The sequence below is a fragment of the Trachypithecus francoisi genome, unplaced genomic scaffold (assembly GCF_009764315.1).
Source record: "Trachypithecus francoisi isolate TF-2019V2 unplaced genomic scaffold, Tfra_2.0 Lachesis_group2, whole genome shotgun sequence".
Taxonomy (NCBI): Eukaryota; Metazoa; Chordata; class Mammalia; order Primates; family Cercopithecidae; genus Trachypithecus; species Trachypithecus francoisi.
In genome coordinates this window covers 44,729,337-45,882,769 of record NW_022681465.1, presented here as the reverse complement: position 1 = coordinate 45,882,769, position 1,153,433 = coordinate 44,729,337, and the positions used below count along the sequence as shown (strand labels likewise).

Below are 1,153,433 nucleotides of genomic sequence, written 5' to 3'. Positions count from 1 at the left end.
GATTATTTCAAAAGTCTTGTCTTCAAGGTCTGAGATTCTTTCCTCTGCTTGGTCTAGTCCATTATTGTAGCTTTAGAATGTATTTTTTATTTCCTTCTGTGAATATTTTAGTTTCAGAATTTCCACTTGGTTGTTTGGGTTTTTGTTTTTGTTTTAAATATCTTCATCTCCTTGGTAAATTTCTCATTCATGTCCTAGATTGATTTTCTGATTTATTTGCATTGGTTTTCAGATTTCTCTTGCATCTCATTGAACTTATTTAAAATCAATATTTTGAATCATTTATCTGGCATTTCAAGGACTTTTTTATTGGTATCTATTGCTGACAATTGTTCTGTCCTTTTGATTGTATATTGGCCTGTCCTTTTATTTATTTATTTTTTTTTTTGAGACGGAGTCTCACTGTCACCCAGGCTGAAGTGCAGTGGCCGGATCTCAGCTCACTGCAAGCTCCGCCTCCCGGGTTTATGTCATTCTCCTGCCTCAGCCTCCAGAGTAGCTGGGACTACCAGTGCCCGCCACCTTGACTGGCTAGTTTTTTGGTTTTTTTAGTAGAGATGGGGTTTCACCGTGTTAGCCAGGATGGTCTTGATCTCCTGACCTCGTGATCCACCCGTCTCGGCCTCCCAAAGTGCTGGGATTACAGGCGGCCTGCCTTTTAATGTTTCCTGTGTCCTTCTGCTGATTTTAACCTCTGCCTCCTGGGTTCAAGCAATTCTCCTGCCTCAGCCTCCCAAGAAGCTGGGATTACAGACACATGCCACCACACCCAGCTAATTTTTGCATTTTTAGTAGAGACAGGGTTTCACCATGTAGGTAGGCAGGCTGGTATCAAACTCCTAATCTCAAATGATCTACCCGCCTCAGCCTCCCAAAGTGTTAGTATTACAGGTGTGAGCCACCATACCCAATCTTTGTTCCAATTTCTTGAAATTGCTTTTGTAGGAGAGAATTTTTTCCTCAGGATTTATGTATATTGTTGATTAAGATACTTTGGCTTTAATTTTGGGTGCCTGAAGTACTGTGATCTTTGTATGACTTCTTCAATAGTACATAGGGTCAATGGTCTGTGTCATTGCCTTGGCGATTTAGGGTACAGTTATTAGTTGAGGTTATGATGAAGTTTAGCTGAAGACTTAGATGCCAACTGAATCAGCCTTCAGGCCCTAGTGGTGGCAGCAGTGGGTTGACTGTGCCTGTTTTTAGGCCTCAGGTCAGCCTCCACTGACTCTCGTGTTAGTGGGTCCTGGAGGGCTGAATTTTAGGCTTCCAGGTGGCTTTCTTAGAACCCAGTACTGGGAGTGGTGGTCCCAGTGTGTGGTGTGAGTTCTAAGTTCTTGGACAACTGGTATTTCATGTGGGTGATGGAAGTGGAGAAATTCACTTGGACCCAAAAAGTCCATGTTGGTGCTGCTGGAAGCTGCAATAGGTTGGGCAAGTTAGTGCCCAGTCCCACAGACACCTGGAGCATGGCAGAGTGTATTGTCCTAAGAGTGCTTAAGAGAGCTTCGTCTTCCCTGTCCCTCCCTGAGCTGGGTGGTGGCTGCAGCTTCATTGCCTCAAATTCAGCCCAAGGGTGGGGCACAGCCCAGCATTAAACTCTCAAAATGGTACCAGCTGCCAGCTTGTGACCTGAGAGGGCAGGGCCTATCTCAGGCCAATAGCATGAGCAAGAAGCTGTGGGGAGTGTGATCCTCTTGAGTCTCAATCTTACAGAAGCCAACCTTACAGACAGCCTGGTTTCCTTGTTTCACTTCAGCAAAGTCATGGCTGCAGCTATGTCAAGTCACACTTGGCCAGAGGGTGGGATGTAGCCCAGCATTAAACTCTTTACATGGCACCTTGGGCCTGTGACCAGGGAGGGCAGGGCTCCTCCCTGGCAGAGAGTGTGGGCAAGAAGTCTTGGGGAGTACGGTCTACTCATGTCTCCGTCTCAACAGCAGCCAGCAGTGATCCTTCCAGGGGTGAATGGGAGTGTTTGTTCTCCCTTCAGCCTTTTTGGAGCAGCTCAGCAGCAGCAGCAGCCATGTCTGTAGATTCCCCGGTCTCTCGGCTCAAAATGACTCCCAGCTGAGATGCTCCAGGCTCAGATACCTACAAGATTCTGTGTGGGTTACTTTTCTGGAGCAACATCTCTGTGCAATCTTTAGGCAGCTCTGTATGTCAGGCCCATTCCCTAGTAGATCAATGATTTCTCCCTTGGCCAAGATCACAAAACCCCATTTTGGAGCCCTAGAGTTTTCTCTCTTACTGTTTCCTCACGTGCAGGAGCCTCTCCCAGCTCCCAGTCAGTTCCCAGCTGAGCAAGCTGCCTTAAACCCTCTACTTACTTACTTTGGGTGCTTCCCATCTCTCTTCTCTTGCTTATCCTAGCGTTCTTTTCTATGAAATCTGTTCAAAATGTGTTGAGATTAGCATTTAAGTCAATAGACTGAATAAAGCATCTTGCCCTTCCCAATGTGGGTAGACATTATGCAGTATGTTGAGGACCTCAGTAGAACATAAGGAAGAGGAAGGAGGCATTTATTCCTTTTATCTGTCTCACTGTTTGAGCTGGTAAATCTCATCTCTTCTTCTGCCTTGCAGCTGGGCTTTACATCATGGGCTCCCCTGATTCTCATACCTTCAGACTCAGACTCTGAGTTATATCACCAACTTCCCTGGGTCTTCAGCTTACAGATGGCAGATAATGAGATGCTGGGATTTTTCAGCCTCCATAACCATGTGAGCCAATTCCTATGTGTATTAACTTACATGTGCTTATATGTGTGTGTATATTTGTATACATATATGTATATCTGTATACATATACGTGTATATTATATGTATATCTGTATACATGTATATGTATATGTATATGTATATGTATATCCTATTGGTCTGTTTATCCAGAGGAACCCAACATATAACCTAATGCTGTTCAAAGCATCTGCGCTCCTATTTGGAGTTTACAACAGTCTAGTAAGGTGAGTGAAACTTTAGCATTCTCATTTCACAGATGAGGAGATGCAGGTTCTAAGAAGTTAAGTGATTTTCCAAGGCCACATGGAGACTTAAATTGTTAAAAGAGATGAAGACTTAGGGCTTCTGCCCCCCAAATCTAGTGTTCTACCCACAGCACCCCACCAACATGGACATGTGAGAGACAACTCAAACGCTTGCAAATAGTAGACAACTCTGTCTACCATTACAGTACACAACTCTGTCAGGTTCCCCAGGTTATGTTCAAGATTAATAAAAGTCAGACACCCAAGAATGTCACCCTAAGTATCTGGAAGCCCCTGACTTCTGATTTCTTGTCCAGTAAAGATATTATAATTGATTTGATTTTCTGTATATTTGCCTTCTGAAGTCATCCAGCTATTCATTCAGTCAATAATAACTGAATATTAATAGAAAATGTGTTATGTTTGTTGATTAAACATATGGCTACGTTTTTGGGGGGCAAATAAGAGACTTACATGGATTAAAACTATTAAATTTACATTTACAAGTATATGCCAATAGATTAAAATCAGTTGACCCAAACCCACACAAGTTATCCACCAACTTGATATCAAAGTATAATACTACATTCTATTCTAGTAGTTTATTTTTACAAACATTTATTTTTAAAATAAATTAAATAACTCTTAGATTTTAAAATATCAACAAAAACATTGTTTAAATTTCCTGAGAAATTCATCATCATTAGGAAATAATACATTTATATTTAGAGTCAAATTACATTTGACTAAGACTTTATGGATTCAATAACCTACTTCAGGAAATACTATCCCACAACATCTTTTCTTCACATATAATTAATGTGTTCTAAAGTTCTTATTTGTTTATTTATTTATTTTTTAAATATATTATTGATTTCCTGCCCTGAGCCATGCTGGACACTGGGGACATAACAAGGAATAAAATAAATTTAAACAATTTTTAGAATCCCCCATCCTCATGGAGATAACATTGCAGGAGGTGGCACAGGGACAGATACTGAAAAAGACAGGTAGATAAAATGTAAAGTATGTTAGATCGTGATCAATGCTGAGAGGAAGAGTAAAGGGGGCAAGCCAGATAGAAGGAGCTGTTGTTTAGATAGGGTGACCAGGGCTTCTTATTTGTCCAGAAAAGTTTCATGTCCTAGGAATCCTCAGTCCCAGGCAAAATAGGATCTTTGGTCACTCTAAATCTGTATTGAGAGGCAAGGGAACACATACTGTGAAAATATTCTTTCAGTGAAAAGAACACTTCCAGTAGAGGAAGCAGCAAGTGGAAAGACCCTGAGGCAGGAATATGCCTGGCTTATTACTTGGGCAAGGTCAAGGATTAGTGGGGCAGTAGTGAGCAAGATATGAGATGAAGAGAAGTATGAGGCTGCAAGTTGCTTCAGAGAAATGCTCAGTGTCCTCCACAGGAAGAAGGAACACCCTCAGTACTGCTAGCTTTGGCTGGGAAGAAACTTACTCTGAATGCTGGCTGTTCCTAGTTCTTACTTCTGGAGAAGCCAAGGGGCAAAAGGGGTCAAGAATAATAGTTTAGGAAGAAAAGGGAAAGAAATGAGCCCAGCCACAAGGAAAGGCTCCCTCCCACAAATCCATCTCCCTTTGGAAAGTCTTAGGTTAAATCCTTGAAAGTGCCTGCATATTTATCCCATCTCTCCATTTTTTCTTCTCTGATCTTGCTCAACTGGGCTCCTTCTGTTTGTTGACAACTCAGGATTTTAAAGTTAGTACTACCACCAGGCATTCCTGCTAATGGAAGAAGTCCAAATTCTATTTGGCCACGAATACAATTACACCCACAGAAGTGTATTTTTGCTCCCAGCTTCAGTCTTCTTTTTGCCAGGTAGATAATTTATACAGAACTAGAAAAAGATTGTTTGGGGGCAAATGACACAATACATTTGCCACAGATAGACACAGCCTCCTATGTGAAACCAAGACAATGAGCAGTTCACTTAACTTTTCAACTCCCATTTCAGCATCCTTTTTAATTTAAATGGAGTTGATATTTCTTTACCACCTACTAGCACCCGAAGGGTGTCATAAGGGCCCTTTTAAAATGCTTTCAACTACTCAGATGAAAGATACTTTATGAATATTATGTGATGCTGTCACTGAATCTTCATTCTCACTAGCCTATTTATGTGTCTTTCTTTTTTATTTTCCACAAACATAATCATGCAGTATACCCATTGTCTGCATACTTTGCAAATTTGCTAACTAGGCATTCGTGTGCTCCTTCAGGTGTTTCATCCATATTTATTGATATTCATCAAACAAGCAGGGATAGTAATGTAGCCTGTTTGCTTTTTTTTGTTTGTTTTCTGCTACTTTAGTTGAAGACAAATTAAATTGTCTCTCAGATGTTATCAGCAGCTGTCAAAAAGCATCCCTTACTCAAAGATCTATTTTGTATTCAGAAAACACAAAATCACATAACACAGTCACTCCAGCAGCAACCTCAGTAGCTATCTATAGCTGTTTATTGAGGGCCAACTATGTGTCAATCATCAAATTTTTTATTGCATCTAGGAGAATTCCAGAAATGGGTAACCACCATGTGACATGTATGATTTCAAAGACTCCCAGCAATAACCCCTTCCCTTTAATGTACTTTCCAAAACAGATTCCCTCTAAACAATGTGAGAGGGCACATCAGTGGTGCCCAAGGCTTTGCGTAGAGGCTTCACAAGTAATGTGAGCCCTAAACACTGCCATGTGAGGAATGACTTAGGGAGGGGTAAGAGTATGAAATAATAAGCATAAGAAATGCGTTTGATGGAGATTACACAGACTATCACTGGGTATGTAAGACTTCTGCCTGATAGGAAATAAAGTGCAAAAAAGCAAATACTATATTTTTAAAATATTTCAAGTCATTTGATTTCTTTTTTTTTTTTTTTTTTGAGATGGAGTCTCACTCTGTCACCCAGGCTGGCATGCAGTGGCACAATCTCGGCTCACTGCAACCTCCACCTCCTGGGTTCAAGCGATTCTCCTGCCTCAGCCTCCTGAGTAACTGGGATTACAGGCATGTGCCACCATGCCCAGGTAATTTTTATATTTTTAGTAGAGATGGGGTTTCACCATGTTGGCCAGGCTGGTCTCGAACTCCTGACCTCAAGTGATCCACCCGCCTCGGCCTCCCTAAGTGCTAGGATTACACGTGTGAGCCACCGTGCCCAGCTAAGTCATTCAATTTCTACAGATTTACAATTACTACCTTGGGAGAGCACCGAATCTGGCAAACATCTATTCTTTAGAAATTGATCACTTTGTGTATTTAACATGGCAGGGTTTTTGTTGTTACTGTTCAACTCTCTTTTTCTTTTTTTTTTCATATTTATTGTTCTCTTTTTTAAAAAAGATGAAGTGAAATATTTTACTAGAAAACACACACACACACACACACGGGGAAACAAACCAAAAGTTTGAGTTCCTAAGCCTGGTTGTGCTACTTGAGATTCCTATATAACCTCTATATATTTTAATTTCCTAATCTGTGAAATGCTTATATTACCAGCCCTTCCTCATCACAGGGTTACTCCATTATATGAAATAATGTATACAAAAACAGTTGGAAAAATATGTCACTGTGCAAATATTTGGTAGAAATTATTATTTTCTAGTATTTAAGCTACTAATCTTATCTCCTGTTCTGGCCATCAAAGGTTGCCCTGAAGAAACTTAGAAAAAAAAACCTTTTGCATTTGCTTATGCAGTTCCACTCTGCCACTTCTATAGGGGAATGTGTTCATCTTTGTCCAGCCTCTGGCAAGCACATCACTCCATCCTGTGTAGCCAGAGGGAAAGAATAGTGCTGAATAAAAAATAAGAGTCAATCATCCAATTGACATTCACTTCTTCTGGTTCAATCATCTATTTGTCATGACGAGAAGCCACAAAACTATACTTGCATGTGAAGTACAACAAGAAAATACAGAGAGATAAATTAAAAAGAAAAACCTGAGCAATCATCACCTATTTTTCCTTTGAGGGAATATTCCACAGTCCGTGTTTCAAGAACAAGGTATTTTTATTAAGAATTTTTTTGTCATTGCCCCAATATGTAACCTTTTAATGATGTAACCTGTATCTCTATAAATTATATAGCATGTGTCAAAATCAAATATTCCTAAAATATTATCAAAAGTTGCTAAATATATTTTGCACATTCCTTCCTAACTCTATGTTATATGATAATTGATACACAGCCCACAAAACATCTAAAAATACTTTTACAGCAAAATAAATGCCTGCAATTTCTTTCTACTCTATGGTAAATGTTGACCACAGAAACCAATGTAGAAATTCATAAGTATAATTCAGGAAGTAAAGGGAAGGAAAAATAAGACAGCGGTCTCCACAACTCAACGTTTACTTCATCTCTCTTTATTTACTAATTCACACATAGTTCAAGGAGTTAGAACCCATTAGAATTATGCCTTTTTTCCCCCAGTGATATGGAATGGTTTTTTGATTCTTTTTATTTTCTGAGTTAGGAGATTGCTTTCCATTTGAATTTAACAAATATCAAGAAACGGCAAACAACTTGGCTTCACACTGTTACCCCTCCCAAAACCATTTTTCCGTTCTCCTTCCAAACAGAGTGATGATTTCCTTAGGTATCTATGCCTTTCCCCCACCATTCAGGGGGAGGATATTCCGACCTCTTGCCCTCTCTAAGTGTTATCTCTCCATTGAGCAAACAAAACATTGTGTAACCTTGAAACTGCTTTTGGGCCAAGGTAGGAAATGACCTAAGTCATACCAATCTGATTGAATGGAACAATCTGATTTCATTCTTGTGCTATGGGATCTCAGTCTCTCCTGTTGGATGTGAATATGATCTCACTTAGACGTGGAAAATAAAAAAATCAAACTTGTGGAAGTTAAGAGTAGAATGAATGATAGGTACCAGTGGCTGGAGGATGTGGGTGGATAGAAAGGGAAGATATCCATCAAAGGGTACAAAGTTTTAGCTATACAGGAGGAATAAGCCTTAGTAATCTATTGCATGGAATGGTGACGTACTTAATAATAATGAACTCTATACTTCAAAATTGCCTAAGCATTACATTTTAAATGTCCTCACCAGAAAAGTTTGATAAATATGTGAGCTTATAGATATGTTATTAGTTTGATTTAATCATTCTAGAATGTAAGCATATATCAAACATCACCTTATACATCATAAATGTATGTAATTATTATTTGTCAATTAAAAAGAAAATATAATTTTTCCAAAAAGAAAGAAAAATATGAGAAATAAAAAGAATCATGTAGACCCAATGGCTCTAATGGTAACTGCAAGGGGAAGCCGGCATAGGATGAAGCTGTTGCTGAATACGGCAGAGCATAGACGCAGAAAGAACCTGAGGCTTTAAAGACTTACCTCTAGCTATTGTATGACAAGAAGCCTGCCTTACTCCTGGCAATTATGTGAAGTGACTTTCATAATTGTTTCATCAATTTAGATTGTGTTGTCATTGTTACTTGCAGCCAACACCATCCTAACTTATCAATCATGTTCCTTACAATTTTTCTTTTATTTTCCACAGTTTAATAATGAGTAAGCCTGTTCGGTATATATAAGTAAGCTCATAGACATAGGTTTGCTTTGTTGTATTGTATACGAATGATTAGTTCATCAACGTGTCCAAGTTGCTGTTACTAAGGGGACAGTCAGCAATGAGAAAGCTTCATGCATCTCAGAGTATCAGTTTTAGCACTTCTTTCACGAAGAAGAGAAAACCCAGAGAGTTTAAGAGTGTACATGCTGTTTCATCTTTGCATGGAAGCATCTTTGCACTCTTCTTCTCTACCTGATCTGGCTGACTCCTATTCACCCTTCATGGTTAAATTTCACTGTCCCTTCTCCTGAGAAGCCCTTATTGATCTACGAAGATGACTAGACGAGATGCCCTTCCTGTGTGTTCCCATAGCACTTTCATTTTGTCTCAATCGCAGCTCGTTAGCATATGGTAATTACCTTTCTTTTTGTATTCCCCACTAGCCTGTAAGTTCCCTTGGGGCTGGGATGGTTTCTATTTTGCTGTTATATCTATAGTCTTTGGCATAATACCTGTTCCTCATAGGTTCTCAATAAATATTTACAGAATGAACACAGGCCCAGAATGCTTTGAATAGACTAAGACAGAATTTTAGCATAAAATAGCCATTGCTTTTAGAAAATTTAGTAGAAAATATTTTGGAAAAAGCAAAATTTCCAAAATAAGACTCTATGTGTGGTAAACTTTGAGCATTTGTAATTACACACTTCAAATATTTTAATAAAGGTCCTATGCAAGAAAAAGATACGCTAGAAATGATGCTGCAAGATTCCTTAAATTCAGTAAACTATGAAAGGAAAAATAATTCAGGCTTATAGCAGAGAAATTACCCTTTGTCACACTCTGAGTATTATCACCAGTTTATAATGAGAAATAACTGAAGATCGAGATCAGAACTCATTCTGTGTCCTTTATAGTTGTTCTAAAATATGCTTCAGTCATTCTCAACACTTTTGTGGTGTTCATGAATCCCCAGATTTTAGAATCCTTTCAAGTCGTTTCATATGGGACAATCCTGCTTCACGACTTTACAGTCAAGATTCTGTTGCCCAGAAATGATCATTTCTATTACGTATATGACTGTAATAATTATCTTTTTATATTTCCATCACAAGTAGCATTATTCTGGATGCATACCAATATAGAAGCCAATTACTACTTAAATTGAAAGTAGGGACTACCAAAATTATTTTATTACATCATAATTTTTGGTATCAGATAATAAGTACAAAAACTCAAGCATCACTAGAACTTAGAAATCTCCTCAAAGCATGTTCCTAAGACTTTGCTAAAAATAGAACTTGCTTTATGCCATTAGAAAATGTCAAAATTTTAATAATATAAATTGTAACAGAAGGCTTTCACTTTGCCTAATTAGAGCAAAAAAAGTTTTGTTTTGTTTTTAAAGTAATATTTTACTCATGAGCACCAACACTCCAAAGAGGCCATAAAGGGTGTGAAGAGCAGATTTTAAGCGAATAAAGCAGAGTCATACTACATCTCCAGAGTATTTGCATTTTGTTTTTATTTGATGCCTATTTTCATGTATTTCTAGTTTTCTGGTGATAACAAGATTTTCCAATTTTACTTCTGTTGAAAGATAATGATTTCAGTTGTATACCTCAAGATGACACCCACAGAAGTTTTTAAAGCCCAGTAAAGCTACTCCTAGAAAGGAGTCCCCGTGTATAATTTATTAAAAGCAAACAAGCAACCCAACCAAGTTAATTGAATTTATTTTGCAACTTTACATTCCTATCTATAAAGTTTTATTGGAAATCTCTTGTGATTATGACTGTGCTCCTTGGGTAGAGGGTTGAAGAAGTGATAGTTCAAGATTTTCGTCTTGCATCCTAGCATCTAGGGCCTTAGCTTATGCCAATAGAAAGAAAGAGCAAGAGACATCTAAAAGGGAGAGATGACAGAGTTAATGATCAGAGGTAGCCTAGTAAAGTCCTAGAACTCTGATCCTGGCATAGCTATCATGAAAAGTCTTGGTTCACCTTTATTGGCCATGTACCCACTGAAATCTGAGCTCCCTTAATTGTCAGTCTATTCTGTTATTGTGTGGTTGGTTGATTGACTGACTGGTTGATTTTTGTTGATAGTAACAGAGTAGTTCCCTTTTTCTTTATGCCATTATATGTGCTACCATGTTGCCAGTTTGTTGCTTTACCAGTATTTACTCTGAAATAGTATTTTTCTATGCCACCTTAATGCTTCCTCCCATATAGATTATATTTGCCTTGCAGTCTCTTGCTCTAGCTTTCTGTCTCTCCTTTATTCTCCACATGTAAGTCACATTAGAAGAAAATTGCTAGGTATATTAAATATGAAATGATATATCCTACAGTTATATGTAACCTATTTTAGAAGAGAGGTATAGATAGGAAAGAAATCCAAAGGCAGCCACTAGATTGTACCTACGTAACAGAATAAAAAGAAGAGACTTGGGAGGCTGAGACAAGAATATGGCATGAATTCGGGAGGCGGAGTTTGCAGTGAGTCGAGATCACGGCACTGCACTCCAGCCTGAACGACAGAGTGAGACTCTGTCTCAGAGAAAAAAAAAAGAAGAGACTTAAGATTATCAAGTCTTATCTAGTCTTGAGACTAAATTATCAACCCTTATCTGGTCTTGGTAAAAAGACTACGTAAGGTTCCACGAATGATGGCATTTGGGGCCTAAATGTCCATGAAACTATATTTCGTGGTGTACCACATAGACCAAAAAGTTCATGTAAGAGGAAAAAACGGAAAGATTAGAAACCTGACCTCTGAAAGGGAGGGAGAAAGGTAAAAGCTGGTTACAATCCAGATATTAAATGGGAGGAAAGTAACATTAAGAAGCATGAAATGGAAGTAGATGGTAATTGGGACCAAAAGAGAAGAATTTATCTTAGAAAAGAACAATGTCATCATCAAATGTGGAAGGAACAATAAAGGAAAATATTAAGGTGATTGGAAGAGCAAATTATAAGAGTAATTAAACGGGATTTTGAACATTAGATACACACACATATATGAAGTGTCTGTTTAACAAACTGAACACGGAACAATGGAGAAGAGGTTCACTTCAGAGCACCTCTACCGAGTGGAAGTGAATCTTAAGTTCGCACCTCCATGTGCTTGCTAAGACATTAATGTCAAAACCTAATATTGATATTAAATAAGTCACTAAATCTTTGCTAAATTCTGCAATATGTAACTAGAAATAATGCTCTAAAGATGTGTGGGTAATGTGAATACTTATAATAGTATGCTGTGAGTACTATCATAAGCACTTTTTCCTTTTCCGATATTTCAATATCCAGCAGTGTATAATTATATAATGTCAACCTGTTATGTTTGAAAATAATACCCCCACATGGGTTGGCTTAGATCACAAGATCTTTGAATATGAATATGGTTATAAGAATTCCCCTTTTGATTATACCTATGTTGAAATAGTTTGTTGCTATAGGTTGTGGTAATAATACTTCAAATTTCATAGCCCTTTCATCCAAGGATTTGGGGAGATGTTGCTAAAAATAGGAGAGCTAAAATTCAGTAACTAGAAAGCCTAATGTTGTTCTTTCTCTACTTATTGTGAAACATTTTAAAGGTAAGGATTTGAGGAGTTTCTTATTATTTCTCAAATTTTTCTTTGCTATCACAGAGAAAAAGTATGCTAATATAAATGTAGAGGCAATTATAAGATGCATACAATTGCATAATGAACCAGGTTGTATATAATTGAAGAAAAGTTTGTATCTAGAGCAAAGAAAAGACAGCAAAGATTGCTCTGAACTCTGATGAAAATATGTCATATTTAAAAATATGACATGACTGAGCTTTTTGAATTGCCTTCTGAGAATATAACTGGATTCATGTTTGCAAAACAGCAGGCTATGTATGGAGTGCTAGGGTAACTCACATCTTAGAAGTGAATCTACAACTAGTTCATAAACATAACCCACTAAGCTCATCTATGACGCACAAAGGCAGCATATCTGCAATACAAAGGGTAGACCAAGGGGAAGGAAGCCTTTAAAACCAGCAGAGGAAGAATATGATCTAATCTGTGAAGTACAAAAACTATTGTACAAATGTTGGTCACTATATTGATTTGTAATGAAAATTATAACTCTAGAGTAGTACAGCTCTTATTTTAAGAAAGAAAATATCATATTTCATGTCAACTTCTGTGCATCTCAGTTTGAAATTGATAATATGTTTTCTTCTCTCTTCAGTTGTCAACCTAAAATGTCTCATGTAATTCCATATGCTGATGGCTTTCTTTTAGTTGTGTTTTGTTTTGGTTTAATAATACATTTGAGTGGTAGAAAACTCAGAGTACCTCAGAATTCAAAACCTCAAATTTGAATTTATGTTTCTAATTCCATTACTTAGCTCTCTAAGTAGCTCTCAGAATAGCTCTCTAAATATTCCATAAGTATTTAGAGAGACCCAAATGTGGCCCAAGCATTGGAGTAAGGGTTGGGGCAAGAGCTGTGAGTTGGACAGGTGCAGTCCTGGCCTTCATGGACCTGATGGTGGGGAGATGAAGACAGACTCAAAAAAAACAAGTGCTGTGAGTTTCATGAAAAGAAGTGCTGGAGCCATGAAAGCATTGCACGGGGTAGCTGGGGAAAGGGTAATATAAAATAAACCCTGAGGGATGAGTAGGAGGTAAGGATCAGCTATAGGCAAAGAGGGGAGACTCAGAGAGGGACTAGCATACTTAAGGGTCCTGAACCAAGAAATAACATGTAGATTCAAGGTAGGCCAGAAGGGCTTCTACTAAGGGAGGAGACCACCCCTCTTATTGTCTTATGCCCAGTTTCTGCCTCCAAAGAAAGAAGAAGTAAAAATTAAAAGTAGAAATGAAATCTACAAGCAGACAGCCTGGCACCACACCCTGGGCCTGGTAGTTAAAGATCAACCCCTGAACTAATTGGTTATGTTATCTATAGATTACAGACATTGTATAGAAAAGCCCTGTGAAAATCTCTGTCCTGTTCTGTTCCGTTCTAATTACTGGTGCATGCAACCCCCAGTCACGTACCTCCCGCTTGCTCGATCAATCACCACCCTCTCACTTGGACCCCCTTAGAGTCGTGAGCCCTTAAAAGGGACAGGAATTGCTCACTCAGGGAGCTTGGTTGTTGGAAATGTGAGTCTTGCTGAAGCTCCCAGTCAAATAAAGCCCTTCCTTCTTTAACTCAGTGTCTGAGGGGTTTTGTCTGTGGCTTGTCCTGCTATACTACTACTCAGTGAGCACTAAGGGCAGTAGCTGTGTCCATTGCTTGCATTCATTGACACATCATCATAGTGCCTAGCACACAGTAGTCACCCAATAAATATTTGTTGGATGAATGTGGCTGAAGGATAGATAACTAGAAGAGTGGAACAAAATGATCCTATAGAGGTAAGCTAGGAACCAAACATGCAAAGCCTAGTAGGCATGTTAAGATGTTGAAGTTTATCTTAAAAACAATGGGATATTATCAAAGGTTCTATGTAGGGCATTAGCAGATACAGAAAGACTGTTTTTTCTATTATTGTATTTCATCAAATCTAAGATGCCATTGATTATAAAATGTACCATTATTTTATATGTGATTTATTTAAAGCAAACACTGTTAATTAAACCAGGATACAAAATAAATTGTAAGACATATTCCAATTTTAGAAAAGTTAAAGTGGAAAATAAAAAATGCATTTGAAGTTGACAAAATGTAATATATGTGGAAAGAAAATGAATTAAAAGTGAGAAAACTGGGTACAAAGTGACTAGTTAGGAGGGTATTGTTATGGCTGTCTCAGTTGCTCAATCTGTTGCAGAAGTTCAATACTGGACTAAAGCAGAGACAGTTGGGATGGAGAAATATGGACAGAAATGAGAAATATTCAGAATGCAGAACTGCCAGAATTTGCAACTGGTGTGTATTAGAGTGAAAAAGTCAGACGTATTGGGTGGATGCTGGTATTGTTTATTGAGTTGGAAACATTAGTGTGGAAGCTCTGAAGAGAAATCTGACTAGAGATATAAATTTGTGATTTCTCAGCATACAGATGGTGAATGAGGTCGTGAAAGCAAAAGACATTTATTTCTCCCCTAGGGCAGCAGTTTTTTAACTGGGGCAATGACTCCAGCTGCATTGCAGAAGTTGCGTTGGAGATGGCAATGATGGGAGACAATTAAACAAATCAAAAGGTTCTTGAAGTAGTACAAGAGAGGAAAATGAGTGCCTGACAAAGGCATCAGAAGCAGGAATAGAAAGAGGATTCAGACTCCAGAGATATTGTAGAGGTGAAAGCTCAGGACTTAGTGACTAAGTTGGCTGTGGAGGCTGTGGGACCAAAATAATTTACAGGTTCCTGGGTAGATCATGCTGCCATTAGCTATAATAGAGGTGAAAAAAGAAGCGGCAGCAAAAAAAAAAAAAAAAAAAAGGTTTGCAGGCAGGATAGTGAGCTCAGTTTCAGGCTCTTTACTCGCTATCACCTATGGAACATGCAGATGAAGATGTCCACTGGGCAGGTAGAGCACTGACAGAAAAAAAAAAAAACAAATTCTATGTCATGCTACAACAGAAGCTTGTTCATTCTATAGGCAGCAGTAGAGAAGTTCTGCCCTTACTCGTCTTGTTCAAGGAGAAAAGGTAGCATCTTTTTGCCTGACAGCTCAGGCTCTCCAGTTCGATGGACTCCAATTTTAGTCTTGACTCTACTGATTACTGGCTGGAAGATTGTGGGGTAGACACTTGACATCATTGAGCTTTGGTTTCTTTATCAGTAAATTGAGAAAAAAATATTTAGCTACTGAAGTTAACTTACAAATTAAAGAAGATACAAAAATTCCCAGAACAGTGCTGGGCATGTGAAAAGGACTTGATAAATGATAGCTATTTTTATTATCCGTTTTGTTGTGTCTGTCAACTCTGGGACAGTTCCTTCCAGCATTTATAATTGTATTCATTTGTTTAATTCTTTCATCAACTATTTATTGGATCCTGCTATATGCGAGGGACTGGTGACCATTTGCTTGCATCATACCTCTCCATGTCTTATTCAATCATCTGAGTCACTAGCTGCTATTTTAGTGTTTGATGCCTCACCCAGCAGGCTGGGATAAAATATCAAGTCCTCACACATGCCAGCAGAGGGTCATATGAGTTTTTTTCCTCACAGACTAAATGAAAGAACATGAGGAAGACACATATGAAGCAAGGGAGAGCAAACCCAAGCTTGAACAAAGAACTTATATTTCTGCAGAACTTATGTATTTAAAAGAGAAAAGTAATTTCTACCTCAGAAAGAGACAATTCCTCCAAATGATTTAAATCTCCTTTTCTGTAACACTTAGGGAAAAGTTATATCATTAATTTGTGATTCTCTTTTTCTAACATCTGTAATTTTAATCATATTTGTACCTTTCTTCCTTCAGGGATTTATTCCTGTTTGCTACTCTTTTGTTATCATTACAAGGCTTTGAAACGGAGTCATTTTGAAGCTATTCTTGCTTACGCTCTTTTCTCTACGTAGCTTTAACACCAATTTTTAAATTCTTACGCAGAATTACCTGTTGGAAACTGCCCTTGTTGTAGAATAGGTCACCGTGATTTATAATACATCTATATATATATTCTTTTGTGGTTTCTAGATTTCCCTTTGCTAACTTTCTTAGAAAATTCCTCAGTATGCCTCTTTCTGCTAATTGATCACTTAATTACCTAGGATTTCACTACTCTACTTTGAAATGGCTTCTTTTTATTTAGTTAGTTTTTATCTTCTTCTGGTCTGTGTATACCAATAAGATATAAGAGAGAATGCCCTAAATGTCACTCTTCTATTTTACAAGACTCCCGACAGACAGCCACCTGTTATCTCTTCACTCATGGCTGACCACGAGCAGACATGGGAATCTTTCATCAGTTCCTTCACTAAAGAACACATACCATAAAATTAAAACAAAAACATACATTTTCCATATTTAAGGGAACAATTTTTTTTTATATTTAAGTTCTAGGATACATGTGCAGAATGTGCAGGTTTGTTAAATAGGTATTCATGTGCCATGCTGGTTTGGTGCATCCATCAACCTGTAATGTAGGTTTTAAGCCCCATATGCATTAGGTATTTATCCTAATGCTCTCCTTCTCCTAACCTTCCACCCCCCAACAGGCTACCTGGTGTGTGAATGTCTGCTCCCTGTGTCCATGTGTTCTCATTCAACTCTCAATTATGAGTGAGAACATGTGGTGTTTGGTTTTCTGGAGAACAATATTTTTCAAGAATATTTTTATGTGATGTTAGCATGGCATTTTTTTTATTAACTGTAAGAACTTGTAATCTAGCTGGGGATACAGAACCTCATGGAACATTCAGGGATCACCACAAAAATAATGAAGTCCCAGTTTATAAGAAAACTAGGTAGACCAAACTGAACACACAAATCACTCAGTAGGGATTTGAGCAAGGGAGTGTTTCTGATCTGATAAGGTGAAAGAGTTTCTAGGGAGTAGAAATTTGAAAAATAAGTGAAAAACTCTACTGGACATTTAACAAAAGAAAATAATTTTTATTCCTTTAAAACATAAAATAATGCACAGATTTCAGAGTACCAAGAAACCTAAAAGACCAAAGAAATAATTTGACTCAGGCCTAAGTTGTTCTCAATCCAAACAATATTACCCATCTGATGCTTCTACATTGGTTTCAGCTCCCTTATTATCTGGATATTTGTCCTATAAATGTTTAACAGATATAAACCACCATACCTCTTGAAAGTAGGCAAGAGGTGGGGGAGGTCAAAGAAAGGTTTTACCTGAAGTTGATAACACCTTAAAAGGGGGAACACATGTTTCTTTAAAACTCTTATGGGGCAAAGATGTTTGAAAATGAAGACAGCCTGTCATAACTCCATTTCCTCATGTGAAACTTTCCCATAAGCAGAAAATTCTGCATTCTTTAATAGAAATATGAAAGCATATAGCCAGGCACAGTGGTGTGTGCCTGTAATCCCAGTTACTAAGGAGGCTGAAGCAAGAGGACTGTTTGAGCCTGGGAGTTCAAGAACAGTCTGGGCAACATAGTAAGACTCTAATCTCAAAAAAAAATGAAGAAATATGAAAGTACAAGCCAACACAATTTTTAGTTGGGTATTTCCTACAGAAATTTTCCAAACATTATATGTTCCATTTGTTGCAAATTGTATGAATTATCTTTTGAAAAAGCTCTTACTAGTGTCACACAAATCTAAATTGTTTCTCATAAGAAAGAGTAAATTATTAATTTATGGTGAGTATGTGGGGAAAATTTTATCATGAATCTCCAGAAATAGGGCCAAAGATATGCAGAGAGGAAGCAAAAGGGAATTCCTGAACAGCCCAAAGGAAACAGAATAAGAAACTTTCTGTAAATTTTCTACCTTTAGCAAAGAATATGTCAAACCTCAAGCAAGGAACTTTATTCTCTGTAAAATAAAAGAGAAGCAATCTATTGGGAAACGTAATTATGATATAGAGAAAGGTCTCAACTAGGGAATAATTTCTCCAGAATTTGGTTTTAGTAATTTCAAGTACAAGACAAAAAGCTACAATGAAAAACATATGGGTAAAATTACAATAAGTTTTCAAAAATGAATAATTCATTATACTGTGATAAGTATATAAGAATTTATACCACTAAATCAAGAAAATAATGGCATGTTGTAAAAATGCCTAAATTCATAAATCATTTGATTTTGAAAATACTGAATTTTTTCATACTTGTAAAACTTGGAAATTGCAGTTTAAAAAAAGTCATTCCAAAATGAGGGTTTTAATGCCAGATAGACTGAGTTTTAATTCTCACTCTGTCATTTACTATGTTACGTCAGCATTTTCCTTATCTGTAATAATATCTGCTGTGGAAATTTCTTGTGATGTACATAAGGCACCTAAAACTTCCTGTTAACTATGGTGAATTGAACACACCTGTTCTCTGCTTCTTCCCCTAAAATTCTAAATTTTTTTAAAAAGAAAAGGAAAAGAGAAAAATTAAACGTAAATCCACAAGAACAACAAAAATGGGAGAGAATATAGGATACAAAAGATTACAATGATTTTAAAATCTGAAAAACAGATAAAGGGTAAGTGTCATAACATATTACAGAAAGCTGAAACCTAAGTCTGCAATCTAGTTGTGCCACAGAACCTGGAAAGTCTCAAAAACTGACAACAGAAGTATTCCTGAAGGATGGGGATAGAGTGGGACTGAAAACAAAATTTTAGACAGATCTCCCTCCTTCATCTGTGCTGAAGACTGAGATTTACTCTCTGCAGAGAATGAACCAGACTTCTACATTCAGGAACAGAAGATACAACCGAGTGTATAGGCAAGGTACCCAACTGAACACAGGGGCACAAAGTGGAAGTCTACATTCTGAATAGCCTTTCTCCCTACTCCATCCACTACTTACCTCTCAAAACACTGGCAGCCAAACTTAAGCCCCTAAGGCATAAGATTGGAAGATTCTTCTCTTAATAAACTGAATAAGCTGGCTAAAGGGAAAAGACATAGAAATTGAAACGAGGGGAGAAAACTGTTAAAAAATTACGGGATCCATCCAGAAGGTGCTATGTTAAAATGTCAGGAATTGCAGAAAAAGAAAACAAATAAGACAAACAAAAAATTGAGAGACACAAATCATTAAAAAACTAATACAAGAAAAATTTTCAAATACCAAAAGTCATGGGTTTCCAAACTGAAAAGATCTGTTGAATTTATCATATAATAAGTGAGAAAGGGCCTACACCAGGATACACTACCACGAAAAGTTAGTGTACTGTCTATAAATATAAATTTTTAAAAATCAAAACTTTCCGGAGAAAGGAGAAACAAAAACATCTTATATGAAGTAACAATTAAGGTTCACTTCCATTATATACCTTTCCACCTAAGCCTGCCACCTAAAACAATTATAAAAGCTGGGTGAAAACAGCTACTTTAAGGCATTGGAAATAATTAAGGCAGCCAGGACTTGGAGAGCCAGGATCACAAAGAAAAGGAAAATACATTGAGGTGAGCCTCATATTCACCAGTGCTTTTTCTCCTCAGGGCATTTGCTGATTTGCACATCTTCTAACTGCCTACCAGAGGAAAAAAATTCTTTCTGAAAAAAGATAAAATCAGCCAGAGCTTCTATAATTTTTAACTTACAATGTCCAGCATTAAGTCAAAAATTATTCAGAAATGCCAGGATGACAAAAAATAACTAAAAACAAAAAAATAAAAAATAGAATCCCATGCCTCATGGATAGATAGTCCAGATATTAGACTTATCAATAAACATTTTTAAATAGCTATAATAATATATTCAAGGGAAAAAAAGTGGCAAGATGAAGAATTTTATCAGAACTGAAATCTATGTTTAAAAGGCATCACATGAAAATTCTAGAACTGAAAAACAAAATAACTGAGATTAAGAAATCAATAGATGGGTATAACAATAGATTAGACTAGCAAGAGAGAAAGGATACTGAATTGGAAAACAGCTCTTTAGAAACAAATAATTCAAACTGAAACATAAACAGAATAAAAGAACATAAAAGCCAGGAAAAGCATGAGCATCAAATGGAGAATAGTAGAAAGGTTCAACAGGAATTAAGTGGAAATCTCAGCATGACAGCTGTGTGGCCAGCATAAAGAGCAACCAGTGTGGATTAGAGCAGGAGACAGAGGGCTCTAGAAGGGATTTCTACACTGTCAGAATGCCAGTTCCATTCAAGAATTGGGATGGATTAATGATACTTATGTAGAAAAGTAAAAAACAAAAAAAGAGGAAATTTTTAATTTTAGAGAAAGCATACTATAACCAGAAATGAAATACAGTGTATGGTTCATTATTTATACATAATAGTTATGTAGTCATAATAATGTAAATAAATATTAATTTAAATAAGAATGATTATATAATTTTGGAAGCATGAGTAAGGGGCTAAATATCTACATGTTAAAGAGATGAGGATATAAGATAAGAGAACTAAACCATATCTTCCATAGCAGGCCATACAAGAAACAATATTTAAAACTGTCAAATGAAGAAATAGCAGTATTTCTATTTAGGAATATGAAAGCAAACATTAAAATAAGCAGCTACAAATAATTTTAAATAGTAGCCATTGGAGAAAACAAGAGAAGAGAGAAATAAAACAAAGGCTAGCTTTTTATGAGTCTTGAAGCATTATTTGATTTGTTAAGCATGTGTAAGTATAAATTTTGTAAGAAAAATTTACCTTAAGAATAAAAAGTGGGGGGAGGAGGGAGGGATTGCATTGGGGAGTTATACATGATATAAACGTCATGCACATGTACCCTAGAACTTAAAGTATAATAAAAAATAAATAAATAAATAAATAAAAGAATAAAAAGTAAAGAAAGTCTCTAAGACAGTGACTGATACACATTAGGTTTTCTATAAATGTTTCTTATATAAATTATATGATTTCAAGGAATGTGGTGAAGGTAGGTGATCGATATTTGTTGGCCCAGGATCTTTCTGAAGGAAGAAAGCATTGCCTTGTAAATTCCCTGAGTGTGTCTTCTGCCTCCATTTGCTGGAGTCTCTCTGACAATTATTCAGCAGAGCAGTGCTTCCACAGTACAGAGTGGGCAGATGCATACATAAGGCTTGTGATGGCTAATATTGAATGTCATCTTGATTGGATTGAAAGATACAAAGTATTGTTCCTGGGTGTGTCTGTAAGGGTGTTGCCAAAGGATATTAACATTTGAGTCAGTGGACTGGAAGAGACAGACCCACCCTCAACCTAGGTGGGCACCATCTAATCAGCTGCCAGGGCAGTTAGAAGAAAGCAGGCAGAAGAAAATGGAAGAGAAGACTTGCTGAGTCTTCTGGCCTTCATCTTTCTCCTGTGCTGGATGCTTCTTGCCTTCGAACATCAGACTCCAAGTTCTTCAGCTTTTGGATTCTTGGACTTACACCAGTGGTTTGCCAGGAGCTCTTGGGCCATTGGCCACAGACCAACGGCTGCACTGTCAGCTTGCTTACTTTTGAGGTTTTGGGACTCGGACTGATGCACCACTGGCTTCCTTGATCCTCAACTTGCAGACAGCCTATCATAGGACTTCACCTTATGATTATGTGAATCAATTCTCCTTAATAAACTCCCTTTCATATATACATATATCCTATTAGTTCTGTCCCTCTAGAAAACCCTAACTGATACAAGACTGACTACGCTAAACTATTACTTGCCTATAAGTAATAACCACCCAATGACCTGCCATAGGCCTTATGAGCTTCTTCCAAGCTCATAGTCTGGCTACTGGTCAAAAAATGAGGTCTATTGGCTTTATTTAGCTGATAACTAAATCCTAGAGAAATCTCAATCCTCGGATGATTATGCTGAGTGATCCAGGATTATGGGGGCAGGCAAGAAATCCTCTGTAGCAAAAAGCTGAGATCATTTATCAAAAAAACAAACAAACAAACAAAAAAATCCTAGCTGAGTGCAGCGGCTCACACCTATAATTCCAACACTTTGGGAGACCAGTCTGGGCAACATGGCGAAATCCCATCTCTACAAAAAAAAAAAAAAAAAATTAGCCAGACATGGTGGCATGCACCTATAGTCCCAGCTACTCAGGGGACTGTGGTGGGAGAATCACTTGAGCTCAAGAGGTCAAGGCTGCAGTGAGCCATGTCCATACCACTGCACTCCAGCTTGGGCAACAGAGTAAGACCCTGTCTCAAGAAAAAAAAAAATCCCATAACACTCATATTTCACTTCCAAGTAACAATTAAGTTTCCCTAGGTGATCATATAGGGATCACCTTAAGAATGACATTTGTAGTGTGATTATTTATAGTTTTAAATAGCATGGCAAATCAAATATGTATCTGAAGAAACAAAGCTAGTATATAATAGTGGTTGAGTGTTCTTAGGATGGATGGATAGATGGGTAAATTTATATTAGAATGAATAATGACTCAGATGACAAAATATAATATAATATAGCATACAACAACTTAATCATAAACATAAAGGATCTGAAAACATGATAGTGAGGTAATATTTCATGTACTTCTTCCTCCACAATTTTGGGTCTTGTTAGGCCAAATAGATATTACAGTTGGAAGGGATATTAGGATATCATTCAGTTCTCTTTATTTTAACAGATGAGGAAACAAAACTATTACTGAACCAAACTTGGATCCACTCACCCGGCACAATAAAGCCAAATACCAACACTGAGGTTTGCAGGAAGAGAAAGAAGGACATTTACTGCAGGGCACCAAGTAAGAAGAACAGGTAGCTAACACTTAAGACGCAGCCTCCCCAGTGACTTACAATAGCAAGGGTTTTTAAAGACAGAGGGACATTTCAGGAAAACAGAAGTAACAGGCAAACTCATAAATCAATACGTGGAGGTTATACATTGACTTGTTCTGCAAAGACAGGATATCTTGAAACAGGGGCTAACAGGTCCAAGGTGGATTTAGAGATTCTCTGATTTGAATTGGCTAAGGGAACAAGACTTTGTCTAAAACCTTGGGGTCAGCAGAAAGGTACGTTAAGCCTTGGGGTTAACATATATTCGTTAAGATGAGGAAACCTGTTAATCATCAAGTGGTGCTATATCAGAGTCAAGTCATGAGAGCAAGTCACAACAGACTGGGTCAGTGTGATCAGTCTAGGAAGATTGGTTGCCTGCAGGTGTGACTCTCTCCAGGCCCCTTTTAAGAAATTTAAAACAGCCCGAGTTCAGTCTTCAGTTTCTTTTTGCCTGAGGTCTACCTGACAGTGGGCAGCATTCTCCATCAATGGGGATCCTGGTTTCTGAAAAACAGATCAAGAAAGTATGTTAATAAGTTATCTTTTAATTTCTATGGGGAACCAAACACTTTATGGCCCTGACTTGCTTGGATGACTATTGTTTAGGTTATTATTCTCTTCTTACTTATCAGGCTATTCATTTACTTCTCAGGGCTAGCTAGATGCCTGGAATTTCCCTTGAAGGGACTCAGAATTTTCCCTTTATTTCCATGCTTGGGTGGTTGCAGCAGGTCCCTAAGATTGGTCCCTTTTCCATCTCAAAAGCTTTAAGAAGTCAAGGTATGGGCAAATTCTGGGAAGACAATGGTGGCAGTTGGGTAGTAATGAATGTTCCCAAAGTTCAACATACAAACAAAAGACAATTATGACGGTAAAGCAAAAGCACCCAAAGATCAACATCTAAAACAAGATAGGCAAAAGAGGTATCCCATTGAGCCCCCAGATCCAGATGCAGAGAAAATGTCGACAGTTACAATGTGTGGGATCAGCATTTGTGTGAAAAGAGGTGGAGGAGTGTCTGACAGACCTGAGGACAGCAAAACCTTCAAAGCATCAGAAAATGTCACCAGCTAAAACAAGGCTTCTTCCTAATAAAAATTAAAATGCTGTTTTAGAGGTATATGTTGACTTAATTGACATCACAAAAGACTCATGAGATATTCTTATGCCTAATCTGAAGATTAGGCCACAGAAAATTTAAATATTATTAAGTAACCAGGTAGCAACTGTCTATTAGTTGTCAGTATTTTAAAATTTGGTGAGAAAATAAATAGCAACCCAAAAGACATTGCTTGTGTGTATGTAACATTATCTATGTCAATTTATCAATATTTTAATATAATCTTTCTTTTAAACAATTAGTTTCATACTCTTTCTTGGCACTAAAGCAAATGATTCTAGAAAATCACTGTATTTTAACTTTGAAATTGTTTGGAACTATAAAACTGACCTTTCAAAATACTAATCTTTTGGCTAAGTGCTAAAGTATCCTTTTAGCATCAGGAACACTTTCTGTCATCCTGGGGATATTGAAACTGCTGTTTCCCCCTCAAAATGTATGAGAAGACCCTCTAGTATACATTGATATGGTGCCCCAAGGACATCTCTATTTATAATATGAAGTATCTCAGGAGCAAATCTGTTTTCAGGCCATAGTGCTCCAAGGCAGAACAGTGTGGTCTGTCCCAGGTGAGTTTCTTAGGTGGCCCCCTACAATGCAAATTGAGCTGCCCTCAAGGCACTCTATAAATTTATTATAAAAATCTAAAATAAAAAAACACAAAATAACAAAAAAAAAAGTTTGCCTTATTAAAATTAAAACTATTCCCCTCACTCAATGTAACTTTAAAATAGAGTAGAGCAACAGTTACCATAAGAAACAATGGAAAGGCCTCTAGCACTCCACAAAACACCTTCTTATATATAACTGACTAAAGTAAAACATTCTGATTCAAGGAGCTGACGTGGTTACAGTGCCCTATGTGCTTTACAATTATTACATAGCTTTGTGATGGGATAATATGCATTAAAAAAATTTACAGTTAGTTGTGTCCAAACTTGTTTTGATAACCTTCTTATTACTTACTTTCTTGTCTCCAGACACATCTCTTGGCAAGAATGTTGAGTAAATAGTTAAAATAAAAACCTTAAACTACCTTTGAAATTCTAGCTATTTAACACGTCAGTTCTGACCATGATAGAGTAACAGGGAGACATCCTCCTTAAACAATGATAAAACTTTATAAAAATATTGGAAAGAATAATTTGCCCCAGCTTACTACCTAGTTTCCAGTCCTCAACAAAAGGAAGCCCTGTGGTCTCATGAGGAGAAGAGACAGAAGATGAAATTTAGGGAGGCTGAGACAGCTTAGAATTTGTGATCAAAATACCAGAAAGGAGAGAGCTACAAAGAAATTTCCAGAGATCTGTGGAGGGTTCTCCTTAAATCTTTGGCTAGCTGATCTGTACATGCAAGAGAGGAAAGTAACTCTGGCCACATAAGAAAGCCACAGAAACCATAAGGCCAATCAATTCCCACAGTTCCTACAGGACTGGAAATAGTCCGTGTTCCTACCAGTCGGAGTGGAAAGACCACGTAATTCACAAAGCATTAGGAAGGGTCTTCGAGAGCATACTGCTTAGTAGTGAGGCCAAATTAGTCCCGGACTAAACCCTGCTCTGGATCTACCTAACAAAGTTTTAAAATAAGCTTCAAACGAATCTAACTGATTCCTAAGAACTTGACTGCATTCCAGGACAATATTCAACAATATTTAAAGGAATACCAAAAATTCCAGCACCTAAAACCAAAAACACAATGTCCAGTATCCAATCAATAATTAGCAGACACAGCCAGGCGCGGTGGCTCAAGCCTGTAATCCCAGCACTTTGGGAGGCCGAGGCGGGCGGATCACAAGGTCAGGAGATCGAGACCATCCTGGCTAACACGGTGAAACCCCGTCTCTACTAAAAAATACAGAAAACTAGCCGGGCGAGGTGGCGGGCGCCTGTAGTCCCAGCTACTCCGGAGGCTGAGGCAGGAGAATGGCATGAACCCGGGAGGCGGAGCTTGCAGTGAACTGAGATCTGGCCAGTGCACTCCAGCTTGGGTGACAGAGCGAGACTCCATCTCAAAAATAAATAAATAAATAAAAATAATTAGCAGACACGAGAAGCTGCATGCACAACAGAGATGATGGAATTAATGACCGTGAATGTAAAGAGGGGACAAATGGAAGAAATTTTTTTAAATGATACTTTTTTGACATGAAAAAATTTAGTAGCCGAGATTTAAAATATGCCAGATATGTCTTAGCAGCAGATTGGGAACTGCAGAGGAAAAAATAAATAAATAAATGAATTTGAAGAAACAATAAAAACTATCCAAATGAAGCACAGAGACAAAAATAAAGACAGAAAAAAGTCTCAGTGACCTCTGGGACACTGTCAAGTTGTCTAATGCATGAAGGAAAACTGAGAGAAAGGAGGAGAGAAAAAATATTTGAAGAATTGATGGACAAAAATCTTCCAAATTTGATAAATTCTTCCTACTTTTTAAATTTATAATATCTTGGACAACAGTCCACTTTCCAATGATTAATGAGCCTAAGACTTGGCTTGGGCAGGGAAAAAGCCAAAAATTCAAAGCTGTTACTGAGAAATTCCACGTGAAATCTTATCTATTTTACTAAAAAAAGAGAAAGAAAAAGAAAAGAAGTAACAGCCCTAAGAAGTGAATTAAGGCTGAAATGTCATGTGGTATTTTAACCTTAATTCTGAATTTCCTTGTTCTAATCAATCTAAATCAGGTCCTAATGATATTTAAATGTAGCTACTTACAATTCCCATAATAGGCAAACAAAAGGGAGATTAAAATAATTCTATTATTTCACAATGATGAAACAGACTGAATATTTCAATTATTCTACTTATTATAGTACACATAGAACAATGTTCTGTAATCTGCTTCGATATATATAGGCTCTTTAACCACACCACAGTGGGACTAATACAGTCACTTTGGTTGAGCTGCACTCGCTGATTCAATGTTGAAATAAAGTACTTCACAGATTAGCTTAGTCTGCAGCACTTAAAGGTCAGGATTTATTGTAATGTAAATCACAAAGCAATTTTATCTTGACAGAGATTACATACTGTTACAATATTTCTCGCTGAATCTAGTGATGCGTTTGCTTTTTCTTTGCAACTGCTGTGCAAATTGGACCGTAGCCCAGAAAAGAAAAAGAGATGGCAGGCTGCTTTGGCTTTTTAGAAACAACTTAATTCTCTTCATTTTTCAAAGTTCCATAAGAAAAAATAACTCTGAAAATACACATAAAATCATACATAAATACTTGTAAACCTTAATAAACTCTGAGCTCCAGTGCACACAGATATCTGTAAATGACCACCTCTCGAATATTTTGATGTGTTTTAGGAAAGGATATAATTGCTAATGACTCACTTCTGATCATTCATACCAAGTAGCTTGATACATTATTTAAATTATCTCCATTTTAAGCAAACAAAAACAATAAGAAGAGCTCATGTTTTTATTGACAGAAACCACAAACAAAAATAAAATTGAGTGTAAACAAAGAAAGGTGATGATTAGAATGTCCACTGCTGTCATTGTCTCTCTAGCCAAATATGAAGAGGTGGAATAGCAAAACCTTCCCAATTTTTCTGTTTCTTCAGAGATTGTACTTAAAGTAGAAGGGATTGGGGCCAGAAATCAGAAGAACTTTTTGATTACCACAGAATCAAATGAACTTCTCAAAGAGTTTGAGGAGACTTTATTTCTGAAATTCTCAAGACAAGGCCAGCTCATTCTCTGTCCTGCATCATGTCTCTCCAAGAATCATGCATGCATAAAACATCCCCACAAAGAATCAACTGGCATATGTAAGAATTCTGCCCATTTTTATCAGTTCTTCATATATAGTTTACATTAATAATATACAAGAATGATGGTGAGTCCCAGGACCTACCAGGAAATGTAACTGAGGCTAATCTTAAGTTGCAATTATTTCATTTCATTTCTATTTCTCTAATTTGGGCCACAAATAAGTTTGTATTTCCAACCCTGGCAAAGCACTTTTCCTTGAATGAAAGTCATAAGTTATTGTGTGTTTTATTCAAATATTAAGTAGCGTGTTCTTTCATTCTGGCTGTGTCTTATAAAGCAGGGCTTCCCACATATCAGTCATTCCAGGTCAACCCTTATACATCTATAATCCATCTATAATCTATAATCCATCTATAATCTATAATCTATAATCCAATTATAGTGTGATTTGCTCAATTTTTTTTGGTTTTTGTTTTGTTTTGTTTTTGTTTTTAAAGAGACAAGGTCACCCAGGCAGGAGTGCAGTGGCACAATTATAGCTGACTGCAGCCTCTGATTCCTGGGTTCAAGTAGTCCTCCTGCCTCAGCCTCCCAAGTAAATGGGACTACAGGTGTGCACCACCACACCTGAGTTTTGTTGTTGCTGTTGTTGTTGTTTTGTTTGTTTGTTTTTTGTTTATTTGTGAGACAGGGTCTTGCTGTGTTGCCTAGGCTAGTCTCAAACTCCTGGGCTCAAGCAATCCTCCCACCTCAGCCTCCAGGATTACAGGGGTGAGTCAGTGTGCCTGACCTGCTTAATTGTTTTCTTTAAATTAATTCAAAATTTGACTTAGGTAAATTTATTTTAAAACAAAAATTTTCACTTTCAAAATTATAGACTTGACATGATAGATAAAAAAGTTAATGTTTGCTGTCTACCACTTTAAGTGGTTTCATGTACCACTAGTTGTCCACATTATCACATTTTGGGAAATGCAAACTATACACGGTTTTGAAAATAGGAAGCATGTATTACAGATTCCAGTGGCATGTGGACAATAAATGATATTCATAGAATGCAAGCTTTTTAATAAATTGCATTTATTCTTACAATGCAAACATCCCTATCCACAATACCATATACACTTAGGTACATGCACTTCCCATCCAAAGGTTTCCTGTATATGTTGGATGAGCATACATACTGGTTTACCTTGGCATTGGTATTTATGGGAGGTTTAATGACTTACACAGTGTTCCTACAGCTATTACAGGACACAGCTAGGACTCACATTGAGGTCTCTTCTCCACATCAAGTGATCTTTTCTAGGGAATTGGGAGAAGTAAGGGTCTTAGAAGGAAAATGATGGGGTTTGGGAGGGAGAATTATTCTGAGAAGGAGCCATTCCCTTTCCCTGTGTGAATCTGGAGAGATTAGGGCAGGCAATGGCATGTTTGCAATGTTCCACATTCCCATTTTATAAGAACCCATTTTCCATTAAAACTATATTATAAATACTGATTAGATTGCTGGGATTATAGTCAACAGACCTTGTGTTTTAAGTGGACTCTCGTTCTGTCCTAAAAACCTAACCAGACTCTTAATTACAAATTAAGTTTTATAACTCAGTTTTCACTTTTGATGCTGAAAAGAAAAGAATGAGATGAAAGAATAGGAGGCACCCCCTGTGTGGCCTTGGAGACATGAAGAGAAGGGGAGGACACATAACAAAATAGTCAGCCTGTCTTTTCTGCACTACCCTCCTTTCCTTTTGCGCCACTGTGAGTGTTATGCCAAGCACGTCTATCCTCTCAGCTCGCATGGGGGAGGGCCAAAAGCTTTACATTACACCACTGGTTTACACCCTGAGAAACGTCTCGTGAGCTGCAAAATACACTTTGAAGCAACTTTCTAAAAGGCACATCTATATTTACCAATGTGTTCCACATGATTAAACTGTGAAATTTGTCTCCAGTTTGGCAATACCTTAGAGAGATGTTGTGAGGTTTAGAAAGAAAATGCCTGTGAAGTGCTGTAAGTTCCATAGAAGGAAAGCACTCTACATCTAAGGTGCTGTTACACTCCTTGATGCTATATTGGTGCAACAGCAAGTAAAATAGCGTAAGCCATGATGTCACAATGTTGTCATGCAACATCATCCACAGTGAGAGCAAGAAAAATCTGTTTTTAAAATGCCTCTTTCCCCCCTCCTCTTCAGCTTGTTAAAGCATATGGTATCCAAAACTAGTTCACAGTGAACTTCATTTCTGCCACTGCTGTAAATGAAGTTTCTTCTCAGGCAGATGTCAGTGCTAAAAGTTTGGTGCTCATAAATACCAAATTTACATAAAATCTATATAGCTTTTTTCAAAAGTCTTTCTTGGTTGATGTAGGCTGATTGGCTGGGATACACAGTTCACTTACTTATTCCTGTAACCATAATACATTTCTAGATTCACTAATTGGAAAAACAATGATTTCGACTGAGCCACGCAAATGACATTCCCCAAGGCCTCTCTGGTTGTAAATGCCGTGTGTCAGATTGAAAGAAAGAGACGAATTTAGAAAGTTAACTGAGATATTCTTGGACTGTTAATTTAGGCCTATGGCTTCAAACTATAGGCTATCATTTATGCAAAATGCATCATTTGTTGGTGGAATAAGAAATGAATTTTATAGGTATTTTACTGCCTGCAAATACCATCAAACTAACCTGTTGATAAAGCAGATCTGAGTTACTGTGCTTGCCACAGTAACAGAGGTCACTACCTTGACAAGAATCTTTATGGTATCTCAGAAGAGGAAAGGGCAAAGAGAGGGTATTTATGAGATTTGGGGCATCTGGTTTAAGGTGGGTCTCTTGCTGTGGGATGTGGGGGCTTGATTATGATTGGTCAAGTTTGTGAGGTTTTACTATTAGTAGACATAGAGAGGGAAGGGTTTTGAAAAAAGGGTTTTAACACAGTCCTTGAAGAGTAAACAGTTGTTTTATGCTGCTTAATTTGAGTAGTTTAATATATGTTTAAATGGATTTCTGGGAACATTTTGAAATGAACGATAAAGTTATCAGCAATTTTATCTCCCTGGGCAAAACTTTTCTGAAATACTAAAATCAAGCATATGAAGATAGTGAAATAATAATATCACATTAATGAAGCAACATAATAGTAAAATCAAGTTAATGTAAATTTTAAGCTGTGTAAGTATAGACAGCTTTGGATCTCAACACATATACTACGAGTGTTCTTCAAATTCAACTGAAAAATCTCAGCATACCAAAAGCAGCTCCTTTTCTCTGAAAAAGATTCATTTTCAGCCACTGAAGCAGACAGTCTACCTCTAAGATATCCCCCCTTCTTTTTTTATGGTGATTGCTGACTACCTTTCTTAAGATCACTGTCCATTTTTGGCCTGAGCATCATTCCACTTTTCTAATCGATTTAGCATATTTCTATGTATACAATGTAGTTAATGATTTGAGGACAAACCTTGAGTTCCTTGGAAACACTGAATTGTCAGTCTCACAATAAAAATTCTAATCATAACACTACTCAGCTTAAAACTTTTTAGTAAACCCTTTAGACTTCTGGATGAAGTTTAAGTTTCTATACATGCTTCTTGGGTCATATTTTCTTCTACTTCTCTCTCACTTCACCGCATCTATGAGTGCATACATGAATGTTATACACCAATTACACTAAACTGTTGACAATTCCAGAAAGCATTTGTCTCTCTCTTCCTTCACTTGAAGGTCTTGTACATGCACAGTTGTGTGTATCTGGAAAGCTCACCAATTACTCCTTTCTTCTTTTTTCCACTGGTTAATTCCATTAAAGATCCTCTCAGAAAAAAAAAAGAAACAAACAAACAAACAAAACAAAAACGCTTCCCCCAGGACACCCCTTGAAATAGGAGGAAACTCTTCCCTTTTGTGCTTCCTTAATACTTTATACTTATTTCCATCAGCCCACTCCCTCTCAAATAATAAAGTACTTTTTACATTGTATTATAATTCTCTATTTATTTACTTACCTTATCCTATCTGTTAGTAAGCTTCTTGAAGGCAAGCATATTGTATGGGAAATAGAGAGCCCTCAAATATATATTTTGAATAGTCAGTGAGTTAATGAATAGATAAAACCTTAAGATTGCAACAAAAAAATTATAAAACTTGACAGAATCTCAAAGAAATTACCTGACGGATCCTAAAAAGTAAAGAATTCTCAAAGTATTTGTCTAATAACAATAAAAGTTAAAGGAATTAAACTTAAAATCTTCGCAAATAATATAAAAGTGTGAGAATGCATTCTGCTAGTGAAGCTGTGGGGAGGTAGGCACTTTCAAACATTACTGGTACAACCCTTTTGAAGAAGAATTTCACAATACCTAACAAAATTAGATATGCACTTACCTATATGCACTTACATTTTAACCCAACAATTAAACTTTTAGGAAGTTACCCTGAAGATGCACTTACCACAAAAGAGAAACATATATGCAAAAGATTATTCATTACAAAATTGTTTATAATATTAAAATATTGAAAGCACAGTAACCACATCAGGAAGGTACTGGTACAGAAACAGACACGTAGACTGATGGAACAGGTTAGAGAACCTAGAATTAAAGCCACACACCTACAACCATCTGATCTTCAACAAAGTCAACAATAACAAGCAATGGGGAAAGGATTCCTTATTCAATAAAATAGTGATGGGATAACTGGCTAGCCATATGTAAAAGATTGAAACTGGAACCCTTCCTTTCACCATATACAAAAATCAACTCAAGATGGATTAAAGACTTAAATGTAAGACCTAAAACTATAAAAACCCTAGAAGAAAACCTAGCAAATACCATTCTGGTCATTGACTGTGACAAATAATTTATGACTAAGCCCCAAAACCAATTGCAACAAAACCAAAAAGTGACAAATGGCTTCTAATTAAACTAAAGAGCTTCTGCACAGCAGAAGCTAGCAAGAGAGTAAACAGACAGCCTACAGAATGGGAAAAAATATTTGCAAACTGTACATCCAACAAAGGTCCAATATCCAAAATCTATAAGGAATTTAAACAATTTAACAAGCAAAGAACAAGCAACCCCATTAAAAAATGGGCAAAGGACCTGAACAGACACATCTCAAAGAAGACATGCTGAGACCCCAAAAGCAAATGCAACAAAAACAGAAATAAATAAATGGAACCCAATTAAACGAAAAAGCTTCTGCACAGCAAAAAAAAAAAAAATCAGCAGAGTGAACAGCCAACCCACAGAATGGAAGGAAATATTTGCAAACTGTGTATTCAACAACAGACTAATATCCAGGACCTGCAAGGAACTCAAACACGTCAGCAAGAAAAAAAAAAATCCCATCAAAAAGTGGGAAAATGACATGAATATATATTTCTCAAAAGAAGATATACAAATAGCCAAGAAGAATGAAAAGATGCTCAGCATCACTAATCATCAGGGAAACGCAAATTAAAGCCACAATGAAATACCAGCTTATTCCTGCAAGAATAGCCATAATTAAAAAGTCAAAAAACAATAGATGTTGGCATGGATGTGGTGAAAAGGAAACACTTCTACACTGCTGGTGGGAATGTAAACTAGTACAACCTCTATGGAAAACAGTATGGAGATTTCTTAAAGAACTAAAAGTAGATTTACCATTTGATTCAACAATCTCACTACTGGGTATCTACTCAAAGGAAAAGAAGTCATTATATGAAAAAGACACATGCACTTGCATGTTTATAGCAGCACAATTGATGATTGCAAATATATGGAACCAGCCTAAGTGCCCATCGACCAATGATAGATAAAGAAAATGTGGTGGGTATATACACATGGAGTATGACTCAACCATAAAAAGGAGCAAAATAATGTCTTTTGCAGAATCTTGGATGGAGCGGGAGTCCATTCTAAGTGAACTCAAGAATTGAAAACCAAAAATCACATGTTCTCACTTATAAGTGGAAGCTAAGCTATGAGAATGAAAAGACATACAGAGTGATATAATGGACTTTGAAGACTCAGGGAGGAGTGGGTGGGAAGGGTGAGGGACAAAAGACTATATATGGGGTACAGTGTGTACTGCTCAGGTGATGGGTGCACTGGAATCTCAGACTTCACCACTATAGAATTCATCCATGTAACCAAAAACTATCTGTACTCCAAAAACTATTGAAATTCTTTTAAAAGACATAAATGTGGCCAACAAACATATGAAAAAATGCTCAACATCACAATTAATTAGAGAAATGCAAATCAAAACCACAGTAAGATACCGTCTCACACCAGTCAGAATGGTTATTACTAAAAAGTCAGCCAGGTGCAGTGGCTCATGTCTGTAATTCCAGCACTTTGGGAAACAGAGGCAGGTGGGTCGCTTGAGCAAAAGAGCTGGAGAACAACCTGTGCAACATGGGGAGACCCTGACTCTATAGGAAACTACAACAATCAGCTGGGCATGGTGGGTCAGTCCTGTAGTTCCAGCTACTCAGGAGACTGAGATGAGAAGATCATTTGAGCCTATGAGGTGAAGGCTGCAGTGAGTCGTGATCACACCACTGCTCTCCAGCCTGGACAAAAGAGTGAGACTCTGTCTAAAAAATAAAAGAAAAAAAAGTAAAAAAAAAAAAAAAAAAAATGTTGGCGAGGTTCTGGAGAAAAGGGAACACATACACTGCTGATGGGAATGTAAATTAATTCAGCTACTGTGAAAAGCAGTTTGGAGATTTCTCAAATAACTTAAAACAGAACTCCCACTCAACCCAGCATTCCCACTACTGGGTAAATACCCAAAGAAAAATAAATCATTCTACCAAAAAGATACATACACTTTCATGCTCATCACAGCTGTATTCATAATAGCAAAGACATGGAATCAACCTAGATGCCCATCAGCAGTGTACTAAATAAAGAAAACGTGATACATATATACCATGAAATACTATGCAGCCTTAAAAACCACCAAAATCATGTCCTTTGCAGCAACATGGATGCAACTGAAAGCCATTATTCTAAGTGAACATATCCTTCTTCTCATAGTGGCAGGAGGGAGAAGAATGAGAGTTGAACAAAGGGTCCTTATAAAACCATCAGATCTCTTGAGAACGTACTCGCTATCACAGAGATAGCATGGGGTAAACTGCCCTCATGATTCAATTACATCCCACTGGGTCCCTCCCATGACATGTGGAGACTATGGAAACTACAATTCAAGATGAGATTTGGGTGGGGACATAGCCAAACCATATCAGTAGGATTCAGAATTAGATCCTGGACTAGAAAAAGAACATTAATGGGATAATCTGAGAGATTTTAATAAGGCCTGTAAATTAATTACTAGTATTTTTTAATGTTAATTTTCTGATTTTGATTATTATACTATGATTATATAAGATTTCAGGAGTTTAGGAAGTATGAGCGAAAGTGACTTGTGTGTAGTCTTCAAAATTTTATTAAAATTTAAAATTTAAATATGTGCAAACCAGTTTGATATCCTAGTAAAAAAAATTATTTTAATGAGACTACTCAATATATCTGGAATATTCTGTATACCTTAGAATTTCATGATTGTTTTTTCAATTGCTAAGGCAAAATTTCTAAATCCCAAGGAAAATAGTTTTCCTTTCTATGATTTTCTAATATAATACCAACAATAATTACACTCTACATTTTGTAGTGCTTTAAAATTTCTAAATAATAATTACTTATATATGAGATTATTGTGTTGCTTCCATAGATAATGTTTGGACTACATAAGATATTTTATATGATATTTTATGTTAACCAAAGTATCTTCTACACATTAAGTGATTAATAAATTACTGTTGTTATTATTATTACTATTATCCTCTTCGCCTTTTGTTCTAAATCACAACTTTAAAAGGTTTGTAGTACACCTATTATTTTATCCATTTTGGAGATTAGAAAAAAGAGTCATGTAGGTAATAACAGGGGATCCAGGATTAAAGCCAGATATTCTGATTTAGACTGAATGTCTGATCTCCCCATGACATCTGCAAGGCAGTGACCAAGCCTTATATTTCACTTCTATAAATCTTCCTCAGAGTCTAACACATAGCCAAGGTTCAACCAAGACTGCCTTTTAAAGAGACACAACTTAAATGTAGATTAATTTCTTAGAAAGAAAAAAATATTAAACCAAGAATAGAACAGAGGTTCCCTGATTTCAATGGTTACATACCCCTTATATGTGTGACCAGCATCAGAGTAATTTAAAAGAAAAATGTTGTTACAAAATATTATTACTAGGTTATAGAGGAGTTGGATATATTAATCAATTAACCAAGAAGGTTTATTTTCTGTAAGTAGTAGCTTGTGACATAGGGTGGGAATAGCAAGGTTGAGTGGGAAAGCATAGCTAGGGTGTATGAACCAAAATGTCTTGGAGATAATTTTCAGATCATTTGCAAATGCATTCTCCTAGTACCTGCCACAATCTGTAAGGGGCTGGACTCTATCTTGCAAGGATGTCTACTTTAAAAATCTCCAGTTTATTCTATGAGATTATTTTCTTTCGTTTGTTTTTGTATTCCCTTTTCTTTCACTGTTTCTTTTATTTAATTTAAAATAATTATACAAAATGTGCATCTATTTTAACATGTCAAACAAGAAAGTACCTTTTTTTAAGTTAATAATCCCAGGCCGGGCGCGGTGGCTCAAGCCTGTAATCCCAGCACTTTGGGAGGCCGAGACGGGCGGATCACGAGGTCAGGAGATCGAGACCATCCTGGCTAACACGGTGAAACCCCGTCTCTACTAAAAAAATACAAAAAACTAGCCGGGCGAGGTGGCGGGCGCCTGTAGTCCCAGCTACTCTGGAGGCTGAGGCAGGAGAATGGCGTGAACCCGGAGGCGGAGCTTGTAGTGAGCTGAGATCTGGCCACTGCACTCCAGCCTGGGCGGCAGAGCGAGACTCTGTCTCAAAAAAAAAAAAAAAAAAAAAAAAAAAAGTTAATAATCCCCTTTCTCTCTCATCCTCCTACAAATCCCAACCCCTTGTATTAATTAATGTTAATATTTTAGACTTTCCTTGTATTTCTCTGATCTTATATAGGTAATGTTGATATATAGTTCGTACAAGCACACATATACAAATCTCCCAAAACCTAAGTGAAAAAAACAAGATGGGAAATACGTAAAATAAAATAAATTACTAGTGGCAAGGTGGAACACAAAAAATTAACAGGCATATTCAAATTAATCGACTAAAAAATTAGTTAATTTAACTTTTACTTGACTTTTGATTTTACTTTGCCTGGGTAAACATATTCAGCTTCCTCACCCTTTTCCGAAGGGTGTTTAGTATCAAAGCATACACATTATTTTATATCACAATTTAAAATAATAAAATAATAAAATAATACTGGTATCACTAATACCAGAAGTGGAAAAAAAGAAATTATTTCATCTGCTTCATTATTTAAGTCCTTTTTCTCTTTACATAGTATGACCATTACAAATAAAGATTAAATACTGCATACTTCAATGTTATTCTCAGGAATAATTTCCAACATAATGAAGGAAGGTACAGTTTTCTGTTTTATGACCTTGTAATAGAGATTGGTAAATAACTAGAGACAGCATTCCTTTGCTCTCCATGGGTTGCCCTGGAAATGGGAGGGGGGGAAATGTAATTCTGGGCTCCAGTATCAGCTTCAGATGAATTCCTTTATTTCACACAAAGGTTGACCATTCTTTAGAGAGTTACATTAGTGCATACTCATGCTAATGGTGGTGTGACAATTACTCAGGTGCTACCTGGAGCAGCTCTTCTAAAGTTGCTTTGCGTATTATTTAAATCCCCTGTTTTTATTTAACTTTCCATTTATTTATCATCTCCCCAGCCAGTGAATCAAAGTTACCTGAGGAAAAAGATCATATCTTATAAACTTCTTCTTTTCACCTCTGGAAGCATGTGCCACAGCTCTTGCTTACAAAAGGAGACATGGTTTGAGTAAGACGTGCTCCTTACCTTGCAAATTTAATGCTTGTTTCCTTACAAAGGAAGATAAATCAATATTACATACTACAAAAAGAAAGGACAACCAATTAATCAGAAAAACACCTCTTTGATTCAAACTGCCTATTAGAAAAATGTAAACGCAAATGGGAATTTGAAAATGATAAATACCTTTAGTCAAATTAAATTAATATACACAAACTGAAATTAGTTGAAAATGTTATAAGAAAAAAAGTAAACAAGACTGTAAGCATTTATTTGTTTCATCCTTACAATCATCCTTACAATTACCTTATAATATAGGCCTTATTATCCCTATTTAACAGATGAGAAAACGGTGAGATTCAGAGAACATACTAAATTTGCTGAGACATTTAGCTAATAAGTGGCAGAAATGGAATTCACATTCAGGTTGATCTCAAAGCTAGTGACCTTTCTGCTATACCACAAAAAGAAACACCCCGAATAAAATCTGAAAATAATAAAATCAAAATATTTGAATGAAGCTTTAATTATATTAGAACTAAAAACCGCATGAAAGGCACACGCACATTAAAAAAAAAAAAAAAAAAAAAACATAGGCAAAACCAACACGAATTGCACTGTACTAAAAGTAAGGATGCCTGAGTTCTAGACTATATTTATCACTCTATACTGTTTCATTCTTAGCATAATGCCTGGCTTGTAAAAAACAGTCATTAAATATTCATCATCACTCATCATATGACTAAAGTGTACAAATAAAATCTTTAAAATAGAATTAATCAACCAAACATTTTACAATAAAGCTTCAATCAACAAAACAATTAGAAGATTGTTTGTTTTAAATATGATTCTTGGTTAACTAGTCATGAATGAGTAAATCCTTTTTGTATATTGAAGGTTGCCACTGGAAATCTTTCAAACTCTGTTTTACTATATAGAGCAAACTTTATTGTATAGAGGAATCAATTAATGCACTTGCTACAAGACAAACTCTTATACTGCACTTCAAGAAATTTCACTCAAATTTAGTATATATGCCTAGGGTAGAACTCTGCAATGATTCCGATTCAGGAGAGCCCAAGACGAAGACAAAGCTTTGAGAAGCATTAAGTAAAGAACTTACGATACTACGTTCCAACTGCTGTCTAAAGCATATACATTCTACTGTGTCAGCCTCCTTCTTTTAGAACGAATATTCCATCTCATTCAGAGATGGGTCATATCAGCCATATGTTGTTCAGTGACATGGTCACATGGGCCACAATTAATTGGATCAGGTAATTGTGGCCAAAGCTTCTCTTTTCAGGAGATCAGATTGTCTTTTCAGGAAAGTGTTTTTAGAATTAAGTAATTCTAGTTTCTCTCTTATGGTGGCAAAAACTGAGGACATGAATGCAAATGCTTGTGGATGTGACTATGGGATGCTATGGATGTTCTCTTCAACTTTTTCAGTAAGGTAGGAAGAAAAGTCTCTAGCTGAGAAAAAGTATTGGAAGTATGATATAAGAAGAAGTGTGAAATAATATTTCACACTTTGTTCTCCCACTTTCTGGACTAAGGATATATAGCATGGTTACGAGGCAGTATTAGGGTTCCACTTGAGGTTTGTGATCATGAGTTAAAATGAAACCCATTAATAAGACTGTATGCTTTTTACTAACCACATTCAGCTTCATGAGTGCAGGCATGGAACAAGTGGAAGGTTGGATTAACTAGGAATGTGGCTTTGGCTCAGCAAGGACAATGAATCAAGAAAGCCAAAATGGTATCAAGGGTATGTGCAAGGGAGAATTATAATTGATTTAAGCTAAGTAAGGAAGGGAGAGAGGATATGAAGATGTTGAGAAGTGAAATGGTGAAAGATCAATGGATTAAATGGATTAAAGTTCCTAGTGGGGTTAAAGAATTATGATTATTGGATACTCTGGGTACTAGAGGGAGAAAGATGGAAATTTAGCACATGATGGTCGGAGAGTGGGATGCATGAAATGGAAATTATGAAGAAGTTGTAGTAATTAGTCAAGATCTAAGTTATGACTATGGGAATTAATGATTAAGGTAAGTTGGAAGGCGAAATCACTGAAGGAGACAAATTCAAAGAACTGAAAGATCAAAATGTTGAAAAAGTATGTGATTGACATTACCAAGAATTAAGATCACAAATAGTGTTGATGAAGGGGGAAAGGTGGTGTGAATTATGTGTAATAAAGAATTTGGCTGACTTTTGTTTTCTAGAAGGTAGTCCTTAAAATTTCCCAAGTGATAAGAGTGTCTTTGTTATTCACGATGGGCTCTGATAGTTTATGCTAATGAGGTGACTTATGGTGGGTTTCTAGATAGTTTGTGCCAATGAAATGACTCAGGATACAGCTGGCTACTCCAGAAAGATGAACCATGTGATTACAGGGTTAGAGATTTGAGCCATGTGATATCACCTTTATGAGGGAGAGGATGAGCCCTGGAGACTGAGTTCAATGTTGGCCAGTGATTCAATCAGTCATGCCTACATAATGTAAACTCAATAAACACTCTGAACACTGAAGCTTTGGCAAGCTTCCCTGGATGGTAACACTCTGTGTATTGTTACACATCCATAGCAGGAGGATGGCAGGAGGGTGATGTATTCTGACTCCATGAGGAGAAGACACTAGAAGATTTATGTTTGGGAGTCTCTTAGACCTATACATTGCTTCTTTTGGCTAATTCTGGTTTGTATCCTTTTGCTACAATAAAAGTATAAACATAAGGAAATAAACAAAACTGAGGCCATATAAATTCTGGAACTTTGGAATAACTATTAATATATTGTATTAGTCCACTTTCACACTGCTAATGAAGACATACACGAGACTGGGCAATTTACAAAAGAAAAAGTTTTACCGGACTTACAGTTCCATGTGGCTGGAGAGGCCTCACAATCTTGGAAGAAGGTAAAAGGCACATCTTACATGGCAGCAGGGAAGAGAGAGGGCTTGTGCAGGGAAACTCCCATTTTTAAAACCATCAGAGCTTTTGAGACTCATTCACTCTCACAAGAGCGCAGGAAAGACCCACCACCATTGGGTCCACCATTTCCCACAGGAAAGACCCACCACCCACTCCTATTGGGTTCTTCCCATGACACATGGGAATTGTGGAAGTTACAATTCAAGATGAGATTTGGGTGGGGACACAGCCAAACCATATTATTTTGCCCCTGGCCCCTCCTAAATCTCATGTTCTCACATTTCAAAACCAATCATGCCTTCCCAACAGTCCCCCAGAGTCTTAGCTCATTTTAACATTAACTCAAAAGTCCACAGTTCAATGTCTTGTCTGAGACAAGGCAAGCCCTTTCTGTCTATAAGCCTATAAAATCAAAAGCAAGTTAGTTACTTCCTAGATAAAATGGGGGTACAGGCATCAGGTAAATACAACCATTTTAAATGGGAGAAATTGGCCAAAACAAAGGGGCTACAGGCTTCATGCAAGTCCAAAATTCAATGGGGCAGTCAAATCGTAAAGTTCCAAAATGATCTCCTTTGACTCCATGTTTCACATTCAGGTCACACTGATTCAAGAGGTCAGTTCCCATGGCCTTAGGCACCTCCACTCCTGTGACTTTGCACAGTATAGCCCCTCTCCTGGCTGCTTTCATGGGCTGGCATTGAGTGTCTGCAGCTTTTCCAGGTGCACAGTGCAAGCTGTCAGAGGATCTACCATTCTGGGGTCTGGAGGACATGGTCCTCTTCTCACAGCTCCACTAGGTGGTGCTCCAGTAGGGACTCTGTGGGACCTCCAACCCCACATTTCCCTTCTGCACTGCCCTAGCAGAGGTTTTCCATGGGGGCCCTGTGCCTGCAGCAAACTTCTGCCTGGACATCCAAGTGTTTCCATAAATCCTCTGAAATCTAGGCAAGGTTCCCAAACCTCAATTCTTGTCTTCTGTGCACCCACAGGACCAACACCACATGTAAGCCACCAAGGCTTGGGGCTTGCAACCTCTGAAGCAATGGCCTGAGCTGTACCCTTGCCCCTGTTAGCCATGGCTGGAGCAACTGGATGCAGGGCTCTAGACCGTACACAGCAGAGGGACCCTGGGCCCAGCCCATGAAACCATTTTTCCCTCCTAAACCCCCAGTCCTGTGATGAAAGGGGCTGCTGCAAAGGTCTCTAACATGCCCTGGAGACATTTTCCCATTGTCCTGGGGATTAACATTTGGCTCCTCATTACTTACACAAATTTCTGCAGCCAGTTTGAATTTCTCTACACAAAATGGGATTTTCTTTTGATCACATTGTTGGGCTGCAAATTTTCCAAACTTTTATGCTCTCCTTCCCTTATAAAATGGAATGCCTTTAACGGCACCCAAGTCACCTTTTGAATGCTTTGCTGCTTAGAAATTTCTTCTGCCAGATACCCTAAAACATCTCTCTCAACTTCAAAGTTCCACATATGTCTATGGCAGGGGCAAAATGCCACCAGTCTCTTTGCTAAAACATAACAAGAGTCTCCTTTGCTCCAGTTCCCAATAAGTTCCTCATTTTCATCTGAGACCACCTCAGCCTGGACTTTATTGTTCATATTGCTATCAACATTTTGGGCAAAGCCATTCAACAAGTCTCTAGGAAATTCTAAACTTTCCCACATTTTCTTGTCTTCTTCTGAACCCCTGAGACTGTTTCAACCTCTGCCTGTTACCCAGTTCCAAAGTCGCTTCCACATTTTTGGGTATTTTTTCAGCAACATGCAATTCCTGTTACCAATTTAATGTATTAGTCCATTTTCATGCTGCTGATAAAGACATACCTGAGACTGGGCAATTTACAAAAGAAAGAGGTTTGATGGATTTACAGTTCCATGTGGCTGGAGAGGCCTCACAATCATGGAAGAAGATGAAAGGCACGTCTTACATGGCAGCAGGGAAGAGAAAGAGCTTGTGCAGGGAAACCCCCATTTTTAAAACCATCAGAGCTTATGAGAGTCATTCACTTTCATGAGAAGAGCACAGGAAAGACCCAACCCCATAATTCAATCACCTCTCACCAGGTTTCTCCCAAGACACATGGGAATTGTAGGAGTTACAATCCCAGATGAGATTTGAGTGGGGACACAGCCAAATCATATTATACATGGAAAAAAAAATTAGTCTGCAGAGAAAAACAGTAAATTAGATATACCAAGGAAAGTGTGTCCAATCTTAGAAAATTGCTTCATAATTATCCTTTTTATAAGACATTCCTTAGTAATAGATGCTTTACAAATTAACAAAGAATAGTCTTTGCAGTTTGTGACAATTTACCTGAAATACAATAGGATAGTAGGTAAACCATGAGTCACAGAATCATACTTGGAAACTTCTAGTTAACATAAATGAATTAATTAGTTTAATAAAAATAAGTAAATAAGTAAGTAAATAAAAACATTAAGCATTCTCCATTCTCCAAGGTCAATGTTTCAAAGATCCTTTATCTACCGACCATATGTAAAGCAATGGCCCTACTTGTAGATGGCTTTTGTGACTGTGGCACAAAAGCATTCAAACTGTTCTCCATGCCTCTATTGGTAATTCTGAGTATACCAATTCTGAGTATTGGTAATTCTGAGTCTTGTGAACTGCATGTGACAATAAGGCCCACATAGAATGCTGACATTAAAACTTAGACACTTGCTGCTCTAGAAGGGGTGGATATTGAAAGTATAAACTATTTGATGTCTGAGATTTTAAAGATTAGCATCTCTTCCTAACTCACTACTGTATGATAACCTTTCACATTAAAAAATAAATCAAACTATTCACCTGAAAGACCAACTATTCAGTGAATGATTTGTGAATGAAAGTCTGTAGTTACGCTATCTAAAAATCATACCTTTTGCTTATTTAACTTTTTGCTTTTTTAATTTTTTGCTTTTTTTGATCCAACAAAATTAGACTATAATGTGATGATAACCTCTAAAACACAGCACTTTAACACAACCAATTTAATTATCTCCATGCTAAATATTAAAGGTGAATCACAGGAGATTTCAATCCTAAGTCACTAAGAAATCAAGACTGTGAAAGCTTCATTTTAACACATAGATTCATGATGATCACAGCAAGGAAACTTAATAGACTACACACAGACTCTTCACACTCACTCCCACCTCTGGTTGACACAAAGCACTTCTGCTCACATTTTATTAGCCAAAACATGTGACATAGTCCATCTAACTTCAGAGGGGGTAGGAGTTAAACCCTTCCACATTCCTGGAAGAGGAATGGAATACTTGTGAATGCATAATGACATATTTTGCATTTGAGCACCTGACAATTCACATTTCTCAGTGAGAAGTAGGAAAATGCTCCTACTCTCTCTCTCTAGTCTCTCCTCACTTAAGACTCAATTCTAGCCCAAACATATCTGGCACCTAAAACACTTTGAGCTAGCTTCTTATGATATAGAAGAATCCAGTCAGGTATTCTGGCACAGGAACTGGCAACCTGTCAGAAATCAGGGGAAGACAATTTGTATAGGCAAGAGATATAGTGAGCCCTTGCTCTTCACAAATATCTTCTACTGTCAAAGTCTACCCACTTTACATTTTTAGATTAAAACCACCACAAAAACATTTTTAATTTTAAAAAGCTTTGTGTGATCAGAAATTTCAGAAAGGGCAGAAAAGCTACAAGACAAAAATATTTCAGATTTCACTACCTAGATATATCCATTTCTTATTACAGAGAGTTTCCAAATACAGTTGACCCTTGAAAGATGCAAGGGGTTTGGAGTACCTATTTCCCATGCAGTTGGAAAATTCATGTATAACTTTTGACTCCCTGTATTAGGCCCTTCTTGCATTGCTATAAAGAAATAACTGAGACTAGGTAATTTATAAAGAAAAAACGTTTAATTGGCTCACAGATCTACAGGCTTTGAAGGAAGCATGATGCTGGCATCTGCTCAGCTTCTGGTGAAGCCTCAGGGAGTCTTCAATCATGGCAGAAGGTGAAGCAGGAGCAGGTATTTCACATGATGAAAGTAGGAGCGAGGGGCAGAGAGAGGTCACTTTTAAATGACCAGATCTTGCAAGAACTCACTATCACAAAGGCAGCACCAAGCCATGAGGGATCCTCCCCCATGATCTAAACACCTCCCACTAGGTGCCACCTCCAGCAGTGGGGAATTAACATTCAACATGAGATTTGTGCAGGGAAAAATATCCAAACTATATCACTCCCCAAAATCTTAACTACTGATAGCCTAATGTTGACTGGAAGCCTTCCCAATAACTTATACTCAACTGACACATGTTTTATATGTTATATGTATCATATACTGTATTCTTATGATACAGTAAGTAGATAAAAGAAAATGTTATAAAGAAAATCATAGAGAAGAGAGAAATATTTACTATTCATTAAATGGATGTGGATTGTCATCTTCACATAGAGCTGACTGAGGAGGAGGAGAAAGAGAAAGGTTCGTCTTACAGTCTCATGGATGGTAGAGGCAGAAAAGGTGGAGAAGGTGGAAGAAGAAGCAGGACAGGCAGACACATTTGGTGTAAATGTATGGAAATACATTGTAATTTCTGTCTGATGTTTTTGCTTTTTCATTTCTCTAAAAATGTTTTTATACAGTACCAATCCTTCTTCCACCATTTACTTTAGTTTCAATGTCTATATCATTGAAGAATTCATGTCATTAATGAAATTAAAAGTAGTCTTGAATCATTTGTACCCTTCTGCCAAATTGTCTAATATCGATTTGTTTTCTGGCACTGCTTCTTCCACATCTTCTGCCTCATCATCTGGCACTGGTCTGGAAGCACTTATCTTCATCAAATCATCTCCTGTTAATTCCTCTGATGTGATGTCTATTAGCTCTTGAATTTCTCCAAGATCCCTATCTGAAAACCCTTCATTCTTGACCTATTTTGCCACATCCATGATCTCTTTCGTGATTTCCTTGATGGACTCTGTCATAAGTCTTGTGAAGTTATGCACAACATCTGGACACGGTTTTCTCCAGCAGGAACTTATTGTTTCAGGCTTGATGGTTTTCACAGCTTTTTCTATAGCAATAATGGCATCTTCAGTGGTGTAATCCTTCCAGATTTTCATAATGTCCTCTTTATTAGTGTTCTTTCCCAAAGCCTTGAAAATGGTTTCCACAGAGTATTGCATATAATGAGCCTTACAGGTCCTTATTGCCCCCGATTTAGAGCCTGAATTAGAGACACTGTGTTTGGAGGAAAGTAGACCACTTTAGCACAGTTGATGTTGAACCCATGGGGTTCTGGGTGGCCAGGGGCATTGTCCAATATCAAAAGAACTTTAAAAGGCAGTCCCTTACTGTCAAGGTACTTCCAGACTTCAGGAGCAAAGCATTGATGGAATCAGTTCTAAAAATGGAGTTCTTGTTGTCCAGGCCTTCTTGTTCTACAAGCAAAAGATTTGCAGCTGTTTTTTAACTTCCTCTTCAAGGCTTGCAAGTTAGCAGCTTTATAACTAAGGGCAGTCCTCATCTTAAACCCAACTACATTTACACAAGAGTAGAGTTAGCCTATCTCTTCCTGCCTTACATTTTGGTACTTGTTTCTCTTCCTTACTAATAGATGTTCTTTATGTCATTTTTACCCAAAAATAAGGCACTTTTATCTGTGTTAAAAACTTATTCAGGCGGATAAACTTTCTCCTCATTGATTTTCTTAATGCAACTGGGAATTTGTATGCTGTCTCCTGGTCAGCAGAAGCTACTTCTCCTCTTATCTTGACATTTTTTAAGCCAAACCTCTTTCAAAATTATCAAACCATCCTTTGCTGGCTTTAAATTCTGCAGTTGTAGATTCTTCACTTGCCTTTTGCTTTCTGTTGTCATATAATGACCTTGCTTTCTCTCAAATCATATTAGAGTCTATAGATGTGCCTTTCTTATAGCAATCCTATAATCCCATAAAAGTTGCATTTTCAATACTACATAAAAAGGTATTTCACAATAAGTGAAAGGTTTTCACACTTGCTAATCTAGCTGTAATAACAGCTTCATGAATTTCCTTTTCATTTATTATAGTGGTGCTTATGCTGGACTCATTTATCTTGAAATGGTACACAACTGCGGCTGCAGACCTCTATCTATGGCACACTTCAAGCAATTCAACTTTCTCTTGTAATATCATGATTTTTCTTGGCTTCTTGGGAGCACCTGCAGCATCGCTAGTGGTACTTCATATGGGTCCCATGATGTTATCCAAAGTTTACAGTATTGCAGAAAACATGATGAAAAATACACAAGGATCACAAGAGATCACTTTTTACTTCAATAAGCAACTTACTGGAGAGAGGTACTGCTCACGTGGAGATGATTGGTGTCACATAGCATTTTAAGAAGACATTTGCAGCACTTCAGCTCACCACAATACCAAAGGATGGGGGCTAAAATATTATTAATAGTGGTACAATATTATTATAGTTCATTGTATACAGTTATGATTTAATATTGCATCTTTATGTTTGTTTACATTTCTTTCAACTGTGAATAGTACCACACACACTCTGTGTGCATAAGTTCTGATACATTTTAACTTTCTATAATAGATTAGTGTGTATTTTTTGGCCATAAATAATAAAACAGACTAGTGTTTACATGTATTTTATGCATTCATGGCGTATCTTACTTTTTCTAATATTTTTATATTTCTAGGCGGTGTGGTTGGTCTAGGAGTTTTTTAAACTGTCACAAATGTCCAAAACATTTTCCAGTATATTTACTTTAAAATTACTCATATAAGTGGACAAAGTTCAAATCTACATTTTTCAAAAGTAAACTGTGCATGGAAAAATGTCTAGGCATTTGATATATGCCATTCTATTGTGCATTTAAGATTATAGTTTTTCTGGCTGAGCATGTTGGCTCACGCCTGTAATACCTGCACTTAGGGAGGCTGAGGTGAGTGGATTGCCAGAAGTCTGGAGTTCAAGACCAACCTGGCCAATATGATAAAACCCCGTCTCTACTAAAAATACAAAAAATTAGGCGGGTGTGGTAGTGGGCATCTGTAATCCCAACTATTCGGGAGGCCTGAGGCAGGAGAATCACTTGAACCTGGGAAGTGGAGGTTGCAGCGAACTGATATCACATAACTGCACTTCAGCCTGGGCAACAAGAGCGAAACTCCATCTCAAAAAAAAAAAAAGAGATTATAGTTTTTCTTCATTATGCAAAAAAACCATAATGATGCAATGGGAATTTACGTATATAAATCTTTATATGTATTTCTAAGATTAAATTAATAAAAAAATAACTAAGTCAAAAAGTATGGATTTTTTTCTTTTTTGAGAAAGACTTCCTCTGTTGCCCAGGCTGGAGTTCAGTGGCATGATCTTGGCTCACTGCAACCTCTGCCTCCCAGTTTCAAGTGATTCTTGTGTGTCAGCCTCCCAAATAGCTGGGATTACAAGCATACGCCACCACACCCAACTAATTTTTTTTTTTTTTTTGTAGTAGTAATAGGCTTTTGCCATGTTGGCCAGACTGGTCTCAAACTCCTGGCCTCAAGTGATCAGCACACCTCAGCCTCCCAAACTGCTGAGATTACAGGTGTAAGCTACCATGCCCTGCCAAGTATGGACATTTTTAAAGTTCTTAATGGATATTGCCCACTTGCAAAATCCATGAGTTTAGGAACTTTATCTTATTTACCTCTGGGTCAGTAGAACCAGAAAAGTGATGAACATATAGCAGACACTCACTGAGAATGTACTAAATTAATGAATTAATACATTGCCCAAGGGCTTTACAAAATAAATAGCACTTTCAAATACAATCATTCCCACAGGAAGTTAAGTCTGTCGCTTGTCGCCATCTTGGTTTGATTCATTATTTAGCTGATTTATTTCTTCTTAATACTCACTAAAGGAATTGCTATGTTTAATAGGAAATATTTCCCGGGAGGTAACTGAGGGGAGGACACAAACTTACTTTTCCCCGCAATTCCCCAAAAGCTTTTCTTGGGACTTCAAGATTCAACAATTTATTTGATAATCTGGCAGTAAGAAAAATAAATACATTCAATAGGCTAGAAATAATTGTAGTTTCCTAAAGCCTGGGTAGGGAATAGATGCTTATAGATAAGTATAAGTAGTATAAGTAACTGTGTGTATGCCCATGCATAGGGGTGTGTGCATGCTTGCTAGTGGCCACCATAACATCAACTACATTTTGTTGCAGATTAAATACTGCTCATATTTCTCAAATTAATCCACATCCGAAATGCATATGTAGCTTCCCATTTCTACACATGACCATAATCCCAGAACAATCTTTGACAAATCCTTCAACTTTCCTGGTTCACTCTTCTCTAATAATAGACAAAGTATACATGTAGTAGTTTGATATATAACTTCTATATCTCAGTTCCTAAATTAAGGCCTTTCACAGAGCTTTTAATAATACAGTCCCACGCTCCTGGAATTATAGGCAAAGTTAAAAATCATTCCTCCTTTGCCTTTCAACAAATTTCAATTCTCTCCTCTAACTATGTGCATGTAAATTCTATTAATGCTAATGGAGGCGATGTACATGCATACAGAGTGGAATATATCTCTAAATCACACTTTAATCTTTAGCTACATAACTCTGGCACCTGTTCAAATGATACATGTGCCTCAAATACACACTGTATGTCTCTTGTTTCCTGTCTGGGTATTAAAATTTATTCATGTATTTTTAGTAGCTACTACAACATTTTGGCAAACAAATTTTGTTATTATTGTTATACATGTGTTGAGTTTTAACTGGGTGCTAGATGTGACCATAAACATTCCTGATTTATTATAATACAATTAGAATGTAAATTTGATTCCTGACCAGGTTATATTTATTTTTTAAAATGGAAATTTTCTGTTGTTTTCCACCTGGTTAAACATATGTAGTAAAAAGAAAACATAACGCAAACAAAATAAAATAAATATAAGTAACCTGGTAGCTTGTTTCTGTACTGAATCATGGTTATCTTTAATTTAAAAAAAAAAAAATTTAATGCATGCATTTTAAAAACCCAGTTAAATGAGGTTATACTTGGTTTATTTATACTAAAATATATTTTATTAACTGTATTAATGTTTTAGAGAAAAAGTGGTTAGCTAAACCATTTTACATTATTTTTACGTGTTTGATGTTCTCTGGACACTTGGAAATCTAGCTTTAGCCACTTCTCAAGAGGGCCTCCTGCACCTCCACCTTCACATTCTTTCTTTCCTTTTCCATCTTCCCACAATGTTCCCTCAGAAGGTGAAAAAGTAGATAATACTGAAACATGTACACGATTGCAAGGCCAGAAGCTGTATACTTTGAGGTGAAAAAAAAGGTCATATTCTTCCTAACTGATCTCTTACTCTGGAGCTCCAAATCAATAGATACAGAAACTTGCCAATTAAATGCATTCAGTCTCTTTGCATTTAAAACTGTAAATATTCAGTCAATGCAAAGTTCAAAGTCCCTCCCAGAACTATTTTCACTTTCCTTTCCCCTTTCCCCTTCCTGAGAGAATGGGGCAGGGTGTAAGCCTTGAATCCTCAGGCAGTGGCAGTACAGATGCTGCCATGTGGTGCCACAGATTTTGTGAATTTGTTTGAATGTAACCCAGAGAGCCCCTGGCCTCTGCCACAGCCTCCAGGCATAAAATCCACCTTCTGCAGAAACTTTGAATTATATAGAACCTGAACCATAGGCCAGACCCATTCACCTATCCCCATCCTTCAACCATCTTATCCTCTACTCAGTGGCATGATTGGATGTGGTTTCATTCCAATTCCTGGACTTCTCTGAAAGACTTGCAACTTCCCGGGCTATGTCTCAAGAAACTAGGACTAAGGATTCCATCACTTGAAATTCAGGTGTTTCTATCCTCCTCAATCCCTCCCTACAATGCTCCTCCCCAGGCTTAAACCTTAAGTAGAGAGCCAGGCAGGACACTCATCTCTGACCCCTCCCCTTCTCTCTCTTCTCCCAGTAAAATAATTTTCTACTTTCCCTTCCTATCTGACCAGAACTGTCTCTAAAAAATTCTATTTCTTCTTCCCTGTTCCATGGCATTTTCCCCTTCTCCTCCACATTCTCTACTGACATAATCCTGACTTTGTTCAAGTATGGATCAGAGGTGTGTTTAGGGGAGCCTGAGCCACGCCTCAATTTCAGAGAGTAAAATATAATTTAGATTAAGCCAAGCATGGCAATTTAATTTCTCTGGCTAGTTGGTTTAGGAATGGCCTGTGGTATAATTATGGCCACTGGGATGTGAGGAGGAGCATGCCGGAGGCTTCTGGAAAAGTGTTTCTTTTGTTCCGGCAAGGGGTCCTGATTCAGACACCAAAAGAGAGTTCTTGGATCCGAGCAAGAAAGAAATTTGAGGCGAGTCCATTGATTAAAGTTAATGCAAGTTTATTAAGAAAGTAAAGGAATAAAAGACTCCACAGACAGAGCAGCCCCGAGGGCTACTGGTCGCCCAAATTTTTTTTTTTTTTTTAGACGGAGTCTTGCTCTGTCGCCCAGGCTGGAGTACAGTGGCGCGATCTTGGCTCACTGCAACCCTCACCTCCCGGGTTCAAGCAATTCTTGTGCCTCAGCCTCCTGAGTAGCTGGGATTACAGGCACATGCCACCATGCCTAGCTAATTTTTGTATTTTTGATAGAGACAGGGTTTCACCATGTTGGCCAGGCTGGTCTTGAACTCCTGACCTCAGGTGATTCTCCCGCCTCAGTCTCCCAAACTGCTGTGATTACAGGGTTGCCCATTTTTATGATTATTTCTTGATTATATGCTAAACAAGTCATGGATTATTCATGTCTCCCCTTTTTAGACCACATAGGGTAACTTCCTGATATTGCCATGACATTTGTAAACTCTCAAGGTGCTGGTGGGAGAGTAGCAGTGAGGACAACCAGAGGTCACTTTCATTGCCATCTTGGTTTTGGTGGGTTTTGGCTGGCTTCTTTACTGCGACCTGTTTTATCAGCAAGGTCTTTATGACCTGAATCTTGTGCTGACCTCCTATCTCATCCTGTGACTTAGAATGCCTAACCTACTGGGAATGTGGCCCAGCAGCCCCTATTCAAGATGGATTCACTCTGGTTCAAATGCCTCTGACAGTTTCTTAAAGAGAGACATGAAGACAAATGACCTCTTCTCCCACGCGGCCTTTGGATATTGTTTATGAGGACCAAGGCCTGCGACTGCTGCAGTCATCTTGCAGCTATGAGGAGAGTAGCCAGCACTCTAAGGATGGCAGCCAAGACTTCAGAAAAACACCTGGTCCTTAATAATGTCACTGAGTCACTGAGCTAGACACCCTACCTAGAACCTCAAGGTTTCTTTTTGCGTGAGATAATATTTACTTATGGGTAAACACTTCTAGTTGACTTTCTGTGGCTTGCAGCCAAAAGTATACTAACTTTCCTGAGGTAAAAATGTTGAGAGGGCCACAGGGAGATAAGACAGAGGTCAGATAAAGGAAAATATATTGAAATATAATATAAAAATACTACTTCCATAGCAAATGTGAAATATTTCTTTTCAGATGATGTGAGAGAGGTGTGGAATTACATCAGAGTTTTTTCAGAGGTGGCTTGGCTATGAGAGTTACTGGTGAATCCGGGTTCCTGTCCATGAACAATGAGTCTCAAGGAGCTACCACGATATTAATAAGCTAGACTAAATGTAGCCTGCATTTATAGAAAGTGCCTAATGTGCCATTAGTCCCTATCGATGGCATCCTCTATAGAGCCCCCAAATGTCCACAGTGCTTGAGAGTCTCACCTGAAGAAACTTCACTATCCAGACGAAAGAGACAAAAAATAATTCTCATTTATCAGACACTACCTTTTTGGTTTGTTTGTGTTTTTATCAACATTATAAATATACATAGGTTAGGCCGGTCACAGTGGCTTACGCCTGTAATCCCAGCACTTAGGGAAGCAAAGGCGTGTGGATCACTTGAGCCCAAGAGTTTAAAACCAGCCTGGGCAACAAAGTAAGACCCTGTTTCTACAAATAATCAAAAAATTAGCTGGGCATGGTGGAGCGCACCTGTGGTCCCAGCTACTCAGGAGGCTGAGGCAGGAGAATCATTTGAACCCAGGAAGTCAAGGCTGCAGTGAGCTGTGTTTGTGCTATTGCACTTTGGTCTGAGGGACAGAATGATATCCTGTCTCAAAATAAATAAATAAACAAACAAACATAGTTTAAAGAGTCAAGTTTTATAAACTTTTTCTTAAAACAACAACAACTTCTTTCCTTGCCCTTATATTCTGCTTCCCAGAAGCAACCTGTTTCAGTTTTTAAAATTTAATCTTTTAGTATTCATTTCCAAATCTTTCCACAATTTAATACTGTATTAGATTTCAAGAGCTGCCATAACAAAATACCATAGACTGAGTGGCTTAAACAACAGAAGTTTATTTTCTCACAGTTCTGGAAGCTGGAAGTCCTAGATCAACGTGTTCTCAGGTTTGGTTTATCCCGCAGCCTCTCTCATTGGCTTGGAGATGGTTCCCTCACTGTGTCCTCATATAGTCTTTTCTTTGTGCTCAGGCATCTGTGGTGCCTGCCTCTGTACTCGTTGCAATTCAGGACTAATCTCCTTTTCTTACAAGGACAACAGTCAGATTGGGTTAAGGTCCATCCTAACAGACCAGCCTTTGAATATGGGCTGCTTCTGAGGAGAGGATGTAACCTCGGGCAAGGTAGCACTTTTTTTCGCCATTTAGCTGTGACCCCTCCACTACAGTCTTTAACTTTTGTATTAAAAGCTTTCTTCATGGCCAGGCACGGTTGCTCATGCCTGTAATCCTAGCACTTTGGAAGGCCAAGGCAGGGGGATCATTTCAGACCAGGAGTTTGAGATCAGCCTGGCCAACATGGTGAAACCTCGTCTCTACTAAAAATACAAATATTAGCCAGCCATGGTGGTGCACGCCTGTAATACCAGCTCCTGGGGAGGCTGAGGCACAGGAATTGCTTGAACTCAGGAGGTAGAGATTGCAGTGAGATCACTCCACTGCACTCCAGCCTGGGCAGCAGAGCAAGACTCTCTCTCAAAAAGAAAAATTTTAAAATAAAGCTTTCCTCACTTACTTGGTGAGTTTTAACTTTTTGTGAATTACTAAAAAGTTATCTGAAAGCTCTGAGTGCAACCTGGAGCCTGTCAACTTTGATCTATACTATAGGGGGTTCTGGCTGGTCATTTCATTGGTCCTTCAGTTGTCTTTTCTCTTGACTGGTCAGATTTCCCAAAGAAGCACCTTTTGCCTCAACTGTATTGTGGACACTCTGAGAGCTGAGTGGAGAAAGAAAGATTACAGAGAGAGAGCTGAATATTCAGTATGCAAATGTTCAATTAATCCCTTTTTCCCCACAAGTTATTGCTCCCCCGACTTCCCCAACACCCCATCCTACCACCACTACTCTTCTTGATACATCTCAATCCAGAGAAGTTTTGTTTTATCTGCTTTGGAGACTAACCCTATCAAGTTGGGTAAAGGAAGTTGCCCACCTGTGCAATTGGGGATTTATTTAACGGCCTCTTAAGGAAGCTTTCAACCAATCTTCCTATTTTTAGCTCCATTTTCAATCTGATTTTCAGAGTACCTGGAAATGCCAATTCCTGAACCTTCTGGATATTCTGCAGTGTAAAAGTTTCTCAGCTTTTCCCACATCAGCAAAAAAGAATCTGGCTTTCTAGGTTTGCTGAGTCAATATTATTCATTCATCTGCCTTCAAGCTTCCAAAATTTTTGCTATTTCTTTCTCCTCCATTCTTTTTGTCCTTGCGGGTATGTACCTTTTAAAAAACAGCCCTTTACTGTCATCTTAGGGAGTAAAAGTATATGTGTCTACTTGAACTCAACTTATACATTTTCTCTTTCCCTCTCTCTCATTTTCACACACACACACTTTTTAAAATATAGGTAGAATATTCTAACAAAAGAAAATAAGTGTCTTTCCCACCCCTGTCTGTTAGCCATCAGTTGCCTCTTTGCGTCCAATCCCAAGCAGGTAATCACTTTTATTAGTTCTCTATGTGTTCTTCCAGAGTTTCTTTATGTACATAAGATGAAATATAAATATATATTCTTATTGCTCCCTTTTTACACAAATAGATTATTATAAGACTGTTCTGCATTTTGCCATTTTCATCTAATATTGCTTGAAGCTCTTTGCATATCAGTATAGACCTCTTTCTCATTCTTTTTAATAGCTGTATAGTAATTCCAATTAATCAGCCTCTTATCAAGGGACATTTTATTTGTTTCCAATTTTTACTATATAAAACCTGTAATGAATGGTCTTAAACATAAACAATTTTGCATGTATACAAGTATATCCATAAGCTAAATTCCAAGAGATCTGTTAGATCTCTTGGAATGTAGGCATTCATAATGTTACCAATTGCCTTCCGTGGGAGTTGTACCAATTTGTAATGCCAGCAGTGGATGGATTCTGGTTTATTTCCCCTCCTCTTTACATTTAACAGAGTACATTACAAAAATAATTGAATAAGTAAAAGTGGTACCTCAGTGTACTTTAATTTTGCATTTCATTAGTATGAGTGATTTCATATGTCTAATATAAATTTTTATTTCATTATGATTGAACTTTATTCAGTTCTTGATAATATAGAGTTAATAATTTTATTTGGAGAAAAAAGTAGTGTGTGTATTTATGTATGTGTGTGTGTGTGTACATATAACCAAAAGTTCAAAGGCATTATTACACCTTGCTTGGCCAAATGTATAATAGCAGTATATATATTAAAAAATCTCTTGCTACATCTAAAGTATTGTATTACGTATTTTAGTGTTTATTCAGGACAAGGAAAATTATCCAAACAAGTTATCTGGAACAAGGAATTTATCATGCAGAAGAACATGTCTGGGATAGAAGGCCCATTAACACTCAAATTGTGAGTTCATTAGTCTGGTCTAGGTTGAGAAAGTATGTTAGGAACAATAGCTTGCTCATATCTGCGATGTGTTAAAATTAACTGTGTTTAATAATATTGGGTTTAGAATCATATGGTAGAAAACATTACATTAGCTGAGTTATGTAATCATTCTCAGCATCAATTTCCTGATCTGAACAATGGACATGGTAATATCTGTCCCACAACGTTTGTAAACTTTGTTCACCACTGACACCCATTAATATAAATCACTTCTAATCAATGAACTCAGAAAGGAGGTAGTCACATGAGTCAGATAAAAACATCTAGAATTTAGAAAATTATACAGCTCTCAGAAAGAGAATATTTGAACAATAAAAAATAAGGAATTTTGAGATATATATGACTATAAATAAATAAAATAGCACCTGATGCTAAGAAAGCATGCATAATCTGAAAGCACAAAATAGAATGTCCTCACAACTAGACGTGAGGCAAAAGGATAGATTTACTAACTTTGTGATTACAGAACTTACCTATTCTGTAATTATAAATAGTATGGTATGAAAATGTTTCATAAAAACTGTAAGCCTTTAAATCCCCGACAAAGCCAGTGGAGTAGGGAATAAGATATACTGAATTAACAAAATTTAGAAAGATATGTTTTCATGAAAAAGAGTTTTTCCTGCTTTCTGTAGGTAATCTTGTAGATATATTAAACAGAAATTCTTCTCAAATAAAGATTGAATTTATATTTTCACTTAATAGTTACTCTACTTAAAAAAGTTTATCAAGAAAACCTCATCTTTTATTTCTTTATTTTTACATTTTAATTACTATATATAATGTAAAAATAAAATTATACCACGAGAAATACCATTATATGGAATCTAAAAAGCACTTTTTCAAACAGGTGTATACACTTAAAAAAATAAAACTCTAATATCATGGAACTGTTGTGTAAAACAAATTTTCTTCCTCAGATTCATTTTTTTTGTTGCAGCAATAGGTCCCCCTGCTGGACATTGAAAATATATTTTGTCCTATTTTTCTTTTTCCAAGTCACTATCCTAATTTGAGTAATTAAGTGCCATTCTTCCTTGAAGAAATGAATAAAGAAGTTTAGAAGGCCTGTGGATTGACTGTCATCCCTTCTACAGATGAATTCATACCTAGTAACATTCATAATTGCAGGAATTAAACGATTTTGACTAAAAAGAACATTCCCCAAAACATAAAGTCTTAGCTGATAGAGACTAATAAAATATGCAAAATAATGAAGCTTTTAAAAATCACACTCATAGATTATAAGAATCTAGTTAATGATCCCTCTTATTGGTCTATATATATTCATGTATACAAGGCAAATGGCTCCTTAACTGGGAAAGAACAATCGTTGTTCATTGATGACTCACAAGAAAATTACCATATGGAAGTATGAAGAGATACACCTTTCATTGTTGGGTTACATGAGATGATACCTTAACAAGTGATATGTAATGGAAGGAAAAAGTGTGCCAACTTCTATGCATGAATAAAACAGGAGTTCTTGAAGAGAAACCAGAACACGTGTTCCCAGTCAGTTCCACCAGTGGACACCCACACAGAAGCCTAATCACCTTGGAACAATATGGAACCCAGATTTCATTCCATACCCTCTTGAAAATGAAAGTTCCAGCAGTGTCAGCCTGGGGCAAAAACTGAAATTTAGATGATACTATTTTTTTTAACTGTTTCCCACATTGTTGAGGTCCTGGAGATCCCAGAACATCCAAGATCTAATTATAGAGTTGCAAATCACTTGAACCTATAGGTCAATAACCACTCCATGGGTCCTTTCTCTGGCATCAGTGTCCCACTGCTGCTCACCATTTCCCTGTGACTCCCATAAGTTTCCCCTGCATTAGCCCTAAATCTCTGGCTTCCCTGAGGCTTACGAACAACTAAGCAGCTATTGATATGGATGGTGTATTCCTCAACACTTAATTCATCAGAATCCTGAGCAATGTTTTCAGATGGTCAAACACTACAGCAATCTTAATCTCTTTAATTTCATGTTTCTTGATTTTTTTTTTTCAGTAAGTAGTATATGGAGTATGTCATTGAACTGATAAGGAGTATGTGAATTAATTTACACTTCAGAAAACTTCTACATCCATACTGTAAGCTGTATTCTAAATCAAGCTCTCCTTTACCTCTAGGTCCTCACTCACCTTTTATTTCATCCTGGGCTCCTAGAACAAATTTCTTGATTATATAGGAGCAATTTGACTGGTCTGTAGACTAACAATATTAAAGTACAGCCGATGTCTTAGCATTTTCCTTCCCCTATAGTGCTGGGAAGGGCTCCTTTGGGTTCTCATTCCTACTTTAACCAAACATGCTTCTCAGTTAACTCAGCACTTCTCTAACCTTGTGGGAGACAAGGGGGAGAAGGTGAGAGCAAAAGTGGTAAAATGCAGCAATTACTTAATTGGGAGATGAGCCTTGTCCAGGTCTCTGCTATGTTTAATATGGTTAATCTGAACACTCCTCCATCTGACCCCAAATAACTGAAGTTGACTGCATTTGTCTCTTCTTATTTCTATACAGTTTGCGATCTATTATTTCTAATTTAATAATCTTACTGAATTTGTGTTGGAGAAGTCTGCTACAATCCTTTTTTGGAAAAAAAAGATGTTATATAAAATATAAATAAAATAGAAACTAAGAACTCTTTTAAAAAGATTTGCCTTTTCTCTTTTTCACATGAATTAACTCTTTAGACCCTAATAGCTGCTAGCAATCAAGTTTAGCATTTTGAAAATAATGTTTTAAAAATGATTGATTTCAATTATAACTTAGGTAGAAACATAAACCATGATTTTTAAGCTGATTTCAACCAAATGTTAATAGCATATAATTTATCCATGCTCCCTAAGAATATATTTCCTCCCAATGGACTGAACACTGCCTTGCTCACCTGTTTATGAATACTCCAAAGAAACTAATCTGAGTTTAGAATTTACCCCCAACCAATATCCTAGCTACCTAGGTCTGGGTACAACCAACAGCTCCTTAGAGGCCCTGAAGACCCCAGAACTTCCAGGATCAGATTGTAGAACTATAGGCACTTGGGCCCACAGGTCAATAATTCAAACTACACAAGAAGTGTTAACTATAACAATTAATTTTAATATAACTTTGCAATTCACAAAACACTTTCATAGACATAATTTCATTTCATTTTTCCCCAAACCATATGAAATACAGTAGATTGTTAATTTTCTAGTTTTTAAAAATCTTTCCCAGTTTTGTTTTTCTTATATCTTTGCTACAATAGTAAAATCAACCAATTAGATATAAACAAAGTTTTCTTTCACAAGGAAAATTCTTAGAATCCAAATCTTGCTTCTCCCCCTCTGAAAGAGTTATTTTGTTTTTATTGCCAGTGTTGAAAAACATCCCACTATCCCTTAGGACTTAGATTAGCAACAATTATTTCCTAGCAAGACCAGTATAGAAAGTCTCCTGAAAAGCTCAGTTTTGGCCAGCTACTCAGATTTAATGGAACATTTTTAATCTTAATAGGAAAAGGAAAATGTAATATTGCTTAAAGTATGGTTATCTACCTGTTTGGCAGGAACCTTAAATGTATAAACTTTCAAAACAATCAAAATGCATATTTTCTTAAAAAATAATAATAAGCCAACCCCAAACCTTTAACCTGCTGTTAAATTTAAGGAGGTCCTAAATGGTAGGAAATATAATTTGAAAATATTTTTGTCACTTAACATTTAGTTTATGTATATTGAGTGGTCTTTAAAAAGCTTCGTATCAGAAATAGGCTTCCATCAATAAGTCTCTAGAATTTATGGTCTACAACAGTACATGTCTCTGTGCTGTCAAACATACACGGGTACCTTTTGCAAGACCCTGGAGATAGGCAGTCTAGGTAATACCATACAGTGAAAAGGATCGTCCTTTTCAGAGAGCACAGTGGTGTGTTAGCAAATGTTACAAGCATATTAAAATCAGAAATGTTGGACTCCAGGGATTCTATTAAGTATCTCTTATTTATTTTATTATAGAATAAAGAAAACCTATTTTAAAATATTCTTAATTAAGTATAAAATGGAGGTAACCCTGCTACTGTTTGATTCTATAAAATGTCAGTAATATTCCTAAAATCATCATATAATGAAAATATATTTTACATAGTCTCAGAATAGCACAAGACATATAGGTTTCCAAAGTTCTCATGAAAGAGATAATTTGGATTTCTGTAGACAATTAGATAAAATTATTAATAAAAACACCTAGTATTTAGAGTATACCTCACAAAGGTAACTTTTAACATACAATCATAAAGTTCAGATAAACCAGAACCTGGTTTTATTTTAGATTTCATTTGGCAATTTTTCATAGCATCTAGGATGAAGTTTTCAATGAATGGTTTAACTACAGTATATTCTGAATTCAGAATCAGTAAAGGTAAACAAATTACCTATTCCAACTGAAAATCTATTCCAAGAACTCCAAGATGCAACTAAGCTCTCATCCAGTAGGCTACCATATTTCACTCTGAGATTTCCTGCTTACAACCCCAATTCTGCACAATTCTAATATTAAAATCACCTTTACTGACCACCCCTCTCCTCCAACCAATGCACCTCAACTGAAACCTACAAGAACTTTGCTTTAAGACTACCAGCTTCAGGTCCACAGACCTTGCTCCTTCCTCCTCTTTGGCTTAATGCTTAAGACCACCCACACAACCTTCTATCAACCATACTTCTAAATCTAAAGTTCCTTTCATTTTAAACAGTCCCTAAAATAAAATCTTCTCCACAAAAATTAAGTGATAAAATGTTTCCCTAAATGTTACCCTCAAAATGAAAATCTTTTGCAAGTCTTCACTACTCAATAATGTTTACTTTCTCAATAAGTATTTGCTTAACACTATTTTTAATGTATTTCTTTTCCAAACTGATTTATTCTTTCAATATGTTGTCTCCATGACTATATAATTACCTAAGATTATAAGCTTCCAGAGTTCTGACACAAAACACTAACTTACATGGAATAACACATAATATAATGCCATGCTAACTTAAACAAACATGTTTCACAAATGTTTTTCAGCTGAGCTTCTGAAGCTCAAATTCTCTTTCATGTTTTGTGATTCTAAAGGTGTGATGTATTACATCTTGAGGGAGTACATAAAAGTCATTGTTAAGAAGACAGCATCAGTTATAAGTGGGCTCTAGAGTAAAAAAACTTGGGATCATATTCCAATTCAGTTACAACCTGTTACCTTCAACATGTTATTTAAACCCTCCAAATGTTTGTAAAAGACTCCTACAGTATCTACCCCAAAAGGTTATTAAGATTAAAAGGTGTAACTTCTCTAACAGTGGTTGCTATTCCCAGAGATCAATCATATGATTTGCCTAGGACAGTTCTGATTTACCTCTATTATCCTAGTGTAAATAATAGCTCCCCGCTATCCTCTAGCTCCTTCGTTCTCAAAAGTAACCTGGTTCAGATAATAAAATACATAATCAGCTGTGCTAGTTATTGAACCACTTTTTCTCCCCACAACTCCAAACCACTATTCTATACTCAAATTGTAGTACTAGGGCTAGGACTATGAAAACTACATTTCTCCCTTGCCACCTGAATTTTTGTTAGGCTCCACTAATAGCAGCACTAGAAGATAAAGACATAAAGGCAGGAGAGGGAAAGAATCTTGCTGTTTCCTGTTTGCTTGTTATTCCTACCAGCATTCGCAGAGCAACGGCTCTTCATTCCAGTAGCAACACTTAGTTCGTCTCCTGCTTTTCTCAGCATTCCCCATACCAGCTTCATCATTCCCTATCTACACTACCACCACTTACCAGTGGCCCCTCCTCAGATGTCTGAGTCCCTGCTCTGCTGAAGCTCTCCCCAAAGTGTCTAGTAACCACCTCTATCTTGGTCCCCTAGGCCTAGGGGTGGTAGCTGCCACCTGAAGTTATGTGTCCTTTCTGCTTTTGTTTTGGTTCTCCAGTACCAATGTAACCTATTCCTTATATTACACTGTTAAAATTGTAATACATTACATATTGTGGTTTTTTAAATTATTTTTTCTTTTTCACATTGGTCATCAGAACATTGTAAATGATCTTTAAAAAACACATCACTATTAAATCCCTAAGAGATTTTCCTTCCAGTGACTAGCATCAAAGCTCACCAGGAAACCAGAGTAGCAATGCACTAAGCAAGTTTAGTAGGTAACAACTTTCTCACATCATGAAATGCCACTGCATAATAAGTAGGATCATAAGGATAAATATAACAAATACCTACTTCCCTCTTTTTACAAAAAAAAATCACTCTCAGTCAACTGCAGTAGCCAGTATTTTTTCCTTTCCACTCTACAGTTACTGATTATGAATACTAGAAGAAACAACAATAATTCATATCCTACTGTAAGGTGAGTCTTCCACAAACATGAAGAGCCCAGATGAGCACTCTTCTCTAACCCACAGTAAGAGAAGAAACAAAGGTGCTAGTATCCCAAGGAGAAAGTATGTATACTAAGAAAAAAGACGGCTGGGTGGGGTGGCTCACACCTGTAATCTCAGCACTTTGGGAGGCCACGGCGGGCAGATCACCCGAGGTCAGAAGTTCAAGACCAGCCTGGCCAACATGGTGAAACTCCACCTCTACTAGAAATACAAAAATTAGCTGGATGTGGTGGCAGGCACCTATAATCCCAGCTACCTGGGAGGCTGAGGCAGGAGAATTGCTTGAACCCAAGAGGCGGAGGTTGCAGTGAGCCAAGATCACGCCATGGCACTCCAACCTCGGGGACAGAATGAGACTCCGCCCCCCCCCAAAAAAAGAAAAAAGACAAAATATCCATAAAGTGGCAAAAAATAGCTTCACTATTCCAATAAAGTCATAGAAGACTCGCAAAAGTAGATTTACTTTTACTGTTTTATTTTTCACTTTCCTGGAAATCAATACATTTCATGATCAAGACAGAGGCAACTCATCAGTAAGTGCGATAAAAATGTTTTAATTTCAAGGTCTGTTGCCCTGAATGTTGTTATGACTGTGACCATTGAATTTGTATTCAAAATTAAGTTTTATTCTAGTTAACTTGCTGATATAGTTTGTGTATCTATCCCCACCCAAATATCATGTTGAATTGTAATCCCCAGTACTAGAGGTGAGGCCCGGTGGGAGGTGATTAGATGTCCTCACAATAGTGAGTTCTCATGAGATCTGGTGGTTTCAAAGTGCTTGGTATTTCTCTTACTTGCTCACTCTGGTTTTCACCATGTGATGTGCCTGCTCCCCCTTTGCCTCTACCATGATTGTAAGATTCCTGAGGCCTCCCCAGAAGCAGATGCTAGCACCATGCTTCCTGTAAAGCCTGCAGAACCGTAAGCCAATTAAACCTCTTTTCTTTATAAAATACACAGTCTTGGGTATTTCTTCATAGCAATACAAGAATGACCTAATATATACTTGCTTTCTAGATAACTGTTTGAAATGTCACTACTGCTATAGTGTTCCCTACTGATTTTGTGTTAAATTTCTAGTGGACAGCCCTTACTGTAATACTCTTAAAAGGCTCACAACATTTAAAGTGCCTCAAATTATACTGTACTTTAAACTTAAAATTTAAAACAAGAATTCTAAAGAAAGATTGCTGAAATAGACAACTCAATTCCCTTCCTGGGACAGCCCATAACACCAAGTACTAGATTATGAGTGAAGGATCCATATAGGTACTATTTTTCCTATGATCCATCTCCATAACCACTTGTTTCCCCTAACATACACTTCTACAAGGCAGAAGAGCCCACCAATGCTTGGAAAGTCTGTCTCTACTATTTCCTGGTGAATCACAGACTGTTCCTTTATATAGGTTAAACATAGACTTAAATTATTTCTGTGGCTTACAGCTTTCTATTTTCACCACTGTGACATTTAATTGAATGATAATTATCTTAACAAATCAAAATTCCAAAATTTAAATCTCTCACTTAGTCAAGAAGTTCGAGAATTCAAATTGTATTCATTCAATTCGTTTGAGGAAATATTCAGGAAAAAATTAACTTTCATACTTACATTGATACCAAAAGAGTTAAGAAACATAATACACAAGGATAAATGGGTCTATCTGCACAACACTTATTCCCTCTAAACTCAAAGACAGGATTCTTAAAAAAGGGATTAGGCTTATATTGAGTCATCTTGTATTAAAATATAGACTGTCAAAATTGATGAAATGTTAGGTAATGGAAAAATGTGCCATTCTATTGCTATTTGTATTTCAATTTTTGTTTCAGAAACTAGTAAAATTATAAAGAGGAGATTTAAGAAATACGCTCTTGAGGGTTAACAGATACTAGGAATAAAAACAAATTTACCAAACTTTAAAATACTAATAAAATAAGCATTTTATTAATGAAAGTCTGGAAAACGTGTGCACCAAAATAAAAGTGACTATTAATGTTAAATTAAAAAACCTTCAAAGAACACATATCACATATTCAATTTTTAAAAACTTTATATAAAAGCTCTATTATAAATACAAAGCTAAACTATCTGAGTACTAACAACATACTTCATACAAAGAAACTTAACAGTAGTAAAATACAAATACATAAGATGCTTATTTTTGGTCCTTTTGGATAAAAGAACTAAGTTGGTTTTTTTCAAATGGCTCCAGGCACAAAAATAGAATATAAGATGATAACTGCAACATTCTTAGTGTTTATCCTTGTAATTCTTTAAATGTCACCAGTCATAATAGCAATGAACTCCTCTTGGTTTACTGTGGTAAGAAAGAAAATGAAACAGTCAGAAATACAAATATTTTATTTTTTCAGAGTCCACGACTACCATTTTACACTAAGTATTTAAAAAATTTTACATTATGCAAAATTGTTACATCAAGGCATGGCTTTTTGCTTTTACTTCGTTAGGAAGTGGAACGTGTTTATTAAATGTAACCTCTTGAATGCAAAAGTACATATAATGTGATAAACATTATAAATTAGTATTCTATAATATTAACTGGGGAAAAGATAATGTTACCAAAAAAGTCAATCACAGTCATATTTGTACATACTTGCTAAAACATTTTAAATGCTTGACATTTCAAAGTTCTTTAAACAATCTTCTTTATAACCTTTATTCTACTAGTTCATTTAGCAAATCCTTCCTTTACAAGTAAGCTTGAACATATCATGCACGTAAATTAGATTTCTAAAGAATGAAAATATATTAAAATTATAAAAATAAGAAATTATTATTTTTTGAACTTTTATACGCTTAAAAGCCTACATTAAAGAATAATTAAAACCAGGTCACCATACCTCAAAAGTATCAATAAAAATGGCAATTTGAAAAGATTACAGATTTAATCTTTATCGCCAAGGTAATCCAGCAACTATATAGATGTAAACGCAGAAAATAATCATGGATAAGGACTAATATTTAGTTTGCCAAAATTATAAATATAGTAAGAATCTCCAATTTATAAAACATAATGTTTAAGACAGCAACCTAGAAATAAGAAATCAGATAATCTTATTGAATATAATTCTGAAAACCCAATATATGCACACATATCAATTAAAAGAAAAATGTTCAGAAGATACTTCTACTAAGTATTTAGCATTTAGCCCTAAGACTTAATACATACCTAAGCAAGACACAAGTTATGAATGATAATTTTGATAATGCCAAAAGAAAACTACAGAGACATTAAGACCTGGTTTCTAGTCATAGCTCTGCACAGAACAGTTCTGCATCTCATTTCCTTCATCTGAAAACACTGAACTATGAGATGATGTTTTAGATTGTTTAACTCTTATTTACCATAGAAGGTATTATATGAAAATACTCCATTGAATCAAACATTTTTAAGTGGCTAGTGAATGCCAATACCACAATAAGTGCTGTGTAATATATCAAAACAAACACCAGGCTTCCTATTCTGGTATACATTAAAACTGAAATGAGAAAGATATTATATGATATTATAAAATTATTGTTAACTTTCTTAAGTGTAACATTGATATCATAGCTTTATGAAAGACATATCCTTGTTCTTAGTAGATGGATATGCTGAAATATTAAAGGATCAAGCTTTCTTTTGTTTTATTATTAAAATTTAATTAATTTATTTATTTATTTATTTATTTATGAGACTGGCTAACTTTTGTATTTTTGGTAGAGACGAGGTTTCACCATGTTGCCAAGGCTGGTCTTGAACTCCTGGGCTTAAGCAATCCACCTGCCTCAGCCTCCCAAGGTGCTGGGATTACAGGCATGGGTCATGGTGCCTAGCCTAAAGGATTGAGTTCTTAATATACGAAATTTATTTTCAAGGCCGGGCGCGGTGGCTCAAGCCTGTAATCCCAGCACTTTGGGAGGCCGAGACGGGCGGATCACGAGGTCAGGAGATCGAGACCATCCTGGCTAACACGGTGAAACCCCGTCTCTACTAAAAAAAAATACAAAAAACTAGCCGGGCGAGGTGGTGGGTGCCTGTAGTCCCAGCTACTTGGGAGGCTGAGGCAGGAGAATGGCGTAAACCCGGGAGGCAGAGCTTGCAGTGAGCTGAGATCCGGCCACTGCACTCCAGCCTGGGTGACAGAGTGAGACTCCACCTCAAAAAAAAAAAAAAAAAAATTTATTTTCAAATGATTGAGAAAAAAACATACACATGACAGATAAAGCAAATGCGGTAAAATACTAATTATCGAATCTAGGCAGAAGGTACAATGGTGTTCACTGTAGTAGTCTGACAATTTTTCTCTACGTTTGAGAATATTCATAATGAATAGTTAGAAAAAATTAGCCAATTAAAAAATGTTGAGGAGATAAAACATGGTCACAGGGAATGAAAAGAATATATACTACACTGGTTCTAGAAACCACATAGAAAACCAGTTTCGATAACTATGTTAGTCAGTTTTTATACTTGAAACAGAACAAATGTTTTATAACATAAAATACTATTTATTATTAAAATAAAGACCAAATCAGTGTTGAAAAAAATCCTTCACAATGGTAAAAATTATTACTAATGAGAAAAATTCAGGTAAAGGTAAATCATTACTTGGGCTCTAAAATAAAAACACAGATTCTGGAAAGGAGGTAGAAAGGGAGCTGGGGTGGGAGAACACCATCAGAAATACAGTCAAGAAAGAGAATAGTGTATGCCTCACAGAAATAAGCTAAGAGTTAGGAAAAATGCACCCTCCAGAAGCTGACAGGGAACTATGAATCCATGCAATTAGTATTTAACATCTATAAAACACTATAACAGACATAGTAAGACCATAATACAACATCTATAATACTCTCAAACTACTTTCAAGAATCTTACAAATTGAAGTAGTGATCTTTAACCTTTGCAGTTAAATAGCCATGCCTGAATATCTTAGGAAAGCTATGATCCCTCTCTGTTTCCAATAAATAAAGCTCAAATACATAAACTTATTAATCAATTCAGCCAGTGTGCACCTTCACTGAAGAACCCCTGATTTAGACTGAGGCATCTAGACCAAATAGGAAGCAAGAGTATGTTCTTAAGAACTGTATTAAGAGAAAAAACATAAAACAGCCTTAGAATGATTTGATTACAAATCATTTTAACAGTGTAATACAGCCATGATTAAAATATTCAAAATCCAAAAAGTACTTGTTACTTAAAGATCTAGAAAGCCTGTAATCCCAGCACTTTGCGAGGCCGAGATGGGCGGATCACGAGGTCAGGAGATCGAGACCATCCTGGCTAACATGGTGAAACCCCGTCTCTACTAAAAAATACAAAAAACTAGCTGGGCGAGGTGGCAGGCGCCTGTAGTCCCAACTACTCGGGAGGCTGAGGCAGAAGAATGGCGTAAACCTGGGAGGCAGAGCTTGCAGTGAGCTGAGATCCGGCCACTGCACTCCAGCCTGGGTGACAGAGCAAGACTCCGTCTCAAAAAAAAAAAAAAAAGATCTAGAACTTTTTCTTGATCTGTAAAATTTCAATACTCAAACTGCACATTTTAAGCTACATATAGAAGTTTGAAAACCACAAAACACTTAATTTTTATATTGTTTATACATAAAAACTTTAAATTATAATAGCATTTCAAACACATTTAAAACTACAGTCAGTCTTCTGTAACCACAGGTTCCTCACATCTGCAGATTAAACCAACTGCAATGAAAAATATTTGGGAAAATAACACAATAAAAAAATACAAATAAAATAAAGTATAACTATTTACATAGCATTTACATTGTATTGGGTATTATAAGTAATCTAGAAGTGATTTAAGGTATACAGGAGGATATGTGAAAGTTATATGCAAATACTATGCCATTTTATACAAGGGACTTGAGCACCATAGATTTTGTCATCCTTAAGCGACTTGGAACTATCTCCTGTGCTTATCAAGGGACAACTGAATTCCATGATTCATACCTAAAAACATAGTACTTAAACCCCAAAAAGTAAAAATTAGAAAGTGGCTCAGGAAATTAAACTAGTTACTTTACTACCAGTCTTGTAGGCAGTTAAAAGACAATCTTCTATACCTCTGTACATTTGGTTTTATAACCTTCTCTATTAATATCTTAAATCAAGTTTCTATATCTAATAAATCTACCACAATGCCTAGCTTAAAATAAGCATTTGGTAAAACATCTATTGAATCAAGAAAATATGACACTTTGTTTCCTTTTATATTGCCTTCTTTAACAAAATTTTTCATAAATCAACCATTTCATAGAGTGAATCTTAAGTTGCTAACAATAGGAATTTTAGAGAACTAAGTAGATTAAGTACCTTAGAGACCATCTGGCTTTGAAGGGGAAAAGCAAATCTTAGAATTCGAAGTTCCAACTGAGTATGTTGCTAATACACTGCTTCCTATAATAGTATGTAATTTTTAAAACTCCATAAACATAGAAGTCTAGTTAATATTTTACTTCATAGCCCAAGAGGCAATACAATATTATATTTAAAAGCACATTCTTTGCCATTATGGAGATTTGATTTTGAGTTCTGGCTCTATCATGTACTGTATTAGCTTTTGATAACCTGGGGCAGACTATTAATCTCTCAAAGCTTTAGTTTCCTCATCTATATATATACATCTATTATACGCATGTATAGGTATAATATTATATCTACTTTACAAGTTATTATGGAAATTAAGTGACATAATTCATGCTAATATCCAATACAGTAACTGCTAAATAAATGTTAACAAACATCATCATTATTTAAAAGATGATCCATTCTGGCTTTTCAAAACATTCCTTTCATTTTTTCCAAAAGATGTGCTGTGTTTTATTTTATATATGTTGTGGGCGGGGAGGAAGTGACTCTTTCTGTATCATTATCACAGCTTTATGTCTATCTTGTAGTACATCTTATTTACCTTTAACTTCACATTCGCCATGTTTATTATTTTATATACCCTGTATTTTTAAAATTTCATTGCTCTTAGATACCGAAAAGCATGAAAAAGTCACAAAGACAGAAGAATACTAAAGTTCACAAAAAAGATAGCAAGGTCTAATCTTTAGCAGTTTAACATATAAATAAAGTGGTTTTTATCTCAACAAAACTTAAGTTTCCAGCCAAAAGATTCCATATTAAGTGTATGAAAGTATCAAAACAATCTGTTTCTCTAAATGCTATAGGCCTTCAATGGAAGTCTCATGATTCACACAGAGAGCATTATGGGAAGCTTTTGAGAAAAAGATGGTGTTTAATACGTACCTGAGAGAATGAATCACATTTCAGCAGGCAGAAATTAATATTAGAGCATTCTTAAGAAACAGCACGATGAAATGAACAGCATAAAAATGTGTTTTCAGGATAGAGTATTTTGACAAAATGTGTACATATAGGAGGTGAGGGTTAAAGAAGAAAAGTGGAAGAATACACTGGGAAATAAAATTACTCAAGGTGGGACAGATCACAGAAGGCTTTGAAGTTTACTCTGTAGGCACTGAAGAATCGTTCCAAGTGCTTGAAAAAGGAAATGGCATTATCAAATGCATATTTTAGGAAAAGAATGAGACCAAGAGACTGAAGAAGAGGTTAGAGACTTTTATATGCCTAAAGGGCAATCAGGACACTACAAGAGACTGCCAAGTGAAAGCAGGAACCACATCTGCCTTTTTCATTGTGTAGCACCAGTCAACACACAGGACACTGCACCCAGTAGGCAGCCAAGGTAAGAATAAATGAGGCTCATAACATTCCTAATTAGAAATTAGGGCCTGAACTAGGACAGCCACAGTGGACAAAGATAAAAACAGATTCAAAACATTTGAAGGGGAAAATCAATAGAACTTAGAACTTAGCATGTAGGTTGAGGGAGAAGCCATTAAAGACTGAAATTTTATTGAAAGGCCGAAATTTTGGTGATGTTTCACCTTCAGAGAAAAGTGAGGTACCTTCTTGAAGTGTAATTGGTTTTAGAGATCTGCTTCATTCTAAACTGAATATGTGAATTATTTAGACAGAAGGCCCATTATAAGAAGCGGTAAGTTTACAAAAAAGTCTTGCAAGTCATTTGTTTTTAGAAAAATGTATTACACGTGTAGCATCAGGAATACTTGGAAAATATGTTTCACTTAAGACTTACTTTCTCCATCACCATCTTTGTCAAATTCTTCTATCATAGCTCGAAGCTCTTCATCACTCATGTTTTCACCCAATTCTCTAGCAACACGTCGCAAATTCCTCAAGCTTATTTTACCTGAATCATCATCATCAAATAGTTTAAATGCCTTGAGTATTTCTTCATGGGGATCTCTTTCCAATATCCAGTCTGTCACTACAGTTTAAAAATATATATATTTTAATAAATCTGCATAGTCACAAAGGCATTCATTTGTGATATCAGCTAAATATTAGATGAGAATTAAAGCTGTGACTGTCAACATTTAGTCTGACAATAAAATGTCAAATGAGATCCCCAAACCCCGAGATAAACCTGAAATTAGAAAAACCAAATCCATACTTTGAATGTTAACCTTTTTATTATGAGCAACTTGTCTTATTAAAAAAGTAAGCAAAACTATATCACACAGAGGCAAAATTAAAAGGACTACATTTATTCCATATTTATTTAAGATCTACTATAATCAAGAATTGTACTAGGCTCCACTGACACCAAGCACACAAGGAGTGTGTCATCTACTTATGGAGAGACATACCAACAAAATAATTGGAGCTAACTAAATAAAAGCTGCTTGCTAACTAAATGTCATACTAACACTGATTCTTCCTCAAATTTAATCCAACTTCAAAACAAGAAAAACTGCGAAAGACAAAAAGTACTGCCATCGCAGACACAGGCACAATCTCAAGAGAGCAGATGAAAATTCCACTAATACCTTCATGATTAGAAGAACCTCTTGGTTTTCCAAAATTTAGAAAGTAGTAAATAGGATCAAATCTGACTATAGCAGGAAAGCTCACCCAAAAAAAAACCTCTGGAAAGAAGGTCTCCTTAAAGCTTACCCGTTTTGTTTGGATAAATCACTCTCAGACAACTAACTAAAAATAAATGTAGTTTCAAACCTCAATGGTAATTGTGTATTTTAATACACTAAATATAATCATATATAACAACATAGTAATACGCTTAAGTATTTTCAATTTTACCAGTCTTCAATCAATAGCCACAATAAAAATTAAAATAAAAATCTGTGGCATAAAAATTGTTACTAAATAAAATTCTAACAATATCTAAATAAATCTCTCTGAAGTAATTATATACACTATCTGCCACTACAAGAAAAGGTATTTATGGCCTTTACTATGCTATTAAAAATAACTTGGTCCTGTTAAAGGTTACAGAATCATTAAAAAAAACAAAAACAAAAACAGAAAACTGCTTATAGATGGAAAATACTGGAATGTTTAAAGAACCCAGAATGAAAAAAATACAAAGTCTCCAACAAGTTATTGTTTTGTGGCTGTTTCACCTATATTAGGTTCAATAATCACCTATTCAAATGACTATTATATCATCTACACATATTTTCAATAGTTTCCTTTTATCCATTAATTTTATCCAAAAAGGCTGCCAAGTAACTAATTGAAGTATATTACTGTAAGTATGCAAATCATCAAAGCTCATAAATATTCAGTCAAAAAGGAGCTGGCATATCTACAGCCATAACACCAAAATAAAATACCACACTTAACTCTATGGCACATACTCAACTTATTTTGAATTTAGTCCCAACAAAAAAGCAGGACAAGGAAAAAAAGTGTTAAGAAATTTTCTTCACCAATTAAATAATTTACATGACAGGTGAACCAAAAAAGCAGCTTGCTGAAAGTATTAATGTACTTAAAGAAGCAACAGGGTGATTGGGGAACAGATGGGGCTCCAAGATGTATAAATTCTTATCCCACTGGTACTTTAATTGTGTTAGTTATTTCAGAGCTATGTGTCTATATATTCTTTTATCAATATTCTTCCTTAAAATGCAGCTTTTCTTGGGAATTATAAATGCTCATCATTTTGGACAGCAAAAACATTACCTAATATATAACTTTATAATGATTCTCCTCCATGCCTTCATGTTCTATTCTTGTTCCACAAAGTAGAATTTAATTACAAGAAATATATTTATTTTCAATGAAAATATTAGTAAACTGATATAGAGGCAGTTAAGGTGGGTTTCATTTATTTCACAAAACTCCAAATTTCTGTCCATGTAACTGTATTTTCAAATGATTTAATTACACATACTATCAGAAATGTACTTCTTCAAAATACTTTCGTAGACCTTTCATGTGTAAAAATCACTTAAGAATACGGCAAATCCAAAAACATCACATCAAAAGTAAATTAAAAATCATTGTACGTAATGCTAGAAATACAGCTTTAACTGTTATTTCTCAATGTCTTTTGGAAACTTCTATCCAAACATACCAGTGAGACATGTTGGACTCCAAATTCATTCCACTACCACCATGGTAACTGTAGCTGCCTCCTCTACCCCCACCAAAAGATAACAGCAACATTGACAGCCAGATTCCACATTTGAAAAGTATAAATCATTTTCAGTCCCATAAACTTAATCAGGTCCTATAGTACTGAGAATACTATTTTTTTTAATTTTTGTTTTGAAACAAGGTCTCGCTCTGTTGCCCAGGCTGGAGTGCAATGGCATGATCCCAGCTTACTGCAGCCTCAACTCCTGGGCTCAAGCAATTCTTCCACCTCAGCCTCCAAAGCAGCTGGGACTACAGGCATGTGCCATCACATCTGGTTAATTTTTTTTTTATTTTTTGTAGAGAGACAGGATCTCACTTTGTTGCCCCGGCTGGTCTCAAACTCCTGTGAGCAAGCAATCCTCCCGCCTTGACCTCCCAAATTGCTGGGATTACAGGCATGAGCCACCAAGCCTAGCCTCTTTTTTACTCTTAAATGTATTTTCTTTTCATGCTCGCCATCCTCAGCATGAAAAATAGTATTTTCTGTCTGCAGTCTCTCTTCCTTCCATTGCATCATCCATAATACTCTCATCAGTTTTATTTCTCAAATATATCATATCCTCTTCCCTTAAAAATTGTGAATGATCCTCTGCTAACTAAAATTAAAAATCTTTTAAGTTTTGCAAGACTTTACCAGTCTGGCCCAATCCTACACTTCCAGGCATTTCCCTATCGTCTAGCCCAGAACACTATCTAGTTTCCCAAACACGCTATGCTTCTAGTACCATTCTTTGTTGTTGCTGCTTTCTAAGCCTAGAATGCTTTTTCTCTACTCTTCCTGGCAATCTTGGAATGAAATCCTACTCACGTTTCCAAAGGCCTAAATTTAAAATCTCCTCTGCAAAGTCTTCAATTCCTCTATATCAGGGATTAACAAATCTTTCCTGTAAAAGGCCAGACAGTAAATACTTTAGGCTTTGTAGAGGGCCATAAAGTCTCTAACTACTCACTCTGCCATAGTAGCACAAAAGCTGCATGAAAGAATGGGTGTGGTAGTGTACAAGCAGCAGCTGAATTTGGTCCAAAGGCTATAGTTGCTGACTTCTGTCCTAGACAAAATTACAATTTACCACATAGTACTATAGCCTGTTGTCACCTATATGTACATTGTAAACTCCCTGAAAGAAGAACCTCTTAGTAACTTTTAATTAAGTCTTCTTCCTAACCCCAGTACAGCACCTAATACCCAAAAATTCAGTGTTAAATAAGCAAAATGAAGACAATAATACAGTATTATAATCTGAATCAGCAATAAGTAGTACATGTCAAAAATAGTGTACAAACGTTTGATTTATGTTGGTGTTCAAGACAGAATTCCTAAAACATCTATGTTACTCACTAGCCTCAGGATGTCTTGACCCTAAACTTACATTAAATATATTTTAAAGCTTTTTTCCAGTACTAGGAAGAATCCATAATAGTTAACTGCCAAACTTCATCCAGATAGATCTGTGGAACAGTATCCTCAATTAGTTCATAAAACTAGGACTCAAATGTTATGATTTAGAATCATTTGTCCCAAAGCACAAAATATATTAATCTGTGGTCAGTGATTAGTTAAAAATAATCAACAAAAGGGGAAATACATAGTTCTTGACTGATTCCCAAACAGTAATAAATTTTTATTTTACACCTGGTACTCTCCATAGGTAGCCTTAAGATAGCTAAGATAGCTGTCAAAAGGTTAATCTTTGAGTGTCAAAGCTGAAGTTTAGCCACATCTATTTATTCTAAAGGAACCCAGTATTTCTGCTCTGTTAATAACATAGAACAGATAGGGCATCAGGAAAAAGTGGAGGTGGCATGGGATTCTGGTCCCAACTGCCAATAAAAAAATCACAATTTTAAAATTGTATTCATTTAAGATGAAATAAAATATTTTGTAAAATTATTAGTGATGATATAGTGCTTACAATAGCCTTTATAATAAAAAGTATACACAGAGTCTATTTTATGTCCCAGTGATGCATATATGATTATTTCGAGCCCCTGAAACACAGACAATTTTTTAAAGTAATAATAATAACAAATGCTTAGTAGCACTTACAACATGCTAGGCCCTTTTCTAGGTACTTTACATGTTATTAACTTAATCCTCAGAAGAATCTCATGAGAGAGTACAATGATCCCCACTTTATAGTTGAAAATGAGGCACAGGATATTAAAAAGACCAAGTTCCAGAGCTATAAAGTGGCAAAACCAAGGTATGAACCAACGGAATCTGGTTCCAAGTGCTAAACCACTATACTGTACTAAACATACCTGGATTATAGCTCCTTTCTAATAGTATCATTTCCACTGTATCCTAATATCTTGTTTCTACAAATAAACAATCTAAGGTAAAACTAGGAATACTACGATCATAAACTTCAGGAGAGTGTCCATTCTGGGAGAACAAAAGGTAGCTCTCTCCCTCTCCTCAAATAAATAATTCTACAAATTAGAGGAAAAAAGGAAAATGTCCCCAACAGACAAGTTGCCTCTCTAAACAGTCATATATTAGTTCATAAGTTGAGTATCTTCTGTGCTGTATTTTTTTTCTCTTAGGTTTATCATTTATTTTCCATCTCAACTGCTTTTGACTCAAGCATTTGGATTTTAAAAACTGACTAATGACATGAATCTAAATTTTCTCTGCGTATACTAATTGCCATTTCTTTTTGCTTCCCATATTGCTTCTTGATGAATATTTAAAAGAAGGGGTTTGTGTATATAACAGAATTTGTTTCCAAATATCTTAAAATACTTATATGATGTGCTTATATCGTGACCCATTGGTTTAGGGGGAAAAAAAAAGAAATAAACCTGAATATTTATATATTTTGTAGGTAATATCCTAGACAATAGTAACATCCTTGTCTTCCAGACTCTTCTATTTTGAAAAAGCCTGGTCTATGTATGCTATAAATAATTCACTAAAATCAACCACACAAAAATTTAGCCATATTAAGCCTATGACACATTATCTTCAGTTGGTGGTACTAGGATGTTTTCTCCTGCTTCCAGTATGCCCACTGCCTCCTTTACTACTACCCTCTAAACAGATGACTTTACCCACTAAGATCAAGGTCATCCAGAGGATGTAGCCTCTCATAAACTCTGTCAACCTGAAGTCATGCATTTCATCTACGGCCAGAGATACCAACTACTACCAGTTCCCTCTTCCCCACTTAGCCAGCAAAAATCACATACCAGAAAGGTCTTAGGAAACATTTTCCAAATAGCAGGATATCAAATTTTCTGTTTTACTGAGCAAAAATAATTTTTTGATCACCCTTCAAGTTTTATCACATAATATAAATACAAATAACTTGGAAAAGCATCTTTCCATAAAAAGCTACACAGTAGTTCCTTGGTTAGAATCTTCACAACAAAACAAAAGACAAAACTATAAATCTCAGAGAAAAGCCATATTTTTTCTTTGAAAATGAAAAAAAAAAAAAAAATCCAAACAAAACTGAGTAAGAGTCACATTATACACCAGTGTTCTATAAGAAAATTCCATAACCTAGAGAATTTAAAATTTAAAAAGTCATATTAATCAGACCATTTCCTAACAGCTGCTGATTACAAAGACTATTAAAATACACACCAACTTCATTAAAATCTTCAAAGGTGATTTTCCCTGTGGCTTCTCTGTCATAATCTTTAAGAATCTTCAGTACATCAGCTTTTTTTACATCAAACCCCAAGGCTCTCATTGCCACCTTTTGGATTAAAAGGGAAAAGCAAATTATAAAGCAATCTTTACAAAAGAATTTCTAATTATTAAGTTTTTACATCTTAAGAGATGAAAACACATTAATAAAATATAACTTTTTTGCATGTTTTACCTCTTTAAAAATAGCAGTGACAGTGTAATTGTTCTTCACTACTGAAATTAAGTATGTATAAGTTTTTTCATTTATAAATTGCATTTTTATATGACAAAGTAACCAACAAGTGTTTACAGATTTTACTATATAAAATGCACTAACTTACTGCACAGATAATTTGACTGTTATTTGTTATCAAGGGATTAACAACCAAAATGAGAAAAAGGCATAGCATAAATATTAAACAGTTATATGATAGAAGAGATAAAACATTAAAATAAGAATTATCATCAGTATCTCCATGATTAGTTATTAGGTAAATGATAGGGCTAAGGACCCTGAGTTTAGAGAAAAAACAGATTTTGTTACTAGTAACAAGGAAGGAAACATGTTACTGACTAGATAAGTCTTATTTGGAAAGATTCAAGTTGTTCCTTGAAGGACAGATGAAGAGGGCATTTGGGAAGGATGACTAGTATTAAAAGAAACACTGAAATGAACAATAGGTTTGAAGGACAACGAACAGAGCAGTTTACCTCACCTGAATTAGAAGAGTTCAGGTGAGATTAAACTGCTCACCTGGATTAGAACGTGAATTCCACGTGAATTAGAAGAGTTCGGGAAGAAGAAAGCAGTTAGCAAATGAAAAAAGTAGTTGGTGGCAAAAGTGTAGAGAACATTCAGTAGAAAGCAAAGGAATCTGAACTTTAAGTAGTATATAATGAGGAGTTATTAATAGTAAAGGTTTATGAGCAACTAACAATCTATAAGCAATGGTGAAAGACTTTTTAAACTATCTAAATTCAGTGGTAGTGTACAAGGTGAACTACAAGTAGAGAAACCATTTAGGAAGCTCCAGGTATGAAATAAGGTCTGAAACCAAGACAGTCAATGGTTACTAATGGAAGAGACACTATAAAGGCAGACTTGATCAAATCTGGGTAACCAAAAATAAAACAAAAACAAAAAACAGTGGGAAAAGAAAGCTAAAGAGGACTGCAAGATTGAGAAAGCTAGACTTACAGGCCTATTAACTGCTTTTATACATTCTATACTGTCACTGCATAGTTCGTATCCCTACTTGGAATTCTAATGCTTAAAAATCCCTTACGAAATTACAAAAATTAAAACTACCAAATAAACACTTACATTCACCTATCCATTAAGGCTATTAAAAATCTCAAAATAGTATCTTTCCCACTGTGCTGAAAGTAAGTCCCATTCTACCCTAAACCCAAATCTCTCCTTATACCCTGACAAATAATAATTTACAAATCCCTCTCTACACCTTGACATTCTAGGTCTTAAAGTCGACATTTTTACCTATTAGCATGTGTCAACATCAAACAGCACTGAAGTTGTTTGTACCACAGAAAGTGGATTGAGACTATGTTACTAACAAACACAAATTATGAGATTAAAAGACAACAATCCCACAGTCCGAAAACAGTATGAGTCACCAAGAAACAAAAACAAAAAAACAGTGAAAAGAATATGGTAAGAATAGTTTAAATTCCAGTTTGAAATCCTTTAATTATGTCAGTGAAAAATAAGCACCTTCCCTAGGAATGTATTGTTACATTTAAAATGCTATTCGTTTTATCACGTGAAAAACATTTTCTAAAAACTGTGTTAGGAGTTCTATTCAGTATTATTATAGAATCTAACTATGAATGCTTAAAATGCCTTCATAGTTCCAAAACCAATTTAGTTAAAATAATTACTTAGAAATGTAATGTAAAGCAACTGTCAAAATGCAAATCATTTTAACACAGAAACAAGTATTTTAAAGTATACCATTACCTTTAATTCATGATAATCTATTGCTTCATCTTTGTCTGTATCAAATAGTTCAAAAGCATCTTTAATTTCTTGTTTCTGTTCCTCAGACAGTTCTCTTCTTTTTTTCCTCTTTGTTTTGTCTACTACAAGCTCACTTCTATGAAATGGAAAGAAAAAGCCCTTAGTCCACTTTAATTCTCTTTCCTAACAGAAATTAGCCAATAATTATTTTCTAAATTTTAAAAATGAAAGTACTTTGGAGAAAGATAGGGAAACTTTCCCTTTATGAGTCAATGCCCTGTTTATTCCATAGTGTAAATTGCTATAAATATGAACTTCCCAAAACGAAAGAGTGTTACAGACTATTAAAAGAAATGAGGACCAAACTTTTCCTTTACCCAGCTTTTTATTTATTCCCACTTTCCCTAGCTTTTTATTTATTCCCACTAATGTTACTGTGAAAGAAACAAGAACTGTGAATAAGCAACATTACTTTTATGTCTGAAACTCCAACCAAAAAAAACAAAAACACTCACAATATTGTACAAGAATGTTAAAGAAACAAAAAAATCTCCAAATGAAACCAAAATTCATAACTGACAATCATTATATATCGGTTTACTTTTGATAGTTCTGATAATTAAGTTCATAAAATTACTACAAAAAATACAACTGAGTTAACTTATATTTTGGGACTGCTGGTTCAAAATGTTTTTAGATTACACGTTTCTAACAGTTTGGCAATTTACGTGTCATTTCCTCCACTGATATTAACAAATCATCCAAAATATTAATGAGTCTAAACATATGACAAATATTAGATGTCAAAAAAGTATACAATATGTGTGCTTCATAAGTCTTGTCTCACTTAACATGTAAACTTGGAGGTTAAACTTCTCATAAACTCTGGAAACGCTTAAAGAAAAAAGCAAAAATTACTTTAAAGCCAGAAATGTTTTCCTTAAGAGCTGCCCATCTAAATGTGCTCCAAGTTTTCCAATGGAGCCGCAACACTGATATAAGAACAAGTTTTGAAACATACAATCCGGTAACACATTAACATGTCAAAACCAGTTGACTGTATTTAAAACACGTATCTAGTTGCATTTGAAAGTCGTTTTGGTCTCTGAACGCTACCAAAAAAAAAAAAAAAAAAAAGCTAGGAAGTGACCAGTAGATGCAGTATGACAAAGCTGAGGAAGATCTTCCTTTCATGAGACCTGACTTGACACAAACTTGGGTATTCCTGGGGTCAGTCTTTTTCTTCCTGAGACTTTTAGAGGCCAAGTCCAGAACCGACCCACCCCTGACCCCATCCAAGGGTATCATGATTATCCCTTAGCAGAACATGGAACATTTTTAGAGTGCCCTAAGTATATGTATAGTTTTACGGTACAACGTCTACGTAGGGGGAGCGGGCAACAGAGGGTTAGAGGTTAGAACTGAAAGGTAAAGAAACGAAAGAAACAGGAAATCCAAGAGACAGTTTGCCAATTAGTCACTAAAATGGGTTTCCAATTACACCGTAAAGCAGGACCTTGGGAGAAGAGGAAAGAGTTTTTTGTTATTTCCAAAATTTATAGGTGGATGATTGCATCGGCAGCGGAGCAGCCGAGGTGGGGCCCTGGCCAGGCATACGAATTGAATGAAGGGATGTTCCGCGGCCTGATCTATCAGAGCAACAGAGTAGAAGCCTCGCGATATTTCATTCCCTCCTCGCTCGCAACTACGCCCATTTTTTTGGTAGTCCAAAGCCCTACGCGCTGACAGAAATAACCTCCTTAGCAGAAATGCACTGGAAGTCTAGTTCCCTGCAGGGCACAGGAGCCCAGAGGGTGAGTGATCCGGGCAGGCTGCCCTAGACTCCTTTCCCGCATCCCAAACAGCATCCCCTGCCTCGCCACGGCCCCAAACGGCCTCCCTTCCACACACACCCTCCCTAGGTCCCGCTCCGGGGTGTGGAGAGCACTGCCGCCTCCTTATTACCGACCTCAGAGCTAAACTCATTATCTCTTCGGACAGAGTCGTTCCTCTCAAGAAACGATTTTAACCCCCTACCCAAAGCAGCAAGACTCCCACAACCGTTCAACAGACACGAACGACCTCAGCGGCCTCAGGGACCTCCCACAACATAGACACTTTTAAACTGGATTGGTTGAACTGTCGCTATGGTTCTGCCCATTATGGCGGAAGCTTTACCAATTTTATTTTCATTGGGTACGCTTTACGTCAATCAAGAAAAAAACCCCTTTCTCTCCCCCACCCACCCACCCCGCCCCTCCATGCCTAGGGCCGCTCTCACCCTTCGGATTGGCCCGATGCCTTTTTCCCCGAATCCTTTGCGGGTCCGGCCTCCGATCCCTGTGTGGTGGTTTGGGTAGTGGGAGCTCTCCTCTCTCGCGTATTGTCCTGCGGTCTGTGGGCCGACGTTCGAAAACTGGATGGATAGCTTGGACGGTGGGAAGGGAAGGGACACGCTGCAGGCCACCCTCCTGCTAGAAGGAGGCAGTAGCTGAGGAACAAGGTCTGCGAAGCGTGGCTCTGCTCTGTTCTAAAACTTTGGATGGCCTCAGTACCTGGGGAATGTGTTTAAAATGCAGGCTTAAATGCCCCTTTCTCCATTCTAATTTCAGTAGGTATGAATCTGCGTTTGTATTCCTCACAAGCCTTCCAAGTGATTCTGAGGCAGGTGCTGTGACTATACTTGGATTATCACAGGGTTAGATTATCAGGCTACTTATGGTAAAGCTGTATCTAAACCGCCCTTCCCTCTCCTTTTCCTCCTTTGAACTGTTTGAAACGGATTTGTTAGCTTCTGTCTCTTATTTTACGGTGCTGTAAATTGTTAATACACATGAGACTGTATTCACTACCAAACCAAGTCTCCTAAAGCTCACTTGAATGTCTACTTATTCGTCTCCCTTACAGGTTCAATTTCTTGAAGGCCATGATTATATCTATTTAACGCTTTTCCTTGTACCTAATAAAATGTCTGGTGCATAGGTGCTCGGTAAATTAGGTGGAATCTTTTGAAAACCCACAAAATACTGAGCTAAATAGCAAATCTCATAAACGGGAATAAAATAGCCTGAGGATGGGAGTTGAAGGCGGAGAATATATAAACATATGTTTAAGGGATGTATATAAAATTTTAGAGAAGGGAGAGAGCACAAGATAGGCTTCCTAAAGAGGTGGTATAAACGTTAGACCTAGAAGGATGGGCTAAATTTGCACAAGTAAAGATAGTATGATAGAACAAGCTAAAAATTAGCTAAGGGATAGCACCCCTAAAAAACGAAAGCGGAACTTTTATTTTGTTCGTATTTTAAATTTTAAAGTACCTTTACAAATCACCTTTGACTCTAAAAGGAAAGAGAAATTGTAATTACTAGAACATAGTGATATTGAAAAAAACTATATGTTAACATTTTAAGATACAGACCAAACTATAGGAGAACATTATTTTAAATAAGAAAGAATAAAAATAGACCAAGCATTTATTTGAAGATGTTAGAAATGAAGAACAAAATTGTATAATTGAAATTAGGAAGAGGAAATTAGTAAAGATAAAGTTGGAGAACAACGTTTTAAAAGGAAAATGGTCAAATTGATAAAGTACTCATAATCTGGTATAAAGCTGGTTTTTGGCAATACCAGTGATATTCAAAGACAGGAAGTGTAACAAGAAAAGGAATAGTGCCACTAGTAAGGTTGGTAATTTAATAAAAGGGAGGTTTAAAAATTATTAAAATATTTTATACAATTTTATACTGCCAATAAATATTAATAGAAAATGAAATAGTCACTTTTCAAGGAAAACATAACTCAAAAAAGGTGGAAAACTGAATCAAGTCAATAACTACAGACAAGACTGAAAAAAGGATGCCAAATTTCTGTACCCTCAAATAAAAAGCTTCCAGCCCACTCAGATTTATGGGTAAAAATCATAAGAGCTGAATCTTGTGCTTTAAACTCAAGTCATAGAAAATGATGGAGAGCTTCTTAGCTTAATTTTTGAAGCTGCCATAATCTTTAACATCCTAAAAGAACATTTAAAGTCACTCAATGTAAGCTTAGTGATGATGAAGGCTATACATGTTGCTCACCATTGTATCCCCGGTGCCTGACTCATGTTTGATGTTCATTTGTGAACTTAAGTGCAAAATTCCTAGATGTTAGCAAAATCAGTTTGATACTGTCTTAAAGGAGCATTTCTCTATAACCAAATTGAGTTTTTTGCTGTTGTTGTTAAGTGCAAAGATAATTCAAAATATAAATCTGTGTTAAATATAGTGTTAAGGAAATCATCTCAGTGTCAAAAAGACACTGAATAATAGGCAACACTATTTCTACTAGGATATAAAGTGGGTTTAGAAAATACTTTTTAAAATATGATCGGCAAAATACTTAAACACCAGTGTTTCTCAAACCTCATTCCTGAAGCACTAGAATTTTGTGAGATGCTTTTGGTCTCAGAGTGAGTTTTATAAGCAAATAATTTGGGCAAACAGATTTTAACATGTTTTCAATAGGGTATCCTTTTAAGAGTGACAAGGAATTTACACACATCACTTTTATTATATTTAGTGAGAACTAGTGACAACCACTTCTTGCTTCACAGGAGTCTTGAGACAAATCTCTAGATGGAAAACTGCTCTGCTGAAACTTGGGGTCGGATCATCTGTTTCTAAAGATAAGACAGGTGATTACACTAATTTAAATCTAAATTTGATGCAATCAAAATTCTCATTTTTCTTGAACAAAATTATTCCAAAGATCTCAACAACAGTTGTATAAAAATAACTTACTAAACTGTGAAAAAGAATAATAATACAAAAATTGCTCTATAGGACAGTAAAATGTATTTGGTACAATGGTAATCAGACCAGGAATTCCAGAGACAGCCAAACGTAAATAAAAATTTCTGCTTTGAGAAGGTAGTGACATGAGTGTTAGTCTGCCTCCTAAAGCCTTAATAAAGCAAGAGTTCCTCTATCACCCATGCTGGAGTACAGTGGCATAGCTCACTGTAACCTCGAACTGGGCTTAAAGGATCCTCCCACCTCAGCCTCCTGAAAAGTTAGGACTACAGAAGCATGCCATCATGCTCAGCTAATTTTTTTTAAATTTTACACTATGTTGCTATGTTGCCCAGGTTGGTCTAGAACTCCTGGTCTCAAGTGATCCTCCAGCCTCAGGCTCCCAAAGTGTTGAGATTACAGGAATTAGTTCCCATGCCTAGCCAATAAATTAATTTGTTAAGCTGAAGTCACCTGGAGAGGGGCCATCAGCAGACTAGGTATTTCAAAAATTATTGGAAAGATCAAAAGAAATGTGGAAACTTGTTGACAAATGAAACAGATCACGGAAGTGGCATCCCATAATTTTTCCGGAGGTGACTAATGTTTCACAGAGAGTTGATCTGCCTAGCAAAGTCCCAGAGAGACTCCAGGAATGGAGTTCTCTTGTACAGTAGAAGATGAAATGAGAAGGGGGCTAAATACAAAACGTCAATTTAAAACCTCTTTAGGAAACCACTGTACTTCCATTCCTCCAGATTCCTCTCCCCAGTATTTGGTCTCTACCTCTATCTAGAACTCCACTCTTTTTTTTTTTTTCCTTTTTTAGAGACGGGGGTTCTCTCTGTTGCCCAGGCTCTAGTGCAGTGACATGGGCATAGATCATAGCTCACTGCAACCTCACTCAACCTCCTGGGCTCAAGCAACCTCCCACCTTGTGTCTTGCCCTCCTGAAGTGCTGGGATTACAAGTGTGAGCCACTGCACGTGGCCTAAGTCTTTAAAATGAATGAAGAATGAAAAACCATCAGAGATGTGAAAATCAACAACATGAAAGATGAAACTAAAAACTATTTCAGGAAGACTCTGAGTCAGCTAAGGAACCAAAATAAAATAATAAGAAATTAATAATAATAAGCTTCCTAAGAAGTACTCAAGAAAATATTAGAGAACAGAATACTCTGAAAAAGGAACATCAGATAATAAGAAAAGTCTGTTGAAAATAAACATATGAATGTAAAAATTAAAATGGCAAGATGATTTAATTGAAAAAATATCACAGAACCTGCAGTATTCAAACAACATGGAGAATTTTGAAAAAAATATGGAGGACTAATTCGTTATTTGACTAATAATTTCTGAAAGAGAACAACAAGAGGAGGAGGAGAAAAATATCAGACATTGAAAAGATATTTCAAAGAACTGAAGATAAATACAGGTCTCTAAATTGATAGAACACATTTAATACTGAGCAAAATTATAGTAAAAGAACACACCTAGACACATAAAGAAGACATTTCAGAGCATCAAAATAAAAAGGCCTAAAAACTTCCAGACACAAGAATCTGACCTTTTATAAAAGAATAAGAACTGAGCTAGTATCAGATTTCTCATCAGAAACTTTAGATACCAAAAGATAATACCTTTAAAATTGTAACTGAAAATTATTTTGAACTTAGAACTCTATTTCCTGTCAGAACAAAAAATCAAGTGTGTGTACATAATAAAGAGTTCAGAAAGTTCAATTATATACTGTTTCTGAAATATGTACTCCAGAAAAGTAAGAATGAAATCCAAAAATAAGATAGATGTAAAATACAAGAGTGTGGCATAGAATGACTGACCCATCAAAAATGTCCATGTCCTCCTCATCCTTGAAATTTGTTAATGTTACTTTACATGGAAAAAGGAACTTAGTAGGTGTAATTAAGGTTATTGAATGGTTTTACTAGGCTTTGGGCTTTTAGGTCCTTAACAATCTTTTGGAGTCCTTGTTGGGCCTCAGGTCTAAGCGGTTACTGGCTTTGGTAGGGAAAGGAGGCGGAATCCTTTAGTTTAACTTGAATGGGACAGGATTCTTTGCTCGTCCATATTGTCCTTCTGTTGCCCAACTTCTGGATTAATTCCTTCCTCACGTAGGGGACAGCCAACTGTGTTCCTTCTCTTATGTTCAGGTGTATAATGGCCCCTGCTTTTGCTAGGATGTCTTTCCCTAACAAAGGAGTGGGCTTTCAGGCATAATTAGAAAGGCATACGAAAAGAGTAAAGTTCCCCAGTCATAACTTAGTGGCTGGGAGAAGTATCTAGTGACTGCCTGTCCTAGGACCCCTTGGATAGTGACAGATCTGGAGGACAGTTGTCCAGGACAGGAGAGTAAGACTGAGAAGGCTGTGCCAGTGTCCAGGAAACAGTTAATCTCCTGGCCCTCAATGGTCAAGCATACCTGGGGCTTTGTGAGGGTGATGGCATGGGCTGGCGCTTGCACTGGGCACCCTCAGTCCTGCTGCTGGATCATCTGGTTAATGGCTTCTGACTCAGAGGATCTTCATCCCCTGGGGTAGTGGGCTTTCCAGTGATTCCCTTGACATAAGGGGCATGGACAAGGGGATGGCTTATTTCTATTCGGACAGTCTTTTTAAAAGTGTCCTTGTAGACTACACTGGGAGCAAGACCTATTAGGCATTCGATTTGCCCAGTCTTTCCCTTTTCCAGAGCCTCTAAAGTCTGCCTGCCTGAGGGCCATAACTAAAGCAATGGCTTATTTTTTTTTTTCAATTCCATTTGTCCCATCCCGTCAGCTCCTCCTGATCTCTATTATAAAAACCGAGGTTGCCAAGTTCAATAGGGGTTCTAAGTTTTTCTCTGGGCCCAAGGTTTCCAATGTCTGCAGCTGAGTGATAAACTTATCCTTTAAGGTTAGTTGGCCTTCAATAGAGTCAGGTGACAGAGAGGTATGCTTCCTCAATGCCTTCCTTAGTCTCTCCAGAAAGGCAGTAGGATTTTCTTCCTTTCCCTGTGTTATAGTGGACATCATTGAATAGGCTTCTTCTAGGTTTTCCTTAGTCCTTCTAGCACGCAAGTTAGCAAACGTCTGCCGCACCAATCTCCATGTTCTGATTCTGTGTCCCAGTGAGGATCTATACTGGGAACTGCCTGCTGGCCTGTGGGGAATTGCTCACATTCCTCTGTTGTCATCCTATCACTGACCTGACTTAGACACCAGAGATCGCCAGACTCTCGGGCTACAGTTATGGTGGCACTTCTCTCATTTGGGGTTAGTGATCTACCAGTAACATAATAGCTCTCCATGTCAGATCAAAGGATTGTCCTAACCCTTGTAAAACATCAATATAGCCATCAGGGTTATCTGAGAATTTACCTAGGTCTGTTTTAATTTGCTTCAAGTCTGAGAGGGAAAAAGGTACATGGACTCTGACTGGGCCGAATTCTCTAGAATACATCTTAGGGACGTTTTAGCCTTGAGGGGAACGTTTCCCATCTGAAAAAAGAACGTAGGGATGCCAGCACCCCTAGTCATTTTCTCATGAGCATCAGTCGTAGAGCTTCCTCTATGGTCCTAATGCTCATTCCTTTCCAGGGTGCATAACTACCCATGGACCTCTGCTTATCAGATTAGTTATGCTTACCAACGTAGCAGTCTTGCACCTGTTTTCCCACCTTTCTTGACCACAAAGAAAGGGGTATGGGCTGCTGGATTCTAGTGGTCCTTTACAAGCGTGCCCAACATTGACTTTGCACTCACGGGTGAGTTCTAGAGCTAGGCTGGGTTCCTGAGTATTTTATAACAACCCAGTTGCCCCATCAAGATGCATTCCCATAAACAACAGTTCTTATGCAAATTCACTTCAGATAACCTTTTGAGTCAGGATTGAGATAGAGTTTTTTTGAAGATGATAACCATTTTTTTCCAAAGCGAACTTCCTTTATGTCTGTAGACTGGACTGTGTAAGGCCACAAGATTAGAAGTTAGGATAATACAGGTTACACTGTTAACTTTTAGCAAACTTTACTTTTATTGAAAACCTTGTAAGTTTGGGATTTCAATTATCCTTTGCTATTAATAACACCTTGTTTAGTCTAAATTAACTTAGAATTGGTATAGATGGTTTTTTATTCCACAAGTACTTTAAGGCTTGGCTGAGTGCAAACAGCTTGCACATTTGAACAGACCAATTATTAGGCAATTTTCCTAACTCTGCTGTTACAGGAGTTTCCCTATCAATTACTGAATACCCATTGTGTTTTTTTCCCTCAGTCACCTGGGAGGAACCATCTATTGTCCTGTCCTGAAGGGAGTTCCTCTTAGGTCTTGGTTGGACCTTTGTATGCTAATTAAGATTTAAATCCGTTAGGAAATTTGCTGGGTTAAGGGAATTTTCAGTGGTTAATGTTAAATCATCTTTTTCTAACAGAATAGTTTTATACTTTTAGATTTTTGAGTTAGTAAGCTACCTTTTTGCCTTTTTTTTTTTTTTTTTTAACTTAGGATACTTCTGAACTGGTGAGGTGTGCTCACAATGAGGTTTCCTCTAAAAGTTATTTTTCTACTTTCTTCTGCTAGCAAAGCAGTTGCCGCTACAGATTGGATGCATTTGGGCCATCCGCAGCTTCCTTGGTTAAGGATTTTTGATAGGAAGGCTACGAGTTGTGAGTGGTCTCAGTGCTTTTGGGCTATGCCCTTGTTTGCACTGACAAGCAGGTGGTATTAGAGTGTTACAGGGTCACAGAGAAGACCTTCAATTATCAATTGTAGGTTTTAAATTTACCCTGGCTTTTAAAGGAATAGGGTACACTGTTTTTCTTTACTACTTCTATCCTCTCTCTCTCTCTCTCTCTGCCTTCTCTCTTTCCCCTCTTTTCTCTCTCTTTCTCTGTCTCTCTGCTTTCTCTCTTGGTAGATGGATTTTGGGAACACAGCGGAAAGACGTTCGCTCGTTGCCCCCCTTTGCCACTATAGGAATATGCTACCTCCCTGGCTGGGCGCGGTGGCTCACGCCTGTAATCCCAGCACTTTGGGAGGCTGAGGCGGGTGAATCACAAGGTCAGGAGATTGAGAGCATCCTGGCTAACACGGTGAAACCCCGTCTCTACTAAAAAAAATACAAAAAATTAGCCAGACATGGTGGCAGGTACCACTAGTCCCAGCTACTTGGAAGGTTGAGGCCGGAGAATGGTGTGAACCCCGGAGGCGGAGCTTGCGGTGAGCCAAGATGGCGTGTGCCATTGCACTCCAGCCTGGGCAACAGAGCGAGACTCTGTCTCAAAAAAAAAAAAATGCACCTCCCTTTAATTTACTCAATTTGCTTTCATCCTGATCTATTATGTTGTTGTAGACACAGTTCCAGTTGTTAAAGTACTGGGTCATCAGTTCTAAGGCCCTGGCCAAAGAGCTGAGGCTTGGAGATTGTATTGTAGTGGGGGTAAGTTGGGTAGAAACTGGGGGAGGAGAGCATCTTACATAATGGGAGAGTAATCCTCTTAGCCATTTACAAACTTGGGGCCCTGGCAAGGGTGGTGGGGAACAGGTCCCACATAACTGCCCATGTCGAGAGCGATATACCTAAATTGGGAGTGACACTAGGGGCAAGACTCCCTGGGTTCATAGCCTAGGTGCATACGGATGCAGCGTTGAGCTTCCTTAGATCCCTTTGGAGATACAACTTGCTCTGATACTTGGGAGAGGAAGTGAAAGTCTGAAGCATTAGTACCTAAGAGGCAGGGATTGGAGGAAGTAAATTCAGAGGTAAGGAGAATTTTGGGGCTACACTTTCAAGAAAGTGGTGGTTGGGACCCAGGAGGTATGGGTCAGAAGGAGAGGTAGGGGCACACACATGGGCGACTGTGGAGTAGACACTTCTGGTTGTGCCATGGTCTCAACTGGCCAATGCTGGGAGTTCAGGATGACAGTTTTCTACCTCTAGTCCGGCCCTCGGCTTCCCCAGGAAAATTGTGAAAGTGGAAACTGCTTCCAGGAAACTGGGTACTGCTTTCCAGTTGGAAAGCCTGTACCCAGAAAGCCTCACACCTGAGTCTTAAGTCCAGTGGCCATGCTAATCATTTTTAAGTAGCTGATAGGTACCTGGTATTTTCCTCCAATTCTAAAGAAGAATAGGACAGAATAGCAAGTGAAAGTGGTCCAGTATTACTCACCACTTTGGAGAATCCCCATGCAGGTCACCAAATGTTACCAGCGCGTCTTTGTTCTTAGAGCCCCCAAGATGGTGGTGGCCGCTCCCAAGATGGCAGCAAGCCTTTTGCTCTCTGACCTGGGGTTCTTGGCCTCACAGATTCCAAGGAATGGGACTCTGGGCCGTGTGGTGAGTGTTATAGGGCCATGTGGTGAGTGTTATAGGGCCGTGTAGTGAGTGTTATAGCTCTATTAGAAGCCGTGGGTCACGGAAGAGAACCATGGAACCCAGTGACTAATGTTCAGCTCAATTAGGATGAACCTGGGCACTTAGCTGCACGGGAACAATGGCGAGCCTTTAGCCCAATCAGGAGCGGCAATGGGCACCTCACTGGATCAGAAGCACAGTGGACACCCTGCCAGATCCGGAGGGGTAGACGTCTGCGGTGGATCTGCAATGATGGCGATCAGCAATGGTGGATGACGAGCAAAAGCTCACCTTGAGCCAGAACAAAGATGGACCAGAAGAGTGTGCAGTTGCAAGATTTAACAGAGTGAAAACAGAGCTCCCATACAACAGGAGGGCACCCAAAGCAGGTAGCCCCTGCTGGCTGGAACACCTGGATTTTTATCCTGATCATTGTCCCTTCCCCTGTGCCTTCAGGCAATAGATGATTGACTATTTTTTTGCCTCTTGCTTTTAGCCTAATTGGCATTTTAGTGAGCTGAGTTACAAGCCCTGTGTTTAAAGGCGGGTGTGATCACCTTCCCCAGCTAGGCTTAGGAATTCTGTCAACCTAGGAAATCTGGCTAGTCCTGTCTCTCAAACACAAGTTCATCAGTTGCTATAAATATACCTCTCTCATGCAAGATGTTGATAATAGGGGAGAGGTTGCACAAGTATAGGGGCAGAGGATACATGTGAGCTCTGAAATTTCTGCTCAATTTTGCTGTGAACCTAAAACTGCTCTAAAAAAAATGGTCTATTTTCTTAAAAAGATGAGACTGTTGGAGTATTTAAAATGGATTACCTCTGGGAAATGGGAAATGAGATACTGATTTCCTATTCCAACTGAGACCACTTGCTTTTTAGATCTGTCAAACAACAGTTGGGTTCCTTGGTTAAACCCACCATTTCTCATATTTCACATCTTCATCCTGTTACTATGTTTCACTCTTACTTTGCTGGAGTGTATCTTCAGGAACTCAGAAATGGTATATGACAGGCAAATTTTCTAAATTCTGTATTTTGTCCCCACAACTGCTTTCACAGTTGAAATGGAAAATGGAAAAGAATGAGACAGGTGACTTTTACCCTTATGAACTATATTTAGTAAACCACACTCATGAAGTACTTTGATAAAAATGCAGAATAGAAGGAAAAATTCATCTGGTCAAAATGTATTCTACAGTCCATTAGGAAAATAAAGTTAGATCCACATTTCAGATTTTGTATCAAAATACAATCAAGACAAGTTGAAAGTTTAGCTATAAAAAAACTTAAAAGAACATATACTTAGTTTGATAATGTTAGAATTCAGAAAGACTTCCTCAGCATAATTATCAACATTAGAACCCATAAAATAATGATAGATCTGACTACACAAATGTACTTTTTTTTTTTTTTTTGAGACAGAATCTTGCCCTGTCACCCAGGCTTGAGTCCAGTAGTACAGTCTCACTTCACTGCAACCGCCGCCTCCCAGGTTCGATCTGACTACACAAATGTACTTTTCTTTTTTTTTTTTGAGACAGAATCTTGCCCTGTCACCCAGGCTTGAGTCCAGTAGTACAGTCTCACTTCACTGCAACCGCCACCTCCCAGGTTCAAGCAATTCTCCTGTCTCAGCCTTCCAAGTAGCTGGGAGTACAAGCCCATGCCACCAAGCCTGGCTACTTTTTGTATTTTTAGTAGAGATGGGGTTTCACCATGTTGATCAGGCTGGTCTCAAACTCCTGGCCACAAGTGATCTCCCTGCCTCAGCCTCCCAAAGTGCTGGGACTATAGGCGTGAGCCACCACACCTGGCCCAAGTGCACATTCTTATATAAATAAAATATCCTTATATAAATAAAATACACACCAAGCTATGTAACCAGTGTTTAACTCTGGAGAGAACAATGGCAACTGGAGAAAGGGATCAGGAAAGATCTTCAGTGGAAAGCACCGAAACAACAAAACAGAAAATAATAAATTGGGCTTCACCAACAAAACAGAAAATAAATAAATTGGGCCTCACCAAAGCTAAAAACTTTTGGGCATCAAAAGATACTATGAAGAGAGTAAAAAAGAAACCCACGTGGGAGAATGGGAGAAAATATTTACAAATCGTATATCTGATAAAGGGCTGATATTCTGAATGCATAAAGAACTCCTATAACTGAACAACAGAAAAACAAGCAATTCAAAAATAGGCAAAGGACTCGAATAGACATTTCTCCAAGAAGACAAAGGAATGAACAATATGAACATGATAAGATATTCAACATCACTAATCACTAGGGAAATGCAAATCAAAATCATGGTGAGATAACACTTCACATCCATTACAATGACTGGTATAGAAACAAACAGCATCTGAAAATAGCAAATATTGGCAAGGATGTGAAGAAATTGGAACCCTATGCGTTGCAGGTGGGAATGTAAAATGGTAGAGGTGCTGTGGAAAACAATATGGTGGCTCCTCAAAAATTACATGTGATTCATATGATTCAGCAATTCCATTTCTGGGTATATACCCAAAAGAAATGAAAACAGAGACTAGAACAGACAGCTGTTTACCCATGTTTGTAGCAGCATTATTCATAATAGCCAAAAGGTAGAAACAACCCAAATGTCCATTGGATAAATCAAATATAGTCTGTAAATACAGTGGAATATTATTCAGCCTTAAAAAGTAATGAAATCCTGATATATACTACAACATGGGTGAACTTTGAAAACATTGTTAAATGAAATAAGCCAGATACCAAAGGACAAATATTATATGATTCTACTTACATGAGGTACCTAGAATAGGGCAATTCATAGAGATAGAAAGTAGAATGGTGATTATCAGGGATTGGAAGAAGGGGAGAATGGAGAGTTATTGTTTAATGGGCATAGAGTCTCAATTTGAGATTATGAAAATATGGGAGACAGAGGAACCACTTTCAAAAAATTTTTTAAAGGTACACTGTGAGGAAACAATCAGATGAATCCAGAAAGTAAAACATTCCTTAGGAACTGGCCATTCCCTTCAGTAAGCCAGTGCAAGAAAAAAGGCAGTAAATTAGATTGAAAAAGATTGAAAGGATATTACAACCAGATAAAATGTCTTGCCCCAGATTAGATATTAGTCTGGACAAAGCTGCTGTAAAAGGCATCAGGGAGACAATTGAGGAAATTTGAATATGAATTAGGAATTTGGGGATATAAATAAAATATTATTAATTTTTTTCAGGCATTATAAGAATATTTTGCCCATGTATGAAAATGTTCTCTTTTTAGAAATGCAAACTGTGTTAAGAGGTGAAATGTCCAAAATTTCTATAATTTACTTTAAAATAATATACAAAAATACTTTAAAATAGGGATACAATGATAAATAATGTTATGTCATCTAATTCCCAATTCATATTCAAATTTCCTCAATTGTCTCCATAATACCTTTTACAGTAGTTTTGTCCAAACCAATATCTAATCTGGGACAAGATATTTTATCTGGTTGTAATATCCTTTAAATCTCTTTTTGAGTTGGTGGAAAAGTAATTGTGGTTTTTGCCATTATAAAGAAACTAAGGGGAATTAGATAGGAGGTGACCAGGGATTGAGTACTATAGACTTGCAGTCTCTGAGAAAGTGACATTTGAGCTGAGATATTAAGTGATTGCCAGCTATGTCAGTTCAGGTCCTCCAAGGTCTAGATGACAAGACAGGATTGGTTTTAAAATAGATCAGAAAACACCTGTGAAGAATAAAGGTGTGGCAAGGAAGAGAAGGCAGGAGAGTCTTCAAACCGCAATGCAGTTCTGGCACCTGGGAAAGGAGAGCAGGAAAGAAAGAGCGTTGGATAGGAAGAGTTTTCAGAGTGTAGCACAGTTGTGAGAAAGTCTCAGGCCAATGGGAGCCCCCAAGCAGAAATTGCCTATCAGAGGAGTCCTGCCTTGAGCAAGAATGGCCCAGCTCTGGTTTCCCCACTGACCATCCCATTGATAGTGCTCAGTCCTTGGCTGGATGTAGTTAGCCTCAGTATGAATGCCGAGGTGGATCACAAGTTATGGCCACTAGAGGGTGCCAACTCTGCTCCTCACAGCAGGTTCTCTTGAAGGGAAATCTGAGCGGCACACCTTCTTAGCTGTCCTTCCAGCCAAAGATCTGGAGGAAGAATCTATCAAGAGGAGGAAATGGCAAAGGCAGAGTCCCTAAAATATAGGAAAATTGTTGGTATATTTGAGGAAAAGAGAAAACTGAGTAAGTTTGCAGCATAATGAGAGTGGCAAACTGGCACAAGAAGTCAGACTGATAAGCAGAGGCCCCATCATATGGAGCTGAAAAGACTATGATGAGGGGGTAAATTTCATTCCAAGTGTAATGGAAATCCATCAACCAGTTGTTTTAAGCAGTGACTTATTATGATCTGATTTAGGTTTTAGATTCAAACTTTCTAAAACATTAATCTGTATTTATAGCATTCATTTCTTCATATTTCATTTTCTCCCAACCCACAGCAAGTCTGATTTACATCCTCACCTCTCTATTGAAAATGCTTTTACTAGATTACCAAAAGCTTGTTAATTGCTAAGTTCAATTGCTTCTTTCTAATTCCCATCCTAGTTGTCTCCTGGGTCACATCTACACATTAGCCACTCACCCCTTAAAATTGCTCTCGTGGCTGCTTTTCACTACTCCTTTCTAATTTCCTCCTATGGCTTTTTAAAATCCATTCCCTAAATTTTTTTATTGGCAATTATGTCTTTAATACTTTCATGTTATCCCTAGGCACCCTCACCTGCTAAATTTCACCTACATGCTGATGACTCCAAAATTTCTAACTTTTTTTTTTTTTTACCTCTAGCCCTCTATTCTCACTCTTCAAACCTGTATTTTCATCTGTGAGTCATGCATTTCCACCTCAGAGCATAATATACCAAAACAAAAATCATTACCTTCCTTAAAAATGCTTCTTATGGCCTGGTGCAGTGGTGCACACCTATAATCTCAGAATTTTGGGAGGCTGAGGTGGGTGGATTGCTTGAGCTCAGGAGTTTGAGACCAGCCTGGGCAACATGGCAAACAAAACCTTGTCTCTACAAAAAATACAAAAATTAGCCAGGCATAGTGGCACAGGCCTGTAGTCCCAGCTAGTTGGGAGGCTGAGGTGGGAGAATCTCTTGAACCCGGGAGGTGGAGGTTGAAGTGAGCTATGATCATGCCACTGCGCTCCAGCCTAGGTGACAGAGTGAGACATTGTATCAAAAGGAAAGAAAGAAAGAAAGTTCTTACATATTCTCTTTCTTGGATAATGACATCACCAGTCACACAATTCACATAACTTCTTGGAATAACAATTTAACTCCTCACTTATGGTCAAAGTATAATTTTCAAAATTTAAAGACATGACTGTCATATAATTATGGAATGAATAGGTCTCAAATGTCTGTCTCTTTGATGAGAAAACAAGCATGATGGTAAAGCTGGTTTAAAATTAGGGAAATTGAGTATACATAGCGAGTCACAAAAGATGTTTAAACTTATAAGCTGAAATAAGTTTGCTAAATTACAACGTCATACAAGTTACTGTTCTATAGGTCAAAATAAACTATAGCCTTTGGAGTTATGTTCTCTGCTAGATAAAAATGATTTGCATCTCTGTAGGGCAAAAATCTACGAGTTAACTTTTTGCACACTATAAGTTCTAATAAATGTCATATAAATCAAACAAAGGTATATCTCCTGGAGAATAAAATAATCATTGGGTAGATCTATTAAGCAATGCTCCAGTATGACATGCAGTCATTCCTTGGCCTTATTTCCAAGTTCTGGATATTTTTTTTCTCATACTTGCCGTTGATCTTAAATCGCCATTATGTGGTGATGGAGCTATATTTTAAAGACAAATCTGTCTGACTTCAATGCCTATGTTTTAGAATGTTAGTTGCTGGCTAATTCAAATACCATACATAAGATGAGAAGTAAGGACTGAGAAGAGGTCTCTGCTTTTCAAAATCAGTAGGACACAGTGATTAAAAGAGTATGGCATTAGACAAAGAGAGAAAAATATATCAATAGATAGACCTACTTATACAGTCCATGTGATCTACTACAAAGGCAACAGTACAATTCAATGAGAAAAAGAAGACCTTTGCAATAAATGGTGCTGCAGCAACCAGATATAACACATACAAAAAGACATGAACTTTGATTCCTGCCTTGTACCATACACAGAAATTTACTTAAGAATAATAATATACCTATATGTAAAAGAAAAAGCTATAAAGATTCTGAAAGAAAGTATCAGGGAATATCTTTATGATTTTGGGGCAGGCAAAATTTCTTAAACAGAACTTAAATAGCTCCAATCATGAAATTGAAACTTGAAAAATTAGACATTATCAAAACTAAACATTTCTGGTCATCAAAGACACCAGAAGAAAAATGAAAAGGCAAGTCACAGACTGGGAGGAAAAATTTACAATACACATACCTGACACCACATTACAAATCAATTATAAAAAGACTAAACATCCTATAAGAATAATGGATAAAAGATTTGAACGGCACTTCACAAATGTGGCTACCTCAATAAACACATGAGAAAGTATTTAACATACTTAGTTAAATACAAGTTAAAACAAGTTAAAACCACAATAAATAATGTCATGCAAGCACCAAAATGGCTAAAATTAAATTTTAAAAATTTTAGGTCAGGTGCAGGTTGCTCATGCCTGTAATTCCAGCACTTCAGGAGGCCAAGGCAGGCGGATCATTTGAGGTCAGGCGTTCAATACCAGCCTGGCCAACATGGTGAAACCCCAACTCTACTAAAAATAAAATTTGCCGGGCGTAGTGGTGAGTGCCTGTAATCCCATCTACTTGGGAGGCTGAGGCAGGAGAATCACTTCAGCCTGGGGGGCAAAGGTTGCAGTGAGTTGAGATAGTGCCACTGCACTCCAGCCTGGGTGACAGAGCGAGACTCAGTCTCATTTAAAAAAAAAAAAAAAATTAAAGACTAATGATATCAGATGGTGGCAAGAGTGGGAATCAGCTCTCAAAATTGCTGGTATCAGTACAAAATGATACAACCACTTTGTAAAATTGTCTGTCTGTCTTTCTCTACTAATGATAAACATTCAGTTACCTTATGACACAGCAATTTCAGTTGTAGGTATTTACCCAAAAGAAGTGCATGTGCCCGCAAAAAACTTTCACAAGACTGATCATTGCAGCTTTATTCACAATAACCCCAAACAGAAACAATTGAAATGTCCACTGACAGGCAAAAGAACAAGTAAGTTGTGATATATTCCTACAGTGGAATAGTATCAGTAATAAAGGAAAAAAATAAAAATAAAGCTTCTGGTAAAGTCTACAACCATGTTGCCCCTCATGCATTGTTTTGAGTGAAGTAAATCAAGTATAAAAGATACATAAAAGAATACACACAACGAATATGTAGTATAAGATTCCATTTATAGAAAGTTCAACAACAAGCAAAAGTAAACAATGTTTATAGGAATCAGAGTAGGGGTTACCCCTGGACAGGCAGGGATGGAGGTAGTCGTGATAATATGTTCTGAAAAGAAACAGTGGAGTTTTACGGGGTGTTGGAAATGTTTTGTGTCTTGATCTGCGTGGTAGTTACCTGGGTGTATACATGTAAAAATAATCTAACTGTTCATTTAAGATTACTGCACTTCAGCAAAGGAAAATGTCAACAGAGTGAACAGACAACCTACAGAATAGGAGAAAAATTTTGCAAGTATACATTTGACTAAAGTCTAATATCCAGCATCTGTAAGGAACTTAAATTTACAAGAAAAAACTCCATTGAAAAGTGGGGAAAGGACATTAAACAGACACTTTTCAAAAGATTACATACATGCGGCCAACAAGCATATGGAAAAAAAGCTCAACATCACTAATCATTAGAGAAATGCAAATCAAAACAACGAGATACCATATCTCACCAGTCAGAATGGCTACTATTAAAAAGTCAAAAACCAGCAGAGGCTGATGAGGTTGCAGAGAAAAAGGAACGCTTATACACTGTTAGTAGGAGTGTAAATTAGTTCAACCATTGTGGAAAGCAGTGTGGCAATTCCTCAATGACCTAAAAACAAATACCGTATGACCCAGCAATCCCATTGCTGGGCATATACCCAAAGGAATATAAATCATACTATTATGAAGAAACATGCACACATATGCCCATTGCAGCACTATTCACAATAGCAAAGACATAGAATCAACCCAAATGCCCATCAGTGGTAGACTAGATAAAGAAAATGTGATACACATAGCCCATGAAATACTATAAACCCTGTGAAATACTATGCAGCTAAGAAGGAATGAGATCATGTCCTTTGCAGAGACATGAATGGAGCGGGACGCCATTATCCTTAGCAAACTGACAGAGGAACTGAAAACCAAATATCACATATACTCACTTATAAGTAGGAGCTACATGATGAAACACATGGACACATAGAGGGGAACAACACTGAGGCCTGTCAGAGGGTGGAGGTTACAGGAGGGAGATGATTAGAAAAAATGACTAATGGGTACTAGGTTTAATACCTGGGTAATGAAATGATCTGTACAACAAACCTCCATGACACAAGTTTACCTACATAATAAACCTGTACATATACCCCTTAACTTAAAATAAAAATTAGATAAATAAATAAGAATTGGCACACTTTATGCATTTTACTAGATATGTTATCCGTCAAAAAGGATATCATTTAGTTTTTTAGTAAAAAAACTAAAAAAGGATTAGTTTTTCATGGGGCCTTGGTTTGCAATTTTTGTAGAACCAGGGAAAATAGTCTAGATTATAAAGGATCAATGAATAATGATGTAATGAAAATTAACTTCAGTTTCAAGAAATTTGATTTGAAGAGAAGGAGAAAATTAAGGAAGTAATAAAAGACATCAACAAGTCAAAGAAATACGTTTTCAAAATTCCTTTAGAATTAGGAATGACTATGAGGGAGAAGAAGCCAGTGGAGAAGCGTAAGTTAAAGATGGGAGCAGAGAGAAGAGAAAGTTGGTATCTTTGAGTCAGAAATGGAAGAGTTACCTAAATAATGAGAAGGAAGCTGTCTACCTCATCAAATAGAGCAAAGGAAGAGAGTAGGTGAAGAAACATAGACACTATGCATCTGATAAAAGTCTAATATCCAGCATCTATAAGGAACTTAAATTTGCAAGAAAAAGACAACCCCATTAAAAAGTGGGCAAAGGACATGAACAGACACTTTTCAAAAGAAGATACACTTTTCAAAAGAAGACACCTTTCAAAAGAAGACATAATTTAGGGACTTTTACTGTACCTGGCCTCAACCTTCTTACTAAAATAGGAAGTAAGAACATCTACTAAAATTCAGGAGGTGTAGGGAAAAGAGGACTGGAGGTAGTGAGCTTGATGAAGTCAAGTAGCTGTGTCATTATCTGTGAAATCCTAGGCAAGTTACTTTGCTTTTTGAGTTTCCTGACTCATGTGATGGAAACTACATTCACCTCACAGAGTTGCTATGAAGATGTAATGAGCTAATGTCTACAACATGTCCATATAAGGCAAACAGTGAATATTAGTTCCCCTTTTAAAGGAGCAGAGATGCTGAAAATTACCCTTCCTGAATAGTTTGGTGAAAACAACGAATAACCTGGAGTCAGCATAAAAAAGACCCAACAGAGAAGGATACAGAATCTAGTGCAAAGCACTTTCCTAACATTTGTGAGGGACAGTGCAAATGAAGTCTGAAAAACTTTGTCTAAATATTTACAACTTATAAATCAAGCTAGCAAAATATTCAGTAAAAGATGTTCTGTCCTCCTCCTTTCATAAATATAGCTTAGAAATGACTTGAAGTCCAGTTTCAAAGTTAGAATCTCCAGATTCCTTGGAGTTTCACACTGAGTCTTGGTGATGTGAGAAGAGCCAGAACAACTCTGCCTTCTTCCACCTCTGTCCCATACTGAAAGGGGTCTCCGGTGTATGTGTGAAGATACTCCAGCCTGCAAATCCAAGCTCTGTTCTCACCGTTGGCACCCATGGGTCATTCTTGAGCTTAGGGTTGTACATTCCTATGGCATGGTCTTTGCCTTACAAAAGCCCTACCAGCAAGCTCACAGCCATTTGGGCAGAAAATTCTGAGGGTCCGAGTACCTGGAGCTTTCTCTGGAAGGGAGCACTGTGGGCTTTGGGTGCTCATTAGGCCCCAGAGGCTCCTCACCTCATAGTGGAGGGGTGTGGCTGAGGAAGGGCCAGAGTGGCTCCAAAGTATGGGCCCCTGAGCAGGCACCTCTCATGCCCAGAGCCAAGGGCTGTGTAGCTAGTCCCATTTAACTCTAAGATTACTCACACTTCGAGTCCCAGTAGTAAATGCAGGTAAACTCCAGTACTACTGACTAGAAAGAGCAAAAGACTCAAGACCAGAATATGCTAAAAAATAGAAAGAAAATGAAGTACAACCTATAAATCTTTATTAAGAAGCTCTTTTCTACTTAAAAAGTAAGCAATGTAGCCTTCTGAGTTATTGTGATCAATTGAAAACTTCCCTATAAAGCACTGTGTAAAACTGAAAATGATATCTTAATCTCAGATATGCTCTGCAAATCAGGATACTTAATAGCTAGCAGTGACCTGAAAATGCTTTGTGAGCCTTGGCTGGAGAAAAAGAAATTTTCTACCCTCTATTCTTTGTCTGGCTTTATATTTCTTAAAATCAAGCAAGTTGTATTTACATATGCATATTTGTAGATTCATAGGATGTCTGTGAACTCAAATGGTGTTCTTACTGCAACAATCAGAAACAAAGAATTTTGCATTTTTTCGACAAATTCTCATTAGTAATGAGGCACTGAACATGCTAGTGAATACAACATAGAGGAGAATATTAATCAGGTTATTTTTAGCTACCACCTACATACACCATCAAGGCAACATCAAGAGCAGGAGGGAAATAATGATTCTTTTAGTTTAATAAACCATGATGTTTCTGAAAATTTCCTCTTTTCTTTCCAAATCAGGCATCTAATTATATGAGTTATTACTGTGGCAACAGATTAGATACAAGGAGAAAGAGAAAGAGTTGGGGGAAGAATGAAGGAAGGAAGGGAAGGTGAAGGAGAGAAAGTGAAGGTGGGAGGGAGGGAAAACTAGGCTATGAAACAAACAAGAAATAATCATTAAAAGAAGAAAAAAAGTGTTTTTACTGAAGAGTAGAATGTGGGAACTGGTAACTAGAAGAAAAAGGAAACACTGAAAAAAATGTGTTTAGGATTCAAACCAGTCAATATCAGAATAAAATAAAGGTAAACTTTGTGAATGTTGATAAAAGATGCCACAAATCACAGTATTAGCTTGCAAAAGATAGGATGAGGACATATATACATATATTTCAAAACTATGTAATAAACCCTGCAAGTAACATTCAATAGAAGATGCAAAGATTACATATTTTATATAACATTTTATATAACATATACATTATATATTGTTACACATAATATGTGTTTATATTACAACTACTTGAGAAGACAGCTCACATAAAAAGATCTACAAATCCTTTTTAAACATAGAACTCAAACAACATCTCTAAAAATAAAATGAAAACAAACTACTGTGAGATAAAAATGTTTACCCAATGAATTTGCAAAGACCTCGGTTTGGTAATACAAATTTACTATGGAAAGTGTAGCAGGACAAAACTTCCTTAAATATTGTAGATAGTTAAATCATTTGGGGCAACTTTTTTGGAAAGCCTTGGAAACAGTATGTATCAAAATTTAAAACGCACATACCCTTTGAACTAGCATTTATACTTCTGAGAAATTATCCTGTAGATATACCTGTACTTGTACAGAGAGTGTGTACAAAGCTATTCATGTAGACTATAAGAGGAAAAGATTGGAAAAAGACTTGAATGTTCATTAATATAAGGCAGGTTAAATATATTCATTTACATTCATATTGTACAATTATTATGCACCTGATAAAAGGAATAAGGTAAATCCTTAGGCACTAATATGAAATATGTTTGAAATATATCATTAAGTGAAATAAAAAAAGTGCAGTGTATGTAACATACTATCATCTGAGTTAGAAAACAGTAATAAAAAGGGATTGGGGCCACTTCATATTGTCAATGCTCTTCAGCCAAAGATCCCCAGAAGTACTTAAGTTAAACAAGTTGGGTTTAGTATTTTGTGCTGCAAGGGAAAAAGCAAGGAATTGTGTGATATCTCAGCAAAAATGTGTAAAAAGAACTTCATAAGGATTTGGCTTTGGTTTGGGTTTATGGAAGTAAGGGCAATTTCATGACTGAATATCTTAAATTTTATCTACAGAGAGGAAAGACTATAGGAGGACAAAGCTAGAATTGGGTAAAGTTCAAATTTCCCTACTTGGCCTTCACTGGTATGAGTGAGGATGGAGCCATAGTTTTGATGTTTGGCAGCAGTAAGTTTGTTATTTTTCTACAAAGTTTTCTGTCTTGCTAGACTGCCTTATCCTTGTCCTTTGACTCGAGGGAGCAGACTTTTGCTGGGACATTTTTTTTGTCTGTGGCCATTGGCATTTCCAGGTTGCCAGCTTTGCAATTACCACCTGTGACATGTAAAGGGAAAACAAAGACTAAGGAACTCACTATCACGTCATTCTTCAGATTCTGAAGTTCTCACCTCTTCTGCCTTCTCTTTACTAATCAGAATATTCATGTTTGTTTTATATATTATGCCCAGGGTTTTTTGTTGTACTGGGAAAAGTATATCTATTGCATCTTCCTGGAAATGGAAGTCCTCCTGGATATACTTTTGTTTGGTTTGAATTTTTTGTCATAAGCATGAATGCCATAGATTATTACATGCTTTTCTAGGACTGATAATTTGCTCAATCTTAATGAAGAGAATAGTGGGATAAAGTTGGGGTAAGTAAAGCTGCTTAGTTTAGGTGATCAGGAAAGGCCCCTCTACAATACTTGAGCTGAGATTAGAATCTAGGCTTGTGAAGAACTGCAGAGCAGAGGAAGGGTAAAAGCAAAAGTCCTGAAGCAAGAACAAGCAAAGTATAATCCGGGACAGAGTGCTAGTGTCAGTGAAATGCTGGAGCTAACTTGTGTCAGCTCAGAAGAGCCAATTGTTAAAATTTCAGGAATTTTGTGAGCTGATACATAATTATTATTAAAAATTAAATTATGTAAACATAATTAAATATTTGAAACAAAAGCAATAAATAATTAGAAATTTACCATTTTTGAATTATTTTACATTTTCCTATTATCTATGATTTTTAAATTATTTATGCCTAATACACACATTGTGGAAATACTATATGATACTATAATACTATAATACTACACTGCTGTGCATCTTCAGTGACCTTATATTGATGTATTTAAGTTGGTGAGAGTATTTACACCTCAGATACTGGCAAATGCTACAAATTAGAGCTTAATTTGTAGTTTTTCCAACTGTCTAGATTTAAGAACACGATGAAGAAAATGTTAATAATACAGATTAAACTTAAAAGTATGTCAAGTTAATAACCATTACATTATACATAGTATGAATTAACAAGGAAATAGCCTTCCAGTATTTAAAAACTATCATTTGATTCAGCCAAGAAGTCACTCAGATCATCGATAAAGGCATTAAGTTTCAACATATGTCTTCATTGTTTTACTTTTATCTTATGGAGGAAGGAAAAAGAGGGGAGCAGGAAAGAATAGCACTTGTAAATTTTATATTACCAGTGCAAAAATTTATAGACATTATCACTGCTTGCCTTATTTATTGTATCCGTGTCAGATGGCCACCTGTAACTAAGGGAATCTGCGAAACATGCATTTTAAACATTGCTGCCTCTAACTAAACAATGATTCTGTTAATAAGGAAGGAGAAGAAAGTAGTTGGCTAGAAAAGTAGACAAGGCAGATGGGGCAAGAATGGAAGCCCAGAAACCAGTAGAGGCTATTCTAGTGGCCCAGAATACAGAAGATGGAGGCTTATACTAAGGTGGGGGTCATGGGAAGCGAGAAGACTGGACAGATTCAAAGTAGTATTTGGAGACTAAATGAATACAACAAGATTGGAGGAGAGTGGGGAAGGAAGAATTAATAACTTTCTTAGGTTTGGGGTTAGAGCAACTAGGTGGATGGTAGTGCCGTTTACAGAGATGAGAAAGACTAGAAGGAAAGTATGGGTGCAGAAATGGGGAATGAGTTTGAACTTAGAGACAATAAATAACTTTCAGATGCCTTTTTAAAATTTATGTGGGGCCTGACACCGTGGCTCACGCCTGTAATCCTAACACTTTGGGAGGCCAAGGCAGGTGAATCACCTGAAGTCAGGAGTTTGAGAGCACCTGGCCAACATGGCAAAACCCCATCTCTACTAAAAATACAAAAAATTAGGCCAGGCGTGGTGGCTCACGCCTGTAATGCTAGCACTTCAGGAGGCCGAGGCGGGCAGATCACGAGGTCAGGAGATCAAGACCATCCTGACTAACACGGTGAAACCCGTCTCTACTAAAAATACAAAAAAAATTAGCCGGGCGTGGTGGTGGGCGCCTGTAGTCCCAGCTGCTCAGGAGGCTGAGGCAGGAGAATGGCATGAACCCGGGAGGCAGAGCTTGCAGTGAGCCGAGATTGTGCCACTGCACTCCAGCCTGGGCAACAGAGCGAGATTCGGTCTCAAAAAAAAAAAAAAAAAAAATTAGCAGGCATGGTGACTGGTGCCTATAATCCCAGCTACTCAGGAGGCTGAGACAGGAGAATCACTTGAACCCTGGCAGGGAGGCTACACTGAGCCGAGATAGCGCCACTTCACTCCAGCCTGGGGGAAATTGTGAAACTCCGTCTCAAAAATAAATAAATAAATACATAAATCAATACATATGTGGAACTGTTAAGTAGGAAGTCATTTATAAGAATCTAGAGCTTCAGAGAAAAGTGAAATCTAGGAATAAATTTGAATAGTCAATATTTAAATAGTATTTAAAGTAATATAACTAGACAAAATCAACTAGAAAAAGTGTGTATGTGATATGTATGTGTATATATGTGTATGTGTGTGTGTGTGTGTATAGTTCAAAACCACAGCTAGCATATTGTAAGAGGTATGACCAATGTATTAGAAAGAAAACCAGGAGAAAAAAAAAATATATATATATATATGATGTGTCTACGTATATATAGATGTCTATATATATGTGTGTGTGTGTGTATATATATATATAGAGAGAGAGAGAGAGAGAGAGAGAGAGAGAGTTCAAGACCAAAGCTAGCATTTTGTTAAGTGGTATGACCAATGTAGTAGAAAAAAAAAAGGAGAAAACGAGTCATGCTGAAAACCATATAGGAGACACTGGTCAACTTAGCTGGGCTTGGCAAAATTGGTAACCTCATCAAAAGCACATTTTGTGAAATGTTGGCAGCCAGAATGAATTAATTAGAAGTAGTCCCAGCATGTCTATTATCAACCAAGATTTATGTAAAATGTATTCTAAAATTTTTTTCTAATTATGAGAACTCTAAGGTGGAAACCGTTTTAAACTCACAAGTTTACCTGGCAATCGGAGACCAAATTCCTCCTTTAAACTGACTCTATTATGAGTCTATCCCTTGTTGATTGCCCCATTCCCCATTTATTATTTATAGCAAAGGTTGCACACTTACGGCCTGATGGCCAGATTGTGCCCACATATTTTGTTCAAGCTGTATAGTATTGGCTTATGCAGAATTTTTAAATTTTTAAATCTTGGAAAGAAAAGAATCCTCATCTTTGTAGGATACATATTACTAGTCTGTCTCTCCTGCTTGCCCTCTACCTCCCCATTATCATTAATAATCTTTCCACAGCATCTTTTTCTTTCTCACACATTCCTTAAAAAGCTGTGTAACTATTGACGTATTTACACGTGAGATGATGTGATGTCTTTAACAGGCTTCAAAATAACCCAGTGTCAGGGGAAACTGGTTAGTGAGGGTGTAGATGAAACCAAATCGGCCATGCATTGAAAATTGTTGAGGGACCAGGCATGGTGGCTCACACCCGTAATCCCAGCACTTTGGGAGGCCAAGGTGGGTGGATCACCTGAGGTCAGGAGTTCGAGAACAGCCTGACTGACATGGTGAAACCCCATCTCTACTAAAAATACAAAAAGTAGCTGGGCGTGGTGGCAGACACCTGTAGTGCCACCTACTGGGGAGGCTGAGGCAGGAGAATTGCTTGAACCCTGGAGGCAGAGGTTACAGTGAGCCGAGATCAAGTCATTGCACTTCAATCTGAGCAACAAGAGCGAAACTCTGTCTCAAAAAGAAAAAAAAAAAAAAAAGAAAAGGAAAAAAGAAAATTGTTAAGGATGGGTCAGTATGCAAGGGTTGGTCCCTATGCTATTCTCTCTACATTGTATATGATTGAATATTTCCAGAATAAAACCGTTTTTTAAATGGGGGAGGGGAAGAACTCGAGTAGTCCTTACCATCAAGAAATTTATACTCAACTTGAGAAGGCACATTACTCAAGAAGTTAAAACTCAGAGGCTGCGGGGAGAAGAGTGTGCACTGGCAGAAGGAAAGATGGCACAAAGGTGTTTAAAGGTATGCCATGTTGATGCAGAAAGCCAGATCGCAGTATGGTTGCAGCAGAGCAGGAGCAAACATTCGTGGAGCACTTTGTGTTAACTTCTGTGTACTGTGTTTTACAGGATTTTTCTCATTTACTGTTTACATACATCCTATGAGGTTGATGTCATAGGCAAGAAAGCTCTGATACTCAAACAAGTTAAATTATCTGCCTTGGGTTACAAAGCTGGTGTAGGATACCTTTTGGGAAAGTAATCTCACTGGAAAAGCCAGACTGCAATTTGCTGAGGAAAACTTGTGGAACAGAGACCAGGGGTCACCTACAAGCTAAATAAGATGTATGGAAAGTATGCTTAAAATGTTTCATTTTGTTGCTAACATTTAAAAATCAGGAACAAAGACTTTAGATTTCTGACTTTTCTTTAATAACTGAGAATCCATCAACATGGGTGCTGTACCCCTCTCACCGTCAAGGCACTGCTGCCCCCTTTAGGTGGGACTTATGCTCTCTTTTCTGCGGGAGTTCCTCCACTCATTATTGCAAACCTGCTGCTTCACTTTATGCATTATGGCCTACATAGGTATTTGAATTCATTTATATACTAATTATATTCATCCTGGAGTGTTATGACATGCTGGCATGGGTCTGATCAGTGAGAGAGAAAGGAGTACAGTCTTAGAAACTCAATGTGATTTGACCACCACATGTTGAGAACTACGCTCCAAACCACTTATCTGGCAATTAATCGTGTCCTCTATGCCTACTATAATGTCTCTTGCAGTGTTTTCTTGTGCTATAAATGCTAAGTGCCATATGATGAGTGGTGTGATAATAAACACTTAGGGTTTCAGAGGAGGGCACAATTATTTCTGCAATCATTAAGACAAAAAATTATAAAAGTTGAGTTGAAATTTTGTAATAGAAGACAAACCATTACATATGGAAGGAAAATCAAAGGAAAAAGCCTAAACTTAGGAAGGTGCAAATATGTGCAGAGAGTAGAAAGTGGACCAGTGTACTTGAAGTTGAGGTTCCTTCATCCAAGCAACTGTAACTCAGGACTTGATAGAACCACAGAAATGTTTAAACTAGAAAAGAACTTACAGCCCATCTATACTTGAAATTATTCTTACAGATGACAACCAAGATTTGTTTTTTACAATTTTTTGTAGAGGTGGGGTCTTTCTATGTTACCCAGACTAGCCTTGAACCACTGGCCTTAAGTGATCCTCCTGCCTCGGCCTCTCTAAGTGTTCATATTATAGGCATAAACCACTCTGCCCGGGCACGATCTTTAGAAGTTAGGTGATTTGCTTAATGTCACATCGCTAATTCATGAAGGAATTGAGATTAGATTTTCTGCTTTCTATTGTTCTCCTCTGTACTTCCCTTCAACATGAATCATTTACATTATAGACAAGGAGAGAAAAGTCTGAGCTGCTGCTGGGTTCTGGACACATTATTTTTCTTGACCTCAAGTAGCAGTTGCCCTTTGCCTTTCATCACTCAATTTTGCTTCAAATTCTTAACCAGGAACTGAACCAAGAAAATACTGCGGGCAAATCTGACAAGCAGAAAAAAGAATTAAGAAGGGTTGATGCATCATACCACTTTTTGCCATTATGTGACTACATTTGACCTTCTTCAAAAATGACCTGGCCAGCTTCTAATTCTATATTACTACCAGGCTCAGAAAAGGGGAAGAAACTACACAGTGAATTTTTAACCAACTTAAAGTGGGCATGAGGAAAGGGAAGATGTGCTGGCAGGCAAGTCTCAGGCTCAGCATTTATAATAATAAGAACTGAAATCTGAAAAGAGTAGTCAGCTTCAGTGCTGTCTAAAAGGCACTCAGGCTTCCTCTGGCTTTTGCTCCACAGCTAGTGTTGCCTAGTTTGTATCTTGTAATTCAGGCTGGCAATATAGCCTAGTGTTAAGATCACAGCCTTTGGATTTGAATCCAGGTTTTAGCATTTACCAGCTAAGTGATAGGGATAATTGATTTAACCTCTCCAAGCATAAGTTTACACACATATAAAATGGTGACTTGAATAGTTCTTACTATCCTCATTGGGTTGTAATGATGATCGAGTACCTTAATTTAGGTTTCCCCCAAGGCACAATCTGAGATGAAATTTTGAATGCAAGTAGTTTATTTGGGAGGTGAGGGTGTGATGATGTGAGACAGGGAGAAGAGCCAATAATGGCTGAGTTAATAAGCACATACCCCCTGTGTGAAGAAGAGGCCAAATCCTACCAGGGATTCTTCATCACAGGGCCAGGAAGCTGGGAAGGTTGGTTATCCTTAACTTCCCATTCCTTGCTGGTTGAGAATTTCTCCCGGGCAAGTGTACCAGACACTTCTGGCCTCCCCGAGCACAGGTCAGATATAGTCCAGAACACAGAGAAAGCCCTCTCACAGAAAATCCATGGCTTGAAGTAGAAAGCTTTGTTTTCACAGGAACTGTCCACTAAGGCTGCAGGTGACTTCTAGATGGGGCCAAGGGGATATGGATAGGGCATTGACAGCATCTTCTTTAGTGAGATAATGTATTTATCATAGTAATTCCTGGAACACAGTAAGCACTCAACAAATGATACAGCTACTTAAAGTACAAGGTGCTCAGCACAAAGATGGCAAAGGGAAGGTCCTCCCAATTAAAAAGAGGAAACACTGTCACTAAGGAGATGAGATGAGTAGAATCAACCCAGAAACCTGGAAGTCATCCTTCACTCTACCTTCTTCCCTTCACCCGGCTCCCCCGCTGACCCCACCTTTTTCTCCATGTCTCATCAGTTTAATCACTTTAGCATCTCTCATTTCTCTCTTCTCCACTCCAGCAACACTACCTTAAGGTAGGCTTTCACATTCCTTGCTTTAGGCATCATATCAACCTTCTGTCTACCTGACCTTCCTGTTATTCTCCTTTTCTTGAATTACCCAACCCATTCATTCAGTACTATCAGAATGCTTTTTCTAAAACCCAATTCTGACAAGGTCAAACTCTACCTCAAATGCTTTGATGATTCGCCATTTATTTCCGGGTAAAGTTAAAACTCTTTAGGACACAAGACTTCTCATAACCTGGTCCTGCTTATTTACTCAATCCCATCTGCACTGTACTTTACCCTCAACTTCCACACCCACACATAAGATTTAGTGCCTAATGTATGGTACATTTTCTCATCATTCACTGCCATTGCCTGACTCCCACCTTTTTTCATCTAGAAAGCTCCTCGTTTTCATTAAGGAATTCAAATCGGTATCATCTTCTACAAAAAACTACCCCTGATATTTCCCCTTCCCTCTTGATCTGGATAGGTGATCAAATGACCATCTCTGTATATCTTTTTTTTTTTTTTGAGACAGTGTCTCACTCTGTCACTAGGGCTAGAGTTTAGTGACACCATCATGGCTCACTGCAACCTCTACCTCCCAGGCTCAAGTGATCCCTCTGCCTCAGCTACCAGAATAGCTGAGACTATAGGCATGCAACACCATGCTCAGCTAATTTTTGTATTTTTTTGTAGAGATGGGGTTTCATCATATTGCCCACGCTGGTCTCGAATTCCTGGGCTCAAGTGATCCTCACACCTCTGCCTTACAAAGTACTGGGATTACAGGTGTGAGCCACCATGCCCAGCCTGTATATCTCAAAACCTACCACTTGTATTATAAGTATTGGCTTACTTTGTGTCTTACTAATTAGACTGTCATTCTTCATAATCAGATACCAAGAGTCTGCATTCATAAAAAGTATGCAAAGTGATTTTTATCCACATTGAAGTCTAAAAACAATTTTTTACAATAAGTGCTTCCTAAAGGGAAGGACCTTTTTTCCTTGTAATTCCAGTGCCTATCATAGCTCCTAGCATGTATCTGATGCTCAATATGTAACACTTGAATTAATAAATAAAATTGCTTCTCTGGAATATTTCCACTCTTTCACAGAGATTTTATCAGGTTGCCACATGTGGTAGTAAGACTTATTAAAGAATGCTTCCCTGCACAGATGGTATTGTAATTTGGGCATCTCATTGTTGATCTGCCAGTCCTCCAGCTAAGTGGTTATTAAATAAGACCTGTTGTTCTACTTTTTCACCCTTGATTGCCTTAAAATCTTTTTTAAGTATTTAGTCTTATTGGTTTTGGTAATGAAGTCTAGAAGACTGGTTCTTAAACTCAGACACATCAGAATGACCTGGAGAGCTTACTAAAAATAGAGATGTTTGAACCCCAATCCCAAAGATTCAAATTCATTATTTGAGTGGGAAGGAGCCACAATCTGTATTTTTAATGAGATTTTGAAGAAGAAAGTATCCCCTATAATAAACAGAACTACAGATTGTATAATTTAGAGAAACGGATGGCATTTTTACAAACAGATACACCCTTATGACTTATTTCCTCTGGACAAATACCATGACTTGTTTCAAAAGAGTTTATCAGCACACTTTACAAATAGCTCTTGAAGTTTGGCAGCATTACAATATTTTGCCTTGATTGACTTGCCTAGTAACTTAACATACCTAAAGAAAAATCCACTGTCTATTTTTTTTTCTTGTGAATGTAAAGGTAGGTTGCATATTTAACCAAGAAATTGGGAGTGTGGTCATCCAACTTTGACTTGTGTGTGTTCACATGTTGCATGTTGCCTTCTTACTAGATGACAAAATCAAATCTTACTCCAGACTTTGTGTCTGTTCTTACTTCCCACAACAGGCTCTGTAGTTACCTGAACCCTGACAACAACTGAGGGGGCTGCTGGGTGAGGACAAGTATACACCTTCCTCCCTCTACCATAAACTATCCAGGGTATCATGGCAGTCTCTGCCCCAGACTGTTTTCAGAATAAAGGTTTTTATTATTTTACACAGGAATCATAAAGTGAACCTGTTTGTTCCTCTGTTTAGTTCATCTCCCCTTTAAACTTGTATATCTACTCCAGAAGAATACTAGAAAATCTAGATTACTCTAGAAAAGACTTGGCATCTTGTTTGTCTCAGGCTGGATATATTCCACTGTGGTACTCTCTAGACCAAGGATGAGAATTAAGCTCTATTCTGTTTAATTCAGTTTAAGCTATTATAGTCTCCAAAGTAAAAAAAAAATTGCTTTAAAAGTGGTATCAGAATACTCAGGAATTGAAAAAAAATAGTTTCCTCTTGACGATACTTGAGCTAATGGTGATCTGAAATGTCCAAGGAGAACATGGGAAAATCTTTGTCATGGTCAGATGGAGTCCAAACATCTATGGGAGCTTTTGTCTCTCATGCTGTTATTAGAAATAAAATCGCTCTATAGAATAGAGTGATTCCATTTTACTTAGGACTACAAAAACATATACCCATGCAGAAAGTAAATGATACCTGTGAATTTTCTGAGTTTACCTATAAATAAAATTTTGCTGGACTTACAGATGTAATTTTTATAAGTATAAACGTCAAAGGTTTTTGGATTGAATAGTGTTACAGAAATACATTTTAAATTTTATAATAAAAGTCAATGATAAATTAATATTTAATAAAATATACTTTTATAGCCAATTTTGCTATACTAGTGTATTTAACAAAAGCAAGGGACTGTAGCTTTAGACTATACTTTAGAAAACATCACTATATAACTGTATATAACATGTACCTGTTTATTTTATAAGGCTTCTTCTAAAATTTTGTTAGAACTATTAATTTCACCGTTAATTTAATTTTGGTTTTGGTTTTGGCTGTCTAATATCTGGCAATTTCTTCAGTGTAACATCATCTTTCATTAATATTTTCTTCAATTATGAGGTTTTTGTGTATTTTAATTCAAATCCTACTTAATAGAGAATATAACTTGAAAAGAAAAAGATAAGTGGCCAAGTCTGAATCCTTAATTTGAAAAAGTGTGTTAAGAATTGCTTTCTACAAACAAATGTTTTTATATTCAGGGCCACATGAAAATATTAATGAGAAACTTCATGGGAAGAACTTGCTTTACTGAATTTCTTCAATTAAACCACTAGATGGCAATAGCTTTGTTTCTTTGTGAATGAACTAGACAAATGGCTCATAAAACATTTAATTGTTTTGTTAAAAGCTCTTATTTCAGCTACCAAATTGCAATTCCTCAATTCTTAAAAAATAAAATTACAAACGAGAAAACTCTAGAACAGCTAGAGACTATTTTATAGTGTTGAGTTGTAGTAAATTAATGTCCTTCCTTAGTAATCAGAAAGTCGCTGGGTCACTGAGGTGGAAAAAGAACAGCTGGTTTCACTTTGGAGCCCGCAAACTTCCAAGATTTTAGGCCTGTAAAGATACTTCATACAGGAAGACACAGCTGAACCAGGGATCATGAATATGTCTTCATTACTTTCGACTAATTTTTTTCCTTTCTTATCTAATTTCACCTACTCTAAAACGTATTTTTGCTCTTTGTGGATGTAAAAAACACAGCCAAGAGTAGAACGAAGGTTTTCAGAGCAGACGACTCTGATGGATTTCCTCTACCATAGAAGATTTTTCACACTGCATGGAAAAACTGTAGTCACTGTACGCAAAATGCATTTTCTACCTCAGAATTACTACCAAGTTTTTATGGTTCCCATACCATGTGATATATTATATCCAGCTAGCTTTACTCATTTTACTTATATGTCTTCATCTTCAAAGCATTTGAGTTTGCAAACTTTGACCTTTTCACAGTTCACAAGTGTACTGGGTTCTCTTATTTATTTCCAAATCTAGTCTCTGGAGAAAGTGGGACACATTTCCAGATTTGAGAATATTGAGTGGTGGGTACCACATCCCATTTAGAATAGTGAGCCAAGTCAGAGATAATTTATTTCTATTCTCTTTTAATTTAAAAACAATTCTTCACTCATCTTCTAGGACATCTACTTCTTTTTTTTTTTTTTTTCTCCTTGAGATGAAGTCTCACTTGGCCACCCAGGCTGGAATGCAGGGAAGCGATCTCGGCGCACTGCAACCTCTGCCTCCCAGGTACAAGCGATTCTCCTGCCTCAGCCTCCCAAGTAGCTGGGATTACAGGCACCTGCCACAATGCCCAGCTAATTTTTGTATTTTTAGTAGAGACGTGGTTCCACCATGTTGGCCATGCTGGTCTCGAACTCCTGACCTCAGGTGATCTGCCTGCCTCGGCCTCCCAAAGTGCTGGGATTACAGTTTTTGAGCAACTTAGGTTTACACATTTAGTAACTTATCTGAGTTTTCTTTTTTTAATTGAACCTGCTGAAATATGATCATCAAAACTTTAAGCATTTTACTGCTAAATTATAATATTCAGAAGAAGCAAAAAGATATATATAATTTTTACTGTCATGCAAATATAAAATGAACTAATAAGAAAGATTTTATTATATTCATTGATTAATGAGAGAATCAATTTAAAGAAAAATCTCAAAAACATATACATACATATACACAATTAAAAATGCTGAAAAGAACTAGCTAACACATACAAAACTGGTAATAGTCTGTAGGGCAATAAAAATATTTGTGGTAAACTTTTCTACAAGGCAAAAATCAATTGTATCTCTAACAGACAGAATTAATTTGCATTGCTATAGGTAATAATTACTTGCATTACTATTAATATTAGTATTGTCCAAGTAAATGTCTACCTATATTAAGATGTAAAATAGCCTTTTTAATAGAAAGTCAGTCAAAGGTACATAACCTTATATAATCAGATAATTTCCAGAAGGTCTGCTAAACTCGGTAATCTCATTTTGCCCATTTCCAAGTGGTAGACAATTTTTCCAACACTGCCATTTTTTTTTTTTTTTTTTTTGAGACGGAGTCTCGCTCTGTCACCCAGGCTGGAGTGCAGTGGCGCGATCTCGGCTCACTGCAAGCTCCGCCTCCCGGGTTTACGCCATTCTCCTGCCTCAGCCTCCCAAGTAGCTGGGACTACAGGCGCCCGCCATCTCGCCCGGCTAATTTTTTGTATTTTTTTAGTAGAGACGGGGTTTCACTGTGTTAGCCAGGATGGTCTCGATCTCCTGACCTCGTGATCCACCTGTCTCGGCCTCCCAAAGTGCTGGGATTACAGGCTTGAGCCACCGCGCCCGGCCCCAACACTGCCATTTTTAAAAGTTATTATGTTGTGGAATGAGCAATATAATCTCAGAAAAGAGCCTATTCCATTTGCTGCAACAGAGCAAACTACAAAGAGAAATTTTTTGTTCTAAATTTCCTGCACAAATGATGAATATGACTAGTGATAAAATCAGGGATACTGTCATTAAACTTTGGAACAAATTAAGCAGGCAATGAGCTGCCTTAGCTCTAGAAGTAATGTTCAGGCCAGGTGCAGTGGCTAATGCCGGTAATCCCAGCGCTTTGGGAGGCCGAGGCAGGCAGATCATCTGAGGTCAGGAGTTTGAGACCAGCCTGGCTAACATGGTGAAACCACGTCTCTACTAAAAATACAAAAAATTAGCCAGGCCCGGTGGCAGGTGCCTGTAATCCCAGCTACTTGGGAGGCTGAGGCAAGAGAATCGCTGGAACCTGGGAGGCAGAGCTTGCAGTAAGCTGAGATGGCGCCACAGCACTCCAGCCTCGGTGACAGAGCGAGACTTCGTCTCAAACAAACAAACAAAAAGAAGTAGATGTCCTTGAAGATGAACAAAGAATTTTTTTTTAATTAAAAGAGAATAGAAATAAATTATCTCTGACTTGGCTCACTATTCTAGATGGGATGTGGACTCATTCTCAAATCTGGAAATGTGTCCCACTTTCTTCAGAGACTAGATTTGGAAATAAACAAGAGAACACAGTACATTTTGCAAACTATGAAAAGGTCAAAGTTTGCAAACACAAATGCTTTGAAGATGAAGGCAGATAAGTAAAATGAGTAAAGCTAGCTGGATATAATATATCACATGGTATGAGAACCATAAAAACTTGGGAAGCTCAGACCTTATCTAAGAGAGAGACCACTATTTAGGTCCAACCTCATCTAAAGAGAGAGACCAATTTTCAGGTCCAGACAATTGATAATGTGGGGAAATACATGCCCTAAATTGCCAGATTTTCAGATTTCTCAAGAGAAACAAGAAAACCAAATTTTGCATTCTTCTGGTTTTTTAAGACGGCCTTAAAAAAATTCAACCTCCCAAACAGGCAACTATGTATCTTGCCTTGCCCTCACAAAAATCTGCCTAAGGAAGTTTTCTAGAAGTCCTCTTCCATTTAAAGTCAGTTGAAAGGGAAAGTCAGTTGAGAAGTAAGAGTGTAATTGGGGAAGTGGCAAGAATTGAGCAGCAGTAATGAGCAGGCAAACAGTAAGAATATATAGGCTATAGATAGAATATATCTATGAGTCAATAGGGAACCATCACAAATGGAGGGTCCTTTGGGAGTTGGGAATTCTCATGACTTAGGAAAAACTTGAGTATTAAAGAGTATCAGTTATCAATTTTTTCGTTTGTTTATTGACACTCAAAAAAATTGAGTATCAGTTTCATCATTTGTTATTCTCATCCTCCACTCCAATACTGTCAGTGCTGAGCTCACTTATGGGAACCAATAAATATTTGCTAATTGGGTTCTCATTCTTATAACAGGTCAAGGATTAATATAACAACTTTAATTTTCTGTCCACTGTTTTATAACTCAGACATTGTGCATGTGTGTATGTATGTGTGTGTATGTCTTAATTTCTTAAAATCAGTGGAGAAGTAAAGATGTGATTAAATTATTAATGATAAAGTTCCAGAATGGAACTGGGAATATATTATCACCACAGCCTGCTTTTACTCCTTTACTCCCTAAGGATGTCACAAAACTTTGGCTAATAGAAAGTATATTTTAACTGGTCACAGTTTCTGTAAAGATGTATACCAAAGCCTCTACCACTATCACTGTCTATTAGACCACTTGGAGAACTCTGACCTAAACTGAACCAATCAGATTCTTTTTCTTGAGATGCTGAACATGGATATTGAGCCGACTAGTCAGACAATGCTAAGTACTTGAATTGAAAGGTCAGGGCAAGACCTGACAAAGGACAGCAAATCAAAGCCAAGTACAAGATAATTTGGCGGGGTGTGGGGGGAGTGGCAAAGAGATGCCCAGAAGTACAGAGAGAATCAGGGCCATGCCACTTGGAGAGAGATGAAAGGAAGTATTGGGGTTTTAACACCTTTTTTTCATTTTCCAGGTGGACCAACTATATTTTATTTCTTCAAATGCTTTTGAAGTGACCAGTTTTGTCCTCTTGATAAACTTTTCCTTTATTGGTGCTGATTTGTGTATATTTGTTACTTACAATCATGCAATGGATAATCCCTTTCTACTAGTTGCAGCACTGCCAGATGCAGGAAACTCTTGTTTGGCAGAATGGAAAGACCTCATTTTTGTGACCTGAAAACATGCTGTGGTCTCTATGGTGATTTTTACAGCTGATTTTACCATCATGATGCTGAAGGTTAAATTAAAATGTTGCTAAAAATAAGATGAAATGGAACGTCGGGGTCATGTTGAGTCTTCCTTGGCATTTCTGATGTAATTATCTCCACATCATATATTTCCATTAAAAATATCAAAGTTGTGGTGGCTCCTAGGCCTTCATTTAAAGGTTGCAGGCTGGGCGCAGTGGCTCATGCCTATAATCCCGGCACTTTGGGAGGCCAAGGCAGGCAGATCACCTGAGGTCAGGAGTTCGAGACAAGCCTGGTCAACATGGTGAAACCCCATCTCTGTTAAAAATACAAAAATTAGCTGGGCATGGTGGTGGGTGCCTGTAATCCCAGCTACTCGGGAGGCTGAGGCAGGAGAATTGCTTGAACCCGGGAGGCGGAGGTTTCAGTGAGCTGAGATGGTGTCATTGGCACTCTAGCCTAGGCAACAAGACCAAAACTTTGTCTCAAAAAAAAAAAAGGTTGCAATTTTTGCATTTTTAGCTATAAGAAATAGTATCATTTTAATATTTAAAAACTATCTCATTTTATTGTCTATTTAATGGTCAGTTTTTTAAAGCTTCAAATAAGATAACTAGCTCAATGGAAACAATTTACCTCAATATAAATGTGTTTTTCTTTGATTCATTCATCAATGATTCAGTTACCTTTTTTTCTTTTCACCACTTTGTATTTATTTATTATAAATAAATAAGAATTTAAATTAATTATAGAAGATACATATATAAGTATAAAATATAATTTATGTTTAAAAAATCATCTTTTTTCCCACAGTCTTCTACTGGCAAGTAGCTTTGTAATCACATCTAATTACTATCAACTACATGAACAATTATGTTACAGATGGTTAAATTTCATTATATTTTGCTATGAACTTAGAGTACAACAATAAGAACAAATAGACTCCTCAACTTCTCTACCTCTAATAACAAGTTTCATTTCACATTAGTTTTTATCATCAGTAAATAAATATATAAATGTTAAAGTATACTGAGCTGAAGAATATCAGTTAAAACTGGTATTTGAGGGAAATTATTCAAATGGTAGTGTTCAGGATTAGAGAGATGGAGAGAGAGGAGTCAGAGAGAGAAACAGAGAAACGATATGAAGCATAGTAGGAGGTTGCTATAGTAATCCACGTGTGAGATGACAGAATCCTGAAATAGACTGAAGGTAGAGGGATGCAAAGTAACAGACAAGCTTGACAGACATCGGGAAGATGATGACATTTTTAATAGGAAAGAGTCAGGATAACTGAGCATTCGGCTCTGGATACCTATGAGAAAAGTGGTGAAATCAAGAAAGCTATACCATAGACTGAATATCTGAGTCCCCTCCAAAATTCTTATGTTGAAATCTAACCTCCAGTGTCATGGTATTTGAAGATAAGGCCTTTGCATAGTGATTAGGTAATGAGGGTGGAGTCCTCATGAGTGGGATTAGTGACTTTCTACAAGGGACACCAGAGAGCTCTTTTTCTCCCTTCATCTTGTGAGGTTACAGTGAGAAGATGGCAGTCTATAAACTAGGAAATAAACTGTCACCAGACACCAAATCTGTTGGCACCTTGATTGGATTCTCCTACTACATGATTTCATTGCTGGTTCGCCCTCCCCTCCCCTCCTCTCCTGTCCCCTCCCCTCCCCTCCCCTCCACTCCTCTCCCTTCCCCTCCCCTTTCTTCTTCTTTCTTCAAATGCTCTTGAAATAACCAGGTATTTTTTTTTCTCACTGTTGCCCAGGCTGAGTGCAATGGTGCCATCGTGGCTCACTGCAACCTCCGCCTCCTGGCTCAAGCAATCCTCCCATGTCAGCCTCCCAAGTAGTTGGGAGTACAGGCACATGCCACCACACCTGGCTAATTTTTTTTTTTCTTTTTTTGTAGAGACAGGTTTTCACCATGTTTCCCGGCTAGTCTCAAACTCCAGAGCTCAGGTGATCTACTGGTTTCAGCCTCCCAAAATGCTGGGATTACAGGTGTGAGCCACCATGCCCGGCCTCATTGCTGATTTCTACAAAACATTAAAGAAGAATTAATACCAATCCTTCTCAAATTCTTCCAAAAAGTTGAAAAGGAAGAAACTGGAAGAGGAGGGACCAAAAGTTTTAGCCCGAGCAATTAGGCAAGAAAAGGCATCCAAACAGGAAAGGAAAAAGTAAATTTGTCTGTGTTTGCAGATGACACAATTTTATATATAGACAACTCAAACAACTCCACTGAAAAACCGAACTAATAAACAAATTCAGTAAAGTTGCAGGATATAAAATCAGCATATAAAAATTAGTTGCATTGCTATACACTAACAACAAACTATCAAAAAAAACCAGAAATTAAGAAAATCCCATGTACAATAGCATTAAAAATAAAATACTTAGGATCAAATTTAACCAAGGAGGTGAAAAATCTGTAAATTGAAAACTATAAAATACTAATGAAAGAAATTGAAGAAGACATCAATGAATAAAAACATATTCAGCCTTCATAGATTGGAAAAATCAACATTGTAAAAATGTCCATACTACCCAAAGTAATCTACAGATTCAGTGCAACCTCTATCAAAATTTCAATGGTACTTTTCACAGAAATAGAAACAATAATCCTAAAATTCATATGGAACCACAAAAAACCCCTGAGTTGCTAAAGCAATCCTGAGCAAGAACAAAACTTCCTGATTTCAGATTATATATTAGAAAGCTCTAGCAAACAAAACAGTATTGCACTGGCATTAAAACAGATTCACAGATCACTGGCACAAAATAAACCCATGCATATATGGTAACTAATCTTTGAACAGGCTTAAAAATTACATTATGGGCTGGCTGGGCACGGTGGCTCACGCCTGTAATCCCAGCACTTTAGGAGGCCGAGGTGGGTGGATCACGAGGTCAGGAGATCGGGACCATCCTGGCTAACACAGCGAAACCCCGTCTCTACTAAAAATACAAAAAATTAGCCGTGCGTGGTGGCGGGAGCCTGTAGTCCTAGCTACTCAGGAGGCTGAGGCAGGAGAATGGCGTGAACCCAGGAGGTGGAGCTTGCAGTGAGCTGAGATTATACCACTGCACTCCAGCCTGGGTGACAGAGTGAGACTCCGTCTCAAAAAAAAAAAAAAAAAAAAAATTATGGGAAAAAAAATCATCTCTTCAGCAAATGGTCTTGAGAAGACTGGGTTTCTACATGCAGAAAATTAAATTAGATTCTAATCTTTTTTTTTTTTTTTTTTTTTGAGATGGAGTCTCGCTCTGTCACCCAGGCTGGAGCGCAGTGGCATGATCTCGGCTTACTGCAACCTCCACCTCACGGGTTCAAGCAATTCTCCTGCCTCCAGCTCCCCAGAAGCTGGGATTACAGGCGCCTGCCACCACATATGGCTAACTTTTTGTATCTGTAGTAGAGACCAGGTTTCACCATATTGATCAGGTGGGTCTTGAACTCCTGAGCCACTGTGCCTGGCTCTTCCCTCCCTCCTCCCCTCCCTCTCTTCCTTCCTTTCTCTTCTTTTCTCTTCTCTTCTCTCTTCTCTTCTCTTCTCTTCTCTTCTCTTCTCTTCTCTTTCTCTGTCGCCTAAGCTGGAATGCAGTGGCATGATGTTGGCTCACTGTAACCTCTGCCTCCGGGGTTCAAGCAGTTCTCCTGCATCAGCCTCCCAAGTAGCTGGGACTACAGGTGCAAGCTACCACGCCTGGCTAATTTTGTATTTTTAGTAGAGACAGTGTTTCACAATGCTGACCAAGCTGGTTTCGAACTCCTGATATTGGGTGATCTGCCTGCCTCAGCCTCCCAAAGTACTGGGATTACAGGTGGGAGCCACCGTGCCCAGCCTAGATTCTAATCTTACACACCACACACAAAAGTCAAAATGGATTAAAGACTTAAATATGAGCACTGAAACCATAAAGTTTCCCATTTCCCCAATTTTCCTATATGGTTATTTGTAATAACTTTTCCTTTCCTAACTCTTATGGTTTTTCCTGAAGTTAATAACTATCTTTTTTATATACTCAATTTTCTATGCATTTATCACTATTTCATCATCCACATATTCCCCAGGTATGTGAATCTCTTAATATGGGTAAATAAATATATTAAGTAGTATTCTAATAGTTTTATCATCTTCAAGAAGTGTCTTCTAGAGCCATTTGATCTGCTCCAGTACAACTGGGTTGTTTTCTAGATTCCTGTGGTTTGAGCAGCTCTTTCAACATTATGTTGGGAATGCCTTTGTCTTGCTTTTGTGTTGAAACCATGTGCCTTAAATCATATTTCTTCACATTTTAGAGTTTGCTCTCTTGTTTCAGTTGAAGGCATTCCAGTATATAAAAAAGTTTTTGTTCTAAACTCACACTTGACTAATAGTTTGGCTGGGTATATAATTCAAAGTTGAAAAGCATTTGCCTCAGTTTTTTTGTTTTTTGTTTTTTGTTTTTTGAGATGGAGTCTCACTCTGTTGCCCAGGTTCGAGTGCAGTGGAGCGATCTCGGTTCACTGCAAGCTCCGCCTCCCAGGTTCACGCCATTCTCCTGCCTCAGCCTCCCGAGTAGCTGAGACTACAGGCACCACACCCGGCTAATTTTTTTGTATTTTTAGTAGAGATGGGGTTTCACCATGTAAGCCAGGATGATCTTGATCTCCTGACCTCGTGATCCACCCGCCTTGGCCTCCCAGAGTGCTTGGATTACAGGCATGAGCCACCACGCCCGGCCTCAAATGTTTAATAAATCATTCCTCCATTGTCTTCTAGCATCCAGGGTAACTTTTAAGGACTCTAAAGTCATTCTGATTCCTTATCTGTTAAATAAAGTGTAATTCTACCCTCTCTGTCCCTGCCCCCACCTCCCCCACAAACTGGAAGCTTGTTGAGTCTTTTGTCTGTATCTAGTATTCTTAAATTTCATGACTTGTATCTTGGTGTGTATCCATCTTCATTTTGTAAGCAGTCCTTTCAGTCTAGAAATTCATATTTTGTACTCTCATAAATCCTTCTGAATCATTTCACTGATAATATTTTCCCGTTGTTTTCTCTTTTCTTACTTTTTACGATACTTACTATTTGAATTTTAGGCCTCCTGGACTGATACTCTGATTTATTTATCATCTCCATCCTATTTTCCAGTCCTTGGTTTACTTTCTAGGTTTTTTTCAACCATATTGTCTAAAATATCTATAAAGTTTCTACTATCATCTTTTTTTAAGAGTTGCTTTTTCTTCTTGTTGCTTATTTATACCCCATTCTGTTCTTTTATGGATGCCACATTTTGTCTTACCTTTGAGAAGATTAATAATATATTTATTAAAGTGTTCCTTTCTTAAGAAATTTAAATCCATGCAAAAGTAGAATAGTATAATGAGCCCACATGGATCTATCATTCAGCTTCAACAATTATCAACTCACAATTTTGTTTTATCTATACCCCCAATGCTTTCCCAACTCCTCTCCCCCTTTGAATAATTCTGAAGTAAATCCCAGACCAGACATTACATTATTGTTTTTGGTATAGTTGTCTAAAAAATACGTACTGTTTATTTTTGTATAACCATAATATCTTTATCTTGCCTTAAAAAATTAACAAGAATTCCTTTTAATCTTCATGAAAATAATACTCTATTAAAACATCAAATAGTATTACAAGACTAATAACAATGGCAAAAATGAAAAACCAGCAACTCTTTGCCTTATTTCTGCCTACTCATAAATCTTACTTTCCAGAAGAAATCAGTTTAGAGTCATTAAGACATTTCTTCACATTTTAAGATATTTAGTTTTCTTGCACTTTATGGTTTATGTTTTTAAAGGTTATGTGTTGATATCCTATTGTAGTAGATGTAAATTTAGCACTCATGTGACAGCGCTCCCTACTATTTTCCCCAGAGTTACATAAAAATTTCTAGTTATGTCAGTGTTTGATATATACTTTTTTGCTATGTACAGTTTTCAAAACTTATTTTTTTTTTTTTTGAGGCGGTGTCTCGCTCTGTCGCCCGGACTGGAGTGCAGTGGCCGGATCTCAGCTCACTGCAAGCTCCGCCTCCCGGGTTCACGCCATTCTCCTGCCTCAGCCTCCCGAGCAGCTGGGACTACAGGCGCCCGCCACCTCGCCCAGCTAGTTTTTTTTTTTTTTTTTGTATTTTTAGTAGAGATGGGGTTTCACCGTGTTAGCCAGGATGGTCTCGATCTCCTGACCTCGTGATCCGCCCGTCTCGGCCTCCCAAAGTGCTGGGATTACAGGCTTGAGCCACCGCGCCCGGCCCAAAACTTATTATTGAAAATTTCAAATATATGTAAGAGAATGTAATGTAATAAATCCCATGTATCTGTCATCCAGTTAATATTTACAACTGCATAGCTAATTTGTTTCTTCTTTGTTGCACTTTTTTTTTTTTTTTCCTGAAACAGGGTCTCACTCTGGAGTGAGTCCTGGATTGCAGTGGCACGATCACAGCTCACTGCAGCCTCGACCTCTAGCCTACTGAGTAGTTGGACCACAGGTATGTGTCACTATGCCCAGCTAATTTTTATTTTTATTATTTTTTTGAAGGAAAATTTGTATTTTAATTATTTTTATGTACAGAAAACTCAACAGTGTACATTTAACCCAGCTTAGTGGCAAGTTCTTTAGCCTTTGCCTTTTCGAGCTTGGCGATACGAGCCACAGACTTGGGACCTAGGACATTGCCGCCCCAGTGACGGCGGATCTCATCGTATCTGTCGTTGTAATTGGCCCTGATAGCTTCCACCAGCTTAGCCAAAGTACCTTTGTCTTCCGAGTTCACCTGTGTGAAGGCGACAGTGGTGCAGGTCTTCCTGTGGACTAGACAGCCCAGTCTGGCCTTCCCCTTGATAATGCAGTAAGGGACCCCCATTTTACGACACAGGGCAGGCAAGAAGGCAACCAGCTCGATGGGATCCATGTCGTGTGCAGTTACCACCAGCGGAGCTTTCTTGTTCTCCACCAAGGTGGTGACGGTGTTAACTCCTGCTCGAAGGACAGGTGGTCTCTTAGTGGAGACATCCCCTTAGCCAGCAGCTTTCTTCTCGGCCCGGGCCAACAGCCTCTGCTGCTTCTCTTGCTTTGTCTCTGGTCTGTACTTATGGGCCAGCTTAAGCAGCTGAGTAGCTGTTTGGCGGTCTAGGGCCTGGGTGAACTGGTTAATAATAGGAGGCACTTTCAGCCGCTTATAGAGGATGGCTCTCTGCCGCTGCAACCTGATATAGCGAGGCCATTTCACAAAGCGGGTGAGGTCTCTTTTGGGCTGGATGTCCTGTCCAATGCCAAAATTCTTAGGTCTTTTCTCAAACAGGGGATTCACCACTTTCTTGGCCTCCTGCTTTTTCACGACAGCAGGGGCCGGAGCCACCTTCTTTCCCTTGGCCTTCTTTCCTTTCAGCATCTTGGGCAGCGGGAGGAGAGAGGAAAAAAGCTTTTTTTTTTTTTTTTTTTGTAGAGATGAGGTTTTGCTATGTTGCCCAGGCTGGTGTTGAACTCCTGGGCTCAAACTAACCTCCAGCCTGGGCCTCCCAAAGTGCTGGGATTACAGGCATGAGCCATGGAGCCAGTCTGTTATACCCATATTTTGTAGCAAATCCCAGAAAGATATCCTTTCATTTGTAAACAATTTAATATGTATCTCCAAAATGACTTTTTTTTCAAAAGTGTAATAGTTTTACCATGACTAAAAAACACACAAAAAAATACATTTGTAATAGTCTCAAATGATCAAGTCAGCATTGGCATTTCTCCACGTTTAATTTCTTTATTTCTTTTTCCTCTGCCTCCTCCTCTTCTTTTGTTGTTATACTGGTTTGTTTGAATCAGGATCTTCTAAACACTATCTAAACCTGCAAGATTTGCATTCCATTTAAATGTTTCTTAAGGCTTTAAAACTACATAGGTTCCTGGCCGGGTGCGGTGGCTCACACCTGTAATCCTAGCACTTTGGGAGGCCGAGGCGGGCGGATCACGAGGTCAGGAGATCAAGACCATCCTGGCTAACACGGTGAAACCCCGTCTCTACTAAAAAAAAATACAAAAAATTAGCTGGGCGTGGTGGCAGGTGCCTGTAGTCCCAGCTACTCGGGAGGCTGAGGCAGGAGAATGGCATGATCCCGGGAGGCGGAGCTTGCAGTGAGCCGACTTTGCGCCACTGCACTCCAGCCTGGGTGACAGAGTAAGACTCTTGTCTCAAAAAAAAAAAACCAAAAAACAAAAAACAAAAAAACTACATAGGTTCCTTTTTCCTCTGTCCTTTTTTTCCTCTAGTTTATTTGTTGAAGAAACCATTATGTTTATCTTATAGTTTTCCACATTATGAACTTCGCTGATTACACTGATGATGCCATTTAACATGTTACTCTATGCTTTATGTTTTCTATAAACTGGCATTTAAGTCTAGAGGCTCAAATCTAAGTATTAACCCTTTGTGGCATAAGCTGAAAATAATCTTTTCCAGTTTGTTATTTATATTTTTGCTTTGTTTATGGTCTTTTTATCATGCAAAATTAAAAAAAAAATGTATGCAAGTGTGTCCATTTTTTATTTTATTGCTAGTATTTGGAATAAGGATCAGAAAAAATTTTCATATCCACAAGTTATACAGGAGTTTGCTTCTGTTTTTTCTGAAACATATATAGTTTTATTATTTTATATTTACATCTCTTGAGAAGAATGAATCTGATTTTATCTTTTTCCATTTCACTGCTACCCCAAGACCACATATTGAAAAATTTACGTTTTCTTTTGCTAATTTAAGGTACCACCTTTATTGTACACTAATCAATATAATAATTGTATCTATTTATAAAGTTTTACATTTTGTTTGATCAGTTCTGTTCATACGACAATACCGTAATGTTTTAATTTTACAGAATTTGTAATATGATAGGACAGGACCCCTTTTATTTATTCTTCCTTAGCGTGGTGTTTCTGGCTATTTTGTTTGTTTGGTGTTTGTTTGTTTGAGACGGAGTTTCGCTCTTGTTGCCCAGGCTGGAGTGCAGTGGCGCAATCTCGACTCACCACAACCTCCTCCTCCTGGGTTCAAGCGATTCTCCTGTCACAGCCTCCCGAGTAGCTGGACTACAGGCGCCCGCCACCTCGCCCGGCTAGTTTTTGTATTTTTAGTAGAGACGGGGTTTCACTGTGTTAGCCAGGATGGTCTCGATCTCCTGACCTCGTGATCCGCCCGTCTCGGCCTCCCAAAGTGCTGGGATTACAGGCTTGAGCCACCGCGCCCGGCCATATTGCTAGTATTTGGAATAAGGATCAGAAAAAATTTTCATATCCACAAGTTATACAGGAGTTTGCTTCTGTTTTTTCTGAAACATATATAGTTTTATTATTTTATATTTACATCTCTTGAGAAGAATGAATCTGATTTTATCTTTTTCCATTTCACTGCTACCCCAAGACCACATATTGAAAAATTTACGTTTTCTTTTGCTAATTTAAGGTACCACCTTTATTGTACACTAATCAATATAATAATTGTATCTATTTATAAAGTTTTACATTTTGTTTGATCAGTTCTGTTCATACGACAATACCGTAATGTTTTAATTTTACAGAATTTGTAATATGATAGGACAGGACCCCTTTTATTTATTCTTCCTTAGCGTGGTGTTTCTGGCTATTTTGTTTGTTTGGTGTTTGTTTGTTTGAGACGGAGTTTCGCTCTTGTTGCCCAGGCTGGAGTGCAGTGGCGCAATCTCGACTCACCACAACCTCCTCCTCCTGGGTTCAAGCGATTCTCCTGTCACAGCCTCCCGAGTAGCTGGGACTACAGGTGCACACCACCACACCACGCTAATTTCTGTATTTTTAGTAGAGACAGGGTTTCACCATGTTGGTCAGGCTGGTCTCGAACTCCTGACCTCAGGTGCTCCACCCACCTCGGCCTCCCAAAGTGCTGGGATTACAGGCGTGAGCCACCGCACCCAGCCTGTTTTGCTTTTTTTGAGAGGGAGTGTCACTCTGAAGTCCAGGCTGGAGTGCGGTGGCACCATCTTGGCTCACTGCAACCCCTGCCTCCCGAGATCAAGCGATTCTCTTGTCTCAGCCTGTCAAGTAGCTGGGATTACAGGCGCGCACCACCATGCCCCGCTAATTTTTGTATTTTTGGTAGAGATGGGGTTTCATCACATTGGCCAGGCTGGTCTCGAACTCCTGACCTCAAGTGATCCACCAGCTTTGGCCTCCCAAAGTGCTGGGATTACAGGCGCCAGCCACTGCACCTGGCCATTTTTCTGGCTATTTTTACTTGCTTGTTTTTCCTAAAGATCTTTATAATTAACTTGTTACGGTCTAGAAAAAAAAAATGGTAGGAATTTTATGGTGTCATGTCAAATTTATAAAGTAACTTGGGAAAGATTGATATCTTTATAATATAGAATCATCCTTGTCTAAAACTATGAAGAGTATGAAATTTTGCCCTATTTACAAGCTAACTAGTAAGCCATGGATGCTGGTAGAAAACATGAAATGTCTGGGTCGGAGACAAAGGATTTCATTACAGCAATGTTAGTAGCTAGGGTATTAGAATGTGCTTGCACTATTTTCCCAAATTCCAGTTGCCACAAGGTGATGTGAAGAGGGCAAGGTGACACTGGCACAAGTAGGGAGTTGCTAAAAAGGAAAAATACATATATAAGCTTAGGAAACCCAGTGTTTTTATACTGGACATTAAGAAAATACACCCTTTGCTCTGGAGGGAGACACCATCTGTATTTTTGAAAACTATTCACTATACAGATATCTTTGAAACTATGAATTTTTTTCCCATTTTTATTTTAGAGACAGGGTCTCACTATGTTGCCCAGACTGGCCTGAACTCCTGAGCTAAAGGGATCCTCTTCCCCTCAACCTCCTAAGTAGCTGGGACTTCAAGTGCTTACCACCATGCCTAGCTAAAAAATTGATTTAAAAAATTTTTTTAGGCTGGGCACAGTGGTTCATGCCTGTAATCCCAGCACTTTGGGAGGCCAGAGCAGGCATATCACCTGAGCTCAGGGGTTTGAGACCACCCTGGGCAACATGGTGAAATCCTGTCTCTACTAAAATACAAAAAATTAGCTGGGTGTGGTGGCACATACCTGTAGTCCCAGCTACTTGGGAGGCTGAGGCACGAGAATTGCTTGAGCCCTGGAGGCAGGGGTTGCAGTGAGCCAAGATCGTACCACTGTACTCCAGCTTGGGCTACAGAGTGAGACTCCATCTAAAAAAAAATTAAAAATAAAAAAATAATAATAATAAAAATTGAGGTAGGGTCTCATTGTGTCACCCAAGCTGGAGTACAGTAGTGCAATCACAGCTCACTGAAGCCTCAACTTCCCCCAGCCCAGATGATTCTCCCACCTCAGCCTCCCAAGTGGCTGGCACTGCAGGCATGTGCCACACACCCAGCTAATTTTTTTGCAGAGATAGGGTTTCGCCATGTGCCCAGGTTGGTCTCAAACTTCTAAATTCAAGCAATCCATCCACCTTGGCCTCACAAAGTACTGGGATTACAGGCATGAGCCACAATGCCCAGCCATAAAAAACTGATTTTTGCCTAGGGTATAAAGACAATAATGAGAAAGAACACTTTCAGATGAATGAAGATTGGACAACTGGATATCCTTTTGCAAAAGAAGGAAGTCAAACGCCCTACCTCGTATCATATACAAAAAATAACCCAAAATGGATTAAAAAACTAAATGTAATGGCTGGAACCATAAAGCTTGTAAAAGAAAACATAGGCATAAATCTTCATGACTTTGCATTAGACAACACTTTCTTAGATATGTTACCAAAAACACAAGTAGGCCCCAAAAATCTAGATAAATTTGACTTCATCCAAATTAAAAACTTCTGTGTTTCAAAGGACATTACCAAGAAAGTGAAAAGATAATCTGTACAATGAGAGAAAATATTTTAAATCCATATATTTGTAAAGGGCTAGTATGCAGAATGTGCAAGAATCTCTTAAAATGCAACCAAAGACAATCCTATTAAAAATGGGCAAAAGATATGAATACTTGTTCCTTCCAAGGGAAGACACAAATAGCCAATGAGCATATAGAAATGATTGACATTTTTAGCCAACAGGAAAACAAATCAAAACTACAATCAAAATCTCATGCTCAATAAAATGGTGTCTTAATATATTTTTGCTGCTGTAACATAGTACCTGAGACTAGGTAATTTATAATGCACAGAAAATTATTGACTAACAGTTCTGGAGGCTAAGAGTCTAAGATCAAGGGGCTAGCATTTGACAAGGGTCTTCTTGCTGCATCACCCCATGGTGAAAGGTGGAAGGGCAAGAGAGAGTCAGAGAGGGGTGAACCCTCCCTTTTATATGGGCACCAATCCTGCCCATAAGAGTTAGTACTCATTGCCTAATCATCACTTCCTAAAAGTCCCACCTCCTTTTTTTTTTTTTGAGACTTCCTGTTCTCCTGTTGCCCAAGCTGGAGTGCAATGGCGCGATTTAGGCTCACTGCAACCTCCACTTCCTGGGTTGAAGCAATTCTCCTGCCTCAGCCTCCCAAATAGCTGGGACTACAGGGGCATGACACAATGCCCAGCTGACTTTTGTATTTTTAGTAAAGACAGGGTTTCACCATGTTGCCCAGGCTGGTCTCAAACTTCGGATCTCAGGTGATCCGCCTACCTCGGCCTCCCAAAGTGCTGGGATTACAAGTGCGAGCCACCTTGCCTGGACAAGTCCCACCTCTTAACACTGTGACCATGGCAATTAAATTTCAACATGAGTTTTAGAGTGGACAAATATTCACATCATAGCAGATGGTATAATAAAAAAGATGAAAAATAATGGAGATATTGTAACCATCATACATTGCTGGTGGGGAATATAAAATGGGACAGCCACTTTGCAAAAGAGTTTGGCAATTCTTCAAAAAGTGAAAAGCTAGAGCTGCCATATCCAGCTCCACTTCCAGGTATGGAACTAAGAGAATTGAAAATATATGAATACACAAAAAATTATTCTTGAATGTTCATAACAGCATTATTCATAATTGTTAAAAAGTAGAAACAATCGAAATGTCCATTAATTGATGAATGGATATTCAAAATGTGGTATATTACACAAGGAAATATTCATCAACAAAAAGTACTACTGATACGTGCTACAACGTGGATGAATCTTGAAAACATTATGCTAAGTAAAAGAATCTAAACTCAAAAGGCCATATGTTATTTAATTCCATTTATCTGGAATTCCCAGCATAGGCAAAAGACAAAAAGTAGGTGTGGTTTCCAGGAACTGAGGGGTAAAGGAGAATTGGTAGTGATTACTAATAGGTACAGGGTTCTTTGGGGGCAGTAAAAATGTTCTGGAATTAGGTAATGGTGCTGGTTGCACACATCTGTGAATATAATTAAGACCACTAAATTGTACACTTTAATGGATGAATTTAATGGTGTGAGAATTACATTTTTATAATTTAAAAAAATTTAACATATGGAACAAAAGTAGTCAGTGCTTGTTTGCAAGGTGCACAGAAATGTGAGAGACCCCATGGAGAATTGTTTCTCAATATTCCTATCCAAATATTAATACATAGTATTTGTTGTTTTTCTTGACATAGTTTTCTGTAAACAATGTTGAACATTTTTTATTACTTGTGCCTAGTCATTTATTTATTATAAGTATATATTGTATTATATATTATAAATAATATTTTGGGGCTGGGCACAATGGCTCACACCCGTAATCCCTGCATTTCAGGAGGCCAGGCAGATCACAAGGTCAAGAGATCAAGACCATCCTGGCCAACATGGTGAAACCCTGTCTCTACTAAAACTACAAAAATTAACCAGGCCTGGTGGCACACGCCTGTAGTCCCAGCTACCCAGGAGGCTGAGGCAGGAGAATTACTTAAACCTGGGCGGAGGTTGCAGTGAGCCAAGATTGTGCCACTGCACTCCAGCCTGGCAGCAGAGCGAGACTCCATCTCATAAACAAAAAATACCTACATAAATAAATATTTCTGAACTCATTGTATGTATAAATGAACTCTCGATTTTTAATGTTAATTTGATGTCCTGTTACTTTATTCTCATAATGCTTTTAGTGTTTGTTTTCCACTTATTTCCTCCCCTTCCCCCATAGGTTGTTTGCTTTTGACATAGATACTTAAACTTATCAGTAGAAGACTTTAGAGTTTCTGGGGTAGGAGTGGCAAGAAAGGGAGTCTCAACTGTGAGCTAGCTGCCTTATAGGGTAATCTCACTGGGCTCTTTCCTTGGGGACTCCAGATTCAATATCATGAAGTTCTTTCTCTTGAGTCAAATTTCTGCAAAAAGACTCTTTCAGCCTTCTGCTGGGAGGGTATGATGCCACCTACATGCATTCTTTGAACTATGTCAAAAGAGTCTGGGAATGGTGGGTCTTTACTTTTGTATACAGACTTTTTTTTTTAGATAGAGTTTTGCTCTGTCGCCCAGGCTGGAATACAGTGGCGTGATCTTGGCTCACTGCAATCTCCATCTCCCAGGTCCAAGAGATTCTCATGTCTCAGCCACCCGAATAGCTAGGATTACAGGCGCCCGCCACCACACCTGGCTAATTTATGTATTTTTGGTAGAGACAGGGTTTCACCACGTTAGCCAAGCTAGTCTCGAAGTCCTGACCTCTGGTGATCCACCCACCTGGGCCACCCAAAGTGCTGGGACTACAGGTGTGAACCACCATGCCAAGACTTTTGTTGTATATTAACCTTTGCCAAATTTCTCTTTTTTCAATATAGGGCCCAAGTCTTAATAAAGTTTAGTCTCCTCAAAATAAAAATCCACTGTTTCACCTTTCTAACTAAAAATCCTCTAGCCTGGAGCAGATCTCAGTTTTGTGGGCCCTGAAGCGTATGGAATTCGGGGACTTTGAGAGAATGAATACAAAAATAACTTACCTTTGCAAATTAAAAAAACAAAACAAAACAAAACAAAAAAAGACTTACCAGGCATGGTGGCTCATGCCTATAAAACCCCAGTAATTTGGGAGGCCAAGGCAGGCAGATTGCTTGAACTCAGATTTCGAGACCAGCCTGGGCAACATAGTGAAACCTCATCTCTACTAAAACTACAAAAACTATCATGCCTGTAGTCCCAGCTACTTGGGAGGCTGCAAGCGGGAGGATCACCTGAGCTCTAGAGGTTGAGGCTGCAGTGAGCTGTGATCAATCCACTGCAGTACAGCCTGGGTGACACAGTCAGACCCTGTTAAAGAACAAAAAAAAGACCATTTTAACACATATCTCAGGCTCTTCCTGGATTCTTGGAAGGAGCTCATCCAAGTGCAGTGGCCTTAAACTATAGCATACTTTACTTCATGGCAAATCTGTATTGACCCCCAATAGTCCCTGAAGCTGGGGAGAGAAAATTGCTTAATAGCGTAAGGGAGGAATTTGGTGCTCTAAATCACAAACAAAATTTGAATCAAGAAGACCTTTAACCTCCCTCTCAGAGTCACCTAGTAATATCAATTTCTAAGCTTGTTATGGGGTTTTGTGCTAGAGGATCAATTCTTGGCTTTCCTCATCCCTGGCCTAGTTTTCAGCTTTCTTGGGTTTGTCAAATCAGTTTTCATTCATCCATCAGCTTTTTGGTGTCCAGAAATGTTGTTGCTGTTGTCTCCTTTGCCATTCTTGTTCCTGTGAGTTTATGCTATTAAAAAAAACCTCTTTCCTGTCATTTTATTAAGAGTTTTAGAAAAGAGCAGAGGGCAGTGTGTATACTCAAACTGCCCTTCTTAAGGCAAAGTCTGATGGTGCCAAATCATACTTCAAAATTGCCCCCCAAATGGTGCAACACTTTATACTTCTGGCAGCACAGCATGAAATAGCCACTTACTCTTACCAGTACTCCATATCTTAAAATTTACCAATCTGGTTAAACTATCTCATTTACTTTAATTTGTATTTCCCTGGTTACTAGTGAGGTTCAGTGTTATTTTATATGTTTATATATTTGTTTTTCCCCTTCTATGAGTAACCTGTTCATACAATTTACCCCCAACCCGTCTTTTTTGTGTGTGTGTGAGATGGAGTCTCACTCTGTCACTCAGGCTGGAGTACAGTGGCGTGATCTCAGCTCACTGCAACCTCCACCTCCCGGGTTCAAGCGATTCTCCTGCCTCAGCCTCCCAAGAAGCTGGGACTACAGGCATGCACCACCAGGCCTGGCTGATTTTTGTATTTTTAGTACAGATGGCATTTCACCATGCTGGTCAGGCTGGTCTTGAACTCCTGACCTCATGATCCGCTGCGTCAGCCTCTCAAAGTGCTGGGATTACAGGCATGAGCCACCGTGCTTGGCCCAATTTACCCATTTTTTATAGTATGTAGTGAAGGGGATCAGAACATGCTGCCCCCAAATATGCCATTTTGGTATACTGAATATTTTGAACTGAAGGTAACTGAGAAAATGCAGATGCCCCCTTACTACTCAAAAGCAGGGCATAACACTTCCCATGAGAGAGGTACCCTTCTCCACCATACCATAAAGAGGACATTCTTCTCACTGGAGATGAAGAGTTATGCCAAAATAAATCTGCATAAACAAACCTAAAGTAATCCTTATCTTCCATTGGTTTCTCCCATATATTTTCTGTTCACTTTCCCACAATTTACCACCCTTAGCCAAAACTCCACTTTCCTTTGTCTTGTCACACCTCCACAATTTTGTCATTTTTTGTTGAAATGGTATATAAGTGCTCAGGCCTATCTGCTTCTATGGGTCATGAAGGCCTGTGTGTATACATAAAAATATTAACATTAAATAAAATTTGTATGCTTATGCTTTTCTCCTGTTAATCTGTCTTGTCAGTTTAATTCACAGCCACAGCTATAGAATTGAAGAGGAGAGAAGAAAGGTCTTTCCTCCCTTACAGTAGTTTATCTTTTGCTTACTGATTTGTAGGCATTCTTTATATTTGTTAAATTATGTTATACAAATTGTGATTTTTTAAAATCTCTTTTTAACTTTATTTCATCTAAATTCTAAGACATTTAAAATTTTGATGTAATTTTGCTTTTTGTGTCTGTGAAAGACAGATCTTCCCCATTCCAAGGTGTTAAATATGATTTTCTTTTAATACATGTGTGGCTCTGATTTTCACATTTAGGTCTTTAATCCATTTGGAATTTACTTTTATAATGGCAGGAGCCATTTTTCCCACATCAACAATGGTAACATTTATTGCACAGTCTATCTTTTACCCATTGATTTGAATTGTCATATTTCTTAATTACAAAAGGCTTATATGAGTATTTTTCTGTTTCTGGGTTCTCTATTCTTTCTCACAAATTTAGTGTCTTATTGACCATAAGCTTCTCAAAACTGCACTTTGTACAGGAAAATCCTTGCAAGAAATTAAATGGAAACTTGCTAATGTTATAAAAATATCAATTATAGATTGAAATAAAATGACTACTTTAATATTTATTACACAAATGCTTAGTTACACTTATCTGAAAATTATAATAGGACAATTGGTGCATGTCACATTCATATTACTATCCATATAAGAACAAATACAGTCATTTAGTCAACTATATCAGGATAACACACAAGGTTTTTGTTTGTTTTAGGCTTCCCAGTTGAAAGAAAACATCAAGTAAGGAAAATGAATTTCCAATGATTAAGCATTAACAACATAAATAATAAAATTACTTCTAAATATCTTAACATTTTGACAACTTTGTATTATACTTACATACTAGTATTTCCAAAAATCGTAAGTTACAAGGGTCACTGTCAGGATGAAAATATATTTTGAAAAGCTTTTTAAAGATATATTATTATTATGCTTTAGCATCGTTTGATTTATTCTTGGCACATGTGGCATCTCGGAAAGTAAAAATACACCTTGCCAATTTTCTGCTATTGTGCAGATACAAGAGAAAGAGAAGTGTGGGGCAGACAGACCTGTGTTCAGTTACCAGCTTTGTCCAAAATTGTGTTGTCTGAGGCTGGTCAATTACCTTTTGGTGCTGGGAGTAGGATTAAATTAAATAAAGCATATTTTAAATGTACAGCATGGGCACTCAATAAATGATACACTTTACCCAATTTATTCACATTGAAGTAATAGTAAAATATCACAGTTCCATGTTGTGGTACAATTTGAAAAACTGAAAAAATTGGGAAATTAAAAAAAAAATCAATGTGTTTTGAAAAATTGCACTTTTTATAAATAAATCCTTCAGCAGGTTTAAATATTTCCTAATAAAACTTAGTGCCTACTATACCCTGATTTTTAAAAAAAGGCCTAAAATATGATAAAAATGATCAGTGGTTAAGGACTTTTGGTTTTCCTTTGTGCTACTGATATAAAAATAATGGCTTTATTTAAGGCTTAGTAAGTGATTATTTGTAGTTGCCCTGAACCAAATCATTATTCTCAATGTTGCACTCAGTTGAAATAGACCTACTGCCTTGAATGACCATCACAGAGAAATGCCCATGATATCCTATTAATATAATTGAACCAATCATACTCTCCTTTTTGATTGAAGTAAAGGTTCATTTGGTGGCATGTGGCAGTTCAGCTTGTCTCCCATTAAGAATGACTCATATACACAATCACAAATCAATTTTTCTCATGCTAAATATCTGGTGTTTGGAATATACTGGATTCCTGAAAATTAAATTTATATTTTCACAAGGAATAGACTATTCTAGACTAGCAATGCTTATATCCCTATTCTTGGATTGTTTTGTTTCCTACCCTGACCATCTAACAAGCTCATCCTTCCAAATTTGATTCAAAAACCCCTCCTCCAGTAAACTTTGCTTAACCAAAGTTCACACCCCTCCATTTATGTCCCTTACATGCACGTATAATGTACATTAACTTGCATATACTATTATTTATATTTTGATTTATATTTTGTGTGCTTTCAACTTTTAGCTATAATGTTGTCTTTGACTTTTTTAAGCCTCCACAGTGTTTAGCGCTGTGCTACACATGTATATATGTGACTGTGTGTGTTTGCATGTGGGGTTGTGTTTGTGTATGTATATGTTTATGTGTGTGTGAGTTGAATGAATAAAAAACTAAAGAACCTGGGCATCTGTAGGGTAGAAAAGTTTCATAATTTTTCAGAAACCAAAGTTGCTGGATCTTCCTAACATTAAAAAATCTGATTTCCAAAGCGATTTCAGTTTGGTTTTAGTTATGTCAGTAATAAAAAGGCAGTGGGAAAAAATTGTTTAAAACCCTTTATGAAATATTCTAAAAGGCCTCTTAACAAATTATTAAGAGCACCAAACTAAAACATTTTACTAAATAGTGGTATAACCTTTTCTATGACTTTACGAACGTAGACTTCTCTATTCAAGACAAAGAATACTGAACAGGAATAGGTGTTGTGAATCAGGATACAAAAGGCAATTCACTCTAAGTCAATAGCTAATGCACATTTTGCAATTAATTTAAAAATCCCTCTGTAGTACATATGCATGTTAAGTAAAAGAATAGTTGCAGATCTTCATAGTAGTTCTAATACTGTAAAACATAACACAATACTGAAGTCGCTATTTAACAGGAAAAATTTTGTTTATAATAGCTGTTAATATTAAAATAGGATATAATAATAAAAAATTATTCTCAATGTGTATATTTTCAAATTTGCCTGACAGTGTCCTTTTAAGAATCTGACAATTTATAGTTAGATTACAGACATTTGCATTTCACTTTCATAATTGAAAATATTACTTACACAATAACAAACAACATATAGTAGCTTTATACTGAAGCACTCTGCAATTTATATTTAAAGCTTTGCAATAAAGCAAGATTCACTGTACTTTTCATAAGTTATATTACACGTCATGTATGCTATAATTACACAAAGAATAAATAAATGAAGCATAAAAAATGCAGGACGATAACAATGGAATGTTTTAGCTGTCATTCTCAGTGTTACTTCATATGTCTGCATTAAATTCTGATGTATTTTAAACCCAAGAACCTTTATCTTTAAATAATACACTAAAAATATCAAGTTTAAAGTATAAACATAATACTCTATATGCCTTTTTTCCTAGGTCATCTAGGAAATAAAACAAGACAAACAGAGGCAAGAGCAGTTCTTTCTCTTGCCACAGAATCTCTCTTTACTTCCCCATAAACCTTTATGTCATTTCTTGAGCATACATTACAAGATGACAGCTTTGGCAAAGTATAAGCATATTAAATGGCTTCTTTCTTAGAAGAAAGAAAACAATTTAAACTAACAATTTGCTTTTTGGCTTATTCATTCTCAATCTTTCTCTGATATATAATAGTGGTATAAAAAACACTTCATGAAATGCTCACTATTAATCAGTTAAATAGTACAGAATGAATTAATGTATGTAATTAATCAAAATATATTATCAGTATAGATACTACGGTGAGGTCCTAGAATTTGTTACACGTAGAGCTAAACTTGCAAGAGATCGCATGGCAAAAGTAGAAACTTTGTGACATATCCCAGCTTTTGAAATATAGTTGGAAGCCAATCGAAAAAGCCTTTCAGCACCAAAGGTATTGAAGTGCCCGGGAAGCACCTTCTCTACCAGACCTCTGTCCACTAATTCTATTAGACGTTCACAGGTCCCAACATAGTCACTTATCCTGCTGTATGGGAGCCAGTCAATCAGTGATCCATCATACACGACATCTCCACTGAAGAGAATCTTTCGGTCTTTGTCATGTAAGCAAATACTGCCCCTGGAGTGACCTGGCATGTGCATAACAGTGAGCTGTCTGTCACCAAGGTTGATCACATCCCCTACAAACGGAAACAGAGTTTACAGATAAACATGTTGTATACTTGACTTAGCATTTAAAGCATAGAAGAGCATTATATGCTTCCAAAGAAATTGGGAAGGATGACATTTTATTTCATAAATACTGTATTTCTTAATGATGATTTAAAAATAAGCTGCCTATGGTTCATTCCTATTGTTTGCTAGACCAGTATTTGCCAAAGCAAGTAATGTGGAACACTATTTCTACAGGCTATCATGAGACATAAATGAAAAGGAAGTAATTATGTGGTCAAATAATTTGAGGAACTCTCAGTTTAAAGAAAATTCAGCAGCTTTTCAGAAAGACCTCTTTGAGCTTTTATTATATGAATGTATACTGTGGATATACACAAAGTAGATACAGTTGTACAATTTCTCAAACTTATTTGATCATGAAACTTTTAATTTTCAGAACATCTATGGTACCAGTATCCTGTTGACACAATTAATGAATGTTGCTCTAGGGAATTTTGTTGTATTTTGCCTCTTGTTGTATCACCCTGTCAGAATTAGGGCTTGAGGAATTGATATAAATGATGATGCTCTAATATGTGAGTAATAATCTCCATAATCTCTGACCCAGGAACCTCAAGTCTTCTGTCAGAATACATTAAACTCTGGCAGGCTAACTTGCAAATAGGGTTAAATCTCCAAGACTTCAGTTACCGACAGCAGAGAGGAAATGGAGCTACATGGGTGCAAAATTGCTCTGTTTCACTGGAATTACATTAGTATAAACTTGAAGTAAATCATGGTAAATTAAAAGATTCATACTGTAATCTCTAGTGCAAGCACATACACAGGAAAAAGTTTAAAAATATATAGCTAAAAAATTAATAAAGAATCAAAATGGTGTAATAATCAGGATTTGGTAAACATAAAAAGGCAGAGATTGTCAGACTGGATTAAAAATCACGATATATGCAGCCTACAAGAAAGAAACTATAAGGCCAAAGACACAAATAGGTTGAAAAGCTTAACCATATTAAATATTACTTTAAGAGAACTAGAGCAGCTATATTAATGTAAGACAAAATTGATTTTTACATGAAGAATATTACTAAAGTAATTTTATGATAATATACATTAAATCAATACATCGACAAATAATTATAAATGTACATGCACCTAAAATATCACCAAAAATACATGAAGCAAAAACAAACAGAAATAAAGGATAAACAATTCAACAATTATATTTGGAGAGTTCAACATTCTTGTCTGTGTAATTCATAAAATAAGTAAACAGAAAATCAAAAAGGATATGGAAGACCTGAACAACTCTATCAACCAACTTGACCTGACAAAAATAAAACACTTTACTCCAAAATAGCAAAGTACACATTCTTTTCAACTGCAGTTGAAATATTCAACAGGCTATAAAGCTAGGCCATAAAGCAAGAATCAATAAATGTAAAAGGAATAAAATCATACAAAGTATGTTCTCTGACTATAATATAATTAAATTAGAAATAACAAAATGAACAGAAAATTGATAATGTGTAGTCTTTTTGTTTGTTTTTTTTCTGAGACAGAGTTTTCCTCTCTCGTCCTGGCTGGAGTGCAGTGGCGCAGTCTTGGCTCGCTGCAACCTCCTGCCTTCCAGGTTCAAACAATTCTTGTGCCTCAGCCAGCTGAGTAGCTGGAATTACAGGCGTGTGCCATCATGCCTGGCTAATTTTTATATTTTTGGTAGAGATGGGGTTTCACCATGTTGGCCAGGCTGGTTGCCATGTTGCCAAGGCTGGCCTCAAGTGATCCTCCCTCCCTGGCTTCCCAAAGTGCTGTATTATAGGCATGAGCTACCACGCCTAACCTTATTATGTGTTTTTAATAGGCAAAAAATAAATTAGGAAGAACAAAAATAAATATGGGCAATATTCAAATATATGTAAAGCAAACATCAAACTTCTATATAGTTTATGGATCAAAGAAGAAATCAAAGGGAAATATAAAAATATTTTGAATGAATGAAAACAAAATCAAAACATATCCAAATGTATAGAATACAGCTGAAGCAGTACTTAAAAGAAAATTTATTGCTTTAAATGCTTATTTTATAAAGGATTAAATGTTTAAAATCAATAATCAAATTACTATCCTAAGAAGTTAGGAAAAGAAGAGCAAATCAAACACAAAGTAAGTGTTAATGGAAATAATAAAGGACAGGGCAAAAATAAATGAATACAAATACCAACAAAGAAAAGCAGATGAAACCAACAGTTATTTATTTGAAAACTACAACAAAATTGGTACACCTTTAGCTAGACAAATCAAGAAAAAATTAGAGAAGATACAACTTGCTAAAATAGGAATGAAGGAAGGAACATCACTATAGACCCTGAAGAAATTAAAAGGAGAATAAGGGAATATTATGAACAATTTTAAGCCAACAGATTTGACAACTTACTTGAAATGAACATATTCTTAAAAAGAGACAAATTATCAAAAGTGATCCAAGAAGAAATGAAGTCTAAATAAATGTATATCAAGCAAATAAATTGATTAACAATTTAAAGTTTCCCCACAAAGAAAAGTCTGGGCTCAAAGAAGACTTCATTGATCAATTCTGTCAATCATTTTAAAACGGGACAATTTCAACCCTAAATAATTTCAACCCATATAAAGACTTTCAGAATATAGATGAGAAATCTAACTCAGTTATTGCTCTCATAAAAGCGAAAGACAATATATTAAAATAACAACAACATCAGGCCTGCTGCAGTGGCTCACTCCTGTAATCCCAGCACTTTGGCAACATGTGGGAGGATTGTTTGAGGCCAGGAGTTCGAGACCAGCCTGGGCAAAATAATGAGACCTCCATTTCTATAAAAATTTAAAAAATAATAATAATAAAAAGCCAGGCAGGGTGTTTTGTGCCTGTAGTCCCAGTTACTCAGGAAGCTGAGGTGGAAGGATTGCTTGAGCCCAGAAGTTTGAGGCTGCAGAGATCTATGATGGCACCATTGCACTCCGGCCTGAACAACAAAAGGAGACGCTTTCAAACAAAACACAACAAAAGCCTGTACACAAATATACCATGAATGCGGTCTTAAAATTATTGACAAAATACTGGCAAATCAAATCCAGCAACTTATAAATAGGAAAATGACAAAGTGGAGTTTATCCCAGAAATATTAAGTTTGGTTGAGCTAGTGAAAATAAATTAGTGTAATATACTATATTAATAAAGGAGAAAGCCATATGATTATCTCAATAGATACATAAAAAGCATATGACAAAATCCAATTCTCATTCATGATAAAAACTTCCAGCAAACTAGGAATAGTTGGGGAAGGTCCTGAACTTGATAAAAGTCACTTATGAACACCTATAGGTAATACCTCTTTGAATAGAAAGTCTCCTAAGATAACAAGGCAAGGATGTCTGTTCTTACCATTTCTATTCAACATTATACTGAAGATCCTAGACAGTGTAATAAGCCAAGAAAAAGAGAGTAAGGTCACACAGATTAGAAAAGAAAAAGTAAATCTGTTTTTATTTAGACACAATCTTACATACAGAAAATCCTAAGTAAAGTAAGAAAAAGCTAGAGAACTAAAAAACAAGTTTAGGAATGTCACAGGATACAAGATCAACATACAAAGATAAACTGTATTTCTATATGCTACAAATTACTATCAAAAATGAATTTTAAAACATTCGACTCAAAATAGCATCAGAAAGAGTAAAATACTTGGGAAAAAATTTGACAAAAGATGTTTTGCAATATATGAACACTGTATAATGAAAACTACAAAAACACTGTCAAGGGAAATTAAAGAAGACCTAAAATAAAAGGAGAGAGAGGCTATGCTTACTGACTGTCTCAATATCACTAAGACTCAATATTGCTATGATGGTAATGTAACCCAATTTTTCCAATAGCTACACTGCCTAAGAAAACTTTCTGCAATGACTGAAATATTGGTTCTCAATACTGTTCAGTATGGTGTGGCTAATGGTGCTTGAAATAAAGCTAGTACAATTAAGGAATTAAAATTTTAATTCTAACCAACTTTTTTAAAGAGATGGAATCTCTGTCACTCAGGCTGAAGTGCAATGGCCTGCTTATAGCTCACTGTAACTCCTGAACACCTGGGCTCAAGGGATCCTTCCAAGTAGCTGGGACTACAGGTATATGACACCAGCCTAGCTAACTTAAAAGCTTTTTTTTAGAGACAAGATTTCACTTTGTTACGTAGGCTAGTCTTATACTCCTGGCCTTAAGTGATCCTCCATCCTCAGTATCCTAAGTAGCTGGGATTACAGGTGAGCCACCACATCCGGTAATCTTAATTTAAATTTGCTAGTCATACATGGCTAGTGGCTACTGTAATGGCCAGTAAAAATTCAACATAATTTCAATCAAAATCTTGACCTTTTTTCGAAGAACCTGAAAGTCTGACTCTAAATTTCACATGGAAATGCAGCACAATTTGCAATTGCAAAAATATGGAACCATCTCAATGTCCATCAATCAACAAGTAAATAAAATGTGATACACACACACACACACACACACACACACCCCACAGAATACTACTCAGCCATAAAAAGGAATGAAATAATGGCATTCATAGCAACCTGGATGAAATTGGAGACTATTACTCTAAGTGAAGGAACTCAAGAATGAAAAATCAAACATCATATATTCTCACTCATTATGTGGGAGCTAAGCTATGAGGGCGTAAAGGCAAAAGAATGATACACTAATGTTTGGGGGCTTGGGGAAAAGGGTGTGGGGTGGTGAGGGATAAAAGACTACACATTGGTTCAAGACCAGGTTGGTCAACATGGTGAAATCCTGTCTCTACTAAATACACAAAAATTAGTCGGGCATGGTGGCGGGCACCTGTAATCCCAGCTACTTGGGAGGTTGAGGCAGGAGAATCGCTTGAACCCAGGAGGCGGAGGTTGTAATGAGCCAAGATCATGCCATTGCACTCCAGTCTGGGCAACAAGAGCGAAACTTCGTCTCAAAAAAAAAAAAAAAAAAAGACTACACATTGGGTATGGTGTATGCTGCTCAGTAATGGGCACACCAAAATCTCAGAAATCACCATTAAAGAACTTATTCATGTAACCAAACACCCACTTGTTCCTCCAAAAACCAATTGAAATAAAAATTTTTTTTTAAAAGAAAAAGATTTGGAAAAATTGGAACCCTTACACACTGTAGCTAGGAATATAAAATGGTATAATCGCTTTGAGAACCAGTTTGGCACTTTCTTAAAAAATTAACGTACATTTACCATATGACCCAGGAATTCTGTTCCTAGGTGTCTACTACGGGAAATGAAAACATGCATCCACACAAAGACTTGTATGCGAATGTTCATGGCAGTATTATCCATAGCAGTTCCAAACTGGAAAGATTTAAATTTCCTTTAATAGGTGAAGAGAGAAATAAAATGCTATATTCACACAATGGAATATTTATCAGAAATAGAAAGGAATGAATTATTAATAGATGCCACAATATGGATGAATATCCAAAAGAAGCCAAAAAAGACTCTATCTATCTATCTATCTATCTATGGCATGATTGTATTTATAGAAAATTTTCAGAAAATCAAAACTACAGCAACACAAAACAGATCAGTGAGGCCAGGGGTGGGAGTAGGTGACTGAAAAAAAAAAAGCAGGAGGAAACATTCAGGATTAACAGAAGTGTTCTTGAACTAAATTGTGGTTATAGTTGCATGTATGAATACATTTCCTAAAATTCATCAAACCATACACTTAAAATGGGTATATTTATGGTGTGTAAATATACCTTAATAAAGCTGTTAAAAATATTTAAGTGGAAACAATCCAAATGTACATCAATGGATAAATGGGTATTAAAATATGATACATATTCATAAAATGAAATATTATTTGGTAATAAAAATAAATGAAGTACTGATTCACCCTTCAACATGGATAAACCTTGAAATCATAATGCTAAGTGAAGGCAATTGTGAAGGTCCACACGTTGTATTTTTCCACTTTAATGAAATGTCCAGAATAGACAAATCTGGGGTGGGGATAGGGGGCTGGGGATGTTAAGGGGGATGATGGCTAAAAGAAGGGGCTATTTGTTTCAGAGGTAAGAAAAATATTCTCAAATTGACTGCAATGGATGTACAACTGAAAAGATTAAAAACCACTGAATTATACATGTTAAATGGGTGAATTTTATGGTATATGCATTATACCTAATTCATAAAAAGCTATTAAAAGGGATATAATAGAACTGAATGCAAAAAATTCAGTAATTTTAAAGATAAGCATAATGCTTCAAATACATTTTCTGAATATGCTGGTACTTCTGGCTTTTGCTTTATAAGCCCAGGGATTCACATTATTTCTTTTCTGAATTTAGGAGTAAAGAAATTCCTTGTTATTTGGGTATCATTAGTACTTAAATAAGATGATTTAAAACTGGGACTAAATTTTTTGTGGGGGAGGAGAAAGGACTAAAATTTTACAGTACATAGTGAGAAATGGAAAACAGTTTGGTTAGAATTTCATTTTAAAGAATTACTAAATTTAATCTTATCAGTAGAGAGTCTCTTCAGTAGTTTGCTAATCTACCGTGGCCACAGTTCCTAGTGAGATGAAATGTAATAATATTATGTCCTGTAAAGTGCTATTTTCTTCTCATACAGAAGGTCCTTTGGGCAAAAGTCAAGAGCCTTAACAATTTTCCAAAAGGCCTTTCTTAATACTTTGAATTCCCAATTATTTGCTTTTGAAGAGCCATTTGTGTCATTATCTGTATCATTTTCCCCTTCTTCCATTGTGAACTGATCTGTCTCTACAACAGTACTGCTCAAAGCATGATCTGAAGACCAGTAGCAGTAGCAGCAGTAGCAGTAGCAGCAGTAGCAGCTTTCCAGGTGTTTTTCATGCATGCAATAGTTTGAAAAACAAATCTAATCCAGACTTCTAGAATTTGCCTGTGATAACGGTATACTGGGTAGCTAGTCAGGCATAAGCAGGGCAGGAGAGGGGTCTCCGCAACCCCACACACACATCAGGAATGTCAGGTGATGGTCAGGTGGTTGCTGAAACACTCTCTCTAAAATAAGAATCAGCTGCAGCTCATGCCAGGGTAAAGCAGTCTCCCAATAGACAGAAACACCTGAAACTGGTGATCAGCAGCTTCCCAATAAGATTTTAAGAGGTGGGTGAGTGGGCTCAAGCATGCGCATTAAGAGGCAAAATGGTGTTTAACTGGTATGTGACCTTCCAGGGACATTCAACTGGTAAGGGAAGAATGCCTCAAGTGAATACGTATAAAACTCCAGTAAACACATTGTGCACGCTCACCTCCCAAGCACTGGCAGGCCACTGCACATGCAGAAAGCCCACCCCAAGGTTAGAATTAGGGGAGAAGAGATGCAAGACCCCAGAAGTATGAGAACATATAAAACCCCAAAGCAAAAAGTCAAACTGCACACTTGATCTCTCAAGTTGCCCGCCTGGCCTTCTTCCAAGTGTACTTCCTTTCATTACTGCTCTAAAGCTTTTTAATAAATCTTCGCTGCTGCTCTGAAACTTGCCTCGGTCTCTCCTTCTGCCTTCTGCCCCTCAGTTGAAGTCTTTCTTCTGAGGAGGCAAGAAGTGAGATTGCTGCAGACCCATATGGAGTCACTGCTAGTAACAATAAGAATCACCTGTAATACATGTTAAACACACAAGTTTCTAGACCCATTCCAAAGTTTCTGAATTAATCTTTTGGCAAAGAGTCTGAAATCTGTATGCTGAACAAACAACCAAGGTGATTACGGGAAAGAAAGTTTGGGAAGCAAGGAACTATGCTAGTAGTTTTCAAACCTTAGTGTGCATCAGAATTCCCTGTAATGCTTGTTAAAACACAGACTGCTGGGCCCCACCCCCAATTACTGCACTGATAAGACTAGTGCCCGAGAATCTACATTTCTAACAAGCTCCCAGGCAATACTAAAGCTGTTAGTGAGGACCATGCTTTGAGAACTACTGCTCAGGCAGCACTGCCTCTTCAGTTACGACAACATGTAAAGAAGGATGAAGTAAAATACTGCATAGCCATAACTGCACTATAAAATGCTATGCAATGTAATTCTATAAAATAATATATCTCGCAAATTATGGTATGCAGAACTTCTGCATCAGAATCACCTGGGGACTGTTAAAGATAAGGATTCCTTTGTCACACACAAGCCCTACAGCATCCAAACTTAGGTGTTAAAGCCTAGAACTTGCTATTTTTAACAAGCTCCTGCATACCAAAAATCTAGAACCACTGTCATCATGCCTAAATGACTTTTCTAATGGATGATGCCAAGCACTGTATAATCATGGGGCTAAATTCTCTGAAAGAATTTTTGTCCTGATGGTACTGCCAGGACACAAGAGCAAAAAGCCAGCTGGCATCTGTCCTGGGTAGCTGAAATCTACGTCAGGGCAGAGCCTCGTTTGCTGCTTCATCTGCCCATTTTGTCTTGTCTGAATCCCAGTAGTGACATTAAGATGGTTTCGGACACTCCCAGAGTTCTTCACATTCCAGTCGTAAGGGACCAGAATTCCTTTATAGGATAATTAGTCCAGATTTAAGGCACCTCTAGTGATTACAAACCACTACCACTTCCTGTATGATTGGCAGGTAAGGCAAATAAATTATTTCTAAGTTGATTTAGTAATAGAGCTACTGGAGACCAACTGTTTAAGAAACGTAGAGAAAGGTTAAATGTAAGAGAAGACTGATCCTAAAAAGAAGCTATAGAGAATTACCAATTCAGGGACAGAATCATATTGATCTTTGGTTATATCCAGGTGATATTAAAATATTTAGCAATAGATAAAATGTAAGTACCCGCCCATCAAAATAGATACCAACTGTAAGCAACCAATAAGGCCATGGTTGCTGAATATCATTAGTTCTGCCATTATCCTGTGGCTTTAAAAATGCTTTCAATATGCTGATAATGCTCACACATAGAATTTCATGAGCACCTCTCTTACAAGAACCAGAAATGCCTATGAAGTGTATCATAAACACACAAGCACACACATACACAAAATCCTTCCAACTTCATCCTGATTTAATTGTCCAGATTCCAGTCATTCTAGACTTCTCTTACACACTCTTTCCAACACGGCATCCTCTATCTTTTAAAATTTCAGTTTATACACAAAAATATATATGTGCATATTTCAAATAAAATATTTCAGAGGGGCTTAAAATGTAAGACAAAAATTTACTTGCTCCATTTTGCTCTATCTCCAATCTTGCTTCCATGATGCACCCACTTCTAACAATCTCAGCTATTTCTTCTGGTAGTTACCTCTACCAGATATAGTTATCTCTAAATAATGGTTATACTCCATTTCCATATTTACCAATTGGGTATACTCTGATTTCATACATGTATTATTTCTTGGTTTTAAAATTTTGTTAGCCATTGACTTCCACTGTGAAATAGGATTTTTAGTTCTCTTTACTCCCCACTCTCCACATACCATCACATCCCCCTGAGAAAGAATTATGATTCAACTGCTCCAATCTGGACCCTCTAAGCCTGGGGTACTAGCATTATTAAAGTGTCATCTGTTGCATCTTCCTGATGCTTTCTTTTGAATTCTATTTCCTGTTTACTATATTACTTCTTTCTTGGTTCACTCCCTTATTTTGAAGGGGCATATCCTAGTAGCTTTCTAAGAAACAGTATGTGGGAAATAATTTGAGAACTTGATTAATAGTGGGATATCGAATTCTAGATTGGAAATCATTTTCATTCAAATTGGAAGGCAAGATTTCTTCTTTGCTAGCTCCAAAACCATTCTATTCTGAGTACATAACTCTTTTGTTTACATTTCTTAAAGCTTGTAAAATCTTCTTTGATCTCAGTGTTCTGAAATTTTACAATAACATGCTTGGGTTTGGATGTGTTTTCATCTATTGTCCTGTGAATTCTGTGGGCCCTTTCAATCTGGAAAATTTATATCCTTTAGTTAATATATTACTGGATTACCTCTACCTCTACTATTTCTTTTTTTTTTTTTTTTCTTTTTCTTTGAGACAGAATCTAGCTCTGTTGCCTAGGCTGGAGTGCAATGGCACGATCTCGGCTCACTGCAACCTCTCCCTCCAGAGTTCAGGGGATTCTCCTGTCTCAGCCTCCCGAGTAGCTGGGATTAGAGGCATGTACCATCACACCCAGCTAATTTTTGTATTTTTAGTAGAGACGGGGTTTCACCATGTTGGCCAGGCTGGTCTTGAACTCCTGACCTCAGGTGATCCGCCCTCCTCGGCCTTTCAAATTGTTGGGATTACAGGCATGAGTCACTGCGCTCGGCTGCCCTGCTATTTCTTTTCTTTCGCTGTCTCTGTCCTATCTCTGTATCCATTATTCTAAGGCTGGATTTTCCAAACTGGTCCTCCTACTTACTTTAGTCTTTTTCTCTCCTGGTTTCTATTTTCCTTTATTGCTCTTTAGTAAGTTTTTCAACTTTATCTTCTAGACCTACTTCTGCGTAATTTCTGATGTTTGAAATTCCGAGAGCTTTTTTTTTTGGTGAATATTGTTCTGCTATTTATTTTTAAAGCATCCTTATTGACTCTTAGGTATCTTAATGCAATAGCTTGTCTTATCCCCTGATGATATTGATGATAGTTCCCCACTCTCAAATTGCTTTATGCTGTTTAATAGTTGATCTCATGTTAGAGAATTTTCTCAGATTTTTTTTTATAATGCTTGGTTGCCTATTTAAGAGTTCGGGGGCATGAGTAAAAATGGCTATTGTCAAAAAGACAGAAAATAACAGATGCTGACAAGGATGTGGAGAAAGGGGAATGCTTGTACATTGTTAGTGGGGATGTAAATTAGTACAGCAACTATTGAAAATAGTATGAAGGTTCCTCAACAAACTGAAAATAGAACTACCATCTGACCCAGCAATCCCACTGCTGGGTATATACATCCAAAAGAAAGGAAATCAGAATACTAAAGAGATAACTGCATTCCCATGTTTATTGCAGCAATATTTACAATAGCCAAGATGTGGAATCAACCTAACTGTCCATCAGCAGATGAACGGATAAAGACAGTGTGGGACAATATACACAGTGGAATTATTCACTCACAAAAAATAATGAAATTCTGTCACTTGCAGCAACACGGATGGAACTGGAGGGCATTACGTTAAGTGAAAGAAGCCAGGCACAAAACGACAAATACCTCATGTTCACACTCATATGTGGGAGGTAGTGCTAGTATGGTGGTTACCAGAGGCTGGAAAGGGTGGGGGAAGGGAATGAAGAGATTGGTTAATGGGTACAAAAATACAATTAGATAAAATAAATAAGTTCCAGCGTTTGATAGACTAGAGTTAATAAGGATTTATTGCATGTTTCAAAATAGCTAGAAGATGTGGAATGTTTCTGACACAAAGAAATCATAAATGTTTGAAGGGTGGTGGATATTCTAAATAACCTGATTTGATCATTACATTGTATGCATTTATCAAAATATCATACATACCTCACAAGTAATTACAACTATTAGGCATCAATTAAAAAAAAGAAGGGGGGACAAGAAGGCTGCTTGCAGCACATGCATGGGGCCTGGTGACTGAGGCTTCACACTAGAGAAAGAGGCCAGGATTTCTTAGGTATTCCTCTACATTGGTATCTTTGTCTTTCCTCTAGGAGGCAGATTCCCTAGATAACATTTTTCTAATTTCCTACCTGGGTGGGGAAAGGCCTGGCTCTCATCCTTCTGGGAAACTAGTAGGACAGACACACACACACACACACACACACACACACACACACACACACACTCTCTTTCTCCTGTTTTCCATACTGAGCCCTTAAGATCAATAGTAATTTGGCATCCTTCAATCAAGAAACTCCTTTGTTTTACTATCCCTAGAGAATAAACTAATTGGATGGGAGAGGGAGGGGCATTCACTAGAGTTTTAAGAGCTTCTTAAAAGGTTTTCAAGAAATTCTACTTACTCTTCCCTTTGCCGCCACTGAGGTACTGCCTATTGCTAATTCCTGTATTTTTGAAGGCTTCTGCGGTGGAAACTGAATTGGCTCTTAATTTACCTTTGCTGGCATAGTATAAAACTGTTAACTTGGTAACCACATCTACTTTCTAGCATCCGAAACAGTTCCCCCAGCCAATGGGGCTTTACGTTTAAATCACGGTTTCTTTACAGTATATTAATGGTGCTTCGGAAGAGAGCCAAATTAGATGTGTCTGTTCAATTCGCCACCTTCCTACAACCTGTTTTAGCCTCTGCAAATGACTTAAGTCTGCCTGAAATCATGCCTCTGAGATAATATCTTGGTGACACTGGGCATATGGCTTAAACATGTATGTAATAGGGATCACAATGCCAGAACTTTGTATCACTTTAGTGAAAAATGGGCAAAATGATGTATGCCCACTCAAGAGCTATGTGCTATGTCAATTTAAGGTCTACTGCTATCTTAGAGGAAGATAACCATTTCACTATTAGTAAGGCGAGTTGCTTTTTCATCCAGATAATGCACTGGATGATACGGCTATTCTCTCCTTGTCCCTCATTTACAAGTTGGCTTTTGGGTTAGAGATACAGTGCACAGATTTATGCTTCTCCATGACAAGCAATCATCAATTCATTAAAGGAAATGTAATAAATGATTTCAGCTCCTTGCATTCTACCAAAGCAATGAATACTTTATGCTGTTCATGTGTGTAACTGTATACAAATTTTTAATACAAATATTTTATGTATCCTCCCAGGCATCTGGATTATGTTAACAGCAAGTTAGCAGGCCACATCATTCAGAATATACGGGAAATTAATATTCTTGAGAAGACAGGAAATTAGACACTACTTGAGAGGGTGGCGCATCCAGCTCCTCATGAAAAACAACTTTTGATAACACAGTACTATCACCTTCAAAGTGTCTGGCAAACATTAAGCTTTCTTTTCACCCTTTTAAAGGCTTAAAGCACCACACAAGTAGTTTGCAGGCCCCTTTCAGCTCCCAAAATGTTAGGATTCTACCATTAACTGGAAACCTGGGTTCTAGTCCCAGCTCTTTTCGAGATGGGCGATGTGACCTCTTGCATGATACTCAGGCCTGCATGGGTTCTTTCTTCATCTATAAAACAATCCCTATCATCTTTCACCTTTGATTTCCCATTGCTGATACGGAATCAAAAGTCAATTTCAAAAGTAATTTATTCTTTTCAATAATTTAAGTATATTTTAATACTAATGTAAACATTTTTGGTCCGGGTGTCAGAATTTGGTCTGAATACCCATCAACTGCATGGAAATCTTACCCCTAAAAGTACCCATTTTTGTCAAGAAATACAGTAATTAGGTGTGACTTTAATGTAAATTAAAATTTAATGTACATGTACTTTCATTTCATATTGTCAGATAATGTAAGACTCCCATCTAAACCAGTTTTTTTTTTTTTTAATTTTAGATTTAAAACTTTATTGAAGACTTTTGTTGGGTGGGGGTGAGGTACAGAATCTTGCAATTTTTTTTTTTTTTAGCACCGATAAGTACAATATAATACTGCAATTTTTAAAATATCTCAAATGAGTAAGATGTCATCTGTGAGATAAACTGATTTTTGTAAAATATTTCATTATTTGCCATATTGTTTGGTCATAAAGTGAGCTTCATTATACTGCAGCAACTGGCTTTTTCTACTATATAGAGGCATGTTTTAATAAACCAAATTGGTAATTAAAATGGTCTCACGCTAAAGGAAAGAAGGGGCCTTTCACATTCTACTCAGAATTATCATCATGTATTTATGAGGTAGGATTTATGTACGTTCTGCATGCCTTGATCTATTGTGCCTAGATTCATATCCTAGCTTTTATCATGATCTGGCTCAGGCAAGCCATTTAACTGGGAGGTCAGTGGCCTCACTTTAAATGTGTTGTGAGGATAAAATGAAATCAAAAGTATTCTAAAAAGAAAATAGAAAACTAATATACCAAATATTGCTGATATGGCAAATTAGCTCAATTATTTAAGTCCTTGCGTAGGGAGAATGGGCTGAGGCCCTAATCTATTTATTTTCATTCCATGAATTTCTCTCTGAATTCCACATTTGTCTTTTACAGAGCCAAAGACGACCATGGCTACCTATGCATTAGTCCACATAATTTACCTCTACCGAAAATTACTTCCTTATTGATCTTTCTCAGGCTTTGCTTTTCAACCGGACCAGATATGTCATAAAGTTAGACTCAGATATATTCTACGTTTATGATTACTATTAAGCTTTTGCAATCGTGAGTCAACATCAAGAACAGAAACCTATCTGAGAGGTTTCCAATCGCATTAGCGGACTGGAATCACTGGTCTGATGACTTTCTAAGGCTACAGGTGGGAACTGCCCATACCCGGTGGTGACCAAGCTGATGAAGTCTGCAGTTCTCAAAAGCACAGATCATGACATGCACTCCCCGTGGGCCGTCATTCCTTAAAAGTCTACTCACTACGAAAGCTCCTGGAAATGTCGGGCAGGTGCTTAGGGAAAGAATAAGAAATCCCTAGTCAGTCACAAGTCTCTGTAGTGTTACTACTATAGCCGACGCAGGAAACTGGCTAGGGAAGGGTTGGTGAGGGCTTTCAAAGAAGTACTCAGAATTGCTACACGGTGCAGAGCTGGCCTCTGGCAGGGAAGGCTGTGATGGCTTTGGCTCTGGTCAAGTGGGTTTTTACTCAGGGAAGGGTGTAACAGAAGTGGTTCTGCGAGGTGCCAAAATAATCCCCTTTATGGCCACGCAAGTCTGCAACATGCGGCACTCGGACAGTCTCTTCCCAATACCCTCCCTTAACGAGAGCGCGCGCCCGCGGGGGCCCATTACCATCCTGCAGGATGAGGGTGGGCTGCACCGCCTGTACCCGGAACTGTCTGGCCCTCCAGCCGGGGCTGGGCGCCCGCACCACCTCGCTATCGGAGAGCCAGGTCACGGTCTCAAAGTTGTCCCCGCGAGCCAGCGCCTCGGCCTCGGCGTGGTGCACGGCCACCCGGTCGAACTGGTAGAGGCCGCCGGAGTGGTCGAAGTGCACGTGGGTGGCCACGGCAAGCAGCGGCCGGCGCGCCGCGTCCTCTTTGGCCCCGCGGTCCTGCAAGAGGCCGGAGGAGTACAGGTACTCCGGAAGGCTGCGCAGCCCCAGGCCTGTATCGATCACCACGTCCTGCTCGGAGCCGCGCACCAGCCAGATGTTGGCACGGTTGCCCGACTCGTAGAAGCGTTCTTGAATCCAGAAGATACCATCGCCTAGAGACTTGTGGGCGTACCACTCGAGCGCCGACATGCTGGGCAGGGATGCAGCCAGGCGGAGTGAGTGTGGGCGTGCGAGTCTCCCACAGGCTGTGTAGACACCGGGCGCTGCGGCTGTGTGGAGCCGTCTGCCTGCAGCCAGGGAGGAGGCGCTGAGTGAGGCGGGGGCGGGGGATGCGGGAGTCAGAATAGGAGGAGGAAGGACGCAGACCGACGCTGCCTGTAGTGTGCGCTCTCGCACCCTCCCGCCAGGTCGGCAGCAAGCAGAGGCTGCGCCACCAGCACGGGGGCGCAGGAGCTACAGCAGCCTCGGCAGGCGCACCACGAGGGAGCTTTAACGCAGGGACCACTGCAGCAGAATGGAGACTCAGGTGGCGACCCTTTCGCCACCCCGGGCGTGTGACAGCAGAGGCCCGGAGCAAGGGTGGGAAGTGCTAGGACCGCCCACCCACTGGCTCCCCACGGCGCGCACTCCCAGCTGGCGCGGGAAGTGTGGGGCCTAGCAGGTTGTACGGAGACTACGGAGCCTGCCAAGGGCAAAAAAGCTCTCTGCCGAGGGGGTGGGGCTTGCCTAGGGAGTGGGCGGGGCTAGTTGGTAGGGCTCACGCCGCGGTCCTGGGGCCGCGTGGAGGGCGGTGCGAGTTTCTCCTGAGGTGGAACGAACGGCACTCGAGCGCCGGTGTTCTCTGCCAGCACCCCTTCCTTGCCGGCCGGCGCTTCGGCTGCAGAGTTTTGCCCAAGCTTCGAGACTTAGGGAACAGGTAACCGAGGAAGCAATCGAAGACTTGGGAGGGTTGGGGAGGGTAGGGGGGAGTTAAAGGGGCTTGTGGAGAAGTTGTGGGGGAAGTCGGGGGTAGAGATTCATTAAAGCGCCTCTGGGTTGAGGGGCGTTTGGAGATAGCTTGGTACCTCCTCTCCTTGTCCTGCTCCCTTCAGAATTTTTTAAGTCGAATTTCCAGATCTTACCCAGTCTCCCCTCCTGGGACTGTTTGCAGTGAGTTAGAAGGGTATTTATGCTCTTACTGATAGTAGGTTATTTTCCAAATCCAGTGACTTTATGATTTGTTAAGGCACTAGTCATTGTCGCAGATTGCAGCTGAGGACCGACTATTCAGTATCTGTTTTCGTAACTGTTGGCATTTTATATCGTAGGGAAGGAAGTTGTTAATATGGTTTGTCTTCTAAAAAATAAAAATCTGTATCCACCCTCTTTTTTTTTTTTTTTTTGGTTTGGTCTGCCCTTGGAAGAGAGTAAAGCGAGGTGGTAGAAAGGCTCAAATAAAGAAAAGGAGCACCTGGTGAGGACGGGAAAAGTGAATAATGACTGGGTGTGGCCCCGCCAGCCACATAAATCATCCACTCTGTTAACATAAGGTCACTGTCTCCACTCCCCACTTCCCAGCTATTGAAGCATCTATTTAGGTTTTTGTTTTTTGTTTTTTTGTTTTTTTGAGACAGAGCCTCTATTGCCCAGGCTGGAGTGCAGTGGCGCAATCTCGTCTCACTGCAACCTCCGCCTCCTGGGTTCAAGCGATTCTCCTGCCTCAGCCTCCCAAGGAGCCGAGATTACAGGCGCCTGCCACTGCACCCGGCTAATTTTGTATTTTAGTAGAAACGGGGTTTCACTATGTTGGCCAGGCTGGTCTTGAACTCCTGACCTCAAGTGATCCGCCTGCCTCAGCCTCCCAAAGTGCTGGGATTACAGGCGTGAGCCACTACACCCGGCCAGAAGCATCTATTTAGGCTTCAGAAATTCCCTTGAGAACTTGACGAACCTCCCAACTTAGCCAGGAAGAATGATAAAGAGACTCATGAGACAGAATTACAAAAGAATTATGAAAACCGTTTCTGTGACAACTACTAATAAGCCTTCATAGAAGGAGAGGTATACGCTCTTTTCCTAGCCTCCTAAAGTCTTTGGTGGGCATGCAGCTTTTCTAAATACTTTGCTAATCTTGGTAGAGATTATTCGGTTACTCAGTTGGGGGCTATCCTTATGCACAAGTCGCTGAGCTAGATAATTCATGAACAGAATTGTGTAAAAAGGTCATGATCTGGATTCTCAGGAGTTTTAAGGAAGATAATGTCTGTACACAATTACTTGCAAGAGAACACATTACAGGGTATGTACCACAGAGAAAGTAAAAACTCGATTCAATAAGAATACAGATGGAAGGGATTCTTGAGGAGTGGCTTTTGAGCAGGCCTTAAAAGACTACTTTTAGGGCATTCTCAGCAGAGTAATATAGGGCCCTCAGTAGTCTGGGTACTTTTTCTCTAGGCAGAAGTGAGCCACTAGTGGTGAAATGGAGTGATATCTCTACCAGGCCATGAGCTCAGCAATAATTTGCCCAATAATCATTGGACTTTTGCCAGGCTTTGGTTAGTAATGGGGACATAAAAAGGAGAATAAGTTTCCAAGGAGACCTTCACACTTCCTGGTCCCTCTGCCTGCATCCCACATCTCACTGGATATCCTTTTTTAATTCTCTGCATGGTTCTTTGCTTTACTTGTGTCAGGCTCATGCTCAGATATCACTGAATAAGAGAGGACTTCTTCAGCCACCCTTTCCACAATAGCATCCATGTTTCCTGTCTTTATTTTTCTTCTTGTCACTTCCTGACATTTCCTATAAAATATGTTTTGTCAGTTTCTTACCTCAGACTCTGAGCTTCATGAGAGGAGAGATTTTGTTTTGCTCACTACTGTATTCTCAATTCATAGAAGACAGCCTGACGATGAGGGTGCTTAATAAATACTTGATTGGATTGAAGAGCCTCCCTGGGAGACAGATAAGAGCTGACAGTTACAACATGATTGTAAAAAGGGCTTAAAAGCAGAGTAGTACTTGGGAAACACAGAGAAGGGAGAGGCCTATCTCCATGTAGGGTGGAAGAAATTGTCATGGAGAAAGTGTCATTTGCATGGCATCTGAAAAGAACCTGGGGCTTAGGTGGATGTGGCAGGAAGGGCACTCCAGGCATGCAATGGTTGATTTGGCCACAGCGTGGGGTGCATGTGGTGAGAGGCAGAAAGACTCCAAAGCTCTTTTAAGGAGAGTCACCTGTCAAGATTTGTATTCCAGAAAGATACCCTAGACTGCAGAGTGGATTGAAAGGGAGAGTCCGGCCACAGGAAGTTTATTTATTCTGTTTTAGAGGTCCAGGTGAGAGATGCGAGGGTCTGAACTGAAGCAGAGGTGGAAGAAACAGAACATGGGAGAGAGAACAGAGCTGGTAAACCTCTACTTTTAGATGGGGGATTGGAAGTAGACAGGTCAGGATACCTATCCTGATTGTAGCAATTTAGGGGTCATTCATCAGGAATAATACTGTGACTTAACTTTCACTGCCTCCTCTAGCTTCTATGTCTGCTTCTGTCTGTTTGTGCATTTGTTGATGGAGCTGACGTTGTTACTGGTGGAGGGTGTCCAGGTTCTTGGCGTCTTGAACAAAGAATTGGACAAAATGCACAAAGCAAAGAATGAAGCGACGAAAGCAGATATTTATTGAAAATGAAAGTACACTCCAGTGGGGGAGTGGGTGGAGCAAATGGGCTCAAGGGTCCCCTTACAGAATTTGTAGGGGTTTAAATACCCTCTAGGGGTTTCCATTTAGTTACTTGGTGTACACCCTATGTAAACGAAGAGGATGAAGTAAAGTTACAAAGTCATTTACTTGGCATATGCCCTATGGAGAGGGTATTTCCTGTCATAGCTGAAGTGTGAATCAGCCTGTTTGTTGCCTGCCTCCAGACCCTATTTTCCTGCCTCTGTGTACAAGGAACTGTGTAAAACGTGGAGGACAAGACATTTCGCTTACATCATAACTCATAAAATGTTAGAACTAGGAGGAATTTCAGAGATTAGCTCAGCATCTGCTAGGGGTTGTTTTTGTAGTTGATTAAAATTGACTTTTTCAGCTCTTGGATGCTTAAACTATACCCATTTTTAAGCCTCCCAAAACAATTCTGAATAGGAATTTTCAGGAGACATCCTGAAATGGAAGGGGCAATGCTACTGATTTTACATTTTTAATTGAGTCTGTTTTGCAGTTAATAATTCACTTCATTGAATAAAGACCTCCCTGGGATTAAAAAAGTCTTCTAACCAGCCTAGACTATGCTTCCTGAAGTGTAATGCAAATGAAAGAATAGTGGAAAGGTTTTCTGAGGCCTTAAAGCTGTCCTGCTTTTGTTAGGAATTAGCTTTGCATCCTTAGGTAATCAAGTAACCGCTTAGGGTGTCACTTTCCTTTTCTGTAAAATGGGAGGTTTAATCTGCAGTGGTTCTTTTTTTTTTTTTTTTTGAGACAGAGTCTTGCTCTGTCGCCCAGGCTGGAGTGCAGTGGCCTGATCTTGGCTCACTGCAAGCTCCGCCTCCCAGATTCACGCCATTCTCCTGCCTCAGCCTCCCGAGTAGCTGGGACTACAGGCGCCCCCCCCACCACGCCTGGCTAATTTTTTGTATTTGTAGTAGAGACGGGGTTTCACCGTGTTAGCCAGGATGGTCTCCATCTCCTGACCTCATGATCCGCCCGCCTCGGCCTCCCAAAGTGCTGGGATTACAGACGTGAGCCACCGCGCCCGGATTTATTTTATTTTATTTTTTTTTTGAGAGAGAGTCTCACTCTGTCACCCAGGCTGGAGTTCAGCGGCGCAATCTCAGCTCACTGCCATCTCCACCTCCCGGATTCGAGTGATTCTCCTGCCTCAGCCTCCTGAGTAGCTGGGACTACAGGCGTGTACTACCATGCCCAGCTAAGCCTGTAATCCCAGCACTTTGGGAGACCGAGGCGGGCAGATCAGGAGGTCAAGAGATCGAGGTCATCCTGGCCAACATGATGAAACCCCGTCTCTACTAAAAATGTAGTGGTTCTTAATTTGGGTTGCACACTGTAATCTCCTGGAATGCTTTAAAAAGTCCTGATGCTTAAATAGTACCTCCAGAGCTTCTGATTTTATTGTTCTGGGGTGAATCCTGGGTTTTCTTTTCTTTAAAACCTCCCAGTGATTCCAGTGTGCAGATAGGTCCCACTCAAAGAAAGGGGGAAAAAAGCCTTAATAATGGGCTAACTGAATTGTACTTCTGTGGGTAGATTTGCTCCTCAAATCACAGTGCACAAATAGGGTAAGCTTGACATTAATTGTGGAGCTGTTGCTACATAGGAAGCAGTATGCTAGATAGTAGAGAGGATAAAATCTCTACTTAATAGACAGTAGGGAGGATAAAAGCTCTACTTAACACAGTCAGAACCAACAAACAGCCAGGCGCAGTGGCTTATGCCTGTAATCCCAGCACTTTGGGAGGCTGAGGAAGGCACATCACCTAAGGCCAGGAGTTCAAGAGTAACTTTGCCAACATGGTGAAACCCTATCTCTACTAAAAATACAAAAATTAGCCGGGTTTGGTGGCGGGCACCAGTAATCCCAGCTACACTGCAGGCTGAGGCAGGAGAATTGCTTGAACCCGGGAGGCGGAGGTTGCAGCGAGCCGAGATCCCGCCAATGCACTCCAGGCTGGGCGACAGAGATTCCATCTCGGGGAGGGGGAAAGACAAACAAACAACAAACTAAAAACATAGGTGAAACTCCTCTCCTTTGGAAAAGGTCCATTTCCCAAAAGTGGTGTTCTCTTTATTTCTTTGAAAATTGATGAGTGTGGTAACGTGTATCACCTGAATTTTTTTTTTTTTTTTAATCTATGTGTTTTAACAGGAGGATCTTTCCAAGAGCAATGTGGGATGAAGTGACTGTTGTGGTTGCTGAGGGACTTAAACTGGCTTTTATGGTGAAAAGGGATGTAGCAAAAGGCAGAGGGAGTAAGTTGCAGTGGAAAGACTGGTATTCAAGAAATGACTATAGACTAGTGAGTCAGGAAAATAGGGTGCAACCATCTTAAAAGGGCTCTGAGTAAATAGGGAGTTTGGATTTAATTCAATTAGCCAAGAGGGAAGATGAGGAGAGTAGCAGAATCAAAACTGTGCTTTAGAATGAGTAATGTGGATCCATAAATTAAACAGGAAGAACAAGGGATACAACAAGGTTTGCAGTTAATCAGAAGTGAGGTGAAAAAGGACTGAGCTGGATTATGGTAGAGAAATTGCAAAGAAAGTGACATTTAGAAGGAAGGCATTGATCAGTGCTCTCTAGCTTCTAGCACAGTGCCTGGAATGCTCAATATTGGTTGAATGAGTGACTCAGTGAAATTGGGCCATATGAAGTAGAGAAAGATTTGAAACATGAGGAAATATAGAAAGCACTAAAACTCCTTTATTCAAGAGTTTGATGTATTGAAAAAGGAATGAGGCAGTGTGAGTTAACTCAACCACAGTCTCACTTGTAGGTCATTTCTTTCATGATATATTTACCAGGATCCAGGGACTCTCTCTGAGCTCTGCAGGAGAAGAAAATGAATTTATCAGCTCCTCTGTGTAGAGGGGAATGGATTCATGAAAACTAAACTTAAAGAGATGGGTTTGTAGACTGGAATGCCGTATAATTATTAAATGTGTCAACAAATTAGGAACCTTTTCTGTCAAGGGTGGTACATTCGCTAATGATAGCAATTCATACACCCAAAGATTGCTTGATTAAAAGTGGAAATTTAGAATCAGTAAAGTTTGTTATTTTTCAAGAGCTATTTCATGAAGCCGTGCTAGCTGGTATACTCTTTTTTTAGAGTGAGTTTTCCAAACTTTTCCAGGGCCCACCTCCAAAGATTCTGGTCTAGTAGGTTTGAAGGCTTGAAGAAAGCCTAGGACTGTGTGTTTAGCAGGTCCTCCGGTTAATTCTCATGATCTGGAAAGTCTGGTAAACTTTACCTGAAATTGTTTTTAATCTTTAAGTAGTGGCAGATCCTGGACTGGACTTTGAGTAGGGCTAGTGGGCTCTTGTAATTGTTTCTTAGAGTGAAAGGTGTGACCCCTTCTGCTCAGCAATTTGGATACTTGGGAGACATGCTTTCTCTAGGCTCAGCATATGTCTTAGTGACTCAGCAATTGAAACAAATCCATTTGGATATTTTCCTGCTTTTTTAATGTAGAGAGCTGGAATAAGCTTGGCTATTAAAATAAATACAGTTACTGTATGAATTTTATTTTAAGGTAACTAAATAATAGATAAGAGAAATTGATTCCTGGTAGAATTCCAATTAATGAAACAGAAAGAATGGTACAATTTGTATACCACCATTTTGCAATTCATAATGGAAAAATGGATGTAGGTGGTGATCAGCAGTGACTGCTAAAATCATTAGGTGAAAACTGATGGACACTTTATACTTAATGAAATAGACCAACACCTGAACCCATGACCAGCCTGATCAATACCAAGAGTGAGACTTTATGTTCATCTTGATGTAATGCAGAAGGAAAGAGAGAGCATCCCTTTTAAGTATTCTTTAAAAAAAAAAAAAAAATCAAACCCTAATCTAAACCTCTAGTTTACCTGTTTATTGGAAATACACTCAGTGAATAGAGGAATATGTTAAACCATATCTCAGGCATAAATCAGTCAAATCCAGAATACGGGAAATTGTATAGCTTAGCTACTTTCAAAGTATGGTTTACAAATCAGTTGATGTCTCCTGAGACCTTGATAAAAATGCAGATTCTCAGTTTCTGATTCAAAATGCCGATTCAAAATCTGCATTTTAACAAGATTCCTAGGTAATTCTCTTGTACCTAAAGTTTAAGAAGCATTGTACAGGGCACTGACCTAGTTTTTTAGACAAATGGACAGAAAAAAGCAAAAAAAAAAGGAAAACGATTATGGTTTAAAAGAAAGTAAAATGTCATGTATTTTTTATATCTTGATTTGAACAAATTAACTGTAAAAACATTTATGTGATAAGTAAAAAATGTGAATGTTCTCTATAAGATGATGGTATAGAGTTATTGTTAAAATTATAGATGCAATGTTATTGTGATTTTTTTTTAAAAGCCCTTAACTCTCAGAGAAGATATATACTGAAGAGTTTAAAATAATCTGAAGCACGGGAGTAGAAAAGTATAGTGAAAGTACAATAGTCATATACTGATAATTTTGAAGCTAAGTAGTGGGTATATGGGGATTTACTATACTGACTTTTGTGTAAGTATAGTAAATGTTAAGTATTAGTAAAAAAAAAAAAAGGCATGGAGTTGTAGTTTAAAATGGCAACATTAAAGATGACAAATCAACTTTTAGTGTTCAAGCAGCTATGAAGGAAAACTCAAATATGGAGGCCTGCAAGGATAAATTTACAAAATGAATAATGTAAAACTATGAAACCCAAAGGGAGGGATTGAAACCAGCTTTGCAAAAATCATAACTGAGAAAATTATGACAGTGAAAGATATCAGACCTAGCTGATCCCATCTTGCTTCTAACCTCTAAACTGTCCTTGTTCATTCTTGGGCATGAAACCACCTTTGCAAAATTATGACTGAGACAACGAAAGAGATCTAAACTAACTGTGACTCCGTCTTACTTCTAACCTTTAAGCTGTCCTTGTTCATTCCTGGGCATAGACTGAACTAACTTTGGGAGGATCTTAGTTTATGGTTTAAAACAAAGACTATGGTTTAAAACAAAGACGGTTACAGACTTTCCCAAAACAAACCTCCTCCTTGCCTAGACTGCCATTGTAGGACTAAGAAATTATTCACAAGATTAGAAATTACAGTTTAGGAGTCATGCAGCTGGAGGCTACAAGATTCTGACCCTCCCTAAACTGAAGATCAGTGCTTGAGATATTTTGCAGACCCTGCTCTTGATAAATCAGGGGACACTACCCAGAGCGATTAACTGACTCTTCTGGTCTTTTAGCCCCCACCCAGGAACTGACTCTGCAGTAGAGAATAGCTTTGACTTCCTATGATTTCATCCTGAGCCAACCAATCTGCACTTCCAATTCACTGGCCCCCTACCCACCAAATTAACCTTAAAATCTCTGATCTCCAGCCAGGCGCAGTGGCTCACTCCTGTAATCCCAGCACTTTGGGAAGCCAAGGTGGGTGGATCACCTGAAGTCAAGAGTTCAAGACCAGCCTGACCAACATGGAGAAACCCCATCTCTACTAAAAATACAAAATTAGATAGGCATGGTGGCGCATGCCTGTAATCCCAACTACTCGGGAGGCTGAGGCAGGAGAATTGCTTGAACCTGGGAGGTGGAGGTTGCAGTGAGCCGAGACCACGCCACTGCACTCCACCCTGGGCAATAGAAGCGAAACTCCATGTCAAAAAAATCTCCGAGCTTTCGTGGAGGCTGATCTAAGGAGTAATAAAACTCCAGTCTCCCGCACAGCCAGCTCTGTGTGAATTACTCTTTCTATATTGCAATTCCCCTGTCTTGATAAATCAGCTCTATCCAGACAACAGGCAGGGTGAACCCCTTGGGCAGTTACAAAATCATGTCTGAAAATGTTCTCAGTTTCATAGCCATTATGTCAAATCAAATGCCATGTATTCTACTTGAGTAATTCACAGAAAACAGGAAACAATGTTTCATTACAAAAAGATGTTGAATATATGATTTGCTTCTGGGGCCTTAAGTGTAGAAGGACATTAAAATTGGCCATCATTGGCGGGGTGTCATTGGCTGGGCGCCGTGGCTCATGCCTATAATCCTAGCACTTTGGGAGGCTGAGGCAGGCGGATCACTTGAGGTCAGGAGTTTGAGACCAACCTGGCCAACATGGTGAAACCCCGTCTCTACTAAAAAAATTCAAAAGTGGCCGGGCGCGGTGGCTCAAGCCTGTAATCCCAGCACTTTGGGAGGCCGAGACGGGCGGATCACGAGGTCAGGAGATCGAGACCATCCTGGCTAACACTGTGAAACCCCGTCTCTACTAAAAAATACAAAAAACTAGCCGGGCGAGGTGGCGGGCGCCTGTAGTCCCAGCTACTCGGGAGGCTGAGGCAGGAGAATGGCGTGAACCCGGGAGGCGGAGCTTGCAGTGAGCTGAGATCCGGCCACTGCACTCCAGCCTGGGCGACAGAGCGAGACTCCGTCTCAAAAAAAAAAAAAAAAAAAAAATTCAAAAGTAAGTCCTATAATCCCAGCTACTTAGGAGACTGAGACAGGAAAATCACTTAAGCAAGGGAGGGAGGTTACAGTGAGCCACGATTGTGCCACCTGGGTGACGGAGCAAGACTTCATCTGAAAAAAATAATAATAATAAATAAAAAATTTTAAAAATTAAATTGGCTGTCTAAAAGTGCAGTGCCTTGTTACTGCTATTCTTTGCAAATGAATTAAAACTTGGACTGCCACATCCTAAGTGTTATGTAGATTTACAGCAGTTACAGTTATCTCACCTTTAAGGCAAATATTTTTAAGTTGCTAAGGCTAATTTGTATAATTTTAAACCTCAAAGATGAGACCTATGAAGTCCTTGATTCTACATGTGTATTTTAACTCAACTACTCCTTAGTAGCTAAGACTTCCACCAGAACGCTTCTCTCAATACTCTTAACATTTGCTGTGTGTTAGAATCACCTGGGAAGCTTCTAAAACTGACTCTTGCCCAATCCTCACCCCAAGAGATCTGGATTGATTGGTTCAGTTCAGTGATTCTCAGAACTTAGCATGCATAAGAATTATCTGGAAGGCTTCTTAAAACACCAATGCTGGGCTCACCCACAGTTTCTTTTTTCTTTAGGTCTGTGGTAGAACTCACAGTTTGCATTTCTACCAAGTTCTAAGTGATGCAACTGCAGACAGCACTCTTTGAGAACCATTGCTCTAGGTTTTTAAGCTACGCAAGTGATTCTAATGGCAGCCAGGGTTGAGAACTGAGAGGCGCTTGCTTTGTAGTGTTAGCCCTGTGATAAAGTGAGCTGGGAGTTTTCAGCCTTTTGGTCCAAAGAACTGCGTATATTCAAATTGTAGACAGTAAAATTGATATAAAGAGGTAGCACCTTGTTGGTTTTAGGTGGTGTTCCTTCACCATTAATGTGGCAACTAAGAGGGGTGACATTAATGGCCAGACAAGAAACCCTGGTGAAGAGTAGAACAGCTGTGTGAAGTACTGTGGCTTGCATAATTTTGTAAGGAGGGCAAGTGAGAGTGAGTAGATTCAGAAATGAGACTGAGCTGATGGGGCCAAAACCAAAGCCACTCCTCTGACTTCCTCCAGGTGGACTGGAGGACATATCGTTTCTGTCTTGGGTTCACAGGCTTAAATGAGACTCAGTATTATCAGCGGGAAAAGAGATGTAAAGAGTGTGCATTATAATCATCACTACAGTTGAATGCAGATTTCTACTGGAAGAACTCCAGCGTAAGGAACCCTGTTTTTACATTGCCAGCTCAGTTCTCATAGTATAATCAGAGGATTCAAAAGTTCAGTACAACTTGCATGTGTGATATCACTCCTGTCCCCAAAATTGAAGAGTACAGGTTCATCATAACTTTAATGATTTCAGCTCTTTTCCTCTGAATTTTTTTTTCTTGGACAGGCTTCTTTCGAGTCTCATCGAGCGACCATTAGCATTTCTAAAAGGGAGACATTGGACTAGATCTCAGGGATTCTTCCTAACACTCACATGCTAAGATAAACCATTTAGAGTCTTAAAGTATATATGACTAATGATAGTTTTTATGTTGATATGAAAAAGATTTCTTCTCATCATTCTGGATGTGGGGCAGTAGTAGTGGGTGAGGGAGTTGAAGCCATCATTATCTTACCTGCCAAAGATGTGTGAGTGTGAGAAATTCAACAGTTACTTGTGAAATGTTTATTTCTCCACGTTTTGCTTTCCAAAAGTATTTTAAATCAACTATACTACTTAAGGGGTGCAGTTTTATATTTTGCTTTAAAGTGTTGATTTCTTTTTTATGTGTGATCCAGTAAATCTTAATCATTAATAGTGCCTTTCAGAATTTGGCCACTCATCTGGTATAACTATTTCTGATGGCTGGGAATAAAGGAAGAGGACGTGCTGCTTATACCTTTAATATTGAGGCTGTTGGATTTAGCAAAGGTGAAAAGTTACCTGATGTAGTGTTGAAACCACCCCCACTATTTCCTGTAAGTATATGAACTGTTGAATTCTCATAGTGTGTTTTTTCATTTTTCAGAGAATATTAAATTCTATATAGGACTTGATATATGATTATAGTATCCTCAAGTATAAGAAAGTAAAGGAGATGTGTTTCACTTACCTTTAAATATTTTCATGATCTGCTTTCTTAAAATATAGAAAACAAAACTGTATACATTTTTCTATTAATATATTTAGTACTATGTGAACCAATAAAGAATTAGTTTTCAATTCTTCCAACTCCTGTTGGTGTTACTGATAAATTCCAATATGAAAGGGAACTTAGAACCATTGTAAAACCTAATGACTTTTAAAACTATTATTTTCTTTTTCTCAAAAAAAAAGAAAAAGAAAATAATGGTTTTAAAAGTCATTAGGTTTTATAATGGTTCTAAGTTCCCACCATATCGCACCTTCACTTAATGATTTTCTTCTTGTCTTGTATCTATAGAATTTAAGTTTGCTCCTTAGTATGCCACTTGACTTTGTCCCCTACTGAACTTTTTTTGCTTATTTTAGTGTTGTTTTAAAATTGAGTGAGTATGCTGCAAGCTAAGTTTGCATAATATATAATGTTTTCACTTTGTGTTTAGTTTAGAATGTATCCAGTGATCTAGATATCTCACACAAGAGGTCTCCGCTTTTTGCTGTTGATATTTTACCTTTTTGATATTCAGCACAGCATAAAAACAGAGACAAATATCTCAGGTATTGGCATAATGTCACTTTACAGTGATTTTTAAAACAAGCTCTTTTCCATGTATGAGGAGATTACTTCCAAACACTGGGGATGTTAGTACATAGTATTTCTTTATACTTGGAATAAAATTAAAATTCCTTACTACGGGGTACAAGGCTCTTCCTGATGTCTCCGTTTTGATGTCTCTCTGACCCTTTTTCTACCACTGTCCTTCTCATTCCTCAGCTACGCGGGCCTCCTTATGTTCTCAGGCCTTTGGGCCTGCTGGTTCCCCACCATCTCTTCTCTTTGCATGGATGGCTCCCTGATTTTATCGCAATCTCTACTCAAATGTGACTTCCTCAAGAGGCCACGCGTGCTCACCCTGTGTAGATTCCACCTCCATCCTCCATGCACTGTCAGTCACTTTTCCTTTACCCACCTTCGTTTATTTTTATGTCATTTATCACTATGTGAAATTGTATGTCACCTCATTTGTTTACTAATTTGTTGTGTGTTTCTCTCCTAGAATGTAAATTCCCTGTGGGCAGGGACTTTGACTTGTTTATCATGGTATCTTCTATAGTCTAACCATGTTGGATACTCAATAAGTAGTTGCAGAATGAGTGTATATATTCCTAATCAAATTTTGAAAATGTACCTTATCTTTATTCTCTGAAACCAGAAATGTCTTTACTATGTACCCTAGAGATCCACTTGTTAATGAATATATTTGTGTAAATATATGCACACATACAAATGCATATTTGTGTATATGTATATGTGTGTATAATTTTAAAAACTTGAAATGCAGCTTCAAACTCCATCTTGTCATTTATTCATTCTATAGGCTTATAAATTGTTCACTTCTCAATTTCTTCACTGTAAAAGGAGAAATATTGGTAGTCCTTTCAATGAGATAATGGATATTGGATATTGAATATATCATAGTAACCATATACTAAATGATAGCTGCTGCTTTTTTATTTATTTTTTCCCAATAACACCACCACTAGTTGAGGTTAATAAGGACCTAAAGCAGCTGCTCTCATTTGGGTACCTTAGTTTTTCTTTTTCTTTTTCCTTTTTTTTTGGGGGGGTATGTTAATTTTTTTTTTTTTTGTGAGACAGACTCTTGCTCTGTCACCCAGGTTGGAGTACAGTGGCACGATCTTGGCTCACTGCAAGCTTCGCCTCCTAGGTTCACACCATTCTCCTGCCTCAGCCTCCCGAGTAGCTGGGACTACAGGCACCTGCCACCACACCTGGCTAATTTTTTTTTTTTTTTTGTATTTTTAGTAGAGACAGGGTTTCACCATGTTAGCCAGGATGGTCTCGATCTCCTGACCTTGTGATCCGCCTCCTCGGCCTCCCAAAGTGCTGGGATTACAGGTGTAAGCCACTGCGCCCGCCTGGTATCTTAATCTTTAAAGTAGATAATCACATACGTCAACAGACTGTATGACAAAATGATTATTGGTGTAGTTTTCAGGGCCAATAGGAAAATTATGCATCTTTTTTACCTCTAATATAAGAGCAAAGTAGGAAATGGGTTAATAGGTTAAATAGACTACGGAAGTTCATCTTTTAAGTTGATTGTAAAACGTAGTGCCTGTAAAACACAGTATTTCAATAAAACTGCTCTTTTCTACAATACAGATAAAAGGGATATTAAAATACATAATTGATTTGAAAAAAAACCTTTGTATCTTAATATAAACAGGATACAGATTATAAACCAGTGCCACTGAAAACAGGAGAAGGTGAAGAATATATGCTGGCTTTGAAACAGGAGTTGAGAGAAACAATGAAAAGAATGCCTTATTTTATTGAAACACCTGAAGAAAGACAAGGTACCATATTGGAATCTTTAATTATGTGTCTTAATGTATACAGATGAAACAGTGTTTAAGCACAAGATATATAATCATTGAATGTTGATTGATTCTATTCAATCAAAAATCATCAACCACTTTGAAAAAGCATATTTATGTTGCTTTAACAGAAAAAATACTTTAAACTTTGATATTTTATTTTTAGAAATAGCTTTCACAATAATTTTATATGTCCAGTGAAAATTATGAAAAACAGGAAAATTTTGAAAAGTAAAAATTACCCATGCTTATGTCTAGAGAACCACTATTAATATTTTGTTATATAGTCCAGATTTTTTCTTATGCATGTATATTCTCTTTACAAAATTAGATTCATATTACTTTGTATCTTTTTTCACTCAGTAGCATATTAGCATTTTCGCATATCCTTATTATTCTTGGCAAACATGACTTTTAATGACTGGTGGTCTACTCTGTGGATATAATATTATTAACTGTAACTAATTTCCTGCTTTTTAAAGATTATTTCCAGTTTTTTGCTTGTATATATAATGCTGTGATTATTATCATTATACGTAAACCTTTATGCATGTCTCCAATTATTTAATATTTAGGTTAAAAAAATTTTTAAGACTTGATTTTGTTTGGTTTATCATTTAGGGGTTTGATATGATGTAAAATATGTGTTCATTAGTGCTGCTTAGGGAAGAAAGGAAACATTATAGTTGGAGAGGGCTCAACAGTCTCAGACTAGAAGTGGGAAGTGGTTTTATAGGAAAGGAAACGATTCCTGCGTAGCTATTTAGGACAGCAGTACTATATTGATTTTTCACTTTCTGCCCTTGATTGTTGAAATTAGAGAGACTGATACCACCTTTGAGTTCTCAAAACAACATCATTAAAACATGAGAAATTAATAGTGTCATCTCATTCCATTAGTATTAAAAATACATTCCATTTTTCCTCTCTCTAGAATAGTTTGAATTGGCTGAGTCAAAAAAGGAAGCCTTGTGTAATGATCTTAGCATGCACGTATAATTATAAGAAGCATTTTAGACAAATTCATTTAATTCTCAAAACATAGCTGCTTTGAGTTATATAATGGTTTGATACGAGATATTTTATCTCAAAAATATTTAATTGTTTTTGGTTTTTTTTGTAATGGAATGGAGTCTCACTCTTGTCACCCAGGCTGGAGTGCAGTGGTGCAATCTCGACTCACTGCAACCTCCGCCTCCTGGGTTCGAGTGATTCTGACATCTCAGCCTCCTGAGTAGCTGGAATTATAGACGCGCAATACCATGCCCAGCTAATTTTGATATTTTTAGTTGGGACGTTTCACCATGTTGGCCAGGCTGGTCTGGAACTCCTGACCTAAAGTAGTCTGCCCGCATCAGCCACCGAAAGTGCTGGGATTACAGACAGACGTGAGCCACCGCGCCCGGCCTAATACTGAAATTTTTAACTTCCATGAATATGTTGTATGCTTTCATCTGTTTGAGTTCTAAAATAAAACTTTTCATTTTAAAGATTTCAAAAAGACCAAATGAACTAATCAGTATTCATTCTTATTAGAAAAAATAGTAATGCAGGGTATACTTTAGTGCTTTTAAAATTGATCTTTTCTCTATGGTACAGATTTACTTAGCTGAATGTGGTTGTTATTAAAGCACATGTCTAATTTAAAAGTACATCCAATCAGACCAGGTGCAGGGGCTTACTCTTGTAATCCTAGCACATTGGGAGGCTGAGGCAGGCGGATCACCTGAGGTCCGGATCACCTGAGGTCCGGAGTTTGAGACCAATCTGGCCAACATGGGCAAACCCCGTCTCTATTAAAAATACAAAAATTAGCCAGGCGTGGTGGCCGGTGCCTGTAGTCCCAGCTTCTCAGGAAGCTGAGGCAGGAGAATCGCTTGAACCGGGGAGGTGGAGGTTGCAGTGAGCTGGGATTATGTCACTGTATCTGCAACCTGGGCAACAGAGTGAGACTCTGTCTCAAAAAAAAAAAAAGTGTATCAAATAATTAAAGCATTTATGTGAGTGTTTTAGACAGGGATATTAAAAACATAATTTTGTCGGTGGGGCGCCGTGGCTCACGCCTGTAATCCCTGTGCTTTGGGAGGCCGAGGCAAGTGGATCACGAGGTCAGGAGATCGAGACCATCCTGTCTAACACGGTGAAACCCCATCTTTACTAAAAATACAAAAATTAGCGGGGCATGGTGGCGGGTGCCTGTAGTCCCAGCTACTCGGGAGGCTGAGGCAGGAGAATGGCATGAACCCAAGAGGTGGAGCTTTCAGTGAGCCGAGATCGTGCCATTGCACTCCAGCCTGGGTGACAGAGCGAGACTGTCTCTTAAAAACAAAAAACAAACAAACAAAAAAACGTAATTCTGTTGTTGGTCTGTGGGAATGGTTGGCTTGTACTTGGATTAAGGGGCACTTTATCTTTGATAACTAGGCAATAAAGTATTTAAAAATATAAGGGTTTTTTTTTGCTTTTATTTCTTTCAGGGGAAAACTCTTGTATAGAAATTTCCAGATTGATACAAGTACATTCTCCCTGAGATCTTCATGTTTACTTCTGTCTTTTTTTTTTTTAATTGTTTTATTTTGTATTTTAGAGATGAGGTCTCGCTCTGTCACCCAGGCTAGAGTGCAGTGGCACGATCACAGCTCGCTGCAGCTTCCAAACTCCTGGGCTCAAGTGATCCTCCTACCTCAACCTCTTGAGTAGCTGGGACTACAGGCACATACCACCATGCCTGGCTAATTTTTTATTTTTATTGTTTTTGTAGAGACAGCGGTCTCGCTTTTTTGCTCACAGTGGTCTCGAATTCCTGGCTTCAAGCGATCCTCCCATCTTGGCCTCCCAAAGTGCTGGAATTACAGGCCTGAGCCGCCACACCCAGCTTACCTCTCTTTCCTGATAATAGTGTGCTTAAAAAACACACTCATGTTAAAAATAAAGGTTTTTCTATAAAATATATACATTTATATGTGCATATATAGGTTTATATAATATGTGTATATATGTGCATGTATAAATTTATATAATATCCATGCTATGAGTGAAAAAGAATTGGCCAGATTGAACAGAACCACCCGACTGTCAGAATCATATTCCAGATAGAGATACTGCATGACTGTGCATTCGCCAGGTGCATCACTTGCCACCTGTGTTCTTTAGGAAAGAGAGACTTAAGGGCTACTGTAAAGAACTAAATCATGGCCGGGCGCGGTGGCTCAAGCCTGTAATCCCAGCACTTTGGGAGGCCGAGATGAGTGGATCACAAGGTCAGGAGTTCGAGACCATCCTGGCTAACATGGTGAAACCCCGTCTCTACTAAAAATACAAAAAAAACCTAGCCTGGCGAGGTGGTGGGCGCCTGTAGTCCCAGCTACTCAGGAGGCTGAGGCAGGAGAATGGCGTAAACCCGGGAGGCGGAGCTTGCAGTGAGCTGAGATCCGGCCACTGCACTCCAGCCTGGGCGACAGAGCGAGACTCCGTCTCAAAAAAAAAAAAAAAAAAAACTAAATCATTAGACACTAGGACAGACAAATAGGGTGGGAGATCTCAAGACTTCCTGATAGTCAAGTGGCTGGTGGCTCAGGGCATTGAGATCAGTCCTAAAGAACTGAAGGCATGGAATGAACATATTTCATGTTGCAATGTCTTCAAAGTTTGTTTTTAATGTTTTCATGTAGAATTATAGAAATGATTAGTATTTTGCATTGAAATTTGTTATATAATAAAGGAAAAACACCAATGAATATTATTTAGTGAATTTTGGCTGTAAGAGGATGTAGAGATCGTCCAGTCCAATGGTTTCTAGCTCAAGTTCCTGAACTACAGGGTCCTTTGAGGTAGAAACATGATTCTGACAGTGGTGATGGTGTCATAAGTCATTTTCAGAACCTCACAGCTTAATGGAAATAGTACGTTTACTTAAATACGTCCATAGGTCTGTTACTGAATAAATGGAATTTGGCTTACTAATTCTTGCTATAGCACCCGTGTCCATGAGACTCAATATAAATTTTTGACAGTATTTTTGGAACAGTTCTTATTGTTTGTGTGATTGATATTCATAACTTTTATTCTTGCATAGAGGTTTTCTAAAGAAGAAACAGAAATTTACTTAAAAAGGAAAACTCGTTTTATCTTAGAATACCATATCAGCCCATTGAACCCTTTTATATATCTAAGATAACTGTGGAATCTGAGTGATCTTATTTTTTCTCTATCTTGAAGTACCTTCCTATTTCATCATCATAGATATTACCTTATCATTATTCATCAGACATTCCCCAACTATGCTGAAAAAAAGAATAAATATAAAAAATGGGAGAATGATGGAATTGACTGTGCAATTGAAATAAATTATCACTATTATGTCATCATATAGTTTTCCTGTTGCATTGTCCAAAGTATTATGTTTTTTAAGAAGACATAAAGTCTTCAGAGAGCCTCATATTTGTAGTTGCTCTGTTTTAATTTTCATTTAATACAATTGGAAATTTCAAAATTTTTTAATTTTCTGCTCATAATGTCCAAAATTGACAGTAAAACATGTTCCACAGTTCTTAGATGAATCAGAAGACAAATGCAAAGAGATAGATAGCTCTCTGGATGCTAATGATGATGATGAAATTGATTGTATAAGCAAAATCTCAGACTGAGTCTTCAGATGACATTGTCTTCAGTGAATTTTCTCAAATTCAAGAATCAATGAGTAAACACTATCTCCAAGAATTAAAAAGGATTATGGTGGCCTTGTACAGTCAATCTTTGAAAAAGACCTCATCATGTAATACTTTGTATCAAAAACCTGGAATATCCCATTTGCTAAAATGAGGTGATTGTTTTTGTTTTGTTTTGTTTTATGATATTTATGCACCAAAATTAATTTGATGTGTTTTGTAACTGGCAAATGCTGAACATAAAGGCAGAGACAAAAATGATCGAAAGGAAATTGATTATATAGACATGAAATTGTTTTTTGGATTGATCATGTTAATTGGTGATTATAAATTTAATAATGAAAATATTTTGCAAGTATAGAGCAAAGAAGATGGCTGGGCCATCCTCTCTTCAATAGAAGTATGAGACATGAAAGTTTTTTAAAGTATTGCATTTTAGATATGTAAGTACAGGAAGGCTTGGAAGTAGTGATAAGCTAGATTGTTTTTTGGATTGATCATGTTAATTGGTGAATATAAATTTAATAATGGAAATACTTTGCAAGTATAGAGCAAAGAAGATGGCTGGGCCATCCTCTCTTCAATAGAAGTATGAGACAGGAAAGTTTTTTAAAGTATTGTATTTTAGATATGTAAGTACAGGAAGGCTTGGAAGTAGTGATAAGCATTTGTAATCTGAAATTATTTAGATGATACACGTATGAGAAAAAGAACCAGAAGAAATGATAAGTTAGAACCTATTAAAGATGCATTTGGAATCTGGGATCAGGAAATACAGAAGGCGTATATTCTAGGTTTGTGTGTGGCAGCTGATGCACAGAAAACTGCATTCAAATGACTTTGCCCATTTTGGTTAAATTTAACTTCAAAACCAGTAAAACATGTAATATAAATTTGGATTTGCTATAGTTAATTGCTTAGTAAAATCTCCAGTAGCTTTATTTATTTATTTTTATTTGAGACAGGATCTTGTTCTGTCACCCAGGCTGGAATGCAGTGGCATAATCTCAGTTCACTGCAGCCTCTACCTCCCAGGCTCAAGCGATCCTTCCACCACAGCCTCCCAAGTAGCTGGAATCACTGGCATGAGCTACCATGCCCAGCTAATTTTTGTATTTTTTGTAGAGATGGAGTTTCACCATATTGCTCAGGCTGATTTCAAACTCCTGGACTAAATCCACATGCCTTGGCCTCCCAAAGTGCTGGGTTTACATCCTGAGCCACTGTGTTGGGCCTAGTTTTATGATTTTTAAGTAACAGCTTTACTGAGACATAATCCACATGTGTAAATTTACTTCTTGAAGTATACAATTCAGTGACTTTTAATATAGCTACAGAGCTATGCAGCCAACACCACTGTTTAATTTTTATTTGTTTTGACACAGAGTCTTCCTCTGTTACCCAGGCTAGAATGCAGTGGCATGATCTCGGTTCACTGCAACTTCTGCCTCCTGGATTCAAGTGATTCTCTTGCCTCAATCTCAGTACCTGTAATCTCAGTACCTGGGATTACAGGCACACGCCACCACACCTGGCTAATTTTTTTTGTATTTTTAGTACAGATGGCGTTTTACCATGTTGGCCCAGCTGGTCTTGAACTCCTGACCTCAAGTAATCTACCTGCCCTGGCCTCAAAGTGCTGGGATTATAGGTGTGAGCCACTGCGCCCAGTCGCTCTGGGATTACAGGTGTGAGCCACTATGCCCAGCCACTATCTAATTTTTTAGAAGCTTTTCGTCATCCAGAAAAGAAATTCTGTAACCTTTAGTAGTCAGTCCCTACTCTTCCCTCCTTCCAACCCGTGGCACCAGAAATCTGTTTTCTGTCTGTGGAGACTTATCTGTTCTGACCATCTCATATAAGTGGAATCCTGTAATATGTGTCTTTTTGTGACTGGCTTCTTTGACTTGCCATAATGTTTTCAAGGTTCATTCATGGCTTAGTACATATGAGTGCTTCATTCCTTTTTATGGCTGTCTAACATCCCACTGTATGGATATACGCCACATTTTGTTTATCCACTCATCACTCGATGGGCATTTGGGTCAGTTCACTTTCGGGATTACATAAGTTATCCTGTCATGAACATTCATGTACATGTTTTGTGTGAACGTTTGTTTTCAGTTCTGTTGGGTATGCACATAGGATCATATGGTAACTCTTTATTTCACATATGGAGGAACTGCCAAACTGTTTTCTAAAGTGGGTGTACCGTTTTACATTCCCATTAATAATATATGAAGGTTCAAATTTCTCCATATCCTTGCCAGTGTTTCTTATTGTTGTTTTGATCCTAGCCATCCTAGTGGTTGTAACACAGTATCTCATTGTAGTTTTGATTTGAATTTCCGTAATGATTAGTGATGTTGGACATCTTTTCATGCTTTTTGTCCATTTTTGTATCTTCTTTAGAGAAATGTCTATTCAAATCCTTTACCCCTTTTTAATTGAGTTCCAATGATTAGTTTTCAATAGCTATTCTTTTAGCTGTTATCTTTTTTATTTATTCTCTGTATTTCATTATTTGAAATTAACCTAAAAATATTTTAAAATATAAAAAATGGTCTATTGTACCCAGAGGAAAAAGACTAAAAATTATTTTTTTCTGGTATACTGAAGGTTAAAATTATTTAAAATATGGAATCTGTTTTGGAGAAAATTCTTAAAAAGAAGTCGTTGTGTTACAAATGCTAGGAATCTCTCATTTGTGCTGACTTCGTTTTACAGATGAAAAACTTGGCAGGATTAGTTAAAACATTTGACCGGAAGTCAAGCAGTTAAAATACCTAGAAAAACCTGATCTCTTGGTCTCTGATCTATTGCTTATTTTAGTTACCTTTCTGTCATATGTGGTTGTATTATTTGGAAGCATATTTTTGACACAGAAGAAAAATCTGTACGTATTTGGTCCCTAATTTTTATCTATTCATCTTTAGTATTACCTTTCGCTTTTCATGACTAACTCCTGAACTACTTTTTATGATGAACATGGCTTCAGGCTTTTGTGTGATAGTGTTGCTTTCCAACTTGTGCTGCTAGGAAAGAGTTTGTGCCCTCCTTAAGGGTGTTTCTTGTGATAAGGTGGACCAGTCTGAAGCAGGAGCCACAGTTGTGGCTTTACTGGTTTTGGCAAGCTCAGAGGATCCCTGCAGATTTTTCAGCAGTTGGCATGTAGGGCTTGCAGCTTACTCATTTATGCCTCACATTGGTAAGCCCTCGCCAAGTCCAACCTTGCCTACCCTTACCCTTTTTCCCGTTCTCTTATGTACAAATACAGGAAACTCCCTGCATGTGAAATAAAAAATGTTGTCTCTTGTTTTCAGTTATCTTAAAGAAATGGCTTAAGTTCAGGGTTACTTTTGATTTTCCTAATGAGTTCTTTATTCTTTTTTTTCTCCTAGATATTGAAAGGTATAGTAAAAGATACATGAAGGTATACAAGGAAGAATGGATACCAGGTAACTGCAAAACGCACAATATGGAAATAATTTTTAAAGGCTGTCTCTCTCACCTCATATTTTTTTTTTTTTTAGGCTACGTTTTCTATTTTTACCATAGGAAAATTGAGTCTGGTTCTTTTATTGTGATTAATGAGTAATATAAATCTGTTAGAAACTAAGGTGAAAAGATTTTTATGCTAAAACAAGGAAGAGTTGAAGTGCTTTTGTGAAAGTTCTTAAAATATATATATATATATGTTTGTTTGTTTTGTTTTGTTTTGTTTTGAGACGGAGTCTCGCTCTGTTGGCCAGGCTGGAGGGCAGTGGTGCAATCTCGGCTCAGTGCAAGCTCCACCTCCAGGGTTCATGCCCATTGTCCTGCCTCAGCTTCCCGAGTAGCTGGGACTATAGGCGGCTGCCACCACGCCCGGCTAATTTTTTGTATTTTTAGTAGAGACAGGGTTTCACTGTGTTAGCCAGGATGGTCTTGATCTCCTGACCTTGTAATCTGCCCACTTTGGTCTCCCAAAGTGCTGGTATTTATAGGCGTGAGCCACTGTGCCCGGCCCTTAAAATATATTTTTTATAAAAATAGGACAGGCCAAACAAAGCATTTGGATTTTCCAATTTAATTAGCCACAATCACAATTGTAATTTGTAGTACCAAGAAGCACAAATACTATGCTCCTGAGCAATTTTAGAGTATTTGAAGAGAAAAAAAAAATCTTGTTTTAAAGGTATTGTAAGCCAAGCTCATGGATCTTCCTTTCTTTTAAGCAGACTAGTTTTAGTTATTAGGTTTCTTTTTCAAAAGAACTATATCTAAAAAGAAGCTTTACCTTGGGTATGGACAAGTTGGAAGGGGCCGTAAAGGAGATCTCATCCCACTCATTCATTCATTTTGCAAATAAAAACAGTTGTCATAGAAATAAAGTGACCTGCCAGGCCATGTGGCCATTACTGTTAGAACCCAGGTCTTCTCATTTTAATTCACATTCTTTTTATGTCTCTGTCCTTGGTCTTTTATGGAAACTGCCCTTATGTAAAAACATAAATGGCATTAACAGCATTATCGTTTTCACAGATTATAGTACTATCTTTTCAGTGTTGGTAAGGTTGGACACAACTTAGGTCTCGCATTTCTTCCGTTTCATTAGTATTCATCTCTCAAATGATTCTCTTTACATATTCCCGTCATGATCTAAAATGAATAGTTTACAAAAACTAAAATATATTCAAAGCAAAATTTATTTTTCAGGTAAAATGACTTGAGATTTAAATGCTTTATAAAATGCTCCGAAATTTCTTTATTAGCAGGCAGTATTTTTAAATCAACTTTTATGTTGCTTCAATTTTCTGTTTATGCTTAAAAATTAAAATAAAGTGACACATTAGAGGAATTATTTAACTGATACAAGCAAAAGTATTTATTGGAGGAAATTTATTTTTGACAGCTATTTATATTTTTAATTTTAAAGTTTTCAGATGTTAGAATTGTTTATTTCATTTTGCATGTGTTGGGATTGTGGTAACATACTTTTGAAAAAAAAATTTGTTGCATAAGACATATATATACTACAGAATATATCAACTACAGAAAACTTATGAAATACAAAGTAGTCAAATAAATAAATATAAATAATACTTAAGAAAAACTGTCATAATTCCAGCACCCACAAATAATTACCGTAAGATTTTCTTCCCAAAAAATTTTATAGCACTGTTTCAGAGCTATTGTAATAAACTTTTCTTTATAGGAGAAAATATATCATTGTCTGTTATATTTGGATTTTGTTTTTTTATGTTTTAAGCTAAATTTGTAAAGTCAGATACTAAGGCACTTTATTGTCATTTCCTGGACAACTATTGTGTCCTTCACGTAGTTATATTCAATGCCACTAATTCCTAAAGGAAACTGCAATTTTTTTATTTTTTATTTTATGTACAGATTGGAGAAGACTTCCAGGAGAGATGATGCCAAGAAATAAATGTAAAAAAGGTACATTCACTAATATAATAGTAATTCAGGTAGGAGAAGGTCATTTCTTACATTCTGTTAATGTGGACTTGTCAACCCAAAATTATACTCACTGTTCTTAATGCTTTTCTTAAAGTATTTTGTGCCAGGCAAGGGGGCTCATGCCTGTAATCTGAGCACTTTGGGAGGCTGAGGTGGGAGGATCACTTGAGCCCAGGAGTTTGAGACCAGCCTGGGCAACATAGTGAGAACTTGTCTCTACATAAAGTTAAAACAAATATTAGCCAAGTGTGGTGGCCTGCACCTGTAGTCCCAGCTACTTGGGAGGCTAAGGTGGGAGGATCACTTGAGCCGAAGAGGCAGAGGCTGCAGTTAACCCAAATTGCACCACTGCACTTAAGCCTGGAAGACAGAGCAAGACCTTGACACTCTATAAGACCCTGACTCTCTCTCTCTCTCTCTCTCTGTCCCCCTGTATATATAAAAATGCATTGTAACTATTTTGCTAAAGCTTGTTTTTTGTTGTTTATCTTTTGGGTGTTTTTTTTCTTAGTTGTTGCCTTTTCTTTGTGTGTGTCTTATTTTTTAATTTTTAAATTTTATATCTTTTTAAAAATTTCAGTGTTTATTTTACATACGGGGTACATGTGCAAGTTTATTACATTGGTATATTGCACCCAGGTAGTGAGTGTACTACCTAATAGGTAGTTAACCCACTCCACTCCGTCCTCCCCTCCCAACTTCAGTAGTTCACTGTGTCTATTGTTCCCATGTTTATGTCCATGTGTGCTCAGTGTTTAGCACCCACTTATAAGTGAGAACATGCAATATTTGGTTTTCTGTATTTATTCACTTAGGATTTTCCTTTAGTTGTGGAATTGTGGAGATGCTAAGAAAGACTCTTCAATTACTGTGGACTTTTTCATTGGCATAATTGCAGATTTTTTATTATACTGGCTACATTATGAATTATTTTTTTTTATTATTAAGTTTTAGGGTACATGTGCATAATGTGCAGGTTTGTTACATATGTATACTTGTGCCATGTTGGTGTGCTGCACCCATCAACTCGTCAGCACCCATCAATTCATCATTTATATGAGGTATAACTCCCAATGCAATCCCTCCTCCCTCCCCCCTCCCCATGATAGGCCCTGGTGTGTGATGTTCCCCTTCCCGAGTCCAAGTGATCTCATTGTTCAGTTCCCACCTATGAGTGAGAACATGCGGTGTTTGGTTTTCTGTTCTTGTGATAGTTTGCTGAGAATGATGGTTTCCAGCTGCATCCATGTCCCTACAAAGGACGCAAACTCATCCTTTTTTATGGCTGCATGATATTCCATGGTGTATATGTGCCACATTTTCTTAATCCAGTCTGTCACAGATGGACATTTGGGTTGATTCCAAGTCTTTGCTATTGTGAATAGTGCCGCAATAAACATACGTGTGCATGTGTCTTTATAGCAGCATGATTTATAATCCTTTGGGTATATACCCAGTGGTGGGATGGCTGGGTCATATGCTACATCTAGTTCTAGATCCTTGAGGAATCGCCATACTGTTTTCCATAATGGTTGAACTAGTTTACAATCCCACCAACAGTGTAAAAGTGTTCCTGTTTCTCCACATCCTCTCCAGCACCTGTCGTTGCCTGACTTTTTAATGATTGCCATTCTAACTGGTGTGAGATGGTATCCTATTGTGGTTTTGATTTGCATTTCTCTGATGGCCAGTGATGATGAGCATTTTTCATGTGTCTGTTGGCTGCAAAGATGTCTTCTTTCAAGAAGTGTCTGTTCATATCCTTTGCCCACTTTTTGATGGGGTTGTTTGATTTTTTCTTGTAAATTTGTTTAAGTTCTTTGTAGGTTCTGGATATTAGCCTTTTGTCAGATGAGTAGATTGTAAAAATTTTCTCCCATTCTGTAGGTTGCCTGTTCACTCTGATGGTAGCTTCTTTTGCTGTGCAGAAGCTCTTTAGTTTAATTAAATCCCATTTGTCAATTTTGGCTTTTGCTGCCGTTGCTTTTGGTGTTTTAGACATGAAGTCCTTGGCCATGCCTATGTCCTGAATGGTACTACGTAGGTTTTCTTCTAGGGTTTTTATGGTATTAGGTCTAACATTTAAGTCTCTAATCCATCTTGAATTAATTTTCATATAAGGAGTAAGGAAAGGATCCAGTTTCAGCTTTCTACTTATGGCTAGCCAATTTTCCCAGCACCATTTATTAAATAGGGAGTCCTTTCCCCATTTCTTGTTTCTCTCAGATTTGTCAAAGATCAGATGGCTGTAGATGTGTGGTATTATTTCTGAGGACTCTGTTCTATTCCATTGGTCTATATCTCTGTTTTGGTACCAGTACCATGCTGTTTTGGTTATTGTGGCCTTGTAGTATAGTTTGAAGTCAGGTAGTGTGATGCCTCCAGCTTTATTCTTTTGACTTGGGATTGTCTTGGCAATGCGGGCTCTTTTTTGGTTCCATATGAACTTTAAAGCCGTTTTATCCAGTTCTGTGAAGAAACTCATTGGTAGCTTGATGGGGATGGCATTGAATCTATAAATAACCTTGGGTAGTATGGCCATTTTCACGATATTGATTCTTCCTATCCATGAGCATGGTATGTTCTTCCATTTGTTTGTGTCCTCTTTGATTTCACTGAGCAGTGGTTTGTAGTTCTCCTTGAAGAGGTCCTTTACATCCCTTGTAAGTTGGATTCCTAGGTATTTTATTCTCTTTGAAGCAATTGTGAATGGAAGTTCATTCCTGATTTGGCTCTCTGTTTGTCTGTTACTGGTGTATAAGAATGCTTGTGATTTTTGCACATTAATTTTGTATCCTGAGACTTTGCTGAAGTTGCTTATTAGCTTAAGGAGATTTTGGGCTGAGACAATGGGGTTTTCTAAATATACAATCATGTCATCTGCAACAAGGGACAATTTGACTTCTTCTTTTCCTAACTGAATACCCTTTATTTCTTTCTCTTGCCTGATTGCCCTAGCCAGAACTTCCAAGACTATGTTGAATAGGAGTGGTGAGAGAGGGCATCCCTGTCTGTGCCAGTTTTCAAAGGGAATTTTTCCAGTTTTTGCCCATTCAGTATGATATTGGCTGTGGGTTTGTCATAAATAGCTCTTATTATTTTGAGGTACGTTCCATGAATACGGAATTTATTGAGCGTTTTTAGCATGAAGGGCTGTTGAATTTTGTCAAAAGCCTTTTCTGCATCTATTGAATAATCATGTGGTTCTTTTCTTTGGTTCTGTTTATATGCTGGATTACGTTTATTGATTTGTGTATGTTGAACCAGCCTTGCATCCCAGGGATGAAGCCCACTTGATCATGATGGATAAGCTTTTTGATGTGCTGCTGAATCCGGTTTGCCAGTTTATTGAGGATTTTTGCATCGATGTTCATCAGGGATATTGGTCTAAAATTTTCTTTTTTTGTTGTGTCTCTGCCAGGCTTTGGTATATACAGGATGATGTTGGCCTCATAAAATGAGTTAGGGAGGATTCCCTCTCTTTATATTGATTGGAATAGTTTCAGAAGGAATGGTACCAGCTCCTCTTTGTACCTCTGGTAGAATTCAGCTGTGAATCCATCTGGTCCTGGACTTTTTTTGGTTGGTAGGCTATTAATTATTGCCTCAATTTCAGAGCCTGCTATTGGTCTATTCAGGGATTCAACTTCTTCCTGGTTCAGTCTTGGAAGAGTGTAAGTGTCCAGGAAATTATCCATTTCTTCTAGATTTTCTAGTTGATTTGCGTAGAGGTGTTTATAGTATTCTCTGATGGTAGTTTGTATTTCTGTGGGGTCTGTGGTGATATCCCCTTTATGATTTTTTATTGCTTCTATTTGAATCTTCTCTCTTTTCTTTTTTATTAGTCTTGCTAGCGGTCTGTCAATTTTGTTGATCTTTTCAAAAAACCAACTCCTGGATTCATTGATTTTTTGGAGGGTTTTTTGTGTCTCTATCTCCTTCAGTTCTGCTCTGATCTTAGTTATTTCTTCCCGTCTGCTAGCTTTTGAATGTGTTTGCTCTTGCTTCTCCAGTGCTTTTAATTGTGATGTTAGAGTGTCAATTTTAGATCTTTCCAGCTTTCTCTTGTGGGCATTTAGTGCTATAAATTTCCCTCTACACACTGCTTTAAATGTGTCCCAGAGATTCTGGTATGTTGTATCTTTGTTCTCATTGGTTTCAAAGAACATCTTTAATTCTGCCTTCATTTCGTTATGTACCCAGTAGTCATTCAGGAGCAGGTTGTTCAGTTTCCATGTAGTTGAGCGGTTTTGATTGAATTTCTTAGTCCTGAGTTCTAGTCTGATTGCACTGTGGTCTGAGAGAGAGTTTGTTCTAATTTCTGTTCTTTTACATTTGCTAAGGAGTGCTTTACTTCCAATTATGTGGTCAATTTTGGAATAAGTGCGATGTGGTGCTGAGAAGAATGTATATTCTGTTGATTTGGGATGGAGAGTTCTATAGATGTCTATTAGGTCCGCTTGGTGCAGAGATGAGTTCAATTCCTGGATATCCTTGTTAACTTTCTGTCTCGTTGATCTGTCTAATGTTGACAGTGGAGTGTTGAAGTCTCCCATTATTGTATGGGAGTCTAAGTCTCTTTGTAAGTCTCTAAGGACTTGCTTTATGAATTTGGGTGCTCCTGTATTGGGTGCATATATATTTAGAATAGTTAGCTCTTCCTGTTGAATTGATCCCTTTACCATTATGTAATGGCCTTCTTCGTCTCTTTTGATCTTTGATGGTTTAAAGTTTATTTTATCAGAGACTAGTATTGCAACCCCTGCTTTTTTTTGTTCTCCATTTGCTTGGTAGATCTTCCTCCACCCCTTTATTTTGAGCCTATGTATGTCTCTGCATGTGAGATGGGTCTCCTGAATACAGCAGACTGATGGGTCTTGACTCTTTATCCAGTTTGCCAGTCTGTGTCTTTTAATTGGAGCATTTAGTCCATTAACATTTAAGGTTAATATTGTTATGTGTGAACTTGATCCTGACATTATGATATTAACTGTTTATTTTGCTCATTAGTTGATGCAGTTTCTTCCTAGCCTCGATGGTCTTTACATTTTGGCATGTTTTTGCAATGGCTGGTACCGGTTGTTCCTTTCCATGTTTAGGGCTTCCTTCAGGGTCTCTTGTAAGGCAGGCCTGGTGGTGACAAAATCTCTAAGCATTTGCTTATCTGTAAAGGATTTTATTTCTCCTTCACTGATGAAACTTAGTTTGGCTGGATATGAAATTCTGGGTTTAAAATTCTTTTCTTTAAGAACGTTGAATATTGGCCCCCACTCTCTTCTGGCTTGTAGAGTTTCTGCCGAGAGGTCTGCTGTTATTCTGATGGGCTTCCCTTTGTGGGTAATCCGACCTTTCTCTCTGGCTGCCCTTAAGATTTTTTCCTTCATTTCAACTTTGGTGAATCTGGCAATTATGTGTCTTGGAGTTGCTCTTCTGGAGGAGTATCTTTGTGGTGTTCTCTGTATTTCCTGAATTTGAATGTTGGCCTGCCCTACTAGGTTCGGGAAGTTCTCCTGGATGATATCCTGAAGAGTGTTTTCCAACTTGGTTCCATTTTCCCCCTCACTTTCAGGCACCCCAATCAGACGTAGATTTGGTCTTTTTACATAATCCCATACTTCTTGCAGGCTTTGTTCATTTCTTTTTCTTCTTTTTTCTTTTGGTTTCTCTTCTCGCTTCATTTCATTCATTTGATCCTCAATCTCTGATACTCTTTCTTCCAGTTGATCGAGTCGGTTACTGAAGCTTGTGGATTTGTCACGTATTTCTCGTGTCATGCTTTTCATCTCTGTCATTTCATTTATGACCTTCTCTGCATTAATTATTCTAGCTATCAATTCTTCCACTCTTTTTTCAAGATTTTTAGTTTCTTTGCGCTGGGTACGTAATTCCTCCTTTAGCTCTGAGAAGTTTGATGGACTCAAGCCTTCTTCTCTCATCTCATCAAAGTCATTCTCTGACCAGCTTTGATCCGTTGCTGGCGATGAGCTGCGCTCCTTTACAGGAGGAGATGCGCTCTTATTTTTTGAATTTCCAGCTTTTCTGCCCTGCTTCTTCCCCATCTTTGTGGTTTTATCTGTCTCTGGTCTTTGATGATGGTGACGTACTGATGGGGTTTTGGTATAGGTGTTCTTCCTGTTTGATAGTTTTCCTTCTAATAGTCGGGACCCTCAGCTGTAGGTCTGCTGGAGATTGCTTGAGGTCCACTCCAGACCCTGTTTGCCTGGGTATCAGCAACAGAGGTTGCAGAAGATAGAATATTGCTGAACAGCGAGTGTACCTGTCTGATTCTTACTTTGGAAGCTTCCTCTCAGGGGTGTACTGCACCCTGTGAGGTGTGGGGTGTCAGACTGCCCCTAGTGGGGGATGTCTCCCAGTTAGGCTACTCAGGGGTCAGGGACCCACTTGAGCAGGCAGTCTGTCCGTTCTCAGATCTCAACCTCCGTGTTGGGAGATCCACTGCTCTCTTCAAAGCTGTCAGACATTGTCGTTCGGGTCTGCACAGGCCTCTGCTGCTTCCCCTGTTTTTTTTTTAGCTGTGCCCTGTCCCCAGAGGTCTATATTATGAATTATTACTAAAACATTTTAAAATTGGGAAACCAATAAAACAGAGCTTTATGTTGTATAGAAGAATGCCAAAGTGAATGTTTGCAGTTTGTTTTCCTTTAGTAATTTCATTCAGTAAATAGGTATCTATTATTGCCAGACATTGTGTTGACAGGAATAAAACTGAGCAAAGTGGGAATAATCCTTGCCTTCATGGAGCGTGTAGTCAAATGGGGTAAAATCATTAAACAAAAACACACTGTCCTCATTGGGAAGGGTTCTTTGAGGAAATGGAATTGGAGTTGAGATTGAAGGATGAGTAGGAGTTTACTGAGACACAGTTATGGGAGAGGAAATAGGGAAATAATAGGTTTGTGAGAGAAAATCAGAGTTCAGTTCAAAAGTGTTACTTATGGTTCCTTTGAAATATACAAATAGAAATGTTAAATATATTGTTAGACACAGGGGAATGGACCTCAAAATGGAGACTGTAGTCATTATCAGAGATACGATCATTGAGACCAAAAGAAAGGGTGAGATGGTCTAGAGCAGAATTAGATAATTAGAAGAAAGGAGGGCCTAAACCTGAGCTTATAGGAATGCCAACATTTAATGGGCTGGTAGAGGAGACTGACTGGCAAAGAAGGAAACTGGAAAGAGAGAGGGAGGAGGAGAACCAGGAGAGCAGAGTTACACAAGATAGTCTGGTATTTCAGAAGGTGGTCAACAATGTTAAAAGATGTTAGACATTGCTGCTAAGAGGTCAAATAGGATGAAGACAGGAAAATGTTCGCTCATTTTTGACGTGTAAGTTATTGGTGACCTCAGTGAGAGCTTTTTGAAAGATTCGCAGAGGTAGAATCCACATTGGAATGGCTTAAGCGGTAAATGGAGCTTAGGAAATGGAGACAGCTAGCATACATGAGTCTTCTTAGAATTTTGCTATGAAGAGTGAAGAGTGAAAAAGGAAGGTAGCCAGCGAGGTTAAGAACAGTGGGGTTATCAACTAACAGAAGAGAAGAGAAGGAATTCCCATTCCCCTTTTTAACACCTTTATTGAGATATAATTGACATACAATACAATGCACATATTTGAAGTACATACACAATTTACATTTTTTGCACATGTGTATTTTTATTTTATTTTAAAGATACAGTATATAATCATATTTAGCTTGCATGTAGAATATTTTGAAATATGACAATTTATATTGTCTTTTATACTGTTGGTTTTTATTGGGCAAATATATTATTTTCATAATAAAATACCTGTGCATGAATGATACTGGTCATGTCCTAGAGGATCACACATCTGTAGTTGACTTTAAAGCTGAAAAGAATGTGTTCATTTTGGAGGAGTTAACGTTTTCAAATATGTCATCCCTGGGATTTTATACCCAAATTAATCATTAGTAAAAGCTCCCAATGTATCAGGATTTCCATTTTTTAATAAACAAAGCAACAATGAAACTTTGTTTCTCATGTTGCTCTAGTATTTTTTTGTTACATATTGTGTAATTTTTATGTCTTGTTTCTGATAGGCTTGGACTCTTCTTTTTGTTAAGATGTCCTCCATTGATTTACATAGAAGTAAACAGTAATAACAGTAGAGTCAAAGGCTGAAAACAGTTGTTTCTTGAAGAACCAGCTACTGCCATGTGTTAAAAGAAACTATTCAAATATATGCAGATACTTGGTCAAAGATGGGGAAAAAAAATTAGTTTACTTACCTGACCATATTCTCTAGTATCCCTTTAACAAAGGTTTATGTTATGAAATTAAATAATTTGATTAAAAAAGTTCTTAGAAAAAGACTTCGTGATGTAAGTAGAATACATTCTTAGCTAATGTTTTTTGGCATTAATATTACAATATTTATTGAGATCTTGTTCATAAGTGATGCTATATTTTATTTGTTACAGTTCATATTAAACAGTCTTTGCCCTCAAGGGGGTCAGAGAAAGTTACCCATCATTAAATTTAACTACTACTTTTGTTTGAGGAACCTCACTAATGCGTATGTTTGGGAGCTCTGAGCTCAGTAATTCCCTGAAGGGCAATTCAGTATGAAACAACAGATGTTGGAGAGGATGTGGAGAAATAGGAACACTTTTACACTGTTGGTGGGATTGTAAACTAGTTCAACCATTATGGAAAACAGTATGGCGATTCCTCAAGGATCTAGAACTAGATGTAGCATATGACCCAGCCATCCCACTACTGGGTATATACCCAAAGGATTATAAATTACTCTACTACAAAGACACATGCACACGTATGTTTATTGCGGCACTATTCACAATAGCAAAGACTTGGAATCAACCCAAATGTCCATCTGTGACAGACTAGATTAAGAAAATGTGGCACATATACACCATGGAATACTATGCAGCCATAAAAAAGGATGAGTTTGCGTCCTTTGTAGGGACATGGATGCAGCTGGAAACCATCATTCTTAGCAAACTATCACAAGAAGAGAAAACCAAACACTGCATGTTCTCACTCATAGGTGGGAACTGAACAATGAGATCACTTGGACTCGGGAAGGGGAACATCACACACTGGGGCCTATCAGGGGGAGGGGGGAGGAGGGAGGGATTGCATTGGGGAGTTATACATGATATAAACGTTATGCACATGTACCCTAGAACTTAAAGTATAATAAAAAAATAAAAATAAAAAAAACACACACAGTAAATTGTAATTCCATCAGTTATGGGTTATCTACCACAATCTAAAAATTTTCTTTTGTAGGTTAAATGTTAATCTTTAACAAAATTACATCTTCCTGAGCCACATTTTCCTCTTACAAAGTAATTTCTAAGTGTTTAGTTTTATTTTGGAAAAGAACTATAATACTCTCTGACCACAATGGGACGATTTTGTAGCTTATCATATTGCTTTGGTAACTAACTGGCAGAATTTATATGTGAAATAGTTCTCTACACCCTGCACTTTCAGAATAGCCTCAAAATGCAATATTTTTGATAGGAGTAGAAAAAAGAAATTATGTAGCCCAAAGCCATTACAACATTTTATTTCACTTACATGCTTTTGAATTTTCAGATTCATATGATGAGTGTATTCAGTTTAACTATTGTAATCTTTATTGCAAAGATACTTGTGTGTTGCACTGTCATCTCTTTCACCATTGGCAAATGCACATATTTGAAGTACATACACAATTTACATTTTTTGCACATATGTATTTAAGGCAGACATATTTTTATTTTACTTGAAAGATACAGCATATAATCATATTTGGCTTGAATGCAGAATTTTGAGATATGGCAATTTATCTTCTGTCTTTTATACCATTGGTTTTTATTGGGCAAGTATATTATTTTCATAATAAAATACTTGTGCTTGAATGATACTGGTCATGTCCTAGAGGATCACACATCTGTAGTTGACTTTAAAGCCGAAAAGAATATTTATCCTGCACTTCCTTTTTATTTTGCACACCTGGTAAGGTTCCTCTGGTTAGAATGAAGTACACTTATCAGTGAAGGAGAAGCCAGTGCAGGTGGATTTGTGGGAGCCTTTCACTATACTCTTGGTACTTGTCTATGAGGCAACATTTTAGCAGTTTTGGCCCTAATGATATTAATTGCCAGTACCAATTTTCAGTACTAGTAAAAAATATACTTCAGTCTTAAAAAAAGAAAAATCCTATTAAGTGATCATCATTTATTCCTCATCATTGGAAAATTGGTGAGGTGTGATTTGTTTATTCTTTGAGAAAATTAATTTACTCTGGAAACTATGTGACTGCCTAGGATGCAGTAGCACAATGCTGGATAGCATACGCAAAGACAAGGAAATACAATACACAGTTGCAGTTGCAGAAAAATGTGTTAACTGGTGGTTTTACTTCAGCAGGCCCAAAACCCAAAAAGGCAAAAGATGCAGGGAAAGGCACATCACTCACTAATACTGCAGATGTGTTGAAAAAAATTGAGGTAAGGTTTTCTTCTTACTATACAAGTGAACTGAAAAAATGTAAAAGATCCTACCTCCTTTTGCTTTCTTGTTTCAACCTTTCAGCATTCTCTTACTTTTTAATAATGTAAATTTGGCAGAAGCGAACCCAGCGTATAAGGTAACTGGGAAGGTTTGAACTTTGTGGGCTGGGAGATATGGAGGGTCTGTCCTGTCCTTCGTTAGCACTTGCCTGGCCACTTACCTCATCTTCTGTCACCTCTTTCTTTTTCACTGTATCCCCCTTTCGGCTTGTATTTGAATCATGCAGGGGGAGAGAAACATGAAAAAGTTTTACAAAGAGTTACATATATAATTCTTTTAAAAACCTCTCATTTTTCCTCCTGTTGGTTGATATGTACTGTTTAAAAGCTTTTTTGGTCTTATGTTAAGTATTGAATATTGAGGGAAAACTGTATTTTATAGAACTTATTTTTATAGCCTTCTTTATCTAAATATTTCACAAATAAAAATGTAAGATTCAGAAGGTTAAAACACTGAAAATTTTAAAAATTTAAATATTTCAAAAATAAAAAAAATAAGATTCAGAAGGTTAAAACACTGAAAATTTTCCCTCCTATTCCTTTCCCTAGTCATCTAGTTCCCTTCCTATAGACAACCAATGTTACTAGTTTCTTATATGTATTTTTCAGAAGTATTTCATACATAGCAAATACGAGGTTTTTTTTTTCTTTTTAAAGACAGAGGTAGCATATTATATTCTGCATTTTCTTTTTATCACTTAACAAAATACCTTGGATGTGGTTCCATATCAGTCTCTGTAGAGTTACCTCATCCTTTTCTTTTTTTTGGCTGCACTATAAAAATGAACTGTAATTTATTTAATTAATGTCCTACATAATTGGACATACAGACATTATGTTTCATCTAGTGTTTTGCTGTTATTAACAATGCTGCAATGAATTCATGTTAAGTATGTCATTTCACATATGTAGGGTAGCTTTCTACAAGTATTTGGTCAGTACTTATGTGCACTGTATGAAATGGATAGCTATTGTTACATTGCTCCTTATGGAGATTATACCAATTAACTACCATTATCAGTGCATGCATTGTCTTGCTTTGATGATGATGATGACAGTAACAGCTAACACTTTATTGAAACTTATTCTGTGCCAGCCTCCTTGATGAGCTCTTTACATATGTTATGTTCATAAAAGTTCATAACAACAAGGAGAGGTGGGTATTATTTCTTCTTTACAGATGAGGAAGTCAAGGCTTTAAATTTTTTACTTGCCTGGCCAAGTAGGCACAGCTACTTGGTAGTGGAAACTCATATTTTTATTTTATTATTTGACCAGTACTTGAGTTAGAGATAACATGTCTGAAAAATAAAGCCAGAGTACTGACGAAGGAGCAGTGATAACTGTCAGGTTTAACTATACTGGAATGATGGGATTGCAGTTCTAGCCAGTTTGTATTGATTGAACTCAGGTTCTGGCTATGCTTAAAGCTTCCTGGAGAAAACTTGCTAAGATGACATGTGCTGTAAGGAAGATTGATCTGGACCTCTGGTGTGGTTTCTCCTGGTAACAAATTGTGTTTCCATATTCTCTACATTTAAACACCTTTTTCAGGACACACACTGGCAAAACTGGAAATTTAAATCTAGAAATACCAATGAGTTTAGTAGAACAAAAATAGTTCCCAGATGACTCTCTTATTGCTGATTTTTTCAGCAAAAGCAGTTCCAAATTTTTTTATAATAGAACATTAATGGATGGATAGGGAGTGACATACATTCAAATCTCATGATTAATGTGTGAGTAATTAGTGGTAAACTAATGTCTGAGGTTTCTTTTTTCTGCATAACAGGAGGCTCTGTATGGTGCCTGTAAGGCTGTATAATATTTAAACCAGAAGAACTGCTCTCTGTCCATAATTGAACACTGTTTTCAGTGTCTTTATAGTATTCATTTTATTCTTAAATCTGTAAAGTAGTAAGGTTAGATGGTTAAATCTCAACAGGAGAGAAAATAGAGACTAGTAAGTAGAAGAGCTGAAACTAGTAGCTTAATGCAAAAGGAATGAAGCAGTGAGACAATGTATGTGACTTTGAGATCAGGTTTTATTAAAAAGTTCTATAAATCTGCTATTTTTAACCTATTTTATGAGTCTGATTTAGATCTATGTGGTGGAAATAAAGATGAGAATTTTTTTTAAAGACATTTGAGATAGCAATAATAGAAATATAGACTTCCTAGTTCTATGTGGCACTGAATGAATACTGTATTTAAAAAGTACTTTTGGCCAGGCGTGGTGGCTCATGCCTGTAATCCCAGTACTTTGGGAGGCCGAGGCAGGTTGATCATGAGGTCAGGAGATCGAGACCATCCTGACTAACACAGTGAAACCTCGTCTCTACTATAAATACAAAAAAATTAGCCGGGCATGGTAGCGGGCGCCTGTAGTCCCAGCTACTCGGGAGGCTGAGGCAGGAGAATGATGTGAACCCGGGAGGTGGAGCTTGCAGTGAGTCGAGATCGTACCACTGCCCTCCAGCTGGGTGACGGAGCAAGACTCCTTCTCCAAAAAAAAAAAAAGTACTTTTACATAACTGGTTTAAATAACTATGTTCTTGATTATAAAATAATAGCATGATTTTTTAGACATAGTGTGTACCCTGCACGGAGCTAAATAAATATGGCGCTACAATTTCCTATTAGCTACACAAACTTATTGGTTGCAGGTCTTTTTACTGTGATCTGATTAAAATATAAAAAAAAAGTTATAATATTAACATAGCATCATATATGTGTGTATATCTTATTATAGATGCTGCAAAAGATCCATAAGCACACTTTACTTGCACTTTTCCAAAAGGATTGCCATTTGGAAAAATTGCACACATTATATTGTAGTAATAACTCAAATAAGACAACATATGAGTCAGTATCAAGATAAATCATCTTATGTCTATTACCTTGGTGTTATTTGTTCTGCCTAAGTGGGTTAAGCAGACAGGAAAGGTGGAGTTTGAATTTTGATTAGAAATTGAGCCTATCTAATGTAGTCTCTCTATTGTCTTGGTTTCCTTAAATTCAAATTTGAATTAATTACGATTTTTAAAGATACGCATTTAAGAACCAATAAAGGAATAGCTAAGTTGTAGTTACTCCAGATATAAAACCTGTCTTCTCTCTATATGTAGTCTACAAAGCAAATACCTTATAATAGAGATGGAGTGTTTGCAGATTCATGCATTAATATTCCAATTTCTGTTTAGGGGACTAATCACATTTTAGCTGAGGTGATTTATGCCTTAATTATGAGTATTAATATGTGAAATTATTGACTCCTGGAAAACTTGTGAAATTCTGTCATATGTGCAAATTGAGCATAGTACAATTTAGTGAACAGATAGTGACAGTAATGAACATAGGTCACTTTTTATTAAATGAAAAAAATTGTTGGTAGTCCTAATAAAAATACAAAGATGTAATTTTAAAGTTAATTTTGTGTACTATTCCCTGATGGTTCCACTTGTGGGTAAGTGGAACTCTTATGGAATCAAAGCTTTCCAAACTGCATCTCTCTTTTGTCTTCTCTTTTAGAGTTTCTAATAATTGCTAGTATTGACTGTGATTTGAGTTTTAATTTCTCTTTTTCTTCTCCATCTGCCAGATATAATAAGAAACAAGAATTCCTGGCAACAGGAAGTAAATAATGAGAGAGAAAAGAGATAAAGACACAGATAAAATGCAACTAGGATAATCTAGCCCAGGATGACTTGCTATTATAATAGTGTTAAATGGTCTCATGTATAAAGTGGAACATAGACATTTTGAAATACTATTACCTTATTTTTTCTCCTTTTATGTTAGAAGGAAAACAGAATAACATTCTAAAAGTTCTCCATAAACTAAGTCACCTCAAATATTTTAGAAGGAGGTAGGATAGACCGCGAGGTACTGTGGCTCATGCCTGTAATCCCAGCACTTCGGGAGGCTAAGGTGGGCAGATCTCTTGAGACCAGGAGTTCGAGACCAGCATGGCCAACATGGAGAAACCCTGTCTCTACTAAAAAATTAGCCAGGCTTGGTGGTGTGCGCCTGTAGTCCCAGCTACTCAGGAAGCTGAAGCAGGAGAATCACTTGAACCCAAGAGGAGCAGGTTGCAGTGAGCCGAGATCGTGCCACTGCACTCCAGCCTGGGTGACAGAGCGAGACTTCCTCTCAAAAAAAAAGAGAAGGTAGGAGGGAAATTAAGCATTGTGCATTAGAGCTGATAAGCCCAGTATTAATCTGAAACCCAATTATTAAGTAACAAAATCAAAGAAAATGCTGGTTTAATGGTGAGATAGTAAATTCCTTCTTTCTTGAGTTGACTGATAGTTTCCTAGTGGTGACCTGGAGGTGGTGTTAAGATGGGATTAGAATAAGGTGATACATAACTGTTCCCTTAAGGCTAAGCAGGGAAGTCAGCAGTCTAGTGGTTTCCATACAAATTAATGAAACACGCTTATACCAGGAATTGGAAAAAAGAGACAATGGTGAAAAATCAGATGAGGAAAATGAAGATAAAGAAGGAAGCAAAGAGAAAAGTAAAGAAGGTGATGATGACGATGACGATGATGCTGCAGAACAGGAGGAATATGATGAAGAAGAGCAAGAAGAGGTAATGGTTCATTTGGGGATGGCAGCAAAATAAGGCTTATATAATAAGGAATCATATATATAGTATGTACTAAAATCAACAAACAGAAACCAAGATGATGGGAACCAGAAGTATATTATTATCAATGGCATCAGTTCCTTGCTATCAAGAAAACTATTATAGCATTGAAATTATAATGATGTCAAATTGAATATAGGAGATAAAAATAACTTGATTGGCAGCTTTGTAAGTATAAATCTGCAAGTTAAGGAGATTGATCAGATTAGTGCAGTTAAGATTTAACAACATAAAAATTTAAGTCAGCAATTCAGGTAACGGAGAGCTTAACCACATAGGTCTAGAGGAGAATCCCTGCAGTGTGTTTCAAAATTCCAAAGTGCGTGTGGACACTATCAGAGAACATTGATAATTTAACCTCAGGTATCTGGCTGAGTCAGGACCCTGTGTTTTCGATTTGGGATGCCTAACTTTTAGAATGAAATGCACATAGTACATTTCAGAATTCGCTGGAGTCAATCAGGTATTTTTAGCAGGGTAACTTTGCAGACCACAGCCTCGTTGGGACTTTGTAGACACCTCAGACAGTAACCCTAGGTGGAGAGTTTCTTCTCTATTCTGGTGACCTTTGTCTTCATTCCATTTCAGCCTCTTCTACCACATTCTCAAATTTGCTTCTTCAGAAACTGTTCCAACTATGAAATCTTTACTATATTTATTTTGCGTTAAATTTGCTATCTTTTGAAATTTATATTGATATAAACAGAGTAGTATGGATACATTTTTTATCTGTTTCCAAGTGGCTAGCCAGCTGCTAAGCTCATTTCTTCAATGATTTGCTTTCCTCATTGATTATGAAATTCTTCCTATATCAGCTATTAGATTCCCATTTCTACCTCTGTTCTCTGTTCCATTGATCTATTTTGAATCAACACTAAGCTGTTCCAAGTAGTAGAAGCTTCTGATTGTTTATGCTTGTAGAGCATGTCTTCCATGCTGCTCTTTTGTTTTCACAATTTTCCTGAATATTCTGTCTATTCTTTCAGATAAATTTTAAGTCTAAACATTTAAAAATTAAATATGTCAATTTGTGGTAGATCACATTTGTCTCCAGCCTTTTTTTCAGATCATTCATGTTTTTATTTCCATTGCTCTCTGACACGATTGAGACTGTCGGTACTTCTGATCATCTCTTTCCCCTTTACTGGTTCTCTGTTTTAATTTTCTTTTCTAAGAAACTTAGACCCTTACTCACCCTTTATCTTCTTTTTTGCCATTATTCTTGTCTCTTGTCCTCCCAGCGCACACTCTAGACCAAAGCCAACTTTGATCATTTCCATTCTCTATCTCTTTCCCCTTTCAAATCTGACCTATTGAGCATTTCTTGGGAATCACAGAAATTGATGCCCCTCAAAAAACACTAGCCTCATTTTTCTGGCTAACATGTTTCCTATTTCTCTTTTTAAGTCAGCTCTTTACAGCAATTATTTTAAATCAACTTTCTTCTTATTTCTCTTTGTTTACTACTTTTCTTTCACTCTTCGCAGATGATAGTACCTCCATACAGGAAATGAAGTCATCAAGAGGAAACTCTATTAATTTCATGTCCTCTGCCTGCAAACTCAGTGTCTTCCTTCCTCCTCCTCTTTTTTTTTTTTTTTTTTTTTTAAATCAAGGGAGGAAATCCCCTTTATCCTATTTGGGGCTAATGGTCCTATCCTTTTTTGGAACCATAGTCCTCAGGTCATTTCCCTTTCCATATTTTTAACCTCTTTTTCTGTCTGTCTCTTCCATTCATGAATTAAAACATGTTCATTTCCCATTGTAAAATATGGTGTCTACATTCTCCCTCATGCCATCTCTTGGAAAGCTTCTTTAGCTGTCATCACCCTCCCCCTCCCCCGCCATTAGCTCTTTTCAATCTTAGTTTCACCTCCATCCTATTCAAATTATTGCTTTTGACAAATAGAAGTAGCTTAAAGAAAGAAATTATTGCTACCACACTCACCATAGACAAATTTTAGCCTTTATGTCACTTAACTTTTCTGCAGTATTTAACACTTCTGATAGCTCTATTATTAAAATACTATTTCCTGGCCAAGCACAGTGGCTTACTGTGTAATCCCAGCACTTTGGGAGGCCAAGGCAGGTGGATCACGAGGTCAGGAGTTCGAGACCAGCCTGGCCAACATGGTGAAACCCAGTCTCTACTAGAAATACAAAAATTAGGCATGGTGGAAGGTGCCTGTAATCTCAGCTACTTGGGAGGCTGAGGCAGGAGAATCGCTTGAACCCAGGACGCAGAGGTTGCAGTGAGCCGAGATTGTGCCACTGCACTCCAGCCTGGGCAACATATATATATTTATAATTTCCTTTATTTAAATTCAACAATTTTCAGCAATTATATGCATCTTTTATGTCAGGGATTGTGCTAATTGCTAAGTCATAGACAAACATGTTAGCTTCCCTTCATTTTTGTTACATGATGCTTCTCATTTTTCTCCTATTTCTGGTACATTTTTGTAGTCTCTTGAGTTCTTTCTAGTCTTTAAATGTCAGTATTCTTCAGGGTTCTTCCCTTGGGCTGCTTTTTCTTGCCATAATCTCTCTGATTGATTGCATCCCTCCCCATAGTTACCCTGTATAGACGTGTAACTCCTCAGTTCTTTTTCATTCAACCTATAGTAAGTGTACACTAAGTATGTGCTTGGAATTCTACTAGGCAATGGGAATATGAAGATAAGATACAGTTCTTCTCTCAGGGAAATCACTAGAGAGACAAGAAAGGTAACAGTTAATACACAGTGAATAACGCTGATATGTTAGTACAGGATGCTATAGCAGCACATAAGAGATACTATGGGCACACCAAAGTCTATTTTAGGCATATCAAAGATGATATTTCAAGGAAGACAATTTAGGTGATCTGAAGAGCTAATCACATCAAGATAGAAACATGGAATGGAGTGGACACTTACAGGGAGAAAAAGAACATGGAGAGAGGCTTGCAGGTGATGAGAGTGTAGCATCTTAATTTAACTGATCATATAAATTGGTATGGCTGAAGTAGAGGGTGTAAGTGGGCTTATGTTGAGAGATGAAGCTGGAGAGATGAGCAGGTCATTAAGGACTTTGAATGTCAAGCTGAGAAATTTGACTTTATCCTGAGCACTGTGGGGAGCATTGAGGGGTTTTAAACAGTGGAATGGTATAATGATGCTTATATTTTAGAAAGCTCAGTTGCTTTGAATGGAAGAGCCAAGTTTGGGTCATATTTGAAAGCTTATTGCTGTAAACCAGTGGTTTTCAGTACTCTTGAAGGGATATTTAGTAGTGTCTGGAGATACATTTGGTTGTCACACTGCCATGGGGGTAGTAGGGTGGTGGTGCTATAGGTTCTAGTTTGTGTGGTCAATATTCTAGACAAGACTGGCATTTGCAATGCTCTGTTGACAATGTCTGCTTGCACTGAGTTGAGATGGAACTATATCTGTGTTGAAATTAAGATCTCCTTTAACAAAAAGAAACATTGGGATTCTAGTAGTTTTAGAATTCTTCATTGAGCCTTAGCAGAATATTAACACCAGTGGGTTTATTATAACATTTCATTTAAAACAAACAAACAAAAACAACAGAAAAACTCCCCATTTTAATAGATAAATGTGTGTTCTGCATGTATGGCTGAGTGAGGGTTGGAAAGGAGATCTTCATTAACACCTTTCTACATTTAAAATTATTCCTCTCTGCTCTTTTTAGCAATTATTAATTAAAATTTGTGGTAATTTATCCAATGTATTGAGGATTTGATGGCGCATTTTCTTTTGAAGAATAAAATGCGGCAAATTATATGGTAACACCTATTAGTAAAATCAAGGAAATAAAGACTTTTCTTCAATCTTTTGAATGTTGTAATTGACGAAAAACACAAGGGCTCAAATGAGAGCCTAGAACCATTTAAGCCATCAGTTTCACTACTGAAATTATAGGTTTCGCTACCTGGTACCTCTATCAAGATTACTAACATTACACAATTACCAAATTTGAAACACTTAAACAGAACTTGGAGGAGGTATTCATGTCTAAAACACAAGTGACATATGCTTGATTTAGAATACTAGAGTATCCTTTCCTTATTCATCTCCACTTTATGTACAAATCGGCTTACTTTTATTTCTACACAAGTGTTCTTACCAAAGGTCTCCTTTACAATGAGACCTCATTTGAACTCTCAACCATGCCACCCTCCCCTGATATACAGGCCCCAAGCTTCACCCAGGTGTCTAAATATTGCCAAAGTTTTTGGGCACCAGAAAAGCCAGGCCAACTTTCCAGAGATGGGAATGGTCTTAGCTGGATGCAGAAACTTACAGTATCTAGGGAAGAAAAAGTAATGAGATAACTATCTAAATAATGCATATACAGTGAATAATACATGTTACTTTTCTTGCATTATGTAAATACATTTATATTAAAAAATCCCACTATCCAGATAGTAAAACACAAAAACAAACAAAAAAATCATTGGAAAAAAATTAATAAAATTGATATGAGAAATAAAATTTATAAAAAATTAATAAAATTTGAGAATAGTCTGTATTTCTTACTATAGATAGTAGAGATGTGGAGATTAATCTCTTTTTATAGCAGATCTCAATCATGTGCAAAAATGTACTGACTAGTAAAAGAAACACCCATGGTCTTATCACTCAGCTTTAACAATGGTCAATTCATAGCTAATCTTTCAACCACTCATTCATCTACCCAATCCCTCCCTGTCTACCCATCCCATTCCCTGTGCCCCACGTGCCTTGGATTGCAAAGAAAATCCTAGGCATCGTATCATTTCATCCACAAATATTTCAGTATGGATTCAAAAATAAGTAAGGGCTCTTTAGCAACATCACTGTATCATTATAACACCCCATACAATGAAATATAATTCTTAATTTCATCAAATATCAGGCCAGTATTGAATTTTCTTGGTTGTCTCAAAAGGTTTGTTTGTTTCAAACAGAATTCAGATACAATCCATACATTGCAACTGATTAATAACTCTTAGGTTTAATTTATATCCAAAGTGGATTTTTGATTGCAAGATACTGGAGGCCCAGAAAAATAAATAAATAAGAAAGTAAGATTTTGAATTTTTGATAGAAAGCACAGATATTTTCTGAGTTATTTGCATGGACGATAGTCTCATTCAGTCACAGGAAAAAGAAACTAAGAAGCCCTAGATAGAGTATAATATAGGTATCTTTTGGATTTGGTTTGGTATCATGAGGCTTTTTTTTTTTTTTTTTTGGTTAGGAAGTAAAAGTGTCTCTGGCTTATGCTCAGTTATGCTTTGTGACTAAAAATCTCAGTACTGGGGTAGTCTAATGGATGTTAATGTAAACTGGCTTTTTTTCTTGAGTGTCTGTGCATTTTTTGGGTAAGTGTTTAGAGGTTTAGCTAACTAAACTATGTATCATCCCAGTAAGCTGTAATGTGTTAGTAGCTATATTGTCCTATCGAGATGGTATGGGCAACCCTTCATGTTCTCTTAGCTAGTTGGTGCCTGACAAGAATGGGAGGTGGTGGTCTTAAGGAAGAAAGCACAGGTAAACACAAGTGAAAACTGTTGTGTTTTTGCAGCGGATAAAAAAGCAGAGACTTTTCTTACTACTCATTCATTTTAATATTGACAAAGGAATATATCATTTCACTTAGGAAAATGACTACATTAATTCATACTTTGAAGATGGAGATGATTTTGGTGCAGACAGTGATGACAACATGGATGAAGCAACCTATTAGGCATGAAATTTTTCAAAAATATGACGCAGCTTCTGAACATTTGGACAGACTTGATTTGTATTTTGTCTCTGATAAGGAACAAATACTTATTTTTGTTTTGTTTTGTTTTGGACAAATATTTGTTACCAAAATATTCAAAACCACTTTGAGTTTACATACTGGTTACCTTACAAATTAGTACCTGACATTCTGACATTCCTTCTAAACACCTCTGCCATCTCTCTTACGTACTCTCATGGATTTTTTTTTTATTTGAATATGAATGTGCCTAAAGAATTTTTGCTCTCTTAATCTATGTATATGTACTTGAAGAAATCATTCTTGCTTAACTGCTGATCTTTTGTAAAACTACTGCTAGTCATAATGGATTTCTATAACCTGAAAGTTGATACAATACAGCACATGGAGCACTTTAAAAACAAAGAAACTTGAAAATAATTTTATTTTTTACCTTTACATGGTGCGTTCTAGACTACTGCATTATGACTACATAAACCTACCTGAGCTCTTAAAAGTACAGAATTGTGAGATAGAGGTTTTGTGATGGAAAACATACACACAGGGAAAAATACCAAACTGAGCAATATAAATTTCACCACTCACTCTTAGCCAGTATAAAGAAACTCTCACATGGGGTGAATATTATAAATACTTGAATTTGGGACTAAATACTGTATGATATATGAATTAATCATTCCACTGTAATAACTGACATCTTCAAATAGTTGGGCTTATGAAAAATTTGACTAAGACATTTTATTTAATTTTATATTTTATAAAATGTGAAGTAAGTTCTGGTCATATAAATATCATGTAGAATGCATGTGTGTGAACTCTATGAAGTGAAGTGTGGTAGCCTTTTATGTTTCAGAGTACTCAAGCTGTACAATTGATTTATATAAAAACGCAAAATGAACTCAGGTCATTTTGAAATTAAGATTAATTTTTTTGTTAACTTTAAAGCTAGCTCTCCTAACTTTATATTTTGGGAAAAATTACCTAAAAACCTGAGCCTACAAAGACTCTCACAAATGCCAAAGATTTTCAAGGAAATTCATATTATATATTTCAAAAATGATTTATCAATGTTATCTACCAAAAGAAGTAATTTTATTTTTCCCTTTTGGGAAGATATTATTATCCTCTAATGTTAGAATCAGATCCCTAGATTCTGTTTCTACCTGTACTATTAAACTCCACCTTGAACCTAAGCTTGGTTGTTTCTGTGCCTTAGTTTCTCCACTTGTAAACAATTTCCTATAAAAATTGTTTAAACACCAACCAAAATTTACCATATGTATTCATTCTCTTGCCTTAAAGATCAGTTCTTAATTTACATTTGGCCCTCACCCTCTAAAAATTTGTAGTTTGGAGAGTAACTGAAAACACAATTTTAAGAAACATTTTAAGAAACACAATTTTAAGAAACATTATTTTCCTCACAAAATATAATCTTATTTTCCTATCTTGTATTCATGCAGAAAATTGGAGAAAATGTGTATTGTCTTGTGCCATTTTGCAACATGAATTTCTCAGGAAAAAGATCACTTTCAATGGCAATACTTTCTTAAATTCAAGATGGGTGTGAGGACCTATCTTATTAGTTTAGAGCTGTGTTAACCATTTGTGAATTACTTCTTGTTTAAAGGAAGTTGTCAAAAAAATTTTAAGATTCTAAATGGAATATATGAATAAAGTAAGCCGTAGAATAGAAACTTCACAAAAAGTTGTCATTTGCGGTTGATAATTAATATAGGTGTTTTATTCTTTCAACTCCTTAGTACCAGAGCCAAATACCATTTAGTTCTCAGAAATCTTACCAATATTGTTCTGTTTACCTACTTATTATAAATCTGCAGATAACCACTTGAACCAGGCAAATACACTGAAGATAAAGGTTATTTCTTTTTTTAGCTTTGAATTTGTCATGACCATTTTAGTCTTGAAGCTAGCAGGGCAGCCACTTGGGGCAAGGATTTACTGTGGGAGGTACCAGCCATACCCTTTCAGAGCCTTCTTTCCCCCTTTGAAAGATCTTTTTACAATGTTAGGGTATAGTAGTTGTGAGAACAAGCAGGATTTGCAGGTTGCTTTACCAGCATGAATCTCATTTTTATGGCTTAAAATCTGAGACTGTGAAATTATTCCATAGAAAAGTTAATGTTATTTTGCAGAATTAGCCTGTTACATAAAAGTATTTGTTGAAGTGTCTTTAAAATTGCTATCATGAGCAAAACTGTTTGGTTGCTGTAATGCTTATTTTTCTGTATTTATTTACACATTAAATTCTTACAAGACAAAATTGTGTTCATTTTATAGTAAGATATTTTGTTTTGAACTTATTTAAATGTTTATTTGGTAGAGAAAAATAATTTGTTAATACAGATCTTACCTAGTAACTATCTATTAAGCAGGGATGCTTGTTCCAAATATTCTTGAATAAACAATCACCACAAACAACAAAACTCTGGGTAATGATTATTCAAAAAAGTTGTGAGATGGGCATGCTGGTCTGTGCCTGTAGTCCCAGCTACTCGGGAGGCTGAGGTGGGAGGACTGTTTGAGCTCAGGAGGTCAAGGCTTCCGTGGGCCAAGAGGAAGCTGAGGTGGGAGGACTGCTTGAGCCCAGGAGGTTGAGGCTTCAGTGAGCCAAGATGGCAACACACATGCACACGCACACACACACACAGTTACGACAACAAACTTAAGAGATTTGGCAGACTATAATTTAGTGTGATCATTCGTGCTTGGGCTGATTTATACTGGATACTAGAGAATGTTAAGACATTCAGAAGATTCTTGTTAAACTTTTCACTTCACTACCTTCAAATGTACAGTGTCAATGGCTTTGCTTTTACATGGTTAAAATCTCAAGCCTGTGTGGTGGCATGTGCCTGTAGTCCCAGCTACTCGGGAGGCTCACATGGGAGGATCAGTTGGCCCCAGGAGTTTGAGGCTGCAGTGAACCATCATGCCATTGCACTTCAGCCTGGGCGACAGAGCAAGAGTCTGTCTCAGGAAAAAAAAAAAAAAATTAGAAAATAAAACCCCTGTAGTAAAAATTACCATTTTATTTAAAAAACACAATTTTAAGATCAAGATGCATTTGAAAATGGGAAAAAGAAAAAAACAGGGTTTATACACATTCCTCCATCAAATAAAACCTCCAAAGAACTTTCTCAGTTTTTCTGCTAAGAATCTTTTAAACAGTATTCTTGAGGTTGTTTTATAATAAATTAAAACTACATATAAATAGAGCAGGTTATAACCTGTAGATAATGACTCATCTACAACTTCATAGCAATTCCTGGACCATGCCTTACCAGATCTTACCCTGAGGAAAATCCCCCAAAGAACATTCATCTAAAATGTTTTATCTGTGTCTTACAGATAATCCAGGGTATTCTGCCTCACTGTAGCAAATAGGAAATCTGAATTGGTAAACCTCTGGCAATTTGCTGTATCTTACATAAATATCTCTGTATTAGTCTGAAAGTAGAGGAGAAAAGCTTTGCTTTATTCAATTAAATTCACTGGCTTCCATTTTAGATTGAATAATAGAAACTTTATTACATGTTACAGATCTTTCAAAATATGAAAAATAAGGGGCAAAAAATTTTAAAAACATTTTACAGATGTACATGCTAACATAATGTTCTAGTTACATTTGTATAAAATACATTATACAAAAGATAGATTTTGCATACATAAAAATTAAAGCATTCAGATATTTCTGTGATCTAACAGTGCAATATGCACATACGTGGAAGAAAATACGGATTACCTGAGCAACATTTTTGTAATTCAAATAAAAAATGAATCCCATCAGTGCACCATTTAAATACAGACTTTAAAAAACTCCACTTTTATCCTGTAACACTGACTAGATCCTTGCTTCATGATATTTCTAAACCGAAGCATATCCTTCATATTTCCAACTAGGCAATTTTAGAAGTAAATACTTTAAATAAAAAAGAACTAATTACTAAGTAGTGGTTCATTTAAAAAAAACTCTTCAGGACACTGAGCCAAGCAGGTAGAGTCCAGCAAAAGAAAAACTGTAAATAAAAAGTCCTTTGGAGAAGATAATTTAACATGAGTCTTCTAATTTTTAATGTGGCCAGCAGAGTCTATAACCACTTTTAACATACCTTTTGAAAACAGGAACCCCATAACTTCCTAGGAGTGGGATAGCAATTTTATTTTAACCCAGACTTCATAAAACTATCAGCTTTTTCTTTTCTTGCTAACTCCAAAATTTTAAGTGAACCAAATGCACTGATTCTGCTGTTACTTTTACATTGCATACAAGTGCATGCGTGCACACATGGAGACACACAAAGACCACATGTAAAGCAGCAGATTCAAATAAGGGTGCCAACAATTAAAATCACAATGTTAAACAATAACTGTGCTTGTTAATTAGTTATACAAGGTAATTTGCATTTGATACAAACTTAACTTACATTAGTACTTTTTAGAAACTAATATTATTCCAAATGTTTTAAATGCTTAGAAAATTCTTTTCTAAACGGATAAGAACTGTAATTCAATATGTAACCTTTATACAGAATTATATGTAACTCAAATTATATTCAATTAATTCAAAATATATAATTTAAATATAGAAAAAAGAAAACTACCTGATGTGTTATAAGGATGTATATTTCCTTCAAAAAAGGATACTCTGCAAGACAAATGATTTTTAATCAACAAATACACAGCACACCTTATTCCTTTAAAAATAAATAACATATTTTGGAAATCGAACCCATAACAATTTCAAAGTACAACTAGCAAAAAGGTAAGGAATCACTGACTGTAATTTCATCAATTTGATGTAAACAAAGTTCTTCAAAGGACACCTGGCCTGTTTACCCTAAAATAATCTGCATTTTCTTCCTTAAAACCTCATTTTTCAGCAGGCTTAATAAATACAATGTAAACTGACCAGTTAACACTAAGCATAAATTATATCACACTCTTCAAGATGCCCAAGGCACATTAAAACTATTTTTTAAATGTTTAATTTGCTAAGAGAACCAATTTGTAACTTTCCTATTAAACACTTTTTGGTAATTGTCTAAGGTCCTCTAATACTTGCAAAGGCTTTAATGTTTGACTTCTTTGTCCTATCTTTTCCTGATGGTCTTCTCCTGAAAGTACATAAAACTCCACTTGCCATAAATATTTACTTATTCCAACTGAAATTTGATATATATAAAATGATTTATCAAAAGCCTGAAACATCAACAATTAGGAAATAATGCCCAGAAAATGAGGTGGTATTATATATCTTAAGTATATATTATATACAAAACAGGCAATCCAGACTCCACCAAATCTCATTTCTATTGAAGAATTCTGGTTACATTTTTAGAACACATACTTTTAAAGATTAAATGATGGAATCAGTATGCAAATGCTTCTTCCTTAGTCAGACTATAGCCGACTCAACAGATCTTAAAAAGAGGCACTATCACGCCCTTTCAAGCAATCTATACACCTTTGGCCTTTGTTTCCCAATTTGATGCTGTATGTATAGTTCAGGAAAAAAGTCTAAATTGGGTGTTTTCTCTTTGAAAAACAGAGGTTAAGGGATTACTAATTTGTCTGTTAAAGTTAATATAAAAGACCTGTACTCGTTTTTGCTTAATGAACTGTTTTCTTCAACAGACCTCAGACAGTTTTGACCCAATTATTTGTGCTTGATGGTTAAAATGGAGACAAATTTATATAGCCTATGTAACGAATCTGACTGGACCATCTGAAATAATGCTTAATTTTAATTCTGAAACTTGGATTTACTTACATAAAGCAGTAAGGCATTAAATATAATTAAGGCATGTTACTGTATGTAACAGCAATGATTTATCACAGTATGTAAGGAATTACTTCTTAAATAATGGTAATATGTACATGTTTAACATATTTTTCATCATCGAAACTACAAAAGTGCTTTCAAATATCAGAGACAAATATAATCATTTTAAAAACAGATGCACAGAGGTGAGGTTAAAGGGTCTGTCCTAAAGAAAGCATTCTTAAGACAAAAATTACTGTCAGGTCTTCACCTATTCCAGTGTTCTACTGACTTCCCAACCATAATACATTATTTTGGGGTCTTGAAAATATTTTAATCTATTTCTTGGCCTCTGTTGTAGGAATTCTAAATCACTTTCCCCTTTCTCTTTGTACGTATGCTTTCATAGTACACGTGCTAAATGTAGTTTTTAAAGGTTTTGAAGTGGTGTGTTACGTATGCTACCATGAATAATTTTAGAATCAAACTTTCTTGCAACTGAATATTTTGGGGGTTCATAGTAGTAAATTTTTTTCAGCTGCAGACAACTGATGCTGTCATTCTGCATCATAAATTTAACATTAATAAACTTTTTAAAAATTACCTAAAAAAAAATTTAAACATACATCTTAAGAAAAATGATACATCTTCCAAGTTAAGAACTTCCTAAACACACGTTTAAATTAATTTCTGCTTGAAACATTGACACACCAGATTTATGGATCAACTGCTCTCAACATCAACTAGTTGCTCAAAAAATGTTCAAAGTGTGAAATCCTTTTGTTAAAAACAAAAGCATCCTCAATCTCTATAATTCTGCCTTTAAAGCAATTATTGGATATAACTGATTCACCACATTCCAGATGCACATGTGACTACTAACATTTGATTACGAACTAATTGCTATGTTTCGTGTTGAGCAGCAGGTGACTGAGAATCCTGACTATACAGTTTATTATCATCTTGTTGGCCGAAATGTATTCCTTTAGTTGGCACAATTCCATTTTCCACTTCTCTCTGCTGTGATGGGGGTGTGATTTTTGAATGTAAATGTGAAGAGTCCACTGTTGAATGATGACTAACATCCACCTTAGCTAAAATTTCATAATACAACAAATAAAACACCGGTGTTATTATACCTACTATCAACATTATCACGACAGCTGTCCACCACCCTATTCCCCAGTCTGCTCCATAATAGGGATCTTTATGTTGAGTGTTTTTGTTATCAGGTTCAAAACGTATTTGTTGTGCTGTTAAGGCCGATACTACCTCATTGAGGTTCTCTCTCTTATTGTCTGTACACTTTACTATTTGTTCTATGTCTCGGTCTACTTCTTTTAAAAAGCTACCAGCTGAGTCACTGTAAGCAAGAGAATCATTAGCTGGCAAAATTTCCCGTTGTTCGGAAGAGTATTGAACAGATGAGTGACGTGAAGTCTGTCTTCCTTTTGGAGGACAAAGTGTTTCGGTCAAGGAACTGAACTTTTTTACTGGAATTTTGATAGACCTAAGGGCAAAAAAGTCTTGATCACTGATGAGATTGTTAACTCTCTTGATATCTGCTACCTGTAAAAAAAAAAAAAAAAAGGCAACATACAATTGAATTCTAAATCAAAATAAAAGTAGCAATAGTCATTCATCCTAGTTACTTTTGGAGGAAAAAAAAGTTGAACTTAATTATTATTAGTATTAAGTTGCACCCAGAGAAATTTTAATTTTATTTGTAGATGAGAATTCTACACCACTTTAGATCTACCAATCTTAGGAAATCACTACTTTCTACTATCACCCACATATATTTGTAACACTAATTAATGCTATTTAAGTAGATCCTAGAATCCTTTGCTGTTTCCCTTTGTGCATCATGTATAAATACCACAGTCCTTCTACTCGTAAACAATTTGTGAAGGAAGGATTATGGGTAGTTATCTTCTTTATTCCAATTTGGAAACTGGAATATAGACAAATGCTACCCAACTAAAACTACCATATTTTATCAAAACCAAGATGCCATAACTCTTAAGATGCAGCATTATTTTATGTATATCTAGGGGGAAAAAAAAAACTTCACCAAAAATTGAAGATGCCACCATTCCAAAAAAAGATGCTAAAATGTGTGGAAAAGCATATATACCTTAGAATTTAAAAAACTGGTAATTTACCCCCTTACTTCTGAAGCCATTCCCCCGCCCAAACTTCTCAGTGTAAACCTTCAAGACTAATCACTTTTATAAGCTTTTTCTCTATATATTATATATTCCTCAACCTGTTTGTATTATCCCATCCACTGTGAGATAACCTGTCTGTATATCCTATTCCACTGTGTTGGGGGAAGAGGGCAGTGTCTGGCAGATTACCAATTGGTATGCCAGGTTCTCCCACCATCTATTAGTCCCATTCATTTCCATCAACGCTTTAATCTAAAACCTAATCATGTAACACCTGATTGATGTCAGAGAGATAAAGTGGGTCTAGTATAAAGCTTAGATTTCTGGTTTGGTCAACTTGATGGATGATGGCACTCACTAAGAAATGGAACACTGTGGAGGGTAAGAAGAGGATGAATGCCGATTTTAGATATGCTGACTTGGAGCTGCTTGAGATACACAAGTGGAAGATGTTCAGGACAGAGTTGTAGATATATGCCTGAAACTCAAGAACGATCTCAGCTGGAGATACAGATTTATGGACTATCAGCAAAAATATAATTGAAGTCAGCCAGGCATGGTGGCTCATGCCTGTAATCCCAGCACTTTGGGAGGCCGAGGCAGGTAGATCACTTGAGGTCAGGAGTTCGAGACCAGCCTGGCCAACATGGTGAAACCCCATCTCTACTAAAAATATAAAAACTAGCCAGGCATGGTGGTACGTGCCTGTAGTCCTAGCTACTCAGGAGGCTGAGGCAGGAGAATTACTGGAACCCGGGAGATTGTGGTTGCATTGAGCAGAGATTATGCCACTGCACTCCAGCCTGGGCAACAGAGCAAGACTACATCTCAAAAAAAAAAAAAAAAGTAATTGAAGTCAAAGAGGTCCAAGAGTAGACAGATTCACTAGAAAAAGCCTGGGAGAAAAAAGCAACAAGAAGATCCCTGAGGAACTCCAACATTTGATGGGTATGCTGAGTAACAGAAATCCACAAAGGAGATGAAGAATGGCCAGGAAGGGAATATACAATAGTGGTTAAAAGCATGGATAACTGGGTTTGAAGCATGGCTTTGACACTGTCTAGCTGTATGACCTGGGGCAAGTTGTTTAACCTCCTTGCCATTAAGGTTCCACACCTGCAATATGGCAGTAATACTACTACCTACATTATAGGGTTGAGGTGAACATTAATGATTTAAATTTTGCAGGACACTCAGAACAGTGATACATAGTATGTCATATAAAAGTTAGCTATTATTAAATGTTAACAGTAGGAAAACCAGAAACCTGAAAATTCAAGGTTGTCAAGCAGAGAGGGTCTTTTTTTTTTTTTTTTTTTTTATTATACTTTAAGTTCTAGGGTACATGTGCATGACGTTTATATCATGTATAACTCCCCCATGCAATCCCTCCCTCCTCCCCCCTCCCCATGATAGGCCCCAGTGTGTGATGTTCCCCTTCCCGAGTCCAAGTGATCTCATTGTTCAGTTCCCACCTATGAGTGAGAACATGCGGTGTTTGGTTTTCTCTTCTTGTGATAGTTTGCTAAGAATGATGGTTTCCAGCTGCATCCATGTCCCTACAAAGGATGCAAACTCATCCTTTTTTATGGCTGCATAGTATTCCATGGTGTATATGTGCCACATTTTCTTAATCCAGTCTGTCGAGAGGGTCTTTATGAGGGAGTAGTGAACAGAATCAACTGTAGATTCGTAATCAAGTACAATGAAGACTAAAAGAGGTCAAGCTGGAAAAATAATCTTGCAGTGTATGTGTGGGAGGATTAGAAGGAAAGGGTTGAACAATAACTAAAAGATGAAACAGTAAAGATAAAGGGTGTTTTATCATCTTACTACCTTCACACTGTTTTGTCTTATAGCAAATGAAGATTCACTGACAAATCCCAAAGTCTGACCCCATTCTCTTTAAATGCTCTTTTGCTTGGTATTGTGTACTCCTACTAATCTACTTAATACTCTTTTTGAATTAGGGTTCCAAGATTTAGTATCTACCTAAGTTATCTCTCTGAATATCCCTATAATGATTTCTACGCTATGCTAACTTCCTTGGTTGCATTCAAGATTCCAACCTTGGACTTTTTATTCCTCTCATCAGTTGTATAACTGACAGATTTTTAATAATTCTTAAGATTATTTCTAAGTGGAATATACCACTACTTACTGTATTTTTTAAATGATAAATCCTTTTATAATAAATTTTATAATTTTTTTGTTGCTTATGCTCCCATCAAAAAGATGCACTGCTTATCTTAACTAATTCTGTTCATCACCTTTCCCACTATAGTGGCTGATACGGTTTGGGTATGTGTCCCCACCCAAATCTCATGTCATCTTATAATCTCCAATGTTGGAGATGGGGCCTGGGGGAGGTGATTGGATCATGCAGGTGGATTTCCCCCTTGATAATGTCCTGAGTTCTTGTGAGATCTGGTTGTTTAAAAGTGTGTGAAACCTCCTCTCTCACTCGTTCTTCCTCCTGCTCCAGCCGTGTGAAAATGCCTGCTCTGGCTTTGCCTTCCGCCATGAGTAAAAGCTCTCTGAGGCCTCCCCAGAAGCAGATGCTGCCTGCTTTATGTAAAACCTGCAGAACCAATAAACCTCTTTTCTTATAAACTACCCAGTCTCAGGTATTTTTTTTATAGCAATGTGAGCACAGACTAATACAGTGGCCAATGCCATCTCTCCATTAATGTTAAGCACTTTTCATCATTCTCACTTCACATGAGCAATCAGCTGATATATCCTGTGATTTTCCCCAATACATTTTTTAACACTTCTTTATCCTTATCACAAATATTTTAGTCTAAGTCCTGATCATCTTTATTATTCCAGTAATCTCTTTATTGGATCCCCTTCAATTCATCAGCAGGCCCCTCTGTTGTTCTGTATCACTCCTGTTAAAACCCTACAATAACTGTATTCCCTTACTGTATGGATCAGACTTTTCCTCAGTGTCTCAAAGCATTTCATCCCAAATAGTCTGTGCCACTCATTTCTGAAATACCTATGAAAATTCCCTTTGTTGTTTACCATATTTCCTCCTTGAAATCTTTACATCACTGTTGAATGCCTGAAACATCTTTGTACCTCATTGGAAATATGACCTATTTTTAATTATTCAGATGGTATGTTAAATTTCCCTAAGATAATTTTCTAGATTCATTAAAAGAAAGCTAATATCTTATAAAACCACTGAACCACAAACTCTCCTCTTGGATCTGTACCTTGATGTTTTTAGCCTTGTCTCTCATTTTGAAGTCTATTCCACCATCTACCTTCTATGACATATTCTTCAATGGTCTTATTTCTCTACAAAACATTTACTCACATGTTTATTTGCATTTAGAAATAAACTTAAATATATTGTGATGTAATAATGGCAAGAATTGATATTGCCATACATGAGCAAGGTAGGAGGAAAAAACTACCCAGCTCTTTTACCACATCAAAAAATTCATTTTATTAAAATATTTTATTAAATTTTAAAATCAAAATTTGTAATGTTTTGATGAATTGTGAATTGTAATAAGAAATGTGAATTATTGCAATAGTTGCAAATGTAGAAAAAATACAACCTCATGACCATAATTTTTTTAGAATATAAACATATATAAATACATTTATATAATATAAACTTATAGACATGTGTTCCTATTGCAGAGAAGTATTACAGGTAGTCAATAAGAGGTTTTTCAAGTATAAAAATACTTTACATCATGAAAAATTTGGGGGGAAAATGAAAATATTAATGAGAAAAAGGGATGATATAAAATCTCATGCTATTAATAAAAGAGCTCTCATATACACACTTTCCACTTTTTAAAAAAATACAAATTTCAGGTAGCAAATCCTGGAAGTACTTAGAATTCTGTGGATGCATTTAAAGAGCACTCTAATAGCCTTATTTTTAAATGTTAATACAACATTCTGAAAATTATACACTTTGTAACTATTTTAAGTCATGAGGAAGAATTTAAGTTCACTTAAAAATGTGCCAGGAGGTACACAGTACACATATTTCAAAATTCTGTTGGGAGTATGAGAACAAAAAGTTTGAAAACAAATGTTCTAACCAGTTTCCGTATCAATGTGGATATAAAAATATCCTGTTGGCCGGGCGCGGTGGCTCAAGCCTGTAATCCCAGCACTTTGGGAGGCCGAGACGGGTGGATCACGAGGTCAGGAGATCGAGACCATCCTGGCTAACACGGTGAAACCCCGACTCTACTAAAAAATACAAAAAACTAGCCGGGCGAGGTGGCGGGCGCCTGTAGTCCCAGCTACTCGGGAGGCTGAGGCAGGAGAATGGCGGGAACCCGGGAGGCGGAGCTTGCAGTGAGCCGAGATCGCGCCACTGCACTCCAGCCTGGGCGACAGAGCGAGACTCCGTCTCAAAAAAAAAAAAAAAAAAAAAATCCTGCTAAGGCCTCAAGATGGACATAATGACACACAGACAGAAAAAGGGTCCAAATAGAGTACAGTATCTATTAAAATTAAAAATACACCATTCCTCTTATCTGGCAATCCCACTTTTGGGATCTATCCCACAGAAATAAAGGCACTGCCATTTAAAGATACAGTTGTGATAATATTTGCTACACAAGGTAAAACACCAAGAAAATCCTGAGTATCAATTAATAGGGCAATGGCTTAAAAATACTGGAACATTGATACTACAGACATTATACAACCATTTAAAATAACGAGTTAGATCTATAAGGCTTTAACGGATGGTCATGAGGGTGTCCATGATACACTTAAAAATGAAAAATGCAAGTTGCAGAGTAAAATGCGATATAATCCACGTTTAAAAATACAAAGATTACTAACTCCCCAAAACATGTATATATAAATACTTATGAGCACAAAAGAAGGTACAGGAACATGCCAAAGTGTTAACACTGGTTATCTCAAGAAATTGGGACAGGGAAAAACTTTTCCTTATACATTTCCACATTTATTTTTTACCACTTGAATAAGAAGATAACACAGTTAAGTGTTGATTTCAATACTGAAATCTGTGGATTTGGAAATACACAGAAATTCAAGTATTTGTTAAAATTTTAAAAAGTAAACATTTACAAATGTGACACAGACACAGATTTCTTTTTTTTTTTTTTTTTGAGACAGAGTCTCGCTCTGTCGCCCAGGCTGGAGTGGAGTGCAGTGGCGGGATGTTGGCTCACTGCAAGCTCTACCTCCTGGGTTCATGCCATTCTCCTGCCTCAGCCTCCCAAGTAGCTGGGACTACAGGCGCCTGCCACCACGCCCGCCTAATTTTTTTGTATTTTTATTAGAGACGGGGTTTCACTGTGTTAGCCAGGATGGTCTTGATCTCCTGACCTCGTGATCCACTCGCATCAGCCTCCCAAAGTGCTGGGATTACAGGCGTGAGCCACCGCACCCAGCCCATGTGATACAGATTTCTATGCAAAAAATAGTAAGAGCAAAAAATGGAGAAAGGAATAAACAAGGTAAAAAAGGACATGGAATTTATTTCAGCGTGGGATTTCTTATGGATTGCATTATGTGACATTAAAACTTACCGTACAACAGTACTGAAGGGCTATTGCATTTAGTGTATCTCCTTCTTGTATATCTTTTGTTAATACTATAATGTCATCAAGTCTATCTCTTGATGTACTTCTTCGGACCTTCTCTTTTCCTCTGGATCGAAGCTCATACACTTCAGCATCCTCCTCCAACATATCACTGTCTGAACAATTTCCAAATGCATGTACTTGACCACTTGACTGAACTCCTGGAAGAGGACAACTACGATTCTGATGCCTCCCTGCCATAATGTTAAAATCTGGAGGAAAAAAAAAAGCAGAGAAAATTTTGGAATGTAGCTGATCCAACTGACTGACTGCATGCATCATACATTCAGGACACAATCTTTTGTTTTTGTTTTAATGGTATTAGTTATTTAAACATTTAGGTTTAAGGGTTTGTTTGTTTTGTTTTTTGAGATGGAGTCTCACTCTGTCACCCAGGCTGGAGTACAATAGTGCAATCTCAGCTTACTGCAACCTTTGCCTCCCAGGTTTAAGTGATTCTCCTGTTTCAGTCTCCCGAGTAGCTGGGATTACAGGTGCCCACCATCACGCCCAGCCCATTTTTGTATTTTTAGTAGAGGCAGGGTTTCACCATGTCGGCCAGGCTGGTCTCGAACCCTTGACCTCAGGTGATCCGCCAACCTCAGCCTCCCAAAGTGCTAGGATTACAGGTGTGAGTCACCATGCCTGGTCTAGGTTCAGGCTTTATAACTGTTAAAGTACAACAAACATATTTGGCAGTGGAGGCAAAGGTATGGGAAGAAGAGGTAATCTCCTCTATTAGATCATATATCACTAAACGTGGAGTAACTACATATTAACAAAGGCAAATCGCTATAATTTTTTTGGTAAAAATATAACTTATTATAAAATTAAATACTATAAAATATTACATTAAATATAATGTATAAATATAAAATCTTAAATTCCCCTTATTCTGAGTATGTGAAGAAAATCAGAGAAATAATTGTGTTATGTCTTAAAAACTTGTGCCTATACAACTTACAGCTCTGATGGAATCAAAGCATGTTTTATATACACATACACTTTTATGAATTCAAAACTTTCTGGCTTGTTCTGCATTTTAAATTCATTCAGGATTGGAGTATCTTTTGTACTACTTCCTCCTGGACTTCGGTATTTATATTTAGTGCAGATATGCCTGCTATACAGGTTATGATTTTGCTTCCCTGGAAGCCTTTTAGCCAACTTAGAGTCCTCATCAACTTCAGCTGATGGTCCATAAAGACTGTGAACAGATCTTAGGTCACTGTGTTCATTTATACTTTAGAAAAAGCATTGTAAGACTGACTGGTAGCTGACCTAAGTTAAAAACATGCATCAACGAATACTTTTTGTTTACTTGCATACTCACTCTCAACTCACCATCATCAAGTTGATCTACTCTCATTAGGAACACAAGAACTTAAAAAACTAATCCCACATTCACAGTTTTGGCTTCGTGTTAATTATTCATATAAGAAGGGGCAGATTGCTTTCTGTTCTTTTTGGGAAAGATGGAGGGAAGTAGTAAGAAGCACTTTGGAGATAAAATACTTTGCACTTAAGGTGGTTCAGACATGAAGAGAAGGAGTAAGTTAAGCATCACACCAAGATTTCTGATTTACATAACAAATTGTGGTGCCATTCTCTGAGATATGGAAGAGGAGCTGGGACAGTAGGTGCATGGCTATGACTATGAATTCCTCTAAGATAGTAAAAAGGAATGGCAAATAGACAAATGGGCTATACAGTTAAATTCAGAGGAAAGGTCTAGGTTAGAAATAAAATTTCATGACCAATCTGCACATAGGTGAAAATGAATCTGTGAGTACATATGATATTACCTAGAGAGTATAGAAAAAGAAAAGAGGACCCAAGACTGAGCCTTAAAGAAGTCCAACATTCAGTATCTTGGTGAAAGGAAATCAGCCTGAAAATATGGACAAGGAGTGTCCAGAAGAGGGAGAAACCATGGAAGTGTTATGTCATGGAAGCCAAAGCAAAATAACATCTCAAAGACTCACTATTTTTTTAATACTATGGATGAGCACCAAGTGAAACAGGAAAACAAACAAACAAACAAAAAAACCAGAAGAGACCAGCTCCAAAAATCTGAGTGCATAAAATGGATGACAATAAATTACAAAGGTTGAGGATCCCTAACCCAAAAATCCAAATCTTAAATACTCTGAAATTTGAAATATTTTGAGTGCTGACATGAAGCCACAAATGGAAAATTCCACGCCTTATATTTCAGACTTCAGATTAGGAATGCTAAACCTGTATAGGTATTCTGGTGATGTGCTTAAGTACCCGGAACACATTATTTTTTCACGGTATTAATAGTATGTCTTGGCCGGGCGCGGTGGCTCAAGCCTGTAATCCCAGCACTTTGGGAGGCCGAGACGGGCGGATCACGAGGTCAGGAGATCGAGACCATCCTGACTAACACGGTGAAACCCCGTCTCTACTAAAAAATACAAAAAAACTAGCCGGGCGAGGTGGCGGGCGCCTGTAGTCCCAGCTACTCGGGAGGCTGAGGCAGGAGAATGGCGTGAACCCGGGAGGCGGAGCTTGCAGTGAGCTGAGATCCAGCCACTGCACTCCAGCCTGGGCGACAGAGCGAGACTCCGTCTCAAAAAAAAAAAAAAAAAAAGTCTTTTTTTTTTTTCCTGTTATGCGCTTATGTGTGAATAAGTGTAAGAAAATGATTGCTTACCAGTAGCACATAAATTCAGAGTTAGGAATGATGGTAATGCCAAACCACCACAAATTTTCCATAAGGGTGGCTGAGATAGTGACACAAAATTTTGCCTGCTGATGGTTCCAGATACAAAAACTTTTGTGCACAAATTATATAAAATTACCTTCCGGCTATGTGTATAAGTTGAACATGAAACACAAATTTCATGTTCAGACGGGTCCCATCCCCAATATATCTTATTATGTATATGCAAACATTCCAAAATCCAAAGAAATCTGAAACACTTCCGGTCTCAAGTATGTCAGGTAAGGACTACCCAACCTGTACTTTCTATGTAGGCGTACACTTATCATAAAATGCTTTAAAACCATTTAATATAGTTGAATCCAACCCTTGAAAGCTAGTTTCTGACCCTACTCTAAGGGCAATATTGTAATGCTTTAAAAGCTCAAGATTTCCTATTAAGATAACAGAGAGAACTAATAGCTATGTTAAGTACATTATTTCAACTGTTCTCTTAAGTGCTACATTATTACCAAGAACTAGGATTCCTAACTTGACAGCTATCAAACTAAAGAAAACTATCACATTTTATATCTCCAAAGTAGTTTTGAAGTCATGACTACATCTTTTCCTCCAAGGATAACAGTTTTATTTCCACTCATTTAACCAAGTCTTTTTTTTAATCTTGCGTCTTTAATCTAGGGAATGTCTGTGAATCCTGTAGATTCCAGGCAAATTTTATACATATGTATATTTTTCTGGGGAGAATTTTTATTGCTTTTCTCAAAAAGCATCCATGATCAAAAAAGTTAAGACTTAATATACAGCAATTTACACGTAGCTATACCGACCTACTTATGCTGTCCCGTTAGACACTTTCTCCCTAATAATTTGTTCTTAGAACTTAAAAATTGGCTTAGTAGCACAGCTAACTGAAAATCACTAAGCAATGCCCCAAAGTCATTTTAGCTATTTGTTTCTATCAACCTCTCTCCATGATATATTTCTAAATAATAATTTAAAGGTCAGAACTTCACCTGTCTCACTCTCTCTCCACTCCCCTTTCGTAATGAAATGCAGGCAGCTGACTATACCCAGTTACAAAACTGGGTATTCTGAATGATCAAGAACTGGCTGTGTCTCCAACCGAAGTGAAGAGACTGACCCGGGCAATCACTCCAGTCTACTACTCAGAGATTAGAAAGTACATAATATTTAAGTCATCTGGCTCAATTCTATTCACTTCTCTTAATTCTCTTAGTGCAGGAAAAAGGCACGAATTCCCTCTTCAGAAACCTGGAACAAGCCTGCGTGCTACGTAGATTACGAGGGGCCACAAAACAGTGTTAAAGCATTCATCAGCTCAGTCTGTAACTGAAAACGGTTTCCCAAACACCTTCGTACGGTAGAACGGCTGCTCCTGGGTGTTTCGCCTTGACCTTCTTTAAGCAAGAAGCAATAAGAGGGTCACAGGGCACAAGTTAAAGCTGCAAAGGGACAGAATCAAAGGCGCCTTATCCGCTGCCAGGGCCAATTTTATTTTTTAAAACTTAACTTCCTCCCCTCTGTATTGCACACTTCAAGTTTTTCTTTCCCTGCTATCGTCAGCGAGGATTACGTCTCAGATTCTTCGGTCACGGCATAACACTTGAGCGATGTGACAAGATGCCGTCAGCGAATATTTCACGCCAACATAAAGTTGTGGGAGAAATGCTGTATTTGGGTGGGAAATGAGCTGCCCCGGTAATAAAGCCGGTAGGCGTCCTTCCTCTGAGCCTCAGTTCCCCCGACAGTGTGACAAGAGGGCCTGGCAGGGCTGGTCTGGAAGTTCTTCCCTTTCTCGGGGGTGTCCTCCCCGCGGGCCGAGCCCCGCCCTACAGCACCCACCACACCTGTGGCCGAGGGCTCAGCGCCTCCAGTGAGGACGCAGCTGGGGCCCAACCCCGCCCTCCTGGACCGGGCCACCCTCACCTCCTGCCACCATCTTTACCTGTCCTCATTAGCAGGGGACACGCTGCGAGGAGATGACCAAAAGGTCCGTCGTCCCCGCTGTCCCGGGGAAGTTCATGGTCGAGCCTCCGCCTTGGGCTGACCTAGTCCGCCTCCGCCTCTGCCGCCAACGTCTCCGCCTTCCGGGCCGTACGCCGCCGCCACGTCCGCAAACCTGAGGTGCGTCATCGCGTCAAGTGGGCGGAGGTGGGAAGAGGCGGGGGAGGAGGAGGAGGGCAAGCCCAGAACGGGGGAGTCCAACCACAGGTCCACGCCCAGCACGCAGGCGCAGGGACTCCGCAGGGGCCCGGGGGCAGATCCAATCCCCAGGTCCAATCCCTGGGTCCGATCTCCAGCCCTGCCCTTAACTCCTCTCCTTCTTCCCCGTCACCTCACTCTCAGCGGAAAAGATCTGGTGGTCAAGTCAGCGGACCGAACCCGCGACCCCCAGCGACCTACTGGCTGCGTCTTTGTCCAGCGACCACACGGAGCTGGCAGAGACTGTCGGAGGCACACTGAGGACGAGCCGTGGCTCAGGATGTGTCGGGGAGCTGCCTTGCATTTTTTTCTTGCTGTGCATCTCGAATTTTCTTTAGGGTGGGGAAGGACACCTCAAAAGCACTGTTGACATCACGGTTTCAGAAAATTGCACCATGCTTGTTACCCTTTTCATGGTGAAGACTCCAGACTGCTGCAGAAGAGGCAAAATACTGGAGAGAAACCCTTGGGGGACCAAGGACGAGGGTTGGAGGGGGGTTGTTGCAACCTTTGTGTTTTTAGGTGAGGAAAGTGAGCCACCTAGAGTCAGGCCCCAGGAAATGTTTTCCCTGGCTGGAGGAGTCAAGGGAGTCAACAAATTGTAATCTAACTTATTTTGGTTTGAAAATTAACTGAGTCATTGGTAGTCACCATTGGACTCTATGAGATGTTAGCTTGTTAAATAACAAATTCATGACTTCATACATGATTTTTATCACAAATGTATTCAATGAGTATGATAATGTGTTTGAATTTATGTATTTGAATAGCAAAACCCGCAATTACTTTTGCACCAACCTAATAAATGAGTGTAAAGCATTTTAATGAGTCTGATGTCTCTCAGTGTTGACATTAGAGACGTTGCACTTTGACGACCATGCTAACTGTTACGACAATACCCATTTTAGGCACAAATAGCTGGGGTGCAGGGTGCACAGCAGTGCTTTTCAGAATGTCTGAATATTTATACATTAGAAAGCCTTTGAAGCTTGGTTTTAAATTGTTTTTCAAAGGGTATGTTTTTGGTTTTCTGCAAAGGTTAGGAGTTTTGCATTGCAATAGTTTTCTTTTATTTGCAGGGATAGGCACTGTGTTCCCCAGCGCCACAAAAAGAACTGCAGGAGAAGACGACTTTTTAAAAAAGATTGTCTGAGTTGTTCTGTGTGTTGTTGCCCTCATGACATCCCTGTCTGTAACCATTTATCACTGAGACATTCTCTCATCAGCAGACAAAGGATATATTCCCTACTTGATATGTAGGACTTCGGCTGCTTAGCCCTCATGAATGTTAATGGGAATACAACCTTCTTTCTGTCTATAGGTTATTTTTCTTATTTTAATGTCAATAGACAGCGGAATTAATGTGAGAGTCAAAGTGATAGATTTCAAGCACTTCTATAGGACCGATACATGTATCCTTCATATAAACAACTTTCTCAAAGATATCTGCATGCTCTTGAATCGTTATTTGTATTTAACAAGGATGCAAATATTAAACTTTTTATAAAAATGCAAGAATAGGGTTATATTTTATTATTAGAATATACAAAAGAAGCGATGAGCGTGAATTTTGGCCAAATTCCAGAAAGCTGGCCAGTAGGAACAAGCATTTTGTCTTTAAGAAAAAGGATGTCCCCAGTGCTCAGCAGAGCCAAAACGATTTTTAGCGCTTCAAGATCTCATCTGACACAGTTTCTGTTAAAAGGCTATAGATGAAATAATATGTAATTTCTAGGAATATGTGTTTTAGTCACTAACATTAAGTTTTTGTAAATTGTCCCAGAGTAGAAGTTGTACTGAAGTGAGAGTGTAAATTGATGCATCCTGTTAGGCAATATGTATCAAAATTAGAAATGCAATTGACTGAACTATTACATTGCTAAGTAATTACCTTAGATTTACTTACAGATACACATGTGTAAGATTTAACAGATATGTTCAGGAATGTTTGCACAGTAATAGCCAAAATCTAAAAACATTCTAAATGTTTATCAGTAGTTGACTGATACTTCTGGTACATTGAAACAATATAATGTTATTCTTGGGTTCAAAAGAGTGAAGTTAATCTGGCATTTGCTGATTTATTCATTCATTTACCTAAGAAGTTTTTGTTGAAGAAAAATAGTGCTTAAAAAGACAAATTCCACTTACTTGTGGAGCTTGAATGACTGAAGCATATAGAAAGATCTTTAAAATGTTTTTAGTCTATTTTCGGAAGAAAAAGATAGGACAGGCGGTATGATGTTATTTCTATGGAATAGAATTTTAAATAAGCATCTCCCATCCTACCGCCCGTACCCTGCCGACACACACATACACATACACATTCTCTCTCTCTCTCTCTCTCTCTCACACACACACACACACACACATACATGCAAAGAGATTCATTTAATTTTTCCATTTGGAAAGTTACTCAAGGAATTTTAACTGGCTGAAAAGGACTAGACATGGCAGAGGAGTAGGTAGGAGATTTTGCCTTTTCCTCTTAGAACTTTCTATATAGATTGAATTTTTATTACTACATGCTTTTATTATTATATTAAGAATTAACACATTTTATTTTTAAGTAACTGGACTTGTTTATCTGGAGCTAACCTATAATTAACCATCCATCTCTTAGTCATTCCTGAGTCTGTTTGTACTTTGTATTCAAGTGGCAAATGTCTGGAGAAAAGAACCAGATCAATTCTCTCATAAATCAAAAAATGAAAGGGTAACAAAACATTGAATTCTTTTTACATGTCTTCTTGATTTTCCTCTTTCTGATTTCTTTCAACCCTGCTCTTTTACTCTCTCCTCCTTCCTATTATTCCTATTTCTATCCTCTTAGCAGCCTTTTCTGTCCAGTTTCTACTTTTCAGAAGCAGAACTAGAAAGAACTGTTGGACAATAAGGAAATACTGTAAGTAATCTCAAATGAAGTTAAAATTGGATTATGGAGTGAAACTTTAAAAAATAAAAAAAAATAAATAAAAAACCTCCCCTATCTCTGATCTTCAAATAACCTATGTAGAGAGAAAATTATTGTGTCTTTTCTCTCGAAGTCTTGGAAAAAAACAGACTGGATGATTTGCATATGTTCTGCTAGCAGATGTACCACGTCACCTCTCTAGCTGCCTTTAATCCTGTGATTTTTAAACATAGTGATTATTGTAATCATGGCTTTGCTATAATGTGGATAAAAGAAGAGTCATGTATGCTTCAGGAATCCAAAGCTGTTTATAAATGCTAGTAATTAATTCATGGATCCTAAATATGACTTGAAAACAATCATCTTCACATCTTCATCCATGCAGACACGATGAAAACTAGCCTCACAAATACTATCCTTACACTCTTTAGCTAGGTGGTTGGTACACGTAGAAAGGAACGGTTACATATTTATATTTAAGTAGACTGTAATTTGAAATGCTTTGTTTCCCATGGTCTTTATAATCACTACTGTCACATAGATCAGTGCAGGTGAATTCTCCCGGAACCTTCATCCTGCTTGTTTCTGTGCCTACTTCTTCAGAGATTTAAGATGATAAGACAGAGCGTAATTAAGTTCACTAAACCAAAGGAAAACCTGAGGCATGACCCAGTCTATGGAATTGGGTAATGGTAGATAGTGATAACCCAGAAGTGGAGAGCAAGTCAAAATGGAGTACAGAGAGTGGACATCCAGTTTGATTTCTTAGGTCTTCAGCACTGCATTCACAGAGACAGGAAAGCTAGCGAGTGGGGAAGAATAAAGAGAATGGAAGAGGCAACAGCATCTTCTCTTTCTAGTCTAGGCCTTTCCAGATAGAGACCACTTCTGTGACCATCCTCAGCTTAGTCAACACTGACAAAACCAAAAAAGAATTTCAAAAGCAAAACTTCCGTGCTCAAAAAAGAATAATAGTGAGGTGTAAATGCATACCTAAAATGAAGGTAGTTGCTTATCTGACAAAATATAGACAGAAATCACATCTATTCATTCAACAAATGTTGATTAAGCAGCAACTGTGTTTCAAATCCTGCTTTAATAAAGCACCAGGGACATGCAATGAACAAACAAACCCAAATCTTTGCCCACTTGGAGCGTATATTCTTGTGATGAAAGATAAATAAATGAAATTGTGTTAGATGGTGATAAGTGAATGGAGGAACACTCAATACGGTAGGAGCTGCAGTGTTTTGGGTTGGGGGAGAGTCTCCACCCTGTGAAAATTCTCTCTCCCTGAGAAAGAAGCTGTGCCTAGAGTATTGGAGGAACAACAAAGAGACCAGCATGGCTGGAGCAGATTGCCGAAGGAGGGAGCCTTAGGAGAAGAGGTCAGACGGAGCCAAATGGGATAGGACTCTATCAGCCATCGCAAGGACTTGGGCTTTCACCCTGAGCAAGACGAGAAACCATTGGAGGGTTCTGACCAGAGGAGGTCATCATCTACCTTTTAAAAGGATCCCATAGGAAAGTGAGGGCAGCAGCAGGGAGATCAGTTAGGAGGAAATTGTAGTAATTCAGGCAAGAGGGAAGATGTCTCAAATTAGAGAAAAACATCAAATATCACATTGATGTGGATTAAAAATACTTGATTTAAGAATATTTTTTCAAAGCCTCCGACTCTATGAGGATTCTCAATTTTAGTTTTAAAGATATTTTTCGCCGAGCATGGTGGCTCAAGCCTGTAATCCCAGCACTTTGGGGGGCCGAGATGGGTGGATCACGAGGTCAGGAGATCGAGACCATCCTGACTAACATGGTGAAACCCCGTCTCTACTAAAAAATACAAAAAACTAGCCGGGTGAGGTGGCGGGCGCCCGTAGTCCCAGCTACTCGGGAGGCTGAGGCAGGAGAATGGCATGAACCTGAGGAGGAGCTTGCAGTGAGCTGAGATCCGGCCACTGCACTCCAGTCTGGGTGACAGAGCAAGACTCCGTCTCAAAAAAAAAAAAAAAAAAAAAATTTTTCACTAGTTCCTTCTTGCATACTTTGATTAATGACTCTATATTGGGGCCTCTTTTCCCCATTAATTCTAAATAAGCCAGATTTTCCACTGTAGCAATTGTTGGATCTAAGTAAAGTTTCCATTCTGCCCTCTCACCATGTTTTCTTTTATTTACAGTTAAGATGAGCTGAATTTTTTCCCCTTCTTCTAAGTCTTAATCCTATCTGGCTTCTAAATCCCTTCAGAATTATTTGAAGCAAAGAATGCCTGCTGATTTCAAAGAACATTTTACACTTGGACTTACTTGGTGGGGTATACAGCAAGGGTCGTGGAGGCTTCCTTCCTTTCCATGCAGAACAATGTGTTTGGCAATGATACACACTGATCAATGAGCAATCTGTTAGTAAGAAACATACAGAAGCTCATTTCTTTGATTTGTTGTTTTGAAAAGTACTTACTTTTCTTTGGAGTATTTTTCAGTTTAAAATCTAATCTGTTATTTTGTAGAATAATCAATTTATATTAGTTGAAACTTGATTAACTTTTCTTTTATTACCCTGTCCTTAAGCTCATACTACAGATTTGGTTATATATCGCATAACAATATAAATGAACACTTGTTTTATAAAGATCTCAAATTCTATTGTCTCAATCATTTCATTGAAAGATAAATATTACTACACCAATCTTCTAAGGAAAATTTCTTGTGTGTTATTCCTGGCTTTGGACAGGATAATGTTTATAGGCTTTGTATTTAATGCTGATGCAATAGAAGGCATTATATTTTAAAAGAATAGCTTTTCTGTATACAAATACTAGGATTGCTTGTAAGGCAAAGCCATAAAGCATTGCATAATCTATTCTAGTAAAATAGAGATGCTAGCCCTTTGACTGTATTTGGTTTTAGCAACTGAACAGAATAGAGTTTCAAAATGAATATGGTGAAAATAGACAAAAGGATTTATAGTAAATTTTTCCCCCTGCTCTGTGTTACCTCTCATGAGCCTTGTTCATCTTTTTCTCAATATCTGCCATTACTCATTAAAATTCTAGTTTCATAAAAACCACAAGTAGAGACTGCTGTTGCTGGTTGTAGATGTGTAATAAGAGCACTCAAATGCATTGCTAAAGGACTGGAAAACACCAACAAGGAGATTATGATAAGAATGGTAACAACCACCACTTCCAACATGTATAAAGTTAAGGCAGTCTGTGCAAAACTGACATTCTGATAACTATACAAGCTGTTGTCAAAGTATGATCTCAGGACCCCTGCCAATCCCCAAGACTCCTTCATAGGGTCCTCAAGTATTTTCACAATAATTCTAAGAAGTTATTTGCCGTGTTCACTGAGTTATCACTTGCGTTCAAGTTATTCTTGTACAGCCATAGGAGATGAGCTCATAGGGAGTCAAATGGAATAGGACTTTGTTAGCCATTGTAGGGACTTAGGCTTTCACTCTGAGCAAGACAGCAAACAACTGGAGGCTTCTGAGCAGAGGAGATTATCATTTACCTTTTAAAAGGATTTCATAGGAAGGTTAGGGCAGCAGCAGGGAGATCAGTTAAGAGGCAATTGCAGGTCGGGTACAGTGGCTCATGCTTGTAATCCCAGCACTTTGGGAGGCCGAGGCAGGCGGATCACGAGGTCAGGAGATCGAGACCATCTTGGCTAACATGATGAAACCCCATCTCTACTAAAAAAAAAAAAAAAAATGCAGAAAAAAAAAAAATTAGCCGGGTGCGGTGGCAGGCACCTGTAGTCCTAGCTACTCGGGAGGCTGAGCCAGGAGAATGGCATGAACCCAGGATGTGGAGCCTGCAGTGAGCCGAGATCGTGCCACTGCACTATAGCCTGGGCGACAGAGCAAGACTTTGTCAGAAAAAAAAAAAAGAGGCAATTGCAGTAACTCAGGAAAAAGGGAGGTTGATTCAAATTAGACAGGAACACCATATATCACTTTAAAAATGTTACTCAATGAAGCAGTAAATATGTATTTATTGTATTAAGTCTCAGTCCTGGAGACAGGATACAGTGGCTCACACCTGTAATCTCAGCACTTTGGGAGGCTGAGGTGGGTGGATCACCTGAGGTCAGGAGTTCAAGACCAGCATGGCTAACCTGGCAAAACCCCATCTTTTCTAAAAATACAGAAATTAGCTAGGCATGGTGACACACGCCTGTAGTCCCAGCTGCTCAGGAGGCTGAGGCAGAAGAATCACTTGAACCCCGGAGGTGGAATTTGCAGTGAGCCGAGATAGTGTCACTCCACTTCAGCCTGGGTGACAGAGTGAGAGTCTGTCTCAAAATAAATAAATAAATCTCAGTCCTTGAATATGAGTTTTATTATTCTTTCTGACGAAACGGGAAATTGCACATGAAGTTCTGCTGCTGCATATCAAAGTAATATGGTTGTTTGAGAAAAAAAGTCTGGTGGCCTTGTTTGAGTTGGGAACTGAGCAAATCGTTTTTGTCAAACGACACTATTTTTAACATAAAGAATGACTGACAGAAAAACTATGGTTGGCTGGGAATAGTAGTTCATGCCTGTAATTTCAGCACTTTAGGAGGCTGAGGTGAGAGAATCAATTGAGCCCAGGAATTTGAGACCAGCCTGAGCAACACAGGGAGACTCTCATCTCTACAAAAATAAAAAATTTTAAAAATTAGCTGGTCGTGGTGGCGCATGCCTGTGGTCCCAACTACTTGGTAGGCTGAGGCAGGAGGATTGCTTGAAGCTGGGAAGTTGATGCTGCAGTGAGCTGTGACCATGTCACTGGATCCCGGCCTGGTTGCCAGACCTTGTCTCAAAAACAACAACAAACCAAATATGTTCAATAAGACTTGGATATTTGATGGACATTTTCTTGAAAACGAGCAAAGCCAGCCAGTTACTTCCAAAAAAGAAAAAAGACCATAGTTGCTACCATTGATAAAACTCAAGTTCTCAAGCAGAAATTAGATTTTTAGAAAACGTTTATTGCCTCTATGAGAGTTGGCAGCTTCCCAAAACTATAAGGATTTTGTGATGAGATTAGCGGTGATATTAATAATGTAATTTTTCAAATATCGTATATATTGAAATTTGTCAAGACTTGGAACTTGTGCATAACTCAGGGAACAATATTTTCCAAATAATGTAATGTAAAATGCTAAAAAATCATGCACAGATAAAAGATCCATTCAAAGTGTAAGGCCAAGGATTTTAATGTGGCTGATTTGAAGCATAAAAGTTTACTGCTATCGTTTTATAAACCAAAAATTGACAGAGGTAAATCTAATTGAATAGAGGTTTATTTTGCCAAGATTGAGGATGTGCCTAGGAAAAAGAAACACAAGTTACAGTAAGATCTGTTACTTGTAGTTTTTCCAAAGAGGGTTTTGGAAACATCAATATTTAAAGTGTAAATAACAAGCAGAAGGGAAAGAAAAAAAAAAGGAGGATGGATAGGCAATGAGGGAAGTGGTTACATTGTTATAACCACTCCGATTAGCACTCAGTGAATCTGTGTTTTACATGCAAAAAGGAGGAGGTAGATGAAAAGTCAGTTATGCGTTCCTCTTGTGCTAAGTTTAAATTTTACACAAGGTAAAGTAAGCATACAAAACGACAGCTCTCTGTTTGGACAAAAAAGGAACGCAGGTTTTGTGTCACTCAGTTCCCTAACTTTGCCTTGGGCATAGTGACTCTGGAGTCCTGAAATTCCTTTTTTCCTTTACACCTTCAAATGCTACATTGCAACTTACCTTTAGGAAGCTATCAGTGAGTCTTGGTACAGTATCAAAGAACAACATTCACAATTTTGTAAAAAACTATTAAAATATTTTCCCTTATCCCAACCATGTATCTGTATGAGGCCAGATTTTTTTTTTTTTTTTAATCTACTTCAGCCAAAACCACATATAGCAACAAACTGAATTCGGAGCAAATACAAGAATTACTGGTCATTGCAACTAATAAATGACTTCAATAAAGTTGCAAGATGCAAGATACACACACAAAATCACTAGTAGTTCTGTACACTAACAACAAACAATCTGAAAAAGAAACTGAGATTGTAATAGCATCAAAAAATACTTAAGAATATACTCTTATCAAGAGGTGTAGTATTTGTATACTAAAAACTACAAAATAATGCTGTGGGAAAATAAAGAATATCTAACGAAATGGAAAGACATGTGTTGACAGATTGGAAGAATTAATATCAGTAAGATGACAATGCTCCCTACAAATATCTACAAATTCAATGTAATTCCTATCAAAATCCTACTGGCAATTTTTTTATAATTGAAAAACTGATCCTAAAACTCGTATCAAATGCCGAAGATCCTGAATAGTCAAAATACTCTTGAAATAGAAGTGCAAATCTGGAAGATGCACACTTTTGAATTACAAAACTACAATAATCAACAGTGTGGTTCTGTGTCCAGAATTGGTGGGTTCTTGGTCTTACAGACCTAAAGAATGAAGCTGCAGACCCTCGCAGTATTACACTTGTTAAAGACAGTGTGTCCAGAGTTTGTTTTCAGATGTTCACCCATATGTATCTGGAGCTTCTTCTTTCTGGTGGGTTCATGGCCTCGCTGTCAGGAGTGAAGCTGCAGACCTTAGCGGTAAGTGTTAGGGCTCTTAAAGGCAGCGCGTCGGGAGTTGTTCATTCTTCCTAGTGGGTTCCTGATCTCATTGGCTTCAGAAGTGAGACTGCAAACCCTCACGGTCAGTGTTACAGCTCATAAACGCAGCATGGACCCAAAAAAGCGAGTAACAACAAAACTTATTTCAAAGAGCAAAACCAGAAAACCACCACAACATGCAAAACCACCCAGCGGGTAGCCGCCGGCTGGGGCAGCCTGCTTTTATTCCCTTATCTGGCCCCACCCACATCCTGCTGATTGGTCCATTTTACAGAGAGCTGATTGGTCCACTTTACAGAGAGCTGATTGGTCCATTTGGACAGAGTGCTGATTGGTGCGTTTACAATCCTTGAGCTAAACGCTAAACACAGAGTCACAGAGTGCTAGTTAGCTAGATACAGAGTTAGCTAGATAGAGTACCGATTGGTGTATTCACAAACCCTGAGCTAGACACTGAGTGCTGACTGGTGTATTCACAAACTCTGAGCTAGACACAGAGTGCTGATTGGTGCATTTACAATCCTTGAGCTAGACACAGAGTGCTAGACGGAAAAGTTCTCCAAGTACCCACTAGGTTAGCTAGATACAGGGTGCTGCACATATGATCCTCCTGCTAGATATAAAAGTTTTCCAAGTCCCCATCCAGTTCAGGAGCCCAGCAGGCTTCACCCAGTGGATCCTGCACCAGGGCTGCAAGCGGAGCTGCCTGCCAGTCCCAAGCCATGCCTGCACTCCTCAGCCCTTGGTCTGTCCATGGGACTGGGCGCCACGGAGCCCGTCAGGGAGGCTCCGTTTGCGCAGGAGCCCACCGCAGGCAGGGAGCTCAGTCATGGCGGGCTGCAGGGACTGAGCCCGGCTGTGCCGGCGGGCTGGCACTGCTGGGGGACCCTGCGCAAACTCCACAGCTGCTGGCCCGGGTGCTAAGCCCCTCACTGCCCTGGGCCGGTGGTGCTAGCCGGCCGCTCCGTGTGCGGGCCCGCGGAGCCAGTGCCCGCGCCCACGCCCGCTGGAACTCGCACTGGCCCGCGAGTGCAGCGCACAGCCCCAGTTCTCGCCCAGGCCTCTCCCTCCACACCTCCCAGCAAGCTGAGGGAGGCGGCTCTGGCCTCAGCCGGCCCAGAGAGGGGCTCCCACGGTGCTGTGGCGGGCTGAAGGGCTCCTCAAGCGCCGCCAGAGTGGACTCCGAGGCCGAGGAGGCGCTGAAAGTGAGGGCTGCTAGCACATTATCACCTCTCAGTTCTGCCATAAGGATGTTCCTAGTGGCAGGTCTATGCAAGACTATCCTTAAAAGTCTGAGGAAGCTGAAAGGCCAAAGAAAGAAAATAAGGGCCAGTTTTTCAGAAATAAACATTTATTAAGGATTTATGAAGATAATCATGTCTGTGTCTCAGGTGGTGGTGAGACAAGATAGTGGATACCAGCACCTTCACTCCTCAGGCATAATATACCATAGGGAAGGAATGTATAGGACAACTATAGAGAAAGGCAAGAATGCCATAGTAATCTCCTGAGGCACAGGATTTATGGTCAAGGTTGTTTTGACCTAAGGATGGGATTTATAGTAAGTACATGCTCTTACACATTTGACCATTTTAACATAAGAAAATATCAATTTCATGTGGTTCAGCCTAATGATGTTTTAAAGACATTGCTGATAGTATTTCTTTGCTGTAATGCTTTTCTACTTAAATAATAATATACGTTAGTCAATTTTTCTTTTGTATTATTTTTAATTACTTCACACTGCCAGTAGAGTGCGTTGGCTGTGTGGTGATAGCAATTGAAATTTAAAAATAAAATATAGGCATATACTCATCTGGTTATGATTTGCCTTTCTGGCTCTCCAGTTGCATAATTCAACTTGATGCTGCATATTTCTTTTTCCTTTTATTCGATTCCATGTGGTGGCAGAACTACTACCAAAGATGAATACTTTCAGTACCTTTCATATCAAAGCTGCAGCTTTCACATTCTGTTCTATTGATACTGCATTTTGGCAGTGGATAAAGGGACACAGCTAAAGTCTCTGCTCATAATTGGTTTTATCTGGGAAAGATTTTCTTTGAACTAGTGGCCACCCGTGCTTTTATAATTATCAGAAATTAACTAGCTCAGCATTTCTTGTAAGAAATATTCACAATTCACTTCCTTGCTTTTGGAAGAAAAGAAAAGAAAGACAGAAAAGGAAAGAACTAAGGAGTATTAGAGAACTCCATTTTGTTTGGGAGTACTCCATGTGGGATTGCTCTAATGCAATGCTAAAACTGTGTTTTTCTGTATGGTACTCTTTGAAGCACAATCTTAACCTTTTTTCAGAACCCTACAAAAGAAGAAAACTTAAAAAGAATTTTTATTTTCTGAAAATTTCAGTGTAAGTTTTCTGATATGACCTGACATTTACAAGCCACAAAGTATTAAAGCTTTGTAGAGTATGTATATGCATTTCAATATGATTTGAAAGGTAGAGCACTCCTAACTTCACGTCTAAAACTGTTAGCAGAGATGTCTGTGTCAAGTGGACCAGGCACCCACATATAAGACGTAAACTTTGCAAGGTCTTGCATGATCCCCAGACACACCATAAGTCAACCCTCTCTTCCTACTGGGCTTGATTTTCCCACCCATGGGGGAATAGACAGTGGGAGCTTTGTTTGCAGTGTCTTTGTTTGCTTGCAGCCACTGGTAAAATAAACATTACTTCAGATTGAAGAAGTCCTTGGGTGAGCTTGGGGGTTCTGGGAGAACTTTTTCTATAACCCAACACAGATGACTTCATCAGGTTATCTGGTTTAGACTTGCCTCACTTAGGAAAATTGGATTGCAGCATCCTGTGCATATCCATGTAGGACTGGATGTTAAGTGAGAGGCTCCCCACCCACTGGAAGGGATCTGAAAGAGGAATATTGAAGAGAAACGCCCTCTTTCACTTTAGCCTGACCCTATCTGTCAATGAAGCTTCAAAGGCATTTCAGGGTCTTGTCAGGCAGCATTGTAGTCTAAAAATTTCTCGTAATTTCATCTTTGGACAGTACTGATGAGCTCTGCACTGGACATAGCCCACTGATAGCTGAAAATGTATGCAATGAGTGCTTAAACTGAGAAATCAGTCTCATTTTGTGACCCAATCTACTAGAAACTTATGTGATTATAAAAAAGTATTTGAAGAAATCTCAGTATTTTACAATAGGAAGGGTCAGTTTTATAATTTTAAATTTGTTGAATGGTGAAGGCATTAATGTGTGGAAGTGATTATTAATAAATAGAAAGATTTGGTAGATAACATGCTTCTTGTTACTTCTATTTCCAGACAGATTATATATAGAAGTGGAATTTAATATGTTTTATATCAAAGATTTAAAGATTTTGTATCAAAATATTTATACTGTCCCCTCATTTCCATCCCCCCTCTCACATACCTCCCAGGAAATTAACTATTTGAATTCATCGTTGGATAAGTTTACTATGGCCCACAGAATATTTCTGGAAAATGTTAAATTCTTTTTTACTGTAGTATCTGGAATGTAAATGCAAACTTATTATAAGATAATTATGCAAGGAGTGGAAACTTCATATTCTATCCTCATAAATAAAGTGTAGACAGAAATAATAATCCTGGTTCAACTGGAACTCGAATTTAGGAATGAAGGATTTGTTTGCCTTGTCTCCTCCCAAACCTCAAGTAATAAATCTCAAAAGCTTCAATATTGATTCAACAAAATGAATGGCTGAGTCATTTCAGAAGGACTCTGACAAGTGGACAAACGCTGCCATGGCGACATTTTGATATGCAGCTTGCTTACTGAGCCTGGCTGGCTTCCTCCCCCTGCCATTAAAGCAAAATGACAAACCACGGGAAGTGCCACACACAGCGTGCCTAAACCAGAGGCAACTGGAGGAGAAAAACAGATTTAATTAGCTGTTCTCAAAAAGTTAAAAACTTGATATACATTTATGTTTGATTTATGGAGGAATTCCTTTTAAAATATGAGAAAAACTGCTCTGAGACATGCTTCTTGCTAAGAAATAGAAACTATTACTGATTTTTAAAAGTCTCAGATAGCATTCTCTGTAAATGTTTTGTAAACATACTTTTGAGGATAAAATATTGTTAGCTTGAGAAGATAGATTTAAAATATTTCCCATAGTTCTACTCAATTCATCTTTTACCAAATAATGTAGTAAAGTATTACATATGGCCAGTAAAAAACTAAAATACAGTATGTGTAATCACATACGATTACTGCTGCATATATTTAGATTTGTAAGGAAATAAATGTCAGAAAGTAATATGTATACTTGGATATTAGTTGATCTTAATACTCATTTGATGGAGCTAATTAGGAATTACATATGTGTTCTTTTCTTTATTAGTATAAAGTATATCAAGATATATTAAAAGCAGGTGCAATTCACATCAATGAAAAGATGTTATTTTAAAATTTTTAGTGGGAAATTGCTGTTATATATGTGATTATGAATTTATTAACTTTATGTATAATTAACACTATGTTTTTTTGAATAATGAATTGGTTAACTGAGAAGAAAAACTGTCTCAATTGCATCTAAAATACAGGTAGAGTAGGCAATAACTGTTTTGTTTTATTTTCCTGTTTTTCTGTTTGTCAATTATTAAAATCTCACTATGTAGCAGGCTTCATTATCTTATTCAGTCCACACACAAGCCTGAGCAATGAGTCCTGGGAGACTCTCTATTTTGCAGATAAGGAAACTAAAATGTGAAAGGTTAATAAATTGATCTAAGTTCACTCCACCTGTCTACACTACATGATCTCTTGATATTATCTGGACCTAACCATATTAAATATTTTGATTTTTACTATTCTGTGGCTTTAGAAATAGAAACCGTACTAGTGACTGATATCACAAAGTCTCAGACATCATGTTCTATAAATAGACTTCTTGAAAAAACATTTTTAACTTAGGAAGGTCAAGATTTAAAATATTTGCAGTAGAGCATGAAGATCATACTTAATTTATCGTTTGTATTTTACTTATTAATTTTAGAACATTTCATGAGAGTATAAAAATTTAGAAAAGAGAGAGATAAACAAGTACAAAAAAGTGAAGTATTAATTTCACATGAAGAAGCAAAGAAAAAAGGCTTTTTTGTTGGGTTTGTTTGTCATCACGTTTGTGGTTTAAAATTATAAAATGCCACCTCAACTTCTGTTGTCTGTGAGGATCTGGGTTGACCGCTGGCTTATCAAACATCTCAGTCTTAAAGAGGAACTACTTTTTGTATACTTCATCTATATAGGGAACAAATCATTTACAGAGAAGGTTTTGTCACATCACATTAAAGATTTCAAAATAGTCATAATAAATTACAATAAATTTGTTACCGCTAGATAACCCACACATAGTCTAGGTAAGATCCAAAGGCCTTGGCAAGACAGAAGAATGTGGAGACCAGACTTCTAGATGCACTTCAGATTCTTCCCTCTGGGTCACTGCATGAAGCAGCTTTCAGTGGGCCTACCTTGTCCAAACAGAACCAACCTAGGCTTGAGATGCTGCTCACATCTTAACTCCTTTCTGGGACAGTGTGGTGTCATGTCTCACTGGAGCTATTTTTGAGCTCTTGAACTCTTTCTGCTGTTCTGCTTTATACCTTCCAGAAGGACTTACTCCTCTCAATTTTCCAAAATCTTCCCCTGCTTTTCTTTTCTTTTTTTCTTTTTTATGGGGGCAGGGGGAGGGGATGGAATCTCGCTCTTGCCCAGGCTGGAGGGCAGTGGTGCTGTCATGACTCACTTCAACTTTTGCCTCCTGGGCTCAAGTGATCCTCCCATCTCAGCCACCCAAACAGCTGGTACTACTGGCCTGCACCACCACACTCTGCTAACTGACTTTTTTTTTTTAGAGATAAGGTCTCACTGTATTGCCCAGGCTGGTCTCAAACTGCGGGGCTCAAGTGATCCTCCTGCCTCAGCTTTGCAGAGTGTTGGGATTACAGGCATGAGCCACATGCCCGGCCTTTCACCAGCTTTTCAATCTCCTCATAAAGTACATATTTTCTTATGTAGTCCTCATGGAGAGACAACTCCAGGAGCACCAGTCACATAGATTTCCATGTAAATGGGAATTACATGAACAAGAGTTGCACAACTCCTGCACCGAAGAAGGGACTGACATGGACAGGCATGGCCCTAAGCCATAAGGATGCCAAACCCCAAGGAAACTCAGTCCCTTTCCATTAGCTGCCACACTGGAATTCATATGACTTTGATGTTAGACCCACAGTAAGGCTTTAATACTTCTTTAAAACAGCACTTCCAAAGTCTATTTTGAATATTAATTGGAATAAGATAGAAAAAAAGGTTTCTATCTTGCTATTTCATAAATTTATTTTATAAATTTATTTATGAAATAGCAAGTTAAACAAATTTAAACTGATTTTAAGAAAGCACTCTTATTTTATTAATTATGAATTTATTGATTTTCTTTTTTTTTTTTTTTTGAGACGGAGTCTCGCTCTGTCGCCCAGACTGGAGTGCAGTGGCCGGATCTCAGCTCACGGCAAGCTCCGCCTCCCGGGTTTACGCCATTCTCCTGCCTCAGCCTCCCGAGTAGCTGGGACTACAGGCGCCCGCCACCTCGCCCGGCTAGTTTTTTGTATTTTTTAGTAGAGACGGGGTTTCACCGTGTTAGCCAGGATGGTCTCGATCTCCTGACCTCGTGATCCGCCCGTCTCGGCCTCCCAAAGTGCTGGGATTACAGGCTTGAGCCACCGCGCCCGGCCAATTTATTGATTTTCTAAGAATGGTTCCCACATTTGTGGTTTGAGACTTTTGCCCTTTGCAAAATTGGGGAACTGAAATTCATAGTAACTTTTTTTTTTTTTTTTGAGGTGGAGTCTTGCTCTGTTGCCCAGGATGGAGTGCAGTGGTGAAATCTCAACTCACTGCAACCTCTGCCTCCTACGTTCGAGCAATTCTTCTGCCTCAGCCTCCTGAATAGCTGGGACTACAGGGGCATGCTACTATGCCCATGTAATTTTTGTCTTTTTAATAGAGACAGCATTTTGCCACGTTGGCCAAACTGTTCTTGAACTCCCGACTTCAGGTGATCTGCCCATCTCAGCCTCCCAAAGTGCTGGGATTACAGGCGTGAACCACGATGTCCCACCCCATAGTAACATTTTTAGAAATAGTGAGACAACTGGTTTACTGAGGAATTTTAATTCAGTGGCGTTCAAACAGGAATCAGCATTGTGATCTCCAGTATCTTCAGTAGGTGTCCTATGCCAAATCATTCTTTCTCACTGGGTAGCAAATCCCTTGGGCAGATTTCATAACTGCAATATAATTTAAAGCATCAATCTCAAACCATATTCAAAGCTTTCCCCTCCAAGAGACCAATCTGGAGAGAGAGAGAGAGAGAGAGAGAGAGAGAGAGAGAGAGAGAGAGAGAGAGAGAGAGAGAGAGAGAGATTGTGTATGGTGATTCTGGTTTTAGGAAGCCCCTTTTCTACCTGTTCCTTTTCAAAGCCTAACTCTTCTGGATACTGAGGGAATATAGGAAAAGGACAAACATCCTTTTACTTAACATGCTTATAGGAATAGTGCCTTTCTTTAGGGTTGTGGTTGCTTCTTTTGATAGCAGACTTGTTCTTGCCTGTGTGAACAGCACACTAACTTTCCCAAAAGCATACAAGTAAGTTCGGTTGGCTTCTGCGAGCCTAACCCATAGTACGGTTGCTTGAAGTGTGTTCTTCCTTAACTACCTCCTTCAGCTATTGCCCAGCAGTACACAGTCTCTTATTCCTGGAATCTTCCCACTACATAGGCTGTTTTCTTGTCAGATATTGGCAAGATTTTGCTCGTAAGTGGCTTACATGGTATCACAATTCATGGGAGATCTATACATCCTTATACAAAGGTATGAGTAAGGCTTCTCCCTTGCAGTCCTTCTCTGGGTCCTACCATCTTTCTTTCTTAAATTCTCTTTCCTCTTAGTGGTAGGCTTAGGGCAGATAAATAAGTTATTGACATCCAGTGAGAGAATGAGTTGCTGTTTCTCACTCTCTAATAGAGTCTCCAATCTCTACCACAAATCTTCTGGGCAAGAGAGAAAAGCCAGAACCTCCCCACTAGGCGAACTACTTATGACTGCCTCTTTCCTTTTTCCCTTCTCCTTGGGGTGACTATGGAGGCAGGTAATTGTCCTATATTCAATCCTTTCACCTCTAAGAAAGCTCTGGAAGTAGATTCTGTTCCCAGTGGTTGGCAGATTTCTTTAGAAGTCATATTCTTGTTTCTTTGGTCCTAGCTTGTACCTAATCACCAGTTCCAGGGGAGCAGAAGATGGCTCATTTAGTGCATTGGTTTATAATATCATATAATGTTCATAGCAGTTGGACACGAAGTACCAGTGGGTGCAGATGCTGATCATACTTGTTTGACTTTTTTTTAGAGGTTGAGAATGAGGAATTTGGCGTAAGTCTGGTAAGAGTCAGAATTTTAAGTCAGATCAAGCAAGAAGTTAACCAGAATCTGGACGTATTACAGGTTTGAGAGTAAGGTGAAAATACTGATCAGAAACTAGGCAGAGAAAGAAGAAACAGAAGATTACAAAAATGAGGACCTAGAACAGAACAGTGCAGATTTTTTTTTTTTTTTTTTTGCAAAGTATCAGAGCTAGAATGTATTTAACATGTAACACATAGAGGAACCTTGTGGGACAAGCCAGCAAATTCTGCTACAGAAAGCTTCTTGTGGGCTGGGACCATGTCCTTACTCAGCTTTACATCTCTGAGGCATTATGCAATATTGGCACTTAGTAAATGTTTGTTGAATGAGTTAGTCAATTTAGGACAGACACCTATATCGAAAAACGATTTGATAATTAAGTAATTTTTGCTTTTGCATAGAGTAGGCATTGGTACACTGTGACCCTTGGGCCCTTTCTGACTGCCACTTTTTGTAGATGTTCTATTAGCACACAGTCAGGCTCATATGTTTACATATTGTCTTTGGGTCCATTCACACTGCAATGAATGACAAGACTGAATAGTTGCCACAGAGACTATGTGGCCTATGAAACTGAACTGAAATACTTATTACCTGGCTCTTTATATTAAAGGTTTCCTGATGTCTAAGCATAGAGGTTTAAAACTGTTTTTACATGTTTCCTGGCAGCTCAGTTATAGCATGGCTAACCCAGGTCCTACAGGTAGAGGTGATTGGGAGCACCTGGCTGTTCTGTCAGAAGGATAACGGTAAGTCCCGGAGCTGAAACAGGGTGGGTGTGAGAGTTCTCTCTGAGCCAAGAGGGAAGTCATCTTGATTCAAATAAGTAATATCTTCCCTCCTTTCTCTGAACCATCTTTCCTTGTATATCTCTGATAGTACTGTTCACATTGTACTTTGAACTATGTCTTCTTTCTCTTACTTGAAGTGGACTAGATGAAGGCAGAGATCATATTGTGCTCATGTTCATATTCTGAGTGACTAATGATGCTTCTGAATAAATAGGTACTCATTTAAAATATGCATTGCAGCTAGCTGGATTATGATACTATTGGAGGAAGAGGAAAAGCAAGGTCTGGCAGCTTGGAGGCAGCAGGCTATTAAGTATTATTAAGTAAGAGATCAATTAAATGAAAATCAGTTTGGAGCAGAGTGTCTGAATAAGTGGTAGTACCAACACATAGCTCTGTGTGAAAGACTGTTTAGGAACTTCCTCAGACTTTCGGAGGCTTTTTATTTCCAAAAGGCCCAAGAATATTCATCTTTTTCTGACACTGGAGCAGATGCTCAGGCTGAAAGTAGTCTTAGTTGTTAAACAGATTCTCTGATCCCTTTGGGACAGGAAATTCTTTGACTCACAAATTCTGAATCAGGTTCTGACAGTGGGCCCTCCTTCTCACTTTTTTGCCTAGTCATATCACTCATTCAAAGCAGGTTAAGAGCCTATTTATGTGCCTGACTCTTTGAGATAACTTGGATTTAAGTTCTGTTTGTTTTTACATTATTGCTATAGTTTGGACATTTGACCTCTCCAAACCTCGTGTTGAAGTCTGATCCCCAGTGTTGGAGGTGGGGCCTAATGGGAGGTATTTGGGTTCACCAGGAGGTGGATACTTCATGAATAGCTTGGTGCTGTCCATGAGTGAATTCTTGCTCTATTAGTTGCCGAGACAACTGGTTGTTAAAAAGAACCTGGTACTTCCCAGTTCTCTCTCTGGCTTCCTCTCTTGTCACATGAGCTCTGCTTTACCTTCCACCATGAGTGGAAGTAGCTGAAGCCCTCACCAGAAGCAGATTCTGGCACCACACTTCTTGTACAACCTACAGAACTGTGAGCCAAATAAACCTCATTTTTAATTATTAATTATCCAGCCTCAGGTATTCCTTTAAAGCAATGCAAAAATGGATGAAGACAATTATAGAGTTCTAAAATGACAAACACTAAAATTTATTGAGAACGTTACTGTATATTAGTGTGCAAATGCAGTGGGCATGGGGGCCTGTTGAGGTGACTGGGTGCTTTATTTTATCTTTAGATTCTAGGTGGTTCTGAACTTAAGAGTGGGGAGAGAAAGAGGAGTTCAAGTCTGTGGCTCCTGACAATCCCAACTTTTTCTTTTCCCATCTGGGACCTAGGGCCCAAATAGAAAAAGCCTTTGAGAGGCAGATTCGAGTACTCTTGAAGTATTATCCTATTTTTACTTTTGAGGGGTAAGAGGGAGTAGATATTGCCTAAGCTTGATTTTGCTGCTTTGGTGAAATTCCTTTACGCATGCCTAAACTTAGATATGTGAAACCTAGGATATGAGAAATACCTTTTTCAAGGTAATAAAAAGATTCTTTTCAGACGATTTATAAGGTTTACTTAGTATGCAAGACTAATTAAATTGGAATAGGAAGGAAAATTGTATGACGTCAGTACTTTTCTTATTGGGTTTAAGAAAACTAATTTCTCTTTACAGTGTGAAATTTGGAGCTATTGAGTTGATTTTGATGAAGATTACCTGTAGAAGAAAAGGTTGCATTCTACCAATGTTGCTTTTAGGCAGAATTGGGAATTGGGCTAACTTTGCCTTTAGAACCTTCAACTTTCCTTTCAACACTCCTATCTCTCAGTGGCACCTGACACCTCCCACCTCCAGGTGCCTAGTAATATGCTTTTCCTTTCTTTCTTTTTTTTCTTTCTTTTTTAATCAAAGCCTTTGAAGAACAAAGGCTCTCTAAGTTGTAATGATGAGTGAGGTTTAAAGTTTCTCTGATTCAGGCATATTTGTATTTTACATGGGATCAAGTCTTATGTTTTGTAAGGTTGGATTGTGAAATATAAATAAATGAAAAATGAGCCCTGGGAAACTTTTTAATATGATAGGCTCTCAGGTCTGTAAACAGGGTATTTATTAGGGATAAATTATGGAAAATAAATAGAAGAGTGTAGTGGCTGCAAGTGGTGGTGAAAGTTATCAGGGCAGGTGCTTCCAAGGAAGAGATAGTTAAGCTACCCCTCAAATGAGGTCCATGATAGAGCCAGCCATATGAAGCTCTCCAGGAGCAGTGTGCCTGGCAGAGGAAAAAACTTGTGCAAAGTCTTGGAGGCAGAAATGATTTTGCTGTGTTTGAGCCAAAGAAAGGAGTGTCAGTGTGATAGGAATACAGTGAAATAGGGGGAAAGTGGTACTAGATGAGGTTGGAGAAGAAAAGAGAAATAGAATTATGTGAGGTCTCTTGTTCCATGTTAAGAAGTTTGGATTTAAGTTCAGTGAGCATTTGTTTAATAACTTCAGCATTTGAGAGCATCTACACTACTTTGTCAAGTATTTGTACTACAATTACCAACTATATTGTTTCTTGTGGTTTTATTCTTCAAAGCAAAGCTTTTTGGAGAAGCCTTCAGCAATCCATACGCTCTCTTCTTCCTAGAGATTTCTAGCACTCTGAGTGGCTCGTTTTTTTTGCATGGCATATTCTGCTTTTTGGTTGATTAACTTTCACCTCAGAAAGAGTGCAAATCAATGAACTTAGAGTGGTTTTAGAGATCACTGTTTTTCCCACAGTGCCTTCCAGAGTCTTCTGCTTCCTAAACACTTAGTAATAATTGTTAATTACCTAGTCCCTGAGGTAGATTGGGTGAGGGTGTAAATTTTCATTTACTCATCACAGTGCCTAGGGTAGTGTCATACCCTAAGTAATTAAATCACAAGCTGAGTAAGTCCAGCTGTGGGGAATGTGTTTAATCATGAGACTTGGTGAAACAAGAATTAAGATGCAATATTTAGTTGGTAGACGTTGACTCTGCCAGGGTCTTAATCAACTAAAGTAATATTTAACCACAAATAAAGCCTTTACAAATGCTAATAAAACAACACTGTGGGTTCAATATTCATTTTAGTAAGACGTTTTAAATAATCTGTAAGAAAACATTTTTCTGTTACTATTTTCTGTTTTACATGTGACTACATGGATAACTGATTCACAGTTTTCACTTTAAGTTGCTTTGAAATTATCGTTCATATACGGCAGGATTTAGTAAGCATGTCTGTCTATGTCTACTCTGTTAATATGCTCGTGGATTTAAAGCTTCCAGACCCAGGTCCGACCTTTGTAGTTGAGCCTCACAGGAAAGCTGTTCAATCTCCCATATCACCTAGGTTGCTATTCTCCCTACCTTTTGCAGCGCCTTGATGTGCCTGCCATTTGCATTCCCACACGGTTTCTGTATAAGAATCATTTAGGCTGAACAAACTTGCCCTTTGACACCCAGCTGTTTGTTGAGTATTGCAGCTTTCAGAGGAGGTGCTCAGCAACAGCTCATAATAGCGCTGAATTAGTGCCCCTAGACAGCAGTATGTAACACAAAGTATCTAGTTATTCCTATTCCACTTAGGAAGAGTACTTGTGTGAGCTGCATTTAAAATGAGGAGGCTAAGAACCCATTTTTTTTTCTTCTATAAAAAGCGGTGAGTTGGTGTGGGAGTGCTAATCTTTCTCTTTGCTCCCAGTTTGAAACTTCCGTGATTCTAATAATGCTGCATTTGCTTTCTGGTGCAGACGGGGATGTGCACATTACTGATGGTATGGTCTGACATTGGGCCTTTACCTTTGTGCACTAGGAAAGATAAGCAACATTTGCTGAGGGTTTACCACCTGCCAGGTGTACTGTAAAGAGTTGCTCTTCACACACAGTCTCATTCAACTACTCCTAACAGCCTTATGAGTTAGTAATTAATAATCCTATCTTATGACGAGACAGACAGTTCATCTCAGATGTTGACCTCAATCCCTGCTTTATAAATTCAGTTGAGAGTAGATCCTTCCTTTCTAATATTTCATCAATTTATGCCCAAATTCTTATGGGGTAAACTTAGGGAGTGCTTCGGTCAACATGCAAAGAAATATTCTCTTAGGAACGGAACAAGACTAGTAAATGGGTTTTCTTCCCAGAAAGAAAACTAGGAATTGCTTACAGTGGAGTACCCAGGGCGGTGTGCACCGCTGTCCATGGTGAGTTCCTTGTGCCCAAGGGGCAACTAGAAAGTTTAGCCAAACGAGACGATTACAAAGCGCTGACCGCGCACTTTGCCTGGGACGCGCAGGCAGAGGCGGGACGCGCAGGCAGAGGCAGGACTCGCGCGCTCCTAAGCCCGGGCAGGTCAGCTTAGGCGCCTCGCTGCTGGAAGAGTCCATTAGGGATGGCCAAGGCAGGGTGTTCCCGACGCCGGAGCGCGGACCTGGCTGCCCGCTGCGCAGAGCAGTGTGCCCTGCACTGGGCGGCCACCCCCGCTCCGTTGGTCAGGTGAGCGCTGCCTGGGGAGCCATGGGTCCTATTGGAGCAGAGGAAGGATGGAGAGGGAGGAGGCAAGGGACGGGGAGAAAGGGGAGGAGAATGGAGCCGCCCTCCTGATCGCGTAGTGGGAGTAAGAATCAGCAGCCTGGGCTAGGAGTACGGACGGGAGTGAGAGGCAGAGCGAGGGTGTGTGGAGAGCCGGCGGGGACTGCTGGGAGCGCGCGGATGTCGGTGTTTCTGCGGCCAGGTAGGCTATGACTGAGGAGTGGTGCTGCGAGCATCGCGGTGCCCCAAGGGAGCGCCTCAGCATCAGCACCTGTTGCTGGAGGTGGGCGGCGAGGGCGGCGCGGAGGGCGGGCCACAGCCGGACGCAGGGAGGCTAGGCGCGCAGCCGGCGCCGCGGCCTGCGGGTAACGGGGCATAGCTGCCCGCATCGGTTCTGTCCAAGGCTGCGGCTTTGCGGGGAGAGTTAGGTTCCTGCACCCCCTACCCGCCCCTTCCAAAGATGCCTGATCTCAAAGGTGGTGAGAAGTGAATGAGCAGAGTGAAAAGTTTCCTTTCTTCTTTTTTCTGCCTGTTTGAAACCCGAACCCTAGCTTTAATTTTAAAAAGTCTAGCTTAAAAATAACCGACCAAGAACGGCGCGCCATAGGTAATAATTGATAACGGGAAGGGTGAGATAAACTTAAGGAGTCTTGTTTGTGTTCCAAAATAACCACTGCGTCGAAAAATTTCAGTGAAATATATTGATTTTAGGGAGCTTGGGATTAACATGGAGCTATAGCATAACATATATATGTATATATATTTAAAAGCTTATGCTTTTTTAATTTTAAAAACTATCTCAAAATTGATTTTTTCTTAAAACCAAGAAATTATAGCTGTGTTCGTCAGGGGAAAATTGATTTTAAGGTGTTTTATCTTATGTAACTTGTTTTAAACCAACTTTTCCCACTTCATGAAATCCACAGCCTTTAAAATGTGTGTAATATATTTATTAGTATGCTGCACACTCTTTTAGAAACTGGTATCAAATTTTAAAGATGCATAATTACTGAGAATTAGGATGAAAGTCAAAAATATACCTTAACTAATACAGCATGATTAGAAATTCTTACTGAAGTTATGATTACTTTAAATTACTAAAGTTTTTTTCTCCCTTTGTGTGTAGTTTATCAAAATAATTATATCAAACAACAACAACAAAAACCCAACAGATCATAATTAAGAGAAAAAATGATATCTTAGGCAGGATACAAATGAGCACCAATAATTTATTCTGGGTTAATTTCATAGAGTAAGTGAAAACTATTCCTGCCTATGTAATTTGAGAAAAATGTAGGTTACAGGGAGATGTCAAAAACACTCTGAACTGTGTTATGATAAAATATATTAAATATGTGTGATTAGATATAATGTTCTAGCTCTGCCATTAACACACAGTGACTTTGGACATTCACCCATCCTTCCAGGCATTAGTTTCTTCATTTATAAAATAAAGTAATTGGACTAGGTGATTGCAAAGGTTTATTTCAGCTGAAAATATTATATCTCTCAAATTATTACTTTTAGAAGAAGTAACCAAGATATACACACTTTAAAAATGTACAGCTGAAGTACGACTGAATCTTACATCCATCTTCTCATTTCCATGATGAATAAATAGAGCAGTCATTCCTTAATGAATGCCTGCTAGATAGTGAATTCTTAGAAACTCTTTACATAGATTATCTTATTTAACACAATGCCATCATAAATTGAATAGTAGTATATTCCAATTTATAGATTATGATAGTGAAGAATGAAAAGTTTAAGCTCCTTGCCCAGAGTTGCAGTTTATAAGAGCTGGGTCAAATATTTTTTCGGAATGCTCTTAGGACCTTATACTATACTGAATGTGATGATTAAAAGCTAAAATTGTCCGTAAATGGAAGTAATCTTGGACTACTATGAGAGTCCATAATGGGGCAAAGGTAAGTTATGTAACACTGAGTCTTAATACCATTGAATATATAGGTGATGTATCAGTCTCCAATTATTATATCTTAATAAGTTACATATTTATGCCGTATATTTATTAAATGTCAGTTGTACTCTAAGAAAGTGATAATATGAGATATATTTGGAACACAAATGGTTTTATGATAATATAACTACTAGAAAAAATGTGAGAGGGCAGAAACTAGTATTAAGCAAATGCTAGTATTAAGTATGTCAAATGTCTTACTACTTGAAGGCAGTCATGCTTGAGACAAAAATGCTTACACCCAAGGGAAAAGGGTGTTCAGAGCGGAATTAGCTGTGACTAAACTCTTTTGTTCATATACCATGATGAATCATAATAGTATGTCACATTTATTGAATTGTATGCCAGGAATTCTCTTAAGCCCTTTATTAGTGTAATTTTATATTGGATCATGAATTAAATTGTTTTATCCTGATTTACAAATGAAGAAACTGAGGCAGAAAGATCTATGCCCTGGGAGGACCCACAAAGAAAATACTTTTTATCTTAGATTAAATGTGTGATCATTCATTGTTCTGAAATTCTTAGGCTGTTAACATAACATGAAATCTTGAAGCACTAGAAGGAGACTTGGAGCCAAACTAAACCAACCTCTTTATTTTATATTTGAGGTAAATGCGACCTAGAACAGTTAAGAGACACACTTAAGGCCACATGTTTTAGTCACCTATACATTCTTGTATACTGCTAGGTAAGAAGTATCCTAATGGGTTAACTTGGTTGTTAATTGTTTGATTTATTGTCACTCAAACAAATGCCACCTTGTGCCGTTTCTTATATTGCTGCCCTACTTTTATTTAAAATTTCAAGGTTGCCCCAGTTAGGATGCAAAATCCTTGAAGACGATGACTGTATTCTATATTTCTCTTATATAGTGTCTATATATATATGTGATTATATCTATAGGGTTTAGCATAATGGTTAATCTATTGAATAAATTGCTTTGTTGCCTATTTGCCTTTGATAAGTTGTTATTTTATGCACCAGGTCTGAAATCTACACAGTGGAAGCACAATGCCATCACCATTTTTCACTTCAAGTAGAGGGCAACTAGACAATTTACAGATGCTTACAGAGTGTAATGAGCTTCTTAGAAAATTGCTTAATTTGGTTATAAAATGCAGTGTGTTACCATGGAGAGATTTGGATGTGTATTTCCCTGATTTTGGTGGGGCAGGGAGGAATCACATAGCTGAGTATCACACACTATTCAATTTACCTCCCCACCATTCTGGAAATAACTTTTTTTCTGAGTGCAAAGATAATGCAAAGTCATGCAGGAGATTCAGACAGTAAAGAAATAATGAAAAATCACCAGAACCTCCCCAGTCTAAAGGTTTTGGTGAATATCCAGTCAGAGAGGTCTTTCTTCTCTTAATTCCTGTCGAATCACGGTGAGAGCTGAATTATTTATTGAAACCATTTACAGTAAAGTTCTATTTAGTCTTAGTATTCCATTACTCCTGGGCAGTTCAGACTTTATGTAAGTAAAGATATTTGTTGAGCAGTGAAGGTAAGCATACTACTAATAAACTAGAGTCTACTCCATGTAGAATGGAGTAGTACAGAAAAGTTGATTTCCTCACATTGCATGCCTAATTTTTTCCTTTCACAAGGTAGGATTGGGAACACAGGGAGCATCTTTTGCATGCATGGAGGGTTCCCCAATATGCTAGGATGTTAGGCCACACATGAAGCCACAGCACCCCAGCTCTGTTGCCCTAAGTGAGGTGTGGCAGAGGAGGAGAAGGGTGGAGCTGAGGCACAAGTGACTGTGGTAATACAAAGGCTGTGTTTTCCGATTCTACTGTGACACACTATACACTTAAAAATGTACCAGACCAAGTCCCTCCCTCAGCTGCTGGGCAGGTGGTCACGGGGCCCTTTTCTGGTGCAGTCAGGCGTAAGTCTGGCTTTACCTCAAAGCGGGGGCAAGATGCTGATAGGGCATTTCTCATTCATTTATTCAGGATTCTGAAAACCTAGAATAGACCCTCTTTTATATTAAAGGGAAACACTGGCTGCTGGAATCATTGTCCATAAATGAGTTTTGAAGTAATACTCACAAAATTATTAAATATAAAGAAAAGTTGTGGCGTTTCTTTGAGAGAAACGATAACTCTTTCTGTATGCATTTGCATGTAATTACACTGAAAATAGTTGTTTTGAAGATTGTGTTTTCTGGTTATTTTAATTTCATAAATCTATTTGCTATTCAAAACTTACTTCCCTAGGCATATTTTCTTGGTTTAAACTATACGTTTGAGCATAGAGATTTTTCATGCTTCACTTTATTAGGGGCTTAACATGGCTTTAATCCAACCATCTGTTCGCATCTTGGCACATCAGCACGTCTGAGGTGCTGGCAGGGGCCAAATAAATTTCCCACATTTTAAAGGTTAGAGAAAGAGCTACCTTTATGAATAGATTCCAGATGATTCTCAGCAAGACAATGGTATAGAAGTGGAGTAAAAATGCATTTCATTCTCTGAAGCACAAGGTCCCCTGTCTGTCTTCAGTTTTGCTGAAAGGCAATTAGCATTTCAACTAGCCAGTTTGGTTACATGCAACGAAGTACTTGGGTTTATAATTTGCTGCCCTGTCTGAGGCTGTTGAGTGCTAGGTCTTATGTAATCCTTTCCAAGTAGTCTTCTCTCCAGCATAGTTATTGTTGCTGGTTTTAAATAACTAATCAACAGAGAGTTTTCCTTGCCTTCAACTGTAGGGTGCCATAGGGCAAGGAAAATGAAATACCAAGCTAATAAGGGGATGACTGTAATTATAAATAGTCATTATTGAAATGTGGCACAGGTTGAAAGACATAGAATAGCTTCAAATAAAATGCAACTCCAAAAAGTCATTGTGTGCACTGTTAATGGTTTATTTCTCATGCAGTATGCACAATAAGCATAGGGCATACATACTGGGATTAATTCAGTTAACATGACTCACAAAATTAACAAAGAAGGTGCAATTCCTTTATGCCAGAAAGAATTCTGTGGGGAATAAGTTTAAAAGAGAAAAGATTCTTAAGTGCTACAACAAATGAATAAGTGCTCTGAGGCATATTGTGGAAATAAAGGTTTTGTACTGTGTGCTGATTGAAAATAAGATTTTTGTCAGCTTCTTTAGTCATGAATTTTGACAATTAGGTAGTATTAATATACTTCATGTATACAGTCATATTCCTCTGAAGGAGCCACTGTATGGTATGGTAATCCTTTTGTTAGGATAATTAGGATGATATTGTCCTGTAATCCGTGTCATGGACCAGTAATTCAGTGTAGCTCCATCTTTTAGTGCAATACTGTTTTTGCATAACTGTACTTGTGTAAATATTTGGAAGTAAAATAATACATTTTTCATTCTTCAAATAATGTTTAACCAAAAGAAGGCATAATAGAAGTGTTTTAGATATGTCTTAACAAGTGATCAGTATAGTTTTGAGAACATATGTGAAATAATTCATTTTCATCTATATTTCCAATCTGTGATTATAAAGCTTTTATTACAGTTATAGTTAGAATCATTAGTTTTATTTAACTAAATTCAACCGTGTTTGTGAGCAGGAATGAAACGAAGAGAGCTTCTTGGTTGGTTCTCTGGCAGACTAGTAAGCTAAGGTTGGAGAGTGTTCTGAAAAAAGTGGGACTTCATTGGGACTTTGAAAAATAGTGGAGGAGAGGGAGTGGAAAGAGGTAGAGAGGACTGGGACTACCTTAGATTAAAGTTGCAGAAGCATGAATAATACAAGTGCCTTGTCCCAGACACATATTAGATTAACCTGACTGGAAATGTTGAAGGAAGAGAAAGAGATGACTGGAAGTGCAGAGAAGGTTTGATTGTTTTTTAAATTGATAGATAATTCACATATAAAAAAAAAATCACCTTTCAAAGTATACATTTCCGTAACATTTAATATGTTTAAAAAGTTGTGGCTGTGTGTGGTGGCTCATTCCTGTAATCCCAACACTTTGAAAGGCCGAGGTGGGAGGGTCACCTGAGGTCAGGAGTTTGAGACCAGCCTGGCCAACATGGTGAAACCCTGTCTACACTAAAAATACAAAAAAATTAGCTGAGCGTGGTGGTGGGTTCATTCAGTACTACAGGTGGGCCTGTAGTGCCAACTACTTGGGAGGATGAGTCAAGAGAATCATATGACCGCAGAGGCAGAGGTTGCAGTGAGCCGAGATCGCGCCACTGCACTCCAGCCTGGGCAACAAAAGCAAAACTCCGTCTCAAAAAAAAAAGGTGTGCAGCCATCACCACTGCATCCAGAACATTTTCATCACCTCCAAAAGAAGCTCTGTACCCATTAGCTTTTGCTCTCTATTTCACCTTTCTCCACCACCTTCCAATTCCTGGAAACCAGTAATCTATTTTCTATCTCTATAGGTGTGCCTATTCTGGGCATTTCGTATAAATGGAATCATACAATATGTGGCCTTCTGTGTCTACTTTCACTTAGCATGATGTTTTAAAGAGTCATCCGTGTTGTACCATGTAGCAATACTTCAGTCTTTTTGTAATTGCCAAATAATATTCCAGAGTATGGATATGCCACCTTTCATTTATGCATTTATAAATAGATGGGTGTTTGCATTGGTTTTACTTTTTGATTATTATAAATAATGCTGCTTTAAGCATTTGCGTACAAGTTTTTTGTGCAGACGTAAGTTTTTTGTTCTTGTGGTTGCACATCTAGGAGTGGAATTTCTAGGTCATATTGTCACCTTGTGCTTCATTTTTTGAAGAATTTCCAACTGTTTTCTAAAGTATGTTTACCATTTTATATGCCCACCAGCAATGTATGAGAGTTTCAATTTCTCTCTTTTTTATGTTAACCATCCTATTAGGTGTGAAGTGATGTCTCATTTGGGTTTTGATTTGTATTTCCTTAATGACTAATGATGTTGAGAACCTTTTCATATGCTTGTTGGTCATTTGTGTATCTTCTTTGGAGAAATTTCTATTCAGGTTTTCTGCCCATTTTTAAAATAGCTTTTTTTTTATTGAGTTATAAGAGTTCTTCCCATACTCTAGATACTAATCCCTTATCAGATATATCATTTGCAATTGTTTTTCATTGTGTGGGTTGTCTTTTTACTTTCTTGATGGTGTCATATGAAGCAAAATGTCTTAATTTTGTTGGATTAATTTATTTAACTTTTCTTTGGTTGCTTATACTTTTGGTGTCACAGCTAAGCAACTGTTGGCTGATACGAGGTCACAAAGATTTATACCCGTGTTTTCATCTAAGAGTTTTATAGTTTAAGCTTTTACATTTAGGTTTTTATTCCATTTTGTGTTAATTTTTAATATGATATGTTTCCTTCATTTGCACATAGATATCTAATTATCCAGGTTCCATTGGCTAAATAAATCATTCTTTCCTCATTAAATTGGCTTGGCTCCACTGTCAAAAATTAATTGACTATAAATGTATGATTTTGTTTCTGGACTCAACTCTATTTCATTGATCTAGTTGTCTTTCTGCCAGTACCTCACAGTCTTGATTATTTTACATCTTTTGTTAAATTTCTTCCTAAGCATTTCATTTATTAATAATGTGAATGCAATTATTTTCTTAATTTTATTTTTGAATTCTTCATTACTAATGTGTAGAAATAACAATTGATTCTTGTATATTGATTTTGTATCCTGTAATCTTGCTGAACTCTTTTATTTTTTTATGTGTGGACTTTTTAGGATATTCTATATCCAATATCATGTCATCTGTAGATAGAGATAGTTGAATTTATCTTTCCCAAGGATATGTTTTATTTTTTTTTTCTTGCCTAATTGTCCTGCCTAGAACTTCCAGTAAAGTGCTAAATAGAAATGATGAGAGCTGAGATCCTTGTCTTGTCCTGTGATCTTAGAGAGAAAACTTTTGGTCTTTTAGGATTAAGTATGATGTGGATACCCATTACAGACACCCTTTGTCAAGTTGGAGAATTACCCCTTTATTCCTACTTTGTATAATAAAAAGATGTTGAATTTTTTCAAGTGCTTTTTTTGTGTCTTTTGAGATCATCGTGTGATTCCCTCTGCTTTTTTTCTATTAATTTGGTACATTGCATTAATTTGTTCTTGATGGTGAACAAGTGTTGCATTCCTGGATAGATCTAATTTGGCTATATAGCATATATTTTGTTTTATATGTTACTGGATTTGGTTTGCTAGTATTTTGTTAAGAGTTTTTGTGTCAATATTCATAAGGGATATTTGTCTTAGTTTTTTTCTTAGTTCTTTTTTGCCATAATGTCTTTGTCTGGTGTTAGTATCAGGTAATACTGGCCTCATAAAATAGTTTGGGAAGTCTTGTTCTTTGTATATGTATATGTATTTAAGTTTGTGAAGGGTTGATGTTAATTATTCCTTAAAGATTTGGTAGAATTCACCAGTGAAACCATCTGGTCCTGGACTTTCTTCATGGTAAGTTTTGCAATTACTAGTTCAATCTATTTAATTGTTGTGGGCATATTCAGATTTTTAATTTCTTTTCGAGTCAATTTTGGATGTTTGTATCTTCCTAGGGATTTGTTTACTTCTAGGTTATCTAGTTTGTTGGCATATAATTGTTCATGGTTATGCTTTATATACTTAGTTTTATTTCTGTAAAGTTGGTAGCAATGACCCCTTTTGAATTTCTCATTTTAATAATGCAAATATTCTTCCTTTTTTTCTTAATCTAGCCAAAGTTTTGTCAGTTTTTTAATCTTTTTTTTTTGACAGAATCTTCCTCTGTTGCCCAGGTGGGAGTGCAGTGGTGCGATCTTGTCTCACTACAGCCTCTGCCTTCTGGGTTTGAGCCATTCTCCTGCCTCAGCCTCCTGAGTGGCTGGGATTACAGGCACCTGCCACCACGCCCAGCTAATTTTTGTATTTTTAGTGGAGACAGAGTTGCACCATGTTGGCCACCTGGTCTCAAACTCCTGATCTCAAGTGATCCACCCACCTTGGCCTCCCAAAGTATTGGGAGTACAGACGTGAGCCACAATGCCCAGTCACTTTTGTTACCTTTTCAAAGAACCAACTTTTACTTTTGTTGATTTTCTGTATTGTATTTCTATTCTATATTTTATTTATTACCACTCAAATATTTTTTCTTTGTTTCCTTCTGCTTGATTTGGGTTTAGTTTGCCTATTTTTCTTCTACTTTCTTTTTTATTTTTATTTTTATTTTATTATTATTATACTTTAAGTTCTAGGGTACATGTGCATAACGTGCAGGTTTGTTACATATGTATACTTGTGCCATGTTGGTGTGCTGCACCCATCAACTCGTCAGCACCCATCAACTTGTCAGCACCCATCAACTCGTCATTTACATCAGGTATAACTCCCAATGCAATCCCTCCCCCCTCCCCCCTCCCCATGATAGGCCCTGGTGTATGATGTTCCCCTTCCCGAGTCCAAGTGATCTCATTGTTCAGTTCCCACCTATGAGTGAGAACATGCGGTGTTTGGTTTTCTGTTCTTGTGATAGTTTGCTGAGAGTGGTGGTTTCCAGCTGTATCCCTGTCTCTACAAAGGACACGAACTCATCCTTTTTTATGGCTGCATAGTATTCCATGGTGTATATGTGCCACATTTTCTTAATCCAGTCTGTCACTGATGGACATTTGGGTTGATTCCAGGTCTTTGCTATTGTGAATAGTGCCGCAATAAACATACGTGTGCATGTGTCTTTATAGCAGCATGATTTATATCCTTTGGGTATATACCCAGTAATGGGATGGCTGGGTCATATGGTACTTCTAGTTCTAGATCCTTGAGGAATCGCCATACTGTTTTCCATAATGGTTGAACTAGTTTACAATCCCACCAACAGTGTAAAAGTGTTCCTATTTCTCCACATCCTCTCCAGCACCTGTTGTTTCCTGACTTTTGAATGATTGCCATTCTAACTGGTGTGAGATGGTATCTCATTGTGGTTTTGATTTGCATTTCTCTGATGGCCAGTGATGATGAGCATTTTTTCATGTGTCTGTTGGCTGTATGAATGTCTTCTTTTGAGAAATGTCTGTTCATATCCTTTGCCCACTTTTTGATGGGGTTGTTTTTTTCTTGTAAATGTGTTTGAGTTCTTTGTAGGTTCTGGATATTAGCCCTTTGTCAGATGAGTAGATTGCAAAAATTTTCTCCCACTCTGTGGGTTGCCTGTTCACTCTGATGGTAGTTTCTTTTGCTGTGCAGAAGCTCTTTACTTTAATTAGATCCCATTTGTCAATTTTGGCTTTTGTTGCCATTGCTTTTGGTGTTTTAGACATGAAGTCCTTGCCCATGCCTATGTCCTGAATGGTATTACATAGGTTTTCTTCTAGGATTTTTATGGTTTTAGGTCTAACATTTAAGTCTCTAATCCATCTTGAATTAATTTTCATATAAGGAGTAAGGAAAGGATCCAGTTTCAGCTTTCTACTTATGGCTAGCCAATTTTCCCAGCACCATTTATTAAATAGGGAATCCTTTCCCCATTTCTTGTTTTTGTCAGGTTTGTCAAAGATCAGATGGCTGTAGATGTGTGGTATTATTTCTGAGGGCTCTGTTCTGCTCCATTGGTCTATATCTCTGTTTTGGTACCAGTACCATACTGTTTTGGTTACAGTAGCCTTGTAGTATAGTTTGAAGTCAGGTAGCGTGATGCCTCCGGCTTTGTTATTTTGACTTAGGATTGTCTTGGCAATGCGGGCTCTTTTTTGGTTCCATATGAACTTTAAAGCAGTTTTTTCCAATTCTGTGAAGAAACTCATTGGTAGCTTGATGGAGATGGCATTGAATCTATAAATGACCTTGGGCAGTATGGCCATTTTTGCGATATTGATTCTTCCTATCCATGAGCATGGTATGTTCTTCCATTTGTTTGTGTCCTCTTTGATTTCACTGAGCAGTGGTTTGTAGTTCTCCTTGAAGAGGTCCTTTACATCCCTTGTAAGTTGGATTCCTAGGTATTTTATTCTCTGTGAAGCAATTGTGAATGGAAGTTCATTCATGATTTGGCTCTCTGTTTGACTGTTACTGGTGTATAAGAATGCTTGTGATTTTTGCACATTAATTTTGTAACCTGAGACTTTGCTGAAGTTGCTTATCAGCTTAAGGAGATTTTGGGCTGAGACAATGGGGTTTTCTAAATATACAATCATGTCATCTGCAACAAGGGACAATTTGACTTCTTCTTTTCCCAATTGAATACCCTTTATTTCTTTCTCTTGCCTGATTGCCCTAGCCAGAACTTCCAAGACTATGTTGAATAGGAGTGGTGAGAGAGGGCATCCCTGTCTTGTGCTGGTTTTCAAAGGGAATGCTTCCAGTTTTTGCCCATTCAGTATGATATTGGCTGTGGGTTTGTCATAAATAGCTCTTATTATTTTGAGATACGTTCCATCAATACCTAGTTTATTGAGAGTTTTTAGCATGAAGGGCTGTTGAATTTTTTTGAAGGCCTTTTCTGCATCTGTTGAGATAATCACATGGTTTTTGTCCTTGGTTCTGTTTATGTGATGGATTATATTTATTGATTTGTGTATGTTGAACCAGCTTTGCATCCCAGGGATGAAGCCGACTTGATCATGGTGGATAAGCTTTTTGATGTGCTGCTGAATTTGGTTTGCCAGTATTTTATTGAGGATTTTTGCATCGATGTTCATCAGGGATATTGGTCTAAAATTCTCTTTTTTTGTTGTGTCTCTACCCAGGTTTGGTATCAGGATGATACTGGCCTCATAAAATGAGTTAGGGAGGATTCCCTCTTTCTCTATTGATTGGAATAGTTTCAGAAGGAATGGTACCAGCTCCTCCTTGTACCTCTGGTAGAGTTTGGCTGTGAATCCATCTGGTCCTGGACTTTTTTTGGTTGGTAGGCTATTAATTATTGCCTCAATTTCAGAGCCTGTTATTGGTCTATTCAGGGATTCAGCTTCTTCCTGATTTAGTCTTGGGAGAGTGTATGTGTCCAGAAATTTATCCATTTCTTCTAGATTTTCTAGTTGATTTGCATTAAGATGTTTATAGTATTCTCTGATGGTAGTTTGTATTTCTGTGGGGTCGATGGTGGTATCCCCTGTATCATTTTTTATTGTGTCTATTTGATTCTTCTCTCTTTTCTTCTTTATTAGTCTCACTAGTGCTCTATCTATTTTGTTGATCTTTTCAAAAAACCAGTTCCTGGATTCATTAATTTTCTGAAGTTTTTTTGTGTCTCTATCTCTTCGAGTTCTCTGATCTTAGTTATATCTTGCCTTCTGCTAGCTTTGGAATGTGTTTGCTCCTGCTTCTCTAGTTCTTTTAATTGTGATGTTAGGGTATTGCTTTTAGATCTTTCCTGCTTTCTCTTGTGGGCATTTAGTGCTATAAATTTCCCTCTACACACTGCTTTACATGTGTCCCAGAGATTCTGTTACATTGTATCTTTTTTCTCGTTGGTTTCAAAGAGCATCTGTATTTCTGCCTTCATTTTGTCATGTACCCAGTAGTCAGGAGCAGGTTGTGCAGTTTCCATGTAGTTGAGCGGTTTTGATTGAGTTTCTTAATCCTGAGTTCTAGTTTGATTGCACTGTGGTCGGAGAGACAGTTTGTTGTGATTTCTGTTCTTTTACATTTGCTGAGGAGTGCTTTACTTCAATTTTGTGGTCAATTTTAGAATAAGTGTGACATGGTGCCAAGAAGAATGTATATTCTGTTGATTTGGGGTGGAGAGTTCTGTAGACGTCTGTTAGGTCTGCTTGGTGCAGAGCTAAGTTCAAGTCCTAGATATCCTTGTTAACCTTCTGTCTCAATTTGTCTAATATTGACAGTGGGGTGTTAAAGTCTCTCATTATTATTGTGTGGGAGTCTAAGTCTCTTCATATGTCTCTGAGGACTTGCTTTATGAATCTGGATGCTCCTGTATTGGGTGCAGATACATTTAGGATAGTTAACTCTTCTTGTTGAATTGATCCCATTACCATTATGTAATGGCCTTCTCTGTCTCTTTTGATCTTTCTTTGTTGGTTTAAAGTCTGTTTTATCGGAGACTAGGATTGCAACCCCTGCCTTTTTTTTTTTTCTTTCCGTTTGCTTGGTAGATCTTCCTCCATCCCTTTATTTCTAGCCTATGTGCATCTTTGCACATGAGATGGGTCTTCTGAAAAGAGCACACGGATGGGTCTTGACTGTTTACCCAATTTGCTAGTCTGTGTCTTTTAATTGGGGGCATTTAACCCATTTGCATTTAAGGTTAATATTGTTATGTCTGAATTTGATCCTGTCATTATGGTCTTAGCTGGCTATTTTGCCCATTAATTGATGCAGTTTCTTCACAACATTGATGGTCTTTACAATTTGGCATGTTTTTGCAGTGGCTGGTACCGGTTATTCCTTTCCATATTTAATGCTTCCTTCAGGAACTCTTGTAAGTCAGACCTGGTTGTGACAAAATCTCTCAGCATTTGCTTGTGTGTAAAGGATTTTATTTCTCCTTCACTTATGAAGCTTAGTTTGGCTGGATATGAGATTCTGGGTTGAAAATTCATTTATTTTAGAATATTGAATATTGGCCCCCACTCTCTTCTGGCTTGTAGGGTTTCTGCTGAGAGATCTGCTGTTAGTCTGATGGGCTTCCCTTTGTGGGTAACCCAACCTTTCTCTCTGGCTGCCCTTAACATTTTTTCCTTCATTTCAACCTTGGTGAATCTGACAATTATGTGTCTTGGGGTTGCTTTTCTGGAGGAGTATCTTTGTGGTGTTTTCTGTGTTTCCTGCTGGGGAAGCTCTCCTGGATAATATCCTGAAGAGTGTTTTCCAATTTTGTTCCATTCTTCCTGTCACTTTCAGGTACACCAATCAGACGTAGATTTGGTCTTTTCACATAGTCCCATATTTCTTGGAGGCTTTGTTCATTTCTTTTTCCTCTTTTTTCTCTAAACTTGTCTTCTTGCTTTATTTCATTAATTTGATCTTCAATCACTGATATCCTTTCTTCCACTTGATCGTATTGACTACTGAAGCTTGTACATGTGTCACGAAGTTTTCGTGCTGTGGTTTTCAGCTTCATCAGGTCATTTAAGGTCTTCTCTACACTGTTTATTCTAGTTAGCCATTTGTCTATCCTTTTTTTTCAGGGTTTTAACTTCCTTGGATTGGTTTGAACATGCTCCTTTAGCTTGGAGAAGTTTATTATTACTGACCTTCTGAAGCCTACTTCTGTCACCTCGTCAAAGTCATTCTCTGTCCAGCTTTGGTCCGTTGCTGGTGAGGCACTGCTATCCTTTGGAGGAGAAGAGGCGCTCTGGTTTTTAGAATTTTCAGCTTTTCTTCTCTGGTTTCTCCCCATCTTTGTGGTTTTATCTACCTTTGGTCTTTGATGTTGGTGACCTACAGATGGAGTTTTGATGTGGATATCCTTTTTGTTGATGTTGATGTTATTCCTTTCTGTTTGTTAGTTTTCCTTCTAACAGTCAGGTCCCTCATCTGCAGGTCAGTTGGAGTTTGCTGGAGGTCCACTCCAGATCCTGTTTGCCTGGGCATCACCAGTGAAGGCTGTAGAACAGCAAATATTGCAGAACAGAAAATATTGCTGCCTGATCCTTCTTCTGGAAGCTTCGTCCCAGAGGGGCACTCACCTGTATGAGGTGTCTGTCGGCCCCTACTGGGAGGTGTCTTCCAGTTAGGCCACACAGGGGTCTGGGACCCACTTGAGGCAGTTTGTCTATTCTCACAGTTCAAATGCCATGCTGGGAGAACCACTGCTCTCTTCAGAGCTGTCAGACAGGGCTCTAACTTCTTGATAAAGGTGTTTTAAGGCTATTAACTTTCTTCTTAACACTGCTTTGGCTGTATTCCAGAGATTTTGGTAAGTTGTGTCTCTATTTTCATTAGTTTCAAGTAATTTTTACATTTCTACTTTAACTTCAATGTTCACCCAGGAGTTATTCAGGAGTAATTTGTTTAATTTCCATGTATTGTGTTATTTGGAGAGATTTTCTTGGTATTGCTTTTCATTTTTATTGCATTGTGGTCCAAGAGTGTACTTGGTATATGATTTCAGTTGTTTTTTATTTATTGAGGCTTGCTTTATGGCCAAGCATGTGTTTTTTCTTTTCTTTTCTTTTTTTTTTTGGAATATGTTCTGTGTGCAGATGAGAAGAATGTACATTCTGTGGTTGTTGGGTGGAGTGTTCTGTAGACATATATTAGGTCTGATTGCTCAAGTGTTAAGCTTAATTCCAGAGTTTCTTTGTTAGTTTTTTGCCTCAATGATCTGTCTAACACTGTCAGTGGAATGTTGAAATCTCCCACTATTTTTGTATGGTTTTCTGAAGTCTTTTCTTAGGCCAAGAAGAAGTTATTTATAAATCTGGATGCTCCAGAGTTGGGTGTGTATTTATTTAGGATAGCTAACGCTTCTTGTAGGATTGTACCTTTTATCATTATGTAATGCCTTTCATTGTCCTTCTTAACTTTTATTGGTTTAAAGTCTGTTTTATTTGAGATAAGAATAGTGACTCCTGCTCTTTTTAATTTTTTATTATTGGTAAATCTTCCTCCACTCTTTTACTTTGAGAATTTTTTTTAGAAATGGGATCTCTCTGTCTCACCCAGGCTGGAGTATAGTGGTATCATCATAGCTGATTGCAGCCTTGAGCTCCTGAATTCAAGAGATTGTCCTGCCTCATTCTCCCAAGGAGCTGGGACTATTGGTGTGCACCATCATGCCCAGCTAATTAGAAAACAAAACATTCTTTTAAGATATAGGGTCTTTCTGCGTTGCCCAGGCTTGTCTCAAACTTGTCTTCAAGTGATCCTTCTGCTTCAGCTTCCCAAGTAGCTGAGATTACAGGCTCAGTCCTCCATGCCTGGCTTAGTTTAAAATGAATTCACTTTGTATCTTAAATTTTCTAATATAAATAAGTGTATAATCACACATACATCTGTATTAGGTATTTTCATTGGGTAGTGTTACATTGAAAACATCACTGTAATAAAATATATTTCTAAAACTTATCTAGGATTTTTTATTTTGCTACCAGAAGGATAAATAATTGGAAATAATCTTTGAGTATTACTGTAAAGCAATTTGATCATTGTGTGGTGGTTTTATATAGTATTTAAGTAGTAAAGTCAGGAAACTTTGGAAACTGTTCATGTTTTCAGGTGACTAGAATGCCCTAGCTTTTATAAGTCAGTAGCATACCTAGTAGTTGAGACCGTAGTATAATATAAGATTAATAGACTTTCCTGAAACTGTTTTAGCTTCCAGGAGATTTTACTTCATCACATTTTTTATTTCTCAGTAATATTCATGAGTGATATATATTGGGAATTGGTCATTAATTCATTCCTTTTTTAACTGAAGCACTCTAGCATGAGTTTGAAAAAAAACATTGAGCTGGTGATTTCTGCTTTCATATTTTATTACAACCTCAAAACTTGTTTTATAATGATTTTTAGTGATATTTTAACATCTTTGTGATTTCATGGCTCCGTACATTTGGAAGTTCCATTCCTACTCTTCTAGCTACCAAAAACCTTTCCCTCCCTCCCCTGGCACACTTCTTTCAGCGCAGGAGATGAATGTAACCATAGAATCAGGGCCCCGTACTTCCATTTTTTCATTACTTTTGTTCTATTGAAGTATCGTGATAGCCGCAAAAAACATCTGGGCCTACAACTAATTACCTTGCAAATGGTAAATCACTGTGGGTTTAAAATTGTATATAATATGACCATTCTTATTACATAGTTAATCGCTAGGTGTAAGGGTTTTTCTATTCATTAGTGCTGGAAATAACAGACTGTGCTGCCCATAAGAGACTGAGTTTGATTATAGAGAGAAGAGAGTAAAATGTGAACTTTTCATTCAATGGTATTTTTAATATGATAGGTGCTATATATATAATGACTTTGAAAATGATCTTTCTTATGTGACTATTTGTAAGATTTCTTTGTTAATAGAAAATGTGTATTTAGAATTTTGTTAAGAGTGTAAGATCTGGACTTCGATGGTTTGGGTTTATATCCTGGCCATTTCCAAAGTACAATTTGGCAAATATATTTAATCCCTCTGTATCTCAGTTTCCTCATTTCGCAATGGGCGTACTAATACAATATTTTAGATGGTTATCAGGAGGATTAGCTGAGTTTCATGTAAAGCAGTTAAAACAGCATGTAGTGCTTGGTAAAGTTAGCTGCTATTAGTGAATACTGTAACACGTAAAAATTCAAATTATTAATGATTTGGGTGCCTAAATGAAACTTTTTTTCCCCTTAGCTCCTGTTTCTCCTTCTAGAATCCTGAAGAATGTTTAAATTTACCTTGAAGCTGCTAGAGCTCAAGCTTCAGCCTCTGAGCATTTTGGTTTTAATTTTTACTTTTCTGCTTGAAGCAGAGTCCCAAACTATATGTATGTGCTTTAGGCATAACCAACTTCTCTAAAAATTAATGACTTAAAATAACCACTTATTTTGTTCATGAATCTGTAATTTGGGTAGAGCTTGCTGGGGACTGCTTGTGTGTGCTATATACAGGGTTCGTGGGGTAGCCCACCTGGGGCTGGAATACCCTTTTCCAAGATGTCTCACTCAAGATGGCTGGCAAGTTGATGCTGGCTGTTAGTTCTCCAGGTGAGCCACTCTGTGGGGTGACTTGAGCTTCCTCACAGAAGTGGATGCTGCCAGTTTTTAAAGACTTGGGCGGGAAAGCCAGCCTGTCTTTGCTAGAAATAAATATAGTATTAAGTTCTACTATATTTTATTATTCAAGTAGCTATAGAACCTACATTTAAGAAGAGGGGACAAACAACCCACCTTTTAATGGAGAAGTGTCAAAAAATTGTGGTTCCATATTTTAAAACCACCACACTGCATTTGCTATTAATTAAAATAATAACAAGCAAGGTAGCTATTATGGACTACTTTGTTGGAAGTGTACCCATTTGACAGAGGATGTGATTTCTGGGTTACTTAAGGAAAAAGCCACTTTGACCTCCTGATGATAATATAGTCATACTTCTTTTTTACACTGGAAGTTTCAACTGAAGCACCAACAAATATATCAGATGTCAAAATGAGTTGTGAGGAATCCAAACACAAAATTTCAAAGAATATAACAAAACCAATTATGTAACTTTTGAATTCTCTCACTTACATTGAGTATACAAAAAAATCAAGTGTAAAATCTGAGAGAGAATTTTCTGAGGATAATTTATACTGGGAGAACTGTGGGGGTGCTGTGAGCATCCCCTGACCCTCTGCCCCTCATGTGTGTCTGTGCATCATCCTAAGTGTGGTGAGAAGGGCTTCAACCAACCCCTTGGAGAGTATGGTGTTTGCTTCGAGACAACAATGACAAAAGTCCTGATCAATTTCTGAGGGAGCTAAGGAGGCCTGTGGTTGCAGGATGGAGGGCAGAGTCTGGATGAATACCATCTCCCACGGCGGGGCCAATGGAAGTGAGCCCCAGGGCTGGCTATGAAACCCGTGATAAAGACGTTAGCCTGAAGTCGTTTTAAAGGGATCCTGCCCAGAGAGCAGCCTGTCAGGGAAAGGGGAGCCCAGGAGTACATTGCTGTGGGCATATTGTCAGAAGCTGAAGTTGAAGGAGATCTAGATTAGTCAGCTGAAAGAGAAGCAGCCCCTGCATGTTGGGATTGAAGTTGATGGGTCCTGCAGTGAGACCTCTGTAGAGACTTAACATGCCACTAGAATGATTCAGCCAAGGACATAGAGAACAAAGCCATCTTATGGCAGTCCAGTCAAGTAAGAACCTTTCTAACCTCTTCTCAGTTCTGACCTTATTCAACCCTCACCTTGCTCTGCCCTTAGTGGGGATGGGAAACCAATTGGCCAGCTGAGGGAGGAAGAAAATTATTGACAGGCAAAAAGAAAAGATGGACATTAACTTTCTCCAGCTGTAAGCCACCAGCTTGCAGCAGTCCCTAGTTGGGGCAGAAGAAGGGTTAATGTTAAATTTAAGTTAGAGCTATGATTATTATGTTGAGTGTGCCATTAAATATTTTTATTACCTACAAAGAACTCAAACAAATTTACAAGAAAAAAACAAACAACCTCATCAAAAAGTGGGCAAAGGATATGAACAGACATTTCTCAAAAGAAGACATTCATGCAGCCAACAGACACGTGAAAAAATGCTCATCATCACTGGCCATCAGAGAAATGCAAATCAAAACCACAATGAGATACCATCTCACACCAGTTAGAATGGCAATCATTCAAAAGTCAGGAAACAACAGGTGCTGGAGAGGATGTGGAGAAATAAGAACACTTTTACACTGTTGGTGGGACTGTAAACTAGTTCAACCATTATGGAAAACAGTATGGCGATTTCTCAAGGATCTAGAACTAGATGTACCATATGACCCAGCCATCCCATTCCTGGGTATATACCCAAAGGATCATAAATCATGCTGCTATAAAGACACACGCACACGTATGTTTATTGTGGCACTATTCACAATAGCAAAGACTTGGAATCAACCCAAATGTCCATCAGTGACAGACTGGATTAAGAAAATGTGGCACATATACACCATGGAATACTAAGCAGCCATAAAAAAGGATGAGTTTGTGTCCTTTGTAGGGACATGGATGCAGCTGGAAACCATCATTCTCAGCAAACTATCACAAGAACAGAAAACCAAACACCACATGTTCTCACTCATAGATGGGAACTGAACAATGAGATCACTTGGACTCGGGAAGGAGAACATCACACACCGGGGCCTATCATGGGGAGGGGGGAGGGGGGAGGGATTGCATTGGGAGTTATACCTTATGTAAATGATGAGTTGATGGGTGCTGACGAGTTGATGGGTGCAGCACACCAACATGGCACAAGTATACATATGTAACAAACCTGCACGTTATGCACATGTACCCTAGAACTTAAAGTATAATAATAATAATAAAATAAAATAAAAGTTAAAAAAAGCAAAAAATATATATATATTTTTTATTATAAAAGGTTTCCTACATGCACAAAAGTAGAGAGAATAGTAAAATGAGCCCCTTTTTACCCCAACTCAGAATTAGCAATTATCAAGATTTTGCCATACTTGTTTCATGTATGTCTACATAATATAGAGTATAGCTATAAAATGTATGGATATTTTCCTACATAACTATAGTGCTTTTATCCTACCTAACAAAACTAACAATAATTCCATGGTATTGTTCAATAATAAGTCCACCTTCAAATTTCCTTGATTGTCTTGAAAATGTCTTTTATAGTTGATTTCTTCTAATTAGAATATAATTAAGTTGTAGATATTCTATCTGACAGTAGTCTTCTTGCATCTCTAACCCACCAACTGTGATTTGTTGAAGAAATGTGGCAGTTTGTCCCATAGAATGTCCATGTTCTGAATTTGTTTGTTCTCTTTTTTGGATTACTTCACATGTTTTTTTGTCCCCCATTTTTCCTGTAAACTGGAAGTTAGCTCTAAAGCTCCAATTAGATTCAGGTTCTGCTTTTTTGGGCAAGAATGCTACATCAATATGGTGCTGTGAATTTCATATTGCATTACATCAGGAGGCACACCGTGTCTGGCTCTACCACTTCAGTGGCATTGGGATTCAGCAGTGGGTTCAGGTGGTGACAGCTCAATCCCTTCATTGTTAAGTTTCCCAGTATCTTTTTATCTCATTGTTTCATCCACGCATGCTGGCTGCCTTGATTATTTTACTAGGAGTTACAAATAGGTGATTTTCTAACTGTCATTCTTACCTCATTAGCTGGAATTTTTCTGTAAGGAAAAACTTTTTCCTTAACAACTTGGCTATTTGGTTACCTGGAAAAGGAGTTTACCTAGGATAGACAGGATAAATGTTTAATTCTTTCCCTTTAAATATTAATTTCAGAGTAAGTAGTTTGTGCCCTAGTTACCTTCAGTGGTGGCCATTGAACTGACTTTCTTTCCATCTTTCTTTTCATCCCTATGAACATATGGATTTATATATTCAATGTGTTTCAAACAGTTACATTCATTATCCCTTTAGATACTCAAAAATATTAATCTTTAGCCAATGGAAACACTTTCATGTTTCTCTTGTGACGTGACCCCATTACTCTTACATAGTTTCCTTGCTCAAGATGTTCAGTTTTGTTTTGCATATTTCTTTCCCCGGATACCAGTCATTCCTCTAAAGAGTCCTTCTTACTTGTAGTGGGGAATGATGGTTAGAATCTGAAGTCCGGTCCCTTATGATCCTTATTATTATTGAATTGTTCATTATTTGGAAGTCTTTTTAGTGGACAGAGCCAGGAAATATGTATTTTTACAAAGAAAAAAAGTCGTGATGTGATGCTGATATTTTCAGTTTAAGTTTAACCTTACAGAAACTTTACGTAATTTCTTTGATTTTATTGTCATTTCTCTTTTCTCTCTCTCTTCTTCTTTTTTTTGTTTTTAATGGAGTCTTGCCCTGTCATCTAGGCTAGAGTGCAGTGGTGCAATCTTGGCTCACTGCAACCTCTGCCTCCCAGGTTCAAGCTATTCCTCCTGCCTCAGCTTCCTGAGAAGCTGGTACTACAGGCGCACGCCACCATGCCCAGCTGATTTTTTTGTATTTTTAGTAGAGATGAGGTTTCACCATGTTGGCCAGGCTGGACTTAAACTCCTGACCACAAGTGATCCTCCCACCTCAGCCTTCCAAAGTGCTGGGATTACAGGCATGAGCCACTGTGCCCGGCATGTTTTCTCTTAAGTAATTATTATTTGCTCTATCCTACAAAATGTATAATTTCAAAATATATATCCTACAGTATATGAAATATGGTTTCAAAGTGTGTATTCTGCAGCATAAAAATTTTAATTTCACATAATTATACTGATATTACCACTGAGAATATTTAATGAAATACAAGCTTTCTTTACAGCTGTATTTGTCTTTAGAATTTATTCTGCTAGGTATAGACAGTCAAAATACTGTATTCTATAGCCACTAGAATTAATTTGTGTGTGTGCTATTATCACTACTTTATATTCAGTAGCTTTATTTCAGTTATTTGCCAGTATATATGCTTTTATTTAGAAAAGAAACATTGGTGACTTAAAACCTAGTAGAAATGATTATCTATACAGGGAGGAAAAGAATGGGTAAATGGAAGTGAGTGTTCTCTGAATATACATTCTTATATAGGTTTAGCTTTGGATTCATAGAAATGTGTTATATATTTAGAAAATAAAAATTAGATTAAACAATCTTGACCTGGAGATGCCCAATAGTCTGATGGAAATAATGAGTTTGGAATTTAGGGGAGAAGTTAAGCTGGAGATGTAAATTTGGGAGACAATGTTTTAAATTACAGATGAGTGAATGAGACCAGAGTGAGTCTGAATGTGGATGAAGCAGTCTAAGCCTGAGAAGTGGTATGTCCCGTCACGTAGCGGTCAGAAAGAAGGCAAGAGTTCAGCAAAGGAGGTGGAGGGGCTTCTAGTGAGGTGAAAAGGAAAATCAGAGGAATGTGGTGTCAGGAAGCCACATGAAAATGTGACTCAAGAAGGAGGAACTGACCATGTGCCCTTCCAGTCACTTTTTGTATTGCTATTCTTTCATATGTTCTAAACCACAAATGAATATCTAAAGAGTCGTAAGAGGTAGTTGAAGTTAGGGAAGCGGGAGATATTTAGAGTGGGAGGGGACAGCTCTGATAATGGCAAAGTGAGTCCAAGTGAGAAGTTGAGGTAAACCAATTCATTGAAAACTTTAATTCGGAGCCTAACTACCTCCTTATAACCTCAGAATTCTCAGCAGATTTTGCGGCTTAGATGGAAGTCAGGAATTAAAAGAGCATCTAACTGAAATTTTAAGTCAGAATAATAAGAAGCTAAAAAGTATTATCTTTCATGAATTGTATGGGTAAGAAACACAAAGAGAAAAATAAAGGTATCTTCTATTTTTTTTAAAGCCAATTGATTAGCCTAAATTTTATGATTGAAGGAAAAGACAATTATCTTGATAGAAAGTGAGGGCGGAGTGGGTGGTATAACTTCAAAGAGTTCTGCATGCTGGACACATTGATCAAAGGCAAAATAATAAAAGAAGCAAGTCTGAGGAGTCATTACATTATTACAAAAAGACTCCCCATGTTTCAGTTTATGACACCAGAGTTCCTAAGGCGAAGTCAAGAGATGAAAGATATCATAGTTGATGCACTCAATGAATTCTGTTAATGGCTTCCTTTTCATTTGTGAATTTTCTTCAAAGGTAAGTTTTAGGTACAAAGGATTTCACAGAAGGATGTGAAATACATGTATGTGGAGGGAAACTGGCTTCTCTCCTCAAGCAATGTATTGTGGCTGAGAAGGAATGTGGGGAATGGAAGAAAAGGAGAAAAACAGCTTGGTAGAAATACAATAGATGATCTGTTATTTGTTTCAATGTCTGTATGCTTGTGTTGATTAAATGATATTTTTGCCTTTTTTATTTTATAAAAACATTTGACATGTACGAAACAAGAAGTTCCCTGTTTGCTTATGGGTGGAGAACACATTCATCTAATTCTCGCTATAAGGTTGTAATTAAGCCCTGGGTGTTTATAGTCACAGTTCAGGTGCTAGATTATGGGTATTCAATGATCTTAGTTTTAAGGTTTTGGTTCAGAGTTCTAATTTTTGGAATTTTGCTTTTCGTAAACAGCATCAGAAATGACCAAAAGTAAAATATATTCAATGTAGAAACTATGGAAAACATAGAAAAGCACAAAGAAACACCAAAATTACTGAAAAAATTACCTAAAGGTTGACCACTGTTCTTCCAGTGCTTTTCTATGGATATACTCACTTTTATGCATAAATATATTTGCACATTTATTCTATTTTAATGTAAAATATTCCATTTTAGATTAACATGCTGCATCATAAAACTCATTTAAAATATACTCTGATATTTTATGATACTACTTCCTTATTATTTTAAATAATTATATAATAAGTATTAAAATGACACATTTTGTTGTATTTCATTTGAGGAATTAATGTGTATTCAAACAGCAGCATCAGAAACAGAGATGTTTCGTTATCTATTGCTATGTAAGAAGCCATGTCCAAACTTAGTGGCTTAAATTAATTTATGATGATCTCTCACAGGTCTAGGGTTTGAAGGACTTAGCTGGGCTCTTCTTCCTTGGGGTATGTCATAGAGTTGCAGCCCAATAATGGCTGAGGCTGATGTCATCTGTTTAATCATTCATGTGTCTGATGTCTGAGTTGTGATGTCATGTCTGGACATGACGTGTATGGATGGCTGGAGGCTAACTAGGTATGTCTCTTTCCATATAGCCATTCCATGTGGCTAGCTTAGGCTTCCTGAAAGCCTGGCAGTCTTAGGTAGTCAGATCCCTTATACTGTGGTGTCTTCCTCTGGGGCAGGCATTCCAAGAGGACTGGGCAGAAACTTCAAAACAACTTAATGATGTAGCTTCAGAGACCAAGAATGTCACATTTCTGCTACATTCTTTTGATTAAGCAAGTCACCAAAGCCCAGATTCAAGGGGAGAGGACTTAGACTCCATTCTCAAAGTGAGGAATACCAAAGAATTTGCAGTTCCTATTATATATTAAAAGTGGCCCCATCCAATTTGAAAGTATAATAATGCACTGTTATTTCAATGTTCTGTAATAACAGACGTATTATCAGTCATGTTATATTTTCATTTAAATACTATTACTGGAAAAATGGCACTTGTGTTTTTTTTTTTTTTTTTTTTTGAGACGGAGTCTCGCTCTGTCGCCCAGGCTGGAGTGCAGTGGCCGGATCTCAGCTCACTGCAAGCTCCGCCTCCTGGGTTCACGCCATTCTCCTGCCTCAGCCTCCTGAGTAGCTGGGACTACAGGCGCCCGCCACCTCGCCCGGCTAGTTTTTTGTATTTTTTAGTAGAGACGGGGTTTCACCGTGTTAGCCAGGATGGTCTCGATCTCCTGACCTTGTGATCCACCCGTCTCGGCCTCCCAAAGTGCTGGGATTACAGGCTTGAGCCACCGCGCCCGGCCGTGTGTTTTTTTAAATAAAAATGCTGTCATAGTATTTTTGTATTGTATTTATCCTACTTGTTACCCTTGAACGCTTCCCAATGTCTATAGTTTTCATAATTTTTTTATTTTTTTATCATTTCTTTTTTTTTTATTATACTTTAAGTTCTAGGGTACATGTGCATAACGTTTATATCATGTATAACTCCCCAATGCAATCCCTCCCTCCTCCCCCCCCATGATAGGCCCCATTGTGTGATGTTCCCCTTCCCGAGTCCAAGTGATCTCATTGTTCAGTTCCCACCTATGAGTGAGAACATGCGGTGTTTGGTTTTCTGTTCTTGTGATAGTTTGCTAAGAATGATGGTTTCCAGCTGTATCCATGTCCTTACAAAGGACGCAAACTCATCCTTTTTTATGGCTGCATAGTATTCCATGGTGTATATGTGCCACATTTTCTTAATCCAGTCTGTCACTGATGGACATTTGGGTTGATTCCAAGTCTTTGCTATTTCATAATTTTTTTTAAGTTTAATTTTTGTAGTTATATAGTAGGTATGTAATTTATGGGTTACATGAGATTTTTTGATTCAGGCATGCAAATGCATAATAATCACATTCGAGTAAATGGGGTATCCATCACCTCAAGCATTTATCCTTTATCATAAAATACTTTTAAAGAGGCTGAGCATGATGATGGCTCACGCCTGTAATCCCAGTGCTTTGGGAGGCCAACGTGGGTGGATCAGTTGAGGCCAGGAGTTCGAGACTAGCCTGAACAACATGGTCAACATGGTCAAACCCCGACCTTACTAAATACAAAAAATTAGCCAGGCATGGTTACAAGCCATACTTGTAATTCCAGCTACTTGGAAGGGTGAGGCATGAGAATCGCTTGAACCCAGGAAGCGGAGGTTGCATTGAGCTGAGGTCATACCATTGCACTCCAGTCTGGGCAACACAGTAAGACTCTGTCTCAAAAAAAAAAAAAAATATATATATATATATATTCATATTTTTCTGATATATCACTTCTGAAATTATGTAAAGATTACCCACTGGTTAGATAAAATAGTTACTATAATAATGACAAAATAATTGTTCACTTTAAATTGTAGTGGGGTTAAGCAAACCAGTATACAGTATAAAGAGCTAAAATAACTAGAGATTTGGTAAGGGAAAGGCATAATTGCTCATGGCTCAATGCTTAACTGACCACTAGGGAATTGTAAATGATTGAAAAAGTCAACTAATCCGGGACACTTAAAGTGAATTATTGTTTTAGTAGCTAAAAATACTTTGAACCTGAAGCATTCTTTTAGTAGCAATGGTTTTGTTCATGTAAATTGGGTGAATTAATAAAAATAACACTAGTTATTGAATGGTTAACATAAGTTAGGCATTGTGCTAAGTATATTACATACATTATTTCAGTGAATCCTCACAACTGCTTTTTGGGGTGGATGATTTAATTTCACATTTTCAGATGAGAAAACAGGTTTAGGGACACAACTGAGATTTAGAGATGCTAAGCCGCTTGCCAAACTAATACAGATAATAAGGAGTGATTCAGGATGTAACTTAGATGATGTGAACTCAAAACAAATATTTGGAGTATGAAAAACAGTGTGGAGATTCCTTAAAGAGCTACAAGTAGATATGCCATTTGATCCAGCAGTCCCACTCCAGGGTATCAACCCAGAGAAAAAGAAGTCATTGTACAAAAAAGATATTTGCACACGCATGTTTATAGCAGTACAATTCACAATTGCAAAAATATGGGACTAGCCCAAATGCCCATCAGTCAACGAGTGGATAAAGAAAATGTGGTATATATGTTCCATGGAGTACTACTCAGCCATAAAAAGGAATGAAATAATGGCATTTGCAGCAACCTGGATGGAACTGGAGACCATTATTCTTTTTTTTTTTTTTTTTTTTTTTTTTTTGAGACGGAGTCTCGCTCTGCCGCCCAGGCTGGAGTGCAGTGGCCGGGTCTCAGCTCACTGCAAGCTCCGCCTCCTGGGTTTACGCCATTCTCCTGCCTCAGCCTCCCAAGCAGCTGGGACTACAGGCGCCCGCCATGTCGCCCGGCTAGTTTTTTGTATTTTTTAGTAGAGACGGGGTTTCACCATGTTAGCCAGGATGGTCTCGATCTCCTGACCTCGTGATCCGCCCGTCTCGGCCTCCCAAAGTGCTGGGATTACAGGCTTGAGCCACCGCGCCCGGCCATTATTCTAAGAGAAGTAACTCAGGAATGGAAAACCAAACATTGTATCTTCTCATTCGTAAGTGGGAGCTAAGCTATGAGGATGAAAAGGCATAAGAATGATACAATGGATTTTGGTGACTCAGGGGAAAGGGTGGTAGGAGGCTGAGGGATAAAAGACTACACATAGGGTTTAATTAGATCCCATTTGTCTATTTTGGCTTTTGTTGCCATTTGTTGCTTTTGGTGTTTTAGTCATGAAGTTTTTGCCCATGCCTATGTCCTGAATGGTATTGTCTAGATTTTCTTCTAGGAAAGAGCTTCTGCACAGCAAAAGAAACTACCATCAGAAGTGAACAGGCAACCTATGGAATGGGAGAAAAATTTTGCAATCTACCCATCTGACAAAGGGCTAATATCCAGAATCTACAAAGAACTTAAACAAACTTACAGGGGGAAAAAAAAAAACCCATCAAAAAGTGGGCAAAAGGATATGAACAGACACTCCTCAAAAGAAGACATTTATGCAGCCAACAGACACATGAAAAAATGTTCATCATCACTGGTCATCAGAGAAATGCAAATCAAAACCACAATGAGATACCATCTCATGCCAGTTAGAATAGCAATCATTAAAAAGCCAGGAAACAACATGCTGGAGAGGATGTGGAGAAATAGGAACGGTTTTACCAGGTTGGTGGGATTATAAATTAGTTCAACCATTGTGAAAGACAATGTGGCGATTCCTCAAGGATCTAGAACTAGAAATACCATTTGACCCAGCAATCCCATTACTGGGATATACCCAAAGGATTATAAATCATGCTACTGTTAAGACACATGCACACGTATATTTATTGCGGCACTATTCACAATAGCAAAGACTTGGAACCAACCCAAATGTCCATCAATGATAGACTGGATTAAGAAAACCTGGCCCATGTACTCTATGGAATACTATGCAGCCATAAAAAGGATGAGTTCATGTGCTTTGCGGGGACATGGATGAAGCTGGAAACCATCCTGAGCGAATTATCACAAGGACAGAAAACCAAACACCACATGTTCTCACTTATAGGTGGGAATCGAACTATGAGAACACATGGACACAGGGAGGGGAACATCACATTCTGGGGCCTGTCATGGCTGGGGGGCTGGGGGAGGGATAGCATTGGGAGAAATACCTAATGTAAATGATGAGTTGATGGGTGCAGCACACCAACATGGCACATGTATACCTATGTAACAAACCTGCACATTGTACACATGTATCCTAGAACTTAAAGTATAATAATAATTAAAAAAAAGACTACACGTTGGGTACAGTGTGTGTACACTGCTTGGGTGAGGAGTGTATCAAAATCGTAGAAATCCCACCAAAGAACTTACTCATGTACCCAAATACCACCTGTTCTCCCAAAACCCATTGAAATAAAAAGAAATACAGTATTCAAAGGAAAACTTTTATCATTGACTATGATCTTGATAGGAGTTTTTTTGGTATAAGCTTTTTGTCAAATTAGCAAATTCTCTTGTATTCCAAGCATGCTAAGAATTTTGTGTTTTTTATATAACTTTATTGATATATAATTAAATTAAACTTCATATGTTTAAATTGTACGATTTGATCCACTATTACAGATGTGTACATCTATGGAAACATTACTGTAATACAAATAATGAACACTTTTATAATCCACCCCCCTAAAAACACAAGTGTTTGTAAGTCTGTGTAATATGATTTCTTCTTAAGATAAAAAAGTATATATTGGTAATTTGGAATATGATTAGGTTTAGGGTAGAAGAGGATGCAAAGGTAAATAAAATATGACACCCTTTGTTGTGGTTTGGCTGTGTCCCCACCCAAATTTCATCTTGAATTGTAGATCCCATAATCCCCACATGTCATGGGAAGGGCCAGATGGGAGGTAATTGAGTCATGGGGGCAGTTACCTCCATGCTGTTCTCATGATAGTGAGTGAGTTCTTATGAGTTCTGATAGTTTTATAAGGGGCTCTTGCTCCTTCGCTCAGCACTTCTCTCTCCTGGGACATGTTTGCGGCTGCTTCTGCCATAATTGTAAGTTTCCTGAGGCCTCCCCAGCCATTCAGAACTGTGTGTCAATTAAACGTCTTTCCTTTATAAATTACTCGGTCTCGGGCAGTTTTTTATAGCAGTGTGAGAACAGACTAAACACCCTTCTTAAAAAAAACAAAAATAGAGTAGTGGGTGATCTATGTAGTTATAAGACAAAGAATAATATTGCAGGTGATTTATAGGAAAGATATGATCAACTCGTCTTCACTGTGGGGACACAGGACAGAGGCAGAGGGTAGTTAGGAGGTGTTACACTTAGTTTTGGTTTGATACATGTTTGAGGGACTGGTAGGACGTTTGTTGGAGATATGTAGAAGTCAGTTGAAAGTGTGAGCATGATTGGGGATTTATTTCTTTAAGAAGAATTATTGCCACTATAATCAGAATAGCTTGCCAGAAACTTCGAGGTAGCTCAATGGAAGTGTCTTGATAGCTGACAATATGAGTCTTGTTCTGCAGGATGTAAATATCAATGGGGAAAGTTGTTCTGTGGCTATTATAGATTTTGGAAATGTTGAATAAAAGTTGTATTCTTTTAGGCCTTTTCAGGGTTTGTTATAGACTTTAAATATTTTGAATATTTAAGAAGGTTGTTTAGTATCTGCACAAATGTGTTTCCTAAATGTATTTCTGACAGAATTCTTTCATCTGATCAAAATGTGGGCATAGCATTGCGTAGACCACACTGGGGAATATTGGTTGGAACTTAAATGAAAGGATAAGAGTTGTATAGGGAGACTTTTACAGGGACCAGGCAAAGCTGAGATTGCTCAGAGGACAGGGTTAAATCTGATATTGAAGGGAAGGAGGGAGTTGAAGTGGAAGCTTGAAGAGGAAACCAGGCAAGAATGGGAAGCTTTTTGTAGGAAAGAAGAGTGCATTCGTGGGATGGGGAGCAAAGGAGAGAGAGAAGGAGGGAGAGAGAAGAGAAGAGAGGAAGAAGATAAATTAATAGAGGTGAAATCTTAAACATGAAAGAATGAGGTCAGAAGCATAGATGGTAGGTTGCTCTTAGAGAAGAGTATGGGTGTTCCATGTTTGGAGACAGTCTATGGAGATAGAGGTGGATAATTTTGAGGGAAGGAAAATAAAATCTTTTAAATGTTTGAACTATTACAAAAGTTTAAGGGTGGACAGTTAATATTGATACGGAATCTGATGCAATAATGAAAGCACATAAGAATAAACCCATTTTAAGTGTATGAAGATATACTATTCATTTTTCAGTAACTGTTCATGCAGTAGTGTGGAGGGCATAGTTGGGAGGCAAGAACAGATTTAAAAAGGATTTACTTTTTCTTAGGAAAAAAATCACTCAAGATGGGATCCAATTGAAATGCCTTGATTTTAGTCATGTTTACTGCAGTGTACCCACGCCTTCAATTATGCCTGGCAGATAGTTGAGAGTCAGTGAGTACTTTCTGAATGCCATTGAATGATGAATGAATGTTAGACACAGCCACAGCACATCAATAGTGCCCACATGCCACACATGGCTTTCCTTTAAGCTCTTTCAAACTTGTGTCCATGAACGAAAAGACTAAGCTCTTGAAAAGACTTGGCACTAAGCCCTGTAGCCAGAGGGAGCTGCTTAGGGACCCTGTGGGCTAAAGATAGCTCTAAAGAAGTGGCATAGGCAGTGGAGCGTTTCTCCTCTGAAGAATTGTGCTGACCTGTGCCAGGAGTTGCGGCTAGCGAGGCACAAGGTACACAGCCTGAAGTAGCAGGCCTGGACAGATGGAAGAAGACTGACTTAAGACAGGGCATCAGGTACCTGAGGTTAGTGGCAGCTGAATTACTGTAGTCTGGGAGACACCAGACGTCCTTTAGGAATGCATTAGCCACTGAAATTCTTAGAGCATACAAGTAGGGGAGCTCCAAGAGGTAAAAATGGATTTCCTGCCAGCATGATGCATGACATCTTGAGTAGGATTTAATTTAATTTGGAAAATAATGGAGTGCTGACACATTTGCACCATGGGTGTTGTGGACTAGTTCATACTTGTTACATGCTAGGTATTCCAAGGAATTAATAATCTTTGTTACATCACAGCTATAAGACAATTTTAATCAAATATATCAATCTAACCCTATTATCCCTCCAATCCCAGCAGAGTACTGAAACAGGGTTTTGGCTGCATTTAAAACAAAAACTCCACCAAATCCTTTAAGAACAGGAAAAGAAGAGAAACATTTAATTTTGGAATATGTGTAGGTAGTAGCTCATGGCCATAAAAATGCCCAAAGAGTAGAGGTTTAAGGTAAGAAAAGAAATTAGAGAGTTAGAGTAAATGTGTTGAGAAAAACACAGGTGTACTTACAAAGTATGTTCATGAAAGCCAGAAAAAGTAAAGCTAGTATAGTATTAGGCATTCACTTCTCTACAAAGATGAATTTAAATCAAACCTAATGAATACCTTATTTAAAATTTTAAATAAAAAGTTTTACAAAATGTTTTGTACAGCTCTGACCCATCTAAATGTTCAGTTATTGATAAATTCTTAGGCATTCCCTAAACTGGAACATTTTCATCCCTTGACATGGAATTTCTAAATGTTCTGACCGATGTTATTAACATTTTTATAAATACATCAGTCTGAAATGAGTTTACCCTGGAGTTAGTGTCACTTCTAGAGGGTACTTAACAATCTTCAATGGATTTAGCAAAGAGTATTTTCACATTTGGTTTTTACCTGATTGATAAATGCTTTTGTAATCTTATCAAGCATTATAGAAAGTCATTAAAAAATTGATTTCAGGCTTTATCATCATATTTTTTATTTGTAAGCTTCTGTGTAACTGAGAAGTCAGAGAAGCCTAATCTCAGAGATTTTTCCTAAAGCATATCGACAAAACATTGTAGCATACCGAGATGACATGAAATCTCACAAGTTCAATGTGTATGAGACAGATGGAGAAATAGTACTGTAAAGTCATTGGCTTCAGACTTCCTAGGATGGAAATGTTTGTAATCCAGGCTTAGGTTTTACAAGTTTGAGATTGGTGGAGGATTGTAGAAGTTGGGGGAATAATAGAGCATGTTCAGGTATTTTGATTGCAAATTAAGGCTCTTATTTTAATAGAATTTTGTACAGTCCTTGAGGCCCTGTGGAAAATTATTAGTTGAAGGGATTGAATGTCTAAAAAATACTAAATATCTTGTTTTAGTTTGGTAAATGGCTCCTGGTAGTGACAATAGATAATATGGCACGCAAATACCTTGCAAATGGGAAAGAGGCAGTACTTAGCTGGACTATAAGTGATCTTCCAGAGCTTTACCTAATTCATTTGAGCATCAAATATATATTTATTATTATACTTTAAGTTCTAGGGTACATGTGCACAATGTGCCATTTTGTTACGTAGGTAGACATATGCCATGTTGCTTTATTGCACCCATTAACTTGTTATTTACATTAGGTGTTTCTCCTAATGCTATCCCTCCCCCTTCCCCCCGCCCCACGACAGGCCCTGGGGTGTGATATTCCCCGCCCTGTGTCCATGTGTTCTCATTGTTGAACTCCCATTTGTGAGTGAGAACATGCAGTGTTTGGTTTTCCGTCCTGGTGATAGTTTGCTGAGAATGATGGTTTCCAGCTTCATCCATGTTCCTGCAAAGGACATGAACTCATCCTTTTTTATGGCTGCATAGTATTCCATGGTATATATGTGCCACATTTTCTTAATCCAGTCTATCATTGATGGACATTTGGGTTGGTTCCAAGTTTTTGCTATTGTGAATAGTGACGCAACAAACATACATGTGCCTGTGTCTTTATAGTAGCATGATTTATAATCCTTTGGGTATATTCCCAGTGATGGGATTGCTGGGTCAAATGGTATTTCGAGTTCTAGATCCTTGAGGAATCACCACATATTTAGCCAGAATAATAAAATGTTTATTTTTCTTCATATCATTGGTAAATTCACACAGTTCCATTTTGTGTCAAAAGTAATAAATGAAAGTGAGAACCAGAAAACATTTGTGAACAAAATTAAAAACCTACATTTTTTAAAAACAAAAACTTAAAAAAAGATGCATTAAAAAACCAAACAGACAAAATATCCTTTCACTTAGAAACAAGGGAAAACCCAGCTGGGCGCAGTGGCTCACACCTGTAATCCCAGCACTTTGGGAGGCTGAGGCAGGTTGATGACCTGAGGTCGGGAGTGCAAGACCAGCCTGACCAACATGGAGTAATTTTGTCTCTACTAAAAAATACAAACATTAGCCGGGTGTGGTGATGCATGCCCATAATCCCAGCTACTCAGGAGTCTGAGGCAGGAGAATTGCTGGAACCCAGGAGGCGGAGGTTGTAGTAAGCTGAGATCACGCCATTGCACTCCAGCCTGGGCAACAAGAGCGAAACTCCGTCTCAAAAAAAAAAAAAAAAAAGGCCGGGCGCGGTGGCTCAAGCCTGTAATCCCAGCACTTTGGGAGGCCGAGACGGGCGGATCACGAGGTCAGGAGATCGAGACCATCCTGGCTAACACGGTGAAACCCCGTCTCTACTAAAAATACAAAAAACTAGCCGGGCGAGGTGGCGGGCGCCTGTAGTCCCAGCTACTCCGGAGGCTGAGGCAGGAGAATTGCGTAAAACCCGGGAGGCGGAGCTTGCAGTGAGCTGAGATGCGGCCACTGCACTCCAGCCCGGACGAAAGAGCAAGACTCCGTCTCAAAAAAAAAAAAAAAAAAAAAAAAAAGGAGCAAGGGAAAACCAATTCTTCTAAATAAGCCTTGTGTTAAATAGGAAATCATATCTGTGGCAATAGGCTTTTTAGAATTTCATAATATAACAGACTTTTTAGAATATCATAACACTAGGAACTCCACTTACCAAACCTGAGATGCAGCCAAAACTATACATGAAGCAAACCCATATCTTTTAAATAATAAAAAGTAACTTGGTTTTCAATTTATGAATCTTAAAAATATACCATACTAAACCAATCAGGATAGAGAATTGATAAAGATTAAAAATGAAATTGATGGATTAGAAAACAGAAAAACATTGGACTTAATCCCAGATCAAAATAACCAAATAAAGTCAGTAGTCTTATAACTTCATTTTGCCCTGCTGGTAAGTGTCAGAGTACTCTAAGGGCATAGATGCTAGACCCTGGTGCATTTTCTTCAGTGTGAAGGTTGGAATTATCCAACTGGCCAATTAGTCTAAATTCTGGGTAACAGTTTATATCTTTAATGGCTAGAAAGTGGTTTGCAGGTGATACTGCTGGAGACTATAATTGCTTGAGGAAGCCAAGGAAATAGAGTAAAAACCATCAGTCAGTTGGGGATTGCTGGAGGCTTGGACAATAAGGGTGTGCAAGCATCACTACAACCTGGAACATTATGATCAAGAGCCTTATTAACAGAAGAAATAATGAACGTAAACACATGATTTCGGAGAGTATTTGAAGACTAAAATCTGCAATTGTCAATTAGCCTTTTGGCAACATATCTCCATAAACATATGTTGTAATGATCCTGTATTACATAAATTCTTTTAGGCTCCCATGCATGTATCCCATTCATCTTCCAATTAGATTCCATTCCCAAGTTCTGCACGTTTACAATACAACATCCTGACAATGTTTCGATGCCTGGTACAGTTTTTAATAAGTGGGTAGATGGATGGGAGGAAATAAGTTTGTTTGATTTAACGGAAAGCAGTAAGAGATTTTCTTTTTTTTTTTTTTATTATACTTTAAGTTCTAGGGTACATGTGCATGACGTTTATATCATGTATAACTCCCCAATGCAATCCCTCCCTCCTCCCCCCTCCCCATGATAGGCCCCAGGGGTGCTATACATAATGACTTCCTTCCAAAGTATTTGGTATGGAAAAGAGGGAAAGAGTAACTTTGCAGTGGAGCACCCTAACAAATACTTCCTCGGCCAGGTAACCAAGCTCAACATCAGTAGTGATAAGTTATGTTGATAGTATGTACCTTTTGTATAAGTGATGAGAAGGTCTTTCTGCCTTTTTTGGTCTTCCCCAAAACCAATAACCAGTCTAATCATGAGAAAGTTATCAGACAAATCCTAACTGAGGGACATGCTCCAGAATACCTGACTGCATTCCTCAAAAGCGCAGGGCATCAAAAATAAGAAAACTCTGAGGAGATGTCACAGCCAAGAGGAGCCTAAGGAAATATGACAACCCAATGTAATGTGGTGTCCTGGATGTGATCGTGGAACAGAAAAAGAAAATTAGCTAAAAACTAAAAAAACTGGAAAAAGTGTTGACTTTAATTAGTCAAACTGTATTATACTTTGTATTTCTATTTTGTTATAGAAATGATTAATAGACATTTAAAAATCGAGGTAAAAAGTCATGGTGGTAGCTCAGCAGAAGCTGGGTGGTTTAAAGATTTGTGGTGTTTAAGCCTGAAGACAGTGGTTTCCCTTTCAAAACACTTTCAGAGCCTCTTGATCTAACTTTTGGTGTCTATCATTTCTTTTTCTTTTTTTTTTTTTTAAACCTAGAGGAACCACCAATTATTACAGATGAAATACAAACACTTTTTTTCTAACCATGAAAAGTACTGTTCTCCTTCTCTGAGGTCATACATGTAGCTGGGAAGATAGGCATCTGCAAAGTTCCCAGACCTCTACCTGTGCTTCCCATGCCAGTTGCAGTGTGTAGAGGTGACAGATACTGTGTTTCAAACTTTGGGGGTCATCCAGGAACATCAGAAATCCCAGCATTTTGTTCTTTCACATATAGTGTTGTAATTCATTTGTCTTCTGACCGTGAAGTCCATGATGAGTTTTCATTGTTCTTTTCAATTTTCCTGAGTTCTCAATGTTTCCATCTACTTTAAACATTCCTTCACTCTAATGTTGCTACTGTGGAGGGTAGGCAGGAGATTGTGGGTGTATGGGTGGTGCTTATATAAGACAGTCCAGGATGCCCAATGCTGTTTCCTTTGGTCTCTTGACCATGTGGAGATTGAAGGTCTAGACCCTAGAAACTGGCACTTCATGGTGCACAGAGATGGATTCCCTCCCCTGGGCCTCATGAATACTTCAGTGCTATAGCTGTTCAATTTGCTTCCCTTTAACAATTGAGGAAACTCAAGGCCATGTGAAGGGAAGTGACTTGTCTAAACTTCCACAGCTGGGAAGATGGCAGTGACTAGATTGGAGCCCAAGGCTGAGTGGAGTCAGTGCTTGCCTCCTGCTTTGGAGGTGACTCAGGGCTCAACACCCCAGGAGGCACTTGCAGTGTCCAGCTAAAGGCTTCATGACATCTGTGGTAGGATGCCCATGGAGGCACTGCCAGGAATTCTTCCCATTGTCCTATAAAATCAAAGTCCTGGGACACTGCATGGAGGCATTCCACAAGGTGGTGAGCGTGCATGTGTGTGTATGTGCATGCACACACGTGTGGGCGTGCACGTACACATGCACGTTCACCACCTTGTGAACTGCTTTTCCACCTCTGAATGACATGGAGATAAGAAATGTCTTACTTTCCTCTTTGACCCTACTCTGAGGAGACATTAGGAGGGTATAGGAGAGCAAATTCTCTGTCTAACTGGCAGTTACTGCTTAGTTCCAGGCAAGGGATGCCATGGAGAAATGTGGACCCAGATTTGCCAATTCTGGTAATTTTTCAAAATAATCTAGAAATCCATTTTTTAAATGTGAAATCTACAAATTTTAAATCTTGGCAAAAACGATCTTTTAGTATTGTTTTGTAAACACAGTTTGGACTAAAAGACACATATCCCTAGGCATCTGGGTTTATAACATTAAATTCCCTCTTTTGCTTTCTTTCTTACTGGCAGTGAGTGCAAATAATTCATTTAGAAAGCATAGGCACCTAGAGTCTTCAATAAAAGCAGACTGTCTTCAATGAAGAGAAAGAAACTCACAGAAAGAACCCAAAGAAACAATTTTAAAAATTTAGATAATACTACTAAATCTCAGGAGAAAAAAATAATTTTTATTTGACTGGAGCTAATTAAAGCTGTTTTCAGTGAGATCTTAATTTCAAGAAAACTGCTTGTCATGACTTTTCAAGATCTATGTAGCATTACAAAATTATGTTTGTTTGAGAAGAGTTATAGGGGGCAAAAATCTATCCTTAGATCCTTAAGACCTCTTCATAATTTGAGAAATTGTTGCGGTTGATTATTTTTGTAGATGGAGGGGTGCCATCTAATGGCGGTTTAAGAAATCTTAATTAAACGTATGATCCTTATTTTTTGAAGGACCTAAAAGACAAGTGGTATCTTACTACTTGACAGAGATACTGTCACATACTCAGATTTATAACGTATATGAGCAAACTTTGACTTATTTTGTTGCTTCTAAATCGGCCTCAAAAGATTTAGATTAGTGAGATTTTCATTTTGTGCTTTGCAAATGTGGGCGAGAGAAACCACAATTGAAACCCATAATCTTCTAGAGCTCCACAGAGCCCTGGAATTAAAGCTTCTCTACACTGTTCTTCCTGTTTCCATGGTGGGCATATGTAGTGCAAATATAAACAGCTCGAATGGCTTTTGTGATCTGTTTCTTGATGACTCATGCAAGTGGGAGTACATGATCTCATGGAAAATGTCAAGCTTAAATATTCCAGAAAGAAGATAGAAATCAAAAGTCTAGTTACGTGAGTTAAAAGACTGTATGTAACCCCAGCACTCTGAAAGGCCGAGGCGGGCAGATCATGAGGTCAAGAGATCGAGACCATCCTGGCCAACATGGTGAAACCTTGTCCCTACTGAAAATAAAAAAAATTAGCTGGGCATGGTGGCGTGTACCTGTAGTCCTAGCTACTCAGGAGGCTGAGGCAGGAGAATCGCTTGAACCCAGGAGGTGGAGGTTGCAGTGAGCCAAGATCGTGCCACTGCACTCCAGCCTGGTGGTAGAGTGAGACTGCATCTTAAATAAATAAATAAATAAATAAATAAATTTAAAAAATGACTTTATGTATTAGATCAAGTATTTACTTGCCCTGTTTCTGTTACGTAAAATGTTACTTTTCCTGGAAGTGTTTATCTATGCTGCATCATTGTTCATGGAAATGGCCATTGTAGAATCAGTCTTATGTATGTACCATGGCAATTTGTGATATCATGGTTACTTTTCTGAAAAACATTATTGTGTTTAGGTACATTTTTTGAAAGTTTACAAGCGTAACTCTCACACAAGCATGAAATGAACATGTCAAGATTTTATTCAACCCATTAGTTAGTGAGGAAACTAATAGAGTGTTAATACTGGTTCAAAGAGCATTTTTGGAACAAAGTATTTACAAGAAAATGAATAAAGAAATGTTAAGGTAAGGTTTCTGGGTGAGATGTAAAACTAGTTAACATCCTACCGGGAAATAAAGCTGTAACCTGTGGACTATCTGTTTCACTGTACAAAAATTACTTGCACTTTTCAGCCAAGTAACATGATGAAAAAAAAGAAAAAAAAGTACTTGCACTTTTATAGGACAAATTTTTCCAAATTTACATGTGACTTCACTAAGTCTGAGATCTTTTATCAATGGCAAACAATTGTTGATTTAACTAACTGTGTTTTATTGGGTGGGTCTGTGTCCTGTATGATCATTAAAAGCATAGTCCACACACTATTTTTTGGCTTGCATTCAAGTTTTGGATACCCTAAGAAAAAATCAAACGTGAGCCTCATGTCTGTGCCTGTGCCATTGTCAGAGTAAAATAACTGTATTTGTCTGAATCTGACAAAACTAAGGCAATGGAGGACGAAAAGAGTCTCTTGCTTTCTTTTTCTATACCATGCTTTTCCTACCTTCTTACTACTCTAAGAAGGTGGGTTAATGTATTTCTTTACTCGGTTTTTCATTAAATAAGCATGTCTTGAGGGTCATCGTATACCAGGGACTGTACTAGGTGGTGGGTAGGTAAAGCTATTCAAGATGGGCAAGGTCATTATCCTGCAGGCGTTTTTGTTCTAGAGAGAAACACAATAAATGCAAATTGTGACAACTACACAGAAGGAAACAAAAGGGCATTGTTTAAAAGAATATTAGGCTCCCAGGTAGACATTAGTGTTGCAAATGTATTTATTGTCTCAGCTACACACCATAATTATTGTAGAACTCATCAATAAAATGGCAGTTTCTGTTGACTTTCACTACACCTATCCATTCATTCTCCAGGGAAGGGTAGACACAATTATGGTAATTTACACTTTCCTAGACCACATGTTGTCAAATGTACATCAATCAAAAGTGGTTGCCCTCTACACCTGGAGGGCAGCAGACATCCTGGTATCCCCCTTTATATCATCTTGGGATTTCCTTTGATGCTTTGCTGTGTTTGACTCTTGATTACCGATCCTGTCTTTTCTTCTTTCTTACTTTACTTGGTTTATTCCCTTGTTTTGATGGAGAACACCCTCCAGGAACATCCTGAGAAAGGGTATGTAGAGACGAAAGTTTTAGGTCTTGTATATTAGGAATTATCATGACATTATCCTTCCACTTAACTAATAGTTTCATTGGGTATAGAATTTTAACTATTAACTTCAGGTAGTTACCTTTAATATAGCACTTTACAGAAAAACATTTTCAAACAATTAGGGAAACCTCCAAGGACAAAAGGAAGGCGAGAAGAAACAATTGCAACTCAGTTTTGAAGCCAGAAGGCAGATGGATGAGTAGTGATTCCCTTAGCAGACCCAAGAAAGCTTAGCAGTAAGCAAGGAGGCTGAGAAATAGTCAAATTTATATAGAAATCACCACTAAAGGCACAGGAAATAATAGTATCAGGTACCTTTACAACTTTGGTGGTGAGTGAGCAACTAGATGGGGAGAAAACTGCTCCAGGATATCCTTAAAATCATCATCCCTTCCATCCTGTGCTGCTGCTGACCTCCTGCTTACCCCTCCAAATCTGGTCTTCATTCTCTAGGAAAGGTAAAACAGGATCTCTTGAACGATGATGTGAGCCATGTTTGTGGGTTAGGATCCCTAAGTAAAATAGGGGATTAAGTGACCATATGATGACTGAATTCAGAGAGTCCAGTTTTTTACCGCCTTCTATTGGGTCCCAGATGTCTTGGTAATTATATCTGTACCCTTTAGATGGGAGTATGGAAGATTCTTCTTTGGGGGAAACTGATCAATGTAAGAGTAAAGTTTTTTCTATAGATACTAAAATTGGGACTTTCTAATAAGTGGTTCACTTGTTCACCCAAAGTTGACAAGCCACATTCTTCTACACATGCTCAGAACTTTCAAATACTGTTTTGGTCTCTTATCCTTGATCATATGAAGATACGAAGATCCATATATTCAGAGTATCCAATCATCAGTTTAGTCTCGTAATTTTAAGTATATACAGATGATCAAGAATTACCAGATATAGAAGATAGATTCCAGAATAAATAACAAATTTTATTTTTGTTAATTTAGAGGTAACAAAGAATATAAAGAGGGAAGATTTTTTAAAAAAATCAGTATTTTCTAAGATATTGTACAAAACCATTGGATTAATAGAAAAATAACAGGATACTGTTAAATTCTTAGAAATTGAAAACATGATAGCATAAATTGAAAAATACTAGGATAATTGAAATTTAATGTGAATTAAATTATTGGAAAGCAGAGCAAAAATAAAAGAATTGGAAATTAGAGAGAATAAGATATAAGGAAATGAGAGAACCATCCTCAGAATAGCAGTACCGAATAATAGGAGTTCTGGGAGAGAGATCAGTGAAAATGGAGTTGGGGCAGAAATCATTGTGAAATAATAAAGGAAACTGTCTGTCTGAAGGATATGAGTGACACATTGAAGGGAATTTACAAAGTGTTCAGCCAAATGGGCAAGAATGAACTAATTCCAAGATACATCATTCTGAAGTTTCAGAACACTTTACAATGAGAAGAACCTTCCAAAGGGCGGACAACACAATCAGAACGGGTCACAAACACTTCAGAATCAAAACAATTTTAGATTTTTTAGTAGCAACACTAGGTGTTTGAAAACAGTGGACTGAGGCTTTCAAAATTCTGAAAGAACATTATTTTTACCTACAATTCTATACTCAGTTAAACCGTTAGTTAAGTGGAGGGATATTATTGTGGTAATTCCTAACATACAAGACCTAAAACATTTATCTCTACATATGCTTTCTCAGGATGTTACTGGAGAGTTTTCTCCATCAAAACAAGGGAATAAACCAAATAAACTAAGAAAGAAGAAAACATGGGATTAACAAACAGAGAATGAAACACAGGAAAGGATTCAAAGGGATTCCAGGATAATAGAAACAGGGATCCCAGCATGACTGTTGCCCATCATGTGTAGAGGACAAACACTTTTGATTGATGTAGGTTTAAGTTACCATAATTGTGTCAGCTGTTCCCCAAGAGTGAATCAATGGGTGTAGTGAAAGTCGATGGAAACTGGCATTTTATTGATGAGATATACAATGATGATGGTGTGTCTGAAACAATAAACATATTCCCAACACAAAGGTCTACATGGAAGCCTGGTATTCCTTTGTTAACTAACATCTTGGAAAGGTGTGCTGATTTACATAGTCTGTTTTCTGTAGGAATACATATATGTCTGTGTGTGTGTATATATATATACACACACACTGATTTCTATGGTCTGTCTTCTGTAGGAATACATATATGTCTGTATATATATATATACACACACATAAACAATCTCGAGAGATATAAATGAAGTCGATAACTGGGATTCACTGTGGGTAGGAGCAGCATATGGCTGGTGGAGGGTACTGTGAGGGAGGCTTATTTTTTACTATTTATCTTTTTGTTCCTTTTAAATATTTTGCCACGTGCATATATAAGGCATTTAAAAATGAATAAAATAAAATGTATTTCTTAAAAATTGAAAATAAAGACAAATGACATTACAGTCTGAGTAAGAGACTATTCGTTTTATTTATTACTTTAAAAATGTTTAGCACTTACTCTATTTGTAACATTAGAGTATTTTGTTTTTGGAAGTTGTAAATTTAAATTCTGTTTTGGTTTGGGAGAGGGCAAAAGCCAATTTTTTTGGTGGTTCTTGCCAAATCCAAATAAGACAGATTACGAATTCTTAGAAGCTGAATAATTGATGATAGGAACGATGAAGCTTCTCTTGTTCCACAGGAGTAATTCTATAGTTTTAGAATGCCCCTTAGTAGATGTAATAGAATTCAAGTAATTCTAAACTTGAAAACCTTGTTCCTTTAGGATCATATTTTCAGTATTAATTACCTGGTGGTCACTCCATGGGAAGATGCTTGCTATGGCATTGACAAGGCAAAAGATGAAGCTAAAAGGTCAATGCATTCATTCAGTTCTGCACTAGTAATGTTTGTCTTTTCAGGTCCTTGTCCCATCACTCATAGATACTGTATAGTTGTTTATTCTGAAATGTAAAGAGATGGAGTTACCTTTCAAATTGAGGGAAGGTTTTTTTAAATCGAAGTTGATTAATGCAAAATTAATTGAATTATGGTTTTCTTTCATTGTCTTCTATTGGGTCCTAATTCTTATTTTTTTTATTTTACTCTCTTCCTTATTCTACTCTGTTTCTGCATAGTTATTGAGACATAGGAAAAAACACTCTTTGACTCTTTCCTTTTAATGGGAATATGCTATACCTATTACATTTCCTAAGGTGTCCATCACTTGTTTGAGACAAGGTGGGAGGAAGGTACTGTCCTAGATAAACATAATTTAGAATTTATTGGTTATAATGAACATTGTTGATGAATTTTATAGTATTTGATGCTCTTATGGGCTAAGTAATCCAGGTAAAAAATAAAGCAGGGAAAATAAGAGTACATTTTTAAACAGGAACAATGAAGCATCCTGAGAAACAGCAATAGGAATAAATTAATGTCAGACTAATGTAAAGAAGCAAGATATTGGGATTCCTTGGTGATAATCAGAAGGGGCTTAGCTTTTTCAGACACTGAGTCAATATGGTACATTCTTGTCCTGCTGTGTTCTATTCTGAAGACATCCTTAGTTTGTCTAAGTGTCCTATTAGTCATTGCCAGTTATGAGCTGGAGGGGAAAATATTAGACTGTGAGTACAGATGGTGGTAAGAATTGCATGGGAACAGAAGATAGCTAGCATGGCATCCTTTCATGAATGCTTAGAGAAGAATAATACTGTTGAATGTTATAGTGGGACAGAGGGGACTTTCCAGTTTGTTTATCGTAATATGAGTTTGCAGTATCACAAACTGGAGATTGGCTGATAAATATTGATGTTGAAAGCAACAGAAAACCCAACCCAAGCCAGCTAGAGCACAAAATGTAATTTATTGTAAATCCAGGATAAAGCTGAATTCAAGATCTTAAGCTTGATTATCAAAATGTGGCTCCTTTCATCCCCTTGGCTCTGTCTTTGGCTGTGTTCGTTTCATTTCCAGACTGTGGGAGAACTTGCCCCAATTATCACAATCCCAAATACAGTGGTAGAGGGAATTTCCATTTTTATGCTTAAGGGAAAGTTTCCTAATTATGTCTTCCGTCTTCTTGGCTTTGACTGACCTGATCTGAATGGCCAACCCTATGATTCTGTTTGAGCCAAGGAACATATTTTAAGTATCTTTGTGTCCTCGGTGATAGATTAGCACAGGGTGTTGCATGATGTACAGGTACACAATATACAAATGTTATATTAAACTGTAAGCTGCTTTTCTGAAAACAACCATTTTGCATTGTAAGAGCTGCTCTAATATAGTCCAGATTTTAATTCTGAATTTTTTTTGGAGCAAAATTAGGTGACTTGTTGGAGAGACTGAATATGATTACTAGAATTCAAGAATTTGAGATTTTCTGCCTGTGTGCTATCAGGACTTATCAAAATCTCACAGTAGAATTCAGGAAATAAGAAGCAAGAAATTAAACTACGTATCATCTTAGCATGATAAGAGATCTATTAAGAGATTAGGGATATATTGGAAGAAAGAGTTTTAATTTCTTTTGAATCATACAAAACAAAAGTGAGAGGTGGGAGGAGAACATGGATGATAGCTGGAAATGAGAGGACTTGAATATTGGAATATCATCCCATTAGAGAAGAGGAATGATGTCAGTGATGCTAAAACTATTCTTTCACAATTGCAACAGAATACAAATTATGCACATCATGATCTTAAAACATACGTTTGAAATTCATTTTATAGAGAAGTTTAAAAATAAGTAGTCTGACGGGGCGTGAAAAAATTTTGTTAAATCTAATAAGAGAAAAAAATGACCTCAAATAGATTTAAGACTTATGCACTGCGTCATTTATTACTAATGCCTGGTCTTCTGACTTTAATTTAAAAAAACGGAATTCCAAAGATTAGATTTTTAGTATGATAGAGGGAAGTGTACCTAGCTACTCTAAAAAATAAACTATTCAGCATTTGTGTAATTATGCGTGTCTTGTAATGGGAACTTCATTTTCAAAGCTGTTTTTAATCTTTAAATTCTATTGAATGTCAATTTTGCCCCAACAACTTTTCATACAGGGTGAAAAGATGAAAGCAAAGGAGATGCAATTGTCAATGATGTCACAGAATTTGAGGCATTTCCAGTCATGCCTGTGTGCTCATTTTGCATAATCTCAAAACTCACTGATGTGGACCAATTTCAAATGAATTTATTAACTTAAACACAGGATCTTGGAGCTCTAATTGCCTGGGAAACTGTAAGAATGCAGCGTTTGAGCTATTGGTCCTGACATAAAAAGATACTGTTAAATATTTAAAGTAGTCAAGAAAGCTGTAGTGTCATTTAAATAAATGTAATGTTTATTAGAATAATAAAATGAAACTTTTAGGAGATTCATAATTATGCAGTCTTATGGGAGTTTTGGTTATTGTGCATGAGCTTGAAATATCTGAATGCTTGGAAACGTAGCATAAATGATCTATCGTATTATTCAAGGTGGTGGTATGTGATTTGTTGAAATAAAATATAAATGACAGTATGGTGTGGTTATTGGGTAGAGAGTTTGGAGTTAGCCTTCAAAGCCTACATAGCCACTTAACTAAATAATATTGCATATGTTAACTAACCCATCTCTGCTTTAGTTTTCTCAGCTATAAAATGGTACTAATGCTATGCTCACCTTCTTCATAGAGATATTGTAAGGATTAAATGTGTTAATGTACCTAAAGTACCTTAAAACAGTGCTATATAAGCATTTGCTGTTATGATCACTCTGTAAAAGGCATTACAGCTTTTACTCAGAATGCACAAAATCTTAAAATGTGGTATCAGATAATGAAAAAACATATGAGGAAGTTCGCACATATAGCATTGAAAAAGTTCAGTAGTTAACTCGTAACTACAAATGTGACTTTTTGTATGTTCACTCCAGGACACACTTCTAACACTATTCCTCACACTCTAGGACAGTAATTCTCAAAGTGTATTATACCAAGAATCAGTTGCATCAGAATTAATAAGGCTATTTGTTTTAAATGCATATTCCTGGGCCTCACTCTAGACTCACCAGATCAGAATTTTTGAGAGTGAGAATTTGCATTTTAACAAATGCCTGAGGTGATCTTTATGCAGGACAGATTTTGAGAACTGTTCTTACTTGTTCCTGATTCCCTCTACTCATGCTGTAATCTCACTTTCACTCTGTCTCACATTGCACTTCAGATGTCTTATTTCTCTCAGTTCACAGTTCTATCACATCTCCCGTTCAAGGACTTTAGATTTTTCTTTCAAAATCACAGTAGACCATAATTGATTTTTTTTCTTTCACATCCAAAGCCTAGGTTGCCACCTTCTTTCTCCGTCTTCCATTTTGTACTCTCTTCATTGTACCTTGTTCATTTTCTTCCCACTATTTGTCCTAAGTGGGGTGTAAAATCATTCTGGCTTTAGGATTCCATAAAAGACCTTCACTCGGCTTTGGTTTAGCTCAGAACTGCTCCCACTTTCCTGTCTCACAAATGCTTTGCTTTTTCCCTTCCCTTTCTCTCATCTTTTTCATTTCCTTTCTTTCCATGAACATTACTGGATTAGAAGACAGGGAAGAGTTTGCAGCTGGTCAAGGAAAACTATTTTATTTCTTCTTCAGATTTCATTAGTCTTCTGGCAGGTTTGCCTGGAGAGAAGGGACAGGTACAAAAGAAGTCCCAATCCTTCAACATCTCTGTCCCTGTTAGCTTATATCCCTTTCCTGGACTCCATTTGAACTCGGCATCCCTGTCTGGGTTTTGCAATCAGAAGTGTGTGAGACATCATTGAGCAGTCTTAGACTGCATTGTCCGTATATACTTAACTGAGAACATTGCATTTAAATCCTAAAATATATCAGGAACTCATGTATTTTGTGTGTCTAAATATAAAGCCATGTGTAGCTCAGTGGAAACATCACATACAAGAAAATTTTATTACTTCTTGGCCAAGGTAAAGATTAATAGGAAGCATTTTGGCTCATAGAATATGTAATGCAGCTCTTTAAAACATGTGAACTTTTTATGTTCGTGCGACTGATCACATAGATCCATTGGAATCTTAATGATCCATGAGGGAAATTGTTCACATTTTTAGAGGTACATCTACATTACAAAACAGCAGCATTTTCAGGAGACCACTGCACTGTTGTGCTTTTGAAAGCGCTTGAATCCCAGAGTGCTGAAAGTAGGAACAATATTGATGACTCATACATATCGTAGTAAAAAAAAAAAAAAAAAAAGTATCATGAAAAAAAGGAAATATACACTTTGATAAACTTGCTTATTTTAAAGCAACATGAACATTTTCTTAGACGTGGTCTTAGTATTTTAGCTAGTAAAATGAAAGAAATTTAAGTCCTGGAAATTTATCCCTTCTTTGAGAGGATTAGAATTTCCTTGCAATGACTAAGAATTAAAAAAAATTCTCAAAGGAGACAAATTTAAGGAAAAAGTAAACACCAACCAAGAAATCAATTTGTTGCTAGAAATGTAGCTTCAACTGTTTCAGTTTCGGCTGGTATATCATAGTTTTATTTGTGTAAATATGGTCTTTAATTAAATTTCCATGTTGCTGCTTAGGTTTTTCTTAAAGTGTGGATGTCAATAAATTTTTTACATGAACTAAATTTAGTAAGTAAGTTTAACTTATAACTATTATCTTGGTATAGAAGCTAAAAAGCAAAAAGTATTTCTGAATAGTAGAAAAAGAACCATAAGAGTAGAATCGTGATTTTTTAACTTCTGTCATCACACATCTGAGTTTGATGGCTTAGCAGTTGATATATTTATATCTTAGTTGTTTGCTGTCTAACTCTTCATACTGTGTTTATGTCTATAGACATCACAATCTAATGAAAATAGATTAGATATATTTCGTGAATTTTATATATATATATACATTTTGTTTTGTTTTGTTTTGTTTTAGGGATGCCCTCTGCATCTTTATTAGTAAATCTTCTTTCAGCTTTACTCATCCTGTTTGTGTCTGGAGAAACAGAAATAAGATTTACTGGACAAACCGAATTTGTTGTTAATGAAACAAGTACAACAGTTATTCGTCTTATCATTGAAAGGATAGGAGAGCCAGCAAATGTTACTGCAATTGTATCGGTAAGAAATTATTATAGTTCTATTTTTACTGAAATAGATATGAAATTTCTTAGTTTTAATGGCAAGGATTTTTTTTTCCATTTGAGATTTTGAGCAGTTTCATTATGGTAAATGATAGATGATTTGCACATAACACTATTCAATTTTTATCTCTTATAGGTTTATAGAGTGCTCCAACAAAACCATGTGCATTTGACAGTACTATTTTTAAAGATATAGACTGATCATTTTATAGTGTTCATGTATTTATTTTAGAACAAGAACTTTTCATTTTGGGTAATTTGGATTGTAGTTATCTCTGCTCAGATATACTATCTATTGTAAGGTGGTGTAGAGAAAATGTATGGAATATTTAAAAGTAGAAAACTGACAATAGTAAAAAAAAACTTCAGTTATGTCTGAGAGCTCTTTTAGTGGGAAAAATTAAGTATATTAACTTAAGTGAATGTTAGGTAGAATTTGTTAAACTATAGATCTATCTTGCACACAGTTTAGTTACTGGGTGGATTGTGTGTGCGTGAGTATGTGTCTACTTTTAACCAGAAAGTTATGTCATATGACCACTGAGAACATTGCTATATTTGAGTCTCAAAGTACTTAAACATTTTGTTTGCAAAAATAAAATTTTAAGTGGTAGGTTTAATAATCACATTATGAAATATTATAAAAAGAGAAGATGCAGAAAAACGACCTATGAACAAATCCAATGCTATAATTTTAATTATTTGTGACTAATATCTATATATAGAAATTATTTTTAGAGTATGCATTATATTAGATAATCTTTTTCATATAATTTTCATTGAATCTTAACAATTTTTTCAGGTTCCTTTATCATTTTCACAACTTTTCTTGATGGTGTTGTAATTACTTCCTTATCATTCTTCCTTTTCATTGAGGTTGCTTCTAATTTTTACTGTTATGAATGTTATTCTGGTGAATATATATATGTGTATATATTTTGATTTTTACTTATTTCAAAGTGTTAATGATTTGATTAATTTGCATTTGATTAATGAAATTGATGAAATGATTTTCATAGGCTGAATTACTGTGCTTTTCTGTTTGTTTCAGTGGCTCTTGATAATTCTTCCTTAAAGTTTGTGTCATTTTCTATAGTAAGGTATATTTCCAACACCCTTGACAACTTACCTGGATTTCTCAACTATTTTAAACTTATTTTTATGTATGAGAACTAGGAATTGACTAAAATTTCCCTGTACATGTTTTTTATTGGTACTAAATCAAATATTTTTTCTAGTAGTTAAATTACTCATTTTGAGCTGTTTGGTGAAAGAGATCTCATGTTGATCTGCACAAGGTCATGCAGAATCTTACTAATAATGCGAGACTCTTACTAGTCATGCTGATTTTACAGAATAAGATCTTAAAAAGTTAAGGAAAAGTTTATGATGACTAAAACATTTGAAATGCTGGAAGAATTAGATCTTTATTGGAGATGTGGGAGAATATGAGTACAACTTTAGGTTGAGTTTGGGAAAGAGCATTTTCTTTGAAACGGATAGGGAAATAATTGATTTTCCTGACACATTTTTTGGCAGGCCACATACACCTCTTTCTTTTCCTTCTTTTTTGTTGATACATAATTGTTGTACGTATTTTGGGGGGTATATGTGATATTTTAATATTTGTATACAATGTGTAATGATCAAATTAGGGGAATTGGGATATCCTTCACTTCAAACATTAATTTTTTCTTTGTGTTGGGAGCATTACAATTCCCCTCTTCTAGCTATTTTGATATATTAAATTATTTGATACAATAAATTAATGTTAACTATAATTTCCCTACTGTACTATCGAATATTGGAACCCATTCCTTCTGTTTTTGACTCCTTAACCAACTTCTCTTCATTGTCCTCTTCCCTTCTCAGCCTCTGGTAACCACCATTCTACTCTCTACCTCCATCAGATCCACATTTTTAGCTGGATGAGAATGTGTGGATGAGAAGATGCAATATCTATCTTTCAGCGCCTGGCTTATTTCACTTAACATAATAACCTCTTGTTACATTCATGTTGCTGCAAATGAAAGGATTTCATTCTTTTTGATGGCTGAATAATATCCTGTTGTGTTGCTTTGCATATATACAACAATTTTTTGAGAATTTTAGCTATGATTTGTCTTCTTGTTAGGTTTGCTGTAGTCTACTCCAGATCAATCAAGAGCAGAGAAAAAAATTCACATAATTGCTTTCCTATATAATTATTATTTTTCTGTGTAATATTTGTTTTCATTTCATAGCACGAACAAATGATTTTGTTTAGAATCATTTCTATTTTCTTTCTTTCTTTTTTTTTTTTTGGAGGCGAAGTCTTGCTCTGTTGCCCAGGCTGGAGTGCAGTGGTGCGATCTCAGCTCATTGCAACCTCTGCCTCCCGGGTTCAAGCGATTCTCCTGCCTTCGGAGTAGCTGGGACTACAGACACACACCACCACTCCCAGCTAATTTTTGTATTTTTATTAGAGACGGGGTTTCACCATATTGGCTAGGCTGGTCTCAAACTCTTGACCTCATGATCCGCCCACTTTGGCCTCCCAAAGTGCTGGGATTACAGTAGTGAGCCACTGAGCCTGGCCTAGAATCATTTGTTTATTTCTGAAGATAAGTTTTTTCAGTTGTTAAATATTTATGATTTTTGTTTTTGTACACCCTGTCGATAAATATAAAAGTCACTTGATTTATGCTTTTTCTCTTGATTGCTGTAATTAACATCAGTTTTACTTGTTCTAATACTGTGTTAAATAAGAATGATCTATATTTTGCATTTCATAGCTGTATGGAGAGGACAGTGGTGATTTTTTTGACACATATGCTGCAGCTTTTATACCTGCTGGAGAAACAAACAGAACAGTGTACATAGCAGTATGTGATGATGACTTACCAGAGCCTGATGAAACTTTTATTTTTCACTTAACATTACAGGTAAGTCCGTGTTTCCTCCTTATAGAAATTATAAGGAGGACTTATAAAACTTTTAAAAATCTTTTAGTGCTTAACAACCTATCTATCGAGAGATGAGCCAATTCAGATAACTGGTGGTGGTATTCATAGAATCCAGAACTGACAACCTGTTCAACATTTCCATAATCTGGTTATTCCTTGATCTTGTTCAGAAATTCCACAGCTAGTTTTTGGATCCATTCACCTTACTCAGGAATTGCCATGACACTTGCTCCAGAAAACTTTGCCTTCCCTTTGGCCTTTTTTTCTTTTATTCCTCGCCTGCTACCAGATGTGCAAAGAATGACTGTGACTTCTGAATTCAAAGGACAAGGATACATAAAGCAGGCATGGAAGTGGGAGGTCCCTGTGACTTAAATTCAGAGTACCGCTGGGGAAAAAAACTTGAGTAGTCTTAGGTTTAATTGAACTTTATGGCTTCATCTATTGGGTTGAGGCAATGACTCGCTAACAACATTCTGGTGGTTTTTTCTAAAGAGCATTAAGAATTTTTTTCTTGAATAATTGTGTCACTACCATTAAAATGTTTGTGAAAATGACACTTGAAACAGTTATATTTTGCTCTTCTAAGTCATTCTTTAAAAAATATACTTTTGTGCTGCTCTTGAACATCTGTACAAATGTTACAGAAAACTCTGCATTTTATAAACATAGTTTTAATGTTTTATCTTCAGTTTGGTTCTGTGATTCATAGAATAACTAATTCTAAAGTTCCAGTACCTTCAATAGCATGAGAAAAATTACATTGAATTTTTTACTGTGTACTTAATTCTGTTATATTAGTGACAGGATAGTAATTATAACTAATTTATAATACAGTATTACTAGCCAGTGATTATTTATAATTATACTATCATATATTATTAAGAGTCAGTGACTTACGCTTTTCAAAACTTTTTTGAAAATTTTTCATTTGGAACTTCTTAACCATATTGATGTAATTGGAATGTTTACTTAATCTGTACATTAAGATTACATATGTATTTTTATTATATTCTGAATGACTACTTGAAGACAAACTCTACAAAAATAAATATTTAATTTATTATTTTTAATTCATTATTTTATTTTTGGGATTTTATTTTAGAAATCTTCAGCAAATGTGAAGCTCGGATGGCCAAGGACTGTTACTGTGACAATATTATCAAATGACAATGCATTTGGAATTATTTCATTTAATATGGTATGGACACAATTTAATGATACTTGTGGTTGCTAGATAATAGTTTATTAAATTCTAAAAATTTAGTTTTCATGATGTTAGCAGTATCATGCTGTCTTTTGATATTTAAATAAAATTTGCTTTAACTTTGTCTCTGTTTCACATTCTGTAGACCATTCATTTGTTCTACCCAAGATGTTTGTGAATTGAGGAGGCTTGTATGATCGTGGACATCTGTTGTCCTAATCTCTTTCTGCCGATTGTTCCACCTGACTCCTTTGTTACCACTTTTGTCTTTAATTCAGATATACCACCCATTGCTTTTGCCTGATTTCCCCAAATGTCACCTAAAGAAAGTGTTGTTTGTTTGTCAGACTCTTCTGAAAGTTTGGAGTTAATGGGAGATGAGAAAGCATATTGAAATAATACTTTTCAAAAAACTTACTGTGAACTTAAATTGAATAGCAGGTGTTACCTCTCTTTAAAATTCTGTAGTCATCCCAACTCTTAAGATTTTCCCATTAATTGATATTTTCTGAAGGTTGAAACTTCATTCCATCCCACTCACTTTTGCTCAATAGTTTATTTTCTATTCCTTAACTGAATTCCTGTGGCTCTGGCCAATCCTATGATCAGAGGGTTTTATGTTTGGAAACAAATACACAAGATAGGGCCCTTCTTTAGATAAATTGTTTCTAGCTCTTAAAATAAAACCAAGTTTATCTCCAATACAATTGAATTTGGCCACTAAATTTTAGACTCCAGTAACATTCCTGACTTAGAGTCTCTTTGAATCACATTACTAATTATAATTAATAAAACATGTTGCAATACTTCCCAGCTTTTCATTTATTTTTAGATTGCTACTACAATTGGTTGTATTGTATGTCATTTTCTTGGTACCTTAACTTATCTTTGAAACAAGTGGGCTATAGGTAAATATCTTTATAGTGCCGTATCTTCATTAAAAAGGGTATTTGACCAACCTCAGTTTGGTAGAAATTCGGTATCCTCCATTATACTGTCATTTAAAAACATTAAGTTAATCAACCATCTCTTACTTGAATGATAAGGAATTATTAATGATGAAGCAGGCTCCCTTAATTGCTTAATTTCTCTCCATATGGCTTTCTTGCTACACTAACTCCCTGTATATCACCTCTGACCTCACACTGATTTGTTTAAAGGTTTATTTTGTTGTTGTTGACATTATACATCTTAGCCTCTGAGAAATGAATCCTAGTTTCTGGCATGGGTCCCAGGTCCCTGACTGGTGGGGGTCTCAGTGCTGCCAGGCAGCCTTTGACATCCTTAAAATTAAACTAAATAACCATTGAGCTCACAGTGGTGCTCAATAGGCTGGCTTTGGTTTCCACCCTGAGGATGGTTATGTTGGTAGTGAAAATGACATTGATGATGATGATAATAATAGCAACATTTACTGAACCCTCAGTATAAGCACTTGATGTGAACTATTGCATTGAAACCTTATCACAACCTTTCAAGATGGGCATTCCTAACCCCAGTTATGGATGGGGCTACTGAGTTTTGCTGTCACCCGGAGAGCTGGCCACTGCTTCTGTAGCCTTTGTGCACTTGGCTGCGTCTGTATTCCTCCTCTCCCACCTTGAGTTTCCACCAGCCAAATCAGCATATTTCTTTTGAAGTCCTCGCTTTCACCTGCTGCAGAGATCCTGTCCTGAAAGTTATTAGCAGTGTCTGCTTTTCACTGACAAGCTGGCTGATGTGGAGAAAGAGGGGTTGTGGTCAGGGCCAAGTGGTGGTCCCAGTGACCTGCTGCCTTGGTCTGGAGGCTTAACTCATGTCTGTCACCTCCTGGGCCCCTGTGAGCATTTGAGTTTGTCACCTTTCAACTAAAAAACCTTTAAATTCCTCAGCAGAACAGCTAGTTGATGGTAGAACCAGGACAAGAAACAGCATCTTTTGCTTGACTAGTTTTTGTGTTTCCTTTACTCTATTATTTTTAACTTTTTCAGCATTTTAAAGCTATAGTTCATTGACGCTAGGAAATATCACATTCTTATATACAGTGTGGATTGATTTGTCTGTGGAAATTGGGCATTTCTGAGGTAATAGTTTTTACTGCCTCATACCTCTGATTGCTCAGATCCTCATCATCTGTGCTTGCTCTCCTCAATAGCTTCCCTCAGTCACAGTGAGTGAGCCCAGGGGCAGAAACGAGTCCGTGCCTCTTACTCTCTTCAGGGAAAAGGGAACCTATGGAATGGTCATGGTGACTTTTGAGGTAAGTTTACTCCGAAGTAATTTTATTTTAGTTATTTTTATTTTTATTTTTGAGACAGAGTCTTGCCCTGTTGCCCAGGCTGGAGTGCAGTGGCATGATCTCAGCTCAGTGCAACCTCTGCCCCCCGGGTTCAAGTGATTCTCCTGCCTCAGTCTCCCCAGTAGCTGGGATTACAGGCACGCTCCACCATGCCTGGCTAAGTTTTGTATTTTTAGTAGAGACAGGTTGTCACCATGTTGGCTAGGGTATTCTTGAACTCCTGGTCTCAGGTGATCCACCCGCCTAGGCCTCCAAAGTGCTGGGATTACAGGTGTGAGTCACCGCACCTGGCCCTGAAATCACTTTAAATACAAACACTGGAGTTCATACCAGGTGGCTACAGTTTTGAAAATCAAAGTTCCTTGTATAATAAACACGACACAATACAATTAAAGATGAATACTTTTCTGATCTGATACATTTCATGATTAATATAAAAATGTTTTCCTTGCTGCTTGTGTATACAATGCTTACATGAAATACAAGCTAACATTTTAGATATGTGGGAAAAATAAATCATAAGATAGAATAATAATGTTAATTCTATAAATTTCATAAAACTTTTATGATAAATGTTTTCAAAAATAGGAAATTTTAAAATACCCATGGATTACTTAGGTTTATGTAAAATGATTTAATATGTTGTCTTTCTCCATTTTATTTTTATTTTAATTTTTTTTTGAGACAGGATCTTACTCTGATGCCCCGGCTGGAGTGCAGTGGCACAGTCATGGCTCACTGCACCCTCAACCTCCTGAGCTCATGCAGTCCTCCTGCATCAGCCTTCTGAATAGCTGGGAGTACAGGTGTGCATCACCATGCCCAACTAAGTTTTAATGTTTTTTGTAGAGATGAAGTTGCATTATGTTGCCCAGGCTGGTCTCGAACTCCTGAGCACAAATGATCCTCCCTCTTCAGCCTCCCAAAGAGCTGGGATTACAGTCATGACCCACTATGCCTTTCCCCCACCCCCCACTTTTTTCAGTACATCAAATGGATGGTGTTTATTGCCATTGCACTCCACAATGGGAATCCATAAATGTTACAGGATGTGGCATGAATATGATAAGCTGTGGGTGAGGTGTATTTTTCAGGTGCTAGCTCTAATCATTTGATTTGATTGCTTACTGACCATGTGCCAATCATTGTGTCACCACATTGCTGTTCTGTGAGATACACATTTAAATCTTCAACTAATTTTGTGTTTTCTGTGTTTTTTAGGATCCACAACATGATCATACACTATTTTCAAACATTAGAGTGTTAGCAATTTCAGATACCAGTTTCTTTCCTAATTATTAATGGTAATATCAATAAAATGGAAACTTGTATTTATGTAACACAATTCTATAGAAGCATAGAATAGTTTTGTTCATGCTTGTGGGTGTCCACATCATATGGTAGTTATGTTAACTACACAGAACATAGAACAGCAGAAGGCAATAATGCATGAAAAACATAGTAAACACTAACTATGCAGTAGTCTTGCAAGTTCTACACTGGAAGTCATACACAATTTTTCAGGTACTTAGGAATATGCATTTAGACAATTTTTGAAAGTTTTTCTGATAAATATTGGAAAAATTAGAAAATAATTGGCTGTAGAAAGAATAAATCATCCAGGTTAGAGTGTTTTCAACTTATCTATGGATGTCTAAAGTTATTTTATCAGATTTGTAGCCTGTTTTCTATTTAAATAATTATAAGGAACATTTTTGGAGTGCTTACTATTGCCATATATTGTTGTAAGTGCTTTATATTGATTATAACTGCATACAGATAGCACCCCTCCCTGGCACTCGATCTCTCTCGTGCTATTCTTAATTTTTTCTCTATGATACTTATTATCATATAAGATACACACATTCATTTACTTATCATTTATTCCCTTCCTTTAAATGTCAGGTCTATATGGTGCAGAGTTAGCTCTGTTCACTGCTAAATCTTTAGTACCTAGAAGAGATGGAGCATGGAGCATGCTTTTTTTAATGAATGATTTTATTCATTCTTCAACAAATGCTTTTTTTAATGAATGATTTTATTCATTCTTCACATCTTCACATCCAGCTCGTGAAGTGGAAAATATTGGCATTTGATTCTGTTACTTGAGGGAATTTACTAATCTTGAATACCCTTTCTTCCAAGAAGAAATATTTATAGAGTATTTCTCCCTTCAGGTTTAACGTAATGCTTGAGAAAAAGCAGCTCATAGAAACCACGTACTTTAATGCAGTTATAGTCAATATCTATAATTACGTTATAGGACCTATTAATTTGAAGGGCAGAATGATGTAATTCTTTCAGAACATCTTTAAACTTCAGATTTTTGTCAGCTGACATCATAATGATGCTTTCTCAATCTCGTGAAGTATTTTGTATTTATTGACGGCATTGTGTGTTTCTTTTCAGGTAGAGGGTGGCCCAAATTCCCCTGATGAAGATTTGAGTCCAGTCAAAGGAAATATCACCTTTCTCCCTGGCAGAGCAACAGTAATTTATAACTTGACAGTACTCGACGATGAGGTTGGCTAATGTTACATACCCAAACGGGACAAGGACCCTGTGTTGCAGGACACAGTCCTGTATAAACTTAGTGTATTGTGGCCAGTCATACCTCAGCTATAAATAGCTATTTTGGAATACATCTTATTATTATTTATCTTACTTAATTCACATTAAATTTTACATCTAAAAGCTGATGAATTTGAATATAACTGGCAACCATACATAATACAAACATTTAAGCATTTTGTATACCCTGATAATCTATTTGTGTTAGTGCTTTCAATTTTGAGCAAGAACAGTACTAACCTAGAATAAATATTTTACCACAAAAGCAAAGAAAAATTCTACTTAAGTTGATATTCTTTTGTTTGGATATTTTTAATGTTCACATTTATGGGAAGGTTTTTATTATTTTCATATTTCACATTGAAACTACCAAGGATAGGCCGGGCGCGGTGGCTCAAGCCTGTAATCCCAGCACTTTGGGAGGCCGAGACGGGCGGATCGCGAGGTCAGGAGATCGAGACCATCCTGGCTAACACGGTGAAACCCCGTCTCTACTAAAAATACAAAAACTAGCCGGGCGAGATGGCGGGCGCCTGTAGTCCCAGCTACTCGGGAGGCTGAGACAGGAGAATGGCGTAAACCCGGGAGGCGGAGCTTGCAGTGAGCTGAGATCCGGCCACTGCACTCCAGTCCGGGCAACAGAGCGAGACTCCGCCTCAAAAAAAAAAAAAAAAAAAAGAAACTACCAAGGATAGAGATACATGATACAGCTAGCTTAATTGCTAAGAAAAGAATGAATCTGAGCAATAATGTGCAAGGATGTCCCCCACATGAGCTAAACAAGAGAAAACATGACTTTTTAGAAAAGAAACTATATTTTGCCAGAAAAGAAAACAAAAAGAAAATAGCTGGGAGTTTGTAACCCTCCCTCTACCCTCCTACAGACATTCTGAAACTAAATCACAAGAAACCTCAAGAGAAGGAAAAAAAATGTATTAGAGTATTAGAAGACATTATTAGAAAAGAGTTCTTCTCTTGAAAAAAATAAAATATTTGGAAGCATTGATATCTCTAGTTCCTCTGGTTCTGGAAGCAAGCAAAAAAAACCTTTTGTTTTAAGATCTCAGAGCATTGGGCCGGGCGCGGTGGCTCAAGCCTGTAATCCCAGCACTTTGCGAGGCCGAGACGGGTGGATAAGGAGGTCAGGAGATCAAGACCATCCTGGCTAACACGGTGAAACCCCGTATCCACTAAAAAACACAAAAATCTAGCCGGGCGAGGTGGCTGGCGCCTGTAGTCCCAGCTACTCGGGAGGCTGAGGCAGGAGAATGGCATAAACCTGGGAGGCGGAGGTTGCAGTGAGCTGAGATCCGGCCGTTGCACTCCAGCCCGGGCGACAGAGCGAGACTCCGTCTCAAAAAAAAAAGATCTCAGAGCATTGAACGGGCTATAATTTGGGGAGATGATTAATTATACCTTTTGATTGTAAATTTGAAAGATCAATCAAATCATAACATTTTATTTTTAAGATAAATAGCTTTGCTTTTTGTATTGCTACTGATGGAGGTAAAAGTATGCATTTTTTCTTCACTTTTATTTCTAAAATAGAGTTTGTGGTGAATGAAAAGCTCACACAGCACTGTGGATATTAACCCCAAGATTTCTCTGCAGGAGCATAAAAAAAAGGGGGAAAAAAAGAAAAGCAAAAATTGCACTTAAATAGTGTTAACATTTTTCCTAGTAGTGACTCTTACAGCTTTGTCTCCAGGGAGGCATGATGTGTATCTCGAAAAGCATATATTGGTGTCACATGTTTAACTCCTGAATTAACCATTTGGAGAAAAGCAAGAGTAATTCACAAGGAAAACTAACAATTTTTATGTAATGTTTAACGTACTTTCCAAATTTTTAGGTATTATTAGACTTTCAGTACTACTTCTAACCCTACCAAACTGATAAAACTGATAGAAATGTATGACAATTTTTTACTATTTAATCTTTGGAGTTATCCAAGGACCAGTTAAGGCTGAAAGACATTATACTTGTACTTCATTAGTTGTACTGTTGCTTCATTACGTTTTCTTTTCCTGTCCAAAATACGTTATTTACCTGTGGAAAATATTTTATTAATTGGAGACTAAACAAGCCTTTCTATTTGCTCCCTCAGTTAGAGAATTTTTATTTCTGTGTAATTGTATTGAAACATAATGACTTGTTACACTTTAGTCTCTTTCCAGGTGTTTTGGCTGTTGATGTTTTGCCTCTGTTTATATTCCTTTAACAGGTACCAGAAAATGATGAAGTATTTTTAGTTCAACTGAAAAGCGTAGAAGGAGGAGCTGAGATAAACACCTCTAGGAATTCAGTTGAGATCATCATTAAGAAAAATGATAGTCCCGTGAGATTCCTTCAGAGTATTTATTTGGTTCCTGAGGAAGACCACATACTCGTAATTCCAGTAGTTCGTGGAAAGGACAACAATGGAAATCTGATTGGATCTGATGAATATGAGGTTTCAATCAGTTATGCTATCACAACTGGGAATTCCACAGCACATGCCCAGCAAAATCTGGACTTCATTGATCTTCAGCCAAACACAACTGTTGTTTTTCCACCTTTTATTCATGAATCTCACTTGAAATTTCAAATAGTTGATGACACCATACCAGAGATTGCTGAATCGTTTCACATTATGTTACTAAAAGATACCTTACAGGGAGATGCTGTGCTAATAAGCCCTTCTGTTGTACAAGTCACCATTAAGCCAAATGATAAACCTTATGGAGTCCTTTCACTCAACAGTGTTTTGTTTGAAAGGACAGTTATAATTGATGAAGATAGAATATCAAGGTATGATTTATTTTAAATATATTGCTACCATTATTTTAATATATTATTCCAAGATTTAAGTTTTGTAGTGTTGGACACAACAACAAACTGTTAGAATATGTGTCATTTTTTTCTACCATGGCTTCACTGTTTTCTTTCTTATTTGGAGTGTGATTTAATTATGCAAATGATTTATAGTATAGTAGTTCCCTAGGACACATTCATATATCCACACCTTCATATTAAAAATGTTTTTTTTTCCACCAGGCGTGGTGACTCACACCTGTAATCCCAGCACTTTGGCAGGCTTAGGGGGAGGATTATCTTAGGCCAGGAGTTCGAGACCAGCCTGGGCAACAAAGTGAGACCCCCGCCCACAAAAAATAAAATAAAATAAAAAGATTAGCTGAGTGTGGTGGTGTCCACCTGAAGTCCCAGATACGTGGGAGGCTAATGCAGGAGGATTGCCTGAGTCCATGAGGTTGAGGTTGTTGTAAGCTCTGATCACACCATTGCACTTCAGCTTGGGCAACAGAATGTGACCCAGTCTCAAACAAAAAACAAATCAGTTGTTCTTTTGTTACATAGATTCTGTTTTTATCAGTGTCTAATGGACAACTTGACATTGGGAAAGCTAATCTAAGGGAAATAAAGTGTACTATGTGACAATATGTATTTCTCTTAAAACATTTAAGATTTGAAGAAATCACAGTGGTTAGAAATGGCGGTACCCATGGGAACGTCTCTGTGAATTGGGTGTTGACACGGAACAACAGTGATCCCTCACCAGTAACAGCAGATATCACCCCAAGCTCTGGAGTTCTCCATTTTGCACAAGGGCAGATGTTGGCAACAGTTCCTCTTACTATAGTTGATGATGATCTTCCAGAAGAGGCAGAAGCTTATCTACTTCAAATTCTGCCTCATACAATACGAGGAGGTGCAGAAGTGAGCGAGCCAGCAGAGGTATAACTCTTGTTATGCTTTATGCTTGTTAATATTTCTGTGCTGTAGAAGAACCAAAGAATGTGATCATACACATCAACTTTATGTTTAGTTTGAAGGGACAAGAAAAACACTGGCTTTGGAAAGATAGTTTTCTTGTTCAGTATTCCTTCTGAAAATAAATATTTTACTCTCTAAAAAATTCCACAAACTGATTTAGGAACATTTCCAAATCTGTTTTTGGTTCATCTTTTACTCTATTATGTGTAGGAAGTCATCATTTTTAGACATGAAATATTAATATTCAAATTAGAATAACATGGAAAATACAGAATTTGATAATCTCAGATGTGAGAATTCTATACTTTAATATTTTATTCCTTTATCTGCAGCTTTTGTTCTACATTCAGGATAGTGATGATGTCTATGGCCTAATAACATTTTTTCCTATGGAAAACCAGAAGATTGAAAGCAGCCCAGGTGAACGACACTTATCCTTGAGTTTTACAAGACTAGGAGGGACTAAAGGAGATGTGAGGCTGCTTTATTCTGTACTTTACATTCCTGCTGGAGCTGTGGACCCCTTGCAAGCAAAAGATGGCATCTTAAATATATCGAGGAGAAATGACCTCACTTTTCCAGAGCAAAAAACTCAAGTCACTACAAAATTACCAATAAGAAATGATGCATTCCTTCAAAATGGAGCTCACTTTCTAGTACAGGTACTTTTATTATTAAAATAATCATAATTTTGGTTAACCCTCAAGTGCACTAATCTGTGTGAAAGAATTAACTAAAATTATTTTGACTTTGTTATTTTCTGTCATTTATATTTTGTTACTAAAAGTTATTTAGGTAGTTGGAAGAGAGATTATGCCTGCTCCTGAGGTATATAAGGATAAAGAAGACAAGAATTTTTACCAAAGTTAATATTTTAATTATGTGACATTGAAAGTACGCCAGACGTGAAATGCCAGTCATGCAAGTCGGACTGTCATGGATAACATAGTAGAGTAACTTACAAACTATTACAGGGGAGAGCAAGAGAAAGAGAGGCTAACTATGCTTTGAATTGATTTGAGAAAATACGACATAGGAATAGGATTCGTAGGATAAGTGTGTTTTCATAATGAATATTACAAGGGAAATATTTCAGAAATAAAGCAATATGAGAATTTGTTTTTCTTTTTTTCGAGACAGAGTCTCACTCTGTCACCTAGGCTGGAGTGCAGTAGCACGATCTCAGTTCACTGCAGTCTCCACGTCCTAGGTTCAAGCGATTTTCCTGCCTTAGCCTCCCGAGTAGCTGGGATTGCAGGTGGCTGCCACCACACCCGGCTGGCTAATTTTTGTATTTTTAGTACAGACGGAGTTTTGCCATGTTGGCCAGGCTGGTCTTGAACTCCTTACCTCAGATAATCCACCCGCCTGGGCCTCCTAAAGTGCTCGGATTATAGTTGTAAGCCACCGCGCCTGGCCCAAGAAAAATTTTATAAATACTTTTAAATAATATGCTAAAAAATCAATTTCTTTGTCTAGGTAGGATCTCTGTACCTTCAACTGTTTAGTAAAGTCTCCATAACATATCCTTCCATTTTACATATTTCATTTCTTCTGCTAACCAAAATATTTTTATGGCCAAAGTGTAAAATATCTGCACTCATTTATGATACTGTTGTTGTTTTCCATGTGTTGATTGCTTGACACTTAAAATCCAAAATCAATAAAGAGTGCTTATTAAATTATGTAAACCAATTAAATACAGAATCAGGTAGTGTGAATGGACTGACAAGGAAAGAGCTAAAATCTTATGTTGCCATACATTTTGCCAACTGAAGTATATAGCAAATTAAATATTCTATTTCACTAATTTCTTTGAATCTTACCACATTTAAGTATGTTTCATATTTTGTCTAGATTTTTTTTATGATGGATTTATTATTCCTTTCTCTGGAGTTTCTGATTGTCCCTTTTCTATATGTTATCTTTACTATATTATTGAGACCTTGCTGCTATCTTCCTGTGCATGTTGAATGTTGAGTTTAGCTAAACTAACTGCTTTCTATGCTTGTTTTACATCTGTTGTCTGGGATGTTTTTTACTGAACTCCTGAATTTTCTTAATCTCTTGCCTTTCCCTTCTGGGATTATGCTGTAGTTTTATTGTACTATATCTACCCTCAAACACATGTGTTGAAAGTATGTATGTAAGGTAAACTTTTTGAGTTTTTGAGCATCTGAAATGTGAAATTTTATACTCATGTTGATAGTTTGGCTTGGTAGAAATTTCTAGATTAAAATAATTTATTCTTCAGAACTTGAAAGGAATTGTTGTTAAGCTGCCAGAGTTGCAGATGAGAAATTTGAAGGGAAGGAAATGATTTATCTTTTAGATAATTCGATCTTTGTCTCTGAAAGCTTTTTACAACTGTTCATTGGTGTTCTGAATTTTGTAAGACTGTGTCAGCACTTGGTAGGGTGACTGTTTTCATTTTGAAGACTCCCGCCTTTTTTTAAGCTGAGCCTCCAGGCATACTTGTGCTGTTAGTGCGTTTTTCGAGAACTCTTGTCCAAGGGGCTTAGTGGGTAACCTGTTATGGGGATATAGGATTTGTCAGTATGTAAGCGACACCTTTTTGTAATATATCTACACAGAGGGAGGCATTTGCCATCTTCCCCAGAGCCCTACCCTAATGGCAATAGATCCTGATCTTCACCTTTATTATTATTAATTTTTGTTTTCTTGCATCTCCTCCAAGTGGGAAGATTTTCATGTGATGTGTGCTTCTACTTGTGAGGATAACTCACTCTCTGGAGGACCCTTGGATTTTTCTTGGAGTGGAAAGATAGGGAACATGGCTCTATTCACAATTGTGTCTGGTTTGTCCTGTGGCTTGTGGATGCCAGGGAGTCTAGATCTGTGAAGTGAAATACTGCAAATGGCCATGCACATGACTTGGGCCCTTGTGAGCATTAAGTTAAAACAACTAGAATGCTGCCACCAGAACACATTTAGAGCTATATTTAGAAACTAAAAAATAAAACCAAAGAAACCCTCTGGCTTTATACAAAAACATGACATAATTTGTTTGCTTTTAAAAATTGATTTTATTAATATGGAAATGCATACTGATTTTACCAGTTCACACTTACAGTAGCATTTCTGAAGTTTCAAGACTGTCTGGGATACAATTTGTTGAGTTTCAGAATTTAATGGAATTTTTTTGATGTCAGCACTTGTTTGTCTTCTCTGCTGTTGGTGTCCTCAGGTTTCAGGGTTTCAGAACGTTCTCATAAATAAATGTTCAAGGATTTTTTGGGAATTTTTTGGTGCCTAGTGTTCTCCCTTTTGTTTGTCTCCAGTCTGGCATCATCTACAACTCATACAAGAACCAGATTATTAAAACAAGTGGAGTGAGGCCAAGATTTTACACAGTTGCTTTTGCTTTCTCATGGAGGCCTGGGCATTCTGGCATATGTGGAATTGTTGCGGTGATGTGATAAAAAGTTTGAGAATTGATGATGCAGAAACGTTGTTCTGGAGTTACAGAGAACGTTTTTGTTATTTTAGCTTTCTAATTTCTTTTCTCATAATGCCTCAAAACTAGTTTTTACTATAGATAGAGACAGTAAACACTGTGCTAATATATATAAAAAATCTGTACCAATATCAGTATCCTCTATGCTAAACTTTTAATCTTTTGAAAAGGTCCAATATTTCTATCCAAGTAGCTGCAGAGAATTCTTGTATAAATACATCCTTTGTATGAGTCAGGTATTATACTAGCTACTCTGCCTCAGTATTCTATATGAATATGACAGAATTAATTTTTGATAACACTTGAAAACTAAGAAAAAGTTGAAGAAGGATGTAATTAATATCTGATTTTTGGTGATCCTGGGTTAGAAAGTTGCACCACTAATTTCAGACTCAATTCTTTATGTATCTCTCTATATAGTTAAAAAACAAAGGTCTTACAGTGCAGTTAATTTAACACTTGCTTAGGGGGAAGAAGGCATTATTAGTCACTGACATAAATCATTGAGGTTCAAAACAGTTGTAGGTTCTGGAAGGCTGGTTGGAATAAGAGGGTTGTATAGTTTTCATAGTACATAATAGATGAGCAGCTCAAGAATAGGAAGCCTCAGCCTCTGCATGCAAAGTTGAATGAAACTAAAGAAAGAATTCTTTAGTCGCTCCTCATTCTTTAGTAACCCTCTCAGCTAAATACTTTAGTCTGAGGTGCAGCTTTTGGCAAGCATGGGGTTACTAATGTGCTGTCCCAGTGGCAAACTATCTGAAAGTAAAGAATGATTCTTTATGAATGAATAGAGCGGTTTGATTTAGCAGATGGAACCCAGACAAAAAAAGGCTTATAGGCTAGGAAATAAGCCATGTACAATTAACATTTTCTTTTCCATCAGTTCATTTCATAACTGTCTGTATTTTCTTTCTAATTTGTCAAAAATACTATATGTAAGATTAATTGTATAACGTTTTTGATAAGTGTAGGGAAATATGATTTAGATATTTCTTTCTTTTTAGAAAGTTTTGAGTAAAAATGTATTGATTTTTTCTTGATGCTTAACACAGTGTTATCCGTTTAGCTCTTTTTGAATATACAGCAATGAGAATGTTCATTCACAAACATGTGCTTGGTCATACGTGACCACTGTATTTTAGAAATATCTTTGCTTTATAACAATGCACACCCTTATATTTATATACCATTCAAATATATGTATTTTATTTTACTTTGTGCTATTTTGTAAGATAAATATATATGTGTATATATATTCCTTTTCTCTAGAATGACAGTTATGTGACTTTATTTATCTTTACATTTAATTTACATTGCGAAGTAAATGCAGTATACTAAAAACCATGTTTTATTTTATGTGATTTAATCTGTATGCCAATACTTGACAAAATTGATCAATCTAATTTTTTTCTTTTTTTGAAAGAATATTTACCAAAACCAAAATTATTTATGTCTTTCTCCTGTATGTGATTTTTTAAAGCAAAATGTGTGACATTTAAAAAAGACATTTACTTTTATTCATTAACATGTACCATTCATCACAAAGTAGGAGGGAAATCAGTACCAGTCCTGTCCACGTGTGGAAAATCAATTTAAATCACAGTTCTACTGGTGGTTACTTAGTGTCATCATTTCAATATTATAAAGCCTAACAGAGGGCTTTAAAGAGTGGGAGAGACATGTTTTATTAAGTTAAAAGTTGCATTTTATTGTAATATTTAAAATCCCTGTGGTTTTTGCAGTTCTGTAATGATTACCTATTCCTGCACTCCTGAAGTGAACACTATGTGCATTGAGAAGTTAGATTTTGAAAAGTTAGAATATTGAAAACGTTGAATGTGATTTATCAGAATTCTTATAGAGCTCAGATTGTGTAGAAGGGAGGAATTAACAAATATTTATTGTGAAGCTGCTGCAGTTTCAAGTCTATGTCAAGCCTATGTCATGTATTGGGAAAATGCTGAAAAGGACACAGACCCATAAGAGCTCTACAGACCTGTTGGGAAGTAAAAATCTGGAATGCATCAAATGATGATAAACCAGCAATATGTAAAATGTATGACTACAGGGATACTATATGTTATACATTGCAGTTCTTTAAATGTAAAGAAGCATGAAGTTATTAATGGAGTTCTGAGTGGTCTTCTGATACTGAATTTTGTCTGGAGGAGAAGGGAAATGGGGATGATTGGAAGTCTGGGTCAGTGGAAGACAGGAAGGAGATGTGGACGACTGATATTTGGCTTTAAGGTCAAGGTAGTTGGATGTAGGTGGCAAGGAGGAAAAGCAGGTGGTGGCACTGGCAATGATACTAGTGAAGGTGCATGGAACAGGGACAGTGATTTCTGTTTTGGATATTGTATATGTAAGGTGTTTGTGTGACATTTATATGATGTCTGGTGGCAGTTGGCTATAATGATTTGAAATTAGAGGGAGAGATGCAGAGATGCAGAGATTATTAAGGAGCAGGCATAAAATTATAAGATAAAGGGTTTAGGGAGACCCCTGGGGAATTATAATTGAGAGACAGAAAGAGCTCCAGAGGCCAGGAAAGGAGATTGAAAAGGGATGGTGAATGAGGGAGGAGGAGAATAAAATTGCCAAGTTATTGGTGACCTCTACCTATGCTTACTTTGTTGCCCCATGCTGTTACGCTTTTTTAAAACATTTCTATTCTATCCATTCTTATTACTTTTTTGTGTGTTTTTGTTTATTATAGTTGGAAACTGTGGAGTTGTTGAACATAATTCCCCCAATCCCACCCATAAGCCCTAGATTTGGGGAAATCTGCAATATTTCTTTACTGGTTACTCCAGCCATTGCAAATGGAGAAATTGGCCTTCTTAGCAATCTTCCAATTATTTTGCATGAACCAGAAGATTTTGCTGCTGAAGTAGTAAGTAGGCTCTTTCTTACTGATGGGGGCTAATGAATATGAAGTAATGTACAGACACTATTTTTAAAATAGGATCAGCATAACACTCTTTTTAAAATAGGATCAGCATATAGGGTTAACAGATCTTAAACAGCTTCACCATGTACAAGAAGCTTTCAGTATGTCATTTGAAATAGGTAACTGATGAGTATGTGATTTTCCCATCATCTTTTACATTATTAGATAGAATGAAATTAGAATTAATTGCTCACAGTGAGTGTAGGATATTTTGATGTGACAGCTTTCAGACAGTTCTATGACATTCGATACTACAGTGGTAGCCAAACATAAACTTTTTTTTTTTTTTTTTTTTTTTTTTGAGAGAGGATTTTACTGTGTCATCCAGGCTGGAGTGCAGTGGCGTGATCTCAGCTCAGTGCAACCTCTGCCTCCTGAGTAGCTGGGACTACGGGTGTGTGCCACCACTCCTGGCTATTTTTTTAATTATTATTATTTTTAGTAAAGATGGGGGTTTCATCATGTTGTCCAGTTTAGTACCCAACTCCTGAACTCAAGTAGTCCACCTTCCTCGGCCTCCCCACGTGATGGGATTACACACATGAGGCATCGTACCTGGTGTATAAACCTTTTCTTTCTTTTTCTTTTTTTCTTAATGGCCAAGACATGGCACCACAGGTGTGCTTGACCTACTTCATTTCTGAGCATTCCATATATTTGGGTTGGAGTGAGGTGGCCAGCTTGGGTCTTATGCTTGATGATGGAGATGATGGTGGTAAAGCTGTGGAATGCTAAATCTTAAGAATTTTTTACTTTATATATACAATATATGTAAATTTTTGCATATAGACATATAAAAATTTCACATGCAGAGCACACCATCCCTCCCCTTCAACCATGCCCTGGTTGAATTTCTCTCTTAGGGAGGGCTCTTCCTTTAGCCTTACTATTTCCTGAGTCATAGTTTGTCCAAGACCGTCTCCAAATCCCCCACACTTAAATTTGATTTAAACTGAGTTGAGGTTTAGATCAGAAAGGAGAGTTGTTTTTGTTATCAAAGCCTTATGTTAAAATATGGTGACCTCAATTTCCATTGTATATTAGCATCTATAAATGGACAGAGAAGTTTCATCTTTCAAGATGGTTTTGATTTTTCATGTTTTCCTGAAAACTCTTCTAAAAACAGGAAAGCATTTAGTTTTTTCTCTTAAGGAATGGATTGCTTTTATTTATCTTAGATAGCTGTAAATTTACCATTTCATATTTTTCCCTGAAGAAAAATTAGCTTTTAGGAAGTTTTGGGCTCCTTGGACCTGCATTCTTCCCCTCTTGGGAAATAGCAGAAAAACTAGGAGTTTTCCTTTGTTTGTTTCAGATACAGCCTGGATGATGCCCACTCCCTCAAGGTGATTCAGGGTCCCAGCCCTCTGTTACTTCTTTTGCCTTCCATAAGAATCTTTGCTCACTAGTCTCAGGTTATGACCATTGTTAGGTGAAGCAGCAGAATGATTAATGGTGAAAATATCTTGTTTTTTTCCAAGATGAGTGTAAAGGGCAAAGAAAAAATAAAACAGGATACTCCTCTTTTAGGAGCATAAAAAGAATAGCATAATCTAACCATTAAATATTCCTTTATATTCTTCCTTTGAAAAAACGTCATCATGATCTATAGTGATGTTTTTATTATATATTTTTAAAGTGTATCGCCCTTGAATGAAACCACCAAATATAATTTGAGTTTTAGAATTATTATAATGGCTTCCATTTATTTGGCTTATACTGTAGAGAGGCACTGTTCTAGATACTTTACTTAAACAATCTGTAATCCTCACTGCAAACTTGCAAAATAGGAATCATTAGCTTTATTTCACATGAGAAAATTAGGATCAGAGAGGTTAAGTAACTTGCTCAAGGTAACTCAGAGTCATGATAAAAATATATGATTTTATTTCTATGGTATTTATCCTATTGGTTAGAAACGTTTTTTTAAAATTTTGCCCCCATCACTTAGGATGTATTTTATATGACATAATTTTCCAGTTTTAATCACTGAAGTTTATTTTTCAGTTTATATTGTGATAGTAAGTTAATTCTATTTTCAGAGAACCTCTAATGGAAATTTATTCTTTAGCAAGATAGCTCTATGTTTTTCACAATTCTTTGAGTTTTAATATATTTGTCTTTTATCAAGAAAACCCAGATTAGACACATTTTTGGGTGAGGGGTGTTTTGTATATAAATTTGGTTAGCAAAAATTAATAAAAATATATTTAAAGTTATTTCCATGCTTAGAGGATTGTTTGGTTGTGTTTTAATGCATTTAATAGTTCACTTCTCTATATAGAATACATATGTTCACACAATAATATATGTACAAACTAATAGCAATACCAAAGCTTATATAATTTCTGAACATATATTTTGGAAGAAGTTATTCTGTTCTTTTATTTTTATAAGGTATACATTCCCTTACATCGGGATGGAACTGATGGCCAGGCTACTGTCTACTGGAGCTTGAAGCCCTCTGGCTTTAATTCAAAAGCAGTGACCCCAGATGATATAGGTCCCTTTAATGGCTCTGTTTTGTTTTTATCTGGGCAAAGTGACACAACAATCAACATTACTGTCAAAGGTGATGACATACCGGAAATGAATGAAACTGTAACACTTTCTCTAGACAGGTAAGAACAAAACAACCAAGTGTTTAGTAATATTTATGTTTGAGTTCTCTTCAATAACTTTGAAATCAAGAAATAGTGTTATACTGGCCTTCAGACTGTTCTGTTATTTGTTGATGGCTTCTGATTAGACTATGAGTATAATTATATCTTTCAGTGAATTTTTACCCTGCTATTCATTGTGAAGAAGCACTGCAGAGAGAATTTGTGGAAGGTATCAGATAAATATGAAACATAGCTAATATGTTGTTATATTTAAAAAAAGGCACAAATCTAAATCTAAGACGTTAGGTTAAACAAATCTAAATCTAAATCTAAAACGTTAGGTTAAGCAAACAGTTCTGCTGGCTTTATGTTCAACAGAAGAGAGGACTAGAGCTGGTGAGTAAAAAGAAAGCATTAATCTTCATATAATAAAATTCTCTTTTTTACATGGATCTTAAACATTAATTTTATGATTATTTTCTAGAGAATAAATAATTGCACAAAATTAAGAGATCCTCTTCAGTAATAATTAATAAGAATCGATTTAGCTTTTCTCAGTGGGTATATTTAGAAAATTTCACGATCTTTCAAAGAGTTTTTTTCAGTAGTTTAGAAAATCCTTTCTAAATATATAAAATACTGTGTTTAATGACTTCATAATTTTAAAAAATTAGGATCAATCTTATCCCTGACACAAGTCTCTTTATATGAAAGTTGATGCGGCCGGGCGCGGTGGCTCAAGCCTGTAATCCCAGCACTTTGGGAGGCCGAGACGGGCGGATCACGAGGTCAGGAGATCGAGACCATCCTGGCTAACACGGTGAAACCCCGTCTCTACTAAAAAATACAAAAAAAAAAACTAGCCGGGCGAGGTGGCGGGTGCCTGTAGTCCCAGCTACTCGGGAGGCTGAGGCAGGAGAATGGCGTAAACCCGGGAGGCGGAGCTTGCAGTGAGCTGAGATCCGGCCACTGCACTTCAGCCTGGGCGACAGAGCGAGACTCCGTCTCAACAAAAAAAAAAAAAAAAAAAAAAGAAAGTTGATGCATATTAGAGAAGGTTACTGTGACTTTTGGAGGGTTTTGTGCAATTCATGTTTAGAAACAATAAAATTCACAGATAAATTCAGGGGACATTTTGTGTTACATTATTCAAGACTAAAGTAGTAAAAGTTATTTTATATAATCTCTGGATCTCTCTATATCAATGTCTTATAGATTTTTCTTTTTAGGTGTTTTGTCTAAACACATTTTTAAAAATCTGATGAGTAACTGATTTTTATTTTTATGTGAAAGAAAAGTATAGAATGTAGGCCACAAATTATTGAATGTCCACTGTTCCTTTTGCTTTCTTTCAAAACCACATTGTGTTTAATTCCTTTCTTACATAAAGAGTAAAACAAAACAACAACCAAAATACCAAGCAAACAAAAAAACCAAAAAGCAAAAACCAATTTACAACACACACACACACACACACAGAGTCTAGATGACTTACAGTTTTAATGTATGTTTCAGACCTTTTCTTAAGAAAAGGTATTTCATACGATAAAAAAAAAATCAGTAAAATGTAATGCAATGTAAATTGGAAATTAAAATTTTTTTGGTTTTCCTTAAGTAAGGTGTAAGCATTCAGTGGTCAATCTTGAAAACAACTAAAGAAACAGAAACAATAATGATAAAACAATGCTGTAGGAATCCATACAAACTTTGCTGGCTTAGTTGACAGTTTCTACTCTCAACTAAATGTTTAAAGAATGATTTAGATTATCCATCTGCAAATTGATAGTGACTATTCTTTATATTATTTCAAACTATTCATTTTTAAATCTTAGGTAACATTTGAAATTAAGTATAATTTTTAAGGGTTTATTTTGTTCTTCTTTTTCTTTCTCCTATGGGTAAAAATAGTACATAAGGAAGTACAAATCATGAGGTAGAAAATTTCAGAAATTATTGGGTCTTTTCAAATAGAGGAAGTTAGTTCATATATATATTAAAATGTTTTAATTTGATTAATAATTGGTGCCTACTTGTATTATCTCACTTGTGTGTGAACAAGAATGAGCAAATTACATTTGAATGTTCAGGGACATTTAGTTAAATAAAATCTAGATACCATATTTTATCATAAACTCGCTCTTAGTTTTGCAGTTTTGACGAAACTTGAGTGAAAGAATAAATGAATGCTAGCACGTGTGATTACAATAAATCACAATACAATATTGCAATAAAAATAGTTAACAGTTTATTGTGATAACAGTTTGTAATTTTCTCTCAATGTCAAATCCAAGTTCAGATTCTCTATATTTCAACTCAATATAGACAAAAGTTGCCCTGGTACTAAAAAACCTGTGGTGCTTTCAAATACCATGCTGATTAAAAATATTCTATTTAGTTTTCCTCGGATCACAAACAATTTCATCATGCCAGTTTATTTCAGAAAAATTTTGGTACATGTGGTATATAACCCTATATTTATAAATGGTGCATTTGATTTTGAAAGTGAAGCTATAGGGCTCTACATTTGACATGTGCTTTCAAGGCTGTTTGAAAATGGAATACACTGCAGATTTGGAAAAGTGTTTTGGTTTCCTGATAAAAGTTGTATTTAAGTAATATTTGATGTAATTAAAAGATATAATGATATGGCTTCTTCAGTATATTGCTGTGCAAATGATATAGGTATAGATTTCTCTAGTTACACAGTTTTGTTTTTTCTAACTCAAAGAACAACTGGCTTTAGATCTGAGAGGTTTTTATATTTTTAAAACCTAATTAAAGCTACTAAGTAATTATAAGCAGGGCTGAAAGAAATTTGTTCAGCTGCTGCGGTTTGTGAGCCTGTACAGTGCTTGGCAGGCACAAGCGCCTTGGAGGAGGCCTGGAAAGGAATGTTTTGAATGAGTCTTGACAAGCTTGCTGGCCATGGGGTCATCTTCCATTAAGTGGGAACTGCTGAAGCTCTTGCTAGCATTTGTCAATAGCGAAGAATCCAGGGTGCAGAGTTCCCGTAAAATCAGCATTACTAGCTCTTGGGAAAAAAAGGAAACCTTTCTTTAGCTTTATTTTTCCCTTGCCATTCTAAGTTTCTCGCAGTATTAGTGAGATTTTGGCAAATGGTGCCCTGCCTCCTGTTTCCCCCTCCCACACTTCTTTCTGTGTTGACAGGGTAGAAACTGAAAGGTTTGTCGTGTATTTTGGGTAAGTGTACAAAATAATACCTTGTTTTTGGTGATTCAGTATTTTGTTTTGCAAGTGATTTTTTTGGACAAGGCTGCTGTTCTGCATGATTACAGGTCTTGGGAAATTTTGCCTGTCCACCTGGCTGTGCATGCTTTGTGTGCAGTTTCATTTTCTCATGATAAGGGGAGCTTACACAAAGGTGTTTATTTATTTTTGGTCCTAAGAGTTTCGCACTGTGAATGCACTTAAAATATTTTGAAATTTGAGAATTAGTGTAATGACATTAAGAAGAACTTAAACTTTTTAACTTTCCTTGTAGGTACACATAACGTCAAGAACAAGAACAATTATTGTGCTGTACTTCTGAAATTTTTACCCAACATCTTTTATGAATCTTGTAGCTTGTTTAACAGAGAATTAGCAATCAATTATCTGAACAGTTCCATTGGTTTTCTGAGTGCATCTAAGCAATTTCTTGCTTATATCTCAGAGTCGTATACAGAACTTTTCAGAATTTGCATTTCACGTAAGGGTAGCATATTTTAAGAAAGTTTAAAAATAAATAAATTTATTTAATATTCAGAATGGATTTTTATATTTTGCATTCTGAGCCAGTTTTTTGTTTCCTAGCTTATATGGATATAATAACTTTTAATTAATGAGGATATTGTTATAAACGATGGATAAATTTGCTATGAAAATCATAAGACTGTTTTAACTGTATAAAATAACTCTCCTATTATTTAGACTCTCTCTTCTGTGGCCACTAGCATGCTAGATATTATCAGATCTCTAAAAACTAGGGAAAGATGTCAATTCAGATTCTCTGTTAAATAGGAAGTGAGCTTTTCTTCTACATATTTCTACTTATGAATTGTGGTTTCATTGTGATTTGCGGTCTGAGCATGAATATATTTTTGGTTCAATAGGATGTGACATTTGGCAAGGTTTAGAGCAGCTTGCAGGATTGATAATACTTAAGAGCCTACTGGCTTTTTAACTCTCAGAATCTTGCATTCCAAGTCCCTTTGATCATTCTAATTATGCTCTGAATGTTAAAACCAGAAATTTAAAAAACATATTGTTTTAATATGTTCTTTTGGAGATACATAGGAATTGGTATAACATGTCATGCATCTCAGATCTATTCTATTCTTTTTTTTTTCTTATATTCCCTACATTTTCTTTTATACTAAAAGGAAAAAAGCACAGGTTGAAAATTAAGGGGAATAGAAGACAGCTGAAGCCACAACATATTCCTAAGATGTAATTACAATTGTGTTTAATTTTTATCAACGTGGATTGCTTTAGTCCATTTAGTTATCCAGCTATTATGTGCTCTATTCAGTTAGTATGATCTTATGTAATGAGTTTTAAAAATAAATTCAAGTGTATGTAAAATTGAAACGTAATTTTGTTTTAAGATATCTTCTATGTGTTACAAATTAAATTTTTCTAAAACTAGAATCAAATCTGCAAATTTTGATACTTTATTTAAATAAAATATATTGATGACATTTGGTTACACTATTCTTGGTGTACCTATGTAGTGTTTGCTTTTTATCAAATAAAAAAGATGTAATGAATTCAGAAATAGAAGTTCTTTCACAACTGTTAGGAGTAAAACTGTTTTGAGCTTAAATGATTTCAACACACGTAAATTCACTTAAGGTCTAATTCCTCATAGCCTTCCTTTTCATTATCCTGAAGAGTTGTAAATACTGCCTTAAAAGCCTGCAAAATTCAGAAGTAAAACTGGAAGTAGCAGGTGCTATTTTTCCCTCTGACTTCTCTAGGGTTAACGTGGAAAACCAAGTGCTGAAATCTGGATATACTAGCCGTGACCTAATTATTTTGGAAAATGATGAACCTGGGGGAGTTTTTGAATTTTCTCCTGCTTCCAGAGGACCCTATGTTATAAAAGTAAGTATGAAAAAAACTTCCACTTATTCTGTGCTCACAACTTTAGAAGAATGATCTCAAAGGGTTTCAACTTTTGTGGATTTTTTTAAAGGAAGGAGAATCTGTAGAGCTCCACATCATCCGATCGAGGGGGTCCCTTGTTAAGCAGTTTCTACACTACCGAGTAGAGCCAAGAGATAGCAATGAATTCTATGGAAACACAGGAGTACTAGAATTTAAACCTGGAGAAAGGGAGATAGTGATCACCTTGCTAGCAAGATTGGATGGGATACCAGAGGTATGGGATTTTATTTTTTCTTTATGTTTCTCTGTAAGATTGATAGTATTTGGTATATTATGAATATAAGTATTTTGAACATTGGCAAAGAGACAGGAAAGAGGTAGGCAAGAAAAGATTGAGAAGTACATAGATTTGGAAAATGTTTAACACAAGATTAAAAAATGAAGACTCATTCAAATTAGAATGGTGTATTTTTGCCCCACATAAAGAAATAACAGTCTTAGACTTTCAGTGTGTGACCAGTTTTCATCTCCTTTTAGCTTTATTCATGTTAAGGCTTCCTTTAGGTAATATGTATTGACTGAACTTTTAATGATGTGGTTTTAAACTGAAGAAATTTTGCTATAGAATTACTTTGTTGAAAAAAAGAAATTCAAGTTTTATGTTAATGGAACCAGGTATAGTTCCGTTATGCTTACTCAGCAATACATGTGTAACTCTTAATTTAGTTTTATTCACTTTTGTAAGTTTAAATGACTAGATCATCAGTGATAACATCCACTTTTCTTACCATTTTAGAGTAGTATCATTGTTTCTCTTTTTCGCTTTTTGGACAATGTATATGTATTTCTGGTGTCTCTCTTAATTGATAGGAGAATGTTAATTTTTAAAGAAATAATATCACCTCTTTTGTCCTTTCAGTGAGTTATATGCTTCTGAAAATTTGAGCATATTAATATTCTTGAAAGTTTATGTTTTTTAATTTGTTGTGAAAATGTCAACTTTATAATTTCCATACTTTGACACGTTCATTTTAGTTGGATGAACACTACTGGGTGGTCCTCAGTAGCCACGGAGACCGGGAAAGCAAGTTGGGAAGTGCCACCATTGTCAATATAACGATTCTGAAAAATGATGATCCTCATGGGATTATAGAATTTGTTTCTGATGGTCTAATTGTGATGATAAATGAAAGCAAAGGAGATGATATCTATAGTGGTAATTTATTCTGTGTCTTATATTGTATTTCTGTTTATTGAAGAAGAAATATAATTTTTTTAGTAACTAGTTATTGACAGTTGCTCACCCTGCCTTAGAAATTATACATAGTGCAGAATTTTTTAGAATCATATTTAGGACCACGATTTTTATTTCTTACATAATATTGTGATGATACTGATGACTTCAGTTATATTTCGATACCACTTAAGCATATGCAGTGCAACTCAAATACTCAAGAATGAGTCCATCCAAATAGGAAGAACCTTAAAACTAAGAACTATTGCTAGGGAACTATTGAGCTGACAGGAAATGATAAAGTTTATTTTTAGAGCAGTGTCTGTCTGAGTAAGGAAATCGCACTTGAGCATGCAGCTTCCTGTAACTGCTTTTAGCAGATATTTTTACGGGACTTTATGATAGGTGTGCCTAATTCATCATCCTTCTGTTTCCCATTCCGACTGACTTCTAAAATCCCAAACTAGAAGAGATTGAGTCCATTTATTTAATTAATTATATAGCTACAGAGGGAGGAACAGGCTAATATATTTTTATATGTACCTTAAAAACTGTGCTAAGCAAATAGTTGGCAGTTACTAAAAAGAGGTGTTTTTATGTTTGTTTATTTAACAAATTTCTTTACTCATCATTTTAATGTTTTGTATGTGTTCATATATATTATGTATGTTTCCATTTCACAGCTGTTTATGATGTAGTAAGAAATCGAGGCAACTTTGGTGATGTTAGTGTATCATGGCTGGTCAGTCCAGACTTTACACAAGATGTATTTCCTGTACAAGGGACTATTGTCTTTGGAGATCAGGAATTTTCAAAAAATATTATCATTTACTCCCTTCCAGATGAGGTAAATGTTGCATATAACTTTCTGCCTTACTTGTTGTAGTTGATCAATAATTATTTTTTATTAAATAATTAAACATCTGGTAACATATTTTGTGATAAAAGTTTATGATAAAGAACTCAGGTGTGACAGTGTCTGACCATAAGCCAGAAGAGCAGTATTATGTTTTGGTCCCCCTGAAGACATGTTGAACTCTAGAACTGAGAGTGGTCAGTGACAATGCTCATGTATCCAGTATCAGGGCTTCTTAGTTGGAGAGGCGAAGCCCTCGGCTTGTATTTAGTCCCTTTGAAGGCAAGGTCAGCTATCAAGTGTCCTGTGGTGCGGTCTCAGCATCAGGACACAGGGTCGCATGAGTCCTGGACCAAACATGGCATTTCTTCTTACTGATAGTGAAGAGAAAGATCTTAGTAACAACAGGGAGTGAACCTTTCCTAGGAGAGTGACACTTAGAACGGCTATGGAGACCAGTCCCCTTTCCCTCAGACCCATTCCTCAAGAGACAAAATTCTGACACCTTTCTGTTTCAGGGGGAGGGGAGCACCAGTGCACAGAGATGACGTGAAAAAGAAACAGTGTCCACCTGGGGATCCGTGTAGGCTCAGAAATGTGGGGAATCAAATCTTGTTAGCACATGGAGTGAGGCCTTTATGACCCATGCAGGTGAAACTTCAGTGAGGTTTGTAAGCGGCCTTTGTGAGCTAGCTGAGCTTTAGTTACTATGACAAACTGCTCTAAGTGTTCAAAAAGTTGTTTTTTATGTTTCATCTTAAAAATCAACATGTTTCCCATTTTCCTGCAGAAATAATATGACCTCTGTGGTATACCTGTTTTTAGCTTATATAAGGCAAAATATCTATATTTCCATTAAATTTCATAGTTAGTCTAAATGAACTGGCTGTTTGTATGAATGCACATGAAAATTATTTTTTGGGGGATCTGAGTCTTACCTGAATATGTTAGGGAAAGTTCTGCCCCCGAAAAGGAAATGAATAATAGGGTTAATGGTGCTTTAAAAAAAAAAAAAAACCTCAATAATTTAAGAATATATAATGTAATTTATGTGTATAAGTCACCTGACTTAAAACATGTAACATTTTCCAAAGATTCCAGAAGAAATGGAAGAATTTACCATTGTCTTACTGAATGCCACTGGAGGAGCTAAAGTGGGAAATAGAACAACTGCAACTCTGAGGATTAGAAGAAATGATGACCCCATTTATTTTGCAGGTGGTATTGCTATCTTATTTGAATGAGTTCACATATTTCTTAAACAGTATATATACACACACACACACATATATATATGCACATGCATACATACATTTATATACATATATTTAGCAATTTTTTCATTGAGCATTTTTAATAAAGCACAATTGATGCTTGTTTAAAGATGATTTTGTAATTCATTTGAGTTACACATTGTTATTTTATTTGTTTGAAGTTTTAACTAATACTTCAAAACTTTTTGAAGCAAAAAAAAATTAGTACTGTTTTGTTATCTTTTTCCAAAACCCTTTCAAATTTCTAGGTATTTTTTTTCTTTTGTGCAGAAAAGAACACTTCTCCATGTGATTTCTTCAAATAACACAGTCTAGCTGGTTCAGGGCTAGATTATGTACTAGAAGGACCTGAGTATTGTGCCTAATGGATAGCCATGTACTACTATAATAACTAAACTAATATTTAAGGGAAATATTAATTAAAATTTCTTCATTTTGCCATTTTAACGCTCTCTTTAGAACTGTCTTTGGCCACCTGAGGAATCTTTTGGTTTTGTTTATGAAATGGTTGATGTGTAACTCTTTCTTGAATCCTTTTTGTCAGCTATATATGGATTAATTTACCCAATGCAGGAATCTTGTAGCCTTTTGTATTTTATTGGTTTGTATCCTTCCTTCCTTCCTTCTTTCCTTCCTTCCTTCCTTCCTTCCTTCCTTCCTTCCTCCCTCCCTCCCTCCCTCCCTCCCTCCCTCCCTCCTCCCTCCCTCTCCCTCTCTCTCTCTCTCTCTCTCCCTTTCTTTCTTTCTTTCTTTCTTTCTTTCTTTCTTTCTTTCTTTCTTTCTTTCTTTCTTTCTTTCTTTCTTTTTTCTTTCTTTCTTTCTTTCTTTCTTTCTTCTTTCTTTCTTTTTCTTTCTTTCTTCTTTCTTTCTTTCGTCTCTCTCTCTCTCTTTTTTTTTTAGATGGAGTATCGCTCTGTCATCAGGCTGGAGTGCAGTGGTGTGATCTCGGCTCACTGTACCTTCCGCCTCCTGGGTTCAAGTAATTCTCCTGCCTCAGCCTCCTGAGTAGCTGGGACTACGGGCTGGCACCACCACTCCCAGCTAATTTTTGTATTTTTAGTAGAGACAGGTTTTCACCATGTTGGCCAGGAGGTCTTGGTCTCTTGACCTCGTGATCTGCCTGCCTCGGCCTCCCAAAGTTCTGGGATTACAGGCGTGCACCACTGCGCCCAGCCTGATTTATATTCTTAACCTTCAGTTGATGTGTACTTAATGAATTAACCTTATGTTCAACCTTCTGGTAACTGCTGCTACAAATATAAAACATAAGCTCTCTGGGCCTGTTCTCAAGGAAGTTACATCCTCAACTTGGAAATGAAGTTTATGAGATAGTAGGCAGAGGATTTTAAATAGCATGCAATTTGCTGACAGATTCGATGTTGAAGATAATGGATTTTGTAGGACTTATGGCAAGAGGACGGCCATTGACTGTTGAAGTAATCAGAGGGGACTCAAGTCAGAGTTGGGAACAGAGCTAATTATTTTGGCAAAGACACAGTAGAAAGTGTCTCGGAGGCCAGGGAGAAGCACAGTGTGATCTGAAAATATGTGGTGGAATCAGAAAAGCTCACGTATTTTCTTTGTCGATATTTCAGAACCTCGTGTAGTGAGGGTTCAGGAAGGTGAGACTGCCAACTTTACAGTTCTCAGAAATGGATCTGTTGATGTGACTTGCACGGTCCAGTACGCTACCATGGATGGGAAGGCCACTGCACGAGAGAGAGATTTCATTCCTGTTGAAAAAGGAGAAACGCTCATTTTTGAGGTTGGAAGTAGAGAGCAGAGCATATCTATATTTGTTAATGAAGATGGTATCCCAGAAATGGATGAGTCCTTTTATATAATCCTCTTTAATTCAACAGGTAAGTAAATTATACTTTTTTTTTGTGGCATATCTGCTTCGGTGCTTTAATAAGATGAAATTAAGCACTATAGTCCAATAATGAGGACAAGTAGGGCCTAACTGTATTTGTACTGTTCAAGAGCAAAATTATTTCATTGCTTTCTTGAGAAATGGGGTGAAGAATATATGTGTTGAACCTTTATGTATTTTGTATACTTTATGACATCCTTTTTAACGTTTTCTTTACAATATGGCACGAATAGAAAATTCTGATATATAAGTAAGTGAATTCTTACAGCTAAAAGTAACAGGCCTTGGGAATATGGCTTCCCTAGGTATTGCCTGGTCACCCAGCGACTTAAGGGATAGGTATCCTGTAGCATTTTCTTTGGAGCAGGGTGCTGACACACTTGGTTGGGAAGCTTAATTCTGTAGGCAGCTAACCTCAACTGTTTGATAATTCTCTGGAGCCATGGCCAAAATGAATGACAATCTGCAAGGGAAAAAGATGTGTTCGTCCTTCTTCTCCATACTATAAATGAAACAGGATGTTTTCACCCTATTCTTTGGGATTTGAGAATGTTTTGGCTCTACTTTCTGTAGATTGGAAAGGCCTATGGCTTCTCTTGATACTTATTTTATTCTTTTTTTTTTTTTTTTTTTTTTTTGAGGCGGAGTCTCACTCTGTCGCCTGGACTGGAGTGCAGTGGCCGGATCTCAGCTCACTGCAAGCTCCGCCTCCCGGGTTCACGCCATTCTGCCTCAGCCTCCCGAGCAGCTGGGACTACAGGCGCCCGCCACCTCGCCCGGCTAGTTTTTTTTGTATTTTTAGTAGAGACGGGGTTTCACCGTGTTAGCCAGGATGGTCTCGATCTCCTGACCTCGTGATCCGCCCATCTCGGCCTCCCAAAGTGCTGGGATTACAGGCTTGAGCCACCGCGCCCGGCCCATACTTATTTTATTCTCTTAACAGTACAAGGAGTTTTTTTTTTTCCTTGAACCTTTTGAGAGTAAGCTAAAGACATGATGCGCTATCAACCTAAATACATTAGAGTGTGTTCTCCCACAGAGATGCCCTCATGAGCTCTAACGTTTGCATCGGGGTGCCGTGATGCCCTATCTGCCACCCCCAGTGTAATGCCAACATTGTATTCCACCTTGTGCCCTTTGGACTGAAAGACTGAGGAAGAGAAAGAGATCTCTTAATTATTGTTTTAGCTGTGTCTTTCATTCTCCCCATCTTCTTGACTTTCTTCACTGCTGTCCCTCTTTCTAGTCCCCTTCCTCTTTTTCTCCTTTTGTCTTTCTCTGTCTCTCATTTTTCACATAGCTTAACTAAGAAAACACAAAAGTTAAAACTAAAAACTATTATCCTGTGAGGAAAATTTGACTTTGTAGAATAAACCCACAAGGGCAGTTTCACAATTGCGAAAAACATCGTCAGATCTTACGTAGATGAAAAACATTTGGTGAATCTAATCATTGTTCTAAAATTTAAATGAAAGGAGTTGCTACAGATAAAAATAATTTTAGTGAAGTAAAAGTGGAAAACAAAGTTTTACTGTGAAATACAGAAAAACAATGAAGGAATGACATTATTATTATTATTCTAATTTTAATGGAGTCTCGCTCTGTCACCAGGCTGGAGTGCAGTGGTGCAATCTTGGCTCACTGCAGCCTCCGCCTCCCAGGTTCAAGTGATTCTCCTGCCTCAGCCTCCTGAGTAGCTGGGACTACAGGCGCACACCACCATGCCCAGCTAGTTTTTTAATTTTTAGTAGAGACGGGTTTTCACCATGTTAGCCAGGATAGTCTTGATCTCTTGACCCTGTGATCCACCCGTCTCAGCCTCCCAAAATGCTGGGATTACAGGTGTGAAAAATGATATTATCTTAATAGAATTTATTTACTCTAGAAATAAGTTCTTGATGACATATATTAACTTAATGTGATTCTGGTAAACATTTTTGTCTCAAACATACCACTGTGGTTAAACTATCATTAGGAAAAAAACGCCAATATGGTTAAATAGTGAATGAATCAAAACATCCTGAACCTTTTGTAAAGAGTAGGGGAATTGACTTTTTTTTTTTTTTTTTTTGAGATGAAGTCTCACTCTGTTGCCCAGGCTAGAGTGCAGTGGTATGATCTCAGCTCACTGCAACCCCTGCCTCCTAGGTTCAAGCGATTCTCCTGCCTCAGCCTCCTCAGTAGCTGGGACTACAGGCTGGTACCACCACACCCAGCTAATGTTTGTATTTTTAGTAGAGATGGGGTTTCGTCATGTTGGCCAGGCTGGTCTAGAATTCCTGACCTCAAGCAATCCGCCCACCTGGGCCCCCCAGGATGCTGGGATTATAGGCGTGAGCCACTGTGGCTGGCTGGAAATTGACACTTGAAAAAGAGGTTTAGTTTATTTTGTGAACTATGTCATTGGGAAAAAATATATATTAACATTTGATTTTGAGAGAGAGAGAGAGAGAGAGAGAGAGAGGAAGAACACAAGGTGTGATTGGGTTACTGGCCTGAGGTATGTGTGCTACTTCATACTGCTGCTGCATTTGTCTTTAATATTTTTCCAGAAATGATGGCATTTGAGAATCCAATTACTTTTGTTAAGAAGGCTCAGATGACAAAATCCCTAGAACTTGTGATTTTTAAATACATCCTTTCTTAGCTCTTTCCTCCTTTTCTTTCCTCCTTTATGATGTTGAAACATCAAGGACTGGTGAGACCCATGATGGGACACTGTAGAGGCAGCATTTCTGACATGACGTAGTGCTGGCAGTGGCGGTTTATCCTGATGCTTACCATTTAGAGCATGTGGTCTGATATTGGGTCAAAGGATATGGCCATCCTTCAAGCCCTTGTTAAATATTGCCAGTTCATCTTGCAGAGAAACAGAATGAATTTTCAGCACCACTAGGACATGTTGCATTACAAATGCACATGGTAATAGAACCCTGCCAAAATTAGGTTTTATTATTTTTTATTCATTTTTGTTAGATTTTATTATATGCTCTTTATTTATTGTCAGCATTTTCTACACAATGATTTGCTATTTTTATGTCTTTTTTTCCATTGAATTGTCAAGTGAAGTTGAGTACAGTTGTATAATTTTTTTTTTGATGAGCTGGTTTGCTATATATAATTTGTTTCTATAATTTTATCTGTAGGTGTTGTTGTATATATTTATTTTTGAAAGTGTTAGTTGCATCAGTTCAGCAATAAATAAATTCTTTTTTTTTTTTTTTTTTTTTTGAGATGGAGTCTCGCTCTGTCCCCCGAGCTGGAGTGCAGTGGCCGGATCTCAGCTCACTGCAAGCTCCGCCTCCCGGGTTCACGCCATTCTCCTGCCTCAGCCTCCCAAGTAGCTGGGACTACAGGCGCCCGCCACCTCGCCCGGCTAGTTTTTTGTACTTTTTAGTAGAGACGGGGTTTCACTGTGTTAGCCAGGATGGTCTCGATCTCCTGACCTTGTGATCCACCCGCCTCGGCCTCCCAAGGTGCTGGGATTACAGGCTTGAGCCACCACGCCCGGCCAGCAATAAATAAATTCTGTACAACAGTTACTGAGCATCTATTTTTCTAGGGCATGGAATTGAAGAAGAATCATTAGTCCAAGGAGCTTATAGTAAAATTGTGTGTATGTCTGTGTGTGTGTATGTGTCCCAATATAGTAGGATCATTGTTATGATAGATTGACAAAGAGCAAAGTGCCACGAAAGCATGCTGGGGAGGCACTTATCTTAACCTGGGGATTCAAGGAAGAATTCCTGGAAGAGTTGTTGCTTGAGCTGGGTTCTCAGGAATGATAATTTAGGTGAATGAAGATGAGAAGGACTTTTGCTCCCCTGTGCAACAGCTGGAGTAAAGGTAAAGAGATAGACACCACAGGGAAGTGATGAGAGGAGACCTAATGTGTAGGCAATAACAGTGCCAATATGCTGTACAAAGAACTGGAGTAGAAAGGAATCAAGCCCAGACCATGGAGATTGCTTTGTTCTATGTACAACCAGATCAAACTTTACTGCCTGAAGGCAGAGATGTAAAGGGAAACGCTCAAGCCAGTGATTCCAATGAACACAGACAGTAGTATTTTATGTTATCAGGTAATCCTTTATTATTTTTATGAAATAAAATAATCCACCTAAGAAATTTGAAAATAGAAGAAATTATGTTTTTGATTTCTAATTAAGCTGTTGAAGCTATATTCCTTTTGTGAAGAAAAGTGTGTTTTTCAATAAAATAGTTGACTTGTAACTAAAAAACAAAATGGAAACTATTTCATCTTGAAATTATGTAGGCATCTCTCTCTGTATTTGTATGTATTTTTGTACATATGTGTGTATACATAAACATCTTTGGAAATATGGAGCAGTATTTTGCATTTATTGTATGACCTTCAGTGAGGAAATTCTCGCTGAAAATTTCAACTTAATTCTAAAATTTCTTAATTTAAAAACATAAATTTAATAGCAAGTTAGCTACTTCTTTGTTATTTTCTCTTTTCCACTTTTAATTTAGGTGATACAGTAGTATATCAATATGGGGTAGCTACAGTAATTATTGAAGCTAATGATGACCCAAATGGCATTTTTTGTCTGGAGCCCATAGACAAAGCAGTGGAAGAAGGAAAGACTAATGCATTTTGGTAAGCATATTTAGATAAGGCAAGATTAATATTGGATGAAATAAAACCATTAAGTATGTGTGAAATTCTGAAATATTCCTTCAAAATTTAAAAATTGGTTAAGGATTGAGTAATTTCAAAGTTGGCAGTCTGAATGAGTGGTAAACTTTTTTTATGCTGTTGCCGGTTATCTTAAAAAAAAAAAAAAAAACTTTAGCAGGTAAGTAGAAGTTATTCTCCCCACCTCCCTAATTCAAACTTCAATCATTTTTGAGACTGAGAAACTTGAATTATTGAAGATCTTCAGGAACTCTTCTCTGAGATGATATGTGAGTACCCTCACCTTGTACTTTGCTTTTGGAAAACTTTTTCCAACTGTCATTTAGTATTTTTTGATGGAGCTTAGAATTTATCTTTCAGTTTGGATTTTGAAGACTTTTAAGACTGATTCTCTTTATTAAAGTTCTACCTTACTCTTCTCTTCCCATGAAATTCTTCATAGCTTGCCACATAGAACCAGCTGGTTGGTTTATTTAAAGATGATAGATAGTAAAAATATGTTTCCTTGATAACACAGGAAGCTCTCATTAGAGTAAGATTCCCTACTTATAAATTTTCTTTAACTTATTTTGTAGGATTTTGAGGCACCGAGGATGCTTTGGTAGTGTTTCTGTATCTTGGCAGCTCTTTCAGAATGATTCTGCTTTGCAGCCTGGACAGGAGTTCTATGAAACTTCAGGAACTGTTAACTTCATGGATGGAGAAGAAGCAAAACCAATCATTCTCCATGCTTTTCCAGATGAAATTCCTGAATTCATTGAATTTTATATTCTAAAACTTGTAAACATTTCAGGTACTGTGTTTTTCCATGTCTTACTTTATTTCCATGTCTTATTTACACTAAATTTTATATTTTATACTTAGATAATTAGAGCCATATACAAAATGCAATTGGTTTAGTATTTATGTCATGACTATCTGATTTTAAATGTTAAAATACCCTTCTTGATTCAAGTGTTATTCTTAACATTCACTTTTTTGATATCTTAGTTTGGTTCAGTTTTAGGGATGGAGGCCTACATCCATCCTCAAACTTGCAAATAGACTTTCTCCACACCAACTATACTGTCTCCAACAAGATATTAGTGGAAGGTGGGAGGTAAGGATTCATGGTAGCTTAAAGCTTGGTCTTTGTGTCATAATTTAAACAATCAATTTTCACATCACTTTTGGTTTTAAGCACAGAATTAAACCTTTCTAATTCATATACTCTTTTCAGGCTTGACGGATTATCAATAAAATTATGCTGAACCAATATTATTTTATATCCTGCCCCTAAAATGTGGTGAAAGCCACATGGTGACACTACTATTCATTGATAATCAGTAAATTATTTAGCCAGAAGTTTGCTAAGCAAATTCTTTTTTCTTTATACTAGAAAGTACTTGAAATTCTAATTTCTCACTCATAAATTTTCTTGTTACAGGTGGATCCCCAGGTCCTGGGGGCCAACTAGCAGAAACCAACCTCCAGGTGACAGTAATGATTCCATTCAATGATGATCCCTTTGGGGTTTTCATCTTGGATCCAGAGTGTTTAGAGAGAGAAGTGGCAGAAGATGTCCTGTCTGAAGATGATATGTCTTATATTACCAACTTCACCATTTTGAGGCAACAGGGTGTGTTTGGTGATGTACGACTGGGCTGGGAAATACTGTCCAGTGAGTTTCCTGCTGGTTTGCCACCAATGATAGATTTTTTACTGGTTGGAATTTTCCCCACCACTGTGCATTTACAACAGCACATGCGGCGTCACCATAGTGGAACGGATGCTTTGTACTTCACCGGACTAGAGGGTGCATTTGGGACTGTTAATCCAAAATATCATCCCTTCAGGAATAATACAGTTGCCAACTTTACATTCTCAGCTTGGGTAATGCCCAGTGCCAATACGAATGGATTCATTATAGCGAAGGATGATGGTAATGGAAGCATCTACTATGGGGTAAAAATTCAAACCAATGAATCCCATGTGACACTTTCCCTTCATTATAAAACCTTGGGTTCCAATGCTACATACATTGCCAAGGCAACAGTCATGAAATATTTAGAAGAAAGTGTGTGGCTTCATCTACTAATTATCCTGGATGATGGTATAATCGAATTCTACCTGGATGGAAATGCAATGCCCAGGGGAATCAAGAGTCTGAAAGGAGAAGCCATTACTGATGGTGAGGGTTATCATTACAACTAGGACACTGAAATTTGAAGTTTGCAAAATTTTTCATTAAAATTTAGATTTTTTAAAAAATGCTAATATGTGTTTGAAAACTCTACTTATGCATTGGTTTAATTTATTTAATCAAAACTGTGTGCCTACCAAGATCATGATAAATTCTGTCCTGAGTGTTACAGAAATGAATCGGAGTTTTGCACTTGAAGAACCTGTAATAGGCACTAGCAGAGCAATGTGTGATATATCACAATACCTTGTAGGAAGAAAGAAAAAAATATGAAAGAGGAACATTTGTCCTTCTGTGGGTAGTAGGAGAGATGGGAAGTCATATTCCTGGCAGAGGAATGAGCAAACGAGTAGAAATGTGAAACGGCATGTTGTACCTGGGGAACTGCTGCTAGTTCAGTGTTGCTGGAGGTAGAGGGTGGTGCGTGTGAAAAGAAAGCAGGAGAGAAAAATCACAGTGAAAAGTGATTATGGATTTATACTATTAGGAGGTAACTTTGTGAATTCTGTGGAGTGCTTTGAAGAGATAATCTTTGCTATCTTTAAACTAGATCATATGCTGATTCCTGAAGAAGCACATTTGTATGTGTGTACACACAAATACTGGTTATCTGCATTATAGTCACCATTTCCTCTCAGCCCCTCCATCCTATGATTTTGTTCCTTTTTATATTTAGTGGAAGATAGAGTAGAGCTTATATGGCTATAGCTTAATAGAGTATTTTTCTCTGAACCTCTTACGTTAGTTATTTATTTATTTTTTTTCTCCCAGAGCGGGGAAAAAAGATAGGCAATGAAAACATGCACATATCTACCAATTTCAATCCCGTGGATTTTGCTTACAAGCGCTTTGTGGTATTATTCACTTTTTGGCTGTGTGAATACCTGCAAGTATCTGTTAGCCTTGATTCATTTGGTGATGGTAGTGGTGGTGGAATGAGAATGGAAATGATTGGGGGAAGTGGGAGCTGGTGTTTTTTCCTCTGGCTTACTGCGAAGGAACTTGTTATTTTTGTAATTTGTAACTTGGAAAGATAATTTTTAAAGTATATATAAAGTTATTGAACTGTAGTACACTTTTATGTTATAAAAAATATAAAAGTATGCATATTGTAAGTGTACAGATAAATGAAATTTTTAAAACTTAATCAGTTTCAGCACTCATGTAATCAGCCTCCAGACCAAGAAACAGAGCATTCCAGAAGCCCCCTTTGACTCTTCTCCAGTTGTTAACTCACCATCCTTCCTACTGACTCTTGGTATTTTTAAGAGCTTAAGATTCGCTTTTCCTATTTTTAAATTTACATAAATAGAGCTGAACAATATATACACTTGAATGTCCAGCTTCTTTTGCTCAGTATTGTTTGTGAAGTTCATCCATATTTTTGCCGGTTGTAGATATTCATGCTCATTACCATATAGAATTCTCTTATGTTACTATAACACAATTTATTAGTGCTACTTTTAATTTCTGTTTGGGTTGTTTTCAGTTCTGTCTATTACATATAGTACTTCTGTGGATACTCTTATACATGTTTTTTGATGAACATATGCCTGCCATATGCATTTCTGTTGAGCACATTCCTGGGGATGGAATTGCTGAATGACAGTGTGTGCAAATATTTGGTTTTAGTAGATAATGCCTATCCATTTTCCGAAATAGTTGAACCTAATTATACTCTCACCTCTAGTGTATGAGAGTTCCACTTCATTAATGCTTAGCTTCTTCCATCTTTACTTTTGGTTTGTAGTGGTATCTCACAGTATCAAAAAGTGTATTTTTAAAAAAACAATTCTATGTTCAATATAGAAAAATTGTAAAGTACACATATACAACAAAAATAGAAATCATTTACAATAAAAATCATTTACAATCATTACAAGAATCATTTACTGTCATTCAGAGATAGCCACTATAAACATTAAGCATACTGTTAACATGTTCATATACACACACTATATGCATATTTCACAATTTTTCTTCTTTATTGTCAAAACAATACAGGTGTATTCCATGAAATTTGAGAAGTACAGAATAGCATTAAGATGCAGAATGAAAGCTACCATATTCCCTCCATGAACCACTGTAACATATTGGCATTTTTATAACTTTTATTTTGAATGATTTAGCATTGTAACTTTAGTAGTTAACACTACAAGTAGAGAAATAATGATCACGTTTGTTCCAGAGAATTAGTCATAGAAGCAAAGTCCTTAGAATCCTCAAATTTGTATAGTGTTTTACATTTATAAGGCATTTTCCATACATTACCTAATTTGTACTTCATAATAATTCAATTTATTAAATAGAGGTCAGAGTCAGTAAATAAATTCGCTAGCATCACACAGGCAAGTAATAGAGGAACCAAGACCTGAAAATAAGCTTTTAACTCCTAGGTCAATGTTCCTTTTAACATATCATAGAAACAAAACCAAAGGAGATGTGATTATTTCTGTATCCTTGACTCCAGATAGTATCCTAACAGTGAGAACCATGATGTGGTTTTGTGAGAATCAGGGGAACTTGAATCATTTTAGTTGCCAGATAATTCGGTAGAAGAGACGACAGCATAGGATTTCCCATCCAAACTGGAGCTCCAGTGAACAGGTGTTTCTGGTTTGCTGGACAGGAAGGTGTTCTCTGTAGTCAGTATGGGAGCAGTCATGACAGTAACATGCCAGACACTTGTGACTACCCTGAAAGCCGTCTGGGTGGAGATTTGTGAAACAGTCTCCGTTGAGGTTATTGACAAGAAATATTGTTTGTACTTTTTTTTTCCCAGAATCTCTGCCAATATCTCATCTTACCTAAAGATCTTACATAAATATCTTAGTTGAGTTATTAGAGTACAAACAAGTAAAGAAAAGAGAACTAGTGGAAGCATGAAAAGGGTTGTTATTGAGATATAGTGACACAGTTGGGCTGCTTGTTATTATATTTAAAAGTCCCCAAGACTTACATACAATGTTTCTGAGAAGAAATATTTCTATTTCTACATCTATTCTATTAGTTGTTTGGATAGAGAGATGTATTTGTCCTGTAGAAATACTTTTTATGAATTCTCACAACTGTTAACTCAATGAGTGTCTTAACATATCAAGCCTTGATGTTCTTAAATAATAGTATAATACTGAAGTTTAAAAATTGTGATGAGGCTAGGTGTAGTGGCCCATGCCTGTAATCGCGCCTCAAGCAATCCTCCCATCTAAGCACTTTGGGAGGATTGCTTGAGACCAGGAGTGTGAGATCAGCCTGGAAAACAGAGCAAGACCTTGCCTCTTAAAAAAAAAAAAGAAATTAAAAAATTAGCCAGGCATGACAGTGGACTCCTGTAGTGATGTCCTCGCTGCTTATTAGTCTGAGGTGGCTGGATTGCTTGAGCCCAGGAGTTTGAGGTCACAGTGAGCTATTATCATGCTATTGCACTCTAGCCTGGGTAAAAGAGCAAGATCTTGTCTCTGAAGTAAATAAATAAATAATTAATTAATTAAAAATGTGATGAAATTAAGCCCATTTTTAAATGTGCAAGAGTAAATTTTAAAATATCATAGAATAAATTTATATCTAAATACACACATGCACATACATGTATACATGTTCAGAGACTGTTTTCTAGAAATGTTGACAGACTGATATAAGTTACCTTTAAGGATATCATTTAATTTGAAGATAGTTACTAATTCTTTTAGTACAAAATATCATAAATCCTAGTGATTATGGATTCCTTTTTAAAAATCATAATAGAAGATAATATCCAATTCATTGTATACTAGTTACAAAAAAGTTTTATTTATCCAAGAATATCTTTCAGTAAAATTGGCTTACTTTCTGAATCACACTTACATTTTAGGACAGGACACTTGAAGGTATTGTAGCATTTACACTTGTCTCTAATTTCAGGTCCTGGAATACTGAGAATTGGAGCAGGGATAAATGGCAATGACAGATTTACAGGTCTGATGCAGGATGTGAGGTCCTATGAGCGGAAACTGACACTTGAAGAAATTTATGAACTTCATGCCATGCCCGCAAAAAGTGATTTACACCCTGTTTCTGGATATCTGGAGTTCAGACAGGGAGAAACTAACAAATCATTCATTATTTCTGCGAGAGATGACAATGATGAGGAAGGAGAAGAATTATTCATTCTTAAACTAGTCTCTGTGTATGGAGGAGCTTGTATTTCTGAAGAAAATACTACTGCAAGATTAATAATACAAAAAAGTGACAATGCAAATGGCTTGTTTGGTTTCACAGGAGCTTGTATACCAGAGGTAAGTAGTGAGCTTGGAGAATTTTGGAGTTAAAAAATTCATTGTAGGTGAATTTGTTTGGGACTCAGCTTTCTTTCATTTGGTAAGATTGGTTGCGCATCTACTCCAAGTCCAGAAGTATGCTAGGGCCAGTGATTGCAAATATAAATTACAAAATTCTTACTCTTAGGAGTTTACCCTTTGAATCAACTTAATGAGCTGATAGAAGTAGTAAGTTAGCAAATGAAACTTTAGCAATTCGCCTTAAAGTTAGTGCTCTTCAAAGAATGCATGTTTATATTCCACCTATTTATTTTTTGGCTACTGTTTTGGATGCCATTTAAGTGAATGAAATAATATATATTGAAAGCTTGTATGAATAATTGTATTTGCAACTTTGTTAAAATATGATTTTTTGAGGTTTTATTTTTTTACACCTGAAATGTACTTGAGTAGTCAGTTATAACATTCTTCCGTGCTGGGTGTAAATGCCTTTCTTATCAACCATCTTGGCCAGCTTAATTCATTAGGCTGTCTTACTGTCCTTATCAGTTCTTTCCATGTTTTCGAAGATTTGTAATCATCTTGGTTTCCTGTTCAGTAATGTGAGAACTCATGAAACTACTTCCCAGGTGTTGTGTGTGACAGCAACAGCTTGGTGGCCATGAAAGGATGCCAAGGAACAAGAGTCTTTCTTTTTGCAGTTGATTCTAATTGGTTTAGAAGGGTGTATAAGTAAATTGAAATGATTTTTTAAAAATGGATGAGTAGAGTTTGAAAAAAAAATCTAGGTCATAGACTCATTCTAGGTTAAACTGGGATGCCTGCCTCTCTGGAGTGTCTTTCTTGCCACTTGAGCCCTTTGGTTTAGTGACAGTCATAAGAGATCTTCAAATAGTGTGATCTTTTTTTTTTTTTTTTACATCAGAAATAGAATATCCTAGACTAGCAATAGCAAATGTCATACAAATCTACAACTTGAAAAAGAAAGCTGTTTACGTATAGTGGATAATGCCTTTAAATAAGTATTCAGCTATCAAAGAACTTTCACATATTACATTTTATGCACCTTTCTGATAATCCATAATATAGGTGCAATATTAACCAGTGTGATAGTGATATTAACCAGTGTGATTATTTTGTATAATGTGTGTCAACATTTTGAAGATCTATATAATCAGTAACTAATATTTTTTAAGTAATCAATGCATATTGTTGCAAATCATGCCTGAGTAAAAGACTGTTTCCAAGTACAAAGTAGACCAGTGGATTTTAAAGTACTAGAGTGTGTTTCCAGGTTGCAACTAAATGCTAAGAAACTGCCACTTGTCAAATTTTGGATTTTGGTATAGTATCAAGGAAAAATACCCATAATTATCGGAAAAGACTAGTAAAATCCTCTTCCTTTTCCTGTTACACACATGTATATAAAAGGCTGGATTTTCTTTATACCCTTTAACCAGAGTAAAAGATAGAAACAGACAGGCTGGGCGCGGTGGCTCATGCCTGTAATCCCAGCACTTTGGGAGGGCGAGGCGAACGGATCACGAGGTCAGGAGATTGAGACCATCCTGGCTAACACTGTAGTTCTTTCCCATAAAATATGTTGTTTATGTGAGCATAACATATTATTGCTGTCTTAAAATGAGTTATCAATCAATATTTAAATTTTTTAGTTTTTCATTTGTACTATGGAAAATATCAGCAGATTTTAATGACATCAACAAAAAACTCTCTGGGATTCTCAGTAGTTCTGATGTGTACAGGAGTCCTGAAACTAAAACATTTGAGAACTGCTGGTTTACTCTGTGCTTGTAATTATCTTCAGAGTTTAAATTTTATGATCACTTGCCTCATTTTTAGAAATAAAGACTACAGCCAGTTCCATAGATTCTTCTCTATTATGTTGTTGCAATAACATTGACAATTTAACTTAAAAAAAAAATTCCTTCAAAATTTCTGAATGCAGTAGAGACCCTGTAAAGACACTGGGCTGGGCACGGTGGCTTATGCCTGTAATTCCAGCATCTTGGGAGGCTGAGGTGGGAGGATCTCTTGAGCCTAGGAGTTTGAGAACAGCCTACGCAACATAGTGAGACACCCATGTTTATTTTAAATTGAAATAAAAATTTTAAAAATTTAAAATAGGCCTTCTGAGTTATGTTATGCTTTTACCTTTTTTGTAGATTAATATGACATAAAGTAATATTACAGTTAAAATGATAGCATAGTGAAATCTTAAATAGTGAAAATATGTAGACTATGGCATAGCTTGCTATTTGGCACATTGAAAGAGAAGGTAATTATTCTGTGATTTGTTTTCTACCAACCAGGTACGCTATGTCCTGGCAAAGAGCAGGTGGTTAATAAACTGGAATTAAAAGAATGAATAAAACCTGTGAAGCCGTTTAGAGTCCTGGTGAGGCATGCCAGATAGTGCTTTGGATTCCCAGTGGGATCTGTATTGAACAGAAGATGGATTTTGTTAGTTCTATAGCCTAGTAACCACATTCTCATGTTTCTTCCCCATATTTTGTTATTCTGTGTACTTTCTATATTATTTTCTCTCTACCATATTTTAACACTGTTTTTACATGTATACCACATAATTATAAATTAATGAAGTTGCTTTCATAGTGATTCATAGAACTTGCTAGTCTTATTATTTTATTTTTTATAAGTAATACTTGCATTATATTTTATATTTATAAACTGTGGCTTTATTTTATACGAAATACATTTTATATTTATAAACTTTGGGAAGATCTTGTGAAAATAAGAATATCATTTCAACTTGGACTGTATTTGTTTTTAAGTGCCTACCATATGCTATGTGAATAGACTCCTTTGGATATAAGTGATATTGGTATAATCCGATATCACCAATCATCACCCATGCATGAAACAATATTAAAAATTAATTGGATTTGTAGCTTTAATTTTCTGTTGCAATAGAGAAGGCCGATTCATGGTTCAGAATACTTTTTCTAAGAAAAGAGATTTCAAAACCTCTTCTTCCTGTTTCTGTTCATTATTACTGTTCTGATGATCTGAATATTTGGCAAATTCTTGACTTAAAAGAGGAGATGGTAGTGAGTGTTATTGTTTCCAGTGAGATACTATGTGGGGATGGTTTGATGATTATTATGGATGTTACGCCCCTTCCTCTAGTGGCCTAAATGTTTGTTTGTATCATAATTCTAAACTCAATCAGATGAATATTTTAATATTAGAAAAAAGGTTTAGATATTTATTTTCTATGTCTAGTGTGTTTCTGTATTAATAATTACATACTGGAGTCCAATATTTCTAAAAGTGTTGCCCTTGGATGACCTTGTCAGAAATACCTAATGCTTATTACTGGACATCGTTCTTGACTCAGGACCCCATTCCTGGATCACATTCTCTGGCTGGGGAACAAGGGAAGTTTAAGCTGAATTAGAAAATCTGTTTAAATGAAAGTTTTCATATATAGAGTATACACAAAAACAGAGAAGATAAAGGAATGAGTCCCAGTGTACTAGCTTCAATAATTATCAGCCTTTTGGCAATGTTGTTTAATAATTTTTGGTTAAAGTACTTTTTTTTTTTTGAGACGGAGTCTCTGTCCCCTAGGCTGGAGTGCAGTGACAGGATCTCGGCTCACTGCAAGCTCCGCCTCCCAGATTCATGCCATTCTCCTGCTTCAGCCTCAAGAGTAGCTGGGACTACAGACGCCCACCACCATGCCTGGCTAATCTTTTGTATTTTTAGTAGAGACGGGGTTTCACTGTGTTAGCCAGGATGGTCTTGGTCTCCTGACCTCGTGACCGCCTGCCTCAGCCTCCCAAAGTGTAAGCCACCGTGCCTGGCCGGTTAAAGGTGTAAGCCACCGTGCCTGGCCGGTTAAAGTATTTTTTTAAAGCAAACCTCAGGCATTATGTGATTTGTCTGTAAATTCAGAAATATTAAAGGTGGATTTGCACTGAGAATCCTGGTGGTTTTTTTTAATGGACCCTTGACATTAGAAAGCTCTTTTATAACTTAAAAAGTTTACTTTATTGAGCAAAATATTACTTCATTAAATTTTCTATAAAATGTTGATATATAGCATATAACTGTACATTCTTTTATTAGATATGATTTGTGATTTTGTAAAACTGAAAATATTCAGGAAGCTATAGGTTTTGATGAAGGTTTTAGTAAATAAAAGTATAGTTAGGTAACTTTTCCCTGTAACTTTTGCAAACAAAATCCTCATCTTAGTCCTAAATGCTGTCTGGTAATGCTTACGGACTTCATAAAAGCTTAAGTTTGTAAAAGAAACCATCATACATTTCTTAGTATCTCTTTGGATCTATTTAACTCATGCCTCTTGCTGAAAAGGGAAAAGATTTAATATTTACATATTAAGATTAATGGTTTATTAATTTAACTCATGAGATGTTATGATCTCCATTTTCAGAAGAGACTGCGAATGCTTGATAAGTGGTGGAATGAGGAAGCTCAGGACTGTTTGACCTTAAAGCCATACTCTTTCCATCACACATTTGCTCATGTACCATTCTGCTAGCATGAAAATCCTGACGTAGATCCCTAAGTGGAAGTTAAATCTGATGTTGTATTGACACGTGGGTCTCAAGCTGCATCCTCTTCTGTCCAACATCTTAAGGTTGGAGTGCCCCACCTTCAGGACAGTCAGTTCTGCCATGACATGATGGATGGATTCTTAAAAATCATCACACTGTGCCAGATGCATAATGAGAAACACAGAACTTATGGAAAAGATGGGGTTAGGAAAACACTGCTCAAGAACTTGGTCATTGACACTTGAAAAAAATAGGGACCTGATAAAAATGTGTACACTAAATATTTAATACTTATAAAACACAATAAATATGACATATTAATTTAAAAACTTTAAGTTTATTTGTAGAAGTGGGCATCAGAAGGATTGCAGCTTGTGTGTTATTGTGAAATGATAGAATGAGCATTATCTAAAATTGGAGGAAAATTATAACACTAGATGTGGTTAAGTGTGGCTAGTAACACAGGTGTTGAACTGAGTAGCTGGTAGTTGTTGGAGGTATGTGTTTGAGGTTTGTGGCTTGTTTCAGGTGGGCACAGTTTTCTGTGTCCATCACGTTTCTTATGGATGAAATAGCACTTATAAGCAAATGCAAGTTGTGGCTCTTTTCAAATTGTTCCCTAATATCAATTGCATTGGAACAGTTTCATGATTTCAATATAAGGGTTATAGCAGAATTAAATGTAGTTGGTCCTCTTCTCCTCTCCATCTACACTCCCCCTGTTCTCGCAACTGGTTTTCAAATACCATTTGTATAATTATCTATTTATCCACCAATTTTATATGGCTTTAAATATCATTTATATATTGTTAACTTCCAAATTTATGATGTCAATCTCATCTTTTCTCTGAAATTCCAGACCCATTTCTTTAGTTACAACTTGATGCATTTCTAGTATGTTTATTTCATAGACACTTCAAATTAGACATATTTTAAGCCCTTTGATTCTTACCCAAAACCTGTGTCTGACTCATACAGTAGGAAAGTCAAACCCACTTCACAGATGCCTGGGCTTCATATGTTGCTACTTGCTGTAAGTGGGCTGATGCCTCTCTAGTGCTCTAATCAGAGGTGTTTCTTAAGGTCAGAGGGCAGAGCCGTAAACCGTCCACTTAGCCATTCATCTTTTGTGGTTGGAGAAATGGCCTGAAGTATGAAGCTACATTCAACCCTGAGCAGTGTTCATGGTGTAGTTGATTGGTCAGGTGCTTGGAAGAATCAAGACTAGAGACAAAGATGTTTGGGGAGGAGTCATGTGAATAGATTGCCAGGAGTCAACACTGAATATGAGGGGGTGTTTCCCAAAAGGTTCTCAACCGTGAAATCAAAGTAAGGCTCCACTGCATATTGGCCAGACTCTCCTTTGTCACCACAGTGCCATTAACAGCATGATGGCAGGGATGGAGGTTATGCATAGGTCTGACAGCATGAGCTCCCTCTTACCAAGACTGATGTAGCAAGTGGTGGTTGCTGAATGTCCCAACAGTGAACAGCAAAGACCAAAGCTAAGCACTTCTCAATAAACCATTTACTGGTACATTGATCCCAACCAGACTTTATCACTTCAAAGTTAACAGCAATTCATTCTTACTGGAATTTATACTTTAGCTAATGTATTTACTTTAGCCTCCTAATACATCCTAATACAAGCATCATCATCTGAAGGCATAAAGAATGCCAGCTTTAACCACATGGAGACCTGCATCACATGGCCTCAAAGGGACTAATATGAAGGAGGTGTAGCAATGGGTACATAGTCATAGGACTCGTTCACTGGCCTCACCATCTACCACGTTAACCTGAAGTAGCTGGCCTCCTCATACAATTGAATGGCCTGCTGAAGACCTAGCCATGGTGCTGGCTTAAGGACAGCTTCTTGGAAGGTTGAAGTATTGTCCTCCAGGATGCAGTATGTGCTTTCAATGACTGGTATCTGTTTTTGTGTCCCCAATAACTAGAATACACAGGCTCAGGAAACAGGAGGTAGACGTGAGACTGACCCCGTCTCTGCTACTTTTAGTGACCTGCTGCCTGAATTTGTTTCCCACTTTAGGCTCCACTGGATTAGAAGTTCTGGTTCTGGCAGTGGGGCTGGGGGAAGAATGTGCCTGCTAGGAGACAACTGAGGGCACCACTGGACCTATCACCTGGTTGTTTTGGGCCTCTCATGCCCATGGACCAGCAGGCAAATAAAAGAGTTGGAATGTTGCCCCAGGTGTACTTGATCCTCTTTACCATGAGAACACCCGGGTTGCTGTGCTGCTCAGTGAAACTCAGAGGATTTACTGGAACGTCTCCTGGTGACTCCACATTCATTGATAACTTTCGACTATTGTCGATTTGTAGACAAATCCCAAATCTGTCCTCTGCAAAATGTCAGCCCCAAAATGGCTCTCTCTTATGCTGATCAGAGATGCTCATGGTTCATATGAAAAATACAGAATGGCATTCTATATATTAAAACTTGTATTTTTATCTGTATTCATTTTTGGTTATTTTTTCTTCAAATTATATTTTTGCTAACATAAAAATAAAATTGAATTGAGAAGCTGAGGATTTGACAGTAGGAAGGCCTTACTCTAAATGATATTCCAACTGCTTCCACCATAGAGTTTTAAAGAATTATCTTTAAGTGTTTAGATAAAAAATTTTCCACTTGAAAAAACACCTCTAGGTTTATATAGTCAAAATACCAACAAATATATTAAGCATGGCATAAGGTACCTTCTTTGATCTGACTGTTGTTCCCACACTAGGCATCTCTCAAGGCTCTCCCCATTTGGCACTTCATGCCCCCCTGCCAAAATGATACCACCAAATACACTATATTGCTTCTTATGCCTATGCCTTGAAAGTTCTCTCCGATGTCATGTTCCTCCCCCTACCCCGAACCCCCACCCTTATTTGGTCTGTCTGTGCTGAGCCCATTATAAAACTGCAAGTTGGTCTTTCTGTTTAGAATTATACTTATCCAGAGAAAGGACTACACATTAAAAAATATTTTGCAACCATACCATATGGCACAGTGGTTGGAACACAGAGATATCAATGAATGAATTACTTGTGCAGTTCAGAGATGATGATTCTTTTTCGTTTATCTCTATAAAGGAATGGGAGAAAATGAATGATTGTAAATATTTCTTAGCAGTCAAAGTTTATCTGGGGGAATGCACAGGCCTCTGTAGTACCTTTTAGAGAGGTAAAAAGTTGTAGAATTAAGTTTATGGTAAAAGGGTTTCATTAAAGCATTGTAATTTTGTCACTGATTTGAATTGGTATGCACTTATTAATAATTTACATTCAATTTCAGATTGCAGAGGAGGGATCAACCATTTCTTGTGTGGTTGAGAGAACCAGAGGAGCTCTGGATTATGTGCATGTTTTTTACACCATCTCACAGATTGAAACTGATGGCATTAATTACCTTGTTGATGACTTTGCTAACGCCAGTGGAACTATCACATTCCTTCCTTGGCAGAGATCAGAGGTAAACACTACCTTTTTTGTTTCTTTGAAAGCCTCCTGGAAAGCTTTTCCTGACATGTTTGTTCTGTAATTTCTTTGCAGCTTCTTGTTATGTAAGCAATTTAAAATATTTAGATTGTTAGGTATACATCATGGTATAAAAATTTTTGTATTTATGCAAAAGAAAAATTAATAATTTTTTTTTTTTTTTTTTTGAGACGGAATCTCGCTCTGCTGCCCAGGCTGGAGTGCAGTGGCCGGATCTCAGCTCACTGCAAGCTCCGCCTCCCGGGTTCACGCCATTCTCCTGCCTCAGCCTCCCGAGTAGCTGGGACTACAGGCGCCCGCCACGTCGCCCGGCTAGTTTTTTTTTTTTTGTATTTTTTTTAGTAGAGACAGGGTTTCACCATGTTAGCCAGGATGGTCTCGATCTCCTGATCTCGTGATCCACCTGTCTTGGCCTCCGAAAGTGCTGGGATTACAGGCTTGAGCCACCGCGCCCGGCCAAAATTAATAATTTTGAATAATGTGTGTTTCTGTTTAGTTTATGAATCCCAATATAATAAATATCGTATAACTGAAAGGTATATTTCTATGGATTTTTTGTTATTACTGATGCACTGGGAACCCACAGATTTCTTTTATTATTATTATTATTATTATTATACTTTAAGTTCTAGGGTACATGTGCACAACGTGGAGGTTTGTTACATATGTATACATGTGTCATGTTGGTTTGCTGCACCCATCAACTCGTCATTTACATTAGGTATTTCTCCTAACACTATCCTACGACAGGCCCCAGTGTGTGATGTTCCCCTCCCTGTGTCCATGTGTTCTCATTGTTAAACTCCCATTTATGAATGAGAACATGCGGTGTTTGGCTTTCTGTCCTTGTGATATTTTGCTGAGAATGATGGGAAACCACAGGAATTCTTTTTTTGTTTTTTTTTGAGACAGAGTTTTGCTCTTGTTGTGCAATGGCATGATCTCGGCTCACTGCGACCTCCACCTCCTGGGTTCAAGCGATTCTCTTGCCTCAGCCTCCCAAGTAGCTGGGATTACAGGCATGCACCACCATGCCTGGCTAATTTTGTATTTTCAGTAGAGATGGGGTTTCTCCATGTTTCTCAGGCTGGTCTCAAACTCCCGACCTCAGGTGATCTGCCCACCTCGGCCTCCCCAAGTGCTGGGATTACAGGTGTGAGCCACCACACCCAGCCCAGAATTCTTAATGGTAGTCTTCTAATCAGCCAGTGAGAAATTCCTATAACTGTAGTCTCGTTTTATTTGCATTAAACTTGGAGAGATGAGGTTTTTTAAATATATATTTCAAGAGTAAAGGTGACCTCAGTTTCATAAAAAAACTTTCCATGAACAAGAGTCACATGTCTGAATATATACTCCATAAATAAATGATATTTTTTATAAGTAAGATTGGGATGAGGCTTTCTCCTGTATCAGAATATTTAAGTATTGATCATGTTGGAATATGCATGTCATTATAATTTTTACATTAAAATATAAATCTCTTATAAGTCATCAGGGATACATAGCAAACTAAGTTAAGGTTTGTAAATAATAAGTAATTTTTGAGGACACTTTTGAGGGATTTAGAAGTTAGTTGGATTAAAAAAAATTGAGGGAAGGTTTAAAATGTTAAGATCTAAAGAATAAAAGCTAAGGAAAAGTGACCAAATTTCTATAATTTGGTGGAATAAGGAAGCAAATTAAATAGCATAACAGCAAAAGTTCCTTGATACTAGTCTGTGGACAGACCCATGATAAAGGTTTTACTAGTACTTTACCATTGTTTTATAAATTAAATTTATATACATTTTGAAAGAGATAAGTCAATCAAATTTAGTAATTAAAATAGTTCTAAATGTTCCAGTCAAGTATCATATAAAATATTTTGACTGGACATGATGGTGTGCACCTGTAGGGTAAACTACTTGGGGGCTGAGGTGGAAGGATAACTTGGTCCTGGGAGGTTGAGGCTGCAGTGAGCTGTGATCACACCAGTGCACTCCAACCTGGGCAACAGAGCCAGACTTTATCTCATATATATTTGATTACCTAAGTTAACAATTTCTTTTTCCCTTAGTTCATGAATTCTATGATTTAGGTAGTACATGTTATTTTTGCACTTCTCTGAGCACATCGTCTGTGTCATGTATTACTCCTTAATTTAAAATACGATTAAAATGTACATTAAAAGCCAAATTTAAGTTTGAACTCAGATCTAGTGAACCAAAATCTCTAGAAAAAGAACATTGAAAAAAAAAAAAAAACAGCTCTCCAGGTGCTTTTAGGACCAATGATTAGTATTTTGGAGACTGTATTTGGATTTAGAGTTTGTTTTCAGACAGTTGTCACTCCTTTCTGGGAGAAACCAGGAAGTCGCCATTCTTACTTACATAGCCTCTCTATTTCTTACCCTGTATGTTAAGTGCCTCATCAGGCCTGCATCTTCTCTCTCTAGACAAATCTCAAATCTAACAATTTTTCCACATCTCTTTTGTTACTGTATTAGTTCAGAATTTTATCATTTCTGGTCAGTCACCTCCTAACTTACCTCTTGCATCCTTTTTTGTTTTGTGCACTCTGTTTATTCTGCCGTGGTACTTATTCTAAAGCAGAATGCTCATTTGGTCAGTCCTCTGCTTATGATTCTTCAATTTCTCTCCACTTTCTATGGAATGAAGTCCAGGTGTTTTATGATAGCATAAAAGATCCCTATGATTTGGCTCCTGATTATTCATTCAGCCTCATGTTTTCCTCTTGACTGGTGATCTGATTGCAGATGCCATGTTGTTTCATGTCTCCTTGCCTTTGTCAGTATTATGTCTTTTGTTTGGAGTGTCCTTTCCCATTATTATTTACAACTGTAAGTGATCAATCAGAATTTGCTTCAAACACATCTGCTGTAAAACCTTACCAGGTAGAGTTAGTTTCTTCATCACTTTATTTTGTACAGAACTCTATCATGATATTTTCACATTGGATTTTAAGTGATTTCCTATAGATCTGTCTCCTGTGATAGATTAGGACTGGGGCCATGTCTAACCCCAGCACACTGCATTATGTTGAAACATGTTTGTTTGATTAATAAAGAAAGGAGAAATTGTTTTTTCACTTTAAATTTTGAGTTAAATTTTGTAGAGCATGGCTGAGTTATTCCTATTCCTTTTATAACCTTTTTTGGATTAATTGCTTGTGCTGGACTCCTAAGGCCCATCATGAATCTACTTTCTAAAATACTGCTCCTGAGCAGGTCAGGCTCTCCTTAGGCAGACACTAGACACAGGTACATTGCCCTTGCTTCTTATCCTATCACATCTCATCATAGAACTTGCAGTTTCTTAACTGGGAAGTCTCTACCTGATGTTGGTAATACCATGGTCTTTGGTACAAAAGATATATGATATTATATTGGTAAATCAACGTATCATATATGATGTGATATTGATGCATGTATAGGCTACTGTCAGAAAATGCTACTGCTCAGCACCTGCCTTAGTCTGTTGGGACTGTTATAACAACATACCTTAGACTGAGTAACTTATAAAGAACAAAAAGTTACTGCTCACAGTTTTGGAGACTGGGAAGTCTGAGAGCAGGGTGCCTGTAGATTCTGTGTCTGGTGAGGGCTTACTCTGCTTCAAAGATTTGGTGCCTTCTCAATATGCCCTCCTTACGGTGGAAGGGGCGAACAGGCTCCCTCAACACTAATTCCATTCATGAGGGCTCTATCCTCAAGCCCTCATCACCTCCTGAAAACCCCACTTTTTAATAACACTACTTAGGGGATTAGATTTTAACATAGGAATTTGGGGGGCAGGAGGACAAGACATTCAGACTATAGCAGCACCCATTATTTTAAAGGAATTAATCTATTCAGACTTCTCTTTCGCTGTATATGTCTGTATGCACACATATGCACACACACATACAGTGTTTTAATGTTTAAATTTATGCAGAAATAAGTCTTAAGGGGTAACTTCATTTAAATATAATTTAGTTGCCTTTTGAATTTTCTTCTGGTAAGTAATTTCTAAATGCCTCATTGCTTAGTGCCTCTGGATATTTATATTTATAGGTTCTGAATATATATGTCCTTGATGATGATATTCCTGAACTTAATGAGTATTTCCGTGTGACGTTGGTTTCTGCAATTCCTGGAGATGGGAAGCTAGGCTCAACTCCTACCAGTGGTGCAAGCATAGATCCTGAAAAGGAAATGACCGATATCACCATCAGAGCTAGTGATCATCCATATGGTAACCTGCTCCTTTTGCAAGAAAAATCTTCTCTTCTCTGGGTGTACTTAGTTTTGTTAAGAACTTCTTAAGGCACTTTTTGCCAATGATGGAAGTAGAATGCGTTCGACCTCATGGTTTCTAAACTCTTTAACTTGTATGCTGCCATTTTGAGGGACATTGTTTATGAGAGAAAATATGAAGATCAGTTTCCAAACTTCAATAATATATTTTGAAAAGTTCTGCCCAATTATTAAAATGAAACAAAGTATTTCTGTTCATAGCTATCAAATTTCTTTATTAATTATCCTATGGTGATTTTTTAACACGTAAGTGAAAAACTTTGTAATTTATATTTTATTAAGCTTCAAGAAGTGAAGCTATCACTCTTTATATTAATTTCTTTCTGTCTTATACTAAATAATGACAATTTTCTCGATTGGGGAACTATCACAGATGTCTGTCCTAGTAAACTGAGAATGTTTTCTGTATTGAAAAATAGTATTTCTTCTACAGGAATGAATCAAGAACATCTGTTAAAAGGTTTGGGTAGAAATCTTGAGAGACTCTTCACCTTTAGTTTTCATAGTTAGGTTTTATTTGTTTGTTGATTTGTTTGTTTTTAAGTGTTGCAACTCCTTTAAGGTGCCATTTAACCTATTCTACTATATGTTCTAGAATGATTTCTGGAGATTCTAATAAAATATGAGTAAAAGTTAGAAAATGTACATTTTAAAATGCTATCAATATTCCTGCTATTGATGCTGCTATGGGAAGAAAAGCTTTCTTTGAGTAGAGACATGGAAAATTAACAATTTAACTTTCATTATTCTGAAAGTTTATGAATATATTCTGTGTCAAAAGCATGTTAGTTAAATCTTTGCTAAAATATTTTCTAAATAAAGGCCCTCAGATTTTTGGCCTGGTGATCAAAATAATTGTGTAAGATCACTTTAATTGAATAAGAAATTCTTGCACAGTTCATTGGGAGAATGCCTTGGCCCCTTTGTCTCCACTAGGCTTGCTGCAGTTCTCCACAGGGCTGCCTCCTCGGCCTGAGGACACAATGACCCTGCCTGCAAGCAGTGTTCCACATATCACCGTGCAGGAGGAAGATGGAGAAATCAGGTTATTGGTCATCCGTGCACAGGGACTTCTGGAAAGGGTGACTGCGGAATTTAGAACAGTGTCCTTGACAGCATTCAGTCCTGAGGATTACCAGGTAATTCACTCAGTCCTTTTGAAGTTGTATTTGCACTTGTAAAACAGACATAATCCTTCTCTGGAAAGGATTTACACTGTACCTGGAACATGGTGACTCATGCCTGTAATCCTAGCGCTTTGCGAGGCCAAGGTGAGAGGATTGCTTGAGGCCAAGAGTTGTTGACCAGCGTGGGCAATGTAGCAAGTCACTTTCTCTACAAAAACAGAAGAAAAAAAAATTAGCTTGGTGTGGTGGTGCACACCTATTGTCCTAGCTACTCTGGCGGCTGAGGTAGGAGGATTGCTTGAGCCTAGGAGTTCAAGGCTGCAGTGAGCTATGATCCCATCACTGAGCTCCAGTGTTGGTGACATTGTGAGACTCTGTCTCTAAAAAATAAAATAAAATAAAAAAGAAAAAGAAAAAAAGAAATAATCTACCTTATCTAATTGGAGAATATTTATTTAGAATTTACGTTGAACACTATTCATACACACTGAAGTGTTTTCAATTTTGTATTTTACTTGTCTTCTGAGTATTTATAATAATTTGGGATATAACATTCTGATTTTACAAATTCATATACAGAATGATTGTAATCTATTCGTATACAGAATGATTGTAATCTAATGGATCAATCTTTTATATTTCAGAATGTTGCTGGCACATTAGAATTTCAACCAGGAGAAAGATATAAATACATTTCTGTAAACATCACTGATAATTCTATTCCTGAACTGGAAAAATCTTTTAAAGTTGAGTTGTTAAATTTGGAAGGAGGAGGTAAGGCTGGTAATGCAAAAATATTAAATATTTGCTTGTCTCCCCATGCTGATGACAGTAGATTCCTTTAGGGAAGTATGTTCCTTTGAATTAATCTTACTTAAATAAATGAATGAATTATTAGTTTTCGGAGAAGGCAGCCTGAAAGTTAATAATTGCTTAAGATACATGATAATGTATACCATAATATATGTGGTAATATAATCTATATGAATCATTTTTGATTGACAATTCCTTTCTTGGTAAAAAGAAAATCCTCCTCTTTACATACACTTTTAGTATTAGTCTTATAAATTAATATTCAACTCATAGTTTCACATTGATATACTTTCGCTATGAAGTTTGGTTAATTCTGAGTAATATCTCTGTTTATTATATGGACAGCATGTTTGTGCTGTTTTTTTCTCGCTTATTATTACCCACTGATATTTTTCTAGAAGAGATATGCTTTTAGAATGTAAGGTGTAAGTGTACTAAGTCACCAGATTACAGGTTTCATTCATGGTAGGTTCCTATAAGATCACCTCTCTCTTTTCTGTTTTTTGCTATAGCTCTGCTAGGTCAATCTACAGATATAACAGTGTAAAATCTAGTCCTTTTGGATAATCTATTATCAGTTGATTATTAATAAAAGAAATCAACAATGCCTTAACTTCAATTCTGCTTTTCAGAAAGCTCTGATTATCAAGGGTTATTGGAATCAAACTTATTTCATGACAAAACTCATCTGTAGTAAGTGAGGCTATTGGTAATATGTATCCCAATTAGATGCAGTACTTCTTTGCAAAAGTGTTAATGTGTTTATCAGGTGCTACTGGGAGTGTTATGGAATACGTACGATATGCATTGTATTACCTTTATAAGTACAAGAAATTGAGAGATGATACAGTGTTTATCAGAACAGTCCCTTTCATTACAAAACCTGGTATCATTATCTCATTATTATTTATTATTTTGATGAAGAAAGCCATAGTATATAAGCCATCCAAAGGAAAAATTGGTATGACTGAGATATTAAAGTTGTCTTTATGTATAAAGTAGGTATTTGGGGTAAATATGCAAAAATTTTTCTTTCCTATGTTCCCAAATCTCAGGTGCGAGCAAGGAGACCAAGCCAGTGTTTGGGAGCAGGGAAATGGTTAAACAGTGTTGAGCTTGGTTGAATGCATAAAACAGTAGAAATGTGCTGTCTAGTAGGTGGCATATAAAAATACCAGCTTTTCTTGTCTTCCAGAGACAAGTCCTTGTATCTCCAAATCACTATTTGCATTACTAAAAAGGTTACTATAAAATATTTGAAAAGTTGCCCTTTGTATTACTTATAGCTAAAAATCCTTATGTAACAGAAAGAGAAAATGTTAGTCACCATTAGCTAATACTGATTAATAATTGTACATGAAATGTTATTAAGATGATAATAATACTTGTGATTATATGACCACTTATAGTGATACTTGTTATATTATTGAGAAATTTCTCCCCATATCTCTATATAACAATATGCATTGTTATATATTAATTGGACTTGAATACTCCCTAGAAAACCAACCTTGCAGTTTCGTAGGAAGCAATAGTGGCAGAGAATCTGATTTATCCCTCAGTGAGTTGGGATTGGAGGAAAAGGAATTTATACAATGACCTCTACTCCTGGACTCATATGTAGGGACTGTCTAACATGTCAAGTAGCTTATAGAGCTAAATTCTTTGGAGAGTCAAGGAGTTATTTCATGCTTTTTAACTATAAAACTAATGAAACTGATGATTCTACATAAGGTAGCCACAACCTGAATAGATGTCTTACGCTAGCCAAAGTATATATGGTGTTGAACTTCTTTTTTTATGACTTCTGGATAATGTGGGAGCAAAGCCATGTACCAGATATTTACTGGAAATCCATTTTGCCTTTTGGATCTGTGTGATGATTTCAGGTTCCTGGTGCCATACATTCTCATATCTGATATATCCCAGTCCTACTGACAGGCAAAAACACAAGGAAAAAGGAGAAGAGAGGGCAGATCTTAAACTAGCATGTCAATCAAGGATATTGGTAGAAGCATATATGTATGGATGTGGCTTTGCTATTTTTACTCTCCTTCTATTGCTATCATCACTGCCCTTCCTATCTTCTTTGTTTGCAAACATTTGGTAAAATAATGGTTGAGGTACAAGATATATTAGAGGGGAAGGTGTAACCATTTTCTCTTTATTATGGCCAAAGTACTTTATATTTTATATTTTGATAATAGTATTTATTTTCCATTATTTTATTTGATCTTTACAACTCTTAGTCCATTTCATGCTGCTATAACAGAATACCACAGACTGGGCAATTTATAAACAATAGAAGTTTACATGGCTCATGGTTCTCGAGGCTGGAAAGTCCAATATTGGGTGACTGCATCCTTGTAGGGCATTCTTGATACATCATAACGTAGTGGAAGGCTCCACATGGTCAGAGAATGCATATGAGAGGGCAAGAGAGGACTGAATTTGCTTTTACAAGAAATCCATTCTTGCAATAATGAACCCACTCCCAGGATACCAGCATTAATTTATTCATGAGGGCAGAGGTGTCATGACCTGATCACCCCTTAAAGTTCCCAGTTCTCAACATGGTTGCATTTACGATTAAATTTCCAACATGCGAACTTTGGGGAACACATTCAAACCATATCAACAACATATCTATAAAAGATAGCACCTTTCATAGGTGAGGAGACTGAGATACCAAGAAGTTTTGTGACTTGCTGACATTTTTACAGCTGGCATCTTTCACAATCAGGAAAGCAGAATATTTAGATGGCTTGTCTAGTACTCCTTCCACAATGTCGGTGGCCAGAGGGTGATCAAGTTTGAGAATGGTAAATAATTGTGATGGGGATTTGAATGTGTGGATGGAAGGAAAAGTTAGATGCATTTCCCAATATTGAACTGGTTGTTGCAAATGGTGAGGTGATTATCATAGGCATATTAGGCCTAAGCATATGATTACATAATCAGATAAATATATTTTAAATATCTAAGATATTAGAAAATAATTTACATTGCTGCAAAAAAAGTGAAAATTTAAAAATAGTACTAGATTGGGAGAAATGGGAAGTAACAATTACAGTCTACATGGAGTATTTCATGAAACTGTGAATGAAATTTTGATAATTTGATAGCTTGACTGGTGCTATAATTTTGCTATTTAAAATGATCTGTTTCCTGTGGAAGAAAGCATGTTATTGGGTTAATACTACTGCATTTTCCTCTTTGCTTGATATGTTTTAAGACCTCTCAATTTTCTCATTGTGTCAATGTGTGTTGTGTGGGTTGTGTCTCTGTGTCTCCTTGTGAAGTAGCTGAACTCTTTAGGGTTGATGGAAGTGGTAGTGGTGATGGGGACATGGAATTCCTCCTTCCAACTATTCACAAACATGGTAAGCAGCTTTTCTAAGGTCCTTTACTATTATACGTTTTAATTTTAACTTCTCGTTTTAGAGACAATACTGACCACTTATTGACACCTACTATGTGTAGGTCCTTTACATATTTTGTCTCATTAACTGTCACAGCAACTTTATGAAGTATAATTTATTCTCTGTACAAAAAGAACTATGAATCCTTATATGTAAAATTTAATCAAAACAAATGGGGTGTAATCCCAGCACTTTGGGAGGCCAAGGCGGGCTGATCACCTGAGCTCAGGAGTTTGCGACCAGCCTGACCAACATAACGAAATCCTGTTTCTACTAAAATTACAAAAATTAGCCAGGTATGGTGGCATGTACCTGTAATACCAGCTATTCAGGAGGCTGAGGCAAGAGAATCTCTTGAACCCAGGAGGCGGAGGTTGAGTGAACCAAGATTGCGTCACTGCACTCCAGGCTGGGTGGCAGAGCAAGACTGTTCTCAAAGAAAAAAAAAAAGAAAGAAAGAAACAAATGGGAAAAAGAAATTAGGAAGAAAATAAATGGATAGTTGGCAATTAATGAGGGTGGTATTGAAAAGAAGATGCCCTTTGAAGTAGATTTATATATAAACATGATTCAGCTTTTTACCTCAAATATTTTTTCACATGTGAAAAGCATACTTAGAATATTTGTTTCTTGAAGAACAGCATTTTCTAATCCTCAGATCCTTCTTTTTTCACAATGTCAGATTTTATATTTTAGTGTCAGAACTCAATGATTTCACCCCCTTCATTCCTATCTTCCATCAATGCCTAATGCAACCTCTGTAGTTAATTACTCTGTTACTTTTAGAATTGTTCATTTTCTAGTCTGCAGACATTAATGCAACATAAAATTTGAACAGTCTTTTTAGGAAAAAATTAAATGCTGCTTTAGATCTTGGCATCTTTTTAGCTGCAGAATGGGACTATTTAGGATCAGGAGAGAGAGATTTATAGCATCATCCCATGATGAAAAAATAGGCCTAGAATTCATGCACATTGGAAACCAAGAATCTGTTCAGCCGGAATGACTAAAATCATAGGGAAACTACTTATTATTTCATGAAGGTAAGAGTCATTTTGGCTCAAGTTCTTTTGAGGTCAGCAAAGGTCGTGGGAGACCTTCCTCATATACTCAGTGTGGAAGAATGTTCTCTTTCATAGAGATGAAAAAGAAAAACAAGTTTTCCTTATTCATCTCCAAGTGCTTATGCAGCACTTGTACATCACGTTGGTGCCAAAGTAGAGAAAGGTCATAAAAGCATGAATATGTGTGGCACCCATTTGTGTCTGCCTTTCTTTCTAAAACAAATTAGAATGTACTCAATGAATGTACGGACTCTTTTCAAAAAGTTGTTCCTTGGCTTTTCCTTTGGTTTGTAAATTACTCATTAACATTTTTTTTTGTTGTTGGAACTTGTTCATGCAGCTGATCTAGGAGTGGCTTCCCAAATTCTAGTGACAATTGCAGCCTCTGACCATGCTCATGGCGTATTTGAATTTAGCCCTGAGTCACTCTTTGTCAGTGGAACTGAACCAGAAGATGGGTATAGCACTGTTATATTAAATGTGAGTATCTTTTCTTCCTTCATTCCTAGACATTTTCTGTTGTTTTAAAAACTGTACTATGTTATGAAAGTGTGTTTTATGTTTTCTGTTTTTTTTGTGTAGGCCTAGGGGAATGAGCCTGTTGGCACAGGCAATACAAGTTGGTGATCGAACAGTGATTTGGCATTTATTTTTGTCTTTAGTGTTGCACATGGAGTCATTGTTTAATTCTGAGGATCCTTGACCCTTTAAGGAATATAATGGAGCTGTACTACAAATATTTATCTTACATAGATTTTTGTGTTTGTTCAGATGGGGTGTGGTAACAAACATCTCTAAAGTATCAATGGCTGGTACAAGAAAGATTTGTTTTTGTTTTTCCTTTTTTTTTTTCTTTTTTGGAGACGGAGTTTCACTCTTGTTGCCCAGTGGAGTGCAATGGCGCGATCTCAGCTCACCACAACCTGCACCTGCTGGGTTCAAGCGATTCGCCTGCCTTAGCCTCCCAAGTAGCTGGGATTACAGGCATGCGTCACCACGCCCGGCTGATTTTGTATTTTTAGTAGAGACAGGGTTTCTCCATGTTGGTCATGTTGGTCTAAAACTCCCGACCTCAGGTGATCCACTCGCCTTGGCCTCTCAAAGTGCTGGAAAAGATTTGTTTTTCATTCACAGTATGTATATGTCCAACTTAAGTTAGCAAGGGGCACTGATTATTAGATACTTTAGGTACCAAGGCTATATCTCAGCAGGTGCTTTTATCTTCTTGGTGGAGGGAAATGTGGATGTGAAGAACAGCATGCCAGCTCCTATAGCTTCTTTCTGGAAGTGATTTACGTCATTTCCACTTAACTTCCTTGGTCAAAGCAGGTCTCCTGGCTGTGCCTAATGTTAGTGGATGAAGTGCAGTCCTATCCTGTCTCTCTCCCATAAGGAAAGACAATCTAAAACATGGGTGAACTATCTATAATAATAACTTTTTATTATATATGTGTGTGTTTGTATGGCTACTCTGCTTTGTTCCAGTAGAAATTAAGAAGGATTCATTGTTCAGTGACTCACAGGAGCTAACTACTTGCTCAGCTTCCATATGAATAATGAAGAAATATCACTCAAACATATCCTTCTGTACTACTATGGCAGATTTTCAATAAACTATTGTGGGATAAATTGAACAACCTTAGAAAGGATAAACTCAGGAAAGATTAAAAAAAAGCATTAAGGGAAAGGATCAACTTTTTATAAAATTACTGTCTAATTTTATTTTGATGTAACCATCATATTTCAAGAACAAATAAAAATTACTCTTAGTTGGGATTTACTTGGATACATTTTTAAGCTTTTCATTGTTAACATTAAATTTTTAGGCTTTTCATTGTTAACATATTATTGACAGAAGCATATCTTCCTTCTTAAATGTGTTTTCTTATACTTTGGGTCAAATATGTTTTTTGGTGAGTTTGTTTGCATAATATATTGAAGATAAAAGTAAATGTGATTTGTTTTAAAATGAGTTTTACAGCTCACTTTTCAGAAAACACCATTTATATATAACTTGCAATGAAATATATACCATTTTTGCAGCGATTGTGAAAACTTTTATGAGTGTGCCTAAATGTAATTCATTGTTAATCACATTTGATTTATTGGGGATAAAATAAAAGATACACAAAAGATAGTTATAATTTGAGTAGAAGCTACATTTTTTCATCAATGTATATTTTCATGCAACAATCACTTTGAAATTTTTATTTCAACTGTTTTTTATTTTTATTTTTTTTAAGAGATAGAGTCTTGCTGTGTTTTCCAGGCTGGAGTGTGGTGGCACCATCATAGCTGACTGTAACCTTGAAGTCCTGGGCTTCAGTAACCCTCCTGTCTCGGTCTCCTGAATAACTGGGGCTATAGGCATGTGCCACTGCACTCGGCACAGTCACTTTTTAAATATCCTCCATTTATAAGACTCTCTGTGGGCCTTCAAAGATGGATAGTATATGACCCCTGCCTGCAGCAGTCTTGTAGTCTGGAGAAGAACTTATATAAAATAAAATTGTGCTGCTATCGTTAGTGTATTTATAAGCCTCTAAGTAACTGGCTTTAATCTCTCTTTTAATAGATTTTAATATTAAATATTTTGTAGGTTATAAGACATCATGGAACTCTGTCTCCAGTGACTTTGCATTGGAACATAGACTCTGATCCTGATGGTGATCTCGCCTTCACCTCTGGCAACATCACATTTGAGATTGGGCAGACGAGCGCCAATATCACTGTGGAGATACTGCCTGACGAAGACCCAGAACTGGATAAGGCATTCTCTGTGTCAATCCTCAGTGTTTCCAGTGGTTCTTTGGGAGCTCATATTAATGCCACATTAACAGTTTTGGCTAGTGATGATCCATGTGGTGTATTCATTTTTTCTGAGAAAAACAGACCTGTTAAAGTCGAGGAAGCAACCCAGAACATCACACTATCAATAATAAGGTTGAAAGGCCTCATGGGAAAAGTCCTTGTCTCATATGCAACGCTAGATGATATGGAAAAACCACCTTATTTTCCGCCTAATTTAGCGAGAGCAACTCAAGGAAGAGACTATATACCAGCTTCTGGATTTGCTCTTTTTCAAGCTAATCAGAGTGAGGCAACAATAGCTATTTCAATTTTGGATGATGATGAGCCAGAAAGGTCTGAATCTGTCTTTATCGAACTACTCAACTCTACTTTAATGGCGAAAGTACAGAGTCGTTCAAGTAAGTATCCCTTTGTGTGTTATTATTATTAGCCATCAGAATCCTGAAACAATCTATTTTAAATTTTATTTAATAGAGAATTCTATAAAAAAATAGTAAACTCTAACTTTGAAAGTGTCCTCTTTCAACAGTTTACCTGTAAGGCAACTGGAAGCCAGACACATTTTTTTCTTCAAGATTATGTTTTAAAAGTCAGTGGAAAGTAGGACAGGAACTTTAAAATTATTTAGCACACTCTATTATGACAGGGTTGATGTAGTCTTGAGGCTGACTCTGATTTCTGGATGAGTGGATTCGTCCACTGGGGTTGCTGTAACAAACTGCCATAAACTGGGTGGCTTAGAAACAGCAGAAATTTTTCCTCATGGTTCTGGAGGCTGGGAAGTGCCACGATTAAGGTGCCAGCAGATTCAGTGTCTGGTGAGAGTCTGCTTCCTGGGTCTTGTGGAGGGTTGAGGGGTCTCTGTCTCTCTCAGGCCTCTTTTACATGGGCACTAACCCCATTTACAAGGGTCTCACCTCCTTAACCTAATCACCTTCAAGGGCTCCACCTCTTAATACTATCACCGCAGGGATTAGGATTCAAATATATGAATTTTGAGGTAGGAGGACTTCAGGCCATAGCAACAAAGTAGTTCAGTGACAATATTAATTAAGAATGGGCAGTGCAGAACAGGTTTGTCAGGGAAGAAAGTGAAGTGGTTAAAGAGGCAGTAATTTGGAGTATGATGATTTGCGGCTAGTTTTTGAGGCCAAGGAACTAAATTAGTTTCCTTCTCAGTCTTGTAACTGAAATGCTGTTTTGTTTTAATGGCACAGTGAACTAATTAGAAGAGCATCGTTCTGTAGATTTCATCATTATCTGTTGTAATATTATGTAAAGCGATGATTATACTCTAATGATTTTTTTCCTTTTTGATAACTTTTCAACATGTATTAAAATATTTCTGTAGGTAACTGTTCTTTTGTTATAAATTCTATAATAAAAATTTCTCCAGAATGTAAGCTCCAATAGAGCCGGGACATTCCATTTAGTTTATTTTTGAATCCTGAATGTCTAGATTAATGCTGGTGCATATTAAACAATACATATTCTTAAATATAAATAGTAGAGCTGGGCGCGTTGGCTCACGCCTGTCATCCTAGCACTTTGGGAGGCCGAGGCAGGTGGATTGCCTGAGCTCAGGAGTTCCAGACCAGCCTGGGCAACATGGTGAAACCCCGTCTCTACTAAAATACAAAAGAAATTAGCTGGGCATGGCAGCGTGTGCCTGTGGTCGCAACTACTCAGGAGGCTGAGGCAGGAGAATTGCTTGAACTCAGGAGGTGGAGGTTGTGGTGAGCCGAGATGGCGTCACTGCACTCCAGCACTCCAGCCTGGGTGATAGAGTGAGACTCCATCTCTATAAATAAATAAGTTAATTAAATAAATAGTAGAGGGAAAACCCCAAATGAGAGTCCTGTTTGGCTGATGGAATCTTGCTGAGGTTTCTTGATGACTTTTGGCCAGTTCTTAGAATTTTGATAGCTTTCTGTGTTCTATTTGGATCTTCTGTCTTTCAGTTCCAAATTCTCCACGTCTTGGGCCTAAGGTAGAAACTGTTGCACAACTAATTATCATTGCCAATGATGATGCATTTGGAACTCTTCAGCTCTCAGCGCCAGTTGTCCGAGTGGCAGAAAATCATGTTGGACCCATTATCAATGTGACTAGAACAGGAGGAGCATTTGCAGATGTCTCTGTGAAATTTAAAGCTGTGCCAATAACTGCAATAGCTGGTAAGAAAAGACATCTAAAAAGCAGTCCATACAGAGGGACATATGCACAGAGGGACATGTAGCCTTGATTAACAAAACCTCTCAAAGTTGCAATTAGGATAATCAACTAGAAAACTAGAAATACTCTTGTGTCTTTTTCAAGGGACAAATCTAGAGTCTTTTTTTTGGTTTTTTTTTGGATTTTTTTTTGTTTTTGAGATAGAGTCTCGCTTGATTTTACAATTTTGCTTTGTTTTGTTTTGAGATTGAGTCTTGCTCTGTCGCCCAGGCTGGAGTGCAGTGGTATGACCTTGGCTCACTGCAACGTCCACCTCCCGGGTTCAAGCGATTCTCCTGCCTCAGCCTCCCAGGTAGCTGGGACTACAGGTGTGTGCCACCATGCCCAGCTAATTTTTGTATTTTTAGTAGAGATGGGGTTTTACCGTGTTGGTCAGGATGGTCTGGATCTGTGACCTCATGATCTGCCCACCTTGGCCTCCCAAAGTGCTGGTAGAGTTTTTATAGATTTATGACATTGAACTTGTAGATATAGCAAAAAGTTTTGGCTAAATTATCTATGAATTTAAAAGGTCGATATGCACAAATCAATGAAAAGTAAGCTGAGGAAAACACTAGTTTTCTCTGAGTGTACTCCTCATTTTTGAAAGAGATTCACTTGTAAATGACTACTGAGGAATGCAGGGAAAATGGGCAGCTACATCCTTTCAGTGCTTGGCAACAGCCTTGTCTCTGGATCCCTGTATCTTGCTTGCTTATTTATTTGTGAAGAGCAAGGAAGAGGCAATAGTTAGTATTAACTATTTTATGTATAAGAAAGTGACTTCATTGCCAGATGTATGTATAAGAAGACTGCCTACTTTGATAGTGCCGTCCCAGCATCCAGAGGGAGATTTGCCTGAGAACTATTCAATTAGAATCTTTCTAATGTGCTCTCAGAGGAACAGGAATGTGAGTGGGTGGGATACTGTGCTTGATTTTAAAAAATAAATCATATGGACATAATACTTGCTTGAAAAGACAATAAACCAGGCTCATCTAATACCTAACTGGTGTAGGCTGGGGTAGCTCCTAGGAGTACCTGGCTGCCTGTAGAGGGCCTCACACATTGACAGATGGTGGGGTTTGGTCAGTGTTCTAAGAAATTAGCTCTCAGTCTTCACACGGAGCACCCCTCCTTTCCCCACCCCCCTTTTTTTTTCCTCCTGCCATCCTGAGCAATACTCAGTAGCAGCTTTCAATCTATGCAAGAAGGTCTTTTCATGTCCAGCTGCATCATTGATGATGCTAGCGTTCCCCTATCTGTGCAATGATATAATTTCTCTCTCCAGTGACATTACAATTCTAGTTCTGTTCTTTCTTCTAAAAGTACACCTTTTTTTCTTGTAGTTAAGAGGGGCTATCTTGTAATGAATGATTCTCTATTTATATGTATAAATAGACCAAATATGTATACATCTTTCGCAAAGTGAAGGAATGAACTTGAACACCCCTGGGAAGTCTTTTTCATTATTTTGTGATATTATCAAACCCATTTTTCTACTGAGAGGCATAAAAGTCTTCTTGCTTAGAATAAATGTAGTCAATATCCTCAAAAAAGTATTTCCAAGTAGATCCATAAAGTTTGATACCTAATAGTTTTTCCCTAGTATATGGAATGTTTGTGATCATATTTTAGAAGTCTTAACATTTTACTTTTGGTCTTTTCAGGTGAAGATTATAGTATAGCTTCATCAGATGTGGTCTTGCTAGAAGGGGAAACCAGTAAAGCTGTGCCAATATATATCATTAATGATATCTATCCTGAACTGGAAGAATCTTTTCTTGTGCAACTGCTGAATGAAACAACGGGAGGAGCCAGACTAGGGGCTTTGACAGAGGCAGTCATTATTATTGAGGCCTCTGATGACCCCTATGGATTATTTGGTATGAAGACTAATTTGTGTCTCTCTTTGACTTGTCTGTATGTATAGATCATAGATAATGATCTTTTCTTTACTTTTAGGGACTCAGAATTGATCTGATCATGTTTTCTTTCTTAACCTGCTGTTACTGACATATAGGACATCTGTGCACAGTCATTGGCAGTGGTTAGTGATTGTTTTAAAAAGAAATTCTATCAGTCTCTTCGCATATATGGAAAAGTCACAGACTATTGGCTTTAGGGTGGGACCTGGCTCCTATATGTGTTTTGTGAGTCTTAGGCAATTCTTTAGAGAAATAATTTAATTTATAGAAATTTACACAAAAATTTGGATTTCTGGGCTTTCTTGATAAATAGGAAATCTGGCAATATCAAGTTCCCTTTCCTGCATAACGTCAGTCATGGGAACCAAATAGTAATTGCCCCTCTGGAGCAGGCTTGCACTGTGCAATCAGCTTCTGTGCTCACTGGACCTGTTACTCATGTCCGGTATAGACATGAGCCCTATGGGCTTTGTGGTTTCTACTTCTATCACAGTGAAAACTCATTTGAAAATTTTGGCAGGGCAGACCAATTTGTATCACAGCATGTTACTCTGGTTTTTGTGGGTTATAGCTACTTAGATTGCTTAGGGGTAAAGAGAATCCACTATAGAATGGTGCTTGGTTAACTGTTATCTCTGTTTCACTTTGTATTTGAAGTGAACTCTGCTCTGTCTACCCTTCAGGTTTTCAGATTACTAAACTTATTGTAGAGGAACCTGAGTTTAACTCAGTGAAGGTAAACCTGCCAATAATTCGAAATTCTGGGACACTCGGCAATGTTACTGTTCAGTGGGTTGCCACCATTAATGGACAGCTTGCTACTGGCGACCTGCGAGTTGTCTCAGGTAATGTGACCTTTGCCCCTGGGGAAACCATTCAAACCTTGTTGTTAGAGGTCCTGGCTGACGACGTTCCGGAGATTGAAGAGGTGAGAGGAATGGCTAGTATAGAATGACACTGTAAATCATACCTTATCTATAGTGACTAGAACAGATGGCTGTTGTGACATTTTGGAGAGGATGTCAAATAAATTATTCCTGCAAGAATGTTCAAACTATGCTAGTGTGAAAGTGATCCTTACAGTTGACAAAAGCAGGAATATTCTAGAAATAGATTGTGTACATATGCCAGTTTACTACTATAAGACTTTTTTGTATAATTACATTGCATTGTTCAACATTTTGGTTAAAAGGTTAAATAACACACACATATATATATCACATATATATATATATATGTCTGTCATAATTTATAATACATTTGTTCTGTATAAACTTTTTTTCTTTTTTCTTTTTTTTTTTTTTGAGATGGAATTTCGCACTTGTTGCCCAGGCTGGAGGGCAGTGGCACAATCTCGGCTCACTGCAACCTATGCTTCCCGAGTTTAAGGGATTCTCCTGCCTCAGCATTCTGAGTAGCTGGGATTACAGGAGCACACAACCATGCCTGGTTAACTTTTGTATTTTTAGTAGAGACAGAGTTTCACTGTGTTGGCTAGGCTCGTCTCGAACTCCTGACCTCAGGTGATCCACCTGCCTCGGCCTCCCAAAGTGCTGGGATTACAGGCATGAGCCAACGCACCTGTCCTGTTCTGTATAAATTCTTAACTTATTTTATACTCCCTTTTGGCTTGGGTGTGAGCCACTCAATCTTAAGTATTACTGTGGTTTTTCATTCATTCATTCATTCATTCACTTATTCTTCAACCATTGTTGAGAATTTACTATATGAAAAATACTATGTGAAATACATCTTCCTGATATTTCCTTTTCATGATGAAGCAGGAAGGTAGCAAATACAAGTACAGTATCAGTAGAAAAGTTAATCACTAACATATATTGGCTGAAGATAATTTTATTGTATGAAATTCAAGTATTATTAACATTTACATATCATAAAATTACTTTGGATAGCATTTATTCTTTAATAGTATAAAATTTTATAGAAGTTCATAAAATTTATTTTGAATGCTAATTGTGCCGTTTTTCACTTCTAAAATATTAGATATTCATTAGCACATAAACATTTCTGTTTTTGTCTCTCTAAATTTAGGTGGCATTACAGTATGTTTTTGTTTTAAATTTTGTCAAATAATTTTATTTAAGATAATGTGGGAAGTAAAGCATAGTGTATTAACTCTCCATTAAAATGTATATTTCAGATTTTTTAAAAAAAGGTATAGGATGTAAAAGTCCTGTTATTGAAATGGTAAACATAAACAGGGATATTAAAATTGAGTCACATGATTATATAACAATATTAAGGAGTTTAAACAGCCTGTATGTCCTATATATAACTAGGTTCTATTATTAAATGTTGATGATGGGTTATTCTGTTACATGCTGGGTTTGTAAGTGTAATTGGGGGAGTTTCTTTTAGTCCATTTATATTTCATTCCATTTTGTTCTTGTACTTGTATGTATATGTTTGATTTTTTTCCCTTGAATCATTTTTATTCTAATTTCAGAACTGTGATGCTGTTAAGGAAGTTTTCACTGTATTTTTAGGTTATCCAAGTGCAACTAACTGATGCCTCTGGTGGAGGTACTATTGGGTTAGATCGAATTGCAAATATTATTATTCCTGCCAATGATAATCCTTATGGTGCAGTAGCCTTTGTTCAGAAGGTTTATCGTGTTCAAGAGCCTCTGGAAAGAAGTTCCTGTGCTAACATAACTGTCAGGCGAAGGTATATGAGATAGCTACTTGCATCTGTGGGAGTGATGAGAGTTGTGGGGTGGTGGGGAAGGATCCCTTGCACAGCTAAATCATTTAGGTTTTGTGGTTTTTTCCTATGCCATAAATTATTTTATAGGTTATTTTTATGTGTTAATTGAATTATGCTTATTAGTATAAAGGGCCTTTCATTTATCATACCAATTGTTAGTGAAATAGGTAATAAATTTTACATCACTGAGCTCTCTAACCCAAGAAATGCATTGCTTTAATCTGTAATTTGTTACAATTAGTACTTAAATATAACTGGCTTCTAAATTAAAGAACATTTGTATGATGTATGAAGGAGTTGATTTCCAGGTCTGTTTTTTCTCGCCTTTTTTTCTTTTTCTTTTTTTTGTTTGGTGAGGCAGCATTGGGCTCACTGAGATCCTTCAGAAATAGAAAACAGGATCTTGGGAAATTGTGACAAGTATAGTCAGCCCTCTGGTATCCACAGGGGATTGATTGCCGGGTCGTTGGATATAACAAAATCCTTGGATACTCCCCTTATATAAAGTGGTGTAAAATATAAAATTTGCATATAACTTATGCACAGCCATCCATATACTTTAAATCATCTCTTGATTACTTATAATACCTAATACAATGTAAATGCTATGTAAATAGTTGCTATATTGGACTGGTTTTTAAAGTTTGTATTTTTTAAATTTTTTTTTCTGAATATTTTTGATCTGCGGTCTTGAATCCACAGATGTAGAACCTGTGGATACAGAGGGCTGACTGTTACTACATTTCCTCAAAATGTAGTTGTGTTTGTTATCATTGTTACTTTGTTTCAGTTAAGTATAGCAATAAAAATTAACTTTGTAATTTTGTTTTGAAATCCTGAATTTGCATACCTTGGAAAATATTTTCATAGCTTGGTTAAAAATAAGTGTTATTTGATTGAAAATTAGCAAGGTTTCCTTACAGGAGAAAACAAAATGTTGGGAGACAAGTGTAATTAAGAAACAGGGTTGTGTTTGTACTACGACTTTAAACATTTAAAAAAAAAATTGAAAACCGCAATCAGCATTCCTCTTCTCTATGTGTAATTACTTTGAGTGCTTAACCTGTCTTTTAATTGTCACTCCACATTTTAGCGGAGGGCACTTTGGTCAGCTGTTGTTGTTCTACAGTACTTCCGACATTGATGTAGTGGCTCTGGCAATGGAGGAAGGTCAAGATTTACTGTCCTACTATGAATCACCAATTCAAGGGGTGCCTGACCCACTTTGGAGAACTTGGGTGAATGTCTCTGTCGTGGGGGAGCCCCAGTATACCTGTGCCACTTTATGCCTTAAAGAACAAGCTTGCTCCGCGTTTTCATTTTTCAGTGCTTCTGAGGGTCCCCAGTGTTTCTGGATAACATCATGGATCAGCCCAGCTGTCAACAGTTCAGACTTTTGGACCTACAGGAAAAACATGACCAGGGTAGCATCTCTTTTTAGTGGTCAGGCTATGGCTGGGAGTGACTATGAGCCTGTGACAAGGCAATGGGCCATAATGCAGGAAGGTGATGAATTCACAAATCTCACAGTGTCTGTTCTTCCTGATGATTTCCCAGAGATGGATGAGAGTTTTCTGATTTCTCTCCTTGAAGTTCACCTCATGAACATTTCAACCAGTTTGAAAAATCAGCCAATCGTAGGCCAGCCAAATACTTCTACAGTTGTCATAGCACTGAATGGTGATGCCTTTGGAGTGTTTGTGATCTACAGTATTAGTCCCAATACTTCCGAAGATGGCTTATTTGTTGAAGTTCAGGAGCAGCCCCAAACCTTGGTGGAGCTGATGATACACAGGACAGGGGGCAGCTTAGGTCAAGTGGCAGTCGAATGGCATGTTGTTGGTGGAACAGCTACTGAAGGTTTAGATTTTATAGGTGCTGGAGAGATTCTGACCTTTGCTGAAGGTGAGTGATGGTTCTAAATGAATTTCAGTTGCCCCTGGTAAAGTCGTCATAGTCCATTTTTATGATAAACTTTATAAGAATTCTTACTGTGTACATTCTTGTTAATATATAAAAATGTAGTTTGGCTTTAGAAAAAAATAGAAGTTAATTGACTTGTTAATGGTTGGCATGACATACATAGCCTGACGTGACTGTACATATATATCTTTTTAGTTTAAAAAACAGATTTTCTGGGAATACATGAATTTTATCCCTTTATGTTTGATAGTAGTGTCTTTAACAAAGCACGGAGGAAACTATAAGGCAAGTTCTGATTTTGTAAGGGAAATTTTAATAATGACCCATGTACCTACAACCATACATGTTGGTAAGAAGCAGTGGTAGCTAGGAAAATGAGTATTAATTGATAAACATTTACATATGCACTAGACAAATCAGGAAATATCATCAGTGAAAATTATTTGTAAATAAAAGTAGCATAAACTTTGGTGACTGCATTTATATTACATTAATCCTAGTGATCAATTTATAATACTGTTCCTACACTTGCGATCACTACTGTGAATTTTCATAAACAATATAATGATATTTTACATGACCAGCTAATTAGAATTAGGATCAGATTGAGTGGCTCTTTTTCAGGACTGGTTGACTTCTGTGCTATTTAAAATTGGGAAAGTTAGTATGTTTAAAATAGTTTGGGTGTGGGAAAGGTATCTTTACTGAGATTATTGATTAAATCCTCATTTGGGCAATTATATATTCCATAGAATTTTTAAAAACAGTGCTTTTCTGATTGAAAAAGTAATGTATACTCTAAAAACTTCAGAGTATACAACAAAATGAAGGCAAGAAACTTTATTCATAATTCCGTATTTTAGAACAATCCATTGTATTTGTTTAACTTTTTAAGGCATATACTTTTTTTTTGGAAACTAATTAGAGGTCATGGTACACATATAATATGTTTTTTGAAACATAATAATCATTATGTTTTAGAGTAAATTTTTAAAATTGTATAAAATATTTTTACGATGGTTATTTTCTAGTCAGTGATTTGAGGATTTAGTGGGATATGATATGCTTGACGGAAGATGGGAACAGGCTAGTAATTGGTAACTTTTCTATTTCAAAAGAAATAATGAAAATGTAACGAGGAGGGCGTGGAAATGAAAATATAAAGTTAGATTTTCCAGTGGTTTTGTTAACTACAAAGAAAGTTATATATAAAGAAATAGCATTATATAAATTACTATTACCATGAATTGTAACCTTAGCATCGCACAAAATGGACTCTATTTTATAACTATTGCTAACTTAGATTCTTAGATAGTGCAGACTGTCTTAAAGCAATCTTGACACTACTGTATTGATGAAAATGCACCAGGGTCACAAAAGAGAGAACGTGCATTTAATCTCCTTTCTCCTTTTTCCTGACTTGTCTTTTCTCTTTCATTCTCTCTCCAGAAAGTGGTGAGAAAATAAATAGGGGACACCTTAGACTGAACAGCAGGAACAGTATTGGATTTAGGGACATTCTGTGGTGCCCTATCTACTAGATCAAATTGCAAAGTAGATTGCTTGGACTTTGTGGCTGTCACTTGTCCCTTTGAGTTCCTCTTTTGTTTTCTTCCTTCATTGCACTACTTCTTGGAAACTGGTACTTGATGCTGTTATCTCATCTAGTTACCCAAAGATGCATCTCATTCAGGCTGGTTCTTTTGCTCAGAATTTGACATCCCTTTTTAGTTCCTCATTTTGACCAGCATTCTGTAAGTGTTCCTGGTTTTTCAAGAAGGTGTTGTGTTGAATATCCGATTAAAATTGTCACAGTAATGCCAGAATGAGAATGAGACCCCACTCTCCTGAAGGGAGTTGTTTCTGAACAGAAGATAACTTTGAAGCTCTTTTCCTAGCTAGGTATCTGTTCTTGGCTAAAATCCAGGAAGTAAATCCATGATTCTCTGAAACAACTCTACCTTTTGACTTTACCATAATTGAAAATGTCCTTCTCCCCAATCTGTCTTCATTAATTAAATTTTGCAGTGTTTGATGTGTGAAAAGATATATATAAATATATATGTATATATAATCATCAAAATTTGCTTATATTGCCCATGATATGGAGCTGTTATAATTCACTCATATTTTTGCTTAACTTTTAAAACTAGAAATTATTTTAGGCCTTTCTGAGTTCTCTATGTTGGTGATTTTGTTACTTTGGTTTTTATTCCATTGATGTTTTTATAGGTGAAACCAAAAAGACAGTCATTTTAACCATCTTGGATGACTCTGAACCAGAGGATGACGAAAGCATCATAGTTAGTTTGGTGTACACTGAAGGTGGAAGCAGAATTTTGCCAAGCTCCGACACCATTAGAGTGAACATTTTGGCCAATGACAATGTGGCAGGAATTGTTAGCTTTCAGACAGCTTCCAGATCTGTCATAGGTCATGAAGGTGGGTTCCTTTTTCTGTTAAGCATATTCATTTTCTTTTCCATGGATGTCATTTTTTGTCTAGTTCTTTAAAACTTCTGATATTTTCCCCTTTCATTATTTTGTTGAACTGTGTGTGTGTTAACTGTTTAGCCTGATTTAGGAACCTTGCAAAACAATCCCATGTTCTAGCTTGCCATTCTCTACTGGTATGACTTTAAGGAAGCTAAACCTGGAATGCTTAGTTTTCCTGTCTGTTAAATGATACAAAATATTACTTACTTCGTAGGTTTCTTTGTGAGGATTAAGTGAGCTAACAAATGTAAAATGCTTAGCATAGTTCCTGGAAAGTATAGTGTATGCCCAAGGGTAGCCATTGGTATCAAACAGTGAAACATTGGCAGCTGGTTAAAAACAAGTAATAGTTTGTAATCAGTGAATATTTTAGCCTGGATTTTATATTGTGTTTGTATATTTTATGAACAAAGTACCAAGCTAGAAAACCTTATAAAATGTCTGTCTTCCTTAAAAAACAATAATTTTCTTGAATTCTTACTTAATGTTTTATATCACATGTAGGGTTTTACACAGAGGGGCTAATTTTTGTGTGTTTAAAATATAACAGTGTTTTTGTCTGTTTAAGCCTGTTTTGGGGTAAAACAGGTATTGATAGCCTGTGTTTCATTACTTAGTTTATATCTGGAATTAAAAAAATAATTTTACCTTGAATAGTTAATAAATGAAAAGGATATAGATTAGGTACTTGGACATCTATTTAATAGATGAGAAAACAAATTGAGACACAGATTAAAAGACTTGACAATGTCAGACAGTTAGTGGCTGTGCTAGAAACAGAATGTATTTTACTGTATTACCTTTTTCCCTCACTGTACTTCCAACTTGCAAGTTTATTTATCCATGCAAATATTCGAGCCATTTTCAGTACTCTACTTTTATTGATGGTTTGGAATTGCATGTTGTCATAACAGTAATGAGTAAAAGTGACTAACAAATTCCGTACATCTAATTTAAAGACAGATCAACTATCAAAAAGTTATTTATAACATAATACAAAGTTACTGCAGGAATAGTTAATAATAATGACAATAGTAACACTTATGGAGTGTTTTCTGTGTGCCAGACACTCCACCTTCATTATTTCACTGAAGTTTAACAGCAGTCCTATGAAATAGGTATAATTGTATACACCAGATTTTCATTCAAGGAAACTGAATTTGAGAGAGACTAAATAGCAACAATTATTCAGTGGTAATGCTTAGGCCCAGCTGTGTCAAATCCAAAGCCCATGCTCTATAGGGCACCTAATGAGAGAATTTATTTTGCTTGAACTTGTGTCTTCTGTGGAACCTGACAATGCCGGGACTTTTGGTAAATATTTGAAGTTATTTGAGTTGGAAGCAGAATGAATTTGAGTAGCAAAGCCTATGTGAGGGAAGGAAATTAGTGAGAGAACCTGACTCTGTCTCAGGTTAAAGGTGGACATTGGTTAAAGATGATAGCTCAAATCTGGAAAATGAATATGATGATTTTTGCCTACAGAGGATAAAAAGCAAATTATCGGAATGGAACCATGCAAAACATCAGACTAAGGTGCTGGGAAAGAAAAATTACCTGAGAGGAGAGAGAAGCTTTTGCTGGAGAGGCAGGGAGAAACCAGGGAGAGCGTGTGTTTTCAATCAGTTACACTGATTACTCAGTAATCGATGTGTCTCATACTAATAAGGCCAAAAAGGGGAGTTAGATCTCAAATGGGCCAAACAAGACAGTAGCAATGATAGATGAATTTTAAGGGAGGACTGAGGATAGGAAGCAAATATCTAAGGATGACAAACATAGAGACCTTCGGCAGGTGCTCCTCAGTGTGGCTTTCAAGAGGCTGCCTGTTCAGTGTTTGCTTGTGGTCTGTGACAGGAGGATTGGAAACTCTCATAACAATTTCACTTTGCTGTGATATCCAAAAGCAGTGTCTATGGGCTGGTATTTGTTTTTTTGTTTGTTTGTTTTTTGTGTTTGTTTTTTTGCCGTTTAACTTACCTAGTCATTTATTTTATTTTGTTTTACAAGAGGGTCAGCCTCTGATGTATTGAGGCAAACAAAGCAAAAAGCCCTGTCCTTCACAGCATGAAGTTTTGAGAAGCACTGCTTATTGGCTGTGACAGCAAGGAGAGGAGAAACATTGGAGAAAACAGATGAAAGGGGAGCATTTTGGATTTGTTTTGTTTTGTTGAAGAAACATAGGAAGGAAAAGAAGAGAATCAAAGTGTTAGTGATATGGAAGGTACAAATAAGAGCTGAGATCAGGAAAGGATACATGAGATTTAAGGAGGGATTTAGAGCTAGACTAGGCATGTGCTTTTCAGCAATATGATGAAATTTCTTTTCTGAGGAATACAAAAGAATTTGGATGTCTAGGATCAATTTAAGGAGATTTTAACTGTAGGGCTATTAATTTTGTGAAAGTGCATTCTATGAGCCTGGATCGTGGTGGTAGTGGTGAGTTGGAGGGCTCTGAAGACACTGAGGCCCTCCTTCTAGGTACCACAGCGTCTTGGAGAGACTGCAGACATGAACACCTACAGTCTCTTTGGCCGGAATGAACTTCGCCTGAAAACAATATTGTGGCCTCGGCAGTTTCCAACAGCTAATTATCTGCAGGAGAGGCAAACAGGAAGGATTAGTAATTAAAATAAATGGTCCGAAGGTGTTATGGTTAAAAATCTGCTTTAGCATTTCAATCTAAAACACCAAATTGCTTTTATTGCAGGTATGAGTGCTCCCTAGATTTTTTACATTTCCTACGTAAAAGTTGGGGTCAATTTCTATTTTTTACTTACTTTTTCTCTTCATTCCTAAGCCTTTTCCTGGAATATAAATTATTTTTTTCAAAAACATATTAAGCCACAATAGTTCTGTATTTTATGTATGCTTTATATTACCATGAAAATTGCACAGAGAAATGTGTATGTATCATGATGAGTTTATGAAAGTGAATTAATGAAAAAATCATGGTGATTCTTCAGAGATAACCGCTAAACCAATGGGGTAAAAATAACCTTGCCATGTGAGCTTTTAACAGTGTTAACATTGCTTTTGGCCTAGTGTTGGAGTTTCATTTATGTGATTAGATTTAAAATGTGGACTATGGTGAACTTCTGGCTCTAGAATGCATTTTTGATTCATGGGGAGGATTTGCCTTAGTCTCTAACAATGTATTGAATTCTGTAGAATCCTATTTCTACATTTTGTCCTAATGCAATTGGAGAGCTGCCCAGTGATAAATATTACTTTCCTTCAAATGTAATGGACAGAATTTAGAAATATAGGACAATGGATTTTACTGGGTATAAATGGGCTCTTTATAAATCTGTGCTAGGTTTTTCTCTCCATCACCTAATTCAGCCGCATCATAATCATCCTGTCACATTCGATGGATTTTAAATTTTTTCTTCTCTTAGGGACAGCATGAATCTTTTTTATACAAAGATTTGAACAAGAAATGTGATTCTTTAAAGAAATATATAGAACCGCTATATTGGAAATATTCAACTTTTTCTTAACTCTTCGTATTGACAGTCTGTGCTTCTCATTATTCATATTCCTATAATTGTTTTAACCCATTTTCTTTTTTATTATAGAGGGCAATTTGGATAGTATACATATGTTGTGTATACATGTATCTATTAAAATATATTTTCTGTATTTTGGTTTTCCATTATTTTTATGTACATTGTAGGTGGTGTTTATCTTTGTAAAAAGAATTCAGGCCTTGAAAATAAGTGCCTAAAACACTTAGGATTATTAAAATACATTCTTCATTTCATATTCTTTATCTGCATTAGGTTAGTCCTAGACACTATCTGACAGATCTGCTTTAGAATTGAAATGTGTCACTAACTTTTGGTAAACTCTGTGGATTTCATATCAAGATGATCTTCTGGTTTTGTAGTTAGACACTTGGTTAGGTAAGGGCTCTTCTGGCTTTCATCTTGGGTGAAAACTAGAAGGCTGTTTGCTGTTTAGTATCTAGTAAAGTCTTTGTCATCTAAGAATTATACTCTCTCTTAAGACATTTCTTCTTTTCTCTTAAATTTGGAAGACTAAGTACTTATTTTTAAGTTTTTCTGTTTTCCTGTGACTGTTTGACTTTTCACCCTGGCAGAAGGTATCTTTCTGAAATGTCCAGTCCTTTTTTCCAGGAGGCATTTTAAATGGACCTGGCTCCTGGAAGTCTGCAACAAAGAGACAGAATCAATACCTCCCTTTTGATTATTGCTTAGAAAAAATTTCACACTATTCTTGCTGTTGACATGATACATTTTCACTAGGCTTACAAGATTATGTGTTTAAGAAATACTTTATCTTTTATTTATATGTGCTTCTCTATGTGTGTGTGGGTGCGCATGTGTTTGTGTGTATGTGTGTTTGTGTGTGTCATGCTTCAAAATATATTTTTGCAGTATTTTCTTGCAGGTTACTTTCATGGTAACTTTTTAACTTTTCAGAGGGGATATTGATGAAGTAGTATTAGACTTTGAGTGTTTTTACATGTAGTAAGTTTGTCTGAACATTTTACTTTCTTTTCTCCTAAGCATTTTATTTTTACTTTTACCTAAAAGTGATGTATTTATTCCCAAATCTCTGTGTGTAAACTTGCAACTGCAATTTTATTATTGTGATTATAGGTTACCCTTCAACATGGAAATTTTTTGACCTGCATTTTGTTTTCTTGCCATTCGTGTTCTCTTTGCACTTTAGTACTTCATTAAACTTCCATAATTTTCTTTCTGAACCATTAACAAGTTTTGTGATTTGAAAAGTTTGAAAACCACAACTCTTACGAAAGAGTCACCAGACAACACTGTAGGTGAAATAGCTTAATAATTTCAAGGATTTTTCTATGCTCTTTGGGAATAAATTTTTGTTTTTCAGTATTCCAAACTTGCTCTATAAGAAATTTTAGATATTGTACAATAGACACCAGAGTTTCATAGTAGTGTCTGTATTTTGTTCACAAGTTTTACAAATACAAAATTTTTAAATGGTATGTTAGCAATGGCTGACTATACACAGTCTTTCAGTTTCATCCCAATCTTTGGACAATCTGATCTAGAAATTCCTGTGTTTTTAAAAGATCAATCTAAGACATAGTCTACTAATGTAATGGTAACTAAGGTTTTTTGTATTGACACACTTAAAATGTGTTTTAAAAAGTCTTTCTAATGCTTTTATTTATATTATCCACTCTCCTTAAAATGTTCATTTTGTTAAAATTGTGTTTAAATTTAGTAAGAAAAATTTATTTTATATTTTTAAATTGAAATTAAGATAGTTTCTAAATTAATTAGTTCATGATATTTTAAGAAACCTTCTTATAAGAAATATGTTTAGTTGTCTTCAGAAATAAAAAACATGGCAGTTTAAAAAATACTCGAAAGCAGTATTTAAATTTTATTGTTTTATTTCTACTCTTTAAAAAGTGTTTGAAGATATTACTTATATACACAAAAGTTACTTGGATAACTAACTGAACTAAACTAACTAAAAGTGACATTTTTAGTGAATGTGATTTTTAACTATATGTCTATGCTATACAATTTGATTAAGGATGTTGTCTTCTCAATCTTTTAAAACATCATTCTATCTTTGCATAATAATTTTTTTAGTGATATAGTTCATTGGTATTTCTTAACTGTGTTCATCATCTTATAAATCTAATGAATTGAGCATATTTTCAACAAGTCATATGGCCATTAGCACCCTCCCTAATAGCTTACTTTATGCTTTTAGCAATTTGAAAGACATGTTGTGATTTTCTTCACTTTTGTAAAGTATTATATAGGGATAAAAGCCAGGAATAGAAAAGATCTAAAATATCTCCATCATCCAAGAATGATAACTGTAACTTTGGCGAAGTTACAGATGTTGATGTACAGATTTGACATCTTTCCTTTGTATTTCTTTTTATAAAACAAAATCATTGGTGGTAATATGTAAGTTACAACTATAGAAATGTGATTTTCAGGTATTTGCAAGCATTTTTATGCATGCATTGTGTAAAATCACATTGCATATCAGTGTAAGGAATTTGTGCCCTTTTGAAAAGTGAAGGAAGAATTTACTTGTGTTATTACCATGAGGACTTTATTATTTTCTTTAATTTACAGAACACTTATGTTCTGGTGCATGTTTTGGAGTGTATAAAAGTTTGTGTTTCCCATTTTAGCATGTGCTTTTGTAACTTTTACATGTTGAGTTTCCTGAAGTTCTACTAAATGGAAGTATTTAGAAGTGGGATAATAAACAGTAAGCATGTGTAAAACTTCTAGAAAATTCAAAACAGAACAGCTTTGTAATGTTCTTGGGAAAGGTGCTGTAATAATTGCATGCTTGGGGTTTGGGTTTTGTTGAGTTCAAATGTGAAGTTTATTTTCCATTAAGCATGTATCAATTTACACATTTTACTTGCAGGAGAAATTTTGCAATTCCATGTGATAAGAACTTCCCCTGGTCGAGGAAATGTTACTGTTAACTGGAAAATTATTGGGCAAAATCTAGAACTCAATTTTGCTAACTTCAGCGGACAACTCTTCTTTCCTGAGGTAATACTGCAGAGAAAAGTCAACCACAAGTATCTAGAAAGAATGGTGTATTTTGAGGAAAATGGGATAGAAAAGCAGCACTATTGTAGTTATTATCTTTCTGTCTTCTCCAGACCTACGTGCTGTGAAGTCTTTGACAATATATTTAATTTTTTATCTTCCTTCCCATTGCCTCAATATTAAGCCAAGCCGATATTACCTTCTGCCTTGAGTAGTACATTGAACTTCTAATGACTAGTGTCCCTGCAGCACTTGTCTTCTTTTCTCTGCTCCAGTTTTTTCTATTCACCATTGTTGTAGAAACCTCCCCAACTTTGTGCTTTGAGATTTCCGGTAGTGCCACATTGCTCAATGAATAAGATTTACATTCATTAGCTCAGCATTCAAGACCTTCCACAATTAGCCCCTGTCTGCTTGGAGCTTACATTCCCATGAGTCAGTGGCTTTTATTTATTTATTTTTAAGCCACAGAACTTTTGTTTAAATGAAAATATGTTTGGCTGCATGATTTATAATAAAAATAAGGCAGGAGATAGCTCATTCGATAACGATAGAGGGATTGATTTCTTTTTGTATGACATAGGGGTTGTTGAATACAACATTGTTTGTGCATTTGTTGGATGACAACATTCCTGAGGAGAAAGAAGTATACCAAGTCATTCTGTATGATGTCAGGACACAAGGTAATTCAGAATTTAATTTTAATTTTTTTGGTATATTCTTTTCATAAAAGAAAGAAAATTGTTATCTCTGTATTTAACAATTAGATGCATACCAATTTTTAAAATGTGACTTTATTATGTGTCCCCTAGAAATGTTAGATCCAAGAAACATTAGCATCATATGGGAATACTTATCTTTATGGACTAGAGAAAAAAGCCCTGAAACATTTTGCTAAATGGTTACTTACAGAATAAAATTCATTTCCAAAGGTAGAATTTTTTTGAAATTAATTTGAGACTTGCAGGCCAATTTGAATTTTGGACCAATTATATGGATAATTCAAATTTAGTCTTCCTTTTTTTTTTTTTTTTGTTGACAGGGTCTCGCTCTGTCGCCAGACTGGAGTGCAGTGGCGCAATCTCGGTTCACTGCAGTCTCCGCCTCCCGGGTTCAAGCGATTCTCCTGCCTCAGTCTCCCAAGTAGCTGGGACTACAGGCGTGCACCACCATGCCCAGCTAATTTTTGTATTTTAGTAGACAGGGTTTCACCATGTTGGCCAGGATGGTCTCAATCTCTTGATCTCGTGATCCGCCTGCCTTGGCCTCCCAAAGTGCTGGGATTACAGGTGTGAGCCACCACACACAGCCCAAATTGAGTCATTTTTAAGCAAATTATCTGGGTACCTTCCTCAATTTCTACTCAGTTTCTATAATTCTGATAACCAGTATAAACTAATAATGACAGTAATATGTGAAGTGAAGAAATTCATGATCTTCCACCTGAAAGAAAAATGGAATGTGGCTTTTGTTAACCTGAAGATTTGTTAGAGAAGTAAATAGAACACTTTTGATTACCTTAATGTTTCAGAGAGTGAGGTTATATTTCCAATGATTAAAAGCTAATGCCAAATCACTGGTAGATTCCTCCCTGATATTTTTAGGAGTTCCACCAGCAGGAATCGCCCTGCTTGATGCTCAAGGATATGCAGCTGTCCTCACAGTAGAAGCCAGTGATGAACCACATGGAGTTTTAAATTTTGCCCTTCCATCAAGATTTGTGTTACTACAAGAGGCTAACATAACAATTCAGCTTTTCATCAACAGAGAATTTGGATCTCTAGGTTTGTGTTACTCTAGAATGAATGGGTTTTCCAGGCAGGTGCTTATTAATATTCTACTTGTGTGGATGAAAGCCATTGCTAAAATAAATCAGTGACAAGGGAAAATTAATGTTTTTTCATTCAGGACAGAACATTATAACTTCCTTATTTTTGAAAAGATTAAAGGAATTTTCTGTTTTCACAGAAATGCTGTGTAATTAACAAACATAACACTTCAGCAGCATACAGTAATTTAGGCTGTCTGTGGGTCTACTAATCTATGCTGGGCTTGGTCATGGGTGGCTGTATTCCATATGTCTGTCATTCTTCTCCTGGAACCAGTGGTAGCACAAAAGACCAAGTGAAAATGTGTAAGGCCCCCTGAGGTCTAGGGTTAGAACCAGCATATCATCATTTTTACCTTGTTCTGTTAGCCAAAACAAGTCACATATCCAAATGCAAAGTCTAGAGGCAGGGAAATATGCTTTTCCCATAGTGAGACACCTGTGAGCCATCACATGGTAAAGATTATGGATATAGGAAGGGGTGAGGAATTGGGAACAGTAATACTAGCTACTGAAGGTGCTTTTAGGAAAGGCAAAAAATCCACAATGGGACATTATTGTAAACATTTAGGAAATTATGAAACATTTTTCCAACCTATTCAATTAGGAGCTATCAATGTCACATATACCACGGTTCCTGGAATGCTGAGTCTGAAGAACCAAACAGTAGGAAACCTAGCAGAGCCAGAAGTTGATTTTGTCCCTGTCATTGGCTTTCTGATTTTAGAAGAAGGGGAAACAGCAGCAGCCATCAACATTACCATTCTTGAGGTAAAACTCCTATTTTTTTCCTTACTATTGTATTAAACCTGAAGTAACTACATAGAAGGTAGAAATTGATGGAAGAGTCTATAACATATAAGTAGTAACATTTAGTAAGACACTTCTAGTAACTTTGCATTTTAAGACATCAAGTTTCATGAAAACTAAGTCTACCTGAGTTTTTTCTATTTGTAAAAAAAAAAAAAAATACTCTGACTTTAATATCAGGTTTGGATACTCTACAATTATAATACTAGAAACTTAGTGAATTCTTTTCTGCTTGGTTCCCCTTGCTGGTACCTTTAAATCATCTTATTTCTTTTCTTGATTTCATTGTTATTGTTTGTTTTTTTTAATCGTACAGGGGTTTCTGTTCTTGTTTAGATCGACTGGCCTGCTGTTATGTATTTTATTATAGACATACCCATGATAAAGAATTTTCTTAGGGTAGTCCCCTTTAAGATGTCATAGACCTATGAGGTTTCAAGGAGTATTTTGATTACTCCATAGGATTCTTTGGACCAGAAAATCCATGTATGTCAGAATCTTTGTTGGTAGTAGGACCGTTTAAATTAGAGATAGGGAGAGACTCACTAGAGGCAGATGGCACAATATGCAATTATGATTATGTTAAGCTTAACATAATCATTAGTGATTGAAATTGTATTTTAAATAATTTTTCACATTGTGGAATCTCATGTTGTTTTGAGACTTAGTGTATCAGTTACCTAAATACATTTCCAAGAGGTTTATAAAAATGGCACTCATGGAGGGAGTGGGAGATGATGTGTAGGACAGAGGGACAAACTGCCCTGGGGAGTGGTAGGGAGGAGTTATTGCATGGGGGGTGGCGGACAGTAAGAGTAGGCACAGCAGTCCTTCTGTGTCACTGACCTTATAACTCATATTGGCCCATATATTGCATAAGACAATCTAGAGACCATGATTTTCACATATTTGTTCACATGGAAACATGACTCCATTAAATAAAGTGAGGAGAAAAGCATATGTTGGTGAGTGTGTGCTGACATTATATACACATAAATATACACACACATTGTGTTTCTTTGTAAATATTGACGGCTGGCTGATCATTCTTGACATGGATTTTGCTAATCCTTATGTTTGTAGTACCTGCCTTGTTTTCATTGCTATTATATGGACTAGTGATTAATAATAATAGCCATTAATTTTAAAGCATTTTCTCTAGGCCACTCTACACACATAATTTGTAATCATTATTACAGTCTCCCACCCAAAGGATCTATTATTGCCCCAGTATAGAGATAGTAGAATTGGAGTCCTAAGTAATTTTAAGTAACTTACTTAAAATTATAGAATTTGGTACTAGGCCTCCTTGAACTGCAAAGACCTTTTTTTTTTTTTTTTTCGTGGTATTCTAGTCCTCCTTCTACACATTGGATATTATGGTAATTTAAAGTGTTTTGTTCATGTTATGCTTAAAATAATTAGGCTTATATATTTATAAAATTGGCTTACATATTATATAAATCTAGGTTAAAAATGTTAAAATACTTAAGTGGTTTCATATGCGTCAACCTAATTACTTCCTATACACCCAAGTATAAGTTTAATACTTTTATGTTTATTCTTTCTAATTTGGATGTCTACTTTATGATTACATTTTTGTGTCTTCTGTATACTAATTACACAGTTTAACTTAAAAACGGTTTCTGAGGGTTACTTTGAGAGTATAATTAAAGGAATTTAATGGTGTGATTTTTTTCAGGATGATATACCAGAGCTAGAAGAGTATTTCCTGGTAAATTTAACTTATGTTGAACTTATCATGGCTGCTTCAACTTCATTTCCTCCCAGACTAGGTATAAGGGGTTTCTTGTTTGTTTCTTTTTACTCACTTCAAATGAAATGAAGAAACTTTGTTTTTGAATCACAAGTGATCATTGTGCTGTTTTGTTAATCTTGGCTTTGTGTCAAAATATGATGGAATTTTATATTTATTTTTGATACTCTCATATATTGCAATTTTTACATTGAACAATGTAAAGACATTAAAAATTATTGTGTGATGTTCTTTAAATTTTACAACTATTCTATAAACAAATTCGTAATCCTCAAAATAGTTCTTTGGAAGGTACTTTTCTTTCATTATCTTTTAAAATTAGCTGTTTTCATTAGATCTCCAAACTCTCAGATGTTTTTCTTTTCTTTCAGGTTAATCAGTGCTGTTGTTTGCTTCTTTGTTGCTTTGTTGTGTTCTCTGCTTCTCTTTTGACCTTTTTTCTTTTTCTTTTCATGCTTTTAGAAAAGAATCAGTTAATTCATTACAGACTGAAAGGTAAAACCTGAACCTTGGTACAAACTTATCTAGATTCCTTTGAAAAGATGTATTCCTGTTTAAACACAAACTCCTGTTTTCAGTGTGGACATTTACTACTGGGAAATTTTGTCTGAAGCCTGTAGGTGTGATGGCCCAATAGAGGGTGGTGCTGAATTGGTTAGAAGCAGTGCTGGACAGGGGCAAGTTAACTTGGGTTAAAGGAAGAGAAGCATGGCCAGGAGCAGTGGCCTAGGGAACAGGCATTCCTTATTCATTTCTGAAGCTCATTGTGATAACTTTGAAAATATTGAAAGGAAATAATCCGTTTCTAACCTATTGTTTGAATAGTTTCAGTTCTTTTACTAAAGAAATAGATGATTCCAATGACTAGGCTGTTTACATCAGGTATTATTACAAGATAATTATTATTCACACTAAGACAACTAACAAAACAATTCAGATTTCTTTCATCCTCTTACTGAGATAATTTGAATAGTTGACTTCTGTTGAGTGGTTTCTAATGCTCCTATTTCAAGTGCTTTGTCCGTTGGTAATGTCATTACTTACATCTTCTCATTTTATAGATGAGGTAGCTTAGGCTAAGAGAAGCTGAGTAACATGCCCCAAATCACACAACTATGGAGTGGTAGAGCTGTCTTCAATGGTGTGGCCTGATTTTAGAATCTCTGCTTTTTAGCCTCTTGTCTGATAGACACAAACCCTGATTTTATATGCTTTCCCGGACAGTGTTGTTCTTTTCTCTCTACAGAGAATTACACTCTCCCTACCCTTTCCCCATCCAGGCAGCTATCATAAATGTCCTAGACTAAGGTGGTACCTCTGAAATTTAAAAGGTAAAGAACAAAATATTAAAAACAAAAATCAAAACAAAACCAAAAAACCAATCAGGAACAGGATTCGTTAATATTTTAAGACTAGCCCAGGAACAGGGTTAGTAATATTTTAAGACTGAAACCAAAAAGCCAACCAGGAGCAGGGTTAGTTAATATTTTAGGGTATTGGTAACATACTAAGTTTGGTGGACAGAATAAAAATAAAAAGGGAAAGATAAGTTTACTTTGATATTAATCTCTCTTGAGTTCACCAAACCTTTTCCCCATCTTTCCCACGTGTCTCAGCTTCTGTTTGTGTCCGTCTCTCTGTGTCTCTTTTGCATGCCTGTATTTTTCTCTGTACCATTCCTTGTGCTTCTCTTCTCATTTCTTTCTTTTTTTTTTTTTTGCTCTTTCTGCTCCTTCCAACTGTCCCCATTTTCCTTTCCTCCTGAAACAGTGATATTATAGAATAGAGATGCCAAATATGTTTTAACTAATTAAAATAATAGAAACAAAACAGTAATCTCAATTGTTAATTATTTTATACTGTTCTCAGTTGATTAAATTTCTATAAATCAGTGGCTTTTGTTAGCCAAAAGTGTCCTTATTCAGATATGATTAACATTGTCTCTTTATTTTCTTAAATATCTTTTGAGTAATTTTTATAATACCTGTACATTAGGAGTTATATAATTTCAAAAGGACTGTCTTTAAATCCTATATCAAAAAGTATTTTTAATCATTTTTATGTATTTTAAGATATGTTTCTATTTTTTTAGATTCAGAAGGTTTGACTGCACAAATTATTATCGATGCCAATGATGGGGCCCGAGGTGTAATTGAATGGCAACATAGCAGGTAAGGCCAAGGCTACGTGAGGGTCCTCTTCTGGGTTTCGTATTCTTTACTGTCTACCAAATAAAAGTTTATAAGGGAAAAATTAATGTTTTTTTAAAACTATATTATAGGTTTGAAGTAAATGAAACCCATGGAAGTTTAACATTGGTAGCCCAGAGGAGCAGAGAAGCTCTTGGCCATGTTTCCTTGTTTGTGTATGCTCAGAATTTGGAAGCACAACTGGGGCTGGATTATATCTTCACCCCAATGGTAGGTCTCAAAATCTATCACAGATGACTTTTACAAATTATTTTATAATCATTATTCCTTAAGAATTACAGTGATTTAGGTCCCATATAAATAAATTATTCTTAATAAATCATTACATATTTCAAAGTAAATTAGGACAGAAGATTTCCACATGGTAAAATAGTTCCCTTCACTATTTTACTATTCTAAATATTATTATGTATGCATTAACTATTTCATTACAGTATTTGATACTGGAGAATACAAGCTGTAATATTAAAGAATTTATATCATTTGATAGTCTTTCCAGAATGTTTCTCATACTTCTCGAAAATTTTAGCTCTTATTTCTTTGTTTTTGCTCATTGAAACACTTTTAGTGTTTTAAAATACTTTTATCTGATCCCTTCATGCCTTTTATTTCTTAGCCAAATGTTTACTTTCTTCTCTTCCCTCATAATTTTTTGGAGACAGAGTTTCGCTCTGTCACTCAGGTTGGAATACAGTGGTACAATCTTGGCTCACTGCAACCTCCATCTCCCAGGTTCAAGCAATTCTTCTGCCTCAACCTCCTGAGTAGCTGGGATTACAGGTGGCCACCACCATGCCTGGCTAATTTTTTTTTTTTTTGTATTTTTAATGTATTTTATATTTTTAGTGTATTTCACCTTGTTGGCCAGGCTGGTCTCAAATTCCTGGCCTCAAGTGATCAGCCCCCTTTAGCCTCCCAAAGTGCTGGGATTACAGGCATGAGCCACTGCTCCCAGCCCCCTCATAATTTTTACTTTTTAAACTTAATGTTGACAGTTTAAATAAAAAGATATGAACCAAAAAATAAGGAAACAAAATTCAATGTAAAATAGCTTATTCTTTTTTTTTTTTTTTTTTTTTTTTTTTGAGACGGAGTCTTGCTCTGCCGCCCAGGCTGGAGTGCAGTGGCCGGCTCTCAGCTCACTGCAAGCTCCGCCTCCCGGGTTCACGCCATTCTCCTGTCTCAGCCTCCCGAGTAGCTGGGACTACAGGCGCCCGCCTCGTCGCCCGGCTAGTTTTTTGTATTTTTTAGTAGAGACGGGGTTTCGCCGTATTAGCCAGGATGGTCTCGATCTCCTGACCTCGTGATCCGCCCGTCTCGGCCTCCCAAAGTGCTGGGATTACAGGCTTGAGCCACCGCGCCCGGCCAAATAGCTTATTCTTTACATTCGCAACTATATTGTATTTCTTTGCAAACATTCTATGGAAACTCAGAGTGTATATAAATATAATACTGTCTGCTTTTACCTTTTTGACCAGATTCTTCATTTTGCTGATGGAGAAAGGTATAAAAATGTCAATATCATGATTCTTGATGATGACATTCCAGAAGGAGATGAAAAATTTCAGCTGATTTTAACAAATCCTTCTCCTGGACTAGAGCTAGGGAAAAATACAATAGGTAATTAATAATTTCTTATAAACAGCTTCCTCTCCTTCATGCTGGGTTCCTTAATATGGGGGAAGATGTAAAGGGATTAAAAAGTCTTGGTGGTTTTCTATGCTTACAATGAGAGTGATTTTAAGTTAGAGAATTTCAGAATTTCTGTGTCTCTGTAACAGTGCCTCTAGCTTGTATATATTGGTGTATATATGCATGTATGTAAAAGACAAAAAAAGTAGGTTGATACTACAGATAATATTATTTCCTCAGTTGTTGTAGGGTTATTTAATTTGTAGATATCTTTCCTTTGGAATTTGAATTTTGCTCTGGTTTCCTACTTAGCAATAGAAGGAATTACAAAGGTAATTCCTTTAGTGTCATCTGCTCTGTAGTGTTTCTGCATAGTGTTGAGGTATACTGATACTTCAGACAGATTATGGGAGCCATAATTCTTTGGTTGGAACAGTTAGGTATTGTTGCTAAGAGTCGTTCTACTCCATTGCTTGATAGGTATTGTGCTGACTGTTTAGAAAAGGTAAGAAAGAGACAAAGGAGAAAACTCGGGAACATACAGAACTTTAAGGTTGGAAGAGCTCTTAAAAAGTCACTTCCATTCCTTCTGATGATAGATAAGCTAGGTGGATTTCAAGGATTGAATGCTGACTGACCCTTCAAACTCCTGTTTTAGTCAGTGGCTGAGCAGGTTTTTTTTTTTTTTTAATTAATTTGATGAATATTTGCATTCCTAAATTATTGGTCTTTATGGAGAAATTTGATTTGTGGTAGAAAATATGAAAGAATTCTGAGTAGCCCCAGGATTGGTTTTTACTTTTCTTGCTATATTGATAAAATACATTGATATTTCTAAATCCCCAGAAGCCTTTTTTTTTTTTTTGAGGCTGTGGCTATTTTTCAAATTCAGAGTATACGTTTAAGATCAAATCATTTTCTTGTAAAACATAATGGGTTGGTAAATGGTTATATGAATGGATACCATGTGTTGGTTGAGAATAGTCTAGGTACAAATAACAGAAAACCCAATGCAAATGGATTTAAACACATATAATTTATTGGTTTATTTAACCTGAGGATACAGAGACATATGGCTTTAGATGACAGAGGAGCAGGACTTAATTCTGCCAAAGATCCTGAGGTTTTCTGTCTCTTTTCTTTGCCTTTTGGAATATTTCCTTCATTGCAAGGCTAACATTATTCATTGTCATGAGATGGTGATCAGGATCATTCTTCTGCATTTCATATAACAGGAGAGAGTATTCTCATTCATGCATGCCTACAAGGTCCTCATATAAATCTGATTGAAATTACATAGGTTACATGCCCACTTCCATGAGTAGGAGAAATGAATATATTATTGAGCGCTGCCAGGGTTACTTTGTAATTTTCTATTTTTAAAGATTAAAAAATTCCTCAGAGCAGTAAGTGCTTTGACAGTGAGTCGTTTCTTAAACTGTGCCCCATTGATTGACCTTGAGACTATTTCCAAACCCTTATAAAGTTTCAGTAAATATCCTTTTACATAAATCTTTGTATATGTGGATAATTAAGATCATCTGTTGAGTACAATGCGTGTTGAGTGGAAAGAACTAATCTACTGCCTTCTGTGTTAGTTACACTCCAACTGTATACATATACAATAGTTTCTCCATATCCTTCCCAGCAATTTCTTTAATCTTTAAATTTTCATATGCCATTTCTCGGGCGGGCGCGGTGGCTCAAGCCTGTAATCCCAGCACTTTGGGAGCCGAGACGGCGGACACGAGGTCAGGAGATCGAGACCATCCTGGCTAACACGGTGAAACCCCGTCTCTACTAAAATACGAAAAACTAGCCGGCGAGGTGGCGGGCGCCGTGGTCCCAGCTACTCGGGAGGCTGAGGCAGGAGAATGGCGTAACCCGGGAGGCGGAGCTTGCAGTGAGCTGAGATCTGGCCACTGCACTCCAGACCGGGCGACAGAGCAAGACTCCGTCTCAAAAAAAAAAAAAAAAAAAAAAAAAAAAAAAAAAAAAAAAAAAAAAAAATTTTCATATGCCATTTCTAATGACTGAAAAATATGTTGTTGTATTATGCATTATTGTGATTTTTTCTTTCATTGTCCTGTTTGTTAATAAGCTTGACACTGGTTTTTTTTTCTTTGTGATTCTGTTTTTTGTATCCCTTATATACTTTCCTGTGGTTTTTGCTTTATTGGTTTGTAGGAATAGTAATATATTTTGAATTCAGCCCTTTGCCTCTTAAATATATTACAAATATTTCTCCCAGTCTGTCATTTATCTTTTATTATAATGTCTCATAAAATTTTTTAAATTTAAAATATCAAATATTTTGATACGCTTTTAAATCCTGCTTACTTAGGTCTTTTCACCCAAATGTCATAAAATATTTTACTATATTTTTCTACTATTTTCATAGTTTTGATTTATATTTACATTATTGAACGTATAAGGAAGGTATTCATTGGTAGTGTGTGAGGCAAGGATACAACTTCATTTTTCTTCTAAAATGTATAAAACAATACCCTAATACTGTACAGAGAATGAAACATTCAATATTATGGAAACATCATAATATTGTACAGAGAACTGAAACATCAATTTTCAACACGAAATATCTACCCTTGTTTTTTTCTTTTTTTTTATCCATCTACCTTTTGTTTTTCTGGACTCTGTTTTGTTCTATTTGCCTATTTATGTGCTAATAGCATGCTGTTTTATTTATCATAGCCTTGAAGTACATTTTGCTAGTTTTGCAGGTCAAATATTTTTCTTTTTCTTTCTATAAATTATCTCACCTATTCCTTAAAAAAGTCTCTTTCATATCTTAGATTCAAGCTGAGATCTATAAAGCAATTTTAATTGGTGTTGAATTAGAATTATGGATTAATTTGGATGGATTTGACATCACTATAATATTCAGTTTTGCAATTTAGAAATATAAAATGCCTCTCCAGTAATTCAAATCTTTTATACCATTGCCTTCCCTTGTGATCTCTCAAAACCAAACTATAAGACAAGGATTAGGACAAGGATTTAGTTTATTTGAGAGGTGATCTGTGGAGGCCTGATGAGAAATAAGGAGGTGAAAGAGAGAGAGGAAAGTTGATAGGTGATGTCCTAATGAACAGTACTGCTGTGGGCAACTGACACTCAGTCCTGCTGGGGTCCCTCTTAGACACCAGGTTGAATAAAGCTTAGGATTGTCCCCTGACAAGGAAGGAAATCTGGGCTGTTCATTCACTTACTCCTATTTCTGATCATTTGAGAGTTGCTCTTGGGTGTTAAATTTGCAACAGTTGTGATTTTACTCCTGCATGGGCTGATGCTCTCTTCAGGTAAAGAGAGATCACTGGACAAATAGGAACTGCTGCAGGTCACTTTAGAGTGGCTGAAGGGGATATAGGTGAGGTGCTGACAGTGTCTGCTACATACATTAAAAGTTTGTGATTTTCTTCATATAGGTTTTATGGTTTTTACATTAGGCTAATTTCTAAGTGTTGTTGCTATTGTGAATAAGGTCTACTTTTTTTTTTAGATAACTGATCTATAGAGATATTATAGTAGTCTTTAAGAATGTATGATCTTAAGCGGACTTCCTGACTTTGTGCACCAGGTCTGCCACTTCCCAGCTTGTAAACTTCTTCAAATTACCTGTCTATGCTTCAATCATAGGTTCTGTAAAAATGAGAATAATAATATAATCAATATCATAGGGTTACTGCAAGAATTAAAAGAGTTAATATAGATTAAACAATTAGCAAGTTCTTAATAGTATTAGTTTCAATTATTATTAATATAAGTGACAGTAAAAAATAGAACACACTTGATTTGTGAAGGTTACTCAGCTTGCTTTGTGTATTTACTATAGTTCTAATATTTTCTCTTGCATTTTCTTAGTAGACAATCATGTCATCTAGAAAATAGTGATAGTTCTGACTCTTTCCACTACTTTTACAAGTGTTATCTGGCTGGTAGCCCTGGGACACTGTTAAATGGTAGCAATTATGACAGACATTATTATTTTGTTTCTGTTTTTAGTGGGAATTCTGCTAATGTTTCAATATTAAGTTTGATATTTGCTATTGACTTCTGAGAGATTGCTTCATCAGGTTAAGGAAGCTGCCTTTTATCCCAAGATTACTGAGTTATTTTTCTATCATGAGTGAATATGGAATTTTATGAAATGCTTTGAAAAATTCTGTCATTTTTAAGATCCTCTTAAAACAATCACCTTAGGTAAAGAGTTGGCCTAGTTTTCAATTAGACATCCACACTTTTTTTTTAGCATTTATAACCAATCTATTTTCATTTGTTGCTTTAATATTTTTATTTTGGCAGCCTTAATTATTGTCCTTGCTAATGATGATGGCCCTGGAGTTCTATCATTTAACAACAGTGAGCACTTTTTCCTAAGAGAGCCAACAGCTCTCTACGTCCAGAGAGTGTTGCAGTATTGTACGTTGTTCGGGAACCTGCACAAGGATTGTTTGGAACTGTGACAGTTCAGTTCATTGTGACAGAAGTGAATTCCTCAAATGAATCTAAAGATCTGACTCCTTCCAAAGGCTATATTGTTTTAGAAGAAGGTATTCAATTCAAGGTACAGTAAGAAGCTTTAATGAGAATGGAAGTTTATCTTTAATATTTATAAAATAAATTTATCTTAGATGAGCACTCAAGTCCTAGAATGAAAAAACAATTCTTCCAACTTAGGTGATAGATAAAGACATGCTTCAATTACTATGTGACAAGTGCTATAGTTCTGTTTACTCTGTATAAAGTGCAAGTGGAACATTTTACTATTAATAGGGTAGAAGAATATGTAAATAATAAAGAAAATATATGTATGGCTATTTTAAATTTTCAGCACACTTAAACTGCATATGTCACTTTATATTGTATATAAACCATATAAAAGAACACCCAAGCCAATTTTTGTAAGCATTAAGTCCCAACCAGTCGTTTTCCTTTTGCCACATTTTTGTTGAACAAAATGTAACTGCTTACTTCAGACTGCTTGTTTGACAACAGGAATAGTTTATTGGAGGAAAAAATGTTGGATTTGAGATTAATTATAAATATGATCTATACTCACAGTTTACCTTCCAAAACCTCTTTTTCTATATATTAACAATTTTCTGTTCCTGCTACTAAATTTGATTTTTTAAAACAGTTTAAGTTTAAAATAGCTAATTATGTTAGCTTTAGGCATTTTTCAAGCCAGCTATATAAAGTATAATAAATCTAAACTAATAGATTTGAAGCTATTTTGTCTAAAACAGTCCATCTAATAATTTTTTTTAATGATCAGTTTATGTAACTTCAGCACATTTGCAAATGCATATTCATTTTCATGTTTTTTTTTCACATTTTGGAAATTTAAAACCTTAATTGGTTTGTGCAAGGTCACTTACATTTAAATCTTGAAATATGTATATAAAAATTCAAATTTGAAATATTTTATTAATTTTCTATTGCTTTATTCATGTTTTTTCATCTTTTAAATTTTTTCTTAAATTTATTTTTTTGTTTGTTTTATATTTTTTACTGTGACTTTTTCATAAAAGACTCCTTTTTCACAGTGTATGTATATACTTTTTATTAGACAAATTAAATGTTAGAGCAAATTGGATTAAATTTAACTGACATAACTGCTTTTATTCCAAAAAGTTTTTGTTTTGAGGTATAAACAGTAAAAAACACAAATCTTAAGTATATGGCTTAGTGACTTTAAAGATATATACATACACACGTGACTACCACTTAGATTAAAATATTTAACATTAAGACCGGGCATAGTGGTACACACCTGTAATCTTCAGGAGGCTAGGCGGGCAGATCTCTTGAGGTCAGGAGTTCGAGACCAGCCTGGCCAACATAGTGAAACCCTGTCTCTACTAAAAATACAAAAATTAGCCAGGTTTAGTGGTGCGTGCCTGTAATGGTTCTCAGGAGGCTGAGGCAGGAGAATAACTTGAACTTGGGAGGCAGAGGTTGCAGTGAACAGAGTGCCACTGCATTCCAGTCTGGGTGACAGAACGAGACTCCATCTCATTCATTCATTCATTCATAAAAAATAAATAAATAAATAAATGTGTTTAATATTATCATCACCGAGAAGATTCCCGTTGTCTCTTCCCCTTTCCAGAGGAAACTACTTTCTGATTTCTATCATTGATGACTCATTTTGCTTGAGCTTCCTATAAATAGAATCATACAGTGTGTACTCTTTTGTGTCTGCCTTCTTTCACTCAATATAATTTTTAAGTCTGTGTGGTTGCATGCATCAGTAGTTGGACATTTTTTTTAAATCACTGAGTAGCATTTTATAAAATAGACCACTATTGGTTTGTCTGTTCTCCCACTGATGAACATTCGGGATGTTTCTAATTTGTGCCTGCTATGACTGCAACTGTTTTTTTAACAGTGAACCCTAGATTAGAATGAGATTAATCAAATTATATAGCCAGAGCAGGACAAAAAGTTCACAAAAATGAAGACATAGATGTAATTTTTAATCAATGTTATTTTAAAATGCACTAAATGTTTTTGGACACTTCAGTGCAATATATCACAAAGTTGAAAATCCTAGAAGTAGTAACCTGAAACAGGTGTAACCATCACATTGTAGGAATCAGTGTTAAATCAAAGTGAGATGGTATTTTTCAAAACATGGTATTTTGTTGTCAGAAATGTTTAGTAGATTTCTCTATATGTATGTTACAAAAAATACTGTATTCTAGTAACCTTATCTTTTGATTTTGTTTTCAGGCCTTACACATATCTGCCATATTAGACGCGGAACCAGAAATGGATGAGTATTTTGTTTGCACCTTGTTTAATCCAACTGGTGGTGCTAGACTAGGGGCACGTGTTCAAACCCTGATAACAGTTTTGCAAAACCAGGCCCCTTTGGGGCTATTCAGTATCTCTGCAGTTGAAAATAGGTATAGTTTATTCATAAGGAAATTATCCCTTCTGAACCTATAAGTAGGGAATATTTTTTGCATAAGAAAATGCAGAAGGAAATTGATGTCTAATTATCTTGAAAAGGATTTTTAAAATGAACTCTAGAAAAGATAGGTCTACAGAGACCAATTACTCTCCTAACTGGGAGTATCAAAAACCTAAACTCACCCTGTTATTAGAATGATGTTACTAGAATTCTTATTTTCTTGGAGTTCACACTTTCAGGTAAAGGTCTGTACTATTTTGTGTTTTTAAAAATAATGAAAAGCAAGAAATAATATAAAGTAGACTTCACTGCTCAAACCAAATGAATGACTCTTCAAGCATATATTAACATGATTGTGATTTTAAAATTTCTTCTAGAAGCTGACAAATATTTATTTTTTATATCATAAAATATTTTAATCTAGTTTCATTAATATGTTAATTTACTGACTCATTTTTTCCTATAAAGTGTTTTTCATACATATGTGAAGAAACATAAGAATGACAATTTGTTTTTCAGAATATATAGTGTGAAGTTACTGAAGTAACTGATTTTCAATATTTTCTTGGATTGTATAAATTTAAAAGTGTATTAAGTATATGCTAGCAATATGATATATATTTTAAATATGTAGAATATGTACTTTCTCTGCTTTCCACAATCCATGTATTTCTTTTAGCGCCACCTCCATAGACATCGAAGAAGCCAATAGGACCGTGTATTTAAATGTATCTCGAACTAATGGCATTGGTTTGGCTGTGAGTGTGCAGTGGGAGACAGTATCTGAAACAGCCTTTGGCATGAGTATGTTTCATTTCTTATGAGAACAAAATTCTGTAACCAAGAAATATCACATGTATAAGATTTATATTTTTTCCCATGAATTGTATGTTATTGATCGTTTGAAAATGGAAAACAGATAATCTGATTCTTTTATTGCACCTATAAATATGTGTTGAGGCCGGGCACGGTGGCTCACGCCTATAATCCCAACACTTTGGGAGGCCGAAGTGGGCGGATCACGAGGTCAGGAGATTGAGATCATCCTGGGTAGCACGGTGAAACCCCATCTCTACTAAAAATACAAAAAATTAGCCGGGCGTGGTGTTGGGCACCTGTAGTCCCAGCTACTCAGGAGGCTAAGGCAGGAGAATGGCGTGAACCCGGAAGGTGTAGCTTGCAGTGAGCTGAGATGGCGCCACTACACTCCAGCCTGGGCGACAGTGCAAGACTCCATCAAAAATAAAATAAAATAAAAATAAATAAATAAATAAATAAAATGAAGTAAAGTATGTATTGGGTGCCTGTCACATGCCAGGCATGGCACTGAACTCATGGATCTTAGAATTTAGGGGGTGACAGAAATGAATCAAATAAGTAAAAATCAATGTATACTTTAAACTTTAATAAGTGCTTCAAAGGAAAAGTTCTAAGCGTTGAAAGAATATAGGGGAATGCTTTCAAGGGGTATTGATCTTTGAACTAAGACCGAATAATAAGTAGAATTGTTTATGCAAAGGACTGGGTTGGAAGAACCTGGAGGTGAGAGTGAGAAGCTGTGAAGGCAGAAAACTGAGGCATAAAAAACACACATAAGCGAAGAACTTGGGTGAATAGTAGGTACAGAAATAAGGAGGAATGTTGAGCTTGGATAGCTGGACAAGACCAGATCATTCAAGACCTTAAGGAATATTTTATAGTTGCCAGTCTTTATAATAGTGTTAACGGAGAGCCTTTGAATGGTTTAGGAATGGAGGACAGTTACCATATGTAATATGGTATGGTATAATCATATTTGGATTTTGAAGATATTATTCACAGTGCCATGTAAATAATGGGTTGGCACAGAAGAAAAGTGAAGATACAGGGAGGCAGATGATGGTAGCTTAGACTAGGTGTTGAATATGAGGGTGAAGGAGAGGGAAGTACCAGAGATGACTCAGGTTTCTAGCTTGTGCAGTTGGATGGGAGAAGGAGTTCATGCTATTCACTAAGATGGAATTCCAAAAAAAAGCATAGTTGTATTTTGGTAAGGGAAGTAAAATAAATGTGGTTTAACACATTTTGAATTTGAGTTACTTTTGAGAATAAATTTCTCTAGACTCAAAAGAAAGTCTCTGCTGGAGAGATAAACCTGGGAACTTTAGCTATATATATTGTATTTGAAGTCATGGAAATTGATGTAATAATCTGAAAAGAAAGGCTGAAGATGGAGAAGGGAAGAGGATGCTATAGACTGAACTATAAGAAGGTTCAAGGTGAATGGCTGAGGATATGGGATGATGGCCTAGCAAAGGAGACTTAGAGACCCTGGTAAGAAACTTAGGAAAAAACAGGATGGCAGATACCAGCAGAAGAGTGCTTTAAAATGGAGGAAGAAGTAAACAGTGTCAACCCCTGGTGAGAAGTCCAGTAAAATGAGAACCTGAAAAATAATTATTACAGTTAGCAACATAGAAGGCATTAGACCATAGAAAGGGCTATTTGTATGGAAAGACAGAGACTGAATACCATTTTGAATAGAGGTGAAAGAAGAGAGACCTCAGCTATATGCAACCATTTCAAGAAGTTTGACTGGGAAGATAGGACCTGGAGAAGGTGGTAGTGGTGGGGTGTAGGATTCAGAAGGTTTTTTGCATGTTTAGTTTGGAGAGACCCAAGCATGTGTAGGTTGGATGGAAAAGGTACAGAAATATTAAATATTTAGAAGAAAAAGGAGATAATTAACAGTGGTATGGTTGTCTAGAAGACAAGTAGAGATGGGATCCAAAAATGAAAGATTGTGGTTTCTAATTTAGTTTTCTCCATTACTGCTTGGACTTTGCATGTATTTTTTTGGAAGTGCTCATGAGAGCATGTGTTGGAGATTCTTAATCGTTAGCAGTCATTGCTTATTCTTCATTTGTGGTCATCTTGAGTTACTGTAGAGAAGGATTTGTCCGTATGTCGGGACCATTTGGGACTGTAAATGAAAAATCTGCAGTATACCTTTAAAAGGGAGCAACATAAGAATTTAAAATGCTGGATTTTTTAGAAAAGGAAATTGCTATTGGATATTACATGTAAGGCATTGACAAATTCTTTTGAATTGGTAATCTAAAAATGATCAATCATTTATAGGGAGCCCAGGTTTCAACTTTGATAGTTGTTCTTGCTGCATCATGTTCACACCACTAACCAAAATTTAAAAAGAACTTAATGTTTTGGAGGGAAGCAGCCATGTTAAGAGATTATACATTTTTAAAAAATTTTACTCTTCATTAGTTAGGGGATTTTTCTTTTTGTCCTTTTTTTTTTTTTTTTTTGTAGTACAGAATTTTAAAACATATACCAGTTGTAGCAGTTTAATAAAACCTTAACAGCCATTTGAAATATGTGAGTCTGCTTGACATTCTTAAAATAGATAAAATGTAAAGTGAAAACTTAGATGGGCATAATTTCAAATTAATAGCATAAATTTTTTAAACCAAATATTTATCATGCTTCTATAAAGGGTATTTATTATTGTAAAATTTCTCAGTTATATTTTTATCAACTTTACCGAAGTTGATAAAAATCATGTTCTGCATATTTCCCTTTAAAATATACATTTAGTATTTATTTAGTTAGTTTTTGAGCCAGGGTCTGTCCCTGGCTGGAGTGCAGTGGCACTATCTCGGCTCACTACCGCCTCTGCCTCCCGGGTTCAAGCAATTCGCGTGCCTCAGCCATCCGAGTAGCTGGCATTACAGACATACACCACCACACCCAGCTGATTTTTGTATTTTTAGTAGAGACTGGTTTCACCATGTTGACCAGGCTGGCCTCAAACTCCTGACCTCAAGTGATCCACCTACCTTGGCCTCCCAAAATTCTGGGATTACATGCGTGAGCCACCATGCCCAGCCACATTTAGTGTTTATTTCTAAATACACCTTGGAAAAGTGTGTGTAGTTATAAAGCAGAACATTAAAAAAATTTCTTGGTTTTTAAATTAGATTTTTAAAAAATTCTTATTTGTAGTACAAATTAATTATTTGTTGTTATTGTAAAGTTTTCTCGCTTGTGTCTTGTCTTTTCACACTCATACACACATGCGTCATGAAAGGATCTTCATTTGTAGTCACAAATGCAGTAGTCTCATTGTTCAAACAATAAATTAGAATAGATAAGTTTTTGAAGGAGTAATAAAATAGTAAATTATGATTTGTGTTTTTCAGGGGGAATGGATGTTGTGTTTTCCGTATTTCAAAGTTTTTTGGCTGAATCAGCTTCTGGCTGGTGTTTCTTTACTTTGGAAAATGTAATATATGGTATAATGTTAAGAAAATCATCTGTTACTCTTTACCGATGGCAGGGGATTTTTATTCCAGTTGAGGTAAATATCAGTATTTTTTTATAATACAAAAATAAAATGTGCAGATAAATTTTAGATGTATCATGAATTACTGTATTCTTATTTCTCATTTTCTAGGATTTAAATATAGAAAATCCTAAAACTTGTGAGGCCTTTAATATCGGTTTTTCTCCCTACTTTGTGATTACTCATGAAGAAAGAAGTGAAGAAAAGCCTTCTCTTAACAGTGTGTATACATTCACATCTGGATTTAAATTATTCCTGGTAAAAAAAATTTTCATTTTTAAATAGATTGCTTTCTTTAAAAGTAATTAAGATTTGTAAGATTGTTCAGATTGTAAGATAATGTATGTTCTATGTTAATGTGAAAAAAGACTTTTTGTGAGTTGATACACATTTTAGCAAAGTATCTTAATCCGGGAATATTTTTGTCTTTTTAAAATGACACTTAGGTATGCCTAACTTGGGATTAAAATTTTTTAAGTCTTGCACTTCATATAGTAATTCATGCTATTAGTGTGTTCGGTGGCTTTCTTAGTTCAAGTCTCCTTTAAGTTTTCATTCCCACTCTGTCCTTGCAGGTACAAACAATTATTCTGGAAAGTTCTCAAGTAAGATATTTTACTTCAGACAGCCAAGATTATTTAATCATTGCAAGTCAAAGAGATGATTCCGAATTAACTCAGGTTTGATTCTTTTAAAATGAAGTGGTTTTTTTTTTTTGTTTGTTTGTTTTGCTTTTCTTTTTAACATTATAATTGAAATTTACCAAAGGTATGGTCTGCCAGTTTAGTATAAAAGAAAAACCATAATTTGATTGTAGGAAAGTAGAATGTAAAGACTGGTTAGTTAAAAGTTAATTTTTAAACACCAGAGTCATAAAATATTATTGTCTTCAAGAGCCAAGGATAATGTAATAATAAATATGAACATTTAATTAGAATTTAACTGAATTGCAAAACATTCTGGAGAAAAATCACACAGCCAGACAGAGAGTATCACTAAAAGTTCATGATTAGCATTGCCACACAGGTATTCAGTATCACCTCAGAAATCCCACATTCCTTTAGTAAACTAGATCTTGTAATCCTAGTAATGCTTATTTGATAACTTTTGTGACTTCTTAAACTTCCATACATGCTTCACATTTCCATTTTCAGCTAATTCCCTTGTTGAAATGAAAGCTACCAAAAGGGGTATTACTCATTTTCCCAACACCAAATTCAAAAACCCACTTGAAACCCAATCTTATTCCTCATTCCTGCTACGACAGAGAAAGTGTCCCTTCTAAAAAGCCAGCCTCTCACATAGGTGCCCATCTTGCCCTCCATCTCTGGAATAGAAGGTTAGCTATTCCCTCCATCTCTGGAGTCTATCTCTCTCTATTTGTTTACTACAGTCAGCGTAAATGTTCTAGCTTCACCCAGCTTAAAAAGAAATTCCTCCCCGATCTCATTCCCTTCTAATTTTTGTTTCATTTGCTTTCTTCCCTCTATAGTAAGACATCCTGAAAGAATTATCTATTTGTTTTGTCTTTACTTCCCCATGCTCACCGATGACAACTGGGTTGCCAATTCCAGTGGGTGTTTCTCTGCGTAATCATTATACATTCCACCAGCATGTGACAGTCACCTCATCCTCAAATATAAATCTTATCTTGCTTTCTAAGACACTACACAGATTTTCCTTTTCCCTTTCTCTCTCTCTCTTTGTGTATGTATGTGGGTATATGTGTGTGTGTGTGTGTGTGATCCTTCTCATTCCCTATTCCCAGTTCCTCTTCCCTTTTGTAAACTTAGATGTCTTGGAGTTTTCCAGAAAGATTCACTTATAGTTCAGATTTCTTTTTTCTTTCTCTTCACTCACTTGGATACTTTTATCAGTCCTATGGTTTTAAATATCAGCAATAGGCTAGTGTCTTTTAAATTTTATCTGTAGCCTTTTCCCTGTATTTCAGGCCTGCATACCTAACTACCTATTGACATGTTCACTTAAATATATTTTTGGTACATAATATTTAACATATCCCATACTGACCTTTGATTTTCACTATGAAACTCATTACTTCAGTGCTAGCTTTCATCTCAGGAAGTAGCAACCCCACAAACTCAGTTGCTTAGGACAGAATCCTGGGATATTTCTTCCTTGATTACTCCTTTTTTTCTTTTTTTGCGGACATGGGGGCGGGGTCTGGCTCTGTGGCCCAGGCTCCAGTGCAGTGACGTGACAGATCACTACAGCCTTGACCTCCTGGGCTCTGGTGATCCTCCTACCTTAGCCTCCCAGGTGACTGGGTCAACAGGTGTGTGTCATCACACCTGACTGATTTTTTGTATTTTGTAGAGATGGGGTTTCACCATGTTTCTTGGGTTGGTCTTGAATTTACTCCTTCTTATTCTTTCACATCGAGTTTATCATTAAGTATTTTTGATTATATGTGTCAATAAGTGAAGACATTTTGTCTCTACTCCTCCCTACTTCAGGTCCCCATTATTTCTCTTCCACACCATTATAGTATCCTCCTAGCTGTTCTCTGAACTTCCTTGACCTCCTCAGATCCATTCTCCATTGAGTAACTGGAGGCATTTTTTGAAAATATTAATTGACTAATGTTATTTCTGATTTTAAAGCCACTCAATGATTTGCAATTATACTTAGAATAAATTTGAAATTATTTAATATGGGCTTAACATAGGATAGCTACATTTCCGGAGTTGCCTTGGAAAGTACTGGATTATGCCTGTTGTTCTGGTATTGTTATTGCCCCTTTCACTCTTTAAAGGATCCCTGTTTAGATGATAAATCTTATGGCCACCCTAATGGGAGGTTCTCCATGATCTTACCTCTCCAGCCTTAACTGTCATAAATCTCCCAGCACTATCAAATTCCTGCCTGTCTTTATTCAGATAATGACAAACTTTTTCTGTCTTAAGAACTTTGTCATGTCGTTCCTTCTAACTTGATTTCCCTAATACCTTCATAATTCTCTATCAGACCATCCTAATTGTCATCTTCAGTACTTGACCCATTTTATACTCAGTCATTTATTTAATTATTGATATGTTTCTTGTTTACCTTTTCCTAATAGTTAATAAGATCCATAAAGGGAAAGGCCGCTGTATCCATAGTTCCTAGCATAATGTCTGTGGCTTAAAAATTCCTAATTGTTGACTGAATAAATATAATTTTCTGTGACATTGACCAGCTTGCTTTCAGGTAGGGTCTGAATTTTAATTTTGCATTTATGAACACTTACCCTGAAACCTTGTGTGCATTGACTGCCACCATGGGGACATGTTTCTCTGTATTCTATTGCTCAAGCAATTGATAATAATATTGCAGCATTAGAATGTTTCTTATTCATTTCTAAATTTTTCATATTATTTTCTTTCCTGGTTTTAGCTTTCCCTTTCCCTGCTGTTACCAACCCTTACCCAGATGTACATTTGATACTGATTTCTTTTCAAATAACTTCTCTTTCATTCACTTTATGTGTGTGTGTCGTGTGTACTCATGTGCATAGACATAGATGTGCACACTCACACAGATTAGATAAGGGAGAGAGCAGCGAGGGAGCATCAGTTTTAGTGCTTTCTTTTTTTATGAAGGTATCTTTTTAACCAAATAAAAGGATCCAAGAGAGTATACATATGACATTGATTACATTCTTGCAAGTGCTAAATTCCTAGTCATAAAGGGTTTTGTATTTCAACATTTTCTTCAGGTCTTCAGGTGGAATGGAGGAAGCTTCGTGTTGCATCAAAAACTCCCTGTCCGAGGTGTGCTGACCATGGCCTTGTTCAACAAGGGAGGCTCTGTGTTCTTAGCCATTTCCCAGGCTAATGCCAGGCTAAACTCCGTTTTATTCAGATGGTCTGGCATTGGGTTTATTAACTTTCAAGAGGTGCCTGTCAGTGGGACAACACAAGTTGAGGCTTTGTCTTCAGCCAGTGATATTTACTTAATATTTGCCAAAAATGTCTTTCTAGGTGAGAAGATAAAGTATTTGTAATGTATATATAGTTATTATTGAACTCATCTAGCATTCATATGGTATATTTTGTATGAAAATGCTCTTGTAATAATTTTTTACTAATCCATATATTTCTTGATAGATGATAAGTATTAATTGTTAGCTGTAAATGTATTTTTGAGAAATATTTAAGCAGTATGCCCCTAATCTTGTGGTGTTCTGAATACCACCTTAAAGTTATATTAAAACAAAATTGGAAGTAGATAGGTAAAGTTGAAAGATACATGAATATTTTATATCCAGATGCAAACAAGTAACTTTTTATATATATTTACTTGAGGTGCCATGAATAATTCATAGTATTAATAAATAATGTTCAGAACTTTTTATAATACTCTTTCAGAATATTCTTGGAAGGAAAATTTACTTTTTGCTACTGTGAGTAGAACTTTCATAGGTAAAATTGCAGCATTCCTAAAAAATAAAAAAAAAATTGTCCTTGTTCTTTCTTTAACATTATATCATGGTTAATGACTAATAATGTATTTGTGTCATGCAGTAAATGCAAAAAGGCTTTTGAAGTACTTCCTATTAACTTGTATTTTTATTAGACTAAATGGATTCTCAGGAAATTTGTTTCTTCTTATTTTTATTGTAGTTTTATTATGTAATTTTGTCATTTTTTTCTGTAACTTTTGCATTAAGATTTGACTTTTATTTCATTATTGTAGGAGATCAGAATTCAATTGATATTTTCGTCTGGGAGATGGGGCAGTCTTCCTTCAGGTATTTTCAGTCCCTAGATTTTGCTGCTGTTAACAGAATCCACTCCTTCACACCAGCCTCAGGAATAGGTAAGGACTTTTCAACTGCTTACCAGTTCTAAAGGTAGTATGGAAAGCCAGAATGATTTTAATCTCATTGATTTAGATTTAGTGTCACATTGCCAGACACTGGGTTTTTTTTTTTTTTTTTTGAGACAGAGTCTCACTCTGTCATCCAGGCTGGAGTGCAGCGGGGCAGTCTCTGCTCACTGCAAGCTCCACCTCCCAGGTTCACGCCATTCTCCTGCCTCAGCCTCCTGAGTAGCTGGGACTACAGGTGCCCGCCACCATGCCTGGCTACTTTTTTTGTATTTTTAGTAGAGACGGGGTTTCACGCTGTTAGCCAAGATGGTCTCGATCTCCACACCTCGTGATCTGCCCACCTTGGCCTTCCAAAGCGCTGAGATTACAGGCGTGAGCCACCGTGCCCGGCTGACACTGGGTATTTTAATGGGAATATAACATCAAGATCTTTATAAAACTCCTTCCAGAAATCCTAGAATTTTTTGAAATTCTTTTGAATTTCAGTTCTCCTTTTGCAGATTAATACTTTCAAAATGGACATTGGCTTGAGAATAATCAGAATAAATAAAATATGGAGGAAAATATTAGTGAAGAATAAAAATATTTCTTTTGTCTAGAGAAACATGAAGAGGGACATTGACATTAAATATGTATTTTTAAAATATGAAAGTATGTGTATGGCAATAGCAAGTATTTGCATTTAAGAATTTTTTTTTAAGTTGGAGAATGACTATGAGAATTCTTCCATTTTCATTAACTCTCCCAACCTCCTCCACAGTCTGAAATCCTTTCTTGGTCTTCTGTACTTTAATCCACACGTCAGAAACATAAGCAATATTTTTAATCACTGTGGTTTCAGAAACAAAGTCAACTGGAGAGAACCCAAGGTATTATTGCTGTCTGAAGGTTGTAAGATTATTTTAGGGTTGGCAAGGAATCCCTTGGGTGGGTCAGTGATAATAAGGAGATGAAGCTGAGGCCAGCTGGCATGGTGAGCTAATGAAGCTGGCTCATGGGGTGGGTGTTCATAGCATAGGAAGCAGACACAGACAGTGGGTGATCATGTCTCCTGTCAAGGTCTTTAGAGAATTTGTGAGCCAAGCCTGAGTGACTCCACAGGTGACTCTGGATGAATCACAGTCCTGTTTTTAAATTGAGATATGGCAATTCTGTATAAATTAAATGGCACATAGTTATTAATTTGATATTATATGTAAGTCAATGTTACAACGCTATGAAGAATTCCTCTACTTAAAAGCCTTAATATATGGTTGGAGAAGCAGGAAAAAATATTAAGATACTAATTCAAGGTATACGACTGTATTAGTCCATTCTCACACTGCTTTAAAAAAACTATCTGAAACTGGCTAATTTATGAAGAAAAAAGGTTTAATTGACTCACAGTTCCACAGGCTGTACAGAAAGCATGCTTTGGGAGGCCTCAGGAAGCTTACAATCATGGCAGAAGGGTAAAGGGGAAGCAAGCACCTTCTTTACATGGTGGAGGGAAAGAGAGTGAAGGGGGAGTGCTGCACACTTTTAAACAACTAGATCTTGGGAGAACTCCCCTACTATCACAAGAACAGCAAGGGGGAAATCTGCCTGTATGATCCAGTCACCTGCCACCAGGTCCCTTCCCCAACACTGGGAATTATAATTTGACTTGAGATTTGGGTTGGGACACAGAACCAAACCATTTCAACAACCAATACCATTTGCTCTGTGAGGGGTAGAATTGGAGTGATTAAGAGAGATGAGAGAGAGCTTGAGCTATGTCTAGGTGGATTGGCAGGACACACTTTGACAGAGAGAAAGATGTGAGCAAAGGATAAAGGCAGAAGTGTTTGTAGCATTGAGAGAACCATTGGTAGGTGAAAGTGCCAGGGACAGAGGATTTGACCAGAATGTTGTGGTGCTGAGGTTGGAGATACAACACTGGAATCTAGAGAAGATGGCCTGGAATGGCAGGCACATAGTATGCCTATGCCTCAAATCATCCAGCAGTTTTCACACATTTTGGTCTTAGAATCTATTCGTATTTATTGTATAAGAGATTAAAACTGAGAAATTTTAAAGTCATTTATTTTAAAGTGACAACAATATACTCATTATGTGTAAATGTAGCATGTTATTTTTAAAAGACATATTTTCTAAAATGAACACTTTTATGAGAAGAAGGGCATTGGTTGTATTTTAATTTTTGAAAATCTTTAATGGCTGGTTTAATACATGGTATGTGTATTCTACTTTTTATTTATGTATTTAATTAATTTTTTAAAGAGACAGCATTTTGCTCATTTGCCAGACTGTAAAGTAGTGGTGCAGTCATAGCTTACTGCATCCTTGAACACATGAGTTCAAGCCATATTCCTGCCTCAGCCTCCTGAATAGCTAGGACTACAGGCATGCTCCATCATGCCCACATAATTAAAAAAATTTTTTTTTTGTAAAAATGGAGTTTCTTTATGTTGCCCAGGCTGGTCTTGAGCTCCTGACTTCAAGAAATCCTCCTGCCTCAAAGTGCTGGGATTACAGGCGTGAGACACTGTGCCCAACTGATTCTCTTAATTAACTTTTTTTCCAGCTTTATTAAGGCTTGATTGACAAATATACATTGCATATATTTAAGATATACAATGTGATATTTTGATATACATATAGTGATATGTATTTCCTCAATTGAGCTAATTAACCCATCCACTACCTCACGTATTTACCTTTTTTTAAAGGAAAACACTTAAGATCTAGTCTCTTAGCAAATTTCAAGTACACAGTACATTATTGTTAACTGTAGTTATTATGCTGTAGATTAGGGCCACAGATATTACCCATCTTATAACTTAAAGTTGGTACTCTTTAATCAAAATCCCCTACTTCTCCCAACCCTGGCCCCTGGCAAGCACAATTCTACAATTTGCTTTTGTGAGTTTGACTTTTTCAGTTTCCACATATAAGTGAGATCAGGCAGTACTTGTCTGAGTCTGGGTTCTCATGTCTGCATCTGAATTCAGTCTACTGCAGTATTATCAGTCATTTAGCCTCTGCTAAGTCCTATACACTCATGAAAGAATGAGAGTGAAGTAGAAAAACAGCATTATTATGAAAACAGCATTATGTTCATATTATTATGAAAATAGTTTTGACCTCTGAAATCCTCTAAAAGGGTTTCAATGTCTCTTAGATCGCTGGATCACACTCAACAGTAGTGAGATAGAGAAATCCTTGAAGGCTTTTCAACAGCAAATGATGATCAAAGGCATGTTTTACAACTCCTCATAGCTTTGGTGTATAGAATATGCTGGACGAAGTAACTTGCAACTGCCTGGGCAAGAGTTGAAGAGGGCCCTTAGCTGGGGTGAGAAATTAGGAATGAAGATTCTTGTGGGAAAGATAAATTAGAAATGAAAATCCTTGTGGGAAAGAGAAGTTAGAAATGAAGATTCAACAGCACTTGATGTCTGTTCAAATGTGGGGAGCAAAAGTTATTATACCTTGGCAATTGGGAGGATAATGGTGTTAAATTAGGAAAAGACACAGAAGATGTCTGTAGTGAGAAATGGGATGAACTTGTTTATAGGTGTCTAGTTTGAGATAATAGAGAAGCATGTGTAGATGTTTAGTAGAGATGTGGAACTAGAATCAGGAAGAAATTGGGAGTTCAGGGTTTGGATTTTGGAGACATCCATGCGTGGGGATAGTTGAACGCACAAGTGTTAAAATGTACAAAGTAAATTACATTGATTGCGAAGACTGGAGGATTTAGCACAAATACAGGAGTCAGTATTTGTAATTTTTCCCTTAGGTGCCCGACTACTGCTTTCTTTATCAGGCATTTAACATATAGGCAGTGTTAACCTTCAGTCACCTCGACTACTGACCAGGAATCATAGGTTATTTATGTCTAACTTTTAATTTAGTATTATTTTTAATTTACAAGTTATAATTATATTACATATATTAAGTGTAGTATGTTTTGATAAATATATACAATGTGGAATATTAAATCAAGCTAATTAACATATCCATCACTTAACATTTTTGTGATGGTACAGTTGAAATGTACTGTTAGTTATTTTGAAATATACTATACATTATTATTGATTATAGTCACTCTGGTGTGCAGATCTCAAAAATTCCTCCTGTCTAGCCAAAACTTTGTACCTTTTGACCACGAACTTCCCATTCTTTTGCTCTTCCCTACCCTGGTGACTATTGTTGTACTCTTTGCTATGAATTCAACTTTTAAAAGATTACACAACTAGTGAGATCATGCAGTATTTGTCTTTCTGTGTCTAGCTTATTTACTTGGCATAACGTCTTCCAGATTCATCCATGTTGTCCCAAATGACAGAATTTTGTTCTTTTAAAGTTGAATAGTATTCCATCATGTATATATATCACATTTTCTTTATCCATTCATCTGTTCATAGATATATAGGTTGAGTTCACATTTTGACTATTGTGAATAGTGCTATAATGAACATGGGAGTGCAGATATCCCTTTGACATATTGATTTCAATTTCTTTTGACATATTCCCAGACAGAAGCGGGTATTGCTGGATCATTCTGTTTCATTGTTGGGGGAACCTCCATACCATTTTCCATGGCATCTTACTAGTTTGCATTTCTACTAAGAGTGCATGTGCAAGGATTTCCTTTTCTCCTCTTCTTCAACACTTATTTTTTTATGAGATTTATTCTAATAGGTATGAGGTGATAGCTTATTTTGGTTTTAATTTTTATTTTCCTAATGATTAGTGATCAGCATTTTTTTCATGAACCTGTTGACCATATATAAGACATCTTTTGAGAAGTGTCTTTTCAGACACTAGCCAATTTTATTTTTATTTTTATTTTTATTTTTATTTTTTTGAAACAGAGTTGATCTGTCGCCCAGGCTAGAGTGCAGTGATGCAATCTCGGCTGACTGCAGCCTCTGCCTCCCAGGTTCAAATGATTCTCCTGCCTCAGCCTCCCGAGTAGCTGGGATTACAGGCACCCGCAACCATGCCCAGCTAATTTCACCATCTTGGCCAAGCGGGTCTCAAACTCCTGACCTCATGATCCACCCGCCTCAGCCTCCCAAAGTGCTGGGATTACAGGCGTGAGCCCCCGGGCCCTGCCTGGCATATTTTTTAATTGGGTTGTTTCCTTGCTATTGAGTTATCTTAACCATTTATCAGATAGCTGTATGGTTTTAAAATGTTTTTTCCCATTCTTTGGGTTGTTCCTTCATTTTGTGAATTGTTTCCTTTGCTGTACAGAAGCTTTTTAGTTTGATGCAAACCCATTTGTCTATTTTTGCTTTTGTTGCCTGAACTTCTGGAGTCAATCAAAAAAATCCTTGCCCAAATTAATGTCATGAAGATACTCCCCCTGTTTTCATTGAGTAGTTTATAGCTTAACGTCTTTAATTTATTTTGAGTTGATTTATGTATTTGGTGTGAAATATGGATCTAATTTCATTCTTCCACATGTGGATATCCAGTTTTCTCAACATCATTTATTGAATAGACTCTCTTTCTTCATTGTGTGTTGTTGGCACCTTTGTCAAAAATCAATTGGTTGTAAATGTGTGAATTAATATCTGGGCTTTTTATCCTATCCCATTTGATCAGTCAGTCTGTTTTTATGCCAGTACCATGATGTTTTGATCATAATTGCTTTATATTTTGAAGTCAGGTAGTGTGATGCATCCAGCCTTGTTCTTTTTGTTTGAAATTGTTTTGGCTATTCAGAGTCTCTTGTTGTTTCATAAGAATTTAAAGATTTTTTTTTTATTTCTGTGAAAATAGAAAAATGATACTGGAATTTTGATAAGGACTGCATTGAATCTGTAGATCACTTTGGTTAGCATGGACATTTTAACAACATTCATTCAGTTCGTGAATGTGGGATATCTTTTGATTTATTTGTGTTTTTTTCTATTTCTTTCATTGGTGTTGTACAGTTTTCAGTATACGAGTCTTTCATTTTCTTAGTTAAATTTACTGCAAAATATTTTATCTTATTTTTTATTGCTGTTGTAAATAGGATTGTTTTCTTAACTTTTTTGGATAGCTAGTTATTAGTGTATAGAAATGCTACAGATTTTTGTATGTTGATTTTGTATCCTGCAACTTTACTGACTTCAGTTATCAGTTCTAAGAGTTTGTTTTAATGCAAGCTTTGGGGTTTTCAAATATAAAACATGTTGTCAGCGAACAGAGACAATTTAATTTATTCCATTCCTGTTTAGGTATGTCTTATTTCTTTCTCTTGCTTAATTGCTTTGGCTGGAACTTTCAGAACTATGTTGAAAGGAAGTGACAATAGTGGGCATCTTCGTCTTGGCCAGGATCTTGGAGAAAACCTTTTTCAACTTTTCACCATTGTGGATAATGTTGGTTACTTGTTTGTTATATGTGACTTTCATTGTGTTGAAGTACATTTCCTCTATACTTATTATTTTGACAGCTTTTATCATGAAAGGATGTTGATTTTTTTCAAATGCTTATTCTGCATCAATTTAGATGATTATTTGGTTTTTATTCTTCACTTTCTTAGTGTGGTGAATCACATTTATTGATCTGCATATATTGAACTATCCATAAATTCCAAGAATAAATCCCACTTGATCATGGTGAATGATTCCTTTATTGCATTGTTGAATTTAATTTGCTATTGTCTTACTAGGGATTTTTGCATCTATGTTCATCAGAGATATTGGCCTGTAATTATTTTTCTTACAGTGTCTTTGGCCTTTATATCCTCTGTTCCTCTGTTTGGAACTATCCTCTGTTCTTCAGTTTTTTGGAATAATTTAAGAAGGATTGGTATTTGTTCCTTAAATGTTTAGTAGAATTCAGCCATGAAGGTATCAGGTTCTGGGACTTTCTTTTTTTTTTTTTTTTTTTTTTTTTTTGAGGCGGAGTCTCGCTCTGTCGCCCGGACTGGAGTGCAGTGGCCAGATCTCAGCTCACTGCAAGCTCCGCCTCCTGGGTTTCCGCCATTCTTCTGCCTCAGCCTCCCAAGTAGCTGGGACTACAGGCGCCCGCCACCTCGCCCGGCTAGTTTTTGTATTTTTAGTAGAGACGGGGTTTCACCGTATTAGCCAGGATGGTCTCGATCTCCTGACCTCGTGATCCGCCCGTCTCGGCCTCCCAAAGTGCTGGGATTACAGGCTTGAGCCACCGCGCCCGGCCTGGGACTTTCTTTGATATGAGTCTTTTTATGACTGATTTAATTTCCTTATTCATTATTGAGCTGCTTAGGTTTTCTACCTCTTCATGATTCAGTCTTAGTAGGTGCTATGTGTCTAGACATTTATTCATTTTTTCAAGGTTATCCAATTTTTGGCACATTACTGTGGTAGTTTCTCTTGATCCTTTGTATTTCAGTGTTTCTGTGGTATCTATTGTAATGTCTCCACTTTTATTTCTGATTTTGTTTGAATCTTCACTTGTTTTCTTAGTTGATGTAGCTAAGGGTTTGTCAACCTCTTCTTTTCAAAAAAACAATTCTTAGTTTTATTTTTTTCTATTGTTTTTCTAGTCTTTCTTTTATTTATTTTTGCTCTTTGTTATTTGCTTCCTTCTGTTAACTTTGGGCTTAGTTTGTTCTTTTTCTATTTCCTTTAGTTGTAATACTAGACCATTCATTTGAGATTCTTTTTCAATACAGGTGTTTATTGCTATAAATTTTCCTTTTTGGACTGTTTTTGCTGCATACCATACATTTTAGTATATTATTTTTATTTTTGTCTTAAGGTATCTTTTTATTTCTTCTGCAAGTCATTTGTTGTTTAGAGTATATTTAATTTCTGTGTATTTGTGAATTTCCCAAGATTTCTTCTGTTATTGATTTCTAGCTTAATGCCCTTATGATCAGAAAACATACTTGCTATGCTTTCAGTGCTCTTAAATTTGTTAAGACTTGTTTTGTGGCCTAACATACAGTCTATCCTGAAACATGTTCTGTTTTCTTGAAAAGAAAGTATATTCTATTGCTGTTGGATAGAAGATTTTGTGTATGTCTGTTAGGTCTATTTGGTCTACAGTATAATTTAAGTCCAGTGTTTTCTTATTGATGCACTGTCTAGATAGTCAGTTTATTGTTGAAAGTGAGGTACTGGGGTCCCCTACTATTACTGTATTGCAGTCTATATCTCCCTTCATATCATTTAATAATTGCTTTATTATTTAGGTGCTCCAATGTTGGGTGTATATATATTTATAATTGTTATGTCTTCTTGATGAATTTACCCTTTTGTTATTATATAATGGTCTTCTTTGTCCCTTTTTATAGTTTTTTACTTAAAGTCTATTTTACCTGATATAAAGATAGCTACTCTTCTCTTGTGACTTACATTTGCAAGGAACACCTTTTTCGATTCCTTCATTTTCACTTTATAAGTGTTGTTATTGGTAAATAGTCTCTTGTAGGCAGCATATGGTTGGATCTTATTTCTTTTTTTAAATACATTCAGCCATTCTGTGTCTTTTGATGAATTTAATCCATTTCATTCAGGATAATTATTAATAGGAACAGACTTGCTACTGCCCTTTCATTATTTGTTTTCTGTTCGTTTTGTAGATCTTTTGTTTCATTCTTCTTCTCTTGCTGTTTTCCTTTGGGGCTTGATGGTTTCCTCTGGTGGTCTGCTTTGAATCCTTTCTTTTTATAGTTTTTGCTTCCACTGTAGTTTTCTGCTTTGTGGTTACTATGAGGCTTACATAAAACATCTTGTACTCAAAAACAGCTATTTAAATTTGATGAAAACTTCATAGCAAACAAAAGCTGTATTTTTATGTTCTCTCCTCTAAAACTTTTTGATTTTGATCTTAGAATGTTTTTTGTAATTTGTATTTCTTAACAATTTATTATAGCTACAATTATTTTTAATAGTTTTATCTTTTAAACCTCATATTAGAGATAAATTTGCTTTATATAATCACCTTACATTATTAGACTATCCTGAACATGACTATATTACTTATACCATTCAGTTTTTTTTTAATTTTCACATGTTTTATGTTATTAGTTATCAGTCTTTAATTTAAGCTTAAAGAACTCCCTTTAGCAATTCTGTAGAGCAGGCCTAGTGGTGACAAACTCTCTAAGCCTTTGTCTGGGAAAAATTTATTTCTTTTCTTGTTTCTGAAGGACAACTTTCCTGACTAAAGTATTCTTGGTGGAAGTTTTTTTTTTTCCCCTCCTTCATTACTTTGAGTTTATTATTCTACTCTCTCATGGTCTGCAGGGTTTCTGCTGAGACTTCTGCTAATTAGCCATATTGAGACTCCTTTGAATGTGATTATATTTTCTATCTCTTGCTGCTTTCAGTATTCTTTCTTTGCATTTGATTTTTGTCTTGGTGAACTCTTCATTGAGTTGAATTTGATTGGAGAACTTCCAATTGTTGAATTTTTGGATTCAATTCAATTGTTGAATTGTTGAATTGAATTTGATTGGAGAACTTCCAATTGGAAGACAGAAACTTCCAATTTTTGTCTTGGTGAACTCTTCATTGAGTTGAATTTGATTGGAGAATTTGATTTGAGCTTCCAATTTCTAGATAGTGTTGTCTTTCCCTAGATTTAGGCATTTTTCAGCCATTATTTTTAAAAATAATGATTCTTGGTATTTTTTCTTTCTCTTCTTTGGGAACTCCTGTTATGTACTGTTTAGTTCTCTTGGTTGTGTCACATAATTCCTATAGGCCTTCTCTATACTTTTTCATTCTTTTTTATTTTTGCTGCTTTAACTGGAGGACTTCAAGTATCCTATCTTTTAATTCACTGATTATCTTTCTTCTGCTTGGTCAAGTCTGCTGTTGAAATTTTCTACTGAATTTTTAGAAAGTCATTATATTCCTTATCTCTGGTGTTTCTAATTTTATTATTTCTTTTTTTTTTTTTTATACTTTAAGTTCTAGGGTACATGTGCATAACGTGCAGGTTTGTTACATATGTATACTCGTCAGCACCCATCAATTCATCATTTATATCATGTATAACTCCCCAATGCAATGCCTCCCCCCTCCCCCCTCCCCATGATAGGCCCCAGTGTGTGATGTTCCCCTTCCCGAGTCCAAGTGATCTCATTGTTCAGTTCCCACCTATGAGTGAGAACATGCGGTGTTTGGTTTTCTGTTCTTGTGATAGTTTGCTAAGAATGATGGTTTCCAGCTGCATCCATGTCCCTACAAAGGACGCAAACTCATCCTTTTTGATGGCTGCATAGTATTCCATGGTGTATATATGCCACATTTTCTTAATCCAGTCTGTCACAGATGGACATTTGGGTTGATTCCAAGTCTTTGCTATTGTGAATAGTGCCGCAATAAACATACGTGTGCATGTGTCTTTGTAGTAGAGTAATTTATAATCCTTTGGGTATATACCCAGTAGTGGGATGGCTGGGTCATATGGTACATCTAGTTCTAGATCCTTGAGGAATCGCCATACTGTTTTCCATAATGGTTGAACTAGTTTACAATCCCACCAACAGTGTAAAAGTGTTCCTATTTCTCCACATCCTCTCCAACACCTGTTGTTTCCTGACTTCTTAATGATTGCCATTCTAACTGGTGTGAGATGGTATCTCATTGTGGTTTTGATTTGCATTTCTCTGATGGCCAGTGATGATGAGCATTTTTTCATGTGTCTGTTGGCTGTATGGATGTCTTCTTTTGAGAAATGTCTGTTCATATCCTTTCCCCACTTTTTGATGGGGTTGTTTGTTTTTTTCTTGTAAATTTGTTTGAGTTCTTTGTAGATTCTGGATATTAGCCCTTTGTCAGATGAGTAGGTTGCAAAAATTTTCTCCCATTCTGTAGGTTGCCTGTTCACTCTGATGGTAGTTTCTTTTGCTGTGCAAAAGCTCTTTAGTTTAATTAGATCCCATTTGTCAATTTTGGCTTTTGCTGCTGTTGCTTTTGGTGTTTTAGACATGAAGTCCTTGCCCATGCCTATGTCCTGAATGGTACTACCTAGATTTTCTTCTAGGGTTTTTATGGTATTAGGTCTAACATTTAAGTCTCTAATCCATCTTGAATTAATCTTCGTATAAGGGGTAAGGAAAGGATCCAGTTTCAGCTTTCTACTTATGGCTAGCCAATTTTCCCAGCACCATTTATTGAATAGGGAATCCTTTCCCCATTTCTTGTTTCTCTCAGGTTTGTCAAAGATCAGATGGCTGTAGATGTGTGGTATTATTTCTGAGGACTCTGTTCTGTTCCATTGGTCTATATTTCTGCTTTGGTACCAGTACCATGCTGTTTTGGTTACTGTAGCCTTGTAGTATAGTTTGAAGTCAGGTAGCGTGATGCCTCCAGCTTTGTCCTTTTGACTTAGGATTGTCTTGGCAATGCGGGCTCTTTTTTGGTTCCATATGAACTTTAAAGCAGTTTTTTCCAATTCTGTGAAGAAAGTCATTGGTAGCTTGATGGGGATGGCATTGAATCTGTAAATAACCTTGGGCAGTATGGCCATTTTCACGATATTGATTCTTCCTATCCATGAGCATGGTATGTTCTTCCATTTGTTTGTGTCCTCTTTTATTTCACTGAGCAGTGGTTTGTAGTTCTCCTTGAAGAGGTCCTTTACATCCCTTGTAAGCTGGATTTCTAGGTATTTTATTCTCTTTGAAGCAATTGTGAATGGAATTTCATTCCTGATTTGGCTCTCTGCTTGTCTGTTACTGGTGTATAAGAATGCTTGTGATTTTTGCACATTAATTTTGTATCCTGAGACTTTGCTGAAATTGCTTATCAGCTTAAGGAGATTTTGGGCTGAGACGATGGGGTTTTCTAAATATACAATCATGTCATCTGCAAACAGGGACAATTTGACTTCTTCTTTTCCTAACTGGATACCCTTTATTTCTTTGTCTTGCCTGATTGCCCTAGCCAGAACTTCCAACACTGTGTTGAATAGGAGTGGTGAGAGAGGGCATCCCTGTCTTGTGCCAGTTTTCAAAGGGAATTTTTCCAGTTTTTGCCCATTCAGTATGATATTGGCTGTGGGTTTGTCATAAATAGCTCTTATTATTTTGAAGTACGTTCCATCAATACCGAATTTATTGAGCGTTTTTAGCATGAAGGGCTGTTGAATTTTGTCAAAAGCCTTTTCTGCATCTATTGAGATAATCATGTGGTTCTTGTCTTTGGTTCTGTTTATATGCTGGATTACGTTTATTGATTTGTGAATGTTGAACCAGCCTTGCATCCCAGGGATGAAGCCCACTTGATCATGGTGGATAAGCTTTTTGATGTGCTGCTGAATCCGGTTTGCCAGTATTTTATTGAGAATTTTTGCATCGATGTTCATCAGGGATATTGGTCTAAAATTCTCTTTTTTTGTTGTGTCTCTGCCAGGCTTTGGTATCAGGATGATGTTGGCCTCATGAAATGAGTTAGGGAGGATTCCCTCTTTTTCTATTGATTGGAATAGTTTCAGAAGGAATGGTACCAGCTCCTCCTTGTACCTCTGGTAGAATTCAGCTGTGAATCCATCTGGTCCTGGACTTTTTTCGTGGGTAGGCTATTAATTGTTGCCTCAATTTCAGAGCCTGCTATTGGTCTCTTCAGGGATTCAACTTGTTCCTGGTTTAGTCTTGGGAGAGTGTAAGTGTCCAGGAAATTATCCATTTCTTCTAGATTTTCTAGTTGATTTGCGTAGAGGCATTTATAGTATTCTCTGATGGTTGTTTGTATTTCTGTGGGGTCGGTGGTGATATCCCCTTTATCATTTTTTATTGCGTCTATTTGATTCTTCTCTCTTTTCTTCTTTATTAGTCTAGCTAGCGGTCTGTCAATTTTGTTTATCTTTTCAAAAAACCAACTCCTGGATTCATTGATTTTTTGGAGGGTTTTTTGTGTCTCTAGCTCCTTCAGTTCTGCTCTGATCTTAGTTATTTCTTGCCTTCTGCTAGCTTTTGAATGTGTTTGCTCTTGCCTCTCTAGTTCTTTTAATTGTGATGTTAGAGTGTCAATTTTAGATCTCTCCTGCTTTCTCTTGTGGGCATTTAGTGCTATAAATTTCCCTCTACACACTGCTTTAAATGTGTCCCAGAGATTCTGGTATGTTGTATCTTTGTTCTCATTGGTTTCAAAGAACATCTTTATTTCTGCTTTCATTTCGTTATGTACCCAGTAGTCATTCAGGAGCAGGTTGTTCAGTTTCCATGTAGTTGAGCGGTTTTGATTGAGTTTCTTAGTCCTGAGTTCTAGTTTGATTGCACTGTGGTCTGAGAGACAGTTTGTTATAATTTCTGTTCTTTGACATTTGCTAAGGAGTGCTTTACTTCCAATTATGTGGTCAATTTTGGAATAAGTGTGATGTGGTGCTGAGAAGAATGTATATTCTGTTGATTTGGGGTGGAGAGTTCTATAGATGTCTATTAGGTCTGCTTGGTGCAGAGATGAGTTCAATTCCTGGATATCCTTGTTAACTTTCTGTCTCGTTGATCTGTCTAATGTTGACAGTGGAGTGTTGAAGTCTCCCATTATTATTGTATGGGAGTCTAAGTCTCTTTGTAAGTCTCTAAGGACTTGCTTTATGAATCTGGGTGCTCCTGTATTGGGTGCATATATATTTAGGAGAGTTAGCTCTTCCTGTTGAATTGATCCCTTTACCATTATGTAATGGCCTTCTTTGTCTCTTTTGATCTTTGATGGTTTAAAGTCTGTTTTATCAGAGACTAGGATTGCAACCCCTGCTTTTTTTTGTTCTCCATTTGCTTGGTAGATCTTCCTCCATCCCTTTATTTTGAGCCTATGTATGTCTCTGCATGTGAGATGGGTCTCCTGAATACAGCAGACTGATGGGTCTTGACTCTTTATCCAGTTTGCCAGTCTGTGTCTTTTAATTGGAGCATTTAGTCCATTTACATTTAAGGTTAATATTGTTATGTGTGAACTTGATCCTGTCATTATGATATTAACTGTTTATTTTGCTCGTTAGTTGATGCAGTTTCTTCCTAGCCTCGATGGTCTTTACATTTTGGCATGTTTTTGCAATGGCTGGTACCGGTCGTTCCTTTCCATGTTTAGGGCTTCCTTCAGGGTCTCTTGTAAGGCAGGCCTGGTGGTGACAAAATCTCTCAGCATTTGCTTATCTGTAAAGGATTTTATTTCTCCTTCACTGATGAAACTTAGTTTGGCTGGATATGAAACTCTGGGTTTAAAATTCTTTTCTTTCAGAATGTTGAATATTGGCCCCCACTCTCTTCTGGCTTGTAGAGTTTCTGCCGAGAGATCTGCTGTTAGTCTGATGGGCTTCCCTTTGTGGGTAACCCGACCTTTCTCTCTGGCTGCCCTTAAGATTTTTTCCTTCATTTCAACTTTGGTGAATCTGGCAATTATGTGTCTTGGAGTTGCTCTTCTGGAGGAGTATCTTTGTGGTGTTCTCTGTATTTCCTGAATTTGAATGTTGGCCTGCCCTACTAGGTTGGGGAAGTTCTCCTGGATGATATCCTGAAGAGTGTTTTCCAACTTGGTTCCATTTTCCCCCTCACTTTCAGGCACCCCAATCCCACGTAGATTTGGTCTTTTTACATAATCCCATACTTCATGCAGGCTTTGTTCATTTCTTTTTCTTCTTTTTTCTTTTGGTTTCTCTTCTCGCTTCATTTCATTCATTTGATCCTCAATCGCTGATACTCTTTCTTCCAGTTGATCGAGTCGGTACTGAAGCTTGTGCATTTGTCATGTATTTCTCGTGTCATGGTTTTCATCTCTGTCATTTCGTTTATGATCTTCTCTGCATTAATTAGTCTAGCTGTCAATTCTTCCACTCTTTTTTCAAGATTTTTAGTTTCTTTGCGCTGGGTACGTAATTCCTCCTTTAGCTCTGAGAAGTTTGATGGACTGAAGCCTTCTTCTCTCATCTCGTCAAAGTCATTCTCTGACCAGCTTTGATCCGTTGCTGGCGATGGGCTGCGCTCCTTTGCAGGGGGAGATGCGCTCTTATTTTTTGAATTTCCAGCTTTTCTGCCCTGCTTCTTCCCCATCTTTGTGGTTTTATCTGTCTCTGGTCTTTGATGATGGTGACGTACTGATGGGGTTTTGGTATAGGTGTCCTTCCTGTTTGATCGTTTTCCGTCTGACAGTCAGAAGGACTGTCTGTTGGTCTGTTGGAGATTGCTTGAGGTCCACTCCAGACCCTGTTTGCCTGGGTATCAGCAGCAGAGGTTGCCGAAGATAGAATATTGCTGAACAGCGAGTGTACCTGTCTGATTCTTCCTTTGGAAGTTTCCTCTCAGGGGTGACTCCACCCTGTGCGGTGTGGGGTGTCAGACTGCCCCTAGTGGGGGATGTCTCCCAGCTAGGCTACTCAGGGGTCAGGGACCCACCTGAGCAGGCAGTCTGTCTGTTCTCGGATCTCAACCTCCGCGTTGGGAGATCCATGGCTCTCCCCAAAGCTGTCAGACAGAGTCGTTCGCGTCTGCACCGGCCCCCGCTGTTTCCCCTATTGGACTTCAGCTGTGCGCTGTCCCCAGAGGTGGAGTCTACAGAGACAGGCAGGCTTCCTTGAGCTGCTGTGAGCTCCACCCAGTTCGAGCTTCCCAGCGGCTTTGTTTACCTACTTAAGCCTCAGCAATGGCGGGCGCCCCTCCCCCAGCCTCGCTGCTGCCTTGCGGATAGATCGCCGCAGACTGCTGAGTTAGCAGTGAGGGAGGCTCCGTGGACGTGGGACCCTCCCGGCCAGGTGTGGGATATATTCTCCTGGTGTGCCTGTTTCCTTAAAGCGCAGTATTGGGGTGGGAGTTACCCGATTTTTCAGGTGTTGTGTGTCTCAGTTCCCCTGGCTAGGAAAACGGATTTCCTTCCCCCTTGCGCTTCCAGGTGAGGCGATGCCTCACCCTGCTTCAGCTCTCGCTGGTCAGGCTGCAGCAGCTGACCAGCACCGATTGTCCGGCACTCCCTAGTGAGATGACCCCAGTACCTCAGTTGAAAATGCAGAAATCACCGGTCTTCTGTGTCGCTCGCACTGGAAGTTGGAGACTGGAGCTGTTCCTATTCGGCCATCTTGCTCCGAGCCATTTTATTGTTTCTTTTTATTTCTTGATCAGATTTCCTATTTTGTTCATGAATTGTTTTCCAAATTGCATTTACTTTTTTGTCCATATTTTCTTATAGTTCCCTGAACTTCTTTAAGAGAATTATTCTGAATTTTTAAATCATTCATTTTATAGATCTCCATTTTTTCAAGATTCATTATTGGAACTTTATTAATTTCTTTTGGTGGTGTCATATTTCCCTGATTTTTAAAAACTCCTGTGTTGGCATCTGCACATATGAGGAAACAGCCACCCTTTTCAGGCTTTTCTAGTGTTCTGTGGTGGTGATAGAACTTCACTATTTAGTCTAGCTTGGGATTCTGGTTGGGTTAGTTGGTAGTGACCCCAGACAAGTAGACTTTGTTATCATGTTTTGTACTTGGGCTGGGCTGTTACTGTAACCTGGGATCAAATAGAAGTGCTGGCTGTGCTCTGAGATCCAGTGAAATCTCTGGTTGGGATCTTCAGTAAGGCAGAGCTATTGCCTGGGCTTAGTAATTGCCTCTGATCAGACAGTGTTGTAGACTGTCTTCCCTGGCTGGCCAGTACTGTGGTTTGGGATCTGTATCTGGACAGGGCCACCTACTTGGCTGGGAGACTGGGCGAGGTGTCTAGATTGCTATTTAACTACTTGGGGTAGGCAGAACCACAGACTATGCTGCGTAGATATGCATGGACATGGGCTTGCCTCCCATACTAGTCTATCCTTAAGCAGAGCACTGAGGTTTGGTTCAGTAGCTGTTTAGCTACTGGAGTTGAGCAGGGTCAGATGCTCTCCTCAGAAGACATTCACAAACATGCACTTGACTCCTGGCCTGGCAAGGGCTTAAGGAGAACCCCAGGATTTGGTTGGATTGATGCTCACTAGCTAAGTCTGGGCAGGACTAGATTCAGATAATCACTGACCTGCTTTTAACTTCTAGCTTGGAGTGAAGTTAAGGAAAGTACTGGGGCTTGGCTAAGTCACAGCTCTGCAGCTGGGTCTGAGTAGGGTCAGATGCTCTCTTTGGATAATCAGTAGATCTGGGAAGGGTCAGAAGGTGCCTTTGTGGATAATGCTGACCTGCCCTTGCTTCTTGGCCTGGAAGTGGCTGTGAAGGAGATCACCAGGGCTTGGCTAGGTCACAGCTCTGTAGCTGCATCTAGGTGGTGTCAGATGCTCCCTCTGTGAATGATCACAAATGTACCCCTGCCTTCTGGCCTGAGAAAGGACTTAAGAGTACACTAGAGCTTGGTTGGGTTGCAGCTCAATCACCGGGCTTGGGTGGAGCTAGATGTTCACTCAGCAGATACTTATCAACATGCTGCTATCTCCTGGCCTGGGGAAGTTTTAAGGAGAGCACAAAGGCTGGGTGTGGAAGCTGGCCAGGGATTTGGGCCTGGGAGGCTTGTCAACTGTGCCTCATGCAGAGCAATGCTGTTGAGTATCCTTTCTGGTAGTGTGCCTCCACTGGCCACAAGGCAGAGCCACCGCCAAGATCTGCATGTCCGTCACTGTGAGCCCTACCCCTGTTAATTGTTTCTAAGTGACCTCAGGTGGTCTAGCCCTGTTGATACTGCTAGTGTTTCCAGTGGGGCAAGACAAGGGAGTGTTACCTGTGAATGGGCCCAGAATGTTGGGGAAGCTGAATGTCTGCCTCCAACTCAACTCTGTCTTCCCTCTGTAAAAACCCACAGTTCCTGGGGAATCTCTTGTGTGCTGGACTGTGCTGGCTCGGGGGAGGGGCAACATAGTCAAAGAGAAACTGTTCCTCTTACACTTCAAGTGTAGCTGTTCTTTGTGGTCCAAGGGGTTGTTTCATCCTCACTGCCATGTTCTGGGATATTCATCAAGCCATTCTTGTCTCTGAATAGCTGCAAACTGGATTTCTATAGAAAACAGTAGAGCCAGAGAATTCCTATTTCACCTTCTTGGTGATGTCATTCTATTTACCTCTCACTTTTTATAGATTGTTTCTCACATTGTACTTTGTTTCCATGTTTTCTACTCCTTCCCCCTCATCCCTGTGGAATGCCCATACCACATTCTCCCAGTCTCCAGCTACTTCCTACCTGGACTATTACATCACTTCCTGGCCTCCACACTATCTTTACGTTGCCATTAGAGTCCTCTGCCTGTCTCTGTTCTGCTCATTCTTTCCTTAAATAACTTCTCTTTACATTGCCAACACTTTGGCTAGTTATAAATCTGTTATTATCCTAAGATATACAACTTGAGTGACTTATCATTCATTCAACAAGTGATTTGTTGAGTAAATTATGTGTCTTTCATCATATATTTGTTTAGTTTTTATCTACTTGTCCTTTAGTTTTTTGCCTTTATTATGTTTGCTTTTCTTATTCCTCAAGTATTCAAGTGGACTAACTATGTCTCTTTGAGTCACTTATTATTATTCAAAATAGTTGCCTAATGAATGTTTTCAAGGATGATGAGTGCTGCCTGAAAGGACCATTAAATAAAGTTATAGAATTCTCTTTAAAGATTTAAAAAATATATAATAGGCATACTTTCTAAAAGAATTTGCGAAAAATTCTGCCAGAGGCTTGTTAAAGAACCCATTGTGAGGTCTCTTTATTTCTTTTGTTTCTGTGACTTGAGGCTGTAGAAGTATGAAAAGATTGTAGGTAATTATTTAGAATGGCTTATTATAGATCTCCTGAAAGCTGAAATTATGCATTAAATAATGTTCAAGGGCTTTCTTATTTTGAATGTGTCAAATATTTTATTAAAAGTATTAGATTGGAGCCATAACTATGAGGATCACATATTTATTCTGGTTAATGACTTGACAGAGATTACTGGGTGGTGACTGAATGCTTTAAATGGAAGAAGAAGAATGAATATGACAAGGACCATGAGGACATATAAACTTATCTTCCCTCTCACCCTTTTCTCCTTTAGTAGTTAATAAATATTTTAAGCGCCAATTATGTGCCAAGCCCATTGGTAGACCCTGGGGAAACAAGGGTAAGCAAAACTACATATAAACCCTGCCCTGAAGAAGTTTCGTATGTAGCAGGGAAGAGAGATATTGTGTATAATCATACATGTAAGTTTCTAGTTATAAATGGATAACTGCTATGAAAGACTACAATACTTTCATACTACAAAATGAGAGGACCTGCCCTGGTCTAAGAGATGCCCAGAAACCTCACTTAAGGAAGAATCATTTAATTGAGAATTATATGTTGAGTAGGAGTTCAAGAAGTAGAGTTAATAATGGAGCAGGCTCTAGACAAAGGGAACAGCATGTTCAGAGAGGTCAGGTGGTGGTGGTGAGCATGTGCTTTTAGGTAAGAACTAAAAAGGGACAAATGTGGCCAAAATACAGACATACTTAATGTTTAATAATTAAATATACAATATACAATAACAAATATCAAATGTAGGGAAATTATTAAATATATTTTGATCAACCATATGTATTATTTATGCACTGAAATTATAGACTTGAAAACTATATAGAAACATAGAACACTGTAATAGTATAGACATGGTGTAATATTGTGAATTAAGAGTTTTTTGTATTTATACTGTTTATAACTGTCAATTATGAATTCATATGAATGGTAACTAGAAAGGAAAATGAAATATTTCATGAAGGGATTATAAGTATGTCTCACTTTTTAAAATATCCTACTATGCTATCTAATAAATATTAAGATGAATATAAAAGAGTTTAAAATTAGTTTGAGTTTTAGCAGCTAGTAATTTCTTTTTTATTAAATGGGTATAGATACCTCATCAAGCTGGCTTGGTCATTCCAAAGCACTTAAAAAATTATTATTTACATCCAGTTATTTCAGAAATTGAAGCATATTTAGTTACCTCAGGAATCACAATGGAACTTTGAGACTTTGGAAGATTTTGCTTTGGAACCGATGCAGGGAGTGTGGGAGGTGACAGTTTACATCTTAAGTTGTCTTTTCTTTCCTTCCTGCAGCCCACATACTTCTTGTTGGCCAAGATATGTCTGCTCTTTACTGCTGGAATTCAGAGCTTAATCAATTCTCTTTTGTTCTGGAAGTACCTTCTGCTTATGATGTGGCTTCTGTTACAGTAAAGTCCCTTAATTCAAGCAAGAATTTAATAGCTCTAGTGGGAACTCATTCACATATATATGAGCTAGCCTACATTTCCAGCCATTCTGACTTTATTCCTAGGTAGGTTCAACATTTTATGCTAAGTATATTTATGCTCACCGTAATTTTATGTGACAGTTCATTTCCAAGACTTTAGTGACTGAAAAATATACAAAATATAAGTTATTTATCAGCCTGAAATTTGGTTATTATCCATATTTCTAATATCTATTCTACCAAGTTAATCAGTATTACATGAATATTTTGGATTAAAATTTTATTTATGAAATGTTGTGATTCTTCCAAACCTTTAATATCAATTAATGTAATGGTAACTTTATGAGTAGTCTACTATGTATATATCTTAAATTTGTTGTAGTTGACTTGTTTTGTATATGCTTCTTATGGTAGTTCAGGTGAACTGATATTTGAACCGGGTGACAGAGAAGCTACAATAGCAGTAAATATCCTTGATGATACAGTTCCAGAAAAAGAAGAATCCTTCAAAGTTCAACTTAAAAATCCCAAAGGAGGAGCAGAGATTGGTATTAATGATTCTGTAACAATAACCATCCTGTCTAATGATGATGCCTATGGAATTGTTGCATTTGCTCAGGTAATGATACTGAAGACCCCACACTTGTAATGCAGATGTTTGATTTATTGTATTTGTGTATTAGCTATTATTAGCACTCAGCAAGTCATAGTTTGAGTATGTATCATCAAGCCTCTCTTGCTTCCCTTTCCCCTGCCTCCCTTTTATGCTGCATTCTAGGGTGAATTCTACTGACAAAAATTCTGAATTTTGCAATTTACAGTCTTACACACTGGACTCTGAGTCAACTTGTCCTAATCTTTTTGCTATTTTCAGATTACTTTTATAGGACTGACTTTGAAATGTTACAGGTTGATCTTGGTCTAAAAGTTTGACTCTGCTGTTAGTTCTGTTACCAGAGAGAAAGGATGACGTAGATTCTAAATACAATATATACTGTGTGATATACACATCACATACAAATATATTACTGTCATATTATGCTTTTGTTACTTCTGTGGAGAGGGGAAGAAAATGAGAGGTGGGGTAGGGGGAGGAGCGTGGAGGAGAGAGAGAGTGTTGTAATTATATGTACGTTGGACGTGTAGATGTCTTCTCCTGAAGAAAGAGAACCATGCAAATCCTAAGTCACTCCTGTGCCCAGACTTCGTATTTCTTTATCAGCAAGCAAAAGGACATCTCTTATTTACATCATTTAGTCCTTTTGACAAAGTGAATTCTTACTTCTGAATTCGAGTTATAACTGCAGCTATCATGTATCTTTCTCTGAAATATTTTTCATATAAGGAAAACCTAACCCAAATTTGCCTATACACCAAGAGCATGTCCTAAAAGAAGGTGAGCTTCGGGGTTAGTTGGATACTCTACCATGTCATTATGGCTTAGATTGTTTCCATCTCTCTACTTTGCCATCACAAAATTGACTTTCATTTGGTTGTTTGAAAGCTGATGTTAATTGTTAAGGTTACTATGTTCCTGTTTATGTTCATTTGGGGAGAGAGAGATATTTTATGAGATTCTCAAAGTAAGGAAGACATTTCCCAAAAGACTCTAGAAAATGGCTTATATCTCATTGTCCAGAACTGGGTAACAAGCCCACTCACTCATTCATTCACTGAATCGTGCAGCAGTCATTTAACAAACGCCTGTTATGTACCAGATACTGTTTCAGATGCTAGAGTCATGATAGAAAATAAAAATGGCAAAATTCTTTATTTTCATGATCCTTAAATTCTAGAGAGAGCAAGGGGAGAAAGACAGTAAACACAGACATAAGAAAATATGTGCTATATTTAATGGTGATGAGTGTACTATGAAGAAATGTTAGGCAGGCAAGGCAGATGGAGAATGCAAGGGAGGGAGTGGAGGTTGCATGTGGGGAAATCTAAAATAGGATGATCAGTTAAGGGCTGTTTGGAGGAAATGATAGAAGGACAAAGACGGGTGGGGGATGAGGGTGTGAGCTATGTAATATCTGGGTAGGAATATTTAAAGCAGAAGGACCCATCAGCAAGAGCAAAGGCCCTGCAGTGCAGCCCTGCCCATCTGGAGCAACAAGGAGGCCACTGTGGCTGATGTCTGTATGTGATAGGGGATGAGGTTCAACAGGTGCAGGGCCAGGGCTCTGTGTCAGGAATTCCCAGTATCACCCACAGTTTCGATGAGTCACTAAGAGGACTCACAGGACCTAGCATTTAGTCATACCCATGGCTATGATTTATTACAGCAAAGAATACAAAATAAAATCATTGAAGGGAAAAAGCTCATGGGGTAAAGTCCAGAGGAAGCCAGGGCAAGCTTCTAAGATTCCCACTCCCAACCCCACCCATTGACACAGGACCCAGGATTTTAACTGGGGTCTGATCATGATCATGCAGGCACCCTCTGCCTGGGACATACCAAAATTCTAGACTCTCAGAAAGAAAATGAATGTTCAGCATAAACCACAATTATTATGCAATGTAGGCACTGGGAGCTGCTTAACAGTTCTGAGAATGGTGGGAACTCTCCTGAAATCCAAGTTCCCAGACACCAGCAGAGAGCCAACCTGTGAACAATGGCTTTCGTCTCATTGTCCAGATGGATAGCAGTCAGGTTTGCTGTATGAACAATTTCCTGCATTAGCCCGCTAGCATTGTAATGAATTTGGACCCTGAGGGAATTAGAGAGCCTTTGAAGGGGGTGGAGTAGAAAAGTGAATGATCCGACTCACATTTTAAAAGGAACAACTCTGACCATATTACAGAGAATAGATTGTAAGTGGGCAAGGACAGAAATAGACCAGTTAGGAATTATTACAGTAATAAATGATGGAGCTATGGGAAGCGTGTCCACTGACTTATGGATATAGGAAGAGCAGGTTTAGGGGATAAGATGAGGAATTTTGGATGTGCTTAAAGTCTTGTGTCTATTGCGTGCAAGGGTCAGAAGTTTACACTGCTACTCAATCTGGCCCATCCCTGGAGCTAAGTAAGCATAGATCAGCTTCTTCTGAGGCATCTCTGCCCAATAGGGATATCATGTGTGCCACGTATGAAAATGTAAGTTTCCTAGCAGCCTACATTTTTTAAAAAGTAGAAAGAAGTAGGTCATTTGATTTTAATATATTTTATTTAACCCAATATATCTGAAATATTTTTTCAACATGCAGTGAACATAAAATCATTAAGGAAACAGTTTACATTTTTCATATCTTGTCTTCAAACTCTAGTGTGCATTTTACACTTATAGACTAGCTACACTAACTACATTTCAATTGTTGAATAGCCACATGTGGCCAGTGGCTATTGTGAAGGAAAAGGCAACTCATAAGACATGAACTGGGTCGTGGGTGGGGAAAGTTAGAAAGAAACAAGAGGACCCCTATTTTTATTAGGTACTCACTTGTGTCTTCACTTTCTTCAGATCTCTGCAAAATGACACCTTACCAGAAAGATCTTCATTGATGGAAAATTGCAGCTCCCCACCATCATTCTATATCTTTTTATCATTATAAAAAGTTTCTTCTTTATGACACTTATAATTTCCTAGTTTGTCTATCATCAAGGTTTTTTTTTTGTTTGTTTGTTTGTTTGTTTTTTTATACAAGAATTGAAGAGTATGAGAGCTGGGATACTGCTGTGTTCACAGCTTTATCCCTGCACCCAGAGAAGTGCCTGGCACACATTAGGGGCTTAGGATGAACCTGTCATACCTGTCATTCTATGGGAGAAGCACAACACTTACAAGGCCTTCTCAAGGCCTTATACAAGTCTGTAGGGCAGAGCTGGGCTTCTTGGGGTGAGAACTGACATGCTCTGCTGTGTGGTTCCATCTTCTCACCCTGTAGCCTTGCGGCAGATGGAGAGGACGTGCTATTCCTCAACTGAGCATGGTAGATTTCCCTTTATGAAGCTTGTTCCAAAATTGTTCTGGAGACATAAAATTACTGTTAGTTAATACTTGCCAATAGATACTGAATTCTTTCAATCTGTTCAGTAGAATTCTTCATTACAGGTCTTTTATGTCTGGACAATCTCATTTCAAAATGAGATATAGTAGATAATGAGAATTTCTCGAATATTTTCTGGCTTCATAAAGTACTTATTTTATTAACCCTCATTAATGGAGGGCATGGAGCCAGAGAGAGCTGGCTTTTTAAAAAGACATTGTCTTTTGTGAATAAATTATGTGCATATTTTAAAATCAGGGCATTTTATTTAGGAATGCTTGATTGCCTGGAGCAAGATTTTATTACTATGTAACATCTGTAACAATGTGTTAAAATACTGTATAAAATATTGCTAAAGGGTAGAATGGCTACTCAAATTAGCATTCTAAGTAGAAGCTCTCATAAGTTTTAAGAAATTAATGGGGGAATCTCTTTTCAGGTTATCATAGTGACCTGAATGGAAAGAGTTTAAAAAATCTTTACACTCCTTATTCTTGCTTTACTGATATGAAAAATCCAGGGGTATTGCAAGAAGAGATTGCTTGAAGCATTCATTTTGAGGAACAGTTCGTGAAATGGCTGACAAGAGATGTTGTGTATGTTTGGTGAAGAATGTTGTAGTCACACAGAAATAGATAATTAGTTTGGGACAAAAGAAAGAGGCTAGGAAGCATAGATAAGAAGAACAAAGAAAGTAAGGAATTCTATCATAAGGGAAAGGGATATTTCAGGCAGGAAAACACAGTTGTAAAGGCCATAAGCTAAGGATGAAACACCATCAATGGAGACAGGATAGCCCACAGAAACATTTCAGAGGATGTGAATTTAAGGATAAGAGACATTTGTGAATGATCAAGGAGAAAGCTCTAATTCTCATGACAACCTTGCACATGGATGGGATGCTGGAAACCATATAGGTCAAGCTTTTGTTTTACAAATAGGAAACAAAGACCTAGAGGGATTGCCAGAGGTTACAAAGGGGAAAAAGGCTTCCCTGCTCTTCTGACTGTATATCCTTTCTGTTCTACAAACTTTTTGCATGCTATGAATACTTTTACAAAAGTACATGCTTTCTGAGTATTAATGTAATATATGTTCCCTGAGCAAAATTCAAAAAATGTAGAAACAAACAAAATAATCCTATAATAATTAACATTTTTGTTTACTTTCACTTAGTCTTTTACTTATTCAAACATGTATGTTTTAAATCATGGTCATTCTATGTGACTGTTTTTTAATTGTTGTTTTCACTTACTATGTCATGTTGCTTAGGACCGTGAAGTTTGCAAATTCATAATAACATGAGACAAAAAAAGAAATCTGATTATGTAATTTCAGATAACCCACTGTGACTTTCTGTGTACTTTTTCAGAATTCATTATATAAGCAAGTGGAAGAAATGGAGCAAGATAGCCTAGTAACCTTGAATGTTGAACGCTTGAAAGGCACATATGGTCGTATAACCATAGCATGGGAAGCTGATGGAAGTATTAGTGATATATTTCCTACCTCAGGAGTGGTATGTAATTTACAAAGTTATAGGAGACGCTTTTAAATTATGGTTACTAGTGGTGTATGGGGCCAAATCCTGCCTTATGGATGAAGTGTTTGAGTTTGACCATGTCAACACTGAATTCCTACTAATCATCGTAGAGAGGGATACAATTTTAAGGTTAGTTTTCTTGTTGTGGGTATTGTTCTTTTTTTAGAATATAAAACCAAAATTTTCCTTTAAAAGGTCATTGTTTTTGAGTTTCAGTACATTCTTTGGCCACATTGTGGGTGCATTACATTGTTAGAAAGATAAAATCAAAATGTGGTTTCCAGATTTAGGCACAATGGAAGTAGTAAGTAGGGAACAAGTCTGTGTAAAACAGTCGGACATATGAAAAAGTAGATCTGAGTTGTGGAGTGGTAGAGGTTGGGTTTCCTGTAAATAGACTCTGAGATTGAGAGTTGTGGACAGTTGGGTTTCCTGTAAATAGACTCTGAGATTGAGAGTTGTGGACAGAAGGATTTTAGGGAGATACATTTTTTTTTTTTTTTTTTTTTTTTTTTTGAGACGGAGTCTCGCTCTGTCGCCCAGGCTGGAGTGCAGTGGCCGGATCTCAGCTCACTGCAAGCTCCGCCTCCCGGGTTCACGCCATTCTCCTACCTCAGCCTCCCAGGTAGCTGGGACTACAGGCGCCACCACCTCGCCCGGCTAGTTTTTTGTAGTTTTTAGTAGAAACGGGGTTTCACCGTGTTAGCCAGAATGGTCTCGATCTCCTGACCTCGCGATCCGCCCGTCTCGGCCTCCCAAAGTGCTGGGGATTACAGGCTTGAGCCACCGCGCCCGGCCTAGGGAGATACATCTATGAGGATATGAGGAAGGTGAGGATGTGCAGAAGGAGAAGTTGATCCACAGGCAATTGCAGCTGAGGTTGATTGCAACTGAGTTCAGGAGATGAGCTGGTCCTTAGGAGTTGTTCCCAGTTTAGAGCTGAGCCATTGACATCCCCATTTGAGCAGTCCTTGGCTTCAGGCCACCCTCAGGGTTGGGTATAACCTTGAGTGAGACCTTTGCTGTAGCACAGGGTGATTCCCAATGAGGAGCACAGAACCTGTTGTTCCTAGTAGCCGAGGGATGGGTACATCAGCCCCAAGAAGGGATCTGGCCAGACGACAAGATTATCCATTACTGGAGAATAGTATAGCTGGAGCTGAGGTTCAAGAATGGAATCAGAATGAGCCAAATAAGTACATAATTAACAACAAGAGGGATCAGAGAGCCTTTCGTTCCTAGCTGGAAGATGGGTTGTCTTCTTGGCTTGCCTTCGGTTTCATAGATTAGTCCGTGTATATTGCCTAAATGCTTCTCTGAAGAGTTCTTTTAAAGGAACTCTCATGGAACTGTCTCAAAAAAAGGACAGATATATATCATGGTTCATCAATTCTAGGTTTCTGTATTATTTCAAAGATGATTGGAGCTTCTGTATATTAAGAGTGTTATAGCAAATTCTGTTGCATTTAATATTTACTTTAGGTAAGCTACCAAAACTGTAAGTTGTGTCTATCAGGTTCTATATGTTCTGATATTTATTTCCCCAATTGTCATTTCTTATATAAACATTACAATTATTTCTAATTTAAATATATAATGGTACCTTAAACATAGACTATATTTTGGAAGAATTAATTATTTCATTCAGGGAGCTAGTACATTTTTTTTCTGTAAAGGGCCAGATAGTAAATATTTTAGGCTTTGTGAGCCATTTGGTCTCTTTCACTACTACTTTGCCTTTGTAATAGAATTGTGCTAGAAAATATAAGCAATATTAGCAGACAATGTAGGCAGCAATAGACAATATGCAATTGAATGAGCTTGGTTGTCTTCCAGTAAAATTTGATTTATGACAAATGGGTTTGGCCATTGGGCAGTAGTTTTCTGACCTCTGATTTTATTACTAAAGCTCTTGAATTTATTTTTGTAACTTTTATTTTAAGTTCAGGGGTATATGTGCAAGTTTGTTACATAGGTAAACTTGTGTCATGGGGTTTTGTTGTACAGATCATTTCATCATGCAGGTATTAAGCTTAGTACCCCTTAGTTATTTTTCCTGGTCCTCTCCCTTTTCCCACCTTCCACCCTTGAATAAGCCCCAGTGTGTGTTGTTTCCCTCTATGTGTCTGTGTGTTCTCATCATTTGGCTGCCACTTATAAGTGAGAACATGTGGTATCTGGTTTTCTGTTCCAGTGTTAGTTTGCTAAGGATAATGGCCTCCAGCTCCATCTATGTCCCTGCAAAGGACATGATCTTATTTTTCTTTTGTGACTGCATACCTAAAGAAAGAAATACCATTCAATACAGCATTTCCATTACTGAGTTTAAAAGGCATATAAATCATCCTGTGATAAATACACATGCATATGTATGTTCATTGCAACATTCTTCACAATAGCAAAGACATGGAATCAACCTGAATGACCATCAATGATAGACTGAATAGAGCTTTTGAATTTATATTCTCCATTGCCTTTTCCAGGTAGAAAGATGAATGTCAGCAAAGGTAGATACATCAGCCTATAATGCTAGTTTGAATAATTATAAATAGTTTGTAGCTGCATTGCTGGAGAGTGGTGTGTGAGGTGAGAATCAGTGGAAAATGACATTCAAGAAGTCCTATTAGCAAGGATTTCAGATGCTTTTTAGCAAATTTGGATTTAACTCTTTAGACAGGAGAGACACAAAAGGATAAGAGAGATGCTAATGATTTGCATCTCTCCCTATCTTTCTCTCTCCACCTGTGTTTTAGTTGATTCATTACTTAGTGATATATCTGTTCAGAGTTTAGTCAAAGGAAATAATCTGGGCAAAAGTTTTGTATACAAGGCCAGGCGCGGTGGCTCAAGCCTGTAATCCCAGCACTTTGGGAGGCCGAGACGGGTGGATCACAAGGTCAGGAGATCGAGACCATCCTGGCTAACATGGTGAAACCCCGTCTCTACTAAAAAAAAAAAAAAAAAAAAATACAAAAAAAAAAAAGTTTTGTATACAAGAGAAAAATCTTTAAGCTAGTATGCCACCTTATTTTATTTTTATGGATCTTTGTATATGGTATCTAGAACTCAGATTCCCAGAGAGACTATATACTTTATCTTAGAATGGAATTCAGGCTCCAGTATTTGACAATTTGGCTACATGTTTTTTTTTTTTAATTATTATTAGCTTAAAGTTTATAAATGGTTTACTTTTTCCTTTTTCCTAACAATCTTCTGTTAATATGAAAGGCATCTGATTTGTAGAATCATATTATTATGTTGCTTAAATATCTCTTGCTATTTAAGTTATGGGTTTAATAAAAGAAAATCAAATTTTTAAATATTCTTACTACATAGTGACAATTATAAAATAAATAACATCTTCTTTCTTTAAAATTCTAGATTTCATTTACTGAAGGCCAGGTACTGTCAACAATCACTCTGACTGTTCTTGCTGATAATATACCAGAGTTATCAGAGGTTGTGATTGTAACCCTCACCCGTATCACTACAGAAGGAGTTGAGGACTCATACAAAGGTGCTACTATTGATCAGGACAGAAGCAAGTCTGTTATAACAACTTTGCCCAGTGACTCACCTTTTGGCTTGGTGGGCTGGCATGCTGTGTCTGTCTTCATTAGAGTAGCAGAGCCTAAAGGTAAATATTGTTAAATATCTTTCAAGTTTTAATGAGAAGCTTCATTGGATAATTTAATTCTAATATTTATAAGGAATGTAAATTTCTCTTTTTATATGACTTTTTCAGTTTGACAGGTCATACTCAATCCTTGTTGTTAAATTTGGTAATCATGTGAAATCACCTAGCAATAATGTTATAGGAAATGTATCTTTTAAAAGATACATTATAATAGAAATATTAATATTTTAGTTGTGAGTGCAGTAGAGGTGACTTTTTTTACTTTTTCTTTTTCATCATTCATCTGTTCTCTTCACTCAGCTATACTTTCTGTAGATTTTCAATAGTTACAGAGAACAATGAGCAACACAGTGAAATGTACATGGCACTAAAGGTATTAATTGTTTAATCCAAAATAGTAATTAGAATAATTTTATCCTTGGAAGTGTACAGTGGCCAGTTTCTCTTTTGAGTACTAAAATCATCACCCAAATAAGTATTCATATTAGCTGCTGGTGAAGGTTCTAAACTTTTCACATACTAACATGGACATCCAGCTTTCCAGTACCTTTCACTTGAATTGACCATATTCTATTGTATGTTTTACAATGGGAAAAATACAACATGTAGTTATGTTCCTGGGTCTTTAACATGGTATATTAAGTTTTTAAAATCTAAACAATGAAATAAAAGTTAGGTGCTGTGAAATACTTTGAGCCTCGTGATAGGCACATCACTGTAAGAACAAAATCACTCTTAATGATTAGTCATTAAATGATGACTTTGTATACATAATTTTTCATTGTTTGAAGAATCTTTTGAGCATTTATAATTATCATCTCTGTTCAACCTGCATATCTGCACTTCCCTAAGACTTTGCAGCAATTTCTATGAATATGTATGACATGTGCAACATAGAAGGGTGCTTAGAGAATCAGAAGTGGGGGGTTAGAACTGGGACATAATGTTAGGAGTGGATGGTGATTCTCTGCCCAACTTTGGCGACCAGGAAGACCAAGCACAGACTAATCCTTGGGAGTATACATTGTCTTTGTTTCACTTCGTTTTCCTTAACTGTCTACAAGGGATAGAGTAGAGTGTTCCACTCTAGGTGCTTGGAACAGCATTAGCAGCAAATAGAAAAGCCTATTTATTTGTGGCATGTTTCTCTTACAGAAAACACCACCACTCTTCGGTTACAAATAGCTCGAGATAAAGGACTACTTGGGGATATTGCCATTCACTTGAGAGCTAAACCCAATTTCTTACTGCATGTTGATAATCAAGCTACTGAGAATGAAGATTATATATTGCAAGAGACAATAATCATAATGAAAGAAAATGTAAAAGAAGCTCATGCCAAAGTTTCCATTTTGCCAGTAAGTCAAGGCTGCCATGAATGTGATCTAAAATAAAGGAAAATGCTCTTAAGTAAAATTGTGATGCTCTTCTAGGTAAAAATCTTTTTTTTTTTCATAAAAGGATGCTTTTAAGCATGAAAAAAGTAAGCTAATGTTCCCACCCACCTAAATATTTAATAAAGAATGAATATTTTATAACTGGCTGACAAAAATGATGTCTATTACTTGTATTTATTCTTGAACTGGAATATTGTTTGAATGAATTTTGAAGCACTGAATTTAGATTAATTATATCTGATTGGATCCACTGTAATTTTGTTTTGTCAGTTTTTAAACTAATGACAACAAATGAAATGCCCAAATCAATCTGGTTATTTTTATTACTCATTTAATAGGACAGTATTTTTCCTTTCATGATATGATTACTTGAATCAAGATTAGTCTTCAGATGGTTTAGATCTGGTTTTATCTATCTGTATTTATCCATATATGTCTGGAGAGAGAGAGAAAAACAGAGAATGAGAGGGGGAGAATGTGTGAATATATCCGTAATGATGCACAAGAAATTGAAAGTGGTTAATAGTGGATTAGTGTTAATATTATTATAAAATAACAAAATGTTGTTTTATATTATATAAATAGTATTAATCTTATATATTATATACCATAGAATATATTACATTATTAAATAAATATATTACATAATGTTAGTGTTACTAATAGTGATATTAGGGGTTTTAGGTAATAGTATCTTCTGAAGAGTATAATTGGGAAAGTTATAAGGGATGGGATAGAAATGAGGGTTTTTTTCTCCTCTTTTTAGAGTATTTTTTATCTTTGGAAATTTTTTATTATGTGAAAACAATAAGAAATTTTAAAAAATTAAATATAGGCTTATATCTAGATTTTCAAGTCTAGAGCACTTTAAAAATGTATGTAGCATCTACCAGTGTTTCCTAAATTTTCTTTTGGGATATTAAATATGTAAAACATACAATAGAATATGGTCAAAATTTTAGGATAGATTTTAAAAAATTATTTTATTTGCTAATGAGTGTGAAGATTCCATTGAAACATCACCAGTGAGCTAGAATATTCCATAGATTCTGAAGTTGTCAGTGGGAAGGTATTAAAATATAACAATAATCTTTTCTGTGTTTGACAGATCTGCCCATTCCCATGAACAAAGTCAATTATTTCCTTACTGAAACATATCAAGTATTCAATGCAAGTTAAATGTCTTAAAAAAAATGAAACACCATCTTTTTCCCCCATTCCCCAGGATGATATTCCTGAATTGGAGGAAGGATTTATTGTCACTATCACTGAGGTGAACCTGGTGAACACTGACTTCTCTGCAGGACAGCCAAGTGTGCGGAGGCCTGGAATGGAAGTAGCTGAGATAATGATTGAAGAAAATGACGATCCCAGAGGAATTTTTATGTTTCATGTTACTAGAGTGAGACGAACTTTCATTTGTTTACAGTCATACAGAAGCCTCTCCCTGCTGTTTTGGCCAGTGTTTTGTAATGTTTTTTGCAAAACATTTAGCTTTGTCTCTATTTTTAAATAGATAAGTAACCAAATTGCTCTTATAAACTAATTCTTAGGTCTCTTTGGGCTAGACCAAAGGATTCAACAAGTTTACTTTCATTAAATTAAACGTAAGAGTTCAGAAGACCTTTTATGCATGCTTATATCTGATTGTTAATTTCTACTTTGAAGGATGAAGTATAGAAAGTTAAGTAGAAACAATACGTTTAGAAAGATGACTTATGAGAGTTACCGTTTTATCTTGCCTTTCAACTGATACTCTTTACTTAAAGGGCGCTGGGGAAGTTATTACTGCCTATGAAGTGCCTCCACCCTTGAACGTTCTTCAAGTTCCTGTAGTCCGGCTGGCTGGAAGCTTTGGGGCAGTAAATGTTTATTGGAAAGCATCACCAGACAGTGCTGGCCTGGAAGACTTTAAACCATCTCATGGGATTCTTGAATTTGCAGATAGACAAGTATGCCAGTCACTAACATATTAGTCTTTTTGCGTTGTACTTCAGACATTTTGTAGGCATCCATCAAATGAATGTACATTAGTGATTGCTAAATGCATTATACTCTAAATGTTCCTATGTTGAGTCAAACAAATATTATTAATTGAAATACAATTTATTAATGGGCATGGGAAGAGACTTATAAAGATACAACCATCTTACCCTTTTCTGAACCCCTGCCCCAGTTTTATTTAAAATAAATAGAAGTTACAAAACAGGATAATAATTGGCTTAGAAATGCCTAACAATATAGAGAAAACTGTCTGATGAACTAGACTATTCCTGTGGACTTTAGTTTCTTTTATTTTGTTTCTTAATGCCAGTAAATATAGATATTTATTTAGAATTTGCACTAAAAGTATGGACAGTTTTTATTTAATATCTAAAATGCCCTTTATAATTTAAAAAAATGACTAAGAGAAAATGAACAAAATAGTTAAAACTTGAAAAACTGAAAAACAATATTCTAGATTTAGGCTCACCAGTCTTAAATGTTATGAAACATTCCCCAAGAATTACAAATTTTGTAAACTTGGCATTTTTTAATATGTTAGAATAAGATGTTTTCATACATTTTTTTTTTTTAATCAGTAAGTGGAAAAGGCTTATGAACAACCATGAAATATTAGTAACTTCAACTAGCACCTCTGTCCACAGGTAGCCTTATTTTGGCTAGACAGATTACCAGAGTATGCGTCAACTTATTAGTTGCTCATGGTGGGCAGTAGTAAATGCTGTTAAAAGGTAAGCATACAGATCTAGATTTTCCTACACAGAAAAACATTTTTTTTTTTTTTTTGAGACGGAGTCTTGCTCTGCCACCCAGGCTGGAGTGCAGTGGCCGGATCTCAGCTCACTGCAAGCTCCGCCTCCCGGGTTTACGCCATTCTCCTGCCTCAGCCTCCCGAGTAGCTGGGACTACAGGCGCCCGCCTCGTCGCCCCGGCTAGTTTTTTTTTGTATTTTTAAGTAGAGACAGGGTTTCACCGTATTAGCCAGGATGGTCTCGATCTCCTGACCTCGTGATCCGCCCGTCTTGGCCTCCCAAAGTGCTGGGATTACAGGCTTGAGCCACTGCGCCTGGCCATATTATTGTTAATATTTTTGAAATCCTGAGCTTTTAAAACAGTTTTAGAACTTGAAACATTTCCTAGTAAAAAGAGCAGAATGCAAGTCAATGAGATTCTTACGTTAAAAGCAGAAACAAATACGTTGATTTGAAACAAATACATTGATTTGAATCATTGAAGCAGCCTTCCAACTTTAAGGACATTATCAACTCCTTATCTGTGCGTGAAGTTCAAGTTCCATCATTAACCAGCATCCTGAGGATCAGGTTTATTCTTAAAATTCACATCCTCTAAGGAAGGGACTCTGTATTTTACAGCACAGATTTGAGGTGCAGGCAATTTAGTTAGCTTCTATTTGAGCATTTGATTTTATTCATGTTTCCACCTGTCTGAGTGTGATATCCAGGTTTTTCACTTTTCTCTGTTGTTAAAGATTTTAGGTAGATTTAGATAGAAAAACTTCATTTTCTGATAAATGTCTGTGTCAAAAACATTGGAATATTTTTATGACCAATAGTGAAACTGCAAACTGGATCAAGGTTTATTTATTTATAAGTTTATAAAAACTTTTAACATAGACTCAGAAAATTGAACTAAATCCTGATTATAAACATCCAGGAATAGCACATTTGGGTCTTCTTTCTGCCTTTCTTTTTGACTGCATTGTAAAAACAATATCTGAAACCAATGGGATTTATTTTAATTGTGGAAGACAATGGTAATTTTTATGTAAATTTCATATCATGTAATATTAATACCAAGCATACTGCATTTTATGTTTGTGCAATGGTATTAGAACCTGCATGACATTAAAAACATTTTAAGAATAAGGATTTATTGTTTTTAATGTATAAATAATACTATCTTATCACATCAATAATTTTTTATCTTGAAAGTAATAGACAGCAAATTTCTGATTTTAAAATACCATAAATATACACAACTTTAAAATGCCATAAATATATATGCCACAAATATATACAACTTTAAAAGTATTACGAATATTATAAGCAAAAGAACTACTTTTTTGTACCATGTTTCTAAGTTTTTTAGTTTCAGCTAAAAAATTAAAATATATATAAGCAAAAACTGTTACTACATTATTTCTTTCCTCATTTCCTATCTTCCTCCTTCTTTTCCTCCTTCTTTTTCTCCCTTCCTTCCTTTCTTTCATAGGTTACTGCAGTGATAGAAATGACCATAATTGATGATGCTGAATTTGAATTGACAGAGACTTTCAATATTTCCTTGATCAGTGTTGCTGGAGGTGGCAGACTTGGTGATGATGTTGTGGTAACTGTTGTTATTCCACAAAATGATTCTCCATTTGGAGTATTTGGATTTGAAGAAAAGACAGTAAGTTAAATATATCAGGGGAATGCATTATTTCAGGCTAGTGTTTCATGTAATTTTGAGTAGAAAGTGTCTTGCATTTTTGTTTTGAAAGTCTTGGCCAGGCGTGGTGGCCAGTAATCCCAGCACTTTGGGAGGCCGAGGAGGGCGGATCACAATGTCAGGAGATCAACACCATCCTGGCCAACATGGTGAAACCCCAGCTCTACTAAAAATCCAAAAATTAGCTGGGCATGGTGGTGTGTGCCTATAATCCCAGCTACTTAGAAGTCTGAGGCAGGAGAAATCACTAGAACCCAGAAGGCAGGGATTGCAGTGACCGGAGATCACGCCATTGCACTCCAGCCTGGTGACATAGACTCCATCTCAAAAAAAAAAAAAAAAAAAAAAAAAACAAGTCCCGGTGTGGTGGCTCACACCTGTAATCCCAGCACTTTGGGAGGCCGAGGTGGGGTGGATCACAAGGTCATGAGTTTGAGACCAGCTTGACCAATATGGTGAAACCCTGTCTCTACTAAAAAAATACAAAAATTAGCCTGGTGTGGTGGCGCATGCCTGTAGTCCCAGCTGCTTGGGAGGCTGAGGCAAGAGAATCACTTGAACGTGGGAGGCAGAGGTTGCAGTGAGCCAAGATCACACCACTACATGCCAGCCTGGGCAACAGAGTGAGACTTCATCTCAAAAAAAAAAAAAAAGAAAGTCTTTATTACCCTTCACGTTTGAGTCTCTTCTCAAGGATCTTTTTAGTGGGCTATTGAATTAGGGGCCAATCCTGCAGCCTGTGCACACAATTTGATAGTAATGTGAGCCTTAATATCAGGAAATTACGAAGGGGAACAGATTCCTATTTATTGGGTGTAGTAGACCAAGATGTACTTTTCATCCACACCACCTATTCTCTGCCTGCTTTACTGCCAGACCACCATTCTGGTCACAGGCAGGATTCTGTCATGGGTCTGGGTGTTACATCCCACAATGGGTTTACCTGGTGAGGGATTTATATTACCCACTGTTATGCTAGTCTGTTGTGACTTATGTAGAACAAAACACCACAGTCACCCCCCACCAGCTCATGTATTTCTCTGTATTTCTTCTCACTTCTCATTGGCTGTTTACTTCCAAGACTTGAAAGAAGGAACCCAATTATTATTGATTCAGCCACAAAGAGAGAGAGAGAGAGAGAGAGAGAAAAAAAAGCCTAATTAATCATGAAAACTAAGTGTTTGTGCAGCCAAATTTGGTACCCAGTACTAAATTGTCACTACATCTTAAGTATAAAACACTATAAATTCCATTATAATTATTACATAATTATGACATAATATTATGACCTTACCTTTCAAAAGAAATTCCAAGGTATGAATTAAGTATTTAGATAATCCATAAAAGTATTTAGATAATCCATAAAAGTATTTAGATAATCCCCATATACTCAGCAACTCTTCCAGCTCCATGTGTCACCATTCCCTTCATTTAATCACTTATAGGTAGTCAATAATTCACATAGATTTCTTTTAATTGATAAACCAATTGCCGTAATTTTCTACTGTCCTGTGGATGCAAGACTAGACCCACAGCTTGCCTACAAGTGCTGGAGTTCCCAGATGCTCCAAAATTGAAATATAACAAATAACTGCCTAATGATTTGGCTATTTAATTTCAATTTCATAAGAAAATGAGACCTGTAAGAGGGACAGAACAAACTTTCACTGTAGTCCAATGAGCTCTTCCTTGAAAAAAAAAAAGGGCAGCTGTATTTGTAAGGAGTGTTGGATTGGCAAAAGAGTGACTGTGAATATCTCCCAAGCAGCAGAAAATTACACATGAATATGTAAGTTATTTTTTATAAAATGTCTCTTAGCTTATAAGTTTAGATTAAAAGTTCAGGGTTTAGTGTTCAAATCTTCAATTGATGAAACTTCACAATAACATTTTTCATCAGACTTTTGGACTTGGGCCCTGGACAATGTGTTTATAATCTACTCTTAGAGTAAATGAACACCTACACTAGTATTCATAAATAATTTTTATTCATTTTATTGTAACTGCGATCATAAACTCTAGTGTTTTAAACCTAGTGTTAAGCACACTTGGCCTGGGAAATAATATCGTTACAGCTACAAATTTTCAATTTGTCTTAGAGTCTAAAGGAAAGATTTAGGTTACCCAATTCCTACTGTATTGTTGAATATGTAAAGCACACGTGCTTGGGCTTTAATTCATTAGATGTCGATGGCTATTTTGAGTGTTGGTGATCATAGTAGCTGCATGATGCTCAGCCCTTTGTGACTGCTTCCCTTGCTTATATCCTATCTTTCCTATCACAAAAGTTTCTTGGTAACATGGAGTTTATCTTTTAACCTTAATGAGATATACAATATTGTGCACACAATAAACATTCTGTTAGCATTATTTGGTGACATAGATTAGATTCACAGCTGAGGTACATTAGGAAAAGACTGTTAGTAAAAATCCATCAAAATTAACAAGCTGTTCACAAGGGCAATGTGGTAAGTACACCAAAGCCCTGGGAATAGCAGAGACCCATGGAAATCTACTTGTGAAACCTAAACTAAAATGTTACATCTATAGAATCAAGAAGACTTATATAATGGATTTTCTCTATTTTTTTCTTGCTAAATATCACTAGTCCCTGAGGAGTGGTATGAACAGTTTGGAGTTAAAATATCCTAATTAGATTCCAGGCTCCTCATCTCCAAATATATGTATATATCTGGCCCTCAGATTTCTGTGAGTTTCTGTGAGGCTTAAATAAGAGAAGGTATATGTAAGAACTGACACACAATAGAAGCTCATTTCAGTTTGTTCTAAATCTGTGCTCTTGACATCAATGCAAATCTCATGAAGAAAACAAAACAAGATTGTATTGCATGTTAAGCTTCTATCTGTCTTGAAAGTGGAAAGCATTGTGTTATATTTTCTATTTATATAGCGGATGGATGATATAAGTTCAATGAGGACTTTGCTTCACAGAGTCAACACATGTACTTCACTTAAACTAGATCTGTTAATAAGGACTTGTATAAAAAATAAATAGTGCTGGTAAATGAATGTATTGAATCTCCTCTCTTTATCTCAGATTAATAAAACCACTTTTAAACTTCGACTCACTAAAGTAGGTACACTACAGATAATACAGAGGACAGTTTAGGTCTGTATTATGTGGGGAGCCTGATTGTAGTAACAAAGATCCCCCCAAATCCAGTTTCTTCATATAGTAAATGTGCATTTCTTCTTCATGCAGGAATCCTGCACTAGAGTGCCCAGTCGGCTGATGCTTATGGACACCTCTTATTCAACTGGCAGCTCTCAGGCCCTAGACTCTGTCCGTCTTGAGGTTCTGTCCTCTTCTATGTCCTGGGCATCCGCTCTATTCACCTGCCAAATGGAAAAGTAGAGGATGTGGGGTCTTGTGTGGAAGTTTATGGCAAGAATATTAGCAGCATAAGTCATTTCTGCCTCTATTCTCTGGGTCAAAATTCAGTCGCATGCCCTACCTAATTGCAAGAGAAGACAGGAAACGCCAGCTAGTTGAGCATCTAGGAATAGAAAGTGGGATTTGGTAAAAAAGAAAAAATTTTCTGCCACACGATCATAACATGTAACATTCATTCTAAACTTTAAAATTGCAGTCATTGTAAACAGAAATAAGATTCTATTTGTTTATCCTGCTCTTTTCGTTTGTTTCTTTTGCCTTACTGGATTTTTCTTCTTTCAGGTAATGATTGATGAATCCCTTTCATCCGATGACCCAGATTCATATGTGATATTGACGGTTGTCCGGTCCCCGGGAGGAAAAGGAACCGTCCAACTTCAGTGGACCGTAGATGAGAAGGCTAAACATGACCTTAGTCCTTTGAATGGGACCCTTCATTTTGATGAGGTATAGTCAGCATTAGGACTCATGTGTTTTTTCCCTAATTTGTCTTTGAGTTTCTTTTTCCTTTTTATTGTAAATTCAGGGGGCACATATGCAGGTTTGTTTCATGGGTATATTGCATAATGCTGGGGTTTGGGCTTCTGGTGAGCCCATAACCTAATAGTGAATATAGTACCCAATAGGTAGTTTTTCAGCCCACACCCCATTCCCACCCTCCCACCTCAAATAGTCCCCAGTGTCTGCTGTTTCCATCTTTATGTCCATGTATATTCATTGTCTAGTTCCTACTTATAAGTGAGAACACATGGTATTTGATTTTCTGTTTCTGCATTAATTCATTTAGGATAATGGCTCCTAATTGCATCTGTGTTGCTTTAAAGGACATGATTTAATTATTTTATATGTCTGTGTAGTACTTCATGGTGTATATCTGCCACATTTTCTTTGTCCAGTTCACTGTTGGTGGACACTAAAGTTGATTCCATACCTTTACTATTGTGAACAGGTTGACTGATATCTGATGTTGAGTGGAAGCACCTGCCCTGGTGTGGGGTGCAGGCAGGGAAGGATGGTAAAAAGCGATCATGTTGGAATGTGTTGGGGTCTCTTGGGGAGTGGTAAGGGGGTACACCAGCTTCTAGTCCTGAGCCAACAGGAATGAAGTTTTCTTCCCTCTCGTGCCCCTGTTGCAGGACTCATGACTTTCAATTCATAAAGACTGTCCTTTGGCTCCGCAGTGCAGCTGCAGGCCACAGATGTGCCCCTCTAGGAGCTGGTACCAAAATGGGCTCAGGGCAGGCCTCTTCCCCTGCTCCAGGGCAAGCAACTTCACAACTTGTCTGTCCTCCATTGCTGGGACACTTTGCTCTGTGTAAGGAGGGGAGTTGGGCCCTGTTCTTCCTGTAAGCCCAAGTGGCACAGGCTCACTTTGAGCAGGGATAGAGTCACTGAAAAAAGCACACAAAAAAGCTTTCTTTGTGTGCATGCACTAACTCCCAGTGGGAAGAACCACAGCTGTGTCTGCAACAGTCTAGAGTGGGAGATGACCACCTCTACCACTGTCCCTAGGCGTTGGTGCTGCCGTTTTCAGTGACTGGCCCTATGCCTGCATTTCCTTTGTCCCAAGGGGACTTTGGTGGGCTGTGCTCCCCCTCCCTTATGGGCAGCCTATATTGTGGATCTTAGATCTCCAGAAGTCCTTTAGCTCCCTGGCACCCACCTCACCTCCGTGCTTCCCAACGTCAGAGCCAGTTGTGGGGTATATTTGCAGGAGATCTGGTGGTGCAGTGACTCTAGAGCCGAGAGGTCTCAGGCAGAGCAGTGGCACTACAGGTACACAACCACTATGGCACCCTCCATCTCAGTTTGGGTCTGAGGGGAACATAGACACGCCTGCACAAGCTAGCAACCCGGTTCTCTGTCCCTGGGAAGTTCCCGAATAGCCACTTACAGCCTTGTCTTGTGTCATGAGCACAGAGTGGCTCCTCAGAAGCTTGACAATCAGGAGATTGTCAGAGGAGTGAGGAGCGGAGAGAAGCACTCCCACCTACTTTCCATGGGGTTCCAAGCTCCTTGGGGTCAATCTCTGTAGACTCTTGCTGCTTCCGTTTTCTACACCCCAACTTCCCACTCGCCCTCTGACAGATCCTGGCTTTCTTCCCCCGGTTTTCTGTTCAGAACTTGTCCTTTCACCAGTAACTTTGATCATCTTCCTGAGGAGAACTGGCACCTGATGTCCTTAGAGAGTCATCTGCTAGAGGCAGTGGGTGCTGTGCTGTCGCTGCTGAGGGGAATGGTAACCGTAGTCACCCTGTGTGGCCACACCTCGAAAGCTGTCTTTGATTTTCTTTTGCATAGTATTACTTGTGAATGCATGTGATAATATTTACTATGTCTGGGATTTTTTTGGAAATCCATATGCATGATGGGAGGAAGAAATCACACACAACACACACACACACACACACACACGTACGGAAATTCTAGATATCTGAAATCAAATTCTTTTTTTTGAAATTTTTATTGATACATAATTGATATACATATTTTCAGAGTACATGTGATAAATTGGTATTCATATAATCAAATCAGAGTATTTGAGATATCCATCACCTTAAATATTTTTTCTTTTCTTTTTTTTTTTTTGGAGACGGAGTCTCGCTCTGCCACCCAGGGTGGAGTGCAGTGGCCGGATCTCAGCTCACTGTAAGCTCCGCCTCCTGGGTTTACGCCATTCTCCGGCCTCAGCCTCCCAAGTAGCTGGGACTACAGGTGCCCACCACCTTGCCGGGCTAGTTTTTTGTATTTTTTAGTAGAGACGGGGTTTCACCGTGTTAACCAGGATGGTCTCGATCTCCTGACCTCGTGATCCGCCCGTCTCGGCCTCCCAAAGTGCTGAGATTACAGGCTTGAGCCACCGCACCCGGCCAAATATTTTTTCTTTATGCTAGGAAAGTCTAATTATTCTGCAGCTGTTTTGAAATGTACAATAGATTATTATTACCTATATCAAAAATTTTTTTTTTTTTGGAGATAGGGTCTTGTTCTGTCACTCAGGCAGTAATGCAATGATGCAATCATAGCTCACTGAAGCTTCGACCTCCCGGCTCAAGCAATCTTTCCACCTTAGCCTCATAAGTAACTGAGACTATAGGCTTGTGCCACCATGCCCAGCTACTTTTTAATTTTTTTTAATTTATTTTTTATTTTTTATTAATTTTTTTCGAGACGGAGTCTCGCTCTGTCATCCTGGCTGGAGTGCAGTGGCACGAGCTCCACTCACTGCAAGCTCCGCGTCCCGGGTTTACACCATTCTCCTGCCTCAGCCTCCTGAGTAGCTGGGACTACAGGCACCCGCCACCACACCTGGCTAATTTTTTGTATTTTTTAGTAGAGACGAGGTCTCACCGTGTTAGCCAGGATGGTCACAATCTCCTGACCTTGTGATCCACCTGCCTTGACCTCCCAAAGTGCTGGGATTACAGGCGTGAGTCACTGTGCCTGATCTATAGTCAAATTTTAAATTCAGACTCTGCCCACATTTTACCATCAAAACTACCCCTCTCTCACGTTTTTCCTCTCCTGATTGAAGTCAAAGCCAATCAACCGCGCTGGATGTCTGGGTGTCATCCCCAGCTGCACCCTTTCTGTAATTGTTACATGTATTTGATTACCAAGTCTAGTTAGTTTTCCCTTTAAGTGTGTTTTCTGACTATTCTGACTGTGCGGAACTTCTATACCGACTCAAAATACTGATTGTGTAACATAACAATGTCAAACTTACAAAAACTCATAGGTTGTAACATCCATGTACACTTTGAAAAGAAATTAAGGAAGTATTTCAGCCAATCAGAAAAACGGAAACACAATAAGTAGTTTGAGAATAGCAAGCATATTACAGTCCATCTGTATGTGTCTCAGCCCCACACTGATAAGAAGTGAAGGTGCAAGGTCCTATCTACTTTGAAGGAGGAACATAATCTTTTGGCCCATGCAGTTGGTTTCTGCAACTTGTAAGAATGACTCCCCTTCTCAAAGTTTGGTTGGACATTTACAGATCTGTTCTGTTTCTTTATGTCTTCATCAACATGAGCCTGAGAACCTTGGCTGGAGTATCAACCAACCCACCGTAGGATGTGATGTTTCTGGTTGCCTGTGTTCATTCAGTTTCTTTCTCCTCTTTCCATTCTTTGGCTAGTTTTAATAATCAAAAGAAGTGGGGAAGCAGCATATGGGGCCCAGTTAAGCTGAGCACAGAGGTTTTGTTTTGTTTTGTTTTGTTTTTTATGAATAATACCAACCTAACCACAGGACAGTGGTATTTACCAATCAAACTCCTAAGTCTTTTTCTGGAAGACAGGATGTGGAGGTGGAAGAGACAATCTGATTCTAAAATATACATGGAAATACAAAATGCCAAGAATAGCCAGCAGCTCACAAAGAAGAATATGGAGGGTGGCCCTACTTAGCCAGTGTGTCAAATAATACACAGTTAAAGTAAATAAGACAGTGTGATATTTGCTCTGGGATGAACAAACAGGCCAAAGAGAAGAAACTAGTCCAGATTTGTCAGTCTTTTTATAGTTTTTGCTTTTAGAATCATGTTTAAACAGTTTTCTTAATTTAATATCTAAACTGCTTTCTTAAATTAATAAAGATGAAACCAGAAGGCAATTAGTTAAAAAACAAAAATACCAATAAAACCTGATTCATAAATTTAAAAAACTTAGAGAATAAGAATTGACAAGAAGGAAGTAATTATTAAAAGAGAGAAAATATTGAAAATTGTAAGAGATTATATAAATGTAGACAAATAAATTTTAAGAACCTATGTGAAATTGGCTCTAGCAGGTATACAGCAGATATAGAAAGTCTAAACCTATGCACTTTTGAAAATGAATAGAGAATAAATATTAAAAACATTAAAAGCTCTGTAGGGGGTTTTCCAAAGGAATTCCAACAAATACATTTACATGGTCCATGTCTACATTTTTTTTTTTTTCAGTCTAGTGACTCTCCTTCAGAGCCTGCAACATGAGATACAAATACCTTTTTTCCCTTCAGTATTGCAATATGTGATTGCAATACTGAAGTAAATACCTTTTTTCCCTTCAGTATAGCAATATGTGATTAAGGAGGTCATCAGTGATGCCCTCTGGCAGTCTATTTGCCATGCACCTGTTCTGCCATCATTTTTGAGGTGTGATTACCCCGATGGCATTAAATCTCAAGCCAGATGTTGCAGGTATATCATCCACTTACTTCTCAGATTCTGACACATGATGACTCATGAAACATCTAGGTTGTGTGCCCTAGTCATGATCTGAAAAGTTCTCACCTGAGAAGCATTTAGAATTTAGAAATTAGTTTCAAATGTCTATAAAGATTTTCCTCAGTAATAAGAAGCAATAATGTTCTGGTTACCAGATTCTTACTGCTAGATACACTTCCCAGGTGATTAAAAAGGTTTTCTTGTTTTGAGCATAAAATCTACACTAAAATGGCAAATAGTCTGATCTTTTCCTCCAGCGAATAAGGTCATCCGTTTTTAGAGTACTGCATTAGGAGGGATGGTGTTGTTTCTAGATTCCACTCTCTCCATCTACTTGTTTGGTCATCAGCCTGGTATATTTCATGTACAACTGTGTAATGGCTCCATTGTTTTTGTATGTCTGTGTCTGAATATGTACAAAGATCTGTGTCTCCCACGGGTTCTAATTGGTTTTGAGGATGCCTTTCATCATCTCTCAGTTCTACTTATGGCCAGTGATATCCACTACATCAATAATGCCCAGATGGATCTCCATTCCCACAAATCGTTCTCATAGCAACTTAGTATTCACATTGGCAATAGGGAAACCTAGTCTACAGAAGCTGTTGTACCTACTGTACATCCTAGGTTGTACCAATACTTACTGTGTAAATGTTTCCTGGACTTTCTCAAAATGTAACAGTGACTGTAGAGTCACCATTGCCCATCTTACAGGGAAGGTCTCACAATAATTCTATTCAGTCCTACCTTGGTAACAGGGCAAAGTTCTTCATTCCTATTTCTACTTTATGCAGGACAACTAAGCTCCATACTCTGTTTATAGAAACATACAACTCTCTGGAACTGATGAATGGTCCGTAGGTGATAAGTCAGGGGGATATTGCACTTTACCTTCCTTGAGGAGAAAATTATGAGGTGGAGATTGGTGTCCAGAGGCTTTTTAGGAAGTACTCTTGAGGTCAACACCTGTGTAAGTGGAAGAAGCAGGATTGGGCAGGGATGAAGGCAAACTGTGAGGCAGTTGAAACTGACACTACAGTATACTACAATTTATTTGGAAATGGGACTGACCCTTCAGAGCTGTCTGAGTTAGAATGATGTTAAGTTTTATAATCTTGTGTTGAGCAGTCATTGTGTGTAGAGCATGCCAGGAAGAGCATTTGACCATGTGGGAAGGGGTTGTCTTCAGATGAGGCAACTTGCAAAGGAGCCTGACAGATGAGAGTTGTCTGCTGAAAACACTTCCAGCAGACAGGGTAATGAGTCCTTTCCAGGAGGGGAATCTTAGTGAACATCAGAGCGTCCACCACAGAGATGCAGGGTAGGGCCAACAAGAGAAGATTGTTCTGAAAAGTTCTCCCTCTCTTTCCCGTGGTCTTTTATGATATAACTTATTCTTTCACTGCCCACTTTGACTCTTTGCCTTCTACCCATTCCTGCTTCCTTCCCGCCCCATCCACTTTTGTTGGTCCCAAGAGTATTCCCTATTATGTCTTTCCTCTCTTGTCTTTCTCTTAGCAGAGTAACTTCTAGAAACTTTGTTAAGTATCACTGTAGGCTAGTAAAAATAAAATGGTCCTGGGAAGATAAGAGGAAAGGAAATATACAGAGAACAACTACGCCAATACTTTGAGAGAGAATCATGATGCTTATCATTTTTATCTCTACCTTTTCCTCCACATTCTAAAACAACTTGAATTTGTCCTATGCATCACTGATTAAATTTTCTGCAGTTTGAATTCTGCGTTTTATTGTTTCTCATGAACATTGTAGTTTTGCAATTGCATTTTTTCTTTGAGATTTTTATTATTAAATAGTATTAATCTCTTCACTTAAGCTTTTGTTTCTTCATAGTTGCTTATTGTTATTTTTACAATATATGCATTTTTAAAAATTTTGTAAGGGCTTCTGGAAAATATGTACTCCCTGCCTGAGACCTCATTAGATGTACTTACGAAAAATCTGTAATTCTGGGATGCAGTGCATCACTCTCATTCCTTTTACTCTCTACATATTATGAATTGGAAACTCAGAATCGATATAAGGAGGAAAGAGCTGATAACAGGGGGAACACTAAAGCTCTGAGGTAGGTGGCAACCAGTTATTCTTGGTTAGTATAGTATCTGTGGCCTGGAGTTCAAAGAAGTCAGGAAATGGGTCTTACCCCCAGTATTAGTTTGTTGTCACACTGCTAATAAAGACATACTCAAGACTCAGTAATTTATAAAGGAAAGGAGGTTTAATGGACTTACAGTTCCACATGACTGGAGAGGCCTCACAATTATGGCAGAAGATGAAGGAAGGGCAAAGGCATGTCTTACATGGTAGCGGAAAAGAGAGCATGTGTAGGGGAACTGCCCCTTATAAAACCATCAGATCTTGTGAGACTTACTCATTATCATGAGAACTGCATTGGAAAAAACCCACCTCCATGATTCAGTACCTCCCACCAGGTCCCTCCAATGACATGTGGGGATTATGGGAGCTACAATTCAAGATAAGATTTGGGTGGGGACACAGCCAAACCATAGCACCCCCTCTGTTGTTATTCCTGTTATTTAGGTTCATGGCATGGAATGTGTATCCCGTGGTCTACTCCAAATTGATTCCTTCATTAGTAAAATTGTACCTATATTTTAGAAACATTTTAATCTTTCGTTTCTTTCTTTCTATCAGTCTTGGCCCTTTATGGTGTCTACATGTGCATTTGAAGAAGGCATAACTCACTCAACCAGTCTCTGCCAGTTTAACTCAGAAGTCTCTTTCCTCCATCTTTGTTTAAATTTGCTGTAAAAATATATGTGCTCATGGAAAAAAAAAAAAAAAAAAAAAAAAAAAAACACCTCAGTCAGTACACAAGGATGTAGAAAAACAAATAAAATTCCCCTGACTCCTTCTGAATCTTGCATTCCTACTTCCTAGAGGTAACCGCTATTGACAGTTTTTTATATACCCTTTGAAAAATTTTCTATGCATATCCAAACATATGTATCTTATTCTTACAAAAATGGAATTTTACACTGCAATCTGTTCAGTAGCTTGCTCTTTTTACTTTATAATCTATCTTAAACATTTATTTTTCATACTAGCCAAAATCCATTGCACTAAAAAAATTGGTTACATGTTTTTCATTATATAGATTCCCCTTAGTATTTGATACTATTGACATTTCTTCATGAGTACTGTTTTACTGTGGTGTTTATAGTTCTCTTACATTTTTTCTATCTTTCTGGGATTCACATTTCTTGTTTAGTATTTAATTCTGTCTAGTTCTCCTTTCCCGAATGTTTATATACTTTCGCAGACTTCTATCACCCATAATTTGTATTATTTTCCTCTCCTTTACTATCTTCACAATCTTGGTTCTCTTGAGATATGGGAAGTAGCCACTGAAAAGTAAAAAGGATATACATTTTATAGCGAGCTAGACCTTAATCCAAATCTTCACTCTATTATTTAATGCCATGTGACTTTAGGAAAATTAATTTATCTCACATTTGGATTCTTAGTTGCAAAATGGCAATAATAAGGCTTAATCTAAACAAAGGCTCTGAGCATTGCATGAAATAATGTTTGTGAAGAAACTAACCAATTTACAGACATTTAGAAAGTGTTTGATACAACAATTGTAATTTAGAAACATTTTAATGAAATAGCAGGCTGCTACCTCAACTTAATATCTACATCATAGGATAAAAACGCTTTAAATTTTTGAAGCTCAACACCTTTTCTACATCATAGGATAAAAAAAATTAAAGGTTTTAAATTTTGTAAAAATAGGAAGACTTTGTATTTCTATTTTCCTGAGATAGCCTATATGTAGTGCCATTTCTCAAACTGTTGCTCTGCACTGCTGTTCAGCAGAACAGAAATAATTGTTCTGAATTTTAAAGAAAAAAAGGGATTCCAGGTTCACATGGATTTGGGAAAACCTTGATTGAACTAAGTAGGCTCTTTTTATGCAGGATTATTTTTAGATACTTTAATGTACTTAAGTCCATTTTGAATCTCTAATAGAAGAAATATTCTGAATTTATTCCCCTGTGAAACTTCCCCATCACCTTTTTATCTGAGAACATTTATTACTATCTTCTCTAACCATTGGCTGGAATTTTCCACCTATAGTCACCCTTTTCCCCCCTCTTACTGGTTTTAGATTTCTTTGAGAAATGAAGAGCATATGATATGAAGAGCTGCCTTACATACACAGTAGATAAGGTGGAGGGCAATATAAACATAAAATATAGTTGATTCTCATGATTCACAGTAGCCAATCCTTATCATTCATAATCCCCCACTTGTGAATTTCCCTACTCACTAAGGTGTATTTGCAACCTCCAAAGTCGATACTCCAAAAAGTGTTGGAGAATTTGATTCACCTGATTTGTACATTTACAGCTGAGGTTGAACAAGTCAACACATTGACTTTTTGTTTCAGCTCTCATGTTGTGAACAAATGTTCTTTTTACAGTCCATTTATTATCACTTTTTAAAATTTTTGTGCTTTCTGTTGGTGAGTTTACTGTTTAAATTTGCCCTCAAGTATAGTGCTGAAATATGGTGTTCCTAAGCACAAGAAGGCTGTGATGTACCCTAAGGAGAAAATATGTATGTTAGATAAACTTTATTCAGGTGTGAGTCATAGTGCTTATTAAACATGACAAATGTATTTGAATGATTCTAAGTTTTTGCTAATGTGCACATGTCTGCAAATGACCACAAAAGTTCTCAGTATTGATTTTGGAGTTACAAAATTGGGTGAGTAGGCAAATGTGCAAATAAGGAATCCAAGAATAGAGGAACCAACTGTATATAAAATCAGTAGCACCTTGGAGAAATTACTGTACATATAAATAAGTATGTAAAGATGTTCATGGCTGTATTATTTGTAAGAGTAAATAGCCATTGTCAGATAAATCTTGCAAATAGTATAAAGGCAAACAATGGAATCCCCATAGCAATGAAAATAATACATTGAGTCTGAGAGCGGTGGCTCATGCCTGTTATCCCAGCATTTTGGGAGGACAAGCCTGGTGAATCATTTGAGGTCAGGAGTTTGAGACCAGCCTGGCCAACATGGCAAAACCCCATCTCTACTAAAAACACAGAAATTAGCCAGGCATGGTAACGCACACCTGTAGTCCCAGCTACTCGGGAGACTGAGGCAGAAGAATAGTTTGAACCTGGGAGGCGGAGGTTGCAGTGAGCTGAGATCATACCACTGCACTCCAGCCTGGGTGACAGAGTGAGACCCTGTCTCAAAAGAAAAAAAAAAAAAAAATACATTGAATCTACATATGAAAACATGGGTAACCTCAAGAGTGTGCATTGAAGGAAAAATTAAGGAGACATAATGCATTTTAGAGTGAATAATAGGATGGGAAGAGTTTTGAAAAGGGAGATTGAAATGGGCTGATAAAGGGGACAAAAATAATAAATTATAATGAAAGACCATTTGTTGTCGAGTAGAAACAATGCTGCTGACAGAAGGACCAATTCAAACTATATACCTGAGATCCAAGAAAAAAAAGTAAGAAAAAATAAAATCATTAACATTCTTATGAATTACCAGTAATGAAAAACAATGTACTATGAGAAAGAAGTATAAAATACCTAGGAATAGATTCAGCAAGAAACAAGTGGAACTGATTAATAAATAAGGATAAAAACAAAATCTTAAAGGTGAAGGTAAAAGAAAACTGAAACATGCATATAAAATACCAAGTTCCTGGATAGAAAAACTACATTTTCTTATGAATTAGGCCCTTTACTGCTACCTTTAGATATTTTTGTTAGCTGGAAGGTACCATTACTAATTTAACATCAGCAAAATATACTATGAGTTGGATATCCAGTGATGATGAACAACGGCTGGCATCTCAGGACTGTAGGTTGTCCCTACAACTGTGATCTAATGTCATTTACACTTTTTTCCTCCTTTGAATGGAGGTGTTTCTTATAAATATTAAGTCTGTGGCCTTTGTCTGTTTACATAATTGTGTGATCATTTAGCTTTCTTTAAAGATTGGATTTTCAATGGTTAAAATTTTTCAGTAAATTTAGTGGTTGTATTCTTTTCCCATTTTCCCCATAAAGAACCCAAATGGAATTTGTATTCAGAACTGATTTTTGTGGAGTAATTCTTTCTAGGTGCAACTTATAATTCTAGTGACAAAAAAGACACCCTTAAAAGTGATTATGGACATAAATATTATTCTGCTTAATGACAACATTCAAACTTTGGCTTTGGTTAATCTGGAAAAATGCACCGTTTCTGTTATTGGATGTAGACTGAGTCCCAGAAGACCATTGTGTTGCACACACTTCAAGACACAGTGTTGGAGGAGGATAGGCGTTTCACCATTCAGCTGATATCAATTGATGAGGCAGAAATATCTCCAGTAAAAGGTAAGAGAAATTCACATTTTTGGAAATTAAAAAGTAAATTCTCAGAAAAAAAATGTAATAAAATAACCCATAGTTACAAAAATGGGCAATGTTAGGTTTTATAATTCCTAAAACATAAAGATACCATTTTCCACAGGTATTAAAGGTTAAGAATGTTTTAAATTAAAATTACAATATCCAATCTTGGTAAGATCATAGGTCAAAGATTTCATACTGCTTAGCTGTGTAATTTTTTAAATGAAGATGTTTATTGTAGCAGTGTTTATAAAATGTAAAATGAAATATGTCAGCTTCTTAAGTGGTCCAATAGTAGGAGACTAGTTAAATGTGTTATAATACTATGCAGCCATTCAACGTGACGTAACAGGAAAAACTGTTAATTACATTAAAAATTAAGAACACATAACTACATGGATAATAGTCACATTAAGAAAACAGATTTTGGCCGGGCGCGGTGGCTCAAGCCTGTAATCCCAGCACTTTGGGAGGCCGAGACGGGCGGATCACAAGGTCAGGAGATGGAGACCATCCTGGCTAACCCGGTGAAACCCCGTCTCTAGTAAAAAATTCAAAAAACTAGCCGGGCGAGGTGGCAGGCGCCTGTAGTCCCAGCTACCCGGGAGGCTGGGGCAGGAGAATGGCGTAAACCCGGGAGGCGGAGCTTGCAGTGAGCTGAGATCCGGCCACTGCACTCCAGTCTGGGCGACAGAGCGAGACTCCGTCTCAAAAAAAAAAAATAATAATAATAATAATAAAAAGAAAACAGATTTTAGGACATGCTAAATGTGATGTTTTGTCATGTGCATGTCTTACATGAGGTTGGAATTATTGATTTGAAATGTTAATAGTGGTTTTTGATTACCTATATTTTTAAAACATATTTACAATTATCACACATTATCTTTGTAATAAAACTATTTTTAAATGTTTCATATTATGTTTAGCATTATAGCCTATGTACATCTATTTTCATCTGAAAGTAGTTACTCAGATATTTTGACATTTCAGAAACAGGCATTTTAATTCTCATTTGCCTCCAGTTGATATGATGATTTGTTTCTTGGATCCATAGAGAAAAAATTAATGATTCTAAAATGGTTTTATTGTGCTATAAACAATAATAACCAACCATAAAAAACTGGTTCAGAAACTTTTAGCATGAAAATTTGGTGATTGTTACATTTCTTTTTTGCCATCAAGAACTCCATCCTATGCAAGGGTCTGTGGCTAAAAGCAGATTTCATGTCCAAGGAAATTTTCAGAATTGTAGAGTATCTATCACTGTATATACTTAGGGTAGTTCTTCTTTCTGCATTTTCATTTAGTATATTTTCCAACAAGGGAATCATATCATTGCACCATATTCTTTTATAAGTCTTTAGTTAGCTTTAGTTAACTCTTTCATAGGTCTTTAGTTATCCATATCATGTTAAAATGACAGATGTCACATAGGCTAATTAAACATAGAAGAATATATCATTGGATCAGGATAAATCATTTACCATATTAAAAAATATTTTTTGAGGCAGGATCTTGCTCTGTCACTTAGGCTGGAGTGCAGTGGTGTGATCACAGATTCCTGCAGCCTTCAATTCCCAGGCTCAAACAAACCTCCCACCTCAGACTCCTGAGTAGCTAGGACTACAGGCATGTGCCACTATACCCAGCTAATTTGTTTTTATATTTGCAGGGATGGAGTCTCCCTCTGTTGCCCAGGTTGGTTTTGAACTCCTGGGCTCATGGGATCCTCCCACCTCAGCCTCCCAAAGTGTTGGGATTACAGGTGTGATCCATTGCACCTAATTCTTAATATAGTTCTGTCTGACTGTGACACTTGCTGTGACAAGCCACTGTTGATTCCATTAATCCATTGTCAAGCAAAATGAGAGTATAGTGATCTGGCTCTTTGTGTAATGAACCCCTAATGTGTGTTTCTGGAAACAATTTTCTTTAAGTTTCTGCTAAGTTATATGGATACCCAAATACTTGATATCGTTTTTTATTTCATCTTAGTAGAAATATTTGACACAGGTTTATAAATGCTTACAGTCAAATGATAGAGTCAGAAAAATAAAAATGAAAAAGTGCACCGAAGAAGTCTTGCTTTTGCCATGTAGCCAGTTGACATAGCTGTGTAGCCAATTGCAGTGAGCTGCAAAATGGTTACTATAGAAGCAAATTAATGCCAATGGTAGGGGAGCCCTTGCTTTTCATGAGAGTGATAGGGAAATTACTGCCAAGTTTCTTTCTGCCCGTTTCATTAAAATGTAATCTTGGGCAAGTGATTTGCATCCATGTCTTCAAGACCTCAGTGTGCTTCAGTGTCATCATAGGTAAAATGAGGATATTGATATCTAACTTACATGAGAGTCATGAGAATGAACTAGATTCCTGTGTGTAAAGTGCTTAGAAAGTTGCCAGGCATATACTAAGTGCTTGTGTGCATCTGCTACAAAGCGGTCTATATCATCTTGAATTTAGGTAGTGCATCAATAATTATTCGGGGTGATAAGCGAGCATCGGGAGAAGTTGGGATAGCTCCGTCATCTAGGCGCATCCTCATCGGGGAACCCTCAGCAAAATATAATGGTACCGCTATTATCAGGTGAGGACTTCATGATTTTTCTTTGCCTATGTGGGCGTTACAAAGTTTTATTTAAATAATTAGTCTTAAATCCATCATTCTCAATACATACATAGTCTTCAAGCATTAACATCCTATATACTGTTAACATCCTGTGGAGAGGAGAACAAGTTTTGGGCAGAAATTGAAATAATATCCTGACCTATCTTGATGTTAGATCATGAGAAGGTTTCTGACTCTTGAGTGATTTGCACAAATTACACCAAGGAAAACACATGGAGTTGAGATCAGAAAATCTATGCTTTCACCTCTGTTCTGTTACTAAACATGTGATATAAGGGAGTTACTTCATCTCTGCAAGCTTGTGTGTCTTAGCTACAAAATCATTCCTTAGAAAATCATAAGGGCCAAACATTTTGCTTCCAAGTGTTCTAAAATCGGTCTGTATTAGTGTGTTCTCGCACTGCTATAAAGAACTGCTTGAGACTGAATAATTTACGAAGAAAAGAGGTTTAATTGGTTCAAGGTTCTGCAGGCTGTACAGGAAGCATGACTGGTGAGGCCTCAGGAAACTTACAATCGTGGCAGAAGGCAAAAGGAGAGCTGGCACGTCCTACCTGGCTGGAGCAGGCGGAAGGGGTGGAAGGGTGCTACCTACTTTTCAACAACCAGATCTCGTGAGAACTTGATCACGAAAACAGCAAGGAGGAATTCCGTCCCCATGATTCAGTCACCTCCCACCAGGCCCCACCTCCAACACTTGAGGTCACACTTCAGCATGAGATTTATGTAGGGACACGGAGCCAAACCATATCAGGGCCTATCATATAACTAAATGAGTATGATCATAGGCAAGTTTGTTTCTCGTAAATTTTCTTATGAGGGATGGGAAGCAACTATCAATGGCTTAGCTGAGTTTGACTTTATACTTTATCCTCGTGGTAGTTATCCAGAAGTAAGGCTATCCGTTCCCATCAGCATGCCCTTATATAAAGGGTCTTCCAGTCTTTAGAGAACTTGGACTTTTCGTATTTTGTACCTTTTGTGTTAAGTGAAAAGCCTATAAATATTAATACTTCTTTTTATTTCTTTAAACCTTGTGCTTTTAGTGATAAATTTTTGCCTGTATTCCTGTCAAGATAGATTTGCACTCGCTTAATACTTTGGGTGTTACTATCTTGGAACTTTAAGACTTTCTTTGGTTTATAGTTGGTAGTAGATGAGGTTATTTAAAAGAGAACTGTCACTGAAATGGATGAAAATTGATTACTGTTAAAAGAGAAAATGTTTAAGAAAAGTACCTTCAATTGAAATGTATTGTATACATTTGTTTGTTGTTGTAGCCTTGTTCGTGGCCCAGGGATTCTGGGGGAGGTCACAGTGTTCTGGAGGATATTCCCTCCTTCCATGGGGGAATTTGCTGAAACATCAGGAAAACTGACAATGCGAGATGGACAGTCTGCAGTCATTGTAGTAATACAGGTATCAATATTAGCTGGTTTCTGTTATGCCCTTTACTCTGTGTGCTGGTGTGTGTGCAGGTGTGAGCATATGTGTGTGTGTGTGTATGTGTGTGTGGTTAGAAGTGGGGAATGGGGAGGAGGTAAATATTCCAGCATTTATGGTTGTTGGCATACACATGCATGTGTGTGTGTGCGCGTGTGCGTGTGTGTGGATGACAATGGGGACTGGAGAGAAGGTTAATATGATAGCATTTGTTATTGTGGAGGTGCCTGTGTGTGGGTTTAAAAGTGGGAATGGGGAGGAGATTATTATTACAAAATCTGTTATTATTTAGAGGTTAGGAGTTTTTCTTGAAATTTCACAGATTCTACTGTCGATGATTCTTTGTCTTTCTCTAGGCTTTGAATGATGACATTCCCGAGGAAAAAAGTTTCTATGAGTTTCATCTCACTGCCATCAGTGAGGGAGGAGTTCTGAGTGAATCCAGCAGCACTGCCAACATCACGATGGTGGCCAGCGACTCTCCCTATGGCCGATTGGCCTTTTCACATGAGCAACTTCGAGTGTCAGAAGCACAGAGGGTATAGTATGAAATGCTTAAGATTTTAATATCATTTTTATTTTTACATATTAAATGTTTTCTTGTTTCTATTCCAAACTTTTCACAAACTGATTAATTTACTCCAAACATCATTATTTTAGCATATAATGTATATAATTTTATAACCTTATATGTAATTTTAACACAATCCTGGTAAATAGAACCTTTAGTTAGAGATAGTGTTGTCTGGTAGATAAAACATCCAAATCAAATAAGAAAATGCTTTTTGCATAGGTTAACATCACAATCATCCGTTCCGGTGGAGCTTTTGGCCGCGTGCGACTCTGGTACGAGACGATGAGCGGGACAGCGGAAGCAGGCTTGGATTTTGTTCCTGCAGCCGGGGAACTCCTCTTTGAAGCAGGGGAGATGAGGAAAAGTCTGCAAGTTGAAATCCTTGATGATGACCATCCTGAAGGCCCAGAGGAATTTTCTCTAACAATTACAAAGGTGGAACTCCAGGGAAGGTAAAGTGGAAAGGAAATTAGGAAAAAGAAAGCCAAAAGCAGAGAGAGAGAAAGTTCTATCGTGTAGAGATTGATACTGAGCTCTAAAGCAGTTCTTTCCCTACTGTTTCTCAGATTTGTGTTACATTAGAACAGGTCATAGAAGGGAAATTATGCCAATGATTGCTTTTTTATTTTAAATTTTCTCAAATATAACTTCCCTCTGAAAGCCGAAAGTATGTGTTTCTATTGTGTGGACTCATTCTGGGTGGCCAGGAAGTTGAATACGATATGGGCTTCTAACTGGTGAAGAAACAGCCTAACAGCTCTCTAAATCAGAGGTCAACTGGTGTGGCTGAATTTGCTGCTTTTGATTTCCATACTTGTGAAAGGGCTGGAGGGAGGGATTTCTTTCCTTGGTGCATCTGAAGGCTGTATTGATTTCTCTGTGGGTGAATGACATAGATGCTTTCCCCATAGTTTTAAAGTGGGGAAATTTTAGAGTGAAAGCTAGTTGGCCATTAATGTGCACCATGTTTTCAAGGAAGATCATGAATTAACCATAATGAGTCTCTTTCATTCCCTGATTTAGTGGGGCAGATTTGATGAGGTGGAAAAACATCTTTAGCATGTTTAAATACTCACAGTTTCTGCAGTGCACAGGTTGAGAGAGACCTACCAGCACCTCTGCCCGGATAGCAGATAGGTGGGCCCTTCAGCTAGAATAATGCCTGCGTTTAGAAGAATCACAAAGACATTTTTCTTGTGCATGAAAATATTTTTGCATTTGTAATATGAATATCATGCTTTAAAAACTTTTTTAAACTAAAATATGTCACTCAGTGACTTAAGTGTGTATCATCCCATCTGGGAAAAAAAATATATTGTGGGCTCACATACCCTTCAAATTTTAAATTTCCCAAAAATGCTTCTGTGCCTGGCAGTGAGAGTGAATTTGTACTCCTAGTAAATATAGTAAAAAGTTTGAGCTGATCACTGACTATTTTAATTAAATAAATGCAATTTGGTAAAAGCTTATTTAATGTGAGATCATATTTGTGTTATTAACCAGCTAGAGCTTGAGGATTTTGTCTTCTTTGCTACTGTTTTTTTAAAAAGCAGTTTCTATGTAAGTTTAATTCTGGGGAAGCAAGTTTTGCCTTCCAGATAAATTTCTAGGTTTTCTTAGATCTCAAAAGGTAAGTAGTACAACTCGCTAATCTGCAGCCCATCTCAGACTACGGATAACAGTTACTCATCGTTTAATAGTCCAAACCTCAGTTTTATAATCTTGCCTTATATTTGATTCACCAACTTTCAACCTTTCAACATTAGGTAGGATACAAATACCAGAACAGAATTTGGGAATTGAATGAAGGACTAACATGGTTTATCGCCGTTTTTTAGCATCAGGAATTAAAGTCATATTTTGAAGCCCTGGAAGTTGAAGCTTTGTTTGATGGGAATAATATTAATCTAAAAAAAACTTCTTTTGCAGAAGTATCATTACAGAAGTAAACTACCATCTATATTAAAGATAGAGGAATTGATTATGGTTGGTTTCTGTAGAAATTGAAATACTTTTCTTTCTTTTTTATTTTTCTTTCTTTCTCCTTCCTTCCTCTTTCCTTCCTTCCTTCCTTCACTTCTTTCCTTCCTCTCTCTCTCCTCCTTCCCCTCCTCCTCCTTCCCTTCTCTTCTCTTCTCTTCTCTTCTCTTCTCTTCTCTTCTCTCTTCTCTCTTCTCTCTTCTCTCTTCTCTTCTTTTCTTTTCTTTCCAAAGTCTTGCTGTGTCATCCAGGACAGAGTGCAGTGGCACAATCATAGTTCACTGCAACTTTGAATGCCTGGACTAAAGGGATCCTCTCGCCTCAGACTTCTAAATAGTTATGACTGCAGGCATGTGCCATCATGTCTGGCTAATTTTTTAAAATTAGTTTTTAGTAGAGATAAGGTCTCACTATGTTGCCCAGGCTGGTATTGAGAGGTATTTTTTTGAATCTTGATGTTTTAGTTTGAAATTTAATTAGTGTCATGACACTCACTGTTTCTTTAAATAAATCATCTTAACCTAACACTGTAAATCTCAAGGCCTCCTGCTTACCTATCTCTGAGTGCACTAGGTCTATTACTGCACAAGTATTCAGCCATGATTCCCAGAGGTTCATTTTACGACAGCATCTTTCCGATTTTCTCACAGTTTATTATCTTCCCATTGCCCACGTTTAGTAACTTTATATTAGTTTTGGCTTCGTATAGGCACCAATAATTGGGAGTAGTACAGAAATCTGTTTCAAAATATCATTTCAGAAAAGAAGAATATTTTAGTGTTGAGGATCTTTAAAAGTATTGAAGTACTTTATAGAACTAAGTTGTAGGAGCTAAGAGGATTTTTTAATTCATGCTATGCAATTATGTATTTTTTATTTTGTTGTATTTTATTTTATTCTAATTTATATGACTTTGGAAGAGGGTATGATTTTACCATCCAAGAAAATGGACTTCAGATAGATCAACCTCCTGAAATAGGAAACATCTCCGTTGTTCGAATCATGATAATGAAAAATGATAACGCAGAAGGCATCATTGAATTTGACCCAAAGTATACTGCCTTCGAAGGTAGGTTCAGTTAGCTAGCTTGTAAGTAAGTGTACCACCACTTTCCAAATTACATTAGTTTGAATTTCAATGTGTACATTTTTTTTAGTTTGCTGTGGGTGTGTGTGTTTGTATTTACACATATGCACTTTTATACTTATTTACTTATTTGAAGTACATTTTCAGTTACCTTTGGGTGGTCTTGAACCTTGCTGTGAATGGCAATGTTAGGAACAAGGCTATCTAGAAAAACTGTATTTAACATTAATATTATTAAAATGTTTCTGTTTCAAACATTTTAATGAAAGTCTTTGTAATTTGTGCATATTTAATTTCCTATGTGACTAGAAATCAGTGAATATTTACTTCCTAATTAATAATCATCTTTGAAATGAATATTTTACTGGCCTAGAGATGCAGGTAGTATCTGAATCCTTGATCTTGCTTTCTCGAAACAGTCCCCAATAGCAGCTTGCCTGATATTCCCAATTCTTTCCTCTTGTAGAAGCAGAATACAGAATATATGGTTACATTCCTTCCCAGGTAGGAAGAGATGGCTGCCTTTCTAAGAAATGATTTTATTAAAATACAGAATACGAATATGACTTTAAAAATAAATATCTTATTGCTGCAATTAACCTGATTGGCTTCTTTGCCTCTATCAAAATTCTTTGGTTATCTAGCCATTTTTTAAGTTCATAAAAAATTGCCTTAGAGGCCGGGCGCGGTGGCTCAAGCCTGTAATCCCAGCACTTTGGGAGGCCGAGACGGACAGATCACAAGGTCAGGAGATCGAGACCATCCTGGCTAACATGGTGAAACCCCGTCTCTACTAAAAAATACAAAAAACTAGCTGGGCGAGGTGGCGGGTGCCTGAAGTCCCAGCTACTCGGGAGGCTGAGGCAGGAGAATGGCGTAAACCCAGGAGACGGAGCTTGCAGTGAGCTGAGATCCGGCCACTGCACTCCAGCCTGGGCGACAGAGCAAGATTCCCGTCTCAAAAAAAAAAAAAAAAATTGCCTTAGGCGTCGGTTTATAATGACTTTATAGGTAAGTCATGGAATGCATCACTACTTTGTGAACTTCAGTCTCTACCTGGTAAAAATCTTACTACATTTTTGCATCAAGAAATAAATGACACTTAGAATTTTTTCAGTTCATTGTTTTCTGTTAGATTCATTGTCTTTGGGGAATTTTGGTCAGTGCATATTTATATTTATAATGTACATTGGGTATTGTTTAGTCATAGCTAATATGAACCCTATTAAATTATATTTTAATATGCAGAATTTAGCATAGTTTAAGAAATATATTTTTAAAAATAATGTTTAAGTTGAAATCAAACATTGAAGATGCATTTTCAGATTCACAAGTAGATTTCATGGGAAGTGAAAATGTAATCAAATTGTACTTATATCTGGACTTTTAAAAAATTCATATGATATACATATCATAAACCTCATTTATTTATATTACCATGTTTATATTTCAATTGAATGTGTGGAAGCAATCCAGAGTGGTTTCCTATGAGCACAACCACCTTAAATGTTTCCTTGTGTCCATCTAACATTGTCTTAGAAAGCAAGGATCATTTATTGGTATGTATGTAGTACATGGAGGGAGAATGCCAATGCTACCGATTAAATAGGTTATTTAAATGCTAATTGTACTGCTCACTGTAACTTTCAACATCTCGTAAACTATGTTCCTCCTAAAAAATAAGTAAGGAGGTTTTTCACTAATCCCCTTTGAAAATGATAAAAGAACTATGAAAACATAGAGTGCTTACTTTGTGCCATTATATTTAATTGCCAGGTTTAATTGGGCTGAATCTTATAAGTTAGTTGCTCTGTCTGGCTTACCAATTAATTCCAAGTTCCCATTACAGTAGAGGAAGATGTTGGGCTGATCATGATTCCAGTGGTGAGGCTACATGGAACTTATGGCTATGTGACAGCTGATTTCATCTCTCAGAGCTCCTCTGCCAGTCCTGGAGGTGTTGATTACATTTTACATGACAGTACAGTCACCTTTCAGCATGGGCAAAACTTAAGTTTTATAAATATCTCCATCATTGATGACAATGAAAGGTTGGTATATAGAAAATAATGTGGGCATACATAAGACATAAGTATTGTGTTCTAACCCTTACATATGTTCTGCACTGACAATGGAACTTTAGATAATATGTGTCCATTGAGAAACAACAGGGGAAATACTTTTGGGGTGTAGGGGTAGGGAAAGGGACTAGGAGACGATGTGGTTGCATATGTCACTTCATTTCAAATAAAGGAAATAATATTTTCTGTTTCTCTAGACTTAAAAACTCTAATTAGAATGTGGAAACATCCTTCAATTCACTTGCTTTATGCATTAAGCAATTAAAAAGAGAGCAAGAAAGTCCCTACGACTGCCCTAGGTCATATAATATTGATGTTAATCATTCATTCTTTTAGCTAAGCACCCACTTCTTACCACTTGATGTGTGACTACTGTGCCTTGAATATGTATGACCAATTTGGAAAATGACTGGTTATTGGGATTTTACAAGCACTTTAATATGTTTAGACTCACAGAATTGCTCCTTCTTGCCATGCAGTGAATTTGAGGAGCCCATTGAAATTCTACTCACTGGAGCTACTGGAGGAGCGGTCCTTGGACGCCACCTAGTGAGCAAAATTATAATAGCCAAGAGTGACTCTCCCTTTGGCGTTGTAAGGTTTCTCAATCAAAGCAAAATTTCTGTTTCTAATCCCAATTCCACAATGATTTTATCGCTGGTTCTGGAGCGGACTGGAGGACTCTTGGGAGAGATTCAGGTAGATTTATTTTACTCCTGACTTTAAATATAATTTTTGATGGACTGAGTATAGTGTGTTTTCTCATTCCCCAAGTATATTTATTTCTTTATTCACAATCAATCAATATTTATTAATTACCTTGTATGTGTACAGCAGCTTTTGAGCTAGATGAAGTACATAAAAATGTATGAGGCATACATCTGTCCTCAGGGAACCTTGAGGGCTTGTTAGAAATGAAGTAAATGATTCTGATGAAATTTAGTAATTCAACAAGTATTCGTTGAATGCTTTCTGTGTGTCACACCCTGTTCTAGGTACTGAGAATATACTGGAGAACTAGACAGACCTCCTCTCCGTTCTTACAGAGTTTTCATTTTATTAAGCAGAGCTGAGCAATAAACAACTAAAAATAAATTGATCTGATAACAGTAAGGGCTCTGCTTGTAAAACTGGGAGACACAATTGCAAGTGCTGTGCTGGATGGTGAGAATGTAATAATTCAGCTGAAAGATGCGTTATGAGAAAGAGGTTAGAAGAGTGAGCATTTGAGCAGAAGGAATAATAGCTTCTGCAGAGGCATAAGCTGCCATGTTTCAGGCATGGAGGGGTTCATGTGGTTGGGACCTGGAGGTAAGGGGATAATAGCACAGGATAGATCAGAAGGACCAACAGATGTTCGATCACACAGAACTTCCTAAGCCAGGTTAAAGATTTCATTGCTTAGCAAAATAAAAGCAGACACAAACAAATGGAAGAACATTCCATGCTCATGGATAGGAAGAATCAATATAGTGAAAATGGCCATACTGCCCAAGGTAATTTATAGAGTCATTGCCATCCCCATCAAGCTACCAATGACTTTCTTCACAGAATTGGAAAAAAGTACTTTAAACTTCATATGGAACCAAAAAAGAGCCCACATTGCCAAGACAATCCTAAGCAAAAAGAACAAAGTTGGAGGCATCACGCTACCTGACTTCAAACTATACTATAAGGCTACCGTAACCAAAACAGCATGGTACTGGTACCAAAACAGAGATATAGACCAATGGAACAGAACAGAGGCCTCAGAAATAACACCCCACATCTACAACCATCTGATCTTCGACAAACCTGACAAAAACAAGCAATGGGGAAAGGATTCCCTATTTAATCAATGGTGTTGGGAAAACTGGCTAGCCATATGCAGAAAGCTGAAACTGGGCCCCTTCCTTATACCACATACAAAAATTAACTCAAGATGGATTAAAGACTTAAAAGTAAGACCCCAAACCATAAAAATCCTAGAAGAAAACCTAGGAAATACCATTCAGGTCATAGGCATGGGCAAAGGCTTCATGTCTAAAACACCAAAAGCAATGGCAGCAAAAGCCAAAATTGACAAATAGGATCTAATTAAACTTCTGCACAGCAAAAGAGACTACCATCAGAGTGAACAGGCAACCTACAGAATGCGAGAAAATTTTTACAATCTACTGCCCATCTGACAAAGGGCTAATGTCCAGAAACTACAAAGAACTCAAACAAATTTACAAGAAAAAAAAAAAAACACCATCAAAAAGTGGGCAAAGGATATGAACAGACACTTCTCAAAAGAAGACATTTATCCGGCCAACAGACACATGAAAAAATGCCATCATCACTGGTCATCAGAGAAATGCACATCGAAACGCGACGAAATACCATCTCACTCCAGTTAGAATGATGATCATTAAAAAGTCAGGAAACAACAGTTGCCGGAGAGGATGTGGAGAAATAGAAACACTTTTACACTGTTGGTAGGAGTGTAAATGGGTTCAACCATTGTGGAAGACAGTGTGGCGATTCCTCAAGGATCTAGAACTAGAAATACCATTTGACCTAGCAATCCCATTACTGGGTATATACCCAAAGGATTATAAATCATGCTACTATAAAGACACACACACACGTGTGTTTATTGTGGCACTATTCACAACAGCAAAGACTTGGAACCAACCCAGATGTCCATCAGTGATAGACTGGATTAAGAAAATGTGGCACATATCCACCATGGAATACTATGCAACCATAAAAAATGATGAGTTCATGTCCTTTGCAGGGACATGAATGAAGCTGGAAACCATCATTCTCAGCAAACTAACACAGGGAGAGGAAGCCAAGCACCGCATTTTCTCACTTGCAGGTGGGAACTGAACAATGAGAGCACTTGGACACAGTGCAGGGAACATCACACACTGGGGCCTGCTGGGGGTGGGGAACTGGGGGAGAGATAGCATTAGGAGAAATACCTAATGTAAATGATGAGTTGATGGGTGCAGCAAACCAACATGGCACATGTATACCTATGTATCAAACCTGCACGTTGTGCACATGTGCCCTAGAACTTAAAGTATAATAATTTTAAAAAAAGATTTCATTCGAAGTAGAAATAGGATGCCATTAGAAAATCGTAAGCCAGAGAACAATGTCACCAGATTGTCTTTTAAAGCAGCTATTTAAGTCTACTGCAAGGAAAACGGATTCAAGAAGTTGGTGGGGCAGCATAGGAGCAGGAAGGATAGCTAGGAGGCTATTTATTTCCCTCTATCCCTCTTCCCACTGTCCAAGTCAAAGCTGACAGTGGCTCCGACAGGGTGGTGAAAATAAAGATGGCGAGAAGTGGATATACATTGATATTTGGAAGAAAAATTCACTAGGTTGGAAGTAGAGGCTGAGGGAAACACAGGAATCAAGGATAACTCCTTGAATTTAAGTTTGAGCAGCTGGATAATTTGTAGAGTTGTTTACTAAAATGCAGAAGCTCAAGGAGAAATTAAGAGTTCTGTTTTGGCCATGTTCTTCTGAGATACTACTGGACATCCCAGGGGAGCATGGTCACGTAGGCAGGTCAGCGTGCGAGTGTGTGTTGTGGTTTGGAAGGTGTTGACACATGGAGAAGCGTTTGAACACATGGGGCGTAAGGAGTATATCTGGAAACGGGAAGGATATGGTGCTGAGTCCTGAGCTTCCACCATGTAGAGATCAGAGGAAGGAGAGCCAGCAGAGAAGCTTGAGAAGTAAAGGAGGAGGAAAACTAGGAAGGCAGGTGGCACATTAAGTATCATGTAAGCCACGAAGACAGGACATGGTGTTTGAAAAAGGAAATAGTCAGCTGGCGCGCTGCTGATGAAAGATCAAGTAAGAAGCAAACACAAGTGCCCAACGTTCTTTGTAGACTGTGTGAGAGGCATACCATTTCAAATCATAGAAACATAGAAAACTTTGTTTCTTATAACAATGTATGAAGATTTCTGTGTCTTTTACACTGGGAATGTAAGTAGGTTTAACATTTTTGCATGGTCTACAGCTTTAACATTTTTGCATGGTCTACAGCAGAGTTTTTGCATGGTTTTGTTGTCTTATTTATATAGGTTTTGATTGGCACAGCCTGTGCACACAGCAGGACAGTATTGTACTTATATGTTTTTAAAATGTTTATATTTCTCCAATATGTATTTTAATATAGATTTTTACATGTTTTTTATCCTATGTGATGACAAATTACTGGTTATTAATACTTTTCTTCTGTTAGATAATTTTATTCATGAATATTATACGTATGTAGTTTATATTTGCAAATATCTTTTTTTTTTTTTTGAGATGGAGTTTCGCTCTTGCTGTCTAGGCTGGAGTGCAGTGGCAGGATCTTGGCTCCCTGCAACCCCTGCCTCCTGGGTTCAAGCAATTCTCCTGTTTCAGCCCCGAGTAGCTGGGATTACAGGCGTCGGTCACCACGTCTGGCTAATTTTTGTAATTTTAGTAGAGACACGGTTTCACCATGTTGGCCAGGTTGGTCTCAAACTCCTGATCTCAGGTGATCCGCCCACCTCGGCCTCCCAAAGTGCTGGGATTACAGGTGTGAGCCACTGCACCCTGCCGCAGATATCATTATTTTTAACAACAAAAAAACAGTTTATGAAACAGCAATTTGATGGAATTATCCTAGAATAATTTTCCTGTATGTGTATATATTTTCTTAATACTAGATACCCTGAAATAATTATTTGCTTAAAATTGATCTCTATTAAATACCAAAACCAAAAACATCCTATAGGTGAACTGGGAGATAGTAGGACCCAACTCTGAAGAAGCCTTACTGCCACAGAATGGAGACATTGCAGACCCAGTGAGCGGGCTCTTCTCTTTTAGAGAAGGAGAAGGCGGAATGAGAACCATAATTCTGACAATCTATCCTCATGAAGAAATTGAAGTTGAAGAGACGTTCATTATTAAACTTCATCTTGTCAAAGGAGAAGCTAAATTAGACTCCAGAGCTAAAGATGTTACATTAACCGTATGTATGACTTTATTTTTCTCACAAAATGTGGATTTAATGGATTTATCAGAAAATACATTTACATTTGTTGAAACTCTACATACTTGTGATGAATTGGAAATTATAAAACCAAATAAAATCATAATGATTCTGAAGGGTCAAACTTTTTGGTTTTCATGTCAGCTCATTACATAGCCTGATTATTGGTAATTAAAAAACATTTTAATATATGATAAATACTTATTTTACAAGCTTGGAGAAAATTTGGTGTTTTTGGAATATTTGGCTGTTTTAGAGCAGAGGTATTTGTTATAGCATACCAGAGGTATTTGTTATAGCATACCAAACATTGGATATCTTTGTCTTCAGAGAATGTAAAAATTATTAACTAGTTATATTCCAGATGGTTTGAAGGAAAAATGGTACTTGTTCAGTTAAGGCAAAAAGTGCTTGGACCAAGATTACTGAAAATAATGCAGATGGATGACCCACTTTTTAAAGTTTATAAAATACTTGTATTTGGGATCTATATCAGTCAGAGTTTTCCAGAGACACAAAACCAATAGGACAGACATGCGCGTGCACGCGCACACACACACACACACACACACACACGCACACACAGTGGGGTGGTGGGAGAGAGAGAGATTTGAAGGAATAAGCTCACATGATTGTGAGGGCTAGCAAATCCAAAATCCATGAAATAGGCTGGCAGACAGGAAACTCAGGAAAGAGTTGAAGTTGCAATTTTGTGGAGCAGTTCAATAAGCTAAAAACTCAAGCAGGATTCCTAAGTTACAGTTTTGAGGCAGATTTCCTTTTTCTCCAGGAAACCTCAGTTTTTACTTTTAAGGCCTTCAGTTGTTTAGATGAGGCCCATTCACATTCTTGAGGGTGATCTCCTTTACGTATAGTCAGCTGATTGTAAGTATTCATTGTATCTCCAAAATACCTTCACGGTGACATCTAGATGAGCATTTGACCAAACAACTGGGCACCATAGTCTTGGCAAGCTGATATATAAAATTAGTCCTCACAGGACCTGCTTGCTTCTCTCCATGTATATCATAGCTAGTAGGAAGAATTTAGCTAAAATTAACTGATTAAATGTAGTAAATATGAGATGAATAAAGCAAAATTTGGGCATCAAATTACTATTCTCTTGGGATTCTACAAATGGGAGTTTTCTGGATTCTTAATTCCCATCATCTTTGGGGAATAAGAACCTACTTGTTTTAGGTAACAGTCAATGTGATAAAGAAGTTTTCAAAAATCAGGTAGCTAGGTAGATTATATTCAAGTGTCATTTTTATGTTTAATTTCCTCAGTTTCTCTGTTTGTTAATATGTGGGATACTATAATTTCATCCCTATTGTTTTATATATTATTTCCTCTGTTCTCTGTTTATATTTTTTAGATACAAAAGTTTGGTGACCCAAATGGAGTTGTTCAGTTTGCTCCTGAAACTTTGTCTAAGAAGACTTATTCAGAGCCTCTGGCTCTGGAAGGACCCCTGCTCATTACCTTCTTTGTCAGAAGAGTCAAGGGCACCTTTGGAGAGATTACGGTATTATTTTTCATTTGATTTTTCAAAGTACCAGTTTGCCTAACAAATGTGGTTAAGAGGGACAGAGAAACTACATGTTCTAGTTAAAGTTTTTAATAAACTAAAGTTACATGAGTCTTCAGAGAAATAGAGGCTTTGTTTAAACATCTTTTGGCTCTCTCAGCATCAACCACTAGCTATCTCTCTAAATTAAATTTGGTCACAGTTAGTTCGAAAGATTTTCCTCAGACTTAAAAAAGAACCGAATGATTTTACATTTTATTGTTTGCTATAAAGTGAAGCCTTTCCTCCTTAAGCCTCTCAATGATTTGTGTAAATCCTCCCAGGCCTTATTTCTCATTAGAATTTTTCCATTTAGCAACTGTTTTTTAAGAAATTGTATTTGCATGTATATTTATATAGAATGTTTAGCCTTGTAAGTTTTCATGATTTTTCGATTAACAGATCAAGGTAATTTGCTAGAAAAACATACTTTGTGAAATTTCTCTATACACTGACTTATCTTTCTGTATTGGATATTAACTGGTACTTCTTCAGTTGAAACTTCATAGTTTGGAGGCCAGCAATTCTTGAAAAATAATGATTGATTTTTGACATCTCATAGATAGTTCCTTTTTATGAAAAACAAATTCTGATTTGAATTGTCAAATTATCTACTTTTTACCTTCAAATATTGTGTGTGGTCCACTACTAAAGCTATTTGTGGAACTGGAATTTTTAAGGTAGCTTGCTTCTCTGTGTCCCTTCAAATTTTGCTATTATTTTAAATAATGAGATTTTGTAATCTTGTCCTGCAAATAGCATTCAACAGCCTGAAAGAGTCAATATACGTCTCAAGCTAACATATACTTAGAGAGTTTGGCTTTGAATATAGTGATGTACAATTACAATTTTTTTTGTATATTATAGAGAAAAACATAATTTAAAGGAATTTGGTGCAACGTACTGAATTATATAACTTTGCTGAGTTCTTTTCTTTTATTTTAGGTCTACTGGGAATTAAGTAGTGAGTTTGACATTACTGAAGACTTTCTTTCCACCAATGGATTTTTCACCATTGCTGATGGAGAGAGTGAAGCTAGCTTTGATGTTCATTTGCTACCAGATGAGGTACCTGAGATAGAGGAAGATTATATGATCCAGCTTGTTTCTGTAGAGGGAGGAGCAGAACTGGACCTGGAGAAAAGTATCACATGGTTCTCTGTTTATGCAAATGATGACCCACATGGAATATTTGCCCTGTATTCTGATCGCCAGTCAATACTTATTGGGCAGAACCTTATTAGATCCATCCAAATTAACATAACCCGGCTTGCTGGAACATTTGGAGATGTGGCTGTTGGGCTTCGAATATCATCTGATCATAAAGAACAGCCGATTGTTACTGAAAATGCGGAGAGGCAGCTGGTGGTCAAAGATGGTGCCACATATAAAGTGGACATGGTGCCAATAAAGAATCAGGTTTGTGGCATTTCTTCAGTTTTCTGATCATTCCAATAAAACCCTTTCAGGAGTGCTCATGCTTACCTCATGATCAGTTTGAAATCTTATTCAGGTATTTAAATGGAACCACAAAAAATTCCCTTGAAAATGTTTAGTAACTACTGGATAATACACTTGCAGATTATAATAAGTGTATTACTATTTGGATGGAGATAATAGATTTTAGTGTAGAGAGTAACAGATACTTACTTACAAAGTTCTAGGAAGTGTTTGCAGTGCTGCGCATATACACCTGCACGCCCATGCACATGTGTACACACACACACACATACACTACTTGTCAAAGGGGAGAAATTTGTAGGCTTCTTTGTGCTTCTAGCAAAGAGTAGTGCAATGAAATAGATTACATGAAAAGGATTTGTGAATACAGAGACTGATACCTGCTTCTCTCTTTGAAAAGTTGGAACATAGGAAATTGGCTATGATATTCTCTAATGGTCGTGAGGAGAAATCACAGCAGGCTGGTCTGCCAACATCTGGGGTGAGTGATCAGAATGCATGGATTTCCTGTGGGTCAAGCAGACAGCCCAGCAGTCTTTCTCAGTCTGAACCACAGAAAGTGATTTGACTGTTTTTTTTTTAAATCCCCCAAGGATGGTACATGTTATATCATCCTCTATGCATGCATTATGGCATTCATTGCCACTGGATGCATTATGGCATTGGGATTAATTATCTCACAGGTAAGAAAGGCTATCCAAGAAGTAGACAGATTGGAGTCATCTTGAGAAAAACTTGCAGGGTGAATTGTGAAGCTAGGAGAGAATGAGAAAGGATATATATTCTCTCTGTGGAGGAATGGTGAAGAGGGGAATTCTGAAGCCTTTGGGAACACCCAAATAAATTCCGTGAAGGCTCGAGCATTTGGGTGCTGCTTTCATGGAGGTGTGGTGTTCAGCCAGTGTCAGCTTAGTTTTGTATAAACTTGTGATCCATAGAAAATAGGTTATCATTTCTGGATAAGGAATAAGCCTATTACACTAATCCATATTTACAGTGCAACATTTTGATGTGTTGTGTACCTGAGCTTTTTGTTGTTGCTTAATAAAGAAAACAAATGGGGTCTTCTTAGTGAGACATGAGTTTCATAGTTATTCCTACATTCCTGTGCAGTATGTCCTCACTTAATGTCCACAGGTTCTTGGAAATTGCAGCTTTAAGTGAAATGATGTACAATGTAACCAATTTTACCATAAGCTAATTGATATAAACAATAGTTAAGTTCCTACAGCATATTTCTGGTCACAAAAACAGCACCAGACTTCTAAATAAAGACCACCTACTTTGAAATTAAACATTGAAATAAATGTGAGCTATACCTGCATTTGAGAAAGAGTAATGAAAGCAAAATAATTAGTCACAAGAGTAATAAAAACAAAATAATTAGTCACCCTATTATTCCAGTTCAAGGTCATGGGCTGCCAGAGCCTGTCATGGTAGCTCAGGGCTCAGGGCAGGGATCAACCCTGGATAGGACTCCATCCCATTTCAGGGCACAGTCGCACTCATACCCACACTCACTCAGACTGGAATCATTGACACATGCTGATTCAGCCTCACATGCACATCTTTGGAATGTGGGAGGAAACCAGAACACCTGGAGAAACCCACACAGACATTGGGAGAATGTGCAAACTCCACACGGATAGTGGCCCTGGCTGGGAATTCATGTTTTTATTATCAACTTTGTATGAAACAGCATTGAATGAAACCGTGTGATTTGAAGACCTGTTGTAGTTCTTTGGGAAACTGACTCAATGTCATGACCTTGCTTGATCAATTTCTAACCTCCATTTCCTGTATCCAACAGCTGTCAAGGCTAAAGAGTACAAAAATGGAAAAAGAGAGGTGGATTAAGTTAGCCAGAATATCATGTATCAAGTCTCACTTACAAATTAGAAAAATTTTTAAAAATACAGTATGCCTCAATTGTGTAACTCGAAACATTTTCCCATATATTCGTAGCATTACATTCTGAACATATTCAGGTTATAAGCTGCTAAAGAACAGTAGGGGGCAATCCTTTAACTTTTCTAGGAATAGCTTGGTATCATTTTATAGTAAGTTTTCATTTGACAATAAGGCTTGCCAAAGAGAAGATTAGATATTGTATTGTTTTACTAAGCAATGTGTAGTACAAAATTGCTCTCAGGTGTAAGAAAACCAAAATATGTGATGTTTATTACACGGACTAACACCCTTGATCTGCCTAGTTGTTAGACTGTTTTTCACAGTACCTGGTAGTCCGCTTTTCATTTCATTTCAAAGCTTAGCGTTGCAGTTTATAAAAATACTTAGCTTTCCTAATACAATAAATGAAGTATCATTTATGAATTTCTTAATATTGTCTTTGAACCCATTTTAATTGTTTTTATGATTTCTATTTCCATAAAGAGTAACACAAGTTTACTAGTTTATGCATGCAAAAAAACCCCTCCTTTTTGCTCACTTTAATGCCTCTCTTTAACCTATTTCAAGTTGCATATCTTCCTTCTTTCTGGCACATTCCAGGATTGTGGTGTAAGACTCCACATAGATTTTTAGGTATTGGTGAGTTAGTCTTACAAGGAACTATTTGGGGAAAGGTGTGGCATGCCCTTAAACCAAAGACAAGAGTTTTTTCAGTGGTCCCTTTCTTCCTTCTCACCCGGTATATAACCCATTGCTCTTTGAAGATTAGGATATTAGTTACAAGAGTTTACATACTGTTCTCCCTCTTCTACCCTCCGGGATAGAAGTTGAGACTTTGGACAGGTAAGCCACAGAGAAGGACCCCAAGGGCCATGATGTATCTAACCTCTTGTGCTGTGGCTTGTAACCTTCAAGTGGGTCTTTGAACAGGGTAGGTTTCCATTAGGCTCTGAGAACAAAAGAGTCTTGATGTAGGTTTAACACCAGAACCTTGGATTGTCAACTGTTAGCACCTGGTAAGTTGTTAACACCTGGTTAACAACTGACATTTTTTTATGAGGCACAAACTGACAATAAGAATCACTGGCCTGCTAAAGAAACAAGTCTAGGTTTGAAATACTTTTTCAGAATGCAAGAGGAATTTTATATTTGCGGCTGGGTCATTTATTGAGCACTTATTATGTGCCAATCATTGTGAGAAGCTCAGCAGATACAAAGATGACTGAGAAAAAATTCCTGGTGCCATGTTGCTCCCTCTCTAGTGTATGAACAACCAGTTATAAAAGCATGTGGATAAATAGTGTTGGCATGTTCACAGGATGTTATGGTACCATAAATTGTTTCTGTTTGTGCCCAATGCCATCAAGAACAATAGGCAGGAATTGCTGGCAAAATGGCCGAATAGGACAGTTCCAGTCTGCAGCTCCCAGTGAGATCAATGCAGAAGGCAGGTGATTTCTGCATTTCCAACTTAGGTACCCTGTTCATCTCACTGGACTGGTTGGACAGTGGGTGCAGCCCATGGAGGGCAAGCTGAAGCAGGGTGGGGCGTCGCCTCACCTGAGAAGCGCAAGGGGTCAGGGAATTTTCTCCCTACCCAAGGGAAGCTATGAGAGACCGAGCCTGAGGAACTGTGCATTCTGGCCCAGATACTGCGCTTTTCCCATAGTCTTCGCAACCTGCACACCAGGAGACTCCCTCCGGTGCCTACACCACCAGGCACCAGGGCCCTGGGTTTCACGCACAAAACTGGACAGTTGTTTGGGCAGACAGCAATCTAGCTGCAGGAGTTTTTTTTTTGGTCCCCCCCCCCCCCCCCCCATATCTCAATGGTACCTGGAATGCCAGCAAAACAGAACTGTTCACTCCCCTGGAGAGGGGGCTGATGCCAGGGAGCCAAGTGGTCTTGCTCAGCGGGTCCCACCCCCAAGGAGCCCAGCAAACTAAGATCCACTGGCTTGAAATTCTCACTGCCAGCACAGCGGCAGTCTGAGATCGACCTGGGAAGCTCGAGCTTGGTTGGGGGAGGGGCGTCCACCATGGCTGAGGCTGGAGTAGGCGTTTTTACCCTCACAGTGTAAACAAAGCCAACAGAAAGTTCTAACTGAGCTGAGCCCACCACAGTGCAGCAAGGCTGCTGTGGCTGGACTGCCAGATTTCTCCTCTCTGGGCAGGGCATCTCTGAAAAAAAGACAGCAGCACCAGTCAGGGACTTATAGAGAAAACCCCCATCTCCCTGGGACAGAGCACCTGGGGGAAGGGGTGACTGTGGGCACAACTTCAGCAGACTTACATGTCCCTGCCTAATGTCTCTGAAGAGAGCAGTGGATCTCCCAGCACAGAGTTCAAGCTCTACTAAGGGTCAGACTGCCTCCTCAAGTTGGTCCCTGACCCGCATGTATCCTGACTGGGAAATACCTCCCAGTACGGGCTGGCAGAGAACTCATACAGGAGAGCTCTGGCTGGCATCTGGCACATGACCCACTGGGTCGAAGCTTCCAGAGGAAAGAACAGGAATCAATCTTTGCTGTTCTGCAGCCTCTGCTGGTGATACCCAGGCAAACAGGGTCTGGAGTGGACCTCCAGCAAACTCCAGCAGACCTGCAGCAGAGGGACCTGAAAACTAACAGAAAGGAACAGCATATCCACTCAGAGACCCCATCCGAAGGTCACCAACATTAAAGACCAAGGGTAGATAAATCCACAAAGAGGGGGAGAAACCAGAGCAAAAATGCTGAAAATTCCAAAAACCAGAACAGTTCTCTCCTCCAAAGGATCACAACTCCTTGCTATCAAGGGAACAAAACTGGATGGAGAATGAATTTGATGATTGACAGAAGTAGGCTTCAGAAGGTGGATAATAACAAACTTCTCTGAGCTAAAGGAGCATGTTCTAACCCAATGCAAGGAAGCTAAGAACCTTGAAAAAAGATTAGATGAATTGCTAACTAGAATAACGAGTTTAGAGAAGAACATAAATGACCTGATGGAGCTCAAAAACATAGCACAAGAACTTCGTGAAGCGTACACAAGTATCAATAGCTGAATCGATCAAGTGGAAGAAAGGATATCATAGATTGAAGATAAACTGAATGAAATAAAGCAAGAAGACAAGATTAGAGAAAAAAAATAAAAAGGAATGAACAAAGCCTCCAAGAAATATGGGACTATGTGAAAAGACCAAATCTACATTTGATTGGTGTACCTGAAAGTGACGGGGAGAATGGAACCAAGCTGGAAAACACTCCTTCAGGATATTATCCAGGAGAGCTTCCCCAACCTAGCAAGACTGGCCAACATTCAAATTCAGGAAATACAGAGAACACCACAAAGATACCCCTCGAGAAGAGCAACCCCAAGCACATAATTGTCAGATTCACCAAAGTTGAAATGAAGGAAAAAATGTTAAGGGCAGCCAGACAGAAAGGTTGGGTTACTCACCAAGGGAAGCCCATCAGACTAACAGCAGATCTCTTGGCAGAAACCCTACAAGCCAGAAGAGAGTGGGGGCCAATATTCAACATTCTGAAAGAAAAGAATTTTAAACCCAGAATTTCATATCCAGCCAAACTAAGTTTCATAAGTGAAGGAGAAATAAAATCCTTTACAGACAAGCAAATGCTGACAGATTTTGTCACCACCAGGCCTGCCTTATAAGAGCTCCTGAAGGAAGCACTAAACATGGAAAGTAAAACCGGTACCAGCCACTGCAAAAGCATACCAAATTGTAAAGACCATCGACACTATGAAGAAACTACAACTAATGGGCAAAATAACCAGCTAGCATCATAATGACAGGATCAAATTCATACATAACAATATTAACCTTAAATGTAAATAGGATAAATTTCCCAATTAAAAGACACAGACTGCCAAATTGGATAAAGAGTCAAGAACTATCGGTGTGCTGTATTCAGGAGACCCATCTCACATGCAGAGACACACATAGGCTCAAAATAAAGGAATGGAAGAATATTTACCAAGCAAATGAAAAGTAAAAAACAAAAAAAACAGGAGTTGCAATCCTAATCTCTGATAAAACAGACTTTGAACCAGCAAAGATCAAAAGAGACAAAGAAGGGCATTACATAATGGTAAAGGGATCAACTCAACAAGAAGAGTTAAATATCCTAAATATATATGCACCCAATACAGGACCACCCAGATTCATAAAGCAAGTTCTTAGAGACCTACAAAGAGACTTAGACTCCCACACAATAATAATGGGAGATGTTAACACCCCACTGTCAATATTAGATCAACGAGACAGAATATTAACAAGGATATTCAGGACTTGAACTCAGCTCTGGACCAAGTGGACTTAAGAGACATCTACAGATATCTCCATGTCAAATCAACAGAATATATATTCTCAACATCTCATAGCACTTATTCTAAAATTGACCACATAATTGGAAGTAAAACACTTCTCAGCAAATGTGAAAGAATGGAAATCATAACAAACAGTCTTTCAGAGCACAGTGCAGTCAAATTAGAACTCAGGATTGAGAAACTCACTCAAAACTGGGTAAATAACAAAATGAAGGCAGAAATAAAGATGTTCTTTGAAACCAATGAGAACAAAGACACAATGTACCTGAGTATCTGACACAGTTAACACAGTGTTTAGAGGGAAGTTTATAGCACTGAATGCCCACAAGAGAGCAGGAAAGATCTAAAATCGACACCCTAACATCAAAATTAAAAGAACTAGAGTAGCAAGGGCAAAAAAATTCAAAAGCTAGCAGAAGACAAGAAATAGCTAAGATAAGAGCAGAAATGAAGGAGATAGAGACATGAAAAATGCTTCAAAAATTCAATGACTCCAGGAGCTGATTTTTTGAAAAGATCAATAAAATAGATTGACTGCTAGCCAAACTAATAAAGAAGAAAAGAGAGAAGAATCAGATAGATGCAATAAAAAATGATATAGGGGATATCATCGCTGATCCCACAGAAATACAAACCACCATCAGAGAATACTATAAACACCTCTACACAAGTAAACTAGAAAATCTAGAAGAAATAGATAAATTCCTGGACACATACACCCTCCCAAGTCTAAACCAGGAAGAAGTCGAATCCCTGAATAGAGCAAATAACAGGTTCTGAAATTGAGGCAGTAATTAATAGCCTATCAACCAAAAAAAGTCCAGGACCAGACAGATTCACCACTGAATTCTACCAGAGGTACAGAGAGGAGCTGGTAACATTCCTTCTGAAACTATTCCAAACAAAAGAAAAAGAAGGAATCCTCCCTGACTCATTTTATGAAGCCAGCATCATTCTGATATCAAAACCTGACATCAAAAAAAGAAAATTTCAGGCCGATATCTCTGATGAACATTGATGTGAAAATCGTCAATAAAATACTGGCAAACCAAATCCAGCAGCACATCAAAAAGCTTATCTACCACAATCAAGTCAGCTTCATACCTGGGATGCAAGGCTTTTTCAAGATATGCAAATCGCAAATCAATAAAAGCAATCCATCACGTAAACAGAAACAACGACAAAAACCACATGATTATCTCAATAGATGCAGAAAAGGCCTTTGACAAAATTCAGCAGCCCTTCATGCTAAAAAAACTCAATAAACTAGGTGTTGATGGAATTTATCTCAAAATAATAACTATTTATGACAAACAACCAATATCATACTGAATGGGCAAAAACTAGAAGCATTCCCTTTGAAAACTGGCACAAGACAAGGATGCCCTCTCTCACCACTCCCATTTAACATAGTATTGGAAATTCTGGCCAGGGCAATCAGACAAGAGAAAGGAATAAAGGATATTCAAACAGGAAAAGCGGAAGTCAGATTATCTCTGTTTGCAGATGACATGATTGTATATTTAGAAAACACCTTCATCTCAGTCCCAGATCTCCTTAAGCTGATAAGCAACTTCAGCAAAGTCTCAGGATATAAAATCAATGTGCAAAAATCACAAACATTCCTATATACCAGTAACTGTCAGAGAGCCAAATCATGAGTGAACTCCCATTCACAGTAGCTTCAAAGAGAATAAAATACCTAGGAATCCAACTTGTAAGGGATGTGAAGGATCTCTTCAAGGACAACTACAAACCACTGCTCAAGGGAATAAGAGAGGACACAAACAAATGGAGAAACATTCCATGCTCGTGGATAGGAAGAATTAATATCATTAAGATGGCCATACTGCCCAAAGTAATTTATTGATTCAGTGATATCCCCATCAAGCTACCATTGACTTTCTTCACAGAATTGGAAAAAAGTACTTTAAACTTCATATGGAACCAAAAAAGAGGCTGCATAGCCAAGACAATCCTAAGCAAAAAGAACAAAGCTGAAGGCATCACGCTACCTGACTTCGAACTATACTACAAGGCTAAGTAACCAAAACAGCATGGTAGTGGTACCAAAACAGGTATATAGACCAATGGAACAGAACAGAGGCCTCAGAAATAACACCCCACATCTACAACCATCTGATCTGTGACAAACCTGACAAAAACAAGCAATGGGGAAAGGATTCCCTATTTAATCAGTGGTGGTGGGAAAACTGGCTAGCCATATGCAGAAAGCTGAAACTGGGCCCCTTCCTTATACCACATACAAAAATTAACTCAAGATGGATTAAAGACTTAAAAGTAAGACCCCAAACCATAAAAATCCTAGAAGAAAACCTAGGAAATACCATTCAGGACATAGGCATGGGCAAAGGCTTCATGTCTAAAACACCAAAAGCAATGGCAACAAAAGCCAAAATTGACAAATAGGATCTAATTAAACTAAAGAGCTTCTGCAAGGCAAAAGAGACTACCATCAGAGTGAACAGGCAACCTGCAGAATGCGAGAAAATTTTTACAATCTACTGCCCATCTGACAAAGGGCTAATGTCCAGAATCTACAAAGAACTTAAACAAATTTACAACAAAAAAAAAACTCCATCAAAAAGTGGGCAAAAGATATGAACAGACACTTCCAAAAGAAGACATTTATGTAGCCAACAAACATGAAAAAAATGCTCATTATCACTGGTCATTATAGAAATACAAATCAAAACCACAATAAGATACCATCTCACACCAGTTAGAATGGTGATCATTAAAAAATCAGGAAACAACAGATGCTGGAAAGGATGTGGAGAAATGGGAACACTTTTACCACTTTGATGGGAGTGTATTAATTCAACCATTGTAGAAGACAGTGTGACTATTCCTCAAGGATCTAGGACTAGAAATCCATTTGACCCAGCAATCCCATTATTGGGTATATACCCAAAGGATTATAAATCATTCTACTATAAAGACACATGCACACATATGTTTATTGTGGCACTATTCACAATAGCAAAGACTTGGAACCAACCCAAATGTCTCTCAGTGATAGACTAGATAAAGAAAATGTGACACATATACACTATGGAATACTAATGCAGCCGTAAAAACGGTTGAGTTCATGTCCTTTGCAGAGTCGTGGATGAAGCTGGACGCCATCATTCTCAGCAAACTAACACAAGATCAGAAAACCAGACACCGCATGTTCTCACTCATAAGTGGAAGTTGAACTATGAGAACACATGGACACAGAGAGGGGAACATCACACACCAGGGCCTATCGGGGGATGGAGGCTAGGGGAGGGGTAGCATTAGGAGAAATACCTAATATAGCTGATAGGTTGATGGGTGCAGCAAACCACCATGGCATGTGTATACCTATGTAACAAAACTGCATATTCTGCACATATACCCCAGAACTTAAAGTATAATAATAATAAAAATAAAGAAAGAATGATCGCCAATATAGAAAATGGTATTGGTGACACAATCTTGGATTACGCAAATGGAAGAGCATATTGAGAACACGATCAACTCCTAAAAACTTTCAAATTCATTTTTAAATTAATCTAACCTATTTTCTTCTGTAGATAAACCAGCTTTTCCTCAAATCTGCTCTAACTAATGTTCCATGTTAGCATTTAATGACTGCTCCCTGGGGATCTGCCACATCATACAAGTCTGCGTGTACCGGATGGGCCCATGAGCAGAGGAGCTAGGTGGTAAAGCACAAGTGACCTGGTGCTTTAAGTTGACACCTGGCTCTTCACTCTTGGGAATATAAAGATAAAGAAAAATCATTAGCTGCCAAGCCAGTGACCTTCATGGGGGAGGGGTACACTCTTATAGGAGAGGTGGGATGTATATGATTAAAGTTTTTCTGTGATTTATTTGTCTTTTTTAGCACTTGACCCATGATTCATATTCAGTGAATGTCATTTTGAATGAATAAAACATCTGTTACCCTCATGGTACCCAATATTTGAAACCATCACGGTATATATTTTGCAAATTTGAGGATGTGTTATCTAAATTCATTATACTTAAAAGAAGAGACTTTACAGAAACGGCTGCTTATTACATTCAATAAAGATATGCAAAGTTTTTGGGAATATTCCAGGTTGTAAGATAACTTGGGGATTATTACCAAGACCAATGTTTCTATGGGAAAATACGCTGTAAGTTTCAAAAATAACTTTTAGCATAACATCAATACATAAATTCCAGATTCCCCCTATTTTGTTGGATTCTAAAATTTTGAAAATATATAATATATAGCATTAATATTTATTTATCCAACATATTCAAATAATTAGTATACTGAAATTATTCATTTTGAGTAAATATGATGAATTATTAGTAATTATTCAATGACGAGGAGGAAAGTGAGTTTTGCCAAGTTTATAGGAGCTGACACTTTCGCCAGAGTGCCTCTTCCGTTTTCTTGACAATTGATTCCATCATGAATACTGTCTCTGTGACTACTGTCATTGGTCAAGCCATTTGAGCACGTGAAAAATTTGAAAATTTGTATTTTTTTGTTGTTGTTGTTTTTCCTTGCGGGGGGGGAGGGGGAGGCAGAGTCTTGCACTGTTGCCAGGCTGGAGTGCAGTGGCACAATCTCAGCTCACTGCAACCTCTGCCTCCTGGGTTCAAGTGATTCTCCTGCCTCAGCCTCCCGAGTAGCTGGGACCACAAGCTTGCACCACTAAGCCCAGCTATTTTTTTTTATTTTTAAGTAGAGACAGGGTTTCACCATATTGGCCACGCTGGTCTTGAACTCCCGACCTCAAGTGATCCACCCGCCTGGGCCTCCCAAAGTGCTGGGATTATAGGCATGAGCCACCGCGCCTGGCCCATTTGTAGTTTTTTATAGTCTACATCTTCCACTCCTTATCTCACACCTTACATACTGATCATTTGTTTTGTGATGGGGGAAAGTGCATATATTGATGAAACTGTTTGCTACTAAAGCAACCTCAGGTAGTATGCTAATGGCTCAAGTCAAATAACAGCATTTTTCTCTGAAAATTATTTCTAAATCACTGACACTGTTTGTTTATAGGTCTTCCTATCACTGGGCTCTAATTTCACTTTGCAACTGGTGACTGTGATGCTTGTCGGTGGACGTTTCTATGGAATGCCAACAATTCTTCAGGAAGCAAAATCTGCTGTCCTTCCAGTCTCTGAGAAGGCTGCCAATTCTCAGGTAATTGGCCCTGGGTGTGGTTCTCTCAGCAGACCACTAGAGAGCAGCTTTTACAGGAAGGACGGAGACTCTTAGAGCTAGCATTTCTCATGAGTAACTATTTTCTTAAATATAAATAACTCTGAATATCACAGTAGATGTAACCAATATATTATATAAAAATACTTAGTCTATTTTCAACATTCAATAGGAAAAAAAGAGACATATCCAGATCTCTTCTTGATATTATGTATCTAATCTTGAGGTATTTTATGTTAAATAATTAAAATTATAATGAAGCACTAATATGCCAGAGTTTTTCTTGTACTACCATTGTGAATGTTTATCTTTAATGTTCAGACTTTGGTTTACTGGGACGAGTTTGTGCTGATGTAGATAAATGTCGATGGTCAGATCCTGTGGTACGGTTGTATCTAAGTATTTGCATCTTCTGTCTGAGGTCGTTGTAGGGAAGATGATTTCCCAATCACTTCATAAATGCTCATGAGAACAAAGAATAACTTGAAGGCTTTCCTTTCCTTTCAGGCGGATTCTGTCAATATAAGAAAAAGGCAAGGCTATTGTCTGTGGCTATGGTAACATGTGTATTTTTGAAGCCATTGTGAGATATAATTCTATCCTGCTCCTTCAGGTGGGAGCTGAAGTGACTTAGGCAAGCCTGTCTTAAGATGCTGAGGTGGAATCTGTACAGATGAATGGGCAGGAATATGGGCAGATATAGTCTCTGGCCACTATGGGATGCTCTTCAGCTACTCCCTCCTGAGCATCTTCTCCAAGGAGAATGAATGGAATACACTGGCATTTAAAATAACTGAGAGAAAGAGGTTTTTTTTTTCTTTGCCTCCTCTTCTTTAAGAGTGAATGAAGAAATAGAATTTATTAATGCTTTGAATTTTGTTGTCTTCTTTTTGTTCATGGGTTGTTATTAAAAAAAAGATTCAGCAAAACCATTCATTTGGAGTAAAACATTTCCTACTACTTATCCATGCATATTGTCACAATACTGTATCACCCCAAAGGGCAAGACTAGAGTCCATCATGGTACATTCATGTCTTTGGTGTATACTCTATATTCGTATCAGTGTTTGGTGTGTGTGTGTGTATGTGTGTTTGTGTGTGTGATGTGGCTAGGGCATTTTAAAACAGCCCTCTAGCCATGTAGCAAGAATGATCTCACTCAAAGCTTTTGGCATTTGCTAAGCAGAAGCCTCACTGGGCTGGGCATGGTGGCTCATGCTTTTAATCTCAGCAATTTGGGAGGCCCAGGTGGGCGAATCCCCTGAGGTCAGGAGTTTGAGAGTAGCCTGACCAACATGGTGAAACCCCATCTCTACTAAAAATACAAAAGTAGCTGCATGTGGTCGCACACGTCTGTAGTCCCAGCTACTGGGGAAACTGAGGTATGAGAATCATTTGAACCCGGGAGGCAGAGGTTGGAGTGAGCCGAGATCATGCTACTGCACTCCAGCCTGGGTTACAGAGCGACATTCCGTCAAAGAAGAAGAAGAAGGAGAGGGAGAGGGAGAGAGAGAGGGAGGGGGAGACGGGGGAGAGGAGGGAGAGGAGGGAGAGGAGGAAAAGGAGGAGGAAGAGGAAGAAGAAGAGGAGGAAGAAGAGGAAGAAGAACAGCCTCACTGTAACAGAGAATCTAGGCTGGAGTCAAATTAAAGTAGTTGTTTCTTTTCTTCTGTGGCTCCAGAAGTTATCCTGCGGAACCCTCTCACGTTTTTCTATTATTCTTCATTCCAATTTAAGAAGGGGAGAGTGAGTTTTAAATATAACTCTTGATTAAATGGTATCCCACGTTTATAGCTATTGAGACCAAAAGAGGTAAACTGAATTGTTCAAATCAAAATGTGAAGCCAGGAATCTGCTTTTATTCTTCCTCATTGCTCAGAACTTACTTCATCTATAAATCACATACCCTGGGAATGTTGCGCATAAAACAAAATCTTATTTGATGCTTGTGATAAAGATGGGTATTAAAAAAACTAAAGTTTTCTGCTCTTCAAAAAAAGGTATAAAATTTAGTCGGAGCTGAAAAGAACCCTAATATGGTGCTTATTTTATAAATGACAAAATATACTATTCTGTCTTAGAAGGCAAATTTTAGTTCTACAAATGAGGTTCTGGAAAGACCCATGAACAAGTCCTGTTAAATGCCATTTAAAATAGTTTCCTTTCATTTAACCATAATTATGCTTACCTTTTTTGGATGTTGTTCATTCAAAAGATAGCCTTTTGATTAAAAAAGAAAAAGCTATCGACTATAACCTAAATAATAAAGTAAAATAAATTTTAAAATCTGAGATGTTATTTCTTAAGCACTTCTCTTTAATTCAATATAAGACAAGGATATATATTATATAAACCAAGGAAAAGTTTATGTTTAACCCATTCCTCAGAAAACAGGAAGGTTTAGAGAGAAATAAAATAAGCGTGATTTTTCCCTCAGGTCGGATTTGACTCCACTGCTTTTCAACTCATGAACATCAGTGCTGGCACAAGCCACGTTATGATTTCTAGGAGGGGCACATATGGCGCTCTCTCCGTTGCCTGGACCACTGGATATGCTCCTGGGTTAGAAATTCCTGAATTCATTGTTGTTGGCAACATGACCCCAACACTGGGTGAGTTGTATTTTTTCTGAGATGAGTCCTGTAGAATATTGGAAGGATATCATTGGCCACTAATTGTCTTGGGTTATTCTTATTCTGGACACTGAATGTAGTTTTCTTTTTTCTTTTCTTTTTTTTTTTGAGACGGAGTCTTGCTGTGTCACCCAGGCTGGAGTGCAGTGGCCGGATCTCAGCTCACTGCAAGCTCCGCCTCCCGGGTTCACGCCATTCTCCCGCCTCAGCCTCTGAGTAGCTGGGACTACAGGCGCCCGCCACCACGCCCGGCTAATTTTTTGTATTTTTAGTAGAGACGGGGTTTCACCGTGTTAGCCAGGATGGTCTTGATCTCCTGACCTCGTGATCCACCTGCCTCGGCCTCCCAAAGTGCTGGGATTACAGGCTTGAGCCACCGCGCCCGGCTGAATGTAGTTTTCTAATACAATACTTCCATATTTAAGTGATCAGAGTAGTGCAGGTTGCTTGGTGAGAAAAGGAGAGAAGCTTTTTTCAGTCAAATTAACAACTTCATGCCTTACCTCAAAAGAGTGGGGTCACTAAGCAAACTACTCTGTCTATACAATAGGAGCTTGTTGAAAGTAGTTCTAAGAATCTAATTTGGCAAATACAGTAATAAGAAAAATAAAAATGCATACAGCCCTTGTATGCATTTCCATGTTCACCTGACTATTTCTGGCAGTAGGGCAGCTGTTACTTTAGATACTTTATTTTTTAAATTATACCATTAGCTCTTTGAGAGTTAGTGAGATGCTAATGTTAGATGGTTTGACCTCTACCGTGTTATAGAAAGCTCACTGCAAATTTAGATAATGAGAGTTTATAAAGAACCCTTCAGTGGACCCTGAATCTGAGGATCTCCCTCCTTGATTCACAGGGTCTTGTGGTCAGCAGGCAAACACCATTTACACTCAGTAAGAAACCTAATGAATCCTGCTCTCAGAGAGGAGGGAATGATTTTCATTTTCCCAAGACCTTGGCATCACTGAGAGATAAGAAGGAATGAAAGCTAAAGTCCTGTAGAAGATGGGGGGTGAGGGCTAGGCCAGTGAAAATGACATTTTCATGCCAGCTTCCATCCTAACAGCAATCCCAGAAAACAGAGAGAAATTAGCCTCGTGATTGAGAGACACCATAGTGTGACAACTGCCTTGGATACTGGGGCTTCTTTAGCCCCTGGATAGGTGCCCTGATCTGATGTCTGAGACATTGGCTCCTCTTGTTTTCCTTTTGGCATGTCCCCTAAGTTAAAGATATTTGATTATCTTTTCTTTTTTATTTTCTAGCCCTTTTTTTTCTGCAGAAACTCTTATCTTTTACTTCCTTACTCCTCTGTCACCTTGGGTGATATGCATAGCTCCATACAATTTAGGGTGATTTTAAAAAAATTTTATGTTAGTAACTACTTGCTACATATGAAAAGATTTATGTGTTAGAAATATTGCTTATTATGAGTGTGTATGCGGTTTTGTGCTTACATATCACATTAATCTTCAAACGCTTTTGTGAGTTTATGTTAACTTGATTCAACTGAAATAACAGGAGTTCCCAAATAATAGCTCTGTATCTTCAAACAGGTTCATTTAGTTTTTTTGAGGCTTTGTAGTAAATTTTCAAACACAATGAAAAGTACAGTGTACACCCATAAACTCACTGAGTAGATTTATGTATTTATTTTATTTTTATTTTTTTTATTTTTTTTTTATTTTGAGACAGAGTCTTGCTCTATCACCCATGCTGGAGTGCAGTGGTGCCATCGCAGCTCACTGCAACATCCACCTCCCGGGCTCAAGGTATTCTCCTGCCTCAGCCTCCTGAGTAGCTGGAATTACAGGCTCGCGCCACCATGCCTGGCTAATTTTTGTATTTGTTGTAGAGATGGGGTTTCACCATGTTGGCCAGGCTGGTCTCAAACTCCTGATCTCAAGATCCATCCTCTTTGGCCTCCCAAAGTGTTGGGATTACAGGTGTGAGCCACTGTACCTGGCCTTGACTGGATTTAATAGTTGTTACAGTCAGCCATATTTGTGACATTTTTTCTGAAGCATTTTAAAGTAAAATACATAGATTATGATATTTCACCCCAATCTACTTCAATATGTATCCTAAAAATATTCTGGGGCCAGAATTTAAACCAAAGCCTGACACTAAATCTATATTAAAACCTGTCTAACACCAGTCTCTTTTCACTATTGGATTTTGTCATTGAGCCAGGAAAGAAAAAGATATAAAGGAGAAAAGTAAACAGGGACTGACAGCAAGATTTGTGTGGTCTCCTGTAAGTTTACCTCTCCCCTATCCCTTTATAAAAATGTTTTACCTTTTGTAAACTATAATCGAATTTTGGATAAGAAAATATATTACTACAGTTTTAAAAGTCAAATCCCAGTTTAAGATAAGAACTAATACCCTACTTTCCTTTTCATGTTTTCCTTCAGGGAGCCTTTCATTTTCCCACGGTGAACAAAGGAAAGGAGTTTTCCTGTGGACGTTTCCCAGCCCTGGTCGGCCAGAAGCTTTTGTTCTTCATCTATCAGGAGTGCAGAGCAGCGCTCCTGGCGGAGCTCAACTCCGGTAAGACCAACCTAATTCTCACCCAAGAAATTCTCTGAGGAATAATCTGGAATTCATCCATCAAAACAGAAAAAGGCACAAGGATTGTTCTCCTTGAAGGAAACGCAAACATAGTTTTAGTGTAGAGCATCACACGACGTGCATGCCGGAGAGGGAGGCGGCTCTCAGGAGCCCCGCCACCCACTGCTTGCCTTAAAGAGAGTTCCTCATGCTCCACCTTGAGAATGGGGACTGGGGTACCATCTCCGATAAGAGCCATGATGGCAGTTCTCTTGTTAAAGGAAGCTATCTTCTGAGAAGCTGAAAACACCTGGTTGCCCCAAGTGATTAAGAGTAAGAATAAGAAAGATTAAGTAAGAATAAAACATCGCAGTGGGGTGATAAATATTACCTGTTTGGACCAGTGACCCTTTGACTTTAATTTAATTTTATTGAATTTTACTATGTATCTGTAGTGACTCTTTTTGCAAATACAGTATATTTGCAGATAAATACATACCAGCCAAAAGCAACTTACTTTCCTTATTTCTGGGATAGACTCAACCAGAGCAGTAGAGGGCAGACCTGTTATTCAGACTTAGGGATTTAGTCCTGGCTTTGCCACTTACTCACTGTGTGACTTTGAGAAAGTTACTTGATCTTTCTGTTCTTCAGTTTACTTGTAAAATAAAGAAAATTTGGGGGTATGAAAACTAGAGCGTATTCAAGTATGTTTGTATACATGTTTATGTGTGGGAGATCTCCATTGGGGAAATCAGATATGACTTTAGATTATACATATGCCATTTTTAAAATGTTCATCATTTTAAAACATGTTTTAGAGTTACAAATTCAAATGCTTTAACAGCAACAATAGTTATTAACAGTATTATAGTGCTTGACCAGTTGTGGTGGCTCACGCCTGTAATCCCAGCACTTTGGGAGGCCAGGGCAGGCCAGTCACCTGAGATTAGGAATTAAAGACCAGACTGGCCAACATGGCGAAACCCCATCTGTACTTAAAACACAAAACATCTGCCAGGTGTGATGGCGATGCTTGTAGTCCCAGCTACTTGGGAGGCTGAGGCAGGAGATTCGCTTCAGGAGCCCAGGAGGCAGAGGTTGCAATGAACTGAGATCGCGCCACAGCACTTCAGCCTGGGCAACAGAGTGAGTGAGACTCTGTCTCAAAAACAACAACAACAACAAGTAGTATTACAGTACTTACCCTAGGCCAGGCATAAATCTTATAGTGCTTACTCTAGGCCAGGCATAAATCATACACACACACAAACACACACATGCATACACGTACTCTCTCTCTCTTTACTCTCCCCAGCAGCCTTACGAAGTAGATTCTATTATTTGTCCCATTTTATAGATGACAAAAGTCATAGATAGATTATGCAATAACCCAGAAGCACACAGTTTATACATGTTGGGGTCATGATTTCAACCCAGGCTGAATGGCCTCTGTCTGAGGTATTAACCACTGTTTTATGTAGTGAGTGCTAGCTGCTTGACAAGAGAGAGTGATGGGATCTGAAGAATCCTCCCTAAAGACATTTAAATTTATATTAAAACCAAAAACCTGTTAGCAAAAGAAATTATACCTGTAGACAGAATTAGGCCAAGAAGCCACCAGTTGTAACCTCTGATATAGTTGTTAATTCACAACAAAAAACTATAGGAAAAAACTGAGGATAAATTATTCTATCATGGGTGTCTATCCTACTTCACACACAAAGTTTTAGCTACATTTGCATGAGAGGATAGTCCCGTTACTGGCAGCTGAAGGAAGCAAGGATTTTGCTTCTAGTGCCGGTAACTATTTCTATCTGGTAGATAAGAAAGCTGGCAGAGGTCCAGAGCATTGTAGTAGTATTGTTCCCCTTGCACTGATCCTAAGAGAGAGCCTATTTTCAGATCCCTCAGACAATTGCTCTGGGATGATGGAGAAATACAACAGAGACCTATGAGCTTTTCATTTTGCTCAGACTTGTTAGGTCCTGTCCCTGCTTTTGCAGCTCCTGTTCTTAACATTTCTTGTGCCCTTATCAATAAATAGAGTTTGATGGAATTTGAAATGGCACTTCATTGTTAAGTTGCTGCCCTCACGAACAGCATTTTAAATTGTGAACAATGAATCTCTACAGTCATATTCCTATTTTTTAAAATCAATTTCTTCTTGATTTAATTTTTTTCCCAGATCAGGTTTCATCGTTGCTGAAATTGAACCAATGGGCATCTTCCAATTTTCCAGTAGCTCAAGAAATATCATAGTGTCAGAAGATACACAGATGATCAGATTACATGTACAAAGACTATTTGGGTTCCACAGCGATCTTATTAAAGTTTCTTATCAGACCACTGCAGGAAGCGCCAAGCCACTGGAAGATTTTGAGCCTGTTCAGAATGGGGAACTGTTTTTTCAAAAATTCCAAACTGAGGTTGATTTTGAAATAACCATTATTAATGATCAGCTTTCTGAGATAGAAGAATTCTTTTACATTAACCTTACTTCAGTAGAAATTAGGGGATTACAAAAGTTTGATGTTAATTGGAGCCCACGCCTGAATCTAGATTTCAGTGTTGCAGTGATCACAATATTGGATAATGATGACCTGGCAGGAATGGATGTTTCCTTCCCCATGACAACTGTGGCTGTAACAGTTGACACAACTCTCATTCCTGTAGAAACTGAATCCACCACATACTTCGGCACAAGCAAGACGACTACCATTCTGCAGCCAACCAATGTGGTTGCCATTGTTACTGAGGCAACTGGTGTACCTGCCATCCCTGAGAAACTTGTCACCCTTCATGGCACACCTGCTGTGTCTGAAAAGCCTGATGTGGCCACGGTAACTGCCAATGTTTCCATTCATGGAACATTCAGCCTTGGGCCATCCATTGTTTATGTTGAAGAGGAGATGAAGAATGGCATATTCAACACTGCAGAAGTTCTTATCCGAAGAACTGGTGGGTTTACTGGCAATGTCAGCATAACAGTTAAAACTTTCGGTGAAAGACATGCTCAGAAGGAACCAAATGCATTGCCCTTTCATGGTATCTATGGGATTTCCAACCTAACATGGGCAGTTGAAGAAGAAGACTTTGAAGAACAAACCCTTACCCTTATATTCCTAGATGGAGAAACAGAACGTAAAGTATCAGTTCAAATTTTGGATGACGATGAGCCTGAGGGGCAGGAATTCTTCTATGTGTTTCTCACAAACCCTCAAGGGGGAGCACAGATTGTGGAGGGGAAGGATGACACTGGATTTGCAGCTTTTGCCATGGTTATTATTACAGGTATATCTTTGAAATGATGGAGATAAAAATTACTTTTGTGGTACATAATTTGTATTAAGATGAATCCGGCTTAAATTTAATGGAAGAAGGTGAAGTACTTAAGTTATTCATAGGAATGCATTAAAGTGTTGTTTTTCTGTAGCATGGACCCATGACATGAACTCATGATGTGCTGTTCTGAGGGCCCTGTAATTTAATGTACTGTAAATGTCACTGAGATCAGAGCCAGTAATACAATCTATAAATCCATACTTTCACAATATAAAGAGCATTTAATTTAATCATCCAAACACGTGATTGCCTATCCTGTTTTGAAACTTCATTCTAAATTTACCAGCCACTTTCAGTAACCCATCCTAAAGTCAAAGATCTCATTGGCAGGAATTTTTTTTTTTTTCTGTTACCAAATAGATTTAAACTATTGCCTTTTGTTTTGCTTTTGACCCAATGTAGTTGATATAGCCATCATACTATTGCATATATATGTTACAATAGCTTAAAAATTTAATTATTTTTTGTTTCTCAGGTATCTTATGCAATCTTTTCGTGACAGTTTGCAGTTTACCTCTGAAATCATCCTGTATTTTTTTTCTTGGTTTTTGTTTTTTGTTTTTTGTTTTTTGTTGTTTTTTGAGATGGAGTCTTGCTTTGTTGCCCAGGCTGGAGTGCAGTGGCACGATCACGGCTTACTGCAACCTCTGCCTCCTGGGTTCAAGCAATTCTCTGCCTCAGCCTCCCGAGTAGCTGGGATTACAGGCACCTGCCACCACCCTGGCTAATTTTTTTGTAGTTTTAGTAGAGACAGGGTTTCCTTATGTTGGCCAGCTTGTCTTGAACTCCTGACCTCGTGATCCACCCGCCTCAGCCTACCAAAGTGCTGAGATTACAGGTGTGAGTCCCTGCACCCGGCCTGCAATCATACTGTATTTCTTCAAATGAAATACATCAGCATGTCAATACCTTATATGAATTAGTGACAGGCCTTCTCATGATTCTTTTCTTCTTTCATTTTTATGTTTTATTGTAAAGTGACAGCTTGTAATTATACATATTTAAAGGGTACAAGGAATGATGTTATGATTTATAAATACAGTGTAGAATAATTTAATCAAGCTAGTTACATGTACATTATCTCAAACATTTTTTGTAGTGAGAATATTTCAAATTTACTATCTTAGAAACTTGGAAATGTACAGTACTCTGTATTAACTATATTCACCATTCTGTGCAATAGACCTCAAAGCATGTTTTTGAGATTTGATGCTTCCTGGAGTTCATATTTTGTTTTAGTCACTCAGTTTTAATTCAGTCATAATTTTGCAGTCTTTTAACTTCCTTTCATATGCTCAGCATTGTCTCATTTATGTTAACCTACAAATTTACATCAGTTAGTATGATTTATTCCTATTTCTACAGTTTATGTAGTGTATTGTAAATTCTTATTCTATTCTACAAGTTATTTACTGATTTTGATTCAAATTGGCTTAATACCATCTATATATTTCTATTAAAATTAGTTTGGCCATCAGCATCCTCCTTCTCATTCTATGACACAGATATTTTATTACAGTTATTTGAATATGACCAAGGCTGATAGTTAAAACATTTAACAATTAGTTTGGCATTGGCCAGGCCCATTAAAATGGCTTCTGGAGGTTCTTTGCTGTTTTAAGCGATACTCCATTAATTACTGGATCACGAGGAGGTCTTGTAGTCCTGGTTAAGAAAGTGGCAGTGGGTTCTTTGGGGGCTCAGGACAGAAGTTAGGTACCAACTGGAATGGAAGTGCTTCCCTGTTTTATGAGATAATAATATAGCCTACCAGTGCCTATCCCTTCATCAGCTCTGAGCTTAGTTTTAACTCACCAGGCAAATGGTAAATCAGCTGAGCTCTGTGAGATTCTGTGATATTTACCTTCCCTACATAAGGCACACTCATCACACACCTGTTGCAAATGACTGACACCCTGCCACAGCTACCACTAACGTCATGTGATGTAATTGGCCTGACGACACCTCCAGGCACATTCGTGTGGTCATAATCCCTTAAGTTCCTTTACTTGCAAATGTTGCCCTCACCTTTTCCCTACTTGGCATTTTTTTCTTAATAATATTTCTCACTTAACTGGATAATTAATTTTGCTGCATCCACCCATCTTTATAATCTTTTCATATTTAGATTTTAGAGCAAACTTTCTGAGTAAGTCAGGGAAAAAATAGTTTATTTCGTTTTGATTTCAATCATTGGCATATTATCAGTCTGGAATCATCTTACTAGAAATCTGAAATCAAATTTGTTATTGTAAATGTGACAAGGGAAGTGTTATTTTCATTAGAATCATGCTAGTTGCTATTGCCTTGGAAAAGGAAATGAGGGTTCTGCTGTGATAGTCTTGTAATCTACTTGAAGAACCCAAATCCTCACTTAAGGTGACAAGAAAACAATTGCTGCCAAAGATAAAAAGTCAATGTCAGATTCTGATACCAGGCTATGAAGTGATTGTAGTGATTAATTGGCGAGGATGAGGATTGGCAGTCTGAAACAAAACACACATGAGATCCTAGGACAAATGTAACCCATCATTCGCATGTCCCTAATAAAGGGGCTCCACATTTACTTCAAGACCAGGGAAATGGTCCAGAGGCTGATGCCTACTAGTTCTTCCCTATCAGGACAGTTCAGTGGTTTTCTGTTTCCTTAACTCAACCTACTCCCTAACTTTAGAAATTCTGTCTACTTAGAATGCCAGGAATCAGGTTTCAGGGTGATGGGTACACATGATAATATGGTTTGGCTCTGTGTCTCCACTCAATTGTTATCTCCAGTTGTAATCCCCCAAATCCCCCTGTGTCGAGGGTGGGACCTGGTGGGAGATGATTGGATCATGGGGGCAGTTTCCCCCATGCTATTCTTGTGACAGTGAGTGAGTTCTCATGAGATCTGATGGTTTAAAAGTAGCACTTCCCCTTGCTCTCTCTCTCCTGCCACCATATATGACGTGCTTTGCTTCCCCTTCCACCATGATTGTAAGTTTGCTGAGGCCTCCCCAGACATGCAGAACTGTGAATCAAACCTCTTTTGTTTATAAATTACCTAGTCTCAGCTAGCGTCTTTATAGCAACATAAAAATGAACTAATACACATTGTTTTTCAGGCTGATTGCTTTAGGATCATTGCTTCTAGGATCAATGCAAAACTGGGTCATGGAGAAATAGAAAGCAGTCAGAGCTGTGCACTGGTATTTCTCTAGTCCGAGAAGCTGGCTTAGGTGCTGCCTAGAATTTGAAGTGATGATTTCTGTATAGTATGGGCCCTAGTTTTGTTCCAGTTTAAACAGTTTTTTAAGTATAATGGTACCTGTAACCTCAAGTGTTGCTTAGGAAAGTTTCTGATACCGAGAGATGCTCAGGAGTTCCTTAATATTTCTGTTTTGTTCTGGGGCAAATAGCTTAATGGGTAGCATAGATGATCTTTTAGTCAAACCTCTTATGTGAAGGTAAATCCGTTGAGCAGAGTTCATTTATTTGACAAATATTTATTCAACACTTACTATATGCTCAGTTCTGTTCTCGGAGCTGGGGATACAGTAGTGAATAAAAGTTGTTGCTCGAGTAGGGCTTATATTCTGTAGGGGATATATAGTCTTAAAACAGATAAATATTTAAAATTTCAAGTACTGTCAAATGTAAAGTAGGATCTTAATAGAAAAATGAATATGTGTGTCAGGTGAAAGAGTGGGATTTGATGATTTATTTCTTCTTTTCTTCTATTCCCAAACAGCCACCTTGATGTTATCATAGTTTAGTTTATTTTTAATAAAGATATTTTAACAACTCTAGCTCCCCTCACCACCTGTGAATTTCTCACTTTTAAACCATGTGAGCTGGCAAGATTAGTGGAGCATGGGAGGTCTTTTAAATCATTCTTGAATATATTATAGCCCTCCATTCTTTTTTCAGGGAGTGACCTTCACAATGGCATCATAGGATTCAGTGAGGAGTCCCAGAATGGACTAGAACTCAGGGAAGGAGCTGATATGAGAAGATTGCACCTTATTGTCACAAGACAGCCAAACAGGTAAGTATATATATAGTATATGGAAGACGTAACATTCTGTGTGTCTGTATAAATCTAAGTTCAATTCATACAATGGTAGAGGCAGGGTAAGATAGAAGGAAGTAGTGTGGAATTTGGCATGTCTTCAGATGCTCTAGTTCTTAATCTGTGATTATGATACTTCGTTTGTGATCATAACTTAGGGTTACCTTGAGTGTTTTATACTTCATGAAGGACTGTACAAATATCAGACTATGTAGGTCATCACTTCATCTTACTGCCTGTTACCTGCTCACTCCACATACATACCATTTTCCTGTAAAGAAAACTTGGAGTACCAAAATTTTGTTTGCAACTTAAAACTGTATAGTAGCAGCTTTGGATACTAATCACATACATGTGCTTGGCATGCACACATGCACATGTGTATATATTACATTTTCCATTTTGGGCCTAAATAATCTGTGAGAATGTAAGTCTCCCTTTGTCCTATTTTGCAGAAACAACCATTATGAGTGGAAGTGTTGTTTCTTTAGAAAAATTCTTTTTAAAAGAGAAATGAGAAACATTTACTTGCCTTTAAGAACTCCCTGTAATTCTCATTTTCACATTTTTTGAACATAATAGAAAAATATTATTTGTTTTTACATTCCTTATACAGAGTATCAGGATACTTATTCATTATCAAATGGAATGTAGTCAAAGAAAACCACATAAGCCCTGAGGCTTAATTTAATTCTGTCATTTGTAGTGAGGAAAATTGGTCATTTTCAGCATCATCAATGGTAAAGTAAGTGCTATACTTTGGATGAAGAGGTACCATTTGGCACAGTGATAATAAACTCTATTAGACATGGGGATGACACCCTTTGTTAAAGCATTGGGTGGGTTTCTTGCTCACAGGGCCTTTGAAGATGTCAAGGTCTTTTGGCGAGTCACACTTAACAAAACAGTCGTCGTGCTCCAGAAGGATGGGGTAAACCTGATGGAGGAACTTCGGTCTGTGTCAGGGACCACAACCTGTACAACGGGTCAAACAAAATGCTTTATCAGCATTGAACTCAAACCAGAGAAGGTAAGAAATGAAGACACACACTAGTGTCAACTTCTAATTATATTTCTTTAGAATTAATCATTTTAAAACCACTATTGAAACTTATACATTGTTAATATGGAGATTCTTTGTGTCTTTCTTAGCCATAATGTCTAAATCTCTTTGGTGACAACAAACTTTAGACAGACTTGATTACATTATGAATTTTGTAAATAAACTTGTCATTTTTGTATTTTTTTGTTTCTTGCCATGTACTAAAATAACAACCATGTAGATTTCACTTCTTTTATTTGTATTCTTGGTACAGTTCTTTCCTTTTCTTGAAATAAATGTCTTCTTCACAATTCTTTTTATTAACCCCTTTCTACTTACATACAAAGAAAACAGTGTTTATCATTGCCTCATAAATGAACACATGCTTAATAAAAGACGTATCTTGATATACTAACTCTACTAAAATTAATAAAATATTAAGTATATACCATTAGAATCATATTTATCTTACATGCTATCTCTTTTATATAATGATAACATTTCTTCTTTCAGTATCACTATAAATTCAAATTCAAATAATTTTTATTACTTACTAAGTGATTTTCTTTTTGGTATTCAAATAGTCATGGCATGGCCACTGATAGTCTTATTAAGCTGGTCTTTTGTCTTTTCAGTATTACTTTAAAAATATCTGGAAGAATACTTGCTTTATAGCAATAACAAGCATTCTAGAGCTGTCTTGATTTTTTCCCTAATGTAAGACAGCCAATTAACTAGTGTCAAAGGACTTGATTTCTTTGATCAGAAAGATTTTAGAGATCTATATGTATGTACTAGAGCTATGCAGGGAAGTTGATGCAGGCAAATGTGTTGCTCTTGTGGCCACTCTGGTGGTAGTAGCGCTAGAAAACATATTTTCCTTAAGGTGTTGAATCCCCACTCTTTTTCTCATAGTTCAACATATCACATCATTGTTTTTTGCTTTTCTTGAGTTATCATCAGTTACTAAAACTTTCTGTCACACTGACAATGAGGAACTGAAATTTCAGTACTCAAGGCATTTGATCATATAGTATGTCCTCACTTCACATACTCAATAGGCTCTTGGAAACTGCAACTTTATGTGAAACAATGTGCTGTATAATGAAACCAGTTTTACCATAGACTAATTGATATAAACAACAGTTGAGTTCCTACTGCACAGTGTATGTCCTTTCCTTTAAAGTTGCTGTTTCCAAGAACCTGTCATGGTTAAGTGAAGACTTACTGTATTCTACTTGAAAACACTTAAACCCTTCTTCATGCATTTCTTCCAAATATTTTTATGCTTCCATCAACCCTTTCAACCCCAGATTTCTTTTTGTTATTTTCTTTTTTGAGACAGAGCCTTGCTCTGTGGCCCAGGCTGCAGTGCCGTGCTGCAATCTTGGCTCACTGAAACTTCCACCTCCTGAGTTCAAGCGATTCTCATGCCTCAGCCTCCTGAGTAGCTGGGATTATAGGTGCACACCACCATGCCCAGCTAATTTTTGTATTTTTAGTAGAGGCGGGGATTCACCCTGTTGGCCTGGCTGGTCTCAAACCTCTAGCCTCAAGCGATCCACCCACCTTGGCCTCCCAAAGTGCTGGGATTGCAGGCGTGAGTCACCATGCCCAGCCCCCATATTTCTTACCTATAGCTTTCTCTTAATCAAAGTACCACTTTCTCCATGGTGCCTCCCATGAAACCTCTAGTTGGAGTTGTTGATTCACTACATTTACAAAACATTATCTGTACGTTTCTTATGTTAGTTATCAGTTATATGCAGTGTTACAACTTATGCATAGTTTAGATAGACTATAAAACTGTTAGCTGTTCAAAAATTAGAATGTGGTGTTACGTCCTCCATAAATATGTTTTGCGTACATGAATTACAAAAAATTATATTGTGCATTTTATCTCGAATAGTTTTTGGTGAATTAGAATACTGATAAGATCTCACTAGACTTTAAACATCTGTCTCGTACAGTAGATGTTAACCTTGTAATTCTAAGAAGAGAGACGAGAAAAGCCATCAGGAGTGGGCTTGGGGAAGCTGAATAAAGAGAAATAGGAAAGTTAAAGTATAGATGGGGTTAGGGAAGACTGCTTCCTCGGAGCTTGCCCTCCTTGCAGAAGAATATATAATTAAGGGGTAAGAGAATGTTGTATGCAATACATGGGGTGCTATCTGTATATATTTGTTTTCTTAACTAGAGAAATGCTGCTGAGCCCATCATCAAATAGTTTCAGTTAGGTAAGAGAAAAAAATTACTCACACCTCTTCTTTCTCTTTCACATACGATTTCAAATCATAGAGTTTTCTTCTACATTTTGAGAAGCAGCTAATTTTCAAGACATTTTTTCCCTCATTATCTTTTCACCTGTTAAAAGGCAAGGTACAAGCAAGGTTAATATACATTCTAGTTTCATTAAGAGGAAATTTGAAAAGAGAGAAGATGGAAGATGATTATGTTCTCATGAAAATGAAAAGATATTTTTTAAAAAGTACTTTTGCCGTACATGTTAACATTTTACCTTTTTTGAGTAGAAGGGAACTTATTACTCATCCAGTTCAAATTATTTTTATGTCATATAAACTGAAACCTAATGATATAAACAACACATGTTCTGTGACAATATTCTTCTGTAGTGGGCTTTGAGAAATTATTTGGACATCCTAGTAGAGCCCCCCAATTATTGCTAAACTTTTGACCTAAACACCATCTTCTTCATTTTTTGTCAAAGGAAAGACATCAGTTACACTGAACTTATTCTTGGAGTCACTGGAGTCAGTATAAGAGCTAGGGTTCTGATAATGGAAGACTTTGGTTCAAATCTTAACTCTTCTACCAATTAGCTGGGTGACATTGGACAGGTTGCTCAGCCTTCCTGAGCCTCCCAGGTTTAATGGGGTTAATAATATGGCTGTGAGGCAAATAAAGAAAATAATGAATAAGAAGTTCTTAGCACAGCTCTCGGCAGAGTTGGCCCTTCATAAGAGATGGTGAGTATTGTGATTATTCAGAATGGATGGAGATGGAGCCCAAGGGAATGCAGTGACTTGAGTAATAACTACATCAACACAAGTGATACAAGAGTTACAGATATTGCAGACACAACAAATGCATCCACAGAATTACACCATGTAGGGACCAGCCCTACAGGGTCTGTGGGTTTTTCTCCTTGTGTGCAGAGACAAGAGATCATAGAAATAAAGACACAAGACAAAGAGATAGAAGAAAAGACAGCTGGACCCGGCAGACCCCGCCTTGGCTACCACCAAGACGTGGAGACCGGTAGTAGCCCGAATGCCTGGCTGCGCTGTTATTTATTGGATACAAGGCAAAAGGGGCAGGGTAAGGAGTGTGAGTCATCTCCAATGATTGATAAGGTCACGTGAGTCACGTGTCCACCAGACAGGGGGCCCTTCCCTGTTAGGTAGTGGAGGCAGAGAGAGAGAGAGGACAGCTTACATCATTATTTCTTGCATGCTCTTTTCAGAAAGCTCAAAGACTTTAACACTTTCACTAATTTTGCTACTGCTATTTAGAGGGTGGAGCCAGGTGTACAGAGTGGAACATGAAAGTGAAACAGGAGCGTGACTGTTGAAGCACAGCATCGCAGGGAGACAATTAGGCCTCTGGATGGCTGTGGGTGGGCCTGACTGATGTCAGGTCTTCCACAAGAGGTGATGGAGAAGAGTCTTCTCTAACATCCCCAGGGAAAGGGAGACTCCCTTTCCCAGTCTGCTAAGTAACGGGTGCCTTCCCTAGGCACTGATGCTACTGCTAGACCAAGGTCAGCTAATTAACAGTTGCCTTCCTAGGCGCTAGTGTTACTGCTAGACCAAGGAGCCCTCTAGTGGCCCTGTCCAGGCGTGACAGAGGGCTCACACTCTTGTCTTCTGGTCACTTCTCACCATGCCCCTTCAGTTCCTGTCTTTGTATGCTCTGGCTTTTCCTAGGTTATAATTGTAGAGCAAAGATTATTATAATATTGGATTAAAGAGTAATGCTACAAACTGATGATTAATAATACTCATATATCATCATATCTATAATCTATTTCTAGTACTACTACTCTTATTTTATGTATTTTCTTTATTGTACTGGCACAGCTTGTGCCCTAGGTCCCTTGCCTTGGCACCTGGGTGGCTTGCTGCCCACAACACCACTCATTAATGGCAGTGTCCCTTACCTCAATCCAGTCTAGTGGTACTCAAAGTTTTTTGACTCTGTCCTGTCTCAGATTATCATCTCCGCATTTTTTCAGTACTTTCACTTTCGAATTATTAAGAATTTAAGTAACTTTCCCAATTCAATTACTGGGCCAAGATTATAACTCATCTCTTGAATTTCAGTCCATTTCCCCTTTTCCTGATGATTTATCTTATGATTCTGTATTAGCAAAATGTGTAAGGTAACAATTAATTTAGGAAGCATGCTCATAACCACAAAGTCTGTTTAAATCCAGTGTTTAAATATTTGTTGCAAATATTTCCAAAAATATTTAAGTAAAGTATTGTTTCATTGTTAACTTTGGTTTTTCTATTGCTGAACAGTTCTGGTCCTTGGAAAAATCATCTTATACTAGTTAGGGCAAAAGATTGTCCTGGGACGGTTCTGACCTAACCAGGAAAAGAACCTGCTGGGAATTGCACATGGAATGGGCTCTTATGAGGTCTCTGTCATTTCTAGGAGTCTGGGGAGGTTCACATATGATCTGTGAGTCTTGATTTCTCATGAGACTTCAGAAATGTTGTTTCAATAGACTGTTTATTTCTAAGACTGGAAGACTCTTTATGTTACTAGTCTAATGTAGGCACCCATCTGTACACTGTTCAATTTCAGATGATTCTTTACTTAGATTGTAACATTATTTTGTTTGTAGGTGACTGTACGTAATGTTCTAATCATCATCACAATGAAAAAGGAATATTTTACTAGAAAATAAATAAAAGTCTCTGTTGGAAAGTAATATACTGAAATCCTTAGTTAAAAGAAACTACTTTGAATTCAAGCTCACTTGGTCATACTAGATCTTGAATATAGTTACTATACTTTGATAGTGCTTTAGTTTATTGTATTTGCCAAATGTAGTTTCTCAAAAGTGGAAATAGTATGATGATTTCCATATTTCAATATTGACTGACAGTTGATCAGCAACAGTAAAGAATGCTATGTGCCATAGAAAAAAACTAAATATTTCTTCAGAAAACAAAAGGAGATTAAGTTGATTTATGCTGTGACTAAGATATAACTTATATAAACACTTGTATAATTCTGAAGCATTCGTTGTATCATTTCATGATGTAATAATTATCATTAAAATGATCACAAAACATAATGGCAATTGCTGGTAGGTAAAAATGATACATTATATCAAATTAGACAATGTCACTGCAGTTATAAAGGCATCAGCTTAGCTCCTTTGAGTTATGCCAGGAAGGTAACAATATTGCTAAGATTTGTAGATGATTTTGTTAAGAGTGAATCATTAGTAAAAACAAGTGATTGCCAGTATGTTATAAAATTGAATTCAGGCTTTAGAAAATAAATTATTGGAGACTATCGAGAAGGAACCAAGGTGAAACATTAGCAAACTATGACCAGCAGACTACATTTAGACTATATACTGAATTTTGGGAAATTTTGAAAAATACATAAAATTTCAGAATTGACTATTATAAATATTTGATTATATTTATTTGAAACACTTAAAAAAAAAGAAAACCTTACAAAATTGAAAATCCATTTTTTCCCTCTCCCCAGTAATATTCTCCAACTCCACTCCCTGCCCTGTCCCCTACCCAAACCCTCCACCCAGAGCAGCTACAGTCAGGGTGTGGTAGTTAAAAAAGAAAACTTTACATAAATATGTATCTATTAATAAAATATACTAAGCTTTGTGTAGTTTTAACTTTACCTTTATGGTATCATGCTATACATATCATTATACAGCTTGATATTTTCACTTGTCGTTATTTTGAGATGTGTCTGTGTTAAAAAATATTGAATTAGTTTATTCCTTTTAACTACTTTATAGTGTTTTGTGGTATGAATACATTTAATTTATTTTTTTGCTGATCATAGTATGCATAGGTTATTTCCTGACATTGATTTTCTAGTAAGAAACTCGCCCAGAGAAAGTAAATGTATTTTTAAAGAAAGACTAAAAAATAGATGTCATGATAATCTAAGAATTTGATTCCATAATTTACAGAATATATCTCTAGATTTATATATTTATTTATCTAATAATGTGTATGAATCATACAATTTTTAAATATCAGAACTATCTACAGATATAAATATATTAGTAATAGTTCTTTTTTTTTTTTCCTTTTTCTCATTGTCAGATACCACAGGTTGAAGTGTATTTTTTTGTGGAACTATATGAAGCTACTGCTGGAGCAGCAATAAACAACAGCGCCAGATTTGCACAGATTAAAATCTTACAAAGTGATGAATCTCAAAGCCTCGTGTATTTTTCTGTGGGTTCTCGGCTGGCAGTGGCTCACAAGAAGGCCACTTTAATCAGTCTGCAGGTGGCCAGAGATTCTGGGACAGGACTAATGATGTCTGTTAACTTTAGTACCCAGGTAAGCATGGAATATATACTCATATACATTATGGTTTTCTTCTTTAACTACAGCTAGAGTAATGACACAGGGAATAATTGATACATTATTTTCTGAGGATAACATCGTAATTCACTTTTTGTTCATTACATTAAACTTTATCCTTGAAACAGCTCAGCTTTTCACTCATCAGTATCAGATCATGTTTTAAAATGACAGACTTGTGTTTTTTCTATCTTTTGACAAGATTGGTTATACAGTGCAAACTATATCTTACATAAATCTGTTTTATAACATCTCTAAGGAGTTAAAATTTCTTCAGAATGTAACTGTGTAAGGCCCGAAGCAGAAAGTAAGGATCTTATTATGTTTTGTATCCAAAACAGTTGAAAATTTTCTTTTTCAGAACCTCCAGTACTAGCTGATCTTTACACTTCTTCAAATTCATGTGTTCACAAAGCCTCGCTGCCACTTTTTTCACATCCATCCTCTTAGGTTGGATAAAAGACAGGGAGGCTATCTGGGGACTCAGAAGATCAATGCTGCATAACACTAAGTCACCAGACCATGGGCTTGGCCCCAACAATACCATATACCTTTCAGCTTTATTTTTTGCTTTTGTTTTAGCAGCGAAACTCTAATATAGTAAAGCAAAAATGTGTCTCTACTCTGCTTGAAGCATGATTGTTAGGATCATAGCTGACCCACCTTAGTCCTCTCTTTGTTCCCCTTACTTTATGTAACTTCAGGAAACCCACTATTTGAAAACTACCATTCTGGACAGCTCTTCTATTTCCCATGTTTTAAGATTCCAAACCAGATGACTCCTTGGGCCTTAAGATTTCACAGTTTCATTAAAAGTTCCCTTTAGTACCTGCTTGGTTGTGTCACCATTGGGTGACTCAAACAAACAGGACATTCTGTACATAAAAGAGAACATATATGTGGCCAGTATGCTGTAGCAGTTGCATGAGTCAAGATGAGAGAATAGGCCTCAAGCTGTGGATATTAAGCTGTTCTGGAAGTTTGCCAGGCAGTAAAAGTTATCTTTATGACAGAGTCCACAGCTCAGCAGACAAAAAGAAAACTCTCTGTTATATGAGACCCTAGAAATAAAGTCTTTTCTAAATAGCACAAAGAGAAGTATGTTCATTTACGGTAGGAAGACTTGAGTATTTTTTACTGGAGTATTTAAGATAGAAGACAATCCATAGAAAGTCTGTTTCATTCTTCCTCTTCTCCCATAAAATGTGTATTGTCATAACTTACTACTTTGTAGAATGGAAGAAAGGGGACTGGAGATGAAAAATCAGATGATAAAAGAGATTTGAGGCACATCTTAAGCGAGTTTATGTGCTCAGTCAGATGAGAGGGAAATTGAAGTTGCCAAAAGAAGAATCGGAAGGCCAGCATCTCTATCATATATATTTATATCTTTTCTAGATTCTTTATAAGTGATTCTTTGCAAAATGCATGCTGTCACTAGTGTATAAATCATAAAGGGCACTTATTTATGGAACAATATATTTTTAGGAATTTCCAGTTTTCCCTACCATAATGGTTCATTTATATGTCAACTTGACTGGACCACAGAGTGCCCATATATCTGGTCAAACATGATTCTGAGTGTTTCTGTGAGGGTTATATTTTGGAATGAGATTGGCATGTAAATCAGTAGACTGAATAAAGCAGATTGACTTTGTAATGTGGGTGAGCCTCATTTAATCAGTCGAAGTCCTGAATAGAGCAAAAAGCCTGGCCCTCCCTTAAGTAAGAGATAATTTTTCCTATCTGATAGGCTTTGAACTGGAATAGTGGCTTTTTCAGTCTTTGGACTCAAAATGGAACATTGGCTTTTCCTGGGTCTCAAGCCTGCTCGCCTTTGCACTGGAACTACACCATTGGTTCTCCTAATTCTCAGGCCATAAGGTTTGAACTGTAACCACTGACTTTGGTCTCCAGCCTGTGAAATCATCCTGCAGATGATCTTGAGTCTTCTCAGCCTCTATAACTGCATGAGCTAATTTCTTATAACAAATCTCTCTTTCTATATATATATACATACACACATATACACATATATACATATATACACACACATATATACATACATACATACACACACACACACACATACACACCCTGTTCTGACCCTGACCCATAAACATACTACCCTGAGATTATGGGCTTAGTAGAGAATGTTTGTGGCAATGCGTTAATACCCGTTTTTTTTACTTTTTAATTTTTGTAGGTACATAGTAGGTGTATATATTAATGGGATACATGAGATATTTTGTTACAGGCATACAATGCATAATAATCACATCAGGATAAATGGGGTATCCATCACCTCAAGCATTTATCCTTTATTTTTGTTACAGACAATTTAATTATACTTTTCTAGTTATTTTAAAATGTACAATAAATTATTGTTAACTATAGTCATCCTGTTGTGCTATCAAATACTAGATTTTATTCCTTCTATCTGACTATTTTTTGTACTCAATGACCATTCTAACTTCCCTCAACCCCCTCCACCCCACCGCCACCACCCTTCTCAGCCTTTGGTAACCATCATTCTACTCCCCATCTTCATGAGTTCAATTGTTTCAATTTGTAGCTCCCACACATAAGTGAGAACTTGTAATGTTTGTGTTTCTCTGCGTGGCTTATTTCACTTAACATAATAACCTCTAGTTCCATCCATGTTGCAAATTACAGGATCTCATTCTTTTTAATGGCTTAATAGTACTGCATTGTGTATATGTACCACATTTTCAATATCCGTTCATCTGTTGATGGACACTTCGGTTGCTTCCAAATCTTGACTGTGGTGAACAGTGTTGCAACAAACATGAGAGTGCAGGTATCTCTTCGATACACTTTCTTTTCTTTTGGGTGTATCCCTAGGATTTCCTTTCTTTTGGGTATATACCTAGGAGTGGAATTACTGGATTACATGGTAGCTCTATTTTTAGTTTTTTCAGGAATCTCCAAACTTCTCCACAGTGGTTATACTAATTTACATTCCTACCAGCGGTGTATGAGGGTTCCATTTTCTCCACCTTCTCACTGGCATTCATTATTGCCTTTCTTTTGCATAAAAGCCATTTAACTGGGGTGAGATTATATCTCATTGCAGTTTTGATTTGCATTTCTCTCATGATCAGTGATGTTGAGCACCTTTTCTTATACCTATTTGCCATTTGTATGTCTTTTGAGAAATGTCTATTCAGATCTTTTGTCCATTTTTAAATTGGATTATTACATTTTTACTTATAGGGTTTCTTGAGCTCCTTATATATTCTAGTTATTAATCTCTTGTCAGATGGGTACTTTGCAGATATTTTCTCCCATTCCTTGGGTTGTTGCTTCACTTTGTTGATTGTTTCATTGGTTGTGCAGAAACTTTTTAATTTGATGTGATTCCATTTGTCCAGTTTTGCTTTGGTTGTGGGGTATTACTCAAAAAAGTCTGCCAGTCCAGTGTCCTAGAGAGTTTCCTCCAATGTTTTCTTGTAGTAGTTTCATAGTTTGAGATCTTAAATTTAAGTCTTTAATCCATTTTTATTTTGATTTGACTTTTTGTATATGGTGAGAGATTGGGATCTAGTTTCATTCCTCTGCATATGGATATCCAGATTTCCTGGAACCATTTATTGAAGAGACTGCCCTTTTTCCAATGTATGTTCTTGTCACCTTTGTGGAAAATGAGTTCACTATAAAAGTACGGATTTGTTTCTGGGTTCTATTCCATTCTGTTCCGTTGGTCTATATGTCTGCTTTTATGCCAGTACCATGCTGTTTTGGTTACTATCGCTCTCTAATATAATTTGAAATCAGGTAATGTGATTCCTCCAGTTTTGTTCTTTTTGCTCAGGATAGCTTTGGCTATTCCGAGTCTTTTGTTTCTCCATTTAAGACTATTTTTCCTATTTCTATGAAGAATGTCATTGGCATTTTGATAGGGATTGTGTTGAATCTGTAGGTTGCTTTGAGTAGTGTGAACATGTTTACAATACTGATTCTTGCAATCCATGAACATGAAATATCTGCATTTTTGTGTCTTCTTCAATTGCTTGCATCAATGTTTCTCATAGATTTTTTTTGTTTTTGAGATAGGATCTTGATCTTCTGCCCAGGCTGGAGTGCTGTGGTGTGATCATGGCTTACTACATCCTCAACCTCCTAGGCTCAAGCAATGCTCCCACCTCAGCCTCTCAAGTAGCCATGACTACAAGTGCACACCACCACACCTGGCTAATTTTTGTAGTTTTTGTAGAAATGAGATTTTACCATAATACTCAGGCTGGTCTCAAACTCGTGGGCTCAAGCAATCCACCAACTTCAGCCATCCAAAATGCTGGAATTATAGGCATGAGCCACCATGCCTACCCAGTTTTATAGTTTTCATTTTAGCGATCTTTCACTTGTTTGGCTAAGTTTATTCTCAGGTATTTTCTTTTATGTGGCTATTGTAAATAGGACTTTTTTATTTTTATTTTCCATATGGTTCACTGTTGGCATATAGAAATGCTACTGATGTTTGTGTGTTGATTTTAAATACTGCAACTTTACTAAATTTGTTTATTAATTCTATTTTTTTGTTGTTGTTGTTGAAATCTAGTTTTTTCCAAATACAAGGTCATATCATCTGCAAACAAGGATAATTTGACTTCTTCCTTTCCTATTTGTATGGCCTTTATATCATTCTCTTGTCTAATTGCCATTAAAATAATTGCCATTTAAAGTAATTGTCATTATTTTAAAATGACGACATCTTATTACTGATTCCATAAACATACAAGTGAACTAACAAGCAAAGAGAAAACTGATAAAATTTGACACCTTAACTTTGTACCCCACTTTTTAACTTTTTGTTGTTTCTAGTTGTATCTTATTATACTGTCTATGTCTAGAAAAGTTGTTGTAGTTATTATTTTTATCCGTTCATTGTTTAGTCTTTCTACTCAAGAAATGAGTAGCTTACACACAAAAATTACAGTGTTACAATATTCTGTAATTTTCTGTGTCTTTGCTATTAACCATGAGTTTTGTACATTCAGATGATTTCTTATCACTTATTAACATCTTTTTCTTTTAAGTTGAAGAACTTTCATTAGCATTTCTTGTAGGATAGGACTGGTGTTGATAAAATCTCTCAGCTTTGTTTGTCTGGGAAAGTCTTTCTCCTTCATGTCTGGAGGATATTTTCACTTGATATACTACGCTGGGATAAAAGTTTCTTCAGCACTTACTAAATATATCATGCTACACTCTCCTGGCCTGTAAGGTTTCCACTGAAAAGTTTGCTACCAGATGTATTGGAGCTCCATTCTATGTTATTTGTTTCCTTTTACTTGCTGCTTTTAGGATTCTTTTTTTTTTAATCCTTGACCTTTGGGAGTTTGATTATTAAATGCCTTGAGGTAGCCTTTCTTGGGTTAAATCTGCTTGGTATTCTGTAACCTTGTTGTACTTGAATACTGGTATCTTTCTCTATGTTTGGGAAGTTCCTTATTATTAACTCTTTGAATAAACTTTCTACTTCTATCTCTCTCTTTACGTCCTCTTTAAGGCCAATACCTCTTGGATTTGGCCTTTGAATGATATTTATAGATCTTGTATGCATGTTTCCTTGTTTTTCATTCTTTTTTCTTTTATTTCCTCTGACTCCCTTTCCTTCCTTCCCTCCCTCCCTTCTTTCTTTCTCCTTCCTTCCTTCCTTCCTTCCTTCTTTCTTTCTTTCTTTCTTTCTTTTTTTCTCTCTCTCTTTCTTTCTTTCCTTTCTTTCTTGATTCTTCCAATCCATGAACATGAAATATCTGCGTTCTGTGTCTTCTTCAGTTGTTTTGCGAGGTCATCTTTTCCTGGATGATTTTGATGCTTGTGGATATTTGTCAATATCTGGGCATTGAAAAATTATGCATTTATTGTAGTCTTCACAGTCTGGGCTTATTTTTACCCATCCTTCTTGGGAAGTTTTCCCAGATATTTGAAGAGACTTGGGTGCTGTGATCTAAATTTTTGGTTATTGCAGCCATATCTGCATTAGGCGGCACCCCAAGTCCACTAATGCTGTTGCTCTTGCAGACTCCTAGAAGTACTGCATTGGTGGTCTTGGATAAGATCTGGGAAAATTCCCTGGATTACCAGGCAAAGACTCTTGTTCTCTTTCCTTACGTTCTCCTAAACAAAAGGAGCCTCTCTGTCTGTGCTGAACTTCCTGGAGCTGCCAGAGGGTTGATTCAAGAACTCTTGTGGTCACTACCACTGGGATTGTGCTAGATCAGACCTGAAGCCAGCACAGCACTGGGGGTCTCACCCAAGGCCCCATGGTGACCACTGCATAACATATATCATAGTCTAACTAATAAAAATTAAAGGCAAGAAAAATATTGAAAGAACTGAAAAAGAAAGGTACCTTATCTTTAGGGCAAAAGCAATAGGAATGACAGGAGATTTCTCATGGAAAACCATGGGTCCCAGGTGGAAATGGCACACTATTTTTCAAATGCCGAAGGAAAAGAAACTTCAGCCCTAAATTCTATATCCAGGGAACATGTCTTTCACAAGTGAAGGGGAAATTAAGATATTCCCAGATGAAAGAAAAACGAAGAATTTGTTGCACACAGACCTAACCTGAAAGAATGGCTAACGAAAGATCTTTAAACAGAAAGGGAATGATAAAAAGGAAAGAACCTTGGAACATCAGGAAGGAAGAAAGAACACAATAAACAAAAGTGGATTTCACCAGAAAGGATGTACAGATAAAGAATAAGCATGTAAAATGATGTTCAACACCATTAGCTATTAGCAAAATGAAACCACAACGGGATATCACTAGATGCCTACCAGAATGGCTAAAATAAAATCCATGACAACACCAAATGCTGGTGAGAATTCACAGAGACTGGATCACTTATTCATTGCTGATGGGATGAAAAATGGTAAGCCACTCTGGAAAACAGTTTAGAAGTTTCTTCAAGAATTAAACATGAACTACCTTATGACTCAGGAGTTGCAGTCCCGGGCATTTATTCCTGATAAATGAAAACTTATGTTCACACAAAAACTTGCACATGAACATTTATAGTATCTTATTAATAATAGCCCCAAAGTGGAAACAATTCAGGTGTCCTTCAATGGGTAAATGGTTAAATTGTAGTACATCCATGCATGGAACACTACTCACTAATAATAAGAAACAAACTATTGATACATATAACCACCTAATCTCCATATAATCATACTAAGTAAAAAAAAAAAAAAAAAAAAAAAAAAAAAAAAAGCTGATACCAAAAGATTCTATACTGTGTGATTCCATTTCTATAATATTCTTGAAATTACAAAATTATAGGGATGGAAAAGAAATTGGTGGTTGCCAGAGATTAAGGAGGGAATGGGCTGGGGTGATGCAAGTGTAGCTATAGAAGGTAACATACGGAATTCTTGTGGGGGTGAAAATGTTCTGGCTCTTGACTGTATCAATGACAAAATCCTGGTTGTGATATTATATTGCAGTTATGCAAGATGTTACTAATGAAGGAGATTGGGTAAAGGGTGTAGGAAATCTCCTTCATTATTTCTTATAACTGCATGTGAATCTGTAATTATGTCAGAATAAAAGTTTTAACAATTAGAAATGACAGTTTCACCTCTCTGGTATTATTTTCTTGTTGCTTAATTGCTCTTGTGTTGTACTCTAAGTGCTAGGCATATTACTAGAAAACAGAAACATATAATTCTCTTTTCCAGTAGCTGGCATGGATGAAAAAATAATTATGGATCAAGTTGTTATTCTGTTATGATATTGATTTTCATTTTACTTTAAATAGATTAATGCAGTTAAAACAGTCATTGTAACATAGATACCCTTTGGTAGACCAGCATTCCCATGTACATAAGTACTGTAGCCTTAGCATCAGTTCTCATATATCTAAGTTTGTGATATAAAGTTAAGACGGAATTTCAGGTCCTTCCTATTTGAGACAATGAAGACATCTGTTATTCTAGTTATCTTTCAATTAAATAGACCTATAGCTAAAAACAAAATTGAAACTGATTCAAAATACTTTCTTTTATATATGTGTGCTAGCTGAAAGCACACAAGTTCAAGAAAGACCATATTTTTCCTTCTTACTTTCACATTGCCTTTTCTATTCAAAGACTATTTCTATGTTGATTTTTTTTTTTTTTTTTTTTTTTTTTTTTTTTTTTTGAGATGGAGTCTCACCCTGTCACCCAGGCTGGAGTGCAATGGTGCGATCTTGGCTCACTGCAACTTCTACCTCCTGGGTTCAGGCTATTCTCCCAGCTCAGCCTCCTGAGTGGCTGGGATTACAGGCACCCACCATCATGACTGGCTAATTTTTGTATTTTTGTAGAGATGACATTTCACCATGTTGGCCAGGTTGGTCTTGAACTCCTGACCTCAAGTGATCCACCTGCCTCGGCCTCCCCATTATCACTTTTAAATTGCATAGTGCTGCTTTGTGTTTATTATATGTATTTTAATAAACACAAAGAACACAAGAACATTTTGATTGTTTCATTTCCTTTAAATATTTGAACTATGAAATAAGTCCTGCCAAAAAACAGCAGGCCAAATGTATACATACAGTTTATAGTAATCAGATCACCACCACCTTGTTTCAGAAATTCAACTTTATCAGAATTTTATTATAAAACTTTTCATTATGAACCCCTCTGATGCCATCTTGCTTTTTCCTTGACTATTCCCACCTTGCAGATAATTTCTATCTTGAATTTTATGTTAAATTATTCATATGTTTTTTAAGTAGTTCTATTCTTATGTATTATTTGGGTTTACCTGTTTTGGAAATTGTGCAAATGAAATCAATCCAATTATATTGTTCTGTGTTCCTTGTTTTGTTCAGTCATATGTTTGTGAACTATCCATGCTGATGTGTGTAATTGAAATTCTTTCATTTTAACTGTTATATAGTATTCCAGGGAATATTTTAATGTATCCATTCTAAAGCCATTAGATTTTTGAGTTATTTCCTTCAGTAAGGCTTTCTGTTTTATCATTACACTGCAGATGCTCTTAAAAAGCATTCATTGATTTTTTTTTCACTTTTTGACACAATCAATCACTTCCTCCTTCCTGAAGAATGCTCTTCTTTGGGCTTTTGTAATACCACACATTCCTGCTCTTAATCCTTACCTCACTTGGAGCGCCTTCCTGTTGTCTATGTTGGTCTTCCTAGCCAGTAAATGTTGGGATCCACCAAGATTCAATCTCCAGGCTAGACTATGTAGAACTGTTTGTTAAATATCATCTGTAAATGGAGGACTTCCACATTTTTATCACTAACCTCATCATCTCTCCTGATCCAGACCCATGTATCTGATTGCTCTTACTTGATGTCATCACTTGAATGTCTAAGAGGCATCTCAGACTACTGTGTGTAACAGATAACTCTTAATTTGTCCCTTAATAATATTTCCCCCAGTTTCTCACCATTCATTATCCATTTACTCATTCATCCAGGCAAGCAACTAGGAGTTACCTTTACTTCTCCTCTTCCTTCCACCCAATATCAAATTCATCAGAAAGTTCTATTGACTCTAAGCTGGGCACAGTGGTCAAAGCCTGTTGTCCCAGCTACTTAGGAGAATCTCTTGAGCCCAAGAGTTGGATACCAGCCTTGTTGATATAGCAAGACCCTCATCTCTAAAAAAAAAAAAAACAAAAAACAAAAAACAAAAAAAACCCAAAATCAAACAAAGAAAAAGTCCTGTTGACTCTACATTCAAATTTATTTCTAGTCTGAGTACTTCTACTCATGTGTATCTCTAGTCTGAGTATTTCTACTCATGTGACCCTATTTATTCTACCACTGTTTCTTGCATGAACGAATGCAGAAACCTCCATGCTCATCCCCTACTATATCCTAATATACATAATAGCCAGAACACTCATGAATGTTAAATAAAATGTGTCATTCTCCTGCTTGAATCCTCTAGGGTCTGCCTGCCACATTTTGAATAATGAACCTACATGCCTACATGATCTGACTCCTATCCACCTCTCTCTCTCTTTTTTTTTTTTTTTTTTTTGAGTTGGAGTCTCACTCTATTGCCCAGGCTGGAGTGCAGTGGTGCAATCTTGGCTCACTGCAACCTCCGCCTCCCAGGTTCAAGTGATTCTCCTGCTGCAGCCTCCCCAGTAGCTGGAATTACAGGTGCATGACACCACACCCTGCTATTTTTTTTTATTTTTAGTAGAGATGAGGTTTCACTGTGTTAGCTAAGATGGTCTTGATCTCCTGACCTTGTGATCTGCCCGCCTCAGCCTCCCAAAGTGCTGAGTTTACAGGCGTAAGCCACCGCACCCGGCCTCCACCTCTCTTATATCAGCATCCAGCACTCTCCTTCTCCTAGTCACATTGGCCTTAGGTTCTTCCTTGAACAGACTAAGATGGTTCCCACCTCCAGTGCCTTTGTAATTATTCTTTCTCCCTAGAATATTTCCCGAGATCCTTATGTAGCCTATTCATTTATTTCCCTGCAGTCTCTGTTCACATATCACAAGAACTTCTAAGTCCAGTTTTATATCAAATGGTACCCTTACCGTCACCCTGCATTCCCTTACCTACTTTTATTTTTCTTCATAGAACTTGTCTTCATGTAAAAATCTATCATTAATTCCACAGCCCTTGTGCAACCTGTATCTTCTGCTACAATAGTAGGTTCTATGAATGCAGGTATTCTGTTGTTCAAATCTACATCCGTAGTATGCCACTTGGCTTGTACTAGGAGTTTAACAGTTCTTGGCTCAGTAGTAAATAAATGCACATTCCTTTGATTCTTCCTTGACTAAAGTGTTCATGCTTCATGTTCCAAAACACTTTTTCCAAGAAAACTTTTCAATAACCGTAATTTGAAGAATAGCAGAGGTATATATGTCCAGGACCCTACTCCTTAGGATATTTCCATATTTGAGTGTAAACATGAAACCAATTTCTTCTACTTCCTCCTTCCTCCCCACTGCTTTCTCTCTACTCTCCCCAGCCCGCCCCCAAAAATTTCTATGTGACAGTGAAAATATAAATATTCCCCCTTTTCCTGCATACTTAAATTTTGCCACATGTGTTATTTGAAGCCCGATTTTCAGTCACTATTGGAGAAATGGAGGCAAGAGTGACATTTCTGGTCTAATTTGCTTCCTTGGTCCATTTGAAGACATCTCTTTCCTAATCTCATCACTATATATTATGTATTTATCTCTCTAATTTATCTTAGAAGATTATAAAAAGTATAAAACCCCAAATTTTGGTAGTACTGTTGTCATCATTGCCCTCCAGTTTGTTTAAGAGAAACTGAATTTGTTTAAGAAACAAGAATTTGTTTAGGACAAGATCAGAGGTGTCATAGATTCACTTAAATGGTGGTGTTTAATTTCTAGGAGTTGAGGAGTGCTGAAACAATTGGTCGTACTATCATATCTCCAGCTATTTCTGGGAAGGATTTTGTGATAACTGAAGGTACATTGGTCTTTGAACCTGGCCAGAGAAGCACTGTATTGGATGTCATCCTAACGCCAGAGACAGGATCTTTAAATTCTTTTCCTAAACGCTTCCAGATTGTCCTTTTTGACCCAAAAGGTGGTGCCAGAATTGATAAAGTGTATGGTACTGCCAACATCACTCTTGTCTCGGACGCAGATTCGCAGGCCATTTGGGGGCTTGCAGATCAGCTACATCAGCCCGTGAATGATGATATTCTCAACAGAGTGCTCCATACCATCAGCATGAAAGTGGCCACAGAAAACACAGATGAACAACTCAGTGCCATGATGCATTTAATAGAAAAGGTAAGTTCTTGTGAATATTAGCACTTGGTTTAGTGAAATTTTGTAAATTTAAAAACCCGAGTAAAACCAAAATTACATTCTCTTTTAACATTGGTTATTATGAAATTATGATAAAGTTAGATTTCTGAATATAGAAATAGAATGCGTCATGTCGAATACTGTCCTCTTGCTTGGATATGACTGATGCCTCTTTGGAAATCTCTGTCTTAGGCTTAGAGAATGACCTAGTGCAGTAGTAAAGACAGTCTAGTGCCTGAAAAAAAAGGCTGCAGAGGCTGGAAGCTATAGGCAGTTGGCGATTCTCCAGAAACTGGCCAATTAACTTTGTAGTTTGAGCCTCAGTTTTTTAGTCCATTAAGAAAAGGACTTGGCCGGGCGCGGTGGCTCAAGCCTGTAATCCCAGCACTTTGGGAGGCCGAGACGGGCGGATCACGAGGTCAGGAGATTGAGACCATCCTGGCTAACACGGTGAAACCCTGTCTCTACTAAAAAACACAAAAAACTAGCCGGGCGAGGTGGCGGGCGCTTGTAGTCCCAGCTACTCGGGAGGCTGAGGCAGGAGAATGGCGTAAACCCGGGAGGCAGAGATTGCAGTGAGCTGAGATCCGGCCACTGCACTCCAGCCTGGGCGACAGAGCGAGACTCCGTCTCAAAAAAAAAAAAAGAAAAGGACTTGAACTAGATTATCTACATAGTCCTTCCAGTTTAAATGCCATGGAATAGGATTATCGCCCTCTGCTTGTTCTTTGGTCTTCACGGGCACTGAAAACTCACAGAAAAGAAAAATTAAGAAATGACTAGATAATTTCAGACTTTCCATTTGGTTTAGACTTGTACAAAACAGATTTTATTTTAAACCTATTTACTTATACCTCTGCAAATGATGGAATTAAATGGAGATGTGAGAGCCTAAGAATATAAATTTTGAAAGATATCTATAAAGTTATTACTTAAAAAAAGCCTCCTTTAAAGGTTTACTTTGGGCTTTCTTATAAAGATATTTCCTATCAATATATTTATATAGAAGAATGTTTTGAGTACATACACATGAGTGTATAATTACTACATCTCTTACATAGTCACCTTTAAATACTTTGGATGTTTACAATGGAGTTTTAGATGGTCGTGCACTTTCCATCTGGTGCTAGCTCTTAAAATACAATGCTTGAAGGGTAGGAAAGAAAATTATAAAGTACAGAGGTAAAAAGAGCAGACCATGGCAAACATCTTATAAAGCAAAGGAAAGCAATTCCTATTTCATGCAGAGAAAATTCTAGCAATAAAACTCACTCCATAAAATATTATTACTTGAATTTTCTAATGGCCCAATGGCATAGAACAATGCCAAGTTGTTTTTGTTCAGGGAAAGAGAAAGAATGTACAGTAATTACATTTTAGGGAAGAAAACAGGACCTCACTTCATATGATTTAGGGAAAATATATGGAAATTCTGCTACTTTTTGTTCTCAATAAGTTATGTGTGTTAACCAAGTTATTATTGGTTAAGAATCAACACTTATTTCAGTAGAGTTGTCAGATAGTACATCTTGACTGTTACTAGTACTATCATGAATAATACAATTGAATTATAAAAGTAGCTCCTATGGGAAAACATAATTAACTTTTTTTGAGTAACCATTAGCAAACAGTACAATTTTCTCATACATGAAGATACTTAAATAAATAACCTGGGAATACTTGGAGGAATAAAATAAATTTTAAATGTTTTAAAATGTTGTACTATTATAAAATATTGCCTGTAATCCCAGCACTTTGGGAGGCAAAGGTGGGTGGATCACTTGAGGTCAGGAGTTCAAGACCACCCTGGCCAACATGTGAAACCCTGTCTCTACTAAAAATACAAAAATTAGCCGGACGTGGTGGCACACGCCTGTAGTCCCAGCTACTCGGGAGGCTGAGGCAGGAGAATCCCTTGAACCCGGGAGGTGGTGGTTGCACTGAACCAAGATTGTGCCACTGCACTCCAGCCTGGGCGACAGAGCAAGACTGCATCTTAAAAAAAAAAAAAAAAAAAAAAATTGTAAAATCAAGTAAAAAACATCATTTGAATTCTTTTTTTTTTTTTTTTTGAGAGGAGTCTCGCTCAGTTGCCCAGGCTGGAGTGCCCTGGAGCCATCTCAGCTCACTGCAAGCTCCGCCTCCCGGGTTCACACCATTCTCCTGCCTCAGCCTCCCAAGTAGCTGGGACTACAGGCGCCCGCCACAACGCCTGGCTAATTTTTTATATTTTTGGTAGAGACGGGGTTTCACTGTGTTAGCCAAGATGGTCTTGATCTTCTGACCTCGTGATGCGCCCACCTCGGCCTCCCATAGTGCTGGGATTACAGGCGTGAACCACTGCACCCGGCCTGAATTCTTAAAAGAAAATGACTAATATTTGATTTCAACTGAAGCCTTCTTTGCTCTGGTTATTTTCAAATCAAGTTTTTGTCACTACTTTTTAAAAAATAGAATGGTATAATGTACTCTCAAATTCCTTTTTTATATGTACATCAATACTGGAATCTATTGATTTAACTACTTATTTAATAATTATAGAAATATATAATACATATGTACATACAGAAAACATATAAAGAAAATAAAAATTCTACTAACATAGACTTCAGTAAATGGAAATTCATACCTTGTTCTGCAATAAGAAGACTAAATATATGGACACAACAGTTTTCTGTAAATTAACCTATAAATGCATCGTAATTCCTATCAGTATATCAGTAGGTTGTTTTGGGGTTATTTTTACATTGGTAAAATGATACTAAAGATTACCTGGAAATGTAAACATGTGAAAATGGGCAGAACTTTCCTGAAAAGGAAGAAAAAGGAGAGGGACCTTACCCTAGCAGATATGAAAATATATTTGAAATATGATGTTACTGTGATTAAAGGGGCACTGGTACAGACATAAACATTCACATCAATGGAATAGAACAAAAAGTTCAAAAACTGAAGCATAGGTGAAAATTTTATATGTGATAAAGGTGCTATTTAAGAATCAATGGGTCGAAAATATTATTCAGCAAATAGTGTTGAGATGGCTGATGTAACCATTTGAAAGCAAAAAAAAAAAAAAAAAAAGAGCTGAACCTTATCCTAAACTCTATCCCAAAATAAATTCTAGATAGATCAAATATTTCAGTGTAAAACTGAAACCATGAAAGCAGCAGAAAACATGGATCAGTCATTTCATCGTTTTAGTTTAGAATGAGGAAGATCTTTCTAAAGCATCAGACAAAACCCAGAAGCCACAAAGGAAATGATTGATACCTTGACCACATACAGTTTAAATAAAATTTATCTTAGCATACACCAAAGCAAAGTGAAAAGACAACTAATGAGTGTGGGGAACATTTTTGCAAATACACGTGTGATGAGAATGTTTATTTCAGCATTACTTATTATAACAATAAAAACTGGGAAAAATGATAGCCATTACGAGGGGCCTAACTAAATGAATGCATAAAATATATTTAAAAATGCAAGAAATACATATTTTATATTTTAAACATAGCAATAATAATGAGAATAATAAAACAAATACTGAAAATGTAGATCATCACATAAAGATAAGGTTCCAAAATTTACCAAATAAAAATAAGGAATGCTCAGTTAAGTTTGAATTTCAGATAAGCAACAAATACTTTTTTTAGTATAAGTATATTGCAGATACTTATTTGGGACATACTTATACCAAAAACTTATTGTTGCCTGTCTAAAATTCAAATAAGGTCATTTGTACTTTACCTGGCAAACCATTGATATATGCCATATGAAATTATATACACTCTAAAATAACCTCAAATTAAAAAGGACAGAATAGAACTTCCAAGTACTGGAAGGTACTTCATTCTATAAGATCTTATATTTTAAGTGAAATTGTTTTATATTTTTAAATTTTATTTTCCCCCAGATTCTGAGTTCTTTGAAACAAAATCTATTCTATCAAGCATTTCTTTTAAAAAATCTCACTAAATCTGAGGAAATATTATTACACATGCTAGAAGTGGCACAAGTATTGTACTGAAAAAGAGCATCAGCTTTAAATGCCTCACTATAAAGACTTTCTATATGAAATCCAGCTGTGGGTTCAGGCAAATTTTTGCTATGACAGAATATTCTGTCCCCTGATTTTCCTAGGCATAGTGAAATAAAAAACATTTTAGAAGTTCTCAGTCGCCTTAATAGCAAGAGCAGTCTAAAACCCCGCCTGAATCTGATATGCTAACTTTGAATTTCGTCAGGTTTTGATTTTGTGGTTATCAAATCTTGGCAAAGCCCATCAGGAGGTGTTGACTCTAATTTTTTGTCTGAAACACTTGAAAGAGCACAGGAATCATTAGTTCTGTAAAAGTTTGATAGACTATCCCCTACTTCCAAAGACCTCCATCTTTATCTTCTATCCTGACAACTTTTTAAGTTTTTTTCATGGTTGATTCAGGTCTTCTACTTTGTTCGTAAGGCAATTTTAATAATGTTGGGAGTTCTTTTGTTGTTTGTGTAAACTGGCCTTGTGGAGCCAGCCTGTTCTTTTCATCATATACTTTTTAATAATAGGTACCTTATATTTCAGTAATTAGTTTTTACACTTGATTTATTTTGTTATCATACTAACAAGGATTTTGAGTTAACTTTGTATTTTACTGGCTGGTTTTGTGTTTCGTGCTTGAGGTAATTTTGACCCACTTGTCTGTGAACTGAGCCAATCCAGGTGGTTGCTTTTGGACAAGCAAGTGGGGAATGTTGCCAGGCAGTGTAGGACAGCTGTCAGGAGCACCTCCTAGGCTTCATGGTCACCAATTGTGTGAGAACAAAAAGGACAAGTTAGTCATCCTCCTTCTGCCTTAGTTCCCCTAACTGGAAACAAAGATAATAGGACCTTCCTCACAGGTTGTTGTGAAGATTAGTTGCTAGAAAGTGCCAAAAACTACAAGGTCCCTGTACTGACTGAGTGTTATAGAAATGGCCTTTTTGTTTCAGTTTTGTGTACTTTACTAAAAGAAACTTTCTAATTTTTTTTTTTAATATGAATGAAAGTGTGGGTAGCCATAAAATCTCTGGATTACAACCTTTAATTCTTACAATTCTGCACATATTGCTTTTCTGACTTCTGACATTTCATTTTTAGAAAAGTCAGAAGTTAAACTAAATTTTTGTTTTTCTGTTGGTAATTTTTTTCCTATCTGGTTTCTGGTATGATTTTTTTTTACTCTTGAAATAATATTTTTTAAAATCACCGAGATAATATCTGATGTTGTCTCTTTTTCTAATTTTCCCTAGTATAAAAGCAATCTCTACATTTTTAGACATGAATATTTCTTCAGCATATTAAGGAGCTGTGCTATTTTTGGCCTCTGTCTGCTCTTTTATATATAAAATTGTATCTTAGGGATTTATCAAGATTTGTCCTACTAGCCTGTTATCTTTTCTCTAAGTTCTGGGAGATTTTCTTGAGCTTGTTTCCATTTATCATATTCAGTTTGCTTGTTTCAGTATCCAGTGGTTGTGATCTGTCTCCATTTGTAATTTTTGCATTGCTAAATTTTTATTCTGTGTCTTTTACATTTCCCTGTGGGTCATTCTCCACTCTGCCTTACTATCTGGGAGATGACTATTCTTATAAATGCCAATCGTGAGCTCTACTGCAAGCTTGGAACTGTACTAGATTACAAAGTCATTAAAAAAATGGGTGACATGATCCACTTTCACGATGAGCTTGAAACAGACAAATCATTTCTAGGTTGTCATAAGTTCACTAATAAAGGTACATGCAAGTTACAAAAAGAGTGAAAATGTAGGTTGGTAGATGGGGCATAGTGTAAGAATCATAGAGAAAGTGATGACTTTTAGAGTTTGAGGAAGTAATAGGGACTTATCAGAAGGTAATGGAGTAAGTGGCTTCACACCAATGCTTAAACAATAAAGATGTGGTCCCCCTTCATTCTGGATTTTTCCTCCTTTTTTTCCCCTGTCTCTCAAAAAAACAAATAACCCAGTTTTTTGGGGGTTTTTTTTAGTAGGAAGGGTCATACTTATTGAAAAAGGCAAAAGTGGCCGGAGCTCTTAACTAATCTTGAAAAGGATTTTCTCATTTGGTGCTTTAAATATGTAGTGATTATGGTAGTTTCTGTTTACTAAAAAAAAATAATTTTGCCACTATTATAAACAGATATTCTTGAGGTATTTATTTCCTTATTTGTTGGTCAAAAGAATAAGAATTCCTGGGATAGATGTAAAAGTGAGACTAATTTTAACTCATGATGTTAATTATTGTAGTTAAAATTAAGTAATCTGTGCAGCCATTTAGGACTTTATCTGATGATTAAGTAGAAAATATTTTGGTGATTATGCCTTTTCTTTATAGATGATTATGTCTTTTCAACTGCATATATATATATATTTGAAATACAATTTTGATACCAATTTCTCTTAAATTTTCTTATGTTTGTCCTTACTAATGTTAACAACTATTAATAAAGAACACACACATATATATATAGCGTATAATTTAAGACATTTCTTTTCATAGATATATTTTTATACTTAGATTCTTTTTCCAGATAACTACTGAAGGAAAAAATCAAGCTTTCAGTGTTGCCAGCCGAACTCTTTTCTATGAGATTCTTTGTTCTCTTATTAACCCAAAGCGCAAGGACACTAAGGGATTCAGCCACTTTACTGAAGTGACTGAGAATTTTGCCTTTTCTCTGCTGACTAATGTTACTTGCAGCTCTCCTGGTGAAAAGTAAGTATCTTTTAATATATTAGCAGTACTTTTTATGCATTTTTCACTGTTTACAAAGCAACATGTAATGCAAAATGACATGTAGATGATGTAACTAAGAATGCATCGTACCTCTTGGGCAGTTGAAGTTAATTATTTGAAGGAAACATAGCAGGTACATCAAAAAAATGAATGTGTACTGTCAACAATATATTCCACTTATTTTGAAGTGTTTTCTTGAAAATAACAAAGTCTTACTGTTTACTCTTATTTATTTAATGAGTGAAAGGTACATTCTGAATAGAAAAAAAAAGTGATTTCAACCTTTAGGAGGGTTTTGATGTGCTGTTAACTGTGCTTCCCTCAATCACAAACAATTGTAATTGTTGTGTCCATTTGGAGACAGCTCTCAGAATGTTGTTGAACTTCAGGCTAGTTGTCGGAAAGCTAGCAAAAGGAAAAGGAAAAAATAAAATGTGGCTCATGTTCATTATTAACTACATAATTAATTTTATAACTGTATGTTAACATACCTCTCTGTACTATAGGTACTATACTAATACCTCTATATTAATTATATATATATTTTTAGACGGAGTTTTGCTCTTGTCGCCCAGGCTAGACTGCAGTGGCGGGGTCTCAGCTCACTTCAATCTCTGCCTCCTAGGCTTGGGTGATTCTCCCACCTCAACCTCCTTAATAGCTGGGACCAGAGGCATGCACCACCACACCTGGCTAATTTTTGTATCTTTTGTAGAGACAGGATTTCACCATGTTGCTTAGGCTGTTCTTGAACTCCTGGGCTCAAGCGATCCACCTGTCTTGGCTTCCCAAAATGCTGGGATTACAAGCGTGAGCCACTGTGCCCAGACCAATGTTAGTTCCTAGGTCACAAGACATACGAAGTTCAAAGAGATAGTCAATCCAGATAGAAAAAAGTTATGAGAGAACAAGGAATAAAATAATTATAATACAAATGATATTAATTATACCTCTGCTATAGTCCTGACACTGATTTAAATTGAACAATATCGATTGCCTTTGTTAATAGGTAAAAACAGTATAATGAAATTTCCATGTGGTTCAACCTAATCCTTGCTAAAAGTTGTGCATATTATTTTGTCCTTACAGAGATCATTTTAAGTAGCTATTCAGGATTTGAGTGAGGGCTTTTAATACCCCTATTTACAGATGTAGTCACTAAAGCTAGAAATCTTACACAGCTTGCCAAGTATCACACAATTAGTTCATGGTGAGGCCTGGACCCAACCTCAGGCTTACTTGAGTCTACAGCCCCTGCTGGACAGCTGTGGTCAGAATAGATTGTAACCACCTACTTCATAGCAAAATCTGCCTTCTCCAACCCCATGGCTCTGAAGTGCCCTAGACTTTCATCCCAGATCAGTTCTAATGTGTGACTTGAGGTAAACGTACAGAATCAACATATCCCTTTTTTTTTTTTTTTTTTTTTTTTTTTTTTTTTTTTTTTTGAGACGGAGTCTTGCTCTGCCGCCCAGGCTGGAGTGCAGTGGCCGGCTCTCAGCTCACTGCAAGCTCCGCCTCCCGGGTTCACGCCATTCTCCTGTCTCAGCCTCCCGAGTAGCTGGGACTACAGGCGCCCGCCTCGTCGCCCGGCTAGTTTTTTGTATTTTTTAGTAGAGACGGGGTTTCGCCGTATTAGCCAGGATGGTCTCGATCTCCTGACCTCGTGATCCGCCCGTCTCGGCCTCCCAAAGTGCTGGGATTACAGGCTTGAGCCACCGCGCCCGGCCTGGAATCAACATATCCCTATACTCTACTCTTCCTTTAATTTTGATGAGCGGGTCCTGGAAATTGAGGTTTTCTTAATGTGCAAAATCAGAAAAGCATCAGAAAAGCCTCACAGGGGCCTTTTGAAAGGATTCTCCAATCCTCACGCCCGCTCCTAGACGTCCATCTGAGAGCAATGATTAGCAGTTCGGCTCCTTAGTGCGTCTTATAAATGTCTCTAATGCTGTCTTCAGAAATCTCTGAAATGGATCATTTATTTGCTTCAAGTAAGTTTACACTCACTGAGGCCACCGTATGCATTTGTGTGTTTGTGTAGTCAAGAATACCTGTCATTGTTTTGCCCTGTTGAACTATGTTCAACTATTTTGTTCAATGAAATCAAGCAGTTCATAGCTTTGCAATCCCCACAATCTCATTCTTCTTTTCCATTTTCCCCATATCTCTATAATAACACCAGCATGTTAAAATCACCAGGTTGTCTTAGATGTGAACCATCTACCTTGCTGTGCACATTGAGTCCCATATCTGTGCCTTCAAAGGCCCAGTGAAAACTCAAGAGCATATAAGATGTACAAAAAGAGTGGCCTTTTCTGTTTTGTTGACTACTGTATTCCCCAGGCCTAGAACAGTATGTGGTATGTGGTAGATTCTCAGTGGTTACAATAAAATGAGGGAATAGAATGAGTAAATGAATCAACATGTTTTCTGCCATGTGCTTCCACTAAATAGACTTACTTTCCCTTTTGAGTTGTCCAAGAAAAGGAAACAGCATGTACAATGACAGGCAGGCAAGAATTAGCATGGTATGTTTGGGGAGATCATCAGTTTTTTAAAGATTGAACATGGAGTAAGCTAGGTAGGGTGTGTGTGTGTGAGAGAGAGAGAGAGAGAGAGAGAGACAAAGGGAGAGAGAGAGAGAATGAATCAAACTTTGGATTTTAGAGACATTATGTTGAGAAGAGTGTTAAAGGTTAGAGAATAGGGCAAAGAAAGAAACAGGAAAACCACATAGAGGATTACTGTTCAGGTAAAAGAAGATGAGGACTGAAATTAAGGCGGGGACATGAGAGGGTGGTACCTTGAAAATAATTAGGTGGTAGAATTAATATGAAGATGACAAATTGAACACAGAAAATGAGAGAGCTCAAGACTAGTTTGTTTACTCAGGAAGCCCTAAAAATGCTGAACATTCTGATATGCATTATTTATACGTTGTCTTGAGCAGTATCAAGGGTGTCTGCTGAGAGTTAAGCATTTAGGGAGTGAGCAAGGATATTGAGGAGAATGATGAAATCTAGAACAATCACTTGGAAGCCAAGTAAAAATAATGCCAGGTGGCACTGAGGGTCCAACTGAGGTTGGTCACTGTGAATTTGCAGTGGTGCCAATCTACATGTCAATGTGGGAGTTATCCCCCCTCGTACCAACCTAGGTATAAAGCAGACTGTGAGATTGATCAGGGTGAGTGCATTTGAGGGACATAGGTGTCACAGGTTAAGGGGTCAGGGAAATTATGATTATCAGCAAATAGGAGGGGTCAGGAATTTGTCATGCTTGTGTCAAGGTTAGGTAGAGTCACTGCATGTGGTGGTGTTCTTAGTTTGCCAAGATAGCAGAGTCCCTGACTGGACTGACTCTGAGTAGATGACAAAGGATGGGAGGGGAAAAGGGATGTGGAGTCTTGTGTCTGAGGTTCACTGATCTCATCCACATTGTGTCTGGTCAGGGTGTCTGCAGTGACACCTTTTAGGCTGAGAGTCACCATTGACTTCAGATTAAAAGATGAGATTTTGACAAGCTATGGTGGAGGTGGAGGTGGAGGTATGTGGGGTCCATACAAATTGAGGTGTTTCAATAGGAGGCATGGACAGAGGACCTAGAGCCCCTGGTGAATAAGTGGATTCAATTCAGATATTTGAAGGCACCAATTTGAATAGGATAGCTGAGGTTACAGAGGAGATTTTTTTTTAGAGAGGATGTATCACTACAGGAAAAAGTTGGCCCTTACTCTTTCTTTTCCTGACTCAGTTTAAAATTCTCTGCTCCATTTCCCACATCTGGGGTCTTGACAAGATATCATGTAAATCTGTGATGCAGTTATGCATACTCTACATCGATTGTTACATATGTAACTTTTAACATTTAATGCATAAATCTTATCCTAATATTCTAATATTCTCTCAGCTTTTCCAGGCAGGTTTAAGATCTGATTTATCTATGTGTCTCCCAATTGTTTGCAAACATGATGGGTCAGCCAACAGGATGCATCTGATTCTCTGGGGGACTGGTTATAAATATAAATTCCTAGAACCCCTAATCCCCTCCCTGGGTAGGGATTCTGATTTAGTAAATCTGCAGTGTAATCTAGAAATCTGTACTTTACAACAAACTTCCGAGTAATTTCAATGCACACTGAGGTTTAGGAGCAATTTCACTGAGCCCAGGTGCTTATTGTGCCTAGTAGATCTTCAAAACAGACTTATTAAGTGAAAAAAGATCACTGTTCAGTGCTGTTTCTCTTGTCCATCAAATAAGATTTTATTAGCCAGGCTCTGGGGTCGATTAAAAAGGCATGAGGTAAACTCTTGTTGAAAACATGGCTCTACATATATAAGGTTTATGATGTTCTTAAATAAAGCAAAGGGCTTTAGCTCAGTGGGGGACATGCTTTTCTCAACCTCTTCCAGCAATGCTGATGTGACTGACATAGAAAAGCATACTTTATAGCCACAGATTTCATCTTTATAGCCACAGATTTCATCTTGATATCCATAAAACAGTTTTCAAAAACCCATGTTTTAGGTTACTAGGAGCATCAAGCCAGAGGATGCAGAAAATTCTGTGCAAAAAATCATGACAACCACAAAAGAACTGAAGGCACATTCTATCTACTGCTTCTGGGTTTGTTGTGTTACTGTTATACATAAAGATTAGAACCCAATTGTAATGCACTTTAACAGATATAAGTGGATATATGTATTCAAATACATGCCATTTTTACAGACTCTGCTTTTCTGTTGTAGAGGCAAAACCATCCTTGATAGTTGCCCTTACTTGTCAATATTGGCTCTTCACTGGTATCCTCAGCAAATCAATGGACACAAGTTTGAAGGAAAGGAAGGAGATTATATTCGAATTCCAGAGAGGCTACTGGATATCCAGGATGCAGAAATAGTGTCTGGGAAAAGTACATGTAAATTAGTCCAGTTTATAGAGTATAGCAGCCAACAGTGGTTTATAAGTGGAAACAATCTTCCTACCCTGAAAAATAAGGTAATCTATCATTTAAAACACTTATATGGTTGGAATGTGATTTATTTCTTTAGCAGGCACACTCGGAATGCGTTTGTTTAATCACAGTTTTGGTAAGTGCTACACATGGTGAACTAATATGAAATGTGTTCCATCTTTATGAACTATTTGTAGAAAGTTTAGTTTCTTTTTTTTTTTTTTTTTTTTTTTTTGAGGCGGAGTCTTGCTCTGTCGCCCGGGCTGGAGTGCAGTGGCCGGATCTCAGCTCACTGCAAGCTCGGCCTCCCGGATTGACGCCATTCTCCTGCCTCAGCCTCCGGAGTAGCTGGGACTACAGGCGCCCGCCACCACGCCCGGCTAGTTTTTTGTATTTTTAGTAGAGACGGGGTTTCACCGTGTTAGCCAGGATGGTCTCGATCTCCTGACCTCTTGATCCGCCCGTCTCGGCCTCCCAAAGTGCTGGGATTACAGGCTTGAGCCACCGCGCCCGGCCGAAAGTTTAGTTTCTAAGTGAGCTGGAAATATTTCCTTCATGTTTTGAGTAAAATACATATTATATATGTGAGAAAAGTAAAAAATATATAGCTTTCACTAATATAATATACTATTCTTAACTTTTAGTGAAGTCATCCAGTTAGAGTCAAAGTGAATGTTGTCAGCTGAAGACTGCTGAATGACTAAGGCGGGGTAGAAAGGGCACAATGGAAAACCAATCGGACATCCTGCATGCATAAATAAGCTAAATACTAACAGTGAGAGAAAACAAGTGACTGTAGCTACTAGAAAAATGAGCTCAAGCTCAGTGTAGGAGACTCAGTCATTACACCAATTGTAAAACATCATTATATGTTCTGTTGCTTTTAACATTCTAGGTATTATCTTTGAGTGTGAAAGGTCAGAGTTCACAACTCCTGACTAATGACAATGAGGTTCTCTACAGGATCCATGCTGCTGAGACAAGAATTATCCCTCAGACATCTCTGTGTCTCCTTTGGAATCAGGCTGCTGCAAGGTACTTATTAATACATTTAAAAAATCAGAATTTGATCCTTCCCCATTTCAGTACCACTGAGCCTAATGTTTTGTACTGAGCATAGATGGTGGCCCCAGATGACATTAGACTGGAAAATAACCTCCATAATAAATAAGAGGAAGCAACATAGGAAATGGTCTAGTATCGTTCTGATGGCAAATGCAGCCCAGCATTTCAATATGCATGTAGCACATTATTTACTTCTTCATTTTTACTACTTTCATGGGATGTAGCATGAGTTCTGCCCAATTCCGATAACCTTGAAGTTATCAGTAAATGTATTGGGCAGGAAAGAAATTCCTTCTTTTACCATTTCCATCTGGGCTTGTGGTTCTGGAAGCTGATGCCTTGTGTTTAAGAGGAATCAGCAGGAATTTATAATTCTAGTCCACATGGCTTGGAGTACATTTTGAGATTAAATCCATGGACACAAATGGAAAGGAGAGAATGATTCTTTCTTTGAATCTCCTCGGCCTTAGGCCTCAAGTTTTGAGCAGTTACAGTCACTAGGAGATCAGTCAATGCTGCAGGATCAGGCAGTGCTGGCCTAGAAGGGTCTAGGGTTCGTGTCAGCTACTTGATTTTGTTTATTACTGAATTTCAGCCACGCAAACTAAAATTCTAAATAGGTGTAATATAATAGCTTAGTTTGGTAACCACGTGTCCTCAAAAACACTGAAATTTCTACTTTCTCTTAGAAAAATTCCTCTTGAAATTTCTTCCTAGGTTTAAGACAGATCTTAAACGTAATACATAGATACTCTGAAATCTTCAATATATAATTAATAGTGAATGTTTCAAGCTGCATCTGGAGTTTGGGTCAGGAAGTTTTAGGTCCTTAAAAAAGTAAAGAAATTAAGAGGCATTAAAAGGGAAGAGGCTCAAGCGATAGTCGCTGAGGAAGGCTCAGAAGGCTTGGCATCAGATGCAGTGTTTGCTAAAATCATGACATGGTTTTTCTGCTAAATTAGCCAGAATTTATAAAGGAAACGCTTGAAAGAGGCTTAGAAAACATATACATAAGTCACTCCAGAGTAGAAAAAAATTGAAGAAGAAATCTTAGAAAACCATACAAGTAATTGATATGGTTCAAAATACAAGGACTTGTGGAAAAAAAAAAAAAAGAAGAGTAAACACATATCACAGCCATGTTCTTGTAGGCATTTTGAATGCTAGAGAAGAGTGCCTTCTATTGAACATGTCTAGTAGCTTTGCTAGATTAGGTAGGAATTTGTACTGCCCTGTTGAGAGGACAAGCTCCTTTGGTACCAGGAATGCCTTCAAAGCTTTGGTTGGTATTTAGGCTGCTTCTGAAGACATCCTGTGGAATCTGTTACGTCATGTTCTGGACAAGATGTTCCCTTCACTGTTTCTTCTTGAAAATGTGGTTTACTTAAGTATTCAGTAAAGAACACTTAAGTTCAGTAAGCTATTTTTTTCTTTAAAAGCCATCTCAACACCTTAACTATTGATGAAAGAGGAAAAATGACTATTGTGTTTTTGCCCTAGCTGGTTGTCTGACAGTCAATTTTGCAAAGTGGTTGAGGAAACTGCAGACTCTGTGGAATGTGCCTGTTCACACATGTCTGTGTATGCTGTCTATGCTCAGACTGACAACTTGTCTTCATACAATGAAGCCTTCTTCACTTCTGGATTTATATGTATCTCAGGTCAGTGACAGTATTTTTGAATCAATAGTTGTAAATGTTTATGAAAATGAAAATCTGTTTTTCCATAGTCCTTTTATATATGCAGGATGCAAACATACCATAATTCCATCAGCACTAGGATAAAGCAAACTTTTTCATTGTCTTATTCATTAATTCATTCAACAAATATTTATGGAGGACCATCTCTGTACTGAGGATACAGTAAAGAATGAGATGCAGTTTCACCCCTAAAGAGTATGTATTGCAGTGTAGGATAGAAGCTAGATAATAGTTAAGGAAAGGCTATAGTTTACAATACCATGGTTTAGAGGGCAGGTTCTGCAGTTACAATGTGATGACTATGTGAGATATTAAGAAATACATACAAAGAATTTTCAAAAAAATACATGCAAAGAATTTTGTATTTTTATTGTTTTTAAAGCTACCCCATGGGAAGATTTTGTATTCTACAACTTAAGAGTTGTGAATATGCCAACCACTGTGTTAAAAAATAAATCATCTTTCACATTCCACATCTAGGCCTCATATTTGGCAGTAAGAAGAAATTAAATTGTATTAATGTCTGTCAAACTATTTACCTACAACTTAACAATAGTAGTATTATTATTTGCTGTATTAATGATATGGTTGGGCATCTGAGAATTCCTTAAACTATAATTCTATGCCCCACCTTCACCCATTCTGTGCCCTGATTCTCTTCTTACAGCCCCACAACTTTTTCTGTGAACAAGGTGCTATATAGTGAATTAAATTAAGAGCTGGGTATAGGATAATGGTTAAAAAATGCAAACTTTGGAGCCAGATTGCTTGGATTCAAATCCTAATTATGCTGTTAGCTAGTTGTGGGACCTGGATCAAATTACTTAGTTTCTCTGTACTTCATTTTTCCCACACATGATATTTGATTACCCATTGTATCTATGTAACAGGGTGGTAAATATATGAAGTGAGACTTTTCTAACATTCTGCTTTAGTGATATTTTGTCTGTAAATGTGATTATTATTGAATGCATATCTCTTGTATTTGGTATGCAAACAGTCTCTAATAGTCATTATCTTTTAGGAAGTTTTTCTGGAGATAGAATCAAGTAATTAATTAATATTCTTTGTTCTGGTTGCCAGTCTTTCCAATATAACTTTATTTTATATACTTATAAATTTTCTTTAATGTGTTTTAATTCTGAACCTAACTTCAATTCAATAGCAAGACATTAACTTCTTATTCTTAATATCTTTCATAAAGGATGACATTTCTTACTTAATAGAATCTTCTAGGTCCATATAGTTCCAAAATCAGATGGAGACATCCTATTTTACTTTTATGCTAATATATTTAAAGAGCAAATCGGTTTTATAGAATGGTGAAATAATATCAAAAGGTACAGTGTTGAAATACAATCTAGATGTCACTTTAAATGTTTCCATCGAGACATAGGTTTATGTGCTGCTATGACCCACAAAATCCCTTGCTTGTTCCCAAAGACTGAATATCAAAAAAAAGAAGGAGTTTTAAAAACTGAAGAGAGAATGTTATCCCGATTGTATAGAAAACTAGTAGGACTGACTATAATGGGTTTCCTGGAGAATCGTTAGTAAATACCTGTGTATATTTTCTGCAACTTACTCTAGAAAAGGCTACATGGATTTGCACATGTATTTGAGAACACCTAAATGTTAGTATCTGCTTTTATCACTTTTGACTTGGCGTCATATTTGAAATTATTTTATTCTCTCTCTCCATGTCATATTGTTATGTAATTGCATGTTCTGTCGATAAGGAGATACAAAGTCTTGTCTTTGTACCTCAGTTTCGGCTCATCCCTCAGAGCTGAATGAATTCCCATCCCTCTGATGGATCCCCAGGAACCAGAAAAGAGAATTTTATATATCTTATATACATATTCTTTATATATCTTATATACATTTTCTATAATTTAGGTCAGGACACATCGAATATCCCTGTGAACGTGATAGCACTTTGCTAGTACTTTTCCTGAAATACAGCAATATACAATTAGACAGGAATTTAACCTTTTTTTTTTTTTTTTAACATACAGAGTAGATCACAATGTATGGGTCCCAATTCTAGTTTGCAGTTCTATTTACTATACTAGAGCAGAACTACCCTAGTGTGTGAAATAGTTGTAAAGGCCAAAAAGCTTACCACTTCTCAGCTTAGAAAGATGAAAGGAAAGGGCATATACATGTGACTTAAAATTGTAAACTAGTTTGCCAACTATCAGAAAATTAAACTAAGATCATTGCTTGAGGTTAAAATGAAAGGACAAATCATTCATTGCTGTGTGCATTAGAGTGCAGCATTATGGAACTCAACACAAAGATGGCTTGGTAGAAGTATAACTTAAAATAATTAGATAATAAAGCCATAATGTTGTAGTATAATTATTAAGAAACTTAGCATGGTTTGAGATACACATTGCTATTTTGAGGATGTCAAGGAAGCCTACTCTGCCTTCCCATAACTCTTTTGATATTGTACTATCAAAGATAAGACTATTGGTTAGGCTACTGCATTGAGTTTGACTCTGAATACAACTCTTAGAGTCTTGTAATCTTTTTTTTTTTTTTTTAGATGCAGCACCACCATACTTGGCAAATTTTTGTATTTTTTGTAGAAATAGGGTTTCGCCATACAGCCCAGGCTGGTCTCAACTCCTGGACTCAAGCGATCTTTCCACCTCACCCTGCCAAAGTGCTGGGATTACAAGTGTGAACCACCGTGCCTGGCCAATATGGACATATTATTTGGGATGAGTTTGGCTAGAAGTAACAGATGACAGCTCAAAGATATCTTAAACAAATGGATTTAGTTCCCAGATTGATTAATTCAATACCTTAATGGTGTTGTCAGGAGCCCAGGCTCTTCTCTTTTTATCCTCAAAGATTTTTTTCCCTCAGCTTTGTCTGTACATGATCTTAAGTTGGCTGTGGCAACTCCAAGCATCACACTAGCAATGTCCAGGCTTGCCAAGGGAAAAGCTCTTATTTGGGTCCAGTTTTAACAGCAGTGAAAACTTTCCTAAAAGCCACCCAGAATGTTTTCCCTTGCATCTTTTTGATCAGAATTATATTCTGTGCCCTTTCATAACTAGTCTTTGTCTTAGAGAAGATCCAGATAGAAATAGAGAGACAAGCACTGAAAGAGCAGCAAGGGTTTATCTTTCTGAACATTGCCCAGCAGTCCCTGACATATACTAGTTCATTGGTTGTTTTGTAGAGATGGTGGGAGTGAGGCAAGTGGGCACAGGAGTTGCTACTATTTTGCTCAGGCTGGTCTCTAAAACGTCTGGCCTCAAGCGATCCTCCTGCCTGAATCTCCCAAAGTGCTTGAATTACAGCTGTGAGTCACCACACCAGCCTGACATACAATAGTTTTAATAGATGTTTGTTAAGTAAATAAATACACAGTATTGATCTGATGATATCCTCCAATAATGAGATGTATTTTTGCTATGTGTCAAGTTCATACTTTCAAGTGCCATACCATATTATTGTAGCCATTTTTAATAAAAATTATTTTATTTATTTTGAGATGAAGTCTCTCTCTCTGTCGCCCAGGCAGTGGTGTGGTCTCGGCTCACTGCAACTTCTGCCTTCTGGGCTCAAGCGAGTGTCCTGCCTCCGCCCCCCTGGGTAGCTGGGATTACAGGCACGTGCCACCAAGCCTGGATAATTTAAAAAATTATTTTAAAATATGGCATATTTTTTCTTGCTTTCACTTAGGATAGTTTGACACAACACTCTCCAACAGAGTTTTCCAGGATGATGGGGATATTTTACACTGTCTCGTATGGTAGCCACTAGCCACCAGTGGTGCCTGAGCCCTTGAAATATGGCTTATACAATTGGAAAACTGAATTTTTAATTCTATTTCATTTTAATTAATGAAAATTTAAATTTAAGGCTGGGTGCTGTGGCTCACGCCTTTAATCTCAGCACTTTGGGAGGCCAGGAGTTCAAGACCAGCCTGGGCAACATAGTGAGACCCTGTCTCTACAAAAAGTAAAAAAAAAAAAAAAAGGCCAAGCATGATGGCACATGCTGTAGTCCTAGCTACTCAGGTGACTGAGATAGGAGAATTGCTTGAGCTCAGGAGTTCAAGGCTGCAGTGAGCTATGACCATGCCACTGCACTCCAGCCTGGGTGACTGAGCAAGACTCTGTCTCTTAAAAAATAATAATAATAGTAATGAAAATTTAAACTTAAATACCCACATGTGACTAGTGGCTATTGTATTGAACAGCGTTAAATTCAACCACCCTGTTTATCTGGAGGGTGATCTCCTGGCAACCTCACCCCTCCATTCTTTTAAAGGAAAGAATAACTCCTTTCGCCTAATACACAGAACTTTTATACTGTAAAATCCTTCATGCTGACTTTTGTTCATACTAGAAATCTTTTTTTTTTTTTTTTTTTTTAGAGAGTTTCACTCTTGTTGCCCAGACTGGAGTGCAGTGGTCCCATCTCAGTTCATTGTAACCTCCACCTCCGGAATTCAAGCACTTCTCTTGCCTCAGCCTCTTGAGTAGCTGGGATTACAGGTGCCCACCACCATGCCCAGCTAATGTTTGTATTTTTAGTAGAGGTGGGATTTTGTGTCTTTAGCTTCTTAGTAGCAGTAACCAAAAGGCATTATGCTGAGGAGAGAGGCATTATGCTGATGAGAAGCATGGGAATCAATAGTGATAAGCAACAAAAAGTAGAAAAAGTGACAAGCACAGCAGTTAGGTTGGTGCAAAAGTAACTGCAGTTTTTGAAATTAAAATTAATTAAAATTAGTTGCCAAGGCCAGGCGCGGTGGCTCAAGTCTGTAATCCCAGCACTTTGGGAGGCCTAGATGGGCGGATCACGCAGTCAGGAGATCGTGACCATCCTGGCTAACACGGTGAAACCCCATCTCTACTAAAAAATACACAAAACTAGCCGGGTGAGGTGGCAGGCACCTGTAGTCCCAGCTACTTGGGAAGCTGAGGCAGGAGAATGGCTAAACCCGAGTGGCGGAGCTTGCAGTGAGCTGAGATCTGGCCACTGCACTCCAGCCTGGGCGACAGAGCGAGACTCCGTCTCAAAAAAAAAAAAAAAATTAGTTGCCAAAACCGTAATTATTTTTGCACCAACTTAATACATTAGGTGGGATAATAGAAAAAAAGCCTAAGCTGAAAAGCTCATAGTGGACTTAATAATGAAATAATGATAATTTGGTTTTATTTGAATTTATCTGTAGAGAAGGCAGACAGATAAACAGATAATTCATAAATATTTTAAGGAAAATTTCATGAGAAAACGTACTAATACTTGTCTTGTGAAGGAGTAAACTTAAGTTATTTGGAAAGTATCTCTCATTCTTAAGTGATGCCAAATAATAAAGATGTTTACAAACATATGTAATGTACATATTTAATTTATGTACAAATATTTCATATGTTTATATGCATACAAACTTTCAGATATTGTATAGATAGACAGGGGAATCTGTAGTCAAGTGTGATAATAAAAGACTTTAGCTGTTCTTTACTAATTAGATGTTCTTTTAGAACCAAATCTGTTACCTACATAGCGGTAGGAAAAAAAAGAAAAGGCAGATTACTCAATTAGCTGCTTGTTTTGTCTACATCATTGCCAAGAAATCTGTTTTTTTAAAAAAACTGTTCAGAGTATACCTTTAAGTAATACCTGGAATTGTGATACTTTATTTTTTAAAATTTTTATTTATTTATCTTTTTTTTTTTTTGAGACGGAGTCTTGCTCTGTCGCCCAGGCTGGATTGCAGTGGTGCAATCCTGGCTCACTGCAACCTCTGCCTCCAGGATTCAAGTGATTCTCCTGCCTCAGCCTTCCAGATAGCTGGGACTACAGGTGCATGCCACCACGCCCAGCTAATTTTTTTTATTTTTAGTAGACACAGGGTTTCACCGTGTTAGCCAGGATGATCTCGATCTCCTGAGTTTGTGATCTGCCCACCTCAGCCTCCCAAAGTGCTGGAATTACAGGCATGAGCCACCACGCCCGGCTATATTTATTTTTTTAAAAATCATTCTATTTATAGTTATAACACTTTATGCTTTGTAATTTGCATATTTATATTAAGGAATTTAAACCAAAAAGTTTCTGCAATTAAAAAAAATGATTTCTAAGTTTAAATAGATGTTAAATATAGCTATTTAATTTCAGATGAAAAAATAAAAAATAAGTATTTAGTTTATAGTGTCTTAGAAACCTGATAATTGAAATAATTATTTCTTTAAATTTTAGGTATTCAATACCCTCACCCAAGCCAGATGAGTTTCCCTAGACTAGGACCCGATCTCTTTGAGGTTTTTAGCAATATTCTTCTCCCCTACATAAAAAAACGCATCTAGATAACTATGATGCGTTATAGGCTAGTAGAATCTCACCTGTCTTCCTGCTACTGGCTTTGAATCTTGAACTGCCACCAGGTGTCATGCTAGTATTTTAATTGAAGCCTAATATACTTAATTAAATATTTCTGAGCTGGTCAAATTTAGTATACTAAATGTATATTATGAAACAGGAGTATAATAGAACATTACTAAGTTAAAGGAAAAGGCTATAAATAGGCTCTTCTTGTGCACTAGAACAAATAGTTCACTTGTGTATTTCTCCTTGCTCAGCACTAATCCCTTGCCTCACATTGTTATCATCTACCACGTAAACTTACAGCAGAGCACATATTTGTGATCATGTGCCTTAAAATGAAAAAGAAAACCTTGCAAGCCCTGCTTTAAAGTCAGTATATTACTCACACACACACAGAGACACATGCATGCGCATTCACACACTCAAGCCTTGAATTTAAACTGGCTTTTATCATCTTAGGGAATTCAAAGTATACATTACTTGAGTTCTGAGCATCCGCTCTAATAGTATATAGACTACCTGGGTCAAGATCCACAATATCTGGCATGACTCTGCAGTTTCTGAAGATACACTCTGTACTTGTGTGGGTGGATTTTGAAGCCAGCCCCAGGACCTACAGACGTGTTCCAGAACACCCCATGGAAGCCTTCCCAAAAAACGGATTGCTCCAGATATCTTGGCCAAATTTCTAGGCCAAAAGCCTTGACTAATGCAAAGCCTCCCTTGTTGTGGAGAGCCTTGTCTATCTGGTTAAAATATAACTCAAATGGTTTCTCAAAAAGAAGTTATGAGAAAATGAGTCACAAGTCCCCATGTAGACCTTTTGCAGATGCCCAGTCCACTTATACCAACATGCAATGTATTCTCAAAGTTTGTTCCACAGCTTCAAAAGAAAACAAAATGTTAAATGAGTGCAGTGGCTCCTGTTTATTAAGGAGGCATTGATATAACTAAACAAGGTAATACGTGCAAAGTACATGGCAAAGCAGTATACATATGTCAATTGCTGTTATGTTTCACTAATCCTTAGATGAAATAACCTACTGAGAATAAGAGTGGGGTAAAATACTTAAGGGAAAAAGCAAATAGGTTATCATATGCAGCATGTTTAAGTATTAAAAGGCAGAAAATATTTTTAAAATATGTGTATACTCTGCCTTTAAAAATCTAACGTTAAAAGAAATGTATATGAATTGCAAGATAAAAGATTTCTTGGATTAGTGCTAAGGTTCTGACTATCCCCTTGAAGTTGTGTAAACAGGCGAATTAAAACAAACTCAAAGATAATAAGAATAATCTTCTTCATACAACTTAGAAATTTAGAAGTTTAAGTTAAAAGTCATTGTGGAGAAAATAGCACATTTTCTTCCTGGTTTGGGCATCCAGTAGTGCAAAGTTGCCTTTAAAATTCATAATTAACACTATTGTAATTACATAACTACTTCTAGTAGATAAAAAAGGGGTAATTACCAAACCTGAGTTTTGGTAGGACCATTCAAAATTTTATGACTGAAAAATCTTATTCACGTACCTGAATATTTCTATTTCCCCAAGCCACCTGTTCTTAGAAAGTTGGATTCCAATTTGACTTTTTCTTAAACAATAAAACTTGACTTCTGTAAATATAGAAAACCAAGGGCCTAATAAAATTATTAATCTGCTAAATTTGTAATTTCTTTTTAGTGGAGAAGTAAACATGTAGATATTTATAGTTATCCATTGGGCTTGACTGCTAAGTGTGAAGATCTTACTTGTCATGGAAAATGGAGTAGATTACAATTGCCATGTCGTCTTTTCCAGAGGTACTGGGCAGAGGCAGGTGGCAGACCTGACATGCCTACCTGCTGCCAAAGATTCTTGCTATGATGCTGTTAGAATCTTCATGGATTATTAAACCATATGTGGACTTTTTTGTTCCTACAGGTCTTTGCTTGGCTGTTCTTTCCCATATATTCTGTGCCAGGTACTCCATGTTTGCAGCTAAACTTCTGACTCACATGATGGCAGCCAGCTTATGTACACAGGTAGGAGAGCGCTGGCATTTATGATTTATCATGAGGTGTCTGTGTTTCTTCTTCTTTGGTCCTTGAACTGAGTGTAAAAGTAAAGTTTAATCTCAACTTAATTGAAATAAACTTGTTTAGTTTTGCAATGGAAGAGAATGGGGACAGGAGAGTCATGTAAGGAAAATTAGGCCTAAAATGCTTCTTTCTACAGAGAAGCACCTTAATATCATTGCTTACAAAAAAAGCTTCTTATCACAAAGTATCTTATTGTCAGCTAATATATGCTGAATGCGTTTGTAATTTATATATACATTAAAATTAACATATTTTATTAATATGTTTGAAATACGCTGTGTTATAAATTCTTTATGTGTAGGACGTTAAGATGATGTAAACTTTTGAAGTATCTGGACACTTTGTATTGTTTCCTATAATATAATAGTTTGATAGAACATTTTCTTTTGAAAAATCAATCAGTTTTCTATGGTAGAAGAAACTGTGTGAAAAACATTGACTTATTAGCAATGTTAATTTAAAGTATCTAGTTTAAAGCACTGTGTAAAGCACCGAAACCAGAACAAAAGATGAAATTAGATGCTTTTTCTATCTGTACAGTGTTTATAGTCTAGAAAAGCAGATGTACATATAAGTAACTATAATTCAGTGTGATGTGTGAACATAGACCATTTGCAAACTACTGTGTGAAAATAGATGAAGGCTTAAGTCATTTTTTTTTTTTTTTCATTTTTCTCTGAAGGTCAACAAAGTCTTCACAGAGGAGATGATATTGAGCTGGGACTCAAATGAGTGAAAATTCAGTTTGTTGATAAGGACTAAAAAGGGCCTAGACATTTATATAGGCAAAGGAAAAAAAGCATAATTACTTCTACTTTAAGGCTGAAATTATAGATCCAGGCAGAAAGAATATTCTATATAATGTTCTTATTGAGATACTTTTTAATATTGTTTTATAAAATTAGAAAATCCCACTCTTCTGGGTGGGGAAACACTACTGCAATGCAGACAATACTCTATTGATTGAGTGCTGGTCATATGTGTGTATTCAATTTGTGTGCATTTATTGTGCTGTAGACATGATTTGCATAGTTTTTTTTTAGAATGCTAAAGTGCATTTATTGAACTCTGGATAGAACTTGAAAAAAATAGCGTTTGTAGTGGAGCTGAAATATAAAATGGAAAATTATCTTAAACATTGAGATTCTGTCACACTTTTTTGTTCTAGGAGTGGAAATGGCCTGTAAATTCCACACTCTATTTTTCAGGGAATAATTAAGTGCTGGATTCTACACAGAGGTCTCTGATTGGGTTTTTAAAGGCCCTATGAGCTATGAGAAGTAGCAGTGGTTACCAAAGGTGCTTGCTTTGAATTTCATAAGGCTATTTATATTGCCTTTGTAACCTGCCTTAGCTGTTTGATCTCGCCTTTGCTTCTTGAATCTAATATATTAGAAAACCCGCCTTCCATAATTAGAGTTTACTTGGCTGTATTCACTACCCACTCTGGTGATTTTTTGGCAGCAGAATTTGTGCAAGACTTAATTATAGCACTATAGAATTACAGACAACTCTTCAGTGTCCTAGCAGACAAATGTGCTCATGTCTAGGGATGTGAAAGACAAAACCAGGATTTCTATGTTGACTTTTGATTCATGTTGTATTTAACATTGATTTTGGAGAAAACGGTTAGTCATATCCATGTTTTTCAGTATATTTTTAGAATAAATGAAACAATGTAGCATGAAAAATCATGTAATGTATGACTTGTGACATGAAATAACTAAAAAAGTATTTTCATATCTCATTTTTGGCAGGAAGAATTGGTATATTATTGATAGAAAATAGTTTATTTCAAAATACTTTATCTACTTAGATTTAAAAATACCCTCTGAGTTAAGAAGAATAGTTATCTCCCTTAAAACCTTTTAGCTAAGGCTTTAAAAAATTCTTAGGCCCCCAAAACAAGAAGCTGACTACAGTAAGTTGGGCTCCCACCCTATATAAATTTTAAAGTCATGTTTATAGCTCCAGTTATAGAATCTTCCAACAGGAGTTATTACAGTTCCAGACTTGGATCTTTCATTTGGGATCCGCTGTCAATGTTATATTGTCATTTTTGGAGATTGAGTTAACTCTAGAGAAGTCTTCAAAAAATACGGGCTTGGCCTATGGTTCTTTAGCTAAGAGGGAAAATTCTGTAGCTGACCTAAAGTGTTTGAGTTGTGAATACTTTGAAGACAAGTCTGCCAAGACCATTCATTTTCAAATCTTTGTTAATGAACTAGGACTAAGTAGAATGGCTTTTGTGGAGAAGGGAAGAATGGAAATGCGATAGTCCTGGATTTCCTTTTGGAGCAATGTGGTATAATGGAATCAGAAAGTCAGGAAAATATGCTCGTCCAGCTCTACTTTCCACTTCTAGAAATATGTAGACTATTATAACCATAATTTATTGTGTGTATGTGTGTATGTATGTATGTGTGTGTGTGTGTGTATATTCATGATTGGAGGAATATAGATACAAATCCAAAGATGATTCCTACTTTAAAAATCAAGATTCTGCTTTAATCTGGAGTTTGTCACTATAGCCCCTTTGAAAATCATCGACTATAAAATACCAGTAGGTGGCAGTAGAAGATTTATTTTTCTCCCTTAAATTTGCCAGTCTCCCTTTAGCCATGACAGCATTCAGTAAAAAAATTGAGAGATGCTTTCATAGTACTTCTTTAACTGGACTAGAGGGTATTTGTCTGCAGCATAGCAAATACATATTTGTGGTTTCCTACCTTTGTCTTTTTATCCTCTTTATTCAGAATTTAATTAAATGCAAAAGTGCCATAAGAAAAGATTGTACTCCACTGGTTTGAATATATCTTTCTACTGCTTATATATGTTCAAGTTCAGGGACATAAAATCACTTTCATCACTATATTTATGAGCATTAAGTGTGTTATTGATACAGAAAAATGTGTTTATTATGTCACAGAAGCTTTGAGATAGAGGTCTCTATTTTCAGTTTATCAAAAAACATACATATTTTTTCAATACCAAGTTATTGTTTTCTCACTTATATAAATGAAAATGATTAAATGGCAAGAAATTGTGGAGCTCTTCAAGTATGATGTGAAAAAACAGCAAACAAATTTGCATGGTATTGGGTGATATTTCTGAGAAAAACATCTAATTATATCTTTGGGAATTTTATCTTTGAATCACATTGCCAACCCATGTGTGCCCCGATAAGGCTGGTAAACAACTAGTCACAAAGGGCAAGTTTACAGTTCAGCGTTCTCAGTTCTGGAGGTTCTGTCAGGAAAAGCAATCTTCCAAATCTAAAAAAAGAACAGAAGTTTCCTCATAGAAAACATGATGATAAGATAGAACTGTATTTACTCTGATTAATAATACTTAACAAGGGAAAATATTTGTTTTTCTTCTCTATGGTTTGTTATTTGTACAGCGTAAACGTATTTTCTGAAACTAAATAGCAAATTCATCTAGAAATGATGTGTGTAAGTCTGTACATTTACCAGCAAGACTATAGCTTAGGGGCCTAGTCTCTGGAATTTAAAAATGTTGGACTGTTACTGCCTTTTGTCCAATTCTCATTCTGCAACACTTTGGGATGTCATTTTGCAATGTCCTGTTTCCCAGGAAGGATCCTACTCAGACACCCTTGCGAAAAGCTTCTGCTTTAATCTGGAATTGTGTCATTCTCGCTTTGAGTATCTAGCATCTTTGGGAATCTTTGATCATGCATGACTAAAGGCAGAAGTCCTGTGTGACTTCCCAAATGTTGGCTCCTTCTGGATACTATGAATCCTGGTTTCTGTTCCAGCAGCTTGTGCTGTTTTGTTGAGATTGCCAACACAAGAAAGTCATTGTGTGAGTAAGGCTTGAAGACACATATGTAATAAGCATATTTTAACTGAAGCAGAGTAAGATAGAGATGGTAAAATGTTCATTAGTCAGAACAGAATTTTCCTTAGTTGGAAGTTTTTGCTAATCACTTATTAACCAGAATATCCTTTGTTGTTTCTACTTTTTTTGCTAAAAAAAAAAAGTATGTAGGAGTTTAAGTACAAGGATCAAAATTAAATCTTGCTTTGAAGATTAGGAAATTGAGAAGCAGAGGGTCATTTTTCAGTAGAACATTTATGATTATATGTTAGTGCAGATGTAAATGGATCAAGAAAGTAACAAAGAAGTGTTTCCTAAACTTCAATGTAGGCATCTTGTTAAAATTCAGATAGTGCATCAGTGAGTCTGTGGTGGGTTTCGAGATCCTACTTGTTAAGATATTAGATTAGCTATATTATGACCCCAAAACATCTCTAGTGGTTGTTATTGCTGCTGCTGTTGCTGTTATTATTATTACTAAATCCATATAATCAAGCTATTTTTCTTAGTATGAAATTTTATTTAAGAAATCCCATGTATTTTTTTTTTTTAGTTTCATTTCAAATATTACTGCCTTTAAAATGACTTGCACACTTGTATCTTTCCCTAATTAATGAAAGTCTGCTGCTGTGTCCTTCTGACTTTTTTTTTCTGTTTTCTAAGAAAGGGAAAGGTTCTTAGGCAAGTGGACTAAGAGATAATTTAGAGTATGAACAAGGCCTTTATTCTGGTCATTCTCATAGCATTTGAAAATTTGCAAAACTTCTCAGTGTTGTTTTGGACATAAAATAAGCTACTAGAAAGAAGATATAACTAGTTCCCTTGCCCCAAGTTCATTCTTTTCTACCAAGATCTTGTAGGTGCCCTCGCCCTACTACAAAGGTATTGAGTATGTAAGCCTTTTTTTTTTTTTTGTACAATTAACTGTATTTAACTGTGTCTTTATGTAGATATTGGGGTATTTAACTGCATCTTTTCTTCATGTAGAGATTAGTTTAGTGAATATGAATAAAGACATTCTGCACACAGATATGAATATACATTTAAGTTGAGTTTATTAAACTATTTGACTCAATTTAGATATGCTTACTGTATGGTGAAAATATTATTACATTCATGACTGAGTGACCATTCAATATTCAATAGTGAAATTAAAACCAAAAAATTGAGCAAACCCTCATCTCAGGTCAAGACCATTATTCATCCAGCAGCTTGACCACTTCCATCTCATCTATCATATGCACAGTATTGAGACCGTACAATGAGAAATGCCAAGCAAGATGCATACACACACACACAGGAAGCATGTAAATGATAACCTAAAACACTAACCTCATAGTAAGAACCAAGTATATAAAGAGAAAAAAATCTCTTCCTCTGTAGTATACTATGTAGTACTACATAGGCTGAGAATAAGGGATCTCAGCTTACAGAGTCTCTGTGGAGGAAATGGAATCTGACCTGGTTATTGAAGAGTGCATAAGATTTGAAGACTTGGCATGTGACACATTCTAGGCAAGGAAAAGAACAAGAACAAAGACATCATGGTTATAGTGATCCTGGCTGCTTTCACTTGAGTAAGGTTTGAAGATCCCACAGAGAAATAGGTAAGTTTTGACTGCAGGTGAGGCAGCTCCCCCTTGTCTGAGAACCATGAGGAGTTAGAAAGTCACCAATGGAGTTAGTCCAAAAAGTCACAATATGAAAGGAGTGCTTTTAAGGATTAATCTGGCAATGAGAGATTAAAGGAAAAATGAATTAAAGAAGGCAAGAGACTCTAATTAGGGAGAGTAGAGAGGTTGGGTGGATTGCTTTTACCATCATCCAGTTAGGATGGGTTCTGAGCTTAGACAATGGTAATGGCAATGAGAATTCAAAGGAAGGAATAAGGACTAATAAAAATGTCGTATTTTTCTTTATTAAATTTCTGCACTTTCTTGTCTTCTGTCTTTAAAACAATAAAAAAGCCACATTGCAAATTTTATTTACTAAACATTAATGTAATACTTATTACATATTACAAGAGGTAGGGATTATGAGGTAGGTATTAGTATTATTCTTATTTTACAGATTAGGAAATTGCAACATAAAGAGTTGAATTACCTGCCGTAGGTCACATAGTGGTAAGTAACAGAGCTAGTATTTGAACACAGCAGCCAGCCTCCAGTCCTTTTTTAAACTGCTATACTAAGTTGCTTCATAAATGAGGAATTAATAAAATTTACTCTGTCACCAAATGAGAGAGATTTTTAAGGTGATTGTGAAACTAGTGGTTTCATTTGACTTAAATAGGAAAGTGGAAAGGTTTAATAGTTGGAGAGTGGTATGTGCAATTTTCAGCGTTGAAGGGTTTAAGGATTCCATAGCATAGAGATTTAGATGTTATCTACATAAATGTAGAACTTCTTGACACTTTAAAATAGGTTCTCTGAGACAGGTTGGGTAGAGAGCCTGTGTAGATAGAATACATATACCTAATGTCGTTAAGGGCTGGACTTTATGGCACTGAATTTAGTAATTTACACATACTACATTATTTACTCTTGTAACAACCAAATGAGGTGGATACTGTTATCATCCCTAAAGAGACTAAGGGACACTCAGTTACCTGCCGTAACCTACATAGGTAGAACATTGAAGGAAGAAGAAATTGAAGCCAGATGTGTCTGGCTCCAAAACTCGTGTATTTAGAGACCATGCTATGTGGAATGAGAAGGATCACTACAAGAGGATTGGAAAAATGTTAAAGTTTTTGAAGCCAAGGAAGGAAAAATGTTTCAAATGGAAGGATTTGTGCATCATGAGGAGATTAGTTCTCAAATTTGGCAAGAACAAGGTCCCTGGAAACTTGGAGAGAGATGATGAAAATTAGAAAAGGTTAAAGAGTAAATGGGTAGGAAGAAAATGGATGAGACTATCAGACCACAGCTGTGAAGTTTGTCAATGAAAGAAGAAGGCAATCAAAGCACAGGAAGTGCGGAACAATTATGGCGACTCTGATCATAGAAGGTTTGCTGGAGGGAATCTGGCCCCTGGGGCTGCCACCCAAGGGGCAGGTCTCCCCCATCTCCTGCACTGGTATTTTCTTTCCTTGAAAGAGAACTTCCTATTGAAGATTGTTGAAAGGGTAATAGGAATTAGTAAGTTTCTCTTTGATCCATGTGTTTATTTATATGTTGTAATTAATTTGAATTATTTAGGTCTAGGCAAGTGACTCCCTTCTAGTGCACCTCACCTAATCACGTTATATCTAGGAGAAAATTAGAACTCTAGTTTGACCTTTCTTTTTCCGTTTCTTGAATCCAAATTTCTGTGATAGCCTTATATTTTTGGTATTGTTACTGTTGAACTTTATGTAAACTTGCAATCAATCATGAAACAAATTTATAATTAGCAATTATCAAATAATTATATAAGCCATTCTACAACCAAAAATATTAATGTTATGCTATTCACAAGTGTGTGCTTTGGAGTATTACAATGATTTTGGTACTCAAAATCGAGTGAAATTTGCATATTGATTAAGGTATTGAATTCTCCCCCCCAAAAAATGTTATTTTATTTTTGCTTTCTTTTTATTTAAGGCTGCATTTTCCTTTATGTATCAAATTTGTCTTTCTTAAAGTCTCTTAATAATAAAATCAAATTCCTTTTCCCCAGCAAGCTTTCAAAATTCAGCTCAAATAGACTGTTCTCGCTAAATTGAAAATAAGTGGACACTGAAGATACAAAAATAGTATCATGGTCACAATACTGGGAAATTCAGACTTTCCCAAGTGCTGAAGTAGCAAAGCAACAGAAAGAGTGAGTAATATTCTGAATTAGGCTACAGTGACATTATCATGTTTGCAACATGGCTTTTGTTACTAGGAAAATTTGTGAGGCAAATCCAGACTTTACCAAAAAATACCGGTTTGGAACCATCTATTACAGCTTCAGTAACGTAAACTATCCTTGACTTTTAAAAGACTTCCTTGATGTCTCTGACTAGGCAAAATCAACATATGAAAAAAGTTGTTTTTATGAATATTTAATGAGTGCTCTAAAGAACTGTAACAAATATGGAGCGTAGGGGGAAGCGTCTCAGTTTTGGAATTAGAGAGACTGATGGGGTAACATCTGTCAACTACAGTGGAAAAAAAATCACTAGGAAAATAATAAGAATGCCTGATTTGCAGCGTAGTTGAGAAGATACATAGTGGATCATGTTCAAATGCACAAAACACAAGATCTGGGGAAGGAGATTTCAGAAGAGGAGGGCAAGGAGGATTCCTGCTGTCTCACAATGTGCAGAGGCCCTTCAGGTTCTGCCCTGAGTTGAACACGGAATCCTTCTGGAGATCCTGAGCCCTGAGTCTGCTTTTCTGTTCTTCAGGTTTTCTTAAATCAGCTGCAAGGGAGGAGAGAATTTGGGGCCCCACCCTTTTTCAGTAATTGGCTCTGTCAAGCCTGTAACTGTGCCTGTCATTGTACTATAGATAATATAGACCATGAAATTTTTTTCCGTTGGTCTGCATTATCTGTTGTAGACACCATCAGTAATTTTGTTTATAGTTTTTAAGAGTTTCTTTCCCTAATCTGAGTATTTTCTAAGTGTTTGTGTCCTCATTGCTTGTGTTGAATTGTTATAACCTTAAAAATTAGATATATATATGTATTATCTATAAAATATATAATATGTGTGCCTATCTAGAAAAATATATATGGTGTGAGCTTGTGTATATGTGTGTGTATACATTTGAAATTTGACATAGACCTATATTTTAAAATACAGAGACACTTGGCTCCAAAGCTGAAGGGCTAGAGCGCTGGTCTTGTGAAAATACAGAGACACTTATTTAATGAAACAGTACTTCTAAGGACTATGATAAGCACTTGATACGTTAATTCCAGCACTCTATGGCATAGTCAGTATTTATATTATTGCCTCTGCATTGTGCGTAAGAAATCTGAGACACTAAACAGTTCTGTGACTTGCCCCAGGTCTCAGATCAAGTAAGTCTATCTCCAAAAGGTGTTTCCATAACCCCTTCTCCACCCCTTTACAGAGGAGCCCTCAGACACCCTGGTAGCCTTTTTCCAGCCACTTCCATGGAGCCTAATGACATGGTCCTCTTGCAGACAGTTTTAGCATTCACTCTGTTACTATACCAAGCGTGCTAGTAGGCTTCTCTTTAGTTTCCTTTGTAACTCTCTGAAATCTTGCTTTCTTCTGTGAAACTTTTAAATGAGTGGTCCTTATAAAATTGGTTTTTAGATTTACATTGACCTCAACCCCATGAAGTTGTATCTCCTGAGCTTTATCTGCTTGCTGTACCAACAGAGTGCCTTTTATGTAGTTGCCTACCTGCCTAGCTGAGCTTTAAGCTCCCAAGGGAAGAGACTATTCTTTTTTATATCACATCCAATGCCAAAAGGTAAAAGACCAAAATAACATCAGTCATAAAGACAAAGCAGCCTTTCCATATTCTTTGCGTGCAGTCTAGAACTGCCCTTCTGGCAGAGCCCTATTCGGATACCACCTTCTGGGAACATACACTCTGTGTTCTGCCAGGAGTGGGAAGGAGCTTGGTTTCAGCTACTATATTTTGGTTGTAAGGGCGAATGTTATTGCCAAACTGAAAAACATGTCAAATATCAACAACCAAGTGGGTTTTGTGGTCACATTTCATCTGTAGGTGATGGCATGTGCCGGTGATTTTATGGGGTTTGATGTGGAAACTGAGAAATTCCACAACTCCAGAGCGCACCTCTAAGCCCCAACCCCCAATTCTTACTCTTCTGCAAGACAGAGATCAAGGTTGAATGAAAATCTTTGAGTACAAATTCTCAATTTTTGCATTTTTAAAAACTTCTAAAGTATAGATTTCTTTTTAAAAAAATGCTCAGAGAAAAAATTTAAAAAGCCAGACGTGGTGGTGCACACCTGTAGTCCCAGCTACTCTGGAGGTTGAGGGAGGAGAATTGCTTGAGCCCAGGAGTTGGAGGCTGCAATGAGCTGTGATCATACTACTGCACTACAGCCTGGGTAATAAAGACCTTGTCTCTTAAAAAAGAAAGGAAAAAAACTTCAGTTAACCATATTTGGGAATTAAATGCTTTTCTACTGTCTATTTTTTGGGTTTATCCCATTTGTGATCCCTTCTCTCAATTGTCACCATTATTTTGCTAACTTAAGCCACCTTTCTTCTTTTATGGACTCCAAACTCTTCTCCATGGTTTTAACCTGACCCCTTTCTCCTTAATCTGTTCTCCTCTCAGCAGAAGGAGTGGTTCTTTTAAAGACTAAATTGACTCTAATCATTCTCTCTCAGACCCTTCGATGTCTTCCTATTGCACATAACAGAGGGACTCTGACCTCCCTCTTACTCAGGATCAGTCTCTGACCATTCTCCGATCTCATCTTGTACCACCTCCACATTCACCCAGCACAGCCACAGTGGGCACAGTTCTTTAAATATGCCCAGCTTCTTCTTGTCCTGCATGCTGTGTTCTAGTTAATACCTAAGCCTGGAAAGTTCTGCCCCGGTGTTTTGCTCATCCGTGTTTCCATTTATACAGCATTCACTCACACTCAGCTCTTAGGTTACCACCTCAGAGTGGCCTCCCCAAGAAGCCCCTCCCCCATGGTGTCTCATCACTGTTATATTTATTCATATCATATATCAATATCTAAATTTTCTTGTTCATATATTGTATTCTGTCCCCTTTTCCCCTTTCTGCTTCTAGAATGTCAACTCCATTAGATCAGGAATTGCCTGTCTTGTTCATTGCTGTTTCTAGCACTCATAAAAGGCCTTTTGGCTCACACTAGATTTTCAATTTAAAAAAACTGTTTAAATGAATAAGAAAAACAATGAAGTTAAAAGAAATCTTAGGCTTTCTTATGAAGAACATTCTTAGCAATCTGAAACTAACCTGTCACCATTTTCTCATGAAAATAAGCACTTCCTATATTCTCAATTCCTTAAAGCAAAACAAAACCAGAACTGGGTATGGGGCACATGCCTATAATCCCAACTACTGGGAAGGCTGAGGCTAGAGGATCCTTTGAGTCCAGGAGTTTGAGCCCGCAATGAGCTATGATTGCACCACTGCACTCCAGCCTGGGAAACAGAGCAAGACTCTGAATTTAAAGTCAGAATTTTAAAGAAGAAATTATTCATATTCTTTTTTTAAATTATTGTACTTTAAGTTCTAGGGTACATGTGCACAATGTGCAGGTTTGTTACATATGTATACATGTGCCATGTTGGTGTGCTGTACCCATTAATTCATCATTTACATTAGGTATATCTCCTAATGCTATCCCTCCCTCCTCCCACCACCCCACAACAGGCCTTGATGTGTGATATTCCCCTTCCTGTGTCTAAGTGTTCTCATTGTTCAATTCCCACCTATGAGTGAGAACATACTTTTTTTTTTTTTTTTTTATCCTTGCGATAGTTTGCTGAGAATGATGGTTTCCAGCTTCATCCATGTCGCTGCAAAGGATATGAACTCATCCTTTTTTATGACTGCATAGTATTTAATGGTGTATATGTGCCACATTTTCTTAATCCAGTCTATCATTGATGGACATTTGGGTTGGTCCCAAGTCTTTGCTATTGTGAATAGTGCCGCAATAAACATACGTGTGCATGTGTCTTTATAGCAGCATGATTTATAATCCTTTGGGTATATATCCAGCAATGGAATTGCTGGGTCAAATGGTATTTCTAGTTATAGATCCTTGAGGAATCACCACACTGTCTTCCACTATGGTTGAACTAGTTTACAGTCCCACCAACAGTGTAAAAGTGTTCCTATTTCTCTACATCCTCTCCAACACCTGTTGTTTCCTGCCTTTTTAATGATCGTCATTCTAACTGGTGTAAGATGGTATCTCATTGTGGTTTTGATTTGCATTTCTCTGAAGACCATTGATGATGAGCATTTTTTCATGTGTCTGTTGGCTGCATAAATGTCTTCTTTTGAGAAGTGTCTGTTTATATCCTTTGCCCCTTTTTTGATGGGGATGTTTTTTCTTGTAAATGTGTTTGAGTTCTTTGTAGATTCTGGATATTAGCCCTTTGTCAGATGAGTAGATTGCAAAAATTTTCTCCCATTCTGTAGGTTGCCAGTTTACGCTGATGGTAGTTTCTTTTGCTGTGCAGAAGCTCTTTAGTTTAATTAGATCCCATTTGTCAATTTTGACTTTTATTGCCATTGCTTTTGGTGTTTCAGACATGAAGTCCTTGCTCATGCCTGTATCCCGAATGGTATTGCCTAGGTTTTCTTCTACTAGGATTTTTATGGTTTTAGATCTTAACATTTAAGTCTTTAATCCATCTTGAATTAATTTTTGTATAAGATGTAAGGAAGGTATCCAGTTTCAGCTTTCTACATATGGCTAGCCAGTTTTCCCAGCACCATTTATTAAATAGGGAATCCTTTCCGCATTTCTTGTTTTTGTCAGGTTTGTCAAAGATCAGATGACTGTAGATGTGTAGTATTATTTCTGAGGGCTCTGTTCTGTTCCATTGGTCTATATCTCTGTTTTGGTACCAGTACCATGCTGTTTTGGCTACTGTAGCCTTGTAGTATAGTTTGAAGTCAGGTAGCGTGATGCCTCCAGCTTTGTTCTTTTGGCTTAGGATTGACTTGTCAATGCAGGCTCTTTTTTAGTTCCATATGAACTTTAAAGTAGTTTTTTCTAGTTCTGTGAAGAAAATCAGTGGTAGCTTGATGGTAATGGCATTGAGTCTGTAAATTACCTTGAGCAGTATGGCCATTTTAACGATATTTATTCTCTTATCCATGAGCATGGAATGTTCTTCCTTTTGTTTGTGTCCTCTTTTATTTTGTTGAGCAGTGGTTTGTTGTTCTCCTTGAAGAGGTCCATCACATCCCTTTAAGTTGGGTTCCTAGGTATTTTATTCTCTTTGAAGCAATTGTGAATGGGAGTTCACTCATGATTTGGCTCTCTGTTTGTCTATTATTGGTGTATGAGAATGCTTGTGATTTTTGCACATTGATTTTGTATCCTGAGACTTTGCTGAAGTTGCTTATCAGCTTAAGGAGATTTTGGGATGAGACGACATATTCTTAAATGTAATCTGTAGTGATCTACATCTTTTATAAACAAATTGTATTATAATTCTTGGTTTATAATTTAGATGTGTTCAATGCAGAATTAATATTCCCAGAAAAAAATGCTTGTAAAGAGAAGTCAAGATCTCAAGCCAGCCACCAAAGCTTATTTGACTCTTAATCTGTCTGACTGTTCTGGATCCTAATTGAATTTATAACTTCTCTTCATGTTAAAGCACATTCTGATTTCTAATTGGGAACTTCAAGAAAACCCATACTGCTCCCACAGCCTCTGTTATATGCCTCTTCCTTCAAAGTCCATAGAAGCAGGCTACAAGGAAAGCAGGTGGTGGCGGGGTCAGGAAAGGTGAGATGGAGGGGAAGAGGGAGACTTCTGGACACTAGCTTCCTGGGTCAGATAGGTGCTTCTGCAAGTGAGTTGCATAGCAAATGGTAAGGTTTCTGAAACTTGTGGTCACAGAGTGTGCAAAGAGAATTGGTTCTTAAAGCAGCTTTAGTAACTTATTAAGAAGCAAGGTTGGAGATGAGAGAACAATTTTTTGAGTACAGAAAAAGTTTTCCTAAGTAATGTCTATGTTTCAAAGGAATGAAATTTTGTGTTACAATTTAGATACTCCAAGATAGATAATTACTAATTGTAAAAGCTAATTTTAATAGTGTTAACTAGTAAATGTCTATAGTACCAAAATAACTAAAATGGGCCATTAAAATATGGCTATAAATATCAAGTTTATTACATTTTTAGTATGTTGAAATTGACAAATGAAATACCCCAATATACTGCAGGATGTCTAGACATAATGAGCAATCCTGTCGTGTTTAGGTCATGTTTATAATTGTGATTAATCTACTCTTAGTTTCTGAGTTTGTCGTATCTGATACCACACTCCAAAAGTCTTTTAACCTATGAGTAGTTGAAAGCATTCATGACGGTGCCTGGTATTTTGTAAATAAATGGATTAATAAGATATAACAATCACAAATCCTAATCCTCCTCTCAGAAATATTTTAAAAAACTAAAATCTTTGCATTTAAGGAGCATGGTTTTGTACTTTGGAAATCTTTAAGTTAAATTGTTGGTTTAACTTTTGGAACACTTTTAAAGTGTTCAATAAATATTTATTTCAGAAGGACAATATAAGCATTTACAGTTATATAAAAATAGCCATATAGGCACTGCTAACACAGTTTCTTCACTTCACAGGTGCACAAAGGTTGCAGGCATCTAAGAGATTAACCCCAGGAAGCCAGAGGAGCTGAATTGCCCGTGCTTTAACTCAGTTTGTGGTTATCATTATTGTTAACTCACTAGATACTCATGAGAAGCCATTAAAAAATGCCCTTGTATTATACAAACAATCCACACTTCAGCAACCTTTCACTCTAAGATTAGAAAATGCTCTTTGACAACCTTTGTTGGGGTTAATTATTGAAGACTTTTTTGTGAATGTAGGAGAGTCAGATGAGGTCAAGCAAGTCTGTCTATCACCTCCTGTTTTAGTCTTAAAGTAGCAGAAAAATCTATTTGTTCTCCAGGTAATGAAAAGAAGACCTTTTCTGAAAATTTTGTTGAAGCACAATTTAAATTTATCTCATGTTTGCAGTTATTCATTCACTGTTCCCATTCTCCAACTATTTAGTGTCATATGTACTATGACACAGTAATGTCATATTATGTAATATGTGGTAATGACACAGTAAAACACATAGTTTACACCCTCAAGTGTAAGCGTACGATAGCAGTGTGTATACATTGGGAACCAAAAAAGAGTTATTTATTCTATCCAGGTTGAGGGGTGGAGTCAGAAGAATCTTTATAGAGATAAAAATGCTTAGCTGTCTTGAAAGATGAGATGTCTTCACCAGGAAGAATCTACATATAATTAAAAGACAGACATTAGTAAAGGCAGAGGAATGGGCGGTATCTGGCAGGATTAGTGACGCAAAAAGGATTGCTCTACCTTGGATTATGTTTTGTTTAGTTTGCAAGGAATCTGGGTTGGTTCAACTGGTTAAGAGCTGATGGCGAGGAAAGGAGAGCTACTCCTGAGCAGACCTGTTGGAAAAGTAGAATAGTCGCCAGACCTGAGCAGAACTGATGTATGGAGAAGCAATAGAAAATGAGAATTTTTTTGGATAAGAATTTGGGTTCCACAGATACATTTTAGTGTCTCACAAGCATTTTTTTTTTTTTTTTGGAAATGTGTTAACTTGTCTAATCTGAAAAGGCTGAAGTATCTAGTTCTGTACTACTGCTTATGGAAAAATGGAAAGTTTCTGTCTGTTAGGCATCAGTTGGGTTTCAGTGTGTTTTTATGTTTTGTTTTTTTCATTTAATGTCTCTTACAAATTTAATATTGTAAAGAATGATTCCTCATAACATCCTCCAATGAACCCTTTGTTATTAGTTTAAGTGAAGAGATAGGAAAAAATAATCAAGTATAAGGTATATTTTTTCAATGTTATTTCAAACACAATGTACTGCTATCACATATTGAAGACTCATAAGGCATAAATCAATATTACTTTACCTTTTGAAATATTTAAATTTATGTAAAAATATTAATACTACCTCATATATACCCTTTTGTGAAATTCAGGAAAAAAATGAAACTGTAAAAACTGCAACTGTGTGACTGTAGAAATTAAATCATGTGTATAGTTTCTGTGATATTACCCTTTGTGAATTTGCTATCGAATTCATATTCTTGAGGTAAAGATAGAATTCGGACCTTAGAAAAATACAGTGAAAATACCACAGGAAAATATTGTGGTGGTGTTTAAAATTCAACGTGTGTAACTCTTTTCTAGGTTATTAATAGGCTTGGGAAAAACAATATAAGCAATTTCTCCTAAATAGAAGCAAGTCTGAGAGAATAGACTTCCGTCAGAATTGGCTACCGTTAGGGAGAAGGGAAGCTGAATTCAAACAGTTTTGTGAGAAACTGGAAAAGAGGAAGCAATTGAGCTTCACAATCGGTCACTGAAATTTGATTTACTTTCTTTGGAGTTTACAAGCGGCTGCCAAGTTATGTCTAACGCACACTGCCTAATCCTTGGAGGCCTCTCTTCCAGCTGATGTCTGCGTCAGTGGTGGCCATGAGAGAGGAAGCAACTTGAAGAAAAGATTGTTTACCACTTAAATTTAACATGGAATTCGAAGGCTAACGTAAGTGGTTTAAAACACCACTGGAATGCTGTTTTGTATGTTTGTGATTCCCTAAACATCCACCCAGCATCTAGTCCTAAATATTAATTAGGATCTCATTCCGAAGAACACCTTCTTATCACTTCTTTGAAGGTAATTATGAAAAGTCAAAGACATACTTCTAAAAAATACCTCTATGTTCACAGTCATTTATGAGATTAAACAGATAACCAGCTGACTAACAAACTCCAACATAGTCATGATAGTGTCCTTAAGCAGATTATAATCTTAGGAGTGCTGGGGAGATTTATACAGATATGAAAGGAGGGCAAATCAAGGAAGTATGAAGTCAGCTACATGGTGTAGTGTAGCTGTCACACATTATTAGTTGTTGCACATTTACACTTTCCCCACTTACAGGTTACAATTTGCTTGAAAATTAAAAACTCGAACCATATTTGGTTGTTAATTCTCCTCCTGTGGACGGACTGGAACAAATGGCAAGAGAAACGATCGCCCAGCTACAAGTGAGTCATTCTTTCCTGGGATAAGGCTACTTCAGCTTTAAGTGGAGAGTGGCTTGGGGAAGCTGTTGTGGAAGTAAGGTCACAGAGTCTGAGACATGTTTGAAGCAAGACTTTTGCTCCACTTCTTCCAGTCTGCATGCAAAAGGAAGGAAGGAGAACATCCACTGGCAGAAGCCGAATGAGGGCCTCAACCTCACCTCCATGGTTCCCTATACAGGAGCAGAGCCCAGCCAAGGTTCCCACCTAATACCATCTTTCCAGAAATTGTTTTGAGATACATAGGAGTGAAAGGCCCTTATATTCACAAAGAAACCTAGCAATCATATTCATTTGAAAAGCAATCCATATGAACATTTTGGAAACAAAAGAAAGTATCAGTATACAGGATGACATAAACTTGAAAGGAGATTTGAAAAGAAAAGAACAAGCAGTATTCATTCAAAAAAACAGAAGGTAGGATGTTATGGAAGTAAAACAGTTAAGATACTTTATCTGTTTAGGTTTAAATTTTTTAACTTTTAAAATTTGTGATATAATTTTGATTGTGGGAAGCATAGATTCCGGTTATCAAAGGAAGAATGACCTTTTCCCACTTCCTTTTGAGTTTCTCAAAATTTCAATTTTCTCCTTAATTATGCTGTTTTGATTTGTTTGATTTTATGCTTTTTTTTTTCTCCAATTGGTAAGGGACATGTTTAATTTAAAATTTTAATTTAAATTACCTTGGCCAGGCACAGTGGTTCGTGCCTGTAATACCAGCACTTTGGGAGGTCAAGGCAGGCAAATCGCTTGAGGTCAGGAGTTTGTGACCAGCCTGGCCAACATGGTGAAACTCCTGTCTCTACTGGAAATACAAAATTGGCCAGGTACGGTGGTGCACGCCTGTAATCCCAGCTACTTGGGAGGCTGAGGCAGGAGAATCAGTTGCTTGAATCCAGGAGGCAGAGGTTACTCTGTCTCAAAATAATAATAATAATAATTACATTATTTTAAGAAGCAATTTTTAGATTTCTATTTTTTTCCTTTTATTTGCATAATTCTAGAGAGGTAATGGTGTTGTTAATAATATTCTTTTTGAACTCCTGTTATATTCCAGAGACTTTAAGTAAGCTACTTTATTTTATTTCACAATAGTGCTACCAGTAGACATTGCCATCCTCATTTTATACTAAATAAACTTAAATCTGCTTAAGATCCCATAACTATGAAGCAGGGCTAAGATTTGAACCTCTGTGTGTCTGATTCTCTTTTAAGCACTAAATTACAAACACACATGTATAAAAAATGTGTGCATAAATATGTATATCATATCTATATGAATGTATGTTATGTACAGTATCTGCTATTTCCTTTTCCTGAAAATTGCTAAAGGCTTTAATCAGATAGATGGAATTTGAGCAGTCAGTGGTGGAGGTTGCCTGTCAGTGGGGAGAAGGCATTTTGAGCAAAGAAAACATCAGTGACACACCTTGGGTTTAAGAAAGTACAGGACATGTTTTAAAATACACCAGAGTAAGACACCAACTGACATGTACCATCTTTGGATGAGAATGTTGTGGGGAAGCTTGAAAAGCAGATTCAGATCAGCCTATGGGAGGTCATGAAGGCTTAGTTTAGTAGTTGGGGCTTTACTTTCCAGGCTTTAGATGATTTTTATCAAGGAAATAATAGAAGAAGATTTATCCTGGAGCCACCTCTCAGCTCAGCTTCTCTGAACATTGTGGAATTATTGTACTAACTTGCACAAACTCATAACAATAGCAGCAACCATTCCAATATGTCAGCTTTCCAGAGAATGTTGTCCATATGTCAGGATATGTAAATAATTTCAAATTTCTCATCCATAGTAGTCTCCCATCTGTATAAATAAGCTTGCAGTGAATAGTCGCCAGATTTTAGAAGTGAGCTTTCCTGTGTAGTCCGTTCCTGATCAAAGACTGCGTTACAGGATTCGTGGTTCTGTCTGGTATACTTAGTATTGCTTTCACTCTTTGGGGAAGCTTGACCTCTATCTGCTCAATGATGCATTCTTTTCTTCATACCTGGATAATGTTTTGGAGTACATTTTAACAAAACCAGATGATGAGGGTAAACACCAATGTGAGAGGCTTCACTGTGCCTCTCATCTTTAGTTGATAATTGATGGAATATTTTGTATTTCTTGGATCCTACCTCAGTACATGGCCAAGAAACTGCTGGACTCCACCTGTGCAATTTTTGAAAAGAAATTAAATGATGCGTTCCAGGAAGGGTTTGCATTTGCTCATTATTTCTGGCTTAATCAAATTAAAGGAGAAGAATGAAAAGCAGCTAACTCCAGAGCACCTGTAACCAGTGTTGCCGGAAATTATGACCCTGTTAGCTTGACATTGTGTGGTGAAGGGGTCTAATTATTGGACTGTTAATAATATTATTTAAGTCCTCATTAAATGTGCTACCATTTAATAGGATTTTCTGATCACAAATCTTCATTAAAGTCTTAGAAAGTTTTTTTTAATCTTGTATTTTTCCATAAATTCATCCCATTGAATAACTCAAGAGAGGTGAACTTTGGCCAGTGGGTCACAGCAAAGGATAAAGATTGGGTAATATGTATCAGGGATGGCTGGAATTTGTAATCATTTCCAGCTGTCTCAGCAGTATTAATGAAAGTATTATACAACAAATATGGAAAGATGATTAGAGATGGGAAAGAAGAGACATCAAGTATGCAATGTGGGACTTTTTTTAAAAAAAAAATACAAGGTCTTGCTCTGTTGACCAGGCTGGAGTACAGTAGTATGATCATAGATTATTGTATCCTCAAACTCTTGGGCAGTCAAGCGATCCTCCTGCCTCAGCTTCCTGAGTAGTTGGGACTATAGGCTCAACTTTTTTCTTTTTTTGTAGAGATAGGTCTTGCTTTGTTGCTCAGGCTGGTCTCCACCTCCTGGCTTCAAGCGAACTGCTGCTTTCAGCCTTCCAAAGTGTTGGGGATTACAGGTGTGAGCTACTGCACATAGCCTGCTTTTTAACTTTTGAAAATAAACCAACATTTATACTAAGGACTGAGCCAAAAGAAAAACTTCTAAATTTCATATATGGTAGAAAATTGCAGATTTCCTCACAGAAGAAAAGAGATTACCTTTTATATTAATATACCCACCTTCAAACAGAAAGTTATTATAGATTTTAAGATTGAAGTTTGATATTTTGCTGTACTATAATTATTTTAAAAGATAGACTTTTTGCCTTTCTGAGAGTAGGTTTCACAAATCTTTTCAGTACTTCTTTTTGTATCTTTCTCATTAATTTTGAAAGAGAAGAAAGGAAATATTGAATATTCTGTTGAGAAAGGAAATACTGAATATCGTCTTGAGACCCATGTCTTTTACCTTTTTAATTCCTATTTCCTGATGTGGAGAGAAACTTGTTCACAGTCTCCTGTACTGATGGAGCTGTAAATCTAATGTACAACCAGATCATTTCAAAGCCTATTTTTTCTCACTACACATATGCCTATCTGTTTCTTCATTACAGCTTTTCAAATGCTTTTCTCTGTGATAATTCCCACCTTAAAATTTCAGGACAGCTATTGTTCTGGATGGGGAAACTCCCTTTGTGCCCTGAAGGGCCTTTGGGTACACTCACCCCCTTCCTGCTTAACCAGAATAAAGTGCTAAGTTTGCATTTCACATTTAGAAAATGAATACCTTTTCTTTTTCTAAAGAAACTAGAACATATGGATTAAGGTAAAGGCATATGAGAAACAGCATCCAAAAATACACATATTTTAAAGAAATAGTCAACTAATAAGTTCATGTTTAATAAAAATGTAAATAATATATTATTTTTAACATGAACATAATTGTGATTTCAAAATTTCAAAAATTATTGCAATGTCCTTAAAATAGTGTTGAATTAAAAACCTTCACTTTACAAAATGTCTGTGACCATATTATCTATTATGCTATTAGTAACTAGAGATTTTTAAGTAAAGATAGCTTTTTTTGCGTAGTAATATTTTCATCAAAATTGCAGTGCAGTAAGAAAAAAAATTCAATCTCTACCTTGAAAGTTTAGGCTTTGAACATAATCTTAGTGAGTATATCTATAAAACTGTTAGCCTCAATTATCTCTGAATTGATTTTGTTTGATCAAAGACACAACTGTGAAGAATCATCATTCTTTCTACTGTGTTTTCAGATGAACCCTGACAGATTTTTCATGACAGATAATACTAAAAATTACATGTTCATCTGTGGGAACCAGAAGGAAGGTCATATCTTGCTTCTACCTCCTAGAATATCTGCATGGTATTTCAGGCTATCGAAGAGGATTTTTGTGCTGGAGAGGCAGCAAATATGTATTGATCCTTAAATAAGTATCTAATTTCTTCTCTCTTCCTATTACTTCAGTAGGTATAAAATCCAGTAGTGAGGTATGCTGAAAATGATGGTGTTTAGACTCCTGGTTAGTACTTTGAACATTTTCATTTTAAATAATGATTCTCTTGCGAACTGGTCACTCCTGTGATTCATATTTCCCTTTCACAGCTTCTGAATATAACTTGGAGGGATACTGGTACAATGCTGGCTTTCTCTCCCACCTCCCAAATGTATTTGCACATGTGCAGACTATTCCTTCTTCTAACTGCTACTTCTCTGTTTTTTACTTCTTCAGACTTTCACCTCCTCACACCCCCATTTTCTAACTCCCCAAGGCCATCATTCTCACCTGCATTTTGTAGCTAGCAGACATGTCCACGTGCATATCATCCTTCCACTCATGGGACTGTGGCATGGAGAAGTGTGTTGCAGTAACTAGACCTCTGCATTTCTGAGTGGAATGTTACAGGGCCTCTGCAGAAGTTGATGGGGATGGGCCCCAGTGAGCTAGAAGGTTGTAGTGTGACAGTCGAGTCCTCTTCTCCTCCTTGTGTATAGCCCTTAGTCTGTGCATCATCCATAGCATTCCTTATTCCTCATTACTTCCCTTCTTGTCTCCCTTTATTGCTCTGTGTCAAGTTAGGAATCACACTCAGAACTAAATTACTATCATGCACGTTAACATCACTGGCATTAACTAAATGGTTTTTATAAAGGATTTTTTATAAAACCTTAGACTAGGATTTCTCAACTCAGGCACTATTGACATTTGGGACCAGATAATTTGTTGTGGGGCACTGTTCTGTATATTGTAGGATGTTTAGCAGCATCCCTGCCCTCTACCCTTCAAATGCCGGTAGCACACTTCCCCTAAAACATTTTGCAAAAACTAAAAATGTCTCTAGACATTACCAAGTGTCCCCTGGAGGCCAGAATCACCTCCAAGCGAGAACCACTACTATAGACAGCCAGTCTATTCTTTTCATCATTTTTTTCTGCACATTTTATGAAATGTATCTTGTTGTTTTTAAATTACAGAACAGTTGTCTCCTTTGACTTTAGGATGTTGGTTTTAACACAACTGGGTCATTAAATCGCTTCTGACTTGTTTCATACTATGGTCTCTTTAAGAGCTGCTACTACATTTTTACAGTATTGTTTTTGTGTGAGATATTGAAAAGACAATGTTAGTGGTATATATCAGGTGCCTATGACAATTAATTGCCTGATCACTCTAGCTATTCTTTGGAGACTATCTTGGTGATGACTCTGCCCTCTTCCTTATGTGCTTTGTGACTCAAACCAAACTACCAATTTCAACTTTTTGTAAAAACTAGACCCCACATTGTGATTATGTTTTGTTTCTCCAGCCCGAAGCATAGCACAATAATTGTCTTGATTTAAGGTGACCAGTTATCTCCACCTGCCTATGACTGTCCTGGGTTTAGCCCTGAAAGTTCTACATCTCAGTAAATCCTTCAGTCCCAAGCAATCTAGGAGAGTTGAGTACCCTAATTGATAATTTCCTTTTTTGTTTCTTTGGCAACCAAAGTAATGAATCCTGCTCTCATTCCTGTACAATGGCCTGGGGAGTTTAGTGCAGGGGCACTGAGGTCCTGTGGGTTGAGTTTGGCCCACTATCGTGGTATGTATGTTCTTACAGTATGCTTCCCATGGACCTTGCAGCCCCATGTTGTTTTATATCTAGTTCCTCTACACATGTATGTTAATAGTTTTGTACCTGATAACCTTTGCTTTGCAACCCTTCATTTAAGGACCAGTTTTATTTGTTGAAGGAAATCTTTAGCTCTGTGTAGATTTTTCACAAGACAAACTCATAGATGTACTTGTTGTTCAAGATGTTTTTCTGCTACCACGTAACAAGAAATCAGCTTTCTGAAGCAATTAATAATCTCTTGGCAGTCTTTCTAAAGGTTTTCTTGTTCCCAGGTGATTAACTCAAAGACTTCTTAAAGTCTCAGGACTTTACAGATGAAACAGATAGCAATCTGTTGGGAGATGATTAAGGACTGTTAAATTATCTTCTCCATACTTAAACATCTTCTCCATAATGCTATGGAAATACTCCAACTTTAGCTTAACTCCTTCAAATTAAAGTTTGTCTCTACAAAAACTCCTGTTAAAGTGCACATCTGTGGGAAATAACAAACCCATCAGCATATAGTAAGTTTATGGATCAAATGGTTATTACACAACCCTAGGTGAAATGTGATAAGCTTTGAGAGGAGATGGAAGGAAGCGTTCTGAAGCTTTATTTGTCTGGCACAAGGTGAGGACTGAAAGGTGACAGTTCTAAGCAGTTAAAATACTGTGAAGATAAGGAGTGCCAGGAGAAGGGTTGGAAACAGAATACTGGTTAGAGAAAAGAGATAGAAATGAATCTGCCTCATAATTTGTCTGGCCCTTTTATTCTTAGCCTGTTGTTTTAAGGAGTTGCTTAATAGTCAGGTCTTGAGGCTACTGCACATAACATGAAGAAGAAAGGGAAGGAGGGAAAGAGGGAAGGAGGGAGAGAGGGAAGGAGGAAGAAAGGGAGGGTGGTGGTGGTGTTGCTCATTACCCACCCCCAGTATATGGAAGTGGCTTGATCAAGATCTCATTAACTCTAAAATATCAAATACTAATCCCATGATGCCCTCTCCTGATTTTAGTGTAGCAGGATTAATAGTTTTACTTAGAAGGCACCAACAATCCTGTTGCTGACATAATCCATATTTTTTTCGTATAGGGACAATGCACAAATTTATTGAGCAGCATCAAACACTTGCACCAACCTTTCGTTCTGGAGGCTGGCTATTGGCACTATTTTATAGGAAATTGCTCAAAGGAACTCTGATCATATTCTTACTAGTATTACCTAATAGTCAGGAACCTTTATTTTCCCTTTGAAGATGGTTCAAAAAATTATATAGATCACTCACTCCTGATTGGTCTTTGGCTTCAGCTTCTCAGACTCTTCCTCTTCTGGCCAACTACCAACTGCTAGAGGTTGTCAGCTCACTACTGGGCTCGCTTATTTTCTGTCTCTATAGCAGTATTTAACAAAGTACTGGGATGAGACATGCCTGGAGAGTTTAATAAAAATGCAGATTCAAAGCCTCCACCCCAAACATACTGAATCAGAATCTCCTCAGGAATCGTATACTAAAATTATAGAAATGTTACTCCATACTCTCTCCATAAATGATCTCATCATTAGCCATAGCGTTAAGCTTTAACCATTTTTGTATACTTCATGACTCACAAACTTTTATCTCCACCATAAACCACTCTTTTAAGCTCTGGTCTTATATACTCTGTTGCTCCTTGATAGCTCTTCTTGGATGTCTCACAGGTATCTCAGATTTAATATGTCCGGATGACAAGTTTAACATCCACTTGAAAACCATTCTTCCCAGTTTCCCATATCTTAATAATTGGGGCCATCATTCACAGAGTTTCTCAAGCATTATTCTTTCCTTCCTATATGTGTATTCAGCGTGCCAGCAAGACTTTCATCTACCAGCAAGTTCTTTTAATTCTACCTTTAAATGATGCCATGAGTTCATCTCCTTTTTACTGAATCCATCTACTACCTTTTGCCAAATGTACCACATGTCTTATGTGACAGCTGAAATAGTGTTTTAACTGATCTGCCTGCTTCACCTCTTCTCACTACTAGTTTGCTCTCTGGTTAGGAGCCAGTGTTATCTTTTAAAAATGCCATGCATGTCCTCTGCTGAAACCCTTTTACAGCTTTCCATTGCTCTTCAAGATCAATTCCACATTATAATATGGCTGTTAAGACTGCACTGCCACGCCACACTGACCTTGCCTTGGTTCCCTAAAGGTGTCATGCCTTGGAACCTTTGTGGGTACCATGGTCTCTGTCTGGCATGCTCTTTTCCCTGATCCTTGGCTGTTTGTATCGGAGGTTCCTTCTCTCACTTCAAGGATCAGGTTAAATGTCACCTTTTATGGAGGTCTTCATCACTCTCTTCCACTCTATTTAATCCTCCCATCTCTCCAACAGACTGTATTCTTTCAGTTCATTTTCCTGTTCTCTATAGTACTCAGCATGTTGTGGGTCTTGACTTATTCATCTCTGTTTTCTTGTGGATGGTACACTCCATGAGGGCAGAAACCATGGCTGCTTTCGTTACTGCTGTGCACTCATTTTCTGCCGCAGTGCCTGACAAATGATAAACACTGAATGCATATTTGTTATTAATTATTAAAGTTTTATTTCTTTGTCTTTAATACAAGGGCAAGAATGTCTTCAGTGCAGGGCCAAGAAGTGTTTATATGGGAAACAATTTGGGTGAGATTTTATAATAAGAAGTAACAAATTTGATAGTGAAAGTGTAAACCTACAAACTAAAACCTAACATAGAGTTGTAATAGTTCAACTGTACCTTGTCCCTCCTCTCTCATGCTGTTATACAGATTATATGTCAGTCTTTGATAACATTTACTAGCCAATGCTTTCTTTAGCTGTATAATTCACAATAGCATTTTTGTACCACAGTTTTTGTAGTCAGGATTCTAGACACAGTAACTAATTTTTTTTTTCTTATATGTGGAAAAAGAACACAAGGTTGATCTCAGATACACAGATAAAGTAAGTATTTCCCTACAGAGTCTGACTTGAGGGAGGTTATAAAAGCAAATAAAATGAGAAGTATTCTTTAATTCCTGTTTTTGTTATGTGCCCAAAATTTCACCATTTTGAATATTGTCCTGTTCTGTTAAAATTATATATGCATGAAAGTGTCATTACAGTATCAAACTACAATGTATATGAGATCTGTCATATCACATTTATGTTGACTAGTGGAACAGGGTAGCATTAAATAATTTTTTCCCTCTAGAAGGAAGAGTGAGCTGTAAGTGAAAACTGACTACCATATAACTCTGTGATGGCATAATTTCATTTTTTTTTTTTTTTTTTTTTTTTTTTTTTGAGACAGAGTCTTGCTCTGTCGCCCAGGCTGGAGTGCAGTGGCCGAATCTCAGCTCACTGCAAGCTCTGCCTCCTGGGTTTATGCCATTCTCCTGCCTCAGCCTCCCGAGTAGCTGGGACTACAGGTGCCCGCCACTTCGCCCGGCTAGTTTTTTTGTATTTTTTAGTAGAGACGGGGTTTCACTCTGTTAGCCAGGATGGTCTCGATCTCCTGACCTCGTGATCCGCCCGTCTCGGCCTCCCAAAGTGCTGGGATTACAGGCTTGAGCCACTGCGCCCGGCCCCATAATTTCATTTTTAAACAGAAATGTTTATGTAGATTTCTGCCTCCTTATTGCACTGTGAGCTCTTAAAGAGAAAAAAGGTGGGTTTTTTTTTTTTTTGCATTTGAATCATTAGGACATAAAATCATAGGTGTTCATAAAATTGTATTAAAAATTGGTAACTACAACAAATATAAAATAGCAATATCTTCTGGCTGGCAAAAGTGTTTAAAAACAAAATAATATATTGGCAAAAGTTGGAATGATACAATCAAACATATAAATGTGCTTGTGGACTTTGCAGGAAAAAATGACTAATGGGCCTTCGTCCTTTACAAATGGGTAATGTATTTGATGTTGGATATCATATATCATTTGGTGTTTTTATCATTGTACTGCAGATTTGCTTAGTCAACTTTATATTAGTTGCCTTTGTTTTCTCCTTTCTTATCTAGCCATTTTCACCTTCTATGCTTGGCTTATTTTGGTTAAGTGGTACAAATATTGAGTAACAGCTGTTGATGTTGGCATACTTTTCACAACCCCTCTGTGGCCTTTCTCCTCATTACCTTATCTGACACTTCTTTCACTGTATTTTTACTATTCCTGCAAAACAGACTCTAGTGAAATATAGGTGCCATAGTGTAATCCTCTGTCTACTATTTTTCTCATAGTAGAAACGGTGGCTACAACTGGGATATCATTAGCAAGCTAAATGCTGACTATCAAATCTTGGATTGTGGCCTTCTATGAGTCATTTGTCTTTTGAATAAGGTGTGTACAATGTTGGAAAGAAATCATAGCAAGGTCTACACTGGAGTGCCAACAAGTTTTTCAAAAAGGGATACCACACCCAAACAAGCATTTTTTCAAGAGCTAACATTAAGAGTAATTAACATTTAATATACCCCCACTTGTTTGTCCATTAAGTATTCATGAAAACTAACATTTTAGCCATGTGTGTCAGTGCTCAGTTTAACTCAACCCTTGATCTTTCAACTGTTTGTCTTTATTAGGTTTGTTTTCTCTGAAAAGAGACCTTTTAAAATATTAATTGCTTTTCATAAAAAGTGAACCTACTCTGTGGAGGTTGATGGTTTAGATGAATTAACATCAGCATTGTGGTCTCTTAACAGGCCTCTCATTATAGAGAAAACTTACTCAGGGAATGAAGAATTGCTCAGGGCTCTTCCTTGTACAGACCGTTGTTTTCAATGCTACAATATCCCCTTAAGTATATATTCTTAGGGTATTATACTTTTTTGTTGATAGTCTTTAACAGTAAGAAGGAAACTTCTTGGTGGATCTATCATCTACAGCAATATAAAAACTATGCAATTTTATTTTTTCATCATTTTTTCACCTTTTGTGGTCAGATAAAAATGGCCAGATTTTTAAATTATTATATGATTTTCCATGAAATTTTTTTGTACATAATTTGTTATTAATACTCTTCCATGTACTTGAGAATACCATATTTAATGTATATCAAGTTAAATGATGTTATAATACTATTTGTTAATGTTTCATATGCGGATAATTGCCCTAAGTCAAACAGATAAGCCCTATCAAAGTATGTACTGACACATTTGATAGGAAGCCTGTAGAGAAAGAGAGGGCTGATGGAGACCGAGTTTCTTTCTTGCACATAAACAATTATTCTCTTACTTGAGAGACTTTGCACACTTGTTCTATACAGCTACAAAACCCTTGCCCATTCCAGCTGCTCACTCCTAAACCCAGTCTGGTTGATAAGTCTTGCAGCTCATTATATTGATACACCATTTTAGGTGTGATCAATCCTTAACCCCAAGGAGGGAAAAAAAGAATCCCTTTCTTTGTTTGATTCCGTATTTTTTAATATACCCTAAGATTGCTTTAGCTATTTTAGCTATTGAAATTAAATCATAAAACTGACTTCAGTTATTACACAGTGCAAATCTTTTTGCAGCTCACCTTTTCATACCATGTTAGGTTTCTGAAATGTACACTAGCTGTGTGTAAGTCTGTTTTATACATTTGAAAGGCTGTACTGTTCTGCCCTGTATGAATGTCCTACCGTGTGTTCATTCCTTCCTGACTGGATGAACTCTGAATGGTTTCCACCCTTTTGCTCTTACACATGGTGTTTCAGTGAGCCGTATAGCACAGTGGTTAACAACACTGAGCTGGATTGCTTGGGTTTGTAGTTCTACCACTGCTAGTTACAGGACCTTGACAAGTCATAAAACTCAGTGCCCAGTTCACCCACCTGTTAAATGAAGCATATTTCCTGTGAGGTAGGCATATTTATGAAGATAGCAGAGTAAAAACACATGAAAGACTTAAACAGTACCTGTCATGTAAGAAACACTATGCAAGTGTTCCATTTATTAACATGACCCTTTTACATGCCTCCTCACATATAAATGTGACACATTTTCATGTGTAAATGCATAGAAGGGTAATTTCTGGGCCACAGCATAAGGATATATTCAGTTTTGCCCCCAAATTGTGAAATGTTCTCTAAAGACATTGTAACAACTTATATTTCTACCAGTGCCATGTAAATTACTGTTTATCCTCATCTTCTCCAATGCTTCGTGTCATTAGATTTTTTACTATTTTTTAGTCTGTTGATTTTAATTAGCATTTCCTGATAAAGAGTAAAGTTGAAAATCTTTTTAAATTGGCCTTTCTTGTAGTTTTCAATTAACATACTTTGTACAAAACAAAATGTATGATAGTGTATATGAGCATATGAAATTAAAAGGAAATTCACTTTTTACCTCTAGGAAGAAGGAGCAGGAATGGAATGGGAGAGTGGGTTTATATGCATCTGTAACATTTTTTTTTTCTTTAAGCAAAAAAGTTTGAAAAAATATGGAAAATTTTTATTGTTTTAATTTGAATGATGAGTAGCTGTTTATATTTTATATTATGTTGTTCTTTTCATAATATTTTCAGTTTTTCATAGTTTTTTGAAAATACATAAATTTAGGTTTATTACCAAGCCAGCATTTAGCCTTCCTTTTGATTAGACATACTTTTGTATTTCTCATTTTTTTTTTTTTTTTGGATTGGAGTTAGCAATAGATGTGTGTATGGGGTTAATGATATTATAGGGGTGTTAGACAACACAAACTGAAAGGTAATATCGAAATAGCCTTTTATAAAATATCACCCTCCTATAGATGACTGATAAGTGATAGCTATATTCTAAATATAATTAAGAAAATTAGTATGTGCAGGGAAGTAAATTACTTATGGTAAAACTTTAATTATAAAAGTATAAATGGGAAAATGAAAATAACATCTAATTTACAAGAAAAAACATGGAAAGTATATTTGGAGCTTAATAGGAGCAAAAAGGAGAGATTTTTTCAGGTACTGATAATCATCACATCAATTATGGTGTAATGATAAAACAATAAAATATCGTATGGAATATCATATTTAAAATGTTTTACTACAAAATTAATTAGATCAATAAAATTTTACTTGGCTATAGCATAAAAGTACCTTTCTTTTCACTTTTAGAAGAATTTCTGTTTTAGATAATATCATTAAAGTAGGTTAAATGTTATTGACACTGAAGGGGAGCAAATATCATAAACCCACCTGCTATCATGACTTATCCATGTAAATATGTAATATTTAATTTGGGGAAGCAGTAATATATTTGTAATTATTAATATAGTTAATATGGAAACTTTGATTCTAACCTGGACAAATTATATATGGTATAACATCATCTAGGTAATTTTTCTTTAGTCTCTATTGAAAAATTATGAGTTCAGAGTAGAGAATGCACCTCAAGTTTTATCCTTTAGAATGTAAAGACTAAAGGATGGATTCTTTTGAAAAAATTGACTAGAACTGTTGATTCTAGTTTCAAGGGGAAGTGTCATAGAATCTTTCATAGAACTAAGAAATCATTAGTGTAGATTTATCCACTTCTTTTGCTTTGAAGTACCTCTCTCAATGTTGCAAAATTTCATATGAATGTGAGGTCACTTTCGTATTTCTTAACATATTTCGTATAATAAACTTTTATTATTTTGAGAAACTTTCCAATTTGTTCTGTTCTAGTACTTTCTGATTCAAATTGTCCAAAACAGTGTTATAATAATTTATGAGACTGTTTCAGTGATATAAAGATAGAGTAATATGTGATAAAATATGGTTTTCTTAACTTCCCAGATCCCAGAGAACAGTCTTATGTCATTCAGGCCTGGCAATTTGAAAATCATAACCATTTGAAAATTAGGTCAGTTGTGGATCCATTAATCAAATACATTTTAAAAAATTTCAGCGAAGTAAATTGGAAAAACAAAGATACTCATTTAAAGTGTACAATTTGATAAGTTTTTACATATATATATATATATATATATATATACACACACACACACACATATAATCATTAAAAATCATCAGCACAATCAAGGTAATAAGCATACCCCAAAAGTTTTCTCTTACCCTTTTTAATCCTTCACCCCCACTCTTCTATCTCCAGTTAACCAGTGATCTGTTTTCTGTTATAAAATATGAGTTTATATATTCTTGAATTACGTATTTTTGTTAATGAAGCATATTCATTATACTGCAAAAGCAAATTCCAACCCAGTTTGTAATAGAGTGGTATACTAATTCTAAATGATTTTTCTATATTCATTCATGTCCTTGGGAAGTGTCCAAAACACAGCTTATTTCTATCCATGATCTTTAATCAAAACTTACCCAATTGACTTTGGCTCAGCCAAGATGGAGTAACAGGGGTAGATGAGTTGCAAGTGGATTCGTCTATTAGTTATCTATTGCTGTATAACAAATTATACTAAAACTTGGCAGCTTAAACAACAATCATTTATTATGACACAAAATTTCTGAGGGTTGGGAATCTAGGAGTAGCTTAGCTAGGTAGTTTTGGCCTCTGCTGTTTCATAAGGTTGCTGTCACTATCAGCAAGGGATGAAGTTAAATGCTTGACTGAGGGTAGGTAGTCTGTTTCCAAGATGACTGACTAGTGTGATGATTGACTAAAAGCTCCAGTTCCCTGCTTTAGGAAGGCTTCAGATTCTCACCTTTTGGGCGTTTTATAAGACTGTTAATGATAGTATCAGCTTCCCCCAAATTGAGTACTCTGAGAGAGAGAATGAGCATGACCAAGGTAAAAGCCACATTTTATTTGGCAATCTACTATTAGAAGTCAAATGCCATCTCTTCTCCCGTATTTTACTGGTCACACACAACTACCCTAGTCTACTGTGGGAGGGGACTTACGCAAGAGTATACCAGGAGGTGGGGATCACTGAGGCCATTGTGAAGGCTGGCTGCCGTGATATGTTTGGCTATATAAAGTCAAACTATTTGACAAGTTTTAAGACTCTTGTGTAATCAGCCCATAAAATCTATTTTAGCAGTATCCATTTGCTTATAATTTATGAACTGACTACACAATAATTTTATAGTTTTATCGAATAATAATTTTTTAAAGAGCATATGTATTTAATAATTTCCTGCCATCAACCTTGTTGCATTTCTTTAAATGTACTCTATATTTCAATAGCTTTGTTCAACTTGGTAGGTATCGTTCCTCTGCACTTTCTTTTTAGTATATATTTAAGTACTTACGAGACTTTTGGAACAAAAGAGAAGCAACTTTATAGGTTAAACCTTCAGTGTGTTGTAAAAGAATCTGAATCTTATTTACTCGTCAGGATTACTCATAAGGACTAATAATAAACATTAAATTAAAGATTAGCTAATTCAATATTTATTTTTCCCATGCCCTGCACTGACAAAAAGTTGTTCATTTTGGAGATTATAAATATGTTGTTCACACTGTTCAATGTATTTGCAATATTTTAGGTGTAAATATATTTTAAAAATTAATGTTGCTTTAAAAACTGGTATTGGGAAACATAAAGAGGATATCATTAAATCCCACAGACATTCAGCATACTTTTAGAAGATCATCTTTAGCTTGTGGCTAAACCTTAATAAAGACTCAAAATATTAATGGATGTTCTCACATATTAACGGTAAGAGAATAGGTGACTCAAAATAAGCCCCCAAATGCAAACAGTAAAAACTAAATTGAACACAGCATCAAAAAATCTGTCAGTAAAATCATTGTGCCCCACCCTATAGCACATGCTGTTCCCAAGGCAGAGCAGCAAGCTCCAAAGCTTAAGTTTTGGCAGAGATTTTCATAATTCTCAAACCTTTTTCCAACTCCAAGATCTGTGTTCATTTTCATTATTATTTTTAGTCTCATATCCCACTGCCTCATTCTCTGCTGTTACTTATCATTTTATGACATTAGGATTACCTGCAGAATTGGATATAATTTTAACTGCACCCAAAACCAGAGCAGCATGTAAAATGAGTAGGTGAAATGGCTTGCCTTTGCTTAGTGAGTTGTGGGGATGGCTGGCTGTGGGGTGGGAGGGACTGTATTTGTCTGCTAGCTGACAAAACTGAGCAGATTAATAAATTTTGACTATTCTGCTCCCATGACAACACTTTGTTTAGCTGATATTTCAGTACCTTGTTAAGAGCACAGCAGTCACTGACTGCAAGGCAGCAAAGTGACTTCCCAGACTCCAGTGAGTTCCCTGAGTTTGACAGACACAGATTCATTCAAGCATGGACACAAGAAATGGCAGAGTGCAAGACACTGGATATCTGTTTCTAAAAATGAGTATGGAACCTGGTTCATTCTTTACCTTCAACTTCTTCAAGGTAATTTTTGATTAAATGAGGAATGTCAGTATTAAGAAGCAATGTCTTATTTCCTAAGTCAGTCCTTAAGTCAAAGTGCTCTAATTAGATCAATTTTAGCCATTCATTACATTAATCAGTATTTATTAAGGTTTTCTTTTCTTTCTTTTTTTTTTTTAGACAGGGTCCTGCTCTGTTACCTAGGCCAGAGTGCAGTGGCATGATCACTGCTCATTGCAGCCTTGACCTTCTGAGCTCAAGTAATGCTCGCACCTCAGCCTCCTGAGCAGCTGTGACCACAAGCGTGCACTACCATGTCTGGCTAATTTTTTTATTTTTTATTTTTGTAGAGATGAAGTCTTGCTGTGATGCCCAGGTTGGTCTTCTGGGTTCAAGCAATCCTCATGCCTTACTGAATTTCTAATATGGGCCAGGTAACCATGTTCACAGTGGTAAACAAAAAAGGACACCGTCTCTGCTCTCTGAAAGTAAATACCGTGGCATTTGAGACAGAATGAAGGGGTACATAAACACACTTTAGCTAGTGGTAAGTGTAACAGTGAAAATCAGAGAATAATTGAAGGGATGTGGGGTCAGAAAAGGCATCACTGTGGGGCTGACATGTGAATTGAAAAGAAAGAAAAATATCTAAGACAATAACAATCTTGGCAGAGAAAACAACAGGTGCAAAGGCCCAGAGGCCAGAAAAAGCTTGGCATGCTTGAGCAACAAAGCAGACATTGTAGCTGGAATTTAGGGAACAAGATGGGGAGTCTTAGAAAATGGTGTCAGGAGGTGGATAAGGTCTTCATATAGCACATCTTTAAAACTTCACCTTTCTTTTCTCTTTTTCTCAGTTAAGTAAATACATAGAATATCTCGCCTTTTCAGCAAATTTCGAGATAGGGAACTGAGGAGAATGCCATTATTTTGGCTACTTCAGAGTTGAAATAGCTTCTAATTTGCTGCTGTCCTCCAGTTTAGGAGATACAGTGTAACAGGGAACATAACAGCCAAAATCTGAGACATCTGTAAGCAAGCAGTCAGGAGTAGCTTGACTATACATCCAAGAGTATAGTCTTGGTAACTTTGCTTTAATTGTGAACTGCTTCTGTTAATTTTTTACTAACAGGTGAACTGAAAGTTGTTTATTTATAAATTTGTATCATTTATTAGAATGAGATACGCTCTATTCTGTTTAGGAGTGCCAATGAGTGTGCAGATAAGTGCTTGAATTCCATTTTCAGAGGTCATTGACTATCAAAATGATCAAGCTAACTGGATTTCACTGTAGTTGAAAATGTAAATTGTTGGATTGTGTCATTATTATTTTTTAACTATGATAAATATGATAAGTTAGTTGTTTTTTTTTTTTTTTTTTTTTGAGACGGAGTCTCGCTCTGTCGCCCAGGCTGGAGTGCAGTGGCGGGATCTCAGCTCACTGCAAGCTCCGCCTCCCGGGTTCACGCCATTCTCCTGCCTCAGCCTCCCGAGTAGCTGGGACTACAGGCGCCCGCCACCACGCCCGGCTAGTTTTTTGTATTTTTTTAGTAGAGACGGGGTTTCACTCTGTTAGCCAGGATGGTCTCGATCTCCTGACCTCGTGATCCGCCCGTCTCGGCCTCCCAAAGTGCTGGGATTACAGGCTTGAGCCACCACGCCCGGCCAATAAGTTAGTTTAAATGCAATAGATCTGGAGTTTCTTCCTTAGAAATTTCAGTCTAAGGAAATTTATCTGTTTATGATTATTGGTCTTACAAATTTATTCTGAAATAATCAGATTTTAAAATAAATAAATCTGATATTACGGTGACCTGTTTTTGTTTTTGGTTTTGTTTTTGTTTTTTTTTTGAGACGGAGTCTTGCTCTGTCGCTGGGGCTATATTGCAGTGGCATGATTGCAGCTTACTGCAGCCTCAACCTCCCGGCTTGAGAGACTCCTCCCACCTCAACCTCCCAAGTAGGTGGGACTACAGGCATTTTCCACCATGCCCAGCTAATTTATTTTTGTATTATCTGTAGAGATGGGGTTTTGCCATGTTGCCCAGGCTGGTCTCAAAATCCTGGGCTCAAGTCATTGACCCCCTCAGCCTCCCAAAGTGCTGGAACTATAGGTGTGAGCCACTGCACCTAGCTGATTTGTTATGTGTTATGTAAGCATTGAAGTTATTTCTTGAGAAATAAGTAGATAACAGTTTGCACTGTAATAGGTAATGTATTAGGCAAGTTAATACCCATTCATCTGGTTTGGCCCTTGACAGCTAGGCTTTATTATATGGTTTAAATATATTTGCAGTAGAAGTGAAACTACTATAAAAAATAAATATCTCATGTAAATGAAAAAGTAAATACTATGATCTCTCATGAAAAAGACTATAAAAATGTCGCCTTATCATGAACTCCTTGTGCCTGTACCAGCACAAGACAGCATTAAATGGGCAAGAAGGGGCTCATCAGGCTGGATGACATTCCCCTTATGGCAGGTTCTTGGTGGTGGGCTGACCCACATGGAGTGTAGACCATGAAGTCCCACAAAGCACTGACCTCTATGGACAGGTTAGGAAATTGGAATCCTTGCTTTAGGGAGTGATTCTTTCACGTGTATTTGCTTCAAAATAGCTATTTCTTACTGACTCCTTATTGTTTGTTGCTTGCACGCATTTTAAAGAGGAAAATGTCTCACCTTAGAGAAACAGAATTGAATATAAAATATCACTGAGATAGCACAAAGTTTAGCACATTGAATATATACTTACATATAAATATAAATATTATGTAAAGTTTTAATTTTATAGATTAATTTAGTTCAAATAAAAATAAACTGTGACAGAAAGACAGGATAATGATTCATAGTTAATATTTAAATGATTCAACATTGAATTCAAGAGGTCTAGATTTTATACCCTTACCTGCCACTTGTTAATTTTGTGCTTGTTTCACCAGCTATAAAATTTGAATAATACAGTGTTAATTATTTAGAAGAGCAAACTGTGGATGTAGATATATGTGTGTAATACACCTATATTATAGAATTACATTTATTATATAAGGGGTCCTTGAAGTACTGCAAGCATTAGCACAGTGCTTGGCAAAACATCAGCACTCAACACATACGAATATCATTAACAATCATATTTTCTGCTTTTTGTGCCCCCAAAGAGTAGTTGGATATTTTGCATTCTACCGTTGTATTATCATTTGGGACTAAATCAACTCTAAAATAAGTTTTTACATCTATTTGTAAACCTAGATCTTCCTTTTTTGAGGGCTATCATTTTGCCTAGGAGGCCTTCTTTGGCTTGGGTTAGCTATAATTAAGAGGGCAAGAAAATGTTTCCCTTCTGCCATGCCTTTAGAGTATGTGTGGGTGTGAACAATGTGCTCATGTAACCTAACAGCATAGGAGAGGGAATTGCAGATTCGGTGAACTTGCCTTGCCAAACCCCATAACAGTAGCAGATGGATGAGGTTTAGAGGGTGCTGTGCCCTGTCTCCAGACCCTGCTAACTTTAGCCTGGCTTTTCCAGATTTCAGAGTCTTTGCCTTTATCCAGTTCCCTCCAGGCCCAGGATGATCTTAAAAGTAAGATAGAGGTTTTCTAATGAACAAGATTGCTTGATGTGTCCCCTAAGAAGCACTCCTCTTCTGTGTAGGCATGTGTAGTATTACTTTGAAAAGTTTTTGTTTCATTCCCATGGCACATTTATACATATTAATCCCTGAAGGCACTATAAAGTGTGATATGAATTGCAAGTTCATTTGCTTTTGTCGTGTTTGACTATTTGGTGCTGAAGATCTTTTGCAAACAAAGAGAAAATAATGGATAACACTTTGTGTTCAGAACCAGAACATGAGTCTCCAATGACTTTAATTTTTATGCTTGGGCCAAAAAATAGAGGATCCTGGCAATTTCAATCACCATTGTTTGGTCTTCAGTGCTCATACCATTTCCTTAGGTGGTTATCATATTTTAGTTTAGCTCCTACGTTTTAAATCGGTAGTAGAGATTCATTTTTAATGCTTGATAAGCAGCCAAGTTTCAGGCTTAATTCACTTAGTCAGTCTTGAGTCATTGCTCTATCCTCACTTTCATAGCAAGTATCATCATTGGGACTTATACCGCAATGTTTTTCTTCTGAATAAACAGTTTCACAGCTTAATATAGGTTAGTATTTTCAACATGCTTGATTTTCAAGCACACTTGAATAAGTTTACATGCTAGAAACTGGCTGGGTACATGGACTCACACCTGAATCCCAGCAATTTGGGAGGCCAAGGAGGGAGGATCACTTGATGCCAGGAGTTTGAGACCAAGCCTACAAAACATAGTGAGACCCTGCCTCTACAAAAGATTTAAAAAATTGAGCAGGTGTGGTGGTGCACACCTGTAGTCCCATCTACTCAGGAGGCTGAAGCTGGAGGATCTTGTGTGCCCGGGGGCTCGAGTCTGCAGTGAGCCATGATCACACCACTACACCCCAGCCTGCACAATAGAGTGAGACCCTGTCTCTAAAAAAATAAAATAAAATGAATGCTAGAAACTGGTTGAAAGTAACTGAACAGGAGGAACTGAGGATGTGGCACTCATTCTTGGAAATCAGTTGTGGTTAAAGATTAAAACAGACTCTGCTGCTATCTTTCTTATGTAAACATAAAGTCCAAGGGCCACACATGACATATAAAAAAAATCACTTAGCTTCTGTAAAACTTTTTAAAAATCCTTTCTTTAAATGTTTTCATGATTATATATTGTTTGCAAAGTAAATGATACAGGTTAACTTCCTGGATGCTTACTTTTAGCAGAAATATATCAGATAGCAAACTTGCTGACAGATGAATCACAGCTTTGCCCACCTGTAATGAGGGTACACTGCTTGATCCCAGGATGGTCCCAGACTTTCAGGATGGTATTTCTGGCCTCCAGTCCACTTCGGGAACTGATCATTCTGAATACCTCTCTGAGTTTATGTTCTCCACTTCATCTGGCCCATGATAGATAAACATCCCCTGACTGACCAAAAGTAACAAAGCTGAAAAAACTTGGCCAAATCTGGAAACTTGTTAGCCTGCCTCTTCCTGTACCAGAACCACATTCCAGGTTGCTTCCCAGGGTCTGACTTCAGGCCACTGTTCTTTTCTGGCCTTGACCTCAGTACCTGTCTTATACATGACTTTATGCTTTTCTCCTTCTGCCTCATCCCACCCTTGTTCTTTGTATCCTACCTCTAGTTTTTATCCTTCAGACACTTTTTATTTTTTTTCCCTTGTTTGAATGTATTTTTAGGTTTTCTCTAGGCCTTGCTTAACAACCTGTCATACTTTCCAGAGTCTCATGCTCCATTCCTTCCACTCTTTCCACCTCAATCTATTCTACCTCACCTGAAGACTCTGATAACAAGATCAAGGTCTTCCACCTGAGCCTGATGGGGTTTTGGCCAGCTGACATTCCTCCATCACCTAATGGCCTTAGCTGCCTTGTGTCCTGTCCACCTGAGATGACACTCCTTGCATCCAGTTCTTTGAGAGAAAGAATTCTTATCATAGATTTGACTTAACTGCTCCTTCAGGTTTCCTTTCTCTGACTCATTTAGTCTTCAATACTTTTTCTCAGCAAATTTTATGTTGGATATACAAAATAACAAAACAGAACATACTTATTTCATTTGCAATTTTGGTAAACTTTTATTATGACACCCTATTTTAGCTGTCACTCCCATTATCTTGTTTAATCTGTTAACATGCAATAAAGGCAGTAATAAATAGAAGAGAATAAATTTTATGAGCAGAAAGTAATATTTGAGAATTTTCTGTCCATCCTCCATTTAGATAGAGATTTAATAGTTCTCTTAAAGGCATTGTTTGTATGCCCAAATTCTGCTTATAGACCATCGCTATTCTTTTTTTTAAAAAAAATCCAGATCTGTGCTTCTGGTGTGTAACCATGAATATAGGTTTGTATATCAAAACAGATAAACAAATATGTGCCTTGTGCTTTATGAGCAAAATCACCCTTGAAAATCCTTTACATTTTGCTCGATACCTCACAGAGTTTGTTCTGTTTTGCTTTTTTATTTGCTTAGGTTTTTAAAATTTAAATAAATTGCTGCAATTTAAAAATCAGAAAGTTTCAACAAAAATACAGATTGCAAGTGCCAAAAATATGTTAAGATCTCTCAACAATGCTACCTGCATTTCTTTGCCACAGCTATGTGCTTGTGCTAAGGAGCCAGCTGCCTCTTGACATGGGAATGTGCTTGCTGCTTTGACACAATTCATCACTCACATTAGTTGCCTGGGCTTTCTAGGCATGGAGTTTGTGCTTCTTGTCTTAAAGGAGAAGCATAGTTGGAACCAAAGAGGTAAAGGCATAGACTTCCACCCAGCAATGCTTTTCTTTTAAAAGAACATAAAATAAGCCCCCTACCCTAAAATACAAAGAATAAAATAGCAGTCTTTCATAGTACCACCACCCAGAATAAATCGGTATTAATATTTTGGCATATTTGTTTTATGATTTTTTTCCCCTGACTAATCCCATTTTTGTCCTGTAGAATTTTATTTCTATATGCAGGGGTGAATTTCTTCTCAAGAAGTCTCCCTCATTCTTAAAAATTTGCTACCTTCTTCCTCAAGAGATATAATAATCTCGGTTTTGTAAAGTCCAGTAGTTTTGTGCCTAAGGCATTAGACTTTCCCCAGATCACAGACTCTCATGGTTCCTAGTCAGGCCATTACGCCCAAGTCAAAAACATGGTTATCAGTTAATTTCATACTAATTTAAATAGGATAAAGACACAGCTCTAAATTCTTTAGTAGTTTAGTTTGTAAGTATTCATAAATGTGGAGCATTTCAAGCCAGATTCATCTTAGTCCTAACCTTACTTGGTCAGAGAGTTGTCAGACCAACTTCAAGCCAGTGGAAGTGAGATGTAAGTATAATCAAGTAAGCATCTGTACCAAAGTTGAGAAATTCAGCTGCCCTTCCTTTGTGGTACCATATCCACAGTCCCGAGTCACCTCTATTGCCCCTAAACCTTTGTACCCAAGAGCCCTCCCCTTAGGAATGAATGTGAATCCGTTTGACTTTTGCTCCAACTACTTACATAATTATCAACCTCTGATTTGTAATTGCTGTGCATGTTAGCAATTCTCTCTCAGGTGTTTAGGATGCAAATAATTTTTTAAAAATTAGTACTTGGTCTTCTTTGCTTGCTCCCAAAGGAGAATTTAATACATAGTATGACTGTGACATATGTATATATTAAAGTATAAAATATTTTTTCAGTAAGATGTAATATAGAACTCAACACTCTGGTATATAGTTGGTGTTCAACTCATGTCAATTTCTTCCTTTTTAAAAACATGTACTATTCTAGCAATATCATGGATTAAATGGGATTCTAATAGCTTCAGTTTTTGTTTTAGTCTAAGTGTTCTAAGTGTGATAAGTCATTATAAAGTTTTGGTTCCTGGGTAGAGGGTAGACTGTAGTGTGAATAATGGCCTCTAGGGATAGTAGAAGCAGAGAGAACAGTTCAGAAGGCTTTGCAGAAGTCCAGGTGAAAGGTGCTGCTGATTTGAACTAGGAGATTAGTAGTGGGGGAGAAGAGGTTTCAAGGTTGCACTGTATTTTGAAGGAAAAGAAAGGAGTCGAGGAAGAGCCCTGGGTTGAATCGTTCAAGCTTTGTTTTCTTTCCCTCAAGACACCAATTATCCACATTATTTCTACCTTTAAGAAATCACCTTTGTACCATTTTCCATTATTCAGTGGCTTCTCATTCCTCCTTTTCTGTCACCACCTACCTGTGGAAGGTTACAGATTATACCTGTTTTGTGAACTTCCTAACAGGTTTTGAAATCCCTGTTCTTTCATCAAACTCTCCTGATTAACCAAAGACCAGACTATTTCCACATAGTTTATTCAGTTGGAAGGAAGGGTTTCCATAGCTATTCTGTTCTCAACCCAGTTACATATGTTGCCCCTTGCTGTGGTGCACTTACCTTTTATTTGGACAATACCTGTTTCCATTTGTATATTTGCTCTGCAAGTCTTAATTCAGTGTTTCAATATACGTGCATTGATATAAGTGCCCATCTTTGATTGTTAGCACATAGAGGGCAATCGCTGCCTTACTTGTGCAATTAGGTTCTAAATAAATCATTTTTAAGTGATTATAACATTTTGATTCCAATGTACTGGCTGTATTTGATAAGAACTTTAATCACATTTTCACCAGTAATTAGGCTCTTTTCCGCTCACATTTAAAGTAATGGAATGGTATCTTTAGAACATCTGGATTTTTTAGAAGGCAGCCTCTGCTTTCAGTTTTCAAGTGTTGGCTTCTTTACCATGTTGAGTTCACAAGTTCTCCATTTATGACAGCATCATGCCTTTGCCATTCTGCCACATGCATCATGTAATTCTTGTTACTGGAAAGCCACTTTTGTGTTTGAAACTATTAGGAAAGGGATGGAAAAATCCCTTATTTTAAGAAAAATTGACATCTTATGGTAGTAATCTAAAATTTTCATTGACTTGGCTTCCATAATATGTTTTTATGAACCATGTGTAGCAAAAGGAATTAATTTCCTTTGAGTATCACCACACGGACTTTTAGGAACCAAGAATGATTTATTTGCTTTGTGTCTAAGATTAACCAACTTAAGAATGGAAAAATCCTATTAGATCATAAGAGACTGTTCCCTTCCCCACTGCAGGATTATGTGCTACAGTGTATTTCCTAATCTTTGTTCTTTTTAATAACATTCTTCCTGTATTCATTTGAAAGTCATTACTCCAAAATATTTCCATGAAATTATAATATCATGCATGATTTTAGATGGAGATAAATTTTTGATGTTTGTTTTATAATATCCACCAAAGTTTATTTTTAAAAATATTGAGTAATATTTATCTCTTTAAAATGGGGCAGTTATACTAGGCCCCTACAAGTTGAAATAATAGCAATATTTTCTTTTACTTTACTAACTTTATTATTTTTGGATTAGTGATATTTTGCTTGGAACATACTATGGACTGCAGATTATTTCTCAGATATGCTTTAGAAAGAAATTAGAATGGGCCTCAAGCCAACAGGCAAGCAGATCAGGGTTTGTTTTCTTTTAATTTTTTTTTATTTTTAAATTTTGTGGGTACCTAGTAGGTGTATGTATTTATACAGTCATGAGATGTTTTCAGACAGGCATGCAATGTGTCATAATCACATCATGGAAAATGGGGTATTCATCCCCTCAAGGATTTATCCTTCATGTTACAAACAATCCAGTTATATTCTTTAAGTTATTTTAAAGTATACAGTTAAATTATTATCGACTATAGTCACCCTGTTTTGCTGTCAAATACTAGGTCTTATTCATTCTAAATTTGTACTCATTAACCATCCTTTCCTTTCCGTCCAACCCCCAACTACCCTTCCCAGCCTCTGGTAAACATCCTTCTACTCTCTATGTCTGTGAGTTCAATTGTTTTGATTTTCAGATCCCACAAGTGAGGGAGAACATGTGATCTTTGTCTTTCTGTGCCAGGCTTATTTCACTTAACACAGTGATCTCCAGTTCTATCCTTTTGTTGCAAATGATAGGATCTTTTTCTTTTTATAGCTGAATACTACTCCATTGTGTATATGTACCACATTTTCTTTATCCATTCATCTGTTGATGTACACTTAGGTTAATTCTGAATCTTGGCTATTGTGAGCAGTGCTGCAACAAACATGCGAGTGCAGATATCTCTTCAGTATCCTGATTTCCTTTCTTTGGCGTATATACCCAGCAGCGGGATTGCTGGAACACTTAGTAGCTCTATTTTTAGTTTTTTGAGGAACCTCCAAACTATTCTCTGTAGTGGTTGTACTAATTTACATTCCCAGCAACAATGTCTGAGGGTTTCCTTTTCTCCACATCCTCACCAGCATTTGTTATTTTGGATATAAGCCAGTTTAACTGGGGTGACCTGATGTATCACTGTAGTTTTGATTTGCATTTCTCTGGTGATCAGTAATATTGAGCACCTTTTCATATGCCTGTTCACCATTCGTTTATCTTCTTCAAGATATGTCTATTCAATTTTTTTGCCAATATTTTAATAGGATTATTAGATTTTTTTTCTAGAGAGTTCTGTGAGCTCCTTATATATTCTGGTTATTAATCCCTTATCAGATGGGTAATTTTCTTCCATTCTGTAGGACCTCTCTTCACTTTGTTTCCTTTACAGAAGCTTTTAAATTTGATGTGATCCTATTTGTCTATTTTTGCTTTGGTTGAATGTGCTTGTAGGGTATTACCCTAGAAATTTTTGCTTAGACCAATGTCCTGGAGAGTTTCCCCAATGTTATCTTGTCGGAGCTTCATAGTTTGAGGTCTTAGGTTTAAGTCTTTACTCCATTTTGATTTGATTTTTATGTGGTAGGAGATAGGAGTCTAGTTTCATTCCTCTGCATGTGGATATCCAGTTTTCCCAGTACCATTTATTAAAGAGACTGCATTTTTTCTCGGTGTATGTTCTTGGCCCCTTTATTGAAAACAAGTTCACTGTAAGTGTGTGGATTTGTTTCTGGGGTCTCTATTCTGTTCCATTGGTCTGTGTGTCTCAGTTTATGCTGTATCATACTGTTTTGATTACTACTGTGTAGTATAATTTCAAATCAGGTAATGTAATTCCCCCAGTGTTGTTCTTTTTGCTTAAGACAGCTTTGACTAATCTGGGTCTTTTCTGGCTCCATATTGATTTTGGATTTTTTTCTATTTCTTTTTTTTTTTTTTTATACTTTAAGTTCTAGAGTACATGTGCATAATGTGCAGGTTTGTTACATATGTATACTTGTGCCATGTTGGTGTGCTGCACCCATCAACTCGTCAGCACCCATCAATTCGTCATTTATATCAGGTATAACTCCCAATGCAATCCCTCCCCCCTACCCTCCCCATGATAGGCCCCGATGTGTGATGTTCCCCTTCCCGAGTCCAAGTGATGTCATTGTTCAGTTCCCACCTATGAGTGAGAACATGCGGTGTTTGGTTTTCTGTTCTTGTGATAGTTTGCTAAGAATGATGGTTTCCAGCTGCATCCATGTCCCTACAAAGGACGCAAACTCATCCTTTTTTATGGCTGCATAATATTCCATGGTGTATATGTGCCACATTTTCTTAATCCAGTCTGTCACTGATGGACATTGGGTTGATTCCAAGTCTTTGCTATTGTGAATAGTGCCGCAATAAACATACGTGTGCATGTGTCTTTATAGCAGCATGATTTATAATCCTTTGGGTATATACCCAGTAGTGGGATGGCTGGGTCATATGGTACATCTAGTTCTAGATCCTTGAGGAATCGCCATACTGTTTTCCATAATGGTTGAACTAGTTTACAGTCCCACCAACAGTGTAAAAGTGTTCCTATTTCTCCACATCCTCTCCAGCACCTGTTGTTTCCTGACTTTTTAATGATTGCCATTCTAACTGGTGTGAGATGGTATCTCATTGTGGTTTTGATTTGCATTTCTCTGATGGCGAATGATGATGAGCATTTTTTCATGTGTCTGTTGGCTGTATGAATGTCTTCTTTTGAGAAATGTCTGTTCATATCCTTTGCCCACTTTTGATGGGGTTGTTTGTTTTTTTCTTGTAAATGTGTTTGAGTTCTTTGTAGATTCTGGATATTAGCCCTTTGTCAGATGAGTAGATTGCAAAAATTTTCTCCCATTCTATAGGTTGCCTGTTCACTCTGATGGTAGTTTCTTTTGCTGTGCAGAAGCTCTTTACTTTAATTAGATCCCATTTGTCAATTTTGGCTTTTGTTGCCGTTGCTTTTGGTATTTTAGACATGAAGTCCATGCCCATGCCTATGTCCTGAATGGTACTACCTAGGTTTTCTTCTAGGGTTTTTATGGTATTAGGTCTAACATTTAAGTCTCTAATCCATCTTGAATTAATTTTCATATAAGGAGTAAGGAAAGGATCCAGTTTCAGCTTTCTATTTATGGCTAGCCATTTTCCCAGCACCATTTATTAAATAGGGAATCCTTTCCCCATTTCTTGTTTTTGTCAGGTTTGTCAAAGATCAGATGGCTGTAGATGTGTGGTATTATTTCTGAGGACTCTGTTCTGTTCCATTGGTCTATAGCTCTGTTTTGGTACCAGTACCATGCTGTTTGGTTACTGTAGCCTTGTAGTATAGTTTGAAGTCAGGTAGCATGATGCCTCCAGCTTTGTTCTTTTGACTTAGGATTGTCTTGGCAATGCGGGCTCTTTTTGGTTCCATATGAACTTTAAAGCAGTTTTTTCCAGTTCTGTGAAGAAACTCATTGGTAGCTTGATGGGGATGGCATTGAATCTGTAAATAACCTTGGGCAGTATGGCCATTTTCACGATATTGATTCTTCCTATCCATGAGCATGGTATGTTCTTCCATTTGTTTGTGTCCTCTTTTATTTCACTGAGCAGTGGTTTGTAGTTCTCCTTGAAGAGGTCCTTTACATCCCTTGTAAGTTGGATTCCTAGGTATTTTATTCTCTTTGAAGCAATTGTGAATGGAAGTTCACTCATGATTTGGCTCTCTGTGAAGAATGTCATTGGTATTTTGGTAGAGATTGCATTGAATTTTTAGATTGTTTTGGGTAGTATGGACATTTTAGCAATATTGATTCTTCCAATCCATGAACATGGAATAGCTCTCATTTTTGGTGCCACCTTCCATTTTTTCATTAGTGTTTTATAGTTTTTATTATAAAGTTCTTTCACTTCTTTGGTTACCTTAATTCCTAGGTATTTAATTTTATTCGTGGCTAATGTAAATGGGATGACTTTTTGTATTTCTTTTTCAAACTTGTAGCTGTTGGCATAAATAAATGCTATGGATTTTTGTATGATGGTTTTGTACCCTTCAGTTTTACTGAATTTGTTTATCAGTTCTAAGATTTTATTGTGCAGTCTTTAGGATTTTCCAAATATAAGATCACATAATCTGTAAACAAGGATAATTTGACATCTTTTTTTCCAATTTGGATGCCCTTTATATCTTTCTCTTGTCTCATTGCTCTAGCTAGGACTTGGAGTACTATGTTGAATAACAGTAGTGAAAGTGGGCATTTTTGTTGTGTTCCAGATCTCAGAGGAAAGGCTTTTGGTTTTTCTCCATTCAGTATGATGCTACCTGTGGGTCTGCCATATATGGCTTTATTGTGTTGAGGTGTGTTCCTTCTATATCCAGTTTTTTGAGGATTTTTATTATGAAAGAACGTTGATTTTTATCAAATGATTTTTCACCATTAATTAAAATGATCATTTGGTTTTATTCCTCCATTCTTCTCTTGATATGATGTATCACATTGATTGATTTACCTATGTTGAACCATTTTTGCATCCCCAAGATAAATCCCACGTGATCATGATGAATAATGTTTTTAATGTATTGTTGAATTCAGTTTGCTAGTATCTTATTGAGGGTTTTTTCATTAATATTCATTGGAGATATTGGCACATATATATATAGGCATATATATATTTATTTATTTATTTTAATGTGTTTTTGTCTGGTTTTGGTATCAGGGTAATATTGACCTGGTAGAATGAGTTTGGAAGTATTCCCTCTTCCTCGGTTTTTTTTTTTTTTTTTTTTTTTTTTTTTTTCCAGAATGATGTGGGTAGGACTGGTATTAGTTCTTCTTTAAATGTTTGGTAGAATTCAGTGAAGCCATCAGGTTCTGGGCTGTTTTTTACTAGGAGAAATTTTATTACAGCTTTCATCTCATTACTTGTTATTGGTCAGTTCAGGTTTTGGACTTCTTGGTTCAATCTTGGTAAGTTGTATGTGTCTAGGAATTTGTCCATTTCTTCTAGATTTTCCAATTTATTGGCATGTAGTTTCTCATAGTAGCCTCTAAAGATCCTTTGAATTTTAGTGGTATCAGTTATCAGTTGTAATGTCTCCATTTTCAACTATGGTTTTATTTATTTGGATCTTCTCTCTTTTTTCTTAGTCTGGTTGACGGTCTGTCAATTATGTTTAACTTTTCAAAATACCAACTCTTTGTTTCACTGATCTTTTGTATTATTTTCTTCATTTCAATTTTATTTATTGCTGCTGTTTTCTTTATTATTTCTTCTACTAATTTTGGATTTGGTTTGCTCTGCTTTTCTAGTAATTTGCTACTTAAAAATTGGCAGTGGCTCTTCAGCACCTCGAAAACGAAGTCTAAACTCCCTAACGTAGCGTATGCCCTAGTACCAGGCCACATTTTAGTCCTACCTTCCATCCTTTCCTTTCTCACACCTTCTTCCTACCCGACCCCCGTATGTTAATTGTCTTACATCTTTTTCCTTGTGGATTCGGCAATCCAAATTTTGCCCTTCTGCCAACTGTGATTTTTCCCATCTTTACCTGGTGAATTTCTATTCGTCCTTCATACCCAATGTCAAAGGGCTGGGCATTTGAGAACTTTCTGGATTTGATTAGGTAGACCTGAAATATTTTATATTCTCTGGGGTTTTCTAAGGCGGAGATGAAGCTTTCTTCATCTCTGTGTTCCTCTCTTCATCTAGTACCTACCACAGTATCTGCTAGGCATTCGATGGTAGGCATATTGTAGGAGCTTATGGAATTTGCCAAATTTTTTTTTGTTTTTAAGAGTCTTACTCTGTCACCCAGGCTGGAGTGCAGTGGTGCAATCTCGGCTCACTGCAACCCCCATCTCCCAGGTTGAAGTAATTCTCCTGCCTCAGCCTCCCAAATAGCTGGGACTACAGAGGTGCGCTGCCATGCCAGGTTAAGTTTTGTATTTTTAGTAGAGATGGGCTTTCAATATATCACTCAGGCTGGTCTTGAACTCCTGACCTCGGGTGATCCGCCCACCTCCGCCTCCCAACGTGCTGAGATTAAAGGCGTGAACCACCACACCAGGCCAGAATTTGCTGATAAATTAATGTTATGGTAATCATTCATGGATAGATTATACTTTTTTATATTATTTAATTTAATTTTTATTTTTAATCTTTAATTTTTGTGGGTACATAGTAGATGTATATATTTATAGGTTACATGAGATATTTTGATACAGGAATACAATGAATAATAATCACATCAGGGTAAATGGGGTTTCCATCTTCTCAAGCATTTGTCCTTTGTGTTTCAAACAATTCGATTGTATTCTTAGTTATTTTAAGATATATAATTATTTTTGATGATAGTCACCCAGTTATGCTAGCAAATACTAGTACATACACATTATTTCTATTTTATATCCATAGATTATAATGTTTTAATGACAACTTGCCAATATTTCCTATTCTGATTCTTCATATTTCACATACATAAAGAAATCGGTGCCTATTGTATTTTGATACAGACTTTTTGCTTGCCTTTACTTTGAATTCAATGGTAGAATTTTATTATAATAACATAAGATAAATTACCTACTCTTATGTAATTATATACTAAATATTGTGTGCATGACCTTCTGTGCATATCCCTGAGTGAAGAGTGATATATTATTAAAGAGAATCTCAGAAACATTTAAGGAGCATTGGCTATTAAAAAACAAAGTATAACATGAATCCATAGCTCTCCAGGTGTTTGGAATCTCTTTGGGGGAAACTCATACATGAAACAAACAAACAAAAATGCAAGGCAGCACACAGTTGAGTTAAAATGCTCAGAGGAATAATCACTATAGGAATTCAGAGAATGGTGTGTTGAGATTGTTAAAGAGTAAGGGAGGAAGTAGGCTTTGAGAGTGATTTTAAGGATGAGTAGGAGAGGAGGATGTTGCAGGAGATTGGGAGCATTAGAGCAGAGGCACAACCTCTGAAGAGAGTGAGAAATCTTTCCTTTCCTTGGTCCCTTCTCATGCTGTCTTTTCTCCAGACACTCTTCTTTGCCTGCTGCCTTGCTGCTCAGAGTCACACTAGCCTAGTTCTGGGAAAGCATCCAGTAGGAAACGTGTAAGAAACTTCCTGGCCATAGCAGCAAATTGCTCTAGTATCAAATTGCTTTGTTGCTTGGGCCTCACATCTGTTTCCTTGCCCTTTCACCAACCCCTGTGCTACTAAAGTGGATCTCCTGATTCCTGAGTCCTTGATCTTTTGACCATTCCAAAATTTTGCTATTATGCCTTGGTGCTGCTCTCTGCCTACTTGATTTCTCTTCTGCCCTTCGTGTCTGCCCTCCTGTGACCTGTATGTTGTAACTTTTGCCTGGCTGAGGCCTGAAGACTCAGACTCTTGGCTGGTTAGTATAGCTGGCTTACTGTTCAGCTAGTGCTGACCTACTCCATAGGTGATATTCCCAACCAGACAAATTGGAGTCCTGGTCTCTTGCCCACCTTCTTGTTCTGTCATAACAACCAGCTTGCTTGGTATGAAGGGATCATTTATGAGAATACTAAAAACTTTGTGAGAATATGCAAAAAGATAAAAAAAAAAGAGAGAGAGAGAGAGAGACAGAGAGATAAAGCTAGGCTGTGAAAGGATTTGCAAGGAAGGTTGAAGTTTGTATTTCGTTCTGTAGGCCAGTGACCTTCAAAGTTCAAGGTCTGCACCTCAAAAGTAGGCAAGGTGATCCATGGGGTGTGGAAAGAAATTATTATAATAACTGGTTCAGTGCGTTTCTATCTTTAAAAAGTTTTTTCTAAGAAAAACAGTTATTTAAAATACAGAAGAAACAGAAAACCAAACATTTAAAATATAAAATAAATTAAAAATACAAATGTTTAAATTGTGGATTGACCCAAGACACCCCATATGTCAGATGGTCACATACCAACTTTGGTAACGGGCTTCTGGAGGGAGAAGAATAAACGGGCTTACTGTTTATTCACTTTCAGCTTGTTTGAGGTATTGCTGTTTATGCGTGCCTAGATTTGCAGATTGTGTTTTAGCCTTAACCAAAATAACATTTGTAAAGTGGTCAAGTGCCTTTAAAAGATTCCTGCCAAGAACCTGCAGGTTGAAGCTACTATTTGTGACGCAGTCAGATGGAGGAGCTGATGCTTGTACTCCTAATACTAGCTTTAGCCATACTTAGAGCAAAAATCGGTGGTATTTTAATCAGATATAACTGAACTTCTACCACCAAAAGTTGATAATTTCCAAGAAAACTATTAGAAAAGTGAATGTATCCAAATACCTTTGACAAAGAACCTCACCCTAAGTGTATATTCTACTTTGAGATAATACACATTGTGAATATAATATCATGATTAGTCAGCCATTTAGAAATCGTTTTTATTTCATTTTTATACTCAGCCTTTAAAATACCCACTTTCAATGGACACTTTTACTGTGTTTAGTTATATTATATATATATATCCGCACACACCTGTATGTATTTAATTTTGAGAATAAACATATATATTGTACATAAATATTTATATTTGGGGCACATGATCAAGAAGTTTTCAGGGGATTATTCTGTGGTCATCCGATTAGAAATTTTTAGAGAATACAGGTACTCCCAGTGAGGGGAGGTTTCTTTAATAACAAGAAACTGAAAACTGACTGAAAATCTAATCTTTTATGAAAATTATTTCTTAGATGCTTTCAGAAATGTTGCTTCTTACCAACGTGATATATAAAACTAAATCTTGTTTGACTGTGGTGATGACACGTTTTTTAAATCAGTTTTCCTATCTATTCCTATTCCAGTTTTGGTTGTTTATCTGAACCTTGAAACACCAGAGCAAAAGGAGGATGATATTAACCTAGTCTGACATGGTTCTTGTATTAGCTAAGTGGTAGCCATGTCTTATTCAATATGAAAAAACAGAGTTTAATTCACATGTTTTCTGTCCATTCTACAAATAAACCTGGTAAAGGAGTTTTTTCAGAGAACCGTAACATCTTAAACATATTTGATGGGTTTACCAAAGAAAGTAATTATGGCTGTAAAATCTGTGTGACTCTATTTTTAAATGAAGTTCTTCAGGAAAAGGGGGTAGACAGCATAATGAGAATTTATTTTTAACTTAGGTCACTTTTTTCATGGACTGACAATGCTGTGACTTTTTCAAACAGACAATGAGCCACCTAGCTTTTGAACTCTTTCCTATTCTGTAAACATTAGGAAGCACCAGTGTGTGTCCTAATGCAAACACACTCATCCAGACCTCATGTGGTATATTCATGATCATTTACGTTTGTTTATTCAAAGGTCATTAAAAAGTGTGATTTAGATTTGTTTTCTTAATGTTTCTGTGGAAACTAAAAAACGAATCTACAAGGTTGTTTTACATACAGGTTTACCTGAAAGGAAAATAAACTTTATTTTAGCTTTTGGCAGTTTTTGTTAATATAAAACATAAAGTGAGTCACACAAAAGTTGACCTTGAAACTTCTCATTTTTTTATATTAGTGGTTTTAATACTATTGCATTTGAAATTTTAAACTTTTAATAAAATTGGGTTAAAATGTATCCCTCCTTTTCTTTATATATTTATTCCGCCTCTGTTATCTTATCTTTCTGCATCTTTAGAAGATTATAAGCTTTTGGAATCAGAAACAATGTCATAGACTTTTCTTCTTTTGTCTTCCCAGGAAGTTGATTAGAGTAGGAACTGTCACGGTCCCACGGTTCCCTTCAGTAGCTCAGGTTAAGGACAGATTATACATAGGACATAAGGAAACAGCTGCTAAGTCTCCGGTTGAGCAGCAGCATAAAAGCAACATGTCGGGTCTGCAGTACTGGGTTCAAATGTTGGCTCTGCTAATTCTAAGCTTTATGGAGTTGCGCCATTGACTCAATGAGTCAATCTCATGGCGTTCTTGTGAAGCATGTAAGTTTCCTAACAAAGTGCTTGGTAAGTGGTGAGTACTTCATGAATGCGAGCTGTTTTTATTATCATTATGATTATGTGGAAGAGAGAACCTTGTTAGCAGGGGTATTTAAGGAGAAAGTAACTTCTCAAAAAGACCGGTGGTGAAAGCAGAAAGCCTATTGCAGTATGGATGCCAATGCCCCTTCTAATGAAGCAAGCAGGAGGGAAAGGGAAAGAAGAAGCAGCTGGATAGAAGCACCTGTGTCAGATTAAATGAAACTACCAAACATTTCTTCTGACCTCCTGCCAGCATCATCTTTCTTAAAAAATAATTTCGACTTTTATTTTAGATTCAGTGGTTGCATATGCAGATTTGTTAGTTACAGGGTGTATTGCATGATGCTGAGGTTTGGGATACAAATGATCTTGTCATCCAGGTAGTAAGCATAGCACCCAATAGTTAGCTTTTCAACCCTTTCTCCACTCCCTCTTTTCACATTCTAGTAGTCCCCAGTGTCTATTGCTGCCATCTTTCTGTCCATGAGTACCTAATGTTTAGCTCCCCCTTACAATGTGGTATAAGTGATATTGGTTCTCCATACCATGGAGAATATGGGTTGTTTGGTTTTCTGTCCCTGTGTTAATTTGCTTAGGATAATAGCCTCCAGCAGCATCCATGTTCCTGGAAAGGACATGACTTTGTTCTTTTTTATAGCTGCAAAGCATTCCATGATGTACCACATTTTCTCTATCCAATCGACCATTGACAGGCAGCTAGGTTGATTCCATGTCTTCGCTATTGTAAATAGTCCAGCATCATCTTTTGCTCAAAGTTAATTAAGTCCACTTCTCAAGCCTGTATTTTCCACATTTATTGCTCTGTAGTAGAAATTTGGGGCTTTGATGTTGGATTTTGAAACATATTTTTATTTTTCTTCATGAAATACTGCATGAGAAACAAGACTAGGCAAACATTCTAAGTTGTAAGTAGTAAGTTTCTCATCATTAAAAGGTTCAATGTATAAATGATGTGCTACCCTTAGCCATGGATTCATGTTTTCCACTGGGTAATCTGGGGCCCCAGGAAAACTGAGCATTATAGACCATGGAAATATAGCCAGAGCCTTCTCAGTGATTAGTTATGACTGAGGGCAGGGTGAAATCAGTGCTCCGCATTTATCCCATTACAACTTTGGAATGAAAATGTCACCCCTTCCCATAGCAGCAATTACACTAGCAATTAGAGAATCAACACTTTTATGAATTTCATGTCTGGCCCAAAGTACAAGCCTGAATTTCTAGACTTTTTTACAATAATTATCCTGTTATATCAATATTTATCATTTTCTTAGTGAGAAGTCTTATTTTTATAATTTGGTAGAAGTTAGCTAACCAATTAGTTCTCATAGAAGTTTAACATTAAAAAGTGGTAGCATAAAAATAGTTTTAGATTTAATGATTGATATACACATGACATTATAAAATGTCTTTTGCAGTAAAGTTAATTAATAAAATGTTTTAAATGTCTGAGTTTTATTTTTTTTCTTGATTGCAGGAAATTTACATTTGATGAGGAAACTAAATATCTTCCATTTAAAGTCATGGGCCTAATTTATCATAACTCATGCCTCTCTTCCCGTTTTAGAGTGGTTTTCTAAATATAATCACAAAGTATGAGGTTCCTTTCATAAAACCTTATTCTGAAATGAGTTCCATGTGAGTGTTTACAGGGAAAACCAAGCCAACCAAAATGCACTTTCAAGATTCATGTGTTTGCTTTATTTAAAAATATCTATAATTAGTTGCTCATAGATAAATGATACTTTTGTCCTGCCTCAACATCATAAATCTTTGCAGGTGAATATTGTGCTATAATGTTTTTTCACCATGACATGAATTTTAAAGACTTAATAAGCCCCCCTTAGCACAGTTACTTTAACAGGGAAAATTGAATCCTTGGTTTAACATATGAAATAGTGAGTGGGGCTATAGTAATGGATCCAGATTTAGCTGAATAATACAGTTTGAGTATTCCTTATCCAAAATGCTTGGGACAAGAAATATTTTGGATGTGGGGTTTTTACACATTTTGGAATACTTGCATTATACTTATCAGTTGAACATCCCTAATCCAGGAGTCCAAAATGCTCCAATGAACACTTTCTTTGAGCATTATATAGGTGCTCAAAAAGTTTCAGATTGTTGAGCAGTTCAGATTCCGATTTTCAGATTAGGGATACTCAACCTGTAACACTAACCTTAATTGAAACTTTACCTTATTCTAGACACTATGCTAAACCTTTCATGGAGACCTGTCTCACTTACACCTCACAACAAATCTTTGAATAAGGTACTCTTCTTGTCCCTATTTTTAAAATGATGAAACTGAGTTTAAATAAAACTGTGAATGTGTTTAACTCTTCTAAGGTCACACAACTGTTAAGTGGAGATAAACCTTAAGGCTAGATGAAGAGTTTTAGTTTTATGTTGAGTGAAACATAACTATACAGCAAATGTACTATTAATATGTAAGTCAAAGTTTTGTAAATGTGATTTTATCTAATAACCTTTAATTAATAAAAGAGATGATTTCCCCATTTCTGATTGATTTTTACTTGCCAGCGGCTGCTAGATCCTTTCCATTAAGTTTACAGGTCAAGTTGTTAATAATCTTTAAACAGAAGTTTAAATCTACCAGCTAAGTTTATTTATTAACAACAACAGAAACAAAAACAACCTGTTTTTCAAGGTTCCTTTTATAATAAACAGTTGTCATAGGACCACAGTGGAATATATTTTAATTGCCTTCAAGATCTGTTAAAAGACAAATTCTCTAAGTAACCATTGGAGCATTTATGAACAAAGAGATTTTATTGTCCCTGCCTACGTGCTCCCCTAAAAACTGGATGAGTTGTGATGTAACTTGTTTTTCTTCTTTTAACTTTAAGAACTTTAACAGTTACAGAAAATTCAAAGAATATAAGAAATATCTCCATAATAAAATATTACTACTGTTATATTTTCTTTCAATTATTTTGTTTAAAAATATTGCAAACATAAACTTTTAAAAAATGTTCAGTATTACTAATTTGTGGGAATTATTTATTACCTAGAAAATGCTCACTTATCCAGACAGCGTTCTAAAAGTAATCATAGAAAAGGTATTCCAATGTACTTTAGTATAATGTATTCTCAATTATCATTTGTATAGGGCATTATTTATCATTTTAAAATGGCAAGTAAAAAATTTAAAATAATCAGTAATCTGGTTTAAAGGACTCTGATGCTAAAATAATTATTTTGAGATTTGTTGTGTGGAGTGGCTATGGATTTTGACTTAAGAATTCAGTGGCTGTTTAATCCCCCTGACTTTAGTATTACTTATTAATCTCTGTGTCCTTTGGTCAGGAATTTGGGGAAGAGCCACATGAGTTGGGCATGACTAGGTCCACAAGCTTGTTTATTTGTTTTTCCATTGTGACTGAAGGCTAAACTCTTAAAAAAGGCAAAAGCATTCTGCAAAAATTAACGTTGATTGTGAGATTGGTGGAAAGAGGGTGGGAACAAAGTAAAAAAATACACATCAAGTTCTAAAATTAGCCACTGTGATCAATGCATGCTGCCAAGGAGGTGCTGCTGGCTGACCTATGATGGGAAGACCCTTTCCCAGCCCCCAGGGGTGCTCTGAGGAGGAGGAGTCAAGCCTCTAGATCATATTAAGTTGGCACGCTTCATCATTAAACAAAGTACTAAGATTAATTACTTCAAAGGGGAAGATTAGTTGATTTTAACTGTAAAAATGCACATATTTAACAGTTCAACATTTCATGATTTATATGTATAAACGCTGAGATTCTAAAGGTAAGGCCTTTGGCCATACCTAACATAATTTATTTGTTCATACTTTCAAGCCCTGGAAAGTTTTTGATCCCCTTATATTTAAGGTGGATGTTTTGGTTTAGGAGGGTATGGGCAGAGAATGTTGGCCTTTCTGTAGCATTTCTAAGAGGTTTTCTTTGGATGTGAATTAGCACCAGGGCTTAGGGAATTGGAGAGATAGGAAAGAGAGGGTATTTGGATGCAAGATGTCATTGGCCTCTCACTGAGTATTCAGTGTAGGGGCAACCTAGCCTTAATTATGTTTTTATGGCATTGTTTTTTTCAAGAATCCCATCCCAGTGAGTTGTTTAGAAGCAGGATTATATTTAATAAGGCAATGGCAATTTTTTAAAACATGGATTTAATATAATAATTTTTCATTTCATTTTAAATGACATTTTAATAACTGTAACTTAATATTTAAATATAAGAAGATATTTTTAATTGGTAACATCATTACAATGTTTTGTAAATCAAAAAGAAATTTAAATTTTTGACAAATTCACCACTAATACTGGAAGACAATGCTAGATCAATTGATCAGGCCTCTTTTTTGATGAAGTCTAAGCACTGAATTTTTAGGAGCTCTGCTGATGATTTCATGTGCACCCCAGGTAAAGAAGCAATGTTTTATATAGTTTCAACCACAGTGTACAGATTATTCTGCATTCAGTTTATATATTCTATTTCACTTAATTTTATAGGGAATATTTTCATTGTTTCTTCAGGGTTCACAAATTTTTAATTAGAATGTATATTTGTGTATCTCAATTTATTAAATTATTCATATAATATTGAATATTTCATTGTAAGTTAGTAGAAAATAATGGTGCAGTATCATTTGATTTCTGTGTTGAATCATTTCCAGACCAAATCAAAAAGAATGAACAAACCTTGCTGTTTCCAGTTGCCACGTTATTTTCATAAGGGATGTAGCAATCACAATACTGTCAGCAATGAGTGCTTGTTTCACCACAGCTTTCCTGGAATTGGGAATTATCGATTACTAAACTCATTTTAAATTTTCATTGTTTTCAGGGCTCCAAAAATGAAAAGAAAGGGAAAATGCCACAAATAGCTATGTTTATAAATGGAGCCATTAGTAGTTCCCTGGAAGTAGAGAGATGTATACAGTGATGTGCCTACAACTAGATCCACGTAGGTTATTCTAATTTAAATGACTTTCTAAGTCATTACCAATACAAATTTTAAAGATATAAATTACCTACAACAATCAAGAATGGATAAAAATTAACTACTACAGCTTATGCCAACCATGTGCTAGCAGTGGGAATACTCAAAATAAGCAAACAAAACTTCAGTGAATCAAAACAAAATCAACAGGTGTAACCTGCTTCGCATTCTTCAAGTTTATATCAAGCTCTGAATCTGCCAAACTCCTGAGGAAGTCAGTTTCCTCTATAATTGAGAGATAAGCTCTATTATTGAGAGAACCAACTTCTTTCCTTAAAAGAATAAACCAGCTAGAGTCTCATTTTGTATTGTTTATTATCCCTTGACTACAGAAGCGTGCTACCAAGCAGAAAGCAGGCTTTGTCACAAATACCAAGAAATCCAGATGCTCAGAGAATCTCTCTGAGTTGTTTTGATTGTTATCTTTCTCCTCTTTCTCTCCCTCTTCCTCTGTCACTTGTACCATCACATCACCACCACCACAACCACTATCACTTTTTTTAAAAAAGAAGCATTTTTATCTGCCTTCTTTTATTTAATCTTTATTAATAGTAGCTCTTAGGGAGATATATTTCAGTATTTCATTTTTCAAATGAGGATGAGCTGCCAAAGGATGAATACCTAATTCAAGGTTACACAACCAGTAAGAGCAGAAACTGGAATTTGACTGAGGCATATTAGACCCTACAGTCTGAGTAGACTTGCGAAAGCTGTTTGACTCTCACAGTTCAGATCAGTTCAGAGTGCTGGGTCGGTCCAATCTGGAGGCTGTGGCAGGTACTAAATCTTGTAGGAAGCAGTCCCAATATTTGGGACCTGCTCTGGTTTTAGTGACCCCACAGAAAGCCTAGTCTGACTTTCAGGAAGCCTGCAATGGTTTTATGACAGACCACATTTACTAGACTAAATGAAAGCCCAGATCCAGAGATAAATGATCTAAACATCTATTTCCCAGTGGCCAGATCTGTTTTATTAAGAATCACATTATTGGATTTCAATGTTCAGGCTATTTTCAGCGATTTTATCTCTTGCATCTTCTACATCCATGAGTCACCAAGGTCAGTATGAGAAGTAGATAGCAAACATTAGTGGAACAATTATAGAATTCGAATGTACATATGTCTGAGCTTGAACTCCAGCCTTAGTAGTTAGTATTTTTATAACTTTGGATACTAAATTTCTTAATGTCTGTGTGCCTCAACTTTCTTGTCTTTACACTGTAAATAATAGTAAGTTTCCAGAGTTGTTATGGAGATTAAATGAGATATCTATATATAAACATGTTGTACAATGTCTTGCATATGATAGGTTCTCTTCCTCCCATTTATGTTTACTCCACAATGATTATTTAAACCATTATTTTATATTTCCACTTCTTGTGTTACTATAACCAAGGCCTCCTTCTCTTCACCTCTTAGTGGAAGAAATTTACACGAGCCATAGGGGTCTTTCTCAATTCCTCCTTTAATTGTATCTATCCCTGGTTTAGGAATTCACAGTGTGTATAACGCAGAGACCTAATCAATCTGACTATAGAACATAACCCTGCCCTACCCTGCCTGATGCATCTTATACATTTTGAGTAATATTTCTCTAAAAACTTTGTTTTAATTTGCCTACTAAAGATCATCCTCTGGTTTTCTGGCAACACATAAAACATTTCAAATTATGTGCATCCTCAGATAACAAATCCAAACCTCTTTTTCTAGTTTTTCATATTTTCCAGCTGCTATTAGCTTCCTTCCTGTCACCCAGATCAAGAACCACAGAATCATAAAGGAGCATAGAACTCATCTAATTATTTCCTTTTAGCCCAAATCTGCTGTTCCTGTCTCATATATACTTCTCATCAGCATCTATATATTCCCAAACAATGGATGAAAGGGAAAGCCTTGACCAATCATAAAAACAATGTTTTCTAATAACTAGAGAGATGGTATTTAGATAGGATTGGAGACTTCAAAATGACATTGATAAGAGAAAATAATATTGAGAGGTGTAGTAGATACATAGAAAATTCTGTTATTACACTTTCTAATTCATTCACTTTATTTTTCTGAATCTTATAGTGATTATGACTATAAATGAGATAAACTGGACTTTGATAAATCAAAGTTATTCCTCAAAGTAATCTCTTTTGTTGCTAAAATGTACTATAATTATTAAATGTGTTTGTGATTCAGGTCAGTTTTAGTTTAAGCTTTGAGTGTAGTTTCATTAACGGAAATACTGATAATTGCTTGAGAACTCATTAAATGTATGTACTACTAGAATAGAAAGGAAAATATTTTGGGCTGGGCATGGTGGCTCACACCTGTAATCCCAGCACTTTGGGAGGCCGAGGTGGGCGGATCACATGAGGTCAGGAGTTCGAGACCAGCCTGACCAAAATGGAGAAACCCCATCTCTACTAAAAATACAAAATTAGCCGGGCATGGTGGCACATGCCTATAATCCCAGCTACTTGGGAGGCTGAGGCGGGAGAATCGCCTGGACCTAGGAGGCAGGGGTTGCGGTGAGCCAAAATCACGCCATTGCACTCCAACCTAGGCAACAAAAGTGAAACTCCATCTCAAAAAAGAAAGAAGAAAAATATTTTGGAAGAGTAATATTTACACTACTGTCTTAGCCTGTTCAGGCTGCTATAACAAATTACCATGGGCTGTGTGGCTTATAAACAACAAACATTTATTTCTCGCAGCTCTGGAGACTGGGAAGTCCTAAATCAAAATGCCAGCAGGTTCAGTGTCTGGTGAGGGCCCACTTCCTGGATTATAAACGTTTTTTCACTATGTCCTCATGTGCCTGAAAGGGCCAGTGAGCTCTCTTGGGCCACTTTTGTAAGGGCAGTAATCCTATTCATGCAAGAGGAGCCCTCATGACCTGATCACCTCCCAAAGGCTCCATCTCCTAATGCCATTGCCTTATGGGTTGGAGTTTCAACATATGAATTGGGGGGGACACGAACATTAGAACATAACAAATACTCTTTTGAAAATGGTTTACTGGCTTTCTAAATTTAAAAAAAAAATTCTCTTCAGAGTGTTTTTACTTTTCGTTATTTTACATACAGGTGCCCACTAGAATTTATGTACATTTAACAGATTTAAGAGTTATTTCTAATATACTAGTTGGAAATGATTAATATTTTGTAGCTGATTCCCATAATAAACTAAGTCAATCAAAAATATTTTATTAGATGAATTAGAGCAGTTATCTCATTAGTATCTTTTCCTCGAATTACTACAGAATATAAAATTCATTTATTTCTCCTCATTGTAAGGCAATTTCCTAGAGTGAATAGCTCAATAAAAATAGTATAATGTTTAGAATGTAAATGTGGAATTTTACACATTCCGTTTTTTAAAAAGCTAACTCAGTTCCCCTGTACTTACTTTTTTACTTTTATTTATTTATTTATTTATTTATTTTTTGAGAGGGAGTCTTGCTCAGTCACCCAGGCTGGAGTGCAGTGGCGCGATCTCGGCTCACTGCAAGCTCCACCTCCTGAGTTCACGCCATTCTCCTGCCTCAGCCTCCCGAGTAGCTGGGACTACAGGTGCCCACCACCACGCCTGGCTAACTTTTATTTTGTATTTTTAGTAGAGACGGGGTTTCACAGTATTAGCCAGGATGGTCTCGATCTCCTGATCGGATGGTCTCGATCTCCTGATCTCGTGAGCCATCCTCCTCAGTCTCCCAAAGTGCTGGGATTACAGGCATGAGCCACCACACCCAGCTTGTACTTACTGAAATTCCTCTTCTAAATGTCATTAATTAACTACTGGCTGTCAAATTCAGTTGCCATTTTCTCTTTCTTATCTTCCTTTGATATTGTTAATCACATCCTACTTTGTAAAACTCTCTTTCTTTTCTGTATTTTAGTTTTAAATTTTATTAAATCATGTAAGCTATTTAAAAAGTGAGCACTTCTGTACCTGCTTCCATTTTAATAAATAAAACACTATCAACAAAGTTCAAGTTCCCTATGTGCTCCTCCCAGATTGTATATTCCTTCATGCCCAAATGGAAGTGTAACCGTTATCCAAACTTGCATATTTACAATCACATGCATTTTAAATGTTCTTTTGCTACATAGTATGTACCTGTACATAATGTGTCATGTCATATTTTGGTATATTTTAACTTTTATTTAAATGATACCACACTGTGTGAATGGGTGTGTTTTTTGGCACCTATTTTTTGTTTCATCATTTAACATTGTTTTTATGAGAGTCTTATTTATTTATTTATTGTTTTTGGTTTCTAGGGGTCTTGTAATTGACTGCCTTCTCTTCTAGCTGTACAACCTCTCCCTACGTATTCCCTGCCTCATGTGGCTTCTATAAACCTTTCACATTTTTCTTAGATCCAGGCCTGTTTGTCTAAAAACCTACTGAATATCTCCAACAGGATATCCTGCAAATAACATAAACTTCATCCTTCAAAATATGGGTTTATTATTATCTCCCCAGATCTGCAATTTCTTTTGCTTTTTCTTTAATTCAAATAATGGCACACTATCAACTCTGTGATCTGTGCTCTTAAATTTAGTCATTGTGAAATCCCTGGTGTTCTTTACCATAACTTCATGGCTACTTAAATCACTAAATCCTCTAGAGGGTAAAAGTAAAAACTAAGCTGCTGGAACAAGATATATTAATGTAGTAATGTGTATATATAATAAGTAAGACTCAACCCAATAAAGTTGTGTCTTGTTTTGTTTGTTTTTGTTTTTGTTTTTTTTCTACACGAGTCTGAGGTGTCTGAGCCCCAGGTCAATGCAGCACTACAACACGTCTTCCATCTTCAACATATGACTTCCGAGGTCATCCTTCCAGCCTGTGGGAGAGAGGACAGTGCAAGTCAGGGGTCAAAAACTGACTCATTAGAAGGGCCTAAGTTGTTCAATCACTTCCATTCACACTACTGGTTGCAAGGGGTCTAACAAAAACAGCCCGTAAGTGGGTAGCCACCCCCTCGCCCTAACTCTATCATTAAAATATAGGAGGATAACTTTGGTGGACAGTCCCTTATCTGCACCACACATAACTTCATAAATGTCTTCCAGGGCCTTTCCTTCTTTACTTCATTTCACTGCCACACTGTATGGTGTCAACATTGCTTGCTTAAACTATTTCAAATAGTCTTTTTGCTGATTATATTTTCTTCTTCCAATCCATCCCCCATGCTAATATCAGTTATCTTTCTAAAATATTGGTGTTTTGTTGTTGCCCTTCAGGAAAATTTTAAAAAGTCCAGTATCTCTCTGTGGCCTCTGAAATATTTATGGGATAAACAATATGATGTGTGACAGGTATATAGAACAGTTACAACGTGATCTTAGGTTATTTCTCTGGCTTTGTCACTCATTGCGTATATTCTATACTTTTTTTTAATGTACATTTTTTAAGAATGTACATTTTTAAAGTTAGAAATTGCCTCTGATTTTTAATATGTACTATAAAATCCATCACAATTTAGAAATTTTCTTTGAAATCAATTTAAAATAAATTTTTTAAAGTATGTGTTTAAACATATAAAATTTAAAACAAATTTGCCAGCTCACTGTCACTTACTATGTCATGTATTTTCATGGCTGTGTGTCTTCATTTTTGGAGTTTCCTGTGTCTGGAAAGCTATATTTCCCTTTTTCCTCTACAGTGGTCACCTCCTATCAGTAGCTTTCCTAGATAACCTTCCAATTAACCAAAGCAGAGCCCATTGCTGCTTTACCGGTGTTATCATGTATATAAACCTTTGCTACTCAGAATGTGATCTGCAGACCAACAGCACTGGCCTCACTTGGAAGTTTGTTAGAAATGCAGAATGCTGGGCCCAACCTGACCTACACTGAATTAGCATCTGCATTTGTAACTGGTTCCCATGTGATCTGACACTGCTGGTCCTCAGGCTTTAGAAATAGCATTCATCATATTAATGACAGTTGGTTCCTGATGCATGGCCTCCTGTAGGCCTTAAGTTTCTCATGCAGGAACTGTATCTTGTTCAATGTGGAACCCTTTCAAAACCTTCCACAGAGTATCTGCTACATAGTGACTCCCACTAAATTTACACTGAGTGACTTGATTTGTATTTTGTCTTATCTAATGGTCCTATAAGAAGTTATGCTTAGAATTTGGGTGTTTTCACCACTAAACCCACCAAATTATGTGTCTTTATGAGAAACAGAAGCATTTTTGCACCTTCTAAACCATATCCTTTCAAACTTATGAGGATTACATGCATGTGCATGCATCACATAATACGGAAAAAATTTGTTGCGGTTTATGATTATAATTTTTCATTATGCCTCTAAAGGAACCATTAGCTAAAAGGATATTTTCATAAACAAATATTATAGTAAGGGCTAGCCTAATGTATATAAAGAAGAATGTACATTTTTAAAGTTAGAAATTGCCTCTGATTTTTAATATGTACTATAAAATCCATCACAATTTAGAAATTTTCTTTGAAATCAATTTAAAATAAATTTTTTAAAGTATGTGTTTAAACATATAAAATTTAAATGTATACTGAAATATAAACCTGAAATTTGAATATTTACTAGGACATATACATAAAATAGCTTGCTTCATTGACCTGGGGCTCATACACCTCAGACTCTTGTAGAAGAAAAAAAACAAACAAAACAATACTGTCACTGTTGCAAACTGCAATGTAGAACAGTCCCAATCTTGCCTTAGGTTATTTGTTGTAAGTGCCGACAACATCTCAGGTTAAAAGTTGTTGTCAGTGCTATTCTTTTTATGTTGCTATTAATGATTAGGCACATCTTCTTTAAATAGCTTTTGATCATATTAACTGGTACACTATGGATTATACTGCACTGATTATATTTAAGTTGTTGACTAATATATAGATATGTTTCTTTTTTTCTGTACAATGTTAAGAAAAGTAGATAACTATATCCTACAGAAACATTAAGAAATCATTTTTAAGAAAAGTTTCCATTTCTGCTTATATTTTAATTTAATTTTTCATCCACATTCTGTTTTATAGCAGATGAATTTTAAAAGGCCAGTCTATATTTAAAATAGGCATTAATTTTAGCCATGGGTGTTGGCTTTCCATTTTAATGGCCTGACCGGTAAACATCTTCTTTTGTTGTTTCTTTTAAAAAAAAATATGTGGTTTGTCTAGCAAATCTTTGGTAAAGAAACACATTTCTTAACAGTACTATTTTAAGGACAGATTAAACTGTGATTTTGCTGCAACAGCCTCCTGACCAATAGAGTCAGATGTTCTACTTTCTTATTAGAAACATCAATGCCAATATTTACTTTTAGTACTGGTCTAACAAAATGAATATGTTGCCAGAGGCGTGTCATGAGTCCTTTTGGCAAACTCCAAATAAGAAACAAACAGAAATAGTGAATGAGAATGCCAACTTTAAAAAAAAATACGTATTTTTATTATGTACTTAACTGGCCAAGAACACTCCTACATAATCTTCTAAAATTCATAATGACCAAATGGTAATACTTTCATTGCCTGGGTGGTTTTCAACTCGGTATTCAATGTATGAATTCTTGTCAATGAAATAGTATCATTTTGTGTCTGAGTATTTATGTGGCTTTTTTTAACCAAAGAAAAAAAAACCAAACATTAGTGTTAGCCAAAATTGTAATTTTTAAATACTGGAGAGTTATTTCTAAATTTACATGAGTCCAAATTTCCAAGCAAGAACTATAATCCTCCTTTGCTTACCTGATAATTTTTATTGCCCTAATCAACTTGGTCTTGTGCTACTGTAAATAACTTTAAAGAAATGAGGAAATATTGTGGTTTCAATTTCAGTAACAATAATTTTACCTAGGTTTTAATTAAATATCTCTCACAATATGAGAGCCTGCATAATATAGAATATCCAATTCATTAAAACAGTTGCAGAGGATCCCCTGTGGGCCATCTGGGATGACTACTGCCTAACTGTGAAGGAGAAACCTAACCAGAATATTTCAGTATGTTGCATCAGTGATAAGAAAACTTCTGAACTTCTGCCATGAGAGCTCAGAGAAGAGGCCACTTTGTTCATCCCAAGGTGACTCGGAATAGATGACACCAAAGCTGAAGGATTTGTAGATTTTTTTAAAGGTGAAGAGAGAGAGGAGGGAGAAGGAGGTACTTGCTGGAACTGTGTCCTGATAAAACAAGCAGCACTGGTAAAAGCAGGCAGATCTGACAGAATGTCGTGTGTGGATGGAGGAAGAGAATGAAACAGCAGTTTAAGGTGACTGGTGGGCAATGCAAATTTGAGGAGTCATGGAGGATGAGGCTGGACTGGTAAACAGGAGCTAAGTCATCAAGGGCCAGATATCAAAGAAGTTTATACAGTGAAGATTTAGGGCAAAGGGGTGATATGGAAGGGATCAGTTATCCAAAAAGTTAGTCAATTATCCAAGAATGTATCCAGCTCACTTAATGGAGCTAGCTCACTTATGGAGCTAGATACATTCAAATGGTTTCTATAAATCCCTTGTCTTAGTTCAGTTCTCCTAGTGATGCCCAAATTGATAAATTTCACTAGGTAAAGTGTTTGCTGTTCTCGAAGTAATATAATTCTACCTGGAAGTCAGCATATTTTTAAAAATCACAAATTGTAAGAAAAAAAATCATTTTGATTATGTGCCAAATTTTATATGTGATTATGTTGAAGTATGGAAAACAGCATGATTCAACAAACATTTTATTAAAATTGACAACACAATTTCTTGAAATATTTTAATAATTGTTAATTCCTACTTATTAGTCTATAATTAGGCATGTTTCCTAATTGATGAAAATAAATGAAATCACTCTCTCTGGACAGGCATATACTTGAAAATCCTTTACTATATATTGGCTTAGAGAAAAATTGATGTCAATTTGCTGCTTAAATAAATTTAAGCCCCTAAAATCTGAAAGCTTAATTGAATATTTAGTGGACATAAAATGAATGTTCCATAAGAGCAGAGGCACAAAGTTGAAACAGCAAAGAGAAGCATGAAGGACTCTAGCTTTAGATTTTTGCTTTATTCCCTATGTTTTATTTTCCTTCTCCACATAAATTGTTATAAATTTTCCACTTGCTAGAAGGGATTTCTCAAGCATTGCGGGGCAGCTTAGTTTATTTTCTTTGTGGGTAAATAATCATTTTAGCAGGTGAGAGAATTCAAGGAAGTGGTAACTTGCTAGGAAATGAGTTCGCAGGGCTGTGAATGTTTTTTCATTAGTGGTATGATTTCCCAAATATCCCATTTCATTTTCGTGTAAAAGGTACTTTTCCATCTCATCACGTCTACATTGAGTTAGTTTGCCCACTAGGAGGCACTCTTTCCAAGCTCTATTTCCCAAGGTGTCCAGCTGACTTTCCCCAATAAAAACCTGTGAGCATTTACTCATCTTTTGTGTTTTTGTTACTAAGCTAAGGTTTTTGTACCTGGCTCATGTTTGCTAGTGGAAATGGCCTTTTTTGTTGTTGTTTAAAACAAACCAACAAAAATGACTTCCAACTGTTTCGGTTGGTACCTGTTTTTCAAGGTACTAGTCTGTGGAGAGATGTTTAACTTACTAGAAAAACATGATGTGTTTGATATCAAGTGTTCACTAAAAGTTCTACTATTACCTTTAAAATAGTAATTTTCTCCCTGATACTTATTTCCAAATGTAAAAACATATAGATCTCTAAGTACAGCTCAGTTGTGAACAATTGAAAGCATTAAGTCATCATAGAATGCATTGCTGCAAAAGACAAACAGTGATTTGTATCAGAAAAAGCTTTCAGATCAAAAAAATCATCAGAGAATATAGGCTTGCTGTGAGCTCTGTGTGTGTGTATACATACACATAGTATACACACATACACATATGTATACATGTAAAAACACACAGATGGCAACAAGACTATATAAAAAGGACGCTTGCTCAGTGGCATGTGAAAGTCAGTCTCATCACACACTGTGCTGATCACACATTCATATGCAGGCCCTACGTATGTAATTATACATATAAAATTAGAGTTGTTAGTGATCCCAGAATAATCACTCTCTAAAGACTTTTAATGAACTTCAAATTGAAATTGGTTGGTTTACTTAAAAAGCATGCTTTTTCAAATTTTTTAATGTCAGAGCTTGAGACCTGGTCCCATCAGTTCATTCACTTACTGAGTGTCTGCTCTGTGGTCAGGACTTGTTCTATATTTTGTTTATGACAGTGAACATACAGACAAAATTTACTCATGGTGCTTATGTTTGGTGGTAGTGGTGGCAAGGCAGGGGTGCACACCAGACTAGGATTAATTGCAATGAGAAAGGGTAATGTAAAAGGATTAAGAGTGCTAGAAGCAGAGCTATTTTATATAGGAATGCCAAGGAAAATGTGTCTGAGAAGATACTATTTGAGAAGCGATCTGAGGGAAATGAGGAAGAAAGCTATGCATGTAGCTGGCGGATAACATTCCAGATAAAAGGGGAAAGCAAATATAGTCCTGAGGTTTATTTTAAGGACAGTGAGTCTGGTTCTGGAATGTGAGGGGGAGTGGTGGGAGATGAAGTTAGTGAGATGTGCCAGGACCTAGTAGAATTTTTCTCCAAATGAGATAGGAAGTCACTGGCAGGGTTCGTGCAGAAGAGTGGGTTGATGAGACTAACTTTTTGGAGAATCTTTCTTTCTAGCTTTTGAGTTGATTTAGTATTCAAAAGCCTTCACTATTAGGACTCTACTTGGTGCTCCCAGGAAGTTCTCTGCCCTCCAATCCTTCTGGTTTTTATTTAGGTTCCTTCTGCCTGGAATGCCCATTTCCTTGTAGAGAGTGTGAATCCCAGTCCACACACAGAGATATGTGAGGAATATAACCATTTGTTCGCAGCTGAATTGAGCCCTATTCTGTGGGTGGTATGAACAGTCTGTCAATTCTGGTCTCCTTTGGCCTTATTCTGTGGCTGCACGTAGGCCTTTGGGGACTCTTGTAACAGTGAGCCATCTAGGGAGGTAGGCAAGGGGCCTGTCTCAGGCACAACTGCCTAGACACAGACTGTAGCCTTTCTACTCCAGAAACTATTTCAGAAAAGTAGCCATGGGTTCTTACTGACCTCAGATCCCTAAACCTCTGCAGGGGTTTTCTCTGTTCTTCTTGCTGGAAGTTGGCATAGTCTCACCTCATTTCTTCACTTTCTTCATCTCTCCCCTTCCGACCCTACAGGTGTCTAGATCTGTTCTGGCCTAGCATGGGAAGTTTTGCCCTTGCTCAGTATTCTTCCAGGCCTTTGATCTCTTCCTTATCTTCATTCTGCTTATAATTGATGTCTTCTCTGCTCAATCTTGCTATTGCTTGAAGGGGTGGAGACTACAACAGATGAAAAGGAATACTAGAGGAAAAAAAACCTTGGTTATTTCAGAACATTATTCTGCCACTTACGCTTCTAAGTCTGATAAAGTCCCGCTTACCTTTTCAGGCCCATCTTGTTTATCAGTTCCTCTTAGCAACCTGCCCACAGCTACTGCTCTCATCACAGGAGACAAGCACTTCCTCTTGTGTGCTCCCTGAGCATTTTGGCATTTTGTTTGTGTCCTCCATCCTGACCCTTGTCCATTGTTATCGTGTCACCTTTTGAATTGTTGTTCCAGACTTTCAATTGTTGGGTGCTTGAGGTCACAGCGACCACTACTTCTTCAGGGGTGTTTTGTTTTTGTCTTAGTCAGCTAGGGCTGCCATGACAAAATACAACGGACTGTGTAACTTAAACAACAGAAATTTATTTCTCACAGTTCTGGAGGCTGGCAAGTAAGAGCAGGGCACTTACAAGGTAGATTTTGATCGGAGGCCTCTTCTCTTGGCTTATAGGTGGCCTCTAGCCCACTACGTGCTCACATGACCTCTTCTCTATTTGTACTTGGAGAAGGAAAGAGAGCAACTTCTCTGGTGTGTCTTACAAGGGCACTAATCCCATGATGAGGACCCCACCTTCATAACTTCATCCAACCTCATATAACCCTAATTACCTCCTAGAAGCCCAGTCTCCAGTTACCATCACCATGGGGGTCAAGGCTTCACATATGACTTTTGGAATGACACAAATGTTCAATCCATAACAGTTTTGTTTTGTCTTCTTTTGTTTTCATCTCTGGCATTTATGATGGTGCCAGTTATAATGGAGAACAATACTTAATCAGTGAAAATATGATGCATATTCACCTAGGCAAGAAATCTTTCCTATTCCTGTCAATAAGGTTCAAGGCTCTCCAATGAGAAATTAGATTGTTCAGCTCTAATGTTTGTCAAAACAGAAGTTAATGCTTTCCCCTACTCCATAGTTTTGCTTTTAAGCCTTTTTGATGTCACAAGAAATATAGGAAATTATTTTTGTTGACAATAACGTTGCTCATGGCCAGGGGTGAATAGTTCTAGAGCTTTTCATCTCTCTGCTACATTCAGTCCCAACTTCCACACCTCCTAGACCCTGACTGGTACCAGCTGGCAGAGGGGAATAGTTGTAACCTATTTGGTCATGTTTTGCTTTCTAATACAGAAAATATTGATTATGCTTTTAAAAATTATGGAAAATCATAGTTATTTAACAGAAAAAAATCTGTAAAAAATGGGGCATGTGACTTTCTAATACTGCTTTTGTTGTTGTTGCTGTTTAGTTTATAAGTCTGTGGGCCCCACAAAATTTATGCCCTTACACCTATACACATAACTCTGGTGTGGGTTCAGCGCAATTAGGAAGGACAGATGTGTGTCCAAATGTCATATGACTGGAGGCAGTGTTTCTCAGAATGTGGTTTGAAGGCCACCTTGATTGCAGTAGGTAACCTGGATTGCTTGTTACAAATGAAGTTTTTCCAGCCCAGGCAGTGACACACACCTGTTGCCCCAGCTACTCTGGAGGCTAAGGCAGGAGGACTGCTTGAGTCTGGGAGTTGAAGGCTATAGTGTGTTGTAATGGTGTTTGTGAATAATCACTGCACTGTAGCCTGAGCAACATAGAGACAACCCCACCTCTAAACAAAACAACAAAAAAATGCTTTTCAAGAGTTTGAAAATAAGACTCTTCCATGATGAGGCCTGAAAATTTGCATTTGTAATAAATTACCAGGATGCTTTTTATGTACCCTAAACTTTATGAATTATTGCTGTATGTGGTGCGGAAAGACAGTAGTCGTGTTTTGCAGTATTCTTCCAATCTTCTTGATTTCTTCTGGGCCAAGATATTTTGGATTATGGATCCATTTTAGTTATTACTAGATCATTCTGTTTTTTATTTTCTGTTTATTTCTAGCATTAATTATGGTGTTCTCTCTCTGTCTCTCTCTCTCTCTCACACACACACACACACACACACACACATTCTAGCTGTATCTAAACATCTATTACTTTCAAATTTGTAAACATATTTTTGTATCTCTTTAGGGTTTTTTTAAAAAATGACATCAATTGAATCTATAAAAATCTTCCCCTTTTTAAAATGTGTGCCTTTTTTCTTAAGCTTTATTCAAGTTTTATCTATTTTATTGGTATTTTCAAAAACCGAGCTTATGGTTTTGTTGACTATCTCTACTTTTATTCTAATAAATATTTTATCATCTTATTATTTATTTTCTTCTACCTAATATGTTTATATTTTTATCTTTACTTGGCTTTTAAATTAAATTATCTTATTTTAGTTTTGTTTTGTAAATACAATTAAATCTAAATTTAGCTTTAAGTATCACTGTAGCTGCTTTCCAACAAATTTTGGCAGATAGTACTTTTCACGTCATTTAGTCCTAAACAGTTAGTAATTTCTATATTAATTCCTTGAATTAATTTAGGAGTGCATTTAAAATTTCTTAAACGTATGGTTTTTTTGCTACTTTTTAATTTTTGATTTCTAATTTAATAATGTCGGATAAAAATGTAATATGTCTAAAATGTATTTGTTTTGCCTGCAATCTTACATCATGTAATAGGTTGACAGGGTATAAAATTCTAGGTTAATACTTATACTTCCTTAACACCTTGAAAATATCATTTCATTATTTCTTACCATCTGTTGTAACCAGTAGAAGTTTATTGTCAGTCTATTATTCTAATGTAGATAATTTGTATTTTCCCCTTCTAGTAGACTTTAAGATTCTCTAGTTTCATTACAATATATATAGATGTAGGTTTTACCTTACATATTCGATCCTTATTTTTTCTACTTAGTACTTTGTACTTTCAACCTAATGACTTGTGTATCTCTTTAATTCTGGAAAATTCTCAGCAATACTTTACATATACTTTTACTATTTCCTTCATTCTCTTTTTCTGGAAGATTTGTTGGAGGTCTTTTCTGTAGCATGAATATTACATCATAATTTTAAGCCTTATCTTTCTGTGCTACATTCTGGATAAGTTTCTTAGTTTTCATTACCCCTTCATTAATTCACCCTTTGATCCCAGTTTAAAGTTATGGCATTTATTGTATCTTTTAATTGCAGTGACTGTATTTTTTTCAGTTTTAAGCTTTGTGTTTTTCATCTTTATCTATTCTTATTTCACTTCTGACTGTGTATATTTTATGAATTCATTCCTTTTATTGATGGTTTTGTCTTTATTAATCTCTGGCCATTGTTAGCATATTCTTTTAATACCTTTGTCAGATTGTTTCATGAAGTTAATTTTATCTAAAGTGCATTTATGTTCAAACTGTTGATTTTATTAATTGTCTTTTATTTGTATACCTGCCCAGTGTCTTGATTTTTATTCCATTTTTGGTTCACAAGAATGTTTGCTTGTATTTGTCCTTGGCTGTCATTTTTACTCCCCAATCTTATTTTTTTTAATCCATCATTGGTATATGTATTTAGAGTGGATTTTCCGGTATGAACTCATTGTGCATCTGGAACTGAGAGTCCCAAACAGCTTGGTTGAGTAAGAGGGGAAAATTAAAAAAAGAATTTTATTAGAGTTGTCATTCAATAATTTTTAATGTCAATTAGGAAGAAAGCAGCTTTTTCTTTCCTTACATCCATGTTGGTACTCATGGCTCTGAAAAGTTTACTTTGAATTCACTTGAAGCTATTCTTATTTAGATTGGCTTAATCTTAGAACTGTTTGGCTGTTACTTATATTTTACTTCCTAATGCAATATACTACCATAAACATTGGAAAGTATGGTTTTTTGGAGGCAAAAGATAACAGTGAGACTGGCAATGTTTGAGTGCCAAAAGATATTACTTGAAGACTTTCCCAATGAATACTTCTATAAAAGCTTTCTGTGATCTAGTCTGGATATGACAGTGCTCCCTCAGCCAGAACCTCTGCTTAATTCCCCTCTCCCTTTCACTCAACACATATTTAATTGAGCACCTATTATATTCCAGGCACTCCTCTATGCACTGGATATATGACAGCAGAGAGATCATATAAAATCTCTACCCTCTTGGAACCTACATTCCAGCTTATTGTTAATAATAGCTTTGCTCAGAGAGAATTTTTATTAATCACTGAAACACTGAAGAAAGGATAATTCTAGGATTGTTTATTTTACAAAGTATTGGTAGGAAAAGTAAAGTGATGATTCTAGGATCTGCTTTTGTTATCTTTCAACCCAGGAAGTATATCCAGGGGAAGCCACTTTTATTCTTATTACATTTCTAGAAAACTGCCACAAGAAATCCTAACCACATACATATATACTTGTGTTTCTCTATTTTCTCTAGTAAATCTATGCTGGTGGAAGACTGTCAGTTATTCTAATGTTATTGTTATGGATTTAAGATAAAATAAGCCAGGAGAAGATTGATAATCTGTTTTATTTCTCTATCAGTCAAAGGTGCCAGTTTTAGAAAACATGTTCACTTCTTCCAGCTTTGAAAACAAAGTTAAACTAAGGCAATGAAAGGGAAGCACATTGTCAGTTTAAACCTCAAAGTCACATTTTAAAACATAATCAAAGAAGGGACCCATATTTAATTAGATACAAAATACAGATTAGAGTTCCTCTCATTAATTAGGTAGCTGTGTGAGGAATCACTCTTAAAAGCAGTTTTAGGGTATTAGTTTTCACTGACTTACACATTTTGTTCTGATCTGCTGCTGTGATTAATGAATTTTTGAGCAGTGACGATTAGGTTAATTTGAGTTCATTATTCAAATACCAGGGCCTAACAGATGGAACACTACACTGAAGGTCAGGAAATGTGAATTCCACTCTAGGCTCATGGCTGACTTTCCATGCAATTTGAATTTCTTCTACTTTGTGAAGATATTTGGGGATTAATGTTAGTGTGAATAAAATGTTCTAAATGACAAGGATATAAAGTACTATGAAAGCAAATGTGGAAAAAATGATAATTTAGGATAAAGAATCTCTCTTGTTCATCTGGGAATAATATTTAGAATTCATAAACAACTTTTTAGGGGGAATTTAGATGCTGTACAGGTGGCAGAATTTTTTTTTTTTTTTTTTTACTGGACTTTAAAATAATAATACCTGATACTTGAATAGTGATTTCCAGGTTTTTAAACTCTTTCTCGTTCTACTCTTATGTGAACCTTAGAAAACCCCTGTAAGTTAGACAATTATTCTCTGAGGCCTCATGTGGAAAACAGACAATAATCTGTTTTCCTGGAGAGGTTAAGAGAGATTAGACACATATATGTTGTCCTTCAAACCTGATGCCATTTTAGAGCTCTCCATGTAAGATGATCCTGTCATTCTCACCTAGCCTCATATCCTCACATAGTTCAGAAATAATTTGTTTTCTCAAGCATATAACTTGGTCTTCTTATTTTCCTTAGGTCTTCAAAATGCATTGTCGACTTGTTTTCTTCTTAAGAACTGTTCCTGTAAACAGCTCCCAGGATTTATTGCAGACTAGCAGAGCAGTAAAAGAACTGCAGTTATTTCAGGGAAGGAATGTAAATAGGCTAAGAATCTACCTCCCCTCACTGACTGTCTTTCGAGGACTTAGATATAAATCTGATTCTGTCTTATCCAAAATATGAGTTGCTTTGATTTTGTGAAATACAAGAGCACACTCTGTGTTCAAACTATTCCACGAAGAGAAAATATATTATCTGTGTTACTGTCTAGTGTTCACTAAGAATCCAAGCTAAGTCAAAAGGCCAGGTATAATTGGCATTTACTGTGAATTTATGAATCACCTACGATTTTGATGCTGCTGCTTCTTATTCCAAACTTGGCCGTTGCCAGCAATGGGACTTTACACAGGTGAGTTGGCTGATTTTCAGTACAATTCTCTGTTTAATTGTAAACATATATGCACTGGGTATAAATAGGGTGGTATTTTGTACACATTGCCATGTCTACAGTCAGAGTAAATTTCCTTCTAAAAACAAAATTCCTAAAATAGAGAGGGAAACATGTATCAAGAGCTTGGAAGCAGGCTGTAGGATGTAGCTGGTAGAGGTTTTAGTCACAGGACTCATCTTAGGCTCTGCAGTGGAGGTAGAGGCCTTCTTAGTTCAGTAGAGCCCATTAAATTTGTTAAGGGCATATTAGCACATAAAAGGGTTCTAATTTCTGGACCGAAAGAGTCGGTGACCCTGTCACATTACCCTTATCTTTTCTCTGTACTATTCTACCTTCTCCAACGCATGCACACAAACACACACACAGTCACATAGTGCAGGTCTAGAAATACAGACGTCAGAAGCCAAAATTCCACTCACAACAGTTGTCATTTTGTTCTTCAGCACTAAAAGGCATACTGTAGTTAATATGGTGTGGCAGCTGTTTGGTGTGACTAAATAATGTTACCTTTTATTTCATCAAAATACAATGTTTCTATCCTTTAAACTACTTTTTTTTCTGCTTTGAATTTTCATAATAACATATACTTACTCTGAAAACAGAAACTGCTTTGGAATCGTTTTTCATCTCACAGGTACTATAACAGAAGTGGCATGACTATTCAGTGTTCAAAATAATTATAAAACTAGTGTACTGCTTAAAATGATGCCACTGTATCAGCAACATTTTCCAGTTTTCCCTTTGTTGGATGACTCAAGACTGTTCTGTTTACTCCTCCTCTCTGTCTAGTGAAAAAAAAAACAGAAAAAGTTAGGATATTCTAATGAACTTTCTTTGGATTGTTTTCAAATGATTTATTTCTTTAGAACCTCATAAGCAGCAAACAGAACAATTATACAGAATGACTTACAACTAGCCAAGGGATAAAAGCTATTGAACTACCACAGCTAGGAAAATAGATGAAATGCAAATATATATGATAATAAATAAACATGCAGTTACATTTACCTTAGATTAATTTTTTTCAGGTAACCAGGACAATAATAAATTATTGAGTGATATACTGTGATGTTTTCCAGTTTGTGGATTAATTTCACAAACTGCATGGAAGCAAAAAGCTTGCTCTGTTCTAACTCAAACAAAAGCCCACAGAAGGAGAGAAAGGATGCTGCAAAGGCTGGAGCCAGCCAGTTTGAACCGGCACTAGTTAGTAATGGCAAAGAGAAAAGAGGTGGGACCAGCGCGGGAAGGAGGAGCACTCACACTCAGAGGAGAATTACATTCAGCCACTGCCTCAGTTCTCAGGTTCACTGTAAAGGCCATTTAGAGGATGTAATTTAACTGTGTGGTTATAGGCCTAATGTTTTCACAAACTTCTTATTCTTCTGTGAAGGAGACACAGAAATAGCTGTTAGTGCTACAGCAGTGCTTTCTGCATTTCCCCTCCTGGGATTTGCCTTCCCCCCCCCCCCCATTTAGAATTGAACGTGGATATTGGTAAAATAGCATCCTTAGTTTTGGACATTTCCTGAGAAAAAAATGAAAACAAAACAAGCTTCTAGAGAATTTCTAAGATCATGGCAAGGAAAATTACTTAAAAAAAAAAAAAGGCTAGGCAGATAACACCGTCCAAAACAAATAAAACTCCTTCAAAATGATATCTAGTTATGATATTGTAGAATGTGCATAAAGAAACTCTATTTGCTCTAAATAAATTGAGACAGGATATCTTTTATAATACCTAGTGAAAATTAAAGTCACAAAAGACTGCCTTAAGTGAAGGCAATCAAATTGGGTAAAATTATATGATCAGTCTTGTGAACATTTAAAATACAAATAGCCATTTTTAAAAATGAGAATGACTTTTAAGAATGAGTTAAATTGAGTGGACAAGAAGGTGATTATAGGGCTTCTGGTATCTTTCAAGCTCATCATTCTCAAATCAGTTCTGTCTCATTAATTTCGGGGTTTACTACTACTAGGCAGCAATCCAAAACTATTTAAAACCTGCTGGATGGTTTTTCGCTCTAGGAGTCATTGCCAACCCCATCCCCCAACCAAAAATACAGGAACTGGAGACAAAACTGGGAGAAATGTTTAACACAAACACTCTGCCATGCAGACATCCTTAGGAATTTAAAGATTCAGCAACTTTAGGGTAAATTCTCACCAGTTGAGTTCAGGTGCATATGAAATAAAACCCACAGCTAAGTTAGGAGTGTATGTTGACGTTTCATTTAGTAGATGCTATCCAGAATTAACTCATAATATTGTAATGACTTTGGAAATCAAAATGTGATGATACAATTGATTTTAAATTTTCCATGGTAATTGTAGTCATGAAAAGCCTGAATGATCTAATAATCTTATTTTAGACATTGGTTTCAGTTTTTCTTCTCACAAAGCCTTATATTAGAGCAATTTGCAAGAAAACCATGTTCCTCTTGATTCTTCCTCACTCTTTGGTAGATACCCATGGAGTGGAACTGTCCAGAAATAAGAGGGTCTACAAGAAGCCTATCTTATCTAAACCAAAAGTGAATAATTTGCATTGTTAACTAGCCACTTTTTCTTAGTTGTTCACTCATTGACACCATACATTGGCCAGAGCTAATCTGTACTGTAGCTTCAAAGTGCTAAGATGATAGCAAGTGAGTTAATGATGATCCCATAATCTTTGAAGAAACTTACATACTGGACAGTAAACTAACAATGCCAAGTAGTAATCAATTAAGAAAACCCTTAAGTAGCAGACACAGTAAGGAGTTAATTCTAGAAAAATAGTGGACTAGATGTATTTGGGAAAGGCTATAACTCGAGTTATTCCCTGGAAGAGGGGTCCCATTGGCTGAAAGGAGAGAGGAGGGGGAATAGTATGAAATAGTTATGGAAGATTAGAGAGTTTCTCAGGGTTAATAGCGGGTTCTGAGTTTGAGACTAGTGAGAAGCTTGAGTGTACAGATACAGTGGGGTCAGGTTAAAGATTGTAAAGTTAATCTTTTTATAGATCAGGGCTTAAAAACCTAAATGCCTTCTGGGGCCAGAGAAGCTACTTCAGCAAGGCTCTAGGGACTGGCAGAAGGGGTGGTAACAGATGAATATGTGCCCTAAGAGTAAGCCATTATTTACCTCCACGTAATCATTCCTTATGGCAAGGACTTCTTATTTTTCAAGAGAAATTGATTATATGAACTATTGTGTGAAATACCTGGATTTTTAAAACACTAAGCAAATCAAACAAAACCTATATTGACACAGATTTTAAACTACACCCATAACTGTGTAGGAAAAGGAAGTCTTAGAGCTTTTTAGTCAGGCCAGAGATAATGATGAATACTTTAGGAAGGTTATCACAATGGTTACCTATTGGTGATTTTGAATGGAAAAGACCTGTGGACCCAAGCCATAAACTCCAGGAAGCCTTTTTTGCCCCTTCTGCAATTAGGAGTTAGGAAGACATTTAAGTAAGTAATCAGCAAGACTTGATGACTGATGAAACTGGCTGTCACATGTGTTCTCTAGGGTGCTTTGGCTGGGGGGACGGACTGTAGTTATTTAAAGCTGGACTTCCCCTGTCTCTCATAAAAGTATTCTTTGTCCACAATATCTGCACCACCTGCCTCTAACCGGTAGTGGTGCCTCTACAACTTCACCTGTAATTGCTCAGAAAATTGAACAGTGAGGGTTGGGTGGGTGGGTGAGTTAGCTCTTAAGGTTCTTCTGAGATGTGGGGTGTAGTGGGAAAAGTTTTAACCACTCATCTTACAATCAGAAGACTTGGAACCAAGTCCCAATTTTGCTACTTCCTGGCCTTATGACCTTGGACAAATCACACACACCTTGAACCTGGCAAATTCTTCGTCATCTTGGTGCTGTGGCACATGCTGTGTTTCCTGACCTGCAAAATCTCTCTCTTCACCTTTACCTGACTGTCACTTTCTTGTCCTTAAGATCACAGCTAAAATGTCACTTTCTCAGAGAGGCCTTCCATGACCTTCCCATCTAAAGTGGAGCTTCTATCAGTTTCCTTGGGCTGAGGTAACAAATTTACCACAAACTGGTGGTTACATGTCCAAATTCAAGATATTTCCAGCAGCTAATCCATCTAAAACTTAGAGAAGAATCCTTCCTGGCCTCCTCCTAGCTGCTGGTGGTTCCCGGTAATCCTTAGTGTGCCTTGGCTTGCAGCTGCAACACTCCTACCCCTTCCTTTGTGGTCACATGGCTTTCTTCCCTGTGTGTATCTGGGTCTCTTCATGTGGCCTTCCTATAAGAACATCAGTCATTGGATTTAGAGCCCTCCTCAATTCTGCAAGACCTCATTTTAACTAATGACATCTGCAAAGATGCTATGTCCAAATAAAGTCAACTTCTAAAGTTCCAGGTATACATGAATTGAGGTGTGTGTGTTGGGGGGGGCACTATTCAACCCAGTACCAACCCCGTTTTAAAATTATCTTTATTGTATTTACTGTATTTGTAGTTATATATTAATTTGTTGGTTTATCTTTCTAACATGGGAATTCTATGAAGGCAAGCTTTAAGACTGTTTTTTCTATTTATTTCTATATACTCAATGCCTGGGTAATTTTTGATATCTAAAAGCTAGAAGGTCGAGGTTGCGGTGAGACAAGATCTTGCCACTGCACTCTATGTAGCCTGGGTGACAGAGTGAGACTCTTTCTCAAAAAGAAAAAAAAAAAAAAGAAAAGGAGGTAGGGAGGGACAATTAGCAGACTGATACAATAAAAAGTAATACTAGGAGTATGATCAAGGATTGTCTTCTAAAGGAAGTGACGTTTGAACTGAGACAAATAAGATGGACAGGAGTCACCTCGAAGGAGAATATCCCAGGCAAAGGGAAGAGCATGGGCAAAGAATCTAAAACAAGAAAGGGCTTGGTTTGTTCAAGAAAATGAAAAGAGACTGCAGTGCCGCAGCTGAGTGAGTAATGGGCACAGCGGTATAGATGATGAAGTGACAGAGTGGATAGGGCAAGATCATATAGGGCATTGCAAGATCATGGTAAGGGTTCTTAATTACATGTTAAGAATCACTCCATTAAGTGGACATGGACAGGTAGAACTTTGGTAAAAGATAATATAATGAATCGAGATTTGAACATAATCATTTTGCAGTATCTGTGTGGCTATACTTGTTGACTGGATTTTCTTTTAATTTAATTTTAAGTTTCAGGATACATGTGCAGGACATGCAGATTTGTTACATAGGTAAACATGTGCTATGGTGGTTTGCTACACTTATCAACCCATCATCTAGGTATTAAGCCCAACATGCATTAGCTATTTATCCTGATGCTCTCCCTCCCCCTACTTCTCCCACCCAACAGGCCCCAGTGTGTGTTTTTCCCCCACTTGTGTCCATGTGTTCTCATTGTTCAGTTCCCATTTATAGGTGAGAATATGAGGTGTTTGGTTTTCTGTCCTCATGTTAGTTTGCTGAGGATAATGGCTTCTAGCTACATCCATGTCCCTGAAAAGGACATGATCTCATTTCTTTTTATGGCTGCATAGTATTCCATGATGTATATGTACCACATTTTCTTTATCTAGTCTGTCATTGATGGACATTTGGGTTGATTCCATGTCTTTGCAATTGTGAATAGTGCTGCAGTGAACATGTGCATGTATCTATATAATAGAATGATTTATATTCCTAAGAACATATACCCAAAAATGGGATTGCTGGTTCCGATGGTATTTCTGGTTCTAGGTCTTCAAGGAATCACCACACTGTCTTCCACAATGGTTGAACTAATTTACATTCCCACTAATAGTGCAAAAGTGTTCCTGTTTCTCCATAGCCTCACCAGCATTGGTTGTTTCTTGACTTTTTAATAATTGCCATTCTGACTGGCATGAGACGGTATCTCACTATGATTTTCATTTGCATTTCTCTAACAGGCAGTGATGTCGAGCTTGTTCTTCATATGTTTGTTGGCCACATAAATGTCTTCTTTTGAGAACTGTCTGTTCATGTCCTTTGCTCACTTTATAATGGGGTTGTCTTTTTCTTGTAGATTTATTCAAGTTCCTTGTAGTTTCTGGATATTACATCTTTGTCAGATGGATAGTTTGCAAAAATTTTCTCCCATTCTGTAGGGTTTAGTTTAAGTAGATTCCATTTTTCAATTTTTGCTTTTGTTGTAATTCTTTTTATGTTTTCATCATGAAATGTTTGATGGGTGGATTATTTTAAATGTTGATATAATTCTCAGGAAGAAATTGAAGCTAAAATGCAGGTGTAGGCGGCATTAGAGTATTGGTGGATGAAAGTGGGGATATAAAAGACATATGAAAGAAGGCCCAGAACACCAATATTTAAGGGAAGGAGGACAAAGAGAAAGCAGGTCCTGAAATAGGGTGAGGAAGGTCAGTACAGGCACTGTGCCTAAAAGTCTTATTAAACAAAGGTATGTTTATCCTCCAGGCCCAGAGAATAATTTTTCAGAGTGAAATGAGATCCCATATGTCCTGTCTTCCTATATCATCAATCATTGATGTTATTTTATGGCATAATAACATTAATATGTAGTTTAAATAAACATGATATCAAGAAAGCAACAAGTATTATAAAATGCAAATGAGTTTTAAAAGATTCAATGTGACACACATGTTCACACATACACACAAAATGAGTCTTTGTCAAAGATATAGCCCCAGACTTCCTAGGAGAACTCGGACATTCATATCATTTCCTTACAGAGGTGCTTGAGCAGAAATGTTTGAGACATACTAAATGAATTATGACTTATTCTGCACAGCTACTCCACAAGGTAGATATAATTAACTTGATTTTAAAGCTATCATTAATGAAGGTCAGGAAGTTAAGTAACTTCCATGACATTATTCTGTTAGTTACTAGGTGATATTAGAATTTGAATCCAGGACTCTGGTTTCAAAGTCTGAAATCTTTATGTTTTATAAGGAGGTGAGCTAGGAGTAAGCAAGTATAAAGAAAGAGGACATGGTCAATAATATAAAATACCAAGCAGTGCGAGTAGGATGAGGACTAAAAAGTTATCTTGGCACTTGGCCTTAGGTGACCATGGAACCTAAGTTAAAGGATATTGAAATATATTGTATACCACAATGACATACAACTGTTCACCAACTGGAATGACTAAAATTAAGAAGAACTACCAGTGGATAATGTAAGTGTTACCAGTAGAAATATCTGCTAAACGTATAAACACATGGTATCCTATGACCCTTCAACTTTATTCCTAGGTAAATACCCAAGAGAAATGTCCTATAGAAAACAAGTAGGGATGGTCCTTGACTTACAATGGGGTTACATCCCAAGAAACCTATAATAAGTTTAAAATACATTCACTATACCTTACCTATCAAACATCATAGCTTAACCTAGCCTACCTTAAACAAGCTCTGACACTTACATTAGCCTACAGTTGCACAAAATCATCTAACACAAAGTCTATTTTATAATAAAGTGTTTAACCTCTCATGTAATTGATTAAGTCAATACTTAATCTTAATTGACTTAATGAAGTCAATACTGAAAGTGGAAAACAGAATGGTTGTATGAGTACTCCAAGTAGAGTTTCTACTGAATATGTATCACTTTTGCACCATCATGAAGTCAGAAAATTGTAAGTCAGACATCATAAGTCAGGGGCCATCTGTGTATAAAATATTTATTGCAGCTTTATTAACACTAGCCTGAAATAGTAAACAACTCAAGTGTCCATCAGAAGTAGAATGGGTACATTTTCATGTATTCATTCAATGGAATGCTATACAACAATAAAAAAGTGAAGTGTTGTTACGTGTAACAATATGGGTTAATGTCACAGATACTTGTTAAGAGAAACCAGGCATGAAATAGCACGTACTACGTGGTTCCATTTATATGAAGTTCATGAATGGGCAAAATTAATGATGATGATGCAAGTTTACATGAATACTTTAGGTGTCAGGGTAATGAGTGAGCCTTGCAAGGTGTTAGAAAAGTTCTATACCTTGATCTTGTTTGTGGTTACATGGGTCTATACTTTATATGGGTCTATACTTTATATGGGTCTGTGTGTAAACTTTAAGGTGAGTGCACCCTACTGTGTGTATGTTAAACTTCCATCTAAAAAATTTTTAAGGTGATGATAAAGGGAAATCCCAGGTAGCAGTTGTTTTAACAACCTTTCTGTTATAACCTTATAAAACTATTCAATCTTGCAAATCATGTAGTACATGTATTCCTCTTAATGACTATAAAATTAAAAATGAATGGGGAATTAGTAAGAAACATTATAGATATAGATGTTAGAAGTAATGAATGGAAGAGCAAGTTCCGAAATAGGTTACCAAAAGGACAGGTGGTGGGAAACATAGAGAGGATATCACCTTCCCACTACAGGGAAATTCTCTAGGGGCTTTTTGCATAACAGGGTGCCCTTTCTCATAATGGCTAGATTTGGTTAGAGTCTGATGCAAGTATTCTGAAATGTTTTTGAATGATAAGCCAGAAAGAAGCAAAAAATAAAAAATAAAATTATAGCATGTTAGAGCTGTAAGACAAGGTATATTACATTTCATCCAGCCCAACCCTCTTATTTTAAAATGGACTCTGTTGCGTTTACTCTTTGGAAGTCACTCAGTACAGTACAGAGTGCTCTGATGTGGTGTTTCTTTGACAAAGGAGGGATGCCTTTACTGAAGTTTCATTAATCATTTCCAGAATAATGCATTGTTAAATGTGAACTTTGTACAATGCTTGGTCCATGATCCCTATCAGCATCTTAACAATTGAATGTTTCTGAATGTCAGACAAGTGGAGATACATTCACTAAAACGTGGTAGCCATTTCAATGAAAAATGTGATAATGAACAGATTTTAAGGTACCATGCCACATCTTAAATTGCATTTATCTCCTGGATGAAAAGGAACGTCTTATTCCCACTTTAAGATATATTAGTATATCTCTCTTAGGGTATATATATTGCTATATATCAATGTCATTACACTGTTCACTGTGGAGAGGAAGTATTCCAGGTGAGAAATAATAGTGGAAAGGGGTAGGAATGGACATATTTAAGAACTATTTTATTTATTTATTTTTGAGATGGAGTGTTGCTCTGTCATCCATGCTGCAGTGCAGTGGGGCCATCTCAGCTCACTGCAACTTCTGCCTCCCCAGTTGAAGAGATTCTCGTGCCTCAGCCTCCCGAGTAGCTGGGATTACACAACGCCCAGATAATTTTCGTATTTTTAGTGAAGACAGGATTTTGCCCTGTTGGTCAGGCTGGTCTCGAACTCCTGACCTCAGCTGATTCACCCGCCTTGGCCTTCCAAAGTGCTGGGATTACAGGCATGAGCCTCTGCGCCCAGGCCTAAAGAACAATTTTTAAAATATACCTCGGCCGGGCGCGGTGGCTCAAGCCTGTAATCCCAGCACTTTGGGAGGCCGAGACGGGTGGATCACGAGGTCAGGAGATCGAGACCATCCTGGCTAACAGGGTGAAACCCCGTCTCTACTAAAAAATACAAAAAACTAGCCGGGCGAGGTGGCGGGCGCCTATAGTCCCAGCTACTCGGGAGGCTGAGGCAGGAGAATGGCGTGAACCCGGGAGGCGGAGCTTGCAGTGAGCCGAGATTGCGCCACTGCACTCCAGTCTGGGCGACAGAGCGAGACTCTGCCTCAAAAAATAAAAATAAAAATAAAATAAAATATACCTGATAGAATTTGAGAACCAATTATACAGGATAAAGAAAAAAAGGGAGTCAAAATCTTGAGTAACAAACTATTGAGTGATACACAGATGCTGGAGTAGCGGGAGTACTTTAGTTGAAGAGGAACGAAATTTCAACTTGGCACCTTGTAGTGCGTGCTTAGGCTTCCACTTGCATAATAGTAAATGAATTATAAATAATGTTCTTCTGTTACCTGTATCTCTCTTTCTTCCTATGGATGATATGGCAAATTTTAAAAAGTTGAATATTTCATATTATTGATCTCAACAAAGATAAGCCTCATTCTTCATTTATATCCTCATTCCCACTTTGCAGAACGAGCAATTGTGTTATAAAATTTGTGGTGAAAACATAATAGGCAAAAGGAAAGCTGGTATGGAACTCATGCCTTGATAATGGCATTTGCTCATTTTTGCATCTAGATGGCCAACTCTTTTCAAGTAGGAAACATTTCATTGCTCCATAATGTCTTCCATAGAGCCCTACTCAGTGCTAGGTAGTTTCTGCCTGCTAGGGAAGAACTAGTTTAATTGGACTGTAGAGAGGTAATAAGAATGCTTGTTTTCCAAAACTGAACTGGGGACAAGTCAACATTCTGGATTATTTTTAAAGTAATACATGTTTTGAAGATAACTGTGGCCATTTATTGAGGAAAGAGTGAATAACATTTCTGTAATTATTGTGGATTCTTGAAAATAGACAATAGGATTTTAATCATTTTCTGACATTTTTAAGGTTTAAACCTAATACCATCTGACCATGACTTAAACAGAGCCTAGAAACTAAAATTTTATTTTATTTTTGTCACTGTTTACTCCTAAAAACTAACATTTTACTTACGTTAATACAATTTTTGTTTTATTAGGTGCCAGGGCTATCAGTAATTGGCATATACTATGGTTAATAATGTATTTGTTAAAGTAAATCACTTTTAATGGGGCTACCAATAAGTGAATGTCTCCAATTCAAACTTAAATTTTAAATCATAGGTTTGTAAACATTTCTAAATAAGTTAGAACACTGCATCTAACAAATGTTTATTCAACAACTGTATATTAAATTATCAGATCTTAGCCAATATGCTCAGTGCTAGAGATACATCAATAAATAAGATCCCTGCCCTCAAAGTGCTTAAAATCTGAACTTAGAATTCATGAAATCCAAATTACAAAGAGTTGATATTATTTTTAAGACATAAATTATACCGTATATAAAGCTATATTAATTTTTCCAGACAATAGCTAAATTGCCATAATAGTCTCATGCAAATCAATGGGAATACTGATAAAGCTCAGTTATTTGTAATTATTGAAGTAAGAATTTTCTCTAAAGACTGAAGACTGAAATTTCTACACAGATGTAAAATTAATAAAAATTGTGTGTGGCTATCCAAAACTTCATTATACTAACTATTTATATTTGCCCATAGTCTGCATTGTACTTTTAAAATTCTTTCTCTCTTTTTAGTACTGATTGTCACCACTGCCAAGATAGTGCCTCCACTGCTAATCTCTATGACCTGCACTACCACCTCCACCTCCCTCTGTTTTCTCTCTTTCTTTTGATTTCTGCCACTTCTCCAGACAAAATTCACCTTCATTCAAAACAACTGATTGTCTATGGGTGTTCTTAGGCAGTTGGCATGCTCTTTTCTTTCTGATCAGCCAATTGTGGAATACCATTAGTTATCTTTGTGCCCTTTTCATCTTTATTCCTACTTGGTGTTCGAGAGTACTACCTTTGTGTTAACATTCGTTTATGATGGGGGAGGGTCGTGATAAACACTGGAGTGTGTGGAAGGATGGGCTGTCTTGACGTCTGGAGTGTTCTGGATACTTGAAGTTGCTGAAAGGCTGATCTATAGATATCCAGGACATGTAACATGATTAAAGTACAGTTGAGCTTCCGGAAGTCCTTGTCTTACTCCAAATATTGTTTTATGACTTAGGAGAACCAAATTTTCTATTTGGGACTTAAACTCAGGTGAGCTGTCTCTATAGGTAGTAATAAGTGGAAAGTGTTCAAATCTCCCCTAAAATTTCCACCATTTAGATTCTGAAGTGAACTTTTATGTAGATCTTGACTTGTCTCTTGATTTGCCTTGTTTTCTTCTACACAGTGCTCCTTTATTTTGTTTCCTATTTGCTACTGGATTGTCTGTTTCAGGACTTTTTTTTTTTAAGATAACCACTTGCATTTTCTGTTGATAATTGTTTTGTCACCTATTTTGTCAGTGAGAGAATATAAATTTTAGTGTTCACATAAATGGAAAACCAGTTTAGTAATTAATTGAAATCATTGAAAAGACCACAGTTTTACTTACCAGTGAGGTTCATTGGTTAGCTTGGACCAAGTGTACGGGAACACTGGTATTAACAGAAATATTTTTGAAAGCCATGTGAAAAAATCTCAATTGTGTCTCCATAAATTCAGAGAACTCATGATAGCCCTTGCTTGAGTTTCAGAAGTTTTATAAAGCAGCATAACGGCAGCAGAGAATAGCAGAAAGAGAACTGAGCTGAGGTCGGGTAGGCTCAATGCAAGTTTTGTCATTGGTTAACTGTGAGACCTTTGTTACCTTTGCTGTCACACAGGGACAATAACATAAGACTATTATGAGGAATCAAATGAAATAACCTATCTGAAGAAATCACAGAAAAGCCTATCACTGTAAGACTCCAGTAAATGTTGATTTCCTCCTCATTTAGTTAAGTCCAAATATTACTTCAGTGTTCCCACAGTGTTCATTTTAGGACAGTTCTAGAATTTATATGCTTATTTCTCCAATTCTGGTAATACTGGATTTTCTTGAGGGATCTAGTTTATTTTTATCGGTTTGGGAGTTTTTTGTTTTGTTTTGTTTTTTAACTGACCTACTCAGATAATGAAGACTCTTAATAAATGTCTTGATATTTCTTCTCTAACAGTCACACAAAATAAAAACAGCTCTTGAAGAAAACAATTCAAAGTTTAAAACACATAAAAATTTAGGTATTTAATTTGAAGTAAAAGTTTGAATTGAAAATGATTATAAAACCAATGTGTGCCATTTCTTTGTAATAATTGTTATAACTTTCTAGCATAATTCTTAAAGGGGAAATGGTGCAAAGAACAGCATAAGAAAAGAGTATGATAATGGTTGTAGGAAATTTATTTCATTTTTCATTCCTTAAAAATCTAGATAAAAGATAAGAACTGTTTTCTTTTTTTTTCTTTTTTTTTTTTTTGAGACGGAGTCTCACTCTGTCGCCCAGGCTGGAGTGCAGTGGCCGGATCTCAGCTCACTGCAAGCTCCGCCTCCCGGGTTTACGCCATTCTCCTGCCTCAGCCTCCCGAGTAGCTGGGACTACAGGCGCCCGCCACCTCACCCGGCTAGTTTTTTGTATTTTTTAGTAGAGACGGGGTTTCACCATGTTAGCCAGGATGGTCTCGATCTCCTGACCTCGTGATCCACCCGTCTCGGCCTCCCAAAGCGCTGTTTTCTTTAAAGACCTATAGGCATGTGTTTTATTTTTAAATGTTAATCAAATTTCTGCTATACTCCTTTATTTTAACTGTGTCAACTGACTGATCAAATAATTACCAATAGTAATTAAAAAGTACTTTCTATATTTAAACAAATATTAAGATAACTAAGTGGTAACTCAGCTAATGTGGCTTTTTAATGATAACAAAATATATTAGATATCCACATGTTCTGTAAAACCTTGTGTAAAATATTGGGCTGCTTTTCCCAGCCTTGCTTTTTTTTTTTTTTTTTTAAACATCCTATTTATAAAGATTAAAAAGCCTGTGGGTGAGAGTGGGGGATGAAATTTAGTATCCCTTAAAGCACTTTGCTAATGCTTTGATTCATATATATGTGCTCACTAAATATTGGATCTCTATGGGGTAGCATATTTTCTATTATATGTTAGAAAATACTAATTCACTTTTTAAAATAGTTGTATGAGATATGAAAAGGCAGAACTGGTGAGTTAGTAGCTGCTGCTTTTTAGGCATGCCATGCTATCAAACCAAGATAGAACATTATCAGTAAAAATGTTTGAACAAAATCCTAAAGACATAAAGGAAGTCACTTTATGAAAAATGTAACTGCTTTTCAACATCTTTACCTTTTCTTGTACTTGCCCAAATTATGACTATGATGCATTACCTATAAACATAAAGCGTAAAAAGTATAAACATTTGATATATTTGTGCATATGTTGCATTTTCTTTTATTATCTCTATTCCTAGTATAATTCAATTTAGGCCAAAATGTTAAGTTTAGTTGTGATTTTATATTTCCTTAGGTTAACTTGAGACATGCAAACAAGTAAATTATTTATATGCTATATAATCCTCTACCTACTAGGATATTTACTTAATAGTGGTTTTGTGGCTTAGGAAGCAGAATAATTAATTAGAGTGAATTAATGGCACACACTGGTTGCTCTATGTTTCTGATTTGCTTTGGACTGAATCTTTATGTTGCTCAAGCATTGTTTCTGCTGTGTAGCAGTTGCCTAAGTTCATATGTTGGAGCCTAATCCCCAGAGTGATGGTATTTGGAGATGGGGCCTTTATTTGGGAGCTAATTAGGTCATGACAGTGAAGCCCTCATGACCGAGATTTATGCACTTAGAAGAAAAGAACAGAGAGAGCTCGCCTTTTTTCTCTGTGTTTATTGCCATGTAAGGACACAATGAGATGACGACCGTCTGCAAACCAGGAAGCGGGTTCTCACCAGACACCAGATCTTCTGGCACTTTGATCTTGGACTTTCCGTCCTCTAGAACCATGATAAATGTTTGTTGTTTAAGCTACCCAGTCTCTATAATAATATTTGTCATAACAGCCTGAACTGACTCAGACACATTTATTCCTCATTTATGAGCAAATAAACCAAAATCATAATAGTTTTCTTGCTTTTGATCTGAAAATAATGCATTTCCCAATTTTATATGCCAAAGACCTATATATTTTATTGTCTATACTTCTTGCCTGCTGCCCCAAAGCAGAGAGTCCTGTATATGTTTGTTTATTCATACATCCCAGGCCTTCTCAAAATAACCCTCAACCTGAAATAGAACGTGATTTAAAATAACAGAACCTTGGCTCTGGAATCAGGCATGTGGCAAGCACACAGAATATATATGTTGATGGAATCTCGGTCATGAGGGCTTCACTGTCATAACCTAATTAGCTCCCAAATAAAGGCCTCATCTCCAAATACCATCACTCTGGGGATTAGGCTCCAACATATGAACTTAGGCAACTGCTAAACAGCAGAAACAATGCTTGAGCAACACAAAGATTCAGCCCAAAGCAAATCAGAAACATAGAGCAACCAGTATGTGCCATTAATTCACTCGAATTAGTTACTCTGCTTCCTAAGCCACAAAACTACTATTAAGTAAATATCCTAGTAGGTAGAGGATTATAAATAATTATATATATAAAAAAACATATAAATTTATATATTAAAAAAGCATATAAATAATTTACTTGTTTACATGTCTCAAGTTAACCTAAGGAAATATAAAATCACAACTAAACTTAACATTTTGGCCTAAATTGAGTTATGCTGGGAATAGAAATAATAAAAGAAAATGTAACATATGCACAAATATATCAAATGTTTATACTTTTTAGACTTCATGTTTATAGGTAATGCATCATAGACATAATTTGGGCAAGTACAAGAAAAGGTAAAGATGTTGAAAAGCAGTTACATTTTTCATAAAGTGACTTCCTTTATATGTCCTTAGGATTTTGTTCAAACGTTTTTACTGATAATGTTCTATCTTGGTTTGATAGCATGGCATGCCTAAAAAGCAGCAGCTACTAACTCACCAGTTCTGAATGATTAGATAAAGGAATGAAAAGATGATCTGATTTGTAAAATGCTCTCATATTGAAATACCTTCTCCCTCTTTTTTTATCTTTTTATAGATCATGCAACACTTTTGTACTTGGGAAAGTGTTCTAACTAAAGCAATTATGCAATAAAAGTAACCTTGATGTTGGCTTCTCTGTCAACTTTACATTGGATGAAATATTTGGGAATTGTGCTTTGTAGTTTTAAAAATACAGGTGTACGTAGCAGGGAAATGATAACTCTCTCAATAATTAAGGACAAGCAATCATATCCTCGATGTAAAATGGGAAGGAATAATAATTTTTTTTTAATTTTTAAGAAACATCTAATGTCACTCCACTTAGAGAAAACACATTAATTTATTTTACGTTGTCAGGCAGAGAAAGTATAAACTTTGGACTTTGCAGAGTAAGGTTAGACTATGGCCTGTGAGTTAATAAACACTATTGTTAGATTTATATAGAATTTTATTAGTCTTGCTCAGTTTCTCTTCAATTCCATCTAATAAGGTTTCCTTTCCAGCTTATATGTATGCTTATCTAAGTCCAAGGAATTCCATGAGAAGTTTAATCGAAATATTTTCAATTGATAACTTATGAAGCAAAAACAGCAATTTCCCACTATATATTTCAAATAAGTTTATTGTACAATTTTGAAGTGACTGTAGAGTCTGAATTATATTCAGACCATGTATCTGTTGTATTCAGATTCTGGCCATGTATCCACTAACAAAATAAAATGAAAAAATGAACATGGTTTTGTCACAAGTTAATTGTTCAACGACAATAATAACAACAACAACATTATCTAAAATCTGAATTTTCTGAGTAATGACTCAGTACCATCAGTAAAGTAGTAGAATGCAAACCTTAGTGTGCTATCTATGTAAATAATTTAATTATGTTCACTCCAGATATAGAGACTTTTTTGTTTCCACGGAATTCGTAAACTGTCATTACAGAACTAAGAAATGTAACTTTGAAAATCCAAGTCTACATGTAAAATTTAGTGCAAACTTTGTAATATTCAAATGATCTTGATGTTTCAGCTTGATATTTCAGCCAGCCTTTGCACTCATTGTTCTTCCTTCAAATGAAAAGACTTTATATACTTCTAGAGAATCTCCTATACAAGCAGGAAGTGTGAGTATGTGGCTTTAGTGATTTTTGGAGTACATGCTAGCATCATTTTAAGTGGTTATTTTAAGTATTAAAAGTGGTTAGAAGCACAGGCTTTGAAGTCAACAAACTTGGCTCAAGTCCTGAGTCTGTTGTATCTTAGGTATAGCTGTGTGACATCAGTGGTAAGAGCTGTAATGTTAAGCAAGATGCTATCAATAACAGCAAATGTTAAGATTTGGAATTGACAGAAAAAAAATGTAAACATGCTATGGGAGCACAAGGTAATGAAGAAAAGATACAGAAAATGCAAGAAACTAAGTATGGCATTATTCCAAGTGGCACATGATCCAGGCAATCTCTACCAAGCATAATTAAGCAGGAAAAAAGAAATAGTCTTTCCTTAGGTCTGTGCCCTTGGCAAACGTATTTACCTTTATTAAGCCTCAGTTTCCTTCACTATGAAATAAAACAGCAGTGATCTCTAAATTGCATAGATTATTTAAATATGATGAAATAATATCTGTAGGGCCTTTAGCACAGTACCTGGCACATGAAAACCATTCATTAAAAAGTAGCTATTATTATTATTGCCGTTACTATTTCTTATAAAAATAAATCAGTACTTCTTTGGCTGTGTACCAGATGAAAAAGACTAGTCTTGGTGTTAATGACTCATAAAGATCTGTTTCTCAGAAGATGACTTTTTAAAGAAAAGAGAAAAAATAAAAGCATACTAAAATACCTCTATAAAAATTCTGTAGTGCGGGCTAATTTTGCTTCCTTTTTTAAATTTCAACTGTTTTATATATATATACATACACACACACATATTACATATAGTATATATAACATATATGTATATATTTTAACCATATATGTAATAAAATTTACATATGTATATATATAACTATATGAAGTTTTTCCTACTATCTAAATCTATTTTAAAGATAATTAACTATTGAAGAAAAAATAATGACAAAGTAGTGTGAGGTTTGCAACATATATAAAAGTAGAATATATGCCAGGAGATCAGGAGAGAAAATAGTATATTATTGTGAGGTTTTCATTCTATATATGAAGTAATATACTACCAACCAATGTCTTTCATAAACATAGATGCAAATATTCTTAATACAGTATTAGCAAATCAAAATGATAATATATCATGACAGAATGATAGCTATCCCAATAATGCAAGGATGACTTAAAATTCAAAAGTTAATCAATGTAATTAATAGCAAACTAAAATAAAAAATATTTTTTATTTGGGAGGCTGAAGCAGGTGGATCGCCTGAGCTGGGGATTGCAAGACTAGCCTAGGCAACATGGCAAAGCCCTGACTCTACAAAAAGAAAAAGAAAAAGAAAAAAATACAAAAATGAGCCAGGCCAGTGGTGCATGGCTGTATTCCCCAACTACTTTTGAGGCTGAGATGGGAGGATTGCTTGAGTTCAGGAGGTTGAGGCTGCAATGAGCCAAAATTGTGCCACTGCACTCTGTCCTGGGCAACAGAGCCAGACCTTGTCTTAAAAAAAAAAAAAGAGAAAAAGAAAAGAAAGAAATATTTTGGATAATTTCTGTAGGGAAATATAATTAACAAAATTTAATATCAATTCCCAATAAAAATAAATTTATTCCCAATAAAATTCCCAATAAAAACTCCCAGCAAACAGCAAAGTAAGAAGAGAAGGAATGTTCTTTTTTTTTTTTTTTTTGAGACGGAGTCTCACTCTGTCGCCGGGGCTGGAGTGCAGTGGCCGGATCTCAGCTCACTGCAAGCTCCGCCTCCCGGGTTCACGCCATTCTCCTGCCTCAGCCTCCCAGAGAAGGAATGTTCTTAACCTGATAAAGGTATCTATAAAACTATGTAACTATGTAACTAATGTACTTGTATTAGTTTGCTAGGGCTGCCATAACAAAGTAACACAGACTGGATGGCTTTAACAACACTAATTTTCTCACAGTTTGGAGGCTACAGTCTGAGTTGAAGGTGCCTTTAGGGTTGACTTCATACTGAGGGCTCTCTCCTCAGCTTTTAGGTGGCCATCATCTCCCTTTGTCTTCACATGGTTTGTCTTCTGTGCATGTGCGTATCTGTGTCCAAAATTTTCACCTCCTGTAAGGACACCAGTCATAATGGACTAGTACCCATTCTAAAGACCTCATCTTAACTTAATTACCTATTTTAAAACTTTATCTTCAAATACAGTTACATACTGAAGTACTGGGGTTTGGGACTCCAACATGTGAATTTGGAGAGGAAACAATTTAGCCCATAACAATACTCAATGCTGAAAAACTGAATGCTTTCCCCCTAAAATTAGAAACAAAACAAGGATGTTCATTTTTGCCACTTCTATTTAATTGTGTGTGTGTGTGTGTGTGCATATATTTCTCCCAACAAGTACAATAGGCAAGATAAGACAATTAGAGCATTCTAATTAGCAAATAAGTAAAACCCTATTTATATAGAGATGACATGATCCTATATTTAAAATACAATGTTGTCTACAAAACAGCTACTCAAACTAACGTGATTCTGTAAGTTTACAGGGTACAAGATCAATATATAAAAATAAATTGTATTTCTATGTGTCGGGAAGGAATAATCAGAAACTAAAATTTAATAAAAATATCAATTACAATAATATCTAACATATAAAAGAATTAGGGGTGAATCTTTTTTTTTAATGTGTGAAGGAGATGTATGTGCACAACTACAAAACACCACTGAGAGAAACTAGAGAAGACCTAAATAAATGAAGAAAGACACTGTATTAATGGGATGCAAGAGTGAATGTTGTTAATATGTCATTTCTCCCCAGGTTGAGATTCAGCTTTCTTTTGTAGAAATTGACTACCTCATCATAAAAGTCACATGGAAATGCAAATGACTAAGAATAACCGAAACAACTTTGGAAAAGAATAAATTAGAACCTAACACTACCCTTTTCAATAAATATAGCTACAGTAATCTAGATGATGTAGTATTGTTGTAAACACAGACAAATAGATCAAGGGAACAGTTTAGAGAGTCCAGAAATAGACTCCAACATATATAGGCAAATACCCAAAGGCAGTTTACTAGAGGAAAGATGACAGTCTTTCGACAAATGGTGCTGAAAAAATATTGGTACATTATTTTGGGAAAAAAATCTCAAAATATACTGAGTGAAATTGGACACAAAAGAGCACATATGCCTATATTTATATAAAATTTAATAAATGCAAACTAATGTATTAGAAACAGATCAGTGGCTGGGCGCGGTGGCTCACGCCTGTAAGCCCAGCACTTTGGGAGGGCAAGGTGGGCGGATCACGAGGTCAGGAGATCGAGACCATCCTGGCTAACACAGTGAAACCCCATCTCTACTAAAAATACAAAAAATTAGCCGTGTGTGGTGGTGGGTGCCTGTAGTCCCAGCTACTTGGAGGCTGAGGCAGGAGAATGGCGTGAACCCAGAAGGCGGAGCTTGCAGTGAGCCGAGATTACGCCACTGCATTCTAGCCTGGGTGACAGAGCGAGACTCATCTCAAAAAAAAAAAAAAAAAACAGATCAGTGTATGCCTAGGGTTGTAGGGGTGGTGGTGGTGCAGGGAGGTACTACAAAGGGCACGAGAAAACTTTTGGGGCTGATGCATGTGTTCATTATTTTAATTGTGATGATGGCTTCTTCACAGGTGCAAAAACCTATGAGGTCAAATACTTTAAATATGCACCTTTTATTGTCTGTCAATCATACATCAATAAAGCTGTTTTTTAAACAAACACCTACTTGTGTTCAAACTCATGATAGAATCTGTACAGGATGCTTGCCATGTTCTCTTTTTTACAAAAATATGCTTTAAAATAATTATAAGCATGGATAGGATCAAATTGTTTTTAAGAAGTTGACAAGTTTTCAAATACTTTAAAATTAATTTTATTTAAAAGTTGAGATTTATGAGAAAAATTCTTATCATAAAATCTTATTTTAAAAGTTCGGAGGAGAAAAAGGTTGTTTATGGTTGAAAGGAATAACCAGGTATTAAAAAATAGGAAAGTCTAGGAATCTGCCATGATCGGAGTAAGCAGGTAGAATTTCCAGGTATTCATGACAGAGTTCTACCACATTTTGAAAGGTAAACATGAGTTTAACCTGGAAAGATGAGAAAGAGAAATTGTAGATAAAAGGAAGAGGAAGAACAAAGGCAAGAGTAGAGACATGAAGAAGTATGTTTAGGGAATAGCAGTAAATGCATTTGGATAGAATGTTTGGTATACAAAGAGTCTTATGGAAGATAAACTTAGGAAGAGAAGGTGGGGCAGATGGGACTTGGGTTTCCTCTCTGAAAGTTTATTTGAATCCCCACAGGCAGCGCTAATACTCTCAACTCTGCATTCTCCTAATATTTTACTCCATACCCTGCTACAATACTTGTCACATTGTATTGCATCATATGTCTAGCTTCACCCTTAGGCAGCCTTCTATTAGAAAGAACTACATTTGGTTCATTATAAATGCTCAATAACAAGGGATGTCCCACTTTAAAAAATAGGAAAGTCTAGGAATCTGCCATTATCAGAGTAAGTCAGGCAGAATTTGAGCTGGTCCTTTAAAAACTGACTAGTTTTGGCGACGCGCAGTGGTTCATGCCTATAATCCCAGCACTTTGGGAGGCCGAAGTGGGTGGATCACGAGGTCAGGAGATCGAGACCATCCTGGCTAACACGATGAAAACCCGTCTCTATTAAAAATACAAAAAATGGTGGCATGCCCTGTAGTTTCAGCTACTACTCAGGAGGCTGAGGCAGGAGATTCCCTTGAACCCGGGAGGCGGAGGTTGCAGTGAGCCAAAAGATCGTGCTACTGCACTCCAGCCTGGGCGACAGAGCGAGACTCCGTCTCAAAAAAAAAAAAAAAAAGAAGAAGAAGAAGAAGGAATGCTGGTACTGCAAATCAGGATACCAGAATTTGAATCGCATTTTAAATGTAAAACTTGTTTAAGGACCTTTAAATGTGTTAATTATCCTATAGTTCTTCCTCCGTTATTTACTAAATTGGGGTAAAAACAATAATGACTTCACATTATTAATATATGAGTTATACACAAAAGAACGAGGGAAAACATGTAGCGCCATGCTGGTATACAGCAGTTTTCTGCCATCATGTACTTCATCTTGCCCAGCACAATAGTTTGTAGATAGTGGATACTTAAGCACTCGTTCATACTGAATAAATCAACGTACGAACAACTGAGAACCTTTGAAAAATTCCTTTTTTTGTTCATGTTCAACTTAATGCTTTCAGAGAACTGACTGTGAAAATAACCTTTTTTCTGGTAATCTCTGTGTTTGAATAAAAGAGCAATGGTGAAACTCCATCTATTTTTAGGTTTTGTAGCCTTAAAAATGAGAGAGCTAAATATGCTGGGAGATTTTATTTATTTTGTTTTACTTGGTCTCATTTTATTTCCATTTTAAATTAAGTTAATGAAATTTTGGGTAGTCCTGGTCACATGTAATACCTAGTTCTCCAAGTATTCTTTGTGCACCCCTTTTATAGCAATGTGCATTGTGACAGCTCAGCCTCCTCTTGCTGACTAATCTCCTGTACAGACAGAAGCAATTCCCATAATTCAGATAATAACCTGGAACAACTTTCATGGTTTACAAAAGTAGATTTGTAACTGATCTTCTTATAATTTAGAAAAGGAGATTAGAGTATAATAAAATATCAAATCATACCTTAAGAATAGAATTTTGGATGTTAAAACTATTCTGAAAGTACATACAGTTTTAAACAAGAATCTGTACTGATTTAGTTGCTTCAAAGAAAACATATTGAAAAATAATTTAAGTTAGCATATACTTATAGGTAGTTTCATAGAATGCTTAAAGCTAAACATAGTCAATTATAATTTGGATTACACTATTCTATATATAACAACCTATTTAAGTTGATTAGAACAAAACTACTAGGTAAACTTCAACACAATCCATATAATAGAATCTGAATTAGAAAGGCTTGAATTTATTGTACCTACATTTATGAAGACTTTATGGAAATAGATGCACCTTTGTGAAAAGACAGAACATGAAATGTTAAAATGATTGCTTTTTTATCCTTTTTTTTTCTTTTTTTTTTTTTTTTGGCTAAACCATACCATACTCTTAAGTCATAGTTCCAGTGCTTAGCGCATAGAAGGTGTTCAAGGAATAATTGTGGAATTTAGAAAGGTTTAATTTATGACCTATAATAAAGGTCAGAATAAATGGTAAAGTTAGACAAAAAAAGTCAAGGAAAATGTAAGCATAATCTCTAATAATTCAAAAGCTATGTTGTGGTGTGTTCTAGGAAGGTGAATTTGTGGACTTTATTTTTTTAAGGGAACACATTTGTCAAGAAATAATGTTACATAAATTTCTATTTTCTGCTTTAAATGCTGGCATGCCTTCTTTTTAATAGTGTATATTACAAATGCACCAAATCCAAGGCTAAGTAAACAGAAAGTTGAATCAAGGTACTTCTCATTTTAAAAATTATTCTGGAGTCTTGGAGTAGAAAGAGACTCTGGAGTTGATTTTTTCCAACTTCCTTCTATTATTGATGAGGGAAGTAGAAGGGGAAAAGGACTTGTTCACTGTCCATAGCTTAAAAAAAAGATTTTTTAAAATTCTGTACTTGATGGTACATTAAGGTACTCAATGAATAATTTCCAAGAAGAAAGAATCACTTCAGCATAAGAGATACATATTGTAGATTTATTAATTTACAGTCAGTATCAATTATAGTAATAAATTGGTAATTATTAATAATTATTCATTTTAAATTAGCATGTTGGGTCTTATGTAATTGAGGAATCAGATTAAGGTGCATCTTTCATTGTGAAACTGAGATGTTGGGAACATGCAAAGCCTCACTGCAGATCCTAACGAATTTACCACAGGGATGCTGCCCTACCAATACACTTGAGTAGAGATTTTCAAGGGGAGTTGAGGGACATGTCCTTGGGAACAAGAAGATTGGGGAGGGGCATATTTCACTTGAAATTTAAACTACATTTTGTCCTGTGGTCTTATTTATTTTTGGGCACGTTATTTATTTTTTTAAATAAATTCAAATAGCATTAAAGGCATTCATGTTTTCTTTTTAAAAGTTGAGAGATTTTAAGGCATAAGTCAACTAGTTTTCTCCTCTGTGCTTTTGGAATAAATCATTCATTTTTATAATAAACATTTATTGATCACCTCTATATTCCAGGTACAGTAGTACTCTCTGAAAATATAGTCAAAAAGTTGATTCCTATCTGTAAGGGGGAGCCAGAGTTTATTCATTGAGAATTTATAGCCCAATATTATTGCTCCAAGTTTCCCCCTGCCATCTACACTCATCCTTGCAATATTTGACACAGTAGTCATTTATTGGAGAAAATACAAAAAGATAGAAATCACAAAGAGTTATTTACTTCACTTACTTATTTACTCAGCAAGTATTTATTGAGTACCTACCATGTGCCAGTCACTAAGCTATGTGCTTGGGTTACATTAGTGAGTAAAACAGTCAACGATCCTGTCTTTGTGGGGATTATATTCTAGGAGGTGAGACTAATAGCCAAAAAACAAAAAAAATGCAAATACAAAGCATGTTAGAAGGTGATGTGTGATGGTTAAAAGAGAGAGAGAGAGAGAGAGAGAGAAAAGTAGAGTTGGGGAATTATGTGTGTGAGAAGGAAATTAAAAAGCAGGATACAATTTTAAATAGTGTGGTCAAGAGAGGCCTCATTGTGACTTTTGAACAAAGGCTTGAAGAACCTTGAAATAAAAATCAAAGATTAAGATAATCATAGAATTTGAATTTTTAAACTCATTTTACGTCCGTTTTGTTGTCTGTGTTACTTCCTGGCAAGAGGCTGCAGGTGATGGGTAAAGTCAAATATTTGATTTCTCTTTCTTTTCTCTCCCATTAGCTTTGATTTACACAAGGAGTAGTATTTCCACTATTTTCTACTTTGCTAAAATAAATGTATTTCATGGGACTTTTGCTCATCAATGATAAGAACCAGGTTTACCTTGCGAATTTCCTTATGAGAGCCTAGAGCAACATGTAGCATAATTTCATATCATGCATTATTTCTTAGAAATATAAAAATCCATATATTGCCATTTTTAGAATGACTCTGAAAGTCCTATCAGTTTAGACAACAAGTCAATTTATTTTCCCATGGAATCACTGAGTCATAGATTTAGATAAGAAAGCATTTACTTTCTTAATGTTCTTCATCAATTTTAGCATATTTTAAAAATAGAAGTATCTGGTTTTTTACAGATTCTGTTTCTGGCGTCTGCATATGCAAGTCCCCAACTCGCTGAGGAGAGCTGTTCAGCTGTGGCTGCTGTCACACATTACCTGTACCTTTGCCAGTTTAGCTGGATGCTCATTCAGGTTGGTACCTCACTCCCTCTCCCCGCCCCTTCAATCTTTTAATGAATCTGGGTGGAGTGGTCTTAATGTCTGATACTCTGTACTGAAGTAGAAGTAATTCCATATATCCATCACTGCATTCTCAGGATATAAATGCCAAATAAAAACACCCTATAAGCTGTACAATGGTAGAGAGCATTGTGAGTTTGAAGAAATTACGGAAATCTAGTAGGATTTGAAACAAGGGAGTGGTTAGAGATGAAGTCTGCAATGCGGGCCCTATAAAGCACAGTAGGAAATTAGAACATTTTTCTAGGAAAAGCAATAGAAGGTTTTTAAGTAAAGGAGTGACATGATAAGATTTAGATATTAGAAAGATCTCCCTGTTTGTAGTGAATATGAGACAGGAAAGGGTGGATAGGCAAGCCAATTAAGTAGATTTAGCTGTATTCAAGGGGAAATCATGGTAGCGTGAACTAGGGAGGTGGCAGTAGAAGCAAAGGGAAGAGGACTGCTTTGGAGATTTTTTTAAATTAGAACTATAGGATGTAAAGACTGGTTGTGAGGAATGCAGAAGTTGGAACCCAGGATGCTCCCCAAATTTCTGGCCTGGGTATCTGGTGGATACTGGTAACTGAAATTATGATCACTGAACAATGGGGAAAAGCTGGTGAGTTTCGTTTGGGACATGCTGAATGTGAAGTGTCTATGAAACCTCCAGTGGGAACTTTGAGGAGACGGGGAAAAAGGAAGCTAAAGCTCAGAAGAGAGGCCTACACTTTAGAAATGCACTGGGAATCACAGTGCTTTGGGAAGCCAAGGCAGGCAGATCACCTAAGGTCAGGAGTTCAAGACCAGCCTGGCCAACATGGTGAAATCCCGTCTCTACTAAAATACAAAAAATTAGCTAGGTGTGGTGGTGGGCGCCTGTAATCTCAGCTACTAGGGAGGCTGAGGCAGGAGAATCGTTTTAACCCAGGAGGCAGAGGTTGCAGTAAGCCGAGATGACGCCATTGGACTCCAGCCTGGGCAACAAAAGCGAAATTCCGCTAATATCCAGAATCTACAAAGAACTCAAACAAATATACAAGAAAAAAACAAACAACCCCATCAAAAAGTGGGCAAAGGATATGAACAGACATTTCTCAAAAGAAGACATTCATATAGCCAATAGACACATGAAAAAATGCTCATCATCACTCGCCATCAGAGAAATGCAAATCAAAACCACAATGAGATACCATCTCACACCAGTTAGAATGGCAATCATTAAAAAATCAGGAAACAACAGTTGTTGGAGAGGATGTGGAGAAATAGGAACACTTTTGCACTGTTGGTGGGATTGTAAAGTAGTTCAACCATTATGGAAAACAGTATGGCGATTCCTCAAGGATCTAGAACTAGATGTACCATATGACCCAGCCATCCCACTACTGGGTATATACCCAAAGGATTATAAATTATTCTACTACAAAGACACATGCACACGTATGTTTATTGCAGCACTATTCACAATAGCAAAGACTTGGAATCAACCCAAATGTCCATCTGTGACAGACTGGATTAAGAAAATGTGGCACATATACACCATGGAATACTATGCAGCCATAAAAAAGGATGAGTTTGCATCCTTTGTAGGGACATGGATGCAGCTGGAAACCATCATTCTTAGCAAACTATCACAAGAAGAGAAAACCAAACACCGCATGTTCTCACTCATAGGTGGGAACTGAACAATGAGATCACTTGGACTCGGGAAGGGGAACATCACACACTGGGGCCTATCATGGGGAGGGGGGAGGGGGGAGGGATTGCATTGGGGAGTTATACATGATACAAATGATGAATTGATGGGTGCTGACGAGTTGATGGGTGCAGCACACCAACATGGCACAAATATACATACGTAACAAACCTGCACGTTATGTACATGTACCCTAGAACTTAAAGTATAATAAAAAAAAAAAATGCACTGGGAAGTTATTGGCTTAGAGTTGGAAAATGGAGCCATTGGTTTGGAAGAGATTACTTGGGGAGAAGGTACAGAGTGAGACCAGCAGAGTGCTAGCATACTCACCTGAGGAACTAATACATATTGGCAGAGGAATTTCAATTCTCCTTTTCTAACTAAAATCCCAAATTATCTCCATTATTCTTTGTTGATTTGGTTGATAAATGGCTGATACGGTTGATAAAGAGGAGGACAGTGCATAGTATTAACGTCACTAATTAAATGGCTCAACTAAAATGCTGCATTTGATAATGCATTCTGTGTAATGGTATTGTTAAGTTTTTCATGTGATACAGTTTCATATGCATTTCTGAGTATGCATGTAAACTATTTTATGAAAACAGATGCATTCAGTCCCTTGCATATTCTTTTTTCTTGTTGAAGAAGAAGGTTGTAGCAACAGTGAAATAATGGTAAAAGGAGAAAGAAAGTGGTGGCGATATTATGAGCGAATACCACACAGGCTCAAGGAAGGGTTGTTTTCCCCAGTATGATATGATAGTAGTAGGGGCTGAAGAAGAGGACTGAACTATTTAGCTAATAGAACTAGTTGAAACAAGTGGCACCCCGGATCTGGGTTTGAATTCTGGCTCTGCTACTATCTGTGTAAGCTTAATTAAACTATTGACTCTCACCAAGTTTTGTTTCTAAATCTGCATATAGAGATAATAATTCCAAACTCATAAAATAATTATTAATATTTTATAGCTCTTTCAGCGGTTTTAATCAGGGACAATTTATGGTGTTTTCAAGCTCCCCTCTCAAAAAAATTTACAAATAAAAGTGAATTTAAAGCATATAACATAAAACTTACATATCTGCTGAAATTAGAATAACATTTGCAAGATTTTCTGATTGCAAAATTCTTTAAGAGTTTATCTGAGTTAAACTTTTTTAAATGTACCCTATTTATGTTGTTATCTATCTGCCTGGATTGAGGTCCCCAGTGCTGTGCTAAAGGTCTTTGTCCATGCCCCTGACCTATTCAGAATTTTTGATTCATTACTTGGATGAAAACACAGGAAATTGCTTATCAGATATGCATGTGGTACAGAACTGAAAGGACAGCTGCAGCAGAGAGCTGCCTGCATTAAGATTACAGGTAGAGCTAATGAAGAGAAACTGTACTGTGATAAATTAAAAACTGGAATGAAAGAGACATCATCTGATGGACATTAATGTAAATTACTCAAAATTATAATTTAACATAAACTCGGCAGCAATTAAATATGTGACCAGAATGCTTAACAATAACAACTACAGTAACTGCAAAAACAATACACACCTAGGTTGCATTGATAGCAATATGGAAGCAGACATGGTTACATTGTAATCTACAAAATTCAGACTATTTTGGGACACAGCAACCACTCTCATGGGTCATGTTTCAGCAGGAACATTAATTATCCAATGAGAAGTTGGAAAACAACCCTCTAAGAAACTTTGAGGCAGCTGGGCATAACTAACCTGGAAAGAATTTAGGGAGATGTGATGGCTGTCTACAAATACCGGAAGGGCTACTACAGGAAAGGGTGGACTATGTAGCTCCATTTGGCAGAACCAGAGCAAATGGGTCAAAAATTAGGGAAGGAAATTTTTAATTCAGGTTAAGAGTTTTCATAGCCAATAAAACTGTCAAAGTTGAAGAGGCTTTTCTAAAAGTAGAGTGAATTCAATCACTGAAAAATATTGAGAGGGAAATGACCAACTATCAAACATGTTTTAGATGGATTTTCTGCTTTCAGGGAGCATTAGACAAAATCATATATAAGATTTCACCCAAGTTAATGAAGATTGGTATATTCTACATCTCTTCTTCAAGTTAGGTAAATATGACTGTGGCTGATTCACATTTAGTAGACCAATTAGATTTCTGGATGGCTAATGGCTTAGGAAAGCTATTTAAAGTACCAGTGAAGTTTAATGTATTTCAGATGGTACACCACACATTTTTCATGGTTTGTGGTGTGACCACAAGGGGAAAAGTCAGCAAGTTCTGAATTCTACTTAGGTTACTTTTAATGAATTATTTTATGTTCAGAGGTTGTCACTTCAGCAACCAACATTTTCCCATTCATAAAATAGTGACTGCTAAAAATTATTTTTTTCTAAAATCTGTTTTAAAAACATTATGTAGAAGGTTAGACTATTATTAGCTCAATCCCATTGGTTGAATTAGGTTGAATAAAATTGAGAGAATTTTTACTTCAATGATTCTACTTCATTTTTTTAGTAATATAGGAGTGAATATGATACTACTTATGTCTGCATAGCTTATGACAATAAATTAATCATAAATTTGTAATTACTGAGTTAAGCATGTCAGAACTGTTAATGTTTATTTTTATCTGCATTATATCTTCAGTCTTAGAATACATTTATATGACTTTATCTTGAAAATTATTTTACTTTTATATCCTATACTTTTAGTGCCTTATAATAAATTTAGATTAATTTTAGAGTAGCTTAGGGAAAATTTTATTGGTAAACAAGTTACATAAGCTCTCTGAGCCTAGATTTTCTTATTTGAAAACTCAAGTTGTAATAATACTACCTCTCTTTACAGACTGTGAAAAGATAAAATGAATTAATACATAGAATGAGCTTGAAATGGTGTCTGGGACAGACTGCATACTCTGTACATATTTACCCATATTATTTGTTAAGATAATATGTTGTGGCTAAAATTTCATAGATTTGAAAACATCTTGACTGCTCTGCTTTTCCAATATAAATTATACCTTCTTTTTAACCAAAGAAAATCAACTTCATGTAGTGGAAAGAGGTCTGACTTTGAGTGAAGTGGACACTAGCTGTAAAGCCTTAGCAAGCTGGAGAACCTTTAACCCTTTATTAAAGTAGATGCATTGCTCATAACAGGCTCCATAAATAACAGCCTTGCCTCTGTTTCTTCAGGCTTCCCTTTTCTTTGACAGAGAGGTCACACAGTGCAAGGCGAGGATGTAGTAACAAATTGTTTTGCTTATTTTTTAAAAGGAAACAAATCATAAATTCCTTTCTTGGCCACACATATTGAATTATCCTTCCGTTTGCTCTTCAGGTAAGAGCACTCCCTTGGAACTATTGAAATCATTTCTCCCTTAAGAAGGCAGGGTTATATCTCCTTTAAGAAAAATTGACAATGAGAATTTAAAATCTTGCAGTATCTTTACTCTGTTTTGCTGGTTCTATTTTTCCTTCTTCTGTTCTGATTTGGTTTCATTTTAGACATAGCATATACAAAACATAATTGAATACTAAATAAAAAGTACATCTTTTTCTCACTATTTCTTGCATTCTCCGTTCTCTGCTTTACCTTCAATACCAATTCCTGAAGGTAAACACTACTGTTTTCCTGTGTATCTCTCCATAAATATTCCATGCATAGACAAATATTTATGAATATTTAAATAAGCACATGTGTGTTCTTGTATGTGTGTGTGTATATATATATACAGTGTACATATATTTAGATATAGTGTATATATGTGTTACGTGTATATGTATATGCATGTGCGTGTGTATATATATATGGACATCTTTAAGTTTACCATGCATGGGTATATCTTTTTCCTATGCTATAATATGGTTATTACATAATTTATTTTTCTGAGCTCCAGTTGATGACATTACATAATTTTTTGGTTATCATGTTACTTTTTGCTATAGTAAACAGTGTGTCCTTGAATATCCTCACACTCTGAATATTTGTTTACTTGGGCCGTATCCATAGAATAAATTCCTAGGAATTATGCTTTTACTATTCATGTCTACATGAAACATGCTCTCAGTTGGATTTCCAGATCATGAGGTAAATAAATTGCAAATAAATTATTTGAGATATTCGTATATGATATAGGTAAATAGACAAACAATTTTTGCCTGTATATTCATTTGGCTCAATTTTATGATCACTTCCTGTCACCATGTTAAATGATTGTATAGCAGTCTGCATCAGTTATGAAAAATATACAAACCTTGCATTGTTCTTGCAGTCTGCTCATCTCATGCCTAGAGTTACAGCTTAATTTGAAATATAATCTTTTCTTTTGAAATTACAGCTTAACTGAAGAACACATTTTTAAAATGGTAGAATAAGGTTAGAAATCATTTTACAGTTGTACTTGAGCATTCACATCTTGTGCGTTAATTTCTCAATGTAACCAGACTATGAACAAGCAAATGTACATGTTATTTATTCCTTGGTAGAAAGGCTACTTAGTGCCAGAGCATAGCAAAACAGGAAAGGAAATGCTAAAATTAGCCTTGTTTCTCCTTTATCATTGATTTAATTTTGGGGGACATCAAAGGTGTTAAGGACAACAGACTGGTATCAAGATAAAAATGACACACCCAGAAAATACTGACTTCTCCAGTCCTCAAAAAGTCTTGCAATTTATTTCATGCAATAAATATTAAGAAAGAGGGAGGAGAATTGGGGCAAGGACCAGTGATAACATTTCTTAGACTCTCATCTGAAATGAATGATTAAGAGCATATGGAATAGATAGAATTAATAGCGTCTGTGATCTCTGACTAAACATGATGCTATAGGTCAGTTTAAGGATTCTGGTGACACAATTAATAATCAACTATTAAAAAACAGTCAGGATACCCATCTTTATTTCATATACCCTGAAAATTATGGAGTTCAAATAACCGATTTTTAACTTTAAAAGGCAGTTCTCCTTTATGTTTTACTCATATGCTAATATGCATTTTATAAAGATATATGAATAAGTGAATAAATATGTGTTTATGGAACATATGAAAGCATAACTATGGCCTATGACAAAACACTTAACAAGGTATGTCTTCAATTTTTCTATCTGGACATTGGGAAAAATAGTAGAGAAAATGTTATTGTAAAAATAAATAGATTTGTGTAGGAATGTAAGTATATATGCTTGTAGACACAGTCTTTTAGTTTACTGCTATCTCTATTTGACTTAAATTATATCTGGGTATTACAATTGGTTGCTTGCATTTAAGACAGAATCAGTTTAAATTCCAATAGCCTGATTACTAATTCTGAGAAATACACTTCTCCCATCCTCCGTTTCCTCCGGTGTAAACAGAGCATAATAAAACCTAGGAGAGAAGTCTTGATTAAATGATATATAGCTTTATGTTTGGTCTACATTTATTAACCAATTAATAAATATTTGTTTCGACTGAGCATGGTGTCTCATGCCTGTAATCCCAGCACTTGGAGAGGCCGAGGCGGGCGCATCATGAAGTCAGGAGATCGAGACCATCCTGGCTAACATGGTGAAACCCTGTCTCTACTAAAATACAAAAAATTAGCCGGGCGTGGTGGCAAGTGCCTGTAGTCCCAGCTACTCAGGAGGCTGAGGCAGGAGAGCGGTGTGAACCCAGGAGGCGTAGCTTGCAGTGAGCTGGGATTGCACCACTGCACTCCAGCCTGGGTGACAGAGCGAGACTCCGTCTCAAAAAAATAAAATAAAATAAATAAATAAATAAATAAATATTTGTTTCATTCTTCCCGTTAAACTATTACCTTCACCGTTTTTCACTTTTCACCAGTTGACTTTTGTCCTTCATTATGAGTTCAGCCAAATCAATTAAAATTATGGAGTCTTCTAAAATTCTTTATGGAGGGAGTGGTTAATGGGTGAAAAATATAGTTAGGATGAATAAAATCTAGTATTTGATAGCACAACAGGGTGATTGTGGTCAACAAAAATTTATTGTATATTTTAAAATAATAAAAAGAGTGAATTAGAATGTTCCTAATGCAAAGAAATAATAACTGCTTGAGGTGATGGATACCCCAATTACCCTGATTTGATTATTACAGATTGTATGCCTGTATCAAAATATCACACTTACCCCATAAATATATACCTATTATATACCCATTTTAATTAAAAAATTAAACACATTTAAATCAAATTATTTTTAACAAGGTAGCATATATATGTATATAAACAAACTCAGAACTAAACCAAATTATAAAATTAGTGTTAAAGTCAATAAAATGTTTTAAATGCTCAAAACAAATTGTGTACATCTTCATTTATTTTGTATTTCTCAATTAAAATTATATGCAAAGCATTTCAATAGGTACTACAAGGTAAAGAAAAATTAATCCACAGTTCACGATTGTTTTAGGTATTATATTCTGATAAGCCTTTGTAAGTTTTCCTTAAGTCTTAGAAAAAAAATGAAGATACAGAACAGGTTATCTTTTTACTTATATGAGTAAAGCGTATCTCCACTGGCATATAAAGTGGGGGAAAAAATGAGGACAAGAAACTATCATGTAATAATAATATTGTCAATATTTGTGTCAATTTCTTTTTTGTGTTTTCTTTTTGAGATGGAGTCTTGTTCTGTCACCCCAACTGGAGTGCAGTGGCACAATCTCAGCTCACTGCAACCTCTGCCTCCCAGACTCAAGCAATCCTCCTGCCTAATCCCGGGTAGCTGAGACTATAGACGTGCATCATCATGCCTGGCTAGTACTTTGTATTTTTTGTAGAGATGGAGTTTCCCCATGTTGCTCAGGCTGATCTTAAACTCCTGGGCTCAAGCAATTTGCCTGCCTTGGCCTCACAAAGTGCTGGGATTACAGGTGTGAGCTACCGTGCCCAGCCTATTTGTGTCAATTTATATGGAAATAAATCTTAAATATAATCAGTCTTTACAAGGCAGTTTGGAGTTATGTTGCACTCCCAGTTCTGTAGCTAACCAGAAGATGAAAAAGCTATGCTGTTCTTTCATTACCTCTGTTTCCTCATAAGGGGCCATGGTAAAATGACCTGTAAGATCTGTGTTGCTGCTAAAAAAACATAGTCTGTATACATCCGTGCCATTAGTGTTTTTACTTAAAGAATTGTCATTTCTGCAATAATCAATCACAAAGTGTTAGGAAATTATTAATAACTAAAAATTTAACCTCTCCTCTTACTACAGAAGGAAATTAAAACCCAGAGAAGCCAAGTGATATTGGCCAAAAGCAGTTTATCCATGCAGAACCATGTCAAAGATGCAAATCAAGTTACTAATCATCATGTCCTTTTGAATTTTGTAGATTTTTAAAAATATGTAACATTTATATTACTTATTATGCACCTGGAGCTTTACTTTTGGATGAGTGCTTTGCAAATCTTCCTTTTCTGTATTTGTGTAGATTGTGTTTGTAATAGGAAATTTTCAAAAATAGCATTACATAGTTTTCCTTACATTTATTAATATGGGCTTTTAATTAAGTACTCCCAAGTACAGTTCCCTAGGTGATCATGATGGGATGTAACAATGTGCTAGCAGCCCTCACTCTCAGTGCCTCCTCGACCTTGGCATCCACTCTGGCGGCGCTTGAGGAGCTCTTCAGCCCGCCACAGAACCGTGGGAGCCCCTCTCTGGGCTGGCTGAGGCTGGAGCCGCCTCCCTCTACTTGCAGGGAGGTGTGGAGGGACAGGCGCCCGCGAGAACCAGGGCTGCAAGCTGCGCTCGCAAGCCAGTGCAAGTTCCGGTGGGCGCGGGCTCCGCGGGCTCTGCACACTGAGCAGCCGGCTGGCACAGCCGGCCCAGGGCAGTGAGGGGCTTAGCAACCGGGCCAGCAGCTGCAGAGGTTGCACCACCGGTCCCCCAGCAGTGCCGGCCTCTGGCTCCACACTCAAATTCTCCCGGGGCCTTAGCTGCTTCCCCACAGGGCAGGGCTCGGGACCTGCAGCCCGCCATGTCTGAGCTCCCCACCTGTGGTGGGCTCCCGTGTGGCCTGGGCCTCTCTGAAGGGTGCCACCCCCTGCTCCATGGAGCCTGGTCCCATAGACAGCCCAAGGGCTGAGTGCAGGCGTGGCTTGGGACTGACAGGCAGCTCTGCCTGCAGCCCTGGTGCAGGATCCACTAGGTGAAGCCAGCTGGCCTCCTGAACTGGGATCGGGACTTGGAGAACTTTTATATCTAGCAGGAGGATCCTATGTGCACCAATCAGCACTCTGTATCTAGCTAACCTAGTGGAGACTTGGAGGACTAGCATTCTGTGACTCTGTATCTAGCTCAAGGATTGTAAATGCACCAATCAGCACTCTGTGTTTAACTCAGGGTTTGTAAATACACCAATCAGTACTCTGTGTCTAGCTCAAGGTTTGTGAATACACTCTGTATCTAGCTAAGCTAGTAGGGACTTAGAGGACTAGCATTCTGTGACTCTGTGTCTAGCTCAAGGATTGTAAATGCACAAATCAGCACTCTGTGTCTAGCTCAGGGTTTGTAAATACACCAATCAGTACTCTATGTCTAGCTCAAGGTTTGTAAATACACCAATTGGTACTCTGTATCTAGCTAACTCTGTATCTAGCTAACTAGCACTCCGTGACTCTGCCTCTAGCTCAAGGATTGTAAACTCACTAATCAGCACTCTGTCAAAACGGACCAATCAGCTCTCTGTAGAATGGACCAATCAGCAGGATGTGGGTGGGGCCAGATAAGGGAATAAAAGCAGGCTGTCAGAGCTAGCCAGCGGCATCTGGCTCGGATCCCCTTCCATAGTGTGGAAGCCTTGTTCTTTTGCTCTTTGCAATAAATCTTGCTGCTGCTCACTTTTTCGGTCCACGCTGCCTTTGTGAGCTGTAACACCGCAAAAGTCTGCAGCTTCACTCCTAAAGCCAGTGAGACCATGAACCCACTGGGAAGAAGGAACAACTCCAGACGCGCTGCCTTAAAGAGCTGTGACACTTACCACTAAAGTCTGCAGCTTCACTCCTGACAGTGAGACCACGAACCCACCATAAGGAAGAAGGTCCAGACATATCTGAACATCTGAAGGAACAAACTCCGGACACACCATCTTTAAGAACTGTAACACTCACCGCGAGGGTCCGCGGCTTCATTCTTGAAGTCAGTGAAACCAAGAACCCACCAATTCCGGACACAATGATATGCTGGTAATTGTGGGAAGTGTGAGAATTCAAGAGTACATCATCTTTCCTGATAAGCAACAATGAAAATAAGAAGATGGTAGTTCTAATATCTTAATGTTTAGAGTTATTAAAGATGAGACCGTTTAGTAACATCACTGATTTATAAGCTACAAAAAATTTCATTTAATTGTCTCTTTCCAAATGATGAATTTGGTTTATAATGCTGAAAATATTTCGGAATTTTTTTGTTGTACTTGTCTTCAGAGACTATATCCCATCTGTTTAAATGACCCTTAATGCTAGGAAACGTTGTATTCTGAGTGTGTATGAAATGTAGAAACAATCAAGTAGGATGGATGTAGTTGGTTAACTTTGGGCATAATAACATTTTGGCTAAAAATGCCATGACTACATTGTGAGGATGGGTGGTCTTAAGATAGTTTATAAGATCCTTCTAACAACATTTTAAAAGCTTAGAAACAGAAGTGTAAATAGAGACCTACACATTGAATATTTTAGTACAGTCTTTAGCAGGAAAAGTATAAGATAAACTGTGAACAGTAAGCTATGTTTAGTTAGCATGAAGCATATTTGGGTGAGCAACACCTTCTAACTTGTGTTCTGTTAGTTCCACATTGGATAAACGCATAGTCAATCAGGCACACAGATCACGTTTGCTATATATCTGTTAACATAAAATTGTGCAAACATAATGATTTGTTAATACTCTTAAATTATGAAGGAAGAACAATGATTTCAAGGAAAGGAATACAACAGGTCATCAATATCATTTCATTCAACATCATTTTGTTGTAACATTGATGAGAAAATAAATTGCTAGCCTTGGCTACTCTCTGTGAGATGTGAGCCCTGAAAATCTGAGACAGGTTTCAGTTATTTTAGGAAGTGTATTTTGCAAAGGTTGAGGACACACGCCCATGATATAGCCTCAGGAGGTCCTGTTAACATGTACCCAAGGTGGTCAGAGCACAGTTTGGTTTTATACATTTTACGGAGACATGAGACAACAATCGACATATGGAAGGTAAACATTGATTTAGTCTGGAAAGGCAGAACAACCCGAAGCAGAAGTGGGAAGACTCAAAGTAGGGAGGGAGCTTCCAGGACATAGGTAGAAAAGATACACTTTTTGAGACATTGTTTTGAGTTTCTGATTAACTTCTCCAAACGAAGCAATCAGATACGCATTTATCTCAGTGAGCAGAAGGATAACTTTGAATAGAATGGGAGGCAGGTTGGCCCTAAGCAGTCCCAGCTCGACTTTTCCCTTTAGCTTAGTGATTTGGGAGCCCCAAGATTTATTTTCTTTTCACAGTGGAGTTTGCATGTTCTCCTCATGTTTGCATGGTTTTTTCTAGTATTCGGGTTTCCTCTCACATCCTAAAGCTGTGTACCCTGGCTTAATTGGTATGTCTAGATGTTCACGCTCTGCATGTGCGTGGGTGTGTATGTGTGAGTGCACCCTGAGATGGGATGACGTCCTGTCCAGAACTGGTTCCTGCCTTGTGCCCTGAGCTGCCAGGATGGGCTCTGGTCATCCTTGACCCCGAACTGGAATAAGCAGGTTGTAAAATGAATTAATAAATGAATAGAATTATTGTAAAATAAAAATTTATAAAGTATATGAAGAAAGTAAATCAGGTAAATGCAAGACAATAAACAATTCTGTACAGAAGTGCACAGGGAGCCTGCCATGTTTGTGATTGTCTTTGACCTGCATAGTGGTAGAAAGTGCTCCTGACAATTTTCACTTTGCAAACATTTATTCCTTGATTTAACCCACCATAATGACAACAAGTGACACTCACTGATTCACCAAAACCTGGATAACTAATTACTACTCAAGAGGCTGAGGTGGGAGAATTGCTTGAGCCCAGGACTTCAAGGCTGCACTGAGCTATGATTGTGCCACTGCACCCCAGCCTGGGTGACAGAGCAAGACCCTGTCTCTGAAAAATAATTTTGTAAAAATAATCATCTCACTTGTTTTTATCAGTCTTTCTTAAAGGTATGTATAGGTCACATTTAATTCTGTGTTTAATATGAGAAGTATTTAAGTCTTTAGAAGCTTGGTCATTGTTTTGTGACCAGAAATATGCCATAGGAACTTAACTCTTTTCTACATCAATTAATCTATGCTAACGTTGGTTTCGTGATACTCTGTTTTGCTTAAAGTTGCAGTTTCCAAGAACCTATTGACGATTTCAAGTGAGGACATATTGTATAGTCAAATGCTCCAGGGTCTTCTTTTGGTTTAAAAAAAAAATGGCGATAACTGGAGATTTTTAACCCCACTGCTTTGGGAAAGCAATACATTAATACATCTCATTCAAGTTTTGGGTGGAAGAAGAAAGAAAAACTAAGTTACCTAAGTCGAGCTAATGTAAACAAAATTGAAATCCTAAAGGCATTTTGGATAACTCATTGAACCTAAGAACTGTACCTACAGTTGGACTTCACAAGGGACTGTGAGCATTCTTCTCTAACACACCTCTGGTTCACTGTGCTCATGGCTACCCCCTTTCTATGTCCTCTTACTTTAGTTGACCCGCTTAGACTGTCATGGAACATCAAGGAATTCAGTGCAGATGATTGGCTCAGCCTGGGCCAGGCTTCTGCCCTGATCAAATCAGCTGTGGCCAGGGGAGCAGCATCAGGGAGTACACAGAGCACACTGAACCCACTCTGCCTGTGGTGGGAGGAGGGTTAGAGAGGCAGAGTTTGGAAAAGGGGTGCTCATGAGCTAGGCATGTGTCCAAAAATGTGCCTACCACAGTACGTTACAATAAAATTCAAGTAAAACTTGAAATGAGGTAGTCAACACAAATCTTATGTTTGGGCCATAATAGTTCTAGAATAATTCAATGTTGTGTCATTACATTCTAGTATTTCTAGTCCATAGCTTTAAAAATGATATTATTATGTGAAGTACTTCTCTTAGAGTATATTTCAGTGATCATATTCTTTGTTTTTTTTTTTTTTGAGATGGAGTCTTGCTGTGTCGCCCAGGCTAGAGTATAGTGGTGCGATCTTGGCTCACTGCAAGTTCTACCTCCCGGGTTCACACCATTCTCCTGCCTCAGCCTCCCAAGTAGCTGGGACTACAGGTGCCTGCCACCATGCCTGGCTAATTTTTGTATTTTTAGTAGAGATGGGGTTTCACCATGTTAGCTAGGATGGTCTCGATCTCCTGACCTCGTGATCCACACGCCTCAGCCTCCCAATCAGTGATCAAAGTCTTTTAAGAAGAAATTTAAATTATTTTTTATTTATAATTGACAAAGGCTTATGACATTTGAAGCTTGTTTTGCTTAACCAAGTATTCAGTAATTCAGCCACACTGGGCCTTGAGCTGTTTGGGACAGAAGCACTGCATGTATAAATGTAACAATTACACTTGTCTCAGTCTTATCTGAGCCTGTGGTCAAGGCCAGACAGCTGCTGAAAGGTTGAGTAATTCTAACTGATGGAACGAATGTCCATCTGCGTAAAAGCAGACATTTTGAAAATGTCTCAATCTTTATCATGATGAATCAACTTAGAGTCATTTACCAATCTGTACCCTTCTCCTTGACTCTTCCACCTATTGCACCACTGAGTTACGATGTTACATGGATGCACACAAGCATCTAACCACCATAAATAATTAGTACTTTTGTTTAGAAGATGGATTAATCAATGATCCTTGCTTTGTGTGAATTTTCATTCTTCAACAGGCAGTATTGACTACCCCAGCAACAACATTTGACACAACCCCACTTATTTGAGTCCACATCCCTAAACTAATTATAAAAAGAAAAAAAAATGCTGGATCTAGTAATTTTTAAAAATGAGTTGGAACAAAGTTATATAAGCAACAACTCAAAACATGCTTCATAATTACAGATATAAGTAGATATACATACAGATATGGAGTGCTGGCAGGAAATAAAATTCAGAGACACAAGTCTCTAAGTAACCAAACATATTTATCCTTCCCTGGTTCAGCCTAATACTAATCCCTCAAGGCTAATCTGGTACAGATAAAATCTTACTCAGAAGCCTCGGTAAATAAAGCATCTGAAAGCCTTCCCACAAACATTAGGAGTACTTATTTTTCAAATAGAAAAGTGTTTATCTTTTGCCTTTCACACTGTCTGACCTCCTAATAGGAGACTTAAGAAGAGGCAGTGACATTTTCCAGCATTGACTATGTATGTGCTCAGCACTTTGCATGTAATATCTCATTTAATCTTTATAATAACCTTGTTGTACACATGAAACTGAGGCTCTGAAAATGTTGTCACTTGCCCGAGATTATCCACTTAAAGTATAACATTAATGAGTATGAAAGAATTATATAGACATATAATAATATAGATGTAATATATAATTCATTCATACTCACACTCTTTCTACCATGCAAAACTGAGATGGAGGATTTATCCAGGCAATAGGTATTACTGTTTGAAATATGTATGGCATGACATTCAATATTGTTTCTGTACTAAATATATGGTATATTAGTGTGCATTGTATTTGTATGTTTGTGTATGTTTGTGTGTTTGGGTGTGCTTATAATTAAATATAAGCATTCCTCATGGAAAGAAGACACTTAGAAGACTTAGATCCAAGTTAAGTGTGGGATTTGGAGCCAACATAACATTTATAGGCCTCAGTTTTCTTACTCTATTTATTTAATGTGTCCCCTCATCCCCCCTCACTCTCTACACACTTGTCCCATTTATATGTTTTATCTCAGTAAGAAATAACAGATATAAGATGCGACATAAATATAATATAAAAGAAATACTGCCCTTAATTATTTATGTCCTGCTTATTTGGAAACTAAGGTTCAAAAAAGTAAATACCACCCCATCTCTTTCACTGCTGTATCCCCAGTGCCTACACTGCTCTGTGAAATTTAGTAAGCACTCAATAAATACTTGTCATGTGAATGAACAAAAGGGAGAGAGTATAAACTGGGAAACATGGACCACAAAACAAACCCTGCTATAGTACTTTCTCTCTGTGTGATCATTTTCTGTTTATTTGTCAACACCTTCCACTGGACACTGAGACCAAGGTTGTCTTCAACGCTATTTTCCCGCTAGAACAGTATCTGGCCCTGCCATATAACAGGCCCTCAATAAATAAAAATTGTCAAAAAGTTTGAAAATATAGGGCTCTTTACCTCATTATCACCTGGAAGTTAATGTGGGAAGTAGGTTTGCATATCAGTGTATGTTTCTTCAAAGACACATTTACAGAGCAATCATAGAGGATTGTAACTGAGAGTAAATCAGAGCAAATTAAGGCAAATAAAAAAATACAGAAAATGAACTAAATATTTCACTGTGTTTCCAGAATTTGAGGTATCCTGAATTTATTGCGTAAGAATGAAATTCTTATGAAAGAATGAATGTATGAACTAACTAAAAAAAAAAAAATCAAAACTAATCATTAAGTAGATCCTGGCCCTTTGTTGGTCAGTAACTTATTGCCTAAACCAGGTGAATTTGTGTTCTGTGCCATTAAAAAGGAGCCTGTTCATTTTATGTTGTTTTCTTCCTTAGTCTGTGAATTTCTGGTACGTGCTGGTGATGAATGATGAGCACACAGAGAGGCGATATCTGCTGTTTTTCCTTCTGAGTTGGGGACTACCAGCTTTTGTGGTGATTCTCCTCATAGTTATTTTGAAAGGAATCTATCATCAGAGCATGTCACAGATCTATGGACTCATTCATGGTGACCTGTAAGTACATCCAGTCAACACATTGCCCTGGCTTTCATGTACCTAAGCAGATTTTGTTGCCATAAGAGCTGTGATTGAATACGTACTGGGAAGATCTTCGTTTTTCTGCCACAGTGTCTGAAGCTCTGCTTACTCTAATTACTCTTCTAAATAGGAAACTATGGCCTCTTAAGTTTCTTTAGTAGATGCGGTTTCCTCAAGTGAGTTGGTGTATCCAACAGTTCATGGTAATTTGTACATTAGCATTTAGTTTATTAGATTGAAGCAAACAATAATATTTAGCAAAATCAGGGCACTATGAAATATTTGATAAAGAATTAGTAAAAAAAGTTGGAGTGTTGGCACATTACCTAAGCAGTGTGTTTTTAGTGAGAGAGGAGGATGGCAGCCACCATCACCCATAAGATCCCTGAATACCAAACAACTGCATCATAGTGAATGGAGAGTGTCTGCAGAAGTGCATAGGAACAAGACAAGGTCAACTAGGTCTTAGATATTCTTGTTAAAATACCCTTTTAATCTTAAAATCTTAACACTTTTTATGTACATATGTATATATATACATATGCATATATATATATACATACGCATATATATATATATATATATGTGACTTAATCCTAAATGTGGTTGGTATCTTGTGGCTTTGAGGACCACTGAGCCCTTCTTATTAGTTCCACATGTATGGGGTAGAAAAACACTTTGCGTACCCTAGAACTTAAAGTATAATAAAAAAAAATTAAAAAAAAAAAAGAAAAACACTTTGCAATAGTAAAGCTCAACCAACTCTCTTGGTATAAGGAAGAGAAAAAGTAAAATTCTAAATAAGAAAAAATAGCCTATTCACAGTCTTATGAAGACAGTATTACTTAATTATCTAACAGGTTATTATGAAGATAAAATTAGTTAATAGACATGAAAAATATTGAAAGTTAAAGTATTATATCAGCAGAAGTCATTTTAATAGAATTATTGTTTCTGATCAGTTATATACATAATAAATACTTGTTATTGATGTATACAAATGTATTGCACACATAGGCAGTCACAAATACATACCCCATACCACATTCAGATGAAGGAGGCTAGCTATGTAAAACACACACCCAAACACACAAACATGCACAAACATACAAATACAATACACACTAATATGCCATATATTTTTGTAATTCTTTTTATTGAAATTCAAAAGACTCCCTAATACTGATTATTTTATAATATTATAATGTGTTTTATGCATATACAAGTCTTTGTTCCTGTAATCTTCTAAAAAGGAATGATGGCATCATTTCAGAATTATATTATGATTTTTTACATTTTACCACCCCTTGCATTAATGTAAATCTTGGACTGCCAAGGTTAATTTCAGAAAATTCTACGTCATTCTTTGTGACATGCAAAGTAACCATAAAGCAAGTCGTGGTGGCTAGCAGACCATTCTTTTCATGAGCTTCCTGGCAAGACAGGACTTATTTAATTTTAGCATTACATGTATACCCATCCAGCCTTGCTAAATGGACCCAATGAATGTAATATTAATTAGAAAAAACTATCTTGTTCATTTTAAAAGGATTTCTAAAGGGAGAAATGAACTATGATCAAAGAACGTCCAAATGAACTTACTCAAAGTATTTGCCTTCTTAAGCTTTTGGCAAATGTTCTCTATGACCAACTAAATTATAACAAGTGAAATGTAAAATATAGTTACTTCTACCTGGTTTTAATCTTAAGGAATTGTTAGACCAGAGACCGGGTGTGGTGGCTCACGCCTGTAATCCCAGCACTTTGGGAGGCTGAGACAGGCAGATCACAAGGTCAGGAGATCGAGACCATTCTGGCCAATGTGGTGAAACCCCGTCTCCACTAAAAATACAAAAATTAGCTGAGCATGGTGGTGCATGCCTGTAGTACCAGCTACTCAGGAGGCTGTGGCAGGAGAATCACTTGAACCTGGGAGACGGAGGTTGCAGTGAGTCAAGATCACACCACTGCACTCCAGCCTAGGTGCCAGAACAGGACTCCAACTCAAAGAAAAAAAAAAAATTATTAGATCAGCATGTCTAATTGCATTACAGGTTACTTTTCTCCTTAATTCACAAAGACTATTCCTAAATCATTCCCATATGAATTTATTCTAGCTTGTAAAAATTCTGTATCTTTAATATTACTTCAGTTTTAATATAAGGTTATAAACTGATATATTATTGATACTAAAATATTGTATACTTATGTCATCATTTTAAAGCATGCCATTTCTCTAGAGGTCATGGTAGATTTATGGTTTTATGAACTAATGGCTCATCTGTTGTCCAGTGGTTACTTCATAGTATTTTGCTTTTCTTCTAGGCTCTTCCCTAGAAGAATTTTAAAATTCTTAGCTCATTATGGAAGAGCTAAGAATTTTTTTAAATGCCTCAAGGGGAAAATCTCCAAGTATCTTGTTCACTTCTTTCTGGAACGTGTTTTCTCAAGTTCTCTTTCCTGCCAGCCCTGAAGTCTAATTTTTGTTTCCTTAGCTCTTTGAGATTGCCAAATAATTCGCTGGCTTTCCTGACTCTCAGCACCTTTCCTTGTCCTGGATTTTCAGTCTCCCTTTCTTCTCCAAGTATTAATAGGCGAATACCCTGGAGGGAAAAGTGATATGCTGAATGTAGCACTGATTTCAGTGAGCTTCTCTTCTTTACAAGCTTGGCCTCTCAATCTTGCCTGCCTCAACAGCTTTATAGTGCCTTCAAACAAATGGTTTTGTTTGGTTGATTTTGCTTTAATTTTATTTTTTCTGATTATTCTAGATGGAATTATAAATCATGTACAAGCTATTTCACTAAACATAGTTCATTATTTTAAGATGCATTTTATAGATAGTGTGAATGTCTACATTTTTTTTCTTTTTTTTCTTTTTTTTAAATTATTATTATTATACTTTAAGTTCTAGGGTACATGTGCATAATGTGCAGGTTTGTTACATATGTATACTTGTGCCATGTTGGTGTGCTGCACCCATCAACTCGTCAGCACCCATCAACTCGTCATTTACATCAGGTATAACTCCCAATGCAATCCCTCCCTCCTCCCCCCTCCCCATGATAGGCCCCGGTGTGTGATGTTCCCCTTCCCGTGTCCAAGTGATCTCATTGTTCAGTTCCCACCCTATGAGTGAGAACATGCAATGTTTGGTTTTCTGTTCTTGCAATAGTTTGCTGAGAATGATGGTTTTGTGAATGTCTACATTTTAAATAGTAATACGCTGGTTAAGTGTTACTGATTAAATATAGCCAAAGTCCAAAATTTTACCAAATAATTTATATAATCGAGGGTTAAATTTCTTATGGAAAGCAGTGAAAACACTTTAAATACTGGTGTTTCCTAAGTGCTGACTTTGGTCTACTTTTCTCCCTATACATTGTTGTCTATTCTTAGGGCTTGCCATTTTCTATGTAGTAACCCCAGAAGTTGTGTCTCTAGCCTATAAAACACTTTCCTGAGCTCCATACCCATATTATATATTCCATACCCATATTATATGTTCAAATGTCTCAGAAACATCTTTACCAGAGTGACACACAGCTATTTCATATTTAGTATGTTTAAAATTGATATCCTAAAATGCTTTGACCCACATTCTCTATGAAATGTCCACTGTCCACCCACATACACAGGCTGTGAACCCAAGTTACTTTCTACTTCTTTCACCTTACACTCAATATTCTACAATCATGAATTATTTTCTAGTCTAACTCCTAAATATTTGTTTTCCTAATCCAGTTTCTCATTTCAACCATCATCTCTTACTTCATCACCATCTCTTCAGTTCAGCCTCTGTCTTCTTTGGTATGTTGGGTTGCCTCCTAACTTGTGCCCCTACCTATAATTTCTTCATTTTTTAATCTATGCATTAAATTCTGAAATATGCAAGTGATCATATTACTCTGATGCTTAAAACCCAACAGTTGCCTTTCGTTACCTTCAAGGTCATAGCTTGAGAGGTCATCCATGGTTTGACACTAAACTGCTGAACCAGCTTTTTAAAATCATTCTTCCCACTCTCCTCCCTTGTTTTCCTTTGTAACTAAATTGCTTGATTTTTCCCATCATCTCTTATTTCTATACCTTTGAATGTATCTTTTATATCTCAAATGCCTTTCTTTCCTTTGTGTGCCTACAAAGTCCCTATTTTTCCTCGAAGCATCAACTTAAATATCAACTTAGTAAAGCATCTGTTTTCAGATTAAAATGCTACCTCTTATATATAGCCTTGGTAGACTCATAACCTTTCATAAATCCTAAGATTGTACTAATTATACTATGTTGAAAATATTTGTTTATGCCATTCATGTAACTTGAAATTCAGCCTGGAGAACAGTGATTACTTACAGACTATATGGAAAGGTTTGGTAAGTTTATCCCTTAGTGGAAATATCTCAAGTAGAAAAAGGAAGGCCTTAACAATCCAATGTAAATTTACACAAATAACAGTTTAGAAAAAACTTTCATGTTTCCTCTACACAATAACATACACATGCACAATAAAGATTTCATACAACAATATGATTAATAAAGATATCTAATATATTTAGAGGTCACCAAATGATGTGTCTCAATATTTTAAACACCACATGAGGCATGTCAAATCTTGTAAGAAAGAAATTTTCTTATATGTACATAAGAGATCAAATTCTAATTTACCAAGACAAATATGTATTTTTCAACCTAGATTTAAATTGCACAACCTGATTTGGAGAAAAGCTAAAAGTACCTATAAAATTTAAAATGTCCTTTTTTCTATAAAGTAGAAAACCCAATATAAACTTAATATTGCTGCTTTGCCACTGAACTAGATGACGCTATGGATCTATGAGGAATCATACTCTACTGAAAGTTAATAGGAGGAGGCACCTACACTTTCAAAGTTTTCTAAAGCAGCATTCCCCAGCCTTTTTGGCACCAGGGACTAGTTTTGTGGAGGACACTTTTTTCACGGATGGGGCCTGGGAGTGGGAAGTGGTTTCAGGATGAAACTGTTCCACCTCAGATCATTAGGCATTAGTTAGATTCTCATAAGGAGCACTCAACTGGGATCCCTCGCATGCACAGTTCACAATGGGGTTCACACTCCTATGATAATCTAATGCCTCCACTGATCTGACAGGAGGCAGACCTCAGGTGGTAATGCTGGCTTGCCCACCGCTCACCTCCTACTTTGCAGCCCTGTTCCTAATAGGCCATTGGCAGGTACCAGTCCATGGCCCTGGGTTTGGAGAACCCTAAAATACATATTCATCACTTTTGAATTTAGTGCTAGAAATGCTTCCAACTTCCTTTCTATCTTACAATCGAACAGTTCTGAAACTGAAACAAAGGCAGAAGTAAATGAATCTGCCCCTGAATGACTGCTATTTGTTACTAGAAGTAACTCTATTGAGAGTACCTGGAAGTAGTCTCTATTGGGTAGTTTTATATCGAATATCTTTGGAAGTAGTCACCTACTTTTCTTGGGATAGATTTTTGGCTACTTTAGGTAAAGAAAACAAGCTAAAGGAGACCTTATCATGCAAAGTGTAGGGGAAAAGAGAATATAAAAAGAGTCAAGACCCAGGGTGTAAGTAAAGGGAATGTGGTCCTGAGGGGTGTTCTTACGTAGAGAATATGCCTTTTTTCTGGAACCCCAGTTATGTGAATATTGATAGAGTGATTGGAATGAGTGCCAAAGACATGCCATACAGAGGTGAGGACAATGAAGACATTACTTACTTTTATCTCAATATTCTAACTTCTAAACAACCCCAACACATTAATAAATGTCAATAGCAGTAAAAATGACACAATAAAGATGATAGGTTGTTTTTTACTTCCAAAATGCCTGCTTTTTTTCATCCTTGCTAATTCATATGAATTCAAACTTAAGAAAAATCAACAAATAACTTATTGAATAATGACTATATACAAAGGCTTAAGTTAATTCTCTTCTAAGCATAGTATTTGATTGTAATGAAAAATTGCATAGCTTCATAATTTAATTTTAAAATTGATTACAGTTTTTTTAGTTTTTTTGTTGTTTGTCTTTAATTTGTGGAGACAAGGTCTTGCTGTATTGCCCAGGCTAGTCTCAAACTCCTGGGCTCATGCAATTTTCCCATCTCCCAGAGTGCTAGGATTACAGGCATGAGCCATCATGCCCAGCCTAGTTTTTTAGTATTTTAGTTTTTTAGTATTTTAGCATTATGTTTTACTTTAGATACACTAAACAAATCTTTATTAAAACCTACTCTGATTATCCTGCTTCTGAACTGAATTACCAGTTTTGCTAAATCCTCTGAAAACAATCTAATTTTGCAAGCTGTATTAGAAGAAATGTTATTAATATAGAGGACAAATCTCTATTTTAAATTAGAACTAAATAGAAGTAATTGTACTGTATGGGAAATATGATATAATACGAGAGTCTTTATTTTCATTAAATTACTTTAAAAGAGAATCATGAAAAAAATGTTTTTTAGAGAGCACGTTTACTTGTCTGAGGAGTGAACAAAGTCGCCATATATCTTTGAAAAAGAATGTTGTCAGGATCTCTTCATGCATTTGCTCAGGTAGGGATATATTACTGCCTGTGGGTGCACATGCGCACACATAAAGAGATAAAAGTACATCCACATAAAAATAGCAACCTTAGACTAGCATTTTCTATCTACTCAGACCCTAAAATTAAAAAATATTGGAAGTACGTTTCCCCACAAAGTCTTCTTAGAATAATGGAATCTAAGGGTTAGAAAATGTCTAGCTTGCTCTAGTAAAGTCTCCCACACATCCTTAAAAACATGATTCAAATTCTTATTCAAAGGCTTGTTAGCTCCTTCAAATTTTTACTCTAAACATGCTCAGTATATCTGACTTTTTATGGTGATTAATTATACAATTTATTCTGCTAATACCTTGTTATCTTAGTTTGATTTACAGTATTATCACTGTAAACAACAACCTTAGCTTTTCTGATTACTGCTTTGTGTCTCTGAGAAAAATTCCAGCTAATGTTTTGAGTTATGTCTCGCTTGGCTTCTCTTAGTTCCTGGATCCTCCTCTTTGCACACAGGGTAGAACCTAGGTGTAAAAAGAACTTTATCAAGCTTTTAATGCAATCTCCATGTAGTTCTTGAGTAACCTTCACAGCATTACTGACATTCTTTCACTTTATGTTTGAACTCTTCCATGAGAAAGAACATACTTTCCCCCAAGACTTCTTTGTGTAGAATAGGAAACTATCTCTTTTAGATTCTGGTTTAATATCTAATTGATGGGTTCATTGCAAATAAGCAAAATAATGTGACATTTTCCACATGATAATCCTTTAAATATTTCTCCCAGTTCTTTTTTTAATCTAAACATTTCTGATTGGTTTATATAGTTTCTTATGCAACATGTCTTCACTGTTTTGATTGATCTCTTCTAAACTAAGTCTATGTCAATTCTTCTTTTTACCTTTTATTTTAAGAATTTTAAACTTATAGAAAAATTGCAAAAATTATACAGAGTTTACATATACCTTTTATCCAGTGTGCATGCATACTTACATAATTATAGCACAATGATCATAACTAGGAAATTAACAATGATAAAACCCTTTAAACTGCAGACCTTGTTCAGATTTCACCAGTTTTCCCCCAATGTCTTTTTTCTACTCTGAAATCCAATGCACTATGTCCCATTATGTTTAGTGTTTCTGTGTCCTTGGTCTTCAATCTGACAATTTCTCTGTCTTCCCTTGGTTTTCACTTTTTTTTTTTTTTTTTTTTACAGAGTCTCATTCTGTCACCCCAGCTGCAGTGCAGTGGCATGATCTTGGCTCACTGCAACCTCCGCCTCTAGGGTTCAAGTGATTCTCCTGCCTCAGCCTCCCGACTAGCTGGGACTATAGGCATGTGCCACCACGCCTAGCTAATTTTTGTGTTATTAGTAGAGACGGGGTTTCACCATATTGGCCAGGCTGGTCTCGAACTCCTGACTTTGTGATCTGCCCACCTCGGCCTGCCAAAGTGCTGGGATTACAGGCATGAGCCACCAGGCCTGGCCTGTTTTCACTTTTGAAGAGTACTGGTGAATTATTTTATGGAATAACTCCAAACTTCTCTGATATTTTTTCAAGATTAGATGGAATTTACACGTTTTTGGCTAGAATGACACAGAGTGTTAAAGTACAAGTTTTTTCATATGAACATATGCTTTCAATTCTCTTGAGTGTATGTCTAGGAGTAGAATTTGTTGGATCATATGATTTAGCTTGCTGGTTTCAAGATTATCTCATTGTCTTTGACTTTCAACAATTTATATGTCTAGGTGTGGGTCTGTGTGAGTGGAGTCTGTTAAACTTCTTGGATATATGGATTAATGTTTTTCATCAGTTTGGGAAAGTTTTCAGCCATTGATTTATCAAATATCCTTTTACCTCCTCTCCTCTGAGTCTTTTATTATGCATATGTTGGTACATTTGATGCTGTTCCACAAAAATCTAAGGCTGTATTAATTTTTCCTTGCTCTGTTTTTTATATGTTCCTCAGTTGTGATAACCTCTATTGACCTGTCTTCACATTTACCAATTTTTTTTCTTCTTTCTGGTTGAATCTGTTGTTCAGCATCATTAGTAAAATTTTCATTTTGGTTATTGTTCTGTTCTTTTCTTTCTTTCTTCCTTTCTTCCTGTCTTCCTGTCTTCCTTTCTTCCTTTCGACAGAGTTTTGCTCTTGTCGTCCAGGCTGGACTGGAGTGCAATGACATGGTCTTGGCTCACTGCAACCGCTGCCTCCCAGGTTCAAGCGATTCTCTTGCCTCTGCCTCCCTAGTAGCTGGGATTACAGGCAGCCACCACCACGCCCAGCTAGTTTTTATATTTTTAGTAGAGATGGGGTTTCACCATGTTGGCCAGGCTGGTCTCGAAGGTGATCCGCCCACCTCTGCCTCCCAAAGTGCTGGGATTACAGGCGTGGGCTGCCATGCCCAGCCTAGTGGTTGCACTTTTCAATTCAAGAATTTCTATGTGGTTCTTTTTTATGATTTCTCTTTGATATTTTCTATTTGATGAGATGTAATTCTCATACGTTCATTTAGTTATATGGACATAGTTTCTTTTATGTTTTGAACATAATTAAAATAGCTAATTTAAAGTATTTGTTCAGTAAATCTAACATCTGGTTTTCTTGAGGGATAGTTTCTATTCATTATTTTCTTGTGTATACATCATACCTTCTTGGTTTTTTGCATATTTTGTAAATTTTCATTGAAAATTGGACATTCTATGTGGAAAATTTAGAAATCATAAATTTTTCTCTCAGGGTTTATTGTTTGTGTTCATAGTAGTAGTTGCTGTTTATTAACTTTTCTGAATTTACAGATTTAATTTCATAAATCTATATTCTTTCTCACACGTGACCACTGACATCTCTTGTTTCATTAATTTGGTGGTCAGCTAATGATTGAACAGAGATTTCCTTAAATGCCTGTAACCGATAAATCTCCCAGTCTTTGCCAGAAGGCTCTATGTGCATGTTGGGGCGTGACTTCAACACTCTACCAGGAAGTTAGTAACTGTCTTAGCCTTCGCATTATGTATATCCTCAAAGTCAACCAGTGGTGAGAGAGCCTAGGGCCTTCTCAGGTCTTTCCTGAACATGAGCAAAGCCTCAAGCATGTCCATGGCCTTTTACATTCCCAGGAATGTATTGGAGCTTTCCAAAGCCTATGTGTATATCTCATACTGCAGCTTTTCTTTTAAGCTTTTGAGGTTTTTATCTCAATTGTTGTTATCCACTGGCTCAGATAGCCATGATGTTAAATCATGTGCTTTTACTTGTTTTTAACAAACAACCCCCTGTCTCCTTACCCCATACCCAAGGAATAGATTTTTTGCATTGACTGAACTCTGAGGTACATGAAATACAGACAGCCTTGCAAGTTGGGATTTTCTTTGAGAATGAAGCTTTGAAAGAGCTCCAGCTTCATTTTGCTCACCAAAGCCCCTCTCCAGTGGGTGCCAGAGTGTACCCAGAATGCAGACTATTTTTCAAGGCTATATGAGTCTAGAGAGTTTCCCCAGCCATGCCTTCTATACAGCCTGTGGAACTGTGAGTTAATTAAACCTATTTTCTTTGTAAATTACCCAGCCTCAGGTAGCTTTTTATAGTAGTGTGAGAATGGACTAATGTAGAAAATTGGTACCTGGAGTGGGGCATTATTATGAAGACACTTGAAAAGCTGGAAGCAACTTTGAAATGGGGTAACAGGCAAAGATTTGAAGTTTGGAGGGCTCAGAAGACATGAAGATGAGGGAAAGTTTGTAACTTTCTAGAGACTTGTTAAATTGTTGAGACCAAAGTGCTGATAGTGATATAGACAATGAAGTTCAGGCTGAGGTGGCCTCAGATGGAGATGAGGAACTTACTGAGAACTACAGTAAAGGTCACTCTTACTAAGCTTTAGCAAAGAGACTGGTGTCATTGTGCCCCTGCTCTAGGGATCTCTGGAACTTTGAAATTGAGAGAGATGATTTAGGGTACCTTGCAGAAGAAATTTTTAAGGAGCAAAATGTTTAAGATGTGACCTGGCTGCTTCTAAAAGCCTATGCTCATTTGCATAAAGAAATGACCTGAAATTGGAACTTATATTTAAAAGGGAAGCAAAGCATAAAAGTTTGGAAAATTTGCAGCCTGGCTATGAGGTAGAAAAGAAAAACCCATTTTTGGGGGAGAAATTCAAGCCAACTGCCGAAATTTGCATAAGTAAAGAGGAGCTGAGTGTTAATTGCTAAGACAATAGGGAAAATGCCTCCTAGGCATTTCAGACCTTCACAGAAGCCTATCCCATTACAAGCCCAGAGGTCTAGGAGGGAAAAAATGGTTTTGTGGACCAGGCTCAGCACCCCACTGCTGTGTGCAGCCTCAGGACATCCCAGCCCCTCCAGCTCCAGCTGTGGTGAAAAAGGCCAGAGATATATCTTAGGCCACTGCTCCAGAGGGTGCAAGCCATAAGAATCCTTGGCAGCTTCCACATGGTATTAAGCCTGTGGGTGCACAGAGTGCCAGAGTTGAAGCCTGGGAGACTCCAACTAGATTTCAGAAGATGTATGGAAATGCCTGGATGTCCAGACAGAAGTCTGCTGCAGGGGTAGGACACTCATGGAGAACCTCTACTAGGACAGTGCAGAGGGGAAATGTGGGGTTGGAGTCCCTACACAGAGTCCCCACAAAGAGTCACAGAGTCCCCATTGGGACACTGCCTAGTGGAGCTGTGAGGAGAGGGCCACTGTCCTGCAGACCCCAGAATGGTAGATCCACAGACAGTTCGCATCATGTGCCTGGAAAAGCAGCAGGCACTCAATGCCGGCCCCTGAAAGCAGCTGTGGACGCTGTACCCTGCAGAGCACAGGGTCAGAGTTGACCAAGGCCTTGGGAGCCCACGCCTAGTGTCAGTGTCACCTGGATGTGAGACACAGAGTCAAAGGAGATTATTTTGGAGCTTTAAGATTTAATGACTGCCCTGCTGGGTTTTGGATATGCATGGGACCTGTAGTCCCTTTGTTTTGGCCAATTTCTTCCTTTTGGAATGGGAGTATTTACCCAATTCCTGTACACCCATTGTATCTTGGAAGTAACCAACTTGTTTTTTTATTTTAGAGGCTCATAGGCAGAAGGGACTTGGCCTGACTCTCATTAAGATTTTAGACTTGAACTTTTGAGTTAATGCTAAAATGAGTTAATATTTGGGAGGTTATTTTGAAAGTATGTAGCTCCTCCCCCTTTGAATGACTCCCCCATTAGAATGACTAATGATATATGTATACATTTTTACTTTAAAAGATATTGTCAAAGTGTTTTCTAAAAAAGATGCACCTGTTTATACTAAAACAATAAATGATGACAGTGCCTTTTTCCCCACATTCTTGCCAACTCTGGGCATCATAAGTTCTTTTTAATGTTTACCAATGTGATTTACACACACCTAAATATACACATATATAGTACCTTAAACTTGTATTTCTTTAATTATTAGTTATGTTTTAATAGCTCCATTTATCATGTTACCAGACACTATACTAAGAGCATACTCTCATATACAACGCTGTGAGTTTGAATATATTTGCATAGATCTATATAGCATTTGTTTCTTTTCTGAATTACTTGTTCATCTCCCTCCATTAATTTTTCTGATTGTTTGCTCATGTTTTTCAATGATTTGGGAGTGCTTTGTTCTTACTCTTTTCTCGTTTCCTTCTGTTGGCACTGAGGTGGGCTATATTATAGCTATTAGTTTTTGTCTCTCTTGAATTTTTATTTCTCTATTAACACATCTTTCCCTTATCTATTTTTAAGGAAATTTACATCTTATATGAGATGAGTTTTTGTATGATATCAAATTGTTTCAGATAATTATTTTAAATATTTTGTGTGCTAATTCAATTTTCCATCTACAATAATAGTACAGTTAACATGTTGAGAACATTTAAAGTTATGTTTAACTTTAACTCAGGATCAAAATGGTGAAAACATATGTTGCCATAAGAACCTCAGTCTATATTCATCCTAATTTATTAACTAGAGGCAGAATCAGGAAGATTAATGATTACTTTTTAATGCAAAGTGCTAAGAATTTAGGCATTTGAAATATCAAGCGTAATAGAGCATTAGGAAATAGGTAATTGTAAAACTGCGGGTGACGAACTTATAATGATAGAGATGTTTATGAGATTACACTTCATCTTTTTTATTCTCTTTAAAAATTTTAGTGATAAAATGGAAAATTGGGCACCTTTTATTGTCAGAAGCTCTGTAATACAAAGTTTTTTTTCAATATTTCAAAGATTTCCATTTGGAAAACTGAAAAAGGCTCATACAGCCACAGATGGTCAAGTGTGTATTATTCAGGAAAGAAAACAGTTCTTTATAGAGGAAGTTCTGTTGTAGATGTCTCTAATGAAAAAGGGAATACACACAAACGTAAACAGCTTGTTAAACAGGATATTTCATACAATTTAAGAAAAACCATTCCTGGCTCAAAAGGATTTTCTGACAACTGATTTTGGGTTTGTATTATTTACTTTGTAGCTTCTCAGAAGCAAGGATCTGCCTCCTCTTTCTTTTTCTTAAAATAATGTTATATTTTTCTTATAAAATTAATCAATTTTTTTTAGAAATTATGAAAAGCAAAAAAATACAATAAAAATAAAAATCAGAGGTATCCTCATCATTTAGATATATACACTTGATGTGTTTCTGTTTATGTCTAGATTTATACATTTTTGTTTTATAATAGAAAATTGAGATCTCTCAATTTTATCTCCTGCTTATTTCACTCAATGTCATATTATTAGAATTTCCCATGCCATTGAGTATACCTCAACACTTTTTAATGGATTCACAATGTCTATCTCATGATAGATTTATAAAACATGTTTACCTTTCTTCATCGTTGAGCATTAAAATTCTCCCCATCCCCATTTTTAATATTTAAAAAACTGCAGTGAATGTGCTACGTTGTATTTCCACTTCACAGATTCCTTGAAATGAAATTACTAGATTAAGGATATAAGACTTTTAGAAATATTGGAATTACCAAACTGTCTTCCAGAAAGGTTGAAAATTTACAGTCTTAACATTTTTTGAAAGTACCAGTCTCCCAACACAAGAACTAGTCTTGATTTTTTTATTAGCGTTATAATTTTGACAGTAAATATTGTATATTAGGTTGGTGCAAAAGTCATTGTGATTTTTGCCATTACTTTCGGTGATTCTCCAGAGAAACAGAGCTTACAGGATCTGTGTGTGTGTGTGTGTGTGTGTGTGTGTGTGTGTTATAAAGACATTTATTATAAGGAATGACTCACACTGTCATGGAGGCCAGCTGAAGATCTCTAGGGTGAGTTGGCAAGCTGGAAAACTAGGAGGGCTGATGTTTCAACTTGAGTACAGGGCAGGAAAAAAAAAAAATGATGTCCCAGTTTGAAGGCTATTGGGCAGGAAGAATTCTGTTACTCGGGGAAGGATCAGCCTTTTTTCCTCAGGCCTTCAACTGACTGGACAGGGCCCACCCACAGTAGGGAGAGCAGTCAGCTTCACTCAGACCACCAATTTTAATGTTAATCTCATCTAAAACCATTCTTACAAAAAACACCCAGAATAATGTTTGACCAAGTATCTGTCAAGTTAGGTTCTCCATTGTGTCTCCATTTTTCTTTTATTTTTGAGACAGGGTCTCACTCTGTTGCCCAGGCTGGAGTGCAGTGGTGCAATAATGACTCACTACAGCCTCAACTTCCTGGACTCAAGTGATCCTCTTGCCTCAGCTTCCCTAGTAGCTGGTACTACAGGCATGTACCACCATACCTGGCTAATATTTTTATCTTTTGTAGAGACCAGGTCTCACTATGTTGCCCAGGCTGATCTTGTATTGCTGACCTGGAGGAATCCTCCCACCATGACCTCCCAAAGTGCTGAGATTATAGATGTGAGACACTGCACCTGGCCATTTTTCATTTTTTAAGAAGTCTGCAGTGAATGTATTATGTCAAATAATTTAATTATGTCATATAATTTCAAGTTGACACATGAAATTAACCATCACATGTCATGATATGTTATTGTTTTTGTTGCTATTTTTTTTAATGAAACCGGGGGATTTAGGCATACTCTTATTTATTCATTGGCCATTTTGGACTTATCTTATAAACTGTTTGTATTTTTGTCCATTTTCTTGTTTTGTTATTGATTTGTGAGAATTTTGTTCCTATTAAAGATATTACTTTGTAGTATTCAATGAACATATTTGCCACACTTTGTGATTTACATTTTTAAATTGCAGTAAAATCTATCCAAGTTTTTGTATATTTTTATTGTATTGTATGTTTCAGAACGTTTTTCTTCTATTAGATCTTTCAATGCTATTTTATTCCATTTCATTTTGGAGGGTTCTTTTTTCCTGAATATCAATTAACTTATTTGATCTTCTTTCTATCTCACACATTTGCATTATATTCTCTCTAATTATTTTCTCTTTGTGTCTTTTTCTCTCAGTTGTTGCTAATTCAGTTGCAAGCTGTGTTTATTTCTTACAACACTAAATATTGTAACATTATTTTTCTTGATGTTATTCACATCAGAACTCAGAAAATATATTATTATTTTCTAGCATTTTGTGTTACAGATTAGCCTGATATTATTTTTCCATTTAGGTAAATTTTTTCTTCACCTTCATGAATGCTTATAGATCTTTACATTTTTATTTCTATAATGTAAAACTTTGAGCTGAGTATATATAACTGTAACTATTTTTTCTTAAACTTGTCTGGTCTTGGGCGGTCTCATAAGTCAACAGACATGATGTGTTCTGCTCAATGAAATTTTTCAATCTTACACAGTCTATTTGCTATTTTTCCATTGTTCTGGAATCAGAGATATCAAAGTATTATGAATACTTTGTCTTTCATGTTCATGATAATCATGTTCTTTTAAAAACAGTTTCCAGCTCTTTGACTTTACCCCATGCATCTGTCATAGTTTCTCCAGTTTGTCTGCTATGAAAGTGATTTTGGATTCTGCAGTGTCATTCTGCTTATTATTGCTTCCCATGCAGATGTCAGGTGTTATTTCATTTTCCCCCATTTCTTTTCCTCTTTAGTTAAATCCCTCAGTCACCCTTTGTCTGGGCCTTATTTTACTTCTTTTCCTTTGGGTTTGTCTTCTTGGCTACTATTTAGACTTCCAAGCCATTTTCTAAATTTTTTCTAATTTTCTAAATTATAATCTTTCTTTCTGAATTTGAGGACTTTCACTTTTTCTTCTCATGTACCCATGTTGATATTTTTTGTTGAATTTATTAACTCATTCTAGAATGAGATCCCCATGGGGCCTCATGTTGTCCAATACATGAAGTTACGACTTTGGTTCTGTTCACTTTCTTCTTAGAATCTCCATCTTTAAATATACAGCCTAATTTTAAATGTATATACATTATAATAGCCCAATTAACAATGATTAAGTATTCATTTACTACCGATCTATAGAATGGATGTAGTATTTACCTACTGTTACCTACATAGTCTAGTTATCTGATACTTTAAAAACCAATGAAATATATGGAAAATGTCAGCCCCCCAGTTGTCTCTGTACCTGTGTAATCTCTCCTTACCTCCCAGGGTACCACACTCTAACACAGTCCCCTTTACTTCAGCTACTCCTGTGGAATTGGTGAGCTGCAGCCTCTAAACAGCGTATAAAGGTAATTAGAATTGGTTGAAGGGATGGACTGCTAGCAGAAGAAAAGGTTGTACTCAGTCTCAAAAAGAAATTATTTGAGCTGCTCAACTTTTTAGTGGATAGAAATCCTGCACCTTTTAATTGAGTGAATACCAGGTAACCCATTAGGTAACTTGTTTCTTCTTGGGAAATTAAGGTGTAATGAGGTACAAGGGCAGAATAATTATAGGTAGCACAGCTAGAATTAAACCACGTGTATCTGACTTATTATCCACAGATCCATAACTGCTCTCAAACATACGCTAGAAATCCTATTCTACTTAAAACACAGTCACTGGTGATATTTTATGTGAATATCTGACAGTTTCTCTGAAGGTGGAGGAAGCAGTGAGGAAAACTGCTTGACATAATTCTGTTCAGTTCTAGAAATAGAAATGATGAGATCCCAGGAGATAACAGTTCTCGCCTTGTGGAGCTCTTGATAAACAGGGAGGGAAATCCTGAACATAATTAGATGTGTGCACACACTAAAATTTAGGAAGATCCATTTTTAAACACTCAGGCAAAAATGAGTATTTCATGAACAGAGGTGCTGAAAGGAATGAGCGCCAGAGGAATAAAAGTTTCAAAAGTTAAGTTCCAATGGAATGGTTGGGAATAATTTTAAAGAAAAATATTTACAGTCATCAAAACCAGTATGGGTACATGTATTCTTCCCAGTGGATTCAGATGTAAGAAGGACAGGTATAATGAAAGAAAGTAGGAAAGTATCATTAATGGGAAAAGAATAGCCAATGTAAGAAAAAAGGAAGCTTAAATCTAAAACAAAGTGAGGCTTGCTAAAAAATGATGAAATGGTAACTGTAGGAAAGGAGAAGCCATTTAAAGTTTGTATTCAGATTAAACATGCACTCAACAGTGGAGAAAATGTCGACTATAAGGAGATATTATAGTATTAGAAAAAGGAAAAATGATTAAGTCCTATTTTGCTTTAATCTTCCCTGTCAAATAGAATATTTGTGGACGGGGGATGCCTACGTTTACATGACTTCAACTATCAGATAAGTGAACTAATGTAAAAGCATCTAGATGTTCTAAGTAACATTATATATTCTTCCTGCATGACTGATAATATTCACATATGAGAGAACCTGATGAACTGACTTTGAGGAATGTAGAATGCAGGACAGTTTGGTAATGGAAAACAAATGAAAAATAAGCAAATATTTTTATAAATCTGATTTATCAATCTCAACCATCTTATGAATCCTCAAAGTCTAATTTATCAGTTTTATGAATTAGATTCTGAATCCTCCCAGTCCTGAAAAAAAATTTCCTAAAATATCTTATTCATCTGATTTTTGGGGAACACTTAGGAAAAGAAAGTGGTGATAAACTAGATTACATATGCTGTTAGACCAATTTCCTTTGCAAAGGGATATACCAACATAGGAGAATGCTATAGACGTTGTAATCTTTGACTTTGATTCTCATGACTTTCTTAAGGATGAGATGGTGAAATATAGGACTGGATATGGTTGAATTGTTTTGTGATTGGTTTAATAAATGTATCTAAGTATTGGTTTAATCGTTCATTGTGAATTCTAAAGCTAAAGAGAAATGCTGGAAAACAGTGGGGCTTCAGGAGGAGAATGGCCATGATGGTTAGGAGGATGTCACATACCATCATGTAGAGGGTCACAGATAGAAGCAACGGGGAGGGCTCAAGTGTGAGAAGTCCTAGGAGAGACAGCATGGCTCTCTTCAAATGAAGAACTAACATAGCCAAAAAGGATGCCTGGAGAATCAACTGGGAGAGGCAAGCATTGAATGGAAGTTAACTGAATGAACTCTAAAGTTCTTCCCTCACTGTTTTATAATTTGGTTCTCTTTTATAAACGTAAAATAGTCATATTTTTTAAAATTGTTATTAAATACACTACATTCAACCCTACACCAAATTTAAGTGGATATTTTGTATATTTTCTCAGAATTCATCTTAAACTTGATAGCTTCTTTATGCTGGTTTCAGAGTAAATGCTCAAAAATCTATTTGATTGGCTAACTTAAGTTTCTAGTTGCTAAAATATCACCTAGATATGACTTGTAAACCAAAATTACCTTCTCTTAACAGAAAAAGACAATGTAAGATACTTAGGTAAAGAAATTTAACATAATTTTGAAATTATATCTTAAAATTGTATCATAACTTTTTAAGGCAAAAAATTCAATTTGTTTGCTATTGCTATTTTCTTTTGGAGTGCAGTAGTGCACTTGGCTCACTACAACCTTGCCTCCTGGGTTCAAGCAGTTCTCCCGCCTCAGCCTCCCAAGTAGCTGGGACTACAGGCACATGCCACCATGCCCGGCTAATTTCTTTTTTTGTATTTTAGTAGAGGCAGGGTTTCACCATGTTGCCCAAGCTGGTCAATTGCTATTTATGTTGTGAAAAATCTGCTTATGCTGCACTCTCCCACTTTATTATCCACAGTCTTATTCCTCTAGGTGCTCAAGCTAGATCATCTGAAGTCATCTTTGGCAGCACTCTCTCACCCATTTCTGTATCCTGCCTGTTAGTCACAGGGTTATTGATCCTTTCGATAACACTTAAAACCTGTCCTCTCCTGTCCATTCTTATTTCACAGGCCTAATTCAAGTCCTCATGATCTTGAACAAAGTCTATTGCAATAGCCTTAAAACAAGTTATATCATTTACCCCCATTCCATTCCTTTCCCTGTACCATCACTAAAGTTCATTCCAAAACACAGATCTACTTTAAACCCTTCAGGAATTTTTAAATCCCTGAGGGGAACAATCCAAACTCTTCTACACAGTATGCAATGTCCTTAATTCATTGGCCCCAACCTATATTTTCCCAGCCTTTCACAGCCACTCATGCCTGCTAAGCCCTGAGTCTATATTTTTCAAACTAGAATACTTGTAGAGTGGCCAGAGTCACAGAGCCACAGGATAGACATCACCCATGTTCTTGGAAGTTTAATTTTATTTACATATCTAGGATTTTTTAAAGTAACTCAGCTGGTAAATAAGTTAAAATACCATTTTTATACTACACAAATTATACCTGTGACGTCTGAATGGGAATACAGGTACAGAGCCTTACAGGGGCAGATGCGGGTTTCAAAGAGACTGAGACGTCTGTGATTTGGAGAGCCAACCATAAGAAACATGTACAAAATTGCAAATCCAAAATTAGATACGAAAACGAATATTCGTTTGTAAAGAGAAAAAAGTCACGACATATTTTGTACTTAAAATTTTGACAAACACTACAAATATACAAAATCCAGAAATAACATAACTGTATTATTAGTTGTCAGATATACCTCTCTAATTTTTTTCACAAAATGTTTGTATGCTTTTTGACCACCTCTTTGCATGGTATCAATTAATACGATGTTCTGTGGAGAAACCTGAATGATAGATGAGTACTTCCTCTAACATGGTCAATTGAAATTTGTTTCTATACTCATAGATGTTCTCACTGTTTGTAGTATTGCTACAGATTTTTCCCAACAAAGACAGAATTCTCATAAATTCTACTTTTTGTGATTTTTTAAATTAAAAATAGGTATATTAAGCATTTATAATTTAATATACTAGATATCTTTCTGATAAAAAGAGAAATAGGGGTATGATAATTGGAAGCATTTTTCTTAGATAACCTTCCGGCTATGTACATTTTAAACTTTATTTTTCCTCTAGTTCTTCTGTGTCTGGACCCAGTTGGACATTTTCATATCATTGTATAACCTCTGACCCTGCATATCCTTGTCACTGATGCCATAGGAGGTGGTACAGTGGGTGATGGCTAATAATGACTTCATGATAAGTGGAAGTGCCTGCAAGCCACACAAATACTTCCTACACACTCCAGCAAAATTAAATCCCATCTGCACTTCCCCTTAACCACATTCCAAATTACCAGTCCTTCCAGTATACCCAATGCAAGAGCGGTTATGCCAGAAGGAAAATTGAGATTGAAAAGAGAGTGACCTTAACTAATCGTTTGACAAACTTAACAAAAACTCATGACCAGTTGAACATATTGCTGGGGCCACTCCTGGCCCTGGAAGGGGCCATGTCAGTGAGTGGCCCTGACACATAAGCTTCATTAGCTTCAATGGTACATCTACCTCTAGTTCATTAAAAGAAAGACCACACTTAACTGGCTCCTGATAATTAATACAAAACGTTTTTTAACATATACTCATAGTGTAGCCTTCAGTGCTTAGAGTCAATCCATTCTTTTCCTCCTTTGATCTCCCTACATACTTCCTTTTCTCTCCCCTGGGTCCTGCTCCATCCTGCTACTGCCTCTTGTGGTCACGGATAAATATGCCCATTTCTGTCTCCATTCTGAAAGGTTACTGGTGAATCCTTATACCCTCAGAACAGAGCATATATAAGAAACACAAATGTTATTCTTGATAATATTGATTTTTCTCTCATAGCTTTAAATATTAGTATTTTGATGTACTGAGAGACTTCCCCCTGCCTTGCAGAGAAGTTGAGATGGAAAAGAGAACAGAGCCATATCCCAAGTGAAAATACATAGGAAAGATAATGGAAAACTCCAATGCATGTTTAGGATGAAACAGAAGAAATCAAAGAATCTCCATCTTAGCATTGGGCCTTTTCAAGCTGCAACTTCAGATCACCAGAATTACCCATTCGTTCTTTGCCACTGTTCTAAGTGGAAAAATCTGAGAAACGCTGCTGTGTACATATTCAATTATACTACTAATAGTATTATTTCATATTTCATTCTTTGTTTTGTTTTGTTTTGTTTTTTTAAGAGCATTTCCCATCTCTGTCAAATGATTTTTTACTCAACTTTCAAGGTCTAGTTCAAAGGTTATTATTCTATGTTCTTCTATGAGACGTTCTCAGGACACTTCAGGCAAAATTAATTGTGTCTCTTTCTTCTTTTCTAATGCCTTTAACCCCTATTTTATCATTTAGAAGATATCTTACAGTCAAATATTTATCTCTCATAAATACATATTAGGTCATAATATTTATAAAAGCAATGTCTCATTCTTTTTTGTAATCCAGGAACCTATCCTGGCAGTATTGTGTTGGTAAATGTTTAACAGCTGACTTCTGTGGTTAGACAACAACTGACTTGGAGCATCAGTTAATTTCTGTGTTTTAAATGCTTCCAACATGGTAGCTTCCAAGCTACCAATGGAGAATCACTGACCACAGCATTGGGAAGAGATGCATACGGCACACCATTCTGGGGTATTTCTACTAGACAGATACAGTAGATGCATGAATAATAATAAAATGTAGCAAAATAATAAGTCATGAGTTTTGAGTATTTACTACCTTTGCTTTTAATCTAGTTAATTGTAGGTCTATACAATTTTATTATTATTATTATTTTTTTCATTTGAGACAGTCTCACTCTGTCACCCAGGCTGGAGTGCAGTGGCGTGATGGCAACTCACTGCAACCTCCATCTCCCAGGTTCAAGTGATTCTTGTGCCTCAGCCTCCTAAGTAGCTGAGATTACAGGCATGTACCACCACGCCTGGCTAATTTTTGTATTTTTAGTAGAGAGAGGGTCTCACCATGTTGTTGAGGTGGGTCTCAAACTCCTGACCTCAAGATATCCTTCTGTCTCAGTTACTCGAAGTGCTGGGATTACAAGTGTTAGCTACCATGCCTGGCCTGTATAATTTTATATAATGGCTGTGTTTAATAACTGGTTCACCAAATTCTTGAAAATGTAACAATTGGCTCTCATAGAGCTAGTACAAACCAGCCCCAGCACAGTATTTTACATGGCTCCTTGAAAGTGAATATTGACAAATCACAACAGACGTTTTCAGAGGATTCTAGAAAAAATTCATATTTGTAGTGGAGGAGGAACACTAATTCTGACCCTTAAATTGATATTGATGTTATCCTCAGATAATCTGTTGCATTTATATGCAGCTTGCTATCTCTTCAATTCATAAAAATTCTCAAAATGTGTTGTTCATAGAAGTAAATCACAGAGTAACACAAAAACTGTTCATCATTCCCTGAGTTCTTTCAAGCTTGACATTTTCCTTTGTATAGATATGAAGTCAGAGGGAGCAACTATGACTTTCCACTCACAGAATCTGGGCAGAATGATCTTTCATCAAAGCAGATGATAAAGAGAATAGATGTGGTATCAAGAATTGTTGGGACCGGGCGCGGTGGCTCAAGCCTGTAATCCCAGCACTTTGGGAGGCCGAGACGGGTGGATCGCGAGGTCAGGAGATCGAGACCATCCTGGCTAACACGGCGAAACCCCGTCTCTACTAAAATATACAAAAAAAAACTAGCCGGGCGAGTTGGCGGGCGCCTGTAGTCCCAGCTACTTGGGAGGCTGAGGCAGGAGAATGGCGTAAACCCAGGAGGCGGAGCTTGCAGTGAGCTGAGATCCGGCCACTGCACTCCAGCCTGGGCGACAGAGCGAGACTCCGTCTCAAAAAAAAAAAAAGAATTGTTGGGATTTCCTCAGATAAAAACTCTTATAAACTCATTATTGCAATTCTGCCACAAGTCTCAGATTGTACTTACTGGTCCTGTTGGAGACAACTGAAACAAGATGAGGCAAATAATACAGCTGTAGTGTGTTCCAAGAATAACAGAATGACTTACTGTTATCTGTCCCATGACATGTAATTAGATATTTCTGAGAGATTTCAGAATAAATTTTATTTTTTATTCTAAATGTTCATACCTGTAATCTTTTCTCTGTCATATAGTAAATATCTGTCTATAACAGACATTTAGAACCAGATAATGAAAAATAATTGGAAATTTTCTTTTCTAAAAGCTATAACTTTTGAGTAAGATTTTAATAAAAGAATTCCATTTAAGTTTTTTTCTATTTTGCAGTAGCTAAAGAGAAATTAATTCGTCATGTCATGAACCCAAGTTGTATAATATGTGTTTATAAAATTGTACTAATCCACCACACTAAATTGAGTGGATTTGCAAACATTCTATCACAGCCCTTCAGGGATTTAGAGTCAAGGAGAAAGAGAGACTAAAAAACATCAGAAAATTAAGGACATACACTTAAATGTGTTTCAATAAACTAAGGATAGTTACATGAATTATTAGTATAAATTTCATGTGTTTCTTAAAACATCACAAGTTGGTTGAATTTCTGAGTTCCATTCAGGCATTACAGAGCAAAAAAAAAAAAAAAAGAAAATGTTGACTTAATCAGGGTCACCCTGGTAATTACTCTTATCATCTTAGCATTTCATTCATAAGAATTGGCCTATGGTAGATTACAAACATACTAGTCCTTAAACATGAATTACTGAAAACTGGCCAGGTTAGGAAGTCTATGTTAATAGGGGAACAAAATGAATGGGAATGCATAAAAGCTAACTGCAACATGACACACAGGCTTCCTAAGAAATAAATAATGAGCTAATTCACCATTTCTGAGAAGCAATAGTTTCATACGCAGTTCCTGGGGTGGATCAAAAGAACCACCTAAATATGAGCACACATCTATCCATCATCTAAAAGAAAAGGAAATGCCCGACTATACACAAAGGCTATGTTAAAACACCAGGCTTGTTCTCAGAAATCAGATGATCTTGGAGGCACTTTTCATTGACTTTTGTTTGGCCTGTGCAGACATATTTATGAATTGTAAGAGAAGCTTAGCTTTTCTCTGAGTCCTAAAATATTTGAAATAGAGATATCAAGTTCTCATTTGTTTAGATGAATTTTTAGTGGACCAAAAATGAAATGAAAGGTTTTAGGCCAAAGATATTTTCATGTATTAAACCCACCAGGAAATGAGTACTTTAAATGACAGTCACCCCATGATACAAAGAAATTTTGTCTGATTTATCTGAAATGCTAAATCATGTACTACTTACAGTGGAAACCTTCTGTAAATTTTCTATAAGTTAATCAAATTTGCATCCTAAGAATCACTTTTCATTCATTTAAACTGTATTCATCTTAATCTCTGAAAATATTCTGAAATTTTTGAAATTTATTTAATAATTATTAGACAAAGTAATAATTTCTTAGTGATGTGTGGTGTATTTTAATAATTGATTTACCTTTCTTTCCCACTAGACTATGAGTTCCCTGAAAATAGGATTTCAATATCATTTGACTTGGGATTTTCAGCATTGTGCACTTAAACTCACTATTTGAGTGAATGATTTCTTTGAAAAAGATACTGAATTCAATTTATGTTACTAATGTTAATATGCATGGAAAAAATATGGAACAATATACATCAATCTACTAGCAGTAGTTTTCTCTAGGAAATGGGATGGGGAAGAGGTATCAGGGGTATTTTACTTTCTGCTTTAGATTTGCATGATTGTCTTCATCACAACCTTGCTTTACTACTTTTATAATAAAAATTATGAGGACATAAACAAGTAGCACTTTAAAGTTAGTAGATGAAAAACTTGGCAACTATCCAACTTTTTGTTGCTGTTTATGGTAGAGTCTTCACTAAATTGTATTACCAGTTATTTTATTTTCTGAGGAAGAAAAATTAAATTTGAATACTTTTATAGTTAAGAACATGTCATTTTTAGTTCTTTTCTGATGTTTTGGATTTGTCTTCTCTTCACAGTTCTGTGTCTGCTTCTCTTTCTTCTAGAGTTACCAGTTTCCTTGTTTAGCCATCATCACCCTAATAAGTGGCAAACAAGCACTACTGCCTAGATTCTAGGGAATTTCACTCCACATTTTACCTCATCTATTTAGAACATTATGATGTTCAGAATACTTTTGTAGACCCTCTATATGTATTAACATATTAATACACTGTGTACATATCCAACATCCCTAATCTATAAAACTAGAAAATGGTGAATTTAAATTTCTGTGTTCTTCCTCTAACTAGTATCATCATTATCAAGTTGTATGTTTACGACATTGCCTGTATTTTCCATTCACAAAGGCTTTTCCGGTTTTGTTTTGGTAAGGCCAGGGGAAAGAAAAAAAAAGCAACGCTAACAGAAATGGTTTCGTAGTTAATAAAGCTACTTTATTAGCTTGAAATTGCATTTCATGATAGTAGTAGTAATTAACCACTTTGTCCATTTACACCACTTTTCTCCCTGGGAAACGAGCTACAATCTCCTTCAATACTGAAAATTCCCCCAGGTATCTGAGCACTTCATTCCCCACCCCTCTCTTCACAGCTAATAAAATTACCCTTTCTTTTTGATTAACTATTATAGTGTATCTCACATTTAACCTTTCCTTTTCATTCACACTATTACTGCTTAAATCCAGGACCTGAAATACAAACAACTTCAATAGCACGCTAATCGTGTTCAGTGTTTCTTTACATTGGGGCTAGGTTGTTCTACTTTCCCCTGTTGCCATTCCCCTGGTAGCTAGTTTCCTACTTACTCCTCAACAAGATTTTATTTCCCTTAAACCAGTGATCAAGGTCCCTGGATACCTTTCAGCTTGGTCTATGACTGTTAGACATTCCATTTGTTCCAGTCTGGTTGCAATACTTGTTATTATTCCCCATTAAACAATTTACACTTTCCTCTCTCTGCCCATTTTCTTATATCATTTATATTAATAAGTTGCCTTCAGTTCTCCTTTATCATCTGTCTACTAAAATCATATTATTTAGACCTTTAAATTATTTAGGGTTCCATGACCTTCTAGAAGCCTTGCTTTATTTCCATTATAGCTGGGTTCTCTCCCCTATGAATAGCTTTCTATTTATTTGAACCATCTTATGTCACTTACCAGTTATTTTCTTGTATCATCATTTATGTAGCTCTCCTCCCATTACTTTCTTTATTTCCCGTTTGTCAAGTAATGTGCTCAATGCTGAGGGAAAAGTGGAAAACAAAAAATAGTTTGCTCCCTCTTGAGACAGGGTCCATGGTAATGTATATTCATAAATGTTTAAAATACATAATTATATATATGTTTTTAATTCTCTTTTAAACTTTTACTTTAGGTTCAGGGGTGTATGTAAAGGTTTGTTATACAAGTAAATCTGTGCAACGAGGGGTTGTTTAACGTATTATTTCAGGTATTAAGCCTATTACTCGATACTTATTTTTTCTGTTCCTCTCCCTCCTCCCACCTTCACCTTCAAGTAGATGCCAATGTCTGTTGTTCCCTTCTTTGTGTTCATGAGTTCTCATCATTTAGCTCCATTTTATAAGTGAGAATATGCAGTACTTGGCTTTCTCTTCTTACGTTGGTTTGCCAAGGGTGATAGCTTCCAGCTCCATCCTTGTTCCTACAAAAAACACAAACAAACATGATCTTGTTCTTTTTTATGGCTGTATAGTATTCCATGGTGTATATGTATCACATTTTCTTTATCCAATCTGTCATTGATGGGCATTTAGGTTGATTCCATGTCTTTGCTATTGTGATCAGTGCTGCAATGAACATCCACATGCATGTGTCTTTATGATAGAATGATTTCTATTCCTATGGATATCATCCCCAGTAATGAGATTGCTGGGTTGAATGATAGATCTGCTTTTAGCTCTTTGAGGAATCACCATAATGCTTTCCACAATGGTTGGACTAATTTACATTAGCATCAACAGTGTATAACTGTTCCCTTTTTTTGGCAACCTTGCCAGCATCTGTTTGTTTATTTTTTTTGTCTTTTTAGTAATACTCATTCTGACTGGTGTAAGATGCTATCTCATTGTGGTTTTGATTTGTATTTCTCTAATGATCAGTGATATTGAACTTTTTTTCATATGCCTGTTGGCCACATGTATGTCTTCATTTGAAAAGTGTAAGCTCATGTCCTTTGCCCAGTTTTTAGTGGGGTTGTTTGTTTTCCTCTTGTAAATTTAAGTTCCTCATAGACACTGAGTATTAGACCTTTGTCAGATGCATAATTTGAATTTTTTTCTCCCATTCTATAGGTTGTCTGTTTTCTCTGTTCATAGTTTCTTTTGTTGTGCAGAAGTTCTTAAGTTTAATTAGATCACATTTGTCAATTTTTGCTTTTGTTGAGATTGCTATTGTTGTCTTTGTCATGTAATCTTTGCTCATTATTATGTCTAGGGTGGTATTGCCTAGGTGATTTTCCTGGGGTTTTATAGTTTCGGGTTTTACATTAAGTTTTTTATTCATCTTGAGTTGATTTTTGTGTATGGTGTAAGGAAGCAGTCCAGCTTCAATCTTCTATGTATGGCTAGACATTTATCCCAGCACCATTTATTGAATAGGGAGCCTTTTCCTAGTGATTTGTTTTGGTCAGCTTACTTAAAGATCGGATGATCCTAGCTATGTGGCCTTATTTCTGGGCTCTATTTTGTTCCATAGGTGTATGTGTCTGTTTTCGTACCAGTACCATGCTATTTTGCTTACTGTAGCCTCGTAGGCAATCCCATTCACAATTGCCACACACACACACACACACACACACACATCCCTAGACATACAGCTAACCAGGGAGGTGAAAGACCTCCCGGGGCTGAAGTCTACCTGATCATGATGGATTGGCTTTTTGATGTGCTGTTGAATATGGTTTGTAGTATTTTGTTGAGGATTTTTGCATCGATGTTCATCAAGGATATTTTCCTGCATTTTTCTTTTGTTGTTTCTCTGCCAGGTTTTGATATCAGGATGATGCTGGCCTCATAGAATGAGTTGGAGAGGAGTTCTTTCTCCTCAATTTTTTTGAACAGTTTCAACAGAAGTGGAACCAGCTCTTCTTTGTACATCTGGTAGAATTTGGCTGTAAATCCATCAGGTCCTGGGCTTTTTTTGTTCTTGTTGGTTGGTAGGCTATTTATTACTGACTCAGTTTTGGAGCTTGTTACTGGTCTGTTCAGGAAACTTATTTTTTTCAGATTCAGTCTTGGGAAGGTGTATGTGTCCCGGAATTTATCCATCTCTTCTAGGTTTTCTAGTTTGTATGCAAGGTGTGTTTGTCGTAGTTTCTGGTGGTAATTTTTATTTATGTGAGGGCCAGTGATAACATCCCCTTTGTCATTTCTAATTATGTTTATTTGGATCTGTTTTCTTCTTTATTAATCTAGCTAGTGGCCTATATATCTTATTAATATTTTCAAAAAACCAACTCCTCGATTAATTAATCTTTTGGATTTTTTTGTGTCTTGATATCTTTCAGTTCAACTGGAATTTTGGTTATTTCTTGTCTTCTGGTAGCGTTGTGGTTCATTTCTTCTTGTTTCTCTAATGTTTGAGTTGTGATGTTTGGCTATTAATTTCAGATCTTTCTAACTTTTTGATGTGGGCATTTAGTGCTATGAAGTTCCCTCTTAACACTACTTTACCTGTGTCTCAGAGTTTCTGGCATTTTGTATCTTTGTTCTCATTAGTTTCAAAGAATTTCTTTTAATTTCATTATTTACCCAAAAATCATTTAGCAGCATATTGTTTAATTTCCATGTAATTGCATGGTTTTGAGCAATTTTCTTAGTCTTGACTTCTGTTTTTACTGCACTGTGGTTTGAGAGTGTGGTTGGTATGATTGTGGTTCTTTTGCATTTGCTGAGGATCATTTTATGTCCAATTATGTGGTAGATTTTAGAGTATGTGCCATGAAGAGTATGTATTTTGTTGTTTTTTTGGGTGGAGAGTTCTGTAGAGGTCTAGCAAATACATTTGGTCCAACTTTGAGTTCAGGTCCTGAATATCTTTGTTAATTTTCTGCCTCAGTAATCTATCTAATACTGTCAGTGGAATGTTGAAGTCTCCCATTATTATGCGGGAGTCTATGTCTCTTTGTAGGTTTCTAAGAACTTGCCTTATGAACTTAGGTGCTCCTGTGTTGGGTGCATATGTATTTAGGTTAGTTAGGTCCTTTAGGTGAATTGAACCCTTTACCAATATTTAATGCCCTTATTTGTCTTTTTAAATCTTTGTTGATTTAAAGTCTGTTTTGTCTGAAATTAGAACTGCAACTTCTGTTTTTTTCTGTTTTCCATTTGCTTGGTAGATTTTCCTCCATCCCTCTATTTTGAGCCTATGGGTGTCATTATGTGTGAGATGGGTCTCTTGAAGACAGCATACATTTGGGGCTTGCTTTTTTATCTGGCTTGCCAGTCTGTGCCTTTTAAGTGGGGCATTTCACTTGTTTACATTCAAGGTTAGTATTGATATGTTTGGATTTGGTCCTGTCATTGTGGTGTTAACTGGTTATCATTCTGGCTTATTTATGAGATTGCTTTATAGTGTCACTGGTCTATGTATTTAAGTGTGTTTTGTATTAGCTGGTAACAATCTTTCCTTTCTCTATTTAGTGCTCCTTTCAAGATCTCTTGTAAGGCAAGTCTGATGGTAATGAACTCCCTCAATGTTTGCTTATTTGAAAAAGATCTTATTTCTCCTTTACGTAGGAAGCTTAATTTGGCTGGATGTGAAATTTCAGTTGAAGATTTTTATATTTTTTAAATTATTAATTAGCCTTTAATTGGCTGATTTGGACCATGCCATGCCTTAACAATGTATCTTGTGTTTCTTAAGGATTTATTCATTATCTGGTTTCAGGTATTGTGTGGTAGGAAGTTCTTTAGAAATTACCAGACCCTAGAAGGTCCTTGTTCTTACAAACTCCAACTCCCATCCTGGTTCTCAGTCCCTGCAAGCTTCACACACATGTGAACAAATGTGGAGAAAAATTACTTGTGACCCGGGTCATTTACTTGGTCTCTTTTTCTGTCTTAATTTCCTTAAGCTGATTATTGATTACAAAGAAAACCTTTGGACTTTGGGGGGAGGGGAAATGCTGGCCAATATTTCGTGAAAACCATTCATTGTCCTCTGGATCATTAGTAGAAGAAACAGACATGCAATCCTATAAGCCTACCAAAAGTGAGATTGATGAATTTTAGGTATCCTGTGGCAGATGGTGAAAATCAGAGATGACGCTCACCTGCTCCAGCTTGAGGATATAGATTAAGTTAAAATGGAACAAAAGATAATGTGACCAAAGAAAAGAAAGTCATTTAGTTCATTTTTTTGTTGTTCATTAATTCAATAAATATTTATTAAGCACTTTCTATGTGCCAATTGCTGAAGATTGCTGAAGTAGACACTAGAGATACAGTAATAAAAGTAGTACCTGATACTAATCCTTGGTGCTAGTAAAAAGAAAAAGTACAGAGATGAAAAGGGAAGCTAATGAGGGAACAGAGAAACAGAGAAGAGAACTTTAACATTAATCTAGACTGTAATATGATTATTACATATTCATAGGGATAATAATCATAGGAAGACATAGGGATATACAGGATATAAGTTGAAGAGTTCCAATGGGAGAACTATTTATGAAACCATTGTTCCATTGCACTCAGTAGTACCAAGCAGTCCACAAGAATTGATACGTATTTCAAACATGACTTACTACAAGCATAGCTTTCAAAACGGATATATGTGACTCATGAAGAGCTTTGTTCAATCTACTATTGCTAAACTTTCAATTTTGACATATATTTTTCATTAAGAGGTACTGTTCTCCCTTGCAATACTGATTGACCAGCTGCCAAACCACATGAACTACATTTGGACCACAATTGGCAGAACATATTCTAATGTTAAAGATAATACAACAAGTACTTCTTTGTAATTCCATGTTCAAAATGAAAGTAAAAAATAAGCACCAAAAAAAATATATATAAATTTTCAAATTAAAATGTTCCAGTGGATCCGTGGGGGTCTATGATGTGTCTTTTGCTTTGCTATCTGAAGGAGAGCTGAAGCTGTTTATATTGTGTTGCCACTTCAGCAGTGAGTCAGGAACACTTTATCCTCCTGTGGCATGAATACAGGGGGTGATTGCAGACAAAACAACCAGTCAGAGCAATTATTACATGCTCTTTGCAACTCTGTGCCGTGCCTCTTGGTAAATAGGATTTTATGATAAAAGCATCAAGATGTAGATATATCACCAGTGATGTGAATTGTTAAGTAGATTTATAAGGTACAAATGTGTGTATGCCCTTGGATGTGAATTTACCCCCAGGACAGTGTTTCCCAGTGTGTGGTTTCCAGGTGACTTGTATCACTAGAAAATTCCTATTTCTAGGCTCCTTCTACAGAGATTCTTATTTCTCAGGTCTAGTGTGGGCCCTGGGTGTCAGCACTTTGAGTAAGTCCTCAGAGGATTCTAATGCAGATTGAAGTTTAAAAGCTATGGACCTAGAAGAAAAAGAATCACTTCCAATCAGTCAACATAACTAAATTGTTAACAGAAAACTATAATTTTATATATTCAGCAGTATAAAGTATATATGATATTCTGAAAGAATGTAAAACAAATATACTGAGAGTATTCATAGTCTACCCTACTATGTTTTTAACAAGTACATGCTGGATCTTCTATATTCACTTAGAAAAAGAAAACAATATACAGAGACCTAATAAAGAACCTGGTTCTGAAAGGGAAAGAAATACCTTTTCTGAAAGTCTCTGAGCACCTTTTCTCTTCTGACCTTGTCTGTTCTGAAAGATGAATGTCCTACAGGCAATCCCAGGTGGTCTTCCTAGACTGCAATTCTCCCTGCCCTTAAGTATGTGGAGTTAACTGAAGCTCCAGACAGCTCATCACCAGATGAATTTCTCAAATAGTTCCCTCTGCTGTCGCGGGACCTGCCAGAGATTCCTTGGGAGATGCCTTTGGTAAACTGGATATGGGAGATTTACATAGCAGCATAGTGGGAGAGAGGTTTTGGCAGAGCCTCTTCAAGAGAGGTGTTGAAAGAAAAGCTGAGATTTATGTTACTCAAGTAGTAGTAGATTTGTGACCTCAAGTAGTGTTTGCTTTGAGTTCTTAGGTGTGAAAGGCAACTTTTGCCTTTCTAAAAAGAAGAAACTTGTTAAGTCTTGCACACCATGTTTGCTGTAAGTCAGCTAAAGGGGAAAATGCAACTGGACATTCATACAAATAAAGTAAGAAATTAATCTTAAATCCTTTTGTTAAATAGTCACATTTGGATTCCTTTGTGAAGCTATCTTCTAAAGCAGAGTATACTGATTCAATAAATAAATATACCTACATTTTATGAAGCCAACTTAGGATTCATGTTAATACAAATGACAGAAATCCAATGTAAACTGCCATGGCTTAAGCCTTAAAGCTTAAATGAGTTGTCTGTGAATGACTGGCTTCAATCATTGCTGAATTCAGAGGTTCAAGATGTCACAGCATTCTGACTTTCACCATCTAGGTGTTGAGCCGATGTTATAGAAATCAGTCATTTCATCACTGTAAGATGCCTCCCTCAGGGTGGCAACACAGTGACTGGTGGCTTCAGGTTTTCATCCTTTCAGCCTGCCAGTCCAGAAGAAAGATAGTTTCTCTTTTCAACAGTTCCAGCAGAAGTTCTAAATAGGAGTCCTGTTGGCTGCATGGATTCAATATTCACCCCTGAACTTATCACTGTGGATAGGAGAGCAGATAACATTGATTGTCCAGGTCATATGCCCATGGCTAGAGCAAGAACAGAGAAGAATGAGGTCAGTTATGATGAAATCACATGGATTTCAAAGGAAATTCTAAAGTGCTGTTACCAGAAGAACAGGGAATAAATGTCATACTGGCAACTGGCATCTGTGTCTGTTACACAGGTACACCATAATTAGTAGTAAGGAAAGTAGCAGTGGGCTTTTTGTGCATTCACCTTTGTGATTGTTGTCTACTTTAATCTGGTATGGATGGTCATTTTGTCCAGGACACCTTTAACCACTTTTTCTTGCCTTAAGACTTATACTATTTGATAAGTGTGTTATACTTTAGTGCAAAGTGAGACCAACATTAAGACAGCTCTTCTTGCCCTTGGCTAACAGCAACAGATATGCTGTATCATTAATTTACTTGGTTATTTCTCTTCTGTGGGAAAAAAAATTGGATATGATGCCACTTGATCCCTCTTTTTTTCATAAAAGTCTGATGATTTGGAAACTGTTTTATAATTATTTTTTAATCCTTAAATTCCCAGGATTTTGGTGATAGATGTCATTCAAATAATTGGTTGTTAGTGAAAATACTGCTATCTGAGCACATGAGCCTTAAAAAAATGATTATTTTCTATTTCTTCACATCTTGTTAGCTCTTCAGATTCACTATGATTATTTAAATATATCTATAGTGAAATCTAATTCTTCTGGTGCAGAACATTTTTTCCTTCATTTTTTTATTTCCTACTCTCTGTCTCTCTTCCACCCCCAGGTCTCATGCTTTCTCCCTGTATAATTATTTGAGCAGCTAGAATGCTAAAATTTTCACCCAATAATTGGGCCTGTCTAAGCCTTAGTGATCAAAGTATGTCATGTTTAAGAAAGTTTTAGAAGAAATATAACGTTTCTAACTGTAATTTTTAAGGCTTATAGTTATGGCATATTGACTACGATTTCTTCCCCATGGATGACAAATGATGCTCCTATCTGTATAAAGTTAACTGGTTTACATTATTTCTGAGTAAGTCCCAGCAATTGTTTTTGTCAGGCTACCACTGGTGTATGCTTTTGTAAGCTGGCCTTGATCCTAAAGAGTAGGGCTAGGAATCCAACATGCGTCCTGTTCTATTTCTCAACCCTCTGAACTATGTAACTCTCTTAGTGCTGACATACTCACTGGCCCGCATTATTTAATCAGCTGATCACAAAAAAAAGAATTTGCCAGATAGCATTTACATATGACTTTTCATTTTAGAAAGTACTTTCAGGTACATTATCTCACTTGATTCTCAAAATAGATGAGGTCTTATTCTCTTAAATTTGCAGGTCAAGAGTAGAACTTAGGGACCTTAATGATTTGCACCAGGTTACATAACTAAGAAATGACAGAGTCAGGTCTTTGACTCTGAACTGTCTGTGTTCTTCCAATCACACCATTGCCTGGAATCCATTCCAGCATTTGCAGACTGTGAGACAGAGCTAAGCATGTGTGAAAGACCCACTGCCATTGTTCACATCCATCAAGACATCTTTAAAGCTGAAAAATGTGCAGGCATCTCAGGCCTCATAGAAACTGAGACACTAGGAAGCCACTGAAAGAGGAATGAACCAGCAGAAGACATTTTAAAGGATATTAAGCCTACTGAACACCACTGCTTTGACATCTAAAACTTTGAAATATTATTTAAGGGGTACTGACTTTGAGTACAAGTTAGTTCGTGTGCTACCTGTACACAATTCAAATAAAATAAGTATTTCAGTTGAATGTCATTTCATTTGAAATCTGTTTAAGTTTAAATACTTTCAAGCTTATTCATTCCCAGTTTGCTAATATGTAAATGAGGGTTTACTTTTTCTCTTAAGACCTTTTTATATGTTTTCAAATTTCAATAGAAATTTAAAGCAAATCTTTCCATATCAGAAACAGACATAAATCAATGCTTTGGATCCCTAAGAGCAGTTATTTAAAGTCAGTTAACTTATTGTTGGAACTTTGAATCGCTAAAGGAAAATATTTTATCTAACCTCATTTTTGTCTCATTTCTAGAATGTCAATAACAACTGTCACAAATGATATTTTTGAAGAGCTATAATGTAAAATGGCATTAGGTTGTCAGTTTCACTTACCAGCAAGTAAGATATGACTTGAATTCTAAACAAGGCCTCGCCTACTGTCTTTCCCTTGGTGGTATTATTTTTCTCTCAATTTCCTCACGATGTTGTATTTACAAAGTTAAGTACAGAAAATCCAATTTGAGAGGCTGGAAGCAGATCAAATGGTTTAATGAACTCAACTTTATTTATATTAGGTGGGGAAATCAAAGCTGAGACTAATAATTTCTGTGCCCATAAAAGAATAGGAGACCTAATTAAGCCCACTCAGTGAACCAGGTTAGAGACTGCTTATCTTCCACATTTCCTGTGTGAAATAGTCCTGTCCCATCTCATCAGCTTTCATGTGAATCTTTACCAAGGAAGTGCAAATAGAGATACCTGGCTATCCTGAAAGGATAGCAGCAGGTAGAGACAGTGTGATTGCATGCCTAAATTATTGTATCTGGTGTGACACAGACAAACAGTGATCCTTGTCCTGGCTTTTGAGAAAATACCTAGGCAGATATGAACTCTATTTCAAAAGAAGACTGGTGCCTAGATAGAAGGTATCATAATGTCTGTTACAGCATCTGGAACAGCTGTAACATTTGGAATTCAGATCTAGCTGCTTCGTGTGAGCAAAGATATCATACATCCGAGAAACAGCCAATGACGGTCAACGTGTAACTGATTGCCTACCTGTAAGAATGGGTCAGCACCATATTAGCGTAGTCTTCAGTCAAGAAAGGTGGCAATCGAGAGTATCAATATAGTGACACAGATTCTAAAATCATACAAACAAATGATAGAGCATGCAACTTGAAAACGTTTTGAAATTGAAAAAACACAGTGGAATACCTGATACAGTTACTAATCACAGTCCTCCAAACAATTTTATTTTGAACTAGTTAAAATAGCATAATCATTATCTTTCTTCTAGCTTTATCTGCCGGATTCAATTGTAGCAGATGCTATCCAGTGGATTTATCAGTGTAATCTAGGATCTGTGATGACAGATCTTCATGAGTAGAATTTATAACTGAGGAAACCTAGTATTTGTGCTGAATCCAGACTTAGGCTTAGGTACATCCAACTGCTCAGAATGTCAGTGGAGCCCAAGTGGTGAGACCACTACATTTATCATCAGGGAGAGTTTAGTATGAGCTCCAAAAATTCTCTATGGCTTTTTGCTGCCATAAAAATAGGCAGGAAAAAAATATTTCAGTAAAAGATTTGATTCTGAGGCTCAGTAGGTTACCTACTCCCTATGCTTTAAGGTTTCTGGGAAAAAAAGTGTCTAAGCAGTTTTCTAAGTTCTAGAGACATTTGTAGTCTTATTTGTGTAACTCCTGTAATCAAGGCTAAATGCAGACAGCTAAGAGTTTGGTTTGGCCTGTATTTACTTGAAATGGCTAGCACCCATTTACAGGCTCATAAATCTTTCAAGTGTTTCCACCGCGTGAGTTTATGGAACCCCACCCCCCACTCATGAACAACTAAAATTGGGTCACAGATAAGCTTGATTACTTGTGGGGAAACAATTTGGGGGAGATGAATATGTAATTTAGTTTCCCTTAATGTGAGGGCTGAATTTGTTCCAACAGGTTTACAAGTTACAGTTTTAGCCTGCAGCTTTCTGTGTTGCTATTTTAAAATGTCATATTTAAAGGAGACACAAGAGCTAAAAATAAGTAAATTTAGGTGTGAAGTCCTAGGGCCTTGGGGTAGGATATTTGGGATCCTATGGATCTTTCGATGACTATGAAGCCCACAGTTGTCTCAGGACTTACTTCTTTTTGTGAGTGGGTTAAAATAGAAATGATTGATTTTTCCCCATTGAAGATTCCACAGATAAAAACTAATTATCTTAATGGAAAATTGATGCTTAAACAGAAACCTTTCTTTATAAACAAATGTATATTGAATTCTTACAGTTAATAAAGCTGGTGCTTATATATTAAAAACACTCTTGTGATTCAAAACACCATAATGTGTAGCTAAACAATGAGTTTTATACAAGTGCTATGTACTTTGAGTAAGAAGATTAATCTGTAGCAATTCACAAGCTAAATTAGGGGTAAGATACCAAAGCCAGATGAAAAGCAGGGAGGTCCTTGTGATAGTGTAAGGAAGTGAGGAAGGTGAGATGATAAAGTGGGAATGGTAAGGAAAGCAAATACCTGATACCGGAGATTAAGTTATTGCTGTGTAGTCAAATGAAAAGGTATATATGTGCTCTCTTTTCCTTTTGTTTGGTTTTTGAGTTAGGGTTTTTTTTCCTGAATTGTTTAGTTGCCAGAATACTGGGTGAAAGATACTTGGAAATGCTCTCTGGTATCAGGTTTGGAAATACACCATATCCCCATCCATGGTTTCTGTTTCAGAATGGCGAAAGGATCCTGGGCCACCCAAGCTCCAGGGCCGGCATGGTGGGCAGGGAACTCAGGATCCTAGCAGTGCTTTCCCCTGAAGCCATGAACAAGGCTGTTGTAGTTACATTTCCTTTTTCGAAAATTCAACTGGCTATGCTGACAAGAGAGAGGATGAAAGCAGGGAGTATCACTAAAATGCTTCTAAAATATTAATTTTGTTTATTTTTATGACCTAAATGTAATAACTGATGTATAGTAACTTGTAACCTACATGTCACTGAACCTCAGTTCTCTCCAGTTCAAGTTTATCTTTTCGTGTTTTTCATCTTAAATAACCACTGTGTCTCAAACTTGAGTACACAGCAGAATCACTTGGAAAACTTTTTTAAAGTAGTACTGATTCATAGGCCCAATCCTAAACCAATGTCTGCACCTAGGGCCTTGGGGCCAAGCATGAGTAGGTTCTAAAATTTCCCCAGCTGATTCTAATGTGCAGCAGGATTGAGTTCCTCCCCTCCAGACATTGACACCTGTAACATCTGTTTATCTCAGTTGATTCTTGGTGATCTTAGCCATTTCTTCCATTGTATGGCCAGCCTGTCTGGTGTTGGATGACTTTGAGTCAGAGGAGAATGACAATGAAATTGAAGGTTTGGGCATTTTCAGCCTAAGGGAAGAAAGGAAGCATGTTAATAATATCCTGTTTTAGAAACAGAAGCAGCCTCTGTATGCCTGAATCATTTTAGTAGGTTAATAAACCCTAAAGTATTGCTCTATTAACTACTCTCCTTACTCTGCCAACATTTAGGATTTGAAAACACTAAACCCTTGTTTACATCCTCTGTAAGTCAGCATTGATTTGTTTCTCTTCTGGGATTTAGTTAAAAACAGTGCTCGGTTGCACACACATTTTACAAAACGGAACTACACAAAATGATTTAAAAATATAAATAAAATGTCTAATCCCTAAAAATGCCCGTGATTGTAGACATACTTCATAATGAAGGATCCAGGATTCCATCAAAATTTTTTTTGTTGTTAAAAAAGTTACTTTGTTATCTCAGAATACAAACTATATAGCATGTGCGTTCTCTCCATAGGGTTTAGAATGCAGCTTATTGCTTTAATGGATTAAAGTTAAATCTTTCTTTTCAGTAGGAGGCATGCCCTTTAAATTCTTGCCAGGCTAAGTAACACATGAGACAATTTACATCCACTAAGATTTCGGTAACTTGATGCAATAGCCTTAGCAACAAAATTCTACCAAATGAAAAGTGTCAAATTGCACAGAATGGTGTTCATAGCCAGTGGGTCTCCTCAGCCACTTCCCTGGGAATTGTGCCAAGGTAAAAGGCTTTGGAGTTTCCATTGGTTATAAACTACAGCTTTTTGAGCTCTCTTTAGACTAGGAAAGTTGATTACCTATAGCAATGTTCTCTGGCCAACACTGGCAACCTTGAGACCACTCCCAATCCATCTTCACAAAAGACCTGCCACACATTAATTAGAGTATAACTCCTCTTCTGCTTAATTCTCCTTCTCTCTAACATTTCCCTCCTTTTCTGTTCTGTTTTCCACTTACATCTTCTCTTATTCACAGTTTCCCACCTCCTCCCTCATGCAGAATTGCATAAAAATCATACAAGTAGTCAAGGGACAAAGTCAGGAGCTAGCATATTAAAGAAGCAATAATATTGCCTAAGGGCAAAAGGGAGATTTTTTTTTTTTTTTTAGGTCATGTCTTATCTAAGCCAAATAGTTGAGCATTTTAATACAAATTATCAAAATAGATGCATAACTACTACCCAAAAAGAATACGGGATTTAGTATAAAAATCAATGACCTTTGTGGGCATAGAAGCGAAATGACAGATATAATGACTTTTTAATACAAAAGATCATTTCTTCTGTTTGTGAGACATAAAGGAAGGGCATGCATCAGATAAACAGTTTGTTTCAGCTGATCTCTCAAGAGACTGCCACAGGCAAAAGACATAGCCGGTAGAGTACCCATCTCCCCACCCTTCTGTTGCACATTCAGAATTGCAGCCTGGGAACCAGGGGCATCACCAATAAGCAACAGTGAAAAGGGCTGCAAAACCCACACGTTTTCATTTCCATTGTATTTATTCTAGTTACCTTCACTGATAACCAAAACAGGGAGGTGAAACAAAGCTGTTTTGCTGTTGTTTCACTGTGATCAATCCAGAAACCATGAATGTGCTGTTAAGCATAAGCTTGGCAGGTGAACTTCAACATGTGAAAGCATCTCAGTTCTCAACAAGGCAAGAGTGACAGACTTGAAGAGTCAGGCACAGTTTATTGCTGAGATAATGACCAAGAAAATGCCATCTGATAATAATGACAGTAATACTTAAGTGCTTACTACTCAGTGCTACAGTGAAATTGATAGTACTGTTATCATCACCATCCTCATTTTAAAAATGAGAAAACTGAGGTATAAAATTTACATAAAGTTAATACAAAGTCCCACAGCTAGCAATACACAGCTTAGCTGGTATTGACCCTGCTCCAAGGTCAGCGCTTTGAACTGTTAGGCCATGGTTCTGTTAAGCTTTATGAAACTTCTGTGCCTTACAAACAAGATTAAATATTTGCAAATGCTTTAAAGCTGAATAGCCTGATGCCAAGAAAGGAAATATGAAATATTTCATTTGAGCAAGGCGTAAAACAATGGCTTTCAAAAAAATAAGCCAGTCAAAGATCATTTCACTGCTTTGTTGCTTTGTAAATGTTAATTAAGCCTCCATTCTAAAATCCTGCTATTTAATTATGAAATAATATTTTTCTTCTATCTCAGTATAATTCCCTTTCCCTACATTCCAACACAGTCCTGAAAAGTGAACAATTTCAAGATTAGACCTCTATTCTTGATATTGAGAAACAGCAGGAAATAAGTACACACTATTAAGTAGACATGACTTTGGATTGGTACCTCCTTGGATTTCAGTTATGGAGGGAAAGTGGAAGCTCTTGGGGAGGCATCATGACACTTTAAACATGAGCATTCCTGAATCATAGGGGACAGAGCCATTTGTGTTGTGAGTGGATTTTGGAGGAGTGCCAAAAAGACCTCGCAGGTAACAAAAGTTGGTGACACTGAAGGCCTCAGTTGAAATGTGTAAGAAATAAGTAAGAATTTAATGTCTTCATAAAGATAAGCTAACCTCAGCTTTTATACTGCAGTGAGAATAGGATCAGAGACCCACAGAACCAGAAACTAGCCCTTGCTGTCTAACCAGGTTGAGTGCAGTGGCTCACACCTGTAATCCCAGCACTTTGGGAAGCCGAGGCAGGTGAATCACATGAGACCAGGAGTTCGAGACCAGCCTGCCTAACATGGAAAAACACCATCTCTACCAAAAATATAAAAATTAGCCAAGTGTGGTGGTGCACGCCTGTAGTCCCAGCTACTCGGGAGGCTGAGACAGGAGAATCGCTTGAACCCAGGAGGCAGAGGTTGCAGTGAACCAAGATTGTGCCACTGCACTCTAGCCTGGGCAACAGCGCAAAACACAGTCTCAAAAAAAAAAAAAAAAGAAAACCTGTCTAACTAGAGGAAAGGAGCAATCTCTCCGTTCTTCATCTTCTAATCTATAAAACAAATAATGGACTAAACAATAGTTGCTAACCTCTTTGATAATCTAACAGATGGAGTCCCTGGACCCCTCATCCTACAGGTTAAAAACTTGTAGTTTAAATCCCTCAAACTCTTTATAATGCCTACAGTGGTGATTTCTGTTAATTTGCAGTACTGAGAAGGTGAGATACAGTGAGTGTAATTTCCTTGTTTGACAAGATGGCAAGGCCAGCCCAGAAAAGATACGGAAACAGCATAAGAAGGAAAGTCAAAAAGGCTACTGGGCTAGTTAGGGCAGGCACTCTGGAAGGAGGGCAGTCACTGAGGAGATGGCTCTGCTCTGTGCCGAAGGCAAACTAGAATGAACTGACAATTTTGCTTTCAGGGGAGGGGATGATGAAGAGTTCAGTTTTGCTCTCCTGCTTTAGTGTACTGTGCTTTATACATTGGTCCAGACTATCTAATCAGGATCTCATTAAGGGAAAGCTTAGCATTGTTTGAGTTCTCTTTCCCACAGCAGAGCTAAAAGTAAACAGCGGCCAAAGATAAACAAGGAGCGTTGCTTTTTCCTGTGTTGTACAATAGTAAGTCTAATTTATTGACAATTATTGTTGGTAGTATAAATACTGAATCTGAGATGAACTTTGCAAAGAGCCTGCTGGTTTCTAAGCTTTACCAAGCCAGCAGACTTTCTTTTGTTGCTAAGGGAATTTTTTTTTTTTTTTTCCAAATCAGGATTTCTTAAATAGCAGGCTTTGTATGCCAGAAGACACAAGTGACCCACTCGCTACTCAGGTCCAGCTTTTTTTTTTTTTTTTTTTAATTCTTTAAATCAATGAATGGCTGAACTTCAACTTTTCTCTGCTGTTGTTTCATATAAAAGAAGTAGATGAGAGAGATTTATGAGTAAAGAATAGAGCTTCTGCTTCTGAATCCTCCTTTGGGGTCATCTGAGTCATGGTTTAGGAAGTAATTCCTACAAAAATCCCTGAAACGATGGACCAATTCCACTCTTCCCTCTTCTCCCTCATATCCAGCTATCCCCATAAACCCAGAGAGAGGACCTGACCCCATAGAAGCAAAGATGCCCTGGAATATATTCCTAGTTTGTGAAACAAAATTGCATTTACCAAGATCTGCCTCACAGTTCTTTCTTGACTGATTGCTTATTTACTCCTGGCTATATTTACAAAAGACTTTAGACTGACTTTGATATCCTTAAAGTTGGTCTTGATATCTTTTCATTTTGCTCTTTTTTGTCTGGCCCAATCCACACCCTGCCCTAAGCACATTTTCTCAATAATAACGCCCATTTACACATGACCAGACTTATGTAACATACTAGATCTATCTTAGTCATGCCGCAATGTCTTGCCCTCCTCCAGTTTAAGACATCTCTACCATCAAAGACCAGCCTCTTTAAACATAACCTGTACCAGGCAGATGTACCATGACACCCACCATGTCTGAGCTCAAGTCCAAGTGAAAACACTAGACTTTTCTTTTTTTTTTTTTTTTTAAATAGAGTCTTGCTTTGTTCTGTCGCCAAGGCTGAAGTGCAGTAGTGCAATCATATCTCACTGCAGCCTTGAGCTTCTGAAGTCAGGGAGTCCTCTTGCCTCAACCTCTTGCGTAGCTAGGACTACAGGTGCACATCACCACTTGGCTAAGTTTTTTTTATTTTATGTGGAGACAGATTTTGCTATGTTGACCAGGCTGGGCTTGAACTCCTAAGTTAAGTGATCCTTCCACCTGGGCTTCCCAAAGTGGTAGAATTACAGGCATGAGCCACGACACCTGGCCAAAGCATTAGAACTTTTTTCTTTAGGGTTTTTACAAAGAAATTTATCATATGCACAATTCCACTCCACATTCTGCTCCTTCATATTATGAAAGTTGGTGTATATTTTTTCCATCTTTTCATATTCTTCATGAACTACAAAGAAAATTAATTTATGCAAATGTACCTATGCTTCAGTAATTTGCCTGTTTAATCAATATAATGTCTTAGATGTGATTCCAAATGATATGCATACCTTTAGTTGACTCACTTAATCTATTACTTTTTATGCCAAGGTATGAATATGGTACAATTTATTTCTCTAATTTATTAGTTATTAATAGATAGAAACGTAGATTTTCCTGAATTTTTCATTATTATAAACAGTAGTTCAATGAACACACTTCCATATACATATGCACAAAGTTTCTCTGGAACATGGAAGTGGAAATGAAATTGCTTGGCTTCATGTAGCTATATCTTAAATATTAGTAAATATGACAAATTACTCTAAAAAATGGTTGCAACAATTTAAACCTAACCAGCTATTTTGAAGCATATCCCCACAGCTTCGCCAACACATGGTGTCTTGCTCTTTCAAATAGTTGTCCAACAATTTTTTCTAATAGGTTGCTTATTTTTTCTTATTGATTTGTAGAAATTTTATTTATTTCATGAATATAATCATTTGTCAATTAAATACATTGCAAATATCTGCTTCTAGTTTTCCTTGTTTTTTAAATTCTGTATATCAAATAAAGTATTCAGGTTTGATACAGTTGTATTAACCAATATTTTCCTTAACTTTTGATTTAGAAAAAATCCCCCACAGTATTTCAATATCATACTCTCTTACAGTGTTTTCTAAAATATTTAAAGTTTTATTTTTTACACTTAGATATTTTATTCATCTGGAATGTATTTTGTAAATGGTGTCAAGGAGGGATCTACTTTTAAAAAATAACAACCAATTGTTTCAAGAGCATTTATTAAGTAATATCTTTCCCCATTTACTTGTCATATACTAAAATTACTATTCACATGTGGGTAAACTCTCTCTTCTGTTCCATTTGCTTATCCCTGCACCAACACCATACTCTTTTAATTGTTGTATGATATTTCTCCTTTAATCTGCTAATGATGAGATTATATTGATAGATATTCAAATATTAAAGTCTTTGAAATGCTTAGATAAACCCTTTCTTTTAGTCCACTCTTGGATTCAAATTATTAATACTTAATTCAGGTTTTTGCATGTATATTCTAAGCAAGGCCGGTTTATAATGATTCTTTCTCACATGTTTTTGGTATTTTGGTATCTAAATTATGATAACATAAAAAATGAAGTGGTGAGAAATGGTACCATTTTTTTAAGATGGGGTTCTTTGTGCATAAAGATTTGTTTAACTTTTGCTCGTAAAACTATTGATTTTAGAGGTGTAGGGTGAATTTTGACTCTAATTTCTTCAGTAATTTTTGGTCTAGCCATGTTTTCTATTTTTATTGAATCATTTTTGAGAGGTCTTTTTATTTTTATTTTTTGTTTTTGTATAAAATTTAAATTTTATGATCATATGTGGACCTTTTTACACTTAACACAGTGGAAATGTTCATATTTATTCTTTCCCCAAAGGAAAAATTTCTGAATCATCACTATGTTGCACAGTAGAATAGGAATTCAGGTACTTAGTCAAGTTAAGAATGCAAATAACAGACAAGATTAACTTCCAAAGTCTGAAGTCATCAACAAGATTATGTAGTACTCTATCTCAGGCTTTACCTAAAAATTCATTATTATTCAGATAAAGAAAGCCCCTACTCACATGTTTTTGAAAAGCCTCTGCCCCACCACAATTTCCTGAGATCTGTGAAGAAACTGCAGTCTTGTGATCAGAGTCATATAGTACTGGCAGTCTTGTAATCAAAGGAAAAAATGTCGACTGATTTTATATGTCAGTCAGTTGTAGTCAGTTGATCTAATTAGAAACCTTGACAAATGCCTTGTGGCGATTGCAAATAACTGCCAATCATATAGGGATGGTACAGTAGCTCAGTGTTTTGGGATCAGCTCTTGTACAAGAGTAAAGGAACAAAAACATCTGTAAGTAAGGTATCAGAAAAATAATTGTCCACAACCAAAAAGACAAGAAAAGTAATCAAGGTTTCCAGGAGTGTGTCCATGTGGTTCCTTCAAAGGGCTCCTCGGGGTGCTGTTGAATGTGTTCCAAGGCCAGCCTGTTGTAAGTCTCACTGATTTCAAACACAGTAAAATGCTGCTGCACTTACTGACAGATACAATTCCACTCCAATCTATCTCATCCGCTGATGGAAGTTCATCATTCTCCATGCTCTATGCAATGGTCCCGAAAACCTTCCTGTTACCATGGCCAGCGTTAAGGAGTCACTCAACTCTGAATAATCTGGTGGCTTTGGCATTTCAGAGAAAGCCACCAGAAAGTAAATCCCCTGGGTCACCAGGCTCAGAGAAAGGTGAGTGCCACCAGTCTGGAGCACCAGCTACTAGTGATTAAGAACCTTGTGACTGTGGCAGGTCATGCGCGGCCCTGGTCCCTGGGGCCGCTCTGGCACCCCCACCACCTGGCGGCCCCGCTTCTGAGAATTCTTTTTAGAAAATAGTTTATAATCTAAGTATTCAAATATGTTAGCATTAGGTGAGTCATATTATTTTCTGATATCTAAGGTTGTGTCTCATTGTTTTTGTGCCTTCCTTCTTCTCATGATCAATAATGCCAAAGAATGTTAGTATCTTTTCAAAGAATTAACTCTTTAAACAATTATATTTTATTTATGTGATCAACAAATTTTATTAACTGCTATATGCCAGACTGTTCTAACTAACTGGGTTTCTTCTTAAAAAGTAAAGATTAAACGAATCCTAGATCCCAGCATTGTGGATTTTATGAGGCAGAAACAGGTTGTTCAAAAAAGAAACAATAATTAATTATCTGATATATTAAGAAGATAGTAAATGCTATGGGAAAATAAAGCAGAGTGAGGAGAATCAGAAGTGCCACATGTTGGGAGCAGCATGCAGGCTGCAATTTTTAAAGAAGGTGGGCAGGAATATTATTGAGAAGATGAGATTTGAACAAAGATTTAAAGGAGGCAGGGAAGTTAGTCATGTGAGCATCCCAGAAGTGATATTCCTGGTGGAGAGAACAGCCAGTGCAAAGGCCCCAAGGCAGGAGCATGCTGGGCATGTCTGGGGATTGCGAAGAGGCCAGTGTGGCTCCAATAGAGTGAATGAGAGGGAGAAGAGAGAAGTCAGAATAGGTAAGGGTAATGACTCTGAGTTTAAGAAGGCTGTGGGAGGAATGACATAATCTGATTTATAGTTTTAAATATAAACGGAAGCAGAGTAGAAAAGTTATGATGCTATTGCAATGTAAAGGCAAAAAAATGATAGTCACTTGGATTAAGGTGGTAACAGCTGACATGTAGTGGAGAATTTAGAGTCACCTATCTCTGTTGTCTTCATTTGTCTTTATTTCACCAGTATTGGCTTATATCATTAGTATTGTCTTCCTGCTTTCTGTAGTTGAGTCATTAACCATCTTGTCTTATCTGTTTTGTTCTGCTAATTATAATTATATATATTTTACTAAGTCTCCTAATTATATAATTTATTCTTTCTTTGCCTTACTAAGTTTTTGTTTTTCTCAACTTTATCTGTCAGTTTCTGAAAGAAACAAAATCTTCCATTATGGTTTTGGATTTGTAAATGTTACTTTATATTAGTGTTTGAATTATATATTTTGAGGCCATTTTCTCTTAGATGCATATAGATCCACACTGTTATATCTTCCAGGGGAAATCATTTTTTGAACCTTTTTAAATCTCTATGAATGTTTTAAAGCCTTACTTTGTATATGATTTCCTATTAGTATTACTACTCCAACTTTCTGTTCTGCTGTGGCATTTCCTGGCCATTTACTTTAGACTTTAAGGGTCATTCATTATTTTAGGTAAATCTTATATAGCACAGATCTGGAATTGTTTATATCCAATCTAGAGCCCTATAATTAGTGGGTTTTATACATTTACGGTTATTTTGATTGCTAATAAACTTTGAGTTATTTCTACTAACTTACTTTGTGTTTTCTATTAACTGAGCCTTTTGTTAGCTTCCGTTTTTACTTTTCTTCCATTGATGTGATTAAACACTCCACTTTTTTGGTTACTAATTTGTGTGGTTTTTAAAATACATATAGTTAAAAATATTTTAAGTTAATAATGTCTTTAACTTGTTCTTGAATGATACAAGGACTTTTATTTCCTTGTGTGGTTTATAATTTTTTTGTTATAAGCGTGGCTAGAATTTTCTGTAGGAATTCCTTGTGCCCTTTGACAGGGTCCTACATGATTTAAAGATTCCAGACCAGTTTTATCTTACTTTCTCAGCTTCATGTTCCTGATCTATGTGAATGGTGTGAATTTGGATGTCACATCTACATGGGGCAAGGTTTGGAGTTCAAGTTTCTGACTGGTAACTATTTGCCACTCTCCCAGAGCAGTGAGCAAAGATTTTTCTGATTCCCTGTTCTTGATTTTGGCAGCCTTTCATGGCTCCTAGGTCTCTGCATGTAATTTAGTCCTGGCAATGTGCAAACAGGGCCCTGACACCTCCTCACAGGCATTAAACCCTGCCTTTCCCAGTTCTGATTGCTCTGTGAGCCGCAGGACTTCAGTCCTGTTACCCAGTGTGACATTTTGTTGTGGCTTTATTTTTGGCACATGAGGATTTATGATTCTAAATTTTGAGTTACACTATAAATTCCAAATTGTATTATTCTTATTTATATTTTAAGCAGTTTATTTGTTTGGAGCAAGGGTGGGGGATTCTTACACATCAGTACTGTCTACCATATTGACTTAAAGTTCGTCTTTCACATTTTTACATTTAACAGATACTCAAATCTTAGTGATTGTTTTTATATTCTGAGTACTTCATTATTCAGGGACATTTTTCATTTAACATTTCTTTTTCTCTTACTTAAAGTCACCAAATATCTTGATTTCTTTATGTAAGAGAAATGAAGCATGCAGAAATTCCTAATCAACTACAGTTTTGTGATAACCTGATTTTTTCTACAGATACTAAATTTTAAAAAATTTAAAGTTTGTATTTAATGTGATTGCTTTCTGTCCTTCAAATCTTCCAAAATATAGCTGGAAGACCAAATCTAGTGTAGGCCGAGAGGTTACCTAAGCATTTTGCTGAGGCTTGTGAAAACCAGCTATGGTCAGTCTAAGTACAAACACATTCCATTTCATTCTAACAAGGTTTGGTTTACCAACTTCAAGCAGGTTAAAGTCTACATAGCACAAAACTCATGGAGAAATCTGCCTCACTGGTTAGACTGAGCAAAGTTTCCTTAAAATTTGAAGAGAGATTCAAGAAGGGTAATATGTCATGGTAGATTATTAACATTAATAATTCCATTTTATTTTAGAAAAGGATGTGTTTTTAGAAGTTTTATTATTAAGTACTACATCCTCCTAAAGTCTTCCTTCCATTTAAACATTTTGAGAGCTTGGCCTAATTCCTTATCACAAGAAAGGCAGGGCGTACAGTGTCCTCACCAGTATCTCCATGGAAACTTTTGCTTTGAATTTCTGCTTTGCCTGTATTCTCTCTCTCCACTCTTGATTCTAGCTTCTTTCAGGTGTTTTCTCTCTGTCTCTTATCCACACAGCCATGAAGCAGTCTCCTTTTGTTTTTTGTTTTTTGTTTTTTGTTTTGCATTCTGCCAAATTCTAAAAGTACAAATCAGAGTGACAAGCAGACAAAACAGGGTGTTTTGGTGAACATTCTTTTTATCCCCCTGTTACGTTGCCAAGGCTGGAGTGCAGTGGCATGATCATAGCACACTACAGCCTCAAACTCCCAGGTGCAAGTGGTCCTCCCACCTTGGCCTTCCCAGTAGGTAGGACTGCAGGCATGCTAATTTTGTTATTTTTTTGTAGAGACAAGGTCTCACTATTTTGACCAGGCTATTCTCCAACTCCTGGCCTCAAGCAATCCTCCCACCTTAGCCTTCCAAAGCACTGGGATTTCAGATGTAAACCACTGCATCCAGACTGACATCCTTATTTTTAAAGCTTCCTCTGCCATCTGTAACACAGGAACTTTTGCAATGGCTCTGTTTCTCCTTCTAGCCCTATTGTTCTTCCACCATCCAGCCTGCCACCATATGTTGTATGCCATCCACCCTTTTTGATGTCCTTAATTCTCACTGCCTCCCTCTTGAGCTGTCTCTGGAAAGAAACCAAATTTTCCTCACTTTCTGTTGAAAAGCAAATCCATCTTCTCTTGGTGTCACCTTGTCTTGTCTTGAGGTCCATGCACTTACTTCCCAATGGACTATTAAAGAGTTTTGCTGAACAAATTATTTCCCCAAGAATAATTCTGTTTATAAGATTTTAAAATAATATTTTCCTCTTCCCCAATATATGTTTTAGAATGATTTTACAACTTTTTGCTTAACTCCAATTTTCTGAAATATTACTAACTCAGGTTTTGTTAAATAATGAAAATTTCAAGAATGTAGTTCTTGTGAATGGTAAACTATTCATTTATATTTATATTATTTACTAGGCTAATTTACATAGAACAAAAGGAATCTAAAAATATCTTGAATTGAGAAGCCAATATAGCTTGGGTATGAATAGTATAGATGAAATCATGTATCTGCCTGCCTAGTTTCAAATCTTCCTCCATCACTTACTAGCTGGGGTGACCTTAGACAAGTTATTTAACCTCTCTGTTCTTTGGTTTCCTAATCTATAACATCTAATAATAATAATAACAATAATCATCTCTCTCTATAGATAGATAGATAGATATAGATATAGATATAGATATAGATATAGATATAGATATCTTACAACAATGCCTGGCACCTAGTAGGCACTATATACATGTGTCAGCTAAGATTTACTTACTTACACACAGAATCTCAAGAACAAAAATATGAGATAAAGGAAGCTGACAGATGAGGGTTTCAGATTAAGTATTATAGATATCCGATGTTAAAAAATATACTTAATGAAGAAATCATTATGTTTCATTATGTTTCGTTATGTATTCTAATATACTCTAAATGAATTCACAAGGTACTTCACATAAGGAAGTAAGGCATATATCCTTAAATAGCTCTTAGCATTTTTTTCTGGCTCCTTAGGAAATCTGATAAAAGTAACTTACTCATTTCAAGAGCTCTGCTAATGCTGTGTACAGTGGCTCACACCTGTAATTCCCAACACTTTGGAAGGTTGCGGCAGGAGGATTGCTTGAAGCCAGAAGTTCTAGACCAACCTGGGCAACAAAGCAAGAGCCTGTCTCTACAACAAATAAAAAAACTTGACCAGGCATGCGGGTGAGCACCTGTAGTCCTAGTTGCTAGAGAGGCTGAGGCAGGATCACTTGAGCCCAGGAGTTGGAGTCTGAAGTGACCTATGATTGTTCAACTGTGCTCAAACATGGAAAACAAAGCAAGACCCTGTCTCAAAATGTGTGTGTGTGTGTATATATATATATGTATATATATATTTATACATGTATATAATATTTATGCATATGTATACACATTTATACATATATATTTTTTGAGACAGGGTCTTGCTCTGTTGTTCATATATACACATTTGTGTGTGTGTGCGTATAATTGTTTTGAAAAGGAACTATGTTAAAATAGTGGTTACCCAGGGGATTCACAATGCCCATGAAGCCCATTCTTATACCTCAGATTAAGAATCCCTGGCTTAAGAGTTTCTGGCAGGAAATTAAATGCAAGAAAATAAAAATAAAATATTTTTAAATGTTAAAGATTATACAACTTAGATGACCTTTTTGTTGCCAGGGACTCTGATGGATCTAAAATGCTACCCTACTTGCTAGCTAGTATGTTAGCCTGCCACAGTTTCATGGATACTGACAGATACGAATATTCTAGGTCAGAGACAAAGCAATTTTATCATTCATGGCACAGCAAGCAGCACTGCTCCATGTTTGCATCAGTTCTCCTTGCCCCAAAGACCCAGGCAGGCAACACAAAGCAGCCCAGGAGGATGCCGTGCATGCAGTGGATTTGCATCACAGCTGAGGATGTCCAAGTTTAGGAAAGCCCAATCTTTTATAACAAGTACAAGCAAACATGCCTTATCTTTGCAGTAGAAGGACATGTGTTTTTTATACTAGACAGTAAGCAAATCTGTTGTCTGCTTTAGAGGAAAGCAACTGTGTCTATCCTCCAAAGTGGATCATATATTCTTAAAAAAAAAAAAAGTCCAAAATGAAAGCTGTCAGTGCCTCTGCTTGCAAGCCATGCAGAAACAAAGAAAAAGAATTGTCTCCCAATGTTTGTCCCATCAAGTCAGGAAGGGAAAATTTTGTCATATATTAGTTGGGAGAGGGGGGATAAAGTTAGTTATGTGGATGGATAGATAACTAAGAAGCTCTTCGCTGTAATCAGAAATAAGAAAAGAACAAGATGTATGTGATGTTTGCCTTCAGGGAGCTAACAGTCTGGTGATAGTGACAGGTTTTAAACAGATAAGCCATAAAATGATTAATTGCAATTTAGATAAGTTTCACCAGAAGAACTGAAGATTTATGAAACTATATATTGAGGGACTTGATCTAGTTTATGATATCAAAGAAAGTGTCCCTGAGGAGATAACATTTGGAAACAAGGCCTGACAGAATAAAGTTGAGCATCTCTAATCCTAAAACCCAAACACTGCAAAATCCAAAACTTTTTGACTGCCAACTTGACATCACAAGTGGAAAATTCCACACTTGACCTCATGTGATAGGCCACAGTCAAAATGCAGTCAAACTTTGTTTCATGCACAAAATTGTTAAAATTACTGTACAAGTTACCTTTAGGGTATGTGCATAAGGTATACATGAAACATAAATGAATTTTGTGTTTAGACTGAGGTTCCATCCCTAAGATATCTCATTATATATGCAGATATTCCTAAATCTGAGAAAAACTCAAAATCTAAAACATTTTGGATCCCAAGGATTTCAGATACTTCACCTGTGGTAGGAATTGTCAGGTGAAGAGTAGGGAATACAATATTCTGGGTAGAAGGAAGACCCTATTGAATGAAGGAACCCTGTATTATTAGAGAAACTACAAGAAAGCCAGGATTACTAGAGCATTGTAAGATAAGCAGGAGCCAGACTGGATTTTGGACTTGATTTTGATAGCAATGCAAAGGCAGTGAAGAGTTAAGAAAGAGAATTACCTCATTATATTAGCATTTTTAAATGCCCCTTCATTGTTGTACGTGGGATTGGTTGCAGGGGAAAGGATGAATGCAGACATTAGAGTTAAGAGCTTATTGCTACAAGCCCAGCAAGAAGTGATAGTTCTCTGGCTACAGACAGTGACAGTGTGGATGAAGAGAAATGAATGGATTCAAAAAATATGTTTATAAAGTGTAGTTGTCAGACCTGGATGATTGATTTCATCTAGTAGGAGTAAAAGAAAGTCGTGGATGATTCTCAGATTTCTAGCATGGGCAACTGTGCAGGCAGAGTGCCTAGAATTAACTAGCCTCTTGGGAATTCATCTCATAAATTCACTTCTATTTCAGTGACAGCAAGCATCCTAGATATATACACACAGGGAAACTGATTCTCTCCAGAGCCCTAAGAACTAACTTTGGTACAGATAAAAGATGAGCTGTAGGGAATTGAGATGTCACAGTCACCTCAATACACTTGAATTCATAGAAGAAAGAATACCTTTGTGCTCTCAGTTGGTTAAAAATTGCACCTCAAATTTTCCTACCAGTATGATCCCTTTTGAGCTGTATAATTTACATTGGGGTATGATGCCATCATTAATGCTCCCCATGTTGATTCTAATGAGGCATATGTCCTTTTCTCATGCGGAGAAAAGAATCCTCTTACTACCCACGGATATTCTGAATATATAGTTGATATTCAACCATATCAAATATTGAACCTGGTGCTTCCAATATGTAAGTTATTCCTTAGGATTAAGAAACTACTAAAAGCATTTTCTTGGAGTATTTAAAATACAGTTGACAAAAATCCAACTCAAAGTAGCATAAGAAAATGTGTAGCTCATGTAAGTAAAAACTTTCAGAGCAGGGTAGGATTCAGGCAGTCATAGATACCCAAGATATCATCACGCTGCTGTCTTGCTCCATTACTCCATTCTGGAGTCCTTTGTTACCCTTGTTATTGGGCAGGCTTTATTCATGAAGTACAAAAGGAAGTCACTGGCAGCTCTAGGCCTACACAGTCAATCTGATTTCCCAGTGGAAAAGTGTCTCGCTTCCTGACCATGAAAACAGGGAAGACTGTTTGAGTCATGTATTCACCTCTGAACTAAAGCTCTGATTGTCCAAGTTGGGTCACCTGCTTGCCTTGGCCAGTCTAATTGGAATCATATTTGGTTCTGGTTCTAATCTGTTTTCCAAAGGAAGAGGGGATTTTATCCCAGAACATGGGGAAATAAAGATGGATGGGCATGCAAACAAACAAATAATAAATGCCCACTTCACATAAGTAAATTGGGGAAGAGCTGAAACATCACAGAATGATTTCAGTACAGGCCAGTGTAGAATTGCAGATGTGGAAGGTTAAAACAAGGTACATTGATATGAGATGAAGAAGAGATAATTATGCAGTAATACACATGAAAAGATAGAAAGACTGTAGTATGTTGCTTGTGAATCCGTAGGTGTCAAAGTTTTAAAAACAAAGATGTGCAAGGATGAATAAAAACTATGTCTAGAATGTGGGAATGATGGTTTAATTTTGGTATTTTACTACTCTTAAATTAGATCCTTGTATCTGAGGTGGAACTCCTCAGCTAAAGAAAACTGAAAACAATTGGAAAGATCCAGAAGAGCTCTATGAAGATGAGTAATGGGTAGAAAGTAAAATTTAAAAATCAATAAATTTGTATGTAGTGTTTTGTCCATGCAAAATAAAGCTCTTTGAGGAGGATAAAATATATACAATTATTGCAGTAGCAAAAGAGAAATATAATGCTTTTACATATATGGTTTCAATTCAGAAAAAAAATGCAGCTATTTTTCTCTTTGCATCCATACTCAAAACAAAACAGAATAAAAGAAGTTCAAGCAGGTGCATGAAATATTTGTATGAGAGATAAATATTTTTAACTTGGAGTTAATAACTGTTAGAATGAATTTCAAGCCTTCTCTTGGATCTTTTAAAGTAGAGTTCCTTCTCATATATTTGGACCGTGGGGCACTGTACTGCTCAAGGGTAGAGTGACCAGTTAGATGACTATATGCTTCATGAGGATGGGAATCCTCTGTTGGGCAAATTCACATCTGATAGGCTGGAGCATAATGGTCTCTAAAATATTTGCTAAGTATGTGTTGATGTTAATTTGTATTTCACTTAGTTGTTAATTATCTGTTTGGAATCTGTTTTATGGATCTGTTTAACAAATATTACATTTATATTGGTGTTGTCGTCATACATACATGGCATCATACGTAGACTGCCAACTTTCTAGCTGCTGTGTTTTCAGTGAATAGAAGCTAGATATGCTCTGTAAAAGATGATGACAAGAAGAGACTGATATAATTTCCAGTTATCTGCAATTTTGGATCATGTGATCCATTGTCTCCATCTATTGTCAACTAAGCATTCATTTCAGGAGTAATTATGGAAGATGAGGTTTGTTAATATTATAAGTTATAATGAATACTAAGGACACAGTCATAACACCTTTATGAATAGACTCAATATTGCATCCAGGTCTTTATGGTATTAAGCAACACAACTTAGGTTCAGTAAAAAAACTTAAGGACCATCTTCTACCCAATCTTCTCTTCTTCTCTAGTTATTTTATTATTTAAGTGATGATGTGATTGAGACCTAATTATGTTAAGAGACTTGCCCAATTACACTGTTGGTGAGAGTGTAAATTAACCATTGTGGAAGACAGTGTGGTGATTCCTCAAGGAGCTAGAACCAGAAATACCATTTGACCCAGCGCTCCCATTCCTGGGTATATACCCAAAGGATTATAAATTATTCTACTATAAAGACACATGCACACGTATATTTATTGCAGCACTATTCACAGTAGCAAAGACTTGGAACCAACCTAAATGTCCATCAATGATAGACTGGATAAAGAAAATGTGGCACATATACACCATGGAATACTATGCAGTCATAAGAAAGGATGAGTTCATGTCCTTTGCAGGGACATGGATGAAGCTGGAAACCATCATTCTCAGCCAACTAACACAGGAACAGAAAACCAAACACCACATGTTCTCACTTATAAGTGGGAGTTGAACATTGAGAACACATGGACACAGGGAGGGGAACATCATACAGTGGGGCCCGTTGAGAGGTGGGGTTTAGGGAAGGGATAGCATTAGGAGAAATACCTAATGTAGAAGATGACAGGTTGATGGGTGCAGCAAACCACCATGGCACGTGTATACCTATGTAACAAACCTGCAGGTTCTGCCATGTATCCCAGAACTTAAAATATAATAATAAAAAAAGAGAGGGAGAGACTTGTGCAATTTGAAATAACCTCTTTATGGCAGAAACTGAACTAAAACCTACTTGAAAGAATTTCAATTTCCTGAAGCTAGAGGAGAGTTTTCAGAGGCCTATCTTAACATCAATATTGATTTCAATTGGTCAGTATAATCTTTACCTTCATATCATCTTGAGACTCAATTGGTTGACCATTTTCATAATGCTCTAAGAACGAACTCAACACAGACATTAAACACATGCATATTATGTTGTTTCTCCTTATGTATATTTAAGGAAAGTATTATATTTGAGGAGAACTTAGGGGATGTGGCTAAAATTAGCCCTCCACTAGGAAGTATTTTTGAGGATGAAGAAATGTGAAAGTTATTTAACTGCTTTACAGATGTTTTAAGCTTGAGGCTCTTAGTTTTATTGATTTACTGTGATCTGATTACTCTAATTCATTCACCACTGACCAAGGAAGACATAGTCGTTCAGTTCAAAGATCTCCCCAAGCCCTGCCTTAACTTCTCTGAAATCAGTAGAGTAGTTAATGCATGATGAAAAGATTGTGGTTTGCTAAAAAAAATTATTTTTATCTTAGATAATAAAAACAACGAAGGAGTCATAATGGTGGGAGTCACCAGAAATGATAAATAATTATAATAAATATCACAGTGCAGGTGATATATTAAAAACAACAGCTTTCTTACAGCCACCAAGTAAACTGTTTTATATCATTCACAGCTAGGCCAGAGTTGTCCCTTGGACATAAGGAGACGTGCCTACCTAAGATGTTCAAACAAATGTTATATTGCCTAAGTGGGATATGTTCAGGGTTTTAGCCAATCACATTGCAGACAGCTATCTTTAAATATTAAAGCAGGATAATTTAATCTGAATTGAATTTCAGTATTAGAAAATACAGCAACCTTTTAAAAATAATACCCTCCACACTAGCAAACAATCTCTGTCCTGTTTCCTTTATGCAGTTATAAAATTATGGAAGTTAGGGTTTTAACAAACTTGTGCTTGTAGACCCATAAATGGAAGGCACCCTAGAAAGCAGCCTCCATGACAGTTTCACATGTGATCGGAGTGCTGAAAGGACTTACTGTTTGGCTTCAACTCTTTACTGAGATCCTTAAAACTTGATTTCTCGGTGTTTTTTTTTTTCCTTCCCAAGAGAACAAACAAGCTATAGTTCGAGGCAGTAGTAACCCCAAGCATTTTTATTAATGTTTACTCAGCAACAGTCTGAGCTTTGTATGGTTGCTTTATCCCCAATTCACTGTGTATCTGCAATTTCCTGTTCACCATCTGGGAAAATCAGATGTAACTCTTATGAGAAGAGGCACCAACGTTCCATCTCTAGTTCATTATTTCAGATGTAATCGAAGGAGTAGATCTACAGTGTGTTCTTGGCTGTAATGCAGTACAGTTGTCCATTGTCTGGATACAAATCTATTTGTGTTCATCTTCTTCTAAAGGAATCTCTTTTCCAGATATAGTTCTATTAAATACTATATCAATACTTGATGTTTAAGGTTTGTCAGGTTCAAGCTGATAAGCCCTACTTTTTAAAAAACTAGTATTCTTATATCTTGATGCTGATACTCTTCGGGGCTCTAGAGGTTCTTGCTACCACTTTTGTAAGGAGACATTGCTCAGTGCTCTGCCCCAGCAGCCATTTTGTTCAGAGAAACAGTGTACACAGTGGTTACAGCAGGGACTCGGGAGCCAGACCAACTGCTTGGGTTCAAACTCTGGTTCTGCCTCCTCCTAGAATTTAACCTTGAGAAGTTAAATAACCTCTCTGTGCCTCAGTTCCTCCATTTATAAAATGGGGATGATAATTCTAGTAATTACCTCTTAGGATTATTGTGAGGATTAAATAAGTTATTCTAAGTGATTACTGAGAAGAGTGCTTAGCACTTAGTGGGCAGTACTTAAAGGTTAGATATTTGTATAGCTGCTCTTATCTCAAGGCTTTGCATTTGCTGTCTCTTCTATCTAGAATATTCTTTCAGACTTCACATGGTATGCCCTCTCCAGATGTCACTCCTCGAATAGGCCTTTCCTGGTCATCTTTTTCACTGTTCCTATTTGCTGCTTTATTTTTTAAAAGCCTTGATCACCATCCAATATTGTATTTTATATTTATTTTATATTTTGAACTCCCTGTTTCTTCAAAAAGAAAGTAATCTTAATGAGGTCTTTTGTATAAGACTGTATGCCTAGAGTCTAGAACAGTGTCTGGTACGTACATAGTAGATGCTCAACAAATATTTGGAGAATGAATGAAGAAATTATTATAGAAAGATATTTATATTAGAATGCATTTCTGTAGATGTATGAATCTCTCTATCAGAACTCTCCAGAGCACAAAATAATCACAATTACTACAAGATAAATTAGATCTTGTTTTAGGCTGTGTTTGCAATGCATTGAACACTAGGCTCATATGAAACACTTAAGAGTGTCTGCAGTGACTCACAACATAAGCCTGATCTTTTAGTTTGACTTCTCAAAGTCAGTTATATTTTCAGTATAAATGAAGTAAAACATACACTTGAAACAGAAAAAACTAGTACAAGTTTAAAAAATTAAGACAGTTCTCTACATACAAAAATGATAATACTTTCTATCACTGGTCAAGAAAAAGTCACTATTTTAAGTAGTAATCACTTGTGTGCATTTTTTTCAGTATTGCTATTAGAAGAACTTTCTCATTTTCAATTTTGAGTCATTCAACAATGAATTGTTAGAGCTGTTGCTTTGCTTTACTACATATCACAGGGTAAAATAGCCAAAGTCTCCTTAAGCGGGTTAAGTAAAAATGGAGAATGTCAGAAAAATGGAAGACCTCCTAACCCACACCAGAATTGCACTTGCTTTGATACTATTATCTCAATAATGTCAAACAAAAAATGAATTGACTTTGCCTTTTGAAATTTTATTTAGCTACACACTGTCAGTACCTTAAAGATAAAAGAATAAATGTTTCTTCTTTCTTGAACCCTTACTGTGTACCAATATGCTTAGCATTGAGTGGGATACAAAAATGTGTAAAGTTATGTTCTTGAAAAGTTTATAGTCTGTTTAGAGCAACAAGACCAAAAAAACCATAATAAATCAGTACCTATCAGTAAATCATTGGTTTCTAAAGAAATTCAGATGTAGGAAGATTATGGTGGGTGGTTGAGAACACAAGAAGAGAGTGATGCTGGCCGGGCGCAGTGGCTCAAGCCTGTAATCCCAGCACTTTGGGAGGCCAAGGCGGGTGGATCACGAGGTCAGGAGAGCAAGACCATCCTGGCTAACATGGTGAAATCCCGTCTTTACTAAAAATTACAAAAAACTAGCTGGGCTAGGTGGCTGGCGCCTGTAGTCCCAGCTACACGGGAGGCTGAGGCAGGAGAATGGCGTAAACCCGGGAGGCGGAGCTTGCAGTGAGCTGAGATCCGGCCACTGCACTCCAGCCCGGGCGACAGAGCAAGACTCCATCTCAAAAAAAAAAAAAAAAAGAAGAGAGTGATGCTTTGCCAAACATTAAAGGATGAAAAGCATTTTATTAGGTAATTTGGAAGGAGAAGAGAACATTCCATGCATGAAACACAGCCTGAGCAAAGATAAAAATGACAAATTATACCAGACATTCAAAAAGAAGAATTGGTACCATTACTGTTGACACTATTCCACAAGATAGAGAAAGAGGGAATCCTCCCTAAATCATTCTATGAAGCCAGTGTCACCCTGATACCAAGAACAGGAAAGGACATAACCAAAAAAATTACAGACCAATATCCCTGATGAACATACATGCAAAAATCCTTAACAAAATACTGGCTAACTGAATCCAACAACATACCAAAAATATAAGCCACCATGATCAAGTGGGTTTCATAACAGGGATGCAGGGATGGTTTAACATATGCAAGGTAGGGGGCATGCCCAAGATGGCCTAATAGGAACAGCTCCAGCCTCCAGCTTCTAGTGTGAGCAACACAGAAGACAAGTGATTTCTGCATTTTCAACTGAGGTACCAGGTTCATATCACTGGGGTGTGTCGGACAGTTGAGGCTGGTCCACGGGTGCAGCCCAACCAGCGAGAGCTGAAGCAGGGCGAGGCATCGCCTCACCTGGGAAGTGCAAGGGGGAAGGGAATTCCTTTTCCTAGCCAAAGGAAATTGAGACACACAACACCTGGAAAATCGGGTAACTCCCACCCTAATACTGCACTTTACCAAGGGTCTTAGCAAATGGCACACCAGGAGATTATATCCCACACCTGGCCCAGAGGGTCCCACGCCAACGGAGCCTCCCTCATTGCTAGCGTAGCAGTCTGAGATCTAACTGCAAGGCGGCAGCGAGTCTCGGGGAGGGGCGCCTGCCATTGCTGAGGCTTAAGTAGGTAATCAAAGCCTCCAGGAAGCTCGAATTGGGTGGAGCCCACCACAGCTCAAGGAGGCCGGCCTGCCTCTGTAGACTTCTCTGGGGACAGGGCATAGCTAAACAAAAAACAGCAGAAACCTCGGCAGAGGTAAATGTCCCTGTCTGACAGCTTTGAAGAGAGCAGTGGATCTCCCAGCATGGAGGTTGAGATCTGAGAACGAACAGACTGCCTGCTCAAGTGGGTCCCTGACCCCTGAGTAGCCTAACTGGGAGACATCCCCAGCTGGGTGCAGACCGACACCTCATACCTCACATGGCGGGGTACACCCCTGAGACGAAGCATCCAGAGCAAGAATCAGACAGCAACACTCGCTGTTCCGCAATATTCTATCTTCTGCAGCATCTGCTGCTGATACCCAGGCAAACAGGGCCTGGAGTGGACCTCAAGCAAACTCCAACAGACCTACAGCTAAGGGTCCTGACTGTTAGAAGAAAAACTAACAAACAGAAAGGACACCCACACCAAAACCCCATCAGTATATCACCATCATCAAAGACCAAAGGCAGATAAAACCACATAGATGGTAAAAAAGCAGGGCAGAAAAGCTGGAAATTCAAAAAGTCAGAGCACATCTCCCCCTCCAAAGGAAAGCAGCTCATCACCAGCAACGGAACAAAGCTGGATGGAGAATGACTTGGATGAGTTGAAAGAAGGCTTCAGTTGATCAAACTTCTCAGAGCTAAAGGAGGAACTATGTAACCAGCGCAAAGAAACTGAAAGCCTTGGAAAAAGAATGGATGAATGGCTAACTAGAATAATCAATGCAGAGAAGACCTTAAAAGAACTGATAGAGATGAAAACCATAACACGAGAACTACGTGACAAATGCACAAGCTTCAGTAACCAACTCGATCAACTGGAAGAAAGAGTATCAGCGATTGAAGATCAAATGAATGAAATGAAGTGAGAAGACGAGTGTAGAGAAAAAAGAGTAAAAAGAAATGAACAAAGCCTCCAAGATATATGGGATTATGTGAAAAGACCAAATCTACGTCTGATTGGTGTGCCTGAAAGTGATGGGGAAAATGGAACCAAGTTGGAAAACACTCTGCAGGGTATCATCCAGGAGAACTTCCCCAACCTAGTAATGCAGGCCAACATTCAAATTCAGGAAATACAGAGAATGCCACAAAGATACTCCTCCAGAAGAGCAACTCCAAGACACATAATTGTCACATTCACCAAAGTTGAAATGAAGGAAAAAATGTTAAGGGCAGCCAGACAGAAAGGTCGGGTTGCACACAAAGGGAAACCCAGCACACTAACACCAGATCTCCTGGCAGAAACTCTCCAAGCCAGAAGAGAGTGGGGGCCAATATTCAACATTCTTAAAGAAAAGAATTTTCAACCCAGAATTTCATATCCAGCCAAGCTAAGTTTCATAAGTGAAGGAGAAATAAAATCCTTTACAGACAAGCAAATGCTTAGAGATTTTGTCACCACCAGGCCTGCCCTACAAGAGATCCTGAAGGAAGCACTAAACATGGAAAAGAACAACAGGTACCAGCCATTGCAAAAACGTGTCAAAATGTAAAGTCCATCAATGCTGGGAAGAAACTGCATCAACTTGCGAGCAAAAGAACCAGTTAATATCATAATGACAGGATCAAGTTCACACATAACAATATTAACCTTAAATGTAAATGGACTAAATGGTCCGATTAAAAGACACAGACTGGCAAATTGGATAGAGTCAAGACTCATCAGTTTGCTGTGTTCAGGAGACCCATCTCACATGCAGAGGCACACACAGACTCAAAATAAAGGGATGGAGGAAGATCTACCAAGCAAATGGAGAATAAAAAAAACCAGGGTTTGCAATACTAGTCTCTGATAAAACAGACTTTAAACCATCAAAGATCAAAAGAGACAAAGAAGGCCATTACATAATGGTAAAGGGATCAATTCATCAGGAAGAGCTAACTATCCTAAATATATATGCACCCAGTACAGGAGCACCCAGATTCATAAAGTAAGTCCTTAGAGACTTACAAAGAGACTTAGACTCCCATACAATAATAATGGGAGACTTTAACACCCCACTGTCAACATTAGACAGATCAACGAGACAGAAAGTTAACAAAGATATCCAGGAATTGAACTCAGCTCTGCACCAAGTGGACCTAATAGACATCTACAGAACTCTCCACCCCAGATCAACAGAATATACATCCTTCTCAGCACCACATCACACTTATTCCAAAATCGACTATGTAGTTGGAAGTGAAGCACTCCTCAGCAAATGTAAAAGAACAGAAATTATAACAAACTGTCTCTCAGACCACAGTGCAATCAAACTAGAATTCAGGACTAAGAAACTCAATCAAAACCGCTCAACTACATGGAAACTGAACAATGTGCTCCTGAATGACTACTGGGTACATAACGAAATGAAGGCAGAAATAAAGATGTTCTTTGAAACCAGTGAGAACAAAGATACAACATACCAGAATCTCTGGGACACATTTAAAGCAGTGTGTAGAGGGAAATTTATAGCACTAAATGCCCACAAGAGAAAGTAGGAAAGATCTAAAATTAACACCCTAACATAACAATTAAAAGAACTAGAGAAGCAAGAGCAAACATATTCAAAAGCTAGCAGAAGGCAAGAGATAACTAAGATCAGAGCAGAACTGAAGGAGATAGAGACACAAACAACCCTCCAAAAAATCAATGAATCCAGGAGCTAGTTTTTTGAAAAGATCAACAAAATTGATAGACCACTAGCAAGACTAATAAAGAAGAAAAGAGAGAAGAATCAAATAGATGCAATAAAAAATGATAAAGAGGATATCACCACTGACCCCACAGAAATACAAACTACCATCAGAGAATACTATAAACACCTCTATGCAAATAAACTAGAAAACCTAGAAGAAATGGATAATTTCCTGGACATTTACACTCTCCCAAGACTAAACCAGGAAGAAGTTGAATCCCTGAATAGACCAATAGCAGGCTCTGAAATTGAGGTAATAATTGATAGCCTACCAACCAAAAAAAGTACAGGACCAGACAGATTCACAGCCGAATTCTACCAGAGGTACAACGAGGAGTTGGTACCATTCCTTCTGAAACTATTCCAATCAATAGAAAAAGAGGGAATCCTCTCTAACTCATTTTACGAGGCCAACATCATCCTGATACCAAAGCCTGGCAGAGACACCACAAAAAAAGAGAATTGTAGACCAATATCCCTGATGAACATCGATGCAAAAATCCTCAATAAAATACTGGCAAACCTAATCCAGCAGAACATCAAAAAGCTTATCCACCATGATCAAGTGGGCTTCATCCCTGGGATACAAGGCTGGTTCAACATACGCAAATCAATAAACACAATCCAGCATATAAAGAGAACCAAAGACAAAAACCACATGATTATCTCAATAGACGCAGAAAAGGCCTCTGACAAAATTCAACAGCCCTTCATGCTAGAAACTCTCAACAAATTCGGTATTGATGGAACATGTCTCAAAATAATAAGAGCTATTTATGACAAACCCACAGCCAATATCATACTGAATGGGCAAAAACTGGAAGCATTCCCTTTGAAAACTGGCACAAGACAGGGATGCCCTCTCTCACCACTCCTATTCAACATAGTGTTGGAAGTTCTGGTCAGGGCAATCAGGCAAGAGAAAGAAATAAAGAGTATTCAGTTAGGAAAAGAAGTCAAATTGTCCCTGTTTGCAGATGACATGATTGTGTATTTAGAAAACCCCATTGTCTCAGCCCAAAATCTCCTTAAGCTGATAAGCAACTTCAGCAAAGTCTCAGGATACAAAATCAATGTGCAAAAATCATAAGCATTCTTAGACACCAGTAACAGTCAAACAGAGAGCCAAATCATGAAGGAACTCCCATTCACAATAGCTTCAAAGAGAATAAAATACCCAGGAATCCAACTTACAAGGGATGTAAAGTACCTCTTCAAGGAGAACTACAAGCCACTTCTTAGTGAAATAAAAGAGGATACAAACAAATGGAAGAACATATGTTTATTGCGGCAGTATTCACAATAGCAAAGACTTGGAATCAACCCAAATGTCCATCAGTGACAGACTGGATTAAGAAAATGTAGCACATATACACCATGGAATACTATGCAGCCATAAAAAAGGATGAGTTTGTGTCCTTCTTAGGGACATGGATGCAGCTGGAAACCATCATTCTCAGCAAACTATCGCAAAAACAGAAAACCAAATACCGCATGTTCTCACTCATAGGTCGGAATTGAACAATGAGATCACTTGGACACAGGAAGGGGAACATCACACACCAGGCCCTATTGTGGGGAGGGGGTAGTGGGGAGGGATAGCATTAGGAGATATACCTAATGTAAACAATGAGTTAATGGGTGCAGCACACCAACATGGCACATGTATACATATGTAACAAACCTGCACATTGTGCACATGTACCCTAGAACTTAAAGTATAAAAAAAAATATGCAAGGCAATAAATGTGATATGCCACATAAGCAGAATTAAAAATAAAAATCACATGATCACCTCAACAGATACAGAAAAAGCATTTGACAAAATCCAGCGTTGCTTTATGATTAAAACTCTCAGCAAAATTGGCATACAAGGGACATACCTCAAGGTAATAAAAGCCATCTATGACAAGCCCACAGCCAACATAACACTGAATGGGGAAAAGTTGAGAACTGGAACAAGACAAGGACGCCCACTCTCACCGTTTTTCTTCAACATAGTACTGGAAGTCCTAGCCAGAGCGATCAGACAAGAGAAAGAAATAAGGCCATCCAAATCAGTAAAGAGGAAGTCAAACTGTTGCTGTTCGCTAATTATATGATTGTTTACCTAGAAAACCCTAAAGACTCCTCCAGAAAGTTTCTAGAACTGATAAAAGAATTCAGCAAAGTTTCTGGATACAAAATCAATGTACAGAAATCAGTAGCTCTTCTATACACCCACAGCGACTAAGCTGAGAATCAAGTCAAGAACTCAACACCTCTTATAATAGCTGCAAAAAATAAAATAAAATAAAATACTTAGGAGTACACCTGACCAAGGAGGTGAAAGACCTCTACAAGGAAAACTACAAAACACTGCTGGAAGAAATCATAGGCAACACAAATAAATGGAAACACATCCCATGCTCTTGGATGGGTAGAATCAATATTGTGAAAATGAACATACTGCCAAAAGCAGTCTACAAATTCGCCACAATTCCCATCAAAATATCATCATCATTCTTCACAGAACTAGAAAAAACAATCCTAAAATTCATATGGAATCAAAAAAGAGCCTGCATAGCCAAAGCAAGACTAAGCAAAAAGAACAATTCTGGAGGCATCACATTACCGAATTACAAACTATGATATAAGGCCATCGTCACCAAAACAGCATGGTACTAGGATAAAAATAGGAACATAGACCAATGGAACAGAATAGAAAACCTAGAAATAAAGTCAAATACAGCCAACTGATCTTTGACAAAGCAAACAAAAACATAAAGTGGGGTAAGATACCCTATTCAACAAATGGTGCTGGGATAATTGGCAAGTCACGTGTAGGAGGATGAAACAGGATCCTCGTCTCTCACCTTATACAAAAATAAACTCAAGATGGATTAAGGACTTAAATGTAAGACCTGAAACTATAAAAATTCTAGAAGATAACTAACATTGGAAAACCCCTTCTACACATTGGCTCAGGCAAGGATTTCATGACCAAGAAACCAAAATCAAATGCAGTAAGAAGAAAGATGAACAGCTGGGACTTAATTAAACTAAAGAACTTTTGTATGGCAAAAGGAACAGTCAGCAGAGTAAACAGACACCCCACAGAGTGGGAGAAAATCGTCACAATCTATACATCTCACCAAGGACTAATATCCAAAATCTACAAACAAATTCAAACAAATTAGCAAGAAAAAACAAACAATCCCATCCAAAGTGAGCTAAGGACATGAATAGACAATTCTCCAAAGAAGATATACAAGTGGCCAACAAACATGAAAAAATGCTCAACATCACTGATGATCAGGGAAATGCAAACCAAAACCACAATGCCAGTACCACCTTCCTCCTACAAGAATGGCCATGATCAAAAAGTCAAAAAATAATAGATACTGGCATGGATGCGATGAACAGGGAACACTTCTATACTACTGGTGGGAATGTAAACTAGTACAACCACTGTGAAAAACAATGTGGTGACTATTGTAGAATAAAATAGTACTAATCTGGGAGTTCAAAGATCTGAATTTGAGCTCTAGTTGCCACACCTAGTAACTGTGGACAAATTTCTTAGTCAAACAGTTCCCGTGTTGTTATAAAAAAAGATAATATCCTTTGTTTATCCATAATTTTTCTCTTTACATGTATGTATTAGTCAGAGTTCTCTAGAGGGAGGGACAGAACTAAGAAGATAAATATATATATAAAGATAAGTTTGTTAAGGAGTATTAACTCACACGTTCAAAAGATGAGGTCCCACAATAGGCTGTATGCAAGCTGAGGAGCAACGAAGCCAGTCCAAGTCCCAAAGCTGAAGAACTTGGAGTCTGATGTTCGAGGATAGGAAGCATCCAGCATGGGAGAAAGGTGTAGGCTCGGAGGCTAAGTCAGTCTAACCTTTCCATGTTCTTCTGCCTGCTTTTATTCTGGCTATGCTGGCAGCTGATTAGATTGTGCCCAAGCAGATGAAGGTTGGGGTCTTCCTTTCCAAGTCCACTGACTCAAATGTTGATCTCCTTTGGCAACACCCTCACAGACACACCAGGAACGATACTTTGATCCTTCAAACAAGTTGACACTCAATATTAACCATCATAGTGTGACTAATATGTTAGGATTCATGAGGTCTAATCATAAAGTGATGCTTACTATTTTGCCACTGATTGTTTCTTTATAGTTTGTTCAATGAAAGAAGTCTTCTGCCACTAAATAAAACCTTAGAAAAATTCTTGAAACTTCTAATAATTCTTTGGAAATAGAAAGTCTTGTGATTACTGTAAATCACAAAGATAGTCTTGACTCAATTATTTAAAAATCTGATCCTATGGGATTGTCAAAGTTGCTAACTTTATTTGGTTAAAACTACTATCCTTCCAACAGCAAGGATTTACTAAGGCATAAAGTTTACAGCTAGGGAAGAGCATGTGGTTAGCCTCTTTCTCCCTGCCTCTTTACACTTGTGCTAATTAATCTTTATTTCTCTCTCTCCTGAGTTGGAACATGGGGAGGAAGAATGTGGAAGAGAGGCAGGAGAATACTGGCACATTTGTTTAATTGGTACTGTCATAAATTGGCTGCCATCCTCTGAACAGTTGCTTATGATTTGCACAATCTCTAGCAACTCAGTACCTTTTGCCTGTCTCTGCTGAGGCCTAATGGCCCTTCCAGAAGGTTCTATGAGACAAGAACTAGGATCATATTATTGTAGCTCTCTCTTGTGCAATGTATCAGATAAATCTGTGCAACACATTGATCCAATAAACTTTTGAAGTGCAAGTTTACCCAACCTAACCACCTCTTTTTCTAGCCTACTGCTAGAGTAGCAAGCCAGCCTCTCTCTCACACTGGAGATTTTCCAAAGAGGGTCAGAACCAGAACTCTTCATGCCTTCCCCCCAGCTCCAGGGGGCACACAGTTACTTCTACATAGCACAATTGTAGGTATCTTGTTCTCTCTTTTTCCTATACAAGTGCATGCCAAAAATAATTAAATAAATAAATAAATAAAACCTTTCGTTTTCTAAACTTCCTTTCTCTCTTTCTGACTGTTTAATGCCTTTGACATGTAAAGATATCTAGCCTGTTCTCAGGCACATAGTTTCACAAGTTGCTCTGATGCTTCCTGTCTTCCAGCTTACTTCGATATCTGATGCCTTAGGTTCTTGATCAAAACTTCCAGTTTAACAACAAGATCTATTGATGTTTGTAAAGTGACTTAAATAAATGAAAGTCACAAAAAAGGTACGGCTTGTTTGCCGTAGTTAGGCAACACCAACAGAAGTTTATTTTACTCTAGTTTCTTTGCCTACAATGCCATTAAGTCACCTGCAGATGGGTGATGGTAACCGAATTATAAACAGCTTATCTAAAAACCACCTATTGGTATGACTTTCATATTACAGCCTATATTTATTGTGCATTCTGCTTTTCCTTAAAAAAAAAAAAAAAACAAGACCACTGTACTGAACCAATTGATAATTATCCGTGTTAACAAAATATATCTTAAAAAGTGATATAGTTTAAAGATTTAATAATAATTTCTAGGTAAACTAGTAAACCTTTCTCCTTTACCCTAGAGTTTATGTGACACAGCACTGGTTTATTCTCATAAATCTTGTGTTTGTTTATGGATTTATCACTGGTTTATCCCCATAAATTCACATTTGTTTATGGATTCGTCAGGACAATTCTCTGTTTAAATGCATTGTCTGATGATCCAGGATGTCTCCTTCATTCTTCTGAAATAGTTAAGTCTAGGCTCAGTGGACCTTTCACAGTTAGGATCACAGCAGATTATTTCAACATTTTTTTAAAAGTCTTAAAACTTTCCATGTGGTGGTCTACTTGGAACAAGTCAACCCATTTGGAATAAATGATTAAATACTTAACTAAACACACGAATTTTACACTAAATGGCCATACCTGGACACTTGTTGCACTTTATATTAATTCAAAATCAAGACAAATATTATCATTCAATGTAATTCTGAATAGCTTGTGTTTAGGCAAACACCGGAACTTAAGGGATGACTATAATCAAATGAAATGAATTTTCATAAGAAAAATGTCAATCTCAGACAAATATAAAACTCAGATAACCAGTATCTCTTGATTGTTTTTGAAGGGGGAGTGCTTTAGATGAAAGAAATAAACTGGTTATAAACAAGAATGACAATGGAGTGCTATGAGTTCCACCGGGCCAACTTTAGGGCTTGAGCATCCTTAGATTTTGGTATCTGTGGGAGGCCCTGGAATCAATGTACCACAAATACTGAGGGACAACTGTATGTGAAGTTTGGAAACACCTCATAAAAATTTACAAACTTATCAGTTGCCTAATGCAACTGTTCCTCCGACATGAGTCATGTGCGGGCCTGCCAGGGAGAATTCCAGATGTCCTCCTCCAGATCCTGCTGGTAAAGAATTAGAAAAATAATTAACCATACCAATCTGGGTACTTATGCTGACAGTGAGGGTCCACATTTTTTGGAAATAAAGCATTTGGACTCTTTTCCAATTGGTGAGGTATTCCTTGGGTGGTATCTTGACATTTGAGGACTAGCATTAATTTGCTTGAAACAACAGCATGTTAATAAGAACACTGCAATATTAACTCAGTAAATATTTTCCTGTTGTTCTGAAAGAGACATCAGCGGTCTAGCTCCTTGATTTGGTAGTAGGAAATCTTAAATCTCAGTTTGGCTTCTAAATAGGGTACTTTGTGCCTGTGACCCTTTCATATAAAATCAACAATTCTCAGCACTTCACAATGACCTTATCCTATTTTATTTTTCCATCATGGCATTGTTGATATCATTATCAATATCAAGTATAGTATGTATTTATTTATTTGTATGCATTTTCATATTTTCTGTATTTCAGAAATCTGTGTGGGATTCTGGCTTAGGTTTAAAAGAAAGTTTTTTGTTTTTTTTTTAAAGTCTTTGTAATAACTTAGCCCTGAACAAGGTTAGACTAAAAAGAATTTGAGAGGCTGAGGTAGGAGAATTACTTGAACCCAGGAGTTCAAGACCACCCTCGGCAACATAGAGAGAGCCTGTCTCTACAAAATAAATTAAAAATTAGCCAGGCAAGATGGTGTGTGCCTGTGGTCCCAGATACTCAGGAGCTGAGGTGGGAGGATTGCTTGAGCCCAGAAGGTTGAGGCTGCAGTGAGACGCAATTTTACTGCTGCACTCCAGCCTGGGTGATGGAGTGAGACCCTGTCTCGAAAAATAAAATTAAATATTTAAAAAGGATCCAGACAAAGTGATATCCACTAGAATGTAAGCTCCAGGAGGGCAAGGACTTTTTGCAGCTGTGATTGTTCACTGCTCTAACCCTGGAGCCTCGAACATTCTCTGACCTATAACCAATGCTCAATAGTCAGGAAGAATGGATATTATAATTAAGGCTTGTCCTATGGATTTCTTGTGAAGATTAAACTAAAGATTGCATATAAACTTAGCACAACATGAGATACAAAATCCCTAAAAGTCTCCTTATTGCACTCAGACTTTTAAATGTATGAATTTCAACCCATAAACTGAAGATACTGATTATATGCATGTTTTAAATATATTCAACTTCTGAATATTATACAGGAAGTCCCTGACTCACAATGATTCAACTGAACAGTTTTCCAACTTTAGAATGATACAGAAGCAATATATCTTCAATAGAAACTGTACTTTGAGTACCCATACAATCATTCTTTCACTTTCAGTGTAGTATTTAATAAATTACATGAGATATGAAACACTTTATTATTAAATAGGCTTGTGTTAGATTACTTTGTTCAACTGTAGGCTAACATAAGTTTTCTGAGCATGTTTAAGGTAGGCTGGGCTAAGCTATAATGTTCAGTAGATTAGGGGTATTAAATGCATTTTGACTTAGGATTTTTTTATTTTTTATTTTTTATTTTTTTTTTTTGAGGCAGAGTCTCACTCTGTCGCCCAGGCTGGAGTGCAGTGGCGCGCTCTCGGGTCACTGCAAGCACTGCCTCCGGGTTCATGCCATTCTTCTGCCTCAGCCTCCTGAGTAGCTGCAACTACAGGCACCCGCCACCATGCCCGCCTAATTTTTTTGTATTTTTTAGTAGAGATGGGGTTTGGGGTTTCACCGCATTAGCCAGGGTGGTCTCGATCAACTTAGGGAATTTTTGACTTAAAATGGGGTTACATCCCAATAAGCATCTATATTTGGCATCCTTGTTTATGTAAGTAGACTTTTTTTACAATGATGAGAACCTCACTCTGATATTATTAACAATTCACCTTACGTTTGCTATATAAAAACTTCTTTCATATAAAAGGTGGAAGAATATCCTGTTTAGGATATTCGTTTTACCTAACCATAGACTGAAGACCACTTTTGACTTTATTTGATCTGTATTTTGGCACTCTTTGTTTAATAATTATTACACCCAAAACTAGAGAACAAACTTACTGGCTTTTCTTTTTTAAATTAATCTCCTTTTCTTTTTTTTTTCAAAGGTTAATCTAGAGGCAGTGCTCCACTTTGAACTTTAAGCAAATATAAGCCTTAACATCAGTGTCTCTGCAGTGAGTTTTTGTAAGGATTGAGGAAAGGGAGTTACAGGAAATAAGACATCAAATATTAGCTTTTGTGGTAGCCTGATACCTTCTATGTTTTCCTGAACATTTCTCCTAAAAAAAAAAAAAGATGCATTTTAGAATCTGACTTTCCAAAATTGCTTTGTAATAGCGTTTACTGAATTGATTGTACTGTTTTGTTAATAGCACTGTTTTGTTGATAGCACTGAAAAAAGGGAAAACCTCTGCATATTTCTTCTTCTTCTTCTTCTTTTTTTTTTTTTTTTTTTTTTTGACAGAGTTTTGCTCTGTCACCCAGGCTGGAGTGCAGTGGCACAGTGATCTCAGCCTACTGCAACCTCCACCCCTGGGCTCAAACGATTATCATGCCTCAGCCTCCTGAGTAGCTGGGATTACAGGCCCCCACCACCAGCTTGGCTAAATTTAGGACTTTTAGTAGAGACGGGTCTCACCACCTTGGTCAGGCTGGTCTCAAATTCCTGACCCTCAGGTGATCCACCCATCTCGGCCTCCCAAAGTACTGGGATTACAAATATGAGCCACTGCGCCCAGCCTACACCTAGCATTTTAAGTATCTTGAAGTTTGTTAAAGATGTCTATGTCACACTCCACTTATAGTTTAAGAGAAACTTTTCTATATCAATAAAGAACAAATTTAGATTTAAAAAGACAGGGAATAAACAGTATCAGAGGCCTCTCCTCCCCCCAGAAACATACTTCTTTAGTATGCTTCAGTTTGCTGATCTACCCAATTTAATGCTTTCTTCAGTTGTTAAGTTTTGATTCATTAAAGGCTAATAAAGGAAAGTGGAATTTTTCAGGGAGTGGTGAATTATTTTACCTCTACTGCACTTCCCAAGGCCCCTCCACTCAGCTTTGATCTTATGGTTCGTTCCTTGTCATTTTCACTGGGTTGAAGGGACCTCCAAAGGGAACATTGGTTTGATCACTGCTTCCTTCCTGATGTAGCTCTGATTTCTAAACTGTCTGGGGTTCTTTTGAAATCCTTATATTACAGTTCTCTTGGGCTTTCCTCTGCAATAACCCTTCACACAGTCTTTACTGGAGGGGTTACAAAATGATATGTGTCACTCAGTCTCTCTAGGCCCTTTCTCTAAAATTAGTAAAATACACAGTCCTTGTGTCTTTGGACCCTCAAGCCTTTATTTTAATTCTATGTGTTTATTAATTCTGGTCCCTACCCTCAAAATCAGAGCACATATACAAATCCTTGACCTTGAAAGTTTTATGGCCCCAGAGAAACAAAGATTAATCATAATTGTTATCTTCCTGAAAATCTCAAGCCCTGCTTCCCTTTTTAAGTGCACAGATGATTCCTGAACCAACAGGAAACAAAGTTGAGAAATTTTTGAGCCTTTCTTTTCTTTGCCATTGTCCAGAAAGAGAATATAGTTCTCCAAAGACTATCCAATTCATTTTCATATTGTTAAAGTAACAAATGTCCTTCTTGATTCTAATCTCATCTCTTTCTTGGCAAATAAGATTTCGCTGTCTTAACTTCCCTTCACATAATAATTCACTCCTTTCCTTGTGCTCCAGTCACACTCCAGGTGGTTTTGCTATCACATTTAAAACACTGAACTAACTTACGGCATAGTGTGAGCCTCTTCTCCATGCCAGACTGATCTCCAGCTCAGGAAGCATGTCTTATTCATCACTGCATGTCCAAGCATAGCAAATAGCATGCACATAGTTATTGCTTAATAAATGCATATAAAATGAATAAATAATGAATAGCAGTCAAGTAAAAGCCAGTGGTGGGTTTTCCATTAATATAAGATCAAGAATTTTGTCCATTATATGACACAAAAGCCCTGCTGCTTTCATACTGGAAAAAGTTGTGCTTCATTTCAACTACTCTGTGTGTGTGTGTGTGTGTGTGACAGAGAGAGACAAAGACTCTGAAACAGCTGCTAAAGAGAACAAACTGGGATGAATGCATAACCCATTATTAGTGAATAGCATTTTGATACCCCACTCCTAGTTCAATCTTAGTTTATTTCTTTTTTGCCTCATTTCTCTCATTTTTAATTTTTTTTATGTTGAGCAACTTTATAAGCAACTTGAAACCTTTTTTAGGCACATCAATTAATCTTTTGTATTTTGTACAAATAATAAAAAAGCATGACAAAGATCTAGTGCCTGTTTGCTGAAGAGGAAAGTATGGGCAAAAAAATCCTGAGGATGCTATTTACTGCTGCCTGGATATTGAAGTAACATGTTAGGAGCCTGTCTTGTCCATTTGGGATACTATAACAAAATACCATAGACCAGGTAGCATATAAATAATAGACACTTATTTGTCTTGGTTCTGGAAGCTGGGAAGTTCAATATCAAGGCACTGGCAGAAGGACCCCATGTTGGTTTATAGACAGCCATCTTTTTGCTATAACTTCCCATGGCAGAAAGGCAAGAGTGAGTCTGGGGCTTCTTTTATCAGGGTACTAATCCCATTCATGAGGATTCTGCTCTAGTGACCTAATCATTCCCCCAAAGCCCTACCTCCTAGTACCATCATGTTGGGGGTTAGGATTTCAACATGTAAATTTTGGGAATACACAAACATTCAAACTACAGCAGAACCTTTAATAGAACTGTCTCATCTTCAAAGTCATAGTAGAGGAGGCCACTGAGATTGTGTGTGCTTCCCAACCCTTCAAAACAGCAACCATAAAGAACACATCCCTGGGTAGGTAAGTAATCCCAACATGAAGGCTTAATTACCATCTCCCCTTTCTGGGATTTTAAACCTAGGATTTACTGTAGACAATTTTGAGTTACCTTGACAGAACCAAATAAAGATTTAAACACATATTATAAAAAGGTTGTAAGTTTTTCTTGCTTTCAAATGACTGAGCACTGACCCAGAGCCTTCACATTTAAGTCACTGCTATGAGTGCTCTAAAGGAAATATTTGCTCTTCTGAGAAATGGTATTAGACACTGGATTAGAGGTGATGACAACTTTATGGATTAAGACCTCTGATAAGCTTGCTGTTGCAAAGAAATGGGGGATATTAAGCAAACATTTGAGTAGCATATGAAATGAAATATGAATACAGTTAAGTGCCGTATATGATTTCTATACATGAGGAGACATTACAGTGCTACAGCAAAGAAATTAAATCAATTTGCATACTAAAGTTAATGGTAATAATGACTGTCCTTTACTGAGTCCTTACCACATGCTAGGTACATGCTAAGCATTTTGATTACCTCATTTATCTCTCACAACAAATTTGTGGGGCAAAAACCAGATTTTATTTATATTTTACAAATAAGGCTACTGAGGCTCAGAGAGGTAATTTCTTTCACCCATAGTCACAAAGCTATTAAAAGGCAGTGCTGGTGCTCAAAGCCAGGGCTATCTGATTCAGAGTTCACATCAGTAAGCACTTCACTTTCTCACTGTTTTGTGAAATCATCATATTCTTTTCTTCAATTCAGAATGACCCAGACAGTGGTGAGTTTTGGTATATTTCCGCACATAATCCAACCCAGCAAGATTAGTCTGTGTTCTGGGTGACAGCAGGCAACAGGATCTTTAAGCAAGTCTTTAATTTAGAGGTTGGTGCAAAAGTAACTATGAATTTTAAATCATTGTATAACTAGCCTCAAACACATCTTTATTAATCAAAATAGAATCCATTACAATCGACACATTTTTGCCAACAAGAAATAAGTTTGTTTATTCCTGTCACATAAAAATCTGTGCTTCAGTATGTGATGAACTATTGGAAAGCATTTCCTGCATCCTGCTGGTTGTGGAAGCATTTTCCCTGTAAAAAGTTGTTGAGATGCTTGAAGAAGTGGTAGTTGGTTGGCAAAAGGTTAGGTGACTATGGCAGATGAGGCAAAACTTCGGAGCCCAATTCATTCAACTTTTGAAGCATTGGTTGTGCGTTGTGCAGTTGGGCATTGTCATGGAGATGAATTGGGCCCTTTCTGTTGCGCAATGCCAGCTGCAGGCATTGCAGTTTTCAGTGCATCTCATCGATTTGCTGAGCATACTTCTCAGAGGTAATGGTTTCGGCAGGGTTCAGAAAGCTGTAGTGGATCAGACCAGCAACAAACCACCAAACAGTGACCATGATTTTTTTTGGTGCAAGTTTGGCTTTGGGAAGTGCTTTGGAGCTCGGTCCAACCACTAAGCTGGTCATCACCAGTTGTCCTATAAAATCCACTTTCATCGCACGTCACAATCCGATTGAAAAATAGTTCATTGTTGTTGCATAGAATACAAGAAGACTACACTTCAAAATGACAATTTTTAAAAAATTTTCTTTCAGTCAGCTCATGAGGCATCCACTTACTGAGCTTTTTCACCTTTCCAATTTGCTTCAAATGCCCAACGACAGTAGAATGGTCTCCAATGGGTTCTTTGCCAACTTCTTGTGTTGTTGTAAAATGATCAGCTTCGATGGTTGCTCTCAGTTGGTCATTGTCAACTTCCGATGGCCACCCACTAGGCTCCTTATCTTCAAGTCTCTTGTCCCCTTTGCAAAACTTCTTAACCACTGCTGCGCTGTACATATGTTAGCCATTCCTGGGCCAGAATGCATTATTGATGTTGCAAGTTGTCTCCACTGCTTTACGACACATTTTGAACTAGAATAAGAAAATCACTCGAATTTGCTTTTTGTCCAATATAATCTCCATAGTCTAAAATAAACATAAAACAAACAGCAAGTAATGTCATTAGCAAAAAGCCATAAATCGAGAAATGCCATTAAAATGATGTATAATATAACCACATTTATTTAAGAATGTATTCCATTATCAAATGGCAAATTCCAACAATGGAAATTCCATTTGTACCAACCTAATATTTTCTCCTGACTCCTCTCCACACACCTAGGGAATAGGCCACTATATGAGTAAAGAAGAACATCCCTGACCTTTAGGAAAATTGTATTGTTTAAAAGTACTTGATACCTTCCCAGATGGGATGCATGTCACACTCTTGAATTTTCAATATGTTTTTAAGTTATTTCCATTTTGTAGCACATGCAACATTTATTTGAAGAAAGAAAAAAAAAGAAAAGAGCAAATAAACTATTGTACCATCATAAAGGAAAATGTTTGAAGATATTAGTTGGCCCAGCTCCACAATTAAGAAGTTTGGCTACAATTAAAACCTTTAGAATATCGGTCAGAAATATTTACTGTCTATTAGATCATCATTTTTTTAATGAGAAGAAATTTAGAAAGTTCGTAAGGAGACAGCCTCACATTCTTTAAAGCCAGTTTTAGACTATTTGGACTTCTCTTATACTTGCATGAGTACGCTCAGAAATTCAAATTACTCTTCTGTTCCTATTTTATTTCGCTACCCTGAAATCCTGTTGTTGAAACTACAAGACTTAAAAATAACAGGAACATCCTGTTGACAAAAATAAATTCCTTACGATAAAATATTTTTCAACTGAAGCCAATTTTTTTTTTGGATGGGGAAAGGGCCTTGGTGGGAGAGGGGATTGTGAGTGGCAGAATGCTGATTTGGGTTCATTGCTCTTTCCTCCTAGCTTTGCTCTCTCTCCCTCTAAGGGAATGAGTTGTATTATTTTACATGAATTTTTGTGTTATGCAAAAATGTTGATATGTGGTGTCTTTGAAAACTGTTTTATGGAAGGAATATGTGTGTCTGTGCTGCCCAGGTATTACTAGTGAGTATTATACTTAGGAATGAGCATGTTTAGTGTGATGTTCACTAACACTTGATTTATTCAATAGTTCCCTAACCCCTGGGAATGCATGTGCAAAGAATAAAACGTTTGAGACCTTTGCTTGACAAGAGACTAAGATTATTAGCAGAATCTGATCCCTGAAAACATTTTAGGTTATTTTTCCATGGAGTCTGACTTATGCTGCGGAGCCTCATGACAGCACTGACCAGGAGTTTAAACAGTCAGGTGCCGGGCAAGCCTCAGAAGTCCTTGCACTTGGTTTCTTCACCCATGATGCTGGAGGGAGAGTGGCATGACCTCTTCTATCCCTTCTAGTGCTAAGAGTCTATGAAGGAACTTATTTCTTAAAGAAGGAAGTGCTGTTATCTTTCTAGTGGGCAGCTCAGAATGACAGGGATATTAATAGTGGCCTGCATTCCAACAGTCAACACTGAGATCCTCCAGCAGTCACCCCATCCAGAATGCAGGCTTTGAAAGGCTAGAAACCCTCCCTCTTGCATAAAATCATTAGGTAATTGACCTTTTTTTTTTCTTTTTTGGCACTTTTTGCCCTCTTTTTGGAAGCTTTGTGGGAGTGGAACAGGAGTATGGAAGATAAGAAACCCTAAGTTTAAATCCCTAGAAAAGCCCCTGCACCAACAGCTCAATTTACTGCTGCTGACACCACTGGCCAGACTGGTTTGTCAGCCATTGGTGGTATGATGGTGTCATGTTGGGCTTCCTTGAGTAGTACGTGCCTCTTTTTGAATGACCCATAATTACCTTGACTTTTCAAATTGGACCAAGTTTCAACACTGATTTTGTAGAAACACACATGAGTCATGAGGAAAAGCAGCCAAGGGAAAGTTTTCCTCCTTCCCCTCATGTGGATGTGCTGTGGACACAGGCAGATAATCATAATTGCATGACTGATTCACCTTAAGTCACCTTAAACACCTGCTGATTGGTAAGGAACTCGGGAGAGAAAGAGCTGGTTTCACCTACCTCTTCCACAGTCTACCCTGATCACCCCAACTGAGAGGTTGTTTTCTTTCACTAAACTCATACTGCACAGCACTTTTCTCTGACACATAAAGAAATGTGATGAATGTTCACACTTTCCTCTGTACTATTTGATATCTTCTCTTTTTTAATGCAAATTAAATCTTGTATATTGTATACATAAGAGGATTTGGGCTTAGCAATAGATGACAGTGATCCTAGTTATCTTTTATTGAGTACCTACAGCATGCCAGCCTCTGATCCAAGATCTTTACATGTATTCAATCATTTGGTTCTCACGGTACTCTTGTAAGGTAGATGCCATTGTTTTCCCCATTTTATTTTTTGGAAAACTGAGGTGTGGAGAAGCTACATACTGAGTATGTGGAGAAGTTACGTAGTTGCAAAGTCAATAAGGGGTGTACCTGGGATCGTTCCAAATATCTGGCCTCAGAGCCTTCATTATTATCAGTATTTTTTTGTGAGCAGAATTATTCTAACCCATCAGTAAAAGGCTTCTCCTCACTCTGTCCTTCCCCCTACATTATACCCTCAACAGCAAGATCATTTTCTTTTGAGAAGCTTCTTTACGAAAGTCATAAAGGAGCTCTCTTGACATCTGTCTGTCTAGCTTAGGGCAGTTCAAATTGGGACTTTTAAAATGTTGCCTCTACATATGTATGATCTAATTCTTACCACTTCAAAGCTTCTGGGAAAGTTTCAGGGAAAGTGAAATGTGTCATTTCCCCCTCAATATTGGGAATTCCCCATAAAGTGGATAAAATTTTAGCATGTATTTCCTTTACTTTTAGTTTTACTTTCCTCTTCTGAAATTAATTCATAATCTCTATCTCAAGTTTACTCCAGATTTTTTGGCCCATATTTCTTTTTAACATTATTGAATATCCCTTGCATATTGGCCTTTTACATTTCTTAAGTTTCCAGTTTTAACTGTAACATTGCAGGACACATAAAAATGATAAATAAATACTAATTAATAGTAACACCATAGACTAGCAACAATCCAATATGAGCATATTTAGGGTTTAGATATCTTAGTACACTTTTATGTACTAACTGTTACACAGCAAACACCAACATCCTTACGTATTTATTCAAAAAAAAAATTAGGATACCAGGATTGAAATGGGCTCTGCAACAGAGCTGAGTATTGGATTTGAGACATAACTAATCTACAACTTAAGATAATAACCTTAAAATGATGGACATATAACCTCATCTACTCACACTGTCCCTGTTTACTTGTTGTTTATTTGTTTGTTGCTTGGGGGTGGGACGGTAGTTTTGGTTCTTTTGCTTGTTTGTTTGGTTGGTTTTTTGAGACATCTGTCGCCCAGGCTGGAGTGCGGTGGCATGATCATGGCTCACTGCAGCGTGTCTCCCAGGCTCCAGCCATCCTCCTGCCTTAGCCTCCCAAGTAGTTGGAACTACAGGCATACTCCACCATGCCTGGCAATTTTATATATGTATGTGTGTGTGTGTGTGTGGTGTGTGTGTGTGTGTGTGTGTGTGTATTTTTTTTTTATTTTTAATAAGGATGAGGTTTCATCATGTTGCCAAGGCTGTTTTCAAACTCCTAGCCTCAAGCAATCCCCCAACCTCAGCCTGCTGAAGTGCTGAGGTTACAAGCATGAGCCACCACACCTGGTGACTGTTTTCTTAATAATTGAAAATTATCTTACTATTTCCAGAATTTTATGATTACAATTTTAATAATAGTGCAAAGAAATGTGTAGTGTATTTTAAACAGAGTACGACTAACTTTAACCGATGATTTCTTAATGATTTTAAGTTATCATTTAGGATCACCAGTTATTGCAATGTGCTGCAAATGTTAATGTGACTAAAGATGGTACATATGGGCATGACTGAATGTTCACCCCTGCATGGAATGCTCTAGAAGTTTTTTCTTGGAGCATTTGTAACTATCACATAAAGCCACATATGGGGCTAATTTCCAGGTCAATGTAATGTGGCTACTATTCTGTAAAATGTGGTGAATAATTAAAAGTTGAATTATCCTTCTACAAAATGATGTTTGCCCTTTTGAGGAATCAAACCATTGCTGTGAGGATTTTTTTTGCCAGTGAGACATCTGCATCATCAATAGTGGCCAAGTGTGACACTCCTTGGGCATAGACCCATCCAAAATGCAGGCTCTGAAAGGCTAGAAACTCTCCCTTTTCTAGAAAATCATTAGGTAACTGGCCTTTTCTTTCCGGGTACCTTTTGCCCTCTTTTTGGAGCAAGAGGTAATAACAGGACACCTTGAATACTCTAGGACAATGACATTTTCCAGTACCAAACAATTTTGTTTTATGAGAGAACATAGAGCATTCATACATACAAAAAATAACAAGTCAGCCTGCCCTTATTCTGATGAAATGCTGATGGGGCTTGATTCACTGGAACCTACCTGGAAGGAAGTTGGCAAGCAGTGTCCAATGGATTTATTTCAGCAGTTTTATCGAGTTACTTAGGGAACAGGCTGCTCAGACTTCAGTTTCTTGGGAAAAGAAAAAAAAAAAAAAGTGTATTGACTTTTGGACTGTTGTTCATCAACTATCTTTAACCTACTAATACTTGGAGTCCATTATTTGCCCTTGGAATTATATGTAAATATATTTAACTCCTTAATGAACCAGGGATGTGGGCAATTCTTCCTTATTCACCAAGAGCTAATTATTTACAATATAAGGTGGTATTTTAATGTAGGCAGTGTATCTGACTACTTCAAAATCTTAGTTTAATATTAAATGAAATCAAATATCTGCTCCTTTCAAATTAGATGAAATTAATATTGCTGTAATAGGTCTGTTTTTTCTTCATCTTTTCAAGCAATATAAGCATATGAGTACATTTTAAGTACTTAAAAATGAAAAATGAGCCCAATTCTTGTTCCTTGGTCCTTTGGCATTTTTTTGAGGCATTTGTCAATACGTAGAGTTAGCAGCTGTCACCGTGGTGTGGAGTGTGCTCTAAAACAGGTAGACATGGTAGTGATCCTATGCATCTTCAAGAGCAATGTTGTTGAAAGAGCAGTTGTGGCCGGGCGCGGTGGCTCAAGCCTGTAATCCCAGCACTTTGGGAGGCCGAGACGGGTGGATCGCGAGGTCAGGAGATCGAGACCATCCTGGCTAACACGGCGAAACCCCGTCTCTACTAAAAAATAGAAAAAACTAGCCGGGCGAGTTGGCGGGCGCCTGTAGTCCCAGCTACTCGGGAGGCTGAGGCAGGAGAATGGCTTAAACCCGGGAGGCGGAGCTTGCAGTGAGCTGAGATCCGGCCACTGCACTCCAGCCTGGGCGACAGAGCGAGACTCCGTCTCAAAAAAAAAAAAGAAAAAAAAAAGAAAGAGCAGTTGTGTGTTCACTCCCTTTTTCTCTCTATCACTTGCTCACTAGCTATGTTTTAACTGTGGTCATTGTAGTTGCATGTAAATCCACAAAACTTATTTCAAGTCGAAGAGAGGTGGGGATATAGAAGTATACCACAGGCATTCACGTGAATATTCAATAGCGGGAAATGAGGTACAGCTGGACCTCAGGAGACCTAGAACTAGCATGCCAGAAACCAGAGCCACATTCTTCTTCTTTTAGGGACCACAGAGTCTCTCACTTCTGTGTTGTTACTTGCATCGGAACCCTCTTCTTCTCTCCCCTTTTCTCTTGCTTCCTCTTCCCCTTTCTCTGTTAACTTCTTCTGAAGATTTGTGTATTTGCTCCAATATGGCCATTTGCCCTGACATCAGCTCTAGTGCCCACCAGTAATGTGCAACTCTCCCTGTCAGATTCTCAAGGGCAAAAGACAGATTGGCTCAGCTCAGCTTTTAGAGCAGAGTCACCAAATTATAAGTCAGGGGCAAGCAAGAATGGTTGTCTCTGAGGCAGGTGTTCATCTCAGAGCTAGTCATCTGTGGCTGGGGGAGTGGGGGAGAAGGATGTAGCACAGGGATCCCCCTTTCCAGAAACTTTGAGCAGCATAGGTCACTGTGGAACATGTCTGTTGCACTCACACAGAAACCTTATTCCTTCAACAGCTGTTTAGATGCAGCAGAACTGAATATTAACATCCTACTACATCCACTGCACCCCAGCACTTTCCTTCCCATCTCGTTTGGCCGGTCTGCAGATCTGCTGTATCCTCTGTCACTTTAATGCTAGCTCTCCTTTTCTGCGACATTCAGATTGCTTCTGAACATTGCATCTGAAGAGCCCAGGCTTGTAAATATCACAGATCTCTGCTTTTCTATCCCTTTTGCTTTCAGCTCTTTTTCTTTCTCACTGGTTCTTCAGGCTGTTGTGACCACCCTGTGCTGTGAAATCTCTGATTCTTTTTGGAGTTCCATAGCCCCTTGGCTCCCTACCAAAGAGATGTAACAATTAGCTAGTTAATTAGGTTAAGCTACTTTATGTCTAAAGAGTGTGCTAGAAGACTGTTTCTCAAACTTTTTTTTTTTTTTTTTTTTGAGACAGAGTTTCACTCTGTTACCCAGGCTGGAGTGCAGTGGCACTATCTTGGCTCACTGCAACCTCCACCTCCTGGGCTCAAGCGATTCTCCCACTTCACCCTCCAAGAAATTGGGACCACAGGCATGATGCCACCGCACCCGGCTAATTTTTGTATTTTGTAGAGATGGGGTTTCTCCATGTTGCTCAGGCTGGTTTTGAACTCCTGAGCTCAAACAATCTGCCCACCTCGGCCTCCCAAAGTGCTGAGATTACAGGCATGAGCCACTGCACCAACTGTTTTTCTCAAACTTTAAACCGTTTTCCTGTTTGCTCCAAGAGTGCCCAGCAGCGGCGCTTGTGGCTACAGCATTTACCCCAAGATAACTTTGCCACAAAATATCTCGCTTTTATTATTTTCATGTCTGTCTAGTATATGGATTTTAGAAACAAAAGACATAATTCTATTTATAGCATTCTATTTTTAGTAATGGTATTTTCATTTACAATATATAGTAATTCCCTATCGTTTAAGTTGTCAAATCCTAGAAAATGTAGCATTCCTACGCATGATGTTAACATCATTTTGGAACAGTTGTTGGCAGAAGATTCATTTGATGAGTCAGATTTTTCCAAAATAGAAGATTCTGATGATTCAGACGATTCTGATGTTAGTTCTGTTTAGAAATAACTCCAAGAACAGTTTTCATGTTTTCTTTTCACATTGAAAATCAGTCAAATTTGCTTCAGCCTCAAAGAACATGTTTATGTAAAATTAAATGAGGCCGGCAGTGAAGTGCACTTTTTTTTCTAAACAGGATTAATACGCATAGGAAACACCTGGGGAACTTGTGAAACTGCAGATGAGATTCAGGAGCTCCATGGGGGAGCTGATGGTGGTGATGCTGATGGAAGAACAACACAACTTCCAGTAGAAGACTAGATTCAGAAGTGTTGTGCATTGTTGTAAATACATTCTCCCTGACAGGAGGGACCATGCCTTAGGCATCTTTATATGCCCTTCCATGCCCAGCACTGTAGCTGGTGTGTGATTGATATTTCAATGTTGATTGGATTATGACTGAGCTGAGGACACTTGAAATACAGGATTTTCTATGCCATATTTTTAAGTGAGAGGTTTTCAAAGACTGCTAAGAACCAGTTAAATCAATAAGCATTTCTTAAGGATCTGATTGTGCAAAGCTCTGGGAGAAATATAAAGAAAATGTTATAGTCCCTGTCCTCAAAAGAACACTGGCATATTTACCACTAACTTGAATATGTCTATACTGGAATTGTGGAAATAATTTTCAAATTGTAGAGGTACACTGAAGGGCGGTGAGCCTGTGTATGGTCCTAGCAATTTGACGTTTTATCATTTAGGCGTTATTTTCCCCATATATACATAACAATAATGGTTTCTAGTTATGTTTCAGTGGGATAATGCATGTGAGGATTGGGTTTCATACCCTGCACACGGTAAATGATTACTAGCAGTAGTAGTAGTGGCAGCAGTAATAATTAGTCTTAATTATCCAGCCAGTTCAGTTTAGGAAAAACTGTTTCCCTCTCTCTCTCTAAGTGCATATGCTTTCTTAATGTTCCATTTCCCTTTGTAGAGATTATCTGCAGTTTAAGCTTAATGTTATTCAAAGTATAAACTTAAACAAAAATGCATTTTAGGATTTAGTTGATTCCCCTGGATATGAAAACAACTGCTATATGCTCTACAACAGAAAGACAGAAAGAGAAATGTTTTCCTACCTTACAATTGTTTAAACCCAAACTGTATTTCTCCTTTTCTCTGATGTTTTCATAAATTTATTCCTTTTAAAAAAAATAATGCACTTAAAGTATTTCTCTAAGTCTCTCCAACCATTTTGGATTGACCAGGAAATACATACATACACACACAATACATGCATGCATAAATTCGCAGGTGAATAAAAATGTATGTCAAATAAGAGCATTATCTTTGGAAAGAACGTAAATTGAGTATACAAGGAAAGGAATATTGAAATCATAAATAGTGTCTTAGACTTTACAAAGGATAAGCATCTATAGAATAACATCTGTATCTTCAACTGATAAAATCAATAAGCAGATATACTGTACTCTCTAAACAAATTAGAAACCAGTTGGTGATAAATGGTGAACAATTCTTGATTGCTAGACCATCCCATGTACTCCCCAGATAAAGTAGGTCATCACTATAAATTTCCATGTAGAGAAGAAAAAGGTAGTTGAAGTGACAAATGTGTCTTTTAATGTAGAGGTTATCATTGACAAAATACTCAGGAGACCTCTGAGGGAGGCTGCACCTGAGCCTGGGAATCATGACTATTATCCTTGTCTTAGAAGTACTCACAAAGAAGACCTTGGACACATTTATTGTCCTTTCATTACGTGAGTCCTTTTCATTACCTGTGTAACCCAGATATAACCTGGCTGTCCAGCTGCCTGGATTTCTTCAGATTTTCCAGTTTGCCAGGGTCAACTTGTTCTTTAAAATATAATTTAAATAGACTCAAATCACAATCTCACGCACAGGGAGTTCCCAGCATCCATTCCAGTATTTTCAGTGGTTGTAAGTGGAGTTCATGTCTCTCCTAGATCCCTGTGCCTCTGAGTTCCTTCTTACAAAGATTTCAGACAGGAATAAAGAAATTGAAATACTCCATGCCGCCCACATGAATTTTTTTTTTAAATCAAGTTGGGTAACGCGAGTGAAAATGTTTCAGTAAGTATAAAGCATTACCGAGGAGAGATAATAATCTTACTAACTTAGAAAGTGAGTAAAAGCATTATGAATACTCCGAGGGTAGACTCAGAAGAGGAAAAACTGAAGGTAATGAAACAGCATCTACTTGTTTCATCTGGCTAAATATAGAGAAAAAGATGAAGTCCTGACAAGACTTTGAAGTGAATTAGAATTGTCTGTAGGTTCTAACAAGAAAATCTATCCATGAAAGTTTTAAAAGGAACAGTAATAGTTATGTGGTTGTAAGACCCCAAAAGACTATTTGACACCTAAAGTGAGAAAGATTCCTGAAGTTCTTTGAAGGTGGTTGAGCTGTAATTACAGAGAACACATTCTCCTCACCTTTTTTAAGGAAGCAAATCTACATGGCCTTTGTCTCATGTTCTCTTCTCTTTTTTTTTTTTTTTTTTTTTTTTGAGACGGAGTCTCGCTCTGTCACCCAGGCTGGAGTGCAGTGGCGCGATCTCGGCTCACTGCAAGCTCCGCCTCCCGGGTTTACGCCATTCTCCTGCCTCAGCCTCCCGAGTAGCTGGGACTACAGGCGCCCGCCATCTCGCCCGGCTAATTTTTTGTATTTTTTTAGTAGAGACAGGGTTTCACCGTGTTAGCCAGGATGGTCTCGATCTCCTGACCTCGTGATCCACCCGTCTCGGCCTCCCAAAGTGCTGGGATTACAGGCTTGAGCCACCGCGCCCGGCCTCATGTTCTCTTCTCATATCTGCCAGATGTGTTCTTGAAGCAATGGCTGCATGTTAATCAGCTACTTCCACAGCCCTGGTGCAGGCATTGCCTTCTTCCTCCTGATTTCTTATGTTACTTTCAGTTTTTCTAATAATTCATTCCCAGCCTTATTTCAAAAGCTATTCTAACATGATATTCACAGTTTCCTATCACCCCTCATCACTTTCATGTGCTTTAATCCTCAAACTAACTACCTGAATATACTGTACCTCTAATTTGGGTGAACTGGAGGAAATTCTGGTTGGCAAGGCTACTTTTTTTTTTCTTTCAAGGGTAGAATATAGTTCATTTATCTTGAACATTTTTAAGTATTTGGGAGAAATTTTATTGTACACCAATAGAAATTTTATTCAGACAGTATTGTTCAGAAAATCAGAATAATGCCTATGAGCTTTAACAGAAGAGTTAAAAGATAATTTAAAACAAGAAGGTGTTAAGTATCTGAGACATGATTTGGGGATGTGGAATCATAGCTGGTCCCAGCTCCTCTCCATGGACCATCAGGGAGTAGGAGCCCATTTGTTATCTGCACCATGGATTACCCTGGTATCCCTGCCTCCTTTGCAAATGTTAAGTGTTTCATAACGCTGTCTGACTCCCTGATCCCTAGGAGGTAGCACACAAGGCAGGCAGTTTTTGTTTGAAGGAGACTGGGACGGAGTCCCGACTGGACAACAGTGAGTAAGGGGATTGGCCCTGCGGTTCTGCAATGCTCTAAGTAGAGAAGGTAAGAGGAGCTGCCAATGAGAACAGGCATGCTATGGGAGCAAGCCCTCCTCCTTAACATTCTGGTCCGACATTGACCAAGTGGAGGATAAACATGGAGTAGGTACTCTCAGGGGCCTAGTACTTCTGAGAAGTCGTGACTTGTGGAGCTCTGAATAAAAGGAGAAAAGGGGATGGCTTCAGGATTGGGTCATTTTCCTGCCCCTTTTCTGAAAGGATGAGCCATCGATGTCAAGTCGTCCTATAAGCAGGGAGAACTGCAAAGGAGACTTTATTTATTTATTTATTTATTTATTTATTTATTTATTTATTGAGACAGAGTCTCGCTCTTGTTGCCCAGGCTGGAGTGCAATGGCATGATCTCAGCTCACCACAACCGCTGCCTCCCGCGTTCAAGTGATTCTCTTGCCTTAGCCTTCCAAGTAGCTGGGATTACAGGCATGCGCCACCACACCCAGCTAATTTTGTATTTTTAGTAGAGAAGGGGTTTCTCCATGTTGGTCAGGCTGGTCTTGAACTCCCGACCTGAGGTGATCCGCCCACCTCGGCCTCCCAAAGTGCTGGGATTACACACATTAGCCACTGCGCCTGGCCACAAAGGAAATTAAGATTAGCACTTAGAGAGTTCCCTTCTCTTCCTGAGTGGAGCAGTGGACATGTCTGGTTACTTCCAACCTCCCAAAGTTTCACGTTGCTTGTTTAATTTTTTAATTAAAATAATGTGTCATCAGCTGGAGGTCACCTTTCAAAGTCTGTTCTTACAGCACTCTGTACAAAATCTTTATATTCCTAGAGCAACTCAATAATTGAGTCAGTAATTTTCCCTATTTTGCTATCCCAAATTGAATTATGATGACATTTTTCAAGACACAAATAAGGCAGTGAAACCTGTGTGTGATTCTTCATCAGTATCTGAATTTGTATAAGCATCTTTAGGCTACTTGCTGTCAATGGAATCCATAATTCACATGAAAAAAATAGGTGACCTTTTGAAACCAATATACATAAGAATGAGTAACCAACATGGCCACTATTTTTAGTGCAGTAGTATGTTCAATATTAAGACCATTAGTGTTTGCCCCTTTTATTTAATCATGTGTCCTTCATGTGGAAGAATTAGGTCTTATTGCATACAGATGAGTGTTCAGCTAATGATTCAGGCTTCATGCTATCAAAATTCTAAAAGCCAAGAAATTTATCATTTTTATATCCCTTTGCAGATACACAGTATGTATAAAAATATCTCTTGAAATATGCCTTGTTTACATGAGAAATACATTAAGCAGATTATGTTAATTAGAAATAGTATCTGAGTGGCCGGGTACGGTGCCTCATGCCTGTAATCCCAGCACTTTGGGAGGCCAAGGCAGGTGGATCACAAGGTCAGGAGATCGAGACCATCCTGGCTAACACGGTGAAACTCCATCTGTACTTAAAAAAAAAAAAAAAATGCTGGGCATGGTGGTGGGCGCCTGTAGTCCCAGCTACTCAGGAAGTTGAGGCAGGACAATAGTGTGAACCTGGGAGGCAGAGCTTACAGTGAGCCAAGATTGCACCACTGCCCTCCAGCCTGGGTGACAGAGTGAGACTCCATCTCAAAAAACAAACAAAAAAGAAATAGTATCTTAGGCCTTTAATAATATATTTCTTTTTAATATAAAATTGAGGCACTCACACACACAAGAAAATAAAATACCTAGGAATACATCTGGCCAAGGACATGAAACATCTCTACAAGGAGAACTACAAAACACTGCTGAAAGAAATAATACATGACCCAAACAAATGGAAAAGTATTCCAGCTTGTGGATTAGAAGAATCAATATTGTTCAAATGGCCATACTACCCAAAGCAATCTACAGATTCAATGTTATTCCTATCAAACTACCAACATCATTTTTCATAGAATTAGAAAAAAGCTATTCTGAAATTCATACGAAACACAAAAATAGCCTGAATAGCCAAAGAAATCCTAAGCAAAAAGAACAAAGCTAGAGGCATCACATTACCTGGCTTTAAACTACACTAAAAGTCTATAGTAACCAAAACAGCATGGTACTGATACAAAAACAGACACATAGACCAATGGAATAAGTTAGAAAACGGAAAAATAAGGCCACACACCTACAAACATCTGATCTTCTGCAAAGCTGACAAGAACAAAGGACAAGGAAAGAACTCTCTATTCAATAAATGGTGCTGGGATAACTGGCTAGCCATATGGAAAAGATTGAAATTGGACCCCTTCCTTACGCCATATACAAAAATTAACTCGGGTTGGATTAAAGACTTAACTGTATAACCTAAAACTATAAAACTCCCCAAAGAAAACCTAGGAAATATCATTCTGGACATAGGCCCTGGCACAATGTCCATGGAGATTTCATGACTATGACCCCAAAAGCAATTGCAACAAAAACAAAAATTGACAAGTATCAACAGAGTAAACAGACAACTTACAAAATGGGAGAAAATATTCACAAACCATGCATCTGACAAAGGTCTAATATCCACAATGTATGAGGAACTTATACAATTGAACAAGCAAAGAACAACTCCACTAAAATGTAGACAAAAAACATGAACAGATACTTCTCAAAAGAATTACAAGCAGCCAACAAACATATGATAAAATGCTCAACGTCATCAATCATCAGGGAAATGCAAATCAAAACCACAATGAAACACCATTTCATACCTGTCAGAATGGTCATTATTAAAAAGTCAAAAAACAAGAGATATTGGCAAGGTGGTGGAGAAAAGTGAATGCATGTACACTATTGGTGTGAATATAAATTAGTTCAGACCATATCGAAAGCAGTTTGAAGATTTCTCAAAGAACTTAGAACGTAACTATTTGTCCCAGCAATCCCATTACTGGACATGTATCCAAATGAAAATGAATCGTTTATCAAAAAAGACACATGTACTTGTATGTTCATCATAGCACTATTCACAATAGCAAAGACATGAAATCAATCCAGGTGCCCAGCAATGGTGGGTTGGATAAAGAAAATGTGGTACATATAAACCATAGAATACTATGTAGCCATAACAAAAAACGGGAAATCGTGTCCTTTGCAACAGCGTGGATGGAGCTGGAGGCCATTATTCTAGGCAAATTAACACAGGAACAAAAAACCAAATACCACGTGTTTTCACTTATAAGTGGAAGCTAAGCATTGGGTACTCTTGGACATAAAGGTGGCAACAACAGTCACTGGAAATTGATAGACGGGGAAGGGATGGAGTGGGGCAAGGATTACAAAACTAACTTGGATATTTCGCTCACTGCGAAATGACCTGTGACTTTTTAATAATGACCATTCTGAAAGGTATGAAATGGTGTTTCATTGTGGTTTTGATTTGCATTTCCCTGACCTGTGTCATTTCACAATGAGTGTGACTGTGATGGGGTCATTCATATCCCAAACTTTAGCATCATGAAATATACTCATGTAACAAACTTGCACATGGACTCCCAGAATCTAAAATGAAAGTTGAAATTATTTAAAAAAAATTAAAGCACTGTTTTCCCAAATCAGAAGAATGAGTGTTTCCCTGCTTACTTATATTTTGGATTCCTTCTAAACAGGCTATGTGTGTTTTCCCCTGAGTTTTCTTCAAAGTCTAGTATTTATGGCTGTATTATAATCTAGGTTTATAGATATTATATTTTTGAAAAATAGAGAAAGTGGGGAAAATACTTTAAAAGAGACACTTCTTACTATTACGGTTTCTTGTAATTAAAAGTATAGTCTTGTAACTTGGAGGTATATCCCTTACAAGAATACTTCAGAAGCAGTTTTAGATATTGAGAACCTGTTTAACATTCCTCCATTTTGAGATTTTCATGCAAGATTTTATGCAAAGCACAAGTGGATGTTATGTTCCATAAGTAAAAATTTCTACTTATATCTCTAAAACCATTTTGCTGATAATTTCAGTGTTACCAAAATAAATAAATAAATAATCTAAGTTTGCCTTGGACCCCGTTGTCCTGTCTAAACTCTGGTAATAATAAATATAATTGTGCAGTGTAGCTTCTAAATGGAAAAATTATCTTCATTTTCAAGAGAGAATAGATGGCTCTTGGGGAAATGTATAGTTTAGGAATAAGAAAACTGTCAGTCACTCAAAAAACAAGATTGTGGAGATGACAAGAGTGGAGCCCTGGGAATCCTCAGATTTGCCTTTAAGCAATACTTTCTCTCTTATGGTTCCCAAGGGATGCTGGGCTGGAAAAGCAAGGCAAACCCATGCTTTGTTATTAGCTCCCTAATTGTGACATGATCCCTCATCCTTTATTTCCTCTGTTAGGAAGAAAACTCCTCCCAGGAAGAAAACTCCAAATGGAGAGAGAGGGAAGGAAGGAAAGAGCAGAAAGGGAGAGAAGGGAGAGGGGGTGGAGGAGAGAGAGCAGGTGGCTTGGCCTCCTCCTATGCAGGAGCAGCAATGGCCTATGTGACCTTTTACCCTGAGGGGCCAGAGAGGTCAAGAGAAGTCCCTCTGACATGATCAGTCATTGACAGGACACAGTGACTTTGTCATCAGCCCCATGGCCATAAATCCTGATGGCATTCTTCTTTTGAGGTTAAATAGAGAAAGGAAATAGAAAGGAACCTGGAACTCTCCCTGGAATCCACCAACTAATTTGAAACATAAGCTGGGCGTGACTAGATTAGTGATTCCCAAAGTGTGTTCCAGGGCACATTAGTCCTATAGCATGACCATATGTCTGTGTATCTGTGTGTGCATGTGTGTGTGAAAAAGGAGAAGGGTTTAATTTTCGTTAAAGTCTACAAATGATGGGTTAAACAAAATTTACTAAATGCTTTATGTGAATTATTTCAGTTAATCTTGACAACTAATTTTTGTTGCGAATACTATTATAATCCTTATTTATTTATTTATTTTTATTTTATTATTATTTTTTTAGATGGAGTCTCACTCTGTCACCCAGGCTGGAGGGCAGTGGCATGATCTTGGATCACTGCAACCTCACCTCCGCCTCCCAGGTTCAAGCAATTCTCCTTCCTCAACCTCCCAAGTAGCTGGGACTACAGGCACCTGCCACCACGCCCAGCTAATTTTTTTTTATTTTTAGTAGAGACAGGGTTTCACCATGTTGGCCAGGCTAGTCTCAAACTCTTGATCTCAGGGGATCTGCCAGCCTCAGCCTCCCAAAGTGCTGGGATTGCAGGGATGAGCCATTGTACCCCGCCTGTAATCTTATTTTAAAGATGAGAGTTCAGAGAAGTTAAAAAATGTATCTAAAGTGACTCTTTTTTTTTTTTTTTTTTAAGATGTGGTGCTGGATTCAATAGCCTGATTTCAGAGCCCAGATCTCTTGACTCCATGACTTTCTGTGGCTTTTTAAAAATGAACAGATATGTACCCTTAACTTCTGTGAGATGTACATAGTGTGCATCTCTCAAATTTATTTGGCCATAACCTTTTTTTGCAGCTTTCTGAACTTTACACGAGGCAAATGTTCCAGGGAACCTACTGTGTGAAGCAGTGGGCTAGATTTAATCGGATGTTGTACTCAAACAAAACTTAAGTTTGGCAAACCGAAAATCTGATGTTGCCAGCATCCAGATACAAAGAGCTAGTATAAAGTAGTGATGTGATACATTCTGAATTTAGAAATATCTGCACTGAGACTGAGTTACCTCTTCTCATTTCTCTTCCAGGTGTTTTATTCCAAACGTCTATGCTGCTTTGTTCACTGCAGCTCTTGTTCCTTTGATGTGCCTTGTGGTGGTGTTCGTGGTGTTCATCCATGCCTACCAGGTGAAGCCACAGTGGAAAGCATATGACGATGTCTTCAGAGGAAGGACAAATGCTGCAGGTTTGAAAGGAACTATATTTGTACTTTGGAGATTGAAACGCTTTAATGGTGGGAAAATGTCACTGCATTTTTTTTTATCAAAAGAGGGAAATTCAGCTCAGCTTTCAGCTCTGAAGCCACAAGTTAAGCTATAGCTCTCCAGTTTCTCCTGCTTCTTGGTACCTCTGATGTCTCTCTTTCTCCAGGGCTCTGTAGGTTTTATTGCTCGTTCCAATTTTGTCCTTAAGATATTGATAGCCAAGTAAATGAGTCACAGCCTTGGGAGCCACTTCCCAAGCCTTCCTTAAGTGAAACAATAATAACTTGTGTTCTCCCTGTGAAATCTGTTCATTCCTCTCCGATTTTGAGACTTCTGCACAGTCGAACAAACATCCACAGTGCTCATGAGTGTGCATGCGGAGCTCTGGTTGTGCTGACAGATGTTTAAAAACATGTAATCAGACAGCTACATAAGTGGCTACACATGTCTGGTTACTTCAGAATGCAAGTCTTTCTAGTTCAAATTGGCTTTCACTGCAGCTCATATTTTCCCTTTGAATCATACCTAACAGAGGTTTTTATGATCTGATTCTTTTAATTATAGTTTTTAGATTAGAGGCCCTCAGGAATTTTCTTAGCTAGAAGCGATAGGCACACACCTGCATACAGAAAATGCTCTGTAAAATGTTATGTGAGTGACTGGGATATGAGGGAGCAGCTTAAGAACTGGGAGTAGAGGATCCCTCTTGGGCCAGTGAGGAAGAGAAGTCTCCTTTTCTCTAAAGTTTTACAAGTCTAAAGTCAAATGAATGACAGTCTTAGAGGAATTCTTCACATTTTAAGTGTTTGTCAAAGTTTAAGCAAGCAGCATATATGATGTCTCTAGACTAGTGTCTAATACATTATTAGGGGCTCAGTAGCTACAGGGTGTCACTCTAATGTAATGCAGTTCTAGTTCCTGAACTTGATCAGTTAATATGCAAAAGGATTTTCCTTGTAGTATAAAGAAAAGACACTCATTTGTATTACTTTGTGGGATAGTTTGTAGGATAGCAGTATCTCGCCAGCTCTTTTCTATTCTTTCTCATTTAGCGTGCAATCCTTGTGTTGGCAGAATTTTTTTTTATTTTTTATTTTTTTTTCTAAGACAGGGTCTCACTCTGTCACCCAGACTGGAGTGCAGTGGCACGATCTTGGCTCATGGCAGCCTCTGCCTATAAGATTCAAGCAATGCTGCTTCCTCAGCCACCTGAGTAGCTGGGACTACAGGCATGTGCCACCACGCCTGGCTAACTTTTGTATTTTCAGTAGAGATGGGGTTTCACCACAATGCCCAGACTGGTCTTGAACTCCTGAGGTCAGGCGATCCACCTGCTTCGGCTTCCCAAAGTGCTAGGATTACAGGCATGAGCCACCATGCCCAGCCGAGGAATATTGTTTAAGGTTATGATTAATTTTGACTCCTGTAATAAAAAATACTCAATGTATAAATTCTACTTTTTCATGGGACACAGAATTTATCTAGAAGCTATGCTTGTTTTTTTCAGTTTTAATACTCTTTTTTTAATTCCTTTTTTTAAAAATTTAACTTCTTTCTTTTTACATTTATTTTAGGTTGAGGGGTACATGTGCATATTTATTGTGTAGATAAATTGCATGTCACCTCATGGGGGTTTGATGTACAGATTATTTCACCACCCAGGTAATAAGCATAATATCCAATAGGTAATTTTTCAGTCCTCACCCTCCTCTTTCCCTCTACCCTCAAGTAGGCCCCAGTGTCTCTTATTCCCATCTTTGTGTCTATATGTACTCAATATTTACTCCCACTTATAAGTGAGAACATGTGGTATTTGGTTTTCTGTTCCTCTGTTAGTTCACTTAGGATAACAGCCTCCAGCTCCATCTGTGTTGCTGCAAAGGAGATGATCTCAGCTTTTTATGGCTGCATAGTTTTCCATGGTGTATGTGTACATTATCTTTATCCAGTCTGCCACTGATGGGTATTTAGGTTGATTTCATGTCTTTGCTATTGTGAATAGTGCTGTGATTAACATGTGTGCATGTGTCTTCATGGTAGAACAATTTCTATTCCTTTGGGTACATGCCCAATAATGGGATTGCCGGGTCGAGTAGTAATTCTGCTTTGAGTTCTTTGAGAAATAGCCAAGCTGCATTTCACAATGACTGAACTAATTTACATTCCTACCAGCAATGTATAAGCATTCCCTTTTCTCTACAGCCTTGCCAGCATCTATTATTTTTTAACTTTTTCATGATAGCCATTCTGACTGGTGTGAAGTGGTATCTCATTGTGGTTTTGATTTGCATTTCTCTAATGATTAGCAATGTTGAGCATTTTCATGTGCTTGTTGACTTCTTCATGGCACATATGTCTTCTTTTGAAAAGTGTCTGTTCATGTATTTTGCCCACTTTTTAATGGTCTTATTTGGGTTTGCCTGTTAATTTGTTTAGGTTCCTCAAAGATTCTGAATATTAGACCATTGTGAGATGCATAGTTTGCAAAAATGTTCTCCCATTCTGTAGGTTGCCTATTTACTCTGTTGATAGTTTCTTTTGCTGTACAGGAGCTCTTTAGTTTAATTAGGTCCCATGTCAGAAGCTATGCTTTTAATCAACTTGGGATTCATCTTATTAAAATGTACATTCTTTTTGGGGGAGAATGGTCATTTGTTTTTTCCTCTAAGTGACAAGATTTGTTGTTTTATATATAATGTAAAAGTGCCAATGCTTGCATGTTTTCAATAATGCTAACATAGGATAGGGGCCTAACATAGTGAGTTAATTCTTTGAATGCCTAAATCACCCCATGCACCTCTTGAATATGCTTCATTACTGATATAGTAGATAAAACAGTACCCTGATTATCGGAAAAAGATAGCCCTCAAGCATTGAATATAAGGCAAAAGTTCCAGCACAGTTGTATCTTAACAAGGGAACCCTCTCTTACAATAAAATGTGAATAGAAGCATTGCCCTATTGTTGTATTACAAATAAAAAAGTATAATATTTCTAATTCCCATGGCAATTCATTCTAATAGTCATTATACTTGGACTTTTGCTACAGTTTTCTGATTAATATCTCTGGTTCTACTCTTTTTATTCTCCATTTCATTATCTCAGATGTCTACATTTTAAAAATATAAAGTGGATTTCCTCATTCTCCAGCATTTCAGTCAAGGTTTCTCTCATTGTCCCCAAAAAAAGTCCAGTCCCTTTAGCTTACAAGAGTTTCCACAGTCCAACCCGGGACCATGTTTCCATTCCCAAATTAGTTACTATTATCCTGCATTCTGACATGCCAATCTATTTACTTTTTCCTAAATTTGCCTGACATTGCCATCTTTGCTCATGTAAAGAAATCTGTACTTTGAGCTCCTCCCCATTAGTTGGTAAAACCCATGTGCTCAATAAGTGATATGGGAAAATGTAGATGAGTGAGAGACCAGTGCAAGGGGCTTATCAGCCTCCCATATTCTTTATTAGCTCTACAAAGCTTTCCAAAATAACTTCAGAATCTAAGCAACAGTGATATGCTTGACAATCACAAGTTAATTCTCCTAGACATCCCTCTACTTCTTTACAGAAATTCTAGAAACTTTCAGTATTCTCCCTCTTCTGTGAAGCTTTAGGAATTGCCTCTTTACAGAATCACACCAAATAAGAATTACTCATTCCCTTCTCTATGCCTTTAAAGTACTTGTCCCTTTAGTCATTGTAGCCCTTATCTTAGAATGGAGCAGTCATTTGTTTTGGTGTGTGTGGTTGGTGAATTTCCTAAAAAAAATTATTAATTCCTTGAGGGCAGGAACCATTTAGTATTCATCTCTGTATCCCCAGGGCCTTGCAGAGTGCTCAGTGGATAGCAGGAGCATAATTAATATTTATTAATTAAATGAATAAATTAATAATCATCAATGTACCACAAAATTCTATAATTGTAAAAATGGATACCCAAGCTAAAGATAGCATTAAGAAGGAGAGAAACTGTAATATTATCAAAGTAGAAATTAAATGATTTAATTCTCTGATCTATTTGTAAATATTCCTCAAAAGTTATTATTATTAGGACTATTTTTATAAGAAATATTTTTTAAAGTTATTAATCCCAAATTCTCTATAATTCCCAATTCAATTCAATTCCCAATTCCAAAACTCTATAATTCCCAAAACTCATGTTCAGCTTTGCTCCCAACCTGATCTTTTGTGTTTTTATTTTCAACGTACTATAACTCACCTGTACTTGAATATGCTCCACTTAACTCAAATTCAAAATTTCTTTTTTTCTTTTCCAGATAATTCTTTTCTTTTTTTTTAATTATACTTTCAGTTCTAGGGTAGATGTGCACAACATGCAGGTTTGTTACATAGATATACATGTGCCATGTTGGTTTGCTGCACCCATCAACTTATCATTTACATGAGGCATTTCTTCTGTTTACTCTACCACAGAGCAGTTGACACTCTCTGTGAATCTTTTTGCTAAAATTCTCTTGTGCTAACCTGTTAAATATCCAGTTAAGATGGTACTATAAATTCACGTTTTGCCCTCTGCCTTACTCTATATACAGAATAGCCAAAGAATAATATATAACAAAAGAATGTTAAAAATACCACGAGCATCTCTATAGAACAGAAATCAAGCAGAAACACCAAATGTACCCGTAGAATAGGCCAAAACCATAGACCTGATATCTTCTGGGGCCCAGAAGCAGGTAGACGCAGGACGTCTTGCTGGGCTCAGAATCTTCCATGATTTCTGTAGAACTGAGCTTCAAGCTAATCACTCTCTTTGTGGATTAAATGTGTCTGACCACAGGAGCAACTTTGCATCACATTTGTTCACTGGTTGTAATGAATACAAGTAACCATCCCTTACACCGTGTATTTTGAGTGACTTTTTTGTTCCCAACATCCCTTCATTTCAAACAGAGTTCAGATAAACTCAGTGAAACCCAAAGGAATGGGGAGAACAACGAATAAGCACCTCATAAATGGAATACACTCAGTGCTATAGATGCCCACCATCAACCCCTTCCCTCCCTGAGCATGGCCTGGGACAGGACAACTTGGCTTTTTGTGGCCCATTGACTGCCATGGACCAAATTGTTGAAGGTCAGTGACTCCTAATGAGAATCACTTGCCTCCTTCTCCCTTCGGTGTGTGGATGTGTAGTGAGAATGAGTTTTGATAAAGGCATGTCCCTGAACTAAATTTCAGTGTCTCAAACAGCATTTTAAACAAAGCCTGTAATTTTTGGGCTTGGTTTTGATCTCTGGCAATGATAAGCTTGTCTCTCTTTTTAGGCTCATTAGAATTTACTGACTCCTTTCTGATTCATGATCCAGTTCTTATATGAGGAATGATTCATAGATCAGGAGAGGAAAATTCATTTCAATCAAGAAAGGAAGTAGATGATTACAAATCCCTTCCTTCTAAAAATCCCACACATAGGTTTCAATATGATATATGAAAACGGAAACGTGGCTTGATCCAGCTAGTCATGTAATGTGAACCTGAGGTATTTAGAATCTCCTGGTACTGTAATGGCCACATCTCTTACATGGAAGCCTTATTTGAGGATGAATGCTTCCATTTCTTCAACCTTAGAGTGAACAACAACAGTAATATAAATCAATATTTTTTATTATAAAAATTATTGAAAACTTTTTATAGTGAATATTGTAAATGCTCATGCCTTACATCCTAAAGTTGAATGCCTTTTTTACTCTTGTCATTTTAAAAATTTCAAATAGAGTTCAAAAGAAATGAAATCCAAAGGAAAAAGAGGGAAAGGAAAGGGCTCCTGGTAAATAAACTGTGTTGCAGTCTCCAAAGATGGCTGCCATCAGTTACTTTTCTCCTTTTATGTAGGTGCTACTCCTCACATCAAAGGATGGAGACTACTTCTCATCCTTTTACATATGGGCTGGCTTTGGGCTTGCTTAGACCAATGTAATGTGATGGAAGTTTTGCTTTCTCATAATGGGCCTAGACTTTAAGATGAATGGCAGTTTTGGATTCCTTCCTCTTGGAAGCCAGCCACCAACTAAGTTCAATTACCAAGAGACCACCATGGTGGTAGAAACCCCAAGCTGGCCATGTGGAGCAGACATGTGCAAAGGCAGGTTCAGCCAGCCTCCAGTTGTGTCAGGCAAACCAGCTCTGATTCCGGAAATGGACATGTGAGTGAAGAAGACTTCTTGTAGGTTCCATCCCCAATGGACACCACACAGAGTTGAAAATCTGCCTATCCCAGATTGCAGAATTGGGAGAAATAGTACATTATTTTAAGTCACCAAGTTTGGTGCCAGCTTATTATGAAGCAATCAATAGCTGAAACATTCTGGTGTTTCAATATCCTCATTATTCTCACATCAAACTTGTAAGTATGTCATTGTCCTTTTAAATGTTACTGCTTGCAGAAACCTTTAGGGTTTATAAATAAAAATGGAAAAACATGATATGATTTTTTTTTCCTAAAGCAGAATTGGGGCTTCTGCTAAAGTAAAGTAAAAGTGATCTTACCCAGTAACAGTACGTACTTGAATAGGATCCCGAATGACCAACATAACAGGTTTCACATGTCCTTGGCAGTTAGACGCCTGTTTGAAGTCTACTCCCAGTTCCATTTCTGAAAATAACATTTTAAAAAACCAATGCCTTGGGGCCTAAGGAAAACCCTAGCTTCTTGCTTGACCATGAACAGACACTCCCACTCAATCTTGAAAAAATCTTTGTGAAACACAGTTCACTGTTCCCACATTTTGCCAATAGTGGTGGGGGAAATCCCACATATTAAAAACATATACATATGGATGCCCATTCTCTGCTTAGGTTTTTGACCTCATTCCTCAAAGATTCATATCGGAAATCTCTCTGCCTAGAAGATGATGTGTAGTCATTCAGCGTTAGTTTTCTTCATTATTGTTTCTGAAAACACTTGGGATTTGATATTGCTCATGAAAAACTCCTAGAACAATAACATCAGCAGTTTCCTAAGGCTTTACATATCGACATGAAAAGTAAAAAGGAAAATCATACTGTGGAGAGAAGGCTTAAATTTCTGTTGAAACACCCCTGATTTACACGTGTCGCCAAAAAGAAAAGGGACTGACCACTTGTGGCAGACCTGGACCTTTCTAGAATTCAGGTTTCCTGGATTTCTTACTTTAGTGAATTGCCTTTTACCAGTCTCAATTGGACATGGATGAGGACAAAGGTAATCCCCCACTCAGGCTATTTCAGTATTAAACTATTATGTTTAATTGACATCTTTTTTCTAGGTGGACAGAGGGCATAGAGCATGGATATGGGATGGGGGTGAGAGAAAGAGTAAAGGGCTGGCACTGCATGTAAGTGGCAGGTCTTTGGTGATCCACATCATGGTTGTTGTCATCATCATCACTGCCACCCATTAAGATTCACCATTCACCATTCATCAGGCACTGTGTTAAGAATTTCACGTAGCCGGCTGGGCGCAGTGGCTCAAGCCTGTAATCCCAGCACTTTGGGAGGCCGAAACGGGCAGATCACGAGGTCAGGAGATCGAGACCATACTGGCTAACACGGTGAAACCCCGTCTCTACTAAAAAATACAAAAAACTAGCCGGGCGCGGTGTCGGACTCCTGTAGTCCCAGTTACTCGGGAGGCTGAGGCAGGAGAATGGCGTGAACCTGGGAGGCAGAGCTTGCAGTGAGCCAAGATCACGCCACTGCACTCCAGCCTGGGCAACAGAGCAAGACTCCGTCTCAAAATAAAATAAAATAAAATAAAATAATTTCACGTATATTATCTCAATTTAATATATACATATGTACATAATATCTGTACATATTTATGGGGTACATGTGATATTCTGTGACACACATAGAATGTGTAATGATCATGTCAGGGTACTTGGGATGTCCATCGCCTTGAATATTTATCATTTCAATGTGTTGGGAACATTTCAAGTTATCTCTTCTAGCTGTTTTGAAATATACAGTACATGTTGTTAACTATAGTCAACCTAGTTTGCTATCAAACATTTTATCTCAATTTTTACATGAAGCCTATGAAGCAGGTATGATTTCCTCTAGTCAGACAAGAAAATCAAGGAAATGAGAGGCTTAGAAACACTTTCACATTTACAAAGCTGTTAAATCGTAGGATTAGAATCGCAGGTTGATTCACAGGCTCTCCAGAGCTGCCATTGTTGTTAACACCAATACTTTTGCCCTTACCATTTTGTTTTCAAAACTCTTCTTGGTAATAGTGACATGTAAACATTAAATATTAAACTTAAAGAACTCTAATTTCATAAAAGTAGTATTAGACTTCACACCCAGCTCCACCCCACCCTGCAAAAAAAAAAAAAACTTGAAGCTATCAGGGTTGGAAAATTAATCCTTCATCTTCTACTTAATCTTCTGATTTCCAGGAAGGATTGCCCCTCTTTATGGTGTACCAAAACATCCCTAGTTTTCCTCACTATTCTCATATGTAATGCAAGTATAATAACATTATTTAATTTTGTAGGGTTATGTGAAAGATACAATTTTAATTCATATAAATATTTAGTATAGTCCCTGAAACATACTAAGCACTCAATATGTGTTAGTATTTTTATTAGTATAGGAACCCTTTTAATATGTAATTGGTGCAGAATACAGTCAGGTATATAACTCCTTTCTCCTGTATACTTCACCAGTGTCTCTCACATGTTCTCCTCCCTTTCTTCATGATTTTGCCTGGTGTATTCGCTCAGGCTACCATACAAAATACCATAGACTGGGTGTCCTAAAAAACAGACATTTATTTGTCACAGTTCCAGAGACTGAAAGTCCAAGATCAAGGCATCAGCTGATTCAGGTCCTGGCGAGGCTTGCATGGATATTTTGCTGTCTCCTCTCTTGGGTGAGAGAGAGCCTTCTCATGTCTCTTCTTATAAGGACACTAATTCCATCATGGGGGCTCCACCTTCATGAGATTATCACCTCCTGAAGGCCCCATCTCCAAATACCATTGCATTGGGAGTTTGGGCTTCAACATACAAATTTGCAGGATGGAGGAAACAATTCAGTCTGTAGCACCTTGGTGATGTCTCCCGTCATCTCATCCTTAGACTATTACAGCTGTCTTGAGACCGATATTGCTCAGTTCTCATCTATCCCCATTCCACACTGAAGCATTCTAAAAAGCAAAATTGACCATGTCATAAAATCATCCAATGACAATCATTAGACTATAGAATAAAAGGAAAAATTCAGGAGCTGGTCATGGTGACTCACACCTGTAATCCCAGCAGTTTGAGAGGCCGAGGCAAGTGGATCATCTGAGGTCACGAGTTTGAGACCAGCCTGGCCATGGTGGCAGATGCCTGTATTCCCAGCTACTCTGGTGGCTGAGGCAGGAGAATGTCTTGAACCGGGGAGGTGGAGGCTGGAGTGAGCCGAGATCACCCCATTGCACTCCAGCCTGAGCAACAAGAGTGAAACTCCGTCTCAAAAATTAATTAATTTAAAATGTTAAAAATAAAACAAATATTCACTACTTCTCCACATAGTCTTTAATGTCCTAACCATACTTACCTAGTGCTGCCACCTAAAAGTGATATGACTTCTGATAAAACTTGACTTAAATAACACAACTAAATTCACTCTTGCTTGCTGAGTTCATCACTTATGGTGATGAGAGAGGAGACGGAATAGAATTGAAACTCATTTTCATCTTGATACCCATGATAAATAAGCTTCAGTAGGGTGTTAGTGGAAGATACGTTAACGTGATACACACTTAAAGCCAATGTCTAAGAGTATCAAAGTGATGTTGTTGTTTAGGTGCATCGCACACTCTTTGACCCTTAATGTGGCTGGCATCTCTTGTTGACATGTGCATATCACTGCCATGCCATACGATGTTTGACCCAGAGAATTAATGAAACATTCTCATTGTTTATCAGTTTTGTACTCAGGCTAAGTAAGTTTCCTATCTATTTTCTTGCCATTGTTCTCCAAATTAATAATAAATTTTAATTTTCCTGGCAGATCCTGTGTTTTTCTGAGACAGAGTCTTACTGTATTGCCCAGGATGGAGTGCCATGGCACAATCATAGCTCCCTGAAGCTTCAATCTCCTGGGCTCAAGAGATATTCCCACCTTGGGCTCCCAAGTAGCCAGGACTATAAACACATGCTACCATGCCCAGCTAATTTTTTAAATTTTTTTACTTAAGAGCACTTTTTAAAAAATGGATGACTAAAGTTTTTCATTCAACTCTTGGCTAATGAAAATACAGTTACTGATTTTTTAAAATGTTTCTCTCCAGGATTTTATTCATAATGAGTATATGTAAAACTTGACGAGTCGAGAGCAGAAAAATTAGTCTCTTGAGGCTGTTTTATCTTGGAATAAGTATGGCATTGAAAGCACTGTGTTTCTCTCGAGCTGGTCTATGAGCCATCTCAGTTGGTATCAACATGGTGATACTGTGACACACTATGGTTCTCTCTCCCAAGTTCTTACCTGTATTTCTATTCTTGGTTTGCAACTTTTTCCATGTATTATTTGTTGTTATTTTCATTATTTAAAGTTACCTCTAATTTATGATTCAGTGCCTATACAGTTCTTTAAGGAAATACATAGTCCACAATCCTTTGTATGATCATACTTTAATTACATGAATCAACTGGTACATTATTAAAGAGGAGATACAGAAATAAAGGAAAATGGGTTTACTAGTACTAGAGAAACAGGAAGTAGGGAAAGGTAATTTGGGGAATTAGCAATTGCATCATAAATTTCTTTAAAAATGAACAGTTCACAATACCCATGATCATAATGCTATACTCAACAGTTCACATAGTATAAAACTCAAGTGTATAGAAGAAAGTAACATTTTTACAGTATGATACATATTTCTAGATGGACAAGAAAGACCTACAGGAGAGAGAAATATTTAAGACGTGAGGCAGTTGTGGAAAATTCAATGAAACAAGTTCCAAGAGTAGGTGCACATGTATAACTATGTAACAAACCTGCACGTTGTGCACATGTGCCTTAGAACTTAAAGTACAATAAATATATATATATATATATATATAGGCCAGGCGCAGTGGGTCACGCTTGTAGTCCCAGCACTTTAGGAGGCCAAGGCGGGCGGATCATGAGGTCAGGAGATCGAGACCATGCTGGCTAACATGGTGGAACCCCGTCTCTACTAAAAATACAAAAAATTAGCTGGGCGTGGTGGCGGGCACCTGTAGTCCTAGCTACCTGGGAGGCTGGGGCAGGAGAATGGTGTGAACCCAGGAGGCGGTGCTTGCAGTGAGCCGAGATTGTGCCACTGCACTCCAGCCTGGGGTGACAGAGTGAGACTTCATCTCAAAAAAAAAAAAAAAGTATATATATATATATACACACACACACACACACACATACACATATATAGAAAAAAAAGAAATTTGCCAATCACCAACCCACTCTTTGCCAAACAGTTCTCTTTTATCAGCCAATTAGTGCTACTCTGTAATGGATACTAATTTATTATAAGTACTCTTAAGTAAGCCATATCTGCTTCTGAGACATCCTCTGGATTATTTTTAATTGATAAGTCTTAAGCGATCTTTGAAACAGATTCTACTACCCTGAAGTCTGTGTTTTATACCTTCTGTCCTCACTGTCTAGTCAAGACATGAAAACAACATGGTGTTATCTCACACAACTTTCCTTATGTTCTCTGATCATTTCTCTTTGCCATCTCTCTTCTTCACCATTTTTCATTTCATCTTAGATGAGAAAGTAAGTGGCTCATTCTCACCAAAGCCAGCTCTCCCAATTGTGTCTTTCATCTATTTTTCCTACTCTTGGAACTTGTTTCATTGAATTTTCCACAATTGCCTCACATCTTAAATATTTCTCTCTCCTGTAGGTCTTTCTTGTCCATGTAGAAATATGTATCACTTTACACTGCCTAGAAGAGCTTACTCGTAATGCTGCTGCTTTATCAAATTACTGCCGTGCCTCTCTTCTTTCTTTTACCAACAACTACTCTTGAAAAGTAGTTCATACAAGTTGCCTGTTCTCATCACCTTCTGTTCACTGTTAAGCCTCAGAGTACCTTGCTTATTCTCTTTCATTCATCACTCATGACTTTGGGCACCAAATCCACTGACCACTCTTCTCATCTGCGTTATCTTTCAGTTCTTCTGTAGAAATCACTACTGATAACCAGCCTTCCTTGAAAAGTCGATCTCTCTTGGTTTTCACGACACCCTATTCTTTTTACAAGTATTTTCCTGCTAACTCCCAGGTCATAACCCTTTCTTCTTATGCCTGAAAACTCTGAAGTTTGTGTATATTCCAGGGATTGCCTTTGCATTTTTTTTTACCTTCAATTTTTTTTTAATTTTATTATTATTATACTTTAAGTTCTAGGGTACATGTGCATAATGTGCAGGTTTGTTACATATGTGTACTTGTGCCATGTTGGTGTGCTGCACCCATCATCTCGTCAGCACCCATCAACTCGTCATTTACATCAGGTATACCTCCCAATGCAATCCCTCCCCCCTACCCCCTCCCCATGATAGGCCCCAGTGTGTGATGTTCCCCTTCCCGAGTCCAAGTGATCTCATTGTTCAGTTCTCACCTATGAGTGAGAACATGCGATGTTTGGTTTTCTGTTCTTGTGATAGTTTGCTAAGAATGATGGTTTCCAGCTGCATCCATGTCCCTACAAAGGACACAAACTCATGCATTTTTTATGTCATAGTGATAGTTTTCAAATCTGTTACCTTGAGCCTAACTTCTTTCTCCACATGTAAGCTCACATTTTCAAATGTCTTGGGATACATTTGCTTGGGTTTCTCTCTGATCACTTGTCCTCAAGATGTACAGATATTGTCATCAACTTTGCTCCTCTGCCTTATCCTAATTGCTCTGATCTCAGTGTTATTCTTTCACTCCTTTTTTTTTTTTTTTTTTTTTTTTTTTTTGAGACGGAGTCTCGCTCTGTCGCCCAGGCTGGAGTGCAGTGGCCGGATTTCAGCTCACTGCAAGCTCCGCCTCCCGGTTTACGCCATTCTCTCGCCTCAGCCTCCCGAGTAGCTGGGACTACAGGCGCCCGCCATCTCGCCCGGCTAATTTTTTGTATTTTTGTAGTAGAGACGGGGTTTCACCGTGTTAGCCAGGATGGTCTCGATCTCCTGACCTCGTGATCCGCCCGTCTCGGCCTCCCAAAGTGCTGGGATTACAGGCTTGAGCCACCGCGCCCGGCCTCTTTCACTCCTTTCTTTTCTTCTTCCTCTTGATACTTTTTTCCGATTTTCCTAATCTGAAAGCTAGGGTAATTTCTTTCACTTCATAGTCATACTCTCAGATCAGTGGCTGTCAAAACTAACTGATCATCAAAATTACTTATGCTTTCAGAAATTATGGTTTGATGAGTCTCACTATAGTGAGACTTACTAAATTAGAATCTCTGGTGGTGAAGTTCCACAATTTGTATATTTTTAAACTCTCCTACTCTTTTCTGATTTGAGGGTACTACTAGAGATTCTATCTCTACATTTCTGTGCCTACCCCTTCATTACATTGCAGGGGCCACTCCTATGCCATTCCCCTACCTCAGGCCTTCGTTACTGAGACCACAGCAATCCTTCCCTAACTGGTGTCCCTGCCTCTAGCATTCTCTCTACCAACCTATTTTCTTTCCTATGGGTTTAAGCTATGTGAATATGCCACACCTCTTCTCCGAAATTTAAAACGGCTGTCCATTTCTCTGTAAAGTAATTATGTATTGTTTAACCTGGCCTTCAATATTCCTTCGTGACCTAGTGCTACAAACGTCTCATTACTCACCTTCATGGACCTTTAACACCAGCCAGAAGGAACAACCTACACTAATTTATGCATTTGCTTTACACTACACTAATTTATGCATGCCTCTCCTTATGCTGCTCTCACTGCCTTTGCCTTAATATTTGGATGTTCAAATATGGCCCATCTTCATAGCCCAGCCAAAATTCCTTCTTCTTCCCCCAAAGTTCCCTGATAATCATCAATATGAAGAACGTCTTGTTTTCCCTGAACTTTTATGTAACTTTTATAAATCTCTCTTATAATACTTATCCTACCTTTTCTTATAGGGTATATGCAAATATATATGTAATATTTACAAATATATAGTCTTTTATTTGTTTTGTTTTGTTTTTTGTTTTTTGAGACGGAGTCTCACTCTGTCACCCAGGCTGGAGTACAGTACACTCAACTTGATCTTGGCTCACTGCAACCTCCGCCTCCTGAGTTCAAGCAATTCTCCTGCCTCAGCCTCCCAAGTAGCTGGGACTGCACGCATGCACCACCATGCCCGGCTAGTGTTTTATTTTTTTTTAATGGTAGAGATGGGGTTTCACCATGTTGACCAGGCTGGTCTTGCACTCCTGACCTGAGGTGATCCACCTGCCTTAGCTTCCCAAAGTGAATGTATATAATCTTTGAGAGCAGATCCAAATATAATTCAACTTTTTATCTATCACATTTTATCTAATACATTTTGGTGCTAAAGAAATATATTTCTTGAATAACAAACAGCAGCCAAAGTTTATCTGGAACTGTTCATAGTGTTCCACTTTTCAACCACTAAATCCTCACAATCCACAAAACCTTATTTGGGAGGCCTAGTATATTCAATTTACTTATGAGGAAATTGAGCCTCAGAGCAGTTAAGTAACTAATACAAGGTCACACAGCTAGTGAAGGCCCTCAAGTAGCGTGGTTCCAGAGTCCATGCTTGTAATCACTGTATTACTCTGCCTTTTTTTGTGAATAAATTCCACCCAGTCATCTTTTTTAACCTCAGTGCATTTTTTAACATTTAATAGGCTGAGGGCTCGTATTCAAAAGAGATCTTTTTCTTTTAATTGAATTTGACAGAAGCAAGCTTTAAATTTTATCATAAATAACCTTCAAGAAAGCAAATAATGTGATTTACAATTAGGATTCATCAACTTCAAGGAAGAAGTAGAAATTTGCTTATAGGAAAGATTTAAACGTGTTGCATAGTTACATAAAGCTCTGTTGTACAGTTTTACAAAGACTGTAAATCAGAATAGTTATAAATTAATAAGTAATTGAAATGAACAATATTTGATTCTTATACTCATTTAATTATATAATCTCCAAGACATGTGATTTCCTTCTCCCCATCTTTTTCCCCCAATGCTAGAGTATTTGCACATAAATATTTAATCCATGGTTATATTAAAGCTGCTTTGCTACCATGAAAAAAAAAATGTTTTTTTACAAACATCTCTCACAAACTTTGTCACTGGACAGACTCCACCAGGTAAAAAAATAAGTGAATGGAAACAAAACAAGAAGGTAGCAGGACCTGCCTAGCTTATTAAAGATGAAATTGAATAGCGGAAATAGCTCCATTTCGGAGGCTTAGGAAGCATAGAGACCGAAAAACTGTATGGCTGCTCATGTATTAGTCTTAAACTATTAATGTCAAACTCATAGTATCCAGAGTTCAATAAGATTCTAATGCTCCTTTTCTTAAAAAGAAAAATGGAAGCATATAGTTGTGAGCCTGGGGCAAAAAGAAGCTATAACATCAACCATACATTTGCTAATAATACCAGGCACACCTGTGAACCAGTTTAACCATTAACAATTTAAACTCTACATTTTAAAAGCCCTGGAATAAAGAGTAAGGTCTACATGTAATATTGACAAACAAATACAGAAATACAATTTAATAGTCTATCACTGGGCTCAAATCACTTTGATCAAATCACTTTGATCACTAATATACAAGTATTAGACAGCCTCTTTCTCCCTAGAGTATATATATGGCATTCAATCTGGGAATTGCCTTTTTTTCTGAACACCACTGTTTCCCTTTTTTTTCTGTAAGGGCTTGGTCCAATGTTGCTAGTAAGAATGAGCAATAAAATATTAGTTCACTCCCTTAAATGCATTAAAATCCCTGCCACACCTGTGGCTATTGTACCATTGTTTAAATGGGTAAAAAACAGCTCTGCGTGAGTTATGTATCCATTTGCTTAATTAAAAATATAATTATTTAACAACAGAGAGTAACTAATATACCTACAGCTGTTGGGAAATACCATTATTTCTAAGACCAGACAATGTCCTGATAATCTGATAGCTGTTGGGAAAAGAGATGCAGTTAATCACATCGATACGAGAGTCAAAGGATTTAACTCAAGTCGACTTTTTAGAATAGTGATATGGCACGGGAAGTAAAAAAATTTAATCAAATTTTAAATTTGTGTTACAGTTTTGTGTGTGATGGTTAGAGAACCAAATTAAAGAAACAAAGGCAGCTTTGAGGTATGCTGGCATTTATCCAGATTGAGGGTGTACCAGAAAACAGTTCTGGAAACTGACATTTACGATAACTCATTCAAATATTTTCTTGCACAATTAGGGTTATGTTTAGGGTTAATTTTCCTGAGACATCATGCCATTTCTGACTCAAGATTTCAGCATTGAATTTGAGCCTATTAACTCTTAATGAGTGCTAACTGATGTCTTACCAAACTATCTATAAAAGATAACTGGCTATTCATGGCCAAATACATAGTCATCTAATGTCCAAAAATTAGGAGACCATCTAACCAGATTCAAAATACAGACATAGGCAGGTTTAAAGATGCATTGTACATTTTCATTGTATTACAAAAGTTAAGTGTGTTGGAAAATTGCTGTTAGCTGCCTGAGCATGCCTGTAGCTGCGTCTTGAGCTCCTTAATGGCTGAGTAACCGGTAATGTAGTTAGAAAACTAGGTTAAGCCAGTCTTCAGTCATTAGTTGGCTGACTTCATATTTGTTTTAGAACTCTAATCTTCTAAGAACTTGTTTTCATAATTCTACCTTATGAAACATTTATGAAATGTGTAGAAAATTACTAAGGTAGCTGTAAACCCAAATGATAATTCCTTTTCCCATAGTTTCAATAATTTTTTTCTTCGCTAGAAGAAAACAGAGCACTTAACCTTTTCCTTAAGAATCACAGATCTATTTGATCCCCCCTCAGCAGAATATGATCTGGCACTTTTAAAGTACATGGTTCAAATAGAATTACTCTAATAATAGTTCTTGCGAGGTCTGTGTGGGTCTCATCTAACTTGGTTATTCTCCTTAGATTCAAAATTATAGCCTGCAAATTGAAAATTATACATAGCTTTTGCAAGGCAAGACCATAATTCTAGGTTTGAACCATTTTTTTTCAACCCCAATAAATCACATCCAAAGTAGACCTGACACTGGACTGTCTTTTAGCATCCAGGAGAGCCCTAAGTCAGCTGTTGACAAAGTACTGCATTTTAAGTTCCCAGAAAACCTTGAGACTCCACTGAGAATTTGCTTACATTCTCCTCTTTACCCCTGGAAAATATACTCTAGGCCAATAATGATTCACTTCTCTGCCTGCAGATCCAGTATGTCACCTGCACAGATCTTTCCATATCATGCTTGTATCCTTCACATATCAGTAAGGGTCAGGGTAAATCCATGTCAGAAGGTAGTCGGTGGAAGCCTCCACTATGGTTATGTTTACTGTTCCTACCTTTACCTCTAAAGGACGAGCTACTTAAATTACCTTCTAAGGCAAAAGTTCAAAAATTATGGGTGACACAGTACATTGATGAGTCCCACTGCCAACATATTTTACATGGAATGAGATGGCAAGGGAGAGAGTAGAGTAGATGGGATAGTATAGGAATGGGATGGGATGGGAGAGAGTAGAGTAGATAGGGTAGGATAGGATAGGATAGGATAGGATCGGATAAAATAGAATAGAATAGAATAGAATAGAATAGATCAAAGTGTGTGATACATTAACTCGGGTTTCATAAAAGTTTTCTTTAAAGATTGTATAGTTCACATGTAAAATGTGTTTCTCACTGTGGTTTGTGGTCAGTTTGAAAGTCAGTATTGTACAGTAAATTTGACTCATCAATGGCCCTAGAACTGACATATGTCTATGGAAATTTTAGATAAGGTGGATTGTTTCTGGGAAGCATTTAATGCTTCCATCACACTTTTTCTCCTTCCCTCTCTTTTTCCCTCCCATTAAGAAACAATCCCATTGAAATGTCTCTATGGAAATGTTACTCATAGGCAGCTTTGTTTACTAGCCACAAACTCCAATTTTTTATCAAGCCCCTGCAGCCCAAGAGCAATTCTCTCCCTGCTGTGACATCCACATTTCTCTCTGCACCTTCCCTACTCTTTAAATAAAGAGTGAAGGGGATAGTGGGGGTACAATTTCTTGTCAATTTTACTTTTAACTGTAGTATGTCTTCTTAGCCACTCCCATAAGGCCTTTTTCTTAATTTATTAAACTAGAATCAGAAATTGTCTTTTTAAATTCATTAAACTAGTGCTTGAGAATTATCTCATTGTTTTTGTGAGCTCACATTCTAGGAGAGTATTAAGCAATAAACAAATATGTAAATTGTGTTAGGATTCTCCATAGAAACAGAACCAACAAGAGATCCCTGGCAGATTGGAGACTGAAGAAGCTGGTGGTGTATTTCAGAGGCCTGAGAGGCAGAGGTGAATGGTGTAGATTTCAGTTTGAGTTTGAAGACCTGAAAAACCAGGAATGCTAAGGGTGGAAAAAGGAATGTTCCAGCTCAAGCAGTCAAGCAGAAGAAAGGTGAAGCTAACCTTCCTCCACCTTTGTGGTTCTTTTGAGGCCCTCAAGGTGTTGGGTGATGCCCACTGACATGAGGGAGGGCCATCTGCTTACCCAGTCTGCAAATTCACATGCAGATTCTTTTGGAAACCCCCTCACAGACACACTTAGAAATCATGTCTAATCAGATATCTGGGCTTCCTTTAGTCCAGTCAAGTTGACCCACAAAATTAACCATCACATAAATCATATAGTAAGTTAGATGTCAGTAAGTACTATGAAAAAACTAAGTCAGAAAAGAGAGAGTGGGAGAGAAAATAGAAGATGCCTTTTTTTTTTTTTTTTTTTTTTTTTTTTGAGACAGAGTCTTGCTCTGTTGCCCAGGCTGGAGTTCAGTGGTACAATATTGGCTCACTGTAACCTCTGCCTCCCTGGTTCAAGCGATTCCTCTGCCTCAGCCTCCCGAATAGCTGGGATTCTGGGATTACAGGCGCCTGCCACCATGCCCGGCTAATTTTTGTATTTTTTAGTAGAGATGGGGTTTCACCATGTTGTCCAAGCTGGTCTCAAACTCCTGACTTCAGGTGATCCACCTGCCTCAGCCTCCCAGAGTGGTGGGATTACAGGTGTGAGCCAGCATGCCCGGCCCAAGAGGTCCATTTTTAGTTGGTTAGTCAGGAAGTTTTTAGTGACAGTTTGAATGTGATAGAACTTTGAGTCTGCATGTTGAAAACAATCCTCAGAGTCTAGGCTTACACCTGATTACATCAGGATAAACAGAAGGGTTCTATAGCCAAACAAGTATGGGAGATTCTGGTATATATATAAAAAACTTAAACATGTTTATTTACTATGTGATATTTTAGAACTTCAAATCTACAAAGGAAGAAATAGAATGAGACAAGATGAAAAGCAGCAAGGTAATGGGAATGGAGGGAAATTTAGAGGTGGATTAAAAAAATAAAGTTGGAAAAACTGTAGAAGACGAGAGATGAAGTCAATTAAATAGGGCCATGGTTGCTCTTTGAAAAATACTACCCATATCAGAACAAAACAAGCAACAATTGCAGGGTATCTATAGCTATGTGCTCTTTCCCTAACGTGACTAAATTCATGATGGTGGTGAGAATCAGGATAATAGTAGTTGATGCTGCTTATTGAACATGTTCCTGATGCCCAGCCTTGTGCTGAGTGCCTTGGGTGCATGGTTTCCCTCTCTGGAATGCAGATCCACACAGGTAGAGGCTGCCTCTGCCTTGGCTCATCTCTTTACTTCCAGCGCTTAGCACAATAGCTGTTCAATAGGAACATGGAATTTGACCTATCAGCCTTAACTAATACTTACAAATTGATCCATGAATTATTAAAATTTCCACAATTATCTTTTACTTTTTTATCAGGAATTATGGCACAGAGAAGTTAAGGAGTTTGGCTGAGACCCACCCAACAGGCTCAAAAGTGATAGAATTAGAAGCTGGATGCAGATCTGTCTATCCCTCACGCTCATCCCCATTCAAAATATTGCCTCAGAGCAGTTATTTTCCTCCATGGATCTTATCTTAAAGGACTAGTGTACCTTAGACCCACTGCTGCAAAGCAAATTAACTTTTCCCTGAAATGCATTCTCTTCATTCTTGTACTTTCAAAGTCCAGGGCTTCTCTAAAGAGAAATTCAAGCTTTCAGATGAAAAGAGCAGCAGTAAAAATAAAAAGCAGGGTCATACCAACAAGTCACATCAACAATTATTTTATTGAACAAACATTAACTGACTTACTTATGCCAGACCATATGCTAGGCACTGGGAATATAAAGATAAATAAGATAGACTGAGTTAGTGCACTTAATAACCTCTAATGAAAGAGATAGACACGTAACAAGTAATGACAAAGAGCTACAGGCATGAAGAAATACAGTGTGGTCAGGGTGCCTGGAAGACTAGAGAGCATTCACTGGGAAGTAGGCAGGAACTGGTGGTGAGGTTTATCTTTTATGATATGGGAGGCAGTTGAAGGATTTTTAGCCTTTAAATGGCATGATCATATATGAAAATACATATAAACATGCACTTTTATGTATACATACATGTATGCATACATACATACATAACTTTTTTTTTTGTCTGTCACTCTGTCACCCAGGCTGGAGTGCAGTGGCACGATCTCTGCTCACTGCAACCTCAACCTCCTAGGTTCAAGCAATTATCCTGCCTCAGCCTCCCGAGTAGCTGGGATTACAGGCATACACCACCATGCCCAGCTAATTTTTATATTTTTAGTAAAGGTGGCATTTCGCCATGTTGACCAAGATGGTCTCGAGCTCCTAGCCTCCAGTGATCGGCCGGCCTCAGCCTTCAAAAGTGCTGGGATTATAGGCATGAGCCACTGCACCCAGCCATAATTTTTTTAGAAGATGTTTCTCTGGGCTGGGCACAGTGGCTCATGCCTGTAATCCCAACCCTTTGGGAGGCTGAGGTGGGTGGATCACCTGAGGTCAGGAGTTTGAGACCAGCTTGGCCAACATGATAAAACATCATCTCTACTAAAAATACAAGAATTAGCTGGGCGTGGTGGTGGGCACCTATAATCCCAGCTACTCGGGAGTCTGAAGCAGGAGAATTGTTTGAACCCGGGAGGGAGATGTTGCAGTGAGCAAAGATCATGCAATTGCACTCCAGCCTGGGCAACACAGTGAGACTCCATCTATGTAAAAAAAAAAAAAAGAAAAGAAAAAGAAAAAAAGAAAAAACAGCAGATGTTTATCGGGCCATAATAGGAGTAGGAGGGGTGAATTGGAACAGACAGCTCTACCTACATATCTGTCAAAATAGGCTCACTAAAAGAGACGAAGTCCTCAAGAAGGACAATGTTCTAGGAAGGATTGTAGAGGACAAATTTCAGAGCAAATTAGAAGATAGACAAAATATGTCGACTGATTTGAAGCACCATATGAAGGAAAATGGGGCATCAGGGTAAATTGGTGTGAATGGTGATACCAGTACTCAGACGGAGGAAAAAGTGTGATAAGAAGAGGAATACTAAATTCAGCTGTGGAGGAACTCTGTTTGAAGTGGTTTGGGGGATCTCCAGGCCTGGAGCTTAAGAGAAGTGAAGATGCAGATTCAAAAAGAGTTGGCCCTAATGTGCTTGGAGGAAGGTAACATTGGAGATTATGAATTTAGGAAGGATATTGTAATAAAATGAAGAATCTGGCACATAATAAGTGTTGATACAGTCTAGTCTGCTGCAATAAATATTTGCAACCGTATCTGGAGACAGAGGCCAAAGGACCTAGAGTGAGTTTCTTATTATCCGAATGGGTTTTCAAGAGCTGTTTTGGAAATGTGTTGGAGAACTGCTGAAGAGAAAAGGAAATTCTAAAATTAGATCCAAGTATAGAACTAGTGGCCAAGGATTAGAGATGCCAGCTACCCAAATGAGGTGGAGGGTGTTTTTTTGAACAATTTGCAAACCCAGTCTTTTTTTTTTTTTTTTTTTTTACACAGGGTCTCACTCTGTCACCCAGACTGGAGTGCAGTGGCACAGTTAGCTCACTGAAACCTCCACTTTCCAGGCTCAAGAGAGCCTTCTACCTCAGCCTCCTGAGTGGCTGAGACTACAGGCATGCATTTCCACACTTGGCTAAATTTTTGTATTATTTGTAAAGACAGGGTTTTGCCATGTTGCCGAGGCTGACCCCAGTCTTTAACTCTGTTGTTCACTCTCCCATGCACAGTGTCCTCATGATGATTTGGCAGTGCTGTGAAATATGTGCCTTATTGTCTTCCTGTATGACCCTCAGTTCATTTGCTGAGAACAGTGGTGGCTGACTGCTGCGGAATTGGTGTCAATCCTTGTTAGGAAACCTCAAGGACACCAATATTTTCTCACCAAGAAAATATTCAGATCACGGAAACATCCTTGTCTCTAAGTATCTGAATTTCAGAATAAAGACCTGTGTTTTAGAAATAAAGTTCTTTGATACTCTTTTGTTTCAATTGTATCTTTCTTTTCTAATTTAAAAATAACGTGTGCCTACTGTTGGAAATAGATCCATTAATATCTTTCTATTTAATTTTTTTTTTTTTTGAAATGGAGTTTCACTCTTGTTGCCCAGACTGGAATGTAATGGTGCTATCTGGGCTCACTGCAACCTCCACCTCCCAGGTTCATGTGATGCTCCTGCCTCAGCCTCCCAAGTAGCCCCCATGCCCGGCTATTTTTTGTATTTTTAATAGAGATAGGGTTTCACTACATTGACCAGGCTGGTCTGAAACTCCTGACCTCAGGTGACCCCCCCCACCTCGGCCTCCCAAAGTGCTGGAATTACAGGCATGAACCACAGCACTTAGCTGACATCTTAAATCCACATTATTTCACAGTTGTGTTCTATGTTTTACATTGATAGGTTTGTTTAAGTAGCACATTCCAAATTGTTAGAATCAGAAGGTCAGTGAGGTAAGATTAAAACAAGTACTTTGGAAGATTGCAAACGCAGAATAAATTTCAGCTTCATGTAAATGGAGTGTGATTTCCATAATAGAGCCATTATTGTTGTCACTGGTGCACAGCAATAAAGCCAAGGGTGCAATTACAAAGAAAACAGATAATACAACACCATACTTTCTTTAAAAATGGCAGTTAAATTCATGGAAATAATATTTTTCACTAAAAAATAAAGAGATGTGATGTAATCTCAATAGAATCTACTAACTCCCATGAGTAGACTTTCTTAATGATAGTGCCACTAATTGACATATCTACTTGCTGGTTTGTTGTTTGTTGTTGTTGTTTGTTTGTTTTGTTTTCTTTGCCTTTCAAGAAGTAATTTCTTTCACTAAAACCTTTTCAGACTACTTTGGTTTTCACCTTTGTGACTCCTTGTTAATTTAAGTATGTAAATTAAGTACTGTGATGATTTGATTTTTTTTCTCCCTTCCGTGGAACTTCATCTTGACACAGCCTGAGTTACTTGGCATAGTCTTTTTTCTTTTTTATTAATTGTAGCAAAATATACATAACAAAATTTAGCATCTTAAACCGTTTTAAGTGTACACTTCAATGTCACATAAGTACACTGACAATGTTGTGCAACCGTCACCACTATCCATGTTTCCAGAACTTTTTCATCACTCCAAACAGAAACTCTATATCCATTAAACAATAACTCACTATTCTGCACTCCTCCCAGTCCCTGGTAACTTCTGTTCTACTTTCTGCCTCTGAATTTGCCTATTCTAGGCACCTCATGTAAATGAAATTATTTGTCCTTTCGTGTATGGCTTGTTTCACATAACATTTTCAAGGGTCATCCATGGCATAGCATATATTATAATTTCATTCCTTTTTAAGCTTCAGTATCTCAGTCTATTCAGGCTGTTACAGAATACCCTAGACCAGCTAACTTATAAACAGCAGAAATGTACTTCTGACAGTTCTGGAGGCAGAGAAGTTCAAGATCAAGGTGCCAGCAGATTCAGTGTCTGGCAAGGGCCCAGATTTCTTGCCCATAGATGGTGCCTACTCGGCATGTCCTCACATGGTGGAAGGGGCAGGGCAGTGCCCTGGGGCATCTTTTATGGGTGCACTAATCCCATTCATGAGGGCTCTGTTCTCACAACCTAATCACCTCCAAGCAGTCCAACCTTCTAATGCTATCATTGGTGATTAGGTTTCAACATATAAAGTGTGGGGGAACACAAATATTAAAAGCATGGCACTGAGTAATATTACATTATATGCAAATAGTATATTTTATTTATCTCTTCATCTGTTGATGGACATTTGGGTTGTTTCCAGCTTTTGGCTATTGTGATACTGCCATGAATATTGGTGTGCAAATATCCATTTGAGTACCTGTACCTTCACTTTTTTTGAATATATACCTATAAGTGGAATTGTTGGATCGTATGGTAACTTATGTTTAACATTTGGAGGTTCTACCAAACTGTTTTCCATAGCAGTTGTGCCATTTTACATCTCTATCAGTCAGGCACAAGGGTTGCAGTTGCTAAATATGCTCACCAACACCTATTATTTCCTGGTTTTTTGATAATAGTCATCCTAGTGGGTATGAAGTGGTATCACTGTGGTTTTGATCTTTGTTTCCCTAATGACTAGTGATCCTGAGCATCTTTTCATGTTATTATTGACCATTTGTATATCTTCTCAAAAGAAATGTCCTTTGTCCATTTTTCAAATGAATTGAATGGGTATTTTGTTAAGTTGTAGGAGTTCTTTATTCTATATGGCACAGTCTTTTATATAGATACTCATTTCTTGGGTGCAACACTGTGTTTGTAGGGCCTCCTTTTATTGAGAACATTGAAATGATTCTGTTTTATCTTCACTAATTCACTTCTAAACACAAGTTGTTTCCAATATTACCAATTACAAATGCTTTCTTTGGTAAATACTGAATTATAGACAGCAGAGAAGTTATTAGTAGTTCATCAAATATGAAATGACAGCTTAGGAAATATAAAACCAAAGTGATTTTCCGTTGAATGGAGCACTGTTTTTCAGTTTGCCAAATGAAATTTGTAATCACTGTTTAATAACAATGTGCCTCCCAACTAACTTTCATCACCATCACCCCCTCCCAATACCTCTTTTCTTTTGACTTAGGCCCTAAAGAGAGTTAAAGGTGCCTCCTCACAGGTAGATTAACCATAAAGCTGATAAAGCTTAAGTTTCAGGTCCTTTCACCAGCCTTGGCCCCTTCCAAGATCCTGTACCTAATAATGGTTTTGTAATTTTTTTTTTAAACAAGCCTCCCCAATATAAGCCCCCCTAATATAAGAAGGTCCACAAAATCTGAATGTGCCTCTGGATATGTTTCTTCTATCTGAAATCATTATCTTCATCATTGTTGTACTTCTGGAAGGCAAGCCTGGGATCTATTAAGTATGCTGAGTTATTTATGACTAGCTTTTTTCCTTACGGAGTTTCTAGTCTGGGGTGCCAAACTGCTATTCTGCAGAATTCAAGGAAAATATAAGCCATGGACATTCTCATGAGCCCCAGTATGCTCCCTTAGCTTCTCCAGTAAGCTCTGTCAGCACACACCACTTGCTTTGCTCTAAGAGCTTACAGGACCATGCAGGCCAAACTTTGAAAATTGGTTCCTAGTTGTTCATATGAAATGTGCGTGTCCCTGTGTACTCTGCACAGAGCCATAAATAGAATTTTGTTCTTACACAGTGGAAGAAAAGAATGCAGTTGCCAGACTTGATACCTAATCTTTGAAAATTTTGTGACCACAGCTTAGGGGTTTTCTAAATATTAGGATATCTTGTCAGAAGTAAAAATGAGCCTTCTGGCCCTTTATCAAATTGTGTTATTTCATTAAATAAAAATGAATTTTTCTAAAACTTAAATAAATCTTAATATATATTTTCTTGTCCTGCTGCAAAGCATTAGTGACAAATTATTCATCTATGTAAATCTTCTTGTATTAGTCTTATTTTCCCTGTAAAGTTATAATAATAATTTAGACAATTTGCATATATTGTGATGAAGGGTGTATATCAGCACAGTCCCCTTCTAAAGCCTTCTTTCTCTCAAAAAAAAAAAGTGTTCAGTTTCCCTCTTTCTCCTCACCACTTCCCTTCTCCCTCTTTGCCTTCTCTCCTTGTGCTTTCTTTTTCCTCCCTTCCCCGAACAATTCCATCTACAGCCACCAGTTGGTACAGAGCAAGGTGTGCATCTGCAGGAAGGGGCCCAAGCCTGGGTGTCAGAAGCCAATCATTGTGAGGAAGGAATCCATGTGAGGAGTGCAGTGCTGCCCAGCAGGAACTGTGGGACGCTGAGTGAGTTTGGGAGGCCACCTGAGCGAGGGAATGGATAACAGCAATAGGAAGTTGGTTACATGCAGAGGAGTGGATCGGATCAGTAGATATATTAAGAATAATAAGAAATAGCGGGGTGCAGTGGCTCACACCTGTAATCCCAGCACTTCGAGAGGCCGAGGTAGGCAGATCGCCTGAATCTAGGAGTTCAAGAATAATGAGAAATAGATCTCTTACCAACACAGCAGAGTTACAAATATGGAAAGGAAGAAAACTGGAATTAACCCTGTGATCTTGGGTTGGAATTAGAAGCATTGAAATGAACTAATGAATTTCATTATATAGAGATAGATAGAGTAAAACAGATCTAAATGTGTTTGCGTGTGCATATGCATGTGTATCCTCTCACTCTATCTACTGAGAGAGCTTAGGAGCAGCAACAGCAGTGACCATACCTAGCCCCAGATCACAGTTTCTAAATATCATTCTCCCCTAAAAGAAACCAGGACTGGGACAGAGAACATTTGAAACATCTTGGGCCAAAAAGCAAACAACTGCTAGTAGAATGATGAGGATATAACCACAGGCACAGAAACCATCTTGAAAGGGTTCCCACTAGGGACAACTTGGCATCAAAACAAACAATGATAGTGGCTGGGTACCATGGCTTATGCCTGTAATCCCAGCACTTTGGGAGGCCAAGGCACGCGGATCACTTAAGCCCAGAATTTCAAGACCAGCCAGGCAACATGGCAAAACCCCGTGTATACAAAAAATACAAAAATTAGGTGGGTGTGGTGGCATACACCTGTAGTTTCAGCTACTTGGGTGGCTGAGAGGTGGGGGGATGGCTTGAGCCCAGGAGGTCAAACCTGCAGTGAGCTGTGACAACACCACTGCACTCCAGTCTGGGCAATGGAGAAAGACTTTGTATGACCCTATGCAAAGGAAAAGGAGAGGAAAAAGAAAAGAGAAAACGAAAAAAGAAATAAGGAAGGAGGGAGGGAGGGAGAAAGAAAGGAAAGAAGGGTAAAAGAAAGAATAATGGATAATATGCTAAATAAGCAGGAATCTATTAGTCTATATTAGAAAATAAGTGGATAAATCAAACATTTGGTAAGGAAAAAGATATTTACATAGTTTCAAAGAAATGCCACAGATAAAACTTCTTCATTACAAAGGGAAAAATGCTAACTTTATAGTGAAGAATTTGTGCAGCCACCATCTTAATCAAGTGACCAAAATGAACATCTTCAGTAATGAGATAAACTGAGTTCTTGTGCCACCTGATAGAATGCTGTAAGATGAACCCAGCATCCCTTCTGTGATTTCTAACAGTTCATAATCTAAATCTAATCATGAGAAAAATCAAATAAACTCAAATTTAAGGATACTCTACAAGAAAAACTGGCTGGTAATCATCAAAAGTGTCAGGGTTACAAAAGTCAAGGACACACGGAAGACCCATTTGGGATTAAGAGTTTACAGAGACGTGTCAGCTATACAAGGCTGGATCTCTGGATCTCTCTGCTAAAAAGGAAATTACTGGTATAATAAAATGGAATCTGAGAATGATAGTACTATATCGGTGTTAATTTCCTGATTTCATGGCATCATGTTTATGTAGGAAAATGTCTTTGTAGAAAACACACATTATTCCGAGGGTAATGGGGGATCAGATTGACAATATTCAATTGATTCAGGAAAAAAAAAAACTTTCTCATTGTACTCTACTTGCACCTCTTCTGTATATTTGAGATTGTTTCTAAATAAAATTAAATTTGAAAATTGCTAAAGTTGTAAGCAACTGTTTAAATTCCATAGTGCACGAGGATTTTAGGTGTTAATTGATGGTAGTGGGTAAAGAAGGGCTTTGAGGTCTGTCATGAAAGTTGTCAGTGGTGTGGTCTACCCTGATGTCTTTCAACAGCTTGGAAATGTGTTTATTTGTGGCTGCAAAGATCTGATTCACTTTCTAAATCTTACATAACTTGTCATTTAAATATTAAAATCACCTCTGTATGGTTATTATTCTAAAACTCAGATAGCAAACAAAATTCAAAATAAACAAGTGGAAAGGGTAATAAAGTCCCTTGAGCCTGAGAAAATCTATTCTGAAAACGTTTGAAACAAACTGCATTAGAATATGTGTAGAATAAACTTAGTTGATCGTTATGAATCAGTCACTTCCTCTTTGCTCTTAAACTTACCAATAAATTTTGGTGTCTTCTCGATCAGGAAAAGGATGTGAGTACAGGTTTTTCCAACACACACACGCATGCGTGCACACACACACACACAATGTTATGTAATTTCTGTTATTAAGTGCCTGGTTGGAATATGCTAATTTTGGGAGCACGCTACTGACTGCCATTTTCTGGTGGAACACTCTTTCAACGAGATTTCTACAACTCCATTGTTGCTTGTGGTACTTTCTGAACAGTCCAGCAGGTGGTAGTCTAGGAGAGGAACAGTTCTCATCCTTCCCCATCCATGCCTGGACCTACCAGCAGCCCCATTTGCAAAACAGAAAGAATGTGGACTCAGCAATTTGCCTTCTCTCCTCTGGCATAAGAATGGGATTTCCAAGGTTGTTCTCTCAAAATGGGCACTTAGAATACCACAGAAAGAAGCCAAAAATAACTTTGTGTATACCTGTGACTGTGCAGTATTCTGAAGCTCAAAAATTTTTTTTTTTTAATTTCTAGAAATTCCACTGATTTTATATCTCTTTGCTCTGATTTCTGTGACATGGCTTTGGGGAGGACTACACATGGCCTACAGACACTTCTGGATGTTGGTTCTCTTTGTCATTTTCAACAGTCTGCAGGTAAGCCTTACAGTTTGGTTAGTGACAACATATATTTATCTTAATGAACACAAGGCATAGAATTTCAATATTAAAGAGTCAGGCATCCACACACAGGTGAATTTGTGCATACAATAACATCATATAGAGTTGTAAAATAAAATGATAGGAGCCTAAATCTTTAACATTTGAAATATGACTGGGATTCTAACTTGCTTATTATACAGTTAGGGAAGACAAATATTTATTCTCCTTCATTTTGACAACATTGAAGTAACTACACAAACATATTTCTTCTTCAGTAGGATTGATGTTTATCAACTTTGCAGATGGCAGCCATGTAAGATCAATGCACATATTTGGATTGTGGCTGGGTCTAGAAATTAGATCAATTGAGGAGTGAAATAGTGATGTTCAAGCAATCCCCTCTTAAGTGTGATGCTTACTGAAATGAGAGTGTTTGGTTCACTAAAACATGACTGACATCTCCTAAGTCCAGCAGTGCCCAGCTTAAATTAGTTTTATAAGCATGCTTGGATAACTAGAAATTATATAACTGCAGCAAAAATGAAAGCTGACATTTTTAGTACTTTTGTTAAATGGAAAGATGTTGCACCCTGATATTAACAAGGAACAAGTGAACACATTTTCCTTGTTTTCCAGAGTAAAAAGATCTGCCCTAGACTAAAATAATTTCTTAAATTTACTAAAATTATCTCTAAATAGTCCTTCTTTTGGCTACCATCTTGCAAGGATCATGTGTGGCAAACACACAGACATATACACACTTTCAGAATTGTAGCATACAACTGAAATGTGACTCTGATCATCTTTTAGGTTTACACCTGAGCAGACAAATTCTTTAGTTAGATCATAGCTTATATGATGGTGCCTAATCAAGGCATATTATCAATTTAGGAAGGGGAAAATACGAAATAACTAAAAGTTTAGAACCAAGTTGGTACAAGTTTCTATACAGAAAACTGTCTATGGTTACAGGTGAGCACTTACTATTGCCAGGTGTAAAAAGACAGCTCGGCTTCTCTGGGATTTGATGATTCAAGGAGTAAACAATTAACTCTTAAGAATCCAATATGGCAGGTGCCATGTAAACAGAGCATTTTGAAAGTGAGTAGGGGCCTGTTGACCATCAGGGTAGAGGCTCGGTCTTGGTTATCTTTGGATCCCTAGGGCCTAGTGGAACTAAGAACAAGGTCCAAACCAACAGCCTGCAGGTGTGTTTTGCTTGGCAGACACACAATGTTATACAAAAGATTGTTTTAGATTTTCAAATATTTACTTCAAACTTTTAAAATTGAGAATTTTCACATTAAAAACCTGAATTGCTGGCTTTTTTTTCAAGGCAGTATTTACATGGCAACAATTTCCAAGCCCTGAGCAGACCTGATCTACTTCATTCATTTTACTTGCCCCTGAGATAATGACACATTTAATGCTTATTAAATAATAAATGAGCATATGGTTAGAGATGGGAATTTCAGGCAGAGAAGACTGTTAGCCAAGGCTGCAAGAAGGGAAAATAACTAATCTCACCTAGATTAAGCAATGGGTTGAGAAGGAAAAAGAAAGGTCTTGCAATTAGAAAAGAAGTGGTGGGAGAGGAGACAGAAAGCGTAGATTGGTTTAAATGCCAGCTTTCTATGGTCAGGATGCTGAACTTTAGTCTTTAAGCAAAGGGAAGCCATCAAAGTTGTGTTTTTTCTTTGGTTTGCTCTAATGTTTTTAAATCTTGTCAATTTTTTTTTTTCATTTTGAATGGGATGACATGTTTGTACTGGAAGGATAACGAAATGTTTATGAGAGGATATTGAAAAAAAGAGCAGCTCTAAGTAGGTAGGTTATTGTCGTATTTTAGACTATAGATGTTCTGGCAGTGTGCCTGGGAATAAAATGTAGGTAACAGGTTTGAGAGTTGTTACAGAGATAAACACTTTTCGTTTTATTGTTTAATTGACATGTAATAATTGTATGTTTATAGGTACATAGTGACGTATTGATACACGTAACATATAATAAAAGAATTAGCATATCTATCGTCTCAAACATTTATCATTACTTTGTGTTGGGAATATTCAATATCCTCCATCTAGCACTTTGAAACTATAAAATATTGTTAACTATAGTCATCCTGTAGTGCTATAGAACACAAGAACTTAGTTCTTCTATCTAGCTGTAATTTTATATCTTTCAACAAATCTTTCCCTATCCCCCTTTTTCCCCTACCCTTCCCAGCTTCTAGTACCCTCTGTTCTACTTTTTACTTCTATGAGATCAACATTTTTTAGCTTCCACATATGAGTGAGAACATGCAATGTCTGACTTTCTGTTCTTGGGTTATTTCACTTACCATAATGTCCTCCAGTTCCATCTATGTTGCCATAAATGACATTGGGTTGATGCAAAAGTAATTGTGATTTTTGTCAATAAAAGTAACGGCAAAAACCGCAGTTACATTTGCACCAAACTTTTCTTTTTTTTGTTTTTGTTTTTTATTTGTTTTTGAGACAGAGTTTTACTCTGTCACCCAGGCTGGAATGCAGTGACACGAACTCAGCTCGCTTGAGCCTCCACCTCAGGCTCAAGCGATCCTCCCACCTCAGCCTCCCAAGTAGCTGGGACTACAGGCACATGCCACCATGCCTGGCTAATTTTGTTTGTTTGTTTGTTTGTTTTGTAGAGGCAGGGTTTCGCCATGTTTCCCAGGCTGCTCTTGAACTCCTGAACTCAAGCAGTCCACTCACCTTGCCTCCCAAAGTGCTGGAATTACAGGTGTGAGCCACCGCACCTGGCCATCATTCTTTTTTATGGCTGAATAGTATTCCATTGTGTATATTTACCATTTTCCTTATCCATTCATTGGTTGTTGGACATACAGGTTGATTCCACATCTTGGCTATTGCAAATAGTGCAGCAACAAACATGGGTGTGCAGATGTCTCTTCAATACACTGATTTTCTTTCCTTGGGATAAATGCTCAGTGGCGAGATGACTGGATCATATGTAGTTCTATTGACAATTTTTTTAGGACCCTCCATGCCATTCTGCATAGTGGTTATACTAGCAGTGTAGAAGAGTTCTGTTTTCTCTGCATCATCACCAGCACTTATTTTTTGTCTTTTTGATGACAGTCATCCTAACTGGGGTGAGATGATAATTCACTGTGGCTTTGTTTGGTACTTGCCTGATGATTAGTGATGCTGAGCATTTTTTCATATATTTTTGGCCATTTGTATAACTGTTCAGATCATTTGCCTGTTTTATTCAGATTGCTTTTGCTGTTGAAATGTTTGAGTTCCTTGTATGTTCTGCATATTAATTATCTGTCAGATGAATAGTTTACAGATATTTTCTCTCATCCGCTAGGTTGTCTTTGTTACTTTGTTAATTGTTTCCTGCTGTGCAGAGGCTTTTTAGTTTGACTTAATCCCATTTGTTTATGAAATAAACATTTTATAAATGCTTCAGAACATTGGTCTAGGAAAATATTTTATAAATAAGAATCTTTAGATTCTTATAATTTTATAAATAGATTCTTATTATATTTATAAACCTTTTATTTATATCTAATAGCCTTTAAAACCTTTTCTTTATATTTAATAGCCTTTTATATTTAAAAACCTTTTATAAATAAGAATCTATTTACAAAATTATAAAGTGAAGCATTTCACCTTGTTTTCTTCCAGTAATTTTATAGTTTTGGGTCTTACATTTAGGTCTTTGATCCATTTTGAGTTGATTTTTGTATAGGGTGAGAGTTGGGGGTCTAGATTTTTTCTTCTGCATGTGAACATCCAGGATTCCCAGCAACGTTTATTGAAGAGACTTTCCTTTCCCCAATTAATATTCTAGCTGCCTTCTGTCAAAAATCAGTTGGCTGTAGATAATGTGGATTAATTTTGTGCTTCTCTATTCTGTTCCATTGGTCCACTTGTCTTTGTTTATGCCAATACCATGCTGTTTTGGTTACTATAGCTTTGTAGTATATTTTGAATTCTGATAGTACAGTGCCTTCAGCTTTGTTCTTTTGCTCAGGATTGCTTTAGTTATTTGAGGTCTTTTGTGATTCCACACAAATTTTAGGATTTTATTTTATTTTTTCTATTTCTGAGAAGAATATTATGGGTATTTTGATAGGGGTTGCATCAGCTCTGTAGATTGCTTTGGCTAGTATGGTTGTTTTAACAATATTAATTCTTCTGACCCATGAGGAGCATGAGATAAATATTAATGAAATTTGGTTAACCAGTTAAATATAGGAAGGTAAAGTGTGAGAGAGGAACATCACTTAGAAATTTCTGGCTTGAATGAATGGCTGGGCACTGATATCTTTAGTCCAAATGGAGATCACATAAAGAGCAAGGTCTGGGGAATAAGCAGTGAAGTTGGTGAGATTTAGGAGACATTGCTAAATACTGTATACCAATGTTTTAGTAACTGGGTACAGAGATAGGGCTAATGAAAGAAATTGTTAATGAGTGATCAGAGAGCTAGGAAGAGAACCTGGATAGGGTTTGTAGTTGTAGGTAGAAAAGAAAGTTCAAGAGGACGCAATGCCTAACTCTGGCTAGTGTAGCAGAGGAGTTAAATAGGATGAGAACTGAGGAACAATGCAGTCTACAGCAGTGGTTCCCAAAACCGTTATGTGCAGCAGAATTCCATGGGGAACTTGTTAAAACACAGATGTTATACCCCATACCCAGAGTTTCTGATACAGTAGGTCTGGGTGGAATCTGATCATTTGCATTTCTAATAAGTTTCCAGGTGGTACTGATTCGGCTGGTCTAGGAACTACAATATGAGAAAAAGAAGTGAAATAGAGACTGCAAAGAGAGAAAGAAATCGCTTAGGAAGGGAGGTTGGTTGGTTCAAAGGAGATTTTTTGGTTTTGTTTTCTCGTGACAAGAGCTAACAAAGGAGAAATTGACATCTATAGGAAAGATTTATTGTCATGGCAAGATCATGGACGAGGCAGGAAGAACAGAAGAGATAGAGGGCTTCTCTGAGGGAGGAGTAGCAATGTTTTTTGTTTTGTTTTCTCTGAGGCTGGGGAAAGAATAAATGATTGGTGAACATGAAACACTACTCTGGAGCTGAAAGTGTGGAATGTTGGCATTTGCATGTAATGCCCTCTCTTTTGTCTTAAAGGCAAGAGGCAAGGTCATTTGTTGAGAGGAATGGGTTCAAAGCATGAGATAAAAATTTTAAAAAGGTATGGAGCAGTTTCTAGACAGAACATACATAACTTAAACTATGTTGAAAGATCATCAATAAATGGATTGCTTAGAGAAAAATCAGTGGGATTCAGTGGAGATTAGACAACTTAAATCTGTAATTGAGCCAGTCAGCAGTAATTAAATAAATGTAAGCCTTAGGATTATAATGGTAGCCTGGGTAACCTATCAAACCACATGCACAGGAAAAGTTTATTGAGCTCTTATGGAGGTTTGTAAAGAAAGGAGGACTGTGGAACATAGTAATATATGTCACTGGTACATACAAGAAAACATTTCGGTCTCTTTCTTTGAAGAACTTATTAGAAACTAAGAATAAGTAAAAACTAAAAATATTTTAAACTTATGTTTAATGAGCTTAATTCAATCCAGGTGACATTACTGAAGCAGCAATGATTATTTGTACTACTGTTGGTTGGTACCTGGCACACTGGCACATTCCTGGTACCGGGTGCTCAGTGAATCAGTCCTAAAAGTAATGTCTATTAAGAAACACCTGGAAAATATCCTTTCTCTAGAGTTTATTTTGGTTCATTTAACTTATAAATCGCTTGAGGTATTCAATTTAGGCCTTTCCATGGAATATGGCTATATAGTATTAATAGTAAGATTTTTTAAGTATGTTCAATAAACACTTGTTCGTTTCCTCCCCTGCCCCCCCGCCCTCGGATGGCTTTCATATTTCTCTACTGACTTTTGCCAACACCTATGACCATAAAAGCATATTATGTATCTTATGCTTGTTTACTACATTTTGCTCAGAGAAGATTACTGACTAATTTTTTATCCAGATTATTATGATGTCATAGGTGCTCTAAAACTGATTATTGAAAGGTGATATTTCTATAGTATTCTGATCTTTTTAATCTTTTAAGTTTTTTAAAAATATTTTTCAACACGCACTCTAGAATCTGAGATCTCAGGATCTCTAGCCACCTCTGTCCTCTTTCTCTACAGTCTTTTTTTTTTTCCTTTGAGACTGGGTCTCGCTGTGTCTCCCAAGCTGGAGGGCAATGACATGATCATAGCTCACTGCAGCCTTGAACTCCTGGGCTCAAGCAATCCTCCTGCCTCATCCCCACAAGTAGCTGAACTACAGGCACACACTACCATGCCTGGCTGTTTTTTAATTTTTATTTTTTTGTAGAGACAAGGTTTTACTATGTTGCCCGGGCTGGTCTTGAACTGCTGGCCTCAAGTGATCCTCCCACCTCAGCCTCCCAAAGTGCTGGGATTATAGGCATGGGCCACCATGTCTAGCCTGATTTTTTGATATTTAGTGTCTGATGTATTTTAAATAAGAAAATTTTGATCACTTAAAATATTATCTAAAATATTTACCTGAAATTTATCACTTCCTAAAATTTCACAGTTGAACTACCAAACTTTTTAATACATTTGCACATTTAGGAAAATGTATGTGAGGTATTTTGCAAAGCATTATGGATACAAATGCAAATATAAGGTTTAAAAATCATCATTCTAAACATTGTTAATTTTTATTGCTGAATACTCTTCCTTGAACTAGAAGGACTTCTTCTCATCCAAGAAGTGAACCTTTTACTCAAAGTCTTACTGGTCTATCCTTATTCTTTACATTTTCTTGATCTTTTAAAAAAATTAAACTGTTGGATATCAAGGGTGAGCAGAACATAGAGAATGAAGGTGAAAATGCCCTTTCAGCTTATTCAATCAGAATTTGTTCCTAATTCCAGTAGCTACTATATAACATGTGAACATGGTCATGATAATTGTGTTGTTGCCACTTCCCCATGATGTGAGGTTAACAAATCCTGATTTTCATTGTGCTTTATTTTTTGTCAAAAGAAGGGCTCTGACTTCAAGAGAGAAGAAAAGTACTTTTTTACCTACATGCCTAGTGAGCCCAGATTCCAAAGGCCTTGGGGTTCTATGTTTCCTTCCGCTGAATGGACTTTCCAAGTACATGGATCATGGTGGCCGCCACGGGGCAAGACTCACCTCCTGCCAGCTTTCCAGCCCCAGCAGGAAAGAGCTTATTCCTAGATAAAAAAATCCTGTGGAGGACTGAATGGTACCATCCTGGGTCGCATCCCATGCAGGAACCAATCACAGGGTAACAGGTACTCTGGCCAGGCCTGGGTCATGAACAGAGTCCAATAATGGAAAGAGTCAAGCTGGTTTCATAAAAAACCACATGGAATGGAATTCCTGCCAGAAGAAAGGATTATGTTACCAACAGAAGGGGCAACAGTGCTAGGCAGGCCAAAGTAACAGACATCCACTATACTTACTTTCTAAATCTGCTTGTTCATTGATATAAGTTTGGGACAAGGCGAGCAACAGCTTCTGTCACAAAATTAGGAAACTTTATCAGTGTGATATCAGTTTGTTAGAATAGTGCTTGTGATCTATCATATAACCAGTGTCTCTATATTTTCCACAAGAAATTCATAAGAAGCTATGTTTAATATTTTTTATTTTCCTGTTCCATTAATCCAATAACCTCTATTTTTAAAAAACTGAGTTGAGTTTGTCATTTCTAAGGCGATTGTAGGTCGTAAGTTTCTTAAACTATTCAGGCCAAGTTATTTCCAAATTTGTATCATCATTTATTGGTAATAATCACCAGGTTTATACTCAGCTGGAAGACCCTGACAGAACCCTGTCAGTTAAAATATTGAAAATAGCTACTGTCCAAAGCTTGCAGGTGTTCTAGGCTTCCACCCATTGAGATTAGAAGCATCTCTAGGCTTCCAGACAGGGATCCTCCAGGATGCTAGTGCAGCGCTAGACCTGCAGCCATTCTGATTGGGCAATGCTTATGCCACACTCATCATTAAATATTTTGCATGTCACTCCTAGCTGAAATTATGTGCTGAAATATTTCTTCTAATTTTAACCTGAACCAGTCAGATTCAGGCTGAAATACAGCATTTATTTCAGGTTTTCTTCTAGGGGGTCTCTCACACTTACTATGTTAGAATTTCACTGACAATTTTCTCACATGTAGAGAGAATCCCATGTACGATAATGAGTGTAGCCAGCAGTAACAGACGTGTGCTGCTTGGAGATGCTAGAAAATCCATTTGTGGAGAAGGTTCATATGCATAGAAGCTTTCCAAAATCTGAAACGCATTCTTCTTGGAATGCATAAGCTGGCAAGTGAGCAGAGCTTTGCACAGTGTTGGGATATGACACTTCTCAGTATGTCAGTTATGAGACTGCATTCTCCAGAGTACTGTTTGACTGTTTCTTTGTGACTGACTTGTACATGTTCGTTTGTACAAGCATCTGGTCTCGAGATGTTCCCTGGCACGTTTTGAATCATTCCCTATTTCAGAGAGGGGAGTTACAACATGGAATTTGTAGCTAAAAATACGTAGTCCATATTCAGACTTAAAGAGCCAGTTGGTTAAAATCATTTTCATTCCTAGCCCCATGTCCTAAGCTACTAAATGGCTGGGAAATAAGTGATTGAAAGATGGAAACAGTTTATTCTGTTTTTTTAAAAATTGTTTTTTGGTGGTCACTAGAGTGCCTTAAACACAGAAAACATTTTTCTTATTTTAAAAAGACAAACAGTTCTGTCTCTCTCTCCACCCACCCTGCCTTTTACCCTTTCTTTTCTTGTTTTCTATGTGTCTCTTGTTGGTAATATGTTGAATTTCAGTTTTAAAATTAAAGCCATCTTTTAGGAAGAAATTTTACCAAATGAAAATAGCTTTTGAGGTATCATAAGAAATGGAACATATTTCTTTGCTCATAGAAAATATAGATTCCATCCCAAATGGAATACTGGATCAAATTAATAATCCCCCTTCAATTCTCACTTAGTATCCAGAAGGGTTCAGTGCAGGTGTCTGCTTAGATACAGTACATATTTAGTCTTGGCTGCTTCCTTTTGAGGATAAACAGCTCTTGGGAAATACACATTGTTAAATAATCTGTTACAGAGGACTAATTGTTTCGAGGCACTCCCTTTCCAATTGCTTTCCAACAGCCAACAGTAATAAGAAATGTCACTTTGTTTCCATTGGAGACTAGCACATGAACTATTCATGAAGAGCGGAAAAGCAGTCTTCCCAGAAAACCCTGGAATAAACATGTAGAAGCCAGGGGAGGCTGGGACTCTATCATTGATTTGTCCCAGAGCCATGTCAAATTCAGTGAAAAAAAAAAAAAATTCACTAAATTTGTTTTGTAAAGTGAGAATTCAGAGAGACTAATGAATGCCTCATGTGCCCTTCAAAACATCCCCAAAGGTTTCTATAACTTCACAGATAAATATATAGAAGCGGAGACAAGGAGGTGTACTTAAATTTTCTTAATCAGGTTGTGCCACTCTGCCCTGTGTTCAGCAGCATCTGGGCTGGTGAAACATCTCTGTGTTTTTGAGCAACAAGCTAACTCCATTTCACAGTGAGTGACAGTGTCTGACATTGCCTTCTCATTAGCCTGTTGATTGACCAGGCATCGTTCTTTAGATAGACTGCAGGATTTTCACTTTTGTTTCATCTGGGTTCTCTAAATAAAAGTGTCAAGGTCTGATCTGCCAGTAAACATCTTCCACAAATACAGTTTTAGTAATGAGAGGCTTGAACTATACCTTTTCATACCTGGCTCCCTCCTTCCAAACAGGTGCCTCCGTTTCTTCGCTCTAATTCGTGCTATCTTTTAATCTTTTAGTTTTTTTTTTTCCTGTGATGTTTCCATTTTCTGAGTGTTCTATGATCACATTTATTGCAATTTAAAGAATGTATTAATAATGTGCTTTTCCTGGGCTCTGTGAGCCTTTACTTTGCCCGCAAAAAGATCTAGCACACTCCAATACTTGAAAGAGCAAATGTACAAGATTTAAACTAAACAAGATGCATACGTCCTCTTTAAAAGAGTTCGGGAGAACAAAGCAGGTGACATTTGGGACTCGTTTTTACCTGGTCATTCAGATTCATTGTCTTAATGTTAACTGATAATTTTTTCCAGTATCTAAAATTTTATTCTTATCTCTCGTATTACTCAAATGTTGGGGTGGGGAGAATACATTTTTTAAAAATACTTTTATATGAATATTTTACACCAACATTTTGTAATGTTCAGCCGTCAGATTTAGTAGAAGATGCATGTAGTTAAGTGTCAAGCAACCTCTATTTTACCGAGCAACGTGAGTTATCCGCTTTTCAGAGGTGCTGATTTTGCCCCTAAATTTTGTCCTAAGGATTGTGTAAAAATATATGTGTATAAATAAAATCTGTAAACTATGCAATGTTTTACAAGTGCAAATCAGAATAAATGAGCAAAAAGAAGTGTTTATCTCAGGATGTATTTAAAGAAAACTGAGAAGCCAACGAGCTGAGGCTGTAAACCTAGTCTTTGACTCTTCTCTTATGGCATAGGCTCTCCCCATCAATGGTCGCATTCACTCACAAGTATTTCCTTGATGCAGATCCTGTAGCTCCTCTGTAACTACCATCACATTCCTTGGTTTACAGTGTAGATCTGTTGTATGTCATTCACCTGCTTTCAGATATGTACCAAACGCCTTTAGGCTCCAGCAGGTAACTTATATGGCTGAAATGTGCTTATTGTGAGACTATAGGGATCAGTGGGGACTGCAGAAGAACTGGAGAACTCACACTCCTCCTAAAAGCACTCAAATACAAATGAAAAAAGCAAACACTGTGCGGGCCAAGCAAAAGCTATTACAGGCTAAATTTCCATGGATGGCAGTCAGTGTGCAATCTCAGGATAAGTTCAAATTTTTCCCTCTTAAGAGAATTTAATTTCTTTTGGAAGGCAAATTGAATATAGGCAGACCACCTTGATCCAGTAGAAAATGGGTTTCCACAGCTCAGAGATTACCTCCCCATTGAGGCCTTCCTTTACCTCCTCTAAGAGAATCAGTTGCTCCATAATTATAGTCCCTCAGTATATTGTCTATATATCCCTAATAAATCCTAGCATATTGTATCATTAAAAAAAGAAAGAGGCTGTGCACAGTGACTCATGCCTATAATCCCAGCACGTTGGGAGACCGAAGTGAGTGGATCCCCTGAGGTCAGGAGTTCGAGACCAACCTGGCCAACATGGCGAAACCCCGTCTCTACTAAAAATACAAAAATTAGCTGGGTATGCTGGCATGTGCCCTTAGTCCCAGCTACTCAGGAGGCTGAGGCAGAAGAATTGCTTGAACCTGGGAGGCAGAGGTTGCAGTGAGCCGAGATCACATCGCTGTACTCCAGCCTGGGCAACAGAGCGAGACTGCATCTCAAAAAAAAAAAAGCCAGGTGCAGTGGCTCATGCCTCTAATTCCAGCACTTTGGGAGGACGAGGCGGGCAGATCATGTGGTCAGAAGTTAGAGACCAGCCTGGCCGACATAGTGAAACCCCATCTCTACTAAAAATACAAAAAAAAAATAATAATAATAATAGCTGGGCATGGTGGCAGGAACCTGTAATCCCAGTTACTTGGGAGGCTGAGGTAGGAGAATAACTTGAACCTGGGAGGCGGAGGTTGCATCACCGCACTCCAGCCTGGGCAACAGTGCGAGACTTCACCTCAAAAACACAAAACCACACAGAAAGATGGCTGAGTGCAGTATCTCAAGCCTATAATCCCAGCACTTTGGGAAGCTGAGGTGGGTGGATCACCTGAGGTCAGGAGTTCGAGACCAGCTTGGCCAACATAGTGAAACCCCATCTCTACCAAAAATACAAAAATTAGCCAGGTGTGGTGGCACACGCCTGTAATTGCAGCTACTCAGAAGGTTGAGGCAGGAGAATTGCTTGAACCCGGGAAGCGGAGGTTGCAGTGAGCCAAGATCACACCACTGCACTCCAGCCTCAGCAACAGAGCAACTCTGTCAAAAGAAAGAAAGGGAAGGAGGGAGGGAGGAAGGAAGGGAAGGAAATGGGTTTCAGGCCATGTGAAGGTTAACCAATCTATTTATAGTTTTCTCTCTCTTGAGACAAAGTGGAAATTTGCTGAGGGGACCCAGGACTCCAGTGAAAGCCTATTGTGTTTTCTAGAAACCTCCCCTCCTTGTCTCTGAACTCCATTTTTTCATTCCCCAATACTATGAGACTCTTGAATTCATTACTCAGCTTCTTAGCTTCTGAGCAGCTGCTTTCTGCTTAGTCCCCATAGCCTTTCCTCTCATGCACAGGCAGCTTCACAAGTGTGACATGCCATCATTTCCTTTTTCTTTGGAATCGTGGCTCCTCAAGTCCTAGCTGCCTTGGAGGACTTGAACTCTGTTGTTTGTTTGTCTCCCCAACCGTGTCAGATTCCTGCAAGTCTCAGGCTGCAACTTTCTGTTCAGCCTCTAGGCATCTCACTGCAAACTACAAAGTCTCTCATAGGAAAAAAAGCAGCACTGAATATAGGGCTCCCCAATAAATGGGTTTTGCTTCTCTCCAGGATCTTGGCCCCTCAACTGCTGGCTGTTTTGAGTACTCTCTGATGCCTTTCAACCCTTGTTTCATTATTGTTCTTGTTCTTGTGTTATTGGTTTTGTTCGTGCTCCTATTTTTGTTATTGTATAAGTGTATGTGAAAACATTTTTCTCCAGTTTAAATAGTTGTACTCAATGAGGTTAATCTGACATACACTACTCCATCAGAGCCAGCAACAAAAATCTCAATACATTTATTTCAACAAATTATATCTAATAATTTTTTTTTTTTTGAGACAGAGTCTTGCTCTGTCGCCCAGGCTGGAGTGCAGTGGCCTGATCTCAGCTCACTGCAAGTTCTGCCTCCCGGGTTTACGCCATTCTCCTGCCGCAGCCTCCCGAGTAGCTGGGACTACAGGCGCCCACCACCTCACCCAGCTAGCTTTTGTATTTTTTTAGTAGAGACGGGGTTTCACCGTGTTAGCCAGGATGGTCTCGATCTCCTGATCTCGTGATCCGCCCGTCTCGGGCTCCAAACTGCTGGGATTACAGGCTTGAGCCACCGCGCCCAGCCCTATATCTAATAATTTTTAACATATACTGACTGCATACTAATAAATGAAGATATTTAGAGGTGCTGAAATTCATCAGGTATTTAGTGGATACTTTTTAAGGCATATACTCCTGGGCTGGCATCCTAAGAGCATCATGATGAGGAAGCCTGTACATGCAACATCTTATGGTCAGCTGATGAACTGTACTTTTTCTTGCATTCACCAAAACTAAAACAATAAATATGGAGGTTGAGTAAGATCTTAGAATCTGTAATCCCTCAATTGAAGATTGAGATTCAGAAATGATATTTCAGCTTCAGAATGGCCACACCTATTTCACAAAGCTGAAATAAAACAATAGGAAAAACAGACTGGCCAGGTGCAGTGGCTCATGCCTATAATCCCAGCACTTTGGGAGGCCAAGGTGGGCAAATCATTAGAGGTCAGGAGCTTGAGGCCAGTCTGGCTAACATGGTGAAACCCCATGGCTACTAAAAATACAAAAATTAGCTGGGCATGGTGGTGGGCACCTGTAATCCCAGCTACTTGGGAGGCGGAGGCAGAAGGATCGCTTGAACACAGGAGGCGGAGGTTGTAGTGAGCCGAGATTATGCCATTGTACTCCAGCCTGGGCGACAGAATGAGCCTCCATCTAAAAAACAAAACAAAACAAAAACAAACAGACTAATAACACAAAGGGCAACTACAACTAAAGGTACATGCGCCAAATGGATAGTACTCCAGGAAACAGATCTGCCTTCTCAGAATACGGATAGAAAAATGTCAACTACAGTTCTACTGAAAAAAATATAAAGAGCATGAATTCAAATATAAACTGACCTTTCTTTTTAAACTCTTTAGATAGATGGGTCTGGGAAGTTTTATCTTCTGTCTTGCAGAATAAACCAATTCCATGTCACTGTTTTCCTCTGCAAATATTTTAAATAATGTTCTCTTTACTTTGAGAAATGGCATGAAACAGCAAATTGAAAATACCTTGAAATACAAATCCTGTCTTACTAATTTTTAGTTTTGTGACTGTAGGCAAATTATATAATTTCTCTGAAATGAGGATAGCACTACTTACTTTACAAGGCACCTATTGGAAATCAACCAAAGAATGTGAAATTTCTAGCACTTACCTGGTGTATATTAACATTAACTGCCTTTCTCTTGTCCCTAATATGATACCATAACTGCCTATGCATTTCATGTAAGATTACTTCACTGAAATCAGTTAGCAGTGTTTTCTCTAATTCCCTTCGGTTAGTCTGATTATTCAATCTGTTCAGAAGCCCGATGATATCACAGGCTGCATTTACTAAGCTACCAACTCAGTGATCTTATTTGGAAATAAGACCTCAATGTATGGGTGCCATATAAATGTGATGTAGACATAAAATCTGCCTGTTATATTTTGTCCTTTGTTCCATAATTAATGTTTTGGGACATGTTGGGCCAGTACCATACTGCTAGTCTTGGAAACTCTCAGTTATAAAGTGGTAATATAGTCAAGCATTGCAAAAAGGGGGCCACTACACTAGGCGGATAATATTTGATTTGGCATGTGATACTTAGGAATAAAATTGGTAAAATCAGGATTGGCTCATTACCTTCATAAAGAATTTTCAGAAAGTTTTCTTTGCATGTTGATTGCTAGAATAGGGAGTACCCAGAGGAGTACTATGCAGCATCACCTATCAGGAATACAATTATTAGCTAAGACTAAATAATAGTAGGTAAATAGTAGGTAAAGTAGAATGTTAAGATGGTCATTTAAAAAGGTTTGCAAGAAAAATCTAATATATAACCATTCGAGGAAAACAAAAGAATTTGAATTCATCAGAGTACTCTTCATAGCACAATTGATTATAAAATTTTATAGTTAAAATTTTTGGCTGGGCGCGGTGGCTCAAGCCTGTAATCCCAGCACTTTGGGAGGCCGAGACGGGCGGATCACGAGGTCAGGAGATCGAGACCATCCTGGCTAACACAGTGAAACCCCGTCTCTACAAAAAATTACAAAAAACTAGCCGGGCGAGGTGGTGGGCGCCTGTAGTCCCAGCTACTCGGGAGGCTGAGGCGGGAGAATGGCGTAAACCCGGGAGGCGGAGCTTGCAGTGAGCTGAGATCCGGCCACTGCACTCCAGCCTGGGCGACAGAGCGAGACTCCGTCTCAAAAAAAAAAAAAAAAAAAAAAAATTTTATTTGGAAAATTTGTAATATCAAATATATAAAGTAAATTATACATAGTTTATTGTTGGAACCAATATCATAACACTGGAAATCTTATATTTATTTATTCATTCATTCAGAAACATTAATCTATCCAGACTATGTTCATGTATGTATTTGTAGACTGATTATTCTATGCCCTCAATATATATTATGATAAAAATCAGAACAAGAACAATAATATTGATTAAGTGTTTATTATGTGGAATTGTACTTATTTCATTAAATCTTTGCAGCAACCTGAATGGTAGGGACTTTTATCCCTGCCTTTTTACACATGGAGAAGCAAAGTCTTAGAGACTTTTAGGCAAGGTCACATACCCAATAAATAACATATGAGCGGGGAATCTATTATCAGTTTCCTCATCACACACTACAACGCTGAAAGAAGAGGACATTTTGTATTATATTGGAAACCTCAGTTTTGCTTTTTACTAAAACCATTTACTCAACTACTACACTGAAAATATTTGAAAAACTGCACAATAAATAGCAACTCAAGAGACACAAATGATCACTTCATAGTTAAACACTAAACTGATGATACTAATGATAATTCCCTATCACTTACTCTGGGAATCATTGGGAAAGTTACTCAATTGCTGTAAGCCTCGGGTTTTGTCTTCAAAAAATGAGAATAATAATAGAACCCACCTTAGGATTAGGATTGTTGAGAGGACTGAGTAGTATAAATAATATATGTGAAGCATGGCCGCATGTGCAAAGCAGGAACGGTGCTCAGAAAATATTAGCTACTCTTATTGTCAGTGTGGTGGTTGCTATTTAGTGTTATTTGTAATTATTCTTAGCAATAATAATACTTTGATAAGTTCACAGGAATATCTAGAAAAGTCAGAGATGGCTTTAGGAAAGATGTGGTCCTTAGCCAGGCTATAATGTTAACCAAATTTGGATGAGTCTAGAGGCAAAGGAAGTCTCTTCAGGTTCTTCAGATAGAAGTCAGGAATGGGAAAATGTACAAGGTGGGGAGAGCATAGTCATCCTTGTCTGGCTGGAATTGAGCTTATGTAGGATAATAAAGGGAAATACTGTTGAAAAGGCCTTGGGGGAGGGGGGATGGTCACATGAGCAAAGTCTTTGTGTCACACTATTATGGGATCTGTTTAAACAGTTTAAAGTAATTGAGGAAAAAAGCTTCTAAAAAATTATTTTTTTGTAAATACCATAACCCCTGCAATTATTGAATTCTGGCCTTTTACATTCTATCTATAAAGACAAATCCAAACACAGCCACCAGGGAGTTTATTCCGCTGGAGGACAGACCCATTATGACGGATGCTTTGCTCCTTGCACTGATACTGACTCTGAGAATGAGCTCAGAGCAGCATGAAAAGAATTTACCATAAATAAATAATACATAAATACAAAAACTGTAATCCAGAGTGTAATCTTCTTGAGATCAGGGGCCATGATTTAAAAATCTCCTATGCCTCTCATAGTTGTAACACCTCTTACAGTGAAGTGAAGAACCTACTGAATTGAATTCCTGGCACACCTTTTTTTTTTTTTTTTTTTTTTTTTTTAGGACACTGCACAAATGAGCACTGAAGTGAAAGAACCTTATCTAATCCTTAAGGCACAGAGAATGGCACCAATCAGAGGCCCTCTGAACTTGGCACTGCTTGTATCTCTCTAAACTCACAGGGAAATCTGTTTTTTCTTTTCCTGTCTCCATCTCTGTTTCATCAACTGGAACTTCTTATCATTTTCTTCTCCTTTGAACATCTGTTTTCTATTGCATCCCGTTGTTTTCATTTTTCATCTATCTTGATCATTCTCATACAGTCACAGCTCTGTTAGTAATCCCACAGATAACTATGTATGACTTGTTCTCTGAGAGAGCAAGCCTTTAGCATACAAGGACTCATCTCTGCTTTAAAAAAGCAAACAAAGTTTTTAAATCCACCTAATAGTGTTCAGCAGGGAATTTTTTTATTTTTAGAAGACATGGTGAATTTTCCAATTCAGTAAGAGCAAAAAGAAATAATAAAACACCCAGATTTGTGCCATTTCAGAATGCCAGTGCACATTCCTAGTGGCAGTTAATACTGGCAGGTGCTGTGAGGAATCATACATAGGCAACTGGATTCCTGAAGTCAGCCAAGAGTTGATTGCTTATGTTTTTAGAGCTGTGTGAAGAAGAAAAATGTAGGCACACCACTGCTGTGCAGTCCACGGGAGTCTTACAGCTGCAGGCCCTGAAGCACTTTGAAAATCGTCCCTAATTGTCTTTTGCTTCTGTGTTACCAACTTATCGCCTACCCCCATGGTGGCTTTCATGCTGTGTGTCACCAAAAGCTAGCCTCTGCTATTTTCTAAGGAAGGAACTGGCAACTGTCCCAAAGATGAAATCTAAATGTAATCTCCATAGTTGCAGGTAGAAGCAAACAAAATGTTTTAGAACTTTTCTTATCTCGACTTCAGGCATCATACCTCATATTTATCAACTTTGTAGCCAACTTTAGGGCAAACATTAAGAAATAAACCACACACATCCACTTCTCCTTTGGTTCCGGAAAGTCTCTCCATTGGCGTGACTTTGTATCTTTATATTGGCAAATACTTGGCTCAATTATAAAAGTTATAGATCTTCCTCACTAGCACAAGTCTTTTCCAGCCCAAACAGCTATTGGATTTGCAGACACAAGGACAGCAGAGACTGCAGGACCTTGGCTTTGCTTGGTCATTCAGAACCTTTTGGCAAAGGAAAAGGCACTAGTGAGTGCCTATCCAGCCTCAGGGCAGCTCAAAGGGAAATTGAAAAAGTCTAGAAAAGGTGAGACTAGCAAGAACCAAATCTTGCTAGAGAGCTACTGACAAGAGCATAGCACTAACACCAGGTGCTCACTTGGATACTCAGGGTATCCAAGATGCTGCAAACTCCTGTGTCTACAAAGGCTGGAAGCAAACTCGCCTGGAGCCTGTGGTCAAGTGAGAGAATGCCTTGTAAGGGGGGATGAAGGGAGACAAATGGGCAGCAGCTATGTGGCTTCAGTTAAACATTTGCTGGTCAGGAAGCAGATCCAGTGTCAGTCAGATCTTCTGATTTTTCTAAAGAAGCCAGAAACCAAATTTTTTCTTTGAAAGCTCCTAATTTGTGAATGGTGGCAAGTATTTAAGACAACCTTTATGCGGGCCAATGAAAACCTGCCAGCAGGCAGTATTCAAGCTGCCAGTTTGTAGCCTCTGGCTTACCTAGTAGGCATTCCCTCATAGTCCATGTGGATCAGGAAAAAGAAATTTGTCCAGCTTTGTCTATCTTTTACAAATTTTCTACACTGAACATTTTTTTCTAATCAGAGTTGTTTTTAGAGCTTTTGGACCCCTTTTCTGAACACAGTCTGGAACAAACCCCAGTTCCCAGGGTGGCCTCAGAATGATCCATCCCCTCGAGTGACCTCAAGTCCGTAGCTGATCTGAAAGGAGAGAACAGAGAGTCTGGACATTCGGGGCCTGTTCTAGACTAGTACAAAACACTGGGCTCCACGTGGCTCAGTACTACAGCTGCAAGGAAGACAAAAAGTCACTCATTCTAAGTCAGGCCAGAAGCTCTTCAGCTGTGCTTGGCAATGTGGAGTATAGCCATACAGAAGGGAATGAGATGCTGTGGGAGACAGAAGAGATATGAAACTATAGAATGGGGTCAGGCGCTATGGCCCACACCTGTAATCCCAGCACTTTGGGAGGCCAAGGTGGGTGGGTCACTTGAGGTCAGGAGTTCAAAACCAGCCTGGCCAACATGGTAAAACCCCATTTCTACTAAAAATACAAAAATTAGCCTGGCATGGTAACAGGCACCTGTAATCCCAGCTGCTCGGGAGGCTGAGGCAGAAGAATTGCTTGAACCCTGAAAGAGGAGGCTGCAGTGAGCCAAGATCATGCCATTGCACTCCAGCCTGGGCAACAGAATGAGACTCTGGCTCAAAAAAAAAAAAAAAAGAAAGTACAGAGTAGAATGGGGAATATAGGGGAACACTATTTATTTCTAGTCCTCAACTGTAAGAAAAAGAAATCAAAAGTAGAGGTGCTAAATCATGAGACCATGGGAGATGCTCAGTGCTCCTTTCTAGCTTGATCCATGAATGCACCCGTCCTTATACCAGACTATCGGAAATCTTCGCCACAACCAGAAGCCATGCCAGGGGTGCAGTGGCTAGGACGGAGACAGCAGGCTATTTTTGTTCCAAGTGAAACAAAAGGCCAAGTGAACAGGTAAATATATGGGGCAACTCAAAAGCGATGTCAGCCCCGGAGCTGACTGGTATGTTTCTTCTTTATGGTGTGAAAGTCGGGCCAGAAGTCTGAGTAACCAAGTCAGGACCTGCAGTTTGGACAGGATCCGAGCTGTGGCTCAGAACCACAGCATTGGAGACAAAAGCAAGTCCTGCATGTCCAGTGTCATCTGGGCCTTGTGGTTTTTTCCCTTTCTTCCTTTTTATAATGGATTTTTTTTTTTTTTTTTTTTTCTCAGAGAGGAGATCACATCAGCCAAATATGAGATACAGGCTCAACTAATTAAATATTTTTTGGTTTATTTACTTGTGATTTTAAAAGAATATGAAGCATGCTTGGGAGACATTTGTGTCTGGAAAGAGTTGAGCAACTCTAAAGCCGTAGCATGCAGCAATTGGTGAAAAATTGCTAAATTATGTTTCTTTTTTTTTTTTCCGCAAAATGTCAAATGTTGTTCTTTTGCTTCTATAAAGGTCAGTATGGTTTAAAGAGAAGAAAAAAAAAAAAAAACTTGGACCATTAACTTGTTATTGAACTTCAAAAGTGTTGTATTTACCAGTAAAAATAAATCTAAAAATGTTTTGGTGGCTCTGAAACAAGAAAGACTGAATTGTAGTCAAATTAGTGAATTTCTGGTACTTTCCTCTTCTTTTTGGGTCTTTCCGTAAAAACAACAAGGAGAAAACTAATTCAACAGCAAAAGTTGTTTATAAATACTCTATATGTTGCCTTGTTGTGGAATATGAGTTATCATACTAGATGAATGGGATGTCATAATTTTTCCCTCATGCTTTTCTGCCCTTTGATGTTTTTGAACAAGAATATAGCTGTAGAAATATAATTATTTTAATGAATACATTTCATAGTGGCATTTCCCAAATGGTAACAAGGGACTTACTCCTTCAGCAGAAAAGTCCTCTCCTTTTTATAACTGATGATGTACTTGTATACAGACACACACACACACGCGCACACACACACAAAAAGAGAAAGTACTATTTGTTCAAGTTTATTTTCTAATAGCCATTGTTATTTATTAGCACTGTCTGCTCTAGTCATAGCACATTACTACCTCATACTTCTTTTTGGGAAAATTATTTTGGGGGAAAAAATAAAATAGCATTACTTAACGGTGTGAAACCGTAAGTTTTTATTGGATTGTATCTTATAATCTTATTTCAAAGGCAGAGGGTAGGCTGGCAAAATGTAGGCCAGGAAATGATTATTGTTGTCACTGACAGAATACATACTAGTGCCATTTTCAAAACAGAATGTGCAGAAGTTTGTCTTTAGTAGCTCTGCACCCAATTGCCAATGTTTTTCTCCTTCTCTTGCCCCCTCCCCACTACTCTCTAGCTTGTGTTCTTTTGCTGAACTTGGCTTACTCTCAGTTAATCCCTGCTAAAGATTTCACAGTGCTAGTTTCAGATATGCTTCCTGCCAGGATACTGGCATTTTAAAGAGGGACTCCCAGACTTCCTGCCTGTCTCTCCTACTCCTGGAGCAAAAGTGAACACACAAAAATCAGTTTCCCCTGGTCATTCTTTTTCCATGGGAATAGGAAGCACAGCCTCTCCACCATGCTCCTGGATTCAAATCCTGGCTGTGCTACTTGCTAGTCCTATGATCATGGGCCAGTTACTTAACATCCCTGTGTCTCAGTTTCCTTATCTGTAAAGTGAAAAAGATGGTTATCTTACAGGGTTGTTGGGAGATTGAATGAGATAATATATATAAAACATTTAAAAGAGTGGCTATACATAATAAATACCCAATAACTGTTCATTATTATATTACTATTATTCTGTCTTAGTCCATTCAGGTTGCTATAGCAAATATATGGGTAATTTATAAACAACAGAAACTTATAGCTTATAGTTCTGGAGGCTGGGATGTCCAAGATCACGGTGCCAGCAGATTTGCTATCTAGTGAGGGCCTGTTTCTCATAGACGGCACCTTCTTTGTGTCCTTACGTGGCAGAAGAGTAAAGGGAAAAGAAGGCTAACAAGCTCCCTCAGGCTGTTTTATATCAGCCCTAATCCCATTGATGATGGTAGAGCCCTCATGACCTAATCACCTCCTAAGGCCCCACCTTTTAATACCACCACAATGAGGATTAGGTTTCAACATGAATTTTGGAGGCAATTGCCAAACCATGGCAATTCCCAGCGTTACCATCCTTGTTTTATAAATCTCGTTTTCTGAATTGACTTATAATTACTTCTCTATTCCCTGAGCTAAGTATTTATTGTATTAGAGTCAGAAGATGCTTCATTTAAATTAATTAATTAATTAATTTCTCTATTCTGTTGCAGGAACTGTTGTATGTGCTTTAGCTAAATCACAAAATAGACAAAATATCTGTCTGTTAGCAAAACGTACAAAAATGCCTGCCCTTAAGAAACATATATCCTAGCAGGGTGTGGAGGGTGGGTGAGGTAGAGACAATAGATAGATAATTCAAATAAACATAACTAAATTATGTAGTATGTTAGAAGATGATAAATTCCAAGTCCAGGAGAGCGAGGGGCGGGCCGGTGGAATAGGTGGCCAAGCAGAAGGCCTTGAAACCTTTGATAAGGCCATTAATGAGCACGGGTAGAAGGAAGCCAGGGAGAGTCTCAGTGTCCATCTTCAGTTGCTTTTACTTCCTTGCATGATTCACATAGTTATTTTTAAACTTTTTTACTGAGTAGAAATTTTTGTATGTAGTATTTCTGACTATGATTATTCATCACAGTGAGTTCCATAACATTACTAGTACCACAAAGATAATATCTTTGAAACTAAACCTTTTGGTCTATTTTTTGGCCTTTATCCTATTGTGTTTATTATCTAGTATATTTGAATTTACCTCTCCAAAATCACCACAAAATAAAATTTTTAAATGTTTGTCTTGTTTTTCTCTCACCATTAAGTGGAGTTAATATTAGTTTCATTAGGTAAGGTTTCATTTTAAATTGTGGCCATTTGGTATTGCTACATCAAAAGGAAGTTAAAATTTGGTTGCCTAACATCACTTACCAATGTAGGTGTACTGTGAGCAAAAATAGAACAAAAATACTTTATCTGGAGATTGAAAAGTCCCAGTGGTGACTTTAGCATGACTGGAAAAAATCTTGTAACCCTCTAGTGAAGACCTCTGAAGTTAACATAATGAAGGATAGAAAAAAATGACAGGACAAAAGCGAACTTCATGGTAAAATGTGAAAGTATTCCTCGAAAAAGGCTGTTCATAATAAACGTGGGTATTTTAGTTACAGGTTCAGGAAGAAAAATTTTAGATTGATTTATTTAATTCAGATAAATTACGTGAAAATATGAAACTGTAAAATTTTCTATAATGCTCTTTCATTTGAGCCTGTATTTTTTTCTAATTAATTTCTAAAGACATTTTAACTATTAAATACTAAAATGAACTATCACTTCAAAAGTGAGGTTTAAGAATCTCTAGAACTATGCTGTTTGTATTTATGAGACAGAGGAGAAGGGATAAGAGAGACAGCCAAAGACAGTCCCTTGGAGACTTGGGGTTTCAGCAGCTGTGCCATGGGGCAGTGCAGACCTCCGAGTGCCCAGGTTTTCAGTCCAGGATCTTCAAGACTATCTGGAATAAAGCCAGCAGCGTGGACAGAGGGGAAGTCACACACTGCTTTTCTTTCTCCTTCCTACTGCGTGTATTCTCAACACTCAGGACTTGCCTTCTCTGAATGGGTGAGAGTAGAGAAGCACAGAGGTTGACATCCCCTAAACTTGTATAAGAGTCTTTTAAACTCTGCTGCTGATATGATGTACAAACAGCGGTCTTTAAAAGTGCATATCACTCACTTTGGGTAGGTCATGCATTATAATATCCTTTGTCCCAAAAGTAGCCATTACTATTACTTCCTGAAAGGGCCAGGAATATGCTTGGAAGATATAGCGAGAGCTACAGTCTGGAGCATCACAGCACAGAGCTGTTGCCTGATCCCTGAAAATGCATTGACAATTGCTAAGGTCCGCAGAGAATCCAGGCAACACTATTCTTGGGCAAATCACAGCATCGAGTTAGACTTGGAATCAGACAGGCCTAAGTTTGAATTCCAGGTAGAGTGCCATCCCTAAATCCCAGTAGATGAAATAACACATAATGTGCTTAGCCCAGTGCTTGCCACGTAGTAAACACTCAGTAAAGGGAAGCTTTATTATTTTTTTCAAAAGAATAAAGAAGAGAAGAATTGCATGGCCTTAAATAATTCTCCAAATTTATTTTGAGTGAATGCATTTTGTGCTAGAGCTTTTCGTTGGTAACCAGATCAACAGAGCTTAGAAAGCACTATTTTGAGGTATATCAGCTGAAATGAACACATGCAGTGATTATGTTCATATTTGATACAGAGGGATTTTATTTCATTGTCATCTTCCTTCTACCATGTTATGTCCATCGGTAATTCTGTTTTCCTTTTTAAAATGTTTTCAAACTTTACCTTTCTTTAGAATCCAGCTTTAAATGGACTACTTCCTTGAAGCTTTCCGTGCCTGCTCTAGTTTATAGTAACATCTTCTGATGCAACCCCCACATCATTGCATTCCATGTCTTCACTCATTTGGCACTTCATCCTACATTGCCTGGGGCAGTTCCCTAACCAGTTCCCTGAAGACCCACTCTCTTGGTTCTTTTGTACTGCCTGTAAAGCTTAATTACAGAGCTGGCACAGGGTTCCCAGTAAATTCTTGTCGAATTAAATCTCTTATTTGAAATTTCCAATGCCTCCACTCCCCTTCCATAAATCCTCTCAATGTAGGGAAATCTCTTTAGATGACTAACCAATGTTAACACCTCAACCCAAACTGACATTTTCAAATGATGATGCTTCATAATTTTCCAGTGTGTTCTACCAAAACGATGTTTACATGAAAAGAACATAATTATCCAACATTTTTCCTAAGACCATGGTAAAAGCCAGCAGCATTGTCCCACTTAGAAGAGCTCAAATAGCTAAAGGTTACATGCTTTGCCTCAAATAATAGACTTAGCGAAGGGGGTAGTAGTAGAAATGAGGTCAGCCCCCAGAGCAGTCTGGTGGCCTTGAGCAACCAGGAAGGTAAAGCCGGTACCTCAGTTAAATCACCAAGTTTACTGGAAGTGCATATTTTTCATGTGCCAAATTCAGTAAGTCATGGAGCAAATGTTTATTTTGCTATGCTTTGAAAAGTTGCTTTGCTTCTTGTAAGTTTTCTCAGTGGAAGAGTTCCAAGTTATGACTTAATCTATGTTTGCAGCATTGCACTGGAAACAGGATTCGTCTGTGAAATGGCTGTGTCATTTGTGGACCACTTTTGTAGGGAAACTGTGGGTTTAGGAAGGGCGGAAGCAACAGCAGAAGTGCCTGGTGTTTGAATGGATGTGCCTTTCTCGGAGGCAGCAAGCAGCGTACCCATATTATAAAGTTTTTGATTTTCTAACATCTGAAGACAGGCATCCAGCCTTGCAGAACAGCCAGGTGTCTGTTCTATAGAATACAATTTCTTGTTTCCAGAATTACGGTAACCAAATAATACATAAGGTCACCTGATTGCACTTCCCAACAACCTGAACAAACAGCACCTTTACGCTTGCTGGTAGATGCCGTACTAGACTCTTTGTAAGCTGCCTCAGGTCAGAGAAGAACAAGCCATTACTAGTATGGGAGTCTATTCCCAGTCAGGGCTAGTTGCTATTATCCCTTGCATACTCTGCAGGCATCCTACAAGACATTTGAGACTTCATATTTGTTAAATAATAGAAATCTGGCTGACCTAGTGGCTCATGCTGTAATCCTAACGCTTTGGGAGGCTGAAGTGGGCAGATCACTTGAGGCCAGGAGTTCGAGACCAGCCTGGGCAACATAGTGACCAAAAAAATAAAAATTAACCAGGCATGGTGGTGTGCCTATAGTCCCAGCTACTCCAAAGGCTGAAGCAGGAAGATCACTTGAGCCCAGGAACTCAAGGCTGCAGTGAGCTCTGATCCTGCCACTGCACTCCTGTCTTGGTAAAGGAGCTATCCCTGTCTTGCACATACACACACAAAAAAAAGAAAGAAAGAAAAAGAAAAGAAAAAATCTTACTAGAGATTTGGGTTATTACAAAAGGGATCACTTAAAGACTTTATGCCTTAGAGAAATATTTCTTCAGCTGGATAAACAGTCCATATAGTCACACAGTAGACAAAGCAAAAGGAAGATCTTAGTGACAGCTTAAATCCCGGATAAGAAATTAGGAAGCTGACTTTATAGAGACACCAGTACTTGCCTTGAACCATTTTAATTCTCCTCTGTTTTCATAATACAAATTTGAGATGCTTTCAAATTCGACAGACCAACAGTGCTTTTGATTCACAACCTAAAGAAGCTTGTTAACCCTTTCCAAAATAGAGTCACTCTGCTTCTTGAACTCACTGGAAGTATGCTAGTTTTACAAGTCTTCAGAGTTTATTATGTTTCCTGGAAGTGTGTCTCTTTAACTTTATGTTAAATCTAATCACTCTGGTTGGTATTTTAATTTTAAACAATCAACAGCCTTGTCCTCAAAAACAAAACAAAAGAAAGCAAGCCTTTGGATATATTGTCTGATCTGCTTGCAGTCTTTCTCCCAGTGCCCCCCCCATCCCTCTCTCTGCCTCCTGCCTCAAGCTTTCTGCTTGTCTTTTTAAACTCTCCGACATCAAATCTTTCAAGGCAGCTTCTCTGTTGGGCCCCAACTACCCCTAGATTTATTGTCTCTAAACTCCTGCAATATAATATTTCCCCCTTATCATAGCATCTATGTATAGACAGTCCCTGACTTAGAGTGATTTAAGATTTTTCAGCTTTGTGATGGATTTATCAGAGTGGCAAATGCATTTGGATTTATAATATTTTCAACTAAAAATGGGTTTATTGAGATGTAGCCCCACTGTAAGTCCAGGAACATCTGTAATGTAATTATTTTTGTCTTTCCCTCACTGAACTAGCCACTTGAAGACAGGTGCTATGTATTTAATCTCTGTGTTCCAACCCTAACAATACTTGTTCTCAGTAAATGTTTAATGATTGAATGGATCCCTGGATGAATAAATACTTGGATTAATGCTAAGAAGAATGAAAGGCTTATTGTACCTTTCCAACATATTGACTTATGTTGGCACATCCTAAATTCAAACAACTTCTCCACCACCACCATCCACATACACACCCTGGAAAAAATAGTAATAGCATGGGTGGGGGGAGGGTAATTCTACTGTCCTTGCAGCAAGCTAATAATGGCCACACTAATTTCAGAATGGTCTATCTTGTGTTCCCAGTACTTAGTACTTGAATCGTCATCATTGTTCACTCTCAGGCAAATCAAGCAGGACAGGATTCACTGGGAAATAAATGCTCTTTTTAAGTTCCTGGAGGATTATTATAGAATACAGTGAGGCAAAGATTCTTTAATGTTGGAAAAATGAAACAATACCTCTGTAATTAAAGCCAAAAGCTACAGTATAAATGAGGGAAAATGGTAATCAGCCTAAGCTAGGAAAAACCTCGGTTCAAAATACTTAATTTTCTCTGTACTAAGAAATCAATGCATACTTGTGGGTGTTTTAAGATCAAAATGATTTAGAATGTTTTCCTGTGACATTTATGAGTTAGAACAGAATTAGAGCTATCTCTGAAATTCATTTCCTTTCTTTGCAAACAAATATGGTTAACATTTACTAGAGGTATTCATTCTTCTCTAACACATATGATTTTGATGTATATTGTAAGAACAGCAAAAATCATTATTAAACATCTACTTTTAAATTTTCTCCCCACTATGATTATCTGTCATGCAGGCCATGAGCAGGCTAAATTAGAAAGCATTTTGGAAAAGGTAGAGTTCTCCCCTGCCTATGAGTTCTATAATTACTTGCCCTTATTGTATTCACCACTAGTTTAATGATGCGTAGGGTATGGTATTGTTTGTTGGTTTTCTCTCAAGTATATTTTAAAGTCTGCCTTTATTTTGGGTGACATCATAGATCAAAGTTCGATCCTTAGTTTTACAGGCTCAAAACAACTTCATTTCAACAATACTGCAGAAAGCTGAGCACAATTCAAGTATTCAGGATGTATTAATTTACAATGGGATTTATGCTTGGCTAAAGAAATGGATTAGTTGTCTATAGAAAGTAAAATTCAAAGGTTTAAGCTTCTTTGTGATATGCTCCAAGAGGAGACCTTGATTCTGCAGATGAGGAAATTGGAACCCTGAGTTTTTAGCACTACTTAGTGTCACAGCTGAGACTGGAGTTCAGCTGAGACTAGAGTCCAAGAGGACACAGATCTCTATTCAAAATACGCTTCTTATGTAGTCATAATTGTAATAAGAAAAAGAAAAATATGTTAAGAAATACTCTTCTTAGACATTGGCCTATTCAAGAGATCTGTGTACTTCTCATAACCCTTGCTGCCTCCCTGATTTTTGGGTGGGATTGATGGTCAGAAGTTGGAACTACGGATAATCCAAATTTTTTAGTGACTATAAAACAAAATATGAAAGAAAATGCTCTGTAAAATTAGAGAAAAATTGAATAGGAAAAAAGGGATATTTTCATGAAGCTAAAGTCATCTGATAACACCCCTTTCTCTCCACTTTGGGAGATAAACTGGTTTATTTCTAAATTAAAAAAAACAAAAAATGAAGCTGGGCATGGTGGCTCATGCCTGTAATCCCAGCACTTTGGGAAGCTGAGGTGGGTGGATCATCTGAGATCAGGAGTTTGAGACTAGCCTGGCCAACATGGTGAAGCCCCGTCTCTACTAAAAATACAAAAATTAGCCGGGCGTGGTGGTGGGCACCTGTAAACCCAGCTACTCGGGAGGCTGAGGCAGGATAATTGCTTGAGCCCCAGAGGCAGAGGTTGCAGTGAGGCAAGATTGTGCCATTACACTCCAGCCTGGGTGACAAGAGCAAAACTCCATCTCAATGATGTCTTGAATAGGAGACATCAAGACATAAAGTATCTGGGTTACTGGTTACTGAAAAGGAATCTATGAATGACAGACTCTTTTTATTTTTAAAATTTTAGATTCAGTGGGTACATGTGCAAGTTTGTTGCATGGATTTATTACATGATGCTGGGGTTTGGGCTTCTATTATCCTGTCCCTCAAGTAGTGAACATAGTGCCCTATAAGTAGTTTTTCAATTGTTACCCCTTCATCCTTCCCTCTTTGGGGATCATCGTGTTTATCCTCATCTTGGTGTCTATGTGTACTCAAAAGTTAGTTCCGCTTATAAGCGAGGACATGCAGTATTTGATTCTATTTCTCTATTAATTTGGTTAAGATAGTGGCCTCCAGCTATACCTGTGTTGCCACAAAGGATGTGATTTCCATTTTTTATGGCTGTATAGTATTCCGTGGTATATATGTACCACATTTTTCTTACCCAACCCACCATTGATGGGAACATGTGTTGATTCCATGTCTTTGCCATTGTGAATAGTGCTGCAATAATCATATGAATGCAGATGTCTTTTTGGTAGAAAAAATTATTTTCCTTTGGGCTTATACCCAGTAATGGGATTGCTGGATAGAATAGTAATTCTATTTTTAGTTATTTGAGAAATCTCCAAACTGCTTTCCACAGGGACTAAACTAATTTGCATTCTCACCAACAGTGTATAAAAATTGTCTTTTCTCCACAACCTTACCAACAGCTGTTATTTTCTGACATTTTAGTAATAGCCATTCAGATTGGTATGAGATGATATCTCATTATGGTTTTTATTTGTGTCTCTGATGAGTTGTGATGTTGAGCATTGTTTCATGTTTGTTGACTGCTTGTATGACTTCTTTTGAAGTGTCTGTTCATGTCCTTTGCCCACTTTGGGGTTTTTTGTTTGTTTGTTTTTTGTTGTTGTTGCTTTGAGATGGAGTCTCACTTTGTTGCCCAGGCTGGAGTGCAGTGGCATGATCTCAGCTCACTGTAACCTCTGCCTCCTGGGTTCAAGGGATTCTCCCTCCACAGCCTTGCCAGTAGCTGAGATTACAGGCATGAGTCACCATGCCCAGCCTTTGTCCAATTTTTTTTCTTCCTTACATTTATTTATTTATTTTATTTTTTATTTTTTATTATACTTTAAGTTCTAGGGTACATGTGGACAACGTGCAGGTTTGTTACATACGTATACATGTGCCATGTTGGTGTGCTGTACCCATCAACTCGTAATTTACATTAGGTATATCTCCTAATGCTATCCCTTCCCCCTACCCCCTCCCCACAATAGAACCTGGTGTGTGATGTTCCCCTTCCTATGTCCAAGTGATCTCATTGTTTAATTCCCACCTATGAGTGAGAACATGCGGTATTTGGTTTTCTGTTCTTGCAATAGTTTGCTGAGAATGATGGTTTCCAGCTGCATCCATGTCCCTACAAAGGACATGAACTCATTCTTTTTTATGGCTGCATAGTATTCCATGGTGTATATGTGTCACATTTTCTTAATCCAGTCTGTCACTGATGCACATTTGGGTTGATTCCAAGTCTTTGCTATTGTGAATAGTGCTGCAATAAACATACGTGTGCATGTGTCTTTATAGCAGCATGACTTATAATTCTATGGGTATATCCCCAGTAGTAGGATGGCTGGGTCAAATGGTATTTCTAGTTCTAGATCCTTGAGGAATAGCCACACTGTTTTCCACAATAGTTGAACTAGTTTGCAGTCCCACCAACAGTGTAAAAGTGTTCCTATTTCTCCACATCCTCTCCAGCACCTGTTGTTTCCTGATTTTTTAATGATTGCCATTCTAACTGGTGTGAGATGGTATCTCATTGTGGTTTTGATTTGCATTTCTCTGATGGCCAGTGATGATGAGCATTTTTTCATGTGTCTGTTGGTTGCATAAATGTCTTGTTTTGAGAAATGTCTGTTCATATCCTTTGCCCACTTTTTGATGGGGTTGTTTGTTTTTTTCTTGTAAATTTGATTGAGTTCTTTATAGGTTCTGGATATTAGCCCTTTGTCAGATGAGTAGATTGCAAAAATTTTCTCCCATTCTGTAGGTTGTTCACTCTGATGGTAGTTTCTTTTGCTGTGCAGAAGTTCTTTAGTTTAGTTAGATCCCATTTGTCAATTTTGGCTTTTGTTGCCGTTGCTTTTGGTGTTTTACACATGAAGTCCTTGCCCATGCCTATGTCCTGAATGGTATTACCTAGGTTTTCTTCTAGGGTTTTTATGGTTTTAGGTCTGACATCTATGTCTCTAATCCATCTTGAATGAATTTTCGTATAGGGAGTAGGGAAAGGATCCAGTTTCAGCTTTCTACTTATAGCTAGCCAATTTTCCCAGCACCATTTATTAAATAGGGAATCCTTTCCCCATTTCTGGTTTTTGTCAGGTTTGTCAAAGATCAGATGGCTGTAGATGTGTGGTATTATTTCTGAGGACTCTGTTCTGTTCCATTGGTCTATATCTCTGTTTTGGTACCAGTACCATGCTGTTTTGGTTACTGTAGCCTTGCAGTATAGTTTGAAGTCAGGTAACGTGATGCCTCCAGCTTTATTCTTTTAGTTTAGGATTGTCTTGGCAATGCGTGGTTTTTTGGTTCCATATGAACTTTAAAGCAGTTTTTTCCAATTCTGTGAAGAAACTCATTGGTAGCTTCATGGGGATGGCATTAAATCTACAAATGACCTTGGGCAGTATGGCCATTTTCACAATAATGATTCTTCCTATCCTTGAACATGGTATGTTCTTCCATTTGTTTGTGTTCTCTTTTATTTCACTGAGCAGTGGTTTGTAATTCTTCTTGAAGAGGTCCTTTACATCCCTTGTAAGTTGGATTCCTAGGTATTTTATTCTCTTTGAAGCTATTGTGAATGGGAGTTCATTCCTGATTTGGCTCTCTGTTTGTCTGTTACTGGTGTCTAAGATGCTTGTGATTTTTGCACATTGATTTTGTATCCTGAGACTTTCCTGAAGTTGCTTATCAGCTTAAGGAGATTTTGGGCTGAGACAATGGGGTTTTCTAAATATACAATCATGTCATCTGCAAACAGGGACAATTTGACTACTTGTTTTCCTAGCTGAATACCCTTGATTTCTTTCTCTTGCCTGATTGCCCTAGCCAGAGCTTCCAACACTGTGTTGAATAGGAGTGGTGAGAGAGGGCATCCCTGTCTTGTGCCAGTTTTGAAAGGGAATGCTTCCAGTTTTTGCCCATTCAGTATGATATTGGCTCTGGGTTTGTCATAAATAGCTCTTATTATTTTGAGATACGTTCCATCAATACCGAATTTATTGAGAGTTTTTAGGATGAAGGGCTGTTAAATTTTGTCAAAGGCCTTTTCTGCATCTATTGAGATAATCATGTGGTTCTTGTCTTTGGTTCTGTTTCTATGCTGGATTACGTTTATTGATTTGCGTATGTTGAACCAGCCTTGCATCCTAGGGATGAAGCCCACTTGATCATGGTGAATAAGCTTTTTGATGTGCTGCTGGATTCGGTTTGCCAGTATTTTATTGAGGATTTTTGCATCGATGTTCATCAGGGATATTGGTCTACAATTCTCTTTTTTTGTTGTATCTCTGTCAGGCTTTGGTATCAGGATGATGTTGGCCTCGTGAAATGAGTTAGGGAGGATTTCCTCTTTTTCTATTGATTGGAGTAGTTTCAGAAGGAATGGTACCAACTCCTCCTTGTACCTCCGGTAGAATTCCACTGTGAATCCCTCTGGTCCGAATTGAGAGAAGAAGGTTTCAGTTGATCAAACTTCTCAGAGCTAAAGGAGGAACTATGTAACCAGCACAAAGAAACTAAAAACCTTGAAAAAAGATTTGACAAATGGCTAACTAGAATAACCAATGTAGAGAAATCCTTAAAAGAACTGATAGAGATGAAAACCATAACATGAGAACTACGTGACAAATGCACAAGCTTCAGTAATTGACCCTTTGTCCAATTTTTAATGAGGTTGTTTGTTTGTTTTTCTTGTTGATTTGTTTAAGTTCCTTATAGATTCTGGATATTAGTCCTTTGTCAGATGGATAGTTTGCAAATATTTTCCCTCATTCTGTAGGTTGTCTGTTTCCTCTGTTGATAGATTCTTTTGCTATATAAAAGCCCTTTAGTTTAATTAGGTCCCAATTGTCAATTTTTGTTTTTGTTACATTTGCTTTTGAGGACTTAGTCATAAATTCCTTGAGGAGGACAATGTCTAAGAAGGGTATTTCCTAAGTTTTCTTCTAGGATTTTTGTAGTTTGGGAGTCTTACATGTAAGTCTTGAATCCACTTTGAGTTAACTTTTGTATATGGTGAGAGTTAGGAGTTTCATTCTCCTGGATATGCCTATCCAATTTTCCTAGCATCATTTATTGAATAGGTATGCTTCCCTGTTGTTTATTTTTGTCAACTTTGTCAACGGTCAGTTGACTGTAGGTGTGCAACTTTATTTTGGGAGTCTCTGTTCTGGTCCATTGGCATGACAGATTCTTGACTCTCACTGGCTACCTAAATGATCATTTCTCATTGGTTTACTGGATTTTTTTCCTTATAGAACAAATTGTTGAATTTATTTTAACTATTTATATTAAAAATCAAAAATCAATGTGGCTTTAATTAGAAGGTCCTTTGGAAGTTTTGTAAATTTGAGTTTTATTGTTATCTTCATCACTAATACATTTACAAATCACATTTTAGGTATTTCTGAAAAGATTTCAACAAGTATCTTCTCTCATTTATTCTTTCAAAGGTATTCATTACGTAGATGACCACATTAGGTTCTGAGGCTACAGTGGAGAACCAAACAGGAATGGTCCTAAACAGAATGCATAAAATCACAGAGGTTGCATTCTACTGTGGGAGGAAGATTTGAATAAAATAATCACACAAATATTGTTATAAACTGTGATAAGTTCTACAAGAGAACGGTATGGGGTGTTGTGAATACATAAACAGAAGAATGCCATCTAATTGGGGGAATTCCTGAGGAAGTGAAATCAGATGGCTGACGAGGTGGCACCAGGCCCAGGAGGGACTATCCATTCAAGAATAGTGTTCCAGCCAAAGGGAGCAGCATGTGAGGGGGAGAGGGCAGCACCTGCATGATAAATATTCATGGAATGACTGAGTTAATGAACATGCAAAGGCACTGAGGTGGAGACTTGAAATCAGATGAGTGGAGCTAGATGTGGACAGTGAAGGAGGTGTAATGATGACCTTGAAAAAGTGGGCAGAATGCAGGTCATGCAGAGGCCTATAAGACAAGCAAAGATTTAGGTTTTCATCTTGAAAGTAGTGGTAATCATTAAAGTGTTATAGGTAGTGACGTTGCATCTTCTATGACAGAGAATTATTGTAGGAGAGGAGGGGAAGAGACTAGGGAGTGAGCTGATAGGGAGATTTTTGTCTGAGTGAAGGTGTGATATCATGGTGTTTTCTTTTTCTTAACTTTTATTTTAGGTTTAGGGGTACATGTGCAGGTTTGTTATGTAGGTAGTAAAGACTTAAATGATTATTGTGTTTTCAACTAGCATATTAGCAATGTACTTGAAGAGAAGTTGGAGGTTCAAGAGTTAATTCTGAGGTGATATTGACCAGACTTGGTGATAGATTGGATTTGGGGCTGGAGGAGGAGAGACAAGGGGTCACGCTAGGTGTCCTGGGCCATCCTGGTGACTCAATATCTATAGATGATTCATCTGGCACTCTCCTGCTCATTACTGCATTACTGAATGCCACCTCTACTACCCACACCTCTGGTCCCACCCTGGACTTTGCCACTATCCTAAGCTACTCCACTGCTGAAATAGAAGGGAACTACAAATATCCTTGTGCTTCCAGCCACCTCACATCCAGGTTTCTGAGCTTGCTAAGGAGAACAATGTACTTGAAGAAGTTACTGACCCTCTCTGAAGGCTCCTAGGATGAAGGATGGTAATGCCTACTTCATTGGACTGTTGGAAGATGTGGACAACAATGTTACAAAGACCCTGATATAGTGTGTGGCACATATAGAAATGCAATGAGATAGAAATCCTTTCCTCTTTTGTGTGCTGGTTCTTATATCTTAAACTTTTGTGAGTCTGAGTAACTTTGATTTGCTACTGCCATAAGTATGTTTTTAATTCAGCACTTAATTTGTCAGGATTTTATACAGAAGTTACCCCATCACACAGTGTATTAAAGAAATATACCTATCATTAATTAGGCAATAACTGAGCTTTTAGTACCAAGAGGGTGTCCTTTTCCAAAAGTGTAGCTATGCTCTAAAAAAAAAAAAAAAAAAAGGTAAATCCTCAGTATGCCACTGACTTCAGTTCCATAAACTAATAATTTAATAAAATGAAAATGATCCAACTGCTACTATATCAAGCCTATTAATTTCACACATGTGTAAAATCTGTAAGGAAGAGGAAATAGCATGTAAACTGGGAAGATAAGTGTCTTGATTCTTCAGGAGAAGAAAAGTAGGCAAGCACAGAGAACTCTGTTTTTTCTGGGTCATATATTTTAAAGGAATGGCCTGCTGTTTCTCTTTTTTTTTTTTTTTGCTTTTGTTTTTTTGTTTTTTTAAAGACACATTCTGTCACCTTGGCTGGAGTACAGTGGCCTGATCATGGCTCACTGCAGCCTCAACCCCCCAGGCTCAAGCAATCACCCCTTTTCAGCCTCCCAGGTAGCTAGTATTATAGGTGTGCACCACCACACCTGGCTAATTTTTTGTATTTTTTGTAAAGACAGGGTTTCACCATGTTGCCCAGGCTGGCCTCAAACCACAAGGCTCAAGTGATCCCCACCCTGCCGGCCTGGGTCTCCCAAAGTGCTCAGATTATAGGCGTGAGCCACTGTGCCCAACTGCCTATACTGCTTCTTTGTGCCCAGACTTTGCTATTATTGGCAAATCATATAAAGGATCACAATCATCCTTTTGCCATGGGGAGGAATATATAGATTCACTATTTTCACTAATGATGTGTAAATAAATATTAATGAATTATTTTTATTAATTGTACAATCATTTCCTCATACAAACCTAGAATGTTTCCTTATGTTAAGATTATTTTTTCAGAGAATATGAAGATTTTATTTCTTTGTATTATAAATCCCAAAGTTTTATTTGTTCTGTAAATTACAACCTATATTAGACTAATTTTATAAAATGTATGTTCTAAGAGTGGTAAAATTCAAAATCAAGGTATAAATAACTCTCTGCATGAAAGACTTGCAAAACTACCTAAAGAAAACCAAAATTGGAAATTTGGGATTTAATTTTTTAATTTTAGAAAATTTTCTTTTTCTTGGGAGGCCGAGGTGGGCGGATCACTTGAGGTCAGGAGTTTGAGACTAGCCTGGCCAACATGGTGAAACCCCATCTCTACTAGAAATACAAAAATTAGCTGGGTGTGGTGGCGCAGGTCTGTAATTCCAGCTACTTGGGAGGCTAAGGCAGGAGAATCACTTGAACTGGAGGGAGAGGTTGCAGTGAGCCAAGATCGTGCCACTGCACTCCAGCCTGGGAGATAGTGTTAGACTCCATCTCAAAAAAGAAAAAGAAAAAAGGAAAATTTTGTTTTTCTACATAGACACTGCGTTGTGTACTAAAATTAAAATTATTTTAACTCAATAAAATAGTAAAATTTGACATGCTTTTCCATATATTCCCAGGGGTTTTAAACATGCACATGCATACATACACACAGAGTTCAGCTTTTGTTACCTTTCCTGTGCCTTTCATCCCTTCCAACTATAGGTGTTTTTAGTCCCAGCCTATAAAATCTGTGATTACATACCTTCATACCCTTATTTACTAGGGATCGGAGTCATAGGAGCAGCTTGCAAAGAAAGCATCCCAATTTAAGTATTTCAGAATTTCTGGAAAGATGTATTATGGCATAGATGATACAATTCGACCCGTTTCTTAGTTAAGAGTGAGCTTTTAATTCATAGACGCTGTTCCTATAGGGAATCTGGTTCTTCCTGCCCTTGTTTTTCTAGGCCCCAGGCAATACAGGCTTTTCTAGAGTTCATATATTCACTCATCTACCCAACAACTGTTTATGAAAAACTTGCTATTTTCAGGGCACCGTGCTGGCCTATGACATTGCAGAAATCCAGCTTTCTTGCTTGAAGAAGTTGATGGGCGATGATGTCACATTAGGGTACAGCATAATGAGGGCTGTCAACAGGGCGTGGGCAGAGTATAGTATTAGGTTACCTAATGCAGTATGGGGTGGTGGGGTGGCCAGAGAAGCATCTCCACACCCAGGAGGAAGTTGATACTTAACTGATAAGTAGGATTAGCAGATAGTTAGGGAAGAGCAGCAGAGGGAACCACAAGTCCATGGGGCAAACCTAAGGAGAAGCACAGCACGTCTTGATGAATTGAAAGTAAGGCTGTTTCAGTATGCTTGGAGTGGGGAATCTGAGGCAGTGGGTGGCCTTGTTCAGTACACCTGCAGTGGAGATTCTGAGGCAGGGAGTGGTGGCAGATGAAGACCAAACCACAGAAACTTTATTAGCCAAATTACAAAATTATGTTCTCTATTCCGAAGGTATTAGGGAACCACTGAAACATTAACACCTCCCACATTACCCCCTACCATTTTCTGAAATGACTCAATAAAAAATAAACCTTATTGGTGAATCAAAAGAGCTGCGAATGCCTTAAGGAAGGTGGCCAATACTTGTATTTAGACCTACACTTAAGGCAGAACAGCACCTTGGTTCGCGTTCTCTACCAGTTCTGGGAAAGAAGTGATTCTTAGCCGTGTAAAATATTCAACCACAAAGATCCTGCTTGGCCTTGTAATGTTACGTTATTTCTCGGAAGACAGCCTTGTGGCAGGCCACCTCAACTGGTAGGAATGTGCTGTACAAAGAAATCAATCAACCAGGTTAAGGATGAGATCGACTTTGTGCAAATTCTTTTTGTAGTAAAAATAACAATATCACCTTTCTTTATAAATTTGATCTACAGCTTACAAATATATATGGTACATTTTATTTGAGACTCATAAAAATCCATGGAAGTAATTGGTACTGAAACTCCCATTTCCCAGATTTAAAAAACTGAGGTTCATATAAATAAAATATAGTTACACATAATAATAAATAGCAAGCAGCAGAGCTGAGATTCATTCCAAGATACCAGACTTTAAACCATCCTGTTCTTTACAAGAGACTGGCTATTTTCAATGAAGAAAATTAAGTTTGGGGCTGGACTAAAATCCTTATTTGGATTTTTTTTGTCAAGTTACCGATTACAAGAATTGATCACTCCATTTCCTTTAGAAGTAGAAATAATAGTCATTTTGCTGATTTTCTTTGTTATGGTCTAAGAAAAAGAAATGCTCTGTTTAAAAAATGTACTGTTTAAAAACAGATTGATTTGAGGTGATGGCAGTTAAAAGTGGCACTACCAGAAACTGAGTTATGAAAAATTGGCTATAGAATAAATATATATATGAAATTCTTATTATCCCTTTTCTTTTATCCTTTTTTCTTTGCTTTTCACTGTGACCTTGAACTCCTGGGCTCAAGCAGTCCTCCTGCCTCAGCCTCCCAAAGTACTGAGAACACAGGCTTGAGCCACTGTACCCAGCCCTTTGTTTTCCATTTGACTTTCATCACAAGAGGGGGTGATACAGGACCTCATCTAAAACTTACTTGCTCTTGATAAAGTTGAAAATTTTCTGTTGGGAAAGTAATTCAGGAGTGTAGACCCACATCATGGCAGGCATTCTAGTCCACAGGACTTAACTGTATTCATATGCCTCATATTTTTGACTGCCTCATATTTTAACTGCGTGAGGCTTCATATGCCTCATATTTTAACTGAGTGTAGCTCTTTGAGGCAGGTACCATATATTTTACATCCTTTTATGCATTCACAGAGTTTCCAATATAGTAGACACTCAAAAACTTTTAAAGAATGGTATACAACGTTATTTTGTTGAGGAAAGATTAAAATATTTAGAAGAACTTCCCTAAATGTAGGCAAAGCCTTCACTTGGACCAATCTTCCACTTTACTGTTTTCCTATTCAAGCAGTGGTCTGAGATTCAGGGATCAGAGGAACTCCTGGTAGAATTCCAATCATTAGACTACATGAGTGGCCATGAAATGCTTTGGAGGTAAGACTAAGTCTATTCTGTTCACTGCCTGCAAGGAGCCTACAGTGCATTACCAGGTGGACCCTTAGCTATTAGTATTTACTCAGTGAATGAACCAAAGATGGTTAAGAGAACTTAAATTGCAGACCATCCTCATATAAGAGAGCTGGTTAGAATCTGGATTTATATAAGGATAAAATTGCTAGTCCTGCTGTATCAAATAGGATGGCTTCTACAATACTGGTCCCTTAGCAAGCAATTACTAGTTTGCCTTATAACTCACTGTCATTGCCAGTTGAATGAAATGGGGTGATGTTAATAAAAATGCTGAGACAACAGGCTAACCCAAGAATCCCAGGCAAACTAGGACTGTCACAAGCAAACCAGGATCTGAGGTTACCCTAGTGATTGCCCAACCATAAATCCAACCTTCAGCTCTTATTCCAAAAAAGTGCTTACATATAAAAGCATCTCATTACATAATTAACGGGTTGGAGGGGAAAAAAAAAAACCTTCTGTAGAAATTGTAATTTTACAAAAGTTTATATCCAAGCTGGAGTGGTTATTTCTGAATGCTAAAATTTGATATCAGTTTTGGGGGGCTTCTCTGTATTTTCTTTCTTTCTTGTTTCTCCTTCTGCAATAAATATGAATTTGGTTTGCTTTTAAATTTTTATTTTTTTAAATTAAAACATCCATTGAGTCTTAGCGTTTTACTAATAAATCCTATAGAACATCCTTAGAGAACTGCTAGGGCCCTTGTTTCACTGATAAGAAAATAGCAACAAAAATATATAATGATTTGCTTCTACTAAACCGTCATCAGAAAAGAGTATTCAAAAATAATAACATAATCTTTTAACAGTATATATGGTGGAATTATTACAATATTTATTTCTGTTTGGATGCTGTATTATCTCAAATCCATAAATGCAAAAATTCCAAGAAGTATGATATCTCAAGGAATAGTTATCCACTAGTGAGACTAACCAGAATTTGTCATTTTGCCAGTTGTATTGGTAAACTTTTTTAAAATTTATTTAATGGAGACTTGCTCTGTTGCCCAGGCTGGAGTGCAGTGGTACCATCTCGGCTCACTGCAACCTCCACCTCCTGGGTTCAAGCAATTCTTGTGCCTCAGCCTCCCAAGTAACTGGAATTACAGGTATGTGCCACCACACCCAGCTAATTTTTTATTTTTAGTAGAGACAGGGTTTCACCATGTTGGCCAAGCTGGTCACGAACTCCTGACCTCAAGTGATCTGCTCCCCTCAGCCTCCCAAAGTGCTGGGATTACAGGCGTGAGCCACCGCGCCCGCTTTATTGACAAAACTCTTATCTCTTTGGGGCATAATTTACACCTGTGTCTTTTGGTGCCACAAAGCATAGCATGTGAAGCTGCACATTTCTATAAGAGTCTACATGGACTATATCATTGTCTTGGAATGGATTCACATGGGAATGTTTCTAAAACAAGGCAATGCAGGTCATCTTTGATATTTAGTTACATTATAATGAAGTTAATAATTTATTTAAAGTTTTTGAGATTCTTTTTTTTCCTGTTAAAAGCAATATAAAAGATTTAGAAGCCCAGTATATATGTATCTTGGCAGACTGACTCCCTTCAGCAGCTTGTGGGACAAGAATAAGTCAGGAATACAAAAACTGGGCATCTCAGAAGGGATGTTGCTGTGAGATAAGGCGTTTCATTTGCAGGAAAGCACACCACACTAGTCTGGCATTGCAGAGAACGTGAAGTTTGCAGTGTGCATTCAGTATTTCTCTTCAAATGGAACACCTGATTCAGTTCGTATTTTAAAGGAATTTAATTCTGTGCTATATAGTCTTTTGCTCTGAATAAGGAAAATAATGATTGAAATGGATGGGTTAGAAGGAGTAAAATAATCCCATCAAGTGTTAACATGTAGTTATCAAACTGGCTGATTTAATGGACCAAGTCCGATTATTCCCCTAACCTGACACCTTTTTTTGACACTGGTACATATTACATAGTTCAGCCTATTCTCACCACTCTCTCTATTGTAATTGTAGTTTTTTTCCAGGGACATCAGTTACTTCTGAAATGAACAAATGCCTCTTTCTCTTTCTCCTTGATGTCTGTTTTGACAATGTGGAACACCTCATTCTCCAGGAACAAAATCTTCCCTTGGTTTCCCTGATATAGTTGTGGCTGTCCTTAATCTGACTTGCCTGACCAGTCAGTTGTTCCTTGTTTACTTCACTGGTTCTTCTTCCTGTTCATGTCCTCCAGCTGTGTTTAATCCTGAGCACTCAGCTTTCATTCTCTGTAAAGTGTCTTCCCTTAAAAAGTCATACACCCATGTGGCTTCAGCTTTTCACCACTACACAGCTATTTTCTACACTTGCATTCTAACCTTGCCTTCTCTTTTCATCTTCAGTGGGGTACTTAAAATATCTCACATGTTTTCACCTCAAACATGTATGAAATTTAATTTGGCTTCTACAGCAAAGTGATCCCTTCTCCTCCTTTATTTTTGTTGGAACTGGGTCATCCAATTTTCCCCTTTCATCATCATCAACACTGTTCTTTGGTCACCTATCAGTGGCCAAACAATTACGCTTATCTATACAATGAGAAGGATATCTGAAGGCTAAACTTTTAAGGCCTTGTTTTCAAAAAGGTAATTTAAAGGACACTGACCAAAACTATGTTTAAGACTACTTATAACAAGATTTAAATAAATAATCTTATTTATTACAGCACAATGTGGTATTTTTATAATTTTTTTAAGAAATTCCTATTGAAAGACAATACCAACTCAATTATTTCCTCCACTTTTTATTAAAACTTTTTAAAAAATTATCCTTGAATGCCAAACCTTTTCTGTATTATTAAGTCCCACCTCAATACCGTTTGACCACTTCCCATCTTTTCTACCCCTCAATCCAACCACCCAGATTTGTACTTTGGAAAATTTTTAAATCTAGGAACTATCCAAGCAGGGTTAGTGGGGTAAGGGAGTTTGGATTCTTGTAATCTGTTAAAAACTCACTTTTCAGTTCCTTCTATCTTGTCAGAAATAGTCTGGCTCCTGATCAGTCCTATCATGACTGATTAGCATTCCATGCTTTGAAACTTAACAGAAATATGAAGAATATTGAGAGTCTCAGAGACAAAGCACTGTCAAATAGGCTCAAAAGGAAAGGCTGAAGAACAGGGATCATATTATCTGGAGATGAGATTACTGAAGCATGTCCTAATACTTACCTGTTGACTTATGGGTATTTACCACTAAGAGACTCTAACCTAATGTTTCTTATGTCCATAAGTGGCACACAGAGAAATATATTCTTAAATTGCAGATAGAAACCTTGGCATATAAAAAGAAGAATACCTTGTCTGTATACTGGATATTTATAATTCAAAAACTGCAAAATTGTTGTTCCTAGGAATTGCAAAATTTAGAATAGACATCTGTCCAAACCTTAAAAGTGAAGAACTGCTGCCTAGATATTTAATGATAGACGTGTCTAAATCCAGCAGACTTGTTTTATTATCTCTACTAGTTTTGAATAGATAGTGTCCCCTGAGTTATTGAGGAATTATAGAAGAATTTGACAAACGCATGGTGAATACTAGTTAATTACTTAAACCATGCAAATATTTTAAAAAGCATTTGAGCAAAATTGCTTACATAGATTTCCAAATATTTCAGTTGTACTAACCTATAGCTATCAAGATAAACTCACTTGTTTCCTTTTTCCATATATTTAATACACAGTTAGATTGTGGATTCTTATTATAAATAAGACCATCACCAAAAGCAATATTATAAATAAGACCATCAACAAAACCAATTTTAAATGTAAAAACTAAGAGTAGTTTTTAAAGATGAAGCAATTAGAGATTAAATGCCTACTCTCCACACACCTGAAAAATATACAAATGCAGAAATACTGTACATATTTGGTTTTTCAATTCTGTCACTGGCACAATATCTGTTATCTTTGCTGCTAAGTCATTGGTGATGCAAAACAGCAGTAAGTCAGCAGCCCAAGAGCTGTTTGAATCCAGAAATAAGAGATCACAAAGACTTCCCAGGGGTGTCTGCCAAGGAGACAGCAAAAGCAACAGGCCCTCTAAGGAGATGTAGCCGTGGGAAAGAGCATGGCACTATGCAAACTCAGTTTCAGCAGAAAAGCCAGATAGCCAGGATGTCACCTGAGAGCTCAGCACAAAGTGACCATACTGCCAGGGAGACACCAACCCAGAAGAGCATTGACCTGGTCAGGAAGGGATGCTTCATTCTCCCATGAAGCCATGACACATGTTACATGTTGCAACAGAAAGACTAAGCCGAAACAAAAGTTGTATTGAACAACTAGAGAAATACCTGGCTATAGTGGTGATGGAATTAGAGGACTAAAACCAACACATCCCTCAGACCCATGACTGTCCCTACCCCTTCCTACTCTGTCCCTCTAATGAAATTAAAAGCCATAATCCCTTATTTAACAAATATTTCCTAAACTCTTGCATGTCAGGGACCGTACTATAAACAAAAATAAATAAATAAAACAGTGAACTGGACATGGCCTCTTACTTTCTAGGAGGTTACAGCTTAAAGGAAGGTCTTCCTTTTTTAATCCCAAATTTGTAATTTTTGAGATGAAGAGAGCATAATTTGAATGGCGGTTTCGTTCCTCTGAGTCCCTTATTCCACATTGTCTCAGGGATCCACATTGATTTGGAGAACTCATCTGAAACCTGAAGATGTCTCTCAACTAGGAGTTGTTGAACCTTAGAGAACTTGTAAAAAGGTCTCAAAAGAGTGTAAAGCCCAGCTTAATCTCTGCTGTTTTAACCACTTCTTCCCACTCCACTTCCTGGTTAAATTTATGCAATGGTAATATTGATTCTTTCCTATCTCATATGGAACTGATAAAAATTTTTGAGATAATCGCCCAGTATCTCCTGTACTTATTTTACTCCTTGATGATGTCAAGAACATTTATTAACTCCTTTAGACTATTATGATTTCATTTGTGTCTCACTGAATGTTTGCTAATAAGTTTAAATTCTTGAATCAAACAAATACAGAATTGGTCATAGTGTTACGGGATCCTTGGAGTTTCACTTTGCCAGCTAGAAACCTCTGTGGCCAGTGATGCCTTTGTCTGAGTTTTGCTCAGGCCCACTGGGCCTGCTCAGCCTGGCAGACTGCACTTAGCTCATGCTACTGGCCTGGATCCCATGCCTGCCGAGGGCGAGTGGAGTGGTGAGGGGTGTGTGAATGAGCAAGTATGGGGTCTGGCCACTGCACACAGTGGTGGAACCGGCAGCTCCAGACACCGCCACAGGCACTGGCTCTCTGTGAGGCTGTGGCTGGACTAGGCATCCCACAAGTAGCTTCCATGGCTGGCACCAGGGAACATGGTCATGCCCAGAAGCTTGGAAATGCCAGGAACTGCAGAGCCCCAAAGAAGGTGTCACTGCCCTGGCTTGGGGCACTCCTAGGTCTGGGATCCCCAAGGAGCCACAGCTCTTCTTTCCTTGTTGCCTGCAATATGGCAAGGAGGTGGTGTGTTTCAGCCCTGTTTGTGTTACAGCTCTTTCAGCCCTGCCATTCGGCACATTCCAAGTTCTCATCCCATGCCCAGGTAGAAGGAGGTATGCAGACAAGTGGAAGGTGAGAAAGGTGAAGAGGAGCTTTATTGAGTGGGAGAGCTCAGAGGAGACTCACAGTGCTCCTCTCCGCAGCTGGTCGTCCCTGCGTCTGCTCAGCTCTCAGCAGAGAGGAAAAAACAAAGTAGGTAGCTTATTTCCACAGGCAGGTCATCCCATCAAGTGCTCAAGTCTGGCTGAGTCTGGAGTTTTTATGGGCTTCAGAGGGAGGAAGTGCATGCTGATTGGTTCATGGGTGGTCATGGGCAGGTCTAGAAAAAGCACCATAAGTTCCCACTCCAGTTTGCAGGACTGACAGCCTGGTTCCCAGGCTTCAGGCCTTCCCCAGCTTAAAGTTGGGGCCTCACCAGGGACCTTCCCCGTCTACTCCAGAGCCTGTCTGCCTGCTGCCACTGTTCATGATGCCCAGGCCATTTGTACAGAGGGGTGCCTTCAGGCCAGTGCTAAGCTGCCCTCAGCCCCACTCAGCCTCCCTCCCATGTTCATTGGCATTCTAAGTGTGGAAGGGGTCAAGGCAGCAGGGGGATAGTATGTCAGTGCTGCCCTGAGTGTGTGCATACCTGGCTGGGTTGCAACTGTGCCTGAGCTTGGCCTCAACTTTGCTCTGAGATTGGAGCAGGCACTGGGAGTGTGGAGAGGCCAGGCAGTGGGAGCAGGCACTTCTGAGCCTGAAGGGGCAGCAGGGGGCTTCCTGGGCCCTTGAGAGTGCAGATATGCCTAGGTCTGCAGCTGCAGCTTGGGTGGCTGCAGTGGCACCCAGAAGGTCAGGGCTCCTGCCTTCCGCCAGCCCTCACCAGCTCTAGGGAGTTCAAAGCCCAGCCGTACCTCCCCTTTTGCAGCCAGCTTCTCCACAGCAGCCACTCCAGATGGACCATTGCTACCATCAATAGTGTGTATGGTCAATCCAGATATTACTGAAGATATTTTCTTGTTTGTTTTTAGAGGCAGGTTCTGGCTCTGTTACCCAGGCTGCAATGCAGTGATGCAAACATGGCTCACTGCAGCCTCAGCCTCTTCGGCTCAGGCAATCCTCCTGCTTAGCATCCTAAGTAGCTGGGATAGCAGGTGTGTGCTACCATGCCTGGCTAATTTCTTTTTTATTTTTTGTAGAGATGGGGTCTCTAGGTTGCCCAGGCTAGTCTCAAACTCCTGGTCTCAAGTGATCTTCCCATCTTGGTCTCCCAAGTCATTGGGATTACAGGCATGAGCCACCACGCCCAATCTAACTAAAGACTTTTGAAAGCATTTTTTATGATTGTAGTAGGAGAACCAACAAAATAATCAAAATCATAATGAATAGAAAGAATTCCCTTCCCTGTAAGCTTTCACTAGGTAAAGAATAGGAAGAACAGATGGATCATATAGGTCCTGCTTCTAAAACAGTTAAGCTGTTATATTGTAAGCTATTGTATTTGTGAGTAACTTGAGGTTGGGAGCCAAATATTTTATATTTACATCTCAGTGCTTGGCAATGCACATAGTGGGTGATCAGCAATATTGGATTAAATAATTGAGAATCCAGATTCTCTTATAATTCTTTCACAGACTGGCATACAAAAGGGAGCCTGAGATTTAACATGCAGTGTTTGGAATGGGGACTTGTTTTTATCCTGAGGTCAGAAACCTCCACAGCTGAGTACTTTGGATAATGAAAGTTCATTTTCTATATTTGCCCAGCTTGGGCTGGACACAGGCAAATGTCATACGATACGCATTTAAACATTCTTTTCTTTCCATTTTAAGCATTTGTGTTTACTGCAGCCCATCTCAAAGATTCACAATATTTACTGTATATTTCTATGCTTTTAAGAAAAAAAGATGCAGCTTTCACATGCAAGTTAATTTCAGCAGGCAGATCCTTTCCTGAAGCAAAAAAGGCTAGATATAAAAACAAACAAGAGGGAGAATACACTGTTTTAACAAATGGGTCCTTAGAGATGGATTTTAAAGCATGGATTTTGTTTCCCGATCTAGATTTTACCCTATCACTTCACAACACTGAGAGAAATCCTGAAATAAATCAGTAACATTTGTACAATTTTTAAGGCTGACAGTTTTATTTTTTTCCTGTTTTGTCTATTGCTGTAGCCAATGTAATTAGGTCATACCCATGTGAGAAGTTTATTGTACAAGAAAAATTTTGGATGTGTGTGTGTATTTTCAGGAAGATTTGTTTCTGCTAATGTTCATGATGTCCTTTGCACATGAAACTAATTCACTTATTATCATACACAATTTAGAATATTATTATTGTTTCCAAAAAAAAACAACTCTAATTCAAAGGGAAACACACATGTTTGTTTACTTTTCTATCATGGTTAGAGCAGTTACACTTAAAAGTATTTTTAGCAGATAAACCACTGATTTTAAAATGTATTTTTTAACAATACAGATTAGATGCCCAAGCAGGGATCGTTCGAGTAGAAAGGGGAGAAAGGACTAAATTATAATAGTATTCCAGAAATGGCAGCAGAAATCAAACGCCAGCCGACATACCTTGAGCATTGCCCTCTAATGTCACTTTTATAAAAGTTGTTTGTAATTCTTAGGTCCTGGGTATTTTCTAACAGACTTTTTATGATTATATCAACAGATGTAAGTTTCAGGCCCACAAGAAAATTATTGCTTCTACACTCCCAGAAATGTTAGGAACCATGGGAGAATGCCGTTTTTCACAACATGAAGATAGTTATTCATGTGTTCTGAAAAATCTTGATGTTAACTCATTTTTTTCTTTAATAAGCTGAATGCCTTGCTTTTATTTTTATGTATTAATTTAATAATTTTAGTAACTATTTGAGATTTTTACTTGCTTCCGAAACATAAGCACCAGGATGAATAGATACAAGAAGCACAATTTAACATATTTTATTGGCTGAGCATAAAGGTCACAATTACCAAGCTTTATAGACACACCATTAGAAGTATACAATAGATCCTTTGTAGAGACCATGAAGGAGAGCCGGTGTAGGCAATGTCAGGAACAGCAATACAAATTTTGAGTTGCTGTCTGTGACAAAAGCAGAGCAATTGTCAAGAATTTGACTGGGTCGCAAAAGAATTTAAAGGGCCAGCAGCTCTTTAAGAATGCACGCATTAGCGTTAGCTTTATCCTTATGTAGCATTTACTGTGAGGCAAGGCATGCCAAATATTAAGCAATCTACTGAATTCCTCTGAGTACCTACCCAGTGATTCTATTTTCAAATGAGATAAGTAGGTGAGATATACAAATGAAATCAGGAGGCTTGATTAATGTTGCTCTTCCAGAAATCTACAATGTGAATGGATCACTATTAGTACCCCAGTTTAAGCATTTTGCTAAGAAAAAAATGGAAATAAGTGAAATAGATGGGAAAATATGGTACTTTTTTGGAAGGAAAGAAGTTTCCTTTCTAAAACAAAATGTACATGGCTAATCAGATATACCTCTGCAATTCTGTTTTCATGTATTAATAGAGCTAGATTTCAGCTTCACTTAAGTTTTTACCAAGAGAAGAACTTGAGGGCATGGTGTCTTGCACCTGTAATCCCAGCCCTGTGGGAGGCCAAGGTGGGCATATCTCATGAGCTCAGAAATTCAGGACCAGCCTGGGCAACATGGCAAAACACCATCTGTACAAAAAATAAAAATAGAAAACCAGCCGAGCATGGTGAAACATGCCCGTGGTACCAGCTACAGGGGAAACTAAGGTAGGAGTATCACTTGAGCCCAGGAGGCAGGTAGCACCACTGCTGGGATTGCACCACTGCACTCCAACTGAACTCCAGTCTGGGTGACAGAGCAAAACCTTGTCTCAAAAAAAAAAAAAACAAAAAAAAAACACAAAGATTTGTTAGTGAGAGGTCAGTTTTCCTAAATTACATTGACTAAATTTTTTGTGACATTCAAAATTTGCCATGGTCGCTTGCTAGACTCCTAACATGTTCTGTAAATTCTCAGCCTTTAGTAGAATTTGAAGAATGCTTGTGGAAAATCAGTGATGCTTTCAACCATTGGTATGGTTTAGTTCTGTGTCCCCACCCAAATCTCACCTTGGATTGTAATAATCCCCATGTGTCAAGGGCAGGACAAGATGGAAGTAGTTGGATCATGGGGGCAGTTTACCATGCTGTTCTCATGATAGTGAGTGTGTCTCATTAGATCTGATGGTTTCATATGCATCTAGCATTTCTCCTGCTTGCACCCGTTCTCTTTCCTGCCTCTCTGTGAAGAGGTGTCTTCTGCCATAATTGTAAGTTTTCTGAGGCCTCCCCAGCTATGTGGAACTGAGTCAATTAAACCTCTTTTCTTTATAAATTACCCAGTCTCAGGTATTTCTTTATAGCAGTGTGAGAACAGACTAATACAGTAAATGGGTACCTCAGAGAGTAGGGTGCTGCTATAAAGCTATCCAAAAATGTGGAAGCACCCTTGGAACTGGGTAATAGGCAGAGGTTGGAACAGTTTGGAGGGCTCAGAACAAGACAGGAAAATGTAGAAAAGTGTGGAACTTCCTAGAGATTTGTTGAATAGCTTTGACCAAAATGCTGATAGTGATGAGGACAATGAAGTCCAGGCAGAGGTGGTCTCAGATACAGACAAGGAACTTGTCGGGCACTGGAGTGAAGGTGACCTTGCTATGCTTTAAGAAAAAGACTGGTATCATTTTACCCCCTCCCTAGAAATCTGTGAAACTTTTGAACTTGAGAGAGTTAATTTAGATTATCTGGTGGAAGAAATTTCTAAGCAGCAAAGCATTCAAGACATGACAAAGCATAAAAGTTTGGAAAATTTGCAGCCTGACGATGCAGTAGAAAAGAAAAACCCATTTTCTGGGGAGAAATTCGAGCCACCTGCAGAAATTTGCATAAGTAATGAGGAGCCAAATGTTAATCGCCAAGACAATGGGGAAAATATCTCCAGGGCATGCTAGAGACCTTCACTGCAGCCCCTCCCATCACAGGCCCAGAGGCCTGTGAGAGAAAAATGGTATCCTGGACCTGGTCCAGGGCCTTCCTGCTGTGTGCCATGTGTCCTAGCTGCTCCAGTCATGACTAAAAGGGGCCAAGGTACATCTCAGGCTATTGCATCAGAGGGTGCAAGCCCCCAGCCTTGGCAGCTTCCACATGTTGCTGGTCCTGTGGGTATGCAGAAGGCAAGAATTGAGTTTGGGAACCTCTGCCTAGATTTCAGAGGGTGTATGGAAATGCCTGGACACCCAGGCAGAAGTTTGCTGCAGGGGTGGCGCCCTCATAAAGAACCTCTGGTAGGGCAATGCAGAAGGGAAATTTGGGGTTGGAGCCCCCACACAGAGTCCCCACTGGGGCACTGCCTCAGTGAGAAGAGGCCCACCATCTTCTAGATCCCAGAATGGTTTATCCACAAACAGTATGCACCGTACACCTGGAAAAGCCACAGACACACAAAGCCCAGCCTGTGAAAGCAGCTGGGAGGGGGTCTGTAATGTGCAAAGCCACAGAGGTGGAGCTGTCCAAGGCCGTGGGAACCCACCTCTTGCATCAGCATGAACCTGGATGTAAGACATAGAGTCAAAGATAATTTTGCAACTTTAAGGATTAATGACTGCCTTATTGGATTTTGGACTTGCATGGAGTCTGTAGCCCCTTTGTTTTGACCAATTACTCACATTTGGAATGGGTGTATTTACGCAATGTCTGTATCCCCATTGTATCTAGGAAGCAACTAACTTGCTTTTTGATTTTACAGGCTCAGAGGTGGAAGGGACTTGCCTTGTCTCAGATGAGACTTTGGAGTTGGACTTTTGGGTTCATGCTGGAATGAGTTAAGACTTTGGGGGATCGTTGGAAGGACATGATTGTGTTTTACAATGTGAGGAAATGAGATTTGGGAGTGCCCAGGGGCGGAATGATATGGTTTGGCTCTGTGTTCTCCACATCTCACCTTGAATTATAATAATCCCCACGTGTCAAGGGCAGGACCAGGTGGAAATAATTGGATCATGGAGGCAGTTTTCTCCATGCTGTTCTCATGATTATTAGTGAGTCTCATGAGATCTGATGGTTTTATAAGTGTCTGGCATTTCCCCTCCTTGCACTCATTGTTTCTCCTGCCACCCTATGAAGAGGTGCCTTCCACCATGATTACAAGTTTCTTGAGGCCTCCCCAGTCATGTGAAACTGAGTCAATTAAAGTTCTTTCTTTATAAATTACCCAGTCTTGGCTGGGCACAGTGGCTCACGCCTGTAATCCCAGCACTTTGTGAGGCCAAGGTGAGTGGATCACATGAGGTCAGGAGTTCAAGACCAGCCTGGCCAACATAATGAAACTCTGTCTCTACTAAAAATATAAAAATTAGCCAGGTGTGGTGGCACACATCTGAGGTCCCAGCTACTCGGGAGACTGAGGCAGGAGAATCACTTGAACCCAGGAGGCAGAGGTTCAGTGAGCCAAGATTGTGCCACTGCACTCCAGCCTGGGTGACAGAATGAAACTCCATCTCAAAAAAAAAAAAAAAGAAAAAAGAAAAGAAAAACAAATTACCCGGTCTTGAGTATTTCTTCATAGCAGCATGAGAATGGACCAATACAACCATGCTTATTCTTCAGCTACGATAGCAGGACTGCCTTTGACATGCTGATGTTCTTTTTTTTTTTTTTCAGGGACTTTATGTTTTCGTGGTTTATTTCATTTTACACAACCAAACGTGTTGCCCTATGAAGGCCAGTTACACTGTGGAAATGAATGGGCATCCTGGACCCAGCACAGCCTTTTTCACGCCCGGGAGTGGAATGCCTCCTGCTGGAGGGGAAATCAGCAAATCCACTCAGAATCTCATCAGTGCTATGGAGGAGGTTGTCTGCCCTTGCCCTTTCATTCTGTCTCTGTCTCTGTCTGTTTGTCTCTCTCTGTGTCTGTCTGTCTGTCTCTCTCTGTCTGTCTCATTGACAGGCTCTCTACCTCGTAAAGAGTACAAGATGAATGACACTAGGTGATTTTTAAATCTTACCTACTAACATCTTCTAACCTATGGTACTTGATTTCCTTACTGCAGCATCACACCCATTATCTAATTCTTTCTCTTCCTCACCCTGTGAGCTAGACTGACCAGCAGTTTGTATTCGGAAATCAGATAGAGTATAATTTGACATTTCTTTCTTGAAAATCTTTCTAATTTGACATGCCAGTGACTGGGTCTGCCAAGGAAATGGTTCTTAAGATGCTATTTTTCCTAAAAACACTTTCATAGCTCTCTTCCTTCACTGATTCCAACTCACGACCTCAATCCCAACAAACAGAAAAAAGAAATTAAGCCAAACCTCTTTTCAGTTTACGTACTAGAAAATATTTTAGAAAAAAAGCTCAGAAGAGTGCTTCTGCAGCACTATTGGAAAATCTAGCCAGGATTTCCTCTGTAAAAATCTACCTCCCACTGCTCTCTGCATTCTGTCCACATCATTTTTATTTCCTGTGCATGAATCCCATTGCCACCAGCTTGTCAGTAATGCTGCCCCCAGCACTGGGGCACTGCTCACATTTTAAAACATTCCTGAATTCCTCTGGCCAGGAGGAGATAGTAACAAAGGCCTCTAAAAATTTCTGCAGTGTCCAAGATGTGCTTGGTTACCATTTTTTTATGAGCTCGTATTGCGCTCTTTATATTAAGGAGCCAAGGAAAACAGTATTTGTGTTTACTTCCTGAAAAAATGGCAGGAAATGAAGGTACATCTGTCTGAAAAGGTAACAGTTTATATTAATAGATAGATGGATGGAGAGATAGGTAGATAGATAGATCAACAGACTGATAACTTACCTGTCCAGAGATAACTTTTGTCCTTCGTAGCAATATGGAAAGTAATTTTACTTATGTTAGGTTAAAATTAAGGTAAATATTCACAATTCAAGTACTATATATATTTTTAGTTTTAATGAGAAATTTTAATTTACAGAATTATTAACTAGTAACAGAAACAGAGTAGAAAGGTGGTTGTCACGTGCTGGGGGTGAAAGAAATGAAGGATTTTGATCAAAGGATTTTGATCAAAATTTCAGTTATAAAAGGAATTAGTTCAAGTACAGTTTTTAAAAATCAAGCTATATCTTTAGTATTCTTAAATTTTTGGAAATCTAGTATGATTTCTCTATCCCCAAAGTTCTTAAAATAGACTTATTTCATCACAGCAGGTCCAATGGAAACAGGGATATTTTAGAATCAATAATTCAGAAATGAATCTTAAAATTTTTTTGAATGGTTGCTCAGTCTAGCATTTGTTTAGATCTGAACTGTCCAATACAATAACCATTAGCTGCATGTGGCTATTTAAATTTAAACTAAAATTAGGCAACATTAAAGAGTCAGTTTATCATTCACCCTCACCACATTTTAAGTGCTCAACAGCCACATGTGTTTGGTAGCTGCCATATTGGAGAACACAGATATAACACATTTGTATCACTGCAGAAAGTTTTATTGGACACTGCTGGTCTAGATGTTCAACTTCCGAGTGAAGTTTTTTAAGGTTCATCTTTTCCTCTCAAGTTCATTTCTAAAGTTCTCAGATCGCTGTTCTCAGAAATGAAGTGTCTTTGCCGTCTCTCAGAACACCCTATGCTGGTGGGCAGTAGCTGTTAACAGTCCAATTCTTGGGCCAGAGCCACCACTTGGGTGCTCATTTGGGAGTTGTGCAACAGCAGAGCCTGAAGTGTGCTCTGCATTCCTCACAGGCTTAGAATTGGCCTTGATTCAGCTGTCAGTGAGGTGCTGTCAGAGACATTCTAAAAAGCCATGCAGAGAAGGGAAAGTATAGGAAAGAAGGATTAAGGGATTGTTTATCAGTAACCTAGAGGGATGTAAATACATTTAATCATTCCAGGATAGAGCTATCTTTTTAATCATTCAATCCAAAACAAGGAGGAATGCTATGAAAGTATTTTTCTCAATTTAGTATGTCTTTATAGATACCTACTATATTTAAAATCCTGTGTGGCATTTTAGATAAAGGATTAGGAGGATTCGTCTGCATTTCTTATATTTTTTAACAGAGTTTTCTTTGTACACATCTTCCCAAAAATGTATTTATTGGGTTAAAAATTAGTTTTCATTCCCCACACATGACAACATAGAAATCTACAAGTAATTCAAATAGAGACATTGTTTAGAATCACAGATTAAATTGTCTCAGGGAGAGACATATTTTTTTTTTTTTTTTTTTATTGAGGCGGAGTCTCGCTCTGTCGCCGGGACTGGAGTGCAGTGGCCAGATCGCAGCTCACTGCAAGCTCCGCCTCCCGGGTTCACGCCATTCTCCTGCCTCAGCCTCCCGAGTAGCTGAGACTACAGGCGCCCGCCACCTCGCCCGGCTAGTTTTTGTATTTTTAGTAGAGACGGGGTTTCACCGTGTTAGCCAGGATGGTCTCGATCTCCTGACCTCGTGATCCGCCCGTCTCGGCCTCCCAAAGTGCTGGGATTACAGGCTTGAGCCACCGCGCCCGGCCGAGAGACATAATTTTCTAAAGAATAAAGATAAAATTAAAGTTGTTTTGTTTTTGTTTTTGTTTTTTTAGTAGAGATAGGGTATCTCTCTGTCACCCAGGCTGGAGCATAGTGGCATGATCATAGCCCACTGCAGCCTCGAACTTCTGAACTCAAGTGAGTCTCCCACCTCAGCCTCCTGAGTAGCTGGGAATACAGATGCACACCACCACACCCAGCTAATTTTTTACATTTTAAAATTTTTTGTAGATATGGAGGTCTCACCGTCTTGTCCAGGTGGGTCTCTAACTCCTGGGATCAAGCAATCCTCCCAACAAAATCTAAGGCCAGGCATGGTGGTTCACACCTGTAATCATAGCACTTTGAGAAGTTGAGGCAGGATCTCTTGAGCCCAGGAATTTGAGACCAGCCTGAGCAATGTAGTGAGACTCCATCTCTACAAAAAAAAAAAAAATTATAAATAAGTAAAGGTCTAGTTTCAAAACAGTGCCACCACCCTTTAACAAGGTCTTTGTAAGGAAAGGCAGAGATCAGTTGTTCATATGGGTTTCATAGTGAATGTGTATGCATTCATATTATGATTTTTTTTCCCCCATCCCAATCCAAAAAGGTGCCACCTGACTGGGAGAGAGCATCCTTCCAACAGGCCAGTCAGGCCAGCCCTGATTTAAAGCCAAGTCCACAAAATGGAGCCACGTTCCCATCCTCTGGAGGATATGGCCAGGGGTCACTGATAGCTGATGAGGAGTCCCAGGAGTTTGATGATTTGATATTTGCATTGAAAACTGGTATGTATGAACCCATGAACCACATTACAAGTAGGCACTCTTGCTATGTTACAATTTATATTTTCTTCCCATGAAGTTGCAGAGTACTCAGTCACCCTTAGCACATCCTGATTCTCATGACCCATTCCTAATCCCAGGAAAACTCTAGGATATTTTGTTCTTGGCACAAAATATAAGACAACCTAAAAATAATTTACAACTTGCTTTCAAAAAAGGCATACTCTAGCTAAATGTAAATATCCCTGTCCTGGAATCTTGCTAGAACAGCAAGATACTATTAAGTTTGCTATAGACAGTCGATAGGGATCTCACTGAGGGAGTTTTGCCTCTGGCCTGCCAAAGAGACCTTCTTATGGAGTGCCTTTGAAGCAGAAACTTTCAAAGGCAACATAATGAGCATGGTATAGTTCTATAATTTCCAAGGGCTATCACATACAATAATTCTTTGACCCTCCTATATATTCAGTCCCACTCAACTTTGAGACCCCAGTGAATAGTTCTTATAGAATGAGAGGAAAACAGTTCTAAAGGTCCCAACTCATCAGCATATGATGCGAGAAACAGGCTAAGGCAATAAAAGACCACAAAACCGCCTGATTAAAGGTCACACGCTCCTGGGTGAAACAGTTAGTGGATATCATTCTTTCCTGTGTGTCTAAATGATAGCTGCATTCATAATAGAAATATAATGGATATTTTATTGGGGAAATTCTATTTTGAACATTAAAAGAAAACCATAAACTAATTTGAGTTGTTTTCAAATCAAATATGCAGTTTAAAAATCGCTTTTCGTCAGAAAAATTTTGAACTGACACCTATAAAAATCCCAGTGCATTTTAATTTCAAGATATCCACATGAGCAAGAAGATATGTCCATGCCCGGTGGAAGTTATTGAAATATTTATTGGGAAGTGCATTTTACTATCTTATAGTTTTATTGTTTGGTTCTAAAGTATATTGCTTTGCTAAAACATTTTTCTTCATTATTTTGAAGTTAAAAGTTTACATTATATCTTGAAAATACTCCAAAATGCCTAAGAATAACAGCATATTTTCACGTATCATATTTTACAACCTTCCCAAGGTTACATAGTTAAGAAATAGCAGCAGTGCAAAGCAGCAGTCGCAGGCCGCCTGACCCTGAGACCATGCTCTCAGTCACTGTGCCACAACCACCTTGCGAGTGCTTTGTTAAGAATGACAAATCCGATCTGTATTAGTCCATTCTCACACTGCTATGAAGAAATACCAGAGACTGGGCAATTTATAAAGGAAAGAGGTTTAATTGACTCACATGGCTGGGGAGGCTTCAGGAAACATACAATCATGGCGGAAGGCAAAGGAGAAGCAGGCACCTTCTTCACGGTGGCAGGACAGAGTGAGTGCAAGCAGGGGAAATGCCAGACACTTGTAAAACCATCAGATCTTGTGAGACTCACTCACTATCACAAGAATAGCATAGGGTAAACCGCCCCCATGATCCAATTGCCTCCACCTGGTCCTGCCATCCACAGGTGGAGAATATGGGGCTAGAATTACAATTATAATTGAATTGTACAATTACAATTGAATCTTACAGTTCAAGATGAGATTTTGGGTGGGGACACAGCCAAATCATATCACTATAGAAAGGAATAAGAACTCAACCCTACACTCACGTTAGTGCTTAGAATAACCTTTGCTAGATATTGTTGAATGCTGAGTGAGTGGATGATTTTGAACAATGAAGCTTAGAGTTTGCTAGGAAAAATAGGCATTCACACAAACATGACATAAGAAAGAATAAAGTAATGGAGAGAGTTATAAATGACAGAGGAGATGAAGAGGTAACAAAAAATTCTCTATTAATTCTTGAAGGATGTATAGGTTTTAAGCAAGTAAAGAATGGAGGAAAGGGCGTTAGGAACTGAGAGAATAGAATTAGCAGGAGCCCAGAGGCTTAACGGCATGTGGCCTCTTTTAGAACCTGTGCTGCTGTGGCAGGGGCAGAGAGTAAGAGAAGCCAGGCAGCAGAAGGCAGGCCTGACAGGTAGCTTGCCGGCACCATCGATTGTCTACTAGAGTTCCCCAGCTGGGTTTCAGCAAATACCTCCCCCCTTAGCTATTCATAGTCATTCCTCAATGGGAGGATCCCTGACCCAGTGTATTTGAGAAATTGCAGAGATTCACAATTCACATTAGCATTTTAGCAGCTCTGAAATCTTCTAGACAAAGGAAACCCATTTTGCTTAATTTAACCTGGTCTTTCCAGAACACTAGCAATACATTCATTTTGGGGAAGCAGAACACTCACTGATACTTTGCGTAATATTAAAATGCTATTTGGATGCCATGGTAAGGAGTGAGACTTTTATAGAGCATAGTGAGCCATGTAGGCTTTGGAGGAAAGGAATGGCATGTTCCTATTGGTTTTGAGGCAAAATAACTCTTATGAAAGTATGAAGAAATAAATTTACAAGCAACATCACAAAGGTTGGGAGGTTATTACGGTGTTCCAAAAGAATGAGGTTAAGGCCTCAAATCTAGAGAGTGGAAATAAAAATGAGAAGACGAGCTTCCCAACAAGAGGAATGCTGAGGAAAAACTGAGGGACAGTCTTCCAAAGCTCATGCTTCTCATCATGATGGCTGACTGAAGGAAAAGTATATAGAGCATTTGTTTGTTTATGCTAATAAACAAATAGATTTGGTTTAGCAAACATGCAGGAGAAAACTGATAAGTTCAGATGTGGACATCAGGCCTGGTGGCTCCTACATATTCAGGTTTGGATCTTAAGTGAGGGACCAGAGTAAAAGAGAATGATTTGAAATGCATCAGCACAGAGACTATATTTGAAGCTATGAAGATGAAAAAAGGTTGATCTGGGAGAATGGAAGGAGAGAGAAGAGAAGAAAGGAAAAGAGATGAGGAAGTCACGGGAGAAGAAGGAAGGGAAACAAGAATATTATAGAAAATACCAACATTTGAAGAGTGAATTAGAAGACAGTCTCACAAAGAAACTGTAGCAAGTTCAGAAAGAAAACCAAAGAGGAAGGAGTTTCAGGAAGGAAGAAATGATTGGCTGGATAAAACGTTCCTTAAAGTCGGGGCTGAAAAGGGACTTTCAGACTACAAGTAGTTCTCAGGGCAGATTATGTCCTCACTGCTACAGTGTCATCAGTTGTTGAAGTTATGACACCGGAAACATAAAGTGAATTCTTGGAACATAATTAAATTAGATCTATATTACGTTACATCTTATATTTATATAACAACTATGAAGTGCATTCGGTTCTAGAATGTAAGGAATGTCTTGCTTACTTATAGATTTGGTTCAGCATTCCTTTAGAGTTCCCTGAACTCACTAGGAAATAAATACTTTAAAAGACCAAAATAACAATCTCTAACACTTGGTTCCCTATATTCTTAGAAAAAGTACCGTAGTAATCAAGTATCAGCCACTGGACACTTTCCCTCCTAGAATATGGTCAAATAAAGGATCAGTCTACATGCCATTCTGTCTACAGCAGTTATAATTGACTCATAAGGCCAGATTCAGCCCAGCAAAGTGCTGTGCTTGATCCATATAACATCTTAACATTTTTTGAGCCAATATTAAAAATTTAGAGCGATTTTCCAAAAATGTAGAATTTCTAGAAAAATCTAGCAACAGAGTCTTTGAAGTCGAGCACAGCACTGCTTGCTTGGAACTGAGTAGTAGCAGCCCCTTTGGACATGAGCTCTTCCATTTTCTAGTGTCTACTAGGCCCATGTCACTGGTTTATGCAAACCTCCTTGGCCACTAGGACATTTGAGTTTGCAAACCTTGATCTATCTCAGGTCCACCTTCACTATGGCCTACTCCAAGTCAAGTACTGAAACAGTGGGTCTTCCATGTCTCTTTCATTTGAACCCCTAAACAACTTGTCAAAGCTATGGAGCCTTTTGCATATGTTTAAAAAGTTTTTCGTAATCAGTTTAAATAGTATCAAATAATGTAATTTCCACTGTATCATACATTTTGGTGTTTGAAAACAAAAATTTTACATTATTTTTTTAAACTAACCCAAAGGCTCTTTGCTAACTACCTTAGCAATGTAATACCTAGTTATTCGTTTTTTAAATAAATGAACAGGCTTTTTTTTATAATTGGAAATTTGACATCTCTTTCTTTTCTCCTTGAACATTTTATTTCCATTCTACTTTCTCCATGGAATTTTATCCTACTATAATATATTTCATACTTACAATTCATTTTACTCATATTTCTCTCCAACAGAACATGTTTTTAAATTAGAACTTAATTTTTTTCTGTGGCCATAAGACTCTAAGGTGTTCAAAATTTCTTTTATACTGTGACCATCACAATTATTCCTAGTGTACAGCTCAACAAATCAACATGAGTAACAGAAACATCTGTTTTGGTAAATGATTGTCAAAAATGAAAAAGACTAATCAGAATAATAGATATGGAAATTCAAGATCTGGGAATGTATTCCTTTAAAGCTGTCCTTCCCATACCACCTTGTACTCCTTGAAAAGGCATCATGTACCACAAGTTAAAGGAATCCCAGCCTGAAGACTTCTACTGCAGGTGCTTTACATCCTGCAGAGGCATTGACCTGGAGTGATGTGCAGCATTAGATTATGAGGAGGGGCCGCCAGCTCCCACATTGACCCCTGACTTTAGCCAAATCGTTAACCACCTCTTCTCACCTATAAAAATCCTACATTGCAAAGATTTCCATATTCTCAAATAACAGTTTCTACCATGTGTCTGATAATTTTCTACTTGAGATTATGTGACAGTGAGCCACCAATTTCTGCCCATGTCCTAGGCTTTCTGGCAGGCCTCCAATCTCTCCTTACATCTGCAGCCAACCTTAGAGAACACTGTAAATTGAAGGCAAAATGGGCCTTTGGCATTCAACAGCCATTCTTTTTAACCTCCTCCTTTCTTAGCTATAGCATCATTCATAATAAAGTTTTCTATAAACAGGTAAAAGATAAAAGCTTTTTCTGTGGTTTTTACATCTTAGTAGAAAACTCTTAAAAACCAAAACCTACAAGGTGGAAAAAAGTTCATTTTTAATTGTGGGACTTCAGGCACTGTGGTAGTATCAGATGAAAAGTGATTTGTCTATCCTTCTCAAATTGTACCACCTGTTAATCAGGTTTGTTCTATGTACTTCCCTTACCCTAATATCCTGCACTAAAATATGTGTCGGAGAGTATGTAAGAATCAAGACAGAGGTTAATAAGTCACAAATGAGTAAGTAGGTCACAAGAATAGGAAGCATGGTCCATCCAATGCAAATTCCACAGAGAAGCAGGAAGGGTGGCCAGATGAACATGTAGAAATAAGAATCTGGCCTAGTCCTGGGCCAGAGTTTATGTTCTGAAAAACCGGGATTCATCTCAGTATCCCTGGATATGTAACAGTGCTGAGTATCTCAGTTGATGCTCCATATTAGATGGATGGATGGATGGATGGGATTCAGGAAGAGTGACTAGGCCTCTCAATAGCCACCGATACTATTTCCTGTGCCCTTTTAATCTCCCTTAGAATTCATCATCTTTCAGTTAGGAATAATGTTCAGATATTCAAGCACATACTAAAATGCTTGTATTAATTCAGTAGGTAGAATGCCTTTACTGAGTGCAATAGAGAGAATTTAATGTCAGAATGCCATAATAAGGGGCAAGCAGGACAGCTAACACTCTTTAGCTAAGACATTCTCTTTTTAATTGTTAAGATTAACCGTGAGAAAAACTATATCTCTAAAAGAGAAAGCTTAAGTAGTCAGTTTCCAGATTAAAAAACATCACTTCTTTACAAGCATTTACAAATGTGTCAGCAGACTCCAAATTCATGTTTAACAGCTGCAAATAAATTCTGATGTGAGCAAGACAATGTTTTTGAAGCCACTGTGTTAGTGCATACTTAGTTGCATACTTCAAACTTATATTAAAGGCAAGTATATTAAAACGGTTTGATCTAAAGTAGAAGCCCTGTCCCATAAACCAGTCATGGACTTCTTTTTCAATCTAATTTTAGCCATATTACATTTTTAAAAATTTAGAAAAAAACACTATTGACATTTCTAATTTTTAAGTTAAAATATTCGACTTTCTATGAGAAATCCACATTTCACTCTAAAAAAAAGATGACAAGATAATGAGATCAAGACCATCCTGGCTAACATGGTGAAACTCCGTCTCTACTAAAAAAACAAAAAAATTAGCCGGACGTGGTGGTGGGCACCTGTAGTCCCAGCTACTCGGAGGCTGAGGCGGGAGAATGGCGTGAACCCGGGAGGCGGAGCTTGCAGTGAGCTGAGATCTGGCCACTGCACTCCAGCCTGGGTGACACAGCGAGACTCTGTCTCAAAAAAAAAAAAAAAAAAAAAAAGACATAATGTCTTTCAATTATTTGTTCTTGAAGTACATCAGCACTTCCACAGGCAAGTGAGACACTGAGTTCTAGACTAGTGGTATCCTGATTATTAGTTTTTTGTTTGTTTAAATAGAGCTGTCTAATGTATCATCAGTGTCCCCAAGACTTTAGGAGAGTGGGAACAGTCACCCTGGGACAGCCTCCATTTTAGGGAAGAGGAGAAAGTTCCAAGCAAACTAGAACAGAGACTCAGGGTGAGGGTAGGATGGAAAGGAATGTCTCTATTTACATTCTTAACAAGGTGTGCCTTGAGTACTGGCATTTCTGTGTTGATCCCAAGTTGACAAGATTCCTGAAAATGTCAAGCTTAGAACATATTGGGCTTAGAAAGGAGTCTTTCTTCAGCAGGGGCTTCTCCCAGAATGACTAACCTGATTCCCCACCATCCCCGGCCCCCTGGCTTCCCGGTGTTATCCCAGGCCGATGACATCAATGTCATGGTAAACATTTCCCTATCGGAAACCTAGACATGATTTATTTTTCAGTTAGAAGAAAATAGATGACAAGTCCTTGAACACAAATGAAAACATTCAGAATCAAGGCCCAAAATACTCAAACTTCTCCAAGAACTCATCAATAAATTTCTCTTTGCAAGATATCACATCAAACCACAATGACTTATTTAACTTCAAGAAATTCTGCAGCCCAGTGTAGTAAACAAAGTTAGGTGAGAATCAAAATGGAAAAGTGGAATTTTGAAAGATTTTGATTTTTTTCCTCAGAAAAAGATGGAAGGGGTATGGTCTTTGGATCATTGTCACATTGATGTGGGCCACTCACCTAGCATCTCTCATCCTCACTCAGTCCCTGCATCTATAAAACAGGACTGATAGTCACCCTATCCTAACCAAAGTATATTAAAATGTTAAGAAAAGGTGAAGCTCATGGTGAATGTAAATTATTAGTTTTAGTTCCTTTATGATTGCCTGGTCTATTGGCCAAAGGAAAGTGTCCCTGTTATCTCAGTCGCTGGATTTTTCTTAAACTTTTGGTTTGAAATTTAAGCATGGAAACACCTTTCAGAAAATCAGGATACTTACTGCAAACTACCCACCTACATCATTTAATGAATTGCAAAGAGATGGGAGACCTGGTTTGTGCTCCCAGGTCTCGGCTTCTTACACTTGTGTGTAATATATGCCTTTTCTGAGTCTCAGTGAGGGATGAGAATTTGAATATTTGTGCCTTTCTTTGAACTGGGAAGAAACTGCAAAGGATGATGAGGTGGGTCAGGTAGATGTGGTGACTCAAGAGGAGTCTAGAACTTGCTTACATATCTTGAGTTGCTAAACAAGCTCAGCATGCTTTCAATAAGGCAGAGCTTGTCTTTCTAGTGTGCTTTGTCCCAGGTGTCATCACACGCTTTATGATGGTATTCCTAGTGGGATCCAGAGCAGGCAGACACTGAAATCACTGGGAGTTGGTACTAGTTAAATGATTTGGCCTTAGTCTTCCCTGAGGCTAATCATGGGGTCCTCTCTGTTCCTCCCTAGTGCTTCCATATTTAGCTCTTCCTTGCTACAGGCTCCAGGGCCTTATAAGGTAACCTCCTTATAGAATGGCCACTATCTTACAATTCACTGAGGTTCTTCCAAATAACACAGTTCTCCTGTTCCCAGCAGAGAAACATGGGCCATTTGTCCTTCGAAGGCCTGGAAGTAGACACAAATGTTACCTTCGGGGGCCAAGCATTATTTATGGTATTCCATAAATGATTGAAGAGGGCTGGGTGAAAACAGAGATAAACTGAAGGACTGCCTGGTCCATGGGTTTTTTTGTTGTTGTTTTTTGTTTGTTTTGTAATGCAGAAATGCAGGCCCAGTGTTGCCTGATCTTCTGGTTGTCTTTTGGTTTTGTTTTGTTTTTTGTTTCTTTTTGTTTTTGTTTTTTCAAGAGAAACCAGAAATCTGATTTTTTTATGCGAAATTGTTAAATTTTAGCAACTTACTGAATTTTTTTTTTTTTTTTTTGAGACGGAGTCTCGCTCTGTCGCCCAGGCTGGAGAGCAGTGGCACGATCTCGGCTCACTGCAAGCTCCACCTCCCGGGTTCACGCCATTCTCCTGCCTCAGCCTCCCGAGTAGCTGGGACTACAGGCGCCCGCCACCTCACCCGGCTAATTTTTTGTATTTTTAGTAGAGACGGGGTTTCACCGTGTTAGCCAGGATGGTCTCGACCTCCTGACCTCGTGATCCGCCCGCCTCGGTCTCCCAAAGTGCTGGGATTACAGGCTTGAGCCACCGCGCCCGGCCGAGCAACTTACTAAATTTTTAAAAATACATTGTCATTGGCAATATTCTGGTTCTTGAAGAAAAGAGTTTATGGGTGTTAAGCATTTTACTTTATGGCTTATGTATACATTATAGATAGGAGTATTATTAAATTTATCATCGAAATCTGGGCAATGTGAGAGAATAAAGGGGACGTGATTAATGATTCTGTCAGGGACGAGAACTTTTCACATTTTATGTCCTCCAGCTCCCTATTTTAATAAAATGGAAAAATAAGTATCTGTAAAAAGTTTAGAGATGGGCCTTGATGGACAGGCAGGAAGACACTCAGGCTGGAATTAACATGCTGCATTCAGGGCATCAGGAGACCTGATCAATTTCAGAGAAAGCTCTCCAAAAGGCAATGGTTGGGATACATCTATTTGATAGGCTAGAGACAGATTAAGGACTGGTTTGAAAGCCAAAGCAGAAGGTTCCCAACTCAGTGCAACTGGCAATAGGAACTAACATTTGTTCTTGAGAAGGAGAGGGCAGCGGAATACAGAACAGACCAGGGGAACAGAACAGGAGATGAGATGGAACAGGCAGGTTCATGACTTAGGATGCAGAGCACAGTTTATTACTACATTCAGCAGACATTTACTGAACACCTGCAGTGTACTGAGCACTGTCCTATGAGCTAGGAGACAAAGATAGGAAGGACATAATCCAGTGGGGGAGTCAGAAATTTTAAGAAGAGAATCATCCTGTTTCAAGGGGTAGCAGAGTTGATACTGGTAGGAAGAGTGAGGCAGCCACATGAAGGAGGTGGGAAGTGAGAAGAGCACCCCAGGCAGAGGTGCCAAAATAAGAACGTGGTATGAAAAGGCAGTGACCTGCTGCTCCGTGTCCTGAGCTTGGAAACCCTAGTGAGACATTAGGAGAGAATGCAGGCAAGAGGATCCTGCAGGCCTTGAGGCAGGGCAGAAGACAAGGCCTCCAGAAATGATGCAGCACGAGGAAATGTATGAGAAAGCAGAAGAGGTCTAGAAAGAGCCAGCAGATCAGAGGATGAGATGGGCAAGTACCATGTCACAGAAGCAAAAGGAGGAAGTGGAGTTTCAACAGTGGCCTTTAACAGAGAGAGTGCGAAGGTCAGAGACCCAGAAGAAGAAGGGCTTGGCTAGAAGGTCACTAGTAGTAGGCTCTGGCTTCCATCTCTAGATAGGCTAAGATTAAACTAATTCACCATTTTCCCACAACTGTCAACTCTGCAGAATTGCCTTTTCTTCATCTCAGAAAGGGAAATCCCAGCTGCCTAAGCAACTGGCTTTTCACTTTCCTCCTTGTTTGCAGAATCTAGTGGGGCTGGCCCTGGTAACCTCTGGTGATTCATCCAGCACGCCCTATGACCACATCCCCATTGTGTGTGTGTGTAGAGAGGATGAGAGTTAATGTGTTCCTCTGAACTGTATTACAAAAGAAAAGAACATTGTTCTCTAGAAATATGAAAGAAAAAGAAAAGAACAAGGTGTTACTCTAGCATAGTTTTAAGTTTTCTCAATTATCTGAGTTGTAAAAAACAAAACAAAACAAAGTAGCAAATAGTGGAGCTTCCTCAAAACAGATTCTGAGCACTGTCAGTAGTTAACTGCTGTGGTGGAATTCCTGTGTGGATCTATTTTGGCACTGTGTTATGTAATTATTTTTATCTTAGGATCAGATATGAATCATTCAGAGCCAATGTCTTCAGGGCACTGGTGTGACTCCAGGTGTTCTCACATACCTGTCTTTCTTCTCAGATCACTGCCCAACACTGAATCTCAAGTGATGGACCTCAGTGCATATGAGCTCGGGGCCTATATGTTTTGTAACAGCAAATCCTACCCCACTGGTGAAAAAGTCTAATAACCTGACTGGTTTTCTATTTGGATGAGACCCCAATTGAGAGATTATATTCTGGTAATAGGTTACACCTGTCCACCACGTGGAAACAAACAATAAAGATTGAGAACCCAAATGCGTGTCTTTAGAAATTAATCTGTACATTTTAAAAAACTATCAAAGGAAACGTAAAAGATAGTTTCATAATTGTTAGGTATTAATAATATCTATTCTAAATGTATAGCTTATTTTTTACTAATATAATAGAAATAAAAAGAATTGGACCTAATGTAAATGGATTCTTAAGAATTCACTGCATTAATAGTTCGGATTTTTGTGTTCATTCTATTTCTGTGGCAGGTGCTGGTCTCAGTGTCAGTGACAATGAATCTGGTCAAGGCAGCCAGGAGGGGGGCACCTTGACTGACTCTCAGATCGTGGAGCTCAGGAGGATACCCATCGCCGACACTCACCTCTAGCACCTCACTAACCATTTGACTGAGCCCATTTTCATATTTGTATCAGCTTTTGTGCTAAAACTCTCTAAGTACATCCACCTGTGTAATAGGAAGCTGTGAATTGTACTGGATGATTAACACAAAAGTGATTGTTGTATTTGGAGTATAAATTACTGATTGTGTGTGACCTGAAAATTCACTGCTATAAGAAAGATGGAGTCAGTTTGTATCAGTTAATAGGATGTTCATATTCCGAGAATGTTAGTTGTTTTTTTAAATCATCCTATATGGCTAACATTGTTTAATGAAAGTAATGCTCAATAAAGCAATAGAATCTATTTGGTATCATCCAGCTTCATTATTCATAAAGAAACATTGTACATAGGCAAAAAAAGCTAACTCTATATGTAGGTGATGACAGGCACCCTGTGCCATCTTGCATGAATCCAAGTGATCCAGATTCAAGACTTCACTGCAGCTAGAAGACTTTAATTCCTGAAAAATGTAAACTGGTCTGTCTGTTGATGATCCTGCACCTAAATGTTGATGGGATTACTGAATTTGGCCTAGTCTTTCAACAGTATGTATTTCTGCTCATTATAAAATTAGGGATCTGAACACTTCTCAGAATGAATGTTCTGTCCCCAGTTAAAAATAACTCCATCAAACATTTTTTCATGCAGTTAAGAAGAGGATCTTTCAAACAATACAGAGTTTGTTTTAGAGAAACATTTCTCGGTTTAGATTTTTCAGTCTTTCTTTGTCTTGGAATGAGACATCAGAAAGTCTATCCCAGAACAAACGCTGTGGTGTTTGTGATGATTTCATTAACTGTGGTTCCAGAAGAATCATCAGGAACAGAACAAGTTTGTCCTGAGGAAGCCATTTTGATTTTTTATTTTGGAATTCTTAAATATGTTTGAGAAAATCAGTATCATCTCAAGAAAGGTTAAAAAGATTAGTTAAGAGAAATTTTTGTTCTGCTAATAATTTGCCTTAGAGCCATAATTAAAAGATCCAAGTGCTTTTTCGTCGCTATTAAGGGTGGCTTTATTTGTTATAAAATCTGAGGTGGCATTATTTATCTTGATAAATTATAAAATGTCTCCTTTTCCTGTGAGTCCTCCCCTTCCCCTACCCCATTCATCTTATATTGAGTTTTGATAAGTAGACTGTCACTGTAAGTAGAAAACGAAGAGTCAGGAGCAGTGGCTTATGCCTGCAATCCCAACACTTTGGGAGGCCAAGGCGGGAGGATCCCTTGAGTCCAGGAGTTGAAAACTAGCCTGGGTGACATGGCAAAACTCTGTCTGTACAAAAAAAAAAATACATTAGACATCTAATTATCTAACAAAGGCAATTGTTGATAGCTCTTTTCTATATAGTGCCAAAATTTGAGAAAACCTGACCAAAAAAAAAAGGGTTGCTGGGTTTCTATTGCTATTCAAATTGCCATCTTGATAAATCAAAAGGGCTACCTGCCACTGTTCAGCTTGATTCTTTTAAATATTGGAAGGAAAACCCAAGGTTTTACAAGCCACAGTGCTAAAAAACAAATGAGATTCATATGCCAATAGCAACAATAGTTTGCCATTCTGTTTCCTCCAAATGTGCATTAAAGTGGGACACCTGCCATATAGTACTGTGTAGGGAGAAGCAAATAAAATCAAATTCTCAAAAATGAAAACCAAAAGGCTAGGACTCTTAACACGTCACCTGTGATCTTTCTCTTTCAGTAGGCTTGATCGTCTTTCTCTCCATGACATTTCCTTAACACCTTTACTGAGATATCATTCACATTCCATAAAACCTATTTAAAGTGTACACTTCAATGGTATTTGGTATATTACTTTATTGGAGTTTTAAAAAATTGTAGTAAAATACATATGAAGGGTATTATTTTAACCATTTTAAGGGTATAATTCAGTGGTTTAATTACATTCACGATGTTTTGCAACCATCACCTTTATCTATTTCCAGAATGTTTTCATCACTCCAAACAGAAACTCTGTATACCCCATCTCCATCACATTTTCTTTCCTCTGTAAGAGACACCTAACATTTCCTTGGTAATGTCTTCATTTTCCTACATTTTTGTGATTACTTTTTTGCATTTGTTTCTGTTTTACATTTTTAGTATTTTAGAACGTCAAAAATAAAAAGGATTTTTCATAATTTGGATACAAGTACAGAGGGGTATGCACATGGGTTACAGGATGGTGATAGAACTGGTGGAATTTCAAGACAGGAAATACCAGTTGAATGAAAATCTTAGTAAACAAGACACAAAGCATTTCATTCTGGAACTTGAGTTTCGCGCTGATTTTCAATCTCTTGAGGTACTTTAAGGTTTAATCAACATTTTCCATGCCTCCCAAATCTGATCACAGAAGTTTAAATATAATGGAGGTATGAAAACAAAATGCCATTTGGGAACTGAACTCCCAAACAAATTCACCTTGTTTACCAGCACTTGAGATCCTAAGGCCTCTGGGTAGATTTGTTTGAGGTTAAGTGTCAATCAGATAAGTAAGTGTTGTTGACCTCAAAGAGTCTGGATGCCAGAGTGGATCTCCCTTGGACACCCTGACTTTGGCAGAAACAAAGAAAGCACTAAGGCCATGCCTGTGTTCCATATGGTCTTCTAATTGTTAATGTCATAGACCCAGTCCTTCCAATGCTTCTCTAGCAGGATCCAAGTCAAAGGACCACATATTCCGTGAGTAGTATTTAAAAAATGGACCAAATGACTGAGGCTAGGAAACTCTTTCATTATCTTGTGTCTCTTCTACTCTTTTTTTTTTTTTTTTTTTTTTTTTTTGAGATGGAGTCTCACTCTGCCTCCCAGGCTGGGGCACAGTAGCACAGTCTTGGCTGACTGCAACCTCTGCCTCCCAGGTTTATGTGATTCTCCTGCTTCAGCCTCCCAAGTAGCTGGGATTACAAGCACACGCCACCACAACCAGCTAAGTTTTTGTATTTTCAGTAGAGACAGGGTTTCACCATGTTGTCCAGGCTGGTCTCAAACTCCTGACCTGAGATGATCTGCCCGCCACAGCCTCCCAAACTGCTGGGATTAGAGGCATGAGCCACCACGCCCGGCCACTTCTAGTCTTTTTGACTGACTAGTGAAATAAAATACAACTCAGATGAGTGATATTGATTAAATGTAGTTGGTACATTCTGATTTTATTCTTACTCAATTATTCTCACCTACCCAAACAACACTGTACTAGAAAAGCAAACTCACCTTTATAAACATTTAGAAACACCCAGATGCTTTATTAAACTGTAGTGCATAGTAGCTAGCACACGCATTAATACATGCACAATATTCCTAAGGAAAACACATTATTTTCATGGTAATCTCTAACTATTCAAGCCACCTTGACAAGTTAGGCAACTACTTTAATTAGGAATTGACTACACTGGAGATAAAAGGGTTTAACAAAGAATTTATTCACAACAACCCGGATACTTACTGATGCTTCAGTATCATTGATTTATGGTTAACAAACATCTTTTATAAAGTAAATTACATGGTTTCAAGAAGAAACGCAAATGGCGAATAGCCATGTTTCCTATCATCTGTAACAATGGGATACTATTATCAAGTTTTATTGTCATGGTCCTTGGGAGTACTATGGATGTCTCAGTTCAGTTCCCAGCCTGGCTTTTGCAGTGGACTCAGCAACTGGATCTAACTATGAGAACCGAGGTTGGAGCCAAAGTTCCTAAAACTGACATAGCTCAAGAAATTTATGAGCACTTTCAGTACATGAAATAGTATTTTAGGACTTTGAAAAAACATAAGTAATCACTGCTTTCTAATAGATACAATAATTCAAATTTTAGCGAGGTCAAACTTTACTTTTTGCCTATAATAAACCTTTATGAGTTTGTAAACAAATCACAAATTTGATTTTTTTTTAAATTTAGGATTATACTCCTAGCATTTGTTTTGTAACACTAATGAAGGAAAGAGACAATGCAAACAATTTCAACATCACTATTTTGAGTTTTGGTATGACTACATTTATTTCAAAGGTGTGTGTGTGAGAGAGAGAGAGAAAGAGAGAGAGACAGAGAGATTGAAAAGTTCTGGAGGCTGGGTGCAGTGGCTCACACCTGTAATCACAGCACTTTGGGAGGCCAAGGCAAGCAGATCACTTGAGGCCAGGCGTTTGAGACCAGCCTGGACAACATGGCGAAACCCCATCTATACAAAAAATACAAAAATTAGCCAGGCATGGCGGCAGGTTCCTGTAAGGCTGAGGCAAGAGAATTGCTTGAACCCAAGAGGTTTCAGTGAGCCTAGATTGTGCCACTGCACCTCCAGCCTGGGCAACAAAGATAGACTGCCTTAAAAAAAAAAAAGTCCTGGGAATTCAGAGCAAGAAAAGTAGGAAAATTATGATAATATTAGTTTCCATGAGTAAAAGATGTTTTCAAAAGCTGATTTGTGAAGTGTGTGACCTGCACCACATTATATATCCTTATTCTGCGCATTCATCAAAATCATTTTGAAGACTTTTGTACATTACAGGAGGGGAGTAGTGGTCATTTAATGAAAGACTTGAAAGGGTGAGTAAGAACACTCACACAAACTAGAAAGATACTCAGGAACTATCAGGGGGCACTACGGTTTCTTTCCCGAATGTTCTATCAGATAATACACAAGTGTTATATAGTAAAGGGGTTGTTTCCCCTTTTAAAAGATCACCTTTATCCTCAAGGTCCATCTGTGCACATTTTGCAGAATTTCCTTTTTAAAGGCTGAGTAGTATTCCACTGTATGTCTATGCAAACTCTGTTTATCTGTTCATCTGTCAATGGACATCTGAGTTGTTTGCACATCTTGGCTATTGTGAGTAGTGCTGCAATGAATATATAAGTGTTAATGTCTCTTCAAGATTCTGATTTCATTTCTTTTGGACAAATATTCAGAAGTGGGATTGCTGGTTCATTTGCTAGTTCTATTTTTAATTTTTTTAGGAAGTCCCATACTGTTTTCCATAGTAGCCACACCATTTTGCATTCTCACCAACAGTGTACAAGGGTTCTGGTTTCTCCACACCCTCACCAACACTTGTCTTTTTGTTTTCTCATAATAGCTGTGCTGGCAGTTGTGAGGTGAAATCTCATTGTGGTTTTGATTTTCATTTCTCTGATGACTAGTGACATTGTGCATTTTTTAATACACCTGTTAGTCATTTGTATGTCTGCTTTGAAGAACTGTCTATTCTAGTCCTTAGTCCATTTTTAATTGGGTTATCAAGTGTTTTTTTGCTTTTGAACTGTTGGAGTTCCTTAAATATTTTGGAAATTAACCCTTTATCAGCTACATGTTTTGCAAATACTTTCTCCACTCTATAGGTTGCCATTTTACTCTGCTGATAAGTCTTTTGAACTGTTGGAGTTCCTTAAATATTTTGGAAATTAACCCTTTATCAGCTACATGTTTTGCAAATATTTTCTCCACTCTATAGGTTGCCATTTTACTCTGCTGATAAGTGGAATAAGTCAATCACAGAAAGACAAATACTACATTATTCCACTTCTGAAGTATCTAAAATAGTCAACTTTACAGAATTAAAGAGTGGAATAGTGGTTGCCAGGGGATAGGGGAGAGGAAATGGGGATTTAAATCAATGGGCATAAAGTTTCAGTTAAGCAAGTTGAATAAGCTGTAGAATAAGCTCTGGAAATTTGGCATACAACAGTACACATTGTACTTATAGTCAACAATAATGTAATGTAGACTTAAAATTTTGTTAAGAGGGTAAATCTCATGTTAGGTGTTCTTAACACAATAAAATAAATTTTTAAAAAATTGCTTACAGGGGCCGGGCGTGGTGGCTCACGCCTGTAATCCCAGCACCTTGGGAGGCCAAGGCGGGCAGATCACAACGTCAGGAGATCGAGATCATCCTGGCTAACACGGTGAAACCCCGTCTCTACAAAAAATACAAAAAAAATTAACCGGGCGTGGTGGCAGGCGCCTGTAGTCCCAGCTACTCGGGAGGCTGAGGCAGGAGAATGGCATGAACCCGGGAGGCAGAGCTTGCAGTGAGCTGAGATAACGCCACTGCACTCCAGCTTGGGCGACAGAGCAAGACTCCATCTCAAAAAAAAAAAAAAAAAAAAATTGCTTACAGGGCAGTTTGATCACTATTTTTCACTGTAAGTGCTGGCTGCATGGAAAAGGAAGTTCAAAAAAATTTTTGAAAAATTTCCCTATCTCTTCTGGAACCCCTAAAAGTAACTTCTCACAGAATCCCCCTAATGACATCTGCAAAACCCTAATTAAACAACCTGTGCTAGACTATAAGCTCCTTAAGAATGTTCCCACTTTTACTTGTCTCTGTCTCATTTGTTTTGTTATCCTAAGCAATTAACACAGTGCCTGAAACAAAATGATGCCCAATAAATTTGTTGAGCTGGAAAAAAGTCACCTTTACCCTAGTAGCTAAATTAAAGCACCTTTTTTCTTGATTTTAAAAAATTGATTTCGTTACAGAAGTTATGCCTTTAAAAATCCAAATGGATAGCAATTATTGAACAAATAAGATGCCATATCATCTTCGTGTTACCAAATAGCTTTCATTTTCAAGGCTATAGTTTACTGAACTGCATCTGTAATTCACTCTGCTTCACAGTCATCCAAGGAGTCTTGAAAACCACTAAAGATCTATGAAAAATTTGTTATTTTCATTTTGGCAGTAGTCTATACAACAGGTTTCAAACGAGAATAGATTTTTAAGGATTACTGGGGTTAGGAGGGGACAAAAGGAATAAATGAACAACAAAAGATGATATTTACTTTTCGCATCTCATTCTTGTTTCAAGACCTGTTAGTCATAAGGGCTTTGTGTGGAAAATTACATATGCATGAGTATTTCATAACCAAATGGTTGTAATCGCTTCTACTTATCTGGTTCCACAGTAGGAAGTCAAAGAAGTGTGTATTTGTCATTTCATGGTTGATTCATTATGCCTATATTAAGTATGTTTGAAATAAGTCCACTCCATAATACCCAACTCTAGATAACATGTAATTTCTCATTGTAGTAAACCAAGTTAATAAGACTCACTGTACTCTGAAGATAATGTAATCAGTTTAACTGTTTGTGTCCAAGGTTCAGAAGAACACACTGTCATCTTCACAACTGAACAATGACTCTATTCCACAATTTTAGGAACTACATATTGATAAGAATCAAGACCTTTCCATATCCAACCACATCATGATTTCTCAAGACAACCCAAAGTATTCTGAGTCAAAAGTTATTGCTTCTTGTCAGTCACCAAGATAAAGACTAACCTGTGGAAAGTAGACCCCTTTTCCTGGCAAAAGATAAACAAGTTTGAAAAAGAAAATAATTTTTTAAAGAATAAACTTTAAAGTCAGCACAACAGTTTCGATAAAACACACAAAATTGCAATTTACCAATGTAGATTATAGAGCAAATACAACAGAATTGACAAATTCAAAGGATGAACAAAAAGATAAACAGATTTTATTTTATCTTTGGTCCAGTTATTCAAAACTTCTATAAACTAGAACAGTATAGGCAATTTTGAAAGAGAGAAAAAGCATTTTCTTAACCCTACAAAATTTCTCTTGGAAGACTGGTCACAGTAAAGTTTGGAATCTTTGCTCTTTGTCTTCTTATTCATCCTTCCCTCTTCCTCATACTTCATATTTTATAGGGGAGGGAGTTTGTGAAAATTTACATTGAAATTCTTTTTAAATAAAGTCTATTTTTCACACTATGTCAGCATGTCTGATTATTGTTAAAAAAGAAAAATGTCAACAAATTCAGTTTAATGATTGATTGGTTTTTATTAGCAATTCATGAATTGGACAGCATCTCATCTGCAAAACAGAGGGAGCCCCATTGGGTATGGCAGGACAACTGATTTTTGTAAGGAAACTTGAGCAGGAGCAAGGAAACGGCATAATACAAAAAAGCAAATTGTTTAACCTCAGGTTACTTCAGAGTACTTTCCTCATAAGGGTTAAAGCAGAAAGGACTTTGTTATCATGTTGGCTCAGGTCAACTGGACCCTTTAGGATTGGTTGCTGTGGATCTCTTGTTTTTCAGAAAAACTGGCCTATTTAGAGATTTTCCTGTTCTTTTTCATTTCAGTTTGATTATGTGGCACTTAACACAAGTGACTCCATTTTGGTTTGTTCTGTTGGGGCCTTGTGCAGAAGCTCAGTTCAAAATAATGGCTACCTTTAAATTTTATTTACCATTATAAATCAAAATACCAATAAAAGATTAATTTATGGCCGGGCGCGGTGACTCAAGCCTGTAATCCCAGCACTTTGGGAGGCCGAGACGGGCGGATCACGAGGTCAGCAGATCGAGACCACCCTGGCTAACACGGTGAAACCCCGTCTCTACTAAAAAATACAGAAAACTAGCCGGGCGAGGTGGCGGGCGCCTGTAGTCCCAGCTACTCGGGAGGCTGAGGCAGGAGAATGGCGTAAACCCAGGAGGCGGAGCTTGCAGTGAGCTGAGATCCGGCCACTGCACTCCAGCCCGGGCGACAGAGCGAAACTCCGTCTCAACAACAACAACAAAAAAAAAAAAAAAAAAAGATTAATTTATATTAAGATGAAATCAAGAAATAATTTTAAAATAAATAATAAATAAATGCTTTGGAATTGGAAATTAAGAATTTTTAAGAAATAAATAATAAGATGAAGTGCATCCATTAGCTCATTAGAGGGAAAAGAATAAATTCAAAAATACTAAGATGGATGATGTTTAGCCAGTTCTCCACAGGGCCTAAGTCACTGCGAGTGATGATTAAGCAGCTGGATGGAGAGGATATGAAAATTCAAGTGCCAAGGCACAGCCTAACTGAGGCAGGACAGAGGATCAAGTGAAACAATGAGAAAGAATCTCTCTTTCCGTTTCTCGCTTATTACCCAGAGTTTAAGCCTGATAGCAGTTCTTAAATGTTTTAGTTATTTTTTAACCCAGAGATGTTGAAAGTGAGATTGGATAAGCTGCTGGAGTAGAGGCGCTGTTTGAGTATTCGGTCACACTAAAATATTCAGGGAGGGTATGGGTCTCTGTCCCCAGAGAACAGGCTGAGATTGCAGCATGAGAATCCCCTTCCTTCCTGCTCCAGCCCCGCCCCAATGGCAGCACCTGCATTTGTGCATCAGGTGCTTGGGATATTAGGAAGTGGAAGAAGTCCCATTTTGATTCCTGATTCTGATGAGAACATTAGTAAAGAATCAAAATAATTGGCATATTCCTCTCACCACTACCTCCCACCACTACCTCTACTCGCAGAGGATTATTATTATTTTTTTTTTTTTTTAGACAGAGTCTTGCTCTGTCACCCAGGCTGGAGTGCATTGGTGTGATCTCAGCTCACTGAAACCTCCGCCTCCCGGGTTCAAGTGATTCTCCTGCCTCATTCTCCCGAGTAACTGGGATTACAGGCCCTCGCCACCACACCCAGCTAATTTTTGTATTTTTAGTAAAGATGAGGTTTCGCCATGTTGGCTAGGCTGGTCTCAAACTCCTGACCTCAAATGATCCTCCTGCCTTGACCTCCCAAAGTACTGGCATTACAGGTGTGAGCCATTGCTCACAGCCACACAGAAGTAGTTTTTAATACACATCCCTTCACTTTTGAGCCAGAAATACCAGATTAATTTTTCCTCACACAGCTCCCTCCTATATCCTTTCTATCCTCTCTATCAATCAATACCAGCCCTGTTTCTGCCTTAAGAGAGATGATGAGCAGTTGGCATTTTCTGCCTTGTAGGAGTGTCACCAACAAAGTACATACATTTCATCGTAGGTGAGACAGAAAAACACTCAATGTAAGTGTTCTCAAAACAATTTGTATTGTGGCAAAGGCAGGGAAAATTTTTTTTCTGTACATAGACGAATTATTTTGATGTGAGACAGAGGTAGAAGCAGGATGGAATGAACCATTTTGCTCTCCACACAGCACAGGAAGACTATGTGATTTCTCTTTTGCACACATGCACACTCTTTGTCTCTCTCATAAAAGCACCTTAAAACTGTAAGTAGTCTGAAGTAGTTCTTAGGGGTTAACAAGTCCAAATAATTATCCATGATAGGTTCAATAATAATTCATTTTATTTAGATGAATGCTCAGTTTCCTTTGAAATCCAGACTAGTGGACTATGCCTGCTGATAGTATAATAGAAAATTATGTAAAGGAAATTACTTTCCTGGATATGAAACAAAGAAATTTATACAAGTGAATATGACCAATTCTGTACTACACAACTAAAGAAAAATATACAGACCATATTATGGATTTTTATAATAGGTCTAATATTAAGAGCAAATAATAAGAGGAATAAATACTACTCAGGTTGAGAAATTATTTTTTAAAGCGTTACAGGTTCATGTCGTTATTAGAAAGGAAGTAGGAATTGAGCATGCCTTAAAAACAAAAGGTAAATTGGAATTCTTTGGCAAGGCAAATATTGAAGTCAAGGAGTCAAGGACACAAGCATTATAAAATACTTAACAAACTTCAAACACAAGAGTTACTAGGAGATTGGAAAATTGTAGTACAATTCTAGATTAACGTCTGCCTGGTTTCCCGAAAGAAGATTTTACCGAGAGACAGAATTATCCACTAAATGGTTGCACTGGAAGGCTTCCATTGCAAACACCCAATTTTTTTTAACTATTAAATTTAGCGTACCATGATTCTATGTAAGCAAACTCAGATACTGCTTCATTGCCATTATTATTACTTATTATTATTATTATTATATTTTGTTACATTTTCTACAAACAAACTGCATAGTATTATATATTTTCTTGTTTTCTGGGCCCTGTACTTGTGATTATATTGTTCTATCTCATCAAACCTATAGAAGTCTACAGGTAAAGTTTAGTGGGTTTTGTATTTTGCCCAGTACTATCTAGAATACAAGGTTGTCCAGTTGGAATTGCGAGATTCACTTATTTTGCAGAATTTAAACTCTTTGACTAAGCTGGACATGGTGGCATGCACCTGTAGTCCTAGCTACTTGAGAGGCTGAGACAGGAGAATTGCTTGAGTCCAAGAGTTCAAGGCTGCAGTGAGCTATAATTGCACCACTGCACTCTAGCCTGGGTGACAGAATGAGACCCTGTCTCTATGGAAAAAAAGAAGAAAGAAAGGAAGAAAGAAAAAGAAGAAAGAAAGAGAGAGAGAGAGAAAGAAAAGAAAGAAAAAGAAGAAAGAAAAAGAAGAAAGAAAGAGAAAGAGAAGGAAGGAAGGAAGGAGAAGGAAGGAAGGAAGGAAGGAAGGAGAAGGAAAGAGAAAGATAGAAAGAGAAAGAAGAAAGGAAAAGAAAGAAAAAAGAAAAAGAGAGAGAAAGAAAGAAAGAAAGAGAGAGAGAGAGAAAGAAAGAAAGAAAAGAAAGAGAGAGAGAAAGGGAAACAATTTGACCATTTCCAAATAGAGAAAAACTCCAAGGTTCTTCTCTTTGGAGAAAAACCATTCTTCACAGGATTTAGATTGTGATAAATAAAACTGTGACCACAATTTTACAACTCCCTAAAAGATGGCAAGCCTTTTAACTTCAGTGATTTGTACTTCCCTTAGCATCCACCCCTTCTCCTAAGCATAGTTGCTGAATACTTAGACCTTCAGAATAGACAAAGACCAGCTGGAAGTATAACACATTTCCACTTGGTTCCAGGTGTCATGTGGTAAAATGTATAGAACCCAAGGCCCTGAATGACTTTTGGAATAAACAATAGTTGCTTTCTGTTTTTTGTTTTGTTTTGTTTTTTTTTTTGTTTTTGTTTTTTTTTTTTTTGTTTTTTTTTTTTTTGAGACGGAGTCTCGCTCTGTCACCCAGGCTGGAGTGCAGTGGCCAGATCTCAGCTCACTGCAAGCTCCGCCTCCCGGGTTCACGCCATTCTCCTGCCTCAGCCTCCCACGTAGCTGGGACTACAGGCGCCGCCACGTCGCCCGGCTAGTTTTTTGTACTTTTTAGTAGAGACGGGGTTTCACCGTGTTAGCCAGGATGGTCTCGATCTCCTGACCTCGTGATCCGCCCGTCTCGGCCTCCCAAAGTGCTGGGATTACAGGCTTGAGCCACCGCGCCCGGCCTGCTTTCTGTTTTAGGTCTAAACTGTGAACATTAAGCAGAGAGGAATTGCTTACACTCTGCCTGCTTCAAGGCAAAGTAAAAATTAATCTCAGCATGCCATCACATACTTACAAGTGACTTAGGTGAACATTCCTTATAATAGATTTTGAGAGTGCCAAGGTTTCCAATGAAATGGGAAACCATTAAAATGGCTTATCATTTATCATTTTGGGAAAAATGGAGAGACTACTGAATCACCTCTAGCAGTAAGTGACCCTTCATGGACTCTAAAGGAATCATAGACAATGGCCAAAACTATTAAATTCATGGCCAAATCAGGGAGACTTTTTAAAATATGGCTTCTACAGTCACCCCCAATGGCAGTACAATACACTTATAATATGTAAAGAAGTACACATGATACTTGATTTAATAAGCCTCCTTTTGGGGATGTTGATGAGCTATAGTTCACAGTTCTCTCTAATAATGCTAAAGCTTCATTTAAAAGAGAATATCATGTGTTTTAAAGAAAAATGTAGGGCCGGGCGCGGTGGCTCAAGCCTGTAATCCCAGCACTTTGGGAGGCCGAGACGGGCGGATAACGAGGTCAGGAGATCGAGACCATCCTGGCTAACACGGTGAAACCCCATCTCCACTAAAAATACAAAAAATTTCCAATCAATAGAAAAAGAGGGAATCCTCCCTAACTCATTTTATGAGGCCAACATCATCCTGATGCCAAAGCCTGGCAGAGACACAACAAAAAAAGAGAATTTTAGACCAATATCCCTGATGAACATCGATGCAAAAATTCTCAATAAAATACTGGCAAACCGGATTCAGCAGCACATCAAAAACTTATCCACCATGATCAGTGGGCTTCATCCCTGGGATGCAAGGCTGGTTCAACATTCGCAAATCAATAAACATAATCCAGCATATAAACAGAACCAAAGACAAAAACCACATGATTATCTCAATAGATGCAGAAAAGGCTTTTGACAAAATTCAACAGCCCTTCATGCTAAAAACGCTCAATAAATTTGGTATTCATGGAACGTACCTCAAAATAATAAGAGCTATTTATGACAAACCCACAGCTAATATCATACTGAATGGGCAAAAACTGGAAAAATTCCCTTTGAAATCTGGCACAAGACAGGGATGCCCTCTCTCACCACTCCTATTCAACATAGTGTTGGAAGTTCTGGCTAGGGCAATCAGGCAAGAGAAAGAAATCAAGGGTATTCAGTTAGGAAAAGAAGAAGTCAAATTGTCCCTGTTTGCAGATTACATGATTGTATATTTAGAAAACCCCATCGTCTCAGCCCAAAATCTCCTTAAGCTGATAAGCAACTTCAGCAAAGTCTCAGGATACAAAATTAATGTGCAAAACTCACAAGCATTCTTATACACCAGTAACAGACAAACAGAGAGCCAAATCAGGAATGAACTTCCATTCACAATTGCTTCAAAGAGAATAAAATACCTAGGAATCCAGCTTACAAGGGATGTAAAGGACCTCTTCAAGGAGAACTAAAAACCACTGCTCAGTGAAATAAAAGAGGACACTAACAAATGGAAGAACATACCATGCTCACGGATAGGAAGAATCAATATTGTGAAAATGGCCATACTGCCCAAGGTTATTTATAGATTCAATGCCATTCCCATCAAGCTACCAATGAGTTTCTTCACAGAATTGGAAAAAACTGCTTTAAAGTTCACACGGAACCAAAAAAGAGCCCAAATTGCCAAGACAATCCTAAGTCAAAAGGACAAAGCTGGAGGTATCACGCTACCTGACTTCAAACTATACTACAAGGCTACAGTAACCAAAACAGCATGGTACTGGTACCAAAACAGAGATATAGACCAATGGAACAGAACAGAGTCCTCAGAAATAATACCACACATCTACAGCCATCTGATCTTTGACAACCTGAGAGAAACAAGAAATGGGGAAAGGATTCCCTATTCAATAAATGGTGCTGGGAAAATTGGCTAGCCATAAGTAGAAAGCTGAAACTGGATCCTTTCCTTACCCCTTATACGAAGATTAATTCAAGATGGATTAGAGACTTAATGTTAGACCTAATACCATAAAAACCCTAGAAGAAAATCTAGGTAGTACCATTCAGGACATAGGCATGGGCAAGGACTTCATGTCTAAAACACCAAAAGCAACAGCAGCAAAAGCCAAAATTGACAAATGGGATCTAATTAAACTAAAGAGCTTTTGCACAGCAAAAGAAACTACCATCAGAGTGAACAGGCAACCTACAGAATGGGAGGAAATTTTTGCAATCTACTCATCTGACAAAGGGCTAATATCCAGAATCTACAAAGAACTCAAACAAATTTACAAGAAAAAAACAAACAACCCCATCAAAAAGTGGGCAAAGGATATGAACAGACATTTCTCAAAAGAAGACATTCATACAGCCAACAGACACATTAAAAAATGCTCATCACCACTCGCCATCAGAGAAATGCAAATCAAAACCACAATGAGATACCATCTCACACCAGTTAGAATGGCAATCACTAAGAAGTCAGGAAACAACAGGTGTTGGAGAGGATGTGGAGAAATAGGAACACTTTTACACTGTTGGTGGGATTGTAAACTAGTTCAACCATTATGGAAAACAGTATGGCAATTCCTCAAGGATCTAGAACTAGATGTACCATATGACCCAGCCATCCCACTACTGGGTATTTACCCAAAGGATTATAAATTATTCTACTACAAAGACACATGCACACGTATGTTTATTGCGGCACCATTCACAATAGCAAAGACTTGGAATCAACCCAAATGTCCATCTGTGACAGACTGGATTAAGAAAATGTGGCACATATACACCATGGAATACTATGCAGCCATAAAAAAGGATGAGTTTGCGTCCTTTGTAGGGACATGGATGCAGCTGGAAACCATCATTCTTAGCAAACTATCACAAGAACAGAAAACCAAACACTGCATGTTCTCACTCATAGGTGGGAACTGAACAATGAGATCACTCGGACTCGGGAAGGGGAACATCACACACTGGGGCCTATCATGGGGAGGGGGGAGGAGGGAGGGATTGCACTGGGGAGGTATACATGATATAAATGATGAATTGATGGGTGCTGACGAGTTGATGGGTGCAGCACACCAACATGGCATAAGTATACATATGTAACAAACCTGCACGTTATGCACATGTACCCTAGAACTTAAAGTATAATAAAATAAATAAATAAATAAATAAATAAAATACAAAAAAAACTAGCCGGGCGAGGTGGCGGGCGCCTGTAGTCCCAGCTACTCAGGAGGCTGAGGCAGGAGAATGGCGTAAACCCGGGAGGCGGAGCTTGCAGTGAGCTGAGATCTGGCCACTGCACTCCAGTCCGGGCGACAGAGCGAGACTCCGCCTCAAAAAAAAAAGAAAAATGTAATAGTGGTAAAATAAGATTATACAGGATACATGGTCTTCCATCATACAAATTTTTTGGAGAATGAAATAAATGACAGAAGAAAGCTCTTGCATAGTCACTTGAAAGAATATTTTAGAAGTTCTTAAGAATATTAGCAATTAAAGTGAGAAAGCTTTTATAATGCAACCCAAAGTTTATCACTAATAAAAATATGTATAAAATTCTAAATATGTACATATATTTACATATAAATATATAATATGAATATAAAAATTATACATTTATAGAAATATATAACATATACCTTTACATGTTATATTTATAATGTAAATGTATACACATATTTTCACACACAAATATACACATACATGTATATAACATGTTGTTAATAGTGTAAGTACAGAGATTTTCAGTTTCTTCTTTGGCTTTTGTGTATTTTTCAAGTTTTCTACATAAAATGTATATTAAATTTGAATTCTGAAAAAATATACATACAGTTTGCTGGAAATTATTTAAGTCCCGGGTTTAGCACAAGTGGTGTTTAAGGCATCTATTCTTTTTGTTCAGTCAATCTCTAGTGTAGCGATTATAACAGATAAGATTTTTAGAGTCTAAAGGCCACAGGCTTCCTGTTCCTAATAGAAATGACACCCCTGTGAAATCTGCTTCATAGATGACAGTAGGTGACCACAACGATTAGTGTACTATGAACCTCAGAACCCCTGGAGCTGTGGGTGTCAAACCCTGTGGGACCTCTGTTCGTAAACTAATAGACTTAACTTCTCAGTCCAAGCAAATCTCTAATTTGGGCATGGGGAGAAAGAAAGAAGAAGTCCCAAGCCAAAGGAATTGTCTGTCACTGACAGTTTGTGGAAGGAATACAGGAGTGCTTTTATTCTAATCAATGGGTGCCACAATGTTAGCATATTTAAAAGATAATGACATAGACTTGATGGTCACAAAGGAATCATTTATGGAAAAATGAGCATTTGGGGTATTATTTCAGACTTTTGTATTTGTTCCATGTTTCAGAAAATAAAAAAAAAAATTTAGGCCGGGCGCGGTGGCTCAAGCCTGTAATCCCAGCACTTTGGGAGGCCGAGACGGGCGGATCACGAGGTCAGAAGATCAAGACCATCCTGGCTAACATGGTGAAACCCCGTCTCTACTAAAAATACAAAAAAACTAGCCGGGCGACGTGGCCGGCGCCTGTAGTCCCAGCTACTCGGGAGGCTGAGGCAGGAGAATGGCGTGAACCCGGGAGGCGGAGCTTGCCGTGAGCTGAGATCCGGCCACTGCACTCCAGCCTGGGCGGCAGAGCGAGACTCCGTCTCAAAAAAAAAAAAAAAAAATTTAAAAAAATTTAAAAACTATGCTAAATTTCAAAGGAAACTTGAGCCTTACCATTCACATGTTCTGTAATTTCAAATAACTGTTCCAAAGCTGATAATGAAATTTTGTTTTCATTGAATAAAGATTGACTTCTAAGTCACTTTATTTAAATACTAAAAGCAAAGAGAAAAACCAGTCCTCTCCTGCCACTTTCTCTGGGCTCCCAGGCCCTGCATGCTTCCTAGTTAATCACACACAATCCAAACATTCTCCACATACAGTGCACAGCCTCACAGCACTCCCCAGCTCAGCAAGCTCAGGGTCTAAGGCCTCTCCTATTCTTCCACATGGTATTCTAAAATACATATCGAGTACTTCAGCATTTTTAAAAAGTCTTGGTATATACATAGGAAATTGATATTTGATATCTGATTTTTTCCTATTTCATATTTTTAATAAACTTAATTTATTGTGCCTCATTTATACTTGCTTAAACTAGAAGGTGGTATATCCTTTTAATTGTAGTTGTCAAAAATATGTCACTCTACTTTCACACAAACCAAGGTACATTTAGAGGCATCCTGCTCGGTTCTAAAATTAGGTCAGTTCACCCACACAATGTTTCCTATTTCATGAGGCCCTCCATGCCCAATGCCATCTGTTTTCTGCTGCTCCCTCCGCCATCCACTAATACCCTCTCCCCGAGTAATATTTTTCTGCTTCTGTATTCCTTTTTTATTCTCTTTCTGTGACAATGTCAAAGACAATAGCAGAACCAAAGAGATATTGTATTAATCAAGAGAACTGATACTAGCTACCATAATAAACAAAGTCCAGTTTTCAGTGATTTATCATAATATCAAGTTATTTCTTGTTTATGCAAAGTCCAATATCCCTCATTTCAAAGCAATGACTTGGAATCCCTTCTCCTTTCATTCTGTAGTGTCACTGTCCTTTAGGCCCTCAGAATCCTTCATTTCTATCAAGGTGGATGGGAGAAAGAATGAAAGAATGGAAGCTTTCGTGGAATATGTGGTCATCGTCACTAGAAGTGCATTGGCCAGCACTCAGTCATGTAGTACTGTCTAGATGATGGACAGGCTAGGAAATATGTGTCAGGAAAGAGCAGATGTAGGTAAATACCAACTACCTAGGCCACATACAGAGCCTCTCTCAATTCTTTACACAATCGTATCATCTCAGGTGGACCACCTTAATCCAGTGTGTATCTTTATGCATGCACTTCCCTTACCACTCCAGCCACCCTGCTTCCTTCTCTGCCTTATATATCTGGCATTATCTGCATTGGCCAGGCTGGAGTGCAGTGGCACAATCATGGCTCACTGCAGCCTTGACCTCTCAGGCACAAGTAATCCTCTTGCCTCAGCCTCCCAAGTAGCTGCGACTACAGGCGTGCACCACACGCCCGGCTAACTTTTTAAAATTTTTTTATACAGACAAGGTCTCACTAAGTTGCAGACCAGTCTCAACCTCCTGAGCTCAAGTGATCCTCCCACTGCAGCTTCTCAAAGTGCTGAGATTACACGTGTGAGCCACCACACCTGGCTCTGGCATTATCATTTCAGCCCACCCAAAGCTATGCTTCCCACAAACCAAGTGTATTACTCCCTGCTGACTCACCACTCTATCTTGAGTTTCAAAAAAAAAATCAAATGTTTCTAAAGTTAAATACTTGCCTTAGATTGTGTTAATTTCTTCAGTCTTTGCAAGGAATAAAAACTAAGGGTGAAATAAGCTGATAGAATCACCACTGGCTACCATAATAAAAGCATTCATACCAAGTGCAAGGCAGGGCTCGGTGGCTCATACCTGTAATCTTAGCACTTTGGGAGGCCCAGATGGGTGGACTGTTTGAGCTCAGGAGTTCGAGACCAGCCTGGGCAATATGGTGAAATCCCATCTCTACTAAAAATACAAAAATTAACTGGGCATGGAGGCCCACACGTGTCCCAACTATTCAAGAGGCTGAGGTGGGAGGATAGCTTGAGCCTGGGAGGCAGAGGTTGCTGTGAACTGAGGTCATATCCCTGCACTCCAACCTGGTTGACGGAGTATGACCCCTTCTCAAAAAAAAAAGAAAAAAGAAATTTAAATTTCACACCAAGTGCAAGAAACAATACAAACAACACAATAAAGAAAATTCCAGAGGAGATAGAAGCAGAAATAATAACTTAAATTTTTCATAAAAGACTAATACAATAATTTTGGATACTCTGATACACATTTACAATTCTTCAAAATTTCCTGAGATGAAAAGATAAATCCTCTGCACCAGGACAGATAGCCCGAGTTACTAGTTTCATAACTAGAATTATGAAAGAGGAGTGTTCAAAGGAACAAGCTGCATTTGGAAACATTTTGCAATCTTTGGACCTGAGATCAGTGACCCAAAAGATGAGTTAAAATATTCTGAAAAACAATCTCTTACAATAGACGTCACTAAGCCAGATATGATCCTTCCGCAGAAAAAAAAGGAAAAACCAACCATGAAAAAGTCTTACCACTTCCTCTGGAATTCAGAATCATCTGAAACACTGCTGGGGAAGAAAATAGAGGGAAATATTGCTGTATGTCTTAGTCTTTGCTTGTACCCATTCAATTAATCTTACAGTTTTTCAAACTCATTTTTTGGCTTATCTTATTAACTCTTTTATCTGTATTTCATATAGGAGTATGACAGTCCCTTTTATTTAAATTACCCTACCATTACTATTGAAACTTTTTAAATCAATATTGTTCTAAAGCTTTATTTATATCAGGTCAGACTTTTTTCTGGCTGGATAGGGTAATAGTAGTTGTAATAATTAAAAGTGAAGAAATAACTTAGATCAGAATAAAAAAAAATTTCCTTGGCTTTTTTACTTACAGGAAATTGTGGATTATTCTTTTCCAGAAGGTAAAAAAAAATCTTGTGAGTAATAAGACAAATTTTCACACAAATAACCAATAACATGAGCTAGACAGATGTTGTTTATAAATTCTTTTACTTGTGCCATTTCTTTGGGAAGTTAGGAAAAAGAAAATCACTTAAAGTACAAAATAATAGATGCTTTGCCATTGGGACCCTATTATAATATGCAATTGACAAAGTTCAAGTGGATTTTAATATTAGTAGTCTAAACTGTAAAATCATGAATGGTACTGTAATTGGGTTCTTTTGGTTGCAGAAAGATCTACTTGTAACCAGCTGCTGTGATAAAGGGCAATTAACAAATAAAGTTACAGGAATATTTCATGGAAGCTATAGAACTCTCTCCCCTCTCTGTTTCTCCCCTTTGTGTCTCTCAACTAGATGTCTATGCTTCCCAGTTAATATGGAAGAAAATGACTGGCAACATATACCAATGTATCCTCCATTTAAGAAAGTACCCCAGGCTAGGCATTGTGGCTCATGCCTGCAATCCCAGTACTTTGAGAGGGCCAGGACACTTGAGTCCAAGAGTTCAAGACCAGTTTAGGCAACATAGCGAAACCTTCTCTCTACTAAAAATACAAAAATTAGCCAGGCCTGGTGGCACTCTCCTGTAATCCCAGCTACTCAGGAGGCTGAGGCGTGAGGTTGCTTGAATCCGGGAGGGGGAGGCTGCAGTGAGCCGAGATTGCACCACTGCACTCCAACCTGGGTGAAAGAGTGAGACCCTTTCTAGAAGGGAAGGAAGGAAAGAGGAAGGAAGGAAGGAAGGACAACTAAGTCCCAAATCTTTTTCCTTTTCTTTGAGACAGGATCTCTGTCATCCAGGCTGAAGTGCAGTGGTATAATCTCAGCTCACTGCAGCTTCGACCTCCTGGACTCATATGATACTCCCACCTCAGCCTCCTGAGTAGCTGGGACTACAGATGTGTACCAGTACGCACAGCTAATTTTTTTTTTTGCCATGTTGCCCAGGCTGTTCTCTAACTCCTGGACTCAAGCCATCTGCCCACCTTGGCCTCCGAAAGTGCTGGGATTACAGGTGTCAGCCACCGCATCTGGTCTAAATCACAATTCAAAATTCCTGCGAATGGATCTGATTATCCCAGTTTAAATCCAAATTTCAGTCTCTAATCACCTTTGACAGTGCTAAGTCATTTTGTACAAATGGTGATCAGAGGCCCACTGCTGGTACAGTTCAAAAAAACACAACATACAGCAATGAAAAAAATAAATGCCAAGAACAGACCGGGCACGATGGCTCACGCCTGTAATCCCAGCACTTTGGGTGGCTGAAGTGGGAGGATCACTTGAGGTCAGGAGTTTAAGACTAGCCTGGCCAACATGGTGAAGCCCCGGCTTTACTAATGATACAAAACTCAACCAGGCATGGTGGCGCACGCCTGTAATCCCAGCTACTCAGGAGGCTGAGGCACAGGGATCAATTGAACCCAGGAGGCGGAGGTTGGGGGCAGTGAGCCAAGACTGTGCCACTGCACTCCAGCCTGGGTAACAGAGTGAAACTGCATCTCAAAAGCAAGCAAATAAATGCCAAGAACAATGTTAACATTAAAGCCAAGAAAACTTAACTTGCACAATGATTAATCAGCTACTTCAATGGCAATTTTTTATTGATCTGTCTGTTTTCATAGCATGCTGAATGCAATCTCAGTGAGTTAATTATAGATCCAGATTAATGGATCTTTATATATATATATATATATATATATATATGATGTGATGGAAGTACATCATTGGCCTCAACAGACATATCATAACTATGAGATTCCCAAAGACATATCTTGAGACTTGTATCATCTTCTCACTGTGTCTATCCAAATCTTATCAATTCAAACTTTTATAACTTTGATTTCTTCCTTTAAATTATTACTTGTTGTCAAGTCCACAGTGCTTCAGGACATGCAATTCATGAAGACCATCATGTGGATGTCATCCCCTGTCCTGTTCATCTGATAGAATGTTTAAATTCTTTTGTAGTTAGTTATGTTTTTTTGTGCCTATAACCTACTTTTCCAACTACATTGTAAATTTGTGGAGGCCGGGGATCATGCATTCCTGTATTAGTTACCTACTGATGCATAACAAATTCCACCAAGATTTAGCAGCCTCAAACAACAAACATTTATTATTCACATAATTTCTAAGGGTCAGGAATCCGGGAACAGCTTAGCCGGATCAAACTGTCAGCCAAGGTTGCAACCTCATGAGAAATCATCCGATGGCTTGACCATGCCTACAAGATCCACTTCCAAGATGGCTCACTCAGATTGCTGTTGGCAGAAGGTCTAAGTTCATACCAATGTGGGATTCTCCACAGGGCTACCTGAGCATCCTCACAGCATGTCAGCTGTTTTCCCCAGAGTCAGTGATTACAGAGAGAGAGAGAGAGAGAGCGCACACGCAATAATCAGGGTGCCTTTTTGTGACTTAGTCTCCAGAGTTACACACCACAACTTCCACTTTATTCTATTGATTAGAAGCCAGTCATTAAATCCAGCCCTCACTCAAGGGGCAGGAAATTAGACTCCACCTCTTAAAGGGAGGAATATAAAAAAATTTGTGCATGCAATTTTAGAAGTACCACACCATTTTGACGGCATCTTCAGAGTCTACATTTGAGCCAGTACTCAATTTTTATTTTTACTGTGATTGATCACGTTGTACAATACTGAGAAAATCCACCCAAGTGAAATATAGGAGCAAATCAAGCTCATATCTCAGAATATTTGCTTTTGTTTCCAGCTTTCTAGAAAAAGGTTTGACTTACATGTTTATCAACTAATTAACACATTTATCCTTTCCTGTTATAACCATTATTTAGGGGGCCTTATTATATGTCAGACACTGTTATATAGTAAAGGGACACAAATAAATCTTTGTGTCTCTGCTCTTACTGTACTTTAGAATCACCCCGGAGAAATTTAAAAAATAATTTTGCCAGACCCCAGCCCAGAAGATTAAATCAGAATATTTTGGAGAGTAGGGCTTGGAATTGGTATTTTGTACAGTTCTCCAGATGGTTCTAGTACACAGCAAGGGACAAGCTCTACCGAACTACATAATTTTGGATGTCTTTTCCATGACTTGTTCTCTTCCGTAACAGTCTTCTGACATTACAACAGCTACCCTATGCAAGGCCAAGGAGGTCCAGGTGACAGTCCGGGGGGGAAAAATGTGTGTTTCTTGATCTTTTGGCACATGGTGCATGTTTAAATGTTTGAGTATATGAAAATTATATTTCCTGTTGCTCATTCTTTTCCTAGATTGACAGAGGATGCCCTGGATGCCACTTGTATCTCAGAACTAAGATTGTAACTAAATGGGAGATAGAATGTCTCTCGGCTTGGGTTGGAACAGGAGTTCAAGAGATCAGAGAGGCCTCCACAGAGATTCACCAAAAGGGGGGACCTGGGATACAAACTTTCTTGTAGTTTGCTTGCTGAGCTTAAGACTAGATGGTTGCCCGTTTCATATAAACATTGCACCCCAGGTAAAGATGGAGGCATCAGCTTCCTCCTCCAGCTTCCTCCTTTCTTATTTCTCTATTTGTCAAGCTTTACAAAGTCGTTTCTCTCTGACTAGTTACTGACAGAGTTCAGTCAGCTCCTGGGTGGAGCTGAATTTAGTGAAAAACAGGGTAACTTGAAAACACCACACCTATAATTGAAGATTTCTGAAGGCCTTTTATGATCTATCTTTTCTAGTTATTACCTCTCACCTATCCAACATCAAACCAGCTGAGTCCACAATCCAGGTAACAGTTGTTCAAGCTTGGCATCAAACAACACTTGGGACTCAGGGCATGACTCTTCAGTGAGATTTGTCGTAACCTAAGAGGCATCTCTAGCTATTTTCAAATTACTTCCATTGCAAAAGGTACTGAATTATTTGTTGAATCATGTCATTTTCTTGGAGAAACCTCTGCCTCCAGAGTTCAAGGGATTCTCCTGCCTTAGCCTCCTGAGAAGCTAGGATTATAGGCAGGTGCCAAACACCCAGCTAATTTTTTGTATTTTAGTAGAGACAAAGTTTCACCATGTTTGCCAGGCTGGTCTCAAACTCCTGGCATCAAGTGATCATCTGCCTGCCTCGGCCTCCAAAGGTGCTGGGATTATTGGTGTGAGCCACCACACCTGACTCCACTAACTTTCCTAAAAGCTATTTATAATGATTATCTCTGTGTTACAGAAGAGGAAACTGAAACCAAGAAAAATATAAGACCATTGCCCAAAAGTCATTTCCACTTCAATCTTTTCCTCTGGCTTCTTTTCTAGCTTGCTTTCTGTTCTACCATCATTTTTTTTTTTCTATTTTTTTTTTTTCTCTATTGTTCTTTCCCTTTCATTTGCCTCTTTGAGTTTCAGGAATAAGAAATTCATTCTTAGAAGCATAAATGTTGAACACAAGAAAAGACAAGTAAAACCTGAGCCAACTTGAAGCTGCTGCTCAAAGAGGGGGGGAAAAAAATCCAGAACAAAGATTTATTCCTGACCCAAACTACTGTCTTCATAAGTTGGCTGGCTCACCTGACTGTCAAAACAAGTTTGGGAAGGAGGAAGAAATGAACACATTAGCTTTGCAACAACACTTGCCCCACTGCCCGCCCACTTACTTGAAGAGGAAGTTGGTAAACTTCACCTTTGGGACTCCAAATGGCCTAGCTGCAATTCAGCTCTAAACATTGTACTATCCTGTGGCCAAGCGCCCCAAGGAATCTGAAGGATTCAGACTGGTGAAGTGATAACCATAATAATGCCTTCCATTTGTATAACTCCTTGACAAAGAATGTTTTCATGTGTCATCTCATATACTCACTTATGTCATTCATTAAAGTATATGGGAGATCTAACATGAAAGTGATGATAGTGTTCCCCTAAATAAGCTCAAGACCTTGATTTTTTAAAAAAATCATACCTTTCTTGTCTATTTTGATAGTTTTCTAATGCAGTTTCATGGGGGAAAAAATCACAGCGATGACCTGATGGTACAAACTAAAGCTATCTCTGGAGACATCTGCCTGAAGAGTCATGGGTAGTTTCCTCTTAATATTTGCAAGTTGGCAATATTCCACTGAAGTCTTGGACTCTGTTGGCTGCCTGTAAAACCTCTCCCTGGAACACCCCATAAGTCTCTACTGCTTTTCTACAGAGCTCATGAATGGGAAAGAGCTTAAAGTTATAAGGACTTGGAAATACTCTTTATAGAAAATTGGGGAAGTGAATCGGAGTAATTAACCTAAGGGTTTAACTAATCTTCACAGTTGGTTTGTGACCTATGATTGCATTAGTCTCTTTAGGATTTGTCAAGAGAACTCGCATGAGATTAATATCCTCTCCTTAATCCCTACTTTTAATAGAGTTTTGTTTAGCCTCATGTTCTCAGCTGCCCTGTGCCCCTACGAGAAATCCTTCCCAGAGGTCTGTTAGAGGTGGTTCATCAAATGGAAAAAATGAAATGGTACTCCCTATCAAACACTGAAATTTCTAAATCCAGGCAGAATTTTCATCATTATATTAAAAAAAAAAAAAAAAAAAGTTGGGAAGTCCTCACACCTCCTAGAAGCAACACTCATTTAGAAGGTTGTTTGGTTTGTTCCCAAATGAACAGGTGCTCTACTTTTGCAAATCAGACAATTTTAATTAGCCAACATATAAAACATCCTTCATCTAACTTTACATACATAGGATAAACATTTAATGTGTCATTTAAACCAAGACATTGTGAAGAGCAAAAGGAGGCAGTAAAAACAATCACAACAGGATGACACATGCAAACATGGACTATCCAGGGTAAAACAGGACGTGTGGCCAACCTGCACATACATCAATACTTGAAGCAGTTCTTCTCTAGTCCTCATGTTTTTTGTTATATTGGAATATGGCAAGGATACTGTTCACTTTCTTTTTTATATGGAGAAGTAAATTTGTTCAAGTTTCTTGAAAAATAATCCTACATTCTAAGTCTCCGCTAATCTGTTTTGAATGTCATCATGTATTTTATTTCTATGAAACTGAGACGTAGGCTTTCCACATAGCTATATTTTTGTGAATCCTCCAGAAGATCATTTAAAAATACCTACAGTTTTTCCCACTATTTCAACATTTATTCAAAGACACTTAGTTTTATTTTGAACAACTTTGAAGTTTATTTTGGAATAAAAGTGTCAGTTTTTCCCCCAAATTCTCCAAGTTTTCGTAGAACAACGGATTTACTTTTTAGAAGAACATTGAGTATCTGAATATATCAACACTTTACTGTTGGTTATCAGATGTCAAAACTGACAATCTCCATCCCCCACCCCATAAGTCAGTTGCCTGCCTAATTTATGATAGAGATGTAGAAACATAGAGATAGATAGTGCTGGGGCTTAGAACACAATATCCCAAAATATGGCACTTTGGTATGCTGAGTAGTTGGAACTGAAGGAGACTGGAAAGGCTTCAGAAGCAAGAAGTTCTCTCTGACCATCTACAACCCTCCTCTCTTCTTTCCCGCTTCACCTCTGAGCAGATCATAGAAACTAGAACTCCTCGTCCCAAAGCAATTCATAAAACCCGTGTCACTCTTTGCCCTTTTCCCTTTTCTCCTGGAGACCCTCATGTGACAAGTATCCTGCCCTATACCCAGAGGAAAGAATGCCAAACAGAGGGGCCAAAAAGAATCTGATCAAACAGGACTTCTTAAGTTCCCCTAGTTTATGACTATTAGATCATAACCTTTCTGTCCAATTACATTTCTACATGCTTGTCCATTCTTCACTGAACCTAAACATAAAAGTACTCGGTTTTCCCTGTGCCTTTAGGTCTTGATTTCTGAAGGCTTCCTATCACATAAAACTTTAATTAAATACATTTATTATGCTTTTCTTTTGCTAATTTGTCTTCTGTATTGAAGTGTCAGCCATGACCTTAAAAGATACTACCTTCTCACTTTCTACCCGTACAGTTTCTGGCACCCAACATGGCACTCGACTCACTCTGGAGCCTGCAGTTGAGATCCTGGGACAACTGACAAAAAGCCAGCAAAAAGGTTAAAAAAAAAAAAAAATGTCTTTACCAAGGTCAGTATTTCAGGATCTCTGCCTATAGTGCCTGCGAAGGGAAAGTGGAAGGTAAAAATTTATCTTTATCCTTTCCTTTCCAACTTCAGATTAGCAGAAGAAAGTATTTGTTTGAATTGTAATTTGTGTGTAAATTTGGTCTGGGTGTACTCATTTGTTATTAATCCTTTAAACAAATGTGTTAGGCTTTTCTCTTGTTAACTTGACTTCTGTTACAGGGTGTTGGGTATCGACCTTGGAATGGGTGAGGAAGAAGGACCTTGTTGTCACTAATTTCATAGACAGATGATGGATGCATTTTATGGGTCTAATTCAAACACACACAGGAAAAATTGGTTTGAACACTCCAGATTTTAAGAGAGCTCATTTTGCTCCAGTTTTAATTTAATTATATTTAACATGGTGCTATGTATTTATTTTTCTCCTGCTATATATATATATTTGTAAGATATCCGAAATTCTTTGGAAGTAGGAGAAGTACAAAAAAAAAAAGTGACCACATACAAGGTTGTGATGGGTGGAAGGAACCAGGGGGCTTAGAACTGAGAAATTCAGAGATTTAAGCAATGGTCTACTGGGGGCGAAGATGACACCACATTTGCAAGAAATGGAGAGGATGTCCAGCATGTGATCCTCCACCCTGAGTTATAAAGTCTTCTTGATTCATCTATTTTTCCCCTGTATTTGGGTGCGAATATTACCTTCCCTTTCTGCTGTAGTGTACATGGTTGTTTAAGGTAAGAGCACTAAGGAATTTCTGGAATACCTGTTCTTCAATAAAGTCATCAGCCATTTATGAACATTCTGCTCTAACTTGTTGGCATTGGAAAGTCATTCTGGATTTTTGAGTGGGTAATGACATGATACAATATGCCTTAGTAAGATTAACTCATCAGTGAGTAAAATAATAACAGCTAACATTTTATATCATTCTTGCTCTTAATGGGTACTATTTTATATCTCCTCTATCACTGAATCTTCAAAAGAACCATATGTGAAATAGACACTTTAATTATCTCCATTTTCCAGACAAAGAAATGGGAGCTATTTCTATTGAAATAACTTGCCAAGTTCGTATAACTATAAAGAGGTAGCACTAACAGTCAAACCCATGCAGTAAAGTTCTAAAGCTTGTCTATCTGCTACACAGTCAGGACTACATTGACTAGAAGGAGATACTGAAAGCAGGAAAACTATGTAACAGATTATTGCATAATTCAGACATAAGAGGATGAAGCAAGGGGAAAGAAAAGGCAAGGGTGGTGCTACAAAGTAAGAGACAGTAGGATCGTGAAGTTCTTTGAAGTTGTCAGGTTGTAAAGAGAACAAAGACATACTTAGTTTGATTAATAGGAGTAATGTGGCTGGTAAAAAACACTGAAGAAAGTGAGACTGTTGCCAGGCACCGTGGCTCATGCCTGTAATCCCAGCATTTCAGGAGGCTGAGGTGGGTGGATCTCTTGCAGTCAGGAATTCAAGACCAGCCTGGCCAACAAGGTGAAACCCTGTCTCTACTGGAAAAAAAAAAAAAAAAAAGCCTACAAAAATTAGCCTGGTATGGTGGTGCATGCCTGTAGTCCCAGCCACTTGGGAGGCTGAGGCAGGAGAATTGCTTGAACCCTAGAGGTGGAGGTTGCAGTGAGCTGAGAGCGCACCACTGCACTCCAACCTGGATGATGGAGCAAGATTCCGTCTCAAAAACAAAAAGTGAGACTGTTGAGTGAGGGAGTAACTTCTTGCTGGATATTTGGAATTTAAAAAAATCTAGAATGAACAAAGAAAGTTGGCATATTAATCTTGTTTACAAAACAAAATGAAACACCCAAATAAATGTTAGCTGTTTCTGCATTATATTTCACTTCACTGAGAGGAAATCACATTGGTAGAATGTACAGGATGTCTCCTCACAAGAATCATTAAAAAAAAAAAAGTATAATTTTGCTGCAGAAATGAAAGGAACAGGCTCTTGAAAACTTAATTTGTTCAAGATCACACACCTTGTGAATAGCCAAATCTTTTCTGTTTCCTTGATAATCTATAACTATACATCAGAATATTCATCACTAATGATGATTTTCAATCCCTTAGGCAAGGAGAGCTCAGACTGTGAAGAAATATGAAGAGAAGGAATGAATAAACAAATAGATCTACGAATGGATAATATGTAAGTTTTAAGAATAAAAAAACCTCCACCTGAAATTCTCTTTTCCTACTTTTCCATTAAGCCACGTAGGTTCTTTTATTCAAAACATTACTCAAAACTTACCCTTTATTTAAAGAAAAAAAAAACTCTCTAAATGGAAAATCGGTGGTCTCTAGTTCTTTTGGATTTAGGTGTTTTGGGTTTTGTTTTCATTTTTTTTTAAAGCGACCCTTAAAACACACTGATGTGATCTCAAGATATTTCTACTAAGCATCTATATGGGGGTTGGGCATAATCTCTTTCAGGAACTACAGCTATTCCAGAGAACTGGGCAGCAACTTTAGATCTTCAGTTTCTTTGGAAATCTCTGTTAGGCCGTATGTTATGATTCATTGGGCAAAACATATCTTATACACTGCATGAGTCTTTGTATTTGTGTGAATATTGACTTATCCTTTAGCTTTTAAGGCACTAGTTGCAGGAACAGAGATTTCTTTCTGCTAAATGAATCTTGACAGGTGAACTTTCCATTGTTTGAAGGCATTTTTATTCTTTCCAGATATACATTAATTTATCTAGTTTATTGACTGGAAGTTATAACTGAATTGCAAAATGAGAGCAACATGTTCTTTTCCTTCGGACAGATTCATGTCCATCGGAGTACATCATCTTCAACAACAGGTGACCAACCCACTAGGTAAGTGTGAGGATTAATATGGCTTGGTCATGTTTATATAATTTTCAAAGCTCTCATTAGAAAAGTGCTATGGTGGCCATAAAAAGTTGGTCTGCATCTACCTATGCTCAGGCTAAAAATCTGCTTTCATAAACCCAACTTTTTTCTAAAGATATTGAGGAGTGGTAACTAGCTGTTTTCCAAATCAAGTTAATATGTCCTTAAAACCAGTTTAAATTATAGCTGATGTTACCAGAACAGACATCTTCAAATTTTAGCATGACTCAGAATCACCTGGAGAGCTGGACTCCATCCCTAGAGTTTCTGATTCAGTAGATCTGGATGGAGCCTGAGAATGGACATTCTAACACATTTCCAGGTGGAAGGGTTTCTTCTGGCCAGGGCATCACACTTTATGAACCACTGCCCTAGGAAGGAGCTTTCTTACCAGTGGGACTGCAAGAGCAATAATATCAAAGAGTAATTGTGGAAACTTCTCTAGACAGATTAAGATGTGGTCATTTAAAATTAGATCTGGTTTTCTTATTGTTTATTTGTTTGGAAGGAAGTTGTGAACTAAAAACAGAGATTGCTGCTAATACTCCTGTCGTGATCTAGAGTTACTTGATTAAATTTCTGTCAGTGTCTGCATCTGAATCCAGTACCTCTACTCTCACATCCTCTCCCTCAACTAAAACCAAAAATAAAACAAAACAAAGCAAATATCTAAACAAAATGCTGTGGTCTCTTACCAGCACTTAAAAAGTTAACAACAGCGCCAAATAGAATTGCTCAAGGCAGTGGAGGTTAAACCAGCATTTGGAAATGCTGTGAGAACACAGATAGTTTAAACTGTAGAAGAGGCCTGAGGAAATAACAGAGGAAAACTTTCCGTCCAAGGTTCCAGTTGCCAAGGAGTTTGTGTAGGTTGCTGGAGACCTCACCCCTCCGTGGCTCCTCCGTGACTCACTGTGTCCCTGGGAAGCCTTGGACTCAGCAACCAACGAAAACTCAGAAACTCTGCCTTTGATCTTACCAGGATGAAATGCCCCAGAGAGCTTTGGTTTCTAAAACATGGATGTTTTTGATCAAATAGTAGTAGCAGAGCCTAGACTCCGATTCCTAGAACTCAGCCTGATTATGACCCCAGCTGGAAAGGTTGAGATTAGAGAAAACCAAGTAATGGATCCCCCTGGAGGTGCAGGAGAGAGGGAAGAAGGACTCACATACCCTTAGACCCGGCTCAGATGTTGGGTGGCTTGACGCTTCAAGGTCACTCCTGCTATGTTCCTGAAACCTCGTTCTGTGTGAATCCCCTTTTTTGAGAGTTGAATCACCTCCTACAGGTAGAAAATGACACACAGATGAAGTGGCTTTTGGTTCTGGATTTTTATCCTTAGCCACTTCACCTCTTGCCCTTGCAGGTCTGAATCCAATTCTAACTGAAAGAGATCAAATGAAAAGACTAAAAGGCAGAAATGAAGTCCACAGGCAAACAGCCCGGGCGGCGCCCTGACAGCCCGGGCGGCGCCCTGAGCCTAGTTAAAGATCGACCCCGGACCTAACCGATTAAGGTTATCTATAGACTCCAGACATTGTAAGGACAAACGTTGTGAAAGTCTCTGTCCTGCTCTAATTACCAGTGTCTGCCACATATCTTAGTCCTGGGCCCAGTACAAACACAATCCTCTATTTTGTCCCAACTTCCTGAGCCCAACGCAAACACATCCCCCTCCCCACACATCTCAGAAACACCACCTAGAGAGCCCCTGATAAGGTCACAACCGTTTGTAGTTTTACTAAATGCGCGGGAACAAATAGAAACTGTTAATTGTATTAACGAAATTACCAGTTGTGATGCTGCAACCAAAAGAATTCCTTTGTACCTCTGTAACCTTACATATCCTGTATGCATCGGGCTATAAAAAGCGGGCACATGCATCATTCGGGGCCCTCTTGTATGTTATAGAATGGAGGGACCAAGTTTGAACTTACATTAAAGATCCTTGCCGCTTGGCTTTGACTCTGGACTCTGGTGGTCTTCTTCGGGGAACAAACGGTCTGGGCATAACATAACCAGAAGCAAATATGTCCGTTTTCCTTTCCTCCACAAAGAAGAATCCCTCATGCCGCAGTGCTTAATCAAACTTTCAGCTGGTTCAGATCAGCGCTTCTCACACTTTAATGTATGTACATATAAATAACCTGGGGATCTTGCTAAGAAGCACGGGCTAATTCTGTAGGTTTACACTGGGGCCTGAAATTCTGCCGTTCTAAACAACTCCCAGGTGATATAGAGACTGCTGCTCTGAGGACCATGCTTTGAGTAGCAAGGGGATGAGTTTTCAACTTTGGTTACCCAATAAGGTCACCCTGAGAGGCTGATTGCTGTTTGCTGGTTTTTAAGACTAACACTCAGGTATCCAGAGACTGATCTGGAGTGGGGCTTCATATTCCTTAAGAACTTCCTCTGTTATTTATGATTACGCAACAAGAATTGAGAAAACAAGTCCAAATGAATGTTTTTCAAACTGTAAGTAGCAATCATTAGTGGATCGGAATCAGAAATAACATTTAAAATATTACTTAAATGAAACAATGGAGCAGAACACAGCAGAGCACATTATAATAGTGTAAGTATTGTTTTGTGAAACTTTTTAGCTATGTACCTATGTGACTATAAAGCTCTCAATGTTTATTACTAAGAATTAGTCAAAAAACTTTGAAAGTCCGTTGCATCTACTTAACTCTGTCATTGTAGTACAAAAGTAGGCATAGACAACATGTGAATGAATGGGCATGGCTGTGTGAAATTTGTATTTCACATAATTTTTACATATCACAAAGTATTTTGTATGATTTCTTTTCAACAATTTTAAAATGTGAAACCATTCTTAGGTCATGGGCTCTACAGCAAAACAGCAAATTGGCCACCTTGGCGCTTGGGGCTTGCATAGGTTGTTGACCTCTTACCTAGATTGAGATATATTCTTTGTTTGGACCCTAAACTTGATTTGATCAGTTCAGTTATAACAAATTGCCTCAGGCTTGGTCCCAAATTAGTCTCCTATTATGATTGGCTACTGCAGCCTTTGTATTTTGATTTAAAAAACCTGGATTTAGAGGCCAGGCCTTTTGTGGTTGTTAGTAATAACAATAATTGTTGCTGTTAAAACAAGATAGTATGATACTTTGGGCTTTAAAAATCTATGTCAAAATCCTATATTAAATATGCAAAGTAGTTTTGGCTAAGAATAACTGAGTAACTGGATAAAATATGTGTGTCTTCCCACCACTTTATGTAACAGCATTTCCCTTTGATAATAAAATCTCAACACTTCCATTAATAAATTGGCAGTTTATCCTAAAGAATAGATGTTTTAAAAGGTGTGCTTTGCAAATGAAAAATTGATGACATATAATGATCAAATGCAAGTAAGTTCCTTATAGGAAAATATGATTCTTTTTTACTATTGAACAGAAAACTGAACAATTTCAATGAAAGCCATGGTTAAAACATGCTTCCCTTTTCTCAGTTCCTGGGCATATTATACATTTTGTAGTACCTTGTTGGAGCATTCTTTTTTAAGCTTTTCAATGGACCAGAGTTAAAAGCCTGTTGGGTAACTTTTTGGGGTGGCGGAGAGTGTCCCACTTGTTTTTGGCTACAATTGTAAGTATTTATTATGTTTCCACTGTGTACTTGGTAGTTGGCTCAGCCCTTGAAGATATGGCAGTTAAAAATACAAACTTCCCCTGTAATTCCAGCACTTTGAGAGGCTGAGGCAGGAGGATTGCTTGAGGGCAGGAGCTTGAGACCAGCCTGGGCAAAATATTGAGACCATCCCCCCAACCTGCCATCTCTACAAGAAACAAGGCTAACAACAACAACAACAACAAAAATTAGCCAGGTGTGGTGGTGCACGCCTGTACTCCTGTAGTCCCAGTTGCTCGGTAGGTGGAGGCAGAAGAATCACTTGAGCCCAGGAGTTGGAGGTTACACTGAGCTATGATGGGACCACTGCACTTCATTTGGAGACAGAGCAAGACCCTGTCTTGAAAACAAAAATTTTTTAAAACCATGGCTTCTGAGCACACAGAGCTTACAAGATTGTAAGTAGATGATGGCAGAGGCCACTCTTAGGCAGTTACAGATAAATCTTTAATTACCAACTGTGATAAAACCAAATGTAAATGCCGTGAAGAGTGTGTTAGACGCGACTCAGTTTTTAACTAGGTGTTTCATGGGAAGCATCTCTGAGGAGTAACATTTTAGCTTTTATACAGCGTTTTGTAAAAAGTATAACTTTTTTTTTTTTTTTTTTGAGACGGAGTCTCGCTCTGTCGCCCGGGCTGGAGTGCAGTGGCCAGTTCTCAGCTCACTGCAAGCTCCGCCTCCCGGGTTTATGCCATTCTCCTGCCTCAGCCTCCCAGTAGCTGGGACTACAGGCGCCCGCCACCTCGCCCGGCTAGTTTTTTGTACTTTTTAGTAGAGACTGGGTTTCACCGTGTTAGCCAGGATGGTCTCGATCTCCTGACCTCGTGATCCGCCCGTCTCAGCCTCCCAAAGTGCTGGGATTACAGGCTTGAGCCACTGCGCCTGGCCAAGTATAACTTTTATATAGGGTAGGTACATGAACAGATTTCCATTTTAATCTCTGAGAAGATCAAAATTCATGTTTGGTTTGGTCATCGTCAAGCACCAACAGAGTATGGGCATGTGGTAGAACTCAATAAGCTTTCACTACTGCTGTTAAGTACTCAGAATTACTTAGGCTACTGTTTCAAAAACAGGTAAGGAGGGGTGTGCGAAAAATGAAAGTGGAAAGACCTGTTGAAAGATGTTGCAAGAAACGGTGGTATTTCGGACAAGAGTGTCATTGGTAGAGATGGGGCAAAGAAGAGAGTCATGATATATTTTAGAGATAGAATTAACAGTATTTTGTTATTATAGGGAGATGAGGAAGGGGGAAATTAAAGTCATTCCCAGACTGTGTGAAGAGAAACATGAAAAAAACTCAGGTTTCATGAGATGGATTAACCAGTTTTGAAAACTTTGCATTTGAGACGTTTATGAAGTAATCAGTTGGAGACAACCAAGTAGACAGTGGAATATACAGGCCTGGAAATCACAGAGAGGACTGGGATAGAAGTACAAATGTGGAGTCATTGGCATGTGCATAGTATTTTCTCTATTTTTTGTGATGAGTGCTAATTCAGTACCTACTATGTATCAGGCACTGTTCTAGCTATTGGGAATATACAGAGAAAGAAAAACAACCAAGTTTCATATGAAGTCTTTTGAAGATAGAGTAGTCACGTTGACCAGAACATATAGCTACAGACAATTGGGGAAAAAGGAGCATTTTAAGAAGTTGACAGGCTGGGCATGGTGGCTCACATCTGTAATCCCAGTGCTTTCGGAGGCCAAGGCAGGAGGATCACTTGACGCCAGGAGTTTAAGACCAGCTTGAGTAACATGGTGAGATGCCATCTCCACCAACAAGAAAAAAAAAAAAAATTAGCCAACCATGGTGGTGCAGCATGTATAGTCCCAGCTACTCAGGAGGCTGAGAACAGAGGACTACGTGAGCCCAGGAGGTTGAGGTTGCAGTGAGCCATGTTCATGCCACTACACTCCAGCCTGAGCAACAGGGCTAGACCCTGCCCCAATCAATCAATCGATATCTGGAAAAGTGTGTTCCAGATAAAGCGGACAGCAACTGCAAAGGCCCTCAAGGTGAAGTGCATTTGATGTGCCTAAGGAATTCCTAGAGACAGGTATGTTAGCAGTGAAGTAAGCAAAGGAGAAACTAGAAGAAGGAAGGGTCTGAATCATGCAGACACTTGTAGTCCACGGTATATTTTTCTAGATGTGATGGCAGTTACTGGAGGATTTGAACAGGGAAGTGATGTAATCTGGCTTATGTATCTTTAAAATTATATCTCCACTGAGAGTAGATTGTAGGGGTCTAGTGAGAAGCAGCGAGATCCATTAAGAAGCTCCTCGAGTGCTCCTATTCATATATTATGTTAGGGCTATGCGCTGAGTTATGCTCCCAACATTCATATGTTGAAGACCTTACTCCCCTCATCTAATGATATTTGCAGATGGACCCTTTGGAAGATAATTAGGTTTCAATGAGGTGTTCAGGGTTAGGCCGCGTGATGAGATTAGTGCCCTTAGAAACAGAGGCACCGGAGAGCTCTCACTCTCTCTCTCTCTCTCTCTCTCCCTCCCTCCCCTCCACATCCCTCTTGTGAGGACACAGCAAGAGGACAGCCATCTGCAAGACAAGTAAAATGTCCTCACCAGAACTTGACTATGTTGGCACCCTGATCTAAGACTTCCAGCCTCCAAAACTGAGAGAAAATAAATTTCTATTGTTTATGCCACTCAGTCTGGGATAGTTTGTGATGGCAGCCTGAGCGGACTAATACAATTAGAAAGAAAAAAAAAAAAAATCTCTGGGGGGTGGTAGAGACCAGAAATACCCACTTACTGTGTTAGCTCATCTGGCACTATGCAGAGTTCCAATTCCCAATGTGAGTCGGCTTGGCTTGAAAAAAAATTACTATGAATTTGAATAAGATTCAGTTCCTGAAGAGTACAGACAAAAGAACAGCTCTAAGCTCTGGCAGCTTGCTTTCCTCCTGTCAGTTTCTCTGTCTTATTCATTTATGGTCTCTGAAAAAGGCCGAGGCAAAAATGTAAAGAGAGCACTTCCACAGGTTGGAGGATTCGTCAATTCTCCAAGGAGACTCCAACTCCATCTGCTGCTATTTATTAGATCACTCTGCACCATAAAAACCTATTGATGAGTGTTAGCCAATCATATGCCATTACAACAATAGAGATAATGCAATAGCCATGTCATAAAATGGTTACCCCTCATCACAGCTATGTTTCAATTGTTCCTCAATGCACTGAGCACATTAAAGGGCTGTATTCCAACCGCCAAACAATTCTGGTGCAGGAGCTCCTTGGAGGCACCTGCTGTGAGTGAAAGGTAATATTGTGACAATTATTACTGCTTGGAGAGCGATTGCACAGACACGTGCCAACTGCCTGTGCCAGTGCTGGACTGTGTAACAGAATGGATCTAAATTAAACTGAAAATAAAATCAGTTAACTTTAAATTGTTTAAGCTTCCCAACCAAGCAAAATTGCAAGTACGGTGACCTACCCTGTTTAATTTTGTGACTATACTTTTGGGGACCAGCTGGAATGCAGCTGCATTAAGGCATAGAGTGTCCACTTTTTCTTCTGAGGAGGAAAAAGCCTGGAAAAAGACAACCCATTTGTTTTCTGGATGCTTGTATCCATCCAATCTTATTTCTCAATCCAGATCACTGAAGAAGGGCACTTCCCCCCATCATATTAAGTGAATTACACTGATTTCAAATAACTTTCCCAGAGCTGAGTCAAACCTGCAGCCCAGGCTCATTGGCCAACTGATCCTAGCTTGGGATAAGTCAGAAGCCAACAAGTAGCCCCCAGATCTTGGATTCTACCCCAGCCTTTGTAGTCCTGGCACAACGTCCACAAAACCTGAAGGAGTCCTAAAATCCAGAGCCCCAGAACCGCAAATGGGATGGCTACAGTCCTAACTCTGTGATTCTACCCTCATGCCACTGTTTCTATTCTCTCCAATACCAACTGCTCAGGGAACCCACTGAGAGGGAACGTGCCCTTTCCTAATGCTGCTCAGTTTTAAAGGTGCTACAGTGAGAAAGTTGCTGAGTTTTCCCAAATACTATTAAAAAAAAAAAAAAAAAGATGAGGTTTGGATTAGAGGACAGAATGTCAGAATGTTCAACAAATATCCATGTGCCCTCCACATTCCCCAGTCTCCCTGAGGGTGAGATCTGGGCCATGTGACTGGTTCTGCAAATAGGATAAGAACAGAAGGAGCAGAGTCATTTCCAGCTCTGGCCTCTCAAGACACCCCATCCTCCAAACCTTCCCCTGCCTTCCCACTTGGAGACAACTGGCCCAACTGTATAACTACAAAATGGTGGGAGCTGTCAGATCTGTATCAGACCAGAATGTGAGGAAGAAATATAGATATCCTTGTTGTATGAAACCACCGAGGTTTCAGGAGTCTGTGTGTTGTTGCTGCCGGCACTGATAATCCTGAATAGAGACTGTCTTCTGACTGCCTCACTGAATTGGTATTCAGCCACTGTACCTTGTGGTTTGGCCAATCTGATGCATGATCTTGAAGTCCTGGAAGCAACCATCTTTACTATGTCCAAGAAGTAGTATTCTCAAAGTTTGTATTAATGGGAGAGAAAACTCCATTAAATGCTTAGTTAAATGCATTATGCATTATTGACTACACGTACAAAGCAGTGAGATGAAAATTGGGGTAAACACCAGAAAAGTACAAATCATATCAAGGAGGTGACCTGAGAGGCATGGAGCATTTCCAGATAAAGCAGTTAAATAACAATGGTTCTCATAAAGAAATGCAGAATATGGAAAAACCAGTGTGGGTTGGACATACATAAAGATTCTTCAGGTGTAGGGGGTCTTGGAGGTCAGGTGCGATGGGCTGAATTGTGCTCTCCTCCCCCAAATTCATCTGTTGAAGCTCTAACCTTTGGTATTTCAGACTGTGACTGAATTTGGAGATAGGGAATGTAAAAGGGTAGTCAGTTAAAATGAGGTCATTAGGGTGAGCTCTAATTGATATGACTAGCATCCTAATAAGAAGAGGAAATCAGGACATAAACACACACAAAGGGAAGAGCATGCAAAAACACAGGGAGAAGATGGCCATCAACAAGCCAAAGAGGCCGAGCCTGGTGGCTCACGCCTGTAATCCCAGCACTGGAGGCTGAGGTGGGCGGATCACTTGAGCCCAGGAGTTCAAGACCAGACTGGGTAACTGGCAAAATCCGATCTCTACCAAAAATACAAAACAAAATTAGCCGGCCATGGTGGCTTGCGCCTGTTGTCCCAACTACTCAGGAGGCTGAGGTGGGAGGATTGCTTGAGGCCAAGAGGCAAAGATTGCGGTAAGCAGAGATCACACCACTGCACTCCAGCATGGGCAATAGAGTGAGACCCTGTTTCAAAAAAAAGGAAAGAAAGAAAAGGAAACCAACCCTGCTGATACCACAATCAAACTTTTAGTCTTCAGAGCTGTGAGAAAATAAATTCCTGTTGTTTACGACGCCCAGCCTGTGATACTGTGCTGTGTGGTAGCACTCGCAAACTCACGCAGGCAAAAGTTTCTCCAGAGAAAGAGTGAGACAGTAGTCTATGCAGTATTATTTTGCTGAACTAAAGCACAGTGGGGAGAATAAACATCATAAATTTGGAAGAAAGTAGGAAGAATATCTTCCCTGAAGATATTGAGAATTATAATTGGATGGATAACTTGGAGTAATATTTGTGAGGGTCTTTATTCCCTGATTGAGAAATTTTGATATTATTCTACATGTGAGTTGAAGATTGCAGTACATAACAGTTTAAAAATATTACATCAAAATCTCCAGGGTGGGGTCCAAACATTAGTATTTTTAACAAGCTTCCAGGTTATTCTGACAGAACATCAGTAAATTTGAGAACCATGGCTATAAGCAGTTGGGAATTCCTAAAAGGATTGCATAGGCATTTTGCTGTATGGGTGATAGATAAAGAGGTAGGGGCATGCGGATATTCCACAGTGGAGCACTCCTTTATCTCTGATCTAGCCCTACCCAGAATAATGGAAGCCTGCAACCACTGGGACTCAAAATATTAAATCCAGTGCCTCCTGGCATGTAAAAGTTCACCTCCACTTAGTTAACATTCATTCTTATTTAAAATAGCAAGCTAGTTCTTCTTTCTAAATTGTTTTATTGTTTTTAAATGTATATACACAAAGTACCCCAAAATAAATAAATAATACTTGAATTATCACTATCTTGTCATAAGCATTTTATTGAACATTCCTTCTGTGATCTATCTGTGCATCTACTTGTATTGTATAAGCATACAGTTCACATAAATGTGATGATGCTGTTTGTGCTCTCTTTATCATCCACTTCTCCACTCAAAAGTAGATTGCAAAAATATCTCCAAATCTTTATTTCATATCTACATCAAAAGTAGATATTTTATATCTACATCAAAATATTCCATTGTTTATATGTTTTCTAATTATGTAGCCAGACCTCAACTAATAAGCACATAAATCACTCCTCATTTTTGACCCCTAAAAACAACACTGACTGGGGGTCACAGGGGAGAAGAGTGATAGCTAACATGTGCAGGGTTTCTTTTCGAGGTGGTGAAATGTTCTAAAACTGACTATGGTAATGGTTGCACATATCCGTGAATATACTACAAACCACTGAACTATATACTTGATATGGGTAAACTGTATGGCATGTGAACTATATCTCAATAAAGCTGTTTTTAAAAAAGACTTCCCTTGCCCTCTCTCACCACTCCTATTTAACATCGTATTGGAAGTTCTGGACAGAGCAATCAGATAAGAGAAAGAAATAAAGGATATTCAAATAAAAAGAAAGGAAGTCAAATTATCTTTGTTTGCAGGTGACATGATCCTATATGTAGAAAACCTCATCGTCTCAGCCTAAATGCTTCTTAAGCTGATAAGCAACTTCAGTCAAGTCCCAGGATTCAAAATCAACGTGCAAAAAATCGCTAGCACTCCTATACACCAACAGGCAAGCAGAGAGCCGAATCATGAATTAACTGCTGTTCACAATTGCTACAAAAAGAATAAAATACCTAGGAATACAGCTAACAGGAGAGTATAAACTACTTCAAGGAGAACTATAAACTACTCCTCAAATAAATCAGAGAGGACACAAACAAATGGAAAAAATCCCATGCTTATGGACAGGAAGAATCAATATAATGAAAATGGCCATACTGCCCCAAATAATTTATAGAGTCAATGCTATTTCCATTAAACTACCATTGACATTTTTCACAGAAATGGAAAAAACTACTTTAAAATTCATATGGAATGAAAAAAGAGCCCGAATATCCAAGACAATCCTAAGCAAAAAGAGCAAAGCTGAAAGCATCATGCTACCTGACTTCAAACTATACTACAAGGCTACAGTAACCAAAACAGCATGGTATTGGTACAAGAACAAACACATAGACCTATGGAACAGAATAGAGAACTCAGAAATAAGGCCACATACCTACAACCATCTCATCTTCAACAAACCTGATGAAAACAAGCAATGCGGAAAGGATTCCCTATTTAATAAATGGTGCTGGGAGAACTGGCTAGCCATATGTAGAAAACTTAAACTGGACCTCTTCCTTACACCTTATACAAAAATTTACTCAAAATGGATTAAAGTCTTAAATGTAAAACCCAAAACTATAAAAACCCTAGAAGAAAATCTAGGCAATACCATTCAGGACATAGGCATGGGCAAAGATTTCATTATGAAGATGCCAAAAGGGATTGCAATGAAAGCCAAAATTAACAAATGGTATCTAATTAAATTAAAGAGCTCCTGCAAAGCAAAAGAAACTATCATGAGAGTGAGCAGACACCCTACAGAATGTGAGAAAATTTTTGCAATCTACCCATCTGACAAAGGTCTAATATCCAGCATCTACAAGGAACTTAAACAAATTTACAAAAAAAATACAAACAACCCCATTAAAAAGTGGGCAAAGGACATGAACAGACACTTCTCAAAAGAAGACATACACGTGGCCAAAAAACTTACGAAAAAGCTCAACATCACTGATCATTAGAGAAATGCAAATCAAAACCACAATGAGATACTGTCTCACACCAGTCAGAATGGCTATTACTAAAAAGTCAAAAAACTGGCTGTGTGCAGTGGCTCACGACTGTAATCCCAGCACTTTGGGAGGCCAAGCTGGGCGATCACCTGAGGTCAAGAGTTTGAGACCAGCCTGACCAAGGTGAAACCCTGTCTCTACTAATAATACAAAAATTAGCTGGGCGTGGTGGCTCACACCTGTAATCACAGCTACTCGGGAGGCTGAGGCAGGAGAATCACTTGAACCCAGGGCCAGAAGGTGCAGTGAGCTAAGATTGCGCCATTGCACTCAAGAGTGCGATGGGCGATCAGTGAAACTCCATCTCCAAAAAAAAAAAAAGAAAAAAGAAAAAAATAACAGATGCTGGCAAGGTTACAGAGAAAACACTTTTACACTGTTGGTGAGAGTGTAAATTAGTTTAACCACTGTGGAAGACAGTGTGGTGATTCCTCAAAGTTCTAGTGGCAGAAATACCATTTAACCCAGCAATCCCATTGAATTGCTAATGGATGCTGGGCTTAATATCAAAGTGATTGGATGATCTGTACAGCAAACTACCATAGCACACTTTTACCTATGTAACAAACCTCCACATTCTGCACATGTATCCCTGAACTTAAAAGGTAAAGATTAAAAAAAAAAAAAAGACATCCTCACAACCAGATCTATTCACCCTCTTCAGTTATTATCCTAATGCAAATTCTGAAATATGTACTCATTAAGCAGATTAATAATTATAATGGAGTAATAATTAAGTATTGATGGATTAATAATTAATAATCCAGGGAATTTCATTTTACAGATGAATACATGCTTTTAAAAAAATACACTGTTCCTGGGGCAGAGCAAGATGGCCGAATAGGAACAGCTCCAGTCTCCAACTCCCAGTGCGAGCGACACAGAAGACCGGTGATTTCTGCATTTTCAACTGAGGTACTGGGTTCATCTCACTAGGGAGTGCCGGACAATCGGTGCTGGTCAGCCGCAGCAGCCTGACCAGCGAGAGCTGAAGCAGGGCGAGGCATCGCCTCACCTGGGAAGTGCAAGGGGGAAGGGAATCCCTTTTCCTAGCCAGGGGAACTGAGACACACAACACCTGGAAAATCGGGTAACTCCCACCCCAATACTGGGCTTTAAGCAAACGGGCACACGAGATTATATCCCACACCTGGCCAGGAGGGTCCCACGCCCACGGAGCCTCCCTCATTGCTAGCACAGCAGTCTGCGATCTAACCGCAAGGCAGCAGCGAGGCTGGGGGAGGGGCGTCCGCCATTGCTGAGGCTTAAGTAGGTAAACAAAGCCGCTGGGAAGCTCGAACTGGGTGGAGCTCACAGCAGCTCAAGGAAGCCTGCCTGTCTCTGTAGACCCCACCTCTGGGGACAGGGCACAGCTAAACAACAACAACAAAAGCAGCAGAAACCTCTGCAGACACAAACGACTCTGTCTGACAGCTTTGAAGAGAGCAGTGGATCTCCCAACATGGAGGTTGAGATCTGAGAAGGCACAGACTGCCTGCTCAAGTGGGTCCCTGACCACTGAGTAGCCTAACTGGGAGACATCCCCCACTAGGGGCAGACTGACACCCCACACCTCACACGGTGGAGTACACCCCTGAGAGGAAGCTTCCAAAGGAAGAATCAGACAGGTACACTCGCTGTTCAGCAATATTCTATCTTCTGCAGCCTCTGCTGCTGATACCCAGGCAAACAGGGTCTGGAGTGGACCTCAAGCAATCTCCAACAGACCTACAGCTGAGGGTCCTGACTGTTAGAAGGAAAACTATCAAACAGGAAGGACACGACACCTACACCAAAACCCCAGCAGTACATCACCATCATCAAAGACCAGAGGCAGATAAAACCACAAAGATGGGGAAAAAGCAAGGCAGAAAAGCTGGAAATTCAAAAAATAAGAGTGCATCTCCCTCTGCAAAGGAGTGCAGCTCATCGCCAGCAATGGATCAAAGCTGGACGGAGAATGACTTTGACGAGACGAGAGAAGAAGGCTTCAGTCCATCAAACTTCTCAGAGCTAAAGGAGGAATTACGTACCCAGCGCAAAGAAACTAAACATCTTGAAAAAAGAGTGGAAGAATTGACAGCTAGAATAATTAATGCAGAGAAGGTCATAAACAAAATGACAGAGATGAAAACCACGACACGAGAAATATGTGACAAATGCACAAGCTTCAGTAACCGACTCAATCAACGGGAAGAAAGAGTATCAGCAATTGAGGATCAAATGAATGAAATGAAGTGAGAAGAGAAACCAAAAGAAAAAAGAAGAAAAAGAAATGAACAAAGCCTGCAAGAAGTATGGGATTATGTAAAAAGACCAAATCTACGTCTGATTGGGGTGCCTGAAAGTGAGGGGAAAAATGGAACCAAGTTGGAAAACACTCTTCAGGATATCATCCAGGAGAACTTCCCCAACCTAGTAGGGCAGGCCAACATTCAAATTCAGGAAATACAGAGAACGCCACAAAGATACTCCTCCAGAAGAGCAACTCCAAGACACATAATTGCCAGATTCACCAAAATTGAAATGAAGGAAAAAATCTTAAGGGCAGCCAGAGAGAAAGGTCAGGTTACCCACAAAGGGAAGCCCATCAGACTAACAGCAGATCTCTCAGCAGAAACTCTGCAAGCCAGAAGAGAGTGGGGGCCAATATTCAACATTCTTAAAGAAAAGAATTTTAAACCCAGAATTTCATATCCAGCCAAACTAAGTTTCATAAGTGAAGGAGAAATAAAATCCTTTACAGATAAGCAAATGCTTAGAGATTTTGTCACCACCAGGCCTGCCTTACAAGAGACCCTGAAGGAAGCACTAAACATGGAAAGGAATGACCGGTACCAGCCATTGCAAAAACATGCCAAAATGTAAAGACCATTGAGGCTAGGAAGAAACTGCATCAACTAACGAGCAAAATAACCAGTTAATATCATAATGGCAGGATCAAGTTCACACATAACAATATTAACCTTAAATGTAAATGGACTAAATGGTCCAATTAAAAGACACAGACTGGCAAATTGGATAGAGTCAAGACTCATCAGTCTACTGTATTCAGGAGACCCATCTCACATGCAGAGACATACATAGGCTCAAAATAAAGGGATGGAGAAAGATCTACCAAGCAAATAGAGAACAAAAAAAAGCAGGGGTTGCAATCCTAGTCTCTGATAAAACAGACTTTAAACCATCAAAGATCAAAAGAGACAAAGAAGGCCATTACATAATGGTAAAGGGATCAATTCAACAGGAAGAGCTAACTATCCTAAATATATATGCACCCAATACAGAAGCACCCAGATTCATAAAGCAAGTCCTTGGAGACTTACAAAGAGACTTAGACTCCCATACAATAATAATGAGAGGCTTCAACACCCCACTGTCAACATTAGACAGATCAACGAGACAGAAGGTTAACAAGGATATCCAGGAATTGAACTCATCTCTGCAGCAAGCAGACCTAATAGACATCTATAGAACTCTCCACCCCAAATCAACAGAATATACATTCTTCTCAGCACCACATTGCACTTATTCCAAAACTGACCACATAATTGGAAGTAAAGCACTCCTCAGCAAATGTAAAAGAACAGAAATTATAACAAACTGTCTCTCAGACCACAGTGCAATCAAACTAGAACTCAGGACTAAGAAACTCAATCAAAACCGCTCAACTACATGGAAACTGAACAACCTGCTCCTGAATGACTACTGGGTACATAACGAAATGAAGGCAGAAATAAAGATGTTCTTTGAAACCAATGAGAACAAAGATACAACATACCAGAATCTCTGGGACACATTTAAAGCAGTGTGTAGAGGGAAATTTATAGCACTAAATGCCCACAAGAGAAAGCTGGAAAGATCTAAAATTGACACTCTAACATCACAATTAAAAGAACTAGAGAAGCAAGAGTAAATACATTCAAAAGCTAGCAGAAGGCAAGAAATAACTAAGATCAGAGCAGAACTGAAGGAGAGAGAGACACAAAAAACCCTCCAAAAAATCAATGAATCCAGGAGTTGGTTTTTTGTAAAGATCAACAAAATTGACAGACCGCTAGCAAGACTAATAAAGAAGAAAAGAGAGAGGAATCAAATAGACGCAATAAAAAATGATAAAGGGGATATCACCACCGACCCCACAGAAATACAAACTACCAGAGAAACTATCAGAGAATACTATAAACACCTCTATGCAAATCAACTAGAAAATCTAGAAGAAATGGATAATTTCCTGGACACTTACACTCTTCCAAGACTAAACCAGGAAGAAGTTGAATCCCTGAATAGACCAATAGTAGGCTCTGAAATTGAGGCAATAATTAATAGTCTACCAACCAAAAAAAGTCCAGGACCAGATGGATTCACAGCTGAATTCTACCAGAGGTACAAGGAGGAGCTGGTACCATTCCTTCTGAAACTATTCCAATCGATAGAAAAAGAGGGAATCCTCCCTAACTCATTTTATGAGGCCAACATCATCCTGATACCAAAGCCTGGCAGAGACACAACAAAAAAAGAGAATTTTAGACCAATATCCCTGATGAACATCGATGCAAAAATTCTCAATAAAATACTGGCAAACCGGATTCAGCAGCACATCAAAAAGTTTATCCACCATGATCAAGTGGGCTTCATCCCTGGGATGCAAGGCTGGTTCAACATTCGCAAATCAATAAACGTAATCCAGCATAGAAACAGAACCAAAGACAAGAACCACATGATTATCTCAATAGATGCAGAAAAGGCTTTGACAAAATTCAACAGCCCTTCATGCTAAAAACGCTCAATAAATTTGGTATTCATGGAACGTACCTCAAAATAATAAGAGCTATTTATGACAAACCCACAGCTAATATCATACTGAATGGGCAAAAACTGGAAAAATTCCCTTTGAAATCTGGCACAAGACAGGGATGCCCTCTCTCACCACTCCTATTCAACATAGCGTTGGAGGTTCTGGCCAGGGCAATCAGGCAAGAGAAAGAAATCAAGGGTATTCAGTTAGGAAAAGAAGAAGTCAAATTGTCCCTGTTTGCAGATGACATGATTGTATATTTAGAAAACCCCATCGTCTCAGCCCAAAATCTCCTTAAGCTGATAAGCAACTTCAGCAAAGTCTCAGGATACAAAATTAATGTGCAAAAATCACAAGCATTCTTATACACCAGTAACAGACAAACAGAGAGCCAAATCAGGAATGAAATTCCATTCACAATTGCTTCAAAGAGAATAAAATACCTAGGAATCCAACTTACAAGGGATGTAAAGGACCTCTTCAAGGAGAACTAAAAACCACTGCTCAGTGAAATAAAAGAGGACACAAACAAATGGAAGAACATACCATGCTCATGGATAGGAAGAATCAATATTGTGAAAATGGCCATACTGCCCAAGGTTATTTATAGATTCAATGCCATCCCCATCAAGCTACCAATGAGTTTCTTCACAGAATTGGAAAAAACTGCTTTAAAGTTCATATGGAACCAAAAAAGAGCCCGCATTGCCAAGACAATCCTAAGTCAAAAGAACAAAGCTGGAGGCATCACGCTACCTGACTTCAAACTATACTACAAGGCTACAGTAACCAAAACAGCATGGTACTGGTACCAAAACAGAGATATAGACCAATGGAACAGAACAGAGTCCTCAGAAATAATACCACACATCTACAGCCATCTGATCTTTGACAAACCTGAGAGAAACAAGAAATGGGGAAAGGATTCCCTATTTAATAAATGGTGCTGGGAAAATTGACTAGCCATAAGTAGAAAGCTGAAACTGGATCCTTTCCTTACTCCTTATACGAAAATTAATTCAAGATGGATTAGAGGCTTAAATGTTAGACCTAATACCATAAAAACCCTAGAAGAAAATCTAGGTAGTACCATTCAGGACATAGGCATGGGCAAGGACTTCATGTCTGAAACACCAAAAACAATGGCAGCAAAAGCCAAAATTGACAAATGGGATCTCATTAAACTAAAGAGCTTCTGCACAGCAAAAGAAACTACCATCAGAGTGAACAGGCAACCTACAGAATGGGAGAAAATTTTTGCAATCTACTCATCTGACAAAGGGCTAATATCCAGAATCTACAAAGAACTCAAACACATTTACAAGAAAAAAACAAACAACCCCATCAAAAAGTGGGCAAAGGATATGAACAGACATTTCTCAAAAGATGACATTCATACAGCCAACAGACACATGAAAAAATGCTCATCATCACTCACCATCAGAGAAATGCAAATCAAAACCACAATGAGATACCATCTCACACCAGTTAGAATGGCAATCATTAAAAAGTCAGGAAACAATAGGTGCTGGAGAGGATGTGGAGAAATAGGAATACTTTTACACTGTTGGTGGGATTGTAAACTAGTTCAACCACTATGGAATACAGTATGGCAATTCCTCAAGGATCTAGAACTAGATGTACCATATGACCCAGCCATCCCATTCCTGGGTATATACCCAAAGGATCATAAATCATGCTGCTATAAAGACACATGCACACGTATGTTTATTGTGGCACTATTCACAATAGCAAAGACTTGGAATCAACCCAAATGTCCATCAGTGACAGACTGGATTAAGAAAATGTGGCATATATACACCATGGAATACTATGCAGCCATAAAAAAGGATGAGTTTGTGTCCTTTGTAGGGACATGGATGCAGCTGGAAACCATCATTCTTAGCAAACTATCACAAGAACAGAAAACCAAACACCACATGTTCTCACTCATAGGTGGGAACTGAACAATGAGATCTCTTAGACTCGGGAAAGGGAACATACACACCGGGGCCTATCATGGGGAGGGGGGAGGGGGGAGGGATTGCATTGGGAATTGTACCTGATGTAAATGACGAGTTGATGGGTGCTGACGAGTTGATGGGTGCAGCACACCAACATGGCACAAGTATACATATGTAACAAACCTGCACGTTATGCACATGTACCCTAGAACTTGAAGTATAGTAATAATAATAATAATAAAATAAAATAAAAATACACCTGAGGCCAGGCGCAGTGGTTCATGCTTATAATCCCAATATGGGAGGCCAAAGTGCGAGAATCACTTGAGCCCAGGAGTTCAATACTAGCCTGGGCAACATAAGGAAAGCCTGTCTCTACAAAAGAATTTTTAAAAGTTAGCTGGGTGTGGTGGTGTGCACCTGCTTTGGAGGCCAAGGGGGTAGCATGGCTTGAGCCCAGAAGTTTGAGACTAGCCTGGGCAACATAATGGGACCCTATCTCTACAAAAACTTAAGAAATTAGCCAGGCATGGTGGTACACCTCTGATTCTGCTACTCAGGAGGCTGAGGTGGGAGGATCACCTGAACTTGGGATGTCAAGGCTGCAGTGAGCTATGCTCATGCCACTGCACTCCAGCCTGGGTGACAGAGTAAGACCCTGCTCTGGAAAAAGAAAATAATAATAATACACCCGAAATACACTAATATGAGAATATGTATTTCCCCTCACAATTACCAACATTAGGTTTTGATGACCTTTTTTTCATTTTGAAAATCTAAGTTGTAAAAGAAAATGTTTTGTTATGTTAAAAATTTGATTCATATCTTTCCTTATATTGGTTATCTATATTTCTTCTTTGTGTATTACCTACTTATTTATTTATTTTGCCTATTTTCTTAAATTTAAAATCGCTTTCTAAGATTCTTTTGAATTTTAGAGAAATTGTCCCATGTCTTTGAACCAATAAGAATGTGATATTTTTCAGGAATATCTCTGTAAAATTAGTACAGTTGACCCTTGCACAACATAGACTTGTAATGCATGAATCCACTTATATAGATGGATTTTCTTCAGTCTCTGCCACCCCTGAAACAGCAAGACTAAGCTCTCCTATTCCTCCTCCTCCTCAACCTACCTAGTGTGAAGACCACAAGGATGAATATCTTTATGATGCTCCACTTCCACTTAATGAACAGCAAGTATATTTTCTTTTTGTTATGATTTTCTTAATAACATTTTCTTTTCTGTAGCTTACTTTATTATAATAATACAGAATATAATACGTGTACAAAATGTGTGTTAATCAATTGTTCATGTTATTGATAAGGCTTCTGTTCAACAATAGGCTATTAGTAAAGTTTGTGGCTTGTGGGGAGTCAAACGTCATATATTGGTTTTTTTGACTGTATAGGTGGTCAGTGGCCCTAACCCCCATCTTATTCAAGGGTCAACTGCAGTTGCAAAAAGTAGCAATGTTTCATCAAATCTAAAAACTTTCGTGGTTTTTATTTTTTATTTTTTTTAATTTTATTTATTTTTTTGGAGATGGAGTCTAGCTCTGTCGCCCAGGCTGGAGTGCAGTGGCGTGATCTTGGCTCAGGGCAAACTCCGCCTCCCGGGTTCATGCCATTCTCCTGCCTCAGCCTCCCGAGTAGCTGGGACTACAGGCGCCCGCCACCTCGCCCAGCTAATTTTTTGTATTTTCAGTAGAGACAGGGTTTCACCGTGTTAGCCGGTATGGTCTCGATCTCCTGACCTCATGATCTGCCTGCCTCAGCCTCCCAAAGTGCTGGGATTACAGAAATGAATTCATATTTTTATAGTACAAAAAGAAAAAAACTGCTGAGATATAAAAAGTATTAAAAATTAAGCTCAAAGTAAGTAGAACTAAGGAAACAAGGACTAAAAATCAAGAAAATAAAAAATAAATCTTAAAAATCAACAAACTCAAAAGTTAGTTCCTTGAAAAAAAAGTGTAAACATGATTAGCTCTCAATAAAACTGATCAAAAAAAGAAAACAGGAGAGGAAGAAGGGGGAAATTAAACTACTAATATCAGGAGCAAGACAGGGAATATCACTACAGAGCTATAAAAATTAAAATGATAATGGGAAGACATCATGAATAATTTTATGCCAATAAGGTAAAGAATCTACATGAAGTTAACAAATTCTTTGAAAAATACAGTGTATCAAAATTGACTCAAGGACAAATAGAAAATTTGAATAACTTTACCTCTGTTGAAGGAATTGCATTTGTAATGAAACATTCCTAAAAACAAAATATCATGCTCATATGGCTGTACTGGTGAATCACATCAAATATTTAAGAAAGAAATAAAACCAGTCTTGAATAACCTCTTTCAGAAAATAGAGGGAGAGCTTAAGCATAAAAGAAAGCAAATACGATGGATTGGACTTCATCAAAATTAAATATCTCAGCTCATTAAGAGATATCATTAAATAGATGAAAAGACAAGTCACAGATTTGGAAAAAATATCTGCTATATGATGGCACAGGACTTGTATTTAGAATATTTAAAGAACTGCAAGTCAATGATAAAAAGACAATAACCCAATTTCAAGTGAGCAAATGATTGCAATACTTCACACACTTTAAAAAACATAACTACTAAGTTCAATATAGATAATACTTGATTCAGCAAAGGTAAAAAGCAACAGGAACTCTTCAACATTGTTGATGAGAGAGTGAATGGCACAATTACTTTGGAAAACTCTTTGGCACTTTCTTATAAAATTAAATATATACCTAATTCATTACCCAGCAATTTCACTCCTAGGCAGTTACTCAGGATAAATGAAAACATGCATCCATAGAAATACTTATAAAAGAATACGTGTGGCGGCCAGGCGCAGTGGCTCACGCCTATAATCCCAGAATTTTGGGAGGCCGAGGCGTGTGGATCACTTGAGGTCAGGAATTCAAGACCAGCCTGGCCAACATGGTGAAACCCTGTCTCTACAAAAAATACACAAAATTAGCCTGGCATGGTGGTGGGCTCTGTAGTCCCAGCTACTCGGGAGGCTGAGGCAGGAGAATGGCGTGAACCCATGGGGCGGAGCTTGCAGTGAGCCAAGATTGCGCCACTGTACTCCCGCCTGGGCGACAGAGCGAGACTTTGTCTCAAAAAAAAAAAAAAAAAGAATATTCGTGGCAACTTCATTAATAATAGCTACAAAATAGAAACAGCCTAACAGGCTATTAACAGTAGACTGGATAAATAAATCATGGTATAACTATACAGCGGAATAGTATTTAGCAATAAAAATAATAAACTAGTGATGCACACAAGATGGAAGAATCTCAAAAATATATTGAATGAAATAATCCAGACACAAAAGTAAACACTGTGTAATTCCATTTAAGAGACGTACAAAACTAGACAAATTAATCTATGCTGATAGGAAGCCTAACCATGGTGGTGGCTTCTGTGTAGGCGGCCCGTGTGTGGGTGCCAGGCGGGAGAAACTTTCTAAGGTGATGAAAATATTTTGTCTCTGATATCTGTTTCTGTATCTTGATTAAGGTGTGAGTTACATGAAAATATTCATTTATCAAAGTTCATTGAACTATTGTATGTAAATTATGCCTTAATTTTTAAAATATGATACTCCAATGGTTTTAAAGCATCGTAATTTTAGGGACATTAAAGTGTTTCAAACGTACAAAATGTACAAATCTTTGAAATACAGGATACATTGTAACTTTTAAAGTAAAGGTATATTCACAGTAGGCAAAAGGTGGAAGCAAACCAAGTATTCATGGACAGGTGAACGAATAAACAAAATATGGTCTATACATATCATGGAATACTATTCAACCTTAAAAAGTGTGGAAATTCTGACTTATGCAACAACACGGATGAACTCTGAAGATGCACCAAGTGAAATAAGTCCATCGCAAAAGGACAAATACTATGATTTCGCTTATATGAGATACCTAGAATAGTGAAATTCATAGAAACAGAAAACAATAATGGTGGTTGTCAGGGGCTAGAGGGAGGAGAAAATGGGGAGTTACTGTGTGATGGTTGTGGAGTTTCAGTTAGGAAAGATGAAAAAGTTCTGGAGATGAAGGATGGTGATGGTTGTACAAAGATGTGAGTGTACGTGGACTTAATGTCACAGAACTGTACATTTAGAAGGACTGAAATGGTTTTACATTATATACATTTTACCACAGTCTAAAAAAAGAAAAATTAAAACTAGTCCAGACAATAAGTATTTCGTATTTCAAACTTGGGTCCAAGTGAGTAATCAAAAGCATAGCCCCAACCAAAACAAAGGCAAACAAAAACAGTAAATAGCTAAGTGATTCGGAAGAAGCTGTTTCTGTTTGAATCAATTTATGCTGGGCACAAACACTTTCAAAGCTGATAAACAGGACTCACTGTCTTCCCATTCGGCTTTCAGGCCTCAGGGTGGCTTACAGTTCTTCTCAAAATCAAGAGCCTATCCTCCCACCAAACAGCCTTATTTCATAATGCAACTTCTCAAAGATAAAAATATACAGACAGCACATGATTTTAACTCAAAAAGAGCATAACGTCAACAATAAATCAGAAGAAACATAAACACTGTGTAACAGACCCCTTTCAAAAAGACAAGTAGACCAGTTTAGGAAGATAAATATAACTATAACATGCCATATGGATTGGAAATGGTGAATTACACTAATTATTACTCCAACACAAGTCCAGCATTTTCCTCGGAAATGTGAGCAAGATTTTGGAATACATAAAGGTCTGTTTAAAAAACAAAAAAAAGTAAAGTACATTAAAAGTGTAGAAAAGTGTAGAAAATCCCTGTATCAGAAATATATGTCAGTATGAGCTCATTTTTAATTCAAGAATAGATTGTCCCCGAACATAGAAAACTAAAGAGATGTCCTATAGACCATTCTAATTTCATGTTATAATAATCATTAGAATCATTATTTAACTGAGGAGTAAATGTAAACTTTTCTAACAGAGCAAATAAAATTGATTGCAAGGTGTTTATTAAGGCTCTATAATATGTATCAAATTGCTTAAGACACAGATGTTGCCTTGCCCTCTGAGAAAATAAAAACACAGACTACAGGCAGTGTAAGAATAAATAGAAACTAAGTAGGTAATAAAGATGTGAGATTGGGCATATACATTGTTTAAAGATCAAAGTTTAAGTGAACTCTGTGGCAGCCAGTGAACTATAGTTGGGTTTATACCGTGATAAAATAAATAAAAGCAGGCTGAAAGGTAAATGATCACTCATATAACAAATATTTATATAGGCCAGGCATGGTAGCTCATGCCTGTAATCCCAATACTTTGGGAGGCCGAGGTGGGTGGATCACTCCTGATGTCAGGAGTTCGAGACCAGCCTAGCCAACATGATGAAACCCCATCTCTACTAAAAATACAAAATTAGCCAGGCCTGGTGGCATGTGCCTGTAATCCCAGCTACTCAGGAGGCTGAGACAGGAGTATCACTTGAACCTGGGAGGTGGAGTTTGCAGTGAGCCGATATCACACCATTGCACTTCATCCTGGGCAACAGGAGTAAAACTCCATCTCCAAAAACAAACAAACAAACAAAAAATTATATAAAAACATAAAAAGCCAATCCACAAAGATGCTTAATCTCTTCAGATCACTGTGTCCTTTTTTTATGTGTATGTTTTAAATACTCAGTGCAGTCAACATTTCATCTTGAAGGACAGAGCTTGTTTGTCCACATCATACTTTTCTTATAAGGCTCAAATATCAGCAGTACCCACTGAGAATTTCAAAAGAAGCTTTCTTGAAACTCACTTAACTTTGCTGGTTGATTTTTGTTGTTTACCTAGTGAAGTACAGTCATGTATGGCTTTATGACAGGGATACATTCAGAGAAATGCTTCATTAGGTGATTTCATCATTGTGTGAACATCATAGAGTGTACTTAGACCTAGATGATATAGCCTATTACACACGTAAGCTGTATGGTATAATATATTCTGTTGCTTCCAGGTTAGAAACCTGTACATCATGTTGTGTTGAATACTGTAGGCCAGAGGTCCCCAATCCCTGGGTTGTGGACCGGTAGAGTTTGTGGTCTGTTAGGAACCAGGCCGCACAGCAGGAGGTGAGCGAGGGACCAGGAAGCATTACTGCCTGAGTTCTGCCTCCTGTCAGATCAGCTGCCGCATCAGATTCTCATAGCAGTGCGAATGCGGTTGTGAAGTGTGCATATGAGGGATCTAGGTTGTGAGCTCCTTAGGGGAATCTAAAGCCTAATGATCTGAGATAGAACAGTTCCATCCCAAAACTGTCCTCCCCATCCCAGCCCTCCCCCGTTGCCCTCATCAGTGAAAAAATTGTCTTCCACAAAAGGGTCCCTGGTGCCAAAAAGATTAGGGGCCGCTGCTATAGGCAATTGTAACACCATGGTATTTGTGTATCTAAACATGTGTAAACATAGAAAATGTATAATGAAATAAAAGACTAAAAAAAAAAAAAAAGGAATACCTATATAGGGCATTCACCATGAATGGAGCTTGTAGGCCTGGAAGTTGCTCTTGGGTGAGTTCATTGAGTCAGTGGTGAGTGAATGTGAAGGCCTAGGACATTACTGTACACTATTGCAGATTATAACCACTATATACTTATGCTACACTAAATTTATTTTAAAATTTTTTTCTTTAATAATAAATTAGCTTACTGTAACTTTTTTACTTCACAAACTTTCATTTTTTAAACTTTTTGACTCTTTTATAATAACATTTAGCTTAAAATGAGAACATTTAGCTTAAAATTTTTTTTCTTTATATCCCTATTTGTAGCCACTTTCTGGTAATTTCTCTTTTTTTTTTTTTTTTTGTACTTTTTAAACTTTTTTGTTAAAAATGAAGACAAACACACACATTGGTCTAGACATACAGAGTCAGGAATACCAATATCACTGTCCGCTACCTCCACATCTTGTCCAATGAAGACACTGGAATGTCTTCAGGGGCAGTAATACACATGGAGCTGTCACGTCCTATGACAACAATGTCTTCTTCTGGAATGCAGGCACACTTCAGATATACTACAGTGCCAATATCAAAACAAAGTGAGTCACACACTTTTTTTGGTTTCCCAGTGCATATGAAAGTTGTCTTCACGCTATACTGTAGTCTATTAAGTGTGCAATTGTATTATGTCTAAAAAAAAGTACGTACCTTAATTCAAAAATACATTGTTTCTAAAAATGCTAATGATCATCTGAGTTTTCAGAGAATTATAATCTTTTTGCTGAAAGGTCTTGCCTCAATGTTGCTTGCTGCTCACTGGTCAGGGTGGTGGTTGCTGAAGGTTGAGGTGGCTGTGACAGTTTCCTAAAATAAGACAATAGGGTTTGCTGTATCAATTGACTCTTCCTTTCACAAAAGAGTAGTCTGTAGCATGTAATGCAGTTTGACAGCATTTTACCCACAGTAGGACTTCTTTCACAACTTGACTCAATCCTCTCAAAGCTATTGCTTTGTCAACTAAATTTACATAGTATCCTTCATTGTGATTTCAGCAATGTTCACAGTCAGGAGTAGATTCCATTTCAAGAAACCCACTTTCTTTGCTCATCGACAAGAAGTAACTCCTCAGGTGTTCAAGTTTTATCATGAGATTGCAGCAATTCAGTGACGTCTTCAGGTATTCTAGTTCTCATCCTGTTTTCATCACATATGCAATTATTTCCTCCATTGAAGTCTTGAACCCCTCGAAGTCATCCATGAGGGTTAGAATCAACTTCCTCCAAACTCCTGTTAATGTTGATATTTTGACCTGTTCTCATGAATTACAAATGTTCTTAATAGCATCTAGAATGGTGAATACTTTCTAGAAGGTTTCAATTGACATTGCCCAGATCCATTAGAGGAATTACTATCTATGGCAGCTATAGCCTTATGGAATGCATTTCTTAGCTAATAATACTTGAAATTCAAAATTACTCCTTGATCCATGAGCTGCAGAGTGAATGTTGTGTTAGCAGGCAAGAAAAGAATGTTAATCGCCTTGTATATCTTCAGAAGAGCTCTTGGGTGAACAGGTGCATTTTCAATGAATAGTAATATTTTGAAAGGAATCTTTTTTTCTGAGCAATAGGTCTCAATACTGGGCCTAAAATATTCAGTAAACCATGCTGCAAACATATTTGCTATCATCCATGCTTTCTTGTTTCATTTATAGATCACAGGCAGAGTAGATTCCGTATAATTCTTAAGGGCCCTAGGATTTTCAGAATGGTAAATGAGCATTGGTTTCAACTTAAAGTCACCAGCTACACTAACAAGAGACTCCACTTGTCCATTGAAGCTTTGAAACTAGGCATTGACTTCTCTCTAACCATGAAAGCCCTGGATGGCACCTTCTTCCAATAGAAAGCTATTTCATCTAAACTGAAAATCTATTGTTGAGTGTAGCCACCTTTATCAATTATCTTAGCTAGATCTTCTGGATAACTTGCTACAGCTTCTTCAGCAGCACTTGCTGCTTCACCTTGCACTTTTATGTTCTGGAGATGGCTACTTTCCTTAAACTTCATGAATCAACTTCTGCTAGCTTCACACTTTTCTTCTGCAGCTTCTTCACCTCTCTCAGCTTCATAAATAGAAGAGAGTTGCATCTTGGCTCTAGATTAGGCTTTGGTTTAAAGGAATATTGTGGCTGGTCTGATCTTTTATCCAGACCACTAAATCTTTCTTTATATCGGCAACAGGGCTGTTTCATTTTCTTATCATTCATGTTCACTGGAGTAGCACTTTTAATTTCCTGCAAGGAATTTTCCTTTGTATTCACAGTTTGTTTGGCTTACACCACCCAGCTTTTGGACCATCTCAGCTTCTGACATGCCTTCGTCACTAAGCTTAATCATCTATAGCTTTGATTTAGAGTAAGAGATATGAGACACTTCCCTTCCCTTGAACATTTGGAAGCCACTGTAGGGTTACTAATTGGCCTAATTTTAATATTATTGTGTCTCAGGGAATAGGGAGGCCTGAGGAGAGGAAGAGAGAAAGGGGAACAGCCAGTGAGTGGAGCAGTCAGAACACATACAACATTTATCAACTGTTTGCTGTCTTCTGTGGATGCAGTTTGTGGCACCCAGAACAATTGTGACATTAACATCAAAAATAAAGAAATTGTAATAATAATGAAAAAGTTTGAAATATTGCAAGAATTGCCAAAATGTAGCAGAGACATAAAGTGAACACATGCTATTGAAAAAAATGGCACCAATAGACTTGCTCAGTGCAGAGTTGACACAAATCTTCAATTTGGAAAAAATGCATTATCTTCAAAGCATAATAAACCAAAGTGCAATAAAACAAGATGTGCATGTACCATCTGAAGGACCTACCTGAGGCTGTTTTGTAGATTATTTTTTGTAAGTAAGATTACACTCTAAAATAATGATTCAACATACATTATAGTAAATACATCAACCAGTAGCATAATCATTCATTACCATTATCAAATATTATATACTGTACAAAATCATATGTGCTATACTTTTATATGACTGGCCACACAGGTTTGTTTACACAAGCATCACTACAAACACATGAGTAATGAATGCAGTGTGTTATGACATTATGACGGCTATGATGGCATGGCACTAGGTGAGAGTAATGTTTCAGCTCCATTAGAATCTTACGGAAGTTTATGTGCTCCATTGTTGACTAAGATGTCATGATGCAGTGCATGACTATATGTTATCTGTAGAAATGAGATTGTTTGGGATCAATTAAGGCTACTATACCACTATGTTTTTTAGAACTGTAGAAATCTAAATTAACTAATATTTCTACAGGACTTTTTCACAGATATTTTCTCATAATAACCCAATTCTTTTAAAGAAAATAAGAAGTGGCTTGTTTTCATCACCATTAATCTACAAAACAAAGAAAGAAATAAAAATACAGTTGGTTTATACTTCAGATACATACCTTTGGTGATTTTCATAGAATCAAAAAAAAAATTGTGGCCTCAAAAACAATCATTTTAACATTAATTTTCCCAAATTAAGCTCCCTTAATAATTTTGGAAATTGTGTTTATTTTCAGTTGAGTGGAGTATATTCAGTAAATCAATTTGCAATGCATTTCTTGCATCTACATCTCTCTTGCTGGTATTTCTCCTCTCACAGAATGATTAGCACAGAAGATACTTCCTCCATGGGACCCTGGCTTAGAAATGGGTGCATTTCAGAACCAAAGTAGTATAAGCTGCCAAAATGTTTCTGAGCAATGGAAAAAGAGTCCTCCTGTATCCCTCACAGCTCATTGAAGAGTTTGCCCCACTATTATCCCCAGGCTTTTCCATCTTCAATGTCTTCCCCTTAATCGCACCCATTTCTAATCTTGGTGGACAATTGCAAATGTTTCTTCTCAAGAGAATCTTTCCTCCATCCTGCATTTTTTGCAATCTCTAGCCATTTTGGAAAATTTCTTGAAAGAAGACATTTCCACATCTGTGCCTTCTTCTCATTCACCATAATCTGGCCTCCACTCCCACTCTTCTACTAGACTTTTCCAAAAGGTTTCCAAGGACTTCTATAGGAGCAAGTATAGAAGCCTCTTCTGGGCCGGGCGCATTGGCTCACACCTGTAATCTCAACACTCTGGGAGGCCAAGGTGGGTGGATCACCTGAGGTCAGGAGTTTGAGGCCAGCCTGCCCAACATGGTGAAACGCTATCTCTACTAAAAATACAAAAATTAGCTGGGTTAGTGGCGCACACCTGTAACCCTAGCTACCTGGGAAGCTGAGGCAGGAGAATCGCTTGAACCCGGGAGGCAGAGGTTGCGGTGAGCCGAGATCACACCACTGCACTCCAGCCTGGGTGACAGAGTGAGACTCCATCTCAAAACAAACAAACAAAAAATGCTCCGTGCCAGTGTTTCAAGTGCCTGCTAAGACTGTGCTGTTCTGGATGCCAAGCCTTGCTTTGGTGCTGTTTTCTTCCTACTTTGTCTCTCCTTTTATTTAATTGGGTGCCGAAATGTAAGAGGCCTCTAAGTTTCCTTACTTCGCGCTCCTTTTACCTAGGCTAATCTCTCTTGCTTTCATTCAGGCTTCTACTGGGACTGCTGTACACTGATAGCACTCCACAATTTATCCTCCCCTTTTATGGTCTGTGAGAGTCTGAGCATTTCATTTTTTCCAGATGAAAGCTCAACATTTCCACTCAGATGAGCCTCAGTTACCTCAGAATCAGCATTCCAAAAACCAAACTTTTATCTCTTTTTATTGTAGAGACAGGGTCTTGCTCTGTCTTCACCTAGGCTAGAGTTCAGTGGCATGATCACAGCTCATGGCAGCCTTTAAACTCTGGGGCTCAAGCAATCTTCCCGTCCCAGCCTCCAGAGCAGCTGGGACCATAGGCGTACACCACCCTGTTCAGCTAGCAACCTTTTCTTTCTTCTGCAAATTTTTCTTCTTCCTATGTCTTGGGCCCTTCTTGGGTAAGTAGCAACATCATCTCCCTACTCACACAAAATAAAGAACTGAACTAAGCTCTGATATTTGTTCCCACTTAAGCCCCCTCTTTAAATTGCTTAGTCTGTGAATTCATCTCCTCTTCTCTCTTTCCTCTGACTCTGCCCTTGCTCAGACTATCATCATCAATGTTCTGGATGATACTGGTAGCTCCGAACATGTCCCCTCCCTTCCAATCTTTCCTAATAGAGCACATCCTGATCCATACACAGTGAGACTTTTATCTCTTAGCAATGATAAAATAGAATTCCTTGGAAAACATCACAAAACACTTTTGGTAGAAAAAAACAAACACTGCTATGTTAAGAAACTACATAAACCCTAATCTGTATTCCGCATGGTTTTTCACCAGAGGAATATTTCTGAAGTAAAAATATGTTCCATTACTCCCCTGCTGAAAACTCCAGAATAGCACTTCGCTGTCTTCAGAATCAAAGAAAAAGGGTCTGATTTTCCACTCCTACATTACTCCATCTATGCTAATTTGTGTTAGAGATAACTATGCTCTGTAATAACTCTGGGCTTCGGACGTTCAGTTTCTTTCTGCCCAGAATGCCCACTTCCCATTCTGTCAGCTGTCTGTTCATCCTTCATTATTCAGTTCCTCTTTACCTCTCAAGACTCAGTATCTCACCCTTCTCCTCCATGCTGACTCACTCAAACCATGTCCGCATTGAACCCCCTCCTAAACTTCTTTTAATCTTTTAAAATTGCTCTTTCTTGCCTGGGGAGCCTTTGTACACACATTTCTCTCTGTCTCAAATACTTCTCCCTGCTTAGCTTGCCTGACACTTACCTAATCTTCAAAATTCACTTCAAATGTCATTTCCTCTGCCTCTGACTCCTCAAGCTGTCCTCTGTACAGGGACCAGAGCATGCTTGATCACTTTCAAAGCACTGTACTGTATGGTGGTTTTTTTAAATCTATTTTCCTATTTGATTTTGAGCATGGCATGTTAATTAGGGCAACGCTACTTATTGCAGGAGACAAACTCCTACATCTGAGTAGCTTAATATAATGGAGGTTTCTTTCTTTCCCATAGAAAGTCCAAACAGATGTTCCTAATTGTCAGGTGGCTCTACTCCAAGCATGAGTCAGGGTCCTAAATTCCATCCTGTGGCTCAGCCAGTTTCAATACATGTTCACTTTGAAAAAGAAGCTTTATGGGCCAAGCCTGCTGGTGCCTCACATGATCACTGCCCATAAGTCACATGGCCACACCCAATTATAAGAGAGCCTGGAAAAAGTAGTTAAGCTGTGCACCTAGGAAGAAGAGGAAATACTATGATATACAGACATCTAGTCTCTGCTGGAGCTACGCTCTGCTTTTTCTCTGTCTGTCGCCAGTACCTGTCATGGACCTGACCCATATTTATTGAACAAATGAGTGAATGAAAAGCAATAGATCTTATATTTTAATTCAGCACTTCCAGTAGGTTTTAAAGAGCACTTAGACTCCCCAAATCCACTTTTAAAAAAGCCTTCTCTTTTTTCTACACCCAATGAACTAAAAATAGGTTTTTAAAGGAAGAAATATAAAACAAGTTGTAATTGGTGGCATGTACTACCATAGCAAAAGTCCTTACTCAAGTGACTGACACGGAAAAATCACCCTGATGTGGTTTGGCTCTGTGTCCCCCTCAAATTTCATTTCGAATTGTAATCCCCACATGTTGGAGGAGAGGACTGATGGGAGATGACTGGATCATGGGGGTGGATTTCTTCTTTGCTATTTTCATGATAGCGAGTTCTCATGAGATCTGATGGTTTAAAAGTGTGGCACTTCCCTTCGCTCTGTCTCCTCCTGCCACTGTGTAAGATATGCCTTGCTTACCCTTCACCTTCTGCCATGATTGTAAGTTTCCTGAGGCCTCCCTAGCCATGCAGAACTGTGAGTCAATTAAACCTCTTTTGTTTGTAAATTACCCAGTCTGGGGGTAGTATCTTTATAGTAGTGTGAGAACATATTAAAACACACCCCTATAATGATGGTAGTTGTATTTGTTTTCTAGGGCTACTGTAACAAAGTCCCACAAAGTAGGTGGCTTAAGTAGGAGAAATTCATTGTCCCACAGTTCCAGAGGCTGGAAGTCCAAGATCAAGGTGTCAGCAGGATTGGTTCCTTCTGAGGGCTGTGAGGGAGAATCTGTCCCATGCCTCTCCCCTAGCTTCTGATGGTTTTCTGGCAGTCTTTGGTGTTCCTTGGCTTCTGCAATATCACCCCAATCTCTGCCTTTATGTTCGTATGGCATTCCCCCTATGTGCATATCTGTATCCAGATTTTCCCCTTTATAAGGACATCAGTCATATTGGATCCAGGCCCACTCTACTCCAGTACGTCCTCATTTTAGCCAGTTACATCTGCAACAACCCTATTTCCAAATAAGGTCACATTCTGAAATGCTATGGATTAGGACTCCAGCATGTGAATTTTTAAGGGACAGAACTCCACCGACAGAGTGAGGATTTATGAAGCTCAGATGTGTTAGCCTCCCTGTTTGTCCTTACTTTGCGGTAAAGCTTAAAAAGAATCTTGTCATCCAAATTAGACTTTTTTCTGCCAAAGGGCAGCATTCTGACTGAAGAGGAAGGATGGGATGGAAGGCAGCCATGGCATCCGAGGCACAGGCCCCATGTGAAACAACAGTAATACTAAGAATTTACTTTCGTAACTGATAGCTCTTAGAAGAAGAGGCGTATTTGTAACCCCAGTTACAGTACTTTGCTTTGACTGAAAAGTCAATTTCAACTGTTCATTATGAGCACATTCCTTTTCCCTGAAGTTCCATCAAAATGCAAATACAGACATGTGGGACATGAGGGATCTTCTTGCTTTAACAAACACATATACAAAGTGATTTCTAGCAATTAAAATGGTGGCTTCAATAGTCATCTGATCTCTCACATTATCTTCCCCTTGAATCATAAATATCATAGTCATCAGAGAGCCTTCAAAAACGTTAATTGGAGCAAACGATGTATTTTCTCATTTTCTTTAGAGTTTTCCTCAAAAACTTCATAGAAGCATCAAATTAATGAGCTTGAAACAATTGTGGGAATTGTTCAGTCTAAGGATTGACAGGGGTGCTCAGGAAAGCCCTGAGAGTTCATTCAAGTCCAGAAGGGTAGAGGCAGGTGGGGTGGGTGAGTAGAGTAGTGAGACAATGGGAAGGAAATTGGAAAGAAAGAAATTCTGGCCAGTTGGCCCACCTGCAGACCAATCCAATCAGGGCACTCTCCTTTCATCTAATGTACATATTGTAGCTTTGTTTGAAGAAAGTATTTCATGTTTTATAAAAGTAAGAAAATTTAGTCCCAGAGAAATTGTGATTTATTGAAATTCCGGTAGCTAGCCAAGTGAGCAGCAGAGCTGAATGAGAATCAAAGTTTTCTTCTGTCCATCCATACACACTAAGCTACATCTCTCCCAACTTCATACAAATGCAAGAAGGAAAACTCACTACAGGTTCATTTAAGGCAAATATGTTGTCTGCCTTGATCTGGTGATTTATGACAACTCAATCCATGTCTTCATAAAAATAAGCCATGCCGGCTAGGTGCAGTGGCTCTCGCCTTTAATCCCAGCACTTTGGGGGGCCGAGGTGGGGAGATCACGAGGTCAGGAGTTTGAGACCAGCCTGACCAACATGGTGAAACCCCATCTCTACTGAAAATACAAAAATTAGCCAAGCGTGGTGGCAGGCGCCTGTAATCCCAGCCACTCAGGAAGCTGAGGCAGGAGAAACGCTTGAACCCGGGGGGCGGAGGGGGCAGTGAGCAGAGATCACACCATTGCCCTCCAGTCTGGGAGCCTGGGCGATAGAGCGAGACTTTGTCTCAAATCATCATCATCATCATCATCCAAGTCTAAATTGGGGCATTTTTAGCTTAGCCCTTTCAACATAAAATATTTTTATGATATAAGGATGTAACTTTTATATAATGACTATTATATTTCAAGTTGATCACAGATCTAGACCTTTATTCTTCACCTGAAATTCTTTTCTTTCAGCTCAATAAAGAGCATCTAATTTTTAAAGGCCCAGTTAGGGCCGGGCGTGGAAGCTCACATCTGTAATCCCAGCACTTTGGGAGGTTAAAATGGGTAGATCACTTGAGGCCAGGAGTTTGAGACCAGCCTGAACAACATGGCAAAACTCCATCTTTACTAAAAATACAAAAATTAACCAGACATGGTGGTGTACCCCTGTAATCCCAGCTATTTGGAAGGCTGAGGCACGAGAACGGCTTGAACCCAGGAAGTGGTGATGGGGTGAGCAGAGATGATGCCACTGCACTCCAGCCTGGGTGACAGTGAAACTCTCTCTGTCAAAAAAAAAAAAAAAAAAGGCCCAATTAGCACAACTGAAACTGATCCAACCAGAGAAGTGTTCCATCACGTAAAACATTACATAAGGTTAAGTTCACTGGGCATTTGTTAAATGGGCTATTTTAAATAAATATACTCCCTGTGTTACATTTTAATATGAGCAATCTCTTTCTTACATGGGGCCAAGTGGTCCTGGAAATTCCCTCCTCTTCCCTCCACATCGCAGCCACTCATTCTTATTTAGGGTAGAGATGAGTAACACTTAGAGAGAAGCGGCCGGGCGCGGTGGCTCAAGCCTGTAATCCCAGCACTTTGGGAGGCCGAGACGGGCGGATCACGAGGTCAGAAGATCGAGACCATCCTGGCAACACAGTGAAACCCCGTCTCTACTAAAAAAAAATACAAAAAACTAGCCGGGCGAGGTGGCGGGCGCCTGTAGTCCCAGCTACTCGGGAGGCTGAGGCAGGAGAATGGCGTAAGCCGGGAGGCGGAGCTTGCAGTGAGCTGAGATCCGGCCACTGTGCTCCATCCTGGGCGACAGAGCGAGACTCCGTCTCCAAAAAAAAAAAAAAAAAAAAAAAAAAACACAGAGAAGCAAGGATGGGAAAAGGAAAGGAGGGGTCAGGCACAGTGGCTCATGCCTGTAATCCTAGGACTTTGGGAGGCCGAGATGGGAGGATCACTTGAGGCCAGGAGTTCGAGATCAGCCTAGTCAATAGATCTCATCCCTAATTTTTAAAATTGACTAATAATAATAATTAAAAAATAACAAAAGGAAAGGAGGCTCTCTTCCTCTTTGCAAGGAGGAAGAGGAAGGAGTTAAACACAAAAAAGGAAAAGGATCAAGGGTTTGGAGAGAAGAAAAATCATTTTTTCATTCCCCTAACAATCTTGGTTGAGGAAATCCAGGTAGAAAGGGGAAGAGAGAATGGAGAAAGATTGGAGGGAGGAAGCAGTCACAAGAATAAGACACAGCTCATTATAGCTGTGCTTCTCCTTAATTCCTGGTTGTCCTCTCACCCAAGAACACATTTAAATTAGCTTGAGCGAGACAGAAGAGTTTATTGGATAGATAAAAAAAAATATCTTATAGAAAACACACTCAGACCACAAGAGGAACTAGCATCTACAGCAGCAAATTGATAAGCTCTAGGGAAAATTCTTTCCCTCTGGCTTTCTTGCTGGTTTTCTCTATTTCTCCCTCCCTTCTCTACTCCTTCTCCCTCTCCCTCCCCGTCTCCAGCCCATGGTTCCTCATCTCTTCTCCCTGTGTGTTTTTCCTTTTTCCTCTAAGTGTGCTGTTCTCTGCCGGTCCATTCACAAGAGAGGCCTGGCTTCCTGTAGCTCCAGGGAATCTCTTCATTTCAAACAACCAGTAGTTAACTGGTATTCCTGTCCCAGGTCCAAACTCTCAAGTTGAAATATTTAGTTGGCCTAGCCTAGGTCACGTGTCTACCATGGTTCCATGAGATCTGGTCAGTTGGTTCCATCTAACTGCCAAGGTGTCTACTTTTGTTGGGGAGTTGGGAGAGATACCAAGTAGCTAAAATACAAAAATACTAAAATTTTTGCCTCAAAAGAGAGGGGAATTATGGACTAAACAAGCAGCTTCATATAGTTCTACAACCCTTTGCAACCCGTCGCAGGCTCTCAAGTGGTGTCCTTAGTCTCCAGCCCTTATCCCAAGAGTCTTCAACCTCTTACAATACTGTTTCTAACGGTGTTGTCCAGGTCACTTGCATCAAAGTGTGTTTACTAAAAATGTAAATACTTAAGCCCCTTACTCCAGACCTCTTCCAGAGGCCTTGTGTGTTAAATACACTCTGGGGACTGGTTTGAAAATCTCAGTGCTAAGAAGATTGCATTGGAAAACTTATTCTGAGTTTTAACTAAACTTTTGAAGTAATAATTATAGATATTATGATATTAATAGATAATATTTATTAAATATAATAAGTATCCTATAAATAATTATATATTGTATAATTATAGATTATATATTATTTTATAAATAACTATTTTAGATATTTATTGTAGATAATTATTACAGATATTTATTATAGATAATAAATGTAAGACACTAGTTATGAAAAGTATATAGCACTCTCTAGATTAAAAGGATATTTATTTTTGAATTTTACAAAGTAGAAAGAAGTTGCTATTATGCCAAAAGTAATATGCAGAATTTTCTTCTTTATTTACATGCCATACCATTTACTTTGTGCATCCACAATTCCTATAAGTGTGTAAGGAGCCCAAGAAGTCTGCATTAGTGTTTATCACATTTCTGCCTTTTTCACAGCCATCCTGATGATTCCATATTCTGAGGTTATTTTCTTTTCATTTCTGGCTCTATCTAGATAATCCTAACATCTTTATCTCAGTACAATTATGTACTAGGTCTCAACATCAAATGCCACTGCCACTCTCCTATGAAAGTCATCGACAACAAAACTTACACTAGTCCTCCTTATCTACAGATTGACCATCAGTACACACTCATTTTTCTCTGACTGGATTCTCTCCTTCACTATTTCTCGGAGCTTGTGCTTCTCAAATTTGGATACATACATTCCCGGGGAGGCATAATTTTAGATCAGGAGCCATAAGACAATGTTTCTCACTGGAGCATTTATTTAACTGAGGATTTAGATGATTAAATAACTTAACTGGAAAGCAACTATATGAGTTATCTTTATCTTAAATAAGACCTGGATATGTTAAATAGAAAGATACAAATTTCACATTACATTTTAAGAAAAAAGGTGGGCCTTCAAAAAATGTGTGCTATGTCCTCCAAGTTCCCAATCTTGGGTGCCTTATTTACTTGATAATATGTTATCAGTTTAGCTGATCTTCTTGAAACACACACATTCAACAACTATGCAAATACTCGTTTAAACAATAAGAAAAGCTTGTCACTGAGCCTGATTGACAGAAAAATGTCAATCAGGTCCGGCATATCATCTCCCCTTTCTATCTCATTCTAACTGAATCCCAAGGTTGCTGATTTTCAAGGGGCTGGGTCAGAGCCAAAAGAAAGCAATTTCATTTTCAACTAAGCGTAGCATTCAGTAGATCTTGAGCAAAGTAAATATCCTCGGAGCTGGTTTCATAATAGGTTCCTCCTATGAAGACTGGCTCTAACCAGTTCTTGGGAAACGTGCTTACAGACAAGAATTGCCCAACTGATTTCAGTAGACTAGAAAGTACACAGGGCAGCAGAGGTCAAGCCAATGACTGTACAACCTATACACATCTTTATGGATAAATTAATCCCCAAAACAATGGCACATACTTCCTTACTATTAAGACTTAGATAACACAATCTAAAGAGCTCAAGGCATTCTTCATAAAAACTTAAAAGTAAACAATGATATTCATTCTTTTCTGGCTGACAGGGCGAAAATTACCTCCATGGGGCTTGGCCATACAGATAGCTTGAGTAGACAGCTGTCCACACAGTGTAATTTGAGGGGAGCCACAAGGTTCTGTCTGTTGGAAAATATATTCCCCTTTGATTTCCCAGAGCATAGCCTTCCCCAGATTCCTGGCTTCCATTCTCACCATTAGTCACCAGAGTTAGATACTAAGTAGAAGTAGTACATCCATAAAGTCATTGTGGAAATGTACACTTAAATGACCTGAGAGGGGCACTGGGTTTTTTCCCATTTATACGATAAAACGCATTCACACATTAACATGGATTAGTTTACCTGGGTTCATTGTCAATCTGGAAAGCAAATGCTAGAATTCTGACGGCATGTGACATAAAATAATAAGTTTTTGATGACAGTTGAGGCATGAGTTTCATGGGAGTCAGAAGACCTGGTTGGGCCCAGCAGAGGGCACTCTAGGAAACCAGCACAAGAAGATTAGACACAGCATAGTAGAGATAGACTTACTAAATTTAGCTTTTTATTCCTTTGTAATTTTTGCTAAGCCAGCCCCGACCACCACAAAGCAAACAGGACCACTTTAAAGTTAACTGGTCATGAGTAGAGTGCCCAGGAGGCAGCAATTTGCTTCTGAAATCTGAAAATGCCAAAACAATTGTCATCATCATCATCACGACTACTAAAAGCCACATACATTTCTCAATAGCTTCTGGTAGAATCAATCGCTTTCATCCCTCTAGTGGTTAATATAAAGGAGCTGGCAGAAAACACAGAGAAAGAGAATTAGAAAGGCACAGAGGAAACTCACAACTTTTGATAAGCAGAGGCTGGGTATGGTAGTAAAAAGACAGCTAAGGCTGAACACCGTGGTTCACACCTATAATCCCAGCACTTTGAGAGGCCGAGGCAGGAGGATCGCTTGAGCTTGGGAGTTCAAGACCGACCTGGAGCCGGGTGCAGTGGCTCATGCCTGTAATCCTAGCACTTTGGGATCCATCCACTCAGGTGGGTGGATCACCTGAGGTCAGGAGTTTGAGAGCAGCCTGGACAACATGGTGAAACCCCGTCTCTACTAAAAATAACAAAAATTATCCAGGCATGGTTGTGTGTGGCTGTAATCCCAGCTACTTGGGATGCTGAAGCAGGAGAATCGCTTGAATCGGGGAGGCTGAGGTTGTATTGAGCCGAGATTATGCCACTGCACTCCAGCCTGGGTGACAGAGTGAGACTCTGTCTCCAAAAAAAAAAAGAAAAAGAAGAAGAAAAAAGAAAAAGACCAGCCTGGACAACATAGCGACACCCCATCTCTACAAAAAATACAAAAATTAGCCAAGTGTGGTGGTGCACACACCCGTAGTCCCAGCTACTAGGAAGGCTGAAGTGGGAGGATTGCTTGAGCCCAGGAGGTCGAGGCTGCAGTGAGCCGAAATTACACCACTGCACTTCAGCTAGGTTGACAGAGCGAGACCCTGTCAAAAAAAAAAAAAGGCAGCTAAGATAACATCCTTACCGATTGCCACGTAAAGTAGATTGCTGGAATGGCTACCAAATTCCTTTACTATCTGACACTGGTTTGTTCACATACCTGTAAAGTATTTATAGAAATTCACAGATAGAACAGATAGAGCCAGATCAGTTAACTCTTAGAGAGCCAGAGGATACTTTCTCCGCACAGCAAATTAAATTGTTCCTAAGGAAAAGCATGGAGTTCACTTTAGGTACACAAAGATAATCCCAACATAGACTTGACAGTGTGCTTGCTGTAGACTAAAGAGTAGAAAATGAGTTTTGAAAAAATATCAAAAAATTAATAATCAGTGATCATATAGAGCAAAACACAGGTATCCAACACATTAGGTTAATGCAAAAGGAATTGTGGGTTTTGCCATTTTGAAAGTAATACAGCAAGGCCAGGCACAGTGGCTCATGCTTATAATCCCACCACTTTGGAAGGCCAAGGTGGGTGGATCACTTGAGGTCAGGAGTTTGAGACCAGCCTGGCCAATGTGGTGAAACCCTGTCTCTACTAAAAATACAAAAATTATTGGGGCGTGCTGGTAGGTGCCTGTAATACCAGCTACTTGGGAGGCTGAGGCGGGAGAATCACGTGAACACAGGAGGCAAAGGTTGCAATGAACTGAGATTGCACCACTGCAGCACTCCAGCTTGGGTAACAGAGCAAGACTCCATCTCAGAAAAAAAAAAAAAAAGCCAGTTGCACCTATAATCCCAGCTACTCAGGACGCTGAAGTGGGAGGATCACTTGAGCGTAGGAGTTTGAGGCCAGCCTGGGGAACAAGGTGAGACCCCATCTCCAAAGTAACAATAATAATAATAATAATTTGTCTTTAACAATGATCCTATCTTCTGACCTAATCCAATATAAAAGTGTTAATCTTTGATGAGAAAAGAGGATATAGAGAAAGTCAAGGCCTAGCATTGTCCCTGTCACTGTACTTATTATACCTTTTGTTGTTTGTCTTCCTCCACTGTACTGTGTACATTTTCTGTGTGGGTTTGGTAAATGCTCGGTAAAAGCGCTTGGGTTTGGTAAATGCTCGGTAAACACTGATTGAATGAATAAACACAATACATTCCTTAGGGCTGAGGTAGAACTTGAGTGACAGCACAATTGGAGGTGATAGGAGGAAATCTAGTCAGGCTGATGGAACTTGGTGCACAGTATGTGTGCTTACGGGCAACAGGTGTCAGTGATATCCAAAAAGAAGTTCTCAACCAAGCCAGTGGTCAAGTGGCAGAAGCCCATATACAGGAAATCTAGAAGTGGCAGCACGCAAAGGTACGTGTGCATGGAGAGATAGGATTAGGAAAATCTGTTAGCCAATAGCCAAATCCCACCATTGGCCTGGTGTCAGAGGAGATGACAGTCATTGAGAAGGCATCTATATCAACAGGGCAGAGGCCAGGTTCTAGAATATAAAGTTATCAAGATAGAAAGACAGATGTTTTTTAGAAGTGGGAGCTTCCAAAACCAAGTTAAATGGGATCAGTTGTTCGGTTTCACTAAGAAGAAAAGTAATAGTAGCAGTCTGGCAACAGGCGTTATTGGTCTATTTTACAGATCAGAAAGCTGAGGCTCAGTGAGACTATGTAAACTTGTCGAAGACCATACAGCTAATTTAAATTAGTGATTCTGGTTTAAAAATAAAGCCTATCTATGCCGGGTGTGGTGGCTCATACCTGTAATCTCAACATTTTGGGAGGCTGAGGTGGGAGGATCACTTGAGGTCAGGAGTTCAAGACCAGCCTGGCCAACAGGGTGAAACCCCATCTCTACTAAAAATACAAAAATTAGCCAGGTGTGGTGGCACGCACTTGTAATCCCAGCTACTCAGGAGGCTGAGGTAGGGGAACCACTTGAACCTGGGAGGCAAAGGTTGCAGTGAGCCAAAATCATGCTGCTGCACTCCAGCCTCGGCAATAGAGTGAGACTCTGTCTAAAAAAAAAAGATGTCCAAAAAAATAAAATAAAGCCTAGCTAAATCCGAATCCAATTATTCCTCTTTTTCTTACTTCAGCCTGTGACTCTTAAAAATGTAGTCACTGGAACTGGTAAGTCAGACTAGCTTTGCAACTCAGTTTTGAATTTTTCAGACATCTTGGAGCACTGGACTAAAACTCTTCAAATCAGCCCTTAATGGTTGCAGAGCTGGGGATGGAGCTGAAACTACAGCAATGGTTCTCAACCTTGCTTGCACATTGGAATTATCTGCAGTGTTTTAAAAACACGGATGCCTAGGTTCCACAACAGACATGATAATTTAATTGATCTGAGGTATGGCTTGTGTGTCAAGAATTTTTTTTTTTTTTTTTTTTTTTTTTTGAGACAGAATCGCACTCAGTAGCCAGGCTGGAGTACAGTGGTGCAATGTCGGCTCACTACAACCACTGCCTCCTGGGTTCAAGCGATTCTCCTGCCTCAGCCTCCCAAGTAGCTGGGACTACAGGCATGTGTGACCATGCCCAGCTAATTTTTGTATTTTTAGGAGAGACGAGGTTTCACAATGTTAGCCAGGATGGTCTCAATCTCTTGCCCTCATCATCTGCCCGCTTCGACCTTTCGAAGTGCTGGGATTACAGGCATGAGCCACTGCGCCTGGACACTTCAGGATTTTTTAGGGTCCTCCTAGATGATTCTAATGTGCATCCAAGCTGGGAACTACTGCCTTAGAAGCAGAAGTCAAGAGGCCTCAGCTGTTTGCAGAGGAAGGCTATGGTGGCTTGTATATTTCAATGGGATAGGAAAAATACTAGAAGACTCATGGGCTTGTATTTCTTTTCTTGAACAAGTGGACCATAACCGACTCTTTGTTTTTCTAGTTTAACCTTAGAAAATATGCCCAGAGTCAACAGGTATACAATTAACCTTGCAAGTCAAATGGTTCCATGTTCTTAGATTCTAAGTGCTAGTTGTGTGTGACCCAAGGCAAGGTTTTAGAACTGAATCTCCCAAATTGCTCATTACTATTCTATGCTTGGCTAAAACTCTTACATCACCCCGCAATGGAATGTGACCCAAGTCAAGAAGAAAACAGAAACATTTGTGTTGTTTTCATGATTAGTAATGGGAATGAAGAGGGATTGAGGTATCTCAAAACAACTTGTACTTTTCCCAACCTATTTAAGACCTGATTCATGTAATACTTACTAATCTTGATGCCTACAAATGACATAGTACATGTATAATTTCTGGATGTGTAAATTCTAGACATTTAATTTGCTTGGACCAAATCCTAATCATAGAACTTGTTTATTACTTAAGGTACACACTTAATACAGCAAATACAACAAGCTTCCTATCGCCAGCTTCCATGATCAGAATTCTTGTGCACAGTTCCCTAATAGGAAACAATTAATTATACAATAAATACATATTTGTTTAGGGTCACTATACATCTTTGCTTGCCGGGAATTATCCTATCATTCCAGAATAATTATTAATAGCACCCTCTCTCACTCTCAAAAATGTTTCACTTTTGATGATAAATTTTCTGGGTACCCTTACAAATAGCTCACTCAATCTGCTCTTCCTCTGCAACCACTATAGTGATACATCATGTTTGGAATGTGGTCTATTTCTATTTTGAACACTCCTATAGCTATTCAGGAAAATAAGGCCATTGAAACATTAATCAGTTGATCAACATGTCTTCTTTACATTTTTAAAGAAACATAGAACTGCTTGAACAAATAGGAAACAAATAGTAAACTGATAGACATAATCCTAAATATATCAGAATTACATTTATTGTAGCATAAATGAACTGTAAGTAATTGTATTGTCAGTTGATTAACAATGTGATGATAGAACACAATTTCTTCAGGCACAAGGTGATAGGGTGTATTTCTTGTGGCTGCATAGTTGTCCTTCTCCTTGAACATGTTCCATCTGGCAATGTCACAAATATCACACAGTCCTCTAATTAGACTACTAGACAATGTTTTGAAGCATTATTATCTAGCACTGATCAACCAAAAGTACATACTTGTCCAGCATGGAAACTCCTTGACTCAACCAGCACATCTCACCTGGATGAAATCCAAAAACTGAACAGGTTGTAGGTTTTGCTACCTCTGGCACATAGCCAAAACTTGTGGTATGATTTATTTCAAACTATGGACAATGTATGCAGATAGTGGTTCAAGACTAGCGTGACCAAAGTAAGGTTTTGAAAGAGAAGGGGGGCACCATAATAATTACACTAGCCGAAAACGGACACTTTGAGACTGTTTTGGGTAAACCAGACTACAGTCACTCTAGTCAAGGCAAAAAAGAAAAAAGAAAAAGAAAGCAGGCCATTGCATTTTATTTACTTCCACATCCAAGGATTGCTCTTCTAACCAAATCAGGTTGCATGTAGAGAGATGGGTCACAGTTAATAAAATGATTTCTGTATTTCATGGTGTACTCCCGTTTCCTTGTTTTATTTATCTTCCAAGTATATTCTTTCATAGAAGTATATTTTATATCAATGAATGAGAAAATGTCTTAGAGAAAAGTGTCTAAGATAATAAAGGTCCTGGAGAAAAAGAGTCATCTGAGAAATGGGGTACATGATGTATATGAAATCTGACCTCAAACACTGTAAGGAGTGTCATTTTTAAGTGAGAATGGGCAGGTGCTGAACTCCATAGAGCAGAGCACAGACAGAAGTTTTTAAAATCCAAGGAAGCAAATTTTCATTCCACATAAGAACTTTAACACTTATTGGCAACAGAATAAGTTGCTGAATAGGATAGAAAATACATCAATATGGGAAGTATACAAGTAGAAGCTCAGTAGCCATCAGTAGTGTTACAGAGGAATTTTGTTAGTTTGTTTGTTTTTGAGACAGGGTCTCATTCTGTCACCCAGGATGGAGTGCAGTGGCACAATCACAGCTCACTGCAGCCTCAGCCTCCCAGGCCCAACCAATCCTCCAATCTCGGCCTCGCAGGTAGCTGGGACTACAGGCATGCACCACCATGCCTGGCTAATTTTTAAATCTTTTGTAGAGATGTGTCAGGGTAAGGGGAAGGGTTGGTCTCCCTATGTTCCCCAGGCTGGTCTCGAATGCCTGGGCTCAAGCAATGCTCCTGCCTCAACCACCCAAAGTGCTGAGATTACAGTTGTGAACCACGGCGTCCGGCTTCAGAGAAGTTTTGATGCACCAGGTGGCGCTGGTAATTTAAGGTTCTCTTGTGAAATGGGTCTTTTCACCTGGCCAGCATCTTATTCCTTCTTCTGGTAACAGCATCTCGTTGTTCTTTGTTGAACCACCTCTCCCCTATTTCTATGAGGTATGGTTGAGCTAAAATTATCCTCAGCTTCCAGAAACGGGCATCTGATCCTTATATAGACATTCAGTGACTTTTATCTCCTTGGCCAAGAAAGGGCACATGGTCCACACTTGGAAAATCTGAAGCAGTCCTAAGACTTTTAAGGAAACTGTTGGGAAAAAGAAATCTTTTTCTTCACAGGTTGCTGAAAGAGTAAGATGTAGGCCCAGAACTTCTGGCAACTATCTTGCTAGCAAGTGGGGGAGGGCTTGCCTGAGAATGACACCAATCTACAGGAAAGCATAGCCAAGCAGTGGAGAGAGGGAGACTGAGTCCTGGCTCTTTTTTTTTTAGCCCATACATCTAATAATGTCTGAAGCCAGATTAACCCCTGGATTTTTAAGTTCTATGTGTTAAGACATTCCCTTTTATTTTTAAGCCAGTTTGAATTTTTAAAAAATTATTTGAAACAGAAAGAATTCTGAATAATACAGGTCCCTTCCAAGAAAATAAAACTTGATTATAGTATCATGTACTCTCTATATATAGTTTGGCAGATTTCTGGTTATTTCTGGTAGATTTCTAGCATTTCTAGTAATGCTTTGATGGTAGTTAGATACAATTACTTGCTATAAGTAATTGGAAATAATAAAACCTCATTGTTTTAAAAGTGGGTATTTCACATGGATATAGACAGTCTTTCCCATTTCATTTGGATTAATGAGATGTTGCTGCATAATATGTACTTGGTTTATCTTATGCTGGTGATCCTCAACCTGGGGCTCCTAGAAGTGGTAATGTTAATGAATGCATTTTACTTAACATTAAAATATTTTAAAGTATGAGGTCCGTGGCTGACTTTTAAAAATAAATATTTTAAAAGGGGTTGTTTAAAAAGAATTTTTTAAAAGGAATTCATAACAGTGGTAAAATATTGGGAAATGCCTCAGCAAATGCTATGGTAGTTGATGTCATGGTTTCTAGCAAGTCTAGCTGGAGTTAAGCAGGAAAGGAATTTATTAAAAGGATAGTGAATAATTTGTAGACTCACTGGCAGGGCTGGAGAGCCTAATTTCAGGATAAAATCTGAAAGTTTCACACTAAGTTTAGCTTTATTGTTTATAAGGAAGTAATATTAATAGGTGTCTTAGCCACAGTCACAAGAAAAAAGACCCCTGTTCTTGGTTTCTTCCATCACTCACCCTTAGTTAAAGTCCAGTTCTGAACCTATCTAAGTCTCATGACAATATACTGTCTTCAAAAGAAGCTGTTAAGTGTCTGGCATTCTTAGCCTCCTTAGCAATAGACTCTTTTTGCCCCACACCAAGATTCATGAGTGGGAATTCTCAAATACAGTATAGAATGGGACTTGGTTGCCATACAGCCAAAATAAATCACGAATGTCCACTATAAGCCAAACTTTTGGCAGTTCAACACCAACTTACAAGCTTCTCCCTATGCTTAACGTTCTAGGAAAAAAAATGTTCCTACTTAAAGTAACTATTCTTCCTCATATAAAAGGAATCAGTTGAAGTTTCATCCAGCTCGAAATACAGGCTTTCTGGAAGATGTCCAGTTCTTCTGGAATTGTGCCATGGTATTGTCTCAATATTCTATAAACTATGGACTAATTTGTAAAAGCCAATACTAATAAATAAATAATAGAACAAAGATACAATGTAGGAAAAATGGTTAAGATTTATATATATACATGAAAGAAAATATGGGTAGGTGTTACAGTCTTATTTCTGTAATTCGTCTTGGTGCTATATTTGCACTGATGACTCAACTCCTCTATTATCACTTTTAATTTTCTTTTCCCCTCAAGGATTTACCCATACCTTGATCCTGAAAAAGCTGCCCCTTGATCATTCTTCCCATATTAGGTTGCTGTGGATTTCCTTTAACTTTTGATGCTGGACTTGACAGTATTAAGAAGCACCCCAGAGGACTGCTGGATTTCTACCAACACCCTTCTTGATCCTATTGTGTAATAGCAACACTGTTTCCCCATTATAGCTAGAATCATCATTTCTGTCATATCATAATTTCTTTTGGATTTTTCATCCTGTGGTTTTAGAATTGGAAATAAAAAAGTGGCAAACTCAGCTTCCAGTGCTGTTAAGCCAGTGTTTACTTGGTACTCTGTGGAAGCAATCCTCCTTTGGCTACTAAGACCCCCTAAACCAGCAGAGCCCAAGGGGACTGGAGTGAGACGCAAGCTTTTGTGATTCAGCCACTATGTGATTTCGTGAGAGCTGTCATTCCAGTTCTACCCCTTAATTACCAAATTCATGCATTCATGGAAGCATCAGTACCATAAAACTGTCACAGCTTCAGACCACATACCATATTTCATATGCTAGCACCCCAACTTCACAATGTGTTATCTTCTGGCTGGCATCATAGTTGAATATTTGGTATCCCATCTCATCATTTTGTAAGGCAGACTGCTACCGTGTATCATGAGATACATGGTTAAGTCAGTAATTCCATCAACATTAATCCATTTTCTTATTTTTAACTTTCTCAATTAGAAGTTATACTGTATGGCACTTCTGATGGAGAATACATTTCATAAGTCTATAAATGGTAAGGCTGACAGAAACATATGGGGAAGAAAAAGCAAATACAGTAGTCCCCCCTTATCCATTGTTTTGCTTTACTGTTTCAGTTATCTGTAGTCAATAGTGGCCCAAAAATATTAAGTGGAAATTCTAAAAATAGACAACTAATCAGTTTTAAATTACACACCATTCTGAGTAGCATGATGAAATCTTGTACCATCCTGGTCTGTCCTGCACTGGACATGAATCTGGACATGAATCATCCCTTTGTCTGATATATTCACACTATACATGCTACCTGCTTGATACTGTATAGGAAAAAAACATAGTGTATGTGTGGTCCTTTTTCATACTGCTATAAGGACATACATTTTATAAAGAAAAGAGGTTTAATTGACTCACAGTTCCACAGGGCTGGGGAGGCCTCAGGAAATTTACAATCATGGCAGAAGGAGAAGCAAACATGTCCTTCTTCACATGGCAGCAGGAAGGAGAAGAATGAGTGCCTAGCAAAGGGGGAAACCCCTTATAAAACCATCAGATCTTGTGAGAAGTAACTCACTGTCATGAGAATAATATGGGGGAAACCACCCCCATGATTTAACTATCTCCACCTGGTCCCTCCTACAACACATCCGGATTATGGGAACTACATTCAAGGTGAGATTTGAGTGTGGACACAGCCAAACCATATTATTCTGCCCCTTGCCCCTCTGAAATCTCATGTCTTCACAATTCAAAACACAATCATGCCCTTCCAACAGTCCCTCAAAGTCTTAACTCACTCCAGCATTAGCCCAAAAGTCCAAGTCCCAAGTCTCATGTGAGACAAGTCTCTTCCACCTATGAGCCTGTAAATTCAAAAGTAAGCTAGTTACTTCCTAGATACAATGAGGGTACAGGCATTAGGTAAATACACCCATTCCAAATGGGAGAAATTGGCCAAAACAAAGGGGATACAGACCCCATCCGAGTCCAAAATCCAATAGGGCAATCATTAAACCTTAAAGTTCCACAATGATCTCCTTTGACTCCATGTCTCACCTCCAGGTCACACTGATGCAAGAGGTAGGCTCCCATGGCCTTGTGCAGCTCTGCCCCTGTGGCTCTGGTGGATACAGCCCCCTTCCCAGCTGCTTTCATGGGCTGGCATTGAGTGCCTGCAGATTTTCCAGGTGCACTCTGCAAGCTGTCCTGTTGGTGGATCTACCACTCTGGGGTCTAGAGGACAGTGGCCCTCTTCTCACAGCTCCACTAGGCAGTGCCCCAGTGGGGACTCTGTGAGGAATCCATCCCCACAATTCCCCTTTCACACTGCCCTAGCAGTGGTTCTCTATGAGGACCCTGCCCCTGCAGCAAACTTCTGCCTGGACATCCAGGTGTTTCCACATATCCTCCGAAATCTAGGTGGAGATTCCCAAACTTCAGTTCTTGACTTCTGTGCACTTGCACACTCAACACCATGTGAAAGCTGCCAAGGCTTGGGGCTTTCACCCTCTGAAGCCATGACCTGAGCTGTTCCTTGGCCTCTTTTAGCCACGACTGGAGTGGCTAGGATGCAGGGCACCAAGTCCCTATGCTGTACACAGCAGGGAGGCATTGGGCCAGGCCCACAAAGCCATTTTTCCTCCTAAGCTTGCCGGCCTATGACAGGAGGGGCTGCGGTGAAGTTCTCTGACATGCCCTGGAGACACTTTCCCAGTGTGTTGGCCATTAACATCCAGCTCCTAATTACTTACGCAAATTTCTGCCCTGGGCTTGAATTTCTCCCCAGAAAATAAGTTTTTCTTTTCTGTCGCATTGTCAGGCTGCAAATTTTCCAAACTTTTATGCTCTGCTTCCTTTTGAATGCTTTCCCACTTAGAAATTTCTTCTGCCAGATATCCTAAATCATCTCTCTCAAGTTCAAAGTTCCACAGATCTCTAGGGCAGGGGCAAAATGCCTCAGTCTCTTTGCATAGCAAGAGTAACTTTACTCCAGTTCCCAACAAGTTCCCCATTTCCATCTGAGACCACCTCAGCCTGGACTTCATTGTCCATATCACTATCAGCATTTTAGTCAAAGACATTCAACAAGTCTCTAGGAATTTCCAAACTTTCCTGTATCTTCCAACCTTCTGAGCCCTCCAAACTGTTCCAACCTCTGCCTGTTACCCAGTTCTAAAGTTGCTTCCACATTTTTGGGTGTCTTTGAAGCAGCACCCTACCCTGCAGTACAAATTTACTGTATTAATTTGTTCTCATGCTGCTATAAGGACATACACAAGACTGGGTAATTTATAAGGAAAATTGATTGACTTACAGTTCCACAGGACAGGGGAGGCCTCAGGAATCTTATAATCGTGGCAGAAGGGGAAGCAAACATTTCCTTTCTCACGTGGCAGCAAGAAGGAGAAGAATGAGTGCCTAGCAAAGGGGGAGCCCCTTATAAAACCATCAATAACCATCAGATCTCATGGCTGTGCACGATGGCTCACACCTGTAATCCCAACACTTCGAGAGGCTGAGGTGGTAGGCAGATTACCTGAGGTCAGGAGTTCGAGACCAACCTGGCCAACGTGGTGAAACCCCATCTCTACTAAAAATGCAAGAATTAGCCAGGTGTGGTGACAGGAGCCTGTAATCCTAGCTACTTAGGAGGCTGAGGCAGGAGAATCTCTTGAACCTGAGAGTCAGAGGTTGCAGTAAGCTGAGATCGTGCCACTGCCCTCCAGCCTGGGCAACAGAGTGAGACTCCATCTAAAAATAGATAATAAATAAATAAACAAACAAAAGATAAAGACATCAGATCTCGTGAGAACTAACTCACTATAACTACAACAGGATGGTGTTGAACCTCCATGGTTCAATTATCTCCACCAGGTCCCTCCTCCAACACATGGGGATTATGGGAGCTACAATTCAATATGACATTTGGTTGGGGGTACAGCCATTCCATATCAGTGTATATAGGATCCGTTACTGTGCAGTTTCAGGCATCCACTGGGGTCTTGAAACTTATCCCCTATAGATAAGGGGGGACTACTGTACAAATGCTATCCCAACTTAAAATTATTTATTTATCATTTTACTTATTTTTTATATCTTTCCCAACTGGAAGATAAACTCCCTGAGGACAAGAACCTCCTCTCTTCTGTGTGCCACTCTATTATAGACACATTCCTGTGGGAAATTATGATCTTTCAGACATTATATATCCACAATTCAAAAAACCTTTGCACATGAAACAGCAGGCAAAGGTTTTAAAAGTACAAATTAATCAGAACGATAAAAACTCTCTAGGAAAAATCAATAACATTTTAAGTTAGACACTGCTTAAAATACAACACTGCAGAGTAATAGATGGCATGGCTTTGTGAAAAAGAGAAAGACTTCGCCTTACTACTTACGATGGAAATACCTACAAAATTCTTTTTAATGGGCTATAAAAATAGATGTTCAAATATAGCTGTCTTGAACAATTTTTTTATGTGTTTATAGCTTTAACCCAGGGCCTCATCCTAAGAATTTTTGCTACTGATAATGAAGCTGTATTTTTTTAAAAATGAAAATGGTATGTACCTGGGATCTTTTAGGAAGACACTCTAATTAAGATTAGCAACTAGAGAGAAAGAAAACCCAAGCTAAACGTTTCTATACTTTAGTAAATTCTACCCTCTATGGTCCTAATAGCAAGAGCATGGCCACTTTGAGCAGTGTTGTAAGGCAGTTGCTCACACACACACTACTCAGCCATGAATGGGTGGCTTGAAGCCACCAGGAAGATAGGTTTAAATTGGCAACATCATTTTCCTGATTCTACCCTGAGACTAAAGCATCCTGCTTTAGGATTTGGGTCAGTCAATCAGCAGGTATTTATCTGGTGCTTACTTTGTGCCTGTGACACTGTTAACTCAGCAGAAAAACATAAGCAAAGACAAAAAGTTAGAGGCAAGAGAAAAAAAGCCAAAATAACAAAAACTTAGATGACAAAACACTGAAGACAGTGTTAGAGTACTGCTGCAAGGAGAAAGAGATAATTATATGTTCACAGATACAAGAAGTGAAGAATTACTTCCACCTAAAGTCTTTTGATTTAAATCAAATATACCTGATAAACATATGTGAAGTGCACTGGATACGTATTTTTAAAACACATGTTTTAGTTGTTATTCCCCAGTGAGAAGTATAGGTGCAGCATAGCCTTTTATTATGATAATAGGCAATTGCATGCATTACCCTTCCCTAAAGTTCTTACTCCACTCAAACTTAAACAGTTATTTGACAATGTTTATTAGCTCATATATGAGGTACAGACAAGCATTATCAGATCGTCCCTAGAACTGTAACTGATTCCTAAATCACTCTACTGAAAAGAAAAAGGTGGTATCCTGGCCCGATAGTCAGTCACTGTGAGGGTCTGACATTTACACTCAGAGAGGATCTCACCTGCTATTGCAGCTACTTTCACATCCTTGACCTTCAAATCTTCTCTGGCCTTGCATCCCTATTGCTGGGCCAGGAGAGAATAAATCAGACCATGTACACACATCTGCAGGAATATCACAGCCTTGAATATTTTATTTTATATGTAGGCCCAGTCCTCATAGCCATGAACCCTTGACGTGTAAAACCACTATGATTTTGTACCAACAGGTATCTCAGCTAAGTTGCTGAGATGAGGCAGCAACTTACCACATTGTCTAGCCTCTTAGCAGTGGCCACAGCTCCTACCTCACAGAGGAAAATTGCAGACAACAGCTGCATAACCAGGCCATGACTCTTTTCTCTTTTCTACCCATCTCAGAGTTTGTTCCTCTACTAAATTCTTCTTAGTTTCAAAAGCAGATTCCCTACCCTCTCTTGCAATATTTTGTTTCATAAATTGTTTTCTCAAATATTATATTTCAATCTTACCTTCCTTCTGCCTATAAAACCATTAGCCTTATCTAATCTAAAACATACAAATAAAACAATTTAACTCAACTCTGTACCCACATCATAGTTCTGTACCCAGTTCATAGGAGTTCACAGGAACCACTCTGTTCCTCTGCTCCCTCTCTCCTCTTTCACAGCCAAACTCCACAGAAGAATGGTCTTCAATCTCCAGCTACATTTCTTGATATTTCAGTTTCTCCCCAATCTCCAGCTGCTTTCCTCACATCTCAGTTTCCCACATTTCCCTGGCAAAGCTCATCCACGACTTTCCTATTGCTAAATCCCTTAAAGTCCTTTTAGTTCTCACATTAAATTATCTGTGTTTTTGCTATGGATAACTTGAAACTCTCCCCCCTCCTCGCTTTCAGAGACATCAACTTTTCTGACCATTTCTTGTCTTCATTACTGGTGCCTGCTTTTTTTTGAGACAGAGTCTCGCTCTGTCGCCCAGGCTGGAATACAGTGGTGCAATCTTGGCTCACTGCAAGCTCCGTCTCCCGAATTCATGCCATTCTCCTGCCTCAGCCTCCTGAGTAGCTGGGACTACAGGCGCCCGCCACCACACCCGGCTAATTTTTTGTATTTTTAATAGAGACGGGGTTTCACTGTGTTAGCCAGGATAGTCTCCATCTCCTGTCCTCGTGATCCACCCGCCTCGGCCTCCTAAAGTGCTAGGATTACAGGCATGAGCCACCGTGCCTGGCTGGTGCCTGCTTTTTAAATGTTGGTGTTTCTTTTTGTATTACTCTAAAATTTTTCCCTGGGAAATTGTGCTGGTAACTTTTAGATCTACATGTCCTTCTCTACCTTTTTAGACAACTAGTCCAAATCCTTCCCCACATATCCAATTGCCTATTCTTCTCTCCATCTTGAAGTCCCAGAGAAATCAAACTCAACAGGTTCTAAGCAAAGTTCATCTTTCTCTCAAAACTTCCTCCTCAGTCTTTTGTCCTTATTTTAACAAATGTCATCATTACTTTTATCCCAATGATTTCCTGCCTTCCATATTTTAATCTAGTCTGTTCCCTCTGCTGAGATTACCCTTTTGTCCCACTTGTCTGCCTATGAATGTTCCCTCAACTTCAAGCTTGAGAATCACCTCCTTCATGGAGCACTACCAGCCTGGCCAGGTAAAAGTGACCACTGCTGGCTGCCTGCTACTACCCTTAAAGAGATACCTCAAACAGTATGTGTAGCACTGAATTATGAAGAAGGAGCATGTTTTAGGGAGAAAGAGGAGCACATGGAAAAGCCCTATGATAAGAAGGAATTTGGGTGGGCTTTTGAGGGACCACAAGAAGCTCTGTGGCTGGGGCACTGGGCCAAAGGGACAGTGGCATGAAACCAGCTAAGATTGTTGGAAATTTGAGGGATGGTGGAAGAAACAAATGGAGAAGGCAGGTGGGGTGCCAGCCATGAAGGAGCTTGCAGGCCATGGTAAAGCTTTTTCCATGCTATTCTAACTACCATGGGAAGCCAAGGACATTTCTAAAGCTGGGAGTGACAAAATCCAATGTAGATTTTAAAATGACCTCTCTAGCTGTGTTGTGAATAGATTTCAGAGAAGTAAGATTGTTAAAGAGGTGACTAGTTAGGAAGTCATTACAATAATCCAGCCAGAAAATGATGGTCACTTAGTGTGGAGTAGTAGTAGGGATGACAGAGAGCATAGTCAAAATTTTTGTCAAACTTTCTCGTACATGCAAACAAATGAGACTATATTGCTTGATTAAACTAATAATCAGTTTCAGGGTGTTCCATGGTCATTACTGGCTGCATCCTGTGACCATCTGGAGACCAGAATGACCAGCCAAGCCCTATGTCTTTGCACACACACAAAAACAATTTTTACAGAATTAATTGGCATGCTCCACAAAGTTTGCTGTGTTCTTTGAACTCTCCTGACCTTGGGAAAATGCTTTTCCCACAGAAAACTTTTCAGCCAATTGAGCTTGGACTCTTCTTAAAGGTCACATGGACTCTTGTATTGGAAATACTATTTGTACGTTTCTATTTCCTTTGTTAGTTCCAGAGTCTACGTTCCTCTCATAGAGCAAACAAAGGCTAAAGGAAGATCAATGAAGAAAAGAAATGAAGGACATATTGGAAATAAACTTCCTGAAGAAACCACATAGGAAACAAATGCCACTAAAACTACTAGGTAGAAATAATATCTATATGCCAGATACAGCAATAAAAAAATTGGTAATCACATACAGACAACTTTCATGAGATCTATGTTCCTAGGAACAGAGTAATAGGTAGTGTCAGAAGATAAAATTACAATAAATTCAGTTTAAAGATTTCAAATGGCTTAGTTGTGATTCTAGAATCAGGCAACAACACTCCATCCCATAAAATAGAATAAGTGTTCCAATGAGTTGGGCTGAGGAGGTTGGCTTTATAGGCAGAAAATGAGCTGAAGAAGGCAGACATAAAGAACAAAAAGAGATCATTTCAAAGTTACTTTCCTTATAAGACAGGGACAGGGACACAGAATAATAGAGAGATAACTGATTGGTTAACACCAGTTTACTTCAGATCACTCTTTAGCATAAGGATTAAAACAAGGGGAACTTCATTATCATGCCAATTGAAGATTACAACAGACCTGTTAGAAAAATTAAGCTATTTGTCCCTCTTGATTTCTTGGAAGACCAGATAATAACTCAGTTTTAGTTTGGTGAGTGTGGGTGACTCCATTTGTCGTTTCTAGTCTAATCTGCTGGGGCCTAGTGCAGGAGTTAATGACCTCCTCTGTTTGTTTAACAATTTCCCTCTTTTGATGAGGTTCTCCTCCAGATGAGAGTGTGATCAAAACTAAAGGCATTGGCCGGGTGCAGTGGCTCATGCCTGTAATCCCAGCACTTTGGGAGGCCAAGACAGGCAGATCAACTGATGTCAGGAGTTTGAGACCAGCCTGGCCAACATGGTAAAACCCCATCTCTACTAAAAATACAAGAAATTGGCCGGGCATGGTGGCAGGCGCCAGTAATCCCAGCTACTTGGGAGGCTGAGGCAGGAGGAACACTTTAACCCAGGAGGCTGAGGCTGCAGTGAGGTGAGATCACGCCACTGCATACCAGCCTGGGCAACAAGAGCAAGACTCCATCACAAAACAATGAAAATTAAAAATTTTTTTAAAAATTTAAAAACAAAAATGAAAGATATTAACACTACTCTTAGTTACCATCATTCTGGGTTTCCATTCTCAACATGTCATTGGAAGGTTACAGTGTTCTCATGAAAATGCATTTCTTTGAGCTGAAGGAAAACTATTTGATATTCGACAGATAGCTGTGTGCAAAAAGTTAAAACTTTTTAAGATGACATAATGCACCAGGGAGACTATTTGTATAACTATTAGGAAGATATTACCAAGAGTTTGGAGTATGCTCCTAAGCCAGGGTCTTGATGAATTGAACCACCTAAAATTGAATAGATCAAAGAATGAATCAGATGAGGAATCTACCCATTTTAACCAAGTAGCCCGATCATTAACTTTTTGCAACTGAGTGTCCACAATACCCTATGTATTTATCTATGTGCAACAAGAAGTGTCATCAACTGCACAGATTTCTCCCTGTTCAGTAAATAGTAGGCAGCAATTCTATCATCTAGCAACACAGGAAAATGTCAAAATCAAAGCAGAGAGTACTAACTCTATAAAAAGAGACCACTAGTACAATTTGAACAAGCATCGTGTTAGGAATGTTGCTAATGTTACCCGTTAGGTATACTCAAAGATCTCTTAAGTCCTGTAAAGGTTTAGGTTTGAGCCAGTCATGGTGGTGCATTCCTAAATTCCCAGCTACTCAGGAGGCTGAGGTGGAAGGATTGCTTGTGCCCAGTTCAAGGTTGTAATGTGCCATGATTATGCCTGTGAATAGCCACTGCACTCCAGCCTGGGCAACATAGCAAAACCCCACTTCTTTAAAAAAAAAAAGGATTTGACATGACAGATCCAATGCTTTGTTAAGTTACTCACAAAAACTACTGACTGAAATTCTAACTACAGCATTATCCTGTCAAGTGAAAGAGGTAAGCATAAATAACGAAAAATTAAGAAGGGTAAGAATTGTCTGAGCTCAGGCATTTTAGACCAGCCTGGGCAACATGGTGAGGCCCCATCTCTACAAAATATAAAAGAAAAAAATTATTAAAGAAAAATAAGAAGGGTAAGAGTCTTACTATGATATGGAGTCTTGTTCGTCTGGTTTTGTGATAAGCTATCCACAGCATGAAGTCAGCTACTTATCCTAGTTTGCAGTTTGAGTATCTTCAGTTGTGGCATCAGACATTCTGACAAACTATCTATGTGGCTCAAACATCAGGCATGAGACTTGTCCCTTGGAATGTATATTGAATTGTCCAACTTTGGCTATAGGGTTTCAGGAACAGAGCAGTTCTTATTCTTTGTTGAAGAGTTGTACCCAGATGTTGTACCCAGAAAGAATTTGGAATCCAGTCTACAGATAGATCATAAAAACTCAAAAGCAATAAACAGGTCTACAATCAAATAACAGATGTACTGTACTTTTCTTTTGAAACATAATTTTTCTCTCTACAGTCACCCCCGTTTTTATTAAAGATAATCATGGTAAGACCAATATGTTTGTAAAATAAGTGTAGCCTCAAACTTGGCCTGATATTTACATAAGTACAGCAAGAATAGCCACATAAGCTCACTCCTTTTAAATTTGCTTTGCTGTAAATTTTCACAAGGAAGCTACATTTGGACTTTTAAAAACCTCTTGACACCAGGAAGTCAAACCAAAGCAGATATCAGACTTTGCCTACAGTATGTAATATCTTGATGTTCTCTGGCCTGCCAAGAAGTGACAACTTTTTACTCACTCTCTGAAGGGTTGGGAACTCCTGAAGCCAGGCATTCTATGCACATTTTCAAATATGACATTCCAGTCAAAGCCTTAGTAATAATATATTCAATATTTCAACTGCATCTTGTTAAATGATACAGTTAAATTCTTATTGAACTTATGACTCATATTTGACATAAAAATAAGAATACTCACCAATAGTTTCTGAACTTTGGATAGATCAAGTAGGGAAGAAAAGCAAATGTTTCTATTTTTTTTGTTGTTGTTGTTGAGACGGAGTCTCGCTCTGCCGCCCAGGCTGGAGTGTAGTGGCGCGATCTCGGCTCACTGCAAGCTCCGCCTCCCGGGTTCCTGCCATTCTCCTGCCTCAGCCTCCGAGTAGCTGGGACTACAGGCGCCCACCACCGCGCCCGGCTAGTTTTTTTGTATTTTTAGTAGAGACGGGGTTTCACCGTGTTAGCCAGGAGGGTCTCGATCTCCTGACCTCGTGATCCGCCCGCCTCGGCCTCCCAAAGTGCTGGGATTACAGGCTTGAGCCACCGCGCCCGGCCAGCAAATGTTTCTATTTTATGTATAAAAGAATACTTTATCAAATTGCTGTAAGCTGTACATAGCTGAAAAGAAAAAGAAATTCCTTAAATTTGAAAAACAAAACATGAAAAGAACCAGCATTGGCTCAAATTTTTAAAAGGCATAAAACCTCATATGTTGTCTTCATCAGTTAATTCAGTCTAATGTAATTAATGTTTGCTCTGTTTAATCTTGGTTAGCAGCCTCACAAACCCATCAGTTTTTGTTGTTATTGTTGCTGTTGTTGTTTTGAGACAGAGACTCTCTCTGTTGCTGACATTGGAGTGCAGTGGTGCTATTTCGGCTTACTGCAACCTCTGCCTCCTGAGTTCAAGCAATTCTTGTACCTCAACCCCTCAAGTAGCTGGGATTACAGCGCCACCACACCAGCCTAATTTTTGTATTTTTTTCAGTAGAGACGGGGTTTCGCCATGTTGCCCATCCAGGCTGATCATGAACTCCTGACCTCAAGTGATCTGCCCACCTCAGCCTCCCAAAGTGCTTGGATTACAGGTGTGAGCCACCATGCCCAACCGCATGTTTTTTCACTAGAGTTTTAGAAATTCTTATCCAGTTTAATAATATCTCAGTTATCAGAAACCTGAACTTGTCAGAATTCTTTCCATTCTTTTCATGAACCTCCTTGAAGATACAATGCTTTAAGAGTATAGTTGCTTGCAAAAAGCTTTCAGAAAAGCATCAGAACAAAGCAATTAACTGCAGGCAACAAGACATAAAATGGCCATGGTTCAAAATCTGATGAGAGTCTGTAGTGACCCACTTGACAAGGAAATTTGTTTTTTTCTGTGGTGTACAAAATTGGAACATAATAACCAAAATTATGACTTATAACATCATAATTTTTGAAATCTCATATAATTTTGGAGCACATTTAATAATATATCCATACAAATATAACTCAGAGAAGGTTAAACACTTCTTATTTGACAATATTTCTCATATAATTTAATATATGAAATAAGCCTACTTCAGTTTAATACTTCTTTTATACATCATTTGAAAAGTTCTAGAACCCTGTGGAACATCTCAAAGTTAGTTCAAGGTTAAAAAGACTTAAATTGAGAATTTGATTTGGGGAAGTCTGTAAAAATAAAGGTTTCAAATGCTTGATCAAAAATAGGATCACACGGCCAGGCACGGTGGCTCACTCCTATAATCCCAGCATTCTGGGAGGCCGAGGTGGGCAGATCACTTGAAGTCAGGAGTTCCAGACCAGCCTGACCAACATGGCGAAATCCCATCTCTACAAAAAATACAAAAATTAGCTGGGCATGATGACACACATGTATGGTCCCAGCTATTTGGGAGACTGAGGCAGGAAAATCGCTTGAGCCCAGGAGGCAGAGGTTTCAGTGAGCTGAGATGGCACAACTGCATTCCAGCCTGGGGGACAGAGACAGACTCTGTCTTTAAATAAATAAATATATAAGTATATGAAACTTTGAATATTTTCCAATTCTAAATCTGACAAGTCATTCTGAACTCCATTTTCAAATTCCATGGCCTTTCTATAACTAAAACCACTTCCGTGTTTCCTTTTCTTTTTTTCTTCACATAACATAATTGTACACTGGTAATGTTTAATAGACAGCTCTCCCAGGTAAAACAACAACAACAACAAACCCTGATTTATTGTGTTCACCCATTTCTGTGGTATAACTATTCCTGTTTACCATGACTGATTTCAAATTATCAATATGACGTCACTAAATGTGGAGGTGGAAAGACACGCTCATAACTGGTTCTCATAAATCAGTTTACGGAAGCTTTAGCACACCATTGATATAACATACCTCTTTGCATCCCACTACAAGGCATACAGAATTTGGTCTGTGAAAAATTTTTCTTTAACTGTTTAAGGCAGCTTTTGGGGTTGTAGTTGAGGAGATTGGACATAAGATATTTAGATCTGGAATCTAGTTGATAAATAAGACAACTGCCAAGATACAGTTAATAGTGTTAATAATAATGATAATTTTCTACCTCAAAGGAAAGAACTAAAATTTTATTTGAATTAAAAATTCCTAATATGTAAATTCCCCAATATACATTCTAAATTGATAATAAACTATTATTTTTCATTGAGAAGTAAAGGCCTTATGAAATTTTATTCTTGGCTTTCCTGTACAGAAATACTGGCCAGTTTTCTATCAGCTGGCCAGCGTACGATTAATATAAAACTTTTATAGACACAGCAATATTTAACTATAATGACTTTGGGTTTTTTTTTTTGTCAAAGGAGAAAATTGTGTTTTTCTTGACTATAACACAAAATAAATTATTTTTAAATTTTTCACAAAATCTCCAACAACAAGAGTTTTAACAATCCTGGTAAACTAGGTTTAGAAATAGCAACATTTTAAACCTCCAAAATATTATACAATACATTAAGTCCATCTCATGTTTATAAATTACACATGAAATCATATGAGCAAACAACTTTTTTGCCGTTACACAGATATGCTATGACTTTACAATCCTAGTCCCTGTATAAGCCAAAGAGAGAGTAGATAGTGAATAGTGGCCTTCGACCACACATAACTTATTTAGTTATACATGCACACACATGCATGCGTGCAAGCTCTTTTGGGATTTTGATTAGGATCAAAATCAGTTTGGAGAAAATGATATTTTTATAGTGTTGAGTCTTCCAGTTCATGAACATGACATATCCCTCTGTTGATTTTGGCCTATAAAAACTTCTCTCAATAATATTTTGTATATTTATGCATAAGGATCTTGCACATGGCCAGGTGCAGTGGTTCAGGCCTGTAATCCCAGCACTTTGGGAGGCCGAGGTGGATGAATCACTTGAGATCAGGAGTTCAAGACCAACCTGACCAACATGGTGAAACACCATCTCCACTAAAAATTCAAATGTTAGCCAGGCATGGTGGTGTGCGCCTGTAGTCCCAGTTACTCGGGAAACTGAGACAAGAAAATCACTTGAACCCAGGAGGCAGAGGCTTCAGTAAGCCGAGATCATGTCATGGCACTCCAACCTGGACAACAGAGCAAGACTCCATCTCAAAATAAATAAATAAATAAAAAGACCTTGCACATCTTGATTGGCTCTAGGCATTTTAAATTTTTATGATGTTGTGAATTTTATATTTTCAAACTTGTATTTTGTAAATGCTGCTGATGTGTAAATACAACTGATACTTTCTCTGGGTCATTTTAGATGCCTTTTGCAGATTAGGAAAGTTCTTATCCATTTCTTTTTCTTTTTTTTTTTTTTTGAGATAGTGTCACCTCTGTCACCCAGGTTGGAGTACAGTGGTGTGAGCTCGGCTTACTGTAACCGCCACCTCCTAGACTCAAGTGATCCTCCCACCTTAGCCTCCTAAGTAGCTGGGACCACAGGTGCATGCCACCATGCTCAGCTAATTTTTTGTATTTTTGATAGAGATGGGGTTTCACCATGTTACCCAGGGTGATCTCGAACTCTTGAGCTCAAGCAACCCACCTGCCTCAGCCTGCCAAAGTGCTGGGATTAGATAGCTAGCACACCTGGTGCCTATCTATTTCTAATTTGCTAGAAGTTGAATTTAAATCATGTATGAGTATTGAAATTATTATTATTATTTTATTTATTTATTTATTTTTGAGACAAAGTCTCACTGTGTCACCCAGGCTGGAGTGCGGTGGTGCGATCTCGGCTCATGGCAAGGTCTGCCACCTGGGTTCAAGTGATTCTCCTGCCTCAGCCTCCCCAGTAGCTGGGACTACAGGCACCCACCACCATGCCTGGCTAATGTTTTATATTTTTAGTAGAGACGGGGTTTCACTGTGTTAGCCAGGATGGTCTCGATCTCCTGACCTCGTGATCTGCCTGCCTCAGCCTCCCAAAGTGCTGAGATTACAGGCATGAGCCACCACACCCAGCCCTGAGTATTGAAATTATTAAAAGATATTTCTGCATCTTTTGAAATCAAATCATTTTTCTCTTTTATTCTGCAAGTGTGATGAATTACATTGGTTAATTTTCAAAAGTTAAGTCAATTTACATTTCTTTAATAAACCCCACTTGAATGTAATATATATGCTTATATGGTAGTGTTGTGTATTTTAATTCTACTCACATATTTGTCAAGAACTATGAAAGATATGAGATTTTACTCTACTTGCAAGCTAGCAAGTTAGCCTGCCATAATTTCAGGGATGCAGGCAGAAGCTACAACATTCCTGAGTCAAAGATGAAGGACATTATTACTCATGGCACAGGAAGCAATGTGAGCTTTGTGTTTGTGTCAATTCTCCTTACCCCCCAAAGCCCACTGGGGTGACATGGAATGGTCCAGGTAGATACTAGGCACATAGTGCATTTGAATCATAACTAAGAAATCCTGAGTGGGCAAACTTACTCTGCTTTGAAGGGAGACACTATCTCTACCCCAAAGCTCCTTGCTGTACAAATATTCATTAAAAATAGTCTGAAACAAAACTTTCAGTGCCCTTGCTCACAAATCATGCAGAGGCCTATAAAGAACTGTCTTCCAATAATATTTAAATTACACAAGGTATGATCATTATTATATTTAATCAACTTTCATTTAGATATACCCACGTATTTACCTTTCTCACTGCTCTTCTTTCTTTCTTGAATAGTTGATCTTCCATTAGGAATGATTTTCCTTCTGCCTAAAGAAGTATTTTCTTTATTGTGGGTCTGCTAGAGATCAATTATATCAGTTTTTGCTTAAAAAACAAATGTCATTATTTCATCTTCATTCTTGGAGGATATTTTCCCTGTGTATAAACTGTAGGTTATCTTCTTTGGGTTCTTTGGAAATATCATACCATTGTTTTCTGGCTTTCATTGTTTCTTTTGAAAAGTAATATGTCAAACTGTTTTCCTTGAAAGTAATCTGTCTTTTCTCTTCTGGCTGCTTTTAAAATTTACCTTATTATTGTTAGTTACATCAGCTTTACAATGATGAGCCTAGGTATGAATTTCTTTTTATTTATCCTTAGGAATTATTGAATATAGGCTTATTGTTCTTTACCAACTTTGGAAGATTCTTAGCCATTATTTTCTCAAATATTATTTCTGCCCTATTTCACTCTCTTCTACTTCTTGGATTCCACATGTATATCATATTTTCTCACTGTAATCTCATCATTTCTCTCTCTTTTTTGTCTGCCATTAATTGTGATTTATGATTTTCTGCATATTTTCTTCTGTCCTACCATTCAGATCATAGATTCTTTCTTCAATTGTGTTTAGTCTGCGGTTAAATCCATATATTTTGTTCTTAATTTTAGTTACTGCATTTGCAAATTCTAGCTTTTGTATTTGATCCTTTTTCAATTTACCATGATTTAATATTTTTAGCTCTCAGCTATAATTCCAAATCTTGTCTTTTATCTCTTTGAATGTAAGAAAGCATAGCTTTTAAAATCAATGTTTGGGGACCCTAATTTTTGGAGTCCTTGCAAGACTGTTTTTAGTTATTTTTCATGAGGTTCTGTCTTCTTAGGGTCTTGGTTATTTTCTACTGTGCATCAGAACTTATATTTGAAAAATTGTATGTTGACATAATTTGAGGTCTAGCACATTGTTAACTTTACCCAGGAAAAAGTTTGCATTTGGGGCATTGGGAATCTCTAGCAATCTGGAAATGCTTAAGATAATTTCACTGATAAAAGTAATTTGGAACTGGGCTACAGTCTTTGAGAGAGCCAGTTGGCTTCTACTTCACCCTTATTCCTGACTATAGTTCTTTGGAGTTACAATCTTACGTGGAAAGAGTTTGATAAGCTTCCACTTGGGAAGGACTTTTATACCCCAGATACCTTTTCTGGGATTTTCAAATGTCTCAGGAGAAAAGCGGCCTCAATCATAAGGCACAAGTCTCTTGATTTTTATTTTTTTTCCAAATCCTGAACTAATTATACCCTACTTCTTTAGCTTTCAGATACCTTCAAATGGATTTTCCCCTTATCTTTTCTATTAAAACTCAGTAGGAGGTTTGGTCTGAATTACTAGTTTGTCACTACTGGAAATGAACATTCCTATTACTTAGTTTTTGTTGTTGTTGTTGTTGATCTCCAGATACTAAATTCTGATGTATAGTCATTGTTGAAGAACATAGAGTGGAAACAAGCTGTCATGTAACATTACTTGCCCCCATCTAAGCCACATACACTTACCACCACTATCACCACCACCACCACAACTGTAACAACAGATGTGATTACTCTTCAGGATTCTAGTCAAGGCATTCAGCAGTCGGGCCCATAGGTCAGCAGTAACAGTTGATTGAGACTGACAGGATTGGAATGGGAGGTGAAAGTGGGTGCCGAGGGAAGCAGAATAGACAGAAATTGGGTAATTTTCTGGGGCATATGTTGGGTAAAGTGGTGGTTCCCACTTACAAACTTGTGCTGCTCTGCTAAGTTATATCAGGAAAAAGGAAGAAAAACAAAAAACAGATGTGCTTTTTCTTCTAGGAAGCTCAACTCCTCTTTACATAGATTGTTTCCCTGGAGTAGCTTAACTCCACCACTAGGTCTCCAAAGATGGTGATGTTCCTTGCCCCTTGGTGTCATTGATAAAGAAATTAACAATTAGAATTAGAATTTCCTCATTTGGTGGAAAAATCCATGCTTAGTACCATGTTATTTCAAGACTGCATGATAGAAGAATGATATTCACTTAAAAAAAAAAAAAGCCAATAAACTTTGCCTTTTAAATTCTTTCTGATGAGATATTGAACTCATATACGACCAAATTTCTAGTTTTCCATTTTAGGGACTGTCAATCAGGAGCAGCATCGAGGAGCTAAATGTGGTCATGTCTGCACTCCAAGCCTGCTAAAAATGTTTTAGCTTCCAAACAGACAGAGTGACTGTTTCGTCAGCATGCAGCTGAGGGGTGAATGAGGACAGCCAGGCTGGGTACATTGCCACAGTTGTCTGTGCATGTTCACCTCACGTCATAGGTTTTCTTTTACCCCAGTGTGCTCCATCTTTCCCTCCTTTCTGCTTAACAAGCACTCATACATTCAAATTTAATTGTAACTTCTTTGTGTATTTGTGTGTATACTTGGATGTGTTTTATATCTCTTTTATAGAGATAAAGTTTATTAAAGGTAGAGATTGTGTCTTCTTAGCTTATAATTTAAGTGATCTGACCACATTAATGTGGATTATGGAGCAGTTAGTTAATCCCCTCAGCTAGACTGAACCGAATAATTTCACCATGTGCATGGAGAACTCTGTTAAGCTGGAGTTATCACTGAGCCACAGACATTTATTGAGCACCTTCTATGTGTCTAGAACTATCCTAGATGTTGGAGAAAGAACACAAAAAGACTCAATCTTTACTTCCAATGTGATCACACCCTAATTATGAGTATACCTGTGTTGTAAGGAATAAGTGAGGACCACAACCATATAAATAAGTAAAATCAACAACGATATTTGAAAATAGAGAAAACACAAGCAATTCTTTTTAGAGGACTCCAGAAAGACTTCTGAGAAAAGATTGCATATAAACTTTTGGTGATTACATGCCTATCATGAGGGCAAACAGTAATAAAGAACTCCAAGTACGGAGAACAAGGCATGTACAGATTAAAAGGTGAGAGAGAGGACTATATATTTGGGGGTTAGGCTAGTGGGTTTCATGAAAAAACCATAGAAGAACAGTAGGGGTCAGAGGTTTAATGCTTAACAAAATCTGTTGATATCTCCCAGAAATGTAAGTCCAGAAAATTCATCTTATTTCTGTCCTGATAATTCTCAAAGCATCACCATACTGGTTCCCAAACTAGCTCACAGCATGTCATTAACATAAAACAGTCTTTGAGCAGGCGTGCTCAAGGAATCTGGGAATCAGTTCTCCTGGTTTGAATCAGATTTGACATATTATAAATTCAAACGCAGTAGATGGATTATAAACTATTTCACTGATTTCTTACTCATTTTTCTCATTTCATTTCACAAATGTACATTTTCTAGATTCATTAGAGCCCCCAGGCACCCCTCGGTGACAGAAATAATGCTATATGTTCACTAATTCCTTTTCCTCAGCACACAAGAAGACTATATTTCTTGGCCTCCTATAAATTTATTTTTATTTTATTTTATTTTTTTGAGATAGATTCTCACTCTATGGCCCAGGCTGGAGTGCGGTGGCACAATCTTGGCTCACTGCAACCTCCGCCTTCCAGGTTCAAGCGATTCTCGTGCCTCAGCCTCCCTGAGTAGCTGGGACTACAGGGTGTCATCACACCCTGCTAATTTTTGTATTTTTAGTAGAGATGAGGTTTCGCCATGTTGCCCAGGCTCGTCTCGGATTCCTGACCTCAAGTGATCTGCCAGCCTCCATCTCCCAAAGTGCTGAGATTATAGGCATGAACCACCATGCATGGCCTATTGGCCTCATATAGAGTTAGATCGGGGCAAAAATCTGGCAATAAAACATAAGCAGAAGTGTGGCCTTGAAAACATCCTTCTTGATCCTACAATTTTTCCTACAGACACTTTTGTAATACCTTTGAAAGCTCAATGTTCCAGGTAGTAGAAAGCTTGGAAGAGAGTCTCTGGGAAGACTTGACTGTTCCATAAAGAACTGTGATGTGAACATTGCTGTGTACGCCACTGAGATAGCTTACCATATCCCCATTGCCTGGAGTGGGGGTGGGATGTAGCACATTGAAATCTACAAATTCTAGGGGGTCTAAAGCTTCAGATTTATGGTTTAGTACAAATGATAAAAGGCCAAGTGTGGTGGCTCACACCTGTAATACCAGCATTTTGGGAGGCCAAGGCGGGCAGATCAGGAGTTCGAGACCAGCGTAGCCAACATGGTGAAACCCCATTGCTACTAAAAATACAAAAAACAGCCAGGGTGTGGTGGTGGGCACCTGTAATCCCAGCTACTTGGGAGGTTGAGGCAGGAGAATTGCTTGAACTTGGGAAACAGAGGTTACAGTGACCCAAGATTGCCCCACTGCACTCCAGCCTGGGCGACAGAGTGAGACTCCATCTCAAAAAAAAGAAAAGAAAGATAAACATGAGGGTCTATTAACTATTGCAATTCTTATTTGAGACTCTCCTCCAACCAGAAACAATTTTGTTCTCTTTAATGAGACAACTAAGACAAAGGAAAATAGTAAAGAAACTTGCTTTCCTTGGTCTTAACTATGGATGAGGGTGAGAGGTCTCTCTTGATAATATGTAACCTCAAGTGGCCCTCAACCTGAACTTAAGGTCAAAATTTACACTCTCTGTATGGTTCGAAATGCCCAAACTAAAAATTTATATTAAAATGGTTCTAGGTTGGCAGTGTTTCCAAGTGGTACTGATAGAAGAACTTGTAGATGTTTTAAGTCTAGGTCTCAAAGAGCTTTCACAGATAAACTTCCAAGGAACGGGAGTATAGATTAGAAAAATCTCAAAACAACAAAAGAAGACACTGAGAGCAAGAGAAACAAAAACAAAATGCTATCACCACTACAGAAGTAAATCTGCAAAGACATAGATTCTGAAATGATAATAAGCATGTCAAATGTATTTAAAGAAGTTATTTTTGGCCAGGCATGGTGGCTCACACCTGGAATCTCAGCACTTTGGGAGGCCCAGGCGGGCAGATCACAAGCTCAGAAGTTCGATACCAGCTCGCCCAACATGGTGAAACCCCGTCTCTACTAAACATATAAAAAATTAGCTGGGCGTGCGTGATGGTGCGTGCCTCTAGTCCCAGCTACTCAGGAGGCTGAGGCAGAAGAATTGCTTGAACCCGGGAGGCAGAGGTTGCAGTGAGACGAGATTGCGCCCCTGTACTCCAGCCTGAGCGACAGAGATAGACTTCATCTCAAAAGGAAAAAAAAAAGGTAGCTGATAATATTCTGGAATTGATAAAAGGCACAAATCGTCACATTCAGGAAGATAAGGAACACAATGCAAGGTAAACGAAACCTACAATTAAACCCATCCTAGTTAAACTGCAGAACACTAAGACAAACAAAAAGAAAGATTTGTCTACAAGGACAGAAAGAATGAGAAATTTGAATAGCAATCTGAAACCAAATGGGTTTAGCAGAATTCAAAAAACTTCCTACTCTACAATGATTGTAAAGAAATTTAAAAAGCAATGCAACATATGCCTCAAAACCCACAAACAGCTCCCAGTAATTATGTCTGGTAATTCTGGAAGTGGGAATAAAGTTGGGCCTTAAAAAGGAAGATTGAGTCAATGTTGAAGAAGCAGTTATATACCCAGAGCCCTGCAACTCCTTGTAGTCAAGGGATTGCCATTTTCTTACTCCAGCACAACACCGAAGGTTCGTCACCTAGAGAGAATAGAACTTGACTAGAGGGCACAAGGCACTGTGAGAGCAGGCTACCATATTGAAAACAGATTAAATAAAATGGTTATATACTAAATATTGAGACACTACCATTTCTCCACCAGCCTTCTGACTGAAAACATCAGCCACCAGTTTTTATCTGCAAGGCAGGAATATGGAAGACCGTTTTCCAGGTCTCATAAAAATACTTATAGGCACTATAAGATATATATATTATATATTATATAAAACTATATATAATATATATATTATATAAAACTATATATAATATATATTATATAAAACTATATATATATATATTATATATAAAACTATATATATATATATTATATATAAAACTATATATATATATATTATATAAAACTATATATAATATATAACTATTAATGTAACATATATTATATATATATAATATATATAAGGTATAATACCTATAGTCAGGGCTTCCCCAATAAAATATTGCAGCCAAAACACCTCATAATAAAGCTCCTGGTCAGTAAGTCTCCCACACATGGACATGGAACTCCAAATTATCTTTTTTTTTTTTTCTTTTTGAGACAGGGTTTCACTGTGTTGAACAGGCTGCAGTGCAGTGGCACAATCACAGTTCACTGCAGCCTCCCCCTTCGGGGACTAAAGTGATCCTCCCACCTCAGCCTCTCAAGTAGCTGGAACCACAGGCATGAGCCACCACACCTGGCTAATTTTTGTATTTTTGGTAGAGATGGGGTTTTGCCATTTTGCCTAAGTTGGTCTTGAACTGCTGGCCTCAAGTGATCCACCCACCTCAGCCTCCCAAAGTGTTGGGATTACAAGCATGAGCCACCATGCCCAACCCAAACGATCTCTTAAATGCCCCATTTTTAGTGAGAGGAGGCAGCCAAGGATCACTATGAAATACTGAGGAATATGTGAAAGAGAAACCAAAACAAAGAAATGAGAAAAAAAAAAAAGTTCTCAAGGAAACAGAGATCGTGCAAAGAGAAGAAAAATAATTTTTAAGTTGCTTATATCTCCAGAGAGATGATATAGAGTGGCCATAAAAGAATAGGATACTTTGTTTAAGAAACAGGAATAAAGGAGCTATTAGAAATTACAAATATGGGCAGGGCATGATGGCTCACACCTGTAATCGCAGCACTTTGGGAGGTTGAAACAGGTAGATCACTTGAGGTTAGGAGTTCAAGACCAGCCTGGGCAACATGGTGAAACCTCATCTCTACCAAAAATACAAAAATTAACCAGGAGTAGTGGCTTGTGTCTGTGGTCCCAGCTACTTGGGAGGCTGAGGTCAGAGGATGACTTTAGACCTGGAAGGGGAAGGCTTGCAGAGTCAAGATCACGCCACGGCACTCCAACCTGGGCAACAGAGCAAGACCCTGTCTAAAAAAAAAAAAAAAAAATTATAAATATGCTAGAAACGAGAAGTTAGAAGGGCATGAATATAATGTTGAGAAAATCTCCCAGAAAGTAGAGCAAAAAGGCAAAGAGATAAGAGAGAAAAATGAAAGAAAGTTAGGACATCAGCCCATCATGTCTACCCTGAAATAATAGTAGAGAACATAGGAAATGTTCTGGAGAAAAATCTTCAAAAAAGTCATCTAATAACATTGAGCAGAGCAGAAGCTCATGAATTTCCAGATTGAAAGGACTCATAGAGTGTGCTTGCCACATTGATAAAAATAAATTCATGCCAAGTTACATCGTTGTGAAATATCAGAATCCTGGGGGCAAAAGTTTCCATAGAGGAGAAAAGTAGGTTATATACAAAGGAGAAAGAATTGAAATAGCATCAGGTGCCTGAACAGCAAAATTGGAAGCCAGAAGACATTGAAACAATGTCTTCTTCTTCTTCTTCTTCTTTTTTTTTTTTAATAGTGATGGTCTTGTTATGTGCCCAGGCTGATTTTGAACTCCTGAGCTTAAGCAATCCTCCTGCCTCGGGCTCCCAAAGTGCTGGGATTACAGGTGTGAGCCACCACGCCTGGCCAGAACAATGTCTTTAAAACTTCTAAGGTAAAATTATTTCCAACTTAGAATTCTATCCTCAGTCAAACTATCAACCATTAGAGAGGGAAACACAGAAGCCTCCTAAGATAGAAGGAATGTTCTGTTTTTCAAAGTTTGCTAAAGAGTACATGTGCATTCATCTTATTAGTCCTTAAGCCATTATGGGTATGTACTATACACTATTAAAACTGTCTATAGGCGGGGAGTGGTAGTTCACGCTTGTAATCACAGCACTTTGGGAGGCCGAGGCTGATGGATCACTTGAGGTTGGGAGTTCAAGACCTGCCTAGCCAACATGGTGAAACCCTGTCTCTACTAAAAATACCAAAATTAGCTGGGTGTGGTGGTGGGCGCCTGTAGTCCCAGCTACTGGGGAGGTTGAGGTTGCAGTGATGCAGTGAGCGGAGACTGTGCCACTGCACTCCAGCCTAGGAGACAGAGTGAGACTCCATTTCAAAAAACAAAAAAAAAAAAAAAAAAAGAAGAAGAAAAAAACTGTCTATAACATAATTTAAAAGTAATTTTTATTTTTATTTTTATTTTTATTTTATTTTATTTTTATTTTTTTTTTTTTTGAGATGGAGTCTCGCTCTATCTCCCAGGCTGGAGTGCAGTGGCCGGATCTCAGCTCACTGCAAGCTCCGCCTCAGGGGTTTACGCCATTCTCCTGCCTCAGCCTCCCGAGTAGCTGGGACTACAGGTGCCCGCCACCTCGCCCGGCTAGTTTTTTGTATTTTTTAGTAGAGACGGGGTTTCACGGTGTTAGCCAGGATGGTCTCGATCTCCTGACCTCGTGATCCACCCGTCTCGGCCTCCCAAAGTGCTGGGATTACAGGCTTGAGCCACCGCGCCCGGCTAAAAGTAATTTTTAAAAGAGTTAGCAAATATGTCAAAAGGTTAAATGATGGGTACATGTATGTTTTGTATGTTATTCTCTGTACTTTTAATATACTTAAAATATACTCCATTTTTTTTTTTTTTTTTTTTTTTTGAGACGGGGTCTCACTCCATCACCTAACCTAAAGTGCAAGGCATGATTATGGCCCAGTGTAACCTCAAACTCCTGGGCTCGAGTGATCCTCCCATCACAGCCTCCCAAGTAGCTGGGACTACAGACACGCACCACCATGCTGGCTAATTTTTGTGTTTTTAGTAGAAATGGGGTTTCTATAACCATGTTGGCTAGGCTAATCTCGAACTCCTGACCTCAAGTGATCCGTCTGCCTTGGCCTCCCAAAGTTCTGGGATTACAGGTATGAGCCGCCTCACCCGGCCAAACTATGCTTTCTTAAAGTTGCTTATATCTTCAGAGAGATAAGATGGTACAACCATAAAAGAATAGGAACCATAAATTCATATCATCTCAATTTTGATTTATGTATAAATTTCTGGCCTTTGAGCACCAATACACATTTTCTGAATTAACTCTAAAATTATAATACTAGGCCCTTATCCCCTAGACCTTTTTTTTTTTTTCTTTTTTCTTTTCTTGTCTTTTTTTTTTTTTTGGTAGAGACAGGGTCTTGTTATGTTGCCCTATCAGGCTGGTCTCGAACCCCTGAGCTCAAGCAGTCCTCCTGCTTCTGCCTCCCAAAGTGCTGAGATTACAGGTGTGAGCCACCACGCCAGCCCCCTGGGCCATTTTAAACTTGAACAATTGAATGATATAGTGTTTCTTCCACCAAAATGCATCATTTATAGAGGTCAACATAAATACATTTTGAATGTTAAATCTGGAATACTTTGGTTATGACCCTGATTCAATCAGAAGAATGGACTAAATGAACTCTTATCCCCTTCTAGCCTGTACAATTACAACACTTTTTTGAGTTTGAGCTATAATATAGTTACAGATACAAACGTAAAATACATAATATTCTTCCAAGCCCATTATCTTTTTTTGTTTGCCCAGACTCCGTCCCTCATTCTCAATCCTAAATGCTGACATAAAACTTACACCATCCTCTGACTAGAGTGGGACACTGGAAAGCAAAATAGAAGCACATCCTCTTGGGTTAGAGATTGGTTTTCTTCCTGGAGCTATTGAGAAAGTCTCCCTTTATCTGCTGAGGTTTCTAAACTGCTAGCATGTAAGCTTGAAGTTGCTTCTTGCCTGCTTGCTAGGAATGCCTGCCAGAGAATGAAGTGGCTCAGAAGATAGGAGAGCAGATCAAAGGAGGGAGATCATTTCTTGATGACAGTATTTGAATTGTGAGTGAAAATAGGTCGATTCTTAAACTTTCAAATATCACAAGTGAAGAAATAAGACAAAGATTAACTTAGAGAAAAGCAAAAGGTTATATGAGAAACAGAGAAAATGTAAAATGCTACATGTCTCAGCTGTGAACAGCTTTTACGTAGTCATAATAATGTAAATTATGAATACTGGTTTAGCCAAAATTAAAACGTAATTATATGAGGTGAATGGTAGGATGAGAAGGATAGATACATATGAAGAAAGCAATGAGTCAAACAATGCTCATCCTAAAATAGGAAGTCAATAGATGATACAGTTTGGCTCTGTGTCTCCACCCAAATCTCATCTCCAATTGTAATTTCCACGTGTTGAGGGAGGGACCTGTAATCCCCACGTGTTGAGGGAGGGAGGTGATAAGATCCTGGGGGCAGTTTCCCCCATCCTGTTCTAGTGATAGTGAATGAGTTTTCACGATATCTATGGTTGTTAAGTGTTTGGAAATTCCTCCTCACTCTTCTCTTTCCTGGCAACTTGTGAAGAAGGTGCCTGTTTCCCCTTCCACCATGATTTTAAGTTTCCTGATGTCTCTCCAGCCATGCGGAAATGTGAGTCAATTGAACCCTTTCCTTTGTAAATTACCCAGTCTCAGGGGAGTTCTTTATAGCAGTGTGAAGACGGACTAATACAATAGATGATGTCTAAAGCTGAAAAGTCACAAAGCAGCTATATAACCATATTATTTAGATATAAGACATGGCAAGTCATGGTGGCTCATGCCTGTAATCCCAACACTTTAGGGGGCTAAGGCAGGAGGATCACTTGAACCCAAGAGATCAAAAGCAGCCTGGGCAGCATAGTGAGACCCGTCTCACAAAAAAAAAATTTTTTTTTTTAGTCAGATGTGGTGGTGCATGCCTGTAGTCCCAGCTACTTGGGAGACTGAAGCAGGAAGATTGCTTGAGCCTGGGAGGTCAAGGCTGCAGTGAACTGTGATTGCACCACGGCACTCCAGCCTGGGCAATAAAGTGAGACCCTGTCTCAAAAAAGAAAAGAAAGTATGACCAAAAAACTCTCCCCCAACCTCAAAAAAAAAAAAAAAAAAAATCCCACTGAGGCCAGACATGGTGACTTGTGCCTGTAATCCCAGCACTTTGGGAGGCCAGGGTGGGAGGATCATTTGAGCCCAGAAGTTCAAGACCAGCCTGGACAACATAGTGAGACCTTGTCTCTATAAAAGCAATTTTTTAAATTCCACTGAAACAATAAGAAATTATTGCTTGGGGCCCTTGGTAGTCCCCTTTTAATGTAGAAATTCATATCCTTCAGTTCTGACAAATGTTCTTGATTTACTTATTTGATTATTTTCTTCTATCCATTTTCTCTTATCTCCTTTTATGAATATTTTTTTCTTCTTAAAAAAAAAATCTCCTCAGATTCCTTTTACCATCTGAAATACCTATTATTCAGATATTGAACTTCTTGCACTGGTCCTTAAGTCCTCTAAATCTTTTCTCTATGTAATTATCCTTCTCGTTGTCTTTTCACTCTACCTTGTGAGAGATGTCCTCAATTTATATAGTTATCTTTCCACTCTTTCTTTTTTTTTTTTTTTTTTTGAGACAAAGTTTCACTGTGTTACCCAAGCTGGAGTGTAGTGGCACAATCATAGCTCACTGCAATCTTTAACTCCCAGGCTCAGGTGATCCTCTCATCTCAGCCTCCCGAGTAGCTGGGATTACACATATGTGCCACTATGCCCAGCTAATTTTTGCATTTTTTGTAGAGACAGGCTTTTACCATGTTGGCCAGGCTGGTCTCAAACTTCTGCCCTCAAGCGATCCACCTCCTCTCCCGCCCTCGACCTCCTGAAGTGCTGGAATTACAAGTGTGAGCCACTATGCCCAGCCTTCAACTCTTCTATTGAATATTTTTTAAATATATATTCTTGTGATTTGAATATTGAGGATATCTTTCTTACTCTTTTTAGAGACAAACAGATAAATAGATGATAGATGATAGATAAATAGATGATAGATAGACAGACAGACAGATAGATAGACAGATAGATAGATAGACAGACAGACAGATAGATCATCAACCTGTTCTCTTTTATGGATACAGCATTCTCTCTTCTCTATCAGAGATACGAAAGTATTTCCATGTTCTCCTCCTGCCTGTATCCATCCCTTCAATGTTGTCTTAATCTACCTGTTGCCCTGTCTTTCACATAAGAGGATCCTCTCAGATGTTGAATGATCTTGGATTCTCTAAGAGCCGGTGACTAGAAAGCTAATAGAGAGCTCTGAGCATCTTCTGGATGCACTACATTTAGGGGGTCCTTTACTCTTGGTGGGTGATATGGGTGGCCCGTTTATTTGAAGGAACTCTAATATCAGGATCTTTAGGTCTTCTTGACTCATCAGGTTCCCCAGAGATGACTTTTCCACTCTTCAGCCTAGAGAGAGTAGAGGCTGGAAGCAAACATTCTAGGAACTAAGGATAGGAAGACAAGCTGACTGCTCTTAGAATATATGTTAAAAATCACTTAATTCCACTGTTCTTGGCAGAGTAGCCCCTAGCTTCGATGTTGCCTGGTGTCTTCCATTTCCAATATTCTCTTTCGAATAAACCTGCAATATTTTGTCCTCATTGTTCCTGCACTTGATCCACTATACAGAGCAGGGGAAGAGCTCTGGGGTGAGAGGTGTCCACCTGCATCTTATAAACACTTTCAACACAATCTCCTATTTATAGGCTCACATTCATCATAGTTCAAAAGCACCTAGTGCCAATAATTTTGAGCCTCTAAGAAATCTGACATAAAAATGTATTTACTTCTCTATTTTCCCCACAGCTGCTTTCTTTGTTGTTGTTGTTGTTGTTGTTGTTGTTGTTGTTGTTGCTGTTGTTAAGACGGAGTCTCTCTCTGTTGCCCAGGCTGGAGTGCAGTGGCAAGATCTCGGCTCACTGCAAACTCCGCCTCCTGGGTTCACGCCATTCTCCTGCCTCAACCTCCTGCGTAGCTAATTTTTTGGTACCCGCCACCACGCCCGGCTAATTCTTCGGTATTTTTTTTTTTTTTTAGTGGAGATGGGATTTCACCATTTTAGCCAGGATGGTCTCTATCTCCTGACCTCGTGATCTGCCTGCCCCGGCCTCCCAAAGAGCTGGGATTACAGGCGTGAGCCACCGCGCCCGGCCCACAGTTGCTTTCTAAAGTTTTAACATGCAGTTACTATGTCTGTGTTTGCGTTTCAGTTTCCAGAATTTCCTTATATTGACTCCTTTTTTGTCCTCTTTGTCTTTATGGGTTTGTTCCTCTTTTTAAATCACTTTTCTGTCATTTTAATGAAATTTTAGAAAGAAAGTAAACACAAACACGTATTTGATTCTTTATCTTTACCTGGAACTCTATTCTTTACTTTTCATTATTTTAGTTATTACAGCAACCACTGCAGAAGCTATGGGTAGTAGGATTTTATGAAATGTCCAAAGATAGATATCTTTCAAGGTGGTTTACATTAGGCAGATCTGGGCTAATTATGAAAACTCCTATTTAGTTCTCAAAATTTTCCTAAGCTATTATTAACATATACAGCAGTTTATGCATTGCTTATCTCAGAAAAAACTACCCTCTGATTTTGTAGGTCCTAAAACGGAATTGTTCTATACATAATTTCCTTCACATTTTGAATTCAATGGGAGTCTTTTTCACTAATGTGGGCAAATGTATTCTTTTTTTTTTTTTTTTTTTTTTTTTTTGAGACGAAGTCTCGCTCTGTTGCCCAGGCTGGAGTGCTGTGGCCCGATCTCAGCTCACTGCAAGCTCCGCCTCCCGGGTTCCCGCCATTCTCCTGCCTCAGCCTCCCAAGTAGCTGGGACTACAGGCGCCCGCCACCGCGCCCGGCTAGTTTTTTGTATTTTTTTAGTAGAGACGGGGTTTCATCATATTAGCCAGGATGGTCTCGATCTCCTGACCTCGTGATCCGCCCGTCTCGGCCTCCCAAAGTGCTGGGATTACAGGCTTGAGCCACCGCGCCCGGCCGCAAATGTATTCTTTAATCTATTTTTCACCAAAATGGTTTTCTATCTATCTATCCATCCATCCATCTATCTATTATCTATCTATAAAATATGGTATGGATGTTTTTTCCCTCTGTGATGGTTAATATTGTCAACTTGATTGAATCGAAGAATGCAAAGTATTATTCCTGGGTGTGTCTGTGAGGCTGTTGCCAAAGGAGATTAACATTTGAATCAGTGGAATGGGAAAGGCAGACCCACCTTCAATCTGGGTAGGCACAACCTAATTAGCTGCCAGCACAGCCAGAATAAAAGCAGGCAGAAGAATGTGAAAAGACTAGACTGGCTTAACCTCTCAGCCTACATCTTTCTCCATGCTGGATGCTTTCTGCCTTCAAACATTGGACTCCTGTTTCTTTAGCTTTGGGATTTGGACTGGCTTCCTTGCTCCTCAGCTTGCAGACAGCCTATTGTGGAACCACACCTTGTAATCATGTGTGTCAATGCTCCTAATATAAAGGAGCATTTATATATATAAATATATATATAATCTTTATATATACATCTTTATATATACACTTATATATACATCTTTATATATATACACATCTACCCTTTATATATACATCTACCCCATTAGTTCTGTCCCTCATGAGAACCCTAATCCACCCTCCAAATCTCATGTTGGAATATAATCCCTAATGTTGGATGTGGGGCTTGGTGGGAGGTATGTGGGTCGTAAGGGTGGATCTCTCTGGCTTGGTTCTGTCCTCTCGGGAATGAATGAGTTCTTGCTGTATGAGTTTGTACAAGATCTGGTTGTTTAAAAGAGCCTGGAACTTTCTCCTCTCTCTGTTGCTCCCTCTCTTGCCATGTGATATGCCAGCACTCCCTTCGCCTTCTGCCATATAAGCCTCCTGAGGCCTCACCAGAAGCCACGCAAATGCTAGTGCCATGCTTCCTGTATACATTGCAGAACTGTGAGCCAAAGAAACCTCTTTCGTTTATAAATTACCCAGTCTCAGATATTCCTTTCTAGCAGTGCAAACAGATAACACAGTATATTAAATTGCTTTTTTATGGCATACAAACAATGAGCAAGCCCTAAAAATTGTATTTTCAATAGCATCTCTATTCTATTTTTTATAATAAAAATTATACTATTTTACTTATTTTACCAATCACTTATTCAAAGGACTACTTTCAGGTACATTTTAGTATAAATTCAATGTTTATAAAATTCATAGAGTTAGGCCAGGCGCAGTGGCTCACGCCTATAATTCCAGCACTCTGGGAGGCCGAGGTGGGTGAATCATCTGAGGACAGGAGTTCAAGACCAGCCTGGCCAATATGGCAAAACACTGTCTCTATTAAAAATACAAAAATCAGCTGGGTGTGATGGCAGGCACCTGTAATCCTAGCTACTCAGGAGGCTGAAGCAGGAGAACTGTTTGAACCCAGGAGGCAGAGGTTGCAGTGAGCCAAGATGGTGCCACGCACTCCAGCCTGGGCAACAAGAGCAAAACTGTCATAAAAAAGAGTTATCTCTGCTAAATTATAAGTATCTGGACATCAAAAATAGGTTAATATTTATATTCATGTATTTCTTTCCATGTATAATACAGTGTATTGTACCTTGACCTTGCACAATAAATGACTGTGCAATTGCTATTTCAGCATAATTACCATGCAGCAAGACTAGATTAAAAACTCTGCACTGGGCACAGTGGCTCACACATGTAATCCCAGCACTTTGGGAGGCTGAGGCAGGTGGATCACGAGGTCAGGAGATCGAGACCATCCTAGCTAACATGGTGAAACCCCATCTCTACTAAAAATACAAAAAAATTAACTGGGTGTGGTGGCAGATGCCTATAGTCCCAGCTACTCGGGAGGCTGAGGCAGGAGAATGGTGTGAACCTGGGAGGTAGAGCTTGCAGTGAGCTGAAATTGTGCCACTGCACTCCAGCCTGGATGACAGAGTAAGACTCCATCTCAAAATAATAATAATAATAATAAAAAATAATAATAATAAATCTAGTAGACTGATAAGTTTTTAAGTAATTTTTACCAAAAATTTGGCACAACAACAATTATTATTTTTTCCTTGAAATGAATACCACAAAGAAGTGTTTTGTGCTGTGTAGGAAAAAAGAAAGATGATCGGGCAGAGTGCCTAACAAAGTTGAATAATTAGTCAAATTTTATTTTTGAGCATTTTTCCTAAAATTCAATTGCGTGGTTTAAATGCTTGCTCTTTGCTGCTTTGGAAATCTGTTGATAAATGATATTGCAGTCCTTGGTATGCACTTACACAGGCATTCATGTGTTTCTTGCCAGTGCCAGGAGGCAGAGTCAATATTATATTTCCTTTCTGAGGGTGAAGGAGTTCACTAAGATCACCTGACTGGTCAAGGCCTTTTCTACACTGGGATCTTTCTAACAGGTCATTGAATCATCAGCAACTGAAGAAAATAAGGACTGTTTGCAGTATGTGTTTTCACTATCATTCATTTGCTTCTTGATACCTTCCAAAAGAGATGAGTGATTTTTTTCTCTTTCTTTAGGGGGACGGGGTGGGGGTGGGGTCTCACTCTGTTGCCCAGGCTGAAGTGCAGTTTCACAATCATGGCCCTTTGCAGCCTTAACCTCTCAGGCTCAAGCAGTCCTCCCACCTCAGCTTCCTATGTAGCCAGGACTACAGGTGCATGCCACCATGCCCAGCTAATTTTTTGATTTTTTTGTGGAGACAGGGTCTTGCTATGTTGCCCAGGCTGGTCTTGAAATCCTGGGTTCAAATGATCCTCTGACTTCAGCCTTCCAAAGTGTTGGGATTACAGGTGTAAGCCACGGTACCTGATGAGTTGAATGATTCTGACAAAATTTGGTTCTTTAAATAAAGTTATCAAGAAGCATCTAAAGCTTGTATTGGCACCCTGAAATGAAACAGTCAGGAAGAACTAGATGATAAATTCTTTGAAGGCAAAAAATGCTTACTTTTCTCTCTCATATCTCATCACCCTATACCACTGGTGGACATAAAATAATTGCTCAGGCCGGGCGCGGTGGCTCATGCCTGTAATCCCAGCACTTTGGGAGGCCGAGGCAGGCGAATCACGAGGTCAGGGTGGTTCAAGACGAGCCTGAACAATATAGTGAAGCCCCGTCTCTACTAAAAATACAAAAAATTAGCCAGGCCTGGTGGCAGGTGCTTGTAATCCCAGCTACTCAGGAGGCTGAGGCAGGAGAATCATTTGAACCTGGGAGGCAGAGGTTGCAGTGAGCTGAGATCACACCACTGCACTCCAGCCCGGGCGACAGGGCAAGACTCCGTCTCAAAAAAAGTACATATTCAATACCATTGTTGTTTGCATAGGTAACAGAAGTTTCCAAATGGGGTTATGTTCTCCAATTTTAAATGATTTTATTGAAATTTGCTATCTGGTTAATGTTAACTAATGTTATTCCACTGAGAATAATCTTTAGTTCACATTTCTGTTGGCTAGTAGGCTTCCCAAAGCTGTTTACTAACATGAGCATGATACTGCAACCAGCCATAAAATCTAGAAGAGTAACTAAGAAACCTTCCTTCACTTATTAGTTTATTGATTGGTTTATTTATTCTGGTGTTCCAGAATTATATGAATCTAGACTATGCTTCTTTTGAAAGCCTTGATTTTATTTGGAAAAGGTGATCTTTTCCAGTAACATTGTATTCCACTTTCAACTTATACCATATAAAATGTGCATTTGGAATCTCTCCAATAGCAAACACAGATGTAGTTTAATCCACCCTGACTAAAGAACAGTCCAGAAACAAAAATATTCTGGGGCTCACTGATCTGTAAACACAAAATTAATGAATCATGTTCTGGTACTCATTCTGCTACTCATGTGATTTAGCCTATTACACATTTAAATATTCATACCTTTGTCTGTAAAATAGAAATAGAATTGCTTATTACCTTCTGAATAGTTTTAAGGAAAAACCAATAATATACATTTTCGTACTAAAATATATGTGTATATAGATGTCATGACGTCTATTTATTAAACATTAAATAGTATATGGCACATGACTGGGCACTCTGAAGGTTAAAATCACAGCTTTAGAAAGAAACAATTCACCTTTAATTTCCAAAATTTGGTTAAAAGCTTTCTTTACAAAGTTATGTAGCTATGTAGTCTTAAGTATTTAATAAAATATATGTATGTCAAGTAAACAATAAGAGTCTTGCTAGCCATCTTAGTCTGGTAAACAATGCTCCTAGAATTATTGAAAAATCTAATTATCATTAACCTTTGCAAATACACACAGCTGTAGTCTTTAAGAGTGACAAATTACGATTATGGCCTAATTACTGAGCCTTACTCTAGACAAGCGCAAAATATTTACAATGAAATATAAGAATCCACACAACCCTATTGCTTCAGTACAGATAAATTCTATGGCCGCCTCACGTCTAAACATTTTCTTTATTTTTTTATTTTAGAGGAAAAACATAATTGTCATTTTATGTGCTCAACATCATAGAAGTAAAAATCATAGTCTCCAAACAAGTTTGTTTAAATGTGTTTGCAAATGTTCTTTCCGTGTGCATTTCTAAACACCCCCCACCAAAGAAACATGCATATATTTAAACAGATTTTGCCACAGCAGAGTAAGTAGTAAAGAAATCTACACAATTATAGATGGTTTTTTTTTTTTTTTTTTTTTTTTTTTTTTTGAGACGGAGTCTTGCTCTGCCACCCAGGCTGGAGTGCAGTGGCCGGCTCTCAGCTCACTGCAAGCTCCGCCTCCCGGGTTCACACCATTCTCCTGTCTCAGCCTCCCGAGTAGCTGGGACTACAGGCGCCCGCCTCGTCGCCCAGCTAGTTTTTTGTATTTTTTAGTAGAGACGGGGTTTCACCGTATTAGCCAGGATGGTCTCGATCTCCTGACCTCGTGATCCGCCCGTCTCGGCCTCCCAAAGTGCTGGGATTACAGGCTTGAGCCACCGCGCCCGGCCTATAGATGGTTTTATGGCCAGGCATGGTAGTACATGCCTGGAATCCCATGCTTTGGGTAGTACATGCTTTGGGAGGCCAAGGCAGATGGATCACCTGAGGACAGGAGTTCAAGACCAGTCTGGCCAACATGCTGAAACTTCATCGCCACTAAAACTACAAAAAATTGGTCAGGCATGGTGGTGCATGCCTGTAGTCCCAGCTACTCAGGAGGTTGAAGCAGGAGACTCACTTGAACCCAGGAGGCAGAGGGTGCAGTGAACCAATGTCACACCACTGCACTCCAGCCTGGGCTGCTAGCAGAGTAAGACTCCATCTCAAAAAAAAAAAAAAAAAAAAAAAAAATTATAGATGTTTCAAAATACTTAGGGTAATTGATATAGAACATAAAGATTTAGAAATTGGTTCTTCCAAGTTCTTTGTACTTCAGTGAGCTGTCCTTTGGTGGACACTTCTAAATCTAACATTGTGTAGGATCTTCTTACACCATCTATTGGTGCTTCAAAATGCTTGTCATGGGTATGGTATCAAATATTTGATACCTTTAATTAAAAATAGGCCAAAAAGGCCGGGCACGGTGGCTCAAGCCTGTAATCCCAGCACTTTGGGAGGCCAAGACGGGCGGAACACGAGGTCCGGAGATCGAGACCATCCTGGCTAACACGGTGAAACCCCGTCTCTACTAAAAATACAAAAAACTAGCCGGGTGAGGTGGCGGGCGCCTGTAGTCCCAGCTACTCGGGAGGCTGAGGCAGGAGAATGGCGTAAACCCGGGAGGCGGAGCTTACAGTGAGCTGAGATCCGGCCACTGCACTCCAGCCTGGGCGACAGAGTAAGACTCCGTCTCAAAAAAAAAAGGCCAAAAAGGCAGGCAATCATGAGCATGAGTCAGCAATTGATCAAAGAGTATCTCTGCTCTATAATTAGAATCCATAGACCCTGATCCTAGTGCTTGATTAATTGAATTTGGCCAAAGGGGCCATATATTTATCTGACTTTAAATGTATAACTTATGGAATAGTAGGACTAATAGTTGTTCATCTTGTACTTCACAGAATTGTCATGATCTCATTTTACTTTTAGTTATTTTTCAAACTTGAGTAAAGTATTTTTATATGCACAGAATCCTAAAGTATTCACAAATTGGCATACACTCTGTATATTATCCATTTTCACAACACGGAATGTACTTCAGGTTGAGACACTGGGCAATTCAGTTTGAAGACATTTCGGGTGATTAAAATAATTTAGAGTTGCCAGTGACCGTGAGTTTCATCTTAGTTTCTTACCAGTATAACTGTACAAATTGTGCATTTTTCCACTGCTCTTCTTCTTTAAATAGATTTTTTTTCCTAGCACTTAGAGGAATTGTGAGTTCAGAATTAGACTGACCTGAGTTTGGCTCTTCTTTCAAAAGATACTTCCAATTCATTGAGAATATTGTCAACACTACACACAGAATAAGTTCAGAATCCAAATTCTTCTCTCCAGCTTCACTGGCCACAATGCTGGTCCAATCTCCTACCTGAGCAATTGTAATAATCTCCTAGCTGGTCTATGTGCTTCCACCCTTGCCCCCATAGTTTATTTCCCATACCAGAGTGGTCCTTCTAAAATATAAGACATAATATGCCTCTCTAATGCACAAAAGCCTCCAGTGATTTCCCGCTTCATTCATTTCATCCATTCAAAAGTTCATTGGCCTACAAAGCCCTGAATGAGCTGGGCTCCCCTACCTATCTCATCTCATCTCCTACCATTTCCCCATCTCACATTGCACAGCAGCCCCACTGTCCTCCTTCATATTCCTCATACACACCGAAGAATGCACTTTTGCATGTGCTGTCCTCTTTACTTTCTGAATGCTGTTCCCCCAGGTACTTTCATGGCATCCTCCTTTACTTCTTCCAGATCTTGCTCAAATGTCTCTTTAAGAAGACTTTTCTGATCATCCTCTATATCTGGTAACATATCACCTCCTTGCCTTTTTTATTTTCCTCTGTAGCACTTATTGCCAATGAAAACATCATATATTTATGTGTTTATTAGTTTGTAATCTGACTTCCCCCATTAGAATGTAAATTCCATAAGGCCAAGGACTTTATGTTGTTTATTTTTGTATTACCCAACACCAAGAATAATGTCTGTCTGGCATGTAACAAGTGCTTTAAAAATACTTGGTGAAGGAATGTACATAACTTGTTAATTGCTTGATACTGGGCAAATTGAAAATTATTTTTTCTTATCTCTGTAATAGGGCTAATAATTAATATTTCACAGTTATTAGATAATAACATGAAATATATACAATATAGCATAATGCTTGCCATATTATAGTTTTTAATACATAATTTTTCCTTTCAACTCACTATGATTTATTCTGCAATACAAATTTTGAGAATGACTACTTAATTTATAGAAAAATGTATGATAATGAATTTCACCAAAACCTTATAAAGGTGGGCCAACAGCTAATCATCTTTCAAGACTCAGCTCTCAAATATTACTCACTCCTTTTATTTGTTGGTTTATTTAACTTACTTTTTTTTTTTTTTTTTTTTTGAGACAGAGTCTCGCTCTGCCCCCAGGCTGGAGTGCAGTGGCCGGATCTCAGCTCACTGCAAGCTCCGCCTCCCGGGTTCATGCCATTCTCCTGCCTCAGCCTCCCGAGTAGCTGGGACTACAGGCGCCCGCCACCTCGCCCAGCTAATTTTTTTGTATTTTTAGTAGAGACGGGGTTTCACCGTGTTAGCCAGGATGGTTTCGATCTCCTGACCTCGTGATTCGCCCGTCTCGGCCTCCCAAAGTGCTGGGATTACAGGCTTGAGCCACCGCGCCCGGCCAACTTACTTTTCTTTTTTAGAGAAGGGGGTCTCACTGTGTTGCCCAGGCTGGACCTGAACTCCTGGGCTCAGGTGATCTTCTCACCTCAGCCTCCCGAGTAGCTGGGTTGCTAATTCTGTAAAGACTTTCTCTAACCTCTCTGAGGGTCTTGACCCTTACATTCATTGTGATCCATGGTACCCTCTAACCACTTCTGGCATAACAACAATTCATTATACATACTCCACTATTTATTATTTTCCCACATTAGACAAGTCCTTAATGCCAAGTTTTATTTACCTTTGTATTCAAGTCAAGCAAATATTCAACAAATTTATGTGCAATAAAATTAGGCACTTGAGGCATATACAAATAAAAATATCATTCCCAATACCTATAGAGAGAATGGTCTGATCAATCTGTGGAAAGCACACATATAAGAAACAATTTCAGTGTACGATTATAAAGCCAAATGCTAAAAGTCGAGGGTTAAGTTTCTAGCTATGGCATTATAAAGTGGTCAGGTGAACCTTTATGCAGATAACAATGATAAAAGCTGGACAAACATTTATTTAAAACAATGATTTGAAAATTCTGGAGAAAACCAGAAGTCACACACAGTTTATTCTTGAAAGACTGTAACAGCAGCAGGTAAGAATTGCAGTGTATGTGTGTGTGTGTGCGCGCGCGCGCGCGCGTGTGTGTGTGTGTGTGTGTGTTTGCCTGAGGACAGTTTGCAATGCCCAAAGCTCCTGGGACAGAAAACTACAGTATTACTGGTGGAAGAAGACAGAGTACAGAGCTTTCAGAGTAGCTGGAACTTTAGGAGGAAATCTTAGAAGGCAGAAAACCACAAAAGGGATAAGGCCCAAATACTGAATATAAACTCTACCCAAATCCCTAGCTGACTGCTAAATTATGGATAAGTAGAAAAGACCACATGGGGATAGCAAAAGATAGGTAGAAAAGAGAGAATAATGTATCTGAACATTGTATCAGAACTATCTCAGGCAAGATTTGTGACTTTGTTGGTCTTTGACAGAGTATATTCCCAACCTGAATGCAGCTGAGGCAGCAGAAAGCTGAAGGCTTAATGGCCTGAGATGCTGGAGGAATAGTTGGAAATTTGTGGCGAATGAGAAAGGGTAGCTCTGAAATTAAGGGAACTACAGAGAGTGCTACTCCAAATTGAATTTTTAAAATTTCCCCAATCCTTGGCTAACACCTAAACTACGTAGATCATAACTGGAATCTATAGGTAGGAAAGAAGAATGCTGGAAATGGTAACTGTGTGGTTAAATAGATATGTAGTATATTGTACACACATACATTTCCTTGCTTTATTTAAAAGATTCATAACTGCTGAAAGCAAATATTATAGCACTTTGTTACTAATATGAAGAAGAAGGGGTGGCACTACAGACCTACAAATGTTAAAATGGGAATATTTAAACATAAAATAAGGGAATATTTAAACATCCTTATGCCAATAAATTCAATGGTTAGGTAAACAAATTACTTGAGAGACCCAAATTACTAATTTTGTTAATAGAAAAAAGAAAATATAAATAGTCAAATATGTATTAGAGAAATTAAATTCAAATTAAAAACTTTCACACACATAAACACACACAACTCCAGGTCTAGATGGCTTTACTAGTGAACTGTATTAGACAGTCAATAAAAGAGTAATACCAAGTCCAGAGAAACTGCATAAGAAAAACAGAGGGTGTGACTTCTGTTTTTGACTTATTTTACAAGACCACTGTTATGTCAATACCAAAACCAGTTGAAGACATCATGAGAAAGAAAACTATAGATTAATCTCTCCTGAACATAGAAAAATGGAAAAAAATCTTTAAACTATTAGAAAATCAATCCTGCAATACATAAAGAGGATTAATATGTCATGACCATGACTATGTATTTGTAATTGCAGGATTTCAAACTTGATTTGACATTTAAAATCAGTTGATATGGCCAGACATAGTGGCTCATGTTTGTAATCCTAGCACTTTGGGAGGCCAAGACGGGTGGATCACCTGAGGTCAGGAGTTCGAGACCAGCCTGGTCAATGTGGTGAAACCCCATCTCTACTAAAAATACAAAAATTAGCCAGATGTGGTGGCACACACCTATAATCCTAGCTACTTGGAAGGCTAGAGCAGAAGAATCACTTGAACCTGGGAGGCAGAGGTTGCAATGAGCTGAGATTATGCCATTGCACTCCAGCCTGGGCAACAAGAGTGAGACTCTGTCAAAAAAAAAAAAAAAAAAATCAGTCGATGTAATTCACCATATTAATAGAATAAATAAGAAAAAATATATAATCATTTCAATAGATACAGAAAAGGTATCTGGCAAATTTCAACACCCTTCGTGGCAAAACTCTCAACAAATAGGATAGAAAAGAGCATCCTCAATCTGATAAAGGGCAACTGTGGAAAACCTAGAGGTAACATCATACATCATATTGAAATATTGAGTATTTCTCCTCCAAAGACAAAGAGATAGTCTGCATTTATCATATATATTCAACAAAGTACTGGAAATCCTAGTCATTACAATAAGGCAAGAAAAAAATACAAAGCAAGATTGGAAAGGAAGAAGTAAAACTGTGTTTACCCATCAACAACATGATTGTGCATATAGAAAAGTTTAAGGAATTCCAAGTAAACTACTGAGACAAATAAGTAATTTAGCAAAATTATAGGAAATAAAGTCAATATTAAATTGTATTTTAGATACTAACCAAGATCCCTTGGATATGAAATTAAAGAAACAACTACATTTACAACAGCATCAAAACATACGAAATAGGGATAAATTAAATTGTTCGATGTCCTTAGTCTTGTCCTTAGTCTTCGGGAAACTGCAAGTTAAAATCACAATGATATACCTCTACAAACCCACTAAAATGACTAAAATTATATACTTAATCATACAACCCAGGCATTTTCTCCTAGATATTTGCCCAAGGGAAATGAGTACTACATAAAGATTTACATACAAATGTCCATAGCAGCTTTACTCAAAATAGCCCTGAAGTGGATACAATCCAAATGTTCATCAACAGGCAAATGGATAAACTAATTGTGGTGTATTCATAAAATGAAATAAAACTCAGTAGGGGAAAAACAAAAAACACAAGTTACAGATGCATGCAACAACACTGACGACTCTCAAAAAGTTTATGCTAAGTAAGAAAGCCTGGCCAAAAAGAGTACACACTGTTTATAGAATAATCTGAAAAAGGCAAAAGCAATCTATCATGATAGAAAGCAGATCAGTTGCTTGGGGCTGAGGGTGGAGGCAGAATTGACTGAAAAGAGACATTAGGGAGGCCTGTGGGTGATGGGGAGGATGCTCCATATCTTGTAGCAGTGGTTTACTCAAGCATACATGTTCATCAAGATTGTATGCTTAGAATGGGTGCATTTTATTGTATGTAAATTATAACTCAATGTAGTTCTTTAAATGTGGCTTTGTAATTAATATTTCACAGTTATTGAGATAACATAAAATGAAATATGTAAAATCTCTATAGCATAATGCTTGCCAATTATAGTTTTTAATACATAATTATTTCCTTTCAATTCACTGTGATTTATTCTGCAATACAAACTTTGAGAATGGCTACTTAATTTATAGAAAAATGTATGATAAGAAATTTCACCAAAACCTTATAAAGGTGGGCCAATAGCTAATCATCTTTCAAGACTCAGCTCTCAAGTATTACTCATTCCTTTTATTTGTTGGTTTATTTAACTTACTTTTTTCATTATAGAGCTTAGAAAAGAGGGGCTCTTAGGGGTACATCATTGAAAAATTTATTTTCTTTTTTTTTTTACCTGCAAACCTAATTCCACTGTGTGTTACAAATTAACATGGCTGATAAAAGCATTCTGGTTAGCCTGATAAGAAAGATAAATAAATCACACTGAAATCAAACCATTAGGATTCTTGTTAGGCTCAAGAGCTAGTAAAGAAGCCCTGTCCCTCAGGCATACAAAAAGTTGTGGTGCTGGAGATGCAATCACCACAGAAAATAAAACCCAAAGGGCTGGGGAGGAGGTGAAAAGAGGATAGTGTGAATACCAACCTGGCTCCTTTGCTGGGAACTCTTGTTATCTTGTTCTGTATTTATCCAGTGCTGTATTTAGAAAAGATTAAATCAAAACTGTGAAATTAAAACATGATGAGTGACAGTTCTGAGAGACAACAGCTGTGGCATTAGATTTTCATCATGTCAGGCCTGAGATCTGTATTTCAGGTCACTTTTTTCCATTGGCACTGATCCTGAAGGACAAAAATTATCTTTCTATTGGCTCTTTTCTAAACCACCTGTTGCCTCCATGAGGTAAAAGATTAATAGGGTTTAAATGGGAAGTGAGCCATTTCAAAGGTCTGGGTTGAATGGGGTCTTCATAGAGCACTTACCTCAGAAGTTTAGGCAAAATATCATCCGGTGTCATCAGCAATAATAATCCCATGTGTTATACTCCCCTTCTAGGTAGAGAAAATTTTTGAATCACAATACACATTTCAAATGCACACTCTAATACAATTAGAGAGTTGAACAAATATCTATTGTTTTCTACAGTATATGAAAAAACATCTTTTGAAACAGTTATATCTAATACATTGTCAAATAAATCCCAAGTAACTAAAGAATTTAAGGCATTATGAGAATGCACCTTTCTTCCTTCTTGTGTTTGAGACGAAGTCTCGCTCTGTCACCCAGGCTGGAGCACAATGGCGCGATCTCGGCTCACTGCAACCTCTGCCTCCCGGGTTCAAGCGATTCTCCTGCCTCAGCCTCCTGAGTAGCTGGGATTACAGGCGCCCCCCACCACGCCCTGATAATTTTTTTGTATTTTTAGTAGAGACGAGGTTTCTCCATGTTGGTCAGGCGACCACGCCTGGCTCCTTTTTTTTTTTTTTTTTTTTTTGAGACGGAGTCTCGCTCTGTCGCCCAGGCTGGAGTGCAGTGGCCGGATCTCAGCTCACTGCAAGCTCCGCCTCCCGGGTTCCCGCCATTCTCCTGCCTCAGCCTCCCGGGTAGCTGGGACTACAGGCGCCCGCCACCTCGCCCAGCTAGTTTTTTGTATTTTTTAGTAGAGACGGGGTTTCACCGTGTTAGCCAGGATGGTCTCGATCTCCTGACCTCGCGATCCGCCCGTCTCGGCCTCCCAAAGTGCTGGGATTACAGGCTTGAGCCACCGCGCCCGGCCCTTTTTTCCTTCTTAATAAATGCATAGGCCAGGGGTGGTGGCTCATGCCTGTAATCCCAGCACTTCGGGAGACCCAAGCGTGTGGATCACTTGAAGTCAGGAGTTGGAGACCAGCCTTGCCAACATGGTGAAACCCCATCTTAACTTAAAATACAAAAATTAGCCAAGCATCGTGGTGCACACCTATAATCCCAGCTACTTGGGAGGCTGAAGCAGGATAATCACTTGAACCCAGGAGGTGGAGGTTGCAGTGAGCCAAGATAGTGCCACTGCATTCAGGCCTGGGCAACAGAGTGAGACTCCATCTCAAGAAAGAAAGAAAAAAAAAAGTATAGTTTCAAAAGTCACGAAACTAACTTTGTCTATAAAATAAGGTCTTGATAAATGGTTAAATATCAATATTTGGGTAAGCTGACTCTGGCATATCTATAAGATGGAATACTATCAGCAATAAAAAGGAACAGACTACCGATATACTGAGGAAAACTGATAAATCTCAAATTCATTATGCTAAATGAAAAAAGACCAAATTCAAAAGTCTGCATACTCTTTGATAACATTTACATGGCATTCTGGAAGAGGCAACATTATATAGAAAAAAAAAACAAACAGATGGGTGATTTCCAGAGGCTGCAGGGCAGGGTTGGGTTTGATTTCAACAGGATGCGAGGTTGGCGGGGGGTAGGAGGTACTTTGAGGAGTGAAGGAACTACTTGGTGTTTTGATTGTGGTGGTGGTTACATGACTGTATGCATTTGTCAAAGCTTACAAAACTATGCACTAAAATGCATAAAAATTACTGTACATAAATCATCATCTTTTTTAAAATAATATTTCAAAGAACTTTTTTTTAATGTGCTTTAATTTGAAGGAGGTATTTATGGTCATCACAGGTATTGCAGATCTGGAAATCCTCATTACACTCTAAATGTGCAAAATGAGTCATCAGGCTGTTCTATTAATAGAAAGTGAACTGCATGAGCTACAATATTTTAGTAAGGATATAAGCCTTATGAAGAGCTGTACATACCATTGTTGCAGGGAGTTTGTTGTTTTGTTTTGTTTTGTTTTCACCTGTGTTTAGATGTAGTGAATAAGAATGAGATGTATATTTGAAATTTGCTCTTTTACATTTAAGGAAGTAGGACACTTGATTGAAAGAAAACTAGGATTTTTTCACCAGTACATTGCTACATTTAGTTTTGGAATGCTCCATGTGTGTCTTTTAATTATCTTCACAAATTGTTAAAAGTGGATAGATTGTTTAGCTTGTGCCTATAAATCCTAGCTTTACAGCCTGAAAATGTATTTACACACCTATTTCTTCATCTCTTTCTCTGATAAAGTGCTAATAAGTTTATCAGAGAAATTCTATTGAAGAACCATGAATTTCCCAACTGAAAGTTTCTGCTAAATTGTTATGCCCAGACCGTTTATTCCCCGAAGAAGACCACCAGAGTCCAGAGTCAAAGCCAAGCGGCAAGGATGTTTAATGCAAGTTCGAACTTGGTCCCTCCGTTCTACAACATACAAGAGGGCCCCGAACAATGCGTGCGCTTGCTTTTTATAGCTCGAGGTAAACAGGACTTGTCAGGTTACAGAGGAAAAAGGCATTTCTCTAGGTTACAGCATTACAATTGGTTTACATTTTAAGTTATACTTTTAGCAGCCTTCTTATTGGTTCCTGCGCTTTTACAAACGGTTGTAACCTTATCGGAGCTTCTCCAGGTGTTGTTTTTCTTCTAAAGTTGAGATATATGGAGGAATGTGTTTGTGTCGGGCCCAGGAAGTGGAGGCATATGGGGGGATGTGATGTGTCGGGCTCAAGGCTGTGATATATGGAGGAATGTGTTCTTTCAAATGGCGAGCAGAATAAATGGTATACCCTTTAGTAAAAACAATACCCTAAAATTACAGAAAGCTAGAAATAGCTAAACTAAAAATAAAGAATAGGCTGCTCTGTCTATGCAGTAGCCATTCTTTTATTCCTTTACTTTCCTAATAAACTTGCTTTCACTTAAAAAAAAAAAAAAAAGAAAGAAAGAAAAGGACAAAGAAGGCTAGGTGCAGTGGCTCATGCCTGTAATCTCAACATTTTGGGAGGCCAAGATGGGAGGATTGTTTGAGCTCAGGAGTTCAAGACCAGACTGGGCAACACAGCAAGATCCCCTCTTTGAAAACTAGAGAAAAAAAAAAAGAAGAAGAAAGAGAAGAAATTCAAAGGTTAGAATAGAAAAAATAAAGAATTAAAATTCAGGCTTTCACCTGACTTCTCATCTGCAATACTGTTAAGACAGTGAAGCAATGCTGTCGGTTTTTGAAGGAAAATGATTTCTTTTTTTTTTTTTTTTTTTTTTTTTGAGACGGAGTCTTGCTCTGTCACCCAGGCTGGAGTGCAGTGGCCGGATCTCAGCTCACTGCAAGCTCCGCCTCCCGGGTTCACGCCATTCTCCTGCCTCAGCCTCCGGAGTAGCTGGGACTACAGGCGCCCGCCACCTCGCCCGGCTAGTTTTTTGTATTTTTTGTAGAGACGGGGTTTCACCGTGTTAGCCAGGATGGTCTCGATCTCCTGACCTCGTGATCCACCCGTCTCGGCCTCCCAAAGTGCTGGGATTACAGGCTTGAGCCACCGCGCCCGGCCGGAAAATGATTTCAATCAAGAATTCTAGACAGCTTAAATATCAATTAAATGGGCCAGTTGCAGTGGCTCATGCCTGTAATGCCAGTACTTTGGGAGGCCGAGGCGGGTGGATCACCTAAGGTTAGGAGTTCAAGACCAGCCTAACCAACATGGAGAAACCCCATCTCTACTAAAAATACAAAATTAGCTGGGCATCATGGCACATGCCTGTAATCCCAGCTACTTGGGAGGCCGAGGCAGGAGAATCACTTGAATCTGGGAGGCGGAGGTTGTGGTGAGCCAAGATTGTTCCATTGCACTCCAGTCTGGGCAACAAGAGCAAAAGTCCATCTCAAAATAAATAAATAAATAAATAAATAAATAAATAATCAATTAAACGTAACAACAAAAAACCATTTTTAGATATGCAGGCATTAGTAAGTTTATCTTTCAGGCATTTTCTCTTTAAAGATACTTGAGAGTAGAGGGAATAAGTCAAGGAATGAAGATATGGGAACTAAAAGACAGTGGCTCCAGCCTAATACTGAATGTACAGAAGTCTCAAAGTAATAGCTGTTCAACAGGGCTAGAAAGCAATCAGTTCAAAGAGGCCAGAGGGATACCAGAGGCTGGAGGTCTCCTAGAAAGAAAAGTTTCCATAGACCAAGTAGTATGTTTGAGAATTTTGGAAGAAATTATGGGCGATAATAAATTTTTTTTAATTAGAGACGCTAGGAAAAATACTAGATTGCAGAAAAGGACATGCAATTATATATTGATTTTAATCCACAGTTCCCAGCTCATAACTCTCATAGCTTTTGTTATAATATTTTATTATAATGTTGAGGCACTTAAGGCCTCAGAAGCAAGCCTCAGAAAACAGAATCTTTTTCTTTCATCTTCTCCTGCCCTTCTTTTTTTTTTTTTTTTGAGGAAGAGTCTCGCTCTATCACCCAGACTGGAGTGCAGTGGTGTGATCTCAGCTTACCGCAACTCCGCCTCCCAGATTCAAGTGATTCTCCTGCCTCAGCCTTCTGAGTAGATGGGACTACAGGCATGTACCATCATGCCCAGCTAATTTTTTTGTACTTTTAATAGAGATGGGGTTTCACCATGTTGACCAGGCTGGTCTCAAACTCCTGGGCTCAGGTGATCCACTCGTCTTGGCCTCCCAAAGTGCTGGGATTCCAGGCGTGAGCTACCGCTCCTGGCCTTCTCCTGCCCTTCTTTCACCTGCTCCTTTTTGTCCCCAAGGAAGGACCCTAATCTTCCCCTGCCTTTCAGAAGAATTCATGCCCCATACCCCGGAGGAAAAAATGCTGCACAGAAAGGTCAAGAAAAATCTAAACAGACAGGCCTTGCTGAATTTTCCCACTCAGCCCATTACCATGAGATCATGCTTTTGTGTCCAATCACATTTCCACATAGTTAGCAATCATGCCAATCCAATGTAGTCTCCACAAAAGACCCAAGAGAAGGATTCACAAAGCTTCTGGATAGCTGAACATGTGGATGTTCTACGGGGTGGTGTGCTCGGCGTGGGCATGGAAACTCTGCTCCCATTGCCCCAGGCCTTTCCCTATGCATCTCTTCATCTGTATCCTTTGTAATATCCCTCATCATAAGCCAGTAAACAACATAAATGTTTCCCCAGTTCTCTAGGCTGCTCTAGCAAATAGCTAAACCCAGGAGGAGGCTGTAGGATCCCCATTTTATAGCTGGCTGATCAGAAACACAGGTAGAACAAGCTGTGGCTTGTGACTGGCAACGGAAGTGGGGAAGAGGGGCAGTTTTGGGGATGTAGGCCTCAGGTAGATATCTCCAGGTAGATAGTGTCAGAATTGAATTAGAGGACACCCAGCTGGCATCCACTGCAAAAATGATTGCTTGCTTGTTGTGTGGGGAAACCCTTCCCCCACACTCACTCAGAAGTGTTGATTGTTGTGGCAGAGGAGAAACAGTTTGTGGTTTTGACTTTGGTTAAAATCCATTAACGCATTCTGTGTAAGTGTGGAGTCCTTATCATGGCATTCATGATTCACTGTAATCTCAAAATCAGTTACCATTTTGGATTTACTTTCCTTACATGCCTCCTACACTAGAAAATACTACATTATTTTCTCTGCCATGAAGAATATTCATATAGTCTTTTTATTTTCTTTTTCCTTTTTTTTTTTTTTTTTTTTTTTTTTGAGACGGAGTCTCGCTCTGTCACCCCGGCTGGAGTGCAGTGGCCGATCTCAGCTCACTGCAAGCTCCGCCTCCGGGGTTTACGCCATTCTCCTGCCTCAGCCTCCCGAGTAGCTGGACTACAGGCGCCCGCTACCTCGCCCGGCTAGTTTTTTGTATTTTTTAGTAGAGACGGGGTTTCACCGTGTTAGCCAGGATGGTCTCGATCTCCTGACCTCGTGATCCGCCCGTCTCGGCCTCCCAAAGTGCTGGGATTACAGGCTTGAGCCACCGCGCCCGGCCCCTTTTTTTTTTTTTTTGAGACAGGATCTCACTTTGTCTCCCAGGCTGAAGTGCACTGGTGTGATCTCAGCTTACTGCAGCATCTACTTCCTGGGCTCAAATGATCCTCCCACCTCAGCCCCTAAAGTAGCCAGTTCTACAGGTGTGCTAATTTTTTGTAGAGCTGGGGTTTTACCAGGTTGCCCAGGCTGGTCTCTAACTCCCGAACTCTAGCAATCCACCCACCTGGGCCTCCCAAAGTGCTAGGATTACAGGCGTGAGCCACCAAGCCCAGCCCATACGTCTTTTTGTTGTTGTTGTTGTTGTTGTTGTTCCTTATTAGACAGAGTCTTGCTCTGTCACCCAGGCTGTAGTGCAGTAGCGCAATCTGGGCTCACTGCAACCTCTGCCTCCCAGGTTCAAGCCATCCTCCCGCCTCAGTTTCCCAAGTAGCTGGGATTACAAGTGTGCGTCACCACGTCCAGCTAATTTTTGCATTTTTTAGTAGAGACAGGATTTCATCATGTTGGCCAGGCTGGTCTTGAACCCCTGGCCTCAAGTTATCTGCCCACCTTGGCCTCCCAAAATGCTGGGATTACAGGCATAAGCCACTGCTCTCAGTCCAGTCTTAATAATGCAAATGGTAAGGCTTTTTTTTCTTTCATTGTCAACCTATAGACAAATCTCAAAACAGTTAATTATATAAAAGTCATCAACCTCAATATGGTCAAGGGACATACAGATGACAGAATTTAACAGGAACAAAGAGAAAAGATAGGTAAAGACAAAGACAGGTATGTATACCCTCTTCCAACAAAGTAGGTATTCACATTGTTGCTTTTTTTTTTTTAATCGGTTGAGTCTTAAATATTTTACTTAAAGTCACAGGTGGTATAAGAGAGCTAAATCCTCACCTATCATATGCAGGAAACCAATGAATAATGTAGTTGCAGGCACTTAATATGCACTAAAAAATGTCATTTCCCTTACTTTGGTCAAAATCCATTAACGCATTCTGTGTACATGTGGAGTCTTTATCATGGCATTCATGATTCACTGTAATCTCAAAATCAGTTACCATTTTGGATTTACTTTCCTGATATGCCCCCTACACTTCAGTGAAATGAAACCATATCCACCATGCAGCCATTGATGCAAGCATGTCAAGAGAGGGAGACTTATAAAAGCAAGCAGTAAGGATTCTGAGAAGCTGATATACCTTGGTCAAATTCAATTCTATCAGGAAGCTTTGAGCAGTGGCAGTATGGTAGCCAATGCAGTTTATCGAAGGTGTGATTATTATTAATTGAAAACTGTTCCCAATACTTCACTGTAATGACCTACAATATAGTCAGCATTGGCAATTTTTTGTTTGTTTGTTTAAGAAATGGTCTCACTCTGTCACCCAGGCTGGAGTGCAGTGGTACAATCACAGCTCACCACAGCCTCAGGTGATCCTTCCACCTCAGCCTCCCAAGTAGCTGGGACTACAAGCACGTAACACCATGCCCGAATAATTTTCATATTTTTTGTAGAGATTGGGTTTACCATGTAGCCCAGGCTGGTCTCGAACTCCTGGGCTCAAGCGATCTTCCCACTTTGGCCTCCCAAAGTGCTAGGATTACAGGTATGAGCCACTGAACCTGGACTCCAGCATTGGCAAATTTTGACCATCTCTACAGAGACTGAATAATAAATAAATAAATGCTAAATTTTATCAGGAGAACTCAAAGCACACACAATTAGTGTTAGTCAACATGAAAGCTTTAGGCTAAAATTATTTCTTGGCTTGCAGAAAAAACATCACATTTAGCCTGGCAAAACAATGACTCTGTTTCTATTATGCCAATTAGACCCTTGGTAAACTAGCTCTAATGAGGAACTTTGGAGCACCTTTTATTAATCTTAATATTGCAATTATCATAAAAACCATTTGGAGACAACATAAAGAAGATTATTGGGGTCAGGTGCAGTAGCTCATGCCTGTAATCCCAGCATTCGAGGAGGCCTAGTTGAGAAGATCGCTTGAGCCCAGGAGTTCAAGACCAGCCTGGGCAACATGATAAGACCCCATATTTATAAAAGAATAAGTAAATAGGCTAGGTGAAGTGGCTCACGCCTGTAATTCCAGCACTTTGGGAGGCTGAGGTGGGTGGATCACGTGAGGTCAGGAGTTCGAGACCAGCCTAGCCAACACGGCGAAACCCCGTCTCCACTAAAAATACAAAAATTAGCCGGGTGTGGTGGCATGCACCTGAAATCCCAGCTACTCAGGAGGTTGAGGTGGGAGAATCGCTTGAACCCAGGAGGTGAAGGTTGCATTGAGCCAAGATTGAGCCACTGCACTCCACCCTGGGAGACTCCATCTTAAAAAAAAAAAAAAAGATTATGTAAATAAAATTAGCTGGGCTTGGTGGTGTGCGCCTGTGGTTCCAGCTATTTGGGAGGCAAAGACAAGAGGATTGCTTGAGCCTAGGAGGTCAAGCCTGTGGTTAGCCATGTTTGTGCCATTGCACTTCAGCCTTGGCAACAGAGCAAGACCATGTCTCAAAAAAAAAATAAAAAGTTTAAAAGAGTACTGGTGTCTTCATGTAGCATGATAATAGAGAGTCTCTCATTTTCACCCACTGGCAATTTGGGTAGTTAGAAAGGAAAAATGACTCAGCTTGAAATATAGGGCTAGCTGGATGCAGTGGTGCATGTCTGTAGTTCCAGTTACTAAAGAGGGTGAGGCAGGAGGCTAGCTTGAGTGCAGAAGTTCAAGGCGGTAATGTGCCATAATTGCACCTGTGAATAGCCACTGTACTCCAGCCTGGGCAACATAGTGAGATCCTCCATCTCTAAAATAAATAAATAAGTAAATACATGTAAAAAATATATAGGACAATAATGGTAAAATCCATTGAAACAAACTGAAAAGAGCTTCATTATATTTCAAGAGTGCATATTTTATTTATTATGAATGCAGACTACTATTTCAGGTGTCTTAGTGGGGGAGCAGTATGTATTCTCTCCATCAGTATCTTTGTTGCTTAGGTTTCTTTGTAAGCAACAGAAATCAACTGAGGCTAGCTCTGGGCCCATTAAAAATAATTTAAAATAAATTATAATTAACTAAAAATAACAATATACAAATTAAACATTGACACTTAATTTTTTTCTGAGACGGAGTCTCGCTCTGTCGCCCAGGCTGGAGTGCAGTGGCCGGATCTCAGCTCACTGCAAGCTCCGCCTCCCAGGTTTATGCCATTCTCCTGCCTCAGCCTCCCGAGTAGCTGGGATTACAGGCGCCCGCCACCTCGCCCAGCTAGTTTTTTGTATTTTTTTTTAGTAGAGACGGGGTTTCACCGTGTTAGCCAGGATGGTCTCGATCTCCTGACCTCGTGATCCGCCCGTCTCGGCCTCCCAAAGTGCTGGGATTACAGGCTTGAGCCACCGCGCTCGGCCAACACTTAATTTTTTAAATAAAATAACATGTGGAAAGATACTAGGTAGCATTTCAAACAAAAGAAAATAGCTAAACAATGGGGACTAGGTGGGCGGATCACTGGAGCTCAGGAGTTCGAGACCAGCCTGGCAAACATGGTGAAACCCCATCTCCTCTAAAAATACAAAACTTAACCGGGCATGGTGGTGGGCACCTGTAGTCTCAGCTACTTGGGAGGCTGAGGCAGGAGAATCACTCGAACCCTAGAGGCAGAGATTGTCACTCTACCCTGGGTGACAGAGTAAGACTGTCTAAAAAAAAAAAGAACCAAAACAAAAAAACAACAGGGACTTGTGGAGGATAGCAACTAGGGTTGCTCTCGGATTCTCAGTGGTAAAACAAACAAAATATCTGGTTTGTGTCTCTGATCACTACCACTAAAATGACTCAGCTTCAAACCTTCTTCATTTTTGAGACTACATATTTAGAGGCCTAGGACATAAATAGCCCTGTGTTTCAACCTTAGGGGAAGGGACAAGGAGAAGGCAAGCACTGTGGCTGAGAGTCCTACGCAGAAATGTTGGCCAGGATGACTTGAGGCTTCTCAAAGGAAAGAGGGAGAATTAATGCAAGGCAGACAAAAAGAGATGCCTACTACAAACTGTCAAGGGCTTTTACAAAGACATTATTACCTTGAAGCTGCCCCTCTGGTCCTACTCTTATCCTTTCCCAGGATTATAAGGATTCCCTTCTCTTTCTCGCCCTGGTCCTACGATATTTTCAGTTTATTTGTTAATGTGATTATAATTTTAGCTATAATTATTTTTTTCACTTTTTCTTTTTTCTTGAGACAGAGTCTTGCTCTGTCACTCAGGCTGGAGTGCAGTGGTGCAATCTCAGCTCACTGCAAACTCCACCTCCTGGGTTCAAGCAATTCCCCCTGCCTCAGCCTCCCGAGTAGCTGGGATTATAGGCATGAGCCACCATGCCCGGCTTTTTCCCTTTTGTTTTAGGGCTTACTTTCTATGGTCAAACTAATCCTTTGTGGTAGAAGTTTGTCTTGCCTTGTACCATACATATTTAAACATGTGCGATTTTGTATGTTTGTCCAGAGATATGCCATAGCTTTCACTATTATTATTAATAACTACTGAGTTCTTACTTTCAACTCAGCATCATGTTATAAGAGATGCTAAGTTGCCCTTGAGGCCAGGCGCAGTGGATCACACCTGTAATCCCTGCACTTTGGGAGGCTGAAGCAGATGGATCACTTGAGGTCAGGAGTTCGAGATCAGCCTTGCAAACATGGTAAAACCCCGTCTCTACTAAAAATACAAAAAGAGAAAAAAAAATTAGCCAGACACGGTGGCATGCACCTGTAATCCCAGCTACTTGGGAGGCTGAAGCAGGAGAATCACTTGAACTCAGGAGGCAAAGTTTGCAGTGAGTCGAGATTGCACCACTGCACTCCAGCCTGGGCAACAGAGTGAGACTCTGTCTCGAAAATAAATAAATAAATAAATAAATAAATAAATAAAATTTTAAAATAAAATATGATCAGGTTATTTTAAAATAATACTTATTTTTTAAGTTTTTTTTTCACATAATGCATTTCCACTTATTGATAATAAAATCACCACATCTCCCTATTATGGGATAAATCATGTCCCCCAAAGCAATGTATTGAAATCCTGTACCCCAGTACCTGTTCATGTGATCTTATTTGAAAATAGAACCTTTGCAGATATAATCAATTTACAACATATTCACTGGGCCCTAATCCAACATAACATATAAGGTGTCCTTATAAGAAGACGACGTAAAAGACAGACACGCAGGGAGAATGCCATGTGACCACAGGAGCAAAGGCTGAAGTAATACAGCTACAAACCCAGGAACTGCAAGTATCCATGGTCACCTCTGGAAGCTAGGAAGATACAAGGAAGGATTCTACCCAGAGTTTCAGAAGGAACACGGCTCTGCCGACTCCTTCACTTTGGACTTCTGGTTTCCAGAACTGTGAGAGAATAAATTTATATTGTTTCAATCACCCAGTTTGTGGTATTTTGTTATAGCAGCCTTAGGAAACTAATACATGTCCCCTCCACAACCAGACTCATTCCTTTTTCTTTCCTCCTCCACCAGCCTTAGATTGTAACTCTTACAATTACTGTAAGACAGTGGTTCCTGAATTTTCACACACATCACCTGGGGATCTTGCTAACATGCAGATTCTGATTCAGTAGTTATGGATGGGGTGTGAGAGTCTATTCCCCAGTGATGCCCATGTGGCTGGACTAAGGACCAGGCTTGGAGAATCAAGGCTATAAAAAAGCCAGGCCCAGTATGAGAGCTCACACCTATAATCCCAGCACTTTGGGAGGCCAAGGCGGGTGGATCACTTGAGGTTAGGAGTTAGACACAAGCCTGGTGAACATGATGAAACCCTTACTCTACTAAAAATACAAAAATTAGCTGGGCATCCAGCTACTTGGGAGGCTGAGGCAGGAGAATCACTTGAATCCGGGAAGGAAGGCAGAGGTTGCAGTGAGCTGAGATTGTACCACTGCACTCCAGCCTGGGTGACAGAGTGAGACTCTGTCGAAATAAATAAATAAATAAAACTAAATTAAATTTTAGAAATTAGCTGGGCGTTGGCCGGGCATGGTGGCTCATGCCTGTAATCCCAGCACTTTGGGAAGCCGAGGTGGGCAGATCACGAGGTCAGGAGTTCAATACCAGCCCGGTCAACATAGTGAAACCCTGTCTCTACTAAAAACACAAAAATTAGCAGGGCTTGGTGGTGCGTGCCTGTAGTCCCAACTACTCAGGAGGTTGAGGGAAGAGAATCTCTTGAACCCAGGAGGCAGAGGTTGTGGTGAGCCGAGATCACAACACTGCACTCCAGCCTGGGCAACAAAGCGAGACTCCATCTCAAAAATAAATAAGTAAATATATAAAAATTAGCTGGGCGTGGTGGTGTGTGCCTGTAATCCCAGTTACTCTGGAGGCTGAGACAAGAGAATCACTTAAACCTGGGAGGTGGAGGTTACAGTGAGCTGAAATCACACAATTACACTCCAGCCTGGGCAACAGAGTGAAAAAAAAAAGGTCAGCAAGGAGATGTCTTTGTCAGGCATGTTTCAGATCTAGGCTTTTTGGCTTTTTGCCGCAATGCTAACAGAGATTGAATGGAAAAACCCAGTGAAATGAAAAGAAAATAAGTATTCATGGAACTTGTGTCTTGTGCCTCTCCCCTAAAGAAGAAGGAGGAGGAGGAGCAGGAGGACGAGGGGAGGGAGAGAGGGAGGGAAGGGAAAGAAAAGAAGTAAACAAAATATCCAAGGGGAAAACAATTACTTTTTTTTCTTTCTTTCAGAGACAGTGTCTTGCTGTGTTGCCCAGGCTGGTCTCGAACACCTGGGCTCAAGCAATCCTGCCTCCTGCCTTGGCCTTTTGCAAAGTGTTGGGATTGCAGGCATGAGCCACCACACCTGACCTAAAAATTTCAAAATAGACTTGAAGATTATTGTCCAATCAACCCGCTCTCCCCACCTACACAAAAGATTTAGAATACAAATATTTCAACCTTGTTTTCTAAATAACTGAATTTATGAATATAATAGTGAGCTGATATTTTATGTGGTCACTTTTAATTTTTCTCTTTTTCCTTTTATCTCATCAAATTCCTTTTTAGCATAATTTTATTTTTAAAATGGTGATTTCAAAATGAAACACTGCAGACGGAGAGACGAATGAGCACCATAATGGAACAATATAGGCCAACTACCCCAGAGTTACTGATGTTACTACTTGGGAATAGTGGTGACTTTGAAAAAGTTCAAAGACTAACTTTGAAAGCATTTCAAAATGCCTATTTTTGGCTGGTTGTCGTGGCTCATGCCTGTAATTCCAGTACTTTGAGAGGCCTAGGTGGGCGGATCACTTGAGCTCAGAAATTTGAGGCCAGCCTGGGGAGCCTGGAAAAACCCCATTTCTATAAGAAATACAAAAATTAGCCAGGCGTGGCACGCGCCTGTAGCCCTGGCTACTTGGGAGGCTGAGGTGGGAGGATCACCTGACCCCTGGGAGATTGGGGCTGCAGCAAGCAGTGATCATGCCCCTGCACTTTAGCCTGAGCAGCAGGGTAAGACCATGTCGATAGAAAAAAAAAAAAAAAAGCCTATTTGGGGGGCTTTACCTTCAGAGATAGTGTCTTCAAGCCTGAGGGCTGGTCAAGTAATTAGAGTTTTTGTATAACACTTTGGGTAATTCTGACACAAAGTCAGATTGAAGAAATACTACTCTGAAATAAAGAAAATTTATAGAAACTTGATTTTATTTTATAAACAAAGTTCTAATTAAAAAAGAAAAAAAAAAAAAAGCCAGCAAAGTGTGGTGGTGCACGCTTGTATTCCCAGCACCTTGGGAGGCAGAGGCAGGCGGATCTCTTGAGCCCAGGAGTTCGAGACCAGCCTGGGCAACATGGTGAAATCCTGTCTCTTAAAAAAATACAAAAATTATTCAGGCATGGTGGCACACACCTGTAACCACAGCCACTGAGGAGGCTGAGGTGGGACTATCACCTGATCCTGGGGAGGGTGAGGCTGAAGTGAGCCGAGATCCCACCGCTTCACTTTAGCCTGGGCGAGAGAGACCATGTCTCAAAATAAGTAAATAAAAATAGAAAGGAAGAAAGAGAAAAAGAAAGAGCAGAGTGGTGGTGCACGCCTGTAGTCCTAACTACTGGAGAGGCTGAGGTGGAAGGGTTCCTTGAGTCCAGGATTTCGAGGCCAGCCTGGGCAACGCAGAAAGACCCTCTGTCTCTTTAAAGAAAAAAAGAAAAGAAAAGAAAGAAAATTTGTCTATATTAATATACAGTTAAAGCAAACAATATAATATATAAAACCAAATTTGGAAATTTTTTTCTTCCATCGAAACTTAAACATCAATTTTAGAACACAGTGTTCCATATTGTAAGGAGTCCTAGAGTCTACCCAGTATAATGTCTCACATCCTCGCCCTCTTGCTAGTAGTAGTCTTCAAACCTAACTATACCTAAGAATCACTGATAGGTAGTTGGTTAACACGATGGATTATTTCTAGGCCCCGCCCTCAGACAGGTGCCTCCATGCCCCTACCCCGCCAGAACATTCCGAGTCTGTAATTTGAAGTGAGCTTTAAGAATCTGCATTTTTACCGCGGCGCTTTTGATGCAGGCGGTCTATGGTAAAGTTGGAGAAATGCTGCCCTACTGCCGCGTTGCAGATTGAACTCTGGGGAAGAATATATGAGCACGACCGCTCCTGAATATAGGTTTCATCTAAATCTTTCTCAGAAACTTTCAAAGGGGAGTGGCAGACAGAAAATGAGCATGGTATCTAATCAGCAAGTGGGATGGCAGATAAGAACGCCTTTACGAAGGCCCCAGTTTTTACAGTAAGTCCCTCACTGCCTGCACACGACGATGCCAAGTTCCAACCTGATTTGCGTCACCACAATTGTGGGTTTGCGCCAAGGTTAGTTATCAAGCGTAGTGACAGGATAAAGTCACAAAATGAGGGACAAAAATAAGACGAGAGCTGGGCACAACGGAAGTGAAACCTGGGTGGAGGTCACCTCGAAGTCACAGTGGAAGGACGATGGCAGGGATTTGTCCCAACACGCTTTTGATGAAAGAATTTGATTAGTGGACTATTGCACGCTTACAGGCAAAGAAAACAGAGCACGGCAGTGCCCCGCTCGGTAGGGATTCAAAAGCAGTGAAAGCTGGCTAGCTCTGTTTAAAGCGACAGGACTGCTCTGCTGTGCAGGAAAGACTAAGGAGGCAGCGGTATCTGCGAAGTCCTGCGAGCTCCCGGCGACAGGAGGAGCGCGAGCAGCTGACGGGGGAAATCCACTAGCAGCGAGTCCGATGAGTCAGCGCTGAGTCACGCTCGGAGCTACGTGCCGGCCTCGGCGGCCACAGCCCGGGACCCGCAGCCGCGGAGTCAGCCGAGGTCCGCCGCTTCCTGGAAGACCCTCCCTGCGCCTGAGGGAGGGGGCGGTGTCGCCTCTTCGAGCCGCCAAGGCCTCCTGCAGTCACACACTCGCCCGCACGCACGACCTCCTCGCTCCATCCTGGGGACATCCAGGATTCACCCCGAGGGGAAGTGTCCCATGTGACAAATGGTTAGAGCTTGGGCGGATGCTTTCATCCCATGTGTTTCCTCAAAGCTGAGATTCCAGCGCTCTTGCTTTTTTCGTGTTGTTGTTAGGTTTTTAACTTTTTTTCCCCGTTTCCTGGCAGAGGATTAACACGCTGATCTTTTTATAGTTTCCAATATTTTAAATGAAGCACAAGAAGAATGGATTAATAAAACGTGTTGAAACTTGTGCATCAAATCGTCACACTGCTCTGGGGTCTAAAATGACTAGAAAGTGGCTGCAGTAGAAGCTTTGAATGTTGGGTAACTGGGAAGGATAAACTCGGTTTTGATGTGCCCTTTGTTAATGAAAAGCAAATCTTTGCTATTTGTCCAACCACCTTTATAATAATTAAATTTGTCTAAAGACTGGAGACATATTTGGTAATAATTAGATATGGAGTCACCAAAGAACAGGGTAGCCATTCCTTTTGTGTTTTCTATGCCGTAACTAACATTCTGTTGTCCTGATGTGCAAATGATACATTGTTGGTTTTAAAAAGTATTATGGCAATGTTTATATCCATGCTGAGAGTTAATAGCAGGTATTGTGTCATCAAGTGCAGCTAGTCAGTGAGATAGTCCTGCTACAGATGGGGTAATTATTATTTAGGGACAATTTGAGGCTGTTTTTCAAGACAGACTGAGTCTTTAGAAGTTGTGCCAGCTGTTACCGGTGGTTCTGCTTCATTGGGAGAATTATTTCCCTCCTTATCCCTATGTGCTTGTGAAATGATGCAAAACAATAGAGAGTTCGTGTAGTTTGACTGCTTTTCTTGCAGGGAAGGAGACTGAAGTAATTAGAGGTTGAACTGACTCACCAAGGTTACTGGAGAAGCATGACTACCCAATTTTGTAAAGGAGAGAAAAGCTGCCAAACAAATACAAATAGGAAACATGAAAATACAAGAGATGATTAGAACCCAGGAAAGCAAAATGAGTAATATGGACCAGAAATGGAATCTCATATACTTGAACTAGTTGTAATGGGAGGTATACTTAATGTGCTAGCCTTAAAAAAAAAAAAAAAAAGTCAAATTATTGCATAACAATTTAAAATTTTAAGTAATTACATACATTATTTGATGTTTTAAAAACTGTGCCTGATTCTGATTCATTATTCTTAGCATATCCATATTGATATTGCCTTGGCATTTGCCAGTCAGACTTCAGTTCGAAACCCAAGTTCATCTTACAACAGTGTGAACTTGGGCTTGATACTTAGCTTCTCTAAGCCTATAATGTAGATTATGATCACCATTTCACCTGTTTACAAAGCAGGATTAAATGAGATGATGACTATAAAAGGTTTAGCACGTTTCCGGGCAAAAAATTTCTCAGTAAACGAAGCTTGTATTGTGTATCAGTATTATTGAACTTGATTAAACTATTGATCAGGTCACAAAGAGGTAGTACAGGTACTTTGTCCAGATCATAGAACTAAGAAAAGTTTTGGGAATGTACATCACAAACGTAGTGGTTCAGTGACTGGTATGGTTTGGCTCTGTGTCCCCACCCAAATCTCATCTTGATTTGTAATCCCCATGTGTCAAGGAAGGGACCTGTAATCCCCTTGTATTGAGGGAGGGAGGTGATTGGACCGTGGAGTCAGTTTGCCCCCATGCTGTTCTCGTGATAGTGAGTGAGTTCTCATGAGATCTGGTGGTTTTATAAGTGTTTGGTAGTTCCTCCTTCATTCTTCTCTTTTGTTCCACTTTCTGAAGAAGGTGCTTGCTTCCCCTTCACTTTCTGCCATGATTGTAAGTTTCCTGAGGCCCCCCCCCCAGCCATGTGAAACTGCGAGTCAATTAAACCTCTTTTTTTCCTTATAAATTACTCAGTCTCAAGTATTTCTTTGTAGCAGTGTGAAACCAGACTAATACAGTGACCTTGGGCAAGATCCTTGGACAAGTCTAAAACACCTGAGCAAGCTCTTAATGTTCTTTGATTATGAGAGGAGAGATGAAAGAAGTAAAGGAAATCTAAATAAAATGAATGCCCTACAATCATCAGTTGGCCAGAAAAGTGGTAGGTGATGCAAAACAATCAGGCAAGAACCCTTTTCTCCCATCCTCAGAGAGCACTCCTTGACAAAGCAGCATAGCAGTCACAGGGCAGAGAGGACATACCATGGTACTATTGCCCTTTAAATTATAGATCAATCCCTTTGCCATACAGAAATGCATTATTTAGCTGAGACAGAAATTTTGTTCTGTCCAGATATAAGGCTGATGAGCTTAGCTGTTGATAGAAGTTAGTGACCAATCTCCCATCAACTTCCCCAAGCAGCTCATAAAAGGTAAGTCACTAAGTCATTTTCTTTTTTCTTTTTTTTTTTTTGAGATGGGGTCTTGCTCTGTTGTCCAGGCTGGAGTGCAGTGACACGATCTCAGCTCACTGCAACCTCTGCCTCCTGGGCTCAAGTAACTATCCTGCCTCAGCCTCCCAAGTAGCTAGGACTACAGGCACACACCACCATGCCCAGCTAATTTTTTGTATTTTTAGTAAAGGTGGGGTTTCACCATATTGGCCAGGCTGGGATCTCAAGCATCTGCCTGCCTCCACCTCCCAAAGTGCTGGGATTACAGGTGTGAGCCACCTCACCCAGTGATAAGTCACTTTCTCAAAATAGTATTTGTCTTAGTCAGCTCGGGCTGCCATAACAAAGTACCACAGACTGTGTAGCTTAAGCAATGGAAATATACTTCTCACAGTTCTGGAGACTGGAAAGATCAGGGTGCCAGCAAGGAAGGTTTTATTCTGAAGCCTCTTCTCTTTGCTTGCAGGTGGATGCTCAAATGACCTCTTCTTTGTGCATACACAGGGTGGTGAGGAGAGAGAGAAGGGGTGGGTTTTAGGCTTCAATATATAAATTTTAACAGTGTTAAAAGACAAAATTACAACAAATTTAAAGATCAATCTGGCTTTTATTTGGGATTCTAGAATCAGGCAGCATTTTATTCTATAAAATAGTGAGTGCTCTACTGGGTTTAGCAAAACAGTTACTTTTTTGTTTTTTGCTTTTTTTGAGACAGGGTCTCACTCTTGTCCAGGCTTGAGTACGGTGGCATGATCAGCGCTTACTGCAGCAGTTTTTATATGAGAACAAGGAAACAAATATAGAAAAAAGCAGAATGGTTAACATCAGGTTACTTCAGGTTACTTTTCTTATAAGGTTTAAAGCAGAAGGGACTTCCTTATTAGGGTGACTCAAGTTGACTGGGTCTTTTCCAAGTGATGGCTGTGAGTGAACCTCTTGTTTTCAAGAAAAACTGGTGTGTTTGGGGATTTATCTGCTTCCTTAAAGTTTTAGCTTGATTATGTGATTTGGTCTATTGTTTCCTACTATGGGACCTCAGTCCAAAATAATGGCCTCCTATAAATTTTATTTACCAGGAGGGACATGACTCAGGACACAGCAATTTCTTTTTATTCTTTCTCTTTTTTTCTCTCTCTCTTTTCTTTTTCATTCTCTAATGTGCTTCACAGAAAGGCATTTCAGCTGGCACAGTGGCTCATGCCTGTAATCCCAACACTTTGGAAGGACAGGGTGGGAGAATCTCCTGGGGTCAGGAAGTCGGGGCTTCAGTGAGCTATGATAGCACCACAGCATACCAGCCTGGATGACAGAGTGAGACCCTGACTCAAAACAAGACAAAACAAAACAAAACAATACCGAAACCCCTCCAAAACAAAGCAAGATATTTGTTTCAAAATTACCCCCCACCAAAAGAACACAACTCCTTTGCAAATGAAGCAACAGACTCCATACATGATGATGGTTCCATAAGATTATGATGCAGCTGAAAATTTTCTAGTGACATCATAGTCATTGTAAGGTTGTAGCACGATGTGTTACCTTTTCTATGTCTAGATATGTTTAGAGACTGAAACACAACTGTGTTACAATTGCTTATAATATTCAGTGCAGTAACATGCTGTACAGCTTTGTAGCCTAGGAGCAATAGGCTATGTAAACCAAAAAGCGTCTGAGACAAATCTCATCAATCTAGAGGCTTATTTTGTTCAGATTGAGGACACACCAGGAAAAGGAGACACAAGTTACACTAGAATCTGTGGACTGTGTTTTTTCCAAAGAGTCTTGAGGACTTCAGTTTTTAAAGGGGAAAGAGCAGGCAGGTGTGGAAAGAGGAACAGTCAATTATACATTCCTCTCACGAAGTAAATCTGCATTTTTACATAGTATAAACATGGAGTAGAGAAAGAAGTTGTATTAGTCCATTTTCACGCTGTTGATAAAGACATACCTGAGACTGGGTAATTTATACAGGAAAAAGAGTTTAATGAACTTACAGTTCCACAATGGCTGGGGAAGTCTCACAATCATGGCAGAAGGCAAAGAGGAGCAAGTCATGTCTTACATGGATGGCAGCAGGCATATAAAGGAGATTTTGCAGGGAAATTCCCTCTTCTAAAAGTGTCAGATCTCATGAGACTTATTTGCCATCACGAGAACAGCATGGGAAAGACCTGCCCCCATGATTCAACTACCTCCTACGGGGTCCTTCCCAGAACAGGTAGGAATTCAAGATGAAATTTGGGTGGGGACACAGCCAGACCATATCAGAAGTCAAACATGCATTTGTCTCAGGGTGGGCAGAGGGATGATTTCTAATCTTGTCTTTGTCCAGTACCTGTGAAGGTAAACTGTTAATCTACGTTATCAGGATGTGATTCCACAGAACTCTGTTTTAGGGTAAAGACTTGGGCCCACAAAGAATTTCCTTGTGTGCAATTTGTGAGGGAGGTCACATGGGGAGATATGAGGCCCCCTGTGCTGCAGCTATCTGTTTAGGAGCAAAAGGAAGGCAGTTTTTGCATGACTCATTTCCCAAGCTTAACTTTTCCCTTTGGCATAGTGAGTTTAGTGTTCCAAGATTTTATTTTCCTTTCACAGCTATACTATATAGCCTAGGTGTGTAGTAGGCTATACCATCTAGGTCTGTCTAAATACTCTGTGATGTTCACACAAGGACAAAATCACCTATGGATTTGTTTCTCAGAATGTATCTCCATCATTAAGCAATGCATGACTGTATTGACAGACTCAGAATTATTTCCTTTCATAAATTCATTCAGTAATCTCTGCAATTTTCAGTATTAAATTGTGGGACACTTAATGGTGACCATCTTTGCCTCTGTACTTTTGCACTAGTTCAAGGCACATGATGTCTTCCCTTCTCCTCTCTCTGTATTCAAATCCAACTCAGCCTTAGTGCACAGATAAAACTCCTACTTTCTCTTTGAAGCCTGATCACTAACACTTCAAGCCAAATGGATCTCACCCTCTGCAGGACCTCGTGGCATATGTTGCTGTTCATGTATTATCCTGTTGACATTTGAACTTCTGCCATGTCAAGTGGCTATGTCAGTGGTTTACATGTCTCATAAATATCTACGTAAATGTCTCTCCAACTAAACTGTAAGCACTCTTGAGACAAGAGACAAATTCTTACATGCATATTATAATATCCACAGTAGGTAGCAACATTCTCTGAACATTGGCGCTCAATAAATAGCAATGCAATCTTTGGCATTTTTCAATGGATACAGAAACTTTGTGATTATGAAGTTTAATATTTCATATATTTAGTAAGTAGGAGAACAGATCAGAAAGATACCTATTCCAGACCATAGATCTCATAAAATCTTTGGGCATGTTCATCACAGGAATGCTAATTCAGTGACCGTGGGCGAGATCCTTAGCTGCTGGGGCTCCGTTTCTCTTTTTGAAAAGTAATAGGAGTTGGTGCAGGGAGGGATAGGGACACACACACACACAGAGAAAAGAAAAATAAAAGGGTTTGTACTTTGTGATCCCAAAAGTTCTTTCCAGATTTGTTTTAAAAACACAGCTTAATGAATATTGTTATGAGCCAGATAGATACTAAACACTTCGTCAGCATTTTAAAATCTGATCCTGTAAATACAACTTTGTGAGGTGAGGCAGTATCATTCGTATTTTCACAGATAAGGTAACTGAGAAATAAGAAGTTTAAGGAACTTTCCCAAGGACACTCAACTAATAAGCAGCAGAAAAGAACTGGATTGGAATCCAGGCCTGTCCAACTGCAAAGCCTGAGATCTTATGCTATTCTGCTTCATTTCTACACTGTTCATTTTTGTAGAGAGACTGTAGCTGAGAAAAGTTAAATATTTCACCCAGAATTTCACATCTAGGAATTGGTAGAGGTAGGACTGGATTCCAAGACTAGCTTTCTTTCCCCTATCATATGCTTCAGGTATCTATTTTATCAACAAAAATTCAGAAGTTTTAGTCGATTTCAGTGAGTTAATTGGTATTGAGTATAATTCAACAGTGAATGTAGTTGATTGTGTTTGTTGAATAAATAAATGAGTTTATTTTCTAGTTTAGAAAACTTTTCTGTCTGGGCACAGTGGCTAATACCTGCAATACCAGCACTATGGGAGGCTGAGGTGGAAGAATTGCTTAAGACCAGGAGTTGGAGGCCAGCCTGGGCAACATGGCAAAACTCCATCTCTACAAAAAGTACAAAAATTAGCCAGGCGTGGTGGTGCATGCCTGTAGTCCCAGCTACTCGGGAGGCTGAGGTACAAGGATGGCTTGAGCTCAGCAGGTCGAGGCTGCAGTGAGCCATAAATGTACCTGGGCAACAGAGCACTCCAGCCTGGGCAACAGAGTGAGACCCTGTCTTTAAAAAAAAAAAAAAAAAAAGAAAGAAAAAAGCAAAATTTTCTGACGTACCCTCTGTGCTTCACCAATTCTAAGCAAAAGTCGGTGAGAAGGTTGTTAAGGATTTCAATAACACAAATGTAGGAACACACCAGGGTGTGAGGGGTGGCAGTCACTATAATACATGAAACAGCCTTTATAGGGATGTTATTGAGAAAAGTAGAAGAATATAAAATATATTCTCTTTTAATCAAATCCAAAAGAAATAATGACACAATTCACATCATTGCTATCTCCGAGGAAGAATAAACATAGCTGCCTGTCTTAAGTTCAGATTACAATTTGAATCTTCACAGAAACCAGTTTTCCTCAGGGAAGAATCTACGTAAAAAAAATCAACTATGTAAAATAATTGCCACGGCCTCCTGCCTACAGGAGTTTGTTTTCTACTTTAAGGAAAATCAAGAGAGAAATTCTAGGGCCCCGTGGCACAATCTTTGCCTATGTTCTTTCCTTGAGTAAGCCTCAGAAATGTCCTTGCGGGGTACCTTGTGGAGCCAGGCAGGCCTTGACCCATTAGGTGATTGACAAACCACCATTAAGATGCTTAGACCAGAGAGCCCGCTGTGGAAAAGAAAAAATATGGAAGGCCAGGATCTGCACTGGAAGGATGAGGACAGTGATGACCTAATTATTTGCCCCCAACCAAGATATTCTTAGATCTACTCTGGGATTTTCTACAGCCAGACCAGAGCATAAAGCTGGCATTCATCCCAGAAGAAAACTTAAGCAATTCCATGGACCCTGAGGAAACAAGTAATAGGGAAAAACAAAAACAAAAAAAAAGCCAGACTCTTTCCCATGTCTTCAAATGTCAGAGAGTTGCCTTAAAGTTAAAGTGATTATTTACAACCTTGCCGTGTTTATTCCACAAGTGTACTAATATATGTTATTGTTAAATATGATGGGGAGAATGATTCACTAACATTTCTAGGCAAGTTTTGAAGAATACAGGAACTTTTGGGTACTCTTAATACCATATGTACTTGCCAAGGAACATTTCTTCTTATTATATTAATAATTATAAGAAAACACAGTATGCTTATTAATACTTGCCAAATGTTGGTGTACATAGAACTTTTCTTTTCAACAAGATAATCAGATTACGTAAAACATCTGTGTGAACCAGGGCAGGCCTAATTCAGCTGACATTTGGCCATGTGCATCTGTCCTTTTTCATCTGGCTAAGCCTACGCCTGCCTCTAAACCGCATGCCTTGTAGGAGAGAACCTCCTTTCGAATGGAAAAGGAGGATCTTTGTTTCAGGACCCAAGAATGAAAGACTCCGAGATCCAAATGAATTAAAGACCTATCTGGAATAAAATCTAGGAGTTGCCAGCCATGGTGGAAGGCACCTGTAGTCTCATCTACTTGAGAGACTGAGGACGGAGGATTGCGTGGGCCCAGTTCTGGGCTGTAATGCCTTATGTATGCCCATCAGTGTCGATACTGGAGCTGGGGCCTACCAGGTGGCCTAAGAAGAAATGAACCCACCCAGATTGGAAACAGCAGGTAAAAAGTCCCATGCTAATCAGTAGTGGGATCATGCCTGTGAATAACCACTGCACTCCAGCCAGAGCAACATAGGGAGACCCATGTCTACAAAATGAAAAATAAAAATAAAAATCCAGAAGTCCACTGTTAAGATGCAGCTATCCGGACTTTGCACTGCTGTAGGGAATGGCTATAGTAAATAACACACTAAGCAGTTAATGATTTTATTCATATGGTGAATCATTTACATTCCGTTAACCATTATCTGAATAATGATAATCACAGCATTGCATAGTTTGCCCTTCAACCTGTTTTTTGTTGTTGTTGTTGTTTTGTGTGTGTGTGTGCACAAAGTCAAGGTCTCTCTATGTTGCCCAGGCTGGCCTTCAACTCCTGGCCTCAAGCCATCCTCCCATCTTGGCCTCCCAAGCGCTGGGATTACAGGTGTGAGCCACCATGTCTGGCCTCAACCTATAATCTTTAGCTTTATATAATACCTCTTGAGGCAAACTATCACAGAATTATTATTCCCCTTATACAGATAGATGCTTTTTTTTGTTTTTTGTTTTTGATGCTTTTTTGAAGCCACCCAGAAATCAGGAAAAGACTTTATGTCCTTCTTCCAAATACAGCATAGACCACTAGAGACTATGACTGAGTTTTTTATTACCTGAGGATGGGGATTCCTGTAGGCTTTTCACCTTGTTAGTATAGAAGGTGGAACTAGGATTGACAAACCACCATTAAGATGCTTAGGCCAGAAGCACCTTGGAGAATCAAAAGGAAGTCCCAGAGACTTTGCTGTAGATACTGCTCTCGTGTCAGAAATGTTCAAATATAATAACAGCTTGGTTACTATATAAGTGCTGTTGCATTAATAAACCCACCTCAGGACCAGACATCCTACAGGAGCCTTGGATGAAAGCTCTGCATGAAACAGTGCTCTTCAATGGATGCTAGATTAAGGACCAAGTATGCAGTGCCTCTGAAGACCTTGGCAAAGAGGGAAGAAACCTCCTTGAGCCCACCCATCCTGGTTCCACCTAAGTGATGAGAAGTGAAGCTGGGGAACAGACTTTCCTCATTTAAAATGTAAGTTTCTACTCTGGCTCAAAAGAAATTTTACCCCAAATTTCCCCAAATCTAGAGGTGCATATCCCTCCCTAAGGGCAAATTCTCAAAAATAAAGAATTAAACGTATAAACAAAAATATAAAAGGGGATACATCTTATACACAGACAATAAAGGCCTGTCATGAATGTTCCCTTTAACCTCTGTGCATGTATAATATTGGTAGCTGAATGTGACATGCCATAAGCACAACAGGTAATTATATCCTGCCAGTCAAAAGTTCAGCCTCACTGTCAAAATGAGCAAACATACAATTATAATAACAATTATTTACTATTCTATAATTATAATAATCATGATCGTGATAAATAACATATATTAATGGCTTACTATGTACCAGGTCGTTGGGTAAACTATGTATCTCATTTAATCTTTACAACTATCCTCTGAGGCACTATTCTTATTACCAGTTTACAAAAGCAGAATCTTGGATTAAGAAATTTGCCCAAAGCCATCCAGCTATTAAGTGGATAAGCCAAGATTCAAGCTAGGTCTGTTTGCCTCCAGGAACATTTTAAAAAGACACAGATGGCTGGGCACAGTGGCTCACGCCTGTAATCCCAGGATTTTGGGAGGCTGAGGCAGGCGGATCATGAGGTCAGGAGTTCAAGACCAGCCTGACCCCACATGGTGAAACTCCGTCTCTACTAAAAATACAAAAATTAGCCAGGTGCGGTGGTGCACACCTGTAATCCCAGCTACTCAGGAGGCTGAGGCAGGAGAATCGTTTGAACCTGGGAGGCGGAGATTGCAGTGAGCCCAGATTGTACCACTGCACTCCAGCCTGGGCAACAGAGTGAGACTCCGTCTCAAACAAACAAACAAAAAAGACACAGACACACTTAGTCATGCATGTACCTGTATGTGTCTACATAGCAGGCAAGCAGGCATGGAAAGTCCAGACACAGACTCAGGTATCCTAGCATGTAGCTCTGTTTCTCTATCACTGATCTTAACCTAACTCTAGAGCCCAGTTTCCACTGCCAGTGGAAAACTGCATTTTGCTGATTGAAAACTCATTCTATTTGGGGTAATTCTCACTTAACTCGGGATTACCCTTTCTCTGCCTTTTTCCATCCCCTTTTTGGGGTATGAGATAGGAGTGGGAAGAGGAGAGGGAGGATATGTATATCATCCTGATATCAGGTGGGAAGGGACCCTTGGCCTTCCATCCTTCCCTATCCCTGCTGGTCCCCATTGAAGTTGAACCAAATCCACTTCATGTCACAGTCCATACACTGCAGAGGTAGATGTAACCTCCCTAGTCTACACCAAACTCCTTTGGGCCCTTAGCTACTCCCAGCTAGCCTGGTGCTCCTCTTAAGAACTGTGGGATCTGATGGATACCCTCCTGCCCTATGTAGGTGTTACTGGAAAGAGGTCCCCATCAAGACCTCAAGAGAGGGTTCTTTGACCTTGTGCAAGAAAGAACTGGGGGCAAGTCCATAGAATAAAGTGAAAGGAAGTTAATTAAGAAAGTAAAGAAATAAAAGAATAGCTACTCCATAGCCAGGCATGGGCTGCTCAGTTGCTTATACTTACTGTAACTTCTTGATTACATGCTAAACAAGGGGTGGATTATTCATGAGTTTTCTGGGAAACGGGTGAGCAATTCCTGGAACTGAGGGCTCCTCCCCGTTTTAGACCATATATGGTAAATGCCATGGCATTTGTAAACTGTCATGGTGCTGGTGGGAGTGTCTTTTAGCATGCTAATACGTTATAGTTAATTTATAATGAGCAATCAGGACGACCACAGATCACTTTTGTTGCCATCTTTGTTTTGGTGGAATTTAGCCGGCTTCTTTACCGCATGCCATTTTATCAACAAGGTCTTTATGACCTCCTATCTCATACTGTGTCTTAAAATGCCTAACTTACTGGAAATGCAGCCCAGCAGCTCTCAGCCTTATTTTACCCAGCCCCTATTCAAGATGGAGTTGCTATGGTTTAAACGCCTCCGCCTCTGACATAGGGGTGAGGCTCCTCTCAGTTCCACCCACTCAGATCTTTCCTCATCCACTGTGCTGGACAAGGCATTTCTCTGAAAGACTCGCAGTTTCCTCTGGCTATACAATGAGAATAGAGACAAAACTCCCGATTGGTGAGGTAAACTTTTGTCTTCATTTTTACAACTCAGTTTTTTTCCCCCGTAAGTATAGTCTGTGGTATAATACAAAATATATATGGTCAGCTGCGTGCGGTAGCTCATACCTCTAATCCCAGCACTTTGGGAGGCCAAGGTGGGTGGATCACCTGAGGTCAGGAGTTCAAGACCAGCCTGGCCAACATGGTGAAACCCCCGTCTCTACTAAAAATACAAAAATTAGCTGAGTGTGGTGGAGCATGCTTGTAATCCCAGCTGCTTGGGAGGCTGAGGCAGGAAACTCGCTTGAACCCGGGAGGTACAGGTTGCAGTGCACCAAGATCACACCACTGCAATCCAGCCTGGGCGACAAAGTGAGACGTCATATCAAAAACAAACAAAAAAAGAAATCTATATGATCTTTGTCTCTGATTCCTGTCACAGAGCTCCTGAAACACTTGGAATTTCTGGAGTGACAAGAGTGCCTTTTTGTTATTTGCAACACGCAGCTTTGATAACACCTGAGTTCATGCTGATGAGGTTAATTAGAGTGGGGCCCCTCGGGCAGTCTCAGTCAGGGAGAGGCTGGAGATAAAGTTCTATTAATATAAAACTTTTTTTTTTTTCTTAAGAGATGCTCTGAGACCAGGCGTGGTGGCTCGCATCTATAACCCCAGCACTTTGGGAGGCCGAGGCAGGTGGATCAAGAGGTCAGGAGATCAAGACCATCATGGCTAACATGGTGAAACACCATCTCTACTAAAAATACAAAAAATTAGCCGGGCATGGTGGCAGGCGCCTGTAGTCCCCGTTACTTGGGAAGCTGAGGCAGGAGAATGGCATGAACCCTAGAGGCAGAGCTTGCAGTGAGCCAAGATCGCGCCACTGCACTCCAGCCTGGGCGACAGAGCGAGACTCCATCTCAAAAAAAAAAAGGGATGCTCTGTTTCCCAGGTGTTTGCATTGGCACCTCAACCTCCTGGGCTCAAGCAATCCTCTGGCCTCAGCCCCACAAGTAGCTGGGACTACTAGCACATGCCACCACACGTGGCTACTTTTTATATTTTTTGTAGAGAGGGAATTTTGCCATGTTGCCCAGGCTGCTCTTGAACTCCTGAGCTCAGTAGTTCACACGCCTTGGCCTCCCAAAGTGCTGGGATTACAGGGGTGTGCCACCGTGCCCAGCCAAGTTCTATAAAAATTATTGAATAGCAAGATTTGGTGATCTTCTGGGCTGCTGAAGATGTGAAGGTGCTGGGATCAGTGTGCCCAGAAAAGGCATGGAAGCTCCATGTCCCCCGATACCTTGCCTCCTCCATATCTTGTCCTATCTGTCACTTCAGCTGGGTATTCATCTATATCCTTTGTAACATCCTTTATAATTAACCAGTAAGCATAAGTAAAATGTTTCCCTGTGTTGTCTAAATTATTGCACCCAAAGTGGGGAGCAGGGGATATTGTGGGAACCCTGATTTATAGCGGGCTGGCCAGAAGCACAGTTCACAACCTAGGACTTGTGATTGGCATTTGAAATGGGGCCAGTCTCCTGAGATGGAGACCTAAATCTGTGAGATCTGATATTATCTCCAAGTGTCCTAACTGAATTAGAAGACACCCAGTTGCTATGTGCTGGAAAATTGCTTGGTGTGTGACAGAAATCCTGCATGTCTAGTCAAATAAGTGTTCTTTATTATTATTATTATTATTTATTTTGAGATGGAGTCTTGCTCTGTTTCCCAGGTTGGAGTGCAGTGGTATAATCTCAGCTCCCTACAACCTCTGCCTCTTGGGTTCAAGAGATTCTCCCACCTCAGCCTCTCAAGTAACTGAGATTACAGGTGCCCACCAACACAACTAGCTAATTTTTATATTTTTAGTAGAGACGGGGTTTCACCACGTTGACGAGGCTGATCTTGAACTCCTGACCTCAGGTGATCCGCCCGTGTCGGCCTCCCAAAGTGCTGGGATTACAGGTGTGAGCCACTGCGCCTGGCCTGGTCACTTAAGTGTTCTGTGTTGAGTGCGAGAGTAGACAGAAAAAAACTGCTTTTCTTTTCCATTTACATCTATCATTGTAGTTTTCTAAAAACTTACTTTTATTAACGAGAACATCAAATGCCTGCATTATAAGGGGATAGGTTATGTCAGAAGGGGACATTGGGATGTGTTTGCCTCTTTCTGATGCAGTGTGGGAACCACTACTATGAAAGTATTTGGTCACGCAACAGAAGCAAAGGGAGAGGCTGGGCGCAGTGGCTCACGCCTGTAATCCCAGCACTTGGGGAAGCTGAGGCAGGTGGATCACTTGAGGTCAGGAGGTGGAGACCAGCCTGGCCAGCATGGTGAAACTCTGTCTCTACTAAAAATACAAAAATTAGCTGGGTGTGGTGGCACATGCCTGCAATCCCAGCTACTTCGGAGGCTGAGGCAGGAGAATCACTTGAACCCAGGAGGTGAAGATTGCAGTGAGCCAAGATTGCACCATTGCACTCCAGCCTGGGCAACAGAGCAAGACTCTGTTTCAAAAAAAAAAAGAAGCAAAGGGAGAAACATGAGCTGTTTACTCTGAAGAAAGATGAAACAAAAGTGTTCATTTCCAGGTACAGTGGAGACAGAGGCCTAATTTCTGCAGGCCACAGCCTGACTTTCATCTAATATGTGCCTCTCCAAGCTGACACAATAGACCCAGCATGTAAATCACATCTTGATTCTGTCTCAATAGTGTCTCTGCCCAGTCACCCAGAAATCCACTATACTAATGAAGTGAAGGATGTGTGGCAAGCCCAGCTCTGCAGTTGGGATACAGCCCTGGCACAGCTCCTGCTGACATGTGCCACTCCTGGAATGCTGGGCCACTCCACCCTCAAGCTAACTTCTGGCTGAACTGGGGTTAACCTGGCTTCAGCAGAGGAGAGGCGTCAGTCCTGGTTTTCACACTTGAACTTTTGGTTCAAGAGCAAAAGCCAAAAAATGCAACCTATCCCAAGTAACAGCCAGGATGTTGATGCTGCCAGGCAATTCCTGGCTCACTGGACCACCACCTCCTACTTTCTGGACCAAGAGGATACACCAGAGACCAACCTCCTGTGATTCAGACCTTGGTGACAAATCATTGATCCAGCCAGCTTTCTTCCTTTGCTTAAGTTACTACCTAGTAATGAGCTATGCACTTTGCAAAGAGTATTAATACTTTTAGACTAGCAAGATGTAAAAGAAATATTGCAGTATTTATGAAAAATGATGGCCTTGGAGACCGGAAGAACCTTAGAGGAGGTGGGATTTTATTTTTAGTACCATATCTGTTCTAATAAGTTTAATGCTTCATATAGTAAGATTCATCATATTGTCATCTATTGTCATCAAAATTCTGGTGTGATGTTCTTTTTCTATACAGAAGTGTTAAGTGCATAGGATTAAAAATGCTGTGATATGCTGTGACCCAAAAGGGGTATGATCCAGACCCCAAGAGAGAGTTCTTGGATTTCACACAAGAAAGAATTTGGGGCAAATCCATACAGTAAAGTGAAAGCCAGCTTATTAAGAAAGTAAAAGGCTGGGCACAGTGGCTCATGCCTGTAATCCTAGCACTTTGGGAAGCTGAGGTGGGTGGATTACCTGCGGTCAGGAGTTCAAGACCAGCCTGGTCAACACAGTGAAACCCCATGTCTATTAAAAATACAAAAAATTAGGTGGGCATGGTGGTGCATGTCTGTAATCCCAGCTACTCAGGAGGCTGAGGCAGGAGAATTAATTGCCTGATCCTGGGAGGCGGAGGTTGCAGTGAGCCAAGATCGTGCCACTGCACTCCACCCTGGGCAACAGAGAAAGGCTGCATCTCAAAAAAAAAAAAAAAGTAAAGGAATAAAAGAATGGCTACTCCATAGAGCAGCCCTGAGGGCTGCTGGTTGCCCATTTTTATGGTTATTTCTTGATGATATGCTAAACAAGGGGTGGATTATTCATAAAAAGCCTCCCCTTTTTACACCATATAGGGTAACTTCCTGACGTCGCCATGGGATTTGTAAACTGTCATGGCTCTGGTGGGAGTGTAGCAGTGAGGATGACCAGAGGTCACTCTCATCACCATCTTGGTGTTGGTGGGATTTAGCCGGCTTCTTTACTGCAACCTGTTTTATCAGCGAGGTCTTTATGACCTGTATCTTGAGCCAACCTCCTGTCTCATCCTGTGACTTAGAATGCCTAGCCATCTGGGAATGCAGCCCAGTAGGTTTTAGCCTCATTTTACACAGCTCCTATTCAAGATGGAGTTGCTCTGGTTCAAACTCCTCTGACAAGGCCATAGCTGTATACAAGAATAATTCATAATCTAGGTCTGGTGTTATTGTTCATACCTGTAATTGCAGCACTTAGGGAGACCAAGGCAGAGGACTGGACATAATCCTAGCTACTCTAGAGGCTGAGGCAGGAGCATCACTTGAGCCCCAGGAGTTCCAGGCTGCAGTGAGCTAGCCAGACTTGGGGACAGAGCAAGACCCTGTCCTAGAAAAAATAAATAAATAAATAAAAGGATAATTCTTAATCTATATGGAAAAGTTGACTATGACTTGAATAAACATATTTGTTGCACCCATTAATACAATGTAGTATAGTAAAGATGAGAAAAATCTAAGAATATTGAGAGAATGCACAGTGATGGGTCCTACAATAATAAAGATTGTCTTAAAGTCTTGCTTCTGGAACTGGCAATAAAACACTTCATTTGACTTTTATTTCCGTATAATCTATTTATACTACTTTGTATTTAGTTGGCTAATTTACTTATTTAAATAGCTTTTTATTTTTAATTGCCAAATAATAATTGTACAGGTATATATTTATGGAGTAAAGTGTGACGTTTCCATGTATATATATATATATATATATATACACACACATATGAATGATCAAATCAGGCTAATTAGCATATACATCACCTCAAATATTTATCATTTCTTTGTGGTAAAAATATTTAAAATTCTCTCTTTTAGCTATTTTGAAATATATACAGTACCTTTTTTTTTTTCTTTTCTTCTATTTTTTTAAAACACAGAGAGACAGGGTCTTATTCTGTTGCCCAGGCTGAGTGCAGTGGTGCCATCTCAGCTCACTGTAACTTCCATCTCCCAAGTTCAAGTGATTCTCTTGACTCAGCCTCCCAAGTAGGGCGGGACTACAGGCATGCGCCACCATGCCCGGCTAAGTTTTGTATTTGTAGTAGAGATGGGGTTTCACCAGGTTGCTCAGGCTGCTCTTGAACTCCTGACCTCAAGTGATCTGTCCTCCTTGGCCTCCCAGAGTGCTGGCATTACAGGTGTGAGCCACCATGCCCAGCCTATTTATTTATTTTTGGGAAAGAGTCTTGCTCTGTTGCCCAGGCTGGAGTGCAGTGCCACAATCTTGGCTCACTGCAACCTCCACCTTTCTGGTTCTAGTGATTCTCCTGCCTCAGCCTCCCGAGTAGATGGGATTATAGGCACAAGCCACTGTGCCCAGCTGATTTTTGTATTTTTAGCAGAGACAGAGTTTTGCCATCTTGGCCAGGCTGGTCTCGAACCCCCAGCGTCAAGTGATCCACCCACCTTGGCCTCCCAAACTGCTGGGATTCAGGAGTGAGCCACCACGCATATTTCATGTAAGCAATCTGCCTCAAAGCCAGTCATTTCCTCTATTTTATTGCTGCTATTCTTTTTTTTTTTGTGAAGGAGTCTCTCACTCTGTTGCCCAGGCCAGAATGCAGTGGCATAATCTCAGCTCACTGCAACTTCCACCTCCCAGGTTCAAGCAATTCTCCTGCCTCAGCCTCCTGAGTAGCTGGGACTACAAACATGCACCACCATACCCAGCTAACTTTTGTATTTTTAGTAGAGATGGGGTTTCACCATGTTGGCCAGGCACCATGTTGGCCAGACTGATCTTGAACTCCTGACCTCAGGCGATCCACCCACCTCGACCTCCCAAAATGCTGGGATTACAGGCGTGAGCCACCATGCCCAGTCTTATTGCTGCTATTCTTAATGCCACTTCAGAACTTTATTTTCTTTTCTCCTTGACTAATATTACCTAACTATGTACACTGTACCAGAAATGCTCTCAACAGAGTGGAAAACATACAGAATCTTGGAGACAGTGAGTGGGCTAACTGGTAAGTACCAGCAGAGATTCTCATAGATGCTCATCATAGGTGCTCAGAGTGGGAACATAAAAGAACAATAATCTTTTTTCTTATTCATAATTATATTAATCTTTTCATAACATGAGAGCATATACTTTATATCTGGGACTGTAAGAGATTAATAGCTTTATTTTTATATCTTTTCAATCTAATCCCCAGTTAAATTTTTTTTTTTTTTTTTTTTTTTTTGAGATGGGTTGTTGTTCTGTTACCCAGGTTGGAGTGCAGTGGCCCAATCTCAGCTCATTGCAATGGCCCAATCTCAGCTCACTGCAACTTCTGCTTCCCTGGATCAAGCTATCCCCCTACCTCAGCCTCCTCAGCAGCTGGAAATACAGGTGTGTGTCACCACACCTGTCTACTTTTTTTATTTTGGGAGAGATGGGGTGTATTAGTCCATTTTCATACTGCTATAAAGAACTGCCAGATGGCCAGGCGTGGTGGCTCACGCCTGTAATCCCAGCACTTTGGGAGGCTGAGGTGGGCGGATCACTTGAGGTCAGGCGTTTGAGACCAGCCTGGACACCATGACGAAACCCCGTCTCCACTAAAAATACAAAAATTAGCTGGGAGTGATGGCACACACCTGTAGTCCCAGCTATTTGGGAGGCTAAGGCATGAGAATTGCTTGAACCCAGGAGGCGGAGGTTGCAGTAAGCCGAGATCATGCCACTGCATTCCAGCCTGGGTGACAGAGTGAGACTGTCTCAAAAAAAAAAAAAAGAGGCCGGGCGCGGTGGCTCAAGCCTGTAATCCCAGCACTTTGGGAGGCCAAGACGGGCGGATCACGAGGTCAGGAGATCGAGACCATCCTGGCTAATACGGTGAAACCCCGTCTCTACTAAAAATACAAAAACTAGCCGGGCGAGGTGGCGGGTGCCTGTAGTCCCAGCTACTCGGGAGGCTGAGGCAGGAGAATGGCGGAAACCCGGGAGGCGGAGCTTGCAGTGAGCTGAGATCTGGCCACTGCACTCCAGTCTGGGCGACAGAGCGAGACTCCGCCTCAAAAAAAAAAAAAAAAGAGCTGCCCAATGGATCACTTGAGATCAGGAATTTGAGACTAGCTTGGCCAACATAGTTAAAACCCCATCTCTACTAAAAATACAAAAATTAGCTGGGTGTGGTGGTGCGCACCTGTAGTCCTAGCTGCTCTGTCTCAAAATAAAAAAAAAAGCTTGCAATCTTCATGAGCACACTGACTGCAATAATGTTGAACACTGTCAAGCAAAGAAAAGCCATTTTCCCTTCATTTCTTCCAAGTTTGACTTTGAAGGAGACAGAAAGTTTTCTTATTAGGCATTGTTTTTGCTCATGTGCTCAGATATAGCAAGCTAATAAATCTGTCAGAGATAAAATTTACATTTCTCAGGAGACTGAACATTCACACCAGCCAGCATTCCCATCAAGGAATATGAATACATAAATGTACATATACTTGAACCTCTACAATTGTTGTTTCCAGTGTTTTAAGCTTCAGTTCATGTGCTCGTTGACATATGAGAGTCTTCCCTTTTGAAAGTCCAAACACATTGAAAAACAAATTGTGAAATCACAGGACGACACTAAGGAATATTGCATCACTCTCCTCCCTGCCTCAACACCCCCACTTCCATTTTCTGCTCAAAAGATTTCCTAATATCTGAGAGCATCATCAGTGTATGATGACATTTAAAAAGGCTGAAATGTTTTTTAAAGCTTCCAAAGCATTTAACCTTAAGAATCATATATGGAACAAATTTACCACTGAAAGTTAATCTCAGATATGTTGGTGTCTTTTATTTATTTATTTTTTGACATAGAATCTTGCTCTGTTGTCCAAGCTGGAGGGCAATGGCACAATCATGGCTCATTGCAACTTCGACCTTCTGGGCTCAAAAGATTCTCCCTCCTCAGCCTCAAAAGTAGCTGGGACCACAAGCACACACCACTACACTCAGCTAATTTTTTATTTTTTGTAGAGACACAGTTTTGTTCTGTTGCACAGGCTGGTCTCAAACTCATGGCCTCAAGCAATCCTTCCACCTCGGCCTCCCAAAGGGCTAGGATTACGGGGCTGAGCCACCATACCAAGCCTGTTTGCGTCTTATTCCATTTGAAGCACAACTGAAAGAAACACTGTTTTGTCATCAAAACGATGTTAAGATGGCATTTCTTTTATTTTACATGTTGCTTTTACTATTTCAGTAAGTAGGAACAAAGAAGTAAAGTTGGTTCTAGTAATTGAGTTGGTTCTAGTAATTTAAAACTAACAGTAAAAGAAAATCACAATGCTGTCAGTTCCAATTGCCTTTACAGGAAGAACGATCATAAATTCATTCTCATTGGTAGATGCATCGCCAGCTAGAGGCAGGCCCAGCACAGCTTCTTCTGTCACAGTGGCCCAAAGCGGAAAATTTCAGATAGATTAGCTGTGTTACAGTCAATGGATGCAGCCCCAAATAGAATGCTGTTCACACTGAATTTTGACATTTTACTCAACAATCATTAGTACCTGCTATATTAGCTATTATTGTTATTACTATTGTCAACTTTGGTCATTATTATATTTCCAACACAGAGATGAGTGCTCAACACATAGAAGGCAATCAGTATGTATTTATTAAATAAATGAGTAGGTGACTTAATCAAGGGATAAGAATTACTACTTAAAGAAGAGTAATTTTGCCCTTGTTTTACTGTATAAAAACAGTGCTTAAAAACTAGCTATATTTATTTTCTTTCAGAACCTTCTTTGCTAAAACTTTACTTTTCTTCTGTCTCTACTGCTTAGAGTCAATGAGGCCACACACTCAGGTTCAAGTTGATTTTCTTCCTATTTGTGGATGTCATCTATGTATCTGCCTTTTTAGGCAGTGAAATCATTCCAAAAGTTCTTGTTGACTGCAAGAGCTTGAAGGCTCTTTATTTGTAAGGGGATGAGAATACTGGCATCCATTCTCTCTTACTTAGTGACTGAAATGTGTGACGCTGAACAAGGGCTTTATCCTCGGGTTGCCTCTGTTTATCCATCTGGAAAAAGAGAAGGACAATACTCACTTGTCTGGTATGGAAGTGATTGCCAAGGACTTTGTGATCCCCATAGAGAAGGTGACATTTTAGTTGCTACATATTATACATGTTTTCCTTTCATTAATTAGGTGTTCAGATACAGATATTGAACAAAAAATAAAAAAGCAGAGATAGTCATATAGATTTTAATAATATGTACCTGCCTCCTTTATGTGCTAACTTTACATTTGATTACTATTTTTTTCTTCTTTTGAGACAGAGTCTCACTCTGTTGCCCAGGCTGGAGTGCGGTGGCGTGATTTTGGCTCACTGCAACCTCCACCTCCCAGGTTCAAGCAATTCTCATGCCTCAGCCTCCTGAGTAGCTGGGACTACAGACATGCACCACCACACCTGGCTAATTTTCTGTATTTTTAGTAGAGAGGGGGGTTTTGCCATGTTGGCGAGGCTGGTCTCGAACTCCTAACCTTGTGTGATCCACACACCTTGGACTCCCAAAGTGCTGGAATTACAGGTGTAAGCCACCACGCCCGGCCAACACTTGATTATTCTTTAATCTACAATCACAGAGACCATTTAGTACAGTATTTCTTAAACAGGTCGTGCCTACATTCCCCTGTGTAATTTTTAAGTCTGCACATGCCCTGGCCCCACTTTATTTTCCCCTGGTTAAGAACCAGGGATCAGGACCAATCTCTCTTCTTTTTTAAGAAGTAGAGCCGGGCGCGGTGGCTCAAGCCTGTAATCCCAGCACTTTGGGAGGCCGAGACGGGCGGATCGCGAGGTCAGGAGATCGAGACCATCCTGGCTAACACGGTGAAACCCCGTCTCTACTAAAAACTACAAAAAACTAGCCGGGCGAGGTGGCGGCGCCTGTAGTCCCAGCTACCTGGGAGGCTGAGGCAGGAGAATGGCCTGAACCCGGAAGGCGGAGCTTGCAGTGAGCTGAGATCCGGCCACAGCACTCCAGCCTGGGTGACAGAGTGAGACTCCGTCTCAAAAAAAAAAAAAAAAAAAAAAAGAAGAAGTAGAACACTGAGGGGCAGCTGGTAAGTGTAGCATCAGGACAAAAATCCTCATCTGACATCTTCTGATGGGTTTTGTTCCTGTACAATATGAAATATCAATTTATTTGAATTTATTTGTTTGTATTGATATATTTTAAGGTAACTGACCTTTTTTTTTTTTTTTTCTGGAGACAGAGTTTCGCTCTTGTTGCCCAGGCTGGAGTACAATGGCACAATGTCAGCTCACTGCAGCCTCTGCCTCCCAAGTTCAAGCGATTCTCCTGCCTCAGCCTCCTGAGTACCTGGGATTACAGGCATTCTCTACCATGCTCGGCTGACTGTGTGTTTTTAGTAGAGATAAGGTTTCACCATGTTGGTCAGGCTGGTCTCAAACTCCTGACCTCAGGTAATCTGCCCGCCTCGGCCTCCCAAAGTGCTGGGATTACAAGAATTAGCCACCTTGCCTGGCCAAGCTAACTTTCTATATACACATTGGCAGTAACCATTGAAAACTTGTCTGCCCTGCTTTATAGTTCATAACTGTGTTTTCCCCTTTCCATTTCTTCTCTAATCTATAAAAGCTTCTGACAGTCATCCTGCTGGAAATAAATTCAACCTTCTATAAATATTCAAAGCACATGTAACCTGTGTTATATTCAGGTATTTATCAATCAGTATCGTTCTGCATTAAAGAATTTTTGTCTTCCTTTCTCTAGTTCTCCAAGTCATGAACTCCTGGAAACAGAAGTCAATACACACATTGTCCTTGGAACAACAACAACAAAATAAAAGCTTATGTACCAGGCAATGTGTTAGACCAGTGGTTCTCAAACTTTAACAATCATCAGAATCACCTGGGGTGCTTGTTAAAGTACTTAGTCCTGGATCCCATCCCCAGAGTTTCTGATTTAATGGGTCTGATGTGGTAACAGGAATTTGCATTTTTATCACGTTACCAGGTCATGTCGTTTTGAAAAACATTCTTCTGTCTGGTCTAAATTTTAATATTTGCTACTGCTCCAGTAAGTACGTTTTATTATTTCCATTTTCTTTTCTTTTCTTTTTTTTTTTTTGAGATGGAGTCTCATTGTCACCCAGGCTGAAGTGCAGTGGCGTAATCTCGGCTCACTGCAACCTCTGCCTCCCAGGTTCAAGCGATTCTCCCCTCAGCCTCCTGAGTACCTGGGACTACAGGCACACGCCACCATTCCCGGCTAAGTTTTGTATTTTTAGAGGAGATGGGGTTTCGCCATGTTGGCTAGGCTGGTCTTGAACTTCTAACCTCAGGTGATCTGCCCGCCTCGGCCTCCCAAAGTGCTGGGATTACAGTCAGGAGCCACCGCACCTGGCCTATTATTCCCCTTTCAAAAGAGTCACACAACTAGTAAATAGAAGAGGTAAGATTGAATCCACCTCTTGATAGTGATTTGGGCTTCCCCTTAGCACACCCTCCCGTTATTTTAGAGTTTCTCTTATATATCATAAGCTCTCAAGAAATGTACACAGGATAGCTGGGTGTGTTGTCAAGCCTGTAGTCCCAGCCACTTGGGAAGCTGAGGCAGGAGGATCACTTGAACCCAGGAGTTCAAGGCTACAGAAAGCCATGATCTCCATGATCAAGCCACTGCAATCCAGCCCGGGTGGCGCAGTGAGACCCCGACTCTAAAAAACAGAGAGACAGAAATGTACACAGGAGGTCACTGAATTGTTAGACCTGGAGATAGGCTTTTGCCTAGGTTCAATTGTGATATTGGGCAAATTACATAACCTCCCTCCCAGCACATGCCTCAATTTTCTCATCTGTGAATTGGAAATTCATAGTATTTACCTGTAGTACAGTAGTTGACTCCCCAAAATTCAATCTATTCCTCTTCCACCTTATAGCAATCAATGTGGTTCAAGGAATTGCCACAGCTCTGAGGGTAAATTCTAATTAATTCAAATCATTCCAGATAACCCTAATTTTTTTTTTTTTTTTTTTTTTGAGGCGGAGTCTCGCTCTGTCGCCCAGGCTGGAGTGCAGTGGCCGGATCTCAGCTCACTGCAAGCTCCGCCTCCCGGGTTCCCGCCATTCTCCTGCCTCAGCCTCCCAAGTAGCTGGGACTACAGGCGCCCGCCACCTCGCCCAGCTAGTTTTTTGTATTTTTAGTAGAGACAGGGTTTCACTGTGTTCGCCAGGATGGTCTCGATCTCCTGACCTTGTGATCCGCCCGTCTCGGCCTCCCAAAGTGCTGGGATTACAGGCTTGAGCCACCGCGCCCGGCCAACCCTAATCTTCTGTATGAGCCTTAGTTGATTACACAATAGTATTCCTTCCCACCTCTTAATAGCTACTGTTTAGTAGCTAAGCAACTGACTAAAGTTCAACTGACTAAAGTTAAGATAACTAAAGTTATAAGGAGGAGAAGGATTTTTTTTTTTTTCACTTTTTTCATTGTTTGTAGAGGCATTCTCTCTCCTTTGCTCAACATAAATAAGGAGATAGGGTCTGATGGCCCAACCTGCAGAGAGGAGTTGATGTGAAGGGGAATCCAACACTGGACGTTAGGACAGAGGCAGAACCTGGGGACCTGGAGACAAGGCAGACATACAGGATTCATCAGCCAACCTGAAGATGCCTTCTCTCTAGACTCTCAGTTATGTGAGCCAAAAAATGCCCCATTGTTTTAGTCAATTGGAGTTTGCTGTTTTTTCCTTCCTGTAACTTATAGTCAAACACTCTTGATAACCTATGACAAAGGATTAGTATACAATTAAATGAAGTAATACATAAAGAGGTTGGGCATACAATACTTACCTCATGTGGGCTAAAACCACTACCAAGGCAGTTTCTAGGCCCAAGAGCACAAGTGACCTTAAATGCCATTGAAAGCTCCCTTGGAGGTGTTCTCATCAGGAGGATTAGAGAAGCCAAAACCACCAGGTGAATATCTCTGTCAATGATGGACAACTTGGCTGTAACAGGAAAAGAGTGTAGAATTTATGGGTTTATGGATCAACGAATAGAGTTAACTTTACAAAGGAGATTTACAAAATAAGTAGCAGGTATGGATATTGTTAGTCCGTAGCTGATTAAGGCTCTGATTAAGTGAATTGCCCTAAGTCTCATAGCAGACATGGGCCTCGTCCAGACTTAGAGCTCATATTACTTGCAGTGGACGTCTGTTCTCTTGGCAGTCCAGCAGGCCACCTTTTCCTTCAGGGCACTGCTCTCCCACTGCATTACACATGTGACTTGTTTGGGGCTGCCAAAATATATTTGGTTATCTTTTTTTTTTCCAGTAAGCTAATACAAAATTATTGTTTCTTCAATAATTACTTTGCATTTATTGTCATCATTTCACTCCCAAATGTATCAAAATTAAAGTTTGAAAGGAAGGAAAAAAGGATAACTAGAAGATATGATTACCTTTTAGTCATAGTTTGTCTTAATTTAATTTAATGTAACTTAATTTAGGAGAGCTAAGTAATTAAACATGAGGCCAAAGTACATAAGAAAGCAGCAGCCCTTTATTGCAAATATGCACACACTCTCAGGGGAGGTTCTCTGGTCCTCAGGTGTGGGGGGGTCCAGGGAAGTCGCGCAGGCGCCCTGGTTAGCTTCCCCGCTCCACGAATGCGGAGGCGGAAGAACTCACAGGGGCTCCTGCCGGCGGCGGACTTTTATGCATTGGTACTGGAAGGGGGAGGACAGTGGGCGGGATAAGGGCGTGATAGGGGCGTCTCCATAGGCGTGGCCGGGTAAGTTTCGATCTCTTTGGATTGATGTCACCTGGGGCATGCTCTGTTGCTCGGCATCTTCCCGGGCGCGGGCTGCATTTTCCTGCGCCCGGGAAAGTTGGTGAGGAAGAACCCGGAAGCAACAGGGGCGGTGCCTTCTTGTTTACCTTCCTCCATCTTGTCCCTTCTCCCTCACCCAAACAGTTTCATTATGTTATCTTTTAGGGTCTGGAATACACTAACTAGTGTATTAGACAAAAATTTTATGAGAATTGGTTAAAGATATAAGTAAGAAATTTGTTTGGAAGAAAAAAAAAACCATTGTTTTGAGAGTAAATACTAGGGAGGAAGAAGCTTGCAAGCCACCCAAATATGGCCTGGACTCTGGCGTGTGTGTAAGTGCTGGGGAGTGTCTTGGTGGTGGACTCTGGCATATGTGTGCATGTTGGGGAGTGTCTTGGTGGTGGACTCTGGCGTGTGTGTGTGTGCATGTTGGGGAGTGTCTTGGTGGTGGACTCTGGCGTGTGTGTGTGTGCATGTTGGGGAGTGTCTTGGTGGTGGACTCTGGCGTGTGTGTGTGTGCATGTTGGGGAGTGTCTTGGTGGTGGACTCTGGCGTGTGTGTGTGTGCATGTTGGGGAGTGTCTTGGTGGTGGACTCTGGCGTGTGTGTGTGTGTGCTGGGGAGTGTCTTGGTGGTGGACTCTGGCGTGTGTGTGTGTGTGCTGGGGAGTGTCTTGGTGGTGGACTCTGGCGTGTGTGTGTGTGCTGGGGAGTGTCTTGGTGGTGGACTCTGGCGTGTGTGTGTGTGTGCTGGGGAGTGTCTTGGTGGTGGACTCTGGCGTGTGTGTGTGTATGTTGGGGAGTGTCTTGGTGGTGGACTCTGGCGTGTGTGTGTGTGCTGGGGAGTGTCTTGGTGGTGGACTCTGGCGTGTGTGTGTGTGTGTGTTGGGGAGTGTCTTGGTGGTGGACTCTGGCGTGTGTGTGTGTGTGCTGGGGAGTGTCTTGGTGGTGGACTCTGGCGTGTGTGTGTGTGTGCTGGGGAGTGTCTTGGTGGTGGACTCTGGCGTGTGTGTGTGTGTGTTGGGGAGTGTCTTGGTGGTGGACTCTGGCGTGTGTGTGTGTGTGCTGGGGAGTGTCTTGGTGGTGGACTCTGGCGTGTGTGTGTGTGTGCTGGGGAGTGTCTTGGTGGTGGACTCTGGCTGTGTGTGTGTGTGTGCTGGGGAGTGTCTTGGTGGTGGACTCTGGCGTGTGTGTGTGCTGGGGAGTGTCTTGGTGGTGGACTCTGGCGTGTGTGTGTGTGTGTGTGTGTGTGTGTGCTGGGGAGTGTCTTGGTGGTGGACTCTGGTGTGTGTGTGTGTGTGTGTGCTGGGGAGTGTCTTGGTGGTGGACTCTGGCGTGTGTGTGTGTGTGTGCTGGGGAGTGTCTTGGTGGTGGACTCTGGTGTGTGTGTGTGTGTGCTGGGGAGTGTCTTGGTGGTGGACTCTGGCGTATGTGTGTGTGTGTGTGTGCTGGGGAGTGTCTTGGTGGTGGACTCTGGCGTGTGTGTGTGTGTTGGGGAGTGTCTTGGTGGTGGACTCTGGCGTGTGTGTGTGTGCTGGGGAGTGTCTTGGTGGTGGACTCTGGTGTGTGTGTGTGTGCTGGGGAGTGTCTTGGTGGTGATGTTGTGTCATTGCTTCATTTTTGGCACTCAGTCACTACTCAAGAAAACCAGATTGAAAATTTGGAATCTGTGCTTCAGTGGATTGAAACTGGCCTCCAGTCACTAAGGAAAAAATCAAAACAAAACACACAAGAATTTAGAGACAATATTTTTCTGCCAAAAAATAATTTTTCCTTGATGCTATTTCTTATTTGGGTCAATACTCCAATGGAAAAACTAGATAGATTGGTCAAGAGTTCAATATAATTTTCTGTGACATTTGAACTAAAGTAACATCATAAAAACTTAAACACAGGAAATTGTGTCCTCTCCTGCTGATGTATGTGTGACTATGTGTCTCTCTTAAAAGAAAGTAGAAGAGAATTAATTGAATGGTATTCTGTTTTATTTGAAATGTTAACTCTCAAACTAATTTGTTTATTCAATAAATATTTATTAAGCACCTATTACATGCCAGTACTATATGCCATGTTTAGATGCTTGGGATACATTAATGAGCAAAACAAAACCAGTAGCAAACTTGAATATGCAGATAAAGGTTTAAAATGTTGTTGGCATGGGCCAGGCGCAATGGATCACGCCTGTAATCCTAGCACTTTGGGAGGCTAAGGTGCGAGGATCACTTGAGGTCAGAAGTTTGAGACCAACCTGGGCAACATAGTGAGACCCTCATCTCTATTTAAAGAAAAAAGAAAAAATATTATTGTTGGCACAGTCATAGAAATGGGAACAGTAGACACTGGGGCATACAAGAGTGGGGAAGGGAGTGAGGTAAGGGTTGAAAAAAGCTATCTGTTGGGTACTATACTGACTACCTGGATAACAGATTTGATTCATGTATACTCCAAACCTCAGCATGATGCAATATACCCGGGTAACAAACCTGCTAGTGTATCCCCTGATTCTAAAATAAAAGTTCAAAAAATAAAAATAAAATAATAATTGGACTTCTGAGACTCATTTGTGAACCAATTTATTTTCTTGCTATTATTGCTATCATAATTCTTGGCTAAACAGCTATTATAACTGCCTCAATTTTGAAAATATCAGGGTTTTTTTGTTTGTTTTTGAGATGGAGTTTTGCTCTGTCACCCAGGCGGGAGTGCAATTGCACGATCTCAGCTCACTGCAACCTCCACCTCCCAGGTTTGAGCAATTCTCCTGCCTCAGCCTCCCAAGTAGCTGGAATTACAGGCACATGACAACACGCCTGGCTAATTTTTTGTATTTTTTGTATTTTTAGTAGAGATGAGGTTTCACCATGTTGGCCAGGCTGGTCTCAAACTCCCGACCTCCAGTGATCTGCCCGCCTCAGCCTCCCAAAGTGCTGTGATTACAGGGGTGAGCTATCGCTCCTGGCCTCAAAATATCAATTAGAATCTAGCTGCCTGCCCTTTGCTGAGCCAAATGATATGATAGGTGAGGAGAACTGGGAAACTTAGAGGAGGTTACACAGATCTTTACAAAAAGAGAGGGGCTGACTCTGGGATAATATGGAGGATACTGGGGAAGAAATGTATTATTCAAGTGAGGAAGAATCTACATAAAAGAAGAGATTGGGATTTCTTCTTTTTCTTTCTTTCTTTCTTTTTTTTTTTTTTTTTTGAGACAAAGTCTCACCTAGGCTGGAGTGCAGTGGCGTGATCTCAGCTTGCTGCAACCTCAGCCCTGCCAGGTTCAAGCAATTCTCCTGCCTCAGCCTCCTGCATAGCTGGGATATAGGCAGAGTCTCCCTTTGTTGCCCAGGCTGGTCTCAAATTCCTGTACTCAAGCAGTCAGCCCACCTTGACCTCTCAAAGAGCCGGGATTATATGCATGGGCCACTGTAACTAGCCTAGTTTTCTGTTTTTTGTTAGTCAGGTGATGATAGGTGAGGAGAAGTGGGGAAACTTACAAGTTACACTGATCTTTATGAAAACAGGTGGGCCAACTCTGGGATAATTCAAGTCACAACTCTTCTGTGGGGTGATTAGATTACTTGCTCAACATTACACAGATCTTCAGCCATTCTTGGATGAATCTGTTGGGCATGGACCACTAGAGGAATAGTAGATGCTCTATCATTAGGGATTCTGATCTATTCTGAAGAGAACAAAGAGACTTTTACTCTCAGAATCAATTCTCAGGACCTCTACCTAGTTTAGAAGAGGCCTCCTCTGGTTAAGAGACCACATGCTGGCAGCGTGCAGTGTTAACGCCTGTAATCCTAATGCATTAAGAGACCGAGGCAGGAGAATGGCTCAAGCCTAGGATTTCAAGACCAGTCTGCCCAACTGAGTGAGACTCTTATCTACAAAAAAAATTTGGCCGGGCGCGGTGGCTCAAGCCGGTAATCCCAGCACTTTGGGAGGCCGAGACGGGCGGATCATGAGGTCAGGAGATCGAGACCATCTCTGGCTAATACCGTGAAACCCCGTCTCTACTAAAAAAAATACAAAAAAACTAGCCGGGCGTGGTGGCGGGTGCCTGTAGTCCCAGCTACTCAGGAGGTTGAGGCAGGAGAATGGCGTGAACCTGGAGGCGGAGCTTGCAGTGAGCTGAGATCCAGCCACTGCACTCCAGCCCAGCCTGGATGACAGAGCAAGACTCCGTCTCAAAAAAAAAAAAAAAAAAAAAAAAAAATTTGAAAATCAGCTGGGTGTGGTGGTGTGCCCCAGTGCCCACACCTGTAGTCCCTACCTTGGGAGGTCGAGGCTGCAGTGAGCTCTGATCAAATCACCACTCTCCAGCCTGGGTAACAGAGCAAAACCCTGTCTCAAAAAAAAAAAAAAAAAACCCAAACATATGTAAGCATATTCATCTACAAAAAAATTGTTTTAAAAATAAAAATAAGATCAACAACAACAACAAAAAGAAAACAACCAAGAGACCACATGTGTTCTGAGGTCCTGAGGTACTGCAGAGTCTCCAGACCCACCTAAGAGCAGAAACTTTTAGTCTATTTGAAAATCTAATTACAGAAGAAAACAAGTACCTTGGTGCTTTTGTCTTTGCTTGCAAATACAACAAAAAATTAATGGTAACTGCTTTATTTTTTTCTTTTCTTTTCTTTTTTTTTTTTTTTTGAGACAGAGTCTCACGCTGTTGCCCAGACTGGAGTGCAGTGGCACGATCTCAACTCACTGCAGCCTCCACCTCTTGGGTTCCAGCAATTCTCCTGCCTCAGCCTCCCAGGTAGTTAGGATTACAGACGTGCACCACCACGCCCAGCTGATTTTTGTATTTTTAGTAGAGACGGGGTTTCAACATGTTGGTCAGGCTGGCCTATGAACTCCTGACCTCAGGTGATCAGCCTGCTTCAGCCTCCCAAAGTGCTAGGATTACAAGCGTGAGCCACCGTGCTGGCCATAATTTCTTTCTCTTCCTTTCTCTGCTTCTTTCTTCCCTTCCTTTCTCCCTTCTTCCCACCCTTCTTTCTTTCCTTCCTCCATCCTTTCTTCCTTCCCTCCTTCTTTCTTTTCCTGTATCTATTTAACAAACAAGTATTTAGAGCAGGAGACTTCAATCTTTTGGCTTCCCTGGGCCACATAGAAGAATTGTGTTGGGCCACACATAAAATACACTAACACTAACAATAGCTGATGGACTAAAACACATACACACAAATCTTATAATGTTTTAAGAAAGTTTACAAATTTGCGTTTGGCTGCATTCAAAGCCATCCTGGGCCACATGTGGCCCGTGGGTCTTGGGTTGGACAAGCTTGATTTAGAGGTGACTTTATGCAAGGCCGGGTGCTAGATACTGGGGTTGCATGGTGAACAGAGGAAGGTCCCTGCCCCAAGAGACAGTGTAATTCCCTTATGGTGTGGAACACATGAGCCATGAGGTCAGGAGCTGTGGGGTCTTGTTCACCACTGTATCCTCTACTCCTTCCTAGCATAGCACATGGCAATAAGTACATGCTCAGAAATATGTTGAGTGAGTAAATACAAGTTGAGTGCTGCTTCACTGAGTAAGGGGTGCTCTTGAAGTCCCTCAGCTGATAAATGCCACCCTGCAGACTGCCCAAGTTCCCCTCAGGATAAACAGAACCAGTGTACATTCGGATCTTTTTTTTTTTTTTTTTTTTTTTTTTTGAGGCGGAGTCTCGCTTTGTCGCCCGGACTGGAGTGCAGTGGCCGGATCTCAGCTCACTGCAAGCTCCGCCTCCCGGGTTTACGCCATTCTCCTGCCTCAGCCTCCCAAGTAGCTGGGACTACAGGCGCCTGCCACCTCGCCCGGCTAGTTTTTGTATTTTTAGTAGAGACGGGGTTTCACCGTGTTAGCCAGGATGGTCTCGATCTCCTGACCTCGTGATCCGCCCGTCTCGGCCTCCCAAAGTGCTGGGATTACAGGCTTGAGCCACCGCGCCCGGCCCATTCGGATCTTAAGAGTGGTCATCCGGAATACATACCTTATGAAAAAGTAAGGCTATTCAGGTTCAGTAATGATACACTTGGTTTGCAAATAACACATGTTCGTTTTCATGTTGCTAAAGACTCCTTGCTAGGAAACGAAACACTTGTAATTTAATATGCAATGTTCTCAAGAGTCTGAGGCCAAACCACCTCAAGCTGTGAATGCCTTGGCTCTGAAGAGCCAGTCAGGGTCAGGGCAGGGCAGCACTTGGCCTGATGCTCCTCCAGAATAAACCAAACAGCCACAGGAAGTGGTTTCCGTGATTCAGTAGGTGGCACACTTCCTTTTGAGTCAGAACTGAATCACAGCTGTGAGAGGCGAAAAAGACCTATTTCTTTATCCCATACTTTTTCCCTTTTCCCAGTGGTAAATTTATCACGGACTGTCATATAATGTATCCTGTTTAGTTAGTGTATTTAAGCAAACAAAAAAAATTTGGCAAATCAACTATGGGGAAGCAAGAAAGGAGGGGAAACACGGCTGACTGAAATGAATCCAAGTGTCATTATGTCGTCACAGGGCCATATTCTCAGAGGTGATTGAAAGAAATGCCACAGTGATTTTGCTGGGGTCATTCAGGCCCCTCGTTCTCTCAACTGGAACCTGACCCATTTCCAGTGAAAGCAGTTAGATCACACTTACATAAACTGTGTTGCTTCAAATGGGCCTGCCCTCCTCTTCACTCACTAACCCTGGCTTGCTCCTTGGCATGTCTGCTGGAAGGCCATTCTCTGTCTGTCCCAGGCATGGCGCTAGTTCAGCTGCGGGTGAAATGATCCTGTTCTGAATGTACTGAATGCTGCTGGCAATGCTGGAAATTGTTGTGAGGCTTAAGGAAAAACCCCATAGATATCAACAAGTCATAAAAACAGGCGTATTTTCTCTTCGTCTCTTTCCCACTGTGTGTTTTATTCTTCAATATGAACAGTTCTGGGAATGAAAATGTATTTAACAATATTTTCCTCTGATGAACTAGATTTTAGTATAATTTATGGCTTCCTTCCATACCAATTTGTTCATATTGATAGCATGCTTCAGAACAAAGCTTCAGAGACTCAGGCTATACATCCTATAACACTCTTGGAAGACCAATAATCAGACTGGAACCAGAAATCTTATTGCCATGTTAATATTTCATTTTCCTTCTGTGAAATAGTCCACTAAGGTAAAGAACACAAGATTCAAAGTCACGTAGACCCATGTACACATTCAATCTACACAAAAGTTTGTGGAGCTGTGTGATCTTCAACAGGTCTCTTAAACTCTCTGAGCCATAATTTCCTCAGTCTAAAAACTGCAATGCTAACATAAGGCCAACATTACAGTGAGAACTAAATAAAACTTTTACATAGTGTCTAGGACAGCTCCTAGCTCATATTTAGTGTTTAAAATAAGCCTCTGACCTTTCTCTTTATTTACAATACCTTTCCATTGGGAGATAAGGACAGCATTTGGACACAACTGTACGGGCATGCTAAGTTTCATCCTTCCAAAGATGTCAGTCATATTCAGCTCCTTTGGCAGTTTCATCAACAGCACCTGTAGCACATGTGATATCAAAGAGCAAGTCAGGTTCCTTAATAAAGTGGTAAAGAAGGTCAGCCAAGATGTAGGCTTTAAAACCAAGGCCAGCTCTTCTGGGCAGGACAGTTGTGGCTGATGGATGACAGTCAAATGTAATGGGAGTCCTCATTTGACATATTGAAGGGAGCACCTCAAGGATGGGCAGGGAAAAGAACCATCAACAGTACTCACCACCGAAGCAGCAGTGAGTGCCCAGGTCAAACTGGACAAGGGCTAGCAGACAGGTGGAAATGCGAATACATCGTTAGATTTGAAAAGCCCTTTGGCAGGGCGCGGTGGCTCATGCCTGTAATCCCAGCACTTCCGGAGGCCAAGGCGGGTGGATCACGAGGTCAGGAGATCGAGACCATCCTGGCTAACAAGGTGAAACCCCATCTCTACTAAAAATACAAAAAAATCAGCCAGGTGTGGTGGCGGGCACCTGTAGTCCCAACTACTCAGGAGGCTGAGGCAGGAGAATTGCATGAAACCGGGAGGCGGAGCTTGCAGTGAACCGAGATCACGCCACTGTACTCCAACCTGGGTGACAGAGCGAAACTCTGTCTCAAAAAAAAAAAAAGAAAAGTCCTTTTAAAATGTCCATCCTCCCATAGCCCTTTGAAGCCTCCCACGTCCCCCCACTTCCTCCCAAATGGCGTATAAAAAGGGTGATGGTTTTTAGACAAAGGCAGTGGTACTCCCCCCAAACAGTTAAGGTCCAGAACATCATCTTTTATATACCTGTCTTAGAGCTATCACATTGTGTACGGGGGTTTCCTGATTACTTGACAGACTCTTCTGCTAGACAAACTCCTGAAGACAAGGAGTGGGTCTTATTCATCCTTTAGCCAAACCTTACCTGTAGCTCAGCATGTAGCCCGTGGTAGATGCTCAACCAGTTTTGTTAATGTGAGAGAAATACAAGAAAGCCAAGTCAGAAATACCAATGATGCTGTCAGAAAACTTCAAAGAGGAATTGGTGGTCTCTGGTGCCAAGGTCCCATAAGAGTTCCAGCTGGGTGAGCTTCTTGCGAGGAAAGGAGCCAGAAGTCAGAACTGATAGTGTGACAATATGAGAGAAAAGAGGATGAAAGCTGTTTTAAAATTGCACCTGTCTAAGGCAATCCAAGCTTGACACATGATTTCTGGAGGTCTGGGCATTGTCTGAGTGGAGTGTTGATTGTATGTCTCCTGGAGGCTTCTGTTTAAATAACTGCCAGAGCAGGATGACTCAGCAGCCGGAGGATGAGATGCTCTTGATCTGCCTCCCTCTTTAAGTGACAAATCACATTGCCCTGGGTGTCTGTGGCAATCTCTGATATGACACACTCCTTCCTGCCAGCCCATCAGCCAGGGTGGCAAGTCACAGTTACTAATCTGGAGACTGACCAAAATTGCTGACAGGCATGATTCCATGTTCTAAGTGTGGAGAATGATCTTTAAAATGAACTCTTATCAATAGGTTTTTGTTTCTTTTTCTTTTTCTTTTTTTCTTTTTGAGACAGTCTCGCTCTGTAGCCAGGCTGGAGTGTAGCGGTGCGATCTCGGCTCACTGCAACCTCCACCTCCTGGGTTCAAGTGATGCTGCTGCCTCAGCCTCCCGAGTAGCTGAGACTACAGGCGCATGTCACCACGCCCGCTAATTTGTGCGATTTTAGTAGAGACGGGGTTTCACCGTGTTGCCCAGGGTTCTCCTGAACTCCTTACTTCAGGTGATCCACCCACCTCAGCCTCCCAAAGTGCTGGGATTATAGGCGTGAGCTACCACGTCTGGCCTAGATTTTGTTTCTAAGACTGAGTCTTACTCTGTTGCCCAGGCTGGAGTGCAGTGGTGTGATCTTGGCTCAATGCAGCCTCTGCCTCTTGGGTTCAAGCGATTCCCTTGCTTCAGCTTCCTGGGTACCTGGGATTACAGGCGCCCGCCACCACACCTGGCTATTTGTATTTTTAGTAAAAATGGACTTTCGCCATGTTGGCCAGGCTGGTCTTAAACTGCTGCCCTCAAGTGATCCGCTCGCCTCGGCCTCCGAAAGTGCTGGGATTCTAGGCGTAAGCCATGGCACTCAGCCTTGTTTCTGAAATTTAGAGACTGATTTTACATTTCTAGTCTGTCTCCATATGAAAGACTCTCTATTGTCTTCAGGATAAAGTCAAAATTCAATATCCTGGCCGTTAGGGTCCTATAGGAACTTATCTATTCCTACCTTCCTAGAATAATAGAGTCTTAATTTGTTTTGCTTTTTCTTCTACTTGATATTGGCTTACTTCTGTTTGTTTCTTTGTTTTTGTCCCTGGCAGATAAATGGTGACAAGACAAAGCTTTAAGAATGTGGCCTAGAGGCCAGGTGTGGTGGCTCACTCCTATAATCCCAGTACTTTGGGAGGCTGAGGCGTGCAGATCACTTGAGGTCAGGAGTTGGAGACTAGCCTTGACCTAATATGGTGAAACCCCATCTCTACAAAAAATCCAGGTGTGTTGGTGCACTCCTGTAATCCCAGCTACTCGGAGGCTGAGGCAGTAGAATCGCTTGAACCTGGGAGATGGAGGTTGCAGAGAGCCCAGAACACCCCACTGCACTCTAGCCTGGGTGACAGAGGGAGACTCCTTCTAAAAGGAGAAGAAAGGGAAGGGGAAGGGGAAGAAGGAGAAGGGGAAGAAGAGGAAAGGGAAGGGGGAAAAAAAGAAAAGAGAAAAGTGGCCTAGGAGGAAATCCTACCTAGTAGCTCTTTCCTAAGAATTGCAGAAGTTACCATTATTAAAATTTAGTGGGTTGGGTATGGTGGCTCACACCTATAATCTTAGCACTTTGGGAGGCAGAGGTGGGAGGATCTCTTGAGCTCAGGAGTTTAAGACCAGCTCAGGCAAGAGTGACACCCCTGTCCTTACAAAAATATCAAAAAATTAGCCAGACATGGTGGCATGTACCTGTGTTCCCAGCTTCATGGGAGGCTGAGGCTAGAGGGTGACTTAAGCCCAGGATATGGAGGCTGTGGTGAGCCATGATCATACCACTGCACTCAAGCCTGGGTGACAGAAAGAGACCCTATCTCAATATAACTAACTAACTAACTAACTAACTAAATAAATAAATAATTTAGTAGCGCAGAACTTTCATGTTGGCCATTAAAAAGCAGTATTCTCTAGATTTTTTTGTTTGACAAATGTTGGTCAACTTTCAAGTAGGGATTCAAGGATAGCTTAGATACAAGAATCAAAAACTATACCTGTGGGAACAGAAAACTTAAATTTGTGATTCGGACTAGCTGCTCTGTGCTACGCTTGAAATGAGCTAAATAGGTTTCTAACTTTTTTGATTGTTTGAGACAGAGTCTTGCACTGTCACTCAGGCTGGAATGCAATGGCATGATCTCGGCTCACTGACTCCCAGGTTCAAGCGATTCTCCTGCCTCAGTCTCCCGAGTAGCTGGGATTACAGGCGCACACTGCCACACCTGGCTAATTTTTTATACTTTTTGGTAGAGATGGGCGTTTCACCATGTTGGCCAGGCTGGCCGCTTCCGACCTCAAGTGATCCACCCGCCAGGCCTACCAAAGTGCTGGGATTACAGGCGTGCACCACCACACCCAGCTGGTCTCTAACATATTTTTAGGCATTATAAATGCTTTAATTTGTCTGCAGGGTTGATTCAAATTTCAGATTATGTTTTTGCAACCCCTGGTTCAGATCAAGGGAATGACAATCCACACTACCCACAACCCCACTATTCACCTCTACACTATCCTTCCTACTCACTGCAAACCATTCTCTAACAGGAATTTCCTCGGCTACATCAGTATTGTCTCTGGCGAACAAGGACTTTGGGTCACACATTTTGTGTTTCCTCAGAGTTTAGTTCAGTGGGTCCTGTCCACGCTGTGGCGCTTAACACCGTTGATTTGATTTGACTTTGAAAGAAGAGCTCTCCACTTACCTCCAATCTCTGCAGATTCCACTCAAGGATAATTGTGAATTGTGGTTTTTTTATTTACCCCCCAGAGTTTTCATTGTTAGCCTAATTATTATTTGCAATATTAATTTCTTTTGGCAGGCAGTAGTAATTTAACAAATCTCTTTTGGAGCCCAGAGAGAAGTGTTTCCACTTGAGATAAATGTTTGGGTAACAATAATGAAGAGAAAATATTCAGACTTTTTGTGATTCTAATTCACTTGCAAGTTTTACTTTTTCTGCTTTGAGATTTTCTGTAGCTGTGAGTCCTTAGGAAATCCACTTTGGTTTACTTATAATATTTTTAAACAGTATTTTAAAATGAAACAAAGTAAAACAACATGTTGTTTCATCAGTTTATTGTAGACATGTAAAAATGCATATATAAGACCAAGCGCAGTGGCTCACACCATTACACTCCAGTCTGGGCAATAGAGTGAGACTGTATTTCAAAACAAACAAACAAACAAACCATAGATAAGCACACAGAAGAAACTCTGAAACATCTATAATCTCACAACCAAGCAATAATAATGGTAGATATTCTGGAGTACACACTTTACAAAGTTGTTTGTTTGTTTATTTGTTTTTGGAGTTAGAGGTGAGGAGGGGTTGAGAAGGTGAAGTTGGAGGTGAGGTCTTTGTTGTTGTTGTTGTTTGAAGCAGGGTCTCACTCTGTGGCCTAGGCTGGCGTGCAGGCCGCTATCTGGGTTCACCGTAGCCTCGCCCTTCCTGGGCTCAAGTGATCCTCCCATTTCAGCCTCCTGAGTAGCTGAGTAGCTGGGACTACAGGTGTGTGCCACCACGTTCAGCTGAAAAATTTTTTTTTCTTGTATTTTGTAGAGATGGGGTTTCACAATGTTGCCTAGGCTGGTCTCGAATTCCTGAGCTCAAGCGATCTGCCCGCCTCAGCCTCCCAAAGTGCTGGCATTACAGGAGTGTGTCACTGCGCCCAGCCATTAGAGTTTTACCATGTATAAGGAATACTGATCATGCTAGTTTGTTACCTACTTTTCAAATTTAATAATAGATGGCACACCCTTTTCTATAGTGATTTAATTGCTCTAACAATTTTTTTTGCTATAACAATTTATTCTTTTATGGCTTCATAATACATTTAACCAAACCTTATATTTCCCATTACGATATAATGCCACAAAGACACTTTTGTAAATAAATATTTATCTGAATATCCTATTCAGCCCTGAAGGTAGGCTTCTTAAATTGAATGTCATGATATTTCTGAAGCTGTTTTTTCTTTTTTTTAATAGATGGTAGCCGGGCACTGTGGCTCCCACCTATAATCCCAGCAGTTTAGGAGGCCAAGGGGGGCAGATTACTTGAATTCAGCAGTTTGAGACCAGCCTGGCCAATATGACAAAACACCGTCTCTACTAACAGTATGGAAAAAAAAAAAAAAGATCATAACATTTATCTTTAGAAAGTTTGTATCAACTTGGCCGAGCACAATGGCTCACTCCTGTAATCCCAGCAGTTTGGGAGGCTGAAGCCGGCAGATCACATGAGGTTGGGAGTTGAAGAGCAGCCTGACCAACATAGAGAAACCCTGTCTCTACTAAAAATACAAAAATTAACCAGGTGTGGTGGCACATGCTTGTAATCCCAGCTGCTCGAGAGGCTGAGGCAGAAAAGTCTCTTGAACTGGGGAGGCAGAGGTTGTGGTGAGCTGAGATCGTGCCATTGCACTCCAACCTGGGCAACAAGGGCGAAATTCCGTCTCAAAAAAAAAACATGAAAATATGGATCAACATATACTACTATGAGTGCTACAGATTTTTAGAATCACCATGATAATCTCTCTCTGAGCCAAATACCATGTGTGTCTGTGTGTGTGTGAATTAGCAAATATTTATTGTGCACCTCCTAAGTTCTAGGCACAGGAAGAGTGAACAAGGTAGATAACTTACTTTTATTTTTAAATTTTTAATTAATTAATTACTTGTTTTTGAGACAAGTTCTGGCTCTGTCACCCAGACTGGAGTGCAACCTCTGCCTGCCAAGTTCAATCAGTTCTCGGGCCTCGGTCTCCCAAGTAGCTGAGACTACAGACGCCTGCCACCACACCCAGCTAACTTTTGTATTTTTAGTAGAAATGGAGTTTCACCATGTTGTCTAGACTGATCTCAAACTCCTGACCACAAGTAATCAGCGTGCCTTGGCCTCCCAAAGTACTGGGATTACAGGCATGAGCCACCGTGCCCGGCCTATTTTTATTTTTTTATTTTAAGACTAGTCAAGTGTACTAGTGAGAAGCGGGGAAAAGTAGAACAGAGAACTTCAATCTTATTGATGGAATTGTGCAATGAACGAATTATCTAATTTCAGGCTGAGTTATATACTGTGAAGAAGAGTAAAGCAGTATGTGTATGCGTTTGTGTGAAACTGCAGTGGGGAGTGGGTTATCATTTAAAAAAATTTTTTTAAATAATGTACTATTTTTATTTTATTTTATCTCAACAGTTTTGGAGAAACAAGTGGTTTTTGGTTACATGGATAAATTCTTTAGTGGTAATTTCTGACATTTGGTGCACCCATCACGTGAGCACTGTGCACTGTACCCAATGTGTAGTCTTTTATTTCTCACCTCCCTCCCACCCTTCCCCCAAGTCCCCAAAGTTCATTATATCATTCTTATGCCTTTGCATATTCATAGCTTACCTCCCACTTATGCGTGAGAACATATGATGTTTAGTTTTCCATTCCTGAGTTCCTTCACTTAGAATAATCATCTCCAGTTCCATCTAGGTTGCTGTGAATGCTATTATTTTATTCCTTTTTATGGTTGAGTAGTATTCCATGGTGTATATGTACCACATTTTCTTTAGCCAGTCGTTGGTTTATAGGCATTTTGGCTAGTTCCACATCTTTGCAATTGTGAATTATGCTGCTGTAAACACATGTGTACAAGCGTCTTTTTTATATAATGACTTATTTTCCTTTGGGTGGATACCTAGTAGTGGGATTGCTGGATCAAATGGTAGTTCTACTTTTAGTTCTTTAAGGAATCTCCATACTGCTTTCCATAGTGGTTATACTAATTTACATCCCCACCAGCAGTGTAAAAGTGTTCCCTTTTCACCACATCCCATCCAGGTCAACATTTTCTTTTCTTTTCTTTTTTTTTTTTTTACAGATAGGGTCTCACTTTGTTGGCCATGCTGGTCTCAAACTCCTGAGCTCAAGTGATCTGCCCACCTTAGCCTCCGAAAGTGCTGGGATTAGGGGCATGAGCCACCACACCTGGCCCAACATCTATTATTTATGTTTATTGTTATTTATTTTTATTTTATTCTATTTGAGACGGAGTTTTGCTCTTATAGCCCAGGCTGGAGTGCAATGGCGCCATCTCAGCTCACCGCAACTTCTGCCTCCCAGGTTCAAGCGATTCTCCTGCCTCACTCCCCGAGTAACTGGGATTACAAGCATGAGTCACCACGCCCGGCTAATTTTGTGTTTTCAGTAGAGACGGAATTTCTCCATGTTGGTCAGGCTGGTCTCGAACTCTTGACCTCAGGTGATCCACCCTCTTTGGCCTCCCAAAGTGTTGAGATTACAGGTATGAGCCACCAAGCCCAGCCTCTTTTTTTTTTTATTTTTAAATTATGGCTATTTTTACGGGAGTAAGGTGGTATACCATTGTGGTTTTAATTAGCATTTCTCTGTAATTAGTGAGGTTGCGCATTTTTTTTCATTTTTTTCAGATGTTTGTCAGCCATTTATATATTTTCTCTTTTTGTTTTTTTGAGATGGAGTTTTGCTTTTGTTGCCCAGGCTGGAGTGCAATGGCATGATGTCAGCTCACCACAACCTCCGCCTCCCGAGTTCAAGCAGTTCTCCTGTCTCAGCCCCCCGAGTAGCTGGGACTACAGGCATGCACCACCACACTGGGCTAATTTTGTGTTTTTAGAAAAAGCGGGGTTTTTCCTTGTTGGTCAGGCTGGTCTCGAACTCCCAATCTGAGGTGACCTACCCACCTTGTCCTCCCAAAGTACTGGGATTACAGGCGTGAGCCACCATGCCCGGCCGGCCATTTATGTATCTTCTTTTGGGAATTGTCTATTCATGTCCTGTGCGCACTTTTTGATGGGATTATTTGTTTTTTCTTGCTGGTTAGTTTGAGTTCTTTACAGAGTCTGAATATTAGTCCTTGGTGGAATGCATAGTTTGTGAAGATTTTCTCCCACTGTGGATTGTCTGTTTACTCTGTTATTTCTTTTGCTGTGCAGAAGCCTTTTAGTTTAATTAGTTCTCATCTATTTATCTTTGTTTTTATTGTTGCATTTGCTTTTGGGTTCTTAGTCATGAACTTTTGCCTAAGCCAATGTCTAGAAAAGCTTTTCTGATGTTCTTTTCTAGAGTTTGTATGGTTTCAGATCTTAGACTTAAGTCTTCAATCCATCTTAATTTTTGTATAAGGTGAGAGATGAGGATTCAGTTTCATTCTTCTACATGGGGCATGACAATTATCTCAGCATCACTAATTGAATGGGATGTCCTTTCCCCACTTTGTTTTTGTTTGCTTTGTCAAAGGTCAGTTGGCTGTAAGTATTTGGCTTTATTTCTGGGTTCTCTATTCCATTCCGTTGGTCTACATGCCTATTTTTAGGGTATCACTATTTTAGATAGATGGTCAGGGAAGCCCAGTATAAGCATGCAGTATCAGAATAGAAACTGTTTCTAAAACTAACACCTTTTTTTTTTTTTTTGGAGATGGAGTCTCGCTCTGTCACCCAGGTTGGAGTGCAATGGCGCGATCTCGGCTTACTGCAAGCTCAGCCTCCTGGGTTCACGCCATTCTCCTGCCTCAGCCTCCCGAGTAGCTGGGACTACAGGCGCCCACCACCATGCCCGGCTAAATTTTTTGTACTTTTAGTAGACATGGGGTTTCACTGTGTTAGCCAGGATGGTCTCGATCTCCTGACCTTGTGATCCACCCACCTCGGCCTCCCAAAGTGCTGGGATTAGAGGCGTGAGCCACCGTGCCCGGCCAACTAACACCTTTTTATATCAGAAACCTGTGAATTGGAACAAGTGTATAGAGGAAATAAACGTTCCCTAATTAAATAATATCTAACCCTAGCAATTTGGTTTCTTTTATCTTTTAATGTGTTCAGTTTTTGTTTTCCTATACACATATTGATATATTCTTAGAATATTGCTGGGCCAGGTGCAATGGCTCATACCTGTAATCCCAGCACTTTGAAAGGGAGGCTGAGGTGGGTGGATTGCCTGACCTCAGGAGTTTGAGACCAGCCTGGGCAACATAGTAAGACCCTATCTCTTTATCTCTCTCTCTTTTTTTTTTAAGATGGAGTCTTGCTCTGTCTCCCACGCTGGAGTGCAGTGACTCGATCTCGGTTCAATGCAACCTCCTTCTCCCAAGTTCAAGCAATTCTGCCGCCTCAGCCTCCCAGGTAGCTGAGACTACAGGTACGTGCGTGCCACTACGCCCAGCTAATTTTTGTAATTTTTAGTAGAGATGGGGTTTTGCCATGGTGGCCAGGCTGGTCTTGAATGCCTGACCTCAGGTGATCTGCCCACCTTGGCTCCCCAAAGTGGTGGGATTACAGGCATGAATGACTGCTCCTGGCCAAGACTCCATCTCTACTAAAAACACAAAAAATTAACCTGGCCTGGTGGCAGGCGCCTGTGGTCCCACCTTCTTGTGAAGTTGAGGTGGGAGGATAGCTTGATCCCAGAAGGTAGGGGCTTTAGGGAGCTGAGATCATGGCACTGCACTCCAGAGTGAGACCTCATCTCCAAAAAAAAAAAAAAAAAAGATACTATTGAGCATACTGTGCATATGCTCAGCATATGTGCACCATAGTAGCCATCATCATTTTTTCCAGCCAGTGGATCTAGTGAGGAGGCTCTGTGCTTGGAAACTTAAGGTTTTGTTTTGTGGGCTAATATGTGGGTTGAAATTGTTACAATTGCAACAGTCCTCTGTAATTTGGTTTAAAATATTCACTTTCCTCCTTCTCCTAAACAGGCGGAGTGGGATATATACTTTTTTGTTTGTTTTGTTTTTTATTTTTTGATATGTAGTCTTGCTCTGTCACCCAGGCTGGAGTGCAGTGACACAACCTTAGTGCTCACTGCAACCTCCACCTCCTGGATTCAAGCAGTTCTCCTGCCTCAGCCTCCCAAGTAGCTGGGACTACAGGCGCACGCAACCACGCCCGGCTAATTTTTGTATTTTTGGTAGAGAAGGGTGTTTCACCATGTTGGCCAGGCTGGTCTCAGACACCTGATCTCAGGTGATCCGCCTACTTCCACCTCCCAAAGTGCTGGAGTTACAGGCGTGAGCCACCTGGCCAGGACAGGTTTATTTATTTTTTTTAATAAGTGGGTTAATGTATTCCCTTGGGTGAAAGTAGATGTGCGACATTTTAGATATCACTGGAGAAACCACAGAAGACCACAGGGTAGGGACTAGGCATTAATAGTGTTGAGATGAACACTACCAGTAGGAAAAGAACTTGCCAAAGCAATCTTGCAAGTTCTTGGAGAATATCCTGCCACCTCTGGAAAAAAGGGAAAAAAAGCCACAGTCAATTCTGTCTCTGTCAGATGTCTAAATAACACCTTTCTCTTCCACAGATTTGCAAAACTAGGGGTCTTTTGTGACCTTTTTCTTTTGTATAGTCCTTATCCCAATGCATCAGCAAGTCCTGCTGGCTCTACCTTCAAATTAAAGCCTGACTCCAACTACCTCTCATCACTTCTGTGGTTACCACTAGGGTGCACAGCACCTTTCTGTCACCTGATTACTGAAATCGCTTCTTTAAAAAAAATTTTTTATTAATAGATTAACATTTTCTTCATTTTCTTCTTTCTTTTTCTTTTTCTTTCTTTTTTTTTTTTGAGACCGAGTCTCCCTCTGTCGCCCAGGCTGGAGTGCAGTGGCGCAGTCTTGTCTCACTGCAAGCTCCACCTCCCAGGTTCCCGCCATTCTCCTGCCTCAGCTTCCCAAGTAGTTGGGACTATAGGTGCCCGCCACCATGCCCAGCTAATTTTTGTATTTTTAGTAGAGAGGGGGGTTTTGCCATATTGGTCGGGCTGGTCTCGAACTCCTGACCTTGTGATCTGCCCGCCTCGGCCTCCCAAAGTGCTGGGATTAGAGGCATGAGCCACCGTGCCCGGCCCATTTTGTTTATTTTTAAATTTTTAAAATAATTTATTTCTATTTTTATTGCCTTTTCCTACATACTCTGAAGATTATCGCAATGAATTTTTTTTTTTTTTTTTTTTTTTTTGAGAATCTGGCTGCAGCACTGCCAGATTCTAATTGGCCTGCTTTTGTGCTTGCCTCCTCTCTCCACCCCTCACCCCAGGCCCCACACGTCCTTCTCCCATCAGTAATCTTGTCCTCACAAAACATCAAGAGCAACTATATCTACGTATCAGTTAAGGTATAGACAGGAAAGAGATGCCCACACAAACTAATTTCAAGACAGTTTAATAAAAGAACAATTTACAAAGGTAAGGACAGGTTTGAGGGAAATAAAAAATGAATAGAGCAGTATCCCAGAGTGCAGGAAGTGGTTACAGGGAAGGTACACAGAGAAATAGCCAGGCTTTGGATGGAAGTTCTTTGATTTCCTTCTGACAGTCCAACCCCTCTTCCCCTCACCCCTGGCACAGGGCAAGGGGAGGAGAATAAAGAGTGGATCTGGAGGGGCAAAAAGAAGAAACTCTTCTAAAATGTAAATCAGAGATTTTTATTCCCTTTTCTGAATCCCCTAATGTATGCCCATCTCAGAGTTTAGAGGGATATATACCTTTTCTCTTCTTATGGTTTTCTTTTTTGTTTTGAGACGGAACCTCACTCTTGTTGCCCAGGCTGAAGCGCAATGGCGCAATCTCGGGTCACTGCAACCTCCGCCTCCGGGATTCAAGTGATTCTCCTGCCTCAGCCTCCCGAGTAGCTGGGACTACAGGCATGTGCTACCATGCACGGCTAATTTTTGTATTTTTAGTAGAGACAGGGTTTCTCTCCACGTTGGTCAGTCTGGTCTCGAACTCCTGACCTCAGGTGATCCGCCGGCCTCGGCCTCCCAAAGTGCTGGGATTACAGGCGTGAGCCACCGCTCTCGGCCTGGTTTTCTTAAAGAGAGATTATTCCTAAGCACCTCCTGGTCTTTCTGTCTGCAGACACTCCGCTCCCGGAAAGATGACTGACTTACTGATTGATAAATGTGGAATGGAACACCAGGCCTGGCTCTTGACTCTCTTGGGAAGGAGTCAGCTAGCAGAAAGCAAACATTCTGTTTTGCTCTGCTGTCAGGTAAGCCTTCCTCAGGTTCTTTCCGCCTAATATTGGGGGTTTAGGATTAGTAAGTCCCCTTGACTAACAACCTAAAGCAGCATCTAACAACTGGAGCTTTATCTGTAATAAAGTTGATCTGCTGGTTTCCATCTTTACTTTGAAAAGGAACTTCACTCACTCACCAAGTGCTTTTTGGAGAGCCTGCTATGTGTCAGATATTGTTCTGCTGCTAGGGATACATTCGAGAGGGGGAGAAAAAGAAAAAAACAGACAAAAATCTCTTGCTTTGTTGTACTACTTATTTAAAACCTGGGTGGGGAACAAGGACACAATTTATAGGGGGAATCTCTTCTGAGACCTTCAATTTATTTATTTATTTATTTACTTACTTTTGAGATGGAGTCTTGCTCTGTCGCCAGGATGGAGTGCAATGACGCGATCTTTGCTCAGTGCAACCTCCGCCTCCGGGATTCAAGTGATTCTCCTGCCTCAGCTCCCGAGTAGCTGGGACTACAGGCATGTGCTACCATGCACGGCTAATTTTTGTATTTTTAGTAGAGACAGGGTTTCTCTCCACGTTGGTCAGTCTGGTCTCAAACTCCTGAGCTCAAGCGATATGCCCGCCTCAGCCTTCCCAAAGTGCTGGGATTACAGGTGTGAGCCATGGTGCCTGGCTGCCTTCAACTTTATTCAGAGCAATGTGCTCATTAAAATACAAAGTTCTGGCCCAGTGTGGTAGCACTAGCCTTTGGTCCCAGCTACTGGGGAGGCTAAGGCACGAGGATCGCTTGAAGCTGGGAGGTGGAGGTTTGCAGTGAACCGAGATCCCACCACTGCACTCCAGCCTGGGCGACAGAGCCAGACCCTGTCTTAAAAATAAGTAAAGAAGGAACGAAAGAAAAAATAATAAAAAATAAAATAAAATAAAATAAAAATAAAGTACTTCTCATAGCCTACAAAGCTCTTCCTGGTATGATCCCTGTGCCTTCTGTCCTCATCTCTGGCCTCACTCCCGCTCCCTTTCTGGTCATGTTGGCCTTCGTGCTCTTGTTTGGTCACATCAGGCATATCCCTCCCCCGTCCTTTGCACATGCTGTTCTCTCTGCCTGGATGGCTCTTCCTCTACATAACCACATGATCAGGTGCTTCGCTTCTGTCAGGTATCTGTTTACCTTCACAGAGAGGGTTTTCCCATCCACCTACAGAAAACGGACCCATCTCTGTCTTCGTCTATTTCCCTTCCCCAATTTCTTTTTATTATTTATTTATTTATTTTTCAGGCAGAGTCTCACTCTGTCGCCCAGGCTGGAGTGCAGTGGTGTGATCTCCACTCACTTCAACCTCCACCTCCCCGGTTCAAGCGATTCTCCTGCCTCAGCCTCCCAGGTAGCTGGGACTACAGGTGCGTGCCACCATGCCCAGCTATTTTTTTTTTTTTTTAAATAGAGATGGGGCTTCACCATGTTAGCCAGGATGGTCTTGATTTCCTGACCTCATGGTACCCTCTGCCTCGGCCTCCCAAAGTGCTGGGATTACAGGCGTGAGCCACTGCACCCAGCCCCCAGTTTCATTTTTCTTCCTATCACTTATCACCACCACATATACATAAATGTGTTCCATTTTCCTCCTTGTCTAACAGAGGGGAAACACTTTATCTGCTTGCTCTGTTGACAATGACTGTGATGATGCACATATACTTGTATCATGCTTATTTGTTAGCCAGACAAGGTTCTAAATGTTTTACAATGATTAACTCATTTAATATTATATCATATCACTTCATATCAACCTTCCAAGGTAAGAACTGTTATCATCTATACTTTCTAGATAAAGAAATTGAGTCACAGAGAGATTACAAAATCTGCCCAAGGTCACAGAGCTAGTAAGGGGTGGAGCAGATATTTAAACAGAGTCAGATTGTATCCTTGATGAGAATTACAAACAGGAACAGAGCAATGACTTGGTTTTGTTCATATTCTACCCTCAGGGCATAGAATGGTGCCTAGCACTTAGTTTAAATGAATGAATAAATGAAAGAATGTTATCTGTTTCTTAGAATTGTTTTGAAGATTAAAAATAGTTATTAATGTAAAGGGCTTAAATCAGTCCATGGCACATAGTCAGAGCTCAATACAGGTTAAGAAAAAACAGAACTTCTGGTTTAACCTTGGGCTGTATCAATACCCTCTCTCTTTATGTTCTGAACAGTAATTAGATATTGTAATGGGTTCTCAACTTAAAATTTGAAGAACAGTTCTCAAGCTATGCTCAAATCTATCAAATGTATAATTGCTGGACTCTGAAATGGACTAATGTCTTCAGTGCTAAAATCAAATAATGGGATTTTTCTCAACTCACAGAAAACATCAAACAAGTGAATAGGATTTTCTAAATTTTAGGTGTTTCTCCTATGTATTTTTCTTAAAACATCAACTACTGCGTCTTATCTGTTGGGTACAAGAGTGAGTGAATAAGTAGCAAATACTAACAGGAAAAGATGGAAAGAGCCCTAGTTGGAAATAAGAAAGCAGCCATGGTTTATTTGTAAATATAAGATCAAGGCAATGTGATTTACAAAACCAACATTGAATATTCTTGAAAAAGAAATTAAATAAATGCATAAATATTTGTTTATCTGTCTACGTATCTCCATTTAGATTTAGATATGTAGATACATCTTTTTGTACTAAATCAGAGTTTTGGGGATTGAAATAAATTCATCCATATTTTATCATAACACAAGGAGCACCTTTAATTTCAGGACATTCTGCTTCCTGAACAAGTTAAATAACCATTGAACTAGGAAAGCAAAAACAAAAAGTAAAAACCTGGCAAACTCAGTGTTAAGAGATTTCCTGCTGGCTCACTCTCCACTTAAAAGAGGAAACCCACAAGAACTTTAGCAGAACTGTATTTGCAGTGTAATTTTGGTCTGAAGTTTCTTCTCCACTCAAATGGAACTCAGTCTGGATTGCCAAGAAGTATAGTTATATAATTTTATTTTATTTTATTTTTTGAGATGGAGTCTCACTCTGTTGCCCAGGCTGGAGTGCAGTGGCATGATCTCAGCTCACCGCAACCTCCACCTCCTGGGTTCAAGCGATTCTCCTTCCTCAGTCTCCCCAGTAACTGGGATTACAGGTGCACACCAACATGCCTGGCTAATTTTTTTTTTTTTTTTTTGAGACAGAGTCTCGCTCTGTCACCTGGGCTGGAGTGCAGTGGCCGGATCTCAGCTCACTGCAAGCTCTGCCTCCTGGATTTACGCCATTCTCCTGCCTCAGCCTCCCAAGTAGCTGGGACTACAGGCGCCCGCCACCTTGCCCAGCTAGTGTTTTGTATTTTTTAGTAGAGACGGGGTTTCACCATATTAGCCAGGATGGTCCCGATCTCCTGACTTCGTGATCCGCCCATCTCGGCCTCCCAAAGTGTTGGGATTACAGGTTTGAGCCACTGCGCCCGGCCCTAATTTTTGTATTTTTAATAGAGATGGGGTTTCACCATGTTGACCAGGCTGGTCTTGAACTGACTCCGTGATCTGCCTGCCTTGGCCTCCCAAAGTGCTGGGATTACAGGCATGAGCCACTGCACCTGGCCTAGTTGTATAATGTGATTCAAAGACTGTAAAGATAACTCACATAGATTATTAATTTTTTAAGTATAACTATCAAAAAAATTATAATTTTTGTGTTTAATTTATAACAGTTATAAAAGAAAAACCAACATACATTTTTCAGAGTTATTCAGGAGCCTACTGTTATCTTGCTTAATTATTTTTGCAAAGTGATAGTCTTAATCCAGGCACTGGATGGCAAGAAAAATTTGCACCTTGAGAGTAAAAATGTGAAAATCACATGTCATTTGAAGGGCCTAATTATACTTTTGGAAAGGGCATTGAGCTGTAGCTATTTTCATTAGTGGGCACTGATTGTGCAAATTCCCACTTCAATAGAGCTTTGCTATTGCCCCCAAACCATGCCCTTCGTGTAAATATTAGTGCAATTTCTACCACAAGCAAAAATTACGGGGATATTAACCAGATCTCTTTGAACAGTTTAACTGAGTTCCCCCTGGCTGTAATGAATCTCCCCTAGCAGTCAGCTGAAACATGTTTATTTAAACTATTTAAACATTCACTTGGTGCAAGATAGAGGAGCAGCAGCAGCAGCATGTTTAATGGCAATTTTCTTAACAAAAAAGGGAGAAATACACATATGCTTTTATAATAACTTCTTACTTTACAGAAAGGTGATACGTCCCAAATCTAAAAAAGGGAAAGATATAAAATTTTCCTCAAAAATCACTTTTCAAAGAAACCAAAAAGCAAACAAATAAAACCCCCAAAACTTGGAATGTCCTCGTTCGCTAGTTTTCCTTTCCTCTTCAGTGTTGGAATTTCATCTCTTTCTATTGTATCTTTCATGTTGGTAAATCCCCTTCGATTAAAAAAAAAAAAAAAATTTCTTCCTTAGGCTATGTTATTGAAACCAGTCTAGTTTCACTTGTAAGATCTAGGCAGCCATGGGAGTAATTTCTTCTTCTAACAGAATGAGTCTCTCTAGCTCAAAGAATCAACCTGGCTTTCACAAGCAAGCCACAAAAAAACGTTATCAGGCCTATGGATCAGTCTGAGACCTGCTCTGTCTTCCTGGAACAGTTTCCACATCTGGTAAGAAGTGTATAATATGCTTCAGAAAAATGTATATAGAGGTGGAGCTGGAGGACTCCCTGTTTAAAATGTGGATTAATAGAAAAAAATCGCAAGGAACCATGTATTGTGATCACAAGATACAGCTGATCCTCACAGGTGCCCAGCCTCATAAAAGACACAACTCAGCTTCTATTGCATTTTATTTTATTTTTTAAAATATTTGTTGTTTTGTATTCCCGGTAGAATGACTATTCTGTTGCATTTTAAACACATCTGGTCACATTACACAGTAAAATAAATAATTTCCATGTCTCTATTCCAGTTGCCTTGTATAGTTGTGGTTCATACATCAACTAGCCCGTTTTGTGGTGCCTCAACTTTGCCTAGAATGTAACATAAATGTAAACCTCAAAGTATCTGAAAAACTAATGCTTATATTTCATTTTTTCCTATATCTCCATTCATTATAACCGATAACGTTTTCTATAGTTATATAAAAATAATCTTTATGTTTCTACACAGAATGTAAAAGAATTAAAGATTGCATTTCTTTTTTTTTCTTTTGAGATGGATTTTCACTTGTCACCCAGGCTGGAGTGCAATGGCATCATCTCAGCTCACGGCAACCTCCACCTCCCGGGTTCAAGCAATTCTCCTGCCTGAACCTCCCAAGTAGCTGGGATTACAGGCTTGTGCCACCACGCCTGGCTAATTTTTTAATTTTAGTAGACACAAGGTTTCTCCATGGTGGTCAGGCTGGTCTCGAACTCCTGACCTCAGGTGATCCTCCCACCTCGGCCTCCCAAAGTGCTGGGATTACAGGTGTGAGCCACTGTGCCTGGCCAGAAGATTGCACTTCTAAAACTAAAGTTGAAATATTTAGTTTACCATGTAATTAAAAGTTACAAATAATTGTAGCAAGTTAGGAAATTGCACTTGTAGCATGTAACTGTTATTGACAATAAATGCAAAGGTTTATAAAATTCAATTGCTATTCTAATACTTGGACCTCATCAGCCAGTCATAAGCCAGCCTCTAGAAAATTTTCAACACAAACACATGTTCTGCATTTATGTACCCTGAATCTCAATCATAAGGTATATTTTAAATTCTAAACTCAAGAATAGTCTCAATTTATTTGTTTATTTGTTTATTTATTTATTTAGAGATGGAGTCTTGCTTTGTCACCCAGCTGCAGTGCAGTGGCACGATCTCAGCTCACTGCAACCTCTGCCTCCCAGGTTCAAGCAATTCTCCTGCCTCAGCTGCCTGAGTAGCTGGGATTACAGGCACTCGCCACCATGCCCTGCTAATTTTTGTATTTTTAGTAGAGATAGGGTTTCACCATGTTGGCCAGGCTGGTCTCGAACTCCTGACATCAGGTGATCCGCCCGAGACAGCCTCCCAAAGTATTGGGATTACAGGCGTGAGTCACTGAGCCCGGCCATCAATTTTTCAATAATGACAATGAGGTTGTCCAGAACCGCTAAGTCTATTTCATATTTATTTATTTATTTATTTTTGAGACAGAGACACTGTCACTGACTGCAGCCTCGACCATCTGGGCTGAAGCCATCCTCCCACGTAAGCCTCCTGAATAGCTGGGACTACAGGTGCATGCTGCTGCACCGGCTTATTTTTTAATTTTTGTAGAGACTGAGATCTTGCTATTCTGCCCAGGCTGGTCTTGAACTTGTGGACACAAGCCATTCTCCCACCTCAGCCTCCCAAGCTAGTGAGATGACAGGCTACTTCACTTTTAGAGTTTAAAATGGTTGCTACTGCCTTCATTATATCTCATTGACTTTATGAATCCAGTTCATAAAAATTTTACAGTGAAGAACACAGTTTAACATATGTGCTGGTATCCTCAAGTTTGTAGTGAAAATGAGGACAGAAAGAAAAACAAGTGTACGGAAAAATTTATGGGTGAATGAGTTCTCTATTTTCACCCCTCACAATCTACCATGAAGTCCTGCCTGTTCTACATTAAAGATCTACTTCTCACTTTTCTTGTTACCATCCGCCAGACCTAGTTATCATTATCTTTCACCTGGACTAGTGCAGAACTTCCTGACTATCTTCTCACCTTTCCTGTTGCCCCTGTTAATTTATTCTGCGTGCAACAGCCAAAGAGGTATTTAAAAATGTAAACTAAATTATCTGACCACTTTCTCACAAAGGTATCTCTTTGCACTGAGAGTCAAATCCATACTCCTTGGCATGGACCACGTTGCACTACATACCCTGGCTCCTCTTGTTTTTCCACACTAGTTCTTTTGTTTTGTTTTGTTTTTGTTTTCTGAGAGAGGGTCTCACTCTGCTGCCCAGGCTGAAGTGTGTGGCATGATCACAGCTCACCATAACCTTGAAATCCTGAGCTGAAGCAATCCTCCTGCTTCAGCTTCCCTAGTAGCTAGGACTACAGGCACATGCCACCTCATCCAGCTATTTTAAAAAAAACTTTGTCGTGTAGGGATAAGGTCTTACTATTTTGCCCAGTTGGTCTCCAACTCCTGGCCTCAAGAGATCCTCCTGTCTCACCTCCCAAAGTGCTAGGAGTACAGGTGTGAGCCACTGTGCCCAACCCCTCACTGTTTCTCATTCACAAGCTATACATCGATCTTTTTCCTGTTTCTTTGATGTGCCAAACACTTGCTTCTCCTTCTGCTGGGAACAATTGCCTCTGGTTTTTATTTTTTCATCCACACTAAATTTATTGATATTCCAATACAGATAGTATTTTCAAACAACCAAGTTATTATTTTTGTCATTCCCCTTTTCTCTGAGCCATTGAGGAGCTGTTGCTGGTTAATCATGCTCTGTTTTCCCTTCCTTCTTAGGCATACAGGAGACTCTACTTCTTAACTGACCAGTAGTCAGTTAAGGCCAGGTGGTCAGTGCTAGACAATGAAATGTGAGCCTAAGTAAGATATGTCACTTCTGAGCTGAGGTCGTGGCCCCTTTGGTATTTGCATGACTCATTTCCCATTATCATTCAGGTCTTGGTTCAAATGCTGCTCACTCAAGGATCCCTCTCACCTCCAACCCAGTCACTCTGCTCACGTATTTCATAGAACAAGGACCCTTTAAAAATTGCTTGCACTGCTTTATCTCCTGTGTCTAGGACAGTGCCTCACACACAGCAAGTGCCCAAGAAATGTGTTAATTACACAAACAAAGTGGAAATTAGAAACATCCATCCATCTATTTATCACCCATCTATGCATCCATTTACAAATTCATTCAACAACTTTTACTGAATCCCCATTATGAGTCAGGCACTGTGCTAGACAATGCAAAAGTAGATAAAGTAAGATCCTAGCCCTTGAAGTGCTCATAATTGCGTTGGGACTGTAAGACATGTGAGCATATAATTATAATGCCATGTAGTATGTGGGGAACAAGAGCGAAACTCCGTCTCAAAAATGAAATGAAATAAAATAAAATAAAATAAAATGGTTCCCAGTGTAGTGGCAAAGTGCTATTTAGTGTTCCTAAGCACAAGACACCTGTGATACATATTACAGATAAATCCTTGTATTAGATAAGCTTCATTCCAGCATAAATTATAGTGCTGTTGGCCATAAGTATATTAAGTACTTGTCTTTCTTTTTTCTCTTTCTTTTTCTTTGGAGACAGAGTCTTGCTCTGTTCCCCAGGCTGGAGTGCAGTGGCGCAATCTCGGCTCACTGCAACCTCCATCTCCTGTGTTCAAGCGATTCTTGTGCCTCAGCCTCCAAAGTATCTGGGACTACAGGTGCATGCCACCACACCTGGCTAATTTTTTCTATTTTAGTAAAGACAGGGTGTCACCGTGTTGTCCAGGCTGGCTTCGAACTCCTGAGCTCAGGCAATCTGCCCACCTTGGCTTCCCAAAGTGCTGGGATTGCAGGCGTGAGCTACCGTGCCTGGCCAAGTAATTGTAAACCAAAAATAAAATTCTAAGGCCCCCCAAGCATCTGCACGGATCTCTCCTCTCAGCCAAGGGCATTCCAGAGTTAACCTGAAGATCCAGTTCAGGTCGTGATGGAAGCTGTTTTAGACATACCTCATTATACTCCTCCAGCATCAACATCAATACTGCCCTTCAGTTTGATAAGACACATTTACAATCTATTCTCTCTGAAGCCTGCTACATGGAGGCTTCATCTGCATGATGAAATTTTGGTCTCCACAACCCCTTATCTTAACCCAGACATTCCTTTCTGGTGATAATAACTCTTTCAATCAATTGCCAATCAGAACACATTATAATCTTCCTATGACGTGGAAGCCCCTCCTCCCTTTGAGTTTTCCCGCCCTTACAGATCCAACTAATGTAAATCTTACGTTTATTGATTGATGTTTTATGTGTCCCTAAAATGTATAAAAGCAAGCCGTACCCCAATAACCTTGGGCACATGTCAGAACCTCCTGAGGCTGTGCGATGAATGCATCCTTAACCTTGGCAACACAAACTTTCCAAATTGATTGAGACCTGCCTCAGATGCTTTTGGGTTCGGATCTTTAAACAGAAAAACATATAAAACAAGGTTATGTATTGATCAGTTGACAAAAACATTGTCACCAAGGGCTGTAGCAACCTAATCTTGTATTTTCCCTAAGGAGCAATGCATCAGTATTCACTAATTCAGTGTTTGTGGAGACTTTACATAACATAATTGCCACGAATAATGAGAATCAACTCATTGGAGACTTGCTTTAAAAACACTTGCAAGGCCGGGCGCGGTGGCTCAAGCCTGTAATCGCACTTTGGGAGGCCGAGACGGGCGGATCACGAGTTCAGGGATCAGACTCCTGGCTAACACGGTGAAACCCCGTCTCTACTAAAAAAAATATAAAAATTAGCCGGGCGTGGCGGGCGCCTGTAGTCCCAGCTACTCGTTAGGCTGAGCAGGAGAATGGCTGAACCCGGAGGCGGAGCTTCAGTGAGAGATCACAGCACTCTAGCTGGGCGACAGAGCTCCTTCTCAAAAAAAAAAAAAAAAAAAAAAAAAAAAAAAAAAAAAAAAAAAAACACTTGCAAGAGGCCAGGCACAGTGGCTTACACCTGCAATCTCAGCACTTTGGGATGCCAATGTGGGTGAATCTCTTGAGCTCAGAAGTTCAAAATAATCTGGGCAACATGGTGGAACCCAGTCTCTACAAAAAATACAAAAATTAGCTGGGTGTGGTGGTGCACACCTATAGTCCCAGTTACTTGGGAGGTTGAGGTAGGAGGATCAGATGGCTTGAGTCTGGGAGGCGGAGGTTGCAGTGAGCAGTAATTGCACACTGCACTCCAGCCTGGGTGACAGAGTGAGATCCTGTCTCAAAAAAACAGAAAAACAAAACCAACCCACTTGCACTTTAGTTGATGATTTTTTTTTTTTTTGAGATGGAGTCTTACTCTGTCACCCAGGCTGGAGTGCAGTGGCATGATCTAGGCTCACCACAATCTCCACCTGTTGGGTTCCAGTGATTCTCCTGCCTCAGCCTCCTGAGTAGCTGGGATTACAGACGTGCACCACCATGCCAGCTAAGTTTTGTATTTTTAGTAGAGACAGGGTTTCACCATGTTGGCCAGGCTGGTCTCAAACTCCTGGCCTCATATGATCCATCTGCCTCAGCCTCCCAAAGTGCTGGAATTACAGGCGTGAGCCACCGCGCCCAGCCTTTTTTTTTTTTGAGCTAGGGTCTCACTATGTTGCCTAGGCTGTGTTCTCCCACTCCTGGGCTCAAGTGATCCTCCCACCTCAACCTCCCAATTAGTTAGGACTACAGGTGTACACCGCCATGGCTAGCTTCTTTAGTGGAATTCCATACAAACAAGAACATTGGGATATTCAGAGTAACTTTATTCTTATTAATACCAGAAGTACCAACCTATGTCTATATTTGACCTGTAACCCAGCAAATGCTAATATAGATCCAAGGACAAATCTAATTTATGCCGCTCTAACTAGGGTTTTTCTGGTTTTGTTTAGGTCAACCTGGTACGTGGTGAAATCAAATGTAAACATACTGTACAAAAGCATAGATTTATTTCCAAATATATGACTTAGAAGACATTTTGGGGTCGGGTGCGGTGGCTCACACCTGTAATCCCAGCACTTTGGGAGGCCGAGGCGGGCGGATCACAAGGTCAGGAGATCGAGACCACGGTGAAACCCCGTCTCTACTAAAAATACAAAAAAAAAGCCGGGCGCCGTGGTGGGCGCCTGTAGTCCCAGCTACTTGGGAGGCTGAGGCAGGAGAATGGCGGGAACCCGGGAGGCGGAGCTTGCAGTGAGCCGAGATAGCGCCACTGCACTCGAGCCTGGTGGACAGAGCGAGACTCCGTCTCAAAAAAAAAAAAAAAAAAAAGACATTTTGGAAAAAAAAGATTTTTTTTTCTTTAAACAGGGAAGCATTCTTTCTCCCAGTCAAATTCACATCCAGGACAAGACGTTAAAGAAGAATTGCCTTAAAGGGAGAGAGGCTGTCACAAATGCTCTCCCCATGAGCCTGCAGGTATATGGATAGTCCTTGCCACTGGTTACTAGTGTGTGTAAAGGTATTGAATGCAATTATGGAGAGATCTTGGGAGCAAAGAGGTAAAAACATCAATAATTATTGCCTGAACATCTCTCACATGATTAACTTTGGCAGAGAATTGGGTACAAGCATGTGATAATTGGCATTGTGTGGTGGTTCATGCCTATAATCCCAGCATTTTGAGAGGCCAAGGCAGGTGGATTGCTTGAGCTCCCAGCTTGGGCAAATGTGGTGAAACTTCATCTCTACACAATTAGGTGAATTTTTTTTCATATACATATATGTGTGTGTGTGTATATATATACATATATATATATATTTTTTTAATGTGTGTGTGTGTGTGTGTGTGTTTTCTTACCTAAGAGTTAAGTGAATTTTGATTTGGGAGAAAGGTCAGGAAAAAATCTAGACCAGTGCAGTAGTTCTTAAATGTGGAAGACATTTAAGAATCATAGGCATTAGGAGATATACGTAATGTAAATGATGAGTTAACGGGTGCAGCACACCAACATGGCACGTGTATACATGTGTAACAAACCTGCATGTTGTGCATATGTACCATAGAACTTAAAATATAATAAAAAAAAAATCATAGGCTGGGTGAGGTGGCTTACGCCTGTAATCCCAGCACTTTGGGAGGCCAAGGTGGGTGGATCACGAGATCAGGAGATCAAGACCATCCTGGCCAACATGGTGAAACCCCGTCTCTACTAAAAATAAAAAAATTAGCTGGGTGTGGTGGCGTGCGCCTGTAATCCCACCTACTCAGGAGGCTGAGTCAGGAGAATCTCTTGAACCCAGGAGGTGGAGATTGCAGTGAGCTGAGATTGCGCCACTGCACTCTAGCCTGGCAAAAGAGAGAGACTCTCTCAAAAAAAAAAAAAAAAAAAATCATGCCAGAATCGAACTAAAATGCAAATGCCCAGTCCCACCTCCAGAGATTCTCACTCAGTAAGAATAGCTGCAGTTCCAGAAATACGCATTTTCACAAGTGTCCCAGAAACCCTGATGTAGATTGTCCTAGACCACACTGAGGTGCTGATGGAATGGGCAGCCAGCTTCCAGAAGCTGGAGTACCTGCTGATAGTCCTTCCTGCCACTTACTCTGATGCAGGTCTATGCTGTGTTCTGAGGACATAATGCATAGATGGAGTGACTCTGCAAGAAGAAAACTTGCAAGGATGTGCTGAGCAATCTGGAAGTATGACAAGTCCTGAAAATAAACTTTGTCCATGTATACATTTTCCCATAACTCTTCCTGTTCTTTTGGGAGCCTAGAGCCACTATTTTCTGAAGAAAATAAAAAGACAGTATGTTGGTATTGTGTTGGAATAGGGCCTTTCACAATTAAAGTGGTGATAATCATTGTTTCTAAATTTATATATTAATGTTAGTGATTCATAGGGAATGAAATTTTAGTCTTTAACAGTCCAAATATCTGCATGCCAAAGAATAAATTTGCCCAATAGTAATACATTTCATATGCTTTTGTGGATAATTTTCTGACTTTAAAAGTCAGCTGCATTCATTTCTCAGGGTCACTATGACCACTTTTTCATTCATTCTTTCAACAAATATTTATCGGCCTGGTGCGGTGGCTCATGCCTGTAAACCCAGAACTTTGGGAGGCCGAGGCGGGCGGATCACCTGAGTAGTCAGAAGTTCAAGACCACCCTGGTCAACATGGTGAAACTCTGTCTCTACTAAAAATACAAAAATTAGCTGGGTGTGGTGGTGCACACCTGTAATCTCAGCTACTTGGGAGGCTGAGGCAGGAGAATGGCTTGAACCTGGGAAGCAGGGGTTTCAGTGAGCCAAGATGGAGCCACTGCACTCCAGCCTGGGCAACAGAACGAGACTCCGTCTCAAAAATGTAAATAAATAAATAAATAAATAAACCAACACAAATATGTATTGCACTTGAGATACCTTAGTGTTCACAAACTTGAATACTAATAGAGAAGACAGAAAATAAATATAATGAATAAGAAATAGAATAAATTACATGTTATAAAGTGTTAGTGCTATGGGAAAATATACAAGGAGAGAGAAAGAAGAAAGAAACGAGGCTCAGTAAAGACTGGTGCAGTACCAGTTTATAATTTTTTTTTTTTTTTGAGACAAGATCTCACTCTGTCACCCAGACTGGAGGGCAGTGATGTGATCTTGGCTCACTGCGTCCTCCGCTTCCCAGGTTCAAGTGATTCTCCTGACTCAGCCTCCCAAGTAGCTGGGATTACAGGCATGTGCCACCATGCCAGCTAATTTTTGTATTTTTAGTAGAGATGGGGTTTCACCATGTTGGCCAGACTGGTCTCAAATTCCTGACCTCAAGTGATCTGCCGGCCTTGGCCTCCCAAAGTGCTGGGATTACAGGTGTGAGCCACCTTGGCCAGCCCAAAATTTAAAATAGAGTTTTTAGGGTAGGCCTGTCATTTGAATAAAGACTCATAGGGCCGGGCGCGGTGGCTCAAGCCTGTAATCCCAGCACTTTGGGAGGCCGAGGCGGGCGGATCACGAGGTCAGGAGATCGAGACCATCCTGGCTAACATGGTGAAACCTCGTCTCTACTAAAAAATACAAAAAACTAGCCGGGCGCGTTGGCAGGCGCCTGTAGTCCCAGCTACTTGGGAGGCTGAGGCAGGAGAATGGCGTGAACCCGGGAGGCGGAGCTTGCAGTGAGCTGAGATCCGGCCACTGCACTCCAGCCTGGGTGACAGAGCGAGACTCCGTCTCAAAAAAAAAAAAAAAAAAAAAAAAAAAAAAAAAAAAAAAAAAAAAAAGACTCATAGAGAGTGAGGAGACAGGGTATGCAATATTTCAAGCAGAGGAAATGGTCTGCGCAAAAGCTCTAAGGCAGCAAAGCTGCATGGAATATTTGAAAAAGTGCCAGTAGTCAGGTGTAGCCAGAATGCCATGTGCAGGGAGGAGGTCACCACAGTGATGGTGATAAGGGAGTAAGTGCAGAGAGCAGAGGGCCTCATACACCATTGTAGCAAATTTGGCTTTCACTCTGAAAAAAATAGGGAGCCACTATTGTCAGAAGTCATGTGACTTGATCCAGTTTTTCATTTTATTTTATTTATTTATTTATTTACTTATTTTTTTTGAGACAGAGTTTTGCTCTGTCACCTAGGCTGAGTACAATGGCATGTTCTCGGCTCACTGCAACCTCTGTCTCCTGGGTTCAAGCAATTCTCCTGCCTCAGCCTCCTGAGTTGGGACTATAGGCATGCACCACCATGCTCAGCTGATTTTTATATTTTTAGTAGAGATGCGGTTTCACCATGTTGGCCAGGTTGGTCTTGAACTCCTGACCTCAAGTGATCCTCCTGCCTTGGCCTTCCAAAGTGCTGCAATTACAAATGTGAGCCACCGCACCTGGCCTTGGCTTTTCATTTTAAGGGATATCTCTGACTACTATGTTGAGAATAAATTGTTAAAGGGGCAAGGGTGAAAGCAGAGATAATGTCTGGAGGTCAGTGCAATAATGCAATGTCAAGGTGACAGTGACAAAGACCAGGATGGTAGTTGTGAGCATGGTGAGAAATGGTTGGAGTCTGGGTATATTTTGAAAGGAGAGCAATTTAAGTTTCCTGACAAGTTGGATATGGGATGTGAGAGAATGACAGAATTCAAGGATGCTTCTTTGGACTGAGCAAACCAAGTACAGAGGTGGCATTCACTGAGATTGTCATTCTTTGTTTTACCTAACACTGTACTGTATTCAAAAGCTAGCCAGTCAGTATGAACTTAATCACGTTGAGGTATGAATGCACATTGCTTAGCCTCTGGAATGGGTAGCTTTCAAAGGGAAATTGCCTGTTTTCTAATCCTGGCTCACTGCCTACTAGCTGTATTACTTAACCTCTTAAACTTGAGCAAATTACTTAACTTCTCTGAGCCTCAGATTCCTTCCCTGTGAAATGGGGATAATAACAGTACTACCTTGTGGAGTTGATAATGTTCAGGGAACTGACATATGAAAGAACTTAAAAACAGAACCTGGAATATATTTCAGCTAACAGTATGATTAAAATAGTGGATGAGAAGAGATTGCTAATTTTTTTTCCCGTATTCCATTAGAGTTGGTTTTCCCCTTTTCTTTCCAGAATGAGTCACTTGGTGACTTTTAATTAGGGAGTAGCAAACATTTATGGGAACTTAGATAAAAGGTAAGTATTATTTTCTTTTGTCTGTCAGATGATTGTTAAAGATGGACAAGATCGTGCCACTGCACTCAGCCTAGGTGACAGAGCAAAACTCTGTCTCAAAAAAAATTAAATAAATAAAATGAAATGAAAATATAAGAAAAAAAAACTTGGACATATGAGAGGAAATGTAGACACATTCAAACATTAAAAATTAAAAGCAGTTATTCTCAGATTTATGCTTAATGGTGTTAATGATGTTAGAATGAATAAAGAAAGCAAATTTCAAAAAAAAAGAGAACTTAGATATCATGTGACTCAATCATTTCTTTATTCATTTTACATTGTTATGTAATCTGGATGCCAGTGCCTGTCACCTGTTTGGAGGCAACTAGACCTCTAATATTTAAATAACTCGTGCCCTTTTTACAATGCAGTGGAAACTCAGCATCTATCCCAGTAATCCTCGAGGGGCTAACATTTTAGTCGTTCTACTCCAGTTTGCTGTTATTTGTTGGCATCTCAGGCTCTGCCCTCTCTGATGCCTTTTTTCCATCCTGTTCCCAATATTTATTTATTTATTTAGAGACAGAGTCTCGCTCTGTCACCCAGGCTGGAGTGTGGTGGTGCGATCTTGGCTCACTGCAATCTCCGCCTCCCAGGTTCAAGCGATTCTTGTGCCTCAGCCTCTTGATTAGCTGGAACCACAGGCATGCACCACCATGCCTAGCTAATTTTTTTATTTTTAGTAGAGATGGGGTTTTGCTGTGTTGGCCAGGCTGGTCTCGAACTCCTGACCTCAAGTGACCCACCGGCCTCAGCCTCCCAAAGTACTGGGATTACAGGCCTGAGCCACCGCACCAGGCCTCATGTACCCAACATTGGACACAACCTAAATTACTCCCATTTCACAAAGCACCACTAATACAAGGTCAAGGGTGTAAGTTTTACTGGAATTTGTATTAACTGTAAAGAGTTGTGGAGCTGCACAGTACAGGAAAAAAGTTCAAAATCATTACAATGACTCTACTACAGTCTACTAATTAGTCCCTGTCATAAAGAATTTCTGTATCTCCTTAATAGATCACTTCCAGTTATATTTTTGCCACAGGTCTCTCCTCTCCAGCCACCTCCCATTCCCAAGCCTTCTAATTCTTATTTTATTATGCAAAGCAGTTTAACAGTTTAAACTCTTCCTACCTATGCTTTTCAGTGTCTCATCTTTAATAGCAAGCAGATTCATTAAGGTATATTGATAAATGTAAGTGACATTTACTCCAATACATGTCACTGCGAATAGCAACTGCACTCCAGCCTGGGCAATGAAGCAAGACCCCATCTCTAATAAAATAAAATAAAATGTATTTTTAAAAAAGAAAAGCACAGAGATAAGAGAGCTTAGAGCAGACTCGCCTTATCTAGTGATGATGGGTTAAGGAAAGCTTATTGGAATTAAGATAGATGTGAATGATAAGAAAATAAAGAAGAGGCTGGGCATGGTGGCTCATGCCTGTAATCTCAGAACTCTGGGAGGCTGAGGCAGGTAGATCACTTGAGGTCAGGAGTTCGAGACCAGCTTGGCCAACATGGTGAAACCCAGTCTCTACTAAAAACACAAAAATTGGCCAGGCATGATGGCGGGTGCCTGTAATCACAACTACTCGGGAAACTGAGGCAGCAGAATTGCTTGAACGTGGGAGGTGGAGGTTGCAGTGAGCTGAGATCATGCCACTACACTCTAGCCTGGGTGACAAGAGCCAAACTCAGTCTCAAAAACAAAAACAAAACGAACAAAGAAGATATAGAGGAGTCAGACAAAGCTATCGAGTAACTTAAAGAAAGCCAATATGGCTCCAGGGTACTTGGTGTGAGGCTGCAGAGAGAAGCCAGCCGGCAATCCTACAGAGTCTCGTAAGATAGGAAGCTTATCATGATCTAGACTAGCAATGGGAAACCCAGACTCCAGCGGCTCTAGCAGAGAAGGGACTAGAGAAGGCAGAAGCAGAAACAGGGAGGCCAGTGGAGAGACTATTGGAGAAGTCCAGGTAAGAATTTACAGCAGCACAGTTGAGGGTTCCGGCAGTGCACATGGCAGAAAGGGTTTGTGCTGAATTATTTTCTCTCCCTGTGTATACTAAATTATGTCCCAAGGGCCCTGGGGCACATTGCATATTTCAAATAAAAAGAAACAAAGCTATTTCTGCATCAAGGTTTCTCAGCCTTGGCACTATTGACATTTTGGATGGGATGTATCTTTGCTGTGCTGTGCATTGTGGGATGTTTAGTAGCTTCACTGATTTCTACCCTCGGGTGCCCATAGCAGCTCCCACCCCCAGTATGACAACCAAAAATGTGTTCCAGACATTACAAAATGTTCCCTGGGCCTGGGAGTACAGAGTGAGGAGGGCAAAATTGCCCCTCTTGAGAATCACCGTTCTATAGGGACATAGATATTCATTTGTTTGAAATTACCTGAGACAGCCGGGTGTGGTGGCTCACACCTGTAAACCCAGCACTTTAGGAGGCTGAGGTGAGAGGATCACTTGCCTGGGAGTTAGAAACCAGCCTGGGCACCAGGGTGAGATGCCGTCTCTACAAAACATGTTAAAAAAATTAGCCAGGCATGGTGGCTTGTGACTGTGGTCTCAGCTAATAGGGAGGCTTAGGCAGGAAGATAGCTTCAGCCAGGACTGCCAAGTTACAGTAAGCTATGAGCACACCACTGAACTTCAATCTGGATGACAGAGCGAGAAACGATCTCTCTCTCTCTCTCTCTCTTTTTGAGACGGAGTCTCATTCTGTCACCCAGGCTGGAGTGCAGTGGCCTGATCTCAGCTCACTACAGCCTCCACCTCCCGGATTCAAGCGATTCTCCTGCCACAGTCTCCCAAGTAGCTGGGATTACAGGTGCATGCCACCATGCCCTGCTAATATTTATTTATTTATTTATTTATTTATTTATTTATTTATTTGAGACAGAGTCTCACTCTGTCACCCAGGCTGGAGTGCAGTGGCCTGATCTCAGTTCACTAGAGCCTCCACCTCCCAGGTTCAAGCAATTCTCCCACCACAATCTCTCAAGTAGCTGGGATTACAGATGCTTGCCACCATGCCTGGCTAATATTTATTTATTTATTTGAGACAGGGTCTCACTCTGTCACCCAGGCTAGAGTGAAGTGGCATGATCTTGGCTCACTGCAACCTCTAACTCCTGGATTCTCCTGCCTCAGCCTCCCAGGCAGCTGGGAATACAGGCATACACCACCATGCCTGGCTAATTTTTGTATTTTTTAGTGGAGACGGGGTTTCACCATGTTGCCCAAGCTGGTCTTCAACTCCTGACCAACAAGTGATCCACCCACCTCGGCCTCCCGAAGTGCTGAGATTACAGGTGTGAGCCACCATGTCTGGCCGAGAGAGATTTTTTTTTTCCTCTTAAAAAAATTATCAGATACATGTTAACAATTAAAATTTCTAGAATGGCTTCTCTGAAAATAATTGAGATGAAAATTAAGACAACAGGAATGTTTTTGAAAGGATTCTATAATGAAATTAAGGTTTATATGGGTAATAAGGAAAAAAGAAGCTGAATTGAAAAGGGGGTTTTGTCCATTTATTCAATCTTATGTTTCATTATGTCAAATTAGGTGTTGTACAAGCCTTATATTATTATAGGAAAAAAATACCAAAATAAACCCCTTTTTTGGCCTCAACTTTTATAAGAAGATGTTTCTCAAGGTTTTCTTCTTTCAGCTCTGGCATGATCTCCCAGAATGACTGAGATGTACTCCTGATTATTTACATAACATTTCCTTAAGAGGAATCAGGCACATTGCAAAGGCAGATGCAGAGAGTAACTTAGAAGAGTTTTGGCTGATAGTTGTTTTTTCCTCTTCTTGATCATAAGGTCTGAATATTTCAGAGTCACACAAAAAATAATTTAGGTTTAAGAGTATTAGAGGCTCCATTTAAGCCTTCATTATTTAAAACTGGCAAAAAAAAGTTGTGTTGAATAAATTACTATCTGAAAATCTCTAAATTTGACTAGCTGCTGAAATCACATTGAGAAAGAAATCTGGCCCTAAGTTAGTTTTTTTAAATAGTCATAACTTGTTTTTAAAAGGGGAAAATTAAATTAGTGTAAGGATTTGAATATCTTTGGTCTTATTGGAAGCAGATCTGCTAGTATTGTTGTAGAATGTAAAACTTTTTCTTGTCCCCACCCCTCTCCTTTCATCCCCAAGCCCCAGCTCTCTTCCCAATCCACACTCAGTACAACCCACAAACCGTCAGTCTGGCAGCCACTCTTAAAGGCCTCATAGCAGGAAAAGTTCTCTTGGATTTTATCTTTTCCTTCTATAGACATGTTCATCTGAATGATCTGTGATTTAGTTTCCAAATCATTATTTGCAGATAAGTGGAGTTTAAAATATTTATTGTTTTTAATTTAAAGCATTGTAGTCCAAAAACTTTTTGTAGATGTGGAGACAGAGTCTTGCTATGTTGCCCAGCCTGGAGTGCAGTGGTGCCATCATAGCTCACTGCAGCCTTGAGCTTCTGGCCTTAAGCAATCTTCCCACTTCAACATCCTAAAGTATTGGGATTACAGGCATGAGCCACTGCACCTGGTGAGAAGGCACTGCATTTTGAATGTGTAAGTATAATCTTTGATAGGCTCCTTTCTTAGACCCTAAGCACTTCAGCGTGGGCACACAGAATTTTCTGTATTGTTTCAGACTTTTCTTCTAGGACCTTTTTTTTTCTTTTTGTTTTTTTTGAGATGGAGTCTTGCTCTGTCACACAGGCTGGAGTGCAGTGGTGGGATCTCGGTTCACTGCAACTTCAGCCTCCCTGGTTCAAGCAATTCTCCTTGCCTAAGCCTCCTGAGTAGCCGGGATTACAGGTACCTGCCACCATGCCCAGCTAATTTTTGTATTTTTAGTACAGATGGGGTTTTGCTATGTTGGCCAGGTTGGTCTTGAACTCCCGACCTCAGGGGATCCACCCACCACGACCTCCCAAAGTGCTGGGATTACAAGCGTGAGCCACCGTGCCCAGTCAGCACAAATTAAATACATAAATGCTGTATCTGCTAACAGGTCCACAACCTGTCTACCTCCAATAAATGACTATTTTAACTGGCCTTAAAAGTCTTGAGATGGACAACTGATCCTGGAATGTTTTTCATATCTGTTACTTCATATCCTCAGGGCATTTTAGAAGGTGACTGTGTTCTTTAAAAATGTGGCTATTGGTCGGGCATGGTAGCTCACGCCTGTAATCCCTACACTTTGGGAGGCCAAGACTGGTGGACCACTTGAGGTTAGGAGTTTTAGACCAGCCTGACCAAGATGGTGAAACCCCATCTCTATTAAAAATACAAAAAAAAAAAAAAAAATTGGCGGCAGGCACCTTTAATCCCCCTTACTCAGGAGACTGAGGAAGGAGAATCACTTGAACCCGGGAAGTGGAGGTTGCAATGAACTGAGATCACACCGCTGCACTCCAGCCTGGGTGACAGAGCGAGACTCTATTTCAAATAAACAAATAAATAAATAAATAAACAAATAAAAATGTGGCTATCATAGTATAGTGGATAAAGAATAGGCAACTCCCCGAGTATGACTTTTGGAAATGTCCTATGCTTGTTTAGGCCTTACCTTCCCATCTGTAGTGAAGATGATAACCAAACCTACCCGCATCCATGAGCATGCCTTTCACTTAGTTCTCTACTGGCCTCCCTCATGGTTTTCAAACGTGTGCTACCGTTTCTGGCATCACATGCAGACAGAACAACATCCAGTGCAAGAAGACAGGCTGTTTCTTCCTTTTATTTTACTTTAAGGGAGAGGGAACATTTCCCAGATGTCTCATGGTTCACTGGCCAGAACCGATTCATGTCCTCTTCCTTAAGCAGTCACTGGCAAGGGGAGAGGGTTTATTTGATTGTCTTTTTCTCTTTCTTTTTTTTTGAGACAGAGTCTCAGTCTGTCACCACGCTGGAGTGCAATGGCGCGATCTTGGCTCACTGCAACCTCCACCTCCAGGGTGCAAGCACTTCTTCTGCCTCAGCCTCCCAAGTAGCTGGGACTACAGGTGCATGCCACCATGCTCAGCTGATTTTTGTATTTTAGTAGAGACAGGGGGTTTCACCATGTTGGCCAGGATGGTCTCAATCTCTCAACCTTGTCATCCACCCGTATCAGCCTCCCAAACTGATGAGATTACAGGTGGGAGCCACTGTGCCCGGCCTTGATTAACCAGGATTCACCCTCAAGTCACCTTTGAGGGACAGATGCCATGAATAAATTAGAAATTCTGTCAGCATATAAGTGATCATTGTAAACTGGGCCACATAATCATTTTGCTATACTATCTTATAGGATTATTAGAAAACTAAATGCTTTAACTCCTGCGAAGTTCTTAGTAATGATGATCATGGCACTTGCTGTGTGCAATACATTGTCCTTTACACATACAGCTTTACATGTACAGCAATCCTTAAAAACATCCCATTAGCTATGTGTGTATTATTGTTGTTGTTTTTCTTTTTTAGAGATGAGGTCTCACTGTGTGGCCTAGGCTGCAGTGCAGTAGTTACTCACAGGCACGATCATAGGGCATGGAAGCTTTAAACTCTGTATTAGTCCATTTTCATGCTGCTGATGAAGATATACCCAAGACTGAGTAATTTATACAGAAAAACGTATTTTTGTTTGTTTGTTTGTTTGTTTGTTTGTTTTTGAGAGGGAGTCTCGCTCTGTCTCCAGACTGGAGTGCAGTGGTGCAATCTGGGATCACTGCAATCTCCGCCTCCTGGGTTCAAGTGATTCTCCTGCTTCAACCTCCCGAGTAGCTGGGATTACAGGCATGCACCACCATACCCAGCTAATTTTTTTGATTTTTAGTAGAGATGGGGTTTCACCATGTTGGCCAGGATGGTCTTAATCTCCTGACCCCGTGATTGACCCACCTCAGCCTCCCAAGGTGCTGGGATTACAGGCGTGAGCCGCTGTGCCCAGGAAAAAGGGTTTAATGAACTGACAGTTCCACATGGCTGAGGAGGCCTCACAATCATGGTGGAAGGCAAGAAAGAGCAAGTCACAGCTTTCGTGGATAGCCAGCAGGCAAAGAGAGAGCTTTTGCAGGGAAACTCCCATGTTTAAAACCATCAGATCTCGTGAGACTTATTCACTACCATAAGAATAGCACGGGAAAGACCTGTCCCTGTGATTCAATCACCTCCCACTGGGTTCCTCCCATAACACAATGGAATTCAAGATGAGATTTAGGTGGGAACACAGTTAAACCAGATCATTCCATCCTTGGCCCCTCCCAAATCTCTTTTCCTCATATTTCAAAACCAATCATGTCTTACCAACAGTCCCCCAAAGTCTTAACTCATTTCAACATTAACTCAAATTTTGTGTCCTTTGTAGGGACATGGATAAAGCTGGAAACCATCATTCTCAGAAACTCTCACAAGAGCAGGAAATCAAACACCGCATGTTCTCACTCATAGGTGGGAATTGAACAATGAGATCACTTGGACACAGGAAGGGGAATATCACATACCAGGGCTTGTTGTGGGGTGGGGGAAGGGGGGAGGGATAGCATTAGGAGATATATCTAATGTAAATGATGAGTTAATGGGTGCAGCACAACATGGCACATGTATACATATGTAACAAACCTGCACATTGTGCACATGTACCCTAGAACATAAAGTATATATATATAAAAAAAAAAGTTCACAGTTCTAAGTCCCATCTGAGACAAGGCAAGTCTCTTCTGCCTATAAGCCTGTAAAATCAAAAGTAAGTTAGTTACTTCCTAGATATAATGGGAGTACAGGCATTGGGTAAATACAGCTGTTCCAAATGGGAGAAATTGGCCAAAACAAAGGGGCTACAGCCCTATGCAAGTCTGAAATCCATCGGGGCAGTCAAATCTTAAAGCTCCAAAATGATCTCCTTTGACTCCATGTCTCACATCCGGGTCACTCTGATGCAAGAGGTATGTTCCCATGTTCTTGGGCAGCTTCGCCCCTGTGACTTTGCAGGGGATAGCCTCCCTCCTGGCTGCTTTCACAGGCTGGCAATGAGTGTCTGTGGCTTTTCCAGGCACACAGTGCAAGCTGTTGGTGGATCTACCATTCTGGAGTCTGGAGGATGGTGGCCCCCTTCTCCCAGCTCCACTAGGCAGTGCCCTAGTAAGTACTCTATATGGGGGCTCTGACCCTACATTTTTCTTCTACACTGCCCTAGCAGAGGTTCTCCATGAAGGTCCTGCCCCTGAAGCAAACTTCTGCCTGGGCATCCAGGCATTTCCATACATCATCTGAAATCTAGGTGGAGGTTCCCAAACCCCAATTTGTGACTTCTGTGTACTCGCAGGCTTAACACCACATGGAAACTGCCAAGACTTGGGGCTTGCACCCTCTGAAGCCACGGCCCAAGCACTTCGTTGGCCCCTTTCAACCATGGCTGGAGTGGTTGAGACACAGGGCACCAAGTCCCTAAGCTGCACACAGCACAAGGACCCTGGGCCTGGCCCACAAAACCACTTTTTCCTCGTAGGCCTTTGGGCCTATGATGGCAGGGGCTGCCGTGAAGACCTCTGACATGCCTTGGAGACATTTACCCCATTGTTTTGGGGATTAACATTAAGCTCCTTATTACTTATGCACATTTCTGCAGCCAGCTTGAATTTCTCCTCAGAAAATGGAATTTTCTTTTCTATCACATTGTCTGACTGCAAATTTTCCAAACTTTTATGCTCTGCTTCCCTTATAAAACTGAATGCCTTTAACAGCACCCAAGTCACCTCTTGAATGCTTTGCTGCTTAGAAATTTCTTCTGCCAGATACTCTAAATCATCTCTTTCAAGTTAAAAGTTCTACAAATCTCTAGGGCAGGGGAAAAATGCTACCAGTCTTTGCTAAAACATAACAAGAGTCACTTTTGCTCCAGTTCCCAACAAGTTCCTCAACTCCATCTGAGGCCACCTCAGTCTGGACTTTATTGTCCATATTCTATCAGCATTTTGGACAAAGCCATTCAAGTAGTCTTTAGGAAGTTCCAAACTTTCCCACATTTTCCTGTCTTTTGAGCCCTTGAAACTGTTTCAACCTCTGCCTGTTACCCAGTTCCAAAATCGCTTCCACATTTTTGCATATCTTTTCAGCAGCACACCACCCTACTCGTACCAATTTACTGTATTAGTTCATTTTCATGCTGCTGATAGACATACCAAGGACTGGGTAATTTATACAGGAAAAAGGTTTAATGGACTTACAGTTCCATGTGGCTGGGGAGCCATCACAAATCATGGTAGACGGCAAGGAGGAGCAAGTCACATCTTAACAGGATGGTGGCAGGCAGAGAGAGAGTTTGTGCAGGGAAACTCTCATTTTTAAAAGCATCAGATTTCATGAGATGTATTCACTATCACGAGAACAGCACGGAAAAGACCAGCTCCCATGATTCAGTCAACTCCCACTGGGTTCCTCCCACAGCACATGGGAATTCAAGATGAGATTTGGGTAGGGACACAGTCAAACCATACAAACTGCTTGGCTCAAATGATCCTCCTGCCTCAGTTCCCCCAGTAATTGGACTACAGCTGTGCACTGCCACACCTGTCTATGTTATTATCTTAGTTTTACAGATAAAAAAGCTGTGGCACAGACAGATTAAGTAACTTGCCCAAGGTTTCAAGTTTGTAACTGGCTAAACTGTGGTTAGAACCCTGACAATCTGCCTCTGGAAGCTACACACTTAACTCATGTTCTGGTCCTGGAGCAAATGTGCTTAACCATACTCCTGATGGTTATAATTTGAATTTGTCCCCTGAAAAATTCAGGTGTTGAAACTTAATGAACAATGTCATGGTGTTAAGAGGTAGGGCCTTTAAGGGGTGATTATGTCACAAGGGCTTCTCCCTCCTGAATGCAATTAGGCTCTTTTAAGGGAGGCCTCACACAGCGTTTTCTTGTCTTTTGAGGTTTGCTTGTCCTTTCACCTCATACCATGTAAGGACATGGTGCTCCCCTCCTCTGGAGGATACAGCAACAAGGTGTCATCTTGGAAACAGAAAGCAGTCCTCACCAGACAACTGCACCTGCCAACACCTTGATCTTGAACTTCCCGAACTTCAAAATTAAACTTTTGTTTTTCAAAAATTACCCAGTCTGTGGTGTTCTGTTATAGCAGCACAAATGAACTAAGACACCTGGCAGATAGTAAGTACTCGGCCCCCGTTAGCTGTTATTATAATCTCTGCTGGCCTATGTTTCTCAGGCAATGTTTACAAGATCTTTCTTCTTTTTCTCTCTGTCCTCTGAAGACATGGAAAGACATTCACATTAAAAAAAAAAAAGTGGGCTGGGTTCATGGCTCACATATGTAATTGCAGAATTTGAGAAGCTGAGGTAGAAGGACTGATTCAAGCCAAAGTCGAGACCAGCCTGGGCAACACAGGGAAACCCGTCTTTACAAAAAATAAAAAAAAAATTAGCCAGGCATGGTGGTATGTGCCTGTGGTCCAAGCTACTCAAGAGTCTGAGATGGAAGAATTGTCACAATTCACTTAGACAGAACCTGCCTTGTCACTGAGGCACTTAAATTGATGACCTCTGGGCTACATCCCAGTTTTAAATTTTTTCTCACAGATCTTAATTAATCTGTTGGAGCCCAGGAGGTTGAGGCTGTAGTGAACCATGATCACACTATTGCACTCCAGTCTTAGGGAACAGAGAGAGACCCTATCTCTAAAGAAAAAATTAAATTAAATTAAATAACTAAATGATAAAAGTAATAGAAAGAGTTTGAACATAAATTTAAAAGAAGTGTTTTGCAAACTCTATATCATAAGCTTTTTTTTTTTTTTTTTTTTTTTTTTTTGGAGACAGAGTCCCACTTCATTGCCCAGGCTGGAGTGCAGTGATGTGATGATCTTGACTCACTGCAGCCTCTGTCTCCCTGGTTCAAGTGATTCTCATGCCTCAGCCTCCTGAGTAAATGGGATTACAGGTGCAGGCCACCACACCCAGCTAATTTTTGTATTTTTGGTAGAAACAGGGTCTTGCCATGTTGTCTAGGCTTGTCTATATCATAAGCTATTAGTGGGCCATAAAACCTATTTAGTGAGTCATGACCAACATTTAAAAAATAAAATATAACATCATAGAATAGGGTAAAATAGTGGGACTGAATAAAAAACATCAGGGTACACTCATATAATGCAAAAAGTTTCATCTTTTGAAATTTTTGTCTCAATTATATGTGTACATTTATATATGTATTCTAGCTTGCCAAGTAAAATGTAATGGTGGTCAAAAAAGCTTGAAAAATCTGCTCTAAAATCTTGCTGCTCAAATTGTGAACCAGCAACATCATGTCTGGGAGCTGCTTGGACAATGCTAATCTCAGGCTCCATCCAGACCCGCTTGAATGAGAAACTGCATTTGACAAAATCCTCAGATGATTTTCCTTTGCATACTGAAGGTAGGGCTGGTCATTACCTGCTAATTCCACATGCCCCCACAGGGTGTTCTCCAGGTGCTGGGTGAAGAGGAGAAGTGACCATAGCTGCAAAATGATGCCCTGGTGATCCGTCTGAGCCTCAGGCTCCTTTAGGATGACTTCGTTAAAGGAAAATTCTGAGAACATGGCTCATTGGCTCACTGACTTCCTTTTTTCTTCTTTCCTTTTCTGTCCTGAAAATGATTTTTTTTTCTCATCTCTCTCTCTCTCTCAAAACACACACACACACACATTCTCTCTCTCTCTCTCTCTCACACACACACACATACACACACACACACACACATTTCCAGCTTTTGAAAAAAGTTGAAAAATCCAGCAACACAAGCTGATGTTTCTAGAGGGCACCAACCAGCTGGAATTGAGTAGCCCCTGTGTACACTGGACAGAGCCCAAATCCCCTGTTCTACCCCCTGCACACAATTCACTTAGACAGAACCTACCTCGTCATTGAAGGTACTTAAGTTGGTGACCTCTGGGCTACATCATCCCAGTTTTAAACTTTTTCCTCATAGATCTTCAATAATCTGCAGTAATTAGATCCTCTTTGGATTTGCTCACTCAAAATGATTTGTTTTTTAAATTAAACTTCTCTCAGGAGGCTGAGGCTACTCAGGAGGCTGAGGCAGGAGGATTGCTCTAGCCTAGGAATTCAAGGCTGTAGTGCACTGTGATCATGCCTGTGAATAGCCACTGCACTCTAACCTGGGCAACATAGAAAGACCTTTTCTGTAACAAAACAAAACAGAACAAAAAAAAAAACAGGTGCACTTGGTCTTGCAAGTCATCTGCTTGGCCTTCTTCCAAGTGTACTTTCCTTCCTTTCATTACTGCTCTAAAGATTTTAATAAACTTTCATTCCTGCTCTGAAACTTGCCTCGGTCTCACCTTCTGCCTTATGCCCCTTAGTTGAATTCTTTCTTCTGAGGAGGCAAGAATTGAGGTTACTGCAGATCCATATGGATAACTACCACCAGTAACATATTTGATGCCACATGACTCTGGCACACTTTAGCACTGTTATCTAGTAAATTTCCTTCTTGCCTAAGCCACTTTGAGTCTTGCCTTCAGTTGCTTGCAGCCAGAAACATCCTTCTTTACACCTTGCCTTCTTCACCTGGAGGCATCTGACCCCCATGCACGGGTTTTCTTCTTTTTTTCTCTCTCTCTTCTGCCTACTAACCAACTCCCAGAACAATTCCTCTTGTCCATAAGTGACTCTGTTCCTCCTGGCGGATTTCTCAGCACACCCTGACAAGTGGCTCATGGGGGTGGGAAGGACTTTAGGGTCCATACTGAGTAGATCTGAGGCACTAATGGCCCTCTTGGACAGGGTTAAAGCCTAAACTGTGCAATGTCTGGGGCTTCCTCTGCTTTTTCAACTAAAATCCGCTGCTTCACAAAAACCTGCACCACCCATTCTCTTTTCTCTGTATGTGTTCAAAAATTTTTTTTTTTTTTTTTGAGATGGAGTCTCGCTCTGTCACCCAGGCTGGAGTGCAGTGGCCGGATCTCAGCTCACTGCAAGCTCCGCCTCCCGGGTTCACGCCATTCTCCTGCCTCAGCCTCCCAGGTAGCTGGGACTACAGGCGCCGCCACCTCGCCCGGCTAGTTTTTTGTAGTTTTTAGTAGAGACGGGGTTTCACCGTGTTAGCCAGGATGGTCTCGATCTCCTGACCTCGTGATCCGCCCGTCTCGGCCTCCCAAAGTGCTAGGATTACAGGCTTGAGCCACCGTGCCCGGCCCAAAATTTATTTAAAAACACATACATATGGCCGGGTGTGGTGGCTTACACCTGTAATCCCAGCACTTTGGGAGTCCAAGGTGGGTGGATCACCTGAGGTCAGGAGTTCGAGACCAGCCTGGCCAATATGTTGAAACCCCGTCTCTACTAAAAATACAGAAATTAGCTGGGCATGGTGGTGGACGCCTGTAGTCCCAGCTACGTGGGAAACTGAGACAGGAGAATCACTTGAACCCAGGAAGTGGAGGTTGCAATGAGCCGAGATCGTGCCACTGCACTCCAGCCTCGGAGACAGAGCAAGACTCCGTCTCAAACAAACAAAAAAACCACACATAACACACACAGACGAAAACAAACAAACAAACACCTTCTGATCCTTGAGTCAGCAAGAATTTAGCTAAAGTGTGTTATTCCAACTATAACAAAAATATATCCCCCTGGGCCTCCTGTCATTTGTAATTGGCTTCCATTTATTACATTGTGAGCTCCCACTCTGCTTCTAAGGTCTTTTTTTGCAGTGATCTTACAGTCATTTCTCAACTCCTTTTAGTGGAGTTTTGATCTTCTTTCATATACTCCCTTGCAGTGTCTCCTCAAATGTTCATCCTGTTGTTCCATTTAGTCTATCAGAGACTTTAGTTTGTTGATCCGAGAGGATAAATTAATGTACGTTCCAGTTTAATGTGCTCCAGAGTAAAGTGCCTCAGGCTATGAGATGGACTAGCAATTAGCAGAGACAGAATACTTGAGAGGACGTACAAATGTCTTTTCAAAGAAGGCATTTGGGGTCGAATTGGGTCAGGTGCAGACACAAAGAGTGACAAGATCTGAGTTTTCTCCTGTGAATAATAATTGTCTCATTGTGATGGGCTTAGCCTTCCCTTCTATAATAAGGATGTTTCTGGCTGCAAGTAATTAAAGGTCAGACTCAAAGTGGCTTAGGCAATGATGGAAATTTATTAGCTCACAAAGCTAAAAAGTGCAAGAGGCAGTCAGGTTTCAGGTAGAATCAGATCAGGGCTCCAGCTTGACTTCTATTTTGAGTCTCTCAACTCTGCTCCTGTCTGTGTCTGCTTCATTTATATCCTGGCTTTTTTCGCATTAAATAACAGCTGGGGTAACTCCACATACAACGATTTCCAGAGGAAGAGAGAACACGTGTCCTGACAACTCTTTGGCAAGAGCAAGAAAATTTCCCAGAAATCTTCCCCAAATTATTCTTGTATTCCTCTGGTGAGTACTGGGTCATTTACCCATCTTCCAGCTATTCATGGTGGCCAAGGTGATAAGAATAAGCTCACCAAGGCTCACTGTTTATTAGCTCACACATACCTCAAGGTTAAAAGTTGTGGAGTAGGGAACACTTATCGTTAAGGAGGGGTACAAAGTTGGACAGAGACACCTATGTTAGAACCTATGCAGTCAGGAAGAAACTTCATTTCTTTTGATAATCCTCTCAGTTGCTATTTCACATACAGAAAAAAATTAAAAAACACTTTTAGGGTTGCCCTTCTCTTTCCTTCACAAGGATTTTTTTTTTTTTTTTTTGAGAAGGAGTTTTGTTCTTGTTGCCCAGGCTGGAGTGTGATGGTGCAATCTTGGCTCACCTCAACCTCTGCCTCCTGGGTTCAAGCGATTCTCCTGCCTCAACCTCCCAAGTAGCCGGGGTTACAGGCATGCACCACCATGCCCGACTAACTTTGTATTTTTAGTAGACACAGGGTTTCACCATGTTGGTCAGGCTGGTCTCAAACTCCTGACCTCAAGTGATCCACCTGCCTCAGGCTCCCAAAGTGCTGGGATGACAGGTGTGAGCCACCACGCCTGGCCAAAGATGAAATTTTAATAGTAAAAGGAGAAGAAAAGCAGCACTGGTAACAACAGCATCCCCACTTTCTTGTCTTTATCGGCTTGGGGTCATTACAAAACACCATAGACTAGTTGGCTTAAGCAACATGAATTTATTTTCTTCCAGTTCTGGAGGCTGGCAAGTTCTAGATCAAGGTGCAGGCAGTTTCCACAGGAGGCCTACATGCCGCCACTGTGCTGCCACCATGTCTCTAGTGATCCCTGAAAAGTTCCAGCATATTTTGCGAGTACTCAACACCAACATCGATGAGTGGTGTAAAATAGCCTTTGCCATCACTGCCATTAAAGGTGTAGGTCAAAGATACGCTCATGCGGTGTTGAGGAAAGCAGACATCAACCTCACCAGGAGGGTGGGAGAACTCACTGAGGATGAGGTGGAACGTGTGATCACCATGATACAGAATCCACACCAGTACAAGATCCCAGGCTGGTTCTTGAACAGACAGAAGGATGTAAAGGATGGAAAATAGAGCCAGGTCCTAGCCAATGGTCTGGACAACAAGCTCTGTGAAGACCTGGAGTGACCAAAGAAGATCTGGCCACAAAGAGCGCTCTGCCACTCCTGGGGCCTTCATGTCCGAGGCCAGCACACCAAGACCACTGATCACCGTGGCCACACTGTGGGTGTGTCCAAGAAGAAATCAGTCTGTAGGACTTGTCTGTTAGTAGTTTATATACCTTAAAACAAACAAACAAACAAAACAAAACAAAACGGTGAAGGCTGACTCAGTTCCCCAGTGAGGGCCCTCTTCCTGCCTTGCAGACTGCCATTTTCTTGCTGTGTCCTCGCATGACAGAGAGGTCAGATTTCCTTCTCTCTCTTCCTCCTTTTTTTTTTTTTTTTTTGGAGATTGAGTCTCACTCTATCACCCAAGCTAGAGTGCAGTGGCACGATCTCAGCTCACTGCAACCTCTGCCTCCTGAGTTCAAGCAATTCTCCTGCCCCAGCCTCCTGAGTAGCAGGGATTACAAGTATGTGCCACCACGCTGGGCTAATATTTTTGTATTTTTAGTAGAGACGGAGTTTATCCATGTTGGCCAAGCCGATCTCGAACTCCTGACCTCAGGTTATCCACCTACCTAAAGTGCTGGGATTACAGGCGTGAGCCACTGTGCCTGACCTCTCTTCCTCTTTTTAACAAAGCCATAGCCCTATCAGATTAGGGCCTTACCCTATGAACTCATTTAACTGTAATTATCTCCTGAAGATTCTCTCTCCAGATACAATCACATCGTGGGTTAGGGTTTCAATATATAAATTTGCAGGGGACACAATTCAGTCCATATCAGTAACCCAAGTGTTAATCACGGTGAGAGCTGAAGAGTGGGGTGGGATGAGGTACAAAAGAAGTAATGAATCTGTTTCCTGTTTTCAGGAGCTTATGGTCTTGTTGGGGAGGTAAGAAAAATAAATTATAAATAAGAACAAATGCTGTGAGGTAGAGTGAATGCTGAGGGCACTCCAGAGTGACAGGGATCAATAAAGGTTGGAAGGGGCCAGGAAACGTTTATTTATGTATTGAAATGGGGTCTTGTTATGTTACCCAGGCTGTTTTTGTTTGTTTTGTTTTGCTTTTTAACACAGTGTCTCACTCTATCACCAGACTGGAGCGCAGTGGCATGATCTTGGCTCACTGAAACCTCTACCTCCCAGATTCAATTAATTCTCCTGCCTCAGCCACCTGAGTAGCTGCGATTACAGGTGCATGCCACCATGCCCAGCTAATATTTGTATTTTTAGTAGAGGCGGGGTTTCACCACGTTGGCCAGTCTGGTCTCGAACTCCTGATCTCGAGTGATCCGCCAGCCTCAGCCTCCCAAAGTACTGGGATTGTGGGCATGAGCCACTGAGCCCGGCCCCAGGCTGGTTTTGAACCAGGTTCAGGTGATCCTCCTGCTTCTACCTCCCAAAGTGCTGAGATTATAGGGATGAGTCACCAGTGGCCGACTGATCAAAAAAACTTCATGGAGGAGTTGACACTTAATCTGGGTTTTTAGAATGGTTGGAAGGGAGTGAGGCGTGTGCGACAGGACAGAAACCTAGACCAAGAGTGTCGCAATGGCGGGCCAAATACCACCTTGTTCGTAGAGAAAACGGACTTTCTAATTGAGGCAGTGGAGTGAATCGGTGAAGAGAGTGGTTCCTTTAATAGAAATCAGAAATTCCAGGAAGGAAGGTGTAGGGATGTGGTTAGATATATGAGGAAGGATGAGGAGTTCATTTTAGAAATACTTGTTTTGAGAAACTGGAGAATTTACCAAGTAAAATATCTGTAATGTTATTAATAATAAAGGCAAAGAGATGAGTGAAAGTAGGACTGATGATAATAGATATTTAAATCATCAAAGGGTTGATAATTTAGGCTGAGAGAATGAATGATCTTTTTGAGAAAATACGAATGGTGATATATGTAAGAAAAGACCTTAGAAGACATCACCATCACCAAGAAGGATCCAGCAATAGTTAATGGCATAATAACATGAAACTATTGGAAATGTAATGGATCCAGTTCTAATTTTCTCAGTTTATACATAGCATTTAGTGTTAAGTAAAATAAATGTTTGTTGATAGACTTGATAATTGAACGAATGTTAGAAGTTTAAAATTCAAAAAGCCTAATGTGCATTAGGGATTTAAAGAAAAAAAAATATATGTATATGTTATATATAAGTGTGTGTGTGCATGTATTTTAAATTTAGAGATGGGATTTTGCCGTGTAGCCCAGGCTGTGAACTGCTGAGTTCCTTTTTCATTTGTTTGATTTTTTTTTTTTTTTTTCAGGGATGTTTTGAAGTCAACCCAGTTTTTCCACTTCCATTTAATTAAGTGTTTTGAGCATTATTTATTATTCATACACTGAAGAAATGAAAAGCTGAAGAGGTTCTCCCATCACGTGAAAGGATTAATTAGTTCAGTTTTCCGAGGCATCATCTGACTGTCAGACAGTTCAGGTATATTCACTGAGGCATTTCCAGTGGGCAAGCAGCCTGGGAGAGCACTGCGCTGTGACCTACTTTTCCCTTTGGAATCAGGTCCTCTCTCCTGCGTTTACCTTGGCCTCTCCCACCCCTTGGCAGGTCCACTCCCATTGACCTTTCTCTCTGTACCAGCAGCTGCTGCTGACAGTCCAGCCTTACTTACCTCTGTGAAAACAGTGTATAGCGGTCTGCCTTTAAATTTCCTATTCCCATCTGGACCTCCTTTAGGAGCTCAGCGCTGCTCACAATTGAACCTGAAATTCTAGGTCTTCTAATCTCTTCTCTCCAACTGGCAGTATTTACCACACTGATGTCTAGTTCTTGTGGAGTCTTGTTGTGGGATGCATGAGTTTTATGCTAATGGAGGTGTTTCTGAAGACAAAGCCTTGGGTCAGATAAAAGGTTAATTGATATGTGTAGTGTGACAGTAAAATGCAAGGACTTTAAATTCAGATAGTCTTGGATGTGGATTAGTTTTAAATTGACGGGTGTGTGATTTGGGACAGTTGCTCAATCTTTTTGTGAGCATTATTTCCCCAACTAAAAAAAATAGACAAAATACTAATCTTTGAAAGTTGTTGTAAGGATTAATAAGATAATGTACATAAAGAGACCTTGCACAATACCTGGCATATTGTAAGAGCTTGATAGGACAATATTTATATGACAGGCCAAGAAAATATGTGTGCCATTTTCTACTTCCCAAATCATTTTACATGGGTTTAGAAAGGAGATTAAGAAAGACAAACATATGATCTTTTCCCTAATTTCAGAATATACGCTCCGAGTACTACCTGGTCAGAGCTTTTTGATTCCTATGTTATTTTGTAAGCTAGTGCTTCACAGTGCTAAAGAATAGTACCTTAGAGAACTTAATGCATTAATAGATTTTCCTTAAACTGGAACTTTTTTTTCTCCTTTATTGAATCAAGAAAGCTAAGTGTCAAACAGGCATATAGATTATACTCTAAGGTAACAAAACTCTATTACGTTGTATTTCATTAGAGCTGAACCGAAGGCATTTTGGAAGAAATCGTGCTGTGTAACAAGAGGGATTGGTAGCTGAGACTTTTTGCTACCATTTTCTCCAGGCTTTTCCATTCTGTACTTGAGTAGCATTGTCCCAAATAGAAATATCCCAGGGTCCTTTTTTCCTCTTGAAAGTCTCTAATGTTAAGACTAAATTGGAGATTACCATGGAAGTAAACGACATTAAGGTGTACAGAGAAATATTCAACCTCCCTTAGAAGGAATGTTTCTGCTTACCTTATGGTTTTCCTGTTTCCCTCCCTTCATTATGTAAGCCAGAGTCAGCAGTACCTTTACCATAAATAAGCAGGCAAGTGGCTTCGAAGTGGCTCCTGAGTACCAGCCAACTCTTATACCAACTACGACTCAAATGTTGTTTCCACAAATTAGTTTCCTAAGTTTTGTGTGTGTGTATACACACACACACACACGCACGCCCACACACACATACATAAGTTATAATGTATAATCAAATATATTTCTGGCCAGGTGTGGTGGCTCATGCCTATAATCCCAGCACTTTGGGAGGCAGAGATAGGCAGATCGATTGAGGCCAGGAATTTGAGACCAGTCTGGCCAACATGGTGAAATCCTGTCTCTACTAAAAATACAGAAAATTGGTCAGGTGCAGTGGCTCACGCCTGTAATCCCGGCTACTCGGGAGGCTGAGGCAGGAGAATCGCTTGAATCTGGGAGGCGGAGGTTGCAGTGAGCCAAGATCATGCCAATGCACTCCTGCCTGGGTGAGAGTGAGACTCTGTCTCAAAAAACAAAACAAACAAACAAGCAAACAAAACCCCCCAGAAAATTAGCCTGGTGTGGTGGCCCATGCCTGTAGGCTACTTGGGAGGCTGAGGCAAGATAATTGCTTGAACACAGGAGGCTGAGGTTGCAGTGAGCTGAAATCCTGACACTGCACTACAGTCTGGGTGACACAGTAAGACCCTGTCTCAAAAAAAAAAAAAAAAAAAAAACCAGAAAAAAGAAAAATCAAATACATTTCCTGATACATAATTATGTAGTAGTAAATACATAATTATTTACTGATAATTTCCTGGAGATTTTAAAATTTACTTCTTGGCTTAAACAGTATACATTAAAATTACTTAACACTCGGCGAAAATACCTAACTTCATGCTGGAATTAGGAAGATTTTAATTACTTTACGTGGAATTATGACTAGATAACCAAACTAACCCCAAATTACATAGTATGTGGCATTATAAAAGAAAGATCTCTCCTGAATTTCATTTCCATTGAAAAGACGTACAATATTTGGCTAGAAGAAATTTCAGAAGTCATGGAAAACTTTCACTTCTCTTGAGAGGAATGAAGAAACTAACATCCAGGGAGTTTACTGATGGGTGCATTGCATTGTGATTGGCTGGCTGTAGGAAGACTGGGAGTTAGAATTAAAAAAAAAAATTTATTAAACAAATTACTTAAAAAAATAAATAGAGTTGGGGTCTTGCTGTGTTTCCCAGGCAGGTCTCAGACTCCTAAGCTCATGTGATCCTACCGCCTCAGCCTCCCGGAGTGCTGGGATTATAGGCGTGAACCACCAAACCTGGCTAAAGATTATTAATTCTTAATTCAGTACACTTCCCAGAACACTGTGGTCACTGGATAATTTTGTGGCTACCCTTGAAAGAATGTGGTGAGCTTCAACTGTTTTGAAATAAGGTAGTGGCCTACATAGTAGTACAAATTATTTCCTAGAGAAAAATGAAATTGTGTAAGTTCTCGCTTTAATTTTTAATTTATTTTTATGTGTTTTTTTACTTTTTATTACTTATTTTATTAAAAAATTTAAATTATTTTTTATCTTAGCTTCTAAAAATTTTTAAATTTTAATTTTTTATTCTATTCTTTTATTTATTTTTAAATTAATTAATTAATTAATATTTTAAGCCAGTGCCTATCCATTAGGTGAGTGGGGTTAAATTGTGCAAGTTTTAAGCTGCAATATTGGTTAAAATCTAGGGAAATTATGAATGTTACAATAATATGAAATCTTAAAGCCTGGATACAAGGCTATGGTATTTTAACTCCATTGTATCAGGCACTCTAAGTAGAAAGATATTGCTGAAAGGGTCTTTGTTTTATAGATTAGGAAACAGGAAATGGGGCCCCCAGAGAACTTAAATCACTTGTTTAAGTTCATTGGGCCACTTAGTGGATGTGGACCAGAATTTAGATTTCTTTCTTTCTTTCTTTTTTAAATTTTAGACCCAAGGGGGTACATGTGCAGGTTTGTTACAGGAGTACATTGCATGTAACTGAGGTTTGGGCTTCAATTGATCTCATTACCCAAAAGAAAACATAGCACCCAATAGGTGGTTTTTCAACCCTTCCCGCACCCACCTTTTGGAGTCCCTAGTGTCTGTTATTGCTATCTTTACGTCCTTTGTACCCAGTGTTTAACTCCTACCTATAAGTGAGAACATGCAGTGTTTGCTTTTCTCTTTCTGTGTTAATTTGCTTAGGATAAAGGCCTCCAACTGCATTCATGTTGCTACAAAGGACATGATTTAATTCTTTTTTATGGCTGCATAGTGTTCCACTGTGTAGATGAACCAGATTTTCTTTATTCAATTTGCTACTGATGGGCACCTAAGTTGATACCGTGTCTCTGCTATTGTGAATAGTGCTGTAATAAACAAGTGAGTGCAGGTGTCTTTTTGGTAGAATGATTTCTTTCCCTTTGGGTATATATACAGCAATAGATTGTTGGGTTGAATGGCAATTCTATTTTCAGTTCTTTGAGAAATCTCCAATCTGCTTTCCACAGTGGCTGGACTAATTGACATTCCCACCAACAGTGTGTAAGTGTTTTCCTTGGCTCTGCAACCTCGCCAGCATCTGTTATTTTTTGACTTTCTAATAATAGCCTTTCTGCCTGACATGAGATGATATCTCATTGTGTTTTTTTTTCTTTTTTCCCCCACAACAAAAACCACATTCAATCTCATTGTGGTTTTGTTTTTCATTTCTCTGATCATTAGTGACACAGAACTCAGGTTAGTTATCTCCTATTTTGAGTACTCACCCACCACAGTACCAGTGTCTAGGAAAAAAATAGTTTCCTTTAATCTCTATTGATTTTACAGTTCAGGATTGAGCCTGCTCTGTAAAGTTAGGAATAGCTAACTATATTTACTCTAAACAGGAAGCTCTTCCTTATGGATACTATACTGTTATCATGGTCTATTTTGGGGAGAGAAGGAGAGTGTTATGGGCTGAATTATATCCTCCAAAAAGAAATATTGAAGCCCTAACCCCTAATACCTCAGAATGTGGCCTTATTTGGAAATAGAGTCATTGTAGATGTGATTAGTTGATATGAAGTCATGCTACAGTAGGGTAGGCCCATAATCCAATATGACTGGTATCCTTATAAAGAAAGAGACACAGGGAGAAGGAAGCCATACGGAGAGACGGAGATACACAGGGAGAAGATGGCCCTAAATCAATGGAGGTGGACTTTGGAGTGATGCAGTTACAAACCAAGAGATGCCAAGGATTGCTAGCTGTCAGTCCACTTTGTGTTGCTATAAAGGAATATTGGCTGGGAATGGAAGCTTGTGCTTGTAATCATAGCACTTTGGGAGGCCGAGGTGAGAGGATTGCCTGAGGGCAGGATTTCGAGGCCAGACTGCACAGCATAATGAGACACCATTTCTAAAAAAAAAAAAAATAGCTGAGTATGGTGGCACACACCTGGAGTTCCAGCTACTAGGAAGGCTGAGGCAGGAGGATCAGTTGAGCCCAGGAGATTGAGTCTGCAGTGCTGCAGTGAGTGAGCTATGATTGTGCCAGTGCACTCCAGCCTGGGTGACAGAGCCAGACTCCGTATTTTTAAAAAAGAAATAAAGTAAAGAAAGAAAAAAAAAAAAGAAAAAAGGAATACCCGAGGCTGGGTAATTTACAAAGAAAAGAGGTTTATTGGGCTCATTGTTCTGCAGGCTGTACAAAAGGCATGCAACCAGCATCTGTTTCTGATGAGGGCCTTAGGAAGCTTTCAGTCATAGTGGAAGGCAAATGGCAAGCATAGTGAAAGAAGGAGCAAGAGAGTGATGGGAGAGGGAGGTGCCAGACTCTTTTTATCAACCAGATCTCCCATGGACTAATAGAGTGAAAACTCACTTATTACCTTGGGGAAGGCACCAAGCCATTCTTGAGGGATCTGCCTCCATGACCCAAACACCTCCGGTTGGGCTCCACTTCTTTTTTTTTTTTTTTTTTTTTTGAGATGGAGTCTCGCTCTGTCACCCAGGCTGGAGTGCAGTGGCCGGATCTCGGCTCACTGCAAGCTCCGCCTCCCAGGTTTACGCCATTCTCCTGCCTCAGCCTCCCGAGTAGCTGGGACTACAGGCGTCCGTCACCTCGCCCGGCTAGTTTTTTGCACTTTTTAGTAGAGACGGGGTTTCACCGTGTTAGCCAGGATGGTCTCGATCTCCTGACCTCGTGATCCGCCCGTCTCGGCCTCCCAAAGTGCTGGGATTACAGGCTTGAGCCACCGCGCCCGGCCAGGGCTCCACTTCTAACACTAATCACGTTTCAGCATGAGATTTGCAGGGGCCGAACATCCAAACTATAACATCAGGCACCACCAGAAGCTAGAAGAAGCAAGCAAATATTTTTTCCCTACAGGATTCAGAGGAATATGGTCCTGCCAATACCTTGTTTTTGCCACCTCTAGTCTCCAGAACTGTGGGAGAATAAATTTCTATTTTTCTAAGCTTTGTGGTGATTTGTTATAGCAGCCACAGGAAACTAACCTAGGGAGCAAGTCAATGAGAGAATTCATTGGGACCTTCCCGATCAGTCTACTGATCAGTTTGCTCAAGACTCATGAAAGCTCACCAGCTTGGGGCATTTGTCCGTGGCTTCCCTTATACAGCATGGATTCCTATGGCTTTTCCTCACAAAGGTTTTCTAGAATTGGCTTTCCAAATGGGAGGAAGAATGGTGAAAGAGAGGGAACATAACATTTTCTTCTCTTCTTTTGTATTTGGAATTGACAAACTAGAGAAGAAAGCATGTATGATTTTATTGCCGTAGGTTCTGTATATGCATTTATAGGCTACCAGCATACTATTAGTTTGCATGATGCGTGTGCTGTTATCTTAGTTTCTTGCTGTTTTCCTTTTATTCTAGCCATCGTAATACTATTCTTTGGGATTCAGACTTGTCAAGCTGTCTGGATTATAAAAGTGTGCCTTGGCCGGGCGCGGTGGCTCAAGCCTGTAATCCCAGCACTTTGGGAGGCCGAGACGGGAGGATCATGAGGTCAGGAGATCGAGACCATCCTGGCTAACACGGTGAAACCCCGTCTCTACTAAAAATACAAAAACTAGCCGGGTGAGGTGGCGGGCGCCTGTAGTCCCAGCTACTCGGGAGGCTGAGGCAGGAGAATGGCGTCAACCCGGGAGGCGGAGCTTGCAGTGAGCTGAAATCCGGCCACTGCACTCCAGTCCGGGCGACAGAGCGAGACTCCGCCTCAAAAAAAAAAAAAAAAAAAAGTGTGCCTTGTACTAGAAGGTGGAAATGTGGAATTTCCCTAAAAAAAAAAGCAAAAAAAAAAAAAAAAAAAACAACCAAAAAAAAGCAAATAAACCAGATCTTCCTGACTGCTTATTCTAACAATTTGCCTTTCTCTTATTAACTTGTAAGTTAATTTGACAAAAATTACCTAATAAGTATAAATTCCTATATTCTATAAGAATCGAACAGCTTTTCCTTTGGCAAAAATTCACATTATCTAAAATAATTACTGCATAATACTTTGACTATCATTACTTTTATCATCATTGTTAGATCTATGAGTTGGAGAACTGTGTTTGTTTTCTGAGACAGGATCTCACTCTGTTGCCCAGGCTGGAGTGCAGTGGCATGATCATGGCTCACTGCAGACTCTACCTCCCAGGGCTCAGGTGATTCTCCTACCTCAGAATCCCAGGTAGCTGGGACCACAAGTAAAATTAGCCACAGTGCCTGGCTAATTTTTGTGTTTTTGGTAGACACAGAGTTTCTGCGTGTTGCCCAGGCTGGTCTTGAACTCCTGGGCTCAAGCAGTCCTCTCTCCTCAGCCTCTTAAAGTGTTGGGATTACAGGTGTGAGCCACTGCACCCATGAATTGGTGAAATTAACATCATTTTTTAAGGTTAAAAATTAAGAGAGTATATTTTAATCTCTCATTTCCTTCTATTCACTGGTAAGATTGTTCTACGTAACTAGTAAACAGACTTCCAAATTATACAAAGTTATGTTCTAACTTACTGTCTTATTAACTTCCCCAGAGACCTACCAATGCCAGAAGTAATAATTATTATTTGGACAGGAAATTGATGTGAGAACTTATCTAGGTCTTGAATTCAGAAGTAGCAAAAATCCATTTCAAGTTAGAATTAGCTATGCTGTGTTAGAGATTTGTAATATAAATGTCGTAAACATTTGTTTTCTTGAATAACGTTAGGATATATATTTTTGACATGTAAATGCTAGAAACTATTCCAAAGCAACTTTATTTAAGTTGGTATTTGCGAAGGTGGTTCAAAAAATTTTTTTTCCTTATATGTTAACTTTATGCTGTCCAGCAGTCAAATACAGTGATACTGGTTCCATTTCCAGGTAGACATCCCTTTGGATTTTCAAACCACTAGTTGTCTTGGATTTGCAGTGATCCTTCCATGTTCATTCATTCATTTCCTCATTATTTTTCTCAGTTTTTTTTTTGTTAAATATTGCAGATTATATTTCTCAAAAGTCAAAATAAACTATATTAATAAAGTTTTTGTCTAGTTGGAAACATTTGTCTCCCTTCTGTATTGACTTTGATATCAAAAAATTAAAAGGTAGAATTATGTCATTATTTTGTCATGGAAATTTTGAGAAATGCTGATTGCTGACATAAAAATTCCAAAGGTAAGACTGGGCGTGGTGGCTCATGCTTGTAATCCCAGCACTTTGGGAGGCCGAGGTGGGCAGATCACATGAGGTCCGGAGTTCGAAACCAGCCTGGTCAACATGGTGAAACTCCGTCTCTACTAAAAATACAAAAATTAGCCAGGCGTGGCGGTGCGCACCTCTAATCCCAGCTACTGGGGAGGCTGAGGCAGGAGAATCACTTGAACCCAGGAGGCAGAGGTTGCAGTGAGCTGAGATTGTGCCACTGCACTTTAGCCTGGGCAACAGAGTGAGACTCCTTCTCAAAAAAAAAAAAAAAAATCCTGAAGGTATAACTGCCTACTGACTCAGTAGTTACAAAGTTCTATCTCAAAAATGTCATCTGGGTCATGTGGGTCAGTGTTCTAGGGTAGATCTTGACAGTTGACTTTTCTAATGAGCTTCTGTGGGATGCCATTGCTGCTGGTTTGGACATCACTCGAAATAGCAAGAATGCAGTCATCACTTTGTCCTTTCTGGAAACAGAACTCTTTCTACTGAGAAACTCATTTTATGTGGTATAAAATATGACCCAGGTGTTGGCCAATCACAATCTCTCTTAAGAAGTGATTTTGGTGCTAGATACGGTGGTTCATGCCTGTAATCTTAACACTTTGGGAGGCCAGGAGGGAAGATTGCTTGAGGTCAGGGGTTCAGAACCAGCCCGGGCAACATAGCAAAACCACATCTCGACCAAATATACAAAAATTAGCTAGTGTGGTGGTGCATGCCTGTAGTCCTAGCTACTTGGGAGGCTGAGGTGGGAGGATGGTTTGAGCCTGTGAGATGGTGGAGGTTGCGATGAGTGGAGATTGCACCATTCCCGTCCAGCCTGGGTGGCAGAGCCAGACCTGGACTCAAAAAGAAGAAAAAAAAAGTGATTTTTGGGACTCTAGGTGGTATGTCATCCTTCAAGTATAAAAGGGGTCATCTTTCCTGGTCTATCTAACATGAAAAAGTAAGGCTAATATGAAAGAATAAGGCGAATATAAAAAGGGATAAGATGAAGCAATAAAAAAGTATGTCCCCGGGGCATTATTTGGATTCCTGGATTCAGATGTGTTTAATATATTTTATTCCTGGAATTACAAGTTAATATATTCATTTTTTTCTTAAGCAAGTCTGAATTTCTCCCTATCCTACAACCAAAAGTACTGGTAAATATACCAAGTTCAGCCATTCAACAAATTATAACTAATGGCAATAGGACTTTGATCAAAGTGTAGTTGAGTTAATACAAAAGCAGAAGATAATTCATGCTCTTATGTAACCTAAGGGACGTGTGCTGAACTCAACGTCTATAAGTATTCTAATACAGTCTTAGAAGCAATGTGGTGACTGTCCAATATAACTGATTTACAGCATTATCTTCTTACTTAAAAGATGTGTAACGCTTTGGGAGGCTGAAGGGGGAGGATCACCTGAGACCAGGCGTTTAAGGCCAATCTGGGCAACAAAGCAGGACTCTTGTCTCTATAAAACACTAGCTGGGCATGGTGGCACATGCCTGTGGTGCTAGCTAATCTGGAGGCTGAGGCAGGAGGATAGAGACCCAGTCTTGGAAAAAAAAAAAGAAGTATAAGCTCACACCTCCAGTGGTGAAAATGACCTTGGGTAGCTACTTTTCCACTTTGTAGATGAGGAAATCAACTTGCATTTTGTTCTATGCTCCATCTAAAGTTACTGAACCCAGAACCTAGGTCTACCCTTCTCATTCTACAAGTCCCCTCTTCCACACTGTCATTGTTATTCCTTATTATTTATTTATTTATTTTTAGACAGAGTCTCACTCTGTCACCTAGGCTGGAGTACAGTGGTATGATCTTGGCTCACTGCAGCCTCTGCCTCCCAGGTTCAAGTGATTCTTGTGCCTCAGCCTTCTGAGTAGCTAGGATTACAGACGCATGCACGCCCGGCTAATTTTTGTATTTTTAGTAGAGATGGGGTTTTCCCATGTTGGCCCGGCTGGTCTTGAACTCCTGACCTCAGCAGATTCACACCTCAGTCTCCAGAGGTGCTGGGATTACGGGCCTGGCTTGTTATTCCTTAATGTATTAAGACTTTATTATGTTATCGCTGGCTTCTGGTTGAGTGAAAAGGATGACAGTACTTCCTAAAATTAAGTGGCTATAAATGTATACAAAATGTATACATTTGTATGTCTATGCCAGGCTCTGTGGCTCTTGCCTGTAATCCCAACACTTGGGGAGGTCAGCAGGATTGCTTGAGACCAGGAATTTGAGACCAGCCTGGGCAACATAGCAAGATACCAGCTCTACAAACATTAAAAAAAAAAATTAGCAGGCATAGTGGCACGTGCCTGTAGTACCAGCTACTGGGGAGGCTGAAGTGGGAGGGTCTCTTGAGCCTGGGAGGTAGTGAGCTGGGATCACATCACTGCACTCCAGCCTGGGCAAAAGCGCAAGACCCTGTCTCAAAAAACAAAACAAAAAAACCCAAAGTGTATGTCTAGATGCCTCTTTGTAACGTACTTCGCATGTGAATATATATTTGGGAAGAAATATTGGAGAATCATATAGTAAGGCCCATATACAACTTGATAACTCATGCATGAATGTATAAACACTGTAAGAAAAATTCTAAATGTGACTCCAAAAGTACTTCTAAGGTTATCAGACACTGTAAAATTGATTCTTTTAAGACAAAGAATATTCACTGTTTTTAAAATTTAAAGAAATTTAGAAATATTCTTCAAAAATTAGAAATTAATGTAACTTTTAGGCCAGGCATGGTGGTTTGCACCTGTAATCCTAGCACTTTGGAGGCCAAGTGGGGTGGATCACTTGAGTCCAGGACTTTGAGACCAGCCTGGGCAACATGGCAAAATCTCATCTCTACAAAAAACACCAAAATTAGCTGGGCATGGTGGGACATGCCTGTAGTTTCAGCTACTTGGGGGTCTGAGGCAGGAGGATTGCTTGAACCTCGGAAGTCAAGGCTGAAGTGAGCCGAGATCCTGCTACTGCACTGCAGCCTGGGTGATGAAGTGAGACACACTCTTAAAAACAAAAAAAAGGTAACTATGTTATGTTTATGTACTCTTGAAATACTGGTAATTTCAACACAACACAGTGAGAAGGAATTGGTGCCTGTAAGTGAATTATTTTACCTGGTTAAGTTTGCTTCATATTTAAGACTGAAATTTAGAGTCTGGACATGGTGTCTCACGCCTATAATCCCAGTGCTTTGGGAAGCCAAGTTGGGAGGACTGCTTGAGGCCAGGAGTTTGAGATCAGCTTGGGTAACATAGTGAGACCACGACTACAAAAAAATTAGAAAATTAGCTGGGTGTGGTGATATGCACCTATAGTCCTAGCTACTTGGCAGGCTGAGGCAGGAGGACTGCTTTAGCCTAAGAGTTGGTCAGTAATTTTCTTTAGTACAGACCTAGATACAATTCTTACCCAGAATGGCTTAAAATAGAGTTTAATTATAACAGTTTAATGTATTTGCATGTATGGTGAGTTACTAATATGATCAAGATTCAAATAAATCTCCAAACAATTATACAAAACAGAAAAAAAACAAAACACTTTATTTTCCACAAGGAAGAGCAATAGGAAAAATTAAATCATTTCCCACATATTGTTTTCTTAAAACAGAGCCTACAAGAACATATTCAGCACCAAATAAAAAAGGAAAAAAAAGAGAAATTACAAACAGCCATAGAATATAGTCTATAAAGCAAACATTTAATATTGCACTTTGTTTTGCTAACATTTTGGATTTTACTTTTCCTAATTGAAAAATCAGGAATCTATCTTGAATACTGGAATACAACTGTGAACCTCACATCTTATGTCAGGAATTGACCAATATTTTTAAAAAAGTAATGCCTCTAAAGAAATACTTTTTAATGGGGAAAATAAAACTTTATTTGATAAAGTTTTATACATTTTAAAGTTTTATCACATTTTGTGATCCAGTGCCAATTATCAGAATATTGGTCATTCTTGCTTCATATGTTATTTGTAAGAGTATATAATGACAAGTATTCCAATGCTATGCATATCAACAATTGTTCCCTAGTCAGACATAAGAGAGAAAAGGGATTTTCTGACAATCCCCCCCCAAAACAAAAATAAAACCACCAAATGCCCTTTATGCCAAATATTCCATTAGCTTTTTTTGAGGGGGACATTCACAAAATGATTTAACAATAAAAAAATACTTCACCCCCATTTCCTTATTATCTAGTATTAGTTTGCTACGGGAGCCCAAACCCTTTAACCGAATCACTTAAAACGTGATTCATTTTTACACTGGGCTTTCTTCACCCTGTCAGCATTTTTCAAACATGAATTGTCTTCCATGTTTTCTTAAAGGCCACTTATGGAAAAGCCTATTTGTTTTGTATGAGCTTTAAGACAGTATTTAACCAGGTCAAGCACCAAGCCAGAGCTACTATTATTTTCAGCCACTTTATTAACTGTGGGGTTAAATGGCAGGATAGATGTAACACCCATTTTACACGTATGTTGCAACATCAGAGATGCTGGTTTTCTTTAAAAACATCAGAGCTGAATTCCTTCTAAAATACAACAACAACAACAAAATAAGTACACTTGGTACCTTGGAAAATGCTGAAATGCTATCATGAATGCTGGTATATTTGTTATGAGCCAACAGAAAATTACCTTTAATATAAACTATAATTTACTGATGTGATTGTTCTTCCTATGTAATCTACACATGATCAAAGTGAGTGATTTCTCATGTTTAGCAAATTGTTCTTTAGGTAATGAAAAACAGTATTCTCATTAGAAAAACACAAAAATACAAAAGATTTATCGCAGCAAACGTTCTAGTATTTTAAATTTTGAAGTTATATACTTTTGGAATAAAGTTGAGTTTTCATGCTATATCAAGCTTGAGCAAGATAGCAAAGGTACAAATTGAGCTCTCTAATCATAACCTTAATATATGTATTCCTGCTCATTAATATACTTTGCACCAGCAAAAACGATTTCCAACATATGTGTTTTGGAGGTAATTAAGTAACTCTGTATAAAAATAAATGCACTTTTCCCTCCTTTCCCCAGTGAATGGAAAACTTCCATACTTTTAAAATAATAATAATAAAAATAATTTTTAAGAGCAACAGCCCTCAACTCTTTGCTGGTGCCTGCCATACTGCCTTTCTTCACTCCATTCTTAGCTCAGCTAGTTTTTCTTGCATGTCATGATAAAAAGGGAATGTGGGTGGGTTATAACTTTTGTGTATGTCCCGTTTCCAAATTTCCCTCTCCAAAAAGCCAACCAAATAAACGAACAAACAAAAAAAAAAACAGTGCAACAAAACACAAATAGCATTCCAACAGTTTGGCAAGTGATGCGTTCACCTGAGATTAAGTGATTTTAGGCAGTCAGTAACAAAATGCTGCTTTGCTGTAATAGTAGAAAGGCAACAAATTTTTAAAAGAAACCAAGAAGGTATACAATCTTGACAGTCTCTTATTAGCTTCCTCCTCTCATCTCTTTTTTCCCCACATTATCTGTTGCGTATCTACTACAGTAGGCTGCAAAACATACAGCAAAAAGGATTGGCTTGAAGGCATTTGATGTTTGTAAATAAATCCACAATTGGATCCAAGCTGAAGAGGTGATACATGGTCAGCCTAGTAGGACAATTCTGAGCATGTGCATACGCAGGTAAAGTCCAGGCTATGTTAAGTTAAAAAAAAAATGTCAGTGCGTTTTTTCATGTTAAAGTTTTTTCAAAGCTTTCTTTTGTTCCTTGTTGTGCTGACCACAAACAAGTTTTAAGAGTATCAAGAGTCTGGCAAAAATAGAAAAAAAAAAAAAAAAAAAAAAAAAAGCTGTAGTGACATTGAACCGCACAATGTAAGCATTGAGCATGTGCAAATTTTCAAATCAAAAGAAGGAAATCATCCCTCTTTACAACGTGGTGTCTTGACACGTACGACCATAGGCTAAGAAGACTGCTCTGAGTATGTGCCAGTTTTAAAAGAGAAAAGCTTAGATCTTCAAGCATGTTGGAGCAGTCCCAGAATGTTGCTGTAGGCTTCTAAAGCATGATCACTGGTTGTTTCATGTATTCGCCATTTTTCTGGGCAAAAGCAATTCCACTTCCTCTGAAACGTGTCTCCAAGATACTTCTCTGTCCTCAGCCGGAAGAGATACAGTTCGGAACCCACATCAACTTGATTCAACCAAGCGTTCCTTCAACGAGAGGGGCAGGATGGTCTATCATCTGCTGACTGATCAGGATTTGGATCAATCTAGAAAGAAATGAGAAAAAAGTTTACAGAGTTATTTCATGAGGTCTAGGAAGAATGCAGCAAATGACTACAATTCTGAATACTAGTCAAGAAATGTAATCAGAGAGAACATACACAGCTTGTTAGCATATTGTATCCAATTATAGCATATTGTATCCAATTATTCTCTTTTCATATCTGAAATGCTATGTGGGGAGGAAAGGGTGCTGGTACCTATAAAGTACCTGATATTTAATTACTGGATTAACAAGATTTATAAAGGTATATCTGAATAGTCCCCTATTTCACAAAAATTAACAGTAAAATTTTATCATTGAAAGAAGACTTGCTTAGTACTTTAGTAGTACTTAATTAAGACCTCAATACACAATGTAGAATATCTTCATAGCAATCATCTCCTTTTGTAAAGTACCCCTTTTCATCCTTCTACAAAAAAGTTAACTCATTGCTTCCTCTGACTTTGGAAAAATGAAATTGTGTAAACAATTCTCTTTGTTTATATAATGTGCAAACAATTTGTTTACTCACATAAACAATGTGCTTATGTGAGGTAATAACTCATGGGTGTAAAACTCCAGAGATGGCCAAAAATGCAGTGTGTGTATCAGGAGGTAAAACTGCTGAACCCAAAATACTCAAGAGGTTTCCTCTCACCTTCTTTATCTTTGGAGTGGCTTTCATATGTATATATTTTTAATGAAAAGTTGCTTCTCAGGTACAAAAAGAATGGTCACAGAAAAGCAAATTGTTGGGTTTAATATATTTTTTACTGAAAGAGCTTTTGGATGAGACCCATCCACTTGCATTTAAATGTGGAACAACCCAAATTGCCTCAGAAGCTTTAGGTAAAACACATTTTTGAAGGAAAAAAGTCAAATAACTCTCAGTTAAATCACACCCTGAACATATTTTAGGGTTTTAAAAGTTGCAAATTATCTTTCATGCTTTTTAAAAGGAGGCAGAATTTTCCCACAAATTGCTTAAAAGTGAACTATACTTAGATTGCCATTCTTTTTAAAATGCCTCCTTGGACAGCCAGGGAGCCTCAAATCAAGCCAGAAATGACTGACTTATAATAAGCAAGACAGAAATGTCGAAGTAAAAATGTAATGACAAAATCTGTAGCAAGTGACAGAACACTTTTAGCATCTAACAGAATTTTATATTAGAAAATAGATAGAAAAAAATTATGTCCCATCAAGAATTCTGAATATTCTATAATCAATGAATGAAGATCTCATATTATTGCATCCAAAGGAAAACTGACCCTTCCAGTTACGGTGTTTAAAAAAAAAAAGAGAGAAATTTGATGAACCATCCCCCTGATGTTTAATTTGGGAGTAATATTTCAGTGTAAAACAGCTATGTAAATTACAGTAACCAAAAGAAAAAGCTGATTCTAGTAATTTACAGAATTATTTTGGTATCAAAACCAACTCCAAAACCCCTTAAAAATGTGTACTAGTGGCTAAAGTCACTCTGAAATATCGTGAAATTGCTGGATACCCTACCTACTTACTCCTTGTCTTTACATATACTGTTTTTCCTGCCTTTTGAGGACTACTCATTCTTCAAAATTCAGCTTAACAGTCACCTTTTCAAGAAGCCCCACCTGATTCCCAGGACCCAATAAGCTGCTCCTCAAATGAGCTGTGCATTTTAACACATTATTATGTAATATTTTGCTTCTTAGCTTGTTTTCCTCAGTAGTCTGTGGGCTTCTCCTAAGGGCCATGTTTTATTTACACTTAAGTGCTTAGCTGCCATCAATATGAGATAAATGAAAATAGTCTAACCATGTGGGAATGTTTTAAGACGTTACCACAAATACATTATTTCTTATGACTAAGAATGTCAAAATATGCAAGAATTGGAAAAGAATCATGAATAAGATAAATTCTAGCTATTTAATCAGTGTTTGCAAAATGCCAGTTCTTCCTATTGATGCTTGGATATACAAAATTCTTCCTTCAAAAAATGTGTCTCAAGATACAAGTTTAAGAGAAAAAAAAATTAGTAATTCAACATGAGGTTAGATCATTATCTTAATTAATTCCCTAATAAGTGAACAGTCCTACCTCTGTCTCAAACTTAGTAAATACTGATGACCTTAATCTTAACTTTTACTCTGTCGTTTTAAATTATTTGTTCTGTTATTATCATGACAATCAGGATCTAATTACATTAAAAAAAAATGCCTGCAATGCTATTTCCCAAGACAGCCAGTTCATTTCATACTTAAGGAGTAGGTACTTACCTCTGAATAAAGAGGCGGAGGCAAGAACCGAAACTCCTGGATATATGCAAACAGTGGTCCTTGAAGCGCTCTCTCAAAGTCATCACAAGCATTCACTGGTGCAAGATTGTTCCGTCTTTGTTCCTCTGTTACCACTTCTGCATAGCTGGGTGGTGCTGAAGGAAAAAGATACACGCAATTCGAACAGCATGTTCTTATGCATGTCAAAATACACAAAATAGTAGGTATTAAAAAGCAATGTCAAGGTAAAATAATAATTATTTGTTTGGTGATTAAAACTATAAAGACATATAATCAAAACTGAATATTAGGGGCACATCTACTTTCTTTAGGGGAAGATTACGTTCATCTAGGGTCATAAAATATCAGAAGCAAAATAATTTTCTTGATAATAATAGTAAGAGATTAAGCTTAGTTATGTCTTATCAAATTACCTTCAGGTCTTTCAGGAAGTGATAAACTGAGCCAGTTCATATTCATGCTACACTGACTGCTTACACTTGAGGTTCTGCTACCAAATGGATGTAGAGGAATGGTACCGATGACAAGTGGCAAATTAAGAAATAAATCCATAGCTCCAGGAATATCCACATATACCTAAACATTGCAAAGAAATATTACGTTTAGAATGCCAAGTATGATATCTTTTTCAAACACTAATAACCAATTTTAATGTTATTTGAAACCCCCATTTACTTCATTTTTTATCTTACATACATGAAAAGTTTCTCTTTTATGTATAATTCTGTATAGTACATTTACATATAAGGTATAATTATAAGTCAAACTATATAAAGAGTTATGTATTTCATATGTCACTATATATGGAATTAAAAAACCTGGATATAAGACAAAATTATGTCTCCATAACTTTAAGATTAAAAACAAAACAAAACACCAAAGACTTCTTGGGCCAGGCACTGTGGCTCAGCCTCTAATTCCAACACTTTGGGAGGCCATGGTGGGTGGGTCACTTGAGCCCAGGAGTTCAAGACCAACCTGGGCGACATGGTGAAACTCGATCACTACAAAAAATACAAAAATTATCCAGGCCTGGCTACAGGCACACCTGTAGTCCCAGCTACTTGGGAGGCTGAGGTGGGAGGACCACTGGAGCCCAGAAAGCAAAGGCTGCAGCAGAGCTGAGACTGTGCCGCGGCACTCCAACCTGGGTGACAGGTGTTTCAAAAAAGAAAAAAGAAAGGAAAAAAACCTCTTAAATGTGTACATACCATTAGTGAATATTCCACACGGATTATACTACAGTCGAGGATAGAGGGAGAAACTGGTGGAATTTTCAGCAACTTGCCATTCCACGTCTCTGTCTTTCCAGATGATAAGGATTCCCCACGCAAATTAGCCACAAGCTGTTTTACTTCCTTCATTTTCCCTTTGGCATAGAAGGCCTGTGTTTGGTAAATGGCTGCCTTTGGCACCACCATTCGGGAAGAGCAGTTCTCAATCTCAGCAAATATCTGAATTGATTCACCTAGAGAGGGAAAAATATATACATAGCTACTGTTAGAAAAAAAAAAAAAAATCAAGATTCTTTTTTTTTTTTTGAGATGGAGTCTCGCTCTGTCACCCAGGCTGGAGTGCAGTGGCCAGATCTCAGCTCACTGCAAGCTCCGCCTCCCGGGTTTACGCCATTCTCCTGCCTCAGCCTCCCAACTAGCTGGGACTACAGGTGCCCACCACCTTGCCCGGCTATTTTTTTTTTTTTTTTTCACTAGAGATGGGGTTTCACCAGGTTAGCCAGGATGGTCTCGATCTCCTGACCTCGTGATCCGCCCATCTTGGCCTCCCAAAGTGCTGGGATTACAGGCTTGAGCCACCGCGCCCGACCAAGAAATCAAAATTCTTAAAGCTAAAGTAAGAAAGAGCAACTAACATGCACGAAAAGGTGTCCTAGGAACTGCAGATAACTTAAGAGTCATAGAAATGAACTAATCAGTAGCTATTTGAAAAAGGAAACTACATTCTACTTTGTGAAAAAATCAAATGGAAAAGCACAATTTATTTCACAAAAGAATACTATATTATGTTGAAATTTAATAGTCATATTATAAATTTATACACAAAAGCTAAGTGAAGAAAGTTTTTTGTGGGAATCTACCTCATACATACCTGGGGTATAGCCCTTCCTTTCAATTTTGGCACTTAAGGATATTGGGCCTGAGGTACAGAACCAGCAACAGAGTGTCTTTTCTTTTGTGCCTGCTTGGGGTGACTGTAAGAAAACAATTTAGAGAAAAAGGTCAGTGTATGGATTAGTACAATCAATACCAGAATATTTTAAAATATAATCCTAAATTTGTGGAAAATTAAAAATCAAAACTGGTTTTGCTTTTTTTTTGTATCCAGATATACTTATTTTTTAACTAACCGATGATTTTGAATTATACCATTACTTTTATTTTTATATAAATTTCCATTCAATTAGAAAAAAAAGGTACAGCGTGTACAGCCTTTCCTATAAACAGTTTTTAGTTCATACTATTTACAAATACAGTAATTAAAAACCAACCAAATAAAAAAAACCCTTTCCACATTCCATTTAAACTGCCTTAAAAAGGCAGCACAGAAAGCAATCTGACTGTAATTCCAAATGTTAACATCTTTCTTTGAGAATAAAAAAAATATGTAAAAAAGGAAAATGCCCATTTCTTATTTGCTTTAAAGATGTTATCATTTGTTTAAACCAAATAAAGTTTTAAGTCAAATTTGATTTATTCTCAGACAAATGCAATTAAAAATAGATTCTTTTAAAAAAGGAGTTTCAAGTTTTTTTATGAAAGGAATGATTCCCCATTATTTGACAACTATCCCTCTATTGGAATAATAAAGTATAGTACAAATTTTAGATTATGATATTGTCAAGTTAAGTGATATTGTATTACAAAAAAAGATACTACTGTCCTTCTTCCACTCAAATCATCCAAGGACCAGATCTGTTTTTTGTTATGGCTTTTGTTACTCATATTGTGAGTAAGAGATACTTCACATCACATACTGGTCTTAGTTTCATATTTACTTAAAGGTACTACAATGTCAAAAATATGAGCATATTTTTCATTAATTTCAGTGTTCTTGACTGTATTTAAGAAAATGTATATTTATGAAATTTTAAAAGAAAACCAGTATTTTAAAATTATGACAACTGCATAGTTTAGGTGATTGATTATTCTTTAATATTTATATGCCAAAAACAAAGAATGAATAATTCAGTCAATTCTTACCAGTAATGAAGGAGTGTTGATATCTATATGCTCAAAGACTGTAAATTCCTTCTTTAATTTTACTGGTAGTAGCCAAGGCCTGTGCAATTCGGCTTTCACCCAATAGCGCACACTGCCATGTCGGCCTTCGAATGAGGTAGCAAGTGGTCTGTGCAGAATATAAAGGTCAATATATTAATTTTATACCTCTTTCTAACAATTACACAGTAGGTCAGAATAGAAGTGTTAATATATTGTATTGTTTATGTACCAATGAGGTATCAAACATGTAATTTAAAAAATTTCCAAAGGGATAAGTCATTGGGGAAAACACTTTCTATTTCCAAGTAACAATAAACAATAAATATCTTTAAAATTTTGCTTTAAAAAGCCAGAAGAATACAATCCATTTAAACTAAGAGGAGGCTACTTTTAATGATGGTGGCAAAATTATGAAAGTTTAATGGATATTTTTTGAAAAGGCCAAGAATTCAAAAACGAAGTTGAGAATGGTTTTACTATCTCTACTGATAAATTCTAGACACTGGTTAAACATTCAGACCAAATTCCCTATAGTACTCCACTTCTCATTAGCCAGATTATCATCTTTTTATAGTAACTAATTAAGGTCTAGAAAAAGCCTGGAATAGTCATTATAGTTTCAAAAATTTCACATTTCGTAAGTTTACTGAAAAACTACTTTTATATCTCTCAGTTTACTCATTTTCTAATTCTTATGTGGCTGTTCTCTAACTTTACAGGCTTCAAAAGAAAAAGTCCTCTTGATCTATGTCAAGAGAATCAAAATTTTTTTTTAACTGTCAGATTTTACTTTCGAAAGGCTTTCTTTTAGCGAGTTCAGTCTCTTTCATAATTTCATTAGTAAAATACTCAATGTTCAGTTAGTTACAAGGAAGAGTGCTAGCTTAGATTAGTATAAGGAACACTGGTGTTTTCACATTTTTTTTTGCATTTTAGACTCCCATATTAACTTGTATATAGCAGAGAAATAAAATCTTAAACTATATGCTAATAGTTATCCAAAATTTATGTTAAATGACTTTGGTTTACAGACAGAATTTTAACATTAAATGACCCTGAAAATACTCAGGCCCCATATTAGCCTTATTCTATCGACAGACTTTAATATTTTTCTCAGAAATTAGATGAGGGCATTATATTCCAAATAAAATTCTCAAATAATATAGTAAATAGAATTTTCTAAAAAATACCATTTATGACTTCTCTCTTTATATAACATCTCAAGCACTAGAATTAACAAATGTAGAATTATGTACATTTGTCACCTGACAAAATCTTATGTAATCTGTTTATTCTCCAGAATAATCGGCACAAGTGCCATTTTGCAGGTTTTAGTATTTGCTAAAAGGCATTTAAAAAAAAAAAAGTTTGTATAATCTCTTCCAACAATCTGTCAGTAATTCAAGAATATACCACTTTCCTTTTTCCTTTCTTAGTAGATTCCAAGTTTTATATCAATGTATCCTTGATGTATTTTTCCTTTTAAGCTTGGGTCATATCTCTTGTGTGACCTTCCCAATAGTTCTTTGTACAGAAGTTATTAAGTTCATATCAGGAGAACAACATTTCTAAAGTTAGGATATTCCTAATTATTTTTACTTTTGAAACTTACTGCTATTGGTTAGTATTAGCAGAAAAGGTGGAACACAGAATTTTTTATAAATTGAAGCTACTGAGACTCGATAGGGTCTTTTCTCATAATGATAACTGATAATAAACTAAGTATAAAGTGGTTATTATTTGACTAGCACCTTCCAATTCACTCATGTTAAAGGAAACACTATTCCTATTTTAAAAACCTCATGAACATTGGGATAGAATACTGAAAATTGAGTATGCTTTCTATAATTTTGCCACGGTAGATTAAAAAATAGCTTCTTATGTTTAATATATTGTTTTCCTCTAGCAAGTTCCAGTCATGAAAAGGGTTTTTTTTTTTCAACTAAAAGTGTTTAAATTTAGAATACTTAATTTTAAAGTAATGCTCTGATCATGGGTATGTATAAAAATGCCTATTATTTATAATACTTACGTCTGTGGAAGCTCGAAGCTGAATGCATATTCATGCCTTCCTGAATGAATAGTGTGGAAGCCTTCTTCGGAATTATCATCATCTAAAACAAACATAAAAAGAAAACAAAGAATTTATTATTTGACATTTACATACTCCGCAGGGTGGCATAACTTTAAAGATGCTTACATAATAATTAAGACCACAAAACAAGCTTTGGAGTCTGAGAGATCCGAGTTCTAATTCTAACTTCATCATTTCCTCTGGACAAAATAAAAATCCCGTTTTCAGCTGCCTTATCTGTAAAATGGGGATAATGAATACTCACACCCCACAGACTTCTGTTTTTTTAAATGGAAAATGACCCAAACTGTTGATAAAATAGTATATATACTCAAAAGGCTCGGGTCTCACATCATGGTAAGATAATGCTATCTTTGTCTCCAGCTGTTTGCTTAAATTTATTCGCATAAAGACTACAATGTATCAAATAAAAACTGTTCAGGCAACCCTTTTAAAATATGTCAGTTTAGGGGCAATAATGCCAAAGATGTGAATAGGATACTCCAAAACCACTAGAAAACTTTGTCAATAGATGGAGTAAAAAAAAAAAAAAAAAAAAAAAAGGCACACACATTGATTTTAATGTCAGTTTTGTAATTAAAAATAATTATTTATTGACTTAAAGTGATCACAACACTCAGTCCTAGCAACGATTAAAATTTGCATAAACTATACCTTAGATCATTACCAAGAACCGCATTTAGGAGGTGCCTGCTTATAAGGAAACAATATTGTCCGACATTCTTGAAGAAGATGAAGTCTAATTATTAACAGTTTCCAGTTTCTATAAAAAAGGGATGACCTTTCATTTTACAACAAATTTTTTTGGTCAAATTTGTTTTTCAAGTGGCATGAAAATAAAGAAATATAATCGAAAATATGGGAGGGGGTTCTAGATCATTAAAATGCTTATTTAGCGTTCTAAATAATTACAGAAATATCTTTTAGTTTTCTCGGTGTAGAAACCTTTACGATTAGCCCCCAGAGTAGAAAAAACTGGCATATTATTTAACTTTCCTTCAGCAAAGTATTGAATATACACAAAAACGTGATGCCTCCCTGATATCAAACGAGAAAAGGGGGGAAAAGCATGTATACGTCGATACTTTTATTTAAAAATCACGATACTTTTATTTAAAAATTGTATGTCTCCATACAATTTTCCTCGTCCCCTGTGCAAATCCCCTGAACAGATTTCAGAACCAAAAACTAGCTGATGAGCTGGGGGCCATTTAAATTCGCTCCCCTCGAAGGCGCCCAAAGTTCGCCTTCCTCTCCCTTTCTTCCCTCTTCGCTCCCTTTTTGTGCCAGCTCAGCAGTCTCATTGAGGCGAGCGGCGGCGGCCGCGCCGTGGTAAACAAGTGCCGGGCTGTCAATCAAGAACTAGACCGGAGCAGGAGAGGACCGGCCTAAACCGGCGCGAGCAGATCCCAGCCGGCCTGCCCGCGCGCCGCCGCCGCCGCCCGCGCGCCCCGCTATACATACGGCATACGTCGCGCGGCGCTCGCGCCCGTGCCCGCACAACCTAGCCTGCTAGACGAGGGGCGGGGCGAGCGAGCCGCGGCGCTTCCGCTTTACACGCCCCAGCCGGCGACCGGTTCGATCTGGCTCGGGCCACTCTGACACCTTTAGTTTCGGCGAGGGAAACTGGGGCAGCCGAGGGGAGGCGGGGGCCTGAAGCTTTCAGAAAACAATAGGGGAGGGGGCAAAGGATACCCTTGGAAGCCCCCACCCAGATTTCGATATTGGAATCATTTTCTTTCTTCCCCGGGCCAGCCTCTGCTCTGTCTCCTCAGGTCAACTCAAGGTAGCCAGTGTGGCGACTGGAGAGGTCGGGGAACACGCTTTGTTTCAGAAGCGTCCACAGGAGTCCCCTGACACCTCCCACCCGAAAGATAGCTAAGGGGGGGTCTTGCCAACCCTTCCCATCCAACTTCCATCTGAAAAGGATTTTCTGCTAAAGTTGGGTCCAGGGCCATCCGGCACCTGTAAGGTCGGCAGGAGCGTCTGCCCTCAACTCAGCTAAAGCCTGAAGTCGTTTCCTTTCGATGGTCCTTAGCAGGCCCAAAAGAGGGGCGACAGAATGTGATGTGACACGGGCCGGGCGCCCCCAGAAGCCCGGGAACAAACGTGAGTACGGACTGGGTGGGGGTCGCTCTGGAGAGACCTTTACCGGCGCACGCCGGTTTCCTAGCCTCGCCCCAGCAGCGGCGCGAGCCCCCTCTCCCCACCCGCCCGCGCCCAATCCAATCAGCGCCTGCCATCGCCTTAGCAACAGGCTAACAAACCTGGCTCCGCCTATCCCAGGCGCCCGGGGCGGGGTCTCAGTTACCAGGCTAGTTTGAGAGCTCCCAATTTCAAGTCATTGAAACTATTCCAAACTGAGCTCGTCTACGCGTTGCAGGGTTTGGGGGGCATTTTGTTGGGGGTGCAGGGCATTTAGTTTTCTTTACCATGAAATCATGGTGTAACTAATGAAATTAGATTTGTCCTCACAACTCATTGTTCTACTTTTCCCCCATTGCAAGTCTCAACCTCTTGAAGAAAAATCTGTTTCTTTCACCCATTTCATAAAAGGCTGCAATATTCAGAAAGATAGAAACACAAACTCATCTATCTGCTTTTCAACAAATACCAAGATTGTCATTAGGCATCTGCATCTCCTATCAGTGTTAACGCTTGGAGACATTAATTAGTTATTTCAGGATGCAAAGTACTTGTATCTACGAAAATCCTACTAAAGAACTGAATTCACCTCAGTAGTTTCAGAAATCATGCATTAATACTGCCCCTCAAAGCATCCTTCATTTCTCACTTGCCTTAAGTTCAGTCATCAGCACCTCTCCAGGATGTACGTTTTTAATATAAAAAAGAAGGTAAAATATGTCTCTAATTTTTTTCTGAAAATCGCCAACATCTGAACTAAATACTGCATTAAAAAGGAGAGGCACAAAAATTACATAACCAGTTTTAACATTATATTCTTCTTGGGCTAGGAATTAAGTCATCGCCACCACCTGACGCGTGTAACCAATCTGCTGAGAGCAGAACAAGCGCCCCTCCTCATCACCCCCCAGAACTGGTCCGAAACAGGATTGAACCGCTTCTAACAAAGGGTGGAAACTTAGAAAAACAAGCCTAGACTCTCCTATATTTCCACAATGTAACCATTTAAACAATAGATTGGAAATCTCAGGACTCCTTCTCCCTTTGACAACCCTTTATCTCCCTCTTCTAACCAAAAATCAAATCCAGTGTGCCCTATACTTTTCAATTCCATTTGACTGGCATGGGTTTCATTGAATGCACGTTCCAAAGTTAGACATGATGCTCGGAAAAGAAAATTACTGATCCTAAATGGCTTCTAAAACTGACTCGATACCTATCATAATGACAGACAAGTACCCTTTAAAATAAGGAATGCTGGGTGTAAATTTTTAAAGGAATGGGAAAGAATAGAGAAAAAACACGTGGGGTGTTGATACCATATGTCAAAATAAGCCACATAAACCTTTTATGAAAGCACAGTGATCAATTCTTTAAAGTCTTTTGCATTCCAAAATTAAAAATGAAACACGCCCATTAAGCCTCTTAAAAATGTTATTACATTTCTTGATCGAAGTTCAGTTTTTACATCTTAGGTTGCAAGTAAAAGGGCAAAAATCTAAGACTGCAGCTTTTAGCAATTCATTTGAAAATATATTAGTAAAACGATTGAATTGGATTCAAGCAGAATTTATAAGGTGCAAATGGACTACAAGCGCGTATGGCACAGACCAAGCCGGGTATAGAGGTAGTTGAATAAGTGTAGTTTGCAGTCACTTTGCAGATGCCTGCATGCATTACGGCTTAACATACGATGAACGTCAAGGAGAATCCAAACCTTCCAACTTTGCTAACCTTTATCAAACTGCTTAGTTATACTATGAGTAGAATCACGTTAATTCAGAAAACTGAAAAGGTACGTTTCCAAAGAAAATGAGTCCAATGACTTCTGAATAACAGAAAAACTTACCTCTTTCGTGCCCAATTAAGATGTCTTTATGGTTGAAATATTCTACTTCTTCAGTGTAATTCTGTGTATAGGCAGTATTGGAGCCGGCGTTTCTAGATTCAGTCCAGCGTACTTTCGCATGTCCTCTTGCATGAATTTTAAGAGATTTTACTCTGATTTCCCCAGTAACTTCTAAATTTACCCTTCCTGAGACAGTATCCCCACTAGAATACACAGGGACATTGCTGTCATTAAGACAGTCAAAGCTTATTGTCAAACTCTTCACCTTTCCCAGCACCATGTTTATAACAAAATCTATAAAAATATAATGTAAGACAAAAAAGTCAAGATCGCATATAAAATGTGATCTTCACTTAACACTGATCGATATTTTTGCCGTGCAAAATGCTTGCAGGCCGGATCAGTGATTCTCTACAAATAGTTCATTGAGATTTCTTAAAAAGTCAGGGCAGCAGAAGCTGCTGCTCCGCGCTCCCGCTCGTCTCAGTGGTCTCCTTACAAAGACGGGCGGCTAAAGGCTGCCAGCTCACTTTAAGAGCAGCTTTGTGAAAAACAACCCCAGTGCGCAGGCGCAGGCCGCGGCTGCTGTCCGCCCTCCCTGCGCGCCCCCTCCCGCGGCGCGCCGCGCCGCGCCGCGCCGCGCTCGCTCCTTCCCTGGCTCGCTCGCTCCCGGGTACAGTAGGTGTAGAGTTAGGGGAAGGAGATACTGGAGCTGCCGGCCGGCTGAACCTGACTTCTCTTCATTGTGGGCTCCTATTGGTAGGCAGGCTGCTGTATACCCCCGACGTGCTATCTGGAGCCCCTTACCGAGCACACTCTACTGGAAAGATAATGGCAGAGTGGGGCGCGAGGGGACAAGGCCTGGGTGGGGAGTTTGCAAAGCCAAGTAAGGATAAACTGCAGTGACCACCCCAAAGCGTGCGTTACTGGCACTGCAGCGTTTTACCAACTGCCTGGATGGGAGGAGGAAAAAGTGATGTGTGAAGAGAGATGGGGGAAGGGAGAAACCGGTTGGGCAAGCGGCCGATTGTTGAGCATAATCTAACGAATTTTCAAAGAAAACGTAGTAAAACTGGACAAGAAGTATTGTTCATAGACAAGAGCATACTTGGCTTGGATTTTTTTTTTTTTTAAACCAGTACTTTGTAGGCAGGGTGGAAATGAACTCAGTCGAGGTCAAAGAAACCTTAGTCCTTTGAAGAGCGAGGTAGAGAAGCAAGTACAATGTAATCAATAGGCTTTTTTGTCTCCTCAACTTCTTTCTCCTACATCGCTTAATTAGATAGCACCGAAAAACAACCAAGTTGTTTCCAGGATGACACGGGTGGAGGCTGGGGGGAAGCTTGACCACTTCCTCGAAGGAAGAAAAAGTCCTTTTTAAGACACCACCTACGGCTAGATTTGCAGAGTAAGACATGATTACAACTCCTGTGTCCAGAGGAATAAGAATAGAGTTAGGCCTAAAAAAGTACCACCTTATAAAAGGCATATGACATAGTGGTTTAGCTGACATATTGTTTGCAACAGAATCGGAAAATCTTTGTTAGAAATTAGTGAAGCGCATAAAATTGTTTTTAAAAAGCATGATTTGGTATATAAATAGGGGTTAACTGTGAAACTTTAATTTTTGGCCGAAAGAGCCTTGGACCATTTAACGTAGTAATTCTCATGATACATCTTAAATATAGGTACATTTCTCTTTTTATTGTGAATGTTTGGTAAAAAATAGCAGTGCTTTCGTCACATCACACTGGGATTCAGAGCATAACAGCATAAACTCATCTAGATTACTGGCAATCAACAGAACTGCCTTACAAGAGAAATGTAGAAAGAAAAAATTATGAATCTGGTGCTCTCTCTCTCTATATATATACGTATGACCAAAAATACCTTGGAAGATTTTTGGCTGTCCGTGTCTAAACATTTTAGATTCTTTTGCGTAGTGTATTTGGGTAGGTTGGGCCTATGAGTCACAATAAACTAAACTTATTGGTCTTGCTGTTTTATTTCAAAAGAAACTAAACTTTTGGGGGCTGGATTTTAGTTGACAAGGCAGTATCTTGGACTCAACAGCAATATATAAAAAGTATTAATATGCAAACTAGACAATTAATGAGCAGGCCATTATTTTACAGTTTAGATCGCTATGCGTAAAATTATAAATTTGCATATTTAAGTGGGAAAAACAGTCTTATCTTTCCCCCCCCTCTTGGTTGACACCTGGTGGAAATTCTAGGTAAAGTACCTGGGGCCTTGTACTAGCTTTCATTACAGATACTACTTGTGTTTTTTCTCCACCTAGTGGTAGAAGTGGTGAATTTCCTAGAATGACAGCTTTTCCTCAGCATAATGTCAATAATATTTAATAAGCATTCAAAAACCACTGAGCAAGGAATGGATTTAAAAGTGTAGTCCACAATGAATACATAAATTCATTGCACATTTGTGTCTACATTTATGTTAAAAATTATTAAGGGTTAGTGAACAATAGCTGAATTCAGATTTTTTTTAGTAAAATTTATTTAATTAGAATATAACTTATTTCAGAAAAAAGAATTAAATACACCAGAATTGCATTTAATAAAACAGAACTCTTAAGAAATTTATCTGTAGTTTGGGAAATTGTTTTAAAATATTAAATGTTTCATTCCTGTTACTGTATAGTACATTATTCTTTGTGTTTGAAGCTTTCAGGATCTTTTGAATGGTTGTCTTTATTTTACTATTTTTAAAATTTTCTTTTTACTGTGTCTTCTTAAATACTTAGGTAACTGGCAAATTTCCAAGAAATTCTTACCAGCTGCCATTTTCATTTTGATTTTTTGAGATGGAGTCTCAACTCGGTCACCCGGGCTGGAGTGCAGTGGCACAATCTTGGCTCTCTGCAGCCTCCACCTCCCAGGTTCAAGCGATTCTCTTGCCTTAGCCTCCAGAGCAGCTGGGATTACAAGCACGCACCACCACCCCCAGCTAATTTTTGTATTTTTAGTAGAGACAGTTTCACCATGTTGGCCAGGCTGGTCTCGAACTCCTGGCGTCAAGATATCCGCCCGCCTTGGCCTCCCAAAGTGCTGGGATTACAGACCTGAGCTGCCCGCTCCTAGTCTCTCTTTATCTTTTCATTTCTTAAAAGAAAAACAAAAACACTTGGACCAGATTTTGAATGTTTTCTCTTGTTGCTTTCATAACTTCCCCCTTTCAGATTTTTTTGTCTAAATATCTACTCCTTAGACAGCTTGAAATGCTGTACTGTAGACATTATCTTGGGCTTCTCAGCTTTCTTCACTGGGCCCTTATTGTATTTTGTATTATATTTAAACTATTTGTCTTTACCACCACGGCTCTTTCCTACTGCTCCCCAGCCTACGTCTCATATGCCATCTCCGCCTACTCATCTGCTAACTCTCTATATTCTTGTCAAGTACATCTTCTGTCCCCTTTGTTAGCTTGTCTCATTGTTGCCAGTGTGCACTTACATGTGCTTTTGGTGCCCAGAATAACATCCCACTACTATGTTATCTCCTTTGCTTTTTTCTAATCCCTCCACTAGATGCAGTTGGCACAACTGAGTTAAATTCCAACTAGACTGAATAACTAGCTTCCCATCCCCCTTTCATTGCTTCTTCAGAGCTTAAGTAGGAATCTCTTCATATTTGCTTTTTGGCTTTTGAGTCAAATGGCTCTTTCACCTTAATATATTACAGTTTGAAATCAATCTCAAGAACTCTATCAAAGACTGATAAATGATCATTACTATCAAGGTGTATGATATTGAGGAGATACGTCAAGATTACTGCCAAGTTTGGAGTTTTTTGCATATTATATCAACATGCTCAATATTTTTATTTTTTTTTAAAAAGGAAACCATCTCAACTGGAAGTTTTGGTGTTTGGTTGTAAAAAAAAAAAAAAAAAAAACCCTACCAGTAGTCAGAATCTGTTTCATAAAGAAAAATATGAAATCTATGCTTAATCTATTTTAACTAGCAGCTGATAGGCTGAGTGCTATGGAACTAAGGGTTTTTTTTTTTTTTCCCTTTGGTCTTAACTCTGTATTTCAAGATTTTGTAACTCTGACTTAACTCTTTAATATTCTCACGGTGCAGCAAATTTGATATGCAGACTGGAGAGAAGATTTGCTATTATTAGCAAAATGAGTAGTATTCTTTTTCTATATTTGAGAGCTATTACAAACATAATGTATATTATGTTTGTTATATTCTTCATACTTAATAGACTTTTATATATGTTATGGATTTTGTATGAAAATTACCATCAAATTTGGATTCTGTTCTCCTTCATTAATAAATAGGGTAATTTGTGTTATGTGAACACCATTTAATCTGTTATATTTTGTTTCTTGATTAAAAGCAAATCACCCATAATTCTACTGTCTGTCCATTCAGAGACACCACTGTTAACATTTTGGTGTATTTTCATCTAGATGTACAACTAAAGAAAAGCATTGCCAGTTAAGCTATGACAGTGCATATTATCATGTAGAAGATGAATTGGTAAGGTTTATTCATCTAAGCTCAAATGACGTCTGGTCTACAGAAAGAATTAGGAATGCTAAATTTCTTTTCTGAGCTATTTTATAAATTTTGACTTTTGACTATGCACAACTTTGTATAATGAGGGTAAAATTTTACTTGCTATAATAAAATATTTTCTGGCTGAGTGTGGTAGCTCATGCCTGTAATCCCAGAACTTGAGAGGGTAAGGTGGGAGGATTGCTTGAGTCCAGTGGTTTGAGACCAGTCTGGGCAGCATAGCAAGACCCTGTCTCTACAAAAAATACAAAAATTAGCCAGGCATGGTGGCATACGCCTGTAGTCCCAACTATTCAGGAGGCTGAGGTAGGAGGATCACTTGAGCCTGGAAGGTTGAGTCTGCAGTTAGCTGAGCTCGTGCCATTTCACTCCAGTCTAGGTGACAGAGTGAGACCCTATCTCAAAAAAAATTAAAATGTTTTTCAAACATTTGACTATTTTATTTTGAGACAGCTCTGTTGTGTAGCTGGAGTGCAGTGGTACAATCTTGGCTCACTGAAACCTCTGCCTCCTGGATTCAACCTGGGATTACAGGCCTGTGTCACCACACTCTGCTAATTTTTATATTTTTAGTAGAGACAGGGTTTTGCCACGTTGGCCAGGCTGGTCTTGAACTCCTGGCCTCAAGTGATCTGCCTACCTTGGCCTCCAAAAGTGCTGGGATTACAGGTGTGGGCCACCATTCCTGGACAACATTTTGATAATTTTATATAGCATATGTAGCTTATATAGCATATCTACTTTGAAAAATTTTACTCTCCCAGGGATGAAAGGGCTGAAGAGACCCATTAAAGTCATTAAGTCAACCCCCTGCCTTTAAGCAACCTGAGAACCCATTCTATTTTTGTTTTTATTTTCTTATTTATTTAAATTTTAACTTTCATTTTAGATTCAGGGGTACATGTGCAGGATTGTTACATGTGCATACTGCGTGATGCTGTGGTTTGGGGTATGATTGATCTGATAACCCAGGTAGTGAGCACAATACCCAATGGGTAGTTTTTCAACCCTTCCTACTCCTGCTGCAATAGTCCCTAGTGTCTGTTGTTCCTCTCTTTATGTCCATATGTATCCGGTGTTTAGCTCCCACTTGTAAGTGAGAACATGCAGTATTTGGCTTTATGTTTCTGTGTTAATTCACTTAAGATAATGGATTCCAGCTGCACCCATGTTGCCGCAGAGGACATGATTTCATTCTTTTTTTATGGCTGCATAGTATTCCATGGTACATATGTACCACATTTTCTTTATCCAGTCCATCATTGGTAGGCATCTAGGTTGATTCCATATCTTTGCTATTGTGAATACTGCTGTAATGAATATACAAGTGCATGAGTCTTTTGGTAGAACAATTTCTTTTCCTTTGGGTATATACCCAGTAATGGGATTGCCAGGTCGAATGGTAGTTCAATTTTTAGTTAATTGAGAAATCTCCAAACTGCTTTCCACAGTGGCTGAACTAATTTATATTCCCACCAACAGTGTATAAGCATTCCCTTTTCTCCGCAGCCTGCCAACATCTGTTATTTTCTTATCTTCTTCCTTCTTCTTCTTCTTTTTTTTTTTTTTTTTTTTTGAGATGGAGTAGTGTTCTGTCACCCAGGCTGGAGTGCAGTGGCGTGATCTTGGTTCACTCTAACCTCCAGACCTCCTGGGTTCAAGCGATTCTCCTGCCTCAGCCTCCTGAGTAGCTGGGACTACAGATCACCACACCTGGCTAATTTTCGTATTTTTAGTAGAGACAGGGTTTCACCATGTTGGTCGGGGGTATCAAACTCTGGACCTTAGGTGATCTGCCCACCTTGGCCTCCCAAAGTGGTGAGTTTACAGGTGTGAGCCGCCACACCTGGCCATTTTTGTCTTTTATAAAAAAAATTTTCTTGATGGATATTGAGTTTTAGTGGTAAAGTACAACAGAAGGGAACCAGTTCCCAGTTTTTAAATATCAAACTTACATATAGCTAGCTGGAATTTAATATTCAATACCTTACCTGGACATATTGCCCTTCTAAGTATCCACATTTTCTGTGTTGATAGAAGGGGATCACTATTATAAATGATTTTTTAAACCCCAAAACTTGTTATTTACTGCCACTGACTTCTCAGTACTGCTTAATGGAATATTTTTCCAACAGTTCGCCACCTAAAGTTAGTTTTATGTACTATTAATTATTATCTTTATGTTATAATTTTAAAATTGTAAGAGAGAATTTTTGCTTCTCGCCCATCCTTAATCAACCCAGTTTTTATGTTAGTCTTTCCTAGTGTTAGGGACTTTTACTTGAAGAAGTAGCTATTGCAGCACTATTCACAATAACAAAGACATGGAATCAACCCAAATGCCCATCAATGATAGACTGGATAAAGAAAATGTGGTACAAATAAACCATGGAATACTATGCAGCCATAAAAAGGAATGAGATCATGTCCTTTACAGGGACATGGATAATGCTGGAGGCCATTATCCTTAGCAAACTAACACAGAAACAGAAAACAAAATACTGCATGTTCTCACTTGTAAGTGGGAGCCAAATTATGAGAACACATGGACACACAGAGGAGAACAACACACACTGGGCCTTTCAGAGGGTGGAAGACAGGAGAGGATCAGGAAAAACAACTAACTGATACTAAGCTTAATACTTGGGTGATGAAATAGTCTGTACAACAAACCCCCATGACGTAAGTTTACCTATGTAACAAACCTGCACTTGTACCCCTAAACTTAAAATTAAAGTTTTAAAAAAGGCCAGGTGAGGTGGCTCGTGACTGTAATCCCAGCACTTTGGGAAGCTGAGGTGGGCAGATCACTTGAGGTCAGGAGTTTGAGACCAGCCTGAGCAACATGGTGAAACCCCGTCTCTACTTAAAATACAAAATTAGCTGGGCGTGGTGGCAGGTGCCTGTAATCTCAGTTACTTGGGAGGCTGAGGCAAGGAGAACTGCTTGAGCCTGGTGGGTGGAGGAGGTTGCAATGAGCTGAGATCGTGCCACCAAGAAGAAGTAGGTGTGATAAAGGACGTGTTTGCCAAGGGAAAGCTGTAAGGAGGAGGGACAATTTTGGTTTGTTTGCTGAGAACTCGCTACCTTCAGAATTCTAAGTATTTTGTTTCAGGGTCAGGAAATAGGTTAGGTGACAGCTAAACCTTAAAATCACACATTTAATTTATGACCTAGCAAATTTCCTTGATGATCAGCAATTTCTTTTTTTTTTTTTTTGAGGCAGAGTCTCGCTGTGTCACTCAGGCTGGAGCGCAGTGGTGCGATCTTGGCTCACTGCAGCCTCCACCTCCCAGGTCCAAGCGATTCTCCTGCCTCAGCCTCCCGAATAGCTGAGATTACAGGCACCCCCCACCATGCCCGACTAATTTTTGTATTTTTAGTGGAGACGGGGTTTTGCCATGTTGGCCAAGCTGATCTCGAACTCCTGACCTCAGGTGATTCACTGCCTCGGCCTCCCAAAGAGCTGGGATTACAGGCGTGAGTCACCGGGCCCGGCCCGGCAATTGGTTTTATATTTACTGTTTTTGTAACACAAATGTCTTTTTGGTTCAGGTATAAAGTACGTAAACCAATACATTTTAGTGGAAACATGAGGCAACTGAAATTTCTTGCTCAAAATTGACATTATATTTTGTAGCTATGTATAAATGTCAAATTATTTTGCTGAACACAATGCAATAGAAAGGAATTTAATGCTTTATTAGTTTGGACTTTGAAACACATATGTAGGAATTTGTGAGCATAGGGATATGCATGCTATTGTAAAGATGCATATAACAAAGTATCCAAAGTGAGGAACAGAATTAAATCATGAATAATTTACAGATGAAAATAATTTATTCAGTCCTGGTCTTCAGAAAGAGGGAGTAATGTTTAGTAAAGCCTAAATATTTTTGGAAGTTCTAAAGGAAGGGCTCACTAAAATAATAAAAAACTAATACTTTTTTTGGTAAGGTATGGGTTAAAAACAAAATTTGAAAGCTAGAGTAGATACCATTTTATCTAATAGTTCTAATGTCCAAATCATCTTTTATAGTTAGAAATAAGGAATACTTTATTTGTACTGGTGGACCATTTGATTAGAAAGAAGTCTTTCAGCTTTATTTTTGTATTTATTATTTTGCTATTATTTGGGTCTGTTTTGGCAAAACTTGGAAGAAGCCTTCAGAAAAGTTAGCGTGTAAGAGTACTGGGCTGAGCCTTGCTCATCTTTTGGGTCTTTCTGCCAATGAATGAAGAAGAAGAGAACCTTTAAGACTGAGTCCCTTCATGGACAAGTGCCCAGTGGGAGATTGTTGCAGGGAAAGACTGTAACATAGGTTTTGTTTTTTGAGACAAAGTCTCATCTCATTCTGTCCCTGTGGCCCAGGCTGGAGTGCAGGTGGTCTTGGCTCACCACAACCTCTGCTGCCCAGGTTCAAGAGAGTCTCCTGCCTCAGCCTCCCGAGTAGCTGGGATTACAGGCGCCTGCCACTATGCCCAGCTAATTTTTTGTATTTTTAGTAGAGATGGGTTTCACCATGTTGACCAAGCTGCCCTTGAACTCCTGACCTCAAGTGACCTACCTGTCCAGGCCTCCCCAAAGTACTGGGATTACAGACGTGAGCCACCATGCCTGGCCGATTGTAACATAGATTCTTGATGCTTAAGAGGATAATATGGGAAAAAACAGAAGGTGATACTGTTAATTCTATTTATGGTAGTAAATGAGTAAATCTTTCTCATTTTCACAAGCCCTAGTGCTTCTGTGTTCTAAACACTTTGCTTTTTTATTTTGGTCTGTCTCTGCAGTGATTCTGGATTTTACTTTGTAAATGTTTTTGTTGTCATATGTTCATTTGCACATAATTTGAGTTATTTAAAATTTTCTGGTCACCCCAAATGAAATAAAACGTTGGCCAGTAGTTAGGAGATAGTGGTGGCGAATAACTGCAAAGGTAGTTTAGTGGACTGCATAAAAATTACCAAAACATCATTAAGGAAGTCCCATCAAGGGAGCAGTATGAGAGTGAAGGGCAGACAATGATGTCTCCTGGTGGATGTGGGAACAGAGAGGGATGAGAAGACAGTCTTATTAGATAGTCCAGAGACACCTCAGGTGGTTAGGCTCGCATTAAACAGTGAACATGAGGCAGGCATGTCTGATAATGACAGGAAGTCAAGAAAACTTTTCAGGGGATTGGGAAGCTTGGCTGATAACAGATGATGAGAGGAGTGGGAGGAGTGGCAAGTGGTGGTGGAGTGAAGCAGTTTTTTTCCTTTATAGGTGTATAGGACATGGATACATTGGCTAAGAAGTCCAAAATCCATGAGGTTATTTGTTGACTGGGGTGTGGGTGCATGTGAGAGAGAGATCACATCATATTGTTAACAGCTGCAATAATGGCCTATTTTATGGCAGGCACTGTGCTTTTCACTCATTATCCTGTTTGGTCCTTGTAAGAGTTCTATGAGATAAATACTGTTATACCCATTTTATAGAGAAGAAAACAGGCTTAAGGTGATTAAGTAATGTGCCCAAACTGAAACAGCTAGTAAATGGTGGTGGTAGGATTTGAACCTTTGTTTTTGATCATTAGGCTATAGTGCAAGCAAGTACTATAGCACTATTTATCAATAAGATATGGCCTCTTCTGAGAAGGCTTCTGTAACCATCCTCCCCTCCCTTAGTTTGGATTATATGTTTCTCTTTTGTGTTCACAGCACCTTTTAAAATTCTATTCCTTAACAATTTTATACATAGTTTGTACATATTATCTCTTCCATAATATTCCAAGCCTCTCAAGGGCACTTTCCTTGTCTTATCTAGTGCCCAAATGTCAAACATTTCATATCTCCAGCATGTAGCATAGTGCCTGTCACATATGCACTCAATAAATGTTTATTGATATGTGATAGATTGATAGTGGAATGTTATCTTTAAGAAATTTTTCATTGTATCATTGTAGACACTGATGAGTAGTTTTTCTGGATAACCACATGAAAACCGGGGACTGATGAATTAGATAATACTTAGATTCAAAGTATCATTTTTATAAATGTATGCTGATTGCCACAGGGTCAGTATTGTGAAGTAAGTATCTGATTTCAGTTAAAGTAAATAAGGATTACTAGCTTAGGCTAAAGTAAAGTTTTATGGTTAAAAAGCAATATTAAAAATACATACATTGGGCTAGCTGCAGTGGCTTATGCCTGTAATCCCAGCACTTTGGAAGGCCGAGGTGGCCAGATCACCTGAGGTCGGGAGTTTGAGACCAGGCTGACCAACATGGAGAAACTCTGTCTCTACTAAAAATACAAAATTAGCTGGGCATGGTGGCACATGCCTGTAATCCCAGCTACTCAGGAGGCTGAGGCAGGAGAATCGCTTGAGCCAAGGACTCAGAGGTTGTGGTGAGCCGAGATCGCGCCATTGCACTCCAGCCTGAGCAACAAGAGCAAAACTCCGTCTCAAAAAACAAACACACAAAAAACATATATTATCTTTTAGCATTTTTCTGCTTATATTACACTTGATACATTACTTAAAACTGATGAACAAGGAATCTTTCAGCCTGCTTTTAATTGGACCTAAGGAAAAGTGCAATTGTGTACCACAGCAAAAAGCAAAATACCTGAGAGGAAGCTAATTGAAATTTGTAATATTGTTTATCTGTGTTTTTAATATAGTATATAGCTTATATAGCTGACGTTTAAAGTATTCTGAACAATTTGCATCTAGATAATAGAAAGGTTTATTTCAAAGGTCTTGATTACTGAATATTTTATTATATATAAATATATATTTTATATTTATATATATATATGCACACACACACACACAAACACACACGATGTCCCTCTTAGAAATTAAAATCTCTAAAAACATTTCTGTGTAGAGGTACTTCTTTATTCATAAGTTTGGTAAATTCAGTAGTCAGGTATGCAAAACCCTGGTCACTAAAATATATATGATTTCAAAACAATCTTATATACATTTTTTAATTTTTAAAATTATTATTATTTCAATTTTTAAATTTTTATTTCTTTTCCAAGATGGAGTCTTGTTCTGTTGCCTAGGCTGGAGTGCAGTGGTGGTTTCTTGGCTCACTGCGACCTCTGCCTTCTGGGTTTAGGTGATTCTCCTGCCTTAGCCTTCCGAATAGCTGGGATTACAGGCACACACTACTGCGCCTGGCTAATTTTGAATTTTTAGTAGAGACAGGGTTTCTCCATGTTGGACAGGCTGGTCTCGAACTCCTGACCTCGTCATCTGCCCTCCTTGGTCTCCCAAAGTGCTGAGATTACAGGCGTGAACCACCATGCCTGGCCTAAAATTATTTTTTAAAATAATGAAATAATTAGGTAAAATAATCAGATCTTGGTGTGTAATTGAATATGGATATAGAGGAAGGGTGTTAATTGAATGTTAGAGGTAAGAGGAATCAAGGATGACACTGGTTGGCCTAGGCAACTGGCTAAATGGTGGAGTCCTCACTGAGATGTGGAACATGGGGAAGGAGGATGATGATGAATTTCAGTTTTGTATTTTTAAAATTTTGAAGCAATAAAAAATGTACAGAAAATTTGCAGGTACAGTACAGAAGACTTTTTTTCCTGGACCATTTGAAAGTAAGTTGCCAGTATGATGCCTCACTGCCAGTAAAGACTATGCCTTCACAGCCATAGTACAACCATGGAAATCAAGTCATTAATGTTAGACATTACTACCATGTAATACTCAAATCCCAATCAAGTTTTGTCTGTTGTCTCAATACTCTCCTTTAGGGCAAAAGGATCCAGGTTAGAATCACCTGTTACATATAGTTTTCAGGCCTTTTTAGTCTCCCTCTGTTGGGAGCAGCAATATAACCCTTTCCTGGTCTTTAATGATCTTGACCCTTTTGAAGACCAGATATTTTGTAGATTGTACCTCTGTGTACAATTCAACCTGTTTTTTTTTTTTTTTTCAGCCATGGTTCTGGGTGAGAATTAAGCCTTAACACCCTTAGAAATCTGTATTAGTGAGTTCTCCAGAAAAAATGGAATTAATTTATTTATTAAAAAATAACAAATAAATGGCTCAGGACGTTATGGAGGCTGAGAAGTCCCATGATCTGCTGTCTGCAAACTGGAAATCCAGGAAGCTTGTGGTGTAATTTAGTATTAGGTTGGTGCAAAACTAATTAGTAAAACTAATTTACTTTTAATTAAAAGTAATGGCAAAAATCGAAATTAGTTTTGCACCAACCTAATACAAGTCTGAGTTCAGAACAAGTCTTAAGATTCAGGAGTGCTAAGGAGAGAAATAGATCCACATACCAGTGCGAACAATCAGAAGGCAGACTGAAACATCCTCCATCTTTTTGTTCTCTTCAGGCCCTCAGGGGATTACATAATGCCCACCTACACTGGGGATGCCCATCTGCTTTACTCAGTCCACCAATCCAAATGCCAGTCTCTTCCAGAAGCACCCTCACAGACATAACCAGATAACCTTTAGCTAGATATCTGGGCATCCTGGGGCCCAGTCAAGTTGACAGACATAGTTAACTACCACAGCATGTATTGGATGAAATAATTAAGTTTGAAAAATACATTTAGGATGGCATTAATTATATGCCATTCTTGAGAGAGTTGAGCAAATGGTCACTATGTGCTGGGGTTCAGCTGAAAAAGTCTGAATGATTCGATTTTGATAGGAACACTTCAAAAGTGATGCTGTTTTCTCCTCACTGATTCCTATCAGATAATGTACAATTTTGGTTTGTCCCATTACTAATGATCATTTGAATAAGGATGTGTCTGTCCGAATTCTCAACTACTTGGTTCCCCACCCTGACCTTAGGGAATTTGTAAGTATTTTGTATGGTAGTTTTTTGAAACTTTGCAAGTATCCCATTTCTTATCAAACTTTCTATTTGTTTGTTTATTTATATGACAATTGATTAATATGAGCCTTAATTTATTATTTATCTTGATCTTCAAATTGTGCCCAATTTAGCTAGTAGAAATCCCTTCAAAGTAGCTTATGACATATCTCCATCATATTTCAACTACCTTCTTTTTTTCTGGCACATGAAACAAGCTCATCTTATACTTCTCTTGTACTTCTTGTACTTAGCAAGCTCATCCTGTAATTCCCCTGCCTAGCCCTGGAATCAGCCATTTCTCCAAGTTAGCCCTGAGTCTTTGAAGGAGCACTAGGTATACACCTTGCTTTGAGAGTGTGGTACTTTCAGGCTGTCCCCAGTGGAGAGAGCTATCATATATATATATGTACATATGGATGTATAGACACACAGTTGAAAATTGCATCTATATTTCTGTCTGTCTCTCTGTCTCTATCTGTAAAACCATGAGTGTATAGCGATACCATAAATTCTAATCTGACACCTCAGGGTTTGTTCTAATTTTCTCCCTTTCCATATAGGTAACCTTTTTGACACTGAGAAACCAGGCTTCTACTGGCCTTGTCATATTGACTTATTTGATCAATCCCCCCTGCATGTGATCAATCTCCTGTTTCCACTGTCAGCCTCCCTTGAATGTGGATGCCCTCTTTCCCTACCCAGGCTCTGCCACCCTGTTTCACACTGCCCCTCTAGTGGATGTGTCCTCACCCTATGTAGGCTGGACCTCTCCATGCCGGACTGGCCTTTGTGTGGTGCCTTCTGAACCCTGTATCAGGTGGGCTTTGCTTACACACTGCTCCCACTCCCCCTTTTCCTGTGCCCCAGTGTTGTAGGAAAAATATTGGTTCTTGTCACACAACCAGGAAAGATTAGGCTCCCAGACACACAGAAGGGTGAGGAATGGAATTCACTGGGTCCTGCCAACAGGCTCTCCACCTCACTGATTGAATCCCAGGTTACCACCCAGGAACAGGAGAGACCAGACTCCTTGTCCTAAGGATCAACTCCATCCTCCCAGTGCAGGGGCCAGTCAGAGAGTCTCTGGTGTTATGGGGTGGCGGGCGGGGGGGGGGGGGCGGGCGGGGGGGGGGGGGCGGGCGGGGAGTGCTCCCAGAGCTCCCAAGATGGTGGCGGGCCACTTCCAAGATAGTGGCAAGCCTCATGTTCTCTGACCTGGGGTTCTTGACCTCACGGTTTCCAAGGAATGGAATCTTGGTCTATGCGGTGAGTGTTATAGCTCTATTAGAAACTGTGGGTCACTTAAGAGAACCATGGAACCCAGTGACTAGTGTTCAGCTCTATTAGGATGAACTCAGGCACTTAGCTGTGCAGGAACAAAGGCAAGCCTTTAGCCTGATGGGGAGTGGCAGTGGGTGCCTCGCTGGATCAGGAGCACAGCGGACACCCTGCTGGATCTGGAGGGATGGAAGTCAGCGGCGGGTCTGCGACGGAGTCAAACAGCAGTGGTGGATGGCGAGTGAAAGCTCAACTCGAGCTGTAACAAAACATGGACCAGAAGAGTGTAGTTGCAAGATTTAATGGAGTGAAATAGAGTGAAAACAGAGCTCCCATATAAGGGAGGGGACCCAAAGGGGATTGCCCTAGCCTGCTCGAATGCCTGGGTTTGTATCCTGATCCTGTCCCTGCCGCTGTGCTCTTAGGCAATAGATGATTGGCTATTTATTTACCTCCTGTTTTGCCTAATTAGCATTTTAGTGAGCTCTCTGACTGGTTGGGTGTGGGCTATGCTGCAAGCCCCGTGTTTAAAGGTGGATGCAGTCACCTTCTCAGCTAGGCTTAGTGATTCTTAGTCAGCCTAGGAAATCCAGCTAGTCCTGTCTCTCACTGGGACTGGCAGTCCAGTTTTTCAACCTCAGACTGTTTTAGTCTTGAAGGTGAGATTTTGCCGGGGGACCCTTGGCTGCCTCCTTGTCTCTATCACCATCCTTTACATGCTGAGTAGATACTACTGTAATTTAGTAGAGAATGAGAAAAAAATAAAGCAGTAGCTAAAAGGAGTCTCCTTCAGGAGTTTTTGATGAAAAAGGATGGCATTCATCATATTTACCTGTAATTGCCTTGGAGCCAATCTAGACAGTGAGGTTAAAGATATAGAAGAGATAGAATAATTGATAAAGCCACTTCTCTCAGAAGGAAGAAAGGGATAGTGTCTGGTGCACAATTCTGAGGATTAGTCTTAAGTGCAAGAGAAGACTGCATTCCCACTTAAATTCAGAGTGGGAGAGAAGAATGGCTTGAATACAACTTGGTTTGAGAGTCTTCTGGCCGCAAGAAAAGTGAATTTCCATCCCATGGCTTTTACTTACTTTGTGCAAACATTGCTGAAAAGGAGTGATCTAGTTGGAGATAAAGGAGATTGAAGAGAATTCTGAAAATCCTGTGGAGAATGAGAAGTGAAATGAGCAGGAAACCAGAAAGGCTTCTGATCACTATGGAAAACCTAACTGAGAATAGAAACTGAAAATGAATTGAGACACCAACCCTAATGACTGTCAGGTTTTCTCCAGCAGCCCCCAGGGCTGGGAGTGGATATGTCAGTTTTTTTTATTAGGCAAACAATTAAGTAGAAAGACCAAGGACAAGTGAGTTGAGGATATTGACTAGAGAGAGCTTAAATGGAAGGAAATGGATGTTGAAATGTTGAACAGTTCTGTAAACTATTAGGAAAGTAGAGATAGAATCTGGAAGAAGGACAGTAGATGGGTCATGTCCTATCCCAAAGGTTTTTGTGTGATTTGGTCTTAAACAATCAGAAACCAACTCTAACTTAAGAGTGAAGTGGAGGATGGAAAGTGGAATTTGTTATAAATATATCAGGTAGCTCACAGATTTAAAACTCAGTCTGAAGAAAAAATCATGCTTCAGAGATATAGAAACTATTGCAGCTTTTGTATCCAAGGTTTTGAAAGTAATGGACACCTTCAGTATCACTATTGGGAAAAATTAGTTCTACTATTTGTACATTCTTATTACTGCTTAGGGTTCAAATACTGAGAAGAAAGGTTACGGTTGAAGTGGTCTTGCTTAGATTTTGTGCCCACCCTCGTGGGCAGGAGATTGACTATTCTATCAAGACTATATGAAACTGGCTGGGTGCGGTGGCTTACGCCTGTTATCTCAGCACTTTGGGAGACTGAGGTGGGTGGATCTCTGGGGTCAGGAGTTCGAGACCAGCCTGGCCAACATGGTGAAACCCCATCTCTACTAAAAAAATACAAAAATTAGCTGGTCTTAGTGGTGCACACCTGTAATCCCAGCCACTCGGAGGCTGAGGCATGAGAATCACTTGAACCTGGGAGGTGGAGGTAGCAGTGAGCTGAGATCATGCCACTGCATTCCAGCGTGGTTGACAGGGTGAGGCTCCATCTCAAAAACAAAAACAAAAACAAAACAAAAAAACCCAAAAAAGTATATGAAATGGAGTTTGGGAAGTTCCTCAAAGGAAAACAGAGATGCTGTTTACAGAAGAAGGAGAATGGAAGCACCACTGGCAAAACCAACAGATGCTCAGCATTTGTAGATTTTGTGTGTGGGTACTGAGCTTGTGCAAATTAAAGCATGAGTTGCTATGAAGAGGGAGACATTGAATAAAATGCTAATTCTTTTTAAAGTTTAATTTTTCTGAATTACAAAATAATACATATAGGTTGTAAAAATAATTTATCCACCTTCTCTGATCTTCAATTAATATGGATTAATGACCAAAATATTGTTATATATGATAGCAAAGGGCAGAAGTAGGCAGGAAGTGATAGATTAATTTGAAAATCACTGTCTGAACATTTTCTATGGTCTAGATTATGTCGTGTACACGGTGGATATGAAATGCGAGTTTGTTCTCTTGCTCATAAGTAAAAGTATGAAACGGTGCTTTGAAAACTAAGCTCATATACACAGCCAAGGTTTATAGTACTAAAAATGTCTCCTTTTGGGAAAGATATAGATAAGTTTGTGTCTTCAACTTATGTAATGCAATCAAATATGAATATAGTTTTAAACTTATTTTGAAATATGCTTTCATAAGCCCTATATTTCACTTTAGTTTTTTTGTTGTTGTTTTTTCCATTGTCTACTATTATGAAGACTGCACCCCTCCCAGCCTGCTTTAGAAAGTCAACATGTTAGTATAACCAGTATTATTGAGTACATTCTACTTAGTAGATAGTAATACAATAATGTTTGTTTTTCCTCCAATCACAATTCCCAATAGCACTTTGTAGAGAGTCTCCCAAGACAGTTTCTTGGTCACATTCCACAACTTTCTCATCGTTTTTAGTTATTAAAAACACAAAGCAAAGCCAAACTAATTTCACTCCAGTGTAAAAATTCAATCTTAAGTCTGATTCAAATATAATCTCCTCAGCTCCCTTTATTAGTATCTGACGAGTACCTCTCCCTTTGTCAGGGAGGAGGAATATTAGAGATGGTGGGGTTGCTTTTTGGAGATGAGGCAGTGTCCTTCCCCTCAAGACTTCGCATGATTTTATTGCTGTTGGTGGTCTCCTTATAAATTGGTGCAATTTTTAGGATTGTTTAGCTTCATCTTGGTTCACTGTATCACTGAGGATGCCTGCAGAGAGAGGGGCCCATGTCGCCTTTTAGTTTTGCCTTTGGTGTCCATCGTAACTCCATTAAGCAGCAGCTGTTAGTTAATCCCAGGGCTTCAGCTTTTCTCCTCCCTTCTTTTTTTTTTTTTGAGATGGAGTCTCGCCCTGCTGCCCAGGCTGGAGTGCAATGGCACAATCTTGGCTCACTGCAACCTCCGCCTCCCGGGTTCAAAAGATTCTCCTGCCTCAGCCTCTGGAGTAGCTGGGATTCCAGGTGCACCCTACCATGCCCAGCTAATTTATTATTATTTTTTTGTATTTTTGTTAGAGATGGGGTTTCATCATGTTGGCCAGGCTGGTCGTGAACTCCTGACCTCGTGATCTGCCCACCTTTGCCTCCCAAAATGCTGGGATTATAGGCGTGAGCCTCTGCGCCTGGTTTTCTCTTACCTTCTTTATATTCCTTCAAATTGAGTCAAACTTGAAAGTCATCCTCTGCACCCATTGGTAAATGAATGTTTTAGTCAGTTTGGACCGCTATAACAGAAAACCATAGACTGAGTGGCTTAAACAATAAATGTTTATTTCTCACAGTTGTGAAGGCTGGAATTCTAAGATCAGGGTGTCTGCAGATCCTGTGTGTGGTGGGAGTAGTTTTTGTGGTTTGCACATGGTCATCTTTTTGCTATGTCTTTAGATGTTGGACATCAGAGAGGACAAGCTCATGTCTCTTCTAATGAGGGTACTAATCCCATTCATGAGGACTCTACTCTCATGACTTAATTACCTCCCCAAAGCTCTACCTCATAGTACCGTCATATTGGGGATTAGGATTTCAGCATGTCAATTTTTGGGGATGGGGGACAGAAACATTCAGTCTATAAAAATAAGGAAACCTAGAATGGGATGGATGTTTTCTCCACCTTCTTTTAAAACGCCTCACAATATGGTCTTTTTAAAAAATTCCACTTTTCTGGGATTTGTCTGCAAGTCTTCCTTCTTCAAAATCTTCAGGAAATAATCAGGCGCCAATTCTTGATGTTCAGATATGCTTCCAAATTCCAAAAGACACATGTCAGTTTCTCCCACAGACTCGCTCACTTGGCTTAGTGAACTTTGAAGGCAGGCTTGGGGTGAGTCTCTAGGTTCCCAACTCTGTAAGTATTCATCTAGGTGGTAGCTGTCAGTCTTTCCTCTGTGCAAGCACTCCCACTCTGTATTCCTTTGAAACTTCCTCTTCACTTGACTTCTAGTGGGTTGAGGGGAAATATTTTCCTGCTCACTCACTCAGGGCTGAAATGTTGATTGGGAATAGCAGAGGTGGTTCCTTTGCATCTGAATAAGCCCTCAGAGAGGTTTCTGGCCCAGTGGTTAGAGAGACCTTTAACAGCCTAGAATCTTTGTGACTTTTTGTCATCATTTTTTCAGTTATAATAACAATTCCAAGACAACAGAAAAAAATCCCTTTTAACAGTTTATTATTTATTTAATTTAATTTAATTTTTTGAGATGAAGTCTTGCTCTGTTGCTCATGCTGGAGTGCAGTGGTGCAATCTCTTCTCACTGCAACCTCTGCTTCCCAGATTCAAGTGATTCTCATGCCTCAGCCTCCCCAGTAGCTAGGATTACAGGTACGTGCCACCACACCAGACTAATTTTTGTATTTTTAGTAGAGATGGGGTTTCACCATATTGGCCAGACTGGTCTTAAATTCCTGACCTCAAGTGATCTGCTCGCCTTGGCCTCCTGAAGTGCTGTGATTACAGGCGTGAGCCACCATGCCTGGTAAAACTAAATTAAATGATATCCATTCTTATTTGATACTGTGGTCTATACTGAAAAGCAAAAAACAAACTCTAACCCACAGGATATGGTAAACCAGATCCTTTCAATGCTTAAGATTTTTAAGTTAGGAAACTCTAAAGTAGCATTAACTTTTCAAGGTCCCCAAAAGTACTATTAATAAATAATATTATAGTTGTTTTGTTTTATATTCTGTCAGAACATAGTAGGTATAACATGGGTGTGAGTGAGGGAGAGAGGTTAAGCCTATCATGAAATCATTGGTCAAGAACATAACTCAGTACAATGTTTAACGATTTTTATTAGAAGGCCTTTATATATAAGCAGATTTGGGATTAATTTAAAAAAAAACAGATTTCCTTTTAAAACTTTTGATAGGCATTTTTTAAATTTAAGTTAATGCTAAAATGTATTTGTTAATCTTAAGCCTCATAGTTCCCTTAAAGAGGTTTGAGTAAAGAAGTATTTTAGGTTATGGCTTAAATATGAAAATGACTTTAAGCATACCCAATGGCTAACAAATATAACGATTATCATTCCCGGTGCAGTACTGTCTTCAAACTTTCTCAGCTGAATTTTTTCTGAGTGACATTTTTGCTATCCATATCCTTCTTAAGAACTCAATAATGGACTAGGTTAATTAGAGATAGGTAATCTTACCTAGTGTTAATCATCCTTCTGTCGGAATAAATTAACCTTTTTAGCTCCTATTTTGTAGAATTCCCAGCCTCCACAGACAATGTTCTCGAGGCATTAGATAGCCTTATAAAATTTTAAACTCATTTGAACTTGGAAATACCCATTACTAATAGAATCATTAAACTTAATAATCATACAGATTTACTCAGATCATTGAAGATAAGCCTAATTTAGGCACCTTGCAGACTTGCTGCTTCTTCATTGTGTGATTTGGAGAAATTCGTTATCATCTGAGTCCTCATTTCTTGACTGATAGAATGGGGATAATTATATCCACCTCAAATTATGGAAATCAAATGTGACAAAGCCTATAGAAGGTTCTGAAATGCATTGCTAAAATGTTTAGGATCATTATTATTACTATTGTTTTGAAGTATCAAGTCAGAAGACTTCACTTTCTACTGTTGATGTCAATTGATCCCTAATATACTGCGATCCTTTCCCGGGGCTCTTTTGTATTATTTTAAAATTAAATTAAATTATTAAAAAATAGAGATGAAGTCTCACTATGTTGCCCACGCTGGTCTCGAACTCCTAGACTCAAATGATCCTCCTTGGCTTCCCAAAGTGCCAGGATTACAGGTGTGAGCCACTGTGCTTAGCCTCTTCTGTATTCTTGACAGTGAGAAAAATAAAGGTATAAGATTGTGTGAGATTGTATTCTGACCATCTCTGGTTCCCACAGTTCTTTGGTACATGTGTGGCCCATGGAGCAGATTAGTCAACCCATAGTGGAGATTTATGACACCTCATGGCAAATAAAATTAAAAACTAGCATACATTGAAATAAAATTATTAACTGTAAATATAAACTTGTTTGCTTTTATAAGATGAAATGATACAGTAGATTTCATCAGAGGTAATTTGGGAAATATTAAAACATTTGGCTTTAATTAGAAAGGCAGGAAAATACATCAAACTGGATTCCATTTGGGCAGCGTTTGCTTATCCTTCTCATCTTGAGTTTGAGCCAAAAATCCTCAGCTTTGTCTAGTTCTTAAATGTTTCTCCAAATTTGGGCAGTGCCTTTGGCCTATTTAGAGACAGATGCAGCTTAGCTCAGCATTAGTTAAGAGGGATGGTGGTACATGCAGATCAGGACTCACCAAAATGAAAAGCAGGAGAGGGTCCTAGGGTGGATAAAACTGTGTGTGTGGATAGAGGGGCACCACTCATGAGTAAATGAGTACTTCATTGAGGTGGAACAAATCTCATTCATCAGAGTTTCTCTTTGGCAAAGATTGTATGTATTGTATTTAGAAAAAAAAATTAATAAACTGCTTGTGGGTAGTTCTCCTTTACCCCCCAACCTATCCCCAACCAATAAGGACAAATTGCCTTTCAATTAGGAGCCTGTGTTTTGTTCATTTCCTTAAAGATTGATAAATAGGTTTGGAGGTAAAATTTGGCACAGGGCTGTGTTGCTGGATATTTATGAGGAGAATGGAGTGTGAGATTCTGGGGGAATACTGAGAAAAGAAATGAGGGCCAGCTTGCTGGATCATTTATGTGGGGAGGAATGGGAAGTAGCTGCTTGGTTAAAGGAAAGAATTTGGGAAACAAAAATGTCTAATGAGAGATTTTCAAAATTAATATTGTGAATAGATGATAGAGACCCATATTTTAACAGAAGTATAAAAATGTGGTCCAGAAAGTCTCCTTACCATCCTGGGGCCTCACTGCTCTCACTTGTCCATCCACCAAGTAACCACTGGTACTGTTTTCTTATGTACTTTTCTAGAATTTCTTTATGCAAATATAAGCAAACATGCATATTGCTTTTTATTTTTCTGTGCCTTTTTGACAGTTTAGCGTATTGTATATACTGTTCTGTACCTTAAATGTTTTCACTATGCTATATATTTTGGACACCTTTCCTATGACTAAATAGAGTTTTCTAATTCTTTTTCATCACCCCACTCTATTCCATTTTATCAATGTATCATAATTTAACCTATTTATGAACTTTTTTCCTGATTATTTGCATTTGCAACAATATTAAAATGGGTAACGTTATACAGATCTAATTTTTCATTAGTGCATGCATACCCATAGGGTAAATTCCCAGTAGTGGTATTGTTGATCAAGGACATATGCTATTGTAATATTAATAAACATTTCCCTCCTAAGGAATTCTGATTTCTATCCTCAAAATAAATAAATGAGTGTTGGGTTGGGTGCTGGAACTCATGTCTATGATCCCAGCACTTTGGCAGGAGGATTTCTTCAGCCCAGGAGTTTGAGACCAGACTGGGCAACACAGCAAGTTTTTAAATAATTTTAAAAAATTAGCCAGACATGGGGGTGTACACCTAGAATTCCATTTCTCTGGAAGGCTGAGGTGGGAGGAGCCCTTAAACTCAGGAGTTTGAGGCTTCGGTGAGCTGTGATCACTGGAGGGCCACTGCACTCCAGCCTGGTTGACAGAGAGCTACCATATCTAAAAAGAAAAAAAAAAAAAAAAATGGGTCTATTTGCCCACGGCTTTGCCAATACAGTGTATTGTTAAACTTTTACATTTCCACAAATCTGATAGGTGACAAATGATATCTTAATTTTTAGTTTTTTAAGTTTAATATTAAAAAATGTTGAAGCTACTTCAAAGGTATCCAAAAGTTGCAAGTACAAAGAACATTTCCCCCATGGAACTGTTTAAGAGTAAGTTGTCAACATGGTATCCTTGTACCCCAGAATACGTTAAGTTACATATGTTATAAACAAGTACATTCTCCTACATATTCAAACTACAGTCTTCCCTTGGTATCTATGGGGGATTGGTTCCAGGATCCCCCCTCAGATGCTCAAGTCCCTTATATAAAATGGTGTCATGTTTGCATAAAACCTATGGACATCCTCCTGTGTACTTTAAATCAGAGGTGTCCAATCTTTTGGCTTCCCTAGGCCACATTGGAAGAAGAAGAATTGTCCTGGGACACACACAAAATACACTAATGATAGCTGATGAGCTAAAAAATAATTGCAAGAAAACTCATAATATTTTAAGAAAGTTTACGAATTTGTGTTGGGCTGCATTCAAGGCCATCCTGGGCTACATGTGGCCCGTAGGCTGTGGGTTGGACAAGCTTTAAATCATCTCTAGATTACTTGAGATATATAATACAATGTAAATGCTATGTAAATAGTTGTTATACTGTATTGTTTTTATATTATTTTTATTTTTTTCTTCAAATATTTTTCAATCCACAGTTGGTTAATTCTATAGATGTGGAACTTGTAGATATGGAGGATCAACTGTGAAACCATCAATATCAGGACATTAGCTTTGATATGTTACTGACATTAAATGGAGTTCAGACTCCATTCACAGTTTGCTTGTTGTCCCTAATATGTCCTTTATAGCAAAAGTATCCAGTCAAGAATCATGTGTTGTGCTTAGCTGTTGCCCTACCTCTTCAATCTCCTTTAATCTGAAACAGTTCCTTCTGCTTTCCTTCATTTTTATGACCTTGGTACATTTAAAGATGATAGACCAGACATTTGTAAAATGTCCCTTAATTTGGGTTTACCTGAGGTTTCCTTGAACTCAATTCAGATTGCACATCTTTGGCAAAAATATGACAGAAGAGATGCCTTGTTCTTCTGGCAACCTATCAGGTGGTTCATGATTTTGCTTTATCCTACTACTGATGATAGTTCACTCTGATCATTTGACTAGGGTGGTGAGTGCCACTCACAAAAAAAGACTAACTTAGTCTTTTTTTTCTTTGTAATTAGTAAGTGTTTGTGGTAGGGTACTTTGAAGTTATGTAATACATGCTTTGGCATTAAAAATTCAGTTGATAAATTGGTTCTTTTGGTTACATCACTATGTACTAATAGGTTTCTATAGAAATGGGGAAAGGATTCCCTATTTAATAAATGGTGCTGGGAAAATTGGCTAGCCATAAGTAGAAAGCTGAAACTGGATCCTTTCCTTACTCCTTATACGAAGATTAATTCAAGATGGATTAGAGACTTAAATGTTAGACCTAATACCATAAAAACCCTAGAAGAAAACCTACGTAGTACCATTCAGGACATAGGCATGGGCAAGGACTTCATGTCTAAAACACCAAAAGCAACGGCAGCAAAAGCCAAAATTGACAAATGGGATCTAATTAAACTAAAGAGCTTCTGCACAGCAAAAGAAGCTACCATCAGAGTGAACAGGCAACCTACAGAATGGGAGAAAATTTTTGCAATCTACTCACCTGACAAAGGGCTAATACCCAGAATCTACAAAGAACTCAAACAAATATACAAGAAAAAAACAAACAACCCCATCAAAAAGTGGGCAAAGGATATGAACAGACGTTTCTCAAAAGAAGACATTCATACAGCCAACAGACACATGAAAAAATGCTCATCATCACTGGCCATCAGAGAAATGCAAATCAAAACCACAATGAGATACCATCTCACACCAGTTAGAATGGCAATCATTCAAAAGTCAGGAAACAACAGGTGTTGGAGAGGATGTGGAGAAATAGGAACACTTTTACACTGTTGGTGGGATTGTAAACTAGTTCAACCATTATGGAAAACAGTATGGCAATTCCTCAAGGATCTAGAACTAGATGTACCATATGACCCAGCCATCCCACTACTGGGTATATACCCAAAGGATTATAAATCATGCTGCTATAAAGACACATGCACACGTATGTTTATTGCGGCACTATTCACAATAGCAAAGACTTGGAATCAACCCAAATGTCCATCTGTGACAGACTGGATTAAGAAAATGTGGCACATATACACCATGGAATACTATGCAGCCATAAAAAAGGATGAGTTTGCGTCCTTTGTAGGGACATGGATGCAGCTGGAAACCATCATTCTTAGCAAAATATCACAAGAACAGAAAACCAAACACCGCATGTTCTCACTCATAGGTGGGAACTGAACAATGAGATCACTTGGACTCGGGAAGGGGAACATCACACACTGGGGCCTATCATGGGGAGGGGGTAGGGGGGAGGGATTGCATTGGGAGTTATGCATGATATAAATGATGAATTGATGGGTGCTGACGAGTTGATGGGTGCAGCACACCAACATGGCACAAGTATACATATGTAACAAACCTGCACGTTATGAACATGTACCCTAGAACTTAAAGTATAATAAAAAAAAAAAAATAAATAAATAAATAATCAATAGTCATAATCCGTTCCTATCATTGTTTATCTTGATGTTCAAACTGTCCCAGATTTGTTTGGTGGGAGCTTCTTCAAACTAGTTCCTGTGCTCTTTTGACTTATCTCTATCATTCTGTCAGAACTTCTTTGCTTTCTTGTCTAAAGGGAGATTCTAGGCTCATCTTATACTTGTCCTGCGCTGGGCCTGGAATCAGCCATTTCTTCAAGGAATGTTTTAATGGAGAATGATATTTAGAAGCCTGAGTGTGGCTGGGTGCGGTGGTTTACACTTGTAATCCCAGCACTTCCGGAGACTGAGGAGAGTGGATCACCTGAGGTCAGGAGTTTGAGACCAGCCTGACCAACAGGGTGAAACCCTGTCTCTACAAAAATACAAAAATTAGCCGGGCATGATGATGGGTGCCTGTAATCCCAGCTGCTCAGGAGGCTGAGGTGGGAGAATCCCTTGGACCCGGGAGATGGAGTTGGCAGTGAGCCGAGATCATGCCACGGCACTCCAGCCTGAGCAACAGAGTGAGACTCTGTCTCAAAAAAAAAAAAGAAGGAAAAAGAAAAGAAAAGAAGCCTGAGTGCTATGCGTGTTGCTGGCTATTGGGGTGTGTCTTTTCCAAGGCCCTCTTAGTAAACAGATACATATTTACATTGGTAATTACTTATCTCCACATATAAACAACTACTAGTTGATGTCTCTTCTGTCACCTCCTAGCCAACATCACCAGATCCATTCTAATTTTCTCCCATTCCATATTTTTAACACTCTTCTCTCACAGTGGAAGTCCTGGCTCATGTTATTCTTAATGTACTTACATATTTCATCAACATCCCTGTAGGTAACAAGTCCCACACTGTTGCCTCCTCCCACATAAATACCTTTCTCACTTTGATATTTCATGTCAGGCACTTGGGTTTTGTACCTGGCATCTCCCTCCTCCACACTCTAATCTGTAGCAGAAGTTCTCTTCACTCCTTATAGCCTCCAATACCTCGGGATTCTTGGTGCACTTTTAATTTGCATTCTTTTTGTTACCTATGAGGTTGAGCAATTTTTAATGAAGAGTGCCAGTATAAATCCTTTCTCCATTTTCTATACAAAATCTTTAGTAAAGTCAACATTGCCCAAAAATATTTTTGTGTGAGTGAAGTATTTAATAGTTCTTGAATGAAAGCTGAGTTTTATGTTTAGCTGCACAGAGTGAATACATTATTTAAGCTATTTATTCATTTAACAAGTATTTATTGAATTCACTGTATGTTCCAGCCACTTTTCTAGGCACTGAGGATCAAGTGGTACAAAACAGACACAAATTGCCTTCCCTCATGAAATTTATACTTTTAATGGTGGAGTTAAATAATGAGCAAGCTAACCTGTAAGCTTAGAATGTAATTTCAGGTAGTGGAGAAGCTACAAAGAGAATAAAGCACAGAGACAGTGTGAGCAATTGCAGGTGCTGGAGTAGCAGAGAAGCATCAGTAGACAGCTGGGTGACAGAATGGAAATAAATGTTTGTGCATGTATCCCAAGTATCAGCATTTGGGGAATCATGGCTACTTGGAAGGAACAAGCCAATGTGGGGGTCTGAAATCCTGAGGCAGAGATCCGAACTGGATAGGAGGCCTATCACTCAATCTAGCTTTGTAGACTTTTTGGTAATTAACCCTGGAGGGTCACTTCTCAGACCCCGGCCTGTGCAGCACTGTCTTCTCAGCTTCAATTCTAACAAAAACAGCAGTAATAAAACTTCATGAGCAACCAATAAAGCTCTGTCTTTTAAAAAAGATACCTACTTTTAATCTTTATGACATCATCATTTTAAGTTAGGGAATATTAGTTCCATCTCACAGATAAAGGAATGGAGGCTCTAGAATAATAATAACTTGCTCAGCATCATATAACTAGTAAGACACTGAGCAGTGATAGATTGATTCCACAGCCCAGCTCTTTCTACTGTTGCCCATGGTCAATCTTCAACTTTTTATTTTGGCAAAGTGTCTTCCAGAGGAAGTTCCACTATGAGGCAAAGTAGGGCCTCCTGAGCCAGCATTCCCTAGACCATGGGCCTCTTGTTAAAACTTAAATAAATATACTCCTGTAAAGACTGAGCAGTGATTGACTGATTCCAAAGCCCAGCTCTTTCTCTGTTACCCATGGTCAATCTTCAACTTTTTATTTTGGCAAAGTGCATTCTAGAGGAAGCGCCTCTGTAAGGCAAACTAGGGCCTCATGAGCCAGCATTCCCTACACCATGGGCCTCTTGTTAAAAGTTAAATAAATATACTCCTGTAACATAGACTTGTTTCCATTTCAATCATAATAAAATATAAACTAATTTTTATTTACCTTTTTAGGCTGACACATTATCTTCTAGTGTCCAGAATCCAGGGTATAGATGGTTAGTCATATACTTAGAGTAAACAAAAGTTATTACATCTTTGTAAGATATAAAAATGCACAATATTATTTCACAGCAAGTGCAGCTACCACCTGATACTCTTGTAACTGTGCATTTCTGAGACATCACAGATGAATTCAATCAGTGAACTCAGCAAAGCCCTGATTACAGACAGACAAGTCACTTAAATAGATGTATTTGGATTAAATAAGAGAACTCAGTGACTAAACAGTAGTAGTGGTTATTTGTCTTAATTTTTAGTTCTTCAGAGATCCCTGTTCTGAATAGTAATTGTTGTTAATACACTTAGAAGCATTCTATAATTGAAAAGACAAACTGTCCATGTATAGAGACTAAATAAAATAAAGTAATAATATTACACCCATCAAAAATAAAATTTGAAAAATAGGAGAGGTAATAAAAGCAAAATATTTGAATCATTTTATGTATAATGAAAAGGAAATGCCAATATGTAAGAATGCAATTTGCTTCATTTGTGATTTGGTCTAAAACTGGTATAGCATAATCTTAGACTATGTAAATATAGAGGGTCACTTGGGAGTGGTTTCCTAGAACACTGTATTGAGAATACAGTGAAACCTAATCACATCTCAGCAGTATAGAGTGCAGGGATTGATTAGTGATGTCTGCCTTGGGAGCAGGGCAGGAAAAAGTGATGACTTTCATCTTACTCTAACCCTGGAGTCACCACCAAGGCTCCATTTGACACTGAAACCAGCTCAGCTGTTCTTCACTCAAGGAGGCTGCAAAACACAATGAAAACAAGCCCCTGACTGAGAGATAACGGCAATTCAAATTTACTTTGACTTATAGTTAGTCTAACACCCACTAGCATATGAGAAGAGCTTCTAGGTACAGTAAGTTCTCACTTAATGTGGATAGCTTCTTGGAAACTTCGACTTTAAGCAAAACAACATATAATAAAACACAGTTAGGCTAGGCGCTGTGGCCTCACACCCGTAATCGCAACACTTTGGGAGGCCGAGGCAGGCAGATCACTTGAGGTCAGGAGTTTGAGACCAACCTAGCCAACATCGTGAAACCCTATCTGTACTAAAAATAAAAAAATTAGCCCAGCATGGAGGTGTGCACCTGTAATCACAGCTACTCGGGAGGCTGAGGCAGGAGAATTGCTTGAACCTGGGAGGCGGAGCTTGCAGTGAATTGAGATTATGCTACTGTGCTCCAGCCTGGGTGACAGAGTGAGACTCTGTCTCAAAAAAACCACCAAAAAACCCCAATTTTACCATAGGATAATTGATATAAACAAGAGTTAAGTTCCTACAACACATATTTTTGTCACAAAAATATCACCAAACTTCTAAATAAAGACCCAAGACACTTCTAATATTAAACACTGAAATAAATGTGAGCTATATATATATATATATATATATTTAAGAAAGTTCAATAAAAACAAGTAAGCTAATTACCCAACTTTTTTGGTGAATCAATGAGTGATATTGATATAGTGGTGGGGGGTTAAATCAAGGAATAAAAGTTTGCAAAGTGAAAATTGTTAGGAGCACCTCCTACCACCAGGCAGTTCAAAAACAACCAATATGGCAGGCTCAATGAGCACCTTCAGATGGCATCATTTATTGTCATGCATTTGTATGATTACAGTAGACTTTAAGCATGTTTATTTTACAACTATTTGCATTCATTCATTCATTCATTGCTTTTCCAGCCCACTTATTCTAGTTCAGCCCACTTATTCTAGTTCACAGGTGGCCCGAGCCTATCCAGGTAGCTCAGGGCTCATGGCGGAAACCAGCCCTGGCCAGGCCGCCATCCCAAGCTGGGACCATGTAGACATTCCAGTTCACCTAACATGCACATCTTTGGAATGTGGAAGGAAACCAAGCTACCCGGAGAAAACTCATGCAGACATGGGGAGAATGTGCAAACTCTACATGGACAGTGGCTCTTCTGGGAATTTATTTTTTTTCCCCCTACTAACATTACAACAAAATGACATGGACAAAACGATGTTTTTTGAGGACCTGTTATATATACATCATGTATATGATGTAGTCTCTGAAGCTATAGAAAAGGAAATGGCCTGGCAAATAGAAGCACTGCTAGGGTCTTCAGGAGTTGGGCCTTTTGCAGGGCAGAATGAGGGCGCTGGCCTATTACAAACCAGGCAAAAGAGGATATATGAAAGTGGAAAGGAATCCTGCTTAGGGAAACTGTAATAAATCGTGTCAGAAATAGCAGCAGTTGGTAAAAGACAAATAGTCACTTTGGGGTATCTTTTTCAATACAGGAGAATAATAATGACTAAACACATCTCTAAAGTGTAAAAATATGAAAACTTGAATAGAATATTATATCAAATCTTTTCTGAATTCTGGCTCTCCTATTTGTAAAACATTGAACTGCAGTTCCTTATCAGTAAACCGGCGATAATAATAATCCTTACGCCATAGAAGGTCTCTGGTACATAGTAAGTGCTATGCAAGTGTTAGCTTTCATTATTTAAAAAAAAAAATGACCTCTGTGGGTGGTCAGGGACAAGTGAAACATATTTACTGATTATACAGAAATGGATGACTACACATAGCCATTCAAAAATATGAAATGATATCCAAGAAATATTGTTGCTTAAAAGAACCCAAGGTGCAGAACAGTGTGTACTGTATGTTTGCATTTTTTAGAAGGCTATTTAAATGCATATATGGAGTGGTACTCAAGAAACTGTTATGATCTGAGGAGACTGGGAAGTCTGGGCAGGAGATAAGCCTATTTCTCATTGTGTACCTTTTTGTACTGGTTGAATTTTTAAGTCATGCACATATTTTTTTTAATTGACAAGAATAAATTCAAAGTTAATAATATATAGAAATTATTATCCCTCAGGTTAGGCATTTTTCCAACATAGTGTTTCACCTATTGAAATAGAAAATTTTCATTAGCCATTTGTAGAAGTGAGCTATTGCTAACAGCATGACTTTTAACAATTCCATGAAATCTGCATAAAGTCATCTGTAGTCAATCATCACATATAACAATTTAAGGTATCATATTATGGTGAAATATTTGTTGGATCTCATTTTAATCCTAATGTTTAATTCAGTAATTTGGATTATAAATGTATTCAGATTCATTGAAATATATCATAATAGTAACATTTTTCATTTGAAGCATGTGACATGTTTTGGCCAATAATAAGCTTAGATTTTTAAAATGATCTAAGCCACCAAAAGCTTCTGGTGGCTTTAACATGAATAGTAGCACAAAACTTTCTTTTCTTTTTTTTTTTTTTTGAGACACAGTCTGGCTGTCACCCAGGCTGGAGTGCAGTGGCGCGATTTTGGCTCACTGCAGCCTTGACCTCCCTGGGCTCAGGTGATCCTCCCACCTCAGCCTCCTGAGAAGCTGAGACTTGCCACCACACCCAGCTAATTTTTGTATTTTTAGTGGAGATGGGGTTTTGCCATGTTGCCTAGGCTGGTCTCGAACTCCTGGGCTCAAAGCCATTTACCTATCTCGGCCTCTCAAAGTGCTGGCATTATAGGCATGAGCCACCACACCCAGCCCCACACTTTCTTATTTATTAAAATTATATGTATTTGTTTTAGAATATTTAGAAATGATAGAAATAACAAAATTGGCCTCCCCATAAGAATCCTACCTTGTATACACTTCTGTGAATTTTTTTTTTTTAAACATTTTTCCTTTTATTTTTAATAAATTACATAAGGGGATACTGGGAAGATGGTGACTGGAATATTTTTTGGTACACTTCCATACCCAGTTCCGGTCTGTGTACTTTTCTTAAGCCCAATTCAGAAAACAGAATACAGGTAAGCTATAAAGCCCTGGGGCTGGGAGGGCAGAGGAAAACCAGAAAGCCACGGATCCAGGGGAGACTTTGGCCGTCTCAGGGAGAAAGTACAGTCTCAGCACAAGTATACTCAGTCTCCTTGGCCTCCAAAAAATCAAGAAGGAGTTTAATGGGTTCGCTGAGTCTTCCCTGCTATCGAGGCTGGGAGATCCTTGAGAGGCCAGATAAGAGGGTGGCTTCCTTCCATTGCTGCAATAGGGCAATGGCTTTCTGCCTGCTCCTCCACTTGCCACCTTGACACCATCTTTGCCTTGCATCCTGCAAGACCACTGCCATACAGAGTTCTCTAGCAACCAGAAGTGAACCAACTGAGCTAAAAGGAAAAATAACATCCTATTTAAATGGGGTCAGGAGCCAGAGGGGCTGACCCAGCAGAACAATCACTGAAATAGAGCTTCTGGGAGAAGAAAAAGGAAATCTTGAATTCAAAAATAATAAGAGCACCCAAGGAAATAAAAGTGTTGCACAAAAGAGGCTCTCTGGAACTAAGAAAAAATTCCAAATAAATAATTTAGTAGAGGAACTGGGGGAGGAGATGCTATGCTCACTGTTGAAATCTGAAATAGTTGTCTAGAAATCAGGACCAAGACATTTCTTGAAGTACAGAGTAAAAATATAAAAAGATGGAAATCTGGGGGAGATACTTAGGAAATATGTCTAGGAGGCCTAGCATGTGAGTAATAGTAGTTCCAGAAGAAAAAAGGAAGCCAATAATAAATAGGCAAGACAGTTTCCATAAGATGACGAAAAAGGCTTGGAGTGGTGGCTCATGCCTATAATCCCAGCATATTGGGAGGCCAAGGCAGGCATATGGCTTGAGCTCAGGAGTTCAAGACCAGCCTAGGCGACATAGTAAGACGCTATCTCTACAAAACATACAAAAATTAACCAGGCATGGTGGTACACACCTGTAATCCCAGCTATTCAGGAGGCTGAGGCAGGAGAATTGCTTGAGCCCTGGAGGTGGAGGTTGCAGTAAGCTGAGATTTGGCCATTGCATTGGGCCAGAGAGCCATTGCATTGTCACCCATTGCTTGGGTGACAGACAGAGACCTTGTCTCAAAAAAAAAAAAAAAAAAGTGCTTGTAGATGGTAATATCTCACCAAGTTCCAGACTGGAGACATGAAGAAAAACATACTTAGTATATAATGATAAAATTCCTATTGCCAATTATTAATAGAAAATGTTATAAGACTTCAGGTGGAAAGAACAAGTCCTAGGTAGGAAAACATTTCAGACTTGGTTATCAGTTCTCTAGTACCACCCAGGCAGCCAGAAGACAGTGGAGTAGCATCTATTGATACTTATGTTACTTCTTCAGTGCCTTAGATATATTAATTATACCAATTCATTGGTTCCTCACAATAACCCTGTGAGGTAGGTTCATTTTTATCTACACTTGACCAGTGAGGAGATTGAGGCACAGAGATGTTATGTAATATGTCCGAGATCTCACAGCTAGAAAATGACAGAGCCAGGACTCAATGAAACTGATCTGGCTCCGGAGATTTCATACTACATCATCACTCAACCTCTTAAATGGGGTATCACATTTGAGGAAGACACGTTGGAAAAAAGTCTAGGAAACAACAGAAGAACCAGAAGACAGAAGAAATAAAGTGAGCAATGAACCCAAACTGTGGTGTATGTTCTTTCCTCGCTTGTCCCCCACTCTTCCTCGACAGATTTTGTCATTGTGGAAAAGTGTTCATTTCATTGACTAACAGACACCCCAGACGGAAAAGGAAAAGGACAAAAATCTCAAATTGATTGTATTAACCTCAAATGATCATAAGAATGTGGAACATTTCTTAGGGAATCAGAGTTTTGTATTAAAATTTATACTGATAAGTTGGTGAAAATAAAGCAGAGACCTATTTTATCAAGCTCATTTCTCATACTTTTTGAAGATATAAAGTTTCTTGTAATTTATATTTAACTTACAGAAAAATTCAGATAGTGAGTGATAAGAGTGAGATAAAGCTTTACTCCTTTTAAGTTCCCTCCTGGCTGGAAAAGAATAGAGAGCTCGGAAACAGACGCTTACGTATTAGAAATGTGATAAATGACAGAGATGCTATAAAATTCAAGGAAACAACGAGCATTATTCAATAAATGATGCCAGGGCAATTCTTCACCCACATAGAAACAAATAAAATTAGATTCTTACCTAACATCATACTAAAAAAATATATTTTAGGTGTATGAAAGACTTTAGTGTGAAAGAACAGCTTTAAAAATTCTAGAAGAAAATTCTTTATGCCTTCAGAATAGTGATTTAGAAAAAAAAAAAAGACACAAGACATAAAAAACACCATAAAGCAAAAGAAAGCAATCTGCATAGTGAGTATACACATGGGTATTCCTTTAATATTACTTCATGTGCATTAAGGACAAGCAATAAGAAGTAAATATATGTGCCATAGATTGAGAGAGAGATTTATAGCACTTATTATTGGCTTTCAAAGAAATGATATTGCAAATATATAGAGATACCTACAAAATTAGAAATAAAAGGCCCGGCATGGTGGCTTATGCCTGTAATCCCATCACTTTGGGAGGCCGACTGGAGGATCGCTTGAGCCTAGGAGTTTGAGACCAGTCTGGGCAACACAGTGAGACTTTACCTCTATAAAAAAGTAAAAAATTAGCTGGGCAGTGGCTTGCGCCTGTGGTCACAGCTACTTGAAAGACTTAGGTGGGAGGACCGCTTGAGCCTGGGAAATCAAGGCTGCAGTGAGCTATGATTACGCCACTGCCCTCCAGCCTGCACAACAGAGTGAGACCCTGTCTCCAAAAACAAACAAACAAAAAAACTTAATCATCAACTCAATAGAGAAACAGGTAAAGAGATGAAGAGGCAAAGATGCTTAACCTCCCTGGTAATCAGGAAAAAGGAAATTAAAATCTTTATGCAACATCATTTCACACACATCAGACTGCATGAAATCAGAAAATTTCATAAAAGAACGTGTTGGTGTGGAGGAGAAGAAAGAACTTATACTGCTAGTGAGAGGCTGTACAGGGTGATGATGTGGAATTTAGAGAAAGTCTTGCATGTGCATATGAGAAGATTGGGACAAGACAGTGATGGCAGCGTTGTTCATAATACAACTATGGAAAAATATCTAATTGTTAAATGGGGAGTGATTAAGTAAATTTTATGTGATGGAAAATATGAATGAACTATAGTTATATGTATCAACCTGTGGCTAAATCTCAATGTTATGTTGAGTGAAAAAACGAACATGGGAAAGGCTGTATATAAAGTTTTAAAATGTGCCAGACAGTATCATATATTGTTTATGGATGCTTATGCATGTAGCAAAGTCACAACAGCATGTGTGATAATGACACACACATCAAATTGAGGTAGTTGAGGTAGTATTTATCTCTGGGATGGGAAAAAAATCTGATTAGTCTGTATGTGGAGGTGCCCAGATTATTTTATTTTCTGTTTTATGTTTACAGCTTATGGGAGGCACTTAGATTTTCTTTCTCTCTCTCTCTCTCTCTCTCTCTTCTCTTCTCTTCTCTTCTCTTCTCTTCTCTTCTCTTCTCTTTCTTTCTTTGGAGTTTTGCTCTTGCCACGTAGGCTAGAGTGCAATGGCGCGAACTCGGCTCACTGCAACCTCCACCTTCTGGGTTCAAGTGATTCTCCTGCCCCAGCCTCCCGAGTAGCTGGGTTTACAGGTGCCTGCCACCATGCCCAGATAATTTTTGTATTTTTAGTAGAGGCAGGATTTTGCCATGTTAGCCAGGCTGGTCTTGAACTCCTGACCTCAGGTGATCTGTCCGCCTCAGCCTCCCAAAGTGCTGGGATTACAGGCGTGAGCCACTGTTCCTGGCCTGGATATTTCTATTATTCCCTGAATGTTTTGGTGAGCTTGAAATATTTTACATTTAAAACAGAGGGGGAAATTTACTATTGTTATTGTTTAAAAACATATGGCAGTAGGCATTTTCCAAAATGATGCATAACATTATAATGAATTTGATTGGATGTTGGATTTTTATTCATCTTAAAAAAATGATGCCATCTGTTGATTTATTTGCAGTGGAGAAGAATGCCTTGTATAAAGAAATATGTTTTAAAAGTTAATTAATGCAAAAAAGGTTTTTTTCCCCAGAAAAATAAAGTATTATTTTACTACAAAGAAAAGTACTGTGATTTACTTAGGTTAAAACTACTTGCAGATCTTAGTTTAATAAATTCTTCTTCTTCTTTTTTTTTTTTTTTGAGATGGAGTCTCACTCTGTCACCCAGGCTGGAGTGCAGTGGCATGATCTCAGCTCACTGCAACCCCTGCCTCCTAGGTTCAAGCAATTCTCGTGCCACAGCCTCCCGAGTAGCTGGGATTACAGGTGCCCGCCACCACACCTGACTAGTTTTCATATTTTAAGTAGAGACGGGGGTTTCACCATGTTGGCCAGGCTGGTCCCGAACTCCTGACCTCAGGTAATCCGCCCACCTTGGCCTCCCAAAGTGCTGGGGTTACAGGCATGAGCCACTGCGCCTGGCCAGTTTCAGTAATTCTTGGTAAGTACTTGTAGCCTAAGCTAAGTAATGCTTTCCTTCTTCAGAGTTGCACAGGTAGAAATAACTAATCATCTCATACTTTAGTGCATGGCTGTTCCTAACCATTGTTTTCATATAGCTGCGTGGTTGAATGGGTTACGATAAAAGTAAAAACCGAAGTGAGATTAGAGTTACATAAACAAGATCAGTTTGCTGTCTTCCCTAGGGGTCAAGTCTACCAGATGAAGGTTTAAGTAATAGCCCCCAACCTGCGGAAGATGTTGAAATACTTTTCTTTCTCATTGCTGGATTATAGCTTTGTTTATATAGCATTTTTTCAAGATCTATGGAACATTTTGATGTGTTAGACATTTAAGAACTCTGTTTGTTATACAAGCCATTAAAACCAAACCAAACCAAACCAAAACAAACCTTTCCTCCAGTGTGAAAATAGGTTTATTTTCAAGGTTTCTTTTTGGTTTTCCTTCTAAAATGCCCCTCTCCTTTTTCTCTGTCTACACCCTAATCTAGGTCCCCATAACTTTCAGAGTTACCTCAGGGTCATTTTGAAAGTTCTTACTTCTTCTAGATTCCTTCTTCCAGCTCCATCCTCCAATTCTAGGCAGCTTTCTACTTAAAGATGTACAGTAGTTATTCATTGCCAACTGGATGAAATTATTAATCTCAATTTGGACTTTCCATTTCAGGTCAGCTATTCACAGAAGCTGGCTTGTGACAAAGTTTTTGCTGGTCCACAGTAACATGATAAAGTTAGGGATGTATAAAGCTAAAATTATTCATAATTAAAATTTCAATATTATTTTAGCTTTTTGTGATAAAATATTCTTCATAAAATTGAGTTGATAGTTGATGGAAGAATTTTAAAAAAATCTTCCTTGGGAAAAGTGAGTTGACTCTCACTCTCTCTCTCTCTCTGAAAATGTTTGCTGGTCTGGGAAATTTAGTGAAGGTTTTGTAAAATTCTTCCTTAACAGCCTCATTTATTCCTATCTCTCTGTTTTTTCTAATGTCCTCCAGCTACTTAAATACAAATGCTGTACTTCTGGTGACACCCAGATAAAATCTCCTTTCTTTCAGTTAGTCTTTAACTAACACCTTATGCTTCCTCACTCATCTGCTTTAGCACTTACGAGAATATTTGTCAAAATTTCTGGCATTGGTTGTCGCCAGAATTTTTGTTTTTCATATATGTCTTTTCTCTCCAGTTTTAATATCTGTAAAAAGAAGAACTTTTTACATTTTCTTTAATCTTTTACCCTACATAGATTGAAAATACAAAGAAGATTTGGTAAGGACATAGAAACTCTTATAAAATGTTTTGTATCATACTATCCCCAAAACATTGTTATATATGGGTATAATGATTTAATATTTATGAATTATAGTGAATCTTCGTCATCTATTTCCAGCTTTCTACTTTCCAGGTCCACTGGTGTTTGGTGTACCCATGTGACTAGTTTGTCCAAAGAGATGTGAGAGAAAGTGATGTGTCACTTCCAGATGGAAGCTTTTTGGGCAAGTGTAAATTTTCTAGCTCTTTTCTTCTGTGCTATAGAATCTAGGAATATTCCAGTTGGTGACTGACACCTTAGTTGGGTCCCTAGGGTGAGTTTGATGTGAAGGAGCCTGAAATGACCTGCAGTGAATTTGGAGTGTGAGCAAGAAACAAACCTTTGTTTTTTAGTTTTCTGAGGTTTTGGAAGTTGTAGATTATAACTGCATAATCTATCAATATTGATAAAAGTTTCAATTCTTAATGAACATTTTGAATATTCTTTTTTGATTATTTCTAACTTATTAATTTAAAATGTCAGATATCTATGCTTTCAGTATATTCTATATCCTACATTTAAAAATAAAAGAATGTTGAAAACTAAATCATTTCAATGAGATGACAACTCAAAATCTTATAGTATCATCCAGAAACATGTAGAACAGATTTAAAAATACACAGTACTGAAATTGGTAGGTTGAAAAGAAGACACATATGAAAGGTAACTTCTTTGGAAAGAAACAGCTATGCACAGTACTTAAGAATGAAATTTCCATGTCTCATTAATACCTCTGAAACAGTTTTACTTTCTATCCCAAACTTGAAACATCCTAGAAAGCTGGTTTGAATCTGTTTTTACAGGGTTGTTTTGGATTTAAAATAACTACAATTTGAGAGCTGGGAGAAATTATATTTAACACTTTTTTGCCATTCATGGTTTAATGTTTAATGAATAAGTTCTTCACTAAACTTACGTGGTGAGGGTCTGGTGGTGAAAAGTACTTTTTCAACTGGATGTATTAGAATGAGAACAGCAAAGCAAGAATCTGGTAGGGTCACATAAAGGAGTTGTGATCTGTGGGAAATTATTTTGTATGATTCTTCAAGATGACTGTACATATAAGCATAAAAGTCAATAAACAAGTGCCTAACCTTTAGCTCTAAATTAACTTTTGAGCGCTTTGAATGCCTGGCACAAAAATATTTGGAGGTTTGGCGCCATCTGGTGGCCAAATATCAACTTTTCAGATTCTCTTTTAAGACTTAAATGAATTATTCTGCACTTTCCAATAAACACTATTAATAAATAAAATTATTTAAAATGTTGATTTCAAGCACTTGAGAACAAAAATCAAAGACAGATTTCTGTTATGTTACCTATTGTTATATGACAGAATTTCAGTCTTGAGTGGGTTCTTTTATACTTGTATTTTATTTATGAAAGCATTATACACATAAATCTGCTATCTTTTTCTTAATACAAGAGAAGATTCTTTCCCCAAAAGAAATCAGACTAGTTCAATAAAATCTAAATTTATTTTTTCACAATTCTATAAAAGATTGAGCTAGGGGTGTGTGAGTGTATGAATATCAGAATTTATTTTAAAAATGCAAGAGGGAGAGGGGGAAGGAGCTGGTAGTGACATTGTTAATTGTCTGCTTTGCAATAGCAAAGACTTGGAACCAACCCAAATGGCTATCAATAATAGACTGGATTAGGAAAATGTGGTACATATACACCATGGAATACTATGCAGCCATAAAAAAGGATAAGTTCATGTCCTTTGTAGGGACATGGATGAAGCTGGAAACCATCATTCTGAGCAAACTATCACAAGGACAGAAAACCAAACACCGCATGCTCTCACTCGTAAGTGGGAATTGAACAATGAGAACACTTGGACACAGGGAGGGGAACATCACACACCGGGGCTTCTCGTGGGGTGTGGGGGAAGGGGGAGGGATAGCATTAGGAGATATACCTAATGTAAATCACGAGATAATGGGTGCAGCACACCAACATGGCACATGTATACATATGTAACAAACCTGAATGTTGTGCACATGTACCCTAGAACTTAAAGTGTAATAACAAAAAAAAAAAAATGGTCTGCTTTGTACTCAGGCCTGGGCTGGATGCTTTCAGTGGATGGTCTCAATGAACCATCTTTCCAATGGGAAGTGTTGTCCCAGCTTTACTGCTGGACCAGTGTCTAAGAGGTTAAGGACATAATGCTCAAGTTTCGTGAGAAAGCTGTTTATTTTAGCAGAATGATTGCAATTGCTCATATTAAGCTACGACAGAAAACTGGATTAACACTTCTTTTAGTCTTTTTTTTTTTCAGCTTTTCAAGATAAAAGTTTCGTGTGTCTCCTGATAAAAGTGCTTCTGTGATTGTTGCTCTGCATTAAGTTGTATACTTCCTCATTCTTTCCTTAGAGCTTCCTTTCACAATCCAGAAAGCAACTCGGTGGGGCACAGCATGGGATAAACAAAATGCCAAGGGAGGGAAGAGTTCATATTGGTGGAATTTTTAAGTTACCTCTCTAGAAACTAGTGGAAACTTCTTTGCTTCTCTTCTTTTTACTGACGATTTTAAAAAATAAATTATTTTATTTTACATTCGGGGGTACATGTGTATGTTTGTTATATTGGCATATTTTGTAGTGGTGAGGATTGGACTTCTAGTGTATCCATTATCCAAATAGTGAACATTGTACCTGATAGGTAACTTTTCAATCCTTGCTCCCCTCCCACCCTCCTTCCTTTTGGAGTCCCCAGTGTCTATTATTTCCATCTTTTTGTCCATGTGTACCCATTGTTTAGCTCTCACTTGTAAGTCAGAACATGTGGTATTTGGTTTTCTGTTTTCTGAGATAATTCACTTAGGAGAATGGCCTCCAGCTCCATTTATGTTGCTGCAAAGGACAAAATTTCATTCTTTATGGCTGCTTTTAAGTCATTTTTTTTTCTTTTGTAGTGACTCACTTTTATCATTGTTAATTAGATTAAGTGGGTCTTTGGTTTAATTCTATTTTTAGGGTAATGTAAACCACAAGATTGCTTGTGTTCTGTGCTACTACACTTTTGTTCATTGCTGTATCTTCAGTGTCCAAAAGAAGCATTATACATATAGGTAGCAGGCACTCAATGGGTTTCAACAGAAAGACACATACATACACACACACACCCACACACAAAGAGAGAAAGAGAGAGCGCACAAGACAGCAACAGGGAAGGAAGCAAAGGAAAGGAGGGAGAAAGGCAGAAGGGGAGAGGTGCTGCTTGGCAAAGGTGCAGTAGGAAGTTTCACCTACAACACTGGGTATTGTGGAAGTCAAAGGGAGGAAAGTTAATATCTACTGGAGGCTGTTGTGTGTCATTCACTGTTAAGCACTTTATAACTGTAATTTCATTAATCCCAAAACCAACCAAGGAGTTGGTTATTATTGTTTCCCTTTTCACAGATGAGAAAATTGAGCTCACTGTTCTTAAGTGATTTACCGAAGGTCATACAGCTCACAAGTGGCACAATCAAGATTTAAATTTTTGTCTCTCTGACTTATGACTTACATTTTAAATGAGGTTTCATTTATTCATTCAGCAAATATTCATTGAACAATGTAGCACCCTTCTCCGATAATGTCAGACCCTGCAATCCTATAGGCTAAATATTCTCCTAAAGTATTCCTATAGGCTAAGTACTCTCCCAAAGGATTTCTTCAGTCAAAACCTCTCCTCTGAACTCCAGATTCATATACCTACATGCCTTTTTGACATTCCCACTTGGGCTTTTGTACATACCTCAAGCTAATACCAGTCAAATTTTAGATTATAGACCCAAACTTGTTTTTTCCTCAGTCTCCATTTTCTCTGCAAATTACACGTAACCATCAATCCTTTATAATCAGAAAATTGGGAGTCAGCCCCGACTCTTATTTTTTTAACTCTCTAATTGTATCTTCATGTTCTCAGGGCTTTACATGACTTGCACCCTCTTCAGTCTCTGACCCCATTTCCATTCTGCCTTATATCTGTTGGTCATGCTGGCAGTTTTTTTTTTTTTTTTTTTTTTTGAGACGGAGTCTCACTCTGTCGCTGGGGCTGGAGTGCAGTGGCCGGATCTCAGCTCACTGCAAGCTCCGCCTCCCGGGTTCCCGCCATTCTCCTGCCTCAGCCTCCCGAGTAGCTGGGACTACAGGCGCCCACCACCTCGCCCGGCTAGTTTTTTAATATTTTTTAGTAGAGACGGGGTTTCACAGTGTTAGCCAGGATGGTCTCGATCTCCTGACCTCGTGATCCGCCCGTCTCGGCCTCCCAAAGTGCTGGGATTACAGGCTTGAGCCTTTTGAAAGCAGATCAAGTTCTTTCTCACAAAAGGATTTTGCACTTGCTATCATCTTTTTTAATGCTTTCTCTATCTTTCCTCTCAGGTCTCAGCTGAAATGAAACCTCCTCAGAAAAATTTGTTCCTGGCAAACTATAACTCAAAAGAAAAATAAAAAATTTCTAAGACCTTTGTTACTCTCTTTATCATAGCATTGTACTCATTTTCTTCTTGATACTTAGAAACGTCTATAATTGTTTTATTTCTTTGTTTACTCATTAAATGTCTGTATCCTTTATATACTGTAGGTCCTATGAATTCATCAAATTTATCTAGTATGTATTTTTTTTTTTTTTTTTTGGTAAGCCTGTGACTTGGCACTGGGCTTGGTACATAGAAAATATTTGAGAAATATTGGTTTAATCAACAAATATTTTTCAGCAGAATGTCTTGAAGCCTATCTGTGTATTCAGAATGCTTGCTCTAAGGCACATAATTATATCCATTTTACAAACAGGAAGGTTTTTGTGTCTATCTCCAGCATCTAGCAAGGAGCTTTTTGCATAGTTGGTGTTCAATGACTATTCTATAAATGAATGATGATCAGAGAGGTTAGGTTGGTCCCCAACAATACTGAGCTTAGATTCTTTGGTACTCTGACCCTTTTACCTGCTATAGTGTGGGCATAATGGGAAGCTTTGAGGAGAAGACTTTATATTCTTCTGTAATCTACAGCGTTTCTTCCTTTCACCCTGGAAGCCAATTCCGAGTAAATTCCAATCACAATCTATACTTTTTTTTTTTTTTTTTTTTTAGAGACAGGGTCCCACTCTGTTTTCTAGGCTGGAGTGCAGTGGCATGATCATAGCTCACTGTAGCCTCAAACTCCTGAGTGCAAGCAATCCTGCCTCAGCCTCCTGAGTAGCTAGGACTACAGGTATGTGGCTTCATACCCAGCTAATTTTTTGTTTTGTTTTGTTTTTTGTAGAGATGGGGACTCACTATGTTCCCCAGGCTGGTCTCGAATACCTGCCTTCAAGTAATCTTCCCGCCTTGGCTCCTCAAAGTGTTGGGATTACTGGCATGGTCCACCCCGCCTGACCCAAGTAAATTTACAATTTAAAGAAAAGTACTCTGGGTGCAATGGCTCCTAGTAATCTGAGAGGCTGAGACAGGAGGATTGCTTGAAGCCAGGAGTTAGGGACCAGCCTGGGCAACATAGCAAGATCCCCATCTCAAAAATAAATAAATCAATAGAATAAGGAAAAAAATGTGTTTGTTATGCAAACAGCCCAAGACAAAGAAGCCCCAGCTTCCAACCAGTTCACTGATATCCCTTTATAAAATGACATTCTGTAGTTGCCTTTTCTTTTACTGTTCCTTGCAGAGCAGGGCTACCGTATAGGCAGTGTGCCCAGTGCAGTCTGCAGTTGCCTTTTAAGATTGCATTACTTAAACTTCATAGTTAAGTATGCAAATTAACACAGTGCACTTGAAAAACTTTGTGATGTAGTCGTTCAGTTTTTTTTTGAGACTGAATCTCGCTCTATCACCTAGGCTGGAGTGCAGTAGCATGATCTTGGCTCATTGCAACCTCCACCTCGGGGATTCAAGCAATTCTTGTGCCTCAGCCTCCTGAGTAGTAGATCACAGGCACCTACCACCATGCCCAGCTAATTTTTTGTATTTTTAGTAGAGATGGGGTTTCACCATGTTGGCCAGGCTTGTCTTGAACTCCTGACCTCAAGTGATCTGCCTGCTTCCCAAAGTGTTGGGATTACAGGCGTGAGCCACCATGCCCGGCCTCATTTTTGTTTTAGTAGTCATCAGATATAAGATTATTCTACCTTAAAAGAACAAGTTAATGAGATGAACTCTATCAGCTTTTAAATCAGTCTGAGATAATTTGTACCAGTTGGATTTTCATATACATGTTCATTTCATTTAATAATTCATTAGTAACTCCAGCATACAGCAGTGAACCAACGTGAAAATAAATTACTTTTTGAAACGCTAGGGCTATTTTGTGTTCAATTGGTTATTAAATGTTCTCATGTGATATTCTTGCAAATTGAATGTCATCTCCCTTGAGATTTTATAAGTGCTTGGTAAATATCTTCATAGTCTAAAACAGGGATTGGCAAACTGTGGCCTGAAGGCTAAATACAGTTTGTTTTTGCGTGGCTGCAAACTAAGAATAGTGTTTGCATTTTTAAATGGTTGAAAAAAATCAAAAGAAGAATAACATTTCATAACACATGAAAATTCTATGAAATTCAAATCTGTATCTGTAAATAAAGTGTTGTTGAGACACAGCCGTACTCATTTATGTATCATCTGTGGCTGCTTTCATGCTGTAACTCCACAGTTGCATAGCTGTGACAGAGATTGTAATGGCCTGCAAAGCCTAACATATTTACTCTCTTGTCCTTTATAGAAAATGTTTGCTGACCCCTCCTCTGAAATATCTCATATCAGAGACTGTCCATATGTCCTCAGGTCCTCCCCTTGTAGTGCAGTGGTTTTGCTACTGCCTCAGGGCTTTCTTCTGGTCTTAGCACCCTGCCTGTGTTCCCAGCAGGTGGGAAGGGTCCATGAATCAACACTTCTAGGGAGCAGCCCTCAAACAATGAGAGCCAATGGATAAATACCCCAGCTTTCTTGCCCCTAGGTTGGGCATGTTCTACACCAACTCCGAGTCTCCCACAGTGGTAACTGCTTTGATAAAACACACTTCACTGACTTCCCACTTTACCAGTGTCTCCTGAGATCTCCTCCCAAATCAACAACTTGCAGGGGAATCTTGGTTGCAGAGTGTGCTGCTAGGGGAAATCCAAACTAAGACAAATGTGGATTATTCTCATGTATATTATTTATGGTGTCACTTTGATGTATAAGTTACTCAGGTGTGATGAAAAATTTATAACCAAACATTTGGGCCATTTTTTTCTTACTACTAAAGGAAAGAGAGATTTTATTAATTGATAGTTTTATTTTGTATGACATTTATTGGCCAAATTTATCCTGAAAGATGCAGTTTGATAATTTTCTCATATTTTGAACATAAATGCCTATTCCAGGAGAGTGATTCTTGAAGTATTGAATTAATCTTTCATATTGCAAAGTCTTTCTTTCATCTTTTGTAAAATTTATATTTTCTTGTTTTATAGTAATAAAATTTTCTGCTACCTCCACAGAAAACTTCTGTTCAAATTTTATTTTGCATCAATAATAGATGGAAGCAAACCTATCTAAGAGGCAGTCAAGGTAATTTTTTCATATGATGATTAGCAATAGGTTCAGAATGTTTAAAAAGAAGTATCTCAGAATCTGTGGAAATGTTTATATTTTTTCTTTTTATATTCCTCATTTCCCCTGCATAGTGGTTAAAATCAGTTCAATAGCATCAGACTACACCTCTGCCATTTATCCTTTGTTTGAGACTGCATAAGTGTCCATACTTCGAATATAACTTTGATATTATTACTTAAGTTACATCACATATTTTATCCATTTGCTTAGTGAACCTAATACTTGATGTCCCTTGACCATTACAAGGAGTAGAACAGATAATTTAAGAGATTTCATTGAAAAAACCCTGAGGAATAAAATATTTGATTTATTTTGACCACATTAATGTTTTATTGTTTAAACTAATAAATAGACTGCCTCAGATTACTATCAGATTTCTAAGTTTTTACCTTTTTTTGGTGTATGGGGATGTAGCATATTGTTTAAAAACTTTGGAGGACAGGTTCAGTGCCTCACACTTGTAATCCCAACACTTTGGGAGGCCAAGGTGTGAGGATCACTTGAGCCCAGGAGTTCGAGACCAGCCTGAGAAATATAGTGAGACTCCCATCTTTACAAAAAAAACAAACAAACAAAGCAAAAAAAACACACACACAAAAATACTTAGCCGGGTATGGTGGTGCATGCCTGTAGTCCCAGCTACTCAGGAGGCTGGGATGAAATGATCACTTGAACCTGGGAGATTGAGGCTTCAGTGAGCCTTGATTGTGCCACTGCACTCCAGCTAGGGCAACAGAGTGAGATTCTGTCTCAAAAAATTAAAATAGTATAGTTGGATTGTAACACAAAGGATAAATACTTAAGGGGATGAATAACCCCACTTTCCATGATATGATTATTACTTTTTGCATGCCTATTAGTCTGTTCTCACATTGCTAATGAAGATGTACCTAAGCCTGGGTAACTTATAAAGGAAAGAGGTTTAATTGGCTCACAGTTCCATATGGCTGGGGATGCCTCATAATCATGGCAGGAGGTGAATGAGGAACAAAGTCATATCTTACATGGTTGCAGGCAAGAGAGCTTGTGCAGGGGAATTCTCTTTTATAAAACCATCAGATCCCGAGAGACTTATTCACTACCATGAGAACACTATGGGGGAAACCACCCCCATGATTCAATTGTCTCCACCTGGCCCCACCCTTGACATGTGAGGATTATTACAATGTAAGGTGAGATTGGAGTGGGGACATACCGAAATCATATCACCTATATCAAAGTATCTCATGTACCCCATACATATATACACTTTTTATGTACCTACAAAAATAGTAAAAACTTTGGAGACATCTTGTAATACGAAAAAGGTTGAATAACTGTATTTAAAATACTATCATTTGTGTGAAAAAGGATACACACATATACTTGTATATATATATATATAGGATATATTTAGAATGATACACAGGAAACTAATAGCAGTACTTTTCTTTGAGAATGGGAACTGGGAGACTAGGGTCAGAGGTAGGAAGGAGCTATCTTTTTCACAGAGTATACTCTTTTGCAATATTTGTATTTTTCTTCTGGCTATATGAAGGAAGTTAAAAATAAGTAAAGAAAAGAAGAAAGCCAGCAAGCAAGAAGATGACGGGCATTAGAGAGACTCAGGGTTGAACACCAATTATGCTACTTACTAACTGTATGATTATAGTCACATTACTTAATCTCTCTGCTCTCACCTATAAAGTAGAGATAGTTATATTTATTTCATATAATAGTTATCAAATAAAATTGTATACACATGTAAAAACACTTAGCATACTGCTTGGCACATAGTAAGTCTTCAGTAAATGGTTATGTGACCATATGAAATGATTAATAATTAAAGTAATCCTCTGCCCTGACTTCTACAGAGGGTAGGTTCTTCATTTGTTGATCTGTTCCACAAGTGTTTTCCAGTATTATGTCACTGATAGGCACAATAATTGGTCCAGGAAGTCACACTGCTTCACTTTTGTCATACATAGTTGATCAAAACAGTCACAAGATTCAAGGGGAGGGGAAGTAGCCTCCACCTCTCATTGAGGAGACTAGCAAAAAATTTGCATTCATCTTTAATCTACCACAGCCTTCCTTCTGCTTGCAAATTATTTACATCTCTCCCACATGCAAAATATACTCACTTCCCTTATAAGGTCCTTTGAAATGCCAATTTATTATGGCATTAGCTCGAAATCCAAGACCTCATTTGAATCAGATCCAGATGTGGACGAGGCTTCTCATGTGTTGTTCCTTGGATATAGCTCCTAAATTCAGTTCTAGTTGTTCTGAACATGTGTACGTTAAAGAGGCAGATTATCTGTCCCTCTCCCACTCCTCCCCATGCCCACTCCCTGCACATAGTCCGCTAGGACAGAGCCACAACAGATGTTCCCATTTGAAGTTCAGCATGGTGGCATGGATCTGTAGTTCCAGCTTCTTAGGAAGCTGATGTGGGAGGATCAACTGAAGCCAGGAATTTGAGGATATAGTGTGCTATGTTTGCACGTGTGAATAGCCACTGCCCTCCAGCCTGGGCAATGTAGTGAGCTCCCTCCTTTTAAAAAAATTTAGAAAGGAATTTCCATTTAAAAGGAGGACAACAGAAGGCTTATAGCAGTTAGTTATTATGACAGGAAGAAAAACCCTCTTCAAGAATGTCCAGTCCTAACCCACAGAACCTGTGAATATGTTACCTTACACAGCAAAAGGGGCTTTGCAGATGTGATTCAGTTTAAGGACTTGAGATGGGAAGAGTATTCTGGTTTGTCTGTGGGCCAAATCTAATCACCCGACTCTGTGAAAGTACAAGGGGAAGACAGCACGGTGAGTCAGACAGAGGCTGCTGCTGGCTTTGAAGATGGAAAAAGGAGGCTGTGAGTTAAGGACTATCATGACATCTAGAGGCTGGAAATGACCCTCATTTTACAGCTAGCAAGAACGTGGGGAACCCAATACTATAATCTCAAGATACTGAATTCTGCCAATATTCAGAATGAGCAGGAAATAACTTCTCTCTTAGAGTCTCCAGAAAGGCAGCCCTGCCAACACCTTGGTTTTAGTCTGGTAAAAAATGTATACAGCTTCTAATCTAGAGAATGGTAAGATAAAGAATATATGATGTCTTACTCCACTAAGTTTGTGGTAATTTGGTATGGCAGCAATTGAACTCCAGCTGGGCACAGGTTGCCAATTCCATGATCAGGTCCCAGTTCTGGCCCCTGAGTATGTTTTTGTGCTTTGGGCTCTATCCTCTGGGCTTCTTGATTCTATCCCCTGGGTCGTCCTTCCTTTGGTTTACCATGCTCCATGTAGATAGTTACATAGATTTCTCAACTTGCTTTCTAACCTCTGTAGAACATGGGTGGCCTATGGGCTCTTCTTTTTAACTTCCTTGTCTCCTTTAGTCTAAGCCAATGGTGTTTTGTTAGTATAATTTTCTTAAAAGTTTTGTGGGTTTTCTATAAATTTTGTTGGGATTTACTCTGTTAGATAATGCCACACCCTCAAATCTGTTCAAGAGCAGTTCCTCTTCAGCTTGGGCTGACAGTCAAGCTTTGTGAGACAAAGCCCCTATTAGACATAGAAGTCTGTTTGTCTAATGGAGAGGGTCAACAGAAAGTCTCACAGCCACATCCTTAAAGTAAGTAATCTCTATCCTGAAGCTGCTTCTTATTTTGAGAGCCTTTTGTCATCTGGAGAGGCTGGGAATGAGAAAGAGTTTTATATTGAAACCTAGCTTGTGCTGGTTCCTTTATCGTTCCCCTGAATTTTGCTTAAAAACAGAATAGTTCCTTTCTCAGTTCATCTTTCTGTATTCATATCTTATCATACACTGCTAAAATAAACTAGTTAGCACTTTTAACATTTTGCCTAACAAATCTTGGCCAAATCTACCACTTCATTAGGAATATTTTCTATTTTTCATGTTTTCATAGGTGACAGCGTTGCAAACCTGCTTCTTCTGAATAACATGTCACCTTTTTCCAACCTCCAATAACAATTTCCTTGTTTCCAGTTTTGGCCAAACTCTTTGAGGCCTGTCCAGAGTTTACCAACACCCTCCTTAAGGGCTTTCCAGCTTTTGCTAATGGTCACTTTAAGGGCCTATATGTTTTTGACCCCATCTGGTCCTAAAGTCAATGTCGTATGTTTTAGGTTTTCTTGTGAAAGCACCCCCACAACCAAGTTCTGGTTCAGTTAGCTATTGCTGCCTGACAAACTAACCCAAACCTCAGTGGCTTGAAACAATGACCCTTATATTATAGCTTGCATTTTGAGGATCGAAATCTTGGACAGGGCTCAGCTGGATGATTATTCTGTTTTATATAACATTGCAGAAGTCTCTCAATGCTACTCTATAAATGGTGTGGTGTCTGAGGCCCACATTTACTTCACAGCATGTCTGAGGCCTTAGCTGGGTTGGCTAGGAGGCAGTACATAGCTGGTATAGTCTACCTAAGTGAGTGTACCTCACCTGTTCTGTGTGGAAGCCCCAGGGTAGCTGAACTTCCTACATGAAGGTTCAGGGCTTGAAGAGCAAGTGTTCCAGTTATTAAGGAGGCTGCATGGCCTTTTGTGACCTACCCTTCAATGCCATGTAGCATCACTTATGCCATACACTATTGATTAAACAGTCATAGTATTCTCAGATTCAAGTTGAGGGACATCAACTCTTCCTCTCAGAGCATCAAAGAATGTATAGTCATCTTTTATCTACCACAGACATACTGTTCAATGTTTTTCAGATATTATTACATTGCTAGGAAATCCTTGAGCCTCTTACTGAGAACTAGATTAATTTGTGTCATGTCAGCAAACAAAACAGAGCAAATTCTTTTGGAGATTCATCCATAGATGGCTGAGGGCAGGCCTCCTGCCATGGACCTATGAATTAGCAGTTATGGAAGGGAAAGAAAGATACTCATGGAATTAGAGAACTGTTTTAAGAGCATGAACTATTAGTCACCTTGCCTAAGTCTCTATCTGGCTATTCCATTTTCTCTGTGTGACCTGGAGCAAATGAATAATGTTTTTAAGTTTTAGCCTCAGTTTACTCTTGTCTACAGATAGTAATAGTAACAATAAAAATAATAAAGCCCTTATAGGATTGCCTGAACAGTTCAGTTAATATACAAGAAGCAATGTTTTTAGTATTCAGCCGAGACTTGCAGTAAGAAACATATTTTACAGTATATATATATATATGTGCTAAATGAAACAAAAGGATCACAAAATAACCCTTATGCTTTCTAAGTATGATAATGATATACTCTGATATTTTCTAATATATTCTATTTTTAAAATTTATGTTGGTAAGACCCACACTACCTTGTTTTCCCAACTGACCAATAGGTCATAATTGCAGTTTGTTAGCAATTTATATAAATGAGTTTTCAATGTTGATTACTTGGCTCCATTGCATCTTTATGTAAGGCCATTCATAAATAAGTGATGCTGAGACTGAGTCTAAAGATTAATAAACATGACTTTGTGGCCATAGCTTTCAGTCAACTTGGACCTCAATTTTAAAACAATTATTTCTCATTTTGTGACTTTAAAAATTCTATCAGTATTCTACTTTTACTTCTAATATTTAAAAAGACTCAGCTAAAAAAACTTTAAACAACTTTATTTTAGAAGAAAAACGTGTTTCCCTTCTGTAAATGGAAAAGCAACACTTGCCATAATTGTAAAATACCTACTAAATATATAATGAGACAATTATTAAATTCTCATTTGATACTCTGAGCCCAAGGCTGGCTCTCTCATTCAAAAGCCGTATTAGTAAGTCGTTAAGACGTTCTGCAGGAACACTGGCACTGTCATCTCCTTGTGACTAGAAGAGAAAGAGAATTGAAGAGGGATTTCTTCCTCACTAGCCCCACATGTACCATCATATGATGGATCCCACTTTGGGACACTCCTCATAGCATTTGGGCCTAGCCTACCTATGAACTTCATTATTATAGTCAAATCAGATGTTTCATTATTTCTGGAATGACTCCTTTTCCCAACTTGGATACTTTGTACAGTTTCCCCCTTTGAATTAAATCATAGCAAATTAAAGTGCTTTCTTTTGCCCTTTCTAAAATGTATTTGTGTCTGCCAGCTGATTATAAACACACTGTAAAACAACTGTTCTTAGCTTTGAACACACTTTGGAATTACTTGGGACCTTTGAAAGCACTGATGCTTGGGACTTAAACAGAAATTCTTATTAATTTGTTTGAAGTGTGATCTGGACAGTAGGACTTTTAAAAGCTCCCCAGGTGATTTTAATATGCATCCAAGATTGTGAATAGCTGACTTTAAGTAACATTTTACTGTTGTCTATAATCAAAGAGAGTTTCAAAACATTTATCTTGTCCTGAACTCCTAAACATGTTTTTTTTTTTTTTTTCAAAAGGAATTTTGTAAAGAACTAAATGCATGATAAAGAAGCATTTTTAGGTCTCTGTATTTCAGTAAACTATGAAATTTAGAGTAAGAAATGCCTATAGAGCTTTTTAATTTTATAAAATCAAAGGATACAAATCAGAAACTTCATAGCCATCATAAGAATAGTGTGAATGGATGCTTTCAATTAGCTCTATGGAAATGTTGTTTTTATTTTGTGGTTTTATATTTATTTATTTATTTTATTTTGAGATGGAATCTCACTCTGTTGCCCAGGCTGGAGTGCAATGGTGTGATCTCGGCTCCTGCAACCTCCGCCTCCCGGGTTCAAGCAATTCTCCTGTCTCAGCCTCCTGAGTAGCTGGGATCACAGGTGCGTGCCACCAGACCTGGCTAATTTTTGTATTTTTAGTAGAGATGGGGTTTCGCCATGTTGGTCAGGCTGGTCTCAAACTCCTGACCTTGTGATCCACCCACCTCGGCCTCCCAAAGTGCTGGGATTACAGGCATGAGCCACCACGCCTGGCTATTTTGTGGTTTTGAAATCTAGCTTCAATATTATGTACTTTGGGAACTATTATCAATTCTTTAGTAAACTGTGTGGTTTATGATAGAACATACAATTTTATAAGAAAAAATAACATGAAGGGTACAACTTCCCCTATAGTCTGCAAAAGAACACGTGTGCAACTGCCTGCATTGCTACATGTAACTTTATATGTAGGATATTCTGATTCATTACTGTGTCCCCCCGACCCAAAATCTCATCTTGAATTGTAATCTGCGTAATCCCCAAATCCCCACGTGTCAAGGGAGAGACCAGGTAGAGGTAATTGAATCATGGGGGCAGTTTCCCCCATGCTGTTCTTGTGATAGTCAGTGAGTTCTCACAAGATCTAATGGTTTTATAAGTGTTTGGTAGTTCCTCCTGCATTATTTCTTCTTCCTGCTGCCTTGTGAAGAAGGTGCCTTGCTTCCCCTTGGCCTTCCGGCATGATTGTAAGTTTCCCGAGGCCATCCCAGCCATGCTGAACCATGAGTCAATTAAACCTCTTGCCTTTATAATTTACACAGTCTTGGGTAGTTTTTTATAGCAGTGTAAAATGGACTAATACAATTACATTCACTCTTTCTGAGCAATGTCTTTGTAACTGGTTTTGGTTTATGTAAGAAGGAGTGCTTTTCTTGTTCAGCACCTGGGTATGAATTTAATTAGTGAAAATAAATATGATCTAATGTTTCATTGAGCTTTATGAATAATTGGGTAATTTGTTTAGCACTGTTACCTAAAAAGGCCTGGAAGAAAGCAGAATCAGAAAAACCAATGGCTCTGGTGAGGAGGAAATTATTGGTACAGTCACGTGATTTACTCTATATAGAATATAATTAAAAGTAGGTGTAGATCTGTGTGTTACTGTAAATGCTTCTGTATTTTGTGACTTGGTTCAGAGAGAAATGTTATAAAAATAAAATAGCTACTGATGTATGTTCTACATTTAAAATGTGGTTTCAAAACTAAAGGGTGTGTAGGAATGGCTTCCTGTAGTGTGCCCACTCGCCAGCCAGCTTGTTTTGAAGGCGTAAGACCAGAGAACATATTGTGATGTAAACCCGTCCTTGGCTCTGAAAATATGTAGGCACCACAGATAAACAGGTTGGAATTGTATGGAACCCAAAACTAGTTATGTATAAAAGAAACTTAAGGAGAGGTTTTCTCCAATTGGCAAACAACCCTAAAAATTTGCTTGATGTTACAAATTAGGTAATGAAACTGAAAGAAACGTTTAGAATCTATCGGTAATAAAAAAAAGAAAACAGTCTGTCAACCAGGCTAAAGGAAGATTGGATTACTTTTCTATTCTCTTTCTAGACAGACCAAATTATTGCCATTTGAAAAGGTGATCAAAGAATATGTAAATAAGAAAGGTGGAAAAATGTATTAAAAAGGTATGTCATGTATGTCAGCTTTTAAAAATAAGCAATTCATGATTTCTTTTTTCACACTAAATCAACATTCACTTTTATCCCCAATTTTATTTATAACTTTACATTCTACACAAATGTTGACCTTCCCCCACCATTCTCATGGAAGCAGTTCACCTTATTGCACTGACTTTTAAAAAATCTCCTCCCAGATTATAACTTCTTATGCCATCTAATTTCTTCATTTCTGTCTTTTTTTTTTTTTTTTTTGAGATGGAGTCTCGCTCTGTCACCCAGGCTGGAGTGCTGTGGCCGGATCTCAGCTCACTGCAAGCTCCGCCTGCCGGGTTCACGCCATTCTCCTGCCTCAGCCTCCCAGGTAGCTGGGACTATAGGCGCCGCCACCTCGCCCGGCTAGTTTTTTTGTATTTTTTAGTAGAGACGGGGTTTCACCATGTTAGCCAGGATGGTCTCGATCTCCTGACCTCGCGATCCGCCCGTCTCGGCCTCCCAAAGTGCTAGGATTACAGGCTTGAGCCACCGCGCCCGGCCCATTTCTGTCTTTCAATCTATGATTCTGCTGATAACTGATCACATCACAGCGAAATGTCAAGGTCTATGCTATTTGCTGCTGAGTTTTTCATTCCTAGTATATGAGCCCCTAACATGTGAATGGCTATTTATGTTCTAATTTTCCAGAGCTACCGTATTTTAGGAGTTGTTCTAGAGACACTAGCCCTTAACCTTCTCTTACGGTTATTAGTAATGGGAATTTGGGGGCAATGTTAACGGTTACATAAATGGAAAAAGCACCATAGAGGTTTTTAGCATCTCCTGAGTCATAACTATTTTATCTTCCTGTACATTTCTATTTAGGAGCTAATGTGTTGAACTGAAATTGATTGATCCAGAACACTGAAGTGGAAATATTCATAAATAGAGATGAGGAAGGAGAGGGGGGAAGGGGAATGAAAAAGGGAGATTTTGATTTGTAGATATGTAGTTGGGTGAAATAAGTATTAGCTCTGTAGCTGGTAGTGAAGATACCTGCACACTTCCTTAGGTATAGATAAGGCTTCCTTGCTAACTCCACTAGTTAACTTACTTTGGGAGGTGATTTACTTTATTGGAGTGTAAAAGGTCATTCCTAATACTTGCTAATTAAGGCAGCAACCTGGCAGCATGAATGATGCCAGTTTTATGAATGATCAAATCAGTTTGGATTGTGGTTGATAAAGCTTTGGAAAACTATTGTAGCAGTTCATCAATGGGGAAAAAAAAAGCAGAAACCACAAGTAAAAATCTTCCAGATATTAGGAAAAAAAGTAATGAAATTTAATTGTTCAGATTGAAGGAGAATGGAAAAGTAAATGAAAACTGTATTGATGTTTTAAAATTTAAGCAGAAAAAGGGTTACGTTAACTCAGTGATTTAATTCTATTATCTGGCTGTAAATGATTTTTAAAATTGTGAATGATTAGTGACTAAGAGAATACATTTATTATAAACTCGATGCTAACAATGTGACAATGATATTAATAAAAAATGCAGAATAAGTGATTTCCATAGTGGGAAGTCACTGTTTTGGCACAGACCGAACTTCTTTGCATATTACTTGCCCAGGGATAGAGAAACATTACTATTAAAAATGATTTTTAAAATTCTTTTACCAAGTTATGATGTTAAGTCACATTGGTGGTGAGGTAGCTTCTCTCTGTAGCAACCATCTGGTTTTGGGTTGTGATAGTTCAGTAGGGCAAAGGTATCATTGCAAAACCCCTGCACTCAGTCACTCTCCATCTCCATGTTAGCTGTATGCCATAGTGCATGCAGGTACAAACTCCGACTTGCATTTCAAATTTTCCATGTCCTGTTTTCTCTTGCCCTTAATTTTCCTTGTAGGTTCTGGTGGATGTGTTGCAGAAGTTTGTTCATACATTAGCATCTGTTCTTTGACCTTCCTCATCTGTGAAAGTGTTGTTACATAGCTACATTGGATAGGTATAATGGAGAATTTTATTTTGCAAGATATTTTCAAATTTTTTTTCTTATGGAGCTGAAGAGTATACCATTAATTCATTTATGAAGAGACTATTATGGGAGGAACCTGGCTGTACAAAATAATATGTGTATTACTGAGGTGTTTTTGGCTACAGAACCAACACTCTCTCTAGTGAGTTTAGGCCAAAAAAGGGAATGAATTAGAAGTATGCTCCACAGGCTTAAAAGCAGAGGGAGAATTGAAAATTCAAGGCCTTGGGAAGGTCAGCAAATAGGGCCTCAAGGGATCTGTATGATGATCACTCACAGAGAATCTCTGTAGGGCACTAGCCTTCAAATGCCTCAGTTCCAAGTTCCTTCTGTCCTATGTGACTCTACTCAGATTTCAGATTCTAGGAGAGAGGCTGATTGCAAGCTTGGGCTGCCAGTCTTCTCCAGGGCCAACGTGCTCACCTTTTGTTTGGAAGACCTATCCTGACTTAAATAGAAGCTCATGGGAAGAGCAGGGTACTGTTAACAGAATACAGTGAAGAGGGTGTAGGGCCAGACAAATAACAGATATCCATTACAAGTCCACTGAGGCACACTACCAGTTCTTAAACCTCAAAAGAATCTGGAAGTAGGATAAAATAATTTATCTACTTGATGATGACAGTTTTCTACTGTTGCCATAACAGGTACCACAGACTGGTGGCTTGAACAATTGGAATTTATTTTCTTTACGATTCTGGAGGCTAGAAGTCCAAGATCAAGGTGTGAGTAGGGTTGGTTTCTTCTAAGGCTTCTGTCCTTACCTTGTAGATGGCCATGGTTCTCTGGTGTCTTCACATGTCTTTCCTCTATGCGTCTGTGTCTAATCTCTCCTTATAAGAATACCAGTCATACTGGATGAAGGCTCACCCATATGGCCTTATTTTACCTTCATTACCACTTTAAAGGCTCTATATCCAAATAGTCACATTCTGAGGTAGTGGGGGTTGGGATTTTAAATATAAATTTTGGGTGTGGGATACAATTCAGGTCATAACAACTACCTAGTAAGTTGTAGGTTCAATTACAACGTCTTTAAGTGGCTAGCCTGGTAAGTCTTTAGCCAACGATAGTTAATAAATATCGTTACATAGCTCAGGCATTTGTGTTGAGAACTAGGTACCTGATACTGCACAGGGTACTCTGATCCAAAGATGGCTAAGTATGGTTTGTCCTTTTAGGAAGCTTACTAATATATAACATAAACATGTGTATGTATGTGTGCCTATGTCTAGCTATATATATTTACATTTGTAGCACTTCATAATAACATTACCTAACCTCAGAAGACAAACATCAGTTTCGGCTTTGGCAAACTGCAGCCTCTCTTTTGTTCTCAGAGAATTTATAATCTTGTATCCATCTTTCACAATACTTACTGTTTAAGTCTATTTCTACAAATGGCCCAGAGGTGACAGCAACTCAAGCGAACCAAGAATGAAACTTAAAGTAGGAATTATTTTTTGTTTTATCTTTCATTATCTTCTTTTAAGGATGTTTTTCATAGATTCTCATATTTCTTGTTGAATTTTTTTAGGGGAGGGAGAGTTTGGTTTAAATAAGGCCACATATTTGCTTAGGGAAATCTCTGGTGTATAAGATTTTGTTTCTTAGATTTTTGACATTCAGCAAGTTATTTTTCTGTGTATTAAAAACGTTATCAGTCAGGTGTGGTGGCTCATACCTCTAATCCTGGGGCTTTGGGAGGCTGAGCAGAAGGATCATTTGAAGCTAACAGTGTAAGACCAGCCTGGACAATATAGTGAGACCCCTATCTCCACCAAGAAACAAAGAAACAAACTTTATATTTATAAACACTTGCACATAATACATGAAAACATGCTCATTGTAAAAATTCAAACAATGTAGAGGAAAAAGTCACAGAAGAAACACGGAGGAGAAAGTCAGCACATCTCTTCACATTTTCTCTCTTTGACTCCTTTTGTCCCCTTCTCTTCTCTAGTGACAGGCATAATTCAAGAGTGTGGTTTGTGTCTTCAAAAAATTATTTTCAAAATCATTGAAGCATATACTCAGAATTTGGGAACATATTCATTTAGATAGAAATAGACTTATAATGTAATTCTTTAATGTTACTCTTAGAACATTGTTCTAAGACTTCTCTTTCCTCTATTAAAAATATTTGTTGTTGGTTGGAATTTTAATACTAAATCCTACTGCTGATCTGCCTTTTCTCCAGGACTCTTGAATAAGAAACAACAGCCCAATAGAGGGCAAAGTACAAGTAATAATTTCTAAAACAGAATCACAAAGCAAGTGTCCCATATCTTTAAATCAGATTTACCTCAGAAGACACCTGTATAAAAGGAAGATGTCCCTATGAAGTGGTGATGCTCCATGAGGAAGAGGCCTGGAAATCTAAGCAGGGCTTCTAGCTCCCTGCTTCCTGTTTAAGTCCAGGTACTTACCCCACCTATGGGTGAGCATGGCAACCTGCCTCAGAGGCCAGACTTTGCTCTGTGAACTGACAGTGTAGGAATAGGCAGCAATAGAGTAGATGAAACCTACTCTTGCCTTTAAGAAATAGTAACTCTGGTCAGGCACAGTTGCTCATACCTTTAATCGCAGCATTTGGGGAGGCTTAGGCGGTTGGATTGCTTGAGGCCAGGAGTTTGAGACCAGCCTAGCCAACATGGCAAACCCTGTCTCTACTAAAAAAAGAAAACAAAAGTTAGTCAGGTGTGGTGGTGTGTGCCTGTAATCCCAGTTACTCGGGAGGCTGAGGCATGAGAATCGATTGAACCTGACAGGCAGAGGTTGCAGTGAGCTTAGTGACAGAGTGAGGTTTTGTCTCAAAAAAAAAAAAAAAAAAAAAAAGGTTCCTCTGCCACTAGTAAGATTTCATTCAAGAATGAGGCTGACATTAGCAATTCTTCCTCTCATAGCAGGCAGAAGAGTAGCTAGAACGTGGGTGGACACATGGCTGGGAAGCATAGGTGGTATTAAATCCTCTCCCAGGGGCTGATATAGAAATACAAGGCAGAGGATAGAAATTTCTTTTCCAGCAAACATATCTTGGAGATTTTACCATCTCAACACATAGAGATCTAAATCATTTAAAGTGTCTTATTATTTTATAACTTACATTTATGTAGGATTTTAGAGTTTTATAGACTTTCATAATTTTCCCTTCATTTCACTCTCACAACAACTCTGCAATAGGTCTTGTTTTATAGATATAGGAGTAAAACCTTTACATGGACAAGGGATTTGTCTATGAGTTCAGGATCTATGGATGCTTGGTTCAGTTTTCTTTCCATAATAACATAACAGTTTTTTGTTAAATGCAGTTTGTACTTAAATGAGATAGAAATAGCTACTGTTAAAGCTCATAAGAACTGCTTTTCTGAAAGTTCTGATTTCAGCTGTCTGAGTAAATCTGATTCAAGTATTTATTGAAAACTACCATTGACATGTTTACTTTTTATTCATTTTGATTCCCAGTGTCTGAACCTATTCCTATGTTGGAGATAATTCCCTCCTTATTAATGTTGTTGGGGGTAGCATTTGCTTGTCATCATAAAGTCAAAACAGACACTCATCTTTCCAGCCTCCCTTGTAGCTAAGATGGGTATACATGATCTAGGCTCTGCTAATCTTTTTCACTCACCTTAGACTTCCACTTGGTAGCTAGTGACCTAAGAAGTAGGGGTGGAAAAGCTCTCTGGTGGCAGGTGGTTGCCATGAAAGTATCAATATCTGGTCTCCAGGGGAAATAGGAAAATGGGGGTAATGAACCACAAGGGCAGCTTCTCACATTCCGTGCCCTGGATGGTGGTGGTTGTGGTGCAGTCCCTGGCACCCAGTGTCCAACAGCCTTGCTTTCTTTATTTCTGCTCAATTTCTAGGCCTAATTCTCCAAATATCACAGTGGTTATGTGCGCTCTTTAGTGGCCTTTATTTTAAAAATATACATACAATAAATTTAGTCTTTGAGATATGCAGTTCTATGAACTTTAACAATGTATAAAGTCATGTACCACCACTGTCATGTTATAGAACAGTTCTATTATGTCTCAAATTCTCTCATGCTGAACCTTTGTAGCCAACTCTCATCCACCTCAATCCCTGATCTGTTTTCTATCCATTATGGTTTTACATTTTCCAGAGTCATAGAATATTACCTAATAATTTCTTAATAACATGTTATTGTAATATTAACATTTTAAATATTAATACATTTGTTTTCTGATTAATAATAGCTAAGATTTATTGAATGTGTTACTCTATTTTGTTCTTACTAAGTGCTTTACATGAATAAACTTACTTTACCCTCACTAGAGTTCTAATAGGTGGATCCTCTAATTATTCCCTTCTTATATATTAGAATGCTATGGCACAGGAAGGGTTAAGGAACCCATCCAAAGTCACAAGCTAATAAGTGGCAGTCAAGACCCAGGCAGCTTGATGCCAGATGTAGGATTTTAACCACTATCTATACCAGCTTATAAATCAGCTTAATTGGTTTTTGTTGCTCGCAATTGTGAATGATAGGATTAAATGATAGTGTTGAATGAGAAGATCAGTAAGCAAAAAGTGATAGTGTTGAATGAGAAGATCAGTAAGCAAAAAGACTCAAAAAGTAAGCAAAAAAGAATTAGTAAGCAAAAAGACTCAAAGTCCACACTCATGGATAGTATAATTGAGTTGAGGAGATAGATATTATTTAAATAATCTTATCAGTGAATATAATTTCAAATGTAGGTAAGTGAAGGAAAGGATCATAATCTTTAGTGTTCATCAGAAAGGAACCTGACCTAGACTAGGGGTTATTGAAAGCTTTTCTGAGAAAGTGATACTTTGACAGTGATGTGAATGAATAAACTAGGTCAAGAGGGTTTGTAGATCTATGGCACATGCAATTGGAGTCTTCTGGAGGAATCCATGGGTACCAGGACCCTGAGACAGGAGGCAAGATGCCCACTCTAACTGGAGCATGGATAGTGAGGAGGAGCCCCACTGCTAGCTGAAGTAGATGAAGCTAGGGAGTTAAGCAGGTGATGAACTCATGCAGGGCCTTGAAAGAACACATCAAGTACTCATGAGGCTTTGCCTCTCTCTGGCTCTACTTACCTACACAAGACAAGAAAACAAAATGGAGGACAATGTGCATAGTCCTTGGTTTTGTTTTCTCATGGGCCTGGACTCATACTGGGAAGGTAATAAGTGCAGGATCTTTTGTATAGATGATTCCTGGAAGGTATTCCTAGACCACATGCCATACCTCAGGAGGTTTCAGGGAATGTAATGGGATCAATGTGATATGCACCAGAGCACTATGGGGTGTGAAGTTGTTTAAGAATTTTGACACTTTGCATCTGTAAGCTGCAAGGAGTACAATACCTTGATTTGGTGTCCTTGAGTGATTGGTGAGTATCTCAATAAACACAATAAAATTAATAAATAGATACCATCTTTTCTCTCTGTAGGCTTCATAGACCAAGACATCAATGAACCATGGCAATTGAAAAGTGCAGCATAATTTTACAAATAAGGGCACCAAACACAAACGTACAGGTTAACGTGACCAAGGTTGCACAAATGATTAATGGAAAGAATACAAATAATTCTTATATTTTCTGACCCCCAAACTACTTGATGAGTATTTTGACACACGTTTCTAAAACAGATTGACAAACATTTTTGTTTAAATGACTTAACATTAACACCAGCCAGTGTGTTGCTGTTTGATAGAAAGAAACTTTAGACATGCAAGAAACACAAAATTGAATTTTTCCTAGATGCTACACGTGTATTTTCCAGTAAACTAATTTAAAAATCAGTAACAGAGGCCTGTGATAAAATATTTTTAACTGTTTTTCATAATTTCACATTTGACTAATCTTTTATAACATCTAAATGTATGGGCATTAAGTTAGTGCTGAGAGGAAAACTTTCACAACTCTATGAACTCAACAGGACCATAAGGCTTTGAGAAAATAAGTTAATATTCTGAAGCACATTAATTAATACTTTTGACTACCCTGACCAGTTAAAGATCCTTGGAGACATATACCCCAATTTCAAATCCAATTAAAATGATATCCATTACTAAATTAACCCATGTACACTCAAATCTTGATATAAAATGACATAGTCTCAAGACACTGATTAATTAATCAAACATGCAAAAATATGTCAAGAAAATTATTAATCCACCTGTTTCAATGTTATATCTCAAAGGTCTTCAAAGCTCCTCATATATTAGAAGTATTATATACTACATCCATTCTTCTTCACTTCATTTAAAAGATAACACTGAAAAATATTTCACCATATGCTTGTTTAAATGCAGTGATAAATATGTTCTTTTCAAAGCATATGGTGATATTATTAGGTGTCTCTGAATATAGCACGGTTGAAATGAGACAATCTGAAATAAATGGAAATTATTTGCTGCTCTAGTGTCCGTACATCAGTATCATCTCTGGGTTGTTATTGTTTTAATAAAGAAAATCTAACCACTTGAAGATTAGAAAAATCTGTTGTCACCTACCATAGCTATGGTGGCTAGAATTCCAGGACTGCTTTTCCTTTGACTGTGTAAGCCTACTTGACTCACGTTTCCAGACTCTGGCACTGAAAACTTTTGCTCTCAATTAATCACTGTTGACATTTGTGTAATGCTCCATAGCAAGGAGTCTACTTTCATATGTGGCTTAGCCACCTGGCTTCCACACCATGGGATTGTCTTCTACTAATGGTGAGAGGCCTTGAGATTCTTCTTCCCCAATAAAAGGGTTTGTTTCCAACATTTCTTCCTGTTCTGATGTACTCAATCTTTGAGGAAAAGAAAAAAATGTAGATTATATGTGGAATGATGACAAAGACTGATTATTTATTATGAGAAATATAAATCTAAACATTAATGTATTGAAATCTGGGAAGCAGAGAGGTTTGGTCATGATATTGTATATAATTTTTTTCTTCATTTATTCAACTAATTAGAATGTATAAACATTTAACAGTGTATTAAGGACTTCTTACATTTTAAATAAGTTCATGGGTATATTTGAATAATAAACCTTTCATTTATAACATCAGTGCCTTATGTTGATAGCCATAGTCTGGATTTTATTTTATTTTTCTTTAAAGTGTCTGACTGGAATGAATAATATATATTGATCTTAGGCATATGTTGTTTTCAGCCAACTTCATTGCTATCTGATATGGTAAGCTGCACTAATCTTAAGTCCTATTTTTATGTCAAAGTGAGTATTCTTGGTTTTGGTTAACAAGTACAACTGTTGGCAAACAAATGTGGATTGTACAGCAGTATATATAGAAGATAGATACTATTGAGAATGATGACTCATGATTATTCAATGGATTATTTGCCTTGCCTTTCTTGTGACATTTTCTGCTGGCAAATATATTGAATAAATGAATCATTTTCTCTAGCTTTTTCCGGCACAGTTACCTTCTAATCAACTTCCTTTTGTTTTTACCTTTTTTCCAGGGGAATAGTACCTCCTGCAGTGAAATGCTATAATGATCCAAATCCTATCCCCTAGTGCAATGGTTTGCAAACTTTCCTGTGAATCATAATCACCCAGAACCTTGTTAAAATACAGATTGCTGGCCCTAATCCCGAGAGTTTTGGATTGAGTAAGTCAGGAATGGGGCTGGATAATTTGCATATCAAATGAGTTGTCAGGTGATGATGGTGTTACTGGCCTGGAAATCACTTTTTTTTTTTTTTTTTTTTTTTGAGACAGAGGAGTCTCGCTCTGTCGCCCAGGCGGGAGTGCAGTGGTATGATCTCGGCTCACTGCAAGCTCCACCTCCCAGGTTCAAGCCACTCTCCTGCCTTACCCTCTGGAGGAGCTGGGACTACAGGCGCCTGCCACCATGCCCGGCTGATTTTTTGTGTTTTTAGTAGAGATGGGGTTTCACCATGTTAGCCAGAATGGTCTCAATCTTCTGACCTCATGATCTGCCCGCCTCAGCCTCCCAAAGTGTGGGGATTACAGATGTGAGTCACTGCGCCCAGACCTTTTTTTTTTTTTTTTTTAAATAAAAAAGGTCAGGGTCTCACTCTGTTGCCCAGGCTGGAGTACAGTGGGTAATAACAACTTATTGCAGCCTCAACCTCCCAGGCTCAGGTGATCCTCCCATCTCAGCCTCCTGAGTAAGTGGGACTACAGGCACATACAGGCATGCACCATCACACCTGGCTAATTTTTTTTGGATTTTTTTGTAGAGATGTGGTTTCACCAAGTTGTCCATGCTGGTCTTGAACTCCTGGGCTTAAGTGATTTGCTTGCCTAGGCCCCCTAAATTCCTAGGATTACAGGCATAAGCCACTGCACCTAGCCTGGAAACCATATTTTATTATAAGAATATGAAAGGAAAATAAATCTTGGGACCCCCAAAATCACTAAGCCAAAGGAAAAAGTCAAGCTGGGAACTGCTTAGGGCAAACCAGCCTCCCATTCTATTCCTACAAAAGATAAAAAGGTACATACCTCCCTCACAATTTATATACAAGGAATTTCCTTGCAGAATTGCTTCGTTTGAAAAGGCTAATCAGAAACTCAAAAGTCTGTAACTATTTGTCTCTTATCTACCTATGACATGGAAGCCCCTCCCCGCTTCGAGTTGTCCCACCTTTCCGGACAACTGTATACGTCTTACATATGTTGATTGATGTCTCATGTCTCCCTAAATTGTATAAAACCAGGCTGTGCCCCGACCAACTTGAGCACATGTTGTCGGGATCTCTTGAGGCTGTGTCATGGGCGCATTCTTACCCTTGGCAAAATAAACTTCCTAAATTGACTGAGACCTGTCTCAGATATTTGGGGCTCACAAGAATCACTCTTTTAGTGTAACTCTGAGTGCCTGTCCTGTGGACAATAATCAATTATCTCTGTGTCCCAGGTGAGAGAGTGAATCGGTCTCCTGCTTATTGAGAAAGATCCCACATAGCTCCCAGTGCTCAAAGTTCGTTCTTTCCTTCCCTTCCCCTCCCCCGCAGGGCTTGGCCACTTAACCACTGCAGTTAGTCCTCTTTATTCTCCTCATTAGGCCTGGTTGTTATCAAGAGTAACTTTCTTTTTCTTTACTGTGCCCAAAGCACCCAGGCCCTTTTCTCTTTATGGGGTTTCAACTAATCATTTTAGAAAAGGGAGAAGATACACAAGATAGATACATTTAAGAAAATTCCAAGGTTTGCAAATTCTTCCAGCAGAGATCTCTGGTTCATCCCTCTGAACTCCCTTTCAGATGGTAACTGGAAGTCACAATGGGTTTTGCTCTTGGCTTTTGACCTAGTTTTGAAAGGGTATTTCTTATTCATAGTAAGGCCATAGGAAGAAGAGTGACCCAAGGAAGGTGAGTTTCTTGGGATAATTTTCTGAGGTGTCTCTTGATAATATCATTAGTTTTCTTTACCTTTCCTGAGGATTGGAGTCTCCAAGCACAGTGGAGATGGTATTCTATCCCTAATCCTTTTGAGACCCCTTGTGTGACAGCTGCCTGAAACGAGGATCCATTGTCACTTTGAAGATACCTACGTAGACCAAAGTGAGGAGTTATTTCATTAACTAACACTTTTATTACCTCAGAGGCTTTTTTCTGTATGGCATGGGAATGCCTCTACTCAGTTAGTGAAGGTGTCTACTCATACCAGCAGGTATTGGATACTCTTTGTCTTTGGCATGTGAGCGAAGTCTATCCCCTGGATGCCCTCCTATTCTTTGGGTTTGAGGAGGAAGGAGATTATTTTTAAGATAGACTTCACAAGCATTAACCACTTGCTTAATTGTTTTTAGCAAGTTCTCTCCTGAAAACAATCTCTGGGCACATTGATACGTCTTATCCTTTCCCAAGTGACTTTCCATCGGCTAGAGGCTGGAAGTGGAGCTTGCCAACCTCTGACTGTAGCTATCCTGAGGGCTGAAATGTATACCCTCGAGAAGTGGCCCATTCTACTTCTATAGGGGAGTACTGAGGTTTAATTTCTCTTATGGAGCCTTCCCAGATTAGAGGGGTTTGAAGTGTGTTGATGTCTTGAGGGTTTCTTGCTGCTGAACTAGCTACCTGATCGGCGAATCTATTTCCTTTGGCTACCTCATCTGTTCCCTTTTGATGTCCCTTACAATGCATTACTGCGATTTCTCATGGAAGGAAAACTGAGGATAGTAACCTGTTAATTTCCTGGTTATATTTTACAGGAGATCCACTGGTGGTAAGAAAATACCTTTCCTTCCAAATGGCCGCATGAGCATGGAGAACTAGGAAAGCATACTGGGAGTCCGTGTAAATATTAGCTACCTTTCCTTTGCTTAATTCAATTGCTCTTGTAAGAGCTATTAGCTCAGCTAATTGAGCGCTTGTGCCTGAAGGAAGAGACACACTTTTAATGACGTCATTTACAGTGACTATTGCATATCCTGTCTTGTGGATCCTTGTTCTTGTTCTTTTTCTTTGTCGAGATGGAGTCTTGCTCTGTCACCCAGGCTGGAGTGCAGTGACGTGATCTAGGCTCACTGCAAGCTCCGCCTCCTGGGTTCACGCCATTCTCCTGCCTCAGCCTCCCGAGTAGCTGGGACTACAGGTGCCCGCCACCACGCCTGGCTAATTTTTTATATTTTTAGTAGAGATGGGGTTTCACTGTGTTAGCCATGGTCGTCTCAATCTCCTGACCTTGTGATCTGCCCGCCTGGGCCTCCCAAAGTGCTGGGAGTACAGGCGTGAGCTACCGCACCCGGCAGCGGATCCCTGTTCTACAAAAGAGCTGCCATCTGTGAAGAGCGTCCAGTCTGGATTCTCTAGGGGAGTTTCCTTGAAATCCTCCCTGGCTGCATAGGTCTGTACTATGACTTGTTCACAGTTATATTCAGGTTCCCTAGTTTCTTCAGGGAGGAAGATGGCTGGATTTAGGCTAGAACAAGTTTTTAATTGGATGTTGGAACCCTCTAACAGTAGGACCTGATATTTAAGGAGTTGGCTATCTGTTTGCCAAAGGCTTCCTCTAGAGTACAGTAGTTCTGCAACATTATATAGGGTGTAAACAGTTAAATCATTCCCCAGGGTTAATTTGGAGGCCTCTGGGACCAGCAGAGCCACCGAGGCAATGGCTTGGAGGCATGCTGGCTACCCTTTAGCCACCAAATCAAGTTCCTTACTTAGGTAACCCACTGGCTGTTGAGCTGGTCCTCCAGCCTGTGTTAAAACTCCCAGGGCTATTCCTTTCCTTTCTGATACATACAGATTGAAGGCCTTCCTTACAGGAAGGCTGAGAGCTGGTGCCTTGAGCAAGGCTTGCTTTAGCTGGCTAAAGGCCTTTTGAGCTTCAGGTTCCCAGGTTAAAAGATGAGTTTTAACTCCCTGAGTTTCTTTTATGAAGTTATATAACAGACGGGCTATTTCATCATACCCAGGTATCCATAGCCTACAGAATCCTGTAATACCCCCAAATCCTCTTAGTTGCTGGAGAGTTTTGGGGAGGGGGAAGTAGGAGATAGGCTTAATCCTCTCTTCCCCCAACCCCAATGCTCTGGTCCCCTTAGACAGCTAACGTTGTCAGAATGTGTCAGTTATTATAAGCAACTTCCTCTAAAAACTTGGAAATAAATGTATTGTCTGAGAGTTAAATTTTAAAAAGTATAATAGATGACATTATAGATATGTACATACTCCCCTTGTAAGCGGTTCCAGGCCTGCAAAATCGGACTGTATTCAAGAGGTTGCAAACTCATATGCTCCAGACAACTAGATAGTTACAAACACATAGAGAAATACTTCAAGGCCTATATGCATATAGCAGCACAATTTGCAATTGCAAAAATGTGGAACAAGCCCAAATGCCCATCAATCAATGAGTGGATTAAAATAAACTGTGGTATGTATATATGATGGAATACCACTCAGCCATAAAACAGAATGAATTAATAGCATTCGTAGCAACCTGGATGGTATTGGGGACTATTATTCTAAGTGAAGTAACTCAGGAATGGAAAACCAAACATCATATGTTCTCACTCATAATTGGGAGCTAAGCTATGAAGATGCAAAGGCAAAAGAATGATACAATGGACTTTGGGGACTCAGAGGGAGAGGGAGGGAAGGGGATGAGGGATAAACAGTGTATATTGCTTGGGTGATGGGTGCACCAAAAGCTCACAAATCACTGCTAAAGAACTGGCTCATGTCGCCAAATACCACCTGTTCCCCCAAAACCTACGGAAATAAAAAATAAAAAATTAAAAAGAGAAATACTTCAAGGCCTATAAAAGGGGTAATTTTTCTTAAACACCATTAATCAGAGTTATTATTTTGTTGAGTGTTGGTTCAAAGTCATATTGATAGTAGGAATATACTTGCCTCAGATAAACTAGATTATATTGTTGATGTCAGAAAATTAATACTTGGTGGTGTTGTGGGTTGAATTGTGCCCCCCCAAAAGATATGTTCAAGTCCTATCCCTTAGTACAAATGAATGTGACCTTATTTGGAACTAGGGTCTTTGCAAATCTAGTCAAGTTACAATGAGGTCATACTGGATTAGGGTGGGACCTAATCCAGTGACAGGTGTCCTTATAAGAAGGAAATTAGAACATGGACAGACAGAGGGAGAATGCCATGTAACTATGGAAACAGAAATTGGAGTGATTCATCTACAAGCCAAGGAACCCCAAGGATTGCAACCACCAGAACCTAAGAAGAACCACAGAAAGATTCTTCCTTCGAGCTTTCAGAAAGCAGGGCACTGCCAATGCCGTAATTTCAGACTGTTAGCCTAAGTATGGTGAAATAATACATTTCTGTTGTTTTAAACCATCCCAAGTTTGTGGTAGTTTGAAATGAAAACTGTAGGAAACTAGTCCACTTGGTGTTGGGGGTGGTGTGTTTGCCTTTAGATAATTTAAAAGAAAATGTGTTGCAACTATTGTTGGTAGAAAGATTGATATGGAATCTTGGCACATACTTTCTTCCTTGTGTTCACAGGATTAAAGTCCACTCCTTTTCTTTTGGGGAAGGCAGCAATTGGAGCAGAAAAATGAACATTAAAATCAAGACTAAATTTAAAAAAATTAAAAATCAGACTGAGACCAGAGGCATCAATGTTCAGAAGACACAAAAAAGGACAGTGGTGTGGGACTTATCTCATTTGAGGAGAGGTAGAAATTCTTCAGAAGGGAATTGGAGTTTCTGGACCAGGGAGGGACCTAAAGAAGGCCTGAGACTTGATGATTAGAAAGCATAAGGGTGGTTGAGAGGAAGCAAGACTGCCTTTCAAAAATACACTTCTTCACCCCTTCTTCTTTTATAGTGTAAGTGCACTCTTTAGTTAGAGTATGTTTACTTCATACATTTTGGATGGAATTTGGAAGTAGTTTTCATAAGTAAAAGAACTGCTTAAGCTATCACACTTCTCCTAGAGTTCATATGAGTCTGGAAGAGACATATGGCTGAACTTAAGAAGGGGACTAGGCAGAATGGACGTAGGTACTCTGTCACACACTACTAGTTGGAGTGGGATCTAGACTAGCAAATAACTTTTAAGTAGAAGGCACTTAGGCTGTTTCTCAGGCTTATTCCCATAGAATAATGAGGAATTCAATTTCCATTCACTCCTAAGGGCAAGAAGAATGAGTACTGCCAGCCACTAGTCCATATAGTTTTATATAATTTACTACAAAAGAAACCCCTTCCTCAAGATATTTGACTTCCATCTGGTTAGATAAATGCCATAACAAATATACAAATATATGAAATCCATGTGAATGGAGGTATTGTTGCCTTATATGTGTCCATTGTACATTGTACAGTTCATTCAATCTGTATTACTGTTCATGGTGACCTTACCTGACAAATTTGGATTGCAAGAATATCCTGAAAAGAACATGTCAATCCAAAAACTTTGGTCACCTTACCTAGGAAACACAAGAAAGAGAGTACCTGGGGAAAACATTAACATTGTCCATGCAGTCATTGTTCTGGAAGGGTTGGATTTGCAGGTCTGTCTGTCCCAATAGTTTGATGATCACATCAAACTAGCTTACCCTAGTTCTGCTTAACATCTGAATCATGCTATAACTCCTTTACCTTGGCTGCTTACTCACCTGCTAGCTGTAGTTTGACCTCCATGACTTGAGCTGACTAGTCTAAGTCACCTGCTCTGTGTGTTTATTCTATCCCATTTAAATGCCTTCATTTTGCCTTCTGGTGCCAATGTTTTTGTTACTTTTTTAATATGTGTCCCCTCTAAAACTCGTGTAGAAATTTAACCGCAATGTGGCAGTATTGAGAGGTGGGGTCTTTAAGAAGTTACTGGGTTATGAGGGCCCTGTCCTTGTGGATTAATGGATTAATGGGTTGATGGGTTATCATGGGATTAATGAGTAATCATCTCTGTGTCCCCGGATAACTTTGTATAGCAAAGTTTGCCAGCCCTGAAATGCTCACTTTTTGGATGGTTACTAGTGTGTACTAAACTTATGCTTTATTTCCCTAACAACATTTTGAGGCCTCTTCATTACAGAAACTTAACTTATACCTGACAATTAGCACTTCCTTCTACAGATAGACTGCCTCAGCATGGTGGGTCACATGGCATTTCTTAAATCATGAGAACTTCATATTGACCAACCTAAACTGGGGGATAGGGTGGGAGACAAAAAGCAAGAAATATCTACTACAAAAGATTTTATAAATTTTTATATTAAAAAAAAAGCTCTGAAGCAGATACCCCCAATTTAAAAAGAAGAAGAAGGTAGCACCTTAGTGAAACTTTTATATGAAAGAAAGACATCAATTTATAAAAGCTGCTATGGGAAAAAAAAAAAACCCCTAGTTTCCAATATTAACTTAATTCTCTTGGCATTTTTAAGGATTAAAAATCATTAATTATTTTAGTAGAAAACTGTTCTAGTTATCTATTGTTGTGTAACAAATTACCTCCAAACTTAGTGGCTTAAAACAAGAAGAATCATTTTTTTTTTCTAGTCATGATTCTGGGGACAAACTGGGCTCCACTAGGTGGTTCTTACTTGGGATCTCCATGTGGTGGTGGCCAGATGGTGGCTGGGGCTGAATTGTCTCCAGGCTCACTTCTCTCCCATGCCTGGAGGTTGATACTGGCTTTTGGTTAAGACCTTATCTGGGACTATTGGCAAGAACACTTTCTGTAGTCTCAATGAAGTCTTTCCTCTTCTTCATGACACGTGACTAGTTTCAAGAAGGAGTGTCCCATGAAGTCCAGGTAGAAACTGTATTCCCTTTTACAACCTATCCTCTGAAGTGAGGTCACTCCATTTCTGCTCTAATCATAGACCTGTCCAGGCTCAAGGAGGAGGCATATGATCTGTCTGTGGGAGAAGTGTCAAATCACATCCCAAGAACAGATCTGGAATGGAAGATCTTGTGGTCATGTCAGAAAGCAGTATCTGTCACAGTCCCCCCTTTGGCCATAATAATTTACATCCCTCCTCTAGGCAAAATATGCTTGTCTTTTTCTCTTCTGCCAAATCTCATTTCATTATGGCATTTGCTTGAGGTGTAGGAATTGCAATCAGGCCCAGGTGCAGGTGAGGCTCTTTCATTGTGGTTCCTTGGGTACATCTCCTTGAGGACCATTTTCTCAGTTTGAAGACATTGCTCTCAGTTTAAAGAAACAGGATGTCTCTCTTCTACATCCCCAACATATAATGATAGAATAGTTCACAAAGGGTAGGACAAGGGCACAGAGCAGCCACTGATTGCTAACATGTTTCCATATCCTTGATGAGAGCTCAGTCCACCTGCCTGGGAGGTGTTCATCATGGCTCTTGGCTCTACCCTCTGGGCTCTAGGTGCCCTGAGAATCATCCTTTGTTTTCAATAAGAAAACCTAAGTTTGCAATTTAGTAGTCTCCTTAGTCTGCTTTCTGCCTGTGGAAGGGTAGAGGTTTAAAGTCACCTTGTTATTAAATATTTAGTATTTATCTGTCCTTTACAGTCCAAGCTGACAGTGATTCCTCCAGAATACTTCTTTTGAAAGCATTGTGTGTTTAAATATATCACTTTATAATCCTGAGGCACACCCTCCTATTATTCCAGATAAACCCCTTTCTCCCTCAGGCTCATATGAGACTGCAGGACACAACATCCTTGAGATTCTTAAAGCCCAATCGTTTAACTGAGAAGATCTGCAAAGCACACTCTTAAGATCCTTAAACGGCTTTTGGTCTGACTGAAAGTTTCTATGAGCCATCACTTTAAATCTTTTTAAAATGTTGAAGAGTTGTACAGTCATGCCCTATGTTTCATTTGTAGACCACGTTTTCCCGACAGTGCACTGGATTTCATCTATGCCCAGAAGCTACTTTTAATTTTGGAATCCTTTGCATTGTAAGAGATTGAGAACAAGAAATAGTTTTATTTTCAAATCCAACAAGTCTTGGATCTTCTATATTTAACAGTATATTCTTTAGCTCATCTTTTTCATCCTGCCTTTTATCATAGGCAGTGAGAAGCTAGGTGGCAATTTCAATATTCTGCCTAAAATCTTCTTAACTAGATCTTCACATTCATTAGGTACATTTTCATTTTTTCACATTACTAGGGATGACAGTGTTGCCAATTGAGTTTCCTGTACTTTGCTTGAGCCCTGATTGACAGCCTCCTTCAGCCCTCTGGGCTTCCACTAACACTTTGCTGAAAGCTAAGTTTCTACTAATAGTCTCTTCAATGTTCTCCCACTCTCTGCTCACTACCTGGTCCTAAAGATAATACTACATGTCTCAGGATTTTGTCATGGCAGTGCCCCACTTCTAAGTGCCAGAATCTTTCTTAACTATCTACTGTTATGAAATAAATCATTCAAAGGTATTATGACTTGAAACAACAGTCAGCTCATGATTACCTTTTATGGTTCTGGCATTGATTAGGCCCAGCTAGGCAGTTCTCATTTGAGACTAGTCTTGTGGTGGCAGTCAGATGGTGGCTGTGGCTAGGACCTTAGCTCCAACTATTTGTGGTAACTCCTGCTACTCATGGCCTCCCTGTCTCTGTGTGGCTTTTTTGCTGTCTCATGGCATGATTATTTGGTTCCAAGAATGAGCATCCCAATGGTCCTAGGAGGAAGCCAGCCTCTGAAGTCACATACTACCACTTCTGGCTTAGTCACAGGCCCACTTCAAGAAAAGGGAATGTAGATGCCATGTCTGGATGGAGGAAGGGTCATATTATAAAAAGAAAATGTTGAATGGGAGATCTTTTTGTGGCCATGTTAGAAATACAATCTGACACAATAGCTGTATCAGAATAGTTTAAACTATGGCACTGTAGGATGACTACAGTTAACAATAATATATATTTTCAAATAGCTAGAAGAGAGAATATTAGATGTTCCCAAAACAAAGAAATGATAAAGATATGAGATGATGGATATGCTAATTACCACTCTCTGATCACTGTGCATTATATGTATCAAAACATCACTATGTACCTCATGAATATGTACAATTATTATGTATTAGTTAAAAATAAATAAAAATACATTTTAGATCCTATGTAGAGACCTTCACTGGTTCATTGAAGCAGGAACAACAAAAAGAGGGAACTTACTGGAATCAAATTGTTTAAATTATAGAACTGATGGAATGGAAGAAAACCAGCCTCAGAAAATGCAAACCAAAAAGCCAGGAGAAGGTAAAGACAATGTTGGACTGGCTGGAGGATGCATGAGGAGAAAGATGTAATCTTCAGTGAGGCAGAATCTACCTGGCTTCTTACCTGAAAATATGGAGGTGGTGGGAGGATCTACATACACTGAGGAGGGCTTGGTATGTGTTGGTAACCTTGCGCTTTACTGAATTTAGACTTTTATTTATGCTGCTTTTATTGTAATATCCACTCTATTATCTCCCATTGTTAAAATCTATTAATCTTTAAAGAGTCAGCTAAAATGCCAATACTCTCTAATGCTTTGTGGGGTTTGTTGTTAAAATTGCTTTGTTTCTCCACTATTCATATTACACTTTTCCCCTCTCTTTTAAAATTTATTGCACAATGGTTAGGATTTAAGTATGTGTAAACCTGCCTTATCAACCCAACCAGGTGTAAGTTCCTTGAAGGCAAATTCCTTGGCTTAGTTTTATTTCCCTAGAATATCTCAAAGCAACAGGTGTTCAGATATATTTGTTGAGTAAATACCAAGTTACAGATTCTACAAATAGTTTAGTGATAAATTCTGAATGAATATTTCCTTTTCATTTATGTAAAATCCGATAAAGATCATTCTTTTCCCTTCACATGTCATTAATAAAAAGCTTTTATTTGTTTATTAAAAAATAGTTCCAGATTAATGATTAATATTACCTCAGAATATTGAATGAGATGAAACAATAAAATCTCTCTAAATAATTAGTTTCCTGATCTGTAATTTTAACCAACTACTTAAAATGATTTTAGCTTTCATCATTGGGTAAGTGCTTCCAGTGGGTTACAAATAGCTGTTGCTTTTAAATCAGATACATTTTTCTTTTGCTGAGTATGGATATGTCTATAATTTTTAGATTGATTAAATTATTAAAGTTGAGAACCTTTTAATTCTCATCCAAGACAGAAAAATGAACATATGCAAAATCAGATTTCAACCAAATAAAAGTGTATATACAATGGAAGCCTATACATTTGAAAATAAAACTTATTTAAGAGTGTGGTAGCCAGGCTTCAGGATGGCTCTAATGATCCTCATCTCCAACTTTCAACTTTCAAGATGGCTCTAATGATTCTCATCTCCTACTTTCCTTGTGTAGTCCCCTTCCACACTGTACCCGGTTTGGTCTGCGTAACCATGCAAGTGATGGCATGGGTCTTCTATGGCTAGGTCATGAAAGGCAGTGCAGTGCCTCTTCTACTCTGCTCCCTTAGATCAGCCACTCTGGGAGAATCCAGCTGCCATGTCATCTGGATATTCAAGGAGCTGTCTAGAGAGTTCCACATGAAAAGTACTGAGACTTCTTGCAAAAACAGCCATAAACAGCAAACTAATAACATGAGTGAGTCATCTCGGAAGCTGATCTTGCAGCCACAGTAAAATCTTAAGATGCCTGTGGTCCTGGCAAGATCTCATAAGAAATCCAGACCCATAACTGCCCAGCTAAGCCACTCCTGATTTCCTGATTCCCAGAAACTATAAGATAATAAATTGTTATTTTAGGCCACTAAATTTTGGGGTAATTTGTTACACAGCATAGATAACTAGTACAAAGAGATGTTTGCTAAATTTACAAAATTCAAATACAAGGTAACTTGCTGAGACTGAGGGCACTGTAAAGAGTTCTTAGATAACCATAAAGCTCACAGCACATATTTTCCCAGTAAGTAGTATAGTTGTCAAGAACTGAGTAGAAAATGTGTTGGACATAGATTTGGCATGGAAATTATTGTTTTTTACTGTATGATGACTTGAAGATGGGTACCATACCGTACATATGTTCAACTGTGACAGCTAAAGTTATTTCTCCATTAGAGACTTTTGCAACAGGTTCTACCTATATATGCTAAGCATATAATTCTATTCACAAAAACCCAATATATCCATTTTTAGATAAAAATATTTTAGTAAAAATACAATTCTTATTATTTTTTGAAAGTTTTGCTTCACAGTAAATGATGCATGGGATTTGTGACATTGCTGGGTGCCTCTCCATATGGGGAGCTGAGCCTGCACACATGCGGTAATGCATGCATCACCACATACTCACTAATGAAGCAAGGTAAAGAAATGGGAAAGCTTTTCATTCCCTCAATATGCAGCTGGTGTGTGATGCCAGATGTAAAATCATTGATGTTCTTGCCAAGTTCTCAGGATCATGTCATGATTTATTTAAACTAAGACAATCAAGAATAGGTTGATTTTTGTAAAAAATAGTCAAATATAAGGAGGCTGATGAGTAGGTGGATAGAACGTATCTTGTCTAAAATATTGACTGTATTAAATGCAAGATTATTTGTATCCTTCATTCTTTCTTTGTATGTTATTGTGGTTTTCCTCTGAAGAGAGTAAATGGCTCTACTTTCTAATCCCTTAACTCCTCCAGAATTACTTTATAATGAGGCACATAAATTCACTAGAGCTGTAATTGAAAAAAAAAAAAAAAACTATGTTATTTTGAAACAAATGTTACAGATGCCTATCCAAAATGGAAAGTAGATGGCATGTCTTCTTTTAATATCTCAAACATTTCCTTTGACACTTTGTAATTCATGATATTAGAATCGATTATAATAGAGACCAAGCTTTAATGTTTCTTCTGGTGGGGGGTCGGGGGGAGGCGGGGGCGGCAGGATTATTGCCACCATCCACAGTGTCAGGACATGAAGCATTACAAATGTTGATTCCCCCTCTCCCCATCCCCAGAAAAATGTTTTCATCTGGCAATAGAAACTACAGGGGTCATCCTTCATGACCTGTCACCATCACGGGCAGTTGTGATTCAGAACTAGTGGAAAGGGAACTAACTTTTGTTGAGCTTCTGCCATGTGCCAGGCACTTGGGTACCTTACTTGATTTTCAAAAAAATCTTTGAGCAGCACAACTTTACTTTCTTCTCACCATAGATCCTTGGCAGACATATTTAAAAATATATACATAACACAAAATTAGCCATTTTGACTATTTTTAAGTGTACAGTTCAGTGGCATTAAGTGCACTCATTGTTATGCAACCATCACCATTAGCCTTCTCCAGAACTCTACAGAGGCATTGAAAATAATGCAAAGCTTCTCAAAAGCTCTTTGTCTTTCAAGGAAAAATCATACAGGAAGGAACAATAGTAAAATTACATTATAATGTTTCAGTTTAAAGCAACTAATAGCAACTCAGTACATATTTTGGTACCTACCAGAAGCAAGTTATCATACTACGCAGTTCAGAGGATATACAGACTCATGAGATAAAAACCCTACTCTCAAGTATAGACTGGAATTCTGCAGTCTGACCTTGATTCTTTTAGTAAACAAATTCATTCAACAAGTCAATAATGCCTTCTCTATGCCCAGAGCTCTGCCAGGTATTTGGTATATATGCAGAGGAGTCATAGCCCTCTTGAAGCTGCATTCACATAATTATCAGTGTGGCTTGTCTGCTCTTCCCTGCCTTGAAGGAAGAGCATCAGAAAGGCCATCCTGAAATCTGTGCAGAAGTCATAAGAGCAACTTTTACTTGAATATTTATTTATTGATATTGACTCCACTATAAATAGAATTCTTACACTGACCCTAAAAGGAGGCTATATTTATAATCTCTATTTTACAGGTGAGAAGTCTTAAGCACACAGGTGTTAAATAAGACCTATAGTCATGTAGTGGCAGAACTGCAGTTAAACCCAGGTCATTTGATTCCAGAAGCTCCATGTTTAATCCTACCCCACATGGCCTTTGTTGTGTCAATGTGTGAGTGTGGACACAGGACGTTTATGGAGCTGCTTCCAAATTAGTCATCAAAGATAAATCACTCAAGGGAGGATTGATTGAGAGTGAGGAGGGGCAAAGAGGGGCCTGTAGTGTTACTGTAGGAGAGTCCTTTCCATATGGAAGGAAATACCAGATTAGGGAAAAGTGTTTCCTGCCATAAAGCAACACTGTTAGCCCAAATGGTCCTTTGTGAAAATCAGAAAAAGGCAAACTTTCTCTACTTCATAGTGGCGGGACAAAAGGCAAATCTTTCTCCAGACACTTTCTGTAGGAAAATTTTTATTAAAAAATATGAAAGCTTATTATGATAACTGTTATGTGAATGGCACATCTATAGCCTGTGCAATGCATAACTGGCACAACCATGTGTGGCAACCATGCCCCCAACACCCTAAGCCTTTAATATCCTGTCATGGGCTGAATTGTGTCCCCTACAAATTTATATGTCAAAATCCCAACCATCACTATCTCAGAATGTAACCATGCTTTGAGATAACATTTTTAAAGAGGTAATGAAGTTAAAATGAGGTCATTAGGGTAGGACCCTAATCCAAGATGATTGGTGCCCTTTTAAGAAAAGGGAGAGACACTAGGGGAGCATGTTCACAGAAGGATGACCATGTGTCACGTGAAGTGGCAGCAGGGACCACCATCTGCAAGCCAAGGAGAGGCCTCCCAGGAAGTCAACCCAGCTGTCATCTTGATCTTGGACTTCCAGCATATGGAACTGTGAGGAAATAAACTTCCATTGTTTAAACCACCCAGTCTTTGATATTTTGTTATGGTAGCCTTAGCAAACTAGTACACACCCCTAACAGTTTCAACTGATTGGGTTAAAGCATGGGTGTGGATATGCCATGATGGGCATTTACAAGAGAAAACACACACACACTCACACATACTCTCTGTCTCTCTCTTACACATACACACACAGGTGGTGGGGGGAGAGGAAGGGAAGGTGGGGAAGAGAGAGCAAAAGAGAGAGGGAGAGAGACCACTATCCCATGAGAGAGAACTCAGCGTTGTGAAAGCTCGCTGCTTCTTTTTTAAAATTTATTTTAATTTAACTAATTAATTTATTTATTTTGAGACAGAGTCTCACTCTGTCACCCAGACTGGAGTGCAGTGGTGCTATCTCAGCTCACTGCAACCTCTGCCTCCTGGGTTCAAGAGATTCTCCTGCCTTAGTCTCCCGAGTAGCTGGGATTACAGGCGTGCGCCACCACACCCAGCTAATTTTTGTATTTTTAGTAGAGACAGGGTTTCAACATGTTGGCCAGGCTGGTCTCGAACCCCTGACTTCAGGTGATCCACCCACCTTAGTCTCCCAAAGTGCAGGGATTATAGGTGTGAGCCACTGGCCAAAACTTGCTGCTTCTAATTCCACATCCTCCACTCCTCACTTAGAACCATGCCACCTCGCCTTTGTAACTTTAATTATGTTATAATTACATAACTATTATGTGTTCTTATTTGAATATTTTCCCCCATTATGTGTCCTCACAAGAAGAGACCTTCCTTGTATCCTCCTATCTACACAGTGAATGTCACATACTGAGTGATCAATAAATACTTCTTGGGTGAATGTATGAAGGAAGGAATGAGTGGATCTCTGAACTTGTGACTCTCTTCAATCAGATTTTTACCTGATTAATACTGACATATATATTCCAGAAAAAATAAAAATATAATAATTATACAGAATAACAATTTATATTTCTAGTTAACATGACTGAAATATACCCAGAAAAAAAATTTCTTCATTAGAGTATCTTACTTTAAGGACTTTTTTTTATTTGATGACATAAAAATCTGAGGTCTGGACTGTTTTCTATCATTAAAAGTCCCATGACTTTTCTTCATGCCCCAGATTCAATATGCCAGCCAAATTCTAGTAATTACGTGTTTCCTTCTTAGAATTCCCAAAGAGTATGAATTAGGAAGATAATTCTTTTCTTTCCTCTGTTGGCCATGATGGTCATTTACTGAAACTGCCAATGTGTAATGCAGCTGATGGGAAATATTAACTTGGGCCACAGCTGTAGTTATGTTCTTTGGCTCAACAAACCTCCACAAGTTAGTGAAACAATGATTTGATTTAGGAGAGTTTGAACTCAAGGGTAAACTAACTAAATTGTTGATGGCTAAAATGATTAAGAATAAAAGAGGAGGGGAAACTTGAAATTCCTCTACAGCTCTTGTAGTTTATCTTTTCAAACTTCCATTTACTCATGTACCAGTGCTAAGAATTTTACATGAATTACATTATTTAATTATTATCCAACCCTAAAAGGTTGGTACAATTATTGCTCCAGATTTTTAGATGAAGAATCTTTGGCTGAATGAGCTTAAGCAACTTGCTCAACGTGACCCAGCTATCATTAGAATCCAGGCATTTTCTTATTTTTGTTCTGGTTATCAAAATATTACATGTTTATTATAGATAATGTATAAAGTAGACAAAGTATTACAAACAAAATAAAATATCAACCATAACCTCCAAGTCAGAGATGAATATAATTAACATTTTGGTGACTATCTTACTAGTGTTTATTTTCTATGATTATATGTGTCACAAAATGTTACAAGTATACCATGTACAGTCATACACCACATTAATGATGTTTTGGTCAATGACTGCATATACAATGGTGGTCCCATAAGATTATAATACCATATTTTTACTGTACGTTTTCTATGTTTAGATACATAAGTACCATTGTGTTACAACTGCCTCCATTATTCAGTACAGTAACATGCTGTACAGGTTTGTAGCCTAGGAGCAATAGGCTAGACCATATAGCTAGGTGTGTAGTAAGCTATACCATCTAGGTTTCTGTAAGTATACACTGTGATGTTTGCATAACAAAATCACCTAACCACACATTTCTCAGAACATATTCCCGTAGGAAAGCAGCGCATGACTTTGTAGTATTTTGCAATCTGCTTCTTAAAAATTTGAATTTTATTTTAGTTAATATACTTCTACAGAATCACTTTTAGTGATGATACACTATTCTGATTTATTAAATTAATATATTTAATCAATTGTTTATACATTCAGTTTGTAGGTACTTTGCTATTAAAAATTATGTGACTACACATAATGACACTCATAGACTCAAAATAAAGTAATGGAGAAAAATCTACCAAGAAAATGGGAAACAAAAAAAGTAGGAGTTACAATGCTAATTTTACACAAAACAGATTTCAAACCAACAAAGATCAAAAAAGACAAAGAAGGGCATTACGTAATGGTAAAAGGTTCAATCCAAGAAACCTAACTATCCTAAATAGAAGTGCACCCAACACAAATTTATAAAGCAAGTTCTTAGAGACCTACAAAGAGACATAGATTCCCACACAATAATAGCGGGAGACTTCAACACTCCACTGGCAGTGTTAGACAGATCACCGAGGCAGAAAATTAACAAAGATATTGGGACCTAACTTCAGCATTGGACGAAACAGATCTGATAGACCTTTACAGAAATCTTCACCCCCAAACAACAGAATATACATTCTTCTCATCACCACATGGCACATACTCTAAAATTGACCACATATTTGGACATAAAACAATCCTCAACAAATGTAAAATAACCGAAATCATACCAAATACACTCTTGGACCATGGCACAATACAAACAGAAGTCAAGCCAATGAAAATCTCTCAAAGCCATGCTATTACATGGAAATTAAACAACATGCCCCTGAATGACTTTTGGGTAAATAATGAAATTAAGGCAGAAATCAAGAAGTTCTTTGAAAATAACGAGAACAAAGATATGACATACCAGATTCTCTGGGACACAGCTAAGGCAGTGTTAAATTCATAGCACTAAATGCCCACATCAAAAAGAAAGATTTCAAATTAACAACCTAACTTTACAACAGAATGAATAAGAGAGACAAGAACAAGGTCAGTGAAATGGCTCATGCCTGTCCCAGCACTTTGGGAGGCCAAGGCAGGAGGATCATTTGAGGTCAGGAGTTCAAGACCAGCCTGGCCAACATGATGAAACTGTCTCTACTAAAAATACAAAAATTACCCAGGTGCGGTGGTGTGCACCTGTAATCCCAGCTATTCGGGAGGCTGAGGCAGGAGAATTGCTTGAACCCAGGAGGTGGAGGTTGCAGAGGGTTGAGATCATGCCATTGCACTCTAGCCTGGGCAACAGAGTGAGACCCTGTTTTTAAAAAAAAGAAGAAGAAGAGAAAAAAGAAACAAGAACAAATCAACCCCAAAGTTAGTAGAAGATGACAAATAACAAATATCAGAGCTGAACTGCAGGAAATCGAGACACAAAAAAACCATTCAAAAGATTAATGAATGCAAGAGTTGGTTTTTTTTTTTTTTTTAAAAAGCAATAAAATATATAGGCCGCTAGCTAGACTAATAAATAAGCAAAGAGAGAATATCCAAATAAATGCAATTAAAAATGATGAAGAAAATGTTGCTAGTAACCCCACAGAAATAAAAACAACCATCATAAACTACTGTGAACACCTCTGTGCACACAAACTAGAAAACCTAGAAGAGATAAATAAATTTTTGGACACATATACCCTCCTAAGACTGAGCCAGGAAGAAATTTATTCCTTGAACAGGCCAATAATGAGCTCCAAAATTGAATCAGTAATAAATAGTCTACCAATAAAAAAAAAAAAAAAAAAGCACAGGGCCTGATGGATTTACAGCTCAATTCTATCAGATGTACAAATAAGAGCTGGTACCATTCCTGCAGAAACTATTCCAAAAATCCCTCCTCCCCAACTCATTCTATGAGGCCAGCATCATTTTAATACCAAAACCTGGCAGAGAAACAACAAATAAATAAAACTTCAGGCCAATATCCTTGATGAATATCAATGCAAAAACCCTTAACAAAATACTGGCAAACCTGGCACATCAAAAAACTAGTCCACCATGATCAAGTAGGCTTCATCCCTGGGATGCAAGGTTAGTTCAACATACACAAATCAATAAATGTGATTCATCACATAAACAGAACTAAAGAAAAAAACCACATTATTATCTCAGTAGATGCACAAAAGGCTTTTCATAAAATTCAACAAGAACTTCATGTTAAAAACTCTCAATAAACTAGGTATTGAAGGAACATAACTCAAAATAACAAAAGCCATCTATGACAAACCCATAGCCAATGTTATATTAAATGGGCAAAAGCTGGAAGCGTCCCTCAAAAAACTGGCACAAGATAAGGATGCCCTCTGTTACTACTTCTGTTCAACACAGAATTGGAAGTCTCAACCAGAGCAATCAGGCAAGAAAGAAAAGGCATCTAAATTGGAGGAGAGGAAGTCAAACTATTTCTGTCTGCAGAGGACATAATTCTGTATCTAGAAAGCACCATAGCCTAGGCCCAAAAGCTCCTTCAGCTGATAAATAACTTCAGCAAAGTTTTAGGATACAAAATCAATATTCAAAAATCACGAGCATTCCTATACACCACCAACAGCCAAACCGAGAGCCAAATCAGAAAGGTAATCCCATTCACAACTGTCACACACACACACACACACACCTAGAAATATAGCTAACTAGGAAGCAAAAGATCTCTACAATGAGAATTACAAAACACTGCTCAAAGAAATCAGAGAAGACACACACACACACACAGAAAAAAAAAAAAAAAAAAAAAAACCCATGCTCATGGATGGGAAGAATCAATGTAATTAAAATGGCTATACTGCCCAAAGCAATTTACAGATTCAGTGCTATTCCTACCAGACCACCGACAACATTCTTCACAAAACTAGGAAAAACTATTTTAAAATTCATATGGAACCAAAAAAGAGCCTGAATAGCCAAGGCAATCCTAACTAAAAGAACAAAGCCAGAGGCATCACATTACCTACCTTGAAAATTACAAGGTTACAGTAACCAAAACAGCATGGTACTGGTACCTAAACGGGTACATAGACCAATGGAACAGAATAGAGACCCCAGAAATAAGGCCTAACATCTACAACCATCTGATCTTTGACAAAGCTGGCAAAAATAAACAATAGGGAAAAGACCCCCTATTCAATAAATGGTGCTGGGATAACTGGCTAGCCACCTACAGGAGATTGAAGCTGGACACTTTCCTTACACCATATACAAATATCAACTCAAGATGGATTAAAGACGTAAATATAAAACCCAG

General features: G+C 38.1%; 7 protein-coding genes, 3 long non-coding RNA genes, 1 other non-coding gene and 3 pseudogenes across 20 annotated transcripts; 6 read left to right on the top strand and 8 right to left on the bottom strand.

The window, feature by feature from the left end:
• Positions 1-64,018: 64,018 nt before the first annotated feature.
• CETN3 (centrin 3) lies at positions 64,019-80,370 on the bottom strand. Its single transcript, XM_033179158.1, has 5 exons — positions 80,213-80,370; positions 78,244-78,379; positions 76,218-76,332; positions 70,254-70,445; positions 64,019-64,420 (listed from the first exon to the last, which is right to left on the bottom strand). The coding sequence occupies exons 1-5, from the start codon at positions 80,227-80,229 to the stop codon at positions 64,377-64,379; spliced, it is 504 nt and encodes a 167-aa protein (XP_033035049.1). The 5' UTR covers positions 80,230-80,370; the 3' UTR covers positions 64,019-64,376.
• Positions 80,371-80,390: 20 nt separating this feature from the next.
• Positions 80,391-81,817, top strand: LOC117066041 (annotated as a pseudogene).
• Positions 81,818-122,911: 41,094 nt separating this feature from the next.
• Positions 122,912-123,799, bottom strand: LOC117064930 (60S ribosomal protein L7a-like). Its single transcript, XM_033179157.1, has one exon. It carries the CDS (start codon positions 123,773-123,775, stop codon positions 123,401-123,403), a length of 375 nt encoding a protein of 124 aa, XP_033035048.1. The 5' UTR covers positions 123,776-123,799; the 3' UTR covers positions 122,912-123,400.
• Positions 123,800-133,804: 10,005 nt separating this feature from the next.
• MBLAC2 (metallo-beta-lactamase domain containing 2) lies at positions 133,805-152,985 on the bottom strand. The gene is made up of 2 exons (XM_033179151.1): positions 152,052-152,985; positions 133,805-137,162 (listed from the first exon to the last, which is right to left on the bottom strand). The coding sequence occupies exons 1-2, from the start codon at positions 152,503-152,505 to the stop codon at positions 136,777-136,779; spliced, it is 840 nt and encodes a 279-aa protein (XP_033035042.1). The 5' UTR covers positions 152,506-152,985; the 3' UTR covers positions 133,805-136,776.
• Positions 152,985-200,439, top strand: POLR3G (RNA polymerase III subunit G). Of its 4 annotated transcripts, none has more exons than XM_033179153.1 (8): positions 152,985-153,232; positions 164,340-164,489; positions 166,905-167,034; positions 175,124-175,180; positions 177,111-177,161; positions 187,605-187,687; positions 192,198-192,344; positions 198,051-200,439. In XM_033179153.1, the coding sequence occupies exons 2-8, from the start codon at positions 164,373-164,375 to the stop codon at positions 198,135-198,137; spliced, it is 672 nt and encodes a 223-aa protein (XP_033035044.1). In that variant the 5' UTR covers positions 152,985-153,232; positions 164,340-164,372; the 3' UTR covers positions 198,138-200,439. The 4 variants fall into 4 exon arrangements, with proteins under 4 accessions (XP_033035044.1, XP_033035043.1, XP_033035047.1 ...); XM_033179152.1 differs by having other exon boundaries at positions 164,330-164,489; XM_033179156.1 differs by having other exon boundaries at positions 187,608-187,687; positions 198,051-198,278.
• A 1,241-nt stretch (positions 200,440-201,680) lies between these two features.
• LYSMD3 (LysM domain containing 3) lies at positions 201,681-216,626 on the bottom strand. Of its 2 annotated transcripts, none has more exons than XM_033179150.1 (3): positions 216,370-216,626; positions 211,658-211,923; positions 201,681-205,450 (listed from the first exon to the last, which is right to left on the bottom strand). In XM_033179150.1, exons 1-3 carry the CDS (start codon positions 216,377-216,379, stop codon positions 205,322-205,324), a joined length of 405 nt encoding a protein of 134 aa, XP_033035041.1. In that variant the 5' UTR covers positions 216,380-216,626; the 3' UTR covers positions 201,681-205,321. The 2 variants fall into 2 exon arrangements, with proteins under 2 accessions (XP_033035041.1, XP_033035040.1); XM_033179149.1 differs by having other exon boundaries at positions 201,681-205,509; positions 216,370-216,554.
• Positions 216,627-287,617: 70,991 nt separating this feature from the next.
• ADGRV1 (adhesion G protein-coupled receptor V1) lies at positions 287,618-832,423 on the top strand. The gene is given in 90 exon segments (XM_033179148.1): positions 287,618-287,800; positions 290,598-290,747; positions 291,874-291,969; positions 294,110-294,214; positions 296,663-296,776; positions 299,049-299,614; positions 300,289-300,559; positions 300,931-301,260; positions 306,799-306,975; positions 309,430-309,653; positions 314,615-314,741; positions 314,833-315,018; positions 315,780-315,960; positions 316,662-316,825; positions 317,929-318,052; positions 319,704-319,970; positions 324,479-324,605; positions 325,220-325,437; positions 326,071-326,814; positions 330,727-331,100; positions 338,958-339,134; positions 343,215-343,395; positions 344,394-344,596; positions 345,229-345,358; positions 348,700-348,780; positions 350,224-350,363; positions 352,483-353,092; positions 354,656-354,871; positions 356,579-356,794; positions 357,520-357,764; positions 359,344-359,525; positions 360,658-361,469; positions 363,720-363,929; positions 370,397-370,527; positions 371,111-371,210; positions 372,132-372,311; positions 372,963-373,126; positions 374,868-374,961; positions 377,035-377,113; positions 377,224-377,362; positions 378,631-378,772; positions 383,108-383,203; positions 383,206-383,369; positions 385,541-385,716; positions 386,404-386,528; positions 389,924-390,081; positions 390,178-390,324; positions 390,642-390,746; positions 393,785-394,049; positions 394,765-394,887; positions 414,871-415,090; positions 415,421-415,625; positions 420,368-420,514; positions 423,920-424,175; positions 425,331-425,533; positions 426,798-426,974; positions 427,342-427,524; positions 429,809-429,988; positions 433,725-433,889; positions 444,948-445,065; positions 447,547-447,670; positions 448,993-449,131; positions 449,512-449,694; positions 449,949-450,181; positions 452,630-452,778; positions 454,646-454,847; positions 455,357-455,576; positions 459,634-459,873; positions 461,273-461,422; positions 462,410-462,883; positions 474,225-474,368; positions 476,824-476,998; positions 479,440-479,575; positions 481,764-482,869; positions 486,830-486,947; positions 487,830-488,001; positions 494,355-494,597; positions 506,011-506,418; positions 512,997-513,181; positions 517,954-518,203; positions 519,055-519,194; positions 520,725-520,885; positions 529,208-529,308; positions 628,386-628,502; positions 644,957-645,135; positions 737,018-737,175; positions 766,324-766,445; positions 817,473-817,664; positions 820,914-821,091; positions 831,981-832,423. Coding segments are annotated over 90 exon segments (18,891 nt in total). The 3' UTR covers positions 832,100-832,423.
• On the bottom strand, positions 559,364-576,290 carry LOC117064924. The gene is made up of 3 exons (XR_004429748.1): positions 576,078-576,290; positions 570,275-570,278; positions 559,364-559,375 (listed from the first exon to the last, which is right to left on the bottom strand). It is a non-coding gene; the product is annotated as an uncharacterized LOC117064924 (long non-coding RNA).
• Positions 689,592-690,093, bottom strand: LOC117064638 (annotated as a pseudogene).
• LOC117064925 lies at positions 755,691-757,516 on the top strand. Its single transcript, XR_004429749.1, has 3 exons — positions 755,691-755,849; positions 756,695-756,748; positions 757,229-757,516. It is a non-coding gene; the product is annotated as an uncharacterized LOC117064925 (long non-coding RNA).
• Positions 832,424-957,204: 124,781 nt separating the features above from the next.
• Positions 957,205-957,345, top strand: LOC117066321. The gene has a single exon (XR_004430283.1). It is a non-coding gene; the product is annotated as a U4 spliceosomal RNA (small nuclear RNA).
• Positions 957,346-987,413: 30,068 nt separating this feature from the next.
• LOC117064922 lies at positions 987,414-999,799 on the bottom strand. 4 transcript variants are annotated; one of them, XR_004429744.1, is made up of 8 exons: positions 999,411-999,798; positions 998,413-998,527; positions 997,631-997,817; positions 994,482-994,669; positions 990,004-991,029; positions 989,708-989,776; positions 989,035-989,122; positions 987,414-987,544 (listed from the first exon to the last, which is right to left on the bottom strand). It is a non-coding gene; the product is annotated as an uncharacterized LOC117064922 (long non-coding RNA). The 4 variants fall into 4 exon arrangements; XR_004429746.1 differs by having other exon boundaries at positions 989,708-991,029; positions 994,482-994,624; positions 999,411-999,799; XR_004429745.1 differs by having other exon boundaries at positions 989,708-991,029; positions 997,631-997,749; positions 999,411-999,799.
• Positions 999,800-1,041,451: 41,652 nt separating this feature from the next.
• On the top strand, positions 1,041,452-1,041,955 carry LOC117066039 (annotated as a pseudogene).
• A 13,798-nt stretch (positions 1,041,956-1,055,753) lies between these two features.
• ARRDC3 (arrestin domain containing 3) lies at positions 1,055,754-1,070,639 on the bottom strand. Of its 3 annotated transcripts, none has more exons than XR_004429743.1 (8): positions 1,070,098-1,070,639; positions 1,066,041-1,066,122; positions 1,063,988-1,064,135; positions 1,062,876-1,062,978; positions 1,061,981-1,062,237; positions 1,061,183-1,061,345; positions 1,060,749-1,060,941; positions 1,055,754-1,058,491 (listed from the first exon to the last, which is right to left on the bottom strand). XR_004429743.1 is itself a non-coding variant. In XM_033179146.1 (8 exons), the coding sequence occupies exons 1-8, from the start codon at positions 1,070,375-1,070,377 to the stop codon at positions 1,058,435-1,058,437; spliced, it is 1,245 nt and encodes a 414-aa protein (XP_033035037.1). In that variant the 5' UTR covers positions 1,070,378-1,070,639; the 3' UTR covers positions 1,055,754-1,058,434. The 3 variants fall into 3 exon arrangements, 2 of the variants coding, with proteins under 2 accessions (XP_033035037.1, XP_033035038.1); XM_033179146.1 differs by having other exon boundaries at positions 1,060,749-1,060,903; XM_033179147.1 differs by lacking the exon at positions 1,063,988-1,064,135 and having other exon boundaries at positions 1,060,749-1,060,903; positions 1,070,098-1,070,608.
• Positions 1,070,640-1,153,433: the final 82,794 nt, after the last annotated feature.

Excerpts from the sequence above, each read along its gene's own strand:
- ARRDC3 (XM_033179146.1), bottom strand. The coding sequence starts at position 1,070,377 with ATGGTGCTGGGAAAGGTGAAGAGTTTGACAATAAGCTTTGACTGTCTT. Across the intron at positions 1,066,123-1,070,097 it reads CTTAATTGGGCACGAAAGAG|ATGATGATAATTCCGAAGAA; the intron begins GTAAGTTTTTCT and ends TGTTTGTTTTAG. Across the intron at positions 1,062,238-1,062,875 it reads AAGGAAGGGCTATACCCCAG|GTGAATCAATTCAGATATTT; the intron begins GTATGTATGAGG and ends TTCCCTCTCTAG.
- LYSMD3 (XM_033179149.1), bottom strand. Across the intron at positions 205,510-211,657 it reads CCCTTCAGTACTGTTGTACG|GTAGCAGATATCAAGAGAGT; the intron begins GTAAGTTTTAAT and ends TTTTTTTTACAG.
- CETN3 (XM_033179158.1), bottom strand. Across the intron at positions 76,333-78,243 it reads TAGATTATCATGAATTAAAG|GTGGCAATGAGAGCCTTGGG; the intron begins GTAATGGTATAC and ends TTAATCCAAAAG. Across the intron at positions 64,421-70,253 it reads CAAAGATGGTGATGGAGAAA|TAAACCAAGAGGAGTTCATT; the intron begins GTAAGTCTTAAG and ends TTCTTACCACAG.
- MBLAC2 (XM_033179151.1), bottom strand. The coding sequence starts at position 152,505 with ATGTCGGCGCTCGAGTGGTACGCCCACAAGTCTCTAGGCGATGGTATC. Across the intron at positions 137,163-152,051 it reads CACCCTCATCCTGCAGGATG|GGGATGTGATCAACCTTGGT; the intron begins GTAATGGGCCCC and ends TTCCGTTTGTAG.
- LOC117064930 (XM_033179157.1), bottom strand. The coding sequence starts at position 123,775 with ATGCTGAAAGGAAAGAAGGCCAAGGGAAAGAAGGTGGCTCCGGCCCCT.
- POLR3G (XM_033179153.1), top strand. The coding sequence starts at position 164,373 with ATGGCTGGGAATAAAGGAAGAGGACGTGCTGCTTATACCTTTAATATT. Across the intron at positions 164,490-166,904 it reads AACCACCCCCACTATTTCCT|GATACAGATTATAAACCAGT; the intron begins GTAAGTATATGA and ends TAATATAAACAG. Across the intron at positions 177,162-187,604 it reads AAGAAATAAATGTAAAAAAG|CAGGCCCAAAACCCAAAAAG; the intron begins GTACATTCACTA and ends GTTTTACTTCAG.